The following is a 990,483-nucleotide window of genomic DNA, read 5'->3' as shown; positions in this document are numbered from 1 at the left end:
CTTTGTTGGGGGCGTGGGTGTCTTTGTTCCCAGAGGTGTGCACAGTGGCCCTGGACTGGCTCACAGAGAGCTTTGGGATGGGAAGGGTCCCAGCAAGTTCAGATGAAGAGCTTGGAGCTTGCTCCTTCCTCCTTTGTGAATTCAAAAAATGCTTCCTTCAACGTTTCTCTTTTTGGCACAAAAGCACTTCTACCCTGGACTGTTTCCTGGGGACAGCTGTGCAAGCCAGCCATCCCACTCAGGGGCTCCAAGCCCTGCCACCCCCTCTTTCTGCCAGCTCTGACTTGAGTAAGAAAAAGGAATCACCACCGGGCCTCCCCTGGTGGCGCAGGTGGTTGAGCGCAGCGCTGTGAAGCTGTCCACAGCCTCTGCGGTGCCGGTTCCATGCCGGCCCACCGGGAAGGGTCCCACATGGCGCGGCAGACCTCTCCTGTCTCGCCTGCTGCTCCCCTCAGCAGTGTATTTCGTCAGTCTGCCTGTTCTGCTCCCCGCTCTGTCTCTGGTGAACCCTCTTGCTCTCCTGCGCATCTGGCCTGTACCCCAGTTCTTATATAAATAAATTAATTTAAAAAAAAGAATCACCACCACCTCTTACAGGTAATTAGCATGTTTTATTTCCAAGATGCTGTTGTATCTGTCATCTCCCTGAATTCTTCCCTGAGCCCTGGGTAGGTGCCGCTAAATCCATGGTGTGCATGAGGAGGCCAAAAATGAAGATGTGAAGTTGCTTGCCAAGGCTGAAGATACTGGATTGCCCTTTTCAGACCCATTTGCCCACTGGGCATTCAGATTATTAAAAAACTAAAAGCATGTGGCCAGGCACTCAAGTTGGGATGAGTGTACACACCCCCCCCATACACACACATTTTCACATAGCTTCCTGTCCACAGCTGGCTCCTCCTTGACACTCAAGTGTGTACACCCCCATGTGCATGTACATGGCTAAGAAGCATCTTCATGGAACCTTCCCTGCCTGCTCCCCTTCAGGCCTTTTGCCCCCTGGTGCAGGATGCTGGATAATCTGCCTTTCCTCTGTCCATTTCCAGTCTATCTCAATAACCTGTTGGCCAGAGCAGTGGCCTTTTTCATTTCTAACCATCCAGAGCACCAGCAGCAAGTGTCAGCTCAGATTTGGGTGAAAATATTTTCTAGGTGTGGGTGCTGGGATCCAGGACCCATTTGGGCCAGAAGAAAAATCCCAGTAGATTTCCAGAGAGAAAGAACAGATGTCTTGAGTTGGGGCTAGATATATGAAGCCAAGATGTGTCCTGTGCCCTCTGACACCTGCCGTAAGAGTAACCAAACTTCTTTCTGTGTCATCTGAGCAGAAAGCATATGTGCAGCTGACCTGAGCTTGCGGCCTGGGATGCTGTGACCTTGGGCCGGTGCCTTCACTTTGCTGCACCCTGGCTTTTTCATCACAGGAGTGGGGTGGGAGTGGGGAGGGGCTGGTCAAGTACTCTGATTCTGGAACTCTCTAGCATGAACATCTATTGGATGTGGGGGACACAGGGACCAGTCTCTGCTGGGGTGAACTTGTATTCTTCCTTGGCTTACAGGACACTGACCACCTACCCCAAAGGCAATCCTGGTTCCCAGAAGACAATCAGCTCAGTCATTAGCGACAATGGCAGTCCTTTACCAGACTCTGTTCTCTTGACAGATCAGAAAGTAACAGAAAGTAAGGCTGCTGTAGAGTGACAGGGCCGAGACTTGTATCGGCCCTTACTCCAACCACTACCCCATCTGACCCCCTTCCTCAAATGTGCTTGGGAGGGCCAGGCAGCCAGGGTGGTATGAGTCAGCTCCATAATTCTGGTGAACATGCCCATCTCAACGCCAAGGATGACATAAAAATGCCAGAACCATGGCTGGCATAGAGCACACACTCCAGCCATGTTGTACAGCATTTGACAGTTTATCAGAGCATTTTCAAAATGATTAGCTGGTTTGCTCCTGCCCACAAATGTGTTGAGGCAGGCCGGGTAGGTAGGGTCATTCCTATCTTATAGGTGAAGAAACTCACCTGGATGCCACCCAGCTAGAAAGAGGTAGGTAAGGTCCAGGCCTGCCCACCACATAGCCCCAACCCAGTCTCATGCCCACACATACATGGCACGCCCCGCAGACGGCAGCTTCTTGTCCAGCTTTATTAGGAGGATAGCTCGCCTGGGGGTGGGCTGGGGCTGGGGGAAGTGGGGGGCACTGAGAACACTGTCCCTTCCAGTGATTTATGGTCAGCCCTGCAGGTCATGGGACCCAAGGAGCTGGCAGGATGGATGGGCAGGCAGACTTGGGGTGTTGAGGTCTCAGACATCCTCAGAAGGTACAACTGGTGTGGCCTCAGGGGCAGGATCCCAGAAATCGGAGAACGTGTCCGTAAACGTGCTCCAGTAGTCTTTCAGGGAGGTGAAGCCACCTGTCATCCAGCCCCTGGGGGTTAAATCAGGAAGGAACAGCAACAGAAGTGGGGGTGAGAGCTTGTCTGTAGGCTGCACAACCATGCCCCCTCACATCCACATGGCATCTCCCTCCATCTGCTCAACCTCACCCAGCCACACCCTTGAGACCTCCAGCAGGGACCCCCTACAGTTGTCACCCCAGACAGACAGCTGCCGGGGTGGTGATGGGACCCCAGCATCAGTCCAGCCCACATTTCTCCAGGCTGGGGTGAAACTTTGTATCGTCAGGGCCGGAAGCAAGCTGGAGAGGAGTGGCTGAGTGGGGAGATGTAAGCTCAGGGCTGTGCTGTCCTGGGTGAAGGGCACCCCCTAGTGTTGCCAACCCAATGACAGGGTTGGGCAGGGGAGACAGTCTCTCTCAGTTGGAAAAACATCAGAGGATTGATTAGCTGTGTGGTCTGGAGCAGGTGACTTAACCTCTCTGAGTCTTGATGTTCTCATTGGCAAAATGGGAAACCAAATACTGAGTGTGAACGCCTCTGCTGAGGAAAGGTAGCCCGTGCTAGAGGAGTGGGAGGTGGAGGGACAATGAAGGAGAGGGTGGCCTGGAGGCTGCAGGGGGGATGGAGTCCAGTCTCTGTCCTCTCCCTCACAGGAGCCTAAGGAAGCCCCGCGAGGAACCCCAGGTTATAGACGAGAACGTGGTCCTGCCTGGTCTACTGCCAGGTGCTCGCCAAGTTGGGGGCAGGTGGGAGCTGAGTGAGCTGACGCCTAGGACAGGGAAGTGACTGTGATGCATACCTGGCCTGCTGGGCCACCTGGGAGCTCTGCATGCTGCTCAGAGCATCGTGGGCCTTCTTGGTGGCTTGCTCCATGTAGCCCTGCATGAAGCCCAGGAGGGAGGCATCGTCTTCCTCCAAAGCTCCTGTGGGCAGAGCAGGACTGAGTGGGGTGATCAGCCCCAGGGAACCCTGCCCAGCGTCCCCAAGCCACCTCCCAAGCTTGCCTCCCCGACCTTGCCCCCAGCCCAGCCCCAAGCTGCTTACGGGCAGAGGCCAGGAGCACCAGGAAGGCAGCAACGAGGAGGACCCGGGGCTGCATGGCACGTCTGTTCCTGCCAGGAAGTGTCCGGTGAGTGGTACCCCCAAGTCCCCCCCACAAGCCCTGCCTCTGAGCTCCTTCCTGGAGAAGTGGTGTGGCCTTTAAGGTTGCCCCTGAGTTGGGTGAAGCCAGGAGAAGAGGTAACCTGCTCCCAGGCTAATCTGGAGAGAGGAAGAGCTTTCAGCCAGGGAATTTGGGGTGACCCAGGCAAGAGAGAGGGAATGGGTAGGATGGAGCAGAAACCCCTTCAGACCGGGAATCAAAGGTTCGGGCCTGATTTCTGCCACTAACATGCTGAGCACCTTGGGTTCTATCCCTGCCCCTTTGTCAGCCTCAGTTTTTCTGCCTGGGGAAGGAGCAGGCCATATAAAGCCGCTTCTGGCCCGGAACGTGCAGCATGAGGGTGGATATGGAGCCAGTCCCCCCAGTTCTGCCTCCACACTGTGTAGCTTTGGGCTTGGTTTACTCCAGTCTGCATTGGAAGGGGGTGACAAACACCCCTGAGGCAAGCTCTCCCTCCCGGCTTCGTGGCTGGGCCCAGCAGAGACCCCCTCTGACCCCTCCATCCTGCTTCCTTCCCCCGTCTCCCTCCCTCTGCCCTCCCCAGGGGGCATTACCTGGAGCAGCTGCCTCTTGGGATGAACTGAATAGACAGACAAGAGGGTTCTGACCTGTTTTATATCGTCCCCAGGGCAGCGGGCACTGAGGGCCCGGTGAGCCGGCCAAAGGTCACCTGCTGACCAGTCTAGACCAGGGTCTGAGGCAGGGTGGCCAGATGCAGCCAGGCCTGCTGGGAGAGTTGAGAAATCCCTAGGGGGCTGTGGGTGCCCACTCTGCTACTCTGCTCTTCTGCCACCCCTGCCATCTAGATGGGCTCAGGAGCTGGGGGTGTCTGGAGTCTGGAGAGCCCTTTCCTCCCAAGGAAACTGGCATTCCAGGGAGAAGCTGCTGAGATGGGAGAAGAGCTTGGGGCCAAGCCAGGGGCCTCTGGGCTCACCCCAGCCCGCCACACTTAGTTCTTAAGTCTTTCCTTCCCCTGCCTCCAAACCGTGAAAGCAGCCTGGAAGGGGGGCTGGGGTGGGGTGAGGGGGCGATGAACTCCCTCAGACTGGGGAACAGCTCCGTGTCCTGGAAAGGGGTCCAGAGTGAAGTCACAGAAGACCATGGGCAGAGGTTGGTGTGTGGGGGTACAAAGCGGCGCTCACACAGCCCCCTCCCTGGCGTCTCCATTTCTGGACTTCAGTCCCAATTGCCGCTTACCCAGAAGCCTCGGCAAGCTGAGCCCGGGGCAGGGGTTGGTGGGAGAAGGGCAAAGGCTGCTTGAGCCCAAGGCCTTTGCCCCTCCCCGCCTCCCACCCTCCTCACCTTGCCCTCTGGACCCACTGATAAGATTTCATGGGGAGCAGCGGGGCTCACCGCTGGGCCCCTCCCCTATACTGCAGCAGCTGAGTCTGATTCCCTCCCCTTGGGCCTTGGGCTGTGCACTTGAAAGCAGTCCTCATGGCGTCCTGCTGGGCCAAGGTCTGGGAGGGAGAGGGCACAGAGCTGCTTGCAGGGGTGGCCCAGCAGGGACCCTGTCCTATCCAGGAGAGGCCCGGGGCCCTCAGATGAACCGTTCCCTGGCCCATGCCAGGCACTGCTGCCTGGATGGCAGGATCTGGGGGCTCTGTTGTCTGGAGATTAAAACTTTGCATCAAGACATCCTGGGGAGGGGGGGGGAGGGAGAGGACCTCCCTGGTGGCGCAGCGGTTGAGCGCTGGCCTGCGAGGCTGCCCGCAGCCTCTGCAGCACTGGCTCGATCCCCGGCCACCAGTGAGGGTCCCACAAAAAAAAAAAAAGACATCCTCGGGTTCAATGACACCTTTGACGATTGCGCATCTCACCTGGGACCAGAGATCTAAGCTCTCAGAGCCACCACTCTCCCCTTTGTTTTTTTTTTTTTTTTTTTAAAGATTTATTTATTTATTTATACAAGCACTGGGTACAGTCAGAAGCGCGGGAGGGTGAGAGAATTCACCAGAGCCAGAGCGGGGAGCAGAGCAGGCAGAAGGACCGAGGTACACTGCTGAGGGGAGCAGTGGGCTCCATGTGGGACGCTCCTCTGGTGGCTGGGGAGCAGCCGGGGAGCAGCCGGGGATCGAACTGGTGCCACAGAGGCCGCGGGCAGCTTCCAGCCCAGAACTCAACCACTGCGCCACTGGGGAGGCCCCACTCTCCCCTTTGTAAACCCCAGTGTGCCAGCTACTGAGAGATAAATGAGACCGCAAAGCAGGTGGTCCATGGAGAGGGCTTGGGAAATCTCTCCCCCTTGCTCCCAAACACCTTCCCCTTCCCTCAGATAGCATAGGCCAAAGGTAGGAGGAGCCTCCACTCTGGAAACAGAGCTGTTGGCAGGCAGCCATCACCTCAGGAAGAAATAACTAACCCCGACATGGGAACTCAGACCTCTAAGAAAGTGGCCTGGTCCTACCCTCAGAATTCTTTTCCTCGGGTTGAGACTTGAATTTCTCTATTGGAGATTCATTCCTTTGACTGAGTTTTGTTTTCTGACAAAATGCAAGTCGATTCCTGTGAAGTAGATATTATTACCTCCACTCCACAGGTGAAGAACCTAAGGCTCAAAGCTGCACACACAGCTCATCAGTAATAGAGCTGGGAACAAATACCCATCTAGTACCAAACAGCGTGGGGAGAGAGATAAGCCCTTTGGGGCTTTGTTAGCCACTGACACCAGAGTAACTCAGTTCCGGGTCTTCTTCTGAGCACACATGCTGGAGATGGGGTGGGAGGGAAGGAAGGTGATTGAATAGGCCACTGAAGGATTTGGGGAAAGTAGGTCAACTCTGCTCACTTTCCTCTTCTGTTCTGGTGTCTTCCTCAACCCTGGAGCTGGAGCCACATGGGAATCCAGATTGCAGGCTGGGTTGGACTGCGGTGGCCTTGGCCCTGGGCATGCTAGAATATGCTGGCTGGATCCCTTCATCCCTGTCAGCAACCTTTCCGTGTGTGTGTGGAGGCCTGGGGGAGCCTGTCCTCTCGTCTGCATGGCCCGGGAGGTCAGAAGATGCAGGCAGAGAGACTCAGCAGGGTGGTGCTGAGTTGGGTAGAGAACCAGGGACTGGCCCTGTGTGTGCCTGTGGCCCTCCCAGCGGCTCCAGCCTGGGCCCCTCAGCTGCTCGCCTCCTTTCTCTCCTCCGTGCCCCCCTCCATCCCTGAATAAGGGAACCTCTCCAAGCTTGGTCCACAGACCAGTTCTGGGGGGAGGGGTGCAGGGGTGAGAGGAGGAGGCTTGACTGGTCAGGGTTGGGCTGACTCTTTTCCCACTTGTGTCCAAGTGAAGCTTGTTCCATGAGCCTCTGGGACCAAGCCCCTGCCCTGGGCGGGACCAGGCGGCCCTGATTCAGGGCCCACGTTCAGGTTTCCATGCTCTCCATGCTGGCGGTTCCTCCCAGTTTCTCACCCAGATCCTCTCTGTTACCCAAGCTGTCTCCTTTCATTCTGCCGGGGGCAGGCCTGTGTGGAACGTATGTGGGGTTTGTGTCCATGCGACTTGCCTGTCCTTGGCCAGGCCTGTTCCTGAGCCCTCCCTGCTCTGCATCCGGTGTGATCTCTGGCTCCACCCCTGTGGGTGGACAGGATAGGGGCTGTAGCTAATGCTGGACTCGCAGCTTCTTTGTCTCACCAGCCATTAAGTCTGTTGTAGCAACAAGGAGCCCGAAGCTCAGAGAAGAAGGCATCACGTGCAAGATCACCTAGGCCCCCAATGATGCAAAAACAACTAATTTGAATGTTTATTTGTTCTCCTATGTTCACTGCAGCACTGTTTACAAGAGCCAAGTGCCCATGACAGAGTTGTGGATGAAGAAGATGTGGAATACTACTCAGGTGTAAAAAAAGATGAACCTTACCATTTGAGACAACATGGAAGGAACTGGAAGGGATAATGCTAATGAAATAAGTGTGAAGGAGAGAGACAGATACTGGATGTTTTTATTCATATGTGGAAGATAGAGAAACTATGCAAAGGAACAGATAAAATTAAACCAAAACAAATATTAGAAACATAACTGCAGATATATATATAATGAAACTACTAGAGGGTGAGCTGGGGAGAGAGCCTATTGGCCTAGGGTAAAGGAATCCGGGGGCTTTGCTGGTGGTTTTGGGGTGATGACACATATCTGAGGAGGTGTGAACCTATTCTCTTAATCATTTACAGTGCTGCAAACCATTACTATAAAAGAAATAAAAAGATATTACAGGGCCTTTGTGCCCACCAGGGTTCCATAGCTGGGCACAGAGGGCAGACCCCATGGGAGATGCTGTGACCTGTGTCCCAGAGAGCAGGAGGCTCAGCTGGCAGCAGGGATGTCTTTCCATCAGCACCTCATACCCTCTAACCTGGGCACAGAGTCTCATACTCCTAGCACAAATCCTTTGCAGATTCATACAAAACATGCCCACAGATGTTGGGACATACATGCATTCATTCACGGCGCCCCACCCACAACACGTTTTCAGGGGGCAGCATGTCCTGCCCGAGGCTGTGGCTGCGTTTACACACCAGCTCCAGTCCCTCAGCTGCAGGCTTAGCTGTGAGCCCAGGGACGGCTGCACATCCTGGGCAGCTGCACACCCACATCAATCTGTGCACAGCTGGTAGAAACTTCCAGATGTGCTCCACGGGCACAGACGCTCCTCCTGTGTGTGCACCCCCTGACAGCCAGACAGAGGCGAACTCTGGACCCGTCACGCGCTGGTGTCACCTGCTGCTCACACTCTCAGTCCAGGAAGCCAAACTGCAGCTGAGGTGTCTTTCATGTCAGGGCTCTCCTCTTCGAAACCTGGGAAAGGGATGGGAGCACTGAGTGCTGACCTTTGACCCACCCTGGGCTGGCCCAGTCCAGGCAGGTCCTGTCCCAGCCTCACACCAGGCAGCTCATGGAACCCTCAGGCCCCCAGAGGCAGGGTCTGGGCCTTGTTCTGTCGAGATGGCCGAGACTCAGCAAGACTAAGACACCGACGTCACACAGAACCCAGCTGTGAGCCCAGGGAGTCTGACTCCAGAATCTAAGGCCTTAAGCACTTTGACGAGCCGAGCAGCCACTCCAGGGAAGACGAGCTCCCTGACACCGTAGTGTAGTCCCCCTACCCTGTGGTCACCTCCCACGGTCACCTCCAGTGTCAGGCTTGTCAGTCCTGCAGCAGGAGCACTTGTGCTGTCTTCCATTCTGTGGGACATCAAGCCACTTGTGAATGTGGAAAAATGGAGAGACGAGGTCAATCCAGGTCAGCACAACGGTGATGTATTCTAATGGCAGGTAACTGGGGAGCCACCAGCCCGGCTTGTGCTCACACAGGGGAGTGAGATGAGCTTCACCTCCTTACAAAAGGCAGGGGGCCCGGCCGAGAGGTCCAAGCTGGCCAGGCTGCCACGTATTCTGGGTGACCACCTTTCTAGGGTCGTGCATGTTACCTCACTTGGAGATAAGTTTAGAAGCCCAAGCAGAAGGCCTCTGGGCACACCCCTCCCTTGGTGAGAGGCCCCCTGGGAGGCTCCAGGTCTGCTCTTACCAGGGCATATGGCTGGGGGGAAGGGGCGGGAAGCAGGCCTTGGGCTGGCCCTGCCTTGGTCATGCCACCTCCTGTCCTCCTGGGGACCCCCAGAGCACTGGATCTAACTCTGCCACTCTCCCTACGCCACCCTCCCTGTTTTGGTCCAAGTTAGGAAAACAACACTGTTGTGTAATAATAATAATCATCAGAGCACCTATTTTTTAGTGTCTACTCTGTGCTAGGCACTCCGTTCCTCACCGCTCAGGTGCACTCCCATCTTATGCTCCCAACACACCCTTTTTCAAAGGAGAAACTGGGACTCAGAGCCAGGTCACGCTGAGTCACTGGTCCAAGGTGGCCCAGCCTGGCAGCAGAGGGACAGAAGAGCACTTCCAACTAACCCTGAGAACAGGGCCCTGCCTTCCCCACACCCTGCCCAAGGGCTCTCAAGGGGCCCCCTCTTCCTGGGAGACCAGAAGCCTAGATTTAATTCACTGCCCCATCTGTGGGTTCTCAGCCACCCCCATCTAGTGGCCAGCACTCTGTGGCAGATATGGAGGTGGGGGCTTTCTCCCCAGGCTCAGAGCAGATTGGTGAACTTTGCCTCCTCCACCAAGCCTGACACAGACCCCGAGCTGCCAGCAGGCCTCTAGGGCATCCGTCCTGGACTCGGGGGCTTCCCTGGACCTTGTTTCTCCCACAGCTGTGGCTCCCCCTCCCCCTCCCTTCCACACTGGGTGTGGCGCCAGCACAGAACAGCTGCCCAGACCCCGTCTGCTGCTGGCTCCACGTCGTCTTAGGGTCACAAAAGTCCAAGAGGCCTCCTAGGAATGTGTCACCTTCCAGCGTGGAGTCACACTGGGGAGGGAGGCGGGGAGAGAGGCCTGGCGCGGGTTTAAATGGCTGGCTGGCTCAAACTCCAGTCAGTTCAGAGAGCAGCAGTCCAGGCGAGCTCCCCTGGTCCCCTGGATCCAGTGCAGTGAGACTCTCCCAGCCCAGAGAGGAGCCCAGGATGTTCCTGAAGGCTGTGGCCCTGACCCTGGCCCTGGTGGCTGTCACCGGTGAGTAGGAGCTACCTCTAGCTGGGATGCTTGTACAGGATGCAACTGCTGCCTGGAGTGGAGGGGCGTGGAGGGTCCAGGGCCAAGGTGCGCGGACAGTTTTGAACACTCATTGGCTCCCAGATGGCCAGTCACCAGCTTTGGTGCCGCACCAGTTTCCCACGACGCTGTGGCTTCTTACCAGCCAAGCACAGAGAGGGATTTCAGGAGTTGAGCTTCCTCCCCCATCAGCTAGTCTGTGGGTCAGGGCAGGAACAGAGCGACAAAGAGCAAGACCGGTCCTCATGAATTGTGCTGTTTCCTTCCCAGGTGCCCGGGCTGAGGTCAATGCTGATCAGGTGGCCACTGTGGTGTGGGACTACTTCAGCCAGCTGAGCAACAATGCCAAGGAGGCTGTGGAACACATCCAGAAGTCTGAACTGACCCAGCAGATCAAGTAAGAGGGGCACAGTTTGCAGGGCGTGCCTGCTCAAAGGTCACCTAATGACAGCAAGGGCAGAGCTCGAGGCAGGAGACCTGAGCTGACGATACCCACTGACCCAGTGGGTGATGCTAAAGTCTCTGAACCAGGGATCCCATACACAAACAGGGAGGCTGCACTGAATGTCCCCAAGGTGTCTTCTTACCTTGTCTTTCCAGAGCTGGATAAATGCCCACTTCTTAGCATTGAGACTCATGGAAGAAGGGGAGAGAGGGAGATGTCGTGGGAGCTGAGCTCCACCACATTCCAGAAAGACAGGCCCGCGTGAAATCAGGGGAAGGGCATGGCAATACTTGGGAGGTCTCTGAGGGTGGACATATGCGAGGAAATCAGGACCTGGTGTCCCTAGAAGATGCCAGAAGAGGCCCACATGACATTCTGCATGCAAATGTGGTTGTATGTCACAGCACACCTGAGCTGCGCAGGACCTCAAAGCCACCTGTTTTACCTGCGGGTCAGAGGGAGGAAAGCTGAGGGGTGGGCCAGGGGCTGGTCCTGGCTCTCTTTCTCCTTGAGGGTGTTGAAGAAGGAGTTGACCTTATCAAGGACACATGATAGTAGATACTGCGCCTCAAATCCAGGGGTTTAGTCCTTCTCTCAAATCACCAACCACCATAGGGAATGGCCTCAGGGAAAAGGTGGTAACTGGACACCCCTGAGCCCTCACCTGTCCTAGACAGGTGTGTAGGACGTGAGTGGCGATAAGGAGATAAGATGCTGGCATACAGTGCCAAGTGTAACCACGGCCCCCTTGTGCCTTTGCTCCCTGCAGCGCCCTCTTTCAGGACAAACTTGGGGAAGTGAACACCTACACAGACGACCTGCAAAAGAAGCTGGTGCCCTTTGCCACAGAGATGCATGAACGCCTGACCAAGGACTCCACGAAGCTGAAGGAAGAGATTCAGAAAGAGCTGGAAGCGCTGCGGACCCATATGCAACCCCACGCGGAGGTGGTGAGCCAGAAGATCGAGGAAAATGTGCGCGAGCTGCAGCAGCGCTTCGGCCCCTACACCGAGGAGCTGCGCACCCAGGTCAACGCGCAGACCCAGCAGCTCAAGCAGCAGCTGAGCTCCTACGCTCAGCGCATGGAGACCGCGCTGCGCGAGAATGTGGACAACCTGCAGACCTCCCTGTCTCCCTACGCCGAGGAGTTCAAGGCCAAGCTCGACCAGAATGTGGAGGAAATCAAGGGGCGCTTGACACCCTATGGGGATGAGCTCAAGGTCAAGATCGACCAGAATGTGGAGGAGCTGCGCCGCAGCCTGGCTCCCTTTGCAAAGGACGTGCAGGAGAAGCTCAACCACCAGCTCGAGGGCCTGGCTTTCCAGATGAAGAAGAACGCCGACCAGCTGAAGACCAAGATCTCCGCGCGCGCCGACGAGATGCGGCAGAGGCTGGAGCCCCTGGCGGAGGACGTGCGCGGTAAGCTGAGGGGCAACACGGAGGAGCTGCAGAAGTCTCTGACTGAGCTGAGCAGCCAGGTGGACCAGCAGGTGGAGGCCTTCCGCCGGAGCGTGGCGCCCTATGGCGAGACCTTCAACAAAGTTATGGTCCAGCAGGTGGAGGAGCTCAGGCAGAAGCTGGGCCCCTACGCGGGGGAGATGGAAGACCACTTGAGCTTCCTGGAGAAGGATCTGCGCGACAAGGTCAACTCCTTCTTCAGCACCCTCAAGGAGAAAGAGAGCCAGGACCAGCCCCTGGCCCTCCCCCAGGAGGAGCAGCCCCCAGCCCTGGCCGAGAGCTGAGCTGCCCCTGGTGCTCACGGCTCACCACCAACACCTGTCCTGCCCTGCCCCCGGTGTGTCTGTCTGTCCCAAAGCAGTTCTTGTACCTCCTTGAGGATACATGTTCAGCAGAAAGTGACAGCACCTCTCCCTACTCAATAAATCCCTGAGAAACTAGCTCAGTCTGGTGGCTGAGTGACTTCTCCGGCTTGTGGGGCTTGAGGTGGGGGTAGGACAATGCTTGGCAGAGCTTAGCAGTGGGCAGCAGGGGACACTGGGAGAGGGGATGCCAAAGGCTGGGGAGCTGAGACTGCAGGAGGGATGAAGGTAGGGGCGTGGGGAGTATTCTAAGCAGGAGGTGGGAAAAGATGTCACCCCCTCTTCCGGGAGCAAGGATGCAATCCGCTCAGTCACCTCACTGAAGCCTGGGCCGGGTGTGGACTGCGGGACAAGACTGGCATTCTTCTAGCGTTGCCTAAGTGGTGGGAGCCATTGGATAAAGTTGGCGGTTTTCCCGCCGGTGCCAGAAGCTGCTGCCTGTGGGCAGCCCTCCCTTGTGCCAGCTTACTATGAACACGAACCCCCTGGGGGGAGTTTCCAGGCTGGCGGGGCTTGCTGGCCCTGTGTCAGCCTTTTCAGATTTGACACCTGGATCATAGAATGGACCAGTGAGGTGCGAGCTAAAGGAACCCATTGAGGTCATCAGCTCCTTAGTTAATTATTCGGTGCCAGATGGGCTGATGGTCCTCAAATGGTCCAATCAGGCAGGCATCAACCAGGTCGGGGGACCCTGAATGAGGCTCTAAGGCAGGGCAGGAGCCAGCTTGGGATGCCCAGACTCCCATTTTGTGCTTGGCCTCTGGAGAAAGAAGCAGCCAACAGCCAAACTCCGAAGAGAGAGGCTGCCTGAAAGGAGCTCCGAGCCCCCGGCCGGGTGTTTCAGAGAGGTGGTGGGGGTGGTGTGGGCCAGCAGCTCACAGAGAGCTGTAATGCTGGTGTTTCTAACACCACTGCTGGCGACCGGGTGAGCAGCACCGCTGACGGGTGACTGGCACTCTGGGCGCAGGTCACTTCTGAGAGCTGTTAACACAGGGTATCCTCTTGCTGTCTGGTCCAACACCTGGTGCTGGCCATCTTGACCTTCAGACTGTGGCTGGGGCTGCTGTGGCGTCACCTCAGCGGCCCGCCTGTGGGCGCCTCCAGCTGTGGTGTGTTGGATCCTGATCTGCTTGCCAGCGCACTGAGTGCTCCAGGCCCCTGTTGCAGGATGGCACCATCTTGAATGTGCAGCCTTTTGTTTGGGACTTTTGGAAACTGGCCGCTATCTGGGGTGAGACAGCCCGCCACCCGAGGCCTTAGAAACACTTTGATTTCCCTGTTTGTTAAATTTCCCTTTGTTGTTGTCCCCTGAGCCTTGACATCCACCTTGAGTCTTGTGCTTGTGCACACGGGTGGAAACCCACAGACGGTGACTTCCACTGGCACTGTCCTTGGTTGCTGTAGCACCCCCATAGCCCTGTTTCATAGCCACATGTTTATTGAATGCCCTCATGTGCCAGGCACTGTTGTAGGCACTGGACAATGAGTGGCACAGCATTGGTGGAGCTTGGGTCTGACACTGCCCTTTACTCTCAGGGGGTCAGGGGATCAGCAGGATATGGTGAGCTTTGGAGAGCTGACGGCACGGTAGGGTAGACTGCCTCTCCGAGTGCGTCTCTTCTGTGCATTCAACTTGACTTATTTATGTGAATTTTGGTTTATTCTACCCCACCCCACCATACCTCACTTCCACTACAAAAATGACTTCTGCTTATTTCAGAAATTTCTTGACGGCTAAGTCCATGGATTCCAGTGTTGAGGAGTGTGGCCAAGAGATGCAGATGAGTCCTGGGATGTGTGTGTGTGTTGGGGGGGGGGGAAAGGCTAGAGTCTCTGCCCAGGAGTCCTCTGCAAGGGGGCCCAGGCTGCCAGCCTCTGGGGTAGGTGCTGGGCCCTGAGCTGTCTTGTCAGCACAGCCAGCTGTGAGCAGCTGTAGCCTCTGCAGTGGGCTCTTCTCCCACCTGGGCCCCACCAGGAAGGAGCCCAAGACTTTGTTCAAGACTTTGCTCAAATGACTTGCTATCCTGGCTTTTACCCTTTGACCCCATGTCTACCAGTATCATCTAGCAACCCTTTTCTTCCTAAAGCGGGGTGCAGGCCTGATAGGGTTTTCCTGGGAGCCTAGAGAGCAAGGCTCTGAATGTTCTGGGCTGGCTTTCTCCCTCCCAAAGTGCTCTCACAGGGGACCCACAAGCAGAGTCTGGCCCAGCCTCAGTGGTTCTGGTTCTGGGCCCTCTGAATCCTGTCTGCTTAATTGGGGCAGATTGGAAATCTATGAGGTGCCTGGGGGCAGATTACTTCACCTCCTTTGGAAGCTTGACATGATAACAATGCTTAGCTCACATTCCTGGGAGGGCTAATGGAACAGCATGTGTTAGGTATCTTAGCATAATGTTGGGCAAAGTATAGGCAAGATAACTGTTTACCTGTACATCCTGTCACTGCACAGCGTAAGTCCTCAATAAATGTGATTTTCTCTCCCTACTCACTACTTATCTCCCCAACCCTAGTGACACGCTCTGTGACACGTGGCTATAGCACTGGCCTGGGGCTGACCCCTGGGTTGCTAAGGTGCTACTGCCACCTGCACACTTAGTCCACTAGGAGGGCAGGAATTTACCTGTGAACACACCTTGACAATGCACCAGGTGCTTGTAGGTTTACCTGCTTAGGGAAGGGTCAAACAGAGCAATGAGGCCATAAGAGGTACAGGGGAGGTCTGGAAACTTCAGAGATACACTCGGATCCCACCTATGGGCTGGTCGGCCACCTGGAGGTGGGCTCCAGACTCCTCAGTGTCTCCCAAGGCTGGGTTTCTAGTATGAGACGAGGAGAGCCTCCCTGCGGGTGTCCAGGACCCTCCTGCAGGTCTCCATGCTTCCCTCCAGGGCCCTGGCTCCTGGACTGGGATGCCTTCTCTCCTACCCCAAGGTTTCTCACCTGGCCCTCAATCGCCTGGCTCCCTGACCTGGCAGATGTCAGCTGGTGGGCAGCCCAGTTTCTGAACCTCCTTTACTTTATGCTGGGAATGTTTTGTGAGTCTTAACAGGTGTCGAAGTCTGGCTCCTACAAGAGACACTGAAGGTAGCAGCTGCTTGCCTTCCACCTTCCCTTCCTCTAGGGTGTGGCCTGGCGCCTGTGCTCAGAGTAGAGGCCATTGCTCCAGACTCAGACTAAGGAGCTGGAGTAAAGACACAGGGTAGTGGTGGGAGGTGCAGGGGCTGAAGCCTCCGCCCAGGCTGGGGCTGGCAGTTGCTGCTGGGCTCCTGGATTGTCCTGGCTCGGGGTGGCAACAGCACTGCCCCTGGGCCCTATTGTTGTGCAGTGACTGGGGTCATATTTCTCCCTTAGACTATCCTTATTCATGTTTATTTTCCAAACCAGGTACCCAGCTTTCCCCGAGATTTCCAGAAATCTTTGAATGAACTCATTTTCTGCTTATTTCTTTCTGAATGGACTTCTGTACATGGTTGACCAGTTCCTTCTCTCCTGTGGCCACACCTCTGGCTCTAGCCCTTACATGCTGTGCCCCCTCCCTGACCTGTCCCGGGGTCCTGCTGGCTTGTCTGAGGTATAGTTATTAGTCCTCATTAGGGCAGCTTCCACCTTTCACTGAAGGTGGTGGTCCTCTTTTCTAAGCTCTTGGGTGACCAGTCTCTGTCCCTGCAGGCAAACCAAGGGATGTTTCTAGCAGCTAAGGTGGCGGCACACCCAAGGTGATCAGCCAGCTCTACCCACCCTTCTCAGAGGAGTTCTGAAAGTGGGTCTCAGGCCTCTCATGAGGTCCTGAGTTTGAGCAAAATGCTCTAATTTGGTTTGGGGAATCTTTTTATTTAAGGGAAGAGGCTCAAGATACTTAAAGTAAAAAAAAGGGTTCTGGTATTATAGGACTTTGTGAAACACACAAGTGCATGTCAATGTGCAAGGAGGGAAAGCGTCAGTTCAACAGCCAGATGTAAAATTCCTCTGAGAGAGAGAATCGTCATTGACAGTCCACTCTGCTGCTGACCAGGAGGCCTGAGACTGGCTGGAAGGACACTGAAGAGGCGTTTGGGGCAGTAATGATAGGTGGGAGGGGAGGGGTGGTCACAGCAGGAAAATGGGAAGCAGAGGAGGATGTTATAGTGTCCTCTCAAGCCCCCTCCCACGCACATGAGTGCTGGCCAGTGAGGAATGTCTGTGGCAGGGAGTTGTAGAGGTTTCAGATATCAGCATGGCAGTGATGTCGGCACACTGCGCTCATGAAGGGTAGGTGCGTAAAAAGACACTTTATTTGTACCACATTGACCTTCTAATCCTCACAACAGACCATGACACCTAAGATGTAGGTGAGGAAAAGGATTTCAGGTGAGGTACGTTGTCCAGCAAGTGCTATGTTTTTGTTTTAGGTCTTGTATTCAAGTCTAATCCATTTTGAATCAATTTTGGTGTATGGTGTGATTTGACATTTATACAGTGCTGGGATTTTAAGATAGAGGTGCAGGGGGTGAGAGGATTCATCAGAGACGGAGTGGGGAACAGAACAGGCAGACTGACTGAAATGCACTGCTGAGGGGAGCGGCAAGTGAGACAGGAGAGGTCTGCTGCACCATGTGGGCACCTCCCTGGCTGGCTGGGGATTGAACTCGTGGTGCAGAGGCTGTGGACAGCTTCACAGTGCTGTGCTCAACCCCTTGCACCACCAGGGAGGCCCCTGTTTTAGCTATTTTTAAGAGTACAGCTCAGTGGCATCAAGTACATTCACCTTGTTGTGCAACTATCACCACTATCCATTTCCAGAAATACCCTAAAAGCTTTCATCTCCCTAAATTTAAATTCTGTACTCATTAAACAACAGCTTTCCCCTTCCCAGGCTCTGGCAATCACTAGTCTACTTTCTGTCTCTAAGAATTTGTTTCTACCATTGTCTAATGTTTGGCCTTCTGTGACTGACTTATTTCACTTAGCGTAATGTCCTCAAGTTGCATCCATGTTGTAGCATGTTAGAATTTCCTTCCTTTTTAAAGGCTGAATAATGTTCCACTGTATGCCTTATACCACACTCTTTTTATCTATTCATCTGTCCATGGAACCTGGGTTGCTGCCACTTTCTGCCTACTGTGAGTAATATTGCTATACATATGGGTGTAGAAATATATTTTCAAGTCCCTGCTCTCAATTCTTCTGTGTAAATACCCAGAAGTGGAATTGCTGGATCATGTGGCTTTTCTAAGTTGAATTATTGGAAAACCTGCCATATATATTTTTACAGCGGCTGTACCATTTTATATCCTACTAACAGTGCATATGGATTTGCTTCGTTGCAGCCTTTCCAACACTTGTTATTTTGTTTCTTCCCCCAAACATAATAGCCATCCTAATAGCATTACTTTTAAAAACTGGAAAGAAATAGAAATTCATCAGAGCTGCTCTAGAATCCAGTCTATACCACCTGCCAAGACTAATCCCAGGGGAGCCGCACGCTCAGAGTTCATCATGAACACCAGGGAAAGGTATTTTCGGGACTCTGATACAGTACACATCAATATTGCCCAACAGTTCCCCAGAGCCCAGCTCAGTTTCAGGCCTGAAGCTCCCCTGGTTACTCAGGTGACCTGGAGATAAGGATTTCCCAGTGGGTATGGGTTAGTGCCCCCATAGGAGTATTTGAGCAGCACTGGCATGGGCCAAGGTGAGACACTAACCTTGTCCTCTGCCCGTCCCCAAAGCTCGAAGGTCAGAAGTCATTTAAGAACATCAGAGGGGTCACTGCCCCTGAGGGCTCTGGTATGGAGGGGCCCTGCCTAGGGAGAGAAAGCCTAGCAGGACCAAGGGAGGGCCCCGGGGCCTGTTCTCCTCTTGTCCCCACAGGGCCTTGCTGCTCTTGAGGGCTTGCCCTGGCTGGGTCAAAAGCAGTGCTTGTGAGGAGACGCTGTGTGCTCCTGGCCTCATCATAGAACATGCCTGTTGCTCCTAGGATAGAGGACGCAGCCATGGTATTGGCGATTGGGTGGGTTCTTGTGTTCAAGCGATTGAGGAATCATCACTGCCACACCTGACCGAAGATTATCAGGTTTATTTCAAGAGAGATTCCTGATAGCAGGAGGGGTGCGAGGGAGGAGCCCAGTGTTAGGGTGCTAGTTTCCTTTTTATAGGGCTTCTGGGGACTCTCTACCTCTCTCAAAAGCTCCCAGGGACTTTTTTCTACTTTGGGGTACTTTTCCACTGCCCTGTTTTGCCTCATCGCCCCCTTTTGTCACGCAGAGGTGTGAAGCGACTACAAGTGCTGTTCTTTCCCCACACCTCCCTTGCGGCTGCCAGCTCATGCCTGCCAGCTCGGTAGCTGAGCTCATGCCTGCCAGCTCGGTAGCTGAGCTCATGCCTGCCAGCTCTGCGGCTGTCAGCCTTTGCCCGCAAGCCCCTCACTTGTTCAGTACATTGGTGGCATGATGACTGAATAACTACAATCCAGAACCACAAGATCACAGGACACCAGGACTGGGGGAAACCAGCTCGTCTCTCGGGCCATTATCTTTGACATCATGTCTAACAAGTGGTCACAACACTATACTTAACAGCCTTTTGAGGCCAGGCAGCCCATTTGTTTGTATGTAGAAAGCATCACTGATCCTAGTTCCTAGCTCCCACCCTGTGGATCCGCTCAGATTGCAGAAGACTGACCTTTGTGCTCAACAAGCCATTGAGGAAGCCAGGAATCTTGCAGCTAGGTCATAAAGGGCATTGCGGCTTCCACACTGCTTTCCCTGGGATCATTCACTCTGAGAAAAGGTGGACATCCACTATATGTGAGGACACTTATGCAGGAAGAGTTCCCTCCTCCACCAGGCAGGGAGTAAGCCAGCTTGGAAACAGATCCTCAAGCTCGGTGAAACCTTCATATGACTGCAGCCCCCCCCACTAACATCCACCTGCAACCTCATGGCAGGTCCTGACCCAGAACCACACAATCAGGTTGCAAACCCAAGAAATTATGGGAGATCATAACACACGAATTCTTGGGGGTGGTTTGTTATGTAGCCAACTCATACACAGAGCCTAACACAGTGCCTGGCACAGGGTCCCTGCTCAATTGCTGAGTGCATGAATCTTGCTTATTATTAAAAACTCCACTGACAGCCAGTTTGCTATGTCCTAAAATGATCGATTTTCTCCTTGGACAACTCTGTCGCAGGTTATTAAAATTTAACTTGCTCTTTTTTCTATACAGTTTTGGTCTTATTTTTATTCCTCTTTGAACCACAGAATAATTCCAATTCCTTTATACATATATTCTGCCCACAGGAAGTCTACTCAGAAACCCCTTGCAAGGGACCCCAAGACTTATGTACAGAGTTAAGCCAGAATGTGCCATACTTTAGTGCTGCATTGGGATGAAGAATTTTAGCTGGTTTCTGAGAAGGCAGAGGTATTGTCTGTCTTGTTTGCTTTGTATAGTTGGTGCCTAGAAGACTACAATTTAATAGATTCTCAATAAATATTTCTTAAGGAAATGAATGAATGCAACACATCTTTTTTTTCCTTGCTCAGTTGTACAGCACATGTGTGTTCATCTTTACCAGGGAATGCTGAATTGATTTCCAATGTGATTTACCCCTTTTTCTTCATTTCTTCCAATAATAGGACCTGCCCGGACTGGTCTTCTAAACTTCTTGTCTCTTTTCTTCCATCTCTGTATGCTCTTCTTTCTGGAAGGGTTCTTCACTCTCTGTTCTGTTTTTGTTTGTTTCTGCAATCAGGTTTTGATTTGCAAGGTTTTTTTTTTTTTTTTTTTTTTTTTGAACTCTGTGACTATTACTTTACTGTATCCTGGTCGTTTCATCAATGTAATATAGTCTTTCAAATCTCCAATGAAATTAAATATTTTTAAGTGTTCTTTTGGCATAGTCTCAATTTTTTTTTGATGTTTTCTCAGTTTTTATCTTTCATATCAGGATCTTTCTTCAAATGACTAGTATCCTTTGCCTGTTTGCTTAAATTGAAAAATGGGGCATTTGATTTGAAACTCTGAGTCCAGGAGTAGATCTTGGTGATTAAGAACTTCACTCTAGGGCCTCCCCGGTGGAGCAGCGGTTGAGCGCTGGGTTGCGAGGCTGCCCCCAGCCTCCGCGGCACCGGTTCGATCCCCAGTCACCAGACGAGGGTCCCGCATGGCACACAGACCTCTCCTGCCGCCCGCTGCTCCCCTCAGCAGTGTACTTCGTCAGTCTGCGTGTTCTGCTCTCCGTTCTGGCTCTGGTGAATTCGCTCATCCTCCCACGCTTCTGACTGTCCAGTGCTTGTATAATAAATAAATAAATCTTTAAAAAAAGGAAAAGAACTTCATTCTAGGATGATCTATCAGAGTGTTTACTTGGGGAGCCCCCAGGTACAAATATTAGTCTTCCCTTTTGAGCTAGTGCTGTTTTGCAGGCAAGTTTCTTCCATTTTCCTGCTTAGAGGGGGAAGGCCTGCTTATTAGTGTTCTTCTTGGGGCCAGGTAGAAGAAACAGGATGGGACTAAGCATTCAGAGAGCATACTTTAATCTTTCTGTTTCTAGTACAGTTCTCCTGACCTTAACTCTGCCTGGTGTTCTCCTTCCTCAGATGTCTGGACTTGCCCTTTTCAGAGAATAAAGCTTCAATCTTCTACCAAGCTGAGACAGAGAAGCTAAAGTTTTACCTGCTTTTTAAAAAGTTTCAGCCAGTCTTTCATATTCTACATAACCTCCCCACTCACCTCTCAGTGATTACTGGGTGTCTGCAGTTTAGGGCTATTACTCAAATCCTGTGTGAGCTGCACACCATGGCCCTTATGGAATTATATATTCATTATGACACATTTCTGGCAGATGGCAGTAGAGTGTTTTGAGAAAGAGGAGGTAGTTCTAATTCACACACAGATACAGCAGCGTGTGTTAGCAGCAGGTATACTGCAATTCTTTAGTCTTTTGTGAATTCTGCACAGTAAATCAGATCAGAGCTCATCTTTCTCCATTGCCAAACTGACATCAGCTTTCACAGGTCTACTATATTAATTAGAACTGATCTGTCTGCTTTCTAGCTTTGAAAATCTTGCTGTGGTCTTTTCTTCCACTTTTCTTGTTCCTGTGACTCTACATTTTTCCTAGAAAAAAAAATTGTCTTCCTTGTAGTTTTAGGGAGGTTTCAGAAAAAAGTAAAAGTAAAATTAGATACATGAATTCAATTTTCCATGCTCAATGGTAGTCCACAGCAGGTTGCTGAAGGCTCTGTGGTGCATGCATCCTGGTAGTGGCTAAGTCACTGGTTCCAACCTACTTGGGCCATTTTTAGTATTAACGCAAAGGCTTTGTGAATAGGAATAGACCTGTCTAGAAAATCCTTTTCCATTTTAATATTTATGTTAAGGAAGTAGGCATGGAATACATGCACTTTGCTATCAAGATGTTCTTTTCAGTGATGTTTAGCATTTAAGATGTGAAAAATAAAATAATGTACAAGAGGAGATTGTTAAATTATTGTATGTTTGCGCTGATCCCCATTAAAAATCGTATTTTGAATGAACATTTATTAATATGCATGCATATGTATGATATACTCTTTAAATGACAAGACAGCTTACTAAACAGCTTGATGGCATAAAAAATTTGTAAAAATATATGTAAATATACACCTAGATTTAAAAAAGGATTGAAGAATATACCAGTGCAGATGGCAGCATTATGGGTGACTATGCATATTATGCATACATTTTTTCTTATCTGCATTATATTTTCTACATTGTACTCTTTTAACTATTAGCAAAGTAAAAATTAGCAAGGTGATAAGCTATTTACTAACTTTAGGTAATATTTTAATGGACAGAACGTCAACCTCAAAAAGGTCAAACATTCCTAATTCTATTCATAGACCTGACCATGTCACCAGCAGCTTATTCTTTGGGCTACCTCACCTTGACCTTATGCAAAATTTGTCATTTGTTGGTGACTTCTAAGTATGATTCAAAGTTCCCTATATGTAAAATCCCATCGAAATGTTTATTTTGCATCTCAGTGTTTGGAAAAAGCTTTATTTCCCCCTGAGTCTGGGGTGTTTCCTTCTTCTGCTATGACAGTGATGTGACTGGCTGAATTTCCCTCTCCCTGGGCTTCCAGGAGGTCCAAGCCCAGTGAAAGCTGTTGCCACTTGTCATCTCTTACTGTCTCTGACGCTGATGTCCTTCGGGTCTCCTTCTTCATCAGGTCGTGATTCACTGCTAGGGTGTTCCTTTTCCCTGGTCCTGAGGGTCACCTCACCCCTTTCATCATGATCATCATCATCATCTCAATATCCTTGCCAGTAGCCTCAAATCTTTCGTGATGCAGAACAGCATGTGCCAGCAACACCAAACAAATAAACAGCTACAGCCCTTATCTTTGCTGGCATCCCCTCTGTGTTGACTTGGGGTGTGCTCGGTACATTTCATGGCACCAGAGTCCACGTCACTGTCCCACCAGCTGTTGCGCCACTGTCAGGACTTTCTGAAACAAACATCTAGCTGTAAGGCACGCAGACATGATGGTCACGGGGGCAAGGCTATGGATCTAAGGACCTGGTGCTGTGGCCTTGGCTAGAGCCGGCTTGACCCCTATAGGGGATGGGACAGGAGAGGAGCCGAGGGAGCATGTTAAGTGTGGGATGGGCCAGGGAGGAGGTTGAGGTGGGCGCCACTCCCCAAGATGAGTTGGCAACTGTCCCTGGGCTTGGCTGTCTTTTCCCTGGCTGACCCTGAGTGACTGTTCCTGTGCCCAGATCCGCTTAAACATGGACCCTGGCTTCTCTGCATTTCAACAGCCCTCTTTCTCTCAAATCATAAACCCCTTGGCATGAGGGGAAAAGAACTGACTTTCCCCTGACTACAGTGGGCCCCTGACTTCTCCCAGTAAGGAGTATAGAAGCCGCTGTAGTTCTGGCCCTGGAAGCAGGGTTCTCTCACACTGAGTGGGACATGGTCTGTTGAGCATGGACTGCAGAGTCAGACAGGATCTGAGATTAACTTGAGCAAGTTACTGAATCGCTCTGAGCCTCAGTTTCTCTGTCAGTAAAGTGAGGGCAGCAATACCAGCTTTGGAGTACTGGTTTGACAGGACGGATTAGAGCTAATAAAGGGCCCTGTAGTAGAGCTAAAATTGGGCACGCAATAGATGCTCAATTGTGGGGTTATTGCTATCTTTCCAACCCTGTATGACCAGAGTCTGAGAGGCAGAGCGACTTGACGGCAAGCCCAGGCTACCACCTCAGCTGCAGGTTCCGGCCACGTGGAGGGAGGTCCTCATCATCTTCCCCATTCGCCACCATTGTTTAGTGGCCTGCCCATCACACGTTTACACTGGGCAACTGCTTCTTCCCTTTCTCAGCTGGAGAATCTTCCTTTGCTATATACACTTGAAACATCCCTGGGCTGACAGGGAAATCTAGTTGGCTGTTCTGGCTCATCTAGCTTAGGGTTTGAGTCTTATTATTCCCCAGGACCCCGTGGGGCACAACACACACAGTAAGGGGGCCCTCTCCAGGTCCCAACCACCTTGGCCTCACTGTCAACTGCTGCCTTCATGGAAGTTTTGGATACATCTGACAGAACGTGAACTTTCTTCCAAACCCTCGATCCCTCACATCTCTGAGGTTCCTGGTTGTAGCCCCAAACTTAAGGCTCTCTGGCAAGTGGCCTCTCCCACACTCTCTCCCACATTGTTCTTTGCTTATTCTCCCTAACCAACACCCCCAAGGCCTATTCCCTCCCAGCTCCCCCACTGCAAAGAACAAATTCCTCTCATGTCAGCCTGGCCTAGAATACTCGCTCCACTCCGGTGCCTTAGCTCAGGAGGCCTGCTCCCTGGTCTCTCCTGCAGCCCTGCTTAGTGGAGGCTGGGCCTTCTCAGGAAAGGTCACCATTTCCAGACATTAAAATCTTTGAGGCTGGTTCCAACTGGCCATGCTCCCTCCCTCCCTCTCTGTGCTGCCTTCCACATTCACTGATGACTTCAGTGTCTGGCTCTGAGTTGGCCAACCTCCTCTCCCCCCTGGAGCCTGCCTTTCTCCCTGCAGCATCAAAATCCATGTGGAAAATCTGACCGCACCACCACTCTCGACTCCTTGGCCTCGTCAGTATCAGCATCCTGGCCCGCTCTCGCTTCAGTCAACCAAGCATGCGTTCTGGAGACTGGAACCAGCTCCACCTCCCGCACCTTGTTCTCAAACATCCTCTGAGATGCCCAGTGCAGTGCCCACTGCCCCATGTCCATCCTCCCGTCGTCTCGGTCACACCCGTGCTTCTGCCTCTGCCCTTCCCACCCAGCCCTTCCTCCAGCGACTCTCCTGTAGTTCCCCGCGCCCCCATCTCCTTGTCTTTCTCTTTTACTCCACTGGTAAAGACTCATACAGCATAGATCCGGTTTCTGCTTTTCATCTTCACCCTGGGGAGGCCTGTTGGAAATATACATCTGTGATATATGTCTCTGTAAATTCCAGGCTCCCGCGTTCAGCGGGCCCTTGGCTGGATCTGGTGAGCCTTCTCTGAGTTCCTGCTCAGTCTCCTTCCTGTTCTCCAGAGCAGCTAGACAAAATGTCTGCTCAAGGCCCCATCCTTCTCTGTTGCTCTATAGTTCACTACTTTCTGGGTTCTACATCTCTTCCCCTCCCACCCCCCAGCATCTGCTTCTATCAGATCACCAGGCCTCTCTCTCTCTCTTTTTAAGATTTATTTATTAATGCATACAAAAATCGGGGTACAGGCCAGATGTGTAGGAAGGTGAGAGGATTCACCAGAGACAGAGTGGGGAACAGAACAGGCAGACTGATGAAATACACTGCTGAGGGGAGCAGCGGGCGAGACAGGAGAGGTCTGCCGCACCATGTGGGTAACTCGCCTGCCTGCCGGGATTGAACTCAGGTTGCAGAGGCTGTGGACAGCTTCACAGTGTTGCACTCAACTGCCTGTGCCACCAGGGGAGGCCCACTAGGCTCTTCTCTTTATGTACAAAACCAATGTATACCTCACCCTTTATCTCCAGCTCTCCATCCCTGGGACAGTGATAACCTCTTCCTTTCAATTTTTTAAATTTTATAATGAAATATCTCAAGTACACATACAAGTACATGCGGTAGTGTAACGAACATCTGTGTACCCATTACCAACATTTAACAATTATTTTTTTTACTTTTCCATCTCAGATTTTTTTTTCCCTAAGAAATGAAATGTGACAGCTAGAATGAAAGTGCCCGTTACTTCTCTCCCTGTCCATTTCCTTTCTCACTCCAAAGGCTGTTCATAAATAGCCTGCAGTGGGTTTATCTTATTTCCATCCATGTTATTTTTTTTTTTCTCCTTTTAGGCAAGTTAATGTGGTCATCGTGACAAGTAGCAGTGTTTTGTATGCTGTGAAGATTATGTAAATAATGTACCATTGCTGGATCCTTCCGCAACTTGCTTTTTTCTCTCCCCCTTTTACAATATGTATTGGGGACATATTCATGTTAATACGTCTATTTTGAGTATGTTTGCTTTTGCCAACTGATGCTGTCTTCCTTTCCACAGCTACACCAGGACTGACGTGTCCATCTGTGGATGGACATTTACATTCTTTTCCTTTTCTTTTTTTGCTGAGATAAGCAACACCTGTATCTTTCTTGGGGTCTAGCATGGAGTGGATTATAATCAGTATTCTGTGTTTCTGTATGCACGTTTCTCTCTAGATCAAGTGCTCTTACTTTTCTGCCTTTCCATCAATTTTGAGAAAATAGTAACAAAACCCCCACCAAGTTGTCAAGCTCTCTTTGTGACTCAGTAGTTTTTTGGTTTATATCTCTGGTAGCTATGTTGTTAGTTTCCTATGCCTTACTTTCCTGGTGAATTTTATTCTATTAATCCTCTTTGTCCCAAAGCTCATGTGTCCTGATAGCATATTATATCTGCGTTCTTTTGATTATTTTTTTTTTGTCTGGTATGTCTTTTTAAAGTGCTTCCTCCAGTTTTTTAAACTTCTTCTGACATTATATTTAAGGCATGCCTCTTATAGAAAGCAAATGACTGGGGTGTAGGCCAGAGGTGTGGGGATGAGAGGATTCACCAGAGACAGAGTGGGAAGCAAGATAGGTGGATCTACTGAAATATACTGCTGAGGGGAGCAGCAAGCAAGACAGGAGAGACCTGCTACACCATATCTGGGTTAGCTCCCTGGTGGGGAATGAACTCAGGCAGTAGTAGTGATAGTGCTGAGACTTAACCCTTATGTCCTCTTGCTGAAACTTATTATCCTAATGCTAGACCGCTGAACCAAGTCTCTAAGACTCTAAATTTTCTCTCCTCTTTTACAACCCTGTCTTTATCTTGTTAACTTTCTATTGAGTTTTTATTGTTTTGATTTATTTCTGCTATCATTAAAAAAAAAAAAACTATGAGTACTTTATCCCCCCTGGACATCTATAATGTCATTTAAAAAAACTCACATTCTTGCTTTATGGTTAAATTATCTTTTCTTCCATTTCTTTTTCTTTACATTTTTTTTCTTTTTCAAATATTCTTTCCACCGCAAACTTTGTTTTCTTGACAGTGCTATTTTCTAATTTTTATTTTGGTTCAGATTTTTCATGGGAGCCTTTTCTTAGATGTGCCATGATTCTTGGTTGTCTGTGTATGTTTATGTTTATGTGCTGGAGGTCAGGAGTTGCTGACAGGATATGCTATAAAGCCCTGAAGTAAAACAGTGTGATATTGGCATATGGACTAGATCAATGGGAAATCCCAGGAATAGGCCTGAGAACTTATGAAAATCTAATATCTGAGAAACATAGGTCTCAAATAATTGGGGGATTTATTGAAACACCTGGCTAGCTAACAGAGTTGTCTAGTTTTTCAGGAAGAACACTAGTTAACCTCTGTTAATGAGAGAGAGCTTTCTCTCTCTCTTTTTTTAAACAGAATTATGTCAGCTATCCAATAAAAGAGATGCAGGTTAAAACCACAATGAAATACCATCTCCCACCTATGAGAATGACACATATTAGAAAGACTTCTAACAAGAGAAGCCAAATTACATTGCTGGTGCAACCATTATGGAAAATAGTCTGGATTTACTTGAAAAAGGAACACAACTAAAAACTGAAATACCATATGACCTGGTCATACCACTCTTGGGTATCTATCCAAAGTACATTAAGCCATCAACACAAAAAGCCCATATTTCCCAGAGTGTTCAGAGCAACAGTATTTGCAATACTAGGACTTGGAAGCGGCTTAAATGTCCATCAGCAAATGTTTGCATAGAAAAGATAGGGAATACTACTGAGCCATAAGAAAGGGGGAAATGCAACCATTTCAATAAAATGGAGAAAGTTTGAGAGAATTGTGGTTAGTAAAGAAAGTCAGACAATCAAAACAAATACTGCATATTTACACAGCAGACTACTGAATAACAATAATACTTTCAAAAACCCTTGGCCATGAATAACCACCATGAGGGCTCTGAGGTTAGAGGTGAGGGAAGGAAAAGAATAGAAGGGGATAGAAGGGGTGGTAGTGGGGAAAAGTAAAACAAATAAATAAAACATCTTTAACACCCAAAAAAATAAGTCAGCTAAAACATGTAGAAAGAATAATAAAATTAGAAAATCACCATTCAGCAACTCTATCAACAAAATCAATTTAGACAAAGATCTTGCATATATGCTAAACTCATCAGGCTACTAAATATCACAGGGCACCAAGGGTTCATGATTCTGTTACTTGCTAATTACAAAGGGAAAGAACATATCTTTACAAACAAATGATCTTACAATAACTTCCAGTCTTGCTCAGTAACGAAGCTTAGAATCCCCAATAGTGAGACAACTGGATGTTGCGTCTCCTGATGTGATGTAAATAATGTGACATGAAATTCCTGCTTCACCTTTAATGAGTTTTTGTCAGAAAAAGAAGCTGGGGTGAAGCCTTGAGTCCATGGGTCACTTTAGAATGTACCATCTTTACCACAAAGACCCCTCCCCACCCCGCCAAGTGTTTCCTTAGGTTGATTTTGTTGACTTAGTAACCTTTCTCAGTGTCAATGCTTCAGTCTCCTGGAAGTTTCAAACTCCCCTTTTTGGAGTACAAAAGCCAGCTCCCCAACACAACCTTGTTTCCCCCAGATCAGAGACCCACTCTTTTACCCTCTCTAGGAAATCAGCCTGCTGCTTTGGGGATAGGACAGTAACCCAGCTGGGCAGATCTGAAGAGGACACCTGCTTCTCAGATTCTCAACCCATTGCCACATGTTTAGCTCCACGGTAACCCACACTTGCAGAATAATTTGTTGTTGCTAAAGACTGAGCTCCACAGAGTTCAGTAGTACAAAAGGGAGGCTTCTTGGTTTTTCTATTCCTTCCTCAAAGTTCATCTTCTCAGATGTATCTACTTACTACGTTTGACCATCTGGAAGCTTTTCAAAATGTCTTTAGTCTTCTATTCTCTTTGTGGGTTTATGCATTTTTTAAAAGTGCACTTTAATGCTATTTTATTGGGATTTCAGAAAAGAGCAGAAGCTAATGCCTGCAATCAATCCACCATCCTTTACTAGAAGTCAAGTTGACGTTGTTTAGTCTCTTTTTCCACAGACTAGTTTGAAAGTTGATCCATTCTTTGTATTCTTTTTTATGGGTTATCCTTAAAATTTTAATAATGCTGTATGACCTAACAAAGTCTAGAGATAATCAATATCTATCTCTATCTTCTTCCTAAATAATGCAAAGACTGAAGAATACTTTAACTTTGATCTTTCGTTCCCATTTCCATGCTACTTTGATCTAATATTTTCATTCCTTTTCGTTTATACCGTTGTTCTTAACCTCCTTCAAAGCAGTTCATTTATCAATAGATATTTATTGAAATCCCCTACCACATACAAGGCACATTTCTAAGCACTGCAAATACAGCAGAGGATAAGGAAAGATTAAACTACATATTAAAATATTTCACCTTCAGTAAAACTATATGAAACTGCCAATATTTTGCCTGTTCTTACTTAAAAAACCTAATCTCATATGGTTTTATATTTGAATATCTATATACACATAAGATAAAAATCACTAAGGATTATTTCAGTTTACTTAAACATTTACTAATTTCATTGTTTCCATGTCTATTTGTATCCCTCTCTTCTCTGGCTTCTGTTTCCTTTTTTATTTTATTATTTTTTTTTTAATAAGTATTCCTTTTTTTTTTTTAAATGGGTGTAGCTTTTTTTTTTTTTAAGATTTATTTATTTATACAAGCACAGTCAGAAGCACAGGAGGGTGAGAGAATTCACCAGAGCCAGAGCAGGGAGCAGAGCAGGCAGAAGGACCGAAGTACACTGCTGAGGGGAGCAGCGGACGGCAGGAGAGGTCTGCGCGCCATGTGGGACCCTCCCCTAGCAGCCGGGGATCGAACCGGCGCTGCAGAGGCTGCGGGCAGGTTCGCAACACAGCGCTCAACTGCTGCGCCACCAGGGAGGCCCTGTTTCCATTTTTAGATCCTTAATTGTTTATTTTTTTTTAAAGATTAAAAAATTTTTTTTTTATTTATACAAGAGCTGGGGTACAGGCCAGAGGAGCAGGAGAGTGAGAAGATTCACTAGAGACAGAGTGGGGAGCAGAACAGGCAAACAGACTGAAAGAACTGCTGAGGGGGGCAGCGAGTGTGACAGAAGAGGTCTGCCACACCATGTGGGTATCTCCCTGGCCAGCCAGGAATCGAACCCGTGCTGCAGAGGCTGTGGACAGCTTCACAGTGCTGTGCTCAACCTGCTGAGCCACCCAGGAGGCCCTAGATCCTTAATTCTTTCAATGAGGATCTGTGAGTGGTAAACTCAGTCCTTCTCTGAAATTAACTTACTTTTTCTTTTATTGCAATATAATTGACAGACAACATTATCATAGTTTTAGGTATGCAATGATTTGATATTTGTATGTATTGCTAAATGATCACAACAAGTCTAGTTAACATCCGTCATCACACGTAGTAATAGTTTTTTTTTCCCTGTGATGGAAACTTTTAAGATCAGTACTTTCTTAGCAATTTCAAACATTCAATACAATATTATCACCTGTAGTCATCACTCCATACATTACATCCCATGAATGTTTTGTTTCATACCTCAAAGCTGTAGGAATTCCTTATATTTTTGGAGGTTAACCTCTTATCAGATAAATGGTTTGCACATATTTTCTCCTATTTGGCATGTTACCTTTTATCTTGTTATGGTTTCCTTTGCCATGGAGAAGACTTTTAGTTTATGTAGTCCCTCTTGTTTATTCTTTCTTTCACTGCCTTTACTTTTAGTGTCAAATAAAAAAAATCATGGTACTACCAGAAAACTGGCTTGGTCTTTTAAAAAAGTTCAAATTATTTATTTTTTTTAAAGCAGAAACAGTGGTCCAGTTTCATTCTTTTGTATGTGGCTTCCAGTTTTCTCAACATCCTTTATTGAAGAAACTTCTTTCCTCATAGTATATTCTTGGCTCCTTTGATGTAAAGTAAGTAATTCTATACATGTGGGTTTATGTCTAGGATCTGTAGTCTGTTCCATTCATCTGTATGTCTGTTTTTATGCCAGTTGCATACTGTTTCAATTGCTATAGTTTTGTAGTATAGTTTGAAATCAGGAAGCATGATGTCTCCAGTTTTGTTCTTTGATCTCAAGATTGCTTTGGCTCTTTGGGGTCTTTTGTGGTTCCATTAACTTTTTATTCTGAAATAAAAGTTTACCCAGGGCCTCCCTGGTGGCGCAGGTAGTTGAGCGCAGCTCTGTGAAGCTGTCCGCAATCTCTGCAGTGCCGGTTCTATCCCCGCCAGCCTCAGAGCCCACATGGTGAGCAGACCTCTCCAGCCTTGCCTGCTGCTCCCCTCAGCAGTGTATTTCGTCAGTCTGCCTGTTCTGTTCCCCACTCTGTCTCTGGTGTATCCTCTCACCCTCCTGCACATCTGACCTGTACCCCGGTTTTTGTATAAATAAAATAAATCTTAAAAAATAGTTAAAATAAATAAAAAAAAAAGTTTACCCAACTATAAATCAGGTTGGCCATTAATTTACCTTTAGTCTTTAGAAGATTTATTGCTAGTAAGCCAGCTGTCTGTTCCCACGTAGGCAAGTAGTCTTTTCTCTTTGGTTGATTTTCTGCAGATTCACAATGAAGTTTCTAGATTCATGTCTCTACTGAAGATCCAGGATGCTTCATGCAACTGAGGATTCAGGTCACATCTTTCCTCAGTTTTCAAAATTTCTTAGCTATTATCTTTTGAATATTGCCTCTTCTATAGTCTCTTTGTTCTCTGTGTAGAAATCCAGGTAGGCATATATTAAACCTTTCCAGTCTGTCCTCCATCTCTCTTATCTTCAATTTCATATTTTCCTTCTCTATGATTATTTCTATGATTTTTTTCTGAGTGATTTTTCTCAGATTTATTTTCTAGTTTATGAATTCTCTCTCCAACTGTAGCCAAATAAAAAAGTCTTTAATTATTATATTCTTCATGGTTAGATGTGTTATTTTTTGACAAGTGATACAAATAGATTACCTTTCAAGACAAATAAAAAGTGATTACACAGGCTTCTACTTACTTGTTTGGCTATTTTATCATCATGTTAAGCATAAATGACTTCTTTTTGAAGGATCTGAGAGGCAGATTTTATTTTTTTTTAAATGTACTTCCTTTAAGTCCTGGTGATAGAAGTATAAACAATATGTAGTAGGCCCACAACAAATTGTTATTATTCTATCCATGTCCCTCTGTGTTTTGATATGGATTATAGAAGTTACCATCATACCAAGCAAAGACTGGCACATCACCGTTTACACTTGAGGTCTTGGCAGACAAAACTGAAGAAGAACAATTTGCAGTAACTTCTACTGACTACTGAGAATGAGGAGTCACTAATGTTCCTTTAAAGAACTGGTAACAAGACTGGAAGATCTCATTTGTTGCACATTGTGTTTTTATTTGAGATTCACATACTGTCTAATGCATATGTTTATAACAAAACTATTGTTGTGGAACAGGAGAGTAGTTTTTAGAGAATAAGATAAATTTTTTTTAATTTAAAATAATGAAATTAGGGGCCTCCCCGGTGGTGCAGCGGTTGAGCGCTGGGTTGCGAAGCTGCCCGCAGCCTCTGCGACGCCGGTTCAATCCCCGGCTGCTCCCCGGCCCCCGGAGGAGGGTCCCACATGGCGCGCAGACCTCTCCTGCCGCCCGCTGCTCCCCTCAGCAGTGTACTTCGGTCCTTCTGCCTGCTCTGCTCCCCGCTCTGGCTCTGGTGAATTCTCTCACCCTCCCGCGCTTCTGACTATACCCAGTGCATGTATGAACAAAACAAACAAACAAACAAATAAATAAATAAACATGCCTCTATAAAAAAAAAAAAAAAAATTTAAAATAATGAAATTATTTTTACTTTACATCTAAATGATGTCATGAATTCTTGGATTAAAACCAAATAACCTAGGTGGCTAATTGTTTTCTGAGAATACAGTTCTCTGTGAATACCATAATATGAAGCAACAGAGAAACAGTTAAGAGAAAGGAAGTTCATGTGGGAAGAATTTGGTCCTAAATACTTCATGGGTGATATCTGGCCCTTCTTATTGCATCATATCTGGAGACAAAAAATTTCCGGTGGCCCCACTATCAGGGACGAACCATATAGTATTTCTCATGCTACATTGGCTGAACGTGAGTGTGCAGAACTTGTGTTACAACTATACTTGGCTTTCCATGGTTCTTCTCTCTACTGATCATATCCTATGACTGCCCTTTTTCAGATTCTGTATCAGCCTGGATAAGTTAGGCTCTATGGAGGTAACAAATCCCTGAATCTTAGTGGCACAACACAACAAAAGTTAATTTCTCCCTCACATGTAAAGTCTCCTGCAGATTGGTAGGTGGTGTTCCTCCACTCACAAATCAGAACGTAGACCCTCTTCCTCCACAACTGTGTCATCTTGTAATTTTTTTTCTTCCATCTAACAGAAGGGAAAGAGGAAGTATGGAAAACTCACATCTACTCTTATTTGTCCTGGTCCAGAGGTGACCCACTTTTTTTGCTTACGTTCCATTGGCCAGACATAATCACATGGCCCCAACTAATTGTAAAGAAGGTTGGGAAATGGGGGGAAGCATAAGGCGTTTTGTGAGCACCAATAAGAGTGGGGGACGAGAGGATCTTAACCTTATAAATGTTGGCTGTTCTCAGGCAGCCTGAGCTGTCCAGGGCTGCTCAGTTCAGGCTGGCAGCTGGACACTGTCCCTGACTGGAGCACAGTGTCTCTGGACAGTTGAGTAAGAGTAGGGCCCTCAGCAGACAAACAGGCTTGTCTCTACAGGTGGGCCAGCCAGCAGGTCAGTGGAAAGGCTGAAGGTCATGGGGCTTGAGGGGAACTGGGTGAAGAGTTCAACCCCATTCCTAACCAAACTTTCCAGCAAGCACATCTCTACTAGAGAAGCCCCTTTATATTAGGGTGCCCATTAACCCTCTGGGTGCCAGGAAAGGGCAGGAGGTGTGCACTGGGAGGCAGGTGAGGTCATCCTTCTTTGACCCTCCACGTGGTATTTACTCAGAGCAATTGTTGCCAGAGGCCCAGGCCCCCGGAGTATAAAGCGGAATGTCTGGTCCCTGTGCCCAGAACTGAGCAGGTGAGCAGCTGGGCAGAGGGATGTGGGTTGGAGTCCTCAAGCAGAGGATTGCAGGGGTCTCTGCAGAGAGCTGGGGGTGGGAACTAAGAACCAAGGACATTGTCTGGGTGCACTTTGGCAGAGTTGCTTCTTGGGATGCCTCAGTTCTTCCAGCCATGGCAGAACTGGGCATGCTGGGTGAGGAGATGAGGGGAGGTAGGTGGGAGGTAGGCGAGTGAGGAGTGGTGGCAGAAGTGGCCTAGGGAACAGCTCTGGGATTTGGGGAGGGTGGTTTGAGCTCCACATCCATATTATGTGATTGAGCTGGAAATGGAGCTGCTCCCCCCATATCTGAGGAAGACACCCCTTCCTTCCTTATCTCTCATCTAGGTCAGTGCTCTTAATCCCCAACAGCTCTGTGCTCCCTACTTTCCAGGGAGATGAACAGATTCTGGGCAGGTTGGCCCTGGCAGCAGCTCCCTAGGGGAAAGTCCTGTGGGAGGTGTCCCTGTGCTTCTTCACACTAACCAGGCCTCCATTCACCTTCCTTCTCAGACTCGATAATGGCAAGCACGGTTGCAGTTCTGACCTGGGCTCTTGCCCTTCTCGCAGGTGGGTCTCTGACCCTGACTTCAATGTGGAGGTGCGGGTGGAGCTGGACCCAGGAGCTATCCACCCTCAAGGAGAGGTGGGTTGGGAAGCCCACCAGAGTCCCTAATTGTTCCATCCCTCTCCACAGTGCTTTCAACTTCCCAGGCACGGAAAGGCTTCTGGGACTACTTCAGCCAGAGCAGCAGGGACAAAGGCAAGGTGGAGCAGATCCAGCAGCAGAAGTTGGCATGGGAGCCCGCGTGAGTGGCCAGGGCAAGCAGTGTGGGCCAAGGGAGGAGACATCCGGGTCATGCGATGATGCATTGCCTCTGCGTCCTCACCTTCCACAGCCTCACTGGGGTAGAGGCACTGAGAGGCACTAGTCTGGTGGTCCCTGTGTCTTCAAAGCCCTCTACTCATGGTAGTCTTGGCTTTGACCTCATGATTGCTATTGGCTGGCCCCTTGTCCATTGGTGTGGGACCTGGGAACCGAGGAGAGAACCCCAAATGTGTGAGAGCAGCGTGTGAGAGCCCAGGTGCCTCCGTGCTTCCTCCCGTAGTGTTGGCCCAGATTTGCATGTGTCCTGTCTCTGTGCTTTCTGTGTGTGGGCCCCGGCTCTGGGAACACGGCCCTCCAGGCTTGGTTCCCCAGAGGATCAGTGGGCAGTGTCTCTGGGGCACAGGAGAGGATAGGGACTAGCAGTCTGATGACATGGATGTATGTCCCCGCCTCTAGGAGCCTGAAAGACAGCCTTGAGCAAGACCTCAATATGGACAAGTTCCTGGAAAATCTGGGCATGCTGGGTGAGCAGATGAGGGAGCTTCCTGAGCTCCCACAGGACGTGGTGGACATGCGTCAGCAGCTGCAGGACGAGTTGGAGGAGGTGAAGGCACGCCTGGAGCCCTACATGGCGGAGGTGCACGAGCGCGTGGGCTGGAACCTGCAGGGTCTACGGCAGCAGCTGATGCCCTACACCACGGAGTTGATGGAGCAGGTGGCTCTGGGTGTGCAGGAGCTGCAGGAGCAGTTGCGCGTGGTCAGAGAGGGCACCAAGGCCCAGCTGCGGGGGGGAGTGGACGAGGCCCGGGGCCTGCTACAGAGCCTGCAGAATAGTGTTGTGCATCACACCGGCCGCGTCAAGGCGCTCTTCCACCCCTATGCCCAGCGCCTGGTGACCGGCATCGGGCGCCACGTGCAGGAGCTGCATCGCAGAGTGGCGCCACACACCTCTGCCAGTCCTGCGCGCCTCAGCCGCTGCGTGCAGGCGCTGTCTAGCAAGCTCACGCTCAAGGCCAAAGCCCTGCACGTGCGCATCCAGCAGAACTTGGACCAGCTGCGCGACGAACTCAGTGCTTTTGCCCGAGCTGGCTTGGATGCAGAGGAAGGGGCTGGTCCGGACCCCCAGGTGCTCTCCGAGGAGGTGCGCCAGCGGCTCCAGGCCTTCCGCCAGGACACCTTCCAGCAGATCGCTGCCTTCACCCGAGCCATCGACCAGGAGACCCAGGAGATCCAGCAGCAGCTGGCACCACCCCCGCCGAGCCACAGCAACTTTGCCCCAGAGTTCCTTCAAGGCGACGATGGAAAGGCCTGGAGACAGCTGCAGGCCCGTCTGGACGAACTGTGGGAAGATATCAATTATAGCCTTCAAGACCATGGTCAGGGTCATCTGAGGGAGCCCTGAGGGTTCTACTTGCCCAGGCCCACTTCCCAGCTCCTTGTCTGGGGATCCCAGGACCTGAGCCCTTAGCATGGCTCAGTCCTTGACAGTGGCCTGTTGGGCAGAGGGTGGAGGGCCCTGTGCAGGATAAGTGAGGTAACCCAAGAGGCTGTTGTCCCCAGCATATCCAGCCTCTTGCAATTCCCCCATCCAGATGCATTACACTCACCAGGCTTTGCAAACCCGGCTTCCAGTGCTCATTTAGGAATCCTCATGAGTTGCTCTGCTCTGGTGTGGTGGGAGTGGGGAGGGAGAGAGGCATCTTAGGCGCAGGTAATTTTGTGCAAGCCTGTCGCCATGGTGCTGGAAATCTGTGCCACTTCATCCCAGGGCTTGGCTCCCATCACCTGTGCCTGTGTGGTGGTCACTGCTACAGCTGAGTCCACGGAGAGGAGTTCTTGTCTCCCCAGGGCTGACATGACAGCACCCAGGGGAGGAACAGGGAGAAAGGAGTACAATATGATGAGAACATGTAACTCGTGTGTGTGTGTGTGTGTGTGTGTGTGTGTGTTTATCCCCGCTGGCTCTGATGCTGCTGGATACAAAATAGTGGGGGTTTTGACAGGAAGGGGCAGAACCAGAATTTCCTTACATAGCTCTACATCTAAACTAGTGACTGGACACCAAACTTTGAGGGCTTCTTAAGTGCCCTGGGGAGCAAACTCTTTGTCTTCCCCATCTCTCCCCTTCCCACCTGACTTCTAGGGTGAAGTATAGACTTAAATGAAATAGATGTTATGATGGAAGCTTATTTGCCTGGTGTGACTCTCATTTGGACCATGTCTATCCAAACCACACCCAAAATCTGCTCTAATTCCTGGCTGCTCATTCTCATCGACCCTCTCCCAGTCCGGAGATCCCCACCCCTTCTTAGAAGACAGCTGTCTGTCAAGGCCTGGAGATGAGCCTGGGTTACTCTCCCTCTACAAATGCATTATCCCCTGGGCTGCCTACCACAGGGTGGTATGTATGAAGTACAGGCTGTCACTGGAGCAGCAGTGGCTCTGGGACCTGCACTTCCTCAGGTCACCTGTCTCCTTTGTTCCTGCTATTGCAGACACTGAATGGCCTCTTTTATGATGGACTCTCTTCTTGGGACTCCCAGACACTTAACCTCCCCCATTCCTCATATACACATTTACTTGGGCTCCAGCACGCCTCATGACCCCAGGGAACTCTGAAGTTGGAGGTGGGTGAATGGGGGGGGGGATAAAAGGTGAACACACCCCTTTCCCTGTTGAAATGGTCCATCCAGCACCCTTTCCTCAGGCTGTGCCCTGCTCAGGGTTTCCACCCCCACCCCCACTTCCTTATAGCACAGACCCCACAGGAATCTGGGCTGATCATGGCCCCAGGATGGACCTCTTCGAGGATACCTTGGATTTAGCAATAACTGGGAGAGATGCCCAGGGAGAGCAGGAGCTGGAAAGGAAGGTTTAACAAAAAGAAGTGTTTTGGTTGTTGGGAGGCTGGGAGGGGTGAGTCAGCTGGGGTCATGTGGTGGAAGTAAAAATGTGGGCTGTGTGTTTGAGGCAGGTCTTTGGGCAACTGTTTATAAGGACCAAAATTGGGAGTGAGGGGGCCTGCCTGGTGGCGCAAGGGGTTAAGATGCAACCAATGAAGCTGTCTGCAGCCTCTGCAGCACAGGTTCAATTCCCCTGGCCAACCAGGGAGTAACCCACACGGTGCAGCAGACCTCTCCTGTCTCACCTGCTGTTCCCCTCAGCAGTGTACTTCGGTCAATCTGCCTGTTCTGTTCCCCACTCTGCCTCTGGTGAATCTTCTCACCCCCCAAACCTCTGGCCTGCCCCCCCCCAGCTCTTGTATGCATAAATAAATAAATCTTTTAAAAAAAGAAAAAAAATAGGGAGTGAGAAGAGAAAAGAAGTGACTGAAGAACTGAGGGGCGCATAGCAAAGGGAAAGCAGAATCTGCCCAACAGTGGACAGAAGCAAGCCCGGGCTGCAGTGCACCTGCTGTGCACCTGCTGTGCACCTGCTGTGCAGAGGGACTGTCAAGTCCCTTGCTGTCAGGGCGCTTGTTAGAGGAATTTTTGGACCACGAGTTAGGACTCTGAGCGATGGAGCTATTGCGAAGGAGCAAAAATTGTCCAGCGTCTGAGAGGACGTCCTGGGGTAAAGGACGCCTGTGGATCGAGGTGGAAGTAAAGCCTGAATCCGGCACGCTATGGACCATGCCATCTTCGCCATCAGCCTCTGTTCCCAGAGGGCCCAGAACGTGAGGCCCCTTTAAGAAAGGGCGGGCCGAAGCTGGCGGAAGTGGCGTAAAGAGGTGGCGCCAGAGACGTGCGGAAGCCGGAAGCCGCGATCTGAGCGGCGCGTGATGGCCCTGTCGGCCGGCGGGACGGTGGAGCCGGGGCCCCCAGGGGCAGCCGCTGCCGGGGCTCGTGCCCCGCCCGGGCTCCCGCCCCGGGACCCTTGTTCCGGCTCATAAGCGCCGAGGACGAGGAGCAGCAGCCCACCGAGATCGAGTCTCTGTGCATGAACTGCTACCGCAACGTGAGGCGGGGAGCGGCCGCGGGCGGAGGGAGATTTAGGTTTTCGCCGGGAAGGGAACGGGGTGGGCGGCCCGGGCAGCTGGGGGTCTGCGGGCGAGGCGCGCCGGGGATCTGTAGGGCGGGGAACTGCAGTTTCCATGACTTCTCTTTCGCTGGTTTCTGCTTCCCCAGGGCATGACGCGCCTCCTGCTCACCAAGATCCCATTCTTCAGAGAAATAATCGTGAGCTCCTTTTCCTGCGAGCACTGTGGCTGGAGCAACACTGAGATCCAGTCGGCAGGAAGGATCCAGGACCAGGGAGTGCGCTACTCTTTGACCGTCAAGACCCAGGAGGTGAGAGAGACCCAGAACAGGTACCTTAGTTTCCTAGGGAAACCTTGGAAATTGGAGTCAGTCTGGTGTAGTTGGTGGGACCTGGAATAAATCCCTCTATGGCCAAGCCTAAGTTTTCTCTCCTGTGATATGATGTTGGTGTGGTCATCTGCTCAGTTGAGAAAAGACTTGTGAGAGTGTTGTGCACATTTTGGCAGAGGTTATCACATGAGCAGTAGTTGTAATGAAGGGTATTCTTTCCATTTGGGCAGCGTGGCTCACACCACCTGTACTGTTATGTGGGAACACCTTCGCTTGCTTGGAGTGGGGAGGGAAGAAACACCTGGGCTGGGGTCTGATGGAGGGGGCAGTCTGGTTATTTCCTGAAGAGAAACTGGACTGAATGTTTTATTTCTGCTCAGGACATGAACAGAGAAGTAGTGAAGACTGACTCTGCTACCACAAGGATTCCAGAGCTGGATTTTGAAATTCCTGCGTTCAGCCAGAAGGGAGGTAAATTTAAAGATTCCAACCTAATTGGAGTCTCACCCACTTTCTTGGAAAATCCTTGGTGCCGAGTCTAGTGGCTTGTGGCGGCTTTGGCTGAGTATCCATTGTGATTGATCTTCCTTGGTTTGACATGAGTGGAAAGCATAGATGGAACAGCTTGGCATGGTAGATAATGATAAACTACCAATAAGACTATGTGCTTATTACAGAATGTTAGCGTCACTGTTATTGGCGATGGATGGAACCTTGGTCCTGGCTGCTTCATTTTACAGACGAGGAAGTCAAGTCCGAGGATCATACAGGCTCTTGTTAGCAGAGCCCTGACTCATCTGTCTGTTGTTCTTGCTCACCAGCTCTGACCACTATTGAAGGATTGATCAGCCGTGCTATCTCTGGCCTGGAGCAGGATCAACCTACTCGAAGGGTGAGTTGGGGTTTTCTGATTGCAGCGTCTTGGAATAATTGCTTTTACATGTCTGACTACAGTGTTTAGCTTCTTATGTAGCTGAACCCTCTCTGACCTAAAACTTTTTGGGAAGCATATGATGATGACCAGGCTGCCAGGATGTTGTCCCTATTTTGTCCTGTTCTTTTCTCCTGCAAAATATATTGAAGCCTCATCTCAGACTGTATAATGTTAACTCTGAAGAGCCTTTTCTAATCCCCTTGGTGTATCACCTTGGGTTTACTTATCTGTCCTGAGTGGTGCATTATATCTTATTATAACAGAAATAATATAATTGCATATAGAGCCATCTTCCTTCCTAATTCGCTGGGAACCTCATGAGGGGAATGTGATTTATTGACCATCCATCTCTAAGCTGGCTTGAGTGCCTGGGCTGAATGAATGAATGAATGAAAAAAAATGAGGCTCACCTGGCACCACCTATACACTTCAAAAGTATTTGCTACATTCTATTGTGAAATCCAAATCTGTTTCCACTCACATTAAGAGGTGATTACTTCATGATGGCAGTGATGTGGGGTAATAGGGATTGGGGGCATAAGGCCTGTCACCAGGACTGATCCTGTAATTCTTCATTTATGGCAGGCAAAAGAAGAAGTCGTAGCTGAAAGGATTGATGCGTTCATCGTCAAATTGAAAGAGCTAAAGCACGTGACCTCTCCTTTCACTTTGGTGAGTATGAAAGGACTGAAGATGCCCTAGATTTAGGGGAGGAGGGACTTTTAAGACTGTCTTTGATTTTCCACTGTGCCCGAGTGGCCTGATGGTAGGTGGAGGATCATGACTTCTTACAGTTACTCTTTTTTTGTCCATCCGTTAGATCATCGATGATCCCTCAGGGAACAGCTTTGTGGAAAACCCACATGCTCCCGGAAAGACGATGCCCTGGTAATCACACACTATAACAGGACCCTACAGCAAGAACAGATGCTGGGGCTCCAGGTGAGTGGACTGGGAAGCCATAAGAATGCTCTGGAATGATCTTGTACTCTGGATTACTTGGCGTCAGCGGAAACATTTTGCTGCTGCTGCTGCCTGTGTACTCTTTCCAAGGGACCCTTATGAGGGGAACCTCATGTTTGTTTCTGTCATCTGGCTCGTGTCAAAGACTAGGGTAAACGTCACAATAAAGGATAGTAGTGGCCGGATAAACTTCACAGTGAATTGTTCTTCCCTTCACTGGGGCTTGGCTTCTCCTCCTGTCGGACCCCACGGGTGGCAGCTGACATAAGCAAGCCAGAGTACTTTCTTCTGCTCCAGGGCAGGAGATGGGCTTGGAGCTGAGGTATCGATATAAACGTGTGATTTGCGTCTCTCCTATTTAGGCAGAGGTGCCTGAAGAGAAGCCGGAAGAGGAAGATCTCAGAAATGAAGTGAGTCACCTTGACACTGTGGAGGAAAGAGATGAGATGTGGGCTGAGACCACTGCCGTTCAGGGTCTCTCTTCCTCCCCACCAACCTGGCGACCACAGGCGCACCAACTCAGTGTCTTTAGCCTGAGAATGCTGCCTGGGAGGGCTCACCCTGTGTCCCCTGTTGTGTTCCAGGTGCTGCAGTTCAACACAAACTGCCCAGAATGCAATGCCCCGGCTCAGACCAACATGAAGCTAGTTCGTATCTTTTGTCAGGTGGTGGATTGCTCTTCATCTGGCTCAGGCGGAAAGACTATGTTCCGGCACATGCAGGAGGGCGTGTGTTTTATTACGAGTGATGAACATTTGCCTTTGATGAGACTGACCCTGGCTTTGGGGTTCAAAAAGAGAATTACGTCATAGTTTCGAGACTCCTGTGTGTGGCCTGAACCAGGTCTTCAAACATTTGTGACAGGATCACCATGAGGGACGACCTTGCTTGATTTTGGAGGGCCGGCTGAGTCAGGCTGCCTCTTGTGAGCCATTTCCGGCAGTCATAGGACCAGCAGCTGTGTATTTGGGTTTGGTTTTCCCCAGAGGGTGGTCTTGCTATCTTGGAAGCAAATTTCCTTAACTCCATCTTCTAGAAATCCCCCACTTTAGGAGGTTATCATCATGGCTACTAACTGTGAGAAGTGCGGCCATCGAACCAATGAGGTGGGTGGGTACATTATTTGGAAAGTAGCCTAGCTTGAGCATAACTCCTGTCTTTTCATCCTGCTGCTCTCTGCTTTGAGATGTGTATGTTGTGGGGGTGAGTTGAATTTTTCTCTTGGGTTTAGTGTATGATGAGGAGGCTTTGAAGGAACTAGGAATTAGCCTAGAGAAGGAGTTAGAGGTAGTGTAAACTTTTCATGATGTGTTAAAGATTGGTTATATGAAAGAAAGGAGATTCTTGACCTGCTCTTCAGAGGGTGGAATTCAGGAAGGTATATTTTGCCTCAAAGAGCTTACTAGAGCTATTTCAAATAGAATAGGCTGCCATGGAGGATTGTAAATACCCTCCATTTAAGCTGGTTAAATTATTAAAATCAATGTTATAAAGGGGACTCACATGTTGGAATGCAGTGAATGAAAGAGGCTAAACCTTTAGAAGTCCATTTAAACCACAAGAGTGGCATTTTTTTTAAAAGGTAAATTTAGAGTTTCTAGGTAACTTGGACTGTTTTGTCAGGCTCCTGGAGCTGGGCCTCTGCTGCCAGCTAGCTCCTGTTGATTTTGATTTGGTAACTGCTGACATTGTTGTGTAGAAGACTGTCCTTCAAAGCTTTCAGTGGGCCTGACTGACTGAATGGCCATACCTACCCTCTGAGGCCTCTCTGGTAGCCAGTGAAGATCATGGCTTCTCTGCTACTGTCCTGACTGCTGTTGTCTGCGCAGGTGAAATCAGGAGGAGCAATAGAGCCCCTGGGCATCAGGATCACCTTCCATATCACAGATGCCTCAGATATGACCAGAGACCTCCTCAAGGTAACATCTTGTTGGAAATGTGACTGTCCTTACATAGTGGTCTCTGTCTCTGGGAAATTGTCCTTTAAAATTATGTCCTGGGGTCATATGGTATTTCCTTACTTCCCTGGGTTTGAGCGTCCCAGAAATCCATTATAGGACAAGCAGATTCAGGAGGCTTATTACCCATAAGCGCTTTCTGGCAACTTGACAGCTTTGCCTACCAGTGTCTGTAAGGGCCTTGGTCTCTAATGCACTCTAATGACAGCTTGGAACCATGACTCCAAGGTTTATAGGTTGGTTCCATTCCTCTCATTCACATGGATAGGAGAGAAGATGGGAATAGCTGGCTCTGTCTGCAAACTTTCTGGTGGCATTAATTTGGCAGGAGGACTGTGGGTAGCTTTCTCTGGTGGCTCAGAATTTAAAAGCTAATTTGACCTCTTTCCTCACAGTCTGAGACATGTAGTGTGGAAATCCCAGAGCTGGAATTTGAACTGGGAATGGCTGTCCTGGGGGCAAGTTCACCACACTGGAGGGGCTGTTGAAAGACATCCGGGAACTGGTGAGTCAGCTGAGTGCAGTGTCTGCTTGGGCAGTGTGGCTGTGGCAAGGGGCTGGAAGCCCTCAGACATCCTTGGTTTTAGGGTTGATAACTGGGGGTCCTTTGCCTTAAAATTGATATTAAAAACTTAAATGTTATTTTCCATTGTGAAGGGTAAGTTAGTAAGAATCTGAATGGAAGTCCTTGGGCCTAAGTCTGGACAATGTAGATGTTTTGTGGTTTGGCTGATGTCATTAATTTCACTAAAATAAAGGAGTGAGGATCCTCCATCACTTAGACATATACAAGGTTGGTGACTGAGACCATATATCTATCCTCTTAACGCATTATTTCTCTTATTGATCCTCAGTTGTCAGGCATTTTGTCCTTTTAAGTTATACTTAGCATTTCTTCACATTAGAACTAGTGCTCACTGTAAGAACATTTTTATTTCTCACTACTGGTTTTCTTGATTAACCCACACACTCCTAGCAGAGGCTCCTAGGTCAGAAAGGTGGTATGGGATAAATGGAGACCAAGGCTGGGCACCCTCTGCCTCCCCCTTACCCCACCAGGTTAATGGTCAAACCTGACATAGAGTCAGTATTCGAGCAATTTGGATGTTATTTATTACAGGTGACCAAGAACCCTTTCACCCTGGGAGACAGTTCCAGTCCGGGGCAGACGGAGAAACTGCAGGAGTTTAGCCAGAAGCTGGACCAGGTGGGAGGACACTGGTCGGTCAGTACTTAAGATTGTGGGGCTCCAGTGGACTAGAGGCTGCACACCCATTTCTCGATGCCTTTTAAACAGCAAACCATCTATACCCCTCATGGCAATCTAAGCAAAAATCTAGAATTGAGGTACATTAAAGAAGAAATGAAAAAACGTAGAAAACCACCAGGTAAAGATAGCCACATGAACAAGCAGTAAGAAACAATGGAAAAAGAAACAGAAAGATAAAGCAATCAAAGAGAGAGAGACAGAGAGAGAGAAAACAAGTCTTATATATCCATAATCACACTATAAGAAACATAGAGTAATTCAGGCTCTTGTTTTGCCTTTAGGACATCCAGCAGACAATAGACATCCAGTAACCTTGAAAGTGCCAGGCATGCATTATAATGTATCAGTTGTTTTTTCCACCTTCCTAGGGCCTTCCTGACATCCAGCAAACAACATAAGACCCATAACTTTGAAAGCACCTAGGATGTGCAAGAATGTATCAGTTATGTGACCATGAGTATTAACAGTGTAAAGGTGGCCAGAAGGCTTGGTTGTTGCCTGCCAGGCTTGCCTCCCTCCCTCCCTGCAAGCTGCTCTGCCTGGGTATCAGGTTCCCTGTTTCAGCATTAAATCATGTCAGATATTAAAAAAAAATTAAACATCAAACCATCACATTGGGGTTTCTTCTGGTTTCCGATACCCTGTATCATTTTCTTGCTTGGTTTTCTCCTTTTTATTATTGTAATATCATCTGTAGTAGTTCTTGAGAAAGTACTTGAGAGGTAAAATTTCTGGAACCTTAACAAGTGGTCTGGTCAGTGACCCATCAGGGGTTATTGTGTTTCCCTGCTAGAGGTTAAGGCTTGCCTGCAGTGTTGTGAGAGCTTGGTGTGGGGAGAAGAAGGGGTAGGTGTGGGGTGGGGGGGTGTTTGAGATCTGTTTCCGGTAGTCATACATTCACTGGACCTGTTCCTCATTCCTTTCCTTTTCCCTCAGCTGGCCCAGTGCCCACACCCTGTCTACACTGTAGTGACTTCACAGAAACTGCTTCTTTGCTGACATGTGAGGAGGGTGGTTGTTGACATGTTTAGACTGGAAGATGAGATCAGGGATATCTAATGGCGTCTCATTGTACCTCATTTCACAGTTGTTAAACTTCTGGGGATTCTGTGATATTAACTGGGCTGGTTTGGCAGATTTAAGCCTCTTCCTGTCAGGAGCTATGTAGAGTTTAGCTGCTATATTTTTTCTTTTCAGATCCTTGCAGGGAACATGAAGGCCCATTTTATTATGGATGATCCAGCAGGAAATAGCTATTTACAGGTACAGTAGACCATCCTGGAGCAGACATATCATGGAGATCTAATTTCTTGAATCCTTTTCTTGAATAGTGATCATTTCTGGAGAACTTAAAGGAGGAAGTAGAAGATGATGGGAGAGGGTCTCCCCGGTGGCACAGCGGTTGAGCGCTGGGTTGCGAAGCTGCCCACAGCCTCTGCAGCACCGGTTCGATCCCCGGCTGCTCGCCACCCCTACCAGGTGGGTCCCACATGGCGCACAGACCTCTCCTGCCGCCCACTGCTCCCCTCAGCAGTGTACTTCGGTTTCTGCCTGCTCTGCTCCCTGTTCTGGCTCTGGTGAATTCTCTCACCCTCCTGCGCTTCTGACTATAGCAGTGCTTGTATAAATAAATAAATAAATAAATCTTTAAAAAAGAAAAAATAAAAAGATGATGGGAGAGATTGTAAGTGTGTCAAAGGCGGAAAAAAGGATATTCCCGGCTCCTGTTCCCTGTAGTCTAATTATTGTCACCAGCCCTAAGTCCAGTAGTGGAGTTTTCCTTCTGCAAATTGTAGAAGTGAGGAGAAATACTGTTTTTTAGAGGCCAAGATAGGACATTCAAGAGGCTTTAAGCAGACGCAGGAGATATTCTTGTGACTGTCAGTCTCATCATTTACTGAGCAGTTTTTATGGGTCAGGCAAAGCTGTTGTAAGCTCTCTCCACAGTTAAAACCATTGTTATTGTCTTCATAAGAAGGTACAGATTAAAAGTATTTTTTTTTAAAGATTTATTTATTTATGTATACAAGAACTGGGGTACAGACCAGAAGTGTGGGGGTGAGAGGATTCACTGGAGACAGTGGGAAACAGAACAGGAGGAATATTTGAAATACACTGCTGAGGGGAGCAGCAGGCGAGGCAGGAGAGGTCTGCTGTGTCATGTGGGTTGCTTCCTGGCTGGGGATTGAACTCGTGCAGATAGCTTCATAGGTTATGTCTTAATCCCTTGTGCTACCAGGGAGGCCCTAAAAATAGTTCTTTAGGCAGATGGCTTCCTAATTCTGCTTGGGACTGGACTGTTCCATTCCCGGCCCATGTGGGCTCTGTTACTGACCACTAGTTCAACCTGGCCATGGGGAACTGGAGGCCCTTAGAGAATAAAAACATTAAAATCTTGGGAAAGCGGGAGGTGGAGGTGTCTGTGGGTGGGAGGATGGCACGAGCACTGATTATCTGTCCTTGCAGAACATCTATGCACCTGAAGATGATCCCGAGATGAAGATGGAGCATTATGAGCGCACGTTTGACCAGAATGAGGACCTCGGGCTCAATGACATGAAGACGGAGGGCTATGAGACAGGCCTAGCCCCACAGCGGTAGCGGCGCGAGGTTTCCGGGCCAGCCTCCAGCACCGCTCAGACGCCAGGATTATCTGTTACTACTGAAAAAGGCTGGGCAAGTCCTCCCTACTAGGTATTGCCCGTGTGGGGAAGTTGCCTGGTCTGAGTCTGAGATTTGGGGACATGATGCAAGTGCAGTGCTGTCATGTTACTTGACCTTATTTTGGAGGTTTGGATCAGCCTGGGGAGAAACCCAGAAATGAACCATGGGGCATGTCATTATCACTTTTTGGCTATCAAGTCTTTCCCTTTCCTCCCGATAACACACTCTTCTCAAGGGTTGGAACTCTGTGACGTTCAAGGTATACCTGGAGTTTGGGAGCTGATTTTGGTATACAACATCTGTCAACAGCAAATCTTCTGAGCAGAGGGGGTTCAGTATAGGTGAAGATGTTCTCATTAAAATGACTCCTCCAGCGCTTGCCTCTGGATTCACTCTGTCCTTGTTATCACATGCTGCTAATACAGTCTCCTAAAGAAGATTTTTTTTTTTTTAAAAAATATTTATTTATTTATTTATACAAGCACTGGGTACAGTAAGAAGCGCAGGAGGGTGAGAGAATTCACCACAGCCAGAGCGGGGAACAGAACAGGCAGACTTGATGAAGTACACTGCTGGAACAGCAGGTGGCAGGAGAGGTCTGTGCGCCACGTGGGACCCTCCTCCGGTGGCCGGGGAGCAGCCGGGGATCGAACCGGCGCTGCAGAGGCTGCGGGCAGCTTCGCAACCCAGTGCTCAACCGCTGCGCCACCGGGAGGCCCAAGAAGATTTTTCTAATGTGGCCACCACTGTAATTTGGGGATTGGAGCTGGCATTTCATTCATTCTGTCCGTGGATGTCTGGCTGCTTGCTTTGTGCCAGGCACACTACAGAAGAGTGAACAAAATAAAGCTTTGCTTTTGTGGAGCTTAAAGTATAGCAGGGAATATGGGCAAACAGAGTGGGTGGGGTTTGACAATAAACCAACAAGTAAAACAGTATGTCAGATGGTGGTTAGTTTTGGGGGAATGTGAAGCAGGAAAGGGTATGGATAGTGTCAGGAAAGGCGGGGGCAGGTGTTTCAAACAGAGTCGTCAGGAAAGAACAAGGTGATAATTTGACATGTAGGCAAGCTGAGGAGGAGGTAAGGGGGGGAGCCTTATGGAGAGCTGGGGAGGAGACTGCCAGTCAGTGTGGGTATTTGCGATCCCCTAAGTCTCTCAATTACAGATGGGGAAACTGAGGGTCAACTGGAGAGGGAGGGAGCTACTTCTCATTGGCAAGAAGTTAAAGACTCTGGACTCCTTACTGGTAGTCATTTGCACTACAGTAACCAGTGATGACTCCAGTGGTGCTGGCCCTGGTGCTGGCCGCTGGGCATTTAGTAAAGACCTGTTACTGGCTGAGATGCTAGGCAGAACTTAATGCCTTGTGCTGAAAACTTTGAATAGTTGCCTAATTACAGATTACTTAGCCATCACACCCGTTGCTCTGTTAAACTATTCCCAAAGGTCACAAGTGGAATTTTCCACTTGGGGAATGTTCTCTCTTCTGTCAAATTTGACAGTGGACTGTCCCCTCAGCCCTTGTCTTTGCTGCTGTGACAATGGACCCTGCTTTTCCCTTTACTTTAATCATTTCTTGTAGGAACCTGCCTCCTAACTCCTCCTTAAATGTATTTGTTTTTACAAGTTTTGCTTTGAGACACTCATTTGACATCTTACTATTTTCATGTAGGACTGACTTCCATACCTGTGTCAAATTTCTGTGAGGGCAGGAGTATGGTGTTAGTTTGGAGACTAGGGAGATACAACTGTAAACAGCATTTGCATAGACTTCTCATAGCAACAGATACATGCCATCTGATTAGAAACTGTTTACTAGCCACCTATCTACATCCGGTCTCTTGGAGCACCTTCCCTGTGGGAAGGCTCTGGCTTACTGAGTCTTGTGGGTTTGGTTGTCATGAGACAATAATTCTAGACTCTAACCTAGTTATTAGAAATGATAATCCTACTTTCTGAGCCAGCAGACTGAGGACAAGGTAGTGCCACACTGGGAAAAACCAGCACTATAGGCAACTTAAACGTCATTTCATATAGCCTGGCAGGGGTGGCGCTTACATAAACTGAGTCTCCACAGCCTGTAGCATATGAATAATTAATGAAGATCCTCAGATGCTCACAGCTCATCCAGGTTTGAGTCTTAGGGAAATGGAGGTAGCATGAAGGCAACAGGTGTGGAAGTGTCAAGAAGTTCAAAAGAGGTAAGGCAGGCAAATTGCCAGCTCAAGAACATGTAAATTCAGTTTCACACAGCTGAGGATAAAGTTTATGAGGAAATTTTTGTGTTATATGAAAAGGGGAAAGGAGAGTTCTTTTGTGAGAGCACTTACTCATTTTAAGCATATTCAATACAGCTTGAACACAGAGGTAGTTAAAAATGTACGTCTGTTGAGGTACATGATGGGATGTATGAAGGGCATTCAACTGCTCACAAAGCATGAATCATGGTTCAAAAAATAACATTGTCATTATGTCCTTTTTATACCTGAGCTATGTCAGTACCTATTGCACATGGCAGGAAATGGAGTCTGCTAAAATGAGGGCAGAGGTGTTTAAGGCTTGTTGGCTTTATTATTTTAAAAGTTTATGGGCTTCTACTCTTGATAGGACAATGGCAGTATTTTTAACTGAAAGGGTGCTTACTCTGTGTGCTCACCTCAGAGTTTAGAAAGCTCTTTAGTATTGGCATCTCACATGCTTCAGTCTCCTCATCTGCAAAGGGGATGATAATGGTATCTACTTCAAAGAGTTTTTGTCAGGATTAGTGAGTTGTTAATTGTGAAGTGCTTTTATTTGTATTTTCTCTTATAATCTTCACAGAAATTTTAAAGTATCTCTATTTTAAACCCCTTTTAGGAAAAAGTAGCTATAAATAAAAATATCCTTATCTTAATGGTGAGGAAACAGCCTCAAAGAGGCTAGGGAACTTCTAGAAGGAAGGTAAGCTTCTAAGAGGCAAGCTTCAGACAGACCAGGTTGAAACCTGAGCTCTGAAAATTTTTAGTACAATGACTGCATTTGCTTATTAGATGGAATTACAGAGAGAGGCCAAACTCAGACCATGCCACTAGACATGAATTCATTTGATCCTGCTTAGCTGCCTGGTTAGGTAGACAGACAGGCTTGGGACAAGAGCTTGGGTCTGGTCAAGCTACCGTTGGCTATGGAGTAGAACAGGTAGAACTGAAGACAAATGGACAGGAGATGAGTCCTTGGGGCTGAGATGGCTATGCTGGTAATATTTACTGGAGCAGAAATGTCTGCTGGCAGCAGGGTAGAGACTGGGCTTGAGATACACCAGAATGGACCAGAAAGCCAAGTAGGATTGTATAGGAGTACCTGTGGTGCCCTCATGAAGGCCCCACAGCTAGTGAGGCCCTTTTGTTCATACTTGAGGGCAGGGATCTCCAAACCATTCTGGTGCGTATAAGTATTTTCTTAGCTTGTATCCCAAGATATGCACATTACAAACTACACCTACCTTCATGGCTAACATACTTTACAATAGTGACAAAACTTCAATTTACATGTGATGATGTGATTTAAAGATCTATGTTCTACTTAAAAATATCTGGATTATCGGGCCCCCGGTGGGCAGCGGTTGAGCGCTGGGTTGCGAAGCTGCCCGCGGCCTCTGCGGCAACGGTTCGATCCCCGGCTGCTCCCCGCCACCGGAGCGCAGACCTCTCCTGCCGCCGCTGCTCCCCTCAGCAGTGTACTTCGTCCTTCTGCTGCTCTCTGCTCCGCTCTGGCTGGTGAATTCTCTCACCCTCCGCGCTTCTGACTGTAAACAAAGAAGAAAGAAAGAAAGAAAGAAAGGGCATCCCCGTGGCGCAGCGGTTGAGCACTGGGTTGCGAAGCTGCCCGCAGCCTTTGCAGCGCGGTTCGATCCCAGCTGCTCCCAGCCACCTGAGGGGGTCCCGCATGGCGCGCAGACCTCTCCTGCGCCCGCTGCTCCTCTGCAGTGTATTTCGTCAGTCTGTCTGTTCTGCTCCCGTCTGGTGAATTCTCTCACCCTCACGCTTCTCTGACTGTAACCAGGGCTTGCATAAATAAATAATCTTAAAAATACATATATTTAAAAAAAAAAAAAAAAGAAAGAAACATGCCTCTATATAAAAATAAATAAATAATAAAAATCTGGATTATCTCTTGCACCCATTTTGTTTGCCTCTGTTCCTGAGAGTTGCCTTTTGGCTGTGAAGCTGAGTAACTTCTTTAATCTCCAAGCTTCAGTCATTTCGCCTCTGTAAAAGGATAATTGTGAAGGTTAAATGGGATTATTCATACAAAAATCTTAATGCCCACAAGAAGAAAAGTTTTCTTCCCCAGAACTTGAGTACTAGAATTCAGTGTCTCTGGTTCCCTTTTGCTGTGCTGAAAATAGATTCAGGACTTTAGGGGCTACCCATAATAGACTATCAAACATGACAAAGTTAGGCAGGTTAGAGACCGCCACATTTTCATAGTAATTATGCTGGGTTTAGAATTTCGCTGTCTCTCTGATGGGCACTTGGAAACCTACCAGCACAGAAGTGCCCCCTCCACCTAAACATAATAATAAAAATACGCTACGAGCCAGATGCTGTTCTAAGCACTTTTCACAGTGACATCTCAGTTCTCACAACCATCGAGTTAGGTGCCATTATTATTATTATTTTTTAAATATTTATTTATTTATACAAGCACTGGGTACAATCAAAAGCGCGGGAGGATGAGAGAATTCACCAGAGCCAGAGCGGGGAGCAGAGCAGGCAGAAGGACCGAAGTGCACTGCTGAGGGGAGCAGCAGGCAGCAGGAGAGGTCAGCATGCCATGCGGGACCCTACTCCAGTGGCCAGGGAGCAGCCGGGGATTGAACCGGTGCCGCGTAGGCTTCGGGCAGCTTCGCAACCCAGCGCTCAACCGCTGCGCCACCAGGGAAGCCCTAGGTGCTATTATTATGCAGATTCTGTTAAATAACTTGCCCAGGATTGTACAGCCAGGAGATCATGGAACCAGAACGCGAACTTCAGAGCCCGCGTTCTAACCACCACACCGGGCGCTTCTGACGCTGCTGGGGACAGGGCTCTTGTCCGGATCATGGTGTAGGCCTCACAGCTGAGACACAGGGCAAGCGAGGAATTAGGCAGTTTTAGGGACACTGCAGGAGAGGACCTCGGAGAATTGAAGGCTTCAGAGATAAGGGCAGCAAGAGGAGTGTAACTAATTCCACCTGGAAAAACAAACATCCCAGGACCAAGGACAACATTGTTAACACTGGCCTTGGTTTCCTTCAGGTGGTAAAGGGAGGCAGAGATTAGAGAAATAGAAGAGTGGTTTAATTTATGGACAACTTAAAAGGGCAGCTGTTTAACGTCAATGCAGAGATACTCATCCGAGGACTGGGCCATAAAGATAAAAATGCAACAAATGGAGAAAGACAAACCTGTTAGACAAGGAATGTGAAGACCCCCCACTCAGTAGCAGATTAAGTGAGACAGCCGAGAACTAACCAATCACAGAGACTGGTGGAGCTTTAGAATAATGAGGGAAAGAAGGTCTATATTCCCTGAGACACGACTCCACTTTGGCTTCCTTGCCCCTCCCTGGCCTGGTTTCCCGTCCTGGGAGTCCCACTTTATTTCTGTTCCTTTTCTCCTCAATAAACTTTTCTTTCTCTAAACAAACCTGCCTCTTCTCGCTTGCTCGCCTGAGCGTCTGCGAAGTTCCTGCTGCGGCTTCGTGAGACACCAACCCGTGGGGGTCTAGTGGCTGGGGCTCAGCGCTGCCCTGCAGCCTGGGATCCGTCCCTGGCTGGGAGACCAGGCCTGACAATTCCGGCATCACGGCCATAACGGCGCCGGCAGAGTCCTCAGAACGCCCCGACGGCGGGCAGGTACACCGGACCTGGCCCAGCCGCCCGCGGACCCCGGCCACGCACGCGCCTCGCCGGCGCAGGTCACCTGTGGGCTGGGCGGGCCCAGCCGGCCGCGCCACTTCCGGTCTCGGCCCCGCCCACTCGGGTCGACTCCGCCCTTTTGCGCCGAGGAATTTTGTCCCCAGCGCCGCGCCGTCTCCCCGCCCGCGCCGCTGCCATGGCGGCAGCTCCGCCGCTCTCCAAGGCCGAGTATCTGAAGCGTTACTTGTCCCGGGCGGATGCCGGCGTCGACGGGGGCCCTGAGGCCAGTCGCAAGCGTCGCAAAAAGCGGCCGAAGCCAGGCGGGGCCGGTGGAAAGGGGTAAGTTGGTCGTGACGGGGGCGGGCCTGCTTCGCCCCGCGGCCCCGCCGCTGGCCCGCCCCGCCCGGGGCCCCGGCCCGGGCTCTCCCCTCGCCCCCCACTTCTCTGCTCGCGGGGACCCTGCCCGAGCGCCCGGTGGGCTCGGCCGCCGCGAGCGTCCCTGGGCATTGCCTTGAACGTGTTCAAGCGCGCCGGTAACTTTCGTTACTCTTTCCCGCCTTCGTAGCCTTCAGTTCTTTCCCATGGAGAATGAATGTTTCGTCCCTAGAATAATCGTGGAGCTAATTCAGAGCCTCTGTGCTTGGGTATTTGAGGCCCAGAATCTCTTTGTGGCCGTTCTTCAATCCCAAGGACTCTGGTTCTCAGTGGGCAGAGCCCCGTGCTCACTTCCTGTTGCTCCCAGTACTCCTAGCAGCTGACACGTTTAACAAGTTGTCATGTGTCAGGCACTGCACGAAGTACTTCAGACAGGAATTTATTTACGCTGCACAGCACTGCCATGAAGAAGGCATTGCTGTTATCCCCGTTTTTGCAGGGGAGACAACTTTTGTGAACTGGTGTATTGCATTGAATAGTTTTCTCCCCACGTCCATCCCAGTCAGGTTCACCCAGAACCTTTGGATGTGACATTTGGAAACAGGGTCTCTGCAGACATAAATTGTTAAGATGAAGTCATACTGAGTTAGGATGGACTGGTATCCTTTTAAGAAGAGGGCAGTTTGGACACAGGTACAGAGGTAAAACAATTCTGTGAAGATAGAGGCTAAGATTGCTGGATTTATGCTACCATTAGTCAAGGTACACTTGAGGCTACCAGAAGTTGGAAGAGTTAAGGAAAGATCCTAGAGGCTTCCAGTGAGCATGCCTTGCGGGCATTGACTTCATCCTTTGAGAGAACACATTTCTGTTATTTTAAACCATCCAATTTGTGGTGCTTAGTTAGTGCTAGGAAGCTAATATACCAGCAAGATCAAATAGTTCCAAAGAGCTAACCCATTTCTTTTCTTAGGTTGGTTCTTGCCTTCTTGCTTGCTGTCTTCCTGCCCCTCTGACTTGTGTGGCAGTGCCATGTAATGAGAATAGCTTGAGTTTTCAGGCAACACCGATGCGAGCTTGAGTCCAAGCTTTGCTACTTTATGCACGGTGTGACCCTGGGCAAGATAATTCATCTCTCTGAATCTCAGTTTGTGCATCTTTAAAATGAGAGTCATATCACTTATATTAAACGGTTGTTGTGATTAGAGATATGTGAAGTGACCTGAGCTTTTAAAATAGTAACTGTTCCCACCATGCTAATGGTTATTGTTTGGACTCATCCATAGTTTATCTTTGTGACAAACCTTTATTGACTACTCCCTCTGCTTGTTATTGCAGGGTATTGAAGATGCCACTATAATGAGAAAGGCATAGTCCCTATTCTTATGCTGTTTTATAGATTAATAGGAATATAGTCTTTAAACAACTAATTGATCAATTTCTTTAGTGATAAAAGCAATGAAAGTATTCCAAGAGTGTGTTACAGGTTCTTAGGGAGAGGAAAGAGGTAGTTGAGGAAGGTAGACTCAAGGAAATTACACACACACACACACACACACACACACACACACACACACACAGGGTACAAAGAATAAGAGTTTCCCAGTAAAGAATAAGAAGACTTGGTCAGGCAGAGGGAAGGTATGCATATGGGAAAACTGCATATGTGAAGAACTGATGTGGTAAGGAATTTGGTTCATTCCAGCCAACAAAAGGTGTGTTGGTGAACAGAAGGGGCAGTGGTACAAGAAAAAAATGACTAGATAGGAAAAGACCAGGTCATCTTGTAGGATTTTGAGCTTAAAACCAGTGTATATGTTCGTAGACTGTTATCCAAGAACAAGTCTTGGTCTTTTTATTTCCCACATTTAGAATGCGGATTGTAGATGATGATGTGAGCTGGACTTCGATCTCTACCACTAAAACAGAAAAGGAGGAAGAGGAAGATGATGGAGATTTGCCTGTGGTACGTATCTTTTGTCCATGCAGACAATGAAATGCAAGCCTCTTAATCTTTACTCCTACTGTGGGGTAGGTTTGTAGTAGGGAAAGTGAGGGAAGAGGTGATTCTTTCCCAAGAGCTGTTTTAAAATAGCCTTGTTTGATGACACATGTCTACTGTCTTCATTTGTGGATGTCCCCATCAGCCTAAAAATGGGAACTAATCCAAGAGAGGTAGGACTCCTCAGCATCATTGATAGAGTCACGATTAAAATTAGCCATGGTTCAGTTTGTTGGAATCTACCTTAAAAACAATGTTTAGGTTCAGTTATGTGAAACTTTTCTTTTATTCATTGACTTTACTAAACTTAAAATTTTATACTCTTGTGTAGTTACTGGAGATAAATAGATTAATAGATCATAATGTCTATGCTTTTTATTTTAAAGATTTATTTATTTATGCATACGGGAACTGGGGTACAGGCCAGAGGTGTGTGTTTGGGGGTGAGAGGATTCACCAGAGACAGTGGGGAACAGAACAGGCAGATTGACTGAAATATACTGCTGAGGGGAGCAGTGGGTGAACCAGGAGAGGTCTGCTGCACCATGTGGGTAGCTCCCTGGCTAGGGATTGAACTCGTGCTGCAGTGGCTTCAGAGAGCTTCATAAGTGGCATCTTAACCCCTGCACCACCAGGGAGACCCTTAGAATGGGAGACTGAATTTCAACAACATGATTAATGTTGGAGATATATTTCATGTGTGTGATATTGTAGCCCTGGAGAGGTCGCATACTTCTTATTCTATTGGAAAATTTCGTAAAGATTATAAATATCTGGATTGAGTTTTGGAGGATGAGTAAGAGCCAGGTGTACAAAAGCACAGGCAGGTAACCTGGTCATGCAGCCACTGCTGAGAGCTGCTGAGAGCTGCTGAGAAAAAGTGAAAAGGAGAGCTGTTGGTGGGCCTCCCTGGTGGCACAGCGGGTTGAGCACAGCACTGTGAAGCTGTCCGCAGCCTCTGCAGTGCGGGTTTGATTCCTAGCCGGCCAGGGAGATACCCACATGGCACGGCAGACCTCTCCAGTCTCACCTGCTGCTCCCCTCAGCAGTGCTTTCGGTCCATCTGCCTGTTCTGCTGCCCGCTCTTTCTCTGGTGAATCCTCTCACCCTTCCGCACCTCTGGCCTGTACCCCAGCTCTTGTATAATAAATAAAATCTTTGAAAAAAAAAAAAAAGAGCTGTTGATAGACTAAATTGTACTAAACGGTGATAGAAATGAATTCCAGATGGGTATCTTTTAGGTTAATCCCTAGCAAATTCTACAGTAGAATTTGTAGATTATTTAAAAGATGGTTTGTTAGTTATAGAAGGCAGAATAGTGATCATAAGGAGCCAACTTTGTTTCAGTCAGAATGAGTCACTGAAGCCTAATTAATATTTACATTTTTAAATTTTATAGAAGCAATAGATATTTGTTGTAGAATATTTGGGAATTAATAAGAAAGTTCAAAGTTTTCGAAAGACTGTAATGGTCCTATGTACTATGACCATCCAGAGATAACAGCTGCTAACATTTGCATATGTATCTCTTTAATTCATAGTTATATTTTATTTTTTTGAATATAATTGGGATCATACTGTACGTATGGTGTTAGAGCCTGCTCTTTCACTTAATAATATGTTGTGAATAAGACTTTAAAATATTCTTAGAGAATGTAATTTTTAATGGTTGCATGGTAGTTCAATATACATATTAATTTATTTTTTTTTTTTTTTGTTGTTTGTTTTTTATTTTTTTTTATTTATAGAGGCATGTTTTATTTATTTATTTGTTTGCTTGTTTGTTCTGTTTACACATGCACTGGGTACAGTCAGAAGCGCGGGAGGGTGAGAGAATTCACCAGAGCCAGAGCAGGGAGCAGAACAGGCAGAAGGACCGAAGTACACTGCTGAGGGGAGCAGCGGGCGGCAGGAGAGGTCTGCGCACCATGTGGGACCCTCCTCCGGTGGCAGGGGAGCAGCCGGGGATCGAACCGGCGCTGCAGAGGCTGCGGGCAGCTTGGCAACCCAGTGCTCAACCGCTGCGCCACCGGGGAGGCCCTACATATTAATTTAACCTGTCCTGTTACTGGACACATGGGTTGTATCCAGTTTAAAAAATTCATTTTCATATAGTCTGGTTTATTTTCCTTTATAGGATTGTGTTTTGCTTTTATGATTGCCCCAAAACCTAAATAAGGGTGGCTTTAACCCCAATACTGCCACACTGGTTGAAACAGTTCTCTATTATTGAATTCATTTTTTATTACTGCAAGACTGTTACCACCACCAATAATAATGGCAAAATATTAGGACAACCACAATAGAAATGGCAGCACAGGAATAATAGATGTAATTTATTAAGCATTTACCGTGTACCGGCATTGCTGTACTTATGTAAATTATCTCATTGAGTCCTCATTGAGGACTCATTTCAAACCTTTTAATCCTGCTTTTGCAGATGGGGAAATTGAAGCTTAGAGAGAATAATTTGTTATAGGTTATACAAATATTAAGTGGCAGAGCTGAGGATTTTACGTCTCAATTCATCTTGCTTGAAAACCTTGTGATTTTAATGTCCAGTAAGATCATCCTCAGTTATATGAAGACTTACAGTAAGATCTTTGGAGAGGAGAAGGGGAGAGGAGTTATGACCTGGGTTCGAATTCCAGTTCTTCACTTGTTTGATTGAGAAAGTTACTCAACTTTTCTGAGTCATAGTTTGCTCTTCTATAGTATGGAGCCTTTCTCTGCAGGGCTGTTGTGAGAATTAATGAGATAAGTAAAGCATAAAACACAGTGCTTTGCCTATAGTTGCTACTCTGTAAGTAGAATTGAGTATGCCAGTCATCTTTGAAAGTACTTCATGTGAAAAGGGCATTAGTTATATAGAGTTAAGAACCGGTGCCAATGGAAAGAAATTATAGGAAGGTAGCTACAGGCCCAGTAAAATTAAGAACTTTCTAACACTGTCCCAAAATGTTATGGGCTGCCTTGAACATATTAAGGCCCCTGTCTGTGAATTGGTTCCTTATAAGGAGGGACTAAATGAGTGACCCTATCAAGGTTATTATAGAGAAGATTCCAGATTTATTTGGGAGTTTGGATGTTATGAAATGTGGTTTTATCCCTTAAAGAATCTATAATTCAGGCCTCCCCGGTGGCGCAGCGGTTGAGCGCTGGGTTGCGAAGCTGCCCGCGGCCTCTGCGGCGCCGGTTCGATCCCCGGCTGCTTCCCGGCCACCGGAGGAGGGTCCCGCATGGCGCGCAGACCTCTCCTGCCGCCCGCTGCTCCCCTCAGCAGCGTACTTCGGTCCTTCTGCCTGTTCTGCTCCCCACTCTGGTGAATTCTCTCACCCCCCCCCCCCGCTTCTGACTGTACCCAGTGCATGTATAAACAAAAAACAAACAAATAAAGAAAGAAAGAAAACATGCCTCTATAAAAAAAAAAAAAAAGAATCTATAATTCTATGTATATCTTAGTGGCTTCTTTTAACTGGATTCAAGACAACCTGTCATTGTGACTGCCTGCAATACGTAAGATTTTATAAGGAACTTGAGGCTCCATGACAGGAGCCTCAAGAAAAACACATGCCTGTGTTTTTATTCTGAATATAAAAGTAAAAAGGTAGCTGGAATTTAGCTTTTATCTTATGACAGTTGTGTCCCTGGCAGTTTAATTAAAGAAATTGTAATGAAAGAAATTAACCTTCAGAGGCAAATTGATTAGTCAGAGAATCATCTGTAAGTAAACCACCTACTAACAAGCTTATTTATGGAGCAAACATAACTGAGGGCCAATGCATTTTTATTTATGACTATTTTAGATTTAGGTACCATGTTACTGGGATTGGGAAATATCATAGCTTCAGGTTCTTGAGATAACAGTGCTCCTTGGCTGAATTCTGTGGCTTTCCTTAACATAGTGTCCTCACTCATATAGGTGGCTGAGTTTGTGGATGAGCGACCAGAAGAGGTGAAGCAGATGGAAGCTTTTCGTTCCAGTGCCAAATGGAAGCTTTTGGGAGGTGAGTGCCAACAATAGATGAATCTAAATTTCCCATTTCTAAGGAAATACTTTTTTGCTTTTCTATATTCTTCTTTTAGAGGAATGCTTTGTTTGTTTTAGCATGTCATTGACGCTGAAAATTAAAATGTGAGTAAGAATTCAAAACTTCTTCAGAGGTAGTAAGACCTGGGAATTGAGAGACCCAGTATCCCACTTTTTCTTATATTTTGGCATTAATAAATATTTCTTGAATTGTTGAGTTGTTAATAGGCATTTGATTCTTTTTTTTTTTTTTTTAAAGATTTATTTACTTATGCATACAAGAGCTGGGGTACAGGCCGGAGTTGTGGGGGGTGAGAGGATTCACCGGAGACAGTGGGGAGCAGAACAGGCAGACTGACAGAAATACACTGCTGAGGGGAGCAGCGGGTGAGTCAGAAGAGGTCTGCTGTGCCATGTGGGTAGCTCCCTGGCTGGGCAGGGATTGAACTCATGCTGCAGAGGCTGCAGATAGCTTCACAGTGCTGTGCTTAACCCCTTGTGCCACCAGGGAGGCCCAGCATTTGATTCTTACAGCCTGCTACTCTAGTTATCATTTGAAGCTTAGCTTCAGTCATTTCCTCTTTCCCAAAAACCTGGTAGGTAGGTTTACAAAGGGACACAGACTAAGAAATACTTAGTTCCAGTGAGTTACAGCCCTCGTCCCACTGTCATTTGGGCCACTAGAAGTGTGCTGGGTTTTTACCCACTGTTTTTATTCCCTCAAATATGAATGAGGTTTTTGAATAGTTTTGAGATGTCTGCTGCTGGGGCATCTTTTGAAATCTGGTGCTGGGATAAACAGAGCATCTGTGGAGAATCTGATTCGTTGTTCATTGCGTTTAGATCACAAGGAAGACATATCTTCACACACAAATTTCCATCATGATACCCCAGATTCATCGCCTCCAAGGAAGGTCCGTCACGACACCCCAGATCCATCTCCTCCAAGGAAGGTCCGTCATGACACCCCAGATCCGTCTCCTCCAAGGAAGGCCCGTCACGATACCCCAGATCCATCTCCTCCAAGGAAGGTCCGTCACGATACCCCAGATCCTTCTCCCCCTAGGAAGGTCCGTTACGACACCCCAGATCCTTCTCCTAGGAGGGTCCGTCATGACACCCCCGATCCTTCTCCTCCTAGAAGGGTCCGTCATGACACCCCAGATCATTCTCCCCTCAGGAAGTCTCATCGTCATTCTTCAGGTGTTTCTCCTAGGAAAGCTTGTCATGACACACCAGATTCATCTCCTAGGAGGGCCCGTCACAGTTCCTCAGATATCTCTCCCCAACAAAGGACCCATAACGGCTCCCCTGACATAGCTGATCGTAAAAGAACTCTTGACTCCTTGGACACATCGCAGCTCAGGAGGGTCCGTTGTGACTCCCCTGATTTGGATCCTAATGTCCCTCAGTCACTGCCCAGAACAAAAAGCACTAGAGCGCCTGAAGTTACCTCTAGCAAAACTCCACATCGGAAAGGATCAGTATCTTCCCTATCACTCCCAAAGAACAACAAATGTGAATATGACTCGGACCTCTCTCCTGCACGAAAAAAGCAAGCAAAATCCCATTTTGGAAATAAGCAGCATGATTCTAAAGGTGAGCATTTGATTGTCCACGGGGGAGGCTTATTAAGCATTTTATTTAGGTATCCTTGCTTTATTAGGTTTTATGATCCTTAGAAATGAAATTGGAGTGTCTTTGGAGAAGTTTTACAAACCCTTGGGAAATGGTGAGAGGTTGGGCTGATAAGAGTTAAAAATTTACAATGACAGGGAGGAAAGTCTTACATATCTTTCTGGTTATTCTCCCTACTCCATATAAAAGTACTACACGTTTCTTACAGAAACTTCAAAACATGAAGTAGAAAAAAGGTCATACAAAGTTCTGTCATTCAGAGATAATCACTGTTTATGTTGTAGCAGTGTTTCTTCAGTCTTTTTTAAAAATTCATTTATGATGTATTTGAGTGCTGTGAGGTCTATCCATTTCACGAATAATCTCGCCTGTTTTTTTCACTTAACATTATCTTCCCTATGTCATAAACACATCTCTTTGTCAATATAATTTTTATTGGTGTATTAGTATGCAAATTTACTTATTTCCCTAATATTGCATATTTTAAATTATTTCTAAATTTCTGCCTTTGTAATTATCTAATGAACATTCTGAGTGTTGTGCTTTACTACTTGCGCCACCAGGGAGACCCCCATTCTTGTGTATAAACTGTTGTGCCCACTCTGGATTATTTCCTTATTAGACGGATTTCCTGGAAACGTAAGTACTTCTAGAGATATTACCCAGGAAACTAAGTACAAATTGATTTACCAAGTGAGAAGTTTGTCTTTTTAATACTTGATATAAATTGCAGACTGCTTTTTGGGGAGGTGATTTGTGATGCTTCGGTCTACAATTCAGGCCCTTCTGGTGAAATTTGTTGACTCCTATTTTTTGTGCCTAGGTGGTATTTGGGTTTTTAAATTAAAATACATTGTTTCCTTTAGTCTAAGGACATCAGAACATATTCTGGGTAGTTTTAAATTTTGCCAGACCTGAGTGCCAGTTGTTTTGCTCATTCTGTGGGTGGGATAATTATGACTTACATGAGTTATGTATAGATCTCATACTAGTAGCAGTCACTAGTAACTTGAAAAATAGAACCCCATAACCTGCCAATTGGTTTAATTAATTTCAGCAGCACATGGTAGGCATATTAAGAAAAAGAAAGAAAAAAGAGACATAGGCAGGCATTCTTAATGGACAAGATATGCATTTTGCCAGAGCAAGGGGCATCCTTAAATAATGCTTTTTGATGAAATTACTCTATGAGATTTATCATTTTGTGGTCTGGTTGGGTTGGTTTTCTGTAAATGGTAATCCTCTCTGCTCCTACCTCCTATACCTGGAAACTTCCTTTGCTTGATTTATTACTCCTTAATCATCCTTTTGGTTTTTGACCTTGTGAAAACTTCCATCCTAAATTTTTCTATTCTGAACTTCTATTAACCCCTCCTTCCCACCATATCTTGCCCCAAATCATTTGAGGAGCTGAATGGTGGGAGGTCTGTCTTCTGTAGCTGCTTCTGGCTAGAGTAGGGCATAGAGTTGTCCTTATGTAAGGGGCCTGGCATATGGTCTCTCTAATGCTATTCCCTGAACTGACTGGCCTTTTGTCCTTTATGCTGGTTCTGGAAGGAGGTGTAGGTGGAGTCCAATAGGTGGGGTGTTTTGACTGGCTGTTGTTTCTCTTGGAATTTAACTCCCTCCAAGCAAGAAGAAATAAATATAACAACGAAATTGAGTATGCAGGGTTCAGAAATGAGGATGAGAAACACTTTGGCTAAGGGCTCCCGGAAAGGCAGTATCCATGGGAGGGCCCCAATGTGCATCAACCCCACCAGGGTGGGGATTTTTCTCTAAGTCTCATGGCTTTTCTTGAAGTTTTATGTCAGCCATGACCTGTCCACTCTGGTTAACGTAATAACAACATTCCTCCTTTAGATAAAGGCATGTTACCCTGGAGAGGCAGTATCTCACTGGGGAGGCAGCCCATTTCTGGGTGCTGTTTCCTCAAGAGGAATGCAGATTGGATATTTGTTCCCAGCAAAGAAGAGTTGTTTCAAGTCCTGTCTTTCCCTTGCAAGGGCTGCACCCAGCAAGGGAACCCTGAAATGCTAGAGAGGACATGAGGCCACAAACTCAGCAGGAGATTTGGTTTGCATAGTGTTGAGCCCACCAGAGAAAGGTATCAGTCCCCAACTTTGTTGAGAATAGTAAGAGTCTGATGTGCAAGATCACTGTTGGGAGTGTCATGATCTCTGCTTAGGGGAAGTTTGTGGAGTTTTAAAGTTAAGTCTAGGAACTACATTCTACCCTCTTAAATGATAGGGTTTTATGTGGGTATGATGAATCCAAGGTTTTATTCCTTCCAATTTTAGGGCAGAGTGGGTGATGGGAAGGATAGGATAGGATCCTTCCCAGGTCTTAGGATGATGACCCTTCTAAGTTTTCAGAAGTACCCAATCTGCAGGTGAGTAGTTACACAAAGGAGTGTCTGTTAGATGCTGTAGCCCATTAGAAGCAAACTCATGCAAAATGGCTAGACCTTAAAGATGTTAGGAGCCAGTCCAATTTTCAGATTGAAGAGAACCAGAAACTGATATAAAAAAAAAATTTCTAAACATCATTTGTCTTCACTCCCACTCCAGCTCTACCAAGTGATTACAGTTAAATCCATTTGCAAGTTAAGTTTAATTTTTGTCAAATTGGGCAGTCCTTTTACATAAGTGCAACAAGAGCAAAATATAACTGTATACTTTTAAGATTGGCTTTACTGGAACCTCCACAAGGAATCTCAGATTGAACTCTTAATGTTTTGCCTCTTAGGGCAGGAAACCATGCCACAGGCCGATTACCAGACTATTCCTGTAAAAACCTGTGTCTTTGGCTAAATTCCTCACTTTGAAGCCCCAAATGTCTTAGGGCTGCCAGGTCTCCCAAAGGGGGGAAATTCTTTACCCTTCCTGATAGATCTAGAATCCTGAAAACAAGGTATCAGCCTGTCTCTTTCTTAAAGATTCTGAAATCCATAGATTCCTGAAAGCCCTCTGGTTTCCAGTGAAAGTCTTAGACTTTTTACTATAGAGGAAAAAGGAGTCTTACTGGATTTATGCAGACAAACACATTGCCATGAAAAGTAACAATACTTACTAAAAGTTTACATTTTGGGTGATAGAAAAGCAAATTTTCCAGTTTGCTCATAAAAAGATACAATTTGTCATTGCTGTAGATAAAACGTTAAACCCAATATTTTAAAAATCGTTTACAAATTTATAGTTATTTTAGTTCTCATAGTAGTCAGTCCCATGTAGTAAGTCTGATCTTTTGTTAGCAAACTTGAAGAGTACAGTTTTCCATAAGCTCTGCAGATTTTCTCAGTTATATGAAAAACTTGTATTTTTAGAATATTGTAAGCTCCTTTTTCTGAAGACAGTTTATTTAAAAATAACCATACTTAAAATCTGAAAACAAATTTGTAGACAGTGGTAATTTGTCCAATCTCATGACATACATCTTTAAAATAATCAGAATTGGCCAATATTGTACCAGAATATATTAGACTTTAAGAAGTCTTGATATATTTTAAAAACACTCCTATCAATTTACATATATGCTGAAAAGGTGTAACCTTTTCTTCCCATGACAGTGCTTACTATTTTTTTTTAAAGATTCATTTATTTATTTATATAAACACTGGGTACAGTCAGAAGTGTGGGAAGGTGATAGAATTCACCAGAGCAGGGAACAGAACAGGCAGACTGATGAAATACACTGCTGAGGGGAGCAGCGGGCGTGGCAGGAGGGGTCTGTCGCACCATGTGGGACCCTTGCCGGCAGCTGGGGATCAAACCAGCACTGCAGAGGTTGCAGGCAGCTTCGCAGTCCAGTGCTTAACCGCTGCGCCACCAGGGGAGGCCCGTATTTTAGAATTTTGATGTTAGAGAAGTGTTGTTACAAACTTACACAGATATTTACAAAATAGTACTTAATTACCCAGAGTGACAAAGGTTTTTAAGAGTAGATCTGTTTTTGGGGTAAGGCTCAGCAATGGTGACAGGATTAAGATTCCTCAAAGTTAACTACGCCAGTTACAGCTTTAGTTTTTCCTAGCAGGAATTCCCAATTTAATTGTAGGGGGCTATAAAGGAAATGATCCCATTCTTACCAGTTTTCTTGGCACATGAATAATCAAACAAGCATACATCAGATTGATAAGTAAAAGAAAAATCATATAGAACCTTAAATAATGTATATATATGAGAGACCCCGTACAACTGAGTAACTTGTCCATGTGGCTTTAGATGCTATCTTGAATTCCTTAACTAGGACAGGGGAAGAAAGGAGAAATTAGGGTGTTTACTGGGAATAACAAAAGTACTTCTCCAGGAGAAGAAATAAGTGGATTAGTCTTGGAAAAGACCTTCATGGAGAGAAGTGTAGGTAGTGACATCAAAAAGCAAATTACACCCAGGCTTCAGAGTCCCTCCCATGAAATAAACTTTTTGCCAGAGAAATGTTTTGGGGCGACAGTTTCACCCTCTCACACAAACTCCTAATACTATTTTGCCTGAAATGATTCCTTTTTACATTAACTCATTATTTATCTGATTAAGTTTGACATTAGCCATAAATCTTTGAGAGACTAGTGATTGTCAGAGATTTCTATTTCATTTGTTTCAAACTTTGTTTTTAAGCAAATCTCTTTGTTGACATAGACCAGGTCAATTACTTTTCTTTGCTATATATCAAGAGCTAATTTTTTTTATTTAATCACATTGAAACATAGAATAAAAGTATTAACAACCAATATTATAAATTTAAAGGCATACATAGTTTAAATTAAACCATTAAATTTGACCTAGTTCTTATTTACCAAAAATTCTACTTTGTGATCTAGATATAGGAACCATTTATAATTAACTCTAATATAATAACCCTCTGGATTAAGGACACACAGAGATATTTTAGTTTTCATTTAAAATTTTGGCCATGTGTACTAGTTTTAAGAAATAGTTACTTTACCAGTGTTTGTGAAGACACTGAAAAGTTTTATTCAGTTTCTAATAGTTCTTTACTAACTCCTTTAGATAACAAAACATTCTTAAAATGCATATTTCTAAGTATAACCCTTTGGTTCTAAGGAAGGTAGACCAGATAACATGCATCAGTTTTTAAAAATTCCTAGAAGAGGCTTCGAGCCATACCTCAAATAACTTAATTTTCCAAAGAATTTACTTTTTAGCTTTTATGGTAAGTTTCATACACCCATTAAGCTAATTTGGGGCTCAAGGGGAAAGACAGAGTTACAATAATGAATCGAAGTATTTTTTCTTAAATCGGTGAGTCCTAGCGCCTTCCATTTCCTCAAGGGCCAACCTAGAGGAGAGTCTGTGGGAACAGACTGAGCAGACCCCCTCCCAGGTGAGTGCCTGAAGGAGAGGAGGAAATGTTGTGTAAGCTCCACCTCGGAGACGTGAGTCACACATGGGACTTTTCTTCCAGGTGATAAGTCAAAAAGCCTCTGATTCAGATCTTTCTCCTCAACTGAATCCAGGGCACTTGGATTCTGACTCGGATCTTTCACCTCCGCGGAATAGGCCTAGACACCAGAGCTCTGACTCTGACCTCTCTCCACCAAGGAGGAAACCGAGGGCCAGTTCTGATTCTGATTTGTCTCCACCTCGAAGGAGTCAACCACCTGGGAAGAAGGTAGGACCTTTCAGGAGCTGTCGCCTCCTGTTAGAGTGACTTCCTCTCTAGCGATTAGTAAGTCCAGAGCCACAAGCCACAGGAGCAAGTTGTATAGTAAGTCTAATTCCAAGACTCTCTGGAGCTTTTCACTTCTCTATGAAAATAGGACTGCTTGTAACCCAGCCCATTTGAACTTGTAAATATCAGCTTTCCTAAGTAGCAACTGCCTTTGTAGCTTCTTAATTCCATAAATCTCATTTTAATAGGTCCAGAAAAACTTCCAATCTTCCAGTGAATAACTGGGAACTCTAATTTATAGATTGGTGTTAGGCTCACAAACTTTGTGTCAAACAGAGCACGTTTTTGAATCCTACTTCTTTCACTTACTACCTGAGATTTGAGCAAGGTAGGAATACCTCTGTGCCTCAGCTTCTTCATCTGTGAAATGTGGATAATAATGGCACATACTTCTGTTAGGTTATTGTGGAATTAAATGGTTAGTATAAGTAAAACTCCCAGTGCAATGCCTGGGACAAAGTAAACTTTTAGTGTAAGCAGTCTTATTACAATTTGGACCGCACATCTGTTTGCAGAGCTTAAAGAGAGGCACTTAAAATATAAAACTACATTTAGAATCAAATCATGTGGGAAGTTGATATTTATTTTAAATCTATATTGAAACCTGAATCAGCAAAAATAATCCATACGAGCTCTGAGTAATTGTGTTCTGAAGACTAGTACTAATAAAGGAGCACTAGTAAAGGAATCTTATTCCAGTGATTTGATTAAGAAACAGAATGATAGAACCTGTGATTTGTATATTTCCATCCAACACAGACTTCTCAGGTTAAGTGTCATCTGCAGACCATATGGTTCTGGCAGGGTAGACCAGCCTGTCTCTAACCTAGGAACTGGGGTTCCTCTCTTTGGGGTAACAAACTGAGGTCTGAGTTCTGAGGTCTGTGTTTTAATTGGACCTCTTCCCATTTTATGTATCTGTTTAACTCATGGACAATTTAATATTAATCAAATTTAATACATTGCTTTAGGATATCAGGATATATTGTATATTTCAGTTGTGGTTGGTTTGTTTTCTTGATACTAGATTGAATTTAGTAAAAAGTTTTCATTTGGTAGTATCTTGTTATCCTGGAATATATCCAAAATTTAACAGTCTTACCTTTGCTAAGACAGTATTTTAAAAGGACTGTTTGTCAGTGTGGGCCTCTACTGGAGGACTTTCGACTGTTTGTTTCTGATCGGGTGGCAGGAGAGTGACTGTGTAGTTTACATGCTGGAAAGTCAGAAATACAGGTGCTTAGCCTTCTCTTTATATCTTGTTGGTTTGTGTTTCTGTTTCCCTTTAAACTTAATAGTACTGTTAATTTCCTGTAAAGTTCAATTTTTTCTCCTTTTCTATTTTGTGAATCCTGTGTTGATAATGAGAATATAAAGCTAGAGTTTTCCCTTTTCTTATGGATGATTATCAGGCAAAATGCACCTAACTGTGTACACCCATGCCACGTACCCTTGCATTGTCTCATTAACATCGGCTGCTCCCTTCTCCGTTGCATAGGCTGCACACATGTATTCTGGCGCTAAAACTGGCTTGGTGTTAACTGACATAAAGCAAGAGCAGCAGGAACTCAAGAAACGGGACCAGGAAACCATAGCATTTGAAGGTAAAAGTGTGAAAATGCACAGACCCATCAAGATTCATGATTTTTATTATTATTACTATTATTATTTTTATGATTATTATTTAATGTAACTTACTGCACCTGATATTTTAAACTTTAAGTTGCTATCAGATTTAAGCTCTGGCTTTATGCATTATTTTAACTTAATGGATTTTTTTTCTTTCTTGAAAAATGCTAGTTTTCAAACTTATCGCCAATATGCACTTAGATATTGGTAGGAACTACTTGTGTTCTGGCTGCAAAAATTCTTATCCAGCACCAAAATCCCAGGTGCTTGATTTCACCTACTAGGATATTATTTCTAATTTTGATACTTAGTATGTAATTTTGAAAGTATAATTTTCCTTTTCAGCTGAATTCCAATATGCCGAAACCGTATTCCGAGATAAGTCTGGTCGTAAGAGGAATTTGAAAATGGAACGTTTAGAGCAAAGGAAAAAAGCAGAGAAGGACTCGGAGAGGGATGAGCTGTATGCCCAGTGGGGAAAAGGGTAAGGGGAAGACCTGGAAGGGAAAACAAGACTGCGCTGACCAGAGGAAGTAATTTTCTATTCCTGTCACCGGTCGGGTTATTACTGTTCTGCTTTCAGAGCTATTTTCAGGAATGGGAATGTGATTATGCTAAGTCTCCTTTTCAAGGTGCTGATATATCCACACATCCAGTTGGTTGTTTGGGAGGTTTCCATTGTTAATGTATGGCATGTGCTGCTGGAAAGAGGAAAGTCTCTCAGTGTAGTCGTGCGGGCTGTCTCAGTGGGAGAGTACACATGGTAACAGGAGTGCATGTGCTCTTGGCTCCTTTTACCCAGGCTGGCCCAGAGCCGACAGCAGCAACAAAATGTGGAGGATGCATTGAAGGAAATGCAGAAGCCTCTGGCCCGCTACATTGACGATGAAGATCTGGATCGCATGCTGAGAGAACAAGAAAGGGAAGGGGATCCCATGGCCAACTTTATCAAGAAGAGTAAGGCCAAGGAGAATAAGAATAAGAAAGGTAAGCCTTGTGGTAATCATCAGAGATGAAGGGGACTTAATGTACAGGAAGGAGAATCATGAGGGTAATGATACATAGTTATGTGCAACACAGAATTTTCTATACAATTCTAGATTCCTTGTATTCCTTATTCAACTCAATAGAGATTTCTGTATAAATAAATTTCCCCCCACTATTAGCCATTTGAGTTAACTTACACAGGTAACTTCTTTTCTCTCCCTTGTTAGTGAGACCTCGCTACAGTGGCCCAGCACCTCCCCCCAACAGATTCAATATCTGGCCTGGATATCGTTGGGATGGAGTAGACAGGTAAGCTAGAGTATTTTCTGAATTTTTGTTTTCTCTTTCATCTGGCCAAACCTTCCCTAATCATTCTTAAATCATTCAACACTCTTTATTTTCTTATCGCAAGGTTAATAATATGCAGTTTGCTTGCTTCTATTTCTGAGTCCTCAAATTCCATTTTCCATGCTTAGAATACTCTTCCTCCTGTTTTCTTTTCAAAACTGTTCAAAGCTCTGGACAGACATCTCAAATGGTTCACATAGAACACCTTTGGTTTTCCTATTAATTGTTTCTACTATTTTAAAAGATTTAGAGGGAATGAGTATTGGCTGGTAGTTTGGAACCTTCTGCATGGTGTATCTTTAAAATATTGTTCTTGAACCTTCGCTGCTGTGGAGAGTGCGTTTTGTCATGTCTCACTGTTTCGTGCCACCTATTCTGTTCACCTACCAGCAGCTGTACCCAGAGTCATTAACTTTCTTTTATCATGGATGAACCATATGTGCTGCTATCCAAAGTCAGTCCTTTTTTTTTTTTTTCAAAGATTTATTTATTTTTACACAAGAACTGGGGTAAAAGCCAGATGCGCGGGAGGGTGAGAGGATTCACCAGAGACAGAGTGGGGAACAGAACAGGCAGACTGACGAAATACACTGCTGAGGGGAGCAGCGGGCGAGACAGGAGAGGTCTGCTGTGTCATGTGGAATTCTCACTGCCCGGCCAGGATCAAATCCACGCTGCAGGGGCTGCGGACAGCTTCACAGTGCGGCGCTCAACCCGCTGCGCCACCAGGGAGGTCCCCAAAATCAGTCCTTCTACTTACATGTTAGAGTCTGTCTACTCTTGCCTACTAATAAAGAACACTGTAATAGCATCTAGCACACTGACTCTTAAATTTTGATCAGAAGACCCCTTTACACTCTAAAAAATTAATGACGACCTCAAAAAAATTTTGGTTTAACTTATCTATTCATATTTATCATATTAAGATTTCCCATTACTAAGGAAGAGAGAAGCTTAAAAATATTTATTGGCTCATTAAAAAATAATAGTCATTACACTAATATAATTGCTATGTTTTTAAGGAAAAACAACTATTTTTCCAAATAAAATAATGAGAAGGATGGCATTGACTTACATTTTTACAAATCTCATTAATGTCTGACTTAATGTAGATAGCAAGATTCTGCTGCATGTAGTCATTACAGTGTGGTTAGTTGAAAAATAGGGGGAAAATTTTGCCTTACACATAGGCAGTCAGAAAAGGAAAGGTTACTAATATTTTTGATACCCAAAAGCACAACTATTAGTAAGTTATTAATGGTTAGTTGAAATATGGAATCTGAAACTGTATCAAAGAACTCTTTACACTGTTAAATTAAAATTCATTTTCCCCCTGCTTTTAATGGGTCTTACCCATGCATGATATTATATCATCATACACTGGTCGTTTGGAAAATACTGGTTTACTGAGCTTTTCAGACCTTCCAAATGTTGACATTTTTCGTTATATATTATTTAATAATCATGTATTTGTTGCATTACTTCTTATCACAAAAATCTTTTAAGTTACAGGAAGCTAACGAGTCATAGTGGTGGGTACTTGTATTTCAAAATTTTAATTTATGCTTGAAAGCTTGAATTTTCTCAGTAACAATGAGTATCATTAGTAATTATCCCAGTTTCATTTCAATTTATTAAATTGTCGTGGTATGTTTATCAAAACTAAGAAACCAACATTAGTATGTTATTATTAATGTACCAGATTTTATTTGGATTTACCCAGATTTTCCATTAATGTCCTTTTTCTGTTCAAGGATCCGTTTCAGGATACTACTGAAAATGCCTTCATTGGTCACGTCTCCTAAGTCTTCTCTGATCTCTAACAGTTTCTCCGTCTGTGCTTTTTGTATGTAACCTGACAATTTTTGTAGTATAGTTGGCTATTTTGTAGAATGGCCCTCAAATGGGGTTTGTTTGTTGTTTTTCCCATGACTAGATTGAGGTTACAGGTTTTTAGAAAGAATGCCACAGTGGTGACGTGCCCTTCTTATGATGTCATTTTAGGGGTATGTAATATCCACGCACCATCACTAGTGATGTGGTTTAGGTAGTGATTGTTTGCCAGGTTTCTTCATTTTAAAATTACTGTTTTCCCCCTTCTAGTCTCTTTTGTCTGGAAGTGAGTCACTGAATTCAACTTATATCAAAAGCGGACCTGTGGGGGGAGATACCTAATAGATATTATTTGGTTCTGTAAGGCGTGTTTATTTAGTTTCCCCTTTTATTCACTCATTTGTTTAAATCAGCATGGACTCCTGTATATTTTAGACTCCGTGATGTAACCCAGCGGTGGTGTTTCTTTTGTTGCTCAGATTGTTCCGTTCTGGCTATTGGTCTCTCAGGTGTCCCTTCCACACACCCCCATCCTTTTATTTTTGAGTACTCCTGTACTTTCTGCTACTACAAGATGTTCCAGGCTCATCTGGTATTTTCTGCTCCAACCGTAGAATCAGTTACTTCTCTAAGGAGCCCTGGCTGCGTTTAATAGAGAATGCTATTTAGAAACCAAGATCTGACAGTTGTGGGTATTTATTTTTATTGAAGTGTCTGGACCATCTCAGATAGAATTAGGTAATGCATGTATAAAATCCATGTATACGTACATATCTATAATTACCTCTGTATTTATCCATCTGTTGCGTGTGTGTGTGTAGATGTAAATGTATATATGTGTATATTTAGATAGATATATGTATACAAAAATATACACAAGTGTATCAATTCATATTGTTGTAGCTGACTCTAATCCAGTATTACTTTTCCTTCTTGCTTATCTATAATTATTTCTTCTCCAATTGAGAAACCTGACACCCACATCTGCTATTCACTTTGCTTATCCTAGTGTACATGTAAGACAGTTTCAGAATTGAGAATTTCAGAAATGAGAAACAAATTTACCAACTAGAGTAACATTTATAGGCAGTTTCTTGTGTTATTATCCTTATTCTTTCTAATCAAAACACCATTTTTCAGCATTACTTAAAATGACAGGTCCTTCCCCTCACCCATTACTGTTACGTCATACATTTGTGATATAGTTAGGTTTTTATCATGTTTCTCCTGGGGTCTCCCGATGTCCTGGATGATTTTTTTCCTTTTATGTTTTGTTATAAAAGGTTTTTTATAACCTTTAAGGTTAACTCTTTATGGTGTACAATCCTGTGGGGTTTGACAAATCCATAGAGTCAATCATCCACCATCCTAGTACAATGTAAAATAGTTCCAGCATCCTGAAATATTCCCTGTAAGTGTCCCTTTTAGTCAGTTATACCCCCTTGTATATCCACTTATAATTACTGATCTGGATCTGTTTTCTGGGCCTTCTAGTTTTGCCTTTTTTCAGAGTGTCACAAGAATGGAATCATACACTCTGTAGCCTTTTGAGTCTGACTTCTAGTGCGTAGCAAAGTGCATTTAAGATTAATCCATGTTCTTACATGAATTAGTACTCATTTCTTTTTATCACTGACTAGTATTCCATTGTTTGGATATACTAGTCTTTCTACTCCTCAGTTGAAGGGCATCTTGGTTGCTCACAGTTTTTAGTGATTGTGAATAATGCTGCAATTTATATATGTTTTCTTTTTAAATTTGTATGTAATTAAACAGTTTTATAACATAGATTTCAGAAGTGTACAGCATTGTAGTTTGCATATGCTGAATATGCTATCTTACGATACCCATCAAAGTCCAGCTTCTATCTGCCACCATAGAATTCACCCCTTTATCCCACTTGCCCACTATGTGTAAGTTTTTATGTGAACTTAGTTTTCGTTTACTTGGATAAATACCTAGCGATTTCTGGATTATGTGGTGAAATTGTTTAACTCTATAAGAAGCTACCCCCTGACTTTTACAGTGGCTATTACCACGTTATACGACAGCAAAAAATGAAGATTTTTGTTTCATCTCCTTATCAGCATTTGGTATTGTCAGTGTTTTGGATTCTAAGTGTGAAAATTTAGTATGCAACTTTAAATGCTCTGTTTCTTTTAAAGCTGTACCTCTGCAATTTTTTTTAATGTTTGCTCTAAGGATCACACTATTTATCTGTAACTTATTACAGCTGACTGGGAGTTATACAGTGTTTCAAGTAAAATATATAGTTAATACTTACTCACATATTTACCTTGTCTGATGTGTTTCCTTCTTTTCTGAAGAACTTCTTTTAACCTTCCTTCAGGTATACTGGTGACAAATTCTCTATTTTTGTTGACATGAAAATGTCTTTATTTCATCTTCATCATCTTAAAACTTTAATTTTGAGATAATGTTAGACTCACAGGAACTTGAGAAATAGTGTATGTTGCAGTTACTTCCCCCAGTGATAATACTTATATAACCGTAGTGTGTGTGTTGTTAAAACAAGGAAATTGACATAGGCACAATTCTGTTAATTAAAGACCTTTTTCTCACCTTCAGTTTTGAAGCATAGTTTCACTGACTTACAACTCTGGGTTGACAGTACCAGAGTGCTGTAATTGTTCTGTCTGCCCGAAAGGAACATCTTCAGAGATGGTTTGTCATTTTCTGCCCTCTGTTGTTTCTGATTAGAAATCAGAAACAGTCCTCATTTGTTCCACTGTTACCTCTCTGCCTACATGTATATGTTGTAATGTATTGCAGCTTTCAAGATTTTCTTTCTTTTCTTTGGTTTTAAGCAGCTTGATTTTGATGTAGCTGGGTGTGGTTTTCTTTGTATTTATCCTGCTTTGGGTTCGGTGAGTTTTCTGGGTCTGTGAGTCCATGCTTTTTACATCTGGACAGTATTGGGCTATTATTTTGTCAATTTTTTTTTTTTCTGGACCACTCTTTCTCCAGTTTTCTACACTATTTACCCATGACTTGACACTCTTCTACAGATTTTTGAAACCTTATTCATTTTTCTCTATTCTTAAGGTATGATACTTTCTATTGATCTGTCTTCAAGTTCATTCACTCTTCTGCCATCTCCAGTCTGTTAGGCCATACAATGAGGTTTTCATTTCAGCTATTTTATTGTATTTTTTAACTTTAGAATTTCCATTTGATAGTTTATATTTCTTTGCTGAGATAGTCCATCTGTTCATTCATTCTGAGATATTTTCTTTTTCCTTGAGAATATAAAGCGTGCTTTAAAGTCTATCTGCTAATTGCAACATCTGGGTCACCTCAAGATTTGTTTCTAGTAATAACTTTTTCTTGAGTTTGATCACCTTTTACTGTTTCTTTACATATCTGGTTAGTTTTCATCATTTACTGAATGTTATGAAGGATACATTATAAAGATTGAATTCTGTTGCATTCCTCTGAGGTGTGTTGATTTTTATTCTAGTGGACAGTTAACTTGACTGTATTTGAATGCTATGCTGTCTCCTTTGCTGTGGAAGCAGCTAACCCCCCTATGTAGATCTTTGATTTTCTACTTGGTGCTTTTTAATTGGGCGCCACAGATTTTTACTTGCAAATGCACATTTTAGCACTTAGCCAAGGATCTGGGTGCAGTTTGTATGTGGATTTTGTGGTTCTTCTCCTTTGTAGATTGTTTCTTTTCAGTACTACCTCCCTGATTTACCAGCTGTTCTGCCCACTTTACACTGATACCTCAAGTCAATAAGCCTGTGGCTTTCTGGAAATTGGCTCTGGCAAAAAACCTCACAAAGCTCTTCATAAACTCCATCCAGTTCTGCCAGCTTTTGGTCATTCAAATACTTGTATTTTTATGTTTTGTTCAGATTTCAGAATTGCTGTTTGAAGATAGGTTAGTCTGTTCAAGTTCCTCCACCATGACTGGAACCCACTACCCTGGTTTATATGGGCGGAGGCATTCAGTCCTCAAGCTGCCATCAAAATTCAAGGCAGTCGCTCTTGATACTGCCAGGTATCCTCAGAACAGTTGTGGTTTCAGGCTAGCTCACTGCTTTGGTTTGCTCCTCACTGTATAGAGCAGCAGGATTTTCTAAAGTGTTAGGGATTTTCTGATGTGAGAGGTGAAGTATAGAGTGAATACAGGCTCTTTCAAGATGTTGCTGTAAGAAGACAGAAAGAACACATGGTATTACAGGGGACTTGAGATCGGCTACTGAAATCCTGCTCCAGGTTCTTTTCTCACGTTTCTTCTAGGCCATCTTGATGAGTTTCTCTTCCTCTGTTCGCCCCTTAAATATTTTCAGGGCTCCAATTGTAACCCTTAGCTATTCTTTCTATCTACATTGGCTGAATCTTAACTGAGTTCACACCTTCAGTTACCACCTGTACATATGTGCTCCCCAAATCTGTATTTACAGCTCAATCTGGTATATTTAGCTGTGTGTTGGTAAGTACTTTAGGTGCCTTCATGCAGGGTATTCAAAAGTGATCTCATCAGCTTCACCTTCTCTACACCTGCTCCTGCTCTTGTGTTCTTTATCCTGGTTTGTGGCAGCCTCACTCATCTAGTCACTAAAATTATTAACCTACAAGTCATATTTACCTTCTCCTTCTTTGTTCTTGTATCCGTAGGCGATCGCTAAACCCTACCATGTCTTCTCCCTTTCTGTCCCACTTCTTTATCATTGTTTTCAACATCTGTTGCCTGGACCATTGCAGTAACTGTCTTGCTTCTGATCTCCTCCAGAGTGAGCTCTTCAAAATGTCATTTAATGTTCCTGCTTTAACGCTCTCCGGACCATTGCAGTAACTTTCTTGCTTCTGATCTCCTCCAGAGTGAGCTCTTCAAAGTGTAGTTTAATGTTCCTGCTTTAACACTTTCCCTCCTGGATAGAATTTAAGCTTTTTCCCATGGTCTACAAAGTTCATTATGATTTGGCCTCTGCCTGCCTTTCTTTGTCTTGTGCTACTCCCTTGTCATGTTTTAGACTTCAGCCATACCAGCTTGCTGTTGGTTCTCTGCATATACCGGGCTATTTCTTATTTTTGTGCCTGTGCTCTTGTTGCTCAGGCTGTGCTCTGTCCTGAGATGTCCTCCTTACCCTCCGTACGTCCAACCCTTTGGTTTAATCTGTCTTTTCAGACTTAGCTTAGGGACCACTTAGTTTTAGGGACCACTTCCATAAAACCTTTCCTGGCTGTTCTTTTTCATCCCCCTCCAAAGCTAAGTAGGATCCCCGTTCTGTTTCCATGATACTCAGTGCATATTTCTACCATAGTTCATGCTTTTTATTGTTACTTGTTTAATTGCTTTTTACTAGTTATTTGTTTAAATGCCAGTCTCCATTGGCCTGTGAGTTCATCAGGACTGTCTGTCATTCAATTTCATGATTCAGTGTCTACTATAAGAGTTTAGTAAATGTTTGTGTAGTGAATAGATAAAGTATAAGATGTAGACATCACCTGAGAGTGAGCTGACCTTTTAGTGAGTGGTACAATTTGAAAGTTGTTTGATTCTGTTGCCTATGCCTTAAAATTTTACCCCCTGTCTTGCTCTCTTCCTTATTCATTGTATTGTGATTTCTTCTCTTTTTTTTCAAAAGTAAGTGTCCAGTTCAGGATTCTGGCTGATTGGTATGTCTCTTGATTGCAGATCCAATGGATTTGAACAGAAGCGCTTTGCCAGGCTTGCCAGCAAGAAGGCGGTAGAGGAACTTGCCTATAAGTGGAGTGTTGAGGATATGTAACTTTTCTGAGACTGTGGGGGTGGTGATGGGTTGTGGTAGTGGACTTGGGCAGCCAGACAGCCAACAATAACTGTTGACTATACTAATAATTGGGGTCCACAGAGATCAGAAACTGCTTGAATGCCAGTTTTGAGTATGAAGAATATTTGAGACATGATGTTTGTACTGAGGCACTGTACTTCTCAGGTGTACAACACTGGTTGTTGCTGGTTTTCAGAGGAAGCATTGATTTCTCAGTGTCCCAGGGTTTGTTCTTGGTAAGGCTTTTTCTTTTTTTAATAAACATGTAACTATTTTTTTAATCATCTTCTTAATGGGCTATTTCATTTTAGGAAAGAATATAAGCTAGTACTGAAGTACAAGGGATCTTAGAAGATGATGAAATTCTCAATAATCTAGAAAGCACTATGAGTAAAAACTCTCACAGTGATATGTTCTCCCTCCTAGAGATAAGAGTTTGGTGACCTAGTCTTAGGAATAGATTTGGGCATTTAGAGACATGGTGTATGATGAAGGTAGCATTACAGATTAGTGGAGAAGAGATGGATAATGATGCTCAGAAAATTGGTTTATTATATGGACAGAAATAATGTTGGATCCCTACCACAAACCATGTAAAACAAAGACAAGTCCCAAAGTGATTGAAGTCCGACATGAAAGGTATAATGCTAAAGCCAGTAGGAAAATAACGAGAATATCTTTGTGACCTTGGGGTGAGAGTTAGTTTGTTAAATGAGATTCCCAACGCACAATCTGTAAGGTCTGATACTTCATAATTAAAACTATCTAATTAACAGAGCATGCTATACTTAAAGGTAAAGATGAGTAAATATTTGCAGAGTCTAAAACTGACAAGGGATTGCCTATGTAAGGTACTGAATAGAGAAAGAGTGGAAATCCAGGGAAAAAACACAAAATAAAATTGGCCAGAGAATGTGAAAAAGGTAAAATCTAGAAAGAAAACCAGAATGACTGATACATATATTACCTCACTAGTAATTAGAGAAATGTAAGTTCAAACATTAAGTTTCTATTTTATATCTATTGGTTGGCAAAAATAAGCAAGAAACTGAACTCATAGGGAATGAAAGCTCATAGGGACTTTCAGCTTGTACATTCATTCTGGAGACTGATGGGCAATACTTAGTTAAAAGTGATATCTGGGGTGCAGTATTGTATAGTTTTTAAGAGTGTGGCTCTGGCGCTGTACTGCCTACGTTTGAATCCCAGGTATGTCTTTTGCTAAGTGATGACCTTGATAAGCCACTTAACTTCTCAGTGCCTTAGTTTCTTCATTTGTAAAATGGAAATAGTAGTACCTACCTCATAGGTTTCTTGTGAGCTTAGAGCAGTGCCTCGCACATAGTACATGTCACAGAGGTTGTTAGCTTTTGTTATCAGTCTTTCTCATCATCAAAATGACCCTCAGTGTTTCCTGGTGTTCAAGCTCCTGTGTAGTCCCTTTCCATGACGAATAGGGCTGCTCTGTGTAGCTGATAGAATGTACCGGAAAACGTGTGACTTCTGAAGCAAGGTCTTGAAAGTCATTGAAGCTTACGCCTTGTACTCTCTTGGATCACTTGCTCTGGAAGAAGCCAGATGCCATGTCATGAGGACACTCAGACAGCCCTCTGGAGAGACCTAATTGGAGAGGAACCGAGACATCTCACCGACAGACAGCAACAAGTTACCATCCACGTAAGTGAGCCACCTTTGAAGTGGATCCTGTAGTGCCATTTCAGGCCTTTAAGATGCGTGCAGGTCTGACAGCGTGACCGCAACTTCATGAGAGCACCTAGGTCAGAATCACCCAGCTGCCAAATACTTGAACCAAAGAGACTGTGAGATAATAGGTATTTAATGTCTTTTTTAAAAAATAGCTTTATTAAGATGCAGTTCATATCTATACTATTTACCCACTTAAAGTATACAGTTAAGTAGTTTATAGCATATCACAGTTATGCAACCATCACAGTTTTTAAACATTTCAGTCACTCTGGAGATACAAGGAACCTGTGTCAATTAGCAGTCTCTTCACACTTGTCCCCAGCTCCCCCTAGGTAGCCACCAACCTCCCTTCTGTCTGTATGGATTTGCCTGTTCTAGACATTTCATATGTGAATGGATCTATCATACAATAGCCTATTTTTAAAGACTTTTTTCTTTTACTTGGCATGCTTTCAAGTTTCATCCTTGTTGTAGTATAAATTAGTACTTCATTCCTTGTGTAGATCTACCACATTTTATTTATTCATGCATTAGTGGATGGACATTTAAGTTGGTCCCACTTTTTGGCTGTTGTGATGAATATTGCTACAACATTCACATACAAGTTTTTGTGTGGATATGTTTTCATTTTTCTTGGAGTAAAATTGTTGGTCATACAGTCACTCCATGTTTAACTTTTTGAGGAAATACTAAACTTCCAAAGCAATGCATGAAATTTCCAATTCTCTATATTCTTGCTAACACTTGTTATTAATCTGTTTTCTTGATTCTAGCCATCCTAGTAAGTATGAAATGATATAAATGTGGTTTTGATTGCATTTCTCTAATGCCTAATGTTGAACATCTTTATATATCTTCTTTGGAGAAATATTTGTTCAAACTCTTTGCCCATTTTTTAATTGGATTATTAATAGACAGATACACACACTCACACATAGTCTTTTTTTTTTTTTTTAAGATTGATTTATTTATATAAGCACTGGGTACAGTCAGAAGTGCGGGAGGATGAGAGAATTCACCAGAGCCAGAGCGGGGAACAGAAAAGACAGACTGACGAAGTACACTGCTGAGGGGAGCAGCGGGTGCAGCAGGAGAGGTCTGTTGCGCCATGTGAGACCCTTGCCGGTGGCCGGGGATTGAACCAGTGCTGCAGAGGCTGTGGGCAGCTTCACAGCCCAGCGCCTCAACCGCTGCGCCACCAGGGAGGCCCTCACACATACATTCTGAAGTAGAGTTCTTTTCATATTCCAAACACAAATCTTTTATCAGATATCTGATTTACAAAATTTCTTCTCATTATGAGGGCATTATTTTTTTAAAACTGTATTTAATGAAGTTATGTTGATTTACAGCACTGTTTATGTTGCAGGGCTGTAGGTTACACACCTCCACAATTGTATGTTATTACACTATTCCTACCACCAGAGTCCTAATGATCCTCTACCATAGTCCATTGGGTTGAGGTAATTTCTTTCACAACAATAAATAACTCATTAAATGTACATACCCTGCATCAAAGCAGTTCCACTGCTGACTGTATACTTAAGAGAAACTTGCACAAATCCACATGAAGTTATGTAGAAGGATGTTTTTCTTGGTACAGTTTGGGTCGAAGAAGTTTAAAGCAACTTAGATGTCTGTTCCTAAGGGAACTGATAAGTAAAATGTGGTAAATATGAATGATGACATATAATATAGAGCAGTCAGATGCAAGAGTTAGGAACTCGGCGACATGATAGACTCTAGGTGAAGAAAAACAAGGAATTTACAGCAAAAAACAACTAAGTAAACATACAAAGCACCATTACTTTCTATGGCGGTTATGCCCCTTGACTCACTGCAGTAGGGCACATGGGAGGGAACAGAATAGGCCTGGAATGTGGAATGGAGGAGGCAAAGTGAAACAACGGGCCCAGGCACAGGTGAATGTGATGGCGTGTCCTGAATATGGGCATATGAGCATTTTGGTTCTGTGTTTTGATGGCCCTGAACAGCCATCTGGAATCAAGGTCTTGCTCTAATGGAATTGCCGTACAGAACCTGCAATGGGTAGGGGCGTCCAGACTGCTGCGGCATCTTCCAGTTGGGCTAGTTTAGCACATTACAAGCTTTTTCTTTCACCTCACACATAGAGTGCCCAGAGTGGTTTCAGGAGGGGCCAGTGAGAGGGTAGCTTTGCTCTGTGAAGTCATTTCAGGACCAGCCTGATGCCAGTGTTAACATGGCTTCCAAGGTTGCTTTAGGCATTACTGTTTTAGTAAGTCGAGCCTTTGTCAGAGGACCGCTTGGCAGATGTTACGGGCCAACTCTCGAAATGACACATACTTCCACTCAGATTTTTCTGGCTAGAACTTACATGGCTGCTGCTCAGTCAGGGAAGCCTAGGCAATGTAATACTCATGCAGGAGTTAAGGGAAAACTGGATGTGGTTGGAGAGCAGTCATCTCGGCTGCAGTGTGCACTTCTCAGACTCCTGCAGAAAGGCTGCCGTCCACCAGCCATTGAGACATGCATGAATTTTGAAATAATTTTAGGCCTGACCACCCCAAAAGGACTTTATTCTTCAACAGGAGAGTCAGCTGGAGGCACTACCAAGTTGGGGATGTCACTTTCCTGACTGGCCAGTGTTGTCAGAGGAGAGCTTAGAGAAGGTAAACTGGGCTGTGTCTAATTAGTGCCTGTGCAGCAGAGGCACTTTTAGGGAGGAAACAAGCTCAGGAAATAAAATCCAAAGTTACACAGTGCCCATGTGGTATTCTGCTGGGTTTCACGCCTCTCAGGTGATCTGTTGTCTCCTTGCTGTAAACACATTTTTAAAGGCCGAAGATTAGAGCATTAGTGGCAAAATTGGTGAAATCCAAATTAAGTCTGCTATGTAGTTCATAGAAAAATGCCAACATTGATCTCTTTGTTTTGACAAATGTACCATAATTTTGTAGGAGATTATAGTTGAATTGTAAATAGACTATTGTTTTATGGCATTATGTAAATCTGAATATTTTCCAAAACAAAAAGCTTATTTTAAAAAAATCCCTAGGCAATATAGGCTCTGGACACTGGATTCTGCACCCACTCTTTTGTCACACTTCCACCTACCTGGGTTTGTTTCCATATGGGTTCAGGTTTTAACTTAATTTTTGTGGGGCTGCACATTGTTTCTTAGGATCAACTTGCATTAAGAGACTATTATGGACTGAATGTTTTATCCCCCCTAATTTGTATGTTGCAATCTTAGCCCCTGCTGTGATGGTATTAGGAAGTGGGACCTTTGAGAGATGATTAGGTCATGAAGATGGAGCCCCCATAAATGTAATTAGTGTCACTATAAAAGAGGCCCAGGAGAGGCTTCTGCTCATCCCGTCACGTGAGAACACAGCAAGAAGATACCCGCCTTTAAACCAGGAAGCTGATCCTCACCGGCCATTGAACCTACTGGCGCCTTGACCTTGGATTTCCCAGCCTCCAGAACTGTGAGAAATAAATATTTATTTTTTAAGCCACCCAGTCTATGGTATTTTTGTTATAGTAGCCTGACCAAAGAGGCTCAAGTGTTTGGAAAGCTTAAACCACATTTTTCCCCCTTAAAAAGGAATTTTTTTTATTTGGTTTCAAGCCTACTGAGGTAGAGTCTATTTCAGGTGAGTTCTGTGTTTTGTAGGCATTTGAAAACTGATAATTTTTCCTGCCTCAATTTGAGTGTATTATCACAGCACATCCTGTAAGGCAGAGACCTCCAAGCCTGTTTAGCTGGTAGCTGGCTGTCATTTTCCAGACTGGCTGCAAGAGGGCAGTATGATGTGCCTTTTCTGCACTGGGGAAAGCAAGCCCCAAAACTGTGTTTTGTCAAATTTATAGACTTTAGAATCTCTCAAGGACATGGGTGGCTAAGTCCACTTGCATAGTCTTCTCTGCTTCCTGGCTATACCTTAAATCCAGAAAATTAATGCTGTCTTCAATATAGTCAAGATTTTAAAGGGAGAGACCTGAAGTATAGATTTTGCTTAGAATCTCCCTTACTTAGGCTTTGGAAGTCTCTCTCTGCATGGAAGAGATTCCATTTTTTTTTTTTTTTTGCTCAGATTCTGACCCTCCTGCTCTTCTTTTCTACAAAACCTCCACTTGGGTATTTAGACTTAAAAATACATGCACAATACCAAAAATTACTGAACTGTACACTTTAAAAGGGTGAATTTTATGATACATGATTTATTTCAAAAAACATAAAATAAAGCAGCAGTGAGCAGACACTGTAGCCCGAATAGAATATAATTAGTTGATGATACTGAGAAGCGTTCAGATGCTTTGCCAATGATTCATTAATAAGAGAGAAATACTCTGGCCTCTCTTGCCTTCAGGTTTCCTGTACCTTCTAAGACACAAAGTGCATCATTCCTTTCTAAGAAGTTATCCTTGCTCAATCAGTGTCAGAACTGGGTTAGAGTGAAGGTGTGCCTGGGAAATTCTTATAAGAAAGCTGAGTCTAGGCTGTGAGGTAGCTGTCTAGCGTCCTTGGTTTTAAGCTTGAGCAAGTTAGATGTGTGTCCTGAAGTGTGCATTTTTTCCTAGGTTATTTGGGCGGTTTCTTTCCTGATTTGTTTCTCTCTCTCTCTCTCTCTTTTTAGTTTTGAGTTCTGTTGTTGGCATAAGTACTTACTTCTGAAGCCAGTTTTCAGGCAGCAGGACTGGTCTGTAAAAATAAGCAGAGAGGTTATGGGGCCAGGCTGTAGGTGAGTCGATTCCCCTGTGACACTGGCTTTTGCCATCTGCAGGTACCATTACTGTATCTGGGAATGACTCAGTTTCTCCTTCGTACCTCAGTGTTTTCCTTTGTTAAGCAGAGGAGGTCTTTTTGCCTTACGTTTGATGCTGACGACCTTGGGCTTACACAGGTTCACCCTTTGAGAAAACAGGGGCAGGTAGGTGGTCCTCGTGGTAGTTTGATCCTCATCTGGTACTTGTGAACCCATACCCTTGGGAGGGGCAGAGAGCTGTCAGTCAGTTTCCCTTCCTTGATTGTTAGCTTCAGCACCCTCTGTCAGCTAACGAATTACAGGAATCACAGCTAAACAAAGCACTAGTTCTTAGTAAGCAGGGTCTGGTTTTCTATCTATTTTTTTTTTTTTTTTTTAGGAGAGAAAATTTCAGTACAGAGAGGTTAACTTGGTCAGAATAACTGAGGTGTAAAAAAGCAGGACTTAAATACCAGACTCCTCTCCTTCCAGTTTTCTCACCACTCATCCTCACCCTAGCAGCAAGGTGAGAGGTAAAGGGGGTGTCCAGGGAACTGCCCCCCCACCATAGGGAGCAGGAGTTCTTACCAGGAAGTTCTTATAGCCTCTGTTATGCGGGTCTTCACTGCACACTTGGGGCTGAGTTCCACCATCCTTGAAGGATTGCTTGCTAGTAGTTTCAGTTTGGAACTTGGCTTTGAGGGCCCTGAGTGTGCTTGAGAGGCTTTTAGCCTGGACTCCTACCAGAGTTTTGGGAGGAGGTAGGTTAAGACATCTGGGAAGAGAGGAATGCATTTCTGGGGAAATAATAATGATTTTAACTGCTGTCTTTATTAAGTACTTACCATGTGTCAAGTACATGTTGACCACTGGGGTCAGGGAGCCTGTAAGTGGCTGCATTTTGGAAAGCCCTATTTCCAGATTTTCCAAGAAAAATGGGGTTGGGGCCTCCTGACAGGGTAAATTCTTTCCTTTGTTCCCTGATCCCAGCCTATGGGTTGAAGGACTAGTTAAGAGCCTTATGCTTATTATCTCTCCAGACCTGGCAGTGCCCTTCCCACCCAGAAAGATCATTTTTTTCAGGCAACTGGCTTCTGATGCTGATAGGTGGTGGGCTGCCAGTGAGGGCCAGTGCCCTTCTGTGTAGTCTGGATATAGTTGCTCCATGGGTTAAAAATATTTCTGTAGATGCTGATCAGCATCTATACCTGTGAGCCAATCCAGGCATGCCAAACAGAAGGCCACTGTGCCAGCTGCATGCTTTCTTTGACTTTCATTTGTGTCTGCCTAAAATACGGTGTTTTTTTCAGATGATAATTTATTTCTTCTCTGGAAGAAAAATTTTAATTTATTTTACCTCTTTTCATACTCTCCAGTTTATCCTGCTAAGACCTAGCGGAGAGGTTGAGACACCTGCAGCTGAGGATAGGGCTGCAATGGAGAGCGTTTCTAAAAAACGCTGCAAGGCAGCCAGAGGCTACCGCCAAGAGAATGTGGTCTTGGGAAATGAGAGCTTGGAAGTATGTTTGCTTGGGGGAGAAGAGCTGATTTTGATGGTAGGCTGGTGTCCCTGGTCACCTCGGGGTGAATGTTACCCTCTCATCTACTGCTTTGTAGTATACCTGGTTTCTGTAACATTGGTGTAATATGTGTGCATTGGGTTGGAGCTGGGCCTTCTTACTCTTCAGGGATGAGTTGTAGGGATGTAGCAGGCCATTCTGGAGCCCCAAGGAAGTAGGCTTTTTATCAGGGAGGAGACAGGACCAGGAATACCTGATTCTCTATAGTTTCACATGGATCACCCTGGCTACTTAACGCTACATCTTAAGGATTTATTTATTTATACAAGCACTGGGTACAGTCAGAAGCGCGGGAGGGTGAGCGAATTCACCAGAGCCAGAGCAAGGAGCAGAACAGGCAGAAGGACCGAAGTACACTGTTGAGGGGAGCAGCAGGTGCCGCAGGAGAGGTCTGCACGCCATGTGGGACCCTCACTGGTGGCCGGAGATCAAACCGGCGCAGCAGAGGCTGTGGGCAGCTTCGCAGCCCAGCGCTCAACCGCTGCGCCACCAGGGGAGGCCCTATTTATGCTACCTTCTGCCTTGCAGTTAAAGTCCATGTGTTCCTGGGATGTGCAGGGGAAGTATGAACTCCAGTTATGAGCAGCATATAGTTCATCCTTGCTTAAAGCAAGGTAAGAGGACTAAGTGAATCTTACAGATCCAGGATTTCAAGACCGTTAGCCCTGTTTTCTGTTGCTTCTTACAACTATGAGCTGAAGACTGAGTTTGGAAGTTATTTCCTTTGTCTTGGGAAAAGGAGCCCTCCGCTGGCCCCTTCCCCCACTACAACCGGGGAGCTTGCTGACAGTTCTGGCTACTCACTTGTTCTTGTCTGGGTCATGTTGGAGGACTTGACTGCACTCATGAGCTTGGCTGTCCCTCTGATACTGGTTGATACACTCCATGTTGCCTGGCTGCTCTCTTGGAGCTATTTTTCTGCCCTGAATGTGAATCGGGGTTATCAACTGGCCAAGAGGAGGGTTCTGGAACGAAATCTGGTGAGTAGTGGCCACGTAGTAGTTACCTAAGGGGAATAAGAATGTGCGGAGGGCTCCTCTCTGTGGCAGTCATGAGATTAAGGGGATTTGGACCCAGCCTTGGCTCCTGTGCAGCCAGCTCTACTTGACAGCCTTTTATAGCAGGAATAGCAGACCCAAAATATATCAACGTTGCTTCCTCCACTACTCTAACCCTCGTGGTGGTGGTGGGGTATCTCCCCAAGACTTAAAGTATAGAGTCCTTAGTGTGGCATCCCTGAGTAGCCTTTCAGGCTTCTTGGATCACCTGAGCCTTGAAAGCCTGGACTACAGAGCCCCCAGGTGGTCCAAACATGAGGAGGTTGGGCTAGGGTGTGGTGGTTGGCACAGTGCCCTCCCACAAGGGTCCTGGCTGGCCACGTAGCCAAGTGCTCCCTGAGAGGATCTTAAGGGAGGACCCTTGCTATTTACTGTATTCATCCAGGTTGGCGACTCCCACCGCGGGGAACAGGCGTGCCCTGGGAAAGGTGAAGTGAGGTGTGCTGGGAATAGAGGGTTGAGACCCTGCTTTGCAGAGAGCGCCACTCTAGCCCTGCCATCCTGTTCCTACCAGGCTGCGTCTCACCTGAGTGGGAAGTCTCTTCCCCAGGGTAAGTCACAGGCTCTGTCTGCCAGGGCTTGGAATATTCTCCACGGGTACTCCTGAAGGGGCGCCATGGAGGCTTGTATTGACTTCCAGGCTTGTGTGGGTAGCATGGGCGTTGCAAGTGGAGTGGAGACTTCAGAAGGGGCCCCAGCCGGTACTTGATAACTCCCGGGAATATTTCCTCCTTGGATTCTGACTCCTGCAAAGCAACCCCCTGCTGCTGCATCCCCAAGGTATGAAATATTAATAGGGGAATTCAATGGAGTAGAGGTCAGTCTCCTAGCATGAAAGCTCCCCAAAACTAGGCGGGCACTACCTTCTAGGAAATAGAAGTGACTTCTCTGAGCCGCAATTTTCTGATTTGTAAAATCGGGATAGTTTATCCTTTCCTGTGCTTATTGAGAATATCTGAAATAAAGTATCTGCCATAGTTTCTGGCACCTAGTAGGTGCTTAATAAATAGTTTCTTTTCTTAAGTGTTAATAATAAAATACTTGAAGAGCTTCTCTGCTGCCTTGATGGCACTGCCCTGTCGACGCTCTTGCCTCCTTCCCAGCCTCACCTGAGCTCGGGGATCTCTGCTCTCTGGCGGGGTTTGGAGAGCCAGCATCTCTTGACATGTGGGGTTGGGGGTCGTGCTGTTTGAAGAAGAGCAGACAGGTGTGCAGGATATTCTGTGCCCAGAAGAGGAGGTATCTGGAGCAGGGGGAAGAGTAGTGATTGGCCGTTTCCAGCAATTTCCCCCTTTACTTGCTGACAGCCTCTGCTGACCAGTTCATCCCGCTAAGGGGAGAGGAGGGGCGGTGCCAAGGCTGGGACTATCCAGGCAGGACGCAAACTGAGTTTATTTGAGGATGGGTCAGTAAGAACTGGGCAGGGGACAGGGAGGGTTGGGGTGAAACTCTCTGCATTTAAGGACATATGGCTGATTTCAAAAGCAGTTATTTTTAGTGAGCCTTTCAGATTTCTTTAGACCTAGAAAGCAGTACCATTTGGGGAAGGGGTGACTTACTGTGATGGTGGTTAGCGGTGAAGTCATCCACAGTCTGGATGGACTCCAGATTGGGGGGTGTTGTGTTGTGGGCCTTGGTGCAGCTGCTGTGGTGTCTGTTTCTCCAAGAGGCAAAGGAAAGAGCAGTCTCTAGGAGCTGAGTCAGGGGTTTCGTTCCCTTCCTGCTTCAAGCTGCAAGGATCCCTCCCAGGAAGTCCTGTGGAAGTCTCTCTGGTTCCTCAGGGAGAGGAAGGCCCCTGGATGTCCTGGGTAATGAGCTGGCTCAGGGCATGGCAGCTTTTGAGGTTCAAGGGTGGGACTCTAGGAGAGGACAGCCTGTTCTTCCCTGACTGGCCAGTGTGAAGTGGAGGAGACAGTGTAGGGGGTGTTGTGTCCTGCAGGAGGGAGGACGTGTCTGCCGAGGGTCGTGATACTGAGGTTGCTGTCAGGAGTCTGGTTGTAGGGGGGAAGTCATGAGAAGTCTGTGGGGAGGGCTGTACTTGAGCCATGGAGCGCCCACCATGCCCTGAGCTAGAGCCTTACCCAGGACAGGAAGCCTCCTGTGTCCATCTCTGCCTGTCACCTGCGTTGGAGGGACAGAAAGAGAGCAGGACTTCTGGGGACAGGCAGGGGAGTGAGAAGTGGGGGGTGCCTGGTAGTGAGGTGACTAGAGGACACTCACCCACAGCCACAGTGGGCATGGCCCTCTGGCTCCTGCGGGCAGTGCCTCTGCACAGCCCTACCCCTGTTCCTCGTTCCGAAGCGAGTGCCTGTGCTTTGGCAGGTTGGTGTTGGTTCTGAGGTCTGGTGCCTTAGGTTGCCCTGTTCCTCTGCATTGAAGGTGAAAACCCTGGCTTTGGAGAGGAGGTGGAGGCGGCTGTGTCCCCAACAACAGAGGCTGTGACTAGCAGCTTGGGCGGGGGTTGGTGGTGAAACTACTCTGGCCTTGAGATTGCTGGGCCTTGTCTCTGCGACCAGCTTCAAGTTCAATTCTGGATTTCTACTATATGTGTGAGGGATGTGTATCTTGTGAGGGTGTGTGCGCCCAAGCTCTGGACTGTTAGATGCTTGTCTTTTTTGCCCTCATCTGCACTCCCCACCCAACACACACACACACACACACACACACACACACACTCACACACACACACACACTCACACACTCCCAGGTGTTGTCCTGACGCAGAAGGTTGACTTGCATCTCATCAATTTTGTGGATTTGCTGACATTCTTTCAGAACCTGGAATCACAAAATAGGTAGCTCAGAGGTGGAAGATACCTTAAAAGACTTGTGTTTACCACCCTTTCTCCACACCAGCTAATTTAAAAGGATTGTCCATCAGCTTACTAGGTTGAGTGTCCCAAACGCTGGTCCCATGCAAATGCAGTGCTAATTATATAACTCATAGAATCAGAGTTGGAGAGGGTCTTAAAGAGATCTAATCCTCACCCCCCACTCCAGTGCTGGGGTCCCCTTGGTGGGTCACTTTTTGGGAGTTCCACACCTACCCTCCTGAGACAGACCGCCTCCTGAGACAGACTTGTGTTCCACTCCTGGGCAAGTCGATGTTTGCAGTTGCGTTTCTTTGTGGCCTCTCCGTTTGTCTGAATTATAAAATTCATGTCATGGGGCTGATAAAAGCAGACCAATAACCATTTTCTAGCTGACATTGTAAATGCACTGGGATAACTATTTCTTTTTGTGCCCTGCCACTGCCCTTCCTAGAGCCACAGACTTAGGTAGTAGGAGGAAGGAAGGAAGCAGAAGGAAGCAGACATTTTTTCTTAATTAATAAGGTATTAGGAAGTTACTGCTCACACACAGGGGTGTAATTGTGGTTATATTTGCACAGAGACCCCTCTCCTTCCCTCCACTGCCAAATCCAGCAGCGGAGCCGAGAATGACCGCCCTCTTGGGCTGAGAGGAAAAGGATGCAGAGGACTGAGGTGGCTGGAGTTGGGAGGATATGGAGGCATGCTCCCCCTTCCCCTGGGAGGCTCCAGCTGGACAGCCTGAGTAGACTGGAGGTACAGTCCTGCACGCTGCCGTTCCATGCCACTGTGTGAGTTGGCATATGTCGGGTTGGCATATGTCCCATGGACCTACAGCAGTGGCTGAGGGACTCATCTCTGGGAGTCATCGTGGCTGACATGATTTTTCCTTCTTTATAGTGGCACCTCCTTTATGATCAGAAGTCATGTCACAGTCATGTTGACATTAGAAGGAAGCTGCTGGGCTCTCCTGGATTTTTTCAGGTTCCTTCACCCATCCTTCAGTGCACGATTTTGAGGCCCATGCCGTCTCCTGACAGCGCGCAGCTGTCCATGGGACCTGCAGCTGGCTGGCCGCCTAACGCTCAGCCTGTGCTGCTCCAAGTTCAATAGGACTCTCGCTGCCCTCCAACTGGATAGTGCCATCGGTGTGTGCAAGATTGAACTAGCTTTCATGGTGACCACAATCCACCAGTGGTTCCCACGGAGTGAATTATTGTCCACAGTGCCCTCCACTCCTTTGCACATGTGAAGGGAGATGGAGCTGTGTAACCACCACCTCTGCCTTTGCAGTTGGTGATTTGGACCCGATTGAACCACCTTAGCTTCTAGGAATCCACTTTCTTGTTCTCTTATGCTTTCTCAGCACTCAAGGTGGCGGGAACGTGAGCCCTGTCCTGCTATTTCTTGAGGCACGAGAGGAGGAGGTGGGAATTATCTGGGCTCATTCCTTCTCTGAGGCTCACATTAGCCGGACCAACGTGGCCTCATGCTGGAGAGGACTTAACTTCTGAGTCACAGTTTGGCAAGTCTTACAACGGGGATTGAAAAGAAAGTGTCACCAAAAACAAACCCAAGCAGCCCCCTGAAATTCTGGGCGACCCCCAGTTTATGTGCAGGGGACAGAGCTATCTGCCCAGTTCTACTTAGGAGCTCAGAATGCAAATTCCTGCTACTGCAAATTCCTGCTCCTGTACTGGACCTGCTTACAGATGTAGCTTTTCTTTGAGCTTTCTTGGTGCTTTGTAACCCAACATTCATCATGCTCTTTTGTGGATTGTGGGGTCCTATGGCCAGGACTCTGAATCATTTTCTTATTCTTATTTATTATCTTCTTACTCAGGTCTCTTACTCATTTTCAAATTCTTAGTTCCTAGCCTAAGGCATTACCCTTCGAACTAACAGCTATCATTTATTTAGTGCTGCTATGGGCCAGGCACTCTCTATACATTAATTTCATAAAAACCCAACATATTTGATACTAGTATTTTTATTTTGCTGATGAGGAAACTGAGGCTAAAAACCACAAAGCCGCCAAATCCTATACTCTGTGTTCGGATGAATGAATGAATGAATGAATGAATGAATGAGCCTGGAGGAGGTTCCTCTGGGTGAGAGTAGCCAAAGTGGTTTCGGTGCCTTCAGGCCTCCCCCCACAGCTCCTTAGTGGCCTTTAATCTGCTTGGCCAACTGGTGGTCAGGTCTCGACATGAGCTGAATGCTTAATTAGCACGTGGACTTCCTGCCAGGTATTCCCGGAGTGGCTCTGCCAGCCAGGCCAAGTCCAGTGAGAGGGAGTCTGGAGTCCATGGGGACAGAGTGGGGGAAACATGATTCTCTAAGGAGCGTCTTCGTCTTCCGGGGTCAGTGGGGGCAGGATGTGTCCTTTCTCCTCAATGTTCTTTCGAGGACCTGGGAGCTGACCCGTCGGGCCCTTCCCTGTGCTCTCTGTACGTCTCCCTCCCCCTTGGTCAGACACCACTGTTTCAGACCTCTGTTCTTCCTCCCCCGAGCGGAACCCTGCTCGTTCTTCAGGGCTAAGTTCAAACGTCATATCCTTGGTAGAGTTTTTGCTGGCTCCCTTGGCAGAAAGGGAGAATATCATGCTTCCTTCTTGGGCTTTCTCACATAATATTTGTACATACTGGCTCTGGTCTAAATCTGTCTGTGTTATAGTGAATTATGGCGTGGTTTGCTCCCCCTGCTCGATTTAGAGCTTATTAAATGCAGAGTCCACGGTCGCCAGCATCCACCACGGTGTGGCTGTAGAAGTCGCTCAATAAATACTTGGTAAGTTCACTCATTGCAGGTAAGAACTGGGCAAGTGTGAACTTCCAGAACTCAGCAGCTATTTTATTAATGATGTGCAAGTGTGAGATCAGGTGTCTTTGAAATCATTCTAGGGATTTTGTGATCCCTATTTTTCTTCTTCATAAGAACTCTCCTGCAGGGGAGAAAGGGGATAATATTCCCAATTTGAGCCCAATGTCAGGCCTGGGAAGAATCTGGAGGGAAATGGTAGAGGCCTGGGACCAAGGCCCAAGGGCCAACCAAGCAGACACCAGCTGCTTGCCTGCAGGGCGGGACCTCTGCCTAAGGCAGGGTCTAGCTTCGTGCTCCCCGGGGAGGGGTTTTGGGTGGGTGACTGCAGGAAACCCATGTACCCCAGCCCAGGTTCTCTCTTCCCACTGATCTCCTAAGTCTCTCGAGTGGGCACTTTGTTGCTGTCCGAGTCCCCCAGATGCCCAATTGCTGATTCCCAATGGATGTACACATGTGTATATACGTGCAACTAATTTGCATTAACTTCTCTAGATGACAGAACATATAGAAATTCCATGGTTTCTATGATCCCATTCGTACCTCAAGGAAATACAATGGGCCCTGTACCTCTGTACTCAGGAATCCACCCCTCAAATGGGTGGAGAAGTGATCCCTGAAGAGCCTGGCGTCAAGAGCAACAGCAGGAGGGGCAGGGATCCAGGAGCCCAGCAGCCCTGCATGGGGTCTGATGGCTCTGATTTCTCCTCCTCCTCTGTTGGGGGTCGGGGAGTGTGTGGGATACCTTGTGAAATTGCGAAATGACTTAATTTATTGAGTCTGCAGTCCAATCAATGGAATCATCTGGGAAAAGCTGATGGAGATCAGAATAAAAGGGAGAGAGGGCCTTGCAGTCTAGATGTGCTTTGCAGAAGGGCAGAGGCCATAGCCCAGAGCCATGCCTGGCAACCAGTGAACTGGGACGGGGTGGGTGGGGGCTCAGCTGCCAGGCTGCAGCAGGGATGGCCCTTGTGCCCTGCTCCGGGTTGCCATCTGCTGGACACATGTAGGATAGCATTGTGTTCCCTTCAGGCTTCCTGCCCTTCCCTGGATCAGCGCTTCCTCTGTCTTCTTCCTCAAGTGTTTCCTCTTTCCCGGAACAAGACTATGAAGCTGCCTCTGCCCTAGCCCAGGGTAGGGGACTCTGAGTTTCCTTCTCTGCTGACTGAAGGGGAATAATTTCACCTCTCGTTGGGGCAGAAGGAGAGAAGTTTGTTTGTCTCCACCCTTGGAATTTCTCTACCTTCTCCCAGGCTCTCTGGGACCCTGAATGTGAACGTGACTGGAAAGTCCATTTAGTTTCTCTTCCAAACTGGGACAAGCTGAGAGCAAATGGTATGTATGTGTGCATGTGCTCATTTCCTGTTAATATTATGCCAGGACAACACGTGTAAACCAGGCCTGTCCTGGGTGAATGGCAACTCAGCTTAGGCATAGATCTGAGGGGCGCCTTGGGTGAAGTGCGGAAGGCGCAGTGGCCAGCAGAGGCTGCTGCAGCACTAGCTGTGTGTGCTGGCCTCACTGCCCGAAGCGCCCCACTCCCAGTTGGAGGCTGTGGGACACGAGGCCAGGACCAAATTGCTGACTGGGTGTGGTGGGTGAGGCTGGCTGGGGTGAGGGCTGGGGTCCCCGGAGTGACGCAGTAGCACGGTGTTCAGTCTGGGGTCATTTCGGCCTGGTGAACAACGTGGTAAGAAGCCTGCGTGTTTCCCTCCATTTTGGACTGGACACATAGTCTAAAAACCTGAGGCCTGTTTTCTCAAAGCTCCCTATAATTCCTGGATAGCTCTGTGCCTGTGCTACATCCTGGCAATTTTTGTTCTACTCCTTTAGGCGAAGACTCGGCAAGCCTGTTCCTGGTACTACCAGCTCCCGAGGCTGGTGTCTTCCTAATTAACACTTGGCTGGAGGGTTTGTGGGTCAGCCCAGGGACACCATGTGCCTGGGGGGACCTCAGAAATATCTGGACACTTCCCTGCCTGGCCTTGCTGACTGACGTGCAGATGGGGGATGCAGACCCCCCCCCCATGGAGTCCTGTTGGCTCTCCTAGAAACTTCTAGTTGTTCCCTCTTCTCACCCAACTCCACCTGTTAGCAGAACCCCATTTCTTCCTCAGCGAGGGGACTTCTCTCCCTTTATCTCTAAGTACAGAGTTTTACCTTGAGGGAGCAAGGGGTTTCTGTAGCAAGAGGGGGTCTCACTCAGCCTGGAGAAAGGCTTGTCCCCCACCCCCTTCTCAGTGCTGATGCCAGGCGGGTGCTGGTTGCAGACGCTAACCCGGCCCATCTTTGCCCCCTACTCACCTGGAGGGAGAGACCAAGTGTTGGTGATCCTCACCCTTTGTCTCCAGTGATGGTGAAAGGGAAGAGTGCCCTGCCAGAGCAGAGAATTCTGGAGCAGCAATGGGTATCCAGGGCAGCCTGGGGGTTACCATGGCAACATGTGAGGCAAGCCAGGAGGTGGGGCTGGAGCAGCCCCTCACTGAGGCTGGAACTGAGTTCTGGGACTGGGTGGAGAGAAGGGCTTGAGGGTAAGAAAGAGAGAAACCCACCACTGCCCCTAACCAAGGGCAACGTGCCCCTGCTTGTTGCCCCTTTTCAGAAACCCTTCGCTCTCTGGTCCAGCCTGCCTGGCAGGGGGTCTGCTGGTGTGCGGAGAGGTGGCAGCTGTGGAGGGGGCCAAGGGGCCCCCGCTCAGCTGCAGAGATTTGTTCTCTCAATCCACCCGGAGAATGGCAGCGGGCTGTAGACTGCTCCAGCCTGCGTCTCTACCTGGGGCCCCTGAGCCATCTAAGTTAGCCCCGACTAGTGACCGGGGAGCAATTACTGGCCTGTAATGTGCTTCCCAACTTCCTCTCGCAAAAAGCAGCCTATTTGGGGGAAAAAAAAAAATGAAAGCGCTGTCTTGCTCTCTGTGCCTTCGCGGCGCCTGTTGCGCCCTCCCCGCCGTTGCTCCTGCCCTCCCCGCTCATTCCCTGTCTCTGGGGAGGCGAGGTGGGTTAACCTCTCAAGTGCCGGGCTTTGGGCGCGGGCTGGCCCCTTGTCTTCTCCAGACACGCGCCCCCCCAGCACCGCTCTCAGCAGCGCCGCGCGGGCCAAGTCCAGGGCCTGCCAGCCTCCTCCCCACCCTCTCGCCGGCTGCCAAATCTGACTTTGATTAGCGTGTGGAGGGGGAAGAAAGCAGGAAAATAGAATATTAAAATCTTAATTCAATTTAAAACACTGTCATTCACAGGCATGCCAAACAGTGAGATGACTAATTATTATGCAAATGAGGCAGATAGAAAAGTGATTAATAATTGCACAAATTAAAAATTATTGTAAACATCCTGTGACGAGCGATAAGTCCGATGGAGAGGCGAGGGCGTTGGGCCGGGGAGGCCATGGTGGAGCTGGCTCCTGCATCCTTATTTCCTCATTAGGGGGATTTAATTAGTGCCTGATGATGGGGCTCAGTGCTGCCAGGGGTGGAGGAGCGGGTGGCCAGGGCCGGACTGTCTGAACAGATCCTCGGTCCCTCTCCTGTTCCTCCTTGTTGCCCCAGGTCAGGGGGGCTGGTGTTGGCTGAGCAGGAGGAGGGGTAGAGGGCAGGGGCGGCCGCCTCCATGGAAAGATCCTCTGCCACTCTGCGCAGGCTTGTGCCAGCTTCCAGGAGGTCCGGGCCGGGGGCGAGAGTGAGGCCTCTGGCTGGGGGCCTCGGACAGACCCTGGTTCGGCCATGCAGAGTCCTCAGATCTAGCCAAGGGACACGAGTATAACTGCAGTGGGTCCCTTGCCCTTCTCCACTGCGCTTGAACCTCAGGGTGGAAGTTCACGGTTCCCCCGGGGCCGTGTTGCCCTGACGGCTGTGCACAAAGGCACAAAGCCAGTGTCCTGAGCCAGGTGACCTGCTGTTCTCCACGTCTGAAACCTCTCCCAGGTAGCGCTTGTGTCAGAACCGCTTTGGCTTGGCTTGGCCTGGCGACTCAGGCTGGGGGCAGAGGCGGCCGCTGTCCTCTGGCCCGGCAGCACCATCAGTGCTTTCCAGGGCAGGCAGCCATCCTGGGCCCCCGCCGCTGAAGCAGGACAGCAGCTGGCATATTCTCCTTAGCAAAACATACCTGCTGGCTAGAGCACAGCTGCCGTCTGGCCCTGGAGCAGGTGTGGCTGGGGCTGGCCTGGGCGAGGTGGCTGATCACCCCTTGCTCTCCCCCACTCACCTGGGCTTTAGGGAGATGGTCTCCATGTCCAGAGAAGGCCGCGGAACAAACCGGTCAAGGCTTGGTGAAGAACTCTCGCCATTCAAAAGAAATGGGGAAGGCTTCTGGGCAGGGCTAGGGTGGGGAGCCAGCCTTTGAAGGACTCAGAGAAGAGGGTAGGAGTTGGGAAAAAGAGACAACAGGTTATCTAGACTTTTATCTTTTCCCCAAAGTTTCCATATTTCCTAATAGCTGTTTCCATCCTGGGCCAAGAAGCTGAGCTTTGTACAGGCCAAAGGTCCAGCCTGTGTGTCCCCAGATTTCACCTCCTAGAATTGGGACACCTACTTGCATTTCCCTGCCTGGTGGAGGTTTGGAAATGAGGAAGAGTTACTTCTGCCTTACGACTCATTTTGTAAGGCCAGGCTTAATCACCTCCTACAGCCTTGTCCCCCTGGGCAGCACGACCGATGTCCCCCCAGTCCTGATATCCTGTCGTCCCTCCAAAACCAGAATTTTCTCTAGTTCCATTCCCATTGATTCCTGGGGACAACTACTTTTTTTCCTGCTGGGACCCTAGTGATATCTGCCTGAAAGACCCCAGGCCCTGCATCCCTCCCTTTGCTGTGAGCTGTTGAACCACAGGCACCCACCTTCTGTGGTCCTCCCCCTCCATCTCCTTTCCGTGACCCCCCGACTGCTGTCAGAACTGTCCCAGGACTCCCCTGGTTCTGTGTTCTCTTCTTCCTTTTGTGTTGGGGCTCTCAGCCCTCTTCTGAGGCAGCAAAGGGCTGTAGATAGGGTGGCTAATTCCACCTGACCTCGGGCGAGTTGTTTTACTTCTCTGAATCTGTCTTCATGCTACAACATCGTGTGATTTTTCATTTTTCTTTCCCCTCGTCATCCATCCATCCATCCATCCATCCATCCATCCATCCATCCACCCATCCATCCATCCAAGGCATGACTTCCGTGACAAGTGCTGGAGATTTGAGGCCACAGATGGTCTCAAGGGCTGTCTCCTGGGAGACAGACTGGAGAACAGTATGTGCAGAGGCCCAGAGGAGGGAGAGGAACAGAAGTTTAGAGATTGCCAAGGAGTTTGGCTTGGCTGGAGTACAAAGCCATCAGGCTGAAAGGCCTTTTAGTCCGTGCAATTTGATACTATTTTGTGGAGTCTGAGGAGATCCCTTCCTTGAGTCTCCCCAAGAAGGGACTTTATGCAGGAGGCAGGCTTGACTAGAGCTGTGCAGGAGAGATGATGGGTGGTGGCCGTGGTGGGTCACCCAAGAAACACGGAAGAAAAGAGCTTTGTCACGAGGTCGAATGGCAGGACCTGGCCTCTGAGTGGCCATGAGGGGCGAGGGGAGAGTGCGGTTAGGATGACCCCCAGTTTCTGGGCTGGAGGGATGCTATTCCTGAGGAGAGGCTTCTGGGGAAGGAGAGCGGAGGATGCTGTTTGGGGGTCCCTTGGGAGTGAAGACTGAACTGGACTCACTTGGTGAAGTAGGTGTCGAATGTCGGCTGTTTACTACTGAATGGGACCAAGTTTGGGCTCTGTCTGTCTGGCCTGTTTCTCCTCTTGCTCTGACCATTTCTAGATCTTGAAAAGGAGCCTGGTCCTTCCCTGGAGCTTGACCTCAGCCTTCCACCTTTCAGCCTTTTGGTGCGTGGACATCCGCACTGCCTGCCTGCTCCTGGCAGGACCCATGAGGTCACCCTCCTGCAGCTCAGCCGTGTCTGCCTTTGCCATCACCTCCTGCCAGCGATTAGATGAGGGGTATCCACAAGTGATCTAGCCATGTGGGTGGTGGTTTTCTCCCTTCTAGGCACCCCCGTGAAGGAGAGACCATCCTCCTCTGAATCCAGGAGTCTCAGCTCTCAGGAAAGACACAAAGGGTTAAGGCTGGTCATGCTTGCTTTTGGAGTGAAGCGCTGGCTTGGGAAGGCATGGCTGTCAGGTCACTTGTCCATCCAGCTTTCAGCTTCTCCATCCACACGAGCCCAGTTCCGGGGTCACATCAGGGGCCTGCCCACCCCTGCGGCTTGCCCATCACCCTGGTCATAGCCAAAATTCCAGGTTCCTGGTTGTGTATCAGCCTCCCCCGGCTCCCTCCCCCTGTGCTAGCTGCAGAAACTCCCTCCATGCTGCCATGTCAGCGGCCCATCTGCTTCGCCCCCACTGGCTGTCATCCCTGGCACTGAGACTCTCAAGGTGACTTTGAACAGTGCAGACTCAGCGGGAGGGAGCAGCCCTGGAGGTGGGGAAGCCAAGGGATGGGGCCTTCCCTCCCCTGACCTGGGTCCCTCTCCCTTGGGGGTGTGGAGGGGAGCGCAGAGAGCGCAGGGGGCCAGAGGCTGAGGGCCCTGGTTGGGGAAGTCTGTGCTGGTAGGTTGCCGGGCCATCCCCTCTAAGAGTTTTGAACCCCTGTCTCCTCGTGTGCAGGTGGAGGAGAGAGGAAGAAGGATGCTGGTTGGACAGCAGCCTCCACGTGGAACGGGGAGGGGCCTTTTAATATATCTTGGCACCCCAAATATCTCCCTTCCCCCCACCTCTGCAGGTGTCACTGAAAGGTCTGTTATGGAGGTTTTATGCAATTCAGACATGAATTTCAGACATGGTTTCATGTCCCCTCTATCACTTACTAGCCGTGTGACCTTGATCCCTTAGCCTCTCTGAGCCTCAATTTCTCCATTCGTAGGTGGTGGCTAATAATGTCATTTACCTGTCACATCACACATGCTCAACTAAAAGCCACCTGTGCGCTTTCTCATGTGCACGTTACACTTTGTACGGTCATACTTGCACTCGGATGTCATTGTGCATGGACTTTTTCTGCGCTCTGCCTGCCACCCCAGCCTCTTTGCTCCTTGTGGTTGCCCGCAGAAGGTTGGGTGGGAGGTTGGGGAGTCTGTTTCTGACCACCCCAGCGACTCAGGGGGCTGAATGTCGCTCAGGAGTGTCAGATATGAGGGGCAACGATCTAGCCGAGGGCAGGGGAGACAGAGACTTGCTGAGGGAAAGGAGGGAGCACAGGGAGGGTGCCCCCCACTGTGGCAGGCTCCAACGGTGTCTCAAGGCAGAGACTTGAAGCCCTTGGGAGGCTGCCTTCTGCTTGGCTCCCCTGTCCTTCTTGTCCCTGAACAGGCCATTTGCACCTCCCTGCTGCTTTCTTCTGGAAGGAGATGGGGGGCAGGTGGAGAGGGGTTTTGGACTCTTTCAGGTTACACAGCTCCCTGTAGGGAATGGTGTAGTGAGAATCAGAGGTGGGCGCTCTCATAGGGGGTCTATGCATGGGGTCGGTGGCTCTGGGGCTCCTGCGAGGTTTCAGAGATGGGATGGCCTCTGGAGTTATCAGGAGACAGCCTCCCTGGTAAGAACTTCGGGTTGGCACCCTCCCCAGGATCTACTTAGCAGGAGCTGGGTTAGCATGGTCGGCCTGGGGAAGGGGCATCTCCGCTGACCTCTCTGTAGTCTTAACCCTGGGGGTGGAGGTGGGGAGGAGGTGGGGAGATAATCCCTGGTTTCTCTGGTGCCGGTGAGTTCAGGACTGAAACCCAATAATGCTGACATATGCCAGCCATGCTTAATTGTGGAATAACTGAGAACAATCTAGATACAAATCACTCAAAATATTGACTTGAGGCCTCAGACGTGTGCCTCCTCCCTGCATACCCCCAATATAAAGTAAATCCCTCAGCACCTCTGTGGTTTCTGCTGAGCATTTCTCAGCGTCTCTGAAGTGTCTGTGAGGCAGGCAGCTTTCTCTCCTTGGAGCTGACTTCCCTACCAAATATCCCTGGGAAAATGGGTGGGAACCCTTGGGGTGGGGGAGGCTGAGAGATACAAAAGTTGACAGTCTGAGCAGGACGTGTGTGTGTGTGTGTGTGTGTGTGTGTGTGTGTGTGTGTGTGTGTAGGGAAGGGGTGTGTGTGTTGGGGGAGGGGCTGCTCCTCTGCCCTCCTGTTACCCTTCCCCAGTGCTGGTAAAGAGAACAGGGGCTGGGAATGTTTATGAGCCTCTTTTTTCTCTTTTTCTTTTCAATGACAATGCCACCTCTGTACCTAACTGCTAAAACCTTGTTAATTTAGAATGTATCCTCCCCCTCTGGCCATCTCTGGGAAGGCTACGCCTCAAGGTTTAGAGGACAGGCCAGGGGACGAGCAGAAGAGAGAGTGAGAGGACTTGGATGAATGAATGGGCAGAGAGTTTTTGGGTCTTTGGTTCCTGCCAGAGCTCTAGGCCTGCAGGAGAAGCTGCCTTGAACTCCCAGTGGGAGAGGGCTCTCCCTTGGGCCCCATGGCTCTGGGAATTCAGAGGGACAGGGATGTCTTTGGCCTCACCACATTCCCAGACAACATCTCACATCCCACACCGATGCTCAGCTTAGAAAGACAGTTCTGTGGGTGCTGGCCCAGCACACTAGGCCCTAATGGTGGACCAGTGCTCGGCTGAAGGCATCTCCCTATTAGCAAATGTCCTTGTCTTTGTTCTCACGGTCCTGGAAATGCAACCTGCTGAGCGAGCACCTCATCTCCCCACCAGGCCTTGCTAGTCTAGCATTTCAGATCTATTTAGGAAGAGAACAAACTTCTCCTGGGTGGTTCTAGACATTTGCCAAGAACAAGTGTGATCTTTTCCAGTTCAGAAGATTTATTCATTGCCCAGATCATAGTGATACAAAAAAGAAGAAAGATACAGTCCCTGTCCTCATGGAGCTCATTGTTTCACAGCCATTTCACAGCTCTTGTTTCACAGAGTCTGTCATGAAACCAATAATTACATCAGAAACTCTGCAGAGCACAGGGAAGGAAAAAACCTAAACTTGAAGGTCATAGGATTTAGTGAAGTCTTTACTGAGCTGGGGATATTTAAATTGGGTATTGACGGATATGGAGGAGTTCGCTAGGTGGGTGACTCAGAGAGTAGGAAGGTTGTGCCAGCACAAGAGACAGCATGGAGGCCCCGGGCCGATGCTGCTGGGGAAGTGGAAAGACTTTGCTGTCATGGAACCCAGGGTGAAGGGAGCGCGAGAAGGTGACTGGGAAGAGGAGCAGACCAGATAGTGAAGAGTTCTTAGAGGTCTTCTGCGAGGTCACCTCCACAGCCCACCAGAACTTATCAGGACAAGAGGGGGTCACACTCCCAGCTGAGTGCCGGGGAGGGAGGCTCCTGCCTTGTGGCTTTAGCTTCCCGAGGCTTGGCAAGGAGCTCTCTCTGCCCTGCCCTTCTCTTTCTATTTTAGAGTGAAAGAAGAGGTGCGCAAGCATGGGGTGTAGAGATTTAGGGATACATAGGCCCCTGGCTTTGGTGTCCCTGGGGGCTTCTCTCTGCCCCCTAGTGTTTTGTGCCCATTTGGGGGAACTTGAGCATTATGTTCTGGGTATGTCAGGGCATCTGCTCCCTCTCTGCAGAAGCCTCTGCTGAGAAGCCGGGGCCCTGCTTCCAGTGAGCATCCTGCCCCTGTGGGGCAGGTCCCGGAACCCCCCCCCACTCCCCTCGGCTCCTGGAAGAGGCCTGGGTGGAGATGGCCAGGGCAGCTCCCGGTGGACTGACAGCCCCAAGGGGCACCAGGCTTGTCCAGGATGGATAAGATGACTTCCAGGGAGCCCAAGTCTACGATTTGGGGGCTAAAGCCATCTGGAGCCATCTGCCTCCTCTCGGAACAGATCCTGTCACGGTGCCCGGCTCCTTGGCCGCCCCGCCCTCCCTCCACTGCAGAATCATTAGTTTCCGAGCTGGGCCTGAACAGTCTGAGCCTCCCTTCGCTCATCCTCTTCCTGCTGTTTCAGTTTTTCTTTTCTTTTCTTTCTTTTTTTTTTTAAGACAAACAGCCGCAAAGCTCCATCTCTTAATGAAACTGTTTGATGTTGATTAATTATGCAGCCGCCTCATCTGCATGCACAGGCTGTGGCTTTCCAGCTTCTCTTCCACCCTCCTCTGCCTGGAGCTTTCTATGTGCCTCAGGCAAAGACAGAGACTTGGTGACTTTGGTGTCTGCCCACTCCTCAGGCAGCCCTCCCCCACTGGCAGAAACTGAGCCTTGGAATCATTTGGGGGACACTGAATGGGGACGTGCGGCATGAACTCTTGCACCAGCCTAAGGAGACAAGGCCCTTGGGTCTTACCTAGTGCCTTGCCTTTCCTTACCAGCTGTTTGATCTTAAACAAGCTGTTAACCCATCAGGCGTCAGTTGCCCCTTCTGGAAAGTGGGAATTGCAAGAATACTGTCCAGTGGGCTGTGTCTTGTCCGTGGGTCTCCAGTGTTGGGTTCAATGAAATGCTACTGAGTGGTTTTTTGAACAACTGACTGAATCAAATGGTCTCTTGGGATCTCTTTAAAATGTTATCTTGGGCCTCCTTGGTGGCGCAAGGGGTTAAGCACAGCACTGTGAAGCAATCCGCAGCCTCTGCAGCACGAGTTCAAACCCTGGCCAGCCAGGGAGCAACCCACATGGCAAGGCAGACCTCTCCTGTCTCACCTGCTGCTCCCCTCAGCAGTGTATTTCAGTCAGTCTGCCTGTTCTGCTCCCCACTCTGTCTCTGGTGAATCCTCTCACCCCCTGCATCTCTGGCCTGTACCCTAGCTCTTGTATGCATAAATAAATAAATCTTTTAAAAAAATAAAATGTTAACTTTAGCCTTCTGTGGGACTGCCTCCCCCTGCCCCACTACCACCAGGGTTCCCAGTTCGGCCTGCTGGAACCAAAGGTCCTCCAACCTGTAACAGTTGCAGCAGCTTCGACTCTGTGCATTGGATGCTCCCTCACCAAGGAGACACTCTTGGACCCTGTAGACCCCGCGGCAGAAGGCTCTGTTCTTGAGAAGATACAGTGGCTACTCGTGGCTCACCATGGAGCCCCTAGTGGAGCGATGAGGCCTTGTGCAGAGGCCTCAGGGGGAAGGAGCCAAAAACCTGGTATTGAGGTCACTTAAGTGACATAGCCCTGTGTCCCTGAAATTCAGGGAGATGGTAAGGCCAGACAGGAGGAATCCTGTTGGTGGACTTTGAAAGGGTAACATTCACACTGAGTTAGAAAGCTTTGAGTCTGAGCCGTGGGGTGGGGTGTGTGAAAGGATTTCAGTCTAAAATGGGGCCAGAAGTAATGAAATGGAGAACCACACACATACACCCTCAGAAGAGCAGGCCTTTAGAACTGAGAGGTTGATTTCCTGTAAATGTCTGGTTCATAGAAGGTGGGAAGTTATCTTCTGACCAACTGATGCCCCCGAAGAATCTCATCCCCTCCTCAAGCCAATAAACTTGCTGCTGGGACCCTGACCGGATTTCCCCCTTTTTGCCTTCCTTTTCCATACAGTCTGCCTCGAACCCTCAGAGGACTGGCTTGTAGCTTGCTACAACACGTATTTCCCAGATAGCAATGCCTCTGCTATTCCCAAATAAACTCAATTTCTAGTAATCCGAGCTTGCTCAGTTTACCTCTTCATTTGGGTAAATAAAGGTGGCAGGGGGTGGGGCCCGCAGGCCATGAATCTCAAGCTTTCTGGGACCAGGGGTCTAAATATGGGTCCTTTTCCTATATGTGTGTGTTCCTATAAAACCCAAAAAAGTGTATTGAGGAACTTCTTTGAGATCTTGGACCTGAAGTAAAAGGGGACCCCTGTCTGGTCAGGGGGTTTTAGAAAGCCAGAGGGGAACAGGGACGGTGGGAGCCAGAGGATGGCCCAGGGTCTCGGGAAATTTCAGGGTAGTCTCCCGCAAAGGAATAAGAACTCACTCACCATCTGAAGACTAAGGAGCTGCCCTGGAGCCAGAGGGCGAGGAGGCTGCTGCCTCAGAAACACTGTAGATAAAAGACAAGGGGCCGTGACTTGGTCTTGGGGGGGCCGAAGCTGGTAGCGAGTCAGGCCTTAGGGAGAACCTGCAGCCCTTAGGATCATGGCCCATCTGAAGTGGAGCTGCAGTGAGACCTCCAGGTTGGGGTGTGGAAGGCCTGGAAGGGAATCTCTGCTGTCTCGGGGGCTTCTGGGTTCTGGAATCATAAGGAGGCAAGGAACTTCATCTCGTCGATGATTTAACCTTCAGAGAAACGTGTGTGATGGGTAGCAACAGCGCAACAGATTTGGAGAAGTTAGAAGCCAGATCCGCTGAGACAGAGAGAAGGAGGGACAGAGACCTTAGCAGATGCTGTGGAAGGAAGGACGCTGAGTGTCTGGGACCAAGCCCCCCACTGTTTACTCCAGCAGGACTCGGCTCTGCGGGGCTCGTGCCCCTGGTACTGGACTTTGGAGCCTCTGCTCCTCTTGTGGGAGCTGAGCGCGGTTTGTGACGATCTGCCAGAGGAGGGACGGCCTTTGTTGGCTGGGCGTGTTCACGAAACCAGTGTAATTTTGGATGTTGGGAAGTGTGCCAGGGGGGTGGCTGGTGACCTGGGGCTCAGCCCTGATCTCCTGCTAACTTTCTGCTTTAGCTTTGGCGAGTCACTTTTTCTCTCTAGGCCAGGCCTCAGTGTCTTAATTTAAAAAATAATTCATCATCTGTCTGCCTGCCTATCCATCCATTAGCCCATTCATCATCCAGCCAGCTAGCCAGCCAGCCAGCCAGCCAACCAGAAGCCAACTGGCAACCACTGACTGGTTGCCAACTCTATGCTGGGCGCTGTACTGAAGGCACACAGCAGTGCCAAGGCTGACATGATCCCTTCCCTTATGGATCTTAGAGTAGACCATAGAAGAAAGGCATTTAAAAAAAAAAGTCCGTATTCCAGGGTTGTTTAGAGACTAAACTAACAAGACAGCGTGGGAAAGGGCTTTGTACTACAAAGCACTTACTTGCTACGGGTTCTTGTTATCACAGAGGCCCAGTCCAAGCAGAATCTTGAGAGACTTTCAGCTCCTTGATCTGGTAACTCAATGTTAAGTAAAAAAAAAGCCCTCCCTGTCACTCACCTCAGCCAATCCCTCCCCTCAGGTGCTCCTCCCAGCCTTTGCCTCCTGCCTCTACCTCCTGCTGTGCCTCCCTACAGGAGGAGGGAAAGGAAGTCTCAGCAATCTGCTGTCTCCCCACCCTGGCAGGGTGGAGGCGGGAGAGCTGAACCAATTCCTGCCACTTAATAGCACCAACCTTGGCCAACCTGGATTGGTAGATAAAGGGAGGGGGCAGGGTGGGCTGACCACGAATGGTCCAACTGAGGAACAAGTGTCCCATGCTACTCCTCGGCTGTGTCCAGCCAATGTCAGCCATGAATGCACAGACCAGAAGGTGGAAGAGGAAGTGGATGGTTCAGAAGGGAAGACCCAACTGTCACCTGCAAATTCAGGGTAGGGAACCCACACACGCTTAGTGTTCTTGTCTCCAGCTCTCTGCTTAGGCCACCCCCTCTGCAGGGAATGCCCCACCTTTCTCATCACCACACTCCATCTGTCCTTTTCCTCCACCAAATCTCCCTCTCCCTTAGCTGGAAGCACTTCCTCTAAATGCCCATTGTATGTGGTTTATTCCTCTCTGGGGACACACTCCCCTTTCTCATTTGAACCACACTTTGGGCATGTGTGATAATGTGTTTCTCTCTTCAGCATTCTTAGGATGAACTCCCTGTAAGCCCTCCCTTCATCCAGAGCAGAGTAATGTTCCATAAAGTTTATTAAAAGATGCAAGAGTGTCTCTGGGTCCTCTGTATGTCTCTGGGTACTGGGACCATTTCTGTAGGTAGATTTTACAGGGGAGGTTGCTGAGGATTAGAGGCCAAGAGTTTATTCAAAGACAAAGGGCCAGTAAGAAGTAGAGACAGACTTCAAAGTCATGTAAGTGCAACTGAGGGATAGCCAGGGACCCCAAAACTATTAAGGGGTGCATGTTCTAAGGGTTCTGACCATCCTCAGAGTCTAAGAAAGCAGACGCTTAGTGTGAAAGCTCTTCATAGAATTGGTGTGTGTGTGTGGGGGGGGGGTGGGTAGGGAGAGAGAGGGGAAGGATTTCAAATAATAGATTCCCAGTAAAACTCCAAATTGCCCATCCCCTCATGGGCAAATGTTCAACCAGATTTGAGTGGGATGAGTGTGGCCTGAACGTTTGCCACAAGCCTAAGGTACCTTCTGGTGGGCAACCACAAGAAAGTTGTTAAGCAGTTCCTTGAGAGCTGGGACAGAAAGAAGTACCTGAAATTCAAAATCTGGCCTATACCCCAGTTCTTGTATGGATAAATAAATAAACCTTTAAAAAATGTACCATATCACACAGTAAGAGGTGAAGGTAACGGCTGCCATTGTCTCTGCTCAGGCCCAGCAACAGCCTTCCACGTGTCTCTTCTCTGAGTGTCTCTCCCAAGTGTCTCCTCCCCTTCATTTGTTGGACCTCCAATACATAATTACCTGGCTCCTTCCCAGCCCCTCCCTCTCAGGAAGTCTGGTTAATAGCCTGCTGGGAGTTGCAGTCCAAGGCAGCTGCGTGTAAGTGGGGGCCGGGAACTGGTGCCGTTCACTGTGCTGACATGCGCCTCCCCCTTTCACAGAGATGACTTCCGTGGCAGCTGTGCTTGGGGGCAGTGTTATTGTTTTGTTGCTACTGATCATACACATTTCTCTGAAGGTTAAATCATTAATGAGATGAAATCTAGCCTTATCTCAGTTCCGTGCTTCATCACGAAGGCAACAGGTTCAAATAGATAAATAATAAAGGATAAAATAACCAACCAACAACCCCTGGGCAAGGATGTCTCGACCCTACTTCTGATGGCTTAATGGGGTGTGTCATAGGCGTGATGACATTGTCAGGCTCAGGAAAGCCCATTTTTCTGGGGGCCTGGTAATCGGGACATGTCATGCGGTCATGCTGACCTGCCTGGGTCTTCAGGGGGTCTTTGGGCCCCTAAGGAGTTATCTCTGTGCTGAAGTTGATGTCCACGAACTTACCCCTCATCGCACCCTGGTTGTGAGAACCTTCTAGACGTGTATCTTGGTTGTCAGCACAGAATATCTGGAATAGGTTGAAGGAGCCACCAATATGTTCTGATGTCGTGAAATAGCTCTCTTTACCAGTGAGGTTGCTAAGAGCCACATTAGCACCTCCCCACGGTGTTAAGTTAACGTAAGGTTCTTCTGTGTAAGTCCTGGGAGATTTACATAGGCAAATGGTCTGTGACATTTTCTGGTGGCTCAGTGTTTGGCTCAGTACAGATGGTCCCTGACTTACAATGGTTCCAACTTTACAACTTTTTGATTTTACGATGGTGCAGGAGCAATGTGCATTCAGTAGAAACCATAATTCAGATTTTGAATTTTTATCTTTTCTTGGTCTAGCGGTATCTTGATGCTGTGCAGGGGCTGGGAGCCGTAACTCCGAGTTAACCACGCGGGTGAACACCGCTGCCCTACAGTGTACTGTGATGCCAGCATTTCCTTGATGTTGTCTTTTGTGTTAGTGCACCCCCCTCACGCCTGTTAATTTTTACTTTCAGGACAGTATTTAATGAATTACATGAGATATTCAACACTTCATTATAAAATGGGCTTTGAGTCAGATGGCTTTGCCCAACTGCAGGCTAATGTAAGTGTGCAGAGCACAGTTAAGGTAGGGGAAGCCAAGCTGTGATGTTCAGCACGTCAGGTGTATTAAGTGCATTTTCGACTTACAGTATTTTCAGACCATGGCTCTGTTAGGATGTAACCCCGTCGCAAGTCAAGGGACATCAGTAGTTCCCAAGATGCTCAGAGAGAAATCTTTGCAGGGAGGTGGAGACTCACATTTAGTATTTTTGGATGTCGGCTGTCTTGTCTCATGTCCTACTTTCTTGGTCCCTTGTCCCTCTTTCTCAGTCACCATGTCCCTCCTTCCTCTAGGGCATGGACTGTTCCCCTGCTGCAGCAGTGGGCCAGCAGGGCAGCACTGTTACCTGGGCTCAGGCCTGGCCACCCTGGTGTCCCTGACCACAGCGACTGCCCTTAGAACATACACACAGCCCAAGGTGGGACAGTCGGAGCCCTGCCTTGAACTTCACATGTGGGTGCTGAGGGAGAACGGAGCTCTCTATCCTCAGATCCTGTGCAGGGATAATTAAGCCCAGAGCGGCCTTTGGCTGTGCCAGCCCAGAGTTACACCTCCCACGACCCTTATGTCCCAACCCAGGGACGAAGCTCAACTCTAGTAAGAGAGAGAAGAAGGGCACATGCTGAGAGAGGTGGAGAAAGTGGGGGGAGACCCAACAATGCCCTCTGCCTTACGGGTTCTAGCCCTGTTCTTCCCAGTTATATCTCCAATTCTGCAATATCACTTTAAATCCATCCCTTGCAACTGAAAGAGTCCTAAGTAGTTACCATGTAAGGATCTACACATAACTTACGTGCACACATATGCATAAATGTAAAACCAAGTAGAAGGGCAATTTCAGAATTAAGAACATCTTTAATACTGAGTACATTTCGCTTTATGAAAATCTACATTGTGCTGCTTTTTACTAGAGGAAGGTTCATCACAAGTCAGCGCCTGATTGGGACCTGTATTTGGGAACCACGGATTTAGCCAACCCCTTCTAGAGAATAGGCTCTGAGGGAAAAAGGGTTCAAGAGAAAACTGGCATGGATTAGTCCCTGACAGGCAAGCTGGGCTTTTGCTTCGTTTCGCGAGGATTGCCCCGCCCTTAGTGATCTCACCATGGTGCTGTGTAAAATGCGAGGTCCCCCCCAGCCCAGGCCAGCATCCTGCCTAGCCCACCCATGTTCTCCTCCTTCCCCTGGTCAGAACCCCTACTTGCTGGGGCTGCTTGGACAGCACCTCTCTGGACAGCAGGTGTGCAGAGGGGGAGCAGGGAACGGCACCCCATTGGCCTGGTGTGAGCCATGGGGGCTTTATCTTGCCATTAATGGTTTTCTAAATTGGTGGCAGTGGAGCAAAAAACAATTTGCGCCTGGAGCACGCATGATTACTATTGTAATAACCTCTGCTAATAAGAATATGATGTGGGGCTAGGCTGGGAGAGAAAACACATTTCTCATTAACTTTTGATTAATTACTCTACATAATTTCTTAGTTGTGGTGGCCAAGGGGGTGGGGAGTCGCCATCTCCTCACCTCACCTTAACCCGAGGGCCAGGAGAGTCTGCGGGCTGCGCTGTTTCCACACGGAGGGAGAGAGCCCCACTGTTCCTCCCACTCCCTTCTCTCTTCACACCCTTTCCCTGTCTTCGCGTGCCCTCCTGTCTCCAGCCTCCCCGCTCCCTGGCTTCTTAATCTTTTCTCTTTTCCCTACTCTTTCAGCCCTTCCAGGTCTTCATGGGGCCTGACTGGCATGTGATGGCAGCCCACACTGTCCCCCCGCACTGCTGGGTAGGTGGGTGGTGACTGGCTTGCAGGTCCTCGCTGCTCTGCTATGAGCTCTAAGCCCAGGCCTCCTGTCCGGGCCTCCCCGTGTATGACCTGGGGACTTTCTCCTTGGCTGCCCTGATCCTGACCCAGGAGCCTGGCTCAGAGGCCCCTGCCGAGGCCTTCTCAGGGGCTCTGGGTGGCTTGGAATTGTTCTCCCCCCCTTACTGGCTCACCAGGCACGCAGGAACCTCCTGGCTCAGGGCTTCTCTCTCCTGGTCCCCAGCAGTGAAAACCAGCCTGGGCGCCCCTCAGAGACTCAGGTCTGGGCTCCAGCGCTCAGTAGGACAGTGACCGAGAACATTTGCGTTTTATTACAGCTCAACAGGGTTTCGTACCCAGCACTATGTGAGGCTCATGGGCAACTAGGGGAGAGAGGACAGGTGGGCCTTGCTGTCGGGCGGGGAGGTTGTGAAGTAGGGCAGAGTCTCATACAGGTGGTGGGTGCTGGTGCCCAGGGGGTGAGCAGAGAGAGCAGGGCAGCTGGGAGAGCAGGGCAGCGAAGCCTCTCAGACCAGAGAGAGGAAACTCCAGGTGAGGGCATAATGTACGTGAAGAACCAGAGGTGGGAATCCTGGGCCGGTGTTGGAGGATGTGAAGGGGGACAGTATAACAAAAGTGAGGGTTTCTGAGGGAGGGGAGCTACAAAGGAAAACTGGAGGCTGGTGCTCTTCAATGTCAGCCTAAGGATTTGGGTCATACGTGGCGTGTGGTGAGGAGTCCTGAGGAGCATTGGGGTATGAGGTGATGGTTTAGCAGTGGTCTGCTATGTGGATAGTGGTGAGGTGTGTTATTTTTCCAACATCACAAGTTACCACAAAGATTAGGGGCTGAGACGAACCCAAATATGTTATCCCACGGCTCTGCAGGTCAGAAGTCCAAGTGGCGTCACTAGTGTCTCTGCTTTGGGTTGTACAAAACTGAGATCGAGATGGCAGCTGACTGGCTCCTACATGGCTGGACGCCTGTGGGGAGACTGTGGGAAGAATCCACTTCCAGGCTGGTCCAGGATCTAGTTCCTTGTGGCGAAAGGACTGAAGAAGGAAGGAAATGAGTTTCCTTGCTGGCTGTGCGCTGAGGCCACCCTTCTCTTTAGGTGTCCTCCCCAGGTCTTGCACGTGGAGCCCTACATCTCGGAGCTAGCAGTAGTGGATGGAATCCTTCTGCTCAAAGCTCTGCAACTTCCCCCTCCGCTGCATCTCTTCACTGCTTTCTCATTTGCCCCCTGACTTCCGGAGAACCGTCTCTACTTCTCAGGGCTCATCTGATTAGATGGGGTCCTCCCAGATAACCCAGGATCGTATCTCTGCTTCAGAGCCCATTGCCTTAGTCACATCTCCAAACCCCTTGGCCATGTAAAGTAACATATTCCGCGGGCCCAGGTTTAGGGCACGGGCATTAGGGAGAGGCATTATTCTGCCTACCAAATGGGGCAAGACAGATTAGGTGGTTCCTGCCATCGTCTGGTGAAGGGAAGTGAGGGCTAGAACCTGGGGCTGGGCAGGTGCCAAGTCATTCGAAGGAAACTAGAGGAAGCTTGACAGTGGGCTGTATGTGTGATCCAGCTTCGGCAGCAAGAGAAACATGGGTACTCACTGGTGGTTCTGGGCATGGGAGCTGGTTATAGGGCCAGAATGCACACTTGTTTCAGGCAGGATGACTTAGTCCCCGCTAACCTGAGCTGTCTTATGAGCAGTTGGGCACACTCACCAGAAACCAGAGGTGGAGGCGCGAATCGGGGTATTCTGAGGTGTGAATCTGTGGGTATTCCCATGGAAGCAACGGTTGAAAGCCTGGGGGTAGATCACTGTGTCTGAGGAGACAGAGAGGAAAGGAAATTGGTCTAGAGCCATGGAGGATGAACCAAGTAGAGGTGGGAAGAGCTAGAGAGAGTTAAAAGGCAGGCATAGTTGGGCAGCTGGAAAGGAAGGTGGGGGTCCAGAGGAGGTCCCATCTGTAAGACCTGGCAGGGCTGGTGAGCAGCCTTGGAAGGGCTGGCAGTAGAGTGGGGCAAAGCCAGGAGTGGGTGATGGCAAGGTTGTGGTGATCAGGCTGTGCATTTCCGGTGTGGGGCTGAGGAAAGACTGAGTGGTGTGCAGGGAGGGAGTGGGTGTACTTCCCAGCTCCTGGTGCCCACAGCCCTCTGTGCTAAGTACCTGGGGAGTCTGGGGTGTTTGAAAGCCTAACAGCACTCCTGGGAGGAGAGGGTGAGGTATGATTCGAAACAAGGCCTTCAGAGTGATGAGATGGAAAATGGACCAGAAGCTTTAGGGCAAAAGAGGGTGGACCCATAAATATTTGTGGGTAGGGCCAAGCTCACAGAGGGCCCCTTGGCCCACTCTGGGTGGAGGTTTACATGTTGATCCAGTGCCTCTTCCAGGCTGGAAATAGGAGCAGGACCAGGCTCCAGAGTGGGGAGCCAGGACCTGTGTGTCTGGGTAGGACTGCCTGGGCGTGGACCTGGGGGCCTCTTAGAGCAGGAAGCCTTGAGGGTGGTGGCCTGGCCTGTGAGCAGTGGGCAGAAGACAGGGCTAGGCAGGGTGGGAGATGGAGCCACAGTGGGGGGTCATTCCTATCCTGGGCTCTCATCTCTTCTGGAGCCTCTTAGGGGACCAGGTCTCTGCAGCGCAAAAACTCCTGGGATGAAAGGAGTTAATTTATTCCAGGGGTTTTGGGAAAAGGAGGCCTGAGGGTGTTTACTCTGTCAAAGGGTCCCTTAGGGCTCTTGGCTCCATCAGCATATGGTCAACACAGGCCCCAAAGAGTCTCCTGAGGGTTCCAGCCTCCCTGATACTTCTGACATTTCTCAGGCCATTGTTTGAGGCCTAAGTGCTTGCTATAGCACACAGCTCAGAGCCTCTTCTGGCTGTTTCGCCCGTTAGTCTGCGGAGCTGCTCAGAGTTGGCTCCTACTGTTTTCCCCGCCAGCGCCACCTGGCAGGCCTGGAATTAATTGGCTACAACACGTTGCCCAGCCCATCTTTGTGGTGCTCAATGCAGACTTGTGGGCATTGGAGCTGTCCACACCTCAGCCCCAGCCTCAGCCCTTTAGGGGACTCCAGAGTTGGGCAGCAGAGGTGGCTGGGGGCTTTGGATGGGTGGAGAGAGTGCAGAGGGCCCAGATGGTGACGGAAGCTTGAGAGGCTGTGCCCATTCTAGCAGGAGGGCCAGAGAGGACGCCTGGGCACGGAGGAGCTAGGGAGCCCCAGGACTCAGTCCTGTTGCCTTCCACAGTGTCCCCCTGTCAGAGCCTGTGTCTGCCCTGCCCCCTCCACCAGGTCCCCACGGCCACTGCTGCTCCCTGCCCCCTGGCTCTCTCCATGGCCTCCCACCCCAGAGGGAAGAGGAAATCTTGCCAGAGATCCATGTAAAAATAGATGTATTTCTGGATAAGCAGCGAGCCTGAAAAACGACGAGCTGGTGTCTGCTCCGCTGACAGAAGATCTATGTACCAAATTCCTCTTCAAAATCTATTTCTCCAGAGATTTATTCTTGCAGGGCTCTGCTGGGCTGGGGAAGTTCCAGGCACCTGGCGACTGGGCAGCCGCCCCCCGCCTTCCTGAGTGACTGTGTCCCGCAGTGAGCTGTGGTCAGAGTAGGTGGCAGCGTGGGCAGGCCAGCGCACAAAAGCCAGGGCTGAAATGCAAGAGGGATCTGAATGGCAAAGAGGTCATTCTCATGCATTAGCCTGGCCAGGTCGGAAGCCAGCCATGCCGGTGACACCCACCCTGGCTGCGGAGAGAGTAAGTGATGGCTATATTTATGTATCCATCTAAATGCATGGATCAAAGCAGACACTTTAATCTATTCAACAACAGCCTGAGGATTAAAAAGTTGCAGGCAAATCACACTCTTAAATTGGTAATATATTTTTGCTTGTCACTTGACAAATCATTTTGGGGAGTAACTCTGGGCCCGGTGAGGGACCAGGAGACCTGGAACTGGCTCTCTCCTGGAGGGGGTCCTGGCCCCCACGTGTGGCAGGAATCCCTTCTGCTGCTCTAGTTCCTGTGAACCCAGTGGCTCGGGACTCCTGGAGGGGGAGGGAGAGCTAATGGGGCATACCGGGCCCAAGGTCATCCCTCTAAACCTGTTCTAATCTCCCTAACCGCCTAGCAGGTGTCACTGTAACGATCCCCATTTTACAGACCACGAGCAGGGCAGAGGTGGCTTCGCTGGGTCACACCTTAATAAGTGGGTGAGTGGGATGCAGAGCCAAGTGCTCTGACCCCCAAGTGCAGAGCCCTGGCCCCTCTGCTGTTATCTCAAGGCTCAACAGGGTTGAGCTTCGGGGGGGACTGATGTTCTTCTGGGGCCTCAGAGGCAGCAAGACCCCTCTGTCACGTGCTGTGAAACTTGGCAGGTTCTTTACTTTCCCTTTCCTCGGGTGTAAAGTCGGGGAAGGATCAGATCCCCCTCTGGGGGTGCGGTCAGGTGATGAGACAGGCAGGGGATGCACGGAGCAGCCAGAGCGCGTGTTTGTTTTTGGATTTGTTTTTTTTTTTAAAGATTTATTTATTTATTTATACAAGCACTGGGTACAGTCAGAAGCGCGGGAGGGTGAGAGAATTCACCAGGGTCAGAGGGGAGAACAGAACAGGCAGACCGACGAAATACACTGCTGAGGGGAGCAGCGGGCGGCAGGAGAGGTCTGCGCGCCATGTGGGACCCTCGCCTGGCGGCCGGGGATCGAACTGGCGCTGCAGAGGCTGCGGGCAGCTTCGCAACCCAGCGCTCAACCGCTGCGTCATGGGGAGGCCCCAGGGCGTGTGTTTGTGCTGAGCTCTGAGGGGTTGACCAGACGGGTGTCTGAGGAAGGAATGGGCCATGGAGTCAGGAAGAGAGAAGGCTGCCCCCGCAAGCTGCACTGTGAAAAGAAAGCAGATTTGATTTGGTCCATGTGGCCCATCGGGGCAATTTGTCCTTAAGGAGAGTGCCGCGCATTTCAGCTGAGGAGAAGACAGAACTTTCTCATCACCAGAACTGGGAAAAGAGGAAAATGAGCCTGGGGCTTGGGAGGTGTGTGAGTTGCGGCAGGATGCGGGCTTGGTGAAGATGTTTTCCACGCAGATCAGACGGGACTTCTCCAAGCATCTAAGTATAAAATGCCATCAGCAGTGTGGTCAGCTAGTACCATTGTTTTCTGGCAACAGAGGATAAGAATAGTTGGGTAGTTTATGGAAACAAATCATCAAAAATCATCAAAAAATATATTTTTTTAAGGTTGGTTTTTTGGGGTGTGTGCACCATGGTTAATTCTCCTGATTTATGTCTGGCTCAGATCCTTACTGACCTAAGCTATCTGGGTGGCACAGGAGCGGGCTGGGTGGCTTGGGGTTGGCAAGTGGCTGGGGTGGAAGGTGGCAAAGCTGGCTTTGGGTGAAGAAATTCCTGCCTCACCCCATGTTGGCCACGGCGGTCAGTGGCAGAACAGCGGACTCGGGGTGCAGAGACTCAGGCTTCTGTCAGACTTTATCTCTTAATATCTGTGTTTCCGTCAGCAGTCGCCTAATCTCCCTGAGCCCTGAGCCCACGTTTCTCCACTTGGAAAGCTGGGTACACAGACCTTCTCTTCTGTCCTTTCAGAGGAGGTGTGGGAGTCACGGGGATGCTGGCCTTGCCTTTGCTTGGCCTTGGGAGAAGGGCACGGTTGCTAAAAGGGAGGGGATGCCTGGGGCACCCCACAGTCTGGCTGATCCCACTCACTCGCCCAGGGGCCTCTTCCTGCCGAGTGTGTCCCCTTGGGCAGTGGTGGTGGGGGGCACTGACTTCAGTATCCCAGTCTGGGGCCTGCACACGGCCACTGGCACATGGCCAGCTCGCGCCATCTGTGCAGAAATGGAGCACAGGTGTCGGGTTTGGGGTGCAGGTAATCGCTGAGGCTGAGCCAGCTCTCTCCCCACATATGGGGCCCAGAGCTCGATGAGTCCCAGGAGTGGCTGCAGCAGCCTTCCTGGCCCCTGGCCTACACCTCTCCTATCTGGCGCCCTCAGCTTGTTCCTCTTGTGGGCCTCAGAACAGCTAAGCCAGAGAGGTCAGGGCATTATTGATTCGTTTTACCAGCGTGGAATTCGAGAAGTGGAGAGGTTAAATCTCTGGCCCATGGTCCCAGAGCCAGTCAATAGTAGGCCTGAACTAGCCCTCCAGGTCACCAACTCTTAATTCCATTTTCCTCATGTGACCCCACCAGCCATGCAGTTCAGCAAACATTTATGGAGGGCCTCTAAGGGTCAGGCCCGTGCCAGGTTCTGTTCATGGAGGGGTGCAATTTTCACCTCCTATTCAGCCCCAAGGTGCACAGCTGTACCCCGTGCCTGTACACACCACCCTCCTCCAGAGGGTTCTCCTGAGCACAGATCTGATACTCACACACCTGATGATCAGTGGGGCCAGACACCTTGGCTTGCCTGGTGAGGTCTTTCGGGATCTGGCCTCAGTCTACCTTTGTGGCTTCATTCTTCCTGGACCTCCCTATGCCTGGGTCTAGCTACACAGGTCAACTTCCCACACCTCGGCAGCTGCACGGACTTCAGTGCCCTTTCCATCTGGGAACTGGCTTGTCTACACCTACTTGTGTGTTCAGGCCAGCTCAAATGTGACTTCCTCCCTGCTGCTTCCTTTTATACTCTACCCCTTCCTGACTCTTCCCCCTCAACCATTATTGTTGACCCCATGCTTAATGCTCTTTGCCTTGGTGTTTGTGATAATAGGAGGCTACTTGGTATGTGGTTTTCACTGTGACTCCCCCTTTGCCTTGTAGGCCCTCAAGACCTGGGTCTGGGTCTTATTAACCTGTAACTTGCCTCTTCTCCCAGCTGGTGCCTGGCACCTAGCAGGCACTCGGGCCTGGTGAGTATGAAGCTGAGTACCCTGCAATGCTAATATTGCTGCTGCTGAATTGGAAAGGTGCTTTAAAATCCTATGAAATCAGGAGATTCATTCTAACAAGCCCTAATTTTTAAGTTTTAGATGATTTTCATCATCAGTCTAAAATCGTGAGACTAGCAATAGCATGGCATTTATTGTCCTTTAGTGTCTATAAGTAATAGTGCTATTACAATAGGCATGTATACACATTTACATGTTTTTCAATGTCTGCATATGAGTGAAATGATTATTAGGACAATATTGAAGGAATGTTACAAACCCTCAAATGTGCATCAAGACATTCTGAACAAGATGGTTCCCCCCCACACACACACACACACTGTGATCTCAGCTCTTAAGGCCTAATGGATGGAGTCTGAGGGTGTCTGCTGTCCTTGCCAGATCCAGAGCTAACTCTTGGCCTAGCAAGTTACTCTGCACTCCATGGATTTGCCTTCCTTCCTCGGAGGGGCCAGTGGCCTCTTTTTCTTGCCTCTGGGGGGCAGTGGGCAGTGAGCCTCGCTTGCCCAGGGGGGCCAGTCTCGTTATGGAGTGGGGACCCACACAGGGGTCTTACAGGAGTATGTTTCTCTGTGAGTCTGCCAGCACAGTATGATTTCTAGTCTCAAGGGGAGTAGGATGGTTAGATTTCTGTCCTTTGGGTGTTTATGGAAGACACGAAAAGAACTACTCTGAGTAATTAGCAGGGAAGGTGAAAGGCCTGCTTCTTGGGGCGCTGTATGAGGCAGCCAGCCAGGAGGGCTGTCTCTGGGGTTCTGGTGTTGCTGCAGCCTCTCTGAGTGGGACCACAGCCTCACTTCAGACAGTGGGGCCCCCTTAGCTCCCAAATTTTAACTCTTGGAGGTTCCGATTATGTCTGTGTATCCATAACACAGATATAACACAGGGTGTGTCCTGTGGCATGAACTTCTCCCTCTAGGCACACTGTGGGTACTGTGTGTGCAGTATCCAAACAAGTGGGGTGTGTATAGAAATGTACTTTGGGTGAATGTAGATCTTTCTGGGTGTGCATCTTCTATATTGTGTGGGATGTGCATTTATATTACGGGGTTTATATTTTTATAAATAGTCTCAGGAGTAAACTGAGGCTGTATTTGGTACGAACAAGTGTTTGCATTGGTGGGTGTGGGTCTCTCTGCCTTTGTAATGGAGCATGGATGTATATTTCTCCAATGTGCCTCTGCCTGGGTGGATGAGTGTTGGGCACAGCTGTATGCACCCACAAATGTGCAAGCTCTGCAGACAGGTCCCTGCAGACAGGTCCCTGCAGACTTTGTATACCCATCTCTGGTGGCTCCTCCTGGCTTGGTTGCTGTCTCTAGTCCCTGGTGGTTCAGCCTTGCTGGTCTGCAGAGAGATCAACACCCTTCAAACCAGCTGCCTCGTTGGCTGTGGCTCACTCGCTTGGCCTCCCGATGCTTGCAGTTGCCATGGAAACCAAAGTAGGTCTGTTTCTGTCTGCCACCAGGTCCCTGGGCTAGGGCAGCTGTGGGTCAAAGCCACTGTGGTGAGGGCTGGCCAAGGGGAAGAAAAGAGGGGTCTAGGGACCCTCCGAGCCTGCCTCTCCTCACACACACCTGGGGCTTCTTTTCTGCCTCCAAACATGAGGGCAGGTCCCCGCTGTCAGACAACTGGGATCAAAACAGCCCCGTTAGACAAGGGCCTGAGCAGTTGACTTTTGCACACACATACAACATCCTTTCCTGGAAAAAAAAAATCAAGACATATGCTAATTTCACATTACTGTGCATGTCATTTGTACACCATTAATTCAGTGCCTAAAATAAAGTGGCTTTTAGGAGCGAGCTGGCGCTATCTGATGGGAGAACTACGAACATGATTTTGTGGCCTGGTTTATAATAGGCATCTGCTCAGAGTTCACCGCATTGGGAAAACTTGAACATAACAGTGTTAAGCATTGAAGAGATCACAGATCCTGTTTGGTTTTGAAAAACTGAGTAGCAAGCACAAACCTCACTGTGTAAGCAAAGGGCAGGGCATTGTTAGGGAGGCACATGAAATGAAGTGGTACAACCACTTTAAAGCAAAGTAAGGGGTGATTAATAGGAAAGATAGGCTAGTGGTTAATTCTGGAGGTTAATGGGGAGGGTGATGGTGGCTGGGGAGTGGGAACTTCTGAGGCACCGATAACATGGCCTGTCTTAGCTGGGGGTGGAGACACAGATGCATGGTTGGCTGTTACACACTCTTCTGTACGTGTGTGATGCCTTTGGCAATAACAAAGTCACCCATCCTGAGCTGGAGGCTCCTGGCTTGATTTGGGTGGTAAGAGGTGGAAAGGGGTCAGGGAGCAGAGAAAGGTGGGATCGCACGTTATGGGTTCTGCAGCGGCCTCCAGCACTCATGGGCCAATGAGCCTTGGGGAAACCACTTAGCTTTCCCTGGCTGCAGTTTCTTCATCTTACCTGATGAGTACATTGGACTTATTCCGTTAAAAACTAGTTTTGAGCTTTCCTTGTGCTGGCCATTGTGTGAGGGGGAAAAGCCAGGGACATAGGCCCATGCTGCATGGTAGTCCCCACTGAACAGCCTAGAAGGGGCACGGACGGGGGAGGCAGCTCCAGGGAGGTCAGAGTTGGGACAGAGACTTCCAGCGATGACTTGAGTTTTGAATTCGGCCAGACTTCAACTGCCTGAGACAGCGATGGAGGAAGTGATGTTGCTGTCAAGGGGTGAGAGGTCACAGGGGGACGAGCACAAACCCTACTGTGGCCAGACCATGCACTTGAAGCATGGAGTTGGCTTCATTGTTGGGAGGTTCCTTTCAATGTTAAAATGAGGAACTTTCCAGATCTGGGCTGGGAGGAAGATGCTGGCTCAGTGGGGGTCAGGGATGGGGTGAGAGAAAAGGAGAGGTTGAGGGAAGGTATCAGGGTGCTGCTGCCAGTCCCTCTATTCAAGGTACACGTGACCACATGCACCCTGATGCTCAGACCCTTGGACCCTCCAGACAATTGGGGTGCCCCATCCCTGGACCTTGACATTGATCTGGCTATGATAAAGGACCCCCTCCTTCAGAAAAGCGGCCCCGGGTGCATGGAGGCCCACCACCCAAGCGCATACCTGTCCCCTAGATGAGTCACATGCCAGGCAGCTGCTGGGATGTGTATGAGTAGAAGCAACACTCTGGAAATTTCCTTGGGGCTAGGACAACTCTGGCCAGGGAGGGCCTGGAAGGATGGAATTTCTCAGATTGATGCTGATGGGAAATTTAGACCAGGAACGTAGCCAGCCATGATCACTTCCCTCCTGCGCCAGCTCTTTCATCCTGCTGGGAGCCTGAACCTCATAGTTTATGTGGCTTTGCTTTGGCGACACCTATTTTGTTCGGTTCTTGATTGTCACCAGCCCTTCCCCCAGCCAGTGACCCTGAGCCTCTCCCCTAAACCTTCCTTGCCTAGAAGAGAGCAGTAGCAGCAGGACCACAGAGAACCACACACAGCCTCTTGGCAATAGCTCCTCTCTCAAGGGTCAAGAATTCACCAAGGCCAGGAGAATTGGCCCTCATGGTGACCTGGCCTGGTGTGGTGTTCTGGTGACTTCTGGGCTCCCGTCTGCAAGGATGCTTTACCGGGTGGCTGAGGTGGTGCTCCCCAGTTGTGGTATACTCAGAGCAATTCAAGCAAAGCCCTGACCTGGGGTAGGGGTGGAGGTGTGCTGTATTAGTCAAGGTTCCCCAGAAGAACAGGAGATAGCTATAGATATGTAGGAATTGAGAAGTCACGTGATCTGCAAGCTGGGAACCAGGAAAGCAGGTGTGGTATTCAGTCCAAGTCAGAAGCCAGAGAACCAGAGGAGTCCATGTCTCGGGGCAGGAAAAGTGAAATTCCCAGCTCAAGCAGAGAACAAACTTGCCCTTCCTTTGCCTTTTGGTTCGAGTCACACCCTCACAGATCAGAGGCTACCCACGTACATTGGCGAGGGTGATCTCTACCCAGTCCCTTTTCAAACACTAATCTCTTCCAGAAACACCCTCACAGATACACTCCTTTAGCCCAGTCAGTTGACACATTAAATTAACCATCACACATGCTCAGTCTCCTTCCCTTCCCGGCTGGCAGCCTAGTTGCTAGAACTCACTTTATGCATCCTCACCTCTGGGCCTTTACTCCATTATCATCCCCTCTCTCACCTCGCCAAGTGCTACCTGCAGAAGCGCTGAGATCGAATGAACACAGGTTCTGGGGTCACTGGGCCCACGTGTCTCTCTCAGCTCTTCCCTTTTCTATTTGCATCTGGGTGAGTCACGGAAGCCTTGGCCTCTGTTTGCTCCTAGGTGTGAGGAGTCTGGCAGGCTGATGTGCGGATTGTAGGATGTGGGTGGTCTTCTGTTCAACAGATGGCTGGATTCAGCGACTTTGCTTCTTTTTTTGGAAAATGGCAGGGCGTGCAGACCTTATTTTAAATGTAGCTTCTGAAAAGTCCGCCTCCTCCATGAAGTCTCCCAGGTCACCACAGCCACCTCCTCCATCTTCTCCGGTCTTGTGTGTGTCTTCCTTTGGAGGCTAACTCCTGTGTACCGTGTGTGTGCGTGTGTGTGTGTGTGTGTGTGTGTGTGAGAGGAGAGAGAGAGAGAGAGAGATAAAGGGGGCGGGCTGTGAGGTGCTCCATCTTCCCCCAAATCCTGGAGCACGCACAGTACTCCAGGACAGTGTTTGCTGAGTGGCGGATGGTGCATGAGCTTCCTGGGGGAATGAGAGCCTGAGGTCTGGCCTTGGCAGCTGGGACAGTATCCAGACTGGTTACAGAGTGGAGGGTTGGGGAGTGGTCTGCAGTCGTCTTTTTGACTCCCCCATCCCCATCTCTATTTGGGGGCTCCCACCTCCTCTCCTTGACCTTTTTCTTGTTGGCTCAGCCCTGTCCTGCTAATGAGCTGAGCCAGCCGCCTGGCACCCGCCTCTCTGATGTGCTGACTCAGTCCTGTGGCTCCCGCTTCCTCTGCCCTTGTTTGAAAATACCAAGTTAATTGCTCTCCAGCTTCAGGCTGCTCTGGCAGGGGGCATGCCCCCCTTTCTTCTCCCCTTCCTCACGCCCTGGGAGGGGGCCAGGCCAGTGTTCTCCAGCTCTGGACCTCCCCTTTCTGAACAAGGTGGGTGGGGTTGGAGAGAGGGGTGGGGGAGGCAGAGAAGGGAATGGGCTGTCACCCTGCACTAGGAGAAATGGGGGGGTCAGGCTGGCACTCCTGGAGCCTCGTCCCCTGCTCCCTGGCCTTGGGATCCAGGAGATGCCAGTCACACCAGTATGGCCCGGGGTGGGGGGCTGTGAGCACCGGTGGGTGACCTCTCATATCTGTGCCTAGGGTTGAGGATCGGAGAGGGTGCTGGAGCTGTCAGGGAGTCTTAGGGCTCAAGCAGGTAGGGAGGAAGGATGGGGAAGGAGGAGAGAGGCAGGAGGAAAGAAGGCAGGGGGGTAGGGAGGACAGACGCCCTAGGATCCTCTCATTTAATCCCCCCATGGTCTGCAGACACTCTCTGTAGGGGTGAGTCACTCTATTTAACAACAGCTTGTTGCACCAGCTCTTACCATCTGGAAATGGTGCCAGGCCAGGGGCTGGGCAGAGTCCTGGAGACCCTGAACTGTGCCAGAAGTTAACCCTTTAGGTGCTGTCTCACGGGAGGTAGGAGAGGGAAAAGTGGGGTGGCAGGAGCCATTCACCAACTGGAGGGGTGTCTTTCATATTCTAGCAGCCTGAACCCCCAGTGGCAGGGTCTGCGTCTCTTTTTCACTGATGTGTCCCGTGTGCCCAGCAGCAGCCTGGCGCATAGGAGGGCTCTGGTCTTTGTTGGATGAATGGTGTCGATGGAGGTGAATGTCAGCCTGGCGCCCCTAGGTGGGGCGATGGGACTCACCTGGGTGATGGTGGATCCAGAGCCCAGCCGTGTGACGTTGCTGGGGAAGGTGCCTCACCCCCGCCTGTGGACAGAGGATTCTGCGGGCAGGTCTGGAGGTTGCGGTCCCTAGGGCCCTTCCTTTGAAACCTTGAATTCTGGGGTTCTCCTGTGGAGACTGGCCCCTGGCCACACCCCAGCTGTCTGGGAGGGGCTCAGGATGCGGTGCTGAGACAGGCAGGCCCCCAGGGAGGTCCTGGGGAGTTGGGATGATGCACACTAGTTCAGTTTTTTTTTTTTATTACTATGACAAAATGAGAGGAAGAAGGAAGAGACAGGATTATAAAGGAAGCTGTAATCCCCTGGTGATCTTGGAGGCATAGACAGATGAAAGAATTTTCTTGAATGGGGGGGCACACTCCTGGGAGAAGCAGGTATTTCTGGGTGGGTATTTTGACCACAGCCTCTTTGAAATGGCCTGGGTGAGGGGTCGGTGCTCTTGCCTCTTTTCCTTCCCTCCCCAGGAAGCCCAGGAAGGCTGGAGGTGCCCGGGAGAGGGCAAGCGGCAGGGAGGGCATGGCGGGGGCGGTTGGGGGAGGGACCTCCAGCAGCACCAGCTTGGACCCAAGGAGGACTGGCCTCTGGGCTTTGTCTTACCTGAAGAGCAGCTTCAGTGGATCGTCTCTTCAAGAGGGGAGACGCTCCTGCTCGTCTTCCGACTTCTTAAGCCAGAGGCTTTATACAGACTGTGCAGCGGGAAGGCAGGAAAGCGGAACAGAGACGGAGCCCAGACGTGGGCCTCCCCCATAATGAGACAGGGCAAGCTAGGGTTATTAGGCAGTTTTGCCTGAGCGTCTGCGAAGTTCCTGCTGCGGCTTCGTGAGACACCAACCCGTGGGGGTCTAGCGGCCGGGGCTCAGCGCTGCCCTGCAGCCTGGAATCCGTTCCTGGCGGGGAGACCAGGCCTGACAATTCCGGTATCAATAAGATGAACATCGGAAAATGCACCTGAGACTAGTATTAGGAATCTGGGGGACCCTGGTGGCTGGGCCAGAGTCAGTGCTTTCTGGGGTCCTGGAAGGGGTCTAGCCTGAATAGGGAGCCCCCTGGCCCCCCAGCTGATTTGGGGTATCAGTGTTCCTTCTTCTCTTCCTTTCTCGGGTCTCCAGCCAGCCCGCTGGCTTGATGAATTAGCCCCATAGATATTCCGTCGGGAAAGCAAACACATATCATATATATCTTTGACAAGTTATTATTCTCCCTTATCAGGATTCGGGTGCATCCTGCGCCCGCCATTACTCACACTGCACGCCCGCCCTGCCTGGACCCAGCCCGCCGCGCGGCAGAACCCGGCCAGGCCTGCGCGTGGTGCGTGCCTGTCAGTCTGTGAGTGTGTGTATGTGAGTACATGTGTGAGTATGTGAGTGTGAGCTATGAGTGTATATGTGTGTGAGTATGAATGTGAGTGTGAGTGAGTGTGAGTGTATGTGAGTGTCAGGATGTGTATGAGTGTGTGTATGTGAGTCTGAGTATGTGAGTGTGTGTGTGGGTGTGTGAGGGTGTGGGCACCTCCCACCCACCCTCCAGGCTGGACCCCGAGTGGAAGTGTTCCTGGCTCCCTTGGCCGGTGACCTGCTGGACATTGTTCCCAGGCACATGTTGCCGCCCAAGACGAACCTGGTGGTGTTCTGGGCCTTTGGTTCCCTCACTGGAATGAAGAGTAAGATTTATCCCAAGGAATGTTCTGGTTTGGGCTTCACCCATGTCTGCTTTGCAGGACTAGGGTGGGTGCCCCCGCTCTCCTTGCTGCTGTGCCCTCCGCTGGCCTGGGCAGGACTAACTGCTCTGCCGCCTCCCATCAACCCATGGCTTGTTGGAGCCTCCCCCTGGGCCCCTGAGGTGGCCGAGGCCCAGTGGCTGGCAGGCCTGGCGAGGTGGCGGCCCTGATGAATGACATGTAAGTGAATATTAGTGCTCTCAGCCTGGCTGTTGGGCTGTGATTTGTCATCTTTCACCCAGCACATTCCCATTTCCCCAGAGGCAGGCTCCATATTAACAAGTCCTCTACTTAGGAATATAAATGGGGCATTTGGAATTGTTCCTGACAGCCTGAAGGCTGCTAATGCTCTCAGGTCCTGGGGTGGGGGGGGGGATGGGGGATGCCTAGGCTGCAGAGTTCCATGCTACCCACCCATCAGAGCTGATGGGCACTGAGGGAACTGCCCCCCTTCTTGGAGACCATCTCGGTCAGTCAGTGGCTGCAGTCACCTGAGAGCCAGCCCACTCCTGCAGGAGTTGCACCTGCATCCCAGGGTCAGTACCTTCCAGTCCTGGGAACCCTCCTCCCCTCCCCTGCCTGGCCCCTCTGGTCACATCTATCTTGCAGGGGTGGGGAAGAGGAGAGGAGGCTCTGGTCTCCCTCAGGGGGTGCCTAGTGGACGGTGGACTTGGTGTAGCCAATTGAGCAGGCCTGGATGGATTCACTCCAGCCCTCAGGGGCTCCCTGTCTATGGAGGGGGCGGAGGAGGGATTCCTGGGGGAGGGGAAAGCCAGATGGTCCTGAGAAGTATTTTGGGCCCACAGAGAGGTGCCTTGAGGTGATCACTACAGAGATGGGGTAGGGAGAGGGGTCAGCTAAGGGCAGTGGTAGAGGGAGAGCACAGGGAAAGCTTCCAGAAGGGAGTGCTTGGCCAGGCAGGCTTTCTCTGAGAGTTGAGTTTACCTGGGGAGACCACTGGAGAGAGGGACAGGCCGTGTTTGGAGGGTGCTGTGGGCAGTCACTCAGGGTTCTGTTCTTTGCCTCGGAGTCCTGGAGCCTTCCTCTGTATCAGCTAGGGAGGAACTGGAAGCATATGAGGCGGAAAGGGTGAGTGGCCTTTGGGGGCTGCAGCGTTCAGGTCTCCCAGGTTCAGTGTCTAGGTAGAGGTTCAAGGGCTCAGTGTGCCCTTCAGGGGCAGCTCCCCACTTTGCCTGGGGCTCCGGGTTCTGCACCAGCCGGGATGGGTGTGGATGTGCTGGCTGCAGTTAGCCCCATGACCACTAGAGGGCATTGCTGGCCCGCATTTCTCTCCCTGAGAGTTGAAGGCCCAGGGTGGGACTGAAGACGGACCTCAGGGGTGACAGTGCGGGGTCTCGGCTTGGCTGCCTGGAACTGGGAAGGGGTGCCCCTTCTGCCTCTCAGGGTTGGAGCCTCCTCAGCTTGAGCTGTTCTACCCAAGTTAGGAAAGAAAAACCCTGGAAATTTGAAGCCATGGGAAAAGGCATTTTGTTTAAGCATGTAATATTTCTAATGCTTATTGTAGTGCCATTTATAAGAAAAGTCTTTATGAAAGTCGACTTTGTAGAAGACCACGGAACTGGGGGTCAATGTCATGGACTTTGGTGCCAGACTGTCTACTTGGAATTCCCAAACTGTCAGGTGACCTTGGGCAGGTTAAATAACATCTCTGAGCCTCAGTTGCCCTACGGTAAAATGGGGATTATAATGCCTTCCTTGTAGGGCGCCTGCAGGAAGCCGGTTGCTCAGCACATGCCTCCCATATAGTAAGTGCTCTAATGCAGTGACTCATTTCATTTGATTTAGATGGAACAGGAAAGGCCTGAATTGATGCAAAACACCTTTTCTTCTATTAATACTTTAAAGACCACCCAACACACACTGAATTAATAGCGAAAAGATTAGAAAAATTCCTCCAATCCTGACATGTCCTAAGCTCTTATACAGAGGGAGTGAGCACCAGTCTGCACCCTCATTGTTTCAAATGACAACATTTTATCTCTTTTCTATGGCTTAGTAGTATTCCATCTGATATATATGCGTGTGTATATGTATATGTATGTATATCTATCTGTATCCACCTCCGTGTCTTCTTGTCTCCATTTCTTGGATGTAAATAATGCCCCAATGAGCATGGGGTAGACAGTGGTCAGGGAACACGTATCTTCTTGAGTTAGTGCTTTTGTATTCTGTGATGGGCTCGGTTATTAATGCTGTATAGGTATTTGGTACACCTTCTGCCTCTGTTTGCTCATTTGTTAAATGGGATGAGTGATTACATGGAATATAACAAAACAAAGCAAAGGAACAAGAAAAAATTAACCAAACCAAACTCCCAGAGGGGGAGGAGAGATGTAGCAAAGCGGGGAGGGCCCAATGCATGATGGTGGAGTATATTGGGGCTCTGGGGTGAGCATGGTATGATAACATACATCTCTAGAGGTGTGTACCTATACCCCTAAGACAGTGTTAGAAAACAATGTTATCTTAACAAATAATATTAAAACAAAATAAAAGCCCAGCTTTTACCCACACAAAATTGCTGAGAGTAGCACCTAGTGGGCCTAGGGAGTCATCACATGTGAGGGTCAGACGCTGCAGTGAGTGTTTAAGCTCAAAAGAATGAGGTGCCCACAGCAGTTTTTTCTCACTTTTCTTTTGCAGAGAGGGGTTGATACAGAGGAAGGCTCCAGGACTCTGAGGCAATGACCGGAACCCTAAGTAACTGCCCACAGCACCCCCAAACATGGCCTGTCCCTCTCTCCAGTGGTCTAGGTATCAATTGGCCAGGGCCACTGTGACAAAGCCCTGGAAATGCATTGCCTCATGGTTCTGGCTCTGGGGACTAGAAGCCCCAAGACAAGGTGTGGGCAGAACTGGTTCCTTCTGTGGGTCATGAGAGAAAGATCTGCTCCAGGCCCTTCTCTCCTTAGCTGGCTTCTCTTTCTGTCCCTTCACTCTGTCTTCCTGCTGTGCACATCTTTGTGTCCAGATGTCCCCATTATAGGGACACCAGTCGTGTTGGGTCAGGACCCACTCTGAAGACCTCGTTTTAACCTGATTACCTCTGCGAAGACCATGTCCCCAAATAAGCTCACCTACTGAGATCTCCAGAACTGGGACATCTACATAGCATTTTTGAGGGACACAGTTCACCCAAAACAGAGACCCAGAGTAACTGAGGGCTTGATTCAGAAAAAGGCAGCAAGGACAGTGAACTAAATCCACCGAGGAGGACAGAGTGGGAGGCAGAGGCCAAGCTCAGCCTCTGTTGCCCAGGGACTCTCCACACATCTCCCTACCTTGTGCCCCTTCTCTGGAGTCTGATTTGCCCTCGGTTATAGGGTTGTGAGTGTGGCATAGGGTGAAGGGGACAACGTGTGTGTGGCCCAGCTCGGGGGGCACCAGGCACCCTGCAGTCGAGGTGAGTTACACTCCCTGAGTATGACTCACACAGTTTGGGGGTGAGGGGCATAAAAGTGGGAGCAGGGGTCTGCATGGTGGTGCCTATCAGTTTCAGAGCAGGTGGATGCTGGAGGCTTGGCAAACTCCTCTTCTGCCTTGCTGTGGGTTGGGGAGAAAGGTGGGAGAACAGGACGACTGGGGTGGAAGGGCCTCATGTAATATTCAGGCCAGGCGGGGCCCAGAGCCTTGTTCCTGTAATTGACAAACGTGCAGGCTGTCTCCCTCCCTCCCTTGTCTGCGCCAGGGATGCACCAGGCAGAGGGTGGGGGTATGTGTGGGGTGCTCCTGCTGCCCGCCAGGTGTGCATCCATATTTATCAGGGGTGAGTTCCTGGGAAGCAGCCGGATGCTGAGGATGCTGGGCAATCTGCTTGCGCCAGCTGCTTCATTCCTGGCCAGCTACTGGAAGGAGATTCTGGAATGGCACCCCGAAAAGTGGCACCCTGATTGTAGTCTGCTGATTTCTGTGGTTTTAGTACTCAGACTGTGGCTGATATTAAGTTACCAACTTGAAGTCAACAAACTCACAGAACTGAAAATTTAATGCTTTGACCCAAAGTGTATAGAGTATAAAGAAGAAACGGAGGCTCAGAGTAACCCACACAGCAAGTTGCTTAGGGGCTCAGCTGGACTATGTTGCCAGACTGCGTTGGGCTGCGTCTGGTGTCACCCTTGATGATGGGTGCTCTTGTGACAGATGTGGCAGGGAGGAGAGGTGTGGACTAGGCATGCAGAGGGGTGCCCGTGGGAGTCGGGTGGCCCCACTTGTGCCAGTAATATCACAGAGCCCCTTGTAGATTTCCAAGTGCCTTCTTACCTGTTCTCTCTATATTTAGCTTCCACAGCTCCCCAGTGGGGCATGTATTGTTATCAATGTATTAATATTAATCTAAAAGCTATTATAACTTTGGTTTTAAGCTCAAAACCTTGTTTTCTACATAATTTAAGAGTCTAATACATTTAAAGTAATTATTAATTTGTGTTTTGGGGCACACAATGTATAAAGCTGTAATTTTGTGACAATGACTGAAACTGGTGGGAATGAAACTGGAAAGAAATAGGATTTTGCATGTTTTTTAAGTTAAGTTGCTATAAATACAAATTAGGAGGTTAGGCTATTCAATGTAATCCCCATAGTAAACACAAAGAAAATAGCTGTAAAATGTATACAAAAGGAAACAAAAAAATAATTAAACATTTTGTTACTACTGATTCTACAGAAATAAAAGATTGTAAGATAGTATTATGAGTAATTGTGTGCAACAAGTTGGGTAATCTAGATGAAATGGAAAAGTCCTTAGAAACAAAAAACTTAACAAAACCATATCACAAAGAAATAGAAAATCTGAATACACTTATAATTGGTAAGGAGATTGACTCGATAATAAAAAATTCTGAAAAAGAAGAGTTCTAAATGTGGTTTTACTTTTGAATTCTACCAAATATTTAAAGAATAATTAATACCAGTGCTTCTTGAATTTTTTCATAAAATCAAAGAGGAGGGGACAATTCTTGAGTCCTTCTATGAGGTCAGTACCTTGATACCCAAACCAGAAAAAATACTCCAAGAAAAGAAAATGACAGATCATATCCCTTATGAACATTGATGCAAAAATCCTAGACAAAATACTAGCAAAAATCAGCTGCATGTTAAAAGATTATACCATGACTAAATGGATTTTACTCCTAGAGTTGAGAGATGATTCAAAATACAAAAACTGATCAAAGCAATACAGCATGTTAGTAGAATGAATCTCAATGAATGCAGAAAAAGAATTTGTCAAATTTAATACCCTTTTATGATAAAAACATGAAAAGTATAGGAATAGATGGAACTACCTGTACATAAAAAAATGTGAAAAACCTGCATAGAAAATGGTGAAAGACTGAAGGCTTTTTCTTCAAAGATCAGGAGTAAGGTAAGCATATACCCTCTCTCACCACCTCTATTCAACATAATATTGAAATTCTAGCCAGAGCAATTAGGTAGGAAAAGGAAATCAAGGGGATTTTGAAGAATATATGATCTTACATATAGAAAACCCTAAATATTTCACAAAAAAAAATGGTTAGAATAAAGGAATTCAGCAAAATAGCAAGCAACAAAATCAACATAAAAATCAGTTATATAATAATAACAATTGGACATTTCAGGGCAATTCAATATACAAATACACAGAAAAGAAAAAAAATACTTAAGTATTAACCAGTGGGTTTAAAGATTTGTACAATGAAAACTACAACACATTGCTAAAGAAATTGAAGAAAATATAGATAATGAAACACATCTCATGTTCATGAATTTCCAAGACTTAAAATTGTTAAAATATCAATGCTACCAAAATGATCTATAGGTTCAATGCAATCCTTATCAAAATTCTGATCATTTTTTTTTGCAGAAATAGAAAAATTCATCCTAAATTTTGCATGGCATCTCAATTAACTCAAGTAGTCAAAATAATTGTGCAAAAGAATGAAACTGGAGGACTCACACTTTGATTACATCAAAGCTACAATAATCAAAGCAGTGTGGTATTGGCACACAGGCAGACATGTAGACAAATAGAATAGAGGAGAGATCCTGGAAATAAACCTTTATATACATGGCCAAATGACCATGCAATGGGGAGAGGACAATGTTTTCAATAAATAATGTTGGGAAAACTGAGTATTCACACAAAAAGAATGAAGTTGCACACTGACCTAATAGCATATACAAAAATTAACTCAAAATGGATAGATAACCTAAATATATGTCCTAATGTTATAAAAATCTTAGAAGAAAATATTGGACAAAAGCTTCATGGCATTAGATTTGGCGATAATGTCTTAGAGATGACACTCATGGCTAACAAAAGAGAAGATAAACAATTGAATTTCATGAAAATTAAAAAATATTATGCATCAAAAGGTACTAACAATAGAGTAAAAAGGAAAGGCAACCTACAGAAAATATTTGTGGGAGAAAATATGTGTGAATAATTACTGATAGTCCTAGTTATTGGAATTAAGTAAAAAAGGAAATAAAGTACATCTAAATTGGATGGAAGGAATAAAATTGTCTTTGCTGAGAATATGAGATAATGTAGAAAATCATAGACACCACCAAAAACTGTGAGAACTAATCAATGACTTCAGTAAAGTTCAGGGTAATAAATCAACATATGGAAATCAGTGTGTTTCTGTACTGTTTACACTAAAACAAAATAATAGCCTAAAAGCAGAATATCTGAAAAAAAAAAAAAAGATAAAGAAAACAATACCATTTATAGTAGTATTAAAAACAATAGAATATCCATATCCTAGAAAGTGAAAGATCTATACATTGGAAACTTGAAGACTGATGAAAGATTTAAAGAAGACACATATAAATGGAATATACTCCATGTCCATGGACTGGAAGAATTAATATTGTTTAAAATGTCCATTGTACCCAAAGTCTTAGGCAATCCCTATCAAAATTATGACATTTTTCATAGAAATAGAAAAAATTTTAGCAGAACCTCAAAAAATCCTGAATAGCCAAAATAATCTTGAAAAAGAGAATAAAGCTGGAGGCATTACACGTCTTGATTTCAAACTATGCTCCAAAGCTATAGTATTTAAAACAGTCTGATAATGGCATAAAATATACACATAGACCAATGGGATCGAATCAAGAGGCCAGAAATAAACCCTCACATTTATGGTCATATTTAACAAGGGAGCCAAGGATACTTAATGGTGGACTCTTTAATAAATGGTACTGGGAAACTAGATAACCACATGCAGAAGAATGAGATTGGACCTCTCACAACGCTCACAAAAATCAACTCAAGATGGATCAGAGACTTAAATACAAGACCTGAAATCATAAAACTGCTAGATGAAAATATAGGGAAAAATTTCTTTGATGCTGTTCTTGACAACATAAAAAAAAAAGGAACACTAAAAGCACAAGAAACAAAAGCAGAAATTAGTAAGTGGGACACATCAAGTTAAAAGTTGTCTTTACAGGGCCTCCCTGGTGGCACAAGGGTTAAGCACCACACTATGAAGCAATCGCAGCCTCTGCAGCATGAGTTCGATCCCTGGCCGGCCAGGGAGCAACACACATGGTGCAGCAGACCTCTCCTGTCTCACCCGCTGCTCCCCTCAGCAGTGTATTCCAGTTGGTCTGCCTGTTCTGTTCCCTACTCTGTCTCTGGTGAATCCTCTCACCCCCTGCATCTCTGGCTTATACCCGAGCTCTTGTATGCATAAAAAAAATTAATCTTTAAAAAAAAGTTGTCTTTACAGTAAATGAAACAGTCAAAAAATGGAAAGGCAACCTATAGAATAGGGGAGAATATTTGCAAATCATATATTTGATAGGGGGTCAATATCCAAAATATATATAGAACTGGTACAACTTAATAGCCATAACACAAACAATTTGATTATAATATGACCAGAGGAACTGAATAGACATTTTTCCAAAGAGGGCATACAAATGGCCCACAGGTACATGAAAAGGTGTTCAACATCACTAATCACCTGGGAATTGCAAATCAAAACCACAGTGAGTTAGAATTTTGCACCTGGGTATCCCTCCATTCTGAGGGACAAATCTCTTTCACAGTGATTGCCAGGGCAGTGGGTCTTAGCACAATGAAAATCCTCTCCCTCTTGAATAGCCACTCACTGCTGGGGAATGATGAGACATTTATTACCTTTCCTGCTTCTTTCTTCCCTGGAAGTGGATTGGGCCAGTACGATCTCACAATAGCTCTGTACTTTCACCATGTAATATCCATAACTGATCTATCATAAGAATTAGGGCTGTAAAAAAGTAGGAAGTACAATTTCATGTAGTGAGCGCTCTATTGTGGAGCTATTCAGTCAGTTTTTAATAATGGATGGATCTGTAGGATACCCTAGTGGTTCCTAAATTTGCCTGAGCGTCAGAATCACCTAGAATGTTTGTTTTTTGCTTTAATTTTTTTGAAGGCAATATATGCACATAGTTTACAAAGCAAATAATACCAAAAGGCTTATAATAAAAGAGTGAATTCCTGTCCCAGCCTTCTCTGCTCATCATCCTTTAATTCTTTCTCCCTGTATGTATAAACATCTTCATTACTGTAATATATGATACAGGTATCTTTTGATTCATCACATCTAGCTAGCTATTCACCTCTGTTTATGATAGATAAGAATTTTGTTGTCTTAACACCCCCCCCAACATAGCTATACTATAATTTAAAATATACTGACATTTATTATTTACATGATTATACCTATGCCTATAATCATAACTGAATATTATGAGTTACAACTGAATATTGTATTGTAGTGTACTTTATTCCCTTTCTTTTAATATATTCAGAAGTTAATAATTTTTAATTTGCGTAGTTTTATGAGGACTCTATCTCCTAACAGCCTTTCAGTATGATTACCACAAGACCAGTCTCATCAGGCAATCTATCAGTTGCCTTAAGAAAAAATTGAGACATCCATTCCAGAGACTTCCATTTTCCTTCTTGCTGGCCTGATCATGCTCAAGACTTGCTGCCCCCCCTCTTATCCAGGGTCTTTCTGTTGCTGCTGTTCTTGTGTTTCCTTCGCTTCTCTCCTATATTAGATTTCTTGTTTTAAAATTTTCTGCCTTTATGTTGCTATTCTTCCTCGATTCGGTAAAGTACATCCTCCACTTAGTTTCCTGAGATTGATCGTGAAGATACAAAGGTATGGTGATAACAACCCCGTCCCTGGAGTCAGTGTTCCCGAGGGATTGGCTGTCTTCTATGTTTTGTGAACAGTTTGTCATTCTAGAATCTTTCACCTTCACCCAGGAAATTCCTTTACTTCTATCCGTCCTTTCTTGTCTTACTCTCCTGTTTTGGTGAAGAATATCCTCTGTAGCCTCATGAAAAAGCATGGAAGAGAGAGAGATTTTGCAAAATTGAAAATTCTAATTATTCTACTTCATAGCAGATGATAGATTGGCTTGTTGTACAATTTTTGGTGATGTTTAATGTCATTCACCAATATATGTCATTCCTCATTTTCTGGGCATATTATAGGACTGTATGCCCTCATCTTCTTGAAATTAGGCTTTGTGATATGGTTTGCTTTAGACAAAGTGTGAGTAGAAGTAGAAGGTATTGCCTAGTGAGAAGATGTTGAGAGAGTGTGCATAGTCAGCCATCAGTTAATTATGGGAAGTATGCTGAGGAATGCAACGTAAGGCACGGCTGTGGTTGTGCAAATGTCCTAGGGTGTACTTACATCAACCCAGGTGGCAGGTCCCTCTCCGACACACACCTAGGCTGTGTATGGGAACCACTGTTCTGTGTGCAGACTGTCTTTGATGAGTGTCACCGTGCAGTGGATGACTGTAACTCCTGTGTTTCCTCCTTGCTGCCGTGACTGACATTCAGGAGCTGCTGGAAGCTCTGCTCTCTCAGCTTGGGTCCTTGAGTGAGAATGACTTGGGATATATCTCTTCCTGCCACACAACTGAGCAAGAAATAAGCTTTCATTGTCTTAAGCAATTTAGATTTAGGGTGTTGTTTGTTCTCACATCATAAGCTATCTCATGCCGACTGAGATCAAGATGGATTCCTAATGCAACAAAAAGCCTAAAATAGGTGACCTGGGCTAGGGGCTGTGTGGTAAACTGCAAGCAGGTTTTACTGGCTGTGGTAAAGATAGCGGCTTATATTAGGCAGTTGGAGATAATACTTCATAAAATTCTCTGGGAATCAGATCACATTCTTTTTTTTTTTAAAGATTTATTTATTTATGCACACAAGAGCTGAAGCACAGGCCAGAGATCCGGGGGGTGAGAGGATTCACCAGAGACAGAGCGGGGAACAGAACAGGAAGACTGAGTGAAATACACTGCTGAGGGGAGCAGCGGGCAAGACAGGAGAGGTCTGCTACACCATGTAGGTAGCTCCCTGGCTGGCTGGGGATCGAACTTGTGCTGCAGAGGCTGCAGATTGCTTCCTAGTGCAGTGCTTAACCCTTGCGCCACCAGGGAGGTCCCTCAGATCACATTCTTAAGGAAATTTTAACTACAGGGAAGATACGGTATAGCCGTATGCTATGCTACCTAATGTGTTTGGTTATTATTGAATGTGCTTGGCAAAACCGTACGAGTGTTCTCAGAAAAGAACTGGCCAATAGTCAAGCAGAAATGAAACTGAATAGAGAATTTCCAAAACCACAGGAACTTGAACTATTAGGAAAAACCGCTTAATTTTGGACTCGAAATAGTAAGAGAGAAAACTGTGATAAGTTGTGAATGACAAAGGACACCTAAAATTCATTCTGTGGCAAGGGACAACATAGGGCATGACCTTCACTCCCACTGTTAAAAGTGGAATAGGTTAAGATGTTTCAGGTAAAGGGCCTGCAAGAGTGTTTTATTGATGCTTTCTCACCCAGATGTTCCTTGAGGAACCCTTCCGTTGCTAGTGATCCACGGGTCTCCAGTTGGAACCCCGAACCAAGGGTGAGACAAGCCAGTGTGTCTGGAAAGTGCACTCTGTCCTCCGTGCTTCGGGGCGGGCGGGGGCGGGGTCCTGAGCCACGGAGTGGGGATTGCCAAGATCACATTATCACGTTCTGAAAGACCATTTTGGTGGTGGTGTGCAGAACAGACTGTGAGAAGGCCCAATATCCAGAGCTGTGCCCACTTGCCTGGGCTCAAAGGCTGGGCACAAGCTGGTCTGCCCACTCTGGCCCGGAGGGCGACTCAGCCTGGCTTGCCTTTGAGAACAAGGGCTTGCTGGGTGAGGGGCATCGCTGGAGTTCCCTTCCACTTCTTATGAGCCTCCTCATTCTCAGGCAAATGCACCAATACACCCCAGCTGGTCTTCTGCCTCTTCCCCGAATATCTACGCCAGCCTTGACCTTTGCTGCCCTGCCCTGGGGCTACCCTCTGTTCCCCCTGATCTAGCCCTGGCTAGGACTAGACACCAGAGCCCACTCTGCACTTGATAGAATGGTGGGCATGAGCGGGAAAGTGAACTGAAAGTGAACTTTTGTCCATGTGTGTGGACATGGCATTGCCTCTTGCAGGGAGGGGTGGAAGGAGCAGGGGGTGCCTGCCTCTCTGCACATGGGGTATGTGCCTGTACTTGGGGCGCATTGTGTGTGTGTAGGTTGGGGTGATGCTTTGCTCCCTGGCTGGGTGCAGGCTCTCAAGCCCTGGGCCAGGAGGCTGAGGGTCTGACTTCTGAGCTCAGGCTGCTGCCCGGGAGTGGGTGGCGCTCCATCACTGGGAGATGCCCAGGAGGACACCTGCTGTTCCCTTCTCGCCCTCTCCTTATGGGCAGAGGAGGGGACTGTGTCGGCTGCCCCTCCTGCCCCCTGGGTCTCCTCGTCAGAGTGTGGGGCTTGTTGCTGCCGAGATGGGTCTTGCTGGCTGTGAGCTGCTAAGGTTCTGGCAAAGTCAGCTTCAGCAGAGAAGCAGGGAGGAGTGGCTTGATGCTCGGAGGGTTGGGGGGACCCCATAGGGGGCAGCCAGGACTTGGGTTGGTGCCTGTAGCGGAGTGGGTGGTGAGGGTGGAGACCCTGCACTCGAGCACACATGACACATTTGCCAGGGGTGGCCAGAAATGTCTTTAGGCACGGTCCTGAATCACAGTGGGGCAGAAATGCAGCTCACTGCTGTAGAGCCAGCCCTGCTGGGTGGCGACTGCTCTGCAGTGTAGACATTTACAGCCATGAGGCTGGTGCGACCAGAGCAAACAGGTTCTGCTTGAGGTGTCTCTGCTGAGTCTGTCCCTGCTGTTTTCCAGCCCATCTTCTCCTCCCAGCTGCAGTGCAGGGAACACTGTAAAACTTGAACGGAAGCTGGTGTGACCTTGGAGGTGACCCAGTTTCTTCCAGTGTACGTAGATCAGGGAAGGCGATATGACGTGGTATTAATGACTGCAGAGCCACCGGAGTGAGCCTGGGGGACGGTGTGATGCTGAGTTTGGATGAATGTTGCCGCTGGACACAGCCCAGGGCTCCCGACTCCCCAGCCAGGGTTTCCAAAATTAGAAAATGAACAAATACTGACTTTTAAAAAAGAGACAAAAGAGATAATGCTTACGTTCCCAGTGCTTAGACAACTGTTGCTAACACTTTAGTTTAAATCCTTGCAGCCTTCTCATGTGCTTGTACACGCATGCATTACATACCTAGAATAATATGTGTTCAATATATTACATATATATACTAGATATGTTATATAAAAAACTAAAAAGAAAACGAGTTCATGCTGTACATATTGCCTTGTAAACTGCCTTTTCCACTAAAACCACAAGATTATTTTCTATGTTATTAAATATTTTCATAATATTTTGTATGGCTGTAGCATCATTTACTTACGCAGTCTCTCATTGTTGAATAAAAAATTGTTCCCAGTTTTTGCTGTTAGAAACTGCTCTGCAGTAAATGTTTATCTCTGCACATTGATTTTTTTTTGGATGAAGTCCTGCTTGTGGAATTTTGATATCCTAAAATAAGAAAAATTCTAAATTCTAAAACTTTTTAAAAATTTTTTTTAAAGATTTATTTATTTACAGAAGCACTGGGTACAGTCAGAAGCGCAGGAGGGTGAGAGAATTCACCAGAGCCAGAGCGGGGAACAGAATAGGCAGACCAACGAAGTACACTGCTGAGGGGAGCAGCGGGTGGCAGGAGAGGTCTGCGCGCCATGTGGGACCCTCGCCTGGCAACCGGGGATTGAACCGGCCCTGCAGAGGCTGCGGGCAGCTTCGCAGCCCAGTGCTCAACTGCTTAGGACCGGGGAGGCCCCTAAATTCTAAAACTTTTGATGTGCACGCTGGTGTCCAGAAAGCCTGTCCCAATTACACTTCTATCAGTGGTGAAGGAAGGCCCATTTATTCACGCCTGCCAGGGCTGGGCGGTGTCATACCCAGGCTCCTTTCACTGGGGGTGCTGAGCTGTGGGGAGGAAGGCAAGCCTTGTCCTGAGCCCCTGTTCTGTTCCTCCCTGGGTGTGGGGCTTTGGCGAGGTGGGATTTGTTCAGGTGGAAGTGTTGGCAGTGGAAGTGAATGGCTGAGAGGTGGGCAGAGGGCCTGGAGCTCTCTCTTGGGCATCTGCCTGCCTTGTTGGCTTTAACTGTGGGGCCAGTGGTGTGGGCACATAAGCCTTGTTGTGGGGAGATGTGTTTGGCCAACAGAGTTCAGAGAGGGGTCTGGAGACAAGGTGGCTGAGGGTGGAGTGAAGGTGGACGGTGCCAGTCCTCGGCTCCAGGAACTGTAACAAAATCAAATATTTGGGAGCTGGGATTGCTTAGCTTTCTCCTTGGAATCAGCAGACTCTCGGAGGCTGGGATTAATTTGAAGAAATTTACTAGCAGAGTTTGTGGCAGATAAAACAGTTTGCTTATTTCACACTTGTATGGCCACCTGCTAGGAACTGTTTGTTCAGTTTCGGATTCTTTAATTAAAATCAACATAAAACAGATTGAAAACATCCCAGAAGGGGATGCTTGATTTGCTGGAGGATATTGCAGAAAGATGGAGCAAAGTGGTTCAAAAAGTGCTTCGTCACCAAGCAAGCAGGCGGGTAGGGACGTGCAGGCTGGCGTGTGTTGAGTGCGCGTGCGCCAGCGCAAGTGGCTGTCAGGAGGTGCAGAGAAGTCTTCTTTCCTCTTGGTGCATTTGCATGAGGGTGTGGGATGGGGCGGAGATGTGGGAAGTCTTTGATTCCATTGCTTGCAAAAGACCAATTCCGTATTCTCCCCCTAACAAGTTTGGTCATTGACCTCCTGTGTCAGAAATGTGAAGGGCTTGTCATCCCTGATCCCAGAAACTCAGAATCCAGTAAGGGGGATAGGAAAGTGAAAGAGAAATTGTAACCCAGTGTGTGCCAAGTGCTGGATGCTAGGGGACCCCAGATCAGGAGCACCCAGCCCTGACCGTGAGGGGGCTGAGGTCACTCTTCTACCAGAAATGACAGCTCCCTCAGCTGAGGTTTGAAGAATGGCTAGACATGATTAAAAGTTAAGATGATGCATCAAGTAGATATTACTACACTCTGCTGTGAACAAACATCTATGAGATCGCAGTGGCATATAACAATTACCGTTTATTTATAAATGATCCTGACTTAATGATAGTTTGAATTATGATTTTTTTTGACTTTATGATGGTGCAAAAGAGATACACATTCAGTAGAAACCATAATTTGAATGTTGAATAAGGACATTCTGTTTTTCAGTTTCAGTATAGTATTCAATTAATTATAATGGAGTGATTCAATACTTTATTACAAAATGACTGATGTTTGATGATTTTGCTCAGTTGTAGACAAATGTAAGTATTCTGAGCGTGTTTAAGATAGGCTAGGCTAAGCCATGCTGTTCAGCAGGTTGGGTATATTAAATACATTTTCACCTTGTGATATTTTCAACTTGCAATGAGTTTATTGCGACATAACCCCCTTGTAACTTCAGCAAAAGCTGTTCTTCATGCTCTGTGAGTGGCTGAGGCTCTCCTGACCCAGGATGGACTTCCCTGGGTGTCTTTCCTGACCTGGGCTGAGCTTCCTCATGCATCTATGCCTGTTGCCTGGAGGTTAACTGCACAGGCTGGGTTTGATGAGGCAGCTCTACCCCCTGAGTCTCTTTTCCTCCCTCTGGAACCAGCAGGGGAGCCTGGCTATGATCTCCAGTGGTGAGAGAAAAAGCACAAGCAGGAAAGCCCAATCACACAGCACTTTTCCAATCTTTAGTCGTGTTAACGTTCCATTGGCCAAAACAAGTCACGAGCCTGACTTCAAGGTCAACGGCAGGGACCTTCCTCTAGAGTGTGTTAATCTGTGTTATTGTGTTAGAAGGGGACCTGCCACTAATGCAGTGGCTGTGTGATGGTGGTAGGAAGGTAGAGGGGAGGGGCCAGCATGCCTAGGATGGGGCGTGGCACATGGGCAACTGTGTGCTGGGAGCATTGTCTAGGTGAAAGTGGAGGCTCCGGGAAAGGCCTGCAGGCTGAGGTGAGAATTGGGTTATTACCTATCAGCAAAGACTCTGGATTTTTATCCCTCCCCAGGGTAGGGAGGAAGTGCTAGTGAATTTTATTTTTTTAATTTCTTTTTTTTAAATTTATTTTTATTACTATTATTTTAAATTTTATATGTTTACATCATTTTTCATTTTTGCACAATGTATGCATTTTCATCTTGTTTATAGTCCCCATACAATTCCCACTCCCCTTGTTTTGATCCTACTCCCTCCACCCCCACACCGTGTGTCTCTGGTTTATAGTTGCAGCGGCACTATTTACAATAGCTAAGCTATGGAAACAACCCAAATGCCCAAAATAGATGACTGGATCAAGAAGATGTGGTACATATACACCATGGAATATTACTCAGCCATCAAAAAAGATAAACACATGCCATTTGCAGCAACATGGATGGCGCTGGAAGGGATCATGCTCAGCGAAATAAGCCAGAAAGAAAAAGAAAAATACCGGATGGTCTCACTCATAGTAGGAATTTAGAAAACTTAAATAAGGGACCAGGAAAAAGACTAATTATAATAAAGTAAAAATCAAAATCAATTAGTGAATTTTAAACTGTCGAATACGTGGTCAGATTATCAGTGATCAGAGTGACTGCTCTGGCTTCAGAGCAGAGACCAGAATGGTAAGACAAAGGGGGAAGGTTAGGAGACCAGTTAGCAGCCTTGAGGTCCCCCTGGCTTCCCTGGGAGTTAATGTCATGACCAGGAGACTGGCTCATGAACTTTCTGTTTTCATAGTTTTCTGAATGCTTCCCAATGCTTAACTCTTGGCATGCCAGCATCTAGCAAAAAGCCCCCTGCCCCAAGGCAAATGTTGGCTGAGCTGGGTAAGCCACTAAGATTTGTTGGTTCTGAGCCATCTTACCTACCTTGGCCTTGACTCAGTTCAATTGGCCCCTTGAACTTTACCATCATCTTTCTGAGGCCTCACCAGCTCTTGGGAAGGCAAAAGCTATTAATAGATGCCACTACCTTGGTCAAAGTTGCTCAGCTCCCCCTGAGATTTGTTGCCCCAGTCCCTACCTTCCTTTGTGGGACCAGTGTCTCTGAGACTCTGAAGATGCAGCTGGGTGCAGGTGCTGCCTGATGGAGATTTTGGGCCCCAGTGCTCTGTGGAGAAGGCCATTTACAGACTCAGCCCAGTGCCCACTTCCAGATATGTGTGTTTTGACTCCTGATTTTCACAAACCACTGTACACTTTGCACCCACACCTACCTGCCTTGGTGTGGTGGGGGAAAGCACTGCACTCAGGGGCCAAAGACCTGGGTTTGGGCCCCAGTTCAGCTCCCTGCAAGTTTTGCAACTTTGAGCAATTGCCTGGAGCTTTCTGGACCTTAGGTCCCTCTGTTCCTCCCAGCAGGCAAAGTCATTGAATGAACTCCTGGGTGTATAGATTCCTGGTAAACCTGCCCTCTCTCATTACCCTGCCTATCCTTGAATTGGCAGCTGGAAAGCTGGCTCCTCTTCCCTGAGGGCCCAGGCAGAAGTCCGTTAAATTCTCTGCCACTTTAAACTTGACTCCCACCAGAATATAGCCTCGTCTCCGACTCCCAGCGCCTGGCACAGAACTGGCAGGTCCTGGGTAGGACTGTCGTCACTTCTGTCTCTTCACGCCCCTGACTTCTCAGCTGGTGCCGAGGGGTCAGTTGTGCTGGTGGCCCCGTATGCAAACTCAGCTGCTCTAATGGAAAGCTGTGGATGGGGAGCGGGACATGTTAACTAGCAGACTCTTACTTCTCTAACCTGGACACTGCAATTCCAAGGTGCGGATTCAGTGTCTCTTCTCATAAGGGTACTAATCCCATCACGAAGGCCCCACCATCTGAATGAATCACCTCCCAAACGTCCCATCTCCAAAACCACCTCATTGGGAGGGCTGGGCTTCAACATACCAGAATGGGGTGGGGAGACATGATTCAGTTTGGATTTCTCCATCTCCCTCCCCAAGCAACAATGGCTTTGTAAAGCGGTGGTGTAGGGGAAGGTAAAAAGTATCAGGCTTTTCTGCCCTCCTGCCATCAGGATAGATGATGGATCCCTGTGGTCCCAAATGCATGCCTGATGGCGGGCACCTGGAGTAGGGTGCGGGCATAGGTAGATGGGATTCACCTGGGCTGAGAGACTGGGCTTATAAGGGCGGCATCACGGGTACGCCAGCAGAACCATGAATGGAGAAGCAGAACAAACGGAAGAACCATGAGAGAGAGCCCAGAGAGAGTGAAGACTTGCTGGGGGCTGGGAGGCCTGCCAGCATCCTGGTCCCCCAGCACCCCTGCCTGCCGTGTACCTGGTAAATCCCAATAAAAGCCTGCAAAAGCCACCAAGGGCTCCAGGACTCTCTCCTCCTTTACCCCGTCTGCTGGATCAGAAAACCTGCTCATTGGCTTTCCTGCCACTACAGGTGGACACCAGGAGCACAGTGACCTGGTCATGGTTCTTGGCTGAAGCCTGTGATGAAGCCTCCTGGCACTGCTGCTCACTAGTGGATGGCCTGGGAATGGACTGACTTCTGAGCTCAGATTCTGCATCTAGAAAGTGGGGATGATGTTACTACATGGCTCACTGTACTTCTTCCAGCAGCGCCTGCATGGAAGGCACTGTGTGTGCTGGGTTCTAGCCACCAAAACCACCAAAACCACCACCATTGTCACATCACGGTGCTGGAGTCAGGCCTTGTGAGCTTGTCACGGTCCAGGTGAAGTGGACTCTGAATTACCTCATTAACCCACACGCACTGCACAAGTGCTGGCTTCTTGTTTCCAGGTGTCTCCTGTTGTCAGGATTGTAAAGGGAGTGATGCATATATCTGGATGTTTGTTAATCATCGCCAGGGTTGGCTGGGCAGGTGGGGGAGACAGGAAGTTCTGATGGGCCCGCCTCAGTCATTTTAGGAGAAGTGTCTCTATGTGCAAATGAGAGAAAGCTGCTTGGGTTTCTGGAGTCAAATACAGCAGGTTTGAATTCCAATGGTGCCACCTTCTACTGTGAGATTTTGGGCAAGAGACTTAGCTGCTTCAAGCCTCAGTTTCCCTATCTGCAAAATGGGGTAAGATTCCGCTGCTTCAGAGATTCAACAAGGTAAGCAGCCTGCAATAAACTTCGAGCCAGCGTCCTGCATGCCATATTGATTGTAAAGTGGTGGGAAACCTGGCGTCTCAGAAGTCCTGAAAAATTGAAACCTTTCCTTAATTTTATTTTTATTGGATCATCATTTCCAGGGTAGCAAAGAGGGTTCTGGTCACCCAGAGGACAAGTTGAGGCTCGCGAATGTGAAGCCCCCTTCCCAGGGCCACACAGGGAGCAAATCACCAGGGGGGTTCCTGAGCCCTGTGTGTCTGACACTGGGCCTGACCCCTCCAGCCTCAGAAGCCTTGCTGCTGTCTTTATACCTGGCCCTGCGCCGGGGCCAGTGGCTGACCCTGGGGTGTCTGATGGCTGGCCTTCACCCTCTCTGCTCTCCCCTGCCCCCCATCGTCCCATAACTGGCTACCCAGAGTCCAGTCTGGGCCCAGGGGCCCACTGTGGTGAATCAGCCTCCTTTGTGGTGTTGATTAGAGGCCTCCTCCTACAAACATCAAAGCTTCAATTAACATGGGCCGCTTGCAACCCTCTTGCAAAACTCTGATAAGAATAGAATTTTCTCTTGGAAAATGGATTTTTATTTAGTTGTGTGTACTGTTGGTTAAATGACCTACTCTATACACTGGCGCTGAGATTCCAGGGACAATTAGGGGGCTCGTCAGGAACTGGTTATCTGAAGGAAACAGGCGCTGGCCTGTTTAGCTGTCTAATATCCTGATGGGGTGGGGGGCAGAAGCAAGTTAAAAACAGGTTTCTCCCCTTCTCCAGACAGGGGGTGCTGAGGGCTGTGTGCTGAGTTGGGGCTTGGTAGGGGAAGTAGGGTAACCCTGCCTCATGTTCTCCTGAGGGTGTGGCTGGATTGGGGGTCCCCAGCCTTGTATCTGGACTGCTGTGCATGTGTGTGTAGCTGTGCTTCTCTGTGTGAGTTTCTGGGTGCTGTTCAGGACACAGCCTGGCCTCTTTTGGGGAGAACTCAGAGGAGGCTCACTGTCTGTGTAGGAAGGGGGCAGGGCCTCAGAAATACAGTAGGATTCAGGGCACCTGGGCTGGGGAGAATGAGAGGCTGATGTTGGTGGGCCCTAACAGTTTTGATGCATGCTTCTTCTATTAAACTTGGCCTTGTCCAACAAGAGGGTGGGATAACTTTTGGGAAATGCTGTCTACTCAACCTCATTGCTTCTGGGAAGGAAAAGAAATTCTCTTCTCCAGCCCAGGTGTGTATGCCTTTCCCGAGAGGCAGGGATAAGGGCCACTGAGCGTCATTGGATCTGTGCTCCCAACTAAGCCACCTTTGTACTCGAATCTTTTTGGTTCTGAAGATCCCTTGGAAAAGGGGAATGCGCTACTCCCTCCAACCTTCTTGAGCTTCCATTCACTGCTGGAACAATTCTTCCTATTGTCTGACCACATCCCTCTGGTTCCTTTCTTGGGTAAAGTAGACAAGTGTGATGGAGTGACTTAGGGTTAGGACAGTGGCCTGTTCAGAGCGGGAGTGTTTGGGGTAGAGTGAGGGGATGGTTGGGACAGCAGAGAACAGATTATGAAGAACAGCTCACCGGCCAGTGTCTCTTCCTCAGATGGGGAGGTCTGGTGTAGCGTGACTGTATTGATTCAATTATTCCCTACAATGTAATACTCTGCATTTGTGTGATAGCAACAAACAGAGTTGAAAGACATACAAAAATAAATGATCTGAAAGTTAATATGGCTGAATGGGCATCTATGAATTCAAGGAGAGAGGTTTTGTTTTACATTGTAAAATCAATAGCGTGCAGAACAATGTCCTAACTTCCCCTGGGGACCCCGGCGAACCCGCCCGTATCGATCGCCATGCAAATTAATTGAATTCATGAAATCCACATTGCTGGGTAATTGATGCTTCTTATAATTACCTCCGAGTTATGAGCTTTTAGGGGATTGCATTGATTCCTGGGCATCGGGGAGGGCAGGGCAGGGGGAGGGAGAGATTTGGCTTCCTGGAACTGCTGGCAGCGACTGCCCATGTGGGCAGTGGGCAGGTGGGGGTGGTCATGCAGCATTTGTCTGGTGGTGGGATAGTCACCCTGTAGAATTTGCTGGTTGTTGTGGGGTACCTGAGTGGCTGCACTTGGACATTGGAAGGACTGGTTGGCTGGAGGATGACTGTCCTGCCTTTTGGGGCTCCTGGGAAGCTGAGCCTATCTTTGGGGAATTGTACTAGCAAACACTCATTGAGCGTCTATTATGTACCCAGAATTGTTCCAAGTTCTTTGCACACATAGAATTCCTCAAGCAACTTATGGGTTATCTCCTGTTAATGTCCTTTAGAGTTTGGCCAAGTTTAACTTAGCAGAGAGGTTAAGTAAGTTGCCCAAGGTCACACAGTGGCAGAACTGGGATCCTTGAGCACCGGCTAATCCATTTAATGAGCTTAAGGATCAGACTCGTTAGGTCACCCGAGCAGTCTGTGTGCTGGTACCTCTGAGTATTTTCCAGAAGGAAGCCTGTAACTTGCACTAGATTACCACTGAACCAAACAGCTGACAGAATTGTTTCTGTTATTTGTGCCATAATGAGTGTTTGGATTCACCTTCTGCCACACACACAGTGTGCCCTTGGAGAAGTCACCTAACTTACCTGAACCTTGTCCACAACCGCAAAACCAAGATGGGAAGCTACTCCCCAGGGTTCTGGGCAACCTCTGGGTGACAGATCATTCATTCCTGTGGACCTTCCAGGAAGCTTGAGCTGAGGTGACTGCAGCAGCAATCATGTATGTTTTACAGACCAGGAAGCCTATACCCAGAGGGGCTGGGTCTCTAACAGAAGACCACAGAGTAGGTTAGTGGCGGGCTCTTGATGAGGTCAGATGGAGCATGCATGCCTCAAACCACTGTCTCTGTTTGCCTAGAGACCCTCCCATGTGGGAAACCCAGGGGGTGTCTGATCCTGGGATGTGCATTTGAAACTGCTTGGGAAAGTCAAGGCTTCTCCACAGGCCCAGCCCTTTCTCTTGCAGTGAGCAGACTTTGGAGCTGTGGCTGGAGCAGGCAAGGTGCTCTCTGGACCATAGGGTGGGCAGATGGCTTGGAGCCCAGAGTGAAAAGTACTTTCACAGATACTATTGCCACACTTCCCAGAGAGCACCTGGGTGATACCCACTTCTTTTCTGGGGCTTGGCCATTTGAGTTACAAACTTCTACCCCCACCCAACCCCCGGCTTTGTTTTAGAGCCGTTGGGGGCGAGGTTCAGAGACTCATCCCTGATTGGTGGAGTCTGTCCTGGGGGAGCTGACGTACCAGTAGTCACTGCCTGTGCTGGGGACCTGGCCTGGCTCCCTGTCCTTGCCAGGGCTGTCCGGGCTGGCCAGGTGGCATGCAGCAGGGAGATTGGGGCTCAGAGTTCAAGGTGCTGACTGGGGCAGATTGGCAGCTTGGCCTTGCCTGTGGCTGTAGCTTCTGCCTGGTTTTCAGGACTTGATGTGGGGAGGAATGTGACAAGGAACCCTCAGGCATAGGAAGCGGTTCAGTTCTCCACCTTCAGAGGGTTTGGGCTAGGAGCATGCCAGCTCTCTACAAGACACAGAAGACTGCGTGTATAGCCTGCTCCGGGGCTTCTGCTGTCGCCGTACTTCTTTGCAAACCCCCATACAATCCCTTTCCTGCTCCAGACACTGCTAGGGTGTCCTTGCTGGCACCGGCCATGGACTTGGAGGAGCTGGCACATCCAGGCCCCCAGGTGGCCAGCTGGTGGGCAGAGCTCTCTGACTCCATCTTGGTGTACAGATCATGAGCTCCTGCCTGACCTTGAAGCTTATTGTCTGGAATCAAGAGTCTTGAAAAATGGGAGGATCTTATGGGATCATCTAATTTAATTTCCTCACCAAAATGAGGCTCGAAGAGGTCACGTGACTAGCTTGAGGTCTCACAGCCGGTGTGTATAGGGTTGTCTCTAGTTCAAGGCTTCTGACTCTTAGGTTCAAGGCTCTTTCATGATATCAAAATAATCTCCCAGCATCTAGCCCGCCCCACCCCCTCTCTTGGTGACTTCTGGTCATCTGGGTGGGGTAGTAGGGGCGTCCTGGGAGAGACTCTGCTCCCCTCTCCTCTCCTGCTGTCACCCAGAGATTCCTAAGATTTCAGAGAGATTGAGGATGTGGTAGAAGGCTTCTCTTTCTGCCTTTCCCTTCCTCTTGAGCTGCTGGGCCCTCTGAACCATGAGGAGCACAGGCTTCTAGACTTTACTAGGACCCTTTCCTTTTTCCCTTCTGCGAGAGAACAGCCCAGCCTTCCTAGCACATCCTAGGATAGAGAGAACTCTGTCTTAGACAGCCTAATTAGATGAAATTGATGAACTCATCAGAAATGTGTGTAATTATTGAGGGTGGATCATGGAATGGTTGATATTCCTCTCTGTCTTCTCTTTCTCTGCAGGAGAGGTATTTCTTTCTGCCCACGTTAAGCCCCAAGAAAGGCCTAAGGTGAGGTGGAGCAAGGGTTCTGGAGTAAAGGGCATCCTCAGATTATCTTTACATCCAGCCAGCCAGCCACGGCTCCCTCCTAACCCTCTCTCCTCTCATGCCTCCCTCCCGCTACCCATTTACCCACTCACTTATCCCTTCATGCCTCCATCCGTCCATCTACCACCCCCCCGCACCTGACGTGGGCACTGTGGGGGGCAGTGTACTTGGGGGTACACAGATGAACAAGTGCTGGATGGACTGTGGCAGGAGGTGTGCAGCGAAGAGGATAGATTTTCACTACCTGTCAGAATTTCATGGGTTTCCCAATAACCTCTTGCGGACGAGATCTTCGAAGAACCAGCTCTCCTCTGTAAATAAAATTGGGATCCTGAGTTGTTTAAATTTTATGTCACAAGAGCCTGGATTTATTTAGTATGACAGCGGCCCTGGTGAAAGTGTCTTTGTCATAATCTTCCTGAACATTTGAGCAAGACCCAGTAGGTCTCCCTCCCCTGAGCTCATTTAGCTCTTGCAACCACCCTGTGAAGCTTATGCTGTGGTTACCCCCATTTTACAGTTGAGGAGACTGAGATTTGAGGGAGGTTAGCAGCACAAAGGTGTGTCTGTGAATAATCCAGGATTGTCATGAGAATTAAATGAGCTTAAGGCCCAGATTTGCTCTGTGGCCAAGTCATCCACTAATTAAGGAGAATTGTCATGAGACAGAAATGACTAGTATCCCCTCTTTTTTGTTTTACTGTTTTAAGCTGCCACTGCAAATTAATTCATCTCCTAAAGGAGATAGGCAATGTGGGGGTCAGAAGGTAAACAAAATGGGAAATCTCTAGCCTGGTCTGTTCTCCTGCCTTTGAGGGGTGGGTGTTCCTGCCTTTTCTGGAGTGTCAGCAGCCACATCTGCTCTGGCGTCACTCAGAACTGTCTGTGGCAGCCCCTGTTGTCCTGCCTCAGTGGCTCTGTGTCCCCCCGTCCCCCACCTCTGTGGGCACTGACTGAGCTGAGGCCGCTGTTGGGACTGTGGCTGTAGCCCTAATCACCAGCCCCTGCATTGGCTCTCTGTTGCTGTGTAACAAATCAGCACACAATTTAGTTTAAAACAGTGATAAAGGCTTATCTCACACAGCTCTTGAAGGTCAGGGACTCGGGAGTGCTCCAGTTGGATGGTCGAGGCTCCCATCACAGTGTTGGTGTTGCCTGGGGCTGCATCATCTGAGGGCTTGACTGTGGCGGGAGGAGCCCCTGGCTCCCACAGGTCCCAGCCTTGCTTTTCTGCTTTGTGGCCCTCCCCGGGACAGCCTGAGAGACTCACAGCACAGCCACCCCCGGCCTGTGTGATCCGAGAGAGCAGGGAGGCAGGCCCAGGGGCTCTTCTGGCCTGTGCTGGGAGTCCTCTGCTGTCACTTGTCACATTCTCTTTATTAGCGTCACATCACTCAGTTTGGCCACACGCAAGTGGAGGGGAGCTAGGTCTCATGTTTTGAAGGGAGGAGTGTCAAAAAAAATTGTGGATGTATTTTAAAGCCACCAGACTATTGACTGCCTGTCAAGATAAGCACCCAGCTTTTTACCGGCTACCAACCAGGGCTCTGCCAGTTGCTCTTTGGGGAAACCTCCCCCTCACTGTTGGCTCAGAGCGACATCTGAGTGCTGGGTGTATCTGGAGTCTTATCTGCCCTATAACCCAATCCCCACATTCCTGGCATTCAAGGCCTCCAAGCTATGGCTTACGGTTGCCTACCAAGCCCATTTCTAGCCACTTCTATTTATTGCAGCTCCGTTTTCTATGCATTCTTTATTACAGTAACAGCTGCCATTTATTGGGTATGTGCTCTGTGCCAGGCACAGAACGTCACATGCCCCATAAGGACATTTTGGTCAAGGGTGGGCTGCATAATGGAAGCGGCCCCTACATAGAACCTAGGTGAGTGGAGGCAGTAGCAGCTCGCCTTGACGTCACACAGTGATGAAATCACCTAAGAACACATTTTTCAGAACATAGCCCTGTTGTGCAGGGATGCTTGACTGTCTAGACGGTATTCACAACCCTGAAACAGTTCTGTGTGCCGGGGAAGGAGAGGTTCAGAGAAGGCAGGTGACTTACCCGAGAACACACAGCAGGGCAGCTGCTGACCCAGGATGCAAACTGGGCTTCCCTTTGCTGCCCCCTGCTGGGCTGCTGCTCCTCTGCCTGAGGAGCTGCTCCCTTCCCTCCTCCGCCCTTCCCAACCTTCAGGGCTTGGCTCAAGCGTGACCTCTGCGGGATCTTTCTCTGATGAACCCCCAGCTGGGCGTGATCCTGGGGTCCCTCGTTGCCATCACCATTTTGTTGCTATTTGTGTACAAACGAACTAACAGAAAACTTCGTTTTCTTTTCAGCCTCTGAATGACTTGAGGGCGCACGTGTCCCCCAGTGTCCAGCTCACATCTGGCACGTAGTGGGGCTCAGAAAGGATCGGGGGCATGAGTAGATGGAGTGGTCCCCTCCCTCAGCCAGGCAGCTGGGATCCAGAGACTCTGTGCCCCCCCACCCCTGCGGTGGAAGCTGCAGGGACTCCCCAGTGGGTCTCAGAGAAAGGATCAGGGTCCGAGTCCACCGTGACTGTTTTCTGTCTGTGCTGCTCGGCCCAGCGCCAGCGCCCCAGCCCCTCCTTGCTTCAGTGCGGCCATCTGGGTTGGTCCCCCCCCCCCCCCCCCCCCGATCTCAGCTTGTTTCACCCCCTTCCTTTTACCGCAGCTCCCAAACTCCCTGCTCTTTCTTGCTTAAATTGATTTCAGTCAAACCTCTCCCTTTATTTGACTCCTCAAGCCTCTTTAGGTTTGTTCCTGGAATCTTTTGTCCTTCCCTCCCCCAGCTCATCGAAGTCACAATCCTTGGCCTCTGTCTCCCACCCCACCCCTCTTCAGCAGCTGCAGAACCTGTTGCCAGGCCCCAGCCTGCCGCCCTCCCTCCTCGGCAGCGCCCTCCCCGCACGCATCTCCCTAGCTCTGGTCTCCAAGGTTACCCAGCGACTTTGCCTGTCTCTGCTTCCTCTTCTTGCCTCCCATTTCTTAACTGTTCCTGCAGAGAGGGTGGAAGTGGGTTGGGGGGCTGCCTGGAGAGATGGCGCCTCCTCCCTCCGCCCTGGTCTCTTCACTGTGGGTCTGACCCTTCGTCCCTCTTTCCTCTGCCTCATAAGCTGCTCTCCTCAGTTCTCTGGCTGTTTCTCTCTCCTCCCTTTCTCCTCTTTGCCTCTTTGTTTCTCCATCTTTCTTTTTCTCCCTCGCTTTCCACCTCTCTGTTTCTCTCTGGTTATCAAGCTCTGTGTCTGTCTTCCTGTCTGCGCGCTGCTTCTTTGGAGCTATTGTTTTGAGTTCAGGAAGAGTAAGGAATTATTTCTGGAATCATTTCCTGGAGGGACTCTCGCCAACATCCCATGTCTAGCTTTGGGTGCTAAAGGGCTTTGCAGGAGGAAATTTGAAGTTGGATGTCAATGGCAGGCTGAGCTCTGATCAGGCTGGTCATGGCTTAGGGAAGGGGAGTGGGCAGGACCCCACATAGCTTGTGCTTCCCACTTTTCAAATATAGACTGACTGAGGACAGACCGGTGCCCTTCCCAACCCTCTCAGTGGCTCAAGCGTGCAGGAAGGGTCACGCCTGGCATTGCAGAGGCTGGGCTGAGACCACACCTCCTGGGTGTTTGGGCCAATGCTGTCCTGGCTGAGGTTTGCCGCAGGTTGCATGTATCTGAGACCTACATGTTGCCCCATTTTCTTCACATGAGTATGTAACACAGTGAGCCTGGCACATAGCCTGGCACACAGCAGGTGCTCAGAAAATGTGTCTCCTTTCTCACTGGGGTCAGAGGGACACATACAGGGTCTCTGGCTTCCTTGTCACATAAGCATTATATGATATTCTTAGAGAAATAAAAGTTTTTCCAAGAACATTTGGGAATACTTTTCCAGAAAAACGAAGAGGTTTTTTTTTTTTTTTTTCCTTTGGGAAACATCCATTTCCTTCTACTGAAGTTTTCCATTTTCCTCTCAGACTCTCATATATTTCAACGTGATCATTACATCTTAATGCATCTTTGTTTCTAAACTAATAGTGATATTATAAAGGGCCCTAAAAACAAGACCTTGCATAAATTTGGACCCTCTTGCATTTTCCCCTTGGTTTCAGCATACCTGGAACATTTCTGCTCCCTCCCCTGATGTGTCTCTAGATGAGGGCCCCAAGAGATGAGGCTGAGATGACAGATGGTAGGTGCTATTAAGTGTGGGAGCAGGGAGAAGGCTGCCATCTGAGCCAGGCTCAGCTAGGCCCACCCACCTATACCTGGCCAGGCCCGGCCCATACAGTCAGATGCAGCACCAGACCCCATCACATTCAGCTGAGGTTTCAATTCTTAGGGCTCTTCCTTGGTCTCAGAGAGAAAAGCTTTCTGGCTGCTGTTGCAGGTTCCCAGGCTGAGCAAAGTGATCAGGGCAAGAAGCCAGATCCTAGGTCAGGCACTTCTATGAATGGGAAAGAAATCCATGCCCCTCTGCCTTCTTCTCTCCTCCACAGGATTTGGGAATACTTGGTTGTGTGCCAGCTCTAGCCTTCTGTCAACTTCTGGGATACTTCTGATCTTTTCTGTTGATCCATTACCATTTCCTTTTTTAAAAAAAGATTTATTTTATTTTTATGCATACAAGAGCTGGGGTACAGGCCAGAGGGGTGTGTGTGGGGGCAGGGGGGTGGGTGAGAGGATTCACCAGAGACAGAGTGGGAAACAAAACAGGCAGACTGACTGAAATACATTGCTGAGGGGAGCAGCGGGCGAGCCAGGAGAGATCTGCTGTGCCATGTGGGTTGCTCCCTGGCTGGGGATCGAACTCGTGCTGCAGTGGCTGCGGTTAGCTTCATAGGTGGTGTCTCAATCCCTTGCGCCACCAGGGAGGTCCACCATTTCCTTTTCAAAGACATATAACTCACCTCCTCCTGGAAGCCATCCCTGATTAACACCACTCATTCATTCAACACATATGGAGTGTCTGCCTCATGTCAGGCACTATACAGACACTAGGAGTACCTTTGTGAACAGCACAGGTATGGTTCTTGTCCCATGAAACTTAACATGGGGGAGACAGAGAATAAAGTGAAAAATAGGTGCTGTGAGTGACTAATAGGGGATTTTACTTTGGCTGGAGAGTCAGGGAGTCCTAGCCCACTTTCAAATGGAAAAATTCTGTCCTCAGAGGAAAGTTCTAGTTCTTCTCTCCACTAACTAAGGGTGTGATCTTGGGCAAGTCACCTCTCTCTGAGTTCATTTTCCTCATCCAAGAAAGAAAGAGGTTTGGAAAAAAGTCCCTTTCTACTCTAGAATTATTATCTTTACTTGCTAGCAAATTTACTTCCAGGTACATTTATAAACCTATTTCATTATTTCTTAAGTCTTATTTGATCATTGTAGAAAAGTGTAAAATTCCAACTAAGCATAAGAAAAAAGAATAAATGCAACAATGCATGTAAACAATACAAATAAATAAGCAAACAAAGTACATCCACTCTCAGGGATAACTGCTTGTGGTTGGGACGTTGGCAGTGGACCTGTCCCACTGTCCCAGGTCCTGGGATGGTCTCCCTCTCCCACTCACCCCCTCCCTTGTCCGGTTCTGCAGGGTGGTGGTATTGGGAGGACAGGGGCAATCTCAGGAGCCATGGGACCCTTGGGGCCTCAGCTGCACTGCCCCTCTCTCGGGGCAGAGGGTCCCCTGTGGCTGCCTGGGCTGGTCAGGAGTTGGTCTGGGCTCACAGAGGAGGACACCCTCTAGGTGCGGGCTCTGCAGATCCCCTGGTGGCAGGTACCCCTCAGAGACTGGGGTCCCAGAGGTTCACCCCAGGGGGCTGTTGGGGATGCAGTGCAGCATGTGGCCAAAAGATGGCAGCACTGCACTGCCTCAGGCCAGCCCTGCAGCCAGGCAGCAGGAGGTGCCCAGCATGTGGGGTTTGTGACCAGGCCTGCGAAGGGGGCTCTTTCTTTGTCCTCCAAGCCTCTGGGGCAAGGGTGGGGGGATCACGGCTTTAGCTGGGTCTTATATAGGGTGTTTTGTGTGACCTTGGTCCACAGCGACAGGGGGATCATTGCATTCTGGGACCTTGGCCCTGGCCTCCCTCCAGGGTCACTTACTGTTTCAGTGGAAAGCAATTTGGGAGTAGGACCTCAGGCCCTTGATGACTGTGGCCCAGTCCCACCTGCTATCCGCCCTCCTCTACCATCACACTGTCTTCTAGTGTAGATACCAGGACTACGGGAGGGACCAGGGTGCCCTAAGGCATCAATTCCAGTCTTACTGTCTGGCTCCAAGCCCAGTTCCACCACTTGCTTGCTGGGTTACCTTGGGTAAGTAACTTGCCCTCTCTGAGTTTTCTCAACTTTGAAAGGGGACTATAAGATAATGTTAGATTTTGTTTTTACTAGCTATTTTAATGACAGCTCTGAAATTCCTCCCCTCAGTATTAGGCAGAGTCAGAAGTATTTCTTGCGGTCTTGTTTCCTAAGTGTCCCCTTCTGTGGCACCCCTACTCCCAAGGCCCCCAACCTCTGCATCTTTCCCCTGAGGGACAGCTCAGAGATACCTGCCACTGACTGGGCATGGACGCCATGCCGGGCACTACGCATTTGTTTCATTTACCCTTACAAGAAACTGTTGAGGCACCACCTTACAGAAATGGAGAAATTGGGGTGCAAGCAAGGTAAGTTACTCAAGGTCACACAGTAGAGCCAGGATCCCAAGTCAAGCATTCCAGTGCGGGAGTCTCTTCTTCAGACCCCTTGACCCTCTCTGTCCTGCTTAGATGGGCTGTTTTTTTCCTGTTCTGCCACCAGTGAGGGCCTGGGGGCCCCTTCTCTGGGGTTCTGAGGCTGCTCTAAACCCTGGGTGCTCTCAGTGCATCTGCTGAGCTCATGGGCACGTGGGGGTGGGGCGGGGAGTGGAGGTGGAGAGGACACTGAGCCTCCGGCTGCCCTTGGTTGCGTGTCCTCCGCACCAGGCAGAAGGGGGACGGGATAACTTCTGAAACCTGGCACCCAGCTCCGCCTGGTGCCCCCCGCTAGTGCTGACTTGTTAGGCCGAGGGAGCTGACACCCTAACAGCGCCTGTCAGACTCCAATGAGTTGATGATGTGGAAACTGGTTATTAAGTGTAATAACAGTGGTTTGGTTTTTCCGCGGTTCTGCCTGTAAGTGCCTAAGTGACAGCTGGCTTGTGCCATGGCACTGCATTCTAAATGGCCCGAGGATGGGGAATTGGGGGACCTTTCAAGTTTTTGGATGGAGGGAGTTCAGGGGGTGCTGCTGCAGCTTTTCTGTGGGCCAGGTCTTCCAGCTCCGGTGGCAGGATGGACCCTGGGTTCTGGGCTAGATGTGATGTTTGTGTTTGGGCCCACACCAAACCTAGCAGGTCCTCATATATTAGATTTTCTTCCCTGACCTCTTCCCTGGGTCAAGGTTTTAAGAATTGGATTGGAATGGAGACTTGGGTCTAAGGCTTGCCCTTCATTGCTTGTCATCTCAGGAACATGACTTAACTATGAGTTGTCTCACTTATACAATGAAGAGTTTGAACAGGGTTAATATATTCACTTAACTGCAATTATCAAGCCAATGGACAATGGATAGAAGCTTGCTGGTAGACTTATATTGTTGGCACTCAGTGCTGTAAATTCAAATGTCAATATTTAAAATTCTAGGCTTTTCAGTAGAAGGCCACATTTATGCTGTTTTTCAAAACTGTAAGACTGGTAACATGGAGTCAGCATGTACACTTGGGAACAATGGGCTGCCATAATACTCTCCTTGGACAGAGTTTGTATTTTCCAACTTGCTATAGTCCCCACCACTCCTTATAGTATTCCCGACATGGAGCTGAGTGCCAAAGGCTCCTTGACTTGTACCAGATCTACCTTACTCATCTGTATTCAGTGCCTGACCTTTATCAGATGTTCTCGGGACCTGCTTCGTGCATGGCATTATGCTTTTTCACTTCAGATATGATGTTGATAAATCAAAGAGCTTAGAACAGGGAACTGAGACCAATATTATATATATATATATAATATATATATTTAATAATATATATTATTTTAATAATATATATAATATAATATTTTAATAATATTTATAATATTTTAAATAATATTTTTAATAATACTATTTATAATATTTTAATAATATATAATATAATATATATTTCTTTAATTTCAAAATATCACTGTAGTATATAATTTGAATCTAAAGGAATAATAGACATCTCCAACTCTTTTCAGCTTAAAAATCTAGGATTCTGAGATACTCTGATCTCCTCTACCTGGACTATAATAATGAAATATTTCATTCAAGATAATCTCTATCTCTCTGCTCAGGTCTGGAGCAGAGATTATTCCTTTCCCCTGTCGATGCCCCAGGCTGACCCCACAAATAGCTCAGCCCTCCTGGGTATGTGTATGAATGGGTCTATCTGGTCCATCCATGTACTCTCTGCCTCAGTTTCTTCATCTAGAAAATAAGCCATTAGTTGTGGAAAATTTTTGAGTTTGTGGTTTGAGCTTTTTAGGTTACCTGTTCCGTGAGTGACCTTGGACAAGTCACTTCATCTCTGAGTCTCCTCCTCTGAAAAAAATGGGGATAAATTACTAGCATTCTTGTATGGGAAAGTGTGTTCTGGAAGTAGAATGTGCTATACAAGTTAACCATTCTTATTACTCATTTTATAAGTGTAAATTAGCAGAAGAGCCTCTCCCCTCCCCATACCAAGGGAGTGGCAAGAGAATAAAGTGAAGTGATACATTGGCAGTGCCTTGGAAGGGAAATTGTTTGAGTCCACAAGGGGTTCCTGTATTGTGATTATTAATGTAGTTTTACCAAATGACCTTGGCCAGGAGCCTAAAGGTATAGCAGCTGCTGAGACTCCAAGCTCTCCCATCATGGCCCAAGGTAAAATCCATCTTTTTCTTCTCCACGCTGAGTGGCTCTGTCCCTTGGGCCTCTGCTCAATCTGTCTTCTCTCATGAGTTTTGCTGGACAACGAGCTCTATCTGTGCTCCATACTGCCTGGGATTTCTGGGTGGCAAGGATCATCGAGTGTCCATCTCCAAGGGGCTTTAGCAATCCCCTAATGATTCATTCATAGACAAATTGTTTTTTGAACCCCTCCCATGTACCAGGTAAATGTACCATGTACAGAATAGGTACTGTTCTGGAAGTCAGCGATAAAAAGACAGATGAGTCTGTGATTTGTGAAACTTTTAGTGGAGATAGAGATAATGCATATGCAAGCAGATAAATGAGTACAAATGCAGAGATGATTTATATACTGCTAAGTCCCACAAAGACATAGCAGAGACAATATTCTCCCTGGTGACTGGGATGGTGAAGAGGGGGGGTCAGGAGACCTCTGCAGGAGCTGACATGTGAGCTGAGACTTGAAAGATGGAAGAAGCAACCATGGGACAAACACACAGAGGAATTGATCTTGCCTTCTGCAGCTTCCTACGTTAATGAATGAAGAACAGAGAGGGTGAGTGTCTTGTACCAGCTTGCATAGCCAGTCCAGCAGAGCAGGACTAAAATCCCATTTCTGAATTCACAGGCCAGTTCTCTGCCCGCACAACCCTTATTTCTTCTTTAGGAAATGTCGGCCTCCCCTGAACACCCCACCTGTCAGTCATCTCTCTGCCCCCCAGCCAGGGTCCTCCCTGTGCACTGCTCTCCCTCGCTGCAAACTTGCTCCAAGCCTGCCCTCCGGAGGTAAAAGGGACAAGGTGAGAGTAGAGGGAAAATAGAGCGGCCAAGTAGTTCCTACCATTAATTGCTCAGCGCAATAAACCCAGCGGAATCCCAGCCTTAAATGGCCTCATTTAATTAATGCTAAACGACTGTGGGACCCTTATGGATTTATACATTAGATCCACATTAACACCAAATCGTTTGATCACGAATAACTGTTAAAATAATGAACACAGGCACTTTACAACTGGATGAGAAAGATGTGACCCAGTCTCCTGTTTAGCTCCAGGGTCAAAGCATTCTTTTCAGAGTTCTGCCTCCTTGACCCCTCTTACGCCCCTCTTATTCTATAAGCCATTATTCCCAGAAGGTATTTATTGAGCTGTCTGTGTGCCCGCACATGTGTTTGTGTGCACGCATTGTGCCCGCACTTGTGTTTGTGTGATGTGTGATCATGTGACCAAACTTCCCTCTGGGATCTTGCCATTTAGATGGGTTGGCGAAGTGTGCCCTTGAAAAGGAAGCATACTGCACGGGACATGTATGTATCAAGCATGTACAAAGTGCTGGGCTTTGCAGGTATCTTATTTGATGTTCTCAACGGGTAGATGGGAAACTAATGCTTGTGAGGATGAGTCCCTCGCCCAAGGTCATTCATCTAGTTGAGGCAGAATTGGAAATAAAATCCATATTTAACCTCCACACCCCTTGTTAATTCCACGGCGTGCTCCTGCTTCCCAAATCCATCCGGGTGATGCTCCTCAACCATGGTGCTGCCTCTGGCACTTCTGGCTGGGGCACTCAGGGAGGCTCCATGGAGGAGGAAGACCTGGAAGGGTGTCTAGGGGCTGCTGAGGTGCGGAGTTGGTAGAAGGAACTCCCGGACTATGAGAGGGAAGGCGCGTTCTGCTTCTCTCCCTCCCTCTTCCTTCCCTCACCTGTTCCAAGACCATTGGTACATCACCTCTAGGGTCTCGGTTCTTCCAACTAACTTCCCTGAAATTCCTTCCTGAGAATCGGGTTATTCAGATAGCTCCCTGGGAGGGGGATGGGCCCCCACCTGCAGTGAACATAGGGGCACCCAGCCTGAGGCCTTGGGAGGGGATCGCCATTGTCTGTATGTCACACCTCATCCCTGGGTATGACCTCGAGTGTGGAGTGGGCACTTGAGTGGATGGAGGAGGGCGATCTCAGCAGGAAAGAGAAACAACAGGACCCCTCCCTGGGTGTTGCCATGGGAGAGCAAATAGCGGGTCCAGCACCTTGCCTGTTCTGTTCTGGGACTCTCATTCTTTGGAAATCTTACTTCCTGTTTCACCTGCTGTGATTTTCCGCAGTGGGTCCTCCCTGTACAAGGGGTGTTAGGAATGTCTCTGAGAAGGTCTGACCTGGTTCTTAGGGGGTGGTGTCCTGGAGCATGTTGGAAATGCCAAGTGGTTGGAGGAGGCATTAGATTGCTTTCCCTCACCCCTGGGGGGGTGACATGAGATCATGGGGTAGAGGGCCCATAGGCTGGTTCTGGGGTTTTTGAACTCCAGTAGATACTTGATAATAGGCCAAATTTACTCCCACTATGTCCTTTGGCACAAACTCTCCTGTCCTTTCAAGTCTGCTAGGCGAATGATACTGTAGCTTTTAGTACCCAGCCCAGTCAGCTTAACCTCAGAAGCTGTCCACACTTCATGGTGGAGAATTAGCCTCATCCACTCTGCATTTTCCTGGTGCTTTGTCCAAGCAGAGCACAAATGTTGTTGCGTTGCACCTATATCCCCCTGCCTCTGGGTGGCTGTATGTAGGCGCACACCCAAAATAGATGAGGGTGGGACTAGCACTGGGCTCTCTCTGACCAGAGAGCCCGGATGTGCCAGCCCAGGCTGAAGCCAGCCATTATCATTTTGGGTGGAAAGCTGTTGGGAAAGGGAAAAGAAAAATTAGAACTAGGAGATTCCTACACTCAGTTACTCATGCACTGGTGTATGTGTATGTGTGTGTGTGTTTAGATTCAGAAAATCCTATAAGCGAGTCCTGGGGGACTTCAAGAGGCCCTGCCTGCATTGGCATTTCTATGGACTCAAGTATGGACTTTGTCCTCTGGGCTGAGCTGCCATATCCAGCTGCCTCCAGCAGGTTCCAGAATTGCTGAGGAGAACAGACCAGTTAGTGGGAGAGAGATGATCATGTTTAACCACCCACGGTTCAAACAAATGGGACAATATTTTGCCTTCTTTCCCCTCAGTCAGCTCTCTGGCAGGAGTTCTCAACAATCTTTTGGAATTGGAAGTGGATGTGAGTCAGGGTGCCCAAGGACTGACTGCCTCTGTGAGGGCTCTGCCAAGTGGGCCAGAAACTGAGCATGGTGCAGGTGACCCCCCAGGAAACAACCACCCAGGAATGATGTGACTATGTTATGGAGGGCCTGGGGTGCCAGGATAAAGGGTGCTATTAGTTACTTAAGCGAATACCTGTTATGTATATCAAGATTACATGTCCAGCCTTCTCGCCCGTGGCAAATATCAGTGATGAACACTGCACCTTTCTCCAGTGAAGCCATACTAGTCCTCAGAATCTTTCTCTACCCAATGCTTAAGATTGCTGTTAAAGCCTAAATGCCCAAAAATAGATGACTGGATCAAGAAGATGTGGTACATATACACCATGGAATATTACTCAGCATTCAAAAAAGATAAACACATGCAGTTTGCAGCAACATGGATGGCGCTGGAAGGGATCATGCTCAGCGAAATAAGCCAGAAAGAAAAAGAAAAATACCGGATGGTCTCACTCATAGCAGGAATCTAGAAAACTTAAATAAGGGACCAGGAAAATGAATAACTATAAGAAAGTGAAAATCAAAATCAACAAAAAACTATGAACCAGAGACACTTTTTGGGGGGGGTGGGAGGGGAGGGATTGGGGTCAAAATGGGGGAGTTGCAATTGTATGGGGAATATAAAAATAAAATCTATTATTTAAAAAAAAAAAAGATTGCTGTTAAAACTGATACGAGCTGGCTCTCAAGGAAATCTGTCTGCCATCTCTGGCTCCTCACTGTACATATAAAGAAACTTAGGGAGATGAGGGAAATTGCTCAGGGTCATCCTTACCTTAGTAGGGTGGGATAATATTAAGCACTGGGGTGTGGGAAGGGACATGACAAAGACACAAAGCTAGACCCAGCGTCATGGAGGGGACCAGCATGAGGCTGGCTAGGTGCCCGGCACAGCATTTAGAGGAACATTACTCTCAACTGTCAGATCTCTGCTTCAGCACCCTAGGAGTGACACCTCCTTAAATGTTGGTCCCTGGGTGCCTCCCTGGCCTCACCCTAGTCCCTGCCCTTGCTGGAAAACTATTAGAAGCTACATTCTGCTGAGCCCCGGCATCAAATGGAGCAATGACAGCAGGAACGCAAGAAGCAGGTCAAAGCTGACAGATATTGTGAAGGAGAACTAGCAGACCTTGGTGGCAGACTGGCCATCAATGGTAAGAGAAAGGGACATTTTCAAGCTATGGAGTGACCACGAGGATGTTGGAGCAGTGACAGGAACAGAGAACAGGATTAGAACGTATCAGCTGACTTGTGATTTTGTCTTTCTGTTGGGTGTTGTGCAGTGCTATCCTGTTCTACATTTTTCATTAAAATTTTCTCATTGCAGTATAACATACACAGAGAAAAATGCACATATATATTGTAAGTGGTGAATTTTCCAAAAATGAACCAAGTCTTATCATCCAGAGCTCTGAATATCCCCAGCACCCCCGAAATCCCTGTGGTGCCTCCTCTTGTTTCTCTTCCCACCATGGGTAACCACTGTCCTGACTTCTAACACCATAAATTAGTTTTGCTTGGTTTTGTACTTTGTATGAATGGACTCTCATTTATATTTGCATCTGGCTTCCTTCCCTGAATATTGTGCTTATAGGATTCATTCATATGGTGAATAATTGTAGATTGTTCATTGTTCTCATGGTATAATAGCTATTGTGTGACTAGACCATGATTTATTGACCTGTTCAACTGTTGACCGCATTTGGTAGTTTCCGGGTTTGAGCTATTGTGAAGCGTGCTGCTGTGGACATTTTCGTGCATGTCTTTGGTGACAGTCTGAGTGCATCTCTGCTGAGTAGACAGGGAGGAGCAGAACTGCTGTGTCGGGGGTGCATGTCCAGCTGTAGTGGGTGCTGTGCCGGCTCATTCCTGACTGTCATCGTGAATATATCATGGCATGACTTTCAAGAAGCAGAAGCAAAGATGGGATTAGAGATGCAAGAGATTTGTTGGGGGGAACCCTGTGAGGACAAAGGGGAGGGAGCAGGAATAGGGAGGAGTAGGCCTCAGACCTCAGCCTAGATCTGCCCTGTGAAAGGAGAGGAGGAAAGAGGATAACAAGAACCTGAGACCCAGCATAGGTCTAAGAAGGCAATGACTGATGGAGTCTAGCTGGTCCCCATCAAGAGGAGGCCTGCGCGAATACCAGCTGTGTTCAGTCATTGGCCAGGAGCAGCCTGAGGGACCATTGCCCTGGCACTAAAGTGTTTTAGATCTGGAGGAGTGACAGCTGTGTTCCCTGCAGCAGGTGAACAGAGCCATGCATGCTCATGGCTGCCTCTTGAGACTTCTGAAGCCTATGGGTGATTGACAGAAGTACAGGGAAGTGCTTGAGAGCCTCAGTTTTGTAGTGAACCAGTCATGCCTGAGTGCAATCACTTGCTGGCAGTGTGATCTCCCATAGGTTGCCTAACCTCTCTGAGCCTCAGTCTCCTAATCAATGAAGTGGAATAATGACTAGTTCATATGATTGTTGTAAGGATTAGACAATACAACAGCACTCAAAACACAGTCATCAGTCAATACGTATTAGTAGTTCACTGTTTATCCAACACATTATCGAACATCTTTAATATTCCTGGCACTGTCTAGACTTGAGGGACCCAGCAATGAGCAAAACAGAGCATATACATAGCAGAGGGAGGCTGGCAATAAAGAGACAACTAAGCAAAACACAAAGTATACCAGAGAGTTGTAATGATGATGGAGAAAAAGAAAGAAAGAGGAAGGATTCTGTTCTTTGTTACCAAAGTTGTCAAGGAAACCTCCCAACAAGTGACATTTGAGAAGAACCTCAAGGAAATGAGGGACCATTCCGTTATGATGAACGGGATGAGTGTGTTTCAGGCAGAAGAAACAAGTACCAGGGTCGGGTCAAAGTGTGCTTGGCCTGTTAGAGGAATAACATGGAGATAGGGGGCCTGGAGCAGAGAGAGGGAGGAAGAGGCACTTGGAGAGGAGGCTGGAGAAGTAGTTGGGCAGGAAGTGCAGGACCTTGTGTGTTTCACTTTGAACAGGATGGGAAGCCAGTGTAGATGATGTAGGCTTCCTATTTCTCCATATTCTTGCCAAAACTTGGTATGAAATCCTCATGTCAATATTATGGATGTGATATAGAATTCCCTTGTTTTAATATGGATTTCTCATACTATTGAAGCAGAATATTTCTTTATAAAAATTTCTTTCACTTGGGTCTCCCCTAGTATGGGTTGCCCATTCATATCTTTTGCCCATGTCTCCATAGGGTTTTCTGTTTGTTGATTTGCAATTTTCTTATATGTTGTAAATAGTAATCTTTAAAGACTTTAGAGTTTCAAATATTCTTTGAATCAAGTTATAGCTTGTTTGTTAATTTTGTCCATACCATCTATTGTAGATTGAGTAGTGTCTTCTGAAAATTCATGTCTGCCTGGAACCTCAGAATGAGGCCTTATTTGGAAATAAGGGCTTTGCAGATATAAATGGTTAAGAACTTTGAGATGAAATCATCCTGGATTTGGGGTGGACTATAAATTCAATGACTGGAGTCCTTAGGAGGAGAGGACACAGAGAGACACACAAAGAAGACCACATGTTGGCAAAGGCAGAGGTTAGAGATATTCTGCCATAAGCCAAGGAATGCCTGGGCCCTCAGATGCTGGAGGAGGCAAGGAAGGGTCCCCTCCTAGAGCCTCCCAGAGTGAGCTTGGCCCTCTGACACCTTGACTTTAGACCTGTAGGCTCCAGAAGTGTGAGAATGTAAACTTCTGTTGTTTTAGGCACCCAGTTCGTGGATGCACTGACATCCCTGGGAAACTAATACAGATTTTCCTTGACTGAAGGTGGATTTACTTCCCAATAAACATCTTCAGTTATGTGTAGATCCTTACATGGTAACTACTTAGGACTCTTTCAGTTGCAAGGGGTGGATTTAAAGTGATATTGCAAAATTGGAGATGTATTAACTCAGGTAACTTGGAAGAACAGGGCTAAAACTGAAAGACAGAGGGAATTGTTGGGTCTCTCTGCCTCTCTTGGCATTGCCCTTCTTCTCTCTTACTAGAGTTGAGCTTCGTCCCTGGGTTGGAACATAAGGGTTGTGGAAGGAGTAACTCCAGGTTGGCACAGCCAAAGGCCACTCTAGGCTTAATTATCCCTGCACAGGATCTGAGGATAGAGAGCTCCATTCTCCCTTAGCACCCATATGTGAAGTTCAAGGCAGGGCTCCGACTGTCCCACCTTGGGCTGTGTGTATGTTCTAAAGGCAGTCGCTGTGGTCAGGGACACCAGGGTGGCCAGGCCTGAGCCCAGGTAACAGTGCTGCCCTGCTGGCCCACTGCTGCAGCAGGGGAACAGTCCATGCCCTAGAGGAAGGAGGGACATGGTGACTGAGAAAGAGGGACAAGGGACCAAGAAAGTAGGACATGAGACAAGACAGCCGACATCCAAAAATACTAAATGTGAGTCTCCACCTCCCTGCAAAGATTTCTCTCTGAGCATCTTGGGAACTATTGATGTCCCTTGACTTATGACAGGTTACATCCTAATAGAGCCATGGTAACTTGAAAATACTGTAAGTCGAAAATGCATTTAATACACCTGACCTGCTGAACATCACAGCTTGGCCTTCCCTACCTTAACTGTGCTCTGCACACTTACATTAGCCTGCAGTTGGGCAAAGCCATTTAACTCAAAGCCCATTTTATAATGAAGTGCTGAATATCTCCAATGTATCCACTACTATATTGAACTTGAAAATCAGTCTATAGAGTGTTGGTTGTTTAACCTCATGATCATGTGGCTGGCTAGGAGCCCTGGCATCACGAGAGAGCATCGTGCTGCATGTTACTGGTGCAAAAAAAAAAGTGAAATTCAAAACTGAAGGATGTCTCTTCTGAGTGAATATCACTTTAGCACTACCATAAAGTCTAAATATTGCAAATTGAACCATTTAATGGTCTGCACAGGAGATGGTCTGTACAGAATTTGCTACTAGGTTGGGGTGCTGCAAAACAAAAGAAATGAGGAAGTGGCTTTGGAATTGGATAATGGGCAGAGGCTAAGAGAATTTTGAGGTTCACTACGGAAACACCTAGATTGCATTGAAGCAATTGTTGGCAGAAACATCAATGTCGAAGGAGATTCTAGTGAGGCCTCAGACGGAAGTGAGGAACATTGTTGAGAAAAGTTTCTATCATTTTAGAGAATACAAATACCAGCATGAGCAGAATGTTCCTGGAAATACGAATGTTAGAGGTACTTCTGGTGAGTCCTCAGAAGGCAATGGGGAACTTTTTACTGGAAGCTGGAGCAAAGGCAGTTCTTACTATAAAATGGCAGAGAACTTGACTGACTTATGTTCTGCTGTTGGTAAAAAGCAGAACCAGACTTGGATATTTAAACTGAGGCCATTTCCAAGCAGAGTAGAAGGTGTGCCTTCTTTCCCTCTACTGCTTACAGGTCCAAGAGGAAAGAGCTAAGCTGAGGAAGGAATTGTTAAACATAAAGGTGTCAGCACTTGATTATGTGGGAGGTGCTGAGCTTATCCAGGTTGCTAAGGTTGGGAAATTCACTGTTGAGAGAACATGAAGAGTGTGGCTGAAAAACATTTTGCTGAAGGGATTATGTAGGTAACTAGTGGATCCAGTCAACTAGCTCAGCAGAAGCCAGGAATGGTGTAGGGCTACCCAAGCTGAACCTGTGGAGACTCTTTCTAATGGCATAGGATACCTTAACATACACAGGAGACTCACAACATTTGTGAGAATGTTTTACCTGCAGAAATGCTGCCAGCTTGGATTGAAATGGACGGTGGCTGCATAAAATGAAAGAAGATTGTCAGACTTCTGAGATTCAGAACTAGACAGGCGCTAGTTAAAAGAGCTTCTCAGCTTGTAAACATGCTGCTCTTAAAGAAAACTATGAATGAGTGAGGACAGACCTACAGATGCAGAAGCAGAGGCCAGAGAGACAACAGCTACCATTCTAGGTCTGGAGGACAGATCATCAAGCCAGAGGATGGTTTTTATGTCTTGAGTCCATAAGAATGTGCCCTTTTGGGCTGAAGATTTGCTTGGGAAAGATGGCCCTTTCATTCCTTTAAATTTCTCCTTTTGGTAGTGGGAATATCTATCTTATGCCTGTTCATCGTATTTTGGAAGCAAATTGTTTTCTAGTTTTGAATTGTTAGGGGGAAAGGATGTCCTAAAGCTAATTCCATACAGGCTTTGTGGACTCCGCCCCCACTCAAGACCAAAGCCAAAAGACACTGGGAACTACAAATCCCATCACCACCAAAAGGGAAGGTTGCTGGAACCTGAGGGTGGGGTTAAGCAGCCAGGTTGGTATAAAACCAGACACATGGGCTTTGGTGGAGGGGGGGGGTCCCCATTTTGGCTCTCCACCAGCTCGCAGCACGCAGCCAGCTCTGAGAGTGCCTTTGGGTTTCCAGGTTGGGAGATCGGGTAGGACACATTAAAGACTTTATTTCCCTATTTTCTCCCTGAGTTGTACATTTCCTCAATTCCTTTTCCCTTGTAAAAAAAACCCTTTTATTAACCTTTTGTGTGTGCCTGTAGTGGAGTATTAAGTCCCTTTTTAAGCGCGCGGGTGAGGACCCACAGCCAGGCAACCCGTTTTATAACAATAGGGGCACAGATGGAAAGAAATCTTGTCCCAGAACAGATTATACCTGAAGTGCCACCCATATCTAATTTAGATGATGAGATTTGGGACCTTTTGAATTGATGATACTTAAATTTTAGACTTAGAATTACTGCTGGAATGAGTTAAGACTTTTGTGAATGTTGGGAAGGTATGAAGTATTTTCCTTATGAGAAGGATGTGAATTTTGGGGGGCCAGCATGATTACTGTAGTGGGTTGACTAAGGTTCCCTAAGAAGATATGTTGAATTCCTAACTCCAGGAACCATGAATGTGACCTTATGTGGAATTATGATCTTTTGCAATGTAACCAAATAAAACGAAGTCCAGGATGGACCCTAATCCACTATGACTGGTATCCTTATAAGAGGGAAAAACAACATAGGGAAAATATGGACATATGATAATAGAGACAGAGATTGGGTTTATGCACCTACAAGCTGAAGAATGTCAAGGATTGTTGGCAAACACTAGAAGTTAGAATCAAAGAAGGATCATTCCCTGCAAGTTTTAGAGGGACATCTTGACTTTATACAGCTAGCTCTAGAACTCTGAGACAATAAATTTCTGTTCAACTTAATGGTAAAACTCATTAAGTTAAAATAACACCTCATGAGTGAACTGATAATGAGTGAACTGATCTAGTCATTGATCGTCATTGGGTACTAAAACCAGTAAAGAAGAATCAACCAGATACTGTCATTATCTTCCTCTCGAAGGAAGAACACAACTAGAAGGTAGTTATGTAAAAATGGTCTATCTCTATCTACCACCCACTTTGTGGCATTTTGTTATGATGGTCTTTGGAGAGCAATGCAGCATCCCTTAATATAAATCTTTAATTTTAGTATAGTCTAATTCATCAATTTTTGCCTTATGGTTTTTTCTATTTGAGTTTTCTTTATGAACTTCCGCCCTGCCAGAGGTCCCAAGAAGAATTTTTTTCTTTTTTATTCTTTTGTATATTTTACCTTTTAATTTTAGATTTTAAGTCTATCTGGAATTGACCTTTGTGATGGTATGACATGGAGATTTTTTTTTGTGGACCAGCAACTAAATAAATTATCCTTTTAACACTTATTTTTGGTGCCATCTTTATCATATATCAATTTCATACTGACATAGAGAGATGTGTCTCTGTATTCTCTGTTCGAATATGTTGGTTCTTGAGTTAGAACCAAACTTTATAAAATTATATGGCTCTATAGTATATCCTATCAAATCACCATCTTTGTTCTTTAAAAAAAAAATGATGTAGCTAGTTGTGTACTTTGAACCTTCATTCACCTAAATATTCATTTTGGAATGACTTTCTGAACTTTCTAAAAATATGCTAGAATTTTGATTTAACTTTCATTGAATTTAGACATGATTGAATTTTCACGGATTTTTCTGCAAATCTGCAGGATCTAAAGGGTTGATAAAATTTGATTTATTTATCTGCATCTATATGCATATCTATGTTGGTAGATAGAGATAGACCATTTTTACATAACTACCTTCTTGTTGTGTTCTTCCTTCGACAGGAAGATAATGACAGTATCTGGTTGATTCTCCTTTACCGACGATCGATGACTAGATCAGTTCACTCATTAGGAGTTGCAATGAGGTGTTATTTTAACTTAATGAGTTTTAAATTTTTGATTCTATTGATTTCTACCCTTTTTATTGTTTTATTTTTGGGGTTGTTGTGAAATCCCTTTTCTAAATCTTAATTCATTTTTTTCATCTTTGTTTTCTGAGAAATGTAGTTGAAGCCATTAATTTTCCTTAAATCTTGCTTTAGCGGAGGCCCCAAAATTTTGAAATGTTGTGTTTTTATTGTCATTCAGTTCTAAGTATTATGTAATTTCCCCTATGATTTCCTCTTTAATACAGTTGCTATTAAGTAGATCTATTTTTCGGTTTCTGTAATTTGAGATGAATAAAAACCTGTCTTTTTCCCTGATTTCTATTTTTATTATAGTTTTTGGAAATGGTCGACTCATGGTCCTTTGTGGCCCAGGTGGACTTTTGGGAATGTTTTAGGTGAGCTTAAAAATAATATATACTTCTTATGTCCTGGGTGTAAAGTTCTTTATCAAGGTTCAAGGTTATCAACTATATTATTCAAATCTATTTGCTGATTTTTGTCTTTTTGATCTGTTATTTTCTGAGAGGTATGTTAAATTCCTTAACTATAATTTTTGATGTATCTCTATTCCCTAAAGTACTTTTAGCTTTCTCTTTACACTCTTTGAAGCTATTTTATCACACACACATATATTCATGATCCTTATATCTTCTGATCTAGCACCTCTTAAAATTTTCTATTTGGCCTGGAATTCTATCTGGCCTTAAAATTAAACTGTGGCTTGTTATTATTTTTTTTAAGATTTATTTATTTATTTATACAAGCACTGGGTACCGTCAGAAGCACGGGAGGGTGAGAGAATTCTCCAGAGCTAGAGCGGGGAGCAGAACAGGCAGACTGATGAAATACACTGCTGAGGGGAGCAGCGGGCACAGCAGGAGAGGTCTGAGTGCCATGTGGGACCCTCACCGGCGGGGGATTTTCCGGCGCTGGAGAGGCTGCCGGCAGCTTTGCAGCCCAGCGCTCAACTGGGGAGGCCCAGTGTGACTTATTTTTTTCATGGATTAATTGTTCTGCTTATTAATTAGGTTTGGATTCCTCTGTAGTAAAAAAGAAAACCCAAAACAAAATAAAAACCAAAGTGTCCCAAGCAAGGTAGAAGTTGACTTCGTAAAGTCCAAAAGAAACTTAGGGTTGGTTTATGATAGAAGTTTATTGTTTTCTTCATTTGACATAGATTGATAAGAACATTTAGGGTGGTCCACAAAGTCCTTAAGCATCCAGGATTCTTCCACAATCCTTAGGCCCTTGTCCTCATGCTTTAGAAATAAGGAAAGAAGAAGGGACAGGAGGGCATGTTTCCTTTCTTTAAGAAAATTTTCTAGAATTGGGGCCTCCCCGGTGGCGCAGCGGGTTGAACACAGTGCTATGAAGCTGTCTGCAGCCTCTGCAGTGCAGGTTTGATTCCCGGCCTCCCAGGAAGATTCCCACGTGGTGTGGCAGAATCTCCTGTCTCTGGTTAATTCTCTCACCTTCCCACGCCTCTGGCCTGTACCCCAGTGCTTGTATGAATAAATTAATCTAAAAAAAAAAGGCTTTAAAAAAAGAAAATTTCCTAGAAGTTGAATACATCATTGCCACTTACATCCCATGGTTGAAATGCAATCTTAGTCTACTCTTTGATACAAGGTAGGTTGGGGGATGTGATCTTTATTCCAATAAGCCACATGTCCAGCTAAAAATTATTTTTTTAAGATTTATTTTATTTATACAATAGCTGGGGTATATGACAGAGGCATGGGAGGGTGAGAGGATTCACTGGAGACAGAGTGGGGAACAGAACTCCAGCTAAAAGTTAGTATGTTATTTCTAATTTTTGTGTAGATTTTGTTTTTCTTATTTTGAATTTTTATTGAGATTATTGTAGATTCACATGAATGATAAGAAATAATGTGGAGAGATACCACATACAATTTATTTACATAATTTCCCCTACTAGTAACACTTTGTGAAACTCTAGTATAATATTAGATATTAACATTGATACTATCCACCAGTCTTATTTTTTAGTCAGATTTCCTCACTTTTACTTGTACCCACTTGTCTGTGCATGTGTGTATGTATTTGGTCCTTTATAATATTATTACATGTGCAAATTAGTCACTTAGAATTGAACATGGTCCCATCAGGCAGGTATCAACTAGGGTGGGGGACCCTGAAGGAGGATATAAGGCAGGGAAGGAGCCAACTTGGGACTTCCAGACTCCTCCCACTCTGTACCTGGCCTCAGAAAGAAAAAAGAAGAAAAACAGCCGATCTCTAAAGAGAGAAGCCAAAGACCTTGACCTTGTGGCAACACCTGCCTCTGCCACTGCCTAAAAGGCCCCAGCCCTGGTGTCTCAAAGAGCTGTACCATCTCTCAGTGCTGCTGCCTCCATTGCTGTCTGGTCTGAGTCTGGTGCTGGCCATCCCTACCTATAGACTGTTGCAGGGGTTGCTGTGGCCTCATCTCAGTGGCCCCCGCCTGAGAGCAGCTCCAGCTGTGGTGAGTTGGATCCTGGCCTGCTACTTGCCAGCTGCCATGTGCTCCAGTCCCTTGTTGATGGGAATGTACCATCCTGGATGGGCAACCTTTTTTTTAGGACTTCTGGACACTGGACACTAGGGTGAGATAACTGGCCACCTGTGGCCTGAGAAACTCTTTGTTTTCCCTGTTTTGTTAAATAAACCCCATTGTTGCTCTCTGAGCCTGAGCGGTCTTGCACTTGTATATGCAGGTGGAAACCCACAGACAGTGACCTGTCTTCCACTGGGCGCTATGCTTGGCTATAGCACCCCCACAGCCCTCTTTCCATTCCACATGGGAATGCAGCAATAACTAAGTGACCATTGATGAGCCAGGGCTCTCACCAGACACTGAATCTGATGGTGTCTTGATCATGGACTTCACAGCTTTCAGAACTGTGAGAAATATGGTTTGTAAGTCACCCAGTCTACGGTCGTTTGTTACAGCAGCCTGACCAGACTTAGTTTTCTGTTTTCTTCTTGAACCTTGAACTAGATGCCCTCTGTAAGGGTCTTCCAGCCCTGAGAGCCCCGAATACCTCACCCTACCCTTCCTCCTCTCCCCATCTTCTGGGTCCCTGATGGAGCCCTCAATACCCCTGCAGTGTGACATGTGATTGAGAAGTGTAGTACGAGGCCTCAGCCTCACCCCATAGCCTTCCTGCTGTTGATGTGCAGCTCAGAGCAGGTCGACTGCCAAGTCAAGTAATCAGGAGGTAATAGCCTGGTATCAGATGAATCCCCAGAGCTGGCAGCTAAGTCTGGAAAACTCCATCCCCATGCTGCCTGCACCACACCTGACCAGGAAAATAATCGTGTAAAGCAGGTTGGCTTGGATCAAACCCAGCCTGACATGGCGCAGTGTAAGAATTGCCAGTGCCCTGTTCGGGTGTGGTTGTTAGTACCTTGCCTGGGGGCATGGCTGCCCAGAGTGCCCTGTGTGCTGTGATTCACCTGCCCAGGCAGCTCCAACGCACTTCCCCAACCTGCGGGGATATCTCCATGGCCACCTCGCCTGGTTTTTCTCGGCTTTTCCCCCACTGCTTGCTCCGGCTGCCTCGTGCCTTCCCCTGTCCGTCCATCCTTGCTGAAATTCTCGCAAAGTGCTGATTTTATTGAGTGCGACAAGTGGCAGTTCATTAAAAAGTGGGAGCAGATGGGGAACGGATTGTGGAAGAAGATTAATGATGCACACAGACCACTAAATAGGGCCAGGTTTGGGAGTAAACACAATCACTGGCTCCCTCTGAGTAGGTAATCCTGCTCTGTCAGATCCGTTCTCGTTAGCTGGCTAACTTCAGAGGGCCCCAGAGAGTGAGCAAGGAGCGTATCAGCCTGCCCTGTGGCGGAGGGTGGGGCTGCGCCCTTGGTATGGTCAGAGGTGGGCATGGCGGGGATGGTTGGTGGGGTGCAGAGAAGCACTGTAAGGCTGAGGAGCAGTGCCCTTTGGACTGAGAGGACTGTGGGCATGTCTGTTAAGGGGAAGTTTGGGAGAAAACTGGAGCACTCTGCATAGCCGTGCCTGCCAGATGCAGGTATAGGAGTGCACTCACCCTGGCGTGGACTTATCATGAGGGGGTTGCCTTATGAACCCTCAAGATTTGGGTACGTGAGAGTAGTTTAGGGAACAGAGGGTTCCCCCTTCCTGTAATCTTTTCTCTCTCAGATGTCTCCCGGACTGGCATGGAGTTCTGGGCCATGGGATCAGAGCTTTGACTGAAGGAAGAAAGTCTGTCAGAGACAAAGGTGAGCCGCACACCAAGCAGCCTGGACTTAATAGTCCAAAAAAGTCCTTTTCGAGATCACCTTGGACAGAGAAAGGGAACGTAAAACCAGGGCCCAAGGCAGCCTCACACTTGAGGAGAGGACTTCTGCATGGTTGCATGGGCCCCAGCCATGGCAGAGGCCAGAGATGGGGGGTGGGGGGGGGGGCTCACCTTGACAAGCCGAAATTGACCAAGGGCCTACAGCGTCCTGGCCACCGGGGGAATAGGACAGTGAACAAGGCTCAGCTCAGCCCTATCAGCGCTCGTCTCGTAAAAGCAAGATAGTCATGCTACCAGGTAGACCCTGAACACTCAGACAATTCAGTGTGGGAGTACGGAAGAGAGCACCGTCGCTCCTAGCTTAGAGGCAATGGGAAGGCTTCATGGAGGAAGCAACTTTGAGATGAGCTTTGAAGGGTGCTCATGGTTTGGGTCCAAACAGTATGTGAGATTCCAGATGGAGGTGGGGTGCAGAGGGGGAGGTAGATACAGAAAGGGTACTTCTTTGGAATGACTCCTGGAGCTCATGCTTTCCTTTAACAAAGGCTTAAATACCCATCGTGCACTCAGCCGGGGGTGGCAATTACCTTGTGCTTGTTCTATTCTCTTCCCCGCTTTCCATGGTGGACATCAAGACTGATGTCCAAAAAAAGTACTTTTTTCCACTGAGGCAAGAAAAGTCCTCAGAATCCTTGTCAACACAACCGTCCAGAGCGCCACACAAAATTTATTAGATGTTTGGGAAACCCCTCATATTTGCATAAGACAAACTGCTCAGGTAAGCAGAAATACTTCAAGAGAAGAGCTCATGGGGAAAAACAAATAGCCAGTCCAGTGGGCACAGAAGAAGGGGTGACATTCATATGCTCGTTGATACACAAAGAACACCTCCTGAGAGGTAAGGGGAGAGACGATTGAGACCAGCTCCCCATGTTTCTGGTTCTCCCCAGCGGGGTGGCCTGAGCATCCTGGGTCAGAGAAGTTTGTTCAGCCTACTATGTGGGCTTCCTGTCAGTCATCAGCACCTGTGTAGCAGTTTGCTGTAGGGAGGGCTTCCTGGAGGTGGTGTGAGGAATGTCTGCCTGTAGCCTCCCATGCTGTGCCATATTTGCTCCCATCTGTGACTCTGTCCCCAGCCCACTTGTTTAGTTCCTTCTGCTGCTAGGGAGCTCCTGACATGTGGGTCAGACTGTATCACCTTCTATCCCCTTCCCACTTCCCCCATGTGATGAGGCAGAGCCTCTGCTCCTTCCCCCACTTTCCACCACTGAGTCTCTGCTTACCTTTCTAGTTATGCCTCCTGCATCCTGTGGTTCAGCCAAGTCTATTTCCTGGAATCCCAGATGGCAAATGCCTTTTTTGTGTGTCGCTTCTTTGGTCCTGGTGTTTCTCCTGCCTGGGATGCTCCACTTCCTCAGTTCTGACTGTCACAACCTACCCACCCTTCAAAGCTCATCTCAAAGTTGCTTCCTCCATGAAGCCTTCCCATTGCCTCTAAGCTAGGAGCGACGGTGCTCTCTTCCGTACTCCCACACTGAATTGTCTGAGTGTTCAGGGTCTACCTGGTAGCATGACTATCTTGCTTTTACGAGACGAGCGCTGATAGGGCTGAGCTGAGCCTTGTTCACTGTCCTATTCCCCCGGTGGCCAGGACGCTGTAGGCCCTTGGTCAATTTCGGCTTGTCAAGGTGAGCCCCCCCCCCCCCCATCTCTGGCCTCTGCCATGGCTGGGGCCCATGCAACCATGCAGAAGTCCTCTCCTCAAGTGTGAGGCTGCCTTGGGCCCTGGTTTTACGTTCCCTTTCTCTGTCCAAACTACTTCTTTGGCACTGGCTGCCAGGGAGCAGTGGGTGTGGGGCTGGCCTGCGGCAGATGGACAGGTGCTGCTGCCTGGGGAAACAGAGATGTCAGGTCTGATGTGGGGGAGCTGGGCTGCTCATTAGATCTGCTAAACTGCTGTCACGGGCTGGCTCCTCTGTGCTGACAGGGTTCACCTCTCCCCGCTGGGCCCCCTGTATGCTGGCCACCCCCGCCCTCTCTCCTGACAGCACTGACCTATCTGGGCGCCGCTCTCACTCACCAACCCAAAGGCCACTGAGCGTCAGGGCCGTCTTCACGGAATACAAGGCCATTTGTCTTTCAGGAGGGATGGCCCCTCCCGTGGGGACTGCTGCAGCTTTCTGTCACTCACGGGCTGTATCCAGGGGAGCCAGGGGAGAGAGAGCCGCCTGGGCCAAACTTGATCTTGGATTTGGGGTGTTGAAACTGTTCCTTTGTGCTCACGGTGGCAACAACTTCTACCTAAGCAAAGTCTCAATTAAAACAATAAATCATTTACCAGGATAATGTGTAGTAGGGCCAGAGAGGGTTGAATCCAAATTTGAATATGATAGGCCTATAAATTACAGTGACTCGTGATGCTGTTGTTCAGGGCCCCAGGAACTAATGAGCGCTCACTCTGTCAGCTTATGGGGCAAGTGGTTTGCACAGCCACATTTGGGAGGATATGTGTTATGTGGAGTTTTTTACATGGCCAGGATGCAATAGCAGAGCAAGTAAGAGGATAGCCTTTTAAGGTATACTTCCAGGGTTCAAATCCCAGCTTTATGCTTTATGTGATTATTGGCTCTGTAGTGTTCCAAGTGATGTTCTCAGAACTTCTTAACTTTTCTGGACTTCCGTTTCCTTATCTGTAAAATAAGCCTTTGTAGACCTCTTGTGTAGGTTATAGAACGTGATACAGTTGAAGCACTTAGTGGGGTTTCCAGCTAGTTAAGGCTTCACTAGCTGTGATTGTCCAGTAGGATGTCAACTCTCAGACGACAAGAATCTTATCTATATTGACCACCTCAATATCCCTAGTGGAGTTTCAGTGAATAACTTTGGAATATGCAGATGTGCATTGAGAGAGCAAGCTTCAGAAGACTTGCACACTGTCATTTTTCCCCTATCTCCTGCAATACCTGCTTTAGCTCCCAACATGCCATAGATGCTTCATATTAATAATAAATTTAAGCACAAAATGTCCTTGCAGTTTTGGAAGGTGTAGAGTACGTAAGAGATCTCAACCAAGTAATGCTTGTGCATCTCCTGGAGTCTCTCCAAGGTCTCTGGCTAAGTCATTTCCCCCGAATGAAGCAGTTTGACCCAGCGTAAGGACTAGATGTTGAGAGACTGGGTCTCACTTCCAGGTATTTAAGAGTTTAATAGTTTGACCTGGACAAATCACCCCCAAGGTGCAATGGAGAGGCTGACAGGGCACTGCTGCCACACCCACCCCCCCAGTCTCCTGTTAAATGGTGGTGAGAGTGGGCAGCAAGTGTGCCATTTTGAGCCACTGTGACCTGATCCCTGGGCCTTCAGCATAAGAAGATACAGGCAGACCCTGTGCCTCTGCTCCCAAGAGGGAACCAGTTTGGGAGCATGGAGGGTAGGAGTGTCGGGGGACAGGATGAGGGGGTCTCACCTGTCCCAGCCATCTTCTTCCAAAGGACCATTTCTGTACAGAAGTCTCATCAGAAAAGACTTAGGTGGAGCCTATTGCAAAGCCTGCCTCCATATCAACCTCGTCTTCTGCACCAAGCAGCTCCTGTGCCATCCTCAGGCAGCTCTGAACTTACCTAGTACTGGAGTCTGTAAAACCAAGGACTCCCTCTCTGTGGAAATCTAGGGCTTTGCAACCTTCAAATTCTACTAAAAAAGATGTCTTCTTTTCTCAAGTCTCATGAAGTTCCCAGCCCAAACTCTTAGCAATGCATGTCCAAGGATGGCTCTGCTGCTGAGCTCCTACATGCCCTCCCAGCATCCTGGGTAGTGGGCAGCTGGGAGCCCGAGTGGGGTAGGGAGGGAGGAAAGGGTGCCCCTAAATGCTCAGCATCAAGCTGAGGCTCTGCTGTGTGACTTTAGGCCTCACTTTTATTATTGATGACATATGGATAGTGATGGATACTTTCTAGTGTCCTTTTAGTAATAAATGAGATAATGAGGCTGAGGATGTTATTGGCAAGCCGTGAAGTGCTGGGCATAGGTAAGAGGTGCACGAGGCACTGACAGTGAAGCCAGCAGTCTGCCTACTGAGGGTGGACAGCCCCTTTTGGAGTCAGTGGCTCATTCTGACAGAACTTATTACCTCTGTCATATAGCTCTCTCCCACCCCAGCTCTCTGTTACAGACTAACCCACCTAATTAGGAGACTGCTGGATATTGTAAAGGGAAGGAGAAGGAAAGAACTGGTGCCATTTAGCTCTCTGCACACTGGTTTTTCAAATCCTTGTAGATAACTCCATTTCTGCAAGAGGAACAGGCTGGGATTTTGCATGAGAAGGAGGGACAGGAGGAAGAAACTGGGAACGGGAGGGATGAAGCCAGAGGCTTAGGGAGTGGGGGTTGCTGAGACTGCTAGGACCCAGGAGTAAGTGTTTAGGGGATCTCTGGGGGCAGGGAGGAGAGGCTGTGACGGAGCAAGGCTGGAGAGGAATGTTACCTACTGAGCCTCGGGGAGAAGGGAAGGGGAGCTGGCACTAGGCACCTGAGGATCCTCTGCCGCTCAGGGATGAGGACACTGGAACTGCCCTGGAGTCAACTTTCTGACACGCCGCTCCCAACACCGAGGTCAGTGTAACCTCATCACCCCTTGTCAAAAGACTGCTTGATTTGGGGGGAAATAGGTGGGGATCGTGGCAGAGCCTGAACAGAAAGTTTTCTGGAAGGATCTAACCCAGCCTCACATAGGCGAGGCAGAATATCAAGGGGAAGGAATTGGGGGCTGTGGGAATTGGGAAAGGAATGGGGTCCAGGGGAAATGCAGAACAGAAAGAGTGGGGCCCTCACCTACCATATGATGAATATTATGTATGGGCTATAAAATTCCAACCCCAAGAAACCCCAAAGGGAGGTTGTATTATTCTCACTTTATGATGGAAGAAATTAGAGAAATGTAGTGCAAGCTTCCAAGGGTGGACATGAGTGGGTCCTGCTCAGATGTATAGAGGCAGTCAGGGGTGGGGGAGCTGAGTGGGGCAGAAGGGGTGGGGATAGGTGGGGAGCTCTATGCAAAGAAAGAGCAGTTTTGTGTGGTGCTGGACTGTGTGTCCACGCATGTTTATGCACCTGGCAGTGTGGGCATCCTGAGGAATAGGGCACAATCCGCAGCCTTGTGGATCTTGCAATTCAGAAGAGAAGGCAGATGAGCACAGGAACTCATGGATAAATATACTGTAGTATGATGGGCTGGTGCTGGGAGGGGAGGTGTCTGCATTGCACTGTGGGAGTCCCAGGGGAAATATTGATCAGTTCCTGATGATGGGACGGGTGCCAGGAAAATCTTCATAGAAGAGGTGGCATTGCTCCTGCAGAGAGTGGAGAGATTGATTCTAGGGTGTAGATAGAGGCTAGTATCTCTAGATGTGTTTCACTATGTTGCCACATGTAATTATTTTTTTTTTTAAGATTTATTTATTTATACAAGCACTAGGTACAGTCATAAGCGCGGGAGGGTGAGAGAATTCACCAGAGCCAGAGTGGGGAGCAGAACAGGCAGACTAAGTATACTGCTGAGGGGAGCAGCGGGCGCAGCAGGAGAGGTCTGCGCGCCATGTGGGACCCTCGCTGGTGGCTGAGGATCGAACCGGCACTGCAGAGGCTGCGGGCACCTTCGCAGCCCAGCATTCAGCCTCTGCGCCACCGGGGAGGCCCACCACATGTAATTCTTACAATAGCTTGTGTCATTTTTATCCCCATTGCACAGAGAGAAATACTGATATTAAGGGAACATAGATTTTCCTTTACCACCTAGTTCACTGAGGAAGAGGACTTTGTTTTAATGGGTCCTCTGCCTGAAGGTCCCTCTGTTATACACAAAGGGACAGCGACAACCAAGGAAAATCAGCACCTTGGACAGGATCTTTTATGTTCCAGGACTCAGGGTGCTGGGATCCAGGACCATAGCCAGTACCTTTCCCAAACCCCGGACCCAATGGAGTGGACACTATTATTTCCAAAATGATATAATTTTGGGTACCAGTGAATTAAGCTTATAGACCACTGGGCTTCCCTGTCACTGTTGTGTTGGGAGACCCCACAAGTTGTATGATGTAAGAGGAACCATGAATGGCTAATACAGTGCACAGAATTTACCCTGAATGTCCAGGACCTGCCCTGCTCTGTGGACTGAGATCTACCAGGCAGGAAGCAGTGAGGAGCAGCCCCCCTCCCTGGAGCAGTGTCTGTGGAGATGTGGCACAGGCTCTTTGGAGGGGCTTTCCTGACCTGGGAGCTTGACTTCTTTCAGAACTAAGGAACCTCAAGCCCTGGAGATACAGAACTGGATGTCACGGTGCAGCTGGGCCATGAGGGCTGAGACTATTTTTCCTGTGGAGTAATCATGGCTTGCTGGGGATGGTCTGATGTGGAGTTTTGTGCCAGGAACCCCAGGATAGGGAAAGCAACTGCCCCAAGTTCTGCTTGGGGCTCTGCCTGCAGTTTCCTGCCCGTCAGCAGGCAAGACACAGGGCTGCTTCATGGGCACCGGTGCATGCGAGGTGATTACCCCTTTAATGTTTAATGTGCTGAAAAACCATTAGACCCAGAAATGGACAAGTTCTCAGTTGGTAACTTTAATTATTGTTAAGACTTGGTCACGCCTGCTTATTAGCAATTATGCATGGCATCTCCCAGAGTGCTGTGGGCCTTCCCCCTTTTTCTCTGACTCCTGGGGAGAGAAGATTTGCAAACTGCTGCCTTCAGGTATCTGGAAACACAACACCAATCACACAGGTGGTTCCCACTGCTCTCTGTAGCCTGGCCTTGCTTAGGATGACAGAGGGCTTCTTGTCAGAAGCTTTTTTCCAGAGGGACGAGGGAGCTGGAGGGCACCGAGGGCAGCTAGCTGCATGGCATAATGCCCTTTACACCGCACGTTTGTTTCCATCACTTCATTTCCTTCCATTGCCACCCCCATTTTACTGATAAAGAAACTGAGCCTTAGAAAGGTCCGACCCCTTAGAGGTTCTACCAGGGAGCATCTTATTCTTGGAGAACCACACACAGAAGCCTTGACCCTCACTGTCATGAAAACACTTAGTCTCAAATCCACTCCTCCCTCACTGCGCCTCCACAACTATCTGGAACAGGGTGGCTTCCTGATCCAGGCTGTGCCACTATCCACAGACTCTGTCCTGGAAACGGAGAGTTGCTGGAGCTGGATGATGGACCGCGAGGAACCTGGGCAATTTATTTTGAATCCTATACAAAGTCTCTGGGGAGAGACACTGGAAATAAATTCACATAGGCAGAGAGCGAGAAGAGAGAGAGGTAGAGAGGAGGGGAAAGCTGAGAGAGCGAGAGGCTGAGAATGGGGAGAGGGCACTGCGACAGAGACAGCAAAATCATCCCTGGTTCTTAACCCTCTACTTACTTGGGAGGCCTGGCCCTACTCCCTAATCTCAGGTACTTCTGTATCCTTTCCATAATGCTCTTGTTTTCAGTAGTGCCCTACCCCATGTCCCTTTGTAGAGTTCAGACGTGGCCACTGGGGGCCCACCCCGGTGGTCAGTCGGAGAGGGCCTCGTGCGCAGATGGACTCCTGGAGACAGTGTTTGCAGCGCTAGGATTCCAGACAGGATGAAGGGGCGGAAAGAAGGCAGCCAGGCCCCCAGCCATGCCCACCATCCCCTGGGGAAGCTTCCTGAAGGACCACCTCTCTCTCCTACTACCCCTCGCCCAGCCCAGGAAACCCTAACACCGGGCTGTGCTTGGCACTCGGCAGAGAAATGGCATGCGCTGGCAGCCCTGCCTCTGGCCCTGATTTTTAAGAAGGGGAGAGAAAAAAAAAAAAACAAGAAAAAAACTGAGCATGAGTAATGGGCCTGGAATGAGGCATACGAGATAACACTGAATAATAACACGTCAAAAACTACAAGATGTATTTTTTTTATTTCCCAGTGGAGTTTCCATTGCGCTAATCCATCACTGTAGAGCAGGCAAGATTATGCTTCCCCAAAAAAACTCTGGGAGATAAATGTGAGTAAATTAGGGTTTATTATATTATTTGGGGTGATATAATTTCCAAGCGGGCCCTTATTAAATTACTTCCTCTGGTGCTGACACCTCCTGCCTGGGTCTCTGCACCTTCGCTCCACTTCCCTGTCTGAAGCTGCTTTGTATTTTAATGTCCCTCATCATTTTTTTGGGGGGGAGGTGGGGTGCCATTGGAGAGAGCTAGAAGGGAGTGCTGAGTCACTGCTGTCGGGCGAGAGCCTTCCTCGCCAGCTTTTCCAAGATTGCAGGACCACAGATTCACGCAACATTGAAGCTGGAAGACATATGGAGATACCCAGCCCACAGCTTCATTTCACATACATGGGTAGGCATGGTGTTGAGCTGATACCCCTTGTGCCACTGATGTTTCAAGGCTGCTTCAAGTCCAACAGCGGAACACCAAGGAATTGAGGAGTCTTGGTTGCTACAGTGAGATCTTTGTGGTCACCCAGGGGAGATAGGAGAGAAGACCTGTGATCTGGCCTTTGTTTGACCACAAAAAGGCTGAGTGAGTTTGACAAGGGACTTCCCCTCTCTGAGTCTTTGTAGTAAAGATGTCATTTTCATAGTAAAAAAGCATGGAGCAGCTTGGTGGTTTTCAGACTACAGTTTTCACAGCGAAGCTCCACATGAAACCTCGTGTAGAATGCTGATGGAGACTTGGTCAGGGAGGAGTTTCTGCGAATGCAGAAGTCTGGGCTCTCTCGGCCCTCACCTTCATCTTCTCCTCCACCTTCCCCTCTCCCCATCCTGGGTTTGAAACTACTGGACCCAATTTCAGCATCTGGTTCTGATTTTGCCCTGCAGTATCCTCCTAGTATCTTGTGAGTCCTGCCCAGTGTCCGAAGTCGAGTGCCAATCTCTCTCTCTCTCTTTTAAAGATTTATCCCTTTACAAAAGAACTGGGGTACAGATCAGAGGCGCTGGAGGGTGAGAGAATTCACCAGAGACAGAGTAGGGAACAGAACAGGTAGACGGACCGAAAACACTGCTGAGGGGAAACACAGTGGGCGAGACAGGAGAGGTCTACTGCGCCATGTGGGTATCTCCCTGGCCAGCCGGGATTGAACCGGTGCTACAGTGGCTGCGGACAGCTTCATAGCACTGCACTCAACCTGCTGCACCACCGGAGAGGCCTGCCAATGTCTCTTCCAACCTCGAAAGTCAGGTCAGACTCCACAGGACCCATCCACACAGCCTGGTCCTCTTGGTGCAGGTGCGTGTGACTCCCTGGAGCTCAGCCCCATGGTTTCTATATGGTTTTGCCACTCACTAGCTATGTGACCTTGGACAAGTTATTATTTTCATCTCTAAAATGGGATAACAATAATTTTGACTTCATAAGGCAGTGAAATTGAAGTGAGAAAATATATTTAAAAAAATCCTCTTAGCATGTTTCCTAGCATGCTGTGAGCTAGAGTTATTTTTATTTTCATTATGAATATGACCACCTGGCCGTTTAGGGTGAGATTTATTTAAGGGTTATTATAGGACACAATAGACTCTTAACAAATGATTGAATGGCAACTATCATTTTTATTTGCTATTATGATAATAAGCCCCGTGGGGAATCCGTGGCAAATGCAGTCACAGCCCCGCTCTCAGGGGACTCCTGAGCTCTGCTTGCTCACTTGGACATGAGCTTTCTTCCTGCCCCCAGCCAGGGTCTGAGCTGCTGGAGAGAACAGTGGGGGGGCCTGGAAGAGAAAGTCATGGGCCCGAACGGGGGATCAGCAGAGGCTTGAGAAAGCAGGTGGATCACTCTTGTAAACCTGCACAGTAAATCACACAAACGGAGTGGCTTGAAACCATACCTATGATGTCATAGGGGTTGAACCTAGAGTGGTGATCGCCAGGGACTGTGGAGAGGGAGAAGTGGGGAGTTAGTGTTGAATAGGTACAGCTTCTGTTCTGCAAGATGAACAGTGTTTTGGAGATTGGAAGCACAAGGACGTAAATGTAATTGACACTACTGAGCTGGACACTCACAAATGGTTGAGGGGATCAATTTTATGTTATGCACAATTTTATGCATGTAGGAACTATGGGGCTGAGCTCCAGGGACTCACACGCACTTACACCAATTTTATGCACTCACCGATTTGGGACTTTACATATGTGGAATTCCTTGGAGCATATGTAGGTTGGTGTTTGGTTGAATTATAAAGATGGGGACTCTTGGGGTGGGGAATGGTGGTATTTAGAATTCTGTCTAGCATAGGAGGTGTCCTTGTAATGGAGATTGAACACTAAATGGGATTGCGAAGGGTGATGAAGGCCATTCCAGGCATAGGGTCAGAATAAGCAGTGTGAGAAAGTGACCAGACTTTGAGGCTGGAGTGAGTTTGGGGGAGAGGGCTGTGATGAGAGGTGAGGTGTGATTTTGTGGGTGTGTGAGATGCTGAAGCTCCCCACTGAGCCGGGGCAGACTCTTCAAGATGGAAGGATGGAGAAGGACCATCTAGGGTTTAGGAAGAAAAAGGCATGGGTGCACTCACTCAGGCGGACCTGATGGGCCAGGTAGTCTGGGGAGCAGCCGAAGTATTCTCCTTTGCCTGTGCCTTTCTTCCTTCATTCTGATACTCACGGTCTATTTGGTAAGTATTAGGGCGTGCCTGCGAGGTGCCAGGCTGTGCGGCTCCCAAGGACTCAGTGGTCAACAAGATGGGCATGACCCCTGCCCTCTAAGAGTAAATTAGAGTCTGAGGAGCAAGACTAAGCCAAGGAAAGGTAGTGATGGGGGCAGTGGGTGCTGTGGGCATCCTCAGAAACCCCTCTCCCCAGGTATCCCTAAAAGTGGGTGGATAGGACACCGTCACCCCTGCCTAGCCTAGGGTTGATAGAGACCCCGTGTCTCCTGCCCCTTGTTGGCACTAGGAGGAGCACAAGATGGGCTTGAAGAGCCCCATTTTGGGGGCAGGGAGGCAGCAGGAAGTACGAAGCTGATCAGAGTCTGGAGGAGCTAAGTGTCTTTTTTGCTGGCAGCTGCAGGAAAAGGTGCAATCGTTAGAAGGTGGCATTTTGCATTAAAATTGTTCCCATCAGCCAGTGACATTTTCTTGTTCCTCTGGTCAGGAGACCTTTCAGTGCCACAGACTCAAATGACTCAGGCCTCAGAATATCTTCTCCGGGGAGGGGCAGACACCCAGCCCAGGTTCCCTGGGGGTGGTAGTGGTGGACATATACAGTAGCCGAGGTTGAAAAAGCAGAACTAGGCGCCCATCAAGGGGTGTGCGTGTGGACACAGAAGAAAGTGAAAGTGCATGTGCATGCCGTGTGCAGGTGAACTGGGTCATGTTTACAAGGATGGCAGCCTGGGGATCAGTCACCATGGCCGGGAGAGAGCCCACACCTGCACTGCGCGAGTGTAGGTGCTGAGGCAAGAAGTGAGCTGGTGTGTGTGAGGTGGGCGCAGGCGGGCACCCTTTAGTGCCTGGGTGTCTTTGGGCAACACAGCTCCGGCAGGTCAACAGGTGGTCTGTCTGAGGGGGGAGCTGTGGGTGTCCCATCTTTGTGCCTCCCCCACCCTCCCATCCATGGGCCTCCTGTCTCAGTAAGGGCTACTCCCCATGCCCAGCTGCCATGCCCCAACCCCAGGCTTCCTCTCCCTCCCTTTCTTTCACCTCACTCCAAAATTCTCTTCAGATCTTTGGTGTCCACTTCAGCCCAAATAGCGCTTCCATCCTGTGCACAAATTTTCCTCACTATGGCGCTTATGCTCTTGCTCACCAGCGTCGTCCTGTCGAAAATCACTCTCTATGTGTGTTCACGTGGAGGGTGTCCTTCCGACCCCACCTCTGTATACCCAGCCCCAGTAGACAGCAGGCAATCAGTGAAGGCTTTGGGCAGTAAGTGGTGACTTGTTTCTTGTGCTGCCCCAGGGTGGTGCAGGTCTTAAAGGAAAAGGGGCGTTGCCTTAGGGCAGAGACTGTGCGCAGAGCAGACTGGCACAGGAGGGAGAGAGGCCCTTGTTCCAGGAGGCAGCAGAGAGCTCTGGGGAGACTCTACGGTCAGAGTCTGAGGTCAGAGCTGTGGGTGCCAGCTGGACTCTGCCACTCTCTGAGCGTACCGCCCTGGGGGGCAGCCTCACATGTGCCCTAGCCTTCCTTTCCTCATCTACAGAAGAGGCTTCCCGGGATTCAGCTCCGCAGCCTGCACTGTCTCACATGATCTCCATGGCATGTCTGCAAAGGAAGCCCTGCTCTATTTCCGATTTCACACACGGGGATGGAGGCTTAGGCAATTGGTTTGCGGGTGCCACATGGTTCTCTAGCACAGGAACTTGAACTTGTGAGGCCATGTCCACAGCCACGACTCCACCAGCCCTCACAGCTTTCACCAGGCCTAGTTCCTGGGTCAGTGTGAAGACCTGAGGAGTCCAGGGCTCAGTGCTCAGGGTGTGGGCTCAGCACGGCCATGTGGGGGGCCACGCATGCGATGGATGGAAGTGGCGCAGGATGTCCACTTCTCCCAGGTCTCCGCTTCCCCCCACCCCCAGCCAGTTGTCTGGGCTGCCTCTGGGGGCAGGCACAGACTGGTGCCCTCTCTGCCTGTTTCTGCCGCCACTAAACTTTACACTGGGCTCTGTCATTAGCCCAACAACAAGCTCCCTGTTTGACTAGCCCTGTCCAAATTTGCTCGGCGCGAGCAGGAGCCCATGGTAAGTAAACGGTTTTCTGTTGATATTTGAGCACTAATGAAGAGGCAGCAAGCGGGGCCCATTAATAACTGAGGAGATGATTGTGTTTGCAGAAGGCCTGTATACAGCATGTCAGCCTGCCCAGACAGGGCCTGCCTCCTTATTGATTTCCCAATAAGCCACAGCGGGCATCTTGTTCTCACCCCAGGTGGGGGCTTCCCGCGTGAGCTTCTAGACTCGAGTCTCCCCTCCCTGGGTGCTGCGACCTTGCTGAGGCTGCCCTTGACCTTACTGGGGGGCTCTGTCCCTAAGGCCCCTGGACAGATACAGGAACAAAAGCTGATACTGTGTGGCCCTCTGAGCCTGTACCAGGTAGTCCCTGTCACCATATAGTGCCCACCTTGGATAAATTACCTCCTCTGCGATGGCAGATATCCCTCTGGCTGGCCCTGAGGATGGTGTTTTTCCTCCCCATGTTGTCCTTTAGCCCCAAGATCCAGTAGGCTCAGCCTGGGAATTTCTGACTTTGGATGGGGTAGTCAGTTGTGGAGAAGGGCTGCAGGGCTGTGCTGGATGCCTGTTCATCCTCCCCGCTGGGACTTTCCAGGTCTCTAAGGAGATGCCACAGCAGATCCCAGGACAGGGCTCTGGGAATACTGCCTGGACTCTCATCTTGAGCTTGATTTGGGGATAATTTCTGGCCTATCTTGCCAGAGATACCACAATATCTAAGGCAACATGCTATCTGATGAACCTGTAGTCTGATAGAGGAGTAGAACTATAAACAAATAACTGGAGGGAAAAAAATTACATTATCTTCATTGTTAAAAAACTGCTTCCATGTCCTCATGCTACATGCAAGGCTAGCAGTTGCTGAAGCCCCCCCTTGATTTGGGGGCTGAATGGAGGCTATTGCCTGAGTGCCTGAGTCAGGAATCAGGAGGAAGAAACAGCTGGAATTTGGAGCGGAGGGGAAGGAGAATAGAGCTGAGACATGAGCCATGGGGACTTGTGTGGAGCCAAGGAGAGAGTTGCTTTGTCCATGTACCCTGTGTGCTGGGTTGCTGATGAGAAGGTTCTTATAATAGGTCGATCTTCCTGTGCCTCCAGTTGATAAGAGCACAGTTAATGGTAACAATTGGGGAGTTGCACTTTGGATTTGGGGACCTAACACACAGGGCCCTGCTGCACCACAGATGAACCCCATTTGACCGGTCTTCTGTTTCTACCGTGAAGGCTATGTGCTGGACTTGGGGGAGGAGGTGGAGGTGCAGTTGTCCTGAGCCATGAAATACCAGCAGGAAGTCACATGATCTGGGAAAATCCCACTGAGACCAGAAGTGCAATTTGGGGAAAAAGAATTGGGTGATCCTAGTGAAGAGCCCAACTTCTGGGGGGATTCTGTGAGAACACTAAAAAGAAGACGTCTAAAACATTCCCTGGTGAAATTTTCAACAGGAAGATTAAAAACAAAAGTAGTCACCATGGACACCCATTTTCTTAAATTCATTTTTTTTTTTTTTCTTGAAGACAAGAGGAGGTTTGGGCAGGGATATAGGAACTCAGTCTTGGCATCTGCCCTGCACCACCATCTGAGGCCAGACTCCTGGGCCTTGGCTGCTGAAACAGGACTAGATTCTGGGTATCAGCCAGGTCTAGTATCTCTGGTACAGACTGCCTTCTGGAAACTGGAAAAAAGTGCTAGGAATATGCTGCTGCGAATGAGAGAGAAAGGTTGGAGTCATGCAGAATCTTCCCTGAAGTGGCCCAGGGGCCAAGCTTATGCATAAGACGCTGCTACTGTTTAGGACTGACGTGTCTCGCTGCTCTGGCTCACTGCCTGAGGAGGAGCATATGGCAATGTGGGAGAAAAAAAATCCCCTTCTCCCTCACTCAGCATGTTACCCTGGCCCGTCCTAAGCACTTTCGGCAACAGTGGTGAGCTGCTTTGTTCTTCCCTCAGGCTCTCAGGCTCCCTCTCTCTAAATGAGCTGGGGTGATGGAGGAGGGACCTGCACACGAGTGGTCTGAGCACCCTTCCTCCTCCCCTGTGAGGACTGCCCTGTCTACAAGGAGCCTACATTCTTCTCTTCTCTGGAGCAAAGTCTACCCCAATTCGGAGAGCAATGTACAATGTTAAACAGAAGGGTTATCAGCCCAGGGGCGGACATGGATCGAGCTATGTATGTCAGCAGCTCTTTCAGTTCCCCTGGAGGGAACAGACATTTGAGTGAGGGGACAAAGAATGGACAAATTAGGTTGGGGGAGAGGAAAGCATTTCAAGAAGAGAAGGTGGCATGAATGAAGTGGTGAGGATGCCCAGAGAAGGGAACTGGCAAACAAAGCTGAAAGAAGAGATTGGAGACAGTCCTGAGGGGGTCTTGGATGCAAAGTCAGGGAGTTTGAACTTTATTGGACAGACATACAAGGAGCCACTTTGTGTGTTTATGTCAAAGCATGACAAAAAACCAGAGTTATAAGATTTTGAAAACTTGGCTTCTTATTCTGTGGCAGAAGCAAGAAGAGTGAGGTGTGATGAGAAACCCCAGTGTTCCAAATTTGGCTGCACAGGGGCTGCGGGTGACCCTTTGGGAAGCAGAGAGTAAAGAGGAAGAGTTGAGTAGAGCAGGGGAAAGACAGGGGGTTGAGCCATTATAGGAAAACCAGACAGCGGGATCCAAGAGATCTCTCAAGAAGGGAGACTGGAGCTTTGTCAGATATGAGTCATCTTTACATCAGAAGACCACCAGGAAAAGGAGGGTGGCCCGAGCAGACAATGAGAACACTCAAGCGTGGGGCTTCTTGTGGGAAGAGCAGGTAGGAGGTGGCCAGAGGGATAGGGAGACCCTGGAAGACCAGGAAGCAGCAGAGTTTTGTTGCTGAAGACCAGGACACTTTGCTGAAATTGAGGATGGGGTGTGAGTGAAGTCAGGCTTCAATGCCCTGAACCAAACTTAAGCAAAGGGGAGTTGTCCAAAGTGAGAACCGTCACTCAGAGGTCAGTGTGGGTGAGGAATGAGAACAGCTCTTAGGTGTGGCCACTGGGAGATCATATTATGGTCATATTATGACTTGGTTGGGGTGGTAGCCAGACTGCAGGGCTTTTTTTTTTTTTTTTTAAAGATTTATTTATTTATACAAGAACTGGGGTATAGTCAGAGGTGCGGGAGGGTGAGAGAATTCACCAGAGACAGAGGGGAGCAGAACAGGCAGACTGACCAAAGACACTGCTGAGGGGAGCAGCGGGCGTGACAGGAGAGGTCTGCTGTGCCATGTGGGAATCTCCCTGGCCAGCCGGGAATCGAACCCACCCTGCTGAGGCTGCGGATGGCTTCACAGCGCTGCGCTCAACCCACTGTGCCACCGGGGAGGCCCCAGACTGCAGGGCTTTGAGAGGCAAAGAGGTAGCCAGGCCAGACTCCCCAACTTGAAGCTGGGAAGAGATGGGGAGAGAGAATGAGTAGCTTGAGGGAGAAGTTGGATCTGGATCTGTCACAAGCTCATGGCCCCCAGGACTCCTGTCTTGGGACATCCCCTTGGCCTTTGAATGCCTGGCCATGCTTTTCCAGTGTCTGGGATAACCTCCATCTTGTCTCACTGATAACTCCTGCCCCTGGATAAAGACCTAGCTGACAAGTCACCCCTTCTAGAAAGTATTCCTTGCTGCACAGTCTTTCTTTAGGGGCAGGGACAACATTTGTTGGTAGTTTGCCCCATTCCCATCTCTATTTTTTTTTAAATTCATTAGTGTTGGATCCACCATTCCCCCACACAGCCAGTGGCTTTAGGGGAAGCTGACTTCCTCACTCCCAAGCCTCAGGGATGAGTCTGTTTGGTCTCAAACCCAGTCACTCTCACCCGTGACTGGTTCAGAAATTGGCAGTGGATTCCATATTTGGGCCAATAAGACACACACAAAAAGTAGACTAAGGAGCTTCAGGGAAAAGTCTTCTTGCTTCTAGTAGGTGACTACAGCAGAGGAAAAATCTACCTCCTTAGTGTCCTGCACTCTGTCAGGGCTGAAGCTGCTGCTGCTGCTGATCTTGTCCCTGGACTAAAGATGGAGCAAAACAGGGAGAGTGTGGAGGAGCGGCCGGAAGGACCTGGGTTTTCATTCACCTTGCTGTGCCCTTGAGCGAGCCAACTCTGGGTGTTGCCTTACCCCTGGATTTCCTGTTACATGCAGCGATACATCCTCCTTATGAAGTCAATCTTGAATCAGAATTTTTTGGGACTTGCAGTCAAAAGTAGGCTGATGGACCTAGTTCCCACAGTCCTTTCTGCACCTGCATGAGATCACGGCCCACTTGAAACTGGGAGTCTCGCACGCAGACCGTCATGTTCACGGCTCTGTTCCTGGGTTTTGGCACCCAGCTTTGGAATCCCTGATTAACAGTTAGCCTGAGATCTCTCCGGAGGCTCCCCCCAACCCCTGAATTGTGCAGTGATCCTGGTGATGTACTTGAGCCACGCTGGTCGCCCTCCGCCCCGCGCCAGGTGGCCAGTGGGCTGGGGCCCGAAAGGCAGGGCTGTGACTTGCGGTGTTTCCCACAGCTGCAGGCCCAGCAGCCCACAGAGACTGGATGATGTCTGCTTCCCTTTGCCAATCGAAGGAGTTTGAGGAGAAGGAAAGTAGTTAAATTTGTTGACAAATTGAGGAGGGCAGCACACTCGTGTCTGAAAGACCCCTGTCCTGCTCTTTGGCAGAGGGCAGGGACACTTATCTAGAGTTACAAGGGAGTGGATGGGGGGACATGGCAGGAGTTAGCAATTCCATACTTCTGGAGATTTTGGGGAGCTTCGGGTTGGCGCAGCTTGCGTTGCTATCACCTGGTGATAAACAATTTCAATGTTGTTATCTTAGGAATGTTTTTCCTTGGACTGTAAGAAAACAAGGATGTTAAACCTAGAGTGTAAAGAAAGAAGATGAGCATGCTTATCTGGTGGCTAGGAAGGGATGTGTCCTTTTACCACTGTGTCAGCAGCCTCTGGCCTCCCACCACGGGGCTCCTGCCAGCCCTCACTGGGAACCCAGGTTTGGGCTTCAGACACTCAGTACTCATGAATCACAGCACATGCTCAGCCTCGACTCCTCAAAGGGCCAGCACTGCCCAGGGCTCTGGGTCTGGAGGAACTTGTTCCCTACCCCGCCATGGTTTGCCCACCACAGCAGTGTCCTGTGTGAGCTTCTGTGACCTTGGCCTGGCCTCAGGTCACTCACCTGGATACTCTTTCCGGAAGGAAATTCTATTTTAGGGACTTGGATTTTACAGGTCCAACCACAGACCCCCAGACTTGAGACTTGGGTCATAGAGGTCAGGCCCTCCTTCTCTGTCTTTCCTGGTAAAAGGCGCTGGCCTTGTTATGTAAATTGCGCTTCTAGCCCAGCCAACAAAAGGTGAGACCAAAGTTTGCTAACCTATTAAAACTCCCACAAACCAGAAATTCCAAGTTTTGTTGTCTTTATCCCTTAAACAATGCAATACCTCCAGCCTCATCTTCCTGCAAGTAAGAATATTCCCCAAGTGGCCCTGGGCAGGGCAGAGATCAGCTTCATGAGAAGCATTCACTTGAGGCAGAAAAATTAGCAAGGAGGGGCTGGTGGGGGTACGTCTTCCCTGGGGTGGTGTGTGGAGTAAGCAGAGACAAAAGGGAAAGACTTCAGCAAAATGAGGCCTTGGCATAGAACTGACATTTTATCATGACTGAGAGGTTGAGAGAAATTTTCAGTGAACACTCAGTCCACTTTATTCTATGGCCATTGTTTAAGCTCGCTTCATCACTAGCCTGTCTGTTCCTCTCTCCACCCGCCCGTCCATTAGCTTTCCCCATGAACAGCTTTGTTGTTAATTTTATTCATACCATAAAATTCACCCATTATAACATTCACCCACACTTCAGTGACTTTGGTAAGTTTATACATTTGGATAACTATCACCACAAGCTCGTGTTAGAACTCTTCCTTCACCCCCAAACAGTCCTGCGTGCCCGTGTGCTGTCAATAACTCCCCCCACCCCCAGTTCAAGGACACCACCAACCTGCCGTCAGCCTCTGTGGGCTGGCCTCTTCTGGATAGTTGGTTACAGGGCAGCGTGAGGGGCATCCAGGACCCCCAAATCTGTCTGCTGTAAATCGGTTCTGCCATCCGCCATATTAACACAAAACATACTCTAGTGTGTAAGACTTTTAATGGAAAAGAGCTTTAGTACAATTAGTGTGCAATAAAGAGAAGGGCAAGAATAGATAAAATGGTTTCCAAATCAAGCACCCAGAGTTACCTGTCCCCTCGTGGGTAAGTGCCCAGACAATCAGGGTTGGCCCAAAGCAGGGCTGCTGAGGCCCAAAAGCTTGCCTCAAGTCTAAGGCGCCTTCTGGTGGGGACCCACAGGGAATGGGCAGAAGGGGCCAGGTAAGTCTGCAAGGAAAGGAGCAAAATCAAAATTAAGATAAAGGCTGCCACTGTCAGCCTCCCCATAGGCCTCTCACCCATGTCTGTTTCAAGTGTCTCCTTCCATGTCCCCCAAGTCCCTGGTACCAGTCCAAGGCCGAGAACAAGTGCAGCTTCTTCCCATGTCTCTCTGCTCCTTCTGCCTCCTCCAGGCCTTCTAGATCTTCCTTCTTCCAGTCTTCATTTCCTTCCAGCTCAGCTCCACCCTCCCTTGGGTGGGGCAGGGAACCTGGAACCTCCCCTTTCCTGGGGACCACCCCGTTACAATTCCACAGAAGCGGAACTATACAATACAGCATTTTGCGTCTGACTCCTTTTGCTCCTTTCTTGTTTTTGAGGCCTGTTCTCGTCGCAGATAACAGCAGCTTGTTTGTTCTTATTGCTGAGTTGTGTTCCAGGGGACAGTTATACCCCGGCTTGTTCATACATTTACCAGCTGATGGGCATTTGGACTGTTAGCAGTTGGGGCCTATTATGAATCATGCTGCTATGAATCTTCCTGGACAACTCTCTGTGTGGATGTATATTTTCTTTGCAAGGTTTTAAGGGCTAAATAGAAGCTGCCTCAGTTGTGAGAGCCTGAGGAAAACATTCCTGGCAGGAGGCACAGTGTGTGTAAAAGCTGAAAAAGTCTAAGTACCCCTGGGTGTGCAGGGGAAGAATAGGAATTCTTTTTTCCTCTCCTCATCTTGGGTTCATGGCCTGGACCCCTCCAAGTCAGAGTGACAAAGGACACATTAGCAAGAGAAGAAGTGTTTATCAAAGTTTGTGCCCTGCCTACATACAGGACATTGCAGTGAGTAACTCAAAGGGGTGGCTAGAACTTAGTCTTATAGAGCAACTTAATAAAGAACAGTGCATTTGTAGAGCAGTGACAGGTCGAGGGAACAGGGCTTTAGACTGTTCTGGGTGGCCGACTGTGGGAAGGTGCGTCTTCTGGGAAACTAATGGAAGACAAGCGTTGTCTTAACAAGATTTGTTCTGTAGATTCCTCCAGTACCATCTCTGGGCTAAGCATCTAGAGTTAGTTGTCTCAGGGGATGAAAAATCGTCCTGTCCTTCTTGGTAGAATGGGGGAGGTCAGAGGGATTGTCTTTGTCTGCTTTTTAAAAGTTGTTTTCAGCTCAAAATAATCCTCATGCCAGGATGGCATATTTTGAGGTGGCACACTCCAAACCCCTTCACTCTCATAGGGGAGTGGGTTAGCGAGGTTGGCTGGCAGGGGTGAAATGGGGAGCCAATGGCACTGCACCATGGAGTCGGGGGCATTGCAGTGTATCTGGAAGGCTCTAGGAGGCTCGGAGGAGTTGTATAGGAATCAACATGGCTGGATGGGCTTTGTAGAAAGCTCCCAGGCTTGCGGCACAGAGAATGGGCGATCAGGGAAGGTATTGTGATTGTTAGGTGAGCAATTTAAGATCTTAAACTTGGTCCTGCTCTGGACTGGGGGCTGGTGGAGGGGCAGGTGATAGAAACTGTGTGTATGAGTATCCTTGGGGAGGGGAGCCCCTGGGTGTTGAGAGGACAGCCAAGTGTTTCACCCTTCCCAGCAGCCCGGCATTCACCCCTCTTCCAGGGAAGCCTCAGCCCCAGCACCGACCTGTGCATGACTCTCAAGGTTAGCGCCATGGGGGTCAGCGCTGTTTAAATGTTGATTACTGAGACGGTGGGAGCTGCTCAGATTTCTAATTAAGATTAAAGAATGTACCCGGCTTATAAATGGTTCTCAGGAATGTATAATTTGATTAGCCTGTTTTCTCCGGGCGCTTTAATTTCTGGATTAGTGAACGTGGCCTCTGCCTACAGGTGGGGCTGCCCGCTCACCACGCACGAGGCTTGGGACCACGCGGGTCAGGACAGAGGGGCAGGCACAGGAGGCGCAGCGCGAACCCTGGCCAGAGCAGTACCTCGCCGCTTTCTTTTCCTCTCCCGCTCTACTCTGGACATGAATGAAGAATGCCCAACCCAGGGTCCAAAAGTGCCAAATATTGTCTATAAAATAAATGCGCTTGCCCAGAGCGCACCCACCTCATTTATCTCTATCCACAGGCCCCAAGGGCTGGGTCCTCCACTCTTCATCTAGTCTTTCTCTCTTCCCTTTTCCCACTGTGAGCCAGGCCAGCGAACCCCCTGCAGGACCCAGCCTCTAGGACTGCTGCCCCTTTCGGGAGCAGAGCTGGGCCGTCACAGGATGCCCCCATGTCAGTCATCATTGCAGGGCAACTCAACAGTTACCTCTTCCTGCAGGGTCCTGGCCGCTGCAGGCCCTAGTTGCCATGGGAAGGCCTATCTCCTTTGGGGGCAGAACCCCAGGCTCCAGAACAGTCACCTTCCACCTTCCTCCCATCCCTCCTCCTGCCCCCAGCAGCATTATGACTTTTGTGACAGCACCCTCCCCCTGCCAGCACTTGCTTTCATGAGTCCCTTCCTCCATAAAAAATTAGAGTTCTAATAGAATATTAAATAAATAATAATTAAATAAGTCTAATAATAATTTTATGGCTGCACTGGTATAAAGATGAATAAGTTAATATTATGTTAAAACTCTTTATTTTGGTCCCCTAAAGTGTGATGGGCTCTAGGCCCTATACTTTCTATGACTAGGATAAGGGGTCCCGTCATGTCCCTCAAGGCTCCTGACCAGCAGCATGCCCAACTGCCCATGACTTAGCGACACGTGGCAGAACTTGGGGTTCAGCAAGCTAAATGCTGCTCTTCCCTGCAGAAGTTCTCAGGGAGACCCTCGGGCTGTTCCTAGCCTAAACCTAGCTCCTCTTTCCTCCTGCTTCTGAAACCTGAGGCACTTCTGTAGAGGGGCACAGATGTTTCCCACTCCCCAGTCGGGCCTGCCCTGAGGCCCTGCTTTCCTGAGCCTCTCATGTCTGCTGAGTGAGAGCCTTCCTGCCCTTGACTCCCACTCGGCTGACCTTGTGGCTATTTGTGGGATGCTCCTGGAGGCAGGGCCTCTCGAAGAGTGGTTGGAGGGATCCCTTCTTAATAGTTGTGTGGGGGAGACTGTGAAGTGAGTGTCTAAAGAAGATTCCAGGGTCCTAACCTTGACTTCGACATAGGCATCTCAGGCCTGGGAATTTGCCCTTCTTTAAGCGGCTCCCCAGGTGATTCCACACACACACATGAGAGCTGACCTCTGGTATTAGGGCAGGGCATGGGCCCCAGCCCCTTGCTGCCCCTTCCTTCTCCCAGGTGTCAGGCTGCTTGCTTCTCTATTCATTCCTGCTCAGAATTCAGTCAACGTTCTTATCACCTGAGTTTGAACTGTGGAGGAGAAAGGAATAGGTGTGGTCCAATCCCTGTTCAGAGTTCAGAGTCTTCTTTCCCAGAGGATGGGGATTTTCTTCTTTTATCCAACCCCAACCCCTCATTCAAGAGGTCTGTCTTTTCATGCTTCTAGGAAGAGGTCTAGGGGCTCAGTGCCAGGCACCAGCTTCTGAAGACAATAGGAAACATCTCTGGGCAAACATGCTTGTTTATTGATACTCAGTTTTAGGAAAACAGCATGGGCAATAGTGTTGGGAAGAATTGCCTGCCTTTCAAGAAATGCGATTCTAGCCATTAAGAGGGTGGGCAGTAAGGAACCCCTGGAAGGTGCCCCAGGGTGATTTGCCCAGGCTGTGACCAAGGGCAATTCCCCTAACACCTGGGAGCCTCAGTGGCTCATTAGGATCTATTGTAGCAACGCATATTGCATGACACCGTAATGGTAATGAACTCTGCACTCCAGCCAAGGCTATTTCTCACTGGCGAGGCTTCTAAGAATTGCTGTGGTGATTCCCAAGGAGTAGCAAGGTGTGTTTGCCCAGCACTCAGGAAGTCTGGAGACCGGGGTTCTGCTCTTGTTGCAACTGGTGAGTGATATGGAGGCCAGTCATCACCCTGATGGGGTGAAACAAGCCACTAAACACTACTCCATCCTGGTTTTATTGACTCACAGGGAAGTCTTATTCTCAGTGTGAGACCAAGAATTACTGCCCAATACCCCCAAAACCTGCTCTGAGCTGGAGTTTGCAGCCCCACAGGTGGCTTTACAGGAGGGTGGGGTTGGAATGCCTTCCCTGATGAGTGGGGGCTCTCTTTCTAGGGGTGTGGTTCCAGGTCCTGGAGATCAGCAACTCCTGTAAGATTTAGGGAGACTCCCGCTGGCTTAGAGCTGTCCAACATCCTGCTGCAATTTATTTTTTCAATAGACTTTAATGAGCCCCTGAATTACCCTCTCTCTCTCTGCAGGCACACCCACACCTCCAAAACATGGGTGCCTCCTGGGTGAGACCTTCCCCGACATCCTCTTGTCCCTTCCCTCAGTGGGGATGGATAGAGCTGCAGTTAGTTGTGTCTTGTGTCCAACACTTTTCCCCTGCCCCCTTTCTGTCCTTGCGGCCAGGTCTCCAAAAAGTCGGGGGTGGGGGTGGGGGTTGTGGAGTAGCGGCGCCCCCAGCCCTCCCCAACGTGTGGTCCCCATGCCCTGCCTGGCTGCTGCAGCACAGGCTTGCCTGGGAACTCTCCCGGCTTCGCGTGCTGTTTGGGAAGCGTGTTGGGACGGGGCTAATGATAATTAACACTTGGGGCGTGTTTTGTCTTCGATGTGCTTTACAAACACGACCTAATTAGCCCGCGGGGAGGAGCAGCGCCACCACTACGCTTGCATTATTATTCATTTCTATACCGTCTGGAGTCCGTAGCTTCAGTGCAAGATTATTATCTGGGAAGATGCGCTGCTTGGGGTGCCTCCTCCCAGCTCCGGGGATCATGATGGGGACCAGTGGGACTCGGTACATGTCAGCTCCTCGGGTGTCTCATTTAATCCCCGCAACAATCTAAGCAATGGGTAGACTCTGGAGCTCAGAGAGGTTAAGAGACGAGCTCTAGGCCACACAGCACTAGGTAGGTGCGGATGCAAACCCGAGGCCCCACAGAGGTGGCCCCAGCGCCAGCACCTCGAGGACTAACTAGGTCCCCCCGAGCCGCGCCAGGCCCCCCAGCGCGGGCGCGCGCAGGCTGCAGAAAGGCGGGCGCCCCCGGCCAGCAGAAACTGTTGCCAGCGCAAAGCTCCCCGCTACACCTGAGCGGGGGACAGATGTGCATCAATATTTATTCGGAACTCCCAGGAAACCTGGATGAAGTGTAATTATCTCAGCTCAATCAGCTCGGATTAGCATAACATCAAGTCACCCATCAGACGGAGGGTTTGATTTCGGGGATCAAAGCACCGTGCTGTAGCCGCTGATTAATCGGGGAGAGGAGAGCCGCTAGAAGAAAGCAGAGCGGGCTCGGAGAGCCACAGCTGCGCCGCTTTGAAGCGCGAATTGAGCCAAGTTAACTTTCCCGGCGGCTCCACGCCCGCGTTCCCCGGACCCACCGCGTCCTCAGGGTCCCGGGCCTTTTTTATTTTTTATTTTTTTAAGATTTATTTATGCATACAAGAACTGGGGTGCAGGTCAGAGGGGTGGAGGGTGAGAGGATCCACCAGAGACAGTGGGGAGCAGAACAGGCAAACTGACGAAACACCCTGCTGAGGGGAGCAGCGGGCAGCAGGAAAGGTCTGCGCGCCATGTGGGTTTCTCCCTGGCCGGCCGAGGATCGAACTCATGCTGCAGAGGCTGCGGATTGCTTCATAGTGCTGTGCTTAACCCCTTGCGCCACCAGGGAGGCCTGGTCCTGGGCTTTCAATGCTGCTTCTCCAGCCACAACCCAGCTGGGGCTGTGCTGTGAAGCTGCACTAGTCTGCCAGTTTTCCGCTTGGAGGTGCGGGTGGGCCACAGCAAGGACAGCGCTTTCTCCTCTCATCTCTTTGCAGAGGGCCGAGGTGAACTCTTAGGAGGCTGCCCTGAGGCTGAGTGGAGGCCTGAAAATGTCTTTACTTTGGAGGCCTTCCCCAGGTGGGCTCCAACCACCTCTTCCTGCTCACCTCCCCCATCCCCTTCCGAGTCACACAAATTGCCCAGGTTTTCTCAACTGGCCCTGCTTTCTTGGTTCTGCACGTTTGTAAAGTGTTTCCCCTTTTGGGAGGTCTTTTTGTCCCTTTCTTTCCATAACCATCTTTAACCTTCAACCCCAACCCTTCTGCGCTAGTGACAGCCTGCCCTCATGGTGGTTTCTCCAGAAGTAAGGGACCTCTGTGCCGGCACCAAGTCTGTGCTGTCACCTCTGACTAGCGCCTCCTCCCCAGCGGACTTGCCTGGTACCCTGGAGCTTCTGGGGAAGCCCTGGAGAAAAACACTTGGTGGAGGGGAGGTCATAGGGTGGGGTGAGGACAGGCTGATGTCAGGGTTAGATTTGACTGTGAATCTGCAATGCTGCCCACCCCCCACCCCCCACCGCAGCTGTGTGAGGCAGGAACCCTGTCTAACTCATTTTGTGACCCCCTGGATACAGTCGTTGGCACAAAGCACATGTGAATTCTAGCTCTTGCCATTTCCTGTTCTCTTGACCAAGTTTCTCAGGGACTGACTGCAGGGCTCAGAGGTCTTTGTGGCTGTGGTGTCCTATGTTCTCTGGGCTTCCTTCATAAACCCTGTTCAGTGGAGCCACTCCCAGTGGGCAGGGCCCCAGTCTGTGCCAGAGAGCCCTGGAACCTTCGGGGTTGAAGGGATGCTCATATATCCCTACCTCATCCTCCTGACAGCTAGTCTTCATCTTTGACTGGAAGGAGTGGGAGGGGAGCAGGAGTCCTGAGGTCTGCTCTGCGGCTGGCCCTGGTGGAAGCTTGTCCAGTGTGGCAGAGGCAGGGGACTGGTAGACCCACCCGGGCGGGGGTCCCATTTTAAGACTCTCTGACCGATAGGATGAAAGCACTGGTCATATCATCACCCAGGGGGTCTGGACACCAAGATTCTCCCTGCTGGAGAGGCCTTAAGAGCAGTGGAGACCTACAGGGAGACCTCAAGGCTGAGACATGTTGGCATCCATTTGCATTCTGCTCTGGAGTAGAAACCCATTGAGGGCAGGGACCATCTCTATTTTATTCCCTACTGTGCCCTGGAATCAAAACTCAGCACCTGGCACATGATAGGTGCTCAAAACACAATGTAGAAGAAGTAAAGTGGTGAATGAATAAATGAGGAAGGGGCAAAGAGAGGGAGGTGGCAAATGAGGGAATTGCTGCCCCTGAGAGGGGCTTGGTCTTGAGTGTGCCCAGTATACTGGCAGGAGGATGATTTATCTCCATTCCAGATCTCTGCTATGCAACACCGTGGATTTTGCTCTCCCCTTTAATTAAGAACTAAATATAGATCTTAATTAAGACACTGATGAATTTAATTTAGAGTGGCATTAGGGCCTTAACTTGCAGAGCTCAATGCCGTGTTTGTATAATGTGGGATATAAGCTAAATGAGTGCTTGCTTGTTACCACCATAAATAATTCCCTTGCAAATCCCTCTCAAAGCATCGCTAACACTAATCTGCCCCCATCCAGAGGATGCTCTTGGATGCCTGCTGTCTCGCCCCTCTTTGTTTGTCTGCACCGCAAAGTGGGCTGGTCTGTCTCCCATGCTTTGGCCAAACTGGCATCCTTTCCCCACTTCAACAGCCTCGCCCACCTCTTCTTTGTTCAGAGTCACTCTGCTGGGAATGCCCTTCACCTCACTTTCACCCCAAGTGTGTCAGGAGAAGGCCTCCCTTTAGGTTCCAGAGCCAGTGCATGGGTTCGATGCAGCCCTCTCTGCTGTCTCTCCCTGTCTCCTTGCATATAAGGTGTGAGCTCCAAGCTCCCATAGGGTTTTGTTGATTTCAGCAGTTACTTTGCCCGCAGCTATTGTTATTTCATTACCCCTGTTCCCTCTCTGGTCCTAATCGGGTCATGAGTGCCAAAGCGTGTGCACAGAAGAAGCTGTGACTCTGGCTTTCCTGCATGCAGCTCAGGGAGCCAAGGTTCCCATCTTAATTGGGTTGCTGGGCACTGTGCTGGGGGCTGGGAGGCCTCACTGTTTCCTCGGTGGGGCGGTGCTGAATGAAAATGCATGGCCTGGAGAGGAGAGTGTTGTGGGGAGGGGTGGGGCGTGACTTGGCCCATTGCTTTCATCAGTCAGGCTCCAGTAGGAGCCAAGAGGACAAGACCAGCCTGGTGATTAAGACCTGTTGATCTAGACTCTGGCAGTCTAGGACTGGACTCAGTTATCTCATCTGTAAAATGGGGAATGTTATGAGGCTAAATGAGATTTTGTCCTCAAAATCTCAATGCAGTAAATGACACATAGTAAGTGGGGCTGATGAAGGAGCTTGTTTGACACACTCACCCTGTTGGAGATGGGGCCACTTTCAGTCAAATGTCATTCATACTTTGTCCATAGGAAGATTGGGGAACAGGGAGCCCTAAGCTTTTGTCCACATGGTCTGTGACCCTCCTCTGCCCTCTGCACTTCTTACCCAGGAAACCAAGGAGTAGGATGGAGTGATCTCACCCCCTCCCTTTGTAGTCTTGGGAGACCCACCCCCCAGGCCCCTCCCCTCTTTCCTAACCTCCTGTAGGTGCAGTGTCATCAGGAGCACCTAGAGAATGGGGACTCTGTTTACAAGTATATGCCCCTGAGGTGCCAGGCACATGGCCAGTGGAAACTGTTTGTAGTTTGAAGAACAGAATCATTACCCTGAACCTGCTGCCATACTATAGCTCTGCTCCAGGCTCTGAATGAAGGGCCCACCTTTTAAAATCTGTAGATCCCCTCCTTCCTCTCAGGGCAAGCAAGGACTGGACACTATGGATGAGGGTCTAAACCAGTTTCTTAACCTCAGCGCTTTTGGCCTTTTGAGCCAGAAAATCCTTTATCTGACTGTCCTGTGCACTGAAGGGTGTTTAGCAGATTCCTGGTCTCTACCCAGTAGAGCCAGTGCCAAATTCTCCCTCTCGATTGTCTTCCCAGACATTGCCAACTATATTCTGGGAGGCAAATTATCCCCATTTAGGAACCATTGCTTAGTATGTGGCACAGGCCTTATGCATTATCTCCTTGATCTACTCGCCACACTGGTGGTATAGACACAATTCGAATGCTCATTATACGTGAGGAGACAGGCTGAGTAGGATTCTGGCATCAGACTGGCTGTCAGTTGGAATCTGGGCTCTCACTTAACCTTCATTAGCCTCAGTTTCTCACGTTTAATATGTTGATAATCACACCTGGCTCTCAGAGTTATTGTCAAGTTCTTAGCACAGTGCTTGACACTTGGTAAGTGTTCATTAAGTATTAGAAAATATTCTTTTGTAGATGCGCTTTCAGACTCAACAAACAGCTTCAATGCCTACTACTTTCCAGTAATGGTAACAGTTCACATTTACCGATGTCACTCTACGCAAGCCACAGTAATCCTGTGGTAAATTGTACTCTTGCTGTTCAGATGGGGACCAGGAACACAGAAAGTTAAGGAACTCATTAGTGACATGCGGATTTGAACCCCAGGCTGGGTGGCCCCAGAGCACATGCAGTTACTATACCTTGCTGTGTCCCCAGGCTCTTAAAAGGAGCTTTCACTTCATGTCATTTATGCGCCTCATCTCCAGAGACACCTCTTTCTAGAACTGCACTGTCCAGTTGGGTAGCTATCAGCCATCTGTGGCTATTAAAATTAATTAAAGTTTAAAATTCAGAGCCTCAGTCCCACCAGCCACCTTTCAAGTGCTCGGTAGCTGTAGTAGTTGGAGGCTGTGCCAGCTCACATATAGGACAGTCCATCATCGCAGAGAGTTCTACTGGACAGCACTGTTCTAGGACTGGGACAAAGAATTTCTTTCCTTTGAGAGTGTTTTGATGTCCTTTTAGATAACTGGTGTCAGTCAGTCAACACGGAATCCAGAATTGTGTAGCCACCAGAGTCTTCTGTTCACATGGCATTTATTAAGTCCCTACTATGTGTCTGGAACAGTATAGATGACTGAAGATATAAAGACAAATATGTTCCTGATCACAAATGTCGTTTACAGTAGCATTAGGTTATTACCTTGCAGAGCGCAATGCTAAGTTTCTGTCCCATGGCCTAGAAGCCAACTGAGTGTGAGAGGTATGGAATTTGTGCAATAGTCAATATATCATAGTAGACAGGGCAGAGGGCAAATATTTTGTTGGTGCTGGGGTAGGAAATTCTTCCTTAAGGAGGGACTTGGGGGGTGCTTCCTTGAAGGATGCCTGTTATCCGTAGGCAGGCAACATTTTCTGGGTTCTGGGGATATCCAAACTTTCTTTGGCTGGAATTTATACTGCAGAAACTTAGATGAAGTAGGGGATTTTGTCAATTGATAAAGAAGTTATATTCCAGGTGATCCCACAGGTGAATACAGTGAGTAGGGTCAGAAGAGCAGAGCTAGAGAATATTAGGGTGTCACTCTGCTACAGAGTGACGGAGACCCCAATGTTCTTTCCTAGTTCCAAGCAGAGCCCTTCCTTTCTCTCACCTCCTAGAGCTCTCAACCTGCACTCCCCACGGTGTCAGCTGACCCTGCCCAATTGCCCATCTTCCTGCTCCAATTCAACACTCCCCTAGCTCAGAAATTGCTTGGTGATATTGGGAACAATGAGGCCTGACTCTGTTAGTTCAGAGCAAAATGCTTTTTTTTTTTTTTTTAAGGATAGTGCATTCTTGGCGATGTACAGACAAGCCAGGGAGCAGAAGGAGGGCTGGGAATGGACTAAAAGGTGAGGAGTTGAGGTTCCAGCTGGGGCAGGGAAATGGATGCTGGTGATTCACAGGTCAGTGGCCCTGAAAATCAGGGGTCTGTGTCCCAGGTAGAGGGCACATCCTGGGTGCTTGACTGGATGGGTGGGTGGAAAGCCTCAAGGGCTGCCAGGGGGCCTTGGAGAGCTTATTGGGACAAGAGAGGGATCAAATTTAGCTCCATCTCTTCCTTCCTGTCTTGCACAAGAGTGAAGGAGTGAAATAGGTTGGAGAGAGAAGGTTCACATGGGCACATGGGGTCATGCTGAGATCCAGAAACTGCAAGTGGTTTACCTAAGGTCACACAGCAAGTGAGAGAACCCAAGGTGGGGCGGTGTGTGTGTGTGTGTGTGTGTGTGTGTGTGTGTGTGTGCGGGCGTGCATTTGTAATTCATTCCTTTTGATGCCGAGTAGTGTTCCATGGTATGCGTGGACTACAGTGCTTTAACTCTTCACCTATAAAGGCCATTTGGGTTGTTTCCAGGTTTCATCTATTATTATTTTTAATTAAAATATTTTACTTTTTAGAGCAGTTTTAGGTTTATAGAAACACTGAGTTAGTAGTGTTCCCATACACCCCCTCCCCTTCCCTGTATTATTAACACCTTGCACTCTTGTGGTACATTTGTTACAATTGATGAACCAATATTAATACATCATTATTAGTTACAGACCATAGTTTCCGTAAAGGTTCACTCCTGATTTTGTGCAATCTATGGATTTTGACAAATGTTTAATGCGATGTGTCCACTATGACAATATCATATAGAGTGGTTTCATTGCCCTAAAAATCCTGTGTCCATCTGATGAGTCTTTCCTCCTTCCTAACCTCTGCCAGCCACTTTTGTCTCCACAGTTTTTCAGGATTTTTTTCCCTCTTCTCTTTAGAATTTTCTGGAAGTCTCCCTCTTGGCTCTTTGGCCTAACTCTGCCTAGCCACAGAGGCTTTTTGGAACCCAGCCCCGTGGAAAGCTGGTTCAAGGGTTGTGAGTGCCTTCCCTATGAATTTGAATTGTTTTCTTTTCATCTATTGCTAGAACTGGCTGATTGAACCCCATTTCATTTGTTGAGCTGTGGCCTCAAGAGGGTTTGGTGCTCCAGCCCCTGTTTGGGAGTGAGGGAAAGCAGTGTGTGTGTGAGGGGTGGGGGTGGGCTGAAGGGGAGAGAGGGGCAGGGGAGACTTTTTAACTGAGAGCTTAGTTCTAGGGCCTTCCCCAACCCTGAGGCCCTCAGAGACCCTCAAATGCTCAGCTCCTTTACAACCAAACTCAGAAGCCAGCTGCCTGGGCCTTCTTCCTCCCAGCGCCTCTGGCTCAGCCTGGGGCTGCCTCCTGGCTGGCAGGCTCCCCCTCTAAGTCCCACTTTCATTTCTAAACAGACAGTAAAATCAGCAATTGATTTTTGGATATTACATAAGCTGGGTGAGAGAAACTTTAATAAGGAAAAGAGCACAGGGAGGGGGTCTGAAGATTAAACTAAAAACTACAAAAACCCCACCATTTCCAACCCAAATGGAAACAGCCACAGAACAGCTGTGATCAGAGAGAGCACAGGTGTCCCCACACCCTTGGGAGACGTCCGGCCCAGCCAGGCAGGGCTCTGAGGTATCTCTCTGGAAGCTGAGCCCAGGCCAGAACTTTCCCCTTCCTCTGGCTGCAGCCTCCCACTGCAGCTCCCAAGGCCACCCCTCTATCTCCAGGTGATTCTGCACCCCCCATAGTCACACCTCCATTTGGTTCTCAAACCACCCTTTGAGGTAGGGGGGACTTCATAGAGTCGGGGACACATAGACCATGGTGGTAGGGAGGGACCCGGGTGACTAGTCAGTGCCTCACCTTGTACGGAGGGAGACAGCAGGCCGATGGGGTCAGTAGTGTGTAGTGGGGCTGCTGCCTCTGTCCCGACGGCCGGCCTCACCCCTCCGCTGTCTTGGTGAGATGGTGACGTCCAGTGCTTGCAGAGGCCTGTGGTCACACTCTTATCTGTACTGTTGATGCTGCTTGCGCTCCAGACGGGCAAACGGAGCTTTGGAGCCGGGGCTCTCCTTTGCTCAGGGCTTTGGACTCATCTATGTTTTCATATGGTCCTGCCAACCTCATCCATTTCAGGTTGGGTGGGTCCATGCCAGGAGTGTGTGTTTCTGAAAGGGGACTTTGCACAGGGGAAGACCAAGACTCAGGTTGCTGTCACTCCAAGCCTGATCCTGTGGTGTCAGGCACAGGGGAGACAGAGGTGGGGCCACCCACCTGACAGATCTCCGCTGTGGTCTTGTCCTCCTGCCGGGGAGTGGGGGAGCCCTCCTGCTGACCCTCCACCTGCCAGGTGTGGAGGGCAGGGCTCTGTCTTCTTGGACCTGGCCTAGGAATCTGGCTCTATGCCTAGGGCAGTTTTAGATGGGTATAGAAGATTCCAGTTTTGCTCCTATGGGGAGGGAAGGGCCTGTTAAAACTGTGGAGAGATGGATCCAGGACAGGCAAAAGAATTAGAATATTCAGGACCAGCCAATCTGACCTTCTATGTCTCTTTCTTCCCCCAACAACTGCATTTGTTCAAGTATCTGAAGCCCGAGTGACTAGTGCATCTTGGGAGGGAAACAGCTAAAGAGGAAACTGTAGCCTGAGGGGGAGGAGCTGAGCAATGTCACCATGCTGGGTGCATATCCTGCAGCATATGGGGGACCTGTCCCCACCCCAAGCCCACTTCCTATGCAGCCCACCATGCTGGGTTCCGGCACAGCTGCTGGGGCTGTGCTTGTGCAGACTTTAGATTTGGCATGTGACTCGGCACCACTTCCACAGGGGTCTTCCTTGCTCTGGCTTTTATGCTGCCTTCGGCCCATTCTCAGGTGACTCTGCTGTTTAGAAGTCTTTTCACGAGTGACGAGTTGGGCTAGAACTCATGGGGCTGAGACTGAATCCCAGAGAAGGGGGCTGTGTGGGTCCCTCTATCTCCCCAAGGTAGGGGCAGAGCCCTTGTGGGGTAATCCCATGGGGCATCCTGATGAGGAGTGGGTTCCAGAGCATAAAGCATGAGGGCCCCCCAGTCCTGGGACTGAGAGCCAGGGTTCGGCCTCCTGGATAGCAGCCCGGGTGTTTCTGCATTCCCTGCGCAGCCCAGGAGATGAAAGAGCATACGCTCTGCCAGCTTGGCCCCTGGGCCTCCGAACAGGGGGGATGGTGAATAATGAATGAGGTCAGAGCACTTCAGAGAGTTGGCCCAGGGGACTGTGCACAGCCAAGGGAGGGCCTAGGACAGGTGGGGGAGGGGAGGGAGATCTGACACTGGGGCGTCTGTGGCTGGGGTTTCCAAGGCAGGTCAGAGCTGCGGGTCAAACCTGGGAGAGGGGCCTGGAGGCTTGTGCTTTGCAGAACTTCAGCTGGTCACACACCCAGTCTCCTGGTGCTGTCCCTACAGTAACGCCCCCTGAGCCCCCTACCAAGCAAAGCTACCTGTGGACTTTGCAGGTAGTTTGTGGGAGCATGGCAGGCTTCGTGTGACTTCTGGCAGGAAGGTGCTGGCAGAGCGCAGCTTGCGTGGAAGACCTGAGGGGCCAGGTGTCCTGCGACATCCCTGCCAGATACTCGATTGCTTCTGGTGGTGAGGCGCTCTCTTGTCTTGAGGCTGGCCTTTTCATTCACCCCTTCAATAATGTGGGCATCCAAACATGTGGCTTTGGAGCCCCATCTCTTTTCTTTGTCAACTCAACACTGCCCTTACACATTCTGCATGCCTCACGGGGCAGCAGCTTCAGCACAGAAACAAGGGAGCCACCTCTGCTGAGTGCTTGCCATGTGCTGGCCCATTCCTCATGGAGTCCACAGGCTGGCTCAGATACAAAGATATGTAAGAGTGAGATCCCCCCCTTTAAAGAGCAATCACAGGGACAGAGAGACTGAGTAACTTGCCTCAAATCACACAGCTGATATATGGGTGACTTGGGGTCCAGATTGTATGAGGCTGAGCTGGGAGGGGAACTCTAGTCCCTTTTCCTACCAACCTGGAACTTGAGATTCTCATTCTTTTGTTGGGCATTTTGAAGGCCTTTTGGTCTGACTCTGTTGGGGCAGCTTTGCAGGTGCTGGCTAGGCGCCCCCCCGACCCCCCAACTCTCTCTTGGTCAAAAAGTGACTTATTAGAGCATAGTTCACACCAGGGAGCCTGCTTAGTCCAGGATCTCCTCCCACGCCCCCCACCCCAAGACTCCCCTTCTTTGCAATGCCTGGATGTTCTGGATGTGCCAGGTATAGGTGGAACCCACCTGAGAGCCCTCTCCCTGGTCTTGCTACAGGGTCCCTTCCTTGACTTTCTCTGCCAACACCAAGCACGCCACCAAAGCAAGAAGGGCCACCTCTCAGAGCAGTTGGCCAGCCCCCCACCAACCCCGTCCCACCCCACCCTTCTGCAGGAGGCAGCAACCCCCGGTCCTGATTGGCAATCAACCTGCCATGCTGTGCCCCTCACCCAGGTCTGCCCTGGCTGCTTTCAATACGTACTGGCCCTGATGGGAATGAGTCAAAGCTCTTTGCCTAGGGAAGATGCCAGGCCTTGTAGCCCCTCCCCTGGCTCCTGCTTAACTGACTTGAAGAACTGGAGTCAGGAGCCCCAACTTTGACCCTGGCAAAGAGGGTTTGGTGGAAAGGTTAATAGCTTTTGTGCAAGCCAGTCTGGGGATCACCTGAAGGCTGGGAATGTCTTAGAAAGTTCTTCTTTACATATATGACAAACAGGGGGCCAGCAGGTTGTGGAAGATGGGGGTGCAGAGCCCTTCTCAAGGGAGCTTAATGGGAAGTTTGAGGCCCTCCTGCCTGGCCCTCATGGGCTTTGCTGGAAGCATCACCTACTTGGCCCTCCAGCTTGGCCTGCCCCTCCTGGGACTCCGGGCCGGCCACAGTGTGGCACCCTGCCTCCTTGGGCAGGCCTGACCTGGGAACCGCACAGGTGGGAGCAGCTGCTGTGCTGGGAGCGTCCCTCCAACCCCAAAGCACGTGTCACCACATCTCACAACAAATTTCGCTGTCGTTCATGTTTTATTAGTATAAGTGCCTTAAAAGCAGATCAGAGATTCAACTAATTTGCTCATTAGTAAAAGGAAATTAGCCATTTGAGATCTGTTCTAATAAAATTAGCTTGGTGACAAACGCTTTGTTGCTGTGTTTATTAGATTACCATACTCCCTGCATTTTAAAGGCCAGAGCAGTCGTCAGCAACTCTTCAGGGTATTCGCAGAGCTTCCCCCTTCCTTGTTTTTGTTCTTCGTTTCAGGCCTGTGGAGAATTTTTTTCCCCTGTCAACACTAATTGGGAAGCCCTGACCCAAATCTGTGTTTATTCACATACCCTCAGCCAGGGAGCCCCTGCTCTCCCTCCCCTCCCCTCCGCTCCTTTCACCCAGCAGGGCTTGACCTGGCCCCCACCCCGCCCCTTGCGGTTTCCAAGCTGCTGGTCCTTTAATGGAGCCTGCTTCTCCAGGCCACACCGACCCTGGCACCCCACCACTGAGTCCAGTCCCAGGCAACCCCCAGCCTGCCCTCCCCTGATGACCGGCCGGGAGCGCCCTCTGGCTGTTGTTGCTTGGCCTCTGCCCCAAGAGCCTCCTGCCTCACCTCCTACTCCTGCCTAAGATCACCCTGACCCAGCCACGTGTTTCGGTTCCCCTGCAAGAGGCGCAGCCCCTCGTAGGTGGGACAGCTCACCCATCCACTCCGTCCTGCCTGGGCTTGGCTGTCTGGTGTCCGCTGGCACAGACAGGAGCGTCCCATTAGGCACCCACGTGCTGGGGGGTCTGAGGCTGGAGGGATGTGTGGACTGTGGCTTAGGAATGGGGAGCAAGAGTGTGTTCCCCACATCGCCAGGGCGCTGGCATTCCACAGCCACTGAGTGCGTGGTGCTCTACCCCAGGTGCAGGCGCTTTCTTTTCATTCCTTCACTTAGTCTTCAGGAGGCCCTGGGCGGCATCCACTCATCCTTACGAGGGGGATAGAGGGACAGGCATTTGGGAAGTTTCTGAAGCTCCCTGCTTACAGCTGCAGAGTGAGAGCAGGAGCCCGGGCTGATGTGTCTCTGACCGCTAGGCTTTATCTGGGGCTTGGGGTCAGTGCACCTGCGTGTCCTAAAGGGTAAGCTGGGAGCTTCCCCATAGGGGGTCTGGGGTCCTTCACTCTGCCCAGCACAGACTGGGCATGTGGCAAGGACTCAGAAACGTGCTCCGTGGACAGGTGGGGAAGGGAGGGGCGACCAGGCCGTGCACGGCAGAGCGGGAGCTCTTTCTCTTCTCTCCCTCTGCCACCGGTTTCCCTGTCCCTGGAGGCTCCCTCCTCTCCTGGTACAAATCATTGGCTCAGACAACAGCGATGGGTTTATCCCACAGGATGTGACTCTGAATATTAGAATGTCAGAAGTAGTAGCCTTCGCAATAAGTTGCTGTCAGAGAGGAAATAAAAGGGGAGTTGCAGTTATTTAATTTGGAGCATGTAGGCGACATTTTGGGCTGAGGACTCTGCTGGTTCCCGGCAGCTGGGGCATCCAGTCCCCCTGGACATGCCCTTGATTCCTGCCCTGGCGCTGGGCACGCCTGCCTCCAGTCCCTCCCAGGGGTACTGGCACGCACCCAGGCTTTGCTCCTGAGTTCTGGGGCTTCCCCCACATCCCGTTCTCTCTCCCCTGCTGCTCTGATCATCCCCCTTAAATCTCCTGGCACCTTTACTATGCTTATTTACAGTATAAATAGTATGCTGTTAGTATACATAATATATGCTGTGTAATGCTATAAATAATATTAGTGAAATATTTTCATATTAATAAATAATTAGCACTGTTAACATTGGTTATTAATATATAATGCTATTAATAATGTTATTCATTTTATTCTTAATAATTAAGTTGTTGGTATTGATTATGAATAATATCAGTACTGAAAATCAATAATGTTTATCCTTAGTATATCCTTAACATTGTTATTTTTCTCACCACTCCAGGGAAGTAGACATGATTTCTCCTATTTTATTTTATTTTTATTTTTATTTTTTTAAAGATTTATTTATTTATGTATACAAGAGCTGGGGTACAGGGCAGGGGTGTGGGGGTGTTGAGAGGATTCACCAGAAACAGAGTGGGGAACAGAACAGGCAGATTGACCGAAGTACACTGCTGCGAGGCAGGAGAGGTCTGCTGTGCCATGTGGGTTGCTAACTGGCCAGCCGTGGGGATCAAACTTGTGCTGCGGTGGCTGTGGACAACTTCATAGGTTGCGTCTTAACCCCTTGCACCACCAGGGAGGCCTGATTTCTCCTATTTTAAAGAATAAGGAAATCGAGGCTCAGGAAGGCTAAGCATTCAGGTCTTCTAATTCACATGAGCAAAGACTTAAGAGAATGCTGTCGCAGTGGCTCTGATTGAGCACCTTCCCCGAGTTCCACGCTGGAAATATCCAGATGAACAAGACGCCTGTTTGCTCCCGGGAGGGAGGAGAGCACAACTTCTGAGCTCTTGCTCAGGGTTGGGCAGCCCTGGGAGGGGGGTGAGGACCAGCGGAGGAGGCTGTGGGTAGGGCCCACCTGAGCGGCCACTTTTTGGATTAGACCCTCCCTACCTCCTATGGCAGCTCAGTCTCCTTTCTTTAGCCAAGGGCCCAGATGTGGGGACAAAGGGCACTGGACTGGGAGGGGGTGTCCAGGCTGAGACTTGGGAGCTGACTTTGATGGAGACATCGTCCTTTCCAGTGCTGGGCCTAGGAAGCACTGGCAGTGCCCCTTTAAGGAGACAAGGTTAAGGTGAATACTTGGATCACAATCCCCAGAGAGACAGAAGAGCCCGGCTGTGCAGTCAGCCACACCAGGGGGCAAGTCCAGGCCCATAAGCTGTGTGCCCTCTGGCAAACTGCTAGCCTGACCTGCCTGGGCCTCAGGATCCTCATCTGGCACCCATTTTTCAGGGGCGTGGTAAAGATGAACAGGAATGTGAGTGTAGCTGAGAGTGAAGGATTCAGGAGTGATGCTGGCCCTCAAGGCCCAGCCTGACTTCTAGCCAGGCCCAGGCTGGAGGCTACTGGGCTGGACCCAGTCAGTCTAGCTGAAACTCTTGTGAATCCTGAGGCTGCCTGCGATCAGCCCCCATCCAACCCTTGCCCCTGCCTAGAAAATTGGCCTCCTGAAGGGAGGGCAAAGCCCCCTGGGGATGGGATGGTCCATCTTGGCAAAACATCCAACTCTCTGTGAAAAGTGGCGCAGTCCTGTGGATGCCTAGACATTCCTGTACTCACCCCATCTCTTGGTCTTCTTCTTCCTGAGCCTCTGACCCCATTCAGCCCTGCTCTCTGACCAGAGTCACATCAGTCTTTTTCTGATGCAGGACCCTGAGGGTGTGCTGCGCCTCCAGGGTGTGAGAGTGTGAGCCGAGAGACATTGGGGTGCAGTGGGAAAGGGGTGAGGCAGAGGGGGCTGGCTTCCAGTTGCAGCTTTATGAGCTGTTTTACCTTTTGGAGCCTTTCCACACCTGAGAATGTGGCTGTAGAACTGTGAGGACAAATGGGCTGAGGTAAGCATGGCTCCCGCCATGCAACAGGTAGAACTTCTCCTTGAGAGGCCTCAGAGCTGAGGCTTGCAGGGGCTCTTACCCCACCCCCACCCCCTGACCTTGCATACTCCACTCCCCTAGATCCAAAGCAGAGTGGGGAGGAAACTTCCAGGTTGGAAGCTCTCGATTCTTCAAATGTTTTTTCTTCTTTCCTGCCTTGCCTCTGGGCCTCCTGTTACAGGTGTGTTGGTGCAGGTGATGTCCCACAGGTCTCTGAGGCTCTATTCATTGCTCTTCAGTAATTCTCTCTTTGTTCACTAGATTGGATACTTTCTACTAACCTATCTTCAAGCTCACTGGTTCTTTCTTCTGACATCTCACGTCTGCCATTACATTCTTGTCATGAATTTTTATGTCTGGTACAATATTTTTCAATTCTATAATTTCCATTAGGTTATTTTTCATGATTTTTACTTTTTTTTATTTGAGATTCCTTTGTTAAATCATTGTCACAGGTAGTTCTTTAATTTTTTAAACATAGCTTCTTTTAATTCTTTAAACACATTTATAATTGTTGCTTTGAAGACTTTGTCAAGTATCTCCAATATCTGCACCTACTTGAAGTTGGTTTCTATTGACTTTTCCCCCACCCCTTTTCCCAAGTATGGGGCACTTTCCTGTTCCTGTCCATGTCACCATTTATTCTTGAAAACTGAACATTTTAGATAATACACAGTACAGAGTCTAGATTCTGATTTTTTGCTCTTTTGGGTTGTTGTTCCTGAATATTTTTAAAAAAATACCTTACTTAGTTTCATCTGGGGACTCTGTCTCTGTAACCTACATGCTGCTCCTATCACTACTCAGTTTTAATAAAATCTTTTTATTTGTAGCACGACTTCCTACGGGTTATCTCCATGTCTGCCTAGCTGGGGAGTCAGTCAGTGACTGGTCGGCTGTGCACACATCCAAGCCGGAAAGACTCCTATCCTCTGTGTGCAGATGGGGGTGCCGGGGAGACATTCAAAGTTCAAGAAGATTTCAGGTCTTTCCTGCTTGTCCTTTTTGAGTTCTCTCTGGTCTTCCCTGCAGGTGTGCAGCCTCCCAGGATACCTGGGGGTGGAGGGGAGGTTTGGCTTCCCAGCCCTTCTGTGATTCTCTCACTTCCAGGAGCTCCCTATTAAATTTCCAGCTTGTTTGTTCTCTGCTGCTCGCCCCATTGGGTCTGCAGCCTCAGTCCAGCAGAGCCCTGGCCTTGCCCAAGTGCTTCCCAACTGATGAGCCATTTTTATTGCCAACTGCTGACCTTGAGCTTCTCGCCTTCTGCTCCAACTCAAAGCAGCCTTCTCCTGCTGTGAAGGTTCCGTTTTCTTTTAGTCAGCTCTGCCCCAGAAGAACCACAGCTGGGGTGGGGATGGAGCATAATATTGCAGGTTTCCACTTTTCTTACCAAAGTGTAATTTTTCATGAATGAAAAATGACTTTTTATTTTGTTGTTTTGCCTTTGGTTGATTTCCAGAGGCCCCACATGGTGCGTGTGTACGTGTGTGTGTGTGTGTGTGTGTGTGTGTGTGTGTGTGTGTGACTATTTGGTCCTAGATTTTGAGAAGAGAATTTGCTGATCTTCAGCCACCTTCACTGGAAATCTTGCCTTGATTCTGAGACCTAACTTTGTCAATATGCGAGCTCCATATCTCATGAGCTCCTTGAGACCTCGGATATCCTGACCTTTCCCAAGACAAAACCGATTTGGAGATTTGCATGCTTGTCTTGGGCTCTGGCTGCTTCCCCTGAGATCCTCTCTATCACTGCCTCTTCTAGAAGGGAGGATCAGCATCTGCACCAACTAAGTTATTCCAAGGCCTAGAAACCTTCCCTGCTGAGGGTCTGTCTGCCCATCTAGGGCATGAGCCGATAGAAATGAAGGGGGTGGTTTTCATCCAGAACCTCTGAAACCATGACCCTACTTCCTTATGGATCCTGTTTCATGATACTCCCCTCAAAAAGAGGGCACCTGTCCAACACCTCCTTTTCTACCTTTGCTCCTGTCTTTCTCTCACTCTCTGTGCTTCAGCCCAGGGAATTATTTGCTGCTCTTTGAAAATGCCAAGCTCATCGCACCTCTGCTCCTTTGCATGTTCTGTTCTCTCTTTCTAGAATTCCTTTCCCTTCTCCAGCTGGTCAACTCCTGCCTTTATGGTCCCTCTCAGTGTTGCCTCTTCTATTCACCCCTCTGATTCCTCTGGGCAGACTGCTGTCTCTCCTCTTCCTCGGGCAGCACTTAGCCCATTATCTGCCACCTCCTGTATCCATGTCTGCTTCTCTCTAGACCCTGAATAAACTGAGGGCAGGGGCTGTCTTGTGTACATCTTCATGACCCAGTCTCCAGCAAGTGCGTGGCGCATGGTGGGCTCCTATGAAATGCTTGTGGAATGTGAGAATGATCCTTTCTATCATCCTTTCTGCCCGAACTACGTTGTCTTGATGGCGTGCTATGGGTTTTGAGGTCTTTGGAGTATGGTTTATAATCTGATTATATTCAAATGCAGGATCTACATGGCAACACTCAATTAAATTCCATTTTTTATTATTTTGGGTGGCTTTGAATGCATTTAATGCTATTGTCAAAGCATTGAAGGGACCCGACCCTCCTCAAGCTCTACATTCAGGCTCTAGCATCGCCTAATTTAGTTTTGTCCATCTGCTCTAAATAGCTGTCTTCAGAGTGTCAGCATCCCCCCTCCCGCACACTGACCCCACCTTTGCCTTTGGGATCTTGGTGTTCATTGCTGCCTCTGTGGGCTTTTCTGGGACAACTTGTGTGTGTGCACACAAGACTGTGTGCATGTGTGTGTGTGTGTGTGTATTTGGAAAGAGAGAACCTCATCAAGTGGTATGGGACCAGCTTGTTATTTTATTATTTCTTCGTTTAATAACCAAATTACTGATGATGGCATGTCTTAAAAATTAATCCTGTAAATTCCTCTCTGAGCTGTAGTGATCCCTTAAAAAGACCCCTTCTTAGATGGAATACATTATGGAGGGAGGCTCCAGGGTAAATCCCACCCTTGTGAGGGGAATCCATGGTTTGGACTTGAGCTGACGGCTATGTCATCTGGTAGCTGGAGGTTGCAGTCTCAGAGGGACCAGTGGGGTTTGGGTTGGAACCTTGCTCCCCTCCCTCTCGTCCAAGCCAGCCGCCACCTCCCACTACCCTAGAGAAATGGTGAAGCTGCTGATCCCCACACCTACTGAACAAAGGGGAGAAGGCCAAGGTCAAGGTCAAGTGCTTTCATGAATTGGCCTGGGAACTCCTGGGGTTATAGCTCTAGGAGGACACAGAGGTGCATCCAGGTCATCCTCAACTTCCAGAGCAGTCCAAATCCAAACAGCCCTTACAGAGAAAATTGGTCTTTGGGCACATAGATGGGTTGAACAAAAGATGCCCATCTGGTGCCCAGTTCTTAGAGAGTGATGGAGAAACCCACATGCCCAAGAAGACCCGTTTCACAGGACCTCCAAGATTCTGTCACTGGACCTGTGCGTGTCTGACTCCCTCCAGACAGCGAACCCTTCAGGAGAGGAACTGTGTCTCACTTATTATTATATTTCAGTGTCTAGTGTGTGCCTGGGATGTGGGATGGGCCCACTAGACTTACTGAATGAGTGGACTAGGGGATCCCATGCTAGGTAGAGGGAGGGGCCAGATAAGCAAACCTCAACTCTGTGATGTAGCTGGGCAGCGGCTCTGGTGTCTGCACAGGACTCTCACTTGTACGGATACAGGTGTTCTCTGGAAGGCCCCTCATATACTCCACTACCCACTGCACGCCTATCGTCCTCATAGAGGCTTAAGATTGAGGACAGGGTCTCTGATTGGTCTAGACCAAGGAGTGTGCCCAGTTAGGGTCCCAGCAAGAAGCAGATGGCCCATCACAGAGGGACCAGTAAGAGGGGTGTCTAATGAAGGGGCCTTTATGAACACCTAGGCAGGGTTCAGGGGAATCGACATGGATGGTACAGCACTAGGGCATAGCAATGGGAGCACAGTATTGCCACCCAGGCCTGGGAGCAGCTGCAGCTGTAGGAGTTGTGCCTTAGGGTCTGGGTCAAGGGAAGAGGGAGTAAATAGCCCAACTGTTCTTTCCTTCACCCCTCCAATCCCATGCTGGTGTTTTCTCCAGTGAGCTCAAATGCAAGCCAGAGAGTGGGGGAGTTTGGGAGAAGCTGTCCACAGGGGTGGCTTCCAACAGGGGGATCACATAGCACAGGGGAGAAGGGTGCACTAGGATATGGGGGTGGTGGGGGATGGTGGTGCTAATGATGCCCAGTGCACAGGCTGTGGGTAAGTTCAGTGTCCAAGTCCAAGAGCTGTGTGAATCCACAGGCCTCACCGCCTGTCCACCAGTGGCTGGGTAGCTGGAGGTGGGACAGTATGGCCTGGGACTGCCCCAGAAATGCAGACAGTCCCTAACTAACCCCAACCCATCTCGCTGCCCAGCCACCTCTCACTTGGCCTCCCTGGCCTCTAGCTCCATGACCCAGCAGATTTTCTCTCTTTCTCCCTTTCTTATTAAAGATCATATACCCCAAGCAAGAAAGCCAACTGGTATTAATGAAACACCAATAGCCTCATGCTCGCCAATCAAAACTGGAGTGGAGAGGAAAACAATTTATGGCTTTTTATCTTCCAAGGGGCGGGCTGTATTTTGTGCAGGGCAGGGGTGCGGGGCACCTGGCTGGGAACATGGAAATACTCCGTAAATCAAAAGCTAATGATTTCTGGGTCTTGTGAGATTGATGGACATTTGCAGAGTTGGTTTCTGGACTTAACGGGGGTGTGGGGAGGGAGGGGAGACAACTTGGAGACCTTGTCTTAGGAAGTAAGTTTGGAGTTGAGGGAGGGAGCCAGGCAGCAGGGTCCATGTATGGTGGCTTTTCTTGACCCATGCTGGACTTAGCTGTGAGTTCCTGATCACAGAGGGCAGAACTGTGCTCTGAAACTGGTGCCTTAGTGATCTACGGACAAAGAGTTCCTTTTCCAGAGGGAGAAACTGGGGCCTCGTGAATACAATGACTTTCCCAAGGTCACACCTGGTGTCTATGGCAACACCACGCACTAGCTCATGAAATCCTTTCAACAAGACTACAAAGCAGGCTCTAGCCAACCTGTTTTACATCTGGCCCAGAGAGGCCAAGAAACTGGCTCAAGCTCACACAGCCAGTAAGTGGCAAAGCCCCATTCTGTCTGGCTCCACAACCCATGCCCTCCCACCACACATGCCAAAATGGTCTTGTGGGGCCATCTTGTCATCTCCTACTCTATGAGCAGAGCATGGATCTTTATTTTGACAACATCAAAGTCCCACATCACTAATTGCTATTGTCTGTCTGAAGTGGTGTGACTCTCTGTTTTGGATGATGCATGAGGGTCGGCCTGAGGATAATTAATGGGATCCATTCTTCTTTCTTCTGCTCAATTGAACTCAATTTGGGTGATTTTCATTCGTCCATCTGGAGGCCTTGCCCCACAGGGGGGTGGGAGGCTACAGGGTAGTCATACCCCTGGGTCTCCTGGCTTTCCTCCAGCATAGTGAGGGGGCTGAAGTAGGTCGCCGTGAGGGTTGAGCTAGTGTAGAAATGCCCTGAAGACCAAGAGCAGGAAGAAGCGCATGATGTGCAGCAACAGTGTCTCTTCCTCCGGGGCTTCCCTGGGGGAAGCTCTGAGCTCAAAGGGACCCACTTGCTTGCTAGTATCTGAGCCTTTTCTGTGGCATGATTTCCCCCAGACCCTCACCCAGTCTCTACTTGCCCACTTCCATGACAGGCAGCTCCCTACCCCACACAGAACTCCCCAGATACTCCCCTCGGCACATCTGTGACTTCTCAGCCCCAAAGCGGCCACATGGGTGATCAGAGTCCCCTCACTGGTTCCTTGTGCTGCCCTCCCTTCCCCCAGAGAGTGGCACAGATCCTACAGGTTCTGTGTGGGCCATGATGTGAACAAGGCCGGAAGTCCTGCCGTGTGGGGTGTTTGTGACTTCTGTGTCCTCCCAAGGGGTCAAAATCACCTTTCCCTGCAGTTTCTGACATTGGTCTGAATGCCACACTATACATCCCAGGGCGTCCAAATCCATTTGAAAGCCGCTCTTTAATTCATGGGTAGACCTTTTGCAGCTGAAAGCAGGTGAAAGCGGCCCAGTTCCTAAATCAGGTGTCCTGTGCCAGCTGAAGGTGGCCTGCATCCTGGCCTCCCTCCTCTGTCTAAATCCCTCTCCAGGAAAACATTGAACCCAGTTCCCAGGAAAGGCTGACCCTGCAGAGACAGACAGGACTGTGGCCTCTTTCACACAGGGCCTTGTGAAGCAGCCCACATGGAGAGCGTGGCTGGCAATGCCTTCACAAAGCTGGCTTTCTACTTTGTGCGGAGCCCCTAGGCCCTGTTCCCTCCACTCTGTGCCCTTGTTTAAGAAGCCCACACAGCCAACAGTTTCATGTGGTCATGTGCACAACCGTTGGGCTGTTCAAAGCAGAGAGAAGACAGCTCTGCTCCGAAACGTTGGTTATCTGAGTGTCCACGAGGGCAGAGCTCTCTCTGCCTCTGTGTCCCGTCTCTTACTCTGTCCTTGCCCTCCACACCTCTCGCTCCCTGCAGTTCTGCACTTTCTCCTCCTTCCTGGCTGCCACTGGGTCCCTGCTTCATCTCCGTGGTGCTGCAGAAGCACTTGTTCCTCTTTCCTTAAGGTGGGTCAGGTTGTCCAACTTCCTGCCTCCAGACGGGTTGAGTGAGTTCACCCCAAGCTGGTGGTCAGATGCCAGGGAGAGGATCCACTCTCGTTGGCCTCCAAAGCATATTGACAGCCTCAGCTAATGTTGGAAGCCAGATTTGGGTCCCTGCTTGCTGAGTGCCCTCCACCAGCTGCTGCCATTGTGATACCCTGGGCTGGAGGCAGGGTTCTCATCCGGCTCTTGCTCATTCGGCTGTGTGGCTTAAGAGAGCTACTTGACATCTCTGAGCCTCAGTTTGAATTATCTGTAACATGTGGATGTGAATTCCATCACCAGGACTGATGTGAGAGTGAAACTTAAAACAGATTGGGCCTGTGGCCTGGGGCTCACACAGTGCTGTGCATGCTGTGCATGCTCTGAAGACTCGGTTGGTTTCTTTATTGGACTCTTTGCACTGATGGTGAAATAATCACTTTCTAGGGAGAGAAATTTGGGCAAAGTGGGAATGACTTGGGGGTGGGGGGTGAGGGTGTTCAGCCAGCAGCCTCCCCAGGGATCACCCTTCTCAGAGTGGCTTCCCTCCAGGGCCCGGTCCGCCAGACTGGGGAGCTGGAGAGTTTTCTGAGAGCTGCTGTTGCCACTGCTGCTGCTGCTGCTGCTGCTGCTGCTGGGGCTTTGGGTCCTGCAGGAGCTGCCGACTCTGCCCCTGGCTCCAGGCTCTGGTGACATTGCAAGTAAACAGCAGTTGTCAGAGTCGATTTAACGTTGATATTTTTATCACATATCAGGGCCTGGCGCCATGGCAGGGGATGACAGAAGCAGAATGCTAAATAATTTCTCTAAATAATATACGCTCCCCGGGCTGCCTGGAGGGTGGAGGAGCTGAGGGAGAGTGGGGACCGTGGCTGGGTTTTCGGTGTATGTGGAGGGAACCCAGGGTCCTGCTGCTGACAGCCTCGTGTGGGCGGCTCCTGGGTGAGTGGAGCTGCCACAGGGCAGAGAGGGGGGTGGGTTGAGGCCAGAGGGAGGCAAAGTCAGGGAAGGGGGAAGAGAGACTCAGACTCAATAAATACTTGTTGATTTGATTTGAAAGGAGAGAAAGAGGGAGCGACTAGAAAACGAGAGACCAGGCTGTCTGAGAGCTGAGTTAGGGGTGGCGGGAGGATGGAGAGGGAGGCACAGGTGGAATGAGACAGGGGAGCAGGGAGACCAGGGAATAGAAGCGAGGGAAGTGGAAAATCAGAGATGGGTGTGAGGGAGGAAGACCTGAGATGCAGTTGGCCCTGGGAGCAGTAAAAGGGGATCGGGGAGGGATCCAGGGAGGGAGAGTGAAGGGTTGGCAGAGGTAAGGCATCTGAGAGGGCAGCAGTAATAATGCCAGGCAGGCCAGGGCCCCAAAGGGTAACAACCCCATCACTTGCAAACCTTGGTCACCGCTCTCCCTCTCGCCTCGGGGCTTCGGGGGAACCAGGGAGGTGGAGGCCATGCAGGTTCAAAGCCTCCCAAACTGGCCATGTCGTCCCTGGGGGAAGCCAGGGGTCCACACAGCCTAGGTGGGAACCCCACTTTTGCTCACCCTTACCCTGGGTGCACCCTGACTGCTGTGGCTCCCTGGGCTGCTGACCGCTCCAGGAGGGCCATCATAGGACACTGCTCTGTCCTTTGGCCTGCAGTGCCCTCTGGAGAGAGCTGCGCTGGTCTCTGGCCAGGGAGCATCTCGTGTCTCTCCAGCTTCAGCACCACGAGAAGGGCTGGAACGTACTGGGTGGTCAGCGCTTATTCACAAAATGAGGGAAGGCGCCGACAACCCATCTCAGGGTGAGGGATACCACGTCAGGGGTGTTGAGTCACCCTGTCCCGCAGGGTGGGTATCTGTGACCACCGAGGTCCTGCAGACCCCTGGGCTGGGAAAGGTTCTCCAGCTTCTCATTTCCTATATCCAGGAGTCTGGAGGGGCCGGTGGTGCAAGCCCCCTGTTCACAGTGGGTGGAGTCCTGAACCATCTAGGCTGTGGCCGAGTCCTTCTAGAAAAGTCTGAGTCTTCCTGCCTTTCCATGTTCTCTTTCTTTTCTCGGCTTTCTTGCCTCATGTCTCTCCTCTACTAGCTCCAACTGCCGTGGAACCCCCACGGCTTCGTCACCCAGCGGTGCCCACTCATGCTGTCCTCGGTTACCGCATAGGAGTGGCTATTCCGCAGTAGCCTTACACCCGCAGAGCGCAGTGGTGCATCACACGAGGCTTTATTTCTTCTTTGCCTCTCAGCTTGATGCAGGTGGGTGCAGTGGCTCATGTTGGAAACTCTTCTTCAAGGGATGGCACGGGGACCTTCACCCCTTCTATTTTTCAATGCCTCCACATTAACATTCTTTCAAGGAGCATTGGAAAGGGGAAAGAGTGTGTGAAGAGGCTCACATGGGGTCTGAGGCTAAGCTGGGAAGTGGTGTACCTTACTTCCGCTCTCGTACCATCAATGTGGGCAGACAGCCCCTACCTGGGTGCAAGGAAGCCTGGGAAATGTAGCTTTTCTGTGTGCTGGGGAGAAGGGGAACCCGTAATATGCTTGCCACCCCACCAGAGAAATCCCTGACGCTTCTCCTGACTCACCCTCCTGCCTCCCAAGCCCTCCCTTCTCTTCTCTGGTACCCAGTTCCTTCCACATCCCCAGTATTTTCTCTCAAATTTCCTTCTACCTCCTGACCCTAAGCAGACACAGTCTCTCTGCAAGAACTCTAGTTTGCCCCTGCAGGGGACTTTAGGCAGCCACTCCCATGGTAACATCTGGGTCTTATTGTCCAGAATTGTCCTCCCTCTGAAATCCCATACCCCATGCTTTGACCCCAACTTCCCATCAACCTCATTCTCCTGCTCAGTTTCTTCCAGAGTGTTTTTCGCTCTCCTGGGGTTCCCTTCATGTCTTGACTTCCCTGTCTTCATTTTCTTTCCCATCCAACTTAAATTCTCCAGTCTGTCATTTGGCCCCTGTGGTAGTCAGAGTTCTCCAGAGAAACAGAACTAATAGGAGCTCTTGATATATATAAACACACACAGACAGAAGAATTTATTCTAAGGAATTGGCTCGTGCAGACTGAGACGTCCTGAGGTCTGCAGGCAGTAAACCGAGGCCCAGCGGAGACAGCAGTGATTCCAGTCTGGGTCCAAGGGCCTGAGAACCAGGAGAGCTGATGGTGTCAGTTCTGGCCTGAAAGCAGCAGGATCAAGACCCAGGAGAGCCCACATTTCAGTTCCAGTCTGAAAGCAGAAAAGAACTGATATTTTAGTTTGAAGGCCATCAGGTAGGAGGACTTTTCCCCTACTGGAGGGAGAGTCAGCCTTTTTTGTACTAATCAGGCCTTCAACTGATGGGGTGAGGCCCACCATTGCTGGCAGGGCAATCTGCTTTACTCAGGCTACCAATTCAACTGCTACTAGCATCCTCTTGAAAACACCCTCACAGACACACCCAGAGTTCTGTTTCATAACGTGTCTGGGCACCCATGGCTCAGTCAGGTGGGCATACTGGCACATAATATCAACCATCTCAGTCACATGTGGTATCCTCAGAGCCCCCACTGCTTCTGTCTCAGGCCCTGGAAAACTCTAAATCTTTGGTCAGTCCAGCACGGGTGTGGTGAGTGCTGGTGGACACGTGCATGCACTTAGCAGTCCTACCTGTAAACACACATGTGCACATGTGCAAGGAGCTTTGGAAAGGGGAAAGAGTGTGTGAACAGGCTCACATGGGGTCTTAGGCTAAGATCAGTAGTGAAAACACACACACACACATGCACACACAGTGCTGAGCAGGCTGCTGTCTCCTAAATGCATGGTCCCTGGCTTCACCTGGGCCCTCGGTGCTCTCAGCAACCCTTCTGATTCGTTAGGTAGGCCTCCCCATCTCTCCAAGATGCTATTGCAAACTTTTTTTTACTGTCCTTGACCTTCCTCCACACTCTGTCCTCATTTCCCTCTCATTCCACCTCTAGCAGACAGTGGTGCTAGATCCTGATAGCCTTCAGCAAACATCCTTCTCACCTGTTTACCTGAATTTGTATCTGGACTTTTCCTGGCTTCTTCCTGTCTCAGTGGACAGTGAGACTAAGTTTTCTGTTTCCTGTTTGGGGATTTTACCTCACCATCTCTGCTAAACCTGAAATCACCCCCTCCCATTTCTTACCTACTCACATATCATGAAAACATATACATCTCCCTTCTCACTCCCTTCTTTGATTTCACAGCCCCACCCTCACCTACTATCGCCCCCTCTCTCTTTTCTCCTTTGCCACCAGGCATCTGGAAATGATGTCAATTTCCTATTTTTATTTCATTCATTCCATTGGAATCATGGAGCTTTCACCCAACAATCCTGCTGACACCTGTGACCTGTATGTGTCACCAAATACAATGGCAGTTTAGCTCTTATCCTACTTGATCTCTACACTTCAGCAGATTTAGCTGACCACTCCTTCTGGAACTGCTCTTACCCTTGGTTTTCATGCTGCAATTTCCCCTGTTTTCTCTTTCCCCTCTCTGTTTCTTTGTGGTCTCCATTGTAACCTCCTTTTCCTTAAACTTTTTTTAAGATTTTATTCATTTATCTATGCAAGCACTGGGTACAGTCAGAAGCACAGGAGGGTGAGAGAATTCACCAGAGCCAGAGCGGGGAGCAGAACAGGCAGACTGATGAAATACACTGCTGAGGGGAGCAGCGGGCGGCAGGAGAGGTCTGTCACGCCATGTGGGACCCTCGCTGGTGGCCGGGGATTAACCCGGCGCTGCAGAGGCTGCGGGCAGCTTCGCAGCCCAGTGCTCAACCGCTGCGCCACCAGGGGAGGCCCTCCTTAAAGTTTTTATAGTTTCCAGTATTCTGTTTTTGGCCTCCTTCACTTTTATGCCACAAATTCTCTCTCACAATCTCAAGGCTTCAGTTGTGATCTACCAGCTGATGACTCTGGCATCCCACCTCTACCCAGATGACCCATGTACCCTACTCTCTGCCAAATGTCCCCCAAACTTAGCTCATCACCTTTCTCCCAACAAACCTGCTCCTCTTGTCTTTCTTCCCTTGGTGAATGCATTCATTCAACACATGCTTACTGAGTGCCCGCTGCGTGCCCACAGTGTTCTAGGTTCTGAAAACTCTCCGCCCAGCAGCCCCAGTCAGAATCCCGGAGTCAGCTTTGATCACTTTTATTTTCCATCTGCTAAAAACCCCAAATCCTGCTAAAATGATCTCTGCAGCAACTTCCCTATTGTTCCATTCTGTGTGGTTCCCAGGTTACGATCTTAGCATTCAAATTTTTCTCCGAGTCCCCTCCAACCCATCATCTCTTTTCAGACCACATAGTCCTCACCACTCTATTGCTGCAAGCCCCTAGGGCATCCCCTTTGCCCTCATCAACCAGGCACCTAAATTCCTACCTAATGTGGCTCGGCTCCTTTCTCCTCTCTCACGGTCCCATTCTGGTCTATGCTACATCCGAGATGAAAGGCTTGAATTCCTGGGCCTCCCTGGTGGCGCAAGGAGTTAAGCACAACACTGTGAAGCTGTCCACAGCCCCTGCAGCATGAGCTTAGTCGATCTCGGCTGGCCAGGGAAGTGACCCACATGGCGCAGCAGACCTCTCCTGTCTTGCCCGCTGCTCCCTCAGGAGTGTATTTCAGTAGATCCACCTGTTCTGTTCCCCGCTCTGTCTCTGGTGAATCCTCTCACTGTCTCTGGTGAATCCCTCACATCTGGCCTGTACCCCAGCTCTTGAATGCATAAATAAATAAATCTTAAAAAAAAAAAGGCTTGAATTTCCAGGCGTGCTGTTCTGTCCCTCTGCCTGTATGCCCCTGCCTCCCCCTTTTTGCCTGGCAAGACTTCCATAGCTCAAGTGACATGGTAGATTCCCCCTTTCTCAAGAAGACTTTCTTCTGCCAAGACCAGCCCAAGAGTTCCCATCTCGGGTTCCAGAGCGCCCTATGCTTGCTCTGTCACAGATGCCCCTCACGGCTGCGCTGCTCACTGCTCCCACCTCACCCGGAGGCTCCTTCTGGGAAGCAGCTGTGCGCTGCTTGTCTTTTGTCTTCCCAGCACTTCACACAGTGCCTGATATGTTCTAGGTGTTTCATATTTGTACGTTAAGTGAAAAAGCGAGTAATACAATGTGAGAACAATGCAGCAATGGCCCAGGGCCCGGCCAGGATCCCGATACACGGGAATGCAGCCGGCCAGGGAGGGCTCCGAGGGTGTGGCATGCCGGTGGGGTCATCACGGCCCCGAGACCACTGTCTGACACCGGTTTGGCAACACCACTGATGGTGGGAACTGAAATTAACTCTGGGTCAGAAAACCTGCATTCAAATCATGCTCGTGTTATTTCTTGGCTGTTAATAACTGACTTTAATCTGCTCAAGCCCTTGGTTTTCTCATCCGTTAAATGGGGGTGTTTGTGCCAATCTCATGCTTGTGTGTTTAGAAATAAATGAGGTGACTTGTGGGAAGTATCTTATGACTGTGGGGAAGGCCTCTAGGACATCCGTGGGTCAGGATCTACTTGCTCAGATACAGGAAAGGTGTAGCCGCTTCCTGGGACCTGGGGTGTCTGTGGGACTGAGAGTGCCGCTGCTCTGAAGTTGCTGCAAGAACCACTGCAGGGAGCGGGGAGTCCAGATGCAGGCCTGCTGTCTAGGAGCAGACTCCAGCCTGGGTACCTGGGAGAAGGGCATGATCGGAGGTGAATGGGGTCAGCCAGGTCATGGTGGCAGGTCCACTCCCTCCCCAGAGCTGTTTCTCCCCAGAGCTGCAGGGATCCAGGATCCCCCCTTGATCCTGTGGGTTCCCAGGGGCCATCTCTGAGTCTTAAGAGGCACCTGAATGTGGGCCGAGGAGCAGCTTACAGGCAGCAAAAGCATGAAGAAGACAAGAGTCGAGTTCCTGTCTCGGCTCCACCACCTGCAGCTCTGTGACCTGGGCACTTGCTTCTGGGCCTTTTCTGCATCTCCACGATGGAGTTATAAACCCACCACACCAGTGTTGAGAGGTCAGTGGGATAAAAGATATGAAACTGCTCTGGATCATAAACGCTATGCAAACAGTGTGCGTGATCAGAGAGACCAGGCTTGTGGAGGGCTCCGTGGAACTGGCATGCTAGCCAAGAGAGGTGGTCAGACGCTCTCATCCTTAGCTAGAACTGGCGCTGTGTCCTAGGGGTGGGTGAGAAGGGACTCCAAAAAAGGGAATCGTCACTCCCTTGTATCCTCCAGAGTTGGGACTTCCTGGGATGTGCCTGTGGGCACAAGGGGCTGCTGCCCAGTTTTAGGAGCTGCGAGAGAGCCAGGAGTGGGTAGCTGTGGTCAGGAGAGCCCCAGGAGAGCCAAGGATGGGGAGGTCAGCAAAACTGGCCAGGCGGATGCCAGGACTCAGCTGTGCCACAGTTTTAAACTGGTTGCTTATCGTTGAGTGTTTAAAGCAGTTTACTAGTGGTGCCAACTGTTCTTGGATGATTTTCCCTAAATGTTTTATGTTTTGTACTTGTGCCCAGAGGCAGTTTTTTCTGGTGGGGGCACTTCTGTCAATCTGTCACCATGAATGATTAGAGGATGGAAGGAGGAGGGAGAGGGAAAAAATAGGCACCCCTGGCCTCCTGGGGGTGCTGGGGGCGCTGTGTGTGCTCAGTCAGTCGGTCAGTGCAGGCAGATTGTTCAGCGGTTAGTCCACCTGATAAACTGAGTGTGGGCAGATGCAGGTGCTTGGGAAACTGGGCATCCTGCCTCCAGGGTACTTAGAGTTGGACGGTGAGCCTCCTGGGGCCATTTGGGAGTTTTGTCACTAAGAGGTTGGTCTCTTCTGATTGGTTAGAAAGATTGTGAGCAGTAGGGACAGGGGACACTGGGATCACCTCACCTCTGCTGGCCACATGGGGGTAGCACCCAGTCAGCATGGGGCAAAGGAGACCCTGAGCAGGACAGGAATTGATGCTGTGAGAACTAGCCCCAAGTACCACTGTCACCTGCAGGACAGTGGCCAGAATTTGTCTGCCCTGACTCTGGGTCTAGAGCCTGGGGCCAGTAGGCTCGTCCTACTTGCTGCATGTGGAGCCTTTGGCACAAACTTCGGTGTCCTCATTAGTGGGGTGGTGAACTCTGCGGGAGCAGGTTTGTGTCTGGAAGGACAGCTGGACAGGCTGAAAGGCCAGGCCAGGAAGGACCGCCCAGGCCTGACTGCTAGATGAACACAGGTGAACACGCCCCAGTGCCACAGGTCGGAAAAGTGCCCGCACTATGGAATTAAAGTGATTCCTCGCCAGGGTCAAGGCCACCTGCATCATTTGTGGGGTCCCTCAGCACAAAATGAAAACATGCACCCCTTGTTCAGAAATGAATGTCAGCATAATGACAACAGTAAACAAGGTACAGGGACCTGAGCTGTGGGGCCTGAGGGCCTGCACAGCATGTGTCCATGAGGCTGTGGGTCTTGCTCTGTGGCCAGATGGGTGGGGCAGAGGGCTCTTGGAGATCAGCTGGGGTCCCTCGTTCTCCCAGAGAGATTTGGATTTGCTATTTTGGGGGCTAAGAAGCACTTTTTGCATTGATCCCTGGAGGTGGAGGTGCCAGGGCCTACAGTGGGGGCAGGGGAACGCGGATGTCTCCGGAGGCGGCAGCTTCTGCACTGAGCAGACAGAGAGGGGAGCCCCCACCTCCCACTGAGCACCCTTCCCTCCCCACCCCAAAGGCAGCACAAGGTAATAGTTTTCGACACATTTCATTGAAATATAATAAAATATTTGCATGGCGTTATTAGATAAATAAGGGTTGACTGGAGGCAGTGCTTATTGGGAAATGTGATATGAAAATTCATTTAATATGAAAGAATGTGGAAGCTTAAGTTTATGGTAATGGATTGATTGCAGATAGTATCTAATAACTCCATACAAATATATTTCAATCACAATATCCGTCAGGGTGGTCCTCAGCGCCAGAGGCGTACAGGGGCGATTGTTTGCCCGACCTCTTCTGGGCCAGATTAAAATTAATTAATTGCTAATATTGTGACTTTACTTTTGTAATTAAGAAGCCCCATAATTTTCAGTGGTGGTAAGAATGAGAGATGTTTATTATTGACTCAGATGAGGAAGGGGAAGGAAGAGAAGCAGAAAAGTAAGAGCAGAGAGAGGCGACCAGCGAGGGGGACCGGCTCTTTCCTTCTCTGTGTCTTGAGGTTTCTGTCCTGTCTACAGAGGGGGAGCCCCAGGGTAGAGGTCTCAGGGCCAAGCAGGGGCAGCGTTTCTGCTGCCCAAAGGGAAGGCAAGGGTGACTTCTTGCTCAGACTTGCTGCTCTCAGGAGGCAGGGACAGGAGGGAGATGGGGTGCTGGCAGGACCAAAGGTAGGTCATGGTGGCTGAGCCCATGACACACCCCCTCCTCCCTTGATGAACTGTGAAATCCATTTGTTCTTGGCGGGATGAACTCAGCGAGGCGATGGCTGTCACTTTTGGGTGTCCTCCGAGGGGTGGGAGGCGGGGCAGTGCCTGCCTGAGGCCCGTATGCTGGCCTATCTCCCAACACACCACCCTGGGGGTTTGCTTGTCTTTCTGCCTTTTCCTTTCCTGGGGAGAAAATGGAAATAATTTCCTTTGAAACGTGACATTTCCTAATCCGGCGCCCAGCCTGGCTGACAGCAGGATTAGTGTGCATGGGCTGCCAGGCCTGGCTGGCCATATGCAGGCATCCCTGGAGGGGCTGTGGTGGCCAGCCCCCATCTGGTCTAGGCTGTCCCCTCTGTCTGCACAGGGGGTACTCGTGTGTTGGAAGCCCACTCCATCGGCCCTTTCCTGGCCTGTGTGTGTGTGAGTGTAAGTGTGTGTGTGTGTGTGTGTGTGTGTGTATGTGTGTTGGGGGTGTGGGGTGGGAGGGAGTCTCACCCACTGGAAATCTTATAGGAAAGGAAAGTAAGGGGGCCTGAAGGGGGGTGCTCTGGTCTTGTCTGTGCCTGACCAGCTCTATGACCCGGGGCTGTTGCTGTCTCCTCTCTGGGCTAAGATTCTTATTTTTTGAGATGTGAGTATTAGAGTATTTCATTAGACTGTTTCTTCTCCTGCTGCTTCTAACAGTCTCTGATTCTCTAGTCTTTATCAAAGCTCTTTTGTGAAGGGCCAACAAATTTACAGGAGGTCAGTATTCTCCAAGAACAGGAGTTGGCTCTGCTCTGCCCTCTCTGTTATTGTTTCCTAAGGCAACGAGGACTCATGGCTCCACCTGTGGGGTCTCTCTGTTAGAGTGCCTGGCAGACAGCCCCGAAACCCCAGATACCCTGGACCATGCATATTATAATGCATGATGTCAGGTCTCCCTGGTGGCACAAGGGGTCAAGTCTTAGCACTATGAAGCTATCAGCATCCCGGCCAGGGAGCTGACCCACATGGCACAGCATACCTCGTTTGTCTCACCCGCTGCTCCCCTCAGCAGTGTATTTCAGTCAGTCTGCCTGTTCTGCTCCCCACTCTGTCTCTGGTGAATTCTCTCACCCTCCTACACCTCTGGCCTATACCCCAGCTCTTGTGTGCATAAATAAATAAAAATAAATAAAAATAAAAAAAATATAATGCATAATGTCAAAACCTCTTACCAGCTACGTGAACTTTCCCTTCTTGTCACAGATAAGGAAATGGAGGGTCAGAGGTTAGGGTTAAGGGTTTGGCTGAAGCAAATGTGAAGCCAGATGACCCAACTCCAGGGCATGGCTCAGACCCCTTGCTGCCTCAGGCTGCATGTCCCTATCCCCATGTGACCCATCCCCTGGGTTGTGTAATTTTAATTCTTTTTTTTAATATTTATTTATGCATGCAAGAGCTGGGGTACAGGCCAGAGATGCAGTGGGTGAGAGGATTCACCAGAGACAGAGTGGGGAACAGAACAGGCAGACTGACTGAAATACACTGCTGAGGGAAGCAACAGGCAAGATAGGAGAGGTCTGCTTCACCATGTGGGTATCTCCCTGGCCAGCCGGGGATAGAACTCGTGCTGCGGAGGCTACAGGTTGCTTCATAGAGCGGTGCTTAACCCCTTGCTCCACCAGGGAGGCCCTGTAATTTTAATTCTTCTGGGGACCGGGGTACTACTGTGAGGAGGGGGCTACAGTGCCCCTCTGCCTAACAGCCAGCATTAGGTGTTGTTGCCTCCAAGACTGGGGCTTTGGGAAATGCCCCAACGTGGAAGCTCAGGGCTCCAGGCTATGTCCACAGACCCAGGGGAGAGCTGGACACTTCTCGTGCAGCACCCAACAGGAAAACCATTCAAGGAGAGTTAAATTGTTCTGCTGGGGTGGAATTTTCCCGAGCATGTTTTTGGAGATGGCTTTTATGATCTGTGAGATCTAGAGAGGAGCCAGCAGAGCCCGGGCTGCCAGGGGTGGGTTAGCCTGGGGAAGTAGAAAGCAGGGGGCATTGGCAGGAGAACTCTGACCTGGGGGACCCTGAATACCTCTGGGTTGCAGTTTCTTCCCCCCTTGACCTCTCTGTTTCTACATTGGTTAACCTCGGGTCTGAGATTCTAGGGTGTCTCTGAGGCCCTCTGAAGCTGAGGGGTGGGGAGACATTGTGTCTCCATCTCTGCTTATGCCCAGGGGGTCACATGTGGCTTGAAAGTCTAAGAGTGTTTTATTTAGGAGGCTGGGGCAGGTATGGTAGACAGGGGGCAGCAGGGGCGTGGGTGGTGTTGCTGTAACTGCAGGAGAAAAGAATTATACAGGGCCCCCCCAGCTCAGCTCAGCCCTCCCTGGCCCTCTCCAAGGCAAACAGCCCACCATCAGCCGCCTTCCTAGCAGCTCAGAAATGCAGAAAATGCTTGCAGCGCAGGACCCAGGGGTGCAAGGAAGACAGCTTGGTCACAGCATGCCCTTGTTGGCAGTGGTGTTTGTTGGGAGTTTAGAGTTGCAATCCTGGAAACTAAATCCAAACGCCATGGGCTGGGAGAGCAGCCGCACCTGCGCAGCAGCCCCACCTCCCCTGGGAAGGCCCACCCCCTCCCGCTGAGGCCCGTTACCTGATCTGCTCCTCTGGAGTCAGGGCGCCTTGTCCCATCCACACTCCTGTCTTTCTTGCTTTGTATTCCTGCTTGTCCTTTCTTCTCTGCCTCTTCAGTGCCTCTTTCTTGGTGTCTCTGTCCCTCCCCAATCGATCTCCCGACCTCTGCATTAGCATTCACAACCTCCGGCACCCGCCACTTAGGCCAGAAAGACAGCTCCTTGGAAACACAATTGAAATATTTTTATAAATGACCAGCGGAGTTTGAGTGACATGCCCTTCTTAGGCTAAATAAAATTAAAGTTAAACCTTCTAAAAAATACATGAGCCAAACATCCTCTGCACATTTCATTATGCAAATGCAGCTGTCCAGCGCTGCACAAATTAGCCCTCCTTTTGAAATTTGCTGCTGCTGCTTCCCTACCCATTGCTTTCCTCTCTTTTTTTCTCTGGGTTCTGAGCGAAAAGGCTTTGTGATTTTCAGCGGACAGCTGGAGTCTGGGGGAGAGGCTGGAGGGTGGGAGGATCAACTGAGCTTTCTGATTTCCTCTCCTTCCCTCCTTCCCTTTCTTTGGGGGGGAAGGCAGGGGGAAAACACTGAGCACACAGAGGATGACTCCTCGCCCCTTCTCTTTCCAAACTGTTTTGCAGGGTCTGGCCAGGAGAGGTCAGTCTGGGGTTGGGAATGGGGGATCCTCGTGTGGGGGTGCACAGCAGTGTCTCAGTCTGGGGGCTGTGGGAGCCCGCAGCCCCAGGGATGGACTGTGATGGACAACACACCCTGCACCCTCCAGGTCTGGACCCTCCTTCCCCAGGGCTTCGGGCATAATAAAGGATGTCTTTTTCCTATCACCTGAATCCCAGATGAAAATTGGAAATGTTGAACACTGTTCTAGATGTGACACATCCTCTGTGCCCAGCCCATGGTGTCTGGGGAGTTTGGGTTCTTTCGGGTGGGAGCGTCACAGTGAATTGGGTAGATGGGGGATAGCCACCCACCCCCAAGGCCAGCTGACAAGGTCCTGTAGGGAAATCTCCCCTGCAGAGGTTCTGCTGCAGGATGAAATAGCACCACAGGAAGCGCTTATTTGCCCCCAGTACCCTTAAGGGAAGTAGAACAACATTAATCATACAGAGGTGTAAATAACCTCGAATCTCAGCTTTGTCTTGGTGGGTTGTGTGTGTCATGCTACAGGTGTGGGGGCTGAGAGCAAAGCGGGTGTGCTGACTCCGTCCTAGAACAGTCAGAAAGTGCCAAAAGCTGGGGCAGAAAGGACAGAAAAAGTGGGCATAGAGGGGCAGGAGGAGCTATTGAGACAAATGACAACTGCTGCTCTCCTGTCCTCAGATATGGCTCTGCCCTGACCCTTTGGGCCTGAGGCTGGAAGTGGCCTCGCCTGCAGCCCCTTGCTGTCCATCCACACGTGTTCTCCACTCTGGATATGTGGGGCAGAGCATGAATTCCAGGCTGGATTTTCTCCCCCTTAACCCCCTACCCCCCACTCCCTTCTGCAATTCTGGCCAAGTTCCTGTGGTCCTCGTTGCACTTGCCCTTGCTGTGTCTTTGGATTCAGCTGGAGGGGAAGGTGTGTGATGGGATGGAGAGGCCAGGGGAGGGTGGTAGGTGAAAGCCACTCAGTTAATGAGGCAGTTGTCATGGGCGGGGGGGGGAGGCGGGAGAGGGTTCCTTCCCCTTCCAGTCTGCCTAGTCTAGCCCTCCTTTTTTTTTTTTTTAAGATTTATTTCTATTTATACAAGAGCTGGGGTACAGGCCAGAGTTATGGGAGCATGAGAGGATTCACCAGAGACAGAGTGGGGAGCAGAACAGGCAGACAGACCAAAGCAGTGGGTGAGACAGGAGAGGTCTGCCTCGCCATGTGGAATTCTCCCAGGCCGGCCGGGAATCGAACCTGTGCTGTGGAGGCTGCAGACAGCTTCACAGTGCTGTGCTCAACCTACTGTGCCACCAGGGAGGCCCCAGTCTAGCCCTCCTTAAGTCTAATTGACTCCCACCCCCAACTGCCCCTGAGAATCCTATGCTGACGCCCTAATTCTTATCCATCACTTTCTTGTTGGACTTTTCACATCCAACCTGGGAATAACAAATGTCTGTTGAGTCTCTGCCATGTGCCAGGCCATTGTACTAGCACCTGCTGTGCCATGTCACACGTAAGTAGGAGAGTAAGTCAGCGTGACCCCTGCCCTCATGGAGCTTGTACTCTTTTAGGGAAGCCAGCTGTGGATGTGGGGAGCGGGCTGGTGTGGTGCTACCAGAGTGTGACTGTCTGTGAAGCCTCTTTCCTCCCTTCCCAGACCCCTGCAGTTGGGTGTGGTGTCCGGATGGGGTCTGGCTCTCTGCTATTCGAGCTGTTGCTGCTGGGAGCAGGCTGGAAACACACAGCACAAGCCCTGTGTCCCAACATCTGGAGCTGAATCTCTGGATTCTGCAGGTTCAAGTGTGAGAAGAGACTACTTTATCCCATATAATAGGAGGGGGCCTGCCACTCTGAGGCAGACCAGCAATTTTGAGTGGTTGCTTTCTTTTTCCCTCTGTTCACAGGACGGCCGATCCATAGACTTGAGTTAATCACACCCAGCCGTCCTTAATCACTGCCATTCATCTGTGAAAGATCTTTTTTTTATTTTTAAGATTTTATTTATTTATATAAGCACTGGGGTATAGGCCAGAGGCACGGGAGGGTGTGAGAATCCACCAGAGACAGAGCAGGGAGCAGAACAGGCAGAAGGACTGAAATATACTGCTAAGGGGAGCAGTGGGCGAGACAGGAGAGGTCTGCCATGCCATGTGGGAATCTCCCTGGCCAGCAATCGAACCAGCACCATGGAGGATGTGGACAGCTTCACAGTGCTGTGCTCAACCCACTGCACCACCAGGGAGGCCCTGTCTGCGAAAGGTCTTGATTGTACCTTATTTCACCATTTTTTCCCATTTCGCCTGCATTCATATCTCCCTATCTTTAACTTTTAGTGTATATCCTACATATGTAAGTACATAAATATATGAATCTGTATATGTATGACATACATGTATTGTATATGTGATACTGGCCACATCTAGTACATCACATAGAAAGGCATGATAAAAATACACATCTGGAGGTCTGGTTCTTACTTTTTCTCCTTGTCTCTGTTTCCCGTACTCGTTCATGCTGCTGTACAGGCATCTGTTTCACTCCTCCAGGCCCTGTGGGTGATTTCACACTCTGCACCCAGTACCTGTTGCTTTCAAGCCCTGGTGGGAGGCTCCCAGGCTGCCTCGAATTCCTTGCTGTGATACGTGAGCCATGTCCTCTTGTGGTTCTGGAAGTTGCTGTGCACTGCAGCCAGGGGGTTCCCGACATCAGCTCTGCCAGCTGTTGCTTCCTCTGCAGTGTCTGTGGGTCCTGTTTCCCTGAGTTTTCCCATCACTTGGTGTTATCTGGCTTTCTAACTGCTGTCAGGCTGATGGGTGTAAGGGGCTGTTTGCCTGGCTTTGCGTTTCTCTGATTAGCATTTGCTCATCTCTTCATGAATCTGCTATAGGGGAGGATTTTGCAGATTTTCCTCCCATGAATTTGCCCTTTCTCAGTTCCTCCTGGTATTTTTCTTGTTGATTTGAAGGCGCTCAAATATATATGCTACACCAGGAATGCACACATCCTCTTTTCTCTAGATGCTGCGACATCTTCGGCTGGTCACCGGCTTGTTAACTCTGTCTCTGGTGTCCTTCCATTAACAGAAAGGCTCCATTTCCTGCTAGTCAAATGCATCATTTCTTTTTTCAATATGGTTTGAAACTTTTGGGGTCTTATTAGAGAAATCTTCCCATGCCAAGGTCATAAAGATATTCTTTTTTACATTTTCTCCATTAGCTTTATAATTTCACAGATCATATTTAGGCTCCTCATCTTCTGGAGTTCAAGTTTTCATAGAGTGGAAGGAGAACTTTATTATTCTTAAATTTTTTAATTGAAATAACATTGTATTATAACATTCTAGAAGTTTTAGTTATTATTCTTAATCTTTTTAATTGAAGTAACGTTGTATTATAACATCCTAGAAGTTTCAGTTATGCATCACTGAGAATCAACATATTAATATACCATGTGAAGTTCACCACTGAAAGGAGAGATTTAAAGTTTTTTTTTAAGATTTATTTATTTATTTACACAAGCACTGGGTACAGTCAGAAGTGCAAGAGGGTGAGAGAATTCACCAGCACCAGAGCGGGTGGCAGAACAGGCAGACCGATGAAGTACACTGCTGAGGGGAGCAGCGGGCGCGGCAGGAGAGGTCTGCGTGCGAGATTTAAAGTTTTTTATTTGTGTGGTCAGCCAGTCTTCCAAAACTACCCCATCAGGAAACCTTTTTCTCTTGTACTTAAATGATGTCCCCTATATCATATGCTCAGTCTGATACACATGCAGACACACAACCTCTGTATAGTTCTTTGTTTTTCTAGAGTTCCCCTTCTGTCCTATTTGGTTTATTTACGAATCCCTATGCCAGTACTACAGTTTTTATTTAAAAAATGCTTTTGGTAGTCATCAGGACTGTCACAGTCTAGTTCTATTCTTTTCCAGGAAATGCTAGGATTGCATTTCCCTGTGCACTTGGAGTTGAGTGTAGCTCTATGACACGATTCGGATGATGAAATGTGATCGTAAGTGATATATGTCACTTCTGGAAGGAAGCTTGCAGGGCCATTGTGTGATTCATTGTGTTCCCTTTCCCCGTGACTACCCACAATGCTCCAGTCAGGTAGGTGTTGTCAGCCCAGAGTAAAGAGACCAGGGCAGAGAGAGCCTCAGGGAACCCTCTATGGACCTATAACCTGAGTGAGGAATAGACCATGGTTGTTTTAAATGGTGATGCTTGGAGGCTTTTGTTTCTGCAGCAAAATCTAACCTATCCTGACTGAAACGATTATGACAGGCTGCACTGTTTCCAGTACCTGATAGGGCATGCCTCTCCTCCATGTTCTTCTTTCAGAAGTTATTTAGCTCTCTGTGGCTTTTTGTTCTGCTTTAGAATTTGTTTGTCTATCTTCTAGGAAATTCCAGCTGGAAAAATCTACCCATACAAACAGTTTTGGGCAGGAGTGTGATATAGGAGGGTGGGGGTTACATTACTGAAACACAGAGAGATTTAGTTTTCACAACAAGCATCATCTTTTAAAGCACATATATTGTATTCATCCCCAATATACTTCACTGAGTCTCAATTCATTCAAGCCTCTTGCCACTTTTCTAGCTCATCTTCCCTTCTTGTTTGTTATTTCTCTCTTACTCTCCTTTTTGTGTGAATAACCACTCATTCTCCTGAATCTCATGTGGAGTGACTTTCCTCTTATCCAAAGTTTTGTGCCACTGTCACTTGGACCTTCAGGGGGTTCACCTTTTATTGCATGTTTATCAAGAGAATCTTGCAAACAGTGACAGTTGTCCGCTAAAACTGCTTTGACGCCAGCTGTTAAGATAATGCAAAATTATCCACTTTGCTACAAATAAAAGATGCCTGGAAAAAATTGGACAGCTGGTGGGGCTGGGGGGAAGAAGATAGACATACAGTCAGATACCTATCTTATTTCAAAAAAGAAGAAAAAAATTCATGTGGATAAAGAAGTTAACAGTAAGCACATATAGTCAACTAATATTTGATGCGGGAGTCAGAATAGCAATAGAGAAAAGGTAGTCTCTTAATAAATGGTGCTAGATAATTGGATAGTCACATGTCAAAGAAGAAACCTGACTGGGGCCTCCCTGGTGGCGCAGGGGTTAAGGACAGCACTATCAAGCTATCATCAGCCACTGCAGCATGAGTTCAATCCCCGGCTAAGGAGCTAACACACATGGCGCAGCAGACCTCCCCTATCTCTCCCGCTGCTCCGCTCAGCAATGTATTTCTGTCAATCCACCTGTTCTTCTCCCCACTCTGTCTCTGGTGAATCTTCTCGTGCCCTGCACCTCTGATTTACACCCCAGTTCTTGTATGCATAAATAAGCAAATCTTTAAAAAAAAAAAAAAAGGAAACTGGACCCTATTATACACCACTCACAAAAATTCACTTGAAATGTATTAAAGACTTGAATACAAGACCTGAAATCATGAGACTCCTAGAAGAAAACATAGGAATAATGCTTGACATGCATATTGGTAATGGTTTTTTTGGGATTTGACACCCAAAGCACAATCAACAAGATACAAGATAAACAAGAGACTACACCAAACTAAAAACTTGAACAGCAAAAGAAGCCATCAACAAACACAGCCTCTGAGGTAGTAAAAAATATTTGTAAGTCACAGATTTGATAAAGGTTCAACATGCAAAAAATATAAAGAACTCATACAACTCAAAAGCAAAAATCCAAATAACCCAATTAGAAAATGGGCAAAATCAGAGAGTTCTAATCACCAGGAGAAAAGTCTTTTCCTTTTTTTCCCCCCTCCTTTTGATTGTATCTAGGGAGAAGATGAATGTTAGCTGAACCTATTGCAATCATCATTTTACGATAGATGTAAATCAACCATCATGCTCTATGCCTTAAACTTACACAGTGATGGTTATCAATTATCTCTTAGTAATTCTGCAAAAATTTCCCTAGAACTACCAGATTAGGACTATGATAGCACTGTAGTATTTGAGTCAAAAATTAATAAAACATTGAAAGAGAAGTTAACTGTAAAAATTATGTAGAAAACTATAATAAATATCTGATTTCTGTTTCTAACCATAAACCAAATAGAAGAAATCATGTATACACAATGGACAGGCTGAACTACTAAAAACATAAGGCTCCTAAATGCCTCAACAGTATAAGCAGAATTTAAGGTCCATCAACAAATGTGGAGATGTTTTAACTAAATACAACTGGAAAGCTTTTTAACTCTAAGAAAATGTTCATCAAATCAAGAAAACCCAGTAATGCTCTTAAGAAAAAAGACAATCCTGTCAACAGGTAATTCCCAAAGGAGGAAATAAAATAACTAAATAACTCATATAGAAAAGATAATAAGTTCACTCATCATAGAGCTTCCCTGGTGGCACAGCGGGTTGAGTGCTGTGCTGTGAAGCTGTCTGCAGCCTTTGCAGCGCCGGTTCAATTCCTGGTCGGCCAGGGAGAGTCCCACATGGTGTGGCAGACCTCTCCTGTCGCATCTGCTGCTCCCCTCAGCAGTGTATTTTGGGCATCTGCCTCTTCTGCTCCCTGCTTTGTCTCTGGTGACTCCTCTCACCCTCCTGCTCCTCTGGCCTGTACCCCAGCTCTTGTATGAAAATAAATAAATCTTTAAAAAAAATTCACTCATAATAAATGAAAAACCAATTGCAAACACTTATGCTGTTATTTTGTTCAGAATGGTATTGAGTTAACACATTAATTTGGGGATAATTTTCTCCTTTTATTTAGGTCTTCTATTCACCCTTAAATACTTCATAATTATTCTTTGTAAAGGTCGTTTGAATTTTTAGGTAGGCCAATTCCCAGTGTCTGTGATTTTGGTTGGTGCTGTGGCTAACGCCTTCTTTCTAGAGGAAAATTGAGGTAATGAGTTTGACTGCATTCCCTGGAGCAGGCCATGGGGTTAGCTTCTTGTCCTTTTCTAGCTTGCTTGTCCCAGCCACTGTGACCCCTCAGGGGGTGCAGGGCAATGAGGGAGCAAGTTCTTGCCTGCATGATGTCAGAAGATGGCCATGTGGCTTTGTGCTGTATCAAAGTAACACAGGTAGAATTCCATTTCCCAGAACTCCCTTTCCTGAATGACTCTGGATTGGCCATAAGAGTAACTTGGAGAGATTTGAAGACAGAAGGAAAGCAGCATTACACAGGGGCAGCTGGTGCAGGGACTGTTGTTCCAGCACATTCTAGGCAGTAGCTGGCTGGCCTCACTGGGCCTGGTTACAGCTCCCTCAGGGTCTCATCTTGGCCACTGAGTCCTGTGCAGGTGTGTATGCACCTTGTAGATCCAGGGCTCCAGCTCCTTCTGCAGCGTGTTGAGGCTGGAGGCTCTGATTGCCTCATTCTCCTGCTTCATGACCTGCAGTGACTCCAGACTCAACATCAGACAGGCAACAGCCTTGTGTAGACCTGTCATGCTCTCACAGCTGTATCAGCTCTAATTCCTGCACTAAGGCCCTGTTCCACCCCCGCAGGGCACTCCACTTCCGGATGAGGCCCTCAAGGACAGTGCTTGCTAGGCCTAGCAGGTGCTTAAAGCAGACATATTCTCTTGTGGGTTCCTCTCTGACTGCGCCTGCCTTACATAAGCAATCCTCCAACTGTCACCCCCTCCTGAGAGTTCCCCTCTTTGATCGGGTACATATCCACTTGCTGCTGGAGTCCTGCTGCCCTCCCTGCTATCCAGCTGGCTCTCCCTCCCATTTGAGCCACTCTGGTCCAGGGAAATGCAGAAACATCTTTTGTCCGTAACAAATCCTGGTGGCCAGACCTGTCCACTCAGAATCATTCTTCCACCGCCACCAAAGCGACTCAAGGTCTCTTGCTCTTTAATGTCATGGCCAAATTTGGAAGCCAGTCCCTTGGGCTCCTCTAACTTCAGGGGACCCTTAGCAAGCTCTTGGAGCCATGCTTTGGTGGTCCCCCTCATTGGGCTGCTCTCCCCACTGCTTTTGCCTGGAGAGGGATGGTAAATACTGGTAACACTTTTCCCCAAAGAATATTGCTTCCCAAACTTGCTCTCCATGCCCACATTCCCCACCCTTTACATCCTCTTTGTATCTGGCAGAGCCTTCTAACTGGTCTTTGAACATCTGCTTTGCCATTTCTACTGGTAGACTGGCATTTGTTGCTTTGTGGTACCTTGGTCAAAAAATCCAGGAAACACCCTGTTAAGAATGGATGTAAGGGGGCCTCCCTGGTGGCACAAGGGGTTAAGACCCAGCACTAGGAAGTGATCCACAGCCACTGCAGCACGAGTTTGATCCCTGGCCAGGGAGCTACCCATATGGCACAGCAGACCTCTCCTGGCTGGCCCGCTGCTCCCCTCAGCAGTGTATTTCAGTCAATCTGTCTGTTCTGTTCCCCACTCTGTCTCTGGTGAATCCTCTCACCGCCCACACCTCTGGCCTGTACTCCAGTTCTTGTATGTATAAATAAATTAATTAAAAAAAAAAAGAATGCTTGACGGCCTCAGATGGAGTTGCTTGCAGGCTCGCAGGGCTAGAACACAGCCTTTTCTGTTCCCCAGAAAGAACAGTCTCTCTGGTTTGCATGGCTGGCTCTTGGGGGCGATCCTAGAGTCACAGAATGTCAGAGCTGGAAGGTACCATGGAGGTTGCTGTTCTCTCCCATCCCCTCATTTTATGGTGGGGAAACTAGGGGAGAGGGAGAGCAATGTGCTCGGTGAGACACAGTGAGTTTCCAGTGGAGCCTGCAAGAGATCCAGGTACAGACCTCCTTTATCTGGCAGAGCAGAGAACAGAACCCCGTAGGCTTTTAATTCAGGATAGCAGCTCACCTATGCCCATCCCCCCTGTTTCCCTGCCCCAGAGAAAAATAACTGAGTGTGCTGGGGGTCAGGAGGGTCCTGGGGAGGCGGGCCTGAAGTAACTGACCATGGTATCCAACAGAACTTCCTTGCATCCCCCACCTGGGAGGAAGCCAGGGAATTCCGCCAAACCCTGGTTCATGGACATGGGGGAGTTGGGGGGGGGGGCAGGCTGCAACTAAGCAGTTGAGGATCTGAGCCAGTGAGGTGGCATCTGCTACCTCAAAGCACTGTCTCAGGGCTTCGCCGCCCCTGATTTGGGGTGCTTGTTCTTGGCTGTGGCTGCCAGGTCCAAGTCCCAGCATACGTTCTTCTCTTGACCCCCACTAGCTGGCCAGATTGGGCAGAAGCTTGCTCAGCTGGGTGTAAATCCTGGGCGCCCATCTTGGGTATGGAGCCCTGCCCCTCTCACATGGTTGCCTCCTTCAGCTCTGGAAGAAGGAAAGCCTCGCCGCAGAGAGCAGAACCTCTGAACAGGGTTTGCTGTGAATAGAACATTCTCTTTGAGCCAACAAGAGCATGGATTGATCAAGCTGGGGGTGGGAGCTGGGGGTAGAATTGCTGTGCTGAGCCCCGTGCTAGTTTGCATTTGCCATTCCTTTTAAGTCTGAAATAATGCTAAGAGACAATGCTATTGACATCAGAGTAAGAAACTTGCTTTTTCTCTTTTTAGAAAATTAACTGTCTGTCATATGACATCCATTTTCCTTTGCCCCAGTCTATCATTTGTATTTTGGCTCTGTCTGTGCTACTTCCCATTACACTAGCCCCAAACTAGGCAAATTTGATTTTTTTTTTGTCCCCATCAAATTATCAACCCTTTGAAATAGTCCCTAGATTTTTGGTCATTTTCAGAAAGTTCTACCCCACTTCAAGATTTTATTTGTAAAATTCTCCCATGTATGATTTCATTTTGTAAATATGTAAATAGTTGATTCTTCTTGAGTTGATTTTTGTGTGAGAAAGGAGATAGGGATCCAACTTTACACTCCTTATTTTCTCCCTCAAATGGCTAGCCAGTTGGCTAAATGCTATTTTTTAAGAACTTCTACCTTCCCCTCTTGAAAGGTCGTCTTTGGGTCTCTTCTGTTTCATTGACTGCACTATCTGTTCTTGCTGTGTCCTCTGGTGTTTTAATAATTACACTGTTGTGACTTCATAATGTGTTTGATATCTGGTAAGGCCAGTCCTGCCTCTTCCAACCATTACTCTTCTTCAAAAAATATTTTTGTAGTAATTCTTGCTTATTTATTTCTAGATAATTTTTTTCAGTTGTTATTTTTTTTCAGAATTATCTTTATAGGCCTGCCCCCACAACAAAAGAAAAACAAAAGCCCAAACACAATTTAACAACAGCAGCAACCAAATCTCAACTTTGATGACATTCAGGGACAAGGTTACACTGAATCTACACATTAATATCGGAGGTTTTCATATTTTCTACATTGAATCTTTATATCTAAGTCTTTTATTGGTGTTTCATAGTGTTTTCAGAGCTTTTTTATCCCCCTCCTAGATCTTCTTCATTTCTTGGTTTAATACCATGTGTCTTATCATTGTTGCTATTATAAATGAATTTCTTGGGCCTCCCGGGTGGCACAGCAGTTGAGCGCTGGGTTGTGAAGCTGTCTGCAGCCTCTGCAGTGCCAGTTCGATCCCTGGCGGCTGGGCGAGGGTCCCACATGGAGCACAGACCTCTCCTGCCGCCCGCTGCTCCCCTCAGCAGTGTACTTCGTCACTCTGCCTGTTCTGCTCTCCGCTCTGGCTCTGGTGAATTCTCTCACCCTCCTGAGCTTCTGACTGTACCCAGTGCTTGTATAAATAATAAATAAATCTTAAAAAAAAAACGAATTTCTTTTCTTCCATTATGTCTTACTGGTTGTTGTGTATATGTGTTGGTATATTAATTTATAACCAGTCAACTTAATAAACTTTTTTATTGTTTGTAACGGTTTCCAATTAATTTTCTTGAGTTTTCCAAATAAAGAATCACATCAAGTGAAAATGATTTTACTTTCTTTCCAATTCTGAAACTGTGGGACAATGTGAAATAATGGTGGTAATACTGTATGTCTAGGTCTTGTTCCTGGCGGTAATAAGTGTTCATAGTCTGGTGTTTGCCCAAACTTTTAAAAAAAATCATATTTAGCAAGTTTCCATCCTTTACCATTTTATAAGCTGCTTTACAAAAGCAAGCAGGGCTGTGAATTTCTCAAATATCCTTCCAGCCTCTGTGAGAACAGTCTGTGTGATATTTCTCTTTTGAGCTGTTAATATACTGAATTACAAATGATTTTTAAATATCCAGTTATTCTGGATATTCTGGAGTAAATGCTACTTGACTTTTTTTTAACATGTCACTGATTTCTGTTATCTAGTATTTTATATAGTTTCTTTTTGAGCTCTTTGTCTGGTTTTGATGTCATTTATATTATTGTCATGAAAGAGAATTGTGAGTTTTTTTCCTTCTGTATAATCTGAACGAGTTTACAAAGCACCAGAATTACCTGTTTCTTAAAGGTTTGTTAGAATTCTTCTGTGATAATTTTTGGGCTTGGGGCTCTTTCAGGGTGGGTGTGTAGTTCATTAATAATCATTTCCATGGCAGTTAGTCCATTGGATTATCTAACTTTATTATGGTTAGTTGGGTAGTTTATATTTTCCCGCAAATTTATCCTTTTACCCATTTTCTCAAGTTAGTTTGCATAAAGATGAGCAAAATAGTGTTATGTTAGGTTTAAAATTTTATCAGTTTCCCTCTGTAATTATTTACTTGGGATATTTCTGTTTTCTCCCTTTGTCTTGATAATCTTAACTAATGGTTTATATATTTTATTAGCTTTTTTTCCCTGCTAAAATAGAATCAGCTCTTGGTTGCATGTATTAGTTCTGCATTTCTCTAATGTAATTCATGGCATTCTGCTTTCGTATAACTAATGTCTTCTTTCTGCTTTCCTTAGCTTGAGTTTGTGGTCTTTTTCCCCTAACTTTTTCAGTTGATGCATCATTAATTCATTTTCATTTTTATGTATGAACTCTTAGCACAGGTTCTTATATACAATATTTTCTTTAGGATTATTTTACAGTATTTTCCAACTTCAGTTTTGATTTCTTCTTTGTTCCAAGTGCTGTTTAAGAGAAAGAATTCAAATTTCTGAGTGATAAGGATTTTATTTCAAAATTTTAATTTTCTTACATTGTAATCCCAGACTGTTGTTAGTATGTTTTCTGTTTGGGGGGATATATTAAGGCTATCTTTGTAGCCTTAGATTTTCTATTATTTTATATTCTGTTTTCAGGGTATTGAAGGTTTTATTTTTAAGGTATCAGAATAACCTTAATAATTTTATTATTTGCTCCTTTGTATCCTTATTTTATTTTTTGTTCACTTCTGTCTTGTACTAGGTAGTCAGCTGTAATCTTTGACTGCTAATGCATTTCAGTTTCTTCTTGCATGGCCTGTAGTTTTTACTGTAAAGATGTTTTGTGATGATGTTTGAAGTATAAATATTCATAACTGTTAGCCTGCCATGGGGGATGGTGGTCTTTATTATTTTAATGTTTCCCTTTTTCTAGTTTAATGCTCCTATGCTTTCCACTCCCTGTCCCCTAATTTAATCTTATCTGCTGCTAAAATTGTGCTTCTTCCTCTCTTTTTGTTTGTGCCTGTGTGGTATATCTCCTTCCCTTTCAACTGCTCTTAGTAATTGTGTTTTGAGATATATAAGAGATTTGGCCCTTATTTTGTGATCCAGCCTGAGAGTAAAAATATTTTAATAGTAAAATGATATTATTCACATGAATTAATATGACAGGCATGTTTGGTCTTAGTCATTTTTTCTTTTAAATAGTATTTTATATTATACACTTTATGGTTTTATTGCTGCTTCATTTATTTTTTCAATCTTTTATTCCATTTTCTGTTTTATTTGCTTGGTTTTTATGTGTATGATTCTTCCAACAATTGGAAAATTTCCCCCCATGATGGCCTTTCCATCTCTCTTTCTATATATTTTTCTTAGTAGCTATTAACTACTTTCTCTAAGAATGGCAGAATTGCTGTCTTTCCACAAAATCTAACTCCCACCACCACTTTATTTTAGTTGATTATATTATTACTATTTTTCTTTGTTTATTTCTATTTTTCTTAATGTTTTCCTTTCATACCTTTAATTATTCATGTATGTTTTTACTTACTGTATTAGCTTTAAAAAGATATCTTTGATAGCCAGGTAAAGTCATTATCAGTATACTTACATTGTTTCCCAGCTTCTCTTCCCTTTCCTGAGCCAAACTGTTAACATTTCTTCTCTTTTTGTTTTTTTTTTAAAGATTTATTTATTTATGCATACGAGAGCTAGGGTACAGGCCAGAGGTGTGGCGGGGGGTGAGAGGATTTACCAGAGACAGAGCGGGGAGCAGAACAGGCAGACTGACTGAAATACACTGCTGAGGGGAGCAGTGGGCGAGGCAGGAAAGGTCTGCTGCGCCATGTGGGTTGCTCCCTGGCTGGCTGGGGATCGAGCTCATGCTGCAGAGGCTGTGGACAACTTCATAGGTTGCGTCTTAACTCCTTGCGCCACAGGGAGGCCCCAAACTGTTAACATTTCTCCACAGAAGGTTTATAGCCTTTGCCTTTGGTTCCATAACCATAAATGCTGCTTGGCTTTAGTCTTGGGCTTAGTTTCAGGTGTGTGAATTTAGTGTCTCCCCAGTTCTTCTGTACTACTTTCACTCATCTTTTGATTGGCTTGAAATTACCTTCTTGTGGATTCTTCAAGCTATGAGATTGATGTTCTCATGTTCTTACATGCTCATAAATGTTGCCTTTACACTTAATTGACTGCTTGCCCTAACAGTATCTTAGAATACAATTTTTATTTCTTCGCAGGATTAATGTTGTGGAGATGTCTAAGGTTACCCTTATTTTTTCCCCTTTTGCTCAAAGGCAAGTTGACATTTGGGGATGGATGTTCCAAAGGATTCTTTATCTTTAAAGTTCAGTATCTTTACTAGATTTCACCATTATTTGCCAATTACTGGGATACAATAGGTCTCTTTAATTGGTAGACTCCATTCTATTTTGGCAAATTGTTATAAATGATATCTGCCTTCTGTATGGTGACATTAATTGCATATATGTTTGTGTATTTTTTCATACCTGACCATATTTTCTCTTATCTTTCTTTTAACCACTTGTTAATTTTTACTGAGTTTTCTTACTTTTTACAATATTGTCCTCTATATCCCTTCTGATGTCTTCTGCAGTGCTTGTAGTTGGTTTTATTTTTTTTTCCACTTATTGTTTGAGCTGTACCATTTTATGGCTGTGTTGTGTGCTCATCTTGCCAAAATTCGTACCCCCCCATTTTTATATCTCTTCTTTGTGCTCTTGGTTGGTAGAAATAATTGCTTCATTATCTTAAAAAAATTTCACTGTAATATGTGGTTCACTTTCACCATGATAAATTTTTTGGGTGTTTTTTTTTTTTCTTAATGTACTATTGATTTTCCTTTCTTAATTGCAGTGACTATTGTATAGCCACTGTATATTTGCTTTTCTGATTAATTCATATTTAAATGAAATGATTTCTTGGACCAATTGCTCATGTTAGGTTCCAGAGTGGAGAGAGAACAGGGCCATAGTCTGGGCTTCTAGGAACTTCCCTATAGGGACATGAATGTAAGATATAAAAAATATTTTTTAAAAAGCAAATATTGTTTAAAAATGAACAATAAGCGAAAAATAAATTAAAAAAATTTAATTTTGAAGTAATGTATTATAACATCATATAAATTTTGAGTATACATTAGTATAAATCAACATCTGTAAATACTACATTAAGTTCACTACTTAAAGTTCAATTCCCTCTTTCACCATATGGTTGACTTCTTTTACCTGATTTACTCACCTTTCATCCCCATTCCCATCTGACAGCCACTAATTTGGTCTTAAAGTTTAAAAGTTTATTTTTGTTTTATTTAATTCATTCATTTATTTGATTTCTCCATGTATACCACATGAGTGAAATCATATGCTGTTTATATTTGTCTTTCTGACTCATTTTACTAAGTGTAATACCCCCAGGGTCCATCCATGTTTTGACAAATGGCAAGATTTCATCTTTTCTTTTTAATAGCTGAGTAGTATTCCACTGTGTATATATACTCCATCTTCTTTACGCAGTCATCTGTTGATGGGCATTTAGGTTGTTTCCAACTCTTGGTTGTTGTAAACAGTGCTGCAGTGAACATAGAAATACATATATCTCTTTGAATTGGTGGTTTTATACTTTTTGGGTAATTACTGAGAAGTGAGATAACTGAATCATATGGAATTTCTATTTTTAATTTTTTGAGGAATCTTTTTAAGTTTTTGTTCTGTCTAGCCAAATGGAAATGACAGCCACAAATCTGCTCACAATATCACAATGTCAAACCTATCTCCTCTCCCCTATGTCAATGAAAGACTCCTTCCTGCAAATATAACTTCCCTCCCATCATTGGCCTCAATTCTGCTGTTTCTATTTCATGACAAATCAGGTTCAGGTAACCTCCCACTACAGGCCCACAAACAGACATGTCATTATCCCTAACAAGAGAGTGTTATTTGTTTTTGAACTCTGGGGTATGGCACTTACCTTGGAGAGCTGTGTTTATCACCTTTGCCTGAGCTCTGCCCCATAGTGGTTCTCCTTTGGCATCTGTCTGCACCCAGTTATGTGTTAGACCTGAGTTTATATATCTCTGTTAACTTTGTCAAAGATTGAATTTGTTTCTTATTCTTGTTGCTTTTAGGTGATTTTTCATTGTTCCCTGGTCTGCTCCTTATGCAGTAATAGGATTACAGATCAAAGATGAAAGGTACCTTAAAGACAGTCTAGTTCAACCCTCTCCTTTTACAGAGAAGAAAATTGAGACCCAGAGAACAGTGGCTTTCATCCTCTCCCTCCATTCCTTATATTGCTTGACCCTTTCTTCTTCCCCCTCCCTCTTAGCCTCAGAGCCTTCATGTCCTTTATTAACGTCTTCTAGTTTTAATAACTATTTTACTGTGTCAAAATGTACATTACATAAAAATGCAGTAAGTGTTTCTGTTGTTCTGTCTTGCTTTACTATGCATAATTCTCTTGACCTCCATTTTGCTATAAATGGCAGTGTTTCCTCCTTGCGAATGACTGAGTAGTATTCCACTGTGTGGATGTGCGACAACTGCTTGATCCAATCATCTATTGATGGGCATTTAAGCTGTTTCAATTTCTTGTAAACAGTGCTGCAATAAACATTGCAAAGCATAAGGCTTTCTTTGCATCAGTGGTTTGATGTCCTTTGGATAGATGCCCAAGAGTGGGGTGGCTGGGTCATATTTTATTTCCATTTTTAGTTTTTTGAGATGAATCCAGTTAGTTTTCCATAATGGCTACACCAGTTTACATTCCCACCCACAGTGTGATAGAGTTCCTCTTTCTCAGCATCCTCTCCAGTGCTTGTTGTTGGAGGTCTTTTTAATACGTGCCGTTCTCTTAGATGCGAGACGGTGTCTCATTGTAGTGTTAACCTGTATCTCTCTTACTGGAAGTGATGATGAACATTTTTTCATATGTCTGTTGGCTTTCTAGACATTCTCTTTGGTGAATTTTCTGCTTATATCTGCTGCCCATATATTAATTGGGTTGTTTTCCTATTGTTGAATGGTATATATTTTTAATATATCTAAGATAGTAATTCTTTTTTAGTTACATAATGTGTGAATATTTTCTCCCATTCAGTGGGATGTCTTTTTAATCTTCTTATATATTTTTTTTCACTGTGTGAAAGCTTTTTAACTTGTGGTAATCCCAATTGTTTATGTTGCTTTTATTTCCCTTGCCGTTGGGGTCAGGTCTCTAAAAACATCTTCAATGATGTCATGGAACACATCACCAATGTTTTCTTCTATGTATTTCATTGATGCAGGTCTTATATTTAAATCTTTTATCCATTTGGAATTACTTTTATGGAGTTTGTATGGATTTAGAGAGTGATCCAACTTCATTCTTAATGTATACCTTTCCGGTTTTCCCAGAAGTGACTTTCTTAACGTTCACAGAAACTGGCCCTTCTGACTTTCTGGCCAATGTCACAGCCTGTGGGCTTGTGTTATGTATTTACAAACCAGAGTGCCCCAGGAGTCCTGAAAAGCCCTCTTTTGGAGAAGCTTCTGCAGAGTGGGTGGCCCTGCCTCTGCTCCTATAAGCATCTGCAAGTCCAAGAAGGTTCTGTTGTCTCTCTGTTATGAGCCAAATCAAGGTTCTCCAATATTCACATTTTGAAGTCCTAACCCCCCACCCCAAGTCTCAAAATATGACTGTATTGGGAGGTAAGGTCTTTAAAGAGGCAATTAAGTTAGAGTGAGATTATCTGGGTGGACCCTACTCCAGTATGACTAAAGTCCTTGTAAGAAGAGGGAATTAGAACACAGACAGATGGCCATGTGAAGGCACAAGGAAAAGACAGCTATCCACAAGGTGCAGAGAGAGCTGTCAGAGGAGACCTACCCTGCCAATGCCTTGATCTTGGACCTCTAGGCTCCAGAACTGTGAGACAAAAGGTTTTTGCTGTTTAAGCCACCCATCCTGTGGTACCTTGTCATGGAAGTCCTGGCAAATATCTATATCCTCTTTCCCTCTCCAGCCAGAGTGAGCTTTCTGCAATACAAAGCTGATGCCTTGCCCTTCAGTACCTACAAGATCTGCAAGCCTCTTCATCTGGCCCCTGACGGCCTCTCTGACCTCATCTCTTCCTGATACTCAAGCCCAACCCCAGGATTAAGCTCCAGAGATATCAAATGGGTTTTAGTTCCCTGAACAGACTGTGTCTCCTCACACACACGTGTCTCTGCTTAAAAGGCCCTCTGGTGCTCCCCTCTGCCTGGCTAACTCCTGGTCATCTGCAAAGCCCATCAGACAGCACCCTCCTTGGCAACATTTCCTGGCTGCTCCCTCTGCAGTGCACTCAGCACCGCCTCATCTATTATTACAGTCTGCACCAATGTGATTGTCTCTTTCCATATTCCTCTACTGGGGAGTGTTTTGAAGGTCATCTTCCTTTCTCTACCTCTGCATTTAGGCCAGGCAAGAAGGTCTTCAATGACTTTTATTGACCTGAGTTGAATTTTGGATCTGTAGGGACAATGGACCTACATTTTAAGGTGAAATAAAAGGGAGAGGCTGGTTACAATGTGGCTCCAGTCAGACCTGGTGTTAGCAAGTTCATCTCCTGACATGCAGCTGGGCGGGAGCACGGCAGGGCTGGTTGGATGAGTGGCTCCCCTATAGGTTGAGTGACGCCAGACAAGCACATTCCTGATTCCCAGTTGTATCCGCCCTGGAGCCTAGCACATGCTAGTGAAGGCAACAAGCAGGTTTAAAGGAACCTTCAGGGTCAGAGAGTAGAGATTGAGTATTGTCTATTGCTTCAAAGAGGACTAGATGTGAATCCCAGTTTCCACCACTTAGTACACGTGACTTGGGCTTAAATTATTTTTTCATCCACCAGATAGGGAATAACACCTACCCTCTTGTACTGGGAGGATTAAATGCAATAATTTCTTTCTCCTGTTGTGCATCTCTCTACCTACCTACTTATTATCCATCTACCTATCTATCCATCCATCCACCTATCTATTTATCATCTATCTTTTACCTATCGATTGATCCATCTACCCATCTATTCATCTCTCTCTCTTCCTACCTACTTACTTACCTATAGATCTCCTGTTTTGAGCAGTTCTTGGCTAGTCCAGGGCTTAGTAGATGTTATTTTTATAAGCTAACAAGGGACTATTTTCTTCATTTCCCTTATCTTTTAAATAACAGGACTCAGAGACAGAGGAGCCTTTGCTAAGGCCATTCAGATTTTGACCTGTGCTCTGATATGGGTGCAGAGGAATAATAATAATAATAACAACAACAACAATAGCAATTTCACACTCTTTGGGGCACCTGGCAGCTCATAAAATATTTCCTGCCCACCATTCTGTGATGTGCACTCAGAAATCCACTCACCCCCATGGTAGGAAGACCCTGGCACAGAGCAGAGATAGTGAGAATAGCAGTGGCAGCCACCCCTGCATCCAGGGCCCAGCTGTGGATCTCCCTCTTGTCCATCACATGTGACTCTTTTCCTTGTCGGGAATAGAGAAAGTGCTTCTAGAAACCAATTGAGCTTCGAAGGCAATGTGACCTTGAGGATCCTTCCCCAAGGCTTAGAGAGCAAGTGGAGGTGTCCGAGACCTAGGCATCCTCTCCCACCTGCCTGCAACCATACCTGCCTGTTTTCCAGAGGTCGGCTCTCCCTGGCAGCCGTCCCAGCAGAGGCCCCTCCTGCGTGCTATCCCAGAGGGCCATGTCCTTGTTCACGGACCATTGGGTGCAGGCTGCTGTTCTCTCCTGCCTAATTGCCGTTGTCCTTGTTAACACCCTCCCTCTGCCTTCGTGCCTCACGCCCACCCACCGCTCTTGGCTCCCCTCACGAGTGCCTCCTACTTGATGAACAAGATGTAAGTATACAAGTTATTAATCTTCCTACCGAGGCAATTACAGTCCTGCAAAGTTCCTCCTTGGCCACGTTGGCTCTTCTATGACAACCTTATCAGGTTAGCAATTTCAGATCTGCATTAAGTGTTCAGAAATCAATTTTCAGCTTATTTTGTGTTGCAAAGTTTGCCGTGCCTGAAACCGCACTGCTAATTGAACAAGAGCAATTGATGTTTTAGCAGTAATTAAAGATGGTAATTATGACCAAATCTCCCCCATGGCCCTGCCGTGTTTGCTTTTGGACCTGTCAGAATGGCAGGCAGGCCAAATCAATCTTAATAAAGTTGGCGCTTCAGAAGTCTCCCCAGAAACGGTGTTGCCCTCAGGGTGGGAATGATGGAGTCTTGGGGAGCAAAGGGGTGGCATGTTTGGGGCTGTGAGGTGACCAGTTAGCTGGACAGTCATGCAGTCATCAGACCTGACCAGGTGGGTCCTCTGAGCGCCTCGCCAGCCCTGAGCTGGGGGCGTGGGAGGGGCGGGGGGAGCATTCCACAGACATCGGTGAGCGCAGTGTACCCTTGAGAAGCTCACGATGTATTTAGGGAGATGTGATCCAGGTGCAAGCACAAAATAACTCAGATCCCTTATTTTCATCCATAAACATTATAGTGTGCCTACTGTGTGCTGGGTGCTAGGGGAGTAAAAATAAAAGACATCTTTCCAATGAACCTATACGCAAGCACAGCTGATTATGACTTTTGTATCCTTTGTGTGGGCTTGGGCTTCATCTGTGTTGTTGACTGATGTTGGTCTGGTGTTGGCTCCATCCCTTCCCCTCCTCTGTCCTCCAGTTTCCTCCTCCTCAGAGAGGGAGCTGGACATGTAGACAGACTGTTGCACTGAGGTCAGAGGGTTCCAGTCCTGGGGTGGCTCCTCCACGTGTGGCTCCCCAACACTGGCACCCAGGAGCCATTTAGCCTCTTTTGGAGCAGACTGAAGCGAGATGCAGATGCTGGGCATCTCCTCCCTCCGGTTCAGAAAGTTGGTGCTCACTGCTGTGCAGGAGGCTGCTCCTGGGCTATTATTTACTTTGTGTGCAAGGCCTCATGCTCTGTGCCTGGGGATACAAAGATGACTTTTGGATGAAAAACGTGTGCAAATCCCAGCAACTGCTGTACTTGTAGGCAGAGGGTTTGTATAGAAAGAACCCATGTGATCCCCAGCCTCTCAATATCCCATTGAGAGGTGTGCTTGGCCTTAAAATTAGGTTTTATTATTATTCAGTATGATGAGGCCAACAGATCAGAAGATGATTATCTCTGAAAAGATAGTCTGTTCCAGTCCCCAGGAGGTGGGAGCTTGCAGTGTCATACCAGGATCGGCCAGGGGGCAGAGGCAGCAGGGGAGCGTGGGCAAGAGCCTTTATTGTGCTTTCCTAGGGAAAGAATGGGTGAGGCTAGTAAGAAGGTTTAGGACTGGCTAGTGAGAATAAGTTCAGCGGGCTGGGGGCAGAGGGGCGACCCCTCGTGCTCCTTATCCCGTCTCTGGTGTAGGAGCCTGTGAAGGCCGGGTAAAGGAGGTGGGTGGGGCTTGGGCTCTGTGTTTGCATTTGAAAGACACACCCTGTGAGACTTTGCTGTCTGTGGGAACTCATAGCTGTAGGAGGGGTGGTCCCAACACATGCGGAGACTGGGCTGCTGAAGGCTTGAAGGCTGGTGCTCCAAGCAAGGAATTGATGAAGTTGATGGGGAGAACTGGAGAGCAGCTTTGCCAGACAACCTAAATGGGGGTGCCACTTGTTTAAGGAAATGCATGCCAGAGCAAGCAAGTCAGCTGTTTGGTGTTACAGTTTCTGGAAACCATGGGGAGCCACTAACCTCAACCAGCTGATTTCGAGGCAATCTAGAGAGGGCCACCAGGTCCTTCAGGGGACAGTCCTGCCCACTTCCCCACAGTGACTCAGAAGTGGGCCTTAATTGCAGAAGCTTACAGGCCAGCGGGGGAAGCTCTGTGCCTGGCTAGTAAGGAATTAGAGCACAGGGTAATGGCAGCTATGCCGGGTGGAGGGGGCCCACTGGAGAGGACCAGGCTGGGGACAGAAGGGTTAGTGGAAGCTGATCTTCGAGGCTGAGGAGAGGTTGAGCCAGTTGAGGTTGGGGGTCCTCTCAGGCAGGGGGTACAACATGAACAATAGCATGTTGGTGGGGGGACGACTAGAGCAGAGGGGATGAGGCAGGAGGTGCAAGAGAGGGGTCTGGAATGGAGACCTGGCATTGGGTCATGGGGGTGGGAGGCCGCCGGGGTGGTCACATAGAGGGGAAGAGAGTTCATGTACGTAGGCAGCGGGATAGGGACAGAGGTTCCAGTAAGGACTCAGGGACACACTGCCTGGCAGCTCTCTTAGCATGATCCCATGGGCCAGCCTCCCGGCCCCCCAGCACCCCTGCCTGCCATATGCCTGGTGAACCCCAATAAAAGACCTGCAAAAAACCCACTGAGGAGTCTGACTTCTCCTTTACCCGGTCTGCATGGGATCAGAAAACCTGCCCCGTGTCCAGGTCCTGCCTTTACAATTGGCGTAGTCGGCAGGATCCATGCAGACGGGTATTGGAGCCCTCCGAAGACCTGGAGGGACTAAGGAGAACAGACTGTTTGCCTGTGATGACGCTGGAGGCGCCATGGCGGCACAGAAGGTGGACAATGAACACGAGCTGCAGGATGAGACCTGGTGTGAAGGAGATGTCCGAGAGGACCAGCCAACGACACCGGAAAGGACCAGCCAATGACACCGGAAAGGACCAGCCAATGACCCCTGAGGCAGCAGGCCATTGCTGAAGCAGGGAGAGGCCAATGGACATGAACTGATAAACTTGGACTGACAATCCCACCAGAAGGCGGAGGACCTTGCAGGTTGATATGTTTTGGGACCCTGGGGGTGGAACAGTTTTGTTTGTAAACCCCAGGAGATGGGAATCTGGGGGTGGCCAGTGGGCCTAGATGGCCAAAAGCAGCCTGTTATGCCCAGCAGCCAGGTGGAGGAGAAAAGCCAACTAAGAAGGCAAAAGCTGGTACTGATGCTAAGTTGAGAAGCCCTAAGCGCCTGTTAAGCAGCCTTAGTATGCTGAAGAACTGTGAGTCTCGTAAAATCACCTGTGGGGGATGCCCTGCTCATTCTTGAGTGAGGGTGAGGAGCTGAGGAACCTGTCCTTGGGGGACGGGTGGGGAATGTGGCTTGGGGTGGAGCCCAAGCCGAATGCAGAGTTTGGATCCCCGACCCATGTGATTGTGCAGTGGGTTGGCTTGAGTGCAGGGGTCTGCGAGTCGCATGGATGGCTGTGAAGGCCGAGTGTTGGAGCGACTGCAGACAGAAACCCTGAGGGTTGGCATTTACCCCCAACAGAATAAAATTGCCAATCCCAGAGCTAGTGCATCCTGGGGGTGGATGCGGTGTGTGGCTTGTAGCCGAGACTACAGCCAGAGAAGGCCAGGAAGCCTAACGGCTCCTGGTGTGTTATAGCAGATGCCGTGTGTGATTTCCCCTCCCTCGTATGAGCAGTGCCTTCGGCAGCAGATTTGGTGGCTCATCTGCTGGTACCAATAATTGTCTTTTGCACTAGGTTGGTGCCCTGCCTGGACTTATTTGTGTTCTGTTGTATTTTGTTATATTTGCTTTTGTGGGCCATGGCTGCATTGTTTGTTTGCTTAGAAAATTGTATATATATATATATATATGTATAGACTGTATGGCAGAAAACCCTGAGGGGGTGGACTGTAGGGTAAAGAAAATATCAGGCTTTTCTGCCCTTCCGCCATCAGGATAGATGATGGATCCTTGCCTGAATGCATGCCTGATGGCGGGCACCTGGAATAGGGTGTGGGCATAGGTAGATGGGATTCAGCTGAGCTAAGACTATGCTTTTAAGGGCGGCGTCACGGGGACGCCAGCAGAAGCAGCAGGAGAAGCCGAAGCAGAAGCAGAAGAGAAGCCGAGATCACCAGAGAGCCCAGATAGAGTGAGGATTTGCTGGGGGCTGGGAGGCCTGCCAGCCTCCCGGCCCCCCAGCACCCCTGCCTGCCATATGCCTGGTGAGCCCCAATAAAAGACCTGCAAAAAACCCACTGAGGACTCTGACTCCTCCTTTACCCGGTCTGCATGGGATCAGAAAACCTGCCCCGTGTCCAGGTCCTGCCTTTACAAAAGTCTAGAGGGATTGCTTGGGTACGTGCATCCCTGTTCTTGTGCCTGATCACATGTAGAGCCTCAGAGTGGTGGAGTTAAGTGATCTCCATACTCAGAAATGTCACCTTCCAGCTGCTGCTCCAGTGGGAGAAGCAGACTCAGGTGATGGCAGCCTCGTGGCAGTGATGTTGGGCAACTCAGGGAAACAGACTGTTCCAGAGAAGAGAGCAAGATGAGCAGGATCTGGCCACAGTAGCATCCACCAGTCCCTGTCTGGCAGGCAGCCAGTTGACCACGAGTGTGTTTCGGAGTTTGGCTGTTTATGTGCCCTTTGCACTCACTGAACTGCTGAGACACACATGTCTATAGAGGGCCTGGCTGAATGAAAACACACCCAGCAACAGAGGTTTGTGTCTGCGGTGCACAGCAGCAATCACAGATAAACCGAGTCCCGCTTGGTGTGTGCTCACTGGCACATGGTCCGTGTGTTGCTGCACGCGCTCCCCTGAGCCCAGGCTGGGTGTGTGTGAGCTCTCAGCCCAGAGGGATTGTTTGCCCTCTGGCCCAGGTGGCATTAGTTTAAAAAATGAGGTAATTTGGGAGCCAGACAGGTCTTCAATCAGAGGGCTTGACTCTTCCAGAGAGGAGGTGGGGTGGGTTGGGGAGCGAGTGCAGAGGAGCAGGTGGGAGGGAAGCTGAGGGCTGGATCCTCTGGCGCCTTCTGAGGGTATACATCAGGCTTCCCATGTCCTGGCCTCTGCTGGAGGGTGTTTAGTCTCCTCAGACAGGTTCACCCTGGTCTTCAGACTCCAAAGGGTCAGCCTCTGCCCTGACAAGTTCAGGCCAGCCTGTGCTGATGGCCGCAAAGGGCTGGAAGCTGTCATGGGAAGTTGCTGGTTCCATCTCCACAATGGTGGGAGAAGTGACTTAGAGTTTTTGAGTTTAGACTTCATCTTACTCAACTCAGTCATTGTCTAGGTGAGTTGACAGAGGCCCAGAGGGGACATGTGACTTGCTCTTCATATTACGCTGAAACCGAGTAAGCATGCACCTGACAAGCCTATTTAGCAAGCCCTGCATCGTGGGCTGGAGAAAGGCAGCAGCGTCTGTCTCGCCAAGACGTGGAGACATGCATTCCCGTGCAAGCTCACTTTTGTATTAGCCAGAGTGATGCCACTTATAACACCATGCTGTGAGCCGAGGACCACGGCCCTGTGGCTAGCCCTTTGCGCCAGCTATTCCTATCCTGCTCATGGCCGCAATGTGTAGTTGGGTTCCTGACTGGGAGGCCTCTTCTCTCTCCCCCCAGTACAGTCCCCCAGTCCTGTTTACTTTCCCTAGTCAGGACCCTTCCCAGTGGACAGCAACCCTCCCTCTTCCCAACACCCCTGCCCCCCAACTACTCTAGCTATCCTGACAGCTTAAGCTCCTTTGGTGCCACTTCAGGAAAAGAGAGAACAGCTCGTCATTTCTTCCTAATGTTTCCTGATGCTAATCCTCCAGGTAGGTCCAACTTACAGACCTAAATCAGGCAAGCACTTTCTAATCTCTGACTTCTCTAGGAAAATGCATCAATGGAGAAGATGCTGGGGATGCCGGGAGTTTCCAATCAGGGCCTTGGTTTCTCGATCTTAGCCCTGGAGCTGATTTTGTCTCCACCTGGATGGGGCTCTGTCCCCTCTCCTGGCTGGGGCTGCAGTGACAAGAGCCATGGGCAGAGCTGGGAGAAGGGAGAGGCCTGGCCAGGGCCATAAGACCAGATGTGCCCACACCTGTGTGTTCAATGCCCACTGAGTTTCTTCTGCCACCTTGAATCCCACATTCTCTCCAACTCCTCTCTCAGCCAGCCTGTCTGTGTTCCCGAAGCTCCTTCCCTGGATGGGTGATTGATTAATTGATTTACATATTTATTAAAATGTATTTTAGTAGCGTCTTTGCCTTTGATGCCAAATCTCATTTCCTATTGTGGGGCTGCTGACAGCCGGCATTGTAAATGCAAAGACACTTTACAAAACAATTTAAATAGCAATTGCCACCAGCTTAAAAATGAGCAAAACAGACAAATAAAATACTGATGAGGAAATTGGCAGCTTCAGGACAAGGAGGGCCAGGGGTTTCTAAGCAGCCAGCCACTCTGGGTGCCTGCATGGTAAAGGCTGAGTAATTGTGTCTTTAGAATGCCTCCGATTTTAGGTGTGGATGAGAAAGGTTAACAGTCTCTGCTCAAGGAGCAAAAGTCCCTTGCCCTTGAAGATGACCTGGCCTCAGGGAACTTTTCTGAGCTGAGGAGGCTGCAAATGAAGGGGGCAATCAGGATTTGAGCCCTAGATCTTTGCCCTGCCGGCTAGATTTCGAGGTTGTGTCTGTCTCAAGGAGCACTTTGGGCCCTGAGGCTAACGATCTGGGACACCAGCAGGCAGCTAGTTCTTGTCCTGGCAGTGGGATGGGAAAAATGTGGGCAGGAAATTCAGTCTCTGGATTCTGGCTCCAGCCTGGGCCAGCTGTGAATTTCGGGCAGGCTATGTTCTCCTCTGGGGCTTTCTTCCCCTGTGGAACTCATTGTAGTAGAAATCCAGCCAGGGACACTGCGAGCCTGGCATCTAGTCCTATTCTGCTCTCTGGCTGTGTGACTTTCTGCAGGTTGCATCCTTCTCCGGGCCTCATCTGCAGTGTGAGACCAAGGAATGTGTTCTCTATGACTCCTTTTGTTTTTAAATCTGTAATACTGTGTGGCCCCCTGATGGCCTGATACAGGGAGGGAGAGAAGGGAAGGTGAGGGGGTATGTGGTGGTGGGGCAAACTTGCAGAACAGGCGGCCAGGACCACACCAGAATTTGGACCAGGAGGTGATTGCACCATCTCTGAGAAAGGGCAGCGGTGAGAGTGATCAGAAAAGAGAAAAAAATCTCTCAAGTTGAGTAGGGTTTTGTCACCCTTCTCGTCCCTCCACCCGCACTGTCTGTCCTCTGGTTGCTCCCTGCATCTGTGACTGTGCTTCTTCTCTGGTCTCCAACATTTTATTTCCTCCCATGTCTCTGGGGCTGTCCCCCAAGGCGCCTCCGGATGCTGCCTTTTCCTGCTGCTAGATTTACTTCCTGCATGAGCTCATTTTGCAGCGATTCTCTCTTTTTTTCCAAGATGCTCAAATTTTCATTTCCAGCCTTGACCTCTTACCAGAACTCTAGTCTCATAAATCCAGCAGCCTGTAGGACATCTCTCCTTAAATGTCTTGCTGTCACCATAAAATGTCTAAAACCACATTCGGCATCTTCGCTCATAAGCCACTGCTCCCCCTGCGACCCCCCAGAATTCTTTTTTCAAAAAATTTTTTTTCTCTCTTTAGTTTCCTATGTCCAGGCAGTTAGCAGAAGAAACCTTTCCAGGGTGTCCTTGTGCATGACCACATGTCGTCGGCAGGTTGCTCTGAGCAGCTGTTATGGGCCACGCATCAGATACAGGAGTGCATGAGGAGACACAGCTTCCTGCCCTTGGGGGCTTTGGATCCAGCAGTTTCTCTTTGACAAGAGACTGAGCTGCCTTGTCCATGGACTCAGAGTGCTTGGCTTCTTTTGGGAATCTTCCTGAGACTCCTAGTGTGGGATTTGGTTCAAGCCACCAGGCCATAATCTGCCAGGATCATGTGAGTGTAGAACACTATACTAAATGCTGAGGGTTTGAACCAGGCCCCCTCCATGAAGGAACCTGGAAACTGGAGGAAGATGGTGTCTATAGGGAGTTAAGGAGCAAACCAAACCAGCCACACACAGTATTCACAAGGCAGCACTAGTCTGTTCATCAGCCCATTTGTTTAATAGATGTTTGTTAAACAAGCCAAATGTACCAGGCACTGCTGGTGGCAGTGAATGAAGAGAGGAAAGAAATGGTCCCTGACCTTGAGGGGCCTATAGCAGGGATCACTGTGGATAGGGGGGGACTGGAGGCAGGCAGCACAGGAGCCGTGGGGGCAGAGATGAGGTACCAAGACAGGGGAGGCTTCCCAGAGGAGGGAATGTTCGAGCTGGCCCCTGAGGATGAGAGGCCATTTGTCGGCTAGCAGGAGCTGGGTGGTTGGCAGAGGAGGACACTTCAGAGGGACCAGCACACTTGGGATTGCGAATTGCACATGGGCGACTGAGCTGCTTGGAGGCTGGTCTGTAGGAGGCTCACAGGTGCAGAGAGTGGTTGTGACCAGAGGATTTGAACAGAGAGGGAGCCCCTCCAGAGAGATCAGGAAAGACTTCCTGGAGTCAGGGGATTTTCAAATACACACTACGGGGTGGGGAGGATTTGGACTGGTGAAGATGTAGGAGAAAGTTCTTTGCACACTGTGCCATGGGCCGGCTCAGTGTCCTCACGCTTCTCAGCATCTGTGCTTTCGCTCAGGGGATCCCTTCACTTTGAAGCACCTTCTCCATGTTTCTAAATGTCAGGATTGTGGCCGTTCTTCAAGATCTGGGGTCCCTAGCACTTTTCTCTAATGGCCGTGGCTTCTTTGCCTACCCGCTACCTGGACCAGCGTTATCAGGAACATAACCCACCTCTTCTGCTGGCTTGCAGGGGATGGCCAGTGACTCCCTGGGTCCTGCACCAGGTCTGTGTGCAATCAGTGCTGGTTGAAAAGGAGAGTGGGGTGAGGGGAGGGAGGGAGAGCCATGCACTGGGATGCTGGGGGCCAGAGAGAGCCAAGATGTGGAGATAGGATCTAAGTCTGGCCAGAGGGGACCTGGGGGCTCTGGATCTCTTAGCTCAGATCCAGAGGAGCAAGTAACCGTGAATGGTTACAGATGGGTATGAACTTCTTGTACATGCATGCTATGCATGTGGGCATAGCTACTACATAGTTTAATGTGGGCATCAGCTACTACACTGAGAAAAACAGCCTCTGACTGTGGGGAGATGGGCCTCCTACCTCAGAGGGGAGGGCTTTCCTCCAATGCTGGTGGGTACCTGCCATTCCAGCTGTCCCAGCCCCTAGAGTGGAATCTGGCACTCGGCGGACAGCCCTAGCAGCGCAAGAAACTGAGCCCGTGCTTCTCTTGATTTTGTCTAGTAAGCTGCAGCATCTTCATTCAGTCAGTCAGTCATTCAGCAGCGACTTACGTGCACAGGTGCTGGAGTGCGGGGAAATCACTCGGCGCCTGCCATTTATATTTGCTTTCAGTGTTCACTTCTCCTTTTCCTTGAATATTTTAAAAAGGCTTTTTAAAAATGCCAACCTGCCTCAGCTGCACCCCGGGGGGTGGGGGTTCAGGGTGAAGTCTAAGGGCAGGAGTGCACCCTGGGGAGCAGTGGATAGAGGCAGGGGGTTTCCAGTGAGCCAGGGAACTTGGGGGGGGGTGGGGACCCTGAGAAGGGCAGAGGCCCGCTGCTTCTCCCACCCACCCCTTGTTCTTAGACTGCTCCCTGAGCTCAGCTATGGCCTTTGTCTCTAAGGAGGGTCCTCCCTTTGCATGATACAGAGTCATGGCGAGGTTGACTTTTTATTTTTTTTAATGAAGTAACCATTGTTTTACATCCTTGTCAATATTTTGACACTGTAGGATTTTTCCCTGCAGGTGTGGTCACCGTAGCTCTCCTCCCCCAAAGCACCCAGAGTCCTCCGCCATAGACCACTGCACCTGGCCCCCCATCACGCTTTTCTTCCTCCCCCTTCATGTTCGATCACAGGCTCTGGTGACTCACCCAGCTGCCTTGCCTCTTCCTCTGAGCCAATTGCTCAGCCCCTCCACAGTGTCCTTCCCTGCAGGAGATGGGTGTAAGAATGACAGAGAGGGGGAGCAGCCTGCGCTGGCCAGTGCACACTAGTGGGGCTTAGCGTGTGAGAGCCGCCGTGGTCATTCCATGTTGGTGCAAACAGCAGGGGGGTTGTCTATTGTCAGGAGGACACAGAAGTAAACAGGCAAAGGCAAAGTGTTTTTATGCATAAAGCACAGGGGCCGGCATATAGACTCTTCTGTACTCTTGGCCCCTCTGCCAGTGGCCTTCCTCACAAGCAGTTTGCCTGGGTGACAGCTTACACTGGGTGCCTGGACACAATGCAGGAGCAAAGAGGCCTACTGGAGGGAGTATGGAACCGCAGCCTGGGCTTTGATGGGCCACAGTGTGCAGAGTGGGTGGGGTGGCCCTGTGTCACCAGTCACAAGGGGCTGTCAGAGCACGAGGCCTCCTAAGGGGCACCTGGGGGGTGGCTGGAGTTTCAGATGACTCCCCAACGGTGTCTCTAGGGTGGGTGCACTCCCCTCCCCTCCAGCACCATCCTTGGCCATCCCCATGGAAACTCACTGTGCAGGGACCCTGTGGGGGGGGATAAGAGAGCATGAGGAGGCAGAATCATCAAGAATTATTCATTTAGGGAAGAAAAAGGAGTGGAGAGGGAGAAAAGAGAAGAAAGCAAGGATAGACAGAGGGGAGTGAAAAGTGGGGGGGCGGTGGGGAGAGAGGGAGAGTGAGAGAGAGGGAGAGAGAGGCTTTTCTTTGGGGAAAAATGGAAATTTAATCAGATCAGTTTTTATAGTGCAAATAGAAAATCAGTTTTAATAAAGCCAAAAGGAAATGCAAAACAGCCGCTTGAGATGGAGATTGTGTTAAACAGACAGCTCTTTAGGAGTCCCGAGCCTGGGATGTTTATTGTGCGCAGACAGACTGAGGAGGGGGATTTCTGGCTGAATTTCAAATGGGCATTTGATTTGGCTTTGGGGTGGGGTGAGGAGCCCCTCCTTGGCCCACCCTCCCCATCCCTGGACCCATCTGTCCAGGAAAGGAAGTATCCCAAAATAAGAGGGGAAAAGAAGGCAAGGCCTGGACCCCAGGGGGCACGTCCCCCATGGGAGGGGGCAAAAGATGTCCCCTCCTTTTTCTATGGGGTGTTGCCCCCAGGACTGCCAGCCCGCCTGGCCCACCCCCTTGGCCCCGCAGGCAGGCCGGGCTCTGTCCTCCATGGACACACCCACTGTTTTCAGCTACTGATTCTTAATTATAGTTCTGGCCCAGCTCTTGGTTTTATTGCTTTCATTTATTATAAAAAGACCAGTGTCTGTTTTTGAAACGGCTATCTGGTCAAATCACGCTTGATAAGCAACACTGAGCTGTCTTTTTAAGACAGGCCAAATTTATCACACTTACAAAAAAAAAAAAAAAGCCAGCCTTCGATAGCCTATTAGAAAATTTCCCCCCCTTTTCCCAGAGTGACATTTCAGTAAAGGGCTTTATTTCTCCCCTCAGTTTTCACAAAGCCATCGCCTTGAAAAAGAGAGTGGGGTGGGGTGGGGGGAGGGAGGGAGAGCCACTTTCTAGGCTGTTCCATAAAATATATGGAGAGGGCACAGAAGATAAGCGATCCGTCCTAATGGGGCTGTTAGCGCAGGAGGACAAGAGGGGGCCTCTGGCACATGTTTGTCAGCTGTTATTTTTGTAATTAGAAGAGAAACTGCTTTACATTTCGGAAATGCAGCTATTTGAGGCAGTAACAAAGATGTGGGGTCTGGGCCACAAAGAGGTTGGGAGGCGTGGGGGTTGGCGGGAAGGGGGTGGGGCCAGGCCTGGGGGCTCCTGGGTTAATGAGCTCATCTGTCACCTTTGGAGCTGGCTCCCAACCGGAGAGGTGCCCCTGCCCTTGCTGAGCAGCTGTCATCCCCTGGGATTCACCAAAATGGGGTAAAGCAAGCAGGGGGCCCACCGTGCTGCTGGGGGCAGGGACAGTGTCCAGACCCAGCCTCCCTATGAGGCACAAGTCTCCGACTGTCTGCCCAGTCCAGCACAGGGCTGGGGTCAGGCCATTCTCTGGGCTTAGGGAGAAGCAAATAATCCTCCCTTGCTGCTTGCAGAGCTGGCTGTGGGAAGAATCAAGAGATGGGAGGTGATCCCTGCTCCCTCTGAGCAGATGGGGGCAGCCTGGGGGGCCGGGCTGTGTCTCATTCATCCGCAGACTTGCAGCATCCACGGGAGCTGTTGAGGGATGGAGGGAGGAAATCAGGGGCTGCAGGAGGCTCATCCTCTTTGCCACAGTGGCCTTCATGCCCCTTGACTCCCTGCAGCCCCCGAGGGAAGCCCCCTGAGTGAAGTCCCTGTGTGCAGGCTGCCCTTCCCTCCCATGCCTCTTTATGCTCCTCCCCACCCAAACAGAGACACATGATTCTCTGTGTGTCCTTTGGACAAGACAGCTTTAATTGCTAAGCGAGGCCCTCTCTTTCTCCTCCTGAGAGCAGGTTTCAGGGAGCCCTGTAGACCGGCCCCCTCCCTGATCTGTGCCCACCGGTCTCCTTCCAGGCTGCACCCCACCAGGATCTTCTTGCTCCTGACTCACTGTGGTGTACCTGACTCCAGCAACCTTGAGATCCAAAGAAAAGCTAGGTTTTGTGGAACCAGGACCACATTGCTCAGGGCCTTGGTGGTAGAGAGGAAGGCTTGGGCTTTGGAGCTGGGCTTGAAACCCAGCACAACTTCTAGCTGGTGAGTTAGGGAAATGTGGAAAATTCTTTGACTTCTTCAAACCTCAGTTTTCTCATCTGCAAAATGACACAGGCTTGTTGGGGGATTAAATAAAATGAAGACTGTAAAGCTTATGACCCAGAGCCTGGGACTAGAGTTGGTTTCCCCCTTCTTGTGTGGGTGGGAATGTCCCCTGGAACCTTGGGCATCTCAGGGGCTCCCCAGGGCATCCTTTGTCATGGCACAGCCAGGCCAATAAGGCTGACGACTCCCCGTCAGGGCGCCTTTTGGCACCCGTGTCTCAGTCTTATAGGGCAACCTGGGTAGGCCATTCCATTTCTTCAGCCTCAGTTTCCTCATCCTAGATGATCTCCAAGGTGGCCCAGTTCTAAAAAGTCCCAATCTTATGAATCACTTCTGGACTTTCTGGATTCTTCCATCTGTGTGGTTAGAACCTTGCCTAGAGGCTGACAGCTGAGCTGAGTTTCACCCATGCCTGCAGACTTTGTAGACTTATCTCTCCCAGCCTTGAAAACGGGTCTCGCGTTATTTGAGGACTGCAACCTCAGTTCCAGGCGAGGAGGGACAGCAGCTGGACCTATTAGCCAGAGACTGTGGGATTTTCCAAGAAGAAGGACTGTCAGTGCTAAAACCGGGGCATCCTGGGCACACAGGGCTCACAATCAGTTCTTTACATGGTAGTTGATGTCCGACCATGGGCAAAGTTCAGGGTTACAGTCGTGGCAGAAACACGCCTTACCTTAAAGGTGCTGGGAGCAGAGGGGAGCAGAGAGGAGCAGTTACAGCACTTAAGGGGCTTACTGAAGTCTGTGCAAGGCTCCTGGAAGCCCAGAGGATTGTAGGGAGGGAGTCACTAAGACTTCCCAGAAGAGCTGGTAGATGGGGTTTGAAGGCTGAAGAGATATTTGCAAGACAGAGAGAAGGCTGGATCCCAAGAGGCAGAGTGTGGTGAGGTCTAAAAGGGCATGGTTCAGTTTTGGAGCAAAATAGTGTATAAGGTGGTGGGAGGGCAGGAAGCTGAAGATGCAACAGGTAAGTGTTCCCATTCCTGGAGAGTGTGTGATCTGGAAGGAAGTCCTCTGTCCCAGGGCAAGGCTGGGGTGCCCTCCCCACCACGGATGGAGACATCAGTGTCCTGGTTCCATGTCAGCTTTCCAAGACCTATGAGAATGTTACAGGACCGCTCCCTGCCAGCACTGCTTGGCTCCCTGGCATGGCTGGGTGCCTGGCCCATGGCTGGAGGCCAGTGGCCGGGAGCCCAGGGAAGCCAGCTGGTGAAAGGATAGAGTTGTCCTGGCTTGGCCAGGCAGACCTGGCGGCTCTGACCCAGGCTGTGATCCCAGCAGGACCTCCACTTGGAGATGTTTAGCTCTGCGAAGAGGCCAAGACAGTGGTCCCTTGCCCGGGTTACAGGGAATCCGAGGGCCAGAGTCCTCAGGAGGTGGGGTCAGGCTAAGAGGCATGCACCCCTGCGATCCCGCTGTTAGAGGGTCGTCGGGGGTGAATAAGAAGCCGTAGACCAAAGTCAGACTGAGCACTGGGCCTCCATCTGTCATCTCTCTGCCCGTGGTGGCAGTCCACTTGGCCTTGAGACACTTGGTGTCAGAGCCGCCCACGTTTTTTTCACTTGACCTACAACTGTTTACCAATGAGCATTTTTTTTTTTGACCCAAGACTAGAAAGAAACTCACATGGGTGCTTAAAAAAATAGACCAGATGAGGACAGTGATGCCAATATGATTATGTGTGTGCATGGGGTGGGGGTAAGCACCTGCCTGGGGCCACTGCCTCGGGACTGGGCCCATCCTGGCCCTGTCACTCACAATGTGGTCAGGGTACTTAGTCTCTCTGTGTCTCAGTCCCCTCCCTGTGAAGCAGACACTTCCTCCCCAGGGGCCTTTGAATTTTCTGTTCACTTAGTAGGTCTCCCCAGTAGACTGCAAATTCCTTGAGGAATGATTTCTCCTTTTCCCTTGTCTTTGTATCCCCTGGGCCTGGCACAAAGTAGAAACTCAATAAATGTTAGTGGCATGAATGAATAAACGTTTGAATAACAAAAATACCTGCTCTACGGACCTCTCTCAGCATTATTGGGAGGATCAAATGAGATAATGCACATGAAAGCACTTTGTAAATTGCAGAGCTCTATACAAATGCAAATCATTCACAGCTTTGGTGGAAATTATTATTCAAATTATTATTATTATTTTCACTGTGAAGGGGGACAGGAAGAAGAGGGCAATGGAATCAGTCAGTAGTGGTGGGAACCAGGCTCCAGCGCAGGCCCTGGGGCAGCCACCCTCTCCACCCTGCCTCCCCGGAGCCCCTTCAAGCAGCCTGAGCTCGGCTGCCTTGGTAAGGTGGGCCGCTGCCTGGGTCCGGGCAGAGTTTGCCTCTGGAATCCTGCCCAGTGCAGGGAGGAAGCTACCAGCACATCTTACCCTGGATAAAATGAATGGAATGCCAAGCTCTAAATGAAAAGGGTTTTCTTTGCTCCCCCTTTTTTTTTTAATTAAGTGGAAAAGGTGGTAAGCTAGAAATGGGGTGATATGAGAATAAGAGTGAGAAAAACTGTGGGACTCCTAGATTTGGGGGGTGCCTGTCCGCTTCCCCCGTATCCAAAGCTAATATCTGGCCTCTTCAACCCCTGGCCTGTTGGAGGGAGGGCGAGCCGGCTGGGCAGCCAGGAGACTGAGCAGAGGCGTGATTGATAATTGGCGACTGTAATTCTATAATTCATCTCCCTGCACCGCAGTGAAATTAAAAGAGTTTAGGTTCCCAAGCATAATGATCATCAATTAAACGCCGGGGAGATTTAGTGTCCTCATTTGAATTTTGTTTTATTTATTTAAATGTGTCCCTTTGGGGGTGGGGCGTGTCAGTGGTGTGCGCCCTGGAGAGGGCTGGGCTGCGCCCCGGGGCTGGTGCCGGCCGGCAGGGAGGGGGCCTGGGTGGAGCGCGGGGCCTAGGGGCGGCGGGCTTAGCAGACAGGGGATCCATCATCCCGGGCCTAATCAGTTAATACTGATAAACTGCCAGCAATAACTGCCAATTGCACCGCCGTTTTGGAGCTACCAGTTCATTCATTTGGGGAGCGCGGCAGCACGTCGCAGGGACCGCGCTGTCCTGGCGTCTTTTCGGTTGGTTTTCAGCAGGTGGGGGTGCGGGATGGTGCATCTGGCCGGGGTGAGGGGCCACCTCGGGCTCCTGCCGGCGAGAGAAAGTGAGCTCTGGTCAGTGTGAGGGCTGTAGGTGGCTGGGCTGCCCAGTTGAATCCGGCCTGGGCCAGCCTGCACAGGGCTGGGGAGAGGTGGGTTTGAGTCTTCCCAGGGGAAGGCAAAGAGCAGCTGCTTTGGGGATGAATCTGGGATGGAAATATTTCCCCCCCTCCAAGCCGTGGCATCGCCTTGGGCAGGACCAGAGAAAGAAGTCTTAGGAATCAGGGGACTCCTTGTGATCAGCCTTGCTCAGCTTGCATCTCAGTTTCCAAATGCTGAAGGGAGGGCCAGGTGAGGTGACCTGTAGGGGTCCTTCTAGCTCTGTGGCTTTCCCGACACTTTCTTGCAGCTCAGGCCTTTGGAGGGGTGGAGAATACGCCCCTGCCCCCCTTTCCACCCCGGAGAGTGTGGGATTCAAAGCTCTCCAGGGTCCATCTTTCCCCTCTGCTCTGACCCCTCCCTCCCCTAGTTGCTGGCCATTTCTCTGGGTTGGTTACTGTGGCGGTTTCCTGGCATACTCTGATTCCGACTTCTCACTTGCAATCAAGAAACTAAAAATAGAGTATAAAGGAGCTCTCCAAGGGGGGTCGGTGGGGGTAGGCAGAGGACGAGAAAGAGCTTGGTTCCTCCTGGGAATGAGACCTCATCAGCTCTATATACATAGGGAGTTAGAAATCCAATCCAGACCAAGGGCAAGGGGCGGTGTGGGGTGGGGGTGCTCCCTGATCACCAAGTGGGGAGCTTGAGCGAAAATTACGTGAGGGTGTGGTACACCTGGGAAGTGAAAATCGGGGTGAAGGAAGGCTGGCATCTTTGGCCCTCTGGGATGAGACCCACGGTGTGCCCTGCACTGTGGCTCCCCACCTCTGGGCTGGGTGAGAGTTGAAATCCATCCACCTGGGTGGGGCCCACGTGGACACCAGAGGGATTTGCATTATAATTTATCTGCCAGGAGGGGGCACCCTATTCTAATTTTAACGAAAGCATCCTGTGCTAGCGGAGGCCCTGAGCAGGCTTATGGGGATGGGGTATGTAGTTGTCCTGTTGGGCTTGTAGACAAACAAGAACCCCACCAGGTGTTTCTTCTGCAGGATCTCGGTAACGGTGCCTTTTGCATTGTAGGAAATGACTGTGTTCAAGTTTCACATGATAGATTGGGTAACTTGCAGGCTCTGGGGTTGTGCAAAGATCAGACATGGGAGACAGGACTAAAGGGTGTCGGGGCTCCCAGACAGCTGGTCCCAGAACACAGGTGCCCCATGGCCTGGGGCAAGCAGGCTTGTGAAAAATCCTCAGCAAGTAGTGAGGGGTGGGTGGGGAGCCTTAGCCTGCTGTCCCAGCTGTATCACTTGGTGCCCTTGGCATGTCACTCTTTCCTCTGAGCCTCAGTTTCTCCCCCCGTTTAATGGGATGGATTGCAAGAAAGCTCTGGAGGTGGGGCCTTGCTTTATGCATGCAAGGCTCATAGTTACAACTTTCATCTCTCATGCATAAAACCAGGCAGCAGCCCAGCCTTATCTTCTAAAGGGCAGTGCGGAGGGGCAACTTTATCTTCACTCTTGTCTGGTTCACAGCCCCCTTTACTCATGGGGGCTGCCTTTGGGGCCCGTGATGCTTCCCTTCGCGGGGGAGGGAGGGGAATGGCTGGTGTGAGACCACAGAGACTTGCCAGTGTTTGTACCACTGATTCAAATCGAGATACTGACTTTCCGTCTCCTCTCTGTCTTGTTGAACTCATTCCAGTTCCCTCACCAAGCCCGTCTCCATCCAGAGCACAGTTGGTCCTTGAAGATTGATTTCGCAGGGAGGGAGGGCTGAGCTGGGGGGACCAGGCCCTGCTGGGGCAGGAGGGCCATGTCTGCTCACCCCCAGGGATAGATGAGTCCATCCCTGGCTTATCTGTCTCCTCTGCCAGGCTGTCCCCTAGTTTTCAAAATAGTCCCTCTCCTAGCTCCTTCAGGAAGCTGAGCGCCCTCCGGGTTGATCAGAGTGGGGCAGAAAGTGACTCGGTGCCCAGGGAACACACCCCCTTTATGGATCCATCATTTTTCATCCTGCCCCTGGGCAACTGCCCTAGGACGCCTTCTCCCCACCCCTGGTCTAGTGTCAGGGCTCTTCTGAGGCTCCCTGAGAATGCCTCTAGCCCCAGTGGGCAGATCAGCAGGTGTATTTGGGCTGAAAAGCACCGAGGGGCAAGAACTCTATAATTTCCTGTGTGGGATCTGTAAGAACACCAGCCCAAGTGGGCATGCAGCCCAACAAAGGCTTTTAAAAATTACCATGTGCTGTCCTTTCTCTGATTACAAAAGTAATACATATTCATGCTTAAAAATTTGGAAAAAACAGAAAAGCACAAAGAAAAAAATTCATCCATATTCCACTACCCAGGAGCAGCCACTATTAATATTTGAGGTGTATCACCTCACTGTCCTTTCCTTCTCTCGGTCTCTTTATCTCTGTCAGTTAGTAGTCGCCTCGTGCAATAATACTTTTCTGTTACCTACATCAGGACAGTGTAGTGGGAGTGTTTCCCACCCAGCAACTGCTACACAGTTGCTACACGGAGCAGGTGGCCAGGTGTTGGCCTGGGAAGCGCGGGCGCGTGGGCACTCATAGATGATGGCAGTGCTGGCAGAGCCCGCCGCACTGCTGCTTCCAGCCAACACGGGGATCATGAATTCGGTGCCAGAGGGAGGGCAGTGTGCACCCCAGGTGTCCCAAGGCTGTGACAGACAGGCCTCCCCAAGATGCCCTGCACAGGCCTCCCCAACACTTGTTACGTCAGTGCACCAGGAGCACTTGGGGCTGAAATGGGGCGAGGCCCTGCAGTCTCGTGAGAAATGTTTGCCACTTCTGAAGTACCTAAAAGAATGAAAATGTTGCCCCAAAGTGGGATTTTTACCAGCGATAACCTTTCTATTGGAGAACCTTACCTGGATGGCAGGGCTTATATCTAATTACGGATTATCTGGTCTTCCTCTTATAGTCAGCCTCTCCTGTCATGTGAGTCCCCTCCTCTCCCCTCGAAGCTGTAGGCCTCCATCCCAGAATATGTACCCTCAGCTTGCCACGCTGGCTTGAGAACCCACATCCATGAAGAGTCTCCATACCCATGTAATTAAATTTGGTTTTTCTTCTCATCTGTCTGATGCTAATTGGATTGCTCTACCAGCCAGTGTGGCAGGGGGAAATCTCCTTTTGGTCCCTATGGGTGTTTTGGGAGTGTGCCCCGCTGATCCTGCTGCTTCACTTGAGGTCCCTGTCTCTGCATCAGCTTCCTGCCTGTGTGGTGTTTTGCCCCAGCTATGACAGGCCCGTGGGAGGTAGGGAAAGTCACAGTACCTCCCCTTAGAGCCTCAAGATGACTTGAGACTTGTACATGGCTGTCCATGCATCACTGGAGTGAGGATCGGGGAAAGCCCTATCCCCAAAAGGGATGTGCCTCAGTCATGAGACCACAGCAAGCAGTTTAGCTAGTGGGGTAGGGCTCTGCGGCTCTCAGCCTCTAACAAATCATTACAGGATCTTGGTAGACAAAAGCTTATCTCCTCTTCACCTGCCCAGATTTTACTCTCTTCAAACTTATCTCGAGATGCTCTTCCTTTAACTACGAAAAAGACCCCAAGTAATCTGATTGAAAACTGGGCAAAGGACTTGCATAAACATTTCTCCAAAGATAATATACAGATAACCAAGAAGAATATGAAAAGATGCTTAACATCACCAACCATTAAAGAAACAAACCCCAAACCACAAACCACAACTTGATACCACCCTATGCCCGTTAGGATGGCTATTATCAAAAGCAGAAAGTGACAAGTGTTGTTGAGAATGTGGAGAAATTGGAACCCTTGGTTGCCTTGTAAAAATGCTACAGTTGCTATGGAAATAGGATGGTGGGTCCTAAAATAAAATAAAAAATGAAACTACCACATGATCCCACTTCTGGCTATATAGCTAAAAGAATGGAAGGCGAGATTTCAAAGAGATAACTGTACATCCATGTGGATAGCTGCATTTTTCTTAAGAACCAAGAGGTAGAACAATGCAAATGCCCATTGATGGGTGAAAGGAGAAAGAGTAGGCAGTGTCCACACGCAGTGGAAGATGGTCCATCAGCCCTAGAGAGGAAGGAAATTCTCAGGCTCCAATGTGGATGGGCCTTGAGGACATTGTGTCATGTCAAATAAGTCAGCCACAAAAAGACAGTTACTGTCTATGCCACTTATATTAGTTCATTGGAATACAGTTGACCCTTGAGTAACTCCAGGGCTAGGGGTGTTGACCCGGGATCAGTTGAAGATCTAAGCATAACTTTTGACTAGCTTGCCATTAACTGGAAACTTGGTAACATAAACAGTTGACAAACACATATGTTGTGGCAAACACGATGTGACAAACACATTGTATTCTTACAAAAAAGTAAGCTACAAAAAAGACAGTGTCATTAAGAACATCTTTTTTTTTTTTTTTTTACAATTTTTACAATTTTATTTATTGTATTAAAGAACTGGGTTAGGCCAGAGGTGTGGGGCTAAGAGGATTTACCAGAGACAGAGTGGGGAGCAGATTAGGAGGATTCACTGAAATACACTGCTGAGGGGAGCAGCGGGCGAGAAAGGAGAGGTCTGCTGCGCCATGTGGGTAGCTCCCTGGCTGAGGATTGAACTCAGGCAGTTGAGGTAATAGTACTGAGACTTAACCCCTAGGCCACCAGGGAGGCCTGAGAAAATCTTCAGTGGATTGTCATCCTCACTGTCTTCAGGTTGAATTGACCGAGGAGGAGGAAGAAAAGGGGTTGAAAAAAAATCCACTTGTGTGTGGACACGTGCAGTACAAACCCTTGTTGTTCAAGTACCAACTGTACTTAAATCCATAGAAACAGCAAATAGACTGGTGATTGCCAGGGACTGGTATAGGGGAGGGTTTAATGGGTATACAGTTTAAGGTGTGCAAGATGAAAAGAGTTCAGAAGATCAATTATCCAACAATGTGACTATACTTAGCACTACTGAACTGTACACTTAAAAATGGCTAAGGTGGTAAATTTCTATGTTATGTGACCTTTTTGGTAGCTTATTTTAAAAAAAAAAAAAAGGGTGTTCTTCCTGCTTTCTCTCATCAGCCCAATGAGAAGAGCTCTTCCTTACCTGGACCCCAAAGATGCTTGCACTTTCTGGGACTAAACTGACCTGTTACCTTTTATGTGTTTACACTGGAGTTTTCTTTTAGAGAAGTTCTTTGAAGGCACAGATCAAATCGTTACCTCTTTTTTCCCCCCATGGCACCTGACACAGCACAGTAATCATCATAGCAGCCCAATGAATATTTACTGAACGAATCCTGCACTTAGTGGTACACTTGCCTTGACACCTTTTGGTCGGTGGCCTGGAGGGTGATGGGCAGAGCAGAGAGCAAACATGAAGGAGCCCTTTAGGGGAGCGCCTAGGTGCTAGTCTGCTTTCCACACGTGGCCTGTGACTTGCTAAGGCAGCTGCATCCTACGCGTGCTTCGTCTTGCCTGTACCTCACATTGTTTCCACGCTCACCCACAGACAGGGCGACCAGGGAGTGCAGAGGCCCTGGATTCCCAATCTTGAACTCGAGTCAGACCAGAGGCACGGATGTTTCAGACTCTCTCAGAGGTTTTAGATTAAGAAATGCTGGAAGCCACTAACCCAGATCACCTGGGACATGTTCCTAATTTTACTTTTCTTTAGACTTCCTAGAGAAACAGATTCACAACTCTCCTCTGGAACACAGATCAATGTCTTACAAGTCTTCTGCTGGGGAAGTTTCTCCTGACCTCTCACCTTCATTCCCTCCGGCCGCCATGTAAACTTCTCTGCTGAAAGAGAGAACACTCCTTGCACCACATCCCTTATAGGCACTTTAAAAAATTGGACTTTAACAGAATAAAGATCCCTCACTTTAGGTCTCTGTGATTTTCTCCTTGCAGGTGGTTCCTCTGCTAAATTAATTGTCTTTTCTCTTGAAAAGCAGTCTTTTCCCCCAGTTCATGTTCCGTTTTTGACCTAACATGGCCACTCTTGGCCTTTGAATGGGTTTTGCTTCTAGTCGGGAATTAAATTTCCATAGCAACGCTGGCGGCCATCTTAGAATTGCTCCCCAGCCCTGCCCTCTCCAGCCCTGTGAGCCTCTAACACGATGAAGGCTCACTTGGTTAGAAGTCATGTGTGTATTCTCATTTCAGTCATGGCCAACAGCAGTGGCAACTCAAACTACTAACAGGATAAACAGAAAATACATGAAGGTGTCTGTCTGTTTTTGGTTCCTGGGGGCCCTGGGCTCCTGAGGAAACATTGGTGTTTACTTTTTAGCTTCACAGCATTTTTTATTTTAAAGCTGGGGACTGGAGGTTTTCATCTTATTTCTGAATCACTTGGGTCTTTTTCTCTAAGTGGGGCACCCTGCTAAGGTAGAAGCAGGAGAAAGTCCTGAATCCGAGCTTTTAGGATTTATCTGTTTGTTTAAAGGTTATTATTTATGACTGTTTTTAAGTAAACTATAAGAAGTGTGAGGCTTTTTCCCCCCTCAAACACTCCACTCAGCTTGTATAAGTAACTCTGAAAGGATCTTTGCCTGCTGGAATCAATTCCAGACTCTATAACATGGAACACAACACTCCCAATTCACTAGCCTCAACCTGCCTGCTCAAGTTGAACTTCCTCAACCCCTGTTGGCTTCCTACCCTCGAGCAGGATATTAGCATGTTGTCAGAACACACCCAACACGTCCCTCCTCTTTGCCCTAAGCCCCTGAACTTGCACTGCCCTTTCTCCCAACCTGCCCCTTGAAGTTCTGCTCCTTTAAGCAGAAGCAACTATGGTGTCATGACCTACTCATTGCCCTTAGCTCTGAGGGCCTAGAACCCCCAGAATCCATCCTGGACAGTGCTCCCAGCCACGGGTATCATTGTCCATTTGTTCCAGGGAGCCAGCCCGCTGTTATCCTTTTCTGTGGATGCCATTTCACGAAAAGATTGGGAAACACTGCTTTAAAAAGTCCACCCCAGCACTGTCACTCCACAAAACCTTTCCCAGACCCCCCAGCTGGAAGGCTCCATGCCAGTCCTTTTGGAGTGCCCTCTGATCTGCTTTGTGTTATGGGTACTGGTTGCATTCCTGCAGGCATCTTCCCAGCTCACCTCCCCACAGTGATTGGAAGGTTTTTGAGAAGTTTGTTCATGATTAATAGGAAATCGTGATTCATAGGAAATAGATTTTTGATCTTCATTCCTAGAACTCTAAAACCCTAGGAATTTCCTAAGTGTTGAAAGTTGTCTTTTGTTAGGTTTAATGAGGTGACTTTTAGAGTCCTCCTAGGTCACCTAACTGGCCTGCTTGCCAGTGGAACTGACAAGTGATTAGGGGGGTTGGGACTCTTGGGACTTTCAGTTATTCCCTCCTGAGAGGTCAGTGATTTAGGCAATGATGTCCATGCAATGAAATCTCCATAAAAGCCCAAGGGATGGGGCTCAGGGGCTTCTGGTTTGGTGAGCACGTGGAGATTTGGGGAGAGTGGCGTGCATGGAAACCTTATTCATCTCTTCCATCTGGCTGCTCCTTTTGTAATTAACTGGTGATCTAATCAGTGAAATGATTCTTTGAGTTCCATGAGCAGCTCTAGCAAATCAATCAAACCTGAGGAGGGAGTCATGGGAGCCTCTGATTTGGTCAGAATCACACATAACAACCTAGACTTACAATTGTGCCTGAAATGGGGGTGGGAGGTGGACAGTCTTAGAGGACTGAGCCCTTAACACTTGGGATCCGAAGTTATCTTCAGGCAGGCAGTGTCAGAATTGAGATGAATCATAGGACATTCTTTAGTGTCTGCAGAATTGCTTGTTGGATATATGTGAGGAACATTGGTCCACATGGGAATTTGGTGGAGAGAACACGGACGAGTCTGGAGTCATCTGCCATGTGCTCAGGATGCCTTAAATGTCTACTAATGTGAAGTCTAGAGTTTCTGTAACCATAGACTGTCCTCTTGGCCTAACTCCCTTGATATGCTGCTCTTATTCCAGTGAGCCCACCACTGTTCAACATGTTTCAGCATTTCTCTTTTGGAATTACTTTCAGAGAAGGTTTATGAACCAAAGAATAAAACTAGTCTCTTTTCTTTAGAATCAAACAAGGCGTATTTAATTTTCATTTTGTTGTCATTGTTAGTCAACAAATATTTATTGAGCCCCAGGCACATAGCTGTTTTTTAAAATCTAATATAAATGACAGTCTACCTTATTGGCAAGATTTAGCTCCAAATAAGTTTGGTCTTTTTCCAGAAATCGAATCTACCCTCAAAATATTAAAGGTTTACTATTTTTGAAGCAGATTCACAACAATAAAAGCAAGGAATACAAAATTGCAAAAAAAAAAAAAAAGAAACCTCAAAACTTCAACACTTCAACCAAAAAACAGTGGCAACATTCCAGGAATAAATACAGAGCCTCTCAAAGTATCCCTGTGCAGGGATGGCATTGCTGTAGATACTCTGGAGTGTGTGTTAAAAGAACCCAGTATCCCTGGTGGTGTAGGTGGTTGAGCAAAGCACTGTGAAGCTGTCCGCAGCCTCTGCAGTGCCTGTTTGATCCCCGCCAGCCTTGGAGCAACCCACATGGTGAGCAGACCTCTCCTGTCTTGCCCGCTGCTCTCCTCAGCAGTGTACTTCAACCAGTCTGCCTGTTCTGTTCCCCACTCTGTCTCTGGTGAATCCTCTCACCCTCCCACGCATCTGGCCTATACCCTGGTTCTTGTATAAATAAAATAAATCTTAAAAAAAAAAAAAGAACCCAGTGTCCCTGACTTATGCACACCTTGTGCAGGTGTATGTTACCTGGAGAATGATGCGTCAAGATAGTGTGTGGTTAGGTTAGGTTATGCCATTTGCTGCCTGCACACACAGCTCAGGTTCTGGTTCCGTTACCACTTGGGCTTCTTTTGGTGTCATTTAAAGTCTCTAGCAGTAAGTGGCTGTGTAGTGGGGGGATGGCACTGTGTAATGGGGAGATGGTCTCTACTGATAGTGCTCTTGTAAAGATTAGTGCCGATTCTGGCGCACAGATGCTCTGATTTCAAAGAAACATCTGTAAACATTTTGGGTTAGTATTTGCCACCCCTCCCTACCCCCCAAGAAAATAGAAGGACTAAGGAATAAATTTCTGCCTTCAGACTTTTGAAGACTTAGATTATAGACTGAATTTTGGATGTGCTTGTTTCCTTGGAGGAGAATACGGCATGTGGTTGCTGTGGAAATGATGTGGGGTAGAGCTCATGCAGAACTTCCCTGCAGAAGGGTGCGTGAATAGAGATGGAGGTGTATTCTAGCAGGATCCTAGCTTGGCTGAGTGCATTCAAGTAATTCCTGGACTTATTCCAGCAGAGTCGTCGTTTGGACAACAGCTGTGTGGGCTCTGTTTCAGAACACAGTCTGAATCTCTGTCCTCCTCCAGGCACTGGGCACGAGAGCCTGCTGGTCAACACTCAATTTCTCCAGAAAGCTTTCCCAGACAAACATGATTATGCCAGCGAATATGGTCGTCTTCTTGTGCCAGGCATGACACAAGCCCTCTCACTTAGTTACAGACCTCCTAGCCTGTAGCATAACGGTCCTTGTTTTAGGGATGAGTTAAGGAAGGCCCAGAGAGGCAGGCAAATTGATCAAGGTCACAAAAACAGTTAGTTAGGACCGAGCTATCCTAACACCCCAGCAGCTTATCACACCTTGGCTCTGTCCGCTTTAAGAACTCGAGGATTAATCCAAATGAGCATATTCCTCATGGAATTTACTATTTGTCCTGCCTCCTTCCACCCATGCCTAAGCTCCATGAGAGCAAAATTTTTTGTCTTATTAACTGCTGAAACCCTACTACCTAGAATAATGGAAGCCCACATACGAGATGCTTAGCAAATATTCGTCGAATAAATGAACCAACCTGTTGATACATGAATACATTGCTTTCCTACAATCTTTTTTTTTAAGCACATTGCTTTTTAGGGCTTGCGATACGTGTGTTCCCGCATTTTCTGACAGCCCTGTCTTGTGCAGTGGATTTCAATGACTGATAATAATCAACATACTAACTTTATTCCGGGAAAGCATATTCCCAGTCTGAAACCCTGTTTTCTGTGGATACTTACTTAGAGGCTGTCGAAAGACTTGGAAATCAGCTATGCTTGGAGTTGCCATGCTCATAAGGCCTGCGGACATGATTATCTGGTGTTCAATTTTGCTCCTGTCCAGTGACTTTGGAGGGGAGGTGCCCTGCTCTTTGCCACAGCCCCCTACCCCTATTGTTTAACATGAAGCTGCTCAGTCACCCGGTCACTAGATAGAGCCACAGAATTCCAGTCCAGCCCCGTTATCTCACAGTTGAGGAAACCGAGATTCAACGAGGAGGGCGACTTGCCAGTGGTTTTGTAGAGCAGAGCCGTGCGGAGCCTGGAATTAAGTGCTTCTCCACCTCCCAGCCCGGTGGGCTTTCTCCTTCACCAGGTGGCCGGGGCAGGGATACCTCAGCTCAACAGGAATGGGAACAGATATCATTGGTCCAGGGGATGGTGAATTTGGGAGCAAAGGGGCGGTGGAGAGGCGCTTGCCCTCTGCCACCACAGAGCTACCGCTCTCATTGGCAACCCCGTCCAATGATGGTATTTTCAGCAAATGGGAAGGAAGTAGGGCTTTCTCTTTCCCTCCCTCCTGCCCCCCATTGTAATTAGTTGTCAAAAAATTTTAGATGGAAGGGGGAATGCTCAGGTCCTGATGAGATGATACAGCAAAGATTTCATTTCATCTTGAATTTGACATTAAACTTTAATAGTCTCAAGGACAAGAAGCCAAGAGATATCAGATGTAATGAGATAAAGCAAAGTTTCTCTGACAGCAAATTTGATCACAAATGGGCTCCGAGATTGCTTCTTTGATATAAATGAAACATAATTCATCTTCCAGCACCCTGAATGGGCTTTCGGGCTGGGGATGAGGCTGGCATCTCCCTTGCCTGGTGCTGACAAGTGGCAGCACAGGGAGGCGGTGGAGGCTTCGCCGGACCCTGCTTGGGTCATTCTTCAGCCTGGGGAGAGAGGGAGCAGGTGGCAGAGCAGGGGTGGAAGGATCTGGCGGTGTGGCTGGTGGCTGTGGACACCTCCAGCTGAGTGGGGTTTGGTCTGAATGGTTCTTCTCAGGCTCAGAGTGGAAAAAAGAGTGTCTAATAGGCAGGACTCCCCTCATGGGTGTGGTCTTGGGAATTTCTTGGTTGGGGCATGGGAGGGGTACACTTGCTAATTCCTGAACACCCCCTCCCATCTCTGAGGTGTCTTCTTGACACCAGTCCATCCCTTCCATCCTTATGGCTGCCCAAATCCAGACTGGGGTGCTGCTAAATGGGGGTTGGTGGCTCTAGGTTCCCAGTACCCGTCAGTTTTCTTCATCTTGCATAAAATACACGGGCAGCCACCTTCCAGGAGGATGGCCTCCCTCAGGCTCTGCTACCTGGGTCAGCACACCAGAGGCTTTCAAGAAAAACTCATAAGGACTCTGAGTAACCCACATATTGTGGAGGGACCGAAGTAGCTGCCAGGGGTGGACTTAGGTGCTCTCGCAGGGGCCCAGCCTCACAGGGAAGAGTCTGCAGGCGAAGCTGAGGATGCCTTTGCACCAGTGGGTATTGTCTAGGGGGTGAGATCCCCAGTGGGTTCTGTCACTGCCTCTTCTGAGTGGGTCTCTTCAGCTGCAAGGCAGAAGGGAAGCTGTCTGTGTTCTGAGTGCTCCTACTGCCCACCCCTCCACCTCTAAACTGACTTTCTCAGCAATCCGAGGAGCCTGCCATGTATTGTTTGCTTATTGCCAGTTTGGGTTTCAACAGGGATCGGAAGAAGAAGTATATGGCAATGGCTGTCATGTTCAACCCTTTGACTCCTATGGCCACTCGCCTGGCCTAATGATCTTTGTAACATTGGATTCTGGGATTTGTGGGGTGGACATTGAGTGACTATAGCCTCTACTAGCCTCCCTCTGGTTTCTGCATCTGGAAGAAAACCTCAGAGAGGCCCCTGCTTTGCCTTGTAGAGGTGCTCAGAGTTGTGCCTTGTAGAGGTGGGAGGGAGAATTAGGCTGTGGCAGTGTGGGAAAGTGAATGCCGTCCTGCGTGGCTGATGTCTAGCTGCATGACCTTGGCCAAGAAACATTCCCTTTATGAACTGCGTTAGCTGACTGTGCTGCTGGAACAAAGCACCACACGCTGGGTGACTGAGGACAACTGTTCCACAGTCTGAGGCTAGCAGTGTGAAGTCGAGGTGTCAGAAAGGCCATGTTCACTCTGAAGCCTTAAGGAGGATTCTTCCATACATATTCCAGCTTCTGGTAGCTTTAGACACTCCTTGGCTTGTGACAGCATCACTCCAAATGACATGACACCCTCCCCTGTCTCTTCCCTCTGTGTGGTCTGTCTCCGTGCCCAAATTTTCCCTTTTCTTTTCTTTTTTAAAGGTTTATTTATTTATGCATACAAGAACTGGGGTATAGGCCAGAGGTGCGGGGGATGAGAAGATTCACCAGAGACAGAGTGGGGAACAGAGCAGGCAGACTAACTGAAATACACTGCTGAGGGGAGCAGCAGGCGAGACAGGAGAGGTCTGCTGCACCATGTGGGTAGCTCCCTGGCTGGCTGGGGATCAAACATGTGCCACAGAGGCTATGGATAGCTCCACAGTGCTGTACTTAATCCTTTGCACCACCAGGGAGGTCCCAAATTTCCCCTTTTCATAAAGATACCTCATATCAGATGCTCCCCACCCTAGTGACCTTATATTAACTTCATCTCCTCTATAAAGGTTCAATTTCCAAATAAAGTCACATTCTGAGGCACTACGGGGTTTGGGAGGATTCTTCCAGGGCAGGGGGCCATATTTCAATGCAGAACAGGAAACTTTGTCTTTTTCTTACAAAATGGAGGCTGAACTTGGCATCCTCCGTCACGGACCTCCTGTGATCCTGTCCCACTCTTCAGAAACTTCCTTCCCCCTTTTTTTTGTCACTGTAACTAAAAGAAAATTAATTCCTGAGCCAAAGGAAAGGGAGGTTTTCATCACTGTCAAACTATAGCCTCTCTGGGCTGCAGGTTAAATTGGCAACATTCAGCCCCCTGCCCAGAGACTCTGACAGGGCTGACCAGAACCTTAGGATCTGCATTTTTTACTTGCTCCTGGTGATTCTAACACTCATGGTCCTTGACCCTTAGTTTAAGAAATTCTGCTTTTTACAGTGTATCTGTGCACTGAAATGCCAGATCACACACCCACAGATGAATGAATTTAATTTGTCAATTACACCTCCATAAAGATGGGGAAAGAAAGAAGTACTGCTTTGCCTCTTGGTCTGGACTTGGGTACAAGCCTGTCAGGTCCCTAAGAGGTGGCATGTAGGTGTGGACAGGGGACTGGAAGAAAAGCAATTTGAACTTCCTTAGACCTCTGCACTTTGGATCCACTGCCCAGGCAGGAGTTAGAGTCCCACACAGAGACTGTGGCAGGGTCCCCCCAGTGTGCATGCTGTTTGAGACATTCTCGTAGTTTCCAGGGAGAGAATTGTGTTGTGTGAAGGAGGCAGGGGCTGCTGGAAGAGGTACCTCCACCACCTCAAGGCCTATGACAAACACCTTTCATTATCACTGAGAAGAATAAATCACATTCTGGGTCCCAGTTATCTTTTCTTAATTGGTAAGACGGGACTGATTTATTTGTTAATTACCAGATGGAGGCACACACAATAACGTGGTTTACTTTATTTATTCTAGACAGTGGTGGATTTCTGGAGAAGCGCCTGGGGTGCAGAAACTGCCTGAAGGAGGAGCTGGAATAATGGATGTGATGGGGAGATGAGTCATCCTGAGCCTCAGTGCTGCACCTGTTCCCCCAGGTATGTCCTACAGCCCTCTGTTGAGGTAATCAGTGTCACTTCCCCACCGGGCTGCAAAATTTTGTTTGGTCTGGTGAAAATCCAAAGGTATTACTAAAAAGCCCAGATTTTCCTCCCTTTATTTCTTTATATATACTCTTCCACGGGTGGGAGCTAGTTAAGCCCACACATGGCAGGCACTATGCAGTGAGCTGGAGAGCACCAGGCACAACCCTTGCCTTCAGAGATCAGTGGCCCCCTCCCATGTGATGGGGTAACCCTGGAAGGGTTCTTTTTTAAAAAGTGAGATACAATTGATATGATGGCTTGGTTTGCTGCATGTTTTATATCACTGTGTGATTGCTAGACTAGCATTAGCTGACACCTTTATCATGTCACATATTTATCATTTCATTTGTGTGTTATAAACAGCTACAATTTAGTCTCTTAGAATCTTTGATGTTTTAATGCAATATTATTAACTATGCTATGTTGTGTATTAGATCTGCAGAATTCATCTACTAGTTGTAAGTTTGGTTTGAACCCTTAAACAACATCTCCCCAATCCCTACATTCCCCCCCCCCCCAAATGCCTGGTAACTGCTCTGTTTTTACAGGTCTGGTTTTTGTAGATTCCACATTTTCTGCATTTAAATGATATCATACTGTATTTGTTTCTTGCGGTGTGGTTTATTTCATTTAGCATAATGCTTTCAGGATCTGCCATGTCATTGTAAATGGCAGGATTTCCTTTTCCTGAATAATATTCCATTGTTATACATACATGTGTGTGTGTGTGTGTGTGTACACACCCACACCCACATATATTGTATCTTAGATAATATATGCACCACATATACACACCCACATATATGTTATATAATATATAACATAATACATACCCATATATATTATATGGTAAACATGTATAATGTATAACATAATATATACCTATATATATTATATAATATAACACAAACACATACACCATGATTTCTTCAGTCATCGAGGGACACTTCGGTTGTTTCCCTACCTGCCTATCATGCACAATGCTGCAATGAACATGGGCATGCAGCTGTCCCTTTGAATACATATTTTTATTCCTTTGGATAAATACCCAGAAGTGGGATTGCTGAATTATATGGTAAGTTCAATTTTTAGTTTTTTGAGGGACTTCCACAGTATTCTCTATAATGGCTGCACCAATTTACATTCCCACCAACAGTGTGCAAAGGTTTCCTTTGATCCCCGTCCTCACTGGCACTCATATTCTGGTCTTCTTGATAAAAACCTTTCTGATAGGTGTGAGGCAATACTTCACTGTGGTTCTGATTCTTCTTTCTCTGATGATTAGTGATGGTGAACACTTTTTCATATATCTGTTGGCCATTTGTATGTCTCCTTTGGAAAAATGTCTGTTCAGGTCCTTTGCCAAAAGGGCTGCTTTTTTGACCCTGTTCCTCTCTGCTCAGTGGGAGGAAACATGAATCCACTACTGCAGGATGCTCTGCAGAAGCTCGGCTCAAAGGCTCAAAGGCAGACCCAGCCACACTGAACACCAGTGAGGCGCCTCCTCCAGGATAGACAGAGCTAGGGAGAGCGAGCCACCCCCGGAGAGTTGGGGAGCAGTTGGTGTCTACCTTGGGAGCTTGCCTCAGGGCAGAAGCCTGGGCTTGCCTGCTCTGGAGGGGGCTTGCAGCCTCCAGCCTGGATGTCCTGGGCACTGTAGATCTGCCTCCTCCCCAGGTCTGTACCTTTTAATTCTAAAGGTCTCCCCAGGTACCTTTCCTTTGTCCATAGATCAGTTCTCTTCAAAAGATCAGCTCGTAGATGACACGTCAGGGCTAAATGTCAGAAGTTAGCCAACATCTACATATTCTGTAATTTGAAGAGTTCTGTGACTCCTATTACCTTGCGTACAACTCATCCTCACAGTAAGCCTGTGAGGTGGCTACTATAATCGCCTTCATTTTACACTTGAGGACATGGAGGCATGAGGAGAGAAAGTTTTCCAAGGTTTCTCAGCTGGCAAAGGGCAGAGCGAGGGTCTGGGTCTGGAGCTGGTATTCTTGGTACTTCTGTTACCCTTCCCAGGAGTGTGTGAGCCTTGTGCATGGCCAGATGCACGCCTACAGCCACACAAATGCCCCCCTCCCCCCACCCTCCCCAGGCTGCACACACTGTCACCTGGGTGAATGCCAGGACACAGTGGGGCTGCCATGAGAGGCCAGATTTGCCTTTGCTGGCCTACTGGCCCATTCCATCCTACCTTGCTAGGACCCCTTCTTCTCTTCTGAAGGGCATGTGGACAACATTTTCAAGCTGAAAGCAATAGCGTCCGGAACAAAACAGTTGTAGGCAGGGGCCAGAAAGGCTGTGGGCTTGGGCTCTAGAGCCAGAAAGCCTGTTACCGGCCTGCTCCCCTTCCCCCACGCAAAAGTGTGGGGTCTCTGACAAGTGACTCTACCTCTTCAGGCCTCCGTTTCTTCCTGGATTAAATGGAGTCTGTAGTATTAATTCTCGTATAGTTATTATTGAGATTAAGTTAGGTGATGCGCATAGAGTGTTTGTCAATGCTGTGTGCAGAGTAAGTAGTGAGTGAATGGTGATGATGATGAAGATAATGATGAAGATAATGTAAATGTAAATATCCTCATTACTAGCTTTGGGAAGACTATGGCCATCTCTCTGGTGCAGAGGACTCTGCCTGACAGCTAAGGAGGAAACAGCCCTTAGCAGATGTGCAAGGCTGGGGGCAATTTCAAAGCATTGCCCTCTTGGAGGTCAACCACGTGTCCACTCACATGCCTGATCCTCCTGCGTGCTGGGGAGCACTTTGATGGTGAGTCATGCAGAGTGGCAGTGCCAGCTTCCACCTCCTTCTATTCAACTCGGCAGAGCTCTTTGCTTCAGTCTATGAAAACAGATGGTATAGGTAATTAGAAAGCCAAACAGCTTTGCTAAGACCCCCAAGAAGGTAACTTTCTCTCAAGCATTCATAATAACTACATTGTGTCCCAATTAGGTGTGGGTCCTGCACACAACAGCCAGAGTGATCCTGTTAAAGGGTAAATGAGATCATGTCCCTCAGCTGTTTCAAAGGGATCCCTAGTTCATTGAAAAAAAAAAAAGAGGGAGAGAACGCCAAGGCCTTACAGATCCAATAGACTCTGACCTTTCATACCTTCTGGAATCTCATCTCTTGATGCTCTTTCCTGCTCACTGCTTTAGCCACACTAACTAGCCTTCTCTGTACAGCAACATATCAGGGCCATCTGATAGTGGGCAAAATATCATATTGGCCATCTCCTCTGCCTGGAATGCTCTCTCCTGGATATCCTCATGGCTCCCTCCCTCCCTAATGTAATTGTTCACATGTTCTCATCTCCATGAGGACCACCCTGACCACTTGAATTTAGAATTGTAAACCCTTTTCTGCCCCGTTACCTTGTTCTGCTTTCCATTGAGAACACTTCTGATATATTATGCAATTGTCTAATTTATTATGTTCTGCCTGCTTTCCCAAATAGAATATAAATTTTATGAAGACAGGGATTTTTGTTTTGTTTAATGCTTACACTAGTATCTGGCACATAGTAGGAGTTCAAAAAACATTTGGTGATAGATAAATGCTTTATGTGAATTCTCTTAATAAATATTCAAGGTAGGTAGTATTATCCTCATATTACAGATAAGGAAGCTAAGGCCCAGAGAGAGAAAGCAATTTTTTTGAGGCTACAGCTAAAAAAAAAAAAAAAAAAAAGATGGTGGAGCTTATTTTGGAATTTAGTATCGTTTTAGACCTGATATAGGGACAATTTTCCTACTGTGCTGCTTCATTGGTCTACACCTCTCTCTCTATTCTATCCTTTTCTCCCTCCCTCTTTCTCCCTCTCGCTCTCCCCCAGGCACTATGATGGACTTGTGGATTCAATGGCGGAAAGACAGGCCTCCAAGGTGCTCCATTCAGGTCTGTAGGCAGGAAGTTGGTTCTAAGCATGACTGAGCTGGAAAATTTGGGGCGATTTTCTCTGCATCCTGGCTTCTAGTAATAATACTCCATTTTCATCTAGTCTATATACCACAATAGCCACAACGCTGTACACAAATCTCTACATAGGAGGAAACAGTCTCCTCTGAATATTTTATTTGGTGCCGACACAGTGTGGGTCCCCTGAAACTTTTGGCACAAATTATAGGTGAGATAGGGGATGCTTGAAGCCAGAGATAATCATTATGTTGCTGCTTTAGTTAAAGATAGCCCTGGCTGGAAATCACAAGGGAGAAAAATAATCAAATTGCTCTTCTATTTATGTGCAATTCCAAAGACTAAAGGTTAGTTTTTTCTAAGTCTCGATCTGTGAAGTGCCCAAATAAGAGGATAACTGGACCTGGTTTATTGGTGTGAGATGCAGGTTTGTGAAATGCTTTCTTATTAGTGAAATGTCAACATAATTTCATTTCTTGTTATTATTTCTAGGGATAATAGTTAACATTTGTTGAATGTTAACACAGTGCCAGGCCTGTGCTAAGTGCTTTACATATATTATTTGATTTAATGATCACAGTACCCCCATAGACAGGTAATATTCATTCTCTCTTTACATAGAAGGAAACAAACTGGGAAATAAATTAGCAAAATAACATGTCCAATCTAGACCTGTGCCTGGAATACAGTGGGTGCTCAAATGATGTTAGTTCCTTTCTTAAGAGTACGCTATGGTTGTAGAAACCTTGAACTTTCCTAGACACACCTGGAGTCCATTAGTATTTGCTGCCTGTACCACCTCTTGGGTTAATGAGTTTTATAAGCTGACAACCAGCTGTGCCAAGCAGTAGTTCTGCCTTTTATTTGTTTTAAACTACCTATTTCAGACTTCAAGTGGTGCCTCTGTAGATCCAGCGATTCAGGAGCTGATGAACACATTCATGTTCATCTTCGATAACCCTTAATCTGGCAGCCATTTGTTGTGCACCTGCTATGTGCCAGGCCTTGTGCTGCTCTATGTGGCTGCAAAGAAATCATCCCTGACCTTAGGGAGTTCTCCCTTAAAGGACTTTGATTACTGGATTCTGTAATATAGTTGTGAAGGGATGGACTTTGGGACCAAGGGATGAGCAGAGGCACTGCATTTGACCACACAGGGTGCGTACCCCACAACTCCAGGGGGTGCCAGCCACAGCGGATGCAGCTATGTACTGTGGAGTTGTGGGGTGCACGGCCTGCATTTTCCCTTGCGGCAGCTTTGTAGCTGCTGGGGGTGGTGGGAGTGTCACCAAGCCATACTAATATTTTCTTTACAATTCTGTTTTCTTATTTGTTATATGGTCATCCCACCACCTTGCCCACAGAGTCACCTTGACTGGTAAGTGAGATCATGCATACCAAGGGGCGTGAAGGTTAGTGTCTGGCACACAGGAGCAGCCGAATCAACAGGAGCCCTTGTCATCTATTCTTTTCAGATTCAGGAGTGTGCTCTACAGCGGAGTGAGATTTAAACAGGTTTGCCATTTTCTGGGAAGATTCAGGCTCCCCTCCTACCTGAGAACCTGCATATGCCTTATTGAGGTGTTGGCGCTAATCAATAGAAATAGTGTTCCTGACTGCTGCTGAAATTAGAAATCTCATTTGAGATCCTAATGGTGAAATGTCTGCACAGGACCCTCCCCATCTCTTCCTTAAAAAGCTTAGACAAAATAATAAGGAACACTATTGTTATTGTTGTTATTATTTAATATACATTCAGCATTTGTGGTTTGCCAAAATCTTTGAATACAACCACTCCATGCCCCCTCCCCACCTCAGATCTGGGTGATTTGCACAAATCGTGGTGATTCTTCCAAGATACAGAGGCAGCTATCTCTTTAATTATTTCAAACTACCCCGATCTCAGCCTCTTCTCTGGACACACCCTGGTTCTTCCCTCAGGAAATCATTTTCTGGGGAGCTCTCTTTTTTGGTGCTATTTTCACTCTAACCCCTGGGCCTGGAGGTGAAAGAGGAACCTGTGCTTCTCACTCTTCTGGGTAGCCTCTCTAGGACTCCCTGCTTGGAACTCAGGTCTTCAAAGTTGTGGCTCTGTGATGACTCTTGGTGAGTCTCATGACTCATTCCTTCAAGGTTTCAGCTCCCCTCCTACTGTCACTCTCTCCAGTGCTACCTCTGTCGAGATTCTTGGTGGTTTCAATTCACTTGAACCTTCCATGGTTGGCCTCTCAGTTCTTTGACCTCTACCTCTGACCTTTTTTTTCCTTCTCTCTCCACTCCCATGGCCATCCCTGCCCTGTCATTGCTGGCAACCCCCGCCCCTCTGAGACATACATGCTAAGGATGTATTCTGTGACATCCACTTTTATTTTTCTTGGTCACAAGATCTAGTACCTCGACTCTGACATCCCTTCCCCACACTAGAACATAGGATTCCTTCATCCAAATGCCCTTGGGGATTCTTGGCCTTCTTAGGTGCTGCTTATGCCTATGTCCTGCTTAAATTCCATAGCCCACCGTGACAGTCACACTGTGGCAGACCTCTCTGCCCTTTGTTCTTCCTCTCTTTGCATTGGAGGAGCAAAACCTTAATGCTGATCAATCCAACCTTTGTTGGCTTTGAGCTTACTTATGGGTGGCTGACCATGGCAGGAGAAAAATACATCTTTATCTGACTTCACATTCCTGAGTCAAGCCTTGGGACAGGCCCCAGTGCTGCCCAGTAATCTTGCTATATCCTCCCATCTTCCTTATCCTCCATGACAATTGTGTCCCTTCTCCCCTTCCTCAATCTGCAGCATCTCCTCCCCTCTCTTCATTCTCAACTACTAAGCTCTACTGCTGCCATCCCCTCCAGCCCATCTACCCACACACCCACACACCCATGTCCCTGTCCCTGCTTCTCCTTACCTGGGGAGTGGCCCAGGTGGCTCAGAATGTTCTCATCCCCCACTAGATTTCGAAGTGCATCACTGGGCTATTCTCCATGCTTCCTCCTGTCTGTATCACAGATCAGGAAATACCTGCATAAGGAATTAATTAATTGAATTAATAATTATTATAATAATGATGAACTTACAGTGATTTGCAACTTTTTTAAAAAAAAATATTTATCTATGCATACAAGAGCTGGGTGTAGGCCAGAGGTGCAGAGGGTGAGAGGATTCACTAGAGAGAGAGTGGGGAGCAGAAAGGTTAGATCTGCTGAAATACACTGCTGAGGGGAGCAGTGGGGGAGGCAGGAGAGGTCTGCTGTGCCATGTGGGTCACCTCCCTTTTTGGCTGGGGAATTGAACTTGTGCTACAGTGGCTGGTGATAGCTTGATAGCCTGTCTTTAACCCTTGTGCCATCAGGGAGGGCTCTATTTGCAACTCTTTAGGGGTGGTCACCATTAATTTATCTTCCAGAAATCTGATGAGGGAGATTTTATTATCCTCATTTTGCAGATGAAACTGAGGCTTGCTCTGATAGTCCCAGGTCATGCTGCTGGGAACAAAGCCAGAACTTGACTTTGTCATCAGTCCATCTAGGTTCAAATGCTCACTCCTCTGCTTCTTTCTGCACGTGAGTCCTTAAACATTTTCCATAATCTCTTGAAGACTAATTTCTTTTTCTGTAAAATCGTGGTAATAATAGTTCTCATTTCATAGAGGTGTTGGGAAAAGAACAAGACAGTCATTGGCAAGTCACTGGTGAGTAGTGAGTCCTCGATACATGTTAGTCTTTCTTGCTCTTATTCTCCCTATTTATTGTTGCCATTGTACCCCATTGAGGAAGCAAGAAATAAAAATGTGGTGAAGGGATTCTCTTTGGGAATCTTTATTTTCTTTTGGCATCTCTAGATCAGGGATCTAGTGCTACTTATAGCATTCTTCTGAGATCTGGAAATTTAGTATTAAAAAAAGCAAGCCCAATCTAGCCCTTGTCTCAACACCTGTATGTTAGTGTTAGTGTGTATGTGGGTGAGTGTGTGTTGCTTGTGCCCGTGTGTCTTTATTTTCCATTTACCTAGAAAATTGATAGATTTCCAATTTAGAGCCAAGGGGGGACTAGGAGGGAGAAGGAAAATGGAGCTGCCCATCAAAATTAGCAGGGAAGTGGGTAAAGGTCATTTGATCACAGCTTGGCTGCGCTCTGAATTAACCTGCATAACAGAGACTTGTTGAGTTTGCAGCTCTTTAAAGTGCATATTAACACCAGGAGAGAGGCAAGGAGACACCCAGAGAGAAGGTCAATTTGTGGTTGCTCAGACCAGCAGGACTCCTGGAGAAACTTGGCTGGAGGAGCCAGCCTAGGCCTTTGGGGTTACCAGCAAGGGAGGAACAGTCTGGTCTACAGAGGAGCCCAGGGTAACTCCCCAGGGGCTGCTTTTAAAGTCTGGCTGGTCCTGGGAGAACCTGGCATTGGAGCTGGGAGGGGCTTCCTCTGGAGCTGGAGCTGCTGCAGAAAGAGAATGGGAGAGAAGTGAGCACTGCATCCAGTGTGGCAATTGCAGATTCATTAATCGTCTGTGGGGAAAAGAATGGGAGGCATTTATATGATAAAGATGCTGGGAAATTAGAGGGAGCAGCAGTGCTGTTTACTGTTTTTATTTTATTTTTATTATCATTAAATTGCTTCAAGTCACCTGTAATTTTCCTAGGCTGTCACAATTACAAATCTTGGAGGATTACACAAGACATGCACAGTCAGAAAGGTATAATTTAAACTTTCAAAGGTCTGAGGGCCCCAGCTCCTTTTTATTACCTCCCTGGCAGTTGGCCCTGATGGGTTGAATTAAGTAGCACCCCCCCACCCCCAAGCAGTTTCCAGCACCCACTAATGTGGGAGGGGGAGCTAGACCTTGAGGGTACAGCTGTACCCTGGAGGAAGGAGGCATCACCTGGGACTAATGATCCACTTTCATATTCTTGCTTTGCTCCAGATGATTCTGTGTCTCAGTCTTCCCATCTGTAACATGGGGAGGTTGATATGTAATTTACAAGCTTGTGATTTGGCTTCTATGGGACTCCTGTGTTCCGACCCCAATTCGCTGACACCAACTGACTGTCCAGCAATTCAGTTGAATTCTGGTACTACCTGGAGTTACCATCAGATCCCACAAGTTAAAGGTTTTATAAGGTCCCTAGCAAGATCTTACCTCAGATGCTGGCTGCAAACAGGGTCATTGTCTTACCAGAAATTTTATCTGACTTAGCTACAAATGAAGGAGTTCCATAAACTTCCTTCAGGTTTGATAATTTGCTAAAACAACTCTTGGATTTCACCGAAAGTACTCTGCTTGTGATTACTGTTTTATTATAAAGCATATAACCTGCAAACAGCCACATGATCTCAAGTTGGGGACAGGGCACAAAATCTCCATGTTCTCGTTTCATAGAATCAGGTTGAATCACCCTTCAGGCATAGGAGTGTGGTCACCAACCAGGAAGTTGGTTGAAGCACTGAGCTTCAGTGTCCAGAGTTTTTGTATGAGTTTTATTGTGTAGGTTTGGTTGATTGAATCAATAATCACATGATGGAGCTTAATCTCCAGTACTGTTTTCCTTACTCGCGTTTGGGAGTGGGGGTGTTACATGGCACTGGAAGTTCCACCCACTTATACCATTCCTGGTGTTTCTGGGATACCAGCCCCTGCCTTGAAGCTATCTAAGGTCCTTTAGGAACATAAACTCAGGTTTCATTGAAAGGGGCTCTTATGAAAAACAAAAGACACAGCCATCAGGAAATTTTAATGGTTTTTGAAGTTCTGAGCCAGAACTGTGGACAAAGAGCAGATACATTTTTTTTTTTTTTATCATATCACCGTTTTCAAACTATAGTTTTCTTGGGAAATCACTCAGAACATATTGAAAATTCAACTTTCAGGGCCCTGGCCTCCAGGTGGTTCTGATATAGTAGGTCTGGGCTAAGACCCACAAACCTGCCTTTCCACCGCACTCCCAGTGGGTGTTGATGCTGGTGGTCTATGGATCACTCTCAGAGAAGTGCTGATGTAATAGAATGTACAGTAATATGCATGAAATTGCTCTGAAAACTGTGACATTCATCACAAACATTAGGCATTACGAAGACTGTGTCCTCCTTTGAACAGATCTGATTGCTGGATATGTTTTAAGTGTAATTATAATTAAATAGCAATGTTAAAGGAAGCCTAGGGGCCTTCGGGAGTCTTGTTCCCTGGAACTCCTAGAAGAGCTGCAAAATGGGGTGTGCAAAGCCTAATAGGGTTGGCCATTTGCAGTGCTCCCTGAGTGATTCCTGCTAGCACCCCCTCCCTTCCCCTGCTATCTCTCCTGCTCTTCACCATGATGGGTGAATCCCATTTACTGCCTTCACCCCTGCACTCCTAGACTGACTATGGGGAGGGTATAGACTGGGGCCTTTACAGATCTAGGACCTTAGCTGTGACTCTAAAACTCTTCGCAAGCTTTTAATTCAGTTTCAGTGTGTTGGATATTTCCAAAAGAACTGCAGAATTACCTGAATCAATATTTTGGCGGGGGGGCGGGGGATTGGCCAAGGAATTAGTATTTTAAACAAGCTCCCAGAGACCTTGACCCCCACCCCCCACTCCCTTGGCTGACCTCATCTCTAGTTTTCTGGATCATCTAATGAAGGTTAATAAAGGCCAGCCTTCGGTTTGGCAGGTGTAGGCCTCAGTGGTTGTTGGTGGAATACATGAGGGCCTCCTTAAATACATTCAATTTTCCTTTTCACCAACTCTAAGTTATTTTTGTACCTTCCTCTGTCTTTCTATTTCCTCCCCATTTTCCGACCAAAGCCCCAGTAGGACTGCTGGGTTTTTGCGTCTTCTTTTTCTCTCGGGTATTCTCTCCTGTCTTTCTTTCTAATAGTTTTACCCCCCACGTAACCAGTTTCCCCAAGTCCTCCTTTCAAGGCCCGCTTGCTCTGTTCTCTTTCTCCTTATCTCTGATTAGATCTGCTACCTTCCTCCTAGATTAATGGCATCACCATTCTCTCACCTTCTCCTCACCCCAGCCTTCTTTGGCTTTTCTCTCTCCCTCATTTCCACATCAATCTGTGGCTCAATTCTCTTTGTTTTACCTGATCTTTGTCTCATATCCACTTTCTTCTCCCCTCCCCTTGTAACCCCTCTGTCAGACCTTCATTTCCGTAAGTTAGGTCTTCTGCAGTAACTTCTACTCTCTGATTGATGTCTGCCCTCCAAATTACACTGAATACTTGGCCCCATTAGTCATTTTAAATCTAAGCTCCTTTCATACCATTACCCGGTTCAAAATGTTTCTCCAATTCCCCATTCCTAGTAAAATAAGCTTCCCAATCTTTAGCCTCCACAGTTTGACCCCTACTTATTTTTCCAGATTTATCTTTCACTGTTCCCCTAAATTGCAATCTTCCAAAGATCTTAGATTCCTGCCTTAGATTCCTTCCTAGAACTAAACTCTTGTCTCCTCATCCTTACCCTTGACTTTTCTCCGAGCATCACTGCTCCCCTCACCTCCCTATGCGTTTAACTCATTTCAACCACAGTGGCACCTGTTTCAGGAAGCCTCCATCACCCCCAGACATAAGGGCACCCCAGACCCTCCAGAACCTACCACTGGTCTCTGCTCTGCTTTGCTCTGTGGTTATGTCCATATATTTCTTCTGAGGTGATCAGCTCCTTGGAGGCAGGTACAATATCAACTGTGGCACTTCTGATGACAGTGGTTACTGTACTTGCTGCTTGAGCAAGGTAGTAATAGACCCTCCGCATACAATAGCTTTAAAAGTTATCACCATACTCTGGTAGAGGAATTTCTTCATTTTAATAATATGGAAACAGAGGCTTAGAGAGCCCTTTGCACTAAGTCAAAAACTGACAAAATGGCACAGATGAGACTCAAGCCCAGGCTTCCTGCACACCTACTCTCGTTCTATCCAACTCAGCTCCTGAGGCAGAGAAGAAAGCCCACATTTTAATGATCAGTGACCACAGCCAGTGTCAGCAGAGCCTGACCATCCTGTGAAATAATACATGTGAAAGCAACTACCAGCTCAGTGTCTGGCACATGTGTGGAGCTGGATCTAAAGGTACTTGTGAAATGGATAGACCCAATGTCTGGCCCACGCCGTGTTTGCTTCCAGAGTGGTGGCGGTGACCCACCTATGATGGGAGCTGGGGAAGGAACCCTGGGCCAGGACCTTCCTCAGGCTCAGCCAAATGCAGTGCCGATGACCTTGAGCTAGTCCAACAGCCCCCTCCAAACCTCATTTCCCCAGAGTGAAATGAAGAAGCCAGATGACTTTTTTCCAATGGTCTTTCCAACTCTAAGAGGGGAGGTGATGTAGGGGTCAATGAGTTGTAAACAGAAAGCAAATGTAAACGGAAGTGATTATTTTAATACCTTAGATCCTTCCTGTAGCCAGAGCATTTCTCTGTGGTCCTTAGGCAGACAGGAAGATTCTCTGTTCGGAGGTCAAGTCGCTGGCTCTCCTGAGGCACAGGTCTCAAGGGCAGAGGACAAGCAGTCACCTCTCCCAAATACATTGTTGGGGGGCTTACTTGGGGTCCCCTTCTGTCTCATGGGGCTCTGACTTCTGCTGGGTCTGGCCATGCTTGGCAGAAAGTTAATTAATGTCTGCAGGGTGAGTTAGCAGAAATAACAATTGCTTTGATTAAGGGAGAGAGATTGCTATGAGCTTTGTTTTAAGTAAAACGGACAAAGAACGATAAGAAATCATCCAGACTGCCTCCTTGCTGGGCCCCATGGCTGAGCCTGTCTCTGTCTTGGCTGTGACCCCTCAGGCCTCCCCACTCCCCATTTGTACTTTATGCGGACTCTGGCGGTGGCTGTGGATAAGAGGATCAGTGCTGCCGTGGGCTTTAAGCATGGGCATTGGGAGAGGGGCCTAAGATGACTGGGAAGAGGCCATAAGGGGAGAGCTGGTGGAGCTGGGAGCCACCAGGAGAAGGACACTGGCTCCCCACAACAGACAGCAGCTGCCTGTCCTTGAGGGCTGCTTTGCACCCATGCACCTGCGTGGGGACTCTTCTGATCCGTCCCTGCTTTTTCCTCACTGCACTCCTATTCCAGGAGGAGGGGTATAGCCTCCATCTGGTTCAGGCCACTGGACTTGTGAGCCATGGAGTCAGGTCCTAATGCAGGTCTGTCTGGTGAGGGTGACACAGTGATCACTCAGCACAGCACACCTCCTTCTGGCTGGTACAGTGCAAAGAGCATGGAGAATGTGAGACAGGAAGAGGAAAGGGGACTCGATAACAGTGGGTCTAAGAGGCAAGAGGACAGAGCCCGAACTTAGCCAGTTGGCAGCTGGAAGCTTCTAATGCTAGCATTTGTCGAGCCCTCCATGTGAGAGGCATGGTGCTAAGGAGCATTGCGGTGCCAGCTCCTCAGATCCTCACATGAGAAGTGTTATTTCTCGCAGGAGGAGGCCAAAGCCAGGAGGGATGCTTTGCCTAAGTTGTGCTACCAGTGAGAACCATCAGAATTTGAACCCCATTCTGTCCTCACCCAAAATTCATGCTGTCCCACTCTCCAGCACTGCCTCCCTCTTTGCACAACATCCCCAAATGCTGATCAGTCCAGCCTTGGCATAGAACACCATTCTCTGCTCAAGGACGGGGTGAAGAGGGAGGGAAGGGGCGGGCAAGGACTTGCTGAGGATTTCCAAGGCCTGCCACTTGGCTGGGCACTCCACATGTGTTTAATCTCATTTAGTTCTCGTAACACCCGGGTGGGAAAGGCATAATTGCCCACATTTTACAGATGAGTGTATCGAGGTTCAGAAATGGCAATTGATTTGCCGAAGGTCACAGAGCTGGTAAGTGGTGGACCAAGGATTCTGATCCAGATGGGCCCAACTTCAAAGCCCCAGCTAATTAAAAACGTAATTTTGTACTAAATCAAGTAGCATCTCATACGAGATTCTATTAAAGGCAAGCTGTAGCAGAGGCCAGCATTTAAAAATAAATTTGTAGTTGAAAAATTTATAATTAAGGCAATCATCAATTAACTTATTTTTCTGGGAAAAGAGAAAGGTTTGCTGTTAGCAAATTTTAGCTGGAGAAGAATCTGGATTCTCGTTAAGAACCACGGAGTGTGTTTTTAAGGCAGGAGTTAGGAGGGCAGCTCAGGGAAGCTGACCCAGGCCGCATGCCCAGAAAGGGGACTTGTTCAAGAGCTTTCTGGGCATGGAGAGCAGGCAGGAGGCTCGGCCAGGTTAGCGGCTGCCTGGGAGAGTAGTTTTGGCTTCAGTCTGGCTGTATGTAGTATTTGCCAGAAAGAATCATATGCTCTCAAAAAAAAAAAAAAAGGACTGGGAATAAACTAATTTGATCATTTCTCTTCCATGCTCAATAACCTTCAATGGCTCCCCATTGTATCCTAAATAAACCCCATAAGCCTTACCTTGACATTCAAAACTCAGCACAATCTGGCCTGATTTGCTTTCCTAGCCTTATCTCCTACTCATCCCCCCACATAAACTTCATGCTCAAGGGAAACTGGTCCCATTTTTTATTCCATTAACTGATTTGCAGGATTTCCTCTTTCCTTCCTTTGCCCTCCAAATGTACGTAGTATAATACTGCTCATTCTTCAAGTTCATTTCCAGGTGACTCCTCCATGCAGTCTACCCTGACTGCCATAGGAGCAAACTATGTGCTAGGAGACATGAGGCATGAATCACACAGGGCCTTGAATTGAGATTATTTATGTACATGTCTCATCTTTCCTACCAAGCACAACCTCCTTGTGTGCAGAGGCAGTACTCACACCTGTGGGTGTGTGACTTCATTAATTAATCATTGATGAATGAGCTAAAAGGTTACAGTGTTAGGGATGCCATCAATGTAGCCAAGTTTAATAAGACTTAACTTGAACTAGCTTAAAAGTGTATTTGAGCCTTGAAATTGTTTTTATTTTTAGTTCATAAATGGTAAATATTCTTTCATTCACTCATTCCTTTCTTCATTCATGCATACGTTCAACATTTTCAGTGTGAATAGCACATATGATTTTTTTCTGAAAACCTTGAAGTTATGCATTCATCACTGAGATGGGGTCTCTCAGGAATCACAAATGCCACAGATCTTAGTGCTTTTAGGATGGTGGGGTTATGTCTGCAGGTGCATTTGCACCCCATTTGCAGAGTCCCCCTCCCAGGGTGTTGATTCACATGCTTCTATCTATGACTACAGAGTGGCTTTCTGAACAGGAGTCATGGTTTGCCAAGCATCTGTCTCCTCCCATGGTTGGGCAAAGCCAAGGGAGAAAAATTGAAGGATGCTACTATCAAAAATGCTTGGTCATAAACCAAGTAATTTCTCCGGCTTTCAGCTCCCACATGCACTGTTTTCCTGGCTGGTGGGGATAGACAATTCCAACCAGGTACAATCTCTTGCCACTTCGCACAGCGGCCCTGGCGCCTTGTCTCCATTATACTTGTAAGTTTGCAAAATTAAGTCAGCAATGTCCCAGCCTGGATCTGTCAACAGTCAGTAGAACAACAGCCATAGGCTGGCCCAAAGCCAAGTGCTGCTCAACTCCCATCATTCTCTGCAAATCTGGACTTACCTTCATAGGAAAAAAAAAAAAAATGTTCTTTTTGGTTCTCTCCTTGGAAAGTTGTGGAATGATTTCGATCTGAATGGAAACCAAGATGACTTTTGCTCTGCTTGTTACACCCAAAGGCAGTTTACATTGTAGTCAAGTACACAGGGCTTAGAACTCAGTATAAATCTCAGCCTAATGGCTGTAGGTTGCATTTTTTTGGGGGGATGGGATGAGAGGGTCAGGTTTGTTGACCTTGCTGTACATTTGCTTCCTCATATGTGAAGCAGGACTAATCACTGTTCTTCATAGTCATTGAGTGAGTTAGATGAGCCAAATGTACTGCCGTACCAAGGAAGCACAGTGAGTACTATCTCGTATTAGAACCACAGCTGCCATTGGAGATGCGACGAGTGCAGCCAACCTCCCCCCAATGACATCAGCCTTCTCCTTTCTTTGATCTTCTTCCCTGAAGAATCCCTTAACCAAAACTCAAACCAAAATATGAAGTTATTAGCATCTCCTTTTGAACAGGACTGAGTCAAGCTTTCTTGATTATCCAGGTCTATGCAGCAAGCCTGCCCATTCTGTTCCCTTTAGTGAGCTGCTGGCTGGGCTGTGGGAGGTTTTGGGGTGAAAAGGTGGTGGAGACACCGTCCTGGCCCTCAGGGAACTTGTAGTCTGTTCAGAGAGAAAGCCAAGCGTCTGCCTCTGTACACCACCAGCTCAAAAACTGATGAAATGAGATGCGAACCTAACAACTAGATTATTGGCACTAAACCATGTCACTGTCCTGTCGTACTTTAATTATTGTTTCCTTTCTCCCTAGCATCAAATTAAAAGCTCTAGACGTGGTAGTCTGGCAACATTGTTATAGTGTCATTCTGCAAATTATGTGGAAAGAACAAATTGTTTTCAGGGAAAGTTTCAAGTAAATTTATGGGCCTATGGACAAATTGCCTGTATTGCTTTCAAAAATGGTTTTTTAAAACTGACAATGGACTAATTTTAAGCTTCAAAACAAGAATACTGTCTCGTGTGTTTCTGGAGCTTAAAGATCTGTAAGTCTTGCCTCTGTGCGTTTTCCCTCTGAAGGCTTATGCTGACGCCGGTGGGGAGAGAGACATCAGACAGGCCGAGAAAAGGCAGGTCTTGTGTTCATTTACCGAGGGGGACTCCTAAGGTTTTGGAACCCAGGACTCCTGACTTCAAACCCACTATTCTTTTTGCTACATTACTCTGTAGTCAACTAGTTATGCCCCATTTACCTAACATTTAATTAGCTAAAAGTGGGAACAGATAACCTTGAAATTAATTCAAGTTAATGTTAAATGTTGCTAACTTTTTATTAGTTGAATGTTTCCATTAACTTTTCCAGTGGCTGCTTTTTGGTTCTCCCGCACAGCAGTGGGCAGAATGGAGCAAGTGTTTCAATGAGTATTTATTGAATAAACAAATAGCTTAGCCGGCTGGTTTGGCTGTAGGGCGGGGTTAGGAGGTTGAATCACTGAAGACAAAGTTGAGTGCTTAATTCACGCTTTCATTTGTCAAGTGTTTATGAAGTCTCACTCCTGTGTTCTGCACTCCACGGAGTAGAACACCGCCTGCAGGTGGCCCTGAGCTCATCGTTGAGCCTCTCGGAGCCTCAGTTGCCTTCACTTTGAAAACGAGGAATAATAGTGCTTATTATTAGGATCCAATAAGATTATTAGGATCAAATCAGATAATGTATGTAAAGAGCTGGCACAGAGGCTGGCACATGGTGGTGGCTGCTCAGTAGATGGTGAAGATAGTAATTATCCATCTCCACGCTGCAGATTTCTATGTGGTTCCTACCCCAGGGTTCCAGAGACTTGATGAATGGTTTGCAGCCCTCTCTAGAGCAGACTCAGAAGGCCACCATAGATTTGTTTCAGAGCAGAAGAGAACAGAGGCAGGCTCTGGAAGCCCTGCTGGGTTCCCTCGGTCCCCAGGAAAGAAAGGGCCCTCCTCTTTCATGTCACGAGGCAACGGGGGAAGGGACCTGATAGCTCCGCACGTGCCTGCACGTCCACCCCACACATGGGGCTCTGCTCAGCGGCCATCGGGAATTCTGGACACTCAAGCCCTTTGTTCAACTGCCTAATCCAGTGTATGTGCAGGGGTACAGAGGGGGGCCCTTGTGCGTTCATGCTACAAGAGACAAATCAGACACACAGATTGGCTCGCCTTCTGCAGTGCTGTGTCCCTTCTCTGCAATGGGGACCTGTCGCTTTGCACAGGGAGGCAGGGGAGAGGATCAGAGAGCCGGACGCAGCCCCATGGACCTTTTCCCTGTCCGACAGGAAAGGGGTGAGTACAGGCACAGGGAGACCCTCCGTTCTGACTCTCTGCAGCTGGGGTTCCCGTGCATGAAGCATTGATCAAGTTGCTCTAATAGACGAAGTTGCTGGCCAGTTCATCTCATGTATAGTCTGACATTCTTGCTGGCCCCACCAGTAGCCACCTCCTACCCCTGAGCTCTGGGATGGAACCAGGGCAGGAAGAGAATGGGGCAGGACCTCCTTTGGGCTTCCTCTTTCAGGATCGAAGCCTTTTCTCCAGGTCTTCACTATGACCAGATACAGTTCTCCTGTTACCTGGGCTGGATATGGGGCCATTCATTCTTCATTCGTGCAGGCCTTGCATTTCTTGCTAGTGACTGCTCAGAAGGGTAACCATATACATGTTGACCTTGCAAGCATTCACATCCCTTTGTGGTTCTGCATGAGGCAAGAGGTAGGGTGGGACATGTGAGGGGTAGGGTGGGACATGTCACCACAGCTGCCCACAGTCAGAGTGACTACCTGTTCCCCCCAGCCCTGTTCTTACCCTGGCTCTTTCTGTGTCTATTTGACCCTGCTTTCTTAAAAGTTCTACCTTTTGGGGCCCAGGGTCCAGGGCCATCGGCATAGCCCATCAAGCAGTGTGTTTGCAGGACTGGTATATGTATGATAACCTCACACACTTTCAGGGAAATATTAAAGGGTTTGATGTTTCAGGCTGCAGTTTTAGCAGTTTCTTTGATCTTTTACTGACCAGTAAATTATTTACTGGGTCTGTCATAAAGATAAACCAAAGCCTACAAACTATATTTATGGATTCACAAAAATCTCCCCTCCTACCTGGTATTTCCAAAGGAGGACTGTGGTCCTGATGATGATGAAGCTGCCAACACTTGGAGCAGCACTAGGGCCTTACCCACTTTAAAAAAAAATACCTTTTTTTCTATCCTTTCCTTGAGATATTTGCCTCCTTTGCACGATTTTGCTTCATTCCCCCTTCCTTCTATGTTTTTGGGTTCAGAGATTTTTTGCGAGAGTCCTTAAGGTCCCACTGCCCTCCCCTGGCTTTAAGGAGGCTGCATCCCTTCTCAGCCCATCCCAGGCCAACCCAGCTCTTCCCTATGGAAATGAACACCCCCTAGTCCCAGGCCCAAAGGCTAATTCCTGCCTGTGCCATCCATCTGCCTTGAAGCCTAGAACACCTGCCAACTACTGGGAAAATGAGCTGGGCACAACCAGTGGCCAGTTCCCATGGGTACATTGGGATGTCGGAGAATTCCTTCTGGAGTGTGTGTGTGCACGCGTGTCTACATGATTGTGCGTGCACAGGAGCAGATGCCTGCCAGCCACGAAGCACCTCCTTTCATTTTATTTTTTCCTTTGGCTTTTAACTAGCACCTTCCTCAATTAATGTGGCAAGACAGAGCAGACAAGGAAATCAGTGGATCTCTTCCTGAACATCAATAAAGCAAATTTCTCTCCGGGACACCTATTTGTTATTTGGATATCAGACGGACTGTAATCTGTTTCCATTTTCCTTCTACGTGTCCCCGCCAGAAGCTAGAGGCTCTGCGTGGATATCCTGCTGTTTCCATTTGGCTGAACGAGGGGATAGATTATATTCCTATTTGCTATGTGGACGCACCCATCTGATATCCATTAGATGTGTCAGGGAGAGCCCAGAAAATGTGTCTCCCCTATTTATTTTGGGTAGAGTGGGTGGGATAGCTGGGGGAAGGGCTGGTTCTTGGAAGATGTTATGCACTGCCTTGAAAATTCCGACATGACTTTTTCTCTCCCTCTGCTTGGTTATAAATCATGGCCCAAGTTATTTCTATTCTGAGGGGCATGGATATCAGGGACCCTTCCCTGCTCCTACCTGGGAAGCTTGGCCTGGTTAAAAGGGGGGCAGTGCTTTTGACCAGCACCCTGGAGAGCCTAGAAGGTGAGGTGCCTCATTGTACAGAGGAGGAAACTCAGCTTGAGAAATTAATTAGATTGTTTCCATGGGGTCCCCCCCAACTCCCAGCTCTGTCTACTGTGGTCTTTCCTGTAGTTGGTTCTGATGAGCGGTGCCTTCCAGCCTAGCCACTCCCCGCCCACCCACTTCCTCTGAGCTCTGAGAAGGCGGGCTGGGTGTTGTCTGTATGTGAGTCTGCCGCTAATCAGGAAGATGGAGTCATCTGTCACTCAGCAGATTTTGCCATGTCCTGCTAGTTGCCCCATCAGGGGCTGGGCACGAGGTGAGCTCACAGTTCATCCTGGTCAATTGAACTAGCTCTGGAAGTCACATCTGTGGTCTTGTCCCTCTAGTGCAGTTGCTTATTGAGCCCCGATGCCATGCAGGCCTAGCCAACCTTCCAGCCCTTGAACCACCCAGGTCTTGTGGGGCCTCATTCCGGAGGGCCTGTTCCTCTGCTTTGGCCTACAGACCTGCCTGCTCCACCTTTCCTGCTGGCTCTTCTCCCACCCCACCTTGGCCAGATGCCTTACCAGGACAGCCTTCGGCCAGGTACTTGGCCTGCTCCCACCCAGCCCCGCCACCAGCTCCTGCTTTTCAGGTTTCCCCACTTCAGGAGGACGGCTCCTTTTTAAAGAGAGTGTTGTTTCCCGTGACACCAACAATCCTTCACAATTGACAAGACCTGTCTCTGCATCTCACACTCTGCCACTGGCTCTCAACCTGGGGCCTAAGTGACTTGTCATCTTCTCCTGTCAGTGGCAGCTCTGGCTGGTGCTGCTGCTCCTCCCGCCCCACTGGAGCCATAATCCTCTCCCTTTGATATCACAATCTCCTTGGTGGCCCGGCGAGGCCTCCCAGCTCTGAGGGGGCTCTCAGGCCTTGGAGAAAGATGGAAATAGCCTGTACAAAGACACTCTTAAAAATGGAATAGTGTCCATCTTCACTGTCTCTTCTTCCTCCCTAGAAAAACGTTTCTGGTATGGAAGATGCCCAGGACCCTGGAGGAGGGCAGAAAGGCCTGCAGACAGAAGGCTCTATTTGCCACTGCTGTTCCAAGAGGGATTGTTTGTTTTCCTATTTAAGCTACGTGGCCCCCTGAGAAAGCTGGCTCCTGCCCTGGTGCCTCAGGGAACAGGGTGTCCGACAGAGGGCAGGCCCAGCTTCCAGAAGCTGGTGAGGAGCAGCTGGGTCTTTGGGAGGCCCTTTAAGGACCCCCATAGGATGCTGTCAGCCTCAGTTCTGGCAGGCTGGGGCCGGGAGGGACAGGAAATAGTGTAGGTCTTGGAATTCTCTATGTGGTACTGATGGCTTGGCAAGAACTATGCCCATGCTGGATCAAGTCAGGCCCCAGGGGTTTAGATGCTGTGGCTTCCACAGGATTGCCCAGCCTCCTAGCAGGTACTTTCTGATGTTTCTTTCTCTATCTCTGTCTCTCTTGGGCTGTGGCACCTGCCATACCAAGGGCACTGGGCCAGCTCTCGGAACCTGGAGGTCGCTTACAGCTTGGGTGCTTGGGTGTTTGCTCCTCCTGTCCAGATCAGGAAATGCAGTTAAAAGAGGCTGATCTGTGCATCTCTCCGTGGGCCTGAGCCCTCAGCATCTATGCCAGCCCGGATGGTCATCTGGTCACACACTTAAGAATGTCACGTTGGGCACTAATGATAAAGGACTGATCACAAAAATCTGCAAAGAGCTGATGAGACTCAGCAACAACAAAGAAAATAATCCAGTCAAAAAATGGGCAGAAGAGCTAAAAAGAAACTTCTCTGAAGAGGAAATGCAAATGGCCAACAGACATATGAAAAAATGTTCAACATCACTTGCAATCAGGGAAATGCAAATCAAAACTACCATGAGATACCATCTCACACCAGTGAGAATGGCACATATTAAAAAAACTAGCAACAACAAATGTTGGCGAGGTTGTGGAGAAAAAGGAACTCTTCTGCACTGTTGGTGGGAGTGCAAACTGGTCCAACCACTGTGGAAAGCTGTGTGGAGATTTCTGGACCTACTAAACATAGAGCTTCCATATGATCCAGCAATTCCACTCCTAGTATTTACCCAAAGGCACAGAAACATCAATTCCAAAGAGCACCTGCACCCTATGTTATAGCAGCACTGTTACAATAGCTAAGCTTTGGAAACAACCCAAATGCCCAAAGTAGATGACTGATCAAGAAGATGTGGTACATATATACCATGGAATATTACTCAGCATTCAAAAAAGATAACACATGCAATTTGCAGCAACATGGATGGCGCTGGAAGGGATCATGCTCAGCGAAATAAGCCAAAAAGAAAAAGAAAAATACCGGATGGTCTCACTCATAGCAGGAATCTAGAAAACTTAAATAAGGGACCAGGAAAATGAATATAAGAAAGTGAAAATCAAAATCAACAAAAAACTATGAACCAGAGACACTTTTTGGGGGTTGGGGGGCGGAGGGGAAGGATTGGGGTCAGAATGGGGCGTTTGCAATTGTATGGGGGAATATAAAAATAAAATTTAAGATTAAAAAAAAAATAAAGAATTCAGAGGTGAAAAAAAAAAATAAAATAAACATATTATCCCACTTCTCCTCACTTCTTCAAACAAACCAACACAAAAAGCAAATGCACAAGCCACAATATAAAACAGAAAGTTTTTGTATTGAAAGCAAAGTGCTAAGAGAAGATATACAGGGTCATTATGCAGTTAAATGAAAGCATTAAAAATTGCTTCAGTGTGCTAATGGTACCTTATATTTGCTTAATAAACCTTTTTTATATAAAAAAAAAAAAAAAAAAAAAGAATGTCACGTTGGGGAGTGTGTTGCTCCATGCAACTGTGCTGCTCGTGCTGCTGTCGAGTGCCTTCAGCAGCTGGGGTCTCAAGTTCCCTTCTGTGCAGTGAAGGGTGAGCTATTTTCCACGCCGAACTCCACCATATTCTAGAATCACAGCAAGAGATAGACTTTAAAATCCGTTCTCAAGTATGAAATATGAGGTATGGATATTTGTAAACTTCTCTTCCACTCAAGTGTGGGCACAGGGGAAGGACAGCATAGAATCCCATGCTCAGAAATGGTGTCCATTTGCCCTGACTCCTTCGTGTGGCCCCCACCCACCCAAATCCTTATTCTCACACTTGCTTTGATCTCGCACATCCCTCCAAACCTGCTGTTGCTCCCTCTTCCGAGGACAAAGTGCAGGCACCAGGCCTGGTCGACAGGGAAGGCTTCTGGGGATCTGGCTTCCCCATCTCCCTCCTGGGCTCTCCCATCACCGCTGCAGTCAACTGGATTTTGATTTGTTCAGAAGCGCGGTGCTGACTCTGGCCTCCCGGCCTGGAGATGCTGTGTGTTCTGCTGCTCCCAACTCTCATCCCTTAGGTCAGGGCTTAACGCCGCTTCCTCTAGGAGCCCTTTGTACAGGCTTGACTATAAACCCCATGAGGCAGGGCGATACCTGTTCTGCTCCCTGGCATGCTCCCGCACCCAGCACAATGCCTGACAGCTGGCAGGTTGCGGCAGTGAGCGCCCACGCAGGAAGGAGTTGTAAGCTGGCCCGTGACAAAAGTGACCTGGGCTCCCTCCTAGCAACTTTGCCTGAAGCCCTTCTTTTTAAAATTAATTAATTTACTTTCTTACATTGTCGGTAATTGCTCAATCGCTTCTTGCATATCTATGTATCTTAGTGCCTATGGAGTGCCTCTGAGAGCAAGGCCAGCTGCGGAGTGCAGATTGCTCTGGGCCGCAGACCCCCTGCTGTGGGTGGCCATCAAGCAGAGCAGGAAGGAGCAGGACTAGGCAGCTCTGGGTGGAGCTCTCTGCTTCCGAGTCCTGCCTGTGGGTGCCCAGCCTTTCTCCTTCAGCACTGCCAGCTGAATATTTCAAGGTCAGCCTGCCCTTGGTCGTCCACAGCAGAGGCGTCTCCGTCCTGGTCTGGGCCTGTCTTAGCTGGGCAGTTCTGGAGCTGAGCAGCACTGTCTGGAAGGAGAAGGCAGGACCGTACCCAGCTAAGCCAGACTGCGGCTCCAGCCTGGCTTGGGAAGTCCTGTTGGAATATTAACATTCTGAGGAGGAAGCCAGTGATTACATTTTAGACTTGCAAATGGGTTTGGTAAATAAACTTTGCTGAGAGGTGGGACAGACAGCTGGACTGAGTGAGCTGTAACTGCAGCACATGGTGATTAAGAAAGAGATTTGCTCCCCCAGAAAGGGGACTCTCCAGGGGCTGCTTGCTGGTGAGAGATCTTTTAAGTGAATTCATTTTGGCAGCTTCTGCCTTCCTGCAGAAAGTCCCTGCACATTCTGTCTCTCTGGGGACCAGAAGAGAGTGCACCCAATGACAGGAGAGCCCATTCACACCCATGTGATCCACAGGTATCTGTTGAATCATTCATTCACTCATTCATTCATTCATTCATTCATCTCCTCAACTAGTATCATGCCCCCTCTCTGTGTCAGGCACTGTGCTGGATTCTGGGGACAAAGCAGTGAGGACCCACTCTACCCTCCCAGAGGGAGGTTGAACATCTTCAACAATTCAATTTGCCTTCATGAAACTGAGGCATGCCCAGGCCACTTTTGTATCCCTAACCACAGTGAGCCCAGCTGACATGTCACACAAAGACTGGTTGGGAAGAGTCTGGCCCCCTGACCATCTTTGTATTCCCAGCACTGTTTCTGTAAAGAAAAGAATTTGAAGTCACACAGGTGAACCAGACCCCTGGGCAGGGAGGGCACTGCGGCCTTATGCCTAACTAGTAGGGTCTGGTGCAGATTGTCGACAAGGGCAGGGACGCAACCTGCCATCTCCTGGAAAACTGTCACAATACAAGTACACAACTCCACATGAGAACAGCATGAATGGAGACCCCTAGATGGCACGTCACCTGCTGTCCACGTGGTCGTGGTCTATGGGCTGAGGAAGATAGCATCACCACTCAGATGAATAACCAACACTTGGCCAAGAACAATACCCAACAATACCCAACAATACCCAACAATACCCAACAATGCCCCCAATACTCAGACATTCTTTGGAGAAACTCTTAAAGTATTGGGGTGTGAGATTCATTGCCATATAGTTTAATTTGAAGGATAAATCACTGGCCTCAAACCCCTTTGTCTGCATAGGAGGAAGATAAGCAAAGCAACAAATTAATCAACAAAGAAATGGAAACTCAGGTTTGCCTTGAAGAACACTGAGGGCTTCTGTTTCCAACCCCATGGAAACACATCACACTATACACACAGCACACGGTACACACACAACACACTATTTCTCTCAACTCTCCTCCCATGGCTACCCTCTGCTAACCACCTTCCTCTTCTCCTCATCAAGAACTGTTGAAGTCCTAACTCTCCTCCAAGGGCCAGCTCCATGTCCGCTCCATGTGAAACCTGTCCTAATCTCCAGCTGGAGGTGCTCTCTGGAACCCCTGTCGCATCTAAGTGTCACATTCAGCTTTATACTGAGGTGGCTGTGCGAACTCTTTAGGCTGGAATCATGTCTCATTCATCTGTGTAGCCCCCACAGCCTGCGATAATGACCCCTAACACATTTTCAATCCAAAATTCAAAATCTAACATTTGAATTTTGGGAAGGCATAGACATTCAGGCTGAGCACTGCCTAATCTGACCCCAGTGGTTTTATGAACCATTTTGGGTGAGTGTCCTGGGGACTGATAGCTCCAGCTACAAGGCTCTTGTTCAAAAATGCAGACAAGAGCTGACCCAGGAACTGACCAGAGACAACACACTCCCCAAATAGACATACTTGCCCTGCCCTTCTCAACCTCGAAAACACAGGGGCCAGATCCCACCAGCCTGAAATGCCATCACCTTTTTGCCTTGAATTCTCTACCCCTTCTCTGATTTATATCATCTGTTCATTCGTGTCAATGCTCCATGAGAGCAGCTCTGAACACACCAGCTGATGTGGCCATAGGGGTCAGGTAGAGGCGGTGCTGCTTGGGGACAGAGCTACCAGCTCTCAGTGAGACAATCCAAGTCCCAGGCTCAGGGGCCTTTGGGGTGGACCAGTGTATTCTGGAGCTGAGAAGCAGAGGATGCTTATGTGGGTTCTGGCTTGTGTTCATCCATTGATCCGCTTGGGCTCTGAATAAACACTCACTAAGCCCCTGTGTTCAGGCTCATTATCGCAGGCTGTGGGGGCTACACAGATGAATGAGACATGATTCCAGCCTAAAGAGTTTGCACAACCACCTCAGTATAAAGCTGAATGTGATCCCCAGATGCCACAGGGTTTTGGAGAGCACCTCCAGCTGGAGATTAGGACAGATCACAGGGAACTGACATGGAGCTGGCCCTCAGAATATAGTTAGGATTTCAATAGGTCTTGCTGAGGAGAACAGGAAGGTGGTTAGCAGAGGGTAACCATGGGAGGAAGGCTGGGAGAAAAGGGAGGCAGAACTGACACACTGCAGGTTGTGATGGCTGCAGTGTCAACCATGGGAAGGGATGTGAGAGAAGGTGCAACAGGGACGAGTGACTGGGGACTGATCAGCCAAGACCTTCTGTCTTGATCAAAGGAACTACATTAACCAGGGTTGGTGTGGTAGACAGACTAATGGTCCCCAAAGATGTTTGTATCCTAATCCCCAGAGCCTGTGATTATGTTACTTTACAGGGCAAAAGGGACTTTGTGCCTGTGATTGAATTAAAACTTTCAGATGGAGAGGTTACTCTGGGGCTCAGTGTAGTCATGGGGTCCTCAAGAGGGAGAAGAGAGAGTCATGGGGAGAAGAAAATGTGATAATGAAAACAAAAATTGGAGTGATGCAGCCACAAGCCAAGGAATACTGGCAGCCTTTAGAAGCTTCAAAAGTCAAGGAGCAAATTCTCCCCCAGAGCTTCCAGAAGAACACAGCACTGCAGACACCTTGATTTTAACTCTGTAGGACTCATTTTAAACATCTGACCTCTAGAATTATGAAAGAATAAATTTGTGTTGTAAGTCACTGGTTGTCCTTAGTGACAACAACATAGGAAGCTAACACAGATGGAGATTATCCAGTTCTTGTGGTTTCCAAACCTGAGGCAAAGTATTTATATTTTCTAAAAGACATCATTCTCTTCATCTTTCAAGGGTTTAATGGTTTTACCTACCTCACAGTGTTTAAGGATGAACTGAGATAAAACATGCACAACACCTTGCATGTAGAAAGCATGTAATGAACTACAGGCACTAGGAGCATTATTCCTGTAGGTTATGTAGGATCCCACACCTGATTCTTACCTCTCCCCTTCCTGGTCTCCTCCACTTCAGTTTTTCTCTTGTCACTCTCTCCTGTTGCTCAGTGAGTTGGATTTTTACATTTCATATGAAGTGACTCTTCACACTAACATCTACCCCACAACCACCACCCCAAGTCCTTATCCACTCAGACTATAGATCTTTTAAAACACCTTGTCAGGGATTATATAGGTATCTACTATGTATCAGTCATAAAATCGACAGATCTTAATAAGGTATCAATAATCAAGAAACAATATGTATTTTATTGGAAGCACAAATTAAATTGAATACGTTCAGTTTAAGTACAACATTTAATGAGGTTAATAAGAGATTAAGTTCAAGAGAGCTACATGTGCAGTTGTGGGTGACTAGGTATAAGTCTTGGATGGAATGCATCAATTGTTAGAAGTCTCCCTGAAACAGACCAGAAGCACATCATTTTATACACATTTTAAATTTTTTTTGAATTAACACTGGCTTGTAACATTATGTAGGTTTGCATCTGTATATCTTACATTGTGAACATATTTTTAACAGTTTATAATGACAAGTAAGATACTGTACACATTTAAAATATACAATCTGGGGGCCTCCCTGGTGGTGCAGGCAGTTGAGTGCAGCACTGTGAAGCTGTCCACAGCCTCTGCAGTGCCTGTTCGATCCCTGCCGGCCTTGGAGCAACCCACATGGCGAGCAGACCTCTCCTGTCTCGCCCACTGCTCCCCCCATTAGTGTATTTCATCAGTCTGCCTGTTCTGCTCCCTGCTCTGTCTCTGGTGAATCCTCTCACCCTCCCACACATCTGGCCTGTACCCCAGTTCTTGTATAAATAAAATAAATCTTTAAATAAATAAATAAATAAATAAAATTTACAATTTGGTGGGTTTTGACATAACTATGTACCTGTGAAATTCTCACCATAATTAAGATCATAAACATGCCCATCACCCTCCCAAATTTCCTCATCCCCTTTATAATCTGTCACTGTGCCTGCCCTGTCTCCCTTTTCTTGCCCACTCTCCTGACCAGCAACTGCAGATCTGCTTTCTGTTACTATATATCAGTCTGGGTTTTTATAGTTTTATATATATGTATTCTTTTTTGTTTGTGTCTTTCATCCTGCATGTGAGAATCATCCATGGTGTCAATGGAACTGTAGGGGAGGAAAAGATTTTCTTCTGTCCTTCTAGTTTCTTTGGCTGGTCTAATTATCAAAATGACATAAGAAAGATGAAAAGGGGAAAACTAATTATGTACAGGAACCCCACAAAGACATTGGGCTCCCTGACAGTCAGACAATTGAGGTTTATATGCCATTCTGAGCTAGGGAGAAGAGGGTCTGAGACTTCAAAGGGGAGGAAGATAATTTTCAGGGAGATGAGAAAAGCAAATGTTTGGTAAAGAAATGTTTTCCATGCCATGCAGAGACAAAGGGACACAGAGAGGACTTTGAACAAACAGCCTTTGCTAGTTTCCCCCTGTCTGCCATACCTAGTTCTTATTCTTAGTAGGTATCTCTGGTGATAGTTCTCTTCCTGGAACAGACTTAGGCAGAAAGTCTTTCTTAAGAAAAACCTTCTGAGTCTGCTGGGTTCTAATTACCTCTAGCTCAGAACAACCCACATGCCGAAGTGGCATGTTTTGGGGTAACCCATTTTGCTCCTCCACAGACCTTTAACTCCTTTTTATTACTAAGTAGGATTCCATTGTATGGACATACCACAGTTTGTTTATTCCCCAGTTGTTAAACATCTGTATTGTTTCTAGTTCTGTGCTATTACAAATGAAGTTACTATGAACATTGTATAAATGTCTTTATGTGGATACATGCTTTCATTTCTCTGGGCAGTTACCTAGTGAGGAATGAGTGAATGATATGGTAGTTGTATGTTAAACTTCTTAAGAAACTGCTAAATTGGGTATCCCTGGTGGCGCAGGGGTTAAATCTCAGTGCTATCAAGCTATCACCAGCCACTGCAGCATGAATTCAATCCCCGTTCATGGAGTTGATCCACATGGCACAGCAGACCTCTCCTGTCTCGCCCGCTGCTCCCCTCAGCAGTGTATTTCAGTAGATCTGCCTGTTCTGTCTCTGTCTCTTACCCCTCCCCGCACCTCTGGCCTACACCCCAGTTCTTGTATGCATAAATAACATAAATCTGTAAAAAGAAACTGCTAAACTGTTCCAAAGTGGTTTCATATTTCCACCAGCAATGTATGAGGAGAATTCTTTATCAGTACATCATGCGGTGAGGTTGTTCATGTGGTCATTCTAATAGATATGTAGTGTTCTCATTGTGGTTTTATTATATTTTCCATAAGTAAATAGATACTCAACTAATGATGTTGGGTATCTTTTCATGTGCCTGTTTACCATCTGTATATCTGCTTTGGTGAAGGTCTTTGAGTCTTTTGCTCATTTAAAAATATTGTGTTGTGTGTTTTTGTTGAACTTTTAAAAAGGCCCTATTTATCCTGGATCCAAGTTCTTTATCAGATATATTCTAAGATTGTCTTCCTATTTGTGGCTTATCTTTTTTCATTTGACCGTATCTTTTGAAAAGCAGAAAATTTAAATTTTGATTAGGTTCAGTTTATCAATTTGATTTTTTATGGATTGATCTTTGTTGTTGTACCTAAGAAATTCTTTGTCTAAACTTAGGTCATAAAGGTTTACTTTTAAGTTGTCTTCTGGAAGTTTTATATTCAATGATTCATTTTGAGTTAATATATGTACATGGTAGAGCATATATGTATGTTATTTTAAAATGTGGATATCCAATTGTTCTATCACCATTTCTTGAAAAGTCTGTCCTTTCTCCCATGAAATGCCTTTGCACCTGAAGGATTTGCCTCCCCACAATGTTCAGATAAGCTTCCCCATGGTGTCCAGAACAGACTTTCCTAAGACTTGTCACTTTGGCATGTGGATTATTATAAACTGAGCTCAATCAAGGCCCTGTAGGTTCATGAGAGACTGAACTCACACTCTGAGAACTAGATGAATGAAAATTTGGGGGATATTATTCAGAATTAGGATTTTTTTTAAATCAGAAATACCCTTTCTATCAGAGGAGCCTACTTACAAGACCGGGCAAGCATGTGATTACACAGCAGCTGGCCTATGGGTCACTCTCTCCTCATCCTGTGAGACCCCTTTCTTCCCCTGGAACCCCAGGTTCCTCTCACTTCCTCAGTTCAGGATAATATAGCCTTATTTTACCCCATTTACTTTAGAGTCTACATTCATGTCTATTCTGCCTATGAATGCATTTAAACTTGTTCTTTTCTACTATTAATGTGTTTGATATTCATGTGAGCTATAAGCCAAAGAAACCAGAAGGATAGAGGAAATTTCTAATTTACACTACACACCTGTCAAAAACTAATTTTCCGTATATATGTGGCTTCTTATATTTTATATACTCTTTCAAGTATAAAATAAACGATGAATTTAAAGTTGCAATTGTAGAAGTTCTGATTATATTCAAAAAGTTTAACAAATGCTCATAAATGAGCATAAAAAACCCACTTATCAGCTCTGTGTCAATATTTATAAAGGCAATATCGCTTACCTTTATTAATATTTTGGTTGGAATGAATCATGAAAACCACACCTCACTGAGCCTTGGGGAAGCACACCTCAGCATTTTATAAATGCCTGGCAGTAAAAATTTGATATTAAACTGACTTTGGATTCTTTTAACCCTCTCTCTCCTCCACCTGCCATTAGAGTTGCTGGCAGGGCTTTCTCCCTGCATTGCCCTGAGGGTAGGGACCATACAGAGAGAACAAAGAGTCCCTTTTCTGGCTTTTGAGCTCTTAAGTAGCCTTTTGTAAATCTATTGTAGAGGCAATGGTATTGAGAGCCATAGATTTCAATTCTAAGGGCAAGGTGCTTGAGAGAAAAAAGGGTATTTTTGAATTTCAAAAGCTTGGCTTTAAATATCAAAAGCCAAAGCCAGAGGGCTCAGAGCACAGATTTTATATCATAAACCAGACGGTGGAGAAGTGTCTTTCCTCAGCCCCAAAGAGGTAAGAGTCAACCAGGGCCTGAGAAAGATGAAATGGAGGAGGGAGTATTGGAGAGAAGTTGATTAAGTTTAAACCAGACGGTCCCTAGGAAAGGGTTTAGCTTTCTAACCCATTTGGCCAAGGCTACAGTGTTGGGAGAGGCCCAGATAGGCCTGAGGAGGTCCTTGAGAAGAAGGTGGTCCTTGCTGACCACCCAGAGGATAGCCTTGTGACCATTGGAACCACCCCAAATGTAAGAGGAATGGCAAGGAGCAACCTCTGAGCCAGTGGGTGACACTCACAGCCAACTCCATGCTAAAAGGTAAAGCTTTCTGGGCTCTACCCCTTGACTCCCAGAAGTGCTAGGAATTGGGGGTGGAACAGAACCCCAGAATGAAATTAAAGTGACTGTACATAGGCAGCACCCACTCCCCTTGCTTTGCCTGCACCCTCATCTCTGTTCAGCTGATTGTGTCTGCTGGTAGTGGTTACATGCAACCAAGGGATACCCAGAGACCCCCAAACTTGCTTGGTCTAAAGGGGCCTGGCTTTCCATGTGCACAAAGGCAAAACAGACTCTTAGTGCAAAAGATCTTTAATAGAATTAGTGTGTGTGTATAGAGAGAAAAGAAAGGATAATAGTTTTCAACAAAACACCGAGTGTTACCCATCTTCTTGTGACACATTGCTACAAACAGTAGCTTAAAACAGTACTCGTTGATTACCTTAGAATTCTACACAGGTAAGGAGTCAGGAGGGCATGGTGTGGTTGGGTTCTCTGCTCAGGGTCTCTCAACACTCAACTTCGGGTGACTGTTGGGCTGTGTTCTCATCTGAAGCTTGGAATCTTCTCCCAAGCTGTTGACATAATTCAGTTCTTTGTGGATGTAGGACTGATGTCTCCATTTTCTTGCTGGCAGTCCGCCTGGGACCATCTGTTCCTAGCAGGAAAATCTCTATCTGGTCTGCCATATAGGAGTCTTATGTAATGTAATAAACCCCAGGAGCAACTGACCTATCATATTTCCAGGTGCTGCCTACACTCTAGGGGAGAAAATTATATACAGAATGGGTACACCAGGGGCTGCAATCTTGGGGGTCTCTCTTAGAACTCTGTCATAGCCACCAAACCATGGAACAGGCCCAGGACCAAGATTACGGTCTTGGATGAAGAGAAAACTGCCTCCATTGTGTAAATCATAAAGGGACAGTGGGAAACAAATGTTATGATTGTACCCCATGAATTATTGTTGTTTATGATCCAAGTACATGCAAATTAAACACTTTTTCTTAGGCTTGGTTTTCATGCAATCACTCAAGACAGTGAATCACAAGCATCCAAGGATCCTGGTAGATAGGAGAGGTTTTTGGATGACTTTCTCTACTTGAGAACTTCTTGAAACTGGGCTCTCAGTGGCAGCCTGCACTGCAGTCACTGAAACCCATGTCCTGGCACTGTTGTGGGGCTTCCTGAATGGTTAAACCAGGCCATGCTGAGGGAAGCCAGGTACAGTATGCCTTGACCTCACTGCGTCTGTGGTTCTTCAGCATTCTCCGACAAACCTGCCGTGGCCTGAGTACAGGCTGGTTTAAACAGCAGCTAGTCTTTCCTTATCTTATCTGGCTCCAAGATCCTAAATGGACCAATCAGGTATGAGCAAGACGGACCAATCAGGTTCAAATTCTCTAGCTGTCACTCAACCTTGACTTATTTTTCATATTGAAAATAGAAAGCAAGTTGATTGGTGCTAAGCAGCTCAATCAGATGCTTAGGATTGAAAATGGTTCAATAAGGCTTATAGGTTGGGGGACCCTGAATTGGGTGTGAGGCAGAGCAAGAGTCAGCTTGAGTCAGTCAGTAGTCTGCCTCTGAAGAGAGAGGAAGGATTCATCAGACCACCTTTAAAGAGGAAGTATTCATTCTCTCTTAGGAGAGAGATTCAGTAGACACCCTCCAAAGACAGAGAAACATTGATCAGATAATGTCCCTGAGATTCATCAGACCTCTGCAGACTCTAGACTTTCAGACCTCCATAGACCTATATAGACCTTCTCAGAGACCCAGCGGCTACACCTGCTTCCGGCCCTGCCTCTGAGATTGCCTGCAAGGAGCAGTGTCAGCTTCAGCCCAGTGTCTCAGAGACATTCACTGTCTGTCTGTGTGTGCCAACAGCTCCCAAAGGGCTGGCCACAGCCTCTGGTTCTTCAGCACCACCTCCTGGCACTGTTGAGTCCATTGCTGTCTAGTCTAGCATCCAGCCCAGCCTTCACACTGCTGCTGTGGTCTGATGCAATGTTTCCCCATCTTCCACAAGCTACCTTTGGGACTTCTCGACTCTGTGGACATGATCTGGGGTGAGACAGTTGACCGCTTCTGACCTTAGAAGTGCTTTCATTTCCCCCAAACTCCTTTTTGTTAAATAAACCCTGTTGTTGGATCCTGAGCCTGAGTGGTCATCTTGCAATTGTGCTTGTGGGTGACAATCCACTGACAGTAACCTGGCCCCCACCTTTGGCACTGTCCCTTGGGCACTGTCTTGAATACTGTTTTATTCTGAGAAGCACTGATGTCTAGACAAGTTAGTATTTACCCTGACATAGGTAGCCTGGACTCTTTTCTGCTTATGAATGTCTCCACAAAGAGATGCCATGGCTTCTTGCTCTGATCCAGTCATGTGTTTCACCATCAGCCACCCCATCCCACCCTAGAATGATTTCACCAATGCCACCTGGCATTATGGGGCACTGTGACAGGATGTGAGTTATATCAACATCTGAATTAGTAGCTGGAAATGCAGTCAAATTGGAAGCTGCCCAAGTGGTTGGGCAGATTAGGACCAGGGAAAAATATTCAACAAAGAATAAAGTTTTCCAACAAAGATTTCTTGAATGTGTTCTAAACAGAGACACTGGGTTAGGCCCTGATAGATAGGAATATAACTACAACAACCTGGCCTTTGTTCTTAAGGAGCTCCATATCTCAGAGAACCATGGATAAAACAGCAAATGAGTTTCTAGGGCTCCATGTTTAACTCCGGGGGGCATATCATCCTCAGGTATTACCTGGAGCTCCGGCTGAGCAGGCTGAGGACAGGGTCCTGAGTGGGCCACCTTCATCTGTGTGTTGGTCCCTTCCATGTATCAGCCTAGTAGACTACAGTCCCCATTGTTCAATCAAGCACTAATCTAGGTGTTGCTGTGCAGGTATTTTGTAGATGTGATTAAAATCTACAATAAAGTGGATTTAAGGAGGGGTAGTTCTAGTCTAGTTGGTGGAAAGACCATGCAGGCAGAGCTGAGGCTTCCGTGAGGGAAGAAGAGCTTCTCCAGCAGCTTCAGTCTGGAGAGTAGAGCCCGCCCTTCCCAGTGGTTTGCCCTACAGACTTCAGACTTGCCTAAACTGTCCCCACCATCATGTGAACCAATTCCCTGCAATTGGTCTCTCAATTTATATCTTCTATTGGTTCTGCTTCCCCGGTTGAGCCCTGACTAATTTGGTACCAGAAATGGGGTGAATATATTTGTATTTTCTTCTAGGATGGACCTGTGTCTTTGGGGATCAGAGAGCAGATTATGGTAGGTAGAGTAATGTCCCTCCAGCTACCACCAAAGTGTCCACATTCCAATTCTAGGACCTGTGAATATGTTACCTTGCCTGGCAGGGGGAGTTCTGACTGCACGTGCAATTAAGGCTGTTAATCAACTGACCTAAAATCTGGAGATTCTTCTGGGTAATTCAATGGACCCAATGTAATCACCAGAACCCTTAAAGGTGAAAGAAGGAGGCAGACGAGGGAGAACCAGGCAGATGGTAGCATGGGAAGGATGTAGCCCAATGTTGCTGGCTTCAAAGGTGGAGGAACCAGGAAAGCAGGCAGCCTCCAGAAACTGCCAAAGATCAGGGAATGGATTCTCAGACTTCCAGAAGGGAATGCAGCCCTGCGACACCTTGATTTTTAGCCCAGTTTAGCCCATTTTGATCTCCAGAACTGAAAATAGGAAATTTGTATTGTAAGCCACTGAATTTGTGGTCCTTTGCTACATCGGCAACAAGCCATGATTCCTGAACTACTCTGCTGCCGACATTGGGATGGGGTTTGTTCTTTCTCTGTTGCCCTGCAGGTCAGCAAGTCCATAGTCAGCCTCTGCCTTAGCCCTACCCTGCAGTGTCCCTCCCAGGGCACCTAATACAGCTCTGTGATAAGAACCCATTCTTACTGTCCACCCCCCAAGTCTGGAGGATTCTAGAAATGCCCAGAGCCTGTAACCTGTCCATGGGTCAGGTTTACCCTCACCCACAGTTCCCGCACCAGATACACTATCTCTTAATTTCACTTTAGTGAAAACTTATACAATGCTGCCTTTTATAATTCTTTTTAAAGTATTTTATTCTGTCCAAGTTTATGAGGTCATGGGGATACTCTCTAACTTCTTATTACTTGTCAATTAGTTTTCTGAAGGAAATGGCTCCTCAGTCTCACTCACTTCCTCTTTCCAGAGAATGCATCTAACACATGCTTAGAATATTCTCCAGGGCCTCCCTGGTGGCGCAGCGGGTTGTGTGTGCACTGTGAAGCTGTCCACAGCCTCTGCAGCATGGATTCCATCCCCGGCCGGGCAGGGAGATTCCCACATGGCACAGCAGACCTCTCCTACCTTTCCCGCTGTTCCTCTCAGCAGTGTATTTCAGTGGATCTACCTGTTCTGCTCCCCACTCTGTCTCTGGTGAGTCCTCTCACTCCACACCTCTGTCCTGCACCCCAGTTCTTGTATGCATAAATAAATACATCTTAAAAAATAAATATATTAGTAATTCTGTTTCCGATTAAGGGCACACTCTGAGGTACTGGTGGTCAGTTCTCCAACCTGTCTTGGGGAGGGGACACAATCCAACCTGTAACAGTATTCAGAGGTGAACTTGACTCTTTCCTGCATCTAGTTAAGGAGAGGGGAGGAGAATGTAAGTGACGATGGCCACACAGCATGATAAGTGCAAGAAGAGGGATTGTCCAGCGTGATTGGGGAGCCCATAGTGGGTTTCCAATGTCATGCACATGCCTATTATTGCTTTAATTGTCCCCTGTTACTTCTCACTTATCTGCCTTCTCTTCCCAATCAGTTGTCAATTCTTAGAGGAAAGAGGGGCATAAATGTATTTTTTTGCCTGGTTTTTCATAAGGTTGTTACTCAACAAATGCTTCCAATTTTAGTGTTGGTCAGGAGTGGGGGTGATTCCCATGTGGGGGAGATTTACTGGGAAAGTGTTCCGATCTTATTTGATGAAAATCAAGCCACACTGTGGAAGGTGGTGCCCTGCTAGTCTCAGGAAGCCTTGACCTCCATTGGCCTCAGCTCCCCTGTTGTCTGCACCCCAGGTGTCAGGAAGGGGAGCTTCTGTCTGTCCCTGGAGCCACGGGGGTGCTGTTCCTGGCAGCACACAGGTACTTATACAGCTGTTACATTTTGGAACTTCACAGATGATCCCACATTCACTTAGTCATATTTACTCAGAGCCTTCTATGTGCCAGGCCCTCTTGCAGGCCCCGGGGGTGTGCTGGTCAAGGAGACAGACATTCTAGTGCCATCTAGCTCTTTCACATCATCATTGACATTCTAGTGATGAGCGTGCCTCATGCTTCTGCAGTGTTTCAGAAGTTACAAAGCCTATTGATGCTTATTAGCTCACTTGATCCTCTCTGGAGCATTGTGCAGTAAGAATTATTATTATCATATTTCATACATTTTCATGCTAATAATTTCTCTCGTTTTGACATCGCTGATTTCAGTATCAGTCTTAATCTTACCATTGATGACATGTCAAAGTTTAATTGGTAGCATTTATTTTCTTTCTTAGTGGTAAATAAAAGAATGGTGGGTGTAACCATTGGTGGTATTTTAGGCTAAATAAAATGCAGAATTATCCTGATTTTGCAGATATGGAGGCTGAAGTGGAGAGAGATTTGGTGACTTTTCAAGGTTACATGACTACATAGTTATTTGCACAGGCTGGGGGAGCCTGGAAAATTTAGGGCTATGCAAAAATCTACAGTCCCCCTGGCAAAGCCTTGTCTCTGCTCTCAAGGGGTTTGATTTCCAAGCACATCACAGCTTGCTGCTCTCATTTTTCTACAGGGGAAGGAAGCTCTGTCCTGTCCCAGGATGAGCTTCAAAGGGAGGCTGTCCCCTCCTCGCTCCACCCCACCAGGGGAGCAGCAGGAGTGTGGCTAAGACCAGAGTTAAGCACGTCTGGGATCAAAAGATTCCCCATCTCTCCAGAGCACCCAGGGGGCTTGAGTGGGCTCCCTCTCCAGTCTGTGAATGATCAGTTGACAAAATACATCTGGGCGAAGAGGAGGCCTCTGTGATCAGCTGTCATCTTCCCTAAACACCCCTGATGCATTTTCTCTCTTCATTACCCACGAGGTGTCAACTTTCTATGGTGAGCTGCAACCTGACACACCAGCTTCTCTGTAGCTTGAAGGCAGTTACAATGCTGGGGGCCCAGGGATGTGGGTCGGGGTGGTGGGGGAGTAGCAGGGGAGGCCTCCTATCTGGAGACCAAGAGAGAAGGAAGAGGAAAAAAAGGAAGGCTGCTGGAGGGAAAGCAGGAACTGGCAGTTGGCATTGCCTTGTCTTTATCCCAGGTCTAATCCCAAAGCTGAGCCTCTGACCCAAAAGCCAGGTGTGGGGTGACTCCAGCAAGCACGGTGTAAGCACAGCTGTGCTTCTCCAGCACCTTGTCCTACACACACATGCACGTATGCATGCGCGTGCGCGCGCGCACACACACACACACACACACATACACACATGCTGCCTGGGTCAACCTCTTTCCTTCCTACCTGGTTAGCAGCAAACATGAGATGATCTGCTACTCTCTCCTTGGATTTTCTGTAGGTGATGTGAGACCCCAAAAGGTCATCTTATCTATATGCATTCCTCCACCTCTGCCATTCTATGTTCCTTTCATTGGCTCCAGCATTTTTCCAGAAGATTCCTTGAACTTCTTTGCCTGAAATCAGCTCCCCTTACAATCTAATCCTGATCCATATACCTAAATGCAGTAAACTGTCCTCTTTAATCTACATAATATACTATGGTCGTACACATTTTCTAACTGGGCCAGAGCATGCCATAAAAAAATCCCACCTCTCTATCTTCTCACTCCATGCTCCTGCCAACATTGCCCTCCTCTCTGTATTCTTGAGACCTCAACTCAATTCCCATGTGCAGAAGGGCCATGCTGCCTGGGCCCAGCCTCCTGCTGACCCTGCCCACAGCTGGACTGTTGGCTTCTCTTATGAACAGGGTGTCACACCCTGCACCCAGGGCCAGAGAGAATCAGTGAGTGAAGGGGATGCTCCAAAGGGACTCGGTGAGAAGCAGGGCAGCCTTTATGCTGGCCCCAGGCCCATGCCGTGTGCCAGAAGTGATGGCTTTGCTTACGTGCCTGAATTCGCGTTCTGACAGTGGACTCAGAGCCCTGTCCCCTGCATCCACCTATCTCCCTTCCAGGATTCAGCTGTGTCCCAGTCCTTAAGCATGACCCTTCCAAGGATCACTGCCTCTTCTTGAACATCCTCCCGAACCAAGGCTGGAGACAGATATGTCCCATGGTCCTGCTCATTCACCAAGTCCTGGCTCCCTGTCCCTTCCTCCTTCCCCATCCTGCTTTCAGGGACCTGCTTGGCTCCTGCAAATCCTGACAGCCCGTGAGGTCTTCTGACTGCTGCGCTCATCAGGGCTTCCTCCTTGCTGTTCTCTTGCTTCTTTTTTTTTTTTAAACTAAATCTTTACTTAGTTTTTTTTTTTCTTTGAAGATTTATTTATTTATACAAGAACTGGGCCAGATGTGTGGGAGGGTGAGAGGATTCACCAGAGACAGAGCAGGTAACAGAACAGGCAGATTGACAAAATACACTGCTGAGGGGAGTAGCGGGCGCTGCAGGAGAGGTCTGCTGTGTCCTGTGGGACCCTCGCCTGCCAGCGGAGATCGAACCAGTGCTGCAGAGGCTGTGGATGGCTTCACAGCACATTGCTCAATCTCCTGCACCACCAGGGAGGCCCCACCATTCTTTTGCTTCTTAAGCGATGAGTACTGGGCGCAGTGCTCTCTGTGTACCCATGTGTCTTATTCCCTCAGCTTGAGATCAGCGACTCTCTCACATGCCTGTGAATTCCCACCTCAGATAGTGGGGACAGTTAATGCGCATGGCAATTGAAGTGGTGATGTCTTCAGGAAGTCCTTGCTGCATTTCACCTATACTCTTCCTGCTACAATGATTCACTCCTTCCTTTAGCTTCCACCTGCCCTTTCTTTCTTGGGGATTCTCCCTTCCTTCCCTCTGGTCATTCACAATTAAATGTTAGTGGATTAGGTTGGGGAGGGGGACTTTTTGAGGACAGGAACTGTGGTTTCTACTTGTGTGTGTCCCAGTATCTAGCTTGATGCTTGTCTTATAATAACCTGAAAGAACTGACTGAAATTGTGAAATGGAGCTCCATAAATGTTTCTCAAGCCCCAAATGCATACAAAGTGTGGGCTAAGTATCTTATCTTAGGCTCCAGAAAGAAAATAAACCCAAGTAAGGTATCTGACCTTCAGGAAATTGGGCTAGGCAGAGGCAATAATAGTTCCTAATTAATTACAAATGAGCAAAGACACAGGTTGAAATTTCTTTCTCGATAAGGATTTTCAACTGGAGAAAGAAAGCAAGGTTAGTCTCAGAAGAATATGGCATTTTTGGATGATCGTTAACACATGAACAGATTCTCCATGAGGGCAATTTTGGATAACACAACTCTGCTTCTATCGTGGTGAAGCCCAAGGTCTTCAGTATAGTGACCAGATAGAATGGGGTTCAGGAAAGACCAAGAGTCATTAGGCCCCCGAAGGCCTAAGCTCCCAGCTCTTCCTCTTTCCTCAGGTGAGAAGTGAGTGTTCTGAGGGGAGAAGACAGCCTGCCAGCGGCTGCCTGAGTGACAGCAGGCAGTCTTGTCAGCCATTACCCTGCTGGAGTAATCCTCGAACCCGCGTGTCTCTCCGTTTGATCTGCCTGAGACCGCAGGAGATAGTCAAATGCTTTTGGCTAATATCATATGCACGCATAATTAGATGGCAGCAATTACCATCTGGGTTCCTAACACTTGTTCCAACACCCAGGCCCTGGGCAAGGAGCTGGTGAGAGTGAAGAAGGGAGGCCTTCCCAGCCCTGCCCGTCCTCTGTCAGCCTCCCAGAGAGCAGATTGGAAACCAGGGCCTGGGAGCACAGCCCTGTGGAAGGCCAACGATGCTCAATGAAGAGTGACAACAGGCAGGTGGCAGAGGGAATCGAGCCGTGGTAGCAGCTCTGCCAGCTCTGGGGTTGGCATGGCATTGCAGGCTGGGTGGGTTGCCATGGGCATGGGGATGAAGGCTCGTGGGCAGCTCTTGTTGCAGAGAGGAAGCCAAGACTAGGTCTGAGGGTTCTCAGAGCAGTGATGGGGCTGATGAGATGCCATCTGCCCCGCCCCTGGCACTGAGTTCTTCCACCTCTTGACTGTTGCAGCTCCCGGCGGGTGCCAATGACACAGGCATATGCTTGGCCAGGCCTGGCTGACATTTTCCTGAGGCTGGTGTTCAGGCTTCCTGCCTCGGAAGGGGAGGTGGAGATGCAGGGAGTCAAGGAAGCCGGCAGGGAGGGTCTGCTGGTGTGTGGAAGGCTGAAGAGCGAGGACAACAGTGGACTTGAGACCTCAGACATGTCACTGTCTCATGTCCTTTGACTTGGAGAAGGCCCTGGCCACAGCAGGGTTGGCACAGTCCCACGCAGCACTTGCTACCTGCTGGGCTTGCATTTAATCAACCCGTCGGTACAGGTGGGCACCCAGCAGCTTCAGCCTGGAGGCAGCGAGGCAGCATGGAAAGATCATTCTGACACAGGAGTAGCTGGGTTGGATTTGAATGATGGCTCCGTGTTTCCCAGCAGAATCACCTGCGTCAAGTAACTTAATCAATCTCTTCCTCCTTCAGTACAATAGAGATGTGAGGACTGAGGCATGCTGGCCCATAGGAGGAGCTCACAAAATGTTAGCTTGATTTTGCCTTTCCTTTGATGTGGGATTGCACCTGGTAGGGAGTCTACTTTTTGTTCTTTCCTGACTGGCTTAGGGTAAAGTGCAAAAAACAAGTTATGTCCCTTAGGTTCCTGTAGGCAAAGCAGGTTGACATGGAGACTGTGTGTGGCCCATGTGCTTCCAGTGCCCTGTTCTCTGCTGCTTGCTGTTCCGGTGCTGGTGCCCAGCTCCAGAGATGCTCATCTCTCATGGCACCCAGCCCTTGGCCATCATGTGTGTGTTGTACCTGTGCCTGAATCTTCAGTCTCTGACAAAGACTGTGAGAAATGTTTGTTGAGTGACTAAGTGATTGTGGTCTAACTCCATTGATCTCACCACAGACCCATGCTGGGTTATCAGGAACAGACTGAGGGAAAATGGGAAGAGACCAAGTTGATGATGAAACAGACCAGGAGACTTTTGGAGTCCAATGCATTACAGTAGAAAAAGCATGGATTTTGCACTCAACTGCCTGGGGTTTGAGTCCTGGCTCTGGCATGCAATAGTGATGTGACTTGGGGACGTTACTTAACTGTTCTGAACCTCAGTTTCCTCATCCCTAAGATGGGTATAATATTGATCTCACTGATTATGATGATTAGGAAAGCTAAGTAGGCAGAATTTGCCACATTACCAGTGCTCAGTAAAATGGGGACTATAAAAATAGATCCAACAAAAGGTGGTTGTAATAGTTTACTTTAAGCTATGAGGGGGGGGATCCCTGGGCCTTTGGAGAGCTATTAAACTTATCTGGAGCCCAGTTCTGTGGCCTGTGACCTGAACCTGTGGTTTCTAAGCCCCATCACATATTTTTTCATGTTTCTGATGCCCTATTCCCAGGCTTATCTGGGTCTCCTCACTGCTTTCCATATACGATCTCATCACTTCCAGCAGTTGCTGAGTTTCTGTAGTCGTACGGAAGACGGGGTGTAGGGGCAGGACTGGACACTGAGCAGGTTTTCTGATCTAGCAGACCGGGTAAAGGAGGAGTCAAAGTCCTGAGTGGCTTTTGCAGGTTTTTTATTGCAATTTACCAGGTGTAGCCATAGGAACGGGACACAGGGCAGGTTTTCTGATCCAGCAGATCGGGTAGTGGGTACCCGTAGGGTCAGGAATGGCCATGGAGCAGGTTTTCTGATCCAGCAGACTGGAGTAAAGGAGGAGAGTCCTGGAGCCCTCCGTGGGTTTTCAGGCTTTTATTGGGATTTACCAGTGTAAGGGCAGGACAGGCCACAGTGCAGGTTCTCTGATCCCATGCAGACCGGGTAAAGGAGGAGTCAGAGTCCTCAGTGGGTTTTTGCAGATCTTTTATTGGGGTTCACCAGGCATATGGCAGGCAGGGGTACTGGGGGGCCGGGAGGCTGGCAGGCCTCTCAGCCCCCAGCAAGTCTTTACTCTATTTGGGCTCTCTGGCATTCTCTGCTTCTCTCTCGGCTTCTGCTGCTTCTTGGCTTCTGCTGGCGTCCCCGTGACGCCGCCCTTAAAAAAGCACAGTCTTAGCCCAGCTGAATCCCATCTACCTATGCCCACACCCTACTCCAGGTGCCCGCCATCAGGCATGCATTCAGGACAAGGATCCATCATCTATCCTGATGGCGGGAGGGCAGAAAAGCCTGACATTTTCTTTACCCTACAACCAGGTACACGGCAGGCAGGGGTGCTGGGGGGCCAGGAAGCTGGCAGGCCTCCCAGCCCGCAGCAAGTCTTCACTCTGTGCTCTCCGTCCTTCTCTCCCTCTCGGCTCCTGCTCTGCTTCTCAGCTTCTTTCTCAGCTTCTGCTGGCGTCTCCTCGACCCTGTCCCTAAAAGCCCCGTCTCAGCCCAGGTGAATCCCATCTACCGATGCCCACACCCTATTCCAGGTGCCCTCCCTCAGGCATGCATTCGGGACCACAGGGTTCCGTCATCTATCCTAATGGCGGGAGGGCAGAAAAGCCTGATACTTTTTACCTTCCCCTACACGGGGTGAGGCAGGACCTGAAGAGAGGGTTCAGGTCAGTCGGTGAGCTGCAACCTTTGACTGCTTGCCAGGTCTCTCCCTCTTTCTTTTTCCTTTTCGTTCTCTTCTCTCTTCAGATGATCAAGCAAATTCTAACCTTTGCTTCATAGGGAACAGTTCTGTTCACCTCCAGATCTTGGGGGACTCATCTTTTGTAGAAATTTGTCAGATGTTCTTCCCAAGGAGAATTCTGGAAATGAAGATTTCTTCCCTGGTTACTTTGTTTACTATCTTGCTGCAATGTAACTGGCACATGGGCGAGTCAGTGGATGTGCTATTTGTAGGTTCTAAGAAGACTTGGGGTGGCAGGTTTGGTGTTGGTAGCTGCAGTGCGCTGGGGTGGGGTGCAGTGGTAGGGTGGGGTCAGGCATTGTGAGCGCAGGATGCCAGGTGGGTGTTTAATTGTGAAAATGGATGGGTCACCTTGTCAGCATATGGGTCAGGGGTTTAGACCCATTGCTGGCAAATAGGGTTTCTGGGGAATAGCATCCAAATGCCAGCACAGGGCAGGGAATTGGCAAAAGGCAGGCAGGGATATGTTAGGACTCCATCCAAGTGCGGCATGGCTTCGTTGCCACAGAGAACTGGAGTGGTGAGCAGGAAACCTAGGCTGAAGACCAGGTCTCCAAGTAGTCTAGGCCCACTTGAACCAGGCAAATAGCCCTGTGTGTTTGAAAGTATGGAGTGTATTCTCTGCCCTTGTGTGCAGCTATGGCTCGTGTTCCTACAGATTCATGATGTCGAAGCCCTCATGATGTCGAAGCCTACAAGGTCATGAAGGTAAATGTGTTCCCTCCTGAAGACATTTACTGGCTAATTCCATGCCTAAATTATCAAGAGGGGGTTCTGAGAACCTATAACTCAGAGACAGGTTTAGTTAAATACAATCTCATTTACTTAGCTATAGATCTCTAGGCTCCTGGAAGAACCAGGGAAAAATGTCCTCAAGCAAGGGGGCCAAGCCAGAGATTCATCCCTGTGGGGAGGCAACTGTGTGAGGGTTCCTGGTTGAACATGAGCAAACTGTAGGACATGAGCCAACTGTAGGTCTTAAGCCAGATGATGTGATCTCATATTCCAGGCATAGCTCGCTGTACTGCACGTCACAGGCGCTATGCATTTTACATATTAAAAGTTTAGTGACAACCCTTGTCAAGCAAGCCCTACTGGCACCATTTTTTCCAACAGGTAGATGATGCTTGGCATTTTTGAGCTATAAAGTATTTTTAATTAAGGTATGTATATTGTTGGTTTTTTAGACATAATACTATTGCACCCTTAATTGACCAAAGTATAGTGCCAGCCTAACCTTCATAAGCACTGGGAGATCCAAAAATTTATGTGACTTGCTTTACTGCGACAGTCAAGTCACTGCCGTAGTCTGCATCTGAGCCTCAGCACCTCCGAGGTGCACTTGTATGCTGTTTCTTTTCTCTGCTTTTTCCAAGAGATAGTTTCATTGAAAATTCCAAGTTGACATCAGCTATACTGTAGAGAGGAAGGGAGAGGTGTAGATCTATACTTGGGACCACAAGGTAAAGTGGGGAGCACCCTGAACCCCAGGCCTTTATCATATCCAAAGGTCTAGGTGATATGGGCGCCATGAGCTCACAGGAGTTCTCTCCACCACAAACCACAGAGGGTGGGAGTTCTACTTTGCTGAAGACGGTGGCTGTCTTGATGGTTGGCATTGACAAGGCTGGGATTCAGGGGACATGGCTTCCTGAGCAATGATAGTTATTGTATCTGTAGCAGCTCATTTCATCCCTTTGTGGACTGAACCCCCCCAAACTCTGCTCAGTGAGACTCATCTTCAGGACTCGGCCATCTGCAGTGGGGACCTCAGGCTGCTGCGGGGCAGGACTGAGGTTGGCAGGGGGCACAGAACCCACCTCCCACCCCTTCTTCCTGGCTAGCAAAATTCAGCTCTCAGCAGGGACTGGACGCCTGCCCTTCTCTGAGTTCTGGGTCTGTGCTCTCTGCCTGCTCTGAGGGGCCTTGGAAAGGTCCTTCTCTTATCGCCTTGGCAGCAGTGTGCCCTGAGGCCCAGGCCAGCCCAGCCGGAGCTAGCCTTGAGTGTCAGGGGCCGAGGAGATGACCTCTACCGCATGGAGCCCTTTTCTGGAGAATTCATCAAAAGTTCACATCCAATTAGGGAGAGCAGGCTGATGAGACAATGGTCCATACCCCTTGTTAAGTAACATCCCTAATTGATGACAGGGATGTATAGCAGCTTGGAAGCCAGCTCAGGCTGTGTTTTTAAAATTCTGCTTTCTCCCGGGCTGCCTGCCAGAACTCCATGGCACGGCTCTTCAGGAGAACAAAGGAGGCTTTGAAACTCTTTCTCCCCCCTCCTTCAAATGCTTATCTGAAAGGACATCTTTTTCCCCTTAGTTGCTGCAATCATAAAAGCACAGGTGATAAACTGCTTCTTTGTAATCATCCATTGTGAAGCTTCCCCCCTCCCCAAAAAAAAGACAGGAATTGCAGCACCAGCAGTAAGAGGGAGAGGACCATCTCAGCATCCACACCGATGCCTATCAAGCCTCCAGTAAGGAGAGGGAGGGGGAAATGAACTTTGTTCAGTGACAACTTTTATCTCTGGGTCTTGGGCTGTTGAAATGTCAAGCCAGGGCTAGAGATAGGATTTCCTGACAGAGGCTGCAGCAGCTGCCTAGCTCCAGGGGCTAGAGGGCTGGTGGTGGGTGGGAGGAAGGCCTGGAAGTGAATGGAAGAAACACATCTTGAATTCTGGAAGTTGGGGTGCAGTCCTGGTGGAGTTTACATTCCTAGAGGGGAAGGCAGCTGTGGAGTAGGGGGGTGGTGCATCAGATCTGTATGTGCAAAGATCTTAACACACTCTGTCCCAAATGACAGTGCCTCAGCCATTTAAGATGAGACTCTTTCTGGCCTTAAACTCCCTAAATGTGGAATGATAGAAGTGAGGGCAGGTTAGTCCTGGGGTGTGGATTGGGTCCTAGACTCCAGGGTCCCCAAGTCAGCTCCTGCTCTGGCCCCTCTGCTTAGTTCACAGTATGTCTACTGACCCTCACTGCCCAGTGATGCCCAGGCCACCCTGGGCGATGTTGAGGAGAGTCCTCAATGAGGATCATCCACGGAGGAGGGTGGCAGCACAAGCTCAGCTTAATTTAGTAGCATTTCAGGCTTTTAAGGCTGGAGGACCTGTTCTCTGAGCTACTACTTTACGCTGCTTTTCATGCAGCTGTGCTGCTGGGTAGTGAGGGGTGAGCAGGAATCTGCTAGGTTGACAATGGGAAGGACAGAGCATTTGACAGGAATAAAAGCACCAACAGGTAAACCAGTTTGAAAAGAGAGGAAAAGGAAGCTAATACCTGTTGATCCCTCCCTGTGCCAGGCACCACACAAAGAAGCGCATACATTTACTATGTTATTTTATTTTCAGATTAAACTGTCAATTAAAGACCATTCTCCTCTTAAAATTGAGGACATGGAGGCTCAGAGTTTTAAATAAATTGCTCAAAGTCACAGAGTCCTACTAAATGGTGATCTTCCTTATTGAGTTGATTTGAATTCAAAAGAAAGCCCATTAAGAGCCCCTTAGAGAAGACTGGCCCTTGTGTTTGGGTCTCTTTGTTTAGAACCCATTTGATCTTGTAGCTAATGCTCAATATTTACAGTGGTCTGTAAGCTCCATGAGGACAGGGCCTCTGTCTATGTTAACTGACGAAGCTGCTCCAATACCCGGGGTATATGCTGGGCACATACGGCTCAAATCAGTGAATGGAAAATGCAGACTGGATTGTTAACAGCTGCCCAGGTCTTTATTCCCCTCCAACCCAACATATAGGTTATGATTTGCTAAGGAGGATCACAGGTCTCATCTTACTGGGTAATCTTCACATCCCTATCCATGAGGCCACTGGATGGTTGCTATGATCACCACTCAGATGATTCAGGACAGTTCTGACCTAGAGAGAGCAGAGCCTGTGGGTAGTTGTGGTCAGGCAGGGAGAGCACCTGCTGTTTGCACCTGCTGTCCTGGTGAACTTGTACTTGTGTTCCCTCTTACTCTTTAAAGAGCCCCAGGTCACACGTCAATTCTACAGTGACCCTCAGCTGGTGACTGCCCATGAGAAGCTTCTTCTCGGTGCTGATAGAAGTGTGGTGGGGCAGAGCTGAACCAAAGCGAAGCTTGGGGTGTGGGAGGAGGTAGGAATGCATGGGAAATTCTAGTGATTGTCCCTTTCTTCTTCCCCAGAAACATGTCACTCTCTCCCCTCAGGCTGGTGCTCCTCAGAGTAGGGATAAACGGCTCCCTCTCTGACTGGCATGTGTGTTAGAAAACCTGGGCACTGTGGCTTGTGGTCTGGGGTCAGGTTCTGTCTTGGAATCCGAAGGTAAAAGGATGGGGGTTGTGACCTGTGTTCTGTGCAGACCCTCCTGTCCCGCAAGAAGGAGCTGCTGGAGTCTGATCAAGGCCTGTTTGGCAGGGCCCTGCAGGGTTTGGAAAATGCCCCTATCATCAGACTCCACGCATGCCCTTCTCCCTAGTCATGGAGCTAGAATGTGGGGCTGTTTGGGTGGCCAGACTGAGTAGGAGAGAGGCTCTGTGGGTGACTCTGGGGATGGAGTAAGAATGCACTGGCTGGAAGGACTCCATTAATAATTAATCTATCAATAAACTCACAGATTCATTTATGAAGCTTTTCCTGAGCATACCAGGGCATCCGGCTCTGATCTAAGGGGGTCCCTGTCAGAGGGTTTCTGGGAACGTGTTATATCTTGATGCCTCCTCCATCTCCAGTCCTATCTCCAACCCATGCTCAGCTGGGGGACTGGTCCTGGGGCTGGGCTCACTGCAGGGACGGGTGGGCCAGGAGTGCTGAGGCCGGGAAGGTGGGCTCCAAAGCCTGCCAAGTCCTGAGGGAGAGCAGCAGAGGGGCTGGCTTCCCCTGCACCTGGCCCTTCATGGTCTGGGGAGCCCTTCCAGAAGAACAGGTTGTAGACTGTGGTGGGATCATCTATGCTCCACCCCCTCCCCCATCCAGATCTCTTCCCACCCAGCTGCCTGTCTTCTGGTGGGTTCAGAAGGCAGCTCCCTGTTTTTTCTCTGAAGGTCCTCTCAGGAATCTCAAGCCCCCAAATGCTCTGGAAAAGGCCAGTTCAGTTCATCTGGTGACACTTCTGTGTCTTTGATCTCTTTCTTCCTTTTGCCTTTCCCAGACCCCAGCCCCCCCAGACCCCACCCTGTAATGGGGCAGGGTGAAGACCGGGTTCCAGGAATGTCTTTGCAGAAGACTGGAGAATGATGAAGGAAACAAGGAGGCACAGTTGATGGGGGTCACAGAGATCTGAAAACTTTGGGAACCGTGTGGGGTCTGTGGGGATAGCTACCCCTGTGTGAACCCAGTTCCTCAGATGAGAATCAAGCTGAAGTTCAGACACATGAGGGGAGATGACACTGGGTTCCATCCCCGCTACGGTGTGGTGAATTCTAGATCTAGGGGTGTACCTTTGCCCCTAGGTACTACCATTTGGCCTGTGGAGAACAAATAAGGTGAAGCCCCCAGGAGGGAGCACAGGGCTGATAGGTGCTGGGGGGAGCCTAGTCGGGTAGAGACCCAGCTTTGGGTAGCTTGGGAAGCTCCAAAATGAGCTGGAGTGTCCCAGAGGAGAGGTCACGCTAATGTCCCTGACAACTGGGAGATTAACTGCTCTTCTCTGAGCCAAACCACCCCGCCTCTTTTCAGAAGTATGAGAGGCTCATTAGCATGTCATTTGCATCTTATTTAAACTCCACCTCATTTAGTGTTCAGGAACCACTGAGGTGTCTCTTAAGCCCCTGCTTCTTATGCTCCCCAGGTTGTTCCTCTCCCTCTCCTGAGGCTAGGCCAGTTGGACAGGCCTGTCCTTCTCGTCCTCCTTGGGCGAGGCCTGACGAACCACCCACTGGCTGTGACAGGAGAGGGACCAGTGGGCAGCGGCGTGGACACATCACCAGCCACAGTTGGGAGCAGCCACGTGACCTTTCTCATCCCCTCCAGGCCTCTCACTCCCCAGGCCTCTCGCTCTCCAGAATCTTCCCTTAGACCACGAAACTCTCAGCAGAGAGAAAAAGAAGAAGAAAACAGACCTCAATGAGGATGGGATTGCTATGCCCCAGGGAGGAAAAGGAAACAATTGAAGAATTGATAGTTTTGTTCCATTTTCTACCTGTTGGCTACCAGGCGAGGTTGGCTGGGGGAATTCTGTGTGGGAGATTGGGAGAGAGACAAGGGCACTGTAGGAGCCACTGTGCCAATTAACAGGGTATTACTGCAAGAGGACAGCCTCCTGCCTCTTTCCTCACCCCGGCTGGACTAGAACTCAGCCCACAGCAGCGGAGGTAGCACCATTGCTACTGCCACCCCAGGAGTTCCCAGAGCAGCCTGATACCTGGGGTCTCAGAAAAGGGGGCTGCAAGCTCTACTGCCCTGGCTAGGGCTAAGGCAGCAAGCACTGAGCACTCACCAAAGATGTAGGACTGGAACCCACATCCCTGGCCCTGCCAGGCTATTAGCATACCTGTGGCTCTCTGAGAACTTAGGGACCTGATTCCAAATCGACTCCTTAAATGAGAGGTGGCATTAGTGACCAGACAGGCCATCCCTCAGCCAGAGCACTTGCACCCTGTGATGCTTTCCATTCCCCGGGGAGCTAAGCCTCCTGCTTCATGGGTGGTTTGGATTTCCTGCCTGTTGAGGGAGCTGGGCTTGGGGAGAGGAGGGCCTGGCACAGCCCTGCCTGCAGCTGGTGGGCTGGCAGAGGGCTGCACAGACCCCAAGCAGCCTCCCGGGGCTCCCCTGGTGCAGCGGAGCGAGCGCCGTCCCTGGGAGCCTGTGAGCAGCTGTTGGGCAGAGCTCATTATGGGGGATAATGTGAGCCGAGTGACATGGAATACCTGTTCTCTCCCCACTACTACACTTGTCGCTCGCGTGCTTCCTCAGGCAGGTGAGCTGAGGGGTTTGATTGCCTGCATGTCGGATCTCTCCCTAACAACCAGGCAAATGAGACAATCCACTGCTTGGGGAACCTTGGCGGGAAGCTGCTTCCTGGCAGCACCTGGGAATGAGAACGCCAGGTCGTGGGGGACAGCGCCCCTGGATGTGTCTCCCACCCACGTCCAGGCTGCCCCACAGTAAGGAGAGGTCCTTTATTCCAGAGAACCAGGACTTCTGGGCGACATGCTTGCAACCCAGCCCTATTCCCCGAAATCCTGAACTCCAGTGGATGCCAGGGGAACCGGGGAGGTGGGTGCTCATCTGTGTTAGTGAGAGTCCCTCATGATGGTCCTTCATCATCCTCCACAGTCGCCTCATGACCCTTCAATATGCCTTCTTTGAATTGGACAAAATAGTCAACACTCCTTCCTGCCCCTCCCCACCCCCACCCCCCAGTCAAACAGGCCTGGGCTGGAGCTCTCTTGCCTGGTCTGTCTATCCTAAGCCAACTGCCCGCCTGACGTCCTGTGTGTGGCAGCCAGGGCTCCAGGAATGATCCCCAATAACTCTCACCTATGAACATATCACTCCTATGACTGTTATGAAATGGTTAACCCTAAGATAGGGAGACTATTGGGGTTACCTAATGCAATCAGACCAGCCCTTTAATGTGGGCTTTGTCCCACTTGTGGTAAAAGGGGAGGTCAGGGACAGGCATGAGAGAGGTTGGATGAAGGGCTTGGGGAGGAAGGGGCCCACAGGTCGAGGGATGTGGGCAGTCTACTGGAGCAGCCCTGGCTGAGAGCCAGCGGGGTGGGGCGGGGGGCGGTCCTATGGCCACACTGGATTTGTCCTACCACTGGAGGGTCTTGTAAGGGAATCTTCCCTGAATCTTCCCTGGGGTCTCTAGACAAGGGACCAGACTGGCCAGCACCAGACTTAAGCTTTGTGACACCGTAGTCAGAGAACTCAGTTGAGCCCAGAGTTCTCACCTATACACTGTGAGATAATAAATGGATGTTGTTTTAAGCTGCTAAATTCTTGGCAATTTGTTATGCAGCAACAGGAGGGAATGCACTAAGCCTAGCACCCAGACACCTGGCCTGGAATCCAGCCTTCCTAATTTCTGGCCTCTCAAAAACAATAAAATCTGGCTCCCTATCAGTGGGTGCCCATCCTGTTGTTTCAAGTCTCTCTGCACCCCCAGGGGCTTCCTAAACCCAAGTGAGTTCTCACCTGTGGGCTGAGGGTCTGTTACCTATGCTGCTGCCCCTGTCCTCAGAGCAGGCAGATGTGTCTTGAACCTGAGGAATGACCTAGCTTAGTGGTCCCCAACTTTTTTCACTCCCTACTAAGAGGAGGGGTAGCAGTGATTACACCAGGAGCACCTTGTAATGCCGGCTTCTATGAGCCAGAGGCTGAGCTATGTGCTTTCTCTGATTTCATTTAATTCACCCTGGCAGATGAATGCCAGTGTGACCCCCATTTTGTAGATGAAGAAACTGAGGCTTGCAGAGTTAAGAGACCTGTGCTACTAATTGAGTAGGCAGCTGAGCCAGGAATTGTGTCTGAGTGTCTGACTCCAGAGCCTGTGCTCTTAACAGTCACGGAGTCTCTCCCTCTGTACCATGTACCCCATATTTTGAAAGATTTTTGTCTACCAAACAAACTGCATTTATCAAGTAATAATTTGTTTTCCCATTTTTTATTAATCAAAGCCATGTATGACTGCCAATCAGGGGTTCAGATCAGCGTGAGATTAGCGGTGTTATCACACTGAGTTGATATAATTCCAGCCAAAAGCAAAGAAATGATGTCTCAGTTAGCAGTCTGTTCAGCCTTATCTTTGGCAAGTGTGTCGTTTCTGCTAGCATATAGAAATATTAAAAATAGCTCATAAGCCCCCATTACTACCTGTGGGAACCTGTAGGGGTCTGAGAACTACAGATTGGGGCCACTGGTCTAGATCTTCTGGACCCTTGTTATCTGCTCTGCTCAGATCTCCATATCTCTGCAATCATTCGGGTGCTTTCTTGCACAGACCGACCACAGTGCACCCCTTCCCCTAATCACCACCACTGCCAGGGCTGCAGTGAATAGTGTGACACCCCCTCCAGCCCTCCCAATAATGCATACACACATATGCACACACATGAACACAGCACACACATACACACATGCAATGAACTCGCCCCATCACCCCCATCAGAGATGTGTCTTACTAAATGGTCTCCTTCTCCAAAGCTTTCCCTGTTCCCTACTCACACCTGTGTGTGCACGTGCATGCTTCTGCGTGCACGTGCACACACACACACACATACCCACCCCCGATCCCCTCCTCCAATAAATCATAGTTCAGCCTTGGTCTCAAACACAACTTTCCAGTGACACCTCACCATGGATGTTCAGAGGCACTCACATGTGTAAGCCAGGAGGGTGATTCCTCACATCCTGATGACATGGAGTCTGAATTCTATTTCTTATATCACAAATCAAATGCAGTGAGCCTCGGGTGTCATTCATTCACTCAAACTATATTCATTTAACACCTAGTATATGCCGGGCTTTGTTAGGTGCTAGGGATTTATTGTAAACAAGGTGAGGCCTGAACAGGCCTGAAGGATGCCTCCCGGTAGCCTGGAAGTCCAGCTGAGTCACAGGGAGGGCTGAGGGCAGGACCACCCACGAATGAGGCAGGGGTCACAGGTTCTCCAGGCAAGTATCGGCATCAGCAGAGGCGGGAAAGCAGGACCTTTCAGAAAGACTGTCCTGGCTTTCTCCCAGGTTCTCTCTGAGGATCCCAGTTATCCAGAGACCCAGTGATTTCCTTGGTCATAGTTCTGGCCACATGTCTAAGCACTGGCACCGGTGGCAGGGCCACCCCAGGGATGTCAGCAGGACAGGAGGGGCCAGAGGCTGCGAGCCAGGGGCCCAGTTTGGATGGGAGAAATCCTTCACATGCTCTTAACCATGGGTGGGGGCCTGTGTGCTGGCCTGAGGCTAACAGGAAACAAAAGTTCTCCTTTGTGTCATCACCAAGAAATCAACCTTCAGCGGCTGTGGTGTGTGGCGGCAACGAGGGCCCGCGTAGACAGGTCAGAGTGCACACCTCTCCGCAAACCTGCGGCTCAGCCTGGCAAGGTATGGCCCCATTTCACAGATGTGGCTCAGAGAAAGGGAGCAATTCACCTAAAGGCACACAGCTAGTGAGTGAAGAGGAAAGTGGGACCTAGCTTTGCCCTCTTTCCAGTATCCTTATCTCCTCAGTTAAAGTGAGACAGAGCTGGGCCTCCCCGGTGGCGCAGCGGTTGAGCGCTGGGTTGCGAAGCTGCCCGCGGCCTCGGCGGCACTGGTTCGATCCCGGGCTGCTCCCCAGAGGGTGCCACATGGCGCGCAGACCTCTCCTGCCGCCCGCTGCTCCCCTCAGCAGTGTACTTCGGTCCTTCTGCCTGCTCTGCTCCCCGCTCTGGCTCTGGTGAATTCTCTCACCCTCCCGCGCTTCTGACTGTACCCAGTGCATGTATAAACAAACAAATAAATAAATAAACATGCCTCTATTAAAAAAAAAAAAGTGAGACAGAGCTACGCCAGATGACTGAGGGGACACGCGTTAGCCAGAAAATTAAGAGTCTGAGGGGCTGTGTTCCTTTCCCAGGGCTGCTGTCACAAATCCCTGCAGACTGGGTGACTTAAAACAGAAATTTGTTCGCTCACAGTTTTGGAGGCCAGACGTCTGAAATCTAGATGTCAGTGGTCGCTCCTTCTAGATCCTTGGAGAGTCTGTGTCTCCTGGCCACTGGTGGCAACCCACTGTCCTCGTCGCTGGACAGCACACCAGTCTCCATTTCCATTACAGTATCTCCCTGCGTGTGTCTGTGTCCACATTTCCCTCTTCTTTTAAGGACTCCCGTCCTTGGGTCTACTCTGACCCAATTATGACTTCATCTTAACTTGCAAAGACCCTATTTACAAATGAGGTTATCACTGAATGGGCATGCAAATATTTGGACAGGGAGGAATACTTTCAACCCAGGAAAGGCTCAGTAGGGCTGACCTTGTGGGGTGGGTATCTGGTCAGTCAGGATGGGGTGGTGGCGCGCCAGAGAACTGGACTGAGGGGATCTGGGTTTGATTCAGCCACTGGGGCTCCTGCCGCTGCCCTATCTCGAGAGGACTGGCCATGAGCAGAGCACAATCTCCTCCCCCCACACCCGGTGCCCTGCCCATATCCCCAGCTCTGTCCTGCCCCTGCCAGGATATTGATGTAGTGACTGTCTTGAGCGGCTGTGGCTCGCAGAGCGCTCCCTGCGTGCCCTGCCCAGCGTGCAGCTTTCCAAGCCTCGCTTCATCTAACTCTTGCAATAAGCTGAGAAATAAAATCCTTGGTGGACCCTTGAAGGATGGAGGATGAGTCCTGTGCAAGAGGTCACAGGTGGAACAGGTGTGAATAGGACTCTAGCCCAGCTGCCGCTGGCTTTGGGGCCCAGGCCACTAGACACTCCTGGGTTCCTCCATATACCCCTGGCCTATTTTCTGGGGTGACCTGGCCAATTTCCTGGGGTGGGGGGGTTGGTGGTGGTGAGGGTGTCCTGGGAGAAGTATGGGACCTGAGAATGAAAGGGATCAGGACAGGAAAGTTCCAAGGGCCATAGGAGGGGGGAGTTTTTTCCTTGCTGAATGCCTTTGGGCTATTTCCAGTCAAGCAAGCTGTGGCGCCTTTCTTCCCTTCCTCTGGGCTGATGGGAACAGTAAGAGAAGGAAATGAGGCCTCTGCTTCCTGCTGTTTCTGCTGGGCCTGGAGTGGTTCCCCACCCTATTTTGCAAGGCCATAAATAATCGAGATGTATTACTCAGGGATTGCCATGGTAACATCTTCAGGTTACCAGGGATGCAAGATCCAAACAAAAGTATTCGATTAAATATTTCTGGCCACTAGAGGAATCCAGCCACGTAACATCGGGATGTGGGGAAGGGGGAGGGAAGCTTCATTGCTTCTTTTCTCTGTTCTCCTCTTCTCCTTAGAGAATTATGGCTCTGCTGGGAGGGTCTTCTCTCCCCAGGGTTGTTTCTGGTCTTTTCCCCTGCTCTTGAGATATAGGGTTTCCAGACAACCCGTGTCTCTAGCACACAAACGGCATCCCGAAATCAGTTGTACAAGACATGCCCCCGGCTCCTCAATAAACTCACCCTCTTCTAATTGGTTTAGGATTGAGTTGGATATCCAACTAGAAATCATTCCCACATACATCATCCTTTTAAATAGAATCAGCTGGCCTGCGAGTTGGCTTTCTGTAGACACCAGGAGCATGATAGAGGCTTGAAATCATGGCAGGGGCAGAGACAAGAAATCAGGGAGTGAGGCATGTGGGCTGTGGGGCTCCTGTCCAGGGGGCCAGAGAGAGATGCTCAGCAGACACCGTGGCCCCTGGAGGCCTGCCCTAGGAAGGAAGGAATCCTCTCCACTTCCCAGAGCCTCACAACCACTATAAACCAAGTGGTGTTTATTTAACATCAACTCACACTGCCCTCAAGGTAGTCCTGGAAAGTGCAGAGTTAAGCAGAGTTTCGGAGGTGTAATTTAAGGTTGTGTTGGCAGCCTCCTTGTGTGGGCCAGCGAGAGGATAAATCTCTCTGCAGCCTGGTTGCCCTCTCTGGTGGAACTGGAGGGGATCTGAGATCATCTATTTTAAAGGCAGGAAAGTGAGCCAAGAAATGAGGTGATTTACCCCAAATCACCCAGCTTGTAAGTGGCTCCACTCTTTCTAAAATGCCATTTCTTAACTCTGTGCCTTGTTCCCTATTTGGACAAAGTCCCAGCCCTGGGTGGGACCACTGGGGTCTGCACACACAGGAGAACCTGGAGAAAGCAGGGGTGGGAGTAGAGACAGAAGCAACTCTCAGGCTTGCTCTTGGTCCACCTGGGCCCACCTAATCTGAACCAGGCCTCCAACCTCCACCCAACCCCGCTGGCCTTGTAAGCAGAGCCCTCTGCTCTCATACCTCTCCAGCAATCAATGTTTTCCTTGATCTGGCTGGGCCTTGTAGACTACTGATTAGCTCTCCCTTTCAAAAGCACCTCCCTGCCTCTCCTCCCTGCGCCTCCCCGCCCCCCACCCATGCCCTAGTCCTAAGCAGCTTTGCCCAGGCTGGTGGTTGAGGGCGGCCTGGCCTGATGCCAGGAGAGGGCCACCTCTCAGCCACTGTGTGCTCCACCCAGCCCCGAGTTAGCATCTCATACATTGCTGATGAAGGATTGTCTGGGCTCAGGTGAGTCTGGGAATCAGTGAGACAAATAAATAAATAACTCTGAGCAGCCCCCAGAGCAGGGGCCAGGAGGGCCTTTGTGGGGGTTGTTTGCTTTGGGGTGTGCATATTATCCCTGCGCAGTCTCCTGACCCCTCTCTCTCTGCCTCTCCCCTCTCCTGATGTTGCTGCGATGAGAGTTTATATTATCCAGCACACTCGTTTGTAAGTCTATTTACAAGCCAGGCATCGTCGGTTTGCGTGCGAGAGAGATGGCCCATCCTCAGATTAGTTAAATTGGAAATAAATTGGTTGTTAAATAAAAGCCCTCTGTGGGATGTGACAGTGATGAATGAGGGATGGATGTGCCTGGGGAAGGGAGTGGTGGCTTTCTGGGTTGAGTCTGCAGAGTCCAACTGCCCCAGGAAGCTTGGGTGGGGGCCGCTGGGGGCAGAGGACAGACTGGCCACGCCATGTGTGTGTGGGGGTGGGTGCTGGAGGTCCCCTAGGGAGGGAAAAGGAGGGTGGGGACCCAGAGCACCCCCTAAAACTCCATTTTATTTTCTCACAGTGTATGAAGTACTTTCATGTACGCAATGTCTTTGATTTTTACCGCTTTGCAACGTGTTTTTCTTACTTGACAGATGTGGAAACGCTCGTGAAATGACTTGCCTGTGGTCATTGTTAAATAGAAACAAATCCAGATTTAGGAAGGAGAGATTTTAGTCAAAGGGATTATTGTGAGGCCAGGAAAGGGGCTCTTGCAGTAGGAAAAACAATCTGACCATAAGATCAGTGAGCGGCCCAAGAGGTGGGCCTTCCCCTTTACAGCGAGGGGTGAACAAGCTAGAGAGCCTGGGGGGTGAACAAGCTAGGGGGTGACTGACAGGGGACTAGGGGACGTCTGGCCCTGCAGCCAGCCTGGCTCAGGATGAGTGTGCTCCAGTTCAGGGACCTGGGGGAAGAAGAGGAGCGTAACTGAAGTTTGGCCAATAAGCATTTTGTTCTGAGCGATGAGTGGGAGCAGCAGGCAGCTGATCGTTTATGGGCAGAGGGAATTTCCAGGGCCTGTGTCTGGCCTGGGTGTAGGGTCCCAGTGGAGGCTCTTGTGTCTTTTCTAAGTTTTATAGGCAAGAGAGGTTTCTTTGTAGGAAGCTGTTTTCTGGGATACAAGGGATGAGAGGTTTTTCTTCTCCACTGCTGGCCCAGGCTCTTGTCATCACGCTGTTACATAGTTACTGGACTGGAGTTCAGGACTCCGCACCCAGACCCCTGATGCCACTCCATTTCTTCACCGGTCACACCTTTACATCTGGGCAGTCTTGTGTTTCCTGTCCATCTTCCTCCTGTTCCAACCTACTCTTAAGAACAAAGAAATCATTGATGGCTTAGCTGTAACCTTCCCAGGGATGTTCATGTTTGACAGGGACCAGAGCTTTCACTTTTGGAGTCTGAAGAGGGGCATCCTTCCCAGGGTGGACCTGGCCTTCTCTTTCTTTCATCAAAATTATCAGGTCACTTCTGGGTAATCGATCCAAGTAGAAGATGGCAGAGAAGTTGTTGGTTGGCAGCAGGTCACTGAATCAAAGCTGGAATGGACCTTAAGACATGTGGCACTGTGCCCATTAGACAGCTGGGAACAGTGAGGACCAGGTAGGAGAAGGGGCCGTGGCTATACTTCATAATGCCTAAGGTCCCCCCAAGTGTTCATGAGGGGCACACACATTTCCTGACTCTTCCCATCAGCATCAAGTCCTCTCCCTGAAAGCTGCCCAGCACAGGCTGTGGACGTCACGCTTTAACATGAATCGCTACTGCTGAGTGCCACTATGCCCAGAAACCTACAACTCTGTCCTCATCTAGACTGTACGGGAATGGAACCCAAGGACTGGCATTTTATCAGGAGTCTCAGAACCATACATTTGGGAAACATTGGTAGGTGCCATGGCAGGGTCTAGAAGGAGGGTGGACAAAATGACCCCCGGGAGGCCCTGCCAACCCAAGCCATTCAGGGGGACAGTTAGGCAGTTCTGGAGGCAGGGTAGGGCGTGCCCTTCATTTCTGGCCTCTAGCAGCTGCTGATGGAAAAGGTAGCCCTCTTGCGCACCCCTATTTCCTCCTTAGCCATCATAGAGACAAATCCTGGGGGAGGGGAGGTGTTCTTCAAGGGGATTAAAGACTCTTCCTTGAAAGGTAACAAATTCCTCACTAATTATGCAATTATTTTATTATGCAGTCTTAATGAAAAAAAAAAAAAAAAAAAACCACGCACCACTCAAAGCCTAAAAAGAAGGCTGGAGCCAGGACTTACCCAATTTAATAAATCCTCTCCATCCTGTAATTATTTCCCTGATTCTTTCTAACAGGGAATCTGCAGGAGGGCGGGCTGACGAACAGTCAGTCTCTGCTGGCTGGAGTGGGAGTGGGGTCGGGTGGGGTGGGGACAGGCCCAACAGGGCAGAGTGAGCTACCCTTCCCCCTCCCACCCCATTCGACCCAGCTGCCCCTCCCCAGTTATTCCAGACTTACCTCTTACTCTCCTCATTCCAATATCTTCCAGAGGGTCAGGGTGTGAGCCAGAGAGAGGGGGAAAGATGCACGGGTTAAATCGCGACTCCCTTGTTTGAGGCTTGGCTTTGCTGCTTCCCTTAGTAATAACCCTTCCTTCCCCGTGCCCGCCCCGCGCCCACTCCTACCCACGTCTCTAGCCTCCTTCTCAGCCTGCCATCACAGCCCCACTCCTCAAAAGACTGGGTGACAAAACATGGGCATGCCACCCCTTTGAAGTCTCCATGTTTGAGTCGGGCAGACCTGGGCTCTAGGTGTCCCTGAGCTTGGCCTCTTTGAGCCTCTGCTTCTGTACCTGTAAGGTGGAAATAGCCATGCCTTCCTCACCAGGAATGAGGGTGTGGCACAGTGCTTGAGACAAAGCTGGGGTCCATCAGCCTCATTTTCCATCAGCCCCCACCCCGTCCTCCACCTCCTGGAGCCTTGCAGTGAATGTCTGCTGGTAGCAATCATAGTGGTGGGAGCACCAGGGCCATGGATTGGCTTGGCTCTGAATTTCCCTGGCTTGTGATGGAGCTACTCAAAGAAAGGCTTGGATTCTGGTTAGGGGGTTTGGGTGGAGGTTTGTGGGGGTCAGGTTTGTGTTTCTCTGTCTCTAGCAGAAGGGCTGAGCCAGGCAGAGTGCACTTCTCCATCACTGTCGCCATGGCGACTGGCTGACTCCTGCCTGAAAACCTCAGCCCCCTGCCAGAGGCAGAACCAACTGTGTGGGATGCTGGCCAGCCTGGGCCCTGCTGCTTGGGCCCTCCCTCTATGGGGGGAGAGGGTCCGTGTGAGAAAGCTACTCCTGTTCCTAGGGAGCACCTCCTGTTCCCCTGGATTCTCTGTCTTCCTATCTGTGTGCGTTCTTTCACCGCAGGCTAACCTGCCAGCATGCCCTAACAGACACCACCTGGGGGCACTGGCTCTGGGGTCCTGGCCAGGCTGCCTGGACTTTGACATAAGATGGACCCCCTTAGAGGGCTGTGTCTACTACTTACCAGTGGTGGCATCTTGGATAGAGTCATATAAGCTCTCTAGAGTCTTATAAGCTCTCTAGACCTCAGTTTTTTCACCTGTAAATGGGCATACTAATAGACTAGACCTCATGGTGTTGTTCTGAGGTCCACGTAAAGTGATATATAGGAAAGGGTTTTGTTAAATATAAGCACTGAGCAAATGTGGGGCAGGGTGGCACTGTTTGAGCATCTATTACATGTCCTATGTTGTGGTCTGCCTAGAACACACATTTCATTCAAAACACCATGAGAGGGCCTCCCTGGTGGTGCAGCGGTTGAACGCGGGGCTGCGAATCTGCCCGTAGCCTCTGAAGCACTGGTTTGATCCCCGGCCCCCAGCGAGGGTCCCACATGGTGCGCAGACCTCTCCTGCCATGCCCACTGCTCCCCTCAGCAGTGTATTTCGTCAGTCTGCCTGTTCTGTTCCCCACTCTGGCTCTGGTGAATTCTTTCATCCTCCCGTGCTTTTGACTGTACCCAGTGCTTGTATAAATAAATAAATTAAAAAACAAACAAACAAAAAACACCATAAGACAGGACTTCATTTCCTCATTGTAACCACGAGGAACCAGAAGCTTGGAGAAGTGGAAGAAGTTGCCTGAGCACACTTGGCAGGAGAGAGTTAGAACCTGAGCTGTGATCAGCTACTTCTCGTAGGACCTTTAAGAGATCACTGGCCTATGGGTACTGGCTCATAAAGAAGATTTTATTGAGCATTTACTTCTGGGGATGCTAAGCAATACACGGCAGGGCCTTCCTTGACGCCAAGTGCTGGCCCTCCATTTGTGCTAACAGCCACAAGAAGTGCGCCTGTTGGAGAGGGGCCCCGGACAGAGGCCTGGTGAGCATGGGCAGTAGCATGAGCTGTGAAGGTCAGAGGGGGCTGCTCCTCCTGGGGTCTTTAGAGAAGGCTTCATGATGGGTAGGCCACTTCGGGTAGGTTTGAAGGAGTATATTGGGTTTGAAGAGGCAGAGAAGGTGGGTAGCCAGTTCTGGAGGGGCCTTGGGCCATCTGCAGAGAGCCCTGGAAATATGCTAAGTTGGGAGGGTGGAGAGGTGCTATTACAATTGGCCATGGATTGTATTCCATGTGGATCTGCAGAGTTGGCTATTACTTGCATGAGTGCCTTCATTAGCAGATGTAAATGTGTACCCCAGTGTGTACTTGGACACGCACCCCTACGGTGCAGGTTGCCTCAGAGTCGCCTTCTCTGGAACTGCTGCAGAGCAGGTCTTCAATCACTTCCCGCCATGTCTGCTTCTCTCCTTTGAAGCAGCCTGTTCAGTGGCTCCCAGCCTGGCCCTCTCACTCTTCACATGTCAGGCTCAGCTTGATCAAACTTGACATCTTCCAATGCTGGGGTCAGAGGAGGAGGCATGTGTGCTGCTGGGTCCTGGCCCTGCTAAGCCGAAGTCCCCAGGGCTCTCCGAGCGGGCTTTCAGGCCTGGCTCTGCGGCCCATGGTGGGGATGGGCAGAGTCAGGCTTGGATGTTGCTGGTGAAACTAGAATGAATGTGGGTATTTCAGGACCAGGGTAAGGGATGGGTGAAGATAATATAGGCAAGGTGTGGTGGCTGGCTGTGGGCTGGGGTGAGTGCATGCCCTGCACACGTCCTGCATGGGGTCCATGCTGGAGAATCGTGGGAAAGTGGCTCTTTGATTACTCTATCCCTTTCTGTACCCCATTTCTGTGTCACTTTGGGTGTTGAAACAGGTTAAGGACTCCCAAAGGTCAACCTCTGGTCCCTCAAATCTGTACTTTCAGATCTGTACTCCCAGGAAGGCATCCATGAGAGATGATGCCAAGGAACTGGCCCTCCATTTGTAATAACAAATGCATCCCAAGCTGGATCCATCCATTGGATGTAGCATATATACTTTCCATAATCACAACCTGCTAACTTAATTCAGAGTGACTCAGGTGACCACATTTATCTGGCTGGTTCATTTGTTCCTTATGATGCCCTGAACTTTGGACTGCTCAGTCACAAGCCCATCTGGGCTCCTGGATAAATTCCCTTTTCCTTGGGCATCCCCTGAAGGCTTGCATTTTCAGGGTCCCTATTTTCCATTCCAGACTCTCCTGTCAGGTATCCAAGCTCATCATAGTCTCTGAACTCAAATTCTTTCCAGTCCTGCCTCTGCTTCTCCCCCTCCTGCATTTAAACCTGTCTTCTTCTTTTACCTCCTTGAACTCATCCCTATATTTTTTTCCCCCACTGACCTTTTGTCCAGACTGTCTCCTCCCTCTTTTGGGTGACACTGCCAGGGCTGCCTCCCTCGAGTCTGGAATGTTTTCCAGGTCTCCTGTCCCCCCAACCTCCTATTATGTTTTCTTTCTTTGTCTGGAGTCTTCTTCCATAAGAGTGTTCCTCCTGGAGTTCTCTAGAATGACAAACTAACCCCTCCTGGAATATGACTATGTTACGGCACTAGGCACCACGCTTGTCACAACATGGCCCTTCTGAAGTTGTTTCTTGGCCCAATGAAATGGTGAATATTCCAGGCAAAACTTTACAGTCATAGATTGAGATTCTTGGGGAGAACATTTTTGGAAGCCCCTCATATTTCTGGTGGTCTTAATCTCAGAGAGGGTTCAAGATTAGGTCTACTGTCTCAGTCACTATTTTTCCTCCTGTCTATCCTTTCTTTCAATTTGGACTAGAGGTTGGGGTGTGGCATACAGGAACAACATGATGCAGCACAGCCAGAGCCCTTGGCATGTCTAATTGTTCTTCAACTCCGTCTTCTCTACCATTCTTGGGTATACCTGGCAGGGAGAAGGGATGGCTCTTTTCTCTTTGGGTCATCAAAGACACAAGGTTGGACTCACATCCCAGACCACTCTGGATCTCCAAGGTTAGGGTTCTCAACTTATTCCTTCCATGCTCCATCAATCTATCATTCTCTGGGACCATTATCGAAGCCAAAGCCCCCTTTTCCGAGAAGGTCCTTTGTATATTTACAGGCATTCTGTTATTATAGTTGTCACTTCCAGTAAATTCTAAAGACATTTTAAAAAAAGAACTGCAAGTGTATTGTTTGGAGTCTATTTTATTGCTATGGTTTAAAAACAAACAAAAATAGTAATTCCATTAGTAGATGAAAATCATAGGTATGGATACTGTATGGTTGAGTATAAATTTTACTGCTATGGTAACCGTGCCACAAAGATAATAAACACACAACTGAAGAGTGATTATTGGCAGCCTGGGTAGATAGGAGACAACACATCACACCTGCAGGGCCCCCTGGGAATAGAGGTGGAGGATTTTTTAGTGTCCTGAGAACCATGTGAGCATTCCTGTATACAGAGTGACGTAGATGAGGGCACTAGAACCAGACAGATCAGGGTTGAAATGCCTGCTCTGCCTATTTCTGCCTGTGGAAAGCTGAGCACTCACGTAGCCCCATCAACAAAATGGGGATAATTCCACCAGGTCGAGAAGATGAAATGTGACATGAAATGCTGAGATGCTTGTAAATTGCTCAACTAGAAATACCATGAAGACAGGACCCCTTCCATCTTGTTATCTCTCAGGCTAGCTCTGTGCCTAGATTGTGCTAGGCTTGTTAGTGTAGCTATCATTGTAATGTTTCTGTTGTTGTGCTAATTTTTTTCTCCCACCCATAAAGGATCAAAAGTCTGGATCTAGTTAACCACTCTGCCTCCTCCTCTACCTCAGCCAGTGGCCCATCCCAAACCAGCATCCGAGGGTGTACAGGTCACCAGTTGGGAAATCCAAAAAAGGTCTGAGTAATAAAGAAGGAAACCAAAAGGATTTTCTTACTAACCACGAGATTGACGAGCTGCTAGTATGTATATTTTAACCTTTTGGCAAAACATTTCTGAAGCAAATTACAATACTTGATTTAATAGCGAGACTCCCAGACACCAAGCGTGTCTCACATAGGCCAGGGATTTGTTGCTTGATTTATTGGAAATAGTTTTGGTGTAAATGTTTATTACAGTCAAGTTCTCTTTAAAGGTGATATATAGCATGATTACATATTAGCATGAAAAGTGGTGTCTCCGGATCTCCCAGACTACACCAGGCAGGGCTCCCTGCCTTCCCTGGCTGCAGCACTGCTTCCCTCCCCCTGACCCCAGCAGCCCTTCTGGTGCTTTGACACCTGCATGTCTCAATTGTCACCCTGCACAGCTCCTGTCAAGCATTACAGAGTTCTCGGTTTGTGTCTTTGGGCATGGCAGATGACCTTCCACTTTGGGGGCTTTACTGCTTTTTCTGGGAGAGAGCAGAGCCGGTGTAGCTGAATAGGGGATCGCAGTTTCCCTACCTGTGAAATAAGAAGGGAAGGGCATGGGCTGCTGGAATTTGGTCTCTTCCAAACAGATGCCCTGTTTTGTTTTGTTTTCTACCCTTCACTGTACACAACCCTGTGCACACAGACTCCCTCAACCACTCATGATGTAGTGAATGAGCGAGTAACAGTGGCTGCGGGAGATGTGGGGTAACAGAGACCCACATAGCTTGTTTTCTAGACATTCAGAGAAGAAGAGTCTAATAAATCAGAGTAGATTTTTTTTCTCTCTTCCCTTCTCTCACTTGGCCTCTTTGCCTTCAGATTTAGCTTCTAAACCCCGCTGTCACTGTGAGTTTCAAGCTCCTGCCCCACACCTCCCCAAGCAGCCCCTCATTGTCTGCTTTTGAACCCCATCCTTCTGGAATGAAGTTGGCAAACACTATATAATTATATTGGAAATCATAGGTTCCCAGAGACTAGGGAATAATTATGCTTAATAGGAATAAAATGAATTCCCAGTTGCCCTCTTTGGGGTGGATGACAGTTTGACCCTATATTTACCTTGTAATGATACGGCAATTACCATCTAATAATTACTCTACTGGCTGCCACCTGCCCAGCCATTAATTGGTTAATGGCCATCATGCCAGGCAGGGAATTGAGGAATATGCCTACTCCTTAATTTCCATAACTTAAAAATCTTTAGCAGATTGGGGGAGGCTCTTAGAGGAAGTCACATGGGAAGCTGGAAGGAACAGTGCTGCCTACAAAAGAATCGGGGTTCTTAGTGGAGGGTCTTTTCCCCAGGAAGGCAAATCCAGTCTTCCCCGGAATAGCGACAGGTAGAAAACACACAGGGGAGAAGTCCCCCGAGGTCAGAACGACACTCCCTTCTTTGTGGCAGTGAAAGGCCCCCCGAGATGCTGGGGCAAGTCATAATTAAAGACTGGATTAAACCCCACCTTCCATATTAATTACATCACTTATTCATCTAGTCTGTTTATTGAGCACACTACACAGTGCACCCCCAGCCTCCCGGTGCCCACAGATCTTGTCTTTTCTAACCTCTCCCTTGAGGCTGCCCTTGCTAATTCTGTGTCATGTGGTCTTCTTGTGGTTCCGGACCTCAGTCTTGCTTGCTCTGGAAAGCAGATTAGGAGCCTTCTGAGGGGCAACATTTATAGAAACGATCTTTGTTTATGACAAGGCCAGAGCAGGCACTCAAGGTATGTGTTAAATGGATAAAATTTAGCAAGACAAAGTATAGAGGAAATGTGCTGAGCTTTGGGGTCTCCTAGACCCGGACACAGATCTCAGCTTTGTCACTAATTAGCTGTGTGACCTTGGACACATCACTTACCTTCTCTAAGGATGTTTCTTCACATGAAAAATGGGAATAATGATAATTAGTACCTAGTGCTTATATACAATACATAGGTGGTACCAAAGTGATTCCTAATATTATATGTACTTTGTTTTGTTTGCATATCAATGCATATCATTGTGTATACATAAGAGAAATATATGTGTGAAAATATCTATGTATCCAAATGTATGAAAAACCCAAAACTAGGCTAGGCATGCTCCTCTCCTCTTTCTTATGGGAATAGAGGTTTTAAGGGAGTGATGTCCTAAGTAACTGTGATTATGTTTTACGGCTCATTTTTCTCTGACCTGTGAATGGACCAATTCTCTGCTTCAATCTAGAGAATCATTGGAGATCATTCAAATCCCATTGGGGGAGAATTACATCAGAGGTGCTGTGCAATACAACTTTCACACATGTTATTTCATTTAAACCTCATATAACTCTCTGCAAGAGGAAAAATATTGTAAAAGACAGAATGCACTGGGCAATTAAGGAGATGATTCTATTAAGGCTATTTGCAAGGGAGAGAATGCTCATTAATGAGGAATGTCTCATAGAAAATGAAGGAGCTCTAGGGCTCCACAGAGGCAGATAAACAAGGGAAATGTTAGTGGGTCTTAAGGGAGTCATGAGTCAAGGTGGAGGGGGGCTCCTTTCTGGATATAGAAGAGGAGGGGGGCTCCTCTCTGGATATAGAAGAGCAGGGGGTGATTGCTTTGAGGCTGGCCATACCTAGGAACCCAAAATGGGGGCCGGGGGTGTGGGTAGGAATTTCTCAACCGTTGAGAGCAGTGGGTTCAGATCATGATCAAACCTGTCGGTATCATCTTGATACTTGCAGTTAGTGAAGACAAGATAAGTGAAGTGACTTATCCAACATCTATCTCAGCAACAGGTTGGAGTGGAGCAGTCTCATCCCAGGCCTCTGGTCCCAAAGCTGCCATCTTGTAGTTAAAGTAGCCTTTCCTTCATTCACTGATGTATTCAATCAATACTCATCCCGACACTACAATTTGCCAGGAAGTCTTCTAAGTGCTGGAGACTTTTCAGAGGAGAAAAGAAAGTATTATAGGGCAACCCCAATATAAAATGGGTTGCCTGACTGTGGGTCCTCACCTGTGTGCTTAAAGAGGACTTACACTGCAGGCACACACAAAAGGTTAACAAAAGGTTTATTTACAAGGGAAGGGGAAATGAGGAAATGTACAACTCAGGGAGAAAAGAGGGAGATAAATTCTTAAATGCATCCTACATGTTTTGCCAACCTAGAATTCCAAATAACCCGCTGAGACCAAACACTGCCTGGCCAAGAGCAGAAGCCAAGAGAAACTACCCCCACTCACATGGCCAGTTAAATACCCAAACAGAGAAAATGGCTGCTTAACTCCGCCCTTAGGTCCTCGCAACCTCCCTTTGGGGATCATGGGATTTGTAGTTCCCAGTGTCTTGATGGAGTGGGGGTGGCATCCAGAAAGCCTGTATGGAGTTTGCTCAGGACATCCTTTCTCCCTAACAAAAGGACTTCATGGGAGTCACATTTGACTGGAGTAGGGTGATACTGGGCCACCTGACAAGCAGGAAAGGAGCATGGGAATTGAAACTGAGATGGGGATTAAGTGCTACAAAGACAATAAAATAGAGTGATGTGGTGGCAAGTGACTTGGGTGGGAAAGTCTCCTCAGAGGGGTGACGGCTGAGAAGGAACCAGCTATGCACACAGCCAGGGGCGTGGGTGTGGAGAGAATGTTCCAGGAACAGGGGCTATCAGGAAAAAGGCCTCCTGGGAATGAGCTTGGTTTATTTGAGGAGCAGCAGAAGCCACCAAGGCAATGTGAATGATGGGAGAAGGGTGTGCCCAGCCAGGAAGTTAGAAAAGCACCACATCAGAAAGGACCTTGCTGGTCTTGATGAGGCATTTGAGCTTTACCCCAAGTACAGTGGAAGGAGACATCAGCAAGACCACAGGAGCCTATGGTGTTAGGGGAACTTGCAGATCGTAAGCATTTGTGAAAAGACTGGGAAGGAGCATGTCAACCCGGCTCCCCACCCCTTGGCCCACTGCAGTTGGGCCAGCCTGTTACCCTGTCCAGGCTGCTGCCCTGGGCATGTTATCTGCTGACTGGCGAGATGGAAAGTGCAGGTACCCATTGCACACAGAGGGGGGCACAGGGCTTGCTCTCCCTTGGGGCCTTTGATAGCTTTGCTGACCGCTTGGCTTCTGTATCATATGGTGGTATGTCAAGCCTGCTTCCTCTTCCTTTTAGTCTCACTTGGCCATGTGTGATGGGTAGAACAGGGAATATCACCCATCCCCGCCCTTAGAAATAGGAGTCACAAAAGTAATGTGGTGGGCCCAAGACCCTGCAGCTAGTTAATGACATTAAACTGGACACCAGGTTTTGTGATTGCTGGGCTGAGGATCCTCCACCCACTCCCACACCTTGGGTGACAGGGACTTTAAGACAGGCTTATACACAGTGTCCAAGTGAGTCCTGAAGCCATTTAGAATAGCAGATGGAACTAAGGGGGTGCTCAGTATTTAGTGGTCTTTCAGGCTACTACCTAGGATATCAGCTATGATCTATAGCCAGGCACTATTATCTGCTATTAGCACTGCCCTCTATTAGCAACTATTATCACTTACCAACTATTAGCTGCCATTAGCTACTATTATCACCTAGCTCCTATTATCCATTATTAGCTCCTCTTATCAACTATCTACTATTATCTACTATCAGCTTCTATTATCTTCAGCCATTAGCCAGTATCTTCCATTTGTTATCTGTGATCTACTATCAGCTCCTATCTATTATCTGCTCTGTGCTACAATCTATCAGCTACTTTTTATTCAGGACTATAGTTACTACCATCTACCAGCTACTATTATTTAACATCCATCAACTGTCATCCAGCTACCATTCTCATCTGTCCTTTCTACCTGAGCTCACATACAGTAATTAATAGCCATTAGAAATCTCAAGCTGGAATTTTGCTTATGAAAGTTTCTGTGGGGTGAGAGCCCCCATGTCTTCCATATATATGTTTTGAGTGGCCTGATCCCTGGTGGTCTCCTGTATAGTCCCAGCCAGGAGGCCTCAGACTCTCTTTATCTCTCCCAGCATCCTTAGCTCATGCATCCAGGGGAATCCTGGCTGTCAGTCACAGATCCAGGGTCTTCGGCAGGAGAAGGCAAAGTTCCACTTGAGGGATGGGAGGAGAGACATAACTTTAGTGGCAGGTGATGAAGGACAAGGATAGAAAAAAAACTAAAAAAGGAGGTGCCACAAGACCAGAAACCTGGCTCACACAAGGAGATGGGGGCAGAAGAGATTAACATAACCATGGACAAGTTGAGGAAACGTGAGCTGCCCAGAGGACACTAGCATCCTTAGGGGCAGGGTAAAGATATAGAGATTGAGCCCATTGTAGAATCTCCAGTCCCTTTCAAATTCTACATAGTTACCCAAATTTAGCAACTAACTCACAAGGAGTGACCCTCCCAAATAGAAGAAGACCCTATCAGAAGAGTCTCTCCACAGGCTCAGGGCAGCAGTCCCACTGCCCACCTGTGACTATGCAGGTGCTTTTCACCATGTCTTTCCCTCTGCAAGGCAGCAGCTTCCTGCCTGCCTGTGACCTGTCAAGGCTGCCCGCCTGCAACCATGCAGGCCTCTCTTAGCAACCCTGTCCCTTCTGGGGCAGCTCTTCTGCCTGCTTGTGTCTATGCAATGTCTTTAACTGTTTTATCCCTTCCGTAATAAACCTGCCCTTTAAATATAACTAACATCTCTGTCTCATGGAGAAACTCGCTTGGGAAACTTGTCACATGTCGCTGAAACAAGGGCCCTGGTGAAACCTTTCCCAGAGTGAACCCAAGGGCCCCACACCCCAAACCCACAATTCCAAAAAATGACAAGAGCAGGCATCTGGTTGACCAGACAAAGTCTGCATGAGGTAGAAAGAATGTCTGCCCCCTTGGGACAAAGAATTCAGAAATATGCCCACAGACAGGACAGACCAAAGTGGGCTGACTTACCTGTCCCTCTCCCCCAGGCACACTCCTGAGCCTGATGCACGCAAGCTGGCAGAGACAGGTGTAGGGGTGTGAGTGGAGAGCCGAGCCTGGGTGTAAGGGCAGGAAGGCAGCTGTGCTCTCTCAGGAGGCTGGTGGCCTCGAGCAGGTGGACAGCTGGCTTCTACCTGCAAGGCTGGGTGCTGCTGAACACAGGGGCCTATGTGGGAGGCAAGTGGTGGCCTGGGAGGCCTGGACGTGCAGTCAGCTTAGCCAGGACTAACATGTCCTTGCACCAGTGACTAGTGGTAAGACCTTGAGCAAGTTGTTTTGCCTTGAAGAATTCGGAGGGCACAGCACACATGAGAAGCAGGCTGCAGGGGGCCTCCCAGGAGTGGGCAGGACATTGTCAGGAAGGAGCTCATGGACTCAGAAGGACCCCCTCCCCACCCCAGGGGAGAAGAAGGCTGGGTAGTTGATCATCAAGTGTCACAGCTGGATGGTCATCAGAGAGCATCTAGAATGGGATCTTGCAAATTGCGGGTCATGACCCCTGAGGGGAGTGAAATTAAATCATGTAATGGGCTGTGACCAGCTTTTAAAAAATAGAATAAAATAGAAAAATACATGCGTCACATAAAGTATGGGTAAGTTTGTTTTGTGGAAAAAATATTCGTAGGTGAACTGGGTTGTCAGAGAAAGTATCTTTCTTTCTGTGAATCATAGTGAACCATGCTTGAAAACTATTCACCTGGTCCAATTTTCTAACTTGGAGACCAAGGTTAGGTAGGTAAAGGGCTGGGTCAGGGCAAGAATATGCCATTTGGAAAGGTGATGGCTAAGCCAGGGGCAGGAATGTCCTTCTCTCACACCTGGCCAGGGGAGGGGCCCCTGGAGAGCAGAGGTGGGGAATCCTTGTCTGAGAGGAGAAAAAGGCCAGGAGGATTTCTGACAGGTCAGAGGTACCAGGACTGCAGAGACAGTGACCTGGAGGTACGCTTGCGCCCCAGGCTGTAAACCCTGTGGTTTACTTGAGGTCCAGAGAGTGAGTCTTCAGGACAAGCTATGGCTATGGAGTCAGATGGGGTCAGACATGCCACACTTAATTCTTGAGTCTCAGTTTCTCTAAATTATAAGTGGAAATGCCTCCCCCATGATATTTCAATTTTAACCATTTAAAAGTTAAAGAAAAACATAAATGAAATAATCACAGGGACTTGGCACTTGAATGCATCTTCCCCACCCCTCATGCTATTCAGTCCGCAAAGGCTTCCATATTCATTATCTCATTGATTGTCTGTTTCAGCCAGCAAAGGTAGTTTTTACACAAATAGGTCAGTAAAGTAAATACATTTAGTATTTGCCATTTTGCAGGCACAGAGGCCTACATCCCTCACCAAGATGGTCATGACATATAGAGATCCCAGCAGGCAAACAGACGGACAACCCACACTTTCCAGAAATTTCAGTGCTTCTAGGTCACTGGCAGTGTATGCTCATGGGCCTCTCTGAGAATCTTTGAGGTTGGGCCTCTGTTTAGGGTGACTGAGGTGGCCACTTCCTCTCTCCCCTCAACTTGACTTGTATTAAAACCACTGACCTGGCAGATCCACTTCCTTCCTTGTCCCGTGGAACTAGGATGAATCTGGCCATGAGACCCATTAATGAGAAACATGATCTAAACCTGGAAGTGCTTTAATGCTCTGGGGAAAAATATTGTTTTTTCCACATTTTAAAAAAGTGCTTCTATTATCTCCCTCAAGATAAATTCCAGCTATTTACTCACAGTTTCCTCTATGAATAAAAGCATATGCATTCCCTGGGGGCATCTTTCTTGCTTGATAACCTCATCACCAGATTGCAGAAGCCTATATATCAAGATGCTTGTTACTGCATCTTCTCTCTCAGGTGTGAAGGTAGATGGATGAGGATGAGCTTCAAGTATTCAGAAGGCAGCAGCCCAGGTCCTTGGTTTTAGATCAGTGGATTCCCTGCCTGTTCGGATAATGCCATTCTTTACGCATGACTGCAAAGCCACATCCTGGCCGAGAGGTAAGGTCTTTTAGTCATCAGCCTGAATTTCCCCAGCACTCAGGGGACAGGCTAGAGACCTATTAATATGGTTCATATGGCTGACCCCAGAGTTTGAGGATCTTCTGGGGAGGCCCGATTTTGTATCATTTGTCTTGTTCTCTTAATGTATTTGCACATGCCCTCTCTTCTGGTTGGAAATTGTGGGTACTACAACCAGCCTTTCCTCTTGCCAAATTCTCACCCCAGTTTCACCTCTCTCAGTGGTGAGATGCTCTAGTTGGGACTCCTTTCTCTGATCAATCTTGTTCAAGACTCTAGGCTACTGAAATAAAATCAAATTCTATATTTTGTCTGCACAAAGAGGAGCCCGGTTAGTTCTCTATGTGGGTGAGTTCTCAAAGCACAGTCAAAGCACAGTGTCTTCAGGTTGAAGATGCATCCCGGCCTCCAGGGTTCAACAACTCTGTGGTGGGGAGTTCTGCTCCCCCTTCTTAGATTTATGGAGGCATAATTTACATACCATAAAACTCACCCGTTTTTCTGTACAATTCAGTGATTTTTAGTGTATTTACAGAGTTGTGCTACTACCATCACAATCTAATTCTAGAACATTTTTATTACCCAATGAAAGAAACCCTATACTCATAGCTATCACCCTCCCAAATTTCCCTCCATCCCCCAGCTCTAAGCAACCACTAATGTACATTCTGTTGTTAGATTAGCCTGCTCTGGACATTTCATTACAATAGAGTCATATAATATGTGGTCCTTTGTGACTGACTTCTTTGACTTATCATAATACTTTTGAGGTTTATCCATGTTTGTTTATTATTACTATTAGTTTTGCTTAGCCACTCATCATTCAATGAACCTTTGTGTTCTTTCTACTTTTTGGCTGGTGTGAGCAAGGCTGCCCTATCTACTCACATACAAGTCTTTGTATGGATATGTGCTTTCATTTCTCATGGATCAACACCTAGCAGTGAAATTGATGAGTTATTTACATGTTTATTTCTTTAGACTAAGCATTTTCAGAAAGCACCAAGTATGTTACAAAGTAGCCGTACTACTTTACATTGCTGCCAGGAAAGTGTGAGAGTTCTAGTTTCTCAATATTCTCACCAAAACTTGGTACTGTATGTCTTTTTGATTACAGCCACCCGTGTGCATACGGAGGTATGTCATTGTGGCCTTTTGATTTGCATTTCTGTAATTGCTAATGAGGTTGAGTATCCTTTCTTGTGCTTATTGACCATTTATGTATCTCCTTCTAGTCAAAGTTGATGAAAATCATTTGCCCATTTTTATATTGGATTATTTGCCTTATGCTGAGTTGGAATAGTTCTTGATATATTCTGCAGTATTAATTTTATATTGCTGGGGCCTCCCTGGTGGTGCAATGGGTTAAGCACCACACTGTGAAGCAATCCAAAGCCTCTGCAGCACGAGTTTAATCCTCAGCCCACCAGGGAGCAACCCACATGGCTTAGCAGACCTCTCTTGACTTGCCCGCTGCTCCCCTCATCAGTGTATTTGTCAGTCTGCCTGTTCTGTTTCCCACTCTGTCTCTGGTGAATCCTCTCACTCCCCGCATCTCTGGCCTGTGCATAAATCTTTTTTTTTTTTTTAAAAAAAAACCCCTATTTTATATTGCTGCTGAAACCAATGATCACAAATTTAGTGGCTTAAAACAACACAATTTTATTATCTTATACTTTCATAGCCAGTTGTTGACATGTGTCATTGAACTAAAATCAAAGTGTTGGCAGGTTCTAGAGGAGAACCTATTTCCTTGTTGAGGTTACTGCATTCCATGACTTGTGCCTCCCCACCCCTCCTCAAAATCAGCAACACACATCCCTTTGACTCTTTTTGGACCACAAACTGGAAAGATTCTCCGATTTTAAGGAATCATGTGATTAGGTTGGGCCCAACTATGCAAGCCAACTATGCAAAGTTCCTTTTGTTATGTGGGGTAATATAGTAGATAGATAGATAGATAGATAGATAGATAGATAGATAGATAGATAGATTAGATAGATGGGTACATACATAGTCAGATATAGATAAAGCTATATACAGTGGTAGTGTTTGGGACTTAAACGTCTTTGGGGGATCAAAATTCTGCTTACCACATATGGACACAAGGCCCTTGTCAGATATAAGATTTATAATTATATTTACATATTTTTTTCCAGTCTGTGGCTTAACTTATTTTTCTTGGTATCTTCTAAAGGGGAGTACATTTTTCATTTTGATGAAGTTCAACTTATCAATTTTTTCTTTTATCATTTGTGGCTTTGGTATCATATCTAAGAAATCGTTGCCTAAATTGAGGTCACAAAGATTTACTCCTATGATTTTCTCTAAGAGTTTTATAGATTTAGTTCTTATGTTTAGATCTATGATGGATTTTGAGTTAATTTTTGTTTTATGGTGTGAGTGAAGGCTATAAATTCATCCCTTTTCACACAGATATCCAATTGTCCCAGCACCATTTGTTGAAGAGATTATTCTTTCGCACATTTAATTGTCTAGGCACCTTTGCCAAGATCAATTGGTCACAAGTAGGAGGTTAGTTTCTGGACTCTCAACTGTGTTCCATAAATCTACGTCTGTTTTTTTTGTGAATGCACCATACTCTCTTGATTATTGCAGCCATGTAGCACATTTTGGATCCATAAGCGTAAATCCTCCAATTTTTTTCAAGATTGATTTGACTATGCTGAGTCTATTGGATTATTGAATTTCTACATGAATTTGATATCTTTTTGTCTCTGGTTTCTTTGCCTATCACTCATAGAGAACAAGTTTGGATGTATCCTGCTTGTCCCACACCCCAAACATGAAAGGTTCCCAGCAAACAGGACTCTATTCTGGTCTTCACTCTAAACCTCTGGGGAAGGCCCTGTGAAGCCCCAGTAGTAGTGTTTATTGCCTGGCAAAGTAGAGATACATCTGAGAGATGAAGAGGCAGCTCAAGGCTCAGGGAATCAGGCTCTAATCTTTCATCTTGGGTTCCTCATTCCCACCCCAAACTGAAAAACTGTGTTCTGGCCAGCCATCCCTTCACTTCAGTTTTGAGTTACGTATGTTGTATACCATACATGCTTGGGGCTGGATTCATGCACCTGTTTAGTCATCATTTGTCAGATAATTGCTCAGTGCTTGGTATATGTCTTTTTTTTTTTTTAAAAAAAAAAGATGTATTTATTTATGCGTACAAGAACTGGGGTATAAGCCAGAGGTGTCTGGGTTGAGAGGATTCACCAGAGACAGCGTGGGGAACAGAACAGGTGGATTGACAGAAATATGCTGCTGAGGGGAGCAGTGGGTGAGACAGGAAAGATCTGCTGTGCCATGTGGATTAGCTTCCTGACCAGGGATCGAAGTCATGTTGCAGTGGCTGGTGATAGCTTGATAGCCCTGTATCTTTAACCCCTGCCCCACCAGGGAGGCCCTGGGATGTGTCTTTTATATCAGGGGATGATGGGAAAAGTAAGCACATATGTTGGTGAAGTCACTGTACTCAGCCTTCTATAGAGGAAATCAGATGTAGTCCCAGTACATCTAATTTCCTAGTATATCTGATTTCCTAGTACATCTGCATAGGTGCAATAGATCATGAGTCTAATTCCTTCAGGCCATGGACTCTTGCAAAGGCTAGAGAATTTGTTTTTGAGAATAGGGTCTGTAAACTTTCCCTAAGCTACAAGGCCTGGCTTCAATGTTCTCTTTTCCCTCTAGTTGTCAATGGGTACAGTTTGGGACAAAACTGGAAACCTCAGCTTGGGGTGAGAAAGCACCATTGAGCCTTCTGGCTTCCAGCACCGTTTTGGCCAGCAAAGCGATAAGTCCTTTTCTTAGGCAGACAATACTTAACAAGTGTATTTGATAGACAGCTGGAGGATTAGGCTTCTCCGGGCCCTAATCTGTTTTCTGCTGTGTTACTTACTTCCTGCCTTCACATGCTGGAAATTGAGCTTCAGGTAGAGAACGTGACTTTTTTTGCTCTGCAAGACTAATTATTAATTGCCAGATCCCTGGGGGATGGATATAGCGGACCGTAAGTAAAAAAAGGGACTTTCTTAGCAAATCTACCTTTTCTTTTCTAGCTACTTCCAAGTGGTCCAGAGTTAAGCTTTACTGAAGGCTTCAAAAAGTGGCCTTCACTCCCTGCCATCTTGAATTTTTGCTAACAAAAATTCTTGGGTGCTAACATCATGGAGAATGAAGGGTATGGGTCTTAAGATAAAAAGGTCATAACTTAATCAGCTGTTCTGCTACTGACCAACCAGCCCAGGATAGTGGAGCCCTCATTGCTCTTTCTTTTCCTTGCACAGTTTAGCCCACTGCATATAACACACTACTGTTACCACCTCATTCCATGAGGGTTACATATAGAAAACAGAGAACTAAGTGGAACTAGTTTACACAATACACAAGGTTGCTCACAAGACTGTGATGTCCAGAGATGATGGAAGGCTTCAGGTATGGCTCAATCCAGGAGCACAACATCATTTATACCTAAGACTTTCCCTTGTCTCTGACCCACCATAACTCTGGCTTCTCCATAGCCTGGATTCCTACAAAGTTACAAGACAGCTGTGATTATCTTCAAGTGTCAAAAGGCTTGTACTTGAAAAACTTTAAATACTAATGATATCTGGATCCTGTCCCCAGAGATTCTGATTTAGTTGGTCCAGAGTGTGCAGCCAAATTTGAGTGTAAGAAGTATGATTCTAATGGGACTGGTATTGAAGGGTGAAATTAAAACAGTATGGGATTTATTGACATTGAATCTAAGCTGCCATTGATAGAAAGATGCATTATAATCTTATGTGCTACTAAGAAAGGAAAAGGAGACTGCCACCTAAGCAATAACTCTTTACCAAGTGTCATCTGTAACCTAATCTCAGAGGAAAAAATGAGAAAATAGAAGAATGATGCTGGATCCCTGAAATAAGGTATGCCTATAGTGGATTGTCCCTTTGAGCAGTCATCTAGGAAAGAGTAATTTGATACAGATTCCTTTGAAGTTACTTCATTCAAAATACCTGTGGAATGTTTTTCCGTTGCCTTCAGAATCCTTCTATTTCTACAAGAAAATCATAGTTCTCGAGCTCAAGGAGACATTAGAGTCCATGTGACTAAACCCTGATCGATTTAATTACAGTTAAACCTTGTTTTAGACTAAAAATAGTATTTCCCAGCCTTAATCTCTCACCTTACTCACCATTTTTGGCTCTGGCTGGCTTTGGGATGTTTCCTATGAGAAAATCCACCCTCTTAGGATAAAGATTTGCCACAAATGAGGCTATTTAAAATATGTAACAGGTTCTCCTGGCAGTTCCCAGAAAGGGAACTGACTAATGCAGTAAATAATGGAACCACATTTGTAGTAAGTTCCTATTCTCACTTGGATGTCCATGCTCTGTTATGTCAAGGCCAGTCACATGGCTGACCTTCACAGAGTGGAGATATTAGCAACGGGACTTCCAGGCACGTCAAATGATGCGCACAGACACTTACTGGTTCCTCTTCCAATACGGGATGCCCCATCGTGACTAGCAGGGAGGGAGAGACCCTCAAGTAAAGGGCAGCTTGCATCCCCATCAGGGGAAAGCCAGTTATGTAACCTTTCCTGTTTTTCAGAGAAAGCTGTGACTGGCCTGCATCACAGTAGAATAGAGTGAAGCCCAAAGCAGCATGGGGGGCGTGTCTTGGGGCAGAGTGCTCCCCAATGGCCTGTGCTATTTACTCTCTTCTTGACACCTCAGAGCATTTATGCAGATGAGGGTTTGGGGAACTGCTGTGGTGAGAAATCAGGCGGTGGGCTAAGGCTGGGAGTTGGTCACAGGAGGCTCAGCCGGTTGTCTAAGCGGCTCAAAGCAGTGGCAGGACCGAGTACCGTCCAGGACAAAGGGTGAACGCAAGCCTTGCCCTGGCCTCCAGGCGGTCATTCCAGTCTCATGCTCTTTTCATCTGTGATACAGGCGAGGTGATCAGCTGACTCCGTGGCTGAGGGGGTTCTGAGCCAGTGACTTAGCAAACCTACCACTTGAGGGTGGCCTCACAAGTTTTTCCTGAAAGTGTGGAAAGAGCAAAGGAAGAAGAGAGATCTCTGAGGGGCCGTGGAGTGTGGGCTGGACAGCCTCCTCCACCTCCCTCTGTCTTACCTCAGTGTCCTGCTGACTCTAGCTGGGGTCTCCCTTCTCTCACTGCCTTCCTCTTCCTCATCATCACCCTCCTCCTCATCCTTGTCTCCGCCACGCAAGGACATATTACCTTAATGTCTGTAATAAATCACCTTCGTTTGCATGTTCCACAAGCTTCCAGCTGGTGCTGGTGCCGCACGCTGGGTCCATGCCTGGCACGGCCTTGGCCCAGGCAGTCACTCTCCCCTGTGATCTCCAGAGCAGCAGCACCAGCATCGTCTGGGATCTGGTTAGAAGTGCAAATTCTCTGCATCCCACTGAATCAGAAATCCCTAGGGCCAGGCCCAGCAATCTGTGGACTAAGCCTTCCTGTTGCTCCAATACAAGCTAAGTAGCAGCAGTGATTTTCAGGCTGTCCTCAACTTTAGAGTTACCTCATCGGTTTTAAAAATGGCTGGAGCTCCCGCTACCATCAATTCACTCTAGACCTCTGGGCTTGCTTGGGCAAATATATTTTAACAGTGCTTTGCAAGACATTCTGATACCAGGATGGCTGAAGCTCAGGAGCTAGGCTGACAGGTCCTCTGAGGTTCAGAGAAGGAGGGTGGCTCATCAGGGTCACACAGCTGACGCTTGTCTAGAGCCCTGAGCTCTCCCCTGAAAGTTGCCAGTGTTGGCAGGCATGTGTGTGGTTCCTTAACTCCTAACAGGCGCTCCCACCAGTGGGTGCATCCATGGCACCACAATTGTTTTTTGAACTATGTGCTCTTCAGCCCTTCCTGCCTACTTGAGAAATACCCTGGGAGGGCATTTTTTTTCTGCTGGAATGTTGCCCTGCCTCCTGGTGTTCTTGAACCTACAGTAAGATTGGAGAAGTGGGGGCTGGCAGGGGACATGCATTGGCAATTCAACCTTAAGTTCCCCAGTGCCACCTCTCCCTCTGTGGGTCAGGCTGGCATGACCGCCCTGTTTCTCTGATGGAGGCTCTGTGGCTGGGAGAGGCCTACTCTGCTGGCCTCGTGCTGCCCTCCCCTGCCCTCAGGATGTCCCAGGACGTCATGGCCTCTCTCCAGTCCAACATACCTGTCTAAGCAGACCTCCCAACAGGGGCTGCTGAGGGCAGCAGAGGGATGGGGGACAGGATACGGGTTCCAGGAGAGGCAACTCTCACTTGACTGTAGTTCAATATCAAAAGCGTTCCCCCACTGTTTCTGTTCAGATTTAAAATGAGGTATAGTGTTGTTGGTTGTCTTCCCCCAAGCAATACCTGATTAGGCTTAATTGTACTGAATTTGCTGTAATATTAAAATGGGTCTTCTGAGCTGGCCCTGGGAGCAGGGGTGGTGGCTTGTGGACAGAGAGAAACCAACATGGGAATCATCAACATTTGTCATGAGCCATGCAGCAAATGAGTTCCTGTGGTGTGTGTGTGTGTGTGTGTGTGTAACAGCCAGGGCACCAGGGGGCAGTTACTAGGTCTGTCCACCTGCCCCTCACTAATGTTTGGTGCCTGTGCCATGAAGGCAGCTGGCTTCCTGGCACCTGCTGCCTGGCAGATGGGCCTTGACCTTTGTAGCAACTAGCACGGTGTTAGGTAAACAAGGCCCCCTGCCCCTTCCACTTTCCTGCTCCTGCTGCCAGTGAGCTCTATTTTGACAGGCTTGGGCCAGGGAGGCTGGGAGAGTTGATGGCAGGGGAAGAAGAGACGGCACCTGTCGAATTGGGGGTGGGAGGCAGATGGCAGCTAGAAATAGGACCTCTCACCCCAACCAGATTTGGTCTTTCCACAGGAAGCAAGGAGCCTCCTTCCCACCTCCAGCTCTGAGGAGGCAGCAGGATGGTTGAGGCAGGCAGGAGATGGGGACAGGACAGCAGATCAGTTCCATAGCCGCATTCTCCATCTTGTGACTGTGAAAGTAGGAGCCAGATGTGTCCTGGTGGCAGGGCCCAGCTGCGTGCAGGAGGGCCAGGTCCAGTCCCGGGTCCCCTATTAGTCTGATGGATGGTTCTAGTGCTGCTAATGTGGTTAGGGCAGGCAGTAGCCTGGGGGCTGCGAGCTCAGAGGCCGGCCGATACAAGCCCTGCTGTAATCACATTTGCCTGCACACGAAGGCCCAGATTACCCTCCCAGAAGCCCAGAGGACATTAGTTAAAGTCATTTAGAAATATTTTTTTTTTTTGTATCAAGCATTTCTTACCTTGTTATTATTATTATTTTAAATAATCAGTTTGCTGCCCAGGGTGCACACAGAAAGGAGCAGCTCTAAGAACGGATAATGGAAGAATGGCTGAGGCAGGCTGACTCCCGAAGCCCAGAGTCTGCAGGGTGGGCCCAACTCTGCGGTAGGAGGGGTCATCCCATGTCACCTGGCTGGCAAACCATTAGCTTTCTTTGATTTCCCACACTTGCATGACTTTTTTTTTTTTTTAAATAAGCTTTTTATTTTAGGTTGCTTTAGTTTTTAAAAAAAAAAATTGTGAGGCTAATACGGAGAATTATCACATATCCCCATGTCCAGTTTCCCCTCTATTAACTTCCTGCATTAGTATGGTACCCTGGCCACAGCTAGTGAGTCCACATTGATATATTGTTAATAACTAAAGTCCACACTTGATTCAGATTTCCTTAGTTTTTAACCTAATGTCCTATTTTGTTGGAGGATCCCTCACCCCCCAGCCCCTGGCAAGCACTAATCTACTTTCTCTGTCCATGGGTTTGAATATTCTGGAGATTCTAGATAAATAGAAGCACATAAGATGATGACATCCCTCTGTCTGGCGAAGCCGGCTGCTCTTACATGTGCTTTAATAGCTTTAATCCTCATCCTTAGACTGCAGAAAGTTTGCTGCAGAAAGCGGACTCAAGGGCCAGAGCTAAGATACAGCTATGAAATTCAAAGCCCAAATCCAGTACACTGGACTCCAAAACCAGAGGATTTTCTGTCTCATGTCTCCAATCCTTCACTTATTTAGCATTCTCTTGGTGGTGGGATAGAGAGGGGAATAAGGCCCACGGTGCGTCCAGTGGTCATCGTCTGTCAGTCCTATTAGAAATTGGCACTTTTCTGTCCTTGCTTGTCTCTAGTCTAGGCTGACCGCACCAGCCAGGCACACAGGTTCATGCTTCCATGCTCTGCTCAAATCTATTTAATGGGTTTTTTATTTTGGCTCAACGTAAGGCCCAACACCCTTTAAATAGCCACCAGGCTTGCTCTGACCCCTCTGCTTCATCTCCTACTGTTCTCGCCTGTGCGCTCTGATTTAGATTCTCCGACCTCCACACCTTTTTAATATCCTGCCAGCGCAGGACCTTTCCACCTGCTATTCGTCTCTGCCTGGGGCCTGCTTACTGCAAACACCTGCTTCCTGCAAATATGGCTCCCCTCTGTGACTTCAGATCTTTGTGCATATAACTTCTCAAAAAGGCCTCTGACCATCTCATTTAAAATAGCAACCTCCCCTGAGCTTCCTTATTCTCTTTCCCTGTTTTATTTTCTTTCTTGTACTTATCACCTCCTGATGTCCTATATGTTTTACTTTTAAATTTGTTATCTCTCTCCTCCCATAAACTCAGGCAGGGAAGGGATTTTTTTTTTTTTTTTGGTCTGTTATTCTTACTGCAGCATCCTCAATATTCATAAATGTATTTGGCATATAATATAGACTCAATATTTTTATATGAATAATAAATTCTCTCTCAATCCTTTATCTCCTCTAATCATCTGTGTTCTATCATGGGATATGAGAGCATGATATAGGGATACTTTTTCTTTTGGAGCCCAGGAGACAGAACTAATGCCATTTGGAAGGGAGAAAGTTCAGGAAGATACATATTGTTTTCTGTTCATTCACTCATTCAACAAGTAAGGTAATCTTTGTGACATGAATACTATATGAGATGGTTAAATAAAATGAAAAACAACTTGTTCATCTATAGTCAATAAATAGTCCTTGAGTACCTATTAATTTACCATTAGCATGCTGGGTGCTGAAGACACAGTAGCAAACAAAAAAGATGCAGTCTGCCTTTTTGAAGTTTACAGGTGGTGTGGGAGAAAGACATTGAACAAATGATTACATTACACAAATAACTTTTAAGTTATAATTTATAATATAAGTGCTGAAGGAAGAGTATAAAGTGTGGTGAGAAGCTTACAAGTAGGGAAATTAACCTAGTCTGGGGTCAGGGAAGCTAAGGGAGCATTTTCTTAGAATGAGAGCTGTTCACAGTAGAAATGGGCTGCTTTGCAGCTGAATTTCCTTTGACTGAAGGGTTTAAGTGGAGTCTAAAAGACTGGATGTGGGTGTTGCCAAGTACATTAAGCATTGGGTCAGGGAAAGGGGGAACTTCCTGTTCAAAAAAATCTAGGAAGCCAGTTGAATTACCTGGTAGAAGATGAAAGAGGCAGTCTCAAGTTCCCTCTTGGAAGAGAATTAATTTTACCAATACATTTGGATCCAAATACTCATCTTTACATTTTTAGTGCCCTGTTTTAATTGTGTATGTAGGACCCAGAACTAGAGTCAATGGGCACACCAGGATGTTGGAGAGAATTATTAACAATCGCCCCAATAATGATGCGTCCTTATCTTGCACTAACAGTGAATTCACTGCTGTGCCCTCCTACCCTTATCTCATTTGAAACTAACCAAGACCTTTGTAAGCTAGGTCAGTCTGAAATTGTTATCCAGACTTTATAGGAGAGGAATTAAGGCTTAGAGATGGTGAGATGCTGGGCTTCATACTCCATGATCTTCAAATTAGAAAACAAAGTTCATTGCGTGTTTTCCTCTATGTATTAGTTAGCTATTGCTCAAAGAATGTTATGTAACAGCCTGAAGAGTTAGTGGCTTAAAACAATAATTATTTATCATCTGTCATGCATTTTCAGGTCAGCTGGCATGTGGCACATCTAGTATGGGCTTAGCTGGGTGGATTTGCTGTAGACCTGGGACTGCTGGGGCAGCTCTCATAGTCCTGCTCTACCTGCCTCTCATCTCCCTCCTGGCATTGTGGGTTATCTGGAGCTTGTTCTTTTTTATAATGAAATTATAGGTGCAAGACCTCTTAATTAAGGCTTAGGCTTAGAACTGGCCCACTGTCTCTTCTGCTTCATTATATGCCCAAAGAAACCCACATATGTAACCCCGAAGTCAGGCGCAGTATTGCAAAGACATGGACAAGGCAAGTGGATACAGTGAGGGGCGAAAGATTAGGCAAAAAAGCATAATCACCACATACCATTTGTTCTTCTGTTTATTTGTTCATTAATTTGTCTCTTCATTCAGGGCCAAACAATTTGCTTTTCAAGTTGTTGAGTATGCAAAGGTGAATAATACAGTGTTTACAAACTGACAGTTTTAACATGAGGTGTGCTATGAGAGGCAAGCACAGAAAATCTAGGCAACACATACTTTCCAGAACCAAGAAAATAAGAGCATTTGAGGGAGTCTTATTTCCAAATGAGGAAACAAGAGATTATCAATAAAGGAATGAAATCAAAGCTGAACAAATTCTGCATTTAGTCCAGTTTGTATTTTGACTCATGAAACCAGTTGTTAGTTGTTTATATGAATTCTTATTTCTTTTTCATGGCTAAAGCAAAAACTTTGAAAAACCTGTGTTTGTTCTAAAGCAAAGTGTGAGGAGGAAGATGAGAGTGGTCACTTACCTAAGTATTATTTAGAGATGTGTTTTGAAGGACAGAATATGTCTGGGAAGTGGCAGTGAATAAATAGGAGGTGTGGAGCAGTTTCTGGGGGCTGTAGAACAATAGCATAATAATAAACCACCATTTACTGAGCTCATTGTACCAGGTATGATGCTGGATGCTTTGCAGGAGATCGGTACTGGTAATGATTCCATTCTGGAGATGAGTGGAATGAGGCTCAGAGCAGACCAAGCAAGGTGACCCAATTCCTTGATTGAATGGTGAGTATGAAAAGATGACCAGCACAGCCTCCGAGGATACCACCACGGGCAGTGAACCCCCTTCCATGCAAGGCTAAGGCTTTGGATGTGATTCCGCAGGGTGAAATTCCACAAGCAGAATTTTTTCTTTTATATTAAACCTGTCAGTCTTTTACATAGCTGCATAACTTTGGGATTACATTTTTATTCCTCCAGATGTGCACAGACTTCACTTACCCTCCACCCAACCTCCCAACCTGTGTCAATGCCCTACCCCTGACTTCTCCTCTCATCCCTCTCCCATTCCCTCTGGGGACCAGCATATTTTTCACTCGGTCTAAGATTTGTTTTTTCTGTGCTTTGCCAGTGTATGCTTTTTGCTCATTTATGTTCCACAGATAAGTGAAAGCCTCTGATATCTTTCACTTTCTGATTTATTTCACGTAGCCTACTCACCAAGGCCGATCCATTTTGTCCCCAAAGGCACTATTTCATCTTTTTAATAGCTAAGTAGTATTCCTCTTCAGAAAAATACTCCAGAAAATGCTCTGAGTGAGTTCTTTGGCACATACCCACCCCATCCTCCTACAATGTGTTCTGGTAACTAGGAGATGCTTCCTAGCTAAAGACCTTTTAGTATGCGTCAGGTGGAGAGACCATCTTTGCAAGTTTGAAGGCAGGATTTGAGAAAGGATCACATTCCTCTATAATAAAGCAGTCCTGAGAGATTTGGAAGTTAGTTGGATTAAGGAGTGAGAAAGTGTGGGAAGTCAGAAAGGAGGGGTACTAAGTGAGGGTGGGGAGCAAGAAAGAGGGGACTTAGATTAAAGAGAAAGAAGATGTAGGAAATGTTTAAAAGTTTCAGTGGGGTGTGTCTTCTGTTTGGGGCTTGCACTCCTTAATCAGCTAATTATCCTCTGGAGGGCATTCTCGGTGCCTCCTCTACCTTCCTCCCACCTCCGAGTGGGCGCACTAATGGGCAAACATCTTCCATTCAGGACATGCTGAGAGTTGACTCATTTGCCCTGGCTGAGTCCCACTCAGAAAGGAAGCATGAATTTTCCTCTCCCTGCAGCAGTCAGAGATCTTAGAGTTCCCAGGTCATTCATAATTTAAAATATTTATTTGTCTGCAAACCCATATACCCCAGGACCTCCCCGGTGGTGCAGCAGGTTGAGCGCAGTGCTATGAAGCTGTCCACAGCCTCTGCAGCGCGGGTTCAATTCCCCCGGCTGGCCAAGGAGATTCCCACATGGCGCAGCAGACCTCTCCTGCCTCGCCCGCTGCTCCCCTCAGCAGTATCTTTGGTCGGTCTGCCTGTTCTGCTCCCCGCTCTGCCTCTGGTGAATTCTCTCACCCCCCTGCACCGCTCACTTATACCCCAGTTCTTGCATAAATAAATAAATCTTAAAAAAACATATACCCCAACTGGTTGAACCATGCATTTAGATTTCAGGTTCAGAAAAAAATGATTCTAGAATCCATGCTTCTAGATTAGTATAGGAATATATGAACAACCAGAACTCATAAGCTGCGTATCCTAGTCACAAACAAACACCCAACCTACCAAAAATTTGACCTTGCATGGGCTGCAGGGGATGCATGGGGGGCATTGAGTGTGGGCTGCTCTGTTCCCAGGGGGACAACTGCTCTTTTATTCTGACCCATGGACCTTAGGGAGCAGTTGTCCAGGAAGCCCCAACATCTACAGAAGCATCAGTTTTTACTCAGGTCTGAAAATATGGCCCAAAGCTTTTGGGTTGAGGTGCTTATGAGAGGTTTGTTCTTAGGTTTGGAACTGCAATTCTTGTCTCACAAACTGCTATGAGCAGTGGTTAAGCGTAATCAAAATTGCCTTGGGTATTTTGTTGGTAAAATAGATTTTTGTGACTGGCCTAGGAATTTGACCAACAGCTGTGGTAGGCAGCATTGAGAATTACTGACTTTGGAGTCTGATGTACCTGAATGTGAATCTTGGCTCTGTGGCTTACTTGCTCTGCAACCTAGGGCATGTCATGCTATCTTCTGAGTCTTATGTCTTCCTCTGTAAAATGGGGACCACTGATATGTATTGCTGTTTGCTCAATGAGTTATGGTAGGTCATCTTCAGTAACAAAACCCACCGAATCTCAGGGATTTAACACAATAAAGTTTTATTTCTCACTCACGTCATGGTATAATATAGCTCAGTGATGGCTCTTGGCTCCATGCAGTCATTCAGGGGCCCTGGAACCTTTCGTTTAGTGGGTGTAATTTCCTAGAGCTTGGCAGCCTTTCCTGGATCTTCTGTATCAGGCAGAGAGATGAAGGAGTGGAGAAAGCATGAAGGACTGAGCAGGAGTGTATTTATGGGACAGATTAGGAGGTGGTACAGATGATTTTCCTTTGCCTTCCATGGTCGCATGGCTGCACCTAATGTAAGGAAGACTGGGCAGTGGTTAACTGTGTGCTGAGAGAAGGGTTCCTGATTTAGTAAACAACAAGTTGGTGTCTGCCACTCCTATGCTATAAGACTGTAATGAGGTGAGGATGTAATGAAAATAAAAAACAACCAAAACCCCAAAAAAACCATGGTAGAATGCCTCGGTCACATCTAGCAGAGCAGGACTCAATAAATGTCAGTTGTAATAGCCTTGTTTATACATGAAAGTGAATTTTGAATGCCAGACTAACAACCTAGAAAGGACTTTCGAGTTTATCCATTCATTTGTTAGAAGCAGGTTACCTTGCCTCTTTGCCCTTGGCTCTTCAGGAATTCTGATTACCAGGCCATCAGGGATTCAACTGCCCCGGCCTCCCTGATGCTCGACAGCTGGGTATCTTTCCAAGGGCCTTCAGCGCTCTCTTTCAGTGCAGTAAATACATCTGGCATTCCCCATTCTGGAAATACAAGCAACCAGTCAATTGAAAAAGGCGTCTGCTGATGGTAGCATGACAAGCAATATCCATAACTGCTTGTAATCTCCTGCAGACATCCGCTTGCTCCCACCCGGCCCCACTGAGCACAAAGGGGCCCCTATTATCTCTGTTGCCTTCTGTTGCCAAAAATGCAGATGAACCCTGACCTGATACTCCACTCAACATGCCCTCTGAGCAAAGGGCCATCTTCAAGTGTCACCCTGCCAGCACGGCAGATGTGTGGGCTGCAGGGAGCAGGCCTTCCGGAGGTGGGCAGCTGCGGCATGCTGGAAGAGACACCGGTTTGGCATTTGGGAACTGCCCGTCTCAGATGGTGACTTGTTAGCTCCATGGCCTTGGAAGAGCCACTTCAACTCTCTTGCCTCAGTGTCCTCGTTGGCGTGACAAGCTTGAGCGTAAGGCTGGCTTTATCTGTGTCACAGGAGATGTTGGGGCTCAAATATGAAATGTGCCTACATCTACATTCTCATAAAACATGACCTAGTGGGGGCATGAGCTGGGAACATGATCCCAGGCAGGTGAGACTGGGGTGCAGAGATGATGAGCAATCATGGCACTCTGGGTGGAGGCTATTTTATCCCTCCCTAACTTCCCTAGCTGTAATCACCTACCTTGGACCGAGCTGGCAGCAGAAGCAAGAATGCAGAGTCCTGGCCTGGTAGGGACTAGTGATTTTCCCTCTCCCTGGACAGAACCCAGGAGAAACAGCAAGTCACCCACCTAAGGCCAAGAGGACTAGGCCCACGGTACTGCCACATGAAGACAGTGGCTTACATTTGTAGGCCGTGGGTCAGTATTTACAAGCTTTCTTCCAGGCTGTATCACCTTCATTCCTTACAGTAACCCCCAACCAGGTATTCCGATCCCCAAAAGTGGAGGCTCAGAGATGCTGAGCTCTAGAACAAAAGCTGTCTGATTCAAAGCCATATCTTCTCCCACCACCCTACAGCTGATCCGCCTCTGTTCCCAGACACAGCCAAGAGAAAAGCTTTGTCTCCTACCAACTAGCCATGGACAGATGCGCGCGCTGATCCTCTGGCTTAGAGAATGGGAACAGCTCTGTGTCCCTACCAGCGTCTCGCACGGTGAAGTGCCCTCCAGTGGTTTTAAGATGGACTTGGAGAGAGTGAATTGGCTGGGAGCAGGGAAAGCCCTTTGTATTGACCAGAGTTCCAGGATGGTTGGTGGCCCCCTGGGGTGGGGCTTCGTGTGCCAAAGGAGGAGAGGCATGGAAGGGAGAGACAAAGTGAGAGGAGAAACAGACAGGCTTTCCACAAATCTGTTCAACATAAACAACAATTCAGTGGTTAGCCCTGGGCCCTCCTTTTCCCGGGGAGGGTAGGGCACAACGAGGTCTAGAGAAACTGGCCCTCCTAGCAGAGGGCTCGAAAGCTCTGCCCCAAAGGGCCTGGGGCAGCAGGGGAGAGAACAGAGGCTGCTCTGAAATCCTGCCCTTCACAGAAGGGCTCAGCAGACCGTGGCCCCAGTGGCCAAGGGCAGGGACTCAGGGGCCTTCTGTTGCAGCGAGAGAGGAGGCTCAGGTGCGGCGTCTGATGCAGGGCAGAGGAAGAGGCAGAGGCAGAGGCAGAGGCAGTGATGGGAGGGAAGACCCAGACCCTCCTTCTGTCATGGGGAAGAAACCCAGCTCTGAGAACACAATTTCGGGGGCAGAGCCGGAGCAACCTGAGGGCTTTGGTGAATGTGCAGGAGCTGCAGAGCCAGCCTTCACCTGGGAGAGGGCCGGGTCGTGAGCCACAGTGTGAAGTCCCAGCTCAAGTAGACAGCACTGGGGGGACGGAGGGGCACCTCCAGAAATGGAGCCAGCACAGGCTTTTGCTGAGGGTGGCTACGTGGGAAGATAAACGTACAGGCAGGAAGTATGTGTGTGAAGGGAAGGCTTCGCCCCCGAGCCTACTGCAGGAATGCGGCTTTGAGAGGACCCCAGCCAAATGGGGTGTAATTCACCTGTTACAAGTTCACCAACGGGGAGACACGTGCAAGGCTCTGTGCAGTGGTCTTGGACCCCTTTTGGGGAGTAGAATGGGGGTGCTGCAGGTCTTGGCCCCTGCACAGCCTACCTGGCCCTGCAGGATCCCCAGCCCCAGACCAGCCTCCCTGATGAATGTGACCTGCCCCTGAAACCCCATCAGCCACCAGCAGAGGAGGTCAGGCCCAGCGCCTGCAGACAATGGCCTTATCGGCTACTACTAGTGAGGGTATAAGCAGGGGATTGGATGGTATCATTCTAATTTACACGGGATTTTGTTTCTTTCCAGGTACTTAGCATGTGGATCTAGGTGATATCAAAGGCAGAGCATTATACAATAAGTAGGCTTAACCTCCATCTCACCCCTCTCATCCTTCTGTCTCTTCATTGAGGCCACGAGGAGCTGCAGCTGGGGTTGCCATAGTGACCAATTAGGATTACTGAGATGTTCTTGCAGAGAAAAAAGGGAGTATCGATTTAGTGTTGACAGTGGGGCATCAGGGGATGAGGGGAGCCCAGGGGTGTGCAGCATTAATAGGGGCACAGTGTGTCACCCCTGAGGCCATCCTGGCGTCGTGTGGCTTTGGGGCTGCACTTCGGACATGGTGGAGACCATGGACAGGCACCTGCCTGCTCGGTGCTTAGACTCTTCCTGACAGTATGAGGGGTGCAAGGGTGTCTGGGGGAGGTGGGAGGGATGCTGACCCCAGGAGGCAAAGTGACTCTCCAGGGAAGTGGAGCTGCTCAATTCACTTAGTGGGGGGCTTTTTGGGGTTCAAATTCTTATCCCAGTCATGAGCTTCTTATTGTTTCTTAACAAAGTATTCCCAGGCAGCCAGACACTCTGCCCTGTGCAGGGGTACACAGCTTTGAATGGGCCAAATTCTTGGTGTCATTATGTGCAAAATCAGCTCCCTCTGATTATTCCTGTTAGGAATCCTGAAGCCAAGTGCACACCTGGACTAGGAAGCCTCCAGGGTACTGGGGCTCATGGCTGGTGTAATGTGGCTGTAGACAGTCCACATAGCATAAGTGTGTCTCAGTTTACCCCTCTGCACACAAAGGGTCATGTAATCTACTGAAAGGGAAGGTCATGAAAATTAGAATTTTTGTGGGAGATGCGCTTGGTAACTGGAAGTGTAGAAGGAGGGGAACTTGGGGCGGAGACCTGGCAATTGGATGAGCAGGAAGGGTGGAACATGAGAGTTTGGACACAGAAGAATTTAGGTGGTTTCTGGATCAAGGAAGGGAAAAGACCAGAGTCTATGGGCAGAGTGAGAGGAGAGAGGCAGAGGGGTAAGGGTGTGGAAGGCAAAGGAGAGGCCTATGTGTGAGTTTCCAGAGGGGCAGGAAGATACTTTGCAGTCTGGAGGGGCAGAAGAGCCTCAGATTCTACGACAGGGGACCTTTTTCCTTCCTTCATTCTCCAATTCAGAGAAATAGAGTCTTCTCAAGTTCCTTGGAGGGAAAGAGGGAGCGAGGGAGGCACTGATCTGCAGTTGCCTCATCCCCAGGGAGTCAGGGGGCCTGTTGTTAGCTATAGCCTGGCTGGTGGGGTAGCCTCTGCTACAGGAGCCACCTGCATGCCACCTTGACGGCAGACTTTGAGAAACCAGGTCTAAGCTAACCACCTTCCTGCTCCTCTGGGCGTCCCACACCACACCTTCCTTCTGCTCCCCATCTGCACCCCACCATGGACCCCAGCCAGGGCTTGTCATTAGCGAACAGCAGGGAAAGATGACCCAGCTTCTTCCCCTCCCCACCTCCACCCCCTGCCTCTGCAGGATTTAATAACTGCCCTCCTTAAAGATCAGGAGACATGATTAATTCTGACTTGAGGATTATTAAAATGCTTCCACCAAGCATCTGGCATTAAAAGTTTTAAATCAATTAATCTGTTGTTTGGGGAAGAGCGTCTAGTAGGCACAGCTGCAAGAGGACATTCACGTTGCCGGTGGGTGGGGAGACGGTCCTGGAGGAAGGGCTGGGGCTCCCCTGGGAACTGGGCTCCAAGAACTCCTCCTGGCTCCTCAGTGGGCATCTCTCACCCAAGTGCCTCCAATTTCCAAGAGTTGCCCATTGCCATAGAGTTGCCAGAAAAAATACAGGCAGCCCAGTTCAACTTGAATTTCTGACAACAGTGAATAATTTTTTTAATATAAGTATGTCTCACGCATTATTTGGGACACACTTAGACTGCAGAATTATTGTAGCCATTGTTTATGTGAACTTCAAATCAAACTGGTGTAGGGTCAATGAAGTTACCAGGTTCTTTGCACCCTCCTGCCTCTGGCGTGGATGCCGGGGCTAAGGGGCATGGGAGCGGGCATGAGCTGGTCCCACAGAGCACCCAAGTCACCTGTGTAAGTGCGGGCACCTGTGCCGAGAGGGATAAAAGGGCAGCGTGACCCTGAGACTCTGAGGGGAGGCCGTGAGACTGTATGGGACTGAGAGGAGAAGCCAGAGGGAGAGAGAGGCCAGGGAACAAGTGCAAAGATTCACTGGGAGCTGGGGGGCTTGGTTGTTGCCAGCCTCCAGGCTCCCCGCCCCTCCTGCCCCTGCCCAGCCCACGCCTGCCTCCCTCCCTCCCTGCTCCCAGCCTCCCTGCTGGGGTACTTCTGTCCAAGGCTCCCTGAGAGAGAAAGTTGGTCTGTCCCGATTCAGCATTAAAGGCCTGTCAATGTCTACCGATGCTCCAAAATGGTCTTTTTATCTGTGAGAACCGACAGTGAACCTACTTGGCCTGGGAACCTACTTGGCCTACTGGGCATCGTGTATTTTCATTCGTGAAATCCGGCAGTTGTGCTTCCCCGCCCTGTTTTAGCATCATCGCATCCTTGCTGAGGTGGGGCTCCTGGGTTGGGGGCCTGGGTCTGCGATCTGCATGCCCAGTGTCCTAGGGACCGTTGCTTCCTCTTTCTGGTCCAGCGAGATCTAGGCAGCCTTGAACTTTGGGGCACTTAAGCATTTGTGGGACTTTCATACACTGGTTGTCAAAAATCTCCATTTTGGCTGATAAATCATATGGAAAAATTGTATTCTCGGCCAGCGCACATGCGGGCATTGTCTTTTTTAGCATTTAGCCCTGTATGGTTATGCACCCGTGAGCTCTTTGATGGCATAACTGTGTCCCATCCACAGGTGCATCCTTAGCACCCAACCCAAGGCTAACATGGGGGACCTCACTCTCCATCTAAGCTGATAAAATGAATTTGTAGTAAATGAATCAGTCCTGTATCCTCACCCGGCCTTCCGTGTCATTTCTAATTTACAGAGTTGAATGCACAGAAATGGCCAGGGTCACAACTAAGCTTAAGCCCAGTGGACCAGGCATTGGACCAGGGGCCAGAACCCTGAGGTTCAAGCCCTGGATGCATGTTTTGGTTTTTGCTATTTATTATTTGACACATTGGCCAATTCCCGACTCTTCTCAGGGCTCTGGTTTCCTCAGCTATAAATGGAGGGGGTAGCGCTTGGGGATCTTCAACTCAAATATTTGAAAACAGTTCCACCGTGCTGAGCTCTGCAGCCAGCCTTAGCGGCTCCAGGTGAATGCTGCGTCCTCAATCTGCATCCTGATGCCTGGTCAGGCCGTGCATGATAATGCCCTGTCTTCGAGCCCAGGGGAAGTCTGGTCGCAGGGTGTCCCCAGCCCCGGTCACTGGTGTCTGGGCTGGGTTTCACTTGCTTCTCTGCAAGGGAGGATGAGGCCTTGGCTCTCTTGTCCCCTAGGCAGGAAGGAGAGGGAGGAGACCCCGCCTTTCCTAACTCTGCAGCCCATCCAAGGCTTCTCTGACCCTTGGCCGCACCTCAGATATTTCTTTTCAGCCTCTGCAGTCAGCCCAGATTTATCCCGCCTCGTGTCTCTCATGTAAAATGCATCTCCCGACACTTTGCCAGGTTAAATGATTTAACAGCCGAGGCAGAGAGAATTAGGGGTCCGGGAGCAGGAGGCAATGCCTGCTTTTCAGATGAGATTGGAAAAGAGATGGAGATCGGTGGTGATGATAATCTCTTATTTTAATAATATAAAATAACTGTCCCACTGAATCAGAGTGAGCGATGAATTCTGTGGCCTGGGGTTAGAGACAGCTCAGCCTGGAGAGGAGAGCCAGGGGGTGCAGGATGCCTCTCTTCCTCTCTGTTGCTCGCTCACTCTTGTCTCTCCCTTTTGAGGAAGAATCATGCCAGGACTCTCCTGCGACCCCCTGGCTTGGCATCACTAAGGAGTGGGTAGCCAGAGCGCCTGGAAGGTTCTCTGTATGTGTCTGAGAGAAAAAAGGGGATGGGGAGAGGAGCAGGGGGGCAGAGAAGGAAAGGGAGATAAGGAATGAATAAATGATTGAGGGAATAAATGAAATAAAATTAAAATGGGGAAAAGAAAGACGACTTATTTCCCTTTTGCGATCTGTAAAGGGGAGATGCATTAACCTGTGACCTTGGAAAAGGGGAACAGGTAGCTAAAGGCAGGGTGGGTTCTGAGGGGACACAGCCATAGGCAACATGGGGAGGCACCCATCCTTCATTCAGTCCCTTAATTGGCAAACACATTAAACACCTATCAGTGCGGGTCTTTCTGCCAGACCAGGGAGGTTCCAAGAGGGGTCAGGTGGTGGGGAGCAGACTCCATGGCACGTGTCAGCTCAGCAGGACCCCTTTCACAGCAGGCTGCTAATAGCCTGGGAGCTACAGCCCTGTCTTCTTCCCTGGGATTAATTCATTACTCCAGCCCCATTGGGATCCCATCAGGTTCAAATGTCAGAATTGAATATGCAGTTAATGAGTCAAATGCTCTCTCTATCTCTCTGTCCCGGGCTCATTTCCCCTCTTCTCGCTCTGCAGACGGCTGCCTGTGGAGGGGTTTTGTGGGTAGACCAGAGGCTGTGACTGCCTGGCTGGTGAGGGGCTGCCTCCCCTTTACAGTGAATGGGAAGTCTGCTCTAGTTCCTGTGCTTGTTTATTGTAAGACTGAAGTGCCAGGATGGTGGAAACTCCACTGGGGCTCCTGGGTCAAGACTCACCAGAGCAAGTGGAGAAGTGGGGAGAACTGACTCCGGGGAGAGGCCTGAGTACCTGAACTTGGAATCTGTTAGTATTCAGTGTTCAACAGCAGTCATTTATGATAACTCAGTACATGGTGGGTCCATGCTAGGCATCGAGGGTACAAAGTTAAATGGGTTGATTGGTTCATTGAAAAACAAAATGTTTAGTGGCTATCCAGAGATGTAGTCCTTAGGTCTGAAGGATCTGGTTCCAGACTTCCTGGGTTTAAACCTGCCACTGGTTGGCTGTTAACTTGGGAAGTTGCATTTTTCTGTTTCCTCATCTGCAAAATTGGGATAACAAAAATACCACTTTCATGTGGCTGTTGCAAGCATTGAAAGATCTGATGCAAGGAAATCTAGTACGTGCTAGACATATACTAGGTTATTTTTCCTGTGGGATAGGAACTTAAGGTCTCAGAGTCTAAAATAGAATAAGTCAATATTGAATGGCCGCCTGCTGTATACCAGGCAATGCAATTGTGTGTATTAATCCATCGAATCCTGATAAAGAAGGGCTCAGCTATCATCACTACCATTTTATACTGGAGGGTGCTGAGAGGGAAGATTGTTCTTGCTTAAGGGCACCCAGTAGTTAATGATGGAGCTGGAATTTGAACTCTGCTCCGTTAGACTTCAAGCCTGATCTCTTGGTCACAGTTTATGTCTTGGGGAGACAGAACACATAATTTTTGAAATGGCACCATCTCATAATACAGATCCAAAGACAATGCTAGAGGATCCACAGAGAACAATGTGACTGCCTCTGCCCAGGGAGGTTAAGGAGAATTCCTGGTGGGGTAATATATGAGCTGGAGATGACCAGGTATTGTCTAAGTGGATGGGGTGGGTGAGGCAGGAGGCAGAGGTCTAGGCAAAGAACAAGGCACATTTGGCAACCTTCAACCCAGATGGCAGGACGAGAGGTGTGTGATGAGGGGTGTTCAGGGGTGAGGCTGGAAAACAGGTGAGAAATGCATCGTGGAAAGAAATCCAACTTGGAGAAAAATGTAGGTACCTCTTAAGCTTCAATGAAGAAAAGGTAAAGTGGCATGAAGAGACCAGGGTTGGGGAGGCTCACAGCTTGTGCCCACCTCATGCATATTTTGCAAAATGTTCTATTTGTGATCAGAAACAAGCATTCTGCCAGCATGTTTCTCTCTACTGTCCTTGATATTTTTCTTGAAAGATTCCCTACCCACTGTCCATGAGTTTGCAGATGCAAAAGGGGGACAGATGCCCCAGTAGTTGGATAGGATGGCAGCAATGACATCACAGTCAAGAAGAAGCTAAGCAGGTCTCCGGAGCATACAGAGAGGTGGGAACAGAGGAATGCTGTGGACCCTTTCCCTGGCGACCACACCTTCCTAAGTGGTGACATAACTGCTGATGGGAATGTTCATATTGACCAAATAAATGGAGAACTATGGAAGCTTTCCAGGCCATTTTTTGTTTTAGAACAGCCAGACCTGTTTAGTCAGAGCAGCTCTAAGAAGCTCTGTGAGTCATCTTGACCCTAGCTATCATTGTTGTTCTTGTATATGGCTTACCTGCTGTACTAGATTATAAGCTTCCTGAAGGCTGTGAGCTTGGTGTCCTCAATTCTGCACCCTATATAACTCCTGGTACCTTGCCAACAGTAGGTGAAATGGTGAACACCATGAGTGAATCTGAGACCCCGGGAAAGCTGCTGTCATACTGTTATTTCTGATGATTTGTAGCAGAGCAAGCAGGTACAAGGACAGAGCTCTCATCCCAGGAAGGCAAGTGTCCCAGACAAAGGCTAAAACTGTGCCACCAGGAAGGCCTTTAGGATGGGAATTCTAGAATGGGGGCCCACCACGGAGGCCCACCAATTCTATCTGGGGCATTCGGGGTGAGGATGGGAGGCAGATCTAGAGATTGGGAACCAGGCAGGGACAGCATGCTAGCATCAAACAAGATGTAAGAGACTAGTTGCTATCTCTACCACTCTGGCCCCTGCAGTAAGCTCCCATGTTAGCTGCTTTGTAGAGTCTCCCTGCTGCCTGTCACCAGTCAGTTGATGAACCATCCTCCTGTATCACTCTAGATCAAGACCTCAGTGACTCCCCTTGGCCATGGAAAGAAATCCAAACTCCAAAGCCCCAATCTACTCAATTTCCCACTCTCTGCTTCCCACAACCATGCAACTTTTATTGTTCAAGACTGGACTTTATAACTCCCCCTTGCCCTTAGTGCACTTTGCAATTTCTTGCCTAGTCACCTTGGTAGGCCTCATTCTGTCTTCCACAGCCCCACACCTACAGCCACTTCCTGTGTCCAATTTAAATCTTAGCTCTTCCAGGAAGACGTTCTGGGCTTTCCTGGCCCACATTTCCTTTTAGTTTCTGTTGTGTGTCTACCCTGTGCCAACCACTGTGTGCATATTAGCTCATTTAGTCTGCCCTGTAGCTCTATGACTTTAGCTGTATTATGAATTCCAAAGGTGAAATACTTTGCTCAAAGTTATGTAGCTGAAAAGTTCAATACCACTGTTGAACCTGGTGCTTTAAAATCCACAGCATTGCTTATAACCCCATCACTGGCAAAATATCTGTCCTTTCACTTGTTTTACAAAGAATAAGTCTCCTGTCCCATCTGTGACACTGAGAGCTATGAGAACAATATGAAAATGTGATCTTAGGGGTTCTAATTTCGGGGGGGGGGTCACATGGTTACATAAGTGTGTGAACTGGGATTCAGGGAACCTGGCTCTTGACTCTGTTACTGCACAGTTATTCCCTTTCCTCAGCCTTTTTCATTTTTTTTTATGTAAAGATTTATTTATATAACAACTGGGGTACAGGCCAGATGTGTGGGAGGGTGACAGGATTCACCAGAGACAAAGTGGAGAACAGAACAGGCAGACTAACTGAAATACAGTGATGAGTAGCGCAGCCCGTGGACTGGAGAGGTCCCCTGCGCCAAGTGGGTATCTCGCTGGCCGGACAGGATCGAACCCCCACTGCATAGGCTGGGGATAGCTTCACAGCGCTGTGCTCAACCGCTTGTGCCACCAGGGAGGCCCCTTTTTCATTTGTTAAAAGTAAAGGATAACTCTTGTAACTTGAGCCTTGGTGAAGGTCAAATTGAAGTTATGCCACCATTCTCTAAACTGCAAAAGAGTGCGGAATTATTTTTACTGTACTCTCCAAAGATGAATTAAGTCCTGTGAGAATAATAGGCAGTGAATGGAAAAGGTGATAACCTACATAGAAAAGGACACAAGATGTAGACACAGTGGACGTCTGGAAAGTTCCCTAGTCTACTGGGGTGGGTTCGGCTTACTCCGCATTGGCAGTCAGCTCAAGCTGCCTCTACTAGGAAGTCATAGACAAGGCTGACAGGCAGACTTCCAGACATTATGAAGCTGCTAATATCAAACAGTTCTTGGAAGTAGACCCATTGGTTTCATTAGATTCTCAGTGGGGTCCCTGGTCCCCAGAAGGGTGAGCAAGCCTTGCCTAAGGAGAGGGACTTGGCCATGCATCAGGCACAAGCTTGTAGCTAGATTAGCTTGACTCAGAAATGGAAGTCAGAGATGAGGAAGGACTGGGGGTTCCCGGGCATGGAGCTCCCAGTTCAATTAATTTGGAGCTTACCTGACAGAATCCAGGACAAATTCTCCTCCAGGCTGGTAGGGGGTCTTAGAGGGGGGCAGCCTTATGTCCAGAGATGAGATGACTTCTGGGAAACAGCAGGTTTCCTGTCCTGAGCCCTAACAGGTTTTGTGGGAGGGATTCTAGCCTCCAGTGGCTATTGGGCTAATAGATCTTGACGTTTCCTTACACATTTGAATTCTTTATCAGATGAATGTTCACTTAGCTGAGTACCTATGCCGATCTACCTGCGGCTCCCAAATTCCTCAGCGTGTGATGAATTCCGTTGTGTATTTTAGCTGGCTGCGTGTGTGATTGTCTCACAGTTTGCACTGAGGCGATGAGCATGGACGAGAACAGAAGGTATGGGTGGGTACCCAAGGTCACGTCTAAGGAGAAGGATGTGGTCCTAGAGGCGCTGCGAGCGCCCCAGCCCACTGCTAGCCAGAGCAGCAGGTCTACTCAAATGGTACACGTTTTGGCAAAAAGCCCTGTGCTGTCACATAGGTTTCGGAAATTCTGTGTGAAATGAAGTTAAACAGATTTTTTGTTTATTTGCGTCTTTATTTCACTTTCTTAAACCTTGTGACTTTCCAAGAAGGGAGCACGAGACACAGCATTTCCCTGATTTTTTTGAGCATGTGAAGCCTTCTTTTCCCTAAGGAGCAGTTCTCAAGCTGACGTTCCAAAGAATACACCAGCATCGCCCAGACAACTTTGTCAGATGCCCTGTGTCATTTTCATCTGCTGTCTGTCTCTCCTTTCATTTCCCCAGCCCTTTTCTCCAGCCTGAATTCTGTAGGGAGACATCTGGAGCCCCAAGAAGACCCTTCCTCAGCCCAGTAGGATTTCTGCAAGTGGTATAGGTTTAGGCATGTAATGAATTTAGATTTAATTTGCAAGTGAAAAAGCTTGCTTTCTTTTGTAGCTTACACCAAAGCTCAAACGTCTAAGCTTCCAGGGTTTAAGTCTAATTAACTGTATTTCACAGCTTATTTAAAGAAAAGAATGGAGGCATTAAAATTGTAAAATCTAATTTTTGAGTAAATCTTTCAGTGCAAAATTAATGTCGCAGTATTAGAGCTGCCTTGGCAATATATCTCTTGTCTTCAAATTTCAAAATGAGCTTTTGCAAACATGAAATTATTCATTAGACTGTCTGGTAAAGAGATAAATAAGTGTCTCTTCAAATCCTCGATCTCCTCTATTTAGCCAAAGACAGAGTTATTTGGTTTGAGGGCAAGTGGGTTGATCAGATTTGTGAATTTCGACAGGTCAGGAGAGCAGCAGAAGGAGCAGGAGCTGTGTGTGTCCAGGGAAGTGGGGCAGAGATGGAGTTTGTGTCCCAACCACTTCTGTGGCATTGCCCCTGGGGGCAATAAAATTCTCAGCCTTACACTGGGCCTTGGGTCAAGGGTCTATGGGGCTGAAATACCCAGATTCTTCAGTAACTCCTGGCGGTCAACCAACCATCCATTCTCCTAACCGTGGCCCCATCCTGTCTGGGCCACCACAGAACATATTCCCCTTCTCCATTCCATGTCTGTCTCCCTAATTAGGTGCTCACTCACCCACCTTTCCATTCTCCTCTGCCACCTCGTTCCTCTCAGGCCCCAGACCCTGGTCTCAGTAGATGTGCCCATGTGCTCCCCAAACCCTAAACCAGTCCCCCAACTCCTCCCTTCCACACTAGTGTCTATTCCTCCAGCACAGGGCCTGTAACCAGCCCCTTGTGTCTAGCACAGCAGTTGGTATACACTAGGTACTCACTAAGGATTTTTTGAGGATGATGATGATGACTAGTGGAATATCAGAATTACATCTTCAGAAATTTGGGGTTCACTTTTCCAGTCTTTTTTCTTAGCTGGCTATACCCTCTTACCTGAAATACAAAGTTGGGGGAAATTGAAGTGGGGGAGCTATGTGTCAGGGCACCTCAACTGGAAGGGGACATTTTGGGTCAATGTGACAACTTAACTTTTCTAAATCTTGTGTCCTGACCTGCAAATCAAGAAGAGCAACACCTAAATGCAGAAATTCTGTGAGGCTTAACAATAATGTAGAGATGATGCGTTGTTGTCCAGCACATAGTAGGCCTTCATAAATTGGAGAAATTGATAGTCACTTTTTATCAACATTGTGCAGTGGAGGGGTGTGGCTTAAGCTAACATTTACATATCAGTATTTGCTTATTTGTTTACTGGGTCTTTCTCTCACTTATCCATTCACTCAGTACACACTCATTACATCTGCACTGGGTGTAGGAAGCGTGCTGGGTGCTGGAGACACTGCTGAATTAGATGCTCACTCTGTCCTTATTCCTACATGTCAGTAGAATCAAGAATCAAGCTTGCCTTCCTGCTTCTGTTACTTAACCATCCCCATGTAACCGTCCCCATGCTGCTATACCTGTACTTACCTGTAGGCAGGTGGGACCCTGCTAGGAGTAGGTTGTGTGCTGGAGAGACAATGAGCACCGGGCAGCCCAGGGCCCACTAGGTTCTAGCTTTTTTTGTTTTATGCATACAAGAGCTGGAGTACAGGCCAGAGGTGTGGGGCTGGAGGGCGGGGGAGAGGATTTACCAGAGACAGAGCGGGGAACAGAACAGGCAGACTGAAATACATTGCTGAGGGGAGCAGCGGGCAAGACAGGAGAGGTCTACTGCACCATGTGGGTAGCTCCCTGGCTGGGGATCGAACTCGTGCTGCAGTGGCTACGGTTAGCGTCATAGGTTGCATCTTAACCCTTTGCGCCACCAGGGAGGCCCCAAAGACTGGCTTTATGACTCCAAAGAGGATAATCCCTTCTCCAGCCCCACTTGCATCGGCAGTTGGCCCCTCATGGCTCAGTGCTTTCCACTTCTAACGCTACTGCTTCCGCACGGGGCTGGAGCAGAGGGAATGGGAGGGCTGGGGGCTGAGGTGGGTGGGCAGGGCTCTGGGCTGGGACAGGACTGGTGTCCCTGTCCCTGGGCCTGGCTGCTGGCTGTCTCTGCAGCGCCACCTCCAGGCAGGCATGAAATCCACCTCTGGGCCATCGGCCATCTGGGCAGGCGGGAGGCAGAGTATTGCTGTTTGTTTTTTCTGAGAAATCTTGGTCCCATAGGCACTTCTTTGAAGTAATTGTTTCTTAGAGCCAGTTAGTTCTGCCGCACTCTGTGGAATGAAGGGGGTATGGCGGGGCCTGCTGGGGGAGGGCGGGTAGGGGAGGGGTGTGTGGACTGTCTGAACATGGCAATGTTGGAGGGTGGGGCAGGGGTTGTGTCTGGATCATCTGGTAAGGGGTGTGACAGGGAGGCTCACGGCCATTCAGGCAGCCCCTCCCTTCCCCAGCCTTTGTCTCAGAAGAGGCCACTGCCTGAACGAGGGCAGGAGAGGGCCGCTGGGGGTCCCGACTCAAGCCCCAGCAACTTGTGAGCTGTGATCTCGGCCAGTCCTTTCACCTCTCTCAGCTTTCAATTCCTTTTTGCTAAAATGGGGAGATCTGGCTGCCTACCTGTGAGGACGAAATGGGTGCTCAGGCCCTCTGTGATGGTTCTAGGAGGCAGATTAGTTTTCTCCCATCTCTAGAAAGGGTTGTACCAGACAGGAGAGTACATCCAGAGGGCTGACCGGGGTGAGGATGGGGGAATGCCAGCTGCTGTTGGCACTCCTCTTGACGAGGATAAGGGCACAGGGCGACACAGAGAGCAAGTATTGAGTTTCCACAATTAGGGGGACGTCCAGGTGCCACAGTGAGGTTTCCAGTTAGATGGGTGGCATTGGGTGGGGTGTTCTGGCAGCAGAGAGGGAACAAGGGCCTTGCTGAATGGGGCCCGATGGCCTGGGTTGGGGAGGCGGGGGTTCAGGAAGTGGACCCAGAGTGGAGTCCCTGCGTAGAGAGTAGTGGAGTCAAGACAGGGCCCAGAGGCACCTCAGAGGTAACTTTTTCTATTTTTTAAGCATAGGCTCAAAGAGAGGAAGAGACTTAACATCAGACCTAGACACAAGGCTCCTGATCCAGGACTATTGTTATCTACCCCTGCCGAGGGCACCCACATGCTGTGCAGTTCTCCCTATACCAGGAGCTACTCCATTTCCTCTCTGCACCCCCAGGTGACTAACAAAGAAGCCTGGACCTCCTTCCCTTCCTGTGCCTGTTTCCCTGTCCCAGCAGGGACCCTCCTTTCAACCCCAACTGCCCTACACAGCAATGTCTGTGCCCTTTCTGTGCTGACTGGGGCTTGGCCAGACCAGGCAGGTGCCTCTGGCCCACAGTAACCTGGTGGAGAAACATGTAGGGCCATTTGAAACCATCAGGATCTTGGGCTCTGGCTTCTGAGAAACAGGATAAACAAACCTGCCAAGAGGGAACTCATTCTTCTTTCTCTCCTCTCCCTTTCAAACTCATCAAAGTCAAACTCTCAAAGCTCTACTGTCTCACAAGTGCCTTCAAATGGGCCTCATTGTTTTATTTATTGTGCTTATCACAAGTGCAAGTAGCTTGGAGGTTTCAGGGCCAGTGGAGCCCTTTCAGGGAGTGTTGACATTTTGGGGGCTGTGAATAGTGCTTGGGTCTTTCTTTCGCTGGGTTGGTCTGCTTCAGGGGAGGAGGTATTAGTGGGGGCTGCCCCTGGTGGGTCATTCCTGCCAGGTTTTCCCTGCCCAGCCTGCCTGGACACATGTCTCCATTCAAACCCCACTGCCCTATACAGCAAGGTCTGTGTCCAGTCCGGCGAATGTCCCAGCAGCCTGGCTTTCCCCCCGATGACCTCGTGTGATCCTGTCCCGTGATGTAGGCCTCAGCAGCAGTGCTGAGGAGAGTCTGAGGAAGCAGTATGCAATAAATATGAGCCAAGTGCCAACTATGTGCAGGTGATGTGTGCAGGGGGTGGGGGGAGGGGAGTGGGGAGATGCAGAAAGAAAGGAGACCTCCCTTTGTGCTTCCCCATGGCCCACAGTCCCCTGGAGGGAGATGGGGGCGTCCATCAATCACCCTGCCACCTGGCAGGCTGGAATAAGTGCCATAATGAGGTAGAGAGAAAGAGCCGGGGGAGGGAGAGATGGATTCTGATGTGAGTGGGAGGAGGTAGGTGAAGGTCAGCAGGAAGACCAGGTTGCTGTGTTTGGTGGAGGGCCTGAAAGAGCATAGATACAAGGGCTGGGGTGCAAGTGAGTTTGAGGGCTGCATGGTGAGCTCCCTGATTTTGGCAGTAGAAAAATAATGAGCAGGAAAAGGGAGTGGGAGGTAAGTTGGGCTGGACCGTGGAAGGCTTAGTTTTGCTCTATAGATGACAAGGGTCCTCTACCAGTTTTCAAGGAGCACCCTGGGGTGACTGTGTCCCCATTGGGTACACCGCATGATACTGTGCTGGAGTCACATTCTTAGCAGTTGCTGGAAGGTTTGCTGACATAGAGAGGTAGGTCTGCAGTTGGAATTAGACCCTGTGTCTGGGCCCTGACGCTCTGGCCGTGGGCTTTGCTGGACATCTGACTCTCTCATCCTTCTGGATAATCAGGAGATTAATTCTCAGAGCGTACACCTGCTTCCTCTTGATTGGACACAAAGGAGACTGTCTGCACGTGTCCTTCTGGGGCGTGGTGTGGTAGCAGGCAGGGCCAAGGCCAGCTGTGCAATCGTGGCTAACGCCCCATCTCTGAATTTGCTTGTTGTCTTTGCAGTGTGGCTGACACTACCTTTTTTGTCCACGTGAGATAACGTGCATGAAAGTGCTTTGTGAGCTGCGTTACACCTAAGCAAATATCCCTTTTTTCTCCTTTCCTTCTACTGTGTTCTCATCCTAACCGAGCTGGCCCAAAGACCTGGCGCCTCCATGTCACAATGCTGTCACTGCGGAGGGCAGATGGGTCGCCTGCGAGTTTGAGTGATTTCAGGAAGCAGAGGCTGAAGAGGTTCAAGCGCTCCTGGTGGGTCAGGCAGTCAGATCAGAGTGGCTGTGTCTGGACCCAGAAGATGCTAGAAAGGGCTGAGGACACTGATGCTTGCCACTACCGTCTTCATCATCACCTTCGTAACTCTCTGGACCACAGATGCCTCTATCCCTCTTCTCTTGGAATCCTTTATTTCTCAATTCTGAGCATGTCAGTTTAGATGTTCTCTTCCAGAAGCATTTCCCCATCTCCTTAGGTGGCAGTGGCCCTCTGCTTGGTATCGTCACCGTGCTCTCTATCAGTGAAAGCTGGTATTTGAGGACATTTCCTTTCCTTCCTGTTGGGTTGGGCCCCCAGAGGGAAGGGACCATCTTCCCGACCTTGTGCTCCCTCTACCCCCACCCGCTCCCCTTGCACCCAGAGGCCTCCATGAGTACTGGAGGGATGAAAAGTCTGTCCTTGCACACATCAGTGAGACCCCTGTCTGGGCTGATGCTGTCTCACATCCTCCAGAAGTTTCTTTCTTAAGGCAGTGCCGCACATTCTCAGTTCTGCAAAATGGGTGTCCTTTTTTTTTTTTTTAAAGATTTATTTATTTATTTATACAAGCACTGGGTACAGTCAGAAGTGCGGGAGGGTGAGAGGATTCACCAGAGCCAGAGCGGGGAGCAGAGCAGGCAGAAGGACCGAAGTACACTGCTGAGGGGAGCAGCGGGCGGCAGGAGAGGTCTGCACGCCATGCGGGACCCTCCTCCGGTGGCCGGGGAGCAGCCGGGGATTGAACTGGCGCCTCAGAGGCTGCAGGCAGCTTCGCAACCCAGCGCTCAACTGTTGCGCCACCAGGGAGGCCCTGGGTGTCCTTTTTGAGTCCGGAGACTGAGGACTGGCCAAGCCAGATCCTCCTGGTCAGCCATTCTTGTTCTCCGGCCTTGATCTCAGGCTGGGGCCAGGTCCCTTTGTGCCTGGTCCATATCATTCCTTTGCAAGACTGGGAAGTGAGCCCGGCCTGGCACTCAGGAACAGGGGAGACAGTGGGCTGGGTAGGAGAGGAGACCCTGCACTCTGAAAGTACAGGGGACCCCATGTTGATCTTGAGAAGTCCCAAACTACCACCCCATGCAGAGACTTGTAGGAGTGTTGCCTTCATCCTTCTGTTCCTGGCCCTCATAACCCCTGAGCATCTTCTTTGTCCTGCAGAAATAATGGCTTGTCAGAGAGACACGATTATTACTAATTGCTAGATTGCTTTGCTCCTGTTGTTCTCAGACAGGCAAGGCGGGGCCTCTCTCTGGAGGGGCCTCTGGGTGACCTCCTTCTGGAGGGGGAGAAACCAGCACACGGAGAGTGAAGGAGCGAGAAATACAGACCGTCACGTCCCCGGGTCACTCCTGGTGGCCCTTTCTGGATGATGGGTAGGAGGTCTGGGTCTGCGGGTGTGATTCATAGTCACACAGAAAGATGGCAAACACTGGCAAACACAGACACCCATGAAATCTCTCACACCCACGCCTAACACCTGTATGTGCCGGCTCTACACGCTCAGTGAGTCACACCTGTAAATGCAGGTCTCGGGGGTCAGTGGATACCAGCGGCAGCCCGCAGATGGGCAGGCTCCATGGCCCAGCTCTCGTGGTCGCACACACACAGATCGCCCTGTGTGCAGGTAAGTGCAAATGTCTAGAGATTTGAAGGTGATAATTAATTGCATCCCTCTTGCTACCAATTTCTGAACAAAGTTGAAAAAAAAATAGACAGTGTTCAATAGCGACCAAACTGTTCCTTTATTTGGCCTCTTTTTATAGACATATATTTTTACATTTCTGAAATCAGGGTGTCTTTTATAATCAATGCTCATTAGACTGGTTGAAATACTAGTTTTATGGTTAGCAAAGTTGATTTAAAGAAATGAGGCTCAGTTGGGCTTCTCTCCTGGGTTAAATTTGCCCAGAACCATGATGCTTTAGGCCTCCCTGCTTTGGGGCAGAGCCTGCCTTATGCTGCAGGGGAGAGGAGGCTGTGAAATCCCCTGACCTGGCTGGAGGGCCTCCACCCTAGTCTTCCCCCCCCCTTTTTTAAAGATTTATTTATTTATTTATACAAGCACTGGGTACAGGCAGAAGCGCGGGAGGGTGAGAGAATTCACCAGAGCCAGAGCGGGGAGCAGAGCAGGCAGAAGGACCAAAGTACACTGCTGAGGGGAGCAGCGGGCGGCAGGAGAGGTCTGCGCGCCATACCCTCCTCTGGTGGCCGGGGAGCAGCCGGGGATCGAAACGGCGCTGCAGAGGCTGCAGGCAGTTTTGCAACCCAGTGCTCAACCGCTGCGCCACCGGGGAGCCCCTAGTCTTTCCCCCTTTTTACCAGTTAGGGCAGGAGAGCTATGAGTCAGGGCCGGAAGGCCGGAAAGCTGATGAGATGAATGCAGGTTTCTTCCCACTATTTCCTGGGGGGCAGCACTCCCCATGGTGTGAGTCATGGCAGACACGCAGGAAATGGATTTTCCTGTAAGAAGGGCACATCCGGTACCTGTGAATGGTGTACATGGGTAAAAAGGTACGAGCCGCACACACAGACGATGAGTGTAACAAGCGTGCAGTGTGCCCACGGCATCAGGTGGGGAGGAAGTAGCCAGGAAGTCACACCTGTGCAGCCAGCGGCAGCTCGTGCACACAGGTCTTCCTGTGTGGGCACATTGGCAGGCAGGTGAGTGTCCTCCGTAGCACTCCCCCTTGGCTTTGTGGCCAGCACTGCCCCGCAAGGCGCTAGAGCAGCTTGGCAAAGGAGACAGTGCCTGCAGTCAGCTCAGAGGCCACTTTAGGGAGTTCTGACACCAGCGGGCTGCCAGTGCTGAAGTTGCCAGTGACTGGCATCCAGTCTATCACTCCAGTCGTCTCCTGGCTCTCACAGCAGCTTGCCGGTCTGGGTCTCCTGCTATTGCACATAGCCTGCCAGGGCACTTCTGGACACATTTACCTGTTTCCTCTTGTTATGAGGCTGGGGAGAAGCACCCCTCCCCCACCACCACCTCCTGTCTGAACAGTCTCTAATGCCTGCCCTCAGCAGGCTGCCCTAGCATGCCACCTCTGGAGGCTGCCGGGTTCACCCCTTATTTTTCAGTTGAGTTCCTTCCTTCAAGGAGGCTCTAGTGCCACCTTTAGTTTAGCTCCTCATGCTGACAATCTCACAGAAGCCTGCACTAGCGACTCACAAGTTGGTAACACTCTGCTCCTCCCAGTCACGCCTGGACTGGGCTTGCCTGTTTCTCATTAGACTAGAAGCACCCAGAGGACAGGACCTTGACTTCTGAGTTAACTATAATTGTTTTCCAGGCAGATTAGAGCAGACATTTAGTGATGTTCATTTCTAGCCCCCAGATCTTACTCATAAGGTAACTGAAGCCCAGTGGGAAGAATTGACTGGCCAAGGACCAGTGCACCTAACCAGGGCTTAAGAGTCACTGCCAGCCTCCTGCGTGTGCAGTGCAGAGATGAGCTGGTTAAACTGTGAGCTGTTCTTCCACGTGGTCTCTGTGTATGTGTCCACAAACCCGTGTGTTAGTCATCTATGAGTCGCTGCATTTGTGTGCTTGTGTGTGTGTGTGTTCCTGGATTCTCCATCTGTAAGAATCTATGTGCACATGCATGTGAATGCTGTGCACGCATGCGTGTGGGATCTGTATGTAAATTAGCTTTTGTGTTTAGCTACATACTTGCAATTCTGTATGTACTGTGAGTTCTGGTACTTCTGTGTGCATCTAAGTGTACATACCAGTTCACGGATAGCTGTGTGTGCGCTTGCGTCCTTGCCTGGCCTGTATGTGTCTCAGTGGGTACCCACAACTCTCTACACATTTCCATGTGTCCCTGACCTTCATATTCATCTCCATTGCTGCTGCGTGTGTTTCTCTACGGGCTCTGGATTCCTCTGCCCGCGTGTGGCGTGCTCACCTTTGTGACTTAGGTGTTGTGAGCCCTTCTGCTCATTCTTTGCGTCTACCCCCGGGGGTGGACTGGCTCCTGGCGCTGTCTGCCTCATTGGTCACTCTGCCGGCAGCCTGCATCTTTCCACTCAAGGAAAGGTCACTTGGACCCCCATGCAGACTCAAATCATGTAACCTTTAATGTTTGCTCTCCTGTGGGGACCGTTCAATTTCCAGCCTCTCTGGGGTCCCATTAATGTGATGTCAGATTGTGAGGCTGTGGCCTGGTACAGTCTTCCCTGCGCCATGTGACTCCATGCCCAGGCGGGCGGCTGGCTTGCTGGGCGGAACTTTTTAGGGACTCAGGAAGCTACTCCTTCCCCGTAGCACTGTCTCAACTGCAGCATGTGGTCAAAGCCTGCTGGGGGCATGAAGTCCAGCCCTCCCATGTTAGTGATAAAGACACAGAGACCAAGGGAGGAAAAGGGCCTTCCTGTAGATGGATCACACATTTACTGTGGGACTCCTGGTCCAGTGCTCTTTTCCTATTTATACTAGGCTTCTTGGGGCACATGGCTAGTCTGCTGCCAAAGATTTATGTTTCCTATCCACAGTGCAGGGTTGTTACAGGGAGTCCCTGTGCAGAAAGGATGCCATTTCCATCGTGACATTGAGCTTAGAATGGTGCAGAAGTGGTTGATGCATGTCGGGTCCAGGTTTCCTTCATAGCCTTACCCCATCTTGACGGTGGTCACCTTGTTTTCAGTCTGGGTCCTTGAATGACTCCTTGGAACAGAGCACTTCTGCAGGAGAGGAAGAAATAAATTTCAGTTGGGTTAAACCACTGAGATTTTGTGTTCATTTGTTACAGCAGCTAGCCTTACCTTAGTTACCGCCCTGTCTTTTGCAGGACATGACATGACTCTTAAGAAATCCCTCCCAAATGCCTTCTCATTAACATTGTTCCTAAATCACAGGATGCTATAGACTGGGGTCCTTTTTGATCACCTGGAGCCCAACCCAGAGGGAGAGCCGGAGTCGCCATGGCGACAATTCCTACAGTGCATAATAAAATTAATGAAGGTACTCATTATAGCAATTCTGGCTGTCCTTTGAGCAAATTTCATCTTTGGAAGGATCACTTGAGAATTATCATTTAAGACATGGATAGAATCAACTCTCTCCTGGGGCCAGTGGCTTTGCCTCCTGGAGGACTGATCTGCGTGACATTTGGTGACTAGGAGCTCTGGTTGTTTTTTCCTCCCCAAATCCTCTCCCAACTCAGGACCCCTTCATCTTCCCAAATGTTCAGGATTCTACTCCATGTCAGCCCCATGAGCTGCAGGGAGTAGTTTCTATTGTTGTAAACTGGGCCAGTGCTAGTGATCTTATTTAATGCTACTGAGGACTTCCCCTAATCTCAGCCCTCTGTGTGGCCCTTGAAATTTCAGCTCTACCAGAGGAAGAGGCAGGGGCAGAGCCTATAAAACCATATAGTAGGGCCTCCCTGGTGGGGTTAAGCACAGCACTATGAAGCAATCTGCAGCCTCTGCAGCATGAGTTCAATGCCCGGCAGGCCAGGGAGAAACCCACATGGCAAGGCAGACCTTTCCTGACTCGCCCGCTGCTCCTCTCAGCAGTGTGTTTCAATCAGTCTGCCTGTTCTGTTCCCCACTCTGTCTCTGGTGGATCCTTTCACTGCCCATACCATTGGCCTGTACCCCAGCTCTTGTATGCATAAATAAATAAATCTTTAAAAAAAGAGATAAAACCACATAGTAGTGTGAGAAGGTCAGAGGCCAGAAGATCACTGACATCTCTTTTAGCAGAAGTGCCTAGCCAACCAACCAGCATGCTGTAAGCATGCATGAAGGCACACCACACTCCTGCTCAAACACTGCCCATGGCTCCCTATTGCTAAGGTCACAGTTTCAACTCTTTAGCTAGTCCTTCAGGATTTTTATAACCAGCCTCCATTTTATCCCTTGCTACCACCTTCCTTCTCCATGCCTCCCCTCAGGACAGCCCGCCTGTGACCACAGTAGCCCCCGATGTGCTTTGGCCTTTTATACACGGGCTCTTTGTCAATGTCTTTCCCTCTGCCAGGAAAAACCTTCCCTCTCTTCTTGCTTGTTAATTCCTTTCTTATCTTTCTAGGCTGGTTCATTGCTACTTCTTCTGTGAAGCCTTCCCTGACCTTCACCACAGCCCCAACATAGTGGGGAACTCCCTCTCATTTTAACCACACCCCTTCTAGAGTACTTTAAGTGTGCCTGACTCGGCAGTTGTCTGAGTTGAGATAAGATGCTTGAGGTAGGGAGCAAGCCCCAGGAATTCTGGTACCCCAGCACTAGCTGGGTGCTTGGCGTTATGGGTGTCCCAGTGGGCAACACAGCTTGAATGGTGTGGCCTCATTTTGGTGAGGACAGAGGTTGCTTGGGGGGGTTTGTCTGAAGGTCTCCTTTGTTGTCTCTGCCCCTCTGGCTTCATGACTTTCACAGGACTAGCTCCTGAGCATCCATCCTTTCCCCTTAGCCAGCAGTTAGAGGACGTCGTTGCTGCAGAGTGCGAGGAAGCTGGAGCGCCGAGGTTGGGAGGTTGGGCAGCCCCAGAAAAGTAGCTGAGCACCATCAAATCCACCACAGGGAGCATAGGCGGAGTCAGCGGGCGAAGTAGATGTTTTTCATCAGTTCTACATCTGCTCACATTTTAGCATCTTGAAATCCAAGTGGATCTTACCATGCCTGGCATACCACCGGCTATTTACAGTGCGTTTTTCTCTGTGAACAGCGAACAGCGATACATGAAAGGATAGTGTGGTTTAGATTTGATGGCCTTTCAGATTTGATAAAACAGGTTCAGTTATCTGCGGGCAGAGGTCAGGGCTGAGACACGGATGGCTGGATAAAGTCAATACTGGAGTCAGATCTGCACTTTAGGAGGAGGCAGAGGGAGGTCAGGGCGAGGCAGGGGAGGCCATTGAGGGAGGGAGTAGGGAGCTGGTGTGGCTGTGTCTCTTAGGAGAGCTTCCCAGTCCCAGGGTGAGCTTCCCCTAGGAAATAGAACTCTGGAGGGGGCCAATTACCACCCCAAGGTCTCTTTCAGCCTCCCTAATTCTAGGCTTCTTTGTCCCCTACCTTTCTCTTTCCACAGAATCACTTTGGATGAGGGAGATGAGGAAGGAGAGTGGGCAGCAATGTAGGCAGAGGAGGGGAGTTTGTTCCTAGGCCCGGGGGACAGATCAATAATGGCCCCGTAAAAATGTGAAAGTCAAGTACAAACCACTGGCTCTCAACCCTGGCTGCAAATTTCCATAACCTGAAGGCTTTTCGAAGAATACTTCACTTGAGTCTCATCCAGACCAATGAAATCACAATTTTTCATCTAGGGTTGAGACTCACTGACCAAAAGTGTTTCTTAAATATTTAATGCTAATCATTGAGGATTGCCTTCAAAATGCAAATTACATTGTGAATCCTGAATTGGAGAAATAAAACAATTTACATTTAAGTTGCCCTTTCAGTTGGCAAGACACTTGCACAGTGTGTGATTATATTTGCTCCTCGGAGGTAGAAAGGCACAGTGTTATTATTATGCTCATTTTACAGATGAGGAGCTCGGGCAGGAGGTCACTGGACCTTGCAAAAGGAGGTGATGTTCAAGCTGAGTGATGGAGGTGATCCTACACTTGGCCGGTTGTCCAGGGAATACAGGAACGCAGCTGAAGAAGCAAGAGGTTGGTGTTTGGTAAAAGAGAGGAAGCAAAGTGTGCCAGGCATGAACAGGTGAGGACAGGGCCAGAAGCGGGAGGGTCGAAGACGGCAGAACTGGTAGATGGTGACAGAGCCTGCCAGCACAACCAGCTCAATAAACAAACCGGAAAATGTCCAAGTGGGTGGAAAGTCATTTTCAGAGTTAGCTGGGGAGCCCGGCTGCTCTCAGGGACTGGACCAAGGGGACATGAGAGAGGCCAGATTTCTCCCAGATAATTTCTGTTGGTGAGGAAGGTGAGGTCCAAAGGGATATCCCAGATCCCAAACAAACAGGATCTGGTTTTCCAGAGGCTAACAGGACGGAGGAGGTGGCAGTACAGTGAAAATCAGAAGAAAGGAGGAGGTCTCAGGACCACAGGCAGGTGTCAGTGAGATCAGAGTCTGAGGGAGACTTAGCAAAGCTCAGAGCAATGGGAGCTGGACCAGGATGACAGATGACTGGCATCTTGGGCAACTGGAAGCCCCACTCTTGAGCCATGTGACTCACTGCAGGCGTGGACAAAGAAAGGGAGCGATGGCTTCAGGAACCTGCCCTGGTCTGCTAGTCGCTTCCTGCCTCCCTGGAATGTTTCTTTTATTAATGGATGTAATGTTTCTCTTATTAATTTATTAAAGTGGAGGGATGCCTGGATGGGGTGCAGTCTCCTGGATGGGGGTGCAGTCTCCCTTACCATGGAGGCAGCTGCAACCAGGAAACTGTCCCATCAAGCCTAGGTGAGGCCAAGCTCTGCACGTCTGTGTCCTCTGCAGAGTGTGTAGCTTATGGGGGCGGCAACAGGCATAGCCCCAGTTCCTCCATCGCTCGATGGACACGGCCCCCCTGGCAGGCAGCGCCCCGGCCAGGCTTGGTTCTCTAAAACAGGCAGAAGCAACAGCTCGTCCTTGCTCCACCTCCTTCCTGCCTTATCTTCCTTTTAACAAATTCTGAATCATAATGAAAATTTTCCTTGGATGTACTGTATGCCTGACAATCAAATCACTACTAAATCAATTCTTTGCAATCAATGTTTTTCTAATGAATTTTGCATTTCTAATGGCAGGACCTGACACTATCTGTTTATTTTTTCTCTTGCCCTTGGCTCCCTCCCCTGCCTCCTTGTTTGAAACAAATGGCAGGAGAGGCTGCTGGAGCCAAATGGTGGGTCTGCTGCAGTTTCTGTTTCTCAGCCCTCCTCAATTTCTCCTCGCCCTTTTCCTCAGCATCCCTCACTGGGAAACTTAATGGGGTGTTTCTGGAGTAATTAGAATGATTTAGCCCCGCTAACAAAGTTAGTCAGGGAAAAACCCCACAATCCACCAGGGCTCCCCCACCCCTGCTACATCTGTTATGTCTTGGACAAAGGAGCTGGGGAGGCATGAAAGGAAATGAGGGGACTCTCTCCTGCCTCCCTCCCTCCTACCTTCCCTCACACCCACACTCTTGCCCCGCCCGCCCCTCCACATTCTTCCAGAGCACAGAAGTGTTATTGGATCAGATGCACAATAATTTTTTATTTCAGAATTTCTGCACAAAAGAACACATCCATTAATAAAAGAAACATTCCAGGGAGGCAGGAAGCGACTAGCAGACCAGGGCAGGTTCCTGAAGCCAGATTCCTAAATGGATGAATAAATGAATGAGGACAATAAGGACTTGAGGGCTAGTATTTCACAGATGGGACCAGTGCAGATTATGAGCTAGAAATTTAGATTTCTGCAACACCCCCTCCCCAGCCCTGCCCCCTGTTCTGATTTCTGGAAAGGGGAATTAAAGTTGCAGATGGAATTCATCAGCTGACATTAAGGGGAGGGTGGTACCCGAGTTACCTGGGAGGGCCCAGGGTAACCAGAGGGGCCTTCAAGGAAGAGTTTGGCTGGAGAGAGGGTCAGAGGGATTCCTTGTGAAAAGGACTCCGCTTGTGTGGCTGGCTCTGGGGATGGAGGAAGGGGCCAGAAGCCAAGAAGAGCAGGCAGCCACTAGAACTTGGAAAAAAGCAAGAAGATGTGTTCTTCCTTTGAGTGTCCAGAAGGAACAGAGCCCAGCCAATGCCTTGATCCTAGCCAGTGAGAACTGGTTTGGGCTTCTGATTTTCAGAGCTCTCAGTCGATGCTGCTTTCTACTTCATTGAGAAAACGGAAGCCTCAAAAGAGGGCTTCTACAAAATCCCACCTCTGCATCTACCCACCCACCATCGTCTGTCCTCTCACATGCTGCCCTTCCCCGGAGCTATGACAGATGCTGCCCACGCTCCCATCTACAGGAACTCCCCACGTGTGTGCTCTGCCCCTCCCCTTCGCCCCTCCAGAAATTCTTCTCTCTCACATTCTTCAACTTTCATCTCTGCACATAAGCCTCCCATGTCAGGGAACCCACTCTAGGTCCTTCCTCTCTTTTAAGCTTCTGCCCATATCTTTGCTCCTGATTGCAGCAAATCTCCTCAAAAGAGTTGGCACCAGCCCGGAAGGCATTTCCCCACCACCGCCCTGACACTGTCACTATCAGGCCCCCGCTGACTGTCGCTCAGGGCGGGAGCACCATGCAGTCTGCCTCTTGCCCAAGCCAGCTGGTGAGACTTTCATCCAGGTGGTCACACCTCCTCCTTGTCCTCCCAGACAGTCTCTAGGGTGTCCCCCTATTTCACCCATTGCTCCTCTTCAGTCCCTTTGCTTTTTCATCTCTTCTATGTATCCTCACGTCAGGTTTGCAGTAGACCCAGGCCTCAGTCGTGGTCATCAATACACACCTCAGTGCTTAGTCCTTGTGCCTTGAAATATTGGCTCTCTACGGATGGGGCCAGTCTGACCTCCCTCCATGAGACTTGCATATCCAACACCTCCAATGAGCCTGCTCTGATCTGTTTTGAAATACAAAACCTCCTCGCTCCTGCTTGAATTCTGATAGACTTCGCAGCTTCCATGCACCCCAAGCAGAACTCCTGCTCTCCCCAACCCCCCATTCCAAATCTGCTCTATTGACAGCCTTCTCTAGCACAGGTGATGACAACTTCCATCTTCCAGTGGCACAGGCAGAAAATAAAATAAAATGAAATCAACCAGGAATTACTCTACTTGTGGCTTCACTCTGAGAAAGTATCTAGAATGCGGCCAAATCTTACACCTCCCCTGCTCCCGGCCTGGGGGAGTCACCTTCCTCTGCCATCTGGGTCACTCCAGAGACCTTCCAGTCGGTCTCCCAAGGCAACTCTTCTTCCTCTTACCGACACAGAAGCCAGAATGGCCCTTTTAGAGACGAGGAAAAATCAAGGCGCTCCTCGGCTCAAAACCCCGCAGTGGTTGCCCGTTCCTCTCAGAGCCAAAACCCCAATGATTCCTACAATTCCTACAATTCCTACAATGATTCCCTCCCCTGCCCCCTTACCTGACATTTTACTGCTCTCACCAAAACTTATTCTGGTCGAGCCACACTCACTTCCTGTTGCTCCAGGACCAGGTCCTGGCCTGGGTCTGGGCCCTAGAGCTAGTCCCTTGTCTGAAAACCCCTTTCTCCAGCTCTCTGCTCAGCTGGCTCTGCCATCTCCCGCAGCTCTTTGCTCAGATCTCACCTTCTCAGTGAGATCACGCGGACCACTTGCTTAAAATCGCAAGCGCTCTTGGCATCTGCACTCCCCATAACCTTCTAACATGTTGATTAATTTCCTTTTAAAAAATCATGGCTATTGTTTGTTTGCCTCTGTCTGCTGGAATGTTAACCGTGCAAGAGGGGGATCATTGTCCTCTCATGCACGTGTAGTTACTCCAACAGCGCCCAGGCACAGAGTAGTCACTCTGAATCTTCTCTACAAGGCTTTCCTTTTTATGTTTCTTGCCCAGAGTAGGTGTGGCAGGAGATGGTGAGCACTCACACACAGTCCGGCCTCTGCGTTTTCCTGCCTACTGACTACTCTCCTCAGTGGATTAGCAGACACACCTGATTCTGGTGATTTGTCTCCAAATACTGGTTTTTTTTTTTTAAATTATTTATTTATGCATACAAGAACTAAGGTGCAAGTCAGAGGTGCAGGGGGTGAGAGGATCCACCAGAGACAGAGTAGGGAAGCAGAACAGGCAGATTGACTGAAATACACTGCTGAGGGGAGCAGTGGGCAAGGCAGGTGAGGTCTGCTGCACCATGTGGGTAGCTCCCTGGCTGGTTGAGGATCAAACTTATGCCTAGAGGCTGCAGACAACCTCACAGTGCTGTGCTTAACCCCTTGTGCCTCCAGGGAGGGCCTCCAAATACTGTTTGTCCTCCCCTTAGCTGGGTGGCCACTACTCAACAGTAGGAGTCAGCATTGGTAATAGAACTGCTTGAACATCTTATTACTGAGCATCTGCTGTCCACCCCAATGAAATAGTCATTGTCTCTCCTTTGATATTCACAGCCACATAGGTCTATGGAATTGCAATTCTATGCTGAGTCCCTGATGGAAATCTTATGGGTCCACCTAAATTCATGCCTCTAACACACTCCTAAGAGCCAGGATACTGTCTTATTCCTAGCACCCAGCCAATGTACGCACCCAGGTCAGTGTACCGACCAGGTGATTTTTGTTGGATGAATGCTTATTTAGCTGATAGTCAGTGAATCTGACTGTTGACCTTATGATGAGTGGAGGTTAGACTCTTGGTAGGATCGTTTACTTTCAGGTGGTCAAATCCATGAATCAATTCTGGAGAGGTTTCTTTCTTTTCTATGATGGGTTATGGCTTGATCCCGCTCAGCCCACCTTAATCCCCAGATAGACCCATTGACAGTCCCAAAAGAAAGTGAGGAAAGACAAGCAAGACTGTAGTGAAGTTCTGGCCCCCATATTCTAGAGGCCAGTTGGTCAAGCCCACACAAGATACCCACCTTTGACAATTCAAAGTCACCTGGCCAGTAATCTAATCATATGTGTGAGCTCGCACGCTGTAGGGGAGGGGTTACACTGGGAATGTGCATCTGACTTGGAACTCAAGGGAGATGACTTAGAATTCTGGATGCCACACCGAGGCTCAGATGACTTTAGTTGCTTGTCTAAGTTTCTATAGAGTAAGCACAGAGATAGAATGGAGTCCTGGCTCATAAGAGCCCATGATTCTGTGCTGCTTTAGCAATAGTGGGTAGAAGCACTGGGATGTGGGAGGGGACTCCTTGAGCCCTTGCTCTTTTTGGCAGGTAATTGCAAAGGAGGACGCTTCATTCACCCCAGACAGGGCATGGTAGACCATAGAGGCTTTGCACAGAGATCTAGAGAGGCTGCACCCATCTTTGGCCACATAGAACAATATTGTAGAAGTTTAGAGTCTAGAATTAAAAGCTATCAGGACTTAAATGGCCCTCAGAGAATCAGCTAGTCCATAGTTGCCAGAATTGTGTTCCATGGAACCCTTTTTCCAACATGGTAAGCATCCTTCTAAGGAGAAAGGAATTCCCTGGTTTAAAAAGTTTGGGAACTTTGGGTTAAATGCAGTAAAAGACCTTCTTGCTTCACTGCAGGACTTAGGGTGCCTTTCAGATGTTTATATACTTCAGGAATCTTGTAAGAGGAGGGAAGTCTATTTGGCTCCAGAACCTTCCTTGTGTGTAAATGGGAACTACTGCTGCATGGACTCAGGTGCTTGCCACACCCCAGAGGGAAATCGTGGTTTGGGATGGAAGGGGATTCTCTGGGGAAGGCATGATGTATCCTCCCAAGGAAAAGCAGGTGGCCAGATTCTGGGAGCTCAGACTGAGAAACTGAGGAGTGTGAATAGTGTCCCATTTTAAATATTGCCTGGAGGAGGGTTTGCAGCCTTAGGGAAGTGAGAAGCTTGTCACTGGTCTGTTGGTAAAGAGGAGGAACAAGGGCTGTGGTATTAATGAGAGACACCTGCTTGGGGATTACCAGGAGATAAGCTGTCCTCCAGAGACCCGAAGAAGCAGAAGGCCTAGATACCCAGGATGCAGAGTGACTTTGGGACTGTCTTTTTTTCTGTTTGTTTAGTTTTGTTTTGTTTTATCTTGTTTCCCTCATCACAAGCTTCTGGGTTTCAGGGGAGTTAGGGGATGAGGATTGGGAGGCATCTGAGGCTCTGGATTCAACCCTCAGCGTCTTGGGGGACCCATGGGGAGGGTTTGTAGGGGTAAAGAGACTAGGCCATTGTCTGCCTGGGGGGGGGTTGGGAGCAGTTGTCCCGCCCCCCCCCCACCCCGAACAAGGGAGGAGGGTGTTTTCTCTTCCTTCCCCAAAGAGTCCTGGGAAAGGGGAAAGCAAATCAATTTGAATATTCAGCTCCATAAACAACACCATAAAAATCACATCCATTTGCAGTGCAAGGCTCAGCGCTAATGTGCCAAAACAATGATGCGTGCTTACGGCATCAAACCCTGATCAATCATCTCGCGGGGCCAGGAAGCTGCCTCCTCCCGAGGATCAATTCCCATCTTCTGCCTGGGAGTAGCTAGCCCTGACCCTCAGCATTTTTTCTTTCTTGCCCCCACTGAGCTCATTGTGCAGCCCTCTAACCCCCTCACCAAAGAAGCGCCAGTCTCTATGGGGCTTGGTGGGATGCAGATGGGTGAGACAGACAACTGGATGGAGAAAGCAAAGTGCACCACACACAGATCCGGGCATAGACCTCATTTCTTCTGCTTCTGAGCTCTGTGACATTAACTACCCCTCCGAGCCCAAAGATTAAGGTCTCCTCTTCTGCAAGCTGTAGAATTTGACTTGCCTACCTCAGTGGGCATTGGGAGAGCTGACCAACCCAAGATGGTGAGGCTTCTTAGCAAAATGTGTTTGAACAGGAGGGACATATGAGGTCAACCAGCACAGCCCCTCATTTTGTGGATAAGGAAACTGAGGCTCAAAGAGATGAAGCAACTTGGCTCAAGGCTACCCTTCGAGAAAGTGGTAATGTCATGGTTATTAATTCCAAATCAAGGCCCAAAGAAGGTGGGATCCCAGAAAACATTTTCTTAGCATTAAACCTCAGCAGCAGCCACCAGGATGTCTGACCACTCCCACCTTTTCCCCTTCTTCTGTGTCAGTAATTTAATTGATGTCTCCTGCAGGTGTATTCTCACTGGGTCCAGGCCAGGCCAAGGCTGCCTTTCTGCTGAAATAGGGCTGGCAGCTGACTGCAAGGCAGAGGCAGGAGGAGAAAGCCAGCCCTTTCCTCTGGACCTTCTGAAATGTCACCCTCAGACCTGGCTGCGAAGCCTCCATTCATAGGGGAGTTTGGTGGCACTTATAATTAAAATCTCATTTCTCTCCCCCTTCTGAGTCCTCCAGGGCCTGGCCTTTTCGGGTACATACTCATGGCTTGGGGCCCAAGACCTCAGCCTCCTCTGTGGATCACAGGTGCTCACCAGGAAAGCATCTTCTCCCTCCTTGGAGGAGCACTCAGAGCTCCGGCTGGCACCCAGACTCTGCTGGGGGGAGGCATCAGTGTCCATTCCAGCGGGGTGGGCATGGGGGCTCAGAGGCTCTGCAGGGGGCCAAGGGTGGTCTCAAAGTCCCTCTCTATAGAGTGTGATCCCATGGATGCTCTGTTTCTTGTATTCCCTATATGAAAGGCTACACTGATCAGCTCCCCAGGTGGGCAAGGAAGGGAGGGAGGCTTTCTGGAGATGCCAAGGGTCTTAGAGCTAAAAGGGACTGTGCACAGCCATGTGACCATGTACGGCCTTCTCCCAGGTGCAGGAGTCCCAGCCACAGGATCTGGTCTGTCTGCCACATCACTGGCCAGGAACTCTCCCTCTATAGCCTTCTTATCTCATGTGGTCTGGTTGTTAGTTCTGTGAAATAAGCCTTCTGGAAACGCCTGCACTTCTAGCCTGGTCTGTTTTGTGGAGTCACAGCGCAGTAAGTGCCTCCACTCATTGAGAGTTTATTTTGCGCCTCTCTGAAGAAGGTTCTTCAATACATACAAGGTTGTGTGCATTAACTCACTTAACCCAGAAGCTAAGAACCGTCGTATCTAGTTTGTAGGTCGGGTACAGAGAAGTTGAGAACTTTGCCTGAGATCACCAACCTGGTAAATGGCAGAGGTGGGATTGAACCCAGGTGCTTCTGGCTCTGGAGTCTGCCTTTTTGAATTTCAACCTGCCAGGCAGATCTCAACTCCTCTCTCCTCCAAGGAGCAGGCTGTCATGTTTGAAACTATCACTTTCTCTGGGTGAAACACTTCTGGAGTCTTTGCTGCTCTTTTAGACCCCTTGACATGCAGACTCTGCTTTTTTTTTTTTTAAGATTTATTTTATTTATACAAGTGCTGGGGTACAGGCCAGATGTGGGAGGGTGAGAGGATTAACCAGAGACAGACTGGGGAACAGAACAGGCAGACTGACAAAATACACTGCTGAGGGGAACAGCAGGCGAGACAGGAGAGGTCTGCTGCGCCATGTGGGCTTCTCTCCAGCCGGCCAGGATGGAACCCACACTGCAGGGGCTGCAAACAGCTTCACAGCTCAACTGCCTGTGCCACCAGGGAGGCCCCAGGACTCTGCTCCTTTTAAAATGAGATAGTCAGAGCTAAGCCCAGGGGTCCACAAGTTTGCCACCAGGCTGGGCTATAGGGGCTATTGTCTGGCCCCTCCAATTGTGCACCTTTAAGATTTCTTTCCCTTCTCAGAAGCTGCACCATTATATTGAGCTTGTGGTCAGCTCCATCCCCAAGATCTTTCCTCATGGATCTCGGCTAAACCAGAGCTCCTATATCTTGTACTTGTCTACTTGATTCTTTGAACCTAAATGTAGGACTTTCTACTCAACACTGCCACATTCCTCCGGCGTGGTTATGTCTTGTGTTCTAGCCTGCTTAGATAGATTTGGGGTTTGCCATGCAATTCGTTTCTTCAGAACTTGTCATACACGCATGTGGTAATCGTCCTTTCTGAGGCTTCATCCATGCCATTGATGGCAACGTTGAATGAGATAGAAGATGGCTCTGTGCCTCTTCTCTGGAGAGACGTCTCCTACTGGGTGACAGGGACCTATTTTCTTGACATAGAGATACTGTAATTTTTGACTCGAGAAATCCATATTAATCCTACATGGAATGACTACTGTATTTCCGGCAAGGGACTAGCCACTGAAGAAATAGATATTCGAGTGGAACTCCTTGCTTGCATAAAGCTCCTGCTGGATTTGGGAAGCTGGGCGTGCAGACGATAGATTATCTAAGTAGTCGGTTTGGAAGCACATGGGCGGGAGGGCAGGCTAGGCACACCTCCGTGGTCTGGCTGACACTTGAGTTAGGACTTAGCGAAAGAGAAGGATTTATCTGATTTGGAGTGCCTGAGAGGGTAGGATAGGCCTCGAGGGGGTGTTTGGGATTCCATCACCTCGCCACTTGGATGTCATCATCACTTTAACTCAGTCACCCTCTCTTCTTTGTGACTCATTCTCCAACTCTATTTCCTCTAAATTTAGAATGATAGCCCAAAATTCAACAGTACCCAGGGGAGTGTGTGTGTGTGTGTATGGAGAAATGGAGATCAGTGGTGGAGGGGCAGAGGAGACAAGGAAGGGTTGAAACCTTCTCTATTGAATCTGAAGAAGCCAGATACAGAACAGGTACAAAAGTCAGATTTTCTTTCACTCTAGGTGAGTCCGACATAGAACGTGAAAATGAGGCAGCGTGGTCTGGCCTGCACCTGGGAGGAGTCTGCTGGGCATTGTGACCCATTCCCCAAAAGAGGAGAGACGGAAGGTGGCTGGGCTGGGGGGCAGGAGGAGGGCAGCACATGGGAGGCTAGAAAGTTTCATCCCAGCACGATTTAGTTTTGATCTGTGGCTTCATTGCTTAATTCAAGTGTTGTGAAGTCCCAGGTCATCAGGAACCCTCTTATTTCTAAATATGCACAAGTCACTCCCAAGACAACTGACAATAATTTCTGGATTGCCTGAGCATAGCTCCTTTGGCTCCCTTTGGCATATGTGCTTCCCACTCACGCGGGGTGATCTTTCTGCCAGGCTGCTGTGGACCACATCTGGCCCAAAAGGGAAACAGGAGGGGGTGCTTTACTGCAGGTTTTGCCCCCAGCTCTGAGACCTCAGCTGGGTGTTCGAGCTCTGTAATTCATGCCAAAGGTTGCTCCTTGCAATTTCTCTTTTCCTTTCCCTTCCCCTGCTTCCCTCCCCCAGTGGGAGAGCAAAAGCAGCTATGCTTATAGAAAGATTGATTAGTTAAGCAAGTCAATTATATCTCTTGCCGAGAGCAACTGTATATTAAGTAATGCAGCAAAAATGATTGTCTGCACAGATCCATTTTGTCGAACAGCTGTTCCAGAGGCCCGGAAAGAGAAGACGAAGGTTAAAATCCCGTAATAGTCTTCACTCCCCATCTCACCCCACCCCATCATGCCTGGCCCCCCAGGGGCTCCATTTATTATGAAATGGAATAAGGTCGGGTAATGAGCATGCTGGCGGCCTGCTCCATTTTGCGGGAACGCTCTCTCCCCACGCCGCAGGCTCCTGGGCTTCCATCAGCGGTGAACCTGCCGCCCTCCTGCCATGGGGGAGTTGGCCAAGGCCTGCTCACCATCTCGCATCACTCTCCCCCTCTCACTCAGCAGCTCTGGCACAGTGGAAGGAGTTGTGGATGCAGACTCTGGAGATCTGAGTTCAAGTTCCATCTCTGGAGATCTGAGACTGGAAATAAGCGTTCAAGTTTGATTTTGAACTCAACCTGAGTTCTCCCTGAATGTCAGGACTGCAAGAGGCCTCTTCCCTCAGGGATGCCTCCTTCTGGAGTGTGGGTTTGGGGAGGAGGCAGACTGGCTGGCTGGCGGTGCTAAGGGGGTCATGTACTTAGCCTGCTCTTGGCACAGCAGGGTCTATAAGGGGAGTTGCACCACTAGCTGGTTTCCAAGCCTGCAGCCCTCCCCATGGCCAAATGGGCCCTCAGTGTCCAGGACCAGGACTCAAATCCAGGTCAGGCTCAGGTGGCAGGGGCTCTTCTCAGCCGCTGTGGCTGAGGCCCCAGCTTCCCTGATTGCTGAGCGGCTTTACAGTTTCATTTTCCAACCCTCTGGCCACACGTGGGCAGTTAGCATAGAAATGGCTGTTTTCCCAGCCTGCTTGTCTCTCCCACGTCCATAAAGAGGGATCTATGAGATGAGCACAGAGGGGAGGGTGGTGATGCCAATGGTGACCCACATGGGCATCCAGCCTTGGAAACTGGGCCCTGGGCTGGCAGGGGGCCCTGAACAGGGACAGGCAAGGTGGGCATCACGGATATTTCAGGGTCCCCTGATGGCCCAGCCTGGGCCACTTCTCCCTGAATGTCAGGGCTGAAAGGGGCCTTGGTGGCCAGTGAGTCCAGCCCCATGTCTGGAGCCTGAATCCTTCTGTCACCCTCCTGCCTAGTCATCTCCCACCTTCAACAGATACTTGGCCACTGCAGCCCCTCTGGAGAAGGAAAGTGTGGCTCTGGTCTCTCCTTACTGAGTACTAGCCCTGGAGGGGACTCAGGCCTGGAGGCTTGTTCAAATTAGGACCTCCTCGGGTTAGAGCATCAGGTATTTCCTTTCCTCTCTCCTTTTCACCGCAGACCAAGAGAAAAATCCCACATCCATCTATTAGAGAGATTGTCTTTCAACTGCCTAGCTTCTTGCTCCTCCAGGCCCCTCCTGAGTGCCTGGAAAGAAAGGGCTAGAACAAGAAGTGTCTTTGAGCACACATCTGAATCTTCCCATCTTGGTGAGGTGGGGATGCAGGTCACCAGGGAGACAGCGGAGGAGGCACATGGGGACAAGCCTACCTACCCAGAGGCAAGTGTCAGCTTCAGCCCAGTCTGGGGCCCCTAGGCCTCAGAATGTCAATGAGGATTTGGGCTTAGGAGCCTCTAATTCAAGCCCCTTGTCTTACAGACGAGAAACTGAAGCTAGGGAGGGGGCAAGACCTGCTGAGGTTGTACCGTGAGCCTCTGATTTACTGGGGACAGTCACAGTTGAATGTGGACACTGTCCCAAATCACACCAGGAAGAAGGGAAGGGAACACACCTGTCTCTTTTTGCTGTGTTTCAATGAGATCCTCAGTTCCTGGGCATAGTGACAGGCTGGGAAGAGGAAGACCCCACCTGTGTGGGCCCAGACTGTGAAAGCATCTCTTCTTTCTGAAGCAGGCCCTACCCATTGCTTGATGCCCAAGGCGCCACCATCTGACTCTACCATAACATCAAGGAATGTTATTCCTTTAATTTAATATGCTTCTCTTTTTTAAGATTTATTTATTTATTTATTCATACAAGAGCTGAAACACAGGTCAGAGGTGTGGGGGTTGAGAGGATTCACCAGAGACAGAGTAGGGAGCAAAACAGGCAGATCCACTGAAATACACTGCTGAGGGGAGGAGCGGGCGAGGCAGGAGAGGTCTGCTGCGCCATGTGGGTAGCTCCCTGGCCAGCCAGGGATTGAACTCATGCTGCAGCGGCTGCCGATAGCTTGATAGTGCTTTAACCCCTGTGCAACAAGGGAGGCCCAATATGTTTCTTCTAAAAGATAGCACATGGTCATGAATGAGCTTATGGGAGCTTTTCCAGAGTGTGTTTAGCTGGGGATGAATAAATGGTTCTTGGAAGCAGGTAGCATCCGAGGGAAACCCAGGATGGCAGAAAGACAGCAGGAAGCAAGCAAAGAGGCCGCTCCTCACTGTCAGTGTTCCTGTGTCCCCTCGGCAGTTGGGCCTGGATTGGGGTGGATGGCTGGGCTGGAGGCGTGAGGGAGGTGGGTACATGGAGTCCCTGGTAATGCCCAGAGGAGTGTTTGTCCTTATAGCCCTACCTGGGCCACCATAATTGGGTTTACTAGAGCAGAGGTATTGGGGATTAGACCTCCCACATGTGTCTTCCTTGAAGGTTCCACTTGCTCTGCAGATCCCTCCTCCAGCCTTTCCTATGCTATGAACTCCCTGGATGGTTGTGCCCCACTCTCCTGCAGTGTGAGTGGACACTATTTCTAGGGTAGGATGTGTTCCCTAACTGACCGTACCGTAGGGACAGGTTTTAGGTGGCATATAAAGCAGGCAGGATAGGCAGTGATTCCAGGTCCCCTGCTGTCCAGGGAGCTGCCCCGGGGCCTCTGGTGTCCCCCACATGCTTCCTTGGCAGTGTTAGCCAGAACTCTGTGATGGGGTGATGTCACTGCCAGGCTATGGGAGGAGTGAAGTTTGTACTTTCTTATACTTCCCCCGCCTCTCCTGCAGTTATGTAGGCTAATTGTGTAACTGTGGGGGGTAGGAGAGATCTATCTGTGTGAATTCAGGCTGGATTTCCAGATGTGCCCTGTGTGTCTGAGAGGCCATCCCCAAATGTGTGAATGATCGTTTTCTGCCGCTTCAACCTTGAGCAAAGGACAGCCCCCCTGGGCGTCCGCAGGTAACTTTGCTTGACCTCAGCATCCGGGCTGCAATCCGGGGTGTTCTTTCATCATCTAGGCCAAGTCTCTCCTGCGTCACATATGGATCCCCATCCACGGTGTCCTAAGAAACAGGAGTCCTGTGGCAGGGAAGAAAGGAATGTGCTTGAATATAGTGTCCAGGGGCAGGTGAAATGGGTGCAGATTCTTTTTCTAAATGAAATTATTTTTGTTGCGGTCATACTGGTTTATAATACTAGAAGTTCCTGCCTCATCAGATACATGTTATCACACCACACCCACTCCCAAAACCCCAATAATCTGCCATAGTCCATTGGGCTCCTCCCCCTTTTTCTTCTCACCCTAAGTTCCTGATAGCAAATTCTTATTTGGCCTGGATTGTCCAAGAGTATTTGCTGCAGGCAATAGAGTTGGATTAATGAGGTAGGTTGTCCCACAGTCCACACCCAATGAGATCTGAAGGCTTCCGAGCCCATGCCAAGTCCTGGCAAATTAACATGTTTCTGCTTCTGTGACCACCTCCTCTAGCAGGGACTGTGAGGTAGGAGTGGGGCCCTGTGAAGCTCCCTATAGAGATGCTAATAAATTGGCTACCAGAGCCCTATGGGAATGCCTGGGCATGAGTCTCCAGAATCTGATTTAACTTTTCTCCATGATGAACCTGAGAGAAAAAGAAGTAGAGGAGAGAGACAGAGAGGAGAGAATTGCTGCAAACAATGATCCCTTTAGAGAGCACTGTCAGAGAGTCCTGTCAACTGCGGTGCATTCAGTGATGGAGGTGGGGTAGAAAGAAAAAGTCATGTCTCATGAGGAATGAAGGAAATAAAGCCTTTACTAACATGGAACTGCCCCCAAGGGTTACCATGAGCAAGCAAGGACATACTTGTTTTCCATATCCCTAAAGTGTAGAAACAGGTCGAGTGTAGAAGCCTCAGGAAAATAGCCTGGGGACAAGGCAAGGAAGAGATTTCTCCAGCTGGAGCTAGCCCAGGAGGACATCCATTCCCTAGGGAGGGGTGAGTTCCTGGTCAGGAATTTAAGAGTGGAGAGAGACAGAAAGAATTTCTGTGCAGATGACTCCAACTTGAGTTGGGGAGTTGCATAAGGTGATGTTTGAAGCCTTTTTCCAGTTGTAAGCTTCTCAGTTTTGAGGATGGTTCAGCTTCCAGGCTGGTCCAGGGCTCATCCGGGCACCTTGTTCCTACCCTGTAATGTGAGGGAGCTTGCAGAGCCCTAAAGAAAGTTTTAGGTATGGAAAGGGGATAGAGTACCAGGGACAGAATCACAATGGTTCAGGGACTTCCTGAGTGAGACAACCTGCTGGGAATAGAATTCCACCAGAACAGCCCCTGCATTACAGCTCATTAAATCACTCAGATTTGTCCACTTAGTGGGGTCCAGGACACAAGTAAATGTTCATTGAATTTTAGGGGCTACTTGTAGTGAAGGAATTAGTGAAATCTGAGGGATGTGGTTTCAAATACCAGCATCATCAAATCCTGGAGGGATGACTCTGGCCAAATGACTTTCACTCTACGAGTTGTTGAATTTTCTCATCTGTGAAATGGGATGGGTAATGTCTGTCTCATAGAGCTGGGCTGAAACTAAATTAGACAATGCATGCAAGGTAGGACTTAATAAATAGTAGTTCATCTCCCCTGGGATCAATCAGAGTGAAATGAAAGCTAGTAGAGAGACAGACACCAAAAATTCCCCCTGACTTTTGGGGGGTGGTCACTTCTATTTCCTTCATCTTTTCCTGCCACTGCTCTGGAAGACTCCTCTATTTCTCACCAGCCTCCTTGGCTCTTCCCTCCTGTGTCTTGTTTACAGTGATATCCTTAATGCCAAGGATGGGGTGTGGTATGTCCTAAATCCTTATCGGTGGTCTGGCCAGCAGGTGCCCACCTTGCATGAGATGTGAGGCCCCAGGAACTATTGGTAACCGAGGGCTTGTCAGAGATGGGCGGGGCTAGACAGACTCAAGGTCATGACTGCCTTATGAAGATGTGCTGCAGAAGAGCACAGGGCCATCAGTGGCAGGGATCAGATGCTGCGTGAGGGCAGAAAGTTGGAATGGAGTCTCTTGCCCATGCCAAGTGCACTGGAACAAGAACAAAGCTCAAGGCCACGCCTGTTAGCAACCTCCATTCCCACGGTGCTCGAGATCCCCTGGCACTCACGGGCACACACCTGCAGAATGAAGACGTAACATATCCTTGCTCTAGACCCACACTTCTGTTGATTCAGCAGGCAATACACTGCTTAGCTGCAGCTCTTCAGAAATTACTGGCTCAGTGTGGTTCCTTATCCCCTGCTCAGCACTGGGGAACTTGGAAAGAACTGTGCACTCCAAAGCAGTGGCAGGGGGCGGATGAAGGAAATAGAAGTGACTGAGAGTCATAGAGAGGATTTTCGGTGCCCATCTCTCTATAGCTGTCATTTTACTTCTATAATTGCGCTTCCCTAGATTCTACAGGATGTGATTGGGACACACACCCACATCTGCACTCCAGGCTCTCAAGACATTTTCCCATCCTCTCCTGGAGTACAATGTCTGTTGAAAGCCAGAATAATGGTGAACAGACTAGACAGGCTAAACTCCTGATGTGAAGTGTTGCTCGGCAGATTTGATAAGTGAGCAGGACTGAAGCAACGGACGCAAGGTCCTGGGTGGGTTGCAGAGTTGGGTAGAGGTCTGCCCTAGAGCCGATGAACCCTTGGAGTAGTACCCACTGCCCACCGATACCCCACTGTGAGTCTTGTTTTTGTCCTCCCACCATGTGCTACATATTGGCTGTTCAACTCATAGCTATTGATTGGAAATAATCCAATTTTTGGCATTTCTTATGGGTATGTAAGGCACTGTGTTTTACCTCATGCAATCCTTACAGCAGCTCAGACGCAGCGATCATTATCCCATTTTACAGATGAGAGAATCGAGGCTTGAGACATCTCAAGCACAGTCTGAGTCCATGTCCACGCAGCTTCACCATATTCTCCCAGCCCTTCCTTACTTTGAAACTGAAATGAATTTGCATGAGTTTGTTTTTTTTCCCAGATATATCTTTTCAGTTTTAGACTAATCTCTTTTCCCTTTCCAGGATTAGCTCTGCCAGTTTTGCATGTAGGAATGTGACTGTATTTTTTTCGATACTTTGGTGGCTACTCTCAAGGGTCACAAAGTTGGAACCACTAGACTTCCAGTGATTTTAAAGAGATAGTAGCACAGTTTTTCACTTTAATTATATATAATTAGCTAATTATATCTGTATTAATTAAATAGATACATTATTTAACTTTATTGGAATAACCAAATATTATCATTCAAGATGAATAAATTCAGAAAGGAGTTTTTTTTAAAGGTTTATTTTATTTGTTTATGCATACAAGAGCTGGGGTGTAGGCAGAGGCATAGGGGTGAGAGGATTCACCAGAGACGGTGTGGGGAGCAGAACAGGTGGATCTACTGAAATACACTGCTGAAGGGAGCAGTGGGCAAGTCAGAGAGGTCTGCTGTGCCATGTGGGTTAGTTAGCTCCCTGGCCTGGACTCGAACTCATGCTGCAGTGGCTGCAGATAGCTTCACAATGCTGAGACTTAACCCCTTGCGCCACCAGGGAGACCCAGAATGGAGTTTTTTGATAACATCTTAACCAATTCCATAATGATCATCAGTTATGTTTCTTGGAGCTTCAGTCTTATCTAGGGTTTGGATAGAACAGTGGTTCTGCAGGGCTTGGACAAGGCCGTTGCTTTGGAGGCATTTGGGGAGCACTTCCTGATTCAAAGCCCAGCTCTCTGACTGTAATAGTCTTTGGTAGTCACAAGGGGCCCCATTCATTGCTGTGCTTGGCCAGTGAGATAGGCACTGGTCACAAGCAGCTCCTGAACTCTTGAGATATGGCTTGTGGGAGTGGAAAGGTGTTCTGAGTATGAAACATACGGTGGATTTCAAAGATGTAGTACAAGAAATGTAAAATATCGCATTCATATTTTTAAAGTTTACTCTTGAAACATCTTGGGCACATTGAATTTAATAAAATCTATTATTTTCACATTTCTGGTTTTACTTTTAAAAACTGATTACAGGAACATTTATACTACACATGAGGTTCACATTTGTGGCTTGTGTTATATTTCCATTAGATTGCATTTTCTAGGGATGCCTTAGTTTGTTGTCTTTGACCGATTCTCAGGTTCTAAGTTACCCTTAGATTAAAAACCATAGTGAAACATAAATTTTAGGTAGTACAATTCTTCTGATTTTTACGAATAAGCACAGCAGTCTTTTTCCCCTCTAGCAGATTTCTCTGTTGCCTTGCTGACTCCTTACCTAATATCCATCACCAAAAAAATTAAGGTCTTTGACCTGTGTTTGAAACTTGTTGAAAATTCAGCGAGTTGTAATTTTATCCATTAGCCAAAAGAGGTTATAGGAAAGACCTTAGCATTCTAGAGTGTCGAGGCTGGATTCGCCATAACACAGACGGAGCATGGCCAGAGACACATCAATACTAAGAATTTAGGCCAAGAGCAGACAAATGTCAGGACCAGAATGAACAAAGAATGTCTGACATTCGAGGATCAGTGCAGGTGGCTCTTAAACGTCTCTATCTCTGGCCAGACTCACAGTAGCTACTGCCTTTCATTCTAAGATATTTGTTTATTTATTTATAACATCATTCTTTATTTTTGTACAATGTATGATTTCCCCGTGAAATTCCCACCACCAGTTCACCCGTGCACCATCACCATTGTCCCTTGTGCTCTTCCCACCCCGTCCTGATCCTTCTCCCTCCTCTTCCCCTACAGAATGTCTCTGGTTTATGGTTGCCTGTTGATTTTGAGTTTCACTTTAAGATGGGAGTATGCTCAGCAAATAAGCCGGAAAGTAAAAGAAAAATATCAGATGGTTTCACTTAAAGGAGGAATGTAGAGGAACCAAATAAGGGATCAGGGAAAAAAAAAAAACTATAATAAAGTAAAAATCATTCTAAGGTAATTTTTTTAATTTAAATTTTATTTTTATATTCCCCATACAATTACAACCCCCTTATTTTGACCCCAATCCCTCCTTTCCCCATCCCCCACCCCCCATAGAGAATCTCTGGTTCATAGTTGTTTGTCGATTTTGATATTTTTCTCTCTTATAGATATTCTTTTTCCTGGTCCCTTATTTAAGTTTTCTAGATTCCTGCTATGAGTGAGACCATCCGGTATTTTTCTTTTTCTTTCTGGCTTATTTGGCTGAGCATGATCCCTTCCAGCTCCATCCATGTTGCTGCAAATTGCATGTGTTTATCTTTTTTGATTGCTGAGTAATATTCCATGGTGTATATGTACCACATCTTGACCCAGTCATCTATTTTTGGGCATTTGGGTTGTTTCCAAAGCTGAGCTATTGTAAATAGTGCTGCTATAAACATAGGTGTGCAGGTGCTCTTTGGAATTGATGTTTCTGTGTCCTTTGGGTAAATACCTAGGAGTGGAATTGCTGGATCATATGGAAGCTCTATGTTTAGTAGGTCAAGAAATCTCCACACAGCTCTCCATAGTGGTTGGACCAGTTTGCACTCCCACCAACAGTGCAGAAGAGTTCCTTTTTCTCCACAACCTCACCAACATTTGTTGTTGCTAGTTTTTTTTAATATGTGCCATTCTCACTGCTGTAAGATAGTATCTCATGGTAGTTTTGATTTGCATTTCCCTGATTACAAGTGATGTTGAACATTTTTTTCATATGCCTGTTGGCCATTTACATTTCTTCTTCAGAGAAGTTTCTTTTTAGTTCTTCTGCCCATTTTTTGACTGGATTATTTTCTTTGTTTTTATTGAGTCTCATCAGCTGTTTGTAGATTTTTGTGATTAGTCCTTTATCATTAGTGTTGTATGCAAAAATGTTCTCCCAGTCAGTGAGGTTTCTCTGTTTTGGTTATTGTCTCTTTTGCTGTGCAGAAGCTCTTTAATTTGATGTAGTCCCAGCTGTTGATCTTTGTCTTCACTATCACTGCTTTGGGTGATGTGTCTGTAAAGATGTCTTTGATGTGCATATCATGTAGTGTTTAAACCTATATTTCCTTCTATATGTTTTATGGTTTCAGGTCTTATGTCTAGTTCTTTAATCCATTTTGAGTTGATTTTTGTGCATGGTGTGAGGTAGTGGTCAAACTTCATTCTTTTGCATGTAGCGACCCAGTTTTCCCAGCATTCTAAGGTAATTTTTAAGGCTTTCCTTTCCCTTCTTCCACTTCTCCACCAATTGTTACACTCTATGCCTTACTCTGAGGCTAAAAGGGCAAGAAACTTCTGAGACATTTCCTTGCAAGAATTCACCCTTGTCTCCTTTTAGAGAGGTCCTAGATGAGCTGTTCGTGCTTTATCTTCTAATTACCTTGTTCTCTGTGGGGCTTGTGTCCTCTCCAGGCTGGTGGGAGGTTAGGGCCCCATGAGAGGCACCTTCTTTTGGAGCAGAGGATCAATAATCTGGGCTTTGGGGGCCCAGAGGACCTTTAATGTGCCCTTGGACACAGTCTCAGTTCATATTCTTGGAGTTCAGACACCCTCCTTCCAAGTACTGAGAAAATCTCGAATAATTCTCTCTTCTCTCCCCTCCCCGGACTATCTGAAGATTCTACATACTATTTGTTATGGGTAATATCTGTCTTTCATAAGTTCTCTGTTTATGAAAGAGTGTTTATTTATCAACTTTTTATTCATCTATGTAGGTAGAGGAAAAAGTGTAATGAACCCCCACAGACAATAATTCAACCTCAACAGCTACCAATATATGGCCATTAAAAAAGAAAACACCCTGTATGCCCCATTTCTCTCTACCCCTTGCTGACATTTTATTATTTCATGTGTAAATGCTTCACTTATATATTTGCAGGAGAGGAGGGCTTTTTTAAAAAAAAAAAAAAAACATAACCACATTACCATTTTACCATCTGAAGATGAGAACTACATTTAAAGTTCTATTTTTTTTTTAGTTTTTTATGAAAGTAATACATTCTCACTGAAAATATTCAAACAATACAAATGGGTATAAAGAAGAAAGTGAAAGTTGCTCAGAAACCAATATCCAGACACAGTTAGCATTTTGGCATATATAGTTATATTTTTATTTAGCACATATTCTTTATATAGATTTTCATATGTAAAATCATACCACAGATGATGGCTGTGATCTTGATTTTTTATTAAATTTTTGGTAAGCCTTTTAAACATTGTAGCAAAAAATATATACAGAGAAGTGCACAAATTCTTAAGCGTATATAGCTCAATAAATTTTTACTGTCATGTAACCAATGACCATCTCATTCAAGAAACAGACTATTTGCTGCAACTTGAAACCTCATGTCTCTTAGTCACTAACCTTGCTGAACATACAACTTTTCTGACTTCCATCATTATAGAGGAGAATTGCTTGCTTTTGAATTTGAAATAAATAGAATCGCAGAGATTATGTTCTTCTATGTGTGATTTCTTTTGCTCCACATTGTATTTCTCAAGTGCATCCTTGCTGTTATATGTAATGATCATTCATCCATTTGCTTTGTTTTGTAGTATTCCACTGTATGAATAGTTGCCATTTCCCCATTTTACTATTGATGAACACCTCTCCCACACCCAGTGGATTTCTGTTAGGTTTGTCTTTTTTGTACATTTGGCTCATTTTGCTAACACACCACACATGCACAAAAATGTATTTGTGTACAGACTTGTGGTTTTACCAATTTATACTTGCACCAACCCTTGGTTATTATCAATGTCTTAAATATTTTCTATTCTCATGAAAATGTAGTAGCAATTCATTGTGGTTTTAATTTTATTTTTCCTAATGATTAATTAAATTGAATCCCTTTTTGTATGTTTATTGACACAGAGATGCCATCTTTTGTGAAATAACTATTCATCTTTTCCCCATTTTTCTACTGGATTTTCTGTGCCTTTTTTTCTAGATTATAACAGTCAAATAAATATATATAGCGAATAACTTTTCCCACTATGTGGGTTGCCTTTGCATTCTTTCAAGGTATCATTTGATAAACAGAAATTAGAAATTTTAACGTGGTCCCATTATCAACATTTTCCTTTGTGGTTTATATGCTTTGTCCTATGTTTAAGAAATGTTTACCTACTTCAAGGTCATTAATAATTCCCCTATGTTCTAGAAGCTTCATTGTTTTACCTTTCACTTTCTTGTTTATAATATCTAGAATTAATTTTTGTGTGTGGTGTGAGGTAGGTATCAAGATTTAGTTTTCTTACATGAATATCCAATTGATTGAGCTCTAATTAATGGAAAGATTGTTCATTTTTTCTCACTGTTCTGTCATATCACTTTGTCAGGAGTGAAATGACAGTATGTCTGAATTTGTTATTAGGATCTCTGTTCTGTTCTGTCACCCATTTGCTAGCCTGTGCCAATTCTAGTATCGTAATACTTGGACTTTATAGTAGTATGCTTAATATCTGATACTTTAGGTCTTCAAAATTTGTAATTCATCTTTATGATTATCTTTACTATTTTAGTGCTTTGCATTTTCATGTAAGCTTTAGCATCAGTTTGTCAAAATCTACAAAGTAAAAAACACGCTGAGATTTTGATTAGTGTTGCATTGAATTTTATATCATTTTGGGGGAGAATGAGTTTTTATATTATTTTATTTTTGCTATTGAAATTATGGATTATGGATTTTATAGATTCTTCTATTTATAAATCTATCTCCCTATTCATTTAAGTATTCTTTAATTTATCTTAATAAAATGTGTAGATTTTTGTCTAGAGGTCTTACACTTCTTTTGTTTTTTTTTTCTAGGTTTTATATTATTATTTTATATTTAGCTTATATATATTTATGTTCAATATTTTTGACAGTACTGAAAATGACACTTTAAAATATTTCTTAATTGTTTGTTGGTCATATAGAGAAATACAGTTAATTTTTAACCTATTAAGCTATAACCTTGCTTGACATGGCTAAATTAACTTTATCTACAGAAGTTTATTTGAACTTTTTTTCCCCTTCATTCTTCAGAGGCCAGGAACAGAATCTATTTGAGCATTTTAAACATGAATACATGTTGGATTTTATCAAATGACTTTTCTACATCTATTGAGGTGAAGGTGTAATTTTTTTCTCCTTTATTTTGTTAATTGGTAAGTTATCAGCCACATTGATTGACTTTCAAATAGTAAACTTTGCTTTTTTGGAATAAACCCAATTTGATTTTGACACATCATTCCTTTATATATCACTGGATTCAGTTTGCTAATTATTTGTTTAGGATTTTTGCATTAATGTTCATGAGAGAGATTGATGTGCAGTTTTTCTTCTTGTAAAGCTCAGGTTTGGTATTAAGGTTACACTGGCCTCATAATGTAAGTTGTAAAGTATAAGCTGTTCAATCCTCTGGAAGAGCTTGTGTAGGATGAACATTATCAATTTCTTAAATGAATGATAAAGTTCACTGGTGAATTTGTACCAAAATTTTTCTTTTTTTTTTTTAAGATTTATTTATTTATGCATCCAAGAACTGGGGTAAAGGCCATTGGTGTGGGGGGTGAGAGGATTCACCAGAGACAGAGTGGGGAGCAGAACAGGCAGATCTACTGAAATACACTGCAGAGGGAAGCAGCAGGCGAGGCAGGAGAGGTCTGCTGCGGTGTGTGGGTTGCTCCCTGGTGGGGGACCAAACTCGTGCTGCAGTGTCTGTGGACATCTTCATAGATTGTGTCTTAACCCCTTGCGCCACCAGGGAGCCCCCCAAATTTTTCTTTAAGTGTGATATTAGCTGTACATTCTCATAGATGATCTTCGGTAGGTTCAAGACATTTGAGTCCTAGCTTTCAGGGAGTTTTTATAAGAAATGGACAATGAATGCTTTTCTGCACCTATTGAAGTGATTATATGGTTTGTCTTCCCCCCCCCATTCTATTAAAATAGTGAATTGCATTGATTTTTGAATGTTAAACAGATCTTGCATTCCTGGTCATGATATATTGTTGTATTAGATTTACCTGAGATGTCTGCTATTCTGTGTATTAGTAATTTTTTAGGATTTCATGTTATCTGTTTTGTTGAGTTATTAACTGTAAGTCTCTATTTTGCCATTTTAGTGATTTCTTAGGGGTTTATAAATTATATCCTTAACCTTCTGTAGCCTAACTTTAGGAGAGGAGAGAACTGTGTGTGGGAGTACAAAAGAGAGACGACAGAGGGAGGAAGGAAGGAATAGAGAGCATGAAAGCAAGCTCCAAAGATCTTCAGAGGCTACCTGTTAAGTATTCATGCACATACTGCTAAGAACAAGCATTTGAGGATACTGCCTGAGGCAGAAAAACAACACCTAGAAAGATTATATGGAACAATCCTTGGAACTCATATAAGATTAAGGATAGTGCCCATTTCTGCTCTCCAGAGTGTAAACTATGATTTATGGAGATTCAGGAACAGAGTCCAAAGTTTTTTTCTGAATAGTGGATAAAATTAACCCTAGATTAAATATTTCACTGGTCTTACTTAACAAAGCCTAAAGCAAACTCAGAAAGGTCAATCGTTTTCCAAATATCCCAGAACAAAACAAAACAAAAATATTTATGGGAATGCAATAATATCCAGCATCTAACAAAATAAAACATAAAGTGCTTAGCATTCAATTAAAAAAAAAATCAGGGGCCTCCCTGGTGGCGCAAGGGATTAAGATGCAACCTGTGAAGCTGTCCGCAGCCTCTGCAGCCGAGTTTGATCCCTGGCCAGGGAGTTACCCACATGGTGCAGCAGACCCCTCCTGCCTCGTCCGCTGCTTCCCTCAGCAGTGTACTTCAGTCGATCTGCCTCAAGATTTATTTATTTATTTATACAAGAATTGGGGTACAGGCCAGATGCGCAGGAGGGTGAGAGGAGTCACCAGAGACAGAGTGGGGAGCAGAACAGGCAGACTGATGAAATACACTGCTGAGGGGAGCAGCAGGCACGACAGGAGAGGTCTCCTGTGCCATGTGGGACCCTTGCCCCTGGTTGGGATTAAACTGGCACTGCAGAGGCTGCAGACAGCTTCACAGTGCGTTGCTTAACCACCTGTGCCACCAGGGGAGGCAGGATCTGCCTGTTTTTTTCCCCTTTCTGTCTCTGGTGAATCCTCTCACCCCCACACCTTTGGCCTGTACCCCAGCTCTTGTAGGCATAAATAAATAAATGTTTAAAAATAATCAGCTATCAGATTTATAAAGAAACAGGAAAATTTTACCTATATTGAGAATTTCTAATGAATCAAAACTTACCCTAGTGGTGGAATTAGGGAAAAAAAGCATGAAAACCATTATAACTGTATTACAAATGTTCAAAAAACTAAAAGAAAGATTTAATTGTATTATATATAAGTAAAGACATGAAAGTTTAAAAAGTTTGAATTCCTAAAGATGAAAGATTTAATTTTACTGTGCCTAAGACATGTAAGGTTAAAAATGACTCAGTTTTTATTCTAGTGTTTGAAGTGAAAAATATACTAGATGGGATGATGGTAATTTAGACATTATACAAAAAAAGATTAGTGAATTTGAAGACACACAGTGGAAACTATACAAAATGAAACAAGAGATAGGAAATATTAAATTTAAAATAATGAGAAATTGGTATGAATTTTATATGTAGTATGAACTCTGGCCAACTCGGATAGATTCTCAGGCTCTTAGATCTATATGTCCCCAATTCACAGAGACCACTGAGTTCTATCTGGGTTTCTCTTCCTTGCACCATAGTCTGGAAACTTCTCTGAGCAGTGAACTGGGGAAGTTGTAGGAGTCACCCTCCAACTTTCAGGGATCACTGTTATTTGTTGCCTGATGTCCTAAGTCTTGAGAATCATAATTTTATAAACTTTGTTCAATTTTTATTTTGTTTTAGGGACTAGAGACTCCCTGTTGATAAACCTGTTAGAGTTTACTTGTTAATAAACCTTGGCTCCAATTGGATTCTGGTCTTATTTTTATATTTTCAAAATTAGTTCAGGTTTTTAATTGTTTATTTCAAATCTTCTCTATCCTTTATATTTTTTTGTGTGTATCCTCAGTCTACTCTGAAAAAAATGTAAAAATGTCATTTATTTTTCTTCCCTCCAAGTTTTGCTTTTTATATTTTGAGGTCATGTTATGAGATGCCTACAAATTTAGATTTTTTTTTATCTTTCTGGTGGATTTGTCTTTTTATCATTAAGAAATATCTTTCTTTATCTCTGGTATTTCTTTCCTTAGAGTCTACTTTGTCTGATGTAAGTACAGTTATAGTTTTCTTTTGTTTAGTATTCACATAGTATAAGTTTTTATTCTTCTATTTTCACTGGTTTATATTTAAGAGGCATTGCCAATAAGCAACATATAGTTATTTCATTTCATCATAGTTGTTGGAAAGCAATATAAATATTTTTATGCTTGTGCATGGTTAAAATTTTTCAAAGTCTTTCTAAGCAAAGAAAATTGACATGCTGTAATAATGGAGAATGTCTCTTTCCCCCAGACAGATTTTCTTCTCACATTTCAAGGGTGATAGACCTGGAGCCACTTTTATTTATAATGGAGCCATCTGCTCCAATTGAAAGGCTAAGTAAACTTATATACCCCAGAACCAAATACTTGCATTCCAGAGTAGAGACTTTGTCATTTATCTTCCTTGAGAAAATTTATTTGCATTAGAAAGATAAGGTTCCTTTCTCTCTCTCAGGAGGGAAGGCAGCTGTATTCCCATATAAGTGCTCATATTCATAATATTGGGACTCCTTTTCTGTGATGTCAAAACTCCCTTTGTATGTACAGCTCTAACCATCTGGCTCTCATTATACCACCCTTATAGGAGAGAAATGGGTGTGGGGAACCAATTCTGTTATTATTGTTAACAATAGTCTGCCCCAAGCCAGAAGCCTTACATTTGTTCTCAGATAAAATAACTAAGTAATAGGTATTAAGAACTTGCCTGTCAATTTTTGTTTTTGTGTATGCTTGTAAATACACAAGAATTTTGTATTTACCCTTTATGTAATTAGTGATATATTTGGGCTTGAACACACTATATTTTCTATTTGTATCTTTTACTAAATTCTCCTTTAGTCCTTCTTTCTTTCTTCTTTTAAGTTTACTAAGTATATTTTGTAATTTCTATTATTATATTAGTAGTATAGTCTTTGCCTTTTCTTTTTGTGGGTACCCTTGTTATTACAACCTGTATCTTCAATTTATTACAATAAATCAGAAATTATTACTTTTACCACTTTTATCATTTTTATTGAGAAGTTACACCTGTTTTATTATTACTGATTCAAAAGTAATGTGAATTCTTTCTCTGACTGCTTTGAGTGTTCTCTTGGTTTGGGTTTGTCAGCAGATTTGTTTTGATATACCCAGGCACATGTCAGTCCTGCTTGAGTGTTTCTGAAAATCTGTGACTTGATGACTTTCTTCAGTTTCAGAATATTTGTAGCCATTATTTTTCAACTGTTGTTTATGTGCATCTTTTTTTCTCCTTTTCTTCTGGAATTCCGGTTTCTCATGTTTGATTTTTTTTTTTTTTACCATGTCCTGTATGTCCCATATTCTTTTCTCCTTTTCAGTCTTATAAAAATATTCTCTCTTGTTACCACTGTGGTTATTGTCTTTCAGTCTGTCATTCCAACCTGTTCCCCCCTTCAGCAGTGTCTAATCTCTGTTAAGCCTAAATTATTAACTTTAGTTATTATAAATTGTTCTAGAATTGAATTTTGGTTCTTTTTTTTTTTTTTGAAAGATTTATTTTTATTTATTTATACAAGCACTGGGTACAGTCAGAAGCGCGGGAGGGTGAGAGAATTCACCAGAGCCAAAGCAGGGACCAGAACAGGCAGACTGACGAAATACACTGCTGAGGGGAGAAGCAGATGTGGCAGGAGAGGTCTGTCGCACCATGTGGGACCCTTGCCGGTGGCAAGGGATTGAACTGGTGCTGCGCAGGCTGCGGGCAGCTTCGCAGCCCAGTGCTCAACAGCTGCGCCACCAGGGGAGGCCCATGAATTTTGGTTCTTTTTAAAGATTCTGTGGTACATTTTTTTGGCTGTCATCTTCCATTTTGATCTATTTTCTTGAGGATATTCATAAGAGTTATTTTAAAGTGTATGTCTGAAAACACCAATATTTGATTCAACTGTGAAGCTCTTTCTATAATTTATTATTTATTTTGGTTCTTAATCATTTCATTCTGTGTTCTAGAAAACCTAGTTATTTTTTATTGAATGTGAGACATTGTTATAAAAGATTGGAGTCTCTGAATGTTATTATTTTCTTCTAGTCTCTGAATGTTATTATCTTCTTCCAGTTTAGTCAGGTAGGGTAGGGGAAGACTTATGCACTTGAAGCTGGGTTCTAGTCTCATGAAGGTTGGTCTATTTCCTACTTATTTTTACTCTTTGAGCTTAGCTCTTCCTGGGTCCCAAAGAAAGTCCTGGGATGTTTACCTGGCCTGCTCCTCTTTAGTGGTCTTTAATTTTTGTCTCCCTAGCATTGTAGTACTACAAAATTCTCTTTTTTAAAAAAGGAATATTTTCACTTAATATTTAATATTTCAAATAGTTTTTCTTCAATGTTGAGGAACTCAGCTCCTTACATGGGCTTTGGTGGGTGTTACAGGGCAGCATCTGCAGGTCTAAAGTGGGGTGTTCAGTCCTTCTGGGCTTCACAAGAATTATTCCTGAATGTCTTTCTTGCACAGTTCATGCAGAGCTACAGCTCATGTTGTTTCTCATATTGCTCAGAAATCACATGGGTATGGAAGACACTGGCTTCAGAAATGACTCAGCCAGCTATGGCCTCCACTATGATTCCCATGATGAGCTTCTTGATGGCCTTGTTAGGATGCGGGCACACATTGACTATAGTTGGTACAGTGACTTGGCTGTACAAAGTACGGACCTTTTTGGGATAACCTTTGTTCTTTTGCTTCTTGGGCTTCATCAGAATGAAAATTGTGTTAGGAAGGGGGCACAGTTTACCCATTCTCAGCCCCTTCCAGGATCTTGGAAACAAGGGCCCCAGAACTAATAGCTCTTCAATTTCCCAGGCTCAGAGCCTCCCTTTGGCTAGTTTTCTCAGCTCCTGGACTGTTTCTTACAGGTCACACATGCCTTCACGGAAATGGGCATTGAATATTGGGCTTACTTCTATGACCTCTTCTCTACAGGATCTCAAGCCTTTGTGTTTTGTGTGCTTTGGTGGCTGTTAGAGTACAAGGGGAAATTTCCCCCACCCCATCTCATTTCTTCTAAAGTTGGACAAATGAACACTTTAATATCAGACAGATTAGTAGGGGAAAAGGTCAACAATTTAATAACGTGCATATGGAGAATGTACATGGTCGCAAATTCTAAAGACAAATGGAGCAGACAAAGCAGGGATATATATACTGTGTTTAAGAACCAGGGGCATCAAGGGGAGTGTGAGGGGGAGACTTCACTTGATAGTCAAGAAGGGATTGCCTTACCCTTACTCTCAGGGTAAAGATGAGATTCTTAGATATCAAGGGCATGATAAACCTACAACTGGATAAGAACCCAAACTACATTCTTCTCGATCATAAAAGGGGGAGCAGTGACTGTTTTTCCTGTTAGGATTGTTTTTCCTTTCAGAGGACGTGACAATTTCTTCTTTGATTAGGTAAGCGTGAAGGATTTAGGTGAGGACAGAGATTCTCATCAGCATCAAGGAATTTCAAGGAATTGATTTTACTTCAAAATACTCTGCGGACCAGAGTGGGGTCTTTAGGGGAGACCAGTTTGAGGTCTTGGGATGGTCCAATTTGGGCACCTTCATAGCTCTAACCTCCAATATATATCTCCTCACCCTCATGAGACCACCGAAAGCTCTGCTTAGCTTTGTCGAGTCTTAGCCCCTGCTCCCTGCTGGTCTTGTCAGTTCCAGCATTGGAATCCATAAATGCCTCTAGGGAAGAGCAATCCTGAATAGGGGGTGCTTCTTAACTCAGTCCCCTACTTTTTGGGATTTGGACTCATAAGTCCTGGCTGGCTTGGTGTCTCGCTGATGATTTTGAAAGAGTTGGGTTTTCTGGTTTTTTTTTTTTTTGAAATTTTTTTTAGCAAGAGAATTTGTCTGATACCAACCAGTCTAGCACAGACAAGAACAGAAATCTTATAACCAGCTTTCATGAGGGAGCTTTGTGATTGCTACTTTGTGTTAGACCTAGAGATTAAGTAGAAAAGGAATCAAATAAATGTGAGGGAGGAGAGTTAGGGCAGGATTAAGTTACTTGTCATCCAAAAGGCTTAGCAGTGCTGCCATCCACTTTGCCCCTCAGATTGGGAATTAGATTTTGCGTGGGGAGGAAACTGGAGACTGTTTTCAGATATCCAAAGGATACAACTGTGGCTTTGGCAAAGAGTGGGCAGGACACCGTGATAATGTATGCATCAGGGAAAAAGGCCCAAGGGTATAAATAGAAGTTGAAGGGAAACAGAGTTTGGTTTGATTAACAGGAATTATTTCTAACCAAGACCGATTGGTTGGAATGAGGATTGATAGGAAATATCGCATTTCCCATGCATAAAGACATTCAAGCACGGGCTGATTTGAGAAGCACTATAGAGGGAATTCAATATTGAGTGTAGAATGGACTAGATGCCTGGCATGCACTGTACCTGATCAGGTGAGGAGCTCAATGCATGTGGAATGAACATATGATTTATTTCTAAGTTACTTCTAATGTAAGATTCCATGATTTCAAAAGTAAGGAGATCTGTATGTTGTGGTTTAAAGTGCTTAAGACTAGATGCTCTGTCCCCAGAGTCGTTTTGGAAGAATAAGGAAAATGCCAACTTTCTGTTCCTTTCTCTGACAACCCCCAGCTTCAACTAGGCCTATAAATCCTTATTAGTTTTAACATGATAAACTAAGCTCCGAAGCCGAACATTAGGACCTAGAAGAGGTGTGGGTAGCTGGAGACAAAAGCAGCTCTGGTGATGGGCACCCCTGTTTCATGCCCTTTAAGAGGCTACAGGTGCAGGTTCTGCAAAGTCTGGCATCCTTCCCTGGGAGGCACTGCCAGCCTGCCCTGGGCACAGTGCCAGCCAGAAGGTCATGTCCCTACTGGTCTTCCCCCCTCCAGTCTCGGCAGCATTTTCTCCACCTGAGCTGGTGCTGCTTCTCCCTTCCTCACTGCAGGCTAATCAGTACCCATAACTTGGGGAGCTCAAGTTGGGCACCCTTCCTCCAGCCCTAACCCCAAGCAGTGCTGAGAACACTGTTCCCACCAGCCAAATTCTGCAAATGGTGCTGCTAAATATTTCATTCAGGCTTAACAACTCAATCTGCCTGCCATTATCAGGAGGGCCCCCTCGGCCCCCAGTCCCTTTCTGATTAACAAAGTAGCTGGCCAGGAAGATCTGCTGTAGCAGTCATTGAAGGCTGCCTTCCCTGCTCAGGGCGGGCAGGGGGCGGAGGCACAGCATTAAGCAGGAAGCATCGATTGCAGCATTAGCTAGCTTTTTACATTCGCAGGCAGACAATGCAAGTACCTTCAATTATCTTCAAAGCAACTGAAGGGAAGGAAATTGGTCTTAGATGTGGTAAATAGACTCCACAAAGTCCGCTGAAGCATGCCAAGAATGTGCGCTGGGGACTCGGAGGTCTAGCCACCTAGCCCACTCCCTGCTTGCTCAGAATTCCAATGGCCCTTGCAGGGACTTCATTCCTTTGTCCCTAATGCCTGGGAGAACATGAGGGGTCTGGGAGCTAGACTCTCAAAAGCCAAGGCAGCAACAGGGAGGGAGGGAGCCAGGCAGTAGAGACTTAGACTTTGATTCTGGCTCTATTGATTTATGGTCTTGGTCAAGCAGACAAACCTCTCTGAGCCTCAGTTTCCCTTTTCATGAAGTGGGTGATATCTACCTTACAAAGGAGTCATCCTCATTTTGGGGCTCTGTCCTTTGCATCTTGGAACCTCTTCTATGTCCTCAAAGCATCTTGGGCTCATCTTGATCCAAGGCCTTATTACTCTGTGTTGTGGTTGCTTTTCATGTCTGTCCTTCCAACAGGACAGTGGTAAGTGGTTTTTTAGGGAGTGGTTCACATTTTTTTAGGGAAGGGTTATGACCCCAGGAAGAAGCATGGACCCTCTCCATTTAAAAGGCACGTGAACATACAATGTGCCTGTAATTGCAAGTGACTCACAGGAACTAGGTTAAATCCCTATGCCTTGTCTACACAGTGCCTGGCACAGAAATCAGAATCAGAATATGTCTGTTGACTGCTTGAATCACTTCAAAGATGCTTTCCCAGTCGCATGACTTTGGAATCCAAGCCTCCTTCCCTGAAGTATTGATTTGATAAGTGCTTCTTGTGTTGAAGACCCCAGACTAGGCTTTGTGGAGAATACAAAGACATAAGTCCTGTCTACTTGATGAGGAATTAGACGTGAGTGCATATGTCAGTGATTCAGAGTGCATGAGATCCAGCCCTTTTGAAAATTCCCTAATCTGGTCCTTAGCTCAAATAACTCCCGGAAAGGGACTGCCAGCCCTAACCTGGGAGATACTACATAGGCTATTAGCGACTTGCAGAAGAGGCAAGAGTGTGCTTACATACGGGCCCAGTGGCACATGGACCAGGGGGTGGAGTGGGAGGCCGTCAGCAGCCTGCTCTGGAGTACCAAAACCACTCTTGGTGCTGGGGCAGATAGGTAAGGCCCCAGCAGCCAGCACCTGCTTGCTCCTGTCCGGTACCCCTGCTGGGTTAATCTATTCGATGAGGGTATCATTATGCACAGGCAATTTGCATAACTCTGGCAAGCCTCTGATTGCAGGGCACTCAAGTGCCTGTTGGGGAAAGCTGGCAAGAGAGCATCCCTTTGTCCTTTTCAGACCACGGAGGGGGTGTTCTGGTTGGCTGGGCCCTGCCTGGATCCAGAGCGCTGTGTCCCACACTGAGTCCAAGCTTCCCACAGGCTTGTTTCCCTGGCGTGAGCCCATTCCTACCCACAGCCTGTTGTATCTTCTCTGCTCTTAACGACTTAATTTTGAAAGGATAAAACCCCTCGTGGATGTTTTTAAGGAGTTAAATAAGTGCTAGCGATGGCTCCTATTGGGGCTGTTTGGATTTGAAAAGAAAATACTGAGATGTAAAGATATCAATATTTAATTGTCTCTTGAAGGCTGGGTTTTCAAGTAAGCGGCAGGGAGCCAAGAGTCTCCTCTGGATGTGTGTGCAGGCATATGCACAGATGTCCATGCGTGTGTCTGAGTGTGTGTGTGTTTAGTAGAGAGAATTCTTCGGGAACTTTGCGCTGTTCACTGCTATTCCCAATGACGTTTGCTCTCCAGCATCTAAAGAGATGATAAAGGCGGGGCATGAACTTGGTTTTAATTCAATTTAACTCAACAAACAAATGCAGATTCCTTGTCTGGACCCCTCTTGTGCTTCAGGCATGTTTGATCTAGTGGGGAGACATCTCTTGTACCCAAATTGCCCATTAGACAGATTGGAATAAATTCCATAAAGATGGGCCAACTTTGTGGCGCTGTCTTGGACGGTGGCTGCTCTGTTCTCAGAGGCTGTCTTGTGGATGGGCTCACCCAGCCAGTCTCTCTCTGCGTGTGTGTTGCCTAGTTCTGGAACATGGCAGATGTGTTGAATGGTTGTTGGGCTTCTTAAACATTCCCTCTAGCTCTGTGGTCATTTCTGCCCACACTGCCTCCCTCAAATGCTTGGCAGTTTTCCAGGAAAAGAGAAATACAACCCAGAAGAAGAAAAAAGGCCCAGAGTAGTTAACGGGCCCTGAGAATTGCAGAGAGTTGGAGCCAAAGGCATTGAGTGTGGGTGCAGGTTGCGTGACCTCCATCATGTGGTACCATTAGTGGGGCCTGCTGAGACCCTGGGAGGGAGCTTGTCTCCTGGTCTCCTGATGAGGGGGGTTTGTAAGGTGTTGCCTGGGACCTGTTTTGGGAAGGAGAGCAATGGAGACAAGGATAAGATGAACTTCATTTCTTTCCAGTGTGGGGTCATCCTCAAAACTCCTTTCTTATAAGACACAGGCAAAGACTTGGTCAGAGGCCTCCAGGATTTTCTGTTCACAGCTGTGGGGAATAAAATCACATGGCAAACAAAAACAGAAAAAAACCCAGCAATTGGCTAACCATGCCTTCCCTGAGCTGGGGTCCTGATTAATTTTTTTTCCTCTGGAGGAGTGGAAGACCCCAGGGAGATGTCAGACAGGTTGGGTTTGAAGAAGGGAGTCTGATATCACCCTGTCCTTGAGTAAGAGTTTCACAAAGGAGATAAAATCAGTTAAATGTAATCTGGAGCCCTCCTCCAAGCCCTCCCCCCCACCCCCGGCCCCCAACTGGCCAGGACTCTGCCAGCATGCCTGGAGGAGAAGGAAGCAACTGGAGTTTCAGAGAAGACATAGGAGAACAAAAAGCTAATATAGGCTGATTTCTTTAGCTGGGAAGATGGAGATGGAAGGAGGGTGGGGGAAGTGGTGAGGTGAAGGCCAGGCCTTCTCTTTCCCAAGTCTAGGGAGTTGGCCTGTGAAGAGTAAACCTTGCAGTTGTGCTCCAAAGTGCTCCAATCATCCAGAAATGAACAGAGAGCCCAGGGTTGGGCACCATGGAGGATGGAATGGCTTAAGACGAAGCCACCAGTACTGTTCTGCTGGCCTCAGGGTAAGTCAGCACTCAGATGGCTTGTGGGGTTGACCAGACCAAGGTGCTGCAATTTTCCTCAATGGTGTCAATGCTTTGTCATAGAGTGACTCCTGCTGGGGTGAAGTCTCTAATGCATGACCTATCAAGACACTGGTCCCATCTATAGAGAGAGGGGACTTAGCACCCAGGGTCATTCTATAAGAGGTTCTCAATTTTCAATCTACTGGGCTACCAACCTCTTCAGCATCTTTCCCCCCAAATGCACATGTACGTAGATATACACCTTACATATAACTGCAGGGCATTTATGCACCTCCTGGAAGCAGATTCCTTTAATAGGGAATCCCCTTAATAAGATACCTGCCTTCAAAATAATGCCATGAAATAGTGTTTATAAATATCACTAGATTGCAAAGCGCTTTCACCATGCGATGTGTTAATCTTAATAGTAACCCTGTTGAACCTGGAATTATTACATCACTGTCCTTAGTCTATAGATGAAGAACTAGAGTGTCAAAGGGATGATGTCAATTCCCCACAGCTAGTAGGAGGTGAAGTCCAAGCTGGCATCTAGACCTTTTGTCTGGGCTCTTGCAAACTCCTGCCCGTCCACACTGGCACCTTGGGCTTCCTCCACTTGTCACTGCTTTGGCCTCCTTGTAAACTGTGTGTCTATTCTTGTTCTCTGTGATACATTTTGGGTAGAGACTGGGTGGTCTGCCATTAAGATGACCAGAGGCTCCTTGGGACAATAGCAGGGACCTGGTCTCCAGGAGCCACGGCCCATTGTACATGATTCCTCCAGCATGTTTGGTTTCCTCCTGTTGTCAGGGGTTTGGGGATTACAGGATCCTGGGACCAGAGTCCTCCCATGAGTTCATTTAGTGAATTTTCCTTCCTAAATCTCCAAAGCCATAGGAGGAAAATCTTTTTTTTTTTTTTATATATTTTCAAGCCCTCTGCATCTGGGTAGCCAGTGTGGCTATGCCCCTAAACGACCTTTTAAGTTTTCTTTGAAAATTATCAGGTGTTTTCTTTGCCTAGATTTATAAAACCTGTGACTTGGCAGACAGGAGTGACATTAGAACAACTCTCTCTTTAATTCCCTTCCACAGATTTCCAAACGAGTTTTTATAATATCATTTGCCCAATTCAATTCTAATGAATATGGATTAATTTTCTGCATTATAGCTATTGATCTTCGGCCATTGATCTGAGGGAGGGAGTATTACTGCTCATAAATTCCTTCATTCTTATTGAGGGTTCCCTGGGGTGTAAACGAAAAGTTGGAAGTAACAAGAGATGGGTAACTGAGAGGGTTAGGTTAGCTCCAGACAAGTGAGGCAGAGGAAATGATTGTGGGGGGGAGGCGTGAGTCCTAGCTGTGATTGTCTGCATGGTGTAAATAATCCTATTTGTTCTTCCTCACCCACACACCAGGGTTTCTCATCCCAGACCTTGTTTGTGTCGTGCTTCCTGCCTATATGACCCTTCCATCATTTTCTCCAGGAAATTTGACCTCCTGGTCAAATTTTACCTCCATTTCCAAACCCAGATCCGATGTCATATTTTTGCAAGATGCTGCTCCTGGTTCTCCCTCCACCTTTTGTTAATTTGAATTTCTCAGTCTTTCATCTTCTTATACTGCTTTATCTCTTAGGACACTTAACACTTTGTGCTAGATACACGTCTTAATTTCTGAACTGCAAACCCCATGAAGCAGACATGCCATCTGTTTCATTTAATACGACAAGGCCAACATCGAGCAATGCAGACTCATTTAAATACTTGCTGTAGGGATGAGAAGTTTGGGATCACAGGGGTTAGGTAGGGGGCTTACTGAAAAGCTTTCTTCTGTTCCTGATGGCCCTTATAAAAAGGAGCCCTTAAGCTATATCTGTGTTCTCCCCATAATTAGTCTTTCTTCAGTTTCACCATTTGCTGCTTTATAATGAAATGGAGTGGATTAAGGACAAGGTTGTTGTCTTAGTCCGCTCAGACTGTGTAACAGAATGCTCTAGACTGGGTGGCTTATCCACCACAGAGACTGATTTCTCACACTTCTAGAGGCGGAAAAGCCAAGTTCAGAATTACAGCATGGTCAGGCGCTGGGGACCACCTTTCGGTTGCAGATTGCTCGCTCTTCTGTGTCCCTACTTGACAGAAGAGGCAAGGAGACACTGTTTGGACTTCTTTTGTAAGAACACTAGTAAAATTCATGCAGACTCATCCTCCCTAATCACCCCCCACCCCCAAAGGCCTCACCTCCTAATACTAACACCTTGAGGGGTAGGATTTCAACATATGAATTTTGGCTGGGAGTTTGGGAGACACAAAATTTCAATCCATAGAAGAAACAGTCTAGGACACTCCTCATTCTCATTAGATTCATAGGACCAAGGTGCCAATCAAGTTGTCCTCAAGGAAAGAGAGTAGAGCTTTCTGCTGAGAGTAGAGCTTTCTATGAAGGGCACCCTTTGCAGTTATTGAACAGGTTCATTATTTTTACTTATTGATGAGAAGTCCCTACTCTCACTGAGGTCCATCTCTCACTTCTGCTTTCATGAGCTCTTTTCTTGCACTGTCACTCATCCAGTGTTCTGTCTCATCAGTCTCTACCTTATCATTTCTCAGTCTTCTACCTCCTTGGCCAGACTTTACCTACCCTCTATAAACTTAAAAATACAGTGCTGGCAGTGGTGGTAGCAATGATGGGGTGGAGGGTGCCTCCTGCTGGTGACCAAAAGAGGCAAGCTTTGCCCTCAGAGAAAGCTGGCACTATTGGGAGAGGTGGAAGAGCTCAGCAGATTTTGAGAGACTATTTTTTTTTTAAAGATTTACTTATTTATGCATACAAGAACTGGGGTGCAGGCCAGAGATGCAGTAGGTGAGAGGATTTACCAGAGACAGAGTGGGGAGCAGAACAGGCAGATCCACTGAAATACACTGCTGAGGGGAGTAGCGGTGAGACAGGAGAGGTCTGCTGCACCATGTGGATCAACTCCCTGCCCAGGGATCGAATTCGTGCTTCAGTGACTACGGATAGCTTCATAGTCTTAACCTCTTGTGACACCAGGGAGGCACTCAGGAGACTATTTTTTGTCTATCAGGAACATTAAGATGGGGAGAGGAAATTTTGAACATTCCAATATGGCTTCCAGGTGTAGCACTGAAATGCTGCTGTTTTCATGTCACTTCTCATGTTAAAATCTTTTCAAAAGTTTATAGCATAAAGTAAAACCCTTTGTGGTCCATTCAAAGCCTGGCCCAGCCTGTCTCTAGCGCCATCCCTCATTACTCACCTTTGGTCCAAAGAATGGTCTTGTCATAATGCGCAGAATAGAGAGAACATAGAAGCAGAAACCTCAGGATGAATGGGTAGTGCTGGGCCGTTCTGATGTTGCTGAGTGTATTGTGTGAGGTGTAAGATCCTGTGAGAAGTGATGGAGACCAGCACCAAAGATGGGGTTCCCTTCTTTGTCTGCTTCTTTCTGGTATAGATCCCCGAGAGAGATGCATTAGTCAGGGTGTAATCAAGAGCCAGAAGCCATACTAGTTATTTTGAAAATGTTAAACATATAGAATTAACATAAAGAACCGTTAAGTGGCTCGGATGATTTGCTCACTAATGGAAAAGGCAAAAGGAGCACTAGGTGTGATGAAAGTAGCAACTGCAGCAAGCAGTTGCCACCTCCCTGGAGCCCTTGGAACAAAGGGAAGAGCTTGGGATTATTAATCAGTAGCCTTCCTATACACAAACAATAAATCTGAAGAAGAAGAAATCAAAAAAACCATCCCTTTTATTATTGAAACAAACAAACAAAAAAAAACCCCAAATACTTGGGAATAAATCTAAAGCCTGAGATCTTGACCGAGGGGCCCCATGAGCTGAAAGTCAAACCTCCGAAGAAAGGAAATGACTTGGCTGGGGTGGTGTTGCCTGGTTTAGGGGCAGGATCCTGTGGGGTTGGGGCTCAGTCTCTCTGAGGAACCGGGTCCAGCTGATGTGGTGTCCCCGAGGGGGTACAGTGATGCTGTATCGGAAAAACTGCAAACCATAGTCAAGTGTGCCTGGAGGCAAAAGGCCACTGCTGGGTAAGAGAGTCAGAAGGAGGCAAGAAGCAAACAGGGCACCAAGAGGGAGGACCAAGTTCTTTACTCTTCCTCCATCCCTGGGGTCTCCTCCAGCAGCCCCTGTGATAGTGTGCTGGGGTGCCAGTGGCCCAGGAGCAGCCTCTGTTTCACAGAGCAGAGCTGAGAAGGAGGGATTCGAATCAAAAACTCTTTGACTGCTCTGGGTTACCCGCATCCACACACTTCTTTCTACGCAGATTTGAACTTTCTTCAACCTTAAAAAATTGTTCTTTCACCTAACAAGAGGCAGCTATCTTTGGTACAAAGTTTCAGCAGTCGTTGTTGCTATCTCTGGAGTCTTTCTAGCTGTTACTAGGTTGACTGCTCTTCTCAAAGGAGAATGTCAGCATCTGAGTATTTTTTCCTTCAAGAGTAAATTGCAGAGTTAACCTCCAAAGACTTGCATGACATAATAAGGGAAGGAAGATGGAAAAAATAATGTACACACAGATACACAGAGGAAGAAGAAAATATGCACAGTCTCTGCACCTTTGTGTAACTGGCCATAAAATGTATGTATATAATATATAATAGAGTTATGTAGATTGCATATATTGCATTATGTGTGTGTGTGTGTGTGTGTGTGTGTGTGTGTGTGTTTAGTCTTCCTTCTTTCACTACTTGTTTCATGTTTTTGCATCATGCTCTTATGGGGTCTCATCTTGTCAGTGTCTTCCACCTGGTAGACTGGTGGAAATCACCCAAACCATCATTGCTTCCTGAATCCTTAGAGAGTTTGTGTATTTTGGGTTGCTGTGATTTTCCATTAACATCTACTTTCAGATAGGGAGGTAGTCAGAGGTGCCCCTGGGAATTCCCTGGGCTTCAGACAGTCGTCTCTGCAATTAAATTTCCTTTTGGTATTAATCATCCCAACTAGTAGATTAGCCCTTTGTGTGTGTGTGTGTGTGTGTGTGTGTGTGTGTGTGTGTGTGTGTGTGTGAGCTTCAGAAACCCAAGTTTCTTTGCCCAAGAAACCCATAGTCTCAAATTGTAATTCATTGGGATCACTGGTGTTTATCCTGGTGGGAGATTTTCTAACTTGGGAACCAAGACCTCCAAAGTAGCACAGCTCAAAGTTGCAGTGACAGGAAGCAAGAATTCTGTGGACTAAATGATGTAAGAATTATATGAAATATTAAAAAAAATAAAATTTTAGTCCATCTGGGAAAAAAAAAAGAATTCTGTGGCCTGAGTTCTGAGGGGGAATAGCAAGAGAAGCCACTCCCACTTCCAGAACTTGCTTCTGAGATCTCTGCATCTTAGCTAACTGAGAAATCACACCATATAATGGTCACAGAGTCAAAGGATATGCTTTGTTCTCAAAGACAGAACCTTATTATTTTAGAGGGTCATCTCTCAACTGGAACCATGGCCATATGAATGAACCAGTAGCTCATTCTAGCATTCTTGGGGCCCAGTTGTTTCTGGGTGATGAGGTATGTAATTAGAGGGAATTCCACAGACCCGAGCCCTTTGCCACACTTCTTTGGCTGAGAAATGAATTCTTTGATTGGAAGCAATGTTGTGAGGAATACTGTGATGGTGATAGGAATTTGGAAGGCTATGGGGTTGGGGTGGAAGGGGGAGTTGTTGGGGATGTACTAGCAGAAGCATTGCAGGCAAGCATGGCAAATCCAAACCCAGAAGACATGTTCTAGTCCAATGTGGATGGCTCCTCCCCTCTCCACCCTGGAAGAGCTCCAATGGGATCAAACTGGCCCTGTTCTCCCTGGGAGGTGGGTCACTTGGAGCTCAGCATTGCCTTCTGCTCTTGGCAGGTTTGGGCACTCAGTACAGGTAATAAGCAAGTCAGCCTTGGTGAGAGAAAGTACATGTGGTTAATCCCACGAGCTGCTTCCATCCATGCCACCATGCCCACGTGACCACCAAACAGTACTAGGGGCCTCGGGGAAAAGTCTGCCATCCAAAGAACATGAGCATTCACATGGCACACAAACATTCTCCTAGCCCCATAGCTGGCACAAGGGTTACACTGAATTAACGTGACTGCCTCTGCAAAGGAAGCCTCACACCCCACCACCTGCTTTTAAACCAGGTTCAAGCTCAAGCTCAAACTCAAGAGGTGGGGTTTGCCTCTAGGCCCTCCTTGGAGAAATATTTATTCCTCTGGAGCTTTGTAACACTCTCTGCATCATTCATTTCTTTGACACATAGCTCTGGCTGCCTTGTGTTATACTTTACAGGAAAATGTTTGCTTAAGGACAAGTTCAAATTAGCAAACAGTGTACAGAAATCTTTACATCATCAGAGACTGCTCAGTAGTGTACATAGGCAGATGCAGGGGAGAGAGGTTGCTGTTTAAGACGAGAAGTCCTAGGTGTGAGGCCTCCTCTTCTGCTACTTCTCCACGTGACCTCAGCAAGACTTAGCACATCACACTTTCTGCCTGGACAGCGTGCTGCTGCTTGATGTTTCTTGCTTCTAGGATTTCTCTTGTGCTGAATCTTCCCCATTTCAATGAAAGAAGATGGCTTCTTTCTGATGTGAGGGGAGATGCATTCCCAGTAAGCTACAGTGTTTCCTGCAAAGCAGAGGCTTGGTACAGTCTCAATTGGCCATGGAGTTGTCATTGATATTCATCATCCTCTCCTACCAATCACTCTAGATTTTCTAGTCTTCTGATGGGTTGGGTAGGGACATCAACCTTTCTTTCATGAGGAAGTCTAAGCTCCTAGTAAGTTTCTGTCATTGCATATTTACTATTTCTGGGCATGAATGTACCAAGCAACATGCTTGCAAATGCCTTGGGGACCTGACATGCTTCACCCTACCCTTATTGAGTAGCATTAACACTAACTCCTCATAATTGTCAGGGTAGGTTTCTGTGCCATCAATTAACACTTTCCTTTGCTTATCAGTCTATTGACATGAGGAACCCAAAAAAGCCAGATGATAGTTGCAGGTATCAGTTCAGTGGAACCTCTTCCATAATGCCTGACAAAAGTATTTTACCCTCTGACCTGGCTGAGTGTAAGGTGCAGTTAGGAAGGACAGGTTCTGTGTGGGGGTCACTGGATGTGATGGTGTCTTCTGGGAAGACTGACCACTCCTACTTCTACCCATTGACTCTCATCTCCACACATTCTGGCTGTTGGGGGTACAACACCAGATGTATGTCATTTCAGCACACGTAATGGATCTTCAAGTATCCACTATGGATCTTCAAAGACCCACTATGCCTCCTTGAGAAATTGTGCCATATCAAGGGTTTGAGGTAATCATCCACTGTTCTCATGTCAGGCAATGATCAGTGGCAATAACATCAGTCATAATGAAAAGGAGCCTGTGCTTCTGGGTCCCCACGTAGCTTCCATCCCTGCCACACTGCCAGTCTGTTCATGAGCTCATTTCATCTGTCCTGGGTGGCTAAAGAGACAGGTTGATCTCACAGGACAAGGACAAGTCTGCCTGGTTGGCAAGATTGCTTCTATGATGGATGACCTCTGCTGGGCATGACTAGTTATCAAGATCTGCATGCTTGGGGCAGCCTATTGACATACCTTATTTCCATATCTCCTATTTCCATATTTCCCCCCACCCTGAGATCTCCTGTCAGCCCCGCCCTCTGCTACCCAGGAGTTGTGTATATATTAATACATAGCTCAGGTTTCTTTTCCCCTCCCTATAGTGAATGAGGAAGCATAATGTTCCTTATCTGACCACTGGGAATATTTACCACTAAGAAAATTTCTTTTAGCCACTCATGAGTAGGACTTTAATGCAATTGCATTTTTTGGCTAGAATAACACATTGCTTTTGTACAAACTAGCCTGGGGTCCTTTTTAACTTGGTTGGTTGGTCATAGGAAGTCCTCTACTCCATGAGGAAATATAGGTGAATGGGGATCGAGGCATAATGGGTAGCCCAGGTTACATAGCTTCCTGATTCCACATGGGTTCAGACTCTGTAAGAGTCCAGTAGCTTGTGAGTCTCTGTAGCTGATACTTGCAAAAAATTCCATAAAATACCCTTATACACAATGGATACCTCTCCCTGCCTCTGGTACATATGGTTTGAGTGGATTAACAGCTTGTACCTACAGCGTGGTGTGTAGCAGTGTTCTTACTGAAAACCTTCCAAGTCACCTGATGATGGGTCAAAACAGTGTTCCTAAGCACAGTTATATATCAGATGCATGCCTCTCTTTTTGTGTGGGAGGTGTGAGATATAAAAACTTGTCATTATGTTCAAGAAAAGATCTCAATCTGCCCCAGACCAACAGAATCCTAGAAACTTAAACTATACTGCGGGAGTCTGTATCTTCATGGACCTTTTTCTTATTTGTTGTGTTCATGTTCCTTCTGGGTCATCTCCAGAAGTACTACTCAGTGTGTGGCTGGTATACTGGGCCAATGTATGAGCTGCTTGTTTCTGCACTGCAGTGAAATAAATGCAGGAATTGAAAGGTAAGCTTTTAGAAAATTTTATAGCAATTTGACATTGCTGTGAAATCTAAGCTCATGCTTAGTGGATTTGTCTTGTTTAACCAGGTTAGTTCAGTTTGAGTGTTATGGAATTCACACAATAAGTGGCCTATTGCACAAGCTGTGTATGTGATATCTTTAAAGTTAGTTTGTCAATTGTAATCCCTGTACGTGGAACCATGAATTGATTCCTTTTATTAAAAGATAATTTTAGTTTAAATATAATTTCTGTGTAAAGTACTGGGACTGGCTAATGAAGAAATAAGGGATGACTTTAAAAATACATTACTACTTGTTTTATTTTGGATAAAGTTAAAAATGAATACCCTTAGCTTGCTGGAAATGATTTTAAAATTTCTTCTTTTATTTCTTGCCACGTGCCTTTTTCTAAGATTGGTTTCTCTTCTATGAGTGTTACTTAATTAAAATCAATCATAGAAATGGTTTAGATACATATTATTCCTGGCCAGGACGATTATAATCAATCCAAGCTACTTTAAATAATTTCACAAACAAGAAGCAGGTATGCTTAAAGGTATTTAATGTGGGGGAGTCTATATTTCACTCAAATGTTTCTTTCATTATAAATGAAATAATTCTGGGTATAATAATGATTTTTATATTAATAATCTAATGTACATTTCAATGAACATGCATACAATTTTTGCAATCTTTTCCTCCACATTGTACAATTTTCTGGTTATATTTATTGAGATATAATTTTATATTGGTTGAATAGCATAATTTAAAAATTGCTTTGTATGTCTATTGTTTTATTTTTCGAGTAATTCAATTTTATTGAGACTTATAAACACGTCAGTATATGTATATGTATATGAATTGAAAAAATAATTGACCCTTCACAGACTGTTTGAAAAGCACTCATTGAGACTATTTGCTACTTTAATTCATAACTGAAAACATCAATCTAGTGGCCCACCATGAAACTCTGCAGACTGTGAAGATGAACAAGGTCCTCGCCACCATGGTAACAAATTAACATGGCCCCTGGCAAAGTTAGTGCCAGTGTACTGCTGTCCATACCATTGTAAGTGCAGCTATTGTAAGTGCAACTATTTTTAATTTTTCAAGAATCAAGAATGCATTTGTCAGATCAGTAGCTATATTGGAAAATGCATTGATATAATCCTGTGCAGATACCACATTTGCCGCATCAGTTGCAATTGGGGCTACCCTGGTTTAGCTTACAGCAGAATACCCTCCTCTGTCACAGTCCACTGAGTTTCCACAGGGCTACCAAAGGTCAGCGGAGAAATACTAGGTGTGGACTATCATCCCCCACATTCCTTTGGTAGTGGTGGCAACTTCTGTAATACTCCCAGTTACAGCATTATTTCTAGTATACTATCTTAGGGGGGCTTCAGAGTTTCCACTTGATTCTTTTTTCCTACTTATTAGCCTTTATTACACAGGCCAGAAAATCAATACAAGGATTCTTCCAGATGCCAGAGAACCACAAAATAACCTGACAGGCTCACTGTGGATGGGTTTGAGCCCAAATTCCATTTATCATTTGCCTTCCATAAACCTTTTCTCTAATCAGAGGATCATCATGGCATTTTGAATTCCCTGGTTTCAGATTCATCTCAAATCCTTTATCTAATGGGTTCTTAAAAATTCAAGATATTTCCTCTTCTCCAGGACACAATCATCCTGGAAATGTCCTCATGTCATTTGGGGGAAGGATTGGGGTAGTCCATGCTGTGTATACCAGGGTCTGTGTGACCCAAGTCCCATTTCATCTATTGGCTCTCATTTGCCCAATCTAAAATTTGGGTGAAGGGCTATACATTCCCATTATGGCAGCTCATGGCAGCCTTCTGCTTGCCAGACCTTGATTTTTAAAGTAATTATGCAAACAGCATGCTACCATAGGCAGCTTTCTATTTCTTCACCATCATTTAGCCCTTACCACAGATCCCTGCTGTTGCCTCAGACCTTGTTAAATATTTTGGTAATCATACCCATTTTGCTGCTGGCGGCTAAGTGCTGCTCCCTGTCATCTCATTTAAAACCCCATGACCTCTGGTTCAATCGGTCAGGTTTCAATCAGGAGCTGGCTAAGTGCAAGATATATAATAAGAGGTTTATAAGGAATCGGCATACATGATTGTGGGGGTGAGCTAGGCAGGTCTGAAATCCGTGGATAGACTATCTGGAAGGGCAGCCTGGAACCCTCAGGCATAGGTTAAAACTGCTATCTATAGGAAGGATTTTTTCTTTTCTCAGGGAAGCTACAGCCCTGCTTTTAAGGCCTTTCAACTGATTAAATCAGGTCTGCCCAGATTATCTAGGATAATCTTCCTTGCTTAAAGTCACCTGATTATAGAATTTAATCATATCCACAAAATGTCTTTACACCAACATCCGGATTAGTGTTCTATTGAAGAGCTGGGGACCATAGCTTAGTCAGGTTGACACATCACAAAGACATTCACAGACCATCCCTTGCCAACTTGGCACCCAAACATACCTCCTTATATTTATACTTCATATCCAAATCAAGACAACACCAAAGTCATACTTCTGCCTAAATATTTGACTATCTTATCCTGGGTATAATGAAAAATATGCCACACTTTTCTCAGAGGACATCTAAAAGTACTTAGATGGTGCTCAGTCTTTCTTGTCTTTAATGCTGAGGTATAAAGTTAGCTATTTTTATTTTTTAAGATTTATTTATTTATACAAGAACAGGGGTACAGGTCAGAGGTGCCGGAGGGTGAGAGAATTCACCAGAGAAAGTGGGGAGCAGAACAGGCAGATGGACTGAAGAGACTGCTGAGGGGAGCAGCGGATGAGGCAGGAGAGGTCTGCCATGCCATGTGGGTTTCTCCCTGGCTGGCTGGGAACTGAACCCGCGCTGCAGAGACTGTGGACAGCTTTACAGTGCAGCGCTGTATGCCACCAGGGAGGCCCTAAAATTATCTATTATTAATACATCTTATGTAGATAAGGGAATGAGAAGACAAATACATAAATAGATTTATATTTCATAAATGTTTACATTAAATATTTACATATATATTAGAGGTATGACAAAATTAGGAAGAAACTTAATTATTATAGTCCTTATTTGCAGAACTAGTCACATCATCATAGCTGGTATGTATAACAATTATATTCTCATCTACTACCCACTCTATATTCCTTTTGTCTCCCACAGTCCTCTTAGTTGGTATTAGTTCTTTTCCTGGTAGAGTGACTCCAAACTTCATTCCTGAATAATCTGGGCCATTAGTGGTTCTGATCGAATTGAGTTGTAGTTTTCCATTAACTTTAACCATAGGACACAGGAGTACTGAGAGAGGCCCTAAGGAATCTCCTTCTCTTCCAGGCATACCTTTTCTGATTTCCATTGTGTAATAGCAACCCAAACTCCCCTTGGCAATCAGGACCAATCATCCCAGTTAGGACAGTACCCCCTTCTTAACTATTGATTCAGTGACATGAGAAACCCAAAGTGTCCTGGTGGGATAGAATCATTGCTGTGTCTCTGGTGTGAGCATTCTTCTCTTTGAAAGTAAGATCTCTAGGCCAACAGAGCCTAAAGTCACAGAGATAGGAAACAAACATTTGTCTAATGGATCCTGAGGGGTAATAGTTAAAGGAATCATTCCCATTTCATCTTTCTTGATTTCTAGAGCCATGAATCCTGGCACCATATATTGGGGCTGATGTTAGAGCCTTCTGGAGAGCCTTGCCATAGTTCCTCAAAGTCGACTACCTAGCTGGCACCAATACTGAGTCTTTAAAAGGCCTTTCCACTATTCTATCAAGTAAGATGCTTCAGGATAATGGAGAACATAGTAGGACCAGAGAGTGCCATGAGCATTGGCCCATTATCACACTTAATTTGATGTAAAGTTAAGTTCCTTGATAAGAAGCAATGCTCTATGGAAGACCATGATAATAGAAAAGGCATTTTATATGTAAATGAATGATAGTTTTGCCAGAAGCACTGGGGCAGAGAAGGTAAGTCCATATCTGGAGAAAAGACCTGTTCTAGTAAGAACAAAGCATGCCTCTTCCATGTTTAAAGTAGCCTGATGTCATCAGCTGCCATCAGGTAGCTGGCTAATTATCCTAGAGATTATATGGTAGATGCTGTCATATCAAGGACTCTGTTGATATCTGCTGTTACAGCTTGGGCATTTAGCAGTACTTGTAGTCAGGTAGGCCTTAGGGAGTGAAGTCCATTTTGCTAAACTCATGTATAACCTCTGTCCTACATGATGGGCTTTTTTGTTCATGAGCCCATTTGGTAATGACAGGGAAAGAAACTTGCTAGTATCCTCAGAGAGGTCATCTTTTCTACTTGATTTTTAACATCATCCTATGGTAGGGTTACTGTTGGGTAAGCGCTCACATGGGACCCGACCTATCTCCACTTCTTGCTCATTCAGAGAGCTCTATTTACACACTCTTTCCCACATCTCCTTGTCATTAATTTTCCGGTTGTGTTCCTTCCAGGTTCCTGATCACTCACTCAAATAAACCATTGACCACAGCCTATCGATTGATGTAGGCTTCTACCTCCAATCATTTCTACTTCCAGCAACATGAACAGTCAGGTAAACAGCTCAGTGTTGTGCCCCGGGAGATTTTCTCATCACTGTCCTTCATGTGGTGACTTTATGTCATGCAAAAACATCTATAGGTAGAAGCTTTTTTTTTCTTCCTCAGTCAGCAGAGAATGCCCCACGAGGCCATAGGTGCAGACCCAGAGGAAGAAAGTAAGGTCATAAGCCTGTGGTCTATTTCCTTGTGTAACTTACTGATGCCTTCAAAACCTGCTTGAGACTGACTGCATATATACTATCTCCATTTAATAAGGAGTGCTGGTTTGTACACCCAATTTTGTGGTTTGAGTCAGAAACAATCAGTTCACAGTGGTCAGCTTAGACTGTGTGCTTGTGACTCGGTGGCCCATGTTTATGTGTTCAGTCTCTACTGAGGCCCATTAGTAACCCAAAGCTGTTTCTCAAAAAGACATTTTCCCAGACAATGTCAGGACTTTGCTCTATAACCCTAAGGTTCCTATAGGGGCCTGTGAAATGCTCCAAACAGCATTTGTACCCTCTACTGACATTTCAAGCACCACTGGATGTACTGGATACTGGGTTGTGTGGCCCAAGCATCAGAGCAGCTTGGATGACCGCTTGGACCGATTGCAGAACCTTCTCTTCTTCTGGTCTCCTTTCAAAACTAGCAGATTTGGGGTCATTTGGTAAACGGATTGGAGAAGCACATCCAATGAGGTGTATGTTGCCTCCAAAATCTAACAAGGCCGCCAGGCATTATGGCATTGTTTTTCAATGCAGGGAAGGGTTAGATGCAATAACTTACCTTTTGCTTTAGAAGGGATATGTAGATATCCTACACCACCCAAAAGAAGACTTCTCACTTTTGGGGGATTTCCTCTCCACCTTCTGATGTGCAGTTGTGTGACCAACATGTCCAGAGTAGTGGCTACTGCCTGCCTACCAGGCCCCAGCAACAATACATTGGTGTACTTGATGAGTGTAATGCTCTGGGGAAGGGGAAGGTGATCAAATTCCCTATGGACTAAATTGTAACATATGGCTGGAGAGTTGGACAGTGAAGGTGTATCGCTGGCCCTGCCAACTGAAGGAAAATTGCTTCTGGTAGTCCTTATAACAGGTATAGAGGAAAAAGTCCTTGCCATCTAAATAGATGTTTACCAGGTACCAGGGGATGTATTAATTTGTTCAAGCAACAAAACCACATATGGAACAGCAGTTGCAATTGGAGTCACCATCTGATTAAGTTTATGATAACTCATTGTCGTTCTTCAAGATCCATCTGTTTTCTTCATAGGTAGACAGGTTAAATGAGAATGTGGTGGGAAGCACTACGTATGCAGCATTTAAGTTCTTGCTGTTAGCATTACTGTCTGCATCCCCCCGCCCCCCAAATAATGTATTACTTTTGGTTGATTATTTCCATAGGTGTAGGCAGGACTAATAGCTTCTACTTAGTCTTTCCCACGACAATAACCCTGTCTTCACAAGACAGGAACCGGTGTAGGGATTCTGCTAATTGTTGAGTCTGTCTTCTCTATGCCTTCTGGAACTGGGGAAATAACTATAGGATGGGTTCCAGAATCTGCTGGGCCCACTGTGATCCACCCAAACTAAGTCTCCATTGATTATCTGTTCTCCATAAGCCTCTATGGTGACTGCTGGGCTGCAGTGACATTTTGGGTCTCCAGAGAGTAATGTCACTTTAGAGCCAATAACCACTATTCCCTGAAAGATGTGATTAATTCCCCCCACCCCACCCCAAGCACAGACACCTTGGTAAATGACTGTAGATCCTTTTGGAGAATGCCAGGAGAAAGATGAACAATATAGCAAGGTCCTTCTTCAAGTGGATCCAGGTTCCCTTCATTCAGAGAGCTTAATTCTGTAAATTGGTTCAAGTCTGGGAATTGACAAGAGGCCATGATCATCTGCTTTTGTCTTTCATGTTAGAGTTTTCTTCACTAGACCTAGGGCTCTTCTGTTTATACAGACCAAGTGAGAATCTAGTGGACAGAACATCTATTTTTTTCTAGGGACACCATCACCCACTAGCCAATGCTGCAGATCTCTGTAATCCTGTTCTGAGTACAGCCTTGACTCTGCTGTCCAGTGCAGTAGCCCTGTCCTCCTGGCCATTGGCAGTTCAGTATCAGTGTTTGCACCTTGCCACCCAGGTTTCCAGTGTTCAGGATCCCGATTTTTCCCAGTCAGACTTTTGCCCTAACTTTTCCAGAAAACACATACAAGGTTGGGAATATAATTTGAGTGCTAATTCAGTCACTCACAGGACACCACTCTGGGTTTGATTCCCAGGGGTCTCAGTGCCAAAGCTACAGGTGATAAGGGTTTCTTTCAGGGAAGAGAGAAAAGATTTTAGACTTATTATTCAAAGTTCAGTGGAAATTTTGGAGAGGTCCAGGCAGGGCAGTAATATGTATTGATTTATAAGGAAAGAAAATTTCTTTTGCCCCTGTGTTAAAGATGACTCTTAGAGGAAAATGAGATTATTATTGTGGTACTCCCAGAAGATGATAGTGGTTTGGAGCAGAGTTGCAGAAGTAGAGATGAAAGCATTGGGTCAGTCTGGAATATACTTTGAAGGTGAAATCAACAGGAATTACTGAGAGATGTGCTATGGAAGTAACAAAGACACAAAGATGTCTTCCAGGTGTTTGTGTTGATAACTAGGTAGATGGTAAGAACATTAACCCACTTGGAAGATATGGTAGCTGCATGGACCAAGGGTTAGTTATGAAAAATCTTTAAATATCAATGTGTAGATGTCAAGTAGGCAGCTGAAGTCTGCCACTTATTCATCTACTCCAAATAGGCTTCTGCTTTTATACACTCCACATGCAAATTTCACAAAATTATCCTCAGCTATCCATTAGAGCAGTTCTTTTTCTGACATAGGACACAATCCTACATCATACATTGCATTCAATTGTGTGATTGCTCTTCAACCTTCTGGAACAGTTCTTGAACCTTTATTTATGTATTTATTTTAAATATTTATTTATGCATACAAGAGCTGGGGAACAGGCCAGAGGTGTGAGGGGTGAGAGGAATCACCAGGACAGAGTGGGGAATAGAACAAGCAGATTGACCCAAGCGTACTGCTGAGGGGAGCAGTGGGTGAGTCAGGAGAGGTCTGCTCTGCCATGTGTGTTGGTTGCTCCCTGGCCAGCCAGGGGATTGAACTCATGCTGCAGAGGCTGCGGACAGCTTCATAGGCTGCGTCTTAACCCCTTGTGCCACCAGGGAGGCCCTCGTCAACATTTGCTATCTTTTATGACCTTGATGGTTTTGAAGAGTGTAGGGCAGTTGTGTAAAATGTTCCTGTCTGGATGCGTGTGATGATTTCTTGATGGTGAATTTAAAATTGGGCATTTTGTGCAGGAGTACTATACATTAATTCATGTCCTTTTCATCCTATTGGAGATGCAGGGTATCAACTTGTTCCACTATTGGTTTTGTTTGCTTTGATGACTGGGTTAAGTGTCATCTACCAAGTCTTTTACCTCTAAGTTTATCATTTCCCCCTTTGTAATGAATAAGTAAGCCACGCCATGATATTTGAGGTTGTAAATATCCTAGCCCTCATCAAGTTTACACCCAATGATTTGAGCATCCACGGATGATTCTTGCCTGAGTCAATTGTTATTCTAATATTTGCAAAATGATGATTATTTTTTACTGTATAATTCCTCCTACATCTATTGGTTATCGTCTACTGAAAGGAAGTGCTATGACTCAATATTGAAGCCATATACATCTCCCTCTCTATGACTTACCTGAGAGCAGGCACTGTTTTATTCAACTCGACCACCTATTTTTTTTTTTTATTCCACAAAATCTGTAAAATAGTTGTAGAAGGAAGAGTAGATAAAATGGAGGAATAAATGCTCAATAAATACATATTGAAGTGAACTGTACCAAAGCCACCCCAAAATGGAGAAGATATTAAAAAAAAAAAATCTCTGCTTTCAAAGGTTTCTGTGAGACCAAAGTGAGATTTTGTATGTGAGGGAACTTTGTAGCCTGCAACAGGCTGTGATCCTTGGTGGGGGCTCAGGAAGACCGTAGTGGAGCTGGCGACGGTCTCCTCCATCCAGCAGGAAGGAGGCTTGTTGAAATGACAGAGAAGATCAATGTCTAAGAAAATGGTTCTCCCCAGAGCCTTTGCCTTCCTCTCCCTCCTCTGGCTTCTTCAAGGAAGGACTGGGTGGGCGCTCATGACTTGCTGAGTCTCCTCTCTCCCTCTCTCTCCCTGCTGCCACGCCATTCTGCCTATCTCTCCCGCTCGCTCCTCGAGAAAAGCAGAAACTTTCCTGCAGCTGTCAGGCTTCTTTCCCTGAAGAATATCTCTAATCGCCCCGCCTGATTGGGTCTCGTTAGCAGGCTGGTAGCATTGATTGTACTCAATCAGCATCCTCCTGCCCAGCTGGGAAAATGCCCCATTTATTCCTCCATTTTATCTACTCTTCCTTCTACAACTATTTTACAGATTTTGTGGAATAAAAAAAAAAAAACACCTAGTCCAAAGACCAAAATTTTCTCCTATTCTGGCCATAGGACTCTTTATGATTTCACTTTGCACGAACTTTTCCTGTTCTCTCTATTCCAGAGCTTTTCTGAAAGTTCCCTGTGAGATCTCTGGGGCCACCCACACATTCCTCCCCACCCATCACCTGTCCACAATAATAACAAAGATAACAAGAACAATCATTAACTCAGTCATGCCATTGACAAAAGTTGTTTGCATAAGTGAACTTGTTTGTGCCTTCCAACAATCAAGTGGTATAGATGTTATTATCTTCATAATTCTTGTTTTGTGGATGAAAAACTGAGATCCAGAGTGGTTAAGGGACTGGCCTAGATCATTTATCTAAGAGAAATGGCTCTCAAGCCCCAGGGACTGGCTGTGAATTGTAGAACAGTTCCTATATTCTCAGACCCACCTTTGTCCAGGTGGTGGTGGCCTCTGCCTATGGCAGAAGCTGGTTCTGAGTCTGGAAAGCCCTGGTGGCATCTTGCTCCCACGCAGAGACCACTCTGCCTGCGTGTGGAGTGGGCAACCCTGAAAGAACCCCCATTCCAGATTTCTCCACTGTTGATGGTTGAGAACCTGATGGGAAGTTCCTTTAGGCTCGCCAGACCCACATGGGGTACCACGGTGTTCAGGGGTTCTAACCTGCCTCTGGCATCTGGCACATAGAGCAGCAGCATGTGACATGCCCAGCACTGACATCAAAGACCTGGGTTCAATGTCCAGGTGTTCTGCCTACTGTCTGTCCTGTTGGATAAATCACCTACCTTACTTGCCTTAAATAAAAGTAGTATCGGAGACACTTTTTGGGGGGTGGGGGGCGGGAGGGGAGGGATTGGGGTCAGAATGGAGGGTTTGCAATTGTATGGGGGAATATAAAAATAAAATTTATTATTTAAAAAAATAAAATAAAATATCAAATGAACTTAAAAAAAATAAAAGTAGTATCGGGATGGAGGGTAGTGGTGGTGGAAGGAAAAGATCATCATAATGTTCTCCCAAATGATAAAATATAAATGTGAGAAATGCAATGCACTTGAGATTCAGCATGTAGACTGTGTACCACGTCAGAGTCCTAAGTGTTCTATGGTAATGCAAAAAGCTGCAGAATTTGTGTCAAGATTGAAAAGAAAAATATGAGCACTTTGGTATGATTCAACTACTCATGCTTTAATCTAGACATTTCCACCCAGATGGCAAACTGCATGTGCTCACCCACTGACTCCTTTGCCCAGGCTCATGCTGGGCACTTCATATGTTATGCTCACTCCTCTCCTACTTTCTTTCAGTTGCCTGATGCTTTGTTTACAACTTGTTATAGCTCCTTTAGTGTCATTATATTTCAAAATAATGGCAAAACAAATCCTTTTTCCCTCCCCCCAGTAAACCTTTCATATGCCACCTGACAATGAGGACATCACAGAAAGTGGGAATTGCTCCCACCTCCACCAACTGTGAGCATTTTAGCCCTGCCACTGATATCTGGCCACAGTTTTCACATTAGTAGGATGGGAGTGATATTTCGTGAGGTTGTTACGGGAGTTTAGTGGTGCTACTGGGTGTAAAAGTGTTCTTTAAGAATGAAAGGCAGATTTAAAAGATTATTTGTACTTTTCCTATGCTCTTCTCCATATTTCACATTTGTTTATCTTATTCTCACCTAACTGAAAGTAACAAGCATAAGAAGTCTATCTTATTAATATCAATATTCTCAGTGTATGACGTTGCTGGAACAGAGCAGGGACTTAATAAATTTTGGGTGGATGAGTGGATGGATGGATGGGTGGATGGATGGATGGATGGATGGATGGATGGATGGTAGATGGGTGAATATATGTGTGGATGGAAGGAAAAGTCGTTGAGGATTAGAAGATAGTTGAATTGAAAAGGGCATACAGGATTCATTTAACAACAACAACTGAAATTATAATTTATCTCATTTAAGCCTTACTACCATCCGGGAGGTAGGTAGGAATGATACTCAGACAAGCTCAGGCTAGTAAAGAGCAAGAAGTGGCATTCAAACCAGATCCATTTCCAAATGCAAGACTTCTTTCCTGAAGCAAAGAAGGACTGAGGTCAACATCCAGGCCCTTGAGTCTCTGGACAGACCCAGGTCCTTCCAAATTATATGAACCAGCACGCTGGTTGTTACGTTTATGTCCATCTGTGTGGCAATTCTGCCACTTGCAACAAAACAGCCTTGATGAATGCACTCTCCCTTACTGATTTCACCATAGCATGTTCCTTATATTTTATTCTAGCACCAGTTTTCCTGCCTGATAGTACAATTATTTATCCACATCTTTCTCACAACCAGACTTGGAGCCTTGGAATGTATGGCCTGAAACTTACTCATTTACTGAACAACATCTATGTGGTAGGCTCTTGAAAGGTACCAGTAGCCTTTTACTTAGATTTTATTCAATACATGTGTTAATAATTTTAATGTACAACTTTTTTTTATACTTGGGGATTTGTCTTGATTTTCCTGGTGCTATTAAGCACCTACTATGTGCTGAGACCTGCAATAGGAGATTTTACAGAGAAATCACATTATCTTACCTCTCATACATTTCTGAGAACAGGTAGCATGGCCATGTCTACCACCATCATTCATATTTTCTTTCTTTCTTTGTAAAGTACAGAAGGCCCCCCTCAAGCCACTTAGCAAACACATAGTCAGAATACTATGAAAATAGTTTGAATCTTTGTGTTCAAACCTTATTAAATTTTCTGTTTAAAAGCGTTTTGTTCACGTAGTGATCGGAGGCCTTTTAGAAATCAGTTCTGAGAACCAGTCTTCCTAAGGCAGGCAGTATTCAAAGCAGTTTGGAGAGAGAGCTGGTTGCCAGGGGCAACACTAACTTCTGAGGGGGAATCTCTGCATGTGGATATAAAACCAAAGCCCTGGGGACCCCGTAGGATTGGGGTCCTCTCACAGAGGAGTCAACCAATGGAAGGTGGCTGCGAAACTTTGGACTGGGCTGGCTTCCCGTCTCGGTGACTAGCAGACTGTTGGAGGCCATCACCCAAGTGCACGCACATCTAGTCTCCCTCTGGCAAGGCTGCTAGGGAGACAGGACAGCCTCAGGTGGCCATAGTGGCCTTCTGTGTGCACCAGTGCAGTGGAGCAGGGCAGTACAGATGGCAGCAAGGAGTGCTGGGTCTCTGGTTATTCATTATTACGATATTTATCTACATATTTTATTTCTTAAATCATCCCACAGTAAAATTAATGTTTTCTCTTGCTACAGTTTTATGAATTTTAACGTATGCATAGATTTGTGTTACTACCACCACAATCAAGATACAGAATAGTTTCATCACCCCCCCCCCCAATTCATTCCCTGGAGCTATCCCTTTATTAGAGTCGCGTCTTTCCCTCACCCTCTCCCCTCCCCTGGTATCCACAGTACACTTTTGTCATTTGGAGGATGCCACATAGATGGACTCTTCCAGTTGAGTCTGGCTTCTCCCCCTCAGCACAATGCCCTGCGCCTCGTCTGGGTGGCTGTGTGGTCCTATGGATTGTTTCTGTTTATTGCTGAGTAGTTTTCCGTAGTGTGCACGTTCACGCCATCCTCAGTGTCCATGGATTCCAGACGTGCACATCCACCTGCTTGCTAAGGCTCCTAGCCCCACTTTGGTCCGGAAGGGGCTGGGAGGCCACTTGCAGACATGCGCAGATGGGAACCTTGCAAGTAGCCAGGGTGCATGGTGCCCTGAGGTCGCTGGAGGAGACACATGCCCCCTGCTCGCGCTCGCTCAGTGCACGCAGGTTTGGGCTGTGTCGTGCCCGCTCGCCCACGTTTCTGTGCGTTTTGCCAGCGATTTCACCATTTGAGTGGCCGCAGAGTAGTGCAGCAGCCCGGTCTGGTGTGCGTGGCGCCTGTGGAGGACACCCAAGGGATGAGTGCTGTCGGGGTGGGAGTCCTGGCCGTGGAAAGGACTCACCCTCTGGTCAGAGAAGGTGTGTTTATGCAGAAGCGTGGCCAGGTGCTGCCCAGTGGGGGGAAACCTGGTGGTCAGAGCCTCCCTAGGACCTGAGAGTCAGTGTTTGTGAACTTATTGTTCAAGGCAGCTGGGCAGCCCACGGTTGTGCATGCAGGAAGCCACTGTCACTACGTGTTTGTGAGGCCAGCTCTGGGCTAGTGACGGTGGAGCTGCCTGGCTGAACTATCCCAGGCTCACCCTGCTGGCACGTGGGTGGGGTGGCAGCTCTTGCACTCTGTGTGGCTTGAGGGAAACTTTACTTTTTCTTCGTTTGGGGAGGGAGAGTAGCTGAGATTCCAGGGGATGTCAGAGAAAGTGCTCTGAGAACACCAAGGAGAAGAATGAGCTGGTTTCTCAGCGAGATAGAGGCGTGGAGAGCTAAAAGAGCCAGCGGGACCCCCAAGACTGCTGTCCTCAGGCCCCTCTCCCAGACACCCCAGCTGGTGGTGTGGGTGTGCTTTGTGGGCTCTCGGGGAGTACCTGGGGGGTGCTGAGGCCGTCTTGCTCGGCTGCAGGAGCAAAGACAAGGTGGACCAGGAGTGAACTCACTGGGGAGCTCCTGGAATTAGAGGCTGAACTACCCCAGGCTGAGAATTGGTGTTTTGGTCAAGGTGACTGGTATTCGGTGGACAGGGCGGCCTCCACATCCGGGCCACACCTACAAGTGGCCAACAGCGAGAGGACCTGTATGATCCACCACAGGATTGTGTAGGGTAAATCTGGGTATTATTTGAGTCAGCTGCGGAGGGCGCTGGTGGAGACCAACTTCCTCTCCATCCCAGATCCAGACTGAAAGTAAACACCTTTTCTTTTTTCCCTTCATAGTCATAGTAATGGTGATAAATAACATTTAGCTTTAAAAAAAGGAATCACATTTTAGCTTACAAGACGTGCATACATGTTTTTTGCATACATTATTTCCTTGAGTCTTCACCTTTTCTTTCTAAGAGAAGCGACTTACATTTTTGCAGGTTAGAGGCCCAGATGAGATTGACTGAGGGCACCGAGGCCCTCTGGTGTGCTATCGCTCCTCCCACCCCTTTCTGACCCGAGAAGCTACTGAAGTGCAAGTGATACAAGTGATGTTTTACTCGGGAGGCTCCTGGATCCACCCTAGTTTATGTATCTAGTTTACTCTTGATGTCAACAAGGCTCCTTGGCACAAGCTTGCGCCTGGTGCTGCCATTGTAAAGCCTCATTTAAGAACTCTGCATTGCCCTGTACGATTTCCACAGCTTAGTGGTAGAATTAGTGGGTCTACTTACACGTAACCAGAGCAACCAGGGGCTGAAACACTGGCGTGATCTGAGGTCACTTTAGAAAATACCCTTTTGCCGCATATACTAAGTTCTCTCTCTCTTTTTTCCTACCTCTTTGCCAGTCATGAGCTCTAATCCTCCAGTCAGAAAAAAAGCGTTCAGGTTTTTCCACTGTGCATTTCTCTCCCCAGACAATGAGTGAAACCACTTCCCCAGCACCTGTGCCTTCCGGAGCCCGGATTGTGAGTGGGGAGTGGGGCCAGAAAGGAGAAAGTCCTAAAGTGTTTTGGACCTTGGTTCTTTACCTGCGCAAGCTGTGGCGTCCGAGTGACCCCTCTGGAAGCCTGTCCACACAGGGATGGCTCAGCTGCCTGGTCAGTGCAGGGCAGGCCTGGAGAGGGAGGCCAGGGACGGCTGTGTGCCCTGAGGCATCAGAGATACCTGCTCCTGGTCCCTAGGACCCTGTTGTTTGGAGTTTTAGGGGGGCTTCTTTCATGAGACCTCACCTCCAGGCTGTACTTAGAGAAGGTTGAGATGATGCATTTACTCCCTCCTCACAGGGTTTTCTCCACCCTCAAACCCCAGCCCGAGGAGCCCATGGAAGCCCAATGCTCTCCAGGGGAAGTCCCGGCACCCCGGCCAGCCGCCCACTTCTCCCTCTATTTTATCCCAGTTCTCTGCCAATTCCACATGACCTGAAATTCTGGCAAAGACCTGGGAATGATCTCTATGGAGAAGGACGACTAACAGCAGCAAAGCCATTTATCCCTTTCTGGACCTCAGTTTCCCTTTTCTCCAGTGGAAACAACAACAGTGCTATGTAATCCTTGGTGCTCTGGCTACCGGTCACACCATCAGAAAACTTTTATTGACTTGTGCCTGGCACATGGTGGCTTCCACTGGGCGGGGGGGTGTTACACATGCAGGTTTTGCTTATATTAAACAAACTTGTTCTATGAAAACCCAGGTTTACACTAATGATAAATTAGGGGATGATTATTCACTTTATAAAAGGATTCATGTTAGGATTCCCTAGTACATTCATAATATGATTCAATTTACACCATATTCAACCACTGTCTATTGTGTGAAGGGAGGCTCTTTGCATAAACAAGAGCCTGTGTAGGCAGTATTTTGAGCATTATGAAAGGAAAGAATTAGAGATATGGAGAGGTTTGCGCTGCTGATTACAGTAATGTTGGGACCTGGGAGCAGGTGACTGGCTGCGGGTCATGAGCCCCTAGGGCACACACCCTGAGGGGAAGCCCAGCCCTCTGTTCTTGGTCTGGGCTGAGTAGGGGCTTGGAGCACTAGTGGGCTGGGAGCCAAAGGAGCGATGAAGGGGAGGTGGCACTTTGTTTTGTCTTTCTTGAGCTCCTTAGGGTGGGTTCCTGGTTCATAAGGAGCTGGGCTCCCAGGATCACGGGGTTCGGGCCAATGCTTAGCACTTTACAGGGTTCCATTTTCTACACCCTACTCCCTCCCACAAACCCTTTTCTGAGCAACGTGGGCTGGGACCCATTTCTGAGTTTTTCTTGTCCATTTGTCTCTTTTAGAATTTTGACAGTTGAGAGTCTCCTATTTTGATCTCCCCCCCAAAGCAAGCGATGCCCTCTCTCCCCCAAACATCTCCCCCAGTCTCACAACTTTTATTACCAATCAAGGAGGATGATTCAGGTTATGGAGCCAGATTTTATTAGCAGGCAATGAAAGTATCACAAGTTTCCCTCAGAGGAGAGGCGTGGTCAGAGCTGAGTTTTAGAAAGGTGGTTCTGATGGGGGCAGATCTTTACGGGGTTCTTTATGGGGGCAGGTAGGGCTGTTGGAGAACCATGTGTGGGTAAGATTAGAGGGTGGATGTGACACCTTGTGAGGACGCACCTGGCAGGTCACTGATGGAGAATAAATTTCCTGCCTTCAGATGCTTGAAGATGATCCCTGATCCTTTATATCTTCAAGAAAAGCATCTTCAGCCCCTTGGCCTGGCTTCTAAGGTAGCTGGCAGCTTGCTTTATTCCTGGGCACGCCTCTGATCCCTGGTCTTCTCAGGTGTGCCTATACAAGGGTCAGACTTCCTATCATTTGATTGACCCCCACTGACATGCTCAGACCTGGAATAGAAAGTGCCCCAGGCCACCCTGTAGGTTCTGGGGCCCTGTCTTTCCACCCAGGTAACAACTCCTACCCGGCATCAATGGTCCTGGGAGTGCTGGGCAACCAGCTTCAACCTAGGGCACCACTGAGCCCTCGTCCCCCACATTGGGCATCTTCAAAGGAGCCTTTGGTGTCGCCGACCAAGTCAGCAGGGGCTGGGAGGGAGGCTGGAGCTTTATTAACTAATCTCTGGTACTTGAGTAATTTATTATGTTTAAGCTGGTGCCATCAAGTCTCGCAGCAGTGCCCGCGTGCTCTGGGAAATAAATTAAAGGCTGTCCAGAGATACTTGGATCATCTGTGTGATTGCTGGGCTGGTGAGATGGAGGTTTAAGGCTCTCTCTTCTTGCAAATTGGAAATTAGGAATTAATAAGACAGCAGGCCAAAGAGCTCGGTGGTGGTGACTTGGCTTCAGGGCCAGGACTCGGGGGAAGGGAAGGCTGCTGTGGGGAGGGCGAGGCAGAGCAGGGCAGAGCCTGGCCAGGGTTTCTATGAGGTGGGGATCCAAGGGGACTTATTGGGCCGGTCAAAGGGGCTCTTCTTAGCCTGCATGTAGGAGGCAGCGATTTTTCTGCTTCCTGGTAAAGGTCACGTAAGTAATGAAGAGAGCCCTTGCCTGGTAGCCAGAGGACCTGCTGGTGGCTCCGTCCTGCCACTAGGCCCGACGTTGCTCAGGGCTCTTCCTTTTCTGGGCTCCAGTCCCTCATCCATATGATGATGAGCTTGGGTTCTGGGCGGATGCAGCCTTTAGGCTGCATGTGAAAACACCTTTTTAAGTCTGAGGAAATAAGTGAACTTTTAGCTTGATGACAATGTCTTAATATATAGAATAAATACATTGATCCTTATGCCAAAGCTGTCCTAAGATGTAATTTTTAATAGGAGCATTTTGTGTGTGTGGCTGGTGAGCGCTGTCCTGCAGCCTCTGGACCCCAGGGTGGCTGGTGTGAGGGAGAGCTGAGGCTCTTATCTTGCCTTGGCCCTAATCGCATCTGACTTCTGGCACCACTGGCTAGCTCTCCCTGTCTAGGTCTGTCCTGACTCTAGCCCGTGAGCTTCTGGAGAACAGGTACTGTCTTGCCATGTCTGTCCGTCTCTCTCCTTGAGTCAGAAGTGCTGGGGCCTGGAAGGAGCCCCACTCTGGGTGGAGGGCGGTGGTAGACCCAGGAGTGGAAGCAGGCTGTTGACCTTTCTCCTGCTTCATGTCTCTGCTGCTGCCGCATCGACATCCAGGGAAGAGACAGGTGAGCCTTGTAGAAGCCTGAAGTACCTTCTCTCACATGTGCCTCCATTCAGGCCTGGTCTGTGGGTCTCCTGCCTTAGCCCTAGACCCCAGCCTCACCCCTGCCTTCTGCTTTCCTGCCTCCATGAACTCTTTCAGAAAGCCCTACAAGGGCACTGGACAGAGCTCCACATTGCCTCAACTTGGCAGTGCAGCCTTCATGGGTCGGCTCTGGGAGAGCCAGTGGGCAGCCAGGCTGGTGGCCCCCAGTGCTAGCCCAAACCCCCTCATGAGCCCTGTCCTGTAGTTGGGTGGCCTTACCACCAGGTGGCAGGCTTGCTCTACACAGATGCCTTGGCTGGAGCATTTGCCTGGCAATGCCTAGAGGTCTTGGAGGATGCCAGATCAGCCCGCAGCCTGGGATAGTTGAGACCAGTGTGGGCGGCTTCAGAAGCAGGAATGAGGCCTCACAGCTGGGCAATGGTCTTCTGCTGAGATTCTGGTCCCAGGGGCACCTTGGTTTCCTGGAAGTGTCTTTAGGATGATGTCTGGTATCTGGCTGGAGAGCGCCCCCTGGAGTAGGGAGGGCTGAGTTGCGTCTGTGTGTGTATGTGTGTGTGTGTGTGTGTGTGTGTGTGTGTGTGTGTGTGAGAGAGAGAGAGAGAGAGAGAGAGAGAGAGAGAGAGAGAGAAAGAGAGAGAGAGAGACACGACAGACAGACAGACAGTGACAGACAGAAATGGAACTGAGGCCTTCTGAGGCATTCCAAGACCTTTGGTCCGGGAGAGAAAGGTCACTCTCCTACCACAGCCCGGGCCACAGCACTGTCCTCCGGGCAGACTGAGCTGTCCCTGAGGGACCCCAGGAGCCAGGGGTCAGACCACACAGGATCCCAGGTCCCTGTTTTCACCAGGAGGGAACAGGGTAAGATCCAAGTCCTGGGTGGTTGAGCACCAAGGAGAGAAGCTGAGAGACGAGAAGAAGAGATAGACTCACAGTGGGGAAAGTGAGGCAGGTGAACTTGGGCTTGCTGGGGCACGGGACATGGGTCCCAGATCCAGGGAAGAAAGTGGGGGGACCCAGCCTTACCTGGCACGCTTTGTTGTCATCCCAGGCCTGGAGTCATCCTGGGCTCCTGAGTGGCATTCGGAACGCTCTGTCCTGCCGCCAGCCAGGCCTGAGTCCCACCCTGCTGGTGACCACACCTGCCTTCTGTGGTGTTTTCCTGCCTGTCACAGAACTCAGAAGACCCAGAAACCAACACTGGGCCTTTCTCATGTCTCCTTCCTTTTCCAGGGCTCCCCTTTGTTTGGGATTTTCTGCCCCATTGGGCTGGTTCTGCCCCTTCCCAGTTCTTACCCCTCTCTGCTGCTCCCCACGCCTGTCTCAGGAAAAAACAGGACTTGTTGTGGCTGTGGCCTCTGCTGCATGTCCCAGCAGCATCCAGGATGACTCCATGTCAGTGCTCCCTTGGGTCCGTCTTCCGGGGACATCCTGTCACCCAGGGGGGGAGTGGGCTTGAGAGAGGGTCTTGGTGGGATACACACTCCGGGGTCCCCGGGGCCCGAACCTGAGAGAGACACAGTGGGAACAGGCAGAGAGATGGGTGGGGGCCGAAATGAGATATTGGGGGGATGCAGGGAGAGCGGCCAGACGGAGCGGCAGGGGAGGAGGAGAGGGAGACAGAGGAGACAAAGAGAGGAGGGGAGGGCCAGAAGGGAAGGACCAAACCAACAAAAAAGAGGAAATGACAGAAAGGCGATGGAAGCAAGGAAGGGGGAGCAAAAGAAAAAAAGGGGGAACACCTGACAAACAGAAAAGGATACAGACACAGGCCAACACAAACGCGGTGTGCAAGACTGTGCAAGTGACACACCCCCTGCACACCCGGCCTCAGGCTGCCAGCCGGCCTGTCGCTGCCCCCATCAGTGTCTGCAGCCTTGACCCGCCCCGGGCCTGGGGAGGGCGTGGGCTCCCGGCCGTGTCTGGGGTGACCTGCCCTGGCCACCCCCCAGATTCCTCTGTGTGGCTCAGAGGCTCGGAGGGGGCCAAAATCTTGGTTCCTCACACTTGTCACCCAAAATTGGATCTAACCGCCTCTCTCCCTCCTAGTTTCCTTAGTAACTGACAGCTCCCCAGTGAATTCCAGACCCTGGGTGACAGACCGCTGTCACTGTCACAGAAGCGCTCGCTCAACTGCCCTCCCCCATCCATTTGCAGACTGGGGCGGGGGTGTGAGGACGCCTGGGTAGGCTCAGGGGTAATTAAAACATGTACCATTTATTCCATAACAGGGAGCAGAACTTTAATTACTCACTCCGAGGGGGAGGGCAGGAGTGAGAGGGTGGCTATTGGGGGTGCGGAGGGGGGCCAGACGTGTCTGCCTGCCTGCCTTCCTTTCCATGCCCAACTAGGGTTGGAGAGGTGGGAGGTGGGTCTGGGGCTGCGAGGGGGTGCTAAGTGTGTGTGGGGGAGAAGCCGAGGGTGAAACCTGATTGTGTTCATTAAGGCAACACAAAACTGGGAGCCGTAATAATAATTAAATTAATTATAAAAGCAATTTGCTTTTGAAAATTTGATGTGACAGCTTACTAGTGGCTGCACTGATCTAGCAGCGCTGGCTTAAAAATAGTCAGAACAAAAAAACCAACTAGAAGAACCATCAGCTAATTTTAATTAGATGCCAGGATTGGTAAACAAAATTCCGCACCACCCTTTCATTGTGGCTGACTTCGATTTAAGAAGATGTCGGGATTGATTTTGGGAAAGACAGGGGAAGGGAAGGTGCCTTTCGGAGAGGGGACGGAGGCTCTGGGGTCCTAGCAAAGGCGGCTCCCCTGGGGGGCAGTCCCTGTGCGTCTCCACCCATCCAGGAACATCAGTTCCAAGTCTCCTCACTGCCTTGGAGACTTGATGTGCGACCTTAGCTGAAGGCAGAAATGGCTCTGCCGTGTGGCCACGTGCGTGTGTGCATGGTGTGTGTGTGTGTGTGTGTGTGTGTGTGTGTGTGTGTCCTGGGGGGTAGCAGACTGACAGCATTGGCTGAACTGGAAGAGAGACAGGTGAGTGTGGGCACCTGCTGTCCTGTGGGGCTTGCAAAGCCACAGGCCTTAGAGGTTTGTGCCCTGGCCAGGAGAGGCTGCTGTAGCCTGGGTGCCTATGTCTCCAGGCACCATTGACCTATGACCCCTGCTCTGTCGTGGCATGAGTTGCCACCCTGCCCTTGGTCCCTGCCTTCTCTCCTTTCCCTCATCTCGAAAGAGTTGTTCCTGCCTCTGCGGAAGGTGGGTGCTGTTCTTCTCCCTTTGCCTTGGAAACCAACCCCATGCCCCACCTCACTCCATCTATCCCCAGGACCCTGGCTCCGCCTGCTGCATCCAGTAAACTAGTTAACTGAACTACAGGCCAATCTTGACCTTCTCCCCCACTTGCTCTTCTCTCCCACCCCCGATTTCACTCCCTTGCAGTCCTCTGCAAGCCGAGGTCCTCCCCTCTGCTCCTCAGAGCTGGCCCTCAGTTTACCATACTTTCCTCCTCTTCCTCATCCCCCGTGTTGTGGGGGCCCCGCACCCTCATTCCTTGCAGATCAGCTTCATTGCAGTCAGTCTTGGGATGACACCATTTGCTTTGCTCAACAGGTTTCACTTGGGACCTGCTGACCTAGGGGTAGGCTTGGGGGGACAGATACGCTGGGAGAGCGGATTTGACCCCACGACATGCAGCTGAGTGGTCAGGGTTCAAGAAGGCCTGTGACATCCCGCCCTGCAGCCCTCCCCCAACAGAGACTTCAGCTTGAAAAGCCCTCTGTCATTTCAGAGCCAGTGTCTGAATGAGCCCCAGTCCCTGCGTCCACCCTAGGGTGCACCATTACTGGGAGTCTCACTTCCTTCCCACCACCCTGCTCTTCCTAAGCCTGGTGTCATTGCCCACTGCTCCCTCTCCTGGTCTTTTGTGTTGTAATTCACTGGCGCGTCCTATGGCTTTTTCCTTTCTGACCCCCCCTCCGCATTATTCTCTGGGGTACAGTCCAGCCTCTATCTCCTCTGCCCCAGGATACACCTGCCTCTTCCCTGCTCATGTTCACCTGGACCTCTAGGCCTCTACTGCCCACCAGCACGTGAGCCCCTGCAGTGGTGTCTGCCGTGCACTCTCCTGTTTCTGGCAGTTGATGTGTGGGTCTCTGGGCACCTGCATCCCGGCCCTTGCTGGGCCCCTGGCTGAGCCTGATGTGGGGCTTTATTCAAGAGGATGCAGAGGGAGGCTGGACAGTGGGCACATCAAGCAGCCACAGGCCCAGGAAACTGAGGAGAAATAACTGGGAAGCATGTAAGTCACCGGTGCAGGGAGAGCAAGGACATGGCCTTGCTGGAGGGAGCTGGGGCTGAGTCATGAGCAGACCCTCAAGGAGATGAGGGTCAGATGGGGGCAGAGAGCAGGAAGGGAGTGAATGAGAAGAGAGGAAATGGGGCAAACACTGAGGTTTATGGCTGGACAAGAAACTTTGACATTGAGAAGGTGCTGGAAAATTAGGGTTCTGCTGGTAATCAGGGGAACGAGGCTAGAGACATCCTGGGCTAATCCCAAGGCTGACCCTTCTCAGCTCTGCAGCCACCAGCTGGCGTGTTCTGCTCCAGGTAGTGCCTGGTGTGTTGTGTGTTTCTGTGTGTGTCTCTGTGTGTGCTTGAGTGTGAATGTGTATATTTGTGAGCGTGTATGTATGTGTGAGTGTGTGCGTGAGTACGAGTGTGTGGTAGGTAGAGAAGTAGACAGATCCGTCCCCACTCTCCCAAGCTGCATGACCTCGGACAATTACTTAATCTCTCTGAGCCTCAGTTGCATCATTTACCAAATGCAGGTAATTATAGTATCTCAAAGATTGTGGTGAGGATCAAAAGAAAAAATATGTGTGAAGCCTCTAGCTGGGTTCCTCGAGCACAGTTGGTGTTGAAGGAATCCTGTGTTCTGACTGTTACTCAGCCCGATCTCATCCTGACACCTCAATGTTTTACTCCACTCTGCCCTCCTCCTCAGCAGCAGCATGGCGTGGCAAGGCTGGCGGGAGCTGCAGCTGCTCTGCGCAGCCTCCTCCCTTCCTGGCTGGGCTGCATCACCCAGAGCGTGCAGGGACAGGGACGTGCCTGAAGCTTCAAGGCAGAGGCGGGACCCAGGCTCTGGAACCCCATCCAGAGCCCATGATGGCTCAGTTTTGAGGTCAGGCTTAAATAGGGTGGAGAGAAATGAAGTAGAGATTGCAATGGGCTCCCCAAATCTGGCCTTGCTCGCTTGTGGGGCCCCCAGCTGTGGGGCAGAAGCCAGTGTCTCCTGCTCCTCTGGACCGGAGAACCCGTGTGCCTGGGCAGACTCTCCCTAGGGGTTCACCATGGACCACTGGGCGGCGCCCACAGTCTGGCTGACCAGCCGCCGGGGCTGCTGATGTGTGTCAAGGGAGAGGAGCGCGCTTGCCTCTGCCTTGAAATCCCTCCGTGTGCTCTAATCTGACGACCAACCACCAACCATCTGCCCGGCCCTGGCCAGGCTCTGCCAGGAGAGAGGGGCCAGGACTGGGCACCTCCTGAGGTGGGACCTCACCATCCCACCCTGGGTGGACCTGGTTGCAACCTTGCTCTCTTGCTGTGTGGCCTGGGACAAGTCACCCCTCTTGGGATCCCAGCCCGCGTGTGTAAAATGAGAGGATCAGGGAGATTCTGCTACTCTCTGAGTCTCCGCCATTGGGAAGTGTTCGTTTCCTCCTATAAAGTGCTTTGGTTTTGACCCCTTGGGTAGGTGCTAAGTGCTTTTCAGACTAGGGTGGGGGCACCTGGCAGGGTGGTCTGCCTGCTGATGGCAGGCAGGAAAGCTCTCCTGAGGCCGGGCCCTGACTGCTGGAAGGAAGCTGGGAGCCCGCAGTGCTGGGAACCTGCCTTCTCTGTCTGCCCTGGACCCCACTGGTGTGCCCGCCGGCTCCCGTTTCTCCCCCGCTGAATGGGAAAATTGTGTCTTCCCAACCCGACGCGTTCTGAGACCCAATGAAGAAAGCTTGCTATGTTTTAAGGGGCTTAAAATTATTTTCATTCATAACAAGTAAAGGCCTGGACTCCGCCTTCCCTGGGCAAAGACGCTCTGAGAGGGGCCTCATGCTCCTGAGGCCTCACCCTGAGCTCTGTCCTCTCCCAAGCATGGCTGCAGTCACCAGTGACTGGGGACTGAGCTGGGGTCTGCCCAGGGGCCCCCGGGAACCTCCTTCCCGCCCTCCAGGCATATCCCAGGGGCTAACCAGGAATCCTGTTTTATCCATTTCTGGAGGGTTATCCATTTCTGCTGAATGCCGCGGCCTCAGGGTGTGTGGGTGGGGCTGAGGCAGGAGGTTGGCAGATCCTTCCAAGGCAGTGGGGAGCATCCCCCCATCAGGCACCCATCTTTTGTTAGCGAGAAGGAGCCTGGGTCCACGGATATTTTGGAACTGCTCCACTCTCCCAGCCCTTGACCTCCCACCCCCCAACTCTCGGCCTTCCCTGTGGAGAGATCTGTGGGCTGAGTGACTGGGGCTGGGGTCATTCAGGGCCAAGGCTTCCGCCCAGGTATCCTCTCCCCCTGGAATGCCCAGCTGTCCCCACCACTGTTGGGCAGACACGGGGCAGTGTCTAAAAGCCCTGTTCACTCTCCTGCAGAGAGCCACTTGTGAGGACATGTCAGGGACAAGTGGGGAGCCAGAGTGGAAGGCGAGAGCAAGGAAGGGAGAAGAGCAAAGGTCAGAGGCCAATACCTGGAGACAAAGTAAAGGCCCCTTAGCCAAGCTTGGCAAGTGGTCTCAGGTCTGCTGAGACCTGGTGAACCAGCTCTAGGTGACACCAAGCATGCCCGAGGGTGGGGCTGGAGTGGCCAGAGCTTCTAAGTGCTTGGGGTAGGAGGATGGAAGCAAAGGCTGGCTCGGAAGGAAAGGCGGGTGGAAGCAGAAGCTGCATGGGGCCACTCAGCACATTCCAGAAAGAGCCTGCAAAGACCAAAGGCATAGCATCTTGGAGGGCTCCTGTTCTGATTGGACTTGGGAAAATGAAGCTGAACATCCTTCTCCTGCCTTTCATGTTATAGAAGCTGCAGGAATGATGCAGGCCTGCTTTATTTTTTTTTAAGATTTATTTATACAAGCACTGGGTACAGTCAGAAGTGCGGGAGGGTGAGAGAATTCACCAGAGACAGAGTGGGGAGCAGAACAGGCAGAAGGACCGAAGTACACTGCTGAGGGGAGCAGCGGGCGGCAGGAGAGGTCTGCGTGCCATGTAGGACCCTCTCCGGCAGCTGGGGATCGAACCAGCGCTGTGGAGGCCGTGGGCAGCCTTGCAGCCCAGCGCTCAACTGCTGCGCCACCAGAGGAGACCCAATACAGGCCTGCATTAGACCACTCAAACAATGGACAGTAGTTTGAATTGCTGCTGCTCACCTTTTGAAGTGACCCATCCAACTCCTGTCCCCAGAGGTGACCAGGTGGCCACCTGGTGTAAATCCCTCCTTGCACCCCCAACTTCCAAAATGTATTTGAAATAATAGCTACATGGATGTAGAACTTACGCTACATGGATGTAGAACTTACGCCGGGCATGCTGCTGAAGCTTTGTGTACATTATCTTATTTGAAATTATATACCCCATCACACACATACCGTTGATTTTTGTTGTTTTTAATATAGGAACAAGCAGCTCTGGGGCTGCTTTTTTTGGTGGATGTGTCTTAGAGATCTTTTATAGCAGTGTCTGTTCTTCCCCTTTATTCTTTTCCATGAAGTGTCTTATTCCATTGTGGCCAGAGCGGGGCGTGATTCATGATTCCCTCATTCACACATATTTACATATTTATGAGCTTCCTTTTTTACTATTCTAAACAATGCCGAATCGAACATCCTTATGCATACATCTTTGTGTAGAAGGTGTGAGGATTTTATGTGATAATTCCTTGCATTGTCTGGATCAAAAAGCATGCACATTTTCTAGCTTTGTCCTGGGCTTCAATGTTGGAACATTCTTTGGGAGTTTGGTTTTGCCCCCAAGAGAGCGGTAGAGATTGGCCACGCTGTGGCCCTTCCATTCTGCCCTTGGAGTAGACGGCTCAGAGGTGAAAAGTCACAGGAGAGAGGTGAAGGGATCATGCCCACCATGTGTATGCTCTTCTCAAGCAACCTGGAGCTGGTGGTGGCAACTTTGCTGGAGTTTTCCATACCTGCTTTTGGAGGGCTTGTGACCCAAAGCCCACGGAGAATCCACAACTTCCTCTTTGTTTGGAATTTCGTGAAATGATTAGATTTTTGAGAGATTGACCTACCTTAGATGCTTGAATTTAAGATAACAAGGGTTTATTTGCATCCTCCCTAGTATTTGCATCCCCCTCCATGATGGAGTGGGGGGCGATTATGGTGTTGAGTAAACCCACCTTGACATTGACCCAGGAGGTGCAGGAGGAGATTTACTTTTTTGTGGTTATTGTTGTGTTTCCACGGCCTGGAGCAGACCTCAGCACCCACAGTGGGCGCTCATTTCACATTTGGGGGATGAATAGAAGGGCTTTGGAGGCAGCAGAAAATAACTGAGAACTCAAACTTTTTATTCAGACACAGACCCCATGGACTTGCTGTGTGATTCTCAGCAGCTTACTCTCTAAACTTCAGTTGCCTCATCTGTAAAATGGGAACTGATCATGTTTTCTAACAGGAGCAGCCTCACGAGGTCATTGCGAGGCTTCTATAATAAACCTCCTTAATACCATGAATGACTTCATGATGATATACACTTAGCCCAACTTCTCAGGAGTTTTTCCTTCTCAGATGCCTTCTAATCTCTCCCTCAGCTCATCTCCTTACTCTTGTACATTTTAACTGTCCCAGTATAGTCTCCACATATCATTTTTTCTCTGTTAGGTACCAAGTTCAGAGTGCTGTGCCCTTATTCCAGGTATGGGGGGCATGAAGCCATGGGGCTGTGTGCTGGGGTGACGGAGCACCACAACCCTGGCAATCAGCTCTCTAAGAACATCCCTTGATCCTTCACCCACACCCTTGCGCTTCTTGCCCTGCCCCTTTGTGATCCTCCTTTTCTCTGATTTCAGATTACCCTGGGCCCACTACTTGTGCTGTAATCACTGGGCACTGAAGAAGACTTGGTTGGTCCAAGGAATCTATGAGCAGGATGGGCTGATGTCTTCTGGATCATTCTAGAAAGCAGGTAGGCTAGAATCTCATTACTGAGCTCCTGCTTCCCAGCGCCGGCCTAGAAGGGGTCACTCTGACTGTAACCTGATTTATCATCAGAGGTTTAAGCATGCCTGGTCTCCGAGAGTCCAGGTCAGGAGCCCAAGGTTACGCAGTGAGGTGGTCAGTATGTGGTGTAGGCTGGGGGTCCTCTAGAGAGCTGCGCTGCATGCCAGCTACCCCCTTTCAGCTCTGACTGCCTCTTTTGCCTCCTCCCAGGACTATGCATGGCCTGGGAAGAAGAGAGGCTCAAATCTTATATAATTATCCAAATCATGCCTCCTAAATGGCCTCTGATTACAGCACTAAAACCCTTTCTGCAGCGCAGCCCCAGCACCTCTGAATAGAGCTGCGGCCACTTTGTGCGGGGTGTTTTTTCTTCTAAAGCAAAGGAGATGGCTTATCCGCATGCAAAGTAGGTCAGAACCTTAGCAAAGATCTTTTCAAACACTTGGCTTTTTTGAAGTCCTGCTACGAAACTCCTTTTGTTTCTTCTGCCTTTGCTTCTTCCCTCCCACCCGTCTCCTTTTTCCAGAGGCTCAACGACATCAAATGGCTGTAACTGACGGTGACAGCCAGAGCTGCACACGATAAGCTCAATTATAAATAATGCCCAGCTGGCCCAGCTGGGCCAAGAGCACCAACTACAGCCAGGTGGCCTCAGTCCAGTGCCTTGCCACCCCAAGCCACCTTTACAGATGTGTGGGTACCTGGCTAGTCGCTGGCAAGATATATGCCCTCGCCTGTACCCCACCAGCCCAGCAAGGGGTGAATGGACTGGGATAGCATCCTTGCCTGGGAGCCATTGGCCTTGAGTTGGTGGTGCTCATTATGAATCCAGCCTTGCAAAAGATCTTTGTGGGGAATCAGCTCAAGCTGGAATGGTTTAGTGCTTGACCTAATGGCCTGCTATCTTGATGATCAACCCTCTTCCTTTTCCTCTGGCTTCTCCAGAACCCCAGCCCCACCCTCGCCAACTGTAGGCAGGATGAACCAGAATTGGGTAGGCATTATAAATGCTGTTTTGTAGAATGGTGTTTACAAGGGTGATCACACCCAATATCACCCGAGACCCTCACCCAACTCTTGATGAGTGGGGGGATGAACAAGTCCTTCTGGTCCAGGTGACATCTAAGGAAACCAGTCCTCAGGAGCTGAGTGAGGTGACTGCGGGTGCTGAAGACTGTAGGGCTGGAGGGGGTCTCAGGGGCTGGAAGCCAATTGGCTGATGCTGGGGCTTTCTTCCTTACTCTCTGATTATTAGGGGGTGTGTGTGCATCCTCACTATGGAGAGATGAGTGATCAAGCCCACTTGCTCTTTGCAATGGTGATGGTACAAACCATCAGGGAATTCAGTGCTATTCCCATCTAGAAGTATCTCCCTTCACTCACAACCTGCCCTCTCTGGCCGTGGTAGGAGAAGACTCCCCTTTGTTAACTTCGGCCATCTTTCTCCTTCTATTCTCAGTCCGGGCCTAAAGGACAGGTGATTTTCCAGGAAGGTGTCTTCAGAGGTATTTAGAGGGGGTATTGCTATTGACACTCAGGGAAATGGGAGGGGGGTAGGTTTAGGAGTAGTTCTTTATTTTAATGAATATTTATTGAGAACCATCTGCTGGGATGCTTCTAGGTGCTGAGGGAACAAAACCATCAAAAAATCCAGCCTTCCTTTATTATAATTAGTCTTTTTCCTTGTCCCTTATTTAGGTTTTCTAAATTCCTGCCATGAGTGAGACCATCCGGTATTTTTCTTTTTCTTTCTGCTTACTTCACTGAGCATGATCCCTTCCAGCTCCATCCACATTGCTGCAAATGGCATGAGTTTATCTTTTTTGATTGCTGAGTAATATTCCAACAAGCAACTATAAACCAGAGGGACACTACAGGGTGGGGGAGAAGGGAGTGCATCAAAATAAGGGTGGTGGGGATATTACGGGGACTATAACCAAGATGAAAATGCATACATTGTACAGAAATGAAAAATGATGTAAAAAATATGCAAAATTAAAAAGCATAAAAAACAAAACACTTCCAGCCTTCCCGCAGTGTGCACTCCAGTGTGGGGTGCAAACTAAACTACACGGACACCTAAACTGAGGTGGTGATTCTGAAAGCCAAGACAAAGGAAGACAGGGGAGAGAGGCAGGGAGTGCTGGGGAGGCTGCAGTTTCAGACAGGGTAACCAGGAGGGCTCACTGAGAAAAGTATTGATGGGCCTCCCTGGTGGCGCAGCGGTTGAGCACTGGGCTGTGAAGCTGCCCACAGCCTCTGCAGCGCCGGTTCCATCCCCGGCCCCCGGCAAGGATCCCACATGGCATGCAGACCTCTCCTGCCACCTGCTGCTCCCCTCAGCAGTGTACTTCGTCAGTCTGCCTGTTCTGTTCCCTGCTCTGGCTCTGGTGAATCCTCTCACCCTCCCGCCCTTCTGACTGTACCCAGTGCTTATATAAATACATAAATAAATCTTAAAAAAAAAAAGTATTGATGAAATACAGGCTGAGGGAGTGAGGTATGAAAACATCTCAGGAAGGTGTTCTGTGCAGAGGAATGCAAGTGCAAAGGCCCTGAGGCCCAAGGGCATCTGATGTATTTCGGGAGCAAGAAAGAGAGGCTGCAGTTAGATCAGAACAGATAAGGAGCATTGTGCCCAGTGAGTTCAGAAAGGTGGTGGCTGGAAGGGTGTGTGCACAGATTTTGGAGGACCCGGAAGAGCCTTGGCTTCTGCCATTAGCGAGACAGGAGTGTTTCAGCCCCAACAGAGAACTGTGCGGTCTGATTCTCACTCAGTAGCCAATCCTGCTTCTCATGGCTGTCCCTAGGGCCATACCAGCCTCCCAGTTTACTGCTTTCTTTTTTTTTTTAAAAAGATTATTTATTTATTTATTTATTTATACAAGCACTGGGTACAGTCAGAAGCGCGGGAGGGCGAGAGAATTCACCAGAGCCAGAGAGGGGAGCAGAGCAGGCAGAAGGAGAGAATTCACCAGAGCCAGAGAGGGGAGCAGAGCAGGCAGAAGGACCGAAGTACACTGCTGAGGGGAGCAGCGGGCGGCAGGAGGGGTCTGCGCACCATGTGGGACCCTCCTCCGGTGGCCGGGGAGCAGCCGGGGATCGAACCGGCGCTGCAGAGGCTGCGGGCAGCTTCGCAACGCAGCGCTCAACCGCTGCGCCACTGGGGAGGCCCATTTTACTGCTTTTTTTTTTTTTGCTCAGTAGTTGAAAGGAGCCAGGCCAGACCAGAGGGGAAGTTGAGTCCCTTTGTTCCAAAAGATGGCATTGAGTTCAGCTCAGAATTTTGGAAAGACAGCAGTGCTGGTTCCGTGGCCGCGTCTAGGAGCCCGGAATCCGAGCCTGAGGCAGCTCCTGGCTGGGGCCCGTCTCTCCCAAGACAGTCAGGCGCACGAATGTCTGTGCACATCTCTTCTCTTCATTTTCCCACTCTTCGGGTGTCCGGCTTCCACCCTGCCTGTGGGCTCTCTAATGACTGTGAGATGAGGCACTGCACAGCGCGGAGGAGCCAGCAGTGTGGGCAGGCCTGAAGATGCTGGATTTCTCACCTCTCCCGCCTGCTCCCTCTCTTGGCGCCGGCCCCCACCCTCTCCTCTTCTCACCCCTTTGCAGAGGAGAGCAGACAATGCAAGTGTGAAGATTGCTTGCCTGCTGGAGCTCCTGTCTCCTCTGTTCCCAACTCAGAAGCAACAGTCATGTTTTCCACATCCGGCCCCAGCCCTGTCTGTGTTGGGGCATCCGGCACTTCCATTCTGCTCCCCTCTCCTCGCCTCCACCCTAGAGAAGATCTTCCTGCCCTTTGGTGCACAATCAGGAATCCCTGGGCTGTTGAGTGGGGCCTGCTGCATTGTGATGCTAATGCATGCAGCAACTCTTGAGTGAGCAAGATATGGGGAGCTCCCGGGTGCCCAGTTTGTGTCAGTCACTCAATGTAAAGGATCCAGGCCTTGCGGTGGGTTATAAAGGTGGTTTGTGTCTCCGAACGTCAAGGTCAGTGAATCCAAATATAATTAACTTACATTCAGGTTCAGTTCATGTAGGTGGCCCTGAGCTTGCCCCTCCCCCCATGGGGGTAGGGAAAAGGTGAAAGAGCCCAGGATTCCTCTGGGCACCCCCATCCTCTTGTCACTCCTGGGAACTTCCCACTGTAGCCCCCCAGACACAGGTGTCTCCTTCCTTCTCTCAAAAGGAGACCAGCCAGGGAGGGTGGGGGAGGGTGGGGGGTGGGGGCTTTGTCAGCTTTCTTCTGGGGCAGGGTGGGGTTTGTTTACCTGTGTAAATTGTCTCTTCTCTTTGAGAGAGAGCAAGAAGAAGAGAGAAAATGAAACACTTTTGCCACCTCCTTGTTAGCTCTGAGTCCCAGGTGAGCTGGGGAGCTCACAGCTCCTTTTGTGTGACTGGCGGCCTGTAGCGTCTCCATGGTGATGCCTTGAGGCTTCTCTGGCTGGGGACCCGCCTTCCTCAGCAGTATTCTGAGCTACTAGAATCAGGGCTAGAGGAGGAAGAGGGACCCTCTGGGACCAGCTGGGTCTGGCTGGGGCTGGCCTGGTGCTGCCAGTTCTTGCTCTGCTGCTGCTTCTAGACCAGTAGCAGCTTTGGAACCTGGGATCCAGTGAGGTTCCCAGGTCTCCTAGGGAACACACCAGTAGTGCGGCTTTCAAGGTCTTCTAGAAGCTGGTGTCAGGCTCCCTGTCCAGGTCTGTGTCGTAGGACTCCTCTACACAGAGTCACTGCTTGAGCCTGGCCTGGTCCCTGCATTGCCCCCCACCCTCACCCCAAATGGTACTTATCCCCACCTCTGTATTTGCTCTGGCTGTGCCTCTTGGCTGGGACCTTTCGCTTCTTAGTATTTCTCTACTCGGTTCCAGAGCTGTCTTCTCTGGGAAGCCTTTCCTGATCCAGACCTGAGGCCTCCAGTCTCTCACCCACCTCTAAATCCAGACACCCAGTGGCTCCCTGGCTCAACTTGCTGGCTCCGGGAAACACATAATGGCTGGTGTTGCTAATTCATTTTGCCCACAAGGGTGGGGAAGGCATGGGTCCAGTTCTGGGTTCGAGTGATGGCTCTACCACTTGCTAATCTGCTCCCCTGGGATACACGAGTCTCGTCCGAGCTCTCTCACAGAGCTGGGAGGTGACCTGTGAGCCTTGGAGTCCTCACCTGCAAAATGGGATCCTCCCAGCACCTCACAGACTTGTGAGGGTGAAAGAGATTACTGTAGGTGGAGGTGACAGGGCTGGTGTGGGTCGTGAGTAGCAGGCACAGTCCCTGTTCACTGCCTGCCCCCCATCACCAGTTTTGTTGTTGCTCTCTGCTCCCCCGGCACCTGTGTTTCTCCCTTACAGCCTTTTGCACAGAATATAACGAATAATTGGTCTCTTGCAGTGATCAACTTGATGTTCTCTTGGGGCTGCGGGCAATGGGCTTTGTCTGATCACCTGGTCCGTGGCTGTCTCCATGTGCTTAGTATAGAATCTGGACCGCAAGGTGCTCAAGCAGCCTTTGCTGACTCACCATCTGAACTTAGACTAGGGCCCCTGCTCTGCTAGCCATTTGCTGCTACCGAGCAGGCAGTGTTTTTCACTTCAAGTCTTGAGGAGCCTGACGTAGAAGAGGTGCCCTGTCTGTGACCCAGGGAAGCAAAGGAAGAAGTGACCAGGAGGGAGTCTCCTAAGGAACCCTTCTCCTACTAGAACCCTTCTGTAGGATGGTTTATGGGAAAGCAAACAGGGGAGGCAGAGGAGTAGACCAAACAAATCCGTGGTGTCCCCTGTTTGTGGTCCACAAGCCGGGAGTACTTTGTTCCAGAACATATTAGTCAGTCCCAGAGAGGCCACACCCGCTGGACATATGGAAGCCATCAGGCCTTGTTCTCTGGGAGAGCTGGCCGGTGTGCTGATTGGCTGGAGGTAATTCCCACGAGCCTTGCTCAAGTTGGGACAAACTCAATTTTAAGTTAAGTAGAATATTTTTATTTGAGTTAATGTACATTGGATCTGGTAAACACACAGAGTATATTACTACACACTCTGCAAATGTGCAGTCCGATCAGCAAACAGATTAGTTTTAAGTGAAAAGACACTGGCAGACGCTTAAATTCATTGACTTGTTGAGAACGTCTAGATTTGGATACAAATGCACTGGAACGCTAGATCAGTTTGGTGTCTCAGCCCATCCGCACGGAGAAGCTATTGATTTTAGTTGATATGCATTGATTCCCAGAAAACAGGACGGCTTTTGAAAATGAACTTCCAGTAATTTCAGGGAGAAGCTGGCGCGTTTGTCTCCACGCGAGGCTGACTTGTTTTGTTAAAAGTGTCTCTGCGCCTCGAAGGAACGGAGCAGCAGACAAATATCTTCGTATGAATTAAAATGCATTGATTCTTGGAGGGAAATGATGGTCTCTGTTAAAAGCTTTTGGGGGATGTTACCAAACAGGAGTTTGAATAAAGTCTTTGTTCAGTGTCCCTTCCTCTGTGCCTTCTGCTCTCCTCAAAGCGAGGCAGTTTTCAGGCCCATCTGAAGGTGAAGGTGTCGCAGGAAGGTGGGAGAAGGAGGAGTGACTGTTGCCCTGGCAACCTCCCAACCCCCCTGCCCCCCTAGTCCCCCAGCCCCTTTCTCCTGCTCCACGCCAGAGAAGGGTCACCCAAAGGGTTCTGTGATCTCACAACCAGAGACAGGTGAGGTCAGGTGGCCCTGGAGGAGCCAAGGGAAACAAAGATTCCATTGATAAAGAAAAATAGCAATGGAAGGGGGTGGGGTGGGGGGGGTGGGCAGAGGCCAGATGTGGGATGCAGAAGTGAGGATGTGTGTGTGCAGTTTTGGTCTCTTGGCCAATGGCTGCTCTGTGCAGAAGGGGAAATGACTGGATCGTAATCATTGCAATGATGCGGGAGTGAGTTATCTCACTTTCTTACCTTCTGAATGAGTTGGACATGAACCAGAGGCATAATTTAGGCATTTCTCACCCTCATTAATGAATAGCTCCCATGGGGTGTGCAGACAGCATGGCTGGGAAGATGATTCCAGGAGCCAGGAAGGAAGTGATTGGCTCAGAACTTATTTTTCTTGTGCCGAGACTCCCTGGATCTTTCTGGATCAGTGCCACTTAGGACAACTTTGAGAGTTGATCACAGAGTTAACTCCTCTGTTGCCACTCCAGCTCTTCCTCAGCACCCCCTCCACATCCTGTTCCGCCTTAGGTGGGTGATTAAAACCTTCTGGGGTGGGTCTGTTGCCAGGGAGTGGTGTAGAAAGTGCTGACCAGTTGCCCAGGTAACAATGGTTGTGAACATTAAACCTCCTCCATGGGCAGTAGAAGAGAGGGGGGCCCAAAGTGAAGAGCTTCCTTCCACCTCCGACTTTTGCTGCTATAAACCAAGGGTAATAAGGTCATGTCCACTCAGCCCAGATTGTAGATTCTTTACCCCTTTACTCCACTCCACCTACCCCTAATTTATTTTAGAAAAGGGGTCCTTTAGCCTTGGAAGCATAGGATCAGTGCACGGGAAGAGGTTTTAGGGATCCTTTAGTCCAACCCCCATCTGGAGCTTCATGTTCTCCCTCCCCAAGGGCAGCATGTCACCTCCCAGGTGCCTTTTTCAAATAGTTCCAGTCAATTGTAAAGTGCTTCCCAGCCCTTGCCTGCTGCACTAACCCTAAGTGAGCCTCAACCCAGAGGTTCTGGTTCTGTCCTCTGGGATAGCAGAGACACAGTCTCATCCTTCCCCACGTGACTTTGAAGATAGGGTTTCTCTTTTCCAGGCAAAGCTCCTGGGTTTTTCCATCATTTCTCGTAGGACTGGTTTTAGGTCCCTCTGCCATATGCAGAGCAGCTACATCCATTTTGGGGGGGGGGTCAAGTAAATAAACTTTGTTTAAGCTTCAAAATATACAATAATAGACAAAAGGCCATTTTGGCTTTGCTCTTTCTGAGGATCCAGATGTGATAACATCTGGGGTAGGTACTGCCCCTAAGATATCAAAATACCCTCTACTTCCAATCAAAGCCATAGGCAAGGAAGTATCCTCAGTTGGAGGCAGGTTTGGGATGGGGAGTAGGAAGGACAGAAGAGCTTGGAATGTGAATTCTGAGAAGCAGAAGAGTGAGAACATGATAGACAAACCCACTAGAAATTGGGCTCTGGTGCAAAATGAAAATGGGGCATACTTTGCTCAAAAATTATTTAGGCTATTAAGATGGTAACAGCAGACAACATTAAACCAAACAAACAACCCTTCTGAGCAACTGCCCAGGATGCAGACCCACGCGGCCAGCTCGGAGCATACGGCACCTCTTTTTCAAGGTTTCAGTCTTCAGTGCCCTTGTAGGTGATGTTCCAGGACTAGTTCAGCCAGAGCAGAAGCAGAGTAACTGTCCTGTTTTTCTGGATCTGTCCGTTAGTGTTATTGAAGCCATCTATGATCACATTAGCTTTCCTGGCAGAGCACACAGGTGAGTCATACTCAGCATAATGCACACTCTTGCCTCTAGGTTTGATTCATACCTGTAGCCTGCCATCTCCCCTACCCTTATACAATAGCAAGAGTTCCATAGTGATGAATTGTGCTTTGCCCATAGGAGCCATCTCAGTGCCTAAATGCATGCATTGCCTTTTAGGTAGTTTTTTCACTCAGTCTATAGAGAAACTGTGATAAGCACAGGGAGAGGAATCAGGAAACAGGGAATAAAACTCGATCCTGGTCCCAGGTTGTTCATGGTTTAGAAAAGAAAAGATAATTTAGACAACAGTTACCTGAAAATGGCCTCATTCCTGCAATCGTGTGCTACAGGAGTGGGGTAAATGGGAAGTTGGTTTGCCTGGAAGTGAGGGAGGACTTCAAAGAAGAGGCAGCATTTGAGATGGCTCTTGGGAAAGCTGAGTAGAAATTTGACACATAGAAAAGGAGGAGGTCAAGTCCAGTTTCTGACAACCTGGTTTCTTTCCTTCCATGAACCCCAACTCATTTCTTTTTTTTTTAAGATTTATTTATTTATACAAGAACCGGGGTACAGTCAAAATCACGAGAGAGAATTCACCAGAGCCAGAGCGGGGAACAGAACAGACAGACTGACGAAATACACTGCTGAGGGGAGCAGCGGGCAAGGCAGGAGAGGTCTGCGCGCCATGTGGGACCCTCGCTGGCGCCTGGGGTTTGAATCGGCGCTGCAGAGGCTGCAGGCAGCTTCCCAGCCCAGTGCTCAACAGCTGCACCACCAGGGGAGGCCCCCCAACTCATTTCTTATAGCTGTTCTTCTGGGGCTTTACTGGGGAGCTTGGTCCTGGTGGCTCCCCACCGATTTCCAAAGCCTATTCCATTTCTGAGCCTTTCCCGCCGACCCCAGTGCCTTGACTAGAAGCCATTGCTGAAGTTTTTGCTGCAGTTTTAATTTCTTGACATCATCTGGGTGCGTTGGGAAAAATGAGATCTAATAATGAATGATTACAACTCTCAAGTTAAGTCTAGTTGGTTGACTAATCAATTTGGTTAAGTGAAAATCCATAGCAAATGAGTCGACCGCAGTATGACATTTCTCCATCCAATTTAAATTAAAATCACCAACCATAATAATTTCACAATTACTCAGGGAGGGCACACTGGAGACTTGACCCCCGGAGCAGAGAAATTGCAAATGCCGCAAAGAATGGGCTGAGCGTGGGGTGATGAGGGAGTCACTTGAGATGAACTCTGCCTGAACTGCTCAGCCTCGTCAGCCCCCAGGGTGGCAGGTCTGCCAAGGATGCTGAGTGGCGATTTCCTGTTCTTGGGTGCAGCTCCCTCTCTCCCCTGGGGAGGCAGGAGTTTCTAACCAGGCTAGAGAACCCACAGAGGGCCCCCGAACAGGATGGCAGGATCTCCCTTCTCCAGGAAAAAAGATGGGGAAAGAAGTGAATGTTATTCTTCCCAATTCAGAGTCTCCCAAATTCTGACTACCTGTTTCTGGGCAATGGATGACATACCTGTTTATCTCCACCGAGAACTACTTAGGAGTACTAAGTGCGTATAACAGCTGATTAATGTTTTTTTCTAAGTGTGATGATGACAGAGTAAAGGAAAGGATTATATTTTATCTAGTGTGACAAATGTTTACTTGCTGACCATCTTCTTTATACCAGACACAGTATTAGCCACTGGGAGAGAGATGAATTAAATGTACAGTCTTGCCTTTAAGGAGCCCATAATCTCTCGTGTAGCCTAAGAGATAAAATACTTCATATGAATACGTGGTGGGATGTCATGAATGTTCAGTATGTCACTAGGAGGATGAGAATGATTTTGATTGGGAAATCTCAGCAAAATTTTGGTATGCCAGCTATCTTATCTTTCAAAGGCATTTAGTAGCCGTCCTACCTCAGAAAGTTGTTGAGAGATGAATGGTGAGGCTGATTAACACTGTACATTCTCCCTCAGTCACTTGTCCCATCTTCTGTAAGGTGGAAATCCCAGATGTTGGTTGCGCACGGAGCCACCTGGGGTCAGGACTACATTTCCCAGCCTCCCTTGTGTAACTAAATTCAGGCCAGTGGGGCACAAGTAGAAGCAACATATGCAAATTCAGGAAGTGCCCTTCAAGAAAGGGAGCTGCTGTTACCTTCCCTTCAGGCTAATGAATTCAAGCAGAGTGGCTGGAGCTGGAACCCTCATCTGGAGATCTGGAGCGTAGAGGGACAGCCCAAGTAGAGGCCGTGCAGGCAGAGCAACAACAGGGAAGGAACCTGGCTTCCAAAGTGTTGCATACACCAGCCCTACCCTGCTAAAATAAACACTTACCTTATGGGTTTACTGTCACTCCAAGCCAAGTCTAATTATAATAATTTCAAAGGAATTGTTGCATAGAAACCACTCAGAACAGCCCTTAATAATAAAGGCTCAAAACTGGTAGCTACTGTCGGTATTTTCAGTCCTTACCCTAAAGGGCATAGAAGCCCCTGTCCTTGACCCCAAGGTGTTTGCCTTCTTTTCCTATGGGAACTGTTGGCTGAGACACCTGGCAGTTTGCCTTGTGGTTAAGATCCCGTGCTCAGCCTCTCCTCCCCCCACAGCGCACTCTTCTCATACTCTCAGCTTATCACTTCCACCCCTACCCCCAGACCTAAATCCTGCTGTCACCAGCTTAGCCATTACTTAGAGAGAGAAGCAGAAGAAGCAGCCTCGGAGAAGTATGAGCAGGGAGTTGGGTCCTGTGGATCAATTTGTAATTTTTCTTGTGGCTGCAAGAGAAGCATGAGCGATGCGTGCACTAAATCCCCAGCACGGCGGCATGTCTTTGCTTGAATTATTTATCTTTGGGACCCTTAGCCAAGTGGGGCTGGGGCTGGGGGGTTGGGAGCCAGTGGGTGCAAATATGTGCTCCAGCTTAGGCCATCAAGGGGGTTGGGAGCTGGGGAAGGCTGATGATTTGTCCTTTTGGTTCTGAACATCTTGCTGCAGACGAGGACAGGGAAGTCTGTCTAGGCGGGCACAAACACTTTTAGTTTCTGGGTAGATGAGAACAGAATCACTACTTTATATTGGGGAGCCTTAGTAGAAGAATGTTGATTTTTTTTTTAGGATTTATGTATGAATGCATTTTTAAAGCTTTAACTGCTTTATAATATAATTTAAAAAAATTCTTTAATTGAGATAATCTTGGTTCACAACACTGTATGGCTGAGGGACACAGGTTCTCACCAATTCAGATGTCTGTTGTCACACCACAGCCACCCCAAAGCACCCATTATCCTCCACTGTAGTCCATTGTGTCCCCTCCACCCTTTGTTCACTGGGAATGTACTAAATCCCAAGCTCTGCTCCCCCCACCCCACACAGCCTCAGGTCCACAATCAGATTTTTGGATTTGTCTGTTTCTTTATATTATACCGGTGAGTGAAATCACCTTTTATTTGTCTTTCTCCTGACTTACTTGTCTTAGCATAATCCTCTCCAATTCCACCTGTTGTTGCAAATGGCGAGAATTCATCTTTTTAATAGCTGACTATTATTCCGGTGTGGGTGTATGTTCTTCTTTATTCACTCATCTGCCATTGGGTTGTTTCTATAGCTAGGCTATTGTCAATAGGGTTTCAATGAGGAGAGTGCTGAAATTATATCCTCAGAAATAACTGGAGGCTCTTTGCCTGTTGTTGGACGTGTATGTTAAGAATGTGTAAGTAGATATTCTGTTCCTTAGAGGGGAAGGAGAGAAGATTGTGACAGCTCTCTTGCCTGGGGGTCATGGTCATTAGAAGCAGTATCTCTTACCTGAAGGTGTGAATTTGATAGACATTACTAGTGTTCACAATATCTCCAAATCTCTTCTCTTTCCTGTTCTCCTGAAAGTTAATCAGTATTATGTGGCTAGCTCTGGTCAATGGAATGAAACCATAAATGATGTATGAGCTTTTAAAAGTGGTTGTGCATTTCTCCATTATTCTTTTTCTCCCTATAGAAAGTTCTGAGGTGGTAATGTCATGATCTGGTGGAACCCACATGAGCCTGGGTCCCTGAATGACTATGTGGAGCAGAGCCCTATGTTCAGTAGCACTGGGCAAATAGATTCATGAGAAAAATCATTTGTTGTCTTAAGTATCATGAATTTGGAATTGTGAATAACTGCAGCACAATCTAATCAATCCTGATGAATGGTGCCAAATCTTAATGGGTATGCACATCTTTCATCTTCAGCCGGAGGCCAGGGATAGCCAACCAGAAGTTGAAGTCTGAGTGGGTGACTAGAATTTTGTGCACATGGTTGGAGCAGAGAAAAAAATCAGTAACAAATGGATGCATAGAACAGGGGAGGGGTGAACGCAGGTGTGATACAAGAGTGCCTGAGTCAGCTGATGAGCTCAGAGAATGTTCCAGGGACAGCTGCCACTGTTACTCTGACATTCTTCTGTGACATAGATTACGGAGGGCAGGTAATGTCTAAGATACCAAAACCAAAAGGAACAACTGTGGAAGCCCTCTCAGACCTTGTTACAGGCCAACTTGTGTTCCCTTTTCCCCACATTCACATGTTCATGCACATGAAGCTCTAAGTACCCCTGTGTGCATGCCCTTCCCCCCTCCACCCTCGTGACTGTATTTGGAGGTAGAGCCTTTAGGGGAATAATTAATGTTAGATGAGTTCATAAGGTGGGATCCTAATTCAGTAAGTCTACAGTCCTTATAAAAGAAGGAGATGCTGAGCTCTCTCTCTGTATGCTCACATACCAAGGAAATGCCCAGTGAGTGTGCAGAAAGAAGGTGACAGTTTACAAGAAACTTATCTTGGTGGCTCTTGATCTTGGACTTCCAGCCTCAGAACTATGAGAAATAAAACTTCTATTGCTTATGCCCCCCAGTCTGTGTATTTCACTCTGGCAGCCCTGGAAGACTAAGGCAGACCTTGAATTTGGGCTTTTCTAGTATTCTCTCTTTCACTCGCCCTCAAGATTTCATGTGGGGAATTTGTTTTATGGAGTTAAATTTTTTTGAGGCAGAGGGGAAAGAAAAGAGAGGGCAATAATGAACATATTAATACATCTCTGCACTTTTCACAAATACTTTTGTTCCTACATTAACACAAATGGCTTCTTATTACAGCTCTGTAAGATAGGGGTGATTACCCAAGTCCTGTAGACTGTATTCATGCACTCATCTGCATTTTTGGAGCACCTAGTGTGGGGAGGGGGGCATGGTGCTAAGTGTTGGGATACAGAGTCCAACAGGCTGCGGCTCCTGTTCTCAAGTGGTTGAGTGAATTGAGGCTCTGCAGGATAAGCTGCTAGTTTCAGTGTAACACAGCTAGTCAGGATTCCATCCTGCCTGTTAAGCTCTGTGCCTGACTTCTTGGCAAAGAAGGAGCGAAGCAGAGACAGGCAGTAACAACTGCTGACGAACTCTTGCATTCCAGTGAAAGCTGTCTCATTATCTTCCGGAAGCTGAGGGTTGGTGTCACATCTAGGCAGTCTGTCCAGCTATGGGTTGTCTGCACCCCCTGGAACTCTCTACCTTCTTCTGTGCTGGCAGAACCTTTCTGTGTCCAGCTCTCCTGCACCCAGATGCCTTGGGGAAAGCTGGCTTCTCTCAGGTCTAGAGGATGAAATACACAGGGGCAGGACAGTTACAATCTGCTCTACCTACAGTTCTAACCAACGAGACATAATAGAGCCTGCAGGGATTCTTTGTTTTCACACCTTTTTTTTTTTTGAGGGGTATCATTGAGTGAAAACCTGATGCCTTGAGCTGCTATAGCCAGTTTGTGACCATGAGGGGAGAAACCTAAGGACCTTTCGTGGCATCCTGGAGCAGAGAGAAGGAAAGAACTGGCTCTTGGTGTTGATCAAATTAATAAAAGTACTTCTTGTTATAGCAGATAATAAATGTTCTCATTGCTTAAGCCCTTTCGGCTTTGGCATTTTGTTACTTGCACAAACTTATAGGCAGAAATAGTCAACCAGCTCAGCTGGAGGACCCAGTGCCTCTGCTGCTGAGCCAGTGTATGCCTTTGTGTAGGTCACACAACCTTTCTGGTCTTCTCATCTGTAGAATAAGGGTGGGGTCAGTGGCCATCCCAGAGTTACCCCTCCACACTTTACTCTGGGCTCAGCCCTGGGGCAGGTGACCGGGGGTACAACACAGTGTGAGGACTGCGGACTGGATGGGAGAGAAGCAATCTATGAAATGGTTGGTGGCGGGGAAAAGGAAGAGCAGACGAGGGGTTTTCCCCTCCCCGTGTGAAGGAAGGAAGGAAAATATGTGTGTAAGGGAGAAAGGAAGTGTGTGCTGCTGGTGAGGAAGGTACCTGGGTTCCATGCCACCCTGGCAGCCCTTTGGGGATCCCCCACCCAACACTTTGCCGACAGATGTCAGCCTCGCATGGTGTGCCCACAGATCTTTGTGCTGACACCCCTCACTGGCTGGATCAGCTCTTTGGGGGTGAGTTGGCATAGCACTTCCTGGCAGTGGTTGGTCTGTGATAGGCACAGATTTCTGGCCAGCCTCAGGGTGAAGTGAATCAAAACCCCCCAGATTTAGCTTCCACTCAGGACCTAACAGATTCTCCACTGTACTTTGGACTTGGGTTTTGCCATCCCTGGTCACCCTCATGATGACTCTGGTAGGTTGGCACTTGTGGTGGACCAGATTACGTAGAAGAAGCAACCAAGACATCTTGACTAAGGCCACATGGCTGATCAGCAAAGGGACCAGGCCCAAGTTTAGATGTGTCTGAATTCAACCCCCCTCCTGGCCTGGTTTATGAATGAGGCCTTGGATCATGGGGCCAACTGATTCTTGAACTTGCTCTCCTACCCCTGAACCTAAGTTTAAGGGGCTCCAGAGACCCCGACCCTCAATGCTCTGCTTGCTTCTTTCATCTCCTGCTTCTTTCTCTGAAATGTCATTCTATACTCCTCTCAGACCAGCTTCCCAGGTACCGGGGCTTTTAGGTCTCCTGTGCCATGTGCCACTACCACTCGCCCCCCTCTCCTGCCCCACCCATGCCAAACCAAGTAAAACCTAACAAACCAATTTCCCTTCTCAACACATGTATGCGGCTTGGTATTCATTTATTTTTTTCACGCCATACTCAAATATAATTGATCACTTATTATATGCAGATACCGTCAAGTGCTAGAGAGATCGAGGGTGACCCTAAATGGACATGGGGCCAACCCCACAGAGTCACGGTCAAGTGCACTTCTCATACTGAATCCCCTCCTCAGCGCTGTGCCATTGGCGATATGAAACCAGTCTTAACGTGCGAGGGACAACGTCAACCATTAGTAGGTGTGGTGTGGAATAAATAAATTAATGGAATTGGGTAAAGGGCCGTGAAGGGCAAAGTGAATACAAGAGGCACATTGCAAGGAGGTCAGGCAGCCTGCCTTCTGTTGCTGCATCCTCAGAAGATGCTAAATTGTCTAATAAATGGTTTGCCAGCCCGGGACCCTGGAGAGGGCGGCTGACATGCCCGAGGCCTGAGGCCAGCGCCCAGCCTGAGCCCGTGTTGGGAGGATGCATTCTGAATGCAAGGTGTAGGAAATAGAAATTATTAAACTCGCAGATAGGGACAGACCGCCTTTGTGTGGCTGCAGAGTAGGGAAATTATGCTGAAGCAATGCATTGCAAATCAGCCGGTGCGCGGCAGAGAGGGGCTTTTATTCTCCAGGTCCCGAAGTTCCTTCGGCAGCTTTTGTGTGCAGCCACGGAGGCCCTTCTGGGAGGAGAGAGAAGCTGGTAATTTCGTGGCTGATTGGCAGACTGTCCAGAGCCAATAAAGACATTTGTTTTCTTGCTGGAGTGCTCACAAACCCAAATCTCAGCTCCTCGATTTTATCTTTCTTTTTCTTCTTATGATCCACCCCCCTCCTTCTTTTCCATTAGGGAGAGAAATGAAACCTGACTGTCTGTCTCCACTCGCATGGCTTAGAGTGGACTCATGGGTATGGGCCCCCATCCTGCAGACCCTAGAGGACATTAGCCCAGGGTATTTGGCCTTTTCTCTAGGCATCCAGTTTGCTTTGGTGCCATCTATATTGCTTAACTGTGCCGCTTGGGTGCCCCGGGGGAACTGGATGTTTATATTCCCACGAATCCACCCAACCTCTTTGTGCATTTGGTGTTTCACTTGCTTCAATTTAAGGATGCGTATTGGTGACCTATGAAAGGTCTCCAAGTTAGTAAATCATGGCACTGGGATTTGAAGTTAGGTTTATTGGATTCTGAAGGAGTGGTGTCTCACTCTGCCAGCATTTGTGGCATCCCTGCTGATTAAGATGCCCTCACTGGTACTGGGGGGGTCTCCAGTTGGGTCCTCCAACCAGTCGGTCCTAAGTCACGTCTGGAGGTTTTAACAGAATTCTCTGGTTTAGAAATGGAAGACTTTGGGGCTATGTAAATCCCTCCTGGACTCATCTCACAGATCATGAAACTTAGGCCCACAGAATTCAGGGGCTGGACCCAGGTCCCAGCTGACTCTCTGGTGACTCCCAGTCCTGTGTCCTGTCCATTTCATCTACGTAGGACTTAGGATAGATTTGATTGTAACAGACACCCCCAAAAATGGTGACCTCATTCCCTGATGTAAAATAAAGCAGACACAAGCAAATCTGATGTAAAATCAAGCAGAAACTAGGGTGTAAAATACGTGTTAGGTATGGCAACTTTACAATGTTGGCGACCGAGGCTTTCTCTAGTCACTGTGCTGCCTGTGGCTTCCTTCCCAAGCTCACCTCAGGGTCCAGGGTGGCTCCTGAAGCACCAGTCATTACATCCAATAGGAGACTTTCTGGAAGACTTTCTGTCTTACTGGCCAGACTTTAGTCTATGGCCACACTAATTAAGTGGGAACCTGGAAAATGTTGTCTCTTAGCTGGGTGCCTAGTGAAAAGTCAGGATTGTGGTTCTTTTCCTAAGGAAATGGTGGGGAGTGGGAAGGGAGCAACTAGCAGCCTTGTCTGTAGATCCTGGGTCTCTCGCCTGCTGCCAGCACAGAGCCTCTGGGGTGCAGAGCTAGGGACTCCCGGCCAGAAGGGAGGCCGACCCAGGAGATCTTGACTGGCAGAAAACCAAGGTTTCTTTCCTTTTTTCTTTTTCCTTCTCTCCCTGCAGATAAAGGCAGAAGAGTGTGAATCAGGGGACTTTTTCATGTAAAGCCACCTACCTTAGTTTACTTGGTGCTAATATATCCTGGTTTTCTTCAAAGACACCACCGGTACAGCTTTGGTGCTTTCTGGGATTTGGCAAACGTGCAGGTAGAGTGTCAGGACAGACAGTGGGAGATGTGATGGCTGAGCGGGGTAAGGCCTGCACACGTGTTTTTAGAAGGGAAGGGGAGCTGCACTTGCACGGGCCCTGGGACCTCTCCAGTCACGTCCCAGGTTTGGGAAGCAGGAAACACGGAGGCAATGGAGTAAGAAACAGCCTAGAGGTAGTTGAGTCCAACCAGCGGCTTTTACAGAGGGAGGACCCAAGGCCCGGAGGTGTTAAAAGTTTGCTCCAGATTCACAGAACCCAGACTAGGTTCCCACCTGTCTAACTCCTAGACAAAGGCTGTCTTGCCCGTACCTGTTGCCGCTCTGAAATGTATGATTGTTCTCTTGGCCTTTTGTGTGTGTTACTATTGTTTCCCCAACTACAGAGCCTCAACCCTTATTATGTTCAAAGCATTATGCAAGGCTTTGGACCGAGGAGCATAAAAAGATGAATAAGACAAAGTTCCTCCCTTAAAGAATTTGCAGACTGGAGAGGAATGCAGAGGCACTGGCAGCCAGGTGTAAGGCAAGACAGGCGCTGAGGGCCGCGCAGACACGGGAGGGGCTGTTATGGAAAGACAGTGATTTGGCTGGGAGGGGGGTCCATTATGAAGGGCTTCCTGTCTGGGGGTCTTCAAAGAAGAGCAGGACTGAGGGAAAAGCTGATGCAGATGAGAAGAAACACACAGGTAGAGCCTGAAGGTCGTCATGCAAGGTCCTCGCTGGGGACTGTTGAGGGATTTGGAGGGTTCCAAGGTAGCACCCAAGGAGAGGAAGTTCTAGAAGGGTCTCCTCTGCCTCCTCTGCTCTAGTTCAGCTCACTTGTGGGCAGTGTTCTTGCACCTGTTCGACCATTAAATCACCTGGAGTAAATCTGGGGGTGCTTGCAACCCTGCTAGACCAGGGGCACCCCAATCTCTAGTGGTGGCACTCGGGCATCTTTTTAATCTCCCAGGTGATGCACCACGAACAGTGTAGAGCTAAGGCCGGAGGCAGGTGGAGGTGAGGGCGGGGTGAGGCCATCAGAAGTCCCAGTGGGACCTCCAGGAGGAGGGGGCAGATAGGAAGGTGGACACACACTAGCCCTCCATGCCAAACGCAAGGATACAGAGACCCAGGACAGTGGGGGGCAATGTTGGCCCCCTCAGCCTGCTTTGGCATCAAGGTGTTCAGGAGCCCTGAGCCCCCCAGCCCAGGCCAGAGCCTCTCATGTCAGCACGCTGCCTCCCTCTGCCACTGGCTCTGTCTGTGTCAGAGCCTTTAACCAGCAAACGAGGAGAAAAAGACTCTGACACCGGATGCCTGAACTCATTTGTGTGCTGGGGAAAGTCTGCCTGTGTCGAGTGTTAATTCAGAAGTTGCTTGGTTCTCATTTTTGCTTGTTTTCTTCTTGCTTCTGGGGCAGATGGGAACTTAGAGAAGCTGGAACTTAGAGAGGAAGTGGTGGGGTGGGGGTATTGCTCTGCCACTCACGTTTGGGGGTGGGATGGGAACAACGGCTGCCCAGTGGTTGGGACAAGGGTTGGCAGGAGGGACTGAGGAGGACCACGTCGCAGGAGAGAGTAGAACGTGGCAAAGGACACCCCAGGGTAAAAGTGATCCCCGCACCTGTCCACCATTTGGACAGTTGGATCTTGGCTGTGGTGAAGCATCGTTTGTTCTCCCTCTTACCTTGCGGGCAGTAGAGTCCAGACTTATTTCTCATCTCTTCCTGCAACTCCCATGAGCTCCCAGGCCCCTTCTTGGAAGCCCCTTTGTGGGTGTATCTGCAGTAACTGGTTCAATGTCTGTTTCTCCCAACATATGGGGCTTCCTCGTGGGTCCAGTTTGCTACCCTCAGTGGTTGCACAGAGCCCAGCCGGCAGCGGGCACCTAACATGTGTAGATGTGGGATGAGCTGACCGACGGGAGACACACTCAGTCAGACCCGGGGGAGGTGGGTTCTTGCCCGATTCTGTCCCCGATGCTCTTGTGGGATCGTGAGCAAGTTGCCGTCTCTCTGTGCCTTGTGTTTTCCCAACAACAACAAACAAATCCAAATCTGCAAAGAGCATCGGCAATCTGTTTCTCAATATCTGAAGCTTATCAAATGGGACGGCTAACTGAGTTTCGGGAGCTCTGGCTCTAGTTTCAGCTCTGTCACTTACTGGTCCTGCCACCACCCCACCTCCTGGTGCTTCGAGGGAGGTGGTGGGATCACCCACAGAGCAGGTGTGAGGTGCTGTGAGAAGCCTGGACTTCCCAATCATTTGGGTGGTGGTGCTTACTCAAGGAGTCACCTCCACTGGTTTTAACTAAGGACAGAGCAAAAATTCTTACTGAGAGAGATTTAAGACTTCAGCCAGTACTTACCAGGAGTTCTCGGTTCTTCTTGCAGATAGACTGTGGTGGCCGGAGGTAAAGAAAGGAGATGCTGTAACTGTAAGGAAGTAGGGTATGGGGCTGGATGAAAGGCCTAGATTAGAGACCTCTGGAGGACTTGGTCTATCACTGGGGTCATGGCTGGATGAGTTTGGAAACAGAGACTTTTGATCCTTCACCGATTTCCCCGCAGCTCAAGTGGTGGTGTTTGCATGGCTGCAGATTTCCAGGAGCACCTGCTGAAGGCAGGTGTGCAGGCCTTACCCCGCTCAGCCATCACATCTCCCACTGTCTGTCCTGACACTCTACCTGCACGTTTGCCAAATCCCAGAAGGCACCAAAGCTGTACTGGTGGTGTCTTTGAAGAGAACCAAGATATATTAGCACCAAGTAAACTAAGGTAGGTGGCTTTACAGGATCCTGCTTCTGGCAGGATCCAGAAGCTTCTGGGGGAGAACCTGCCAGGCGGCTGCTTGCTTTGCTCCTTATTGCAGGGCCCCCAGGCTGACCAACAGAGGAACTAGGACCCAGGTGTCCCCTCCAGCCCTGCTAAGCCTCTTCTCCCCAGACAATTTGGGGTTTTTCCCTCTTGGCTCTTGCGTGGCTCGAGAGGGACTCAGCCCCAATCATCTCAACTCCAAGAGAGAAAAGGAAGAACATCTGTTAACACAAATGCTTTTCTAATTTCTTTTTAAATCTCACTCAGCATCTGCGTTAAACAAGGCTGATCGGCTTGTACAATATTTAATTTTGGAACCATTTCAAAAGGCGCTTGTATGAGGGGCGCAATGGGGAGAGCAACAGCCTCCTAAATCTTTAATAGCATGCGGGTTAGGGGCTTCCGCCCAGCTCCGGCCTAATCACATGGAGAAGAATATGCAGAGACAGAATTTCTTAATAACAAATACCTTTGCAGCACCTCATTAAATCACTGCATTTCAGAGACACAGCAGGACACTTGGGTGAATAAATAGTGCAATCTCCCGGTCTGAAGGATTTTCACATCTGAGTTATTTCTCCTGCATATGATCAGTTCCTTTCTCTTTCTCTCTCACTTTCCTTTATTTTTTTTTTTCAAATTTCCACAAATGATTTTAGCTGATGAGTTCAATTAACGGAGACATTAGAGGCAAAGTTGAAAAAGCATCTCCTTTCCTCTCGCTGTCTTCCATCTCCCCCTCATAACCGTGGAGCTGTATTTTGTGTGTTTTTGCAGTTTAACAAATAGCGCTGCCAAATGAGAGATGAGAGAAGGCGAGGGGGTGGGGAGGGCCATGCAGGTTGATGTGAAAACAAAGCTTTCCCTGGCCAGTGTTTATAAGAATGGTGATAAATGGAGGCAGGGAAGAGAGGCAGGTGGGGGCAGAACTTGAGGTGCTCCTTCCCCCTGCCACCTGTGGAGGTGGATCCCTTTTCATGTTTGGCCACACCCCAAGTATTTTCAGTTGCATTTAAATCTTTATTGAGCACTCTTGTGTGCCAGGCCCTCTATGAGCTGCTTCGAGGTGATACTATCCTGCATTCTCTCCCTACAGTTGGATCAATCCATCCATTAATCACTGCATCAAGATTTTAAGGAAGAGGCTGTAGACTGGCAGCCCAGGGACTGTGTCCAGCTCAAAAACATTTTTGTTTGTCTCAAATGCTCTTGGTTGATTGCTTGCTATTGTTTTTTTCAGTAGAATTAGTTGCTTTAGTGCCATGTTTTTAAGACTGTGCCTTATGAACCCTTGGTAGGTCTTGAAATCCTCTTAGAAGGGATCCCAAGTTGCCCATTCTTAAATCTTGATTTTGGGAAAAATCTAAGTTCTTAAATGGTACATTTTCTGAGTATTTCACTGCATGGAGCATATTTCCTCTTACTTTCATAAATAAACATTGCTTTAAGTGAATAAAAATGGAATGGAGTAAGTTGGATAGGAAGGAAGGGATGGACTGGATAGAAGAGACAGAAAAGATCCTAAAGAAAAGAAGGAAAGAGAAATACAAAGAAGGGAAATTGTCAGCAGTGACCACACACAGTAAGGAGGTTCTGCTTCGGCTTTAACATGTGGTGTGTTCTAGGCTAGTCAGTGTGTGATCTAAAATGCATTTCTTACCAAGGGTTCCAGACAACAAAGCTCAAAGTCTCCGAACCCCATCGGAATGCCCAGCACACAAGCATTTTGTTTTACTATGGAGTGTCCCTGGACACTCAGGTGAACAGTGCAGGTTACAGGACCTGACTGCCTGGGTCTGAAGTCTGTTCATACCTGTTTTCTGTGACTTCAGTTTTGGGGTCCAGTGGCAGCCAGTGACGTGGCTGGGAGTGGCCAGTGGCATCCGTGTCCCAAGCAGATGTCCCAACAGTCTGGAAGTGACTGGCCCCATCTCTTTGGAGCTGGCCTATGTCCCACATTTTGTTTCTTAGCCTTCTCAACTCTGAGCTCATCAAGCTCCTTCCAATAAAGTCTTCTCTGTTCACGTTGGCCAAAATGGTTTCTGTGCTTGCAACCAGGAAACCAGATTGCTATACTTAGAAATGAGAGCTTTCACGTAATAGTTGAATTTTCAATTTCTTTAAAAACATTCTTTTGAAAAAGGAAGACCTTGTTTTAGATCTGTGTCTCCCCACAGCAGGCCTACAGGGTGCGTTAGTTTCCTGTGGTTGCTATAGCAAATGACCATAAACTAGCTGGGTGGCCTAAAACAATAGAAATTTATTCTCTCCATATTCTTATTTGTCTGATAGTCCAAAATACAGCAGAACTGGGCTTCCTCTAGCATTTGTGGGAGAGAATCTGTTCCTTGCCTCTTCTCTTTCTGGTGACCGTCCTGCATTCCTGACTTGTGGCCACATCTACCCAGCCACTGTCTCCATCTTCACATAACCTGTGCAGTGAGTCTGTCATTCCCCTATGATTCTGTCTTTTCTAAGGACCCTTGTGATGGAGGTGGGGCCCAAGCTGCTCATGCAGGATGACCTCTTTATCTCAGGAACCTTAACTTGATTACATCTGCAAAGGCATTTTTCCCATACCCACAGGTTCTGGGGAGTATGACCTGGTGGCATATTTTTGGGAGCGACCATTCAGATGGGGGATCTGTAGTCTCTTCCATCCTGCTTTGTTCATCTAAAAGCTTGCAGCTATGTGCTTTTGACCTTGTAATTTAACAAAGGACTTCTCCAAACCCAGGCACAGTGGGGAGATGCAGAAGTGCAAAGCATGGTCTCTACATGCAAAAGCCTCCTCTTCCTGAATGTGGACATCCAGAGGAGGCTGAGAAGTGGGAAGGGTTTCATGGACCTGGTGGGCCACAGTGAGCATTGAGGGATTTGGATAAGTAGAAGGGTGTGGGAACTTACAGTCTTCAGGGTGAATGGCTCCAAGTGCTGGGGAGACAGCAGTGAACAAAATAGTCAAAGCCTCTGCAGTTAGGGAGCTTCCAGTCTAGAGGGGTGCAAAAGACTAAGAGACAAAGTCATACAAATGTCAGATAGGGTAATTGTACCTGAGAAAGTTATAGCAGGAAATGGGGGTAGGAGTAGTGGGGTAGAGTGGATGCTGCTATTTTCATAGGGTAGCCAAGGAAGACCTCTCTGGTAAGGTGACATTTGAGTAGAGTCCTAAAGGGAGGAATCCGTGGATGTATATTTCTGGGAATAGCCACCCAAGCAAGGACGAGCATGTGCAAAGGCCCTGAAGCAGCTGCATACCTGCCGTGTTCAGGGAATAGCAGGAGGCTGATATAGCTGGAAAGGAGTGATGGCGCATGGAAGTGGCAGGCTATAGGAAGGGAGCTTAACTTGCCACATAATCACGACAAGGACTTTGTAAGACCAAGTCTCTTAGGATCAAGGAAATACTCGTTAACAAGTTTTTAAGCAGGGGGATCATGAAAATGGATGAGGAAAAAGAGGTCTTTAATTTCACCAACCTCTAACTGAAGTCAGCAATTTCATTTAATTATGAATGTAGGCACCAGCCATCGCCTCTGATCCACAGCAGTTTTGTCAGTACCTGTGACTTTGTCACCAGTGAAAACCACAGATATTTTTATATCATATTAGAGTTATTATACTTAATCTTGAAATATTGTTTTCTTTCAGCACTACTTCAAAATTATGTAATTAGACCTGCCACTAGAACTTATTATTTACTGCATTAATAAAAAGCTCATATATTACTATATCACAAATTAGTTTTTTTAAAAATATTTTTATAACTGCACTTCAATGTAATTTATTTCTTATACAATCCCATTTTATGCACTTAAAGACATTATTCTGGGAAGAGGTCCAAAGGCCTCACCAGACTGCCCAAGGGGTCCACAGTTCAGGAAGAGGTCCAAGACCCCCACCTTGAAGCCTGTGGTTGTTGCCCCTGCTCTTCCATTTGGCCTCACCTCTAACCCCTGCCCCCAGGGACTCCCTCCTTCGTCCAGGCTGAACTACAAAAATGCTTTCTCCAAACATCTTGTTTTCATAGACTACAAGTCTTGGCAAATGCTGCTTCTCTTGCTTTGAATGTGCTTGTCCTTTGCCAAGCTCTGTTTATCCTTCAGTCCCCAGTTCCGCTGTCACTTTCTCCAGGAAGTCCCCGTTGATCCCCGACTGTGTCGGGGAACATCAGCGTGAACTCTGTGCTGGTCTGCACCCTACAGACTGCCAGTTCCCCAAGGGCCGGGACTCGGTGTGGTTCTCTGCAGGGACCCCCTGGCCTAACCCTGTGCCTGGTCTGTGGCAGGATCTCAGTAAACTCCAAACATCTACAGACCATGAGAATGACTCATCTCCTTAGCTCCTGAGACAGCCTTGTGGCGGCGTTGGTGTTGGCTGCATTTGTACATTAAGAAAGAGGAAGACGGGTTAGTCATCCGAGGAGAGGAACTGGAGGAAGAATTTGGAGATGGGGGCAGTGAGAACCCTATTTTGAAGCAAAGGCATCATGGGGAGCAGAGATTAGGCTGAGCAGAGACAGAGAGGCCAGGCGTGTGAAGACTGAAGGCCAGGCTGACGCAGTGGAAATGAGAGCAAGAAGACCTGGACCATCTCAACCATCTCACCACTGCAAATCCACTGGAGAGCAAAGGAGAGGCCCTCGAATCACCTGGTATAGAGATAATTCTTATCCTCTCAAGCCTTGGTCTCCTTTTCTCTGAATGTAATATCCCTTGTTCTTTATTGCCCTTTCTACCTGATGGATTCCTTATTTTTGTAGTGGTGCGGGTTCATGTCTTGATTTAGGGAAATAAGTCAAAAGAGATAGATTTCTGCTTCTTTCTCTGGCACTCATTACCTTCAGCAAGTTTGTGACCTTGGTTGAGTTTCTTAGACCCCAAGAATATCTAGTACGTGTAGGTCCCCCATTGGATACGTGCTCCTGGCCAGCTCCTGGTCTAGAGTGACATCTGCATTGTCTTTACTTTCCCTGCTGTGGCCCACCTTATGCCTCTGTCCATGTGATGACCAGCTCAGAAGGCAGGGTCCTCTCAGCCAGGGAGACTGCCAGCTTCTGTAGAAAACCTCTTCATCTTTCACGACCCTATTCAAATGCTACCTTCTTTTTTGACATTTATGATGCTACATGGCACCTGAAAGATCTTTAACCTCTCTGGCCTCAGTTTCCTCACCTGGCTCCACAATTGCTGTGAGGACCAAATGAGATGACATGTGCAAGAGGCCTTGTACACAGTAGGTGTTTGCCACAAATGTGTTTCTTCCCCTTCCTCAATGTTCTGAGCCAGGACATGCATGGAGGACCTGCTCGTGTGTCAGTTAACACTGATGAGTCTGTAATCGCTTCTCCCACATGCTCCATCCCCAGACGGGAGCACTTTCTTCTCTCCTGCTCACCTGACTCTTACTATGTCCTGCACGGATCTGCTCCATAAATCTTTCAGCACCTTCTTCATAAGCAACGAGGCCGCAGGCCAGGGTCATAGTGACATCAAAGGGTTTCTCTCTAGGGCTGCAGATGGAGCTGTGGTCTTCCGAGGTAGTGAGGAGACCTCTCCATTTGTTCCTGTCTTCTGGGGCACAGCCTGGGGCTTCCTGTCTTTATCAGGGCTGGCGCTTTGGGCAAAGAGTAAATGCCACTGAGTGGGCCTGCGAAAAATTATTAGGAAAGAGGCCTGACGTTTACAGAGGCCCTTTGGGATAGGCCTTTATCAATGTTATTTTGACCCTTGCACATCTCTGTTCTGTGTGGGAGGTTTTATTAGCCCCCATTTTACAGACTAGGAAGCTGAGACCCAAGAGATGAAGGGATTTCCTCTAGGTTGCGTTTCTGTGAGTGCCATAGCCTTGAATCAAATCTTAGTGGATTTGCCTCCGAAGCCCAAGTTCTTCCCACGTGTCTGTCTCTGTGCATCTCCTCATGCACAGTAAGAAAGAAAGCTGGGGTGCTGTCACCTGGCTTGGGTGCACAGAGCCACGCCTCTTCTAATCAGCACAGCAGACAGGCTAGCAGTTCCATGGACATTTCTGGCTTAAAGGGTCAAGGGGAAAAGGAACATCTGAACTCTCATGGTCCAGGGGCTCAGGAGCCTCCCAGGGGCGCTGTGGCATCTGGGGCTGGGGTGCTAACCAGCCATCAACATAGTGGTGTCTTCTGCCCACCTGACCCGTGTGGCCTCTGCCCAAGCTGCTTCTGCAGGGCCAGGGCCCACAACACTGGGGGCACTGCTGGGTGCGCTGGGAGGGGCCTTTGATGCCCAGGCTAAACCAGACCTCAGAAACACCTAGCTGGACCCGTGATCATTGGATTTTAGCAGTGGGCTCCCTTGCCTGAGTTTCCCAACTCCTCCTACCCCCCCCCCAACTCCTGCTCCTCTGTCATCTCACCCCATAAAGTGCCAAGACCTCTGTGTGGCACCGTCTCCCCATAACTGCAGTCTGAGATTGGGCACATAGAGTTAAGATGGACACGGGAGGCAGATCCCTGGCCTGCTGCAACTCAGCTTCCTTGCTGTGACTTCTGTGACTACTCTGGGTCTCACTTTCTCCCCCTGACAGTGGAGACAAAGGTTGCTCCAGCCCCATAGCCTCTCTCCTGCCTCCTGCATGTGCATCTTGGCTCACCTGGGCCAGTCAGTGTGCTGCCGGAGCAGCCGACATCCTTACCATTCTCTTCTTGAAGACTCAATGCAAACATCCCTCAAGGAAATTGTACACTCACCCTGAATTTGGTCTGTGAGCCCCACAGCACCATATAAAACATTGAACTCCTTGGTCTCATCTTTGAATTTGAATGTGTGCCTTCCATATAGCAGGAATCAATACTCACGTGGTAGGTTGAACTGAGGTCTTCTCACAACTTAACATTTCTTTTAAGCAAGCATGCCCTAATGACAACTCTTTATAGCTAAAGATCACTTTATGGCAGAGAAAACTCATTTTATAGGCAGTGCTAATCTCATCCTCAGCATCTCTGGGCAGGCCATTGGCCATTATTATGTTTGCCCATTTTAGAGATGGGGGAAGTGAGATTTGTAGGTTACTCAAGGTCACCTGGCTCATCGGTGGCAGCTGACTTCTGACTCTGAATCTCAGTTTCTTTCCACTTCCAGGATTTAATGTTGACAGATGAATTTCAGCTTGATCCAAAAACATTTCAGATTAGGGCCTTCCCGGTGGCGCAGCAGTTGAGCACTGGGTTGTGAAGTTGCCCGCAGCCTCTGCAGTGCCAGTTCTATCCCCGGCCGCCGGTGATATGGCACACAGACCTGGCACACAGACCTCTCCGGCCGCCTGCTGCTCCCCTCAGCAGTGTATTTCATCAGTCTGCCTGTTCTGCTCCCCTCTCTGGCTCTGGTGAATTCTCTCACCCTCCCGCACTTCTGACTGTACCCAGTGCTTGTATAAATAAATAAATAAATAAATCTTTAAAAAACAAACAAAAAAACAAAAATATTTCAGATTAACAGTTCTTATCCTAGTTACTGTATGGGAGGCCATAGGTCATTGGTCTTGCATTCTCCACTCCCAAGGAGCTGCTGAGGGAACTTGGGTGAAAAAATACTGTCTCAGAAAGCAGCTAGGACTCCTGGGATACCAGAACTAATGGGCAGTGCCATTCAGTAGTCTGGAGTCACACACACCTGGGATTAAATCCTACTCACTGTACTTGCATCTCCCCCTGTATAAAATGGGGATATTGCCACCCTCTACATCCAGCAGTGGGCGGGATGAAGAACATGTATGTAAATCTTGTAGCACAGTGCCTGGCACCCCAGCTATGCCCAATAAATGGTAGCCGATGAGAACAGTTAATATTTATTGCAGATTCCTTTGTACCAGGCACCTGATGATATCATTTATTCCTCCCGAAAGTCCCTTGCGATAAGTCCCTTCCCCCTTTTTATAAATGAGGAAACTGAGTCTCAACATGCTTTGTAGTTGCAAAAGTCACATAGTTTTTGAATAATACCACCAGGGCGACACGGCCTCTGTTTGCTGCTGGGTCCATCCCCAGCTTTGTACACAGGCTCAAACCCTCCCCCACATATGGATATTACTATTATTACCGTGCCAGCAACAAAATCAGGAGGGCAGTTTTGATATACATCGCCTGCCAGTGTGGGGCAGAAGTTGGAGCTCGAGAATGTGTTGCTAGGGCTTGGTATGGTTGGGGAGGGAGGCTGGAGCTAGACTGTGGTTGCTGCAGGACCATGGAGCAGGGGAACAGAGGGAACAGATGAAGCCACCTTCCCTCCCTTGGCACTGGGGCTGGAGGCAGAGCCCTGGGCCACTTGTGCCTGCAGCGCCCCCACGATGCCATGATGGATGGGATGTGACAGTGTCCTCATTCCCTCCCAGCACAGGGGATCTGCCAGCCAGCCAGCCAGCTGGGGACTGAGTTCAGGTGAGCTGCAGGCCTCCGGCAACATCAGACTCTGTGCAAACAGTGCCTCCTCCCTGGGGACCCCACCTCCGTGAGCAGGCCCAGGAATGTGTGATGCATGGAGCGGCACGACCTGCAGAGGCTGTCTGACCAGGGCGGCCCCAACTGCTCCATGTGGAGACCCCTCCACTTCCCCTTCTGCCAAACTGAAGTGCTGGAGACAGAGATTTCTTGGTGATCCAGAGAAAACACTGGTAGACACGGCTGTCCTGGCTGGGTCGCTCTTCTCACCCCCACTGTAATATAGTTGCTCATTCTCGCAAGCACTTAGAACACTGCCTCTAGAGAGACCACTGAGATGTCCAGCCTAACGGACCCACCGCATGCCCAGAGGTGTCCCGTGAGAATTTGCAACAGCTCTCTCTCTCTGGGGACACAGCCCTGCCCCAGAATGCCTGACAGAGATTAGATAGGGCACAGAGATTAGATGGGACATCCCCTTCCACTGGAGGTGATCAGCAGTGGTCTGATCACTCACAGGCTTCAGCACTGCCAGATCCCTGCCGGCTCACCTTGCAGCCACACGGGCTTCTTCAGGTGCTTCTTGCTGCCTTTGAGCCTTTTGCATTGGCCGCTCTCTCCCTGGCGCGTCCTTTCTGTTATCACTGGGCTAACTGCCACTCACCTTCTTGGAAAATGTTGAGGGTGAACTTCCCTGACCTCTCAGGAACAGGAGCCCATCAGACGCTCTCATGATAAGCATTTTCTTGGGTTCTCATTCATTCCCCTGTGTACCAGGCACTGATGATCCCCTTTTCCCGCGCCTGGACTCCAAGCTCCATAAAGCTGGGGCTGTTTTGTTTACCCCGGTACTGTTAACATCGGAGCAGTGTCTGGCACATGATAGATATCCAATTAATAAATATTGTTACATGACAGGAAGGTGTCTTTCCTGGTTGTTCAGGGAGCTGGGGGCAAGCTTTAGCAAGAGGCTTTCCAAAGGGCAGGTGCCAGCATGGTGAACCCCTTCACCTGGGCATTCACATCACATGTGGGTGGCTCTTCTCCTGCCACAGAAGCCCTCAGAGGCGGACTCCCACACCAGCCTGCAAACTCTCTTCTTTCCCCCAACTTGTCACCCTTTACTCACTCAACAGTGTCCTGGAAAAGGAGTTTCTGGCAGCTTAGGCACCAAACTCAGGAAAACATAGCCTCAGCACCACCTTAACTTTTTTTTTTTAAATTTTTAAAAAAAGATTTATGTAATTATGCATACAAGAGCTGGGGTACAGGCCAGAGATGCGGGGGGTGAGAGGATCCACCAGAGACAGAGTGGGGAGCAGAACAGGCAGACTGACCGAAATACACTGCCGAGGGGAGCAGCGGGCGAGACAGGAGAGGCCTGCTGTGCCATGTGGGTTGCTTCCTGGCCGGCCGGGGATCGAACTCTTGCTGAAGAGCCTTCGGATTGCTTCATAGTGCAGTGCTTAACCCCTTGCGCCACCAGGGAGGCCCAGCACCACCTTAACTTTTATTTTTAACCAACAGTTGAGCTGGATTCCAGCAGATTTATTTTTGGCATGGGACCTGTGTGCCATGACTAATGAGCACAGCTCCAGCTGTGCCCTCAGGAGCCGACCCTCTTCAGAGATTGTCCTGAGGGGCAGAGATGCTGCCGACTCCCTTTCCTTTCCTGTTGCCAACAAAGAGCCAGAGCTGAGGTGTTGACTTACAAAAAGTAGGGTTGCAAGTGGAGAGAAAGAGAAGGGACAGGGCCAAGTGCTGTGAACCGCAGGGGCCAGAATGCACCTCCAGACTCCCTCCTGGTCTGAGGAGCTTAGCCTCAACTCATATTACTTCATTCCTTTTTATGATGCCTCATTCTTCCAGCTAATATGTATTAAATACTTACATGCTGAGTGCATGGTGCTAGCAAGTGGGATTCGGGTTGGGATGATAACTCCCAAGATATTGGCCAACCTGTGCCGCGCCTCAAAGTCACAATCTAGGGTGAGGAAAGGGATTTCAACACAAGTATATATAATCAATGTGATGAGTACTAAGTACAATGTGGCAAGTACTAAGTACTAAGCACTAAGTACTCAGTAGTGTAGAGGTATGCCTGGAGAGGAGCCCTAGTTAACCTGCCTAGCACTTGCCAGGCAAGGCTTCTTGGGGGCCATGCTATTTGCACTGGGCCTCTGCAAGCCGAGGCCTTGTGAGGATAAGGATAAGGCAGAGGAAACAGCATATGCAAAGGTGTGGAGGCCAGAAGGTGGGTGACGAACATGAGAACAAGCCTCTCTAATGCCACTAGAAGGTGCATGAAAACAAGCAGTGAAAGCACATTGGGAAAGAAAGGCGTCTGCCAATTTACGAAGCTTATGGTCACCTCTGAGCCTTTGTGCTCTGCCTGCCTCTCTAAGTGGACTGTAAGGGCCTTGAAGGGAGCTGGCCTCGTCTCCCAGCTCTAGGTCGTGTGGGCAGTAGCCAGAGGATGAGTCCAGGCTAGGCTTGGCAGGAAGTCAGGGCCACCTGGAGCCCGATGGAGCCTCCCACGTGGAGCTGGAAAGGAAGCATCTTGCCGCTCCCTCTAATTACAGGGTAGTGAGCGGGCCTCCCTCCTGGTTAATTTGCTGCATGCCTTTATTGCCAGCAGAAGACAGATGACTCACAGAGGGTATTCCATATAGGCCTGCCAGTAATTGTCTTTATGACTTCACGAGCCTTTTATGGCCCCCGCTGGGAAAGGTGTTTTATTTTTCTTCTTTTAATTCTCCGTTTTCAGTCGGTAAATAACCAACTTCCTGAGAACAGGAGCGCCATCAAGTTCAGGATCTAGGTGAAGCAGGCCCCACCAGGTGGACCTCCTGAGTGAGGCTGGGGTTAGAGACAGAGGACAGAGGGAACAGGGACACGGTGACTCACCTGAGAGTCCATGAAGTGGATAGTGCCCGGCAGTGATTAATATGTACATCATCAAAATTAAAAGATGAATAAATGTTTCTTTTCAGCAGATTTACTTTCTCAATGATGCTTGGCTTAGATTAATGATAATGTGAGTTTATGTTTCCAAAGTACACACAGGCTGTTCTGCTTGGAGGCTGAGGGGAAGTGGTGGGGGTGGGTGGTGGACAGGGAGTAAATTTGTGGTGATCCCCAAGGGGGCCTGTGGGAGAACAGCCACAAGCACATGAGGTTTAATCAATACCTAGTCTCCACTTGTGCAGCATGCACGTCAGATACCTGTTTGAGTAGGATGAGAAAGGAAGGTATTGTTTTTCCCTGGAACGCGGGAAGTGTCTTGTACCAACTTGCAAAAACCAATTGTTAAATTTTAGGAATTTCATGGACATGTTCATAGCTTGGAATCAACCATTGTGGACTTTTTTTTTTTCACATTCTTGGTAATGTGACTTGTTTTTTTTTTCCCCCAAGAACATGTTTAATTCCCTCCCCTTCCACCATCCCTTGTACCCCTTTGATTCTTTTCCCCATCTCCTTCCCTCTTAACATGAGAAACCTCACTTTATTAGTGTCTGCTAGTTTTTATCAGTATTTTGCCATTCGAATCATCTGCTATGTAAGTGTCCTTCTTACTTGCTTTGCTACACACAATTCCCCTGTTTTACTGTAAGTGGCCACATTTCATCTTTCCTTATGGCTGAATAATATTCCATTGTGTGGATATGCCACATCTTCTTAATCCGATCCTCCATCAGTGGGACACAGTGGGATTATTTACCCCAACGTTATTGGAAAACCCTACAAAACAGAGCCCCACTCCCAGCCCTTGCTGGTTGTTAAACACTGGCCGTCAAAAAACTGAGGAGTGCTGCAGTGCTCAGCGGGGGCAGGGTGAGGATGACACAAGCTGATACTGATCACTTAAACCATGTGCCAGGCACAGTTCTAAGCACTTTACATGTATTTATTCAGGAATCCTCTATGGGGTCAATGCCGTTCTGGAGCCTGAAGCCATGCCCATGCTCAAAGTCAGGGCAGGAGAGATTACTCATTTGGAACTTCATTCCCTTGTTGTCCAGAGGAGGAAATTGAGAACCAGAAAGGGTGAAACAGCTTGGCCAAGGTCAGCAGGTTTACAGTTGAGCCTACTGACTCCCCAGTCAGTATTTGTTCTCCTGCTCTTGTCCTTTCGGCTTGCCATTCTAAAGCCCGTCTGGGTCCAGAAGGGCAGAGCTGACCAGAGGAGGCCCCAGGCCTGCGTCTGTGGCGTGAGTCTGGTAAGCTATGTTGGGGTTGCTCCTGCTGTCTTTGGCTGCATGATTGGGGTTTGACTGCTCCCTGGTGCCCCAGCTCCATCCAGAACTGCCTTTCCTTCTACTCTGCCATTGTCTGAGGATCCCACTGGAAGCCATTCAGACTTCAATCTCTGAGCAACAGCCACCTGGAATAACAAGAAAAAATAAATAGAAATAAAAACCCAGAGTGGAGCTCTGCCTCTTAGTCCAGGATCCTTAGCTAAGGAGAATGGGATGGAGATAGATGGGCTGAGATTTTCATGGCCAAATAATCAGCCTGGAGAATTCACTGTGAACTGTGTAGGGGTTCAAGGTAAGCCCGTGGTGGACTGGGGCTAGCCCTAGCAGCTTGCTTTGATGATTGCTTTTGGTGTGAAAAGGTAGCCTGAGTCAAAAAAAACTCAAGATGAAAATCCCCTCAATTCCTAAATATATAGGTATATTCTAATGTAGGCTGCATGCTTTTATGGTAAACACTGCAGTGTAGACTATAGGATCAGGTAGTCCCAGCACTGAAAGGGCTTCTAGAAGGCTTTCCCTGCCTTCAGGCCTGAGAAACCAACTGTCTCCTGGGAAGAGAATGTGAGTGCTTTTCTGGGGAGCAGGGGTCTTTCCAGACAAACAGTGAAATGCTTTCCTACATCAGAGGGTATTGCTGTCAGGCAGGGTGCTACAGAGGAGAGACGGGTTCCAATGCCGACGTGCCTGTACCACCTCGTGCAAATAAATTTACCCCTTTCAGTTCATTCCCTAATCAGTTGAAGCAGAGGTTTCAGACTGTATGGTCCCTTCCATCACTTACATTCTGTGTCATAAACAAAAGGGGACACTGCAGAGATAGCATTAAACACACACACGCACACAAAGTGACAAATAGGGAAAGCATTCAAAAACCTCATTCAAATTATTGCTGGATTTGTCTATTAGTAAGATTTGTTTCTTTGCATGTGCTAATTGGTCTTGGCATTAATTAATCTGATTTCATTTTATTCTCTTTAATTTGTCAAGATATCATTTCGTTTATTGGGTGACGGAACACTTTGGAGGATTGTTAGAATTGGAATATATTTCCCCCCCTTTTAAAGTTCCTAGAGAAAAGTCGTTATCAATTAAGTTAATTTGCATACACATTAGGTTAATCGTTTTAGTTTAGCCAAATTTGTGGAAATTTACATAGCAAATTGACCCTCCACATTTCACTTAAACATATGTAGCACACCGAGTAGTGCATTTTGAGTTGCTAATGAAACTGAGGTTATTTTACACGCTTCTTTTAGTAAAAGAGGTCTAATTAGACCAAGTAATTTTTTATTTCATCCGTAATTGCAAAACAAATAAGCTTCTTGGCATTTTTTTTTTTTTTTCCAGCAGCAGCGTCACATGGACAGGGACGTTAATAGGGAAGTCATGTTTTCCTAATTAAGCCCGGTTTGATTCCTGCTCACTGTTGCGGCGTCAACCCTCTCCAGCCTTCTAGGTACTCTTCTGCCTGAGTTGCTAAGCCTCCTGGTATACCTATTAATAGAAGACTCCCCCACATGGAGCCAACTGAATTAAAAAATGTAACTAGGAAGGCAGGGTGGGAATTTTGACAGATTTGTTTTTAATTTTTTTTTTAATGCCAGAGAAGAGAAAGTTGAATTCGAAAAGGGGTCTTAGTTCTCTCCATCAGGAGAAGAAAGGAGAGAAAAATAGCTTTTGTTCGCCCCCAGAAAAGAAGTTGGCATAACACATTGGTGGCGTTTCAAAAGTGACTCCAGGGGCTAGCTTGTTCGGTGTTGGAAAATTGGCTGCTGTCTCCCCGGGGCTCAGGGCTGAGGAGTGGCAGGGAGCTTACGGTAATGTGCGAGAGCTGCAAAAAAAAAAAAAAAAAAAAAAAAAAAATGGAATCTGAGATCTGAGACTTTGCCAAGAGGGAAGGGGAGAGGACTTTGGGCTTCTGTCCTGGTGGAGGTGGGAGTTGGAGGTGAGTGGTGTTTGGGGGGATCTTGGTGGGATTATACAGAAACTGCTCCCATTGCTCACTCTACACCAAGACACAGAGGGGCTTGACCTGTCCCATGCAGGCTTTTTTAATTCTGGCAGAGAAGATTTTTTCTGAATTGTGGAGTAGGAGATTGGAATGGACAATCAGTAGAAGCTGAACACATTGGACCAGAAGGGGGCACCGTACCATTTGAATGAAGTCAGTAGACTTGGGTTTCGTCCAGGCTGTGCATTGCAAAAAGTGGCCACAATCCTCCAGTCCACCCTGTGTCTCCATCCTTTGCAATGTGACTTGAAACTCTTCTCACCAAGAGGTGGATTCTGTCACCCTTGAGTCTGGGCTGTCCTGCGACTTGCTTAAGCCAAAAGAATGTTGCAGAAGTTAGGTACCAAGCCCAGTCCTCAAAAGGTTTCCATGTTTTCATTCATTCTCTTGGAACCCTGCTGCCACACAGGCCAGCCTGCTGAGCGAGGCGGTGAGAGCTCAGAGGCGCCTGTCGTCCTGTTGTTCTCAGGAGAGAGCAGCCTGGCTGAGCTGCCCGTGGTCTGGGTGCCCGAGGCACCCTGCTGAGCCCAGCTGTGACTGCACCAGGAGAGGTTGTCTGTAGATGCTAAATTTGGGGATGATTTGTGATGCAGCAATAACTGGTAGCCAATTGTGTGTCTTTGGGAAAATTCCCCTTCATGTCTAAACTTCAGCCTCCTAAATCTGTAAAACCAGCTGGGATTAGAGGATTTCTACATTTCCTTCAATACCATCTTGCCGTACCTAAGATAGCCTGACATCCCATGAGAAGTGGTTCCCGTTGGGGCCCTCTGGGCAGTTACTGGGCAATAGCATATTAGCTTATCAGCTTCTCTCTCGGTGAGATGTGGTCCATGGAAAAGGAAAGACAGCACTGTCTGCCTTGGGACAGAACAGGCAGGGGACGCCATGGGGCTCTGGAATATAGTATGATGAAGAGGTGGTGGGCACACGTGGAGATTTCGAAGATGAAATTACCAAACCCCCAGAAGTCAGCGGAGGAGCATGCTTTGAATGACCCTGGATTTGGCTAACATCCTTGATGCAGCAGGCTCTGGGTCTGGAGCCTCATCAGGCGGCGCCCAGCCTGGGAGCTGCAGGCCCAGCCAGAGGCCCATGGTCATGGGGCAATGTCAACTGGTGCAGGAAGGGGCCAGCCAGCCTTTTGGACTGGGTTTCACTACTTACTTTCATACATATGATGCCAGGTGTATGTATACCATACATACTATCATACATATGGATGCCAGGTGTGCACAAGACCCTTCTATGGCATGCTAACCTAGGCACCATCCTGGAGGTGGTCTGTAGCTTTTCTGTACCATTCAAGAATAAACCTAGTAGTGAAATAATTAAGCAGAAGCAGTGCAGTGCTTAGCTTATATAATCAGGGCTTCGTGTTTGTGAAATGAACGAATGGTCAATGACTCAATGAAGCTCCAGTTCACTGAGTCACACAATTTATTTATAAACTTGAACTTATTTTTATTATTGGGAGTGCATTACTTCTGAAATATATCTCAACTGATAAAGACCTGTGGCTTGGGACATGCTTCTCCAGAAATATCCCCATGGTGGAGCCCCTGCATGTCGGTGCAACTCCAGAGAGGTCTGACCTCTCCCTGTCCTCTTGGGTTTCTGAGACCTCCGTGGACTCCATGAGCTCCCACTGTCCTGGCCACCATGGGGTTTGGGTTCTTCCTCCTTCCCACCAACACTACTGGCAACATCCCAGCAGGAATGACTTGTGACAGAATCTGGTAATTTCTCTTTGGGTTTCCCTGATGCCCAGCCAGCCAGGACAGACCCTGCTGGTCATGTGCTTGGCTGGCAGGGGGAGACACTGAATCTTGACATCAGAAGTCCAGGCACATCCAAGTGGGAAATGATGGAAAACGTTGCTGGGCCAGGCCGGAGTCCTGACCGGCTAAGAGTGAAGAAACTACTCTCTCCACTCTCCCAGCTATTTGGGGAGAAAGTCAAGTTTGGTTCCCATGTCCTCGGACCTTCCTGGTCACTACCACTCACCCACACCATTGTGTGACTCCCTCTGCTCCCCCCTTTTTGGAGCTGCCGTGGTTCTACGGCATCTTTGTACCCACGCCATTGGCTTATGATGTAATTATTGAGTCTGTTTCCTATGACTCACTGCCTTGCTGGAGGAAAAGGGCTGCACTTACTCATCTTTGTATCCACACAGTACCTCACAGACCGCCTTGCACAGAGAACTGAACTTGTGCTGAAAGCGGGTGAGCCACTTCTGAGCAAAGGGTGCTGGCTGGCAGACTGGAGTTGATACCCCATGGCTGCCCCCTTCTCTGGGGAACTACAGAACTGTCCTTGGGTGGGGCAAAACTCAGGCCAGGGGCACAGCCTGGATCTAGACCGGAAATGTCCACGTGTGACCTGTCAGTGGGGGGTGGGGACGGCGTGGACACCAGAGGAGGCTCCCTCTGTCTAAGACATCCAGACCTCCATCTTTCTGATACATTTCTAATCTCCCACGTGTGGTGCTGCCACGAGGGTCAGATCTTAACCCTCCGCTCTGGGGGAAAGGCAACTTTGCCTGGTGCTTTCCCAGAGGCTGAGAATCTAGGTGGCTGGCGTGGACTTGGGCCATAAGATAAGGGTATTAGCTGTGACTCTACCATTATTAGCGGGCGTGATATCCAGTCAGGGCATTGTCAGTCATGGTGCCTCAGTTCACATATGTGGCATGTATGTAATGGTGCCAGAATAATGTGGGTGAAGGCACTTTGTCAAATGTAAAAATTGCTGTACCAAAGCGAGGTACTGCTCTTACTTAGGATTCTCAGTGAAACTCTGGGTGGCTCTGAGGAGCTGCCTGTGCCCTGATCCTGTCATCAATCAAGTCAGGGTTGGGGGGGGTGCCCCCTCCCACCCCACGAGCCCCGCCCCTTGTCCCCTTGCTGATCCAGGAACCAAGTAGAAAATGGCATTTCTGAATGAGGCTGACAGTTCACCAGGCACGAAAACCCACCCAGTTGTGACTCAGAGTTTTGGAGGCGCAGATAGAATTAAGGAAATGTTAATGTATTCCCATCGCTTTGCCTCCTGCCTACACAGACAGAAGCAGTAAGGAGGGATGGCAGGGTGGGAGAGGGGACAGGAGATGCGGGGTTGTGCTGATGGGCTCTGAGGGTGGGGGCTGGTGGGGACTGCAGGGTCCCAGGGATGCCTGGCTAGTGCAGCTGGTCTCGAGCTCCCCAGGGGACAGGGAGGGATGTACTGGCATCTGGTCTCTGCCAAGCGAGTCTGCCGCCTGGAATGCAGTATCAGCTCTGGCACAGGACTGGAGCAGAGGGGTCCTGGGGTGCGTGTGTATGCCCACGCTAGGAGGTGGGGGGCTGGGGGGGGCTGCGAGCTGGGTAACCCAGAGCTGTCTGCCCTGGTGCTATGGCTTGTCAGTGGCAAGCAGCCGTTTAGAATCAATGTCTTTTCTAAATGAGGCCCCTGAATGTTGTATGTTTAATAAGATCTATCTGTCTATCTGTGCATTTATGCAGGGAGCTGCTTCCCCAGGGCACAGCAGCCAGAATGCTACCTCAGCGTGCAACAGTCCCCTGGGAAGCTTCCTCTTTTTCTCCCTCTCCTGTGAGGGGCTCTAGGGCTGAGCCCCGAGGGGTTGGGATGAGTGGCTGCCAGTTTGATGGGTGTGTGCAGGGTGCCCGCTATCTCTGGCTCTGTTACTTCACTTTTCATTCCCCAGCGTGAGCGTCGTTGTAGCTTTTACTCTGACCTAGTGCTGTGGAAGCTCCAGGAAGGGAAAGCATGCACAACCCCATCTCCCGGGCTCACAAGGCACCTGTCATCTAGATCTGGCCCCCCCACAAGGGCTCTCTCCTCCCCTCCGAGTGCCTGGCTGTGGGAGGGGCCCAGGAAGTGTTACTACAGCAGGCAGATGTTCTGGCGATGGCCAGCCAGGCTCAGGAATAGTCTCTGTTCAGTTCAACTGTGGGGCCACTAGGGGGACTGCTAGGCACTGCTGGGAGTGTGGTGGCTGGGTTTTTTGGCTTCTAAGAATGAAGAATGCTCTAGAATCAGTGCAGGGCTGTCTCGGTTTCCTCGTACAGAAGGGGGCATCAGGGAACGCCAGGGCATGCCTGTCCTGCGGAGTTTCATCTGATGATGCCCTTCCCCATCTGATGATGTCCTTCCCCGTTTGCATTGGCCACAAGAGCGGCACAGTCTCGGGCCAGTGGCCCTGCGAAAAGGAGGCATCCGTGAGCTCACAACTCTGGTAGAGGAGCTGCGTTTGGAGCATCAGGCACCCGCTTTGAGCAACCCAGAGGGACAGCTCCCCGGTTGGAGGAGATGGGAAACCTTTCCAACCTTTCTGGCTTTTGCCAGGAAAAAGCACTGGTTCTCGTTTGCTTTCTCTGTCCTCTCCTCCCCTTCTTGGGCCTTGAATGTTTTAAATGCCAGTCTTCATGGTTTGATGGAGAATTTTACACTAATGCAGAGTATTACCTAGCTAATTTGACTAGAATAGACAGTGATTTTACACGGTGCGGCTGTTGCCTCTTGAGCTAACCGTTCCATTACCGGGGGCTGGGCCGCCTGCCCTCCTGGAATCTGATGAGCCGAGGGCCTTCGGCAAACGGGTTTCTGGCGAGCACCCTGTGAGGCTGCAGAACAGGGAGGGGGCCCACAGAGCACTGGGTCTGTTCGTCCATTCCTTCAGTCATTCTCTCGCTGACGCATTGCCTTCTTTACTCAGTAACTGACTCATTATTTCTAGATTAAGTTCATTCACTTCATGTCTTCCTTCAACATGCTTCTCCGTGGTCCTGCAGGGTAGCAGACCCAGCGATACTCTTGGGGTACAGAGATACCTAAACCCATTCCGTGCCTCCTGGGTTCTTACAGTCATGCCAATGGCAAATTGCTAAGGGCACCACAATGGGCTAAAACTATATCAAAGCACCATGGGAGCCCCTGGAGAGGCAGGTTTCTTGTGGGCACAGGCAGATACCGAGACGGGTGAAACTTGCGGTCTTCCACCAGGCCAGTGGATTCCGAGGCTGAATTGACAATGACGTCAACATCTAGGTTTGGAGAAGTGTTATGAGAACCACATCTGGAAGAGAGACACCAGCCACTGGGGTTGCTATGGGGCATATTAAGATCTGACCCTGTCTTACCCCTCTCACCAACCCGTAGAGCACACATCGGTCTGTGGAAGAGGAGAGAGGGGAAGCCTCCGGCCTGGTGGGGATTCTTGAGACATCTGTGTTCCTTCTCCAAAACCAGGTCGGGGAGGCATTACTCTTGGAGGTTGGGCATGCCAGTTGGAAAAGAGATTGACCTCTCACCCCTAAGCCAAAGAAAACACTCCAGTGCTCTGATTAGAGTTGAGGGTGGTTCAATGTTTCTGGAGAGAACTTGACTTGCCTCTCTCCTGAAGGTGGCTGAACTGTGGGCGAGGGGCTGGGTGGCCTGTGAAACCACTGGTATCAAGCCAGAAGGAGCTATTGTGTAGTAAACCTAGGAAGGAAAGAGGTGGATTCTCCTCTCATCCTAATTCTCCAGGGCAACAAAGAAAATCTAGATCTCATGGATTTGAAAGAGCAAGGTAGAGTGGAGGGGCTGGTTGTCCACTCAGTGAGGAGATAGCCCTCCCCTCCCTGACATAAGCACAGCACTGAGGGGGCAGGTAGACACCCCTCTGTGGGGACCCCATATGCCTGACAGGTCTGAGCCACTGGCAGGAGGAAACTGAGTTATGGGAGACAGGAGGGAACTGCCCATTGGGTCTCCTCCCTGTTCTCAGCACCAGGACATCCAGGAACCTGACCAGAAAGCTGGGGTGTGTGTTACTGAGGCATTCCAGGGAACATCAAGGAAAGTATGGCTAGAAAAGAGAAGACATTGGATATATGTTGTTTAATAAGTCAGCTAAACAAAGAAAAGGGGGACAGACATTCCATTCAGAAGTAACCCTAAGAACAGAGGAATGTGAGCGCAGGGCAGGGGGACTGAGAGATCTGTAAGATGGACAGGCTCAGGGAGGTGGAGCCTGGTGGTGAGGCCCTCAGAAAGAACCTGGAAATGATCTGAGAGGCTCGGGTGACCACTGACCTCACCCCTTCCTGCTCACAGATTCCAGTAACTCCTTCTCTAGGCAAGGAAAGGACTTCACTTGGGTCCTGTACTTTATATATATTTTTAAAGATTTATTTATTTATGCACACAAGAACTGGGTTACAGGCCAGAGATGCGGGAGGTGAGATGAGTCACCAGAGACAGAGTGGGGAACAGAACAGGCAGACTGACTGAAGTACACTGCTGAGGGGAGCAGCAGGTGAGCCTGGAGAGGTCTGCTGCACCAGGTGGGTAGCTCGCTGGCCGGGGATCGAACTTGTGCTGCAGAGGCTGTGGATAGCTTCAAGAGTTGTGTCTTAACCCCTTGCGCCACCAGGGAAACCCAGGGCCCTGTACTTTAAAAGGCTGCCTCTGTCACTGTCCCTGCTCCTAACCTTCCCCTCACCACCACACACACTCTGGAAAATGTGTTAAAGAACATGCAGGTGTTGCCTCGTGGTGTGGCAGCGTTGGGAGCGGCACAGGAAAACAACTCAAAGTCCAAGTAGTGAGAGAGGGACCTAGAGGGGCTTGCACCTGTAGAGATGCAGTGCAATTTCCTGGCCAGTCTCATGTTTATTTGCTATCAGATTCAGGGAAGGTGGGCAAGAACATGGAGGAATGAGTAGAACAATGTGCGGGGTGGGGCTGTGGATTGGGGATGCATAATAGTCTGGTACAAGTTAGGAATTAGTGAATAGGGGCTGTTGCCTGGGGCGGGGGTGCCTTGTTGCTGCTGATCAAAACATCCTGTCTCTAGTCCCTGTTTGCACTTAACTTCCTGTCTAGGTGGGCTAGCTGGTCATGCTAACCTGGCCATGCTGTCTGCCTGCTGTTTTCAGCAGATATCCTCATACCAAGACTTTGTCCTGGTGAGAGGCCCCTGCCTGACTCTATATTTTATCTTGACCAGCAGCAACTTTGGGTGCCAAGACTACATACATCCAGAGCACAAAGGGGACTGGGGAATCCTCATGGAGGTGGGTAGAGCACATAGGCCTTGTTTGCTCAGCACCCACTCAGATTAATCTGTAACCTTGAATGTGACTGGTGCTGCTCAGGCCCTGGGAAATCCCTCTCTGTAACCGCTTGTTCTGTGATTGTGGAATAGAAGTGGCTGAGTTAGAACCCCTTACCGGTTGTGGCTTCTACTGACTCCTGTGCCAGGGGCGTGTTTTGGGGTGAGTGGTGGAGAAACAGGGAGTTGCACAGGGGAACTGCTTCGATTGAAGGCCAATTAATGGGCTTGTCTACTCCTTTCTCTCTGATAGCACACTGCAATAGCATTTTTCAAATGAGCATCCTTTCTCTTGTTTTCATAGTGTTGGGGTACGTGGTTCTGGAGGAATTCCCTCATCAGACTGGTATTTGCAGTAGTTTCAGAAAACTCAGAAACATTTTAAAATATGAAGCAAATCAGATTTCCCTTAAATGTGTATATGGAGGTCTAGATATAACCTGCACTAAGTGTGACAAAGATTCTCTACTGTACAAGTCTAGATAGTATAATGAAATTAAGCTATTTGATAGTATTTTTTCTGAGTGATAGCTGCTTATGTGACCACATTATCATGCTTGAAAACAAGTAAAATTCAATGCTCATTTCTGAATACACAGAAGTGTGGCTTTAAGAATTCTGTTGTCATTTCTAGTTTCTCCTGGCTCAGCAGAGAAGTTTCTCCAAATTGAAATTAATGAAAAAACTATCTAAGAACTACAATGATTCAAGAGATGTCTAAGTTGGCATTGATCTCAATAGAACACAAATTATGTAAACAACTTGATTACAACAACACAATTAGGGATTCTGTTTAAATAAAGGCCAGAAAAATAGATCTGGAGTAAATATACAATAGTTTTTGAATGATTTTATCTTTGTTTTATTAGTCATCCAAACATTGTCAGCACCCAAACATGTGTAATAATAATTAAATCCATCCATCTTTGATATTTGCCAACTTTCAGTCATATGAAAAGAAATCCATGGTTTTACACTTGGATTCTGAATTTGTCATCATGAAGGTGTATTTCTCAAAGTGGGAGGATAAACAGATTTTACTGAGCAGTTTTTTTTTTCCCCCTTAATTTTTACCTTTTAAATAAATAGACCTGAGGTTTGCCAGCCTCTGCAGCTACCCTCCCCGCAGGGTTAGGAGACATGCTTGTCCTCTGTGGCAGCCTTGGCTGACTTCTCTCTGCCTCAGTCATTGTGGCCCTTGAAGACCAAGGGTGTAACACCTCAGTAGGAAAACCTTTGGGGACTCAGAGAAATCCTGTCCTACTCTGTCACATTGCAGGTGGAGACACTGTGTTCCCCGCAGGGGTGCAGAGAGGCGAGGTGTCTTGCCAGAGTCATAGTACTACTGAAGCATGTGGGGACTAGCTGTCATCTACTGAGAATGTGGCAGGGTGACTTGGAAACACATTTGCAGGAACCCCTGCACTCGGCAGCCCCTTGTCCCCAAGGTTTTAGGGCACCTTCTGGTCAGTGGTGCCCCAAGAGCTGTTGCAGAGGGAGGGCATGGGAAGGTGGCCATCCCAGTACCCACTGCCCACACGACTTCTCAGTCTCCCGAAGGGCGCCACTGGGGTATGGCCCAGCCTCCCATCAATCCCCTCTCTCCAGGCATCAGTTTCCCCTTGTGGGATGAGCTCCTGGACAGGACAGGATCATCTCAAAGGTGCCTGGTGTGGTCGGGCTGGGCAACTCTCCAGTGGCTGCAGGCTGTGGACCCCTGAGGACTGGATCTGGCCTCCCTCCACGTTTCTCCTTCATTTCGAAAACCACAGGCAGTTGCTGGAACACTAACTCCATCTGGTCTTGATTCACTTCCTCCTGATTGCACTCCCTGCTGGAAAGCGCTGCATCCCGCCCGAGGCACCTTAGGGAGCTGCTCTCACAGACTCCCTGGTTTTTCTCCCCTGAGGCTTAGCAAGTCAAGCATTGCCAAGAGCTCCCCTCCTTCTGCCCCAGCAGAGAGGAGCAGCCACCATCTGGGTGAGCAGGTTTCTCCCTTGTCCCATTGGGGAGGCTGGCAAGCTGGGATCCCTCTGGGTGCGGGGGCCCTCAGCCTCTCCCTCACTGCAGGAAGTGCAGCCTGTGGGCACTTTGCTCTCTGCTGCTGTCCAGTCTCTTGCTTGTCCCTCCCACCCCCAGCTCTGACTCAGCTCTGTCCTCAGGTGCTCCTGCTCCTTTTTCTCTCAGGCAGAGCCGTGGAGTGCCTAGAACATGGCTGCAGTGGGCCCAGTCCCCCAGGGCCCTGACACTTACCGGATGATCTTATCTGTCTACTGGGCATGGCACCCCTCCTCTGTGCTGTTGGAGGCCCAGCATAATAGTGTAATAAATAGTAACAAATAGTGTCTTTGATCTATTGAGGAATATTTGTGAAACACTTTGTATTAAGGTCTTCATTAGTTTCCCCACATTTCCTCCAGATTTTATTAATAGCCTTTCACTTTTTTCTTAATTTTTGAACAGAATAATATGAGCCCCCATGCCACACAAAACTACTGGGGAAGCCACTCTCGCCAGGAGTTTTGAGGATTCCCTGGGCAGCCCTGTGCTCTGCTAATCACTGTCAGTTCTGAATTCTGTCTATTCCAGAGCCCCCCTTGATGTTTTGCTTTCCCCCTTTATTTTCTGCCTGTTGAGATTTGCCCACATGTGATCAAAGACCTCCTTCCTTCCCAGGATACCACTAGTGATGGTTGTGTTATGAATGACAATTTTTTATAGGACTTTTGAGAATGGAGATGGTCGTGGTGGCTTATGTATATGAGGCAAATATTACAGTTGCGTAGTATATGCCATTGTCAATAAGGCCAGAGCTTGCTGCATGGAAACAGGGAGAGTTGGGCTGGGTGAGACATTCCAGGCAGAGGAATGGGGTGTGCAGAGAACCTTGGTAGCCCATTGTGGTCTGCTAGCTCTTCAGCAAACCCGTGACCTCCTGGACATACTGTTCTCTCTAGGATTCAGATGGCATGTGACTGAGGTGTGGTACTCAGAAGTGAGTGGGACTGGGGCTGCTTCTCCCAGGTCTGGCCGTGCAAACCCTTCCCCACATCCCTTTTCCTCTTGGTTGACTGCGGTGGTGACCCCAGGAGCGCCTCCCTGTTGAGGAAGGCACAGAGCTCTGGGGGCCTGTATTGGGCAGAAGTGAAGAGAAGAGCCACTCTTGCCGACCAGGAGTGGTGGTGTTGTCCTACTATGTGAGTGACAAGTAAGTTCTTAAGTTTGAACCATTATACATTTCAGAGTCTGTTTCTTTAGTACTCATCTCTACCCTAACGCCCAGGCCTTTGATCTTTAAATTCATCGTTTCTTGCTCTTGGTACTACAATATCAACCATCCCTATAGAGTAGAAGCTGCATGAGGGCAACAACCAACTTGATATTATTGTTTCTCCTATGCCTCGTGCATAGTGGGTGCCCCATGAAGATGTGTGTCATGTGTCTGGGGACTCGACGCCAATGGCAAGGGTAAAAAAGCAAAAATAAACAACCAGGACCATATCAAACTAAAAAGCTTCTGCACAGCAAAAGAAACTTGCATCAAAACAAGAAGATATCCTATTGACTGGGAGAAGATATTTGTGTATCCTATATCTAGCATGGGGTTAATAATCAATATATGCAACGTATTCATAAAATTGAACAACAAAAAACCCGATTAAAAAATGGGCAGAGGATCTGAGTCGATGTTTCTCCAAAGGAAGACATACAGATGGCCAGTGGGCACATGAAAAGATGTTCCTCGCCTCCTAATAGTACCAAAATGCAAATAAAACAACGCAAATGAAATGCATTTGTGCCAAGCACTTTTCTAAATGTTTTATATGCATTATCTCACTCGGTCCTCACAATAATTCTATGATACAGGATTTATTGGTGTCCTGATTATTCAGATGAGGACATTAAGGCACAGAAAGAGTATTAAATTCCCAAAGGTTGCACCACTAATAAGTGGGTGGAGCCAGGATCTACATGTTTTAATTCATTATCTGGCATTTTTATTCCGTTATACAAGAGTTTTTGGTTATTGTTGTGATATTAGATGGTTGTCCCGAGCTATCTGAGGCGATATCCCCTCACATCTGTGGGGGTGACTGTTATCCCAAAGGATGTGGAGAGAAGGGAACTCTTACATGTTGTTGATGGGAATGTAACAGAATTCAGCCATTGTGAAAAGCAGTAGGGGGATTCTTCAAGACATTTAAAAATAGAAATTTAGTTATCCCACTCCAGAAAACACAGGAACACTAATTGGGAGAGATATATGCACCCCCATGTTTATGGCAGCACCACTTACAATAGGCAAGAACCAGAAGCACCCTAAGTGTCTATCAGCTGACAAGTGGATAAAGAATTGGTGTGTGTGCTTGTGTGGAATACTACTCAGCTGTTTAAAAGGATGGCATTCTGCCATTTGCAACAACATAGTTGGACCCAGAGGGTTTTATGCTTCATGGCAATAACCAGACAGAAAGACAAGCACCTTGTGATTCCATTCTTATGTGTATGTAGAGAAAACAAACAGATCAATTAAATAAAACAAAACCTGGACCAAAAAAAAGGTGTCCCTCACTGAATGGAGTGAGTGAATGTTGAACACCCTGCAGTGAAATCTGGAGTGAGTGAGGCAGTATTTCCTTCTATCCAGGCTTCACTGTCCTTGACATTGGTCTCCATTTCTTGCTCCCCAGACTGCAGCCTCGCCCCCTGCATGGTGGCCTCATTAGGACTTTTGAATTTAGAATATTCCCTTGTTGCCTTGGCCTCCACCTTCCTGTGATGCCAGGCAGAGTGTGGATCCCTTCCCTCTCCTTTCTGTGGAGCTGAGCTTGTTCTGGACAACTGTCTAATATCACAACAATAACACTTGTATAGCAGATGGAATAAAATGCCAGATAATGGATTAAAATGTTTGGATCCTGGCTCCACCCACTTATTAGTGGTGCAACCTTTGGGAATTTAATAGTCTTTCTGTGCCTTACTGTCCTCATGTGAATAATCAGGATACTGATAAATCCTGTATCATAGAATTATTGTGAGGACTGAGTGAGATAATGCATGTAAAACATTTAGAAAAGTGCTTGGCACAAAATAAGTGCTGAATAAATGTTACTGTTAGTATTATTTTTGCACTTTCCAGTTCACAAAGCAGTTTTGCAAATTTCAGTGACTAACCCTCCTACAACCCTAGGAGAAATCCATTATGAGTAAAATGGGCACTCAACACATTCAGATTCAAATATTATTGTTGATAAGTTCAAGGCTTCATGCCAGATTTTCACAGGCAAAACTAGATGGAGAAACTAGCCCCAGAAAGGTTGCAAGAGTACTGGCAAGAGAACTGGCATTGTATTGAATGCCAGTGAGTGCTAGAATGGGACCCAACCCAGGTCCTGAGTCATAAGTCTCACTGCAGTTAGCCTGCTTAATATTTGCTGCCCAAGGGGGTCAGGTGCCAGAGTCATCCAAGAGCATGACCTTTATGTCCTAGGCAGAGAGTCTTAAACACCTACATCCATGCACATGTGTGCACACATATGCACACCCATGCACACCACATCTCCAGCTACCCTCATCCAGTATTTGCAGTGGTACTTACGTGTCTGACCAGTGTCCAGCTCATATCTTATATTCTGCCCATCTGCAGAATGTTTCTCTTCTGGTCTCTATACCATTCCTTCCAAGTAGGTATCTGTCCTTATACCCAGCATCCTTAAAGCCCAGGCTCTGAGACTTCCTGACTTTTCTTCTCCTATGGAAGAGGACTAAGTTCTCCCACAGGCCTCGCTAAGTGGTGGCTAAATGATTTGCTGCAGCTTTCTAGGAGAAACTAAGGGGGCAATAGTGAGTCCTGCTACTAGACAACATGTTAACAATTAGCACAGGTGAGGGTTTCAGCAGAGCCTGGTTCTGGGTGGGTGAACTAAAAGAGATGACCTTAGCAGAGAAGCTTTTCAAAGAATCTACCTCAACCCATACTTGGCCCCCACTACCACTCACCCCTTAATGGGCGTGAGTGGGCACCTCTCCAATTGGGGTGCCCAAAGCAGACATCTCCTAGCTGAAGATTCAGATCTTGCAACAGCCTCTAACCTCTGCTCTACCCAGACTCCTGCCAACTCCCTGGCCCATCCCAGGGCTGGCTCACAGTCTCCTGCAAAGGCTTCTGGGGAGGGTGCCGTGCTAGCAGCAAACAGCTGCCGTGGCTAATCCATTTTCTCCATGCATGTGCAGTATACATAATTAAGAGTTCTGCTGAGGGGGGAAATAAAGCACACCATTAGATTTGTTTAGCATATTACACCGGGTCTAGTGCCTGTCTGGGCTCCCTTGCCACACAAGACATTAAGGTGAGATTCTAGAAACAGCCCCATGGTTGCTTGATGGGATCTGCTCTGTGTTAATTCCAAGTAAATATTTGCTATTCAGGTTTTTATATGCTTCTCCACCGGAGGGGATTTTGAAAGGTGGGCTCCCACACCAAACACTTTTCATTTAATTATCAGACCTCTTAAACACAGAACACCTAAGGCTTTCTCCATTCACCCTCTATTTTGCCTTGTGTTTCAATTCTTTTTTTCCCTCCTGGTCTTGCCCTCTTCTTGTTGCCAGTTTCTCCTCCCTCTTGCCCTTATCTGTGTCCTTGGTGACTAAAGCTGGGAGGTAAGCCAGGCGGGAAGGTGGGATGGCGTGAACAAGGAGTGGGCACCAAGAATCCTGGATTAAGAGGGAGGCAGGATATTAATGTCCTCCTTTGTACCCTCTGCGAGGTGAGATCAGGTCCTGAAGACCCACCAGAGGCACTGAAGAGGGGAAGGACTGGAAGCCTCCAAAGAGAGGTAGAAAAGCTTGGAACCTTGGAGGCGAGAGCAAGTAGATGAAGGTTAGTGTTCAAGGTGAGGCGAGGTCCTGAGGGTTTTTCTAGATGTCAGCTGGTATGGAAAACTTACTGTCAGGGTTTAGTGTATGAACCCATAATGACTGGGAGAGAGGTAGCCCCCCTCACAGCATCCTGCGATGGCCTGTTCACAGCCCACCTGAAGACCAGGTTTGGTCTCTTTCCAGAGGGTGCTGGAAAGCAGGAAGGGGACATCAGCAAAGCTTAGCTTGACGCCACCTTGAAAGCTAGGGTGAGCCTCACACTTGGACTCAGAGGTCTGGTAGGTTAACTCCAAGGATCAACCCTCTCTCCATCCCTGACAATGATGCTCCTCCCCTAATGACGAGCACAGCTTCTTATGGCACAGAGCCCATTGTAGGGGAGCGCTTAGGGTAAGGACAGTTCCCCTTCTCATGGAGACAGTCTTCCTTTAATCCCTGAGTTGTCTGATCTCATGTCCCACTTTGGGGTATCCAGAGAGCTGGTCCAAGCCTCTGCCATGTCATCCCTTCATTTGTTTGAGTTCACCTGTCAAGGTACTTCTGGGTTAAGTTTCTTTTCCCGGTTTCAAGAGTCTCCATTTTTTCCTTTTCAGTATTTATCACAATCTCACCCATGTGGTCACTTGTGTGAGTTGTGAGTTAGTGTCCCCAGATGGGCTGTCATGGGGCAGGAACTAGGTTCCATTCACTGCTGCCACCCAGGAGGACCCGGTGGCCTGTCGGCAGATGGGAGACACTCAATAAGTATTTGTGGAAAGAATCAACAAGGTAGTTTAGATTCCTTACTTGTCTTCTGCCTCCGAGCACCCTCCTGTTTCTCTGTTGACCTCTTTGAGTGTACCCTGTTGATCTGACCAGAGAAGACCAGAGTATGACTGCCACTTCCAGGCTTTGTACCAGCTTGGCCAACTCTTTTTATAAAGGGCCAGGTAGAAAGTAGGTTTAACTAGCCACATAGCCTCAGATGTATGCATGCAGGAACCCTGTCCTTATAGCACAGAACCAGCCACAGGCAATACTTAAATGACTATGACTGCATTTCCAGGAAACTTTATTTACAAAAACGGGGAGTGTGTCAGCTATGACCTAAAAGGCATAGTTTGCTGACCTCTGCTCTAGACACTAAATTCTAAATTGTAGAAATTCAAACTGGACTTGGATTAGCTTTTTAAAATAACCCTTTGGAAACAGCCCAAATGCCCAAAAATAGATGACTGGATCAAGAAGATGTGGTACATATATACCATGGAATATTACTCAGCATTCAAAAAAGAAAAACACATGCAATTTGCAGCAACATGGAGGACGCTGGAAGGGATCATGCTCAGTGAAATAAGCCAAAAAGAAAAAGAAAAATACCGGATGGTCTCACTCATAGCAGGGATCTAGAAAACTTCAATAAGGGACCAGGAAAATGAATAACTATAAGAAAGTGAAAATCAAAATCAACAAAAACTATGAACCAGAGACACTTTTTGGGGGGTGGGGGGTGGGAGGGGAGGGATTGGGGTCAGAATGGGGGGATTGCAATTGTATGGGGAATATAAAAATAAAATTTATTAATTAAAAAAAAATAAAATAAAATAACCCTTTAGAGATTTATGAGAGCCAAGTGCCCAAGCAGGGAGGAATGAGCAGGCCTTTGGGCACTTCATGACAACTGCAGCCTCCTAGGGAACAAGAAGGAGGTGGTCACTGCATGGCGGTGTTCCCTGAGGTCAGGCTGAGCTTGATACTGGATGACAGATGGGGAGACCACTTCCTGCTCCCAGGCCCTGTCACTGTGGGACTGGATTCTTAGTGAGCAGCCTGGAGATGCCCGTCATCCTGAGCAACGGCAGCTTTAGTTATGAGGGACTGACGGGGGTTACTTCAAGCCACTATACCTAACCAAAGCAACTGATCTTGGGTGAAATTGTGGGGTTTGAGCACAGAGGAGGCCAGGTGTGAATGTGAGTTAGGCTGTGCCCACTCGTGCATGAGGTGTGTGTGTGGAACATTCCTGGAAATGTGGAGCCACTGAGAGGGTGTGCTTGGGTGCACTTCTGAGTGTGTTAACCATTTCCGGTCATAATAGTCTGTTTTCTTGTCCATTTCTCTTCCCAGACAGTTTGCTTCTTTTGGGTAAGAGCTGCTGTTCTTTTTCACCTCCGTATTTCCAGTATTTCTACAGTCTGATATGGACTCTATAGTTTTAATGAAATTAAGTTGATCATGGGCATTTGATACAGCCCTGGGGTGTTAGAGTCGCATATGCCCATGCACTCATTGTGTGTGCAAGGAGACTTGAACTCATTGCAGGGCAGACAGGTGTGCACAAGATGAATAAGACTTTGGGGGAGTACACTTGATAGAGGAAGATCTAAATGGATAAAATTGGAGGCTTTTATAGGCATGTATGACATGACATATAGACAATAAAGTAGGACATTTACATGAAACAGATACAAATAGGGATTAAGAGTTTGTGCATGGACTGTAAGCATGTGGAATGAAGAATAGTGTGTGTGTGTACTTGAGGTGTGTATAGATATTCCTGAAGTGTACATGAAAAGGCTACTTGCAGATAGGCTGGTGGAAGTTATTGTTTATATATGTATGCACCAAACATGGGGTTTTGTTGTGCATAGGGAGTGCACAGGTAGATTCGGGCTGCTTGCAGTGTGTGTGTGCAGGAATGTATGTGGCAGGCCCAGGATGCATGCATGCACATGTAATCTGTTAGAAATGCATGCACACTGGAAGTAAGCAGGCTTCAGCATTGGCAGTGAAGGAAACGGTGGGGGTGTGCATGTAGAAATGGGCAGAGGTAAGGGTATCTTTCAGGTCGTGATTGTTAATACCACACTGAAGTTGCACCTACATGAGGATGTACGTGATGTGCTGCCTGCAGGGAGTGCATGCCCACGTGGAGTGGGGGGTGGTGTGCAGGCTGGGGGGTGCACATAGAAATCAGTTCCCTTGAGAGTGTGTGTATATGAGGAGTGTGTGTGCAGACTTGAGAATGTACCTCATGGAGATACAGAGAGAAGTACATCGTGGGGCGCACTGCAGCTGTGGGTTTTTACTGAATGTTAATGCTCAGGAACACCCATTTGGAATGTGCATTCTTTTAGGATGTTACATTGGGGTCTGTGCAAGCAGCTGCAGACTGCAGAGTATATGCATACAGGTGTGGGAAGTGTGGCTGGGTGGAGGGGAGCACAGCCTTCTGAGTGTGGGTGCTGTCTGGCAGTCTGCCTGCCCACGTGGGTGAGCATGGATAGACAACTGAAGTTGTGTCCACACACTGGCTTCGAGCAGTCCGTTTCCTTCTTTGGGCTGCAACTCTCTCAGGGCTGCTGTGGTCTTTGAACCTCAGCTTGAACTTGGAAAGGGGCAACAGATTCTCCAAGGTTAAGACTTCTCTGGAACTAACAGCCCAGGAAAATCATTAAAAATAAATAATAAAAATGTTCCCAGGGACCCTAGAGAGGAAAGGAAAGGCAGGTTGGGGAGAGACTTTGAGAGTTTAAAAAATAATAATAACAAAAAAAAAAAAAAAAAAAAAAAAAAGAAAAGAAAAAGGAGGCGAGGGAGAAAGAGCAAGCCGATGAGCAATTTAGTTGAGCCCGAGGCAGGAGAGCGGTAGTGGCAATGGCAGCAGCTAACAGGCTGACAAGTTGTGTATGTTTTACAAGCCCATTAACTCGCTTGCTCAATAAAAAATGCATGGTTGCCACCACCCAGACAAGCCACTGGTAGAGGGAGCTTGCCCGAGCTGCCTCGCCCAGTCTGCAGCCACAGGTACAGCGGCTGCTGGGGTGAGAAGTGAACCACAGGGAGTGAGAAGCTGGGCAGGACCCGAGGAAGTCGGGCATCAGCACGGCAAGGAATCCAGTTCCCCCTCTTGTGGATGTTTCGTGCCGTATTAGCTTCTCAAGGTTCATGGTCTTGGATTAGGAACATGCTCTGCTCTTAGAGGGATGAGGGCGAAGGGACTATGGAAGAAGGAGTTGGTGGGGTGGGCAACGTAGAGGACAGAGAGAGAATGGGGCCTGCTGTTTTCTGCGGAGACTCGGCTGTCCAGAGCTCGAGTGGTAGACGGCTCAGTCTGGCAATATAAATTCCTTCGTAAACGAGTGACCTACGTCCAGGCTAAGCGGAGCTTGGCGTGCGTGCTGCCAGTGCTCCTGCAGAACGTTAACACAGGTTTGCAAGCAGGGCTTGAATGAACACCTACTACTATGTGCCCCCGGCTGTGCTGGGAATACCAGGGAGGCGTGGGCCTTGGTCTCTGCTTTGGCCAAGTGCCCTCTGGAAGGGGGAGAAGAGCAGGGTGTGTGCCTCAGCTGGGGCTCAGCATTGTCCTCTGCCAGATGGTAATAACCATAGCCCCCACCTCATAGTCTTGTTAGCAGTTTCAGTAGGATACTCGATGTGAAGCATTTAGCGGAGGGCCTGACTGAGTAAATACGAGCTGCTGTTGGCATGAACTGTTAGAGGCTCATCCTTATAATGGCTGAGTAGCAGTCCACCGTGGACATGCGCACATCTTCCTCAGCCACATGGCGTGTTTCTGTAACTGAGCTGTTGTAAGTCGTGCTGTGGTGAACATGGCAGTGCCTACATACATCCCTTTAAATTACAGGTTTTGCATTCTTCAGGAGTCCCTTTTATTATTAAGTATGTTTGTTTGTATTGTGAAAAAGAATGTTCTAGTGCAACATTCTCTGGCCCCACAGCTTCCGGCTGCTCTCTAGGGCCCTCAGGACTGGGGAAATGGGACATCTCTGGGAGGCACCCGGGCCCGCTCGCTGCCCCTCCCGGCCCAGCAAGTCCGCATTAAACATCTCAGGCCGGTTTGGGTTATTTTCTGAAGTCAGAGGCCAAACTCCAGGCCCTGACTTGCTGCCGCCTGAAGGAATTTGCTGGGAGGCTCTGGCCTAAGCTGCCAGGCGTCTTCCACTGCTGCTTCCTGAAGAAGCACGTGTGTGTGAGAGAAGCCCTTGGAACCGCCCCAGAGCCAGTGCAGGGCCCCTGCTTGGCTTGGATGAACACGACGAAGCCTTCAAGACTCGGGTGGACTGGGAAGCAGGACTAGGCCTCGTCTCACCCCATGGCTGGGGCCCACACCTTGGCCCTGCACCCACCAGCCTGCCATCTCCTTCCTGCACTTCTCTCCCCTCCCCCTCCAGTCTTTAGGCCCCTGCCAGTCTCTTGTGGTCCAGGTCCACCCCTCTTGGGGCTGCCAGGGGCATGGAAGACCCAGGGGTGGGAACAGGGGAAGAGAGAGAGAATAGAGAGACTGAGAGAAGAATGCAGCTGGTCCGAGGGTGCTGGGCGGACCAGGCATGGACAGGACAAATCCCAGGTTGCTCTCCTTCTTGCTCCTGGCTGCTAGGATCCTCCAGGCCAGGCCATCGGCAGCATAGAGGAGAGGCCTGAGATGAAAAGTTAGGGGAAGGACTGCAGCAGCTGCAAAAGCTGTGCTTTCTGGAAAGTCAGCATCCGGGGGGCTCTGCAATGAGCCGTCAGACCATGGAGAGGGCACCCTTCCTGGCCTGCTCGAGCTTGCTGACCTGCCGCCCCATGAGGGTGCCCCTCCCCCCAAGCCCAGCATGCAGGGAGAGGGCCGGGGCTCCGAAGGCTGAGAGGGTCACTTGGTCCCCTTGAGCCTCGCAGCACATTTGTGTGAGGGGCAGGGCCCCCAGGTCTGGACACTCTCTGCTTGAATGTGCCTTGTTTATTATGCCTGGTTAAAGATCATTAAAGCCTTTGTTGGGGGAACTGACTGACAAGGAGAGTGGATTAATATTAGAACACCGTGTCACAGCTGGTGAAAAGGCGGGATTGATTTTATAGGGAGTTTAGTCAGAGCTGCGTGTAAAACCCCTGGGGTTGCTCTGGAGTGTATCCATCTCCTCCATTAGGAAGTCCCCGTGGGAATATTCAGCTGCAGTGTTTATTACAACCAAAGCTGCATATCATAGATATAGTATTAGCTGCTTTTATTCAGCTCCCCTGCTCTCAGTCGCCCCAGCTCCTGGTGGCTCAGCCCATGTGCGCTGGTGACTGCCTGGCTAAAGCCAACAGCCCCAGGCTGGACCGGGAAGTTGTCACGTCTGTGTGCATGTGATTGTGCCCGTGAGTGTGCATGCACAAAACTAGGGTAGAGGTGGGTCAGCTCTGGAGCCTCCCCTTCTGGGGGCCGTGGGGACAACCTTCCATTATCTCTGCCCTCTACTGTCCAGCTCGGCTCTTAGGCTTCCCCTCACATCAGGCGGGGGGCTGAGGATTGAACCAAGAAAGTAAAGTCTGTCCTTTGATAAAACATGAATTAGAACTTAGAAAATATGCACCCCCAAGAGACTCTGTCTAAGAAGTCACTGAGCACTCCTTGGGACAACAGAGCAGAGTGATGGTTTAGGCTGAGCCACTGGGAGCTGTGTGACCTTGGGCAGGTCAGTTAACCTCTCTGGGTTTCATTTCTTCACTGGTTTATATGGAGTAATGAAGATGATACCCACCTTACGAAGTGCTGAAAGAATTAAATAGATATTGCTGAGTAAAATACCTTAGTCAGCGCTCAATGCTAGTCGATGCTGTTGTATCATGAGCTGAACATTCTGGTATGTTCTATTGGGATCCAGTTGACAAACATTTAATTTAAAATAGCTTTTCTACAACACCTCTATTGAAGAAAAGTTGGCCTACCATGTTTCTGTACCAGGCTAGGAAAGCAGAAACACTGTAGGGGGAATGACTATTGTTAGTTTCTCCAATCAGAGAGCTTGTGGAGTGTTGGGAGGGCACCCACACCCAAGTGGGGGGCCAGTGTTTCTGTGCACTGGGCTGAGGATAGGGCACTTGGTCTGTTGGATGTGTGACATGGACAGGGTCTGGCACTGTCAGCCCAGCTCAGATTGGTCTGGAGGCCAGCCCAGCCAATGTCGGTCACTCAGAATGGATGCTGAGTTTGTCACAGATAAGGTGTCACACCAGGGCAGAGATAAAAGCAGAAATTTGGTTAGGTGAGCAGCGGAGAGGAAGCTGTCTAGGTCTTATGCAAGCCAAGAATCTGAGAGCCAGAATAATTTGTGACTCACTTTCCCTGAGCCCTGGAACCTCTTTCTGTGAATGTCTTTCCCTTGCTCAGCAGGTGCTGTGTTATTTTCATGGAGTGTGGTGTTTAAGACTGAGGCCTTTGAAGCCACATTCCCTGGGTTCAAATCCCTGATCTGCCACTCAAGTCTCTGTGACCCAGGAGAGGCTGTCTCTATGCCTTGGGTTCTTCTTCTTTCAAATGGGTATAATAATAGCACTTACTGCATAGGTGAGTGTAAAAGTTAAATGAGTTAATATCTAGATTAAATGAATTAAAACATTAGGCCAGTGACTGGCAATAAGAACCTTCAGTGTCATCTACCATCATAGCAGTTTTCTCTCCGTCACCTCTGAAACACCAAGTTCCCTTACAAGTTAGGGCCTTTACTCACAAGTTCTGTGTCCACCAGACCCGGCCTGAAGGCTGGGCACATGTATTGCCAGCAGGTGTCATTATCCTGTGGATCAAGTAGGATAGAGCTGTTACCCTTGGTGTAGGTGGGTGACTTGAAAACTGCGAGAGAACTAAAGAGTCAGAGATGGAAGAAGGAGCAAGGTCAGAAGCCAGGCTGGGTATTATCAGGATAAACAGAGCTGAGGGTTGGGGTAGAGTTGGTGGCAGGGATTTCCATGTCTGATGAGAGCCCAGTGGTAGAATCAGAACCAGGGAGCAAACCTGGGCAGAGGTTGGCAGAGGACAGGGAGACGACAGAGATCAACTCTTGGAAGTGCCCTGGTCAGCCCCGTCAGGAGTGTTGGAATACCCAGCTGGTGTGGGGGTGTGTGTGTGGGGGGGCAGGCTGGGGAGTGCATGCAGGTGGTCTGCATGTGGAGCTTCCCACTGGAAGACACCCCAAACTTGGCACATCTTGGAGGAAAGGGAACAGCAAAGCAAGAAAGCTAATCAGTTGTAGACACTGACAGTGAGGACTCAGAAATCCAGACTGCCAGGATTTTAGAAAAATAAATAAACCAGCACTTGTGAACTTACCCTAACAGCAAACATTACAAAATATTTTTGTAAAATATTTAAATAGTACTAAAAATTCAAAGAAGAAATCAAAACATCCAAAATCTCACCTCCAGGAGATAATCACTAAGAACATTTTGGCCAACACCTGTCGGCAAATGGAGGTGCTCATAATCTCCACCAGTATCCTTCCCCAGCTTCCCAAGTGGATGCACAAATCTACGAAAAACAACAACACAGAAGCCTGGTTGCTTAGCAAGTGCATCTTCAAAGTGAGTCCCTAATTTTTGCCCCCACCCCCCACCCCCACCTTTGTTACTACCACATTGCAACCTTTAAGCCCCTTGTCTATGAAGCCAGCAATGCTACAGGCATTTAGTTGCACACACAGATTAGTGCACATGACTTTACACCAATGAGGTCAGACTTGGCATGCCATTGTGCTTTCTGATTTTTTTTTTTCATTCCACAAAATGTCAAAGATATCTTTCCCAGTCAATAAATATAGAGCTGTGTTATCATTTTTAATGACTGCATACTATTTTGCTGCTCTGTATCTCATCCCTGTCTTAGCCATTTCACAATCGATTGATATTTAAGTTGTCACCAAGATTCTGCTATTATGTGTAATGCTTCAACAAACACCCTTGTGCTCAGTCCTTTTCATACTTAGGTGATTATTCTCCTAGGGTCAGTTCCTAGAAATAAGTGAATTCTCAAACACATCTTTATTTTTTGATATGTAAAATTGCCTTCTGGAAAGATAAATTCTCACCTTTCCAGCCATGTGAAAGATTACCCTTGTCTTCATCCAGGTAACCAACTGGGTTTTGTCAGCTTTAAAAAAAAAAAATCTTGGTCATCCGATATGTAAAAATAACATCTCATTCCTTTCTTTGATTATTACTGAGACAGAATGTTTTCCATATGTTTATTGGCCATTCTTATTTCTTCATTTACATTTTGCCAGGCTATTAATAGTGGTAACAAAAGCACAAGCCTAAGAAAATGCCATGTTGTAGAAAAATATCAATATCAGAAAATGGTTTACGCTGCATCCTGAAGTGATTAAAGTACAAACTGTAGAAGATTATTATAGTATAACATATATATTCTTAGATATATGGATAGGCAAAGACCAAAATAAAATATTCCAACAGTTAATAGAGATTATGTCTGGGTTGCACTTGGCACACAGATATATTTTTTAAATGCTCACTCTTAGTTTTCAAGTTTTTGGCAATTAGAGTGATTACTTTTATAGTTTGAAAAAAAAAATCCCAGTATTAATAGGGCCGAGGAAAAATCCTGTCTATAATATATACTACCCTGATACTCCTTATGTGTAAATAGCTAAGTGAGGGCCTCCCCTGGTGGCGCAGCGGTTGAGCACTGGGCTGTGAAGCTGCCCACAGCCTCTGCAGCGCTGGTTCGATCCCCGGCTGCTCCCCGGCCACTGGAGAGGGTCCCACATGGCGCACAGACCTCTCCTGCCGCCCGCTGCTCCCCTCAGCAGTGTACTTCGGTCCTTCTGCCTGCTCTCTTCCCCTCTCTGGCTCTAGTGAATTCTCTCACCTTCCTGCGTTTCTGACTGTACCCAGAGCTTGTATAAATAAATCAATAAATCTTTTTTTTTTAAAAAGCTAAATGAGCTAAAAGAAATCTGAACTCTCACCCTCATTTAAGAAATGAGAAAACTGCAACCCAGACAAGTTACATGACCCTGTGAAGGTCTGCCACCTGGGGTGACAGGAGAGGAGTAAGGTGATATTCTGTGAGGTGCCAGCAGAGTAAGGGACACCCCAGCCCTCACTGCCACTCCCCTTTTCTGTGGCCCTTGCCTGAGTGGAGACCAGAGCTGTGTTTAAACTACAGCAGGATGAATTCGAGTTAGACTATAGAGTTGAGCCTGGAATTGGTGGTGGAGTGGATGGTGGAAGTCTACCGTCTGGAGACCTGAAAGACCAGGAAAGCCAAGGGCAAGCCTGGGAGTAAATCTTGCCTAAAGGAAGCAGAAGGGTAGGGTGTTCCCACCTCCAGGGATCTGGTGCTGAATAGTGGGGAGAGCCCAGCATATAACAAGTAGCCCCTCCAGTCAGGTTGCCCAGCTTTCCTCACAAAGTCCTGGCCTGAGACCACAGAACAGCCCTGGAGGTGACCCCGAGTCACCTCCGGCCCAGAAGCCCCAGGTCAACATGCTCCCTGAAGACTCCAGAGCCTTGCTCTCTCCCCTCCCCTCCCTGGGAGACCTCAGAATAGGGGTTTTGTTTTGCAATTTGTCACAGGTTTTTTTCCTCCCTTTTCTTTTAGAAGCCTGTCTGGGATTCTGCTCGGCGTGGAGGTTGGAAAGAGCAGGCGACTGCCTCTGGAAATCTTGTTTCCCCTGCCACATGACATCAGTGGGTTATATTGCAACTTTCCACATGGCTGCCCAGACACAGACAGTTGTGTTTATGAAAATCCTCTTGATACCGGCTTGGAGCCTCTCTGGCACTCAAGGCTCCTTCTCAGGCTGCGGTGTGTCTGCTTAGAGAAGCAGCTGACAAAGGGCAGTTTGGAAGGCCAGCTTCCCTGCCAGGTGGTGTGGGGGTGCGTCCCCCCACCATCCTGTGTAGGAGCAGTTGTGTTTGCACCATGCTCAGCTCCACAAGGCTTCCTGCACATCCTCAGGGCTTTCCTGACATCACATCAGGGCCAGCCGGAGTTGGGCAGGGAGGGAAACAGCACCTCTTTTGGTCTGAGGCTCAGAACCCCTGGTATGCCAGTTCTGGGGTTCAGCTATAGTGTGGCTTCAGCCATGTCACCAATCTGGGTCTCAGCTCTTTCCTTCAGTTCCCTAAAACTAGAAAAATGATCTCTGTTCCTCCCTACCGATGGTGGGTATGGGGCATTCATGACAGAGAATAAAGGGAGACATTTGGGAGAGACATGGGGGATTCATGACAGAGAATAAAGGGGGACATTTGAGAGAGACATGGGAGATTCATGACAGAGAATAAAGGGGGACATTTGGCAGAGAAGCTCAGCAGACTTAGGAAAACCATATCAACTCTCCCAGCTTTAGTTTTCCCTTAACAGGGTCAAAGAAGCTAATTGTTAAAGCTCATCTGATTCTGAGAAAATAGTCATGGCGTTGTGCCTGTTTCAAATCTTTAGCCACTGAAATTAAAAAATCCTTTGCTTAGTACTCAGGGACCAATGTGAGCTAGGAAATCTTATTTCTGAGTTAAATCTTGGGCATTTTAGTTTAGATAAATTCAGTCAATTTTGGTGCTATACTTAGAAGAGCAACATTTTGGGCTTCAGGCCCATAAATTCTCCCTAAATTACTATGATGTTTTGGGTGGCGGCGGGGGGCTGGGTCTAGGCCCTCTTCCTAACCTCAGAGCTCCTGGTAGTCAGAGGCTTGGGATCCAGCCTCTGCATTCCTCATGCCTGGCTGGACCATGGAATGTTCTCTGTGTGGTGGTGGTTGTGGCTGCCCAACCAGAATGGAAGGCCTGCAGACAATTACACAGCCGTGGGCTCTTTGCAGCCTCCAGACCCCTGTGCTCAGTGAGCTGCATTCATCCCCAAGCCTTGGACACATAGAGAGGATGGCCTAGTGGAAACTGAACACTCAGCAGATTTCCTGAGCCCCTCCACACCTGCCCACACCCCCCTAGGGAATACTAATAAACAATGAGAATGGCAGCTAACATTTATTAGGCTCCTACTGTGTGCCAGCTTCTGTTCTGAGAGCTTTATATAGATAATTCTTGCCATGGTCCTAAGACATAGGTACTCCCATTTTTCTGTATTTTTAGTTGGGAAACTGAGGCACAGGGAGGCTGGGTAACTGTACAAGGTCACACAGCACATGGTAAAGTGTAGATTCAAATTTAAACATTCTGACTTCTGAGCTCAGACCCTTAGCTACTGAACAAAACTGTCTTTTGATCCAAATGCCAAGACAAAAGAGAGGCAGGAGGAACCAGTTTATCAAAGGAGGGTTGGAGAGATTTCACAGAGGAGGGGATGTTATGAGAGCGATGAATAAGAATTCCTAGAGGAGGAAAATACTCTGCACTCTGTAAACAGACATGTCCAGGGCCCTCGGCCAGTGGCCAGTGGCCGGTGTAGCCCAGTCAACTGAGAGATGGAACCAAACCCACTTCTCTATTTTTCTTCAGTGACCCCATCCTCAGAGAAAAAGGTGAGGTCACAGAAGGGCATCCAAGCACCCTCTCACAGAAGGACTCAATCCTTAGACTTTTTACTCTATCACCAAGGGGTTCCCCTAAAACATACTACCTACCTTGTGGACACTGAGTTCTCGAAGTGCCTGTTGGGCAAGGCTGAGAAAGGGAGTGTCCAGAAAACAGTAGCCACTAGGAGGCCTAGGCAGGATGCTGGGGGCACTGAGCATGAAGCAAGTCCAGGCGGGGCTGGGGGCTGAGAGAGCCCCCACACTGCAGCCCTCCCAGCTTCTTCCTCCGCTGGCTGCCGGAGGTCTGCTCTGGATGGGGTGATAGTCTCCTCAGTGATGATTTAGAAGGGGCTGTTGAGCAGCCATCCCTTCCTAATGGGCCTGGCTCATAATTCTCAACAACCATTCTTCTCTCCCCCATACCCACCCCTTCCTGTGGCCGTTTCTCTGAGGCATTTAGGGCAGATTTAAGATCAAAATCAAATCAGATTCACCAAACAAGGTGTCAGACCAAGTGGGAGGGACTGGGGGCTCGGAGTTATAGCCAAGAAGGCTTGGCAGTTCCTTGGAGACTATTAAGTGAGTATATTTTATGGCCAGACACAATGCTGAGAGTACTGTCCATAAACCAATTACAGGAGCCTTCCACACATGTCTGGGGGATGCTGGAGATGGTGTGCGAGGTAAGCAAGCACCATTTGTTCTGTTGGGCATTCTTGAGGGCCCATGTGCTGGTGGCACACCAGCTGGCTCCGCCCCTAGAAGCCAGGCAGCCCAGGAAAGGGGTACTTCCAGAAAGGGCCTGCGATTGCACGCTGCATCCCGAAGCAACTGTTCCCAAGCTTCATGGGGCCTCTTTGACCAAAGGAAAAATGGAAGCAGCCAGGAAGAGTGCTTGTGGGCAGCCCGTGGTTCCTGGGCACTGGGGATGGTTTCTGACCTCCAAGTTCGGTGCTTCTTCAGGCACCTCTGCTCCTAACCATCTGTAGAGTGACTCTCAGCAATCTCATAAGCTTCAGGCCTGAGTTAGGCCCCTGGTGTGTCCAGGCTCCACTGGAACTTGCATGTTTCCTGAGGTGTGGCTTCATATGGGGCCCTCTAGATACCTCACACACGAGTCCTGTCCCCCCCTCCCTACTAGAAGGTCAGTCTGTCTGAAGTTAGCGGCTGCATTCATTGATCTTTGAATCGTTTAATACAGTAACCCATGAATATAAGCCAAACCAGTGAGCGCCTCTAACCTGCCTCCTTGCAGAGGAGGAGCTGACATCCACAAGCCCACAGTCACAGTGAGAGTGACAGCCCCAGGCTAGCACCCAGGTCTTTGTCCCCTGTGCCTTGTGCTCTGCCCACTACAACTTGTTGCCTCCCCTCAGATTCCCCAGACAGGTCCTTGGGGCTGAGTAAATGACCTGGAGTGGATTCTCTGCTCTCTTCTCACTGGGAAAACCCAATTGTGGCTTCATCCTATTTCTTGGGGCACCCACTCTAGAGTGGGTGGCATTTAAAAGGGGAGGAATTTCTTTTTGTGAAGTCCTGGGAAGATCAAGTCATCCCCTCGCCCCTTTGCACTCACAGCCATCCACCAGCACCCCTCTCTCCCCACCCAGCTGTCCTGGAGAGTCAGCTCTGAGCTCTTGCTGGACATCTCGGAGGACTGGGAAAAGCTCAGGGGATGCAAAGCCCAGGGGACCGAGCTGCTTCCCTGTCAAGTCCAGCTGCCCTGAGAGCTGACGGCTTGACAAGTGGGATTAGCATAAAAACCTCCGAGGTGGCAGCTGCCGGCTCTTTGCCAGGGCCGTGGGCGTCCCTGCTTGGTGCCAGTCACTGTAACTGGGGGCGGGCATCTGCCAGCCAGAGGTGCAGGGCTGTCTCTCATGCCAGGCTGCCAGACTTCCAGGCTCTGGGCATCTCCTGCTGACTGGGCTCCTGCGGAGGCTCTCTAAGCAATCCTGCAGCCCACACAGGCACCTCTAAGTCCCCTCCCCAAGGGGCACACAGCCTGCTGGTCGTTGGCCCCCACTTGTCCTCCTCTCTAGGAGGGCCTCAAATGGCCCAGTTGCCTCCATTATTCAGAAAGGAAAGTTCTGCTCTTCTAGTGTGACGCAGCCTCATTTCTCCTAGATCCCTGACTCCCATGTTCTGATTCCTTTTCTCTCTGACTGGCATGCCCCAAGCTTCCTCCTATGCAGGGGGAGAGAGGAGACCCATGGAGCACTGCTGGGGATGGAGGCCTCAGTCTTGTTCGAGCAGGGGGACGCATTTTCTTGGGCTTTGCCTTCCCATAGGGGGTCATCCCTTCCTAAAGGATTGTGGTCACAATTCTCAGCAACCACCCTCCTCACCCCCAATAGATGATAAAGTCTTTGCAACGTGGGTGGAGATGTGTGAGGCAACCATCGCCCTTGTTAACAACCATCTGCAGTCCTCTAAGGTTGAACACTGGAGGCCTGAGGACCAGGGTGGTGTAATGGGGGGCATTAGGCATTCCTCCCCCTGGGAACATTCTCCCTCAAGTGCCATGACCAAAGTCTCAGTGCCGCACTCCAACTTTTCTAACCGGGACACACAGATAAGACCTGAAAACCTTCTATGGTTTCCACAGCACAAACTATAAACAGAGCAAAACTGGCGGCAGACGTAAGGGCCATGGTCACAGTCAACAGGCAGCTGTGAGCCTGCTCTGCCTTGGGTGCTGCTGGTCGTGGGGACTTTCTACCTGGAGCCTGGAAACTCATTCCCCTCCTCATCCCTTAGACCGAGACCCACTAGTCCCCGCCATGGCCTTTGTGACTTTTTTCATTTGTCTGGAACCCCCCATCCCTGGGACTCATGGAGCCTCCCCCAACTCACAGCCCAGAGGGGACCCAGCTCTTCTCTCACTGCTGTGATGTCATGTTCTTGTTTCTCGCAGCCCCTCCCAAATTATAAAACTGTGTATTTGTGCAAATTCTTTTTAGGTTTCAAAATATCAATGAATATGTCCTTGTCTTTCTTAAGTCCGTTTTCTAAAAAGCCAAAGGACTATAGGCACAGAATTCAAAAAGCAAAAACTGCCAAGAGGTTTTTCAAGAAAGACATCAGACCCTGATCATATCTCTTTCCACCCTCCAGAGACAACCACTTTCAACTCTTAGTTGCTTCTCCTGTGTTTAGATACCATCATCTAAATGACATTCTCATGCATCTACTCTTCCCCAATGTTTTATGACAAAAAAATCCAAATATATTAAAAAGTCAAATTTACAATGAATACTAATATACCCAAACACCTAGATTCTACAATTAACATTTCATTATATTCCATCAGGTAACTTTCATATCTCCCATCCTCTGCTCTGTTCATCTTTTAGTGCATGTCTGAGTAGTTGTCAGTATGAGTATACTTCATCTCTAAATACTTTCCTGTCATTTGAGTTCTGCATTTGCTTGTGGCTCTATTCTCCCACCTTCTTTTGAGATAAATTGTACACGCAGTGAAATGTGCAGATATTAAGTGTACCAACCCATGAGTTCAGCCCATGCATACAACTATGTAACCAAGCTGCCAGCAGAAATCAGCAGTTTACCATAACCCCAGGGGCAGTAATTCCCTTTGGCAACTTCTCAGTAAATACCAACTGCTACCTACACAAGACAGGTACCTGGTGCTCTTCTCTGTTTTCTTACCTCCATGTTTTGATAGAACAATTTCTGACCTTGTCTACTGACTTTCTATTAAGAGTCTTAGCTCATAGCTTTGCCTTCCCATAATGTACTTATATCACACTTTAAAAAATTAAATCAATATTTTCTTTTTATACAACAATAAGTAAAAAAATGCCTGTGCCTCAGATGACACTTTATGATGATTATGTTTCTTTTCGTGTACAGCTTTATTCTTTTCCTCATTTTTGGGTCTGCTTTCTTTTCTATGCGTTTCTCATAATTTTTTCCTTGATGATTCACCAGAACTGGAAAACCTTATCATTACTATTTGTTACATGAGCAAATAGTATCAAATAGTCTATGACTTACTTTTTTTCAAGGATACAGCCCTCTAATTCACTGAGGGTGGTTCCCCTGCAGCTCCCTTTCCAGAAGCATTTAGGAGTCTCTCATCTCTGGTGTCTGAAATGCCGTGGCTACGCTCCTTGGCTCTTCAATGACTCTTCAACATCTCTCAGTTAGGGGAAATTTTCTTCTACTGTTTCTTTGATAATTATCTCCTCCATTTTCTTTGATTCTTTCTGAAATTCTTGGTGGTCAATTGCAGGACCTCTGGTCTGATTCTTTAATGTTCTCATTTTCTTTTCCATTATCTGCCTTTTTCATAATCTCTTTCTGTTTCACTTTTGAGGAAATTTCCTCCATTTTATCTTCCAGATCTTTTATTGAATTTTTACCATCATTTTAAATAGCCAAGAGCTCTTCCTTGTGCTTTGGCTTTATACTGGCAGACTCTATCTATCTATCTATCTGATCTGTGTATGTATGAATGAATCTAGCAGTCTTCATTATAATCTTCTCATGATTTTGTTTTAGTTGAATATCTTTTATCTCTCTGAGGATATTGATAATATATAATATATTATAAATATATTTGAACTTTCTACTCCCAATCTTTGTTTCTTCTGTGTCTCTCATCTTTTTAAAGTTCCTATTTGCTTGTCTGGTTTTAATGGTGAAAGCTTTTCTAGAATCCTCAGTTGTCCATATTTAAGAGTGTGAGTTGTTTACAACACTGATTGGCAGCTCTATTGGCATGGACGTATCCTGTTGGCTCAAGATTTTACCACAGGGCGAGTGGACAGGCTTCTGACTTTTTTTTGGAGGACAACTCAGAATTCAGTATTGCCTCTAACCCCTTAGGACTTTCAGCTTTTCAAATCTAGGGTGGGGGTAAGTGATGGGAGTTGAGTGATACTCTAGTTGTTACCATGATCAAAGCTCAGCTAGGGAAGGAGGTTGAGGCTCTCCTTTTTCAGTATGCAAAATTTCACGTAATCTTCCTTTTCAGCACAATACTTTGCCCTCAACTATCAATGCATGGCCCATGGCGTCCCTGAGTCCAGAACTCTCGGGTTCAGTTTCTTAAGGGAATGGCTTCACCTTCACCTTCCTCCTCCCTCCCTAGTTTGGCAGAAGGGCCTATTCCTGATTGCATATTCTGGGTGAGGGAACTTGCAGGTCTGAGCAAGGCCCCTGTTCCCCCCATGTCTCATTCTACCTTCTGCCATGCTGATGTCCCTGATTCCTCAGCCCTTACCTGCCTCCCCAGGGGACCATGTCTCCTATCTCTAGGATACCTGTGCAGACAGGGCCATTGGAGTCTCCTCCATTCTGCTAAGTCAATTGTCACTCTTCCATCTGCTTTCCACCTTCCAAAAATTTGATGGTGTTTCTCCTGCATGGTTGTCATCTCTTCCACTTTCTTTTTCATGTTGGCCTTCCAGTGATTTGAATCTCCCTTTAGTGTGATTTCAGGAGCAAGCAGTGATAAATGATGGTGCTTCGTCCACCTTGAGCCTCAGGTCTGTTTGTTTAGCCTTTGTCTCTCCCCCACTAGAGGGTAAGAGCCCCGCTGACAGGAATTCTGTCTGCTTTGTTCAACGCTGTTTTCCCAGCACCTAGCAGATGCCTAACTCATACTAGGTTCTCAGAAAATATGTACTGACTAAATTAAACATTTAGAGGATGGAGGGGTTTATATGGTCTCAGACTTAGCGGTGTCAACTGCACTGGATGTTGGGGTCCTCCGTCTCCACTAAAATAAGGACTGGATGAGGGGTTCTCAGTTGTTGGCTGGAAGTGGCATGCCTGTAATTGTAGAGAAAGTAAATCAGAGGTGGATGATCTCCTGGGCTCCACTGATTCAAGCATTGTAGCGTGATAAATATGAACTAGACACACCTAGACAGCTTGTGGGCCTGGGGCCCTGACAGCTACAAGGAAGGGCCTGGCTCCACCCTCTGCCAGTCCCACTGTCCCCGGTGACCCTCCCTTCCCAGAGCAGGGGTTTCTGTCTCACAGCTGGAGGAAAAAGAAGGCAAGGCCAACCAGGACTGGAAACCTCTTTCTACCCTAGAAAGGAGAGGGTGGGGCGAGGAGAGGCAGGCCAGGGAGGCCTACAGAGCTGAGTACTGATTGATAACCTGAAAATACAGCCATCGGTATTCCCCCACCACTGTCTCAATGTGGTTTTTAAAATAAGTCAGCCTCTTTCTAGTTCTCCCTTTCCACTGTCATTTATTTCAGTTTTTATCTCCACAACAAAAATTCCTTCCAACTTTTTTTCCCCTCTCTCCCTCTAATGCTCTTCACTTTCAAATGCTAATAATCTCCAGCTGTAAAAGGCTTAGAAGTGGCTCTAGATTGTTTGATCTTTGGCCTGTGATCTGCTTTCATCTCTCTGCTTTCAAATGTTACTTTAGATTTACTTTAACCTATTAACATGCTTGGTATTCATAGACACGCACTCTCCAGCCCAGCTTCCCTGCACCCCAAACCCACCTCCCCCCCCCCATTATAACTAGAGGAGGAAAGTGAACTCCATGCGCAGACATTACGCAGACATTAACTTTTGCAGCCTTGGGGAAGGGGGCCTTAAAGGCAGGGACCCGTGCTGGGGAGAGCAAAGGAGCAGAAAAGGGTGGGAGGTGATGAGGAAGAAGGAGGAGAGAGAGGAGACAGGAGAGAGAAAGGAAGACAGCAACCGAGCCAAAGAAAGGGGGCACGGACAGAGAGGGGAGGACAATCCCCAGCACAGAGCACGCTGCCTCCCGGCTGGTTAGACACCAGCTAAATCTGCTCTCCCCAGAGCCGGGAATGGGGAACGGAGAGACTGAATTAGTGCTTAAGATTTCTTGCTGGAATGTCTGGCGTGTTCGTTTCCACAGGAAACACAAGGCATGAATATGGATGAAACTCCTCACGGAGACCACAAGGGTACGGCTCAATTATTTGCCATATAAAGTAGCACATGAGGATTCTTTGCGCTTGATCATTTCCTCTGTGTACGCCTGTCTGTGTGTGTGTGCACGCGTGTGTTTTGGGGGGCGTGTGCTCATGGCTCCGGGAAGGGTCCCCAAGCCTGTCAGCAGGTGCCTTTGAAAGGCACTGTGTCATTCCCACCCTCGGCGCAGCAGAGGGCTGGGGGTGCTTTGGGAAGAGAGAGCCCCACTGTCCCACCTTCCCCTCCCCAGCCCACCCCTCCACACACACACATCCCCACCTTGACTGTCGTGACTTCACAGCCTCCAAACTGGCCAAAGGACGGAGAACCAGAGGACTGCAGAAATTTCCTGCTGGAAATCAGAGCAGGAGCCACCCACACCCGCCTGATGGCCCTTTTTTCCAAGCAGCTCCCTTATCTGGGGAGAGATCAGATACCCCTGTCTCCCCAGGGAAAGTCTGCTTGCTGGGGCTCATTTGGAAGGCAGAGGGAGAGTGTGTAAGGGGCTGGGTTCTGAGGGACTCAGGGTGGCCAGAACCCATCTGGCCTTCTCACCCAGGAAAAGCCGCCGCAGCCCAGGGGCAGAGGAATGTGTTATAAACTTCTCTTGTGGCAGGAATTTAGTCCCTCTGACCTCAGGTTCCTCATCTCTGAGATGGGCTAACAGTCCTCCTGATTTCAAAGGGTAGCAGTGATGTAACTAATTCCATAAGGATGACGACCATTAAGATTCACTGCACTCCCCTATGTCGCAGGCACTGTTTTAAGTATGTTATTAATATAAACTCACTTAATCCTCCATGAATCCTCACTTTAGATTCATCTAACCCTATGCGGAGGATGCTATCATTAACCTCACTTTACAGTTAAAAAACTGAGACAAGAGGACTTGAGCAGTTTGTACAAGGTCACACAGCTAGGGCTAGTGGGTTCATTTTAGGCTAATCAGGCTACTGGGTCACGCGAGCTCATCTCTTACCTCACTTCATTTCACAGCATCCCTCTGGCCTGGCATCAGTGCCCCACTGCACGGTGCTGGCCCAGGTTCTCTGCCATCCAAGCCCACACTCCTTATCATCTTGCTATGCTGCAAAATTGCTTTTCAATGGCAAAGGCTTAAAAATGGCAGTTATTATGATCCACCAATGTTGGGGATTTGTGCCCCAGGGAAAACTCCTGTTTGGCAAGTTGGAGGCTTCATTCATTAAGGAGAAGTGGGTTTCCTCGGCTATCCTCCTGCCAGAATCTTCTTTAGAACAAACCAGAACCTTGCTCAGTAGCCGATCAGTTGTTCTGGTTCTGAACCAAGAGGAAAGAGAGAGTGGAAGTTATGTAGTAGAATCAAAACAACAGGGGTGGAGACTTGGGGGAGGCAGGCAATGGCCTTGCCTTAGATCAGAGGATTGCTTCCGTGGTTGCCACACCCCAACTTCCCATGGTGGAGATGGTGAAAGAGGCCAGGGGTCTGCAGGGGCTGTGCAGTGCAGCAATAAGCTGAGCCCACCTATAGGCACATGGGGAGGTTCATCAATTTCCCCTGGTCCACCGAAGCAGAAGGGAAATGAACCCAGTCTGAACACCGCCCCATGCCAAGCAAGGCGTAAAGTCTTTCCACACCTATCAGCATATTCAGACTCCCACCAACCCTGTGAGTTAGGCATCCATCTGCATCATCATTTTGCAGATGCTGAGAGTTTAAGTGACTTTAACATGGTCACACAGAACCTTCTCATTACACCCCACTGCCTCCTTTTGCACTCAGTGGATGTAGATTGATGGCAATAAGCCATCACTGCAGAGCAGCTTCCTGGCTTCTCTTGTAGCTTAGGGACCAGTGACCCCTGAGTCCTACTCACCGTCTTACCAAGCAATTCCCTGGGGCCAGGCCTGGTTCTGCTTGTGGCCTGCTACCACCTAAACTTAAAGTATGTCTCCTTTTAACTGACTTTGGGCTCTCTCTCCTCCCAGCTTGCCTGGTCCAGGAGTGAGCCCTGTGTGTTACTTGCCTATGATGAGACAGACACCTTCCGCTCACCGACTGTCTTGGGTAAGTAGCTTTGTGTATCTGAGCCAAAGTTTTCTCCTCTGCCTCACTGCTGAAAGAATGGGCTGGTCCTGATGAACCATGACTCCGGGGTCATGTACCTTTTGCATCTCCCACTGGGCTCTTCCTGAGAAGGACGTGGGCATCACGCAGAATCCCTGCCTTTGGGGGGTTGGGACAGGCTCCTGATTAAAAGAAAGATGTTCTTCTGGCTCCAGCAGCTCTCAGAGGCGTTGCCGCCTGCACCATGGTATAAGCAGTCCTGTTTTCAGATGTCAGTACCCTGGGGCGCAGCAGAGGTCATCTTCTCTGTGCACTGTCCCATCTGAAGCCTGGTAGATGGCTCTTTGGGCTAGGAATGGCTCTCCGGGCTAGGAAAATCCTTGTAGGTTGCTGTGGGAGAGGGGGAGAAGTCGGGGGCTTGTTTTTGCTACTGTTTCTTCCCTTTGGTGCCAGCCTCACCAGGAACCAGGGGGAGCTGGGAGGGGCAGTGGGCACTGAGGAGGCATCCCCCCCTTTTTCACACCCATCCACCAGTCCTTAGTTACTGGAAAGAGCAAATGCAAATGGACCCAAAGCACAATACCCAGAATACACTGCCACGCTTCCTGGGGGCTCACTCTAAGTTTAAGCCGGGCTCCTCCTGGGGGCTGACATTTCCCTGGTTCAAACAACATCTGCGCCTCGCCGAGCTTGGTGAAAGGTGGAGGAGCCAGTCCCTGCCACTGTAGACTCAAGTAAAACAGAAAACCCAGCTTTGCCAGGCCCCTCTGGGGTTCTGGGCCACCCTCGCACGCACACGCCCCCACACTTACACTTTAGGACTCCCCACAACCACACATGGGCCCACACACGTGCAACCCCACATACATGCATGCTCTTTCCTCAACCCTCACACCCTCTCTCACACACTCTCACAGGCACACACTCACTCGCACACACACACTCACATTCACACACACGCTCATGCACACACACATCCTCCCACGATCACACAGGCTTCTGTGAGCCAGAGAAGCCGTCCGCCCTCACCCATCCCTCCTTCATCCCTACTCAGAGAGGGTGAGCCAGGAGGGGCTGCTGAGGAATGAAATAAATAAATTCATTCTTAAGAGAGGGACCATCTTCCCCTCCAGGCTGCAGGCCAAATCTCCAAATGAAATCAGGCCGGAGAGAAATGAACAGCCGAGACGCACAAAACAATGTGAAGAAGAAACTCTGAAGAAACGAATAATAATATAAAAAAAGGTGAGGGTTATTTTTCAGCTCACTGGCTTTCTGAAAAGTAATATAAAGTTGGTCAGCGTCTTCTTGGAATCGACCTTTCTGAGCCGAGACCCAGGCCACACGCACATCTCTTTCCTCTCTTTCTATTACCCGAAATTTGTATGGTTTCATCTCCTCTGATTTTCTTTTATTTGTGCGCCTGTGCAAACCCTCGTGTCAGGGGCTGGCTCCTAACCTGGCAGCCTGGCCATGCTGGGAAGCGCTTCTCCTGGGCTCCCCGCTGGGCTGAGAATTGAGTCTCCCCTGCAGCTCTCCCCGATCTGGGCCTGGCCACCCCAGCTCTGTCCCCCTCCCTGCCAGAAAGGGGCTGCAGACCTCATCCTTCCCCTGCCCTCCCACCAGCCAGGCCTCACAGTCTTCTTAATTCCTTGCTCACTATTCCCTCCACCATGCTGGAAAGAAGAGGCTGGATGGGCTGGCGGGCCAGCGCCCTGGAGCCCGGCGCCAACGCAGGGAGTAGGATGGAGATTTAGTAAATGCACCGAGGAGCAGATGAATCAACAGATGGTTCTGCCTTTTTCAGGGTGTGGAGCGAAAAAAGTTCCCATTCTAAAATGTCCAGGAAGAACATTTAGGAAGAGATCAAGAATATTCATAACAATAATGATATTCTCTCTATTTCCAGTCTGTTTTCCACCAGCAGTGATTCTGGGAGCCTTTTCTCTTCCGCCACCTCCTGTCCCTGGACACTCAGTCACATACATGCACATACACAGCCATACACACACACATGCTTGAGCTCCTCAGACACACACACACACACAAACACACAACTGCATATGTGCATACACTCAGAGGGACCCACACAGGTAGACACACACACACACACACAGACGTGCACACAGGTACACATGCACTTTCTTCTGCACAACCACCTCTTCGAGCAACACCTTTTGCTGTGACCTGTGTCTGTCCTCAGGATCTAGGTGGTGGGGGGCACTGGGTGGGCTGCGTCCCTGTTGACTTTGGCAATGAACACATCAAACACATTGTGGCAGCACTTTGTGGCTTCTTTGCTGCAAAGATGAATGAAATGTGTCTGGCTTACTTCAAACTGGTAAGTAGGAGAGTCTGGCACCCTCACCAGGCCCACTCGGCAGAGATAAGAGCTTTCTGGATGGTTGTGTTTTGTGTGGGGAAATGACATGGGGATGGTGGTGAAGGCGTTGAATGTTATATTCAGGTAGAGACTAGATCTGGTCTGGAGGCAGGTAATGCTGATGCCCGTCGCCTGGTGCCTTGGTCCTCACTCCTATTCGGTGGTCAGAGCACAGGATGAGCATTATGTGGGCTCGTGATGGGACGTGACATGAGCTATAGGCTGCTGAGTGCCAGCAATACTAATAAATAACATTAGTACATCCTTAGCTGTTTGCAAAAGTGCTTCCTCCTTCATTATGTCATTTCTATCATCAGAATCACTATGTAATATAAATGGGACATTTCTATGAGTGGGCCTGTCTTATCAGTAGGTCGGGAATGTAGGGCTCAGGTACAGTGAGCAACTCACAAGTAAGGGCATTGGTCAGGCTAGAATAATCTCTGTAACAAACAGTCCCCACGTCTCAGTGGGTTGTTAGTGCAACAGAAGTTCTGGAGCACACCTCTCTTCAATGACAGCCAGCAGGGCAGCTCTGCTTGATGTAGTGTTTCTGGGACCCCAGAGACTTCTGTCCTGTGGCTGGGCTACCCACAAGGTATTGGAGGAGCTTGATGTGGCTGGTGTTTGGAAAAAGCCAATGAGGGTGGTTTTTTATGAACTGGGTCTGGAGGTGGCCCACATCACCTCTGTTCATACCCGTTAGGCTAGGGCATGTCATGTGGCCTCCTCTAACACCAGGGAGGCTGGGAAATGTAGTCTGGCTGTGGGTCGCTGGGCCAGAGGAGAACGCAGATCTTGGTGAGCCCTGCCCCTCTCTGCCATGTCCGGAATGGACAGCTAATAATGGGGGTGTCTGTTCTCAGACCTAAGTCTTCTGATCCTAGTCCAGGCACAGCTCAGAGAGATTGCCATGCTGTCCTTTTTGTCCCCTGGGAACCCCTTTGCTGGGCTGCCTTCCTTGCCAGCCTACTTGTCGCCACCTCTAAGATACCTGTCTTAATCACCCCATAAAATCTTCACCCTGACATCTCTGTGTTTGTGCCCTCCTACAGTGCTTCCTCCTCAGGGTACCTTCATGCGGTGGTCTTCTGAGAAGCTTTCTTTGGATGGGAGCCTCATCAGGGCAAGAGGTAAGTCCTGCATAACTTGTAGCCTTGGCTGTAACAGCCTTCAGACAGTAATTTACAAATGAATAAATAATTGAAAGAGGAGAAAGACCTAGAGGAATATGCAGATGGTATCGCTTTGTGCCACCTGGGGATGACGAGGTGGCTGGTAGCCTCTTTGGGTTTATCTGCAAGGCTAAATGAAAGGACCCTGACATCAGAACCTCGCAACCCTTGGCTTGTGCTTTCTTTGCCGCCTGAGGGGCTGGGAGAACCCCGGCTTTCAGCAGGATAACCTGGCTGGTGGAAGCTGAGCACGTGTGCTTGGGGAGTATCTCAAATTGTGCTCTCCTGGCTTTTTGCCCACACTCAGCCCTTCCACACCAGGCCAAACTGTAGGCAGTGGAGAAAGTAATAGATTGGAACCAGGAGCTCAGGTTAAGTGGGCCGCTTTGTGGAGCTCATCCATAATCCTGCTGGAGCCCAGAGAACAATACGTTAATTAGAGCCGACGGTGCGGCTCCCACCAGCCATCCATCCTGCCTGCGTCTGCAGGGCCTTCCCCAAGGACCCGCCAGCCCACTCCCTTCTTTGAAAGAGATTTATTCATTATCAATGTTTGTCTGCAAGAGGGACCCAGTGCGGAGGGAGTGAGATTCCGAGAGGGACGGGATATGAAAGGGGCCCAGCCGAGCCTGCTGGCAGCAGAACAGTGTGGGGTGTTTGGGGGCAGCAGGTGGGGTGTTCCCAATTAGGACAAGGCCAGTCGCTTGGGTGGACAGGGGAAGAGGTCAGCCAAGTGAAATGAGAACTTCTGTAAACAGGTCCAACGAGTAGTCCTTGTGTTGAGCTTTCGACCTAGTATTCTTAAAGCCACAAATGATGGGGGAAAGAAGATTAAGAAGCAGAGGAAGCCCGTTTATCTAACATCTACTCCAGTGCTTGTACTTACGAAGCACTCAAAGAGTGCTTGTTGAGTGAATAGATAATTGACTTTCATGGCAGCCAGAGGGATTTCAATCAGATATCATGAGGAACTCACTGCTGATGAGCGAAGAGAAATGGGAACCAGAAAGTCTCAGAAGGGGTGCTGGGAGTTTTACTGAGGAGTTCCCATAAAGAAAGGGAGACCCATTTTATTTTTCCTGGGGCCCCTCATTTGTAGAGTATGTGGAATTCTGGAGAAAATGGGAGAAGGATCATCTCTCCTCAAGACAATGTGATAGTTTGGAAGGTGAGGCGTTGGAGGTCAGCGTGGGCAAAGGACCAGTCAATCTGTGGCGCACTGGCCAGAGCTGCACCGAGCATGAAGAGGGGTGAGCACGGGGCCGGGTCGCCACTGTAGGCGCCACTCCAGGTCCTTAATGCCCTTTTCCCAGCACGCCCAGGACTGATGAGCTCAGTCTTATAAAATGCACAGAAGGCAATACAGGCAAAGTATTATAGCAAGATTTAAGAAGAGTCCTATGAAACACAGCAATAAAACCTGGAAATAACTATCCATTTCCTACCAACAAAACATCTCATTTCCGAGTCCATAAACGCTCCCCCTCCCGATCCCCAGACCCATCTGTTTTGTAAGCATGTGTAATTATTAGCACCATAAAGTCGCTTTCTGTACCTAATGTAATTATTGGGAGCCAAAATAATATCAGGTAAAGGAAGAGGGAGGAAGCTGCTTGCTGCAAACTCAGACAATTTCTTTAAAGAGAGTGCATATGAGAAGGTAACGATTCTTTATGGTGATATTACACTTCCCATGGAGGCTTTGGGGACAGCTTTGCAAATAAGACAGAGCTGGCTCATCTCAAAGGAAAGAGCAGTTTCCTGCCATGGACAGGGGATTTAGGCCCTTTGGGGAACAGGGACGAGGAGCACAGTCCTTCCTCTGTCACAACCTTCAGATTCTCTGGAGGACCCCGGGGCACTCTCTCCCATGGGGAGACCCTCTCAAAGCCAGTTCGTTCCTTTCTTTCCTTTGTGCCTCCTCTGGAGGAACAAAGTTTACAAATCTACACTGAGACATGAGGTAGCTGGGGAGTCTACGTTCCGAGGGAAGGCAGGACCACTGCATTCTGTCCTGTTGCTGTGCCTGGGGGGGGGGCAGTGGGTGTTGTGAGGTGATATTTAGCCACCTGCTAAATGAGTGAGTACATGGAGAAGTGATGGATGGATGGAGAAGTTACAGATGACAACAAGAACGGCTATCAAAGGTGAAGGAGAGCATACTCCTTCTCGTCATATGTCTTATTTGTGACAGCGTGTGGGGCCGGATAAGGACCAATGAGGCATTACAGACAGGCTGATTTTGATTTACCTTCTAATAAGCGAAATAGCATTCTGGCCATGAGAGCTGTCCAAACAGAATGGCCTCTCTGAATGGAGGAGATTTCTCCATCACTGCCGAGTTTCAAACAGAGTCTTGGCAGTCTTTCCCCATGAATCTTCTCTAGGAGGTTGGTGTGTTAAGTAGAAAGGAGAGGTGGGAGGCAATGAGGTGAATTGATTAACAAATGAAGGATATTTATTGAGCATTTACTATGTGCCTTTACTTATATAACCTCCTTCATTCCACTCACCAAACCCAGAAGGTAGATGCTCTTGCACCTATTTTGGAAGTACAGAAAACAAGCTCAGAGATTCAGAGAATGTGCCATCCAGCTAGTAAGAGGTGGAGCTAGTATCCATGCCAGTCTGTCTGCTCCCAAGGTTGTCTGCCTTCTGCAGGGACTTGGAAATACCATCCTGAGCTCCGCATTCTTTGGTGCACTTGTTGGAACTGAACCTCACATGCCTGGTTTGTGGAAACACAGGCCGCTGCCACTGCCAGCTGAGATGTTGGTTCTGTTTCTGGACCCATCACCGAGAATGCAAAAGCCCTCTGAAGTGGGGCTGCTGTGGGGTGCGCCTATTTTCAAGGCAGTTCTCTTTGGGTTTGAATTTGTGATGAGGCTGCCTCACGCATACTCATCTGCAGATTTGTTTGTCTGCCGGGATCCAACATCAGTGAGATGGTTGATGAATTTCATTCTCAGATCTGGAAGTCCTGGGATGCGTGGACACCCTCACTTCCCCCCTGCCCCCCCCCCCCAGCCCTAGGGAACAGACTGTTCTTTCCACCATCCTTGACCACCTTCAGGGCTAACTGGAGGGGCGCTTCAGCTGGGCAGGTGCAGGTGGCTTGGGCTATGGCTGCGGCGTTTTCACCAATTTCTCACGATGGGAAAATCCCAAAGGCGCTGGTGGTGCAGTCTGGAGAAGACTGAAGAGTTGTGCTTTCCAGAGCATCTCAGCAGCCTCGGGAGGCAGCCTCACATGTGTGTTTTCCATCCCCATACCTGTCCCTTGTTCTCAGGCAAACCTCTCGATCCCACCAGATTCTTCCCTCCCTTGTGCCTCCGTGGTGGATCTTTCTTCTCTCTGCAGCTGTGTGGCCAGGGCCCCTTCCCCATGTGCATCTTGGGAGCAGCTGGAGGGCAGGACACAACTTGTCTGTTGCTTCCAGGCCACCACCTTCCCTCTCTGAAGTCTACCCTCTTGCTTTGCCCCTGCTTGCCTCCACTTCCTTCCAGTCAGCTTCCTATCAGTGTAGGCCCTACTGTGAGAAGGGCACCAGCCTGGCGGCTGGGAGGGCATCTGCTCCTGATAGGTGCCCTTGTCTTTCTCTTACCCTTCAGCAGGGCAGAAGTGCCCTTCCCATGAGCCATGGAATTAAAGCAGGAAGCTGGGTTTTGGCAACTCGCCTCCTCCCTGGCACCAGGCCTGCTCTGTCTCCATGGATTTCTCTCTCAGGGAGTCACTGTTGCCTGATTAAAAATGATTCCTCCTCGCAAACAAAGTAGGATCTTGTCTGGAGTCTACCCCTTAAATGAGATGAAAAGCTCAGACTCCAGTGGCCCAGCACACAGCTAACAGGAGCAAAGGGCTATGGGGTCTGAGAATCCATTCCCTTTCCGGCCTGGGGCACGATTCGGAGCAGAGGCTGTGTGAGGGCCTCCCGCCACAGACCTGTGTTCACCTGTCTAGTCCAGTGTAGGAGTGTGCTGGGCTGAAACTTAAACAGCAGCCGTGAATGTCTCCTGCCTCTGTAGCTGGAAGTCCCAAACGAAGGTGTTGGCCGGCTGCCTCCTGCTGCGGCCTGAGAAGGGAGGGTCTGCCGCGGGCCTCTCTCCTAGGCATGAGGAGGCCGCTTCTCCCTGGAAGTCCTCACATTCCCTTCCCTCTTTTTATAAGGAAACCAACAAAAATTTAGTTTCTTGTAGGTCTGGAAGCTAGAAAGTTCTAGATGAAAGCCTGGCAGGATTTGGCTTTGGGTGCCCAGCCTCCTTGGAGGCTGTGGTTGGCCTCCTTGGAGCTGTATCCTCACATGGTGCCGGGAGAGAGCTCTGGGGTCTCTGCCACTTCCTAGAAGGACACCCAGTCCCATCCTATCAGGGTCCCACCCTCATGACTTCACTTAACCTTAATTGCCTCCTCACAGCCCTGCCTCTGTATACAGTCACTCTGGGGGCTGGGGCTTAAACATATGATGGGGAGAGGCACAGTCTGACTGATGGCTTCATCATGCTGGGTTGGGGTCGAGGCCCACACTAATGGTTTCTCTTCAACCTGATTACCTCTGCAAAGACCCCACCACCAAGTAAGGTCACATTCTGATATTGGGGGATAGAAATCCAGCGTATGAATTGCAGGGGGTACAATTCAGCCCATAACACTCAGGCTCCCTCTGCCACTCTGGAATCCATTACAGATGACACTGATGGTGCTTCAAGTATGTTCCCTTCCTGATGCCATATACTTGGTTTTCTAGGGGAAGGGGGTGGGAATAGTTCTGTCAGCAGGATACCCCAGGTTTTACTCAGCAGGCCCACCTCTACTCACAGCAGCCACCCCATGGGGTGACTCGCCCACAGGGTCCCCAGATGACTCATCCTTAGTTTCCAGGCGAGGAGCTGCAGCATCCGGTGGCCTTTGCAGAGGTCCTCAGGAACACCCGGGCAGAGTCAGCCAGAGAGCGAGAGGGAGCACGTGTGAGGCTTGGGGCTGGGGTGTATGGGACAAGTGGGAGCCGTGGAGAAGGGTGAAAAGAGGGGCAAGTGGGAATTAGTCAGTTTCTCCTTCATCCCAGACTCACTGTCACAGTCATGGAGAAGCCTTTACCCACACTTTTCCCTACTAATAGGATTATTCCAAAAACATTTCAAGCGAGAGAAATGCTGTTTTCTTTGAAATCTTTATTTAAAGTACACACAGATCAGAATTTTCTTTTCAGATTAAGTAGCCCGTATATCTTTATCACTCTCCCAGTATTTCCTGCCAGAGGTGCAGAAGGCAGGCCTCAGGAGATCCTCAAATCTTGCTGCAATTCTGAATCATGAAACCAGGGCATGGGGTGGGATGTTGGGGCTCCTCTTGGTCCCCCTCATCTGACCACAACATTTCCATCTGCAGGCCTCTCTGTGACTGCTGCCCCCCACCCTCCTCTCTGTCCCACACCTCTCAGCATTGTGGTGCAAGGAGAATGTGGGGTTCGGAGTCATAAGAGCTCACTTTACTTACTGTGCTGTCTAAGTGGGTAGGGGGCAGTGGGGGCAGGAAGAAAAGCTTATGGAGAGGGAGGTTTCACGGGGCTCCTTTCCCTTTGCTTGGCCTGCTTGACCTCTGGGGAGAAGGGGCTATGTGATGGATGATGGAAAGGTCTTTGGGAGATGCAGGCTTCATCTCTGTCCTGGCGCAGGGGAGCTGCTAGGCTCCGCTTGCATGCAGCTGAGGTGGGGTGTACTCTGCTCCGTGGCTGGACAGCACAGGCACTGGGACATCTTTTCCAGTGTGAGGAGGAGTCTTTCTATACTAGTCAGGTTTTCTGGAGCAACAGAACCAAAAGAATATATAATGTTTTTCATTTGAATATATATATGTGTGTGTGTATATATGTGTGTGTGTGTGTGTATATATATATATGTGTGTATATATATATATATATATATATATATATATCTTCTCTGTGTGTAAAGAAATTTATTAAAAGGAATTGGTTCATGCAATTATGGAGGTTGACAAGTCCTAAATCTGCAGGGAGAGTTGGAGAGCTAGCTGTGTAGGTCCAATCTGAAGGCTGGCAGGCTTTAGACCCAAGAAATGCTGATGTTTTGCTTTGAGTTTGAAGGCAGCAAAAAGCTGATCATATGGTGTAAAAGCAGTCAGGCAGGAGAAACTTCCTGTCACTCATGGAGGGTCAGCCCTTTTGTCCTATGCAGGCCTTCAACTGATTGGGTAGGGCCCACCCACAGCAGGGAGGGCAATCTGCTACTCACTCTACTGTTCAGGTGTGAATCTCATCCAGAATCATCCTCACATACCCAGCCAGAATAATGGTTGGCAAGTTGTTTTGGCATCTAGTGGCCCAGCAAGTAAAAAAAGCCATATATATTTATATATAATATATATATATATATATATATATGTATTTATTTAAAGAAGCATCACATTCCCATTCTGTGGTTCATCTGGTCTTACATCAGGGGTGCTCAGAATGTTCTGCCCAGTCTACTGCTCCCAGGAACAGCCTGGGGACCTCACCTAGAAAATATCTCCCAACCCTATTAGGGTCACCTCTCCCCACAGTGGAGTGATACCCCCTCCTCACCCCTAGCCTCAGCTGCGCCAGAAGGAATAGCTGCCATACCTGTATCCGGTCCTCCCTCTCCCCAGCTCAATTCCCTGCTGTGGTGCCTGGTCAGAGGCATAGGAAACCCCGGCCAGGGAGGGCGGCGCTGGCTGGACTGTGTTGGTTCTACCTTAGAGAAGACGGAAGCCCCACCCCTCCGGAGCCTTCATGTTAGTCCCTCTCTGCTTCTGCATAAATCGCAGGAAGCAGCGCCTGGGCCAGTTAGGAACCACATCCTGGGGCAGGTCTTTGGAGAAAGGAAGTTAGCAGAGCTCATTTTCAAGAGCTTTTTGTTTCCCACCCCTAAGGGCCTCAGAGAGGGAGGCCAAAGGTTCTGCTTGTGTCCTAGCCTTGAAGTTACATGAAAATCTAGATCAGGAGAATCTTGTGTCTGGTTGTTATTTTTTTTTAAATTATTTTTTTTCTGTGGGACCCTCGCCGGTGGCCGGGGATCGAACTGGCGCTGCGGAGGCTGCGGGCAGCCTCACAACCCAGCGCTCAACTGCTGCGCCACCAGGGGAGGCCCATCTTATGTCTGTTTTAACCACAAGGAAACCAGTGAAAGGAGAGTCATGCCAGAGCCAGGATTTGAACCCAGCTTTGGTGTACTTCAAAACCCCCGCTTTCTAGTTACACCTGGGGATGTTCTGTGTCTCTGTGGGCGTGTCAGCTGCGTCCTTCGGGGCAGGGCTCCAGTTTAACCTAATGCCAGCGCCAGCATGCAATCCTGCCCCCAGGCCCCCGTAGCGCAGGGAGCCTTGCTGGCTTGGGCTGTGTCCCCTCCAGGAGACGGTACACCAAGAGGAAACTGCTAAGGCCTGCCTCCTCCAGCTTCAGGATGCGGGGGAAAGCCTGCTAGCCGATGGGGAGCTGCAGCCTGCACCCCTGCATTGGGGCGGCACTGCAGAAAGCGAGAGTTGCCCCAGACCACCTTGCTGCCTCCGACAGCCAATAGTCATCCCTTCCGCCCACCCCACCCCACCCTCCTGGTCTGAGTTAGCTGGCCTCGCCTCGCTGGGGACGAGGGTGTGGATGAAGCCTCCGCAAAGGGCACAGCAGAAGTAGAGCCCACTTTCCTGTTTGTCTGGGACCCTGCCAGCGTGTTCTGCAGTGACGCGTAGAAGAAAGCAAACAAGGGGATTTTCAGATGGTCTTTGTGTGCTTTCTCCTTTGTTTTCCCTCCGAGGGAGAGGCAGCCTGCGGGTCCTCAAATCAAGGCCTGGAGGAGGCAGGCACGGGAGGCTGGGGGTGGTGGCTTATGTGAGATGAGCCTAAAGCTGTGTGAAGCTGAGAGGGGAGCGGCCGATCTTGCCCTGCTCAGAGATGCCCTGGCTTTTCCAGAGAGAGCGCGAGCTGACCTTCCCAGGCCTCCAGCTTCTGTCACAGAGCACTCTTCAGCAGGAACTGTCATTCATCTGGAGGCTCTTGGGGCCTGGAGTTAGTCACCCAGAGACTCCTTGAACACCTGTGGAGGCAGGGACCTCGCTGTGGTTCCAGGGCAGCCTATTTCGTCTGTTACAGCTCTGCTGGACAGTCTTCTGTCTGCTGGTGGCTTACACGCATCATCCCCAGGTCTCCTGGGCCCTGGAATTCTTCTCCTTGCGCTGTGGCTCTGCCGTCCACCTGCTGTCCTCTGACCTGCCTGTGCATTTGGCCAGAGAGCCGTGGTGCTCCGGTGGGAATGTGGCTGTGTGACTTCCCGAGACAGCCGTTGCATCTCGTCGGCTGGACTGTGAGCTGCCTTCAGCAGGGAGCACAGCGTCTGTGCCTTTATATCCCACATAGTCACTACTAGAGGGCTGAGCATATGTTAAATGTTTAATCACTGCATGGTGGAAGGGAGGGAGGGAGGGAGGTGGGTGGGGAGCGAGGAGAGAAATTTGTGCCCCCATCTGTTTCCCTTGCTAGACAGTGGATCCCCAACCTTGGTAGGGACCCCTATCTGGGAGGTACCCTGGTTTGGAGAACAGCTCAAGTCTCTGCTCTCCAGTTCCCACCATTTTATTTCCTAGCCAAGTAACTGAGGACAAATCACATCTTTGAGCCCCAGTTTCACTCCGTTCAAGGGGAATAAAAATCACTCATCTCTGATCGGCTCATCTGATCAAAGGCCCGCATGCCCTCTGTGCCCTGGGTGTCCTTAGGCACGAGATGGTACAGTGCCAGTCTTGATTAATTTCTCCTGTGTGCTCAACACCAAGCAGTTGTTTTAGATACCATCTCAGTCTATAGCTTACTGCGGTGAACAGTTTACCAAAGGTTCAGAAAGCTTAAGTGACCTGAAAAACTAGGATTCGAACCCAGATTCCTGATGGTGTTCAAGTCCAAGTCCTGTTTCTACTCCCCCCCCATCAAAGGCAAATTAGGGGGCCTCCTTGGTGGCACAAGGGGTTAAGGCGCAACCTATGAAGTAATCCGCAGCCTCTGCAGCATGAGTTCAGTCCCCAGGCAGGGAGATACCCACATGGTGCAGCGGACCTCTCCTGACTCACCCGCTGCTCCCCTCAGCAGTGTATTTTGTCAGTCTGCCTGTTCTGTTCCCCACTCTGGCTCTGGTGAATTCTCTCACCCTCCCGCGCTTCTGACTGTACCCAGTGCTTGAATGAATGAATGAATGAATAAATAAATAAATACATAAATCTTTAAAAAAGAAAAAAAAGAAAAAGGATTTTGAGGGCCTCCCTAGTGGAGCAAGGGGTTAAGCACATCACCGTGAAGCTGTCCACAGCCTCACAGCACAAGTTCAATCCCCAGCCAGGGAGCTACCCCCATGCCACAGCAGACCTCTCCTGTCTCACCTGCTACTCCCCTCAACAGTGTATTTCAGTCAGTCTGCCTGTTCTGCTCCCCACTCTGTCTCTGGTGAATCCTCCCACCCCCCATATCTCTAGCCTGTGCCCCAGTTCTTGTATGTATAAATGTGTATATATATATATATATATATAAAAGGCACATTAGGACTAGTAAGGGGGTGGGGTGCTAGGGTCAGGCACAGTGGGGGAGACTAAATCATGTGATTTTAATTACCCTCCCTTCTAATAGGGCAAAGCAAATACTCAAGACTCACTCCTTTCCAGGGTTGTTTTTAAAAATCTTTTCCTCACCTGAATGTGTCATTTGCATCAGATTCGGGACTGCCCACCAGGCTCTTCCTCTTTTCCAAGAAACCAGGGATAATTGCGTAACAGATGCGGGTTTCCAGGAGCAGTTGGCTGGGGTATGGGGCAATCTAGATAACAGGCCAAACAAGAGGAGGTAGGGCTTTGGGGCAGAAACAGCATCACTCAGCAAACTCCATGGGCCTTTACATGTGCCAGGGGCTATGCGTGGCCCTGCGGGGTAGAGGGGCCGGGCCTCTGATCTCCGGAGCTCACCCAGTAGCGAGCAAGGCAGGACCCACAGCAGACGGAAGCTCAGATGGGCAAGGGAGGGGTTGTGTGTGGGTGTGCAAGTGTTGGGGAGAGAGGCCCTATGTGGTAGGGGAGGGGGAAGCACACCTGAGTTCCCCTTTGGAATTCTCTACCCCGGCAGGCCCCTCAGCCTGGTTCTCAGTTTAAGTCAAATAACTTTAGTCCCCAGTTGCCTCCTGCCTGCCATGTTCCAACTCAATCATTCTTTGAGATTTGAAGCTGTAGCTAAAACGCCTTTGCCCTGTAACAGGATTTTCACAGTCTCCGCAGCGGCGGCTAACGGGCCTCATCACCTGCTGTTGTAATCTGCACCGCTAAACCCAAGGCTCCGGGCAGAAAGCTTAGCTCGCCTTGCTGATTCCAGCTCACTCTTCTTGGCATCGGAGCCGCATTTTAGGAAGGGGAGCTAATCTCCCCAACTCTGCACATAGAGGCATTTCAAAGGAAATACAAATAGCAGAGGGGGCCAAAGCTCCTTTGGGAGGGGCTGGAGAACCCAGTTTCTTTAGACCTACTGGGCATCAGGAAGGGGAGCCTGGAGTCAGTGAATTGAGCCTTCTCTGTACCTTCTGAAGGGGATGGGTGAGGGAGATGATATTCTTGAAGATTCTGTTTCATGGGCGGACCAGGTGTTCGCGTGTCTGTTGAGGGAGCCGGCACTGTGATAGGGGAGGGTGGGTGTGTGTGCCCATTGCGCCGGCTGTGGGGCCCTAGGATCCTTATCTAAACTCATAAAGCATCACTTGGCATTTTTTTTCTCCTCTCGCTCCATCTTATTACTTTACTTCTGAGGACCGGTCCCGGAAAGAGTGTCTGGCACATAGTAGGAGCTCACTAAATGCTTGCTGAATGGATGAGCACTAGCACTTTGGCTCAGCTTTGTTCCAGGTGCTATGCTATGCGCTAAGCAGCAGGGAAACCCCTGTGTGAGGACCCCATCCCATCACAGAGGCAATGAGTGGTCAGGCAAACCAGAGCTAGGGAAAAGTTGTAAACTTCTTGGAGGCATTCATCCATTCATTCAAGGAATATTTACTGAGCCTAACATATGCCAGATGTTCTTTCTAGATATTGGGGATAAAACATGGAAACATAGAGACAAACATTCCTACGCCTGTTCTAGAGGAATGTACTGGAACAAAACCGGATAACCAACAGTTGATTTTAGCTTAATCTAAGAAATAACTTCCTAACAACTGAACTGCCCACCAAGGTGATGTGCCGCTATGCAAGGTAGTGAGCTCCCCGTCACTGGAAAAGTCTGAGCAAAGGCTACCTGGGCAGATTCTAGGGATACAGAAAAGGGGAGCAGCAGACCCTATGGATGTCTGCCCACATCTCCTTGCCCTTATCTCTTCGTGAACACTGGCCAACTTCCAGCTTCCTGCACCTGCATTTTTTTTGCCTGTAGCCTCAGCACCGGGAGCCATGCTGAAGTAGGATTAAACCTCATTTTCTGATGTGGAGGGGAGAGGGATGTAGGTTGCTCATAGGGATGGTGGTCGTCACTATACTGTGATGTCCAGGCAGATCCTCCTTCAAAGGAAGAATTGTCCTGCCTGCTGGGAAATGATCAGCAGATAGACTTTAGCAACTGTCCCCTTCTGAAATTGCTCCAGCTGCAGAAATCTGCGAACCCATGGGTACCCCCCTTCTGGGGCTGCCCACATCCAATGGCAGATTGATGGGCATAAGAAGACCTGTCCATCTCTGCTGGATTCAGGAGAGTTGTGAAGGGTCATTCTAAGCCCCAGAACTTCCCATGGGATTGGCCAAGGCTACTATTGGGTTGCATAAAATCTGTACTCCTCCCTCTGCCCAAGCTTACTTCTGATCCTTTTCTCCACTACTGTGGATTCACGGGCAGGCTTTATAAAATGACCTGCTGCCTGAACTGCATCTCAGAGGCTGCTCCCCAAGGAACCCACCCCATGATGGTGGGACCCCACCTCTGCCTGCTCAGTGGAGCCTCTGGGCTCGGTCTAATAAACCTGTTGCTTCCCAAATTGCCAAAGAGCGGCTCTTGGGTCATGCCAAGGTCCTCCCCTACTGGCCACTTCTGGGCTCTTTGACGAAGGGGTGTGTGTGGCTAGCTGATGGGAGTGGGGTACCTGCTTCCTGACAACCATGCCACTCCCCGAGTATGCACATACTACCAGCTATGTTGAGTGCAGATGTCCCAGGGCACTGTGCACCCAGTAAACCTAGTCAGGGACCCCCAAGAAGATGAAAGAGTCAGGGACTCCAAAGCACCTTCTTTAGATCTGAGACGCATTCCAGCAGCTGAGACTGCAACGAGAGCTCGCTTTATTAGATCCCATTATAAATGGGTGATTTGCCATCTCCGAAGATAAATGGGAAACTTAATGCAGAGGTATCCTGTCTGGGGAAACTGGAGAGTTATGGATGTTAGCTTTGTAGCTTTATGAAAGCACTTTCTTATGGAAACTGAAATGACCAAGATTAGATTGAATTAGTATGTACTGGTATGAGCTTTTTCTCCCCCTATCCATCTTGATTTTTTTTTTTAAGGGAAAAGATTTGCCTCCTGTGTGAGCATTTCATAAAAATGCAAATCCCAAGTTTCGGTTTGGTAATTAGCAGGGTTGCCTCCTGGTGCTAACGAGGCAGCTGCCCAGCTGGAAAGATCTATGGTGGGGGAGGTGGCGCCCTCTGCTGGCTTCCCTCCAGGGTGGTGTCTGCGCCGCCTCCCACACTCCCTTCTCACAGGACGCCAGGTGCATCCCTCACCTGTCCGTAGAGAGTACAGATGGATTCCTTCTAGCAAGACCTCTGTCCCAGCAGCTGGGGGCCCGACCACACCACCCCCTCTAAAGGAAAGGGTTTCCTAATCCCACACAGACCACACTCTTCATCACGGGGCTCCCCAGCCTGAGTTTTAGACACAGGTTCCAGCTGAGTGGCAAGGCTTTCTGCCAGCAAATGTTACACACCTGATAAATGGGCAGTTTTGATGCCAAGCACAGTGCCAGGCACCAGAGAAACCAAGATGCAGATGGTGAGCCTTTACTTCGAGGAAACAAATGTTATCAAGAGGAAAATGCAAACAGAGGTACCTTCCAAATCGGCACTGTCCAGTGAAACTCTGTGATGACAGACATGTTACATCTGCCCTATCCAGAGTGGTAGACACTAATGTCCTATGGTCCCCTGGAAATCACGTAAGAACAGAGGTCTAGGGAGGAATTCCAGACTTAGTTTTTCAGCTCACTGTTTTGGAACCTCAGGCCAATTGCTTCTGTGATTTGAGCCTCAGTTTCATCTTCTGTAGAATGGAGTTATCAAAACCTCTCAAGAATATTAAAATCAAGAGGCCTCGTGTTCATCTGGTCCGATCTCCTCATTCATGGAGGAGGGACAAGTGGGGGTGCAGGGGAGGAGCAGAATCAGACCCTTAACATCAAGTCAAGTCTCTGGCTTTTGGGCCATAGTAGGCTGCCTTTGGGGGTGTTGTGGTGTTTGAATATAAGAAAAGCAAGCAAGGTCTTTGGACAGCCAAAACCACAAGACCCGAGCCTTCTGGAACCTGGTGGAACCACTTCTAGGAGCCAAAGAGGTGTCTGTTTAGGACCAGGTGTTGAGGTCTGGCCCCTGCAGCTTAGAGCACTAACATGGAAGACCTTCTCTGTGGTCTCACTCGCTACTCCAGGCCTGGAGGACACCCCACAATGTCTGTCCCAAGCATCAGCATGATAAGGGGATCCTAAGAGTCAGGCTGTGTATGACACCAGTAAATGGGACTCCTGGTTATTTGGGGGGGGTGAGGGTGGGAGAGCTTCAGAACACTTTCTCATGGGTGAGGGTGTCCTGCTGAGGACCCCTAGTGGACAGTGAATGGTGGGTGTCCTGGCTCAACTTCTGTAGCTGCCTTTGAACCAGGAACTCTACAGAGATAGAGGGGCATCCCAAAATTAAACCTAACTGGAGGACTCCTCATAAAGCATTTGGCCTCCAGAGGGATCTTGGTGCAGAAATAGAATTTGAAGAAGGGCATTGAGTACTGGGTTGGGAGATGCGGGGACGGCCCAGAGCAGTTAGTCGCAGGTAGAGTCATTTAAAATCTAAAATACAGATTAAACAGTTCCCTTTTTTTTTTTTAAATAATAAATTTTATTTTTATATTCCCCATACAATTTCAACCCCCCCATTTTGACCCCAATCCCTTCCCTCCCTAAACAGTTCCCTTTTTACAACAATTGCATTGTGTCTATCCCAGGTCCTAGGGTGCTATCTGCATGAGGTGCTGAGCTGGGTCAAATCGAAGGACACAGGCTACCTCCATTCTCCAGCCAGGACGGAATGGAGGCCTGCGGGTGTCTCTGCCTGCAGGGACCTCCTCCTGGAGCTCCAGGGACTGTGTCAAGGCCTCCCAGCCCCAGGCCTGACTCCATTTCAGGTTCCTATCTGGAAGCCTGTTTGCACTGATGGGAGCTGCTTGTTTTAAAGTGGAAGTCTTTTTTAAACCCCTTGCCTGTTGGTTCCTTACTTTGGCTCTGGGGAAGGGAAGATCTTGCCTCAGGTGAGACATGAAACAGACTTTTGTTTCCTCTGGGCCGAGGCAGGAGGAGCAGAACCGGAAGAACCTTAGGGATGATGCCAACCATCTTCTTCCCCATCCCCATTTGACAGAGGAGAAAAGTTAGGTCCCTAGGCCAGACGTGACTTGCCCAAGGTCACACAGCTAGTTTCTCACTGGGTTGGAATTAAAATCCAACTCATTTGACAATCATTTTTTAATAAATTCCTTGCATATGCCAAGAACTCTGTCAACCAAGGGAACAACAGAGAACAAGAAGATGGTCTATAGTCGAGAGCTTGCCTTGGCGTGGAGAAGAATGACTGTATAGCCGTAGACTTTTACAGGTGTTACAAGGGAAAGTAACATGGTGATATGAAAGAGAAAAAGAGAGTGGGGATTACTCTCTAGACTGGGTGGCCAGAGAAGTCTCACCTGAAGAAGCAATATAGAAACTTTGTTCCGCAGCTTGAATGGCATGGGACTGGGGCAAGAGAGTGTTCCAGGCAGGGGCAACAGCCTGCAAAAAAGCCCTGAAGTAGGCAAGGATGTTGTACCCAAAAAAACAAACATTGGCAACCAAAAGTCAGTGTGTTCAGGCAGGGAGTTGGAGAGAAGGTGGCGGAGATGGTGGGCAGAGCAAGATGCTGCAGCAGGCCTTCCTAAGCCAAGTTAAAGACCTTAGATTTTACTCCTACTTCCATTCTGCATTTGGAATGTGACAACCATGTTGAGGAGGCACAGGGAAATCCAGAGGCCGGCCGTGGCATCTGGAAAGGCAGGGACCGAGCGGTGATAAGTAGAGGGCTCTGATGGCCTTAGAGGGACATGTGGTAGGGCTGCCATTAGAGCTAAACTTGGGGGGAGGGAGTGCCCAAGCGGCACCAAGCAAAGAAGCCCTGGGGAGGGGCCCTGAGGCTGGCATAAGAGATGGTCATGGAGCAACTGAGAATGTGGTGTGACCAGGCGTTTCTAAGCTTGGAGCCACTGGGGTAATGGTCTGGCCTGCCAGGGCCTTAGCAGTTTCTGATGGAAAAGGCCAGATGTGGCCCTGAGGCTGTGCCAAGTGAATCTGTGCTTAAGCTGCGTGTCTGTGATCCACTACTCTCTGTGTTGCTGGTGCCCCCAAGAGTCCTGGCCGGTGACTGGGGCAGCGCAGCGTGTGTATAGCAGTGCCTCCCAGGTGGGACATGGCTGCAGAAAGTGCACATGGATGAGAAGGCAGGGCCAAGAGCAAAGATTGCTTCCATGATGCAACAGGAGGGATGGTCGATGAGAATGGGGTGGGGGGCTCCCTTCAGGTTGACAAACAGGGTCTACATGCTTCCTAGGGTCGGGGGGCTCTCTCTTCTGGCTCAGGCTATGGTGGTCTGAGGTCTTAGGGTCAACCTGCTTCTTCTTCCAAGTGAGTGTGATGGGTCCAGCCCTAGAGACAACCTCCCTCCCGCCACCAGGCACCCCGGCACCCAGGTTTTGCTCAGTGGTGAGGACACTGCACAAACTCCAGACTTTCATCCAAGGTGGCATAACAAGTTGGTTAATATCACACCCCTCGCAGGCCGTCCTGGTGCTGTCTTCCAGCTACCAGCGCTGAGTGAGATAAGGCATGTGAGGCACTTTGCACAGATACTGTAGCTGCTCCATCTAGTTACTCTGATCCTCATTATTTTTTAGGTCAGGCTCCTCCATTAATGCTAGTTAACTGCCTTGCCCTGAAATGAGCTCCTTGACCTTCTCCCATGGCATGATGTCTTCCTTTCTTTTAAGAGCAGACAATGCAGTTTAGGGACGTTAGTTTTCCACTTGGTGCTGGCCTGAGTGGGTGACCTCAGTCAAGTCACTTCTGCTCCCCAAATCTGTTTTCTCATATGTCAGATGATGAGCTTGTTCTGAATAGCAACTTCCCAGCTGGTACCTGCAGCCCTTGGGGTGGGGGGGTCAGACAGGCACCTGTGTGTTGGGATAGGGAGTCCCTCTGCCCCCCCAGGTGCCAGGGAGGGAGGGAGCAGCCCTGCAGGGTCTCCTCCAGCTGGCAATAGCCATGCTGTTTGCTCCGTGTGTAGAACAAATATTACCATTTCTCTGTGTGCCAAAAGAGAAAAAAGTCGAGAAGTTCTGACAATCAGCTCTGAAGTCTCCACTGGGATAACATTGCTAATATTCTGTGAGTCATCTCCGAGCTTCAAAACGCACGGCTTCCAAGGAGTCTGCTCCTACCGCGCCGTTCAATGGCGTTTCTCTGCCACAAACTTCTCGGCCATCATGAGCTGCTTTCGCTTGAAATTAATTAATTAATTGGTACTTCTTAGTATGTGGCCCGTGGGTTGTTTCCTAGCACAGCTCTGACTGTTGTTAGTGGTGCTGCTGCCGTCGATGGCGTAGGCAGGAGCCAGACGCCTCCTTGCCTGGCTCAGCGGTGCCGTGGCCGCGTGCGCACATAGGAAACTGGGGGCTCGGATGCTTTCAGACTTTTGCCTGCTTTCTTTCTGTCTCCCCACAGTCCAGAACTGTGGATGAAATTGAAGATTATTCCAGAAGGCCAGATACTTTAGTGTAAAAAGAAAGGGAGGCAGGACAGCCATCCCTGGGCCACAGACCCACCACCCAATTGACATATAGTCAAATATGGGCATAGGAGGTGGGGGGATGACATGTCACCCAGCAGGCCAAGTCACAGGTCCCCTGACCTCTGGTGTTTTAGGGTAAGTGGGTCCCTCCAGGGAATTACAGAACTAGAGAGATCAGGGAAATGCCCCTGAAACTAGGTACTCAGTGGCTGAGTTCCAGATCTGAGGCCTTCGTGTAACTTGCCCCACAGCCCTGTCTGGTTCTCTCCAAGAAAGGGAGAAACAAGTTAGTGATTGGCCTCTGGGATCAATGGGTCCTCATGGTCTAAAAAGGGAGTCAAGGGCCTCCCCGGTGGCACAGCGGTTGGGCGCTGGGTTGCGAAGTTGCCCGCAGCCTCTGCAGCGCCGGTTCGATCCCCGGCTGCTCCCCGGCCACTGGAGGAGGGTCCCACGTGGTGCACAGACCTCTCCTGCCACCCGCTGCTCCCCTCAGCAGTGTACTTCGGTCCTTCTGCCTGCTCTGCTCCCCGCTCTGGCTCTGGTGGATTCTCTCACCCTCCCGCACTTCTGACTGTACCCACTGCTTGTATAAATAAATAAATGAATAAATAAATAAATAAAAATAAATCTTAAAAAAAAAAAGGGAGTCAAATGGTGGAGCAGTACTCACCTGGGAGCCCCCAGCCTCCAGAACACAACTTCCCAACCACCAGCAGGGCCCTGTGCTATCCTCTCAACCTTCTCTCCCTCATTTCTGGGGCTCCTGTCCTGCTGGGCTGTGGGCTGCTCCTACCTCCTTCACATTATGTGGTTAAGAGCCAGACAGCCCTGAAGCTGACTCTCTGCTTCGACTCTAAATCAGGTAAACCTTGGACAAGTTTGCCAACTTTCATTCTAGAAATATTTACTGAGTAACTCCTAGGCTCTAGATACTTTTCCAGGCTCTGGATATGTGGAGGACGTGTGGTAGCAAAGTGTGTAGAAAAAAGACAGATGCATGCTTGAGAAGGCAATCAGATAAGCCCTCTCTTTGAATTGAATCTTGAAGAGGAGACCTGGAGGAAAAGCATTCTATTAAGCCAGAGGGAAGCCCAATGCAAAGGCCCTGGGCACAGAGAAGGCTGACAGATCCCATAGGTGTATAACTTGTTGCTTTAGGAAGTGTGAATTGCAGGGGTCAAGACTGAAAGTAGAGGAACTGGTTTGAAGACTATTGCAAAGGGCCAGGCCCACAATGGTGATAGCTGGGTCGGTCACATCAGTTTTCTGAACCTCATTCTCAAAATGAAGATAATAGTATCTGCCTTATAGGGTACATAGGAAGATTAAATGAGTAAATTCATGGCACACAATAAATTAATGGTAACTACTAGTATTAACAATGAATAATAATCATAAATATGGACAGGAGTTCCCATAGCTCAACCCCCACAGGAGGACTGAACCTTTATTTAAGCCAAAACTTCCATTCAGTGGCTCCAGGCACTTTCATTGAGTCAGTGCCAACTATTCCTCTGGACTTACCACTTTGGACTCGTTGGTGCAGGAAGGGGAGAAGGAGGGCAGCAACTTCCCTGTGTTATGAACATGAACAGGACCAGTAAAGAGAAACCCAAGTACCTCATACACCATTTATTTCAGGGCACGGCCTGGGAGGAATTCTCACCTTGTCCAGGAAGACTTGTAAGTGAAGATAGCAGCTCGCGAAAGACAGAGTCAGGAACTAATGGGAAGCAAACCAGGTTAAAGGAGACCAAGGAGGCAGGCTCCTCTTATTTCTAATTTTCCATGACCCAGAGATGTGGGGCGAGGAAGGTGAGTGGGACCAGGCCCCCAGGTCACACCACCTGGACATGAGGGGATGAGATGAAGAAGCTGACCCTCCCGCCAGGGATTTGGTCAGACAGTGGCAGAGGCAGCTGCTGCCCTGTGCCTACTTCTGCTCCAGCAGTCGGGGCGCCTCCCCTGCAGAGATGCCCCCTCTTCCAGGTGGCAGCAGGGGCAGTCCCACTGTGAGGAGAGGCTGGAAGCCTCTGATGACCTCCAGGGGGCCCCGCTGGCTCCCCTTGTCTGTGATGGTAGTAAAGGGACATTTTATGAGCTCTTCAGTTCTTGGGTCCCACGAGGATTGCCTTGCTCCAGACCATCTCCGATACACACATATATCTTAAAAAGGAAAAGAAAGGAAGGGAAAGCTATTTTATTTCATTGCCAAACTATCCACTTTAAATACCCTTTTTATTACAGTATCTGCATAGTAATACTAATAATAGATCTTGTTGGCAGCTCTAATGAGGCTGGAGAATATAAGGTTTCCAATAAAGTTAATTGTTGCTTTAATATTCTCATACATTTCTACATGGTAAATCTTTAAAGGAGAAAAAACACTCCATTTCATCCGTGGTAAGCAGCTGGTTCTAGACTGGATGGAGATGGACTGGAGTAGTAACGTGGGCTGGGACTGGGGCTTACTGCTCAGAGAAGGTGGATTCCGTTCTCCAAACTTTTTCCCCCAATGATCAAAGCATGGGTTGTGAATGCTGGTTTGCCACTTCCTTACTCTGTAGAGAAGTTCATTACTTAACTTCTCCCAACCTCAGTTTCTTGGCCTGTACTTTGGCAGAGTGGAATCAGTACTGCACACCCTTGAGCTCTTATTTTCAACTATTAAATGCAGTTGCTATTTTATTCGCTTCTGATGTGTGCATCATTAATTACGAAATAAGTAGGGGTATTGCAGTCATGGTACTTGAACGTCACAGATAGCTGAAATTTCATTCTGTCAATCTGTTTCTCAAGGTCACACAGTAATAAGTGGTCGATAGTTTAGAATCTGGGATTCTGGGTCCCCTGCAACTCCCAACAGCCAGCACTAGGCAGCTGGAGCTCCACCCCAAGCCGAGAACACCTGTGCCAACCTCAGCATCTGCCCAGCTCCTCACCCGAGGCGTGGCCACCGCGTGGGCCCTGGACCAGCCTTGATGCAAACTCTGGTGTGAAAAGAGGGCGACTGGCCCCCTCCTGAGGCTGGCATTCACGACTCCCATCCTACTCTCCCAGAAGTCATCATTTTTCTTTGTTTTTATTTTCTCTTGAAGCAATTTCATGATTTTTACAGTCACCAAACAAAGAGAACATATACTTCACCATTTATTATATAGCCAATTTCATGTATTTTTGACAGTCCTGTCGCATTTCTGACATTTACAATGTTTTTCTCCCAGGGGGGTGAGTTGATGTTTACCTTCACCCCCACCCCCACGATCCAGGAACGGGAGAGATGAACTCCCGATGGATGCCCCAGGTTAGGGACAGGTCTGTGTGACTTGTGTTTCAACAAATGGATCACCAACAATGCAGCCCTCTCCTCCCGACCTTCCCCACCCAGCCGGGTTCTCTCTACACATCAACGCCTCTCCCGCTGGCAAGTGGTAAGAAATACTATGTGACAGGATGGTTTCCATGGCAACCCTCATTTCCAGTTAAACAACCGGGCACTGATGAAAGGAGTCTCGTTTGCTTTCGTTAAAGGGTTTGTTGGGAAGGGCGTGGGGGCTTTATTCTTCTTCCTCTGGCTTTCTCCTTTTTCACTCCACTTTGCAGTCTTTGTTTCAGGGGTGAGGATCGACCCTGATGGGACAGGCTCTGCCCATGTCCTGGAGAACAAGGGGTCGAACTCCAGGGTGGACCGAGGAGCCAGCCCAGAGGTGGCCACGCCTGGGCTTGGAGCCTTGGTTTTCCTCACAGCCCCGCCTGCCTGGGGTCTCAGGTCGCCTGCACTCCCAGAAGAAGGACCTGTTGGGGGAAGAAATGGGCTGGAGGAAGACCCTGTGTCCCAACAGGTGGTTGGGTAATTAAGTGAGCTTTATGCACACAACACTGTTTTGCCCGATGTAATTGCAGTTTCCATATAAATAATTCACGGGAAATTATTAGAGTGAGGACATCGCCCGCCTCCTCATAATTTGCTTAACCGAAATAGGCTCTTTCATCATCTGCGTTGATTTGCCTTAAGACCATGCACTCAGCATCCTTCATAGGCCTGCTCCTTGGAAAACGAGAATGCAGAATTTAATTAAGTTATGCAAATCGGGCGTTCCCTGCCTGGGGAGAAGCAGGGTGTTTGCCCACATGGCCCTGGGGTGGTTCGGGAAGGAGAGGCGGGGCCTGACTGCGCCCCAGGTGGTGGCCAGATGTTTGGGGAAGAGCAAGCAAGCTCCCCCCAGAGGAGCAGCACCCCTGAGGTGGAGTTGGGGAGCTGGACTCCATGGAGTGGGGAGAGCAGAGTTAGAGTCTGAACTCTGGGGTCTGCCTCTTGACTTAACCAGCTGTGTAACTTTGGGTGAAGTACTTAGCCTCACTACCCCTAGGCTTCCTTCTCTGTAAAATCATGGTTAAAAAGGCACGGATCTCCTAGGAGTGAGGTGAGAAACAAATGAGAGGCTGCATAAAGCACTTAATATGGGCTTGGCCAGTTAGCAGCTGCTAATCCTGTTCCTGTAATTCCCGTGACGGGTACTGGTGGTGTTCAGGGTGGAGGAATCTCAGCTTGTGTCTCCATCGCTCCTGATGGAAACACCTGGCAGAATGTCCTGTTCTTCTGCCCCAGGGGAGATTAAATTTATGAATTTCTCCTGAATTGTCCCCTAATTTGTACAAGGAAGTGTTGAATTGGAGGAGAAAGCATGACCTTGGGAGGCAGACAGATGAAGGTTCAAATCCCAGTTCTACCACTTACACCCTGCGTGGTCTTGGGTGAGTCACTTGACCCTCCTGGGGCCTTGAGAGCCTCTTGGGCAAAGTGTGTGTGGTGTCATCGCCTCTTGGGGCTTGTGACAAAACTCTGGCAAAACTCTGGGCACATGTCCACGGCAGAGTTCATGCTCACGCAGGGTGAAATGCACCTGCCAGCCAGAGCCAGCATCTCCCCCGTGGGCCCAAGAGGACTGCCCTGGCTGCGTCCTCCTCAACCTTTCCTCTCCTTGGGGTGGTCTTCCCCACTCCTTCCAGGCACGCTTTCTCTCATGCTTTCTGTTAAGGGATCAAAGGATCCAATAAACTCATCCACCCCGAGGTATAAGTGACTGATGAGCTTAAAAGCTCTGCTCCTCTTCAGGAGACTGTCATTTAAGGGGATAAAATGCTTAATTTGGTCCTCTAACGGGAGTGTTTCCTAAACCAGCAATGAAGCAGAGAGGTGCTCCCCAAAGCTGGAAAGTGAAGTGTCCTTGTAAGGGAAGCAGGACTGGGAATCCTCCCTCGTGACAGGTGCTTCTCACAGCTCTCTCTTGTTCGGCTTCAAGCCTTGTCACGGAGCTGGTTACTTCGTTCATTTAACAAATAGTCCTTGAGCCTAAGTGTCAGGCACTATGGGAAGCCCCGGGTTTATTCAGTGAGCAAAACAGACCTAGTTCCTGTTCTGATGGAACTTAAAAGCTAGTGGGAGGGACAGTTATTAAGCAAATGGTAACACTTGTAAATATATGGTTATATACGCCATAAAAATTACAAAGGGGAGGAACAGGGAGCAATAGGGAGAATAGCAGGGGACTGAATTTAACTGGTGGGTGGGTGGGCAATGAAGGTTTCTGTATAAGAGGCAAAGGAGGAGGAGGGGTTAACCAAGTGAAGAGTGAGAGGAAGGGCATTACTGGCAGAGGGAAGAGCATGTCAAAGGCTTGGGGGCAGGAGATAGACTGGTGCCTTTGGGAATTGAAGGGAGGTAGGTGGCTGGAGTGATTGATGGGGAAGTTAAGGGAGCTTGGTGAAATAGCAAGAGTTAAGAGAAGGTGTCTTAGGGCAACAGGCAGCCATCCTGAGCAGGAGAAAGGGGTCCTGATAGTTCACAGAAAAGGAGGAAGCCATGGCCTCCTACCAAAAGCAAATAACAGATTCATGCTATTCCAATCAAAATCTCAATGGCACAAAGAAATAGAACAATTATTGATGAATTCATTATGGAATCACCAAAAACTCCGAATAGCAAAGCTCTACTGAGAAGGAAATGGAGGTCACACTCCCAGACTTCAAACTATACTACAAAGGCCATAATCATCAAAACTGCTTGGTATTGGAACAAGGACATACAGACAATGGAATCGAATAGAAAATCCAGAAATAAACCCACAGTTTATGGTCAACTAATCTGACAAAGGAGCAAGACTATGCATTGGAGCAAGAAAGTTTGTTCAATAAATGGTGCTGGGAAAACTGGGTCGCTACATGCAGAATGAAGGCTTGACCACTACCTCACACCATACACAAAATCAACTCAAATGATTAAAGAACTAGACATAAGACCTGCATAAATACATAGAAGGAAATATAGGCGAAACTCACGGGATTTGCACATCAAAGACATCTTACAGACCCATCACCCAAAGCGTGATAGTGAAGACAACAGCTGGGACTACATCAATTAAAGAGCTTCTGCACAGCAAAAGAGACAATAAAACAAAGAGAAACCCCACCAACTGGGGAGAACATTTTTTGCACCCTAATGTTAAAGGACTGATCACAAAAATCTGCAAAGGCTGAGGAGACTCAGCAACAAACAAAGAAATAATCCAGTCAAAAAATGGCAGAAGAGCTAAAAAGAAACTTCTCTGAAGAGGAATGCAAATGGCCAACAGACTATGAAAATGTTCAACATCACTTGTAATCAGGGAAATGCAAATCAAAACTACCATGGATACATCTCCACCAGTGAGATGGCACATATTAAAAAAACTAGCAACAACAAATGTTGGCGAGGGTGTGGAGAAAAAGGAACTCTTGTGCACTGTTGGTGGGAGGCAAACTGTCCAACCACTATGGAGGCTGTGTGGAGATTTCTGGCCTACTAAACATAGAGCTTCCATATGATCCAGCAATTCCACTCCTAGGTATTTACCCAAGGACACAGAAACATCTTCCAAAGAGCACCTGCACTCCTATGTTCTATAGCAGCACTGTTTACAATAGCAAGCTTGAAACAGCAAATGCCCAAAAATAGATGATGGATCAGAAGATGTGGTACTACCATGAATATTACTCAGCATTCAAAAAAGATAAACACATGCAATTTGCAGAACATGGATGGCACTGGAAGGATCATGCTCAGCGAAATAAGCCAAAAGAAAAGAAAATACCGGATGGTCTCACTCATAGCAGGAATCTAGGAAACTATAGGACAGGAAAATGAATATTAGAAAGTGAGAAATCAAAATCAACAAAAAACTATGAACCAGAGACACTTTGTTGGGGTGGGAGGCGGGAGGGGAGGATTTGGGGTCAGAATGGGGCGTTTGCAATGATGGGGGTATTTAAAAAAAAAAAAAAAAAAAAAAACCTAACCTTTGTGCCCCAAAGAAGCCCATGCCCCACCTTAAAGGAAGAAGGATCAAGCACCCCCCAGCAGGAGGGCCTGGGGAGAATCAGTATCAGAAAGGCCTATTTGACTCTGGCTCTACTAATTGTTTCCCCTGAAAGCAAGTGCTCTGAGCTGTGGAGTCCTCACCCATGATGGGGGCTCTGTGTATCTCCTGGGGGCTCCTCCAGAGGTACTCTTCACCTTTCTCTGCCCTGTGCTGGGCACAGCGAGGCTGGTCTGTATGGATTAAGTCAAAGCACCCCCTACACTCTTGCTTGGGTGATGGAGGTCCCAGTACAGATATTGGAGGGCAGGAGTGGGACCAGGTACTTAATTTCCCTGCTCTCACCCTGCTGGGCCTGAGTGCCATGTCCTTGACCCACCCCCCGGGCCTTGGGTTGTCTGCACCCCACTCTGAAAGTCCACTGCTCCAGTCTCACCCTCCTGCCACTTCTGAGTCCCGGTTCGGTTAACTGTTTCCTCCAAAGTCACCTTAGCCGCTGGGTGATGATCGCCTCCTGCTATTCTAGCCCCGAGGTGCTTCCTGCCCCTGGTCAGCTTACCTTAAACCTGCCCACATCTTTACTGAGAGTCCGCTCAGTGATGGTTAATTTTACATACCAATTTCACTAGCTGTGAGGTGCCTGGACATTTGGTGAGACATTCTGTGTGTGTCTGTGGGGGACCTGAAACATGGGCTGTAACTGGGCCTGGAATATTTTTTTCTTTTTTAAGATTTATTTTATTTATGCATGCATGCAAGAGCTGGGGTATAGGACAGAGCTGCTGGGGGTGGGGTGGTGGTAAGAGGATTCACCAGAGTGGGGAGCAGAGCAGGCAGAGCTACTGAAATACGCTGCTGAGGGGAGTAGAGGGTGAGACAGGAGAGGTCTGCTGCGCCATGTGGGTGGCTCCCTGCGGTGATCAAACTCATGGTACAGTGTCTGCCAATAGCTTCATAGTGCTAAGACTTATCTCCCTGCACCACCAGGGAGGCCCTGGCCTGGAATCTTTAGGCCTGGAACTTCCACCATCAGTGCTTCTGGTCCCTCTGCTTGATAACTACTGGTCTCATAGCCCGGCATGTGCCTGCCCACCTCACCCGCCATTGTGAGGCTCGAAGAAACCTCTGTCTGAGAAAGTGCTTGGTAACCTGTGAAGTGTTATGTAATTGTGAGATACAGTGAATGTTGGGTTTTTGTCCTCCTGAGGACAGTGTTTGTGCCTGTTTCCTGAGGTGGGGTCAAGGACATGGCACTCAGGTGTAATTTCAGGGCCCAGTACATAGTGACTAAAGGTCTCTGGGTTCTGTCCTCCAACAGTAAGTGAGGGGTGAGTTCGAGCCCTGGTTTCCACTCCAGCTCTGCTCTGCACAACAGCTCATTTGTGGGATTGGAGGTAGTGAAGCTTGGAGCCCAGGATCAGAGCCGGGAGGTCTGAACTCAAATCGCAGCTCCTCTTTCTTCCTGTGTGACCTTTGGTAGCTTTCTGATCTCCTTACGCCTCAGATAATCACCTGTAAAATAGGATGCCAATAGGTTATCACATAGTTGTTATCTGTGTGTTCTCCGCTGCATTGTCTAAGACTACCTAAGGTAGGGCAGAGTGACAGGACAGCGTAAACCTTTAGGAAATGCTAGTTATTACCAATCTGTCAGTTACTAGCTGTGTGATCTTGGACAAGTCACTTTAATTTTCTGAGTCTGATCTTTTCTCTAAAATTAATCTGGAATGAGTGAATGTATTTGCTCTTTATTGCTATATAACAAATTCCCATCCCTCTAGCTCCTTAAAGCAACACAAATTTAATATCACAAATGTCCTGTGGGTCAGAAGTTCTGGTGTGGCTTGGCTGGGTCTGCTTCTTGGGGTCTCAAAGGGCTATAGTCAAGGTGTTGGCTGGGATGTGCTGGCACCTGGGGCTCAGGTGTTCTTCTGAGTTCATTTACCTTGTTCCCCATCACAGGCTGTCAGCTCCTAGGGGCTGCCCTTGGCCTTAGACAACTCAAAACATGCTTATTTGCTCCTTCAAGGCCAGCAAGAGAGTGTCTCTATCAATAAGGGGCTGGCTCCTCTCTCAAGGCTTCACCAGATTAAGTCAGGCCCACCCAGGATAACCTCTCTTTTGATGAATTCATTATCAACTGTTTGGGGATCTTAATTACTTCTGAAAACAATCCTGTCACCTGTGCCATGTGTAGTAATAGGGTCAATACAGTGATGCCCAACATCTTTGCCATATTATATTGGTTGGAACCAAGTCGTTGTTTCTGCCCACATTCAAAGGGAGGGGATATATACAGGGCCCAAAACCGGGGGGCAGGAATCATGGGGTCATCGTAGAATTCTGCTGACCACAACGATCACAATGAATTGTAAGAGTATTCTTAACATCTGTCTCGCTGTGGCCTGAAGCTCTAGGAGGCCTTCCCTTGGCTGCTGTTTTGCTCCCAGCATCTAAAACACAGTAGATGTTTGTGATGGGCCATGGGGTGCCCAGGTATTTGGCCAAACATTTTTTGGATATATCTGTGAGGATGTTTTTGGATAAGATTAACTTATGAATTACAAACTGAGTAAAGCAAATTGCTCTCCTTAATGTGGATGGGCCTCGTGCAATCAGTAGAAGGCTTGAAAAGAACGAATAGCTGAATGAGTGGAAACACCTCCTGTCTGACTGTTCAGCTGGGAACTGGTCATCTGTTCTCAGACTGGAAGTTATGTCATTGACACTCTTGGGTCTTCAGCTTGCTGACTGCAGATCATGAGACTTCTTAGCCTCCATCATTATGGAAGCCAGTTTCTGAAAATAAAGAGAAATGTTTAGACCTACATATATATGTAAAAACAGAGAGAAATATAGAGATACCAGGTATAGATAGTTTGATAGAGCTAGAGATCTCTATCTAGATACATATGTATGGGACATATGTATGTATGTATGTCTATATACTATTGATTCTTTTTTTCTGGCAAACCCTAATATTAGTGTTCAGTAAATATTTTCTGATGGTTGCATGTGACTTTATGAACTCTCAGGTCCCTGCCAGCTTTCACACTCATTAATTTAAGAAACAGATATTGGACAGGAGGCACGAGGAAGACCTTAATACCTTAGAGCTGGCTGAAGCCCAGAAGTCCTTTCATCATTACTTTCTGTCTCCCTCCATCATCCTCAGATTTTGACAGGGAGTTAGGATTAGGGGATGGGTAGAAACAAACCAATAATCTTCCCTTCTGTTCCTGTACCTCTTCATGGGTCTTTCTCTTTTTATGCTATATTGAAATAAAATTGGCATATAATAAACTGAACATATTTAAAATGTGCTATCTGATAAGTTTTGACATATGTATATTTAAGATAATGACTATATCCATCAACCCCAAAAGTTTCTTTGTGCCCTTTGTGAGCTCTCTCTCCTGCATTCCCCTCCCCTAATCCCCAGGCAACCACCAGTCTGCTGTCACTATAGATTCATTTGCATTTCCTAGAATTATATAAATGGAAGCATATAGTATGCACTCTTTTTTTGTCTGCCTTCTTTCACTCAGCATAATTATTCTGAGCTCCATCTGTGTTGTAGTATATATCAATAGTTCATTCCTTTTCATTTCTGATAGTATTTCATTAAATGAATGCACCACAGTTTGTTTATCTATTCACCAGTTGATGGACATTTGTTATGTTTCCAATTTGGCTATTACAAATAATGCTGCTGGGAACATTTGTGTAAAAGTCTTGCTATGGATATACACGTACATTTAGATGTTTAAATATTTAAGAAACCGCTGTGGCATTTTCCAAATTAATTGCACCATTTTATATTCCTCCAGAAGTGTATGAGAATTTCAATTGGCAACACTTGGTATAGTAAGGTTTCTTAATTTTAGCCATTCCAATAGGTACACAGTGGTATTTTTTCATCTGTTTCTTTGCTATCTATTTGCTATCTTATTTGGTGGGTCAAGTCATTATCCATTTTTAAATAGGGTTGTCATGTCCTTATTGTTGTATTTTGAGTTGTTTTATATATCATAGGTATAGTTGTTTCATCAATATATGACTTACAAATATTTTCTCTCATTCCGTGGCTTGTCTTTTGATTATCTTCACAGTGTCTTTGAAGAACAGTTTTTAATTCCATGATATCCAGTTAGCAATTTATTCTTCTATCTAGGAAAACTTTGTAGAGCCCAAGCTCATAAATATTTTCTCTTATACTTTTTTCCTAGAAGCTTCAAATTTTTAGGTTTTACATTTTATCATGTATCTTTTTTTTCGTGGACCAAAATTCCTGTGTTTGTATGGGTATCTCTAGTTGCCCCAAGTTCTATTATGCTATCCTTTCTTTATTGAATTGCCTTTACAGATTTGTAAACATCAGTTATCTTGATGTGTGTGGTTCTATTTTCCAACTTCATTCTGTCACATATTTTTTACACCAATACCACAACTCTATAATAACCCTTGATTACTACAACTTAACAATAACTCTTGATTACTAGAACTTTATAATAACTCTTGAAATCATGTAGTGTCAATCATTAAATTTTCACTTCTTTTTCAATGTTGTTTTAGCTATTCTAGGACCTTTGCATTTCCTTACAAATTTTAGATTCAGTTTGGCAATTTCTCCTTAAGTACATGCTGTACTGTTGATTGGGCATGCACTGACTCTATAAATGAATTTGAGGAAGATTGACAAAAATCCAGTACATATCTCCATTTTTTAGGTATTTAAAATTGTTCAGCAAAGTTTTATGGGTTTTGGTGTACTTGATAATCACAACTTTTGCAGATTTACCCCTAAATATTAATACTTTGGGGAAATTTTTGTAAATAATATTGTTTTTCTTAATTTCTATTTTTGATTATTCATTTAGCATATTTTAAAAATGAAGTTGTGAATGTTGATCTAGTATCTATCAATCTTGATAAATTCACTTATTCTACTAATAAGCTATTATATTTTTTCATGGACAATCATGTTGTCTGTGAATAATGGTTTTTCTTTTTCCTTTCCAGGTTGATTTCCTTTTATTATTTTTTCTCTTCTTATTGTGCTTGCCAGGACCTTCAGAACAATGTTGAATAGAAGTGAGCATCTTTGGGTCATTCTTGGTATCTCTGTGTGTAGAGCATTATTCTCCTTGTTATAGATGCCCTTTATCAGGTTGAAAAAGTTCCCTGCCATTCCCACTTTATTGTGAATCTTTGTCCTATAAGGATGTCAGATTTTGTCAAATGCTTTCTCTGCATATATTGAGACGATCATATGGCTTTTCATTTCCAATTTGCTCCTATGGTAATTGCATTGATAAATTTTGGATGTTAAACCAACCTTGCATTCCTGGGTTAAATGGTACTTAGTTGTGATGAATTATTTTGCATATTGTTGTGTTCACTAGAATTTAGTTTGAAATTTTAACTTTTGATATTGTTTTATAGATTTCTTTTCTTGTAATATCTTTGTATGACTGATATCTGAGTAGTAATGGCTTTATAAAATAGGTTGGGAAATAGTGCCTCCTCTTCAGCTGTCAGGAAGATTTTGTAAAATTTATCATTTTTCTATAAATATTTGGTAGAATATATCACTGAACTAGAACAGAAAGTCTAATTTGTCAGAAGATTTTTAGCTTCAAATTCAATTTTTAAAATAGATGTGATGTATTCAGGTCAGTAATTTATTCTTTATAGGAGTTGGAAGTTTATATTTTCAGTGTATTGATTTTATCTTAACTGGATTTATTGGCACACCGTTGTTTATATATGCCCTTTTTGTTCATTGACTTACGTGGAAACTGTAGTTGCCATGTCTCTCTTTATTTTCATTTGTAATCTGTGTCTTCTGTGTACCTTTACTGATCAGCTTGGCTAAAGCTTCATCAATTTTATTGATAATCTCAAGAACCAACAGCTATTGTTTTTGTTTTGTAGTTCATTGATTTCTGTTCTAATCTTTGTTACTATCAGAACCCTGCTTACTTTGCACTTAATTTACTTTTTGTTTCAAGTTTATGAAAGCAAAAGCTAAGGTCTTCTATTTGAAACCTTTTTCTTCTTTAATATAGACATTTAGTGTTCTAAATCCTCCTTTCCTCCCCTATCTCATTGCATTCAGTACTAGTTTGCAATCAAACTAATTTGATTAAGTTGTGTTTCATTTTTACTTAGTTCAAAATGCTTTCTAATTTCCTTTTTAAATTTCTTCTGTGATGCAGGGTAATTTTAAAGTATATCATTTTGTTTTGTTATAGATGCCCTTTATTAGGTTGAAGAAGTTCTCTTCCATTCCCACTTTATTGTGAACTTTTGTCCTGTAAGGATATCCAAATATTTGGAGATTTTCCAGGGATATTTCTGGAATTAGTCTCTAATCCAACAAATTTGAGAAAATATGTTTTGTGTGATGTAAGCACTTTATATTTATTGAGACTTGTTTATGGCACAGAATATGCTCCATCTTGTGAGATGTTCTCTGTGCCCTAGAAAAATTTGCATTCTGCTACTGTTAGGTGGAATGTTCTGTAGTGTCAATTAGGTTATTTGTTTGAGAGTGCTGTTCAAGTCTTCTGTATAGTTAATGATTTTCTGTCTACTGTCTTATCAATTATTGAGGAGTATTTCAGTCTCTGACTGTAATTGTGGACTTGTCCATTTCTCTTTGTAGTTCTATCAGTTTTTGCTTTATATCATTTGAAGCTTTGTTATTAGGTACATACATGTTTAGGATTATTATATTCACTTGATGAATTAACTCACTTTTTATTAAGGAATAAACCTTTAAAAATACCCAGTAGTATTCTTTGAATGGAAATATTCTTTAACATTAAGGTAGCCATTCAAGCTTTCATTTTTATAGATATATTGAAACTAAGTTAAACAGCATAAATTCACCATATCAAGTACACAATTGAATGATTTTAGTATATTTTCAGATTTGTGTGACCATCGGCACAACCCAACATTTTCTATTACGCCCCCTCCCAAAAAAAAGACCTTCAAATGTATTAGCAATACTCCCATTCCTTTCTCTTTCCATAACCTTAGGTAACCATCTACACTTTTTGTAGCTCTGCCTGTTCTGGACATTTCATATAAATGGAATCATACACTATGTGGCCTTTGTGTCTGGTGTGTTAAATTTATTTTTAATTAAAAATTTTATATAATGGTAGAATCACATGTAGTTTTAAGAAATAGTAGAGGGAAAACATATGTAACCTTTAAGCAGTTTTTTTCCCAATGGTAACATCTTGCTAAATTATAGTACGTTATCTCCACCAAGAGATATACATGGACATATGAAGATACAGAACATTTCTATTACTACATATTGCTCTATTTTTACTGCCTTCCCTCTCACCCCACCTCCCTCTTATCTTTTGGCAACCACTCATCTGGTCTCCACTTCCATAATTTTGTTATTTCAAGAGTGCTTTGTAACTGGAATCAAAGAGTATATAACCTTTTGTGGTTGGATTTATTCACCAATCATAATTCTCTGGAGATGCATGTAGGTTGTTGCATTGTAGGAGGAGAATTATTTCTTTTTATTATTGAGTAGTATTCCTTGGTGTGGGAATACCACAGTTGTTTGGACATTTGTCTATGAAGACCATCTTGAGTATTTCTTCTTTTTGCCTTTTATGAATAAGATTTCTATAGACTCTTATGGTCAAGTTTTTTATAAATATAAATCTTCATTTTCTGGGTTAAATGCCCAGGAATACAATTTACTGGGTTATGTGGTAGTTGCAAGTTTAGTTTTTCAAGAAATTTTCATGATTTCTTAGTATATAATCTGCTATTCCTACTAGCACTCTACAAGTGATCCAATTTTTCCACATCTTCACCATCATTTGGTGTCCTTTTTTATTTTAGTCATTTGATGTGCATGTAGTAATATTTCAATATAATTTTAATTTGCATTTTCCTAAAAACTAAGGATGGTGAACTTCTTTCTTTTTGCTTATTTTCCATCTCTGTGTCTTCATTGGCGAAATGCCCTTTGCCTACCTTCTAAAATGGATTTTTAAAATTGTTGAGTTTTGAGGTCTCAGTTTATATATACTACATATAGTATGTATTTTATTCACATCATGTAGTTTGTCTTTTCAACCTTTCAAAAAGATATTTTACAAGACAGAATTTTTAAATTTTAATGAATTCTAATTTATCAATTTTCTCTTTTTCAGTCTTGCATTGGTATCAAGTCTAAGGCTTTCTCTTATTTCTTACTAAATGTTTTATAGTTTTACATGTCACTTTTAAGCTTGTGATCCATTTTGAGTTACTTTTCATGTAATGTATGAGATTTGGTCAAAGTGTTTGTTTGTTTCCTATGGGTGTCAAACGGCTCCAACACCATTTGCTGAAAAGCTTATATTTTCTCCATTGAATTCCTTTTTCACCTTTGTTATAAATCAATTTAGCATATTTGTGTGGACCTACTTCTGGATTCTCTAGTCTGTTCCATTTATCTTTGTGTCTATTCCTCAATATCACAGTTTTGAATGCAGTAGCTATATAAGTCTTAAAATCAAGTAGACTGATTTCTCCTACTTTAGTCTTGTTTTCAAAGTTGTTTTTAGCTATTTTAGTTCCTTTGTCTTTCCATATAAGTTTTAGAATAATCTTTTCCATATGTACAAAGCATTTGACTAGGATTTTGATAGAAATTTTATTAAATCTATATATTAATTTGAGAATTATCATCTGTACTTATCTTTGCTGAATCTTGCAATTCATGATTACTATTTCTCTACATTTATTTAGATCTTTCTGATGATTTTCATCAATATTGTATGACTTTCAACAAACAAGTACTGTACATGTTTTGTAAGAGTTACAGCTGAATATTTTTAAAAAAGCAATTACAAATGATATTGCAATTCAAATTTTGGTTTGCATGTATTCATTGCTAGTATATAAAATATAATTGATGTGTATGGTTTTATCTTGTATACTATAATCTTGTTGAACTCACTTATCATTTTTAGAATTGTTTTGCAGATTCTTTGGGATTATCTACATAGGTTATCACGTCATCTACTGATAGGGACAGTTTTATTTCTTCCTTTCCAATTATATGCATTTTCCTTCCTTTTCTTACCTTATTGCACTGGCCAGAATATCTAGCACAATTTGCATTAGAGTAGTGACAGAAGATATTCTTCCCTTGTATCAATCTTGTAAGAAATACATTTAATTATATATGACTTAGAACTTAGTTGTAAGTTTTTTGTAGTTTTTTTATTTAGTTGAGGAAGTTTCCCCCCTTCTTATCTACAGTTTTATACTCAGATGCTGTTTCTACGTTGATTGATATAATTATGCAATTTTTCTTTTGTAGCCTGTTCACATAGTGGATCACATTGATTAAGTTCTGAATAGTAAACCATTCTTGCATCCCTGCATTACACCCAACTTGATCATGGTGTACAATTCTTTTATTTTGTTGCTGAATTCTATTTGGTATTTTATTAAGAATTTTTGTATTAATGTTCTTGAGGACTATTAGTCTCTAGTTTTCTTTTTGTTTATTTTCTTTGTATAGCCAATACTGGATTCATGAAGTGAATTGAGAGATATTCTCTCCTATTATTTGGAAGTATTTGTGTGAAATTGATGTTAATTCTTATTTGTAGATTTGGTAGAAATACCCAGTGAAACTATCTAGACCAGAAATGTAATTTTTAAAGGTTTTTCAATACATTCAATTTCCCTAATATTTGTGGGGCTATTCAAATGACCTGTTTCATATTACCTGAGTTATGGTGGCCTATATTTTCTCAGGAATTGGTCCATTTCATCCAACTTGTCAAGTTGTTAACAGTACAAGTTTTTAATATCTGTGGGGTTGGTAATCACATCCCCTATTTGATTCCTGACATTGGTAACTTGTGTCTTCTCTTTTTTTCCCTTATAAGTCATTCCAGGGATTTTTTTATTTACATTGATCTTTGAAAAGATCTGTTGTTTATTATTATTCTGTTTTAAATTTCATTTATTTCTGCTTTTACATTTATTTTCTCTCTCTGCTCTTTTGAGTTTAATTTTCTTTTTTCCTAGTTCCATAAGGTGGAAACTTAGATTATTAATTGGAGATCTTTTTTCCTTCTCAGAAATGTATATATTTTGTGCTATGAATCTTGGTATCAGCACTGCTTTAGCTGTGGTTCACAAATCTTGATACACTGTGTTTCATTTTTACTCAATTCTTTATACTCTTTAAAGATTTCCCTTGAGACCATATCTTTCATCCATGAGTTACTCTGAATTGCATTGTTTGGTTTTTAAGTGCCTGGAGATTATTTGGTTTTATCTTTACTATTGATTTTCAGTTTGATTCCTAATGTGGTTAGAGGGCACAGTTTGCATGATTTTATTTATTTAAATTTTGTTGAGTATGGTTTCATCCCTCATGATATGGTCTATTTTAGTATATATTTCATGCCACTTGAAAGGAATATGTATTTTACTGTTGTTGTGTAAAGTGTTCTACAATATATCAATTAGATCCTTTTGTTTGATGATTTTGTTGAGTGCTTTTATATCCTTGCTGGTTTTACATCTTGTTCTTTTTTTTTTAAAGATTTATTTATTTATGCATACAAGAACTGGAGTATAGGCCAGAGGTGCAGTTGTGGGGGATGAGAGGATTCACCAGAGACCGAGTGGGGAACAGAACAGGCAGGTTGATTGAAATACACTGCTGAGGGGAGCAGTGGGCGAGTTAGGAGAGGTCTGCTGCGCCATGCGAGCAGCTCCCTGGCTGGGGATGGAACTTGTGATGCAGAGGCTGAGGATAGCTTCATAGTGCGGTGCTTACCTCCTTATGCCACCAGGAAGGCCCCTGCATCTTGTAGTTCTGTCCATTGCTGGCAGTAGAGTGTCGAAGTCCTTAGCTGTAATTGCGTTGTAATTCTCCTTTCAGCACTACCAGTTTGGCTTCATGTATTTTTTCAGCTCTGTTTTTTTGGCTCAACACTTCTTAGTAAATTGGCACTTCTGTCATTATATACTATAACTCTGAATCTCTGGTAATTTTCTTTGCTCTGAAGTTATTTTATCTGATATTAATATAGCAACTCCTTCTTTCCACAGAATAACATTTGTATCTATATAATTTTTCATCCTTTTAATTCTCACTAGCTTGTATTACTATATTTACTTGAATTTCTTATAGACAGTTGGGTCAGTTTTTAAATCTACTCCTTTAATTGGTGTATTTATACTATTTGCATGTAAAGTGATTACTGATATGTCAGGGCAGACATCTGTTGTTTTATTCTTTGTTTTCTCTCTTTTTTTGTTTCTCTGTTTTCCTTTTCCTGATTTCATTTGGGTACTTGAGCTTTTTTTCAAAGATTCCATTTTCATTTATTAGTAGTGTTTATGAAACTGTCTGTTTGTATGGGTGTTTTTTTTAGTAGTTGCTCTAGTTATTATATTTTATTTACATATAACTTACCACAGATTATTGAAGTGATCATTTTGCTAATTCTCATAAAGTATAGGGACACTTAGTTCCCTTTACATTCCTTTACCTCACCACATTTGTAAAATGATTTTCTTAAATAATTTCTCCATGTACAACTACATTAGACAATGTTATAATTTTTGTTTTAACTATCAAACACAGTTTCAAGGGAAGAAAGCCCTATTGAATGTATATATTTTATATAAAATATCTAGAATGTTTAGTTGTACTCAGCAGAAGAATAGGGAAAAGCATATCTACTCCATCTTCCCAGGAGTGGAAATGTGCTTTCAACATTCTTTTGATTAGTGTTGGCATGGTATATCCTTTTCTATGCTTTTTAAAATATTTAACCAGGCTTCCCCTGGTGGTGCAGTGGTTGAGCGCTGGGCTGCGAAGCTGCCCGCGGCCTCAGCAGCACCATTTCGATCCCCAGCCCCAGGCGAGGGACCCACATGGCATGCAGAACTCTCCTGCCACCCGCTGCTCCCCTCAGCGGTGTGTTTTGTCGGTCTGCCTGTTCTGTTCTCTGCTCTGGGTCTGGTGAATTCTCTCACCCTCCCACGCTTCTGACTGTACCCAGTGCTTGTATAAATAAATAAATAAATCTTTAAAAAAAATATTTAACCTATTTGTGTCTTTATATTTGATGTTTTCTCTGTTAGAGGTATATAACTGAATCTTATACTTTTATCCAGTTCAATAATTAATGTATTTAAAGTCAATTTAAATTTAAAGTTGTTTAAATTGATTATTAATATAGTTAGGTTTAAACTGATTAGACTGCTCTTTGTTTTCTATTTGTCTCATCTTTTTTTCTGTCTTCTTTTGGATAAATTGAATATATTTTATTTAATTCCATTTTATCTTCCTTGGGTCATTAGCTGTAGTTTTATTTTTTATTGATTTATTTAATGTTTACAATAATTTTCCCTCATCTTGTTTTTTTATTATACTAATTAATATATAGCATAAAAAATCTGTCACTTCCAATTTTTCCTTCCTGCCTTTGTGCTATTTTTGTCACACATTTTTACTTATATTGTAAATTCCATGCTTTCAAGATACTAAAAAAATAATTACAAAATGATTTTATTTGCCTACCTAGTTGTCATTTCTGGTGCCCTTTATTGTGTTGTACATATAGATCTTACAGGTTCTGGCTGGTATCCTTCTGCTTATAGGTTGTTCCTTAACATTTTTTAATAGTGTGGGTCTTCTAGTGGTGAATTTTTTTCATATCTTTTTGTTTAAAAATTTTTCATATTGTTTTTTCTTTGGGAAGATATTTTGTGGGGTATAGAATAGAAAGTTGACCCTTTTTTTGTTCAATTAATGATGTTGCTTCTCAGTCTTCTCACCTGCTTTGTTTCTAGTGAGAAATCTACTGTCCTCTTTCTCTCTATCCCTTTTAATATAACATCTTTTTTCCTAGCTGATGTTATTATTTTTCCCTTACTGATTTTGAGCAGTTTGATTATGTGGTTTGCAGCTGTAGTTTTCTTCATGTTTCTTGTGCATGGTTTTCATTGAGCTTGGCTCTGTTGACTTATATTTTTAACCAAATTTGCAAAATTATTGGCCAATATTCAAACTTGTTTTCTGCTTCCCCTCCCTTGAAAACTCCAATTACATATATATTATGGTTCTTGGAGTTTTTATACCACTTACTGATACTCAACTGAAAAAATTCTCTTACTTCACTGTATTTCATTTTACCTTGCTATGTCTTTAAGTTCACAAATCTGTTATTTTGCAGTGTTTAATCTGTCATTAATTCTATCTAGTGTATTTTTCATTTTACATATTGGAGACTTCATTTCTAGAATCTAAGATCTTTTTTGTATCTCCTGCATCTTTGTTTAGTTTCTCAACATTTGAAATTGTCATAGTAACTGATTTATGTCTTTGTGTGCTAATTCTAACATGTGTGCCAGATCTGAGTTGATTTTTGCGTCTCATTATGGGTTGTATTTTCTTTGCATGCCTGGAATTTTTATCAGCTGCCAGGCATTATGAATTTTCCTAGCTGATTTAGGTATTTTTTGCATCTATTGTTACATCATTATCACTGGAAGGGGTCACCCATTGTTCTTTAGGATGCCACCAGTGATGGGATGTCAAGACAAATCAAACCGGACATTTTACATCTTTGAGTTATAGCAAATAAGCTGGTATGTTCTATTTCTCAAAGATGTCTAGACTTATTCTCCAGTGTTGGCGAGTGACTCACTCCTTCCCAGAATTTTTTCACTGGGTCACACTCCACTTTTAAGGTTATATTTCTATAACATATTAACTTCTTTCTTGGGTAAGGATGGCAAACTTAAACTGCTACACTCTATCGGTTGATAACAGGGGCAAGAACCACATTTTTCCTTTTCTACCAAATATGTTTTTATGTCTTCCTTCCTCATTTTTTTTTCATTTCTAGTATAAATTTCCCAGTTCTTTTTGTGCACTGAGAATTCTGTAATATATGAGTCAGGCAAAATTTATATCCTCCTGCAATTTATATTCTGATGAGGGAGAATGTGGTAATCTAAAGAATGGCTTTCATAGATACCCATGTCCTAATTCTCAAAGCTATGAACATGCTACCTTACATCAAACAAGGTACTTTGCAGATCTGATTGAGAATTGTGGTAATATCCTGAAGTATATTGGTGGGCCCTGTAAGCACAAGGGTCCTTATAAGATGGAAGCAAGCTGGGCAGAGTTAGAGAAGGAGATATAACAATGGAAGCAGCAATCAGTCAGAGAGGGATTTGAGGATGCTACGCTTCTTGTTTAAAGATGGAGGAAGAAAACCAAGCCAAGGAAAGCAGGTGGTCTCTAGAAGATAGGAAGGCAAGGAAATGGGCTCTTTCCTCAAATTCGCAGAAGGGACATTAGTCTGTCAATACTTTAATTTTACCCTAGTGAAAACTGTTTTCGACTTCTGGCTTCTAGGACTCTAAGATAATAAAGTTGTGTTTTTTAAGTCACTGAATTTGTGGTAATTTGTTACAGCAGCAAAAGGAAATTAATATAGAGCCAAATAATAAATAAACAACTAATTAATAAATTACCTATGGTAGTAGCTGCTACAGGTGAACTATACAGAATTTGAGTGATTCATTTATACATAATAATAGGTAATTATGTCGGGGATCCTAATCTGGATTGGATGGTCAAAAAAGATCTAAATAGATGACATTTCATGAGTTCTGAAGGATGATAAAAACAAGCCATATTAAGCTTCCTTCTCTTTCTCTTTCCCTTTTCCCCACTCCCTCCCTTGCTAAGAACACCGGAATAAGAGAGAAACCTGATGGAAGTTTGCTTCTGACCTAGGGATTAACAGAAAAAAAGTGAGGTTAATTTGTGAAAGGAAGTGATGAGTTTAGATATGGGGAAAGACTTTGGCAGAAATTGGCTGAGAAAGACCTTGTTGAGCCTAAAACCTCAGTGTCACTCATCTTTGAACTTGCAAGACAGCTTGGAGGATAGTTAGCACAACTCTGCAAACTTGCCACAGGGGCCAGGGAATCCTGGTAAGGGCGGTGGCCTGCCCACAGTTACTCAGCCAGAATCAGCAGGACAGATGCTGATATCTAAGTTCTGTGCTGGCCTTCCCTCACACCCACTATACCACCATTTGGATTAATTTCAGATTAGTGGGTTGGGCTCCTGGAATTAATTACCAGACTAAGGTCCCCAAATGGGCTTGGTTACAATCAGCTTCTTGGACAAGGCAGGGAGGCAGCCACACTCCAAGTAGCCTGGGGCTGGTAAAGAGGCCATTCGATATTTGGTGTGAGCCTGAGCTCTAACACTGCTTCCTCCCTGAAGGGCTGGGATCCCTCTTGCCAACTCCATGTCATTGAGACTGAGAGAGCCAGCAAGGATTCAGTCAAGATAGCCTGTCACTGCCTGCCTGTAGAGGATAGAGAGAGGACTGCACCTGCCTGCTGTCCTGTGTTAATAGTCTATCAGGGAGTGAGCGGGCCATTGAGAGGGAGAATTGGGTCAGAACTTCCAGCACCTTCTCTGCCCCTGCCAGTGCCAACATGGATCAAGTGCGCAAGAAGAATCCCGAGAATTCAAACTCATTTCTGTGAAGTTTGTAGAAGTTAAATGAAGCTCAGGTGTGCTAGGTCTAGCAGGCAGAACAGGGACAAGATGGCAAAAGGAACAAAAGGGAGAGCGGGTATGGCCTTTATGAGAGCCATGATTCTGCTTGGTGGGCACTCAGAGAAGGCCGGCTAGCTGAATGCAGCAATACAGTCTCCAGCATTTTTCAATCAACTTTAGAAATTGGGAACGGTGCTATGGAGGTTCACAAACATCATTATTTAATGCCTGTAAAATTCCTGCCAGATTTGTGCTTATCACCCCAATCCTACACAGGATGCAACTGCAGACACAACTACCAGGGTAACACAGTGACTTGCTCTGGATGGGAAGAGGCAGATTGGGTCCCCTGGAATTATCACCACCACCACCACATAAAGGAATGAAGGAATGAACAGGAAACAAATGCCATGCAATCTAGCTTCAGGCCCAAAGGGAAGGAAGGGCTTCGAGCAAGGGAAGAAGCCCTGGACAGGGGTTGTCAGGGAAGAGTGAGGACTAGGCCCCTGAGCATGCCAGATTGATATTCCAGTTGGTGAGAGAAGATATGCATGAAAAATGATGGAATGATTTAAACCAATTAGCATGTGAAGAAATGTGGATAGAGCCCCACAGAAAGTCTAGTGGGAGAAGAGAAAGATCCAACTTCAAGGGGGTGAAGCTCAGGATTAAAGGGAAGGAACCTGCCAGTCGCGGGATGTAGGGGTGGCAGAGTTGTCTGTGAGTTGAGGAGGTGGCAACATGCTCCAGCCCCAGTAAGGGGTGGGAAAGGCAGCATGTTCTGGAAGGGGATCTGTTAAGTAAAGTCAGCTCCAGCATGGGATGGGTGCATGTGGGTGCCACGTTGGCCGCCCCATGTCTGAAGAAGGGGTTGGGTGCCAGGAAAAGGGGTCACCACTAGACTGGGAGGGGTGGCTTGCAGGAGCCTGAGAGGGGATCAAACTGGTGGAGACCTCCTAAGGGAGCTCGTCCCTTCCCTGAAGCTACAGAGGCCTCAAGGTTTGGGACTCCCTCCTCTCTGGGAGTTATCTTCCTGATGCTTTGTATTTTTTCCCAAGGATCTTTTATGGCCCCAACTTCCAGAGACCATGATCCTTATCCTTTAATCTGCCATTTGCTGCTGCCCAGGCTCTGGCACCAGCACACCTGTGGAACCTGGCCTCTACTCTCACCCAGGACATCCTCTGCTACAGGTGCACCAGTCCTTACCACCAGGTTCCTTCCCTTTAACCCTGAGCTTTACCCCCTTGAAGGTGGATCTTTCTCTGTCTCCCATAAGACTTTCTGTGGGGCTCTAGTCACATTTCTTCTATTCACATGCTCCCAGAACATGCAGAGGCCCCGGGCTGGGGAACCACTGCTTGGCCCACCCTTTGCCTCCTACCCTCACTCATGGCCTTTCTCCCTCCTTCTGTCTTTCCAAATGCAATTTCTTTTAGACTTCGAGACTGAGCTCCAAGACCACCCCTCCAGGCAGCCTACCCTGTCTTCCCTAGTTCAGAGCAGCCTATGCTGCCTTTCCTAGTACCTCCCTCATGTGCAGTGGAAATTTCTGTCCCTGCATTTGCTTTCACACTTAGCACATCATCCTTGGGTTGCTGGAGGAAGAGGTTACTGGACTTGCAAGATCTGGTTTCAGAGCCCCTGTGACTTTTACTATATTAAGCCTTTTTGTGCTTTGGTTTCTGTCTTTTGTGAAATAAGCGTAGCAAGTATCTGTATTATCATTCCATCATGAGCAATAAAACAACTTGGTGTATGGGATACAGCTAATAAGCAGTTGGTGCCTATACATAGTTGTAGAATGAACGCATGATTTCTTCATCCATGAACATCTCCCCAGCATGGGGCTTGGGTACCGTGATGGATAGACCACAGCTGCTAAAGCCATGAGGCCCTGAGCACCAGCCTGGGTCTGAATGCAGCGGGGAGGGAGGTCACTAGCTCAGTGTCCAGGGGCACAGCCCTTTGCTCTTCTGACCATGGTTCCTGCTTCTCCTGCCTCCAGGACAGGCGCAGGCACAGGTCCCAGGCGGACCTTAGGGTTCTGAAAAGCTGTGGCTCAGTGTGCCCAGCTGCTGATCTGATTGAGATCCTTTGAGTTCCCTGATCCCTTGAATCTGTCTGCTCTTTCTGCGATTCTCAAACAGGTTCTCAAATCCAGCCCTGTGGGATTCCTTCCCCTCTTTTGCTGGTCACAGGGAGTCCTACTTTCCTAATGAGCTGCTAAGGAGCTGTCAATTACAGATGCAAATGAGGAGGCAGCCAGAAACCATTACTGGCCCAGAAATGAAAGGAAGGAGCAGTTTCCCTTCAACCTCCTGGGCTGGACCGAGCAAAAGACAGGGAGGCTGGCCTGTCCAGGTCCCACTGCCAACAGCACATCCAGGCCTTCTCCTTCCCACACAACCTCTGCTTGGAGGTTGCCCTCAGAATCAGGTCAGAACTGCAGGAATTGTCCATGCATGTTCTGTGTACTTTTCTGTACATATGAGTTAGTTCATACGGACACACACTCAATACACATTAATAGCTATTAATATATGTGGTGTGTACATTTTCTTCTAACAAAAAATTTCTTGTTGTTAATCTTTCCTTTTTTCACATGGTTATATGTGTGTCTCCCACAAAAATCCAGGGCAGTAGGTGCTCAATAAACTTTCACTTAATTAATTAATTTTTTAAAGCTTTTTTTTTTTTGAAGATTTATTTATTTATGCATACAAGAGCCGGGGTACAGGCCAGAAATATGGTGGGTGAGAGGATTCAACAGAGACAGCATGGGGAACAGAACAGTCAGACTGACTAAAATACACTGCTGAGGGGAGCAGCGGGTAAGACAGGAGAGGTCTGCTGTGCCATGTGAGTTGTTCCCTGGCCAGGGATTAAACTCATGCTGCAGAGGCTGCAGATTGCTTCATAGTGTGGTGCTTAACCCCTTGCACCACCAGGGAGGCCCAACTTTCACTTAATATAAAAGGAAGAGTATGTGTGAACCCATTGCCTAGTCAAGTGGGGTGGGAACAGCTTGTCTTCTGGCCTTCAACTCCTCACACCCTTTCTCTCCAGTGAAGCCCCCTTTTCTAGTTCCCAGAGACCACCTGCTTTTCACATTCTAAAAAACAGAAAATGTTTTAGTAAAATATCAGCTCAAGGTACCACTGGGTCAAGATGAGGAGTGTGGTTTTTGGTGTCAGACAGCCTGGGTTCAAAAACTGTTTCCCCTTCTTTACTTTAGTACAGTCACACCCCTGAGGTCTGCATTTGTGACCTCGTTCCTGTGACTAGGGATTCGCAAGAATGAAGTGGCACCGTGCATGCCGGGGCTCAAGGGCCCAGTGCATGAGAGCTCTCAGGTGATGTTGCAATGATTCAGTCCTCTCACAGGGAGCGAAGGTACAGTCTGAGTCACCCCTCATAGAGATACGGTGTAGGGGAAGGGTTGTCTGTGGTTCACACTGTGCAGAGAAGACTCTGAGGTTCAGAGGATTTAGCTCCAGGTACTCAACAGAGGTGGGACTCAAGCCTTCATCGTGGGCATCTAGAATCCCTGTTCTTTCCATGAAGGAACTCACTGCTCTCTCTCTCTCTCTCTCTCTCTCTCTCTCTCTCTCTCTCTCTCTCTCTCTCTCTCTCCATACACACACACACACACACACACACACACACACACCCCTTATTGTAGATATTCATATAGCTATGGGGTGAAGTGAAGTGGGCAGTCAGAGCTAGCTGGGGAAAGGGGAGGGTTGTTTTGTTTTGAAAGAGTAGCAGCAGGAAGGGAGAGAGAAAAATTTTGCTACTTCTGAGATCATGACATAGGCTTATGAGTTTAGAACTCTTTTTGTTCTAAACTGATTTTGAAGGATGAAATCTCAACCAGGAAAAGATGGTGCTGAGGAGGGTTCCAGGTAAAGGGCTGTTTCACTTGACCATTTGGAATTTGGAGAAACTTCCGCTGGTCTACTGGTTTAGGAGAGAAAGGGGCTCAAGAGGTGTCTTTGAAGCTGAAATAGGCATCTGCTGAGGAGATTGAAGACTCTGCCACAAGGTTGAGGGATGATTCAGTCAGAACCTGCAGCGGCCTATCCCCCTGGCCAAATGCAAGAGGAAATGGGTTTAAACAGTGGCACAGGGGAATCTTGTTAGACCAGACACGGAAAAGTCTGGGGCTAGCACTGGCTTCAGGTAAAGCTGGGTTCGGGGGCTCAAATGAGGCCATCAGTTTTCAGTTCATCCCTACCTCAGCTCTGCCCTCCAAACCTCTGTTCTTTGCCCCCAGGATGACTCACGGCAGGGCCACGACAGCACATCATGGAGGTTAGCAGTCCTGTGATGGAAGGAGAACAAACATGGGGCAGGGTGGGGAGGGGGCCCAGTCAGGTTTGGTCAGGAAGCCAGAAGCACTTCAGGTATATGGAAGAAGAATGGATTTAGTACTGGTAGTACAGTGTTGGAAGGACTGAGGAACAAGGGCCAGGAAGGCAGCTGCTAACCTCCAGGACTTGTAGAATGTGGAATTCTCGGGGAAGCTACCCCCAGTGGCACCCAAATGAGTGATTCATAGGGGATGCTTGGAAACTGGGTGAGGGGAGAAAATAATAGCTGCTGTTTCTTCTCTGCCTTCCACACCTTGTCCACGTGCCTTCGTCATCAGGCTCTCATGGAAACCAGGAGGAAGAGAGAACTTCCTGACTTTGCTCCTGTGCACCAGGAAAAAGCTGAGAAGGGTGGGAACAATACTGAGTGCCAACAAGTAGCCCCCCTCAATAATTCTCTTGCAAAAGGTGGATTGTGTTTTGTAGACTCTGGTTGGGTTCGATAATATCCCAAGCAAAGTACCACATCTGGGTCTTCATGTTCTAAAGGTCCACGGAAGTGGATTTGAGTCCATTCCACCCAAAACACTTGGATTGAGACTGGGGAGGTTGTCTCTTGAATGAAAATTTGTTAGTAAAAGAGGAGAAACTGAGATTCAGGAGCCAGAAAAATATTCACTGTGATTTCTCTCTTGGACAGACAATTCAGAAATGGAGCCATTGGCTCCACTTGGAGCCAAGTGACTACTGGTTTAAATACCTGTGTGATTTCAGCAAATGTCTTAAATACCTTCACGTTTCATATCCCCCCCTGAGAATAACAGGCTGATGTTATCCAGTCAGCAGGGTTGGTATCAGATTCATGAGTAAGAAATGCTCGTATCGCTACCTGGCACAGCATACATGCGCAACAATTTAGTATGTTTTATTTCTCTCTTTCCCGCCCATGTATTTATTTGATTCTACCTAATCTGTCTATCAGCACCGTAATAGTTGCTGAGAATCAAAGATGAATCTGACAGTTTCTGATCTTTACTAGTTCAGAATCCAGGGGCTAAGAGAGTCAAACAAATATTTAAAAAGTGTGGTCTATTTCATTATAAACAAGGTATCACTTTTCTGATGTATAAATGAAATGGCATGCATATTAAATGACATTCCCTTACAGACTTAATACTACTGTTGTGTGCAATTATTCTGGCAAAACTGGGGATTTCAGTTGCCATTATTCTCTATCTGCTAGCAGCGTTCTGTCCCCACTGGGGACCAGAGCTGGCTGCCTGCTTAGTGCTCTGTCTCACAAATAATAATATATATTACTAACATATTAATTAATTAATCATTAATAAAAATAAGCCACGGGAAGGTCTGAGGTTTCCTACAGATCAAATAATGACTCCAGAGTAACACTCTGCCCCCCTTCTCTGTCTAGTTCTCTTTACCCTGATTTGGGCTGTGCCTGACCCCAGGAACAGATTGGGTATGAAATCAGGGAGGTTTCTGGGCTCGGTGCATCTCTGCAAGAGTCTTTCCAAGGCCTGTAAGGAGCATATTCCAGCCTTCTAGATAGCTCAGCTCAAGAGGGGTTAAGCTTCCAAGGAAAAGGTTACAGGAGGCCTTGGCTGGCCATCTCTTCACTTAACAATGACAACGATTCTTCTGCGCAGTAACCTTTGATCTAATTGCACACTCGGCATCACTCAGCCGGACTCACAATTCTCTGCAGAGTAGGGAAATGACAAGAGACCAAAGGGTCATGAAAGTTCAGCGCTTGGCTTTGTGGCTTTTTGCCTCAAATGCCACCCGGGCTCCTGCAGTAGGAGCATACAACCGTGGCTCCCAAGTCTATGTGCCCCTATGGCGGGAGTGCCAGGGGGTCAGGGCTGGAGGGGAGCAGGAAGAGAGTGAGAAGGGGGACCCCTGAGGATGTGGTCCCAATGCCCATCCGCCACAGAGGTGATATTGAGAAGGGCATCCAGACCCACAGGCTGTGTTCAGGCATTGGGGTGCTGGGTGCTTTCACCTGAGGGGTTGTCTGTGGGCTGGTCACAGGGGTAAAGAGCCGGGGCAGGTTCCCATGAGAGGAAGCAAGAGAGAGAAGAATGGAAAGTGCCTGGCTGCCTCCTGAGTGCTAATCTAAAGATAGCAAGGCAGGAAGATGGCGGGATCTCCATACCATGGTCCTGGGAAACTGGCTGGGCTGAGTTCCCAGAGAGAAGAGGAAAGCTGGGCCCTAGCCTTGGCCTGTGCTCCGGCAGGGCCTGGCCTGCCGCCCCTCAGGCCCCTGCATGCACCTGCTGTTGCACACTTGTCTTCCAGCTGCCACGCCCCACTGCTGTCCCCTTAGCCTGGGCAGAACAAAGCCGCACTACGTTACCTTCCCCTGTGTCCTTCGACAGGTCTCAAAGGCCCACAGAATGAGCTCAAGCTCTTTGGTTTTTAACCTCATCTAGGAATTGAGCTCAGTCTCCTTGTGAAGCATCATCTCCAGCAGCAGCCATGGGCCCACTGCACTCTTGAATTTCCTGAATGCACCGGGCACTGTCCTGCCCATGGCCCGGGATCCCTGATCTTCTCTGTACCTGATTATGCACTGTCCTTTGCCCAGGGTCACTGTACCTGTGCTCCACACATCCCTGCTCTCAGGTGAGAATTTCTGGCTCCTTGCATATGTTGAATTTGACCCTAAATGGAGACATACCCACTTCTGTGAGTTTGTAAGCCCCGTGGAAAAGCCAGTTTGTTCTATCCACAGCATCTAGCTCAGGGCCAGGCTTATAGCCCGTGGCCAGTGGATGGTGAATGAATGAGGGGCCCTCCCTGGAGCTTAATTGTAATGAACCAAGGACGGCATTGGTCCAGAGGGGCAGGCTGGTAAAGGAGCAGTGAGGAGGCACATGGCTTCTCTTACTGCCATCATTCATTTGCCAGGCTGAGCTCAGCAACCTGTCACCAAGGGATATAGAGCTTGAGGCCTGGGGCCTGTTTCATATGGGTCCAGCTATTCTTGGGAACTTTTTGTGTAGTAAAGAGAGTCCCCCGACTGGCCTGCTGACCTTTGCCCAGGCCTCCTGAAGGCTGAGTTTTTGCCTTGTACATAGTACAAGAGCTGCTTCCCTGGAGGAAGGAGAACAAGCACGCAGAAGGGGTGGCGACAATGGCATCTACTTACTGAGCATGTGCAGTGTGCAGACACCTGCTAAGCATGCTGGATACACTCGCTCATTGACTCCTTACAGCAGCTTGGCGACTGAGAGATGATTTGGACCTGAGGCTCAGAAGGGTTAAGTAAGTCACTTGCCTAAGGCCATATGGCTAGAAACTGATGGAGCAAGAATCTGCATCCACTGACTGCAGAAGTCCACATTCTCATCAGTTCTTTGATTCTTCACAGTCTCGGCTGGAGGTGGGGGGCTGTGCACCTGCAGCTCTACCTGCTTCCCAGGGGGAGTCTCTAGAGGCTGGTTCTGCAGCTCTTGATGGGCAGTTGGCTTGCTGCTTTCAGCCCTTGGGAATTTGGGGTGTGTGTGTGTGAGAGAGAGAGAAGGGAGGAGGCGGATCTGTTGTACTGATCATGCCTGTGTTCTGTTGGGTTCAGCCTATGTGACAGAAACATGGCCTGGCTGGGAAGGGGTATCTTTATGGCACCACTGGCTGCAGGGGCTAGAGTGTCTCTCGCTGGAGATAAAGTCAGGGGAGATGGATTAGGCTCATCAGGATCTCAAGCAGCAGAGAAAGGAGGCCGACAGCAAGCGTCTCAGCTCAGCCCCCCCCCCCATCCTGTCCTGTCCATGGGAGTGGGCAGGCAGGGTGGGGGGCTCGGCCTGCCCCCAAAGGGGGGCTGCCCTTCCTGAACGTGAATGCCCGCCTGACCTGTGTGCCTCTGTTTGCTTCTTTCTAAGAAAATGCTAATGTGATACAAAGCACATTCTAATCACCACATCTAATTACAAAAAAAAAAAGAGTAAATCACCAAACAAAATTAGTTTTCAGTCTTAATTATCACCAGAAAGAGTAATTAATAAGTGAAACAGGAAATGACCCAGCCGAGTGGGCCTGTAGCCCTCAAAAATGTGCTTGCCTCCTCAGCACCCACCTGGGTGGGGCATGAGGGTGCAGAGGGGGGTCAGCGGACAGAAGGGGCCTCGGTGCCCAAACTCCCAGGGCCCCTGTGGGCATTACCAGTTTCCTAAGGCTCCACAGGTTCTCAGAAGTTTGCATGCCTTTCAAACTTGGTTTGCAGAGTTTCCGGGTCATTTCTTCCAGGCCCTTTTCTCCCCCAGGCCTTGAGGCCGGAGTAAGACAGTAGAATTAGGAAAAAATAGACAGACCATCCTCCTCATTTACCTCCCCCAGGGTAGAGGCTCTGAGCCAGAAACTCCCAAACCAATCGATGATAACAAGCTCAAGTTCAATGGCATCGGCTGACTGGTGAGACCGTCCTAGCTTTTCTTGTCTCTCCTCCTCGGCTTGTATTTCTTTATTTATTTATTCATTTTAATAGTAGCGCCATATAAATAAAACACTATTACAAGAATGTCGTGGAAAGTTCAAAACTATTCATTATCCATTTCATACAGATTAAAATTGCCATCAAGGCTGTTTGGATTTGACTTGCGTTCCTTTCCTTCTAATGAGCCGGATAGAGAAGGCAAAAGATGCTAATTCATCCTTACATCTCTATCATATCTCGGCTTTTACTATATAAAGCATCAAGGTCGCATTCTGGGGAAATGTCTTTTTACCAAAGGTGCTATAATAATAATGAAGAAGCAATTTGTTTCAGCAAACTGCCTGCAGTAATGAGGCTTAATTATAACCATGTTATTAATACCGCTGCTTAAGGTAATTCACTTCTGAGCGGGGTGCAGAACAGTAAACTATAATTTAAACAAGAATCGAGACCTAATTTAAATCATCGGATCTACTGCGGAAAAAGGCAAACAGAACGACTGTAATCTGCACGTGATTTAGAGCTTCCCTCGGTGCCATTTCCGGAAGCCCTAGGTGACTGTCAGGGGGCAGGGCGCCTGGCATCTGGTCTCTAAGTCTCCTGCTTCTTCCATCTCCCGCAGGAGACGCAACTGTGCAGACTGCGTCCGGGTGGCTGCTGCCTTGACCCCTTCCCAGCAGGCAGAGAGGCTGGGAGCTCAGGAAAGGGTCCTAGTCACCCCTGTGGCAGTGCCCAGGTACTCTTTCACGAACCCTCTTCTCTCTGCTTATTTGTTGTGAAAATATGGAGCTTGTGCTGGAAGGGAATTTGTCCTTGTTATCAACTCTACAGAAGAAAGGCAAGGCTCAGAAACGGCAAAAATAATTGTCTGTGTGGCCTTTTCCAGGAACACATACTGGCTGCCAGGTATGACCAAGATCCACCCAGCCCTGTGCTCTGGCAGGAATGTCATTGGCACCTGGTGGTCTTAGTGTCTCTGCCCACGTCTAAGCAACACCCAAGGCATCTAACCCAGTGATTCCCAGACCTGGCAGCTCATCGGACTCTCCTGAGATGCTAGTTAGAAAATAAAAGTTCACGGGTCTCCCCGGTGGCGCAGTGGTTGAGCGCTGGGCTGCGAAGCTGCCCGCAGCCTCTGCAGCGCCGGTTCGAACCCCGGCCGCTGGTGAGGGTCCCACATGGCGCGGCAGACCTCTCCTGCCGCGCCCACTGCTCCCCTCAGCAGTGTACCTCGTCAGTCTGCCTGTTCTGTTCCCCGCTCTGGCTCTGGTGAATTCTCTTACCCTCCCGTGCTTCTGACTGTACCCAGTGCTTGTATAAATAAATAAATCTTTTTTTTAAAAAAAAAAAATACAAGTTCATGAATCCTGCCCCACCCCCTCAATTCTGATGTTGTTAGTCTGGCTCTGGGCCAGGGGACACCATGTGTTTATCAAAAACAGTGGTTTTATGATGGTGTAAAGGACTAAGTGTGTAGTTCATCTATCTATTCAGCAGCACCAGTGTATTTAAAATACCCCAAAATGGGGTATGTGTGTTTTCTCGATCACCTCTTCTGAGTTACATTTATTCGCTCGTCTATTCAACATTTGTAGGGCACCAATTATGTGCAAACCACAGCTTATGCACATCAGCTCTTCCTAGTCAACTATGCTTTAATCCCTGCTGCTGTATTTTCAATGAATTTTCTTCCTTTTAATACAGGTCTATATTCCATGTTACTTTAAATGAAAAGGAACAGGAAATTGAGAATAGACTTAAACGTGTTTTAAATATTATAAAAAACCATGTCTAACTCCAGGTTTTATGCCAGTGCTCTGTGGACACTGAGTATTGCCAAGGTAAATTGCTGTCCTGTCTGGGTCTTCACCCATATAAGCTAGCTGAGAAAGACTTAAGAATTCCTGGTGGTCAAGGCACAGTTAATGAGGCAGTTATGAATGTTACTTGCTGGGAATTTATAAGAGCAAGAGAGTTTTTTGGAGGCAGAGCAATGGAGACACCATTTTCCAGCCCTGACTCCATGATAAATCACGGGAGCCTCTACACCTAGTGGGTGAGCATTGACTGATATCCAATTCCTGCCTGTCTGCCCTCCAGCCCAACACATGACCAGCTAGTGTCTTCCGTCCTAACTGGATGCAGGGGGTCGTGGACTGTGTGGTAGGGAGGGAATCCAAGGGCCTAAAAGCCAGAGTTTACCAAGGGGAGACTCACATACCTTCTGTGGCTTAGGTCTGCTGCAGAGTATGGACTCCCCAATATCTCCTGCCTCCCCTCCTCCAAGCCCATGCAGACGCAGGTCCAAAGCAATGCAAAAAGTGAAGCCCATTGGATTCAAATCCAGAAATATTTTTGCATGAAATGTTTGCTCCCCTCTCTCTGCCCTTCCCATCAGCAACCCTTCCCCTCAATTTGGAGAACTTTTCTAATGCAGGATTGCTATTTTGTGAAGTGTAAGCGGAAAGGTGGGTTTTCACCTGGCTCAAAATACAGTAGAAGTTCTCCTTTATTTAAGGAAGATAAAGACCTTATTTTGCCAAGGTCAGCCAGCCTTTTTAGGCCTGCCTCAGTTTACCTATAGTGCCAACTGCACCCATTGTCTGTCTCTACTTCTCAGTGGAGACACATTCCAGCCCCTACTCCATGATAAATCGTGGAATTAATCATTATTTTTTCGTGGGATTGTCATCCCTCTGCCTCCTCTGTTTCCTGTTTTCCTCTTACCTTCACTCTTTTCCAAGAGCACTCTCCCCTCCTGGGTTTCCTTCCTGGTGCAGGAGCTCTGCAAAGCTCAGTGACACCAAATGATGTCCCCAGCTGGTAGTGACGATTGGGCTCTGGCTGAACAGCGGTAACAAGACTCAGGCTGCTCACAGCCCAGGAGGTGCTGGGAGGGATGCTCCCGTCCTTTTAGTCTGAGTGGCTGTCTCTTTGTCTCTCTTTCTCTGCCACCCTTTGTCTCTTTAACACACAAACACACAACATCCCACACATTTATATGCATATACATTTGCACATACATATACTAGTGCACACAAGCAAATTCACACACACAGTACAAACACACATACACCATGCCCGGCGTGTGTGTAAAACCATCTATGCATGTGGGTGCAGATGCAGACATAGCTTCCTGCAGCAGTGACTCTCCCTTTCCCCTTAATTAACCCCTCCTCTCTTCCCAAAGTGCTGCATTCACCCCACCAGTTATGGGGGCAGGTATCTGGGGAAATAGGCCATTTCAATCCTGGAGACACTGTGAACCCATCCAGATAAAAATGCCTGGAGACCAGCTGAGAGCTGTAGAGGTTGGGAGGTGTGAGGAGGAGCCGAGTCTGGAGCATATCCCTGAGGGGGGACAGAAAACCCCTCTAGCAGTGTCCCATTTCTCTGCAGCCTCCTGCAGGCTGTTTCATCTCATATTGTGTGAGCTCTGGGGGGGGTGTACAATTTGAGGAACAATAACTATAAAGTCATTTGCCGTGCCCTGCTGTGGCACAGCATCTAACTGACCTGGCAACACACTGACCTGGCCCTCCGAGCTGACCCTCACTGCGGTCTTGTGTTCATCCCCTCCCCACTGGCACCCCAGCCCCCCCCGCCTTCCATCCTGGGAGTCCAGACTCGGGGCCTCAGAGTAGATCTTCCAGTCGAGGTTTTGGGGTTGCAGAGGAATACCAGGGTGAGCTCCTCCTGTGCGAGGTCTAAGTGGCAGGTGATGACCCAGAGGTGTTTGAGAGTGAAGGGCAGGCCCCCCTGGAGTGGATGTGAGAAGCTACTTAGAGAGCCCCCCTCTCTCCTGCCTTACTGTGGCATTTAGCTGGAGTCTGGAGGATAAACAACCTATGAAAACCTGTGACTTATTGCCATGAGCCTCAGGGCTGCATTTAAAAACCTAGATATTGGAATCCCTTTTTCAAAATAAAGCTGAATAGGTGTCTCCTGTCTAGGTCAATGGGCCCTTCACCCATGTTAAGGGAGGGCCGGAGTTCCTGGGGGCCTCTGCTCCTCGAAAGGCCCCCCCGGTCACTATTCTGATCATCACGATCTCTTTCATCTTACCCTTTTCAAAGCACTTTTACATCCATTAGCCCATTAATTGATTCATTCATTGTACACATTTATTGAACACACAAGGCTCTTCAAATCATTTTAGAACAAGACAGGATCTAGATAAATATATGTGTACATATCGAGTATCCTTAAAGTGCAGGTTGTTCCGATGAGCCCCAGGGAGGGAGGAGGGTTCCGTCGGGACAAAGGGGGGGGCGGCCTTCACAGACAGCCTCCCCCGCACGCTCCGTAGTCAGATGGCAAATTCTTGTGTGAATTTGGCAGATGTGTAAACTGAGGCCCCCTGGGAATAACTGACTCGCCTGAGGTTAGAGGTAGATGCAGAATTCACTTCCTGATTCAAGTGGGATGTGTCCTCCTGTCCGTCCTCTTTTCTGAAATGCTGCTTTCCAGAAAGTTCCTCCTGTGGTCAGATCTCTCCTTTCCTCCCCCTTCTCTTGGACTCTCTGGAATAAGCTGTCTCAAAGGAGGAATAGTCACATTGCAATTCTTTCTGGGCCCACATATTGCTTCAGGGACAAGAAGAAAAAAAAAATGTCTTTTCTATTTCCATAAGAAGGTCAGCGAGACTGAGCCATTGTTTGCATTTCATATGCAGTCTCTCCAAGGACTTCCATTTTCTCCAGTAGGGCCCTGGGGTGGGCCAGGCAGGCCAGCTGGGTGCAGTATGCACTGTACACAGCAGTCAGGACGAAGTCTCCATCCACCCCAGGCTTCCCTCAAAGACTGAGAAGATAAAAAGGCCCCTCTCGGCCCTCCAGCCCGGACCCCGAGGCTGAAGGGGGTTGAAGGCCTTGTCAGAGGTCACATAGCTGGTGGCAGAAGGTTGACATTGGCGCCCTCTCATAAGCTTTTATTTGAACTTGTGCCTCTGCTTGTCTCTGTTCTGAAGAGAGATGTGTGTGTGTGTTGTGTGTTTGGGGGATGTGTGAGGCTGGTTCAAGGTTGAAGGGGGAAGCAATGTAGCTATTTTCTCTCTGTCCATGTCATCTTGTCAAAAATTCTGAGACTCTTCCAGCCGCAGGCCCCTCTCAAGTAAGGTCATAGTGTCAACCCATGAGCAGCTGGAACAGCCACAGGAATGATAATGGAGCTGCCCAGGCTGTGTGGGGGGCCCTCACCCCAGCCAGCCCGTGCCTAAGGTGGAGCCTGCCCCCAGGAGAGATGCTGCAGGACAGAACATCCTGGCCTCTTGTCCCTCAGGAGCAAGGGACATGTTCTTGGTTGCAAACAGGCAGAGCTGGCCCTGGGCAGAGTAGACAGAAAGGGGACTTTTGGGGAGGACATCGGAGGCTCACTACATCTTTGGAATGGTCAGGCCCTGGGGGTTCTGCAGAAGGAGAGGCAGGGAGAACAACAGTTGCTTTTTAGCCCATGTCTGTTCAGGACTTGCCTTGTTGCTGCCTGGGCTGCCATGACTGTGCCAGTCTCAGCTACAACCACTGTCACTAGACACTTGTCCCCAAGTCCCTCTCCAGGGTCCTGGGCCCAGGGGTTACACTGTCTGCCTCATCCTGGGAACCTGGGAACCAGAGGCAACGGTGGAAACAAGTGATTGGCTGGGCCCAGACTCCAGTAGGTGAGGGAGCAATCGTCTGTGTCTGGGTTTTTTTTTTTTTTTTTTTTTTTTTTTTTTTTCAGTGGGAGATGGTCCAGGCAAAAGGGAGACCTTTGTCCTTCAGAGAGATGCTGAAGCCTGCACCTTCCCTTTCGTGGGGACTTCCCTTAAGTGATCTACAGTATGAAACAGAGTAACTCTTTTTAAATAATGTAGAGGATTTTTTTCCTTTCAGAGGATGCTGGACAGATGGCAAATGGGCAGTGAAATGGGCTTAAATCCCTGTAGAAGAGTGGGGCTTAGATGTGTGAAGGGTTACCTGGAGATGAAGGATGCAGGGCCCGGGGTAGATGGCTGTAAGGTGGGGTGTCCTCACTGTGAGGAGTAAAGAAGATCTCCCAGGTCTACTCCTTCCTTTTTACCCCCAGCCCTGCCCTCTAGAGGTGTGTCTGGTCATTCAAGGGGGCCAGGCCAACAGCATTTCCTGGAAATACATGGAAAAGCATAATAATGATGGAGGGGGGCAGTGACTGAAGGAGGGGTTCATTATTCCTGCATAATGAGAGAAGACCCTATTGGGGCTTTCTTTTCACTCTTAGCCTCAAGAAAATGAGATGGAAAAAGCTCCCAATCTAGAAAGTTCTCTAAGTAAGAATATACCATGCCACTCAGCCAGGAGGATCACATGTGCTCCCCAGAGTGCTGTAGCCATCCAGAAAAGAGGTGTGCCCATGGCCCCATCTTTGTCCAGTGTCCTGTACCTTTAAAGCCCTTGCCTGCCTGATGCCACAGTCCACAAGGAAAGGGGCCAGCCCAGCAGCTCTCAAAGGAGCCCAAGCAATAAATGATGAGCATCTCCTCTGAACTCATCTCCCCGTGCCCAGTGTTTAAAGTGAATTGAAACGAATATCTGATAAATGAATAAACCTGTAAATGGAATCAAAAACCTTATGAACCTGAAGGAGAAATAGGAGTCCCAGGTCTGTTAAGTCTAAATTGAATAAATCTGATCAACTCCCTGACAGTTTCTGCCAATGCTCTTGAAGAAGAAGAGGGGTGGGCAGAGATGGGGCAGAGGAGGGAGTAAGGAGGCCATGGGGGAGGTGAGGCAGGAATGGGATCAGTCATTTCAGGAGCCCCGTGTGCCAGAGGAAGCCCTGGCCTCACTCAGTGGGGCTGAGTAGACGACAGATCTGCAAGGCCAGGATCCTCTGAGTCTACCCCAGAGGATGCCTCTGGAGAACAGTTAGTACAAAATGGGGCCAAAGTCCCATGTGAGCCTTTCAGGGGGAGGAGCTGTGGAAGAATGGCAGCTGGTGACTGAGTTTCTGGGCTCATGTGAGCTGGCTGCCAGGGTGAGGGTCTGGGGTGCTGGGGATTTGGTCCTAGAGCAGGTTCTGGAGGAAGGAGAATCACATACACCAGGAGCTCTGAGCACTGATGCACCAGGGAACTCCCTTGCTCTCCATCAATGCTGCCTCTTTCTGCCTAATAAGTTGGACAAGTTGCTTCCTGTAGTGCTTTTAGAACATGGCCGCAAAATTCCTTAACACTCATCTCAATGAGAGTTGGTTGTTGGTGGTGGTGGTGGTGGGGGCGGGAAGAGGTTTGAGTTCTCTCTTCTTGAATCCAGGTAACTGTGACTGTTGCCACCAAGACAGAATGGTCACACTGATGACGTGGGACTTTCAAGGCTGGGTCAGAAAAGGTCATGCAGCTTCTGTCTGCTTTTCTTGGCTTTCTCTTAGGGGGACGCCAGCCTCTGTGTAGGAAGACCAGGTATCCCGAGGCTGTCGTGCTGGGGAAGTGTTCCAGGCCACAGCCCTGCTGAGCCACCAGCCACCACTGCCGGCCCCGGGAGTGAACTCTGCTGACCCCGGGGGAGTGGGCCCTGCCAGCTACCCAGCCCAGTCGAGCCTTTGGGCAAGCCCAGCCCACAAGTGGCTGCACAGGGCAGGTGCGAGCCGCCCCTCCAAATCTTCCCCAGACTCCTGGCTTACAGAATTATAAGCACCCCAAAATCATTTTTTTCAAATACTGTGTTCTGGAGTCATTTTTTAATAGTAACTACAATACTTTGCTTCTTGGGTCTTGATTTTCTTTTTTAAATGGTTATATTAGTTTTTTTTAATTAATATTTTTTAATTGCATTAGTATTGGTTTATATTGTTGTTTGCATTTAATTAATTAATTAATTTTTGGGGGGACTGTGGCTGTTTTATTGGGCGTGGACACAGTTTAACATCTTGTGTGGGGAGAGAGAGGTAGGGTGGTAAGAGTAGAACAAACAGGGAAATGTAGCTCCCCTGAAATCGTGTAATTTTTTTCTTCTTGATTGTGTAAGGCATTTTGAACTGGAAAAACTCCTTTGCTTCACATTTTCCAAATAATCAGAGGGAACCTAATTGGTAATTCAGAATACAAATAAGACCCCCTTTAGCTCTCTCCCCAACCCCCTAAAAAGTCCTGTACACCCCAAACCCATAAAGTACAAGGCAGGCAACCGGCTTCATGAATTAGGAGGCAAACCATGTTCATCTGGAGGCTGACCCTGCTGTTTCAAGGGCCCTGCCCCCTCAGGGCTCAAGGGGGAAGTGTCCATCTTCCATGAGGGTTTAAAGTCCCAGCGGGGCACCGGTCACTGCCTCCTGGGCAGGGGGAGGTTACAGCCTCATTTTAGAAGGATCCTCCCCTTCATGTGTGGTTGCTGTAGCACACCCCATGTTGTCCCCTCCCCTCTTTGTAGTCTCCCCTCCCCCTCCCTCACCCTCTCTGTCTGTCTCCACTGTGTACTCAGCTTTCAAGTGTTAATTTTTGGGTTTGGCTTTATCTGATCCTTTGCTTGGTTTCTCTGCGAATAAGTGACATGATCCTGTATCTGTCCTTCTCCTTCTGATTAACTTCGCTGAACCCAAGCCCTTCCAGTTCCATCCATGTTGCTGTGAATGCAAGAGTTTACTGTTGTGATAGCTGAGCAATACTCCATGACGTACATGTACCACATCTTCTTCATCCCGTTGGTCTGATTTGGGCATTTGGGTTGTTTCCATGTCTTGGCTATTGTAAGTAATGCTGCAGTGAACGTGGGAGTGAAGTTTTCCCTAAAAATGAGTGTTTTGCATTCTTCTGGTAGCTGTCTAGGAGTAGAATTGCTGGGATGTGTGGCAGGTCCAGTTGTAATCTTTTGAGAAAGTCACACACTGACTTTCCACAGGGGTTTGATCAGTCTACCTTCCACCAACAGTGCAGGGGGCTCCTTTTTCTCCGCATCCTTGCCAGCACTTGTTGCCTCTGATCTTTTTGATGTGGGCTGTTCTCACTGTGGTTTTCATTTTCATTTCCCTGACTATGGATGATGATGAGCATTTTTTCATGTGCCTGTTGTCTATCTGTATGTCTTCTTTGGAGAAGTGTCTATTTAGCTCTTCTGTCCATTTTATTTATTTTTATTTATTTATTTTAAAGATTTATTTATTTATACAAGCACTGGGTACAGTCAGAAGCGCGGGAGGGTGAGAGAATTCACCAGAGTCAGAGCGGGGAACAGAACAGGCAGAAGTACCGAGGTACACTGCTGAGGGGAGCAGCGGGTGGCAGGAGAGGTCTGCATGCCACGTGGGACCCTCCCCGGTGGCCGGGGATCGAACCGGTGCTGCAGAGGCTGCAGGCAGCTTCTCAGCCCAGCGTTCAACCGCTGTGCCACTGGGGAGGCCCTCTTCTGTCCATTTTATTTGTAACTGGGTTACTTGTTTTCTTTTTGTGGAGGTATATGAATTCATCCTAAGTCTTTGGTATCATCACCTTGTCAGATATATGATGTGACAATTTTTATATCTATATTTTGAAAATTATAATTAGCAGATAAATGTGACATTTTTAAAAAGTTCAAATGGCACAAAAGGATAAAAATAGAAATAAAGCAATTCCCTTCCCTACTCTTGAGTTCTTCCCGCCACTGTTATAGATCCTTCCAGAAATGTACTATGTTTTTGAAACTACGTGCAGAATTACATCATACATAAGTTTTCTTTTAATTTGCTTTTGTCATTTACTAATATAGATTGAAAGTATCAATATACATCAGCCTAACACATTCATTTTAATGACTATATAATATCCATGGAATGATTGTACCAAAATTTACTTCCTCAGTCCCTGTGGATGAAAGTTTAAGTCATTTATACATTGGTTGTTCGGCTTTGCATTGTAATACTGCAGTGAAATTCTTGTACTCTTTATTTATGCTTTCTTAAACAAGCATATTTTATGGGTTAAGTTCTTAAAAGTAGAATTCCTGGATCAAAAGACATAGGTATTTAAAGTTTGATAGTTATTGCCAAAGCTGACTTCTAAAGCCCAAATTTATATCTACACCCACAAGAGGCCTAGTTTCTTGCCACCCTCCTAATCTTTTAAGTTTTGCCCATCTGCTACAGGAAAAATCTTGTCCCCTTCAAAAGTTGTGAGGTTGAACATTCTGTGTATGTATCGTGATGATATTTAGTTCTTTATTTCTTTGAACAGCAAATTTCTCTCTTGCTAATTCTAGTTTGTTCATCTTTTTGAAAACTGCTTTATAAATTTTTCGTGCATAAACTTTTCACTATCTTGTTACACCTATTATTAAACTTTTAATTGTCTTTTGACCTTATTTAAGATGTTTGTGTACAGAGTTTTACAAATTTTATGACATCAACTGTATTAATTGGTTTTAAAAGTAATTCTTGACCTATTTTCAAAGGTCATCCCTACTCCAGAATCATAAAATGAAGCAATAATATAAATTATGCATATTTCTCCAGGTATCCTATTTTACATCAAAATTATTAATCTATTTGGATTTTATTTTTGGTATAAGGAATGAAATAAGGATTCAATTTTACTTTTTACTGGTGGTTAATCTAGTTCTATACAGTAGAAAGAAAAGGTAAGCCAAGTATGTAATTTAAAATTCCCTATTTGACACATTTTAAAAAGTAGAAAGACTGGTGGGAGTAGTTATAATAACATATTATTTAATTTAGGTGTCCAAAATATGATTTTAACATATCATTAATATAAAAGTTATGAGTTGCTTTATAATTTCTTTTTTAATACCAAGTCTTCCAAATCTATTGTATATTTTTGACTAGCTACATTTCAAGCACACAGTGGCCACATGTGGCAGGTGTCTACCATATTAGACATTAAAGCTGGGAAGGGAGGGCTCTGACCTACCAAAGTTGGGGTGGCTCTGGGGACAGGATTAAAAATGAGGGGCAGCTGGGTGTGGGCCTGATTGCAGGGATCCACTATGCCTTTGTTGCCAGGAGCCCAGAACAAAGGTGTCCAGTCCAAGCTTTGACAAATGTCCATAGTTGGAGCATAGAATCCCCTTCACCCTTGAGACTGTATTGTCCTGGGTAGGCAAGAAATGGACAAGACACAGGCAAAGGGACACTTGCATGGAGGAGTGAGGGCTCACCCAAGACTCCAGTCCCTTGGTGCCCTTCCATGGTTGGTTAAGGCCATGGAATGTCTTCAGTTTCCTTTCAAGAGAAGGGGAATGCCATCCCCTCCAAGAACCCTCTCGACCCTCAGAGTCACCTGTCCTACTGCCATCCTCACCCCAAAGGGAGGTATGAAAGGACAGGTGGGTTCTCAGCATATTGCACCCAGGGGACTTAAGACTGGAGTCTGAATCCCACTTGTGCCCGGCCACCCAGCGGGCCAGTGGCAGGGCCAGCGCTGGACCGCTGGCCTCTCGCAGCATGGCTGGATGGCCTTGCTGGTATTCTCTTGTTCCTACTCTGTTTGGAGAAGCAGAAAAAGGAATGTCAGGCATTGACTCTGGGCCACTGGGTTTTCAAGGAGTCACAGGGTCATACTGTGATGGAAACAAAAGGGAAAAACCCATCTTCACAGCTTCCAGGAGATGCGCAGCCTGTCTCCGCAGACTGCTTGCTCCTCATCACAAGCGCGACAAAATGCTATTTTCCTTTCAGTGGTGTGCACAGGTGCCAATCCAAATGAATATGATTCACACACTTCTGTCCAAACACTGCGAAGTCTTCAAAGGTTGATTAAACCTCTGACATTGTTGCTTCATTTCTCCTGCACTCCCCACCAGGTGAGGACCTCCCTCTCTGACCTCACCCCCTGCTTTTCTGTCCTCTGTGCACCCACCTTTCCCAGGTGGAATCCAGATGTCCCAGGAGAGGATGGCATCTGGTCTCCCTGGGAGGGGCTGGCAGGGAGCCTGGCTTGTCATTTCCTGGAGACTCAGGGAGTCTCACTACAGTGAGGGCACCTTGTGTGTGATGGGGGCTGGTAGTGGGGGGCACTTCAGGGTGGGGAAAGTGAGAGATTTGACTTTGATTACCCAGCAAAAATCCATTTCCTGCTAGTAATGACTGGCTGGTGCATATTGGAAATCACAGTCTCCCTGCTCGACATTCCCCGTGTCATTAGTCCCCAGTGGAGCGGTGACTCATTGGAAATCACACCTGGTGCAATGAGGCGTGATGTGCAGCTCTGCAGACCTGCCTCCTGGGCAGCCTGACAGTGGCGACTTGGAGGGGTCCAGCTCTGCCCAGGTTCCCCAGAAAACTCAGGAGATCCAGTAATGCCAGATCATCTTTCCAGCTTCCTTCATTGCCCCTACCTTTATAGCTGGCATGTGTACAAAATCATCAAGAATCTCTGGATCTCCCACAGGGCTTCATAGAGTACCCGGTGCCCAAGAGCACCCCACAATGAGCTTAGTGTGCAAAGGACAGCTTGAAAAATTGAGGGACCCCACAAAGGGAGGGCAAAAAGTCTAAGCTGTTTCTGTTTTGTTGCCTTAGCATCCATTTCCTTATTCTTGGTAAGAGCATCCCAAGTTTCCTTTGAAGAGGCTCCTCGCCTTTCCTCTTCTCCTTACCCTCCACCCCTGTCTTCAGGGATAAGTACCACCAAACGTGGACCAATCGACATTTGGCCATAGTGACTGGTCCAGGGATTTGTGTAGAAACCGGTGCAATGTTGGGACAAGTGAGTGGGGCTGCCGAGTTGATTGCAGGTAAGAGCGGGGCCACAGTTGGCTGTCTTGACACCACATGGGTGACTCCATCATTGGAGGAGACTCATGCACAATCACCTGATTTACAATAAATGTTCTATTGCAGTTCAGTGGGGAGGGGACGAGGACGTGCTTTTTAATAAATGGTGCTGGGTTAATTGGATATTCATGTAAAAAAAATGAACCATGACCTCTACCTCATGGCATTCACAAAAAATTAATACAGAAAGGATCATAGATCTAGATATGAAAGATGAAACAATCAAGTTTCTAAAAAAAAAGAATGTAGGTGTGCTTTTGAGATAGTTTTCTTCAGTACGAAACACACACACATTGAACTAAATATAAAATAAATGTTAAACTGGATTTTTTTTTAATTAAGAATGTCAATTCATAAAAAAGGCAATATTAAGAGGAAGAGGGAGCAAGTTAAAAATTGGGACAAGATATTTGTGACTCCTGTATCAGAGACAGCACTACAGTAGTCAGAATATATGAATAACTCCTACAAACTAGTAAGCAAACAATAAGCAATCCAACTAAAAAATGTTAGTGGAGGGGTGTAAATAAGGGTGTCTGCTCCAGACAATGATTTTGAAGTATGTTCTAAGACTAAACACACGTATGATCTATTGCTGGTAACTCCACTCCTGAGTATCTGTGCCCAGTAGAAACAAGTACTTTTGTACACCGAAAGACATATCAAAAATATTCATAGATCCTACATTCATAGTAGCCAAAACTGGCAATGATCTTTGTGTTTATCAGCAATAATCTGTGATATAATGGAATACTGTGCAGCAGTGAAAAAGAATAAACTCCTGGTACACATGACAGGAAGTCTATATTTCACAGTCACAATCTAATTTGAACAAAGTCAGCCATAAAGGAATACACAGTGAAACCTTTGATTTATATGAAATAAGATAGGAAAGACTAATCTGTGGTGATAGAAGTCAGTATGGTGACTACCCTTAAGGGGTTATTGATGACAGAGGGACAAAAGAAAGATAGGGTATTAGTAATTCTATACCTTGATTTGGCTGGTTATTTTGTGTTTAGAAATTTACCAAAATGTACCACATAAGAGCTGGGTACTTTTCTGTACCCTAATTAAAAAAAAGGGGGTTGGGAGAGATTGAATCATGTGATGTCTCCTGAGCACCTAGATCCAGCCGTACCTGAGCACAACACTCCTGGATTCTCTTAAGAGCCAATGAATTCACATTTTTCTCTTGAGTCATTTTATGTTGGGTTTTCTTTCACGTGTTACAAAAATTGTCCCCACAAATACCATCCCTCTGCTTCCAAGTCAAAGTATTACTCCTTCAGCCTAATCTGTGTGGGACTTTCTGCCTTAATAGTTCCCCAGGTGAGCAGGCTCACTCTTTTTGTTTTTGTGACCAGGCAAAAATCCAATGTTTTTGTATCTCAGTTTTCTCTTTTGTGAAATGGAGCTGATAATAGTACTGACCTCACCTCATGGCCCAGGTCCCTATGTGGAATGTCAGCTAGATAACATCTAGTCTTCTTTCTGGTCCTCATTTGATTAATATTTGTGGGTTTAACTGCTACAGGAAGAAAGATTGCATCTGTTTTGAGCACTACCATAGTTCTAGTGTTGGGGCCACCTCTAGAGTGTATAGAGTTCTGGGTAAATTATTTTGTGAGGACTCATGGATATAATCAATGAAGTCATACCAAGACAGCGTGTTAGCACCATTCTGCTGGACCAATCTCATGGGACTCCAAAAAGACACACAGTTATGCCTGGAGGGATGATCTGTGGCCCAGTTTATACTTCTGGAAGAGAGTCTATAATTGAGTCTGCTCAGAGCATCTGGTCACATCTGCATGTATGTGTGTGTCTGCAAGTTCGGTGGGGAGGTGGGTGGAGGATGAGAGGATCTCCTGAAGGGCAGAAACAGGGGCAGGGCTTTTGTGGGGCACAGGGCTCCCACCTGGACAGCATTGTCAGGTCTGGCAAGTTCCAGGTACCAGAGAAAGACCTAGAAAATTCATAGAAAGGTGCTCCAAAGCACAGGACCTTGAGATCCAGGCCCATTTTGCTCTGTTCTAAGGTCAGGACTGTCCAAAACAGCTTCTAGCATGTCAGAAACTCAAGGTTGTTTGAATAAATGAGTGAATGAAAGGTTGCACAAGGGTTATGTAACACATGGTAAATGACCAGTAATCTGGGGTAAGTTTATTATTATTCCTGAGAGGCAGGAACCCTTCGTGCTCCCAGGCCCCCTCCCAAAGCCGAGGAGTCTGGTAATGGGATCTCGTGACCATGAGTGAGTGGGTCAGCTGCTCACAGGATCAGGCTTGGGCACAGTACCATAGTAGTCCTGTCCTAAGGACAGATTCCCAAGGATGAACAAAGGGCCTGGAAATCAGGCCAGGGAGAAAAAATACCCTTTGGGGTTATTAAGTGTTTGTTAATTGGTCACCTCGTTAGCAGCTCATCTGCAGCCTGAATCTAGCAAGTGAGAGGGTAAGAGGAAGGGAAGGGGGCCACCCTGGCCAAGACTGGCTTCACAGACTCAATAATAAGGACGGAGCAATTACCGGAACTTCCAGAGCCAATTCCTGTTCGAAGCGCGCCAGGCCAGGCTTTGTCCTACAGAGAGGAGGAAAAGGTCAGTGTGCTCCGTGGGAGGAGGAAAAAGAGCCCTTCACAGCGAAAGAGCCTGCCCAAGGGAGGGAGACAAAGAAAAGGAGGGCTCTGTAGAGGTGAAAAACTAAAGAAAGAATGACATTTGGAAGTTCCTCAGAATGAGGGGAGGAGAATAATGAAATAAAAATTACAAGGGAGAAGGAGCCAGCGAACAAACCAGGAGAGGCCAAGGGGGGACAGCAGCCGGCAGCAGCCTGTGGAACCTGAGCTGATCACAAACCCTCTCTCGGCCTTGGTTTCCCCATCTTTGAATGGAGGGGCTGTCTAGATCTAGGTAGTTTCTGACAGCTGGAGTGCTGAGGTTGGGTGGGGGTGAACAGCCTCTCTCCCTCCTCTCCAGCCCTCCTGCCCTCTTCCCTGGGGTGCTTCCCTCTGCTTCTCCCCTGGCTAACCCAGTGTGCTCCAAATTCTGAGCACCAGGATCCTTCACTTCTTTGCCTCACCCCCACCCCCGAACTCTTCCACCTGCGGCTGTGGGTATCACTCCTAAGGGAGGGCCTAAAGGCATTCCTGGGAATGCTGATTCCATCCCCTTTGTCATGATCTGAGGCATAAAGTCCTGCTCCCAAAACTTGCCTCCAGGTGTCCCAGGCTTCTTATATGATGGTAGAACCATGTGGCTAGATCTGGTTGATAATCTTTGGGAAGCTCAGGTGTCCTTTCCAGTTTGAAACCTAGAAGAGCCAACAAATGGCCCTCGATTGTCTCCTTCCTGCCATCACAAATTCAAAAACCTGGGTTCCTGAGTGATTAGGTGGAGCAGAGTTCTCTTGTTCCATGTAGGCTAGGTATTAGGAATGAGAAATAAACCTCTGCGTTTAGACTTGTTTGCTACATAAGCATAACCTAGGCCATCCTGATCAACCCCAAGCTGAGTTTAGAATCTTGAGACTGCCCATCTGGCCAATCGCAGAGCTTCCTAAAAGGAAGTTTTATTTCTAGGACTATCCTTACTAGCTCACCTGCCCCAGTGCTGCTGACTTCGCTCTCTCAACTTTGAATCTGATATGTCGATTGTATTCTCATACCCTGAGAAGTTCTCCACTGCTCTCTCGCAGGCAAAAAGCAAACTCCTTTCAGTACTCTACAAATACCCTTCAAGTTCATGTTTGAGAACCACAGTGCGAGTCATTGTGTTGTCAGCAAAAGAAAGGGAAGCAGAGGTGAGAGCAGTGAGTTATCCCATTTGCAGAGACAAGGGACTGAGGCGTATATATGACAAGCAGGGACCTAGGGCTGGGCTTTGTGCCCTTTCATCTATAGGGCCTGGCTGTCAAAGCAGTTCCTGAGAGTTCCTCTGCCTTCTTAACATCTACTGTACTAGTCCAGCAAACCCACATGCCCTGAGACCAGTGAACTGAGTGATACACAGTTAACAACCTCCATGAGATCTGGGGCCAGATCTCCAGGCCTGAGCCCCATGGGATGGGGAAGGATCTTTCTTAATGGAAGGTTGCAAATAGGCATGTGTGGGTGTTGGCCAGGGAGGGTGCTTGTGCTTGAGAGCAGGAGCACTTGCGGTTCTGTTGGGTGGGGTGAGGATGCCCAGAATATCTCCCCCTTCTCCAGTTCTTCTGGCCTCTTCCCCGGGGTACCTCCCTCAGCTTCTCCCTTGACCAGCTAATCAGTTCCAGGCTCTGAGCTCTGCCGCAGGATCCCTTCCTTCCTTTTTGCCTCACTTCCCTCTACCCTTATCACCCACAGCAGTGGGTACTCATTATTTAAACAACCCATGCGCTGAAGTCTTATTTATCCAACATCTTTCCACAGCATATGTCAAAATTTACAGTAAGTGCATTCATCCCATAATAAACATTTGGCTTTGCTGGTCTACCGGCGGCAGGGCTAATTAGGGAGAGTGATTCCCTTGTTATCGGAAGGGAGGTCAGATGCAGCAATTAGCATCCTTGCATAGCTTTCATAATTGTGACTTTGAGGCTAGGCCCTTTGGTGCCAGGTGGGGAAGAGAAGTTGGCAGGGAGGAAAGGGGAGCCTTCCCCAGGAAGTTCTGAAAAACCAGAGCGGAGCATTGTAAAGCAGCCTGACTAGTTGGTTTCCCAAGCTCCCAAGTCTCTGCTTGTAGCCTGAGCTCCTTGCTTGCCTCTCACTTCCCAAGCAGGGCCCGGTATTGAGAATTTTCTCTTCTACTCACCTCTGTCTACTCAGCCCTCTCCATGGATGTTCAGGAGGACATTTTTACTGAAAATCCTGTCGTTGTTTCATGCTGAAATCATTCAAGCCACATTGGTGCATCTAAGGATCAGCACTTTAGAGTTTAAGAGAAGCTTAAAGGTGAGCTGGTTTATCTCTAACCCCTCCCACCTTTTTGTCTTGATGGCAACTGTACCAAGCACTTATTCAACTTTGGTGGGGAACTCTGGCCTTTTCTGGGGAGGAAAGAGCCAAGAGCTGTAGATGGACTGGGGTTCTCCAGGAGAGAGAAAAAGCCATGGGTATGCCTGGACCTGATTCCTGGGTGCTGCATCTCCCATCCCTGGACAATGCAAACTTGAAAGCCTAAGGTCCTTGCAGTTCAAAGAGACAGGCACAAGGGAACAGGTAGAGAACCAGGATCAGGTCTGCAGCAAGGTGATAAAAGGGAGCAGACAGGATCAATGGAGGCCAAGAGACTGCCATTCAGGAATCCCCAAGACCACTCTCAGTTTCAATAATTTACTGGGATTTACAGAGCTCAGAAAGACTGTTGTACTCACAGTTATGGTTTATTATAACAAAAAGATGCAGATTGAAAAGCAACAGGAAAGATGCATCCACAGCATTCAGGAGAGTTCTAGGCATGAACCTCTAGTTGTCCTCTCCCATGGAGTCATGCAGACAGTGCCTACTTCTAGCAGCAATGTGTGGCAACACACACAAGGCATTGCCAGCCAGGAACACCTTGGTTTTTATTGGAGTTTGTCAGGTAGTCATGGAGCACCTACATGGTGAAACTTAGTCTCTAGCCTCTCCAGAGGTCAAGCAGATAATGAGTCGCCCAAGGCTTCCAGATAAAGATTGGTTACCACCCAGCAACTAGGCAAGGGTTCAGTGTTCCTTAGGGCAGATAATCCTTGCCCACCCTGGAAAGCTTTCCAAAGGAGGAGGCTGATGAAGTACTAGAGGAGCACACCCACAAGGGCAGGGAGGACTAAGCCTGCTTGCAAAGAATCTACCTCCCTCTCCACCCCTATTTCCTTAGGGACTGGTCAGAGAGAACACAAAATTTGAGCCTTTTGGAGCCTTTTGGAGTGACCTCTCCATCTGGGGTGAACTGGTCTCCAAAAACAAAGTCTGAGGAAGGAGGTAGATTATGGTGCCAGAGCAGTGAGTGACAGGTGAGGGGTGAGGGGTAACAGCAGGTGTGCATCTCCAGGGACCATAGCTTGCTACCTAGTACATGCTGTGGGATTCCAGAATAAGGTGAGCCTGGTTTTAAAGCCTATCTCTACCTTTTTTCAGCTTTGTACACAAGTTACATAACTTAATTAAGCCTCAGTTTTCTCACTTGTCAAATGAGGATGGTAACTGTTCTGGGTCCTTGGGCTGTGGTAAGGTTTACATGAACTGAGCATGAGGTAAATGGTAGCTCTCCCTGTCCTCACCAGCCTCACCTCTTAATGCAGCCATCTTTATCTGTGGGAGCTCTGGGCTTTAAATATTTCTTGATTATATTATGGTGAAACCTGTGTTTTGATTTTTGACAACTTCCCTGCTATACCTGCTCACCTCTGCTTCACTTCTGTTTCTATCGGTGGCATCACTGTTTTTGCAGGACCATCAATTATTTATTCCTTCACTCATTTAGTACATGTTGATATTTGTTGTCTGTTACTGTGCTAAGTGCTGTGGATAGAAGGAAAAATAAGACAGTCCTTACCCCCAGAGGACTTGTGGTTAGGTGAGATAGCAAACAACTGCATAAAATAAACAGTTAAAATGTTTTGTTTGGCAGATGTACTGAGGACTTGGGTATAAAATACTCTGCCTCCCAAACTCTCTTACTTGTCTTTATTTCCCTCTTGAGGTAACTTCCATTTTCTCCCTTTCTGTTCTTGTTGCTTTGTGTTCAAGGATTGTAAATAAAATCTAATTCCAGGTTGGAATTCACAATAACTGCCAGTGATATCCTAGAGAGATGTGTTGAGAGAGATTCTAAGGCTACTTTTGGGTTAGTGAAACTGGATAAGACCCTCTGACTGAAGAGAATTTAAAAAGTGTGATCATTTCATATAAACCTGACTTCTAGAATTGGAGCAAACTCAAGACTTCAATCAGGCAGCGATCTTGACTCTGCATCCCTTTAATGCTCACTGTTACAAAGACCCACTTTTATACCCCCACTTTCTGTCAGGAAGTCCCTAGCTCAATCCCTACCCCATGAGTCATTGTGAACCGTCCCCTCCCTCAAGAGAACCCCTGGCATTGCTCACTGTCTCCTGTCTGGTGCGATGGCTTCTTTGCTTTAGATAGTCTAGTCCTTGGGCAGGAATTACTGGTTTTATATCTGTGACCTCTCTTTGTCCTTCCCTACCTCACTTTACGGGTCTGGGCTCTTGGTGGGTGGTTGACACCTTTTGTGTCAGAAATACCCTGGCCATGTCATCTCTAGATAAGACATTTGCTTAGAAGTCTGCAAAGAAAGTGTAATGTCAACAAGTCATTTGCTCCTTCTCCAGATCTCTGCACTTTCACTGGGTCCTTTCTTGCAGCCACACCTCTCTGTTTCCCTCATACAACCCAAGGCAGCATTTCTAAGTGTACCTGGGAGCACTTCCAGCCCAGCTGGGGCCAGAGAGATTGGTGTGCAGTTGAGCTGTGGACATTCACGGTGCTGATGCTGCGTTCAAAGAGGTGATGGCTTGAATGGGATCTTGTGGGAGAGAACTGGGGACCTCTGCCACAGTGATAGGAGCTTCTTGTGAAAGTCAATGGGAGATGATTTGAGGGCTGTGATCATTCTACAAATCTTGTTTTCTACAACCTGAAGTTTTGCTGGGACTGGTGGAAGAACCTAGGAGTAGCTGATCCAGATGAGAGGGGCTACAGCTACTCCCCTTTGGAAAGCTGGAACTGACAACGATTACTGGGAGGCGCAGGCTGTTAATCTGGACACAGGGTGCTCACAATAGTGATAAAGTGAATCCTAATGTTTGGAGATTGGGCATTCAGGAAATGTTTTAGTGAGTAGGGTTCAAGGCAGCATAAGGAAAAGGCTGCTGGAAAATCATCTATTCATTGATCTTTCATCTCTTGAATGGTGTGTCCTCAGTAGCTGCAATGTGCTAAGAATGGTGTCAGACACCAGAGGCACAGAGAAACTAGACACGGCCCTTGTTGTGGAGGATGTGGGGTCCATGCAGGATTCTGGAGCACAAGAAACAAGGCAGGGAGAAAAAACAATGAACTTGGAGCCATCCGTTGGAGGCAGGCAATAAGGTGACTTGAGTACGATGCTGGAGAATTTAGCTTTTATCAGGTGGGATATGGGGAGGCCCTGAGGACATTTTAACTAGGAAAGGATATGTGTGTATAAATAAATATATCAATAGTACCTATAAATAATACAGCTGGCACCTCTCATAGGTGGCTTCATTTGGCAGCCCAGGGCATGAGCTGCCCTGACTGGTGTGATACTTCCGATGAGTTGCATAGACTCCCCAGATGGCTTTCCAGAACATTCAGTAACACTCTTTGCAGATGGTTTCCTTTCAAGCTTCACCAGCACCCAACAGGCGTTTCCTGTTTCTAGTTCTCTGTGGGGACTCCAGCAGCTTTCTCCGTTATCCCAGAAGCAACCCAGCACCCTTTTCTGCCATCGTGTGGGTTGCAACTATACCTTCTCCAGTGAGGTCTAAATCACAGTGGCACTTGTGTGGTGAAAGTCCAAATATTTAGACTTCTGATGTGATCAGAGGTGATACTATGAATGTAATTTTCCAATATCTTGTAATGAAATGTATTCGTATTTGCAAGATTGGTATACCAATATTTCCAAATGATCACTGCATGGTGTAAAAGTTCTACTCCGAGTATGAGATGGACTAATGGTTTTATTGTGCCCTAGAATGAAAAGGTTTCCAATTCCAAGCTGCAAATAAACATTAAGAAACTCACCCTTGTTGAGTTTTGATGTAATTTCCAAGAATATCTACAATTATCAGACGAGACTAATAAAATACTCCCTGCTTTTCCAATTACATATCTGTATGAAGCCGTATTTTCTTCATATACTTCAACAAAACAACATATCACCACAGGATGTTTTCAGGAGCAGCTAAGAGGATCCAGCTGATCTCGAATAAACCAGACATTAACGAGACTGACTTGTGAATGTGTAAAATATTGCTACTGTGTTCATTGATTTTATTTTGGACAATTAAAATATTATATCAATATGTAATGGGTTTATCATTGTTACATTTAAATGATTAATACATATGCTTTCTTGTCTTTTTCTAGACTTACTTATTTTCTTTATATCAGTGGGAGAACTCTGGGAACTACACCTGAGGGGAGTAACAAATGACTGTCCAAAGATTCAACGATATAAGAAAATAATTGATCAATAAATACTTTCAAATTTTCTCAGTTTTAGCTTCTTGTATGGCAAATAGCCATAGATATAACCTAGGACCTAAGCAAGTGCTCTTTGAGAGCTTTCATAAATTCTAAGATTATAAAGAGATCAAAATCTTGGGTGTTCTAGGGCCTTCCCGGTGGCGCAGCAGTTGAGCGCTGGGTTGTGAAGCTGCCCCCAGCCTCTGCAGCACCAGTTCGATCCCCGGCTGCCAGGCGAGGGTCCCACATGGCGCGCAGACCTCTCCTGCCTCCCGCTGCTCCCCTCAGCAGTGTATTTTGTCCGTCTGCCTGTTCTGCTCCCTGCTCTGGCTCTGGTGAATTCTCTCACCCTCCCGCGCTTCTGACTGTACCCAGTGCTTGTATAAATAAATAAATAAATCTTTAAAAAAAAAATCTTGAGTATTCTAGAAAGTTGCCTTCAAAATGCGAGGTCCATGAGTTTGAAAGTGAGCAGCAGCTGAGGTCCTGAGGCATGTTAGCCATGGCGATATCTCTGTACCAGGGGGTTAGAATTCATATACATCTGCATCCAGATGTCTACCAAGCCTTCAGGAAGAAGCAGAGAAACCTCTCCTGTTTTGTTTCTTACAGTATCACGCTTGCCTTCCTGGAATATTTGCACCTGTTTATGTTGTCACAGGCCACTACCTTTGCTGAACCTATCACCAGTGATGGAGAAATCCCCATTGTTTTGAAGAAGTCTAACCTGTGGGTGACCTTGCACAATGGGGCTTCAGTGGTACTGGGGGACTATTCTGATGCCACCTCTGCACGCGTCCAGCAAGCCACTTCTCTGGTAAGTGCTTTTCTGGCATCCCATCTATGAACAGATTCTGCTGCTGCTGATCTGCTTTTCCTTTTGTCTTAAAGTGTGTTGCTTTCACCTCCCTGCAGTGGATGCAGTATCTGCGTGTTTTGACTGCTTGCTTCCTGTTAGTCCTTGGGGAGGATGCTAAAGATACCTCCTGTGCAACAGTAAATGAATAAAGACCTGGCTGCTCAGCACTCACAGGAAGGGGTCACTACCCTGAGATACCAAGAGCTCCCAAGAATAGAGTGAAAAAGTCTGGGAATGAACTCTGTATTGGAGCTGAAGTACAGAGCAGGCTTTCTTAATTTTTCTAGTTAGAATGAGGAGCAGAAGTTGACCTTAGGAGGGCCCATGGTGACTTATGGAAAACTTGTTTGAAATGTACCCCACTGGGCAGTATTGGAGATATCCAGTCTTTTCCCCATGAGTGGATCGACATTCTTGATATCGAAGATTCCAGGCCAGATGGACTGGAGTCTACTCTGCCTCATCTCAGGTCCTCCAAGGGTCAGAGCTACCAGAAAGGGAGGTACGGAGAAGGGTGCCCTGCAAGAAGGGGACCCCCGTGTTGTGAGGAGAGAGCAGTTTCCTGCGCTCATCCATCACCCACATGGCAGATGCCTTCCAGTGGGCCTCTGGTGGCAATTCCCTTGAGATTAGCCCCAACCTGCACCTTCTGTCCCAGGCCCCAGGGGGCCTGTGAGCTCAACCAGGGCAAGCTTCAGGCTGACCAGCTCTGCAGAGTGGGTAACAGAATGGAGGATGCTCCTCAGTCACCTCTGAGATAAGAAAGAACAAAACAGAGAAGGAGAGGGAGAGAGAAGGAGAAAATCAAAGACTAATCCTAAAAATTCTCCTTTAATCTTAGAGCTTCCAGACCTAGTTTCCCTTTCATCTAGGACTGCAAAGTTATCTAGTTATTTTATGGGTAGTGAAACCACAAGGCGAAGAGAGGGTGGGGGAGATTAAATTAATGAGCAGGTAAGCAGGTTTATTATTTCGTCTGATCCTTCCTTCCTTCCTGCTAATTTCTCTGAGCCAATTTGGGAGGCAGAGCCTATCATGTTAACTCAGAGACAGACTATTGTATCCATGTTCTTTCTGAAGCCATTTATCTGAAGGATATTAAAGATCCAATTTACATAGACATTATAGCATTGTGAGGAGGGTGTGTGCATGGGGGCACATCAGAGTGAGCAAGAGGGGGGTGGACAAGAACTGGTGCCCGTCCCCGGGGGCCTGTGTGTGCACATGCTCAATCTGCAGAGTCTCTCTTCTCCCTTGAGGCTTGCAAAGAAGTTTGCAGTCGCTCAAGTTAGTTCAGGAAGTCACTGGACCTTGACCGAAATCAGGCTCCAGGCAATGTGGGAACATTTCACTTTGTGGTTCAGCTCTCAGGCTCCTACATCTCCTTATTGCTACCAGATCCCATGGAGGTGATGGGAGCCTCTAGAGTTTGATATCAGCTTAATTGGACGCCGGGCTGTATTGCCCCAGCCCGTGCATGTGCCTGTGTGATGAGGACCGGGGTAAGGTAGATGCTAGGAAGAAGAGGTCAGGTTCCCAGGTTAATCCTTGGCATCCAGGTTAACTGTCCAGTGCACAGAGCCCTCGGTTCTGCAATGGAATGGCCTGGGACATCATCTTGGGGGAGGGGTGGCGTTTTATTCATTTATGAAACAAACATACAAACACCTACCCTACCTATGACCCTGGCTTGTTAGGATGAAAGGGGAAGATCTATGTTACAGAACTCTAAACAGAACTTGGCAGAAAGGAGAGAATAACACACACAGCTCTGGTGGTTTATTGTGAAGATTCTTTAGCAACATCCAGTTTCCCTTTACTGACACTGGATTCACCAGAGAGACATCTGACGGCTGATTTGGCCTCCTGAGCTGACTTGCTCACTAGCCCATGCCAGTGGCAGTGCTGGTGGCCCAGCAGGGGCTACTGCCATTGTGAATGAGTGCTGGCGTTTACTTCAGTTCTTCGCTTCAGTCTTTGATTCTTTCATTCATTTGGCTGCCATGAAGACATGTGCAATAGTTCATAGCCTTGGCTCCACTTTGGATCACCTAGAGACTTAGGAAAAATACCCATGTCCAGGTCCCTTTCCAGATCTCTGGAGTGGCTCCCTGGGCACTGATACTTTTATAAAGCATCCCAGATTGTTCTAATGAGCATCCAGGGCTGAAATGTTGACCTGGTGTGTGCCACGCAGCGTGCTTGCATCCAGAAGATACAAAGATGAATCAGATGCTCTTAGCTTGATTTAAACCATCCCCTTAGCACCAGAGTATTTCCAGAAGAGGTCGGTAGTTATACTCCTAATTTTGCAAACTTGAGCATCAGGATGAGATGCAAACTTCCTATCTACCCCCTGAAAATGAAATGAACTTCCAATCTACCCCTTGCTTGTAAGCCTAGCCTGCTGGCCTTACTGCTTCAGAATAAGAGGCCCTCCCCAAATCTCAGATGTTACTGAGCTCCTCTTGGCCTCTTGCTGCAGCCTCTCACCTGATCCAGGCATCTCCTAGGTCCCTCTCCCTGCCCAGGTTCTGGACCAGGTCCTTGTGGAATCCATAGGGGACGTAACCTTAGGAGTCTCTGCCTCATATTTCTTGCTGGAGCTCCCAGAGAACTGACTCTCCTCTTCCTTCCTGCAGCCTAGACTGCCTTTGCACCTGCAGCTAAGTTCATGGCTTATTCCAGCAATAGTCACTCATTTGAAAAGGAGAAAAAAGATGCTGATATTCTTGCTGATGCATCTAGGTCATGAGATGAGCTCTGCCCACTTTGTTTTTTTATGAGATGACCAGGGACACCACCTCCAGGCAGTCATCCTAGCTCTTTTCCAGCTCCATGCCTTTGTACTCCATACCTCCCTTAAGTTTACTTTCCCCGCCCACTGCCCTAAGAAGCCAGCGCTCTGCATGCTTAGTCCTGTGCCTGTCCCAAGTCAAGGAGGTAGTTCCAGCTCAGGTCAGGTCTTGTGGTCATGGCTGCTTAGGAGCCTGGCTTCCCCATCACTGCTTCTTCCTTGACTGTCTTCAGAGCTTGCTGCTACTATGGGATGGGATCGTTTTATCATTCAAGTCTGTTAAGAATCTGTTTCTTTCTGTGTTCTAAACTTTGTTCCTGTCTTCCCAGGGACTTAAAATACTGTCCTTGAACTGAGACGGGACCCCTGCGCATTAAGCACACTGGAAACTTCAAAGCTGCGTGTGTGTTGTTGCAGAAGGTCCCAGGGGAGCGGCAACGAGTGAGCATGTTTGCTATAGCACAAAGAGAAGCCTCGCTTCTTGATGGAGTTGATCTGAGGGGTGGGGGCGGGAGAGGGGTTTCTGTTTGTCTGTGGAGGAGGAGAAGATTAGGGGAGGAGAGGTTTAAACTCTGGGAGCACTTGCTGGTATCAGCAGCCTCCTTCCCCAGGTGGGCACGGTCTCCTACCAGAGCAGAAGCAAGTAAGAGGCCAAGACCTCTTGAGACTCTACAGCTCAAGCTGCTTGCCCTTGAATGATCATAAAGCACCACCATTCATGTAGCACGTTTCCAACTTGACCTCATTGGGTGCTCATGCTAGCCCTGTGAGTAGGAAATGCTGTTACTACAGCTGTCACATGAAGGAACACAGGCTTCCAGAGAACAACCTGCAAGCTTGAGATTGCCCAGCTCTACCTTCTTTGAGATTGCCAGACCTACCTTCTTTCTTCTATCAAAGCTGGCGATTTGGTTGCAATATCTGATTATATGATTGTTGGTGCTTAGAAAGAAGGCTGAGTTGAGAAGGTTTTTGAGATTGCCTCTGGGCTCAGTGGCAATGAGAGCTGCCATTGGCTTCTATTTATCATCCAAACAGAGACACATAGGGGAATAAAAGGAACCCGATTAATAATAATTATGCCTGAGCAACAAATATAAATTGGGGTGAGCCAGGATGTACCATCACCTAATTAAGCAGTGATGTGTGATCTGGAAATTGGAGTTGGTGGTGGGTGGGCTGCCATTCTGTAATGAACATGTCCACTCTGCACTTATTTCTATGGCTTCTCAGAGGATTTCTCTTCTCATTCCCAAAGGACAAGCTTGGCCATTCATGTCTTGTAAACACTTGAGTAGGGTAGTCATATGTCACCTCATGTGACTACAACCCAGACCTCAATCTACCTTGGCCTCTGTGCTCCCAAATCCTCAACCTCCTCATCTTCTGGAAGGAGAACAGCCATAGAATAGGGGTTCAAGGGAAGGGGAGGCACACAAGTTGAGCGCTTCTCTTTGGGACAGCATCATCAGCATCACCGCCCTCCCTACCATCCCCTGGCACAAGGATGGTTCTGTCATCTCTCAAAACCCACTCTTGTGCTGATTTGACAATCATCTGTTCACTGCTGGAATTTGCTGTCAAGCCCTCTCACCTTCTGTCTTGACTAGTTCTACATGCTCCTGACTTCCTCTGTCCTTCTGCTGTGGCCCTGTCTATTTCATTTCCCTTGTGCTGACAGACTGTTCTTTGTAAAAATTCAAATCTAACTGTCCCATGTCCTAAAACACTTCATTGATTTTCTCCATTTGGTATAGTCTGAATGTTTGTGTTCCTCCCTCCTACCCACAATGCGTAGGTTAAAGCCCTAACCCTCAAAGTGACACTATTGTGGATGTGGGTCCTCTGGGAGGTGATTAGAATAGTCGTGTGGATGAGGGTGGGGCCCTCATGGTGGGATTAGTGCCCTTAAAGAGGAGACACCTTAGAGCTTGTGCTGTCTCTCATGCACGTGCTGAGGAAGTAGCCCAGCTCTACCGTGCTGTGAGAACACAGCAAGAAGGCAGCGGCTGCAAACCAGGAGGAGAGGACCTGACAAAATGCTGCCAGGCTGGCACCTTAACTGTGGACTCCCAGCCTCCGTAACTGTGAGAAATAAGTTTCTATTGTCTAAGCCTCTCAGCCTGTGGTATTTTGTCATGGCTGCCTGAGCACTAAGGCAACATCAAAAACAATTAGGCTCACTTTCGCAGCCCTCCACAATCACTTTCCATTACTCCCCGGTACAGACTGTGCTCTGACATTACCAGGTTATTCACCATGTTGTGATGACATGCACGGCACATATTTTCATGCCTCCTATCTTTGTACATGCTGTTCCTGTTGCCTGGAATCTCTTCTTTCACCTCCTTTAAGGTCTGGCTAATGCCTACTTTGCCCTTAAAGCCCTAACTCCTGCCGCCCGCCCCGGCCCCCAAGCCCAGCAGAAGTAATTTCCCCACTGACTTTGCGATGTGGTGTCTTTGACCATATGCTTGCTGGCTCACAGCTTTATCCCTCCCTCCAGATGTGAACTCAGGGCTAGGAGTCGTCTGCTGTTCATTTCTAACAGGATGCCTAGTACATTAGGTGCTTAAATCCTGTTGAGAAAGTAATAAATGCCCCAAAGGATGGATGAACAAATGCACGCATGAGTGGCATCAGACCCTTGGGCAGAGCTGTTCTCTACAGAATTGTTCAGGTCATCCGGGGAGTGTACACTTGGTTCACAGGGAGTTTCTGCACAGAGAGAACCAGGGGGGAGGCGGAGGACAGGGAATTAGCTGCAGAGACTGAAGAGATCTACAGCTTTGCTCTCGTCTTCCTGTGACTCCCTCTGGGTAGAGGTCAGAGGGCAGCAGTGGGAAGCTGTGGGGTTGGAGCTGCCTCATTGCAGGGCCCAGTCACTGGCTGAGGAAGCTCTGCTGAGAAGTACAAAGTGGAGAATGAGCCAGAAAACAAGCTGTCCTTTTTACTGTAGCGTGCCTTGTTCCCCTCCCTAAGCTTTCTCTTCGGCCCCAAAGATGTAAGTGACCTTCTTTGCCGGCCTGCAGTGGCATCCACCCCATTCCACCCTCCCCCTCTTGCATGATCCTGGCCTTGCCCCTGGGAGGGCCCCTCAGGCATCTGTGCTCCATGGTCTTCCTCCTCACTCTCCTTCTTGGGAACCCCATGCTCAGTAAATCTTCCCCCTACCCTCCACCAGCGATTTCCCCCAGGGTGGTGCTGCAGATGTTAGGGCGCAGGCTGGGTTTGGGGGAGAAGTTAGGCTGAACTGGGGCCTGGAATAGGAAGTTCCCACCCCATGAGCTACCCCAGCCTCCCTGGGAGACTCCACTTAATCCCCCAATTCTTGCTCTGAGGGGGAAGGGGCCCCCTTCCTGTTTCCCTGGCCTCAGGGCTGACCCCTGGCTACAAAACTGTTGATCTGCATTTTTCCTTTTTGCCCAGCACATTGTGGCAGCCCAATTAGTGCCTTGCAGAGAGTTTCTCGAGTCTGAGCTATCTTCCTCCCCAACCTTTCACCTTCCGATTCCGCTTTCCTGCCCTTGTAGGGAGATGTTTGACAAGCTCTTTTCCATTTCATCTTCAAGCCCGCTGACGCTGACGTACTCAGAAGCTCCGCTGCTGTCTTCCATATGAAAAGCAGGTTAATTAAGGCATATTTTCCAGCTTGTTTTTAAAAGGGAAAACAAAAGAGAGAGAACAGGTATCCTAGCTAATGGTTCCTAATTGTTTCTTTCCCAAAAAGTCTTCCGCATGAAACAGCCTAATTGAGAACTTCCTGATGCTGCATAGAGAGGCCCCAGCCTGACTCCTGCTTTTCCTTCTCTCAGGATCCACTGCAGCTCATCTCACCGTGGGCGCTCCCTTCCCCTTAACTGAGGTTAGGGGTTACCGTGGACTCTGTGCAGCCCAGAACCTTCTGGGGGCACTGCAGGGCTTTCTGTGCCAGCCATTGGGAAGTGGTGAGCAGACAGCCCTCACCTGCGAATCCTCCTTAAGCCTTGCTCCTGATGAAGGCAGTCACGGTGCCCAGGGTCTTGCCTCTTTGCTGGGGCGACCTGAATCCAATGACTGGCCCATGCAAAGGTGGAAAAGCCTGGACCCTTCTTTTCTGCTTGGTGCATCTCGGAAATGCCATGCCAGTTTCGTTTCCTGTGGTGTCCACTGCAGCCTTTAAGGACACTGTATTTCACATCGATTCCTCCCTCTGTCCAGTCTTGAATCCTCCCCTTTCCCGTGTTGTTGAGCCCGAATACTTCCGAATAAGCTTCCTGTGCTCTAATCTCCATGTCAGGCGCTGACTGCTGGGCAACTTGACCTGCAACAGTGAGCTTCCTCTGTGCTCCTAGTGTCCCTTCTCGCCGCCATCATCAGTGGGCACAGTGTGTTGTGACCAAAAGTGACACGTTAGGAGGGACAGGATGTAGTGAGGTCATTTATGTATTTTTCATGTAGCAGAGATAAGTTGATTTAATTCTTTTATTTTTAAGTTTCTTTTAATTAATTAATTTATTTTATACAAGCACTGGGTATAGTCAGAAGCACGGGAGGGTAAGAGAATTCACCAGAGCCAGAGCAGGGAGCAGAACAGGCAGACTGATGAAGTCCACTGCTAAGGGGAGCAGCGGACATGGCAGGAGAGGTCTGCATGTCATGAGGGAATCTCGCCGGTGGCTGGGGATCGAACCGGTGCTGCAGAGGCTGCGGGCATCTTCGCAGCCCAGCTTGCAACCGCTGAGACACCGGGGAGGCCCAAGCTGATTTGATTCTTTGAAGATATTTTTATGCTCTGTTAATTCCTACAAAACACTGTCTCTTTCCCTATGATCTGTCATCTCTATCTACCTGTCTGTCTGTCTACCTAAACTTACTACCTACTGGTAGCTCTATTCATCTGTAATGGATGAGGTTGGTACTCTACCCAAAGCCCCACTATGCTGGCATCCCCACCCTGCTGTGACAGTTGGTTGATAACAGTTCCTAACTGTGCCTTTTTATGGAGTGACTCCCAAGCCAAACAGGTGGCCCTTTGCTCTGAGGATATGCACTCACCTTCCCTGGTTGGAAACCTCAGGCAGTTACTAATCTGGCAAGGCGATGAAAGGTCAGCCCTCTTGCCTCAGGGAAGGCCATCACCCTGGTACAATTTGCACTGCAGAGAGCCCGTGAGGTCAGGCTGAAGCTAGTTCTCAGCTAAGAGCACATGCCTGCTAAACCTTTTGCCCTCACCCTGTGTCCCTCAATCCCCCTTCTCTTGAGTATACTTCCCCAATAAATTGAATTGAAGTCCTCAACCCAAGTTCTACTTTTTGGAGAGACTGACCTAAGATACTTGGTATCCAGAGTACACCTAAAAACATCAGCAAACAAAAACCAAAAGCAGACAATAAGGATGAGATTCTAGAACTGGATTGCTATGGAGACCCCACTGTTGGTGGCAGGTGGAGTGTTGCTGGTCCCTGGCAGTTTGTAGCATTGTGGTTGTCAAGATCGTTTCCTAGGTGAGCTGGAGAGGTGCTGTCGTCACCAGTTTGAAGTCTTGGGAATTTGTGAGGTGACTTAGCCTGCTTGGGCTGCCATGACAAAACTCACACACTGGGTGGCTTAAATAGCACAAGCTCATTTTCTTGCAAGTCTGGAGGCCAGAAGTTCTAAGTGAAGCATGGCTGTAGCCTGTGAAGGCCCCTTCTTGTGCTCTCTGTGGCCTTTTCTCTGCGCCCATGCAGCCTTGGCCTCTGTCTCTGTCTCTCGCTTCTAAAGATGCAAGTTACATTGAATTAGGGCCCCAAGTCTGGCCTCATTTCACCTAAATTAATTCTTTGTAGGCCCTGTTTGTGCATATAGTCACATTGGGCTTCAGCACAGGACTTCGGGAAGATACAGTTCAATCCATATCAGAGGGGATGGGGAAATATCTATAAAGACTGTGGAATTGGATGACTTTTGCTAAGCACTATTGAATTGTTGAAGAGAGAAAATGGCAGGCACAAATCTATTAATTAGCAATTTAAAGCAAAGTCACAGCATTTAAAGAGACCTTTCCTCCTGCAGCCAGAGGCAGACAGGACCTCCGTGTAACAGTGACAGATCTCCAAAGAAGACTGAATTCTTAGCTAAGGTAAGTCACCTATGGTGAAAGCAAGGCCTGAGAGGCAAGGGGCAGGGCCCTGACACTGGGATGGGAGCTTCTAGTTCCCCAGAATTGGTTCCCCATCTGCACAAATGGCAGCTTCCTTTGGTTACAAGACAGAGGCACTTACTTGCTGGAGGCCGGTGCAGAAGCTCCAGTGAGATCTTAATGCCTGTCCTCTGCATTCCTGCCTCTGCCTCCCCTTTTGTTGGTGGTTTTGTCATTGAAGTTTTTGTGTGTGTGTGTGTTCAAAAATCTCCTCATTAACTACATGACCCACATATATCTAAGTCCAATTTACCTTATGATTTCTCAAGTTTCAGTTAAGTGCTAATTCCAATCTACATGTTCTGAAAGATGGAGAATTTTGTACTAGAAAAAGTTTACCAGTTCAAACTGAGTTAGGAGGCAGAATCACACCACATAATTAAACTTCAGCTTCCTGAATTCCATCATAGAAAGCCAAAAAGAGAGAAAAGAGGAAAAAGAGAGAGAAGGAAAGAGGTGTTTATTTACCTGTTATCCTTTCTTTCATAGCTCAAAATTAATAAGTAATCAAATGAAAGAGCTAATGTTTGGTTTTTGAGCTTTTGAAAGTCCACGCTTTGAGATTTTAAGGATTTTCAAGCAGAATTCTTTTTTAAAAATAATTTTTTTAAATTTTTTTATTGAGGTAACATTGGTTTATAACATTGCATATTATTATTATTAATTTTTTAAAAGATTTATTTATTTATTTATACAATCACTGAGTACAGTCAGAAACATGGGAGGGTGAGAGAATTCACCAGAGCCAGAGCGGGGAGCAGAACAGGCAGACCGATGAAATACACTGCTGAGGGGAGCAGCGGGCATGGCAGTAGAGGTCTGCATGCCATGTGGGACCCTTGCCGGCAGCCGGGGATGGCACCGGTGCTGCAGAGGCTGCGGGCAGCTTCGCAGCCCAGCTTTCAACCGCTGCGCCACCGGGGATACCCTGCATATTTTTTAGAGGCATAGGTTCTGACAAGACCCCTTTTAGTTTGCATGCTGGATTTTAAAGCAGGCTCCTCTATGTGAAACTCTTGATTTCTTCTATACTGTGGACTCTTCACATTAGGCTTCCCCACTTTGGTCTGAATTAGTGAAGTTTGACTAAATGTGGACAGCAAATGAATTGCAAATTATATGTAAATGTGTATAAATTAGCACCAGTTATTAGAATAATTTGCATCAACAGCTCTATAATTAGGCAGCAACCTGGGAGAGAAGGGCAGTGGGCAAAGGATGGAGGAAGCTGGGCAGGTGGCCCAGGGGTTTTGGGGTCCCCACCTCTATGTTAATGAGGCTCCAGTTTTCCTGCCCCATGCCATTTGGCACAAGACCTTGGGGATCTAAAATCCAAGCCCTGGCTTTGCCTGGTTCCTGGAAGATTCCCTGTTGGTGCTGCTGGGGAACCTGGCTTCTCCTGCTTAGTGGGAGGCTATGGGATTTGGGGTGTAGGAGTCTCAGATCTATTGCTTTCAGGTTGACGTTGGCCAAATCACTCTCAGATCCTTAGTTTTCTCATCTAGAAGATGAGATTGGTGAAAGTGCTGCTCCCACATGAGCCCCAGCACCACGAAGCCCAGAGGCGATCCTATATTGTCCTGCACAGTCCCCTGCATGCATTTGGTATTATTGTAACAACTGAGTCCATCTAGCCAGCAAGTGGCTGATTCCAGATGGAATCCAGGTTTGTCTGACTTCACACCCTTCTGCATGGAGGCCTCCCGCTGCTGAGCAGGAAGCATGCACGAGGAAGAGTTAATTGCCATGGTGTCCATTCTTGTGGCCCCATGTGGCTTCCTTCCTCATGCAGGCACAAGTCTCTTGGGGCCAGGGATTGTGTCCTCTATGCCTTTTGCATTTTATTTCAACAGCTTTCTCTTGGCCATGTCTGTTGAGCACCTGTCTTAGGAGCCCTGTCTGACCATGGACTGTGGATGGTCTTTCTCTTTCTCTTTCATCTGGAGCAATGAGGGAATGGCACCAAGTTCCCATGCCCTTGTCTGTATCTTGGATAGTCTACACTCGGGGCAATAGCCACTGGGACACAGGGAGTTGCGAAGAGCGTATGATGAAAAAGTGACCACTACTTGCCTTGGGAACGAATCATACAGGTATTGTTTTGAGCATGTTTGCCATCTTCATTTGCTGTGAACACACAAATTGTGCTCTGAAGCTAGCTCAGAAGGGTGTCAGGGGATGAAGGAAGAACACTAAGATGTGTGAGCCATCCCTAGGCAGATCCTTGGGGGAGAGGGTGCCTGTCATGGAATAATCATGGGGTGTAGGCTCAGTGTCAGGGACTGGTTCCTGCTCTGTGATCATATAAACCTTCCCTTTATCTGTATCCTTCATGGAATGACTGTGAGGATAAAGTCTGATTTTATATGTAAAAGGAGTTTACTATTATTTTATGGGGATCCAAGGCTCCCCCTCCCCACCAACCTCCAGGTCTTCAGTTTCTGCCTGCCCTTCCAAAATGGCATCTGCCCCTCCATCTTTCAACACCCACACAACACCCACGCAACACACACACTGAGGACTGCTGGTCATTCCTGCTGTCCTTACGCTCACTCTCTTTCCTGAATAACTTTTCCTGCTCCATTTGTTTGGCCAGTGTCTGCTGATCAATCCATCCATTCAATAAATGATTGTTTTTAAAGATTTATTTACTTATGCATGCAAGAACGGGGATACAGGCCAGAGGTGTGGGGGGTGAGAAGATTCACCAGAGACAGAGTGGGGAACAGAACAGGCAGACTGACTGAAACACACTCCTAGATAGGAGAGGTCTGCTGCGCCATGTGGGTTGCTCCCGGCCAGGGATCAAACTTGTGCTGCAGTGACTGCAGATAGCTTCATAGGCTGTGTCTTAACCCCTTGAACCACCAGGGAGGCCCAATAAATGATTTTTTATTGAGCATCTACTATGGCCAGTCACTCTGATAGACCCTGGGATGCAAAAATGGTCCCTTCCCTCCTGGAGTTTACATTTTCTGGAGCATTTACTACTCAGCTAAAATATTACCACCTTCTGGGCCTCCCTGGTGGTGCAGGGATTAAGACACAACCTATGGGGCTTCCCTGGTGGCGCAAGGGTTAAGACTCAACCTATGAAGCTATCTGCAGTCACTGCAGCACGAGTTCAATTCATGGCCCGCCAGGGAGATACCCACATGGCGTGGCAGACCTCTCCTGACTCGCCCGCTGCTCCCCTCAGCAGTGTATTTCAGTTAGTCTGCCTGTTCTGTTCCCCACTGTGTCTCTGGTGGATCCTCTCACACCCCACACCTCTGGCCTGTACCCCAGTTCTTGTATGCATAAATAAATAAATCTTTAAAAAAAATAAAATATTACCACCTTCAGTGACATCCATCCCCTCCCCCCCCAGCAGATTTAAGACTTTGTCCCTCTCCAGTGTCAGAAGTTCTATTGCTGTGCCTTTAACATTTGCACCTTCCGCCCTGCTCTCCTCTCATACCCCTCTCTCTCCTGTCCTTCCTTCTCTTTCTCGCCCTGCTACTGGCAGCCATCTTCTTTGTCCTTCCTTGAAATTTATGAGGCCAATCCTTGAAATGAGAAGGTGACTACTTTCAAACAGATAAAAGAAAACCCTTCTTTTCCTAGCAGATAATTAATTTGTGTCACTTGCTGGTTGTGGAACATAATTGAGGCCAAGGGCTTAAGAAGGCCCTGAGAAGGAATTAGACACGTAGTCACACCAGGGGGAACGTATCACTCACTCGGCTTCCCCATCCCTGGAGGGTGAGGTTAGCAAGCCCTGCCCTGAGTGGGGAGCGGAGAGATCTCAGCCTATTAAGAGGCCCCAGCCAGGTGCAGGGTTCACTTACCACATAGTGAGCTGAGCACCAGCTCCTGGCATTGCTGATGGGCTTGTTGTCAAAGAGTGGATGGAGGAATCGGAAGCCTTAGATTCAAGTCCCAGCTCCGTCCTTTAACTAGCTGAGAGTCAGACCTACTTCTTAACTCCTCACAACCTCCTGTTCCTAGGAACCCAGGAATGCGGTGGATTTCCCCTCCCTGGCAGTGAGGTCTATGGAGACTTGGCAAGCTGAGGGCTCCTGGATGCCTGCTGGCTCTTTACCTTTGGGCACAGGAAAGGCAGGACACTGGAGAGAGAATGTTCCCTAGAACCCTGAAGGCTGAAGCTGTCAGCATTGATCTTTTCTACAGAGACCACCCTGTGGGGTATGTCATCTCAGCTGAGACCCTGGGAACAGAACCACTGGACATCCCTGAGGCCCAGGCCTGCATTCGGCACCAACCAGCTGTGAAGTCTTGGCAAGTGTTTCTTTAATTTGTTGTTTCCTTTCTTAACTCTCAGTTCTTTAAATCTGCACGGGGGACACAGGGGCTTGGAACAAATAGATACTAGATGGTGAGTGTTTCAAAGTGGATTCCTCACAACTTTCGTGAGAAATTTCAAGAAAGAAAAGAGTTCCTTAAGAAAAATTCAAGAAAAGTTTGAGAAATGCTGCCTAATATAGAAAGATAACCAGAGTGCAGATTAGCATAATGCAGTTATTAAAAGGCCTATAGTTGGGGGAACTGTTTTTGTTCAGCCCTAGTTGGGTCCAAATTTTTGGAACCCTTATTATCGCCCTGTGGGTGTCTATGCTCAAAAATTCTGCTTTGGGGAGCATGTGACAAAGCAGTCTCTTGATTTTTTTTCCCAGTCAAATATTTTGTGTGTCCATGAAGCTCATACGACTATTGCTTACAATCGGGGGCGCGGGGGCTCACCCCTGCACCAAAGATTTCTCAGGGGTCAGCACTGTGCCATTGGAGTTTCCTGTTGAGCTTCTGTGCTATCTCCTTCTTCCCAATCATGTGTTTTGTGCTAAGATGACATTAACCAGCTTTCCCTAAGCAGGCGACAAAGGGAGGTGGCTGGCAGGGGACCCAGCAGCTTGGGAGCCCCAAATAGGTAATTGGCAGTGTGCTGCAGGTGCTGACATGTTGCACTTGTTGCAAACTAGCCCCTTGAGGCACTACAAGAGCTGAGCCTCGGGACCTGGTCGCAGGTGCTGAGCCCCTACCTGTAGAATACCAACCAAGAGCAGGATTGTGCTGAGCAACTCAGCCTTTCCTCAAGAAATACATGGGGCTCTTCAGCTGTGCCAGGAACTGCATTGACTGCTGGAGACAGAGGTGACTCCAGCCCAGCCTCTGACCTTAGGTGCTCTTGGAAAGGACAGGAGATGGCATATAGACAGGTAACTGCATCTATTCTCATCCAGTGATAGGAGCTGTCACCTGGGAAGTTGGCCTCCATCCCAGATCTTGGGGATTGGAATCCCTAGGCCCAGGCATCTTTGTGTGATATGTGGCTAGAGTGAGAAATTACTGAATGACCTGGATTCAGGGCCTGGGAAAAGCCTGCATTCTAGAGTCACAACACTGACGGTGTAGCCCTGGATAAGGCCCTCCATCTCTCTGCTCTTTACCTTCCTATCCCCCAGCTTTATTGAGGCATAATTGATGAATAAGTAAATAAAACAGTAAGATATTTAAAGTGCACATGATAATGATGTGATACAGGTATTCATTGTGAGCAGACCCCCATCTAGTTAATGAACATATCCATCATCTCGTTTGGTGTATGACAACATTAAAGCTGGAGTGTCTTGACAGATTTGCAGTTATACTCCACAGTGTGACCCACTGCAGTCGCCACATTGGACTTGATTTATCTTACAGCCGAAAGGTGCTACCCTTGGACCAGCCTCTTTCCGTCTCCCCCAGTTCCTGGCAACCACTTTCCCACTCTGTGTCTATGAGTTTCACTTTTTTTAGCTTGTGCGTGTTAAGCGCTACCTCGCAGTATCCATCTCTCTCTGTCTGGCTTATTTCACTAGCTACTTTATCGAGCATGCTCCTGCCTGCGTGGGAGGAGTGATGTTGGAGCGGGGTATGAAACACCTAGCCCAGGGGCTAGCAGGCGCAGGAGCTCAAGGGGTGGCTGCCTGTCTCTGTATATTTATTGATGTGCAGTAGAAACACAGAAAACAGAAAAGTCACCCTTTGAGCTCTTCCCCACTCCTCATTCCAGAAGGTAGCAGGGAACCAGGCTGGGGCAGTACCGCTGCGTTTGGCTTAGAGATTCCATGTACCTGCAGGGCTTGACATCAGTCCAGACACTTTAGTGTCTTGCTTTTTACAGAGCAGAATAGGGAAGGGGGAACTGTGAGGTTGCAGAGTTGCTGGGCCCTATTTAGCCAAGATCCAGATTCCTGTTACAGCAGCTCATTTGGTCTGATTCACACATTTAGTATCTAAGCATTGACTTTTGTGCAGCATTTGTTAATTTCCTATGGGCATGCCTCATTGTCATTGCTAGATCCTTAAAGCCAGGAACTGGACATTTGACACCTCTTCTTCCCTAACCTAGTGCAGTGCAAACAATAAGCACTCAATAAAAACCTGTGGCTAATTGATAATTGATCTGTTGCAGCAGGAAGGGCAGATGCCAGCTGTGGCTGTTTTGTCTTCAATTTGGGTTCATTTCCACCTTTAAAGAGCTTGTGCATTATTATATTATCATATTATGCAAACCAAATATCCTAAAAAGACAGATAGTTAACAAACAGACTAGTAGATTAGGGATGGCCTATGGGATTCAGCCTAATCAACTAGCCTACTTATCTGCCTGTGATCAGGGCCCCGAATCTTTATCATTCAGCCGAGTGAAGCAACATACCAGGTTCCCAGAGGAGTAGAACGGGATTTCAATTACATATCCATTTTTTTATCACTTCACTGAAATAACATGGGCTCCCTGGCTCTAAATTGCTAAAAACCAGTTTAAGTTAGGGAGACAAATAGACACTAATTACAGAGCAAAGTGGAGTGCAAAGCATCTAGGCACTTGGCTGAGCGATGCCTTCCGTCACTCCCTCCAATGCAAAATGGGAAGAAATTAAAGTCTCTGCTCCTCTACTCCACTCTCAGGAACCCCTCCCTACAAGGGGGTGGGAGAAAGGGGGGGTACAAAAGAGCCATCTGTGGAGAGAAGTTTGGATGTTCTTCTTTTAGCCTTGGCAAGCTATTAACTTGAAGACCATGGCATCTGTTTCTTTTGTATAATAATCTGTGCTGTTGTCTACATTCTTATCTATTTAGAGGCACCCTCTAAATCCTAATCATACTGCAGCTTCTCAGTGAAAAGAGTAATAACATATAAGCATCAGGTGACCCGACTAATGCCTGCTCCATGACAAAGCAGTTGTATGACCTTGAACTAGGTACAAGACCTTCATCTTTTGTACTTCAGTTTCTTCTTCTGTAAGGTGAGATCCAGTGATATACTGGCACATATTTACACAGCTCTCCAGGGAGGAAAAGCTCTTATCTGTAGCTTTTGCCAATTTCCATGGTGTAAATGCTCCTGCTGTCACTGAACACAGAATTGGGCAGAGATGCTCTGAGCTGCCCTTGTGAGCTGGCATGAGAAGGTACCAGCAACCACCAGCCAGGATTGCTTCCATCATGTCATCAAATGATAAATGGTGGCCCCTAAGAGCATATTCAGTCTCTCTCCCTGTCTAGTTGGACACCTATCTCTAGTTCTTAAAGCTAAAATTAGTTGGCAGGTAACAAGAGAAATCGCTAGCTTCCACCCCTCTCAGAGGTGGGTAGCATTTTCATCATGAGATAAAAATAAAATACAGAATTTTGTTCATTATTTATATCAGTCTTTGAATATGTAGTAACAGTTATTAATAAAATGTAATAATCATATTCAAACTTTCATTGAGTGGAAAGAATCTCTTCTCTGCCTTTGTGTCTTTGTGAAGGAGAATGTGGACAATTTATTCCATGTCAAGTGAGTCTGACAAGGGCTAGATTGACAAGGTGCCTTCTCGCAATCTGTCACGCCCAAGTCCACATGCTGAACAGATGCTTCAAGGCTGTGTATTGGTGAGTCTTCCTACCCATAGGGACTCTTGTCTTATACAAATGGCAGAGAAAGGACCAGCAGGCAAGCAGTCCTAACTGGACCATTCAGAGTTCCCCAACACACTTTGTGTTGCCTGCATGCCCATGCATTTTTCTTGGGGTCTCTTACTCCTGTACCTTCTGTTCTGCTCTCATCACTAATGCTTCTTCTAGCTTTCTACAGACCCTCCCCTACTATATCTAGCTTATCTTCCTTTGACCCACAAGAGCACTTTGACCTCTCCTGTGTCACATCTCTTACTCTGTCTCAACCACAGCCGTTGATGTACGTGTCCTAGCCCCCAGCCAGACTGTGACCATCTTGAAGGAAATGATTAGGGCTTCTTAACTGTCTTTGTTATTTCCTACAATGTGTTTAATAAATGCATTTTGAATTTTAATTGAATTTATATGACTGGAAGGTGATGTAGTTCCTTAATCTAAAGAGTTCTTTAAAAATGAGCTCTGAAGTTACATTCTATTGAAGAATACGCAGAGTAACATAAGCCAGGACAGTTGGTGTGTAGAACAGTAGTAGACAACCACATCCTTAGTGTGCTTTGTTGGCTGCCAAAAGATGTACCCCCAGCCCCCAGCAGTGAGCTTCATATTCTGATGTTATTCACGTCTTCAAAAACAGTGTCTTTTCATATATGCACACATTAATTTTATAAATGAGATAATAGTTGAAAACAAGATTGTTTTTAATATCTTCTTAGCACACGGAACATTGTTAGTCATCTACACAAATGGTTAAATATAGAAGCTATGCCCCCAGAGAGCTTAGAATTTGGTGAGGAGGTTACTATCAACATATTTGAAGTGTAAGTGGTCTGGGGGTGGTTAGGGAGTACTTGACTTGAGCCTTGGAATGTGAAGTAGAATTTGGATAAGAACAGGAAAAAGAGAGGAGGGAAAAGAGAAGCATAGGAGCTGAGTAGAAAGAGATCATTCTAGAACACAGAGGGGAAGATGTGAACTAGGAAGGAGTAGAACATGATGGGGGAGAGTATGAAGGGGAGGTATCTTCATTGACCATTGTGAGTTTCTGTGTTCGGACATAATACTGCAGGTTTGATTGAGAACTAAAAGATTAGTTCTCAATGTGTGTTAAATTTGGACTTTATCTAATAATCACTGGGATGTCATGGAGAATTTTGAGTGAGGAAGTAGCACAATGATAGATACTAGAGGGTATAAACCAGAGAATATAGGCAGTTGGAGTCAAGATCCTTCATTGGGATTAGCCAGGGAAACTGAAAAATCTGCCTTTGAAGATCACATAGTGGTAATGAACAGGAGTAAGAGACTCTAAGAAAGAAAATACTAATAACTTGGGATGTGGTCAAACTATTTAACAGGGAGTCTCAGATTGAAGTAAAAGGTGATGGGTGTGTAGCTATTGGAAGGATGTGGTTGATGGGAATTAGAACTGAACCTAGAAGTCCTTGAGAAACCCGGGGAATGTCCATGGGACATGCTGTTTTCTCTCTGTCTCTTTTCCTCTTGGGTCAAAATGTTGGGCTCTCTCTGGATTCTAGGATCAGTCCTTCTTCCTGTACAGCTTCTCTACTCTCTTCTGTCTATTCTCTTTCTCTGATCATTTACATTTTCCTCTCCCTTAATAACTTCAACTTTTCCAGGCCAACTGTGACCCCTCAGTACTCCCACTGCCAAGTGACTCAGCTGTTTAACACATGCCTCTTCACACTTTGGAGAGAGGGTTGACTCAGTTTTCCATACTTTATTGTACTGTAGCTTGCTAGCCAATGTTGGTTTGGCTGGACTTGGCCTTACTCCCACCCAGCTATAGTCTGAAGAATAAACTGATAGCAGAATCTGGATCATATAATAAAAAACAGAACCCGAGTAATGCATGCAGGGCTTAGGAGAGGCTATAGGTGGGGGAACATAGTGACCATTACCACTATATATAGTCTTTGATTTTAGACAACAAAGATGATGGAGAGGTCAACAGTGACTAGAATGTCATAAGTCTGACCAACAGGAAAAATAGGAGTAGTGATGGAGAAATAAAGAAATGTAGCAGGAAACTGGGTAGAGACACAGAAATGATATATTCACTTAGGACTAAGTTAGATTTCCTTTATCCGTCCACCTACTAAATATTTATTGACTGCCTGCCATTTGCCAAGAATGGTACTTCGTTACTAGGTGGAAACAGAACAATTCATAGGCTTGAAACACTGGTTACAAAGGAAGGTTGAACAGATTGTGATAATAGTGATACTTCCCACCTATTAAGCTCCTGGTCCATACACTGTGCTTTTGGTATACTATCAAACATTGCCCTGATAGCCATCTTATGAAGATATTATTTATTCCATTCTATAGTTAAGGACATTAAGGCTCAGAAAGATCAAATAACTATCCCAACTAGTGCAATTTGAACTTGAGTCTGACCGGTGACACTTAGCTACTCTACTCGGAATAATTTGAGGGTAGTGGGTCTAGAGCTCCAAAGGGAGGTCAAGGTAAGGTTCAGGATTTGGAGTCCATCATGATGGAGTGAGCCAAAGAGAATTAACTTGTTCTTTTGAAGAAGAGGCATGCTTCACTCTCCCCTTCAGTAAATCTACCTTGAAGGAAGAGGAGGAAGAGCCAGAAATCAAAACTTGAGAACTGTGAAGGACCAAGTGGGGAAACAGAGTCACCAGGAAAGGGTCTCTGGAGGAAAGAGCAGCTGTTCTCGTCTGGAGGCACAGGATGCAGGTGGTGTCGGATTCCGATATTTTCGGAGAAAATAGCTCAAGTGCTGTTGGGGGAGACGTGCGAGCTTAGTGCCATCCAAAGGCTAAATGGAATTATGAGGAGACAGGTTTGGGCTCAATATAAAAATTAACAGAAGATCGCTCCAATTATTGGAGTGGTTGTGAATCTGCAGACACATTTGGGATCCACTAATCATGACACAGGCTGCCTGTGGGATGCTGGTCTCCCAACTGAGGGCGTGCAGCAGGCTGATGTGTAGAAGATTCACATTGGACTCGATGGTCTTTCAGAGCCTTAATGACCACCAGATTCTTTCATCCTACATCTTTGGAGGACGTAAGAAATGGGATTTCTGTTGCAGACTGAGACACTCACCTCACAGAAGTGGCTTGTCAGGCAATGAGACTGTGCTTGGAGACATCATCTTTGAGATGATTTCAAGAATATGGTAACCAGGGAGGGCAGTAGAGCTAGAGGGTTTCTTCTTCTTTCTTCTTTTCTCCCCTTTTTCTGTTCCCTCCTTCCTTGCTCCCTCCCTCACCTTAGCTTCTTCCTTCCTTTTTGCCTGTTTTCCTTCCTCTTCCCCAGCCCCCAACCCCCACCACTCCCTGCCTTTTTTAAAATGGAGGGAGATGATACCCCACTGTCCCCTAAGAGAGCCCTGGACACTAGGTGACATGAGACTGACTGGTCATTTTGGGGGAGAATGGGGACCCATGGGCTAATTCCCTTTCTCTGAAGCAGGTCCCAGCTCAGTGTTCTATCAGCCACCACAGTGATTTCCCTGACATATCATCACAGACAACCTCCTTGGCTCAAATCACTTCCTGCTGTGCACCCATAACACACAGATTGGAGGTAACTTTACTCCAGAGAACCAATTAGCACAGACCCAGGCTGGGTAATTACAGTTTGATAAGATCCTTGCAGCCGATATCCAGGGCAGATAAAGCACTAGGAAGCCATTTCTCTGCAGGACTTGGGGGAGGAAGTATTGTAATTTGCCTTCCTGCCTCTCCTTCTCTGCCCTTGGACCATCACCCCTGCCTCTCCTAAATTTCACCTGGCCCTAGGGATGAAGGCATGTGAGGGAGCTGTTGCTCAGAGACTCTGGAGTCATGGTGGTGCCTCCTAGGACCCATCTACTGCCTGCACCTGTCCTGCCATCAGCCCCGGGGGCTCTGTGCACCTATCGCTGAAGAGATGGAACCAAGTAACTGGAAGAACCAGAGGGTTCTAGCCCATATGCCGGATACAGAAGTGGACTAAGCATCTCCTCTCCATAAATAAGTGCTTGTCTTGGGGCTATGCACAGAATGAACTTTGACCCATAGTCATCCTCTGTCCACTGCACTTTGGATAAATAAGAGGTTGTTTCAGGTGTGAGCCTGTTTCTCTTCCTCCTCCTACTCTGAGCCACTTGGGTCCACCTGAACCTCCCCAGCCGCCTGTCACTAGCTCCTCCCAAACATGTGGGTCTCCTTTTAATCCACTCTATACTGCAGAGGGATGATTTTCAGATGCAAATCTGGTTATGTCCTTCCCTTGCTTAAAATTATCACTATATATAGTCTTTGATTTTAGGCGACAAAAATGATGGAGAGGTCAACAGTGACTAGAATGTCATAAGTCTGACCAACAGGAAAAATAGGAGTAGTGATGGAGAAATAAAGAAATGTAGCAGGAAACTAGGTAGAGACACGGAAATGACATATTCACTTAGGACTAAGTTCGATTTCATTTATCCATCCACTTACTAAATAAGCAGCCTCCCCACTGCTGTCAGGATAACGTGCAAGCACCACCTTGGCACAGCTGTTGTGCCTGCCCCTGCCGATCTTTTCTGGGAACAAAACATTGTGGAGTCATCAAGGTCCACTGTATGCCATTGCACCCCTAATTTTCTTTTTTGAAGTCCCCAGCTATTAACTTTTCTTTGATGAGCATAGATTTTACTTTTTTTTAAATTAGTAAGCAGTGAGATGGACTTCTATTTTTGGTGTCCATTTCTGATAATGGTAGCACACCTGTACACACCATCACTGTCAGAATACAAAATAGTCCCATTACTCCTACAAAATGCCCTCATGCCCTTGTTTGGGTGACTGTCCCCCTTCCCTAGCTCTTACTACACACACATTCGCTTTCCGTCATTATATTCTTAGAAAAACATCATGTCCATGGCATCATACAGGATTCAACTTTTGAGGATGACTTTCAATCAGCCTCAGATCACTGTGATCCACCCAAATTGTTGTTGACATCAGTAGCTGTTCCTTTTTCACAACTGAGGAATACTCCATCTTAGGACTGAAAAGCAGCATGTTTATCCACTCACCTGTTGACATGACCTAGTATTTTATATGTTGTCCTTTCTTTGAGAGACATTATTCCTCCCCTCCTCTTTGCCAGTCTAACTCCTCATCCTTCTCCGATGTCAGTGTGAACATCCCTTCCCTAGCAGGCCCCTCAGACTCTGGACGGGAGAGCATTCCCATGCGAGGTGTCCCCACCCCCCAGTACACCCTCCTCAGACTCATCCCTGTCCTTTTTTGGGTACTTTTTAGTTAAATCGTCTATCTTCTCCACCATCTTTAATTTTCATGACTATAGTCATGTTCAGCACTGTTTCTATCACCCAGCAGGACTGAATAACTCTTTATTAAATTAGTACTAATTTAATAAAGGTTAGTACTAAACAGAAGGGTTTAGTACTAAACAGAAAGTCGCAATGGCTGTATGAGGAATGAATAACGACACGTGTTTTGGTGTCCATCTCATATACATAACACAAACATAACATACAACAAGAACGTAAGATCCGTGCAAACAGAAACATATGTGTGTTGCTTTTGTCTACGCTGCTGAGGTCACTTTGCCACACTTTCCTAATATCAGGAGCCACCAGTCATTTTTTTGTTGTTGTTGTTTTTGCAGAGTTACAAAAAGGAATTGAAGTAGCTTGTAATAATGACACACTACAATAAGACAAAAATATAGACAGATGATGGGGATGAAGTGAAATAGAGGAAAAATTAAAATATGAGTCCTAGGAAAAGCTGGAACAGAAATTCATACCAGATAGCCTGAGCTCCCTAGCAGCCAAAGACAAAAGGGAAGCCCGCTGTGGCAGATTTTGCATTGTCCACTAGTAAAAGTTATACCAATTTCCCAGGAGAAGCTGAAGCTGAGGGAAATTTCCCATGTGGGATTTCACAAAAGAATACAGAGATCTAAGAGGCAATTTTGAAAATACCATTCTTCCATTGAATGCAATAGTTAAACTCACTGCTTTTTCTGAAAGCATCTCTTCAGTGCAAAGTTAAAACAGTAAGTCAGTAAATCTACTTCCAGAAGGAGCCAAAACCATTTGGTCCAGATACACAGCTCTCTGATCATCTGACTTGATCCGGGGATAAAAATCTAGAATATCTAGAGGAATAGATGGGCTGCATGTCCTTCCGATAATCCTCTATGAATATTATTTCTTGCTCTGGGCTTTTCATGACAGCAGCAGCAGACAGCACCAGTGTGTTCCCCAGTGAGGGCGTGGGGAGTCGGCGTCTGTGTTGTCAATACAGGGTAGCACACATCCTCCTCACAACAGCAAGTAGGCGGCAGCAGTGGCATCCTCGCAGGAAATCAAATGGCCTCACCAAGGCTCTTGCCTGGCCAAGCTGCCATTAACGCACCATCCTCAGAGGGACCAGAAATATAATACCCACCCAGTCCCCATTCCTACACCCCTAATATGTCCACAGTGGGAAGAACCCATTGCAAATTTTGGTGCCCTTTCAAGCGAATTTAGAAAAGGGAGAACTCTAAGAATATCCAGATCCTGAGATTAAAAATACTGAAGAAAATGAGGGTGTTAGCCCGCATTGGATGCAGGAAGTGTTCCCACGTGTACCTTTTTTTCATTTGCTGTTCACAAATGCAGGGCAGGAAGCAGACTGGACAGAGCTCTCCGTTATTTATTTCTTACAGATGCCAAAAGGATGCTTAGGAGGTGAGATGAGTTTCCTGAAGTCCTCGGCATAATGTGTCAGAACCAATACTCTGCTCTTCTGGACTCAAATCCTATGTCCTTTGCACTCCCCGCTTACGGCCGTAGCATGCGAGAACACGACAGGCTAACTGCTAACGTGGCATGATTTCCTAGGGTAATAGCAGAGAGAGGCAACCTAGAGCTTCAGACCAAGAAGGAGTTTCCCACTATAATAGAAGGGATTTGGGTTAGACATTAGGAAGATATTTCTGCCAGGAAGTTGTAAGTCATTAGAACAGGCCACAGCCAGAGACCCTGGAATTTTCTTACTTAGAACCTTTGCAAATATGGGTGCTGCTCTTGCTCCGGAGCAGTTTTGGGGTTGTCCTATTGAAAGAGCCTATGTGTCCCTTGAATTTCCTTTTGCCTCCCACCCTAACTTTCCAGAGCAGCTGGGGCTTCTCCGGGAGCTCAGCCAGGATCCTGAGCCATTTATTGGTTCACTCTTTCAACCATATTTGCTGTGCTGAGCCTCGTTTGTACAACAGTCTCAACGGGTGATGTTTTCCACCCCAGTTAGTTTAGACAAAGAGGCTTTAACGGAGGGGCTAATTACAGAGATGTGGGCAGGGCAAAGAACCCCAAGGCTCAGTGAGATTCTAAAACCCTGAAGAGCTGGCAGCCATAAGAGGGAGTGTTACTGGAGCTCATGAGCGTGGGCATCACATGGGAGCTGTAGCCCAGGAGGGACCCTCCACTCCTGCCAGGTACCCTGTGTCAGAGCAGAGAGGGAGCAGGAAGCAAGGCCACTTTCTCTACCTCCACCCCAACTCCTCAGCTCTCTCGGATGCCCGCAGTGCCACACCCAACAAGCATATGGTCATCAGAGAGCCTGGAGGGCCATGCCCAGAGGTCAGGCTTCTGAGGCCAGAGCAGGAAGCGCCAGTGCAGTAGAAACAAAACCCCTGCCTTCCTCCAGCTTTGTCTAACAAGGAAGCCAGACACTAGATGTACAAAAAGGATAAGGCACAGTGACAGCATTGAGTAGCCAATAGAGTGGCCAAAGTGGCTTCTGGGAAGGTGACACTGCAGAGTTCCAAATCAGGTGAGGTGCTGCTCACTGGTCCCCACTTAAGCAGCCTAGGTCCAGGAGGAAAGAGAACCTCATTTGGGAAAAAGTGAGGTGGACCCCAGGGAAGGCAGATGCTGCAGAGGGCCCCCACCATCTGAGGCAGGAGCTGGGCCCCGCCGGGCCTCCCCAGCCTCCTCCCCCACCTCCTGTGAGGGGCGGATGTCCTCTGGATGGCATGAGACGCCACAGCATGTACTGCCGAGATGCCTGCAGCCTCCACCTCCAGGCCGGGAAGGCGGCTCCTGCAGCCACCCGCAGGCATGTGCCCGCACCATAGCAACAGATTCCTGCTGAATGCGGCGATGCTTGTCGCTGGTGCGGGGGTGCAGGGGTTCTGAGCTTACTCAGCGAGAGACGAGGGTGGGGAAGGAAGGCCGCACTTACCAAATTGCTAGGCAGTGACCCAGAAAATGCTTCAGACTCCCGTGGCTTCTCCCCAAGAGTTTAAAGAGAGTGGCAGCTGGTGGGCAGGTGGTAAAGCACCCACACTCAGCCCTGGTGGTTCTGCTCTGTGGTCTGGGCACTGTGGAGTGGGCTACAGTCAGGGTTGTGGGGGACTCAGGGCCGCTCTAACTCACAGCGACAAGGGGGCCTCTCAATCAGTCTCTCTCTCTCTCTCTCTCTCTGTCTCTCTCTCTCTCTCTCTCCCTCACACACACACTTCTAGAAACACAGGGTTCCATTAGAGCATGCAGCAGAAACACTAAACTAACGTGGAGGCTGTAGAAAGTCTTCCTTGAAGGAGTGACATTTAAATGGAGACCGGAAGGTAGAGTAGGGGTTAGGCCAGCAAAGACAATGTGCAGAGACATTCCAGGCAGAGGCCCAGAGGCGAGGAGACCCCTTGCCCGGGGCAAGCACTGAGAAGCTGGCTGGATCCTGAGCTAGAAAGACCCTCCAGCACAGCTGGGACTCCTTGCCAGGCAGCTCCTCCTTCTCCTCCGGCCCCTTCTGTGAGCTGCCTGGGAAGGTGACAATCTCTCTTCCTATTTCTGGGGCACTTTACAGTTTGCAAAATGCTTCCATGTCTGGTTTTTGCCATTTCCATGTGAGTGATGACAATAGGCAGAGCTGGGATTGCGAACAGGGTGAGAGCAGACGCTTCTTGGTGCCAAATGAACTTTCCTGGCTCCCTGTGGAGGGTCCAGTGCTGAAGGTGTCCAGGCCCCAGCCTGATATTCCCCCCACTTGCCTAGGGTCAAGTCCATGTGCACTGGCCATGCTTCTGCAGCCACCACCCCATAGGCGGTACCCCCTAGCTGGCTGCAAGCTCGTGCTTGGGGCACACTTGTGTGAGAGTGAGTGTGAGCACACAACCTTCATGAGGACCTGCCCAGCACTAGGCGCTGTGACTGACACTCCAAATCACAGGCACTCGGTTTCCAAGGTGCTCTCTCTCCTTGGAAGATGACAAGGGGTAGCAAATTTTCAGTGCGCAAATTGTGTTTTGTAGCAGTTTGGCTCTCTGGGGGCCCCTCTTCATCTTACTGCCTCCTCCTACGCCTCTCTCCAGCATCCGCATTTTACACTTCCATCTTACCTCCCATGTTGCTGCCTCTCTTGCGCTGGACTCTGGAATTTATCTGGGATCTCTCCTTCGGAGTCTTTGTCTCCTTTTTCTAGGAGCTTCCCCCCATTGCTTGGTCTCTCTGTTCTGCATGTGCCTTTCCTATCTCTGTCCCCTCCCCGCCATGCTGTCATTTCCACAGCAGTGCCTCCCCAGGGCACTGGGCCCCAAAGGAGCTGACTCGAGGGCTTGGCCTTCCTTCCAGATCTCTGCTTCTGGCGAGGAAGCCTCGGGACTCAACTGCCTGTGAACAGGAGGAAGCAAGGGGACAGGAGACCTGGAGACTGGAGGATAGAGCAACTATTAGTTACTATGAGGGAGAAAGAGAAAAGAAATTGGTCAGACAGTAGGTGGCCGAGGAATGCTCACACAGCCCAAATCAGCCCTGAATTTAATAAGGGCTCAGGAGTTAGAGTCGGGTGGAGAAATGCATGGCTGCTGGCTCTGCTTCCCTCCAGCCCCAGCCTGGGAGCAGGAAGCAACCTGGGGCTCCTGGGGTGGGTGCTCAGTTACGTCTTTGGAAGTTGGAGTGGATAATGCGAGGCAGAGAGAGGAGATGTAGGCAGGATAAAAGGGGCCAAATAACCGCCAGAGTTCCTCAGGGCTCCTGATCTCCTTATCATCCCAGGAAATGACAGTGCTGGTCCTTGGTAGCTGTGTGTTTGTCTATTGTCCCTTCTGTGCCTCCCACATGGTTTATCACATGACCAAATAGTAATTCGGTAAATTGAGTACTAGCTGATGGCACCTGCAGGCATTATACTCTGGGTAGGTGCCGGAACCAGGGCGATGAGTAATAGTTCATTTAGGAAGATGTCCATAGGGTACTGAGAGACACGGCGATTCAACCAGTTGACAAGCTCATGAAAGGGACATGTGCACAGTCCAGGGGTGGTGGGAACAGTGACAGCAGGATGGGGGATATAGGGACTGTATCCTTCTACCTAGTGTGACTAAGCCACCCTACCCAGAGGAAAGTTCTGGAGAAGGATAAAAGGACTAGGAATGCCTTAAAGGCCTTGGAGGGAGACTGGGCTTTATGTTTTCCTGGCTTTTGTGGGAGATGGCAGGAGTTACAAATTCCATTCTAATTGTACTCCCCACCCCCTTTGCTTCTAATCCTGGGAGATCCATCAACTCCTTCATTAACACTCTCCTACCGCTCAGTTAATGCTCATCTCCACTGGGCGCGATGGCCTCAGGCCAGTGTCCATTTGCTCCCTCCCAGGCTGCCCCGCCCTTCCCGGTGGGGACAGAGTCCCACGGAATTCCCCAAGGAGAATGAGAACAACCACAGCAAAATCTCTCTGTTTTCTTGTAAATAAGTATGATTTAGAAAAACATTAGAAAAATGTATCAAGAATCTATTTTAACCCCTTACAAGCTCCCTGTTACCTCAGCCTGCAAAATTAACTCCAGGCTGCCCCACCAACCTGCTCAAGCTCATCTTCCCTCCTTACCTTCTGGGAACCCTCTTCACACCCACATCCATGCCCTAATATTATCAAGCCACTTGCAAGTCCTGGGATATATCTCGTTTTCTTGTGCTCTCTTCATCAGTGTTCCTATTTGCCCTATGCAGAATTTCTTTCTTTCCTGGTCCACCAGGTTGACATTTCCTTTGATTTTCAAGTAACTTGCAAGTAAATTCTATTCTGGAGCAGGTTACTTGCCCAGATTCCTCCCCTTCCTCAACTCGCTTTAAACAATTCCCTAGAGTCCTGTAGCTCAGCCTCTACCAAGATAGTAGCACTTATAAACTATCACTTATGGGTCGGTCTCCACTGGCCTGTGAGTCCGATGATGGCAGAAACTAGCTCATCCATCTTTGTGTCTTCAACGCCTGCACACACTCTGACATACAGTTGGTACTTGATAAATATTTGGTGAACCCATGAGTGAGTCATAAATATCATTCTGTCCCTTGAGCTAGCAATCTAAGTAGAAGGAATTTATCCTAAGGAAATATTATAAAAGAAGGAACAAGAAATGTGAACCCAGCTATTCATTGCAAGATCATCTTCATTGGTAGAAAACTAAAACAATCTGAATGTCACCAATAAGGGAATTGTTAAGTGAGTTACAGGCTATTGTAAGTATTGTCATTAAAAAGAATAACTACGGAGATGCTGTAATGATGAAGGAAGTGTTTCCCACACAATCTGTGGTGTTAAACTGGTATACAGTAGTTCACTCTGCTTATGTTTGTGCAAAACTCTAGGCAACGACTAAAAGAGAATATACAATAAGAAAATTAATTGTTAGGATTTAGGATTTAGTCAACTGGAGTGATTTATTTTCCTTCTTGAAAATTCCTTTTAATACTGTTATGATAATATTTCTGAGATGAAAGGCAACAGTTATTCAGCACCTGAGCCCTGAATCCAGGGGTCTCTAAGAGGGATTTGGAGAAATCGTCTTTTAGCACAGCTGCCTTTAAAAGTGGTAGGTAGCCCCAAACACTCTGCGTCTCCCTTATAGCCCTGTAAACCATAACATATTCAAAATTCTTTTTTTAAATTTTATATATTTTTACATAATTTTTCCATTTTTGTACAATATATGCATTTTCATCTTGGTTATAGTCCCCATACAATTCCCACCCTACTTGTTTTCATTCTAGTCCCTCCCCACCCCCCCATAGTGTATCTCTGGTTTATAGTTGCTTGTTGATTTTGATTTTTACTTTATTATAATTAGTCTTTTTCCTGGTCCCTTATTTAGGTTTTCTAAATTCCTGCTATAAGTGAGACCATCTGGTCATATTCAAAATTCTTAAAGCTTCTTGTCTTCTCAGCTCCCTGATGTGATAGATTGGCCCTTCTGGGCCAATAAAACCTTCCCTCCAGTGAGTCTATGGAGGGTGCTTCCCAGAATCACCTTTATGCCTTTGATCATCCTGGAATTCTTTCTGGGTCCTTTCCTTACTTACTGCAGTATTTGCATAGTAGCTGTTTGCCTAACACTCACCGTGTGTGACACGTCAGTCCCCTACTGTCTAGTCTTACACCTGACTAGATACATCATTGTTGGGGACAAACATTTGGCTCCAGGCAAATGGGAATGTTGGTCACCCTAGTGCCACCCTCTATTTGATAGGAGCTGCAGTTAAAGTTAGGAGCTGGATGGGCGAACTCCCGCCCTCAAGGAGCTTCCATCCTAAAAGGGGGGAATGGCCAGAAAAGTCACAGAGTCTGAGTGTGCTGTTACAGAGACTGGCGCCGACTGCTATGAATGCGTAGAGTAAAAAGCAGTGGTTATTGCACACACACGTGTGTGTGTGTGTGTGTGTGTGTGTAGGAAGGTGTGCAAGGATGGTCTGTGGAAGGGATAGTATTTGCACTGAGCTGTAGGTTCTCCAAGCAAATGGGTGTTGCTGCTTATACCTCCCTTTGAGTCTCGCATTTGGGTCTGCACACTTTTGTGTATGTGACTGCTGTGCATGTTGTGTATGTGGATGCGGGTGCTTTCTTCACAGGAAGGACCCTATACCGGTGTGGTTTCCTGTGCCCTTCTTTGTGCAAACCAGCGGTTGACCTTTCCTGCACCTTCTCCCTGGGTCCCAGTCTCCTTGGAATGGACAGGAGTGCAGGCATGAGCCCCTGCCATGGTCATCGTAGTTAGGTAGCCACATGTGTGGACAGAGGAGCCAGTGTGGTGGATTCTCTCTTTCTTCTTGGGCATCATCCTTCCCCCAAGAAAGGAAGCATAGGGGACGCTCTGGGGGCATTCTAGGCATTTGATGTGATGAAAGGCAGGCATCTGTGACTTTCCTTGTTCTAGAACCCTGAGTTCTTTCTGTGCTACACACATATTAGAATTACAAGATGATTTTAGGGCAATTTTGTTTGTTCCTCTCAACCAGGCTTGGGTGAAGGGACCTTGTTTTACAGGTTAGGCCAAATGCCCTGTACAAGGTCAGACTGACTAAGTGAAAGCACCTGGTCTCTGCTGCAGTCTGCTTCCCTCCCAAACCTGTGACCTTTCACCCCACTCCCCAGTGACGAGGACCCTTCACTGCATGGTCTCATCCAGCCTGCCCCTCTGACCAACTCTTGCAAGCCCTTTCCTGTCTTGTGGGCCAGAAATCTGTTTGGAGGAGGGGACTTGAGTAAGGGGAAGTGGGGGAGAAAACTCAGAGCTGTTCATTCCACACTCTCTCCTTTCTGTCCAGATTTGTTTCTTGATTTGTTTCTCGTTTGTCTTTTTTTTTCCGGGGAAGGAGGGAGGCATGGGGGCGCCCCAGCCTTTTCTGAGCCTCTGTGTTTATTTCTCCTTCTGTTGTGTGGGGATTTTAAATGACGAGGCTTTGATTTTTCTGCCTCCTTGGGAGCCTTGAGCAATTTTTGTATGAAACCCACCCCTCGCTCTGGTACTACATTGTGGGCTGGTTTTGCCTGCTGTGGACCCCAAAGGCCTCGGAGCTGAGACTGACTGCCTGTGCCCCTTCCCTCACCTGGCATGGGGTGCAAATGAAAGACCTTGACTCAGTGTGATTTGCTGAAGTCCAGAGAGCACCAGGGAATGACAGCAGGATGGAGGGCAGGGCTACAGGCACAGAGCAGTTCTAGGGGGTGCTTTGCCCGTCCCCCTGGTCAGTTTGTGTTGGTAGGTTTAGGCACAAGCAAGTCCTCACGGCTCTGAGAAACTGCTCTGTGCACACGGGAGAAGGTGGGCAGCGTGCTTTCTCTTTGGTCCAGTGCATACATTTGAGCAGATGCTAACACAATTACATGGGTGCTCAAGCATGTCAAGTAGGAGACATGTGTCACTCATGCACTTGGCCTTGCCAGCGGTTGCCTCCGCTCTGTGACACGTTGGGTGTAAAGACATCATCAACCCCAGATAGCCACAAACTTGTCTGCAAGTAAGAATGTTAACGTTCAAGAAAGGAGGTGGGTGAAACTGAATCTGTGCACATGTGGAAGTGTTTAGAGAACCTGCAGAAAGCTTTGGCGACCTGGATTCCAGACCCCAAACTCTCCTAATGATGGTAGCTTGAGCTTTTAGGCCAGTGCAGAAGTGAGCAGACGTGGGCACATATATCTGAGTTTGTGTGAACATGTGAGCACAGAGGTGTGTCTTTGTGCCAGGGAGGGTGCGATGACCCTGTGCATGTGGAACCTGTGAGCAGGAGTGCCGGGAACTCAGGGCAAAGAGTCTGGATGTGGATGAGAGAATGTCAGGGTGCATTTGCATGGTTCTGTCCAGTGTTGGGGTTTGCTGTGTCCATGGCCGCGCCCCAGAACACATACAACAGCAAAAGCAACAAAGAGGAATGAAAAATGGTGTAATACGGCGTGCATTTCTGGAGCCTCGGGAGCAGACCCCTTGCTGGCGACAATTCCAGCGGTGTCTGTTACCATGGCTATCACTAAAAGATGCTGCTGCGCCTGTTTAGTTCTAAGTCCCCATCTCCGTGACACCCCCTCCTGAAACTCAAACCCCATTCCCTTGGTGCGTCCTTCCCTTGCAAATCAGGGAAGGAGGGTCCAGTTCCCCTAATCTCTACAGGGACCTAGAAGGATATCAGCCTGCCTCCTGTTTCAGTCCCCAACTCCCTGAAATGCACACGCACCCAGAGGCACCTGAGAGATCAGAGAGGTCTGTGAAGAAGCTTGTTATGGGTCTGATCTCCTGGCCCAACCAAGGGTGACTGGCTGCCAGGGCCTGCAGGCTCAGGATGATGCAGAGTGGAAGCTGCGAATGTGCTTGAGTCCAGGATGGTAGAACAGCTCCAGGGAATTGCAGACACCAGAGCTGGACCTGGCTGCCATGGGCCAGCCTTCATGCCACCTCGAATGCATGTACCTGTTCCCTTGCCCAGTTTGTGACCAGATGAGGCAGAGGCTGGAGGAAAAAGAACTTGCCACTAGAGAGCAGTGAGGCTGGGTCAGGCTGTGGGGAGCTTGTCCTGCTCGTGAGTGTTCTGTTGTGTGGTTGTTAGCTCAGTTCTTCAAGGCAGGGCCAACAACACCACGTCAGCCCTCCTGCACACTAGCTAGTCAGCTTCTGCTATTCCAGGTGCGAGGACAAAGGGCAGTTCAGACAAGGGGCACACAGTAAGTGCTCCCCACTTTGGTGACAGGGACAGTGGGCCTCTGGCTCCTCGCTCCAGATAGTCAGCCCTCTCAGAGGGGAGCTGAGTGCTCAAGATGAGAGCAAACCTTGCCTTGTGCTCCGGCCAGCCAGGGCTCCGGAAACATCCACCGAATACGGAGCCAGGGGCCAGGAGCCCTCCAGCCTGAGCGTCCCACACAGGACACCGACTGTGTGGGGGCCACTCTTTGCTTTTCCCTGCATTGCTTTCTTCATCTAAAAAAATGAGGTGCTTACATTGAATTATCTCTACACTTCGAGCACTGACATTTTATGATTCTATTAACTAATTGAATTGGGTGGACATTATGGTGAATGTTGAACAACAGGGTAATTTTTCTTTGAACATTAACCAGATCCCCAGGCTGTGTCAGAGTCAGGTCAGCAGAAAGCACAGCCTGAAATCATTTTACCTTCTCTCCTTTCACAAGTGAACAGATGCACCGTGTTCCCGTCCTACTTCTGGGCTTTCTGGTGGTGAGAGCGCTTTGGGGACTGCTGGTCCCTTAAGCTAAGGAGCCTTTGCACTCCCTGCAGCTGTAACTGGAGCAGCTGCCTTGGGGAGTTATTTGTTTATTTACTTATTTATTTATTTTATGTCTGCATAGACGCAGGCGGGCAGTGTCGGGGCAGGTTTATTAAGAAAAAAGAGACACCTGCATAGACACAGGGCGGCGGTCTTAGGACAAGATCTGTAGCTTTGGGGAGTGAAGGGAAGGCTCCAGAAAAGATCTGAGTTTGAGAAGCAAATCTTGACTCCTCCAGCAGAAACAAGGAACACAGCGATATCTTTGTGAAACTGGGCGGCCAGATGTGGAATTCTTTCTCTAGCACCTGGCTGCCTGGGTCGCCGCCTTGACAATTTTTTCTTTCTTTCTCATTGATCAGTAGTGTAGGCTGAATTGGGTCCCCCTCTGATCTCTGTGTGGAAGCACTCAGCCCTAGTGCCTCAGGATGTGGCCTTGTTTAGAAATGGGGTGGCTGCCGATGTCATCAGTTAAGATGAGGTTGTCCAGAATTAGGGAGGGTCGCTACTCCAGAAGGACTGGTGCTGTTATAAAAGGGGGACATTTGGCCACAGAGAGTGGGAAAGCAAATGCCATTTGGAGACTCGGGGTGGGGGGTGGGGGTTGCTTCTATAAGCCAAAGAGAACCAAAGTCCTCGGGGAACCAACTCTGTGGACACCCTGACCTTGGACTTCTAGATCCCAGAATTGCGAGACAATAATTTTCTGTTGTGTCAGGCCCCCATAGTGTGGTGCTCTGCTACGGCAGCCCGGCAACTAACTCAGTGAGACACCACCAGCTGGAGAGAGAGCCTGGAATCTCTGCCATCCCCTGCTCTGCTCTCTCCCCAGCCACTCCCCAGGCTCCACGCAAGCATGTTAGCTAGAAGGATCGTAACAGCAGGTAAATATCACAGGGAACGTGGTTTTTCCAGCCCAGTTCAGCCTCATAGCTACTGCTCTGATTCCGGGCTGCCTCCCTTTTCTCCCACCTAAATCTCACCTGCCACGTGTCCAGTCCCTTTGTCTTAGCCCCCCAAAAGAGACTCTGGTCAGCCAGAACCCCCATCTCCAGAAGACGATCCTTTACTGTCTGAAAGTTACATGCTGAATGTCCTTTCCAGGACAGCCGACAGAGTCTACCGCTGGACCAAGGGAAACTTTCCACGCATAGCCCCGCCCCTGGTCTCCATCCTCCAGGTGTCGTGTGTGACTTTGCCTCCCGCTTCCCGGGGTGGCTAGAGGGGATCTGCTTCCTTCCACCCACCCAGCCTCCTCTTGTCTCCGGGCCCCTCCACACAGCGGCCCCTGCTTGTTTATGCGCTGGCACCTGCCTTGTCTCCAAACACAGCGTGGAAATAAGTCCTAAGGACTGAGAGACAGCGGCTGCGAAATCGCAGTGACCGATGAGAGGGCCTGATTGCTTGTGCATAGCTGCTGAAAGGGGTCTTGACATTTTAAGTGCTCGTCAGAGTGAGGAATGACAGCGGCAGACAATGAGACACTTCCTCTTTGCCTTTTGCTGGCTATTAATAAGTGTTTCTGAATCTGCAGAAGTGGGAGAGATTCTGGGCCACTGGGTTGGGTGTGCTGCATTTTTTTTTTCTCACTTTGTCTCTCTTCCAGTCCCATTTCCTCCTCTCTCTCCAGCCTCCCCCTCCTCCAGCCGCCAGGCTCCCTTCTCTCCTCGGCGCTGCCTGCTGTTTGTCTTGGAGTCGGATTTGTTAGTGCTCAGGAAATGTCACTAGGCAGCTGGACGCCGACCTGCTCTTGGCTCTTTGCTGGAATTCAATCTCTTAGTCTCCCTGGCTTGGACCCACTGCCAAATCCCACTCACTTTCCCCTGGGTTGCAGAGGAATAGAAGGGATAGAGCAGGCTGGCAGAGCAGATAGAGAGGGGGTGCGAAGCTGGAGAGAGGGGTACAAATGTGCTGATGCATGCAAAGACCATTAGGAGCAGGCAGGGTGAGCTGGGACAAGGAGCCAGGCCTTGGGAACAGAGGCGAGCAGAGAGAGCCAGGAGATATTCCCGCATGCCCACCTCTCCCTTTCTGTCCCTCTGGCAGCACAGACTTCAGAAAAGCCACGGACGACTGAGTCCCGCTCCATTCTAGGGAGGGGTGTCGTCTCCTGGCCCGGAGAGAACATTGGCACACGTCCTCCCGGATGCGGTCTTTGTGGTCCTGGGGACCTTCCCTGGTGCTCTGAGTCTCAGTTCATTGTTCTGAAATTCAATCTCTACCAAATTAGGGGGACTAGCCCCCCATTGTGTCCATAATTGAGATGTTCCCTGGGCGCAAAAACTGGGACAGTCCTGGGCAAAACCAAGACTGTTAGCCACCCAGCCCAGGCACCTGCATGACCCCTTTGCTTCTGATACTCATGGCTTTGCTTCTGATGCGCCTTCTGGGTTTTAAATGCACTCTGTCGGAGCAGGCAACAGCAGTGAGGAAAGAGCGAAAGGAGGGGCTGAGGTGGTTCAAGGAGTCTTCAGAGCAGAGCAGCGTGGCCTTCTCACACAGCCAGAGAGAAAAAGAGCTGTCCAGACAAGGGAGAGTGATGCTTCAAGGCACCTTCTGAGGCACAGAGCCACTGGGTCTCTAGGGAAACAGGACTTGGGGGAATCAAGCAAAAGGAGGAGCGGTGCCCAGCTCCCAGGGCCGGCCTGGCCCTCTCCTCTCTGTGTCCTGCCCCCTCCTGCCTCCCTCCCCCAGCTCTTCCCCTCTAGCTGGGCTTTGCTGGAGTTCAGCTCCAAAGTCTTATCCCAAGCCCACAGCCCTTGGATCTCTTTATTCTGATTCAATTACATACACAATATGAGCTTTGCAAACAGAAAATTACACGCTGCAATAATTGAATTCTTTCCTGGACTTGAGGCTTGCTGGGCTGTGGTGTGGAGCAGCTCCCAGACACCCAGCCTTGCCCCAGGGCCCCACCTTCACTTAGCAAAATAATAACGAACATTTAAATACCATTTTATAGTTAATGGTGTTGCTACCTCTACCATCTCTTTTGAATGTTGCAACTATGTAAAGAAAGCTATTACAGAGCATTATGTTATTATTTATCACTCCCTTTCTGTGAAGGAGGAAACTGAGGCACAGACAAGTTATAAGTGCTCAAGGAATCATAACAGACCGTTGTGGCAGGACCAAAATCCAAATCCAGGTTTTCTGAGACAACGTTCTTGTTTCTTCCTGGTCCAGCCTAACTCCCATATCCTGCCCCCCCAACTCCCACACTCCCTCATTCACTGGGCTCTCCTGGCCCCTGTGCTTCATGGAAAAGAGGACCCTTACTTTTCCTCCCTCCCTCCAGACTAGACCATCTATTATCTCCAGAGCCGTGGACATGATAGATCCTGTCTTCCACTGGAAATTAGAGCCACTCACTATTCCAAAACCTGCTAACTACCGACAAGCCAAGATTATTATTGGATAACCTAAAGAACATTCTTTTCCTTCCATTGGTCTACCAAACCTTTTCTCTTTACTTTCCCTCTGCAAGGCCAGCTACTTGCATCTCATTTTCCCTGCCCTTTTAGATAAAAGTAAGTAGACTCAGTCCTCAGACAAACGCAATGCATATGGCAGTGACTTCTACCATCCATGCCAACTTCCCCTCAAGCCCCTTAACTATTGCTTATTGAGCATCTGCTAAGTGGCAGCCGCTTGCTATCTCATTTGGGTTCACAATACATTAATAAAATAACATTTCTATGTTGGAGATGAGGAGCAGAGGCAGAAAAATAAGTCTTGCCTGCATCCCAGTAGGGACTGGGTTTACCAGCTCCGGGACTGTGCTGTTAACCACGTGCCACAGCTGGCTAGGGGCATGGCCTCTTCCTCCCTTCTTAGTTCAGGTCAACCTTGTCTTATCTGAACTGGATGACTGAATCCTCCCTCAATGGTCTCCTTGATTTTTGTCTCACAACCATAAAATCCATCCTCCATACTTAGCCAGTGAGTGATTTCATAAACATCTCTGACAAGTCCACTGCTAGGTTCCAAGAAAATTCAATAACTCCCAACTACTTACAAGGAAAACAAAAGAGCTTGCCCCATGGAGCCCTGGACAGGGCACTCTGTGACCCCTACTTATCTCCTGAGCTGCACCTTCTGCCTTTTTCCTGCTTTGTGCTCTGTGGTTTTGGCTATGCTTCTAATTTCTGTACTGCAAAATCCAAGTTCTGCTTCTCAATGATTTTATGTAGGACTCTCCTTCTGAGAGCTTTCCCCTCTTTTCTAAGTTTATTATTATTTTAAAGATTTATTTATTTATGTTTGCATAGAAGAACTGGGGTGTAGGCCATAGATGCGGGGGGAAGGTGTGAGGATTCAGCAGAAACAGAGTTGGGATCCACTGAAATACAGGCAGATCCACTGAAATACACTGCTGAGGAGAGCAGCAGGCACAACAGGAGAGGGCTGCTGTGACATGTGGGTTAACTCCCTGGCCAGGGTTTGAACTCAGGCCTTAGGAGTGATAGTGCTGAGACTTAACCTCTACACCACCAGGGAGGCCCCTCTTTTCTATACTTAATCTTCCTTTTTCATCAAGACTCAGCCTAGGTAGGCACCATCCACTCCAGAGAGCTTTGCTGGATCATTGATTGGCTGAACCTCCTCCTGTGATCCCCCAATCCTGGACTACAAGACTAGTAGTTCTCTCTGTGCCCTAGCGGCCAACACAGTGCCTGGCTTATGGTAATCACTTACTCAAGATCTGCTGAAAGGCTTCCAGCAACTGTATTTAGCTGGGTGACTCTACATGCATGGCCATACCATCCTCACTACCTAGATCCAAGTCTTCTGTGATTCCTGACACTCTGAATATGAAAGGTATTTGTCCCAGTGACTTGGAGTTGTATGTACCAAAGGAAATGGTTTCTTAGGGACCAGAATAATCCTAGAATAATAAAGTCTCCTCTTTTACATCAACTAAGTTAGTGGTGATTTCCTAGACGGTTCTAGAAAGTGGGAAGGAAAGTATGAGATAGTGCAGTCAGCCTGGGGCTACTCTGACATAGTTAGCAGACAAAGTGGAGAAGTCAGTCTTCTTTCTCCAAAGAATACTACATGCAACCCAGTCATAAAAGGAAACCTGGAAAAATGCAGACATTTACCATGCTTCTGATAAAGAAGATTCAACATTGCAAAGATGTCCATTTTCCCCAAATGGATCTATAAATATTGAATGAACTCTTAATCAAGATCCCAATATGATTTTTCTTGGACATTTGAGGGGACTTGATAAGATAATTTTGGAATCCATATTGAAAATAAGTATCTGGGAAATAAGGTAAAAGAATAAAAAAAGGGATTTACCCTCTCAGATAGCAAAGCCTACTCTAAATGTATTTAAAACAGTAAAATTCTGTGGTATTGACCAAATAAGTAGGCAAACAAGTTGATAGACTTGAATACCAATCCAGAAATATATAATATATTACTATATTTTATTATATATAAATATATTTATATTATACAGACAATTGACTATTTATTGAGAAAAAATATGGAGGTAGATTCTACCAGTCACAAAAAGCAGTTACAAATAGTTTAAAAACTTGCACATTAAAATATCCATGATATTTAGAAAATACTATAGGGTGATTTATTTATGACATTAAAGTAGTAGGACCTTTTTAAATAGGTAAAAATAAGCAAAATATATAGAGCAAGGTTGACCTACCACCTATTTTTATATATAAAAGAATGTTGTATTGATACACAGCCACATTTTCTGTTTATGTATTGTCTATGGCTGCTTTGTGCTACGGTGGTGGAATTGAATGGTTGTACAGAGACCATATAACTCATAAAACTGAGAGTATTTATTATCTGGCCATTCATGGAAACTGTACTAATAATCCCTGACATTGAGTAAAAAGATTGATAAATATGACATCAAAATTCAAACTTACCGGTCACGTAGATTCCATGGAGAAAGTTTGAGAGGCAAAGCACATACTTGAAAAAGATATTTGCAACATAGCAACAGTGGCTTATTATTATCAAGGCTATGTGACAAAGACTGATGACAAGTTAAGGAGCCACTCTAGAAAGAAAGAGACAGTAGCTCTCTAGAAGAGCAGACAGAAGATATGAACCAGCAATAGAAGACATTATAGGTCAATAGAAACCTGAGTGGATGACCACCTCACTGGTTTTATCACTAAATGCTCAGTAGAAAGTAAGGGTAAAATAAGGCAATGTGAGGATAGTTTAAGGAAGGAACTATTTATAAAGGTGTGAACTAACCCTAAGTAAAGAAGGGATGGTACAATAGCCTAGGCCAATAATTTTATATTTTTATATATTAAATTTTACATATTATATATAATAACATGTATCACCTCCACTCCAAAAAGGCATTAAAAAGCCAACTGTATAGTGTTTAAAAATATTTACATATAAAGACATACAGAAGCTGAAAATATGTAAACTGTAAAGAATAAGCATAAGAACATTGATATGGCAATGTTTCTATCAGAAAAAAATAAATTTCAAGATTAAAATATTACTGAAGTTTAAAAAGTCCTTATATAATGGGTCAAACCATCAAAAAATTCCTAATATCATAAATGTCTATGTAACTAATAACAGAGTTTCAAAGACAGAAAGTGAAAATGGATAAATCTAAAGGGAGGAATAGAGAAATCCACAAATATAGTGGTTTTTTTTCCACACTTCCTCCCAGTAATTGATAAAACAAGTAGCAAAATAATGCCAAAGATATAAATGGTTTGATGGACAGGGAACTGTTACCCCTTCAGAGCTGAAGGTGCAAGAGAAAGAGCGGAAGTTTGGGAGAACTGTAAGGAGAGGGCCGTCTAAAAGTAACTGTGGCTTTGCGTGCAGGATGCACTCACCAGTGGGACCTGGAAGAGACACAGAAGAGGGAATAATCTCCCCAACTTATTCAATTGGCTGATCTAATGGGAAGATGCAGTTTTTACATGTTAGGTTTCTAGGCATGGAGAAATATGGAGAGTGCACCAGGAAGGCAATCTCAAGAATCCAACACACTCATATTCAGGGAATGAAAATCAAACCAAAAGTGAGATACACCTTCATTCAGAAGAATGGCAAATATTTGTAAAGTTTAACTGTAGTGAAACATACTCTCAAACATTAATGTCGCAAAATAAATCAGGCCGGCTGCTTTGGAGTCCAGTTTTTCAGTTGCCAATAAATTCCAAATGTACATCACCATGGCTCAGCAATTTTCACTTTAGTGTAACTAAAGAAACATTCATACTATTGTACAAAGAGGTATGTACAAAAATGTCCATAACAGCATTGTTTTAAAAAGAAAACGGAAAACATCCCAGATTCCTATCAATTGAGGAGTGGATGAATTGTATTATCAAATACAATTGTATTGTAGTCACACAATAGAATAATATGCATTAAAAAGAACAGGGTAAATTCCAACATGCACTATTATGGTTAGCTCTCCAAGAAGTATGGAGTGAAAAATGCAAGTTGTACCTATTCATTTTTGCTAACATTGCAAAACTATCACATCTAATTCTATAGCAGAGGTAAATTTATGACATCGTCTCGAGGATGAATGTCATGACTAACTATGAAGAGATGGTCCTTTTTTTAAAAGTAATAATATCTAATATATTATTTGCGAAATAAAAAATTCATGTCCACCATCAACAGCAACGGACCAGATTTTTCTGTTCAAGCAAGTGCCATAGTCAGTCTTACTGGAGTGCACAGTTTATGTGTCTGCTGCCCCTTCTGGACTATAATCCTGAATCCAAGACTTGTGCCCTTGGGGTAGACCATCTTTGTTTCACAATCCTTCTCCCTTCTGGTGTTTGTTTTGACTTACGTCTAATCCCCAGGTGACAGCAGTGTCCTCCAGGGGCCATGATGTTGGTGATGAGTACCTGGACTACTCGCTCAAGCTGGACCAATTAGTGCCCATTTCTGGAAAAGGAGGAACTGAACAGAAAGATGTGAGGCCTGCAATAGGTCAACTGCTATGTTTTCAACGACGAGGGCAGGAGAAGCAGATAAAACTGGCTTCTGAGAGAAGGAGAAAGAAGAGCATAAAGCCATGCAGAAGGGAGCAAAGATACGAACCCTCCTGGTGACTGAGAACCTGAAGCCAGCTTGCTTCAGCAACTTCTTCGTACCTTTATATAAAGGTCATCCATGCACCTTTACACTAAGTGCCTATATTCTGTCTAATATCTCTTTTTGGCTTCTGTTGCTTATAATCAGAAGAATCCTAGTTAATAGTGGAGTTCTGCATTTCTGTGTCCTCCACAGTACCTACTCCATAGCAGAGCCTCCTTCCCAGGAGATGTTCAATAAATGCTTGCTAAGTTGAACAACAGAAGACTCTGGTTCCTCTGACAGTACCTTCACAGTGCTCACCTGGCCTCTGATGGGGCAGGGCTTCTATCTCACACCTACCCCACAGATGGTCAGCTCCACAGTGGACTCCTCTTCTTCATGGCAACTCTGAAGACTTGGTAGGTCTTTTCTTCTGAGCTAGACATCGCAAGAAGGCCCACTTTGAGAATTTCCTTTCCGCGATCACCCTCCTCAGGACAAAATGCCATTTCTCACTGTCTCTCTTAGAACCCAGTATCCCAAGTGGATTCTTTGGACTTCAAGCTCCTTTGTCACTTGTGTAATAGGCAGAGCTGGGGCGGGGCTGGGGGTGGAGGAGGGTTGGACCCAGACACCACAGGGCTGAGAATTGGTGCAAGGCTGTATTATTTTGATAGGCATTTAATGCAGAACTACTATTTGTAGGGAACTTCTTGGAAGTTGCCCCAGTATATAAACTCTTTGCTATTAAAGGTGTGTGAATATGAAATTTGTTAATACCCAGACTTTGATTTGCTGATGTGAAACCCTAAGTACAAAGTGGCACCACAGTATAGAGCACACATCGCCCCACTAAATCCCCCAGTCTCTCCGTGACTGTGAATCACTCACATTCGAGGGGCAGCTGGCATCCCTCTAACTTGGAATTGAACTGCAGACTCTGCTAAGTCAAGTGGCACACAAGACTGTCAGAGCATGCTGGAGCTGGGAGGATACCTTAGAAGGGATCATCTAGTCTAATCCCTTCATTTTACAGATAAGCCACTTTAAATCCGTTCTGGAACAAGTGGGGCATTAATAAATAAATAAAATAAAGTAAATTTTACCTATGAGGAAACGAAGACTTAAAGCACTTAAGTGGTCAACCCAAGAGCATGTGGTGGGTTGGGAAGACATTCAAGACCCGCCCTTCCAGTCCCCAGATCTTTTCTCTGTATCCCCCACTTTGTGAGAAGAAGGCAGCAGGCTAAAGAGGCTGCCCTTAGGTGCAAAGAAACTTCTCATCTTCTACTGGAGATCATCAGGCAGAGACTAAGAGTCATTTGTTAACAGCCAGAAATCCAGAAGCAGCTGAACTAATCAAAGCTTGCAATTAGGGAGCATCCATCAGTCAGACTGCCCACCCAGAGCTGGTTGCCGAGCCTGTCCCCTCCTCAAGGGTGCACAGAGAGCCAAATCAATAGTAGAGTTAAATTCTTCCTTCTTAAAGGTGGAATCTGTGCAACTATGAGGGACAGCAATCGATTGGAACACAGTACAGTCTTTATGTGCATGTACAAATCTCTAAGTTTCTCCATAGTCTCCTGAATTTCACCTTTTGCTGCAGTAAGATTTTAGGAAACTGTAAAAGTTCCCTCTCGGTGCAATGACCAACCAGAACAGGGCACACTTCTCCTTCCTGATGACTTTTCCAAGTTCCAGCATCTCCGGTGGGCAGAAGAGAATCTGCTTCACCTAGAGGAGGATCAAACCCTTTCCTTGCAGCTGTGGGTTTCTCTGGCATGCCGTGACAGCTGCCGGCCATTTGCAAGGTAGAGTCAAATCTTGGGAAGTGCTCTGGATGAGTTCCCCAGAATGATTCAAGGGTGGCTGGAGACAAGCACATTCCCTGGAGATGAATTTCAATTCCTTTGAAATTCCCAGGATGCGAAACTTCATTTCTACTCTGAGAAGTGAGAGGGATAAAAACACCAAAGAGGTCTTAGAAAACAACACATGTAAATTACATAACACCCCACAGAGAAGTCTCTGAGAAGAGAGGAGTTGACAGTAAGGTTGGCCAAATCTAGAAGGATCGAACAAGGCAAGCTTGGAGAAGTCAATCTATGTGAAAAGTTGTGATGACCCCAAACCCGCCTCCTCCCCCACGGCCCCACCAGCATCTTTGCCTCTTTGGTTGTGGCTTTGCTTGGGTGCCCCGTTTCCGATGTCTTTCAGAAATAACATTTACCGGGCTCTGAAGGTCTTATTCTGGGGACATTTCTTATTTTCATTCTTTCTTCTTTCAAAAAGAAAGAAAGGAAGAAAGAAAAAAACAGCAGCTTTGACTAGTCTGAGGGTGACACGAAGGCCTGATTTTTATGCAATGTTGCAAGTGCCTTTCAGCAACACAATGGCAGGTTCTTTGACAATGTCATGCGTCTATTCAAAACAACCGGCATGCCAGTCAGAGGCCTGGGCGTCTGCACAGCGCTTGTTCTCCGTAGTGATAAGGCATGTTAGATTTTCCCATTCTATTTGAGAAATAATTCTGGTCTTTTTTAAGTCCCCTGCTTTTTTGATTATTTTTTTCTTGCCTCTTTGCTGAACAATAGGACCTGTCCCTGTTTGATTCCTTCCGTGATGCCTGTGCAGTAACAACTTGAGAAAGAGAAAAGGAGAGAGGGGCCAGGCTGGGGGGTGAGAAGGGGAGAATGTGACGGCTTAACAGACCCTGCCAGGTGCTGGCCAGGAGGAGGACAGTGTTAAGGAGGGGCTGGGAGATTAACACTGATAATTTCATTGGGTCGATTTGTCCGGCTCCTTTTGTTGCAAGCCAGGGTAGGTGGGAGGATGGGTTAATTATCTGGCATCCTGTTCCCCTGCCTGCTCTACCACAGCTAATCCTCTCTCTCCCTTTAGCAGGTGTGCAGCGCCAAGTGAGAACGTTTGCTTCCTGCCCCTGCTGGAAGCCTGATGGATAAAAAGAGAAAAAAAGGAGAATAGAGACAGAGGCAGAAGAGTGGGGAGAGCGTGAAGTCATCTAGCTTTGAAAACAGAGAGAAAAAGGGCCCCAACTTCCTTCAATCCCCAGCCTGCTCTCCAACTGGGGTTTGCTGGTTCCAACTCTCAGGTCTTCGAATAGACCTGTCCTCCGACCTGGTGGTTTGTTAGCACTTGCTATAAGATAAACCACCCCAAACTTAGTGACTTGAAAAAATCACCATCTCTTTAGATCACAACTCTTCTGGGCAGTCCTGGGCCAGGCGAGGCTGAGCTCGGCTCAGCTCCTCACCAGTGGGTTGGCTAAGAACCAGCTTGGGTCGCCCTAAGGACACCTCTGGTGGGTGGCCAGAGGGATGAGGTCAACGGGACCTGTGTTTCTCCACTTCTGCATGGAAGGCCAGACGGCACACATTGGGCGCCATCTTTTCTATCATCTGCAACAATTTGAATAACCTCTTCCCAGTATTCCCCCAGTCTCCACAGGCACATACGCTAAGGTGTGTCCTTTAAGGACTCGGCTAGTCTAAGCCTGAATCCAGCCTTAGGAAGTGAGTGTCGTATTGGATGCGCACAGCTGGCTCCAAGCTTCAGGGGGGCCTCTTTCTTGAACCCCATACTCCAACTGTTCTCAAACTTAGCGTGGCTCCTAACTGGTACCTCTTGTTCTTTTGCTACATCCTTTTCCACCTGACAGTCTTCCAGAGCTAGTCTGGCCTCCCTGTGTTGTGAACAAGGGCCTTGGGTCCGGATAGTGATTATGGCCTGGGTGACACCCAAGATCCCCTACCCCCCAATCAGAGGCCTTGTGGAGAGACCACACACCCTGTTCCTGCCCCTCAAAATGAAATGGAAAAGACCTCTTACTTGTGTGTGAGTCCTTAATGCCCTACCTTGGACCAAAAAGGAACCGAAATGTTTTTCACTCCAAAACACAAAACAAAAAGAGGCAGAGATGACTGAAGAGGTGAGGAGGCAGCCGATGCTGTCAGGCTCCCAAAAGAAGTAGATCACCCCATTTGAGATTTCCTCTGGCTCTTTGGGTTGCTGAAGCAAAAGAGGGCTATTCATTGAATTAGTTTTTTTTTTCCTTTTAAATTGTCTAACAGAAGAAAGCATACACACTCATCTGTTGAGGCAGTGTTCGTGTAGACATTTACTGGACAGATTCCTCTCTACAGGCTGTTGAACAGCATTTTGGACACTGTCCTCCTTCCTAGTTCCAAAAGCTTATCGATTTGCTGTTCCCCTCGCCCCCTCCCTGCAGGACCTGGCACGGCTGCTGCCCACAGTGGGTGCTCAATCAATGCCGCAGGCTGATTGGTGAGTGGCATCAGCAGTTTTGACTCCACCCTGGGAGCCGAGTCTCTAGCCCTGGGTGAGTGGACAGGACTATTTGGAAGTCTAAATTAATTGATTTAGTATTGACTGGGCTGCAAGCCTCTGTCCAATATCTCTAGAATCCACAGCTCCCTCAGTTGAAGAAGCCCTTCAAATTCCATCCAGCTTGCATCTAAGCTGCAGAGATTTGTAAATCACTATGCAGACCCAAGAAGAGTTCTGCCTCCACTCTACCACCTCCTCTTTCACTTCTTGGAATACCTACCTGTCCCCTCCCTACCCTGGTACCCCGAGGATAAATGCAAAACTCTAAGTGCAGCACTGTGCAGGGGAGCTGAGGAAGACTCTTCGGCTCATTTCAGAACTCAGCTAAATTCACTCTGTAGTTTTAGGCCTTGAATGTCTACTTCCATCCAAACCTAGTGCCCCAGTGGTCGCATGTGTTAGAGAGAAAAAGGGAAAGTGTCTGAAGTGTCTTCACCTACAAAACTACCATCACAGCAGCTGGTGTTGGCCTGGCAGCACTTTCTGGGGTAGGTGCTCTACATCCCAGCTAGGGGTGCGGGTGGCACCTGCTGCAGCCAGAGCTCCTGCAGTGCTCCTGGGGCTGGGTTGTGCTCCTCATACTCTGATGAGCATGCAGATTGCCAGGGTCTTGCTTACACGCAGTTAGGAGCTGCTCTGGGATGGGGCCCTGAGAATCTGCATCTCTCCCAGGCCATACCACACTGCAGGTCCGGGGACCACACTCCAGGTAGCTAGACCTGCAGGAACTGTGCTGTGCTGATGGAGGGGACAAGGTCTGTGCAGCAGAGTGCCTGACTCAAATGAGACGGTGTGAGCAGGGAACAAGGCTCTTGGGGGCTGCAGATGCCCTGAAATCAGAGCAGGTGGGCTAACGGGTGGACTGAGCACACAGAGGGTGCTTGCTATCCCTGTCCATTTACCGTCACCAGGGGCTCTGTCTCAAATCGAGGGTGTGGTGAGGTCGGAATGAAGGATTGCATTTGACAGTCTGCCCCTGGCTGGACCCAGCCTCTGTCGGACCAACATTGCGCAGGGGCAGGCCGTTTGCCAAGTGCCTTCTCATCTGCTATCCCACGTGGTGCTACCTGGGGCCTAGACATTTTCACAGAGCCCTTCCTGCAGATGAAAACCATAGCATGGAGAGGTCAAACAGACCTCCTTGGGGGACTGTGTCAGGGAAGGGCCAGTCAAGCTCAAACTCACGGTCCCATTTCAAAGTTGACATCTTTCTTGGACACCAGGTGAGCTCAGAAGTCAATGAGCCAGAGAATAGCCCAGCAAGAAGCCCCCAAGGCCCTGCAGTGGGGCTTGGGAGTGGGAGGCAATTGACACCCCCACTGAGAAGGACTCCACATCAGCCCTGCTGTCCTTCCCGCTCCAGGACCAGATGCTACGTGACATGCCAGTGCCGCCACACACCTGCACAGCACCGGGGAAAAGGTAGGGAGTGTGCACAGATACTAATCGGATACTTAGGGAACTGACAGTCTGGGGGTTTCCACTTAAAAACAAGTTAAAATATGTCACTTGCTTTTTATTATTTTATAAGAGTGCGATTAGATATGGGGACGTTAGCAGGAATAACTTGAGATTTATGTGCCGATCAGATGGATCCTTAAACTTCCTAAAGTGTTTCAAGTGTACACATTTTAACTTGAAAAATTACCAGGTTTGTCTAAAGAAAAATTTTCAAACATAAAACACGAAGCTCATTTGAAGAGAGAAATTCTCCAATGGAGTGAACCCAGGCTGTCATAAAAAAGTTAAACCAGGCATAAAGGAAAATGTCAGATGTGTGGGAGAACCAGCTGTCTCTCCATTTTTTTTTTTTAAAAATTGATAACCTACATCAGATTATGGAAGAATATATGAATGTCTTAGGCTGGGCACTAGGAGGCCGGGAGGAGATGGAGCCTCGCTCTTCTGGGTGATGTGGAGCTCTCCTGGAGAATACATTTTTTTTTTTTAACTTCTAAATAAAGCTTTCGAGTGGCACATTTATAACCAGGAAGAATTACTCAAATAAGAGACACTGTCAGCTATTTATTTTAAAAGGTTTTTTCCTAAAGGAGAAGGAGAAAAATCTCTCCACTTTCCTCCCTGTCCCTTCAAAAGGTTTGTGCGTGAAACCTTCCTGGCTTTCTTCTCCACCTTAGGAGAGAAGCTGGGCTCAGGGCTGAGGGTTATTTCTGTTCTTCTTCCTTTCTCGCCTCTGCCTCCAGCCGAATGGACTGTTTTACCTTCCAGGGAAAAAGGAAGCTGAGTCTCAGGCTCTTGGAGGGTGCTGGGGTGGAAGATGTTGGAGCATGTATTTGTTTGTTTGTTTATTTTTTAATTCAAGAACCAGCCTCCAGCCAGATAGAGGGAGAAAAGAAAGGGATAATGAAAGAAAAGGAGGGAGAGTCAAGAAAAAAGGAGGAAGGAGGGAGAAAAACCAGAACAGAAAGCTTGGAAAGATCAGGAAAGGTGGGAAGGGAAGCGGAGTTGTTGGCTGGCCTATAGCGGAGATACGGGGTGCAGGGATGGGTGTCCTGTTTCCAGCCGGGGGCCTTCTGAGGCACCTTTCCCCTTCAGTCCTGTTGTGCCTAAGGTGTGGACGGGAAAGCAACACCATGGGTGCCTTTCAGTGTTGCTGTAGCCCTTCCCTTTGCAGAAAGGCCTGGAAGGAGTGGGGTTAGGCTGGGCCTACACAGGGACCCTGACATGAAAAGTCGTCAGGGAGGGATTTGTGCTCCTGAGAACACCAGGAAGATCTTTACTGCGAACAGAATGGACATTTGTGCTATGTTAAATAACAAGGCTGGTCTGCTGATCTTGTTTTCTTCTTGGCAGGCGTCACCCAGTGTAAGATGCCCGACTAGCTGATGCCTGATGGCAAGGTAAGAGCACTGCACCTGTCCTTTATCCTCTCTGTTGGAACCCTGCCTGCCCTCAACCCCAGCTCACATCCTCTCCCTGTCACAGACTCCATGTGCTCAGGACTGACCTCTTTCTCCAAATGCTTTACTTGCACTTGAGAAATGGCACCCAGTGTCCTTTTGGGCTATGCTAGTTATTTGAATGTGCACCCAAAGCCAAGACTGAACCTGGCTCATTTTCCCATCTGCCGCAGTGTTTGGGGGCAGAATCAGTGTTCGATGAAAAGGCTTGGGAAATAATAATGGGAGCCAGTACATCCTGCACTTGGGGGTGGGGGAGGTATGTGTGTGGAGTCACTGTTCCCAGCACTTGGCATGTGTTATTCCTGGTCCTCTCCACAACTGCGTGATGAGATGCTGTCAATTTTGAGATCCGCATTGTTCAGCAGGCATTGAACTTGCCCAAGGTCACACAGCTTATAGGTAGTGGAGTTGGAATTTGAACCTAAATATCTGGGATGGGAGCTAATTCCTTCAACCCTAAGTCTTCAATAGCTTTACTTGCTACTTAGGGTCTCATTAGAATAAGTCAGTCATCATGTTTTTACCAAGTTCAAAAGCCCAACTGAAAGAACATTCATTGTCCTTAAACTTCTTGTTTGTTTCTGCCCCTTTCATTTTGTGCCTGTGGCACTCCACACTCTCCACATACCCTGCCTGGGATAGCTCTAAGCCCTATAAGATTCCAGTGTAGACATGCTGGCCCCAAAGGCCTTATTCACTTTACTCTATTACTTTGGACATAGAGTCAGCATAGCTAGGAAAGCACAGAGTTCCTATTCTCCACTTAATCTACTTTGCAGGGTTATTAAAAGAATTCAATGAGATGATCATGTAACCTACCTACAGTAGGTTCTGGAAAATTATTGATGATGATGATAACTGTATCATTAGGTCATTGTGAAGTGCAGGTGCAGCATCCACTTGATATCTGGCCTCTCAGCCCACTTTCTCCATGAGGCCCTCTGTGTCTGCTCCAACCCTGAAGCTCTCCCATCTCTTCTGAAGGCCCTGAGCATTCCTGGGTTCTGTACCTCAGGGCCCAGCAGTAGAATAAGGTGACCTCCTACACTCTCCTCTGGTGGCTTTGCAAGGGACTAGCAAGGAGGACGCCAGAGGAGACAGAATGTTATGATAGTTATGTCCTTGGTCTCAAGTTAGCCAGCACTGCTGTGTACAGTTTGTGGACTGCACACCTGCAGGGGGCGCCACTGCACACTCTTGGCCCTGAGTTCACACCAAGTTGTACCACCTGTTACCATGTGATGGCAGACACATTATTCACCTCTCTCATCCCTGCTTGGTTTCCTTGCCTGAAAGATGGGGAGTTGATTGCAGCTCTTGTAGGATCATGGTGAGGACTGGGGGAGACAGCATTTTTAAGTGACTAAGCACAGAGCTCAATAATTGTCAATGGTTATTTTTAGAGCTTGAACAGAGAGGGCACAGAGGAGGCACTAGGCAAATCTTCATTGATCAATGAACTTCTCCCCAGTAGAGCTTGGATTGTGGCTCTTCCTGCAAAGAAGTCTGCTTGCGCAAGCCCTCTCCACTAACCAGGGTGAAAGTGAGCAGGTGTTAGAACAGGCTGAGGGAGGAAGCAGAGGGGAAGACCAGGTAGAGCAGAAGGACTTGTCAAAGGCTCTTGTGCTGCCCTTGACTCATTCTGGGAATAAACCCTTCCTGAGGACAGGGCTGCCCCTTCCTGTGCCTCCACCTCCCAGTGACCCCCGAAGAGACAGGAGTAGGGGTGCCTGCTGATGCTGCTGCCCACCCACCTGCTATGCCTCTCCTTGCTGAGGTGCTGTGGGCCCTGCATTCCAGGCCTGACCCTTAAATGTGTGTCCTCATCAAAAAAGAGGGAAAGGTGGTTTGTTGGCAGTGCTGGAAGGTACTGGAAGTGAGAGGACCTGACTCCTGGCCTGTGTCTATACTCCCAGCTTATTTTAGCTTTAGGTTCCATGACTCTGCCTAAGAGTAGCCAGCAGATCCTCTGTTGGCCTTAGCAAGTTCCTAGAAATCACACACGGGACCACATATGAGAGAACTTTGAGAGGTGTAATAAATTACTCAAGAGCAAAGGTAAAGAATTGTAAGGATATTAATATAATAATTATTATTAGCTATTATTATAGCCTTATACTTCTCCATGCATTGCTATTTGCCTGTTAAGGGTCTATGTAGGTTGGTAGTGGAAGGATTAAAGTGGCTACCCATGTGAAAAACAGAGGAGAAAGTATGTGCAATTGCCCTGGGGTGGGGAGGAACATTGACTGCTCTCAGAAGGGCCAGACCACTGTGGCTGGAATGTAGTGAGTAGGGCACAGTTGGGCAGAGAAGTGACATAGCAGGTGATCATTTGATCCGTGAACGATGAGCTGGTGAGTGAGTAGCACTGCTGGAGGGGTCTTGGGAATGCACTCTTTTCCAGGGCTTCCTATCTCTGTAGAGCCCCTGAAGGCTCCAGTAAGTTCATCCTGGGCTTTCTGCAAGGCTGCAGGCTCTACTAGTGAGACCCTCCTCTGAGCTCCACCTTCTCACCTGGTGATCGGTTGCCAGCAGAAGCTCTGGCCTTTACACTTGGCTGACCCTGTCCACCCTGTCCACCCCGTCCACTCGACAAGCACCTCTCCTCCTCCTGCTCCAATCCCCCCAGGGGGGCATTGCCCATGTTTATGAAAAGTGAACATGTCATTCAAGCCGACACCTCTGGCCTCACACAGCTGAAGATCAGGAGCCCTATTTTTACCTCTCTTTTCTGTCACTGGACTTTACAAGCAAAGGCTGCCCCCGCCCCCTCTGGCGGTTCCTAGAACCTCGCAGACAGTAATGAGTCTGGGGTTGGTGTTAAGCTCAGATGTCAAACAGAGTGGCCAGGGCCTCCCGAAATGCTGAGAAAGCCGCGAGCTTCTCCCTCTACAAGGTCAGCTTGTGTGTAACACTTCATTAAATTGCTCAAACACTGAGCCGTGTCTTTAACCAATACCTTTAATGTCATTTTCTGCAGACTTAATAGAGGAGCATTAGCATACCTGTCAAGTCTTCCCATTTAAACTTCGAAGCAAGTGAAGTTTAAAGTGCCTCCTTCAGCCCACAGTGGATTTAGCTTCAAACTTTGGTTTAAGAAAAAGAAAAAAAAAAAAAAAAAACAAGGAGGGGGAATCCTCTGTGGGTCTGTGACGAAGTCGGGGATGTTCTCCACATCGCAAGCTTCTCCCACGCAGCTCTTCCTGCCTCCAGGAAGTACACCTAGGTTAAGGACAGTGGGAGGCCAGCCTCAGTGTTGACGAAGACATGACCTTCCCTTGTCTGGGATGTATGGACAGGACAGGGCCCCAGGGGGTCAATTAGAAAGCATGTTGTCCAGGGATCACTGAATCCTCCTGGGGAGACGTAAAGACCAAGGAAAAGGGCTGTACTGGGAGGAGATAGTCCTCACAGGCCATTTAGATCATTTGGGGTGAGATTCTTTTTCCAAATGCCCTGGTTTGTGTGTGTGACAAGCTCCCTGGTTCTGTTCATTGTCCTGGTAGACTAAGGGGAAGAACTCAGGCAGAAGAAGAAGCCAACACACAGGGCCCAAGGGGAGGCTGGCCAGCGCCTTCCTAGGTACAACTGGGGGTGCTGTTCTTTGGGCCAGCCTCAGATCTCTGGGAGACAGGCCGGATGGCACACTCACACTTGGGTCTGTGTCTGCTCCAGCACACCAACTAAAGGAAGAGCTTCTGAAGAACGGGGTGACTAGGAGAACCCCCTCATCTGCAAGGAGTGGGCATTCATCGTGACCACATCCGGGACCTCGGAGTCCTTGCAGATCCCATCTGTGAAATGGGTTTAGCTGTTCGGAGAGGTCAGCGCTCACGGAGGTGGAGAGGTGGAGACAGAGCGAGCTTGAGAGCTGCGTGAACGTCTTGGCGGGAGTTGGGAAAGAGGATAATGAATGTGCCTCTGTCATTAAACCACTAATCGTTAATTATCCCCCTAGACATCTCATAATGTGCTACCCAGGCAAAAATAAAATTGCTTGAACTTTCTCACCAAGTTCTAGTTTTAAACAAATTACTTGCGTCAAAACTATTTACCAAAGTGAGTAATTTTAGACATTTATCAGACTTCATAACATGCTTTAATTAGTGCCAGCTAATAAAGTCCTCATGTAATTAAGCCTATGTTACATCCGTTGTTTTTTTTTTTATTTTAAAATTTTGCTTACAATGATTTTAAAAAATGATGTGCCTTCTCCCATCCAGCTCACACGCACATGCACACAAGTGTGTGACTCAGTGTGCGTACATTTTCCAATGTCAGGCTGTAACGAGACCCCTCATCAGTAAAGCACCTGTTTAATTATTAATGCTGCAATTAAGGCAAGAAGAGGGGGGCGGTCTCTCCCAAAAGTGGAAAGTTGATCCCCAACTCTCAGCACCATGAGACCTGGTGCAGGCCTTGCGCGCTGCTTCCCTTGGTCCCAGGGGGCAGGTCAGACAGCGTGACTTGTGCCTGGATGCCCGTAGGGAGCACGTTGGTCTAGAAGGATCCTGCTGGTTTCCCTGACATGCGCCTCCTGAGAGGCACCAGAGTGAGGATGGCAGCAGTGACAGTTCACGCTCAGCTCAGAAACCTGTCACTCGGAGATCCACATTTTAACTACCCCCTGGTCCTCAAAGAGGGAGATGGAGAAGAGAGAGAGAGAGAGAGAGAGAGAGAGAGAGAGAGAGACTTTAATTTACCCTTCTGATTGGTTTGATAGCTGTCAGGGTGACAGCTTGTCTGTGGCTGCAAGGGACCTGATGTTGGTTCTGGGACTGCTTTGTGTGCATTATATGGTCGGCTTCCCTTGGAAACGGCAACACGGAGACAGCAGCATGATCTCCACTGTCCCCAGCTCGGGCCTCCCTACCCACAGCCTTGGGGTGACCTCCAGAGCCCGACTAGTGAGGTGCCTATAGCTGGCACCCCTGACTTCTCTTCCGTGCCTGTCCCAGGGTGCAGATGGACCCTGCTTATCAAGGTCACCTGTCCCCGTGTCCGAGAGGGCCAGGGCTGGCTCAGGCAGCTGGGTTCCTCCAAGGTCACCAGGTGGCCTGCATAGAGTCTAAGGCTCCATTGACCCTCTGCTTGGGACTTCTCCCAGAAAATGAGTTTGGTAACTTACAGGATGAGGACCACAGCATCACCTGAGAAGCAGCATTGTGCACATGCTTTGTCTCTGCAAATTCACCCCCATTTTTGGCAAACAAAAATAATTCCCAGGCCCCTTAAAATACCAGAAATTGTGATGCACATTCCATACCCCCTGAGATGCTGCATCTATGCAATCTGCCTTCAGTGTGTCTTCACTAAGATTTCCTCAAAGTTTGCTGTCTATAGCTATTGTTCATAACGCAGGTTTTGAAAATTTTCCAAGTGTACTGTGGCCTACCTTCCTTCTCAGTTTCTCTGCTGCCTTCCTTCCCTTTTTGCTTCCTTTTCTCCTGGCACACACGTGTAGCTCTTAAACACAGTGTAGCTCTCAGGGGGTGTGGGTGGATGTTTAGAGCTGCACGGACGGTGCTAACCAGCAGTGCTATGGATGTCAAGTACTTGCTGTGGATCTTTCAAACTGAGATGTGCTGCGATTATAACACACACTCAGAGATTAGTGTGAAACAAAGAATGTGAAGTATCTCAATCATTTTTATGTTGATTACATGCCGAAAGAATAATATTTTGACTATGTTAGGTTAAATAAAATATATTAAAATGAATTTCACCTGTTCCTTATTACTTTTTAAATGTGACTATGAGAATTGTCAGAGCCCATATGTTGCTCTCATTATGTCTGCTGGGCAGCACTAATCCAGCGGATTTTGAGAGCTTCTGCTATCTATGGCAGCTGAAGAAAGATGCTAAGATTTCCAGTGTTCCCTGGGCTTGGTTCATCTTTGACATTCATTGGCTCTGTGACTTGGGCAGATTTCTTTACTTCTCTGGGCCTCAATTTCCTGAGTTTTTCTTTTTTTTTTTAATATATATTTTTTAATTTTTTACATCATTGTTCATTTTTAAACAATATTTGCTTCCCCCCCCTCAGGTGTTGTCCCCATAGAGTTTCCTTCCCCAAGGCACCCGTGCACCATCACCTCAGTCCCCTGGGCTCCTCCCTCCCTCCCTCTGATCCCTCTCCCACCTCCTCCCCTGCAGGATGTCTCTGATATATAATTGTCCATTTTTGTTTTGTTGTGCTTTGTACTGTTATTATTTTTTTACACTGATGTCTTATTGGGTTCCCCTATATTTAAAAAAAAAATCTGAGTTTTAAAAGGGAAGGTTGACCAGATAGGGTGACCTAGGAGGTGTTCCCATTGTAACTTTCTGTTGTGTTGAATGTCAGTGCCATCTCTCCGGAGACCTTAAAGAAAGGATGCATTTTCCCAGCTGACTTTAAAGATTGGGTCACCGTGGCAAGAGGGAGCAGAAGAGCTGTAGAGACTCCAGGCTTTGTGATTGGCCTGGATTGCCTTGCACCTTCCCTTCATAATCATCCTAGAAGATTCACTCCATCCCCCAAAGATGGCGCCCAGTGAACTCTGACCTGTCCACCTTGGTTACCGCATTCCACTTGGACAGGCTGAACAGCACCTGGGGAGGGGCATACCTGTCCCGTCCTTTAACCCATGGTGATGTGTCACTGATCAGCACAATTGGCTCTAATAGCTCCCCAGGTGGATTCCAGAGAGCAATGAGCCGAACATAAAAATCCCTTTATTATTGCCATTTCACTTTTATATACCCATCAAGCTTTCATATTTAATCTCCTACATCACAATAGCTGATCATTTTTAACATTTGACATTGATAGAGTGCCCACTGCTATTATTCTGACATACTATAAAACATTACACCCATTTGCAATAGAAAAGGCCAAGAATCAATACCCAGCCCCATTTTCCACTGTGGCCGTAAATCACGAAGCACCTAACAAATTGGTTTAAGTAGAAGAAACTTCAGAACCAATGACTGGCCTGACCAATCCCCACCCCCAGTTAGGACTGACAGGGACCTGGACGTCAGGGGGTTGGGGGCTGAAGATGGGGGCGCTGGGAGAGCTGCTGCACAGCCAGGCTGCTCCATATAACAACAAGGATTTTTTCAGGAAAAAGAGTTGTCTCTCTGCATTGTCCATGCTGCAGAAATACCATGGCGAGTAAAGGACATCTTCATTCCGCCTGTGTTTGCCTCAGCCCTTACCTTTCAGCAGGTGGCCCCACATCGGGAAGCTGGTGACTTCCCTACTTCCTGCCCCATCTTCCTACAGGCTCCCGGACCCATCATCAGGATTATCGCTCTGCTTTGTAAGTTAGCCCATTCATTGGAAGAGCCAGATCTTAAACTGAATTGATTAGCTATTTAATCAAATAGACCTTAGGATTAATTAATTGATCATTTCTGCTCAAAATGACCCAAGCTAGGAGTTAAAGAAAGATACGAGGTTAGGCTTAAAGTGTTTAGTAAGGTCATGGGTTGGGCTAAATATTCTGTCATTATCCTTGTATATGAAGTGAATGATATTTTCAAAATGCAGAAGTTTAGAATATTCAGAAAGTTTCCCCCTTTCTTATTCTTTGGGTATCATCTATATTCAGCCTAAGGCTGTGCTGTTTTTGTGGGATGCCACCAAAAGCTACTTCAACCCAGGCTGCCTGGTTGAAAATGCATGCAGCTGCTGGACTGTTCTGACAGTGCAAGGACCCCAGTTCTGGGGGAAAGGAAAGGGCTAGTGGCTTTGTTGTCAATTTATTTTCAGTGAACAACTGGATTTCCTATGGAAGTCTGGTATGCATGTATACACATTTATCTGACTTTCTGCAATAGGTATCCTCCTGGAAAGTGACATATAAACCAGATTTTTTAGAACAAATTCCTTTTCTTGTTAACTTATTTTATCATGTCAGAGATTATTTGCCTGCATTTCAGTTAGCAATGAGTGATTTTTTACATTATTTGTCTTATTCAACCTCCTAATGATCCTAAGGAAAATGAGTTTTTGTAAAAAGGAATTCTCCGCTAAAGGAGCACTTTCTGGTGCCATGTGGCATAGATCCTAGTTATTCTGTTTTGCACCTTTGGAATGACAGGTGGGTGGTCACTGGGTTCAGATCTGGTTTTCTGGACGCTTGGTGTAATATGAAGAACATTAGCATCGGGAGTCAGATCCTGCCATTTTCCAGTTGGGTGATTATAGGGTGGAGAAGATATATGACCTCTTTATACATTCATTTTTTCATTTGTAAAGTGGGGATAATAATTCCCTATCTCTTTCATAAAATCCTTAATGAGGAAATGAGATAATGCAAGTAAAAGCATTTACTATTATTGTCATTACTGATAATGCAATAATAATAAAGTACAATAAGAGAAGAATCAAGACAAACCATTCTTATATCAAGTTCCATTTTATGCCAGTGGGAACAAAGTTTGATTCATTCAAAACTAACTTCACAGAAAGCACAAAAATAGTCAAATGTAGGTTTCTCAATTTTGTGCCATGAGAATTGAATACCAGAAAGACCATCAGGATCCTAGACACCTCTGAATCTTAAAAAATAATATATATTTTTTGCCCTGGAGTGCATTTGGATATATTTTAATACATTTATTTATTCAACAAGCATTAATTGTATGCCTACTCTGTGCTCCAACCTGAACATATAATAAAAACAGATAAGATAGGGGCCCATGTGGATTGTCCATTAACATCTTAACTTTCCGGTGCATCAAGGTTACTTCCTAGGCCCTACTTGAAAGCTTCAAAACCAGAGTTTCTCACAGTAGAAACTGGGTGTCTGTATTTTGACACATTTCCCAGGTAGTTCCAATGTGTGGCCCCACTGTGCTATTTGGTCATACTCTGTGAGCAAGAAAACACCATTACCAGGGAACACCTTCTGTCTGTGGTTTCTAGAGGGCAAACTGTGGCAGTTATGTTGAGAATCTAGATTTCTGGCTTTCCTAAAGTCGGAACACTCTTAGTGCCTAACCCTGCAGGGCTGCAGAAATGGGCCAAGTTCTTTGATCTCACCTATAGTTCTGCTGCTGACTTGCTCCGAAATAACCTGGTGTGTTTGACATCCATTGCAGGCCTCTTGTCTGTGAACCCAGAGTCTCATTGTCCCTTTCATCCCTGAGCAGGATGGTTCTCTTTGGAGTATCTCTATCTGGAGTGTGAGGAAAGGGAAAGGGAAGCAGAGTTGTGTAAGTCAGCTCTGGGTGACTTGGCCATGCTGTGTGCAGAGCGATAGCTGTGCTCCAAGTACCGCTCACTTTTGTGGTGTCTCCCAAGGAACTTCTCCAGCACGGTGTCCCTCAGCATCTCATGTGAGACTCTCAGTAACCCTATGGAGGACCTCGGGTAGGTGCTACAGCTTCCGCTTGCTGCACGCTGATGCTCGAGACCGCATCCCCAAGCCAAGCTGCCGCGAGTCCTCCAGGGCAGAAATCACCTCAGCACGTTGCTAGGTCCATGGAAGAGTATTGAAAATATGGTATACATTAAATGAGTGAGAATCAACATGGAAGGAAGGGAAGGGAACAGAGAGGAGAGGAGGGGAGGGGAGGGGAAGGGAGGGGAGAGAAGATAAAGGATCATTAAGAACTGGGCTCGCTTCAGTCCCTCTTCTGATGCCACCCCTGGCTTCACCAAAGACAGCGGACCTGATCTGTGGCCCCTCTGCTGAGGTCTTTTCATTTTCAACAATTGTGCTGTTTTTAAGGTCTCCAGACTCTTCGACAATCCTCTTGGCGTGGGCCTTGAGTGGCCCTGACGCGGGTGCTGGTCCTTTGGCCCGAGCCTTGGTGAGGTTTGGCGTGCAAACCTTTATTTTGCTTTGTGGTCTCGCCTTCCCTGAATGGAGAGTTATTCTTGGCTTGTACCTGCTCCTGCTGATTTTGCAATATCATGATTTTAGCTCAATGAAAATGTATCTTATTCCCACAGAGCTGCCAGGGCCCTTTGATGGAAGCTGATTTGGGTGAGAGGAGCCTGGAGGCAAGACAATGGTAGAGTCTCCCAAACAGGAAGGTCTTGGAGGGAAAGCACTGTGTGCTCCTCTCCGCCTCCCGCTTCTGTGGACATGCTCAGTCCAGCCCAGTGAGAACCCCCAGAGAGCCCCCCACCCCCCAGCCAGGAGCTTTGACTTGGTATTCAAGTCCATTTCTGGAGCCTAAATAGAAGTACCCTTCCTTCTTGCTCGATCCTTGGTGGATTTGGAGAACCTACACTTTATATCAGCTCAGGACGCCAGAAAACACAACCAAGCAAACCTCTGAAGTCTCTTTCCTGAGAAGGCTAGAGGAGAAATAGGAAATCCTGGTCCCTGAGGGCTTGCCCAGAGGCAGGGACTGGAGCTGATGGACTTGTGCACAACTTTGGGTATATGGAGACTTCTGGGACAGAAATCCATTTCTAGCAGTGAGTTCAGAAGGCGGGAGCCCCAAATCCTGTCCTGCTGAATAAGGCGGACCAGTAAGGAACAGCCATGGAGTCGCCTAGACCTTATTACAGAAAAGGCAAGGGGCCAGACGGTACTGAATATTCTGGTTTTCAGGCCCATTAGGGTGCCCCAATCTGCTCTCGGTTCCTCCTGCCACTCAACCCAGGTGGCCGGGACCCAGGCCGCCTTGTGGGTCGTCAGAAGTGACCCTTTGATATCTGATCTCCCATCTGCTGGGCTAGGCATGTGGACGAGACAGCTGGCACAGCCCCTCCCGGGGGACTGCAATTAGGGGATATTTAATCCTGTCACCTGGTTCATTTGCAGTGATGGATTTGGACTAGAGAGCTGAGTGGCGCCAAGAGGATATTGGATTACCAGGGCCCATCCCCTTCACCCCTCAAAGAGAGCTGTCCTGCCCCTGCCCAGCACCTGCCTTCCCTGGCCCCAAGGTGAGTCGCCTGGCTGCCAGGAATTAAGAGTAAGTACTGGCTGTCAAATCCCTGGCCTGGGATATTTTACCTGAAACTTCCTGCAGCTATGAAAACATTGATAAGATTTTCAGCTCCCCGTGATCTCTGTCCTCTGCAGTACTTCAAGGTTCTAAGCTACAGATTTTGGATCTTGAGTGGCTATCCGGTCAATCATGCCGTTTTCACTTTCCAGACTCCTAGTTTTGGGAAACTTGGTTTAATGGGGAGAAGGCCTTCTTCTGAATCAAGGTGCTGGTCTGATTTAGCTAACTGTCCCTCTTCACATTAGCCATGCACACTGGAAGGGGAAAAGATTTGAGACCCAAATCTGGATTGCAAGGTTTTTATCAAATCACTTCCCCTTTCAGGAGAATCTCAGTTCACTCATTTATAAACCGAGCAGATTGGATTAGCTTCTCTAAGTTACCTTGATCAAACATTCTGCTTGTGGAGAAAAGTTGGACGAAGTCATAGGGTGAAGTGTTTGGGCTAATGGAAAATTCCCAGGGGTGAAATCTATGAATAGACCAAAAAACCAGGTGCTTATGAGGTAGAATTTCATTGTAGAAGAGACACTGGTTATTGGGAGTAATTAGAGATGATCTTGGCGACTCTGGTGATAGACTTTTGAGCCATCGTCCATCCACTCGTCACCAACCTGGCTTTTTAAGGAACATGCAGAAAGAAGTAGCCTCAACTCTTTGGGGTTTCCAGTTCAACATATCTTAAAGTGATCTATGAGGATGATGGGTAATGTCTCCACATGCTAGACTCCATGTGTCAGGAGGGGTAGATGGTTTAGGGTCATCCAGGAGCCTCACTACTCTTCATGCCTTGCACAGCTGCCACCTCCATCAGCACAAAATGGATCCGAAGTATTCTCCCTAGGATCACATCATCCCTCTGCTTCCAGCAGTTCAACGACTTCCTATTGCACTCTGAATAAAATCCCAGTTATCACCATAGGTCTTGAAACTTGTGTGATCTGGCCTTTTCTGTCTTCCCCCACACTTTTACTCCCTCTGCTTTGTCTAGCATAGGCGCACATGTATGTGTGAATCAGCCCATACACACACCTCGGGGTCTCCAAATTTGTTCCTGCCTCCACTTCAGCACTGGCTGTTTTCTCTGACTGGGATGCCCTCTCCTTGGTTCTTTTTTTTTTTTTTTTAAGATTTATTTATTTATTTATACAAGCACTGGGTATAGTCAAAAGTGTGGGAGGGTGAGAGAATTCACCAGAGCCAGAGCAGGGAACAGAACAGGCAGACTGAAGAAACACTGCTGAGGGGAGCAGCGGGCGTCAGGAGAGGTCTGCGCACCATGTGGGACCCTCGCCGGGGGCTGGGATTGAACCGGCGCTGCAGAGGCTGCGGGCATCTTCGCAGCCCAGTGCTCAACCGCTGCGCCACCAGGGGAGGCCCTCCTTGGTTCTTTATATGGCTGCTTCCACATTATTCTTTAGCTCTTGGCTCAAATAATCACACCTACAGGGAGGTCTTCCCCATCTGACCTCTCTCTATGACATAATTATTTTTAATAGTATTTATATATTAGCTTATATAAAAACAACTTGTTGATTTTCTTTCTTCTCTCACTTAGATATAATCTCCATTGAAAAAACAGTGAGCCTTTTTCTCCTGCTTGTAGGTTTATTCCCAGCACCTAGAATAATAGCTACCATGTCATAGCAGCACGGTAAATACTTGTGAAATCAATGAACACAAATACACATTGTCGGGTGAGCTCTCGGGCCATCTCTCTGGATCCTGTTTGAGGAGAGCAGATTGTGAGCTGGGAAGAAAATTGCCTTATCACCCACCCCACACAATCACCCCGATAGCAGGGACCTGCGCTCTCCACCTCCAACCTTGAGTGAGATAAACCACTGTCACCCTGGCTCTGCCTTCTGCCAACCTACTCAAATGTCCTGTTCCCAAGATGATCAAAGGCATTGGAAAACATCTTTGTTCTGTGGAACAAAGAATCATAATTGAACGAGTTCTGTGCTACATCCAGGAAATGGGGGCATTTGCAGAGCGGCCCCAGTCCTGGGAGAGAGCTCTTGAGAGCTGCAAAGCTGCTACCTTCAAAGGGTCGATGTGAAAGCAAAGAAAGAAGCACTTGAGGAGAGAGGATTTCCCTCCAGAGAGGGACAGCACTTCCAGCCCATCACCCACAACGCTAGCTGCAGAGATGTATGTGGAGTGTGTGTGTGTGTGTGTGTGTGTGTGTGTGTGTGTGCGCGCATGCGTGCATGCATGCCCAGCACACAGAACATCCCCAAGCTCCACAGCTCTCAGAACTTAAGCCCCCGTGCAGATAGCCAGTGCTCCACTCCAGAGAGTATTAGACTCTAACTTTTGTTTCTATTGCCAGTGCCTCCCAATATAATTCTGTTTCTCTGAAAAGTTTTCCCTGACTTACCCCTCTAGCTTCTTATGTTTTTTTTTTTAATGAAATCCATCACTGTCTGTGTCATAGTTTTCAAATACAACTGATATTTAGGGGTCTTTCCTGGTGGTACAGGGGTTAAAGTCTCAGCACTATCAAGCTTTCTGCAGCCACTGCAGCATGAGTTCAATGCCCGGCCAGGGAGCTGACCCATATGGCACAGCAGACCTCTCTTGGTGTGCCCACTGCTCCCCTCAGCAGTGTTTTTCAGTAGATCTGCCTGTTCTGTTTCCCGTTCTGTCTCTGGTGAATCCTCTTACCCCCACACCTCTGGCCTACACCCCAGTTCTTGTATGCATAATTAATGAAAATAAATCTTAAAAAAATACAACTGATTTTAGGTAATTTGATAAATTATCTTAAATCATTTTCAGATGCATGGACTCTCCCATTCCATTTGTAAGCACCCTCAAGGCAAAGGTTTTCCTTTGTAAACTTCTCCACTGGATTTCTTAGGATAGAATTCTCAGTGTGCTCATTGTCTGAACACATTTTCATATGCGGAGAGCCCTTGGATGCTGATTTTCTTTCATTCATTAATTTATTTAAAATATTTACTGAGACCTATTATGTGGTAGGCACTGTGCTGGGGATTCAGTGTGGAAGCTCTCAGTCTGGGGCAGAGCTGGAAACGTACACAAATAACTATACCACAATGTGATAAGTGCTATAATATAGGTACTGTATGCGCAGAGTGCTATAGGAACTCAGGAGGGAGCTTATAAAATAATTTAGTTAATGTTCCAATGTCTAAATGTTTAAATAATTCCTTTCCTTTCTAAGTGCTTCCTGGGTTCTGTGGCATTTTTCACGTCCATTATCTTATTTGATGCTTCTAGTGATCTTGTTAATAAGCTTTTGCTCCATAAACTCACCCTTACACAGGATAGGTGCTCAAGAAATATCTACAGAGAGGAAAAAATAGGTGAAAAGAGAGTGGATATTATTATCTCTACTTCACAAATAGGTAAGCTGAACGTCAATCAATGATAGTGCTGGAGGTTATAGGCAAGCATGCAGGCAGTCCGTATAAATAAATACCAAACCCAGCAGTCCATATAAATACACATTAATGCATATCAATCCCAGGAAGTCCATATAAATACACATTAATACATTTCAAACTGTGCAGTCCGTATAAATGTACATTAATACATATCAAACCAGGCAGTCCACATAAATACACATTAATACATGTTAAGTCCAGGTAGTCCATATGGATATATATTAATACATACTGAACCGAGGCAGTCTATATAAATACATATTAAACACCTACTGCATGAGGGTCACTATCCACCATGGTACAGTGGATACAAAAAAAGTACAAGACATGTTCCTCCCTTGTGAAGCTTCCAGCCTCATTAGTAAAACAGAACATAAACTATGAATAGCTAAATGGTGTTATAGGAGATGGAGAGCATCTCAAATGACAGTACAAAGTCCAACATTGTCACCAAATGAATGGTGTAGACCAGAAAGGCCACAGGAGGCAGGAGTGGTCCGTGTAGATCGGGGAGTGCAGGAAGACTTCACATGAGAAGTGGGAATTGAGCTGGATCTTAAAGGATGGACTGCTGGAAACAGAATAGAGGAAAATGAGAAGGGGTAGAACACACAAGACATTCACAGAAGGAAAACCCGACGGCTCGTGAGCACTTTATCCACATCCTACAGGGAGCCAGTTATCCCAGAGGAAGTCCATCCCTGCTCCTGGCTCAGTGTCAGCTCTTTATTGCCTGCAAATTCTCCTTATACTGCTCTGCACCTCCACTGCTATCTGCCCTCTCATCTCTTACTAGTTACTTCCCCCTCCGTCTTCCTCCCCTCCTTTGTGACCCATCTACACACACTGCTTTGAGAAAAAGCAAAACCCCTGTATGTTCAACTTCATCACCAGTCCACTCTCTTTCTGTGTGTAATAAAAACCCTGATCAGAGCTCCCTGAGGTCCTGGATTCCTCTGCTGTCGTCACGCTGGGAGGTTCTTATTCTCTACTATTATGTGTAAACAAGGACCTGGGGCCACTTTCTATTACTTCCCTGGTTCTGTTTCTAGAACTATTCTTTTCTTCCTTTTTATGGAAATTCTTCTTCCTCTTTTGTGGAAACATCCCATCATAATTTGGGCTCACAGCATCTGCTAGGACCTCTTTCTACATTTTTTTTACTGTTATCTACCAATTCCCAGGCCACATATGAGACATGATGCAAAAGATAATATTGTGCTTAGAGATGAGGTAACTGACTTTTGGGGGTGTTTTCTCAATCCATGATCACCCTGTTCTTTGACAACTGTCTGACATGGTCCAGATGCTGTGTTTGTGTCATTTGGCCTAGATCTCTTGTCCATAGGTGAGAAGACCAGTATAGACTCACGATCCAGTTGGGCTAGTTCAGCCTCCCCCAGCAATTGAGAAAGGAATGGAGACTGGGTTCAGACTAAGCTCGTCCCTGGAAAAAAGAAGGAGTAAACAGGTGAACTTAGCTGTCAGTAACTGATAATCACATGTGCCAGATGAAGGGCATCTGAAGGAAGATAGAGAAGAGTAAAGCAGATATGCAGAGAGGTGAGGCCAGACACCCAGAGTGAGTACTGCTTGGGCACTTGGCAGCCTGGTCAGTCCACCCTGAGGCTCAGCTGCTCCTTTTCCCCAGTGTGCTTGAGAGGCCCTGTGTCCTTGGAATAATTGCCATCCCCCCCTCCTAGTTTAAGCACTTCTGTATCAAATTTTACTTGCTTGTTGTTGGTTCCCACAACCCAAACAACTTTACTAAAAATAAAATTCAATATCAATGGAGATAGTTGTCACCAAGTTTTAAAGTTGACAAAGATAGAAATGATCCACTTAAGACAACACCTTTGCTCTTACCTGTTTGCCTATATGCAGGGAAGCATGTGCTTAAGAACAAGGAGCCCAGACTCACAATTTTGGCAAGATGACAGATCATTATAAACTGAGAATCTTCCCACTGAAATCTTCTTTAATGTTTGGTATTTAATCAATAATAATACTGTAAACACATAACTGAACTCTTAAGAAAGAAGGGGGGAAATGAAGGAGGAAATTAGGACCTAGGGAAATCAGAGGAAGATACATGAAAATGGTGTATTGTGAGTGATAATCAGCAGATACACCAACAGGAGGATTTGTGCATCAGGAACTTGAAATATTATAATAGCCATCTGAAAGATAATGTAGAGCAATAGACTTAAAATGAAAAAGACCTCTGAAAAGCAATGTATATGCTTGGCCTCTTTATTGTGAATAAGTTTTCCATATATGTGTAGGTTTATTTTGGGGCTCTCAAACCCATTTATCTGTGTGTATGTTTTTATTCTAATACCATACTGTTTTGAGTACTAACACTTTGTAGTGTAATTTGAAGTGAAGGGGTATGATACTTCTATTATTGTTCTTTTTTCTTGGGATTGTTTTTTCTGTTTAGGGTCTTCTGTCCTGAACAAATTTTACAATTTTTAGTTCTATTTCTGTGAAGAATGTTACTGGGTTTTTTGATAGGGATTGCATTGAATCTGTATTTTGTTTTAGCTAAGATAGTAATTTTCATAACATTAAGTCTTGCAATAATGGAGGAATTTCAAAGGCATTATGCTAAGTAAAAGAAGATTGTCTCAAAAAGACACATGCTCAATTATATAGTTTTATATTTATTTACATGTATATGTCTATAAATTATAGATTATATTTTAAGATATACTGAAAAAGGCAAAATTATAGGGATAGAAGATAAATCAGGGTTGTCAGGGATCTCGTCTCTGTCATATTTGTCTTCCCATAACCTGTCAGAGTGCCTCCCTAAAGAATCAAAATTATTGTTTCCTTAACGAACAAGTTACTGAATGAATAGAAAGATGAGTGAATAAACCTGGTTGGAGGGGCGCTTGCAGAACAGAGAAGGGCTTGGGGAAATTCTGAAATGCCTTATTCCAGAGAATCTATGCTAGGTTTGGACTTTGTCTCGTGTTTCATGCAGAAGTTCTGCAGTTTCTGTAACAAGGCAAGTGACCAGTAAAAGAAAAAAAAAATCACTTTTAGGATGGTTAGTCTGACTGCACTCAGGACAAACCTGAGAGAAGAGAAACTGGAGGGGGTTCAGCTCATCTGTGGTCATTGGTGTCATGGGATGTGTCCAGGGGAACATGAAGATGATAGTTAGAAGCCCAGAAATAATAGGAATATGGTTTGTTTGCCTGAAAGTGTGGAAAATGTAGGGAGACAAGATGGCTCTTCAAATTTTTGATGACCAACCTCTTGCAGAGACAGAAGAATTGGCCAATTTATTCCTGTATCTGTGTTGCCCAGAAGTCAGATCTAAGACAAATATAAGGAAGAATTTTGTATCCATTAGACATGTCTGAAAATGGGGCTGGCTGCCAAAGAAGTGAGTTCCTTATCACAGGAAATGATCGAGCATAGCAGTTGGTGCAGTTGTCAGCCAGGGAATTCAAGGATTAGCTGGAGTAAGCTTCCCAACACTGGAGATTCTGATACTTAATGGTTGCAGTGCCAGTGAGTTTGAGATAACAGTGGCTTGCAGGGACAGTGTCCAGTCGCTGGGACCTGTGGACATAAGGCCTAGGAGAAGTTTGGATTCCAGAACTGCACTCTTGAATGCTGCATGTTTGCATTATACCATGGTTTTGCATTATGCCATTATGCCAGCGTGTTTGCATGATACCATGGTTCTCCCATAAAAGTACTGTCTGTGCCACAAGTGGTTCCTCTGGGAAGCCTCTGGGTCCTTTCTGACCCCAAGAGACGTAAGTGGAACATGAGAGTATGTCTGGAGGTCATCAAGAAGATACCCACAGAATTTCCTGCCCCTTTGCCTTTCTTTTTTTTTTTTTTTTTTTTAAATATTAAATTTTATTTTTATATTCCCCCATACAATTGCAAACGCCCCATTCTGACCCCAATCCTTCCCCTCCCGCCCCCCACCCCCCAAAAAGTGTCTCTGGTTCATAGTTTTTTGTTGATTTTGATTTTCACTTTCTTATATTCATTTTCCTGGTCCCTTATTTAAGTTTTCTAGATTCCTGCTATGAGTGAGACCATCCGGTATTTTTCTTTTTCTTTTTGGCTTATTTCGCTGAGCATGATCCCTTCCAGTGCCATCCATGTTGCTGCAAATTGCATGTGTTTATCTTTTTTGAATGCTGAGTAATATTCCATGGTATATATGTACCACATCTTCTTGATCCAGTCATCTATTTTTGGGCATTTGGGTTGTTTCCAAAGCTTAGCTATTGTAAACAGTGCTGCTATAAACATAGGAGTGCAGGTGCTCTTTGGAATTGATGTTTCTGTGTCCTTTGGGTAAATACCTAGGAGTGGAATTGCTGGATCATATGGAAGCTCTATGTTTAGTAGGTCCAGAAATCTCCACACAGCTCTCCATAGTGGTTGGACCAGTTTGCACTCCCACCAACAGTGCACAAGAGTTCCTTTTTCTCCACACCCTCGCCAACATTTGTTGTTGCTAGTTTTTTTAATATGTGCCATTCTCACTGGTGTGAGATGGTATCTCATGGTAGTTTTGATTTGCATTTCCCTGATGACAAGTGATGTTGAACATTTTTTCATATGTCTGTTGGCCATTTGCATTTCCTCTTCAGAGAAGTTTCTTTTTAGCTCTTCTGCCCATTTTTTGACTGGATTATTTTCTTTGTTGTTGCTGAGTCTCATCAGCTCTTTGCAGATTTTTGTGATCAGTCCTTTATCATTAGTGTTGGGTGCAAAAATGTTCTCCCAGTTGGTGGGGTTTCTCTTTGTTTTTGTTATTGTCTCTTTTGCTGTGCAGAAGCTCTTTAATTTGATGTAGTCCCAGCTGTTTATCTTTCTCTTCACTATCACTGCTTTGGGTGATGTGTCTGTAAAGATGTCTTTGATATGCAAATCCCGTAGTGTTTCGCCTATATTTCCTTCTATGTATTTTATGGTTTCAGGTCTTATGTCTAGTTCTTTAATCCATTTTGAGTTGATTTTTGTGTATGGTGTGAGGTAGTGGTCAAGCTTCATTCTTTTGCATGTAGCGACCCAGTTTTCCCAGCACCATTTATTGAACAAACTTTCTTTGCTCCAATGCATAGTCTTTGCTCCTTTGTTAATCCCTCCATTCTGCATGCCCCCTTTTAGCCTTACAGGTGAGCCCATGACATCTTTTCCTTGACGCCCACTATTTCTTCTGTCTTTTTACTCTCAAAGTGATTTGCCTCCACATGTGTTTTCGACCCAGTTCCCTTATCTCTTTGGAGGTCTTTTTTGAGGTCCCAGTATTCCTTTCTTGGTTCAAAACATTTAGAGTTATTTTTACCCTGAAACAAGCAAACAGAAATTCCCTCTAATTGCTGTTCAATTTCTCTTTGCCACCCAGACTTTTGAAGAGAAAGTTTTACTCTCACTGCCTCAACCTTGACCCCATCCTTGCACTGCCTACCTTCCATATAGTCCTGCTTTGCTCCCAACGTGTTCTCCCTAGAGAAACTGTACATCCCAGAGACGGCGAGATTCTGAGTCAGAAAACTGGGCCTCAGTTCCTGTATAGGAACCTCACTTTCTTCATCTCCTTTGTTATAAGTGTGAAATGAGTTAATAGATTAGGAAAATGTGCCCCCAGCATGCACACACACACTGCAAGGAGTTATACAGCTGTTAGTAGCTAGTGACACTAACTAAAAAAGGTCACAAAGATGACCTTTTCTTTTTTAAAGATTTATTTATTTATGAATACAAGAGGTGGGGTGAAGGTCAGAGATGTGGTGGGTGAGAGGATCCACCAGAGACAGAGTGGGGAGCAGAACAGGCAGATCTACTGGAACACACTGCTGAGTGGAGCAGCAGGTGAGACAGGAGGGGTCTGCTGCGCCATGTGAATCACCTCCCTGGCTGGGGATCAAACTCGTTCTGCAGCGGCTGCAGACAGCTTCATAGTGCTGTGTTTTAACCCCTTGAGCCACCAGGAAGGCCCAACATGATCTTTTCATCAGCTGTTTGAAAGACATTTCCTCAATCTCATAATTTCTAGACTCCTTTCAAATCTGCTGATCTTGTCCAACTTTTTTGAAACTCTTTATTTCCATGTTTTTCTCTTTATTTATTTCTAGGAAATGAACATCTCTTATCCAGTTACCTCTTCTGATTCTCTTCTTGCCTCCAGTGGGAATAGTCCTGAAAGTGTTCTTCCTTTCCATTCTTAGAAATGTTGCGTCCTTGCTTAGAAGTAAAGGAATAATCACTCCCAAGCATCCAGCTGTCTTTTCTGGGTGCATAACCAGCATGAACTTCTCTTTGGAGCTTTGGCCCGAAGTTTGCAACTCTGCTGGATTTTTCTGCCAGATTTTTCTGCCAGAATCTCAAACTCCTCATTGCTAATATGAGATAGATCAGCACATTTTTTTTGAGAATCACAGACAAAGGCCAGACAGTGGATGACTGATGACTGGCCAGCCCTGCAAACATCAGAGACCGACAACAAGATACCAACTAGAAATAGAACCATCCCTTTTACATAAACTTTATGTAATGAATGATGGCATCTCCATTCAGTTAGAAGGCAGTGATAGCCAGGCCCACAGGTCTCTGGGCATTTCTGTGACATTTTATGGATTGTCAATTCCCTATGTTACCCATCTCTGTGGATTCCAGATTCCTGATTCTCAAAGATGTCAATAGCCAAACTCTATAAGCTGACCTCATGGGGGTCCCCCTGAAAGCCCCCTTGATTGGTGAACACTGTATTTACTAAAAGACTAATGAGAACGATTCGGTCGGATAGCATTTTCCTGGCCTCCACCAAAGAAAACCACCCATCTGGTTCATCTGGCCCTAATATTCTCTCCTTCTGAAAATTCTGAGTCACATCAAACTATAAAAATTTGTTCTTGATATGAGAGAAAATACATGTGATCCTCCCATGTTCTCTCCCTCCTGGCCTCTCTAATTTATTTCAATGTAGGTGTTTACTGAATGTTAATTTTCTTTTCCTGTTTCCCTTTATCCATCTGCAAGTGACATGAAGGCAGGGATTCTGTATTTCTCATTTTTTGTACCCTAGCACTGTGCCTTACCTATTTCCCATACACATATTAAATTAAGTAGAAAATACCTTGGTTGGTGGTATGGGAGAATCCAATTTGAAAACGGAATCTAGAAGCGTCAGGCACAGTGCCTCTTGCATGGAGTTGTGGGCTGTGCTGTCCATGTACTATTTGGTAGTTGTATCTGAATATAGCAACTGCTGATTCTCAGCCTGTAGCGGAGAACTCTCCCAGGCCCATCCATTTGGCTGTGATTCCTTAACATGGACCTGGGCCCTCTCCCTCCCCACCCCTGGGTTCAGCCAGGTAGCTAGCAACCTGTGATTTGCTGGCGGAGTGTTTGCACAGACCAGTGGGAACTAGTTGTGCAGAGTTCTTCCCAATTCTGTGTGCAGCGATATCACTTTGGCAACTTGAAATTGGCGATGTGGGAGTATTTACACCATGGGAGCTGGCAAACACTAGGAATCAGGGCTTTCTTTTTCCCCAGAGAGAGGCTGTAAAACATTTACAAGCAGACTGCTGCTGCCAACATACTTCCTGGGCATCTTCTGGCACGCCTGGCCTCATCTGAGCCATACATTTCTGCTCTGATATCCCTTCTTCACAGAGACCTCAGTTGCTTTCTCTTGTATCCCCACTCTTTCCTTCAGGGCTCTCTAACTACCCTGTGCCTGTCTATTATGAACTGCTCTGTTCAAGTCCTCATCAGAGGCTTTGTTTCATCTCTTCCTGTTCACTGTCATACTCCCAGCATTTAGTGCAGGCCCAAGCATGTCATTGGCACCCAAGATATATATTTCTGATCAATGAATGAAAGCATAAGTGGTTCCGTTGCAGTGGCTCTGCCACTGCTCAAGCGGAGGGGCATGGCAGCTTTGCTGGCACTGTGCATCCTTAGCATGCGCTGGCCCCTGCCCCAGCGCCAGCCAGGTTTTGGTGCCAGAGTCCCTGGGGCTCCTGTGGCATCTGTCTGGGCTGCAGAGGAGGTGCCAAAGTGTGCCTCCCTTGGGCAGTGTGCAGGGCAGTGGCTTCAGCCTCTATAGCAGCTGTGGCTGCCCAGGTCCAGAGCAAACTAGCCCCAGAGATCTGGGAGCGGAGGCAGCCCTAAGCCCCAAGGCCTCTGTCTCAGGATTACTGAACCAGAATTCAGTGTTGGGCCCCACTGGGGGTGCTCTGGTGCTGTACTTTCCTGAAGCCACAGGGAGAATGGCCTACAAATGGTGGGCTTCAGCAGCAGCCCACCCTGCACTGCTGCAGGGTCCCCGGCGCTGGTGCACCAGCCCCACTGAGGAGCCCTGGCTGCAGTGTGCTGCTGACTCCACTGAGGCTGGCTCTGGCTGTGGCTCTGCAGAGTCCACCAGGTCATGAGCTTGCCCTGACCTCAGTGTACATTGGGTCTGGGCAGATGCCACGGTTTCCCCCTTTGGAAGCTGTTGTCAGGATCATAAATGGACCAGTTAAGTTCAAGCTCAGTGGACCAATCAGGTTCGAGCTTGCTGGTTACATCCAAGGGCTTGAGTTCATTATGTGTATTGAAAATAGAGCAGCATCAATCAAACAGCTAGGGTTGAAAAATGGTCCAATCAGGCTTATGGGGTGGAGACACTGAACAGGATATAAGGCAGAGCAGGTGCCAGCTTGAGGGATTCACCAGAATGCCTCCGAAAAGGATTCAGTAGACCTTCACAGAACTTTGCAGACTCTGTGATCTTTGCAGACTTCCAGACCTCAGTAGATCTATGCAGAGATCCAGCCATGCACCTGCCTCTAGAGCTGACTCAGACATTGCCTGCAAGGAGCACTGCTGACAGGGGCCTGGTGTCTCTCTGAAAGAGCTGTGTGATGTTGGTATAAGCCAATAGCTCACAAGGAGCAATAACACAAGTGTCTCTGACACCGCCTCCTGTGACCAGTGCTGACTGGCACTGCTGACCTGTGTGGGGCCTCCTCTGAGAGTGCTTCACCACTTTTGATCATCTGGTACTGCCTCATGGTGCTGTTGCCTCTGTTTCTGTCAATCAGACATCCAGTGCTGTCCAGCCCGGCCTTCAGACTATTGCTGTGAGCTGCTTCAATGTCACCTGGGCCGCCCCACCTGCCAGCACCTCCAGATGCCACTGTGAGTTGGATCCTGGTGCACTGCTCACTGTTGTACCACCAACTCCAGGCTCTCATCAAAGGTATGGTGCCATCTTCCATGAGTGGCCTTGTTTGGAACTCCCTGACACCATGGACACTACCTGTGGTGAGACAGCTGGCCACTTGTGGCATTGCAAGTGCTTTCCTTTTACCTGACCCCTCCTTTGTTTAACAAACCCGATTATCGTTGCACCTTGAGCCTGAGTGGTCTTGAAATTGTGTGGGTGGCAACCCACAGACAGTGACCTGTCCCCCTCCTTGGCTGTTTTAGTTCCAACCTCTCAGCATCAGAAATGTAAAGCAGATTATCTATAGACTTGTTTGTGCCTCCCCAAATAATGAGTGTTTTTCATTGCATTCCCAGGATCTAGCAGAGTGCCCAGAGCAGGATAGAAGCTCAATTTTTCAGAACGAATAAATGGGTAAAATTAGGGGCCATCTAATTCTGTGAATTTCCCTGTAGCCCCTTAGAAAGCTCTTGTTCTTCTACCTTCATCAGCACCACAGAGCCCTGCTGTGTCCTTCTGAGAAAGCAAAATCTCCAAGGTGGAGGAGTTCCCACCAACACGACTGCTGGAAAGATTGGGGTGGCATCAATTTATCTCATCCAACTTGTGTTTTTCTTCTCTGAATGGGTCCCAGCAATTCATTATGTCACCCTTAGGCAAGCCACCAAATGGGAGTGAAGGAGGCCTTGGCCCCCGTCCTTCCCAGCCGGTGTCGGCAGAGATAGCTTTCCCTGCATGGATGAACAGCTGTGAGACACCTTTGCCCCAGCCTCCTGGAGAAGGCAAAAGAAGTTTTCTAAATATTTTCCTGCCACGCGGATCACTGAATTATGCATGAGGCCAAACCCAGGGAACAGCAAATCGTTGTGGGATGGAGGGGGTAGGGTTCACTAGAAAGGGAAATCGAAACCTAGCTTGCCTTCTCCTTGTGAAGGGTTTCCTCCATTGATAATTAGTTTTATATTATCTCACATCTTTAATAGATTATTGATGCTTTTGGCAGAGATATAATCCCAGTGTCAGGAGTAATTCTCTCTAGTGTGCCGCGCCGGCTACACTCAGGCAAGGCAGCGTGGACGCAGGGCCTGGCTGATCCTACTCAAATCAATTCGATCCAAGCCTTCGCTGGGCATTGACATGCAGGAGGAAAGAAAGATGCATATTTATGATTCGCCTCAAAAGCAGGAGAGGTCATGAGACTTGGTGAGTGTGGTGGCGAGATGGCTAAGGAAGGCTCCTTTCGCCATCCTCTTGGGATGGAAGATGCCATGCATGTGCTTTTTGCTCCCTGGCCTCAGCTTGCACGACCAGGTTGTGCAACCCACCAAAGGCAAGTGGAGATGCTCTCAGGTGCGGAATGAAAATGGTCACCTTCGTCTCGGTCAGCTCTGCTTCTTTATCTGCCCCCTTTCCCCTTCTTCTTTGCCTATTGGGGGGCAGTGCTTCCACACCGGAAGACTCCAGGCATTTCATGAGGCAGAAGTGCCTCTAAATGTCCAAGGCTAGACTATCAAGAGTGGGGTAGGGAAGGGGCTCGGATATTTGAATATGGATCTTAGGTAGACAACAGGATTCCTAAACCGAGCAGAGACACCACTGAGGTCCACCCCTGTCCTTCAGGGCACCCCATCTCAGTGATATCCCAGATGAGCTGAGGCAGCAACCAGCTAGGGATCTGCCAGCCAAGGCTTTAGGTCATTTAGGGAAGCGACGTTGTGCAATAGAGATGCTTTATTTTGGACGTGCGCTCACTTCCTTTATAAGGGACTGAACACTGGTATTGAATCTTTTTTTTAATGACTTGAATTGAGTCCTAGATTGGCTATTTGAAAGCTTTGTGACCTTGGTTAAATTGCTTCACCTCTCTGAATCTCATTTTTTTTCCATCAGCAACACAGGAACAATTATAAACACCCTACCCTCCTCAAAGTTTTGTGGGGAATAAATAAAATGAGATGATACAGAAAGGACCCCCTTATAGCCAGGTGCTGTAAGAACTCCCAGGGGTGTCAATCGGCCAGCACCCCTCCATTCTTCTAGGAACAGAGTCCCCATCTTCTGGGAAATGATCTTCCCCAAAATGCACCTTGTGGTTGGAATAAAGCTGCCATGTGTTGGTGTCTGAGGAAGCTGGGGCGGCCACACCCCACTCTCGTGGTCATCACGACTGATTGCATGGCTCCAGGGCAGGCTTGGAGGGCCTCTTCCCTGGGACATTAATCTTGCTATGAGAAGGAGTATGAATCAGTTCCCCAGGGGAGGAAGCTGTTTAGATGCGAGGTTAGAGATTGCCATAGCTCAGCTCCCTAATGCAGGGAGGTGGCCCAGTGGCAGAGGGGGAAAATAAAGCTGGCATTCAAAGGAGAAAGAAAATACAGAGTTGTGACAATGTGTGTATGTGGTTCAGAGTTTCCTGTGGGTCCAAGTGAATCTGTTCTTCATGACTTGGAAGGATAAGATCCTTTCAGTCCATTCCTCTTTTTTGCCTAAGCCAGTTTTAGTTCTATTTCTGTCACTTCCAAGCAAAAGAGGCTCCATTAAGAGGCTGCCAATGACTATCAGGCCCCCACGTCCATGCTGAGCGCGGGTCTTTCACTCTGCTGCCTCCGCTTCACAATCCAGAGGCTCCTTCTCCAAAACCACTGCACTTGCTTTGTCTTTCATGCACTCCAAACAACTTGTGAGGGTTTCCCAGGTGTCGGGCCCTCTCTCAGAATTCGGGGTTCTGCATATAAACTAAGGAAGACATTCAGAAGTTCTTTCAAGGAAGCACACACTTGGCAGGAAATTTGCACTCCTTGGGCAACAACCCCATATGCCATTGGGAGCCAGGATGAGAAATCTACATGGCCCAACTGGCCAGGCAGTACTGGGGCAAGGCTGCCAGGCACAGAACCATACATTAGATGTACCCAGTCGGGAGGTCAAGTCTGAGTATTTACTCTGATACTCTTGGCATTTTTTTTTATGTAGCATTATTTATGTTGGATGATGCTTCACGTCCTTTATAAAATGGGGTAAATTAAAACTCATTAAAAATTGCTGGCCACCTACATCAACTGAGAACTATTAGGAACAAAAAGATATGTACCTGCCCTTGGCATGCAAATAGTCCTGCAGAGCAAATAGTGCAGAGCGGGAGAACAAGTCAGAAATACCCAACCCCCCATGTATGGGACTCAGATCATCTGGATTTCAAACAGAGAAGGGAAGCATTTGGTGGACTGGGGTGTTTAGGGTAGACTTAGCAGGAGATATATATATATATATATATACATATATATATATAACCTGTTGGAATTGTTTTCTTTATTTTTTTTAAGTTTTTTTTTCAAAGATTTATTTATTTATGCAAGAACCAGGGTACAGGCCAGATGTGCAGGAGGGTGAGAGGATTCACCAGAGACAGAGCGGGGAACAGAACAGGCAGACTGATGAAATACACTGCTGAGGGGAGCAGTGGGCCAGACAGGAGAGGTCTGCTGCACCATGTGGGCATCTCTGCGGCTGGCGGGGATCGAACCGGCACCACAAAGGCTGCTGACAGCTTCACAGCGCTGCGCTCAACTGCCTGCGCCACCAGGGAGGCCCAGAATTGTTTTCTTTAACCTCACAATATTTAATTTTTTAATTCACTGTCATTTTTGAAAATCAGATTTCCTATTTTGAAAAAATGTGAATTTCTGGTTTCCATTGATAAATAGGAGATTCAATGACAATTATTCCCCTTGGCCATGAGCCACTGAATGAGTAACTGCTACCCCCTTTAGACCAGGCAGCCTTGCCCTGGTATCACCCGGTTCCCAAAAGCATATTGGGCTCGCTACCCAAGGCCCACGCTAGAGCTAGAAATGCCCCAGCTTCCCAGGAGGCTCAAAGAAGGAACTTGAGGGTAAACACACATCTGAGGCTCATGCCCACATCAATAAAAACTCAACCTTTTTTAAGTGTCATTGACCAAGGCACCCCAGGCCAGCCGGTATAGACTGTGTTCACCCACCTGGGTCCAGGTGAGCTGGAGCCGGGCAGGGGGGAAGGCTGGCTGTTTTGTAGGAACACATAGAAGGAAGAACCTGTCACCAAGACATCAGCTAGCAAACACCCACCACTGAGAGCCTCAGATGTGCATCCGAGCCTCTTCCTTCCTCTTCTTTTTATTAATGTCCACATTTTTTCACTTTGTTGCATTTGAATGCAGATGATACAGAATGAAATTCCGTTGGCGGCTGTATGTGCGGGAGTGCGCAAAAGTATTTATGAATCCTAAATGAAGCTGGCTGCAGAGCCCAGGAGCTCCAGCAGAGCGCTGGCGTGTGTGCCCGCCGGAGTCTGATCTCTTACACGGGAAGCTGCGTTTGATATCTCATTTGTTGGCTGTGTTCCTCGCAAAGCTGAGTGCTGTTTAACCCACTTTCCCATAGCAGAAGAAAAGGAAGAGGAAGCTGGTTGGGAGAGAGGGAGCACCCCTACTAAAATGCCCTGGAATGGGGAGAAGAAACTATTCCTAGGGCATGTGGGGGGTGCTGCCACCCTCTGGCTGGGTGTAGCATCACAGCCTGTTGAAACAAACCTGCCCCCAAATCTCTCTCCCCTTTGTGGGCCTGCCTCCCTGACTATCAACTGCCCTGAGGTCCCAGAATTGCAGACGAGTTGGAACTGGCTGGGCTTTTATTTGGGTCCCTAGACAAAGATGTGCATTCTCTGTTTTTAGTTTCATAAGAAACTTCCTTTGGGCAAACCAGGACCCCCCTCCAACTCTGGCCTAGGGGAGACACAGCATGTCGTCCTGGCTGGATCCGCCTCTCCCTGCTAGATATTCAGTCCACGCATGACAAAGACTTTGGCAAAATGCTAGCAATCAGAAATCCACTCTTCATAGACATAAAAGAGTCGGTACATAGGTCTCCCCAATAATGATAGTCTACATGCATTAGCATATATTTTCTTGAGAAGCGAACTATCAGACTATGTCCCTAAAAGCAATTCATTCTATTTACAGCTTTTCTGAAGCCCCCGAGAGGGAATCATCTTGGAGCACTGCAGACACCACACTGAAAATAGTGAAAAACATTCAATTTGGAAACAATTTTACCTCGATTTATCTTTTTTTTTCCTGCGTGAGTCAGCCCACTGCTTCTGCTCCTTTCTCTACCTGAAGGCAGTCCTCGCCATGCCTCCTCCTGGGGTCACGATGGCAGGAACAGGGGCTGTATCCCCAAGGTGTGGCTAGGAGGAGGCCAGGAAGGAAGGACACCCCATCTGTCACTCTGATGGGGGCACCTCATGCCCAGGTCCAAGAAGGCTGGTGAGGGAGGCAGAGGCCAGAGGCTACGTCTGATGCAGCAACAGTGTTATTGCTCTGATCCACAGATGACTCTCCAGAAGGTAACTGCAGCTCTTTAAAGCAGTGAAAAGATGAATGTCGTGTCCTATTACCCCATTCTCTGGGCTAATAATAAGATTTTGTAACCATGTCAACAGCAAGAGAAAAGGAATGAGAAAGTATCCCTTTGATTGTATAAAACTCCCAGGCCCCGACCGTCCCAGATGTGGCTCAGCTCCTGGGCATGTGCACCTGAGAAAATGGGGGGCGGTGGCGAGTCTTGTGTCTCTAACAAAGCTGAGGGCAGACGTGAAATCAGGGCTAGGTGAGTAGCAAACACCTGCTTTGTGCCCACAACCATACCTGGAACAGAAAGTATGCAGGTAAATGCAGTTTCTACTTCGGGAAGAAGTTCACAAGGCAGTGGAGCCACTCCCATCTGGCTTGTAAGTGCCCTGGACTTACTCAGGATACAGATGTTGGGGGTCTCCCTTTTCCCAGGGCGAGATCTAACCTCTCTGAGCTCAGCCTCAGTTTCTCCGTTGTTAGATGGGGGTGGTAATAGTTTGTCCTCCATACCCCACAAGCCCCTTGTGAGGATGAGAGGGAAAAAAAATGCAGTGCTTCCAAATCAATAGTGCAATCCTTTTTAAAAAAGAAAAACTGTATGTGAAACTGTCAGAGAAAACAAAGGTAAGAGCTGAGCTGCTATTTTTGGAGGGGTGGGAGCTCAGCGTTCACCCATATTTGCAGCTTCCCTGGCTCCCAAAATTGCCCCTGAGGCACCCATGAGTACCCTACAGCTGTAAGAAGAGTATCTTGAAGACCAGTGAGAAAATGCTTTGAAATTGTGTATTATTATTTTTATTAATGTTCATACGAACTGGCTATTAATGGAGGTAATTGTAGGAATTGAGAGAAGGGAGCGATCAATGTGGACTTAAGTGTTCAAATAGCAGCAGGCGCCACGCAAATCCTCCAAGGGTGACAAGTGTCTGTGGAGGTGGGCAGCAGGGGTTGGGGAGAGGACTCCAGGTGGGGCATGGGCGTGAGCAAAGGCTTGGAGGTACAAGACGAGGGAAGAGGCCTGGTTAGGGTGAGCTGGTGTGTGCAGCAGGGGTGGAATTGGGGGCCTCAGACCAGCTTCTTTAAGCAGCATCAACCAATGAAGCCTCTTGGGACCTCATAGGATGGTCCAATGGGCAGCTCAAACTTGGAAGGAGCGAACTGGGGGTTCCTGAGTGTGGGGACCCTGACTTGGCTCTCTCGCTCTGTGTGGGCCAAAGCATTGCTGTATCTGTATCTGTTGCAGTCAGATTTCCCACATCCAGGACCATTTGCTCTGCTGGTAAAAATCCTTTTCTCTGGACCCTGATTCCAACTCCTGCTTCTGTCCCATAGCTGTCATGGCCCTGTGCTGCCCTGCCACTAACTGATGTGTGTGTGGAGGCGTTAATCCCCAACCTCCAGGCAAACATCTCCTAGAAAGCCTGTTAGCCAAGCATTCAGGGATTTCCCTAGACCCCCCATGGAGCACTCAGCTGTGGTTCCTCCATTAGGACCCTGTGCCTGTGGGGAGGCCTGACCCCACCCTACCTTCTCCAATGTAGTCCCTTTCGCCCCAGGGATGACTGACCTTCCCTGTTTGCCTCCAACACCTTGTTGTCTTGTCCTCTTTGAAATGCTTGACAGCAGCAAATGCTTGGGTCTAAAAGCAAAATAATGAAATCAAATGAAAGCTCCCCAATTTCTCAACCGCTTGTCCTTGGTCCGGTGTGGTGCACGACATGCATTATTCAGAGAGGAGCAGCTGCATTACCTGAAGCAGAAATTCTGTTTTTCAGGTGCCAATCTGGAGGGATGGTTGGAGTGGAGCTGGATGGTTCTGCCCTGGAGCCTGTGGGTGCTTCGGGTGGAGAAGGGTCCAGCTTTGCTACTGCATCCCACAAAGTTATCGAAGTAGCTTGTATCTGGTGTGTGCTCATGGGAAAATTCAGTCAGTGAGCCCATCCTGAGAGGAAGGGAACCCTGACGGGCAGGGTAGATATGAAGGGCACCAGTGGAAAGATGAAAGGAGGGAGCAAGCAGGCTGTCTGGATGGAGGGGCCCCTACTCCACAGGAGACCCCCCAAGGTATAGCCCACACCCCCCAAGGTATAGCCCACATTGTAGGTATAGCCCACATCTCCTGCTGAATGCACCAGATACAGGAAATTAAGAGAACAGAGATGTTCTTTTAAATGATAATGCCATGTAAATAGAAGTGAGAGAAGGTAGAAAAGGTGATCTTGTTGGTCCAGATAGCCATTCCCTTTCCCTAAGGCCACCGTGCTCCCTTGCCTGTTTGCTTGTGACTTGCTGTGGCCCCTGCGAACCCCCTCCACCTTCAGACCCCCATCCCCGTTGGCAAACTTGACCATGTGACATACTTGGACCAATGGAATGTTGGACGGTTCAGAAGCCAGAAGAGGGCTAGTGTGTTCTGCCCATTCTCTTGCTTGGGTTCCTTCTACTGTTCCTTCTACTGTTCCTTCCACATCACAAATTAGGGGCTGCCCTTTCAGCCCAGGCCCCAGAAGGAGAAGACACACAGAGCATATCCACAGGGCCTGCATGCTCTGTGAAAGAAAGAAATGCTGTGGTTATGAGCCACTGAGATTTTAGGGCTTGCTTTTACCATAGCAAAGCTGGCTAATATAGTTAATGTCAATCAATGATGAGGAAATTAATCACGTCTGCCTTGAGTTAAGCTTTTTTAAACTTGATTTGTTTATTTAATTGATTGTTGTCATCTTCACTTGGGGTGAATAGCATTGATAAATAAGAGGGGTTGTTTGTTTTAATGAATCCATGGAAGAATGCTGTTGATTTTTCAGAATCCATGTATTAAGATTTGACAAGTCCTAGGCCTGAGCTTCTAACTGGATTTCCCTTCTCTCATGGTTGACTAGATCTGAACATAGTGTGTAGTTGTCATTTCTCTGCCTTAAGCCTGCTGAGAATGCATCCCTACCACCCTCTGGCCAGTGTCCCACCTATTAGTCTGGTCAGTTCTCCTTCAGCTCTGATCCAGTAAGTGTTACTAAACAGATACCATGACCTATGGGGGTATATCTGCATGACCTCATTTGGTTCTCAAAACAATAATTTAACATAGGTAATATTGTTGCTATAGCAACCCCTCTATTCCTATGTTGAAACCTAATCCCCAATGCCATGCATTAGGAAGCAGAGTCTTTGAAAGATGATTAAGTCGTGAGGGTGATGCCCTCATGAGTGGGATTAGTGCCCTTAGAAAGAAGACCCCATGTCTTCTGCCATGTGAAGACACAGTATATGGCACAGCTGTGTGTGAATCCAGAAGCAGGCCCTCCCCCACACCAAACTGCTTTTTCTTGGATGGCTTAGCCTCCAGAATGGTGAAAAATAAGTTTTTATTGTGTATACATCACACAGTCTTCAGTATTCTGTTACAGAATCCTGAGTGGAGTAAGACAATCAATTGTTAGGTACCTTTCGAGAACATCAAGGATCCAAAGAATTTGTGGAAGGCATGAAACTGATCAGGAGGAGATCAAGATTTTAAGCTAGGTTTCTTCATTCTGGCCCAGAACTCTCTTCAATACTCTATGAACTCTCTTCAATACTCTCTTGAACTCTCTTCAATACACCATGGATTTAAGGTGTTCTGCCTAAGGCTACGCTTTAGGATCTATTTGCCCAAGGACCAGGGACATGTGTTCATGGACTGGTGGTTGGAAGACAGGGCAGAGATAAGACCCTTTGTACTTTATACATTTATATTGCAATTTATAATTCATTTGCATTATATTCCTGGAATGGGCAAGGCAACAAACTATGACCCTCTGAATTTCAGGGAGCTCATTTACCTTTTTGGGAGGGACTTCTGTGTCCTTGTGGGACAGAAGCATTAGTGGAACCAAAAATAGGTACATCTGCAAGAGAACTGGAGACTGTGCCAGCGGACTGCCATCTTTGAAGGACGTCCATACTGTCAAATCTGTGCAAGTGGCAATAGTGTCATATCAACAACATTAATAAGTGAATAATAGCTTCCACAAATATTTTACGAAATGCTTTCTATAAATTGTCTGCTGCCTGAGAAGGCCTCCAAGAACCATTTGCATTTACTCCATCACCACTGCTGGCTGCCATCAGTCTGAGACTCAATAATTCCGGGAATAATGATGTTGGATTTACTCAGATTACTGAGGTACAGATATACAGAGGCAAGAAGGCAGGTGATAATGAGATGAGCTGTTTCAAGTGTAGATGTGTTGTTGTTGCATCCCTATTCTTGCTGTGAAGGGGTGAGAGAGCCTCTCCATGGATCTGGAAGAGGGGAGTTGCCTAGAAGTACCCAGCAGTGCAACTATCACAAGGCCTGGGTATGTGTGGCAGATACTTCACATACCAATGAAATTGTCCTGGTTCTGTTGCATGACATCAGAGACACCCTATCCTGTCCCCAAACCACCTTCAATTCTGCTCAGATGGAAACCATTTCCTGGGGGTTCCTGTGGCTTTGGCCCCGGCAACACTCCATAGAGTCACCCCATGCCCTTTCTGCTTCCAGAAAGAAATGCCCCTTCAGTAGTCTGGGAAGCCTGGCAGCAGCTGCAGAAACCTCTTCCATTCCTGTTTCATCCATTAACTGGACTATAGATTTGCCAGATGACCTTGGCTCCTTACAGGATGATAGCCAGAGAAGATAGTGGTTCCTAGTTTGCCAATATTTGGCTCTCAGACAATTTCAGTTCCCCGGCAGCATCTCTTGTGGGACTGGCTGCTTTCTCTCCGGCCAGCTGAATTACAGTCGTATCTCCTTAAGGGCACCGGGGTGCCAGCGAGAGAGTGTGGATGGCCCAGCACACACCCATTTCTACAGCTAAGAAAAATGACCCCCGGGCACACAGTCATGGGGTGGAAGCAGCTCTCCCTACAAAGTGTCCTTCTGGAGTCTGCCCTCAGGTCCAGTGTGGGGCAGGGCTTGAGAATGGACTCTGCACTCAGTGCAAAAGAAAGGGAGAAGGGCAGCCACCCTGCATTTCCGGGGAGCCTTCTGAATCATAGGGTGATGCCTGGAATGCTTTCCCGGAGTGGGGCTAAGGGACTAAGAAATCGTGGATCAGTTGACTGAAGCTACTGGTCTTGTCCTGGACTTTTCTGGCCTGGGAGCCCAGCTTTCCTCCCCATGGCTAGCAAAGGGCGAGGTTCCTGGTGTGTTCACCTAGTAAGCTTCATTCCCCTGACATCTTCGTGCTGAGCCTCCTCTGCTCACCGCGGCCATGCTCCACCGAGGAGGCTCCCTCTCTGAGGAGCCCTCTCTCTGCATACACTGCTTTGTAGTCAGAAAAATCACATCATTTCTGAGCACCTCGACCTTCCGCATGCCTCAGCCCCTGTATCCTGAGCCCACCCTGACCTGCCTTCTTGTTTTCCAGTGTCCTGGGGAACAAGGCAGGGGCTGCCCGGCATACCATCCCCACTAGGGGGTGAGGTCAGACTGCCCACCTCGAGCCCAGGTTTCTTATGTCTGGTTCTTTATGCCTCAGTCTACCTAACCACCCCTCACCCCACAGCTATCTGGGACCTGGGGCCAGCTGACTGCCAACTTCTAGTCACCTGCATGGTGGTTAGGCTTTTAAGCCTTTCAAGCTGGCCAGTCCTTAGTGGTGCCAGCTGAATCAGTCAGTTCTCCTCCAGAATTTTGGATGTAAGAAATAAAGCAAAATGGCTGGTGAGTGAATTGGAGGTGGCAGGAGCCAAAGAAACAAGCAGCCAGAGTAGTTCAGTCTCCATCGTGGGGCACCCATGGTCTGCACCTGGCCTTCTCCTAGAGGCCTGCCCCTGTGACTGGCACAGGACCCAGCTTGGCTCCTGTAGGCCTGTCTTATGAGGCTGCACTTCAGGGTTGTTGCACTAATCTCACTCTCCAGAGTAGGTTTCTTTTTCTAGAACCTAAAAGCATAGATGTAACCTGCACAGAGAGCATGCTGGGAACCCGGCATTAAAAGACAGAGCAGCTAACAGCTGAGCAGAGGTGGCTTGCACACCCATCCCTCATTTCTTCTTCTTGCCCCATGCGACATGCCCATCTGGGTCAGACAGAGGTGTATCTCCAACCCTGCCTTCGGTCAGTGAGCGCTGTGGGTTTGGAAGGCTGACAGCTGCCTTGTGTCATATGGGAACACGAGTCAGAGAGGCAAGAGGAGGCAGGCAGGGTGGGACAGGCTCTGCTGCGTGAAGGCAGCCCTGCCCTCTTGTCCAAACACTCCCGAAGATGAGGATAGTGGTGGTGGTGGTGGGGGCTGGGGTGCAGATGGGATAAAGGAATAGGATCCCCACCTTCCCAGGCCCCCAGCTCCTGGCTCAGGTCCCAAGGACAGAGGGGAGAAAGAGAGAAAGGAGGCCTGACGTCTGAGTTGTCCTTGCCTCTAATTCTGACTCTCATCTGCCTCCTCGCTTCATCCTCGGCAGCCCAAATTAAGCTCCCTCCCCCATCCCATGGCCCATGTCCAGAGGCCTGGCTTGTTGGCCAGTGAAGAGGCAGATGGCCTCAGGAGCCCACCACCTTCCTGAAGCTTGCTCCACCTAATCCCAGCTCCACACAGTGTTCCGAGTCATGCCCTCTGGGTCTGTGCGAGTCAGGCTGGCTGACTGCGCTCCAGAGAGCAGGAGCCTCATCGGTCTGGCTCACTGGTAAATCCTGAATGCTTAACGCCCGGCCCGGAGAAGGGGCTCGGTGGCCACTGAGTGAACGAGTGAGTCATGAAGAAACCCACTCTTCTTTTTTAAAGCCAAAGTAGTTGTATTTTGAATACCATAGTATACAGCCGCCCGGATGGGAAAGAAGAGCAGTGAATGGTTTCAGAGCGACGGGCGAGGATCCAGAACTCGGCACCCTGGGCTTCCTGCGTTCCTCTGCAGCAGCTCCTGAGGATTCTCCATCCTTTGCACATCAGCATGTAATGCCTCTCATTTTCCCACTGGAGAAAGCGACCCCCAAAGGAAAAGTGGGTGTTGAAGCCAGAGCAGGCACCCAGGTCTCCGGCCCCCCAGGCCATGGCTTTCGTGTTCTGCTTAGACTCTATTCACTCCCCACACTGGGTGCACAGAGCTGTGGATGAGCACGTGTGGGGAGGGCGGGAGGGCGGGAGGTGGGTCTTGCTGGTCCCCAGGCCGAGTGAGCGGGCAAACGTCAGGTCAGGAGCCGCACCACAACGAGGATGCGGCACCAAAATAAAATGTATTGTATTTAAATATTCCCCAAGTCATTTTGTGTATTTAAGTCTTAATTCATCTCCTCTAAATCTCTCCCCGCTACATTAATGTGACGACTTTGACAGAAAGATGAATAACATTATTAAAGAAGCTCGTGAGCAAATTTCACTCATAAAAATCTCCCAGTCACCAGCGCGCGATGCTGTTCCCGCTCAGCGGGCTGTTCCCGTTCACATCTTGGGTCGTTGTCCCTCTGGGCCTCGGGCTGCTGGGGGCAGGGCAGAGTACAGAGGAGCTGAGCATGGAGGGGCATGTGCATTGCAAACCTGCTCTTTAATCTTCCTCTTTCATTTGAAAAGTAAATCAGTTGAGCCAAACTCCAGGCAAGACAGGGTTCAGCGGAGACAGGAGGGAAAGGCAGCGCCCAAAACAGGGAGCAACTATGGCAAGTGACAGAGGGTATCTTCCTTGGAGATGCCTCCCAGGACAGGGTCCCTCACTGTGGAAGTGTCCTCTAGGGATTCCGCCGAATGAGCTCTTCGCAAGTGGCTGGCTCCTGCCCGGCCGGACGCAGTCCTGGAAGCAGCTGTCCCATCCTGTGCCTCCTCCCAGCTCCCGCGTGGCCTCGCTGGCTGCCTGGGGATTTATGCCCCTCTTTGCCAAGCTGCCCTGATGGATGGCTTCCAGGATGGCAGCGGAGTCAGTGGTATTCATCTCACCGACGTCTCAACCTTCTCCTTTAAATCATTGCTCACACTGGCAGCCGTTTGCTCTCTCCAGACAGCCCCGCTGGGGCCAGGCCACTCCATCGGCTGGACTCCTGGTCGGGACAGCCACAGGGTCCACCCTAGCAGGGGCTAGAGGACCTTCTCCAGCATCCTGTCCTGCAAACACCACCCCTTCCTCACCTGGCTCAGTCTTCTGTTAGGAAGCCAGCCCTGGAGCCTCAAGGCACCCTCTGACCTAACACTTTGCTGTATTATATAAAACCACCTGCTGGTGTGGTGAGAAGCCTCCCAGCTCTTCCGGGCCGTGGACGGTGCTCACTTTTTTCAGTGTTCCCAACGCCTTGAGGAGCTCCTGGCTCATAATAGGTGCTCAATTAGTCTTTGGTGAACTAAAGTTCTAAATTGTGTAGTAGAAACCCCTCCTTGGAAAACTGTTGGGCAGAATCTACTAAACTCAATGTACACATGCTCTGTGATTCATCTGGATCTATGTCCAATAGAAACAAATGTGTATTTACCCAAAGATATGTACAAGATTACTCATGGCCACCTTATTGCTATTAGACCCATGCTAAAAACAACCACAATGACTGTCAGAAGTAAAATATGCAAATAAATTGTGGAGTGTGAAGTTAACACAATGATTCCATTGGTTTGGTGCTATGCAGCAAGGAGATAGAGTGGGGTAGTAGTCACACAACATGATTGAATGTCAGATAGGGCATTGAACAAGAGACACCAGACAGAAAATATATATTGTGTGGTCGCATTTATAGAAGGTTCCAAAATGTACACACCCATCCACAGTGGTTAGAGGCCAGAGTAATGATCAGCTCTGATGGGTGGGTGGTCATTGTGCTATTGATTGGAAAAGAGAGTCTTCTGGGTATTGGGGATGTCCTAAATCTGGATGTGGGTAATTTACACATGTACACTGATGTAAACATTGATCGTATTGTACATTCATGAGCTGTACTCTTTATGTTAAACCTGATTAAAAATGGTAAAGAAAATGCAGAGTGGTTCTAGTCTTTTTGCCTCAAAACCTGTGCCTCAGTGCATTTTCATTCTACCATCTACATGTCTAAGACCATGCAATACTGTTGCATTGAGCTTTCTCTACGTATTTTATTATGAAAACAATGGCTGTATTGCTGTAAGTATTTTCTAACAACCCAAAAGAATGTCCACCAGGAATTTTAAATGTGTTGTTCCTCCTCCCAATACCCTGATTGCGATCCCATTGTTTTAAAAGTAAATATGTCTCGGAAATGCAAATGGCCAACAGACATATGAAAAAATGTTCAACATCACTTGTAATCAGGGAAATGCAAATCAAAACTACCATGAGATACCATCTTACACCAGTGAGAATGGCACATATTAAAAAAACTAGCAACAGCAAATGTTGGCGAGGTTGTGGAGAAAAAGGAACTCTCCTGCACTGTTGGTGGGAGTGCAAACTGGTCCAACCACTATGGAGTGCTGTGTGGAGATTTCTGGACCTACTAAACATAGAGCTTCCATATGATCCAGCAATTCCACTCCTAGGTATTTACCCAAAGGACACAGAAACATCAATTCCAAAGAGCACCTGCACCCTATGTTTATAGCAGCACTATTTACAATAGCTAAGCTTTGGAAACAACCCAAATGCCCAAAAATAGATGACTGGATCAAGAAGATGTGGTCCATATACACCAGGGAATATTACTCAGCATTCAAAAAAGATAAACACATGCAATTTGCAGCAACATGGATGGCGCTGGAAGGGATCATGCTCAGCGAAATAAGCCAAAAAGAAAAAGAAAAATACCGGATGGTCTCACATAGCAGGAATCTAGAAAACTTAAATAAGGGACCAGGAAAATGAATAACTATAAGAAAGTGAAAATCAAAATCAACAAAAACTATGAACCAGAGACACTTTTTGGGGGTGGGGGGCGGGAGGGGAGGGATTGGGGTCAGAATGGGGGGTTTGCAATTGTATGGGGGAATATAACAATAAAATTTATTATTTAAAAAAAAAGTATGTAAGACAATGGTACTTTATGAAAAAAATAAATAAAAATAAGATAATAATAATAATAAGTAAATATGTCTCTTAGTATGAAAGAGATTCATTGCTTCCCAAGATCATGTCTCTTTGGAGTAAGATTGCCAGTAGAGAAGAGGATTGTAGATCCTAAAGCTACCAAAGAGCATGGAACAGAAGCAAAGAGGACTATGTTCAAGAACTTCAACATCAGTGGGGTTTACATTCAAGGGTCTTCACTTGTCTAGATTCTCTGAGAACTAAATCTTATTTCTCTATGAACGCAGATGTCCTTGGATTCACACAGTGACGAACCATCTCAACGGATGGAATCGGTGTGAATAAAGACAGGAGCTTTGTGGGGAGGAAAGAGGCAAGGTGTCCACGCCTCCAGAGAAGGACTGGTCCTTAGCAATGAGCAACCACCCATATGGGTAAATTACAAATTGCCCACTGATTCACCCCTTGCCACCAAGATCTTATGTAAGAGCCGCAAGAAGACCACTGAAGATATTTTAAACTAATTGTTCAGCTTTGATTGAAAATAATCAAGCATAACTGGAACTAGTGTAGGAAAAGTGGTAAGGTATTATAGGAAAAGGAATGTGTGATTAGGACTATGGTTGCTTCTCAAGAACAACTGAGAGTCTTAAAGGCCATCAGACCTCATTCTTCATTTTTTCCTGAATTATTTTAGCTCTATTCTTCACTTTTACTGCACACAGGGTTTCTCTATTGAAAACAGACCTGCTGGAGGCTCCTTGAGATTAGGGCTTTCACTTGGGTGTAAAATTCAGAAATCTCAGGGATGAGGCCTGATCAACCCGATTTTGAGTCAGTTGCCTATCCCTAGATCTGTCAGCTAAGGCTGGGGAGGTGGAATGCACATTTTAAATGAGTGCTCCTGTAATAGACATGGGGGTGAGTGATGCTTGGTACTAGTGAATGGGTAATGTCCCAGAAGATGGGGTTGGGCAGAGACCAATACCACAAATAGCCTCTACAAGGAAGTTGGAAAGCAGGTGGTTCTTCCTCCACACTAGAGTTGGGATCAGAATGAAATAGTGTTTTCTCCCAATACTGCAACCACATTGTCACCTTGGATTGATAAAACAAAAGAACTTACTCCTGTTACAAGAGTTTCTTCATGGCTTGACCTGGTTTGGTTTTTTAGTTTGTCGATCTCTCTGCCCTTTGGCACCCTCAGTCATATTTCACTCTTGCTTTTTAGACATTTTCTTGAAAGGCTACAGTCTTCATTTGCCTAAAGACACATCCTGGTGCTTGGAATGTCCAGTCCAGATCCAATGGCTTGATGGGGGACGCTTCATGACAGATTGGTCAGTTGCTGATAACCATGTCCATGGGTGAGAAGATTCTTCTTTTCTTTGAGTCTTATCTTTAGTCAATAATTGAATAATATCAATATAAAATTCCACCTTTTCTCTTCATTACATCTCTTCATTTCATCCTCTATAAGAGGATAACTTCTATGAGGCAGGCAGGTATTGGTTATTATAATGCTTTACTTGCATTGGAACAAACAGGCTAGGAGAAGTCAGGTGAGTGATCTAAAGAGAAAGATGCTAGTGGTAAGTGGTGACCTGGAATTCAACTAAGGTTTTCCGGTTGTCAATTCTCTGTTTGCCTAACCATAGGATTTTGTGCCAACCAGGTGACTTGTAAGTTTCCTTTTAGAGCTAACATCTATGATTTTATAGAAAATCGCAATATCAAAAGAATATTAAGTAACATTTATTCAGTGGTTGTTATGTTCCCAGCATTGCGCTGACCACTCTCCACGTAGGGCTCACTCTATTCACATAGTAACCTTAGGAGGCACATGCTATCATTAGCTCCATCTTCACAGATGAGAAAACCAAGTCATAAAGAGTCAATTACCTTTCTCAAGGTCACAGTCTGCTGAGTGGTAGATCTAGGAGTCTAGTCCAGACCTTCTGGCTCCAGAGTCCATACTCTCATTTCTTATTCCTTGAGGGTGACAAGAAATCGACAAAGGGGACCTCCCCCCAGAACTTGCCCAACGTGATGACACAGCAGAGCCTCATTGCAGATGGGGCAGATCCTGCCTGCAGAACTTGGGCTCCATGGAGGGCAAAAGCACTCAATGCTTCTGATAATTGGGGTGGGGAGTAGTAGGGTGCAGGATGAGAGGAATGGGGGAAGGCATTTAAAGTACACATACCATGAGGCAGGAAACGGAGTGGAGCCTAGGGTTTTAAATTTAGCTGTGCTTCCAGTGCTTGTGATACAAGTCGCTTCACACTGCTGAGCCTCAAGTTCCCATCTGGGAGATCTGAGAGATGGCAGTGACAATCATGCCCCCTCCTTGCGCCAACATGAGGGCGACAGGAATGACTTACATGGAGTCCTTAGCATAGTACACGGTCTAGTGGGTGTTCACTGTGTGGTTGCTAAAGCCCTTAGACTGGGTGAAGCATTCAAAGCAAAGTAAAACTTCTTGGGATTTTGGGAGAGTTTATATTCCCCAGGGGGGAAATAAGCGAAACTACAACAAAGCCAGGAAAGAGCATTCTTGGTGCTTCCCGAATATAGAAATAAAACAAGTGCCGGTTTAATCCAGATAAGGACAGGGGAAGGGGAGCAGCAGTCGACCAGGAGGTAACTGAGACATCATGTGGGGTGCCATGAGCTCCAGGAGGCATTGTCTACACCCTTGGAGAAGACAGAGTCCCTTAGCTAAAGGGCAGGATTTGGGTTAGAATCTCAGCCTTGTTCGTGGGTAACCGGGTAGGTGCTACATTCTCTGACTCACAGCATGAGACTCGGAGAAGACACACATGGGGTTCTTGGCCCAGAGTCTGCCACAATGTGAGCCTCTATCCTGGGGGCTGGCCAGCATCAGGCACATGCCACATCTCCATATGAGAACACACAGGTGTCCAGTCCCTAAATCCCCAGGATGGGCACTGGTCTGCTGCCCTGCCCAGCCACCAGGAGGAGGAGACTTGCTGGGTCTTCACCAGTGTCTGGATCAGAAACCCTAAGAGATTCTCTCTCTGTGCTGTCCTACCAAGACCTGGGACATGCCAAGTGGAGTACAAATTGCCCTAAAATTAAAATCAGTTGAATTAGACTTCAGGTTATTCACTGAATATATCCGTGCCTCGGTATCTTTATCTATCCAAAAAGAAAGGATGTCTTTGAAAGGGTAGCTGTGAGAACTAAACGAGGCATCATCTGTAAAGACTGTTGGCCAATATTCCTTGAATTTGCCTTGAATCTGGACCTTCTTTGCTTCCTTACCTCAACTCCCTGTGCACCTTCCCTCCATGCCCGGAAAAGGGACCTTTTGTTGCCTGATGCCCTGCATTCTAGTTCTTCCCAGCAGGCACACTCAGGCTTTGGCCCCTGCATCTCTCTCTCTCTCTCTCTCTCTCTCACACACACACACACACACACACACACACACACACACACACCCCACTCGCACACGCAATGGCTGTCAGAGAGAGAAACAGCAGCAGGAGGAAATCCCCCATCCCTTCTCCCCATGTCACTTTGTTCTGCCTGCACAGGCAACAAATTAAAACAAGAACCCCCCATCGCCCAGAGCTGCCTGGGCTTCTGCCACGAAGGCTCTAATAATAGCTGAGCAGAAAGGCCCCCCTGTCCGTCAGGCCTGGAGCAGGAAAGCAGTGCTTTTCATTGGCAGCCAGAGAAGTGGCTGGGAGCTTTTGCTGTGTTTATTTGGTGTGACTTTGGGGCGATTATATATTGTTTCTTGTCCTCTGTCTAAGTGCTTCATCAGAGCTGGGGGGACAAGGGGTGAAGGGGCAGTAGTAGGAAGCAAAGCAAAAGAGAAATTCAGCTTCCCCGGGAATGTGTGCACATGGCATGCTCCGTCAAAGCAAGCAATGGCACACAGCAAAATTGAACTTTCCCTGCCTCACAGTGGTCTTTGAAAGCATTCAATTATCTGTCTGCACCTATAGAAAATGTCCGGGATTGCTTCCAGAAGCCTTTAAAAGGGTCTATACATAACAGAGGCGTGCGCGCACTCTCAGCGGCGAGCAGGAAAACAACAACAATCTATTCATTTACCTTTGAAAAAGCCAAAAAGGTATAAATTCTGCTCAGAAATCAATCTCCCTCTCTCTTTTCTTCCTTTGTCTTTTGCCACATCCCTTCCCCAACCTCTCACCCCTTCTCGTGTTTATTTATTTATTTTGCTGCTAAGGCCAGCGAAACAGTCAAAGAAGGCAACATTAATGCAGAGGAAAGAAGCTGAGTTTATTTTGATGGAAATGCCCGCTCTGCTCAGCAGAAGCTCCTCAAACTGGCTCCCTGGGGGTTTCCATCCAAAGGGGATGCATTTTAATGGCGCCCCCACTGGGTAGGGGACACAGAGCCCAGGGCTTTAGAGGATGCCTCCTCCCCATTTTCTCAAACCTTTGAAGCCAGGGTGCTCCTCAGACTTCACAAATGAGGAAGGTGAGACCCAAAGAGAGTGTGCGGTTATTCGATAGCAGAACTGGGCAGCTGGTTAAGACCGCCTGCCTCTTCACCCGGCGCCCTTTCTAACTGGACCGTTGCTGCTTCCCACCTGGGCTGTTCGGTTCTGAATCACTGGAGGAAACACCGCAGTGGGCTCAGCAGATAAGGCCCAAAGTTACTGAAGGATAAGCCTCCCCCAATGTTCAGATAGTCTTTTTTCCAATACGTGTCACCTTGGCTAAGGTTGGTGGAGGCCCTGGAGGCTTCGAGAACGTTCCCATAACCTTAAAGAAGGAAGATGAACCAGGTTTAGGTTTAAGACCCACCCCTTTATCTAAGGGCAGGGCACACACCTAGAGCACCTGCTTTTTGTCATATGAGTCACCCTCTCCTGGCTGGGTGAGACCCCCCTCTACTCTCCTTGAAGCCTCAGGCCTTCATACCATTCATTCATTCCAGAATGCAAGCCCCCATGTCCCATGTCCTCTAGAATGTGCGACTATGTTCATTCTCCACACCTGTGTCATTCAGTGTGTTCTTTTTCTCCTACTAATCTGTCTGGTGTTAATTCGCTTGCTCCACCAGCCCGAGAAGAGCCTCGAAGGGTTGGGGGGCAATTTCCCATGTTCCTCTATCACCAACAACCACAACAGGAAGTTGGTTTTAACAGACAGAGTTTGTTAAAAGTTGGGGGACATTGTGGTGAAAATAGGACAAAGCAGAGGAGGATGGAGAAGCTGAAGAGCAGAGCAAGGTGGGGACTTAGAAGGTGAGTGCTCCTGTGCTGGTGTCAGCTTTGCTGCTCGCTGCTGTGTGACTCTGCAACCTCAGTTCACCTCTCTGTGCTTCCCTTTCCTTACCTGTGAAGTGAAGAGATTGGACTAGATCAGTGGTTTGCAAACTGGGCTGGGGTTGGGGCAGATATCCAAGACCTTCCTCTGCAGCAGTTGCTGGGAAATTGGGGAGAGCTCAGGAGGCTGTTTCTGCCAGAGAAGCCCCCACCTTTTGAAAGATCAAATTTGGGTGTTGTGATTCTGCAATATAGTTCCTTAGAAGAAAGGGCTCACCTGTGAACAGTGGGGGGCACTGAAGGCTCTTCCCGGATGTGATGGGGTCCTGCGGTACAGGGCTGAAGGATCTCACTTCCTGTCTCAAGGTCACAGCACCACAGAGGACAGTGGTGGACATGACTCTGTGGTGGGCAGGGGGAGTCTGTGCCCAAGGGGTCTGGGTTCCTGGGGAGCTGCAGCTGGCAGGATGCATGTGAGACAGAAATCTTGAAGCATCTTAAGGGTTTGAGGCTGGGAGACCAACATGGCCGTCAAGGAGTGACAGTTAGGGAGTGGGGGTGGGAGCTCAGGAGCTGGGTGGGACCAGGGGAACCAGATCCAAGTGGTGGCTGGCTAGGAAGGACAGCTGGGCAGGAAAGGACAAGCAGGATGTGGGACCGCGGCCCGAACGCTGGCATTTGCTTCACCTCTATGGGCAGGAGAAGTCCGTGTTGTTCAGCTCAGGGTCCAGGATCCTGATGGGCAGAGAGCTCTAAACACTTGACAGTAGAGACACTTGTTGTGCCTCAATGTCCCCCTGACCCTGTGGACAGAAACCCTGGACACAGCAAAGTGTAATCCTCGGCCTAAGTGTCTTTTTCTAAGGTGTTAACTGGGCAGGTCGATTCCGAATCTCTTGGAGCAAATGCAGTCCCTTGCGTCTGTATGATCATGAAAGCTGTCCAGTTAGCCCAGCCTCACTATCACCTAAAATTAGGGCTGGATTTTGTCTTGCTTTGCATCCCTGCTCAAAGCAGCTGGGATGGGCGAAATGGACCAGCTCCCAAGACTGGGTCAATTCTTTGCGAGTGACTGAGCTTAGTCGGGGTTATTTTTACATACACTACATTTTGGCTAGGTCGCTGGGAAGACAGATACCAATCCATTCTGCCCCCGTCTCTACATGTCTCAGGGGCTTGGTGAATTAGGCCTTTTGTTTCCCCAAATTAGATGCCAGAGTGTTACTTTTACATTTTCAAAGTTTTTATACCCTTGTGTCTAATGTACCAAAGATATTTGTAAGGCAGTATCATGAGTGCCACTTTATAGATGTGTAAACTGAGCCTCAAAGCTCTGAATGTCCTACTCAGGGCAATTCGGCAAGTCCAGGGTAAAATGGGGCTGGACACCATGTCTCCCCACCTGCCTGGCAGTCTCTGGGCAGTCTCATTGCCCCCAAACCAGACAACTCTTCTCCTGTACCCCCATCTATTGAACTCCCTCTGCTGACCTCCTGAAGTCTCACTGACCCCTAGGGCCCCCGATTTAGCACTGAGGGATTGAGGGTAAATGAGAGAGTGACTTTCCATGGCGTGTGTCTTGTCGACCAATTTGACGAGCATTTTCTTGGCCAGTGCTCTAATCCCAATGCTTGAGTAATGCCCTGAGACCACATCGATCGGGATCCGGGAAATTCCGACCCGACCGCAGCACATTGTAATGGCCTCTGCCCGGGTGACCTTCTCCCTGTCAGAAAATACATCTTTTCTGCAAGTCCCTAGCCTGCAAACCTCACCCACAGCCAGCTTAGTCCAGACAAAGGGCTTTGAAATGGTCCAGATAATGCATCGGAGGGAAAACTGTTTTCCAAGAGTGTAATTCGTCCACTATTAACCTGCAGCTGCAGGAACGGCCCTGCCTTTGATTCCTTCTTCAGCCAGGACCACTACTGGGGGGTAAAGCCATTCGTGGTCCATGGCAGGAGTCAGGGAACGGAGGCTTGTCATATTTCCTGAATGCTAATGACCCCCAGCTGCCTGCCTGCCACTGTGCCCACTGCCCGGCTGCCTGGCTGCATCGCAGACCTGGTCCACCATGGAATTGTTGTCTTCCACTTGGTTCTACCAGACCAGTTCTCCTGGCATTGGGCTGAGTGGCTTGGGGAGGGAGCTGACATCCCTGGCCATCTGCAGGTGGGTGCTCAGGGTGGGGCTTGACACAAACACACGGTATTTGCTTCTTTATTGTAGAAGATGCCTCAGAGACTCTGGGCTCCAGTCCTCAACAATGGCACTGTGAGGTGGTGTGCCTTTGGGAAAAGCACTTGCCCTTTCTGGGCTTTATCTAGTAAATCGGATTGGATAATGTCATTGGTCTAGATACCCTGATGCTGGTTTCCTGCACCCCCCCCCACCCCACCCAAGGTGATTCTGTCCTGGGTTAAATGATAAGTAGAATTTTGAGAGGAAGGAATTCAAAGGCAAGAGGAAGAGGATGCTAATGGCCTGAGGTCACTTGTCAGTCCTCAGCATAAAATGTGTGTGCGGGATGAGAACGAGGGGAGTGTTTTCACCACTATCCCCTTATATTCCCTCCTCTTCCTTTACTTCTCTTCTTTTATTGCCACTGTTACTCTGGTCTTTTATAGTTTTCTGAGTTCCCATGATCTAAGCTGAGCATGGAGCATGGAGTTCCAGGAAGAAGATCAAGTGAAAAAACACTGACTCAAGCTGTCCCAGGTCCCAGGCATTGGGTGTGTCCCCATGTGACAGTGAGGAGCTTGAGGGCATGAGAAAGAGCTGGGCTGAGGGTCAAGAGCAGGTGTCAGAGTTCATGCAGAGCTTTGGCACCACTGAATGAATGGACAAAGCAGCAGGAAGAACTGGGGGGCGGGCATCAGTGAGATTTTCAAAAGCAATTCAACGCAGGCCATGAGGCCTCTTCGTGGTTGCTTCAGGAGGCTCTTGGGCAGGCAAGGAGCTGACTATCAAGCCAGTTCAACAATGTCAGTTTGAACCAGTAACTCTCAGTCTCTGGCCTATGTGCAACATTAGCCAGCTAATGTCTGCTCAAAAACTAAGGATCTGTTTCATATAATGATCCAAGAAATCATAAACTAAAGGGGGCAGAATTTTCCAAAATCAATGAAGGTTCAAGATGAAAAAAATAAAAATCAGAAAAGCAAAAATTATGTTTAGATCCCTAAGAGGGATGTGTTTCCTCCATGCTCTGGTATTCAGTGTTTCTCAGCTGGCAATTGCATGATTCACCTGTACAGATGCTTAAAAAAAAGCAAAGTCTGGGCCTCTGTCCAGAACTAATGAGTCAGGGATGAGAACTTCCCCAGATATGGACCAGCAGTTTGCCTGACCTCTTGAGCATGCGTGCAAGGCGATGTCACCCACTCGTAAAACAATAGCAATAACAGCTACGGGGCGTGAAAACCACTGCTAGAAAACTGCGCAATCAGGCCAGCTGTTGTTCTACTAAATGTTAAATATTTGTTGAATAAATATTTCAAGACTAGGCTATGGTTCCCACTAGATTCCGCAATCTTCCAGTGAAGGCACCTTGTCCAAGTCATCTTGGTGTCTGCTGTGCCCAGCACATGGTAGGTACTCCATGCAAGTAAAGGAATAGATGAATACATGGATGTGCCAGGAGACCTCCTTTTGGAGTGGGGGTGTAGAAGGAACCCAAGTTTGGGTGTTCGAATTGGTTCAAATCCTGGTTGCCTGAGGTTTTAGTCTGGGGTCCTTAGCCAAGTTTCTGCACCGCCCCCCCCCGAGCCTCAGTTTCCACATCCGAGACAAGCGGAGTCAATACCATGTGCTTCACAGGGCTGGCTGAGCTCATTTGTATGAGCGTGCATATCCACCAGTGCATAGCACAGCTTCCAATCAACGTGAATAGAATTAAGTTCAGTCTGCGACTCTGGTGTCAGATGTTGGTTCCATTTCCCTGGTGATATTCACTCCTAAGTTGCTCGGGATCAGCCAGCCAGAAGAGAATTCAAAGGGTCAGGGACAGGGGCTGCAGAATGACCTCTCCCCACTACTTCTGAGTTCTTGAAAAAGATCAGAGCCCAGGCTATGCTTAACTTTAAGTGGCCTTGATAAAAACGGTCCACTTTTCTTTAAATTCATCATCAGACAAAATTCCCTCTCTCCGAAGCTGTGGAGGAGTTTAGGTTGACATGACACACCGACGTTGCAAGACAACATAATTTAAAGGAGCCCTGTGGCTTTTACATTTGAGGCCGACTGTTTCCCAGCATTTGAGCCAATGCTCAGAGAACAGCTGGGAGATTAGGCACTAACGAAAAGGAAATGATTTGAAATATCCACGCTATGCTCCCTGCAAATCAGAGCGCTGTAGCTTGGCAAGCTTCATCTTCCCTTCCCACCCCTGCCACCCCTATTTTGAAATGTGTCTCCATGCGGGCTGTCTGCAGCGCCGCGCTGAGATGTTACAGCTCTCACTCTGGACTTCCGAGGACGCTTGTGTGATAAAGGCTTGGCTTTGTTGTATGAAGTGAAATCACCGAGCCGATGTTTTCCTTGTCTGTCTAAGAAATACTGCAAATATTACATCCGGAGGTGTCTTTGCATCCCATAATTTATCTCACCTGTAGTTGTACCTTCTGGGAACTATACAGGAAAGTGAAGGAGAGGGAGGCTAGAGGAGGCAGCCACACACTCCTGGCCCAGTCCCCTCACCTCCAGGCAAGGACCTGCCTCTCCATCCTTCTGAGCTGCCTGGCTCTGGGGACCCTGTCCAGTGCCTGGCAAATATGGCTTGTCCAGTCCAGGTGGAATCCCCTCGATCATCCAAAAGGTATTTTTGGCCAAATCAATTCTTCCCACTCTTGTTTTCTAAAGTAACCCAACTTCTCTTCTTTCGCCTACTGAATCTCAACATCAGTTCTCTTCCTACTGGCCTCCCCTTATGACAGTTCGAACTGGGTGAAGAACTATTGCTCTTCTCCCCCAGACTTCCCAGGGTCATGTCTTCTAAGAACTTCACAACTTACAAAGAAGCTACTTTTCACACTGTGCGGCAGCTACAGATGACTGCAGGAAAATAACAAAGACGTGTGCGCTATTGCCTTCATAGCACATGGGAATTAGGGTTAGGGCTTGAGAAAAAGCCTCCCTTTGTGTGGCCAGGATGTGATTGTTAATGGTAAGGTTGAGCTGAGGCAGAAGGAAAAGTGTTCATTCATCAAGCATTTGGGAGACCCAGACATTGGGAATCATTTTAGCCTTCCCAGTTCTTATTTCTCCCTTGTATCCTAGAGTCCAGAGCCCAAGACATGAGACCTGAGTAGACAGGTCCTGGAGCTTCTCAGATGACTGGGGAGGGGGTGCTGAGAGCTCTCCTGCTCTTCTGGTTGTTGTTCCTATGACAGATGCTTCTCTAACTAAAGGACGTGTACCCCCGGGGGTATGCAGCTGCAAGCGAGGAGGTATAAAGGCAGAGAAGAAACAGGTTGTGTCTTCCTGGGGCATCAATTTCACTTGAAGTTTTGGGGGTTAAACCATTTTTATATTAAAACAAACAGATATATCTATTATGGAGCAGAATGCAAAATTACATGAATTCCTGAGATAAAACATACGACTTCAAAGAAGTGTTGTGCTATGGCAGGGCTGCTTCGGGCTGTGCCCCCAGCCCCCCTGGGGGGACACTGTCAGGCTCCCCTGCCTTGAGGAAGCTTTGGTGGGTGGAACTGCCTGAAAGGCTCTGCTGTAGCTCCCCTCCAAGGAGGGCAGCTTCCAGAAGAGCAGCACAGGGCGTCTCTCGGGCTCTGCAGCCCACCTAGATCCTCGCAGGCAGCCCAGGAACCCAGGAAGAAGAAGAAGAGCTTGTTCTTAATGGCAGAGGACGCAGGACAGCTAACTCTGAGAGCTTGCTCCTGTTAGAGAAGGACTAAAATAGCTGATTTCTCCCAGTCACAGAGATGCATCACCCGAGGGCCTGTCATTTCCTTGGAGGAAGTGGGATGGATTATGGTTATCAGGAAGGCAGCAACTAACTCACTTTTACTGCAGGAGAACTTAGTTCCCAGCTGCTCCCAGGGGACAGATACACTCACACACACACACACCTAGGTGTACAGAGGCCTCCGAGCACCTACCTGCTGTCCTTGTCCTCAGAGCCAGCCAGATTGAGGAGAGAGAGCAAATGTGATTAATGGGGCCACCCCAGGGGACTTGCGGGATGGCAAGCAAACCAGCGGGTACCACGGAGCCAATTTCAGTAACAGGTTTAAGGGGGCCCAGAGACGGGGGAAAATGCAGCTGACTCAGCTGTTCCAGCCTCCACTCAGTCCAGAGGGAGCCGCAGGAGTAAAGGAGCTGAGATTGCTACAGAGACCAGGGCCGGGGGAGGGGGGTGCTCACACTCACACCTTTGCAGCGGCAGCAGCAGGGAGACAGGGAGACGGAGGAGGTGGGCATTGCTGAAGAACAGGGGGACTTTTTCTGTGCACAGAGTCAGCTCGCTCCCCTGGTTTGACCCGTCTCAGAGCAAAATAGGATGTTAAACATTGCTACAGTGCGTTATGGTTTCCAAAGTGTTTTCATGAACATTATCTCAGTTAATTTTCATGGTAACCGTAGGGAGACAGAGGTTTGGAGAATTTATTGTTTGTATGTGTGGTTTTTTATTTTTGCTTTTTGTGGCTGTTTGTTTTTATTTTTATTTTTATTTTTGCCAGAAGACCCTAGAATCAGGGCTGGAAACCTGGACATGGCCTTGAGGCTAGTGTTCTTCCCATTATTTTATGTTGAATCGTATGTAATGAATGTTGAGCAGTCAGGGTTGCTGATAATAAAATAGGGGTTCAGGAGAAGATTCAGATGAGAAGGGACTTTGAAGCCAGACAGACCAAAACTTGGATCTGACATCCCCTACTTACTACCTGTGTGACCTTGGACAAGTTTGTGACATCTGAGCTTTTGTAAAATGCTCATATGATGTAAAATTTGTATATCACATGAATTAATAAATAGCTTATATTAAACACAATATATGACACATACATACAAGTTCCCAATTAAAAATGAGCTATTACTCTTGCTTTTTGAGAACAGAAAAAATTGTCATTAACTTGACTGGAAAGGAGAAAATTCCTCTATCTTTTGTCCATCAGAGAGCTTCAGAAGATACAATTAGCCCAAAGAAGGCAGCAGGAAAATCTAAGCCATAGGATAAGTTGTCAACAAAACCTTATTTGAACTAGTATCTATTCATATGTATATATGTATGTGTATGTGTGTATATGTGTACATACATGTATACACACACACATATATAAAACAAAAGCCTGTTGAAGACATTTTTCAGCAGCCTGCAACCTTGGCCATGCCCAGCTGGGTGCCAGTGGGAGGAGAGAGAGGGTCTGAGATTCTTCTCATTCCCTTACACAGCATCAGTAGATGAGTCCCAGAGGGAGGGCAGCAGCATGCTGAAGAGGGGTTCTGGCCTTGAGCCTGCCCCTGTTTGGTTGAGGCATCTCAGGGTGCCTACGAGGGTGAGGTCTATGTTCATGGTCTGTGGCTCAGACTCACTCGGGCGGAGCAAGTGTGTTGTTATTTGTGATAGGGTTTTCCTCACCCCTGCCACAAAGAGGGTCTGAATTTGAGGATGCCCTCTTTGAGACCTTTGAGAATCACGAGCTGGGGTACTCAAAGCTGAGCTTATCCTCTTTTCACAAACACAGAAACAGAGGCCCAACGAGGGAAAGGATTCTGTGTTGAAGCCACACGGTGATCCTCATCCTTCCCCAACCGTCTGGCATCCGCTGGGGCGCCCGGGGCGCTGTCCACGGTACTGGAAATTGCTCCAAGCTGCAGACAGGGAGCAGAGGAAGGTCGAGCCACATCTGCTGTGCCTTGTCTCTGGCTCCAGGCTGCGCGCCAGCCTCCGGGAAAAGCGCGTCTTCTGAGGCTCCCTGAGTCCTTGACCAGGACTGGGCACAATGCAAACAGGAGAACAATAGGGGATGTGTGAGGGAGCCCAGCCGGAGAGGGTATTGATCATGTTTAAAAAAAGAAACACACACTGAGGAGCACAGAAAAACCTTACCGACGCACCAGCTGGCTTAGCTAATTAGCGCGGGTGAGCCCATGTCAGCCACCAGCTCCGAGCCAGGAAGAAAACAATTCGCTCAACAAACAGAACATCTAAAGAGGAACAAAAAGAAAACAGCCACTGTCCCCTAACCTCTGGAGACTGTGCAGTCCAGGGAAGGGACGTGATGAGGCGGGAGCGGCGCCGAGCTCAGGGTTGGAGTGGAGAGCCCTCAGGAGAGGGGGTGATGATTTAAACTCAGACTCGCTACCCCGCTAGGTGAAAGGCCCGGTGGCTGAAAGAGGGGACATGGTGCTGAGAGATGAGATGCCCGTCCCCTCCACAAAGGGGATCTTCATGACCCTCAAAGTTCTGGCTGTGAGCACTGCCTCTCTTTGGCAGTCTTTTATCATCATGCACTAGCCTCTCTCCGCATCCAGTTATGGGGGGAGGAAGCAAGGAGGCAGACTTTGGTCAGAGCCTGGAGCCTGCAATAGGACAGAAGCTTCCCCCACACCCTGCAGTAGGTGAGGTCCAGCAGGCAGACCATTTGGTCTGAATCTCACTGCTGCCACAGCTGAAAGGACATGGTGGGGGGTGTCACTTTGAATGGGTGTGGCTGATGCAGAGCAGCCCAGAGGTCTCCAGTTGTAAGGAGCATGTGCGGGCCCCATCCCTGGAGAAGATGGTGTGTATTGCATGGGGAAGAGGAGATAGAGGCAGGAGGGGCACAGTTAGACAATTCAGTCTTCTCAGATGATTTAATTCAGCTGATTTGCGTTCAAAGCCGCCAGATATTGCAAAGAAGAGAGAAGGAAGGGATGCTAGCAGGGAGGTACATAGTGGGAGGGAGGGATAAAGAGGGAGTGAGGCTTTCTCAAAACTAGATCACAGAGGGAGTAAGTAAGTGGCACAGGCATTCTGGACCTTGCTGAGCACACAAGCCCAAGGATCCCTGACTGTTCCACCAGACGTCACAGATGGGGTGATTCTAAAGTGAGTGACATTTGCACCCCGCTGTTGTACATCTCACCTCCCTGTCTGTGCCTCCTCCTTCCTCTGTGCAGGCTTCATGGTCTCTGCCACACAGACTAGGCACCTCCGGGCAGGAGGAAGCAAGCTCTGGGAAGGATTCCTCTCTATTTCAGAACACCCCAGGAGGCAAGGTGGTAGAGGGGGGAGAAGAGGGCTTGGATAGGGAGGCTGAGCAAGAATCCCACTGCTCCCCTATCTAACTAGGTGATGTTGAACGAATCACCTCCTCTCCTTGACCTCTATTTCAACAGCTGTGAAATGCAGACGGTAACAGTTTCCTCACAGATTTGTTATGGAGATTGTATGTGACATTACACATACCTCCCAAAAGTCACTTTTAAATGACAAAGCACAATAGTTATCAGAAAATCACATATTAGTAAAAGAGACTCCCAGAAGGCTGAACAGTTTTCTGTTATTAACATGACATGTGGCTGGATCTTTCAGGAGGCGATTCCTAGCATCCTGGCACAGGGATCAGGGACACTCACTGGGGATCTAGGACTGTCCCTGGTCCCTCCCGTCACATGCCTGGTCTCACCTCCTTGCTCTCTACCAGTGCACAGCAGGGCCCTGAGGGTGGGCAAGTTTCGGGCACCAGGGTGAATTAGGAGGCCCCTTGGTGGAATCTCTCCCTTTAAGTGTGGGCTTGACCGTGTTCCTGACTCTGTGTTTGTAAACCTACTTGTGAATGTGCCCACATTCATTTCCATCCATTTTTTGCTTTTATTTTCCAGTCAATAGTTTTTGGCAATGCCTTTGCAACACCACGAACTGCAGACAGGAAATAAGACCCATCCATTTGTGCTGGTACAAGCTAAAGATTTTCTATAAAGTGCCCACATTTCCAGGCTGGGGGAATGGATTTCACTGCAGGGAAAAAAAATATTGTGAGGTGAGAGAAGTGCAGAAAAGGAAAATATTGGCCACTTTAATGATTTACAGAAGCATAAAAAAGCTCCCTGCCCACTGAGATTTCATATTTCCCCTCCTGCCAGTAAAGGGGCTTAGGACAGGGGGTCTGGTCTGAGCAGTCATGGGAGGAAGCCTGCAAAAGGCAAAGCCAAGACTGGCCCCTTCCAGAATATTCTGCAAGCTCCAGTGGAGGGACCCTCTGGCCCAAGGAGAGGGATGGAATAGAGAAGGGATGGAAAAGGAGGAAGATGAACATACCCTGAGGTATGACTGCTCGTTCTCTGCAGAGGGCTGGCCCTGGAAGATAGCTGAGCTTAGGTGAGACAGCATCTTCCTTTTATACCTAAAAACACTGCAAAGGAGACATGAAGTGACTTTTCCAAGATCAGCCATCTAGCTTATAGACAAACTGGAACAACCTCCCAGAACTCCCAGCTGCCAACCCAAAATTCCTTCCTCCATATCCACTCTGATTAATATTGTTATCATTACTGTTAGTATAATTACTTTGCAAAGAGACCACTGAGGGCTGCCTGTGTGCCAGGATCTATGCTAACAACTGTGCTAACATTATCACATTGAATTTTCATACCAATGCTAGAAAAATCTGTGTTATCATTCCCACTTTAGATGAGCAAGGTGGGACCCAGAGGGCCTAAATAACTTACCAAGATCATATGGCCAGTAAATGACAGGGTCAGTTTTGAACCAACTCCAGAATCCATGCCCAAGTCACTCTCCTGCAGGTATTTCTAAAGAACAGAAATGCAGGAACAGACAGTAAGTAATGAACAAGACTCCTCAGAGAAACTGCCCAACCTCAACAACAAAGAAACAGTCAAAAATAACTGACTTGAGCAATTTAGAGGCTGGTGACTCTATAGCAAAGCCCAAGATGGTTAAATTTAGATGGTAAACAAATGGGAAGCATTCCCTTTCCTGTACGCTTGCAGTAATTTGAATGGCTTGCAGCAGTGAGTAGTGGGAATTGAGCTATTAATAAAGGGAGCCGGCAGAATGATTTACAATCAGACATTAATATGGAGATTTTCATAAACACAATAATTCACACCCAAGCAGAGTCATAAATGTAAAGTTGCATTAACTATTCTAGTTGGCATGGAATGTCACACACAGTGTGAAATTGAACATTCCATTGTAGTATAATAATGAACTAATGGAAATTTTTCTCTTGGGGGGGAGGGAAAGGGACAGGGTGGGGCAGTGGAGGAGCAGATACCTGATATTTCCAACTGGCTCGGTCCACAGGAATGATCCCAAGGCTCTGCCCTTGACTTATACTTTTTTCTTAAATAAGCTTTTTATATTGAACAATTTTGGCTTTACAGAAAAGTACAAAGATAGTAAGTATAGAGAATATATCCTTCGCCCATTTTCCCTCATTTAACACCTTATATAATAGCAGAATATTTTTTAAAACCAAGAAATTAACCTTGGCAATACTGTTTTTTTAATTATTTTTTTATTTTTACATCATCGTTCATTTATAAACAATATTTGCTTCCCCCAACCCCCTCAGGTGTAGTCCCCATAAAGTTTCCTTCACCAATGCACCCGTGCACCATCACCTCAGTCCACTGTGCTCCTTTCTCTGATTCCTCTCCCGCCTCCTCCCCTGCAGGATGTCTCTGATTTATAATTTTCCATTTTTGCTTTGTGGTGTTTTGTACTGTTATTATTTTTTACACTGATGTCTTATTTGGTTCCCCTATATTCCTGCTGTAAGTGAAACCATCCGATATTTTTCTTTTTCCTTCTGGCTTATTTCACTGAGCATAATTCCTTCTAGTTCCATCCATGTTGCTGCAAATGGCATGAGTTTATCTTTTTTGATTGCTGAATAATATTCCATTATGTATATATGCCACATCTTATTGATCCAGTCATCTATTTTTTGGCATTTGGGTTGTTTCCAGGTTTTACCTATTGTAAATAATGCTGCAATAAACATAGGTGAAATCCACACTACTGGAAGACCACTGGACCAATGAGGAGATCAAAGAAGAAATTAATAATACATTGAGTTGAACGACAAAGAGGACACCACTTTCCAGAATGTATGGGATGCAGCAAAAGCAGTAATAAGAAAAAAATATATAACAATACAGGCTCACATCAAGAAACAAGAAAGAGCTCAAAGAAACAACCTAATCTCATATCTCAAAGAGCTAGAAAAAGAACAACAACAACAAAAAAAAAAAAACTAAAGCCAGTAGAAGATAGAAGAAAGGAAATAATAAAAATCAAAGCAGAAATAAACAAAATAGAAATTAAAAAAATTCAAAAGATAAATGAAACAAAAAAAGTTGGTTCTTTGAAAAAATAGACAAACCTCTAGCCAGGCTCACAAAGAAAAAAATGGGAGAAAACACATATAAATAGGATTATAAATGAAAGAGGAGAAATCACAACAGACTAAGTAGAAATCAAAAGAATAATCAGAGATTACTATGAACACTTACATGCAAACAAATCCAACAACCTAGAAGAGATGGACAAATTCCTAGAATGATATAATCATCCAAAGCTGGACAAAGAAGAAATGGAACACCTAAACAGACCAATTACAAGCAGCAAAACTGAGGCAGTAATCAAAGCACTCCCCAAAAGCAAAAGCCCAAGTCCAGATGGATTCACAAATGAATTCTACCAAACGTTCAGCAGTGAATTAGTGCCTATCCTACACAAACTCTTTCAAAAAATTGCAAAAGAACGATTACTACCAAATACGTTCTACGAAGCCAACATTACACTAATACCAAAACCAAACAAAGACAGCACATTAAAAGAAAATTACAGGCCAATCTCCCTAATGAACACTGATGCAAAATTCCTCAACAAAATCCTTGCCAACAGAATCCAACAATGCATCAAAGGGATAATACACCGTGATCAATTAGTATTCATCCCAGGGGCACAAGGATGGTTCAACATACGAAAATCAATCAGTGTAACCCAACACATCAGCAAAAAGAAAAATAAAAATCATATGATCATATCAATAAATGCTGAGAAGGCATTCAACAAAGTCCAACATCCATTTATGATGAAGGCCTTTTAAATTCTCGGGATAAAAGAAACATACCTTAACATGATAAAAACCATATACGACAAACCCACTGCCAATATTATTCTCCATGGTGAAAAGCTGAGGGCCTTTTCTTTAAGATCAGGAACAAGACAAGGATGTCCTCTCTCACCACTGCTCTTCAATATAATACTGGAGGTCTTAGTCAGAGCAATAAAATGAGAGAAAGACATACAAGGAATCCAGGTAGAGAAAGAAGTGAACCTATTGCTATTTGCAGATGATATGACAATATACATAGAGAACCCTAAAAATTCCACAGAAAAGCTACTCAAAATAATCAACCAGTTCAGTGTAGTAGCAGGATACAAAATCAACACACAAACAATACACAATCAATCTGAAGAAGAAGAAATAAAGAAAGCCATCCCTTTTATAATTGAAACAAAAAAAAAATCAAGTACTTGGGAATAAACCTAATGAGAGGTGAAAGACCTATACAAAGAAAATTATAAAGCACTGCTAAAAGAAATAGAAGACACAAAGAAATGGAAAGACATCTCTGCTCATGGATTGGAAGAATTAACATTATTAAAATGTCCATCCTACCAAAAGCAATATACAGATTAAATACTATTCCAATAAAAATCTCAATGACATTCTTCAAAGAAATAGAGCAAATACTGATGAAATTCATATGGAACCACAAAAAAACCATGAATAGCCAAAGCCTTACTGATGAAAGAAAAGGAGAAAGGAGGTATCACACTTCCAAACTTCAAGCTATACTACAAAGCCATAGTAATTAAAACAGTTTGGTATTGGAACAAAAACAGATACACAGACCAATGGAACCGAATAGAGAGCCCAGAAATAAAACCACACTTATGTGGACAACTGATCTTTGACAAAGGAGCAAAGAATATGCAATGGAACACGGACAGTTTGTTCAATAAATGGTGCTGGGAAAACTGGACCACCACATGCAAAAAAAATGAAACTAGACCACTACTTCTCACCATGCATAAAAATCAACTCAAATTGGCAATACTGTTGACTAAAATCCAGACTTCATTCAGATTTCACCTGTTTCCCAACAATCTTTTTTTTTTTCTGTTCCAAGATCTTATCCAAGATCCCACATGGCATTTAGTCATCAAGTCTCCTTAATGGCTGGTCTGTGGCAGTTTTTCAGTTATTCCTTCTTTTCATGACCTTGACAGTTCTGAAGGGTGTGGGCTGGGTATTTAATGGAATGTCCTTGAGTTTGAGTTGGTCTGCTGTTTTCCTCATACTCAGGCTGGGCTTTGGGGTTTTGGGAAACCCCACCACAGACCTGAGTTGCCCTTCTCACCTCCTCTTTCGGGGGCATATTATGTCCATGTGACTTGTCACTGGTGCAGTTGACCTTGACCAATTGGATCAGATGGTTGGCATTTGTCAGCTTGCTCTATCCTGAAGTTATTACCTTTTCCCTTTCCACACCCTTGTCTTTGGACTTCAGTCATTGAGTCCACTCCATACCAAGAGGTGAGGAGGATAAAGATGCACCTGCCAGGGGAGTAAGTTTCTACCTGGAATATTCACCTTAATACATTTTAAGAATTAACCTTAGATTGAACTCTTTAAATTTTATTATGAAATTCCCTGGCTTCTTAAGCACATGATTTTGAACATAATTTGACTTTTTCTTGATCATTTCCTCTCCTAAGTGTTCTCTAATTCCCCAAATTCTGTGGCCTTTTCTCAGTCTGGCCCTCCTTGATGTCCCTGCAGTGTTTAACATTGTTGACCTCTCTGTCTTGTGGGAAAAAATGTCTTTGCCTTCTGCGGCCATTATTTTCTTCTGCTTTCTCCTCCTTCTTCTTAACTCATCACCATTCTGTATCTCTCTCTTTCATTCCCAACCTCTGTTCCTTTTTTGCTCCCCCCAGCCCACCAGGTGTGCTGTCTGGGCATTTTGTAACCCTCTTCTCTCCTGCCCTCACTGGTGTTTCCCAATCTCACCCTCTAGAGGGTTCCATCATCATCAACATTCACATGGCCCCTTGATCAATATTTCCCACCCCACCCCCATCTCTGTGGCTATGTGCATCAGTCTCAACTCTCAAGCTCATCATCTCTCTATTCGGAGACTACAGCAGCTGTTTTAATGGGAGCCCAGATAATGGTGGCAGAAACAATACAGATGGTTTACTCCCATTATATGAGCTGGCAGAGATCTGTGGGGAGGAGGAAGAACTCTGCAAAGGCCACGTGTTATTCTGACCCCAATGCTGGGTGTCACCCTTGCCCACATGGTGGGTGCTGGCTCCTCACCTCTACATTCCTAATCAGACTTCTGGGATGCAAAAGGATGGAAAACATGTAGCTTTTTAAAATAGGTTGCTCTGGAAATGGTCCACTTGACTCTGCTTATATCATGTTGGTCAGAACTTGATCCTATGGCAACACTCAGTGGCAAGGGAAACTGAAAAATAAAATCTGTAGTTGGGTCTCCATCTGCATAATATAGAAGAGAGTGGATAATGAGATACGTGGCAATCTTCAAAGCCAAAGCCATCATTTTTCTCTATTTTCTGACTCCTGTGACTCCTGCCCTAACCCACATCTCCTCTTGCCTTGTTACTTGATACTTTATTGTTAATATTTGTTAGTGCTCATTCCCATAACCAGGATTGTATATCTTTGATAATGCCCCTTATTTCTCCCTAATCACTTTATTTCTGTTTAAGAGCATCTGCCCACGCTTACTAACAGTACACAAATTCACACCTTCATCACTGCTCATCTGAACTCATGCAATAATTTCATAAATTGTCTTCATGCGTTCAATCCCTTATTCTGGCAATCCATCTTGATATGGCTGCTGATTAACCTTAGTCAACACAGCTCAGTTCTTCAGCCCCATTCATAAACCTTAGTGGCCCCCAGTTCACAACTCAATAAAGTCCAAATGCCTTGGTCTGGCACTCAAGGCCATTTGTCAAGTCTCTGACCCACATTCACTCTCTCTGCTCTTTGTTCTACACCATTTGCATTCTCCTTTACATGACATATTCTGCTTCAAGCCCCACTTATGATACTTTGTCATAAAAATGAGATAAATTAACTATATTGTCATCTCATTAAATCCCCACAACAACCCCGTAAGATAAATGACAATTAAAACTATTTTACCAATAGGGAAGAGATGCTCTTAGGAACTTGTGCCCACTTCTGTGATTAGGATGTAACAATGTTGAGCTTTGTGCCCAGGCCGGTGTGACTTTAGAACTTGTGTTGTTCCCTAGATTATACCAACTCCTATCCCATGACTGCTCAAGATGTTCTTTCCACCAGAAATTCCTCTTATTATTCATGGTAAAATCTTATCCATCATTCAAGGTCTGCCTTGAATGCCACTTCTACTATACTATGAAGCCTTCCCTTAGAAGACTTAGAATTAATGTCTATTTCCTCTGTGCCTCTTTCATCACTCAGTATCTCTGGTCTCCTATTATAGTAGGTATGTCTTTTTTATTTTTTAGATTTATTTATTTATGCATACAAGAATGGGGGTACAGGCCAGAGGTGTTGGGGGTGAGAGAATTCACCAGAGACAGGACGGGGAACGGAATAGGTAGAATGACTGAGATACACTGCCGAGGGGAGCAGCAGGTGGGACAGGAGAGGTCTGCTGAGCCATGTGGGTAGCTCCCTGGCTGGAGATGAAACTCGTGCTGCAGTGGCTGCGGTCAGCTTCATAGGTTGCATCTCAACCCCTTGCACCACCAGGGAGGCCCTATAGTAGGCATATCTTAATACAGCATGCAAAATATTTCTCAAATCTAACTCACCTTATCCATCACTATTATTGCTTTTCCTTTTCAGTCCCCTCAACATGCCCCTCCTGCTTCACTGCAATTGCCCCTGGATGTATGTCCCTGACCCTCTCTTAACTTCCTCTGCATAAGCCCAGAGCAATCAGTGGCTTCCATGTGACTTGCTAAGCACCCTGGCCCAGTTGAGAAGACTTCCAGAGAAGACCATACCATTTTTATGGTCTAGCCTGCATTTGCCTTCATTTATGCTCTAGAAATACTATATATACCATGCAAATTTTCATACTTCCCTGCCTTTCTCAGTCTGTTCTCTGAAATTTCTTTTCCTGTCTTCCTTTGTTAACTCTTGCATCAGGACTCATCTTGGCAAGATGACCTTCAAGAAGCATGCTTGAATTCCTCTTGCTCGACGATGCTTGATGCTCTTCTTCTTTCCCTCTCAGTATGGCCATATCCCATCACACTCAGAGTTGTGCCATTTCTTTATTTATGCGTCTGCTCATCCATCGGACTGTACACTCTTGGAAGTCAGGAACCATACCTTGATCATCCTTGCACCTCGGTCAGTAGAATACATTAGGCATTCAAATGTAACAGTTTGTTGGATGAACCATAAGAATCAATTATCATATTATGCCTTAATATAGTGATACCACCAGGCCTACTGAGATGCATAGGGATTATTGGCTATATTAAAAGATCTCATTTTTCTATGTTTTCCTGCCATCTGTCTGCTGTCATTTCAGACTGTGGTGAGAAAGCCTGACTATATTGGCTGTTTTCCTGATAGGACTTTATTGAAAGTCCTTGTAACAGAGAACTCTGCATGTAAATTTCAAAACCAAGATGGCTGCAATAGTATTAGATCAAGAGAATTTTACAAATGCTGTAGCAGGAGCATCAGTTTTGCCTGATGAACATTTTTGAGCCCTGATTATGGTTCTCAGTTTATTCTGGAGTGACATGGCCCCAGGATCAGGTAAAAGAGCCAGTTCCAACTGAGTTGCATCCTACAGCCTGGTGCTTTCTTTGAGTGGGACTAAAAATGGCCCTAGTTTGACCAGACTCTTCTTTCACATTTTATTTCATTTGATCCCCAGTAAATCCCCTTGCAGATGATGTATTATCTCACTTTGACAGATGATAAGGAGACACATAGGACTATGGGTAGATTTAAGGTCACATGCCAATGAGTAGCTGAATCATGCTGTCAAGTAGGGTCCTCATTAAAAATCCAGTGTTCTTTCCTTTATCCCACATTTCACATAATTTTCCTGTGGGGAAATTTTATTTGTCTAAACCACTGTTTTTCCAGCTGTGGTTTACAACCCACTGCTTGGCCATAAAATAAATTTAGTGAGTGCCAAACAGCATTTGAATAGCGTGGAACTAGATAGAAGGGAACAATCCAGAGCAGAACAGAACTGACCGGACCTATGAAATATCAGAGGCTGAATATTGTTTCATGAAACTTTTGTCTTATGTCCCAATATAAATTATTTTCCTTTTTCTGCATCATAGTTTAAACAAAACAAAGGTAGTTAAAAGTTTCTCTTAACCATCTTATCTAAAGTGAAATTGCCAGTTTATTTTCCACTTGTGAAATGTATGTGTTTTAGTCTTCTTTGGTCTTGGTAGAATTTGATACTTTTCTCAACATTCACCATCATTCTCATCATTCACCTGCCTTGGCCTCTTACACCCTCCTTTCTCCTGGTATTTCCATTTCACTGACAGTCTTTATATAGGGGGTAAGTGCTCCCTCCCCCGCTTCTCTTACTGCTCTATTCCCTTAGAATAACCCAGAGCCAACCAACATTTCCGAGCCAGTGACCCGCAGACCTATACTTCTCACACTCACTTGTCTCCCAAGTTCCAGTCTCATATTTTAAACCTCTACTGAACATCTCCTAGATGTCCACAGGTCTCCCAGAATCAACAAGTTTGAATGAATTCACGAGTGCCCCTTCAAATCCACTCCCCACCCCTTGGGGCAGTGAGGGCAGCACGGTTCACACTGCCATCCAAACTAATAACCTGGGAGTCCTTCTTGACTCCACTCTTTCTCTCAAGCCTCGACATCTAATCAATTGCCCTGTCCTGTCAATTCTGCCTCCGCTACATCTCTTGAAATTGTCTGCTCTGCCACTTTCTTACTTCACAGCCTCATTATCGCTCATTGAACTACTGCCTCCATTATCTCCATCCTCCAGTCAATCTTCCCTGTTGCTGCCACAATTTCAAAAATGCAAATCTGATCACTTTGGTTCTTTATGGAAAATCATCCCCATGGATTCACTCCATAGTTGACTGGACAAAGATCTATACTCTTCAGTATTCCTGACGAGCCCCTGCAATTCTTCTCACTTCTTAAGTGTCCCCTCCTCTGTCCCCACATGTCCCCCTCTCTGCCCTAGTGGGCATGCTAAGCTCCTTTCATGCAATCTGTGACTGCACATGCTATCTCCTCAGCCTGGAATGCCTTCTCCTTTCACCCTTGACCACCTGCTGACCTCCTACCTCCAGTTTAACACCATCGTGGCTTCCTCTGATGAGTCATTTCCTGGGGTTACTTGGAGGCACCCATAGCTTTAGGGCATTGCCCCAAAACTTTAAGCCTCTTAGATCACACTAGATTATAATTGCTTGTTTGCATTTTAGGCTCTGGCGCTGTGCTGTGAACATCTCAAGAGCTAGACTGTCTCACCCACTTTCCTGTGCCTCAGGCACTGGCATTAGTAAGTGTTCAATATTGTTTGTAAAATAAATGAAGTCTCAGTTCTGCTGTTTACTAGCTGTTACTTTGAGCAACTCCCTTAACCTCTCAAGCTTCATTTTCTTCATCTGTAAGTGGATAGAAACTAACAGATATCGAGTGCTTCTATGCACCGGACCCCACACTGTGTTTTTACCTTATTATTTAATTCTTACCACACATTTTATCTTACAGATAATAGAAATGACTCTCCTTATTGATAGGCTAAAGGACACTGGGAGAAAAGAAGCAAATTGTCCATTGTGGAAGAACCAGTAGGGGTCAGAGCAGAGACTTGAACTTAAGTCTGTCTGGCTCCAGAGCCCTCTGTGTCCACCACGCGGAGCTGCCAATAGAGCAGAGGAGAGCCATTCAGCCTCCCTGGGATTAAATGTGATAATGTATGTGAAAGCACTCTGTAAACTGTTAAACGCCATGAAAATGTGAGATGATATTATTGTCATTAAGATCTGCCATGGTCTGCATGTTGTGGTCAGAATTCTCAGAAACCGAATATTGGAAACCATTCCTTTGGGACTAGCTGCAAAGGCCTGTGGGAACCAGGCACCGCTCTGGGGCTATTTCTGTAGAATATCTGCTCCCTGCTTGTGGATGCAAATAAACAGCAGTCATGCACCGGGAGGCCCAGCGGAGCGCAAGGATGCTGGGACCAGGGAGAAGCGACAGGTGCGCTTGTCAGTTACAGGTTATGCCACCCCACGAATGCCCCAGTGACACAATTGTGTTTTAGAGTCTCCAGGCGGCTTTGTTGTCGCAACATTCCATTTAGAATCTTGGCGTCGTGCTTCGGGTCGCGAACTGCACTGCTTTTAGCTGCTGCCACCAGTTTGTGAATCATTCTGTTTACAATCCTGCGGATGCTATCTGGGTGGCGCGCCTGCAGAAGGGCGGTGATATATGGCCGTGCCTGCGTGGGGAGGCATCCGGGAACCACCATGAGAGGCGAGATTCACAATCAAAATGGATTGTGCTTGGCTGACCACTTTGTCACCCAGAGCCATCAGGAGGGTCCTGCAGGGACAGCTGCACAAGGGCACATGGCAGAACCTGGCTTCTGACCGATCGGAGTTGCTTTCTCCCTGGATGTCAGGGGTGGTGGCAGGACAGCCGTGGATTTTTAGTAACCAAGTAAACTGCCTGGGAAGTGGAAGCTTAGCTCCTTAATTTCCCCTTTCATCGTCTGAATTCTACTTAATTCCATCTAACATCATTGCTTGTTAATGTCTCTTGTTTTTTATTGCTGCAGAGAAACATGCTCTAACCAATCTGGACAAACCATGGACATGTCTGTAATTTAATGTCTGCTGACCCTGGGTAGTGGCATTTTCCTTTAAGCACATTTCCCAGGGTCAGTAAACCCTCCCTGTGTCCCACTAATATCTTTCTCCAAATTCAGTTTTATTTTCTTCTCAAGTTAATAAAAAAAAAAAAAGGTGGGGGGGGCACTTTACACGATGCTCTGAAAAGGCTATAGGAAGAGGTTCTACTAAATATGGAATTAAGTCTTGAAAAAGCCTGCCTTCCTCCTTAAGACCTCTGAAATGTGATTTCCTATAACGAATAAAAGCTAGCTCAACCTTGGGCACTAAAGCAGCTGCCTCTCAATTGTGTCCCTTTAGAGATGGACTCCTCTGAACACCGAGTTCTGCCCCAGAAATAGTAGCCTGGGATTAGTTTTGGGGTGCAATAACTGGTAGCTGTATCAGTGACTGATAACTGGATCTGATTATTCTTAAACATTGCCAATTCTGGAAAATTCCTAGTATCTGTGGAGTACGATGTTGACATTAATCTGGCTTCTGCATCATAAAGAGTCATCCAAGCCCATCAACAACGTGTCTAGATTTCTCTTGGGCCAGAGACATCTTTAGCCCCTTTTCCTTTGCACCCAGAAAAAAAAAAAAAAAAACAAGGACCTTCTGCTGGTATCATTGGCCCTTACAGAATGCTCACAGGATAACAGTCCAACTAATCGAGTACATGATATCTCTTTCAGCCTATGAACTCGGCATTGGGGGCATTGGGCCCTCCCTAGTGGCCTAGGAGTTAAGTCTCAATGCTGTCACCACTATGGCCTGAGTTCAATCCCTGGCCAGGGACTACCTACACATGACGCAGCAGACCTCTCCTGTCTTGTCCCCTGCTCCCCTCAGCACTGTATTTCAGTGACTCCTCCTGTTCTGCTCCCCACTTTGTCTCTGGTGAATCCTCTTACCTCTGCCCCCCACACCTCTGGTCTACACCCCAGTTCTATGAAAAAACACAACACTAAAAACTGGGCATTCTGGGTGGCAGGACTGCTGAGCTACTGCACAGCGGTAGGGTGAGGGCCTGCATCATGTAACCACTTCAAAGAAGGCAGAAGTGAGGCTTGAAACAAAAGCGATTTTTCTTAGGCTGAACAATTCATAAGATAGGGAATACAAGGCAAGCCTCTGAATTCCCTGTTCATCCTCAGCTCTCTCTATGTAGGCCCAAGCTGTTTTTCTAAATAGGCTAGAGGGAGTAAACATTTAGAGTTTGCTGGCCTTCTTGCCTCCATCTTTGGTAACAATTTCTGTTGTCTTTGGGAGCTCAGGACATCTGCAAGAAACCAAATCTTGTCAACTCAGCGTCTGAGTTTTGCCCCTGAGATGCTGTAGCTGTACAGATAACGACATGGAGCAGAAGCTAATAGCCCAGCATAGCTTGCGGCAGTGTTCTGAGCTCACCTCCAGATTCACTGTGCTGTTACTTATGGAGATGACAGATTTACTGTAGCTCGACTTAATAAAATAACATTTATGGGACTATCTGCACAATTAGAGCACACTTCGGGTCATAAATACACTGCAGCCAAAGTCACATCACACACGTCCCCCCACTTTTGGACACTGCTCTTCTTTAGAGATTGATGAGAACTCCTGCAGGTAATGAGACCCTGGGATACAGAGAAGAAGGCACTAGAAAAACATTAGGGGATGCTCCCTAGTTCTGAGCAGAGAGTCTTACCTCGTATCCCATTCCTGGTGAATATTTCCATCGCAAGGTCCTGTATTCCATGGAGGTCTCCTGGGTTATCGGCACCGTCACTGGAGACACACAGGGGTAGTTGACTGAGGCGTATAAGAACTCCCCCTTTGCTTCTATAATCCGGCCATGTCTCCTTGCCTCTTTGGTTTCCCTTTCCTTACCTTTCACATTGGGGTGTTGAGGATTAATGTTCAGCAAAGGCTGGATTTTAAAGAGTGTTTATTTGGGTCACTCATTCAATAATCTTGGACGAAAGCAAAACGTTTGGTCAGCATGATTTGGGGGGTTGCTGTCTGGATTTTCAGCTTTGAACTCCACCTGGGCCCTGTCTCTGCCTCCCCGAACCAGTCACCAGATAAAGACATCCAGAGCTGCCTGAAGTCACTCCCTCCTCAGACATGGAACTCAGTACAAGTGGGGCCCCAAAGCCCCAAGTTTCCTGAAAATGTTACCATCAGTTCCTGGGGGTCCCTATGCAGTGGTCCTGAGGAGAGGATCACGAGGGAGGCAAAGAGTTGATTGCCTGAGTCTGCTGGGTAGCTGCTGGGTGGTGTTGACGCAGTGTAGACTCGCCCGGGGCAGAGCTGCTGGAAGTGCTTGTGCGGCCCAACCACAGCCCACAGTGACAGGCTGGACAGCAAGACCCAACAACGGGCTGCTGGTTTGTACCATGTGACAGGGCCTGATTTACTGATTTTCTTTTCCCTCTGATTTAATTGTTTTCTTAACTGATCTGACTCACTTCACAGATTGTTTCCAATCAGGCAGATGTGGCCCGGGTTGCCAAGTATGGTGGTTCCTGTTCCCTTCCCTCCTTTCACTAGTGAGGTGGGGCCAGAGAAGCCAGCACCAGCCGTGTGAGGGAACTTCAACACATCCCTTTTTGGGGTGCAGAGCCCTTTGCTGTAGATGTGCAGACCATCTGCTCCGGGAGGCAGAACCACCTCACATGCATAGACACGCACCCACCCCACGCCATGACCAGGAAGTATAGACACAGCAGCTCAAAAGGTTGAAATGTTGTAACTAGCTACTAACCCAGGACAAATCGGGCCCATTAATAATGAAAAATGCCAATGACATTGATTTGCCCGTCTTGCAGTTCACTTGCTTCTCTTCTCGGAATGATAAGCTCTATTCAGATCCCCCACCCTCTCTGCCGACAGAACAGAAGCTGGGCTGGCCTGCATGAGTTCTGCGGAGCCAACACCAGAACTCTGTGCAGTGGGGGTGGGAGTGTATTGAAGAGTTTAATTGGGCAGAACAGCTGGTCAGTAAGTCACAGAAGCTTAGTAAAAAGCGCCATCGAGGGGCCTCCCTGGTGGCGCAAGGGGTTAAGCGTCAACACTATGAAGCTATCCACAGCCACTACAGCAGTGATCCATCCCAGGCCAGGAAGCATCCCACATGGCACAGCAGACCCCTTTGTCTTGCCTGCTGCTCCCCTCAGCAGTGTATTTCAGTCAGTCCACCTGTTCTGCTCCCTGTTTTATCTCTGGTGAATCCTCTCACCCCCTGCGCCTCTAGCCTACACCCCAGCTCTTGTATGCATAAATAAATAAATCCTTAAAATAAATAAATAAAAAGGACCATCCAAGCAAGGAAGGCCTGAGAGGTTATAGGGAGCCAGAGATCATAAGATACCAAACAGAAGGGAAGATGAATGTAAGGAACCTGTTGTTGAAATGGTCAAGCAGGTGACTGGGGCAACAGAATGCCCAAGACAGGCAGCTGTCGATGTCACTGGCATTTTTCATAATGATTTCTATGACCTCCCTGGTTTCTGGCATGGATAGATCAACCCCAGGATATTAGAGTAAAGGCACAGCACAATTGCTCCACAATTGTGAAACATAAACTATTTTGACTAAAGTTAAATATACCAATACCTTATGATTCTAACAACTCCATTCCAAAATATATAGAAATGCACACATAATACAACAAAAGGGTCGATGCAATGGTTAGAACTCTTTTTCATACAGACCTAAATCAAAATGCCTGCCAACCATGGAACAGATCATTGTGAATTGCTCATACAGTGGAGTACTATACGGTAACAAAAAAGAACAAGCGGATCTTTACAAACATGTTATTGAGCAAAAAGAGCTAGGCACAATGTAACATACTTCATCTGGTTCCATTTAGATAAAATTCCAAAATACTCAAAGTGAATCTATGGCGATTGAGGTCAAGTGATCACTTTAGGTGAGATTAGTAACTGGAATAGGGCCCTAGGAAAGTTCTGGCGTACCGTGAAGAATTTTCTATTTCTTGATCTGGGCAGGAGTTACACTCATGTGCTTACTTTTTGTTTATGTTATACTTCAATAAAAAGATTTATTTGTAAACATTTTAAGCAGCTTATAAAAAAGGGGACAAAGTAGACAGTATGTCCTCTTTGACTAGTTACATTTCTCACATGAGCAGGATCATACTATGGATTATGCAAATTTTGTCCTGTCTGGTATCTGAGGTTTCTCAGTCTATGTGGTCATCTCAGAAACTGAGAAGCTGACGAGTTGGGGGAGAGCAATCTGTGTATCTATGCCCTTCACCTGGAGAAGAGCACACGGGAGAGTGCAGAGGTGAAGTTGGAGGAGAAGGTGAAGGGAAAGGTGAACATTCATGCTTGGGAGAGTAGAACCAGTATGAAGGGGCGTGCAAGCAGGCAAGGGGTCCCCTGGCCTCTCACATCTGGACTCTGAAACCACCATCTAAAGCCACACCCCTCGCAACCATCCATGCTGATCACCACCTGCTGACTTCCCCTTCCCGGCCACATCTGCAACACCCCCACTAATCACTGCCCACGATTGCTTACACCTGTCCTCCCCGCCTGCCAGCCCCACCACCTGCCCATCTGCCACTTTCAGTCCTCACGCTAAATCAATAACAAAGACCTCCAAGGGCTGCCTCACTTCTCTGCTCTGCCCCCTCCTCATAAGCCCACCGCCCCTCCTCCCCTCCAAGCCCGATCCATCTGCCTGAGCTCAGGTCTGCGCTGGTAGCACTGGAGGCCAGTTCTCCCTGCAGACAGCCTGGCTCAGCCTGGCATTAGCAGCTGCCGACGCTGCAGTTTAAGAATCACTGCGTCTGGGGAAAGTCCATTAAAAGACAGTAACAATGTATATTGTGCAGTGACCCTGGGGGCACCCAATTCCACCTTGTTAATGATCTCTTTGAAATAGCCAAGGCTATGGAGAGAGACATGGTTCAGAGGTCCCTGGCTCTGTGTTGTTAGGACGTGGCTGCATTTGCTATGTTTGGGCAACTTTCAGGAATCACTCTCATGCTAATGGGAGCAGGTCCTCAGAGACCCACTCAGCCAATTAAAATGCTCTTCAGGCGTGCACTGAATGTCCAGTCACTGGGCAGGTCTGTGGATATTTAGCCTGGCAAGGGGAGAGCTCAGGGTCTGGCCATCTCTTCCACGCTGAGGAACGAATATTGTATCGTCGAGTCTCCCGCATGTCCCTCTGCCTCTCCGCACCCAAGTAGGACACTTGGATGAAAGTTCCAAACTCAAAACCTACCCACTGCCTGAAGAGGGGTTACACACTATGGCCCAGGGTCTGGCTCCCTGGGCTCCCCCTTGCTGTCCCCCTGAGAAAGCAACAGGTGCAAGAAAAGTGAAAGAGACATTGCAGTAAGGGCTCTTTTTTTTTTTTTATAGAGGCATGTTTTATTTATTTATTTATGTATTTGTTTGTTTGTTTGTTTTTGTTTATACAAGCACTGGGTACACTCAGAAGCGCGGGAGGGTGAGAGAACTCACCAGAGCCAGAGCGGGGAGCAGAGCAGGCAGAAGGACCGAAGTACACTGCTGAGGGGAGCAGCGGGCGGCAGGAGAGGTCTGCGCGCCCTGTGGGACCCTCCTCTGGTGGCCGGGGAGCAACCGGGGATCGAACCGGCGCCGCAGAGGCCGCGGGCAGCTTCGCAACCCAGCGCTCAACCGCTGCGCCACTGGGGAGGCCCAGTAAGGGCTTTTAAGTGTCCTCTGGTTTACAACCACACCTTCCTGAACTGGAGGCTTTGAGACTGGGGACGGATTCCTTGCAGCGCACCTCAGCGCACAGGCGACAAGCCAGTATGTTTTGACACGTAGGCTGAGAACTGCTGTTGGCTACGTACGAGCCAGCAGCTAACACACTATAAGGAATAGTCTTCCTTCCAGTACGAAGACTTGCTGAGCATCCAGTAACCCGACATCTAATGAGCCTGCTTGGTGCCAGGCTCCGCTAGGCGCAGGGCATGACTGTCGTGGCAAGTGTACGTGGGATCTATGAATATCTTTAGAATGGCTTGGGAAATACAGGGCTACTGAGAGAGCTTCCAAGATGTTTTGTTCCCATTTTTTTCATTTCAGTCCAAGCCCTTGGGGCGCGATCCGAGGAGAGTAAAGTGTGAGCATAGATGAAGGAGTCGTGTCAGGTGGCTCAGAGCTTGACTCGCCTGCAAACTGGTCACTGGGTCCTGCCCATCTACAGGCTTCCTCTTGGACAGGTGTTGGGAAAGGCCCTTTACACACAGTCCCTCTGTGGAGGAAGGACACCTGTGTCCCATCTCCACGCGCTTGCTATTGTGACAGGATGTGGAGGCCCGAACCTGTCATTGAGAGATACAGGTTCCAGCCCCAGGGGAATATCGTCATTTCAAGTAAGACCTACAGAGTCTGAAGTGTCCCAGCCCCAGCCCTCTAAAGGAGGGATGCCCTTCTCTGGCAGGCAAGCAGGTCAGGAAGCCTGTGCTTTGCATTTATGGCGAGAACACTGCTGTTCAATCTCAGAACCTCAAGCGGGGAAGCCCTGCACCCTCACTCTCCAAGTGCTCCTCAGAAACTGTTTGGACCTCCCTAGCCCTCCCATGACATAACAAAGCTCTGTCCATTGCTTTTAATCCACAAACACACCTCCACCCCCACTGCCCTTCCACGAACTCAAGTTGTTCCTCCTCACCCCCTACTCCCTCACCTTTAGGTACCCAAGCCTGCTCCGATTCCAGAGTCCTCCCTAATCCCAGCCCTCTGGTCCTCTCTAGCCTCGTCTGTCTCTCCCCAGTCCAGTCCCCTTTATTAAAGCTCAATTGTCCTGACCCCACTAGTGCCTTGAGCCCTTCTCTGAACCCTTCTCTGTGTATCATTCCTTTTCTCTTGTTATTATTTTTAAGCTCAAAAGCTTCATGGAGGCAGAACAGGCACACCGCCTGCGGTGTATATGTAGATGATACTGGCTTCCTGAGCAATCATGGGAACACTGACCGCTTCATTGCCTGGTCAGTCTTCCCTGGTTTCCCCATGTGGGCCTCGGAGTTTTCCTCTTTCCCGAGACCCCACACATTGATTTCTCCATTGTCATTTGCCCATTTTCCAAAAGCACCCTTGGTGGATTCAGGCTGGGTGTTGCTAGGTTTCCACCTGATTACAGGGTCATTGTAGGCAGGAACTGTCTCTCCTGCCCCAGAAGGAAGTTGGTCAAAGCCGCTCCTAGCTTGCCAGAGTCTCCTGTTTACCCTTAGACTGTGCCCTCTCTACTCAGCTCCCTTCTTCCCAAAGCACCGCCAAATACATGATTCTGCACCCACCCTCCTGCGGGGCCACACTCTGGGAGCCCAGGCTGGGGCTGAGTCTCCCCATGAGGTTCCCCTCTGGTGCCGTGCTCAGCAGCTGCTGGGTGTGGAGGCCCGTGAGCCGACAGAGGGCAGTCCCCAGGGTGCCCAGGGCGCCGGCGCAGCAGGTGCAGCTGCCTGTTGTTAACATCGCAGCAGGTGCTGCTGCTCAACACCTACAGGTGCCCACATGGCCCTCAACTACTGGCCTCATGTGCCCGCCTCCAGCTCAGTTTCTCCAGGCCGACGGTGTTGGCCCCTGGTCAGCGGTGGAGCTGGGCTGGGAGTGTTGGTGGTGACATCTTTTCCGTCCCGTTTGCCCTGCAAGTTTGTGCACGTGACCCAAGGTAAGAGAGCTTCCAGGACGGAGGCAATGCGGAGGCTGAGGGTTGGGGGACTGCTGACTTTGGGGTGTCAGCGAGCCCTGCTCCCCAGCGGGCTTGTGTAATTTGTCAGCCTCCAAATGCCACTGAGAATCAGACTCGCACTGCAGCAGGGGCAGCTCCAGGCAGGGGATGGCTGATCCCAGGTCTTTGGCTCTGTCGTAGGAAAGGGTCACTTTTCCTGCGTGGTGCTTCCTGAGAGACAGGGGTCACCACCTCTGTGATGGCTGATGCTCAGGCTTCTGGGGAGAACCCAGATTCAGGCTCCCCATACCCTAGCACCTTGCCTTGGGGGAGGGGGTGGTTATCAGCCTCCGGGGGCAAAGCAGCATGGCTACTTACAAACTGGACGGGAAGGTCAAACCCACTTCCAGGCAGGTTATCACAGGCGTCCGTGTTGTGTCCTCTCATTTCCCTGTGGCCACAGAGGTGGCTGAACTCCCTGGGGTCCCAATCCCCCCACCTGGTCACTGGCACCACCCGGGTGGGGGCTGAGGGTGTCTCATAAAATAGCAGCTCTCAGGTCCCCTCTGCTCTGGAGGTCCTGAGTTTGCCACTTTGTGACCCTACCTTCAGTTGTGTGTGTGTGTTGTGGAAAACGACATGGTTCTACACTGCAATGCTAAGACCAGGGGTCCAGACAGGTTTTAGGACTGGGGTTTGAGAACAAAGGAATTCAACTTTATTGGCTGAGAAAGCAAAGAGAGTGAACTTGGCTAAAGTCCATTTAGTGTTGCTAATTGTAGGCACCAATCAGCTGCGGTGGGTGCTCAGGCAGGGCCTTCTCCAAGGTAAACAGCTCTTGGAGGCAGGGTGCCCCCAGTTTCCGTTTGAACCAGTCTCGTCTCAAGGTCTGTGCTCTTTTCTTCCACAGCAGCCAAGTTGATAAGCTGTAAATAGATAGTGCAGCAATGCCCAGGCCGGGGAAATTAGTAATAACAGCAATGAGCCAAGGAAATTTATGGCTGCAGTGGCCTACAGTGAAAAGGAATTTTAACCTCTTGTTTACCAGCCCGTGGGAACAACTAAATTTTATTCTTCAGTCCTGTCCTGTCCCGAGACCCTTCCTGTCTCAGTTTCACTTTCTCTTTGTCAATTTGGATTCCTTTTATGTCTTCTTGACTAATTGGTATGGAAAGAACTTCCAATCCTGTATTGCAGAGTAGTGGTCAAAGTGGATAACCTTGACTTATTCCTGATCTTAGGGGAAATGCTTTCATATTTTAACCATTGAGTGTGATGTTATTTTAACCATTGAGTGTGATGCTATGGATTTGTCATATTTGGCCTTTATTATATTATCATAAGTTCCATTTAGTCTGATTTTATTGAGTTTTTTAATCATAAATGGGTGTTGAATCTCATCTAATGCTTTTTCAGCGTTTATTGAAATGGTCATGTGAGTTTTTATCTTCCTTTCTGGTGATCTGATGACATTGATTGATTTGAGTATGCAGGACCAACCTTGCATCCCCCAAATGAAGACTTCTAGATCATGACAGATGATTCTCTTGATATATTGCTGGAGTCTATGTGCTGGGATTTTGTGAAGGCTTTTTGCATCTCTGTTTATCAGAGATATTTGCCTATAGTTTTCTTTTTGTGTGTTATCCTCGTTTGGTTTTAGAATCAAGGTAATTTTGGCTTCAAAATGTGTTTGGGAACTTTCCATCCTCTTCAATTTTTTCAAAAAGAGTTTGAGTAACTATACATCAGAGACATACCACAGGGGAGGGTAAGGGAGAGGTCTGAAAACAGGGGAGGGTAGACTATAAGAGACTGTGATGATGATGGAAACTTGGTGGTGGGAATTTTATGGGGATTACACCTGAAGGGAAAAATCAAGCAATGTACAAAAGTAAACAATGATGTAAAAAAATATTTAAATAAATATATTTAATTTAAAAGAAGCTTGAATAAGGTAAGTATTAGGTCCTCCTCGAAGATCTGGTAGAGTTCCCTAGAGAAGCCATCTGTTCTGGGCTTCTGTTCCTAGGGAGACTTGAATATCTTTCTATTTCTGTGGTGGTGATTGGTCTAAGTTGCCTATTTCATCCTGGTTCAGTCTTGGAAGGTTATATAATATGAAAAATGTGTCCATTTCTTCCAGATTTCCCAATTTGTTTGCACAAAGACATTCATAGTAGGTTCCTATGATCCTCTGTATTTCCGCAGCATCTGTTGTTATTTTGCCTCTTTCATTTCTGATTCTTTTTATTTTTATTTTCTCTTTGTAGCAAGCCTAGCAAATGGTTTATCAACTTAGCATTTTAAAAATTGTTACTCTAAAATTTTTGTTAGCTCTATTTTGTGTCATTTTTATATGTCTCTGAACTTCTATTCTCCTACTTTCCTCATGGTCAGATGTGGCTTCCTCCTGGGTATGTGTGCTGTCCTGTTTGTTTGTGGTCCAGGCACTGCAGGTTTAGTTTAGTTTAGTTTTTTTCTCTTCTTTGTTTACCTTGGCGGCAGGTGGGGGAGGGAGGGGAAGCTGGGGCCCAAAGACTAGGTCTCAGTCCTGCTGAGGAGTGAGGGCTGATCCAGGCAGATCCACTCTGCTTCCTCTCTCTCCAAAGCAAGCTCCATTCCATGGTTCAGGGAGTCTAAACCCCAGCCTCCTTGCTGCTCCCCTCTGTAGCTCGGATGTGTTCAACTGCCGCCGGGCAAGTGGCGCCGGCGTGAGCTGCCAGATGAAGCCCCCCCCCCCATGCTGCCAGGCAGGTGTCCAGGTATGCGCTCTGGGACATGGCTCACCTGGCAATAGCCACTGCCAGTCGAGGGACTGACTGCGAGGTGCACATGTACTACTCACCTCCTCCATGAAGCTCGAAGGAACATCCACTCCCCTGCTCTAAGCTCTCCAACACTTCCCTTTGTCTACCTTCTATTATTTTTTTTAAAGATTTTTTTGCATATAAGAACTGGGGTACAGGCCAGAGGTGTGGGGGGGTGAGAGGATTCACCAGAGACAGAGTGGGGAAAGAGAACAGGCAGATCTACTGAAATACACTGAGGGGAGCAGCGGGTAAGACAAGAGAGGTCTGCTGCACCATGTGAGTAGCTCCTTGGCTGGGAATCGAACTCTTGCTTCAGTGGCTGCGGATAGCTTCATGGTGCTGCATCTTAACCCCTTGAGCCACCAGGGAGGCCCCTATTATTATTGTTCTTTGAAATGTAGTCACTTTGAATTTGCCTTCTTAAGGAAAATGTGACCAGGGCCTAGAGGGTAGGAGTTAGCACCTCATGGTCTCTGTCTTCCATGGAATCAAGCAGTGTCGTGAACAGTAAATGAAGGGAAGGGAGAAGTTGGAAGAAAAGGGAGGGAGAGTGAATCTGATGCCACACTGGAAATAAACTGCTGAGAAGAGCAAATGTTAGATACCAAGTAAGGACTTGCATAGGCCAACCGACCTGCCTCCAAAGACTCCCACCTGCTAGAGAAGGACTTTATTGGTGCTCACTATCTCACCCGCCCTTGCCACTGCGTGCCCACCTGGAGTCAGCCTCCTTCTGCCCAAGGCAGCTGTTCCCGGTATCTGCGTACAGGTTGTGTAGACTTCAGCTGGGAGAACCAGCAGAAGGAAGGATAGCTTTTCCTAGGTCCAGATGGCAAAGGTGAAAAACACAAACAGAAAACACACCAACTGCTCACGAACTACCCCTAAGCTGTCTCAGCATTATGTCCACAACCAAGTGAGATGGAAGAAAAGGTCAATCAAACATTGCTTTGACCACGTAATATCAAATACTTGGTATCAGTAAAAGTCGTAGCTAGAACCAACCACCAGATGGACCAAATTAACCGGTGTAGTTGTCACCGTATTGAAGGGTTTTAACCAAATCACCAGCCATTCTACACCATAGCAAGGTCAATTACTATCCCGAAGTCTTCAGGTATCCCAAATGACTGGTCGATTTGGTCAAACAAGCGGCCTGACTCGCTCATCAATGACATGGCCAATTCACCTGTTACTTTGGCTTTGCGCCGAATCAGCCCCCGTCACAGACTAGCCACACTTAATTAAATCAGCAGTCAGAAAGATTCCATTGCTCCTCAGTTCCCTGGCCCCATGAATGGCAGAAGGCCAGAAATAGGGCCTGTGGGATTATTCAGTGACTCACAACCAACTAACTTTTCCTCCCTGCCTCATGTTCCCATTAAGACAGAGACAGGCTTTGATGTTTATTGCTCTCAACATACTTTGCTTAAAAAGCCAGCTAGGGCTAGGGTTGGCACTGAGAGAATTGGGAAGAAAATGAACCTTAACTTCAGGACCTCCTACCTTTGCTCTGATATCATCCTCTTTCATTTTAGGTCACCTATCCCTGTCTCTTCTCCCCCAAAGCCAGGCACCTGCTGTGATCTTTATTCTACACCCTCTCCTTTCCTGTTCCTCTTCTCCTATGTAGCGCTATCATGAATCTACCCTTTCATTTAAAAGTTCAACCAGCAGATCCTGAACACCTATTATGTGTTCCTATAAAGGAATGAGTCAGAGGGCTGGGATTATTAGGACCTTAGAAGGCCAAGAGATGAGGGGGTCCTCTAGGAGGTCACATAGCACTTCAATGACTCCTTGAAGTAAAAAAAAAAAAAGGAGGTATGTACTCTTTCTCCTATCTGGTTGAAAGCTTGGCCCTCTTCTTATTGAGACAGGACTTTGTGTAACATGAAAAAGATGAATACTCTCATCCTCAGGACAATATAATTGATGGGACTCTTTGCCTCACTCACCCATGTAAACATAATAAAAGCCAGGACCAGACAGGAAGTGGGTTGGTCTCACACTTTAGGAAAGTCCAGCTCTGCCCAGTCCAGCCCTGCTAGTCGTAGCCTCTGTTCATGGTGTCCTGTCTGTCTTGGAACCCAGCGAGCCCACCGTGTGATTGATGGTGTTCCACTTGATAGGGAATGGAACAAGCAATGATTTGTCATTCGCCATAAAGTACTGCTATTTCATCTGCTCCCATTCCCCGGGACACAGCTCTGGCTGTTTGGTCTGTGCATCAATTTATAGTTTATCCTAAGACTAATGATGCTGTGTTTAAGAGGCAAGGTGGGGCTTTGTTTTTGTGTTCTACCAGCAGAGGATTACACTACTGATTGATCGTACGTGGTTGTCTGAGGCAAAAACATTTTGAATTGATACCTGGATTTGGACTACAATCAACTTCCTGGACAATTGCCTCTTGGTGCTGAATAGATCAAGGAGCTGCAGCCTTCTAATAGGGCCTCAAGGAGATTTTGACAATCCCTGCTAGAAGTGAGCGGTTTGTTGTGGAGGCACGTAGATCACCCAGAGGGCTGGCTGGCGGCTCACGTGAGCCCGGTGACTATCTCTAAGGCCCTACAGCTCTGGGCAGGGAAGTAGGGCAGGAGCAGTGGTGTGCTGGTGAATGTCAAGTAATCTACTCTCCCGTGGAATAATGTAAGACCTCATTTGTGGCATTTGCCAATTTCTGTGGTGTAAATACTCCTGCCAGGGGGGATTTCATGTAGCTAATGTGACATCACCAAACACAGAGTTGGGAAAAGGGAGCATCTCTTGAGCTCAGGAGCTGATACAGCTGGCTCAACCTATCACTGAGCAAGAACAAGGCAATTTGTATTTATTGTATTCTGTCCTGTTCTAGGGAGACTTGTATTTTTTCCTAATGAGAAAGTTGGGGCTCCGAAAAGATCTATAATTTGCTCAAGATCAGACAGCTACAAAGAAGTTGACTCTTACCCAATGTTTGTACCCTTTTCTTCAGCTCCCATAGCCCAGGGCAGAAAGTTAGCTCGTCAGTCCCAGGTACCGATTCCAAAGCCCAGGCTCTCCCAGAGCAGCAGGCTGCTGTTAGGAAGAAGGGCTGGGTCCCAGGAAGCCCACCTTTATCTAAACATCTGCCATTTAAGTCTGTTTGTCCTGTTCTTGCCACCTAACTTGAATCAGTGGGGGAATTCAGGTCTGCCTCTGAACTCATCTGCCAATTTCTGCAGGCCCACTAAGTTCAAGGAAAAGGGGATAAAATTTTATGGTGACCCTTGTTGGAGTCTAGGGGACAAACAAGATGACCTCTAGGAGATCCCAATCATAACAGTCCAAAAAGCCAATTCAACAAGCAATTTGGCTGAAAAACTAAGTCACTTCCCTCTTGGATTTGTTTTTCATCACTGCTAATTTTCCACCCTCCTAGTTCATTTCCTTCCTGAAATTCTGAAGTAAATGAGGCAGTAGCATTGTTGGGGGGAGTGAGACTGGGGGCTGGAGCTGTGACCCGCCCTGGTGCTCTGGCTGGCAAACTCCGGTGCAATGCAAATCAGCGGGGCATTAATGACCATTAATATCCAGAGAGGAAGAGCTAAAAGGCCAGCCACGTAATTACCGTTTATTCATCACATCAACTGGTCCTGAGCTCCTTCCGGCAGCTTGTCATATTGTCCCAAAGTGGGGAGTTTGGGAGGAAGGGGAAGATAGAGGAAAATCAGTCACCCCTTCTCCACCCTGCCGCCTCCCCCACTGAGGCAGGCCCAGGTCAGACTGCAGGGCAGCGTGGCTCCTGGAAGACCCTGCATTCCAGGTGAGCCAAGACTCCAAGGCAGGTGTGGAAGGTAAAGCTCAGTGAGTGATCAAGGAGAGTCACTGTCCCAATCTGCCCCCCTTTATTCAGAATCAAGCTCTGCTGCTGCAGGAGCAAGAATGTGGGGCAAGCAGCGGGGAAGGGCCATCACCCTGAGTGATTGTCAGCTCCTGAGACAGGCAATTTCCTAAGGACGCAGAGCAAAGAGGTGATGCAGCCAATCTCTTTGGCACCCCCACCCCAGGTTTGTGGGGCATCCTGATCCCTGGTCCTGTCCCAGGAGAATGGAGTTGTTTGGCTTCTGGGGATTCCAGATCTGGACAGGGATGGTGAGGAAGAGATTAGTGCTGTGTTTTTTCTTCCCCCCTGGTACCAGCTTGACTGGCAGCCTGGGCATAGAAGAGCCCATTCTAAATGCTCCCTGGGGTCCAGAATGGAACTCATTACATCAAACCTGCCGGTAGCCAGCAGCTCTGCTTTGTGAGCTGTGAAACAAATGTTTATCCACCACTCAGTGCGGTTCAGAGCTATTTAAGGAGCTCAGGGTGTTGAGCTGCAGGCAAGAGCTGTGTGAGCAAGGCCAGCGCTGGCACAGAGCGGGCTGGACAGATCCAGGGGCGAGCCTCCCCACCCGGCTCAGGACGCGGCGGAGGGCAGAGGGATCGAGCGGGCTCATCCCTTCTCTACCTTTCAATTTGCCTCTCATCTTAGACCATTCTCCTCATTCCCATTGCTTCATTCTCCTCCCTATCACCCGCTAGTCTCATGCCTTTTCATTCTTTCTTCCTCTCTCTGCTTTTCCTTCCTTTTCCTTCCATCCGTCCCTTCTCATCCCTTGGCTCTGCCTGTGGTTCCCTCCTTACATGCCAGCGTGCCTTGGTCTCCCTTGTGGAGACAATGAAATTCATGAAATGAACAGAATAACATAAAGCTAAAACCTTTGCCCTCACAAAACTTGCAGTCTGAGGAACATTCAGTGCTGCATGACCCTGGCGGGTCTGTGTCCATGACGAGATCACGCCTGCAGCTGCGCTCCTCCGCCCTGATTTCCCCCGGGTCTTCTGCATGGCGCCTGGGGCCCAGCGTTCCCGGTGGTGCAGCAGGTTCCTCAGCTCCCAGCTTCTCGTGCGCAGTTTCTGAAAGATCATGGGTTATGCATGAGAAATCTGAGATCCACTGCCCTGATTTTCATAACTTTATTGAGGTAGCTCTTCAGTTTGTGTATAAATGACTTCTGCTTTAAGAGGCGTTGTGAGGAGACCCAGACGGGGTTGATAATGGGCTGAGCCACATAACACTCACTGCTGGGGACTTGACACACGTTCTCAACCATCGCCCGTGGTCACTATGACGAAGCGTGTGTGTGTTCCGGCCGCCACTACAGCACTGCAGCCCTCCCCAAACCGCAGGTCACACAGTCAATGTCATTTCTTTTGCTGGCATATCTGGGGGTCTCCTGGACCAGGCTACACCAGGGGTCTGTGCAGTCAGGAGGTAGCTGGGGCTGGAGTCATCTGGAAGCTTTTTCATTCTATGTGCCAGAAGCCTGGGCTGGGATTTACCCCCAGTGCTCCCGGGCATCTTGCCCTTTGTCTGTGGTATCTGCGTGCAGCAGCTGCAGGTGCCCAGGGTTCTTAGTGGCAGCCCCAGGCTCCCAGAGTGAGGGTCCCTAGAATGGCAGGCGCTGAAAGGGCTTTCCTTACCCAGCCTGGGAAGTCGGGGTTCATATTTGCTCTGTTCCAACTCAGCAAGGCAGTGATGGCAGCCACCAGGAAGGACAAGGGTAGAAGTTCTAGACTCTGCCTTTTGACATGGTGTCCAAGAGTTTGCAAACATGTTTAAACCATGGCCTTTGTTAAACTGTGGCTTGGGTTTGGGTGGTTATCCAGCCCCGTTGTGGGGAGGGGGTGCCGCAGTGGCTAAATGCAGACTCTGCAGCAGAGCCTGGGCTCAGGTCATGCAGTCACTGTGCAGTAGCAACAGCGGGGTGCCAGGCAGTTACGTATCATTCTGAGTCTCCATTTCCTCATCTGTGAAATGAAGGTAATTCCTGACTCACTCTTGTAAGGATTAAGTTACTATAAAAGTGCTTAAAAGGGACCTGTCGTCTATGGGCTTCCATAAATGCACGCTGTTGTGACTAGCGTTCCTACAGATGAGAAAACTGAGGTGCCCAGTGGGCAGTGCCCAGCCTCGATCACATGACTGAACTTTGAACACAGTCTCAACAGATCCCCCAGCCAGAAGCTGCCATGAATTCCTCGGTGCAGCCCTTCTCTCCTGTGTGGAACTGCTGCCCATTTTAATTTCCCTCCAGGTACAGAAACTCAGATTGTATGGGCCGCAAGCAGAAGGTCCTGTCTGCCCCTTAGCAGAGGATCCCAGGACCCCAGTTCTGGACCCGTGACCCATCTTGCCCCTGACCGTGCAAGTCCAGGCACAAAGTCCATGAGTGGAGGAGCCAGGCCCCTGATCTTCCCTGCCTCCCCTCTTCTGACCCTTGAAGCTGAAGAGTAGAGATGTGAGGAGATGCCCCCAAACAGGACGGCATGTGGTGGCAGAGGGATCAGAGGGTTTGTTGTGAGGATAACAGGAGAGCCAGAGGGTGGAAGCCCCTCCTAAGTCACCAAGTCTCGGCCCCACGTCAGTGATGAGTCCAGCCCAGCAGAAGACGAGACACACCTTAACTACTGCTGCGTGTCAGTGACGGGGATGGGCAGAGCAGCCCCAAGCATGGGGGTGGGCAGGAAGGAGATGCTGTTGTCGTGGGATGTGCGTGGTGGGTAGCCAGTCTCGGCTTGGGGCTGCCTGTGTGGCCAGTGTGTACATTTGTACACTCAGATGCACAGCCATGGGTGCAGGCAGTCGGTACATGGAAAATTGTCACGTGCACAGACGGTGGACACTCCCAGTGCACCTGCTGGAGGGTCTGCCCTAGCAGAAGTGCTTCAGATAAGCATCCGTGGCCCCAAGGCCAAGAGAATGCACACAGGTCACGAAGAAGGGAACCAGGAGCCCTTCCCTCAGGAGCTGAGTGTTCCCTGAGGTCCCCTGCTGCACCAACTCCCTTTGGCTTCTAGAATCACAGCAGCTTTCTTTTTTTTTTTTTTTCTTTTTTTAACATCTTTTACATGTACATGTCTGTGCTTACTTGGCTCCCTTGTTTATATATTTATTTTTTTAATTATTTTATTTTATGTATTTTTTACATTATCTACCATGGTGATGGTTTACGGGTGAATGGGGGGTGGGAATTTTACGGGGGGCTATAACCAAGATGAAAATGCACACATTGCACCACCACTTTTCAGCATCAGCAGCCCGGCAGCCTCCTACCCCGCACAGCCGCCAAGCCCAGTGCCTGTGTCAGTCCCTACTGTGGCCTCTTCTTGATCCGTTGTGATCTCCTGGCTTTCCCCTCCTGTCTTCTTCCTTTTTCTGCTTCTTCAGCTGCTTTTGTTTCATCCTCTGCTGCTGTCCCCTCGGGAAGCCTCCAGGTGGGTGCCCCTCCCCAAGGCATTTGAGGCAGGTGCCCCCCTTTTGCTCCATGGAAGGGGGAAAGAGGGGAGAGAAAGTGGGGAGGGGTCTCTGGGGTCTCATGCTGGGGCACACCTGCAAGGTGAAGGACCACCTGCCTTTCAATGCCAAATCCTAAGAAGAAAAACGAATATGCCACAAAGCAGACAGCAGAGCCGTTCCAACCCGAAGCTGGTTTTCCAGACCTGTGGGAGGACGGCTGTGCTGAGGGTGATCTGGGAGAGGTGCCACTGCCCTTTGGGAAACTGGGGGCTCGTTAGGAACCACTGGCCAGCTAGAGCCAGGCCAGAGACCGGCACCCACTCAACCCTCCTTCCTTGGGCCTCAGGCACATCCGACTGCCAGGGGAGTTTGGAGACATCTTTCCTATGGGCAGGCCCTTTGGGACCTGGGTGGGGGGTGGACAGGAAACTGAGAGGGGACCCATGATGAGTCTTGGGCTGCCCTTGGAAAGATGTGCACTGTGAGTTTGGAGGCAGAGCAGGGAAGGCTGGCTCCCCGACTCACAGCTTAATGTCTCAGAGGGCCCCAACCCTACATCTGCAGAAGAGAGGACTGGCACCTCCTTAGCTGGGCTACCATGAGGATTAAATTTAATTGTGGGTATAAGTGATCAAGCATCATGTCTGGTATCTAGGAGGTGTGCAAATGAATGTGAGTGGTCCTTGAAAGACAGTCCATTCTTTTTCACTCTCCAGCAGTGCTGGCTCCGCTTTGTACTGAGACATAACACTCTGTGCAGTGTCATTGGCTGGCAAAGAATTGGGAAGCTAGGCAAAAAAAAAAAAAAAAAACCTCCTGATTGTGAACATAACTAGGGCCAGGTGTGAACAGCTGTGGCGAGGCCCTGCGTGCTTCTGACCCTTATTTGAGAGAAACGGGAGGCATTCATGGATGAGAAGGCACAGAACCAGAGGGAGGGACGTTATGACCTCGCAAAGCACGTTTCCTGCCCTCCTTCCCCAACCCCCACCACACAGGCAGCTCCACGCCTCACCAGACTGACTCTGAGAACTGGCATCGTTGCCCCATCCTCGCCTTTGCTGGAAACAGGGATGAGGCAGAGGGAGGGTTCCTGAAACTGTCTCTTTGAAGCTGAGAACAAGAGTGCGTCCCCTGTCGCCCAGGCCCTGGCTGCCGGCACCCCTCCCTCGCCTGCTGTTGTCTTCAGCACACACTAAGATTCCTCTCCAAGAGGTGTTTTGGAGGCGGGATGGCAGGGATAGTCCTATAATAACAGACAGCAGGCCCCCTGGGCAGGAGTTTCAGCTAGCCAGTTGTAGGGGCAGGAAGACCACAGGGCAGGTTTTCTGATCAGCAGAATGGGTAAAGGAGGAGTCAGAGTCCTCAGTGGTTTTGCAGGTTTTTATTGGGATTACCAGGTACACGGGAGGCAGGGGCGCTGGGGGGCCGGGAGGCTGGCAGGCCTCCCAGCCCCCAGCAGGTCTTCACTCTGGGCTCTCCGGCCTACTCTCGGCTTCGGCTTCTGCTTCTCTTGCTTCTCTCTCAGCTTCTACTGGCGTCCCTGCGATGCTGCCCTTAAAAACCCAGTCTCAGCCCAGGTGAATCCCATCTACCTATGCCCACACCCTACTCCAGGTGCCCGCTATCAGGCATGCATTCAGGACCGCACGGTTCCGTCATCTATCCTGATGGCAGGAGGGCAGAAAAGCCTGATACTTTTACCTTACCCTACACCTGTCCACTAAGAAAGGCTCACAGAGGGCACGGGGTGGGTGGGGGCAGCCATGCCTTCACCAGCCAGAGCCGGGCTAATTGCCCCCGGGAAGGAGGGCAGAACACGCTCAGGTAACAGGTGTGCCGTGTCTAACGAAGACCAGCTTGCTTGCCCAGTGCTACCTGCAGAGCGGAGAGGGCAGGGGCAGGGGCTGGCTGCCTGGCTCTGCTGGACACCAGGAAATTGGAGGATCTAGCTTTGTCCCCTTCCTGACCCATCCTGGGGTTGGACATGTGGGAAGAAGGGGAGATAAATGGTATCCCCAAAACAGTGCTGGCCTAAAAGAATGGCGGCAACACCTGATGAGTCCCAGCCTGACGGTTCCCAGGTGGTGGATCCTGTTATCAGCTCTCTGACCTGTTACTGCCTGGAAAGTTCAGTTAGGGGACTGCAGGGACAATGCTGGGGGACAGGGAGGGGAGAGAGGAGGGCAGGAAGGAAGGAACGTGCTGTGGGAAGGAGGAGGGGGGTGGGAGAGCTGGGGTGCATGGCTCTGAACGTAGTAACTGCTTAGTAGCACATTACTTTATCAATAACAACGACTGCTTGTTAATTGTCTCTTTGGCACAGGGCTGGGCACCGGTGCGTGGGAAAGAATAAAATCATTCCTGCCCTCATCTGGCGGGGGAGGCTGCCTTGTAAATAGACAATTAGAACAGCCCGAGGTGCTGTAACAGAGGCGTGGGCTGGTGTCCTGGGAGTAGAGGAGGTGGAGGAGGGTGGAGAGTTAGGGAGAACTGTCACAGGGCAGGGAGAGGGGCGGCCCAGACCCCGCAAACCTGCCTATTCTATAGAGGGCTCTGCCATCTGCCGCATCAACAGAAAACATGAGACTTTAATGGGAAGGAACTTTAATACAATTAGGAAACAATACAAGAAAGGCAAAGAGTCTAGTTTCTAAATCAAGCACCCAAAGTGACCCGTCCCCTCGTGGGTAAAACTTCGTCCAAATGGGATCGGCCCAGAGCAAGGCCCCAAAGCCTGCCACAAGTCTAAAGCATCTTCCAGTGGGGACCCACAGAAAAGGGCCAGAAACAACCAGACAAGCCCGGAAGGAAAAGAGCAAAATCAACATCAAGATAAAAGCTGCCATTGTCACCTCCCCATGAGTCTCACCCACATCTGTGTCACCCAGTCCACGACCAAAAGACAAGCTCAGTTTCTTCACGTGTCTCTAGGCTCCACGCGCCTCCTCCAGGTCTCCTTCTGGCTCCATCCTGCTTCCTTCCTTCCTCAGTCTCCTCTGCAGCTTCTTCTCTCCCTGCTCAGCTCCACCCTCCATTTGGGTGGGGCAGGAAACCTGGAACCTCCCCCTTTCCTGGGGACCACCCTGTTACAGAACCACAGGGGCAAGGGACACTTTGGGGGCTTTAAAGGGGACTTGGGGGTGGATTGAAGTCGACGTGATCTGGAAGTGTTGGCACTAGAGAGGCCCAACAGGGCAGATGACGGAGGGGTAAGTGGTGCATTTGAGGCAGGATGGGTGGTCCCGAGGGTATGGGGAGCAGAGGGAGGAAGCGGCTATGGTGTGCAGGACTAGAGCTAGAAGGTCAGCACCCAGTGGGGAGGTCTCTGTTCAGGAACACCGGGTCTTGGTCCTGCAGACCCCAGTGGTTATTAAGTAGGGGTTTGGGGTGATCCCCCCGCTGTTAAATTGTGCTGCCTCTGCCCTTGGGCCAGATGCTATCAAGCATCAGCCTTGACCCCGTGGTTCTCAGGGGCCATTCACCCTTCAACAGACCTTTGAGGACACTGCCCTTCTTTCCACCTCCGCCTCCCCTTCTTCCTCTAAAAGGCAGCACAGCGATGTCTGCTCAACAGACGGAGGCACCAGAGTACAGAAAGTTCAGGGACTTGCCAAGGTAGCTGAGTGTCTGGTTTGAGTTCCGGCACCTTAGCCATCACCCACCTTCCAGATTTAACTGGTAATACTCACTAACTCCTGAGCTGGTCAAGTTGAAAGGATGGAATCCTGGAATGACCAGGCCACAGCCAATGCTTTCCATGACCCAGTCTTTTTGCCCAAAGCTCATCACACCAGTGCAAAGTATGTTTTCCCTTAAGAAAAAGCACTCAGAGAGGTTAAGGAAGTTGCCCATTATCACCCAGCAAGTGAGAGGCTGAGTAAGGATTTGATGCCAAGATGAGCTGACCCAACACATGTTTGCCGTCACCTCTTAGAACAGAGAGTCTTCCGGGAAGAGTTAGGGGAGAGACTAACTGGGTGCAGGTGGCACTTCACAATCCATGCAGGGCCAGGAGCTAGAACCTCGGTTCATTCCACCCTGTGATTTGTTAGTTAGAAACAAGGGCTGGGACGGACAACACATTTGTGTTGGATTTGTGTTGTGATTTTTTTTTTTTTAATCTCTGAGATGTCCCAAAATGTTTACCTTGTAAATTTGTTCAGCGGAGAGGTGGGTAAACACAAGCATTCAGAATGTGAGCGGCGTCACCCAGCAAGAGCGCTGGCAGGTTTGCAGAGGTAGCTGTGAAACACCGCGAGCAGCATGTGGGAGCAGCGAGCCTCTGGAGTGGAAGCACAGCCTCGGCATGTCGCCAGAGCCCCCACCAAAGGCCACGGCAGGAGAGGGCAGGGGCACGCTGCTGGGCTGCCCAGCTATCCCTTGGGGTCCCCACCTCAGGAGGGCCGTTCACAGTATACCCATTTCAAGCCTGGCTGCATTCAGTGAAATGCCATCTCCACAGGTCAGCCCTTGACATTGCACCAGCCCAGTGTCCCTGCGTGACTGCGAGCATTAACCGGGCCTACCTCAATCGATCGTGCCATCCCAGCTGCCAAGATGCATACTGGGTGGCTGTAGGCAGGAAGCCAAAGAGCTGAGGAGGGAGATGTGGGGTCTGTTGACAGGGCAGCAAGGCTTGTGAGCATCTGGTCACTGGCAGTGCCCTGGGGGTCGTGGATGGGCATCTGCATCGGGCCGTGCACTTGCAAAGGGACTGATTCTGGCATCACAGGGGTCTCAGCTGGGATGCTGGCTCCATTCTTGATTGCCTTAACTTTTTCCAGCCTCAGTTTCCCCATCACAAACAAAGGCTAATAATGGTATCTACCTCCAAGCGTTGTTATGAAAAGGTAATGCCTAAGAAGGGCTAAGCACAGCACCTGGCACTTAGTGAAGTGCCCGAAAAATGGCAGTAAAATAATAATGGGGAGGGTGACTATGATGAGGAGAGGGAGGGCAGGAAGCTAGGAATTGAGGGGAGACATTTGCTGAGGACTGTCTCCGTGGGCAGTGCTGTAACACACCCTTTTAATAGCCCCGCGTCTGTCCAAGGTCCTAAGGAGAGGACTTGCCCAGAAAACTATCCCATTATCCCCACCCCTCCTGCATCCCTGGTGAGCCAGACGTGGCTGCCGATGCCCCTGGGCAGTGGGTGCGGTACACAGCCCCAGCACCACCTCCACGCAGCCCTGTGCATACCACTGCTTCATGCCTCTTTGGGAAGGTTCTCGAAAAGCCTTCCTGGGAACTTCACAGTGGGGAAAAACAGATGCCCCTAAGTCATACCCTCCGCCCTGGGCTAAGTATCAAACCCCTCTCTTCCCTCGGGAAATTCCTTCTTTCATTTGCTGTAAAGTGACTTCTGCTGAAGTGTGTGTTTTTGAAGTGGAAAATTGAAAGCGCACAATTCATTCCAAACGAAAACTGTTAGTTCACAGCTGAGAAATCATTTGGCGATTGGTCCAAAAGAGTTACCTCGGGCTTGAGGGGGGCAAGTGGGTGACACTGTTCTCTGCCTCCAGTCCGGGACTGCTTCAGAGCAGACCAAGAGCCAGAGAAACGGCGCTCCCAGTATTGCCGTGATTGCCGAGAATGTCGCACGAGGGCCTGGCTCGTGTCTGGCTGAAATGACTTGCTGTTGCCCCCCTGAATTGATCTGACTCCCCCAAACTCTAGGTTTCCCTGGTAGAACAAAGTTTGCCCCATGTCTCACCACAGAGCTGATGGCAGAGAGCTGGTGGACCCTGAGGGAGAACAGATGCCAAAAGTGGGTGGAGCGGGTCGCCCATAAATTTGTAAATTTCCAATCAATTCTCCTTTCTGGGTGAGGAAGGGACAGGGAGGCAGCAGGAGGAGAGTTTCTCCAGGAAAGTCCCTCCATGCAGAAACTAGAGATTAGGGGACAAGCACTCTCCAGACTTTGTGTTCCTAACGAATTTGGCTTAATGCACAACCTCTGGTGAACCAGATGTGTGTTGTGCTTCCGGACACTGAGCCGTCCTGCCTCGCATCATCCAGGCTCTCCCCAGCACCAGCCTTGACTCCTTCTAGTCCCTTCCTGGGACCATTATAAGAAAATGTTGATTTTGCTTCCATGAGGCCCCAAAATGGGTGAGGCCAGTACATTAATCAACTCCAAAGTTATGCTTTAACCAAGGCTGAAAGTTCAGAGCTTATTCGCTTTCTGCTCTAAATTTATGCCCAGCCACATGGCCCAATAAACTCATCAGAGGTTCTGTAATGAGATTTAATAGCAGCGTGAAAATACTTCAATAATAAAATGCTTAAAGAGCTAATAAAAATGCATAAAGATTCTTCAATAATAAATGCCAAAATAAGATGCCCCAAATTTGGTTATAAACTCTTCCCATTATCAAATTCCCAGGGAAATTTCAGAGATTAGAATCCCAAAGAGATTAAAATCCAAAATCAAAGTATTTCGCCCTGGTAAGTGCAAGTCTAGAAAAATCCAAGCTGCCCAAGTTAAATTCAAGTTCAAAGAAATGGAGGTTCTCACCATTTTCCTCGCTTAGTTGCATCAAACAGATGTTCTCAGAGTCTAAGCAGAAGGGGAATTCCTTGAGTGGCTGGAGGCCGAGTTGGCTCCTGACGGAATGGATGGAATGTATGCACGCTTCCTTAGCTCTTCGAGATGCGAGGGTTCAAGCCCAAGTCTCTCATGCACCCGCTTTTTTAAGAGCCCCCCCAAAGATAACACATTAAAGAGTATCAAAGCTCTGACTTCACACCAACAATGCTTAGAAAGTAAGACATGAAATCCTTTTGCCAAAGTTGGTAGCAGAGCATCGTGGTATCCCAGGGAGGAAGGACAGCCAGAGACAGGCTTAGTCCTGCCTCAACAGGAGTCCATCTACCATGTGTGCATCTGAGCAGCAGGAGTCGCGACATTGCCCCCGATGCACAGCATTCATCGTGGCATGCTTCTAGTAACACCCGCCTCTCCCTCCACCCAGAAAGCTGCTGCCTCCCACAAGTTCCCGTGCACGAATCTGCCCAACTGGAATTGGCCCCTCCTGTTCTAACTTCCTATGCTGGAGTCCAGAACCTGAGATGGCAGACCAAGATACAAATTTCAAAGGAAATATCTAGAAACTTGTTTCATAGCTATCAGCCTCACCCTCAACAAGGGCAGGGAAGAGTTGGCATGTTGGGAATTGAGGGCAGGGTATTTGTGAAAGGAGTCTGGAGAGAGCTGAACTTTAACCTCTATGCTCCCTAAGAAGTGAGTGTGGGTGCCTCTTATCTCAAGCCTACTAGGGGTATGCAGTGGGATCCCCAAAGAGCAGAACATGTGATCTCCATAATGTGTGGAAGAATCCCTGCTCAGCATGTGACTCTTGCTTGGAAAACTTGTTTTGGTAACAGAGCGGGAGGGAAGAAGAGGTGGTCTTGCATGACTTGCCCCCCAAGCATCTGTTGGGGTAAAGATTCTGAAGTGTTCCCTACTGTCTGCAAGTGGGCTTCCCACATAAGAGCAGGATTGGGACGGGGTGCTGCTGAGTGAGGCCCTGGCCCTGGGACATTGTTCAAGGCCAATGGAACCTCAGCAAAGAGAAGCTCTTGACTAAACCCCTGGATCCCTTAGAGCTGTGAAAATACTGAGCAGCCAAATGAGGAGAAAAGCACCCCTGGAATTAAGATAAGTGGGTCACAAGTCCCCAGCTGTAGCAGGACCCCCACAGCGTCCGGGGAGATGGGTCAGTTCTCAGCTCCTAACACTGAGAGCATGAAGCCAGCTCTCACAGTCCGGCCAGATAGGCTTCTGCTCCACTTACCTGCCTCACCCCCACCCAGCTCCGGAGGGTCATAAATAGGACTTGTTCTTGCAGAAACTTTCCTTTCCTTTTCTTTTTTTTTTTTTAAAGATTTATTTATTTATACAAGCACTGAGTACAGTCAGAAGCGCGGGAGGGTGAGAGAATTCACCAGAGCCAGAGCGGGGAGCAGAGCAGGCAGAAGGAACGAAGTACACTGCTGAGGGGAGCAGCGGGCGGCAGGAGAGGTCTGCGCGCCATGTGGGACCCTCGCCAGCGGCCGGGGATTGAACCTGTACTGCAGAGGCCGCGGGCAACTTCGCAACCCAGCGCTCAACTGCTGCGCCACCGGGGAGGTCCTCAGATCCTTTTCTAGCAAACTTGGTTATTCTGGACACTCTCAGTTCTGGCCAATAGGTGGTAAGCCTCTTGCAGGCAGGTGTCATTTTATCTGTCTCTTAGAAAGTAAGACATGAAATCCTTTTGCCAAAGTTGGTAGCAGAGCATCGTGGTACCCAAGGGCTAAAAAACTCCTGCAGAGTGTCTGGAACATGGCAGGTGTTCGATAAATATTTGAGGATGGGAGGCAGTGGGGAAGGAAGGGAGAGGGGAGCGCTCATGAGACTCTTGTGTGAAGATCGCTGGTCTTCTTTGGAGCCAGACATTGTCAGGCTGAAAGGAGCAGCAGTCTCCTCGTATTCTGCGGTGGGTTTCTGCTCTTGAGTCCTTGGACTCAAGATGACCCTTTGGTCCAGACCTGCACACAGCTACTCACCTCTGGCCACTCATCCCTTGAGTTGGAGGAGGAGAAATTCTGTTGAGCTGCTGGACAGAGGGTTGGACGGGGAGTCTGGAGTTCCTGCCACTGGGCCTCGGTTGCACATCTGTAGCTCTGGGTCACCTCTGTATGTGCAGGGGGATGGCAGTGCTTCCCCAGCGAGCTGTCAGTGTTGTCATGAAGAGCATTTGGAGAGGGAATGTTGCAAAAGTGAACGCCAGGCACTGGCAAGTGCCCAAGGTTTTAACTGTCCTTGGAAATACTGTCACAGCCCAAACACACAGGGCTGTCTCTTCAGCCCCAGGCTGAGATCCCAAGGCCACTGTGTGTAGGCCACCCTAGACCATGTCCTCCCTTCCCACATGACTTCAGCCCTCCCCGTCCAGTCTACGTTCCTGGGGAGAGAAAGGCCAAGTAGGAGAAACAGTGGTGGGATTTGAAGGCCTCCCCCTCTGTGATTCCCTGCTTCCCCTCCTGCTCCTTTGCCTGCACGCCTCTCTCCACCCTGGGCTCTGAGCGTGCACAGAGACCGCTCCACTGCCACGCTGGTCCAGCCTGTGCCTACAAAGTAGCATCTGAGCTCCCCTGCCTGGTACTGCTTGAGTCGGGGGTGCATGTGAGAGAGAATCAGAGCAGGCAGGAGACAGAGGGAGAAGGGAGAGAGAGGGAAGGAGAAGAAACAGGGAGGAGGAAACTTGCCATTTATTTTTAATTACATAATCAGGCGTGCTCAGTGTAAGGTGTCAAATAGTAAAGAAGTGTTTTTAGGTGAATAGTCTCACCTTCCCTCTCAAACCACAATGACCTTGACCTGCAGCCCTCACAATGCTGAGCTTCTCACCTCACCCCTATGGTGGACTCCTAGCCACACCCCAGTTCTCATCTCTCCCTCTGCCCTACTAACCTCTCCCAGGCACATTTGTTCCATAGGCTCCCACGGGCAAAGCCAGTGACATCCTGTTTGCTAGTCTAGAATCCATCAAACTATCCAATGTGTCCTTTGCTGAGTCCCGAAATGGCCATAGTAAAATGCCCTTGCGGCTGCCCCTTCCTTGCACGACCGAGAGCTCTTCCCCAGCCGTGCCGCGGGGGCACTGTCAGCAAGGTTGGAGAGCTGATTGCAGAAGAGATGACTTGGCGATGAACATCAATGAAATGCGTCTGAACATTTCCAGGGCTGAGCAAGTCGTATGTCTTCATCATTTGATTGTGTCCCGGTCCCAGAGGTACCCCCAGCTCTATTGAATACCAATGGAGTTATTTAGGATCATAAATAATATTATCAGAAAGAGTCCACTGGGTAAACAGAGTCAGTGTGTAATTGTCGGAGTGTGATATTGATTGTTCTTTGCTGACTAATGAATTATTCTGTTTAAGAGCCCGTAGAAATAGTACACAGCATTTCAAGGCAACGGGAGCTTTGCAGGATTTCCTTGAAGAGCAGCTTCAACCTAGAAGTGCTGGTGGCCACTGCCGCTCTCCTGTTTCTTCCACAGGAAAATAACAGGGAGCTCCACAGTGCAGGGACCCCTGCAGGAGCTTTGGGGTTCAGCAGAAGTGATGAGTGGAGGCAACTGCCAACCCCACCCCTCCTCTACTTCAGATTTCATGCCCTGTCTCCACAAAGCTCAGAGGCTGCAGATTCATTGCGGAAGGGGCCCAAGATATGGACCCTAAAGTAGGGGCTTCCTGACATGATTTTGCCTATGGCCTATCAGCTGTTTAAGATTCTTTGATGACCTTCCCCCAGACAAACTAAACCCATACTATTAATGCAAGGCTCTTGGAGGGCATTTCAAAAGGTGGGGGAGCTTGCTAATCACTGCGCCTACTCTCCTTCTTGAAAGTAAAGTCATCAGTCAATTGTCTACCCTCTGCCTCCTACCCCGTGCCCACCAGCCTGACCAGTTTCCATCCGGTTCCTGACCCTGGGTCAGCCCTTAATCTCTTCGCTGCGGAATCTTTTCTCTCCGCCCCCCCACCCCACCCAGTTAACAGTGGATTGTTTGTCTTTTCCATAATGATTTTTCAGAAGTCTTTATATTCTGGATGCTAATCCTTTACTGAATCTATTTGTCGAAAATATATTCTTGCCATCTGTGGTTTGTCTTTCCACTCTCGCCGTTGTTTTGGTGAACATACATTCTTAATTTTAATGCAGTTAAATTTATCAGTCTTTTAATTCATTATTAATGCTCTTTGTGTTCTGTTGGAGACATCTCCCACACCTCACAGACTCCAAGATAGCCTCCTTGTTTACTTCTAAAAGCTTCAAAGTTTGGCCTTTCACATTTAAATTTTCAGCTTATGAGAGAATTATTTTTATGATTTATGCATCAGCATCCAATCTCACTTGTCTTTCGTAAGTAGTTAACATCATCCCAGCCCTCAATGTTAAGTTGTCCCTGCTGTTCCTAGGGATCGGCAAAGCCACCTTCCTGGGCCCAGTGTCCACGTACAGTGGGTCTGCACTCGCAGCCTGGTGATTCATTCATTCATCAGTCTGTCCCCAACAATACCACAGCACCCTCCACACTCATGTGAAAATCCCCCTCCTGCTGCTCCCCACAGACTCTTTCCTTCAGGACTCCCCTCCACAAATTCTCCCCTGATGCTTGATCTGCCAGGTCTCTCTCCTTTGATTCCCCACCACCACCATTTATTTGCAATTTGTCATATACCAGACTGTATCTCTTTTTGTCTCATTATGCTGACTTCTGGGAACAGGGATTATTTCTTTGGCTTCTGCTGTCCCTGTTTTGCCCACCCTTCCCCAACACCTCTCACCGTGGCAGACCCCCAGTAGATGTGGATACCTTTTAATAAAGATTCAAAGTTCAACCTCAACCTAGATCTTAAAATTGCAAGAGACTTGCCCATCCTGGCAAAAATAATAATTCAGGCCATTTAGGCTACATTATAGCTTTACCACCAGTTAATTTTTTCTGGCCTGAGTAGATTCCATGGAGTTGGTGAGACTAAAGAAACATGGCTGAGGGGTGGAAATCAACTACCGTCTCCTCCAAGGAAATCTCAAGAGCAGACCTCTTGCAGGTTAGGAGTGGCCACAGGTCCATTCTGAAGCCCAGGAAAGCCCACCAGGTCATCGGTCCAGGAGACTGGAGTCCTTGGCCAAACAGCAGAGAGAATCCTGGAGAATCCTGTACTTGATGGCCCCATACAAGCTTCCAGAACCACCCCAGTCTTCCTAGTCAGACCTGCCACAAAGGAGCCTACCAGAAAAGGGACTCCTGCAACTGGGAACAGATCTGACAATGAACCTTGGCAAACCCCTTCAGAGAAGGAGACTTCCTGGGCTGGCTACTGCTGATTGTGCTGCAAAGTAGGTTCCAATCATGGGAGGGAAGTAGAGGCTAGTGTGGATGTGAAATGCACAGGGAGAGGAAGCGGGAAGCAGGTGGGAAGGAGCACGTACTTGGTGGTTGAGAAAGGACTTGCCACACCTCATCATTCACTCAAATATTTTTAAAGATCCTACTATGTGTTGGGGCCTCTCCTAAGTGCTTGAGACTCGAGGGCAGAACAGACCTTGTGCCATTGGCATCCCTGCACAGCCGCCACCGAGTGATCACAGAGGCTGCAAAACCAGTTCCTTAGCCCAACTCATTTGCCTTTGTTTTCTGAGTTCAGTCTCTGAGTTAACTCAGAGCAAGAGATGGTTACTTAAATCCAGATATTTTATCTTAATGTGGGTAATTCCCATAATATCATACATTAAGATGTCTGATTTCAGCTGCCACCCAACAGGCGGCAGGGATGTCGGTTCAGAGCTGTTTTATTGCTTCCTGTGCATATGTTTCTATTTCGTTTATGGCGCATGAGAGGCTGTCACCAAATTGGTCTCATATTCAAAGAGTGGGAATAGAAGCAGCGAGATCCTGACCTTTACATAAGAGAGCAGCTCTGTGTGCTGAGTGTGTGAGAGCGTGTGTGTGTTTCTGGTCCAAAGGTAGGTGGAAACAGGGAAGAGAGTAAAATTTCTGACCCACCAAGGATCCATGTAGTTTATCTGTATCAACAGCAGCTAGAAAAGCCCATCTTCAGGAGCCAATGGTCCATTGCATCTCAAAAGCCCCGAACAGGCTAACCTGGTGGCCGTCTGCGGAGCCCAGTTCATCAATAGTAAAAAGGTAAATTGCAAGGAGGGCACTTTCCACTCTCGGCCAGCCTCACCCCACCCAGTCATCTCAGCCAAATTAGCAACGCTTCACGGGGCTGTTTGTTTGGGGCTGATTCTGCTGCCTCGGCTCTGTTGTTCCCCAAGATGGGCTGGGAAGCTGCCAAGCGCTTAAGCGATCGTGGTTAGCCTGTTACTTGAACTGCTTTCTTCTGGAATATTAAAAGTTTTACAGCCTCAAGCAGTGCACTTTGGCTCCTAGTAATTAATACCGATTTTGCCATAATATCTTATTTTTATGGGCATTATCTTGTTTTTCATGGGCTGCAAAAATATCACTGCAGCTTATGAAATACATTATAATATCTTGCTTTGCACAATCATATTTGTGTCATTATCTGGCCCCTGGAGCAGCTAATTTAGCCCACATGACACAGAACAATATTTATTTTCCTACCGATTATTTGAGGGCACTTTTCCTGCAATGTGGCATATGGCAAGTCTAGCCTTCACTCCATCTGTGTCTGTCCTTCACGTCTGAGTTCTAGGGTCACCTTCATTGACCTTGCCTGACATCTGTTAGCAAGCCTGGGTCCTGTACCCCAACTTTTAAAAAATACATTTCCATGATATCTTTATATTGCATTTCTTTTCTTATAAAACCATGAGCTCCTTGAGGATAGAATCTGTGCCTTTTCACCTCTGTGACTTGGTTCCTACTTCAGATCCTGAATACATGTTCAAGAAATATTTATTGAATGATTGACTGTAACCTTGGTTAACATCCTAAATAAGTTAAATAGGCAAAGAACCTAGCAGAGGACTTCACACAGAGCAGACATCCAATTTATATTGGTTGTTATTATTATAGTAATTAATGTGAAGCCAAACCCTGTCTCCTTGTAATTTGCACTTATTGGCCTGAGTTCCTTCCCTTGGGTTACAAGCAGGATTGGGAAGCCTTAAAGTGCTGCTCTTAGCAATAACCTAAAGGAGCTACTGTCTATCTTCTGGCCAGTTCCTGGGGCTGGGACCACTAGGACTTGGGACAGGGGGATGCTAGGGGAGGACAGACACGCCCTTCTACATTGGGGAAAACTCTCATGCTTGTACAGTAGATGAATGTTTACATGAATTTTTTGTAAGTGCTGCTTTACTTTGGCCTCTTAAAAAACTAGTGATGTAGATAGATCATTTCACTTTCCTTTTGCCGGTATTCTCTGGTGTCCTGTCCAGGACGCCATGAAACCTGGAGCCAGGATTTCTGGCTTCATTGCAAAAGTTTCTGGAGGCATGTGCCTTTGAGGGGCCCTTCATAGTGTTGGCTTCAAAATGTAAATGAAAGATGAATAGACCTGGTTACCCCAGAGTAACTCAACAGGGGTGTTGCAGAAAAGCTGTCCTGGGCCCCTCTGGGTAACAGAGGGAATAAGCTCCTGTTCCCACCCCATCTGCCCTTTCAGTGCATAACTTTGGTCTTGGCTATGGCTTAGCCTCCCTGATGCCATCTTCTCTTTATCCCTTAATGTGTCCATGGAGTCAGAAGCAGAGCAGGTGAACCCCTGTTCTCCAGGATCAGATGTTTGGTCTGGTGGGACCTAGTAGATCCACACGGCTAGAGATCAGGGGAAATGCTGTGTGATGCAGGCATTGAGAAGGGTCTTGGGTTGCAGGGATGGCATCATATTATGCACTCAGCTTTGGCCAGAGGGAGTCTCACTCAAGGTAGAGAAAGAACTCTGTGTCCTCTCTCGAAGTCATTGAACGCAACACAGTAAGCTTCATGGTGTAGAAGAAAAAGCACATTGACCACCAATTAATCATGTTCCTTGAGCAAATGACATTCCCACTTAAAGATTCAGAGACCTCTTCAATAACAGGGTGAAGGAAAGTAAAACAGTCTTCTGAGTCAAGGAGATGGCCCACGAGAATGGCACTTTGGAAACTGAGGTCCATACAAGTGGAAGGGATTATTTTGCTAGAGTAAAGCTTTTGAGTTACATGTAATCCTCCCAAGGTGAGCTAGGCTATGACTTGTCCACGCCCCATCCATATGATAGAAGCTGACCATGGTGACTTAGAAGAGGTAGGGTACAGCAGAGGGCGACCTGCCTTCAAGGATGCCTACCCACCAGGCCATCCTAACTTGGATCAGGGCTACCCATTGAACTACAGTGAGTAGAAATAGTCTGAGGTCAATTGAAATAGATTACTTAGTTCTTAATACTAGTCATAGCATTGCTTAGTATCTCAGTAGTTTTATGAAACATTTCCTATATTCTAAACTATTTTGAGAAATTCTCTGGGTTTTTTAAATTGGGTCTTACTGTCCAAGTGTGTAGATTTTTAATAAGCCACAATTTTTAAAGATGGTAATTTTCTAATAAATATTTATCATTTGTGGCCCCACAAACTGCATCTTTAAATAAGTTTGCTTAAGTATCATTCTTTTCCAGTCTTTCAAGTTTATTGAGAAGGGGAAAGCATAGGAAAAATTTCAATAGTATACAGTTTTCATTTTGTGAACACAAATGGATTAAACTTACTATTCATTGAAAAAAATAAATGCAAAAAGACAGCATCTGCCCCAGTGATATAAAGGACTGTTCTGAATCCAGAGAAGTTCACTTAAATTGTCCCTTCATCATAAAGCCCTTGCCTTTAAAAATGCTTAACTTTTAAACATCAATAACTTCAGGTTGCATGCTGCTTAGAAACTATCTGGTGTCAGTGCTTAAATCATGGGATCAGAATTAAGGAAACCTGAGAAGTCATTTTTGTAATTCAACCCTTATCCACTTATTATATTTGGTCATGCCTCTCTCTACAACACAAACATAATTATAAGTTCCCTGATGGTGGAAAATGTTTCTTATCCATCTTTGTGTCAGCCATAATGTGACTTTGTGTCTCTGATCACAGTGACTTGAACATAGTCAATGCTAAATAGTTGTTGTTTGAATGAATGAATAAGTAAATAAGTAAATAATTGGTGAATAAATGAATAAAGGAATGAACTTTCCTTGCATAGCTAATATGCATTTCATTTCTACTAGTTCAGAAGCTGCCTCACTTGTTAACTGTGACTTGAAATCAAGTTACTTGCTCAACAAACTCTTAATTATGCAACTTTTCATGGAATAAATATTTATTGAGTGCCTACTGTATGCAAAACATTGTTCTAGGAACTCAGAATATATTAGTGGAAAACCCAGAAAACAAAATTGCTCTTGGGGTCTCCCTGGTGATGCAGGGGTTAAAATCTCAGGGCTACCAAGCTATCACCAGCAGCATGAGTTTGACTCCTGGCCAGAGAGCTGACCCACCGGGTACAGCAGACCTCTCTTGACTTGCCCGCTGCTCCCCTCAGCAGTGTATCTCAGTAGATCTGCCTGTCCTGCTCCCTACTCTGTCTCTGATGAATCCTCTCACTCCCCTGAACCTCTGGCCTACACCCCAGCTCTTGTTTGTATAAATAAATAAAATAAATCTTTAAAAAAATTGCTCTTGATGGAGCAAATGAAATGGAAGCAACCTTCTAATGAAATGAAAGCACATGGCCAATCCATTGATTGATGTTTAATGGAGGAGGATGAGGAACATTTCACGACTATTAGTTGCTTTAGCCACATTCAGGTACAACAATGTGAAATAATTTGTTGATGCCTCTACTACTTCCACACACTGTTCTGGGCATTTGGGGGCAAATAAGATTGACAATATACATTAAAAATGAAAATTTCTGCAACGTGAACCTGCGGTACAGTTGCTACTACAGTGCATACGTTTGAAAACACTGCTTAAGGAATTTTCGCCCATACCTATGACCTGGGTTATTACATTTTTATATTCCACAAGGACTTTATGAAGGTAGTGTGTCTATGTGTGTGCTGCTCAGATGCGTATTTATCTGTCATTTATTTTGGAGAATGGCGGTGCTGACAATAACTGTTATCTGTGTGTGCGGCAGGGGCTGAAAAGACCACCCTGGGACCAACTGTCCTTTCCACGCTGTGCACACAAGAAGATTACTCTTTGGTTTGGGAAGGAACGCACTGTTTGCAAAGTCAGTGATTGTTTACTGCTCAACTTGGACTCTCAGCTCTGAGGAGGCTGTTTTTCCTGAACAGCCCCCCTGGAGCCTCTTGCTCCCCCAGTTCCCTTCCTCAGCCTGGTGCCTTCCAGGTCAGATGCCTGGGGTCCCTCTGATGTGTCTCCTCAGTGGCCAGTGGTTTTGTTTCAGGGTTGGGATATCTCCTAGAAATATCCTTTTCCCGTGTGGATAGTCACTTGGAAGATCAAGAAGGGGTTTCCGTTTCTTGTTAAACAACTGCTTAATCTAATATCGAAAACCACCTCCAATTCAAAATGATTTGTATTTTACAAGGTAAGGAAACATTAGGGTTTATTTCACATTTTTGGAATCATATAGGTGCATGTTTACAGAATTAATGCAACTTGAATATAATGCATATAATGAGATATATATATATATATATACACACATAGTATAAATAGACTCTGTAGTATATATCCCAGAGTTTCTGTCATCCTTACATAAGGAAGCATTTATTTCACCTTGTATGTGTAAAACTGTAGTTGAAAGTGTAAAATTATAGGGCACGGACCATGGCTTAGATTTATCCTTTTGTTCCTACATATAAAACAGTGTACAGTGTGTGCGTACAGTGGCTATCCACTGCCTATTATTAAACAATGAATACATTTTCAAAGTGTAAATTATTGTAACTCTAAAAAGTTGGGACCCAGAGAAGTGCCTGAGAGTCTCACCCCAAACCGTTTAAAAACAGAAATCATAACCAACAACCAACAGCATTAATTTAATCCTTTAACCTCTACAACCACTATGTTATAAAATAGTCAAGCTGGGTTTTCTATCCACTCAAGACTGGTAAAGGAGCAGTCAACAGAATGAACACATTTGTTCAAATTCACAAACCAGCAGGAACAGAGGAGCCAGCACTGTGGCCCAGGGGACTCTCATTGTCACACCATGCCTTAAAAATGCCCTCACTACATACTTGTCCAACTAATAGGGTATTTAGTGAGCAACTATTTTGTACTCAGCAGCATCCAAGGAGCTTTGGGAATAGTGAGAGGATAAAATATGGTCCCCACTTTCATGGCACTTACCTCACTGAAAAGTTCTGGTCCCCACAAACAAGCAAGCATGCCATCACCAACGGGGCCAATATCAGTGTGAGACCCTCAGTGGTGTGGCTTTCAGACAAGAGGAAGAGATAGGCCTGCATGGGTGGCAGTAATCAAGGATGATTCTAGTTGCATTCTCAAAGGGATTGGAAGCATCAATTCTAACACTGAGAGTGGGTTTGTCTTCAGAACCGCTGAGACTTAAATGCTGCCTGGGGAAGGAGGTGGCTGTGGTGCCACAGTTCTTCATTTTCCTCTCATCCCTGTCTGGTAGAAAGACACGCAGAGCAGTCACCTGAGGTGCAGGGGGAAAGCCATGCTCTCCTAAGCGACCCCATTTTAGGCACAAATGCCTGCTTCCTAGGGCAGCAATGGGGGGCCCCTCTATTAACGGGGCCCCATGTGCTCAGGGCATCACTTGCCAGAGGAGCCCAGGGAGAAAAGGTTTAAGGGACAGTCTCCTGCATCCCCAGAAAGTTGCCCAGACCATTTAATTAGTGTCCCCAGCTTGTTACATCTGCTACTGTTTTCCCCCAAGGGAGACAGCCGGGCCTCCCTTGCGCTGACTGTTATCTTTCAAGAGCTCAGAGCAGAGTGCTTTTTCAGTAACCTCATCAAAGGATAAGCTAGGATTCAGATAAGCTTTTCAAGGAGGAAGTCAGGGTTATAATTTTCAGAGACTTCTGAATGTCACCTCCAATTTTCAACTCTTCAGTTCAAATGCCAGTTTGGGGGAGCCAGGCAGCCTCAGATATTGAAATGGCAACCTCTGACCTCAGCCCTTCTCCATTCCTGGTCATCTTAGAGCCTGGCAGATCCAAGAGTTGAAAGTGCTGGAGATGTCTGACTTTATAATAATTCTGCTTCTCAGAAGTGCAAATTACACAGGAATTGGTGCTAAACTCTCCATTAACTACAGAGTCCAAGGAGCCTTTAGTTTCCCAAATTACCTGTCAGTTTCTCTGTGACGCCATGTAATTCTGTCGTTTATGGGGAAAAAAAATGGTTGTAACTTGAAATTTCAGTGAAATTTCTAATTGAATCTGCATTTAACGCTGAAGACTGGATGTTCCGCCATTTCAACAATGGGTTGAGTCTCAATAGAAATTTCAGTTTCACCTCCCCCTAAAGACCACAGTTCCTTTCTGTCACCTCAGTCAAGAGTATCCATTTGGGGAGCCCCGGCTGCTCACAGTTCATCATACATCTTCATCCTGAGACCATCAAGTTCCTACCCCTGCCTCACTTTTGGGAGAGAGGGTAGAGCCAGGGAGAACTAAGCTCAAATAAGGTTTGCAGAATAATTGTTTCCCCTTTTAAAAATCTTATAAATGATAATTTACCACAATTATTCTTAGTAATGAAATCTGTGACTCTTAGCGCTCATAGTGATTGAGTTAGAGAGTGTTTTGGTTTTGTGGTTTTCAAACATTCTCACTGAGGAATCTTTGGAACACACGTAGTGATTGAAGGTCTTTGATTTTCTCCCTTCATTTCAACCCAAGGACCTCACTAATAGAATTAATTTTCTGGTTTAAATTGTCTATTTGATTTCTGCTTAAGAATTCACTTAAAAAGAGAGTTCCCTAGCTTGGGGTGTTAAAATCCACTGAGCATACAACATACCATAGCTGGGGAAACTGAGACTAGAGTCTAGACCAATGTCATCTGCTCATTCATTCTAAAAATTCATTGGGAGCTTTTTATGTGGTAGGCATGAAAACAGCAGTGAACAAAACAAGATGAAACCTTGTTCTCTTGGAATTTACATTATAGCAAGAGGAGAGAGACAGTAAACCAAAAACCAGTCTAAGCTACGCCAGGTAGTGCTGAATGCTATTGAATAAAAATAAAATAGAATAAGAAGGAGAAATAAAATGAGATGGTCAGAGTAGCCTTCCCAATAAGGTGACATAAGAAGACCCAAGGGAAATGAGGAATAAACCATGCAGGTAACTAGGAAGGGGGAAACATCAGACAGAAAGTGCTCTTGCTTATAGAAGGAATATAGGGGAACCAAATAAGACATCAGAGGAAAAAAAGAATAACAATATAAAACACAACACAACAAAAACAGATGATTATAAGCCAGAGACATCCTGCAGGGGCGGGGGAGGGAGAGAGGAGCACAGGGGACTGTGGTGATGGTGCACGGGTGCACTGGGGGAGGAAACTCTATGGGGACTACTCCTGAGGGGTAGGGGGAGAAAAAAAGCAAACATTGGGATGTTCTACAAATAACCAAAGCTGTGACTGAAGAACAGTTAGAGAGGGGGTATTTGGGGGGGGGGGGCATTTTAGAGATCAAAGGACTCTGACATTTTAGGCTGTGGTGGACCATTGGCTGCTCAGACTTTATTCTGAGTGAGTTGAGAGCCACTGGAGGATTTTAAGCAGAGGAGTGACATGATCTGAATTAGCTTTTCTAAAGGAGAAGAGACTATAGTTGAGCAAGAGTGAAATAGGACAGAAGTGAGGCTATTGCGGTGATCTAGGCAGAGATGATGGCAGCTTGGACAGGGTGGTGGCAGTTGGGGCAAATCCTCAATCTCTCCTAAAGGCTGAGCTCAAGTTTGGGATGGGAGAGCAAAGGAAGAATCAGAAAAGATGAGGTTTTATGGCCTGAGCAACTTGAAAAATAGAGTCGTCATTTTCTGGGATGGGTAGACTAAGGGAAGAGAAGAGTTTTGTTTGTAGACATCTGAAGGCTAACATGCCTGTGAAACACCTGTTAGCTTTCAAACAAGAACAAGACATTTTAACCAGCACCAAACAGCCTTTTCCTACCACCCCCTTCCACCTTTCAGGAGAAATATAAAAAGTAAAATAGAGTCAATTCAAAATTTTCACATGTAACCTGTCTACAGGTGGTAGCTCATCCCTAAATGGATTGGCTTCCTGCTTTTCATTTCTCTGAATAATATGTGCAAAGGTCTACAAGTTCACTTAACAATAGTCTATGCAATAGTTCAATAGTCAGTCATCTACTGAAACTTGACCATCACAAAATCTTCCTAAATCATGTAGGACATTTGCTTACTAGTCACAGCTGACATCCTGCTGGGATGGATGCATAATAATTCTGGAAGACAACGATCTAGATTGAAAAGACAGGCTAGAAGTTTGGGGTAGAATACACGAGATGAAATTTATAAGAGCTACATTTAAGATCTCACCCTTAGATCCAAAATTATTTGTGTGAAGTACGGAATGGGAGAAGTCTTCTTTTTTCTAAAAATCCCTGTAAAGCAAAGCCATCAGGGATTAGAACACTGTAAAGTCTTTATGTTATAGCATGGCATATGACTTTAATGAAACTAATGCAACATTAACAGAAATATCATGTCCTAAGAGGGTTAATAATCCCAACCTATTGTGCACTGAACTGCCCAGACACACCAGGATCATTGTGCACTTCCAGGACCATATTTAAATAATAGTGAGTAGCAACAGGAAGGTGATCAGAATATAATGGGCTTGAAAATATTATGGCTTTCAGAACATATCTCTTGTGATTGCTTTGGGGAGAGAAGCATTGAGAGAATTGTCTTTAATAACTATGGAGTCAGGTAGTTATCTGCTTGCTGGTGGTTATTGCTCACTTTTGATTATTTCAAATTGAGAGTATGGGCTGATGCTTGTTATAAGACTTAAGAGTGGGGCTACCTCTGACCCATGCTGAATACCCCCTAGCCTACCTTTCTTAATCAAAAGACATTGAGTCCCTTTGACATTTAAATGGTTCCTTTGTAAAACGTTCAGATGGTCTTCCCCAAATCTGCTGAGAAGAAAGGGAAGAAGTAGAAAGGGAAAAGGAAGTAGAGTGTTGGTTGTCTATTTTACTTGGTCCCTGTCACCTCAGAGAAGAGTGGTAGCTGGGCCTTTAGAAGGCATCTCACCTGGCAGCTCTCAGTCTCCCCCATTCACCTCTTCACTCACCTTCTTTCACCCAGCCCTTGGCTTTTAATTCCTTTCTCATGTGCTATTTCTATCCCATGTGCCTATTCTACAGGCCTGAATCAAACAAGGACCAGTCCCAGTTTGCTCTTGGCTCTCCTATAAAGCCTCAGATATGATACACTGCTCTGCTTCTGCCATCTTCACATGTGGGGAGAAAGATAAACCTCTATGCTGCACGATAGAAGGAGGTTTAGAAAGATCCTAAAATGAAATAAAAGTTTATCATGGTGAAAGTTTCCTTCCACAGTCCCATGGCTCCCTTGAAAGCATATTATGGAAGAGATAGCTAGCTTCTATACTGGAGATTTGATGCTGATAAATAGTTGTCCCAATTAGGGACTATAATTTCTTAACCTTCCTTAGCTAGGAAGGACCACATGTCTAGAATTCTTGTCACTGGAATGTAAGCAGAAATGATGTGCATCACTTTTAAGTCCTGTAATTAAGAATTTGTTGCATCTCCTTCAATCTCTTTTTTCATCCATTTGATAAATGCAGAGGGCTCTACAGTTGAGATTGACTAGTTCTAGATTTACTAGTCCTGGGAGAGACAGTTCTGAGGGATCTTGGATCCTAATCTCCAGGTGGAAGGCATTTCAGTATCAAACTATTAGGTGAATGAGAAAACAATTTTTTGTAGTGTTAAGCCAGATGTAGAGTGCTTATTTGTTATAGCAGCTAGTGGTACCCTATCAATTATATTATTTCTTTGAAAAGAATAACTCTGGGGTTTATGCAAATTCCTTAACCCTCTAGTTTCCAAATGATGGAAGAAAGCAAAGGGTATTTCAATAATCCTGACTTATGTATCTCATAAAGAATGGTTGAAGAAAGATGAGGATGAGAGACTTTGTATGTGCATACATATATACATGCATGTGCAATTGATGATTGTTACTGATCTAGAGAGGAGTAATCAACTAGATGTTACAGGGAATTCAACTCACTCCCAAAAATAGAAGAGCTCTCTACAAGTATACTGCATGTGTGCTTCATAAGGGTAGGTGTCACATTTGTGTGGGTCACTGTTCTGCTCTAGGAAAAATCATGGTGCCCCCCCAAAATGGGTACTCCGTAATATTTGTTAAATTCTTAAAAATAAATTTAAAAAACCTTTGTATTTGCCAACAATGAAAAGTGCTGTCAGAGAGTGATCTTCCCATTATGGAAAGCTCCATGAGGGGGTAGAGAGGTCGGGCTAGATGACCTCCAATTCAACGCTGATTGAGTTTTTTTTGTTTTTTTTTTTTTTTAAAGATTTATTTATTTATTTATATAAGCACTGGGTACAGTCAGAAGCGTGGGAGGGTGAGAGAATTCACCAGAGCCAGAACAGGGAGCAGATCAGGCAGAAGGACCAAAGTACACTGCTGAGGGGAGCAGCGGGTGGCAGGAGAGGTCTGCGCACCATGTGGGACCCTAGCCCGGTGGCCGGGGAGCAGCCGGGGATTGAACCGGCTCTGCAGAGGCTGCGGGCAGCTTCGCAACCCAGCGCTCAACTGCTGCGCCACCAGGGAGGCCCTGACTGAGTTTTGACATCCTGCATCTCGGTACCTTTCAAAGCTCTTTTCCATCCATTTTATCTTTGGTGCCTCCTAACTAATCTGTGAGATCATCATCCCACTTTTATAAATAAAAACCATGAGTGACTAAGTTAAAGTGACTTGTCCACAATCACCATGCTTACCCTGCAATGAAGCTGCATTGCAGGGACTAGAACTTCAATCGCTTGACTCTGACAACAGTTCTCCAGTGCATCCCAAGTTTGAAACAAAACAAAGAAAAATAGCATTTTCTGTGGTTGCTCACACTGCTTAGTCCTTCATAATCACTTTCTCAGGATCACAGCCACTCTGTAACATACACACTCAGATTAATCCACTTTCTAGCAAGCAGCAGAGACTTAAAGGGTTTACATAGCTGGAAGGCTGCAGACCTTGGGCTGGAGCCCATTTGTCTCCCCAGGCTGGTACCCCTTAGCTCTGTAACTACTGCCTCCCAGCCAAAGTGCAGAAGAAAGCACAGTGGGTCAGGGTGTTTTGTGAAAGACCTTTGGGGAGTTGGTATTAAGCTGGATATTGGAGTTCTAAGGGCCACTGGGGTGTCCTACCTGAGGCTGACTGGAGAATACTTCTAAGGCTCTGTATTTTCTTGTGCCTTTTGCTTTCCTGACGATCCCCCAAGGAACATGGACAGGGCACAATGTCTGGGAAGAAAGGAAAATGGACATGCCAGACTGTTTCTAGCTGTCATAGGTGGTACACAGAACAGAAGAATACCATCAGGGAAAGGAAATCATCTTGGCCCTTGGAACTTGGATGCTTAAAAACAATCTCATCAGAAACCTCCAGGGCTGCCTTTGGTGCCTATTTTGGAGGGATTTCCTGAAATTGGAAGACTGCAGAGTAGACCCTGAAGGTGGCAGAACCAGACTGGTTATGTAGACACTAATCCTTGGAAAAATTGCCAGTTACACCTTACAGTGAACCCCTCCCCATGGCCATGTCTCCACTGTTCCTAACCCCTGGTTCTCTTTCCACTACACAGTTCATTTCACTGAATCCACTTTTCCTCTAGAAAAGATTTAATTCTACATCAAGACCCTACATCCTGCTTCCCTGCACGTTTACCAAAAAAAAAAAAAAAAAAAAAAAAAGTATGCATAGTGAGCACCTGACTTCCACAGTCACCCCTGCCCCAGATTCCCTACACCAGTCATCTACCTTGGCTGTAACTTACTTTCCTCTGGTCAGATTCAGGGCTCTTGTCTCAAACACGCGTCCCATCCATTTTGGTTAAGCGACACTAACTACAGTGTAAGTGATAGCCCGCCTGCAGTAACGTTGCTAACGGGCCTGTCTGCGCCTGGTTATGAATGGGCCCTTCCCCAGCTGCAGCCACACCGCTCGGGGCTGGGAGCTCATCCCATCTTGCAAGGTCAGACCTCATTGGTTTTTGGACAGTAGGGAAGTCTCCCAGGAAAACGTAGGACGTGGCCTAATAAACTGTCATGCAGATGATTTTGTCTCCAGGAAGGTGGTGCCCTTTCCTGTTCTGGACACAGGGTCATCAGTGTCTTCAAAAAGCAAGTTTTTAGATGCCTGGATGTAATGCCTAGGGTAACCCCACTTGGCTATCTCCTGGCCTTAGACAGTATCATAAGGGAAAATACATGTATATTGAGTCTTTACCCACCAATACCTCACAGCCTCATCCTCCATAGCCACCCAGCCTGGCAAAGCATTTGACACAGAGTACTTGACAGTCCAAGAGTATTTGTTGCATATCAGCACTAACAATAGTTTTATTTTGCTGAGTGCCAAGGACTATACTAAGTGCTTTACACATTTTGTTTTATTTAGTTAATGTGCATAGTAAGCTGATGTGTTAAATATTACTTTTCACCTGTTAGAGCTGAGGAAGGAAAGGCTCCCCCACTTGGCTCATACTGATCTCGGAGTCAGTGAGAGGTGCGTGGGCACTGGGAACTGCCTCACTCCAAACCTCGGGGCTCAGAGGTACTGCCATGCTACTGCTTAAATGGAAAAAATAATTGTTCTACCATCAGGTGTGCTTAAAAGTCACTGGCATTATCACACCAGTTTTTCAAAATCTGAGCCAACTGGCCCATGTTTTTGTGTGCATGTGCACAGGTGTACAAATCCTACATTGTACTAAAGGAGAAGAGATAAGAGAAAATTCTCCAGACTACGGAGAATCCTGTATACAATAAAGAATCATCCCAACTCCTTTAAGATCTGGGAGGCAAAATCTCTTCCTCCCTCTCAGTCCCTGTCGCAGTGAACTCCTATTGCATGGCAGAATACCCCGAAGCTCAGTGGATTAAATAATAAACACTTAGTATTGCTCTCAAATATGTAAGTCTATCTGGTGGTTCTGCTGACTTGGGCCAGGCTTGGCTGAGCTTGATGGGGTTCATGCATGTGACCAAAGTCAGCTGGCAGGGCAGCTTGTCTGCAATGCGTCACTCTTGTGTCAGGAGGCTGGCAACTGGCTCTGCACCAGAGGACAGGACCAAAGCTCTGCGCACCCAGCAGGGTATCTTGTGCTCTCACATGGCAGCGCCTTCTCCAAGACAGAGGGCAGAAGCACACAAATGCTCCTGGGCACGCTTCCTAGAGCTGGCACATCGCCAACTCTGCCGCACTTACTGGCCAAAACAAGCTTAAGATGTCATTGCAGATTTAAGGGATAGGAAACAGGGTAGTCCTTTTGAAAGATAGAACACTGCCGTCCAGAGACGCCCCACCCCAGCCCCTCACTCCTCCCTAGAATCGTGTGATGGACTTGTCAGCTCCTGGCCAGTGGGCCTTCCAGGAGCCTCAACACTTTGTCATTCTTCCTTTAGACACCATACCATCTGGACTCTGCTTTTAAAGAATGGAAAGGAAAGCTAGGATGATAGGGAAGAAAATGGTGCTTGAAAGACAACAAAGGGAAGATACTTAGAAAAAAAGAAAGGGCAAAAGGCCTAGAAGGTGTTTCAGTCATTGACGTCGTGTTTTAGAGACACTAGAACTGGTGGGAAAGTGATTTCCTATCTCCTTCCTGAGGAAAGGGCAAGAAATCCTTTTAAATAAAGTTCAATAGGAGGGATTTAGCTTGGGTGGAATGGAGAGCATTGTCTGCAGAGCCGTGCAAAGTAACAGGCCCAGAGTTGGGTGAGGTTTCTGCCCTGGTAGTTTCCAGTGTGGTCAGAGATCTCTCGGTGATGCACATAAATTAACGAGAAGGTATCAGTGCAAAGTCACTGAAAACACAAGTGATTTGGCAGGGAATGTGATTGCAAAGAAAGTTTAAAGGAATGACGCCTAGGTGAATCGTTGTGAAAGTGGTATGACTTGGTCTAAGGATTTGTGTAGACAGAGAAGGAAAAGTACAATCCAGTTAGAAGAATAAAGGAAACGGAGAGCCCAGTTTGCTGGGGACTCTCCTCAGTCCTGCCCAAGCTGGCACCATGGGCCACCAGGGGAGGGGAAACATGAGGCCTGGTCATCCATGGGAACATGCAGTGGTGGTCCTGGTGAGATGCTGAGACTCACGTGTGTAGGGACAGGATGGTCTCTGAAGGGCCCTCATTAAATCTGTCACCTCTTGACTGCAGAAGGATTGGAAGTTTCCTCAGTTGCCATCACCACTGTCTCACTGAGCACTCATGGGTCAGAAAATCCAGGCTCTGGTTCTGTGAGGTGTCTCCGTGCCTTCTCTCGGAGAGCTCATGGGATGACTGTTCTTAACAGCGAAGTCACTGGAGAACATTTACCTTCCAACATGCTGCACGTGGCTGAACCTGCATAAGAGCTTCTGGATGGGTGGCTAGATGGGTGGGTGGAGAGAAAGGAAGGAGGACAAAGATGAAATGGAGTTGTGCCTTTATGAGTGGGATGATGGGCAGATGAGTGGATGGTTATAGATGAATTATAGTGGTTAAGATTATAAACCTATCCCAGGAGAAATGATAAAATATGACTAGAAAAAAAATAAGTATAAAAGAAAGTTGTGTTTTCAAAGAGTTTTGGAGTCCTATATTCTAATTAGTCTTCTTCCAAACACATTATAAATCCCATCTCCAGGCCATGTCCATGGTCACCGACGTTTCCTTACCCTCCCTCAAATGCCCCTACTCATTCTTCTCTCCCTCTGCCCTCCAAATTTTCTTTTGATAAAGCTTGAGTTTTCTGTTTCCCTCAAACACTGTGACCTTTGGTACATCCCCCTAGCCTCCCTAGCCACCCCAGCTCCCTGTGTATAAAAGAGAGGATTCAATCCGATCATGTCTGGAGTGTCTTTTAGTGCTGGAACTGAAGCCATTGTCTTCATTATCTTAAAAAAGTAAAGACATACAAGACCTCTAGATGATGGCCCAAGAGTGATATTTCAGACATGTCCAACATTTCAGGTTGGGAATCAGTGAAAGGGTGATCTTGTACACATATGATCACACTGTTCTTTTTCTGAGAGGTTAGAAAAAATGGGGGGGTTCCCCTCTGGGTGCTGACCATGGGACCTCTCCACTCCCTGCCCCCCCTGTTCCTGAGTGGGGACGTGAGCTGGAGAAGGGAGGGCACGTTTCGGTTGTTGCCTTCAATTTTGTTCCATGTGGTGGGTGTGAAGTTGTACATTTTGCAGCTGAAGGCAGTGGGCTCCCCAGGATAATAGCAACTGTTCAAGTGCATATTAGCACTGGAGATGCTTGATAAGAGGAATTAGAGTACCGCCCGGTTTCTTTATTTTTTATTTTTTGCCTGGCTGAATCAATAATTAAGTGTATTCTAATAGTGCAGTTTTGCTCGAGATTCTCATTTGGCTCAGGCATTAGGTCTAAATGAAATATTTAGTTGACAGGATACAGTTATGAAGCAAAACCACATTTCTGTCTGTATACTTTAATTTTTCTAATGATGAGAAACCACAGTCTGTCTCCCAGCCCTGGCTGCCATGGCTTTCCTGTCATTCCCTCTTCCAGAGAGAAGATAAAAATCCCTCTTTCTCCCGCAGGATAAATGAGGGTGTCACATCCTCATGTCCACCATCGCATGGGGCCCAGAGCCACGAGAAAATCCTGCCTCCATCCATTTTGTCCTAATGTGAGCAGACTCCTCAGAAAGGCATGCTGGGACCTTGGCCTTGGGCAGTGGAGAAAGGAAAAAAGCCTGCACTCAAGACCAGCACTGGGCACGAGGACTGCCGCTGTAGTCAGCGTCTGGACAGGCAGGGAGATGGACGATGCACAGGGTGACACGGCCACAAAGGTGCTCCAGGGAATGGGCCATTCTAAGCCCAGGAGATCAGCATGTTCAGGGCGTGCACAGCCTGCTGGGGGCTCAGAGACAGTGGAGCCCAGGAGAAGGCCTGGGGGAAATATTGCTCAGCCGGGCAGGCTGGGGCTCGGGGCGAGGCTACAATCCCAGCCTCACCACTCCCCCACCGGCTGGGTGATGCCACCAAAGTCCTTTCCCACCTATGGGGGTTATTTCCACTGGTGATAGAGCACCGCGGCTCAGAGGGGCCTCCAGAGCAGGTTTCTTATGTTCCTACTCCAGCAGAGATGGCCAAAGGTCACTTGGGGCTTGTTCCTGCCTCCAGACAATCGTGTCCTCCATTGCAGCCACCACCTCCGGGCACGGCCCACCCCTCCACCTGCCTGCCCCTGTTGCAGGTAGGAACTCATTCTCCAGTCTTCTTCACTCACTTTATTTCAGAGCCAAGCAGTCGCCTGTAGACAATGTTTTCTCACATTTAACCTAAGCCCACTGGGAGACGTCTGGCTCGCTCTGGAGAAAGTGCAGGTCTCTGTGCTCTCTGGAGTCTTGAATCTACAGCTCCTGGCTAGGGGTGAGGGGCCCATGGGCGCCTGTGACCTCGGGGTCCCTGCCTCGCACATCAGGTTGGGACAGCACAGGCGGCAGCCACAGTGTAATAGACGGAGCCTCCCGCGTCAGACTCATGATGGCTGGGATCACTAATTATTTGCACAGCTTGCTTTTCTGAGTACTGCTATTTTAGATAAATATTTTGTATACATTGTTCCAGAAATTAGAAAAGGAGGGAGGGGCAGAAGGGGAAGAAAAGCAGGTGATGTTGATCTTGAATCCAGGCTTGCTGACTCGCTCTTGGAGTGTTTGAGAAGTCAATCCATTCATCTCCAGCAAAGTGGGCAATGCAGAAAAGTGATATTTGTCTAATATTTGCTCAGTCTATTGTGTCTCGCTGTGTATTCCCAGGTGCACTGGCTTTCGGAGAAAGTTAATCACTATGTCTTAAGACCTTCCTGGCTGTGCCATTTCTGAGCAAAAGGTGCAGAAATGTTGTTTTTTATATATATATATATATATATATATATATATATATATATATATATATAAAATCCAGCTTTATCTTCTTTCTTTCTTGATGTAGACTGGCAGGTTGCTACCTTTTCTGAAGACACAAAGCAAAGCAGAGAGAGTGGAGGACAGATGTGGCCAGACTGTGGCCCTGGGGTGTGGTTCTCTGAGCATTGCTTGGAGCAGGCGAAGGAAGCGTATGTGGTGGTGGGGGAGCCAGTGGCTGGTCCAGGGATGAGAAGGTCAAGACCATTGAGATACTGCCCTGTTGACCATCATTGCTGGGCACATCCTTTGCCCTTTTAAGAGCTAGTGGTTCTTTTTCATAACAGTATTGCATTTTGACCCCCACAGCAACCCTGGAAGGTGAATAAGGCAGTTGGAGCTCTGCCCTGCTCACCGCAGCTCACAGCCAGACCAGATGAAACTTTAAGAGATAAAGGGAAGGTGGCGGGGCTGGGGTGGAGCACAGTGATCACCCCACATCACAGGATGCCCGGTTACGAGTAGGGAGTGGAAATTCATCACTTCGGAGTTGTGTGATGGTTAACAAAATGTACTCCAGAGAGGGAACAAATGAAATGTAAACCCCAATGCACTACCATGCCCCTCTGCCAAGGATCGCCAGCCTGGTCGTCACTGGTGCCCTCACCCGACACATCTCTAAGTAGGTGCTTGCATGCAGCCCCCACTGCTGCAGCTGCCTCCCAGGAAGGAGACCAATGAGCATCTCGGGCCCTCTCTGTTTCTTACCTACTCACCTCCGGAGGGGATCACGGGTACAGGCTTCACCCCTGGAGCTGACTAGGAAGGGGGTGGGTAGCAGTAGGCAGGCTCTGCCTGGGCCCCGCAATTGACTCTCTCCATTTTGGTGTCTGCAAGTCCCTTGTGTCACACATTGAAATTATGTCCACAAAGTAACTTTTATCAATAATCAAGGTGATTGTGTGGCTCTCTGTGGAAGGAAGGAAGGAGGGAGAGAGGAAGGAAATAGTGAAAAGTATGTGCTGTAAAACTTCACCGTGTCTATTTCAAACCAGACCTTGTGTGATCAACAAGAAACCATGACTCATAATCTTTCTCTTCTCTCTCGGGAAATGAGACAGGTCTGCTGGGGGTCTTGTCTCCTTCCATTGTCCACAAACAGAAGCTGAGCTGAGGCCATTAATCAGAAGCTCTGCCAGTCTCAGTTGTTGTTGGTTATGTTCCTCCGACACTATATTTCGCTGACTCGAAACACGTGTCACCACCTAATCCACCTGGATGAATGGTCTGATGTGTAACTGTCTCCTCCATCCCACTGCCACATGTGAACAGACCCACTGTCTGTGAAAGGACAGCTCCGCGTTGCTAATGCTCATAACTTTATCAGAGAGGATCCCACTACAAGGGATTACTGGAATTTCAGGTCAGTCCCAGATTAGGGGAGTAGGGACCTTATTTTGAGGCTCTATTCAGCATGTGACACCTCCTTACATATTATTACAAAAGTCTGTGTCTTACAGTTGTCACTTGCCATAAAGGTGAAAATGTGATGCACTCCAACAAGCTCACATCCTCTGTTCCCTCTCACTCCACCCCTTCTAGAAAACTCTGCTGAGTCTGCTTTTGTCAGGATATAGCTGAGCAGAAACGTGACTTTGGAATTATAAATGTGGGCTCAATTCTAGCTCAGCTACTTCATTATGCATGATCTGGGGGAGATTACAGAAACTCCCTGGAGCCTCAGTTTCTCTTTGCTGTCATAGGAAATGACACAGTTATTCTAGTAATTCAGTAAAATGCAGTAACTTGAGAATAATCTAAGTACCTGCTGATGGATGAATGGATAGAGATGGCATGGAATGTATACATGATGGGATGTTAAAAAAATAAAAGCCGAAACTCTGCCTTTGTGGCAATGTGGATGGACTGTGAGGGGATTATGAAATTAATCAGATGGAGAAAGACAAATACCACCTGATTTCACTCATGTAGAAGACAGCAAATTAGCACACTTTTAGACTGACAAGAGAATGGTGGTTACCAAAGAGGCAGTAGGCTGGGGATGGGTGAAGTAGGAAAAGGAAGAAGCAATTTTATGATGATGAATAGAAGCTAGACTTTTGGTGGTGATCACAATGTAGTACATGTAGATATTAACGTGTAAAGCTACATGCCTATATCATGTATATGACATATCTCTCTCTCTGTGTGTGTACACAATAGCTATATAAGGTTATAAACTAGAATTACCTCAAAAAGGGAAGGTAGGAGATTAAAAAAAAAATACTTTTGTCCTTTTTCTTCCCTTTCACTTCTTCTGTCTTTGCTTTCACCTCCCTTTTAATTGGCAAGTCTTCCATTGATTTTTATTTTTAAACTTTGGTCACTATAGCTTTAACTTGCAACAGCTTTTCTTTATTAGCTCATTCTTCCTTTTTTAAAGTACTAGCCTCCTGGTCTCATCTCCTGTGTGCAAATCATTTTTTATCTCTCCATGGAGTCTACCTGAATTTTTTCTCTTGTGATTTTCTTCTGCATTCTTTTACCCCTGAATTTTCCTCCCTGGTAATCTGGGCACAGCTTTCATGCTTCCCCCAGCTTTCCGGCTGCACACTTCCATGTGTAAGGCTAACCAACTGTAGGGATCCACTGTTCTGCAGGGTAGAGACCTGCAATGCCTTTGGAGATTCCCAAATGGTAGTGTTTGCAGGTCTTAGCTCTGGGTAGCCTTCTCCAGACAGAAACCCATCTGCTTTTACTTGGAGTGTAGAAGCCTGCCTGAAAGGGTTGAGGGAGTAGGAAAAAAGAAGAAAAGTTCAGAATGTACTTTCACCTACTTTTTTCCCCAACACATCTTCCTTACCTTGACCCTCATCTGGGGTTGATGTCCTTTACATTCTGACCTTCTCTCACTTCATTTATCCAGAAAACAAACCTTCCTGCCAGGTTGGGGCAGAGTAGTCATTTGGCAGCACTGGGTGGGGAAGATGATCTAGGGAAAAAAATGTCCCTTAAATAGACTTCCACCCTTTCTGCTGCAGCCTCAAGGATGGTCCATGTCGCTAAGGACCCTAGTACCCCCAATTCTTGGAGTAACTTCCAGAGTCCACCTGTTACTGCTCATTGGCATGCCCCTCCACTGTCCAGCAAATTTCAGCTCTTTCCAGTCTGTTCCATTAGCACTCTGGGTTGCTTTCCATTTTCCAAAGAAGTGTTGACACCTCATATTCTTTGTTCCACCACCTACTTTTCTACTCTTTTTTCCCCATGGATTTATTTCTTAATTTATCCCTGGGTGGTCTCTGGAGGGTAGCAGGGAGGGAGTTAGAAAACAGCAAGTACAGTAGCTGTAGCCATAGCATGCAGATGCAGATGTAGACACGGCCAGAAAATAAGCTGCAGCCACAAATACAGATGCAGACTGAGAATTAAATGCAGAAGGAGATGCAGGTGGCAGTTCGTCATCCCAGGAGTGGCAGATGGAGACACCATGGCAGACAACTCTCCAGAGCAATAGTACCTGGTCAGCAGAGGTGGTGTCAGCAGTGCCTGGTTGGCCTGCCTGGTGTGCCTGGTCTGAAGAACCAGCAAACAGTGCAGAGGTGACAGACACGGTGCAGATGGGGTGCAGAAGAGGCAGCGACAGCAATACCTGATTCACGGAAGCAGCAGCTGTGCTTGGTTCACAGAAGTGCTCAGAGGCAGCAGACAGTGCCTGGTCCCCACTGGTTGTAGCTATTAGAGCAGCCCAGTGGACCAGAAATAAAAATGACTATAGAGGTGTTTACTCTTTGCTACCAAGAGTAACATGTAGCACTTAACTGCTGGGACACTGTACCGAGAGAGTCCTGAACCTAGAATTGGGACTTGAGCATCCTTTGGACCTCAGAGACCAGTGCATACTTTAACAAAGATAACACTGAAAACATTCATGCTGATTAAACTAGGTGTGGGCATAGTGAGGACCCTTGAGGCTCTGCTTTTGGGCAGGGACATACAAAACAGGTTTGTTGGATCAGCCAGGGCCATTGGAGAGGAAAAGCAGAGGTATGGAGGTACACATCCCTGAATGAAGGGAAAACCTAAGGAGGAGCTAGAATGCTCCATATAGGCTGCATCACTGGTAAAGATAAGAGCTGACAGGTCCTCTGGTTTGCAGTCCCTTCCCTACTCCCACGGACTGATGCTTACCTTATGAGGTACACCAAGAGTGCACAGACTGCCAAATTTCTGACCCTCAACCTCAGAGAGGAGGGATATTGATGGGGCTACAAATATGAGCCAGCTCTGCCTCTAGCTCATTTACACCAATAGTTGGTCCCTGTAGGTCCCTACCCCACCCTGCTGATTCAGCAATTGCAAAACAGGCCTGAGTACATTTAGAAGTCAGCAAAGACCAAATAAATCAAATAAAGCTACAGAGCCCTTCCAGGGAAAGCAAAATTAGTTCAAACTTCTAAGTTCCTGCTAAGGACATTAATAAAATGGTAAGAGTTGGGGGTGGGGGAGACTTTAGGAAGCAAAATGGTCAGGCAAATAGCTATAACACATGGCAACTCAAGACCTCAGGAGAATATAACATCACAAAGCCAGACCAACTACCCAGAATCCAACCATAAAAACATGAAGGATTATAACTCCCTATCAGATAGCTTATATTTGCTACGATAAAGAAACTCAGAGATAGAAGAAGACTCAGAAAGGCAAGTCATAGTGATACAAGAGAACTGAGAAAAGCTAATCTCTTAGACAAAATTTAGAAAAACAAATCAATGAATTCAAGAATAAAATCAAAGAACAGAAGGCAGAAATTGAACCTTTAAATAAGATGGTAACAGAAATTCAGTATATAAAGAGCTCAGCAACTGAGATCAAGAATTCTAGAAAAAAGTTATGTAAGTAGAATAAACCAAATGGAAGATTGAGGTGGTGATCTTGAAGATAGTAATGCACATATGACACAAGCAGAAGATACAGAACTAAGATATTAAAAAAAAATGAAGTTCAAAAACTATCTGATTCCATTAGGAAGAAATTAAAAATCCCCTATATCTATACATATATATTTTTATCAAACAAAGGAGCATCAAAATATGTAAGGCAACTATTAAAAACTCTAAAAACAGACATGGGCAGTAACAAAATAGTAGTGGGGGACTTCAACATCCCAGTTTCATTAATGGACAGATCAACTAGACAGAAAATTAACAAAGAACAAGGAGACAACCTTAAATGAAAAATTAGACCAGATGAGCTTAATTGATATTAATGGGCACTATACTCCCCAAAAGCTGAGTATATATTCTTCTCAAATGTACATGGAATGTTCTCCAGGATAGATCAAATGTTGGGTTACAAAACAAGTATCAATAAATTCATGAAGGTGAAATTTTTATCAAGTGTCTTCTCTGAATACAATGGTATCAACCTGGAAATCAACCACACAAAAAGAAATAAACTTCTAATATGTGAAGTCTGAACATACTGCTGAATGAGTATTTAGTTAATGGGAAATTCAAATTTTAAAATACCCAGAGGCAAATAAAACTGAATACACGAGCTACCAGAACCTATGGGACATAACAAGAGCAGTATTAAGAGGGCAGTCTATAGCTTACAGGCCCACCTCAAGAAACAAAGATCACAAATAAATTAATATTGCACCTTAAGTAACTGGTGAGAGAAAACGAAACAGCCAGTAGAAGACAGGAAAAAATAAAAAAATAGAGCAGAAATAAAATATAAATCAAAGAGATAATCCATAGAAACCAAACCCTTTTCTTCAAAAAAATAAAATAAACAACATCAAACCAGCTAGATTCACTAAGAAAAAAAGGGAGAAATCTCTAATATAATCTGAAATGAAAGAGAAGTTACAGGATACACCTCAGAAATACAGAGAATCATAAGAGACTACTATGAACATTTTTATGCCCATAAATTGGAAAACCTAGAGGAAATGGACAAATTCTTAGAAACATACAACCTTTCAGGACTGAATCAGGGAAAAATAGAAAACCTGAACAGACTAGTTACAAGCAAAGAAATTGAAACAGAAATCAAAAGTGTCCTAAAAAACAAAAACCAAGGACCAGACGGTTTCACTAGTGGGTTCTGCCAAACCTTCAAAGATGAACTAATACCTATCCTTTTCAAACTCTTCAAAAAAATTGTGGAAGAGGGAATTCTTCCAAACACATTTTATGAGGCCAACATTACTCTGATGCCAAAAGCAGACAAGAACATTACAAAAGAAAAAAGAAAGCTACAGACCAGTATCCATGATGAGAACAGACACAAAAATTCTCAACAAAACCTCAGCCAACTGCATTCAACAATACATTTAAAGGATTATACATCATGACCAAGTGGGATTTATACCAAGGATGCAAAAATGGTTCAACATTGCAAACTGATCAGTGTAACTCACTGTATCAAAAATAAGAAAAAATAAAAATCATATGATCATAGTAACAGATACAGAGAAAGCATTTGCTAAGATTAAATATCCACCTATGATTAAAAAAAAAAACTCTCAGAAAGGGGAACAAAAAGAATATATCTGGATGTAATAAAGTCCATATATGACAGATCCACAGCTAACATCATATTCAATGGTGAAAAATTGAAAACATTTCCTGTAAGATCTGGTACAAGACAAGGATGTCCACTCTTACCTCTGTTATTCCACTTAGAAGATTAACTAGAGCAGTTAGACAAGAGAAAGCCATAAAAGGAATCCAAATCAGAAAAGAAACAAATCCACCATTATTTACAGATTTGACATACATAGAAAATCCACTAAACAACTATTAAAAACAATCAATACAATGAAGATTCTGAGGGACATAAAATACCTTTCCCAAGACACATACTACTCCCCACTAGGGCCTAAAATTCCCACTGAGAGAGTCACTTTAGACAATATTTGTGAGGCGTCTGCAAAGATACAAAGAAAGGGGTGTGGTAGATTGGGGTGTTGACAGTGAGTCTTACTCTCTAATAGGACTAGACATCCTGTTTATCCTTTGCAACCACTCCACTGAGGAAACGTACAGTCATATTAGGTTTGGGGTATGACTTGCTCTAGCCAATGGAGTGACAGCAAATGAGACAGGAAGGAGGAGTTTAAAGAAGCGGGAAAGACCTGATTATCGTCTGTGACTCTGAAACTCACCAGAGAGCACATCCTGGACAACACCCACCCTCCAGCTCAGCCTCAGAAGGTGCATGGTGGGTCCTGACGTCCAACCTGAAATGGTGAGCCCAGCCACGATAGTCTGCTCATACTTCTTAGCACAAATAAGTTCATTAAAGAGCTGGGAGTTGGCCAAGGAAAAATAAACATAAAGACTTTACTCTCAAAAGATCAAGAGCCTTGATTCCTATGAGAGAAACTACACCAGGGTGGACACCACAGAGACGTGGAGACATAGCAGGTGCATGTTGTACGGGAAGGAGAAGGTTCCCACTTACACCATCCAGAGCCCCCTGACTACCTTGGGAATAATAGCCACCTTCCTTCTGTGACTCACCAGGTCCCCATGATCTGCACCTGCCAGCCCATACAGCTGCCCTACTCTGGCTTCTGGCTTCTGTCTGTGCTCACGTCTGCCAAGTCCCTGCCTAGCGACCCTGCACTTGCTGATTTGCAGAATGGGACCCTCTTCAGGAGACCAAATCCTCATCTTCCAGTTCTTACCTCAAGGTCACATCCTAGCAAGGTCTTCCCCACCTTGCTGTAGGCCTATCGATGCCTTTTTGTGATGGTGGCCGTGGAGGCCTCATCATTTCTTTTGATGTTATTATTTATTAGTTTACGAGTTCATTTTAATTCTTCCACCAGAGTTAGTGGAAGGCAAGGACTTGTCTGTCTTACTGACTGGTGCTGTAGCATCTGAAACAGATCGTTCAGTGTTTATTGGGCACTGGCTGAGCACTTCTCTGAGTGAAGGGCTACGAGAATGATTAGCAGGAGACAACACTGGAACACTTGTAGAAACACAGGTTGGGGCACATTGAGTGGACTTGAGTGTTAGAAGGACATTGGGCTGTATTTGGTGAGCAGAGGGGAGCCATCATAGGTTTTAGAGGTGAGGGTGAGGTTGACAGAGCCATACTTCAGGGGCAAGTCTGTGAGTATGGAGTGGAGGTGGAAAGTGGAATCAAGGCCAGGAGTCCAGTAAGCCCAGCAACCCCCGATGGCCACAAATCAGAGCATAACCATGAGAACAGACAGCATTGGAAGGTGAAAAGAAGTGACCATCCTTTTCACAGTCCTGGACAAGTTGGCTGCTCCCTGTGTCTGCCCAGATTCCCCAATCTCTCCTGCTCCCAATGCCTGTGTGTGTCCTCCTGAAGAACCATGGCTTTTCTCCCTGGCTGCTGCCTCTGCTCAATTTCTGGTCAAGGAGTAGCCCATAACTATCAGCTCAGTGGCTGCTTCACTCTTCCCAAGTTGATTTTAAACTTGGGGTTTGTAAGTACTGGCCACAACTGTTATTTTCAATTCCCTGTGGCAGATTTAGACCCAATCTCTGAGTTAAGAACAACAGAGGGGAGCTGCTGCTCAGGTTTTTCATTAATAAGTTTCCCTGACAGCAGAAGGAAGTCTTTCCAGTCGATTCTTTGTAGTCAATTCCTGATCGTCGTCCTCCCGTTGTTAATATTGTTGTTAAACTCCTGAAGCTGCACTGAGTGAAAGCTAATTATAATAATTAACAGAGAACTCCTGAACTTGTCAAACTGGTAATTATAAACCACAGGGACTTTTATCATTAATAGATGACATAGAAAGTGAAGGCACAGGGGTGCTGGCAGGGAGAGGCGTGCAGGAGATGTTCCGGTCCAGAGCCAAATCTGAGTCACCAGGATATGAGGACGTGGCTTCCCTTGGCCCTGTGCCTGACAACTGGCGGCCTCTGATTTCCTGGAACCCAACTCCGAGTCTCTGCTCTCACACCCTCCACCACCACTAAGAGTACACACCTTCCCCAGTTTACATATACACACACGGACATACATACACACATACATACACATGCTCTCTTAAACATTAAAGGCAACAAAATTTTATTGAGCATCTACTAAGCACTAGAATTAACTGTGAATAAGACAATGCCTGTCCTCAAAGAGTTTATAATCTAGTGAATGAAGGGAAAAAGTTTTCGAACAGAGCCCTTTAAAATATAGTCCAACTTCACAGTTGTCTCAGTGAAGGGGTTTGCCACATGTGATGTGAGGATGTGAGACTATAAGAAAGATAGCTAAGCCCGCCAGAGTGGGGAGTGACTTTGGTGGCAAAACAATACATACCTGGAAAATCTACCTTGGAAGCAGTGTTTGTGAACATGTCCTAGTTCTGACATGCCTTTAAAAACCAAAGCCATGAGCTTTCACTTCCCTGGAATTTCTGTACTTCATGGAGACTGCAAAGTTCATTCTAGCTCTGTTAGAGATCTATAGACCTCTGTGTTAGAAATCCCTGTTGTGAACAGCACTGAGCCCTTGGCCTAGAACAAACCAGGTATTTGGTAAGAGACAGCTTGTATTAATAATATTAATTGCTCACATTCTTGTTGGACAGAAAATAAAGTACGTGGAAGCACTTGGTCAGCTTCAAAGAATAAGTTACATGTTGATTGTTATTAACACACATGGCCCATTAAGTCCGGTCACTGTCTTGTGCACAGACAGGACATGTGTGCCATCTGCAGTCCCCTCTGTGACCTCTCTTCCACCTCCCCTTTGCACCGACATTTCCCTGGCAGCCCCTCTTGGAAATGACCCTCTCCGCCCCTCCAAGGCTGACCTGGGGAGTCAGACCTTCTCATGCTGGAGTGGTTGAGCCCTAGCAGTGGAAACCTTGGCAGTAGCCTGCTCTTTTCCCCTCAGGGCTGCAGACTGAGCTCATTCCTCCCTGCTCCTGGGTGTGGTCTCTCCTCCCCACCACCGATGTGTTCATTAGTAGAAACAACTGCAGAGGGGCAGCGTGGAGAGGCCCCAGTGGTCCCCACCTTCCATCACTCACCATCCGTTCTCACCCCAATTAAATTTGTGATCTAAATGGAAACAATGCCCTTACTCTACAAACATGTTCTCAAGACAAGGTCCCCAGGACCCTCTTCTAGCCAAAGGATCTCTCCCAAGTTTTCACCTAAATACAAATTTGGGAGCTATCGTGAAAAAGCATTCTGCAAAGTCAGCTTCAAGTGCATTTCAGGGCTGAGGGAACAGAGGAGAACTGGGGGCCACTGGAGAGACTGCTGGTGGTCTAGCAGAAGCGGGAAGGGGGCGGGTGCAGCTGGGCTGGCAGCCTGCTGTCCAGCTGTGCTGTCCTTGAAACATGGGCCTTATGCTGGCAGGGTGAGAAGGGGCAAACTAGTTCAAGTGAGGGCAAGGTTTGGCTCACGTCTAAGTCCCAGGCCAGTCTTTATTTTTAGCACAAGCTCAGAAATTGTCAGAAAAACTTCAGAGGCCTCCAGGCCCAACAGCAGCTTTTGGTTTTGGCTGGAACAAGAAAGACAGACCACAGGCTACAGAGAGACATGGAGCGGGGACTCAGCAACTGGTCACCAGGAGGTCCTGGGGCCTCCCTGGGAGAGGGAGGTCCCTGAGAAGGATGGGGAACTGGGGGGGGTCAGATGGGAATCTAGGAAGCCTCGCCAAACTGCCTCCACTCCTGACACGTTCTGTGTCTCCTTTGCTTGAAGGAAGAGGGTCAGGCCAGGCTAGTTTTATCTGGGTTGCTTCTTGCCAGAACCACAAAAGACCAATTTCCTCAGCGAGAGCTTTTGTTTTCAGAAGGGGCTGCAGCTCATCCCGGGAGAAGCCATTGTTTCTGCAGAGGATTTTTTAGATCAGCTGCTGGCTTTTGGCGCCCTTCTCCTACGAGTTCTCCTGTTCTTTTTGTGCTGCCCTGCTTTCCTGGACATAAACAACAAATGGTCCTATTCACCCTGGAGATAAGATTGTGCTTCTCCCAAAGTCACCGCTGTCCTCTCACTGCTTCTGGAACTGTTTGAATAATGAGGCTCCTAGAGAATTTGTGTTGTTTTATCCTTTTCTTCTTGGAGATTGGAGATTCCCTAGACAGGCCGGTGGGCAATGCCTGGAGGGGGCTCCCCAGCAGCCCAAGAGAGAAATTTGTTTGCCCTTCCAGCTTAGATATATATGAATTTTGTTATAAATACAATGCTTATGTATACATATGCTCATATATAATGTTCACATATATAAGCATTTTTAAGTGTTTTGAATAATATGTTGGTTTCTCTATTTTTTTCCTTGCCAAAGCATGCAATGGCTTTGTGCAAAGAATCCTCCACCCTCCCAAAGTGGTGGAAGCCTTCAGCCTGTGATTTCCTTCCACCTCCTAGAAACTGCTATGGCTCCAGTAGACTTGCTAGGGGAACGGGAGGATGTCTGCCAGAGCTCGCAGCCAGCTTATTATTTCAAAGCGCTTCTTCCTTTGGGATTCTGTCCTCCCAGCCATGCCCTGCTGGACTCAGAGCTAGAAGACCTGGATTTAAGTTACAGCTGTGCTACTTGCTAAGACCGTGACCTTAGGCAAGGCATGTTAATCCTCCAACTTCATTTTCCTCATCAGTTGGAGTTGGAGAATAATGCTGCCAGCTGCATCTGTTTATGATGAGACTCAGTCATCACAAACAGGAAGGGCTTTGTGAACTGACAAGAGATATAGGCAAGCAAAGGCCTTGGCCATTTTATTAGTACAGTTGTCAGAATGACTTCATCATTGTTATTTATAATAATTTGTTTATGAGTTAACTACCTGGTTTGTTTGCAGACTTAGATTTAAATCCTGGCTCTGCCTTTTATGAGTTGTGTAACTTTGAGCAAATTATTGAATTTTTCAGTTGTCAGAATGATTTCATCATTGTTATTTATGATAATTTGTTTATGAGTTAACTACCTGGTTTGTTTGCAGACTTAGATTTAAATCCTGGCTCTGCCTTTTATGAGTTGTGTAACTTGGAGCAAATTATTGAATTTTTCTGTGCCTTAATTTCCTTATGCATAAAAATGGCAACAGTAGCATCTAATTCATAGATTGTTGGGATGTTTAAGAGATGACATAGGTAAAGTCTATGGTACATAGAGTTCTTAACAAATGTTAGTCCTTTTTTCTTTTCACCTTATGTTTATCCCTTTAGGCAGTCCTTCAGTGTTTATTAAGTACCTATTATATGCCAGATCTTGGGCCAACTGCTTGGGATATAGGTTACAAAGATTTGAGACATGCATTGTGTGGCGAGGGTGACACAGAACCTATAGTAATTCAGTGGGCTAAGTGGTTTATACAGCCAACTGGGAGAGAGCAGATTAATCCTGTCTAGGAGCTCAGGAGGGCACTTGACCCACGCCTTGAAAATGTGCACAGGATTTCACCAAGGCAGAGAAACCAGGTGAGGGCATTTTAAGCAGAGACTTGAAGAAAGGCTCTGAAGCACAGACGTCTATAATCTCTCAGGGGCAGGAACCCAGACTAGAGGAAGCAGTGACCAGTGAAACCTGCCCATGGAAATGATGCAAAGTTGCTGGAAATGAAGGCAGTGGGAAGTCCCTTTGATGTTATAAGCAGGGAAGTGACACCCTTAGGTTTATATTTTAGAACATGTACGTATGGTATGAAGTGTGGACAATATTGGGATGGGAGGTAGGGGGCAAGATAAGAGTAGAGGCAAAAAATAAAAGGGTTGAAAATAATTCAGAAGATAGACAATGCTCAAATTAGGAGACAAGTGTAGAAAGAGATGTGAACTTGGTGAAAATCTGGCTTCATGAAATAAAATAGTAAAAGTTGACTGGGAGTCTCACTGGGGAAAGAGGGAGGGTCAAGATGACATTAACCTGGAGTGGGCACAGACTTGGTGCCCACAACAACCCACAACTCTGCCTTCTTCAGATCACAGAGTAGCCAGGAATAGACTGGATCCCATCATCAGCCCCTTGATCTGGCATGAGGTTACGGGGTTAACATCCTCAACTGCCTTTAAGGTTGAAAACAAAAGACTCCACTTCCAATTTGTGTGTTTTGGAGGATCCTAAATAAAATAGGGCCAAGGTCATTGTTTTGAATATACACACACCTACTATACCATTTTATCATATTTTCACAAATGGATTATAAATGTTAAGCCATTTAAACACTAAGGGAATCATGGATGATTTTTATTTTGTTTTCATATTCTTCTGTGGTTTCCAAATCTTCTTTCATGAGCATACATTGTTTTTGTAATGATACAAATGAAATAGTAACCCAACAGTAAAATGAGCTAAAGACTTGGACAAACTTGAAACACGTCCAAGCAGTCAACAAACATACAAAAATATGCCTGACTTCAGTAGACATCAGGAAAATTTCATTTAAAAATTACAATATAGACAAGGAGCTGCCTATATTTTATGTGCTGAACTGTATTAATTTCTTTTGAAATAGAAACTTATTTGAACCTTTGAAAAATAAAATATCATAGTAAAATGCCACTACACATTCAGCCAGTGGTAAAATGGAAAACATAAAGTGTTGGCATGGATGCAGAACAAATCTAACTCTCATACAATGCAAGTAAGGAGTATATTCATAGAATCACTTTGTAAAGCTTTCTGTTATGCATTTTACCACTTATGCCGTTGCAAAGTGTATGCAAGCCACAAACCTCTGCAATTCACTCACAAGTATACATCACCAAAAATGTATGCATATGTTCCCCAAAAGATACATACAAGAATTTTTATTGTACAACTATTTGTAATTACACCAATATGGAAAGAACCCCAACAATAGGATGGATGGTTAGGTAGATGAATAGAAAGATGATAAATAGACAGATGGATACCCATCTATAGTAGACTAGATAAATCATCATACCATAATACAATGCAATCTTACGCAGCAATAAGGCTGAATCATGCAATGATTATGATTTTGTATGAACTAAGACAGATATTTATATGAAGGCAAAACCAACCTATGCTGCTTGAAATCTGAATGATGGGTGCCTTTGTGGGAAGTATAACTAGAAGGAATCATGAGGCGGGCTTATGGGGGCCGAGTAGAGTTTTGTTTATTAGGTGTATGCTGACCATACAGGTGTGTCTCTGAGAACTCATTGGGCTGTCCTATATGTACACATTTGTATATGTACACTATGCTTTAATAAAAAATTAAAATATGTAAATTTTAGTATAAAAATAAACTAAAATAAGGTTTCATAAATGAGGATTGGTATGCTAACTAGAGTACTAGAGAGACTCTGGAGTTGGTCTCTAAAGATGATATTTGGAGGTCAGAGCTGGGTGCTGAGAATAGTAGCAAGAGGCGAAAGGCATCCACACTAGCATTTCTACACCTTCCAAGCCTCAGTATCTGAAAACACCACTTTCTTTGATCAAATATGAGGACAATTACCAAATAATAAGACTGAAAAGGGGATAATGATCCTAGAGCACTAAAAGAACATTAAGTTATTTAAAAAAGCTTTATACCAACATTTTTGAAACTGTTGATATAATGGACATATTCCTAAAAAGATAAAATCTACTAAAAGTGATTCGAGAAGAAAAAAATATGAATAGTTCTACATCTAATATGGAGAAGCAAATCTTAGTTAAAAATACACACACATTCCAGGCCTAGGTGACTTCTGCAGTGAAATATAAGAAAAGATAGCAATTTTACAAAAACTTTTCTGGAGACATTAACAGAGAGGGAATGTCCCCCAACTTATTTAAGGCATTAACAAACCTTTGTACAAAAACTGACAAGGGGGAGGAGGGGAGGTTAAAAAAAAACCTGACAAGGACAAAACAAGAAGTGAAACATTTAAATCTCACTTGAAGAGCTAGACACAAATATCCTAAACATGATCTCATCAAAATAATTCAGAAGTATGTGAAAAGGAGAATTTGGCTTAATATTTGAAAACTGTCTAGCTCAAAATATTAACAAAATAGAAAGTTAATATGATCCTCTCAATAGAAGCAGGAAGAATATTTAATAAAACCCAACACTTATAATAAATGCTGTAAGCAAAATGGAAATAGAAAGGAGCTGTTTTATTAGAATGCTAATGATAAAAACAGCAAACAACATTCTAAATAGAAAATATTGAAGTTTTCCTTTTAAAAGTCTTTGAAGAGGGGAAGAACACAAAGTTACACTTCTCTTCAAAACTCTACTAGAGATTCTAGACAGAGCAATAAGAAAAAATATATAACAACTGAAAAGAGATGATGAAAACTGTCAGCATTTACATATAATATTTTATATGTAAAAATAGAAAATATATAATCAGGCTATTAAAGTTATATAGATTGCTGGATATAGGTCACAATCAAAAATCTAGCATATTCTTTTGTAATATCAGTAAAGAATTAGAATATGAGTTATCCTTTAGCTAACTGTAACTTACCATAGCATAAACAAACACAAATACCTGGGAATAAATCTAGTGAAAGACATGAAAAAATTCTATGATGTATCAAAAAAACCCCTACAAAACATTATTTTAAAATATATATATATATATATAAATTATTTGAGATACGGTTTTCATGGGTTAAAAACTAAATAGTGGGGCCTCCCCTGGTGACGCAGGCAGTTGAGCGCAGCTCTGCAGTTGTCTGCAGTCTCTGCAGCGCTGGTTCAATCCTGGCCGGTGGGGAGGGTCCCACATGGCATGGCAGACCTCTCCTGCCTCACCCTCTGCTCCCCTCAGCGGTGTATTTCATCAGTCTGCCTGTTCTGTTCCCCGCTCTGTCTCTGGTGAATCCTCTCACCCTCCCACGTATCTGGCCTGTACCCTGGTTCTTGTATAAATACATAAATAAATCTTAAAAAAACAAAAATTAAATGGTGAAAAGATATTAATTATCCCCAAGATTAACTATTTATATAATTCAATTATAATCAAAATGTCTGTGAATTTACTTTTTCTCTTTTGAAATAGAAATTCTTATACTAAAACTGTATAAAAATGCAAGAGATCAGGAAGTTAAAACATCCTTGACAAAGAACAAACAGGTAGAAGGACATATCCTAAAGCTACAATAATTCAGGTGCAAATAGTTTAATAGACCAGAGAAACAGAAGTGAGCCCAGGAAATAACATGTATATGTGGTATTGACTGTTGACATTGAGAAAGTAGAATATGGTATTAGGGAAGTCTTTAAGTGTTGGGACACTTGGGTATTCATATGGAATGGAATGAAACTTAATGTTTTATAGCACAGCATATATAAAAGTCAAGTTTATTTGGTTTTTATATTTAAAAGTGAAAGCAGAACTGTCAAGCTTCTATATGCTATATAGTACTCTATGAACTTGAGAGAAAAAAATTAAAAGGACACAAAAGTACTAGCTATGAAGGACAAGACTGACAAATTGGAGCTACATTAAAATTAGGAACTTCTATTAATCAAAAAATACCAGTAGGAAGAAAAGGGCAGTTTCAGAGCCAGATAAATTATTTTCAGTCCACATAAACTGACAAAAGGACTCAATACAAAATATGTAAAGAACCCTGATAAGTCAACAAGAAAAAGACAATCTAAATAGAAAAGTAAGACGGGCAGTTGACATGGGAGGATATTTTACTGGTCAATGAGCATATGAAAATGACCAACCTTATTGAAAACTAAAATCACAATGAAATACTACTCTAAACCCTCCAGAATAGCTAAACTTGACAATACCAAATGTTGCCAAGGATGTGGAGCAACTGGAACACTCATATTTTTGATAGGACTGTACTTTGGTACAATTATTTAGATAACAGCTTGATACTGTACAATAAACTTACTCTCTGACCCAGTATTTTCAACCCCAAGTGTGTGTGTTTTCAACACAAAATGCATACATGCTTCAGAAGATATGTGTAAAGATGATTATAGTACATTATTCATAACAGTCCCAACCTGGAAACAACCCAAATTACATCAACAGTAGGTTGGATAAATGAATATGGTATATTTGTGTAACAGTATACTACACAGTAATGAAATACCTGTATTAAGTATCTTAGGTGAATCTCACATAAACTATACTGATCCAAGTAAGTGAAATAGCACACATATGTTGTATGATTCCATTTATATAAAGTTTAAAAATAAGCAACCCTAATCAATAATTCTAGAATTTAGGATTAACATTTGGACACGAGTGGCAGTGATGCGGAGGTGGTGAGAAAGGGGCTTCCTCAATGCAAGAGGCATTTTACTTCTCATTCTGTGTCGTGATTTAACAGGGTCTTGTTTTAAAGCAATTTCCAGAGCTAATGTTTCAGGTTTTGTACATATTTCTATATGAGCCTTACATTTGATTAAGGATTTTTAAAAGAAAAGTAAGCATAGGGCCTCCCTGGTGGTGCTAGGGGTTAGGAGTCAGCACTATGAAGCTATCCGCAACTACCGCAGCACGAGTTCAATCCCCAGCCAGGGAGGCGACCCACATGGCACAGCAGACCTCTCCTGTCTCGCCCGCTACTCTCCTCATCAGTGTATTTCAGTCAATCTGCCTGTTCTGCTCCCTGAATCTGAATCCTCTCACCTCCCGCACCTCTGGCCTACACCCAGTTCTTGTATGCATAAATAAATCTTTAAAAAAAGAGAAAGAAAAATAAGTATAAATATACATATTAAACTAGAAATAGGTTGAGCCATGGACTACCTATGTAGAATAGGAAGGAAAGATCGGTGACATAGTATGAAGAAAGGATAAATTAACAAAAAATCTCGGGGTACTTCAAGTAGCAAATTCCCAGAAAATGAAGCTCCTTAACAAAGTCAACACTCAATCTCTTTTTTTTTTTTTTTTTTTAAGTCTTCATAAATCATGCAAAGCAGGCTGCTTGCCTTGGCAGTTCCAAACTAAAATTACTCCATGCACAGATTCACGTGTCCTCCCTCCTCTGAAAGTAAACACTTCTCAGCCAAGGCAAAATTGTAAAACTTTGTACGGTGTTTCTTTTGTTGCCAGTTTCATTCTGTAGCTTTGGTGTATTTTAAAGATCATGAGATTTGTAGTCACAACCAAAGGTTCAGTGCAAATTAAAAATCTTTAGTTTAGGGCCTCCCTGGTTGGGCAAGGGGTTATGCACAGCACTATGAAGCAACCCGCAGCCTCTGCAACACAAGTTCAATGCCGGGCCGGCCAGGGAGAAACCCACATGGCGCAGCAGACCTCTCCTGACTGGCCCGCTGCTCCCCTCAGCAGTGTACTTTGGTCAATCTGCCTATTCTGTTCTCCACTCTGTCTCTGGTGAATCCTCTCCCCTCCCCGCCCCCGCATCTCTGGCCCATGTGTATGAATACCCCAGTTCTTGTATGCATAAATAAATAAATAAACCTTTAAAAAAAATCTTCAGTTTAGCAGCCACTGGCCCTGAGAATAGTTCTTCACTGTCGGAGCCTCACTTTCCTCTTATGCACGCTGGGGACTGCCTGCCTCCCAGTTTAGTGCTGTAAGTGACACACTGTATGTGCGCTTATCTGCTCAATGCCTGTCTTCCTACCAGACTGTACATTCCATGAAGGCTGGGATTGTATCTGTTTTACTCTTTGTTACATTCCTTTTAAATCTGAATATGGTGCTTAGACAATAATAGAGGGTTATTACATAACTTAAGGTGTCACACACCTGGAAGGGATTGCCCCCTCCTTGGCTCCCATCTCCTTGGCAACCCCCATTTCAGGTGTCAATATCATTCTGCTCTTCTAACCCTCTTCTCTCTATCATGCCAGGAAAGAATCTGATATTAGTAATTTATATTCCAAGGATTGATTGATTATTCTCCGACTGGAGCTCAGCCAGGCGTTTGCATTTTATGTCTTTTATCCCTAATTGTGGCATGAAAGACTTTTTCCCTTGTTAAAAGAATTTGAGACATCAGCAAGAAGGTGGAGAGCTCTGGGGGCCGGGAAAGAGGGAGCTTGAAATTACATTAGCCAGAAGCTGTGGGTTCTGAAGGTGAATTTGATTTGGCCCTTTGCAAGTGTCTTTTATTTTGCTGGAGATGGAGTGGAGCAGCGGTCGGAATCTGTCCAGCTAATGGCCTCAACTCTTGTAGATTGTGTTGGGGAGAAGCATAACAGCCCTCTGAGGCTTGATCTCCCAAACCATGCAGAGAGAAAAAGAGACTTAATCCCTCCGCTAAAACCAGCCTGACTCTGGGGGAGGTGGGCTGCATCCTGTCCTCCTGCCCCCCCACCCCCCACCCCCCCCCACCCCCGCCTGCCCTTTCTTATTTGGGCTCAGCTCTAGTGCCTCTGCCAGTGCTCCTAACCTTCACCTAATCCTCTCACCTCCTCCCTTTGTCCCAAGACACAATGCTGACTCTCAGCTTGATTTTATTTTGTGGTTAAATATTGTTCATACCTTAATTCCCTTCATCTGGCACCCCAGCATTTATTCCTACATGTATTATTTCTGCATCTGGCTACACATTTCCGAAAGAGAAATGTTTTCTGGAATGGTTCTTCCTGATTAGCAAAGACACTGCTGTCCCAGATACATACAAAGGAAAGGCAAGTTGAGAAAAAACATCAGAAACGGAAGAGGAATTGGCAGAATGGACCAATGCACATTAGTAAGTAGCCAAGGAGAGCAACAGTGGGTATGTTGTCCAGAAAAAAAACCAACGAGGTGGAGAAGGGAAATCCCAAATCTTACCTAAGCCAGTAAGAACTGTCTGATGACATGACTTTGAGAAACAGACTCTGGCCTGAAACCAAGGAAAGTCAGGGTGTCTAAGATGGAATTCTGGGCTGCACAGGGAGCCCTTGAGAGTCAGCTTGGAGAGGCAGAACTTGGGCAGCCAGCAAGAAGTGACTGAGCTAACCAGAGACTTCGATAAAGGGTGATGCTAGATGTGAATATTGTGAGCAAACTTGTTGAGAACAAGGCTTCAGAAATGAAACGTTGCACCTGTAAGTGATGCACCTGCCCAGTGAGAGTTCACAATTCAGGAGCTGCTTTTGCAGGGGAGGTGGCTGGGCAGTGAGGGAGTGGGGAGCCAGCTTCAAGAACGGGGCTGGGTGGGGAAAGCCTAATTCTCTGAGGGGTGGAAGAAAAGTATGGACTGAAATATACCAGGAGCTGTCTGCTCTTTTGTGGGAACGGTTGTATGTTGCTTAAAAGGACAAGTGTTCCTATCCACTCACCGCAGGCAGTTCCCTGGAAATTCACATTTCCCCTCCTCCACCTCCCAGGCCCCACCTTCTGGTTCAGGCCTCTACATCTCCCCTCCCAAAAGGACATATGACTCAGAGGCTCCTTCCCCAAGTCCTCATGTGGGAAGAAAATGGATTCTTGCTGCAGTCACATTAAAATTTGAAGATGGGGAAGAAAAAGAGAGGAAAAAAAGTCGCTAAATTAGCAGTGTTCACTCAGCGTGATTTTGCTTTAATCCAGGCCTGTGAGCTTGACAGGGCTCAGAATAAACGACAGCAGATGTGTCCATCACGCCAGCAGATATATTACTACTAATCCCAGACGAGACGGCGAAAACACACCATGCCTGGCCCCCACACTGTTTCCGTCTTAATCCTCCTCTAATTGCACTGGGCATGCTGCCTGCACACCTCTGTCCTCGCAGGCTGTGCCCTGCTCCTCTGGTTTCTGCTCTGCTCTGGAACCAGACATGGACAAGTGGCTCTTTTTTGCAGGAGCAAAGTTGGAGCAGCCCGGGGAAACTGGGGTTTGCTAGTTGTTGGGGAAGAGGAAGCTGAGGCAGCCTTGGTAGGAAGACAAAGCGTTGAGAGTCTAGAGGTGGGTCCTGGTGACGCTGGTTCTCACACTTAGCAGCCGGTAGGGTTAGATGATGATTTCTGTGTAAGTCCCTAAAGTAACTCCTCTCCCAGGAAACTCAGTAAATGCTCCCTTCTCCCAATAAAACCTGCCACTGCTGTCATTTATTACCATGCACATTTCCTAATTTTTTTTAAAAAGTATATATAAGGAATACTTGCAAGCTGTTTTTGTTTTTTTTTTTAATGTCCTACAGTGCAGAAATTTATAATTAAAAAGTAAAGGTGTCCTGTTTGGGCATAGCAACCCTCCAATGCCACAGCTCAGAGGTAGTCATTGTTAAAAGTGTATGTGCATATATGCACACATATGCATACACACCTCTATACATGCACATGTGTGTACACATGTACATATGTGTTTTACATAATTGAGCATCATATTATAGCCATGTACTGCATCCCTGAAAGTGCCAACATTCCTATGCCTATTGACAGCGTAGCTCTCGTAACATAGAAGCAACTTCATACATCCATGTTTGACTGTGTCTCTTGATAGTGTCCATCATCTCTGTCCTTGATTTAATCTCCTGTGCTGTTCATCACAGCCACTAAGTGTACAGCTCCACGGCTAATGTTGTGTTTGCACAGCAATGGGATGGTCAAAGTCTGTTTCTCCCATTGTATTCCCATTGTTCAGCAACACGTGGCTATATACCTACTATTATGCAGCTGCTTCAAAACATAATGTATTTGTCCACACCTTTCTAGGACAGTGTTTATGGACTTATTTCATGCTTTTAACTACTGGATAGTATTAGGTCATGTGTCATAATCTACCATTTTTAATTATAGAGCAATGTGGGGTTTGAAATTTATACCCACACACTAAATTATGCCAAAAAAAAGCAATGCTCCTATTTTCTAGAACTTAATCTGTATTCAAGAAACTACATGGCTAAGTATTTGTATAAAAATATATGTCCACCAAAAGTTGGTGCATAGATGTTTATAGTTTATATCTGCTTTATTCATAATAGCAAAAAAATGAAAGCAACCTAAATACCTATCAATAAGTGAATTAATATATTTATGCCGTAGTATACAATGATGGAACACTACTCAGCAACAAATTGAAACTCATATTGGATACACACATTAAAAGTGATCTTAAAGTGTTATACTGGACAACAACAAGCAGCCAGACACAAAAGGATATTTTAAAAATTATCTACAGATGAAACTTATCTACAGATGAATAGTAAATTAGTGGTATCCTGAGTCTAAGGAGCAAACAATAGGTGTCTCTTCCATAAAAAAAAATCACAAAGGAAAATTGGGGGTAATAGATATTAACTCCATCTTTATTGGAGTGGTGATTTTATGGATCTAAACATGGAGTACTCGGGGAGGTATTTCTCTTTTAAATGGAGCTGCCCTTTCTCGGCAGTCATGATCTACTCTTGCTTTTTGTTTGTGTTCTTGTCTGCTCTGTTTTATATTCAAGCTCAAATACTCTCACCAGACCGTCTCTAGTCCCTAAGAGTGTTTTCATTATCTGTCTGACAATGTTTTATGGGAAAATCAGAGCCAAGTTCCAGGAAGTCCCTGTGAATTTATTAGGTAGGAGGTGGGTGAGCTGTAGGGTAAAGATCCCAGGTTTTGGGAAACACAGTTAATAACTCCTCACCCTACAAACAGCTACTTATTGGTCCTATGCTCACAGAGAAAGGCAACACTAAAAGATAAGGATGGGGTGGGTAGAGAAACAAATACCCAGAATTTGAGTCCATACCTGTTCATACCAGCTTCTATAGACTCAGCTGCTGTGCCTCCCCGCCCTGATTTTACACCTGAAGACCGTTGGGCTAGAGCTGTAAGTAGCACAGGTGTGGTCTAAGGGAAGTGTGGAAAGAAAGAAGAGCATAGCCTTCTTGATTATTTTCCTATTTTACCTGCCTACTGCACCACCTGAGCTGTTGGTGTTTCCTTTCATAGAGCTTCCAGGTTGAGTGAGGTGGGGAGAAGAAGCAGTTGGCCTATTTTGACATCTTAGACAGTCCAGAGTGTCTTAAGAGCCAGCTACTGACTTAGGTGCATCAGATTTTATCTAAAAGCCAGATGGGTTGAGCTTGGTGGCTTGGGCCTTGGGCTGTTCTACTTAGTGGGTAAACAATACTACAAAGGGATGTGAGGAACAGCTCCAGGATAAGAACAATGTAGGGTGTGTCTTGGGGTTGCAAAGTCTTGGGGAAATCAACCTCATTAAATGGACTATGGCTGGAATTTGCATCTGGTCTGCTGTTTCAGGGGTTGGCAGGGGTGCTTGGTTTACCTGTCTTCACTAAAGTCTATCCAATTATATAATGAAGCAGGGAGAGATTTGGTAGGTGGGAAGACTAAGCAATTTCCTGTTCCTTGTTTCCTTGCATATTCAGGTACAAATAAGTTTGCAAGGTCCCAGTCCTTTTAGATCTTTGCACATTGTCATGAACAGTTAGCATTTTGATGTCTGTAGAGCAACCACTACTGTTTTGTGAGATTCCCTCATTGGAATGTCTCCCTGTGAAGTTGGATTTCCCCTCTCTCCCACTAGGGAAGTCAAAAATGTCCAGTCTCCTGCCTTTTCTGCTCTTCACCAGCCACAGCACAGGCAGGTGAGCAAGCCCAGCAAATCAGAGGCTTCTTCTGTCTTGGAATTGTCATTGAGCGAGCAACAATATGATGATGGAGAGGCTGGGATTCTTTTATGAGGTTAGCCATGGTGGCAGCAGCAGTGAGGGAAGTGGTGTCCTGCCTAAACTATTTCCCCAATAGACTTGCTCTTATGTGTCCTTATTCTTGGCACATTATAGGAACCACAACTCCTGTTTCTTCTCCAAGACTGGTCTTCCTGCCATCTCTCATTAATTCGAACAAACTTCTAATAAAATATCTTGTGAAGATAGCAAAAACTAGTTTCTATTTCTTGCAAATGAAAGCACATCCATCCACTGATAAGAATCAGCTTTCTAACTCAGAGACAGCAAAGCAGTAGTTAAAAATTTGGACCCAGCAGCCAGTCTGCCTGGATTTGAATGCCTCTCCATGCACCAGCTCCTCATTTTTTAATTGTGGATAATAACATGCCATTCTCATTAGGTTGTTTTAATGCTTAAAAAACTCATCTATGAAAACCTCTCAGGGCAGTGTCTGGCACATAGTCAGCCATTGTAATTAACACATCTACAATACGTTACAGGAAAGTTGGGGTCAGATATCTAGCCTAGAGAAGGCAGAAAGCAATGAGTCCCATTACTATTCCAGAATAGAATTCCAGCGTATGGCAAGCAGCAGCAAAATAGTTAAAGTATTGCCTTTAGTCATCTGGAATAAGATCCTCATGGAGGGCACAGCTTGGGAGACTATTGCTGCTGCTAATTCAAGGACAGCAGGGTGAGGCAGTTGCTTATCTTGGCATTTGATGACTTCTCAAAAGAAAATGATGCACTTAAATTTCAAAATTCTCAGACTTTCTATGAACTATATGAGAGAACCTCTTTTCAGTCTCATCTTTAGGGTTGAGATACATGAAAACCAAATGTATCATAGATTTCCCCCTGCAGATTGCCAAATGGTGAAATCTGTTGGATTAACCAACATGTAATGTCTCTTCAGTTGGACCACTGCTCAGGAAAAAAGAGGGCATGGCAACACTGGGTTACAGATCTATGGTAAGATTTGGAGAAATCTGGGTGTCCAGGCCCCTACCCATTCCTGAACTTTCCATACCCTGGTACCCAACCTCCTGGTGCCCAGGTCTGAGGAAGCTGTCCTACAAGTCAGGTTCCCTTCTGACCTTGCCTCTCCTGCTACCCCCACCCTTTCTTTTCTCTAAACCTGTTTTTAAACAACATCATAACACATTTTAAGGAGAAAACATAAGTCAAATCAAGGAAAAGAGGACTTTATCCCAAAGGATGTCAGGACTTTGTTAATTTATGTCTGAAAAGTCTTTGGAATGTGTATGAAATATTTTTCTTTTTCTTTTTTTGCATAGAACTGGGGTGTAGACCAGAAACGCAAGGGTTGAGAGGGTTCACCAGAGACAGAGTGAAGAGCAGAATAAGTGGATCTACTAAAATACACTGCTAGGGGGAGCAGCAGGCAAGACAGGAGAGTTCTGATGCAACATATGAGGGTTAGCTTCCTGGCTGGGATCAAACTCAGACCGCAGTGGTGATAGCACTGAGACTTAACTCCTAGGCCACCAGGGGGCCCCTGAAATAAATTTGGAAGAATCTCACCAATCAAGAAGAAACACAACTTTAGATTGGACTGAATTTCTCATTATGGATAAACTTGGTTACACTTACTGTGTGCTTGCTGGTATAGACTATAATAGCTGTGTAACTGCTTGTGTTAACACACACTGTGTTGACCCACACTAAATGAAATGACATACCACAAACACTTTGGCCTAGTGTGTATAAAGGAGTTAGAATTGGGGGGATGGTGGGTGTCAAAGTAGATTAGTCACAGTGCACCTGCTCACTCCCTCATCTTTGGGAAGGTCCATAACTCTCCCCTCACTGCAGTTTGGAGACAGATATTGGTAAAAGAAGTGGGAATATCTTTGAGAAACCTGTTAGCGACTGTTCTAAGTTAAGAGATGTTACGGAAGATGCTGAAGTTAAAATGGGCTTGCTGATTTCAATGAGATGGAAGGATTCCAGGATGGAAGAAAAGAAAAGAAAAAGAAAAAAAGCAGAGAAACTTAACTGGTAGAGACAGAATGGTTTCCACAACAGAAAAAAAGGAAAATCATGGTAAATACAATGGTCTAACCCACATAGATCATCGATGGTGATTAATGGTCATTGATTGTTCCTGGGGTATTTTGACTATAAGGATTGGTTCACCAATGATTTAAGATATGCTGCACCAATAAATTGACTCCCAAGTATCAGTGTTTTAGTGCTTAAGTGTTTATTTCTTATTTACACAAAGTCAGCCTACTGGTTTGAGTGACTCCCTAGGGCTAGTGACAGAACCTGCTTTCTCCTGATGATCTGGCTTCACAGTTTCCCTGGTAAGAGAGGGATGAGATGGAGAACTCTTACCTGCTCTAGACTTCAGCCAGTAATTATTCGTCACTGCAGCCCATTGAGTGACCTAGTCCCACGCATGACTTAATACAAGGGGGTGGGGAGATGGATGGACCATGCGGACTGTCTGTGAATACTACTTCCTCTGCCCACTTTAAGAATATGACTGACTCAGATGAGTCCTGACTTGAATATCCAATCCCAGGCTCAAGTCCAAAGAAAGGGAAACCCTTGAATGAAGGGAAGACTAGATAAACTTGAAAAAAGATCCTATAAAAATATCCAAGTTTATTAGAATTTTCCTCCTATCCTTCTCCAAAGGATAGGAAAACATTCATAGCTAAATCTTTTATATAATATTGCACATCAGGTTTGAACTCATACTACTGCCTGAGGGCTCATAACACCCCAGTGATCTCACAGAATGGAGGCTTAGGCAAGACAGGTGACAAATGGAGTCTGACCTGTGTCACCTCTTGGTAATAGACCAGTGAAATGCAAAACCCAAGTCAATTAATGGTATAAACACACTCAGGAAATACTCTCTCAGTCCCCTTTACCAGTGGAAGCAGGGATATCATGGAAGGAAACCTCTACAGTTGCTGCTTCCTACCAAAATAATAAATCAAAATAGAAACCACATGCTTATGAGAACATTGGAAATCAATGTCACCATCAAATACTTGGAAAAATGCAGGAGTGATGAGTTCAATTCTCAGGCCCCTTTGGTTCTTTGGTTTACCCTGCCAAAGATAGATGAGCCTTGGAAAATGGCAGTGAATTATTGTGAGTTTAATAATGTGTGACTCTAACTATAGGTGTTTTTCCTTTCATGATCTCCTTATTAGAACAAGTCAGTTCAGCTCTTGGTATTGATAATGGAGTTATTAATCTGACAAATACTTTTTTTCTCAATTTCTAACAAATGGAGGACACTAGAGGCAATTTTCTTTCACTTGATGGGACAAGTGGGCACCTTTATGACTTTTTCAAAGATGTTTTAACTCTTCCTTGAGCAATACACCTCTTTTTCCACTTTGTCTGGAAAGAGTAATAAACTGAGTTAAGGATCTAGGTGGTTGCTAATGGTTTAGCCAAATGGTTAGGGAGTTGGAAGGAACCAAATTTGAGGGTTGGTAGGGCAATACTGTGCCCATGTGACTAATCAACAAAGTTTGCTAATGCAGAGAATCAGATCAACATTAGTCAGCTTTCTTTCCCAACGATTGCAGGGCTTGCTTGTGGCAGACAGAATAGCAGCCCTCTGGAGATGCCCCTTCCCTGCTCCGCAGAACCTGTGAATCTGTTATGTTACTTAGCAAAAGGAACTGTGACTTTGCAACTGTAACTAAGGTTAATGATCTTGAAGTGGGGAGGTTATCTTATGTTGTCCTGGTGGAAATGATATAATCACCTGAGTCCTAAAAAGCAGAGGACATTTCCTGGAACAGGATTCTGAGTGATGCAACTGAAGAGGGAAGAGAGGTTCAAAATATGATTACTGATTTTGAAGCTGGATAATTTGGGACATGAGCAAAAGAACAGAGAGACCTCTAATTTCTGAGAACAGCCCTCAGCTGACAACTAATAGGGATGTTGTAACCTCAGTCTTCCACTCCCAAGGACTTGAGTTCTGTCGTCACCTTAAATGAGCAAGGAAATGGTTTCTCTCCATATTCTAGAAAGAAACACCATTTGATTTTAGCCACGTGAGACCTATGTCAGACTTTTAAACTACAGAACTGAGGTGATAAATTTATGTTGTTTGTAAGACACCAAATCTGTGGTAAATTTTAATGGCAGCACACTAAAACATTGCTCAGTATGAGCAAAGCAAAGTGGGAGTATAGTCTTCAGAGTGCAGTCAGTGTTAGGAATAAGTAAACTATATATGGTGCTGCTTCACCAGTAGAGCACCAAGTCCTGGTAACTGCAAAAACAAGAATTGACAGGAGCAGACACTAAGAATAAGGACTTTTTCTTATCAGTTCATAGAAGCACCAACCAACAACTGTAGTCCCTGATAGAGTATCATAGCTCAAGGTGACCAACTAGTCTCCTGTCGGCAGGTGGATGACACTGAACCTTCCATTAGGAGGAGGCAGTGACTGTTCACCCTGCCCTTATAACTGTGCTCTTCTTGTTCAGTGCTGGCTGATAATAGCTAATATGCAACACACACCTCCTCCCTAGAAGAGAAAGTTATTCTGGATTAGGATTTTCTTTTCTTCTCAACATGATTTTGTCACATGTCATCTGTGATCTAAATAATGCCTTATGACAGTCCATATATTATTTCTTATCAAATAATTCACTTTACAGAAAAGAATTAAGTCAGTGGACCACTCTCCATGGGATTCATTGACCATATCACATTCCCATCACCCAGAAATAGATGCCCTTATAGAACAAAGATATGAACCTTTGTAAAATTCTGCCAGTGTGGAGTAATCTTGGGAGATTGGAGTACATTGTTTAAGGTAAAATATGTGCTCTGAATAAGCAAAAAATATACGCTATTTCTCTCAGTAACATAATCACCAGGACAGGAGATGAAGGTAGGAGCGTGCATGTTCGTAGAGCGAAGGGGTGGTGCAAAGCTCAGAGTTATAGCTAGTAGTCCTCTTCATTGGTTTTTGTTTGTTTCCTATCCATGTAATTGTCTTCTGCTTATTTAGTCCTCAGTGATGATAGCTTATATTTAACAAACACTTATGTGCCAGGCACTGTTCAATATGATTTATATAGAAAAGCGCCTAGTCATCATAACAATTCTATAGTGCCTGTATCAAGTAATGTACTATATTGTCCATATTTTTCACATTAGGAAATTAAATACAGAGAAGTGATAAATGGTGGAGCTGGAATTTGAATGTAAGAAGTTTAAGTTCAATGTGCATGTCTTTAACCACTATGCTACATTACCCCTCCGTGGAGGAATGTTCCCATGAGAAAACACAAATATTATTCCACTGAATTGGAAATTACAGTTGTCTCACAGATGATTTGGGCTTCTCCTGCTCCTGAAAGAATATATAAAATTTTTTAAAAGTTAAATCTGTAGTGGTAGATGGGGTGGTTGCTCCCCAGTATCAATGTGAAATAGGGTTGCTACTGCAAAAGGGAAAGGAAAGCAAGAATGAGAGGAGAATTAGTTCTCCTCGGGCCCCCTGATGACGTTGTTTGCCACTAGTTCACGCTATAGGTAGGATCATCCACAGCTCAGCTGCTCAGAAATGACGGCAGGGGTCATATGTGCCACCTCACCCAGGAAAGAATCCCAACGAGTTGAGATGTTGCCTAAAGTCCAAGGAAGCATGAAATGAGGAATATACAAATCACACAAAATCAACTCCAGTATCATAACCAGCTATGGGGAAAATAGAGCCTTCACCTGTATTTCTTGCATTGTAATAGCTTCTCCTCCCTTTTTCTTTCTATTTTTATTATGATTTAATGTAAGTAGATTGGTGGTGTTGAACTTCATAACATGGACAGTCTCATCCTAAGACAATATCACCAGATCCTGCATTGGGATCTGGAGCAAGAATTGCAAATCTCAGGTTCTCTCCCTTTGGTGAGCTTTTCAGCTATAGAAAAGATTAGGACATGTTGTTTAGAGGGTGTCTTTGCTTTCTTTATTCTTTCCTTCATTTATTTTTAATTTTTGTTAAGTTTTCAGGTTTCAGAGTAAATGGATTCAGGCCAATCAATAGAAATTTATCTCTCCCACCTCTTTCAATATCTTTCCCTCTTGTGGACAAACCACCTATTATATTGGTTTACTTCCTACACTATTGACACCAAAATATTAGTTTCACCCTCTATTTCTTTAGCAAAAAAATCATTGGAGCAACCCTAGACTTAACTGGTGGGGGGTTCCTAACCTCCCCCGTCCAGACCTTACCTCCTCAGTTAATGAGGAGAAGAGGAAAGATGGTCAGGATACATCTACATCTTTGGAAGGAGGGTTGGGCCTCTGTCTTTAATAATTCCACCTGAAGTTCCTAATTATTTTTAAGAGATCTCTAACTAGCATCTATTTCCTACAGGAAGAGGGTGGAGGGTGGAGAGGGACTGTTTATGATCCAGATTTGTGTGGAATGAGACACAGACCAAAGAGGCCAACTTAGTGAGGCTACTGACTATTTGCTAGGGGATACCTGCAAACCCATCATTCTCTATGGCATCATGACTTTACTAAAATCCTTCTCTAACAAACTGGGAATGAATTGAGAGCAATGGCTGACTTTTCATTTGCTATTCATAATTTTTTAAATATGGTGACAGAAATGAAACAACTTTCACTTTTCCTTTAATTTCTCCATTTTTAAAAAAGAACTAGCAATGAAGATATCAAAACCAGAGTCACAAAAACATCTACAGTAAAAATAGAAACTATGGAATCCTGATGAACACCCAGACATGTGGGTACAAACCATCAAGAATGGTAAAACCCATGTGATACCAGTAACCATGCAAGAGGGAAGAAGGGAAAGCGACTGGGTCCTCATGAATATGGGAACCCAGAATATCATTCCCTAGAATATGAGAACCTCAAGTCCAATAGGTATGCATTGGAACTGTGGAAGCCCAACCTGAGAACAGCAGTCACAACTGGTACAGGATTCTACAGGATCCTATTTGCAGGGAATACAAAGGGACAATGCAGTATACACAACACTGTGTGATATGGGGGGACTGCGAAAATGACAGATGGTGCTGAACCAGCCTAGACCCAGGGGACTAGCACCTAACACTTGTTTCCAAGACAAAGAGTTACACTGGGGAAAAACTTCTGGGGGTATAATCCCAATTGGGTAGAAGAGAAACAATAAAAGCATAAGGAGAGAAGCTTCAGATAAAAAGGAGGGAGGGGGTCAGAAGAGTCATATCTCAAAGAATGTAGTATCAGGTAGTCATGGATTTTATAACTTTACAAAACAGCAGAGGAGGGAGCTGTATGTCCAGAAGCTAGAACTTCCCTAGTCACCCCTCTGTTTTACATTTGCATTGTCCATGGACCCCTTGAACAGAAGAGAGCCTTACATGGCATCCTGAGGAGTCAGGGCTTCATGCTGTAGGCCACTGAGAGGCCTACAACTCAAGAGATGATTTTAAATGGGCAAACAGTAGAATTGGATTTACAACATTTAAATATAGCAAGTTGGATAGATGTGACAGATATGGCAGATAAAGGTCTCATCCATGCATCTGCTCTCTGGCGTGCCTTCCTGGACTTACATGTTAGGAAGCTAAAAACATTTTCCAGGTCAAACATTGGGACTTAAGTTCTGGCAAGCACTCGCTTTTCATGGACAGCAGAGGCGGGATCTCCCTTCAGGTGCTTGCTGTCTTCTGTTGGCAAGCATGACCATGACGTGTAGCGTCTGCAGTTCCAGAATCCAGTCTGCAGCCCTGCAGATGCCAAGATGATGGACATAGGGACTACCCTTTTCCCTTGCTGTGTGCTCTAGCGGGATTGACAAGGCTCTTGAGGCAGGAGTTACAGTACCCTGAATCCTGGACTTTACCTCAATTGGTATGTCCCTAAAACCAAGTGTTTTGGGGTCTTTTTCCTGATTCCTTGATTTTTTTTGGTTGGCTGTAAAGAGCAACTTACAAGATAGATTATTTCCATGGTGATTTGAGGCTTTCTAGAAGCCCAGCCTAGACTTTCCAACATACCCAACTCCACAATTCATTAATTTTGTTTTATAAGAAGTCATAGTTTTTGTCTCCCATGGTGAATGCAGGTTTCTGGGCAGTCAAGAACTGGAGAGGGGGCGAGCAGTCGGGAGGGGTGGCACAGTCTGTACAGAACTAGGAACACTCTTAAAAGATAGGTGCACGTTAAGTTGGCAGAGAAGAGGAAGATGTGCATTTCAGGCTGGTATGGCAGCTTTAACCAAACTCTCAGGACAAAGTTATTTCCGTGTGGGACAACGAGGAAGCCAGACTGAAGAAAGAATATGGAGAGATGACCCACAGGGTAAAATATGCACAGGAGGGGTGGAGTAGTTCAGAAGGCTCCTAACAGTCAAGTGGACAATTTAAATTAGATGGAACAGCAACTAGGTGCTCAGTGGGGTCATGAGAAAAATGCAAAGTAGAGAAAGATGAACAAATTCAGAGTAGAGAACCCAGATTGGTACTAGCTTGGGAAATTTTGAATTTAATCAAGTGGTTTCTTTTTGCTTCTGTGCTTTTGTTCCAGAGACACTCCCCACCCCATCATCCACACCAAAGGCACACAATTCATACCTAACGTGCCCCTCTTTCTTGCTGTGACCCGACTCAGTCTCAGAATTCTTCTCACAGAGCTCCCAACAGTCATTAACGATCAATAGGACTTGGCATGAGAAATCAAATCTACGAGTTGTACCCAGTGTAATGAATGCTGTTCTGGCAAATCCTAACAGTTATAATAAAATATTAACGTACTTTGCTTATATTTATTCACATATTTTATTGTAAACACAATTAACAGTCTCATTCTTCTCAGACACAACAATAATGATTTCAGCGATTGAACTCTTGAAAGAGTAACATATAGTTGTCCGTGACTAAATGCAGGTTTCAGAAGGCATAAGCAGATTGTGTCAATAGTCTATCCCCGTGACAGATTCTGAAGTGCCTCTAATTCTCATAAACATTTCCATGCACTGTATTAAGTTCAAAATAAGTGACATGTGTTTTGCATTACATGTTGTAGGAACTCTAGGATTAATTTCAAAAAGATCAAATAAATAAACACTCAGAGATGCATGTAATTCTTATAAATAGTCTCATTCTCATCACCTGTCACTGGCAATATTTATGAACTAACTGGAGGCTCTCAAGGTCATTGGCTGCAGTGATACTATGAAATCTCTACTCCCATCCATACTTGGAAAAGGACAGATGTGTCATCCTAGCCCAGATTTCAACTCTAGGGAGTCAGGATAAACTGATTGCTAGGTGTGAGGTGGCAGGGTGGGGGGTTAGCCCGGTGAACGATAAGGGAGCCCTGAAATGGATTTTTAAACTTCTTTGGGAATACATCAGTGCCAGAGTCCATGTTGGAGACACTGACCTGGGCAGAGTAGTCCCACCAAGTGAAACATGCTGATGAGATCCCCCTACAAAATATCCTGGAGGAAGGTAAATAGCAAGGCTAGAGCTCTGCAAAGTGGAAGTTCACCCTCTCTGTAGAACTTACATGTGAAGTCATATAACCAACATCTACAGAAAGTAATGCTTATGGAGAGAGGAGTCTTTGGGAATCAGAGCTTATAACACCTCTCCATCTCCATATCTATGACCTTAGACCAAACCATCAACATCTCTCCCGTGGGTCACTGCGGCAACCTCCTCTGTCCAGCATTCCCCTCCTACGAGTATGTTCAACGTCGAAGGTAGATCAGATGGTGCCTCCTTCCTTTGCTCAAGGCCTCAAATAGCCTCTCTGTCGCTTAGAGCATTGTTCCTCAGATGAGCTGAGCGTCAGAATCACCCAGAAGGCTTGTTAAAACATTGCTGACCCCACTTCTAGAGTTGCTAATTCAGCAGGTGTGGACAGGGACTGGGGATTTCCATTTTTAACACGTTCCCTCGTGATGTTAATACTGCCAGTTGTAGATCACACTATGAGACCGGGGTATAGTAAAAGCAAGGTCCTTGCAGCGGCCCACAGGGCTGCCATCCGGATCTGACCACATTCCCATTCTGACCTCGTCTCCTATACTTTTTCTCCACTCTCCTCCACACACACTGACCCCTGTGCTGTCCTTGGTGGCCACACACTCCCCTTGAATTCTTGTTCATTCTTTGTTTCTGACCATAGCTCCTCAGATAACCTCATGGCACATACTTCACCTCCTTCAATTCTTTGCTCCAAAGGCTCTTGCATGAGACCCTCCTTAGCTTCTCTCTAACACTGCATGCTTTGTTCTTGCCAGTATCCTCATTTCAGATCCATGATTTTTTGGATTTCTTTCACTAACAGACATACTGCTCTAACCCACTTATTGAATATTTTTGTCTTCTCACCGCCCCAACTAAACTAGCACTAACCTGTGTGAGCTCTATCAGGATAGGGAGATTTTCTATTTGGAAAAACCTGTTTTGTCTACTATTGCATCCTACATCCAAAACACTTACTGGCAACCTAATAGGTGCCCACTGTGGGTTTTACAGATGAATAAAGAAGTCCAAGTGATAAAAGGAAAATTTATATAAGTTTAAGTACCATAGAAGCCAAGCGATAAAAGGAATTCAAAGCGGGACTCTCTGGTGGCCTAGGGGTTAAGCATCGGCAGTATCATGTGACTGCCTGAGTTCTATCCCCAGACAGGGAGCTGAACCCCATGGTGCAGCAAACCCCTCCTGACTTGCCCGCAGTTCCCCTCAGCAGTGTATTTCAGTAGATCTGCCTGTTCTGCTCCCCACTCTGTCTCTGGTGAATCCTTTCACCACCCCACAAAACACCTCTGGTCTGTACCCCAGTTCTTCTATGCGAAAATAAATAAAATAATAATTAAAATAATAATTTCAAAGTGAGATTTTAAGATAATAATAATATTAAATGCTGCAAGGAGACTAAGTAAGACTGAAAGCTGAGGGAATGTCCTAGCTAGTACATTTTGCATCTCATTTAGGAAATTCTTCCCTGCCTAGAGGTAATGAGGCTATTCTGTTAACATCTAAAAGCAGTATCATTTTTAAAACTCTTTTTATTTTGAAATAATGGCACACACACATAATGGGAATATAAAATGGCACAGTCACTCTGGAAAATATTCATTAATTCCCTTGTAACTATGCAGAGACTTACCATAAGGCCCAGCAACACCACATGGAGGCTTTTATTCCCCACCAAAGCTTCTAGAGTTGCTAAAGCACCCAAAACATATAGGGAAGTTCCATGATCCTTCACCCAGCCTCCCCCAATGTTGACATCTTTCCTAACTATAGAACAGTATCACAAACAAGCAATCAACATCGCTACTAACTATAGAGCATCTTCAAGCTTCACGAGTTAGCATGCTCTCATAAGTGCACCCTGAGCCACAGGTATTTGTACTGTATTTGTATTGCTCTATGCAATTTTTTCACTTACGTAGCTTCCTGGAACCACCACCACAATCAGTATAATTGACTCTACCATCATCATAAGATATCCCTTTATAGCCCCTTCCTCTCTCTCCCTCCTTACCTCTGGACACCCCCTAATCTCCATTTCTATAATTATGCTATTTCATGAATGCTATATAAATATATATAAATGGAATTCATGCAACATGTATCCTTTTGACAATGGCTTTTTTAGCTGGGCATAATTTCCTTGAGGTTTGCCCAAGTTGTTCATGTATCAAGTTTACTCTTTTTTATTGCTAAGTAGTAACCCATGACACTGGGTTCCATGGCCTATTTAATCACCCATCTAGTAGAGAATACCGACCAGTTTCTACTGTAGGGTTATTAAAAATAAAGCTATGATGAATATTGTTGTACAAGCTTTGACGTGGAATAAATGCCTCTGTGTGTGATTGTTGGGTCCTATAGTGAGTCGATGTTTAATTACAAGGAAATTAAATGTTTTCCAGAGTGAGTGTCATTTTATATTTCCATTGTGTATGTGTGTGTGTGTGTGTGTGTGTGTGTGGGCGTGCACATGCACCAGCTTTTCCAGATCCTTGCCTATATTTGGTATTATCACTATTTTTAACTTCAGCCATTCTGGTAAGTGTGAAGTGCTATCTCATCATACTTTTAATTGCATTTCTCGGATGGCTGTGGTGTTGAATCATGTGCTTCTTTTTCATCTGCGTATGTTCTTTGAAGAAATGGCTGTGCCTGTCGTCTGCCCATTTCCTAATTGGATTATTTAGTTTTTTAATACTGAATTTTGATAGATAGTTCTTTATGTACTCTAGATACAAGTCCTTTGTTGGACTTGTGCTTTGCAAATATTTCCCTGCAGTCTGCATTCGTCATTTTCTCTGCTTAATAGGGTCTTATATAGAGCAAAGTACTTAATTTTGATGAAGTCCAATTAATTATTTTTTCTTTTACAGATTGTGCTTTTGGTATAAGGGCTAAAGACTCTTTGCCTATCCTTGGAACCTAAAGATTTTGTTTAATCTTTTGCTTTTTACCTAGAACTTGACCTATATATCATTAAGTCAAAGTCCATTTTATGTCTATGAGTATCTCCAGGACCCTTGATTGAAAGGTTATCTCTTCTCCATAATTTTTTCTCCTTTGTCAAAAATGTGTAGAATGTGGGTCTCCCCGGTGGCGCAGCAGTTGAGCGCTGGGTTGCGAAGCTCCCAGCAGCTTCTGCAGCACCTGTTCGATCCCCGGCTGCTCCCCGGCCACCGGAGGAGGGTCCCGCAGGGCGCGCAGACCCCTCCTGCCGCCCGCTGCTCCCCTCAGCAGTGTATTTCGGTCCTTCTGCCTGCTCTGCTCCCCGCTCTGGCTCTGGTGAATCCTCTCACCCTCCCGCGCTTCTGACTGTACCCAATGCTTGTATAAAGAAATAAATTAATCTTTTTTAAAAAAGACTAAATTAAAAAAAATGTATAGAATGTATTTACGTGGATCCACTTCTTGGTACTCTATTCTGCCAATAGAGAAAGATGTGTGTCTGTTTATGCTTATCTCCCTCTTTATTCTTCCTTTTCCAAATTGTTTGGACTATTCTAGAGCATTCCTCTTTACTGAAATAATTTAAAGTAAGGTTGTTTATATCTACCCAAAAAATGAAAATAAAACACCTCGCTCTCTGTACCACTTCTTTTCTTTTAGGACTGAAAGGTGTTGTGTCATTTCCTTCTGGCCTCTGTTTTAGGGGGGAAATCCTATCATTCCAATTAGTGTTGTCTTTTTTTTTTTTTTAAAGAAAATGTATCTCTCTCTCTCTGGCTGTTTTTAAGATTTTTATTCTTTGCCATTCATTTTCAGAAGTAAATGGTGATGATGCCCAGTGTGGCTTTTTCTAGGTTTGCTCTATTTGGGATTCACTCAGCTTTGTGATCTAAGGGTGCTTATCGTGCCAATTTGGAAAGTTGTAGATTATCATTTCTTGATGTGAGTTAGACATTTGTTACATAAATTCAGACTATTGTCTGTTCGTTTATGTCTATTTTCTCTTTATTGTTCAGATCAAAAAAACTTTTATTGATTTGTCTTCGACTTCATGCATTCTGTGCTCTGTCCTCTCTCCTCAGCTGTTGATTCCTCCCACCAAGTTTTTTTTTTTCTTTTTTTAAAAGATTTATTTATTTATTTATACAAACACTGGGTACAGTCAGAAGTACGGGAGGGTGAGAGAATTCACCAGAGCCAGAGCAGAGAACAGAACAAGTAGACCGACGAAGTACACTGCTGAGGGGAGCAGCGGGCATGGCAGGAGAGGTCTGTGCGCCATGTGGGACCCTCACCCAGTGGCCGGGGATAGAACCGGTGTTGCAGAGGCTGCAGGCAGCTTCGCAACCCAATGCTCAACCGCTGCACCACTGGGGAGCCTCCAAGTTTTTGGGTTTTTTTTGTATGCTGTTGTATTTTTGAATGATATGACTTCTCTGTGGTTTTCTTTTTTTATAACTTCTATTTCTTTGCTGAGATTTTTCTTTTTCATTGTTACAAATAATTTATTTAATTATCAGTGCAGTTTTGTTAAGTGTTACTCTACAATTTTTGTCAGATAATCCCAAAATATTAGGGTTAGCATCTGTGGATTATCATTTCTCTTTCAAAGTGTGGCTTTCTGGATCCCAAGGATGAAGGGTAATTGTTTTTGTATCTAGATATTTTGGTTATTATGTCAAGGAACCCTTGATACTGCCTAAATCCATTTTAGAAGGAAGTTGTTCATTCTAAGTTTAGCATATAGGTTCTGCCCTACCTTTGTGGAGCTACTTCTAATGAAAGATTAGTTTTCAGAGTCCTTGCTATGTTATTTTGGCCTACTTTGTTCTTCCTGTGTTGCTGGGAACTTTGCACAGTGCACACCAGCACTGTCTGCAGTGGTGAGCACATTTCCTAAGACTCTCTGCTGTTGCTAGGAGAGCTTCAGTGGAGAAAGGCCCCTTGTCCCCTGCCACTTGATGCCATTAGCTGGAAGATTGGGGGACACAGGGCTTCAGTGCTACCACTGTGGATGGGTGGAATAATCTACCAGTGGCCCAGGACCCTATGCTCTAGTGTTTACTGCTGCCTGTGGATAAGACCATAAGACCACTCACAGAGTCTATTTTTTGGAACAGGATTTCCTGCTGCTGCTGTGAGCCCATAAGATTCCCCACCATGGTCCTGGGTGAGGAGCGCCTGTGCTGTGGCTGTGTCTTCACTGCTGTCACTGCTGGTTCCCAGTGACAGGGCAGAATTGAGGGCCCCCAGTAGATCTCTGCTGGGTAGGTTTCCCTTTTCTTGATCTTTTGACCAGAGAGAAGGAGAAGGTTGTCCTTTGTTGTTCTGTTTGGTGTATTCCAGGGATTCTGTAGTATAGGCCTTTCTAGTGCCTAGGTTAAGGGGTAGGGGAAATAAAAAGAAAACCCAGAAACTCACCACACTGTCAGTCCTCAAGTCCTGAAGTCTCGCTAGACTGCCTTCTTCTTTCCAGCTTTCAGAGTTCATTTATCATAGTCTATTTAATAATTTCAGGGTATTTAGTTATATTTAGAGAGGAGGAGCAGGGGAAAGTCAATCTATAGTATCTTGTTCTGGAACTGAAATTCCAGAAAGCAATATAATTTTGACTTCATAATCAGGTCTTTAATCTACCTGAAATTGATTTTAGTGTATGATGTAAGACTGATATCTAATTTCTTTTTCTCCCATATGGATATCCAATTGTCTTGGTACCATTTTTGAAAAGACTGTCTTTTATCTAATTCTCTGCAGGGCTCACCTCTGTGCTGTATCAAGAATCTGTCACTTGGCTTGCCATTCCATGTCATTGCTTTATTTTCCTATTCCTGCACTAACACAACACCAATTTAATGATCATAACTTTACAGCAACGGTTGATATTGGATGGGGCAAATATTCAAAGAAATGCCTTTTGTATTTATTTTATATCCAGCAAATTTATTAAAATTCTCTTATTAAATTTCCAAATATATCTATGCAATCTTTCTGGATAGCTTATGTATATACTTACATCATTTATAGATAATATCTTTTTTCCCTTTCAATCATTAGTTTTTAGGTAGGATAAGAGGAAAAGCTCTTTCTGTACTGTCTAGTAAAATGTTGAATTGATAGTTGTGGGGGGTAGTAGAATTCTTTGCTTTGTTCTTCTTCTTCAAAGAAAAACTTCCAGAGCTTCAACACTAAATGTGATGTCTGTTATAGGTTTAGGTAGATATACTTTGTCAAAACAAAGAGGGTTTCCTCTATTTCTACTTTGCTAAGTATGTTCTTTTTATCATGAATGGATACTAGATTTTATAGGGAAAAAAGGATAGAAAAAATACATACTATGCTAGCATTAATTTAAAAAGTGCTGGAGTACTTATATTAGTAACAAAGTTGATTTTATAGCAAAAATATCATGGTAGATAACTACTGCTGTGCCATGATAATTAAGGAGTAGGTTTATCAATAGAATATAGCAGCTGTAAACATTTATGTATCTAATAGTAGAAGTTCAAAATACATGAAATGAAGAACTAAGAAGAGAAATAGTCAAATCTATAGTTATACTGGGAGGTTTTTACCCTCTGTTAATACTCAGCAAATAACAGAAAATCATGATGATACACAATACTTGAAAAAAACTATCAGCCTAAGTGACATTTATAGAATATACGCGCTCTATCTATATGCTCACGGGATGTATATCAAGATACACCATATTCTGGCCCATGAAATTAATCTTGAAAAATTTAAAAGGATTCAAGTTGTATAAATTATGTTCCCAGACCAGGATGGAAGTGAATAGGAAATTAAAATTCTGAAAATTAGAAAGCTAAATCATACACTTCTGAATAACCTAGGAGTTGAAGAAGATTCCAAAAGAAAATAAATTTAATCTGTAGCATATCACTTATCAGATACCTAGAGACAAAATTTTACTACTAAATGCTTGCTTTAGAAAAGAGGAATGACCTCAAATCTATGACCTCATCTTCAATATTAAAAACTGAAAAAAATCAAATGAAACCAAAGAAAGCAGAAATAGGAAATAATAAAATTTAGAAGATCATGGTGAAAATCAATAAAATAGAGTCATCTTAAAAAATCAATGAAACCAACAGTTTTTCATTAATAAATATATGTAACTATGTAATAATAAGGTAATAAATATTAATAATAATAAAACTGACAAGCCTCTAGCCATGCTGGTCAAGGAAAAAAAAAAGTGAGGAGACACATGTTACCAATATCAAATATGAAAAGGTAATATCACTAGATTCTACAGATATTAAAAGGATAATAGGGGACTATTATAAGCAATTTTATGCTAATAAATTTAATAACTTACATGAAATGCAAAATTCCTTGAAAATCACAAACTATCAAAGCTCATTCAAGAAGAAATAGCCTGAATCACTTTGTATCTGTTAAAGATATTAAATTTGCAAATAAAAATCTTCCAACAAAGAAAACTCTAGGCCCAGATGGCTTCATCTGTGAAGTCTGCCAAACTCTAAAGGAAGACATAAGACTGATTTCATTCAAACTCTTCCAGAAAATTGAAAAGGAGGGAATACTTCCCAACTCAGCCTATATAGCTAGTGGTACCATGATTAACAAAACCAGACAAAAAAATTAGAAGAAAAGAAAGTGCAGAACAATATCCCTCATAAACATATATGCCACAATTATAAACATTTTAGAAAAACAAATTAAAAATAATATATTCTGATCATATAGTGTTTATCCCATGAACAGAAAGTTGAGTTAACATTTTAAAATGAGTCAATATAATTTACCATATTAACAAGCTAAAAGAAAAACCGTTTGATTATCTCAATAGATGCAGAAAATCTTTTGACAAAATCCAACATCCATATCTCATTTCAACAAGGCTATCAGTAAACTATTGATTAGGAGTTAACACCCTCAATCAGATAAAGGGCATCTACAAAAACCTCCAGTCATATTGATAAAAGGCTAACTCTTCCCCTACTCGGAGCAGGAACATGACAAGGATATTTACTCTCATTTCTTCTATTCAATATGTTGCAATTTCTAGACAGTGCAATACAACAAGAAAAAGAAAAAAAAAGCAAAAAAAAATCCAGATTACTAAGGAAGATGCATAAATTTTCACATATACATATGATTCATATGCACCATGATGGACTCTGTAGAAAGTGAAATACAGTCTACAAAAAAAGTAACTGAGACTAATAAGTTAGTTTAGCAGAGTTGCAAAATGCAAGACCAACATACAAAATTCAGTGTCATTTCTAAATACTAGCAACAAATAGTCAGAAATGAAAATAATTTTAGAAGATAATAGCATGAAACTATGAAATAATAAGGAGCATTACTGACAAAATATGTGCAAATTTTATCACAGAAAACTACAAAATATTGTCAAAAGAAATTAAAGAATACCTAAATAAATGAAGAGATACACATTTTTCATGGGTTGAAAGTTCAGTATGTAAAAAGGTCAATTATCTTCAAGATAATTCCCATTTAAAATTTTAAGTCTTTTTTGTAGATATAAACAGACTGATTCTAAAAGATACATAGAAATATAAAGGATGTAGAATAGCCAAATGAGTATTAAAAAGGAGACGAAAGTTGGAGAACTAACGGGTTCCTAATACAAGACTCAATAAAAAAAAAATAAAACAACACAGTAATCAAGAGCATCTGATATTGGCATAGAACAGAATAGAGACTCTAAAAGTTACACACACATGTGCACATGTGTGTATATACAGACACACTTGATTTTTAATAAAAGTACAAAAACAATGTAGGACAGGAAGGATTATCTTTTCAGCAAATGGTACTGGAATAATTGGACATCTATATGCAAAAAAAATACCTCAAAATAGGTTACATTCCTAAGTGTAAAACTGAAAATTATGAAAATTTTAGAAGAAAACTTAGTAGAAAATCTGCTTCTTTGGATATCATATACTTTTTATTCTTTTGGCACTGGATTATATTTATTGGCAATCATCTTTAATTGCTACTTCTTCTGTGCCTCTCCCTGTAGCCTAGGAACTGGAGACTACATTTCTCAGACTCCTTGACACCAGATTTTGAAATGCAATTAACGTTCTGCCAATGAGTATACTCATGTATAATTTGGAAAGCAGGAAGGAGGAAATGACCTTTCCTTCTTTGACAGTGGTAATGACTGATGTGTGTGCTGCAGAAAACATGGATTTTTGCAGTGGATGGTCACTACTGATCGGCCTTTTGCGTCTTCAGTCTTCCCAATGACTTTAGAAATTCCTAATTCCCTTTATTAAGTTGTTTTCTTTTTGAAATACTTTGCTTCTGTTTTCTTGTGTTGAATCATGACCAAAATAGTCTAAAAAATACAATGTGCCTTTAAATTATCAAGGCCAAATGTTAACATCTTATCCTTTATATCAGACAACATTAAGGTCTTGGAAAACTTAAACTCCATTTACTCTAATATTTTACATTTAAGCTGCAAGATGTTATAGTTTCCTATATTCATCTTTTGTGTATTTATAGACTTCCTTTCTCTTGATTCTTCTCTTCATTTGACACCTCACATCTAGAATCTTTTCTTTCTGCCTGATGCATATCATTCAGAATTTTTTTGAATGCCTGTTAATGGCAATTCTGTTTTGTTCACATAAAAATATCTTTATTATCATTGTTGAAGATATTTTCACTATTGAAGGAATTATTAGTTATATTATTTTTACTCAATATATTAACGGCATTATTCCTCTGCTTACTTCCTTTATTATTTATGAGAAATGAACAATTTAACTCATTTATTTGAAAGCAGTCCATGTTTCTTTTATGGCTACTATTAATATTTTCTGAGTGTCTGGTATTTTAGTTGTCTCTGTTTTCTTTGTCTGGATTGGGATTTATAAGTTTTTTTGAATTTATTGATTCATGACATTCATTGTTCCTGACCGTTAGTATCCACTAGCTCTTAAAATGTTATGCCTGTGCTATTTTCTCTCTCTTCCCTGCATTCTGATTAAATATATGTATTTAAATATATTAGCTCTATGTTAGACCTTCTTACTCTATCCTGTATGTCCCTTAACTACTCTTCATCATTTTTTACCTTTCTATCTCTTCATGACATCCATAGACTACTTTCTTCTTATATATCTTCTAGTTTACTAATTCTTTCTTAAATTGTATTTAATCTGTAGTTCAACTAATCATTGCTTTTTAATTTTGGTAGCTGGATTTTTCATTTTCAGTTCTGATTTTTAAAACATCTACAGTTTCCATCTTTGTAGTTTCTTGCGTGTACAAATGTATCCACACTTCTTTTTCTCTCCTTAACCAGAGTGTCACAGATGCTGTATTGCCCAGTGCACTCCCTTTCTGCAATAAGGGCTTGATTTAATCAGATGTTGGAAATGTTATTATCTGACAGTGTCTTGGGAACTTGCCTTGGTTGAAAAGCAATTTCTTACCTTAGTTGAGAAGACTTTCCTTTTAGGACTGGATAGAAATCTAAGACCTCATTGTTATGGGAATTTAAAGCCCTGACTCCCTCCCTGAAATTCAGGACAACTCCAAAGAGCCTTCCTAGTTCAGGCCTCCAGGTGCAGGTTGATGTTTTAAGGAGGATTTACTCCAACCAGCCTTCTCCCTCTGCCAATCTTACTTGCTTCCCTCCCCAGGCCCCACCTAGTACATACTGGTCTCCAATAAACTTTCTAGATTCTGAAGTCCATCACAGAGTCTGCTTCCATGAGATACCACGCTGTAGTCTAGAGTAAAAATAGTTGTTTTATAATGAGTTTCTGATCATTTTAATTCTGAAGTCCTTGTACATATGTTTCTACTGTTTTTCATTTTTTATTTTTTGCGCTCATTTTATTTTTACCTTGTGACTTGGTGGTCTTTGATTTTATCATACTTATTATACTTAAAATAATTTTTCATAATATCATTTGAGGCAAAGGATAAACATGCTTCACTTTGGGGACAATTTGTTTGCTTCTTACAAGTTCCATGGATCTAAGTAACCATTATAGCACCAACCTAAGTTTCCACTAGGCGATGTGAAACAGGACTACAAGTCTGTGGGAGGGCTGAATTTCTTCTGTTTCACATTTATACCAGCTTATTGTGTAACATGTCACCTATTAGACTTCAAACTGTGTACAGGTCTTGGATTTTGATTTCTGTCATCTTGTATCCACAAGAACTTCAAAACAAAAATTCAGCATTTCCCAAATTGGCAATATTCTTAAGGCAAAAATGTCTTCTATGATGTCTTTACTGTCCATATTTTCTTGTAATTAATTTTCCTGGTCATCTGATATCATTTTATTATCTGTTTGATACATTTTCAGAGTTTTACCTTTTTTTGGTCAAAGAATAATTAGATCCTAGTAACCTAACCCACATTACACAAAGCTAGAAGTTCCTGTCCCTCTGACCTCATGCAGATATTTCGAAGTGTGAAATATCTGTAAGTGGCAAGAAAAAAAATTCAGATAGCAGTAGCTATTAGTTTGATTTATTTAAAAAGACTGTGAGCTGCTTTCTGGGCTCAGGAAAAAAATGAATACTGAGATTGATGATTGACAACTGTCTACCATGGCCACAGAAGATGGAGAGGCATAGGAAAGAGCAATCCTGGGACCAGATAATTCTGAAAATCTCTTCTACTTCCACTTCTGTCTTCTCCCACTGATTGTCTGAATATTTAAAACCATTTATCCCCTAAACTTTAGTAATCCACTTATTTGACAAATTGCTCAGCCTGAGTTCAAGGCTCTTCACGCTCTATCCCAACCTGTATTTCCAGATTCCCCCACTGCCCACCATATGGACCTCAGGTCATAACCATCCAGACTTTATCTTCCCCTGAACATCCTCCAAGCCATCCTCTATCTCCAGCCTGACTAGGAGTTCCACTGCCAGGAACGCTTGCTTTTCATTTACACTGCAGACACTCGAGATGATCTTCTCACCTAGCTTGAATGCCGCCACCTCAGTAAAGCTCTCTTTGGTCCCCTATAGGTTTACTCCTTCCTTTGATCTCTCCAAACATCTGAAACCTTTCCAGCAACCTTTGCCTTTCTCTCTCTTTTTTCCATGTTATTTAGGTCTTTGTTTCATCTCTTGTCCTATATTGTTAGGTAGGACTAACAGGTCAGGGCTGTTTTATCTCCGTTCCTAACATAGCTTGATACTCAGTAAGTGTCCCCTTTCAGGGAAGAAATATGATGAAGAGAAAGTCTTATTCACAGCATTATTTGTCCTTCAGTCTTTGACAGTGGGGACTGCTCACATTTTAAAATGTGATTCTAGATACCCACCTAGACACCCACCTTTCTGTGGGGTCTTGGGACAGCCGTTGGAAGGGTTTCCTTCTGAAACACAGAAGGCAGAACTAGGAGCCATGGAGCTGTTTTGGATGCCAGGACATGAAGTCAGGAGCAGGGCATGCCTGGGTTGCTGTCACCCACTAGCAACAGAGCTGGCCAGGCCAAGCGTAGTTGAACATTTAAAATACATTAAAGGCCTGCTCCCTTTGAAGTTGGAAACTATCTCTATTTAATCAGAAAGAAACAACTTTTCAAAAGATTTTTTCCCCTCTTTTTTACCTTCAGCTCTCTGGCTTCTCCTGTGGTTAGTAGCATGAATAAAACATGCATATCCCAATTAAATCTTGATTTAATTTCACTTCTTTGCAAAGCTGATGAACTCGAGTGCTTTCATAAAGACACTGAGCATTAGCATTCTTTTGTTATGCACAATCCATTCTGAGGAACAAGGGGCTAAAAATAATCAGCCGCCTCTCTCCTGGCCTTGCCAAGCTCTCTGTGAGTTAGGGAGAAAGGAAAACACACACACACACAGACACACACACACAGTCACCCTCCAGCCAGGATTATCCTCCCTGTGGGGACCCCCTGGTAATTGTAGGGAATGAGAGCTCATTTGACCATGGGGAACATCTTAGAGTTGGAAGGCAAATACAGTCTGCAAAAGGACACCTTCCTGAGCACTTTTGGAACAGCCTAGCCCATGGTGATTGAAGACTTCCTCTCTTTCTTTGCGTCAGGAGAAGCACCAATAGCAGAAAGTTCTGGACTGAGCTGCCATCCCAGAGGACTGACTGAGCTTCATGGTTACCATTTGCTTTTGAGATTGAAAGGCACAAAGTTCCCCCATACATTTGTCCTCATCATTTCAAAAAAATGAATACGTAATGAAGACCAGAAAGAAATACATGAACAAGTTTGTCAGAGGTTATTCCTGGATGATGAGATTATAGATCATTTTTATATTATTCCTGACACTTTGTAGTTTCTGAACTCTCCTTAATAAGCATAAATATATGTTATAATCCAAAAAAGTGATCATTTTAGAGAGATACATTTATTAAGACCTCTACTACATTCGAGAGGAGAAATTATCTAAGAAATGATCTCTAACTTCAAGGAGTTTTTAATCTAAATAGGGTCACTCGTAGTAGACAAGGTAGCTAATACAGAGGTCTGGGTTCTAAGTTGTCCTAAGGAATAAATCTCTCTGAAGCTGATGTAGGAAAAGAAGGATTTCCAGAGGAGGTAATATTAGAACATTCTGAATCTTAGGCTTTGAGACATCATAAATGCCAACTCTACTCTTGGCACTGAAATCTTATCCTTATCAGCCCCATTGAAGGGCCAGATTTTGAATTACTGTCATGGCCAGATTTTGCTACTGTCCCAGTCAGTCTGCTCCACATTGATTTCTCTTGTCACCTGGAAGTTCTTTCTCTCATGTTGAGCTGAATTGTTCCCCTGATGCTCTGGTTCACCTCCTTGGGCCACATGTGCTGCAGGTGCCACCACTTCCACCAGACAAGCCTTCCTGCACTGCCCACTAGTTTTGACACCATTGTTTGTTCTTGTATCTCTTTTCTTTACTAAACTAATAGTTCACTTTCTTAAACCCCCTTTTTTTTAATCTGAGGTAGTTAGTGTTGATTTACATCATTGCTTGTATTTTGGGAGTTGAGGGTCCCCTCTTCATGGGTTATCACATAATGCACCCCTCACCAAAGCACCCATATCCACCACCCTAGTCCATTGTGCCCCCTCCCAATTTTGTTCTCACCTCTCACCTTTTCCCCCTCTGGATGCCTCAGTTTTATAATCAGCTTTCAAAGGTTCATTTTTAAGTTGAGTTTCATCTGACCCTTTGTTTGATTTCTCCACTTATAAGTGACACTGTCTGGTATTTGTTTTTCTCTTTCTGATTTACTTCATGTAGTATAATTCCTTCCAGCTCCATCCATATTGCCACAAATGGCATGAGTTTATCTTTTTGATTACTGAGTAGTATTCCATTGTGTAAAACTGTCATATCTTCACCCACTCTTCCATCTTGGGACTTTTAAATTGTTTCCATACCTCGGCTATTGCAAATAGTGCTGCTATGAACATGGTAGTGCAGGTTTCCCTTCAAATTAGTGGTTTTGTGATTTTGGGATCGATACCTAGGAGTGGGATTGCTGGGTCATGTGGCCAATCCATTTTTTTTTAAAGATATATTTATTTATTTATACAAGCACTGGGTATAGTCAGAAGTGCAGGAGGTGAGAGAATTCACCAGAGCCAGAGCGGGGAACAGAACAGGCAGACTGACATAATACATTGCTGAGGGGAGCAGCAGGTGCAGCAGGAGAGGTTTGCATGCCATGTGGGACCCTCGCTGGTGGCCAGGTATCAAACCGGCACTGCAGAGGCTGCGGGCAGCTTCGCAGCCCAGCGCTCAACTGCTGCACCACAAGGGGAGGCCTGTGGCCATTCCATTTTTAATCTTTTGAGGGCTCTCCAAACTAGTTTTCACAGGGAATGAACCAGTCCACATTCCCACCAATAATGTAAGAGGACACCTTTTTCTCTTTGTCCTTGCCAGCATTTGTTGGAACAGGCCATTCTCACAGGGGTGAGATGGTATCTAATTGTGGCTTTTGCATTTCCTTAATGATAAGTGATGATAACATTTTTTCATGTTATCTGGGCTTCTTCCTTAATGAAGTGCCTATTTAGCTCCTCTGCACATTGTTTGATTGAGTTATTTGTTTTCTTTTTGTTGAGTTGTATGAGTTCTTTGTAGATCTGGATATCAGTCCTTTGTCAGATGTATGGTGTGAAAATATTTTCTCCTACTCAGTTGGGTGTCTTTCCATTTTAGTTATGGTTTCTTTCACTGTACAGAAGCTTTTCAGTTTGATGTAGGACCAATTGTTTATATTTTCTTTAGTTTTCGTTGCTGTTGGAGACGAATTTGCAAAGACATCACTGAAGCTTATATCATGAAGTGTTTTGCCTATGTTTTCTTCTACGTATCTTTTGGTTTTATGTCTTACATCCAAGTCTTTAATCCATTTTTAGTTGACTTTTGTGTATGGTGTGAGATAGTGTTCTAGTTTCGTTCTTTTGCATACAGCTGTTCAGTTTTCCCACAACCATTTATTGAAGAGGCTTTCCTTGCTCGAGAGTATACTCTTGGCTCCTTTGTCAAGGATTAACTGTCCATATAAATGTGAGTTTATTTCTGGGGTCTCAATTCTCTTCCATTGGCTTATGTGTCTGTTTGTGTTCCAGTACCATGTTGTTTTAATTATATGACTTCATAGTATAGTCTGAAGCCTGGAAATGATATGTCACTTTCTTTTTTTTGTCAGGATTGCTTTGGCTAGTCAGGGTCTTTTATGGTTCATATGAATTTTGTTGATCTTTATTTTATTTCTTTGAAGAATGCCATTGGAATTTTGATGGGGATTGCAGTGACTCTGTATATTTCTTTAGGTAAAATGGTCATTTTGACAGCAACGATTCTTCCAATCCATAAGCAGGGTGTAACTTCCATTTCTTTGTGACTTCTATTTCTTTTAACAATGTCTTATAATTTTCTTTGCAAAGATGCTCCACCCCCTTTGTTAGATTAATTAAATCATAGTTTCTCCATCCATGTCTCAAATGGCATGGCTTCCAGCTAGCATTTTATGTAAGGGATAAAAATTACACAAAATAAAGAAATGGGATGAACATCCCACAAGGAAAATAATACTAGCAAGACAGATTTTGAGAGAAATCAAGTGTGTGAACTGGTTTATGAAGAGCTTGGTTGAGCTGAGGCTGAATTTAACCACAGAGCTGGTGGGGAGCACCTGAGAGGAAGAAGGAAGGTACCTGGGGAAATTCTGGATGTGTGGACTGAATCTGACAGTAGATCCACACCCCACACACTGAGCAAAATCTTTCATCCCAAGAGGAGTCTGGTGCTATTGTGTAATGAGAATGAGCTCATTGTCAACCCAGTAGGGGACATTCATGGCAAAAAGAAGATGCTGGGTATTTAGTAACTACATATGGTCTTTCCCCCAGCTGCCACCTTTCCCTGTCTCCACTCAGCAAATAGTAGAAAATCCACAAACCGCCTGAGGTCTTCATGTTCTCTGGGATATGTTGGTCTGGTTAGCTAAACTGGCGGTAGCGTGACAGGAGCAAGGTTCAGAGACCTTAGCCCTGAAATGTAAGTCAGTTTCATGGTTTGTGCAAAGAGGGTGCTGGGAAGGTGATGGGGCCACAGAAGAATAATGAGCCCAGGATGGAAGGGACAATCAGCACAGGGCATAGAGTGTATGAGAGGGAGAGAGATCTCGGGGTGACTACCATCTTTGACTTTTCCCTCATCACCCAATTCCTCTAATCTGACATGAATGTTAAAGGATAGTATGGCTAAAGGCAACAGCACACAATTAGGACATGGTGATGATGAAAATGGCAGCATGGTGTTGGTGGGCTTGCGGCAAGAGTACAAGGGAAGCAACCAAACTAGGGGCCATCATCTTCCCTTACCTGTTCCGTTCTGTATGGTAAGTGATCCTGAGTGCAGGTGTATGAATAGACCAACCATGTGTCTAAGCGCTATTCACTTAACCTACCTTCCAAATGCCAGCCTTTGCCTACCCCTTGGGCCTAGACATAACCCCAGGAGACACTGGAAAGAGGACAGTGCAGGTGAACCAGGCAAACTCAGCCACTTAAGAAGGAAATCTGGACACCCTTAGGACTTGCTCATGAAGGAGTGCTGTGCGAGTTAGATGGTCATGCCCCTTGGATGCCAAAGACAGGGGACCAGCAGGACAGGAGAAAGACCAGCCTGTATCCTTCTAAGCATTGTGCTAGAGCTCAGGTCCTGGCAGCTCAGGGCTAAAGACAGCCCTCATGGCAGGCCTGGTGACTCTGAGACAGCAATGTAGAGGTGCATAGGCTTTAGAGCCACACAGGCCTGGGCTCAGGTCTAACTACACACTGGTTTCCTTAGTCATTTAACCTCTTTGAGCCTAAGGTTCTTCCTGGTCAGGCCCAAGACTGCACACCATTTTTGTGTGTGGTTAATAAAATGGTCTTGAGAAATGTCTGTCAATAAACAGGCTTCCAATAAAAAATGGCGATTGTTGCTTTTACCACAGGTCACTTTTCAAGGGAAAGCAAACTCAGAGCAGGGCCCCTGGGGGAAGAATGATAAAGCAGAGTCAGTAGAGGGAGGTTAAGTCTCCTTTATTGTTGAAGACCCACTGGGTGGCTTTGGAGGTTCCCAATCTGCCCAGCCCAGACCCTGAGACACACACATAGGCCTTCGAGATGGTTCTGTTTTTCCATTTAAGCAGGATCCTGCCCACAGCTCACAAGAAAATGTCTGCTGCTCTTTCAGACCTTTCAGATTGTCCCTCACACTCCTCTCTGCACAAGTCTACACCACATTGGAATTTTCTACCACATAAGTGGCTCAACCCAAGCTTCAGAACTGCTCACACCAATAAACAGTTCCCCAAGACTCAGGAGGCACACTGTGGGAAATTTACACCCTCATAAAGACATAGGCCTGCTAATACATTCACAGGTCGGGGGTCTTTCTCCCGAATGCAGACGAGATATTGCTGTAGTAAAAGGGGAAATTGCTGAGGCCTATCTCCCAAGCACGGACCAAGGAGGAATCCCCAAGACTTGACTGGCACGGCTCATAAATCTCCCACGTTTCTGTTTGTCCCAACTTCCTTCATTTCAGGCAACATGTGGGACTGTCACATTTTAAGAAAATAAATAAAATGAAATTATAGATTCGCCTTTGTGATCCTGATGTGCAGATTACATGTTATTACATTATGGATCTCACAGCCCTCAATGCATTTGCACTATGGTGTGATTATTGGATTTTGATGTATTGCCAACATCAAACCCAAATAAATATTTCTCTCCACTAAGTGATGTTAGGAAGGAAGGAACTTCTTAAACATAAAGCCTATTTAGATGGTTTAGTAAGAAATGAATAAAAGAAAACCAAAATAAAGAAAAATAACAGACTGAGTCTGGTTTTCTGTGGCTAATCTTTCCCCTCTAGTTCCCTACACCTCAATAAATGAAACAGAGACAGACAGAAATGAGGCCTGGTGCCCACTTTAAATCTAAGTGTGATTTATATCCTCATTCAACAATTGATTCAACACCTACTATGTGACAGGCACTGTAATGGGCATGTTTAAGAAAACAGAGAAAGGGCAGCCTTTATTAGCGAACTCACCAGTCAAAGCCAGCAAAAGAAGGCTCTTGAGTCCTGGGGTCAAAATCCTGGGGGTCAGACTGTGGCTGATGCGCCAGGGGAAGGATCCTACTTACAGAGACAGGAGAACAACCTGGGAGCAGGGCAGGAAGGCAAGACCAGGTGCAAGCAGCCTGCATGTATAAGTCAGCCGTGTGGGGAGTTCACTGTGAGGGCCAGCTGCAGGCTGCTGGGAGAAGGAGGACCCCATTTCCAAAGGAAGTGGAGCTAAAATATAACCTTTCCTCCAAGACGCCCCCTACTCAGTTCCCTCTGTTTACCCCCATCCTGGAACTCTGGCACTGCACCAGAATCACCTTAATTCTTCCTTACTAGACTATGACTTTTTTGAGAGCAATAAGTAAACAAATAAATGAATTTGTCTTGATTATCATTGTTATCATTGTCTTCCCAAGGCCTGGCCCAGTGGCTCGAAGGTTATGCAGATGATTACTGCAATGGCTGCTCTTTGTTAGATGTTAACCATGAGCCAGGAACTGTGCCTTGTCTTACCTAGTTCTCACCTGACCCTTGAGAGTATGTGTTACTTTATAGATAAAGAAACCAGGTTCAGGAAGCTTTAATGGACCTACCCACAGCCACATATTTACAAACACCATCATCTGCATGTGCGCTTTTAAGAGGCTTCAAAGTGTAAGACTTAATGATTCCTTCATGCTTCCACTTTACAAGGTGGAAAAGTTAGGCCAAAAGGACTCCACACTTAGGTGAGAGTTTAGGGCAGAGGCTGATGTATGAATCATGTATGAATATGGATGGGGCTTCTGAATTAGCTTGCTGCTCTCCGGAGAGTAGAGGAGTAGATTCGAGAACTACATGAGGAGTTTGCAGCACACATACGGATGCATAGAATGGCCCTGAAACATTTCCAAAGCAAAATATCACAATCGCTCATTAGCTCAGAAAAGAATATATGAGCACATGAAATAACACATACACCTCAGTTGTGTTAAGCCAACCAAGTATTCTTAAATCCTCTTAACAAAGGAGTCACTGTGAAGTTATTCAATTAAGTAAACGTACAGCCCCTTTATATGCAGGCACTTTGTTCTGTACAACAGGGACAGGAGAGTGGAGACCCTATAACTTCCCTTCCTGTTTCCCCCAACTCCATGCCAAGGCCCCCAGCTCCGCGCTCACCCTTTCACCTTCAACCTTCAGGGAAGGAGTCATGACTCCTGCACCTCAGTGTGCCCAGCATCTGCTGCTGTCTGTCCTGTGCAAAGCATATGGTTGGAATGACTAAGTCGGATCTCATTCTCCAAGTGACTAGACAAGAGAAACGAGACATATATCAAGTGTATAATTCCATGCACAGATGACTGGGTCCTCCAGAGATCTCGGAAATCTCTGGAGTCAGTTGGTTCTGACAGGGATGGTGTCAGCAATGGGAGCCAGGAGAACAATGGATTGCTACCGCCTGCCAGCGAGGAGGGCAGAGTGGGGGGGAGGTGGGAGCGCCAGGGCATGGACCCCTGGGAGGGAATTGGTGGCCACAGAGAACAGAGAAGTAGGTTGAGGACACACTGGAACAGGAACCACGGGCAGACCGTGAACCTTGGGAAGGAAGGAAGGAAGCTGGGCTCCGCCTGTGGGAGAAGGTCCCTGAAGAGTTCTGAGGAAGAAGCATGACATGTGGAGTCTGTTGCTTTCAGACGGTCAGTCTGGCAGACCATGGGCACAGGGCACACGTCACAAGAGGCTGGAGGGGGCGCTGGAGGGTGAGCTGCTGCAACAGGATCTAGAGAGATAACGGGCTTGAAGGAAAGGGACATGGGAGTGACAAGGGGATGGAGCCGTGGCCAAATCAAGGGTCTTGGCAATTGACTTAGTGGGCAGGGCAAAGCAGAAGGCGTGGGGTAAAAAAAGCGATGTTCTCAGGTTCCGCGCTGGCCACATCTGTGAGGACTGTGCTAGACACAAAGGTAAGGGAAAGGCAAGTCTAGCAGACGGAGGCAGTGATACGACAAATTGGGCGTCTCCCTTAGTCGCCGTGTCACTTGATTTCTCTATGCCTCAGGCTCTTTATTAAATAGGGATGATATAGGACTGTGTTATAGGGTCATGGTGGGAAACATTACACATTATCTCTCTAATATATCTCTACCTATCTACCTCTTTATCATCAATCTAGGCAGACACACACACATACACGCACACACACACACACACCTGGCATCACAATAAGCAGCCAATCAGTTAGCACTGTTCACATTATTATCATCTAGGTAGAAATGTCCAGCAGGAAGGTAGAACTGCAAATCTGTTGCTCAGGACCAAAGCGATTCTTTGCAAAAGGATTTATCATGGGATTGCTTTAAATAGAAACTCTCAGTGCTTTTAGAAGAAGATTTCTTTTTTTTTTTTTTCATTTTACTTGCAACCTTTCAGAAATCTATTTAGTGTGTTAAGTGAGGCACCCCCGTAGTTAAAATGGAACCACTTCAATGCCTCAATGAAGACATTCTTTGAGACAAATTCCCTCTTGAAAAGTCAGCCTGGGTACAGGACATTCTGGAGGAAGACGCGTCCTCCCTGGTAGCTCAGGGAGAGATGGCTTGGGCAGCAGGGATGAGGGCGAGAAATAGATATCGGTCCTTTTGGGGCAGTTAATTGCTTAGGCTATCTAGTGCCTATAAATGAGGGAGGAATTGCCTCAAGTAGGCGCAGCCAAGGGGGAGCCCCTTCCTAGCCCCACCTCACTCCAGATAGGGTCAGAATTCTCCATTGCATTGCAAGGATCTCCCAGACTTGCATGCTCTAAAGAAGTCCAGCCCTCCATGCACACAAAGACAAAGGCAGACTCTTAGTATGAAAGATCTTTAATAGAATCAGTGTGCATAAAGAATTGAAGAAAATATATTTTTCCCAACAAAACACCCCAAATTACCTGTCCCCTCATGAGTAAATGTCCAGCCAAGCAGGGCTCACCCAGAGCAGGGCTGCTAAGGCCTGAAAACTTGCCACAAGTCTAAGGCACCTTCTTGGGGGAACCACAGGAATGGGGTTCTGAAGCAGGTCCCAGAAAGCTGGCCCTAAAGGAGATACCACATAGGATAATGGCTGCCATTGTCGGCCTCCCCACATGTCACCAACCCATGTGTGTCTCCCAAGCGGCCCTACGTGTCTCTCCTCTGCATTTGCCTCCACGTCAGTACCCGGGTGCAAGTCTGGCTGCAGGAACCAGAGCTCTTCTTGCCCTGAACCCACCTGTTTCTATATCATACAGCTTCCCCTCCCCTTCAGCTCTGCGCCTCATTAAGTGGGCCAGGGACATGGCCCCTCCTCTTTTTATGAAGAAGTTTCTGGAACCACCAGCATGTGAGCATGAAGTGACTTCTGAGGCCACAGGTTCTCTTTCATGACGTCATCCTCTGTTCAACCCTCTGTTTCCATGCTGCTGCTAACATAAGTCCTGGTGTGTGGTTTAGTTAGGGAAGGCTTCCTGGAGGAGGTGGCTTCTAAAGGAATAGAAGGGAGGGAGTGATGGAGACTGCTGAGAGATGGTCATGGCCTTTTCCAGGACCTGCGGGAGCTTGCCCCAGTCCAGACAGAGCAGGGAGACTTCGCACCTGAGGGGTTGTGAGACAGGCTGTGAGTTTGGCTGGCGGTGCTGCAAGGGTTAATTGGGGATGACAGTCCTGTGTACGGGGTGTGGAGGTTTGTATGTTCCCCCAGGGAACGATACGGGAAACTGCCTAATAAACCAGCTCCAGAATCCATCTCCTGTTGCATATATTATTGACTTGAATTTTTTTTTTAATCAGTGGACTCCCCTAACCAGATAGGCTATAAAATAAATAAATAAAAAGAGTCCAAAGCAAAATGAGGAACAAATTACTCCTGTGCTCCCCACACCCTCAACCCCACCCCTTCCATTAACTCTGGCTGCACGACGCTGTCACTCCCCTCCGCTCCTGGCTCTCCCACCCCAAACGTGTGAGGTCTGATCGATCTGGAAAGATTGTAAATGTGAGATTTATAGGCAGAGGATGACAATTTATACCAGAAAAGTTTCTGTCTGAGATGGATATGATTTATAAGTTTGTTTTTTAAAAAACAAACATGGAGACCCTTGTAAATAACAGATTTATATATTTACTTTCTGACACGCATTCCACCTATGAATGAGTGAACAGCATTAAGCTCCCATTTAGGAAACAGGAGCCGAAGCCCACTGGATTGAGGTACCTGATTTATCAAATGTAGCCGGCCCCATTCATCAGAGTCCAGCTCCGGGATTCCGGGGCAGGTGACTCTCCAGAAGCTCCAGGGTTTCCTCTTCGGGTGATATCTCGTGCCTTCATCTTTATTTATTTCCAAAGGAAAAAAAAAAATGTTGCAACTGATTGAACTGACTGATTGATATGTCAGTGCTGAGATTTATGAGGCCAGGCCCGGCTTCGAGGGCTGCCTCTTTATCCAGCTCCGTTTCGATGTGAGCTCGGCCTCTCAGGCAAGATTTGCATATGCCACGTTCCATCCTGTTCACCCTCTAAGCTGCTATATCCCTGGTCAAATCCCATCTTCCCCTGATACTTCTTCCAAAGGAGAGTTCCCGATGAGAGCTCCAAAGAATTTACCCCAATAAATCCTGTAAAATCATGGCTTGGCGAGGCTTAGAGCCCCAGAAAATCAAATCTGTAAAGGCCATGGTCGTCACATCACCATGGAGGCCTGGAGCCCAGACATGTAGAGAAGCTGCTCAGAGACACACAGCGTGTCAGGGGCAGAAGTGGGAACAGGAAGCTTGCCTTCGTTGACTTCTCAGCCAGTCGTTTGTACCATGCTGTGCTTCACTGAAAAGCATTTATTTCCAAGACTATGAAGGAAGATGAGGGCTGTGGAAGTTTCTACAGATAATTCAAGACAGAGAGACAGGAGTCTGGGTCTCTGGGAATTGCTGCCATATATCACAGTGACCCCCTCCTCCTCCATCCTGTCCCCTAGTGACCATGGATAGGGATGATGAGGACTCTTTGTCCACACATTAAGGGGTTGCTCTCTACATCTCCTGATTTTATCCATCTTTCTCTGTCTTCTTGTAGTCCTAGGCCCCAAGCAAGTATGGCTCCTCCAGCAGGTGCACTTAGTTCTTTTGTCCCTTCTTATCTGGCCCTTCCCTGATCACCTGCAGTGTTCATCTTTAGCCCTCCACTGGCCACTTCATCACAGGCCATGACACTCAGCATGTATCCTGCCATAAGCTCTCCATCATATGCCATCTTGGGTATCTTCTGCAGGGTTAGGGAGGCATGCTCTGTGCCCACCACTCACCTGTGGCAGCCTAAACTCTCAGCCTCTCTTTGGCAGGGACCATATGCCTCGTTCCCATCAATGGGCTGGCAAAGGTGGTTTGAGACTGGCACCTCCTATACTGATCTGGATCCCCATGGTGGCCTTGGAGACCGTGGGCTGCAGCTGTAGATGTTGTGGCCACAGGATGGAGAGTTTCCTTTGCATCAGACTTTGTATAAACAGTGACATTCATTGTGCCGGGGCATGAGAGCTGGGGAGTATTTGCTCCTGCGGCACGCACTTTCCCCTCTGTTGACAAAATGAGTCACTGCTGCTTCTCCCAGTACTGCCAATAATTGATAAGTAGTCTTTTTGCTACTTCTGGGCCTCAGTTTATTCATTTTGAAAAAGAGAATATCAGATTACATGATAAAAATAACTACTATATATTTTATACTTGCTATATTCCAGGCAATGTGCTAAGTGTTTTGTAAGTATTAATACACTGATTCTAACAACTACTCAGTGAGAGTGATTTCATTGTGTTCTTAGAATGAGGAATGGGTTTAGGGGGACTGAGCAGCTCTTCCCAGATCACGCAGCTAAGTGGTTCTCTGCAGCTTGAATGCAGGCAATCTGACCCCAGTGCCCCATGTTCGTGCCAAGTGTTTTATGGCCACACAAATTCCCTCAAGCACAAGTCTTCAAGAATATTCTTATTGATCCCTACCTCTCTGCTTGTATGCATACCTTCCAAGTCAAATTGTAAGATCTTTGAGAACACACAATGGATAGGCGGTTGCTACTGATAAAAATCCCCTTCTTCTGGGCTCCAGAGCCTGGGACAGAGCAAGACTTGAGTAGGTGTTCCATCAATCCTGCTTGAATTGGATCATATAGCTCTGCAGTCAACTCAGATGATCTATCTCCTGATTGGCAATTGAAACACTGGGTTTGCATTAGGACTAAAATGATGAAAACCTGAATCCTTCAGCCTGATGACTGATGTGTGTCCTTCATTCCTTTGGTACAGTTGGCATGCAGCTGTTTTATAAAAAGTCCTTTGGGAGGTTAGGGGTTCTGCTCCCCAAGAAATTATAGTCCTGCCAGCAAATGAGCTCCGCCTGAAGGCACTAAAGTCAAGTGTACAGAAAATAAATGTTCCCAAGTTCTGTGACAGAGTAGTGCTCTATGCAACCAGATGTGCACTGGGAAGTGTTGAACAGCTGGTTCTCTGGAGGAAAAACAGATAAAGTCCTGGTTTTCTGGGCTTGCCAATTTCCATGGTGTAAATATACCATGGCTGACTACAAGCTACCAATGTGATGCCACTAGCCTAGAATTTGAAAAGATATCACAGTTGTCCTTGGGGACTTGTATGTGTGAACACTCAGCTCCCAGTGAGTGTAACACATGATGAGGTGCTCCCCCATCTCCATGGAGATAGAAATCAAAGAACATTTGGGAACAAGAGGAATGTAAGTGAGTTCTGAGGAGGAACTCTCAGGGTTGAGGAATATTAGCTACTAAGGAAATACACTAAAGGTCTTCCACAAGTGAAGGTTCCTGAAGGCAGAGAGAGAGAACAGAGTCTCACCTGTCTAGGCTGGTTTATGTCCAGGTCCACCTGCAGGCAAATGGATGAACCAGGTGACTCTAAATGTCATACTCAGCCGAAGGAGTCTGTGATGCAGGCAGAATTTGCTCCTAGCTTTCTTCTGCCACTTGGGACATGTCAGACATGCTGGGGACCAGAGTCATATTGCCAGTATGCCCAATAGAATGCCCTGAGCAAGCATTCTCTGCAAAGTTGCTGACATAGTAATGAACAGGTTAATTGTGGCCAGTGGGATGCTCAGGTGCCAGGGGGACTCTCAGGCTCTGGAGTCTGCAACTCTGTGGGAAGCAGAATACACATGACAGCTCCTAGCTTCTAGAGATGGCAAAAGGGACTGCCTGGCTGGAACCCTCTGCAAGGATCCTCACATCCTGAGAAACTGTCTCCTTGTCCCTAGCCCAGTCCCTGGCTCAGCCTGCCCTGCCTGGCTGGCCCAGTCCAGCCAGTCCCACATGCTCAGCAGCTCCCCTGTCTGGCATTCTGTGCCTTCCTGCATATTCATCATTCTCAGAGCTCGCAGCGTGGTCCAGAGCCTCTCCTGGGAGTCAGTAGATAATGTCACAGACTCCTAGAACCTAGAGCCTGCCAAGGTGGGGGTAGGGTTGGGAGCTGTTCATTTCACATACACAGGAAGTTTTGGAGAGAACACAAACCAACCATATCCAAGACAACCCCACCCAGGGACCACTTTCCCCCACTCAGAGAGGCAGGCTGCCAAGGAAAGGCTCTGGCAAGACCTGTATCCCAAAGACTAAGCACTTTACCAGAAATAATCCAGAAGGGCCAGATTCTACACCTGTCTCTAAGGTTACAGCTAAGGTAGATAAAAACCAAGGAGAGAGGCAAATTTTCCAGAGGTCAAACCTCAAGTACAGGGTAAAGAAGAGAACCCTGAAAACGGCCTGACATGCATCATTGTGGCATGGGACAAATGCAGAATTGCATGCTCAAGTTCACCAGGAAGTTGCTTGTGCTGGCAGATTTAGGAATCGGATGCCTGATTCTTGGTTCACTACTTGCACGGGCTCCAGCAAGTTGTATAAATGATGATCCATCAGAGCCACAGTTTTTCATGGAAGAGCCTATGGATGAATTCCATGACAGAAGGAAAGCTGAGCTCAGCAATTATCTGACTTTACTCTGATTCTCTCCTCTGCCTGATCAAAAATCAGCATTCCACGTCAACTCCACTGTACACATGCCAGTCAGTCTCCCCAACTCTATCTCACCTACATTCTTCATTTCTCCTAGATACCCCACTTATGCCATTTATTCATTCATCTACCGATTGTCCACACCTCCATTCATTCAGTCATCTCTCATCCATACTTCCACCATTTATTTAATTGCAGCTTACTGAAACCCTACTGTGTGCTGAGCACTTCGCTGAGAACTCACGATACTATAGTTCTAGTGGCAAAAAGCAAAACCTTTGGAGTCAAACTAACTGAGGTTCAAACACAGATGGCTTCTGTCTAAGTAGAACCCATCACTTACCTCCCAAAGCCCAGGTTTCCCTCTCTGCAAGGTGAGAGCTATAATACTGGCTATTTGGGGCTGTACTGAACAGTAAATAAAATATGTATATGCATACACCATAGCACAGCGCTCGGAGGGTAACAGCACTCAGCAGTCTACCCGTTCATGCTGTGGAGGAGATCAGATATGTCTGATGGAGACCCTGACCTGGGGGAGCCTATAGTCAAACTTCAGAGTCCAGTTTTCTGGCTGGTTGGAGCTTTCTGAGCAGGAAAACAAGCAGGGTTGTTACTCTCTCCGCTGCCTGTCCTGTCCTCTGCCCACTCCCTCCTTTCTTCCTTCTCTTACTCTCTGGCTATGTGACTTTTTTTTAAAAATATTTATTTATTTATTTGTTTGTTTGTTTGTTTATTTATTTATTTATTTATTTATACCAGAACTGGGGTACAGGCCAGATGCGAGGGAGGGTGAGAGGATTTACCAGAGCCAGAGTGGGGAACAGAACAGGCAGACTGATGAAATACACTGCTGAGGGGAGCAGCGGGTGCGGCAGGAGAGGTCTGCGCGCCATGTGGGACGCTTGCCGGCTGGCCGGGATCAAACCAGCACTGCAGAGGCTGCGGACAGCTTCATAGCACAGCGCTCAACCACCTGCGCCACCAGGGGAGGCCCTATGTGACTTTCTAAGTGTCAAATCAGCTCAGCCAAATGAACTACATTTCCCAGAACTCCTCCCTGTATGTTTCTGGTTAGGAACGGCCACAGGAGACATTTTCCTGTAAGAACTCGAGGACGGAAGTGAAGTAGTGGCTATTGCTCTTGACATTCGCACCTTGGGGTAGGACTGCTTCAGCTTGTGCCTATTGCTTTCATCTGCTGTCCCCTCTCTGTGATGCTGGACACCAGCTGAGCATACCCCTGCTCCACCTCCCCTGACCCTCCCACAGCTTCTTCAACTCCTGGGCCAGGTATGCCTTTCGGTCTGCCCTGCAAAGTGCTGCTTCCCTGCAGATTTCTGTCCCCTCATGACTGGGGGTGCAGAGTCCCAGTGCACCCCCGGGTTCCAATCTTCTTGGGGTTTAACTTGTTGTCCCTGCTCTCCCCACTTTTCTGTCTTCCTTTCATGACTGCCTCCCTCTGGCCTTTATGCTCCATATCAGATGAAAATCAGCAGCTTTACAAAGACTGTTCGGTTCCCACAATTATGCGAAGTCCAATTCCTGTAACAAGTCACGTAGGTAGGCAGGTAGGTAGGTAGCGAGTAATATGTGCCGATACTAACATATATGTGTATGTACATAAGCCTGGCTATGTGTGCAGGTACATGTGTGGTCTGCTTCTCTCTCTATGACCCTGGACCCCAGCTGAGCATGTACCTGCTCCATTCTTCCCTGGGAGCTGCTTGGATTCAACCCTGACTGGCTTACTGTCTCTTCAAGGCTCTTTTTAGACATGTCCTGTCATTGAAGCATGTCTCCCAACCCCTGCGGGTGGGGAATATTTTTATCTTTTTTTCAAAGATTTATTTATTTGTGCATACAAGAGCTGGGGTACAGACCAGAGGTGGGGGGGGAGTGCTTGTGAGAGGATTCACCAAAGACAGAGTGGGGAGCATAACAGGCAGATGTACTGAAATACACTGCTGAGGGGAGCAGCGGGTGAGTCAGGAGCAGTCTGCTGCGCCATGTAGGTCACCTCCCTGGCCTGGGATCAAACTTGTGCTGCAATGACTGCTGATAGCTTCATAGTGCTGAATCTTAACCCCTGGCACCACCAGGGAGGCCCAGGGAATATTTTTAGACTAATTTCTAGGCCCCCTTGGAAGGACTTCTTACAGAGAAATGTTGCTTATTCTTCCTCTTCCTCTCCTCATAACTTTGAATTATCTTATAGTTCCTACAGTTCAAACTCCTTCCCTTAGCTATGAAGGCCTTGTACAATCTGACCTCAACCCACCCTTCTCACCCTCTTTCCATTGTCCCCTACATGTACCCCATATTCCCAGCACAGTGAGCTATCTGCCATACTTTGAAATGCCCCACATCCCCCATGCCCTCTTTCATTCACAAGTTTCCAATCTCTGCATAGGCAACCTCACCCACTTTCTGAAGCCCACCTCTGCATCGTGATCTCTGCTGAACCCTCCCAGATTGCTTGGTCCCTATAACATTTGTCCTTCTGCAGTGACAGTCACCTCAACCTCTCCAATTACTACCTGTGTCCTTGTCTCATCCCTGGGGTGTGTATATAAATGCTTTGACAGCCAGAACCATGGAATTTTTTCCCTTTTTATACCCCCACAATGCCCAGCACCATCACTTGCATAAATGCTTCTTAATTCAACCAAGCTGCTGCCCCCACCAACCTGTTCCCACTCAATCTCACTTCATGTGTCAAGGTTGTTGATTTTATTACCAGGAAATCATCTGCATATTCCTACCTGCTTTGCTCACTGTGTTTGATATCTCAGATTTAGAGGTAAGTTAGACTTTAGACTGGCTTTTAAATATCCCCAGCTGATTCTACTACTGCAGCTGATGCCTGTAACATTTATTTATAACTTTGCAAAATTGGCCAGTGGTTAAGATATATAAACCCAAAGGGGGCTCGAGCATTTCCAATACATTAAGGTATATTTAAAACATGCTGTGTCTTATCAGAGGCTTTAAAACACATATTACCGCAGGAGCTAGAAGGACGGGAGCAGGGTAATTGGCTAATGAGAATTCAGAACAGTCACTGGAAATATGGCAGAACTGCCCTTTGAGAACTGTGCTCGCACCTATTAATGAACTTTATCCACGGCTCTAAAACACAGCCCCGTGTTTCCAACACAAACCCAGGAGGCTCTGCAGCACGAATGCTGTTGTGTTAATTCACACCTAGTTATGGTGACTGGCACCAGCCTTCAACACTGGTCAGAAGAAAGCTGCCGCAAAGTCCTAGAATAATTACTAAGGCTGGATTTATTTTATACCAGGTGCCAGGTGTTAATATGGAAGGACATGTTTTTCTAACTCAAAATGTGTGTGTGTACTAGGGGGAGCAAGGTGGGGTGTTTGGTGTGCCCATGTTCATGATCAAGAATGAGCATATGACCAAACACATGCACACACACACACGCATACACACACACACACACACACACACACACCTTCCTGCTGTTTAGGAAGGAGCATCTCAGTAGGGTGATGTGAAAAATCCAGTGGCCTCCAGGTCTGGGGCAGGAGCCTAGATTTCATCGGGCATCCTACAGCTCATGGTCCTGCAGTAAGTCTTCAGATTAGAAACAGACCCAGGCTAAGCCAGCCATGAAAAGTTAAGGAACAGTTGACCTTGAGTCCTGAAGAACAGCTACTCTCTCCGTAATGGTAGAGAAGAAGGCAGCTTCCCACCAAACCTCTACATAGTGTAAATCCCGAGTTGGAATAGCAAGCTAAATTACCAGGCTGCAGTTGCCTTATTTGGGGGCTGTTTGTTCAGCTTGCAGTGGCTTCTTCAAATGCCCTTCTGCTGTCTACATGGGCTGAGCTCCCAACAGCTGCATTTGTACATGTGCCTAGCACTTTGGTCATAGCTAATTGGATTAGGGAAGATGTTTGGGCCTATTTGCTTAACTGGTCCCGATTGTTGCAATGCCCACTTCTCTGCAGCTGCTTCTCCATCCCATCTCTCTCCCTATGAGTTCAGACTTGTATGTGCAATGAACCACTGGACAGGCTTCTACCTGGATGTCCCACAGAGAGCTCATGCAGCAAGTCCAAGCATAAACAATCCTTTTCCTTTAGCTCCCAGATCCAGACATGGAATTCTGCTGATTTTGCCTTCAAAATGCTTCTCGAAGCTTGTCCTAAACTTCTCCAGCAGCCTCCTAGCTGATCTCTTTGTCTGCAGCCTGCATCCTTCCAGAGAGTCCTCCACATGGATTTAAACAAGGTCCAGTCTAAAATACAAGCTGACACCCACTCAGGGCAAAAAGTTTAATTCATTCTCTTCCTCCTCAGTGTCTCCCTAACACTTGCAAGTCTCCCTCCCTCACCCCCACACTTTGCAGGCTTCGGCCTCCGAGCCTCAGCTTCATCTCCCTGCTCATATTTTGCTCTTCAATCACACTTAGGTGTTCCATTTGTTTTCATCATGGCGTTCTGGGCCTTTGAAACTTCACTTTCATGTTTTCCTGTCTTCCCTTCTCCTTTTGGCTCATTCCATCCAGCCTCTAAGACTCAGTTATCACATACTAGGGGCCTGGAAGGATTCTCATCCCCTCCCCCATTTCTACGCTATGATAGCTTGGCCCTGTTTCTATCACTGCACTGAACTCACTGTAATATAGTGACATTTTTAGGCTTGTCCAACCCATCGGCGGTCAGTGCAGTGGTGGTAGATACTGCTTGTATCTCTCTTTTCTTTGTACCCCAGCCTCTGGGACAGATTTCTGAAGGAGTATATGAATAAATGAGTGAATGGTATTTGTGCATGTAGGGATTGTGTCAGCAGTGTAAGGGACAAAATGGAGCCTGTGTCAATGAGTAGAAAGTTGTGAGGTTCTTGGACCCCTGGATCTTGAATTTGTGGGGGAGACATTGTGCTGGAAACTCACTTTCTGTGCAATCTGGAACCCAAGGCTGCTGACCACCCTCACCAGCTCATCTTACAGTCCACAGGGATGCTCATTCTGAGCTTGGTGCTGGTCAGGCCGAGGAGGTTCCTGACTACGTCATGCATGCAGAGAGGTGCAGAGAGGTGCAGAGAAGTAGACACAGGAGATGTCCTGAGGCAAGACCATGCAGGTTCTACCATGAATTCTGCCATATGCCCTTTGACATGCTTTGACCTGTCAGAGCCTCTGTTTCCTTATTTCAAAGTAATCATCCCTAGCACTCAGGATTACTTTGAAAATGAGAAGCACTTAGCATAGTCCTCAATGAAGAGTCAGTAAATGGCAGTGTTGTCAGGGATAACAGTGTGACCGTGGCTTTATAAACCACCTGGTGGGAGAGCTGGATAGAGCAGGGCTTCTCCATCTCTACTCTCATCACATTGCAGCCCAGGCAAGTCTTGGCCTGGGGCATCATGTGCCTCATAGGAGGCTCAGCAGCATCTCTTGCCTCTACCCACTAGATGCCAGTGTCACAATGCTCCCCTCCAACCCAGTTCCAACAACAAAAAAATCTCCAGTCTTTTCCAAGTATCCCCTGGGGGTGCAGGCCCCTGCAGTCAAGAAATTCTGCTTTAAAGAGGGAGGTGACCTCTGTTGCTTCAATTTTATCATCTGTGAAATGGGAGACTTTTCCTGACTGACACTAGAAAATGTTATTTGAGTCAAGTGTGATTGTTTTGAAAATTTCAAAGTGCTTTTCAAATACTAAGTAATTTTTTTTACCTCACCAACTTGAATACTTCACAGAAAAGTCAGTATTTGACTTTCCAGCTACCGCCCCTCCTCCAGATTGCCCAAGAACCTTTGAGACACTTGGGCCCATGGGGCTCAGTTCTGCTCACAAATGCCAGGTAAAGAATTGGAAGGCGCAGGTCTCCCTAGTGGCACAAGGGGTTAAGCCACAGTACTATGAAGCTATCTGCAGCCTCTGCAGCACAAGTTCAATCCCCTGCCAGAGAGCGACACACACAGTGCAGCAGGCCTCTCCTGTCTCGCCTACTGCTCCCCTCAGCAGTGTATTTTAGTCAATCCGCCTGTTCTGTTCCCCAATCTGCTTCTGGTGAATCCTCTCACACACACCCTCCTCCCCTCCCCCCGCCGCACCTCTGGCCTGTACCCCAGTTCTTGTATGCATAAATAAATCTTTTAAAAAAAAAGAATTAGAAGGTGATAGAATGTGTTCCACCAGCCTCGTTATGGAGGTAGCTGCCACCTGTGTCTCTGTTGCTTACTTGTCATACACAGTCCCACAGACACCAGGTCTCGGTGGTTAGCTATAATGGAAACTACAAAACAGTACTAGAATATTCCCTAAAACTCAGCACCTGTTGAGCCTAGTGGATTTGGAGGCCCAGGCATTTTTTGCTGCTCCTATAAGAATGTTTGCATATCCGACACTGCTGTTGCTACTGCTAAAAATTACACAGGCAAAAAAAGTAAGTGGGGTTTTTAACTTCATTCAATAAAGTTCAGTTACAAGGGCTGTAAGCAACTATAACTTCACAGGGTGTACCAAGAACCTGCCAAATTCCTTGCTCAATCCTATTGCCATAATGACAGTAGTGAGATCTTTATCTGGCCCAAGTTCCTTGTCATGTAGTAGGAGGGAATGTACCAAATCTTTGACTTTTTCTCAAAATGTATCAGCAGGGCATGTTGTAGGACAGAAACATTTAACTGAGAAGTAATGAGTTATGTACATCACATCATAGAGCTCCTGAGAAGGGCTCCTGTCCCATCATGGGCAACTTTAGTCTAGTCTTGGGTACCAGGTCAGCTTTTCCCAACTGCATCTCCAAGGCACTTAAAATTGCTGCCTGTCCAGGGACCCAAGAGTTCTAGACCAAGTCCAGACCACTGGCTCCTTACTTGCTGGAACATTGTCTTCTTGTGTTTTCAGTGTTCTTTCCTCTGTGTCTTTACACAAGAGAATTCCATGCACCTTAGCACGCCCCAACTCAAATCTGAGAGCATGGGGACACTATTCCTTCCTTCTCAAAAGACTCTGGGCCACTGTAAAAGTTGGCCCAGCTGCTCCAGACATCTGGGGGACACTCACACCAAGCCACAAAAAAATGTGTTATATACTCCCCCAACAATTTTTTTTTTGATATTTGCAAAATGAAGGAGAGAAATTATGCAATAATTCCACCTTTAATAAAAATCTGTTGCCTGGGACATTATCGATTAGTAGGCGTAGAAATGGCCCCCATAATTTCAGACGCTTCACTCCCATTAGGTAGAGTCCCAATTAGTTTGATGACGTTTTTCTTCCTATCCAGAGACAGCATCCTCAGAACTGGAGGGAGGTCGTTCAACCAGGAAGCCAACATTTTTGGACCTCAGTTTCCCTCTCTGTAAAGTAAGAACGATTCTCAGAGTGCAGTTAGGTGGGGCGACAGTAGGAAGATGTCCCAATTAAACTGAACCAGGAAAATGTCTGCCATAGAACGAGGCCAGCTGGGCTCTGAAAGCATTTGGGAGGTCTCCAGGTGCAGCTGCAATGACAGGAAAATGCAAGATGGGGAATTGGTAACAACTTGAGGTAACTCAGCTTTTTAATTAGATAAACCTCAGCCAGCAGCACAAGCGCTTCTACCCCACAAGTCAGAGGCCCAAAATGCAGTGAGGCAGCCTGTGATGTTTCCACCTGGTAGTACAGGGGTACAGTGAAGCTCCTCGCTTGGTGCAGCATCATCCATTAGAAAACAAAAAAAAAAAAAAAAGGTACAGTGAGTGCCACTGAGCTCCTCCATTAATTGCTAAGTAAGAAGAGAAAAAAAAAAGAGAAGAATAAAGTGCTTTTACCTGCTCGGCTGGATAATTAAAAGCTGCCTGAAGCACTGCTAACCTTTTTCATTATGGCAGTGTTCATTATAAAGCCAGAAAGAATTAACTACACTGCATTATCAGATATCGAAAAATATTAATAGCAAAAGTGAGAAAGGGAATGGAGGAATTTTGGGCGAGTTAATTAAACCACACGTCCTCAATGACTTATTAAGTGACTGGTCGAGCTTCCTGGAGCTCAGTGACTCCCAAAGAGCATGCCATGTGCTCCTGCTCTGCAGGAAATGAGTTTCAAGTCTGTGGAACTGTTATTTTTTTTTCTTCCTCCACTGCAAATTTTTCTTTCATTCTTTCCAAATATTGCCAAGTGTATAAAGTCCTGGACTGGGACCATCTTGGAGCCAATATAAATGGAAGCCCATTGAGAGCGCTTAAAGGTCTGAAGCTGGATGGCTGTGTGATTCAGTCCACAGCAAAATGCTTTTGGTGCTTTTTTGTCAGAACAGGTGAGAACATCTTCTAATGCAGTCCCTTCCTGCCTCTGTGTCCAAAGCCCATGAATGAGGTCACGGTGGGATCCCTCACCCATCCTACTCCCTTTGACCCAGGGCTGGTGCTGCCTCCTGGCACAGCGCATTGACTGGGCTGTGCCCTGGGGGCCTTGAGAGCTATGTGGAGTAAGTGCACTATTGACTCTCCAGCTACAAAAACGGGAGCAGCCAATAGCAGATCTAGGCAGGGGCCCTGCTGCAGCTGCAGGAAGGCCTGGCAAGCAAGGACTGTTGTGCTCACAAATCTTCGGTGAATTGAGATGACACGCTCTGCTCTACTTTACAGCGCTTAGTACCGAGATGCGCGCTTACCAAGCCATCTTCCATGGAACACTCTGTGTGTGCAACTGACTTAATGTGGCGGTGGGGGGTAAAGTGGGGGAGAAAAAAAAAAAAAAACTTTGGTGGGGGAGGAAACAAGGGGAGGAATGAAAGCATTTTCATTTAGCAAAAAGCAAAACTGATGATGAAGAAAATGCAGTATTGATTTCTCCTTTCTTCCTGCTGGCACCGAAACTTTCAATGAAGTCATAGAGCAAGCGAGACTCCAACTTTGATTGGTCCTGCTTCTGCCTAATCTCATTTTAAGAGTCTGTTTTGCATGATTGGTGGTGACATGCAGAGGTTTCTCTTTAGGCAGAGTGAGGTTATCATTTCTCCAACATGCCATCATGACAATCAGGCATTGTTCTCGAGAGCTCCTATCCTCCCCTTGTCGAAGGCGCCATGCCTTGGCCCAATGAGAGCTCTGCTCAGAAACTCAACAAGCAGAGCCACTTGCACAAGGAAGAGCTTGCAGGAAATGGGCACGAGTAGTGGGTGGTAGACCACAGGCTGCATGGAGTCATGGGGACAGGAAAGCTTTGGTTAGTATGTGAAAGAGTGCCCAAGTGATCACAGGGGTTGGAACAGGTGTTTGGGCAGAATAGAAAAAGTCATCAAAATGGGCCTAATAGTTATGTCTCTTTCTGACCACTGTTAAGAGGTGTGTTTGTACAGATGTCTCCTTGCATTGTTCCAGTCCATGATTCTTATGCTGGCTCAGCTGTCAAGCAACAAGAGAACAGGCCTTCCCTGTTGCATTACGCATGTGCAGCATTTAGAACACTACCTACACTTAGTGAGCATTCAATACATGCTATTGATTCTTCAGCACCTTGCATCTTTATCTGGAACATTTTGTGAGCCTTCAGTATCTAGAGATAGCATGTAAAAGGATAAGAACATTGAATTGTAATTCTTTAGCAGTGGATTGCCAAATTGAATGATAAAGGCATTTTCCCAGTTTTTGGCATAATTCTTAACTTTCTGTTGTTTAATCTGTCCTTCTGGAGGTGAGGGTCACAGGTAAGAATCAGTCTTTTACATGCATCTTCCAGATTTGAGACCAGGGGTGAAGTGGGCCACCAGTCACCCAAGGACTTGAGCTGCTTACCAGAGGGGCCCTGACCATGTCTTTCTCTTAGGAATGAACTTAAAGATTGGCCTCCTTTACTCAAAGGTTAAGAGGAAAAGCTCTGCTTAGGCCCTTATAAGACAACCCTTTAGTATGGTGAAGGATAGAATGGCACTTTTAGCAGTGAATTTAATGTGATTTAAACCTATGTTGATTCTCAATGATAAACACCTAGAACTTATATAATATCCAAATGCAATGTTATTTCGATTAAAAAAAACTTTTTGGAAGTCAGTGACTGGGAGCTTGATGGGAAGTAGAGGTTGTTCATGGACCCTCCATTGACTAGGCCAGACTTCCCAAAATATCATGCATGTTCCAGTCTCCTTATCTTGGCTTAGTTCCCACCAATTATCTTATTCCTCCATCATCCAAATCCTAGTACAAGATCCATAATCTCAAGAACACCAGTCCTGGTTGACTTTATACCTCTTAATTTCCATAGTATTCCCTGAACTCCTGTACTTAACACCCCAAATTATTCAGTCTATCTGTTTCTTCATCCTAAAGAGTTTTACGGCATCATGGTGTAAATTTCTTTCTATTCTGTTGGTCTCTGGAATGGTGGTCAAAAAGTGACATTATGGTTGGGTCCACCAAGTTCCTGTTGTCTTTGGCTAATGCCTGTCTAGCAGGAAGTGTTTTGTAGTGTTTTGGCAAGACATTCATGTTGTTTTTCTATTCTATTTGTAAGCATGTGGAAGCAAAACATTGTTTATTTATCTTTACATATTTACTATGTCTGGGACAAGCATACTCACTGCATGTTTGTTGGGTCAAGTTGAATTGAATTGAATTGCATTTCTTTCCTGTCCCCATAGGACCTGCCTTGGTATTAGGCAAAGTGTAGGTACACACCAAATATTTGTTACTGGTTCTAAATACCCCCCCCCCAGCCCTCTCAGCCCCCACACTTCTTTTACATCATGCCAGTGGTCCAGGACTGTATAGTGATGTGGTTTTGAGGGTTCCGGTAAACTTGTTCACCCTAAGCTTTCCTGACCACAAAGAACAGACAATCCTAGTCAACCAATACCCTGAATTTCCCCTTATTGTGTCTATAATTTTATTTACCTCTATATACTGGAAAATCAGAGAGCTATTTAGAGAGAGACTCCAAATATGAGTTGAATGATTTCTAGGCATTCCATATAAAAAAGTTTTCCTTAAATGCCACATAATCCATATGAAACATGGAAATAATCCACAATGGCCCTGTGGAAGTGTGCAGTAGCACTGCCACTTAATGTGTGACATTGGACAAGCAATAACATCAAGATTTATCTCTTTGGATGGGGTGAAATCACTTTTAATGTCCCTTTCTGTATCATCATGGCTGCTGATGCCCTGTGGAAGGCCCTGTTGATTAGCTACCCTAATAGCCATTTCTAGCTCTTTTCCCCTCTTGTCCTGCTATTGATGATGCTGAGGGGGTGGGGAAGGAAGGACAAATATTTACTTTCTCAGGTTCCTTACAATATGAGAAGTCGTGTGGCCAAATCTGGACCAAAGCTTCTGGGAAAAAATGATTTGCTTTCCAAGATAAAAATGAACTTCTATAGCTTGTGATTTTCCTGCTTTCTTCTTTTTTTTTTTTTGAAAGATTTTTTTACTTATTCATGTATACAAGAACCGGGGTACAGGCAGATGTACGGGAGGATGAGAGGATTCACCAGAGACAGAGCAGGGAACAGAACAGGCAGACTAACTGAAATACACTGCTGAGGGGAACAGAGGGCGAGACAGGAGAGGTCTGTTGTGCCATGTGGGTATCTCCCCAGCTGGCTGTGATCAAACCCTCGCTGCAGAGGCTGTGGACAGCTTCACGGCTCTGCGCTCAAATTCCTGTGCCACCAGGGAGACCCTGATTTCACTTCTTTCTTCTTCCTGCCTGGAGGGAGGAGCTGTTAGCCATTTTTATGATAATGCAGTGGTGAGCTCAAGGGCAAGAAGCCAACAGACTAAGGACAGCAGAGTGCCTCCTTGGCAGCAACACAGAGCAGTGGGGACTACCTCCACACACAGACACCAGTTAAGGGGTGATTAATGGCTTCATGAGTTTAAAGTACTATTAGGCAGGAATTTTGTTGAAAAAAATATTTTGCTGAAAGCATCCTGACACACCCCTTTCTAATTTCTAGTCAAGTGGGTGCTTCAGATAAACCACTTCATTCCCATGGGTCCCCTCCATGAGTGTAACTGCAGCTTGACCACTCACAGAACCGGGTACACACACACACACACACAATTTATGGGGTGCTTTATATTGCACTTTTATGTACATTATCACAGTTGATTCTTCTATCAATCCGGCAAGGTCTATACTGTAAGTCCCCATCTTATATACATGGAGACTTAAAGAAAATTCCCATAATCTCATCGACTCCAAATACAATTAATTCAAAAAGGTCAATGACAACTCAGGTCAAAATTCTATACTCTGCACCTTCAACAGAGGAAGCTGTCCAGGTACCCCTTCGCCAGCCTGCCACACAGGTGGAGTGCAAGGCTTTGGAATCTTGGAGAAAATGCCAAGGACCATAAAACTTAGGAAGAAGGGCTCTGTCAGAGAGGGTGCTCCAATCTCCTTGGAACTCAGCAACCCTAGTGGGGAGGAAGCAAAGACTGTCCCCCAAGTGATTAATGGGCAATCATGGAGGCGGACAAATGCAGACTGACAGCGGGCTTACCTCTCCTCTAACCCGCGCCTCGGCTAACATTAGTTCTACAGCTAAACCCAGGGCTTGTGGACATGTTGTTCCTTTTCATTAATAAATAACTGCCCGAAACAATTACACTTCGGGAAACTAACCTTATTTTTCTCTTTCCCCCTGAAAGCTACCAAAAATTAAAAGCAAAGATTCTTAAATCAACTGGAGTGTTTCTGGGCAGACGTTCCTAAGTGCAATCTGTCTAATGGGAAAGAGCTTTCGGGGAGGACAATCACAGGGTCGCGCCACCGGGAGACCCACCAGCAGGGGAGGATAGAACTTGTGGCTTTGCCCTGAGAGCCAGGCCCAGTGCATGGCCCAGGAAGCACCTCCCTGCAGACTTCTTTACCTCTGTATTCTAGAACTCTTCCTGGAGCTTCTGGCAATCTTTTCATTTTTTTTTTTTAAACCAAAGTAGGCTCCCAAAAAGATCATACTTTAAGAGTAAGCAGTCCTGGACCTCCATGGTGGCCTAGGGGTTAATTCTCAGCACTATCACAGGGACGGCCTGAGTTCGATCCCCGGCCAGGGAGCTAACCCACATATGGCACAGCAGACCTCTCCTGTCTCGCCTGTTGCTCCCCTCAGCAGTGTATTTCAGTCAGTCTGCCTGTTCTGCTCCCCACTCTGTCTCTGGTGAATCCTCTCACCACCAGTCTGCACCACTGGCCTGCACCCCAGTTCTTCTATACAAAAATAAGTGAATTAAAATAAATATTAAAAAAAAATAAGAGTAAGTAGTCCCAAGTTTGAGCCTGAGCTCAGTCACTCATTAACAGTCTAATCTACACAACTTATTTGGCCGTTCTGTATTATTTTATCTATTGCTGTATAACAGAATACTCCAATATGTATGGCTCACGACAACAGTGAGTCAGAAAGACAGGTGCAGCAGCTTAGCAGGGTCCTGTGCTGAGGTTCCAGCTGCATCTTTGGTGTCCATTGGGGCTATAGCCCTCTGAAGACTCCACCAGGAGGCTGGAGAGCCAAGCCTGTTGGTATGACACAGTTCCTCCGGGGCTGTTGGCTGTTGACTTCCCTAGTCCCCTGCTGTGTGGACCTGCCCATAATGCAGCTGAGTAGCAGGCCACCAGCAGGATGAGCCCGCATGCCTTGCTATAACACAGCTCGGAAGTGGCATCCCATCACATTTGCCATATTCTGTTGGTTAGAAGCTAGTCACCAGGTCCAGCCAACACTCAGGTGAGGAGCTGACACAGGGACATGCAAGAGGAAGGGGTGACTGGGGGCAATGGTAGCAGCTACACATCCCATCTTCTGAACCAGGTTTCCTTGGCTGTAAGTGAGCACTATAGAAACTACCTCAAGAGTTGGTGAAAGAATCAAGTGAGATGGTGTACAAGTTAGTACCTGGAAGAATGCTTGGCAACTTCCAGAAGATATTTTCCCCCAGTGCCTATCATGTCACATTAATAAGTTGAGAGATTCATATGCAAAAAAAAGATCAAAGTCTCCACTTCTAAGAAGATAGAGCAAGCAAATCAGAGGTTTCAGGAAACAAAAATGATGGTGAGAGGAGCATTTAAGCCTTCTGGGCAGGGTTAGGTAGAAAGTTGGAGGGAGTCCAACTTAGCAGGGAGTCCTGCTAAGGGGGCTGAGACCTCGAAGGCTGTGTGGTCATGAAGTGTAAATAAGAGCCAGGCTTAGAGCAAACAGACCATGACCCAGAATCCCAAGGTCCCTATCACAGGCCAACCCACCTCCGTCCCCAGTGGCTTCTGACAATTTGGTGCATCCCCAGAGGGGTTCCATAAATAATGAGGTCTCTCTTCCCCCAAGGTCAGCCGACTGTGGAGCCAGCTCTGCACATTGATCACTTTCACTTTCCTTCTCTAATTCTCACCAGTTCATTAAAGCTTGACCTTCTGGGATGCTCCGGCTACTGCGGATGTCCAGCCAGAGAGACCATTATATTTTAAAGACTGTTAAGATGTCCAATGATATTTTAGCTTTTTTTATATATTTGATAGCAAATCATCAATCACTTGTGTAAACTTCCAAGTAGAAACTAGGGAGAAAAAAAAAGGAGAATTATATGAAATTATAGTGGGATGAAGCAGTTAAATTTCTCTCTATCAGTCGAGGCGAGGCGCGGCGAGGTGAGATGATGGTCAATTATCTTTTTCCACTCACTGATAAATCGCCAGCACCATTGAGACTGTCAGGGCCTGACTCATGACAAGCAGTGGGGCCCCTACGTGACCGGAGTCCTGGGAATGCGAACTAGCCTTGCAGATGGAGCCGGGGCTTCTCCAGACCTGGCCAAGAATATTAGTAGGGGCCTGACCATGGCCTGGGATACCCCCTTTCTCTCTTGACCACTGCCCCAACTACCTCCTTCCCCCTCATTATGCTCAGAAAATAGCAGCTTCGGTCCCCCAGGCCCTGAGTGCCGCTCCCCAACACTATGTCCCCAGGTGACCTCATTATTCTCTCACATTATCTATCTGAGCTAATGGTACCATCATTCACCCAAGTTATTTTACTAGAAACTTCATCGCTGTCCCAATCACCTCCCTTTTCCTAGCCTCTCCCTGCCAGTTAATCCATCTCTGACTCTGGTCTACTGTCTAACACAATTATTTGTCCCAACTACCCGCTCCTTGCCAACCCTTCTGCTATTGCCTGGATCCAGGCCCTTTTCAGTTTCCCACTAATCTATTGGAAAATAGATCTCAGTGGGTCTCCATGACTCTAGCGTTTCCTAAACACAAACACGCTCAGTCTCACAGACAAACATCCACACCCTTCTCCACACTCCTGCCAGTTGTTTATTGAGGACTATCCATGATTGTGTCTCTTGCCTGCTCAAACTTCAGTGGCTCCCTCTTGCTTTAAGAAGAAGTGGCGCACCTCAGCTGGTATGAGGCCTCCCCCAGCCCCACATCCACGCGCCATCATGGGACAGATCCACCTGCTGCTCTCCTCGGAAGCTCATGCACATTGCCATTTCAGTCTTCCATTCCAGCAACTTCCACCCAACCTTTGAGATTCAGAGCATAAGTCACCTCCTCCTGTTTTTCCTGAGTCCTTTCTAGGAGTTAGCAGCCTCCCTTCTCTGTGCTGTCAGAGCCATGCAGTTCCCCCACTGGATTCTGAGGGTTGCTTTTTCTTTAACACAATTTCCCCCTTTAGTAGACTTCGGGGTCCTTGAGTAAATACCACTCACTCTCTAGCACCTGGCACTAGCCCTGGCTCAGGGACACATGGACAGTTGGTGGGTCAGTGAATCATCACACACTGTGGAGTGAGGTGAAGTCCAAGTTAGAACATTGTTCTCCCCTGCTCCAACTCTGTGGGCCCAGCAAGGTTTCTGTATCTCTGAGCTCCATTCATTACCTATAAAAGGAAAATTATTACCACAACCCTCCAAGAATAGTATGAAGATGATAAATAAGATTTAGAAAACCATCAACCATTGGAAGAATAAGGAAAGATGGTGGGGGCGGTTGTGACAAAACTGAGGTTTCTAGTAATAATTTGGGAGAGTGAAGGCACCCCACAGAGAGAGGGAATGTGAGAGGAGGAATCCTGTAGTGAGGATTTCAACATCTACCCCTCCTACTTCCGTATGGAAATCTAGCAGCTGGAGAACAAGAGGAAATAGTGTGTCGCTTAAATGCCCGATTCCCCATGTTTCTTTACTACCTGTTTCCTCTTAATGCCCTGGATAGGTGCCAGGTCCATATCAGCGTCCCTGACAACTCTGCAGCCAGCATGCTGAGGGACTTTGTCAGTCCCTTCAGACTCCTAGTCTGGCATCATGGCACGTGCATGCACGGTCTGGCGGGCTGGTGGGAGGCAGCCTGTCTGCAGCAGAACGCACCCAGGGGCCCCGTCAAGACAGTGGACTGGGAGGTGGGCCCCTGGGTAACAGGAGCTCATCCTGAATACCCGTTTGTGCCAGCTCTGACAGTTGACCCTGCCCCCTCCAGGTTGGGAGTTGCTGCCTGGGGAGAAATATGGAGGGTGATCAGAAGTGCCAGCTAGGAAAGCAGGTCGACAGGTAAACAGATGTTGGGTTTGACTGGAATGGCCCCATGAGCCAGACAAAATTGTCTGGAGAGTTTTAGATAGTGGAGAGAGGAGAAACAAGGACCAGCCTGCTGCCAGGGCCTAGGGACAGTTAAGGGGGAAAGGATGAACATACCAAACAAACCTAGGAGCTAGAGAACCCATATGTGACATGGAGCATTTGGCAAAGAACAATCCAAACAGAACTTGGGGGACTGGAGAGGAGAGAGGCACTTACCTCTGGTAGGTGTTAATACAAAGAGGCCAAATCTGCCACAACAGCCTTTCTTTGCAAAGCAGACAAGCCCTTCCTGTATAGTGATGATTCAGAGACACAGCCTGGACAGTAGAAATGGCAGCACCTCACCCCAGTGGTGCAGCTCCCATCCTATACAAACATTACAGCGAGCGGTGCATGTCAGTCTCATTCAGATTTGTAACCCACAGGCAGCAGCAGAACAACTGAAATCAGAGGCTTTTGATTCCTACTGCATTACAGGTTGGAATAAGGCAGCTAGGGTTTCTTGTCCCTGATTTCACTGTCCTCATCACGTCCTGTCTAGCAACTCTTAGCTGAGCAGAGAATCTTGGAACTAGCAGAGAACATACAATCCATCCCTTTTTACAGATTAAAAAAAAGTTTCCAGAAAGATTAAATGACTGCTAAAGTTAATACAACTAATTTGTGGTAGAGAAAGAACTAGAATTCATTCCTGTAGCATCGTCTGGCTCTACCGGGCAGTCAACCACATGTCAATGGGAATCAAGTGGGGACTGAAATTAAACTTGCAAGAAGTTACTCCTTTGTTTGGGAATAATGACCAAAAGAAACATTTTACTAATGCAAACCTGAGATTAGGGGCATGCTAAAATTCTTCTAGAAGACCTACCTGGGCCACAAGGTCACCCAAATGTTGATGCTTCAAATTGAGTCTTCAAAGTCCTATTTAATATTGTATCAACTAGGATTAACATTAGGATTAATATTAACATCCAAGGGCAAGGTTAATCTTGAGACCCAAAAAGATTGGAGTAGAAGAGAAAATACCTACCTTACCATCAAGGAATCAGAATCAATTTTCAGGAGAGCTGGAGGAGAACTGGTACCTGCCATGTGGAAGCTGAGCAGAGGCAGATGGACATCCAGCCCAGCAGAGGACTCTGGACTTTGTGTCTGCCTGTGACATCTAAGTATAACCAATGCTAGAGGCAAAAACTTCTGTAACATTCAAGACTTTAGTAAAGGGTTCTGAAAGCCATGGTCTGACATTAGTTAGGCTGATGGGAATTAGGAAGTGCTAAATCCCACCTTTAAGGAGACAGGTGGGAATGGGTGTCCCTCTCCCTTGAGGTATCATTGGCAGAAACCCCCAAATGAAACATGAGGACCAGACAGGCAATGGTTTCTGTGAGATCAGCTGTAGCAGGACAGTAGTAGGTCAGGAAGATTAAAAGACCAGAATCCAGAGAAGAGTCTGAAGTTCTTGTTCCAGAAAAATATAGTGGATGGGGACAATTTGGGTCAGTTAGGTTAGTGGAAAATTTTACCAGGTATTAAGATTCCCAGTTTGCAAGGAAGAGTGATGAGCTCTGGATAGCTTCAGGAAATTTTCTCTAAAAAGCAGGCAGAGGCACAGAGTAGGTAAGTAACCATCTCAAAAATGCACAGGAGTCAATGGTCAAATAGAGAGAAAGTCTTTTCTCTGTGGCCCATGATGCCACATTGTTCCCTTAATATAGAGCTGAGGTGAATTAACCCCCCACATGGCCAGAGTCTCCTGGGAAATGGCTGCTAATGTAAATGAGCCAGGAACCCAGGGGCCCCAGAGGGTCAGTTCTTGGGGCACCTCAGTTAAGATGGTTAACAACCAGAGCAACATGATTTATTACTTGGCACTCGAAGGGAGCCGGCTGTCACTGAAGGTAGCTCCCGCCCCAGCTCCTTCATTTGCATAGGTAATGGTCATGTTATTAACAGCTCATTAGTGTCAGGCCCAGGTGACCGGAAAGGCAGACTCAATGGACTGGAGGGAAAGAGCCTCTTATATTTCAAGGAAAACCCTACCAGGTCTCTTATTCCAGAGCCAAGGAGGCGCCCATGTGACCCCGACATGTGGGGGTTTGCTGCAAAACAGGGGTCCCTGACCTTTCTGAATGACAAAGGCAAGTCTAAAATAACATCAATGCACGTAATACATCTCATACTTGAATCACCCTTGATGTGATGAAAACTGCACGCTTCTGTGGTTTTCCCTCACCCAAATCCAGAACCCCAGTCTAATTGTGAGGAAAACATCAGACAAATCATACAGGAGGGCCCTTCTACAAAAGAAGCTTCTCAGAACTGCCAAGGTCACCACAAACAAGGACAGTATGACGAAAGGTCACAGCCAAGAGCACAGGATAATTACCTGTAACATGTCTCCTAGATGGGTTCTGGCACAAAATAAGGACATTGAGTAAAAACTAAGGAAATAGAAATAAACTATGGTCTTAATCATTGATCACTATTGCCCGTAATTGGAACAAATGTACCATACTAATGTAAGATGTTACTAACAGAAGTAACTAGTTGCAGGTTATTTGAAAACTCTTGTTTAAACTATTTCTATAAATCTAAAATGATTTAAAATCAGCGGTTTTTTTTTTTTTTTTAATCTCTTACATGTATGTGGCACTTTCCAATTTGTGCTATGTAATTACTCAAACTATCAGGGTTTGTCCTCAGAACACTCCAGTAAGATCCTCACCCTTGCTTTACAATAAATAACTTTACAATAAACTAACTAATATTTAAAGAAATAAGGTGACTGTCGAAGATCACAGAGCTATCTAATGGAAGAGGATGATTTCAGACATGTCTTCTGATGCAGAGACCAGTACCTTTCATCAGAGCAAGGGTTATCAGCTCTGAGAGGACAGGGTAAAGAAAGAAGATAGTGCTGAGAAGGTAAACTGGTGTAGCCAGTTTGGAAAGCAATCTGGATTTACTTGAAAAGAAAACTAAAAATGGAAATAGTGCATGGCCCAGCAATCTATCAGAAGGATATGAAACCATCGACTCAATAAATGATCTGCTCTACATTGGCTATTGCAGCATTATTTACAATCGCTGGGCCATGGAAACATTTGAAGTGCCCACCCATTGAGAACTGGATAAAGAAGTTCCACACAGTGCAATATTGTTCCATTGGAAAGATGAAATGTTACTGTTTGCAGCAAAATGGGAAGAGTTTGAGGGAATTAAGTGTAATAAAGCAAATCAGAATGACAAAGACAAATATTGGACAAAGACATAGTGGATAGTTTGACATAGAAAAGTACATATAAAATCTATCAGATATCAATAGACAAAGTGAGGTCTCTGAGGTTAACTGAGAGAGGAGAGAAAGGGTCAGAGAGGTCTAAGGGATGGTGTGGGGGCTCCGGCTGCTTTCAGAACCATGCAGAAGCAAACAGGGGAGACATAGAAGTGCTTTCTGTGACTCGACTGGGCAAGTTGAGGGAGGTGAAAAGGGTATCGCTTATCGCCCCCTGCCAATCCGCACAAAAAATAAAGCGAAGAGGAAGACAAGAGACAGATTTGGCATTGGCAGGTGCACTCACTTGCTCTTGAGTTTAATCCAAACCAGTTGTTGGCCTTGGGGCAGGTCATTTCAATCTCCCTAGGGTCGTTTCCTCTCCTGGAAAATAAGAGGTTTGGCCTGGGCAATTGCGAGGCCCCCTCCGAACAGGGGCATTCTGTAGCCTGGTTTACAATCACTGAAAACAGGGTTGGGTTTCTCATCAACTGGAAGAGAAATAAATGGAAGTGCAGTCATGGAGCCATCTAAAAATGGACTTAGAAACCCGCAATGTGCCTGTTTTGGCGACTGGAAGTCACCTCCTCGCAAGGAGAGAATGTTCACATGTTTCTTTGACTCACGGAGGATTAGTCAGCAATTGCCCACTGGCTTTCTCATGCTGGACGACTAAGAGAGTTAGAGACAGGATATTGGGGTCATCAAGAATATAATCAATTTTTAAGAGCCTACAAGCTATTACTCTCTCACTTATACAGTCCAATCCAGCAATTAGAAACACATGTCAAGTTATCTGCTGCTGCCTATAAACACGAGCAATAAACAGACACTGGGGTCCACACGTTAAGGGCATGTACCTACCCCCATATCCCTTTTGTGTGCACATTCCACCTGCCCTCACCCATCCAGTTTCCCCGGGGCCCCCCCGAGGACGTGGCCCGGGGACAGGAGAGCATGTCCTCCAGCATGCACGGAAGCCAGCGGGGCTGCGACGCCCTGGGGAGTCTGATCTCTGAGAGTCTTCATCAGATTTTGGCCTCAGAGACACAGGGTCAGCCAAGGGTGTCCTCTCCATTGCTCCTGCTTGGCTCTGAGCTCTCCCCGGCCCATGTTGTCTTCCCTCCTTTGCACCTCTCCCCTCCCCTGTGCCCTGCACACATTCCCCTCCCCTGAACTGCCTTGTCCCCTACTCTGCTAAAGGCAGCAAATGACTCCTATCGTCTTAAAAAATGTAATCAACAGCATTTGGTCCAGCAGGTGCTTTTGTGAGGATAGATTTTTAAAAAAAAAAAGTTGAAAAAAGTGGATAAAATATAAATTAAAAAAGAAGAATGGGTCTGGTTACAATCAATAACCCCAGAATTATTGACTCCTCTTCCCATTACACTGTGATGCCTCTGTAATCTTGCTGGCAGATTCCATAAAGGACGCATCTGTGCAAGATGAGATGTCCATTGTCAAAAGTTATAATTCTCTCCAACACAACTCCCATAACAGCAGCCAGACAGTTTCTGCAGAGTGATCTGGTGTCTGGGAACCACATGACATCACTTTCTAAAACCCATTTTGTGTCTTGCCCCGGGGCCATTTCTGTCCTTAGCAAGTTGGCAGAAGGAAAGGAAGCAGCACCGGAAGCTGGACTTGGCCCAACCTATTGTCCTGAGTTTGGGCTGTTCAGGTTTTCCTGTGCCCCTCCAAACCCCTTCTTGGAGAGGTACACCCCTTTCCTCTTTGTAGAGTAAAGGTCCTTCTAGAAACAAATGAAGCATTTACTGGAGGAAGAGCTGAAGCCAATCTCTGTTTCCTGGTGCATGTTCTCCAGCTGGCATCACTGTTCCTGAGAATGTTCTGGCTGAGAGGCAGAGTTTTGAGTTGGTTTCCAGAGATTTCCCCAGGAAAGGCCAGGGCAGATTGTAGGCTTACATCAGTGAGTTAAAAGCAGCCTGTCTGAACAAGTCCCCAGGAAATCAGGTTTCTCCAAGTTAGGACCCTAGATTTAACGAGAGTTGAGGACAATCTCCAATGGGAATCACTGCAGCCAGCAGCCAGCTCCCACAGACCCTCTGATCTCACCATTTAATCCTCAGGAGATGGTGTGGCCAAATGAGAGGACCGTGTGACCTTTATAAAACTCATTTGTATAGGAAGAGTGTTGGTAAGGCCTGCCTCACTGGGCAGTGCCAAGGGTATGTTGGTGACTCAGTCTGGGTTGGGGTGGGGGCTGTAAGTTCTGTCACTTCTCAGCCTTTTCAACCCTTGCTGCCTCATGTTCCCACCCCCAGGCCCATGGGACACCTGCCCCAGCCCAGGGTGTTTGGGTGTCTCTCTGCCAGAGAAGGAAAACCAGAAAATCTGGGCGGGCCCTACCCTCAGGGACATGCTGTCCAAACTGCAAGCAGAGCTCTGCTGGTTTTGATTATGAAGATTTACAGCCAGGAGTGAGTTTCCTTGGCAATATTGTCTGCTGCCTTTATGAGCAGCAATTACATAGCGCTTGGTACCTGGGAAGGCAACAGGCGAGTGCTGAAATGGTGAAATGCTCTATCACTCCAAGGAGCACAACACCTTTGGTAATAAATATTGACGTTCATTAAGACAAAGCCAGAATTCAATCTGTTCTGGGGAATTCTCTGCTTCCGGCCTCCAGAATGGCCCTTATTTACAAGATGTCCCTAAGGGAATGAGACAGGCCACTCACCTTGCTCCCCAAGATACATTTTATTCAACTAGCTTGTCCTGGGCAAACGAGTGTCTGACAAGGCAATTTGAAAATGAATTTGGTACATTTTTTGAGTTGATTATTTATTCTGAAAATGAATGTCGGCTCTGGCCTGGCTGACAGCTCTCGGGATGAGAGAACTATCCCAGCTGCCCCCCTCAAGCCTCCTCCCTCTACATAGGAGAGCTGCATCAGAGAGGCCCAGCCTTCCCAGCTTCAGGACTGGGTGGGACTCCACCGGTGCCCAGCCCAACAGCTTTTCTTCTTGCTGATAACAAGTCAGAGTGCGATGTCTGTGCCTGGTAGAAATGGGGGTGGTACAAGACCCAAGGGGGTGCCATCTAGTCCTCTTGGATGGGTAAGTTGAGCAAGCACTGACTGGCACAACAGGGTCATTGTGAGGTCCTAGCACAGGAGAAGAGAGCTGGGGTGTGGGGTAGGGAGCGTCATCCTACAGCCGTTTGACTTCTCATCTCCCTGTACTTTGCTTCCACTATTTCCTCTTGCCCTCCAGCATACCTCAGAGACACCTAGACAGATTTCACAAAAAGGCAACATGTTGCAAAATGGGCTCCCCCTCCAGTCCTGCTTCCTCACAGCCCACCTACCCACACATGGGGACCCCAGCTTTCTGGTATGGTCCTGGAAGGCTCCATATAGAGGTACCATGGAGAGGATGTGGGAAGCACAGTTGGGAGATGAGCTGCCCTGACCAACACTACACTTGTTACTGGGAATGGGCCTTGTGATTGGGAAACTGCCTGTCTTTTAGCAAAAAGTCAATCAGACAACAGACTCAGCACCCTGAAGAGACAGCTCCCCCATGGCTGCTGGTCTGGAAGACTATTCTGCCATATCGTCTCACGCTGGCCTTAGTTAAACAAAGACAGTTAGTCTGGCCTCCCTGGTGGTGCAAGGGTTTAAGTATCAGCACTATGAAGCAATCTGCCCTCAGCCTCTGCCTTGGGGCACCTTCATCAGGAGCCAGGGCCTTGCTGGGCCTCAGCTCCACTCAGCCAGTCCCCCACCACCCTAAACTCAGCCTTCCCTTCCACCTAACCTAGGGCCTCTGGAAACCTTAAGATACCTGCCCAGGCAGGTGATGACCATTACAAAGCCCAAGAGGAGGAGAGTAGAAGGGCTTGGTATTCAGCAACCTCTTTAGCTCTCTGTCATGAATTCAGTCAGTGAAGGGAATGCCAGAGGTATAAGCACAATCTGGATAGAATGACAGCTGTACACCAAGTAGAAGAGGTATCCTTGGGCATTTACTGTTTTGAACTGACCCCGCCTCCATCATCTACTAGCATTTCCCCTTCTTTGGGAGACTCCTTCACTGCCATGTCAATCACAGGACTCAAGTGGCCTGCACAGGCCACCCAGGTACAGCCTGTGCTCCTCCTCCTGGGGTGCAGTGGCCAGCTCAAGGATGAGCATGTTGTCATGTCTGGTCAATCAGAAGTTTCCCCTGGGATGTTTTCTAGTCTAAATGTGGTGGGGCGGGGGCTAGAGATGTAAATCTTCCTTGACATCAGAAGACCTCCCAGGAGAAGGAAATAATAAAGCCAAGCAGAGACATGCAGAGTGTGGACATAGAGAGGACACACCTCATAATGTCATCGGAGTCCCTAGATGCAGGAGTAGCTGGATTTTTCAGTGACTTGTGCAAGTAAATTTGCTTTATTAAAAAAGATCATTCAAGTTGAGTTTCTGTTACTTGCAACCAAAGTGTCCTGATAAAAATAGCGAGAGAGTAATAGAGCTGACTGTCAAACATAAAACAAGCTGTTGAAGGCATGGGTAGAGAGGAATCAGTCCAGAAGAACAGCAGGCAGCAGGAGAAAAGAAACTGATTCTGAGCTGTATCCGTTTAGATTATTTGGGTGATGTAATTTCATGGTTGAGGTCTTACCAAAGGCTGATTTGCCTCTTATGGATCCTCTTGTGCCACATGGAATAAGAAGAGGAAGCAAGTAGGTTTAGCCAGGAACCAGCAATGGAAAGACCAGGTAGAGGATTTAGGATGAAAGAGAAGAGCACATTTCTAAAGTATGCCCATGGATTGAGGACCCTCTTCTAATCTGGATCCTGGAAAATGGAACCAAAACATTGCTCATTTAAACTATTCTTGGCCAATGATGCCAACCTAACCACTAAATCTCATTGTGTGCTTTCAGCTCTGGCAACTCCTCTATCCCCACCTGGCTCTTCCACTCTCCCAAAATCCCCCACTCCAACACCCAGTCTGCAGCCTAGGGCACTGTTCTCAGGACTTCCTTCTGAAAATGCTTTTCTCCCTTGAATTCTAGTCTGAGCCTAACTTAATCTCCAAGAGTCTACAACCAGACATCTTGGGTGGTTTCCTTACGTTCTCCCCGTGCTCATGTGTGGGCACCATTCAAGATTCTTCCTTCCAACTTTAATTCCCACAAAACCCCCTCCTCAGACCAGAATCATTAGCCCTGATCCCTCTTGAAAGTTCCAGTTCACCTCCCTGCTTCAGACCAATCATTCCCCACCACATCCAGGGGCCCCTCTCTCTGTCTTGGTGCAGAAATCAGACCCACAACTCTCCCAGGAGCTCAGGTTCCCAACCTCAGAGTTGGTAGTGACTCGTGTTCTTCCTTCACCCTGCACAGCCGGTCATCAGTCAATAATGTCTTTTCTATTCACATCACAATATTCAACCCTTGTTCTTTACTTTTCACTGTTAGTCCTTTATGACCTTTATTATCCTGCACCTAGACCTTTGAAACAGCCTCTTCTTTGCACTATTCAAACATTTTATTCAACAAGCATTTATATAGGGTGCCTTTAATGTATCAAACCCTGTGCCGTCACCCTATCATCTAACCCATTCTATAGACTATAACCAAATGAATCTTCCTCGAGTACTGCTTTGATCATATCATTCTGAGACTCGATAGTCTTCAATGGCTCCCGATTGCCTACTGAGTAACGCTCACACTTATCAGTCTAGCATTCAAAGCCCTCCATAATTTGTCCCTAACCTACTTTTCTGGCCTTATCCTCTGCTATTTCCTCTGCATGGACCTTCTATTCCAGCCAATCTGATCTATTTGCCTTTCCTAAAACAAGTAATATACTTTCCCTGCTCAGAACTTTAGCCTAATCTCTCTCTACATGAAAGTGCTCCCCGCCCATCCTGTATCAGCTCTTAACTCATGTGTCCGAGCTCAGCTCCAATACTACCAGCATCTTTCTCTTAGCACACCTGCCAAAAGTGATTGCCCCATCACTTTAGACCCCTGTAATGCTTGGTTTTAGCATTTGTGGGATACCTTGTCTTGCACTTGCATATTGATAGCCTAAGCTCTGACCCCCCATTATCACAGCTCTTACCTGAAGCTTCTGTATCAAAGTCATAAAGGTGTTTCTTTAAAATACAGTTTCTGGAGCCCTGCCTGTGGGACCTATATTGCTGGCATACATCCTGTTGATTTTCTTGGGCATTCAAATCTGAAAGCAGCTGCCCCACAAGAGGGTAAGTTTCTTGAGGGCAGAACCTGCATCTTAGCTGGCTTTATCACCATCAGCACCCCTAGAAACTCAAGTTAAAAAGAATGCCAAGTTACTGAGTTCAAACACCCATCCAGGACTTAAACATCCCCTTACCTTTCTTACTAAGTTCAAGTTTGCCAAACTTCTTAAGAATTAGCCCACTCATCAGTGTTGAGTCTAAGATTGCTATGGGGAATCTGCTTAATTAGAAGGGCCTAGCTCAAGACTCAGAGCACAAATTTTTCCCTATTCTTGGTATCTTAAACATTTATAGCTTTCATGAGAAATCTGGATTTGTTTTTGTCTCCTGGATACAGAATTTTGTAACTGATCCCATGTCCCTCTTGTGTTGGTGAAATGCAAGGCCACCTCGAGCAGAGAGGTAGGACTTCACAGAGCCCACAGAATATTCTCACTCTCACATGGCAGCACCACCTTCCCTTAGCCTTCTTTTGCTTTTTCCCCTCTTTTAAATTTATTTTTAGTTTATCTTGCCATATTGTCTGCATCTTTGCAAACATTTAAATTCTTTTTGTAAGACGGCAGGTTATAAATAAAATAAATTTGCGAACCTGTGGATGTGCAAATGTTTTCTGATCATTTATTTTTCATTCTGCAGATAGAAAATTTGTCTGGAAGTTGAGTCCTTGGATTGGCAATTTTGATGACAAGCAGGGCCAGAAAAGACAGATGGAAGAAGTGATGCTCCAAGGTCAGAGCTGTAAAAAAATTAGGACTTGTAGAGAAACCATGGATTCAGAAAGGATGAGGAAGTTTTCGAACAGGAAGAGATGAGAGTGGTTTTAGAGTGTGGTCATAAAAGGCAGAAAGCAAGAAAAAGCTTTTAGAAAAGGAAGTAGTTCAAGCAAGGGTGGCTTCAGGGAACTAATGTGGGGTCTTCATCCCCACAGAAAGGAGGGTCTCATTCACTGCAGCTCTGAGGTTTTAGTACAGAAGGACCTCAGCAGGGTTCAGTGAGCTGTGTGGAAGCATGAACTTAGGATCCTGAGAGAAAGGATCTTGTCATCCCATCCAAAAAACTCAAGAAGAGTCTCTGCACCAGAATTAGGCATTGAAGCAAAAGTGTACAAAAGGGGAGAAGGCAGGCCTTTGTGGAGGTGTGCCATTATGAATGCAGTTACCTAGGTCTTTGCACCTGCAACTTACACAGGGTCATATATTTTGCATATTGAGGCCCCTCTCAGTGGAGTAGTAAGTTATGTGCTATTTAAGTACTAAAATAGAGGTGCAGATATAGGGAGCACCTGTAGGGGAAACATTTGACTTCAGAGGGGCAGGCAGGGGCAGATAGCATCAAAGCAGTATGGACAGTGGCTAGGCCAATGGGCTGCCCCCTTCCTTTGCTGGTAATTGAGAAATACTTCTGGGCAGCCACTCCTTGGGATCACAGCACTCCAAGGGGGGCACCCCAATGGGTACGAACTAATCTTCACTATGGTATTTAATGCCAGCTCAGGATCCACAGTCCCCAAATGTCATCAAACATAAGAAAACAGAAAGGCATTTATTGAATGGTTGTTCATTTTTTCATTCAACACTTATTGAATATTTAATGATTACTGAGCGCTGTGCTAGGCAGCAGAGATATAAAGGATACTAACACATACTTCTCACCCTTAATAAGCCCAAAGCCCGGGGAAAAAACCAATGTGTAACTAAAGGAGTACAGTGTGTGGTATGATTCATGACTTAATGGAGGCAAACGCACAATGCTGCACTAGAGAGAGGATCAGAGCATGAGACAGCAAACTCTGTCCTTGGGAGGGGCCTATTTGACCAGGGTCTTGCAGGATGAGTAGGAGTTCTATAGGCAGAGAAAACAACATACCAAGGTGTCACTGTCTTCAACACCAGGGTATGTTTGGGGAACCCTGAGAATTTGGGGGGTGATTAGAACAGAGTGTGGAGTGAGAGCAGCTAGAAGGTTTCTAATATGACATCCAAAAGAAATTGAACTTTGTCTCTCAAGCAGAACCTTCACCTCAAACATGTTAAAGAAAGGTAACCTTTGGGTAATCAACACCAACTGCTGTAGAGCTGCAGGATCCTAATCCCCTGGGGAAACCCCTTAAACTGCTATTGGAGTGGCAGGTCTGGTGCTTTAGGTCCCAGAAGAGGTGGGAGGATTAGAGGCTGCATGTTAGCTGAAAGGTCAACACTGTGGGTGTAGGAAAAGATCCAAGGTGAGCCCTGGAACCCCTTTTACCTAACTTGGGGCCAGGAATGGGCTGAAGTGCTCCCTATTACTGAGGGCCCAGAGTGAGCCTCAAATCCTAGGACCTAGTCACTCCCCACAATGGCAAGGGTAAATTTGCATGCCAAGAAAAATGGAAGGCTGTACTTCTTCCTTGGAATCAAGTTGTTATTGTTCAAATGCATTATTAATGATCAAGGCTGCAATCATTTATAACACGGTCATCACAAAAGCAGCTGTTACCACTTACACATAGCTCTCTGTGAGTATGTTATTAAGGTAATATTTTACCATGCATGTGACTTGCTCAGAGGCTGCATGCCTAATGCCTGGCTTGAACAGCTCCCCCACTCCCTTCTTAGAAGTAATCACTCCTTCCCTTTCTTCAGAGAGTTGCCAAATGCCAGGAAGGCAAGCAGGAGCAGGACATGCAAACAGGGGCTGTGAAAAATGGAAGCAGAGATCCAGGTGAGACCCCCCTCCGCTTTTTTCCCCCCTCTGCCTTTTTTTTTTTTCTTTTGAATGAGAAGTAAAAATGCAGAAAACCTCAGGAGCCTCATAACTTTCCCATTTTTATTTAAAAATAAACCTGCTGCCACACCTGTCACCACTCCTATTCGTGGAGCACGAGCTCCAAGCTCACCACCCAATATTTATACATGAGGAAGTAAATGTTCTAAAGAGAACAAATAAATCAGGTTAGATTCTACAGAAGGAGAAGGGAATTTGCCAAACAGGGGAATTTGGCAGCTAGCCTAGTGCTTTGAGGACCCTAACAACCAGCACACCCAGAGGCACAGGAGACCCAGCAGGCAGATACAGAAGAACAGGGAGGGGGGGTGTCAGTGAAGGGGGTCATATGTGACTGTGGACCCTGTGTCATCCTTCCCCAGGCCAAGCTGACCTCCTAAGCCCTTCCTTAGCCAACAGATTGGTCCTGGAAATCTACTGTTCACAGTACTTATAGGGAACGGCCATGGTCAGAATGCCAGACTCAAGAAAAGACTCAAGAAATGGGGAACATTCTAGAGGGACCCACAGTACTGGGGGGAAAGTCCAGAATAGAAATGCTGGACTTTCCTGGAGCTTTCACTGAGAGAGGGGACTCTTTACCCTTTGTGGCCATGAAATATGGCAATCACATTGTGACTGGGAGTGCTGTGACAGAAGGGTAACCCATTCACCACAGTGGCAGGGAGGCCTGAGAGGCCGGAGCTGCTCCAATCATTGGTGGGAATCAAATGGTCTGGAGTGGTGCTCATCTAGTTTTCTTGTTTTTATTGAACTTTTCTATTTTCTTACATTGTTTTTTGTTTTTGAACAATATTTGATTTCTCCACTCAGGTGTAGTCCCCATAAATCTCTCACCACCACATCAGCCATGAATTTTCACCATAGTCCCTTATGCTCTTCCCTCCCCTGTTTTGACCCATCTTCCTCCCTCTCCCATGCTATGAGCCTCAAATCCATAGTTGCTAACAAGTTTTGTCTTTTTTTGACCCTTTGTTCAGTTTCCATATATTCCTCCTATAGGTGAAATCATCCAATATTTTTCTTTTTCCTTCAGATTTGTTTCACTGAATAAAATCCCTTCTAGCTCCATACACATTGCTATAAATGGCATGAGTGTATCATCTTTCATTGCTAAGTAGTAGTCCAGTGTGTGTGTGTGTGTGTGTGTGTGTGTGTGTGTGTGTGTGTACCACATCTTGATTCTGCCATCTGTTTTGGGGTATTCAGGTTGTTTCCATATCTTAGCTATTGTAAATAGTGCTGCAATAAACATAGGAGTGCAATTTTCCTTTTGAGTTAATGTTTTTGTGTCCTTTGGGTAGATTCCCAGAAGTGGGATCGCTGGGTCATATGGTAGGCCCATTTACCCACATGGAAATCATAATGGGGTTCATCTAGTTTGAGAGGTCATGGAAAGCTGATGCACAGACATTCTACAAGTGAAAACTATAGAGTGAGTGGAAGGTGGACTTGGCAAAGGCAAAAGGAAGAACAGTACTTCAAGAGGAGCAACATAGGCAAAAATCCTGAGACAAGAGGGAGCATAGATTAAGGACCTGGGGGCAGGTCATTTGCTAGACCTCAGAAAGTACAGGGAGAGCAGTGTAAGATGAGATCAAGCAGATAACAGGCCCTTGTTGTGTGGGCTTTGGTGAGGGTTTTGGTCTATACTTCAAAAGCAGTGGGAACCCAGTGCAGGGTTTCAACCAGTAAGGGCAGCATGGCCAAAGCTGAATTTTGACAAGAGCTCTCAGACCACAGTGTGGAGAACAGACTGGAGGAGCCAGCATGTGGGAGGTGAGTTTGGAAGCTGTAATCAGCAAAAGACAGTGGCACTTTGATGTAGTTGGTGGCAGAGAATGAAGGAAAAGGAAGAGAATCAAGAAAAAATTAGGAAGCCAAATCAGCAGGGACTTGACCAACAGGACAATGGTTGTGGTGTGGGGAGCCCACACTTCTGGCTTATACAAATGGACATACACCCCTTCTTTTTTTCAAAGATTCATTTCTTTATGCATACAAGAACTGGGGTATAGGCCAGAGGTGTGGGGGGTGAGATGACTTCACCAGAGACAGAGTGGGGGAGCAGAACAGGTAGATTGACCGAAATCTACCTGCTGAGGAGAGCAGTGGGTGAGCCAGGAGCGGTCTGCTGCACCATGTAGGTAGCTCCCTGGGCGGGGATCGATCTCCTGCTGCAGTGGCTGCAGATAGCTTCATAGGTTGCGTCTTAACCCTTTGTGCCACCAGGGAAGCCCCATACCCTTTCTTTACATGGAGAAAGAGAGCGGTGGTAGAGACCAAGACTGAGAGTGAGACAGTGAATTCCATTTTGAAAATGTTGAAGTGGAGGCAGCGTTACAGCAGCAAAGTGGGGACCCCAGTATGTCACAGGGAGGTACAGCTCTGGAGACAACTGGAGAGGTCCCAGTGTGGGGCACAGGATAGACCCTGGGCATATGGACAGTAGTGGAGGCCAATCCCCAGGGAAGGCTGCCTTTCTACAGAATAAGGAAGAAGAAATGAGGTCCAAGTCTTGTTATATTTTTTAATATTTGTGAAAAATAAAAACACCCACCACCATCTATTCTCCTCCACCATCCACCCTTACTCCCACCCCCCAGCCTCTTCACCTCCTGTCATCTCATGTCAGGTTTCAGTATCCACCAGTTTATTTTTATTTGCTTTGTTCATTTATCTGTTTTGTTTCCTTATGTTGCACATACAGGTTAATCAGCCAATATTCGTCGTTATCTTTCTAATTTTGCTTTGCATAATTCCCTGAGTTCCTTCTATTTTGCTGAAAATGGAAATATTTCCTCTTTCCTTGGAGCTGAGTAGTAGTCCACTGTGTCTACATGTCACCTCTTCTTTATCCAGTCATCTGTCAGCAGGCACTCGGGTCAGCTCCATATCTTAGCTATTGTGAACACCACCAGTGACCATTGCTGTACAATGTAATACACAGGTCTTTACGTTGATGATTTCTTATTCTTCAGATAGATCCCAAAAGTGGGATTCCTGGATCATATGATAGTTCTACATTCACTTTTTTCCAGCCTCAGCTGGCTTAAGACAATCATCTTTCCCATTTGTGTTTCCCTCATTTTTCCTGCCTGTTCCATGGATGTGTCTATATGGACAACAGCCATGAGATCAAAATCCTAACCTAGGATGCACAAAGGTGTTTATAGACATCCTTGAGCAGGGGCACCAGCTCTGGATGGCCAGCTTCTAGGACTGCCAAATAAAATAGAGGTCACCAGTTAAATTTGTGCACGAGACACACTTAAAAAGTATTCATTGTTTATCTGGAATTGAAATTTAACTAGATGCCCTATATTTTTATTTGCTAAAGCAGCACCTCTGCCTGCTTCTGGACATCTGGATTGGGGTTTCATCCCCACCATTGCTTGTGCCCCCTTGTCGCTTCTCTTTCCCCTCACAGCCCTTACTGTGTTTACTGACTGATGCCCAATGGCTTTTGAATGTGTTTTATGTTATCAAGTTGTCTGCTAAGTGTTTGTCTATTATTTGTTTTTATCATGCTGACTTGCTTTACTACACATAATTCTCTCCATCTCCCTCTATTATGATGAAAATGGCAGCATTTCCTTAAGGTCAAATACTATTCCATAGTGTACATAGACCATATCGTTTTGATCCAATCGTCTATCATTGAACATTTAGGCTGCTTCCACACCCTAGCTATTGTAGTAACGCTGCTATGGAGAGAGCGCAACAGGGATTTTTGTGTGATGGTTTCATATTCTTGGGATATATACCCAAGACTGGAATGTCTGGGTCAAATGGTATTTTCATTTTTAGATTTTTAAGATAAGTCTAGATTGCCTCTGTAATAGTTGTAGCAGTTTACATTCCCATCAACAATATAATGGGGCCCCTCGTTCTCGGCAAACTCTCCAACATTTGCTTAATATGTGCTGTCCTCATGGGTGTGAGATGGTATCTCATTGTGCAACTCTTTTATTGGAAGAAATGGTGGAACATTTTTTTCATCTGTCTATTGGCCTTCTAAAGATATGCTTTGGTGAAATGTCTGTTCATTTCTGCTCTCTACTTATTCATTGGGTTGTTCATTTTTATTGCTGAATTGTGGGAGTTTTTTATATATCTTGGATTTTAATCCCTTACCAAAGACACATTGTGTGACTATTTTCTACCATGCAATAGGGTGTCTTTTTCATTATGTTGTATCTCCTTTCACAGTAAGCCTTTTAACTTGATGGATCCCAATTGTTTACTTCGATTTTATTTATCTAGTCATAGAGGTTGGGTCACCAGAAACAACTTTATCACAAATGCCACAGAATGTATCATTGACATTTTCTTCTACTTATTTTATTGTTGCAGGTCTTATATCTAAATCTTTAATCTATTTAGAGTTTATTTGTATGTATGTGGTTAGCGAGTGATCCAATGTCATTCTTTCATATATGACTTTCCATATTTCCCAGAACCATTTATTAAAGAGACTCTTCTTTCTCCCTTGTATGGTCATAGCTGCTTTATTGTTACTTAGGTGTGGGTATGCACACGGATTTAATTTGGTACTTTCAATTCTATTCCATGTATCTATATTCATGCCAAGACCATACTGTTTTTAGTTCTGCTGCTTTATACTTAAGTTTGAAGACAGGTAACATAATACTTCTGTTTCTCAGGGTTGCCTTATTACACCAACTGATTTATATATATTCAACTATCTTTGCATCCCTGAGATAAAGCCTACTTGATCATAGTCCATAATCCTATGATAAACTGTGAATTAGACTAGCTACTAATCTATTAAAGATTTGTACTTCAATTTTCTTCAGGGATATTGATATATTCTTGTGCTGTCTTTATCTGACCATGCTGTCTTTATCTTTATCTGGCTTCAACATACAATGTAATGTGGAGCATGCCTTCTTGTGTTTTTAAAAATAATTTGAGCAAGATGGACATTATTTCTTCTTATTTGTGATTCTGTTTATTATTTTCTCTCTTCTTTTCTTTGTTAACCTAGCTAGAGTTTTGTCTATTTTATCTTCTCAAAGACCAACTCTTGAATCTTTGATTTTTTTGTATAATCATTATAATTTATTAAATCTATTTAATTTTTTCTACCCTCATTTTTTATTATTTCCTTCCTTGTACTAAATTTGAGTTTTGTTTTTCTCTTTTTTGTGTTGCTTTAGGTGTAGTACTGAATTGTTTTTGGAATTTTTCCTGCTTCTTAAGTTTGGCTTGCATTGCAATTATCTTTCCCCTTGAGACTTGTTTTTGCTTCATCCCATCAATCTGGTAGTTTATAGCATCATTTTTGTCCATCTTAAGGTAATTTCTGCTTTCATTTTCTCTTTTATACAATAGCTATTAAGCAGTATAATGTTTAGTCTTCATGAATCATAGTTTTTCCTATTGTGATTTCTAACCTTATGGCATTATGTCAGAGAGAACATTAGGTATAATTTCGATCTTGTAGATTTATTGACAATAGACTTGTGTCCCAACACATGATCTTTATTCTTTTTTAAAAAAATATTTATTTTATTTATGCATACAAAAACTGCAGTACAGGCCAGAGGTGAGGGGGCTGAGAGGATTCACCAGAGACAGGGCGGGGAACAGAACAGGCAGACTGACTGAAATGCACTGCTGAGGGGAGCAGCAGGCAAGACAGGAGAGGTCTGCTGCACCATGTGGGTAGCTCCCTTTCCAGCCGGGCATAGAACTTGTGCTGCAGTGGCTGCCAATAGTTCACAGCACTGTGCTTAACCCCTTGTGCCACCAGGGAGGCCCTGTGGTCTATTCTTGGAAACATTCCATGTGCACTTGAAAAGCAATGTATATACAGTGGTGTTTAGGTGGAGTGTTCTGTGGATGTCTGTCAACCCTGTTTAATGTAGTTTCTCATTTAAGGCTGTTATTCACTTATTAATTCTTTGTCTTGTTAACCTGTTGATAATTATAAGTAAGGTACTAAAATCCCCTAGTATTATTGTGCTGTTGTCAATATTTCTTTTTAGTTCTGTTATTGTCTTACATATCTTGGTGCCTCATCATTTGGTACATATATATGTGAATGTCACTTCTTCTTGTTATATTAGGCCTTTAATCATAGTGTAGTGTCTGTCTTTAGCTCTTAATACCTTTTGAAACTGTTACTGATTGTTTTAAATACCATTTGCTTGTATAACTGTCTTCCAACCTTTAGCATGAAGTCTTTGCTTATTATTTTTGGCAAGATATGTAGGTTTCTTTTAAATAGCAGAAGGTAGGACTTTGTTTTAAAATCCAGTCAGCCACTCTACATCTTTTGGACGGTAAGTTCAAGCCATTTACATTTAAGGTGATTATTAAGACATAAGCACTCATTGCCATTTTGTTATGCTTTTGATTTTTATTCATTTTTTTTGGCAGGTTTCTTTTGCCATTTTTATTTTTTGAAGTCTTCCTTTTACTTTTTGTTCATGTTTCATTTCCATCATCATGTATTACTTCTATTAATTTTTGTTTGAAGTTTCTGCTAAGATTAGTATATGACAGGTTATTTGTTTGACCTGTTAAACATTCTGATCTCTAACTTGTTGTAATGGGTCACATTGTTACTACCCCTCTTTATCATACAAGTTAAGTGATTTAGCTATTTGCTGACTATTTTTGTTGTTCTGTTGCTTTGTGATAATACCTTTAAGATTTCTTTCACATGTGGCTTTTGATCTAAATGCTTTTGTTTTTTGTTTTTCAGTGAATCTCTTTACTCTTCCTTCTGTCTTGAATGTTAATCTTGGTGGGTAAAGAATTGCAGACTCTGAGTCTTTTTCTTTAAGTGATTTACATATCTCCTGCCAATTCCTTTGTGCTTATAATATTTCTACTGAAAAGTCTGTTGACAGACTTAGGCGTTGTAATATGGATAGACTTTCAAACTGTTGCTTTGCACCTGTTGAAGTGATCTGAGGATTAGTGCTAGTGAGGGGTAATAAAAGAGGGATGGGGCACTAGGACCCCACAGGATCACCTCTAGTGCTGGTCAGAGATTCAAGCTTCCCACTGTGCTGTGGGTGCCTGAGTTGTGTGCTGGGGTCCACAGTAATTCCCTCTCTAGGGGTGTTCCCTTGTAGGTTATGATATTTCTCATGATCTTTTTAGTAGTGTGGCCTTATCGTTGGCCTTCAACACCTTTATTATGATAAGTCTTGGTATGCGTCTAATATTATTTTATTTGGAATTCTTTGGACCGCTTAGATCACAAAGCCTGGTTCATTTTGCCAGATTGAGATTATTTTCAGCATATATTTAAATAAATTTTCTGTGCATTTTTCTTTCTCTCCTCTTTGAGACCCCCATGCTACTCTTTACATTATCACAAAGGGCTCTTACACTGTTTCCTTTTTTAATTCTCTTTTCTCTGCTTGTTCTGTTTGTATATTCTCTGACACTGTGTTTTTGAACTCATTAATTCTCTCCATTGCTTCTATTTTTCTACCGTTGAGGTCCTCAATTGTATTTTTAAATTCTGTTATAGTGTTTCTTCGCTCCACTATTCCTAATTGTAGCTGCCTCATATTTCCTCTGTCTTTATTATGTTGCTATTTATAGCCTCTGTTGTTTTTTGAGTTCTAAGTGTTAGAACTGTTACCTTGAACTCCTCTTCAGTCATGTTTTACAGTTCTGCTGGACTGAGTCTCCTTTCAGGGTTTTTGTTTTGTTTTGCTCAAGAATTTGCAGTACATGTTTTTCTGTCTCTTCATTCTAAATGTCTATGGGTTGTAGCTGGGACAGACTTTCAGACCGTTGTCTTTGTACCTGTTGAAGTGATTGAGGACTAGTGCCAGTGAAGGGTAGTAAAAGAGGGTTGGGGCACTAGGGCACCAAAGGATAACCTCTAGTGAGGGTCAGCAATTCAAGCTTCTCACTGTGCTGTGGGTGCCTGAGTTGTGTGGTGGGGTCCACAGTGATTCCTTCTCTACGCCATCTCCTTGGTCTTAGTATCTCTTACCATCTCATGCCCCCTTCCACTCCAGACCATTTTTGAGCAATAGATGCAGCACTGAACACAGATTATAGGTGATAAGGAGTCACAGCTAGGAAGTTTTTTTCTTCTTTTCTAGCATAGAACCTTATACTGGGTGTTTGTGCCTGTTGCTAACAGGTGCTTGAACGTTAATATATACAAGTGCTTATTGTTTTTGTTGTAGCCCTAGGATGGGGGAGGGTTGGCAGGTGTTTTGAATATACCAGCCTTGGCTTTGAATAGCAGCTTCTTCTCTGAGGAGTACAGGTCATCTGACCTGCTTCTCCATGCTGATTCAGGCTCTAGTTGTTCGTGAGAGGCTTAGGTTCAAGCTAGTAATCCTACTGTGCACTCCAACTCCTACAGCTTTCCAACAGTGCACCCTCTGTCCTGGGTGTCAACTCTGCAAACCCCTGCTGCAGTGCAGTGCCAGGTATCACAAGGCCCTGATGTTGGCTTGTGACCCTGTGTCAGCAAGTGTAGGGGCTCCCACAGCATCCCTCTCCCTCTCATGGATTGTACTGCCCTGGTATTGCTATAAACACAGTTTATTTGAAGTGTTTTCCTTCTGCCAAACCATTACTCCTAGTGTGTACTGTGGTTGTCTGTTTCTCCCTCAGGCTTTTTGACTTTGTTCTACTATAATCTAGTAATGAATATACAGAGGAGGTGAACCAGCATCTCCTCTCTGCTCATTTTGCCAGACTCCCTATTTTTAGTATTTGTATGAAGGTCCATCCACTTTCCCAAATGGTTGCACCAACTCACATTCCCACCAACAATGTATCAGCATTCCTCTTTGTCTACATCTTCACCAACACTGTCATTACAGATTCTCATTGTGGTTTTGATTTTCATTTCCCCAATAAGAAGCGATGGTGAGCTTTTTTTCACATGTCTGTTGGCCATGTAAGGGCCCTTTAAGGAACTCTATAGAAGTCAGTGGAAGAAGATGAGCCTACAAAGGAGACCCCAGTCAGGAGAGAAGAATCCAAGTGAGCATCTTATTGTAGAGAAGAGAAGAGAAGAGAGTGGTCAAGAGGTTTGAATATCACTGAGCAGTCAAGGAAAACAAGGAGTAAAACAGAATTTTGTATAGATTTACCAACATTCAGACCACTGGGGGTCCAGGTCATGACCATATCTACATGTGCGGAGCTAAGACATGTAAGGCCCCCAACACAGTAACTGGCACATATCCAACCCTCAGTAAATGTAGGCTCTTGTTAAATTCTCTCTTTAAAGTCTATAAATCTAACATTCCATCCTATTGAAGAAAAAAATAAAGGAGACATAAGCTAACATTTTAACAGGAGAGCTTAAAGATTAAACCCAAAGAGTTTCCCGACAGGAAGGCCCATGAAACGCCCATAAAGGCTATTAAAGAAGATGATAGAATCCTGGATAAAATTAGGATCAGAACAGATTCCTCTGTGTCTGGGACAGACTTGATGCAGCCCATCCTTGAAGCAGGGAGCAGCCCCCCTCATCAGGGTGGGTCATCTGTGCTCTGGGGGGCCTTTGCCCTTCCTCCCTTACCCCCATGGAGATGAGAGCTGCCCTGGGAAGGACGCCTCCTCATTTCAATGGGCTGGGCAGCCCGGGTTAACATGAACAGAGTCATCCAGCAGAAAGCACCCAGAGGACAAGCACCAAAAAATATGCTTGAAGGGCCAGCCGAGTGGCCAGGATTACAATGTAATGCCCGGCCTCGGGTCAGTAATGGGGAGATATTAGTCATCTCTTCAGACCTCGGCTCCATTATTTTTGCCGGAAATGTGAGAACAGCTCTCACTAATAACGTGTGGAATCACTTCCAACTATTTGCCTTTCAAGTCAGCCTCCTCGGGTCGGGTGACATATCTCGTTTAACAGGGGGTGCCATTAGAGGAAGATTTAACGTGCGGCTAAAAGCATTTGTAGCGGGAGCTGTGGGAGGGTTCCTTTTTAAGCTTCTGTGGCTGGTAACTTGCGTCTCTTCCCTCCATGCTATTGGGTTTTGTTATCGAAGCCTTTTTCTTTTCTGAAGGAGGTTGGTCATTAACTCTCCCCTGCCCAGAGCATCCCCTGGCCTGGATAGGGCAGGTTGAAAGCTAAATAGGAGATCACTTGTGCTCTAAACAAAGCCCGCCTAAAACTTAGCAGGCTGGCAGGATTATGCCAGCCACCTTGCATCCTCAGGCCCCTGCCCCTCACCCTATTAGATGACCTGGAATCTTCTTGTACTGCTGTCTTGCAGAAATACCTATAGCTTTGCAAACAGAGTCACAAATCTTCCACCCACAGAGTTTGTATATCTCCCTACAGTGTGGGTCCTGCCTCTTCTGGGCCCTGAGAGGCCAGACAGTAATGCCAAGAACAGCAGTAAGAAGAGAACTGAGATTCTGGAAAAGGAACTTACTGTTTGATTGAAATGGCTACTTTTGACTGAGTTGGATTTTTTTTTTTTTCTCCAAAGGCTAAGATCTCTTTAGGCCCTGCCTGAGCTTCCTAAATCTACGTCCCCAAGTAATCCCCAGAGTCCTACCTCTCTGAGCCTCGGTTTCCTCTTCAGAAAGATAAAAGTAGTAAAAGTCACCTATCCAATAAGAGGTTATAGTTAAATGCATTTGGCACAGAGCTTTGCATGTGGGAGGGGGTCTAAATATGTTACCACTTACATCTTTTTTTTAAAAAAAAAAAAAGATTTATTTATTTATGCGTACTAGAGTTGGGGTACAGGCCAGAGATGTGGGGGGTGAGGAGATTCACTAGAGACAGAGTAGGGAGCAGAATAGACAGATTGACTGAAACACACTGCTGAGGGGAGCAGTGGGCGAGTCAGGAGAGGTCTGCTGCTCCATGTGGGTTTCTTTCTGGCTGGCCAGGGATCAAACTCATGCTGCAGAGGCTGCGGATTGCTTCATAATGTGGTGCTTAACCCCTTGCACCACCAGGGAGGCCCACCAATTACATCTTAAACATGTGTCAGTTACAACTTTTTTGGCTATACATTACAAGTGATAAAATCCTCAACCAAAGTGTCTAATAAAGAGGAATAGATTGGATTATGTAACTGACAAATCCAAAGCTAAATCTGGTTTTAGACCCCCAGAGGGTGGCTCAGGCAACTGTTCCCAGGATGGTCTCTCTCTCCTTACTCCTTGGCTGGACATCCGCAGTCCCGGCCTAGACAACTGCAGTCCCTGCCCTGTCATTTAGACCCGAGGCAGGTCTAAATGACAGCAAGATGGTAGCAGCTGCTTCAGGAGCACACCCTCGCCACCCTGAGTCCAGTGGAGAGAGCGCTACCCTTCCCGTGGCCATTTACCTAAGTCCTGAGCAGACACTCACGGGGGGACTTGGGCCACCCCTGACCCAGTCAGCCTGCCCTAGGGCTTGGGATGTGATCACTAGTTTAACCTGGAGTCTTGATGTTTACTGGACAGGAAGAATGTGGGGGACAGGCAGGGAGAAGGACCCTACTTAACTCAAGGCACTGAGAATTGTACTAATGGTATTTTCCCCAAAGGAAATGATAGTACTATTACAACCACCACCACCCCCAAAAACGTGGGCAGGGAGATCAGGTGTCGAGACATAAAGGTATCCATCCACTAGAGATAGCCATTCCCATCCTACTCCCCCATGCAAGATAAGTGTTATTTGATCATAATGTGTCATCAAGAACAGCTCCATGAAGTCGTCCCTAAAACTTTTCAATGAAACCCCTTCCCCCCACATTAGGAATAGATTGGCTGCACCATAATAGCGCTTCCCTTAACCCGGCTTCTAGAAGGGTTTCTCACTATGGCTCTGCCACCTCCCAGGGGTCAAGGACTGGGTCTTTTTTACCTCTGTATCCTACATAGGACTGAACATGCAGTGGGAAATCCATTTCCTTAGAAGGTTCCTCCAGAGCCACCCCAGCCCCCCTTTGTCACCTCATTTCTATTCATTTCCCTCCTCTGACCGTTTCATCTGCTTGGGGGTAGAGTGGCAGGGTTCAGGGACCTGATGATCTCCCAGGCCACATGTTCCCTGGAGCTCCCTCTTCTCCTCAGCCTGCCTGTTATGGGTCCTCTCGTATCGTATCTAAGGGGGATTTCCTGGTGCCCCCGCCCAAAGAGAATCTCTGAAGGAAGCGGGCCTTATCTTCTCATCATGGTTATCCTTGGTGCCTAGAGGAGTCCCCGACTCACAGACAGTGGTGTGGTTACCCTGCACCTCCCATAGACCACTCCCAGGTATTCCCAGAAGAGTCCCTCCTGGCAGGGCTGCAGAAAGGGAAAGAACCAGCCCCACCTCCCTGGTGGCACAACAGTTGAGCACTGGGTTGCAAAGCTGCCCGCAGCCTCTGCAGCGCCGGTTTGATCCCCGGCTGTTCCCCGGCCACCAGAGGAGGGTCCCACATGGCGCGCAGACCTCTCCTGCCGCCCGCTGTTCCCCTCAGCAGTGTACTTCGGTCCTTCTGCCTGCTCTGCTCCCCGCTCTGGCTCTGGTGAATTCTCTCACCCTCCCGCGCTTCTGACTGTACCCAGTGCTTGTATAAATGAATGAATGAATGAATGAATGAATGAATAAATAAATAAATAAATAAAAGAGAAAAAAAGAACCAGCCCCAGGTGAGAGGTTGGAGAGCGAGAGGGATAAATCTTGCCATGTAAAACTTGCCAATAAAGAAAGATCAGGAAGTTCTCTGTCCAGCTGCAGCGGAGATAGTAAGGGGCGCCTGATGGGCTGAGCTGGTAGGAAGACTTGGGCTTGATTGAGGGGGTGGTTGGCACCCAAAGGGAAGGGTGCCAAATAATTAGTGGGTGGCTGGCAGCAGAGGCCTTCAAAGGCAGGTCCAGCTGCGGCCCTGGATGGTCAGCCCGTCAGAGCAGGAGCAGGTCCCAGGGGCATCAGAAACCCAGATGACAGACTCAGCTCTCTGGGACCAGGGTGGACAGGGTAAGAGGCCCATGTGGAAACTCAGTCAGGGGCAGGGGTGCTTATTAGGAAGCTAAGACAGAATCTCAGTGGTATGAGGGGGCTTTTGTAAAGGTTAAGGGAAGGGGGGTTGCCCCAACATACTGGACCCTGAATCTACAGGCAGACACCTGCACACAGCATTGCCCCTTCTGGTAAGATGGGGAGCTGGTACCTGCCAAGCAGGCTCGTAAATGGACAGAGCTGAGCCTGTAGCAAAAGACCTTTTGACAGCACCCAGCTGGGGCACGTGGACAGGGCTCCCTGGCACGCTCCCAGGCTGAGAGTGTCTGGGGCCAGGGGCTGAACTGCTGCCAGCACCGTCTGACCTCATGGATCCCCCTAGTCAACACGCAGCAAGAACCAGAGACTCTGGGAGCTCCCTCAGCTTTGGAGAAAGCTCTGTAAACAAAACCCAGTTTTGGGGGGTTAATCCACAGCCCCAGGAGGAGGCAACGGGTCTCCTCTGAAGGGCAGAGCCAGCGAGTGGGCTGAGACTAAAGGAAAGGCACGGGGCTGCCGGCCTGAGACTAGTTTGGCAGCAGCTCCAAAGAGCAGCCCTTCAATCGCCAGGATCGTCTGAGCCCTCAAAAGCACTGGCTGCCTCCCACCAGCCCAGCTAATGGGGCTGAGCCACCGGGACCGCGACCTCTGTCTCTTGGGCTGATGGTCCGTAGCTCTGAATTTCATTTCCCCAGCACCCAGGGGGCAAGGAGGCTGCCTCATCTCCGGCAGTGTGTCCTGGGCACCCCCTGTGTACAGATCGCACCTCAGTGCCACCCTGCCTCCTGCTACCCGCGCTGACCTCCGGAGGGCGTGCTTAGCCTTTTGGCCAGTCAGTGATTGGGGCTACAATGTCTACTGGGGGGCCAGGGCCAGAGTCAGGCAGCCTGGAGGGAGTGCCCAGCAGGGGACTGGAGAAGAGGGAAGAGAAGAGAGAAGACAGGGTCTTCCTTTCCTCCACAGCCCCGGGCCCATGAGTCTGTCTCTTCCAGCCAGAGGGAGCCCAGAACCCAAGCCATGGGCACAGATTGAAAATGACATTTGCTAAAGAGCAGGGCTGGGCCCTGGTTTTCTGGGCTCTGAGTTTCTAGAAAGAGAAGAGTATCTGTTGCTAGGTGGCGTCTCTCATCTCTCCCCACCTCTGCCCATGCCAGCCTTTCCCATCAGACTGCTGTAAGCCTCTGCCAGGCCTGTGGAGCCCTAGCAGGGTGTTGTGGACGAGAGTCTGGCCCGGGAGTGCAGGTGTGGCGATGCCAGGAGGGCGCTACCTCTGTCCTCAGTTGCTGGCCCTGTGACCCTCACGGGGGAGGGATAAAGGAGCAAGGGAAGGAGAAGAGACCAGGGAGCACAGAGCAAGAGGCTCTTCGGATCTTCCAGAATCTGCCAGAGCCTCTGCTGGTGCCTCTAATCACTGGCCCACAGCTGCAGCCACCTCTGCCCAGCGACCGCTCCCTGGACCTGTCAGTGCTGACACTGACACTGACACTCTCAGCTGGACGGGGCCGGGGCCGCGTGTGGACGCCCGAGGCACTACTGGCTGCCTGCCACCCCTGGAGGACCCTGCTTCTGGTGCCAAGGCTGCCCATCGGCTGCTCCCCACCGTAAAGAGCACTCCACAGAGCTGCTGCCTTGGATTCTGGAGACTTCGGTGGAGGTGGGAGGAACAGGGAAAGCCCCTTCCCCACCCTTTGTCCTTCTGGCTGGAGTCCCTGCTCCCAGCCAGTTGATCCTCAACTCAGTCCCTGCCACATGCTCCCTTCATCGGGTCTTCTGGATCCTTCCCAGCGCCAGGGGCTGGGGGGACCAGGGAGACCTCGGGTCTTCCCTTGGAGTGTGCCCCTCCCTTACACACACACACATGCACACACTCACACTCCTCGCTCTGGAAAGGAGTTGCACAAGTAGAAAGAGTGAGCAGGAGATGAGCTAGGGAAGAGACACAGAGGGGGGAGGAGCTAAACCCCCACCCTCCAACACGTGCCAACACCTGTTCCCAGTCCCCTAAAACACAGATCAGGAGCCCCAGCATGGAAGGTGCATTTCCTCCCCATCACACACACACCGCACACACACACACACGCTGAGCCCTGTCTCCCAGCTTGCTCATTAAGCCCCCAGCAGCCCCACCTCTACCCTTTCTCTTTGGACAACCAGCGCTCCTGCCTTCACCGAAAACACCACCCTTGGAACTAGAAGGCCGTGTCTGCTCAGAGCTGCCTGCAGGTGGGGACCAGTGACCCTGGGCCACTCCCCCCTAGACAAGAGTCTGTTTTCAGACCAGTAGAGAGCACAGCTGCTACATACAGTGCTAATTCCACCTTCCATGCCATCACCAGGACTCAGCTCCTCTGAGAAAATGAAAATACCCTTCTCCCCAGCCCCATCACCATGCCTCCCCTACCCTGGAGGAAGGGCCTTGGGTACCCCGTCTTTAACTCCACACTCAAAAGCTTGAGGTGGGCGAATCCTACCCCCAGGTACTCCTCTATGTGAGGAGTTACCTGATTCCTCCAGTCCACACAGACTCTACTCTCCACTGAAACTTCGCCTTTAAAATCGGCTTGCTAAGAGTCCGGCTTTGTTCTCCAGTAGTTTCAAGTGCCTATGTTGGACTTCCCCCAGGAAGGCGAGGTCATCACGAGCTCTAACTATTGCTTCGCTTGTTTTGATTCCCATGGAGCTGAGCCGAGATTGATGTCGCGTAAGTGCTCAATAAATGCCCATGGCCTTGGCTAATGGATGGACAGACTTGCAGGGGGCCCCGCCCCATCGGGAGAGAAAGGCGGTCTTACCTTCGTCCTCCCCAAGAGGAACCGAAGGCCTGTGTCCCAGGAGAGACTCAAAAGTCAGTCGGCAGAGTCCAGCTCCCCCTCACCCCTGCTTGCCTCCAGCCCCCGTGGCCTCCCGGATCCCTGCGGTTCGGAGAGGCCGACGCGTGTGGCTCTCACCAACATCAATTTGCAGTCGCCAGGACGCAACTTCACCCTATGCTGCGTTCATAAATTAATCTCCTGGGATTAGATTCTGTGTTTTAGTAACACTCCTGAGGCATTGTATTTACACATTAATAATAAAAGAAAAAAGTGAGACAAGTTCTGACAACTTTCAATAACATTCAGAAATAAAGTGTGAGGCGCGAGAGTGTCCAAAGTTAATTAAGACCATTTGGTGCTGACGGGGGTGGGGGGTGGTGCCTGCCGTTCTCCCACAGGTGCTATTTCTGAAACCCAATTTCCCTGTCTGTAATATACCTGATGGCTGCAGAAAAGGAGACTGAACTAGCAGCGTGAGCTCGAACTTGAGTCTTGTTTTCTTTGCAGGGCCATGGATGCTTTGTCAGGATTTGCAAAGGGACCCCCGATGAAGGTCCCCGTGGCCCACCCTGTGGTTAGCAGATGGTGTGTCCAGGCTGCTACCTTCACTCGGTGCAAGCGCGCTCCCGGAGAAAGGTAAGGGAGGCCTGGATCTCACTCTTCCACTTCACCTGTGAGGGCCTTCCGGAATTTGACCTGAATCGAACATCCTTCTAGAGCAAGAGGGGAACAACTCTAGAACCAAAACAAAAGTGGGGGGGGGGTCTGGGCAGACCCCTGAGACAGGGCAGGGAACGGAGCTGGGCTGCCCTGCCCCATCGCTGGTGCGCTTTCATGCACAAACACCTCTATTTTAAGCCTGCATGTACTTATGTTTTTTTGTATTTCCTTCATTTCCATTTTAGCTTCTCTCAGCTTCAGAATAGTCCCTTTAAAAATGCAAAATTTTTCTCTAAGGAATTAGAAGGGGAAAAAGGAATTCTCTTTGTTTCTTCCTTGGGCCCAGTGGGCTCTGTGTGTTGGTTATGAGAGAGATAAAAAGGAGAAAGTAGAAGGAACGTTTGGTGTGCTACCCACGCAGCCCCTCCAGAGTGTACCTCCTCAGAGCTCTGGATATTCTCTGGGGTGTTTTGTGTTTTATTTGAGGAGCAGATGAACCCCTCTGCTCCCCATGGATTTCCTTTGATTGTGATATTGGGGTAGGAGTGAAGTCAGCACCGCCAAACTCTGCCGTCACATCCCAAATTGGATCTAATCTCAGGTCATCCCTTTCAATCCTTGATTATGTCTGTTCATCTCCAAGAGAGAAGACACAAGGGCAAATGGGAGTGGGGGTGCTAGAAGGAAAAGGACCCCTCAGGTCCCCATCACAGCCTGAGATTTCCAACCCAAGTAAGATTTTCTGTGTAAACCAGACAAGTCATTTTCCACTTTGGACCCCTTGCCATTGGCTCTGCTAGAGAGCATCTCAACAGCCAAGCAGCTTTGCTTCTCTTTTTCACAGGCCAATATATTTTATCAGGAAAAGGGAGGTTGGATCTCGCCAAGTGCTCTCACTGCACCTGTCATCCAAGCTCTCTGTCAGCAGAGCCAGGGTCCCGCTACTGGCCGCGTGAAGACCAAAACTGGAGAGACCAGAGTTGGTGGGAAATCAGATTTTAATCAGGAATCAACAACCTGAGGAGATGGTGAACGACAGTCTCAAAGATGACCTCCAGTCGCTCAGGTTTTGAAAGGGACAGGGACAGTGTAGGATGTGTGGGTCATCACGGTCTGTTTGATGTTACCTTGACTCGTGGTCTCTGGTCATCACAAGCTTCATTCGTCAAGGGCAGGGATTATGGTGTTTGAAATGTTGGGCCCCAACCCCTGTTTTCCTTCAGTAAATGCAGGCCGGGTGATGGACTACAAAAGTTCTCCATTTGGGTTTCAGTCAGTCTTACCCGGTTTTCTGGTTTTGTCTGGAAAAAATAAAGAATTTCTGCAAGAAAAGATGAGTGGGAACGAGAAAGGATGACTGACTTACAGTTACCAGACGCGTGGCAATGCCCTCCTCCGTCTCTATCCTGCCACTCATTCTCCGATGGCAATGGGTGGAGGTTCATCTGCCGGAGCTGCTTCCTGCTGAATAGGGGTGGAGATTTGGAGGCCCAGGGAGAAGCAGAATTTTTCTCTAACTGAAATGAGATAAGACTGGTTGTCACAGCGCTGTAATTCCTTTGTTTATACCCTTGAGTTACACATTATTTGGAATATTAATATCTCCAGCCTTTGGAGACAAAGGAAACTGAGCAATTCAGGAGCTGCAGCCAAAGATCAAAGGAAGCTGAAAATCGAGCTCGAGGTAGAGAAATATGGACTTGGCTGAAGCTCATTGGCTGGTCACAGGGGTACGTCATACGTGAAGCATCAAGGGGCTTTTCTTCAAATAACCGGCCCTTTGGGTTTCTGCTGGTGCACCCACCTCCTTTTTCTCTGTGTCCTAGTTCCCAGCCAGCCTTGAACTCAGCTCAAGGCCATTTGCTTTTACTTGCTCGGGATGTCAAATAAACTACATCTGTAAGTACAAACCTCAATGAGAAAAGTTTAGATAGCTTTTTTTTTTCTCTTTTGTGCTTTAGGGTGTGAGACCAATTTAACTAGTTAGTCTGTTATTCTCTAACCAGGATGCAAATTCAAAATACAAACATGGAGCATGAAGGTCTGGGTAGACTGTCTGGAATTGGTTGGAACACCTACGGGTACATGACTTTGGACACTTGCTTTGCCCCTCAGCAGGGTGAGGGCTTCCTTAGAGCTGTCAAAGGTGGTTAGTGATAGCTGAACTCCCGGCGGCACTGTGAGGTTATGGGGATGATTAAGTTGGTTGAGTCATATAAAATGTTTAGAAGAGTGTCTGACATTGTTATCAATAGTAATAAGTGTGGTTTAAGCCCTGCCACTTGACCAGGAGCTGGGCTAAATGGCTATTAAGATTCTACTTCTTGACCTTCTCTTTGCTGAACTAGATGACCCCCAATTTTCGTTTTCTGCATTTGAGGGTCTGTAACTGGTCTCATTTCAGCTGGGTACCGGGCAGGCCCAGAGCTACAACCTCATGAGGCATTTAGCGCCATTGAGGTGGACCCATCCACTGCTGCTCACCTGGTTTTCCTGGGGAGCACAGCTGGATTCTGTCCACTTCTGAATTTGCACTCTAATCCTCTTCTAAAACTCTCCTGGCCTTCAATCTCTGGTTGTTTTAGAACTTTCCTAGTTATCTGTCCTATGCCTGCCCTTTTCCCAAATAAATTGGTCCTAAGTCTGGATCATATCTGAAACATCCAAAGTGCCACCACCACCTGCATGTGTCACTGTCCACATATATTGTCACCTTCCCCATCCCCGTGCTGAGCTCAACCCAGCAGCTCACCTTTGCTCTCTGTGACACCGATTTGGACCCTGGAACACTGTCAGCGGGAGCCAGCCCTGCCTGGAATGAACTTCTTTCTCTTGCCCTATTAGTGCATGGTTTAAGTTGCAACATGTCCTGTGTGTTCTGGACAACCAGTGCTGGGGGTTATGATAACTCCAAACCAAGGATTATACATGCATTTTGTCAGAGCTCACCTCGCACCTGACCTCTCTACTGGGGTGCTTGCAACACACATCATACCCAGCAGTAAAGACCAAACTCGTGATCTTCCACCTCAGATGTGTCCCCCTTCCACTCTGATGCCCATCAAATCAGTTTTCCACGCTGCAGCCAGAGTGATCTTTTCAAAATGCAAATCTGTTCATCACACACATACACATGTAAAACCCTTCATTAGTTTCTCATTGTTCTTAGGGTGAAGGCCCACAACCGGAGGCCCTTCCAGTCCTGTACTCTGGCCATGCTCACCTTTCTAGCTGTACCTCTCTCACCCACCCTTCCCTACCCTGGCTGTCTCCAGCCACCAGGGTCATGTGGGGCACTTCAGGAAACTAGATAAACATGTCCCTCAGGCAGCCCAGTGGGAGGAGATGCCCTCTGCTGGGAATAACAGGCCTTTCACCCGGACTCCAGCTGAGCAAGCCAAGCAGGGCTGAATGTCAGCTCCCCACACACACTTCCTTAGCCAGGCTGTGCACCATCTTCCCCAGCACAACGGTGCTGCAGCATCCATGCCCTCACCCTTGTGTCCTTTTAGTTCCCCCCAAATACTCCTGCCTGTAAGACTTCTGCTCACACTGCTGGTCTGCTTGGGATTTTCTGGCCTCTCTCTCACATCCTCAGCCAGAACTTCTCCATCCACTAGGACAAGTTTCTTTGAGATGAACTCTCATCTGACAGTGTTCCTCCCACTTCCAATACCAATCTTTTTGTGTAAGTTGACGCTCATTTGTGTAACTAATGGCTAACTCCCTCCTCGTATCACCAGCTCCATTGAAGTGGGTCCCATGTCTTCCTTCGCTCTTTCCTTTGCATCTCCAGAACTTAGCCCACTGGCAAGCACTTAATAGCTGATAATTAAACATTCGTTGAGGACCTACTGTGTGCAGGCCATTGCAAAGTAGATGGTAGTATCTGGACTTCATAATTGAAGCATCTTAAACTTCCCAGAGGCGTGATTAAGCATGTTGGAGAGGAAAATATTCTGTTCCACTTAATTATGCATTTTTATTTAAAAATAGAAGTCTTTATTAAAACAACAAAGCATAAATATTAAAGAATGTATTTAAATAACTTGTGCAATTTAGTACAAGCTTTAAAGGTGCATAAACACTGAAATGCAATTCAATGTCTTTTTAAATCATTTTCCATCATTATCTCTACTTTATCCAATCTGGTCTCTTAACCTAGGTTGGAGAAGAAGGAATTCATTCTGAATTTCCTAATTTTCTCTCTAAACCTGCTTAATCTCATCCACAATTCCAGCACATTTCTAGTCTCTCGGGCTTTAGATGAGATTATAGCAAAAGTCTTCGTAGGGAGTTTGCCTCTTAGTTTCACTATGAAGGACTCCCACAGTTTTCAAGGGAAAAAAGCCATCTCGCCAGAGTAAACATGTGGGGTGTGTATCAGCCCGGCTCTTTGCCGGGGTCCACAAGGAACACCAGGTGACTCAGCTGTGCAAGAGTACAGCGTCCCCATCAGGGCCCAAGGTGGTCACTGAGCACAGGTCTGCTTGGCTCTGACGCTGCCTTTTCTTGGGCAGGAGAAGCCCTTTGCATGAACCATCAGACTTTATGATCAATAACTTGGTCTAGATAATAGACACTTTCCAGACAATTACATCCTTCTGGGACTGAATGTTGCAAATGACTGAAGTCAGCCCAAGAGGTTCCTACAAGAGCTCTGGGGTGCCCTGAGCCAGGGGTGTCCCGCTGCCCATAGGAGGTAAGGACGTGCCACCCAGGTGGATTGATTTCTGAGCTTCAACTTCCCTGCAATCTTTCCGCACAGCTGCATGTGTATAGGGACATGGCGAGGGAGACCTGCGTGGTGGAAAGAGCTAAAAAATAAGGCATCCACCCATTGATGGAGTTACAAAGAGGCCATTAATGCTGAGCTTCAGCGGTGGAACACAGAACACGGCATTAAAGGATTTACTTTTCATGACCATAATTCACGGTTAATGTACATTTGATGTTTAATGTATGAAGCAGAGGTGACTTCAAACTTGAGGACCTTTTCTAAATAGTGTTTTAATCTAAGTTTTAAAAAAATGGAGGTTCATACACTCAGCCTGTCAGACAAGAGGGAGGGGAGACCAGGCAAAGCTAGGTGTGAGAATCCAATGTGGGAGCAGGCTTTTGTTCAGCCTTTTATTGCGGTTTTACCTCTAATCTCTCCCTTTTTGATGCAATTTAAGATTAAGGAAATGAAAGGCAAGGCTGACTCTGAATGGTTTTACAAACAGGACAGCCAAGGGGCCCTCAGAAGACAGTTTTGTAAGAGGCTTTGGGCTTCAATCCCTGGAAAGGATGGAGGTGGAGGCACCGCTGAGCCTCTGTGTCCATGGGAGTCTGGCTGGGGCCGTGCATCTGTCTGCCTGGGTCCAGCTAGGAGGTGATGGGGGTCACAGCGCAGTTCATTCTGAGTCAGACTCAGGCCAAAGAGGCCAAAAAGCATAATCCAGCAATCCTTGTCTTACAGGGAAGCCAAAAACAGTAATGTGAAGAGACACATGCACTCCTATGCTCATTGCAGCACTGTTTACAATAGCCAAGCTGTGGAAACAAGCTAAGTGTGTAACAACAGAGGAGTGGGTTGAGGGGATGTGGTCTATATGCACAAAGGAATAGTATTCAGCTCTAAAAAAGATGACCTCTTGTCATCTGTGACAACATGAATGGAACTGGAGAGAATTATCCTAAGTAAAATATGTCAGAAAAAGAAGACAAATAGGGCCTCTCTGGTGGCACAGTGGTTGAGCGCTGGGCTGCGAAGCTGCCTGCAGCCTCTGCAGCACCAGTTCGATCCCCGGCCACTGGCGAGGGTCCCACATGGCATGCAGACCTCTCCTGCCATTCCTGCTGCTCCCCTCAGCAGTGTATTTCATCAGTCTGCTTGTTCTGCTCCCTGCTCTGGCTCTGGTGAATTCTCTCACCCTCCCATGCTTCTGATTGTACCCAGTGCTTGTATAAATAAGTAAATAAATCTTAAAAAAAAGAAAGAGAAGACAAATGGCAAACCTTCTCACTCATATGTGGAATGTCAAAAACTAAACAAAGAAACAGTTAAAAACAAACCTTTGAAATCTGACCGTAGAACTGAAGCTACCAGAGGGGAGGCTGAGAAGCAAGAAGGAAGGAGACAAAATGGACTGTGGTGGAGCTGTGGCAGCTTTGTTGGTGGGTGCGGTGTGATAATGTGTGGTTGTAAGGGTGCCTCTAACACATGTGCAGTGTTGTAAGTCAGTGTTACCTCAATGACATTTTTCCTTAAAGAAGCACCAACAGTAAGATGTTTAGAGCAAGAGGTGTCATGCTCACCCTTGTGGAAAAAATCCCAAAGTGAACATTCTGGGACCTGTGTCTATGTGTGACCTCAGGCAAGTCATTTCACCTAGAGGTCCTAGGTCCCTTCAGCTTCTTAGGCTAAATCAGCTATTTTTTCTTTAAAGACTTTATTTATTTTTGCATAGAAGAATTGGGGTATAGGCCAGAGGTGCCAGGATGGAGATGAGAAGATTCACCAGAGACAGAGTGGGGAGCAGACAGACAGATCTACTGAAATACACTGCTCAGGGGAGCAGTGGGCGAGTCAGGAGAGGTCTGCTGCGCCATATGTAGGTTAGCTCCCTGGCCAGGGTCAAACTCAGGCTGTTGTGGTGATAGTGCTGAGAGTTAATCCCTAGGCCACCAAGGAGGCCCCTAAATCAGCTATTTCTAATGGGGCCAGCTCGTACCCTAAGACCCAGCACCTAATGTGGAGGGGAGGGGCTCTGGCCCAGGCACCTGTTCAACAAACACTGCTCACTTTTCTCTGTCTTATAAATAATGGTTCTGTGTGCCATTTCTCTTAAAGGAAAGGCTTCCCACTTAAAGATGAAAACATTGGAAGGTACAAGGTCAGCTGATCCCTAAGATAATTTGTAGCCAAATTCTAGAAGTGTAGATATGCAGAAAAGTCACCCAAACAGATTTTTTTTAAGGAAATAACCCTCTGAAGAGAGAGTACCTAGCAGACCCACAAAAGCCACATTGCCAGCCAACAGCGTGGGCTGCGCTCAGAGGTATCTTCCCTCATTGTTCAGTTCATCTCTCTCAAGGGGAAGAAGATTCCTCCAGAAATGCTGAGGTGCTTCAGAGAAAGTGCCAAGTAGGACTTTCCCAAGTGAGTCCAGAGAGCAGAGAAAGGACAAAGGGTTTGGAAGGGCTTTGCAAGGAATTGCTTCTTAGAGATCGGGACTGGGAGAAAAGGAAAAGACGGGAGAGAGGGTGTTCCATGGAGTGGGGTGAAGGGAGCAAGTTGTTTCTCTTGTTAATAAGCTGTGGGTGATTTCCAGATTCCCCTCCAGTCATAATCATTTCATGTTTCATCCCAAACTCTCTTGACGCGGCCGGAGAGTGGAGAGTAAATTTACTGTGGTTGAAGAAAGACAGTTGCAACTAGGCAGGTAAAAAAAAAAAAAAAAATAGGACCCTCCTCTCAGGCCAACGGGTAGATGCTGCCATCAACAGAAACCTTAGAGATGCATTGATTCCTTTCGCCTTCATTTATCAAACACCCTTTTTGAGTGTCTGTGGATTAAAAATCAGGAAGAAGACAAGTCTGGTCTCTGTCTTCAAAGTCAAGTGAGTAGTCAGAGTTAAACAAATCATAACAATATGCAGAAGCAGGAAGTAACAGACCATTCTGAGGCATCCACCAAAGTGCTCACTCACACCCTGGGCCTTCTGCCCCAAGAGGACTCACCTTGCTTCCAGGTCAACAAGAGACTCAGAGTCACTCCCCGCCCAATGCAGCATTGTCCCATGTCCTTAAGCTGAGCAGCTCCCTCTCCCACCTCTCCTGCCCAGCCCCAGTTCAGGTTTCTCTCCAGTAACAGGAAGGAAGGGTATCAGCTTGATGGGGCACACTGGTGACCCCCCTGGAGACTCTCCATGGCCCATACCTATCTGTGACCTTGGCCGCCAATACTTCCAATGGGGTTGAAAGCTTCTACCACACCTTTTTATTAGAAAGGTTGCATTGATAATACAGCAACGTTTTCTGGAAGAAAGAAGGGCATCTCCTTGACTGGGTGGTGGTCAGACCAGATGTGATTGTGGCATGCAATTCTCATATTCAGAGATGCAAACACAGACGTGATATGAGGAGGGGATGGGGAACTGTCGCTCTGGAAGAGCATATGAAGAAGTAGGATGTTAACCAGAAGGTGTATGTGGGTGTGGCTGCTGTTCTGAAGCCCGCATGATTGTCCCAAGGGAGAGATCAAATACAAATCATTGATGCCCCAAAATGACAATGGACCAAAGCTATAGACCAGAGACATTTATCTCAATTTTTTAAAAAGGAATATTATAAAAATCTCTGGAAGTAGAGTAGATGACTTTGGAAATTGAAGAGCAATGAGTTCCCCATCAATAGGATATTTTTTCTTTTTCTTTTTAATTGAGGTAACACTGGTTTATTATAATATATAGGTTTCAGTGTCCAGACATATAATAACATCTGAATATACTATGTTTTTGAATGAAGTACCATTGTTTTATATCCTTGCTGATATTTTGACAGTATAAGATTTCTCCCCTCAGGTGTGGTCACTGTAGCTCTCCCCCCACCAAAGCACCCACAGTCCTCCACCATAGTCCACAGTGCTGTCCTACCCCATTTTCTCTTCACGCCTTCCTTCTCCCTTCCTCCATACCTCATATCTATGGCCAAGGGCTATTTTAAGGGCTGGTTTTAAAGTTTCTCCTTGACCCTTTAATTTGTTTCTCTATATTTCACATGAAGTGACACCATTTGGTATTTATCTTTCTCCTTCCAGTTTATTTTGTTTAGCACAATCCCTTCTAGCTCCATCTGTGCTGCCACAAATAGCATGAGTTTATCTTTTTGATGGCTGGGTAGTATTCCACTGCGTATATACTACATTATTTTTAAAGGAATACAAAAATAAGGTGAAGAGTGAGGACAGAGTTCTTTAAGATGCTGCCCACTCTCGAAAGTGTATGATTTTTTCTGCAAGTCCAATTACTCTGCCTTCTCTTGCCTTCAGTCCTTGTTGGCCCTTTCTCCCAGACTGTCTCTACCAGCTTCCAGAAGCCCCTCAAGACCCAGTAGGGAGAGACTTCTGACCTTGCAGTTCCAGGGAGCCTCACTGAGCACTGCTCATCTGCTCCCTCCACCCTGGCCCGGATTCTGTTATGTCTCCCGTGAGACACAGCCGGCTCTGCCAGGCACATGGGGACACAGCCGGCTCTGCCAGGCACATGGGGCCACCAACACCACTGTTCTGGGTGACATGGTGATTACAATGAGAAAGATATGTTTGAATTAAGAAATACATTTTTGGCACTGACCTCCTAAAACCCTTGGAATTTTCTAAGTGCTGGTGCCAGAAAGGTATCTCCTGTTATGTGAATGAGCTGACTTTTGGAAAGCTCTGAAGTCACCTCAGGATGGGGCTGGTTGCCAGGAGACAGAACAACATGAAGAGAGGACCCCAACCCCAGACCTCCAGGAAGGGAGAGGGGCTGGATGTACAGGCCCATGGCCAGTGGCCATGACTGACCCAATCTTGTCTACAGAAACCTCCATAAAAGCCAAAAAGGGTGGGTTCAGAGAGCTTCCTGGTTGGTAAAATGGAGTTGGGGGGAGAGTAACACCCCCTTCTCCCCCATACCTCATCCTGTGCTTTTCTTCCATTGGGCTGCTCCTGAGTTTTATTCTTTCTTAATAAACCAGTAATATAGTCAGTAAAATGTTGCTCTGAGTTCTGAGAGGCATTCTAACAAAGTAGTCAAAGCAGAGGTGGAGGAGAGGAACCTCAGTCTGTAGCCGGTGGTGGGTCAGACACGCAGGTGACATCCAGGCCTCGTGCCTGGTGCCTAGCGGAGGCGGGACAGTCCTGTGAGACAGAACCCTTAGCCTGTGGGATGTGACGCCATCGCTAGTTTGTCTAGCGTGTCAAAATTGACTTCATTGCTTGGAACTCCCCCCACCCCGCACACACACACACATATGCCCATGCTTTGAATTTTTATACTATAAGTGCAAAAAAAAAAAAAAAAAGGAGAAGTCTAGTTCCCTCCTACTTTATCTCTCATTTGCATGGGAATCTGCTTGCAAAGCAACTTGCAAAGGTATTGCCTCCAGAAACTACGGGCCTACTCACCAGCATCCAAGTCCGTCAGCCCTGGAAGGTGCTTATCCACCCCAGACTGAGAAGAACTTGTGTTTCCAGCCCCTCTGTAAAGGTCCCCACTCCCACCCCTTCCACGTTGCCCCCTCACACATTATAGCGTGTGGTGCCTTTTAAGGCAAACTTTTGTAAAACAGCAGACAGCAAAATGGATTCTATCCAGGAGCACTAATCCCGAAAAATCAAATCTTCCACATGGGGGTGATGATAAACAGATGCCTCTCATCTCGACAAATGAAGGGTCACCCACAGACAGTGCGGAGAAAGTAGTAAATAACTTCCCCCATTTGTTCAGGATCAGTAGCGGCCTCATTACCTGGATCCGAGGAAGACAATATCTCTAAGTCCTGGGCATGGATCCAAAAAAGGTCATTAATAACAGGAGAGTCCCCAAATTTGCAGGAAAAGAAAGACCAGCTCTAATTAAGGAAGCGAGGTATTCCTGTCCAGCCCTTGACATCAACAGTTTGCACGGTAATAGCAACAATTTGCACTTCGAAGGCACCTGTTTTTGCAAGCTCTTGACAAACAGGAGCCAAGCTCACCGGGCCTTTCCCTCGCAAACAAGACAGACTCTACATTACAGGCGGAGTCGTGAGTAGACTTGAGGGTGATTTTCTTACGGTCGCCTCTCATGGCTTCCAAGACAGGGAACCAGAAGCTCCACTTCCTCACGCTGCCCTCATGTGTGCCTGAGTCACCTCATGGCAAAGAATTGCACTTAGTCCCCACCAGGGTCCTCCAGGTGCCTGTACTGAGAACAAGCATATCCTGGAGCTTGGCGTCAGAAGGGGTACCCCTGTTCCTCATCTGCCTGAACTTAACCAGGCATCTTGGGAGATGTCGTCAAGCTCCATGCCCTGACTTGGGTCTCAGAGCCCCCGCCCTCACCCCATCCCAGCCCTGCCAGCCCCCCCACACACACACACACATGCTCATGGAGGGAAGTTGGATTTTGATGCCTGTCAGAGAACAGCCTGAATCTCAGCACCCTCTCCTTCCACCTCATCTCCCCACTTGCCTCTCCTCCTAGCCCGGAGCAGGCTACCATAGCAGCGATGATGATGCAGACGTGGGCTCCAGAGAGCCAGTGTAAGACTCGTCAACCAGCTGGGAGGACTTGGGCAAATCTCCAAGTTTCAGATCCTCATCTACGAAATGGGTATAACAATGCCAGATCTGATGGAAGCGCCTCTGGGGCAACAGGCATAAATCAGAACGATCCTGAACCCGTCATGGCACATGGTTACCCCACAGAGAAGCGATGATCAGATGAAAGGACATACAGAAGATGCTTATCTCGGTGCTGATACGCAGCAGCTGTCAGATCAGACGTCATCAAGGCATCCGCATCACTGCCCACCCTCCCAAGCTCCCAGATGGCAGAAAGGCGAAGACCGGCATGAACTGGGGGAGGCTTCCATTCCCTCTACTACCCCCAGGTCTGTCACATCCTTACTCCACACCCAGAAGTGCTGGCAGCATGTGCGTTACCAGGGCATTGGAGGAAGCTGTCAATCAATGTGCACGCGGTCTCCCGTGAAAGCAGAACTATTGGGGTCAGGAAACGTCCTTGGGAGACGGGCTGGCAGCCCCGCGTAATCCTGAGGATCAGCAGACCCCACCTCTGGGTTATTGCAGTGACTGGATCTGATTAATCTAATTAAGCACCGAACATCCTATTTCCACCTCGCTCAGCCCCAGGCTCAGGGGGCACCAGGCTATATCCAGGGTGGCCCCTAAATGTGCCTGATAATTAAAACAATTTCTGCCCTGGTGGATTGCTTCCCCCATTACTCTCTCCCATTACTGGAGATGCAAACAATAAATAATTTAATAACCCAGGTTGAGTAGAATCTGGTTCCAAAACAAAGTGTTTTAATTCTCCAGTGTGCCTGCTTTCAGCATTACTGTAATTCCATTTCCCTTCACTTGACTAGGCCTTTTGCTGCTTTTTAGGCTTCTCGTATTTCTCCCCCAAGTTTTCCCCACGGGGCCCTGACAGCTGCATTATAGCAGGGCCGGGCGGCCAGCATGACGTCATTCACCACTCAAGCCCCGGGCGGGCATGTACTCATCAGCCTAGCAATCTGCCCTGTCTCCATGGCCATGGGAATCTGTCCTTGTGGCTGCAGCCAGGCACCCGGGCCCGCCCTAGTCTGCTCTGTCCACCTCCTCTTCCTGCCTTCCTGCGATCTCCCTCAAGCTCTGACAGTCCTGGCTATGCAGATAAGATGGGAAGGGAGCGCATTGGAGGGGAGATCAGGAGACTAGCATCTCCCCCTTGCTCATCATGTTCCCATCCTAGCTCTAAAGGGACAATCTCCCCAAACATACCCCCCAAACTTTTGCTGAGGCCCAAGAGAACCCCAAGCCACAGAAGCTACCCAGAAGCTAGAACCACCAGGAGCTCTCACTCTGGCCGAGAGAAATCTCCCCGCCTGGCCCTCCCACCCCCTGCCCCTCACCATCTTCCTCTCCTTCCTAGCAGCAGCCAGAATGTGCTGAGATGTGAGTCTGGTGCCCTTGCCTGAAGCCAAGGGGCCCAGCAACAGCAGCTGCAGGGGAGGAGCAGGGGTAAAGGCAACGCACCAATGGAGCTTTCCTTTATATAAGGAGCAGGGAAGCATTGTGCTCCATTGATTACAATTTTTTTTCCTGAATGTTGTGACATTTGCAGGAAGGCTAATTTATTCAAGCATGGAAATCTTTAAAAACTTAATTAAGTTATTTCTGTGATTTTCCATGCCTTATTGTTTCGAGTTCACATTTACTTTCATCCTTGTTAATAAAAAAATAATAAAAAGTGGGGAGGGGGTGGGGAGGAAGAAAAAGAGGAAAATGAACTCACTGAACCTTCCAGGACCATTTCTAGATGCTCCATTTCACCACAAGGGGCCTCAGAGCCCCAGGGCATAGGGGTGAAGCGAGAGAAGGGGGTGGTCCTCCCAGGTCAGCCTCCAAGTTAAGGCCAGCTCCATGAAGAAGGGGCTGGATGGTCCTCCAGGCAAGTGGCACCTGTCACAAGCTTAGATAAGTGTGATTTTCATGTAAATTACGGCTGATTGTATTATATCTGATGACTCTCCTCCAGGATAAGCTTGGCAGGACAGGGGTGGCCCGCTGCATGAGTCAAGGAGGCAAGGCTGGAATTCAGGTAGCCAGGCCTAATTGTCTTAGAAGCCAGGTCCCATCGTCAGATGTCTTCCCATAGCAGGTTGCTCAGAAAAAAGGGCTCGGCTGTTTATCTTTGCCAAAAGGAACTCTCCTGCACTGCTGGTGGGAGTGCAAACTGGTCCAACCACTATGGAGAGCTGTGTGGAGATTACTCAATCTGCTAAAGATGGAGTTTCCATATGATCCAGCAATTCCACTCCTAGGTATTTACCCAAAGGACCCAGAATCATTAATTCAAAAGGACACCTGCACCCCTATGTTTATAGCAGCACTGTTTACAATAGCTAAGCTTCGGAAACAACCCAAATGCCCAAAAATAGATGACTTGATCAAGAAGATGTGGTGCATATACACAGTGGAATATTACTCAGCAATCAAAAAAGATAAACTCATGGAATTTGAAGCAACATGGATGGAGCTGGAAGGGATCATGCTCAGCGAAATAAGCCAGAAAGAAAAAGAAAAATACTGGATGGTCTCACCCATAGCAGGAATTTAGAAAACCTAAATAAGGGACAAGGGAAAAGACTTATTATAATAAAGTAAAAATCAAAATCAACAAGCAACTATAAACCAGAGACATACTACAGGGCGGGAAGAGGAAGATTAGGGTCAATATAAGGGGGGTGGGAATTGTATGGGGAATATTACCAAGATGAAAATGATACATTGTGCAAAAATGAAAAATGATGTAAAAAATATGTAAAATTTAAAAAAAAAAAAAGAAAGAAAGAAATAGGAGCTTGGGCCTCATCAAAGGCCAAGATTTTCCTGTGTGGGTTCCAAGTCCCCAGTTGTGTTCACTTCTTTCTCCTGGAAAAGAATAGCGAGAATGGCCAGTTATAGTTGACTAACGGCCCTCTCTGAGTCACTGCAGTTTGTGGGTGCAGGGCCAGGTGGGACAGAGCAAAGTAGACTGAATTAAGAAACACAGAGGTGGGAATTCCCGTTAGAAATATAAAGCCCATGCTGGTTGGAAGAGCATGCAGCAGCCACTCTGTCGTAAACATTAATTCCTATAAATGCACAAATCCCAGGACTCCATTTCAGTTAGTTCTCACCCAGGAATAAGTGTCTTGACAGGTTGACTGGAGAGTGGGAAGGAGGAAGGTCCTGGAGTTCCTGGCTGGAGTAAAGGTACCCCTGAGTGCTGGGGTAAAGGGATGCAGCACCCCTTAGCTGCTGACACAGGAAGCCTGAGCAGGTCAGATTTAAAGTGCCACCTAAATGATAAGGGATAAATGAATTAATACGGAAGCTTACTTATAAAAAGAAAAAAAAATAGTCAAGAGGAAGAGGGAGAAAAGACAGACTTCAAAGCATGGTCAAAGAATTCCAAGATAGGTGAGGAGCTACAGAGGGGGGTGGAGATAGGAAACACCTTCCCCCCGAAGGAGCCAAGCTGTGCTTGCTGCATTTTGCCTGGTTCAAACCCTTCCTGCAGGCCACCCCAACTCAGAGCAGCAGGTAACCAGAGCCCTCCACTGAGTCCCTTTGGATTTCATTCCTAGCACTTTAGGCTTAATCTCAAGACTGCTTCTCAGAGGAAATACAGTCCCTGTAGATGCCTCTGGATGCCCTCTGATTAAAAAGAAAATGCTCCTCTTATTAAAAGATGCTGTGTGTGTTGCTCCTGCCCCTAAGTAAACTTGTTGCTTGGCCCAAGATGTCGGGCGAGCCTCCCCTGCTGGGGCCACAACCCAGGTAGTCTGTATTCAGATGACATTTGCACATATTATTTTTAAGTCATTAGTCTCTGCCTGATATTGTGAGTCAAGAACTTTAATAGGAGAAATTTATGGCTTGTCTCCTCCAATCAACACAGTAATTCATGGTTGTGTTGAGTGCGCCACACTAATGGATACTGCTTTCAACTGGGTGTTGTTTTTTGTGTTTTTTTTTTTTTCCTCAAATTCATTAGCTAGTTCCTCCTGATCTATTAACAGGAGCAACAGCCATTTCCCTCCACCCATGCTGTCTGCTAACACAGTGGGTCTCCGAGTGTGGTCCTTAAGAGGCCTCCGGGTGGTCTGCTGACTAATCCAAATGGAATGCCTTTTCTTTAAGTACAATCTGCAGAACAGATTTGAAACAATATTAAAAGGCCCAAAGTGAACCTTTTCAAAGCTATAAATGCAAGAACGGCTATTGGCCCAGGAAAAAGTGTTCCTGGACCATGATGCCATTTTTGTCACCATCAGCAAGTGTAAGAGAAAGACCAGGAGCCTGGACTCTTTCCCTCTGCCCCTGAGTTCTGGGGTGTTTGTGGAAACCTGTCTGGGTGGGTTGTCTGGGCATCGGCTTAAGTAAGGCAACCAAAATGTCAGGGTTCAGAGAGAAATGTCTCCAGCTGTCAGTCCATCCATCTCTTTCCAGCAACAGGAGTAGAGAAAGGAGAAAAATAAAATATCAGTGGGGTGGAAGAAACATCCATCATCTGCTTATGTGGAAACAGAGACCCGAGGTCACTGCTCCCCTTCCTTCCCGAGCTGCTTCTCCTGCTCGTGTCCACAGCAGCACAAAATAGGTCCTGGGCAGAATGGCCACCCAGACCTGAGTCTTGGAACTGCCCATCCAGGGGAGGGAGACTCACAGGCTCCCTTGGTGAAGGGAGAGGAAAAGGCCAACTTCCCAACAGGAGCACCCCAGGTTATGTTAGCCAGTGGTTCACGGTCTACCGTGGCAACAAAGTCCTCTGGACCCCTGTTCTCCCAGTGTCGCGTCTCCTGTGAGAACCCTTCCAGGAGATGGGACCTTGTGGTGCAGTGTCTGGGAGGACAGTGAGAGCTCAGACAGAGCAAGACTCTTCCAGGACCCTTTACTGGGCCTCTGAGCCTCCCACCAGCCTGCCCCTCCTTCATCCTTGTCCCAGCTTTTTCCAGAATGGCTTAGTGTAGCTCCTCTCCCTGTCTCGCTGCTGGGATCACCTGCCGCCATCCCCAAGCTCCGCCTCCTCCTCCCCTCCAACACCAGGGCTGGGTGTCCCTCCAGCCTCCCTCCTGACGCTGGGACCCAGATCCTGGGCTCCTGTGCCCTGAGTCTCACCCCTTGCTCACCGTGGCCCTCTTCCCCATGGTTCTCAGACTGCAGCGTGCAGCACCGTCTCCTGAAAGGCTCGTTAAAATAGTGTGGGCCTCAGTGGCCGAGCCTCTGATTCAGAGGGTCTGGGGTCGGGTCTGTAATGTGTATTTCTAACAAGTTCTAGGGGACACAGATGCTGCTGGTCCAGGGAGCACACCTGGAGAGTCACCACTCGGTGTCAAGGAGTCTTCCCTGGGCCTCCTGCAGCCTGGGGTGCACGGCAAGGACGCCTCTTTTGTATTACACGCATCTCACCCCTGGGTGGTACCAAGGCCTTGCTCCCTTCACCCCCCGAGTCACAGCTACTCGTCGGAAAGGGAGACTCTGCAGCCACTGTAGCTGGCCCCTGTGGCGTTGCATCTCCCGGCCACTCCGGAGCTGTCTCTCCACCCGTGCATGTGGCTTTTTGCCTCTTGCTTTCTCTCACCCCCTGTGTTTCTTCACATCCATCTCTGTCTGCCAGATTCTCACATCCAGGCTTCCTCTGGCATTCATCCATCGTCCTCATCCATCTAACTGTGCAGATATTTACATTTCTAAAGCCCAGTGTGTTTTTATGATTCCTCCTACTTCAGCCAAACAGGGATTTTCCTCTCAAATCTACTCACAGTCAGACTGTGGGTGGGCGAAGGTGGACCTGCACCCACGGAGGTTGAGGCTATTTATTCATGCAGAACAAGGGAAAGTTTAATACCAGTGCTGAGTCTTGGGACACCTGTCCCAAGGAGAGAAAACAAATAGCTGTTAGGTTGGGCTCTCCTGCTATCTTTTAATCATATTGACTAAAAATCCCTCTCAGAGGCCTTGTCATGGGAATTTATTTGCAATACTCAAGGACTGAGAGAAATACATACATGTATACATACATGTACACATACATGCAACATAGCTTAGACTAATATTTAATAGGATAAGTGCCTGATATAATCTTAAGTGAAAAAAGATCACATATGCATGTATGTGTGCGCGCACATATCTGCATACATATGTATACATACATACATACATACATATATACATACATACATAATAATTTCAACTCCAGTTAAGCCCTCAATTCCTGGGAAGCAGAGTAAGAGAGGGTAGTAGTTGAGGGCACACACTCTGGTCTTGGATGGCTGATTTGAACCCCAGCTCTGGCCCTGACTAAACAGGGTCATAAACAAGTTCCACACCTCCCTAACCTCGATGCCCCCATCTGTAAAATGGGCAAGCTCCCCGGGGCAATGCCCTGAGAATAAATTGGTGGTATACCTCGCACTTGACACCTACGACTCACCCATAGATGGAAACACTGAATCATGCTCTGGGAACCTCATACCTTGGAGCCTCGAACCTGGGCACCAAGATGGAGCAGAACCATGTAGACAGGTCACCCTCTGCCACCTGAGACTGACCCCATGCAGGCAGCCCGCCACTGAGCAGACCCTGGGATTTTTGAGTTAGACAATAGTCACTCCTGATTTTGCCCTGAGCAGTCCATCCCCAGCACTTAACTTAAAAGCTTTGTGCTTTGGTTTTTGTCTTGTTTTGTTTTTTAAATAGAAAGAAAATCCTATTCTTGTCCATCCAGTATTTTTCCAGCAAAAGAGCAAGTCAGCACTAAAAGATTTCCTTGGTCAGCAAAACGTATGTTGCAGTGGGGGAATTTGGGGGAGTTTGAGGAGGACCTAATGAGAAAGGAAGCTAAGGAGATGGCTGGACACTAGCCAATTTTCCACGTCTCCCAGAGAGTCTTTAGGAATAATTCCTTTTCTTTCCTTCTATATCGACTCCACTCTCTGCCACCCAAAGAACCATCTGCAAGACGGGCGACAGGTCTCAAGGTCGTCAGGTCCAGGAGAAGCAATTCTCCCAGCCCCAGCTCTCCCAGCCTGAGTCTGATAACCAGAGACTTGCCACTGTTCCACAGACACTGAGTCCATTTCTTTGAGTACTTGTCTTCTTAGAATTCTGTCTCTGTGACTTTGTACAGCAGAGAAAGTATAGATTATATCTCCCGCCACCCACCTATCTCCAAGGGGTTTTTGGGAAATGTCTTGCCCAAAAGGACATGGGAATCATCAGTCACCAGGTATACATGCCAAGATCTGTTGGCCATGTATCACCCCAAGGATGCCTGTTCTTACCTCTGCCATGTGCCCCCTGGCATTGTGGGGCAGGCAGGCAAGGAGCCGGTCACTGAGACTAGCCAGGGCAGCCAGCCTTCAGAAATGGCTGCAAGGCCTAGATGGGGTGCCCCCAACCTATCTCCACCTCCAGCAATCTGGAAAACAGGCCCTGTGCCATGGAAAGGACTCATTTAGGCCTGATTTAAGATCTAGGCTGTGCCCCTCCAAAGAATGAGGCAAGTTACTTAATCTCATTGTGCATCAAGTTCACTATGGGATATGGGGACAATGATTCCTATTTTTCACAGAACTGCTCAAAGGATTAAATGAGTTACATAAAAGCAACTTAGCGTGAGTATATAGCAGGCAACTAATGCTCTATTGGGCTTACCAGTAAATTGTGGTTCTTGTGATTATTTAAAATAAATTGCAATACTGGTGAGTTTATCTATCACCGGAGTCAGGAAAAAGGTCAAATTCTGCACCCCCAGCACCTTCAGCTAAAAGCAACCTACATGTCAGAAAGCAAGTCCAAAGCTCCCCGCTGCCGCTCCTGCTCTCCCAGCTAATCTCCAACTGCATTTGTATTCCTTTGCTGCTAGCCGGCCTGTGCATATGGAATACATTTTCTTTGGGTGTCTTACCATTAACGTTTTCATTTCTGCTTAGCATCAGGGGCTTTGCACATCGCTGGCCTTCCAGAGCACTAAGCCTGCTTTTGTGTAGGCTTGCTTTGTTCTCCCATTTCCTGATCAGCCAGGAAGCATTCTTGGGCAGGAGCTCTGGGAGGAGGGGTTTTATAGGGCAGTTCAATTCACTTTGAGTTTTGGAGAAAGATGAATCAAGCCCCATTTCATGCACGGGTCCCCTCCTACCATCCCTGGTGTGTGTGGATCAACTTCAGCCTTTTTTTCCTTCCTAGATTTTCAAACTCTCCCTCCCTGGCCCTGTGTAAATTCACAGAGCTCCACCAACAAGGAATCTAGTTACCTTGTTTGAAGCCCATGCTATCAGTACAGTGAGCAAGACTCTGTAACGATGACCTTCCCCCGGAAAGAATAGAATAAGTCATAGTGTTGGCAAGTGGAATGAGCAGTGAAATGAGAACCATCATAGCCTGTCCATGGAAGTGTAAATAGATGTAAGATTTCAGGTGGAGGGGGGTGAGGAAGGCAGTTATCCAACTTGTAACAAAAGCCTTTGAAATGCTGACTCCCCTCCTAGGAAAATGTGCTAAGTAAATCACCAGAAATGGGTCAAATATCATTGTGATGCAAAGATGTTCATTGCAGTGATGTTTACAATGGTGCAGATTTGCAGACACCTAAATTATCCAGAACTGGTGAGTGAAATATATAGACATTCACAGAATTGAATACTGTGAAACTATTTTTCAAAATACAGCTTAGACCAATATTTAATAGAATGGGAATAAGTTCATGATAGAATCTTAAGTGAAAAAAGATCATAAAATGCAAATATAATTCCAGTTTTATGGTTAAATTTATATACATAGAAAAAAACAGATAGGAGCAAAATTCCCCAAGATAACAGTAATTATCTTTGGTGATAGGACTGTGAACAATAGCCTGCTTTCTTCTGTAGGGTCTCTGTATTTCCTATACTGAACACGTATCACAGTCAGAGAAGAATGACAGTCTCGGAAACAAGAGCGATGCTTTCCCTCCAGGGTCCTTGACCACTGTAGGACAAGACAACCTTGATCCAATGAACCATTTCAACTCTAATACCTTAGTGCATGGTAGGAAGATGCTGGCTGGTCCCTTTTGGCCTGGTTCCACTCCCTGACAACTATAGCACCAACTCTACCCACACCTGGTTGGCCAAGTGGACAGAGCTGGCCTAGCCACAGTCTCCTACTGCCCTGTACATCCTGGGAGTCTTTTCTAAGCCTCCTGTTAGCAGGCTTCCCTCCTGTCTATTAGGTCACTGCAGATTGATTCATCTCACTTCACTGTGGTTTACAATTTGCAGTTCTTGACCCTTACATTCTCCCCTGGTGCTGGAGCCATGTTCCTGCAATACCAACAAACCAATGGCAGCAAGCAGCAAGCAGCTGCAAGCCTTGTATCCTCCTGGCCTCCTCAGCAGGCTCCTTGTACTCTCCCTTCTCTCTGGCCCCATCCAGCATCCACTGACAAAAGGCTCCTTCTTTAAGGAGCCCTTTGAGGGGGTCTACCCAAGATTCATAGGGAAAGGAAGGGCTTGCTAAGACCTGACCAATGGGAATTCAGTTCTGCCCAGTCCTTATCTCTGATCAGGCTATGAAATGAAAGGCCCCATTTGCAGAGCCCATAAGATCTGGGATTCTGTGCCTTACTTTTCAATGGGGATCAAGGAGCTCAAAATATTTGGTCATCTTCTCCATGCTGGGTTAACTCAACAAGATAAAAGACTCTGGGCTTCTGATTTAAGGAGGAGTGTTTGCAGAATAATCCTTTTTACAAATAATATCAGCAAAGGATAGCCCCAGGAGATAGAGGGGTCTACTCTTCATCCCTTATTGAAATGAAAACTCTCCGTATTTTGTCCATGCAGCCATCAAGGTTTTTGAGCAAATGGCCCCAGCAACCAAGTGGCTGGTCATTAGCTTCTTAAGCCCGAGTGTCCTCTTTGAACATCTTAGGATTGAACCAAAAATCCAAGCATCTTTCCAATGCTCACTTTCTGGAGCGCCGCTCCTGACCAGCTCTTGGGATGAGTCCACCCCCAGCTCTGTAGTCATGTTCCCTGGGTCTGGGAATTGGCCTGGACTTGTGCATTTCCTCTGGCGGTTTGCTCAAGCTTTGCGTGGGTTTGTCATTCTCCACCTGTCCAGGTAGAAAGTACCTTTGGAGTAATGACCATCCTCTCTGCCACCTCCTCACACTGTGCAGAACACAGGAAACAGTCAGGCGAGGTTGTTAGTTCTCTGACTAATGCCTGCCCCTCAGGCAGACTTGAAAAGGGACTCATTTAAATTTGGTTTCCCTGCCAGAATTGTCAGGCCTCAGTGGCCTTGGAAATCACCAAGGAGGAAAATCACCATTTATCCTAAAAACTCCACAATCTGCATGGGTTACCACCATCTTCAAACTGATGCCCAACCCTCACACAGCTACCTGGAAGGCCCTGTCCCAGCCCTTCCCTGAGTCAAGTTACTCCTGGAGAAGAGTGAGGCCATCCTCTGTGCCAAGATGGACCAGCCGGATTGCCAGAGTCATTAAAACACAGTCTCTGTCCCAACACAAATGAGCTGGAAGGGCTGTGACCAGCTCAGATGCAGGTGTGAAAGGCATTATACTCTGAGAGCTGCAACTGTCTCTGCTGTGTGACCCTCAGAAAGTCACTTGACATCCCTTCACCCCACACTCCATTTCTCTAGAACATTTATTGCACATCAGAACACTTACATTGTTGGGCTACTTGGAGGCTTGAGAGGAATCAACTATATGAACGTACTTTTAAAATGTGAATATTCTGCACCCTTCACGTACTGCTTTACTGGTGTCTAGTAACTTCTGCCCTCCTCCCGCTCCCATGGACCCTCTTTGTAGCAGGCAGCTGTATTAGCATTTGTCCTGGTACACAGAATTGGAACTCGCAATGGATGCTTCTGTTGAAACTCTGGCATGTGTGACATTTGGGTGCTAGGGACAGAAATGGTCAAATTTAATATTTTTATTATAAATGAGTCAAACAGATTTTCAGGGAGTTCCCTGAAAGCCTCTCCCTACATTGAACACGTTTTCTATGGGAGAAAAACACCCCCAATGCAGAGTAACTAACTTACAAGCAAATCTTTGGGGCCCTGCCCACATGTAAGTAGGGTTCTACCTGTGTTCAATCACCTTCTGATGCAGCAAGCCCAGTGGGCTAATGACACATTGGCAGATCCCAGCATGCCTGTGATTTTACAAACACAGGTGTGGTCTCCTGCCTTCCCCCACCCAGGAAGGAAGGTGCAAAAGGAAAGAAAGCACAATAGCTTCCTTGGCCCTTTCATTCTGCACTACGTGAGCTTTCTGCCGAGGGCTTCAGGGGCTAAGAGCACTTTCCTGGTAAAGGAACACCTGCGAAAGACAAATACATGTTAACAGTCCCAGGTGAAAGGTAGTCTCAGAACAGACGTCTGTTTCTCAGCCCAAAACAAATATCTGCAAAACAGATCTGCAGCCTAAAGACAGGCTTGAGGAGGCATAAGGAAGGGGTTCAGGAACCCCAAAGCTGGCAGTGGATTAACCAGTAGCTCTGGGCAAAGCCAGGAGACTTCAGAGAGGAATTTATGCTGTTTCAAAGGACTAGCGGATTCTCCATCCCTCTCCTTCCCGAAGGGGCTAAGGACAAAGATGCAGTTGTGTGTTGTGGCGGCTGAATTATGTCACTCCCCCTTAAAAAAATCGTATTCAAGTCCTAGCCCTTCAGTAGCTCAAAATGGGCTATATTTGGGGATTTGAGTCTTCCAAGAGATAATTCCAGTTCAATGAGGTCACTAGGGTGGCCTCTGATGCACGGCCACTGGTGTCCTTATATAAAGAGGTGTTTGGGACAGACTCCCACAGAGAGGAGCATGAGCAGAGCGGGGAGAGCCTCCATCATCAAGCCCAGGGGAGAGGCCTCAGGAGATACCGGCCCTGCTGACACCTCTGTCTTAGGATTGGACCTCCAGGATGGTGAGAAAAGACATCTCTACCATTTAAGCCAGCCAGTCCATGACTCTGACATGGCAGCCCCAGCAAAGACACTGCAGAACAACCCCAGGGAATAATCAGAAAAAAGTGAGATATGGACCCCAGGAGACTGGGCTCCCCATCGTGATACCAACCAGATGTGGATGGAGGTGGTCTAGCTGCTAAATACCCACCGAGCTGCAGAGTTTGCCTCCTCTTCACTCTCACGCACAGACAGGGACCCTGGATCCTTCTTCCTTCAACCCAGCCAGGCTTCCCTGTCTCAGGGGGTTCGCTTCCTCCAGTGTGTGCAGCAGTCCCGCTCTCGGGAGCTAGCCTCCACCTACAGAGGGAGTGCCATGCCAGCCAGCCAGTGAGAAAGAGAAGGATAAATGATGGAACCAAGCACAGTCATCAAGGCCTCACTGTCTGGTTCCCAGACATCCCCTGGCAAGTTCTGATTGTGCAGGAAAATTTGGGATCGGGGATTTACTCCATAAGACGCCCTGTCTCCCACTCTTAGCCTGCAGGCGAGCAGGTTCTGGTTCATAAGGGCCATGGACAGTCAAACCACAAAGGGCAGGTATTTTTTGTTGTATTAGTCTTAGGAAGACTCGATCCTTTTTTTCTTTAAGATTTATTTTATTATTTAAACAAGAGCTGGGGTACAGGCCAGATGTGCAGGAGGGTGAGAGGATTCACCAGAGACAGAGTGGGGAGCAGAGCAGGCAGATGGACAAAAGCACTGTTGAGGGGATCAGCAGGCAAGACAGGAGAGGTCTGCCATGCCATGTGGGTTGCTCCCTGGCCAGCCGGGAATCGAACCCACACTGCAGAGGCTGTGGACAGCTTCATAGCACTGTTTTCAACCCGCTGCCCCACTGGGAAGGCCCGAAGACTTAATCTTTTTAAGGCAGTTTTAGGTTCACAGCAAAATTGAAAGGAAGAAACAGATTTCCCATTATGTTCCAAGCCCCCATATCACAGTCACCCCTATTATCAGCATCCCCCAACAAAGTGGGCATTTGTTATAATTGAGGTGCTCGTTTTCAGCCAGGTATCTCCCAGCCACTGGCACATGCAGTCTTTTGCCTTCCTTCCTCGTCCATAGGCCTCCCTGCCACCCCCAAGTCACTGCTTTCAATCAAGGCCTTGTCTCCATCCGTCTTCGCACCTCTTCTGAAACAACCATAAGCTCAGAAAGTCAATTAACACTGGGTAGCATTTTTTAAATGCCTACTATGTGCCAAGCATGCTGCTGGTCACTTTATTCGCATGATCACCCTGGAGAAGGGCCTCTCCTTTCTTAAAAAATGATGGACTTGCCTGCAGTCAGGCAGCTGGGTGGGGCAGAGCCAGGGCACGAAGCTGACCCATCCTACTCCTTCACTGTTCACCTTCCACTCTGATGAGAAAACACACTGGAGAAAGCTCATTGACAAAGTCCAGTGTGACGTAATGAAAGTTTCATTTTTCCAATTCTTGATGTTCATCACTGCAAGACATAAATAAAGGGGAAAAAGAGAGAAATTGTCAACCAACTTGGAACCCCCATGACTTCTAAAGCTGAGATCTGCTCTCCAACTTGAAAATGTTTGGAGTCCCTAAGAACTCCATATGCCTTTGGAGCCCTTCAGAGGCTGGAGCTGCTCCCCAGCACATGCTGTGACACCTCCCTGAGCCCCTCTATCAGACGGCCTTGCACAATTTGAACTTCTGTACTCGGGTAGGTGGTTGAGACTGAAAGCCCATGGGCAGCATGATCATAAAATTGTGAGGGTAAGCAGAACACTGAGCTGCTAGCAGAAATTATTCCTGAACAAAAAAGAAAATGGGGACATATAGCCATTCTGTGTAGGAAAGAAAGACAGACTCTGGTTTGCTTGCCATTTTCGACCCAGTGCCAGATTCCATACTGGGCACATAGTAGATCCTCAATAAATAAAGATTTTGATTGATTAAACAACATGTCTTTCAAAGATTTCTCACGATGATATCCTATCCTATCTTTCAACCTCATAACCTTTCAACCATTACAACTTCCCCTTCCCTACACACAAGGGGTCTCTGTTTAGCCCATCTTACACACAGCACATGTTCTCACGCCTCCAAGCTTTCATGGAACTGCCACCTCTACTCACGGTGTGTCCTGCCCTCGCACTTGACCTATCCAAATTCTCCTGTCCTTTGAAGTCTTCTCTGCTTCAGTATTGCTCCCTCCCATTTCCCAGAACACCTGAACACACCCTTCTAGTGGCAAACACCCCACGCAGCACAGTTATGAACATGTCCTAGGCTGCACTAGACTGTGAATTCCTCCAGATTGAAGCACAAGTTCCATTCATCTCCCCAGGGCACATTCTGGTGGCAAACATGGCATAGGCATGGAATAAATGCTTGTTGAAAGAAGCAGAAAAGGTTGGGTGTCCTCTTGGGTGTTGGCAGCCAAGAAAGATTACAAAGAAATGACCTTGGATTCTGAAATAATCATGTCTATGTTGCTGAAACTAAACAGGTGCTCCCTTCCTTAATTCACATGTTGCTGGGCACAGGGCAAGCTCAGCATCCGTCATTATCATTGTTATTAATATCATGGCGCTCTCGGTCAATTATGTCGATGTGTCCCATCCTCCTCATCTTTCCTGTCGTCTACAGCCCAAGTGCCAAGTCCCCACTGTTCCCTTTGTCTCACTTCCCCACCAGCATTATTTTTTCCTATTGGATCCAGCCTTCTCCCCTGCCTTCTGTCAGCTTGGATCTATCTGAGGAGTCCTTCCTTGACAGGAGGACTTGCTGGCACTCCGTCACGCCATGTTCCTCAAAGCGCCGTGAATGCAACGGCTGCTGTTGGGCTTCTTGGAGCCTCCATTTTGCCCTCGGCCAAGCTGTTTGTATTCTTTAAAGACCTTTCAAGTAATGCCTGTGTTAATATTTACATCCCTGCTTAACTAGGCTGGCCTCTGCTGCCCTGGGCATTTCTTAGACTCCAGCAGGATGGAGTTGCAAATCTTTCCAAGCTACTCAGTAGCTATTTCCCACTCATAGCACCAAAGCACGCAAAGAGCTGAAGTTGCTCTGTGCAAGCTGCTGGGGTTGGGCTATGGCCAGAGAAGGAAGTGTGGGTCTTGCCTGGTCATATGGAACTAGATGAGGGTTTGTTGTTGTTGTTGTTGTTGTTTGTTTGTTTGTTTTAAAGATTTATCTATTTATGCATGCAAGAGCTGGGTATAGGCGAGAGGTGCAGGGGGTGAGAGGATTCACCAGAGACATAATGGGAGCAGAACAGGTGGATTGACTGAAATACACTGCTGAGGGGAGCAGCAAGACAGGAGAGGTCTGCTGTGCTATGTGGGTGGCTCCTGGCTGGGGATCAAACTCGTGCTGCAGTAGCTGTGGACAGCTTCATAGTGCTGATGCTTAACCCCTTGCGCCACCAGGGAGACCTGGAACTCAAGGTTTTGGAACCAGACGGGACTGGGCTTGGAGCAATGCTCAGCAGTCATCAGCTATGTGACTGGCTAAAATGATTAACCTATCCAAGTCTTAGTTTGCACATTAGTAAAAGGAAGTAATTTTTCATACAGTTGGTATGAGAATTATATGTGATAATAAAAAAGACACAAGGACATAATAATAGCTCACTAAATGATATCTGTTACTTAAAAATAATCGACCAAAATGTATCATACACCTACTGTATCGAAGAACACCTGTTACTGCTAAGCTCTGGGATTGGGGCAGAGGACATAAGTAGATGCCCATCTAATGTTCAAGATCACAAATCAAAGCAAATCGTGATAACAGCTATAAAAGACAGAGACAACCACAGAGGAAGCCAAAGGAGAGGGTGGCATTGAACCGGGCAGAGGTGAGGCCTAAGCTGGGTCTGGAAGATTAAGAAGAGCGTTGGTTTGCTGCTGTAATGAGAGAAAATGTTGCAGAAGTGGATGTCCATGCACCAACTCAGAGAGAGGCAGGAGAATAAACACAACAAATAAGTAATATTTTAATCAATACTTCCTCCAAGACAGGCACTGTGCCAACCATTTTACATCATCTCATTTAATCCTCTCAACAAACGTGTGAGGTCAGGTAGGTATTACTTTCAGGTTGTCAGAAAAGTCATGATGTATTTTTTCTGTTTCTGTGCAAAAATGCATCAAGACTCTTCCAACAACCCAATATTATTTTCACTCTAGAAATAACACCGAGGCTCCAAAAGACACAGTGCCTGGCTCAGGGGAGCAGGCCTGGGAAGTAGCAGAGCAACACTTGAATTCAGGTCTGTCTGACCCCAATGCCAGAGCTCCTCACCCCACACTGTGTGCCAGGATGGTGGTAAGATTGTGGCTGGCATGTAGGCCAAGCATGTCCACCTACACATATGCACAGGCACATGACCTGCCACAGTGCAGGGGAGATCTGAGAGAAGCTTCCAGAAGTGCGGTGGGAACACTGCTGAAGAAGAGGCTAGAGTCCTGGCGGAGGGGCTCCAGCTCTTTTTGAGGCTAGCTTCAGTTCTTGCTGCACACTCAACCCCACTAGGCCCCAAAAGGGGTTAATAATAGCAACGATGATGCAAATAATGAGAGGGGAGAGCCTGGGAGGCAGGTGGCCCACCCGCACTTGCTCCACAGGAGGGAAAGGCCTCCATGCCCATTTTGCAGGCTTCGAGGCCAGGCCCAGGCCCCCAAATTGACTTTGACTTCACAGGAGAGCTCAGCAAATCCTGCAAAAGCAAAATACCTGGAGGAATATCTCTCCTTCTCTGGAGTTTTGGCAAACTTATTATCCCAATCAATATCTGAGTAATTACAATCCCCTGTGATCAAAGGGGGGTGTTTTTCCCTTTCTTTGGCCTCTTTACAGGCCTCTCTTATCTGGAAAAAGATTTCTTAATCTACTTTCCCTAAATGCCCTGAAGGTCTGTGTGCCACTGAGGCCCCAGAATTCCCTGATTGCTTTTTTCTCCTTAGCTGCTACTGACCCAGCTCACAGGCAGCAGGTAGGAGTAGGCCTGGGAGCTGGGTGTGGCCCAGCACCCCTGTGGGAAAGAGGTGGTGGTGGGAGCTGGGGCTCCAGGGAACCAAGAAGAATGGAGGAGTGTCCCCTTCCTTTTCCATCTAGGAGGAAGTAGGAAGGGATTTGGAGGGCAGGGCTGGAGGAACTCTAGAAAAAGAAGACAGGCCTGCTATTCTCTCGTCCCTCCTCTGTCTACACCATACCCTCTGCCCCTTCCCAGGCTGTCAGCCCTCTGGAGGCCCAAATGCTGGAAAGGTGGGGGAAAGGCCTCATAGGAATGAGAAAAAGTAGGTTGAAGTTTTCTTTTGGTCTGTGACAACGAATTACCAGGCTGAGAGGAATTTTTGCTCCGCCACCCCAGACATCCTCTGGGTCAGGAAGCCTCTCCCTCACCCAGGCACAATTCAGACGAAAACCATTGCGGGGCTTGTAAGCCACACCCCAGGACTGAAGCCTGCTCCTAGCCAGCTCAGCTTCCCCTCAGCAACAACTGTTTCCTGATGTGGGTCGGGTGGTTCTCCACGGAGGGTTAGAGCGTGTGGTTCAAGCTTGAAAAGAGGGGCTGCCTGCCCTGCACCCCTCTTTGCTGGGGGAAGTGAGGGTGGTGGGGGGCCCTGGGGCTCAGCCTGACCTGATGTATGATTTAGAGGCCAGGTCCTCTCTGACTCTCAATGATTTAAGAGGTTGCTGCCCTCCAGAAACCTAATTACCCCAAAGATTTCCGTTAAGTCTTCTCAGCTTTGCTTCTGAAGAGGCCCTTCCAAGAACGCCACTGGGTTAGAGTCATTACTCTGCCGACCACTCACAGAGCCATTTATTGTATTTTCATGAGGGGGATGCTGTGCGGCCTAATACATTTCCCCGGAAAGACTCGGTGGAGGGACGCTCGGGGCCACCGCCACAGACCAGGAGGGGCAAGGCCGCTCGGACCAGAGCACACACATGCATCTTCACACCAGGAGGGAGGCCTGTGCCTGGAACACACAGAAGGAGCCAGGCCCCAACAGTGGGGGGACAGGAGCAAGCCAGCCAAACAGCAGCCACCTGGGACATTCTGATAAGCATTCTGCAGGCCATCGTGTCCAGCCCCCTGCCTCCAGGCAGATCTGTTCCAATTTACCCCAGACAGCATGGGTCTCTACATCTCAGAGGCAGGCAATTTCAGCGTTCCAATGGTAGACTTTTCTAGTGTTTAACAGCCCTCCTCCTGAGAGCATTTTCCTTCTGGAAGTAGCAGTGTTCGCGCTGGAGGGGATGGGAAATCATATAGACAAAGTCTCTCACTTTGGAAAGGCAGGAATCAGGGTCTCCATTCCTCAAGAAGTCCTTATGCTGTATAGTGCAGACACTCCTGGCCAAGGAGGGGGAAAAAAACCCTTGTGCTCAGCCTAGGACCCAGGTGGGACCCTCCGATCAAGGCCAGGTCCTGGGCAGGTGCATCCATTTTCATAGGTGACAACCCTACCTGGGGTTGACAGATCCCCACTGCTTGTGTGTGTGTGTAAGGCATATGGGTTCGTATTTAATTGGCAACCCAATAGCTGCACTTCAGGTATTTGGCAGGGAAGAGAGTCTCAAACTCATTGCCACACAGTGTCCATCAAAAACCCAGCTGAGAGGAAAAAAAGATATATGAAAGATTGCCTGGAGGGACTTCCGTCTATCCATGCCTCTAGAAATATTAACAACTGCCCTGGGATTAAGCCAGGTCAGCAGAGAGTGGCCTGCTGGGCCATGTCCCTTGTGTCCCCTGCAGGGCTGTTTTTCCGAGCTGAAGTTTGGTTTCCATTGAAGGATGATGCTCTAGAGAGGAACCTCAAGAAGTGGGGGTGCTACTGGGCTGGGTGCAGTGTGGGCGTGCACATTTAAGGAGGCATGACTCTATTCCTCTGAGTTCTGCATAGCAACGTCAAGCAGTACTACCTCAAATACACACATTAATTAACCATAAAAAAGACGTGGGGTCTGGGTCTGCTGTACAGGTGTGGTGGAGGATGTCGTTCATCAGGTGACACAGCTCAGGAAGCCTCTTCACGGCTCAGCACCTCCAGAGTTGGGTTGGGCTTCTCCCAGTCTTTTTTCCTGTCTTTTTTCCATCCTCACGTCACCGTTTTCTCCTTCCTTCTTCCTCACTCCTCCATTCTCTCCCTCTCTCCCACCTTCAGTCACTGTGAATTGTGAGACTGATCGGATTATTGGCCCAGGTTGGCTGCCAGAAGCCCTGGAGTCTCAGTTCGGCCCTATCTGTAGTAGTGTCCAGGGCTCCAAGCTTGGGTTAAATGCCTGCCTTTCTTTGTCTTTCTATTCTCTTCCCCTTTGCATCTAATATATGCTATCTCGCCCTGTTTTACATATCTGTGTAAACCACCATCGCTCCATTTGGGCACAAGGCAGGTATAAGTAAGTCCATTAATGAATTAATTATACAGCTCAAACTGTGCTGCACACAGAGATTATATTTACAAAGGAGTGCATTTACCAAGCCAGTACTGGAAGGCCTCCCAGACCATATGGGCTTTGAACTAAGAGTCTTGCAAGATGGATAAGATAGGGAGAACCAGACAGAAGTAGTCACAATCAAAATCTGTCCCCCTCGCTGTGTCTAAGCCTGTATCGTCTCAGTTTCTCTCCATACCAGTGGACTCTATCTGGCAGCTCTATCCAACCTCATAGCTCTGTATGAATCTGAAGACAGAATTTAGAATAATAAGAATCACAAAATGAGAGAAGGTGAGCCTCTGAAAGTATCTGAGAGAACTTCTCTCTGACCCTTTGTTTTCAATGGAAGTAACAAAGGCCCAGTGAGGACAAGTCTAGCTCCAGGACTGCTGGGCCACGTAGACCACGCCTCACATGGAGAACCCGGTGTCCCTAACTCTCCGCAAGTCTGTGCCCTTCACTGTATTCCATGGAGCTAAAAAATTGCAGTTCTCATTAGAAAGCCTGGGCTTCATGCTCAAGTGAGCATGTATAGATCACCCTAAAAATGGAGGGCGGGCATGGGACACCCACTTGTAGAATTCAGCCCTTTCAGGGAGATGCTTAAGAATTATGACTTTGGGCACATTATTTATCCTCATTGCACCTTTGCTTCCTCGTATGTAGAATAAGAATATTTTCTTCAGGTTGTTGTGAGAATTGAATCAGAAAATGCATGGGAAACATCTAACAAATAGTAGTAAGCACCACAAAAATTAGTTGTAGGAGCAGAGACAGTAGTTATTGTACAAATTAGAAGCAGCAACCCAAGGAAATGCAGTAACTTGACCAAGGAGACAAAGAACCCTTCAGCTGTCAGTTGTAAAGCATGTACCTTACACACCTGGAATTGCTGAGTGTTTAAAAGTGGAGGAGCTGGGATTTCCCACTCACTCCTTCCCTTGCCCTGGTCTCTTCCTGAGCCCATACCCTGCCTCTGCCTGCTGGCTAACTCCATCCCCACAGGTACCATCTGCTTAAACACAAATACCGATATCAAAATGCTTAAATCAAGGCTGACACTTGAGATAATCACCAAGAGAGACTGCCCATCTCTTCGGGCTTCTTCTATCTGGGAAACTTATGTGAGATCCTGATCAGAGGCAGGAGGATGGGGACAGTGTCATTTTCCAGGAATCCTTCCAGGCAGAGGACTCCCATGATTTTATTTTCTTCTGGTCTGAGCTTGGGCATCTACCTCTTGTTTTGGTGCCTTGGATGGAAGCGTTAACATCTGGAGCACCTGCTGAGTCCATACATCAAAGTTTGGAGCTTTGCCTTATCTACCAACCTGAATCTCTTTCTTCATCATCCCCTGCCCCCACTTGGGGCCACAGGAAGGGGAAGGGTGCAACCTAGCATGACAGGTAGAGAGAACAGAAAGGATCATGTCTCCACAGGCATTTCTCAGATGCTGTAGGGCTGTTGTTTGTTTTACAGACAGGAAAAAGGAGAGTGAAAACGGGCTACTGATAAGAGTTGATAAGAGTCTCTTAGGTCTGTTCTCATTGAGAAACACATTTTCTCAGAGACCTGGACTGCCTTTTCCTCCCCTTCCCATTCCCCTCTCAGAACCCCAGCCTTGGCTGAGAGCAGTTCTCTTCAGCTTAAGGCCAACACTCAGCACCCAGGAAGGCCAGTTGTCCTGTTCCAGGGAGGTGCCTACTATGACCAACCAGCTCTAAAGGCTCTAGTCCTTGAGTTCCATATGACCAGGTGAGACCCCACATCCTTCACCAACAATCTCCCAACTCCCAGCCGCCTGCACACAGAGCAACTTCAGCTCTCCCCATGCCTTGGCGGTATGAGTGGGAAATAGCTACTGAGTAGCTTGGAAAGTTGCAACTCTGTCCTGCTGCAGTCTAAGAAATGCCCAGGGCATGGAGGCCAGCCTAGTTAAGCAGGGATATGAATATTAACACAGGAATTACTTGAAAAGTCTTTAAAGAATACAAACAGCCTGGCCAAGGACAAAGTAGAGGATTTTCCAAAAGCAGCCATTGCATCCAAGACCTTGAGTCTTACCTCACACCATGCACAAAATGGAACCCAAAGGAAGGGAGAGACCTAATAGTAAAATTGAAAGTTTTAGAACTTTTGGAAGGAAATATACCAGAAAAATTCTGTGACTTTAGGTACTACTAAAATGATGGCCCATCAAAGAAAACTTTAATATATTGGATTTTATCAACCTAAAAACTTTCTTCAAAAGACAATCTTGAAAAAAATTAAATGGCAACTCACAGACCAGGAGAAAATATTTCCATAACACTTATCTGACAAAGGACCTGACTCTTTTTTTTTTTTTTTTGGGTGGGACCCTTGCCTGTGGCCGGGGATTGAACTGGTGCTGCAGAGGCTGCGGGCAACCTCGCAACCCAGCGCTCAATCGCTGTGCCACCAGGGGAGGCTCAAAGGACCTGACTCTTGAGTACATAAAGAACTTTTAAACTCAACAATAAGAACACAAAGCACCCATTTTTTAATTTTTTTTTTATTTTTTTACATACCCTCCCCTGTTTGGACCCCTCTACTCCCTGCTCCCCTGCTTTGTGGCTTACATCTATGATGTAATGCAAGTTTTGTGTTATTCCAACACACCCATTTTTTTTAAACAGTACATTTCACAAAAAAAAAAAAATACACATATGACCAACAATCGCATGAAGTTACCCAACATTATTAGTCACTGGAGAAACACAAAGGAAAACGACAAGGAGATCCCATGGTGTACCTATTAGAATGACCACATTTTTTATATAATAAATAGATGCTGACATCATCAATGCTGGGGAAGGCATGAGACAACTAGACCGCTCTGTCATCATGGGGGAGAAATGTAAAATGTTATAGCCATTCTGGAAAATGGTTTGGCATTTTCTGATAAAGTTAAATATACACTTGTCATATGACCTAGCAATTCCAGTCTAAATATTTACCATATGAAATGAAGTTATATACACATAATTTCTGTATGTGAATGTTTATGGAAACTTTATTCATAATCATCAAAAACTGGAAACAACCCTCAATGTCCTTCATCTAAGGAATGGATATATAAACTACAGTACATTCACACAATGGAATTCTGCTAGGCAATAAAAAAGAATGAACTGCTACTACAAACAACATCTCAAATTTAGTATGCTAAGTGAAGAAGACAGACTCAAAAAGCATATACTATATAATTCTATTTAAGATAATTCTGGGAAAGCCAAAATATAGGAACAGAAAACAGATGAGCGGCTGCCAGGGACTGGGGTGGAAGCATGGGTGAATGAATAGGGGCACAGGGGAGTTTGGGGGAGTTGATGGGCTTGTTCTCTATTGTGATAGTGGTGGCATGACGTTATGTATTTTTCAAAACTCTGTACACTAAAATGGGTCAATCATATCATGTAAATTATGCTGCCATCAAAAAATTAGAGTTCTTTGTTCTTAACAAACATAATCTGTAAGATGTTCTACAAGGTATTATCCCCATTTTACAGAGGAGGAAATGGAGGAGTCAATGGATTGACACACAGGGCAGTGGGCAGGAGGGAGAGGGTGTCAGGACCCGGGTTCTGGAGTGTGGACATTACGCTCTTGGCCTTCAAGGCCCCACGTCCTCTCACCATCAGGACTTCCCTTTGCTCTTGAGTTTTCTTGACTCGGACATTGGAATTTTACCAACTGGAAGGCACAGACTAAGTTGTCAGCACCTTGTTTCTTCCAAATATATGAGAATTACTTGACTATATGGTGTCCTACAAACATTCAAACAATTGAAGAGCACAGAGAGTGAGGAGTCAGGGTCTCCTTTATCTCTCCTGCCCTGTCCACACCCCACCAGCGGGACTCTCACTGATGGCGATCAGAGCGCCTTCCGCCATAGAAGCATGCTCCCCTGTGCACACCACATGCACCCCGGCACCCCACGCCACCTCCAGCACCAGATACATACTTGGCCTAGACCAAAAGCCGTCAGGGGTCTTTGCACATGCTTCATCAGAGACCAGCGATGCTTCTAGGCACCAGTTTTCTTCATTTCTGAAATACAAATAATGATATTATTTATTTATTTATTAGTATATGATATTTATTTTTAATAAAGATAGCTCATATCACACAGCAACAGTTCAGTAAATGCTGCAGAGTGCAGGTGGATGGGTAACTGAGCCGCGATGGTTAGCAGCTACTACTGGAAACACAAGGTCTCTGCTCTGTGGACCCCACTGGATGAGGATGATGCCAAATTCAGGAATGTCTAAATTCAGCACTTTTTTAACCATCCACTGCACAATCCTAACAAGTAATCTGGGACCTGTGTCGCTCAAGGTGGGACTGTAGGAACTGACGGGATGGGAAATAGCCTAGAGAAGCAAAGACTCTTCAGGGATATGAGCTGTGGTTTAAAATATTTGAAGAGCTGTCATATAGGAAGAGAAGGCAGATTTGTTCTCAGTTGCTCCAGGGCAGAGCTAGAATTAATCTGGATGCAGATTTTGTATTATGGAATAAAATTGTCCAACAACCACCATTAGCCAGCAAAGGAGGCTCTGCCCATGAAGCCAGGGGCTCTCCACCACGTGCAGGTAATCAAGCTGAAACTGTCAGGAAAGCCAAGGAAAGCCCCAGCAAGCAAAGGTTGGCATCCCATGCATCTAAGCACAGATGTGCACATCCGTAGGTATATACAGAACCTGAAAGAAGCCGGGCCTCCTCTGGTGGTGCAGCGGTTGAGCGCTGGGTTGCGAGGCAGCCCGCAGCCTCTGCAGCGCTGGTTTGATCCCCGGCCGCAGGCGAGGGTCCCACCAAAAAAAAAAAAAAAAGCCAACATGCCCTGTCTGTATTCTCATCCTCCCCACTCTCTGCAAGGCAGATAATGGGGGTGAGTAGGATGGCAGGCACACAAAGAGGCAAGGGAGTACATAGATAGGTGGTTTCATGAGTAGGTCCTGCTTTTAAGAAGGGAGCAAAGGAGAGGCTGTCCTGCCCTCCAAAAATGCAGACCTACTTCATCCTAGCTGAGGTCCCTTGGCAACTGGCACACATGCCCATCTGCCATGCTGGCACAGTGCCCCCAGCAAGGGGAGCACTGCTTCCTACTGGTGGGCATAGGTGCCAGGTGATTGCATAGGCCTACAAAGGGGGGCCTTAGTCCCAAACACAGGAGAGTTGCAATTCCCATGCTGACCTTCTGCCTAGCTCACCCCTATGCCAGCCCCTCAGGGGGCATGGAGGTGCCCTGTTGCTGCAGAGAGTGGAAGCAGAGAAACTAAGCACCGGAGGGGTTGGGGCTGCCAAGTGAACAGGCCTTGCCGCATTGAGCATGTTGCAGAGCCAAGACCACCCAAGGAATAACCAAATGGACGCTTGGAAGGGAAGGCCCAGGCACCCCTGATACCAACTCAAAAGGCGTTGTGAGGCGCTTGGGCCCTTGAGAGAGACGTGGGCATCATACATGACATTGCTTCTGTAGTCGCCTCCAAGAATCCTTCTGAGGGGAGGGTGCTCGTGTTTTTGTACATCTGGCCCTGGAGTAGTTCTTCCTCCTCCCTCGCCATGCATCTGTGTCTGAGGCTGTGGTTCTCTCTTCTCTCTGCGTGCGCGTGTGTCCTCCATGCTGGCTGTGTGTGTCTGTGCGTGCTTGTCCACGTCTGTCTGAGGGTTGCAGTAATTGCATATTGCTGATGCTGCAAAAACACATACAGGCTGGGCAGCTAATCCAATCATTCATGCTTCCCTTGTTCCGACTCTTGGATCTGATAGATAAAAATACCCAGGCAAATGACCAGTTTCATGGACTGTTTCCTCTTTTGTCAATACAAGGAATTGTGAGCTGTCATCTTGTCCCTCCTCTCTGGAGAGAGAACTCAAATATTTATGACCAGCTTTTATAACACTAATTGTATTTCTAATTGTTTTTCCCTCTCAGCAGCACCTTTCCCTCACCCCGGTGACAATGGGCAGTTCTGGGGTTTATGAAGAGTGGTTTGTCACAAATGAAATTCAGAAGAGGTTTGGAACGAGGCGGCCACAGTTCCTGCTTAGTGGCCCTCTTCTGTTCTGAATCATGGGCTCTGGCCGGATGCCAAGGGCTCCGCGTCCACCAGGCCCTGCAGAGAGGGCGGGATTGCCTGCGCCTCCCCCGAGAAGGGGCAGTGGGGGAGCCATCAAGGACATCTGGGCAGGGTGTCCTTCGGCTGTAGGGCAGAGCAAGCCCCAACTGTTCCACCCCCAACCCCTCCTGCCTCCCCCAACCCCTCAAACCTGCTTCTTGTGTTTCCACTCAGCAGAAGGCCCTTGGTGTTCTTTTTTAAGATCTGAAAACTGATTTCTAGATTTTTAGATCAATGAAAGCGCAGGAGTGAGAGTGGCGTACTGGGAGGCAAGTTTGAGGAGGAATCGGGAAAGCTGAGCTCTAGTTACTCATTATTTCATTCACTCATTTACACATCAAACATTTATGGGGGCCTACTATGTGAGAGGCATCATCCTGCATCCGGAAATAGCAAGACCCCGTCTCTTGTCAAGCCCCTGAAGCTTCTCAAACCTGTCAACCACAGTAAGTTCTTTTGTAACATGGGGTTGGGCCCCAACTGCAACACTGCAGTCCCCCAAATCACTGCTGTCAACTCTGATTAAAGGAACAAAAAGAAAGTCTTGACTGAGAGTTGGAAAGACTCTGCCCGCTTCCTTCCATGTGTGACCTTGGGCAAATCACTTGGTCTCTCTAATTTCTGGCTTCTTCATTTATAGGTCAGAAGTAAAATGACCTTTGCCCTGCATCGATTTTGAGGATTAGATATGAGCGTGGCAGTGAACTCTGTAAACTACAGTTCTACATAAGTAAGAAATCACTATCGCCGCTAATCAGAGGGCCACTAACGCTTCCTGTCTTACTATGAGGGTAAATCATGGGCATTAGGAAATGATATTGGGGAAGGAGATCTCTGTTGGCCACCCCTTGCCAAAGAAGGGAGAGAAATCCTCTTTCAGACAAATTTGGGGGTCCCCTTGAGACTTGGAGCCAACAAACCAGCACACCACACGTCAAGACTCAGATCAGTAATAAAATCATGAAACTCAATCAGTCTCACTCTACGGTGAACACACTCAAGGCGCAGTCTCTGCCTACAGCTGAGAGGTGGGTCCTGGCCGAGGGGACCCACCAACTCCATGGAACCCTGGATCTGTTGCCCAGTAAGAGCTCCAGGTTGCTGGTATCTCAGCTCTGTGAAGGTCCTAGATAGACCTAGAAGACTCCTGCGGGATTATCCCCCATGCCAGGAGAGAATATTCCTGAGCTAGGGGGGCCAGGTGGGAGGCAGCAGAAAAACAGGATGGAGAGAGAGTGTGCCTACTCTCTGTGCTCCCTTCCTAGTGCTCTTTTAACTAAAGGTAATTGACCAGTCTGGTATGGAAGAAAGGAATTTGCTAAGAAAGAGATGTTGGGAGAGAAAGCAAAAGTATCGCAGGATGCCTTATGTAGAAGAACAGCAGGTGTCAATTATTCCATATCCCACCCTGACATGCAAGAACAGGCAGGGGTTTTGACTGTGTGCGAACTCAGGAAAATCTATGATGTTGGACCCATCTCTTCTCTGAACCTTAATACTTTACTTCTTCAGTGGTACATTGGTAGTAACTACTCCAGTTGTAACTACCTTGTAAGTTAGATGGCTCATATGAGGTAATGCTATGTAAAGTCTTTCAAAAAATGGTGTGGCCTAGAGGAAAGCATGTCGAGCTTGAAGTGCAGGACACTGGACTGAGGTCTGCTGTCCTAGCTGCTGTAGAACCTTAGTGAGGTCATTTGGTTTCTCCAAGCTGCATTTTCTTTTTCTGGCAAATGGAAATAATGAACCACAGAAATAATGGTGCCCACCTCAAAGGGTGGTGGAGATCTACTGAGACATGGTGAGCTCTGAAATGCATTTTTTTCAAAGATTTTATTTTATTTATTTATGCATACAAGAGCTGGGGTGTAAGCCAGAGGTGCGGGGGTGACAGTGTGAGGATTCACCAGAGACAGAGTGGGGAGCAGAACAGGCAGATCAACTGAAATAAACTGCTGAGGGGAGTAGCAGGTGAGACAGGAGAGGTCTGCTGCCCATGTGAGTTAGCTCCATGGCTGGGGATCGAACTCATGCGCTGAGACTTAACCCCTGTGCCACCAGGGAGGTCCCTATGAAATGCATTTTAAATTAGTGATTACTGTGCTGAAGAAGGGGGTCAAGGGTCTGGGGGGCCAGCTCACCAGCTCTAGTCCCCTGGCTACATGGAATTCAGGCCCCATTCAGAGTCCAGTAGGCCTGACATCCAGGAGGTCCTCTGTCCACTCCTGCCCCCCAGGGAGGAGCTTGCAACACTGGCCGTCTGGCAGCCACCCTAGGCAAATGCAATGAGGGAACTTTACATTGATTTGAATGCTGCTGTTTATATTCGCCTTCCCTCAGGAGTTAACTAGAGTCCTTCTGGCATTGATCAGCTCTATCTGGTTTCCTAATGGAGTGAACACAGGGCCCCTTGGATATCGACTGGAATTTAACAAATATACCCCTTCCAACACCAAAATCGGCCACAGGACACGGCATTTACATGCACAGGCCACTTCTGCCTGAGCTCCCAGTAGGGAAAGCCCTGCAACTTCCCCTTGGGCAGCAGCTGGCATGGCTCTGAGCAGAACTCATGAATCCGTAGGTCTGTTAGAGCTTTTCCTTTTTAATTTTGAGGCAGGAGTGATTAATTTGAGCCTCGTTGAGGCAGGGGACAAATATGTGTCAATAATGACAAGAGGCCTGAGAGGCACTGAGCTCCTGCCAACCCAAGGCCTTGCAGAGCTGGTGGGCTCCCCTGGCAGGCCTCTCCCCACCCTCCTTCCAGGGCCGCTCTCAGGGCAGTTCTCATGGCCCTCCATCCCACCCCACACCTGAGCCCCAGTCTGCCCTCTGAGGACACCTGTCTGGGTCTCCACCTGCCCTCCTCTGCCACTGCCTCCCTGCCCAGGTCCGGTAGTCCTGAGTCCCCAGCCAACCTCTCCCAGCACAGTCCTGGCGCGCCTTCAACTGCTAGCTCCAGGCATTGCCCCCGACCCCAGTTCTGCTCTCCCAAGAAGACTGGAGCAAGGTGGAGGGGCTGAGGTTGAGACTCAGGCAGGTGAGCTGGGGTGGTGCCTCTGTGCTCCATGAATTTCATCAGCCCCCCAGGAGATTCCAGTTTAGGCCCAGGCCTGTGCGCTGACCTCCCCAGCTTTCTGAAACCAATCTTTTTTTTTTCATTATACCTTGAGCTGCTGAGGGGTGTGTGTGTGTGTGTGTGTGTGTGTGTGTGTGTGTTCCTCTCAGAATAGCAATAAAATAAATCAGGGGAAGAAAAAATGCCAGTAGCCGAAGCTTGGGAAGAACCTGTGTTCTAACTCATTAATGAAGTGCTGGTGGTCTGGAGAAAGAATTCCTGTTCTTTTGCGGGGGAGTACACCTTGGACCCATTCTCCAAGCAAATACTCGTTACCCCATTGGGTGCAGAGATCTGGAGCCGAGCTTCTCTGCCTCCTGAGCGGGTGCAAAATACTCATAGGCTCCCTCTGAAAGGAGGCGGTGGGGGACCCCTGACTTCTCTGCTAGTGTCCGCCCCAGCAGGGGTCCGCGTCTGGCCTGGGTCTACCTCTCCAGGTTCCTCATCCCTCACCCACCCCCATGGCTTCCTGAGGAATCGCACAATAGCTTTATTGAGCGGAGCTATAAATTCCAGCCAGGCCCAGCCTGGGAGCCAGCAATTACCTTCTGAGGAGGCTCCCTCTGGACTGACCGCCTCCAACACAAGGGGGTCTTTCATAACCACTCAGCACTGGGTTAGGGATGCTGAGTGCACCCCCTGCTCCCCTTATCTCCTCATCACCCCCACCAAGGCAGCAGAGGGAGAGCAGCGGCACAGGAGCAAGCACTTGTGCTTTGAAGAAGACTATTCGGATGGCTGCCTCTTTGTTTCCCCCAAGTGTTGGCCTCGGCCCAAATCGAGTTGAGGGAAGGATGGAGAAGAATAAATAACTATATCTTGCAGGCCTTTTTAAGTTATGACACAGGGGGAGACGTAGAGAGGGCCGGGAGGAGGAGAGGATGCGGGGGGGGGGTGGGGAAAGGAGAGAGGGGACAGGAGGAGGGGGGGGGGATTTTTTTCTCTTTCATTGGGGGAAAATTACTACATTTTTTAATAACAAGTAACTAGAAAACAGGTGAACCTTCGAACCTCACACGTCAATCAAAATCACTCTTAGATAGGAGTGGGTGGTTTGCAAAGGCCAGGAAATTTAAAAAGGAAAAAAAAGAACAATTGGCCTGGAATGAATCAAGATATTAGTATCAGAAAAGGTAGCATAGTGCCAGACTATCCAGGTTGCTGGTACATAGAAAGCAGGGCCTCAGGCCAGGGTCTGTTCCTGGACACCAGGGCCCTCTCCTTCCACTTAGAAAGGCTCAACCTTTAAGGATATGACCTTGAAGGGGGAGAGGGCAGGACTGTGTTAAAAAGACTCCCAGCAGTCCCATCACCCTGGCGTCGCTGCCGCCCACACCAATTCTCTGCTGCGACAGGCCAGGCGCGTGGGTGGGGACATCTGACTGGGGGCAGGTACCCATGGGGCAATGTTGAGTGACAGCTCTACCCTACAAAGGGACTTGCTTGGTGGGAAACAGACTCTTGGACTCCCCATGGATGTCAGGCCATTCCCTAGCTCTCAACTCATTTAAACTAAAAACCCAAGTAGATTTATTCCCTAGTAGACCTGATACACTCCAGTGCTCCTGCCAACTTGCTTTGCAACTTTGTACACAGCAGATCAATGTGTGCAATTTAGGAACAGAGAAATGAAGACTTCTGTAAAAGCCAGGGGCAGGGTGGAGGCAGGCTGGCAGGGAGGCACCTGCTCACTCACCCCATTTTCTCCTAAAACTTCTCCCCTCTCCCACCTTAAGGCACTTATCTCTGAGCCTCTGAATGGGGAAGAAGGTCTTACAGCCACAGATATGGCAGGACGGCTCTTCCAAGTAACCTTGACAAGGTTCCTAGTTTACCATGTTACTCACGTATAGAGCGTGACCGTGACCATAAGTTCATATAAAATCCCATCTGCAAGTTTGCCCTGAAGGGTACCCCCTAGAGCTCTTGTGTACCCCTCCCTCTCCCACCACAAGAGTTCCCAATTCCTCAGCAGACATAAGGAAACTTGGGGACCGGTGACATAATGTTGAACAAATACAGATGCTATTTACTTTCCATCATTTTCCTGACTATTCTTAGAGGAGTAAGGAGAGAAAGACACTTAGTCGTGTTATGATAGAAGGTTGCAGAATCCAATGTCTTTAGGAGAGGGATTCTAGCAGGTATGGGATGTTCCTTCTTGCTCCGCATGCCTGCCCTCTCCTATCAAGGAGACAACTCCAGGGGAAAAGGCAGGCTACTCTTTGCCAGCTGGTGTTTGTTGTTTGAAACAACAAACTCAAAATTCTTTTACCTAAGATTGGCCCCTAAACTCCCTCAACACCAAAACAAGACCTCTGCCCCCTCGCATCCATCCTCAGGCTGAGCATTGCTCTTTTTCCCACCAAACTTACCTGTGATGTTCATTTTCATCTGACTTGACTAGAATGGTGACCCCTGGGAGAGGCTGGTGACCCCTGGGAGAGGCGTTGGTGATCATTGCTATGTGCGCCACACCCCTGCCAGGAGGGCTGGCAGGAGGTTAAAGGAGCTTACGCACCTGCTGAATAGGAGACCCTGTTCTCTGCATCTGTGCACATTCCCAGAGCCTCCACCAACCTCTCACTCTCCACCCCAGCCAAAGTCCCCAACCGTGGATGAAAATATTAAGAACCAGCTACACTTATGTCCAAGGTCATAAATCGTGACATCTGACTCTTGGAGTCAGATCTTCTGATTTCACAGCTCTTACCTCCCAAGCACCCTAATGGGGAGGAAAGAAGAGTTGCTCAGGGCCCAGACAAAACCTAGGTTGGAATCATGATTTGATCTGGCACCAGCACCTGCTAGTGGCAATGGGCCTGGACGATACTGACTGTGTCTCCTTTTCCTCATCTGCAGGACAGTTGAGCTAACATCAAAGGCCTAAGCTTCTGCAGAGGGTCCCGTGTGTTAATGCCTGTAAGAGCTGGCATGAAGACAGGCCCAAAGCAGATGCAAACAGATGCTTTCCTTCATTTCATAAGAGAAAAAAAAATAAAATCTATTTACTATAGTTCAACACAAACGTATATAATTCAATACATTTTTACCAGATGAACAAATGCATGTATCTGAAACCAGACCAAGAAAGATTTCTTCTCACCCTCCCCCAAAAGCCTCCCTTCTGCCCCATTTTCATTTAAGGGAACCACTTCTCTTTAAGGATAACCACTATCCCAACTTCTAACACTATAGATTAGTGTTACCTGCTTGTGAGTTGTTTATAAACAGAATCATAGAGTATGTTCTCTGCTGTGTCTGATTTCTCTCCTTCACCATTATGTTTGTGAGACCCGTCCATGCTGCCGTGTTGGTTACAGTCCTTCATCCTCATCTGTATAGAATATCACAGAGTGGGGACACGCCCGATTCATGTAGTCATTCTGTTGTGGAAAATATTTGGGTTGTTTCCAGTATTTAGCTTTTACTAAATTGCTGCTCTGAACATTCCTCTGTGTGTGTTTTGATAAATATATGAATGCTTTTCTGGTGGATGCTCTGCATTAGTAGATATTGCCAAACTCTTTTCAAAAATGGTTACTTCAATCACTCTTATTGGTATTGTTGGAGAGAGTTAAGATGGTTCCGCATTTCCCAGCAATACTTAATAGTGTCTGTCCTGGGTATTTTATTTATTTGTTGTTGAGTTTTCATTTGTCTTATTTTTTGCTGACAATGTACTGATAGGACACTGTGATTTTCATTTTCTTACTCCTAATTACTAAAACAATTGAGGGGCCTCCCTGGTGGCACAGGCAGTTGAGTGCCGCACTGTGAAGCTGTTCACAGCCTCTGCAGTGCGGGTTCGATCCCGGCCGGCCGGCGAGAATCCCACAGGGCGATGCAGACCTCTCCTGTCTTGCCTGCTGCTCCCCTCAGCAGTGTATTTCGTCAGTCTGCCTGTTCTGCTTCCCACTCTGTCTCTGGTGAATCCTCTCACTCTCCCGTGCATCTGGCCTGTACCCTGGTTTTTGTATAAAAATAAAAAAAAATTTAAAAAATTGAGTATCTCCCTCATGTGTACGTACGTCACTCAGAGATCTATTGAGAAAAGCCAGTTCAAACCTATTGCCCTTTTTTTATTGAATTATCTGCCTTTTTCTTATGGATTTGTAGGGCTCTTTGCATAGTCTAGATATGAGAGTCCTTTGATAGATATGTTTTGTGAATCTCTTGCTTTATGACTTGCCTTTTTTGCTTTCTTAGTTTTTTTTAATTAATTGAAGATATTATTTTTAATGTAGTTTCATCAATTGTCCACTTATGGTTAGTTTTTTGTGTCCTTTTCAAGATATCTTTGTCTAGCCTGGGTCATGAAGATTTCCTCCTATTTTTTTGCAGGAGGAAGCTTTTATCATTTTACAATTTTTATTTGGAACTGTAATTTATCTATATGATGTGATATAGAGTCTTAAATTTTTTCCCACATAAGGATATTCAGTTGACCTAGCACCATTTATTGAGAAAGTTCAACCTTTTCCCTATGACATTGCACAGTTACATTTATCATAAATGATAAATGTGTGTGGGGGGTTAGATTCTAGTATGTGTGAGGTCATTTGTTTAACATTTGTTTATCATATCATTTCATCTGAGGAACACTATCTTCATTATTATAGTTTCATGTTAACCTCAAAGATACTTCTTAAAAATCGGCATGAATATCTTCCCAATCCAGGAATTAAAGAAATATACCCATTTTCTTACCTCAGGTGGACCATACTGGGGCCAAACCATCTTTCCAGTTCATTGGATGGGAATTGGTGAAGGAGCAAAAGAGAGTAGAGCAACACATTGTGAATGTTTGATCTTCAGACTGAGTGAGATTGGGGTAAGTTGCATGAGTTTCTTATGGTGGGAAGAACTCAGATGTAAGAAGGCCCACAGAGCAATGGGTAGACTTTGGGTTAACAGTCAGAATTCATCAGTTTTAGGTTCAATCATGTCACTCATTAGCTATGTGACTTTGAACAAGCTGTGTTCCTGTCTTGGCCTCTTTTCCCTTCCCTCTGTGAAAAGAGAGGATTGAACTAGGTATCCTCCCATGTCCCTGATATCTTTGAAAATGTCTATAGCTATGACCCTGTTCAAGGAAAAGAGCAATAGGTGTAGGAAATAACTCTGGTACTATAAAGATACCTTCTGTTAGAGCAAATAGAACACGTTTCTACTTTTATCCACTCAAAGCAGTATCTATCAGAAGGTATTGACTCTGCTGCACTGGGTGTCTTCTTTGTATTCACACAGACTTGTTAATGCCTTCCTCTAAGCTGGGATCTGGCCTAGGAAGAAAGATGTGTGGTTTTGGTGCCAGACAGATGTGGGTTCAGATGTTGATTGAAAAACCTACTTGCTGTGTGACTTTGAAATAATTGCTTCACCTCTCTCAACCTCAGTTGCTTCATATGTAAAATGGAAACTAAGAAAATTTACCATTCTTGTGTACTTTTGCCAACTTCAAATATCTCCATCAGGACTAGCTACTATTTATAAGCTACAATGTGTTGTCACCGTATTGATGTTCATTGTCAGAAGTCTCTTCAGCTCTCACCTGCTCAGCTGATTTACTGTTCCTCACCCTCACCTGCAGTGAGCCAGTCAAATTTATCTGGAACCAACCCAAGGTAACATGCATCTGGTCAGAAATTACCTGGGTGAATTTTTGGTAAAAGTTCCCAGATATTTCATTTCTTGGGAATGTGGTTCTGTTTGTCACATCAGAGAAGAGAGTATGTCAACACTCGCAGTTACTAGGGGATAAAAAATGACTATGTTCACAAAGTATTTAGCACAGTGCCTGGTGCGTGGCAAACACTCGATAATGATATCTGCTGGTATTTCTATTCTTCTTATTACACCTGCTCTGGTAAAGAACAGACCAGGTGTTCGCAGGTAAAGAACACCCTAGGTTCTTCACCAAACCTAAGAAGATGGGCCTCTGTCATGGTGACAATAAACCACAAGATTTCTCCCTCCAAGCCAACTCAGTCTGGGTTTAAACAAAGCCACTGCAGGCTATTTCTTTGGCAGGAGATAGAGAAAAAGAACAGATGGACTGGTAGTGAGTTGCCTTTCCTCCACCCAGTGACTGTAGGATCCGTCCTTTCCCTGCAGAAAGCAGGCTTCTCCACTGGCGTGCTCTCCATAGCCCTCTGGTAAGAGAGCAGGCCTCTGGCTGTCGGCCCTTTAGCTTTCATTGGTCAAAAAGAGGCCACTTTACCTTTTTCACTCAATCAGAGGTGCCCTACAGAGGTGACTGCCCATTGCCCCAGGATGTCTCTGTGCTGAAATTGCCTCCCAAACCCAAGTCAGCTGCAGTGCAACCCCTCTCAGATGTTTCAGAGAGGGCTGCTCCTCTTCCAGCTCTCCTCCCGTGTGGCTGGAGGGGAGCAGGCCAGGCACGCAGGCCCTCAGCGGGTAGAACAGCAGATCTGTGCATTGCATGTGGTTCCCAGCACATTTGTTTGATCCGTGTCCAGGTTCTCTTAGACATTTGCTTCTAAGCCGACAGCTGAACATAAAAGCAGTCCCAAGTGGCTGTTTTCAGGTCTTCAACACTGGTTAGCCGCAGTTGGGAAATCTTCTCCTTCCCCATGCCCCTAAGTGAATGATCACATGTTATCAAGTCAGAGCTTCGGGGTGGCCAAGCCGTAGCTCTGCTGCTCCTCCTCTGATGATCCATCACCCGCCGAGTAGGTTATTAAGACACTCCCTGCCTGGGAGTGTGCATCCATCTGCCGCCTGCCATCCATCCAGGGGGGCATGGCAGAGGGGTGCTGGCATTTCTGTACCCCCAGATGTTTAAGCCAAATTCTCTGCACCACTTCCTACGCCCACCCTAGGAGGCAGCTCACCTCCGATCCCACCTCCAATCAGCAATCCCACCTCCGGCCCCTGCTCACCCCCTCCTGCCATCGCCCCTGCCCCCAGCCAAGCCAGCCCTCCACGAGCACATGACCCACCTCCGTGCTCATGTTCAGGGACGGACCGTCCGGCCTCTCTGGACTCTCTGCAACCAGGTCATCCCTGCCGCCCTCATGTCTCTGGGCTGAGCAGAGGATTAGATTGCACATGAATAAGCAATATCCACTTGGCTCTGAAAGCCTAGAGTAAATCCCTTGAGCTGATGTGCAAGAGCAGTGCAGTATTTCCCACCTCCTCCGCCCTCCCTCACCTCCCCCCCAGCGCCGAGTTCATTTGAAGACCCATTTTTTCTGGGATGTGCTCGCAGGTGGGTGACTCTATTAGAGCAACACTATCAAAACACAGCATTTAGAGCAGAAACACAGATGCCTGGGACCAAGCTTTGATTAACAACGAGGAAAGGTACATGAAGCACATCCCCCATTTTGCCTCACCTTCCACTGGGGGGAGGAGGAAGTTCAGCCCTGGGCTTCCAGCACAAGCTCCCTGGCCCTCTGGTCACCAACCCCGCCTGCCACCTCGGAAGGAGCAGCCTCCCAAGGGCGTCACAGGGAGCCACATGCTAGGAGAGTCTGACCTACAGTACCAGCTGGAGGGATGAGGCACCTGAATCACATATCTCGGCCAGCTTGGACGGCCCTGATAAAATAGCGCAGACTGAGCCGCTCATACAATAGATAGTCTTTCTCACAGCTCTGGAGGATGGAAGTTGGAGATCAAAGTGCGGGTAGATTCAGTGACTGGCAAAGGCCCACTTCCTGGCTTGCATGGCTGCCTTCTAGCTGCTGCATGGAGAGACTCAGTCTCCCTGGACACTGATCCGTCATGAGGCCCCCCAACCTCAACTAAACCTAATTAGCTCTCAAGGTACCATCATATTGGGGGGTAGGGTTCCAACATAGGAATTTTGAGGGGACACAAATATCAGTCCATGACATAGGGGTCCGTGACTCACTGCCACCTTTCCCTCAACTCACAGGGGTCGTCAACACCTGTTGCAAGATTCAAGCCCTGCCCACCAGCTAGTGCTTGCTCAGGTTGAGTAACTTTGTTGCTTCAGGCCTGGTTCTCCTCAACTGTTCAATGGGGAACGATAGTTTTTTAAAGATTTATTTTATTTATTTATGCATACAAGAGCTGGGCTGTAGGTCGATCCACCTGTTCTGCTCCCCACTCTCCCTCTGGCAAATGATATTTTTGGGTGAGATGCTACTCTCAGATGTTTAGACCCGTGCCCAAGTGCTTAATAAGTGTGAGCTCTTTTTACTCTCACTTCACCCGCCACCTCTGCTCCCCACAGCAGACCAAATCCCAATTGTGAGGCTGGGGGTAGCAAAAGGGGATGTTTAAGAGAGGAAATTTATTTTGCCGTCTTTGAAGAAGAAATAAACACCACCCTTCTTCCTGGGCCTTCGGCAGGCCGGGAATGCCTGTTAAATTCACTTGTCCCTAACATTTAACAAGCGCTCAGTTCACCTGTTTCCAGGGGTGAAAGGAACAGGATAAGGAGGGAAGGGAGAAAGGGTATGAGGGAGAAAGAGAGAGGAGGAGAGGTAAGGAAGGAGGGATTATGGAAGAAATTACCACCAACTCATGCCTACAAAGCTGAGCTCATTAGATGCCTCCTCCCACCCTCCATGTCCCCCTTCCTGCCAGTGACCTTACCAGTTTCTATTTCTGAGGCTGAAGATCCCCGGGTCATCTTCAACTCTACCTCCACTCCTGGCACCTGTAGGCACCCAAACAACCACCAACTCACAGTAGCTTTACCTAAGGTTTCTGAGACATCTGTTTTCCCTTCCTGACTGTCTCTAGGGCTTGCAGCTTCACCCTCCCTCCTCCCCATAATGTCATTTCCCACCTCTAATCTCTGTCCCCACAGCCCATTCCACTCCATGCATCCAGATTAATCTCCTTAGAGCGCTGTGCCCATTATGTTATGTGCAAAAACTAACCACGGTTCCCTTTCCTGCGGCCCCACATCACCCCGGCCCTCTTGTCCACCTCGCTTCCATACAGACACCCTCCTCCAGCCTGATGTCTTCTTTGTTCAAGGCATGTTAAGTGTATTTGCATCATGAACAGTTTTGCTTAGGTGCTGCATCTGCGCTGTCTGAAAGGGTAGCCACGAACCCATGTGGCCGTGGAGCAATTGCGGCAGGGCTACAGCGTCTAGGGAACTGGATTTTTCATTTTATTTAATTTAAAGTGAAAAGCAGAAGCAATGTAAAATATGCTCGCATTACACACATCCGTATTGTTTAGGTAGAAACACATTTCCCTTTCAACACTACCTCCCATTAGGTATCACTGTTGTACTGTAGTGCAACACATGTTGTTTCTGGTATTAAAAACACATTGGTGATTCCGTTGGTGTCAACGGATTGATTTGGCTTGAATGACTTCCTTTTTGTGTGCACCCATGTACTACTATAATTTGATGATTTAAATATTTTATGCAGACAGCTTGAGTTACAGTGATACCTGTTTCTTTTTATTTTTTTTAAATACCTACTAAAATATGTAAAATGCATATGTGACAGGCATTTCATTTCCACTGGATCACTCGGACTCAGCTCCAGGTGATAACAGGAAAGAGAGTCATTACACAGCCACCCTGGAGGTGGTCATGGCAACCTTCAGGGGGCACTGTCCTGCTGTGGCATCTAAGAGGTGCAGTGCTGGGCCAGCACCACATTGTGGGACTTCTGCCAACCTGGCAGGAGTTGGTAGAGTCAGGTGACCAGGAGGGTGGTCGGCTTGGGGACCAAACTGATGCTGAATCTGAATCCCAGCTGTCAGCTTACTGGATTACTCCAGGCCTCCGTTTTCTCATCTGCTAAGCTGGGATGTTAACATGACCAAATTCAGGGGCTGTGGAAAGAATGGCATAAGATCATGCTTTACCATGGAGCTCTCAGCTAATGAGTGCACAATAATTGTTAGCTAATAGGCAACAGGATTTAATGGAGCAGAGGCAAGAGATGTATAAAATTACTTCTGGAGGCCTGTCAATTCCTCTTTTCTCTGATTCCCAGTCACATGATTGGAAGGAGGATGACCTTCTGACTCACAGAGATGAGGGTCATTGCCGCAATAAAATCAGCTCATAGGGAAGTATTTTTTACCCATAGACTCAGCACAAAATGCATTCTCAAATGTCCATCAACTAACCACAATGACCTGCCCTTGCAAATCCCATGATCAGCTTTGAGCTCCACCTCCAGCCTCTTCGGGATGGGGTGTAGGGTTGAAATGGGGGTTGGGGGGGCTCTGCTTCTATGCAGTTGCTGCATTTGCCAAAAAACAATATTCAGGTTGCCTCCAAACTCTCTAAGGTCAACTGAACCCCCCGGCTAGATGTCACTAGTACTATAATGTAAGTAACTCCCTAGAGAAGCACTAAGGAAAGCCTCTCCCCTAGACCCACCTGCTCGCAGCCAAACTAAGGGGGGGTGCTGATCCCTGGTTCTATTCAGGCAGACAGACTTAACTACTTGGAGACTGTTCCTGGGGTCCTGCCAGGCAGGGGAAGAAGCAGTTTCACAGCTTGAGTCATAGAGTTCAAGTTCTCTCCAGCAGTTCTGAGTGAAGTGAAATGAGAGTGATTTCAGACAACATGGAAGAAATTAGAAAGCAGAAGCCAGAACTAAGTTCTCTGCAGTGTTTCTGGACCCAGAGCCAAGGAGAGCACCAAGCAGCCTTAGATTTAGGACCTGAAGAAAAAGCAGAGAGTAGCTCAAAGGGCAAAGGACAAAGTACCACACTCTGGCAAAGGAACACACACAGGAGTCCACCCTCTCCTTAAGAAGCCAATAGGCACCCTCCCTAGGTGCTTCTGTGACTCTGAGTGAGCAGAGGCTTCCCAGGAAGATTGTGCGCAGTGAATTGCTCCATTTCCCAAGTCCAGTGTCACAGGGAGTGATAAAGGGGACCTTAGAGGAGAGGAATATCAGGACCCTTCTGGTTATAAGTGACTGGCACTTTTTTAATGAAAGGAAGAAAAGAAGGAAATTATTAAAAGGATCCTGAGTGTTTCCTATCATCATAGCTAAGACTGAATAACCAATCCTGCTGCAACAGACCAGCTCCTTCCATGTGGCAGAATTAGTCCACAGAACAGAAGTTACAAGTAGCCTGATCCATCACTCATCTTCCTTTCCTCCATATCGACAGAACCACAGTCTTATTTCAGGCAATAAAAGTTTCTACCTAAAAGACTACATTTCCCAGCTTCCTTTGCTGTGAGTTTTGGTCATGTGACTATATTCTGGCCAATAAGAAATGTGGTGTATTTAAATATAAGCAAAAAATTAGTACTACTAAAAAGAAAGGGACTTTTTCTCCTGTTGGTCCTTCTAACTGCCTGGAATGCAAACAAGCTCATTGATGTTTCTGTACCTTTATTGGAACATGAGCTGACTAAGAGACTGGAAACTGAATTTAGGATTGAGGAGCAAAAAGACTGGAGCCTACTTTGGAGCTTTCTGGCTGGTCCTGCAACAAGGACCTCTGGATTTCTTTTATAGAAGAGCAACATATATTCCATTTCATTCAACCACTGTTCTTTGTTTTCTTTTGTTGTGGTGTTGGGAGGTGGAGGTGGGAGGGGTGTCACTTAAATGCAGCAAAACCCAATATTAACTCATCTACAATTAGAGCATTTCTTATTTATAAAGAGACTCTGACAGGTTTCCTTAGCTCTTATTTTTATGGTTTTTTAATTACAATTAGATATTTTTGATCTACAGTATGAATATGCTATTTCCATATTTTAGAATGAAAACAACAAAGAAAAACATAAACAAATAGACAAAAAATAACCACCACCATTCTTTACACCCCCTTTCTCTCAGCTCCCACGAGTTCTTATTTTTAAAACCCTGAGAGACTTATCACATTGTCCAGTCTGGATCAGATGCTGTTCCTGTGATCACAGAGGCCTGTCCTGGGAAAGGCCTGGCGTTGAGGGGAGGCCAGAGGTCTCCCATCCCAACCACAATCTCCAGAGAGAAGGTACCAGGTCCTAGATGTAAAGAGAGCCATGAGGAGACAGGGAGACAGTGCCCACAAGAAGGATTGACTTTAACTAACAAATGTCTCCATTTGGGACACATATCATTGTCACCTGGAAAGGCATCTTATATCTTTGTAGCACTTTATACACAAGTAGCAAATGACAGCATGTGATCCATTGTCACAGCTATGACCTCCTTGGATCTGCACAAGAATTCTGTAAGGTAGCTGTGTCCTCTCCCGTCGGGCAGAAGCAGAAGGGGGACTGAGAGAGGATTAAGAACTTGTCCAAAGTCCCACCATGACGGGAAATTTCTGAGCCGGGTCTCCTCTCAGGGTTTTATTTTGACCACATCAACTATCATTAGTGAAGTGGTCATTGAGCTCTCCTCATAGAGAGAGAACTAGATTAAAGAGGACATGCTTCCTTTCCCATCCCTACCTCCACACCCTGAGTCAAGACATTTAGAATCTAACAGGGGAGAAGGAAGGGAGAAGTGGAGCTATTTAAAAATATAAACCAAACAATTTACAGTTGTAAATTAAATCATGTCTCCAGGAAGGATAGATGTGTGAGCAGGGCCTGTATGTGAAGTTGGGCAGTCAGAGCCCAGGTGCCGACCCTCCATGAACATTAGTCATTGTGCTGATGTTAGCCCAGAACATCTTTGAACTTGGCAGTGAAGCTGCAAGAGCAACAATGTCTTTACTGGAACTTTTTTAAAAAGAGCTTTTGATTAGGCTGAAACATTAATGTGACTTATTTTCTCAACTGCGGTAAATATTTAATTATCAAAAATAATGTTTTTTTTTTTTTTTAACCTTTTTGAATCTAAATCACAGCGAGAATTTTATTAAGACTCTCTTGGCAGTGAATGGCATCCTAGTGTGGCATCTTTTAACTGACATCCCTATAATTAGAAAGAATTGTCTTTTCATACCACAGATTTGAACTGGCTAATTACTCAATGAATATTTAGCTTCTTACGTAGGCAAATATTATGTGAAACGAGGAACTTTATTGAATAAGTATTCAACCCAGAAAACTTCCTAGGAGCCAGCTGTGGCCTGTTCTACTTGAAGCCTTTCACCACCTGTTACCCCAACTATTACCCCCACCTTCGCCATCTGAGATTCACATGCATGCACCCTACACATATGCACATGCACACACGTGCATGTGCGTACCACACATTCTGGCATATCTAGGGAAAACTTATGGGGTCCTTAGGTCTGAATTTTTATATTTTCTTTTATTAATAACACATTTCTTAAAATATTTCAACCATTTAAAAATTTCAAAGAATAATAAGATACCCTTATGCCCACCTCCCAACATAAAAATCAAATCTTAGCAATATGGTGGGATCCCCAAGTACTACCTCCCCTTTGCCCCACTCTCCTAAATGTGACCATCACGAATGCAGTCTTATTGATAACTAGCACATAGCCTGGCTTCGCACAGCTAGAGAGTTTCCTAAGTGGTGTCACCATGCGTGTATTCTCCTGCAACCTGCTTCTTTGGCTCCATGGTCTCTTTGCAGAATCATCGTATTGATGCATGTAACCCTACGTCATTTGCTTCTATTGGTGGGAAGAACTCCTTTGAATGAACATATCACACCATTATTCATTCTCCTATTGATGGAAATCTAGGTTTTTCCTTCTCTTTTTTTTTGCTGTTACAAAGGAAATAAAGTCATTTGGACCCCTCGGCGCCCGTCTCTTATGCACTCATTTGAGTTCTTGGAGCACATGGAAGAGTTCTTGGAAGAGTTCATGCCTGTGGTAGAGTTGCCAGATTACAGGGAGATGCTGACTCTTTTACTCCATGATCATCTCAGTGTGAGATGGTGTCAGCATAACTTGCAAACCCTCTCTGTGCCTCCGGGAACTTTGCAGGAACCTCTCCCGAAGGATGCTGGTCTCTACGAGCCACCAAAGGCCCACAGTCACAGCCTGGAGAAGAGGGAAAAGTCTTACCTGCTTCATCTTCAAGCTGGCTTCATGTGTCTGTCTCCTCTGGGCACTCCTGCAGTGGCGGGTGTGACAAGCTGCTCTGCCACACCCACTGCCACCTTGAATATTGGGACCCTGGCTCAGAACTCAGCTCCCCAGGGGTTCACCAGGGACCACGAGGCCTCAGGAAACTCAAAAGCAGCTCCAACGTGGGGAATACATTGCTAAGAAGTCTGAAGGATTGACCCCACCTAGAGCTGCTTGCCCTGTACCAGGAGAATCTCAGAGAGTGAAAGTCTTCCAGATCAGGGGGAGGAAGGACTCTCCTCTGAAGAATGAGCAAGTTCCATGGACGGTGAGAATGGGAGAAAATTTAGGGAACACAGGCCAACCTGCTTCCCCAGGAATAACCTATAAGAAGCTGTTGAGTTAGCCTGTGGGATCAATGTCCCCCAAAGGGCCTGAGGGCTTTTCTCAGAGAACTCAGAGCAGGCCTCCTCACCTGGTGTGGGAACTCAAGGCCTCGGGACTATTACCATGACTGAGTTGAGAGGAGTGAAGGTCCTGCAGGTTAGGGGAACCTAGAAGCTTCCCTCCTTACATAAGTCCTTGGACTCTCCTTAGCTAAAGGAGGGATGTCACGTCCTGAACTTCTGTCTTTTCCCTAATGAGCGAAGCTCTCCTGTATGGCCTAAAAGAATGTAGTTCTTCTGCATTTGGAGCGTATCAGTGACCATGTCTTGTCTACCTAAGATTTCATCTTTGCTCTCAGAGTGAGGATGAGGTCGCTCCTGCCTGTCATGTGAAGTCTCCCCCTTCCGGGAGCAGATCTCTGGTCTTTCAAGGGCAGACTGGCCCATGCGTGGAGGAGGCAATGTTGCAGCGTCCAGCCCCTCCAAGAGTTCCCTTGACCCCAGACTAGCCAGCCCCTTCTGGGAGGTCTCCCCCTCTAGCACCCTGCAGGTCCAAGCCAACCAGTCCACTCCACTTTGGGGAGCTGCATGCCAACTGGGGTGATGCCTGTCTGTCTTCTCTTCTCAGGTCAAGAAGGAAACTTCTAGGCCCACTGGAGCCTAAGCTCAAGGGCCTGCCCATATGAGCCTTTTTGGCCTTGAGTCCCCCTAATGTCTGCTCCACTTCTGGGGAACTTGTCCCTCATCCAACAGCTGGGAGGTGTCTCTTTGTGCATTTGATTGCCTCCCAAGTGGCTACCACTTGGTCATGCAGGTGAGGCCAAGGACCAGCCCTGAGTAACTGAGCTCTACACCCTCTGCCCTGAGCTTCCACCTCCTCCCCTGCCCCCACCCTTTGGGAACTCTCCCCCAGGCCAGTGTGACTTAAAACAGGAGTTGTTCCCAAGAACCCCCAGCCAGGAGCAGAATTGGACTCTGCCACCAGAGCCTCAACTACAGAGAGAGGAAGGTGCTAAGATGCATCGAACCAAACCCCAGGGGCACAAGGGAAGCCTTGTCTCTGTCCCCTGGCTGCAGTGCCCCCTCCCCACCCCACTCAGCTCCCCAACAATGCCTGAACTAATTTCATCCAATTCTACTTTAAAAAAGAAAACCCAGGAAATAATTACTTCAGTCAGACATTATTTACTTAAGTAATTCTTTACTCAAACGTCTTTAGGCTTTATTTTACTAATACTACATAATTACGTAATTGTGTAATTAGGAAGAAATTAAATGACAAATGTTTGCTGAGAACAAATGGAAAAAAATAGATCCTTTGTTTCCCTGAGTGCTCTGGCTCGGTGCTTGGCGGCATCTTCTACCACTCCTCCAGTTCTCCTCCTGGTCCTCCCCACCTATGGCCCCCCAGCTCATCCCTGGGGACCCAATGGGTGGAGATCCTGGAGGAATTACAGCAGGCACGCTGAGCCTGCAGCAGAAAGCAGATGCCTGTAGGAGCACAGTGAGGGTCTCTGTGCATAGCTGCCCCCCAACCCTAGGGTTAGGGCAGGAATCCAGCTTCCTCTGGTATTCCCTTCCTGGTTCTAGACCTGGGAGAGCCCTGGAACTCCAACCTTGGAAACCCAAGGAAACAAGTGCAGCAGCCTTGAGGATGGTCTTCCTGCAAGCGAGGGCCAGTTTGGCTCATCTGACAGAGCCTGAGCAGGTCTGCCCACCCCCAGGCTGAATGAGAAGGAGGTTAAAGAGGTGGGAACACTCCTGCTTTGCCACCTCCATAGGGACCCAGTATCTACCCCAAAGTCTACCCCAGGATGCACATGCTGCCCAGTGGCTTCCCTAAGCTCCTGGTCCACGATTTCAAGGATCAGGAAGCACTGCTGATGAGCACACATCACTGTGCTGAGCTTGCTCTCCATGTCACCTCCAAGACCCACAAAACCATGGTGGGAAGAGCAGCACAGCCGCATCGGAGTCTCGGTCCCAAGGCTGTGAGAGAAGAAAGCGAGTAGCCAGCTCACATGCGTGTTGTAACAAAGCCATAAAACTGCAACCCAAAACAACCTACCCGAGGAGGAGGCCTGGCATGCACCCCAGGACTGAGCAGCCCGAGGGTCTGCAGGGCCTCACGTGGATACCACGCCTCCTTCCCCCTCCACCCTCAGCTGCTGCAGAAGCTGGTGGAGCTCCTACAGGTAAAGTAGTCAATCAATCAGCCACCCACCCAACACCCATGGAGCACATCTTTTGTTCAAGTTCTGAGGGACACAAAAGAGCAGGCAGGCCACAGCTTTACTCATAAACATGTCAGCTGCTGAGAGCGAGGCATGAAGAGCAGTTTATTCACAGCAAAAAGTCCCCTAGGTCAGCCTGCCAAAAATAAATATATGTAGGTAGGCAGGCAGGCAAGTAGGTAGGTAGGTAGGTAGGCAGACAGAAGGTAAGTAGGTAGGTAGGCAGGCAGGCAGGTAGGTAGGCAGGCAGGTAGGTAGGCAGGCAGGCAGGTAGGTAGGCAGGCAGGCAAGCAGGTAGGTAAGTCGGTAGGTAGGCAGGCAGGCAGGTAGGTGGGCAGGTAGGTAAGTAGGCAGGCAGGCAAGTAGGCAGGTAGGCAGGTAGGTATGTAGGTAGGCAGGTAGGCAGGCAGGCAGGTAGGTAAGTAGGTAGGTAGGCAGGCGGGCAGGTAGGTGGGCAGGTAGGTAAGTAGGCGGGCAGGCAAGTAGGCAGGTAGTCAGGCAGGCAGGTAGGTAAGTAGGTAGGTAGGCAGGCAGGCAAGTAGTAGGTAGGCAGGCAGGCAGGTAGGTGGGCAGGTAGGTAAGTAGGCAGGCAGGCAAGTAGGCAGGTAGGCAGGTAGGTATGTAGGTAGGCAGGTAGGCAGGCAGGCAGGTAGGTAGGCAGGCAGGCAGGCAGGTAGGTAGGTAGGTAGAGATCTCACTCATAAATGTCTTTGACGTCCAGAACCAGGAGGTGGGGATGTGGACTCAGGGCCCAGGCCCGGGTCCCATCTCTGACACAAGCTGTGACCCTGGACACTGTGTGGATCTTGCTGGGCCTCCATGTGCTCCTCAATAAAATGGAGAGCTGATATTCTGCCAGACTTCTGCGAGGATCCCATGGGCAGTGGCTGTGGAGTGCCCAAAGCAGCCCCGAGGCTTCAGTCCGCAGTCACTGGTGGCCCCACAGCCAGCCCAGATGCACAGGAAGTCGGGGCCCGGTGCACCTCACCAGCCCGTTACAACTCCGCGCTCAGGGCCACAGGGCCAGCGATTTGAAAAGATGAGAAAAGACAGTCAAGGTGCTCTGGTCCCAGGAGAGAGGCTCCCCGGGGGAGGAACTTGGATCCCCAAGAGAGAAACTTCTGCCTGGGGCAGCTCACCTTGGGGGCCATGTGTGGAAAAGAACACAGAACCTTGCTCTGACATCCTTGAGGAAATCACCTTCTGAAGTTGTCTAACTTTCCTTTTTCCACCAACATGGGGAGCCAAGGGTTAAGGTGAATTCCCCCAAGGTCTTAATTGTTACTTTCAGAAGGAACAGACAGACCACACAGAGGCCGCATGCTGGGTCTTTGGTGGCCACTCAGATGAAGCGTCTTCCATGGAGCCCGAGAAACCAGACCCCTGGCGTCAGGTTAGAGGTGGGCAGGGTGGCAGGGGGGGTAGTAGATGCGTCCCCACTGTCCCACTGCACAGTCCTCTCTGCAGCAGGAAGAGCGTGCACTCCCGATTTTGAGTCCCAGCTTAGCAACTTGCTGTCCGAGAGACTTTGAGCGAGGGGTTGTTCTCTGAACCTCAGTTTCCTCATTTATAAATCAGATCTTATAAAATGATGAAATGATCCTCTGTGAGATTAGCAAGAGGATTACATGAAATAATGCATTATAAAGCACTTAGCTCAGGGCCCTGGCACATTTTAAGAACCTAATAAATGATCATTCATAACTATTATTGTCATTATTTAATACAATTACTATTCGTCCTACCGCCATGGATGTGATCTCAGGGGGCTGTCAGGTTTGGGGGCCTAAGAAAGGGATAGATTCCAGGCCACTGCAAGGGAAGGCTGGTGAGCCAGCAAGAGAGGGGATTAAGGAAAATCTCAGCTCTGACAGGAGGTGGGGCAGGGCCGAGCCCTAATGTGGGGGATGCACTGTCTAGATATGAGATAGTTGGACTGGACATGGCTAAATGGAAGATCTCTGCACCCAACAGGGAGGAAATTCTAACCACGATCTTGCTAGCATTTCTAGAAGCCCTGTTAAGGTCTCTCTGTGTTATAATCCACATAGGGTGGAGCCCAGTCCTTTTGTAAGAAGTTAGCTTTGCAGAACTGCATTTTTTTTAATATTTTGTTTTATAAAATTCTTACATCATTTTTCATTTTTGCACAATGTATGCATTTTCCTTTTGGTTATATTCCCCATACAATTGCACCCCCCCCCTTATTTTGACCCTAGTCCTTCCTCTTCCCCCTCCCCCACCCCAGTGTGTCTCTGGTTTACAGTTGCTTGTTGATTTTGATTTTTACTTTGTATTAATTAGTCTTTTTCCTGGTCCCTTATTTAGGTTTTCTAGATTCCTGCTATGGGTGAGACCATCTGGTATTTTTCTTTTTCTTTCTGGCTTATTTCACTGAGCATGATCCCTTCCAGCACCATCCATGTTGCTGCAAATGGCATGTGTTTATCTTTTTGATGGCTGAGTAATATTCCATGGTGTATATGTACCACATCTTCTTGATCCAGTCATCTATTTTTGGGCATTTGGGCTGTTTCCAAAGCTTAGCTATTGTAAATAGTGCTGCTATAAACATAGGGGTGCAGGTGCTCTTTGGAATTGATGTTTCTGTGTCCTTTGGGTAAATACCTAGGAGTGGAATTGCTGGGTCATATGGAAGCTCTATGTTTAGTAGGTCCAGATATCTCCACACAGCTCTCCATAGTGGTTGGACCAGTTTGCACTCCCACCAGCAGTGCAGGAGAGAAACTGCATTTCTAAAAGATTTGCCTTTATTGACCCCAGGCCACCCCAGTTGCCCACACTTCATCTCCTTGCTTGGTCTTCTGGGCTCCTGTCCACGGATTTGGCCTGAGCGTGCTCTGTGTGATGCTAACCAGGGCTCTTGCGCAGGCCACTACCCAACACTTGCCTTAAGACTGGGTTTGGTGTCCAGTCCCTGTGCTGCTGGCCCCTGACTCCCACCCAGCACATGTTTTACCTTTGCTTCCCTTCCAGGTGGTTCCCAGAGGTCTCACCCACCCCCTCCCGCCTCATTCTGGGTTCTGCTCCTTTGCAGGCAGCTACTGGGTCATGCAGCAGAATCGGTAGGGGAGGCAGAGTGAGACCTGCCACACCTCTAGGTGCAGTTTCAGGGTTAATGTAATACAATGGCTATTTATAGGTGTCTGATGGGGCGGGGCTCAGAACCAAGTGTATATGTATGAGTGTGTGCATGAACGTGCACCTGTGCATGTGAGTGTGTTTGAGTGTGTGTGGCAAGAGGGTCCCGCAATGGACTAGATGGAGAGTCACCTTTGTTGGCTGATTGCGTGTCTCAGGACTACTTTGGATGTTGTATAGAACACACTGAGCTCAGCCAGTCAATACTGACCGCCAGCTGCACTGACATCTTGAATCCCAGGGTGTTTGCTCAAGGTGGTTCCCCAGGGCCCAGGGGAAACCCTACACCACCCGCCATCAGCTGCTCCAAACCTCACTAAGCCTTGGCTTTGCCTCCTGCGGCTGGTTGGCTCAGGGCTGGTGGGAATCACAATAAGTCTGCAATTACCAAGGTCTCCCTCCTCGTCTAACCTTAACAAGGACAGAGACAGTGCGCGCACACGCCTGCCCTCCCCTCCGCCTCCGTGTTGTGTTGTCTGTTAGCCTCACAGATTATTATTAGAGGCACCACAGAACTAATCACCTCCCTGGTGGACAGCCCGCCTCCCCCTGCCTCCTGCTCCTACATCGGCTGCATTTGACCCGACTTCCCAGGGCTCTCGGCTACCTGCAGGGAGGAGCAGAGGTGAGCCCACCTGGGCAGGGCTGGGGGATCATCTTCCCCAGGAGGCTGACCTCTGCCCTGAGCCCCCAAGAACGGGGACTGGTGAGGTGGAGGAGAGGGAAGAGGGGAAGGAGAGAGGAGGAATTTTGAAGAAGTGCTACAGGTACTTCCTCTCTGGCTAAACCGTCTTGTCATCCAGGGGAAGCACCCAGGGAAAAAAGGAAGACCAGACTCGGGCAGGGCTCCCCTCCCATAAATCAATGCTGGGTAATGGAGGGGGTCATTAGCATTTCTTTCTTTCCCTCAAAAGACTGCAAAAGAGAAAACAAACTTTGGTTTCAGCAGAAAGAATTTAAGTAGCCCCCAGAAAGAACTTCCTTGGGTAATTTCCCTGCATCCTCTGGCATCCTTAGCCCTCACCGGTTCCCACCTGGCACCCCTTGTTCACACGCTTTCAGGAGACTCCCCTGGGAGGGAGGAGTTGTCCAAACACAGGGACCTGGCATGCAAGCCGTGCCCTCCGCACTCAGGGCACCCTCTTGGCCTCCCCAAGCCCCACCCTTCCTACAAACCCTGCTAGGGGGGTGCTCCAGCCACAGTCACAAGTGCTCCCTCCTCCCTCTGGCCTGCCATTCACATGGCCCCCAGCTTTGGGGCACACATAGGCCTCCATATCCCTGAGTCTCCTCCCTCTTAAGCACAGTGCTTCAGGAGAAGGTGCTCAGTAGATAACCCGCTTAACATGAGGGACAATGTAAGTCCCGGTGTTCTTGTCATTTGTAGGACATTATAATCAGAGCTTTAGAATAACAAGGGAGAGCAAGGAAGGGAATAATCTTTTACACGGCCTTATTACCTCTTTTTCTCCTTGTGAACACCCTATTGGGTAAGTGTTATTATTCCAATCGGATGTATTTGCTAACTGAGGTTTAGGTAATTCGCCTAGGGCTTCATAGCCAGTAAGTAGCAGAGCTCTGTGATGTGAATTGAGGTCTGATACCAAAGCCTAAATTCCTGCTTTATAGGATGCCCTCCTTGGTCAAACTCCCTCAGATGTGAGGTCAATTTGACCTAGCCTTTCTCATTAAGAATTTGCAAATTTCTTTGGGATATCACATTTCATAGCACATCCATTTCCCCACCTCCCTTGTGAAAGAATCCAACTTCATCTAGTGATGTCCAGGAGTAAGAGGTATTCATTCACTCAGCAAGTGTCTGATAAGTATACTAGGTGCAGATCATATGCCAGGTTTAAGTATTAGGTGCCAAGAATACAGCAGTGACAAAACAGATAAAATGCTCTTCCCTCACAACAACAACAAAAATAAATAACCCAATTAAAAAATAGCAAAAGACTTGAATATCAATATATTTTTAAAAGAGGATATGTAAATTGACAATAAGCACGTGAAAAGATGCTTAATTCCACTAATCCTTAAGAAATGAAATTAAAAACACAATGAGATGTCAACTTAGGACATCTATATTTTAAAAAAAACAAAAACAGAAAATGCATGTTGGCAGGGCTAGGCAGTCCTTCTGCCCTGCTGGTGGGGATATAAAATGATGCAGTGATGTAAAAAACAGTGTGACAGTTCCTTAAAAATTAGAGATAGAATCATGATAGGCTCCAGCAAGTACGCTTTGGTTTTTCTTTCCAAAAAAATCGAAAACAGGGTCATGAAAAGTTCTTTGCACACCGCTGTTCATATTTACACCAAGCGGTGAAAACACCCTAAATGTCCCTCAACAGATAAAGGTGGTGTGTATAGACAGGGAATATTACTCACTCTTGAAAAGGAAGGAATTCAGATCCATGTTACAATGTAAAAGAATTTTTTTTAAAGATTTATTTATTTATTTATGCAAGCACTGGGCACAGTCAGAAGCGCAGGAGGGTGAGAGAATTCACCAGAGCCAGAGCGGGGAACAGAACAGGCAGACTGACAAAATACACTGCTGAGGGGAGCAGCGAGTGCGGCAGGAGAGGTCTGCGCGCCATGTGGGACCCTCGCCCGGTGGCCAGCGATCGAACTGGCTCTGCAGAGGCTGTGGCGGGCAGCCTCGCAGCCCAGTGCTCAACCGCTGCGCCACAGGGGAGGCCCAATGTAAAAGAATTTTAAGGACATTATGCTAAGTGAAGTAAGCCAGTCATCAAAACTTAAATGTTGTATGATTCTGCCTCAGTGGTGTACTCAAGAGTAGTCAGATTCATAGAGACAGAAAGATAGAAAGATGACTGCCAGGTGCCAGGGGAGGGAGGAAGGAAGAGTTGTTACTTAATAGATAGAATTACAGTTTTGCCAGATGAAAAAGTTCTGGAGAAACACTGCATAACAATGTACATCTATTTTACACTGCTCAATAGCACATTTAAGAATGGTTAAGAAGGCAATTTTTCTGTTTCATGATAACTAAAAATAAAAAAAAAAATAGAGTTTCAATTCACTACTCTCAGAGAGCTTACATCCCTATGATCTGAAGTGACCCCTGGGTTATGCCCTGCTGGTTTTCCTTCCTGTCCCCACCTTCCTTGGGTGAGAGGGGCCAGGACGAAGGAAAAATATAGCTGTCAGGGTTCCCCTTCACACCCCCAATTTGACTCCCACACCACCCCATCCTGTCATCCCTGCATTTCTTTGCACATCTGTCAAACTGGGCGGCTCCCACTGTAGCTGTGTTCACTCTGGCCAGAGCCCCCGGGAGGGAAGTCTCCTTGGCCAACAAGCTATAGCCCAGGAGGGGTTCCTTGAGCACACAACCCCAGTTCACCCCAGGGAAATCTGAGGAGGAAAAAGCCTTGTGTCATCCCCCAGATTTCCCTGGGCAAAGAGTTTGTTGGCTGGTCACAGCACTCAAGGGGTGTGCATGTGTGCGTGTGCTTAGGAAGGTGGCATGAAAGGTGTCCTTCCAGGAGGACCACTGGATTCAGCCAGCTGTCTGCAGGCCTCCATGCGGCCGGCCTCTCCCCCGAGAGCCCACCTGGCACTAATTGTTTGTTGTTCTGCTGCAAATGCATCTTCTCCACCAAAGTCCTCTCTGTCCAGATGTTGTCAACGGCCAACCCCATCAGGCAGGGCTGGCCTGGGGTCTGGCTCTCGCCTGTCAGTCCTGACATCTTCAGTGGATAATGGAACGCAAGGATGTGAGAGGCAGAGCAGGTGCATGCTAATGAGGAGATCAATTTTAATTATGATTTTAATTAAACACCCGATCCAGTAGGAAATATGACAAGAACTAGGCTGGAGCTGTGCAACTGGAAAGAGGGGAGGGGCTGCTGGGGAGGGAAGGAGCCCTTAGGCCTCCTCAGGATTTAAGAGAAGTAAAGGGCAGTGCTACTGGGAAATAGGGGAACGTGAGCAACCTGAAATCTGCACGTAGGAAGCCTTTTCCTCCAGAGCTCCCACACGTCCAGACATCCGAGAAAGAGAATCTTAGCAACCAGGAAGCCTCAGGCGCCTGCGGGCCCTTCTCCTCCAATTGTGTGGGGAAACTGAGACCCACGGGGATGTGATTTTCCTCCCTCTGTCCCCGTCACACACTGTAGAGCCCCCTAATAAAGTATGTACCCCACTACATAATCCCTAACTCTTTAGAGCTTCCCTATTTGCTCGTGTTAAGTGTTCATTCAGTGCAGGCCTGTCAAGGGCACCACCACTTCTGTAGAACTCGCCTTGCAAAGAAATGATAAGTCATAAAGGATCCTTCCCCAACTCCATGCTCCACTTCTGTTCTCATCAATACTTGGCACCTAGTAAGCATTTAGGATATGTGTGTACAATAAATAACTACATGGAAGATCCAGTCCATAATGCTTCATGAGAAGTCAGGAGCAATACCCTGTCAGTTGGCCTTAGTCCTGGCTGTCATATTTCTCATCATTGTCCTGATGGAAGAAAGCAGTGTGGCGTGTCCCCGTGGCATGGGGTGAGGGTATAGCAGTGTGTATTGTGTGCTGTGTATGTGTTAGCCGGCAGGATCAGGAGCACCCCAGGACCCCCAAACCTGCCTGCTCTAAATGGGTTCTGCCATCTGCTGCATCAAGAGAAAACATATTCTAGTGTGTAAGGCCTTGAATAGAAAAGAACCGCAATACAATTAGTGTGCAATAGAGAGAGGAGAAAGAAAGCAGTTAAAATAGTTTCCCCATGAAACATCGACAGTTAACCATTCCCTCGTGGGTAAATGTCCAGCCAAAGAGGGTTGGCCCAAAGCAGGGCTACTGAAGCCAGAAAGCCTGCCACAAGTCTAAGGCATCTTCTGGTGGGGGACCATAGGAGAGGGGCAGAGGGTCCTGGCAAGTCTAGAAGGAAAAGAACAAAATGAAAATCAAGATAAAGGCTGCCATTGTCAGCTTCCCCATGGGCCTCTCACCCACATCTTTGTCTCTTTCAAGTGTCTCCTTCCATGTCCCCCAAGTTCCTGGTACAGGTCCAAGGCTGAGACGTGTGGGTCCGCTGGGCTTAAAGGGCTGCCCTTCTGGCTATGCAGTTCGGCCTTTTCCATACAAAGTCCATTTGGCCCAATCAATTACCTAAACTTAAAGAATGCAAACAATGGACCCTGCAAGGGTTTATCTCAAATCAAACAAGAGTAGGATGCTTAATTCCCCAGGACAATGCATATACGTCATGAGGCATGACCAGGAACACCTGCGGAGCCGGTGACTGAAATGTAACTTTGCGTCACAGAGACTGATCAGTGGAATGCCTTGGTAATAAGATCCAAACCACGAGAGTCTACTCCACGTGCCTCCACTCTCGGATTCTCCAAATCTTCTGCCTTCTTTCTTTTTTTTTTTCCAAGTCCTCTTCCCAGTCTTTCTAGCTTCTTCTCCCTGCCCAACTCCCTTTCTTAGGGTGGGGCAGGGGACCTGGACTCTCCTTTTTCCCTGGGGATTACACTGTTATATATGTGGTAGCAGATGGCAGGAGCTGGTGGGAGGAGGAAACTCTAGGGAGCAGAGGCACAAACAAATTCTGCAGGACTCCTAGTGACAGACAATTCTAGAATAATGTGGTGTCTGAATTGCATGAGTGCTGTCCAGCAGAACACTTTTTCTGTGCTAATGCTCTGTCTATACACAGTCTGAAACAGTAGCCACAAGCGGCCCATAGCACCGAGCTCTTGAAAGGTAGCTAATGTGATTGAGCCGAATTTTTTAAAATTTTATTTTATTTCAATTTACTATAAAATAACCAAATGCTGCTAGTCATGGCCATCTTGGACAGGACTACTGTAGGTCACCTCATTAAATTCTCTTTGTTCCATAGAGTAGCTGAGACCTTAGAATACAACTCTTGTACATCTCCCAAAGTCATAGATTTACCTTCATAGGCAGCTGATGAAAACCCAATCTTACTATTGTTACAGGGCAGGGAGAGGGGTGCCCCAGAGCCCCCAAACCTGCCTGCTGTAAATAGTTTCTGCCATCTGCCACATCAAGACAAAACATATAAGATATTTAATAGAAAGAAACATTAATACAATTAGTAAACAATACAGAAAAGACAAGGAATACAGTTTCTAAATCAAGCACCCAAAGTTCCCGTCCCCTCGTGGGTAAAGTCCACCCAAGCAGGATTGGCCCAGAGCAAGGCCCCAAGGCCTGCCACAAGTCTAAAGCACCTTCTTACAGGGACCCATAGAAAAGGGTCAGAAACAGCCACACAAGTCTGGGGGGAAAAGAGCAAAATCAAAATCAAGATAAAAGCTACCATTATTATCCTCCCCACGGGTCTCTCACCCACATCTGTGTCACCCAGTCCAGGACCAAAGGGCAAGCACATCTTCTTCATGTGTCCCTTGGCTCCACGTGCCTCCTCCAGGTCTCTTTCTGGCTCCATTCTGCTTCCTTCCTTCCTCCGTCCCTTCTCCAGCTTCTTCTCTCTCTGCTCAGCTCCACCCTCCTTTGGGTAGTACAGGGAACCTGGAACCTCCCCCTTTCCTGGGGACCACCCTGTTAAATTATGACATTCTGGTGCATAAGCAGAGTGTTTGAAAGGGGATCCTGGGAATGTTATAAGTCCCTGTATCAGGTCTAAGGACAAAGGCGAAAAAAATTCTCCCTAGTTCCCCCAAGTAAGCTTGAACCAGGATGAGCTGAAGGCCAGGGCAAGACCTGAGATAATGACCCAACTACTGCCTGTGCCTTGTCTCCGCGCCACCCTGCCCCAGCAGCCGGGGCCCATCTGGTTCTTCCCGCCTAGGTAATGTGAGGTTTTCCCAGACTCTTTTTCTGCAGCTAAAGTCATGTCACTGGCGTGAACAGAGCAGCTGAGATTGGAGATGGTGGCAGAAGTTAATTGGGATTAGATGTGCGTGTTCCATGGTTAACAGCAGCACAGATGCTCCGAGCCCCTTCTCACGCCACATCATTTTCTAAATTCTTTCTCTCCTCTCTCTCTGCTTTCTTCCCATCCTACCCCCGGCAAACCACCACCCCCAGGTGCCCCGAGAGGTATTGATTGGACTGTTTCTCCTAGTATGTTATGACTCAATAGCAGTTAAGCCTTTTTCATAATGATTGAGATCCTTTGTGGCATGACTGGAGAAAACAGGGGCTCCTGACCTCACGTGGACACGCCCACCTCCCCACTGTTCCTTCTCTCCTGCATGTCCCCTGCTGTGTGTTTCATTCTTCCAGGTGTTAGTGGACACGGGAAGTCAGGGTGCCTCACAGATTCCCCCTTATAGTCAGAATACAAAGAATGTCCATTATCAAAAGACATTTCAACCTCCCAGATAAGCAGGGAGGGCAAATCAGGGAACAGCACTGGCTAAGAGTTCGCAGAGAATTCTCCCAGCCTACCCCAAGGTGCCTGCCAGTTGGGGAGATTACATTCCCAGCTTTAGATGTGTCACTCTGGGCACTAGTTCAGCAGGAGCACCTTCTTAGAAAAGATGGATACAGAATTCTCTGTTCTTTTTGAGTAAGCAAGGGATCAGATAGACAGCAATTTGTCTCTGTGATTCAAACTAACTGTCCGTTCATCCCAAATCTAAGCTGCTTCCTTAGGGTTTGACCACGCCGTTCCCAGATCCTGGGGACTCTGATTCCTGCACTCAGGACCCTCCAAGGAGACAGAGGCAGGCTGGCTGTGAGCACAGCATTCGCCCTGGGAAGGGAAAGACCCTGCCTGTCGGAAACGCGTTAGCTGAAATAGACAAAAATCTAAGAGACAGCCTGCTGACCTACTGGGGCGCAGGGGGAGCAAGGAGCATGCAGGGCAAGAAGGCAGCCGTGGGAGGGTGGGGGGCAGGGGGATGCAGACTATGAAGCCATCATCGAGGGAATGGGCCAGGGACAGAAAGGGCAGGTGACCTCGCTGAGCTGGCCCTTCTCACTCTAAGTGGGGTCTCAGTTGGAGAAAGAAATTCTCGCTGAAAGAACTGACAGAGTGGTTTTGCAGCTCCCAACAGCAATTTCTTTTGCTCCTTTCTTAAGGAATTCCTTCTAGAAAACAGCCCATGTGCCTAAGGAACCTACCCAGCCCTACCCACCCTTAAAACCCACTCCTGGTGCCCCTAGAACTCATCTCCGCAAAGCCATTGAGCTTCCTGCTTTCTTCTTCTTGCCCCTGAGGACCTTGCTATCTGCTAGAACAATGCCTAGTTCTCATCATGGAATCCACTACTGGACAGTGGCTCTGGATAGTGAGGAGGGAGAGGGACAATGGCCACAGCAGAACTTGAAGCAAAGGAGAGGACAGTTGGACACCATGTCATTTAGTGAGTATTTGTATTCTGCCTGGCTTGGTTTTGTCTCAAGCATTAGTTTGACTCCAAGAGTTCTGCTCACATAAGTGACCTTGAGGGTCCCTGAAAGTGAAGGCTTAGCTATGGAGGAGCAGGATAGTTCCCCCCACCCCACAACCTATCCCACTCACTTGCATTTACTTAGTCAACTAGAGGTGACTCCAGGCCCCAGACAAGCCCCAGAGAGCAAGTGAGCTGCATACCTCCAGGGCACTGCATTCAAAGCCAAACAAACCCAAGACAACACTCTATTTATTTTATTTTAAACCTCACGCACACCCCCATAGCACACCTAGGAGCATGTAGGATGGAGAGCCAGCAGAGAAGGGAAGATTTCAGCTAGACAGCCAAGGGGATCCACCTCTTGCCCCTGACCTTGCACAGACATGTTTCTCCTCCCGCCTGGGACTGTCTGCCCATTATCATTCTTGGGCTGGCAGTTAGCAAGCCTTGACCAACCTACAAGAACTTTATCAGCTCTGATAATATCTCCCATCACCCCAGGCCTCTCTGCCAGGGTCACCCTGCATCCTGAAGGCTAGGATCCTCTTCTGACCAGCTCCTCTAAGGTGGGGGTAGGGTGTGGATGGATTTGCTTCTCTCTCCAATGGAAGGTGTTGCAACATTGACTCAGAGCTCAAGGAAAACGCTGCCAATTAGGGAACTAACCAAGGTGGAGCCTTGGCATCCTCCTTTTAGAACTGTTCTCCCACCTCCCATCCATAACAAATCCATCCACCAGCATTTAGTGAGCACTATGACAAATGAGACATCCCAGAAAACACGCAGAGATGTAAGAGAAGACACCGGTCCTCCCTGGAGGAAGGGGACACTTTTAAAGGATGTCCATTAGGGCACATGGGGGGAATCAGGTGCCAAGTGTACAACTCCAGGGAACCCAGTCCTTGGGTGCAGCACAGACACCCCTGGACCTCCCAATAGGAGGAAGTCGACATCAAGCACCATAGAACTAGAGAGGGCACTGTGGCATGGGGTTTGGCTTACAAGTTTGATGTAGGTTCAGTCAGAGATGGGTGCAGAAGATGTTCCAGTTGGGTCAAATCTGGTGAGGGTCAGAAAGACCCCAACAGAGCCCAAGAGACCTTGGACAGAATAGTCTGGCTGGAAAGGAGAGATTACTGGAAGCAGACATGGGTCATCTGTTTGAAATCTGCAAACTGAGCAGCAAACAGCACTACCGAGCCCCAGGCTGCACTCTGTTCTGCTAGAGAACCTGTCCTAGATCTTCCTGGTGATGACAGAAGGCTCTCAGGTTTGAATTCATGGAGAAGGTTCACATTCAGATTTATAGCAGGCATCTCCGAATGCATCCGCCCACCTCTTCTTGGGCAGCAGTGCTCCTGCTCAGCCCTCCCTCTGGAGGACTCTTCTCTCGATTCTTAGGGGACCCTCACAACCACCATCTCACCAGCGCAGCAGCCAGTATTTTCATTCGCTTCCCAGAGGAGCCCTTCCTCCTGCTGCCTCCAAACACTGCACCTTCCCTGCCTCTACGCCTTCTGCTCTGCCGCCCCCACCTCAACTGGTCCCAGCAGAGACAGAGGCCAGAGACCCTTTGCCATGTTCCAGATCTCACGGACACTAAACACTTCAGAGACTTGATTGCCTATGCTCACTCATGTCAAATTGTCAACTCTCCCTCCCTTTTTGAATTTTCCCATCGTTATTCTAGTATGCTCTAGATTCCCTCAGTGTAGTCAAAACCATCATGGACACCACACCCACCTCTACCACCCTATCTCTGTATTTCTTCCCTTTCCAACCAACCTGCCCCAAATGGCTCATTACAGATGCTTCCTCCATTTTCTTACTTCAACTCCTGCATTGTGTCTTCCATAGCCACCTCCGATACTCACGTACCACAAAATGTTCTTCCTAAGACCACCAGTGACGACCGGGTTACTAAATCTTGTGCACTCTCTGAAGCCTCCATTCTCCTGTCTGAATAGTATCTGACTGGTTAACCCTCCTTCTAGAAGCAGATTCCTTTAGGATCCCATGATATCAGTTTCCTGGATTTCTCCTGACTCTTGCTGTGCTCTTTCCAGCTGCTTCTTTCTTGACCGAATATTATGGATTCGTTACTGTAAAATTTTAAGCATTTAATTTTTTAACTATTTAATCCTACGATACAGATGTTATTGTCACCATTTTCTTCATGAGAAAACTCAGACACAGAGAGAAACTTTTCCCCTAGTTTACTTAGCTAGAAATTGCAAAAGACTAGACTTGTATGGATGATTTGGGTCCTAATCTGTATTGCTAATGACTACACATGCTGTTTTTTTTTTTAACCTGAATGTATTAATAAGGATAGGATCAAATAGTCTGCAATAATAATAAATAACCTCAGGCCTCCCCTGGTGGCACAGCAGTTGAGCACTGGGCTGCGAAGCTGCCCGCAGCCTCTACAGCGCCGATTCGATCCCCGGCCACCGGCAAGGGTTCCACATGGCGCACAGACCTTTCCTGTTGTGCCCGCTGCTCCCCTCAGCAGTGTATTTCGTTGGTCTGCCTGTTTTGTTTCCCGCTCTGGCTCTGGTGAATTCTCTCACCCTCCCGTGCTTCTGACTGTACCCAGTGCTTGTATAAATAAATAAATAAATATTTTAAAAAATAAATAAATAACCTCAAGATCTTGGTGGTTTAATACAATAAGAGTTTATTTCCATCTCATGTTCTATATCTAAGACATATCTCTAGGGAAGCTAATCCACACAGTCACTCAGGGACCCAGGTAATGAAGGCCCCACCATCTTGTAGCTACATGCATGAAAGAGAAAGACAAAGACTGAAAAATCACAGGTAGGCTTTTCCCCATCATCTCCACTCTAGTCATTTGACTAGGAAGTGTCATATGGCCCCATTCACCTACAAGGTGGATGGGAAATACTGTGGAGCTAACTACATGCATAAAAGTAGACCTTAAATGTTGGTGTTTCTCCAGCCTCAGCCTTATGTCCTCATCTTTTTTCACTCTCTATTCATCCATTCCCATAGTTTTAGTATCGACATATGGAGACTTTTCAGATTCATATCTTCAGCCCAGACCTCAGTCTCATGTTTCATTTCTGAGCTTCAATGTTGTCTAACTTCTTCCTTGACATCTTTAAAAGGATATCTCAAAAGCTTCTTAAATTTAACATTTTCAAAACAAAACCCTTGACGTTCTCTCTCTTTACAATCGCTCTCTTCCCCTTGTTTTCAATAAATAATACCTCATTACATCTAGTCATTTCTGCCAGAAATCTGGGAATTACTCCCACCCCATCCCTTTACTTCCTATATCCAACCTACCGGCAAGTCTAGATGACTCTATCTTCAGAATGATATTCAGTCTATTCAATTATCACCCAGTTGTTAAATCTATCCAGCATCATCACTTCTAGCTAAGCCAGCCTATCACTTGCCTAGACTACATCCATAGCCTTCTCCCTGATCTTTCTTTTTCCCTCTTACCTCCTCCTAGAACTTTCTCCACACTACAGCCTGGGTGATCTTTGCAAAGTGTTAATCACATCATGGCACTCTTTTTCCCCATTAATAGTTGTCCATATTTCTCAGGGTCACATCTGCATCTTAAAGGGTCTAACAAAGCCCACTCACCCCTAGTCTAGCCTGTGCCTACCTCTCCATCAACATGCCATACCACTCTCTCTTATTGCACTACTTCTCTGAGGTCCTTGAGTATGCCACTCCCTTACCAGGTAGAGACCCTCAAACAAGTTACTCCCACCCCTGGATTGCTCTTTTCAAACTATCCCACAATATCCTTTTCATTTTTCTCAGACTAAATATCATCTCTCATGAGGCCTTCCATGAAATTCCCAAGGTAAATGAGTTCCTCTTTGTGCAATATCTCATCCAACCCTACTCTTGCTTTATAGCATTTACTACATATGTATTTTGATTAATATCTGACTCACACAGACACGTGAGCTCCAAGACAGTTATGGTGGAGTGTGTGTATGTTCACCATTGTATTTCCCACACAGTATCTGACATATAATACATCACCAGTCAATAATTGTTAAATGAATAATCCAATGGAAAAAAAAAAAAACCTCTTGCCTCAGAATATGCCTTCAATGATCAGCAGATTCAGCTTGCCACCTCCCCAGCCCCTTACTCCCTGTTGATGTTGTTGGGACCAGCTGACAAAGACCTTTTGTGAGTTCTCCAAAGAATATGCAGATCTAAATGACCTAGAATAAGCTGGCTGAGTCTGGATCCTAAGGGGATTCCAGTAGCAGCTCCAAAGGCTGAACAGCTCTGAGTCACAGACAGACTCAGCAGACTTGAGGCCTGTTTATTCATTTTTTCAATTGATTAATTAATAACTTAACTCATTAGTCCAGTATGAAAGGTCTTTCTCAAGCTGACCCATTCTGTTTCCATTTCTATTGCTACCAGTTGCCATGAACCTAGTCAGTCAAAACAACACAAATTGATGACCTTATTGTTTGGGAGTACAGAAGTCCCAAACGGGACTAACTGAGCCAATGTGAAGATGTTGGTAGAGCTGCATTCCTTTCTGGAGACTTGAGGGGAGAAGCTCTTCCCTTGCCATTTCCTAGAGGCCACTGTCACTGGTTTCACTCATGACCCTATTCCTTCGTCTTCGAAGCCAACAACACCAGATGGAGTCTTTCTCACACTGCCTTCTCTCTGGTCCTCTCCTATGCCTCTTTTTCAATTATAAGGACTCTTGCGATGTCATGGGTCCTTCTGGACAAACCAGGTAATCTCCCATCACAAGGTCAGCTAATTAGCAACTTTAATTCCATCTGTAACCCCTCTGCCCTGTAACCTTGCATTGTCACAGGTTCCGGGATTGGGACATGGGTGGCCTTGGAGGGCTTTATTCTGCCTACTATCAAATTCACAACCTTCCACCTCACCCCAAACTCTATGTTTGAATACAAACAACTTGAGACAATGCTGTGGTTCTGGAATGTAATGCTTCCAGAAACCACACAAGGCTCTGGGGAAACCCTGAGGGTTTCCCCAACCTGCTGGGCCTCTTTCACCTCTTCCTGCCACTGACCACCATCCTGAACTTTCCCACCTGAGAATGAGAAGGATGCCTGCTCCTCTGGGTCTTGAAGATTAAGTGTATGAATATTTCTCCAGTGCAGTGGGAGGCCAGACAGTAGGTTTTAAAAAAAAGCCATATTCTGGCTTGGCAAGTCTGGAATCAAATCTTAATTTCTAACATTTCAGACTTGTGAGGCCCCAATAAATCATTTAATTGCCATAAATTCTCTAAAAACTTCCATGTCAGAGGAAATGTGGGGTATCAGGACTACCTTTTTCACAGAGTAGTTGTGAGGATCAAATGAGATAAGTTGTGCAGTGTTTTGGCATCTGGTAATTGCTCCACGAGAGTGGGTATCATGATCACTATCTAGAATTCCTAATAAATTGCAGCTGTCCTTTGTCGTGGAGGCACTTTATTTCATTCCTTTCTCTGAAAATATCTCCAATCTCAGCTTAAGTATTACATCTTCAGGACAGCGTCCCTTCTCTCCCGTGCCTCCCTATTATACACAGCCCACATTCTGTTATAGTGGATGGAATGAAGGGTTTGTGTCCACTCCATCACCACCACCACAAACACACAGGACATTGGGAGCTATTTGGGGTCTCTTGTCCCATTCTCCTGTCTATACCCTGTGTCCAGCTCAGGACCCAGGCGGTCTTGTGTTTAACAAACATAGACTATGAAGTTACTACTTAGAAATTGCTGTAACTCAGAATATTTGTTCATCTCTTTGCCTAAACACACATGTCACTGTGTCCTCAGTATTCAGGGTGGCAAGGTACAATTTGTTCTGTAGGAGCAATATTTCTTGGGGTTCAAATAGAAGTGGACCCTTAAGAGAGCTGAAGTCGGAAAGTAGGATTCCTCCATGTCCCCCCACTCTCAATGGAGTCCCTACAACATCCTCAGACCAACACCCCCCACCTGCAGCTTCGGGGCTTGCATTCCCTGGTTCAGCAACTAGACCCTGCAGAAACTAGACCCAAGCAGAACAGGGCTGAAAATCATATTTTCACAGGATGTCAAACTTCCTCTCCTACCTTAAATGAAAGGTATTATTTCTGAGAGGAGAATGTCACACTCTACCACCAAAATTCTGCTTCCTCGGCAAAAACCCTGGCAGTTTCTCTGCACGGCTGGCAGCTCTCCACCCAAGGCCAATGCTGGGAAATGCACCAGGCCCAGCGCAAATCATGGGAGCACAAGCTCCTCTATGATTAAAACAAGGGAAAGCAAACTCCGGGGGATTGCCTTCGCTGCAGAAACGGGGTAGGGACAGGAGATAGGGACCAGGCACACCACCCCAGGATCCACTGCAGGGCCTCGCTCTTCTTGGGAAATTCACCCATCGCTTTGCCAAATAAATAAATTATCCCCTGCTCAGCAACCTCTGGGCCTTTCCTGTAATAGATGCTATCCTTTCCACTTCATCTTTGGTATATATATAAATATACCCTTCCTAGCTGCCAACAAGCTATCAGTCCCTTGTCTCCAAGCAATTCGTGGTAGAGACTGAGACCTCTTTCTTGACTCCCCCATACTGAACCTGCCCTGGGATTAAACAGCTTTATAGCGAGCTTGGGGGGGGGAAGCAGGGTGGTGCGGGGGAAGGTGTCAGGCAGTGAGTGGTTTCAAATAACTAGGAAACTGTCTATACTTTTTAATGAGTGAGAAGGCACTGGGGAGAACAGGACAGAAGCTGCTTTCTGTCCCTTGAGCTTCCTGTTGTGTCAACTTCTGCAAGTGTGGCCTGGGGATGATCATGCTCTGAGTCCTTGGGAGTCCCAGAAGCACCAGCTGCTTACTCAGCCTCACCACCTCTTTGGCCACCTTTTCCCAGACCTAGAGGATTCCAGTCCTACTGGTCCTCTTGGGCCAGAAATGTGTCAGCTTTGGGCAACTTCCAGATGATTAGCTCAGGTGTCCTGTGTCTTCTGGGTGCCCCAAAGCCAGGCTCAGGGGCGACCGGTTCCAGCCCAGAGCTCTGGGTCTGGGGTACAGGTTTTTTCTGAGTCCAGGAGGCCAGATGTTTTGCCAAAATGGATTTAGGTGCACAGGTGTGTGATCTGCCAGGTCTCTTGACCAGGGCTGCCACCAGCATTCCCTAGGCAGTTGCCTAGGCCGCAGGGAGTGCTGGGCCCTTGGGGATCCTGGCTGTGTCTCCTGGAGGAAGGCGGCCCTCTGGAAAACTCCCAGGGACTCCTCACCAAGGACTTTGCTCGCAGAAGTCTCCAGTCTGCTCCTCCAGCACCTCACTTGTGGCATGACTGGGGCTGTATGCAAACATTTGCTTTGATTTGTAAAATGATCCATATAATTAGGGAAAAGAGTTAAATAAAGGGACTGATTTCAGAGAGCAGGCTCTTAATGACACTAATACCTGACAAAAGGGGTCATTATGATGGGCTAATGGGCCTTGCCTGGCGTTCAGCTCTCTCAGGACACAATCCAACACACTCAATTATCTGCTAATCAGGGCCATTTTGTCAGAGGTTATTGCCCTGAAGTATCAATTATAGGAACATTATTAATACTTTATGGAGAAACCACTTGCATGAAAGTGTTAAACTCGTGAGGCAAGTCCTTCCCTCTCCCCTCCCCACTGGGACCCACGATATGCTGTCACATTTTTCCCCCATCTAACCCCCCAAATGGGGTTTTCCATGAGCCATTGGGTCCACTGGGAAGGCGCCAGGGCCATGATGGTGTTCCCAATCCTGTCACCTGTGACCAACAGGCAATCCCAGTTCTGAATGCCACCAACTGGCAACTGTGCTTAGCCCACAGCCAAGGCGTTGCTGACTCAAGATGTGGGAGGGAAGCCCGGACCATGGGGCTCCAGGAGGAAGTCAAGCCCATGTGTGTGTTTGCATGAGTGTGTGTGTGTCTGTATTTTCTCTTTCTCTGTATTTTTCTGTCTCCCTCCTTTCCATCTTCTCCTTGTCCTGCTCCTCTCTTCCTTCTGCCCTCCCCTCCCCCTGCACCCCTCTCAAGGAAACTGAAAGAGCAGACATTCCCTCACTCAGGAGACAGTCTGTTTAGCACTCAACTTATGCTGCTCCCTAGAGCCCACTTTTCCTCTGTGCTGGACACGTGGATTGTTTCCACCACTAAGGAGGCACCATCCAGCACAGAAAAGGGGAAATAACTTTTAAAAAATGGCCTGATGTATGTGAAACATGAAAAGGGCTTCGGGGTCAGATCAATGAGCATTCACATCTCTGCCCCACCCGCCAAGGCAGTGTGAGATTTTGGGGGCCAGTCACTTAGCTTCTCTGAGCTGTATTTGAATCTCTTGGAGGCAACATGACAGAACAGCAGCTCTTCCTCTTACTACTTGTGCAAACTTGAGCAAGTCACTTCGCTTCTCTGAAGCGGGTTTTCCAGATGCGGGGCAGCAACTGTGTCTGGAGCTGAGCTCTGGCACAGATGAGAGGAAATGCACAGAAGCACTGGAACAGGGCCTGGTGTTTCGTCCCCAGGGTGCCTGAGTCTGAACCCCAAGAGGGATCTCAGAGTGAAACATGTGCTTCTAAATAACTTGTGAACATACTGTTCAGTGGAAGTAAGTCTTTGGGGTGGAGCCCGGCTTTGGGGTGCCCAGAAGACACAGGACACCTGAGCTAATCATCTGGAGGTTGCCCAAAGCTGAGTAATCGGATAATTGCCAGGAGGAGAAGGGTTAATGGACTTTTCCAGTTAGAAAAGAAAGGCGGAGGGACCCCTTGACACCATCTAGTGTTCTGGCCTCCCGGGGAGCTGCGGCCTGTTTAGGACAAGCTGCCTTTGAGGGCATGGGTGGAACTTTCCACTTCCAAGGCCCAGCAGGCGCACACCTGCCCCTCAAGATCGGGGCTAAACATGTCAGGCACTTCACCGGCAGGGAGGAGAGTCGGTGTGATGTAGGAATCTCATCTATAAATGAGGCAGAGTTTAGTCTCGTGAGAAAGTGGTAAGAAGGGGTGGGGAGGTTTTCCTGGCATGTAGTGGGCGCTCTCCTCCCTTGTCAATCCGGCTGTCTGGCTTAGAAAAGAGAAACTGAAGACAGGGCAGAGTTTGTCCACCACCAGCGGGTGTGGAAACCCCACCCAGGGTGGGCAGCTGCTCCCGGCCGCAACGGGGCGGTCAACTCCAGCGCAGATCATTCCACTGAGTGCGATCCGCCACCTTTGTCTCCAGCTTCCTGGGATTCCCTGTCAAGCGAGAGGTCGGGGAGTTATTCCATCTGGGGAAGCAAAGCCCAACAACAGGGTGTATGAGGACACGCAAGGATTAGGGGAACTGGTGGCCATCTCCAGCAGGGGACTGAGTACAGACATTTAAAAAAAGAATTTAATTCATAACGGGGAGGCTTAGGCCAAGAATGTGGACCTGAAGGGAGGGTAAAAGGAGGCCCAGGCTCTGCCACCTCTTTCCTGAGTGCAGAGAGTCGGCGCCTTCAGCTGGCTTGGGGAGAGAGGTGGCCCACCTATTCCGGATCTGCCCAATGTAGCCAGAAAAGGGGAACAGACATTACAAGCAAAAGGCCTCCACATCCTGCTTGGGGCAGCCTGACCCAGGGCCCGGCAGCGAGAAGTGTTGACCGAAGGACTAAGGGTGCAGAGAATCCACCCTCCTGATCCCTGATTATGGCTCAAATGTGCTGTTTGGTGAGCCTGGGTAATTAGCATTTGCGTTAAGCAGCTAGGGGTTAAGTGCTACCAGGGGTTTGATCTGGGCTGACAGAGGCTGAGCTGCGAGTGGGGTGGTTGCCTAGCAACAACACCTGTAGCACATTAAGCAGCCAGTCAGCTTTGTCAACTTCTAGCAGGGGCTTTGTAGAGCGGAAGATGGGGGTGGAGGAAGGATTAGGGGGCACAGAAGTGGAAAGCTGGACAGTGGGCCTCAGGATGGAAGACGGAAGAATTCGGGCGTGTGAGGTCCCCAGAACCCGTTCACGTGGGCGGCTCCAGGTGTGGCCCCCACACTTCCTGTGACCCTCACACCAGCAGCCCAGTGAAGTGGGGCCCCTTCCTCAAAAACCCAGATCCCCTTTTGATTTGGGCACCTCAGGATTTGGGGATGGGGATGGGGCGGAGGTGCCTTTGTGGTTTTATTTTCACATCCAGGGGAAGTGGCGGGGGGTTCTTTCCACTAAGGAAGGGACCACAAAGAACAGAAACAATGACCCCAGAGGGTGAAATCTTTCTCACCACCTTCCTTTCACGCCTTCCTATGCATCCCTGGGGACTCATCCCATATGCACCTGAGATAGGGCTGGAACCAAGAGACCATAGCAGTATCACCGCTGCTGTCTCTGTAGCAGTCCTGGTGCAGCCGGTCGTTCCCTTGGCTTGTCACGGGGACTCCCAAACTGGCTGAGTGGAGGTGGAGCGGTGGAGAGCCGGGCGGAGACCTTTCAAAATGCAGTGCAGGCCATCAGAGGACTTGGGGTCCACTCCACTTCTGCCACTTGTAAGCCAGAGAGCCTTTACAGGATACCTGTGCCCAGACTCCACTTTCTCATCTGTAAAGTGGGGGGTCATAATACCTACCCTGCTTAGCTTAGGGAGATCAAAGGAGAGCGTTTAAATAGAAGCATATTAACAAGCACCGTAAATCCTCCCACATGTATAAGGATTCATATTACAAAGGCGACACCTCTGTATCTGCTCTCTTGCATCGGCCTGAGCTATTTGCCGTTTGGCCCAAAGCAGAGGCGAGCAGAGCAACCACGTGGCCGGGTTGCCGGGTAACTCGGTGGTAGAAAGGCGCTGAGAGGGGCCTATTCAACTATTCTATTCTAGGTTCACTGGTTCAAATCCAGCCCTAGGCCAACAATTACTGTAATCATTGGGTTTGGAATTCAGAGAGTCTGACTTTCAGAAGACCTTTTGCTTATCTCTTCCCCACTGAGCGTTCACCATAAACTGTGCATGTGGTTACAAGAGAAATCCAGAGAGATGGAGACCCTGGCTCACGGTCCCAGGCGGGCTTCTGCATGCCCTTCCCTTCACAGGTGAAGGCTTCTCCTTCTAGATTTTCTTGCCCCCCCCCACCCCCCACCACCTGTGGTTTGCCCTCTGGCTCGGGAATACACATTGGCAAGCCAAGTGCCCCCCTCCAATCTTGACCCTGCCTTCAGGTCTCAGAAAGCAGGCGTGGCTCCTTTTCAGCAGAATTAAGTCAGTGCCTCTCCCACCATGTAAGTCACAGCACACCTGGTTAGAAACAACAGGAATACAAGTAGAATCACAGAGGTAAGGCCTCCCAGGCTCAAGTAGCCACTGGCCGGCCAGGAGTGCATGGAGACATCTGCACGTTTTGGGGGGCTTTCTGCCTGCGGGGCGGCAGGGTCTGTGGATGCTCTGCCACGCCCAGGGTGACAGCTAGTGTGACTGTGCATGTGGGCTGCGCTCTCCAGGGCTTCTCCCACCCCCGTGTTGTGCCGTTATTTTCATGCTCTGGGTTATATTTAACTCAAGTCATAATATTTGGGGGGTTGGAAGCCTGCTGTTTCACCAAGAAAGGCATTTGAATATTCTCAGTTCCAGAGAATTCCAAGGGCTCTGGGTAGAGAGTGAGGCGGTTGCCCCAGATTTGTCTGACACATCGTGGTCACGTGGACTCCATTAGCAGATGACTGGGGCCCTGAGCAGGCAGCCTAAAGGAATGTTGTAGACGCCATGAAGAGGAGCCAGAGAGTGATGTCAGCAAGAAGCTCATGCCTCTAGGGGTCCCAAGGCACTCACCCCACGCAGCTCCACAGGGAGGGAAACTCTAATTGGCAATCCTGCCTGCCTCGTCACCTCCACTCTTTACCTGGTGTCAATATGAAGAGGACATAGAGTCTCAAGTGAGACGAAGAGAGAGAACTCAGCTCATTCCCAGCCGAGGCTCACACTCCTGAGGCCTCTGATGAGCCAAGACAGCCTCCAAGGGGCTAACGTGGGGAGTCAGCAGCCCCCCAACGAAGCCCCGGCAAGGTTAGCACTGAGCAAAGGACAGGCTGTCCATTACGGGTGGCAACCAGAATAAGCCGAATTCCTTCTGGGGAGACGATAACCTTGAGGATGGAGGTGGTAGATTTACTTTGCCCCAGACTTTACGGAGGCTTAGTGTGTACTTTTAAATCCTGTGTCTCTTAAGTCCACTTCCCGAAAGTTCTTTGTGTTATAGTGTGCAGTGAATTTCTCTGGGAGACTCAACTGCATTCCTTCTGCAGTGCTTCCCCGAGCCACAAAGGGCCGTTTGGACAGAATCCAAAATACACCGAGGTGTCGTCTAGGAGTAGCTGGAGCATGGGGATGGGCGGGGGCTGTGTGTTTTTTATTATGGTGTCTAAACGTAGGTCTCAAAGCTCAGTATGAGGACAAGGGAAAGCGTTGTATCCCAGGGCACCAAACACCTTACTGTCTGGACGGACTCTAATCCCCTCCCCACGGGAAGCCTACAGAGTTTCCATGAAAACGGGTCCCTCTGACACCTCAAAGGATCTGGCCAGGTGGAGAGACCCAGGAGTGGGTCGCTCAGGGAGCAGGATCAAGGGGGCCTTTGCCATCAGGGCTACCCCAGCTCCCAGTCATGGAGGCCCCTGCCTCATCTCCAGCCTGAGCGACACACTAAAACCAGCATTTGCTTCACATTCATGGGAACTGACATATGGTATAATTTTTTTTTAAATCTTCCAAGTTCCCTAGGCAGCTTTGACGTGAATATTAATACTAACATAATTTCATGATGATTAGAGAACACAATTAGGGGCTATTAATAATGACACAAATAATGACATTTAAGGCCTCATTTTAATTTGAGTAATATTCTGTCTGGTGGTATTTAAACAGCTCTGTCTAGCACAATTAGTATAGTGCTAGGGTGCATCAATGTACGCTGACTCCGTCAGTCCCACCTCACAACACACCTTTCAGCCAGCAAGATGGATGGAGGTTATCCCAAACCTGTGATGCACCTAAGAGTGCTGTCTACTCTAAGCATGGCCAACCATCAGGGACAGGACCCTCAGCAGAGGACCTTGAAGACAAATTGCAGAATGAGTCCAAATTGGAAAATATCATTGCCTGTCAGGAGTAGAGCCCAGTAAACCATCTATTGCCTCCAGCCTTAAGAACCTTTGTTCCCAAAAGAGTTGGAGGGACAGTAGGGGGTCTCCATGTTTCCAGTGTCTGTCATCTAACCCTACTTGACCTATAGAATGTGTCTTCCATTTAGTCCCAGAAACCTCTCCAACCCCTCTTCTTCAGTTGTGTTGTGCTATCTGCCAGGGTGTATCCCACATGCTATTTATTGTACTTTTCTGTTTACTTGTCCCTCCCCATGTTAGCACATGACTGAAGGGTCCTCAGGACCCCCAACTGTTAAGAGGTGCGCCTGCATACACAAAGAAAGACCAAGAAAGCAGACTCTTCGTGTGAAAGATTTTTAATAGAATTGGTGTGCCGAGAGAGAAAGAGAAGAAAGGATTTGAAATAGCATGTTCCCATAAAACTACCCATCCACTCATGGACAAATGCTCAGGTAGAAAGGCTTGGCCTGAAGCTTGTCACAAGTCTAAGGTACCTTCTGGTGGGGAACTTCAAGAAAGGTATTAAGCAGTTCCCAGAGAACTGGGATAGAAGCAGAGACTCAAAACTCAACATGGACCACATAATGTACCATGGAGTCAAGAAAAGAGCTGCCATTTTCTCTGCCAATGGAGCAGCCTTCCCAGGTATCTCTTATCCATGTGTGTCTTCCAAGTATCTCTACATGTCTCTTCTCCATGTTTCTATTCCTCTCCTTCATTCCACCTCCCTTTATGTATATCCATTTTGAGCCTTCCCAGCTGCCCCATTCAGGAAATCTGGTTCATAGCCTAGTGGGAGTTGTAATCCAAGGTGGGCATGTCAGTGGGGTTGGGGAAAATGTTGCCCATTGAATGCACCACCCCTGCCATGCAGATGACTCTATAACAATCAGACCGCTCACTTGTTGATAAGGTGGTCTTTGCCTTTAAGACCTCAGCCCCTGGGCACATAGTAGGCTCTCAGTAAGTGTTTGTTGAATGACTTAACAACCAAATGACCTTTCATCCATTGAGCACATGTTTGAAGTCGATATCTCTTTACAGCATGAAACCTGTGGCGCTGTACCTCAAAACTCTATCTTTTGATGTTTATGGCTAACAGCAAACATTTGGGAGATGTCTGGGCTGGTTGGGGGTACAGAGAGAGAAAACCTGATCCTTCAGTGGTTAAAGAGATAGAAGCCAGGGGCCCTTCAGACTTAAAATAACCCAAAGTCCTTAACCTGTGCATTAACCAACTGGGGGAAATACACCCTAATGTGTATCCACGTTGACATATTTTGGAGTCACAGACTAAATTCTATATGAAGAGAATTGGGACAGACATGAGCCTGATAAGAAGTTAGGTCATCTCCTCAATCAGGTTTCTACAGCAGAAAGGAGAAAGCGCAACAACAAGCTTCCTGATAAGTGAGGGTTTTCAAGGAATGAAGAGGAAAGGGAGAAAGAGTAAGTAGAAGGAAGGGAGAGAAGGAAGGAAAGAATTAGTTGAGCAAACACTTAGGGTACTTGACATCCACTGTCTTTTTTATTCCTGGCCTTAGGCCTATTAGCTATATGTTACTATTATTTTCATTTCACAGATGATAAAACAAAGGTTTAAAGAAGCTAAATTAACTTGACAGTTCACACAACAGTGTGTGGCTGACCCAGTCATCTTGACTCCAGAGGCCGTAACCCCCCCTGTACTAGGACAGGTGACCCAGGAGGACAAAGACCAAGGGGAATGCTTATGACTCACAGAGGGCATGAGGCCACCTACCAAGAGGACAGGAGAGACGAGGCAGCCTTTGGACGTCCCTCCCACCTGATGATTCTGCAAGGTCTGGGGTGGGGGCAGGTGCAGTGGGCATGGAAATCCACTGGCCGAGGGCCAGAGCTGGCATCCCTAGAGCTGACGAGGGCAGGAGGCTGGTCCCTGGCACTGGTGGCCCTGGACACATCGGTTGGCAGACAGCCCACCCCAGTGCCGGCTGACAGTGCTTTGGCCGAGGCCAGAGAGGCTATGGAGGCCGGAGCAGAGTCTGCAAACAGCGGGGGAAGTTAAGTGGAACCTTTCTGGGTAATTGACTCTGTCTGCCCACAGGACCCCTGCCAAGCCCAGGCAGGCCCCGGCCTGACACGCCACAACCTGCCTGGAGTCTGTTCTGCAGAGGCAGAGCCTGGTTGACAGCAGGCTGGTAATTTTGTTATAAGACGTCCTCCTTCAGTCACAAGCCTTCTTTTGTCTGAATCCCTGATGCGTAACTCAGAAAACCATCTGAGTCCTTGGCCATGGTGGCGGCGGCAGCAATGCAGCCAATAGGTGGGGAGGGGTTGAATGGAGGGTGGGAGGCTGGAGAGGCCTAAGGGGGCTCCACACTGACCCTCCTTTCTCACCAGAGGTCATCCGGCCTTCCTCGTTGTTCATTCCAGCTAGTAAGCCAGTACCCCTCAATGTGCCACATGCACACTATCAGACAGGTGGTGGGGGGCGGTATCCAGAAGGGCACTAGATCCCCATATCAAGGGATCCTTGGAGCAGCAGGAAGCTGCTAAAAGCCCCCAAAACAGATCACTCATCAGTTTTTTCCTCCCAAGGTATAGCACTGGATTTTTTCTGCTACCTACCATCCCCACCCCCAGATCCTTCCCTCGCCTTCTAATCTACCAGACTACAGAGTCCACGCTCCCATGCCTCATAACCAGCCGCCCCAAGACAGGAGCAGGAAACGTCGCCTGTTTTATCAGGGCTGCAGGATCCTGATGCCCTGACCATCTGAGGGAGCAGTTCTAGAGGGCAAGTGGGGGTTCGGGATGGGATCAGAGGAGACAGCAGCACAGAGGTCAAGGGCAGCATGGAGATGGCATCCCAGGGCCAGGTAGGGCAGAGAAGCAGAGCAGCCACAAGAAACAAGCCGGGGCCAGGCCAGTCTCCCGTCCCACACTCTGCTCTCCACTCTGTTTTCTCTTCTCAATCTAGTTTAACACAGGTTTAAAGCAAACTTCTCCTGTTCCCCCACTCACCCCAAACTTCTCCCAGTGCCCTAAGGCCTGTGCTTGGCGCTGCTATCTCCCAGCTCAGAGCTACCTGGGGGAGACTTCGGAATGCACCCCACCACCAGTGGGAGGTAGAATAGGGCTGGTCCCACCTCTCCCATTTCTCAACCCTCTAAGCTCCGCCCACACCACCCTAGGGGATGCCCTTGGACCCCTCCCCTAGACTGTTACAAGAGGCCCCTAGTAACGTCTGGGCCTAGAAGGGCTTCCACCCCTGGGGTCATCCAATTATGGTCATCACAGGTATGTTCCCTGGGCTAACAGTTACAGCCAGCATTTGCAAAGAGCTTACTATATGGCAGGCCTTATTCTGAGCACACCACAAATATTACTTATTTGATCCTTATAGCTACTCCTTGAAGTAAGTACCATTTATCATTCTCATTGGACAGAGGAGGGAACGGAGGTACAGAGGGAGTCAACCGCTTGTCCAGAGTTACGTGGCTAGGGAATAAGAGTTAGGGTTCCAAATCTCCACTGTGAGTCCTGGGTCAAGAGCAGCAGTGATCATATTGGACCCCCTTACTCCTCGAGCTTCTAGGGGCTCTCACTGTCCACCCTCCCTCCTGAGTCTCCATGACTTCAAAAATCCATTCTAACCCACCTTCCTGCTCTCTCATCCTCCACCGACGAGTTTCAGCCCCAGGTACTACCTTTTCCTTCCGAGAGTGTGATCCAGCCTGGCTTCCCTGCCCACAGCGTAGGTTCTGCCACCCCGTTTCTGCCACCCCAGCCAAAGCCTGTCTCGGCCCTTTTTGAGTCCCTCCTAGGAAAGCAGATTGTTACAGTGGCAAGAGCATGGGCCTGGGTCACGCTGGGTCCAAATGTTCCCTCTGATTATTGGTCTGTCGCTGCGAGAAAGCAAATTCGCCTCTGAGCAGCCTTCCCTCCTCCCTACGAAGGGTCGATGGTAATAGTACTTGTTTACAAGAGTTATTGTAACTATTGAAAGAAATCATTTGGGGGAAGTACCTATCTCCTAATGCACTCTCGATCAAGGTTAAGGTTCTTCGCTCAGCAACCTGCCTTCCCGCTACTTCTCATCACACCCTGCTCCCTGGCATTTTACCACCCGGGGCTAAGAAACTGTAAGTTCCCGAAGGGCAAGGGTTACCCGTCTGTCTCTGATTCCCTACATGCCTTGCCAAGCCCCAGACATGGGTGGTGCTTAATTAACATTTTGTGTGTGAATTGCTTTCAATACTTTGTGTGTGAGGATGTTAGAGAGGCGAATCGCCTCCCAAAAATAAACCCACACATTTTCTTGCTTCTTCCTGGAGAGTCTAAACCCCCTGAACAATCTCCTCCTTGGGAAAGAACTTGGGTAAAACTGAAATCTTTTCTCTCTTACCGGTGATACCAACTTGAGGTCACATCGACACTTCAAATTCATTTCCAGCCCACTCACATCATTTCTCCTCTCCAAATTATTTTTTCCTGGGCTCTGGCATTTCCAGTCCACGCCAGGAAGCTGAAGTTTTCTGGCAGCCCCAAAGCACCACCGCCCCTGGTGGAAAAGTCAACCCAGCAAATAGAAATGTCACTCAATCATTTCTCAGTGCTTTCCTCTCATTGGCCTTCCCCACCGCATATAATGAGAAATTCCTTTTGCCCAAATATTGTTTGAATTTCAAATACACAATTTCCCTGGGGGTGACCAGATGAAAAGAGAAATCTGGTTTGCTACATGAGACTTCTATGCGGAAGTTGCATTGAGCGAACACCGAAACTAAATTTGTATTGAACTCCTTGAAATGACAGAAGCACATCAAGGCAAGCAGGCTCCTTCCTACTGTGGTGTACTTAAATTATTTTAAGTGAACACCAAGGAAGCACCCCTCAAGGGGCAAGGAAAGAAGAAAAGGATTTTAAACACAGTGGACAAAATAATAAATCTGCTCATGGTGTCTAGTCCATTGCCCACATTCTCCCCAGCATGTGCCTCTCTATACAGGCACTGCTGTCCACAGCTGGGGTTCTTAATCTAGGGGGCCCAAGGCCTTGAGCACTGGTTCTCAATCCTGCCTGCATTAGACACTCTCCAAGAATGCTTGAGGAAAAAATGCAAATACCGGGGACCCATTAAATCAGAGTGTGTGTAAGACCCAGGCCTCTGGAATTTTATAAAGGTTCCCAGATGATTCACATGTACACATAGACACACGGGAGGTATACATAGATTTGGAGGGTGTGACACACCCCCACCCCCCGAAATGGCAGGTACATTTTTGAGTATATGAGAATATGTGTGTTTTGCTGGGGTTGAAGGGTCATAACTTTCAGGCAATTCTAAAATACCTGCAATCCCAAGTAGGCTTTCATATTGGTCTATGCTGCTTGATCTCTGGGGTTTCTTCTGCCTGGAAAGTGATGTGCACCTAAGTTATTGTTAAGGCTGAGCTGCTCATGGACAAACAAAAGTTAGATCTCTGGTTTCTGGAGGAATGAACTTGTGGTGTAGATGCCACACAGCTGGGGTTCTTAACCTGAGAGGGCAGAGTCAGAGGTAAGATGAGGGGCCCAGGGACACTGATACGTGGAAAAGACCCAATGGAAAAATGGGGGGGCATTCTTGCAGGGAAAAAAACAAAACGAGGCACTTGGTCCAAGTTACTGTTTAGGCAGCCCTGCCTGCAGCTCAGCTGACAGCTGTGCCCGGCTTGGCCTCAGAATCTGGCCATCAGAAGCCAAGTCCACAGAGAGGGGTCAAGCCGAGGATCTCTTATTTGGGGAGCTCCATATTTCTAGCAGAGCAGTGCCCTCCATAAAACCATCCTGAGGACCAGCTTATAAGTGTGTGTTGGAGGCAGATGGGGATAAGGTTAATAGCAAGAAGGGCCCAAGCCCCTGAACAGCATCCTGGGACTTATAAGACCCCAGGGGGGGCTTTGGCACCATCAGAGTTGGATTTCAGTGAATTTGGGGATGGCAATGGGGAGGTTGGGCATCTGCAACCATCCAAACTGGCCTGAAAAGGACAGGAGGTGTGACAAGGAGAAAAGTACTGAGCACACCAGCCCCCCGCAGCCCCCCTCCAGGCACTGGAGGCTGTTTCATTTTGCACATCACTTGTCACCCTCCTCCTGCTCCCCAGAGCCTGGTGGATCTCAGGCACAGTAATTCTGCCTGTAGTACCAACATTGCCAAAAAGGCAAGAGGGCCGCCCTTGGGGCTTCCTAGCCCCAAATCAGCTGCCTAAGTGCTGAGCCCTGCTCGTGAAAGAGCCCCTCTTCCTCTCTCTTCAGCCCTGTGCTCTAATTCATCCTCCCTTTGATAACCAACTCCAAACACGTTCAGCGGAGGCCAGGGCCATCAGCGCACAAAGGCCTGTGCTCTCCCGGCTGAATGCGGCACTTCACTCTTGGGGGGATTTCTATAGAAGGCAAAATCCACCAAACAAGCTATTACACTTAAATCAGACAATGCCCGAGGTGACGGCGAGGAGACCAGCGTTAATGACTCAGCTAGCAGCGGGCTTCTCTATTTTGAAGCTCCACCGCAGCATGGGAGAGCAACCCGGTGCCCTTCCCAGCCTTTCCACGCTATCCCTCTCCTGCTCCCAGACTGGAGAGGGGACCCTCTACATCCACTGCTTCTCTGAATCGGAAGCAAGATTCCCCTCCCCGGCTGGCGGAGACTGACTCCACACCCTCCTTGCTTCGGGAAAAAGAACCAAGAAATTAAGTCCAATCTGCCTCTTCTCTTGCCTCCTCTCCGACCATGAGGAAGTCGTGGTCATTGTGGATGGCCACCTAGTTAGCTGGTGGCAGAGCCAAGAGTAGAACCTGTGTCTTTCACCTCATTCAGTTCATGCAGCAACTGCTATAAAAATTAGACAATGCACAGAAAGCACTTAGCATTGTTCCTGGCACATGAACGCACTCAATGTTGTTCTCCGTCATAATAGCAGCAGCCACAGCTTTACATCAGTCACTCGGTGAGCCCTGTGTGGCTGTCACCATCCGGCAGTCTCCAGGGCGGTGGTGGGTGTCGGTGGGTGTCGCACAGCTCCCCTGGCCTGGACCTTGCCTTCTTGTGGCAGGTTCCCACTGACCGCAGCGCTGAGTGGTCATGATTGCAGAGGGGAGGTGAGAGGTGCGTCAGGTGTCCACAGAATGAGGCCTAATCCAGACAGTGGGGCTCAGACGGAAACTCCTGTCTCAGCTGAGATGCAAGGACAGTGAGGATGAGAGGAATGGGGTGGCATGGATAAAATTGTAGAAGGAGGCGATACTTGAATGTGCAAAGGCAAGTGAGGACTGCAAAGGTGGAGGAGAGCAAGATGCATTTAAGGAAATGGAATGCATGTTAGGATGACAGGGAAAATGGGTTTGATGGGTGAAGACAGGGTGGTGCGGGGAGGATGGGACATGGCTGTGAGAATTGGGGCTGGAGAAATGGGTACAAGTCATGTCATGAGTCGCCAGGTGAACCACAGAAAGGGCTGCCTCCGGGAGAGTCATGGGCTGATCCATGGGCAGATTAGTGATCGTCGGATGCATTGTGGGAAACAGGTTGGAGGGGAGCAAGGTTGGCAGCAGGAAGACATGTGGCACTTATTCCCGGTTCCATTTCAGCATTTTATGTGGTTCTAATCTTGAGTCACCAAATAAGGTCCATCATTGAGAGGACTCATAGAAGGGGAAATTAGCTGAAAGAAGAGAGCTGGGTCAGAGAAATCAAACAACAGGAGTCCCTGGCCACTTGGCTCATTACCCAACTAGCCTGGAGCACCATGTAGAAAGAGCGAATTCTCCATCAACCAGATGTGTGACCTTGGGCCACCTCCAATTCCCCCTCTGAACCATGAGGACATATTCTAAGTAATTGGTAAACAGCCTTGCAGTTCTCATACTCCGTAGTTCTATTACTTGAAATACATATCATATGTTTTTATTCTAAGATGCATTGCTTTGCATGTTAATGCTTATAATAACAGGATGAAATGGTTTGCGTTTGATAATAGGGGGAGCAGAGCTCTCAAAATCAAGCATTCTGCAGTGATCACAGACATCCCCTCTTCTTGGTTCTCATGATTCAGTTCAAGAAAGGTCCAGCTTTGCAAATGGCCAGGAAAAGCCAGTTGGGAGCTGTGCTTCTGAGCGGCCCCGGCCTATCTTTGCAGCCTGTGCCCCGACTCATGGTCTCCAGGAAATCCTCTTCCCTGGGTCCTTTGTCGTCAGGAGGGAGATTCCACTGTGAACCACAGCTCCCTCTCCTTGTCCATAGCTCTGGCAGCTTCTGAGATAGAGGCCAAAGCTCTGAAGATTTTGGGGCAGGTGAACAAAAAAACAAATTCAGGTCGAAGTGGGAGAAAAAACAAAAACCTAGGAGCTGTTTTGGGCTGGAAAGTGCTCTCCACCCTGTAGCTTTAGGACGCAAGCCACATAGCATCCAGAGGCGCACAGCTGCATGGAACAATTCAAAAATTGCCTTGTTGGACTACAACGTGCCAATTTTTCAAATCTAGAGCCATTTTCACTATTACAGTCTGTGCAGCCTAAGCCGGGAGAATTTTCTTCTGGGAGGGAAAATTGATTCCGAGGTTACCATTAACCCCCATTAGCACAGCACGCCCCATTCCAGAACTATTCTTGGGAGCCAAGGGGGCCAGAGGAAGCTGTAGGGGCCCATGGTGAGGTTGGTGCCCAACATCACGGGTGCTAACAACCAAAGTCCATTAGTCCCATGTCTCAGAAGGGCAAGAGAGTGAATGAGATAGAGAGGCGGGGAGAAGGGAAATACAAAAGGATCTGGGAATGTTTCCCCAGGAATTCCTAGGCTTTGGAAGTTTGCCTGCACTGCATTTGGGTAGAGTGGGATGAGCTGAAGAGTAGGAAGGAAGGCTGACACCTGCAGAGTCCCTCTTTATTTCAACCTTCTGCCCTTCCTTGTGACTTCCTCTGGCACAGGAGCCACAGCCTGGGGTGGGGGGCGTTGGGTGTTCTCCAGGAGCAGGCTTGGAGGCTGCTATCCCAGCCTCATCCTTCATGCCCAGCTGCACAGCTCCCAGTCTCTGCAGACACTGCTATAAGCCAACAGGCTTTGTCGGCCTGAGGTCCCCTAAATGGATGGAAGGTCACCCCAAGGCATTCCAAGCAATCAAGAAACAGCAGCTTTGATCAGGGGGTGCACTGTGGCCTCCCTCTTCCCAGACATGGGGCAAAGGCCCACCAGCACGCAGAGAAGGGCATGGTGACAGTGGCTACTGCAAACAGGAGAGAAAGACAACTGTGAACACAGGGACCAGCAGGTGACCAGGAGAGCAGCCCTATCCCTGATCTCACAAGTGTCCTTTTCCACATGCTGATGACACAGCAGTAGCCCTGGCTCGGATTCTTGAAGCCTGAGTCTGAATCGTGGCTCATTCATTGACCTTGGATCCATTCCTCTCTCTGGACCTCTATTTCTTCGCCTAGAATGTGGAAGTAAAAATAACCACCTGCAAAGTTGTTGTCGACATTAAAGATTCTAGGAAAGCAGTCATGATAGAATAGTTGCTAAGGAAGTCCACCATCCGTTCTCACATGTCTCTATGGATCAAGCCGCACAGTTTCATTTGTCTTGCAAATGCTTGCTTCAGAGTCTGAGCATTGAGCTCCACGGTTTACCAGTTCTGGACTTCCAAAATTCCCCCATCGCTGCCCCTTCTCCAGAACCACCAGCAAGCCCTCCCTCCCCCTGCATCCCGCTGCAGGGAGCCATCTGCTCCATGACTGTCCTCTCCTCCAGGGAGTGACCAGTCTTCCGGAAGAGCCTTGCAAAAGAAGACCTCCTTGTTCCGGGGGTCTATTCCCACATGTCTTCCTTTATTCCACAAGCATTTAAAGTATCTGCCATATGTTGGGCCCTGAGCTTGGCACTAGGGGTGCAAGATGAGCAAGTCCAGTGCAGTCCCGGGCCCTCTAGGGGTCAGCAGGGGGGTGGAGGCCCCAGACCCACACAGGACTCATTATAACCATGCCATGCGTGAGTGCCCGCCAGGCTCACAGGCAGGAGGCTGGAGAGAGGGGAGGGCCCCTGCAGGGGTGGCGGGGGGCACAGTGGTAGCTTCTGTCTTCTGCAGACACTGGGAAGTTGACCTCTCTTAGTCATCGGGTGATTTGTGCAGGAGGGGAGGGAAGCGCGCTGGGTCTAAGTGCTGACGGGACGTCCCTGTCAACACAATGTTCCGCCTGGCCGGGCCTTCATATATAAAGATATTTAATGAATTAGTTAATTAATGAGAGGAGTTTGATTGATAGATCATATGGCGCTCGCAGCAGGGTGAGTCTGACCCTCGATATCACCGCCTGGGCTGCAATGCGTCCCCCTCATTGGTCGCAAGAGCGCGGTCGCTCCAGCAATTTGCATGCATTTAATGTAGCTCTTTAATAGGATGTAATGTTAGCGAAAGCCAAAAGCGCAGCAGCTGTAACTTAAAAGACAGCCCCATTACTGCAAGCCTTATAATTAGGGTAAGAGGGAGACTCGGTCTGCCATATGTTAAACTCTTTTGAGGTTAATAGCTCTGTAAGATTTTTGCAATTTAAAAAAATTACACTTGAAGGATGATGACAAGGCTCATCAATGAGGCGCCTCTCCACCGCAGGGATGGGACAAGAGGATCCTCTGGCCCCCAAGGCCCTCTTCCCTGGGGACATGGGCTAGGTGGCTCCTCTGGTGCCCCAAGTCGCTGCTGTCCACACCAGCTTCCCCCACCCAATCCCATTAGCTCAAAGCTGCCATCTCAGCTTCACACAATTGGAGCTTGCCCCATCTGGCTCAGGGATGGCCCCCCCCAACCCAGCCCCAAGCTTCCTCAGGCCTCCGGCATCCCGCAGAGGGAAGGAGGCGCAGGCGTGTGCGCCCATCCAGGGCTGGGGAGCAGCTCCGCGTGTGCTTACCTTGCAAAGTCCCAGGTAACTCCAGAGCAATTACAGGTCCCCGCAGGTTACCTGTCGCTGATTGCACAGCCGGCCTGAATCAGGGAACACAGCAGCCAGTGCCGGGAGGGGTGGGGGGGCGGAGATCTCCAGGAATTTGTTTGGTGATTATCTGGCACAAGGCCTGGGGGGTGTTTGTCCCCTGAGAGCTACAGACCACTGGTTGGGGGTGGGGGGTTTGGGGGACGCATGCAGTTTGGTCCTGGGTCCAGGGAAAACGAGCTTGGAGGCGGGCCCTGGAGCGCTGTCCCCAACACCCCTGTGCACCAGGGAACAAGAAGGCCACTCTCCCAGCCCCACCTGAGCCCAGCGCACCCTCCCAACTCGGGTGACTTTTCCCAGTGTAGGTCCCCAGCGGCCCGGGGCACCCAGTGCTGGGCTTGGGAGGGTGGGGGGGGGGAATCCCTGTAGAGGCAGAGACTGTCTCTGGCCAGCCCAGTAGCCTCCTCCCCGTGCAGTGAGCTCGGTGGGGAGCCGAGGAGAGCTGCCTGCCTGGCAGATTCTCTCCCCCAGGGGTCCTGCCTCCCTTATCCTCCCCTCCCCCGCCTCCCTTGCTGACTGCGTGGGTGTCCAACCAAATTCCCGATGACAGACACTCCAGACAAAACAACCACAAGAAAAAAAGAAGAAGAAATCCCTCTTATTTTTTTTAAGGGGGCTCTTGTTGAAAGGAAATTACAGGAGCGATAAAATTACTGCTAATTGCACAATTATCTGATTATCTCTGGTACCAAAAATACATGCCATCCTTTCCCCCTCCCAGCCACTTAAAGAAGTCTCGGGGACATCTCTGGGGGAAGGACACAGATCTCTCTTGCCAAAACCTGGGAAGATAGAGGACTAGGAGGAAATGGTGTGTGTGAAGGACCGTAGCAAGGAGAAGATTGGGGGAAACCAAGTAGGTCTCCAGAAAGACCAGGTTTAGGACAATATGGGGGAGAAATGAGTGTAGAAGTCAGACGGCCAACGATAACAAGAAGGCAACTTCTAGAGAATTCTAGAATATAAGCATAAGTGCCTGTCAGGCTCCAGAGAGGCAAGATGCACCGAGGTCACCTGTCCTGGGTCTTAGGAGCTGGGCATTCTGGGGTAACAGTATGGGCTGCTGTCCTGAGTGGAGTGAGGAGCTATTCAAACCCTCCCAAGACCCCTCGATTTGAGGGGGCTGAGATTGTGGTCAGTTTGTGTGACTGTGGTTAAAAAATCTTAATTTTATTACAAAATCTTGATTTTCAGGTACTCCTCAGTACCTGCTAAAAGTGAGCGCAGGACCTGCAGCTAACTTTGGTTAGTGCTTTGTGGCTTATAAAGCATTTTTCCTTCCGCTTTCTCACATGTTCTCTACCCAGTTCCCTCAGAACCCCCATTTTCAAATGAGCTAACCAAGACTCAGGGCAGTGGCGCTCGCTCCGGGGAGGGCTCATAGGTTGTCCTTGCAACACCTGGGGTGTGTCTGGGAGTCTTTCTGGGGAAGGGAGGAGAGCTGGGGTCTTTCTCTGCAGGCCACCGAGGATGTGTAAATAAGGTGCAGAACTGGGTTTGGTTATCTGTTTTGCACTCACTACTTTTTAAGTCAGCGGCTCAGGCGCCCTTGGATGAGGCCCAGATAGCTGAGGCTATTTTCCCACGGGAAGGCATTTCCCTTGTGCTGCAGCCTGAACTGTCACGTCCAGGTCACTAAAGATGCCTCAGCCACTTGATGGGAAAGGCCCCCGGCTGGTCCTAGCTGGACAGCCCACTTCCTACTTCCCCTCCTGCTTCGTCAACCAAGCGGATAAGGGCAGAGGCCCCTCACCTTGGTCCCCATGCTCTCTGTTATGGGGGTGGGGCAAGGCAAGCGCTGGGAATTTGCTTGGTAATTACCTAGCACAAGGCCTTGGAGAAAGGGGGTTGCCCCCTCTGTGCGCAGCTCACGCGCTCAGGCTGGGGAGGTTCAAAGTCTCCATCCCAAGATCCTTGGCAGCACCGCGCAGAGTCGGGAGCATGGAGACTTCCCAAACTCCTTGGCAGTCAAGGCCCTTCCTCCACAATCACCACGTCCCACCACTTGCTCCCCCACAGAGCAGAGACAAGCTGCTTCAGAATTACCATCCACAGATCAATCCCAGGGCAATTACTGGGCCTTGCATGCAGCCAGCAGGGCCCCACTCTGGAGGAGCAGTGTGGGGCTGCATGTGGGGATGCATGCAGGAACATAGGTTCCCCTCATTAGGGCAGCCGGGGTGAGGCTGGATACCCCGGGTCTGGAGCCTGGGAGGCAGTCTCCAAAGCTTGGCTTTGAATTGAGGAAGAGATGAATTGGACTATGAAAGAGGCTGCCTCTGCCATGCACCTGGCTAACCATCTCCCAGCATCCTCACGTGCATAACTTTTAGCTCCTTACATGCAGCCCACTTGAGAGAAGTTAATGAACAGTAAATAAATGGGTTTTTTCCCATCCACCACACTTGACCTTTACAGAAGGTCCTGTGGACTGAAGAGGTCAGCCTCAGTCAAGCAGCCTCTTAGGGCTCACTCCTGATAAAGGCTTGTCCCTGGGTGGGGAAGCCCCTTCTCTTCTCCCCGAGACCAGGCCCTCCGTGTATTCATCAGCCAGGGAGGGTCCTGTGATACAGATGCTGATGAACAGATTAAAGACGAATCAAACTTAGAGTCTCGTGGGAAAAACAGACACATGCTCACTAGACTGGAAGAATATTAGATCTCTCCCAGTTCAAAACCTCCACATTCTAGAGAAGAAGAAATGGTGATCCAGAGACTCATGTGCTGCGAGCATCTGTTTAGCCACTCCCTCCCTTATGCATTCAGAAGATGTTTGTGGGACATTTACTCCTTACAAATGCTGCACGCCAATACTAAGATTGAGTCTATAGGATCATGTTGGCCCAGATATCTTGCTGAATATTTTACTTCCATTACTTCATCTGAACAAAAGCTTCGTAATATTATCCCATTTTACAGAAGATAACATTAAGGCTCAGAGAGATTAAGTGACCTGCCTAGCCACACAGCTAGGAAATGGAGGAGGTGGGATATAAGCAGGGTGGGTCTGATTCCAAACTTTCATACTGCACCACGACACACACCCCCCACCACCAACACACCCCACTGCCTTTCTCTTTGTGGCTTCCTGTTCCTTGAACCAGAGTAACTGGCCCAACCGAGGTAGCAAGTCAGTCAAGGTCACCTTGAGCCCTTTTGAGGCAGCACAGTCCAGCTGCTGCAAATCCCCCCATGATGCTACCTCTCCCCATCCCATCTGCTTTCACCCTCCCCCACCACTCAGGGCCCCGCATACAGACGCTGGTATGATTCACACACCAAGATGAGTCCCTGGGAAGCAAAGAGGGCTCATAAAAGCTTACAGCAGTTTTATAAGGTATTCTTAGCTTTTACAGGCGTGCTGGGCGGCCGAGACTGGCGAACAGCAAAGTGTCTTGGGCGGATGGGCGGACCCCATAGACTCAGAATGGGCTAGAACAGCTGCAAGTTTTTTGTGAAGACAGCACCATCTTTTAGCTGCCTGAATGGGGAAGGGCAATGCCAGCAGAACGCATTTCTTCAGCTCTCTGTAGTTTCAAGAGCACTTGCACATTCAATGCTCACCTGGTAAAGTGGGTATTATTCCGATTCACAGATGAGAGCACCTGCTTAGAGAGGTTGTGCAGACCATGGGGGGCGGGGCCAGAACTCAAACTTGGGCTTTCCTCCCTGAATTCAGTGCATGCTCTGTTCCTGGCATCACCTGGCATGGCACCAAGTCACGAAGACATTTGCTACTTCTGCCCACAGAGACAGGTGTCCTTCTTGGGCAGAGTCACCCCTTGGGGATCTCAGTCCAGGCTCACTATCAAAATATGCCAAAGCAGCCTCCAAGAGGTTTTCTGCTACCGCACCCAAAGGTTGGGGACTTCTGACTCATGTGTGTGCCTCTGGAGTCCTAACTCCACTCTTTAACCTCCCTTCATGCTCCTCGGCTGCCCCCCTCATCCTACTGTTTCCTCAACACAGTTCCTGTCAGCACCAGATGAGGCAGCTGGGGGCGCTGCCACTGCCTCACAGCTGCAACCACCTGCACCTCTTACTTGGATCATTCCTGAGTTTCTTTCTTTAAAAAAAATATTTATTTTTGTCTAGAAGAACTGGGGTGTAGGCCAGAGATGCGAGGGGTGAGAGGATTCACCAGAGACAGAGTGGGGAACCGAACAGGCAGATCTACTGAAATACACTGCTGAGGGGAGCAGCAGGCGAGACAGGAGAGGTCTGCTGTGCCCTATGTGGCCCCCTGGCCAGGGATTGAACTCAGGCCGTCACAGTGATAGTGCTGAGACTTAGCCCCTACGCCACCAGGGAGGCCCTCTCATTCCTGAATTTCTAAAGAAAAATAAAGTGAGACAAGGCGAGGCATCATGAGACAAGAGGAAGTGAGGACATAGGTTCAGAGAAGTCAAACAATTTTTCCAACATCACACAGCCAGTGACTAAGAGAGCCAGGGGATGAATCAGGTGTCTTAAGTCAAGCCTAGACCCTCTTCCCTCGTCTTAGGTAAGTTTCAGATAGTCCCAGGTTGCTCCGAACTGTTCAGTTAGGCAGTGTTTCAGATGCAGCAGGCTCCCTGCTTCCCCACTGGTTGAAAGCTAATTCTAGCTATTTCTGCCCTGACTGTCTGGGCATTGTTAAGCTTGTAGCTGTTTGAGCTCGTAACTGGGAGGTGTTCCTTCATCATCTCAGGCCAAATGCAGCCCTCCTCCTCCAAACAGAACTGGGCACCTCCAACAGCTCTTCATGTGGGCACAAGCCAGGCACCCAGTTCATTCTCCTAGGCCAGGAACCCTGCATCATCTTTGGATCACTAAGTTCTAGAGGAGTCATAACCTTGAAAATAATTTTATGCAACACCATCTCTCCTGAAATAGCATGCCAACCCATGTGGGAGGACATCTGGCATGATTTAAACCCCTTGCTCCCTGCAAGCTTCCAGGGAGGCTTTTCTGGGCTGAGCTCAAGCACAGTACCCCAAGATCCATTTTTAGTCTTTTGAGGAATCACACAGCTTTCCATAGTGGCTGGACCAGTTTGCATTCCCACCAGCAGTGTGACAATTTTCCCAACATCACACAGCTGGTGACTAAGAGAACCAGGGGTGAATCAGGTGTCTTAACTCAAGCCCAGATGCTCTTCCCTTCTCTTAGGTAAGCGTCAGATATTCCCAGGTTACTCTGAATTGTTCAGTTTGGCAGTGTTTCAGATTCAGCGGGCTCCCCGCTTCCCCACTGGTTGAAAGCTAACTTGCTAGCTACTTCTGCCCTGTCTGGCACTTTTGAGCAGTGTAAGGGGGTTCCAATGAGTCTAGTACTAGGAATCTACCATAAGGACACAGAAACACTAATTCAAAATGAAACCTGCACTCCTATATTTATTGCAGCACTATTTACAAAAACCGAGATATGGAAACAACCTAAATGCCCCAAAACAGATGAATGGATCCAGAAGATGTGGTATATATACACAATGGAATACTACTCAGCAATCAAAAAGGATAAACGCCCTGCCATTCGCAGGAACATGTATGGAGCTGGAAGGGATTATGCTCAGTGAAGTAAGTCAGAAAGAAAAAGAGAAATATTAGATGGTTTCACTTATAGGTGGAATATAGGGAAACTGAACATGTCAGGAAAAAGACAAAATTTGCAAACTGACTGTAGATCTAAGGCATACAGCAGGACAGAGGAGAGAAAGGAATCAAAACAGGGTAGGGGAGAGCACAGGGGACTATGGTGATGGATCACGAGTGCTGTGGTGGTGGCAGAACTACAGGGAATACACCTGAGGGGAGAAATCAAATACTAAAAAAAAATTAACAATGATGAAAGAAAATAAATAAGTAAACAAACAAATAATATCCCAAGATCCTCTCCTGCTCTGGCCCCTCCTGCTCCTGAGACCTCATCTCTCTTTGTGTCTTCTCCTCCACCCTCCATGCCCCAGTCGCTGACACTGCCTGCAGCCTCTCAGAGACCTGGAAATATATTCCCCTTGACCCCATGCTGTCTTCCCTCCATCCCCCCCTACTATTCCCTGCTGGCCCTCCCACCCCATCCACCCTGCTTCCCTGCCCAGAATGCCCTCCCAGCTTTGTACCCCTGCCGAATCAACTACTCATCCGTCAAGACACAGCTCAAATGTTGCCTCTGTGAAGCCTATTCTGATACACAACCCTGCCTCTCTTGTCTGAGAAATCCACCACTCTCTTCTACTCAGCCCTCACTGTGCCCTAATTAGAAAACTAGCTCCCTGCTAGAGCCTTTAGCATTAGGACAATTGGACTACTTAAGCTTTTCCTGCAATCTTCAGAGTTTATCACAGAGGTTGGACATTGGGAATGCCCCACTTGCACTAGCTGGACACATAAACATGCCGGTGCAAGGACAATCAGGTCAGACAGAGGAAAAGACACTGTCATGGGGCTCCAAAGACTGTCTTCCATCAACAGATTAGTGGAAAACCAAAATGGGGCAGCTACATACAGAGGAATATTATTCAGCCTGGAAAAGGAAGGGACATCTGACACCTGCTACAACATGAATGAACCACGAGCACATTATTTTATGTGAATTAAGCCAGAGGCAAAAAGACAAATACTGTATGATTCCACATGTGTAAGGCCCTGGAGTAGTCAAATTCAGAGATAGAAACATCGTTGTCAGAGTTGGAGGGATGGGGTTATTATTTCATGGGTACAGTGCCTTCATTTTCACAGATGAGGAGTTCTGAATGGATGTCCCTGGTATTTGACCAGCAATGTGAATGCATGTAATACACAGTACACTTAAAAAAGTGAAGATGGTAAATTTTTACTATGTGTCTTTTACCACTATGAAAAAATGTAGGAAGAGTTTCTGTTTTTTTAAGATCCGAGGCCTTAGTACACCAGTATTCTGGAGAGAGGTAGGATGGGTGCTGTTTGCTCTTGAGTCTACTTCATTTTTCTGGAAATTTCTGAGGGTGGGAGAATGAGCCCAGGGTGAGAGCTAATAGAACTAGGTGAGAAAGTATGTGAGCCTATCCTGAGTCTGCAGACTTTCCCAGGAGCTTGGTCATCTCTTGACAGAGAACACGGAGCTAGTGAATCAGTGGTGTGTAGAAAAAGGCAGCAGAGACCATAAAGTACCATTCTCCTCAGGTTGCCAGCTCCTTCCTTCTACTCTGCAAAGATGGGAAGGAGATGAAGAGAAGGTGGGGGCTTAGATGAGGAAGAGGGAAGGAAATGGGAAAAGAGCTGGTGGAGTTGCGGGCAAGAAGCTGAGGAAGGGGAAGGAGATGACTGCCCTTTTACTTCCAATATTTGGTGATTCATCGGTTCCCTGTCACAGCTTCGTGATGTGGGATTGTTATTATGACTTTAAAGCTACACCACATAAGACTCAGAGTGGTCAACTAAGTTGCCCAAGGTCACCTTGGTTATAACAAGTTGGGTTTGATCCAGTTCTAAGTCATTTACAAATAGGGCCCCTGAGGCTCCTCTCCCTGCCAGGCACCAGGGGTAGAAGATGAGTAGGGCAGGATGCTTGTCGTGGGTGACAAACTCTGAGTGAGACTATTGATTCCGCACAGTGGGTGCACTAACAGGTGTGCCCAGACTGCAGTGGGGCAGAAAGGAAGGCTCACTAATTAGACCTGAGCCTCCTGGGCCCCTGAGGGGGGTGGGTCAGGTTAGTTCCCCGGAGGGGAGGACCTCTGGGAAAGTTCTCAGGTGTTCTTCCCCCGGGGTATTTTAACAGTCTACCCCTCCCCGACCACAGAAAGATGGGTCTCAAATCATCACATAGCACTGAGCAGGCCCAAGCCGGAAGCACCATCCTGACCCTCCCTTACCCCAGTATAACCAGTGCAAAGTTGCATCCAGCCGCTGCCTTGCAGAACAGTGTCTGAGAGACAAAGACATACCCATGTTTATCTTTGATTGGTGCAAAAGTACCGCTACTCATGAACTTGCAGACTTTGCGTTTCTAGGTTGTCTTGCTTTGCACATGCCTGAAAATGCAGCTCCCTTGACCTGAACCCTTGAACTCTTACCAGGACTTCCTCATACATATAATCTCTGCAACCTCTGTAGTGGACGCCAAGGTGTGGGCAGTAGTGGGGTGGGGTGAGCCCCTATCAGGGATTCCAGGGGAGAGCTGGCCTAAAGTATGTCTTCCCCAGCACAGGCCATGGAAGGAAGGCTATTTAGGCATGGAACTTCCAGTGCATTTGCTCATAAAGAATGTTTCATACATGGTGCTCTTGCCAGAAAGTTCTGACCCTGAACACTGAAGTCAGCATGGTTCTGGGGGCTTGTTTACTGAGCACTGGTTATTTGCATGCTCTTATCTACTTGCTTTGGGGTGTGCTACAGTCTGGTAGGGCAGATGCAGGGGCAAAGTATCCAGGGATGCTCCCCAAATACTGTAAGGGTTCAGAGGGTGACGAAAGCCTTGCAACCTCTCCAGCCAACCCATCCCAGAAATGAAAATAGCCCAGGGAGCTGCTTTTCCAGCAGAGTTGGGAGCAGATTGAGTCCGTGGCAGGAGCCATTATTCTTCTGGAATAGAAGAGGCTATGGCAAGAGAATGACTTCTCCTCCCTGGCAGGCAGCTGCAGCTGTCCCAAGCCTGAAATGGGAAGGAAAGAAGATACTGATGCCCCAATCAGTCTGGCAAACAAGATATAAGCTGGGCAGAAACAAAGTCAGCCTTCAGGATCAGAGAGGCCTGGGTCCAGTCTTGCCTCTTGCACTAACTGTGTGGCTTTGGGAAAGTTATTTAAACTTTCTGAGCCTTAGGTTCTCCATCCATAATATAAGGATTACAATCTAGCATCATAAGGCAATGAAATAAAGAGGTGTCTGGGAGGTCTCTAGCATAGCTCTGAGATATAGCAAGTGCACAGAGATCGCCGGTGTCCCCATCAGTGTCCCTAGCCAGATGTGCTCATGTGTCGTTTTGGCCACTGATGTTGTCTCCAGGAAAGACATCGTTTACCAGCACTGCTGGGAGATGCCTTACTTCTGAGCAGGGACATCGTGAAGATGTCCTGGCTCCAACGTTGTTGTTCTAAGTACTAATATAGGGTAGTCGTGAGGATTAGGGCCTCCCCGGTCGCATAGGGGTTAAGTCTTAACACTATCACCACTATGGCCTGAGTTCGGTCTCCAGCCAGGGAGGTGACCCACATGGTACAGCAGACCTCTCCTGTCTCACCCGCTGCTCCCCTTAGTGTATTTCGGTAGAACTGCCTGTTCTGCTCCCCACTCAGTCTCTGGAGAATCTTATTACACCCTGCACCTCTGGCATACACCTCAGTTCTTCTATGCGTAAATAAATCTCTGTGCCTTCATGCAGTACATGACAGTGCGGCGTGGAGGTGAAGAGCGCAGACTCTGGGGGAAGCACTGGGGTTTGAATCTCAAGGCCAGACTCCCAAGCCTTGACCCTGAGTGGCTATGGAATCTCTCTGTGGCTTGGTTTCCTCCTCCATACGCTGAGGACAGTGATAATAGCGCTCTTCCCGTAGAGTCGTGGCACCTGCCAGAACCTGACACAGCCCAAGTCCCCGGAGCTCAGTAAGGACTATGCGGATTTGCTGTCTTTATTAGAAATCCTGTATCCGTGTTTGCCTTTGTTGTTATGTGGTACTGGAGGGTTCACTTATGTCCCCCAAAGGCATGTAGTCAAGAGCATGCAAATAACAGGTGCTCAATAAATGAGCCCTCCAGAATCAGAGGCGCTGGAGAGCACTGAACTTGGATGCAGAAAAGCCAGGTCTGAGTTTTGGCCCCAGCAATAAAAGGCAATAGGCCAATGGCTTCACCTCACAGAGGCTGTTTCCTTGTTGGAAAACCCAGGACAATAATGCCTAGGCCACTTAGCTTGACAGATTAATGTGAGAGTGAGAGCACTTTGTAAACTGTAAAGAATAATACAGTTATAATTATAATAGACAGTAGAAAAATTAAAAGTGCAATATGGGGCCTCCCCGGTGGCGCAGCGGTTGAGCGCTGGGTTGCGAAGCTGCCTGCGGCCTCTGCGGTGCTGGTTCGATCCCGGGCTGCTCCCCAGCCACTGGAGGAGGGTCCCACATGGCGCGCAGACCTCTCCTGCCACCCACTGCTCCCCTCAGCAGTGTACTTCGGCCCTTCTGCCTGCTCTGCTCCCCGCTCTGGCTCTGGTGAATTCTCTCACCCTCCTGCGCTTCTGACTGTACCCAGTGCTTGTATAAACAACAACAACAACAAAAAAAAAAAAACAAGCAAATAAATAAAACATGCCTCTATAAAAAAAAAAGTGCAATATGTATCAAGCATTTTTTTTAATTTGAGGATATATATAGAGACAAACATACATACTTGTCCAACAAGGAAAATTTCTTAAATGATGACTGGTGGGGCCTGAGAGATCAGATAATAGACTTGAGGATTACCTTTTATTTTAAACCCTTCTGTTGTGTTTGAATAATTTTTTTTTTAAGAAACAAGCATATTTTCCTCACATAATTTAAAACCCAAGCAATATTTTTTCTGGTTATGGATTATTAGTAGCCTGTCCAGAAATTCAGACTCTGGGCTTCGTCTTTGAACAGGCCCACAGCCTCCTTTTTCCGAGGCCTCAGGGTTTCCATCCGTACAATGGGGTGGCTATTCCCGTCACACCTCCCAGCTTTACAAAGCTAGGGGTGGAGATAAAAAGTGATCCCTCATGAAAATAAAAATAAAGGCAAACACGGGACCTGTTTTGTTTCTAGCACAGCAGGCAGCAACTGTGGGTCAAGGAATGAAGAAAGACAAGTCATGCTTAAAAGACAGCTTCTCCCTGGGCAAGGGAATGCAGGGCCCTTGGCAAGGAAGAGTTGCCCGACTCTTAGGTGGGGCGCCCATAGGCATGCGCAGGTGACTTCTGTTTGCACGCAGCACCATTGCATGTGGCTTTTTTGCACACATCTGTCTTGAACACGCCACCTGTATGGGCAGGACACAGAGCAGGATCTCGATGATCTGAGCAGATGGAGTAAAGGAGACGTCCTGGAGCCCTCAGTGGCTTTTGCAGGATTTTATTGGGATTTACCAGGCACATGGCAGGCAGGGGTGCTGGGGGGCCAGGAGGCTGGCAGGCCTCCCAACCCCCAGCAAGTCTTCACTCTTTCTGGGCTCACTGGCATTCTCTGCTCTTCTGCTCCTCTCATGGTTCTTCTGGCATCCCTGTGATGCCACTTTTATAAGCCCAGTCTCTCAGCACAGGTGTACCCATTTATGTATGCCCACACCCTCCTCCAGGTACCCGCCATCAGGCATGCATTCAGGACCACAGGTATCCATCATTAATCCTAATGGCAGGAGGGCAGAAAAGCCTGATGCTTTTTCACCTTACCCTACACCACCTAATCCCCATCTTGAGGTTGGTGGTTTAGAGAGGCCGTGCGGCCACTAACCTCCTGGCTTGGCTCTTGTAAGTAAACGTTGCTCAGAGGGGCTGGTTATGGGGGCTCACCGGGTGATAAAATCTCTTCATTGTCAATGTCTTTTTGAAACTAACTTATTCCCTAAGCTTGATGAGAAGCCAGCACAGGTATGGCTCCTGCCCACAACCCTTGGGAGGGGGGAGAAACAGCTACTGTTTTTGCCCCGAGGCTCTCCATTGGTGTCCACAGTGCTTTTGACCCTACACAGAGCCAGAGCAAGCCTAGACCTTCCCTCCCCAACCATGCAGACTTCTAGAAGCTCTGACTCCATAATCAGACCCAGGACCTCAGCAACCTGCAGTCCAAGACTCCTAAGAGGAGACTGATTCCATTACTCCCCACCTAAATGACTTTCCCACGGCTCCCAAAAGGCGGCATCCAGGCAGCCAGGCTGGGAATGTGACATGAGCCCCCAAACCTGTGCCCTTGCCGATTTCCTCCCTCTCCTCCCGAAGTGCTCCCCAGAAGCTGGCCACAGGCTACAAAGCCCTGCTTCTCCCTTCCCTCTCGCCCTTCCCCTGGGCAGTGGCTGCTTGGTATTCATGCCGCGTCATCCTTGCCTGTCTCCATTTGGAAAAGTCTCTTTTCGACCTCTCTCTATCTCTCAGTTGCCTTTGTGGGGGGAGGGAGTGAAAGGGAAGAGAGAGATCGTCTCAGCATTTACCCAATTAGTGGTAATTAGAAGGCAAGGCCCGAGCGCTCTCCTCGCAGCTGCTCCAAAGGACAGCAATGGCTCCAGAGTTGCTGCTAAAGGGGCATTGGACACACTCCGTCTGAGAGAGCGCTGACCAGCCGAATCAGGCTCTCGAACCCTGCATCACACCCCGCGTGGCACCCCACAGCATGGCTTCTGGGATTTGCCCTTGATCCTCAGCCCCCCAGACAGCTGCCTTTGGGATTTGTCAACCAGACCCCACTCAGGGTCTGAGTCCTGCTGCAGGGCGTGGTTCCCATGGTAACCCAGGTCATGCCCCAGAAGAGAGCAGTTCCCTGCGGATGGGCACGCTGCCTGCCCGGGAGCCCTCTGCTTTGTTTCCTGGCTACCCCTAAGGGCTAGTGTCTGTGCAGAGAGCCCTGGGAGGCAGGGCAGCTCGGTGGTAATGCGCGCTCTGTGGAAGGGTCACGCATCCTTTCTGCTCACTTGGTCCAGACCACAGGTCTGGAACTGCGGCAGAACCTCGAATCGGGTGGCATCTAAAGAGGTCAGTACATCTACCCGTCCTCAGCAGCGGACCTTGGTAGGAGAGGGGAGTCGAGAGGCCATTTTTATGGGGAGGGTGGCCGGCCCTGACCCCAGCATTAGGCACCAGCTGTTGGGTACTGTCCATCCTGTCAATGCTTATTAATGATTCTGATTAACCTCTGTGGAGATCCATTATCTCAATGCCAGGGAATATACTATTAATTCCCATCTGTGCCGGATTACTTACAGTTAGTGGTTGGTACTTTTCCATGGTCTCACAACACATCTTAATCAGATGGTGAGTGGGTTTAATTAGCCGAAGTATAGGTTTTATTTTTTTTATTCATATAACTACTTAATCTAATGGAAGCCTATTATCTGTGGCTTTTTTCCCATGCATAATTATTGCTGTTTTTAATTGATGGTGCATCAGAGGTTGCGGCTACAATATGGCAGCTGGAACACAAAGTCGCCTTTCCCCAGAATGAAGGTTGAGAAAATGAGTTGTCAGTGAGGCATCAGATTTCTTGTTTTCATTGAGATGTGAGCTCCCATGTGGAAGCTGCTGGCTCCTGCCAAGAGAAAGGAAATGTGGTTCTCAGCTGGGCGACCCCTGGGCTTCACTACTGCAAAATGCCCTTCAGGAGCCCTGGGGCTGGAGCCAAATCAGGAACAGCTGGGAGAGATACCTATTTGTCAATCCAGCCAGATCATAAGCAACCCCAAGGCAGGGAACGGGTCTTTTCTTGTTCTGCTCCCTCCACCCCATGGGACCCAGGACCTGCTCAAGTGCCCCGTGCGCTCTGCATCGGCGCCTGCTCAGAATTCAACTCAGAGCTGTGATGGGGCAGGAAAGATGGACTCCTGCGGGGAAAGTCACCTGTCTCGAGTGTGATGATGAACCTCAGGCTCTCCCTGAAGAGAGACAGATCCACTTTCAAACTTGGACAGGGGTTCTCAGGCGGTATACGGACCTCCTGACTGTCCCCCAATGGAAAGCAAACCCTGGTCTTCAATGGGGCGGGTTGTCAAAGCCCCCCGTGGCCTTGTGGGTCAGAGTGAGAGCGCCACGAACAAAACGTCCCTTTACCCAGATGGTATGAGAAGGGCGAATGAGACATGATCAAAAATAGGAATCTGGCCATCTCCTGATAATTCTAGACTGCTCGCGCTTCCTAGAGATGAACTATCTCAGGGGTCAGCAGGGGAACCTGGCAGCCAGTTGGCAAAGCTCCCAGGTGGCCCAGAATGCAATGACTCCGGGGTCTTTAATCAATGCTAGGGTGTCTTTGGCTGAGCCGGTCAGGGCTGCCCTCTCCACTCTGAGATGCTGAGATACTCACTGGCAGGGTACCATCCTTCTTGCTCTCCCCTGGGCCCACCCCCTCTACCTCTTGCCTCCAGTGCTCTCTGGACCCGTTAGCTCCAGTCAAAGGAAATCTGCATAGCTGGGTTCAAAGACTTATTTCCCCTCCTGCTTGTCTCTTCCTGTTAAATAATGTGACACAGAAAGGAGGCCATGGGAAGAGAAGGTGCCAGGGCTTTCTGGCAGAGCTGACTCTTCCAGGAGAGTTGGAGTTGCTGGGGTGGGAGGTGTAGACTTTCTCTCCCAGCTCGCAGCTCCGGGGGGCTATTGTTGGCGGTGGCATTGGGTTTATTCTCCCTTCCCATTTTGCAAAAATATCTGTACAGACACTTGTGTGTCTGACCCACAGTCAGCAGCAGACAGGAGCCACGGATTCCTCTTGCAGCGTTTTACAGGGTGACGGATCAGATAATGTACACTTAGCGAGTGCACAAATAATGTGAATCAGGGTTGGCATAGTGCAGTGAGGTGTAAAAAAAGCAATTTGAATTGTTCTAGGGAAACGCCAGAGCCGCTCTGACATGCTGGCTTGCCAGAATGCTGCCCCGTGCCCCTCCAGAGGACTGAGCTCCGGGCTCCGGCCAGAATGGCAACGAGGCTGCCCGTTGCTGCTAGCCTGCAAGGGAGCTCTCCAGAGCGGGGAGACACTCTGCATCCTCATATAGACGGTTCGGGCCTGAGTGAGCTGATAAAGCAGGCTGCGATGCCTGCCTACCGCAGGGAACAGTCTGCCCCACTGATCTGTTGAGACTCTCATGGGAAGGAAGGAAGGTAAAAGGGAGTCAAGCTAGACTGTGCCTGGGCGTGGCCACAGGCGGCCAGCAGGGTGAAGACGCTCACGGATTTACTTGGGCAGATCTATCCTCAGTTTCCAACCCCGCCCAGAAGCCATCTCGTCTGTCCCCTGCCTCCAGATAGAACGGCGTCTCCTCTCCCACACAGCAAATGGGTTTCGAATTTGTTTCAAAGGCTCTCCAAGGGAAGGCAATCTCACATCCTCTCTTAGTCACCTGTTCTAGTGCCTCACAACACCCACCCACTGGAAGTTCTTCACATCCAGCCTAAGTGGAATCCTTCAGGCGGCCTTCAGCTTCCAAATTTTCACGAAGCGCTGGCCAGTGAGGTCAACTGATGGTGCAGGGACTTGTGGGTGTCTAAGCAAAGACCTGGCTGCCATGTCTGTCCTGGTGAGAGGCAGGCATGTGTGTGAGTGAGAGGTAGCCAACTCGTCCCTCAGGCCAGTCCTCCCCAGCATTGGGCTTTCCCACCCTGGCTGCCCTGTGTCTACCTTGTCCAGCCTCCAGTTGCTCTCAGACTGTAAGGCCAGACTCCCCTAGAACATGCTGTCGCTGCCCACCTGGCCCGCCTCTCCTGTCCTGCGGGCCTCTGTCCTCACAGTCTCTCCTCCCACCACGCTGCTTTCACGAGGTGTCCTGTCTGGAAAGAGGCCACTTGCCACTGAGGTACCTGCCAGGCAGACTCGCCCAGGGAAGCCACAGCAGTCTGCCCTCCTCTCAGCCCCGCCTCCCCCCACCCCACCAACTTCCCTCAGGTCCCAGGGGCAGCCAAGACTATGCACACAGAAGAGGATCAGCAAAATGGTTTGGGTTTATTTTTCAATCATAACAAGCAGATGTGATCAGCCTCCTCCATTAAGTTCCTTAGTCAAGCCCAGCTCCAAACCTGAGACTCACATCTGGGTGTTTTATGAGACCTGGTCATAGGGGAAAGTGGCAGGAAATCTCCTGATTGTTTCAAATGAAAGCCGATTACAGGGAGAAGGGGAGTTTTCTGGTGGCTGGGAAAGCTGAGAGGTTTCGGGATAATGGATGGCCAGTCTGTCGCCTGCCCACCTGCATTACTGACCTCTGAGTGGCCAGGCAGGGAGCCCAGCACAGATTAAGAACCCAAACAAAAGGGAAGATAGGACAGGCCTGGGGACAGGCAGCCTGCTGAGGGACTGGCTGAGACCTCCAGATTTTTTTCCCAGGAAATCTGGGGACTCATTTCCATGTTGTCTTTGCATAAATTTGTGTGCTGATTTGCATACATTTGCATTTTTGCCTTCAAAACACCCAAACTCCCAGAATATAAAATAAAATGCAATTAATTAATTAATTGGTATGATGGATGGCAAATGTAGCCACACTAAAAATACAGAATCTGTGAGGGACTCTGATGAAAGAACAGATTTTAGGTTGTCCCCTTAAGCCAGGATGGATCTGGGGATATGGTGCAACCTGTTCTGAAGTTGTCTGCCTCCTTACTAACAGCAGGCCGCTGGGAACGGGTGCGTGCAGAGCTCTGTGGTCCCCCTATCCCTGGGCTGGAGCTTTGTCACATGGAGACTATTCACTGTTGGTAGAACGTGAGCACCAATGCCTAAGTGAATGAATGACTCCCCTGGAGACATATGACTGACTAGATGGCAGAGTCAGAACTGACACTCACCCCTCCTGGGAACCCACCAGACATGGTTCAAGGAGCCCACGGAGGAAGAAGTTTTTATGGGCCTGCTAGATGCCTGGTTCTGAGGAAGAGTTCTGGGAGTAAGTCTAGAGTTCTGGGAGTAAGTCTAGAGTAAGTCCCAGCCCAGTGGCCTAAACAGAAACCCAGGGTATGTGATGGCAGGAACACAAGGGCAAAGTAAAGGATGGGCAATTGACCTCTGTCTGCCCAAACAATGGGGCACTATTGTCTTCTGATATGGAAAAGGACTCAAGGAGTTGACTTGCTGTGTCCTTTCTTGGTGCCTAGCACAGGTCCTTGCCCAGAAGAGACTCTCAGCAAATTCTTTGCCAAGTACTTTCTATAGAATACTCAACAAATATTGCCTAATCCATTGATTGATCAACACATTTAACAACATGTTCTTTTTTTTAACTTTTTTAAGATTTATTTATTTATACAAGAACTGGGGTGCAGGTCAGAGGCATGGGAGGGTAAAAGGATTCACCAGAGACAGAGGGGGGAACAGAACAAGAAGACTGACAAAATACAATGCCATGCCGAGGTGAGCAGCGGGAAAGACAGGAGAGGTCTGCTGTGCCATGTGTGTTTCTCCCTGGCTGGCCCGGAATCGAACCCACGCTGCCGAGGCTGCATACAGCTTCACAAAGCTTCACAACACAGCGCCCAACTCACTGCACCACGTGGGAGGCCCTAACAACCTATTCTTAATCCTTTCTCTAGCTCCAACTTCTCATTCAGTAGGTACCACCTTTATTCCACTCTGGGAGACACATCATTTTTGCAGACTCCAAGCGTGCCATTCAGCACCAGTGTATACAATATATAATACACACACACACACACACACACACACACTGCTGTTAATGCTTTGAAACAGGAAGTTCTGCCTACTGTCTAAACTAATCTCACCTGCTATAATAAAACCCTGTTCTTTCTTATCTCAACTTTGGAAAACATCAAGAATAACTGCTCTCCATCCTACACAGGTCTCCCCTGTGTTAATCCACTATGACAAATGATATCAAGAATGGATTTTGGAGTTGACTGTCCAGAATAGAAAGCTTACTCTACCCATCCCAGCTATAAGATCTTGGACTCTGCTAAACTTTTTTGTCTCATCTGTAAAATGGGGATAATAACCATATTTGCTCCATAGGGTGGTTGTGAGCATTAAACAAGATGATATGCTGAGAATTCTTCAGTGTTTGGCACATAGTAAGTGTTACGCTAGTGTTTGCTCTTCATGTTATTTTACAACACAGCGTCTCATTCTTGGTGCAGAGGAAAAGAGAAACAAAAATGGCTGACGGAAAGTGACGAGGCAGTAGAAAAAGAATTTCACAGAAGCCACTCCTCGGGCTGCAGGGTGGAGGTTTAACAGTCTTCTCTTGCTGTGCATCTCTGAAAACAACCCTGAAGCCAGTGCCTGGAGGGAAGCCAGGGCGCTGCTTGGATAAGTTCTCAATGTGACCCAGGCATCTTAGGCTGGTAGGGACATGTGGCCTGATCAGAGACACTGGTGAATCCAGGGATTTGGGGCTTTGCCTCCAGGATTTGGGGGTCAGGCTGATGTAGCCCTGATGGAGAGGCTCAGAGGAAACCAATCCATGTGGGCATTTGCAAACAGGGCATCCTTGGGCTTAGGGCTGTGGAGACACCTAATGCAAAATGTCCTCGGTTAGATGACACTGGGAAACACCAGAAAACAGCAATGCTCAGTGCAACTTGGGCATGCGAGAAAAAAAGGTGAATTTGAAAAAACAGCAGGCCCATCCTTCAGTCTAAGGAAAATAGCCAAATGGGACTCCAGAGCCACAGAGCCTTCCTGAATTGATGAGGTAGACACCAAGAGAGCCAAGGCTTGCGGTGGCCGTTCTTGTCGGAGTTTTTTGATGACTGTACTGAACTGATTCTTTGCAACAACTCTGAGATGGAGGTATTATTGTTCCCACTTTGCAGATGAGAGTAAGAGATTCACAGATTTGCAGAAGCCCAAAAGGCAGATAAAGGGTGCTAGATAGATTGTAGGTCTACCCAGCCCACAGCTTGTGCTCTTTTTACTACTTTGGAAGAAAAACACAAATTGGGAAGAAAAAAGCATGAGGGTAGAGGTGTTGAGAAGGGAGGAGATAAAGAAATGGGGGTTGGAAGAAGAATAAGCAGGAGCTGAGAAGTTGTGTGCATATGACATTAAGTGAATAGTATGCAAATAAGATGCAAAACACATGCAAATGAGTAAAGGAAGTTTTGGGGTTTTTTTTTTCCCCAGCCAGATTCTCAACTCCATTTGGCACAATCGCGCACAAGGCATACCTGCCCAAAGCTAGCAGTATACTTGCTTCAAGCAGAAATTGTGTCTGAGCTAGAGCTGCGCCTTTCGCATTCTTGCTGGGGTCTCCTTCCTCTTCCCTTCTGCTCTTGTCCTTTGCCTCTCACCATCCTGAGACTGAGACCAATCACACCAGCATCCCTCCCACCAGACACTGCAGAAGACAGCTGGCCTCGTCAACCTCTTAATGGAGTGACCTTTCCCCCATGATCTATCTCCACTTCTGTTTGTCTTCACTGGAGGCTCTCTGGCCACCTGGGATCAACAATTGCCATTTTCTTGACCCCACTTGTCAAATGAATCTCCCAGGCCAGTGCCTTCCTTTACCAAATGGCAGCAGAAATGCAATGTAACCTTCTAAGGGACTGCCTGTGACCCCGACCACACTCGGCAGCTTCTTAAGTGCGACAGCTGCTTCCTACTCTGCCTCTGAGGAATCTGGAAGAAATACAATGAGGCAATCTTATGGGGCACCTGCATTAGGTAAACAGTAGTTGGGAGCCTCTTTCAACTTGAAGAAGTCTAGAAGAATCTAGAGCTGACCCTGGTTATCTTTTCCAAGTTTATTCTCTTTTCTTTTGGGGAGTTCTTGCCATATATAAGTCCAGCTCATATCTTCACCTTTGTCATGTCTGCCTATTTTCTACTATTAATATTTTGTACTTAGTGGGGATGCAGAATCTCTGCTCTCTTATCTTTTAAGGTAAGAAAGAAATGGACGATTAGAAAGAATAACCTTAGCAATACAGAGGTAAGACACTCATTGACAAAATACTAGACTTTTATTTTTTCTCCCATCTACTCAGAAACCATAGCTCTTATCCAGGGCTCAGCACCAACGGCCCATGAGGCCTCCTGGCTCTTTGTGGGCAAATCATGGAATCTGAGGAGAATGGACTCTTGCCCCACTATGTTTCTTTTTTTGTTTAAAAAAAAAGGGACTGAGGGTAAAGATTTAACTTTGAAATCAGAATCAGAAAAAACCTCTTGCAAGATGCCCTGTCCATGAAGGGCATAAACAGCAGCTTTCTATCAACCAAAATAGTTTTCAAAGTTTGCATGAAAAAAAAAAAAAAAGTTTGCATGATCCCATTTCAAGACCTCTTTCCTCAAGAACACTTCCTTCTTCCTCTAGAATTCACATTCAAGTGCATAATACATACTATACCACCTCTCTATGAGCCTTCATAGACATTATTGCTTTAAAGCCATCAGCATTGGTACCTTCAAGGTAGGTCTTTTCATCCCAATGTAACAGTGGAAGAGACCAAAAGTCATGACTAATACTTCCTCAGACTCTTTGGAAACTTCTTGGTCAGGAACACCTCCCAGATGTCTCATTAAAGCATCCCACATTCCCCCTTCCTTCCTTTCTTTTAATGAAGTGTCATTGTTTTACATCCTTGTTAATATTTTGACAGCATAGGATTTCTCCCTCAGGTGTCACTGTAGCTGTCCCACCACCAAAGCGCCCACAGCCCTCCACCGTAGTCCACTGTGCTCTTCCCTGCTTCTCTTTGCCCCTGCCCCTTCTCTGCTTCCCCCTCCCCGCCTGGATGCCTCAGATCTACAGTCAGCTTTCAAGGCTTAAAGTTTGTCTTTGTCTTTCCATCTGTTTGATTTCTCTATATTCACATACAAATGAAGCCATCCGTATTTATCTTTCTCTTTCTGGCTTATTTCGCTTAGCATACTCCCTTCCAGCTCCATCCATGGGTTTATCTTTTATGATCACTGAGTAGTAGTCCATTGTGTATTTATACCACTACTTCTTGAACCATCCATCCGTTTGGAGGCATTTAGGTTGTTTCCATATCTTGGCTGTTCCATATCTTGGCTATTCCATATCTTGGCTATTATTGCTGCAATAATGCTACTTACCTTTCATCATCTTCTAGCTAGGGAAGCCAAATGATTGGTAGGCTTGAACCACCTTCTGTGGCCCAAGGTTGCAGGTGGCTGCAAATCTCACTCCTCAACCTCCACCATTCAGCCCACACCTCTGCCCAATGGAAGGAAGGCCGCTCCCTAGAAAAACCGAGTGGGTGGGAAGACCCCTGGCAGGGTCACAGACAAAGTGGTAATCCCTTCTGCTCCTCTGCTTCTCTCTGGAAAGTCTCATGATTGCAACTTCAGGCACTCTCTCTCCTTTGATGTTCTCATGCCTAGCATTTTCAGCAAAGAGGCTGTGAAACAGGTTAGAATATTAAGGGGACACACGTGGGCTGGTGACTGCATTAACTGCTGTCTTGGCACCTAAGTGGGCTGCTATTTTGATAAACAGCCTTTTCACATCATCCACATTCATCAGCCAGTAGGCTTCTGCTGCCCCAGGACTGTGTGGAGTGAGCAGTGCAGACATGGTTCTGCCCTTTGGAGCTGCAATCTGACCCTGCCTCAAGGCGGCATGATGTCCATTAGTTGAGCCAAAACCCCTAAATGCCATGTGACTAGAAAGCTGCAAAAAAATAAAAAACATGGGCCTCCCCCATGGAGCAGCAGTTGAGCTCTGGACTGCAAAGCTGCCCACAGCCTCTGCAGCGCCGGTTCGATCCCTGGCTGCCGGTGAGGATCCCACATGGTGCATAGACCTCTCCTGCAGCCCGCTGCTCCCCTCAGCAGTGTACTTCGTCTGTCTGGCTGTTCTTCCAGCTCTGGCTCTGGTGAATTCTCTCATCCTCCTGTGCTTCTGACTGTACCCAATGCTTGTATAAATAAATAAATAAATCTTTAAAAAAAAATCAAAAACATTAAATCTGAGCAAGACAAAACTTGCGAGGCCTCCTTGAGGCCATTAGAAAAATTTCCAGGGCCTCCCTGGTGGTATAGGGAGGTGCAATCACCACTACAGCCTGAATCCATCCCTGGCCAGGGAGCTAACCCACATATGGCACGCAGCAGGCCTCTCCTGTCCTTCCTGCTGCTGCCCTCAGCAGTGTATCTCAGTGGATCCAACTGTTCTGCTCCCCACTCTGTCTCTAGTGAGTAATCTCACCCCCCACACCTCTGGCCTACAACCCAGTTCTACGCACATGCACACACAAAAATTCCAGTTTCCCCTGAAATTTGTCCTACAATGATTCTTCCCTCTACATGGGGTTCCCAGGAGCTAGAAGAGTGGTGGGAGGCAGGGGATGGGGGGAGCATAGAGTAGGCTATGACTCTATGTGAGATGAATGGATAAATAAAATTGGATCAAGAGACAATGTGGAGAAAGACTTCTCTGATCCCTTAAAAGGCGCCATCCACCCTTGGGTCAAATGACCTTGTCTTATTGTCTCACCCCCATGCACACTATGCCGACACCAGCTTCTGGGGAGCTTAGGTGTGCCTCCCTCCTATCTCTGTGGAAAGGCACATTAGACACCTCATTCTTCCCAGGAAAGCTTCTTGCGATGCCCACGGACAGCTGGGATTATGCCTGGCCCTGACTTCTTTATAAGGAAGCCTTAGACAATGGAGGCTGTGTATTTTGGGAGCCAAAAAGCTTTGTTAAAAAGACAGCTAGTTAGAGAGTGGACAGTATTTTTAAACGCATGAGTGTGCTGAATAATTAAGCCAAAACTTTTGTTTTCATGGAAAAATTTCCTCCAAATGCTGTATCAAACAGGGTTCTGAATTTGCCACAGGCATTTGTTGGCAAGATAGTGAGACTGCATTTCTTCCAGTTCAGGGAAAGGGAATTCATATCAGACCTCCAGGCTATGGTCCTCAATTCAAACAGCGCCTGTTTTCTCTGATGCAGAACAGTCACTCTGGGCAAATGAGACAAGGTCTTTTGAAGGTCATTGAAATCACTCCTGTTCTTCTTCCAGTGTAGATTTTCATTGGATCATAAATTTTTGGAGTAACCCGTCCAACCCCTATTTTTACAGAGGAAATATTGAGATCCAGAGAGGTTAAAACTATTGCTCAACGTCCCACAGCAAGCTAAGCTGATTATCTGAATTGCCCAGTGTTTACCCCATACTCTCCGCTCTGCCAACCACAATGCTAGTGATCCTTTAATACCCTGCCCAAGTCTCCCCTCCTCAAAGACATTTTTGAATCCTTTCCCTGACTTATGAGAGCAGTTACTTCCTATGAGGTTTACCCTTCTGCGCCATTCATGATATCATTGGCTCCTGCTAAGTATTATTAACAACCAATTATTATTAAGTATCATCTGCCAATATCTTTTATCCTTTTTTTTCCCAAAGTATTATGTTAGTTTCAGGTATACAACATAATGATTTGTTATTGAATGTATTGTGAAATGTATGTATTGTGAAAGAGTTAACATCCATTATCACACATAGTTATTTCTTATAATGAGAAATTTGGTGTTTTTTTTAAAGATTTATTTATTTATGCATACAAGAACTGGGATGTAGACAGAGGCACAGGGGGTGAGAGGATTCACCAGAGACAGAGTGGGCAACCAGAACAGGCAGATCTACTGAAATACACTGCTGAGGGGAGCAGCAGGCCAGACAGGAAAGATTTACCGTGCCATGTGGGTTGCTCCCTGGCTGGCCAGGGATCAAACTCATGCTGCAGTGGCTGGCAGAATCTTGATAACACTGTGTCTTTAACCCCTATGCCACCAGGGATGCCCCATAATGAGAAGTTTTAAGATCTACTCTGGTGGCAACTTTCAAATGTTGCAAATATAAACATATATATAGTAAATATAAAATGCTATATAGGATTGTTAGCCAGTCTGTACATTACTTCCCATGACTTGCTCATTTTACAACTGGAAGTTTGTAACTTTTGACCCTCTTGTCTTCTTGATAAACATTTTCCAAAGTCTTGAAGGCAGAAACTCCCTCTCATGCCTCTTATGCCCTCAGATTATACCATATAAGTGACATTGGTGAATGTTAAAAATGTGGATCCATGGATAGATGGATGGACTGAATGACAATTGTTTAGTAGGTGCTTAATGCATGAAAATAAATAAAATGGTTTCTTAAAATATATTTTTATTGAGGTTACATTTGTTTATAACATTATATAAGTTTCAGTTTATAACATTATATATATAACATTATATAAGTTTCACTTATATATTATTATATAAGTTTCATAGAACAATAAAATGATAAATTCACCAAATTATTCCAAGCAGTTGACTTACAGATGCAGCAGCAGCTTATAGCATGCACACATACACACACATCTGTGCACACACATACACATATACACACATATACATGCCCACTCACACATGTGCAGACATACATGTGCACTCGTGTGCATATTTGTGCATGCACATAGATGTGTGTGCACATACACACATGCACACATACATGCACACTGCTCACTTCATACTAATTTTGCAGATGCCAAAACTGAGGCACAGAGAAAAGAAATCAGCCACTGTCTCATGGAAAAGATGCGGAAGGAGATGCACAGTTCACACTCCACGTGATGGATTTTGTTTCTTTAGATGAGGAATGGGAAGCAAGGTGTCTTGGGATAACTTAGAACTCCTTTCCCACGGGTGCTCTCAGGCCCAAGGAAATAATTCTGCCTTTAAAAAAAAAAACGGCAAAACACATAGTTAATGCTTCATCTTCTTACCCAAAATTACAGGTGTAACTGGTGAGTTATTAATTACAAACTGCCTTATTAAGCTCTAATAGAGACATTGTGTTGAGTTTTTTTTTTATTCTCTAAGTACTTGTAGCAAATGTTAGCATTAAAAATTACTTGAGTCAAAATTATTTACCACACTGGTAATTCTTTCCAAGACAACTCTAGAGTTGAAGTAGCTTCCTTTACCAGTGCCACCCAATAGAGTAATTGGCTGCAATTAGTGATGACTTTGTCATTCCTCTCAGAATCTGGCTTCAACACCCGTGAAACATGCGGATCTTTTTCTCTTTCCCAGTAGGGACTCAGAGCTTCTGCAAAGCGTGTCCTCCACGGAGAAAGGGAAGGAAGGTATCCCCTGTGTAACACAGCTGGTGTCACAGGGCTGGAGGGGGCCGTTGTGGATTCCAGAGTTCCCAGAGGGCACTACAAAAGGTATGTTTAGGCGCTACCCAGGTGAGCCTTAAAGAAAATGTACCATTAAATGTATTTTAATATACATCAGAAAAAAGATCACTTGCATACCAGACCCATGTATTATGGGGAAGCATGTTCAGATTGAGGATACATTCATAAAGTAAGAGCTGACTTTAAAGAAAACATTTGAAGATCTGATAAAACTCATGAAAATAGTGCTCGGATAAATTGAAGTTTGGAAATAACCGATAGCCACACTGATAGTCCTGTTTTGTAGGACAAGAAACTGGCTCAGAGAGGTAGCAATGGGACAGGACCCCAACTTGTAATCCCAGATAAGTTTCCTCTAGATCAGGCCACATCACCTCAGGGCCTAGAGCTGCCGCCTGGAGCAAGGTGAGGCTGGGAGTCCCTTTTGTGTCACAAATGCGGAAGCCACATTTCAGGATTGTCCCTCTCTCCCCAAGTCTTCCCCCATTCTCCACTCTCCCCCCATCCTGAACACCCCCATGAGTAACTTAAAGGCAGATCATTTCCAAGCCCACTACCTTCCCCATCCCCTGCACCTTTCACACCCACAAGCCATATTTGTCCTGGAGTTGCCTTCTTCATGGCTCCATTTCAAAGAGTGATGCTGATGTTTTAATATGCTTCTCCTTGCTCGTTCCATGTGTACATTTTTAGAGGTACTTACTAGAAGCAAGAGAATGGTTCTGAGGTGACGGCATCACAACCAGGAGGCAGGAAGGCCTCCCATTACCTTTTAGCTGGAAGATGTTGTCTCAGCTGGCTGGGTCTTGGGTCTGGATGCCGCATTCTCAGAAACAACTGTTCAATTAACACTGCTTTGCAAATAATCACCTGCCAAGGTACCGCCTGGTGAATTATCCTTCCTGCCCTCTGACCTCAACTGCACAGAGACTGCATTGATGCTATTTATGGGAATTTTCTAGTTTCTGTGCATGTCACTAAGTCAAGCTTCACCCACAGCCTGGTCACTGGTGCCCGAGGTCAGGATCTGCCAGGGAGTCAGCACTGGCTGGTCAGCTCTATCCACCCACCAAAAGTGGGCACAGCTCTTTGGACTTGGGGGTCTTCGGGGTGCTTGTCCCTTTCAGAGTTTGGGGGTCTGACAGTGTGAGACTCACCACTGCTCCTTCTTTATCCAAAAGCATCTTTCAGTGCTGGCCTCCCTCAGCCCTTTCTTTTCCCCAAGTCTGGGTCTCCCAAGTGAGGTGCCCCTTTCGCTTGGCCCATCCCAATATCCCTTGCACATTCCTCCAGGAGATAAAGGGGAACCACTGGGACTGTGGCTTGAACCCTGTGTTTTGGCTGCTAAGTCAAGTTAAGGCGAGGACAGACCCCTCCCTTCCTAGGCCTCAGTTTCTTTGACTCTAAAAGGAAGGGATTTGATCTAGAGGAGTCTAAGTTTCAGTCCTTGACCTCTCCCTAGCATCAGGCTTTCAAACCTTTTTCTCTTGAGGTTTTTTCTCTGGGTCTTGTAACCTGCATCCCCTACAAATGATGAAAGATCTCAGGGTTCACCCCTTAGATACTTTCACAAAAGAGCCCTTCAGAGTTCTTTCTTGGCCTTGACAAAGACTTTAAAGCTGAAGAGTGACAGAATCCTTTCTCTTGAAGACCCAGGCGTTAGCGATCAAGGAGCAGGAAGGGAGCCAAGTGTAGGGACTGCGGGCTGGGGCACGTGGCAGACCTGGGTTTAAGCCTGGCTGCACCACCGCTGGCCAAGAGCCTGAGCAAGATCCTCTGAGCCTCAGTTTCCCAAGGGGTACCCCAGGGAAACAGTGGCACCTGGGGCACGGTGTTGTGAGCAGTAATGAGATCGTCCCTGACACTGGCAGCTGTGAGGTTTGGAAAAGTCTTTGTTGAGAACACAACTGATCCCCTACAGCCAGCCTGCTTCCATTAATGACTTTCTCTCAAACCCTAGATTTAAATTGTGGGTTGAGTTTTATCCCCAAATGAAGACAGGCTTGGAGAGAGAATAGACGAAAATAAGAGTCAGTATCGCCCCCACCCATATGGCAAGTAGCAGAGAAGGGCCCCCGTTTCAGAGCTCCTACTTAAACCGGAATCCTTATGCCCACCACTACCCTCCATCCCTTTTCATCCCTTCTCCTTTCAATCACACACTTCAAAGACATGCCTGGAGAAGCGAGCTGTGAATTCTCTGCTCACTGGTTTTCATGAGAGGAAACCAAAGAATGTTTCTTTTTGAGACCGTGTCTGCTCATCCAAACCAATTTTACTGGCTGGGGGGACCTGAGCACAAAGGAGTCTCAGGGGCTGATGGAATTCAGATGTGAGGCTGCAGAGACAGGGGCACCACAGGAAAACGGAGAACCCAGCAATGCTTGGGCATGACTAGAGCATCAGGAGAGGGGCTGAGGGGAGGAGAGAGTGGCACCCCGAAAAAAGGCAGAGAGAGAGGTAGCCCAGAAAGGCTGCAAAAGGAGAGAGATGAGACTCAGCCCAAGAAGGCGGTTTAGTTTTCTTCTTTAAAGAACAAAAAAAAACAAACACTCCAACTGTTTCAACGGATGGAAATGTTCATCTGCCAAAGGCATTATTAGGACGGGAGATAAGGAAACCACGGAGATAGGAAATAATTATTTTGTATCTGTCTTTATAAATGAAAATGAAGGGCATTAACTTAAATAGGATTTAGATTTTCCGGGGACAGAAGGGAATGAATTAGGAAATATTCTGATAACAAAGGAAATGTTTATTAAAAGGTCAGGGGGTTCTTGAAACTGACAAGGCCTCCGAGCGCCAGATAAAACCCGCTAAGCTGGGAGGGAGCCCCAGAGGGTCCGGCTGCCGGTTCACGGGCACCACTTGTGCGAGATAACTCGGATCAAGACAGAGGATGGATGGAAAAGGTGCCTGACCCCTCGACCCGACTTGGAGGGAGTCAGTGACCTAGCTCAACAGGTGCAAGGCAGACAACTGCTGAGAGCAAACTGGAGGAGGTCAGAGGGGTCCTGGATTGATCTACCCTCCCACCCTTTCCCTGCAAGGGCCCCCTCACCCTTGCTCCTGGGGGAGGACGTGCTGGAGGGCATCGGTGAGAATTCAGATTCTCACATCCACCCTCTGTGAAATATACTCATGCACCTCTTTGTCTCCTGCGAGTGCACACAGCCTGGCCAGGCGAACACACTCCTGCATTTCTTAGCTCTGTCGGCCAGTTAGGAACCCCACCTCTGGCTTCAGACTGCCTGGTCGGAATTCTGCCTCTAAACCTTTCTAGATGCAGACTGTGGGCGAGTTATTTAACTTATCTGAACCGCGGTTTTCTCGGCTGTGAAATGGAAACCTAATGATCACACCTTTCATCAGGTAGCTGGAGGAATTGAAGGAGATCACAAAGAAAGTCCTTAGAACAGCA

General features: G+C 47.2%; 5 protein-coding genes and 3 long non-coding RNA genes across 29 annotated transcripts; 6 read left to right on the top strand and 2 right to left on the bottom strand.

The window, feature by feature from the left end:
- Positions 1-10,071: 10,071 nt before the first annotated feature.
- On the top strand, positions 10,072-12,346 carry APOA4 (apolipoprotein A4). Its single transcript, XM_037507860.1, has 3 exons — positions 10,072-10,120; positions 10,430-10,556; positions 11,374-12,346. Exons 1-3 carry the CDS (start codon positions 10,072-10,074, stop codon positions 12,344-12,346), a joined length of 1,149 nt encoding a protein of 382 aa, XP_037363757.1.
- A 22,260-nt stretch (positions 12,347-34,606) lies between these two features.
- On the top strand, positions 34,607-36,316 carry APOA5 (apolipoprotein A5). The gene is made up of 3 exons (XM_037504269.1): positions 34,607-34,655; positions 34,783-34,894; positions 35,371-36,316. The coding sequence occupies exons 1-3, from the start codon at positions 34,607-34,609 to the stop codon at positions 36,314-36,316; spliced, it is 1,107 nt and encodes a 368-aa protein (XP_037360166.1).
- A 2,379-nt stretch (positions 36,317-38,695) lies between these two features.
- Positions 38,696-47,296, top strand: ZPR1 (ZPR1 zinc finger). The gene is given in 18 exon segments (XM_037505329.2): positions 38,696-38,762; positions 38,765-38,871; positions 39,042-39,203; positions 39,605-39,695; positions 40,046-40,116; positions 40,744-40,830; positions 40,979-41,027; positions 41,030-41,100; positions 41,484-41,531; positions 41,706-41,772; positions 42,158-42,169; positions 42,172-42,227; positions 42,951-43,040; positions 43,475-43,529; positions 43,532-43,584; positions 44,200-44,286; positions 45,547-45,612; positions 46,816-47,296. Coding segments are annotated over 18 exon segments (1,374 nt in total). The 3' UTR covers positions 46,951-47,296.
- A 5,781-nt stretch (positions 47,297-53,077) lies between these two features.
- BUD13 (BUD13 homolog) lies at positions 53,078-617,601 on the top strand. Of its 4 annotated transcripts, XR_008551042.1 has the most exons (18): positions 53,078-53,235; positions 55,144-55,237; positions 59,196-59,280; positions 60,147-60,902; positions 66,418-66,572; positions 68,131-68,236; positions 68,607-68,745; positions 69,064-69,248; positions 69,476-69,557; positions 278,293-278,414; positions 458,623-458,738; positions 529,109-529,187; positions 530,321-530,432; positions 532,626-532,703; positions 604,165-604,320; positions 613,196-613,262; positions 615,176-615,415; positions 617,496-617,601. XR_008551042.1 is itself a non-coding variant. In XM_054693122.1 (12 exons), exons 1-12 carry the CDS (start codon positions 53,093-53,095, stop codon positions 82,361-82,363), a joined length of 1,581 nt encoding a protein of 526 aa, XP_054549097.1. In that variant the 5' UTR covers positions 53,078-53,092; the 3' UTR covers positions 82,364-82,515. The 4 variants fall into 4 exon arrangements, 3 of the variants coding, with proteins under 3 accessions (XP_054549097.1, XP_054549096.1, XP_037361224.1); XM_054693122.1 differs by lacking the exons at positions 278,293-278,414; positions 458,623-458,738; positions 529,109-529,187; ... (4 more) ...; positions 615,176-615,415; positions 617,496-617,601 and adding exons at positions 78,784-78,889; positions 82,253-82,515 and having other exon boundaries at positions 60,147-60,334; positions 60,716-60,902; XM_054693121.1 differs by lacking the exons at positions 278,293-278,414; positions 458,623-458,738; positions 529,109-529,187; ... (4 more) ...; positions 615,176-615,415; positions 617,496-617,601 and adding exons at positions 78,784-78,889; positions 82,253-82,507.
- On the bottom strand, positions 80,211-94,330 carry LOC119240699 (uncharacterized). 19 transcript variants are annotated; one of them, XM_037505317.2, is made up of 11 exons: positions 94,222-94,330; positions 89,335-89,430; positions 88,985-89,065; positions 87,847-87,947; positions 87,397-87,530; positions 86,814-87,033; positions 86,034-86,235; positions 84,238-84,424; positions 83,733-83,889; positions 83,574-83,606; positions 80,211-81,718 (listed from the first exon to the last, which is right to left on the bottom strand). In XM_037505317.2, exons 3-9 carry the CDS (start codon positions 89,029-89,031, stop codon positions 83,734-83,736), a joined length of 1,047 nt encoding a protein of 348 aa, XP_037361214.1. In that variant the 5' UTR covers positions 89,032-89,065; positions 89,335-89,430; positions 94,222-94,330; the 3' UTR covers positions 80,211-81,718; positions 83,574-83,606; position 83,733. The 19 variants fall into 19 exon arrangements, 10 of the variants coding, with proteins under 10 accessions (XP_037361214.1, XP_037361218.1, XP_037361215.1 ...); XM_037505318.1 differs by lacking the exon at positions 80,211-81,718 and adding an exon at positions 82,312-82,387; XM_037505321.2 differs by lacking the exon at positions 83,733-83,889.
- LOC119239879 (uncharacterized) lies at positions 225,677-229,081 on the bottom strand. Its single transcript, XR_005124031.2, has 3 exons — positions 229,028-229,081; positions 228,623-228,823; positions 225,677-226,188 (listed from the first exon to the last, which is right to left on the bottom strand). It is a non-coding gene; the product is annotated as an uncharacterized LOC119239879 (long non-coding RNA).
- A 3,611-nt stretch (positions 617,602-621,212) lies between the features above and the next one.
- On the top strand, positions 621,213-645,963 carry LOC129145466 (uncharacterized). The gene is made up of 3 exons (XR_008551046.1): positions 621,213-621,242; positions 627,981-628,002; positions 645,150-645,963. It is a non-coding gene; the product is annotated as an uncharacterized LOC129145466 (long non-coding RNA).
- Positions 645,964-663,375: 17,412 nt separating this feature from the next.
- On the top strand, positions 663,376-680,520 carry LOC129145465 (uncharacterized). Its single transcript, XR_008551041.1, has 3 exons — positions 663,376-663,558; positions 676,120-676,277; positions 680,443-680,520. It is a non-coding gene; the product is annotated as an uncharacterized LOC129145465 (long non-coding RNA).
- Positions 680,521-990,483: the final 309,963 nt, after the last annotated feature.

Source organism: Talpa occidentalis, unplaced genomic scaffold, assembly GCF_014898055.3.
Source record: "Talpa occidentalis isolate TD23 unplaced genomic scaffold, MPIMG_talOcc4v2.1 talOcc4.12, whole genome shotgun sequence".
Lineage (NCBI taxonomy): Eukaryota > Metazoa > Chordata > Mammalia > Eulipotyphla > Talpidae > Talpa > Talpa occidentalis.
Note: the sequence above shows the minus strand (reverse complement) of the source record. Positions and strands in the feature narration are given on the sequence as shown.

Excerpts from the sequence above, each read along its gene's own strand:
- APOA4 (XM_037507860.1), top strand. The coding sequence starts at position 10,072 with ATGTTCCTGAAGGCTGTGGCCCTGACCCTGGCCCTGGTGGCTGTCACC. Across the intron at positions 10,121-10,429 it reads GGCCCTGGTGGCTGTCACCG|GTGCCCGGGCTGAGGTCAAT; the intron begins GTGAGTAGGAGC and ends TTTCCTTCCCAG. Across the intron at positions 10,557-11,373 it reads GAACTGACCCAGCAGATCAA|CGCCCTCTTTCAGGACAAAC; the intron begins GTAAGAGGGGCA and ends TGCTCCCTGCAG.
- APOA5 (XM_037504269.1), top strand. The coding sequence starts at position 34,607 with ATGGCAAGCACGGTTGCAGTTCTGACCTGGGCTCTTGCCCTTCTCGCA. Across the intron at positions 34,656-34,782 it reads GGCTCTTGCCCTTCTCGCAG|TGCTTTCAACTTCCCAGGCA; the intron begins GTGGGTCTCTGA and ends CCCTCTCCACAG. Across the intron at positions 34,895-35,370 it reads AAGTTGGCATGGGAGCCCGC|GAGCCTGAAAGACAGCCTTG; the intron begins GTGAGTGGCCAG and ends CCCCGCCTCTAG.
- BUD13 (XM_054693121.1), top strand. The coding sequence starts at position 53,093 with ATGGCGGCAGCTCCGCCGCTCTCCAAGGCCGAGTATCTGAAGCGTTAC. Across the intron at positions 59,281-60,146 it reads CAAATGGAAGCTTTTGGGAG|ATCACAAGGAAGACATATCT; the intron begins GTGAGTGCCAAC and ends CATTGCGTTTAG. Across the intron at positions 69,249-69,475 it reads GGAGAATAAGAATAAGAAAG|TGAGACCTCGCTACAGTGGC; the intron begins GTAAGCCTTGTG and ends CTCCCTTGTTAG.
- LOC119240699 (XM_037505317.2), bottom strand. The coding sequence starts at position 89,031 with ATGAGATGCAAGTCAACCTTCTGCGTCAGGACAACACCTGGGAGTGT. Across the intron at positions 87,034-87,396 it reads GCAGAGATCCCCGAGCTCAG|GAGTCAGAATCCAAGGAGGA; the intron begins GTGAGGCTGGGA and ends GTTGCTTTGCAG. Across the intron at positions 84,425-86,033 it reads CATGACCCAGACAAGAACAA|ATGTCTTAACCTACCTCCTC; the intron begins GTGAGTAGCCAG and ends CTCTCTTCCCAG.